The sequence below is a fragment of the Myotis nattereri genome (assembly GCF_964212035.1).
Source record: "Myotis nattereri genome assembly, chromosome: 6".
NCBI classification, from domain to species: domain Eukaryota; kingdom Metazoa; phylum Chordata; class Mammalia; order Chiroptera; family Vespertilionidae; genus Myotis; species Myotis nattereri.
Window position 1 is genome coordinate 32,591,671 of NC_138081.1, and position 1,153,433 is coordinate 33,745,103.

The 1,153,433-nt window shown below is 37.7% G+C and overlaps 3 protein-coding genes and 1 pseudogene across 5 annotated transcripts; 2 read left to right on the forward strand and 2 right to left on the reverse strand.

Moving 5' to 3' along the window:
• Nucleotides 1-49,007: 49,007 nt before the first annotated feature.
• On the forward strand, nucleotides 49,008-49,421 carry LOC308521830 (golgin subfamily A member 7-like; the record flags this gene model as incomplete). The annotated part of the gene is made up of 1 exon (XM_081094942.1): nucleotides 49,008-49,421. One exon carries the CDS (start codon nucleotides 49,008-49,010, stop codon nucleotides 49,419-49,421), a length of 414 nt encoding a protein of 137 aa, XP_080951068.1.
• A 40,379-nt stretch (nucleotides 49,422-89,800) lies between these two features.
• Nucleotides 89,801-126,815, reverse strand: LOC308521609 (large ribosomal subunit protein uL6-like; annotated as a pseudogene). The gene is made up of 3 exons: nucleotides 126,709-126,815; nucleotides 90,564-90,684; nucleotides 89,801-90,361 (listed from the first exon to the last, which is right to left on the reverse strand). The product of its transcript is annotated as a large ribosomal subunit protein uL6-like (transcript).
• Nucleotides 126,816-143,351: 16,536 nt separating this feature from the next.
• ADGRB3 (adhesion G protein-coupled receptor B3) lies at nucleotides 143,352-833,439 on the forward strand. Its single transcript, XM_081094478.1, has 32 exons — nucleotides 143,352-144,075; nucleotides 145,478-145,651; nucleotides 146,752-147,523; nucleotides 403,523-403,633; nucleotides 409,458-409,619; nucleotides 415,747-415,911; nucleotides 427,192-427,356; nucleotides 427,800-427,964; nucleotides 445,467-445,568; nucleotides 445,921-446,027; nucleotides 464,603-464,797; nucleotides 476,957-477,025; nucleotides 481,375-481,483; nucleotides 508,644-508,793; nucleotides 509,833-509,908; nucleotides 522,679-522,781; nucleotides 542,159-542,202; nucleotides 679,920-680,046; nucleotides 681,629-681,732; nucleotides 685,278-685,380; nucleotides 774,690-774,840; nucleotides 777,622-777,691; nucleotides 779,251-779,317; nucleotides 781,655-781,740; nucleotides 787,779-787,877; nucleotides 788,195-788,366; nucleotides 798,880-798,975; nucleotides 801,621-801,660; nucleotides 805,575-806,218; nucleotides 815,481-815,516; nucleotides 825,707-825,811; nucleotides 832,637-833,439. The coding sequence occupies exons 3-32, from the start codon at nucleotides 146,767-146,769 to the stop codon at nucleotides 832,823-832,825; spliced, it is 4,569 nt and encodes a 1,522-aa protein (XP_080950604.1). The 5' UTR covers nucleotides 143,352-144,075; nucleotides 145,478-145,651; nucleotides 146,752-146,766; the 3' UTR covers nucleotides 832,826-833,439.
• A 220,351-nt stretch (nucleotides 833,440-1,053,790) lies between these two features.
• On the reverse strand, nucleotides 1,053,791-1,131,517 carry LMBRD1 (LMBR1 domain containing 1). Of its 2 annotated transcripts, XM_081094479.1 has the most exons (17): nucleotides 1,131,222-1,131,517; nucleotides 1,123,612-1,123,788; nucleotides 1,113,845-1,113,905; nucleotides 1,102,404-1,102,501; nucleotides 1,099,723-1,099,790; nucleotides 1,094,605-1,094,693; nucleotides 1,091,952-1,092,025; nucleotides 1,081,745-1,081,870; nucleotides 1,081,024-1,081,176; nucleotides 1,074,911-1,074,931; nucleotides 1,070,360-1,070,424; nucleotides 1,069,912-1,070,014; nucleotides 1,069,311-1,069,415; nucleotides 1,067,091-1,067,240; nucleotides 1,065,747-1,065,825; nucleotides 1,054,483-1,054,574; nucleotides 1,053,791-1,054,346 (listed from the first exon to the last, which is right to left on the reverse strand). In XM_081094479.1, exons 1-17 carry the CDS (start codon nucleotides 1,131,294-1,131,296, stop codon nucleotides 1,054,230-1,054,232), a joined length of 1,653 nt encoding a protein of 550 aa, XP_080950605.1. In that variant the 5' UTR covers nucleotides 1,131,297-1,131,517; the 3' UTR covers nucleotides 1,053,791-1,054,229. The 2 variants fall into 2 exon arrangements, with proteins under 2 accessions (XP_080950605.1, XP_080950606.1); XM_081094480.1 differs by lacking the exon at nucleotides 1,074,911-1,074,931.
• Between the last annotated feature and the right edge of the window lie 21,916 nt (nucleotides 1,131,518-1,153,433).

Sequence of the window (1,153,433 nt, forward strand, 5' to 3'; positions counted from 1 at the left end):
TAATATAAATTCAAAGTAAACATCATTACATAAAAGGGTACAGTCTTTTTTTTCAATAGTTTTATTCATTTCAAACGAGCTGGATCCGGCCCGCGGGCCGTAGTTTGCCCACGGCTGATCTAGAGTATACAAGTTAATATAATAATGTAATTTTTTTTTTTTTTTTACTTTTGCTCCCACTGTTATATTCTCCTCACTGTATGCTTCTCTCCACTCTCTTGTCAGGTTCCCAAGAAAGATGAAAAAGTGGTAACTGGAGAGTAATACTGACTCTTTTTTTTTTTTTTTTTTTTGCTTTGAAGAAATGGCGGTATTTATTGAGAATAAGGATCTGGCAAACTTTCCTCAGATCAATGATCATAAGTCGGTCAGTAATTTGATGTTTTTTACAGATCTCTCTGTTCATATAAATGAACTGAACTCAAAATTACAAGGTTTTGGCAAAAGTATTGACGTTATGTTTAGATACATCAAATCTTTTGAAAGTAAACTTAAAATTTGCAAGCGAGATATTGAAACTAAAACTTGTAAGTATTTTCCTAGGATAAAAAAGTATTTTGAGAAAGCCGCTACAACGAGTGTAATGGAGTCCATACTTAAGTACCAGAATATAGTAAACTCGTTATTTGAACAGTTCAGCGAAAGATTCCACCAATTTAGAAGCCTAGAACAGACCATTAAAATAATTAAGTATCCGGATGTAGTTGTTTAAAGTACTTTGGAATTAAAGGATTTCCAATGGATGCAAATTGATGGTTTAGAGGTACAACTTGCAGATTTTCAAGGTAGCATTTGGACTCATGTGTTTGTCGACTTAACATCGAAACTTGAAAATCTACTTGTGAAGCCAGTTCTATAAACCCAGGAGAAGTACACAGAGGAGCGCCTCAGTTTGCAGTTAAAATCTCTTTAATCCTCCCCCTCCTCGCCTTCCAGCAGGTGGGTGTGTAGATTTGTGGGTTTCAAACCCCTTTCACCAAGGACACAAGTGTCCCTTGCTGTCAGTTTCTACTGGTAGCAATTCTAGTCAGTTCTTTTAAAGAGCTGTGCAGAGGAAATAAGTCATGCCTTTTTTTTCCTTTTTTCATTAATATGTGAAGAATCTTATGCCGTGTTCATGGATTGGTAGAATCAACATCATCAAAATGTCCATACTACCCAAAGCAATCTATAGATTCAATGCAATCCCCATTAAATTACCAACGGCATATTTCACAGATTGCCTGGGTCGAACCCCAGCGGGTCCAGGGGTTCCCAAAGGCGTAGACGGAGTCGGCGAAGAAGGAAGGACACAGAGACAGTGTTCAGTTGATTAGCAGCCTAGCCAGGATCTCCAGCCAGGATCTCTAGCCAAGTTCTGGTCTGGATCTCCAGAGAGGTTCTGCTTAGGATCTCCAGCCAGGTTCTGTGTCCACGTTCTCTTGCTAGGTTCTCCAGGTTCTCCAGCCAGGTTCTGTAGCCAGGTTCTAGTCAGGTTCTCTTGCCAATTTCTGTAGTCAGGTTCAGTCCAGGATCTTTTGCCATGTACTCTCGCTAGGTTCTGTCTCTAGGTTCTGTTGCCAGTTTCTGCCCAGGATCTTTTGCCATGTTCTCTCCAGCGAAGTTCTTCTGTCTCTAGAGAACGTTCTGTGTAGGTTCTGTGCCAATTTCTGTCTCTCTCTCCAATACTGACTCTTTATAAGACCTTGAAAATTGACTCAGAGTTTAAAATTTGGCAGCCTACAAGTTCCAAAAGCGTCTGACTGTTCACTACATAGTTGAAATAGTTTATTGGTCAGATGAATTGTGGCATGAGAGACTCCTTTGTCTTTCCCCTTGAAGTTTCAAAAATTTGAACGGCTATAACTCAACAAAGGATTCCCTGCTCAGTTCAAAAGCATGAGAGATCCATGCATTGAGGCATTGAAAGGTGGGCAGGTGGGAGAAAACAGGGGAGGTGAGAAGGGAGGAGTGATATGATGAGCCATGGATGTAGCCCTGCATCCAGAATCTCACAGTAGGGCTCAACCCAGACAGGGACGGGCTCAGCTGGGAGAGGAGAAGAATCAGTTATAGCAGGTGCTCCCTCTGCTGGGAGAAACAAAGAGATTTAGTGGCAAGTCCTGTAGGAGTGAGCAGTACAAGCTGTAACTGATCCCATTGACCTGGACTAGGACTCAGCACAGGGGTACAGCTGTGGTTACCCAGCTGGTAGCATTTCAGACAGAGAAACAAAGCAGTGAAGTCCTGCTATGTAGCCTTCCAGAGCTTACCTCCTTGTTGTTGGGTTGCTGAGTACATTATCTGCAAACCCACAAACTGTTACTACAAAATCACTTTTTTTTCCCTGAGCAAATGGTACACTCTATGACTGCCCTAAGGTTGAGACCCACGGGGGACCTCATAGAGGTCTGGGGTCACCATTACAAGGAGGGCAAAACAACACAAATGGCTGCCACATTTTCCAAGCCCATCCCACCCCCACACATGGTGGCTGCACTGAAGGTAGGGTCTGGCTGTCAAGAACAGCACTGGGATTACACAAAGCTGGAAAACTTGTGATTCAGGACCACTATGGAAAAATAGGAAAAAGACATCTCTGTGTTAATTGGTCACAGAAATGCAACTCATACATGGATGCTTAGACAGAGAAGGAATCAATCAAATACCATGAATAAGAAAGATAGCAAGGCAGCTCAGAAAAAAAAGAGAAAAATCTCCAGAAAACAAACTTAAAGACATGAAAGTATGTACTATAAAAGAGTCAGAATTCAAGATTGTGGTTCTGAAAATACTCAAGATCTGAGAAAATAAAGACATGCAATTTAATGAGCTCAGGAAATAATTCAATGAACAAAATAACTACCTTACCAAAGAAAATGAAACTTTATAAAAGAACCAAACAAATTCTGGAGATGAAGAATTCAACAAAAGATATCAAGGATGAACTAGCAAGCATAGGAAATAGAGTGGACTAGATGGAGGTCTGCTCTAGTGCTGTTGAAGGTACACAACTAGAAATGATGCAGAGAGAAGAATAGGGAGACTTGAGCATAAAAAGTGAAATAACTCTATGAGAACTATCTGACTCCATCAGAAAGAGCAATCTATATAAAAGCCTAAGCGACTGGCCGACCAGCCAACCATTTGATCATCTGACCAGTAGCTATGACGTGCACTTACCACCAGGAGGTAGACACTCAACACAATACAGGAGCTGCCAAGCTGCAGTGTCTTGGCAGCTGCAGTTCTCAGGTGATACACCTGGAACCAGAGAGGAGGGAGCCTGATTCTGGGGTACATTGCCCCAGAACCACCCTCTCGCAATCCGGGACCCCTCTGGGGATGTTGGAGAACCAGTTTTGATCAGATCCCCACAGGCAAGGCTGAGGGACCCCACCGGTGCATGAATCCATGCACAGGGCTTCTAGCCATTGGCTCCACACTTCAGGTCTTGCTTCCCACCGGACCTCTAGTCCTTCGCAGAGGTCATGGGTCTGGCTCTTACAGAAACTTTATGACTCGATTAGCTAAATGATGAGACGTGCAGGACCTACTGGCTGCGGCCCCAATGCCTGGCACACATGCTGGCCCATCCAATTAATATCAATTTCCAGTGGAGGCAGTGAATTTTCCCACTACCACTCTCAGCTGGGAAACCGGCCATGGCTTCCCTCCTTCAGGGTGAACAGTAGCTCCAGTGGGTAACCTCTGGGGAGGGAAGGAGGCAAAGGAGCAGCTCAGGTGGGAAGAAGGAGGTTCCTGCTGCCACAAGACTCTGCCTGAGCAGAAGGGCCTGGGTGAGAGCCTGACATTGAGCAGGGTCCTGCCCTAGGCCAACTAGATTCCAGGCTAAATAAATCCTGTTTGTTAAATAATTGCATTTTGCAGCTAAATGCCCACAAGTTATCAGTTACCACCAAATTTAGGGTAAAGTGAGATGAAAGAAGCAAAACAGATACAGAAAGTGACCTGATATTGGGAGAAGAGAGGAGGGAGCCCGATTCCAGGGTGCATCACCTGAAAACCTCCCTCTCACAGTCCAGGACCCCTTGGGGGATGTCGGAGAGCTGGTTCTGGCCCAATCCTGCAGGCCAGGCCGAGGGACCCCACTGGTGCACAAATTCGTGCACCGGGCTTCTAGTGTGGAATACAAACCTGAAACTTACGTAAACAAACAGTGTGGTGAAGAAAGAAACAGAGGGGAAGAAAGGGGTCTTAATATGAGGTGACAGGAGAAGATTTGACTTTGGGTGGTGGGCTTATGGTCCTAAATACAGATTTTGTGAGTTGGTAATCCACACATGTAACCTATATGTTCATGTAGACTACTGTCACCCCAATAAAATTTAAAATAATGGGGGGGAAAAATGAAGTGTGTTTTTGTAACAGGTAGAAGAAGGCCAATACATTTGTAGTCGGGTGATCTAATGGTGTATTGGTACCAAATAAAAAGAGAAAGCCAGACTAGAACATGTTTTCCTGCTTCAAAATCATCTTTAAATGCCTAGTTGATTGTCAGGAGTTTAAACTTTGAGCCCGCTAACTCATTTTTGAAGAAAATTTTCTTCCATTCTCTTTTCCATAAAACAATAATGTCATATTCCACCAAGAAACATTCCACTCATAGAAGATTCCCTGTGGACTAAGGACATAACACATAAGGCAAGGTACTAAAGAGAAGCAGTATTGCTAAAAGAGCACAGAACACAAATACCGAAATTAATAAGTTAAATAATTTTTATAATCCTTATTACTTTTGAAAACAGTTTTCAAGGTTGGATGAGTCTGCTCATTTAGAATATGTACAGTATTTTTTCAATGTAAACATGGTCTATATACATTCAGTAGATAAAAATAGACATTGAGTTACAGTGAATATGCACATATAATCTCCATTTGTGTTGTAACATGAATAACATTTTCAATACACTGAGTAGATATATTAAAATCCATAAACTTCAGTCCAAACACATTTACCAATTTATAAATTACATAAACTTCTGTGTACCTCTAAATTCTTTAAATATCTCAAAGTAATTTTTTTTTAATATATTTTATTGATTTTTCACAGAGAGGAAGGGAGAGAGATAGAGAGAGTTAGAAACACCGATGAGAGAGAAACATCGATCAGCCGCCTCCTGCACATCCCCCACCGGGGATGTGCCCGCAACCCAGGTACATGCCCCTGACCGGAATCGAACCCGGGACCCCTCAGTCCGCAGGCTGATGCTCTATCCACTGAGCCAAACCGGTTTCGGCTCAAAGTAATTTAAATGATTGTTAATCCTGTATTTAATTTAATTGTATGATGATAGAAATAAAATATGTTAAATGAGCAAATACTATAGAGAATTGATGTGCAGTAAAGGCTATATTTTTAAACACATGCACAGTCCTTGTTACTGTGTCATTTCTCATAGGTTCTTACTAAACTGTTCAGCTAAGAAAAAATTAACAAAAAGAGCAAGTGAAACTGCAGTTTCCATAAGATATTGAGGCAAATTCCTTGTGACTTGCAAGGGGAATCTTAGTGTTTTATATTTTTCTGGGGAAAAAAGAACAAGAAGTTAAAACCATTGGAAGTCCTGCTTAGTGACCTAGAAGTACACTGGAATTATTTTACTGAGCTAGATAAACCTGAAAAAGAATTCAAAATGGCAGGTCTAGGTTTCAGAGTTCACCCGAAGCAACTAAATATGTGTATTAGAACACACATCTTATAGAATCAAATCAGATTAGGTATGCTACTCTGGAAAGAAAGCATCTTCTGTGGACAGCTTTAATTCTGAAAATGATTTTTTTCACTTCTTATGTATATAGTTGATGGAGTTTAGAAATTTATATATTTAATATGAATGGACATATTGACCAGGAACCAGCATTTTATAAGCAGGGTAGATTAAAGGCTGGTCATTAGATTATTTCTAATTTATAATACACAGAATCCTTCACTCTAATTCTGGAGGGACTATTACGAATGCCAGTTGGGGAGAATTAGTGTGAGATGCAAAATGGATCACGAAAACAAAAAAAAATCCCAAAATATATTTTAGAGCATGCATTCATGTTACACCTAATTTAATTTAGAATAAAAACTAGAGGGACTTTGTGCACAAACATGTGGAGGCAAAGACTATGTATATGAATATAGATGAGGTTTTTTTTTAATGAGGTGACATTTTCCAGAAAATATTTACCTTAATGACTTTCAAAGCAGTCCTGTCATATTTACATTTTTTTTTGCAAAATAGTACATACCACTGTTCTTTAAAATGAACATAAGTGCAAATTCTTTTTTTATGCTGTATATAAATGGTTGAGATTGAGCTCTACTTTAGAAAAAAAAATGGCTTGCTTGAATTTTTCTTTCTAGATATATAATTTCATAAGGCCATTCTAACTTTGAATATAACTTATAACCTAACCTAACATGTACATCAAATTGCCTAGGGTATTTTGATCCCAACATCATTAAACTATGATAAATGGTTGTTATAATAGAAGAAGCAATCTAATATTTTATTATAGTTCTGGTGGTATAACACTATTATGTTAAGATGAAAATTCTATACATCTTAGACCTTTATACATAAGATCCAAGAATAAGGTAAGGTAATAAAACACAGTCTTTCAGCAAACTCTTTGCCATTAAGTTCAAAGTCCTGGGTGCTAAAAGCTTTAAAGTTATCTTATGTTTATTATAACAAAAGCTCACCCATAGGTAGCATTCTTATACACCTTAGATAAGAATTTTTTTTAAAACAACAAAGTTTTAGTCAGACTTGAAAATTATTTATTTCTATTGTTTTGAATAGAGGTAAATAATTATTAGTGCTTAATGCCTGCACATATAATTTCTTTTGCAACAGATGTATTGTTTTGTGGATAACTAGTATGAAAAAGGCAGGTTCTTTCACCTTTAAAACAATTCCAGAGAATGGGTAAGGGATGGCTTTAGGTGACTCTTTTTACTTCTAGAAACCCTAGTGGAATATTTCTCCTTCCCATTTATTACTGTAATTAATAACACTTGAAGTGTTTATAAAGTATTTCTTCAGGGAAATTCTAAATCATGTTACAATTTTTCAAAACTAATTCATAAAGCAGAAATATTTTCTTAATAGCTTAAAAATTAATTATATACAACTTAGCCTTTACTCAAGATCACTACGATAAATCACTGTTAAAAACAAGGATTATAATCAAGATTTATCATGAGGGGTCTATTCACCACGTGCCCAACTGCACCATGTTTTCCTCTCATTGAACCCTGCGAGGAAAGTAGGAATCCTTTGAATGGAAGAACTAGCATTAAAATTTTGTGTCCTTCATAGTATTATTTTATCCTGTTAGAAAATGAAAGTGAAATCAAACTCTTGTCATACATAGTAGTGTTTTTATAAAGTACAGACATAAAATTAATTTAAAATCCCAAACGTGTTTATTGAAAACTCCAGTAGGGCTTTGAATTAGAAGCCGTCTAGCAAGAGGGACTGAAAGCAGACACAACGAACTACTTTCCATAATTCCAGTTAAATCTGGCAAACTTGGTAAAACCAACGGAACAAGAACAATAAATACAGAGATTTCTCTCTGTTACCCCTGTTACCTTTATTACTGAAGTCAACACTGAAGATGAATTTGTGGGAAGGTAAAGAACATGTTGGGTCTTAAACATCATCCCCAGATTAAAAAAAAACAAAAAAACAAAAAAACCCAGCTAGAGGCCAGCTCCTAAGCTTTTAGGTTGATCCATTCAGGCTGAGAAGCATGAACAATGGTTTGTGGATTACCAATCATGATCATCAGCATAATTCACAAATGATATATTTGAGTAATTTTATATCTGGCTTTTGCCTTTAGCAATTTGGAATGTCCCATGTAACATTTTTTATTGAAACTTCTCAAGTTACTGGATCACACAACCTAGATTATTGTTAAAAATTGATTTTTTTCAGACAAGTGCGGTTAATTTATTATAATGGTAGCACCATCAAAGAATCTAGTGCTAGAGAAAGAAAGTTGAAACAGTTTTAATTAGGATGACTTTATATTAATCTTCCATGTAAAAATACATAATATTTAAGTAACAATTCAGTAAGTTAAAAATACTGAGTTCTATTGAATCGAAGCAGTTCTTGCTATCACAAGTCTGGTAAAGGTATAGTTCTCAGAGTAAATTGTACAATGAAGCCAAAACCGGTTTGGCTCAGTGGATAGAGCGTCGGCTTGCGGACTGAAAGGTCCCAGGTTCGATTCCGGTCAAGGGCATGTACCTGGGTTGCGGGCACATCCCCAGTAGGAGATGTGCAGGAGGCAGCTGATCGATGTCTCTCTCATCGATGTTTCTAACTCTCTATCTCTCTCCCTTCCTCTCTGTAAAAAAATCAATAAAAAAAAATATAAAAAAAAAATTGTACAATGAAAACTCAAGGGGATAATTACATTTTTATATCAGCCCAATCTGCAAGAGTTTAGACAAATAAGTGTAGCAATAGATCGGCTTCTGAGAAATGAAGTGCGGTGGAGCAGTGAAATAAATATATCACCCAAACAATTTAGACCACAGTGAAAAAAATGTAAATTTGAGTGTTCCTCTGGTGATCACAAAGTTTTCAAAGCACCATATTTTCAAAGGGCTTCTGTCAGCTGAATCATATACTTCCTTCTCATTGTTGAATTAAACAATCTATGGTACCCCCTTGTCTCTTATCCCATGTTTATGTTTTCAGAGATCAGAATCGTGGGTTTCAGAGGGTAATATCAGAATGGAATAGGCTTTAGCATTTCTAAACTTCTGCTCCCAGAGTTCACACATTTGATTACCGTTTAACGAAGCATGCGCATTGTTTTTTAAGTTTTAAAATACTGATATATTCTTTCAGACTGAAACTAGAAATTTACAGACTGGATTTTGCTATCGATTCCTTTACCAATTACTGTTCCTTTTTAAGATTATTTTTACTTTTTTCAATTATAGTATAAATTCAATATTATTTTTTATTACTTTCTGGTGCATAGCATAGTGGTTAGACAATCATATACATTATAATGTGTTCTCCACACCCATATTTCCAGTACCCACCTGACACCATACAATTACAATATTATTGGCTGTATTTCCTTTGCTGTACTTTCCATCCCCATGACTATATGACACTATCAATCTCGACTTCTCAATCTCTTTACCTTTTTCACCCACTCCTCCAAATCCCCACATGCACCATTTTTTTTTTCATCACAAGTCTAATGCCAGACAAACTGAGGCTACATTGTCACTTAACCAAACATCCTTTTTTTCCCCCACAGAAAAGGTTACATGTATTGCTATAGCAGAGGACCCACATACAGAATTTGGTTGATTTTTAGGACTTGCCCAAACTGTGGCATTTGCAGAATTGGCTATATACTTTTATAGCCAATATAAGGAATATTTAATAGAATGTTGCCTAATATACTGCATGAATAAGCAAAAATATGTGGTATGTAATATTTTCTTTAAAAAAAACTCAAATTAATTGTCTGAAACAATAATAAAATAAATATATAAAGAATAATGGCATTAAAATTCTTATAATACTTCAAAGCTTTCTTCAAATGAACCCACCTATAAGTGTCAACTTCAATACAGTTTTAATGGAAGGTATACACCTTACCTTCAGTGTGAATATATCAAAAGTGACAAAATTGCCTGGCTGGTATGGCTCAGTGGTTGAGTGTTGACTTATGAATCAGGAGGTCACAGTTCAATTCCATGCCACATGCCTGGGTTGTAGGCTCAAATCAATAATTCTCTCTCATTGATGAATTGATTGATGTTCCTATCTCTCTCTCCCTCTCCCTTCCTTTCTGAAATCAATAAAAAATATTTTTTTAAAGTTACAAAATTATAGTTATTCCTGTTTTGTGTTTTAGTCTCTGTTTTCTACCTCCCAAGTCCACTCTCCAGCACGACACCTGTAGGGACCCTGTTTAGAGTACACCAGCTGGTCAAGGCCACTCTAAGCCCGGGACTCGTAATCGGAATGTTCAAGGCTAAGATACCATACACAGCAGCAAGGCCACAGCTTTCTCAAGGTGTGCTCTGCCCTTCTATAACCCAAATGGTTGGTGTCACTGTTGGCAACTAGCCTTCTTTGTTTCTGGAGTAATATACAGGTTACTGACCAGCTAGTCTGAGAGCAGCCAGGAAGGGAAAAGGCTGGAAAGCTCAGACGGAGCTGATAGCTGGTACTACCACAATGTAAGGCTAAGAGCTCATAGAGAGCTCAGATATAGCTACCATGTTAACCAGATAGAGTGTGCTGGGCAGGAGAGACAGGAGAAGCTGCTGAGCCAGAGAGCGCAGGTAGTGCTATGATGTGAGGTTGCTCAGATAATAGCTGCGGGTACAGAGACTAATGCTGCTTTGTGGGAAAGATATGCATGTTAACTAGCTGGAGTCTGGCTGCCTGTCTCTGTATGGGACTTTGCTATGAAGGACTATTCTGTCTGATGGCTATATGGCCACTGTTTTTGCAATAAAGAATTATTCTTATATACCTACAACATCTCATGGCTTCTCCATCTAAGACCCAGCATCTAAGAAAGTCCAACCCCAGGCAGGGGGGCTCGGACACAACCCCTGTAACTAGTGAGCAGAGAATAAAGGAGGAACTTGGACTAAGTTTTCAACATTTAGTATAGTAGGCAGGGTTTGAGAAGGAACCAACCCTGGCATAGTTGGGAAGAATTTAGAAGAATATATGGATTCAGAGTAACTTAGAGCAGCAGTGCTGAGGAGTAGTCCTGCTGGCTCTGACAACACCTCAGGTTGATCATTTACTTATTTATATTTAATGTAAGTAGTGAATATTTATAAATTAAAACATACATGCCTTCTTGGTTATAAGAACGATGGTCAAATTGCGTGGCTAAAGTAAAGAAGGAAACGTATGTTATATTGAAAACAAATACCAAGTTATTTTCAAACATTAATACTCTATATACTGAGATATCTCTGTATCTCAGATTAAAGGCAATTAGGTTGCATTATGGTACACAATATAGAAAAATTAGACAGCCTTGTCACTGTAATGTGGTTAGTCAAAAATAACAGTTTTTGTGGATTCCTAATAAAATTGGAATGACAATTTTTTCTAGTGTTAATTCCACTGTTTTATTATAATGATGAAAAAAGCTAAGTATAATATGTACTTTATAATTTAACTCTAATAGTATAAATTGTAATAGAACAAATGTTAATAGGCGTATAGAATTACAATTGCCACATAAAATAACCCCAGATTAAATCCTTATCATCATCTTATGATGCTCTAAGAATGACTGGCACAAAATTTATTTGTATGTCCATTGCAAATTAAGTACTATATCCTATATAATAAAAGCCTAATATGCTAAGTATCCAGTCATCTGGTCATCCCTTCAACCAATCAAAGTGTAATATGCTAATGATATGCTAAGGCTGCTCAAACACTCACTATGATGTGCACTGATCACCAGGGGGCAGACAGTTGACCGGTCAACCAGTCACTATGACGTGCACTGACCACCAGGGGGTAGGTGCTCCAATTGGTAAGTTAGCTTGCTGCTGGGGTGCGGGCAATCATGACTGAGTGGGACGGGCTGGACATGCTCTGGTGCCCTCCTACAGCCCCTCCCTGGCTGGCCAACCTCTCACATCCCTCCTGGCCCTGATCATGTACTGGTGGGGTCCCTCACCTGGCCTGCACCCTCTTACAATCCAGGACCCCTTCGGGGCTGTCAGAGAGTCGGTTTCAGCCTGATCCCACAGGCCAGGCCAAGGGACCTCACTGGTGCACAAATTTGGGCACTGAGCCTCTAAAATATATATATATATATTCAAACAAGTTAGGAGAATTATATGTTATTTGATGATGATTTATTTCTCCTGTGTTTTTTTACAAAAACTTTGTCTTTATATGGCTCTTCCTCAAATTGGGAATAAACTTGGGTGGCTTTGACTTTCAAGTGTCCTCTATAACAAGCCAAATGGAGGAGTCATAATAGCTTTGTGCTAATGGTTCTCTGTGACACATTTCTCAAGTTTCATTTCAGAAGAAATTCTGCACTCACCGTCCTCCTTGAAATCCAATGCTAATTAGTTAGGATTTGCTATTTTACAGGTTGGTGATTTACATCCCTTATATTTTTAATATGTTTGATTTAGACACTCAATCTTGGTTGCCCTTGTAGAGTCTTTAGTCTTGTATCTTCTATGTTACTTCATTTTTAATCTACCACATTTATCTTTGTCTCTTTGCTCGGTTTACTTTATTTTTAACTACTCAGGCAGAATGTATGAAAAACGCAATGTACTCATACTCTTAAATGTGCATGCTGGGCAATCTTTCTTCCTTTTTAGTGCCCCATAAGCTCTCCAAACAAGGCTGAAAGCCCCACACCTAAACATAGAGCTCTTGGTGTTCTGCCTGATTTTAAGTTAAAATTATTTACTTTAACTACAATACCCGCACCTCTAGAGATTACTCAGGAGTGCTAAAGGAAAATAACTATTTTTGCATATTCAGATCTACCATTTTAGCATTGAAAAATAGAGAATGACAATATCAATTTTCACAATAATTTTATGCCATTAAATCTATCTACCAGTCACTTACAGCCCCCAGGACTTAAGCGCATAACCATTTCTAGAGAAATCTAGGTAAATGGGTATATTCCCTCTAACATAGTGTTCTTAAACTTGTTTTCCAATCACTAAAAAAACAATGGATCTGTGTGAATATGCAAAAGCAAATTTAAAGCTATGAATCTTGTAATTATACTCTTTATATAGAATATCTATAATAATAAAAGTGTAATATGCAAATCGACTGAACAGCCAAACAGAAGAATGACTGGAGGACCTTCTGGATGAAGCCTGGGCTGCGAAGGCCTACTCTTGCACAGATTTCATGCATTGGGCCTCTATTTTACTATAAAAAAAGAACATGACTTGATAATTTGATTCTTATAAAACTATAGGTTTCCAGTCTTTTAAGGAGAAAAATTCCTAAATGGTAGAATTTTCTCTTATTGATTGAGAAACTTAATGTATGGCAAGTTTCATATAAATAAAATGTGGAGGCTGATGAAATACCCTACATCAGCAGTTCTCAATCTGTGGGTCCCAACCCCTTTGGCAGTCGAACGACCTTCACAGGGGTTGCCTAAGACCATCCTGCATATAAGATATTTACATTATGATTCATAACAGTAGCAAAATTACAGTTATGAAGTAGCAACGAAAATAATTTTATGGTTGGGTCACAACATGAGGAACTGTATTTAAAGGCCCAGAAGGTTGAGAACCACTGCTCTACATAATTTAATATGGGCAAAATATTTTATTTTATTGTTTGCTTTGTTCTGTTTGTGAATGGTTTTGGCTGAAGTCATGAATATTTACAACACATTTTTTAAATTTCCACTGAGAATTCTCTACTGTGACATTTAACAAATTTAACTTTTTTAAACATCCTATTTTTTATTGCAAAAATGGATTATTCCCTCAAGTTCAAAAAATGTTTTAATTTAGATGTTCTGTTTTTCTCGGACACATGAAACATTTTTATGTTGACATCTACTGTGTTAATTTCACCTGATTTTTTCTTAATTAAAAAAAAAAATCTTACTGTTTATATTTTATGTAAAATGCAGCAGTTATAAGGTCCTAATTGCATATCTTAAAAAATACATAAACCAGTGTGATCACTACCTCCCTCAATCAAGATATTAAATAATAACAATACTCCTGAAATGTTTTTTTTTGTAGTCAACCCAACCCCCAAATGGCAACCAACCACTGTTCTAAAATTGTCTCTCTGGATTAATTTTGCTAACTTTAGAGCTTCAAATAAATAGAATAATACAGTGTCTACTCTTTTGTTTCTGATTTCTTTCTCTCGATATAGTGTATTTAAAGTCGATCCATGTTTGAGGAATATATCAGTAATTCATCCTTTTATAATTTGTGTAGAATTCTATTGTATGAATATACTATAGTTTGTTTATCCATTCCCCTGTTCATAGATTTTTTTTAGTTGTTTTCAATTTTGGCCATTTAAATATCTTTTTTAGAGAAGTGTCTGTTCAGGTCTTCTGCCCATTTTTTAATTGGATTGCTTGTTCTTCTGTTGTTTAGTTATATGAGTCTTTATATATTTTAGATATTAACCCCTTGTCAGAGCTGTTCTTTGCAAATATCTTCTCTCATTTGGTTGGTTTTGTTTGTTTGTTTGTTTTGTTGATGGTTTGTTTTGCTGTGCAGAAGCTTTTTAGTTTGATATAGTCCCATTCACTTATTTTTGTTTTTACTTCTCTTGCCTTTGAGATCAAATTCATAAAATCCTTTCTAGGTCCATAAGTTTAGTATCTATGTTTTCTTCTATGTAACTTTTATTTAGGCATTTGATTCATTTTGAGTTTCTTTTTATATACAGTGACAAACAGCAGTGTAGTTTCATTCTTCTGCATGTGGCTTCCCAATGTTCCCAGCACCATTTATTAAGAGGCTTTTTTGTCTCCATTGTGTTTTATACTCTTCCGCTGAAAATTATCTACCCATACACATGTAAGTTCACTTCTGGGCTCCCAATTCTGTTCCATTGGTCTGTGTGTATGTTTCTCTGACAATACCATGCTATTTTGATTATTGTCACTTTATAGTATAATCTGAAGTAAGGGAGTATGATACTCCCAGCCTTGTTCTTTTTTTTTTTTTTTTTTTTTTTTTTTTTTTTTTTTTTTTTTTTGGTCAGGATTGTTTTGGATATTTGGGGTCTTTTGTGGTTCCATACAAATCTGATGATTTTGGGGGGTTATATTTCTTTTTAAAATGCCATTGAGATTTTGAAAGGGATTGCATTACATCTGTATATTGCTTTTGGTAATATGGCCATTTTAACTGATTCTTCCCCTTCATGAATACAGAATATCTTTCCATTTCATTCTGTCTTCTTTGATTTTATAATAATGTTTTGTAGTTTTCAGTAAATAGGCCCTTCACATCCTTTGTTAAGTTTATTCCTAGGCATTTTGTGTTTCTTTTTGATGCAATTGCAGAAGGGATTGTATTGTTGTTTTCATTTTTTTTCCCTGAGATTTCATTGTTAGTATATAAGAATGCAGTGGATTTTTGTACACTGATTTTGTATTCTGCAACTTTACTGTATTTATGTATTTTTTCTGTTAGTTTTTTGGTGGAGTTTCTAGGGTTTTCTATATAAAGAATCATGACATCTACAAAAAGTAACCATTTTACTTCCTATTGCCAATTGGGATGACTTTTATTTCCTTCTATTGCCTGATTCCTCAGAACAGGACTTTCAGTACTATGTTGAATAACAGTGGTGAGATTGGACAGCCTTGTGGTATTCCTGATCTTAGAGGAAAAACATTGTTTTTCACCATTGAGTATGATATTCACTGAGGGTTTGTCATTTATGGCCTTTATTATGTTGAGGTATCTGTCTGTCTATCATATCTCCAACTGGTTCTTTTTCTCTGGTTCAAGTCTAATTGTTATAAACATACACTTTATATATTGCTAATTGAAGTGCTAACATCTTGTACTGGATTTTTGCATCTATATTCATGAGGGATTGGTCTTTAAATTTTTCTTTTTATTAACTTGGTCAAGATTTGGTATAACAGTTATGCTGCCCTCATAATTTCTAAAGAAGTATTATATAATTGGTCCTGTTTATCACTGAAACATTTCATAGTATTCACCAGTAAAACCATTTGGTTCTGTAGTTTTCTTTATATAAAATGGCTCTGACAAATTTAAGGGCTTTATTAGATACAGACAAGGCTTTTCTGATATTTTTGCATGTAACCTCCTATAATTTTGATAAATTGTATGTTTCAATGAATTTGTCATATTTACTAAAATCATTGCAAATATTGGCATAAAATTGTCCATATAACCTTATTACTACTGTAATATTTGTAGGATCTATAGCAATGTGTTACTTTTCTTGCTTTAACTCAGTAAGCAATTTGTCAAATTTTATAATTTTCAGAGTCTAGTTTTGGCTTTTATAATTTTATTTTTTTTTTTAATTGATTCCTTCTCTTATTTATATTATGCCATTCCTTTAATATATTCTTCTTTTTTAAATTTTTTCGGTGTAATCTTGCATCATTTAATATAGAACTTTTTCTGATATATTTAAAGCTGCAGTGTTTTCTTAAGCACAGCTTTAGCTACCTTCACAAATTGTGATATATTTTCAATGTAATTCAGTTAAAAATAATTTCCTTTGTGATTTCTTCTTTAACCCACAAATTATGTAAAAGTTTATTTAAAAATAAAAATTGTCCATAATTGTTAGATGAAATGGTCAGTAAATATTGATTAGGTATAAAGTTTGAGTATATTGTCCAATTTTTTTTTATTATTACTGACCTTTTTCTCTTGTTTTCTGAATTGCTCAGGGAGAAGTTTGAAACTTTTCTACTATATTTGTGGATGTCTAAATGTCTCTCTTTATTTCTGTCAATATTTTTTCATTAGGAAACTATGTTACTACCTTTGTACAACCTTATAATTTTATATATTTGTGATAAACTACCTTTTTTATTATCTTTATAAATGTCCCTCTTTATATCTGATAGTACTCTTTATCTCAAAGGTTATTTTATTTGATATTAACATAGCTGTCCAGCTAGCTATCTTATCCTTAATGTTTGCATAATACATCTTGTTTACATTTTGTTTTCCTTTATATTTTCCTTTATATTTAACATGGGTTTCTTGTAGATAACAAATAGTTTGGTGTGCTTTTCTATCCTGACAAAACGCTTTGTAATTAAAGTTTTTAGTCCATTTACTTTAACCAATTTATTAACATGCTTGGTACAAATATAATACTTTATAATAATATAGTTAATTTCCTCAATTCACTATTTAACTATATTTCTTTGTATTCCCTTTTTTTAGTTTGGTTGTTCAAACACAAGTCTCTCTTCATTTTAATTCTGGGCATTGGAGAACCTAATATTTTTGTTAGACATTAATTCTTACATTATTCAGAAAAGTCAAATATTTTACAGAGAAACTTTTTCTTCAACTAATTTATAGTCAAAGATATAGGGATACAGGGGAAAAATACAAAATATAAAGACAATGCAACAGGGAGTTTTATATGTGGTTCTAAATGAATAGTACCTAGGAGAACACAAGAAATACTTCTACTAACTTATAAATGATTAAGTAGTAGTTAAATGAATTAAGACTTCATGTTGGGCTTATTTAAAACAAAATAATTGTTTCACCATCTTTGCTCCAGTTGGTTATTTTTGTGTTGTCTCTGCTACTGAATATGGATTCTTATGAAATGAGTGAATATCTTCCTCTCCTTTGGCTCCCCACAGTAGGACACACAAAGCACCTTGTTAGTGTTCAACACATTATTTGCTGAATTAATAAAGTAAAAAAATCAGCTCTTTTATGAGCATCATCTTCAATCTTGGACAGGAAAATTAAAACAATTTAATTTGCAGCTTTTCTCCCTGAAATAGGAAAGGATTTGTGGTTCTTATCTTTTGTGCATAGTGTCCCTGTTGAAAGAAATTCATTATCATCTTGCTATTGGGGCACCAATATCTCCAATTTGAATCTCAGAAAAAAGCGTACTGATAGTTTAACTTGATTTGTTTATGTCAAGCTTGCCTTTGGAATATTGTGTAATTGTAGTAATAACCTACAAAACATTTTACATTTTATGAGGCTTTATGGTATGAAGTAGTTGCATATATTATTGTATTAAATATTCATAACATAGACTCATTTATGTTAAGAAGAAATATTAAAAAGTTGAAAATAAGATAGAAAGATTACTAGATGTGCTTTCAATGTCACACAAGAGCATTGTTTAATAGTCTCACCTAAGAATTATTGAAATCTCTAGTGTAATGAACCTTTTATGATATGCTCTTAATTACTGATCAGATGCCAAACTTTCTAATGTTACATGTTACCTTGGAGATTTTGTCTGATGGAGATTCAAGTAATTTATATCTGATTGAAATTATAACCAAAGATTATGGTTTTATTGCCCTTTAGGATATTATCCAGGATTGTATATAATCTAGAAATTCAGCATTTTTTTTTGTTCAGTGAATATCAATGTTCCATTTCTCATATTCCATTCTACTTTCCTAATTGATGAGTTTAATAAATCTCTGACATATACTTATTATTTATTTGTATAATACCTCTGTTTATACTGTTCTTGAAAATTTATTATTGGATATCACCATGATTATTCTCTATTAGCTTCCTTGAGTTGATCACAAAGAATGTAATACAGAAGAGCTATGTAACACATTTTTTTTTCATATAAAAAAATGAAATAGGGTCACATAGTAATCAGTTGAATCAGTGTCCTAATTATTCATTCTTGGAGGGCAACTACTCACAAGTCACAGTGTTCTCTAAAAATGAAAAAGAAAAAAAACAGTAGCCATCTAGCACTTGCCTATGGGAAAATGCATAAATAGTACCAGAATCTAATAATAGTAAAGGAGGTGGGGCGTATGTAAAATGCCAACCATAATGAAACATATATGATGCCTGGACTCACCAAGATAAAGGTGAAGCAATGATTGCCCATTTATGAAATACAGACATGAATCATTTAATAGTCACCTAATCCAAAACAAAACCCAACTATGGTGCGAACTAGGTCATTTCAAGTAGATTTATTTTTCTGTTTTCAGCTATTGTCCTTTTATATTAAGGCATAATTGACAAATAACATTATATTAGATTTGAATGTACAGCATAATGACTATATATTCGTATATACTGTGAAATGACCATCACAATAAGTCAGGTTAACACCCACAACTACACATAGTTACAAAATATTTTTCTTGATGAGAACTTTTAAGATCTGATTCCTTAGCAACTTTCAAATATGCCATGTACCATACAGTGCACCACATCCCCATGACATTTATTTTGTAGCTGGAAGTTTGTACGATTTGAGCCCTTTCATCCGTTTCACCCACTCCCAAACTCCTGTGTCTGGGCAACCACCAATCTATTCTTTGTATCTATTTTATTTTAGACTATAGGTATAGGTCAACTCATAGTGTATTTGTCTTTCTTGAATTGTTTCTTAGCATATGCCCTCAAGGTCCATCCATGTTGTCACAAATGTCAAAATTACTTTAATTTTAATGTCTGAACAATATTCATATATATATTTACTTCATTGATTCATTGATGGACATTTAGGGTGTTATCACAGTTTAGCTACTGCAGGAAATGCTTCAGTGGACATTGGGGTGTATATATCTTTTTGAGTCAGTGTTTTTATTTTCTTTGGATAAACACCTAGAAGTGAAATTACTGAATCATATGCTAGTTATGCCTTTAATCCTATAGGGAACTTATTATTTTCTTTAGTGGCTGTACCAATTTACATTCCCATGAAAAGTGTACAAGGTTCCTTTCCTCCACATCCTTGACAATACTTATTTTTTTTTATTTTTCATAACAGCCCTCCTAAGAAATATTAGGTGATATCTTATTGTGGTTCTGATTTCCATTTCACTGATGATTAGTGATATTGAGCATTTTTCATGTACTTGTTAGATATCTCTGTAATTTTTTAAGAAATATCCATTAAGATCCTCTGACAATTTTTTAAATCAGATTGTTTTTTATTATTGACTTATCAATTCTATATATTTTTTGACATAACCTCTTATCAGATACGTGATTTGCAAATATTTCTCCCATTTGATATGTTGCTGTATCATTTTGTTGATGGTTTCTTTGCTGTGAAGAAGCTTTTTAGTTTGATGTAGTATCACTTGTCTATTTTTGCATTTGTTGCCTTTGCTTTTGGTGTCTAATTAAAAAAGTTGTCAAGTCTGATGCCTAAGAACTTACTAGGCTTTATTATTACTTACTAGAGACCCCATGCATGAAATCTGTGCACTTGAGGGGGGGGTAAGGGAGGGTCCCTCAGCCTGGCCTGTGCCCTCTCGGAGTCTGGGATCCCTCTCTCAGTCCAGGACCCCTTGCTCCTTACCACCCACCTGCTCGCTGCTCCTTATCTCTTGGCTCACTGCTCCGTAGCGCTGCCACAGAGGTGGGAGAGGTCCTGCCACCTGCTAGCCAGCTGTGAGCCCAGCTCCTGGCTGAGCAGCGCTCAGTTTCTTCCTGCTTTTGTTTGTTCGTCACTGCCTTTGAACATTTAGAGGTTGTTGGGTTGTGTTTTTTTTAACTTTATCCAGTGTTTATAGATGTTGTATATAGTATATACTTGTAAGCAGTACAACCTTTCTGTTTGGTTTGGTTCATTCTAAATTAAATTCATGCAGTAGTGGAGGAAAGTAAGTAATGGAATGGGTAGAGTAGCAGAAAGGATCTTGCAAAACAATAATAATTAATTCTTGGTTGTGGCATATAGGATGTAAGCCTTTACTTTCAATCTCAATTGATTGGTATAGTCTATTGTACTTTTAGGAATTCACACATGTATAAATAATGGTTTTGTTTATTTTGAAAGCATGGAAATTTGTGTTTGGATCAATGAAGTGCAGAGGCAAGCAAGTCCCGGGGGATGTTAGATACCACCACCCCCCTAGTTGCTGCTGAAATCATTGGAAAGGATTTGGACTTGCATAAATGTTGGAAGTGGAGGTTAAATGCAATTTTATATAATATCACAGGGCAGAAAGTGCAGGATGAAATGTTTATTATATATATTGAACAATATTAGGTAGACAAAAAGTCAGGTTACCCCGGTTAACAAGTTTTGACTATCATCAGGACAACGCGGTAGGTGTAGACTGTTAATCTCTCAAACAAAAGCAAGACAAGCCCTCAATATTATAGGAACTAACAAACTAGAACTTATGTAATTAGGCGGTATGTGCCAATATTTATATTAATGATCACAAACCACCTGTCCAAAAGATTAATTTATTAGATGCATGACAGTGTTCTTTGCTACTAAATTATTCTAAGGAGACCTGTGAATGTAACTCAGGTTTTCATAAATAAGACAAAGCAAGCAACTGTGCAATGGTATTGTAGACAAAACAATAAATTAACACTTCTCTAAAAATTAGAGTCATAGAAGTCAACCTTTTCTTACTATTTGCTAAAGAATTACAGAAACTTACCCAAGTACTTTTATGTTGCTTGATAAGAGTCAAAGCTCATATATGATGGGGATGATTAACTCCACTTAAGAGTGCTTCCACTGAAGTGAATTGGCTTTCTTCCTGAGTAAAAAAATAAGTCAGGCTTCTAAAAATTAAAAAGAAAATCCCTGAGACTTTGTCTAATAGTCTACACATATGTCCTTTTCTTAGAGCACTACAATATGCAGAACAGGGTAGTGATGAAGAGTATGGATTCAGGGGCCAAACTCCATGGGCTTGAACTACTTCTTAGTAACCCGAGTTTGGGCAAATAAATTATCTTCTGTGCCCTAGTTTCCTATCAGTAAAGTGGTAAATACTTTAGTATTCATATAAGGTTGAAGTGAGGATTAAATGATTTAATAAATATAAAGTATTTAGAATGATCACCAGCACATAAAAAGTAATATACAAGGACAGTTGACCCTTGAACCACGGAGCTTTGAACTGTTGGGTCCACTTACCCAGACAGTTCAAAGACCTGTTGTTCAGGAGTCAAATATTTTTTTTCAGTACACAGTTAGGAATCCACAGAGAAGAAGGACCAACTGGAATTACATGCAGGTTTTTGAATGTGAGGGGGCGGGACCCCTGTCCCATGTTCTTCAAGGGTCAACTGTGTTACAACTATCATAATTTTGTGAAGTTTTTCAAATAGTAACTGAATTTACTTTATAATCTTCTAACGATTTAGAATGACATGAGACAACTGGAAGTGTCATGTCATTTTAAGGGCTCATTCATCTACCCTTTGAGCTCTATTTAATAGTAAGTTCATAGTAAATATTTTCACGGTTTCTCAAAAAAGTCATCTTTGCTAAAGAAAAAGAGGGTTCATACATTTATTTTTTCAGTCAATATTTGTTGATTACCTACTATTAGTAATGAAAAATATGGACCCCAAATTTCTACCTCACAGAGTTTATAATCTAATAGGAATCCAGAAAATAAATATAAATAAATTATATAGTAATGTGTGCTAAGAAATGAAAAGAGAGAAAGAGGGAGAGAAAGAATATAGGAAGTCTTAGAAGTAAGAGTAATTGTATTTTATAGCCAGATTGATGAAGAAATATCTATTTTAATAAAGATTTTATGTCATTTGTCATCCATTCTGCTTTGTTATATATGAATTCATAAAGTTACTTATTTCGTGGATAACAGCACAGTCTGTAAATTAAATCTGGGCTGTAAATACTTGCCAATTCTGCAAATTATTAAGTATATAATTTGTGTAATTAATTTCTCTAGGTTTAGTTTCTCCATCCTCCAAAGCAGGGAAAACCTACCATATACAGTTGTGACAATCAAATTAAATAGAGATGGAAAACAGTTTGGCAAATTCTAACTACTGCTTCTTAGAGAACTCTAATAGTTTTCTCTTGAGAACTGCCTAGATATTCATTTAATTTATTGAACCAGCCCCACATTTCACTAACTCTTTGACAGAATCTATTCTAAGCACTTTAAAAAGGATAAATTATTCAGTCCTCATAACCACACAATTAAGTATTTATTATTCTCATTTTAGAAATGAGGAAACTGAGGCACAGGAAGGCTAACTATTTAGTTTAAGGTAATGAGGTTTGTAAATGATAAGGAAATTACTGTTAGTAAGTTTTCTTAACCTGTATATAATTCTGCACAGTTAGGAATAAAAGGCTAACCATCTTCCCCCTCAATCTTGGCAGGCCAATTAGGAAAAGGCTTACCTCATCCGATGCCAGGACACAGGACCTGACGAATGAAGCTTGAACAGGATTTCTGTACCCAGTCAAGTTCCTCTTGTTTGTGTATTCCACTGATCTGTCTGCATAAGAAAGCATCGAAACTTGTAGAGACTTTTTTAGTTTCTTTGAGTCAAGCTGATGACCCATGCAAGGGAGCTAGATCTCACTACTTGGAGAATTGCAGTTTTTGCAGCTTATTTTATACATTAGAATAAAAGGATAAGACATAAGGAATTTGTATGAAATACATTAGTGTTAGATTAAGTAGGGTGGATAAAGCAAAGTAGGCAAATATCTAGAATTGAATAAAGACAAAATGGAGAGGCACTTTTTTTTTACATTGCTGGATACAGGATAGTTCATGATTGACATTTTCAGTACATAGTGATGGTGCCAGGGAACAAAATCATAATGAGGGGTTCTGTGGTCTCCTGCTCTGGTGGGCTTGTGCTCTGGTGCCTGCCATCATGCCTTCGAGGGGTCTGAAACAGGAAGCTACTCTGACATTTTAAAGGTATGTTGTCCTAAATGCACAATAAAGAATAAAGGAAAGAACTCACTGAAGGTATAGATTGACCTTTGCTACAGAAGCTATATGCCTGGGACATGGCTACCTGCCATGGCCTGCCCAGTTATGTGATCAGACTACCCCACATGGTTACTTTTGTACACTGAGCTTGTCAAGACTGCCATGCGGGCCACCTGAGCCTGTCAGGTTTATTGCACAGCCCCTTTTTGTTCACAGATCCTTAGGAAAATTTTATATGGTCCTAAGTGACAATCACCTGCCATGTAGTGAACTTTTTTTTTCTTGTGAGCTACATGAATAGTAATACACTTGATCCTAAACAAAATATGCCAAATGTCAATGCATACTGTGATTTTTATCATTCCTTATTTAAAGCATGAGCTATATTTACACTTGAGGGAGGATGAATAACAAATGCAAATTCTCTGCTTAAAGTGTCTTGTGTATAAGCATTTTGCTGGTTTATCCTTTTGAATCTATCTCTCCCCTCTTTAGGAAGAGGCTTGCTCTTGCATTTAAGGTCAGAGAACATCACCAGGGTGAGAAATAATACAGTATGTCTTTGCTTAAACAAAATCTATTGGGAATAAGCTCGGGGCAGTTTGAGGAAAGACCTGAACACCAGCTACCATCCCTGCCTTGTCTGTCAAGGAGAAAGTTTCAAAAACGTCTCATTGCTCCCCATAAGCCAGTAGTTCTGAGCTCTGCCTGCACATTACTGTATTATGGGATACTCTTCTGTGTGCCATGGCAAACACCATAAAGTTTAAGTAGACATTCTCTGGAGGAGCCTGAGCATGAGTCTTGTTAAAACGTTGTCCAGGTGGGCCTGACCAGGTAGCTCAGTTGTTTGGAGCGTTGTTGTCCTGTATACAAAAGGTTGTGGGTTTGATTGATTCTATGTCAGGACACATACCTCGGTTGCAAGTTCGACCCCAGGTGGGGTGTGTACAGGAAGCAACAAATGAAGTTTTTCTCTCTCCGATCGATAAAAACATATCCTCAGGAGAGGATTACATGAAAAACAAAAATGCTACTGAGGTGGTCTTCATTTCCATCAGAGCTGAGAATCACTGATTGAGAATGAAAGTGCTAGAAACCTGTCACCAGTCCTGGACTGGAGCCCGTGTTAAGTAAAGCATCTCACCTGCAGACACTGGGCCATAAGAAAAGAAGTCCAGGGAATATCACCGTATTAGTTGAGAATTGCTTGTTAGGGAGTAAAATATTTGCTGAAACTCTTTGACCAGTCTCTCCCTGGTGTTCTAAAGTTCTAGTCTGTAGTCATTACAAAAGATCAGCCATCTGGTGCAGTTAAAGGAGCCATCTCTGATTTCCTGTAACAAAGTGTTTTTTGTTTTTAAAAAAAATAATTTTATTGATTTCAGAGAGGAAGGGAAAGGGAGAGAGTGAGAGAAACATCAGTGATGACAGAGAATCATTGATCGGCTGCCTCCTGCAGGCTCCACACAGGGGACTGAGCCTACAACCCAGGCATGTGCCCTGACTGGGAATAAAACCATGACCTTCTGGTTCATAGGTCGATGCTCGCTCAACCACTGAGCCACGCCGGTTGGCCTGTAACAAAGTTCTTAGCGTAATGCTTGGCCCATAATATGCCTGCAGTAGTTATTAGCAGTTTCACAGAAATTTATATCAAATGTATATACTTTTTAAAAAATATACTTTATTGATTTTTTGCAGAGAGAAAGGGAGAGGGATAGAGAGTTAGAAACATCTATGAGAGAGAAACATTGATCAGCTGCCTCCTGCATACCCCCTACTGGGGATGTGCCCCCAACCAAGGTACATGCCCTTAACCGGAATTGAACCTGGGACCCCTGAGTCCGCAGGCCGATGCTCTATCCACTGAGCCAAACCGGTTAGGGCTCAAATTTATATACTTTTTGGTATTATATAATGATGACTATATACAGCATTTATATCTCCTTAATGTCATATTTGCCAACTAAGTCAGAGGAAAATGTATGGGAGCCAGTTACATGTATGTTTTTAGTTCATTGTAGGGTGTTCTGTTTTCATATTTTGTTTTCTTGTTCATATCATGATTTATTTTGAAATAAAATTATAAAGCTTGGTATATGAATACGTAAGTCACACATTAAGTCATGTCATCAAATGTTTATTAAAGTTAACATCATTTACGACTAAATGTTAGATAAGGATGAAATTTACAAAATGGTTTCTTATGAGTGTATTTTTATACTCCTTTCTATGCTATAGGAATAATTTTTCTACTTTTTAAATATCTGGATAAACAAAGGGTTTATTATTTAAGTTAAAACAATTAACCATTATATCTGGTGGTTTGGAAGATAGCATTCATATAGATCACAATGGCCAAAATATATCAAATTTGACTTCACATTTCATAATACAGCCTAACACAAAAAAGTTTTATGTATCATGATATCTTACTAAAATTAGTTTTTTGGGTTTTGTTATTGTTGATATTATTACAGATATCCCCATTCGCCCTTCTCCACCCTCTCAAACCCCACCAATCCTTCCCTTTGGCCATCCCCATACTGTTGACTGTGTCCATAGGTTATGCAGATGTGTTCTTTGACTAATCCCTTCACCTTCTTTCATCCAGTTCCTCCTGCACCTCCTCTCTAACAGCAGTCACTTTGTTCCATGTATCCATGCCTCTGTTTATTTTATTCATTAGGTTTCACATATAAGTGAGAGCATATGGTATTTGTCTTTCTCTGATTGGCTAATTTCACTTAGAATAATATCCAGGTTTGTCCATGCTGTTGTAAAGAGAAAGATTTCCTTCTTTTTTACTGCTGCTTAGTATTCCATGACGTAAATATACCACAGCTTTTTTATCCATTCATCTGCTGATGGAAACATGGGCTGTTTCCAGATCTGCTATGAACATAGGGGTGCACATGTTATTTTGAATTGGCATTTGTGAATTCTTAGGATATATTCCTAGAAGTGGGATCAATGGGTCAAAAGGCAGTTCCATTTTTAATTTTTTGAGGAAATTCCATACTGTTTTCCTCAGTGGTTGCACCAGTTGCCTTCCAACAACAGTGCACTAGGGTTCCTTTTTCTCCACATCCTCACCAGCATTAGTTGTGATTTATTGATGGTAGCCATTCTGGAAGTTGTGAGGTGACACCTCATTGTGGTTTTAATTTGCATTTCTCTGATGATTAGTTACTTTGAGCATTTTTTCATATGTCTATTGGCCATCTGTATGTCCTCTTTGGAGTAGTGTCTTCAGGTCCTTTGCTCATTTTTTAAAACTAGATTGTTTGTCTTCCTGGTGTTGAATACACACACACACACACACACACACACACACACACACACACACTAGAGGCCTGGTGCATGAAATTTGTGCATTGTGGGGTGTCCCTCAGCCAAGCCTGCACCCTCTCCAATCTGGGACCCCTTGGGGGATTTCTGACTGCCCCCACAGGGATTGGGCCTAAACCGGCACTTGGACATCCCTCTCTCAATCCAGGACTGCTGGCTCCGAACCAATCGACTACTTGCCAGCCTGATCACCCCCTATCCACTTCCCTGCCAGTCTGATCAATGCCTAACGGCTCCCCTGCCAGCCTGGTCGCCCCCAACTGTCCTCCCCTGCTGGCCTGATCGGCCACAACTGCCCTCACCTGCCCGCCATCTTGTGACTGTGGGTGCCACCATCTTTGCAACGGTGTGAGGATCAATTGGCATATTCCCGCTTTATTACATAGGAGATATATATATATATATATATATATATATATATATATATATATATATATATACACACACATATGATTAACCCCTTATCAGATGTATCATTGGCAATGCTCTCTAATGCAATAGGTTCCCTTTTCATTTTCTTGATGGTTTCTTTTGTTGTGTAGAAACTTTTTAGTCTAATGTAGTCCCATTTGTTTTTGTTTTTATTTCCTTTCTTTCTCTTGCCCTAGGAGATATATCAGCAAAAAAATATTGCTATAAAAGATATCTGAAAATTTACTGCCTATTTTTTTCTAGGATTTTTATGGCTTCACAGCTCACATTTAAGTATTTTATTCATATTGAGTTTATTCTTGTGTATGGTGTAAGTTGATGGTCTAGTTACATTTTTTTGCATGTACCTATCCAATTTTCCCAACGCCATTTATTGAAGAGACTGTTTTTACTCCATTGTATTCTCTTGCCTCCTTTGTCAAATATTAATTGACCTTAAAGGTATGGATTTATTTCTCGGCTCTCTGTTCTGTTTCATTGATCTATATGCCTGTCCTTATGCCAGGCTGTTTTACAGAGGCCTTGTAGTATAGTTTGAGTCACAGCATTATGATACCTTCAACTTTGTTCTTCTTTTTCAAGTTTGCTGAAGCGTTCAGGGTATTTTCTGGTTTCTTATAAATTTTTGGAATATTTGTTCTAGATCTATGAAATATGCCATAGGTATTTTAACAGGAATTATATTGAATCTATAGATTGCTTTAGGTAGTCTGGCATTTCTAATAATGTGAATTCTCCCAGTCCATGAACATGGTATATGCTTCCAGTTATTTGTATCTTCCTTAATTCTTTCTTTAATGTCCTATAGTTTTCTGAATACAGGTCATTTCCCTCCTTGGTTAAATTTATTCCTAGGTACCTTATTTTTGGTTGCAATATATAATAATAAAAGAGTAATATGCTAATTAGACCATATGTCATTCCGGATGTTCTTCCTGATGAAGCCAGGGCCAGAGGGAAGCTTGGGTCCTGGGTGCCTGCCAGCAGCTGGACGGATACCCGGGTCATGGGTGCCAGAGGGAAGCCGGTGCCGGCAGCCAGGGGAAGGAAAGCCTACTCTTGCACAAATTTCGTGCACTGGGTCTCTAGTAATAATAGAATTGTTTCCTTAGTTTCTCTTTCTGATAGTTCAGTATTGGCATATAAAAATACCACTGATTTCTGAAAATTAATTTTATATTCCGCTAGTTCGCTGGATTCACTTATTAGATCTAGTAGTTTTTTAGTGGGGTCCTACGTTTTTTTCTATGTACCATATCACGTCATCTGTAAATAATGACAGTTTTATTTCCTCCTTTCCAATTTGGATGCCTTCTTTTATTTATTTAAGTTTTTATTGCTGAGAATATTGCAGGTGCCCTCCCACCACCCACTTAGCTAACCTATTTCTTCTTCTGTTTGATTGCTGTGGCTAGGACTTCCAGTACTGTGTTGAATAAAGTGATGAAAGTTGACATCCCTGTCTCATTCCTAATATTATGGGAAATGCTTTAGTTTTTGTCCATTGAGTATGATGCTGGCTATAGGTTTGTCATATATGGCCTGTATTATGTTGAGCTACGATCCCTCTATTCTTATTTTAGTGAGAGTTTTCATCATAAATGGGTGCTGGATTTTGTCAAATGCTTTTTCTGTATCTATTGATATCATAATGTAATTTTATCTTTATTTTTTATGTGATGTACCACATTTATTGATTTATGAATATTTACCAACCTAACATCCCTGGAATAAATCCAACTTGATCATGGTCTATGATCTTTTTAAGGTATTGCTGGACCTGGTTTGCTAATATTTTGTTAAGGATTTTGTCATATATGTTTATCAGGAGTTCTGCCTTTAATTTTCTTTCTTTGTAACCTGACTCTGGAATTAAGATAATGTTGGCTTTGTAAAAAGAGTTTGAAAGTCTTCCTTCCTTTTGAATTTTTTTGGAATAGTTTAATAAGGATAGGTGTTATTTCTTCTTTGAATTTTTGGTAAAATTTGCCTGTGCAGCCAACTGGTTTAGGACTTTTGTTTGCTAGGGATTTTTGATGGTTGTTTTTTTAAATTACTATTTCTTTTTTTTAAATAGATTTTATTGATTTTTTACAGAGAGGAAGGGAGAGGGATAGAGAGGTAGAAACATCGATGAGAGAGAAACATCGATCAGCTGCCTCCAGCACGCCCCCCACTGGGGATGTGCCCGCAGCCAAGGTACATGCCCTTGACCATAATCGAACCTGGGATCCTTTAGTCCGCAGGCCGAAGCTCCATCCACTGAGCCAAACCTGTTAGGGCTAAATTACTGTTTCAATTTCATTAGTTGTAATCAGTCTATTCAGATTTTCTGATTCTCCCTGATTTAGTTTTTGAAGATTGTATGTTTCTAGGAAGTTATCCATTTTGCCCAGGTTGTCCAATTTGTTGGCATATAATTGTTGGCATATAATATTGTCTTACAATCCTTTGTATTTCAGTGATGTCAGTTATTACTTGTCCTTTTTATTTCTGATTTTATTATTTGGGTCCACTTTCTTTTTTTCTTAGTGAGTCTTGTTAATGATTCATTAGTCTGGTTTATCTTTTCAAAGAACCAGCTCTTGTTAATTTAAAAAAATATAGACTATTCCCCAAATCAGAATAGTAATTAAAATAAAACTTTGAATAATAAAAATACAAAATAAATTAAAAATTATAGTTGCATTAGTCAGGGTTCTTCATTGAAACAGAACCAAGAGGCTATATGCATATATAGATATAGTTATAGGCATAGAGATATATATATATACACACACATTAGTCCCAGGATTGCCAAATGAAGGTGGCAGGCTTGAAACACAGAAGAGCCGATGGTGTAAATTACAGTCCAAAAGCTGGCAGACTGGAGACCCAGGAAGAGCTGATGCTTAGGTCCCAAGTGAGGAAAAGGCCAGTGTCTCAGCTGGAAAGCAGTTGGATATAAGAAATCCTCTCTTGAATGTGGGATGATCAGACTTTTCTCTACTTAAGCTTTCAACTGATTGGCTGAGACACACAAATACTAGGGAGGGCAATCTTCTTTACTCAGTCTACCAATTTAAAGGTCAGTCTTGTCCAGAAACACCCTCAACAATGTTTCAAATCTCTTGGCTTCTTGAGAAAACAGATTTTAAATCTGTCACTAGCTTCAAAAGCAAGTAGTCAGCCTTTGGCCCCATTCCAGTATATAATGGAATAAATTCCAGACCTCTCCCAGAGTAATTCTTATTTGTAGTCCAGAGACATAAGGCTGCTATAGTTAGATGTCAATAAAATATCTTCATGCAGTGTAGCAAAGGACAGAGGAGCAAGTCTTGGTGTGTAAGCCAAATGGGCCAGCTATCTGTTGTCTGGCAACTGTCACAAAGAAACAGCAGAGAATAGAATTATAAAGCGTGGTTACACTTGCAAACTAAAGAAAGTATTGTCATACTTTTCAGAAGATTTTAAGAAAACCACAGAGTTGTGGTTATGTAGATAAAGTATAAATGATGAAAAAATGAGAAATTTGAATTAAAAATTTAGTGAAAACTTTTCTCAATCCAATTAATCCAAAATGTCCTTCTGTAATAAAATTGTAACTTCCATCATTTATCATTTCCATTGAATGAGGAGTCTGGTCTGATTAGCTCAACACATAATTTAGAATGTAAGTCTCTAAATTGAATTCTTCTATTATGTGGTTACTCAAGCCAGGTGTATGTTGAAGCAAGCAGTAGCATGTAGAAAATAACAAGCATCATTACTTGAACTAATTTCTCTGGGGTATTTTATTCATGACTACATGGTTGAGGTAATGTTTATGATTGGCTGTGGTCAATTAAATTAACTAGATTTAATTCTTTTCTAATTTGAACAATTTCATTCAGAATTAAAGTTTAAAACACTTTTACTATATTAATCTGTTGTATCAGGAAAATATGGATAAACCATCAACTTTCATTAACATAGAAAAGAAATGCTCACCAGAAATGCCCAAATATATGTGTATTGCCTTATGGGATATTTATTCATTCTATTCCCATAATCAGTTATGTACAAATGCATCATCATTCAAACGTATATTTTCCAGAGAAGATTTATGTTAACATTTTAAAAGTGAATATTATCAGAGAATTATCTTGGTGTAATACTAATGGTCACAAGGTCTTGTCAGTACCCCATTCTATAGGGCCTGACTGTTTGTAGGTGACTAGAATTGGTACTCACCCATTTCCAACAGTGTATATCATTGTGGAAGTGAGTCACACCTAGGGGTTTTATACCAAAATATTAAACCTAAATAATAATAAAAAGAAATAAAACAAGTAATTGATTATAGAAAGCATAACAAATATGAAGGAATCCCTGGTGTCAAAAAGGCAAGTGATATTTCATTAATGGAAAACACAGACATTTGTGCAAAAAGAAATCGGATCAGAATTAAATTTCTATAAAATCTAGAGTTTAATATATGCTGGTAAACATTAAACATAAAAAATAAAGATATGTATACAATAAGAATATTTCCTATGGGAGTGACGAAGAATACAAATTTTGCAAAAAAAAACCTAAAAGAAACTATGGACAAAGTACTAAAGGAAATTAGGAAAATAATTTATGAATAAAATAAGAATACCAATAAATAGGTATAAATTATGAGAAAGAACAAAATAGAAATTCAGTAGCTGAAAAGTACAATGATGGGAATAAAAAATTTACTAGAAAGTTTCAACATATTTAAGCAGGAATAAAAAATAAATCAGTAAACTTGAAGATCAAACCATTGAATATAAGAAGAAAAGTAGACAACCACAGGACCTGTGGGAAACCATTAATTATGCCAGCATATGTATAACGGCAGTGCCAAAGGAGCAAGGGGCAGACAAATACTGTTTAATTTAAAATATGTAATTTTATGTTATATGAATTTTACCTCAATAAGAATATTTTTAAGCTGCTGTTTTCAAGGACACCTTGCTAATAGAAACTAATTTTGAGGAAAATAAAGACAAACAAAACTTAGGAACTTTCTCTAAAATAATTGGCATGTAATCATCAAAAATGCCAAGAATATGAAAGTCAAGGGAAAATGAAGCAAGTCATCCTAATTGAAGGAGACTAAAGAGACATGACAAACATATATAGTGCACCATCTTGGACTGGAATCTGTGCAATAAATGACATTATTAGAACAATAGGGGTTTTTTTTCTGAATGGAATCTGTGGATTATAATTTTAGTGTGTCAATGTTAATATCTTGATTTTGATTGTGATATTGTAGTCATGCATCTTTTCTTTTAAAGGCATGCTAAAGTTTCTAAAGGTGATGGGCCATAATCTCAGAGAGAGAGAGAGAGAGAGAGAGAGAGAGAGAGAGAGAGAGAGAGAGAGAGAATGTTTTAAAATGCTAACAACAGAAAGTCTAGATGAAGGAAATAAAGGGTGTTATTTGTGTTTTTCTTTCCCTACCACATTAAGTCATGTATTCCTGAATTCCAGCAATCTAAATCTACCGATTTCTATAAACATGCCTGCCTTTGCAACTGTGTTCACTTTCTTGGTTTTAGTTACTACCTTGATTTTAATGACTTATCTATCCATACATTCACTTTTGGAAATATTCTTTAGAATCCCACTTATCGAATTCTTTGAATTCAGAATCACTTCACATTTAACACTATTTATTCATTGATTGAACAAACATTTACTGAATTTCTAGTGGCATGTGTGATGTCAGATACAAAGGATAGATTACTGAACTAGTCAGTTGGTGAGCCAAACTTTCACAAAGCTAACAGTTTTGTTATATTCTCTTCATGGCTTTCTTTGCTAATATATGCACCTTATAATGTCTTTCGAGGAATGTTGGAGTTACCCTTACATGCTTCCTCATCCTCTACATACATTTTATAACAAATTTTCATCGATTTTATTTCCTTATTATTTATGTATTTGCCTTGCCTTTCTTGCCGCTGTTCTTTTCCCATCCCTGTGATTTCTGCCATAAACTCTCTATCTGAACTTTCTCCACAACCTATGAATGGCTTCTGTTACCTAGAATCTTGCCTAGCTTAAATCTTTTACATGCTGCAGCCAAACAATCTGTTTTAACTAAGGTTCAGTCATATTTATCTTCTAAAATAATGCATTAGGTCCATTTAATATAAAATAGTGTTTATAATGTTAGTTTAAGCAGAGAATGTTTTATGTTAACCTCTTTTATATTTTTCCATAAATATCGCTTTCTTAATTATGCCTTCCTGACCACCCTTTCTAAATTTGAATACCCTGCACACATTTACTAACTTTTCTATCACTTAATTGCTTATCTTAGTTCTAATCACCTTGTTTAATTCTTGATAGTTTACTTATTTCTCTCTATTAACAACAGTTTTCCTCTTCTCAGAGTATAAGCTCCATGAAGACAGAGATTTTTCTCTGTTTTGATCATTGTTGAATTCCCCAGAGTTTAGAACAGTGTCTGGTAAATGATAAACAATAAATATTTGTTAATTAAATGAATGAGTGAATTTTAAGAAAACTTTAAATATAAAACTCTTAAAGAAAAAAAATTTTGAAAAAAGAGCGGGGAAGAAGCAAGGGCGGTGAATAGTCTATCTGCAACCCTTAAATTTATCGACTTTTTGTTTTCTCAAAGGGACCTTACAGCTACTTTCAGAGTTTATTAGTATGAGACCTAAGTCTACATCTCAAAAGCTATCCTTTTTTTTCTCCGTACTCTTAATGTCTATGAATGTAGAGCTTCTTATATTTTCCTGCACAGCCAGGATGCTCTATGTTCCATATATTGGCCCATTCCAAGCCTGTACTCCCTTTCCAAATATATTAATTTTTAATTTATTTTTATTGACTTCATAGAGAAAGGGAGAAGGAGAGATAGAAACATCAATGATAAGAGAGAACCATTGATAGGCTGCCTCCTGCATTCCCCCTACTGGGGATCAAGCCTGAAACCCGGCCATGTGCCCTGACCAGGAATCAAACAGTGACCTCCTGCTTCATAGGTCAATGCTCAACCACTGAGCCATGCCAGCTGGGCCAAATATATTACTTTTATTCTTTTTTTTTTTTTCAAGTTCTATGCCTAGGCCATCCCAAAATTGTCTGTACTCCATAATATGTTATGTTATCTATTTCTATGATAATGCCACTGATAATGTTAATCTTGATATCATAGCACTTAAAATATTATATTGAATTTTTGTTTTAATTACATAGTATTATAGTCAAAGTGAGGCCTGATTAATGACTTGACATTTCATAGGTGGTAGATAAATATTTTTTCAACAAATCTGAGTCAATTGGCTTTTACAGTACATAAAATAGTATACTGAGTGTAAGTGAAGTATCAATATTATATTGTAGTTTCTCAAAAGTTTAAAGGTTTGGACTAGAAGTATTATTAGGCATCTGTCGATGGAAAGATCTATTCTTTCTATTTTTTCATCTTCTCCAGGTTGAGAATGGGTGATAAGTAAACACTGAAATCATTGGAAATGTACTTTGTGGCAAGCACTGCTACGCACTAGATATATGTTATCTTAGTCAATACTCTTTAAAAGTCACTATTTTTACATATTTCCAAAAAAATGTGATATTCTAAGATATTAAATATTTTTCCCAAGGTCGTACAACTAGTATAGATCAGAGCTGAAATTTTGATCCAAATTTATCACATTTCAAAGCTAGTAACATTTCCACTCTTCTAAAAAATGCCCCTCTAAGAATAACAATAACAGTGATAAGCTTAAACTAAATGAATATCTACTTAACATGATTGTTTCACTTACTCTTCATAAAAATCTTGTGAAATAGAATAATCTTGCATCAGCATCATCTCCATTCTAAGGATGAGAAACTGAGGCAAAGACATTAAATACTTTGCACTGAAGAACTGGAATATAATCTCATTTTCTTTGACACCCCAAACATGTACTCTTATAAATATGTACATAAACAATGAACTTCAGTCTTTTTGAGAAAGCAATTTGTAGGTCCAGAAATAAATGCCAAATTGTTTGATTCAGATAAAACCAAATTTCAGTAAATGGGAGATCAAAGTATATGTTTTAATCCTCACCAGACAATATGTTTTTGTTGATATTTTTTTGTTTGTATTTTACAGAGAGAGGAAGGTAGAGAGAGCTAGAACTATCAACCTGAGAGAGAAACATTGATTGGTTGTCTCCCTTATATGCCTCTACCAGGGATGGAACCTGCAACCTCAGTATACTCCCTGTCAAGGAATCGAGCCCACAACCATTTGGTATACTGGACCATGCTCCAACCGACTGAGCCACCTGGACAGAACAAGGTATTTTATAATAATAATAAACAATAAGCTCTAACAAGAGTGGCAAAGATTTTGCAATAAATCAAATAAGAAAATAGTTTAATAGCACCTATTTTCTAATGTAATTTCTAATTATGTAATTTAATGTTATTTTTATTGAATATAGACACAAGGAAGGCAGAGACTGTTTTGTTCCCCAGTATTTTCCAGTAGTAAAGAACGATGATACCTGAAACATAGTAGAAACTCTAGATATTTTCTGATTGTATAATAATGGTAGTAGGTATTACAATGTAACTGGAAATGAGTTAAAGTTTTATCCTTCTACCTATAATGGTATTTGCATAAGAGCTAGATTTAAAGGTAAAATTATAACCAGAAAGGAATATTCCATATAAAAAAAGTTAGACCAAGAAAAAAATTTTAGGAAGGGTAGGAGGGCATCTGATGATCACAAAAGCAAGAGCATTATTAGTTTTAAACTTGTAGCCTAGGCTTGAGAAATTGCAAAAATTACTTTGAGTAAAATAAACAAGTTGAGAGATCAAACTTACCCTGTAACTTCTATATTTATATGCATCTGAGCATAAAATATTAGATAAATATGTATAATGTTTATATACATATGTAGCATGTATACTAGTATGTATAATGTAAGTCATATATAAATATATTATTATTTATCAGATAATATTATATTAAATTATTAATAAAACTAGAGGCCCGGAGCACAAAAATTTGTGCACTCGGGGGTGGGGGGAAGATCACTCAGCCTTGCCTGACCCTCTCACAGTCTGGAACCCCTCGGGGGATGACCATCTGCTGGCTGAGGCCTGCTCCCCAGGGGATTAGGCCTAAGCTGGCAATCAGACATCCCTCTGGCAGCCCTGCAGCCATCGGGGGATATCCACTTGCCAGCAGGGAGCAGACCTAAGCTGAAGTAGGACATCCTTAGCGCTGCTGAGTAGGCGGGAGAGGCTCCCACCACCACCGCTGTACTGGCAGCTATAAGCCTGACTTGTGGCTGAGCAGAGCTCCTCCATGTGGGAGCTGACTGACCAACAGAGGGCAGCTCCTGCATTGAGCGTCTACCCCGTGGTGGTCAGTCATTCCCAGTCTTTCTGCTGTTAGGGTCAGTTTGCATATTACCCTTTAACTATATAGGATAGAGGCCTGGTGCACAGGTGGGGGGCTGGTTTGCCCTGAAGGGTGTCCCGGATCAGGGTGGGGGTGCCGCTTGGGTGCCTGGCCAGCCTGGGTGAGGGGCTGATGGCTGTTTTCAGGTGGGCCAAGCCTGCAACTGAAGCTCCCAGTCTCTCCTTTTTTTCTTTTTTTTTTTATTCTGGCATTTATTTACCTTCTGTAATTGAAACTTTGTTGCGGTTCCAGCTCTGAGGCCAGATGGCTGAAAGCAGATATCTGGGGTTGGTTTAGCTTCTATAATTGCAACATTGTTGCTTAGAGTGCAGCTCAGAGCCCAGCCACGGCAGGCAGGGAACCTTGGCTTCCTCCATCACTGGAGCAAGCAAGCCTCATGTTTGCTTCAGCTGCCTGGCTGCTGGCCACCATCTTGGTTGGCAGTTAATTTGCATATCACCCTGATTAGCCAATGGGAAGCGTAGCGGAGGTATGGTTAATTACCATATCTGTCTATTATTAGATAGGATGAAAGGGTGTAAACCTAGAAAACTTCTCATTAAACATCTCTGAATATACGTGACAAAGTAACAACTATTATGAACAATTGTATGGCAGCAAATAGGACAACCTAGAAGAAATGAGTAAATTACTAGAAACATACAACTTACCAGGACTAAATCATGAAGAAATAGAAATCTGAACAGATTGATTACTGGAAAGGAGAGTGAATCATTAATAAAAAATAAAAAATAAAAAAACCTTCACAAAAACAAACATATCTTAGCTCTTTAAACCCATGGTTATAGTATGTGGTCAAGTGAAAATCCGAACTCAGAGTTTGAATGATGCACTGGTACTCAGGAGAGCTACCTAAAACTAAAATCAATTCATTTAATTCCACAAAAAGCCTCTCTCTCAATTTGCTAAACTACAAGAAAACAAAGAAAGACAACCAGCTTTAAAAGTTCTTAACGTTTTTTATCAAGTAGTACACAAAGGCTTATACAACCTGGCCAACAATGATTCCCACAAAATGCGTGCATGAATTTTCAATTTAACCATTACATTATATGAATATAGTACAACGTCTTGCACTATGTTTCTTCTAAAAGATCTAAACAAAATACAATTTTTGTCAGCCAAGAGAGGTTGATATAATTTACTATATATTTTAATAAAATAACACAGATAAAATACTTTAAGGGTAACCATTTTATGGATTTTGTTATGAGTTCTCAATTATCAAAGATTCATTTTCCAGTAGAATTTAGAATATAGTCTACTACAAAATGAACACTCAAAAACATGAAAAAATAGTAAATATTAATGAATATTTGTTGAATTATTTACTTCTCAGAAGACAGCATTCACAGTTCCTTTTTTCTTAATTATCTACCTACTCTCCAAGAGAGAATATATACAAGCAATTTTTATACAATTATAAAATGACCCTACCAAAATCTGGTTCTTTATAAAGAAAAATAAAATTGGTAAGTCTCTGTCCATATTAGAACAAAAATAAGGAAAATACAAATTATCATTCCAGGAATAGGAAAGGTGATTTATTGTGTATTCTACATAATAACAGGATGATAAGTAAAACATGCCTATAAATTAAATTACATAGGTTAAATGAACAAATGTTTTACAATACAAACATCAAAACTTACTCTAAAAAGCATGTATGATAAAACTGTAAAATATTGTTGAAAAATGTAAAGATGATCTATGTGAATAGATATATACCTTGATCTTGGATATGGAGACTCAGTATTATTAAGATGTCATTTCTTCCCAAATTGATCTGTTGATTCAATGCATTACCAACCAAAATAACAATCTACTTATTTATAAAATTTGACAAGCTGATACCAAAGCCCATATGAAAATAAAATTGACCTAGATTAGTCAAAAACAACTTTGATAAGGAACAGCAAATTTGGAGAGCTAAGAGTTATCAAGGTGGTGTTAACAGACTTATTATAATGGCCAATAGTAACATAACAGACCAGGCCAGGCTTTGGCAAGAAGGTGGAGGAGCTAGACCTCTCATACCCTTGTGGGAATATAAAATATTACACGCAGTTTGGAATCCAGTTTCCGAAAATGTTAAACATACACCTATTTCATAATCTCACCATACTCCTAGGTATTTACTTGAGAAATAAAAATATATATTCATACAAAGAGCCAAGCATGAGTGTTCATAGCAGCTTTATATAATATCCAAAAACAAAATCTAACTGCAAAAATTGGTAGCTCTTCTATTATCCTTTTCTTATCTGTCTTCTAAATACAATTCCTTTTCACTTTTGAAAGTAATTCTAGAAGCCAGAGAATTTAGGATATGCCATTTTTTCCTTTTACAACTATGGTTTTATATGCTTACTATTCTACATTAATATAGCTTGACTTTTATGTCCCTTCTTTTAATTTTTTTTTATGGCTGGAAAAATACAGTAATTTAGGAAATTGCCTTCAGTTTTTCAAAATACAGTAAAAATATATTTATATATAACTCCGTTTTCATTTTGCCATCCTACTTAGTGCCCCTGTACTTTCCTCCTTTAGTGTTTCCTGTATCCCAGAAGATACTGTTCATTTGTGGGAAGTGAGTGAAATAGTACTCTAGTGCTCCTAGGTATTCTTAACAAAAATTACCTTTTAAGCTTCTCTTCATATCTCTTAGCAGTTGTTGAGTTTTTCCACCACTTTTTAGTACAGTATAATTGCACACTGTAATGTTAAAGGGCATTACTTATTTGAAGGGTAAATGCTGAAATGGAATGTGTGACTGATAATGTAACTTTAGAATAACAGCATGAATTTTATCATACAAGCTATGCCTGCAATCAACTTTCAAATAAATTGCAAGTAAAGAGAAATGGCAAGGATCTATTTTGATTGCCGTAGCTTCTCCCAATAATGTTGGTGTTTATTATACAAAATCATACATTTAGCAAGTAAGATGTCCATATTTGTAGGTCCAAACAGTAATTTTAGGATTCATAACATGACTTGTTCTGATTTCTGCTGATTAGGAGCCTTAGAGGTGTTCTTACAGAAAAAATAAAGGAAGCTGAGAAGTAGGGGTTGGGAAAAGAATTAGGTGTAATATTATATACCTCTATACTTAATACTTAAAATTTATATGCATGTGTAAATTTATTTTTAAGCACAATTAAAAATCATAAAATTACAGCTAGTTGAAAATTATTAAAATAAATTTACAGTTGATGCCAGACACTATTGATAAGTCCAGAAAAGTAATTATCCAAAATTTCTTTTTCTCTTTGCTATGCTTCTTTGTCTGTCTCTCTCTCTCTCTCTCTCTCTCTCTCTCTCTCTCTCTCTCTCTCAAATGCCTGAACATATATAGTGAACTTGTCTTTGATCACAAATTCTGATCACAAACTCTGAAAATCTATATGTTTTCTCTCTGAATTAAATCTAAATTTTGACTGATCCAAGTGAGCTGAACAAAAGTTACCAAAGTAACCTCTGTTATTCTGAATTCAACCACTGGATGTTATAAAATCACAACTCAGACATAATTCCAGAGTAATGGAACTACTATAATAGTGCTGATTTATTTATTTATTTTTTTAAAAAACAATTTCTTTTTTTTTTAATATATTTTATTGATTTTTTACAGAGAGGAAGGGAGAGGGATAGAGATTTAGAAACATCGATGAGAGAGAAACATCGATTAGCTGCCTCCTGCACATCTCCTACTGGGGATATGCCCGCAACCCAGGTACATGCCCTTGACCGGAATCGAACCTGGGACCTTTCAGTCCGCAGGCCGACGCTCTATCCGCTGAGCCAAACCGGTTTCAGCAAATGATTTAATGTGAATTTCAAAGCAGACTGTCAGAGGGTCTCCTCATTCCAGCGTTTAATATTTTTATGGAAGCAATCAAATAGAAAAACAGGCTTATTAACCACTATATTCTGTATCCTGTTTTATGTGTTCTAGGCAGCATATGAAATGAGGTCCAGTATAATAAAATGTGCTGATTTAACTAATACGTCATTTCTTTCAAAACTATAATACTTTGCAGTTGCCATGTTTTTTGACATTTCTCACAGGATGCATAAAATATAAACACTTTTATAGAAAACAAAATATCTCCTTAATTTATTAATTGTGTGATATTGTCATTTACTGGTCACTGACTATGGCAGCATACAGGTTAAATAATTTCCAGTTAAGATAAGCAAAAATAAAAATCTAAATGTAAAGCAAACATTTCACACACAGGGCATATTAATTTTAAATGATTTGAAGAAAATTACCTAGTAGTATTATCTGTTTCTTTCCAGATGGAATATGTATTTTCCCCCAATGCTCTTACCCATGTATTTAAAAGACATATACTGAGCTCTTAGTATTCACAATATGCCATAATATGTATTTGGGAAACTTGAATATGTATTTTCAACAATTTTTCTTTCAGTTGTGTTTTTAGTTCATCAAACTTCACTTTGCATGCATGTGTCATAATTGCTTCACATGCATTATCAATGAAAGATTTCTAAAGCTTTTGATATTTTCTAAAGTATACTGGTAATATTAACTAGGATTCTAGTGGCTAATATCAGAAGTTCAAGCAGAATAAAATAATTCACAAAAAGGGAGAAGTTATATAACTTATCCAGTTTAAAAAAATGGTCAAGTAGAAATAGCTGAAGTTGAGGAAAGCTAAGATGAAATATATAAATTTTCCTTAAACTATCTTTTTTCTTCTCTGTATATGTTGTTCTCTAAGTTTTGTACTCTCTAAATGCAAAGAGGCTATATTCACCTAATAGGTAATAGGCCTGCCAATAAATCCACCATTTTATTGTAGTTTATTTCTAATATTATGCCATCGTGGTCTGCGAAGATGCTTTTTATGATTTCAATCTTCTTGAATTTGGGAATACTTTCCTTGTGACCCAATATATGGTCTATTTTTGAATATGACTTATGAGCACATGAGTAGAATGTATATTCCCTGGCTTTGGGGTGAAGTGTTCTGAAGATGTCAATTAAGTCCATCTGATCTAGTGAGTCATTTAGGATTGTTGTATCTTTGCTGATTGTCTAGAGGACTTATCCAGTGCTGTCAGTGGTGTATTAAAGTCCCCTACCATGATTGTATTGTTGTCAATCTCTCCTTTGATATCTTCCAGGAGTTTTTTTTTTATGAATTTGGGTGCTCCTGCATTGGGTGCATATATGTTTACCAGGGTTATGTCTTCTTGTTGTATTGATCCCTTTAGTATTATGAAGTGGCCTTCCTTATCTCTTGTTATGGCCTTCACTTTGAGGTCTATTTTGTCCGATATAAGTATTGCTACCCCAGCTTTCTTTTCCTTTCTTTTTGCCTGAAAGATATTTTTCCATCCTTTCACTTTCAGTCGTGTGAGTCCCTTCTAATGAGGTGGGTTTCTTGTAGACAGCAGATGTATGGGTCATGTTTTTTTTATCCATTCAGCCACTTGATGTCTTTTGTTTGGAGCATTTATTCCGTTTACGTTTAAAGTTATTATTGAAAGGTACTTGTTTGTAGCCATTTCTTTTTTTGTGTGGCTGTTTTCTTTCTGAGCTTTTTATTTCTTCTTTTTATACCAGTCCCTTTAGCATTCCTTGCAATGTTGGCTTGGTAGTGATAAACTCCCTTAGCCTTTTTTTGTCTGTGATTTCCCCTTCAAGTTTGAATGATAGCCTTGCTGGATAGAGTATTCTTGGATTCAGTCCTTTGCTTTGCATCACTTTGTAAATTTCCATCCATTTTCTGTTGAGAAAACATTTGATAATCTAATGGGAGATCCCTTGTATGTTCTCTCTTTGTCCTGAACATTTGCCATGCTAATTATGATGTGTCTTGGTGTGGGTCTTTTCGGGTTCACCTTGTTTGGGACTCTCTGGGCTTGTGTGACTTTTTTCTTCCCCACCTCAGGGAAGTTTTCTGATATTATTTCTTCGAATAGGTTTTCTAATCCTTGTTCATCTTTCTGTTGTTCTGGCACCCCTATTATTCGTATGTTGTTTCGTTTCATGTTGTCCCAAAGCTCCCTTAGGCTCTCCTCCTGTCTTTTAATTTTTTTCTCCAATTGCAGTACATTTTGGGTGTGTTTTGCTTCCTTGTCTTCTAATTCACTAATTCGGTCCTCCGCTTCTCTTAGTCTACTGTTGATACTTTCAATGGTGTTTTTTATTACAGCTATATCACTCTTCATTTCTTCTTGGGTCTTACTTAAGTTGTTGATTTTTTCATCTGTTTCTTCTTGATTCTTGTAGAAGTTGTTGATTTTTTCCTCAATCCGGTTTATGCACTCTAGGACCCTTATTCTGAATTCTTTTTCTGTCATGTTGCATGCCTCTGTATTACTTAGCTGCTTTTCTGGAGAGTCCTCTTCCTTTTGGGGGTTTCATTGTCTACCCATGTTTGATCTCACTGACATATCTAGACGTTGAGTCGTTCAGTGGCTGCTCCCTGGGTGGCAGTGACTCCTTGGTCTGTGGTTGTTCTTTGGGTGGTTGCGGTAGCAGGTGCTCCTCAGTTGGCAGCAGCTCCTCTGGTGGGTGCTGTTCACAGCTGTGTTGGCTCTTCTGGCTGGTGGGGGGAGGCTTCACGTACAGCTGCTGTTCCTCAGCAGAGGGTGTGGTGCTCAGGAGACTGCTGTTTCTTGGATCTGCTGCGTTGATTTAAAGGCACAAAATACAACACAACAAGGCACCACGTACCAGGCACTAAACACAAATATATTCACGATATTAATAACCCCAAATAAAGGTGACCACCCGAAATAAGAGAATTAGGGGATAAGGAAGAAGGAAGAGAAAAAGATAAAAGAGAAAAAAGAAAAGAAAAGTAGGGACCAAAAAAAGGAGTGCAAAAATGAAATTGGGAAAAAGGAGGGGGGAAAATAAAAGTGAGAAAAGAAAAGAAAAAAAAAAGAGCGAAAAGAGAGAATGAAGTGGAAGAGGGGAAGAGACTTTTTGTATGCGGAGAATACTCCTATAGAACCGCCACTAATCCCAACAAATTCCAGCAACAGCTCCCTGGAGATGGATGCAAACTAGAAACAACTAATAATATAACGATGAAAATAGAATGGAGGACACTAATCCCAAAATAAAATAAAGAAAAAATAAAATGGCTAAAAATAAGAAGGTAAAATCAGGTGATGGAAAAAGAAAGAAAAAAAAAAGAAAGAAAGAAAGAAAAGAAAAAAAATGGTTTCTTAGTTAAAAGGTGAAAAAAGAAAAAAAAATTGCAGTAGTGAAGGTCCTTCGGTTCTTCTATTCTTCAGTCTGGCTCGCCTTTAGTCCTGCCAGGTATTCAGGAGAGTGTTGAGTTTCCCTGCGATACACGCTAAATCCACCATTTTAATCTTAAACCTTCACCTACCATTTAAAGACTGATATAAATTTCTGCAGAGAAATACATCTCTCAAGTCCTTCACTTTTGAAGTTTTTATTGTAGGTAAGGATTTCCAGAATTAGTTAATTTGATACCCAAAATAAAGAAGTGAACTATTTTCAGCTTTTTTTCTTATCCACTTTTATTCTGTTGGCTTGTCTACACAGTTTGGCATGGGCTTTTAATCTGAAGATGTCCAGCACAACCCCAGGTATCATTTCTCAGTCAACAATATCAAACTGAAAGGCCATTTCTTATCATGCATGTCTTTCAATCAGGAAGGAAATTATTTCCAGAAACTTCTGTAGGGCTCCACATCAGGTCTAGTTGGATAGTAAATTTAGTTGCATTCCCAAATCCTACCTACAAAAGCAATCAATTGAAATGTTTTTCATTCCTAGGTTCTGCTAGTGAGCAAAAAGGAGGTGGAATATCTTTGAAGAGGGACCAATATCTGCTAACTCTTTCAGTTCCAGATTTTAAGAAGAGAGAGCATTCCTTTTGCACACTTTGACTGTTGGCCAGAGATGTACAGTTTTAGAGCACTGTAGCTCTCTGGGGATGCATTGGCTGCAATGTCCAGAACTTCCTGCCCTGCTATACTGGTAACACCATCAATCTCTCCTGCAGTTACCCCCTTGACTTTTCATTGCACCCTTCTTTTTAGATATACAATTTAAAAACTACACCCTTCCAAAGAATACGTCTGAGTTATATTATTTTGAATATATAACATTAAAATTAGAATACTTTTAACTCCTGCTCTAAGAGAAAACAGCTCAAAGTCACAAATCACAACTACATCCCCTTCCAGATTCAGTACCTCTGGTACTCTCAGTCTCTGAATGGGGCTTTAAAAAAAAAGTGTTTTAATTTTTTAGAGCAGTTTTGGGTTCACAGTAAAATTTTACTTTATTAAGAAGACTTCCCATATTAGTCCCCAATCTCCCCAACTTTATACCTATTTCTTTTCTAAACTGCATGTCCTGAAGATTTCAAGCTCTAATAGCATATGCAAAGGTAAAGATTATATATATATATATATTATATACAATATATTATATATATATAATCTCCATCCTATTCTGCTTTTCTGATTCAAACTTGTGGTATATAGATAAGTAGATGAATAGAAATATACACAATTATAATTTTACTTGTAATATTTAACACTGTTCTCAGCAATTTGTAGAATAAATAGAAAATCAGTAAGGCTATAGAATATTTGATCAGCACTACCAACCAACTTGACCAAATAACAGTAGAACATATGTGGTTATCAAGGGCACATGACACATTCATCAAGAAATGGATTGGGCCATAAAACAAGTCTCAATGAAATTTTAAAAAATAAAATGAGTGTCAAAAATCTCTAAATATTTGGACACTGATATCCATGCACAAGAGAAATTATATATTTTTGTAGATTATGAAAAGCTGATTCTAATATTAACATGGAAATGCAAAAAGCTTAAAATGGATGAAGAAAAATGTTTATAAAGTACAAATTTGAAATACTCAAATGACAAAAAAGGATGGACAACATCAAATGTTGATGAGGAAGTAAAGCAAGGAGACTCAACTTTGTCAGTCAAAAGATACAATCACTGTAAAAGATCTGGAAGTTTGTTATAGAGCTATTTGTGAACCTACCCTTTGGATCAGAAATTTCAATCCTATCTAATAATAGACAAACATGGTAATTAACCATACCTCCACTATGCTTCCCATTGGCTAATCAGCAGGATATGCAAATTAACGCCAACAAAGATGGTGTCTGGCAGCCAGGCAGCTGAAGCAAACATGAGGCTTACTTGCTCCAGTGATGGAGGAAGCCAGGTTCCCCGCCTGCCTCGGGCTGCTCTAAGCTACACTCTAAGCAACAAAGTTGCAATTATAGAAGCTAAACAAGCTCCAGGTACCTGCTTTCAGCCAGCTTCGGCCTCAGAGCTTAGAACAGCAGTGATGGCCACAATGTTTCAATTATAGAAGCTAAACAAACCGAGATACCTGCTTTTAGCCAGCCATGCCTCAGAGCTGGAGCTGGCTCTCAGCTCCAGTGACAGCTATAGAAATTAAATAAGTCCCAGAATTTAAAACGAAAAAAGGAAAAAAGGAGAGGCTGGGATCTTCAGTCGCCCGCCAGCCTGAAAACGGCCCTCAGGCCCTCACCCAGACTGGCCCGGCACCCCAGTGGGGACCCCCACCCTGAACGGGGTGTGACCAGCTGCAAACAGCCATCAGCCCCTCATCTAGGCTGGCCAGGCATCCCAGTGGGGACCCCCACCCTGATCCAGGACACCCTTCAGGGCAAACCAACCGGCCCCCACCCATGCACCAGGCCTCTATCTTATATAGTAAAAGGGAACTGACCCTAACAGCAGAAAGACTGGGAATGACTGGTCACTATGACACACATTGACCACCTGGGGGCAGATGCCCAATGCAGGAGCTGCCCCCTGGTGGTCAATGTGCTCTCACAGGAGGGAGCTCTGCTCAGCCACAAGCCAGGCTGATGGCTGCCAGTACAGCGGTGGTGGTGAGAGCCCCTCCTGCCTCCTCAGCAGTGCTAAGGTCTGCTCCCGGCTGGCAAGTGGGCATCCCCCGAGGGCTGTCTGGCTGCCAAAGGGACGTCTGATTGCCATCTTAGGCCCAATCCCCCGTGGGGAGCAGGCCTAAGCCAGCAAGTGGTCATCCCCCAAGGGGTCCCAGACTACAAGAGTGCACAGGCCTGGCAGAGGGACCCCTCTCCCCAAGTGCACAAATTTTTGTGCACCGGGCCTCTAGTCTATATATATAAAGCCCAAGTGACTGGTCGAGCAGTTGCTATGATGCTCACTGACCACCAGGGGACAGATGCTCAACGAAGGAGCTGCCGCCTGGTGGTCAGTGCACTAATACAGCAGGAGCATCGCTCAGCTGAGCTACAGGTGCCAGACGCTGGTCTCATGGCTGGTGAGTGCAGCTGTAGCAGCAAGAGCCTCTCTCATGTACACTCCCCCTGCGTGCCCCTCCCCCATCCAGACTGGGACCAGGATCGGGACCAGCATCTGGACTGCCTGGGCACAAGCCCGCGGCCACTTCTTGGTCATGAGAATGCCAATATCACCCTAGGATGGGTGTGTGGAGACCACAGCAGAGCGGCAACAAGCCTACCGAGAGGAGATGGTGACAGGCACAGTGGATGAGTGGGAGTGGCGTGGCGCTGGCCCAGGCTCAGCTCCTCCCTAACTGCCTGCTGCTTCACGGACTACTACATCCCTCGGGGGATGTTGGACTGCAGGTTTCGGCCTGATCCCTGAAGGCCACTCTGAGGGACCCCACCAGTGCACAAATCTGTACACCGGACCACTAGTTTTATATAATTGTACTAGAGAAATAAAAAATATGTCCACAAAAGAAAATGTGCAATAATCTTTACTAATAAAAGGTAATATACTAATTAGACTGGATAGACCGGTCATCTTCCAGATGTCCTTCTGGACATCCTTCCAGACAAAGCCACAGTGGCTGCAAGGGCCAAGGAGGGCTGGCAGCCACAGTGGCTGCGAGGGTCGAGGAGGGCCGGCGGTCAGCACTGGCAGCAGCAGTGAGGTGATGGGGCAGCGCCTTCCCCTGATCGGCCTAGTCGCCTCCCACAGAGGGAGGCCAGACTTCAGCTTAGGCCCGCTCCCCATGGGAGCCGTCAGTAGGACATCCCCTGAGGGCTCCTGGACTGTGAGAGGGGGCTGGCCAGGCTGAGGGACACCCCAGTGCATGAATTTTGTGCACCGTGCCTCTGGTATTTTATAATAGTCCAAACTGGAAACAGGCCACATGCCTTTAGGAGAAATATGGCTGTGGTATATCCATAAACTGTACTATGACTATTCAGTAATGAAAAGGAATGAACTGCTGATACATACAACATGGATAAATATCAAAACACTAGTGGCCCAGTGTATAAAATTTGTGCATGGGTAGGGTCCCTAAACCTGGCTGGTGATCAGGGCTGGCCGTGGCCTCACTTCCCTGACTGCCAGCTGCCTGCCAGGGCCTTCCCTCATTCTGCACCACCCCCTGGTTGTCAGCGCATGTCATAGTGAGCGATCGGTCTCCTGGTTGAACTTCTGCAGGGATAATTTGCATATTAGGTTTTTATATATAAATAGATTATGCAGAGCAAATAAGCCTCATATATCTGTAATGTATGATTCCTCTCATTTAAATTGCTTAAACTGGTAGAATAATTCTGTGATGGGAGAGAAAAGTGTTTGCCTTTTGGTGGGAGGGATAGAGATTGACTGGAAAAGGAAATTAAAGAACTTTTTGGGTTAAGGTAATATTCTAGATCTTGATAGAGATTTGGGTTACTGTAAAGGTAACTGAATACTATACATAATATTTGTACATTTTACTTTATATAAATATTATCTCAAAAGAAAAAGGTAAACTATAAATATTGAACTCAGCTTGATGTACATACTAAAATATTTATGTTACCACTTACTGATATTTGCAACTTACTTTGAAATTCATAAAAACAATAAAATGGATTGATAAATGAATAAAGGAGAGCAAATGGACAAATCAGTGATAAATCTATTGTAGTGAAAAGTTAATACTAGAATAGTTAATGGTTGTATGGGAATTCACTGTAAAATGTTTTAAACTTTTCTGTGTGTTTGAAAATTTCCATAACAGAATGTTGGGAAAATCGTGTTTATAGACTTTCTGTTTTCTAACAATACTTGTAAAAGAATATTTATAGCAATTGTATTCTAAAAGTCCCAAATCAGAAATGACACCACAGTCTATTAACATGTGAATGGATAAAGAATCTGTGATATTTTTCAAAAAGAACAACTAATACTAAAAGCAACAACATGGATGAATTAAAAAACAGGAATCTGAACAAAAGAAGCTGGACTCAGGCAGCCCGCCTTGCGCTCGCCATGAGGCCACAGCAAGCGCCAGTGTTCAGAAAGGTATTCATTCAGCGAGACTACAGCAGTGGCACACGCTGTCAGTTCCAGACCAAGTTCCCCGCGGAGCTGGAAAACCGGATTGATGGGCAGCAGTTTGAAGAAACAGTTCGAACTCTAAATAACCTTCATGCAGAAGCAGAGAAGCTTGGGGGCCAATCACATCTTGAAGGTTGTTTGGCTTGTTTAACAGCATACACCATCTTCGTATGCATGGAAACTCACTATGAGAAGGTACTGAGGAAAGTCTCCAAATACATTCAAGAGCAGAATGAGAAGATATATGCTCCCCAAGGCCTCCTCCTAACAGATCCCATTGAGAGAGGACTTGGAGTTATCGAAATTACCATGTATGAAGACAGAGGGATGAGCAGTGGAAGATAAACCATGGAATTAAAGATCCCAGCTCCAGCTGGGAACCTCATCTCTCCACTGGCTGATCGCAGAGCGTCCCCTATCTCCTCTACAGAGCGTCATTCCTTTGTATCTGCTGCCAGAGCCATGGTGCCATTTACTCCAAGGACTAACTTTCTACAATTCCACACCTGGGGTGACTGCTAGTCGCTCAGCATCCACTTTTTGTCTCCAAATTCTGTAGGACTCTGTAATCTTTTCATTAGTTTCTGAGAAAACACAATGAAGCATTTCACTTTTTTTATTCAGAGCCATTAATGAAATATGCAGGTGGTCAGCCCAATGCAATTATTTCTTACCTGCCACCAGTACCAATGGTTCTCTTTATTCCTTCGGTCAACTTCCCAGGTGGCTATAGACCTCAAAGTTATGTCTTAGCCAGTGTTCAGTCTCATTCCCCCAAATTAATAAAATGCTTTTCTTCAAGTTTTTAGTATAGGGTAAGCTATGTCTGTGGTGTTGCTAATGCATCTCCCAGATTTCAAAGAACTATCAGTTTTACCATGACTCAAATCTTAAAGATCTATTTCTGTTGTTAAGTTTCTCAAACTGAAGTTCATTGGAAAAATAATGTGTTCTTTGTTTTATTATAGCAATTATTACTAATAAAGCAGTATTTAATACAGTTTCCAGTATTTTTCTTTGGAGAATTTTGTTATCATTGCATTACCTTGAATGTTGGGAAGCTGTGGTATGTGTTGCTTGTTCCTTATATAAATAAGTTCCTTATATAAATAAGTGAGCACAATACAATGGATGCTAAACCATCAAACACATAAATGCTCCTGAAAGTATAATAAGCAAGTGTAATAAATATTTTAATTATAGTTTTGTTATAAATATAACTTATGAGAAAAAAATTGATAGGAATAATACTGTATATTGCTGATTTTTAACTATCCCTACTGGCAAATCTACTGATTCACAAACTTTCCTTATATACAGTTTCCATTGCACAGAAATCTTATGATAGGTTTAAGTACAGTAAGTTAAGTGATTTCCAACTAAAACTCTCAAGTCTGAGTCAATATTTCTAGTTCTTTTGGCTGTATTTTTTTAGTATTGGGCTTCTTATGACTTTCATTCACCTTTGAGGTTTGAGAGCACCATATTTGGGAGAGAGTTAAATATATTAGAGAGAGTGAAATAGTAACAAGTTTTAGTTTCAGAGATATTGTAGGTGTTAATACTGGATTTACTCTTTCAGATTTAATTTCTTTTATGGGTCTGTTAGTTTCTCAATAAATTCCACAGGTCTGTGTCATATTTTAATTATATAAAACACCTTTGTTACTTTATAGGCTATATTAATGTTTGCCTGCCTTTCACACGCATTGCAATGCAATAACTTTGCTGAAATATTAACACATTAGTAAAACTTTTCTTAAAAAAAAAAAAAAAAGAAGCTAGACTCGTCCAGCCTGTGTGGCTCAGTGTTTGAGCATTTACCCATGAATGAGAAGGTCATAGTTCCATTCCTGATCAGGGCACATGCAGGCTTGACCCCCAGTAGGGGGTATACAGGAGACAGCTGATTGAAGTGATCAATGTTCAATTTTTGTCTCTCATCAGTGTTTCTATCTCTCTATCTATCTCCCTTCCTTTCTTTAAAATCAATAAATATATTTAAAATAAAAGAAAAGAAGCTGGACTGAAAATGTATACCACATGATTCTAAAAATTGAGGAAATTTTTAGGACAGGAAAAAACTAATTTGTAATGACATAAAGCAGATCAGGTTTTTTTGCTAGGGGCTGGAGATGTGAAAATTTAACTATGAAAACATGGAGAGAATTTGGGGGGATAATGGAAATATTTTTTTATTTTGATTGTAATTAGTGATGTATATGTCTGTCCAAACTCACTGAAACACACATTTAAAATGCGAAGATTTATAACATGTAAATTTTATCTCAATAAAGTTTATTTGAAAAAAACATGTATAGTTTAGCTAATGTTCTGTATAACTTTGCAGATAATTTTGTAAGTTGTTTCAATCTTCTTTTGTTTTGTTAATCTTTGCTTGGGGATTTTTTTTTCCCATTGATTTTTAGGGAGAGTGGAAGAGAGAGGGAAAGACAGAGCAAAACAGTGATATAAGAGAAACATATGAATTGGTTGCCTTCTGCATTCCACTCTGCCCACCCCTCCCCCCCGCCCCAACCAGTGCCCAGGCTGGGAAGGAGTATGCAACCAAGGTATGTGCTCTTGACCAAAACAGAACCTGGGACCCTTTGGTCGCAGGCCAACAGTCTATCCACTGAGCTGAACCAGCCAGGGCATGTTTCCATCTTATAACCCTTTACTGAGGGCTATAATAACTCCTATGTGTTGATATTTTTCTCATTCAGTCTCCTAAAGCTAGGTGTTTCTTGGAGTTCAAACCATGTGCTCAGTATTCAATTTAATTAAGTATTTTTCTCCTTTATAATAAGGACTGCTAATGTTTCAGTCCAGCTAATGTGGTACTCATTGCCTCCCTAAAACAAGCATCACTAGACAGTTTCTCTCAGATGCGATTTACATAGAATCAACTCAAGCAAAAAGAGAAAGCATTTTGACTTATGAGACACTAAGAAGTTTAAATAATGAAGCCCTATGGGAGACAAGATGCAAATGGCACTAGGGAATGCCTAGAACTAGGTAACATTTCCAGAACTCTTTCACCATCTTCAGTCCCCCCCCCCCCCCCCGCCCTCAGCCCCGAATTTGGACTTCATTCTCACACTGCAGGTTGGCTAACTTCATTTTTAAGGCTCATAGTTACTAAATTTGTCACATTCTAAATCCTGTGGCTTCACAAACCACAAAGAGCTAGTATTGATATTCTCTTCTATCCTAATTGCACAAGGCCCAAGGAAGGACCCCTTTGGCACAGCAGAGTTCAGATAACCACCTACAGCCCCATTTTTTACTATGGCCAGGGAACCAGGGGATAGGGGGTCATGACATCGCCAGTGATAGCTTTGAGGATATCAGGGTTTAAAATTTGGCAAGGGCATGCTACAAAAGTAGTGAAAATCCAGGGAATAGTCTCATATATAGGCTCATGGTAATAGGCTTATTACCATGTCTTAAATATTTATTCAAATGTTAAAACTCAAAGGTGGATTCTTCATTCATTTTTCCCCAAAATAATTTGTAAAATACTTCTACCTCAGTTCTAGGAAACTAACAGGCATAAAAATGAAATAATACTTAATTACATTTTATATATTCTACATAAAATTAATATTTTTAAGTAAAATTTTAGAATAAAATTCAGATTTTAATAATATTACCAATGAAAAATAAGCAGTATACAATACTATGAAACTAAATGTGGAGAAGAGAAAAGTCTTACAGTCAGTAGACGTAGTTAAAGACAATGTAGTATGAACATGAGGAAATCATGTATTTAGAATTTAATTTAGTTTAGCAATTGATTACTGATTCTTTCAAGCAATTAATCTTTGGCAATCAGTTTCATAGTCAACAAAGAACTTGGAGTGGATGACTTCCTTTCTGGAATGTAAGAAGATGCAGTAAATATATATTAACTCTATACAAGTCATATATTTTGACATTTAGGGAGAAATTATTTATTTTCTAATATATGTGTAAGTCCAGAACATTTGATATTAATTTAAATTGAAAAACACAAATCCCATAGTTCTAAATAAATGTTATATGAGTCATTATGTCCATCATTCTTTTCAATCTTGATCTTTCACCAGCTAAATTAAAGCTTTCAAATATATTATACAAACATATTAACGTGTAATGTTTCTAGGATTTTAAAATCTTGCATCAATTTCATAATTAACATTCTGATTTTACTTAATTCTACATGAAACTGGAATCAAGCAACAGACAGTTTATCAACTTTAATATTCATTAACTTATTCTCCATCACCCTTAATTGTTATAATTTTATTTTAAATCTTTATTGTTGAAAGAATTACATATAACACCCTTTTTCTCCATTGACCCCTTATAGCCCACCCCCACACCCTACCCCAGGCCTTCACTACCCTATTTTCTGTGTCCATGGGTTATGCATATATGCATATGAATTCTTTTGTTGTTCTCATTCCAGCCATCCACCTCAGCCTCCCCTCTGAGATTTGACAGTCTGTTCCATGCTTCTATGTCTTTGGATCTATTTTGTTCATCAGTTTATTTTGTTCATTAGAGTTCACATATGAGTGAGATCATGTGATACTTGTCTTTCTCTAACTGGCTTATTTCATACATTTATAGCCTGAAATACGATGAAGCTGTAAAAAATATATTTTATCCTCTGAGATAGCAAGGAGAGACCTGGGGACCATAATTGTCTTTTGTTTTTCATATCAATCTTTCCTAACCATTTCAAACAGAATTCCCTGAGTTAAGCATTTTCACAAATTTAGTAATAGGGAATTTTAAAATAATCATTATTGAAAATACTAGTCATTGACTCTTAACAAATCACTAAAATAGATATCAATATTTATCAATATGTTTTCTAAAAATTTCCCTAGCATAGCATTGTACTTTGAAAATACTTCAGTTAAGAAAATCTATAGCTAAGCAGTATTTTCTATGAACAAGTCCCCAGTAAGAATATATAATCAAGAAAACACAAAAGCCTTTAAATAAATGACTGAAAGCAGTTTCTAACCTGTTCCAAATGATATTTGGAAGATGGATTTCTCCTACCGCTGTAAGTCAAAAAGTTTGCTCTCAACTAATATGACTCATTTCCTCACAGTTAGAAGGAAACCTTTAAAATTGCAGGGAAAATTTCCTTGGCAACATCTTCCAGCATTATAAATGCTACTTTTAACATTTAATTTTAAATGTTCTGATTACTCAGAAGTAAGTACTACCTATAAAAGATAAAGTACATCAAAATCCAGGTACAGAATTAGACACTTGGGCCTTGGCTAAGTTGGTTAGAGTGTTATCTCATGCATCAAAAGGTTGTGGGTTCTATTCCTGATCAGTTCAGGTGTATATGGGAAATAACTGATAGGTGTTTCTCTCTCACATTGATGTTTCTCTCTTTCTCTCCCTTCCTCGCTCTTTCTAAAAGAAATAAAATATATCTTTGGGGATCAGTGTTTTACAAGGCAAGGGTTTAGTGTATATCTCCTTAGTAATTAAGCATTAATGTGTGTGATCAGTGAAAATCAGGACTCTTTGATTTCCAACAAGCATTAATTTGCATAAAAATTTTCATAGCTAAGTCATAACAATCTTTGAGTATAATAAATAAGAAAAAAAACATTTTTTTCCTTATTTTTTATTAGAGGCTGGTTCATGAATTCATGTATGGGTGGAATCCAGCTGCCTGCCCTAATGGGGGCCAATCGGGGCCAGGCTGGTGGGGAGGGTGGGGGGAGGGGACTTGGGCAGTTGGCCGACCAGCCCCGCTCCCAATGGAGGGCGGGGCCAGTCAGGGGAGGGACCTTGGGGTTGGGGGGTTCAACTGGGGCCCTCATGGGCTGGTTGGCCGCCGCAGTGTGCATCATAGCAACTGGTCGTTCCTGTCGTTCTGGTCGCTAGGCTTTTATATATATAGAAGATACTCAGTTTTCCCAGTTAGAAATGATTACATACAGTAAAAAAATACAAAATTACAGTGAGTTAAATACAATTTACTTCTCTTAGAAGGAGGCAGTGTAAGGAGGACTCCAGTAAGCCATCAGTGACTAAGGTAATTACCTTGATGCTCTGTTGCCAAGGGCATGGCTTCCATTCTAAAGATTACCACCTAATCCAGGATGGATATTGAAGCTCCATTCCCCAGATGAAAAGTCTGTGGCCAAAGGAAAAGAGAAGGCACAAGTAGAGATCCTTCCAGTTGAGTTGACTCCCTTAAACACCTTTTCTGGAAATTTCCCATAATACTTTGTTAATTGTACTTTAAAATTGGCTGCTCGAGGCTACATTTTTCTCTTGTAAAACCAGGTTGAAAAGAGCAAAACATTGGCCATATGTCATCATATAATAACCTACAATGTCCCCTTGTACCACAAAATTGATGACCACCTGTCTGAAGATTTTTTTCTTTGGAATGTTATAAACATGCAATTTTTTAAGGTGTCAAGTAATTGAAACACAGCTTGACTCAGTACTTACTAATGTTCTATATTTAAACTAAAATCTAAAGGCTTTCCTGTCTTCAAGGGTAGCTTGTAGGTTTGTTTTTTTGTGGTTTTTTTTTTTTCTTTTCTGCCTGGTGGTTTGTAAAATGTTGTCTTCCCATTATAAAACAAATTGGCATAATATGAATAATTCTTGGCTGGTATGTCATGAGTCATTTGATCTGTAATTTTAAGACTTCTTTCAGTTCACAAAACTTGTCATATCTTCATAAATTTTAAGATGTAGTTTGTATTCTGTTTTGTGTGTTTATACTTGAACTTGCTTAACCAAAATAGTTGATTTTAAACTTTTCCTGGTCCAGTGAATTTTTTTTTCAATTTCTGCAGCAGTGAATTCAGTTTAGTATACATTCCATATAAAACAAGAATGGGTTTCTCTTAATTTATTATCCTTATATGTGTACTAAGATAAACTCAAAATATATTAAAAACTTTATTATTTTCTTATGATATATGTGGGTCTATTTCTGAACTCAATACTGATCAATTAATCTATTTTTCTATCCTATACCAAAACAATACCTAAATTGACTATGATAGCTTTATAGTAAATCTTGACAAGTAGTATAAATAATTCATTTTTAAAAAAATTTTCAACATTGTTTTTGGCTAATCTAAGTCCTTTGCTTTTTCATATAAATATTGGAGTTATCTTGTCAATTTTTATAAAAAAATTTCATTAGTATTTTGAGTGTGATAATTTTGTTAAATCTATAGATTCTTTTAGAAATAATAATGCAAAATATTGAACATCCCAATCTATGAACATGGTATTTCTCTCCATTCATTTATGTATCTAATTTCTCTTATATATTTATATATTTTATATATTTCATATATTTTATATATTTTATATATTTCAACATAAGCATCTTGCATATCTGTAGTTGAATTTATCCCCATTTACATTGTATGCAATTGTAAATGTACTAGTATAAGAATATAAATTTGATATTTATATTGAATATGTATGTTTAAATGTGTTAATTTCTTTATTAGTCATATTAGTTAAATTTTTATAGAATCTTTATATATACAAATCTTGTTTTCTACCAATAACAATAATTTTAAGATTTCTGCTTTTTAAAAGATTATATTTAATTTTATTGCTTTTTTGTTCTAGCTATAATCTGTAGTAACATGTTGAATAGAAAATGTGGAAGTAGACTTCTTTAACTTAGTCCTCATCATATGGAAAAGCAATCAATAGATTAGCATTAAATATATTGTTATCTGTGTTATTTTAGTTCCCTTTATCAGATTGCAAAAGTTGTCTTTTAGATCCTTCTTTTTAGAATTGTTTTCTATTAATAATGGGTATTAATTTTCTCAAATGTTTCCTTTTGTGTTTCTTATGGTAGCCAGATGATTTTATCCTTTATTATTTTAGTTTGGTAAATTATATTATTTCAATTTAGAATGTTAGGACAACCTCATACCTAAAATAAACCATACTTAGTCATGGCACTTTATTTTTTATGTATATTATTGAAATTGATTTGGCTATCATATTTATTAATATATACAAATATATGTATATATGTATGTATATATATATATACACACTTGAGGGATAGTTGTTTGCCATTTTCATTCTTCTGTAACCACTTTGTAACTTTGGGTAGCAAGGACATATTGACATCATTAAATAACCACAAATTTTCATTTTTCCCTCAACTTTTTAAAGTAAGATTATTATACTGTTCTTATTTCTTCTCTAAATGTTGGGCAGGATTTACCAAAGAAGCAATCTAGTTCTGTAGTTTTCTTCATGGAGAGAGCTTTTTAAAATATTTTTGAAGTAATTATTGATTTGCAGAAAATAGAGAGGTCCCATGTCTCCTTTATCTAATTTTACCTGATGGATAGAGCTATGTAACTATAGTAGAATAAAAAAAAATTTAAAAAAAACCCACAGGAAATTGACATTAGTACAATGTAGTGTATAGTTTTATGCCATTTTATCACATTTGTATATTTATAAAATGACCTTCACAGTCAAGATACAAAACTATTGCATTACCACCAAGATCTTCCTCATACTACTACTTTATTTTTACAGTCATCCATTTGTCCCACCACCACCATTCGTAACCCCCCGAAACCACTAATCTGTCATCTACCTCTATAACTTTGTCATTTGAAAAGTTATATAAGTAGAATCATAGAGTATGTGACCTTTTGAGATTGACTTTTGACTCATCAGCATAATGCCCTTGAGAGCCATTCAAGTTATTGCATTGTTTCCCTAGCTTGTTCTTTTGTTGCTGAGTAGTATGTTATCAAAGAGAATCAAACAAGGTGAGCCCTGTGATTTCCCCACATACTTCCCAGAGTCAATTTTCAGGCTGCACTTAGCAGAAAACCAAACAGAGCCTGGTGTCTCACTGAATAGAGAACATAAATATTGGATTTTGGAGAGGCTGATGAGGTTAAAATTTGCAGCAGAGTATAAATCAGTAGAGGAATCATGTCTATTCTTTGAAAAAGTGATAAATTGTGCATGCATGGCTTAATGTTTCCCATGTGTGAAGAAATAAATAGACTTAAACATTTCAGAATCTCACATCCCTTTAAGAGTACTTTGTTACCATTAAACAGAGAACCACACATTAATAATGAGGCTTCTTCAGAGCCTGAAGCATCACTAATCTGGATTCAGATTAGCAGAAAGATCTAAACTCAAGCTTAAAAAAGTTAAAATTGATTTCAAATAATTTACATGCCTGCCCAAACAAAATCCAAAACTCTTTAAAGAAATAAACAAATAACCCAGTTCTCACCCATAAAAATATTAACAAGAGAGAGGACCCAAATAAATAAAATCAGAAATGAAAGAGATGTTAGAACTGATACCACTACAATATAAAAGATATAAGAGACTGCTGTGAATACTGATAAATTTGAAAACTTGAAGAAATGAATGTATTCCTAGAAACACAACCTACCAAGAATGAATCGGGAATAAAGAGAAAATCTGTGACAGTTAATTACTAATATGGTGATTACATCAATAATCAAAAAACCTCCCAACAAACCAAAGTCCAGGACCAGATTACTGGTAAAATTTACCAAACATTTAAAGAAGAATGAATAGCAATTCTTCCCAAACTATTTCAAACTCATGTCACAAGGTGATCATAACCCTGATACAAAAAAAAAAAGACACAGATGCCATAAGAAAATGAATGCTATCCAATATTTGCAGTGGTAAAGAAGAAGCTCCCATACTGATAAGAAAATATAATAATTGTAAATGTGAATGTATATAGTAACAGAGACTTAAAACATAAAGTATCAGAGAACTAAAAAGAGAAATATAGAAATGAAGAATCATAGCTGGAGATTTTAACAATCATCAATCAGTGATTGAGAGAACTAAAGTAAGTTTACCAAAAATAAATAAATAAATAAATAAATAAATAAATAAATAAATAAACAAACAAATAAATAAAATTTTTGAAATCTTATTTTAAAACCTTATCAACCAACTTGACCTAACTGACCTTAATAGAATACACTAGAGGCCCAGTGCATGAAATTTGTGCACTGGTAGGGTCCCTAGCAGCTGTTAGCTGCTGGCCTGGTACTCCCTCCCTTCCCCTGGCCAGCCCTGCCTCCTGTTCAAACTCCCAGACAACTCCCAGTCAAGGGGCCAATTTGCATACTATGCTTATACAGTCTTCTGAGTCATAAAGGGTCACAATAATTTATAAAGAACTTAAATCATATGGAGTATTATATTCTCTGATTGCAGTGGGATTAAACTAAAAATCAATACCAGAAATATAAATATAGAGAGAAAATACATAAATATTTGCAGTTTAAACAGCACACCTCTAAGTAACTTGTGTTTAAAATAAATCACAGGAAATTAGAAAATATTTTGAACTGAATTAACAAAGATTAAACATAGCAAAATGTGTGTGAACAAATAAAGTTGTGTTTACAGGGAAATTTATAGCAGTTGATACTTATATTAAAAAATAAGAAAGAGCTAGAAATTAATGATCTCAGCATCTACCTTGAGAAATTTGAAAGAAAAAAAAAGAGCAAATTATACAGAAAATAAATAGGTGGAAGGAAACAAAACCAGGGGCAGATATTAGTAGAATAGAGAAAATAAAAACAAAAGCTATTTGCTTGAAAAGAGTAGTAAAATTGATAAGCTACTAGAGAGCCTTATCAAAAATACAGAGTTTAAAAATGGGAAAATAAGAAACATATTGCAAATATTAGAAGTGTTATTCTATACAGTTATAAGTATAGGATCAATGAATGTATACTATAGTAAAGGATATTTAAATGTAAAATGGAGTCAATATTAGCAGTAATTAAAGTACTTTGGAAATTTTATATGGAGCAATAAATGGCTTAATTAACATGCTTAAAAAAAAGGTAGGTGATGTTTTTCGAGGATATTTTAGGGGGGAAAAAGTCCTATGCTGAGAAGTTGAAGACTTCTGAAGTCTCTAAAAATTCTAAGAGTTCATGATTGTATTAAATATCTTCAAAGCTATGATGATTTTTAGTAGTATTTAAATACCTTTTCATGACTTAAGAATAAATGAGAGATCTAGGTAGATTGATTCCTACAGTTCTATCAAGTAACAAATGACTCAGGTGTACTTTTTAGACACCTCACATTAAAAGCAACATTTTCTTCCTAGACTTAAAGAGAAAAATAAAAATAAAAAATTGTAACTATTGCCAGTTCATATGAAGCTATTTCTTTAAGTAATCATTCTTCTATTGGCCACCTGATTTGATGAAAGAGATTCTACATAGTTTTCAGGGTACTGATTGAGTATGGTTTATACATTACTGTTTCATTGTTAAAGAAAAGGTATCCATTTTTCCCCTGGGATCCAAATTTCAAAAATGAGCATATATTTTTCCACATCTACAAAATAAATGTAGTTTTGCCTGTGAATGTGAATACATTTTTTTTCTTTTTCAAGAATGCAATTTTCAGAAAATAAATTGCATTCTACATAATTTTGCCATTCGGCCGCAATTTGTATTAATGTGATATGTTTAGAAATTGTATCATACTAGTTACGTGTTTAGAATTTGAACTCAAAAATACTTAATCAAATTCTAGTTACATGAGCTATTTTGTGTAGCCTGGCTAAAAAAATCACTCCAATTGTATTTAAGTCCTCATATGAAAAATAGTCATTATAATGGTGTATTTCTTAATGTGTGATGGTTGTATTGAAAGAGACTGTTCAGATGGAATTATTTTTAAGGATGTGAAATGTATAGCTCTTAACTTTGCAGAAATATGAAAATCAATTTATTCAGAAATAGTTTAAAAAGTTTCTTCATATAAGACCACCAGTGGACATAATACCTATGTAATGTATTTGGCTTATAAGTAATGTTTTTTTAAATTATAAGTAATATTTAATACCTACCTTAAAGCTATGATGTCAGAGCCTTAAATCCACACCATTACTTCAATGTTTTATTTAAAAATAGTATATGTTTCGGCAAAAAATAGGTTTACAGTTGTGAGTAGGTAAAACACAGTTTATTCTTACAATATTATTATTAATTATATATTATTTTCCATACAAACAACTGTAAACCTACTTTTGTCCCATCCTGTCTACTGACTTTTGAATAGGACTGTCAACATTTAAGTTGTATTTTATTAGTCATTATACACACTGTAAACATGTTTTTAAATAAATGTATTTTATAATTTAGCACAACCGCTCTGAATCCAGTTAACAAATAATTAAGTTAAAATTTTCTGAGTGCTTTCATAAAAACACTATTCCAGATTCTGATTTTAAAAATACATAAACTTTAACTTCATGGAGAACCTCTTAACATGAATTTAAGTAAATGAAAGGCATTTTCTCATATATTTTGGAGGCAAAATATCCTCAAAATTAAAGTATAACAGTTTCTCATAGAAACTTAATCAGAAAAGCAGAAACATGCAAGTTAAATATTGAATCAAAGAAATTAGTTTCACTTTATGGCCTCATATCCTACAAGCTAATTATCCAGAGGAAGCAAAACAGAAGTGTTAAATGAGAGTATACAGTATTTGTTATTTTGTCTGGCTTATTTCTCTTGGCATAAGGCCCTCCGGTTTCAATGGAAGAGGCAGGATTTTCTTATTTTTTTTAACACAATAGATTCCATTTAACACATTATCTTTATCCATTCAGCTATCAGTGGACATCCAGGTTGTTTCCCTATCTTTGCTATTGTGAATAATGCTGCAATAAACATGTAGTGCAGATATCTTTATGATATAGTGATTTTATTTCCTATGCATTTATATCCAGAAGTTGATTGCTGGTTCATATGGGAGTTTTATCTTTACTTTTTGCCTAATTTCCACATTGTTTTCCATAATAGCTCTACCAATTTACATTTCCATCAGGAGTGCACAAGAATTCCCTTTCATTCACATCTTCACTAGCATTTACCTGTTGGTTTTGTTTGTTTTTATAATAGCCATCCTAAAATGTGTGAGGTGATATCTTATTGTGGTTTTGATATGCCTTTCCCTGGTGATTAGTGACTTTGAACACCTATTCAGACACCTGTTGGTAATGTATGTCTTCTTCAAGAAAATATCTATTCAGGTCCTTTGCCCATTTTTAGTTGATTTATTTGGCTTTTGTTTTGTTTTGTTTTGCTATTGAATTGTATGTATTCTTTATATATTTTAGCTATTACCCTCTTATTAGATATATGGTTTGCAAATATTTCTCCCATTTCATAGGTTGCCTTTCATTTTGTTGATTGTTTCCTATGCTGTATAAAAGTTTTTTAATATGATGTAGTCCCACTTCCTAATTTTCCTGTTGTTTGTTGTTGCTGGTGCTTTTCATGTTAATTCCAATGATTGCCAAGACTCTTCATGTCAAGGAGCTCTTTCCCTGTGTTTGCTTGTTTGTTTTTGTTTTCGTTTTGTTTTTCTCTAGGAGTTTTATGGTTTCAGGTCTTATATTTAAATCCTTAATTCTTTTGGGGTTAATTTATATGTATTGTGTAATATAAGGTATATAGTTTCATTCTTTTGCATAAGGATATCCAATTTTCCCAACACCACTTATTGAAGAGACTATCGTTTCGCTATTGTGTATCCTTCCCTATTGTGACAAGGTGCCCTTGTCAAAGATTAGTTGACATATATGCATGGGTTTATCTTTGGGCTATTTCGGTTTCATTGGTTTATGTATCTATTTTGTGTGTGTTTTGTTGTTGTTGTTGTTGTTTATGCCAGCACACTACTGTTTTGATAACCACAGCTCTGTAATATAGTTTGAAATCAAGAAGTATGATACCTGCCTTGCTGTTTTTGCTAAACATTACTTTGGCTCTATGGGTTCTTTGTTTTTATTTTATACAAATTTTAGAATATTTTCTACTTATGTGAAAAGTGCCAATTGAGATTTAAGAGGGATTGATTGCATTGAATGTGCAGATAACTTTGGGTAGTATGAATATTTCACCAATATTAATTCTCTCAAACCATGAACACAGGGCAACTTTACATTTATTTGTGTCTTTTCAGTTTCTTCAAGGTTTAATAGTATTCAGTATACATACTTTCACTTTATAAACGGATTTTTTCCTTTTTTTTCTTTCTGATAGGACATTCTGAATGTATAAAAATGCAATAGATTTTTGCATGTTGATTTTGTATCCTGCTACTTTACTGAATTGATTTATTAGTTTTAACAGTTCTTTGGTGGCCCATTTAGTATTTTCTATATGTAAAATCATGTCATCTGCAAGCAAAGACAGATTAACTTCTTTGTTCCTAATTTACATACCTTTTATTTCTTTTTTTTTTGCCTAATTGTTCTGACTAATACTCCCAATACTATGTTAAATACTAGTAAAATTGGTGACATCCTTTTCTTGTTCATGAAAACTTTCAGCTTTTCTCCTTTGAGTCTTATGTTAGCTGTGGACTCACAATATGTGCACTTTTCATTTGAGGTACATTTCCTCTGTACTTAAATTGTCAGTTTTTATCATGAATTGGTATTAAATTTGCCAAATGTTTCTATATCAGTTTATATGATTATATAGTTTTATCCTTTATTTTATTAATATTGTGTATTATTTATTGATTTTTACGTGTAAAACCATCATTGCATCCCAGGAATCAATCCCACTTAACATTGTGTAAGTTTTTTTTTGTTTGTTTGTTTTTTAGCATTTTGTTGATTATTTCTGCATCTGTGTTAGTCAGGAATATTAGCCTAGTTTTCTTTTCTTGCAGTATCCTTATCAGCTTCTGTATGACAATGATGCTAGCTCATAAAATGAACTGGGAAAAATTTCTTCCTTTTCCAAATTTTAGAAGATTTTGAGAAGGATTTGCACGACATCTTTCATTGGTAGCATTTACCTTAGCAGGCATCTCATCCTGGGCTTTTCTTTGTTGAGAAATTTTTTTATTACTACTTCAGTCTTCTTACTCATTATTGGTTTGTTAGGATTTTCTATTTCTTCATGTATCAGACTTGTTATATTTCTAAGAATTTATTTATATTTTTTCTAGGATATCTAACTTTTTGGGGTATAATTATTCATAGTAATCTCTTATGACCCTTTGTATTTCTGAGGTCAAAGTTCTAATATCTCTTCTTTCATTTCATAGTTTTATTTCCTCTTTTTCTTGGTTGGTCTTGCTAAAGATTTGTCAATGTTTTAATCTTTATAAAAAAACTAAATCAGTTTCATTAATCTGTTCTTTTGTCTTTCTAGGATCTATTTCATTTATTTCTGTCCTGATCTTCACTTATTTTCTTTCTTCTGCTAACTTTGGGCTTAGTATTTTTATTTTTCTAGTTCCTTCAGGTGTAAAGTCAAGTAGTTCATTTGAGATGTTTCTCTCTCTCTTTTTTTTTTAATGTAGGCATTTATCACTATGAAATTTCCTTATAACTGTTTTTGCTGCATCCCATAAGATTTGGTATGTCATGTTTCCATATTTGTTTGTGTGAAGATACTTTTTAACTTCCCTTTTGATTTCTTCTTTAACCCATTACTCATTCAGGAGGATGATGTTTAATTTGCATATATTTGTAAATTTTCCAGTTTTCCTGTATTATGGACAAAAAAAGATACCTGAGAATATTGTAATCTTCTTAAATTTGTTAAGACTTGTTTTGTGGCCCAAAATATGTTCTATCCTGCTGAATGTACTCTGTGAACTTAAGAAGAATGTGTGTTCTGCTACTGTTAGGTAGACTGTTCTGTGTATATTAGGTTCATTTGAACTACAGTGTTATTCAAATCTTCTGTTTCTTTTTTTTTTAATATGTTCTTATTGATTCAGAGAGAAAGGGAAAGGGAGAGAGAGAGAGAGAAATATCAATGATGAGGGAGAATCACTGATAAAATGCCTCTTGTATGCTCCCCACTGGGGATTGAGCCCGAAATCCGGGCATGTGCCCTTGACCGGAATCAAACCTGGGACCTTTCAGTTTGCAGGCCGATGCTCTATCCACTGAGCCAAACCGGCTAGGGCAAATCCTCTGTTTCTTTATTGATTTTCTGTCTGAAAGACTATCCATTGATGAACGTAGGGTATTAAACTCATCTACTAGTATTGTATTGCTGGCTATTTTTCCTTTCAGTTCTGTTATTATTTATTTAATATACTAGAAGCCCGGAGCACAAAAATTTGTGCACTTGGGGGGAAGAGGGGGTCCCTCAGCCTGGCCTGTGCCCTCTAGCAGTCTGGGACCCCTCGGGAGATAACGACCTGCTGGCTTAGGCCTGCTCCCGGGTGGCAGAGGGCAGGCCCAATCCCTAGGTGCAGCCCCTGGTCGGGCTCAGAGCAGGGCCGATTGGGGGGTGGGGCACCGCCCCCTGTCACACTCAAGGCAGGGTCGATGGGGAGGTTGCAGCGCAACCCCCTGTCACGCACAGAGCAGGGCCAATCAGGGGGTTAGGGCACTGCCCTCTGTCACACACAGAGCAGGGCCCATCAGGGGGGTTGGGGAGCTCCCCCCTGTCACTCACAGAGCAGGGCCCATCAGGGGGTTGGGGAGCTCCCTCCTGTCACGCACAGAGCAGGGCCCATCAGGGGGTTGAGGAGCTCCCCCTGTCACTCACAGAGTAGGCCCGATAGGGGAGTTGGGGCACCATCCCCTGTCACACACAGAGCAGGGCGGATCAGTGGGTTGGGGCGCCGCCCTCTATCACCCACAGAGCAGGGCCAATCAGGGGATTGGGGAGCCGCCACTGTCACACTGAGGGCAGGGCTGATGGGGAGATTATGGCTCTGCCCCATCACACACAGAGCAGGGCCCGTAGGGGGACGGGGGGGGGGGGTTGGGGCACCGCCCTCTATCACCCACAGAGCAGGGCTGATCAGGGGGTTGGGGCGCCTTCCCCTGTCACACACAGAGCCGCAGGGCAATCAGGGGGTTTGGGCGCTGCCCCCCTGTCATGCTGATCCAGGTGCCAGGAGGCCTCGTGGCTCCGCTGATCCCGGTGCTGGGAGGCACATTACCCTTTTACTATATAGGATAGAGGCCTGGTGCATGGGTGGGGGCCATCTGGTTTGCCCTGAAGGGTGTCCTGGACCAGGGTGTGGGTCCCCACTGGGGTGCCTGGCCAGCCTGGATGAGGGGATGATGGCTGTTTGTAGCTGGTCACACACCCTTCAGGGTGGGGGTCCCCACTGGGGTGCCTGGCCAGTCTGGGTGAGGGGCTGAGGGCTGTTTTCAGGCTGGGGGTGACTGAACTCCCAAACGCTCCTTTTTTCCTTTTTTTTTATTCTGGGCCAGCTTTAGCTTGAGGCTTGGCTCCAGCTCTTAGGCCTCCGCTGCTGAAAGTAGGTTTCTGGCCTTTGCATACAATGTTGCGAATCTGCTGGCTGAAGTCCGTCGGTATTTGTTAAAATGTTTCAAACTGCAGGCTCAGAGGCCTGCAGCCGCAGGCAGGGAACGTTGGTTTCCTCCGTCACTGAGGCAAGCAAGCCTCATGTTAGTTTCAAGCTGCCTGGCTGCCGGCCGCCATCTTGGCTGACAGTTAATTTGCATATCTCGCTGATTAGCCAATGAAAAGGGTAGTGGTCGTACGCTAATTACCATGTTTCTCTTTTATTAGTGTAGATTACTTAGATTCTCCAATGTTGGGTGCTTCTATATTTAAAATTGTTATATATTCTTGATGCATTTACTCATTTGTCATTATATAGTGAATTTTTTTGTCTTTTAGGGTGTATTTTGATTCAAAATCTATCTTTACTGGCATAAATGTAGCCTTCCCTGCTTTCTTTTCCTTATCCTTTGCATGGAATATCTTTTTCTATCGCTTCCTTTTAGCCTATGTGTGTCCTTAAAGTAAAGTGAGTATCTTGTAGGCAGTATGTTGTTGTATCCTGTGTTTTTATCCATCCAGCCACTATGTATCTGTCAATAGCAGGTGCACGGATGGGGGTGGCTCCCTCCAGGTCCCTGAAAGAGCTCCTAACAGGCCATCTGTGGGTACCCCAGACAGGCAAGATTGGTCCCAGACCAGAGTTTAGAGGGGCTGGACTCAAGTCACAGGGTTGCTTCAGCATCATCATTCAGAATGAGGTTGGCAATGCTACCTCCAAAAGCTCAGAGGAGCATGTCCCCTGGTGAGCCCGTGGGCAGGCTGGACCACTCCCAGACTGTACCCAAGAGGTGCTGGAGCAGCGTTACAGAGCCATTTCAGGATCTGCTGTAGGGCAGGAGCAAGGTCAAAGGGCCTGGCTCAGGGCCTGGGCAGACATGTCCATTCCTGCCTGGTCTTGGGCTGCCAGGACAAGAGGTTAAGAGAGGCTGGATCTGGGTGATAAGCACCTCAGGGGTCCATCATCAGAAACCAGGTCTGTGGGCCTATTACTCAGGGCATGGGTGTGACTCCTGCCAGGTCCCTTGGTGAATGGTGCCAGTGTCAGGACCAAGGCCACCTGGGCTGTAGCCTAGTTCATAGGGTGACAGGACTGTTTCTGGATGGGCAGCTGGGTCCACAGTCAGTGAGTCTGCCACCTGGATGTGGGACTGTCTTCTCACAATGGACCTTCTGAGTCATAGGTTCTGCCAAGGTTTCAAATCTCCTAAAACGCGCACATAGGCAGTTTTGTCCATGTAGCTGGCAAATTATTATTGCGGGGGTGGAAATACAAGTGAGAACCTTCTAGTTCACCCTTTTTCTGATGTCAGTCTCAAGTGTTTTATAAGTATTTGTCCTCAAGCTTCTAAATAGAAACTGCAAAAAGGGTTACAGCATATCCCAAACTAATACATTATAAGTTTCAACATGTCTGCAGTTATAATGAATGAGGTTTTGAGTAAGGTCTTCATGGAGAAAATGGGCTTTTCTAGCTGAATGAAATATTTAGTTTGTATAATGAAATTCCTTTTCTCTTTCATTTCTTCTCTTGTCTTACTCATGTGGTCCCTTTTGATAACCGAAACTATCTGTCAGCAACGGATATAAATTTTAGCCATAAAATTAGATATTTTGCAAAAAGAAAAATAGACATCTCAACTTTGTGGCTTTTAGCAGCCACATGTATCATCAAAAAAATCTGTGTTCCCTGAACATGAGTGAATAGATTCCAGTAAGCACATGCTTTCCTGGATAGTCCTGCCAGGGAAGTCTGGGTCTGCTCCTAAGATAGGATTGCCATTTAGAGCAGGTGTTCCTGCTATTGTTTTTACCCTCCTTCTTTCTTCCCCAACATCTTTCAGGAATAAGGAATATACTTTCCTTATTCATATCTCTCTCTCTCTCTCTCTCTCTCTCTCTCTCTCTCTCTCTCTCTCTCTCTCTCTCTCTTTGTCAATCCTCACCAGAGGATATTTTTTCCATTACTTTTTAGTGAGAGTAAAGGGGAGGGAGGGAAGGGGAAAAGGGAGGGTGGGAAGAGATAGAGAGAGAGAGAGAGAGAGAGAGAGAGAGAGAGAGATAGAGAGAGAGAGAGAGAGAGAGAGAGAGAGAGAGAGAGAGAGAGAGAGAAGAGATACATCAATTGGTTGTTTCCCGCTCCCGACTCAGAGTTCAAACCTGCAACCAGGTACTTGCCTTAGACTGGGAATTGAACCCATTATGCTCTAATCACTTAGCAACACTGGCCAGGCTTCTTTGAAGACTTGACCAAGTATGATAGTCATCTCAAGATACGGTAATATCTTAGACAAACGCTTCCTTCATCTGTGCATGTTTAAGGAACTAAAAATATTTCTGAAAATAATCATCCTTCACTGAAATAGAAACTAGAATAGAATGCTTCATAGACAAAGCACATCTTTAAAAATCTATGTTGACTTTGAGAACAAACACTCATTCTTTCTTAAGAGAGACTCAGGGGGAGGATAACTGAGTAGATAAGTTATGGGGCTTTTTTTGTACAGTATTTATCCATGGCCCCTTTAATTGCCACTTTGGATTCATTCAGCCACATGACTACAAACCATCGCATCAATTTTAGGTATTTTATGCAATACTGAGGGTCAATTTCAGACAAAATTGCAAAATGGGTAGTTTATCTTAATCTCCATATAGGTCCCCTCTCCTCCCCTGAATCATTCCTAAAGATCTCTCTTTTCATTTACTAAAGAGTGTTTTTCTGATAATTTTTGGTAAGTACCAAAAAGTAAACCAAGAATCTAATTCCTGCCAAAGTGATAGTTGGTAAAGCTTATGTTTCTATCCCTTTCTGAGTGTTTGTTACCTTATAACATGTAAGTAAAATACTTTTTAATACTAAGGACCCATACCCAGCTAGTACAATGAGTTTTAACAAAGGTGGCAGAGACTAATTTTTAGGACTTAATTTCTTTCAAATTAAGGTATAAAATCAACATTTTCCATATCAAGTTCTTATATTGGAGGAAAAAAATTTGCTCACAAGAACATTCTCAGTGTTCAGAAAACAAAGCATCTATTCTCATCAAGTCCTACCTATAGATTGTTGTCTACATCTCCAAATGAGATGTTTATAGTTTATAAAAACAAAACTCTGAAACTCAGGGGATATAATATTCCCTAAATGGTAAGCATCATAGAAAATAGGTATATTGTTGGACAAATTATTTTCCTGGCAAGGACCAGTGATTTATATTTGGTGAGAGTGATTTTACACAACTTGGACTAAGAGAAGAAAATTAGGGGGACTGAAAGACTGAGATTATTAGGTACATGAACTAATGCTAGAAAGACCGTGATGCCATAAAAAATGACATATATGAGTGAAGTCTAAGAAGGCATATTGTTTTGAGAGCATTCTGAAGTGGTTAGCAGAGACTTGGAGAACTGAAAATATGTAACACAGGACCATTAGTAAATTCAAGAGCAGTACAGCTACCTCTGAAATAGCTAGAGTACCAATTGGAAACTTCGGCCTGAGGGAACATAAGTAGAAACTAGCTGAAAGACAAGGCAAGAAAAAAGATAAAAGCCAAAGGGCAAGAGCTTTGGTCAGAATCGATAGGTTCTGAATTTACACTTCTGGCCGTAATGTAATAATGAGGGATCACATGTACATGTCCGTCTTACACAATAAGAAATGGTAAAATATATAAAGCAATTGCTTCCACATATTGGACAAGTAGCACAGGAAAATGACGCTTGAGGGAAGGGAAACCAAAAGGCCTATGGTTGCCCTAGCCTACTGGCTGGAGAGAGTATCCAGGCTGCAGTGCTCTATGCCTCCTGTCCCCTCTTTCGTTTGTTTCTGTCTTTTTTATATTTTTGTTTTTCATAATTGTCTCTTGCTATTTTTAAGTTTAGTAATCTTCTCTTTGTGGTATAGAGACTGCTGCTAATTCCATTCTGTTAATATTTTCATCAAATACAATGTATTGTCTATCTCTAGAAGTTTATATTTTTCATATCTATTTGTCGTGCTTAGGATTTCCTCTACTTTCTTGATATAAAGATTTTAATACATATTTGACATTCATGTGTATGAATTCTGCCATGTGTATTATTTCCAGGTCTTTAAATTTTTTTTCTCTGTATTATATGTCACAGTTTCCTTCTTTCTTGAATGCCTATAAGTTTTTATTGCATATCAAATTTATTATAGTCTTCCGGTCCTCTAGGACGCCGCAGGGCGGATACCGCGGCTCCATCCCCCGAGAGGGAAGCGACCGCAGGCATGGCCACGTTTGAACAGATGAGAGCGAACGTGGGCAAGTTGCTCAAGGGCATCCACGGGTCTGATGCCCTTGGTCGGAGGGAGAGCTCTGGTCGAGCGGGTGGAGGAGAGCCTTTCCGCAGACCGCGAGGGCTGGCCGGGCCCGGGCTTGCGCGGGGTGGTTTCCAGTCTTCTGGAGGAGCTGTGCAAGGGGAACAGCGTTGCAAGAGCCCCGAGGCGGGAGATTGCCTCGCCTGTCTCCCCTCCTTAATTGCCCTAAGGCCTCTCTCTCAGCCCCTCAGCCTTCCTCTCACCGTGACAGTGCCTCTTCATCTCTATCTTCCTTTCCCATATCATTCATTCAACACGTGCTCCCAGTCAGCGCCGGGCAACGTTGGGGACCAGAAGTGACCAAGACAGCCGCTGGCCATGCTTTCATGGAGTTCCCAGTTCAGAGTCATGACAAAACCGTCAATAGATAGTGATAGCTGAGAGCAGTCAGAGCTGCGATGGGGAAGCACAAGCAGATTGGTCAGAAAAAAAAAGAAAAAAAGAAAAAAAAATTTATTATAAATTTTATACTTTTAAGTGATGGAGTATTTAATGTTTTTTAAAACCAAGTTGGAGGATTTACAATAACTAATTTTAAGATGACATAAAAGTACAATACTCTATTAAGTATAGTGTTTGTATAAAAATAGACATAATAGGACAAAATCCTGAAATAGACCCATACACAGCTAATACAATGAGTTTTAACAAAGGTGGCAGAGACTAATTTTTATAAATGATGTTCAACAAAGATAATATTATAAGAAAGAAGAGGAAAATTGGATATTTAATGTAAAAATAGAACTCTTAACTTACATATTATGCAATAATCTGTTATCTATCACAGACTTAAAATAGGTCCTAAAGCTATTAAACTTCTCCAAGAAAAACATTTAAAAAGTCTTTATCATGCTCTAGCCGGCTTGGCTCAGTGGATAGAGCGTCAGCCTGCAGACTGAAGCGTCGTGAGTTTGATTCCAGTCAAGGCCACATGCCTGGGTTGTGGGCTCGATCCCCAGTAGGGGCATGCAGGGATGATAAATGATTCTCTCTCATCATTGATGTTTCTGTCTTTCTCTCCCTCTCCCTTCCTCTCTGAAATCAATAAAAATATATTTTTAAAAATAAAATAAAGTTTAATTATCTTAGGAAAAGATTTCTATAATACAGTAACACATACATAAAGCGCAAAAGAAAAATTGTATAAATCGGCCTTGATCAAAATTAAGAGTTCTGCTCTTCAAATGACAGCTTTAAGAAAAATAAAAGTTAAGACACCGAATTGGAGAAATGGCAGAACCTGACAAACACTACCTCAACCATGTGATAGAGCTTAATAGCATCAGTGAAGTTATATGGACAGCATGCATACCCTTGATATGATGTGATGAGAATGGCACTCTAGTGCAATGATCTTACACCCAAGAAAACATAGGTCCTGTCTAATCATGAGTAAAAGACCAGACAAACCCAAATTGAAAGACAGTCTACAAACTACCTGAACAGTATGCCTCAAAACTGTCGAGATCATTTTTTTTTAAATAAAGGAAAAAATGAGAAACTGTCAGAGAAGCCCAATGTATTCTGGATGGGATCCTGGAACAGAAGGAGGACATTAGGTAAAAACAAAGTAAGGAACTTAGAATAAAGTAGTTACTTTAGTGAATAGCAACATATCAATAGTATTTATTCTTTGTGGCAAGTATGCTATCATTATGTATTATATGAACACAAGGGAACCAGGGTGCAGGGTATACGGGACCCTCTCTACTATCATTTTAACATTTCCATGGAGAGAGGAGAGGATGAGGCAATGTGACCAGCGAGGCAGAGACTGAGGTAATGAGGCCTCTGGTCGAAGCACAGAAACTGAAAGTAACAAGGAACGAAGCATCACTAGCCTCCAGAGCAGCCATGGGCAAACTATGGCCCGCGGGCCGGAATAAAACTAAAAAAAAAAAAAAAAAAGACCGTACCCTTTTATGTAATGATGTTTACTTTGAATTTATATTAGTTCACACAAACACTCCATCCATGCTTTTGTTCCGGCCCTCCGGTCCAGTTTAAGAACCCATTGTGGCCCTCGAGTCAAAAAGTTTGCCCACCCCTGCTCTAGAGGGAGACCATCCCTGACCTTGATTTAGGTTCAGGGAAACTGATTTTGGACTTTGGTCTCCAGAACTATGAGAGAATATATTTTTTCTTTCTTATTTTAGGCCATCCAGTTTGTAATCATTTGTTGAAGTGGTCACAGGAAACTCATACAGCTATCTTATTCACTTTTAAGGATTCAAACACACTGTCTGTTCAGAAATCTTTTTGATGGTTTCTTATATTATTGTTGTGGATTTTAAAAATATAACTTTCCTACGTCTCACTTATGAATTTAAACTGAAATTCAGCTGCCAACTTGACATCTTTTCTTGGAAAATCTCAATATTTTCAAAGTTGAACATCATCTACCCCAAACCTGCTCCTCCCTCAGCTTTTCCATCTCAGATGATAGCAAATCCATCCTTCCAATTGCTTAATCCAGAGTTATTATTGGCATCCTAAACTCTTCTCACCACCAACACCCACTGTGTGGGGGAATCATGTTAGTTAGCTCTACCTTCAAAGTATATCCAGATTCTGGCCACTTTTTACCAAATCCACCACTACTACTAATTTGGTTCAAGACAGCATTATCTCTCACTAGGGTTAGTGAAATATCCTACAGCTCTCCTTTCTTCTATCCTTGCTCTTGTCACCCAGAAACAATCAGTTACACTTTTTTTGTAAGCTCCAATTTACTTATATTTAAAAATGCTCAAGAGACTTTAAAAAGTCCCAAAGGCCCAAAGGCATCCCAGTTTAATTTAGAATTATCCTGAGGTGGTGTCCCTTGGTTTCTCCTTTTGTGAGGCATCAAGTTGATCCTTGTTAATGAAACACCTGGATTATTCTAGTTGGATCATGGCGATTTCATGTGACCCCGGTATCTGTCATAAATGTCCATCAAGTTATAAACGATGAGAAACGTAATACCAGAAATAATCACAAGACATCTGCAGATTCTGCTTGAATATCCTCCCTGCATTATTTTTCGCAACCAATGATCAATTGGCATGATGAGTGTCACCTGCAAAGACTGATATTAAATGCAGCTCTTTCAGAACAGAACCCAGCAAACACCCTTCAAAATGAAACACTCGTTACACTTTTAATACCTGAATAAGGTGAAGTCACTCAGCTGCTTAAAATGTTTCACTCAGAGTAAAAGCAATGTATTCACAATGGTCTTCCCAGCAGGACCTACTTGATCTGGTTCTCCAACCTGTTTACAATGTCCTCTTTCCTGTTCTGTCCGTCACTCACTGTGTCTGTCATATGCTGGCCTCCAGGTGACCTCAAATCCGCCACCTTAAATCCTCTGCTCTAACTATTCTTTTTACCTGGAATGTTCTTTTTCTAGATAGATTTCCAAGTGATTACTCAAGTTGAAAATTCTCAACACAGCCTATTTCAGACCACTAATTCTCAGGTTACACTATTTAATAAAATAAAGCAAACACACCTATGGTTGTTATAGCCAATTCTCCTTGCCCTACTCTGATTTTCCTTTTTTTGTAATAAATTATTTTTATAAATTTATAATTTTACTTATTGCATTTGTTACTCATTGTCTCACTGATGTGGAAGGTGATTTCCTTAAAAACAACATTTTTTTGGGGGGGTCTCATTTTCACTGATTAATCCTAAGTGAACCTAACAGTGCCTTCTTCAGAATAGACACTCAAATACTGAGCAAATGATTAACAATAAATGAATTAATAAAGTTAAACCCAGATTTCTGAAATTAATCTCACTTGAATTAGAGTAACAAGACAAATACAGGATCTGACAATATTTTCTTGACCAAGAGGTTGTAAGAAATTAATTTTGCTATTGTTCTGGTTAATATATATATATATGCTATCTTATTACTTAACATGATGTCATTTGTATGAACATCACCTCATTTGTGTAGAAAGAAGAAAAAATTCACTACTATTTTGTTAAATCATTTGAAATCCAATTCTCTTCAAAGTTTTCTAAAATGTATCAAATTAGCAAAATGCTTAATTCTTTCAGGTCAAAGGACTGAAGCAGAAGCATGCTAAATAGTAGCCTGAACACCTGAAATAACCAATAAACTTCCAAAAAGTTTTCATTAACTGAAAGAAATAGCCTAAAATATTAGAAAATCTGCTGACCTTTTAAAAAATTACATGGCCACTTAGTCGATACAAATGCACTACTGAAATATAAATTCCCTCAGTGAGAACTATTAGAATTAAATAGTAAGTGTTATTATGACAGTGAGAAATTGATCTCAATGTTCTGACAAGTATATTAGGCACAAAGAAAGAAAGACAGCAGAACACAGTACAATTCACTTTAAAATTTTATACTAATTCAATATGAAACTGTTAGGTGTCTATACATATTGGTCTGCTTTTGAACTAAAATATATAAGTAAAAGTTGTGAGATTGAATGGCATGCTGTTTTCCACTGACTTTTCCTATTTTTGTTTTTATATGCAATTCTTAAAAATCCCTATCTAAGTCAAAGGACTCTGGAGGCATTATAATCTTTTCATAATTCAGGTTACTCTCACGGGAGATTCTTGGATACAAGTTTCCTCAATGTTTTGAACTAGAAATACAAAACATATTTGTGATTCTCTCTGTACTGCACAGTATCTACATGCAATTATACATGTAGTTGATACTTAATAAACATGTATTAAATAATGAATGAGTAATCATAGTTACATTGACATACGCCTGAATTTTTTAATAATACTTTGCATAAATTCTTAAAAATGAGATATTTTCAAATAGCTGGTTTTAAGTGCTTATGCTTTAAGGCAGCTCTATTTCAGTTACTATTCACATCAGTGCACTGATTAATCCCATTAATACTTCATCCATCCTTTTGCCCAAATTATATTTCTCTTTTATCAAACACACAAAGGCAATTATAGTAAATGATTCTATCCATTTATATCAGTGATTTTACATGCTGTGCAGCCTATATTGAATAAGGTACCATCTCAATATTAAATATATTTTTTTTTATTGATTTCAGAATGGAAGGGAGAAGGAGAGAGATTGAAACATCAATGATGAGAGAGAATCATTGATAGGCTGCCTCCTGCATGCCCCCTACTGGGGATCAAGCCCACAACCCCAGCATGCGCCCTTGACCAGAATTGAACCTGCGACCCTTCAGTCTGCAGGTCGATGCTCTATCCCAGCCGTGGGCAAACTACGGCCCGCGGGCCAGATCCGGCCCTTTGAAATGAATAAAACTAAAAAATAAAAAAAAAAGACCATACCCTTTTATGTAATGATGTTTACTTTGAATTTATATTAGTTCACACAAACACTCCATCCATGCTTTTGTTCCGGCCCTCCGGTCCAGTTTAAGAACCCATTGTGGCCCTCAAGTCAAAAAGTTTGCCCACCCCTGCTCTATCCACTGAGCCAAACCAACCAGGGCTCAATATTAAATATTTCAATAAATTTTAGAAAAATATACTTACTGTAACTTAAAGTAGTAGTCTCTATATTTAATCATGTATTCCTCAATTCAGGATCTTTTTCATAAGAAAGAGAGTAAGAAAATGATAAACATAGCTCAGTATACTGAGTTATAGTGAATACTATCCATCAAAATGTCACATTCTTTTTGGAACCTCAGAAAAACTCCTTATGTGGAAATCATGTCATTGCATACGAAATAAATTCCATTTACATAAATTCTGCTATTTATATAAGAAGGGGAAAAGAAGCAGAGACAGACAGACACACAAAGAAGATGCCCCTATGAAGATGGAGGCAGAGTTTGGAGTGATGCAGCTATAAGCCAAGGAAGAGCAAGAATTGCCTACAACCATGAGAATCTAGGACAAGGCAAAGCCCTTCCTCCAAAGTCTCAGAAAGAGCATTGCCCTGCCAGCACTTTAATTTGAATGTCCAGCCTCAGGAGCCAAGAGAGCATAAATTTCTGTTCTTCTAAGCCACACAGTTCATGGTACCTTGTTACAGCAGCCACAGGAAATGATTGAACTTAGTTTTTGCATAATCAATTTATGTGCAATATGAAAATATGTAACTTATAGGTCCTCTCACCCCTCTCTCAACCCCCACATTACTAAACTACTGAGTTAGGAACTAGATGTTTTTAAAGATTTCTAAAAATTGATATTTAGAGAGAGAGGAAGGATTAGGGAGAGAGAGAGGAACATCAATGTGAGAGCAACACATTAATTGGCTGCGATCAAGCCCACAAGGCAGGCATGTGCCCTGAATGGGAATGGAACTGGCAATACTGCAGTGCACGGGGCGATACCCAACCAATTGAGCCATAAAAGCCTGACAGAAATTGGATGTTTTAATGCCTTCTATTTCAAGGAAGATAGCATACCTTTTGGATATGAATGTGACTATATTTCAGTGATAATGTCTATTCACTTCAAGACTGAGACACTAAGGAAATGGATTTTATTTCAAAGCTAGATCTATAAATATTTGAATCTAAATGCTTTCATGTATATTCATACATATGTGGAAATAATTCAAATTCAAATAGAAAACCAAAGTATTTGAAAACTAATCCCTTACTTTTGAGGATTTGTTACTCATAGGGATAGAGCCTCTCTGAAATTAATTCACTGACAATAAAGTGGCTAAAAAATGAAAAAACCCTGATTATAGATTTAGGGTTTTAATGCAATATTTTGCACAACAGATTGGTTCTCATATTAAAAAAATAAACACATCTGTACACTGTTTTTCATACTTTTCAAATATTAATTATTTCACCTCTCCCCCATATTATGCATCCTCCCCACATGTGTCTCCTTCCAGACCCTCAAAAACTACATTTTCAGCCTGGAAAACTAGCTTTAAAAAGGATGAGTAAAATATGTTGCCAGACATTATCTTGGCCATGAAAATGTCTTCTCTATACAGTCACCCCATGAGAAATAGTAGAAGGAAAATTAATTCTACTCTAATCTAATAAAAAAGTGGATTTATGTTTGTTGTTTTTGAGAAGCATTGGGCAGAAGAGTTTGTTCTCTGCTCTAAGCAGATCAGAATTATTGATTTCTCATCACTCAAACCAAAAGAGCACCCAGCTGAAGAATGTATATGCCATAGAGGAGAAACTGGATGATTACATCTATAACTACTGTTTGCATTGTTTTATTAACTGGTGATTACTAATTTTCTACAAAGTTACCTCTAATTATACAGGAAATAGTAGTGTGTTTTGTTCTTCCTCATCCAACAACTAGATATTTTGAATTGCTCTATGATTTGTACACTAAACGACATTTGTGTGTACATGTGTGTATTTTAATCCCATCAGATTGCTTCTCTGTAAATTGGACAAAAGAAGTGGAGAACCTGAGAAAGTGAATTGGTTGAGAGCCACGGGCACTAACGCCTGGTGTGCTTAAAGAAGAAAGGCACCCAGGTTGTCTTCCTATAGTCATTTTCTTTGTTATTTTTCACCAGTGAATAGCATTCATTTAATATTCCAAAATGGTTTTTAAAACGTTCAACACTCTAACCTTTCTGCTAAGGGCCATTTGGATATTTATAACATCATTTCTCTGGCCATACAAAATTATGGCTGTAGTTGGTCAAAATTTAATTAACTCACCCCTAATGCCTTGTAGGGCCAGACCAAATGATTTTGTGGGCCTTATATGGCCTGCAGACTGGATGTTCCCCACCACTCCATCAGTTGTGAAGCAATTTTACAGCAGATATCAAGGTGTACTAGTATTTGTCCATATCTTTGGTTGTCCGCATTTGGCAGAAAGACTTGTAGGCAAGTAATGAAGAATTCATTGTAACATAGTCCATGCTTGCCTAGTTTTCCTGTAATTGTTTATGACTTTCTCTCTTCTGGTAGCTCTTTAAGAAGTAACCGTGAAATTAGACTAATGCTGAGTACAAGTCCTTCCCTCGGGATACCTTCTAAAGCCAGAACTAGAATGATTGGACTAAAATAAGATTATGTTTTAGTTACAAATTTGTAATTATATATAAGTTAAATAAAATAATATAGGCGAAAGTGCCGTGTGTATTATAAAGTGCTATTTAAAAAGCCAGTTGTAATAAGGATTGCAAATACTTACAACATATATTAAGCCTAGACATTAAGAAAGACAGAGCCCGAGACAGGTTGCTTTATCAATAATTTTCAGTATTCTGATATTTACAACCATTAATTAATGAGTGAAATGATATATTTTATGATTGTCAAGATAATAAAAGACTGGTCAACTGAAATATGTATGGGCTTTTCTGAGCTTGATTTTAGTTGATGAAAAGCATTTGATTGCATATACTCATTATAAAGCAATCTAGAAGCAATTTTTTTCTGCAGAAATGTTTTTGTTTGGGTTTTGAATTTTGAACAACTGTCTTTCTTGGGCAACAGAACTTTAGTTTTTAAAGATTAAGAAAGCTTAGAGAGGAAATTTTGAAAGTGTTGCATGTAGTATTCTGTACTTTCAAACTCTTTTGCTATTTGTCACATATTTTCCTTAAGTGTGCTTTTTTTTTAATGCTGGAAGTGTAGAATAAATATCATAGATTGCAGTTTTTATCTAGTGAAAAATCACATTTCTCCTAATATAGTTGTCTCTATATGGTATATGTGTACATCAGCCTAGGAGCTTTCAAAATCATTGACTTACTGTCAATAAATATAAGTATAATAGAGGCCCGGTGCACAAATTTGTGCACAGATGAGGTCCGGCCGGCTCTCCTCGCAATGGGGCCCAATTGGGCCTGGCTTGTGGGGAAGGGGCTGTGGGTGGTTGGCCAGTCAGCCCTGCCCCTGATTGGGGTGGGGGAACCAATTAGGGGTGGGGCTGGCCAGAGGGAGGGGCCATGGGCAGTTGGCCAGCCGGCCCCACCCCCGATCCGGCCAGGGCCAGCCAGGGGGAAGGGGCTGCACCCCTATCGAGCTGGTTGGCCAGCCACAGTGCGTGTCATAGCAACCATTCGTTCCAGTTGTTCCAGCGGTCCAGTCACTTGGCTTTTATATATATAGCTAGCTAACCATTTCTAGCTGTCCATAACTTTAAAATATAAAAGGATAGTATATTATTTTAAATATATTTTTATTGATTTCCAAAAGGAAAGGAGGAGAGAGAGATATAATAACATGAATGATGGGAGAGAATCATTGATTGACTGCCTCCTGCAAACCCCACACTGGGGATCGAGCCTGCAACCTGGTCATGCACCCTAACTGGGAATCAAATTGTGACCTCCTTTTCATAGGTCAGTGCTCAACTACTGAGCCATGCCGCTGGGCAGATAGTATATTATTGAAATATCTATCCATGTTATATTTGGAGGCCCAAAACACATTATTTACATATCCATGTGATTTTTTAAAATTTAAATATACTCTAACCAGCTGTAGTCAGCACTTGATTATCCATGAGAAGTTGGAATATTCCATTGTAAGTAAGGAATCACCAATGGATGTTATAGAAGATAAAGCCCATATGTTAACATTTTAGTCATTGAGGAAGATTTGATTCCTGTCCCTGGAAAAGATAACACATATAGCTCTGTTAACTGTACAATAACATTTCTTTCCATTAAACAGTTCCCCTTCTGCCTCAGACAGCCTCTGAGTTAACTCTTCTAGAATACTTGTCATGTTTATTTAGACATGATCAAACTCAATAGTTCATTGTTTGGCAATGATAAGCACATAGCAAGCAATTATTATAAAGTGAGAACTTCCAGGAGATAGCTTTACAATTTTGAGAGAAAAATACTCATGTAAATTTTATTTCTAAAAAAGGTGCTGTAAGTGCATATTATATGTTTACTTCAATAACATAGAATTTAGGACTTAATGAGTACTTGATTAGATTCACCTTGCATTGAAGGCTTATTTGATGAAAAGCTTTGTGTTATAAACTTTTATAATTTACACACTAAAAGAGATTTTATTATTTGCCAATAAGTTGGGATTCTTCCAGGGAAAAGTATTGTCTACAACAAGCCTACTTTTGTATATTAGGCCCCAGCCATTAATCTCCAATGAAAACAACTTTAGCAGTTCTCATTAGATTTCTTCCTTATCCAGTGGCCATGGTGATTTGTAAAGGTTAAATTGAGTCACAAGCCCTAGCCCACAGAGTTTCATCAAATTCTGCTTCTTTACTGTCATAACTGTGCTTTCCCCAACTAATTAGGTCTCTGTTGTGCTTCCTATTTTAATTTGTAGATAATATCCAGCCTTGCCTTGGCAAGTTTTCCCTATTTCCCATGATCAGTGCCTTCTTCTCTCTCTATGGCTAGAGTTATGTTACCTGTACTAGCTGCCCCAGGCTCCTCCCTGGTTCACTGACCTCCTGATGTCAATTCTATGTCTAGTCATGGAATTACTATATATTTTTATACCTGAACTTACTATATTTTTTAAACATAAGTGCTTACCTGTCTATTTGAACTTGCTGTCCACTGGGCCAATGACATGTCCACCCAATGTCTATTTATCAGGGAATGTCCAACATAGGGCTGCCATATGATCTGCAAGATCATAAATGAGAGGCTATTCCTAGGACTGACATAGATAACTGCAGCTTTAAATGCATTTGTTATTAAAGTGTTGATAATACACCAACTCTACATACCATATAAAAATTTTGTCAGGGGAACAACTTTTTAATAATATCGTGTTCCCAGAAGGGAAAGAGAGAAACATCAACGTGAGAGAGAAACTGTTGCCTCCTACACATGCCCTGACCGTGGATTAAACCGCAACCTAGGTAACTGAACAACCTGTCTGCAGCTACATTGTTAAGTATCTTAATCACACATTGACAATAAGCAATAGGGAATTATATAAATTTTTAAATATGAATAATATGGCAAACTTTATAATTTAGGAAGTTTTCATGAAGAAGGGAATGGAAATGGAGGAGTAGAGTAGGAAAAACTTGGAAAAGGTCCTGCAAAAACATATGGAGACAAAGATAGATTCCAATTCTATGGACAAGATCAACACAGAGGGCTTAACAGAGAACCTCAGGCTAAGGGATGACTACACCACTGGATCCCAGATTTGAGAGAGGAACTTGTTTTGAACTTCCTAAATATGTTTCCGGGACTATGATATTCCCTTTCCTTATTAAAGTTAGTTTACAAAGAGGCCTATGGCAGCACCTGCAGGAGGGAGGAAACAGGGGCACAGTTCTAACAGGAGAGGACTGTTAAGGGCAAAGAAACTAGGCCTATCCTGATAAACTTTGCCATTACATACAGGAGGATATTAAAGAAGGAGCAGGTGCAAGAGTGAGGGATGACAGCAGGTTATCATACAGATGGTTGGGGATTGTGTAGACTTTCAAATATTGTGTGGCTTTCAAGTAAAGGTCTAGGTGAAAATGGATACCTTAAATATGAAACCCTGGGGAAAATTGTCGATTAGCAGTAAATAAGAGGAGAATTTAAAGAAGAGAAAGGGAGCATTATCTCATGATTTGGAAAGGTTAAATAAGATGAATGCTTAAAATATGCCACTGATAATGGCAATTAGGAGGTCATTGGTTATCTTAACAAATGTTGTTTCAATGATGTGATGGGGTAGATAGTAGATTGCATTGAGTAATGGGGAGTGAACTAAATGTAGTTGACTCACTCCGTAGTTTGGCAGTGAATGCACAGAGAATAGTTTTATATCTAGTTGCTGAAAGAAGGAAAATTTACAGATTTTTTTAAAATTTTCTTTTAGGCTTGGGAAGCTCAACAAATGCAATATTCTAATTTTGTTTAAAAATTAAAAGGCAGCCCAGTTCCATATATCAAAAGGTTGAAAGTTGCCACTCTATCCTAACAACAAATAAAAATCTGAATAGACTAAAATATCAACAATTCTTCTGGCATCGGTAAGACAGCCGAGGACACTGGGCAAACTGCTGTGACTGGAGAGACAGAGGCAAACACAGGGAAGAGGAAAATAGCAGTGGAGACCGGTGCTGGAGTAAGAAAATCTGACCTGTAATTTACAAATTGCTGGAGGCTCAGGGTCCACAACTCTGGGAGTTAAAGACTCCAGGTGACCCAGTCATAGGGGGCCCCACAATATTAGGAGATTTACCTCCAGCAGCTCAACCATCTTCTCACGGTAGATATCAGAGAAAAATCTTCTTGTGCTTCTGGCGGGAGAACCGAAAAAGCATCTTTAAATATCCCATAGCACCATTCTTCTTAACAAGGCCTATTCTCAGGACAAGGTAGTGACTCGGAGCCTAATATGCTGGGGCATTACCAAAACTAAGTGAACAGAGGGAGGGGAAGTTCAGCTTCAGCCAGCTCTACCTTGTCCCTCAGAAAAATCTAAGAAGCACCTGTGAAATTTACAAGTCACCGACCTAGGCCAGCTGAAAGACAGACTATATCATAGCACTAAAGAATACTTTACTTCCCCTCACATCTTACTACCATATTAGTAAAGCCTATCGAAAGCATGTCTGACTATCAAGAGATACGAAAAGGCAAAAAACACAATTTCAAAACAAAGAGTGAGCATCAGAACCAGACAAGGCAGGGGTTTGGGAACTATCATCCCAGGAACTTTAAACGATTGTAATTAGTATGCGAAGGGCTCTCATAGGTAAAATAGACATCATGTAAGCGCAGATGGACAATGTCAGCAAAGAGATAGAAATCCTAAGAAAGAAGCACAAAGAAGTGCTAGAGATTAAAAACAGCAACACTGTAATAAAAATTTAAAATGCCTTTGGTGAACTTATTAGTAGACTGGACATACCTGAGGAAAGAACCTCCGAGCCAGGTATCATTTCATCAGAATCCTTAAAACCAAAGAGCAAAGAGAACAAAGACTGAACACAAGAGAACAGAATATCCAAGGACCAGGAGACAACTATATGTGTAACATACATGTAATTGGAATTCCAGGAGGATATGAAAGAGAGAAAGAATTAGAAGAAATATTTGAAGAAATAATGACTGAAAATTTCCTCCAAATTAGTGTCAGACACTAAACCACAGACCTAGGAAGATCAGAGATAATTACGAAAACGCTATACTTAGGCATCTCATCTTCAAACTATAGAAAACCAAATACAAAGGAAAAATCCTGAAGAAAGCTTTCCTATCAAGGGAATAAAAGGTTTCCTTACCTCTAGAGGAGCAAAAATACAAATTACATATGATTTCTCCTCAGAAAGTGTTCTTATCTACTACAATGATTTTCATTTTATCTATAAGCTGATTAAACCCAATTTTGAATTCCTTGTAAAAATCTCTCAAGTCCAAAATCATAAATTCTTCTGTTTTCTTTTTAACTTCATGGGAAAAAAAAACAAAACAAAACACTGATATTTCAAATTCAAAGTCACTGAAATTGAGCCTTTCAAAAAAATAAAAAAATCCTTGTCTCTGCACATTGTGCGGGCCAAGATCCAGGGTTCATTCTTATGATATCTTTCTCACTCTTTTGTATGTTCAAACAATTTCCGGGTTTTGTCTATATTACCTATTTTTTATTTAAAAATTTTAGTAGTCACATTAAAAAGTAAAAAGAAACAGTTGAAATATCTTTTAATATATCCAACTAACATACTCTAAATATTTCAATATGTGATCCATATTAACTACTAGAGGCCCGGTGCACAAAAATTTGTGCACTCGGGGGGGGTGGGGGGGGTCCCTCAGCCTGGCCTGTGCCCTCTCACAGTCTGGGACCCCTCGGGAGATAATGCCCTGCTGGCTTAGGCCTGCTCCCAGGTGGCAGAGGGCAGGCCCATTCCCTAGGTGAAGCCCCTGGTCGGGCTCAGAGCAGGGCCAATTGGGGAGTTGGGGCGCCGCCCGCTGTCACGCACAGAGCAGGGTCGATCAGGGGGTTGGGGAGCTCCCCCCTGTCACACACAGAGCAGGGTTGATCAGGGGGTTGGGAGATCCCCCCTGTCACGCACAGAGCAGGGTTGATCAGGGGGTTGGGAGCTCCCCCCTGTCATGCACAGAGCAGGGCCCATCAGGGGGTTGAGGAACTCCCACCTGTCACTCACAGAGTAGGGCCAATAGGGGAGTTGGGCCACCGCCCCCTGTCACACACAGAGCAGGGCGGATCAGGGGGTTGGGGCGCCACCACTCTCACACTCAGGGGAGGGCCGATGGGGAGGTTATGGCTCTACCCCATCACACACAGAGCAGGGCCCATTGGGGGGTGGGTGGGTTGGGGCGCCACACCCTGTCACACATAGAGCCACAGGGCGATCAGCGGGTTCGGGAGCTCCCCCCTATCAGGCACAGAGCAGGGCTGATCAGGGGGTTGGGGCGCCTTCCCCTGTCACGAACAGAGCAGGGCGGATAGGGAGGTTGTGGCCCCGCCCCCTGTCACACACAGAGCCACAGAGTGATCAGGGGGTTTGGGCGCTGCTCCCTGTCACGCTGACCCCAGTGCTTGGAGGCATATTACCCTTTTACTATATATAGAGGCCTGGTGCACGTGTGGGGCTGGCTGGTTTGCCCTGAAGGGTGTCCTGGACCAGGGTGGGGGTCCCCACTGGGGTGCCTGGCCAGCCTGGATGAGGGGATGATGGCTGTTTGCAGCTGGTCACACACCCTTCAGGGTGGGGGTCCCCACTGGGGTGCCTGGCCAGCCTGGGTGAGGGGCTGAGGGCTGTTTTCAGGCTCGTGGGTGACTGAAGCTCCCAACTGCTCCTTTTTTTCTTTTTTTTTTTTATTCTGGGCCAGCTTTAGCTCTGGCTCCAGCTCTGAGGCCTCTGCTGGGTTCTTTAATCAAGACACTGTATCAACTCCAGCTCTGAGATCCAGGCTCACTGAAAGCTGGTTTCTGGGGTTTTGTTTAGCTTCTATATTTGTTACAATGTTTCAGACTGCAGGCTCAGAGGCCGGCAAGGCAGGCGGGAACGTTGGAGTCCTCTGTCACTGAAGTAAGCAAGCCTCATGTTAGTTTCAAGCTGCCTGACTGCCAGCCGCCATCTTGGCTGGCAGTTAATTTGCATATCTCACTGATTAGCCAATGGGAAGGGTAGCGGTCGTATGCCAATTACCATGTTTCTCTTTTATTAGATAGGATTATTGAGATATTTTCTATTTTCTCATACCAAATCTTTGAAATCAGTGCATAAATTACACTTACAGTAATCTTAATTTCGACTAGCCACACTTAAAATGTTCAAATAACCACATATGAATGGTAGCCAACATTTTGGATAGGACAGATCTAGATCTTGTATTACTTGAAGACATGTTTTTCTCTTGATTCCCATTAATGGTATCTTTGAACCCTATAAAAGTTTCTCTGGATTACTGCATAAGTATTTTAGCTTCTAGACTAGACTAAAAGAATATTTTTACCATATTGTAGCCAGATTGGATTTTTTTAAAAACAAAGTATTTATAGTAATTTCTCATCTTTAAAAGTCTTGAATAGTTCTATGTCTCTAGCAGTAGAAGTACTTAAAATGAGGATAATACCCTTCATGATCATATCCAGATTTGCCTCTCTCACCCAAAATATTGGCACTTTCCCAATGCCTTTAAATTATTGTTCCATAGATGCAGTATTTTTTTATGGATTTTAATAACTTCCACTTGAAATGCTATTCCTCCTCCGTCATCACATACTGATCCTTCATGTTTAGGGCAAATGCAACTCCTTCAAGAAAACTTTTGCATTCCTTATAGATTGAAGAGTTCCTATCTTGCACTTCTTTCTTTCTTTTTTAAAATGTACTAGTAAATGTTTAATGGCATCGAAGTAAAATTAACAATTAAAAGAAACAAAAATTATTTTAATTAACATTTACCCTAGAAGCTACTAGGAAACAAATCTAGGGATGTAATTCAAATATAGAATGAAGCTGTATAAATACATTTACTAGGGCTCAAGATGTCCAGATAGACCTGGAATATGACATGTATTCAATATGTGTTACTTAGCTAATATGTGAAAAATATCTTTCAAAAATCCTACCCAAATTATTTTAATCGTTTTTAGGTGAGATAATAGCCTTCCATCTTGCATTTATTTCTAACCTAAAACTATTACGGTATACGGAGTTTTAATAGCATATTTACTTAATCACTTCCTCCTTAGTATGTATGCTTCAGGAGGGGAGGGATATTTTCTTGTTCATCACTGAAACGTTCATATGTGGCAATGAATTACTGGCAGAAAGAAGAGAAAACAGTCTTTAAAATTTGGATGATAAAATGAGTTATCAAAAAATATGTCAAGTGATGACACTAAAATTTAAGATGCAGATTGAATCAGTTACTACCTTACCTTCAGATTTTACTAAAATGCTTATGAAGTATTGATGCAGTTTTAAAACTCCTAATTAAAACCCCTTTTTGATACCCAATGACACAATCAAATGATGAGAAAAACTGGGAAATATTAGGTAAAGAAAAAATATGTACAATAGGTATGTATATACATATATATATATATTTACATATATATATATATATATATATGTACATGATGTTGCTCAATCTATATAAGGTATATTGCAAATGAGACCATTGCATTATATTTTTAAAATAATAAGAGTAAAATAACTGGGGTTCACTCACAAAACATTACAAGCATAAAAAGAAAAATAGAATATACCATAAGCTCAAAACATTTTCCAGATTGAGAAGGCACATGTTAGAGGCAGGCTCAAGGGTTCACATTAAATATATAATGTTCTTCCTTTTCTTAATTTTGATTATTGTACTTCTCAGTTATAGAATTTCTCTTTGGTTCTTGTACTTTCCAATTATCTGTTGAAAATCTCAATGTTACTCATATTTTATTGTGTGTATTAAACATGATTACTTTAATGTCTTTTTCTGACAACTCCATTATCTGGATCCCCTGTGGTTCTGTTTCAATTATCTATTGTTGTTATGGTTTAGAATCCCATTGTCTTGTTTCCTGATATGTCTGGTTAGTTTTGATTGAGTGGTGGATATTGTGTATAAAAGTTGTAGAAATAATTTCTGGCCCGGACAATGTTATTTTCATCCACAGAGAATTTGCTTTGCATTTTCCAAGTGCCTGGGGAGAATCATTCTGAGAGAATTACTATCCAATTCAGAACTGAGATGAAGTAATGCTGAGCTTGAGTCTCTGTTAGATCATTTCTACTTCTGCTTCCCCCTTATTCCTAGAGAATAATTCTGTCTCAGTTCACAGAAAGCATGTTCATTAGCCAAACCACTTGGCCGCTCCTTGACTTTAACATCTAACCCCTCAAATATGAAGTTGTCAAAATTGTTCCCCAACTTTTTAGATTATCAGTCCCCTTCAAAATAGACAAGTATCTCCAGAGTAAAAGCAGACCCAAGTGCTGCTCATGTCCCTGAGTCACTAGCCTCTCCAAAATATTGATCAAGTATTTCTTCACTTTCTTGGTATTTTTCTATGCCTTCATGTAGATGTCTATAACAATATCACTCTAAGTCTAGGTCTAGATCTGTATTTATCCCACTTCTTAAAAATTTGCCTTTATTGTTGAAAGTATTACAGATGTCCCCTTTGTTTGTTTTTCCCATTGACCCTCTCCACCCCACACCCGCCCCTCCCAGGCTTTCGCCACACTATTGTGTGTGTCCACGGGCTATGCATACTAATATATGCATATAAGTTCCTCCATTAGTCACCCCCCACCCAAACACCCACTCCTGCCTTCCCTCTATGCATGCTGTTACTTTCCAAATAAAACAGCAATTAACTATTCATATGAACAGCCATGAAGGCTCACAAAAAGCCACAGAAACCATAATTGCACTGAAATTTGTCAGTGTGTTCCATGCTTCAATGTCTCTGGATCTGTTTTGTTCATCCGCGTCCACATATGAGTGAGATCATGTGACATTTATCTTTCTCTGACTAGCTTATTTCACTTAGCATAATATTAGCATAATAATTTCCAGGTTCATCCATGCTGTTGCAAATGGTAAGAGTTCTTTCTTTTTTACAGTTGCGTAGTATTCCATTGTATATATGTACCACAGCTTTTTTGTTTTGTTAATCCTCACCTGAGGATATTTTTCCATTGATTTTTAGAGAGAGTGGAAAGGAGAAGGAGAGACAGAGAGAAACATTGATGTGAGGATTGACTGGTTGCCTCCTGCATGTGCCTTGACCGGGACTGGGGATCGAGCTACAACCTGTACATGCCCTTGACCAGAAACAAAGTCAGGACCCTTAAAGCCAAGGGCTGATGCCCTATTATCCACTGAGCCAAACCAGCTAGAGCTACTACAGCTTCTTTATCCACTCCTCTGCTCATGGGCATCCGGGCTGTTTCCAAAGCTGAGCTATACCACTTTTCATTGGCCCTTAGCCAGAGGATTAGTCTGGTTAGCACAGTTCACCATTCCTGGAAGCAGAAATCCCTGACCTCATCTTAAACAAAAATTTATCCTTGGGAATCCTATAAGAATGGAGTTGACTCTGATTTCTTTGAGCATCTTTACATTTGCTTTTATCAGTTGCTTCTTGGCTTGGGACATATTTTAATCTTAATTTCTTAGCTTGTTGCTTTCTGGCCTACACAGTATAATTTTAAAATCAGAACATATTTCAATTTTAGGCCCTTAGTTACAATTTAATAGGTAATATATTTCCTCTGACCTGGAGCTTAGAGAGATGTAGGGAAAACCTTTGCTCTGCTGGAAGCTATAGATTAATTTCTAGTGTTTCAGTGTTTTGGTTCCTTCTTATTACCTTCTATACATTCAAACAAGGTCTTGTCCTGTCTCTATTGGATGGTTAAAAACAAAGCCCCTTGGTTATCAAACTGCAAATACTCTAGATTGGCCTATGAGAAATTTCAGACTTGCAACCTCTGTGATTTTAATTCCACCTTTCCTTTTTATTTATTTATTTTCTTAATACAAGGCTTTTATTGTACATCTTTATAGTTTCACAAACAAGTGTGACAAATCATTCAGCATCTTGGTGTTCCTATAGCTGGGCAGCTTAGATCTTATCCATCAGCCTGCTGAACTGTTCCTTTTTCAGAGACATAGATACCATCTACAAATTTTCTGATATCCTTGTTTTTAACTGTTGTGGCTTGCTGAATCAACGCAGCTGAATTTGATACAAGTTCAATGTCATTTCCTTCAAGAATCAACTCATCTTTCTGGGCTTGAGATACTGCACAAGCAACGCCTGACCTCATCCGAACTCTGCGGGTGTATTTTTCGCCCAAGAAATTTCTAATTTCAACAAGAGAACCATTCTCCTGAATAACGATGTTGATGGGGAAGTGACCATACACAGACCTCATCTTGTAACGGAAGCCCAGCGTAACACCCTTGATCCTGTTCTGCACATGACTGCAGATAGTGCGAACTGTGGCCAGTTCCTTTCTATCCCCCCCGCACCCCCCCCACCACCACTCCCTTTGTCAACCCGGAGCCTCTTCTTTTTCTTTCCAATGAGAATGAACTCTACATTGTTGTGGTTGAAGCCCCTCCGCAGGGTGCCTCTTGGGGCCCTTCACAATAACTGTGTGTCCCTTCAGCTGACAGGGGTCCTCAAACTATGGCCCGCGGGCCACATGCAAATACAAATATTGTATTTATTCTCGTTTTGTTTTTTTACTTCAAAATAAGATATGTGCAGTGTGCATAGGAATTTGTTCATAGTTTTTTCTTAAACTATAGTCCGGCCCTCCAACGGTCTGAGGGACAGTGAACTGCCCCCCTGTTTAAAAAGTTTGAGGACCCCTGCTTCAGCATTACGCCTACATTTCCTGGGATGTCCACAGTCTGATTGCTGAGAAAGGTCTTCACCCTTGAAGTAGATGCGGCAAAGAGGAAGCCTCCATCTTTACTTTTGACTCTCAGAGTTTTCCTGAGTTTCCTGAATACCCAAGTAATCCTTTAAGATGCTGTTTTGGTAAATGTTTTTCAGAATTCATACATATTTTGTAATGGCAGCTTCCCCCCCCTCCCCAGATTAATCTGTCTGATATATTGCTACTAGAATTACAAGTCTAATAAAAATTTCTATGCATGCTATTACTTTCTGAATAAAACAGCAATTAACTATTCATATGAACAGCCATGAAGACTCGCAAAAAGTCACAAAAACCAGAACAGCACTAAAATGTAAGAATGTGTTATCAGAAGAATCATATTGAGAACTTATCAGTGATCAATGAATGCTTTGGTCAAAAACTAGATTAGCAGGGTCAAAGATGAAAACTTAGAATTAGATTGAACCCAACTTTTTTAAGATTCACGACTACTGAAACTTAGAGTTTATCAATCAGAGACAATGTTCGCTCCTTCCACTGCGGGAGAGTCTCTCTGAGAACAGTCCACTCTTCAAGCCCCTCAGTCCACACTGATGCTGCCACTTCTCACACCCTCCCAGTCATCATGGGCACCTTCATCCCTTCACCCACTTAGAGCTACAGCTCCCAGGGTCAGACTAAATCGGTAACTAAGTAAGCCTCTGAGACAAGGGAAGTGCTCTTTTTCTTCTGTTTTCTCAGAATAAAAGCTAGTCTTAAAGATGAAGTCTGGCCCTGTCTGGCTTGGCTCAGTGGATAGAGCATTGGCCTGTGGACTGAAGGGTCCCAGGTTCGATTCCGGTCAAGGGCATGTACCTTGGTTGCGGGCGCGTCCCCAGTGGGGAGTGTGCAGGAGGCAGCTGATCGATGTTTCTCTTTCATCGATGTTTCTGGCTCTCTGTCCCTCTCCCTTCCTCTCTGTAAAAAATCAATGAAATATATTTTTTTTTAAAAAAAGATGAAGTCTGAGAGTGTCCTGGATACAGTTTATTTTGTCAATTGTATTTTTATGTATTCCTTTTGGTCAAAGTAGTAATACAAATTGCATTTTATTATACAGAAATACATTTTTCTCCCAGAGGTAACCAGTCAATGCGAGCAGGAAAAACTTCCTCCTTAGCCACTAAAGCTGTTTTTTATAAGGCTGCAAGGCCACGGGAATTTGTTAAGGGTATGTACACATCTAGGTTCTATAGCTTGAAGCTGAGGAGGATTTTATCCATGCCATGCTGAACATTAATGTTTTTAAGAGTTCACATTCTCCCTGTTGGCAAACATCCTTCCTATATAAAGCCGTCTCATTTAAGATGAATAAATCATTAGCAACAGCAGAGAAAAGGAGAGAAACTTTTTCAATCTAAGAAAAACGAATTTCCTTTAAGACTGACAGACAAATTGTACACTTTAAAAACCTTTTTTTTTTCTATGGGAAACAAAATGGAATAGTTGGAAAGCATCTACTTTGTACAGCTAGCTATAGGCACATACCAGCAGTGGATACTGTGGAACATGGAATTAAAGATGAGATTAAAGGACAATGGACTGAGTGAGTGCTCAGGGTACAGAAATGCAATGGAGTTCCAACAAAGATATGGAAAGAATGATAAGTACCTAAAACGGAACATCAGAATTAAGTTCTCCAATAGGAAAGTCCACAAAAAGGAGACTCAGTGGTGCAGAGAAGTGAATGAGTGACAAGATGAAAAAGCTTCCAAGGAAAATGAAAATAAAATTGAATATACATAAGGAGGACAGAGAGTGGAGACCTATCTGATGAACGTATAGGTGCTACTGAGGAAGAAGTAAGAACAAATGTAACAGCTGTAATGATCATAAGTATAATTATCATTTTTTTAGAAATGATTCCCGTGAAAGAAAATCTGCCTGCAGATATTTCTGCTCATACCATGCTATGAGACAGATAAAATTATTCCATGCCTAGGTTTAAATTAGAAATAGATGTGCTATTAAAAAAACACACTTAAATATAAACCAGTAGTAAATTTTAAATAGATAATAGAGAGAGAGGAATGAATATAGTGATAGATAGATGAAAGGAAGAAACAATCTCCCTCTTACAGAAAATATATATAAAAAAAAACCAGTCTCTTAAGGAAAATTAAAAGGAAATAAAAATATTAGCTAATATGTATATTTGCTCTGTATCTCACTATATTCTAAGCACTTTGTATATAATCTCAATTCTTATTAAAATTACATAGACTATTAATTCTCACTAGAACTCTGTGACATAGGTATTATCATTCCCTTTACTGTATAGAAGTTGATGTACAGGTTGCCCATCCTCACACAGCCAGAAAGTGGTGAAGCCAGAATTTAAAACCAAGTGAAATGTTTCAGAAAGTGTGCACTTAAGCACTGTGGCATGTCATCTAAATTTATTTTAAGTGTCTTGATAGATATTTAAAACAAATAGTTATGATTTAAATGATATTAAAAACAAATATATTTTGGTTAAAAAGTAAACATAATAATGGTTTTAACTTCCTAATAACAAACTGATTCTCAGATTGAGGTAAAAATATATGTAACTGTATATTTCTTTTTTAGTCAGGACTCTTCTAGTAACAGAAATCTAAATCAACATATGCAATCTTTTTTTTAAAATATATTTTATTGATTTTTTACAGAGAGGAAGGGAGAGAGATAGAGAGTTAGAAACATCGATAAGAGAGAAACATCGATCAGCTGCCTCCTGCATATCTCCTACTGGGGATATGCCCGCAACCCAGGTACATGCCCTTGACCGGAATCGAACCTGGGACCTTTCAGTCCGCAGGCCGATGCTCGATCCACTGAGCCAAACCGGTTTCAGCAACATATGCAATCTTTATCAGCATATATCTTTGCAAAGTGCAAGTGCTGTGATTGGTTTAAGATGTGATAGGATCCAGTGGTTCAAAAGAAGCCTTGAGACTCTATGGCTGGTCTTCTGTCACCGAAGTTTTTAGCACTGACATCGTTCACTGGAAAGCTCTCTTCATATGGTGATGGAAGATATGAACAAGCCACAATTAAATTTTAAAACTCTTACTACTGAGTGATGCACAGAGAAAGAAATAATTCTGATTGGCTCAACTACAGCTACAAATCCTTTTCTGAATTATCACTGTAGCCAGGTGTGTGGGAATCACAGAGCCATACCTGTGGCAGCCACGGTGGAGTATGTAATAGCCCCATGAGCAAGGAGGAAGCTTTTGCAAAAGGAAAAAACGAAAACAATAATAGATGTCCACCACAAGAGTACCAAAATGACATAAATATTTTTAAAGAAAAATAACGAGCAAAATGTATAACAATAACGGGAATATTTAGATCAGAAAATAATTTAAATAAAAAGCACAAATATAACAAACATATTAATTAAAGTTAACTGCACAGTAAAAACATAACTGGTATAAGCCACTATTAATTGAATAATATAACAAGTAAATATAGGTAGAAAATCTGTTAAGGAAAAAATGATAAATTCAGAGAAACATTTTTAGAATATAAAATTTAAAAAACAGTAATCATTCATTCCGCGTCAGATGAAGTAGAAGTGTGAAGATCAGAAGAACATACAACATGATCAGTAAGGAAAAATGTTGATGTGTATTTTGACTTCTTAACCTCACATAGGAAATTTGACTTTAAATTTCCATAAAACATTTTCAGAAATTGGTCTAAACTGAAACACACAAATCACAACAATCTCCAAATTTCCAAAAAATAATTTATATTGGCTAGAAATAGCCAATATAAATTTATAACAAATATTTATATTTTAATAGTTCCAAACACTTGGAAATTTAAAAAATCCTCTTGAATTAATTATTGAGCCCAATAAGAGAAAAAGATTACTTCAATTATATTTTTTTTAGGATTCAATGAGTTGGAAATAGTAATATGAATATATTATCAATGAATCCCATTATTTTAAAATTAATTACAATAATTGTTTATTCATATTTAAAATTAATGACTAATTCAATATAAAATACTTTTAAATGATTGTTTTGAACTTAAAATCTACTTTAGTCAACTTAGTTGTGTATTTGAAAGCCCCAACTCATTTTATTCAATACCATGTCTTCCAATATGACAAAAAATATATATCTCTTTCTTCATATTACATTTTTCAAAAAAATGGATTTTGATTAGAAGGTATCATACATGATGTAAAGGTCAATAAAACTTGATTAAAATGATGCATGCAATATGACTATCTTTTAATTGAATTTTATAGTAATGATTAACTAACATAAAGATGATGGGGGGAATGATTGAGAGTTGTCTCCAACTTTAGCACATTTAAGTTAATCTTTATTCTTAGATACTGATGCTATTACTCTCTTAAGTATCTCTAAATTCCTAAGTAGAATGAATTTCCCAAATGAATTTGGCAGGCCCTGTAACTACTAGAGGGCAGCAAAGTCTTGTCCTATGCCCAGATAGCCAGTACAATTAGCTCCTTGCAAAACCACATGGAGTAACTGTATGATGAAACTTTAGCTTCATTTTCTGCCAAATAGTATTCTAGGAAACCTATTTGGTTCTAATATTTGCACTTTAAAACAAAATCCAATCACTTGATCCATCCCGATCAATAAACACTAATTAGCAAGCTAATCATTGTAATTAGGTTACACATGGGTTCGAATGGTATATTCCTTTTTAAATATCAGATATTATCACTCTTGCTATAACACACTCTACCGAAATTGTTTTAGGACTTTCTTGAAAAGGGTCATTCAAATGTTAAAAAACTGCTTTGTTTAAGATATCACATGACACATATTTACTATAAAATCATGTATCTAGCAAACTTCAATGTTATTCAGGGTAAAGAAGTATCCAAAATAGAATTGTGGTGCTCTCAGGAATATGTAAAAATGATTTAGTTGCCTAGCAACACCCCACCCCCAATAGAAAATGAGGAACTTTGTATACTCTGTAGCCATTTTTTTTAATGTTATTTCTGTGGTGCAGCGTATTAGATCAGCGTGCCTTGTGAACAGGATTTTCACAGTCAGGAGATGTGACTGTGTTTAAGATTCCTTTTTCCAGTCACTAGTTCATTGTCAGTGGCAGCTACAGAGCAGCTTTATGTGCATTCAGAGACCGCCAGGAAATTAGTTCTGCATGACTGAGTCAGCACTGTAGCTCAGAGCAGGAGGATCACCCATTCCCTTAAGCAATTGTTTGTTCCTTGTTGTGATAACCATATTAAATATCACAATTCCAGGGTACAAAAATATAGCCACACCATTATAATTCATGTAAAAATCAAGTCACCCCTAAAAGAGTGACCAATAATATAAACTTTCTCAATGTTTAATTGTAATATGTGAGGCTGGGCTTTTTTCGTTGATAGCTGTTTATAGCTTAGTTAGTGTCTTCAAACATTCTTCGAAACTGCATAAGACAGTGAAGTACAATGTCAGTGAAATGAATCCAGGGAAAATGAACATTTAAAACTAGCAACAGCTGAAATGCAACTGATCTTTAAAATTAAGTCAAATGTTTTTGTTTCTATGGTTTTCAAGGGGAAAAAATAGCATGGCATTAATTAGTTACTAGGCTACATTCCAAAGCAAATTTATATTGTTCCAATGTGCTTCAATACTACCCATGCCTGTCCACGTGTGGCCCTCGCACATCCATTCCCAAAATCACTCTTCACTTTTGTTCTTTCTGTAATAAGGCAATATAAAATACTAGAGGCCTAGTGCACAAAATTTGGGGTCCCTAGTAGGGACCCTAGTTGGGTCCCTAGGCCTGGCTGGTAATCAGGGCTGATCTGTGGGGCAAATGGCAGGGCGATGGGGGGACCCTGCTTGCACCTACTTTGGCTGGCCTTGGGCCTACAGGTTGGGGGCAGTTCCTGCATTGAGCATCTGCCCCCTGGTGGTCAGTGTGTGTCATGGAGACCGGTCTTTCCACTGGTCATTCTGCATTTGGTCAATGTGCATATTAGGCTTTTATTATATAGGATTCCTTTATCCTGTCCTATAGGTTAGACCAGGGGTCCTCAAAATTTTTAAACAGGGGGCCAGTTCACTGTCCCTCATACCGTTGGAGGGCCAGACTATAGTTTAAAAAAAAACAAAAAACTATGAACAAATTCCTATGCACACTGCACACATCTTATTTTGAAGTAAAAAAACAAAACGGGAACAAATACAATATTTGTATTTGCATGTGGCCCATGGGCCATAGTTTGAGGATCCCTGGGTTAGACACTATTTTCTAATTAAACTCTAGGTTGTTTAGTGTCTTTGCATATTCTTTAAGATTGAAATGGATTCTTTTCCCCATTGCTACACACCATACAAGCAAATGCAAGAATACAAGTGATCTCTTGGTTTTGTTGATGTATTTCCTAATCATATATCAAAATATATATGTAATCCCAAAATATTATACACCTCTACACACACACACACACACACACACACACACACACACCTTTCAGTTTGAGCAAATTGTCCTTGCTTGAATCTAAAGGTATAGCTCCTTTAGAATTTAAGGCCTAAGGGTTTTCTGGGGGAATTTCTCTGTATTTCAAGGCAGGATTCCTATTTTCTGTCCCTCAGTGTACACTATATAGTAATCTCCCTGTATCCACAGGGATAAGTCCCAAGACCCTCAGTGTATGCCTAAAACCACAGGTAGAACTGAACCCTAGATATCCTGTTTTCTCCTATATAAACATACACTTCACAGCTTCTGTTGGGCATATCCAAATTGCAGCACCACTGCTCTTGCACTTTGGGCCAATATTAAGTAATGAAAGGGTTACTTGAGCACAAGCACTGCAATACCCAGACAGTCTATCTGCTAACCAAGATGGCTACTGAGTGACTAATGGGCAGGTAGTGTCCTTACAAAGTGGACATGGATAAAGAGATGAATTACGGCCCATGTGGACAAGAGTGGGATAGCAAGAGATTTCATCACACTACTCAGAATGGTGCGCAATTTAAAACGTGTGAATTGTTTCTCTTTGAAATTTCCCATTTAATATTTTCAGATCACACTTGTAACAGAAACTGTAGAAGGCAAAACCTCAGATAAGGGGGAAGGCTACTGTACATATTTATACATTTATATTGATATATGCCTCTTTTTAGAATTTCAACAAAATTATTAATTGCCACTTTTTAGACCTGGGAAACTAGTATGAAACAATAATCTGGAAATTGGCTAAGAAATTTAATTCAAGAGAAATTTATGAAGCACTGACTCTATGGCTCGAACTTTGCCATGGTGAATAGAGAAATATCTGACACAGTTCTTAGCTTGAACCTTGTCTTTTAAAAACATGAAAGATACTATTTTCCCATCTGTCATAATTTTTGGTTGAAAAAATATATGAACATGTCAAACAAAATCAATTTGAAAAATTTTCTAATAGCATGAAGAATAGTACAGAACTTCTGCATACCATATTTTTCAAACTGATCAAATTCTATTTTATGATGAAATGACAGACTTTCTGACTCAGGAGAATCAAGAGGTGTAAGAGATTGATTCTACTGAGACACACACGAATACCAGCAACAATGGGGAATCTGGTTTACTATCCATTGTTTTCACTGATGTTAGAAATGGAGTAGTCTCATAAATAAATGTTAATATATTAGCTCAAGGAAGACAGAAAATTATCCCTCTTAAGTTCAGTTATTTATTTTGAGATTGGTAAATGGCCAAGTAGCATAAAGCTGTGTTGTAGCAATCACAAGACAAGATGTAGCAAACACCAAACTAAGCAACTGGGAGAGATTAATATGAGACAACTAAAGTCCGACAAGAAGATCAAGGTAAAAGAGCAAAATAAAAGTCAACAGGGTTTTACAACTTGTGCTACTTTCTAAAAAAAAGTTGAGTCCTAATTTTTAATTCATGTTTTCAAAATACCTTAAAGCAACACCCCAGACTCTATCAGAAACAAGAAAAGTTAAGAAGAACTAAACAGCATCACAATTTCACTTAGTGAAAAATATAAAACTTGGTCAAAAAGACTAGAACTACTAGCCCACAAAAAACAAACAATAACAAAAAACAATTTATTACAGTACCTGATGAGTGTTACCCTTGTGATGATAGTGTTAGGCTGTGTAAAAAGAAATAGTTACCATCAAGATCATTCCATATTTTAATCTGCTTGTGAATATAAAGCTGGAATGTTAAGCTAGAGAGGGAATATCATCATAGATGTTCTCAAAGAGTATGTAGGTCATGATTTGCACAAAGGATGCTTGTCTGAGAGGGTGATTGAGGGTTAAAATATACCCTCACGCTGCTCTTAGAGGTATCAGTCCTGGCCTGCTGTGTTGACCTAGAAGGACGAGGCGCCTTTTAAAACATATTTTGTTAAACTCTGATCAGCCTTTGCTCACCCATGAAAAATTTTCCCTTTTCATTTGTGTTTTCTTGGCCATTCCTGCCATTATATAACAAGGAGAGAACAGCACTTTGTAATATACATTTATACATGGTTTTTTTCTGGTATTTATTGTGTTTTTTTTCTGGCATTTATTGTAAGAAGAAAAAGCATGGATGCATAATTTTTATCTTTTCATAATATGTTCATAATTTATATTTTCATATTTTTCTTTTCACATTGAAGTTATTTATTTCAGAGAAGAAGGACAAGGAAGAGAGAGATAGAAACATCAATGATGAGAGAGAATCATTGATTGGCTGCCTCCTGCATGCCCTCCATTGGGGGGTTGAGCCTACAAACCCACCATGTGCCCTGACTGGGAATGCACTGTAACGTCCTGGTTCATAGGTTGATGCTCAACCACTGAGCAAGACCAGCTGGTTATTTATTTATTTATTTATTTATTTATTTATTTATTTATATCAAACCCTGTTCAGTTTACCCAGCCTTAACACAATAACTATACTTTAAAAAAAAGAATTGTATTTGCTAACAATGAAGAACTGGTTCTATTTTGTATCTGTTAATAGATATTAAAATAAATACTTTGATTTCTGCCTTATTTTAAAGTTACTATTTTTTTCTAGTTAAGAAAAAGAACTAATCATAGTTTTAAAATGGAGATGTCCCTATTAGCTGCAAAATTTTATTTTCTGGGTAAGACTACAGAATCTTGGGAAAAGGAAACAAAAATATCTATTAGTACGTGCAATCTAATGGTGTATTATTTCATATCATGAGTCAGTTGATGCTCTGAATTTGAGGCAAATTTGATGTTCAAAATTTAAACTTAAAAATGTCTCTAAGCTCATTAGAAGCTGAAAAATGACGTCATAAGTGTCTCTATCAAAGCAACTATGTGACATTTGCAGACATGATTTACTTTCCAAAAAACATAATCCCAATTATAATTTTGAAGCTCTGCCTGAGAATGAGAAGATTGTAGGAATAAGATGGGAATTTGTTGAGAAAAAGGAAACATAAAAGGTGCAGGGTAGTCTGCAGCAGATGGGGGTAGATGATTAAGGGCTGATTTCTTACAAAGAGAAAAATAAAAGCAAAAATAAAGAAGAGACAAGTCATCTTCGAGTACACACAGACACACATTTGACAGTCATTTTACTTAATTATGTTTCATCTGTAGTCATAGCTCACAGTGAACATCCGTTAGGAAGGCTCAGCACATAACAATTTACAGTTCTACCCTGATCCTTCCCTGTGCTTGGGTTGAGTATCTCATACAAATACTACCCATGCTTATGAATTCCCTTCTGTCTCTTTAGGAGCAAGAACTGCTAATAGGACAATCTTTTGTTTGGTGTTACTTCCTGCTTCCTACCATGGTCAACCCAGCCTCCCAATGACTTCTGTCAGAGGCTGGGATCCAGAAGTCCCCAAAGGATTGTTCAGGAAAGCAATGACAGTTCAGAGATCAAACCAGCCTGTGCTAAGACCACCAGGAGACTTACTGTCTGTTGCAGCCTTGTGCTTTGGCCCAGAACCATTCCTATTGCCATTTGAGCTTATTGCAATATTATACCCACAACATAGTAACACAGTGTATATTTTTCAGCTTCATTTACAAGAAAAATACATAATACCTTGGAGGAACATACACAGTATAATATAGGAAATGAGCACAATGTTGAAGTTATAAAGAAAAAAAGAGTTCCTTTGATCCCTAACTAAAAAAAAAAAAAAAGGAAATAGAGAGTATATTAATTTTAATATTTTTGTGCATAAAAGGAATACCTAAGTGGACAACAGTCATTTGAGTTATGTTGATCATGTATGAAAGTGTATTTTGAATTTGGTCAAATAGAAATTAATGGGTTCAATTATCACATTTACATATCTATGGGAATATGCATTAGGTAGATCATCTCTGTAATGGTGTGTTTCCTAAACAGATATTTACTTGCTTAATTTATATTTGTGAAGATCAACTGTTATTTCAAATTGGAGATTTGGTTTTATAGATCTATAACAGAAATGGGAGCCAAAAAATAACATTAAAAATGAAGCGAGACTTGCAATGGGTCTTCATAAGATTCTGAGAGGTTTTAGTGGCCATCTCCATCTTGACGAACTGTAATTTATAGAGTTTATTCGCATTTTCTAGAGCAATATCATAAGTTACCCTGTTGTTTTTTCCTCCTTTAGGTTTCTAAATGCTCAAAACCAACCTTTTCTTTCCCCTGCAGAATCTTGATCCTCCATCTGGAAAGTCCTCTGAGTTTTCATCCATTATCTGAATGAACCGTGGAAATAATTCCTTGTTTTATCTTTGGTAAGTGCACTAATGGACATGTGATAGACTCATAACCCTTGAAGGTAATGGTGTGAAACTGCTCCAAAACTGGCTAGAAAAACAGAGATCCCATTTCTGATCCCCTGATGGTTGCAAATCATACACTTTTTCTATTAGAGAGCAAAACAGTCCCTCAAAGAATAGCCCTTATGTTTTACTCTAAAAAAAGATAAGAATTCTGAAATATTATATTTACAAATAACTTTCTAACCAAAAAAAATACTTCCAAAACTATTTGAATCTAAATATTTGGTGATTATCAACAAATCAGAGCTTTTACTCCAGTCATAAAACTTTTAGATAATGATTATAATAGCAATACCTTACATAACACACAAAGAAAAAATCTCACTAATGTGATTTATGCATATTTCAATGTGTGCAAAACATGCCAGCAAGGTTGGTGTCTCTATTATATCTCTATTTCAGATACATATAAAATTAGTCTCTTGCTTGGTATCTTGCTTCATATTGAATCAGGTATATGCTCCATCTTGATAAAATATTTTTTGAATTGAATAATGACTTCATATCACATTTTTGCCTTCACTGTAGTTTTATTCCACTTGAAGTAAGACTTCTCCTTAGCATGGACTGACTCCTCAAAAAACAATAAATTGCTATTTTAACTGACAATATTCTTTGATTTATGAGTGTTCAAATCCTTTTTTTTTTTTGAGAAAGTAGCTGAAGAGAACATATGTGGCAAACTCCACAGTATATGTTTTCTGCATATCCAGAGGAAATCTAATTTCTTTCTCACCCTAGCAATTATAATTTAATGTTTTATCATCAAATTATTGTCTTCAATAACTGCTATATTTCTGCTCATTTTCAAGCAGCCACATTTTGTTTTTAATTATTTGTTTTCTAAGAGCTATGCAGGGAGTTGTAATATTTGTAATCTAAATACTATTTCACTCTCATGAGGTAAATCAAAGGAACATGTTGTATCTTCAAAAAACTGCCAAATAACAGAACACAATAGATAGTAATTCTTTATGAGCCAGAAAGATTCCAAGTGTGTGGAGATATTGTAGTACATCTCTATTTTCACAGAGCCACTCTCATTTATCCTCATAACACTAACCTTTGCAGAGTTAAAATATGAAGGTATTGAAGAATGATTGGAATAAATAAAAGGGTGACTTTTTAAAAAAGCCCCTTGAAGAAAGAAAACCTTGTGCTGTGACATAAGAAACAGAAAGAAGAAAGAATGAATTAAAAATGGGAGGGGTAATGAATATGTCTACAAAACAATGAATGAAAGAGAAAAGATAAAGACTCTAGAGAGTGGAAAAATAATTAGGGGGAGATTTCATAACACTTTGCCAATCCTATAACAAGATAAAAAAAAAAAAAGGAAAACAAATTATAAGTTAGCGTTGATACCTAAGAAGCCTTTGTATGAAGCCTATCTATTTCTGTTGTTATTTCCAGCTATTCTTCCAAAAGAATAAGCAACTCGAATATTTGTACCAGACATATTTGGGAAATCAATTATATAACTACTAGGGGCGAAGTGCACAAATTCATGCACCTTGAAAGGAACTGTGGGCCACAAAGCTGGGGTGGGCACAGGGGTGGGTCTTGACCCATCCACTGTGCCCCTGCCCGGCCCCTCCCATCACAGCCCCCAGTCCCCTCTTTGCTGGCAGCCCACCACTCTCACCATACGCTGACAGCGCAGAGCGACTGGGGCCTGTGCCAGTAGCAGGTGTGAGCAGGGCTGGCGCCATCAGCAGGTGCGAGTGGTGACTGCTGCTTCAATCGCCCCTCAGGAGCAGGGGGAGGTGGGGAAGCCCTCAGGGGCAATCAGGGCTGGCAGCCGCCACTCGCACTTGCTGATGGCACCAAGCGATTAGGACCGGCACCTGGTGCTGACTGCGGGTGCGAGTAGGGCCAGCGCAGGCAGTGAGTGTGAGCACTGGGTGGGAATACGGTGTGCAGGAGCAAAGAATTTTCAGAACCACCAGAGGCTCACCCCGATGACAGAGACCTGGTACCCCACCTTGGTCTGGTTCACCCTGCCCCACCATCCCGCCGTGGCCAATGCCTGCCATCTTCTGCGCTCTGCCCCCTGCTGCCGCCTGCCATATTCTATGCGCACCCCCTGGTGATCAGCACACGTCATTGTAACTGGTTGTTTGGTTGTTCGGTTGTTTGCCATTTGGCCTATTTGCATATTGGGTTTTATATATTTATAGATAAGGTATTACTGTGCATAATGGGTAAAATAGCATGTTTTTGAGTGGGGCAGTCTCTTAAATTACTTAAGACTCTGAACCCTGTTTTGTCTTGAAATGGAGGCAATAATATTTCCCTTGTGAATGATGTTGTCAATTGAATAAATGGAAAATGCAGAAATTATAGTACAGGAATAATGAAGAGCAAAGCTAGCATACCTCATCATCATGTTCACTGTGGCACAATCTATCCTCCCTTTTTAAATATTTTTATCTTTTGTTAACATCCCTACAAGATATCAAGTCTGATTTGCTTTGCCCTCTTATGGTGACTTCATGGGCAGATGCTATCTATGGACAGAGAATAATTAAAAGTAGGGAGAGAAGAAGTGTTAACATGAGTGAGCAAGTCTATCTGATAAGCTTAAGCCATTTATGGCTATTAAAAATCCAGGGAGCCCTAATGGTTTGGCTCAGTGGCTAGAGCATCGCCCTGTGGACTGAAGGGTCCCGGGTTTGATTCTGGTCAAGGGCATGTACCTTGGTTGCGGGCACATCCCCAGTAGGGGGTGTGCAGGAGGCAGCTGATCAATGTTTCTCTCTCATCGATGTTTCTAACTCTCTATCTCTTTCCCTTCCTCTCTGTAAAAATACAATAAAATATATTTTTTAAAAATCCAGGGAGATTTACTAGCATGACTAAGTATAATATGTGATGATGATACAGGTGGGTGACCAGGTGGTGCACAGACAATGATGCCAAGCGAAAGGTTTGAGAAGGTGCTCAATGGACAACCTAGTGAAAAGTTGAGGAATACACTAGACATGAAGGCACAAAAGGAGGAATGGTCACACATAGTCTGGGACTTTGGAAACCAAGTAAGGGATGTGTGTTTTAGTTTTATTGTTAAAATATGTCACAACAATGATATTACACAATAATGTATAATACTACTCCCTCCAAAAACAGATAATGTTTCCTGTGGAGACTTATTAGGAAAGAGTATTGTGGTGGCGAACATCCATCATTGCTCCCAGGCCAAAAACTGATGTGCATGAGTGACCTATTTCCACACTGAAACAAGGTCATCCACATCTATAGTTAGCAGACACAAGAGAATAAAAAATGACAGGAAAAAGCAGATATGAAAAATGGATACAGGAGAATTCCTTTTAAATGATAATTTTAGAAGGGAAAAGAGAAGTCAAAACATAAGAATACTTTAAATTCTTTAAATCACTTTATTTTTTAAATTTTTTATTGATTGATTGATTTGAGAGAGAGACATCAATTTGTTGTTTTATTTATGTATGCATTCATTAGCTGTTTCCTGTACCCTGACAGGGGATAGAACCTGCAACCTTGGTATATCTGGACAATGGACAACTGAGCTACCCAGCCTGGGCTAAATTTGTGATCATTTGTGAGGCTGACTGACCCCTCATTTCTATAATATTTAATGTAAAGATAAATTTTCATCTCAGCAACTCAACCTAGGGGAATCTTTATTAGGCTTTACTTAGCCTGTGCAAAATTGTAAAATAGACAAAGACTTCCCTCTCAACATTTTAATCTTCATCTTCATTTGAGTAATCAGTCCTCCTTTTTGCTTACATAACAGGGATCAGAGCCTTTTTTAGGTCCAGTTTCTAGAAGAGCCTGCGGTTGAGATTCTTACACCTGTGATTTCTCAAGGGTGTGTCCTCAGAAGCCTGTGAGAGCATGAATGGAACTGCGTTGGGAAAGGGGAGAAATCAAGTAGAGGTGGGGATCAGGGGAGGTCTCGCCCTCAGCCTGAACCCAGGTGGATCTCTAGAGCAGAAATTGATTACGCAATCTGTCTCCCATGAGGCAAGGGCCTTTGTAGCCTAGCACCAGTCAGTCATTTTCTGGCCTCCTAGTGAGTGAGACAGCTCCAAAAGCCAAAGGGAGTGCTACTGGGAAGGGTACAGAACCTTGAGCCCTTAGCAAAACATGCCACTGCTGTTAAAAGGGATTCCCCAGGAATCTGGGTGAGACACCCATAGCATCAGCTATAGCTGTTGTCAAAATGATCTAAACATGTATTAAAAGATATTCTCATAAAAATCTCTAAGAAATTAAAGTAAAACAATTTCTGGGAAGCTTGGAAAGTGGGGAGGTCATGGGGGAAGGAGAAGGGGCATTTTTCCAGTATCCCTAAAGTCATGTTTCAGGTTCCAACACTGATTTCCCAATAACATGATTTAACCATGTTTGCTAAACATTTAGTGGTCCAAAAAATAAGAGAAAGGGTCTAGTTAGTCTACAGGCTTTCTGATCTGTGTGGCCCATTTCTATATAGACTATTTTTTCAGGTTACTGAATGTGGATATATGTGTGAAAGGAAATACTTTCTTTTACTACTGTATTTCTTTATATATATACTAGAGGCCCGGTGCACAAAAATTTGTGCACTCGGGGGGAAGGGGGGTCCCTCAGCCCGGCCTGTGCCCTCTCGCAGTCTGGGACCACTCAGGAGATAATGACCTGCTGCTGGCTTAGGCCTGCTCCTGGGTGGCAGAGGGCAGGCCCAATCCCTAGGTGCAGCCCCTGGTCAGGCTCAGAGCAGGGCCGATGGGGGAGTTGGGGCGCTGCCCCTGTCATGCACAGAGCAGGGCGGATCGGGAGATTGCGATGCCACCCTCAGTCATGCTCAGAGTAGGGCTGATTGGGGGGTTGGGGCACTGCCCCCTGTCACACTCAAGGCAGGGTCAATGGGGAGGTTGCGGTGCCACCCACTGTCACGCACAGAGCAGGGCCCATCAGAGGGTTGCGGTGCCACCCCCTGTCACACACAGAGCAGGACGGATCAGGGTGTTGGGGTGCCGCACCCTGTCATACTCAGGGCAGGGCCGATGGGGAGGTTATGGCTCTACCCCGTCACACACAGATCAGGGCCCGTGGGGGGGGGGGGGTGATAGGGCGCCGCATCCTGTCACACACAGAGCAGGGCCGATCAGGGGGTTGGGGCGCTGCACCCTGTCACACACAGCCGCAGCGTGATCAGGAGGTTGAGGAGCTCCCCCCTATCAGGCACAGAGCAGGGCTGATCAGGGGGTTGGGGTGCCTTCCCCTGTCACGAACAGAGCAGGGCTGATAGGGAGGTTGTGGCCCCAGCCCCTGTCACACACAGAGCCGCAGGGCGATCAGGGGGTTTGGGCGCTGCCCCCTGTCACGGTGATCCTGGTGCCAGGAGGCCTCGCGGCTCCGCTGATCCCGGTGCTGGGAGGCATATTACCCTTTTACTATATAGGATAGAGGCCTGGTGCACGTGTGGGGGCCAGCTGGTTTGCCCTGAAGGGTGTCCCGGATCAGGATGGGGGTCCCCACTGGGGTTCCTGGCCAGCCTGGATGACAGGATGATGGCTGTTTGCAGCTGGTCACACCCCCTTCAGGGTGGGGGTCCCCACTGGGGTGCCTGGACAGCCTGGATGTTGGGCTGATGGCTGATTGCAGCTAGTCACACCCCCTTCAGGGTGGGGGTTCCCCACTGGGGTGCCTGGCCAGTCTGGGTGAGGGGCTGAGGGCCGTTTTCAGGCTGGCAGGTGACTGAAGCTCCCAGCCTCTTTTTTTCTTCTTTTATTTTTTTTTATCCTGGGATTTATTTACCTTCTATGGCTGTCACTGGAGCTGAAAGCTGGCTCCAGCTCTGAGGCCGTGGCTGGCTGAAAGCAGGTATCTGGGTTTGTTTAGATTCTATAATTGAAACTCTGTTACCATCACTGGCGCTCTAAGCTCTGAGCCCCCTGCCGGCTGAAAGCAGGTTTCTGGAGTTTGTTTAGCTTCTATAATTGCAACATTGTTGCATCCGGAGCTCAGAGCTGGGCTGAGGCAGGCGGGGAACCTTGGCTTCCTCCGTCACTGGAGCAAGCAAGCCTCACGTTCGCTTCAGCTGCATGGCTGCTGGCAGCCATCTTGGCTGGCAGTTAATTTGCATATCTCACTCATTAGTCAATGGGAAGGGTAGCAAAGTTACGGTTAATTACCATGTTTCTCTATTATTAGATAGGATTATGTTATATTATATGTTATAATAATGCAGATATTGTTCTTGAACCTTCTAATGATCCAGAGAAATAAGAGGGACAAGTATTTATGATCATTTTCTAAACGGGCAAAATGAGACCTAGAAAGCCATCTACTTGTGCAATTCACACAACTCTTAAATGGTACTTCCAAAACCTGAACCCTGATTCTTGACTTGTAATTCAGTGTTCTTCCCACATTGCTACAACCTCTACTTTAAAGAATGTTTCAACTTCCCAAACCATGTTATTAAAAATAATTCTGTACTCTAAAGCTGTCAAAACTTTATCCTTCCAAATAACACTTGGAGGTAATTCTAGTGCTATAAATTGGCAAAGCCCATAGAATCTAATGAACAATGTTCAAAATCTACACTTATTGCATATTCTCTACTGACCACAGGCAATCTATGCTGAGCTTTCGTGTGTTCCCACAGAAAAATTACAGGTAAAAATAATACATTTGCCTCAAAGTTGGTTGGGCTATATCTGTAAGAGATCACATCTTTGCATGTTGTAAATACTACAATATATTATTATCAACATCATATGGAAAAGACTGAATAATTTATTGTCAGGTACAGTTATTTTCAGATGACCATCACACTAAACTTTTAGACTATTTACCATTCAGGAGATTTTAAGATTCAAAGATGATAGGACTCCAGACCTAGGTTTATGACCAGACACTATCTTTCCCACGCTACTGACAATAAAAGTTTACTCTTCTTTCATTGCTTGAGGCTAAATGCCACTTTGATGCCAGATATCCCACTGAGGCCAAAGCATGTGCTGAATTTTTCTGATAAATTTCTCTCTCTCTCTCCCTCTCTCTCTCTTTCTGACATAAGTGCATCATTTGCTGCCTAAGTAGCATGGTTTGGTGGTGCCATTTAACTCTATTTTACTAAAGAAAATCTTCACATTCTACTTTTTAATTTTCCATGTGACCACGATTAAAATTGCAATGTAAATTCATAATCACAGTTTTTGGTTATAAAACATGGATACCTATAAGAATTTTTTCAAAGGTAAAAATAATAAATTCTGAAGTCTTAAAATGAATAAAACTACCATCTTTATAACACAGTCTAGTATAAATTATCTTTTCCCTATGACAGTGAGTTAGAGAGTTTAAAAATGAGATGAGATAGAGCAACAGTTTCTTTCTTAATCTCTCCATCAGAAGTTCTGGAGATTGGTGAAAAATTTCCAGCATCCTGAGCTGGGCTATTCATTATCACAAGCCATCACTGAGTCTAAATTTTCTTAATTATGCTAATGCACTTAAAATATGAAAATACATTTTGACAAATTGTTACATATAAGATATTTTAACTCAAACACAGTATTCTATTAAAAAGCAATCTAAAGCAACCATATCTCAAAAAATTTGGTCAAAATAAAATGTATGTTCTGGCTTAAGTAAAATAAACAACAGTCAAATATCTGAACATAATATATACATATAAAGAAATATAGTAGTAGAAGAAAGTATTTCCTTTCACACATATAGTGACTGGCACTTGAGCTATGCATAAGTTCCCTATTGTTTCCATATCCATCTGAATTGGACCCAGCAGTGAATGGCTGTGCTGATAATGCAAATGATTCAAGACATTCTTACTGCCTGTCATCTTAAATGTTATGGTTGGTGATTCTAACTGCAGTACAATACATAATTAGGCAAGAAAAAAAGAAAGTAAATGAAAGGAAAGGGAAGGCAAGAAAGAAAGGAAGAAAGAAAGAAAGAAAGAAAGAAAGAAAGAAAGAAAGAAAGAAAGAAGATAAAAAGCATTTTGTCACAACATTTTAGTTGCTTGAATTCCCATAGGAATAATGCCAAATATTACAGCCAGGAGATTAATTCTGTGGAAGGTGATAATTCTACAATTACTTTAAAATATTTAAAGGTTGATACTATTTATTTTTTTCAAAGAAATGCCTCTTCTAAATCAAGCATTTTGTTTTGACATGAAAATATTCTTCAAAATAAATAAACATATCTCAGTTGGGAAATCCTGGTTTTACTAAGTCTAACTCTCAGAAGTTAGCCCTTTTCTGCTCTTTTCATCCATACCTGAGAGGGAGGAATTAAGAGAGAAGGTATATTCCTTTGTTACATCCTTAGGACAACACAAAACTACCTCAGTGATCTTGGAATCTCCTTTCCTGATACTAGCCTTTCAGCGACCCATGCCCATCCTGGCTTGAGGTGGGGACAGTACTGCCCATACAACCTAAATCAAGTCATTTGGTTTAGTTTGAAATTAGTAAGCATCATAAGAGTTTATATGAAATTGAGCTTATACTGGTGTAGTAGCATATTCTTGCAAGTTTTATGTCGTACCATAGATAGAAAAAAGAGTACATTAGGTCAAGCAGGGGATATTCATCTCTATCCAATTATTTTCAACACAGGCTCTTTCCTACCTCTGGTCACAGAATTGGATAATTATTCTTTTTGTAACATGCTATGCTCACACAATTAAGTGTATTTTGGCCTTGATAAAGTCCAAATTGACTCTTAATAAGGAGAGTATACTGGAACAACTATTTAATGATGCAGTTGTTTCTGTCACAAGGACACATTTTTATATCTAGACATTTCCTAACAGACATTGCTAATAGGTTTGCAGTACTGAAATGAATATCATTGCATGTTTTTATTATTTCCATAAAAAAGTTTCAAATGGGGTGCCAACTATTAACTCTTCCAGTTGCCTGGAATGAAATGAAAACAGTAATTCCTATAAACTAAAAGCTAAGTGAATAGAAGGATGGTAGCATCTAATGTGGAATGCCTAGACAGAAAGAGACAAGCTGCTTGGTGCCCTCTGATGAAAGTTCAGTTCCTTTTTGATGTGTCCAAGAATGTTCCTAACAACATTTCCTCAGCATATTCTCTTTTAATCAGTTTTCATCTAACGAAGAAAGGAAAATTGTCATTCCTATTAGTGGGTAGTGTATATTCATGGAGATAGTCCCCCCCTCCCCGCTTTCTGAAATAATGATGATACCACTCATTCAAATGGCAAATGAGCATTTTAAAATATTTCCCTACACATTGATCAGCCTTCTTTCTGGGGAAATGCACTTTTATACCAGTCACCAACCCGTGCTTTATCTTCCTATGAGAAACTAATTCAAAACCCACACTCAGTAACTGTATCTCAATGGGCTTATGAGTAGCATACACCTTTTAGAGATTTATGTTCTATATGTGGGATTTTAGTTAATTAAAAACAAACAAACAGATTATAAATATTTTGACAGATAGTGACTTGGTTTACAGTTCTACCCAGTAGAATCACTCTTCATCCCTCATACGTTTTAATCCCCCATATTTAAGGCTTCATTCTATTTTTTAACAGATATCAGATAATTGCCTAGTCATAGTCATTTAATGTAAAGATTATGTTAATACCACATTTTATTATTGAAACATCTAAGGAGCCATTTATTATTTGGTCATTCTGGATCCATCATTAAGGTTCAATATCAGCCAGCTGGTTAGTCTGGAGGGGGTTGTTATTTTCCCATTTTTCTTAATTTATTTATATTCTTTCACCCTATATTCTAATTCAACCTCTCTGCAGGAGCAACCATTTACTCTTGCATCTGCATGTAGTTTTTCAAAATGTATATTATTGTTTTTATGTGCCTATATTTTTAATTTTTATAAAGGTTCGTGTGTTATGTGACTAATTCTCTTTCTCTGCCTTTTTTGCTAAGCACTATGCTTTTAATATCTGCCTGTGTTGCCATGTGGACTTCAAATAAGTTGCTTCTAATAGCAGTACAACATAGTATGCATCAAGCATATTTTGCCTATTCACTCCCTCATTAGTGGAAATCCAATATGCTTCCAACTGCTCACTTCCACAGATACCTTGCTTCAAGGAACAGAGACATACATAATCCCCTCAGGATTTGTAAAAAATTACTCTGGGACTGATATTAAGGAAGGTAATTGATGACTAAGAACTAGTACACTTTTCTCCAGGATACCTGCACCAATCTATAATCCCACCAGAGGGACCTGAGCGTTCCAAATCCCATACAGCTCCCAATGCTTTCCACTTTGTCAGGCCAAATAATATAGTAAAATCACGTGTTTTTTTTTTAATTTGCATTTATATGATTACAATAACTTTGAAATATCTTCGTATGCTACTAAGATTTGGGGTTTACTTTTCTGGTGATTGCTTTTTCATAATCATTTGCTCATTTTTCTATTTTGGCTGATTTCTTCATTTTAGTGAAGAAATCACTTGTATATTCGAGATATAAAACACAATGTTGGTTATGACAATGTCTTCTTCCATTCTATCATCTGTGTTGTTTTACGCTACAGAAAAATACTCAATATTTACATAATTCTAATGGTTGGATTTTTTTATGATGTGTGCCTTTGAAAATTGTTTAATATTTTCTCATACATTTTCTTGTAAAAATATGGTACATACAAGTCTTTAAGCCATCTAGAGCCTCCTTCCTATGAACATTTTGGTCTTTATCACACAATTGTTTCAAAAGAGTAGATAGGTATAAAAGTGAGAATGAAACATTAAGAAAGTATAAGATCAAGTTAACATAACTGACAGGAAAAATATATTCATGCTGGGAAAAACAAATTGGTGAGAGAATTATTTTTAAAAATTCACTTTAAGCTTATTTTCAGATTTTTACAGATATATTATAAAACAGCACAAGGATAAAGACACTTTGCAAAGAACTATACCAAATTCAAATAGATTTCAGTCAGTTTTGTGGTGACAGTATTATATAGAAAGCTGATTCATCATTACAGTAATGTGTATATTTCTTGGTATGAACAAGTAACTAACTCTATGCTTCCCCCACTCAACTATGCTATACCTCCACTCCTTTTAAATAACATATACATTAGTATGAATGAATATGAAAAATGCTATACATTATTCTTCTGTGACAATTTGCTTTTTAATCATTTCTTCTAACAATAAAATAAAATAGATTTTTAAATAAGTTTTGTCATATCTAAGTGATTAAGCCTTAAAATAATAGGTGAATATCATTTAATTTCTGAAAAATAATAGGTTACATATTTCATCAGATCAAACTTTCAACATTGATACTTAATTGATAATGACACAAAATCACATAGAAGCAATAAGACAAGGGTAAAGCCTAGCCTTGAATTGGCTCAATATACAAAACAGTTAAAGAAATACTGTTAATTATAGGATATATCATCCAGATTATTACATATATCAAAATAGCTTCATTAAAAATATTTGTTAAAAGCTAAATTTCTCTCCCTGGCCAGGTGGCTCAGTTGGTTGGAGCATCTTCTCATATACCAAAAGGTTGCAGGTTGGATTCTGGGTCAGAACACATGCCTAGGTTGCAGATTCGATGCCTGGTCAAGATGCATGGCGGGGGGGGCGGGGGGGGGGTGGTGGCGGGCGCTGGGCAACTTTCTCTTCTCACATCAATGTTCTCTCTCTCTCTCTCCTTCATCTCTCTCTAAAATCAATAAAAATATATTCTCAGGTAAGGATTAAAAATAAATAAATAAAAGCTAAAGTCATATACCCAAATCCTCAGAATTTAATTTATTTTTCACATTTTTAAGGCTTCAGCTTTACTTTTTAAAGTTTATGTTTATTGCTGACACTATTACAGATGTCCCCATCTCCCTACCCTCCCCCCTCCACTTTGCCCACCTCTACCCAGCCTGATCCCCCCTTCCCTCTGGCCTTCACCACACTGTTGTCTGTGTCTACAGGTTATGCATATATATTCTTTGGTTAATCCCTTCACCTTCTTTCTCTCTCTTCCACCTCTATGTATCCATAGGTTTATTTTATTTTTACCTGTGCATGTAGGAAAGAAATAGCAACAATAATCATGACTCTTCTAAATTATAAAACAGCACAAGTAATCTTAGAAGAAACTATTTCAAAGATAAATTTGGCTTAAAAATTAAACTAATTTTGTAATTGTTAAAAAGTGTAAGGGCAAGTTATAACTAAGCATATAGTTTTCCATTATTATATTTACTTTTTATTTAATTTAGGGGGAAATTAAGACAGCTTAATAAAGACAGGAAATATAAAGAATCTACTTTAGGAATAAAATACTTCTTTAGAATAGTTGTGTCTGCATTTAATTTTTTTAGATTTCTAAATTCAAAATAAACATGTTAATTTAATAACCATTAATCTCCAATCACCAGCTTATTCTTATATAGCAGATATTTTGAAATGTTTCATATTCATAGGCTGCTTTCTCTATGTTGGGAATTATATTTTTTCTAGTGGCCTGTTGCACGAAGATTTGCGCAATTGGCCTTCCTTCCCCTGGCTGCCAGTACCGGTTTTCCTCCAGCACCCGGGACCCAGGTCTTTGGTCCAGCTGCAGCAGCAAGGCTTGACTTCTCCACTCTGGCTGCTCCCAGCCCCTCCTTTTTTTTTTCCAACTCCTCGAGGGAGGCCAGGGCTGGCTGGAAGCCTGGATCACCCCTGGCGACCCAGGCCCCCAACCACTCCTTGAGCGGAGCCCAGGGTGGGCTGGAAGCCTGATCTCCCCCTCCCCCCCCCCGCCCCCCGCCACCCAGCGACCCAGGCCCCCAGCCACTCCTTGAGCGGAGCCCAGAGTGGGCTGGAAGCCTGATCCCCCCCCCCCCCCCCCCGCCACCCAGCGACCCAGGCCCCCAACCACTCCTTGAGTGGAGTTCAGAGCTGGCGGGAAGCTTGGCTTCCTCCATCTCCAGGAGCAACCCAAGCCTCCTGCTCGCTCCAGCTCGGAGGCCGCCGCCATCTTCAGTCATCTTCAGTCTTTGCTCTTAGCCTGCATATGCAAATTAACCACCATATGTGTTGTGTTAATTTGCATAGTCACTCTGATTGGCTGGTGGGTGTAACGAAGTTGTGGAATCATGGTTGATTTGCATGTTTCTCTTTTATTAGTGTGGGTTAATCAGGAAAAAGTGCCAATTAAGTAAAATGATAATTTCTAGTTTTTGTATTTGTGCTTTTCAGTTTTCTGTAAGCACACATATTCCATAGTTTGTGTGTGTATGTGTGATGTTTGTTGTTGGTTTGTATGTCTGTTTTTGTAACCTTTGAATGAAACTCCTAGTTACCTATGAAATGAACAAAGCGGTATACTCTAAAGCAATCAGCGCTGCCTTTTTATAAGCCCAAGACTCAGCGACCAGTGTAGAAGGAAAAGCTCTCACAGGAAGCTCAGGGTGACTAAGACAGGACTCCTACTAATTACCAGACTTAGTAATGATAACATGTGAGGGGATATCTCCTTCTGCCATCACAGCTGCACATGTTTTTCTTTTTTTCCTAAAACAAAGTATTCCATAAAAGATAGTGGCCTTCAATTTAAAGGCAGACTTGCTTGATGGTCAAGGGACTAACAGCAGCTGCAATCCCTTGACAGACTTTGCAAGCAAACTTAGCCTGTTCCAGCAATCAGATAAAATCAACTAAACAGAATAGTTTGCTGTTTTAGTTCCCCCCCTTTGCTGCTTTAACAAATTATCATAAACTTGGTATAATATACCACACATTTTTTATTATCTTCCAGTTCTGGAAGTCCAAAGTCTAACACAGGTTTCACAGAGCTAAAATCAAGGCACAATCACGGCTGCATCAGGGCTACATGTCTATATATACAGGCTCTGGATAGATGTTTCCTTCTTCCACCCTGTGGTTCCCCTTTTTCCACCCTGAAGGCTAACAAAGGTGAATCTAGTCCCACTCACATCACATCCCTGTGAGTTTTCTGCCTCCTTCTTCCACACTTAAGCAACCTTCGATTCACCTTCAATCTCTGACATGTAACCTAATATATTCATGGGGTCTGGAGAATAGGACATGGACAACTTTGGGGTATCATTATTCTGCCTCTCATTAAGTATCTGATGCTGATATTTCACCAGGTTTATAGCATCAGTGAAATATTATTGATCCTTATCAATATTAAATTCATTTATTTACTTATTCATTAATTCAGCAAATTTTATTTCATACTATTAAGTGGCGAGTACTTGATATGCAATACAAAGCAAAATAAATCCACTCTTTCCTACCCTCTTGAGTCTATTGCCTGCAACAATTCTCTGCCAAAACAAAATGAAACAAAACAAAAAGAAACTCTATAAATGATTGATTTTTGACTGATTATTCTCTCTGGTATGTATCTTTGTATTTACTTTTAGAGAATTCCAGGCATGAAATTTATAATTGATAAATACTATTTAAATAGCACAACCTGTATTTCTCCATTGAACTGAAGATACAAAATAAAAATACTAAAAGATGTTCTCTATATCTCAACCAAAAAGATCAAAACACCCTTATAGATTATAAATGGATACTATATTTTTCTAGAAAAGCTACATCCTCCTGAGCTTTCTAAAACAGGCTTTGGATTCTTGAGATTTAGCACTTCTCTTAATAAACTGAAAACAAACTATAAAATTTAGTACTTGGAGACAACATGTAATCTTGTTCTGAAGTTTAAAGGTAGATAGTGTCCATATTTATTCAACACTGATTTTCCAGAAATCTATTTCCCCATTACAATACAAATACAGGACAAATTCTTTCAATGAAGCTTCTAAACGAAGAATTTCTTTTAATATGTATAAGCCATTGACTAGGTGGGGAGGGGAAGAAGATACATGTAATAAAAATAATTTAAATTGCTTCAAAATGAAAGCATATATTATCGGGCAGCTTTGCTCTTTATACAAATACAAAATCTCAGTGGCATATTAAAACAAGTATATTTGTCATACATCTCAGGATCTATTTTAAAAATATGTTTTTTATTGATTTTTATAGAGAGAGGAAGGGAGAGGAATAGAGTGATAGAAACCTCGATGAGAGAGGAACAGATGAGAAAGGAACATCATTGATCAGCTGCCTCCTGCACAGCCCCTCCTGGGGATTGAGCCAGCAACCCAGGCATGTGTCCTAACCAAGACTTGAACTGGTGACCTCTTGGTTCCTGGGTCAATGCTCAACAGCTGAGCCACACAGATGAGTTGGCTCCTTGCTAGGCACCCTTGTTTTACTTAATATGTTTGCATTCAGAGGCCTGAGATGAAGGGACAGCAACTACCCAGGGAATGCTCTTCACATGACCATGGTGAACAAAACAAGATGCAAGCTCTAGTGGGCTAGCACAATCCTTTGCTTGCATCACCATTGCTATAATCCATTGGTCACAGCAAGTCACATGGCTAAGCCCAGAGTCAAAAGGTAGATTCAGCCTACCATGAGGCCAAAAGAACACATGGCCAAATCCAACATATATGGAGACAAAAGGTACATTCCATCCAAAGAGGGACCAGGAGGGGAGTTAATATTTTCTGAACAATAACTCAAACTATTACAAATATCTTCTAAAACAAGTACTCAAAGACATAATTTTCACATACATTTCTAGGCATAGGAAAATAAAAGGACTCACTTATCTTTGAAAACATGTAAGGTTTATGACTTGATTCTTTAACATAGATAAGGAGCTTTTTCATTATAAAGAAGGTCCTTGTTTTTTTTACTTAGTTTTTTGTTGTTGTTTTGTGTGGGGGTTTTTTTGTTGTTTCGTTTTTTTTGTGTTTTTTAGAAGGTCCTTGTTTTAATTGGCTCAAGCTGCCATAACAAAGTATTATGGACTGGGTGGCTTAAACAACAGAAACTTGTTTTCTCACCATTCTGGATGTTGGAAATCTGTGATCAAAACCCAGCGTGGCCGGGTTCCAGTGAGGGCTCTCTCCTGAGCTTGCAGATGGCCACCTTCTTGTTGTGTCTTCAGGTGAACAAGAGAAAGCAACCTCCAGTCTCTTTCTCTTCTTATAAGGATATTAATCCCATCATGAAGGTCCTGTGGTCATGGCCTCACCTAAACCTAATTACCCTTCATAGGCCCCCATCTCCAAATATCCTCTTAATAGGGGTTAGGGCACATACCAGCCAAGCCACCCAGCCAGGGCTGGATAGTTTCTGAAAACCTAAAAGGAACATTATATACTAGGAAAATAGAAATTTTTCAATATCAATTATGTGTTAGATTACTGTATCAATATTAAATGTTTTTTATGTGTTTTTTTTTTTTCTGGCTACTATGGTGGAATTATATGACCACATTTTCCGTCATTACTAAGTGTTGTATATAAAATACAATGTTTATGAATTATTTTTTTAAAATATGTTTTATTGATTTCAGAGAGGAAGGGAGAGAGAGACAGAAACTTCAATGATGAGAGAGAATCATTGAACATCTGCCTCCTGCATGCCCCCAACTGGGGATCAAACCCACAGCATGAGCATATGTGGTTGACCGGAATTGAACAGGGACCCTTCAGTCTGCAGTCCTATGCTTCATCCACTGAGCAAAACCAGCCAGGTCGTGTTTATGAATTATTAAAGTCTTGGCAATGTCTGAATGTAATCAGTAGACAAGCATTTATTTAAGGCCTATTTTATACCAAGTCAATCATTGCCACAAGGGGATTCAGAGGCATGTGCCTACCTCTGAGCTTGGCAATTAAGAGATGAACTAGTTTTTCAGGTAAATGAGTAATAATATAGATGATGTACAAGAAAGAATGCCAAATTTTGCGGTATAAACCTGTGACCTTTTAAAAAAATTATGTACCTATGAATCATCCAGGATCTAATTAAAAGACAGATTCTGATTAGGTAGGTCTAGAGTAGAACCTAAGATTCTGCATTTCTAATAAATTCTGGCCCTTGGATGAAAAAAGTATTTATAATAGCACCATTCATTTATTCTTTCCTTACCTATATGTTCTCAGCATTAGCATGTAACATGGACTTTGCAGCAGGAAGGGCAGTATTTGGATTCATTTTAGCATCTTTTATGGTGTCTTATATAAAAGAGGAGCTAGGGAATATGTTTATTAAACACAACTTAATGTATAGCTAGAAAATAACTTTAAAACAGAATTGGAGAGTAAAATTATCATGATGCCACTGTGAGCTGATGAAATAAATAATTCTGACTCAAGAAAAAAAAACACATAAATGTGCCTGGGAAGATAGGATGAAGTAAGATTACCAAACATCTTAACAGACTAGCAGAGAAGTGTACTTTTGATATACAAAATTTTATGAACTGGGGAATGACATTCTAAAAATAATGTTTTAGAGAAATTAGTTTGAAACAAAAAGCAATCTTTATTGGAGTGTAGCAAAGTGGAGGCCAGTTGGAAGCTACTGCATAATCCAGAACAATCATCTTTCCTTCTAATTTATCAATCTCCTGCATCAATTATTTCCTTTGCCATTGTCTCTTTTATCTGTATCAGAAGTCGGGGAGACTAAATTGTTCTAATTCCAGGACACTAGGTCATTGGTATAGATGATACTTGTGTCATTTTTCCTTTAGCCCAGTCAACGTTCTTAGATTAGCAACTAATTTTTTTTTAACCTTTTCAAAGATTTCTTTTTAAGTTGACTTTAAAGGAACTTAATGTCAAAGCTAAAGCACCATGTTAATCATTTTAATCAGGTTCTTTCTTGAATCATTGATAAAGTTCAATTAGCTAGACAATTATTGATGTCAGCTTGTTAAGTACAAACATTTGTAGATCTCTATGTTATCTTTAAGCCTGATGGTAAATATTAACATATATATTGTAAATAACTTATCACTGTACATGTTTGCATTTTTTAACACTATCTTTTGATAAAATTTATTGCCATTTTTAATTGAATTTATTGGGGTGACATTGTTTAATAAAATCATATAGGTTTCAGGAATACAATTCTACAATGCATTATCTGTATATGGTATTATCTGTTTATCAGCCCAAGTCGAGTCTCCTTCCATCACCATTTATCCCCCCCCCCTTCCTTTACCCTCTTCTACGTCCTCCCACCCCCTTCCCTCTGGCAATCACCATACTATGTGTCCATGAGGGTTTTTTTTTTTCTTTGTTTAAGCCCTTCACCCATCTGACCCAGCTCCCATCCCTCCTCCCTGACAGCTGTCAATCTGTTCTATGTATCCATGAGTTTGTCTCCACTTTGTTAGTCTAAATAGTTTCTTAGATTCCACATATAAGTGAAATCATATGGTACTTGTCTTCTCTGACTGGCTTATTTCACTTAGCATAATCATTTCTAGTTCCACCCATGCTGTCACAGAAGATAAGATTTCCTTCTTTCTTACTGCTGAGTAGTATTTCATGGTATAAATGTACTACAGATTTTTTTATTTTCTTGTACACTCATCTACAGATGGGCACTTGGTCTGCTTCCATATCTAGGCTATTGTAAATAATGCTGCAATGAACATAGGGCTTCATATATTCTTTCAAATTAGTTTTTTGGGTTTCTTCAGATAAATTCCCAGATGTAGAATCCATGGGTCAGAAGGCAGTTCTATTTTTAACTTTTTGTGGAAACGTCATACTGCTTTCCACAATGGCTGCTCCTACCATCAGTGCACAATGGTTCCCCTTCCTCCACATGCTCACCAACACTTGTTTGTTGACTTTTTGATGTTAGCCATTCTGACGGGTTGAGGTGATATTTCAGTGGTTTTAATTTGCATTTCTCTGGTGATTAGTCAAATTGAGCATCTTATCATATGTCTCTTGGCCAGATTGTGTGTCCTCTTTGGAGAAGTGTCTATTCAAGTCCTTTGCCCATTTCTTAATTGGATTGTTTATTTTGTTTGTTTTTTGGTGTTGAGTATTGTAAGTTCTTTATAAATTCTGGATGTTAATCCCTTATCAGATGTATCATTGATAAATATGTTCTCCCATTCAGTGGATTATCTTCATTTTGTTGATGGTTTCTTTGTAGTTGCCAAAACTTTTTAGTTTGATGTAGTTCCATTTGTTCAGTTTTCTTTTGTTTCCCTTGCATGACAAGATATATATATATATATATATATATATATATAAAATATTGCCATGACAAATGTAAGAACATTATTTTGTTATTCAAGGAAGAATACATTTTTGCATAAATTAAGTGTAGCCTAAATCTTCAGTGTTCATAAAGTCTAAGGTAATGTCCTAGGCCTTCAGACTCACTCATTCACTACCCAACCAGAGCAACTTCCAGTCCTGCAAGCTCTGTTCATGGAAAGTGCCCTACACCATATTTTTGCTGTACATTTTCTGTGTTTAGAAATATATAGGTACACAAATACTTACCATTGTGTCAAAATTGCCTACAGTATTCAGTACAGCAACATGCCATACAGGTTTGTAGCCTGGGAGCAATAGGCTAGAGTATTGTGTAGCCTAGGTGAGTAGTAGAATATACCATCTATGATGTTTACACAGTGATGGAATCCCCTAAGGACACATTTCTGAGATTTTATTCCCATTGTGAGACATGACTGTAATCAGATTTAACAAATGTTCAATTTCTGCAATGTGACCCATGAATTATTTTATAAAGAATTAAAAAAAACCTAGCTGGTTTGGTTCAGTGGATAGAGTGTTGGCCTGCAGATTGAAGGGTCCCATATTCAATTCCAGTCAAGGGCACATGCCCCAGTGGCAGGCTGGATCCCCAGTAGGAGGTGTGCAGGAGGCAGCCAATCAATGATTCTCTCTCATCATTGATGTTTCTGTCTTTCTCTCCCTCTCCTTTCCTCTCTGAAATCAATAAAATACATATCCTATCTAATAAAAGAGAAACATGGTAATTAGCATACGACTGCTACCCTTCCCATTGGCTAATCAGGGTGATATGCAAATTAACTGCCAGCCAGGATGGCGGCCGGCAGCCAGGCAGCTTAAAGCGAACATGAGGCTTGCTTGCTTCAGTGATGGAGGACTCCCAACATTCCTCGCCTGCCGCTGCCAGCCTCTGAGCTGCAACTCTAAGCAACTATGTTACAAATATAGAAGCTAAACAAAACCCCAGAAACCTGCTTTAGTCGCTGGGCTTCAGCCAGCAGGATCGCAACATTGTTTCAAATACAGAAGGTAAACAAAGGCCAGAAACCTGCTTTCAGCAGCGGAGGCCTGTGAGCTGGAGCCTCAGAGCTAAAGCTGGCCCAGAATAAAAAAAAAGAAAGAAAAACAGGAGCAGTTGGGAGCTTCAGTCACCCGCCAGCCTGAAAACACCCCTCAGCCCCTCACCCAGACTGGCCAGGCACCCCAGTGGGGATCCCCACCCTGATCTGGGACACCCTGCAGGGCAAACATTCCGGCCCCCACACGTGCACCAGGCCTCTATCCTATATAGTAAAAGGGTAAAATGCCTCCCAGCACTGGGATCAGAAGAGCCGCGAGGCCTCCTGGCACGAGGATCACCGTGACAGGGGGCAGCGCCCAAACCCCCTGATCACCCTGCGGCTCTGTGTGTGACAGGGGGCAGGGCCACAACCTCCCTATCCGCCCTGCTCTGTTCATGACAGGGGAAGGCGCCCCAAACCCCTGATCAGCCCTGCTCTGTGCCTGATAGGGGGGAGCTCCCCAACCCCCTGTTCACCCTGTGGCTCTGTGTGTGACAGGCTGTGATGCCCCAACCCCCTGATCGGCCCTGCTCTGTGAGTGACAGGGGGCAGCGCCGCAACCTCCCCATCGACCCTGCCTTGAGTGTGACAGGGGGCGGTGCCCCAACCCCCCAATCGGCCCTAACCTGAGTGTGACTGAGGGTGGCATCACAACCTCCCGATCCGCCCTGCTCTGTGCATGACAGGGCGCGGTGCCCCAGCTCCCCAATCGGCCCTGCTCTGAGCATGACCAGGGGCTGCACCTAGGGATTGGGCCTGCCCTCTGGACCTGCCCTCTGCCACCCGGGAGCAAGCCTAAGCCAGCAGGTCGTTATCTCCCGAGGGGTCCCAGGCTGCGAGAGGGCACAGACTGGGCTGAGGGACCCCCCTTCCCCCAAGTGCACAAATTTTTGTGCACTGGGCCTCTAATACATATATATATATATATATATAAACATTCTTCCCGCTATTCTTTTATCTATCCTCCTTATCCACAGTTAACTCCTATCCTGACACTGTTGTGTTTATTTCCTGACTATTGTTTACTCTTATTATTCTGGGTGCTATATATGATTTTGAAAATTTTAATTTAAATAAATGGTTTCACATTATAGTATCAGTTTTTCTACTTTATTGCTTTGAAATTGGAAAAATACAATATATATTTTTACATGATTTACTTCATTTTTATTTCTTTCAATTTGTCTTTATTGTTGAAAATATTACAGATTCCCCCCATTGACCCCTTTTTAGCTTGTACCCGCCCCCTTCCCCAGACTTCATTACACCAGTGTCTGTGTTTATGGGCTATGCATATATGCATATAAATTCCTTGGTTAATCTCTTCCCACCCACCCACCCACCCACACCCACCTTCCCTCTGAGATTAGACAGTCTGTTCTATGCTTCTTTGTTTCTGGATCTATTGTTTTTCATTAGTTTATTTTGTTCTTTAGATTCCAAATAAGAGTGAGACCATGTGATACTTATCTTTCTCTGACAGGCTTATTTTACTTAGCATAATACTTTGCAGGTCCCTCCATGCTGTCTCAAAGGGTTAGAATTCTTTTTTACTGCTGTGTAGTATTCCATGATGTAAATGTACCACAGCTTTTTTATCCACTCATCTACTGATGGGCACTTGGGCCGATTTCAGATCTTAGCTATTATAAATGTCACTGCTATGAACATAGGGGTGCATATATTCTTTCTGATTGGTGTTGCAAGTTTCTTAGGATATATTCCTAGAAGTGGGATCCTAGAGTAAAATAACAGTTGCATATTTAATTTTTTTTATTTAAAAAAATTTTTTTAATGGCCACCGCTAGTGCCCGGGTGGGGAGGGGCTCCCTCTCTCCATAGGGTGGTGGGGGCCGGGGAGAGGTGGGGAGGGAGACTGGCTCTGCCCCAGCCCGGGGGAAGCGCCTCCAAGGGAAATGGTGAAAGGGAGGAAGGGGAAAAAAGGAGAAAAAAAAAGAGAGGGGAAGGGTGAGAGAATAAGAAAAAGCGAGACCGAGGCGCTTCCACGTCTGCTCGCAGGGAAGTATAGGGAGGGAGGTATATTTAATTTTTTGAGGAATCTCCAAATTGTTTTCGTGGCTGGTGTGGCTCAGTGGTTGAGCATTGACCTATGAACCATGAAGTGACAGTTTGATTCCCAATCAGGGCACATGCTGAGGCTGTAGGCTCGATCTCCAGTAGGGGGTGGGCAGGAGGCAGCAGATCAATGATTCTAATCATTGATGTGTCTGTCTCTCTCTTCCTCTCCCTTCCTCTTTGAAATCAATAAAAATATATTTAAAATAAAAATAATTTACATCTTTAAAAAATACATAATTTACTTTATTAGGGTATTTCAAAAAATTATATATTTTTTTTTTCCTTTTTAGTGAATTTATTGGGGTAACTGGTTAATAAAATTATACAGGTTTCGAGTGCACAATTCTATAACACATCATCCCTAAAATGTATTGTGTGTTTCATTTTTTAAAAATTATGCTATCTACTATTATATACAGGATGACACAATTGTGTATATGTACTTAAATGTACTTATGCATAGGCAATAATGCAGATGATTATAAATACAACTATTATCCTGTTTAGTTCTGAATATTTCCTTCCTCACACTTTTTGCATTTTTTAATGGACATGTTTCTTATGAAAAATATATAGAGAGAGAATATGTATATGCAACTTTTAAGAATCACATCCATAAATCAAGGAATATATGCAAATTGAGGTACTTACTCATCTATTAGTGTTCTGTAGGTGGGCGTGGGGTATATAATTTTTAGTCTCTTACAAAGGTGTGATTTATAAGCCAAAGTGATTTAAGCATATATGACCTCTATATCAACATATCTTAAGTCATAATTTATTTGGAGGAAAAAATAAAAATAGAGCATATTAGCCCACTAAGGAAATAGAGCTATGAATTGGAAGAAAACATTTGAATAAATATAAGCAAGCAATGTGCTAACCTAAAATGTAATTTATATTCAAGAAAAATGACATTAAGAAACCTGACCTTTATGAATAAGGTAGTAAAATTCTTTGAAATTATCAAGTCATGCACAGAGATTGGAATAAGAAAGTCAAATGTGTTTAATCATCATGGTATTTGTTGAAATGATATAGTGAGTTCTATGATAAAAAGCCAGGCATCTATTATTGATACAGCAAAACCTATCACAATGACCAGAGGAGCATTAAGAGCTCAAGTTGTCTAGAAGCAGCTGTTAGAGCAGAGGGCACAGCTGTGCCCTGGAAGTCCAGTATATTTTTATTTGTTTGTTTGGAACTTCAAGGTTGGTTCTTTCTGACTTTATCTTCCATCAACAACCCTTCCCATCCATCCTCCTTGCAGTTCCACATAAACACTAAGCACATACCTATCTCATGCCTTTGCATTTGGTACTCCCACCATTTGAAACACCTCTGGCTGCCGATATATGACTGACCCACCTCCTCACTAATTTTTAGTCTCTTCTCAAAGAGTAGAGAGGTCTTACCTACCCACCTGTAAAAATGGCTGACCCCATCCTCCTGCTTCTTCACTCTCTACTCCTCTCTGAGAGTTTGTTGCTAATCATAGCACTTATCACCCCATGACCTAAACACCTAGGAAGCAGGGAATTTTTCTATTCTGTTCACTAATGTATCTCCAGGACCTAGAATAATACTGGGTGCTCAACAAATATTTTTCAATGAGGTAATGGATATATAAAGCATGTTAAGGAACATGGAATCCTAGATTTCAAACCTATTTGGATCCTATCCTTAGATCCCACACTAAAATGACTGTTTTACAAAAATACTTATACTTTCCTATTAATGCATCTTCTTTGGCATTTTTAATTATATAATGTAATTTATAGTGCGGTAAAACTATTTAAAATGTTTCCTTAATTTTGTGTCTACTTTCCAGCTACTCTAAAACTATAAAAATTGCATTTTAAATTTTCAAGAGGATTTGTAAATATTAAAAACTAGAGGCCCGGTGCATGAAATTTGTGCACTGGAGAGGGGTGTCCCTCAGCCCAGCCTGTACCGTCTCCAATCTGGGACCCCTCAGGGGGCTCCCAACCATTCGCCTGCCTGCCTGATTGCCCCTAACATCTCCCCTGCTCACCTGCTGGGCCAATTGCCCCCAACTGCCCTTCCCTTTTGGCCCAGTCACCCCCATCTGTCCTCCCCTGCTGGCCTGGTCAACCCTAACTGCCCTCCCCTGCAGGTCTGGTCCCCCCCAATTGCCCTCCCTTGCTGACCTGGTCACCCCTAACTGCCCTCCCCAGCTGGCCTGATTGCCTACAACTGCCCTCCTCTGATGGCCATCTTGTGACCACATAGGAGCAGCCATCTTGTGCAAGGGTGTAATGGTCAATTTGCATATTACCTGTTTATTATATAGGTTCTCTTACCCTTATGCTAAGCAAAATAAGCTTATTTTGATCTCACTTATATGTGGGAATCTAATGAACAAGATAAATTGACAAACAAAATAGCTCCAGAGGCATGAAGGTATGGAGCAGACTGACAGATCTCAGAGGGAAGAGGTGGGGGGACAAGAAGAGATTAACTGACAACTTATATGCATAGCCCATGGACACAGACAAGTGTGGTGAATGCCTAGGGTGGGGTGGGGGCTGGGTGGAGGGGGGCAAAGCAGGGGAAAATAGGGGACATCTGTAATACTGTCAACAATAAAAAATAAATTTAAACGAAGACATTATTATCCTGTGTATTTTGGAAAATGTGAAATCAGGTAAAAGAACTTGTTTGGCTGGTACAGCAATAATGAGTTTTCCTCAAATTAGTAGTATTATGAAAGTATATCTCACAAACTTAGTACTTGGGGGGTTTAGTAAACATAATTTTACAGCAAAGAAGGAAAAGAAAATCCAAAATCCCTGAGATACCACCAGGACTATGCATCTCAGCTACTTGCCTAAAATCATTGCAACCAAGGCATGCGTGGCACCCTTGCTGGCTGATGAAGGGGCACTATAGGTTCCCAACAGTGTTGGATTCAGGGCACTGGTTCCCAGGTTGTTTTTACTTCCATTCTAATCTGTGCTTCCTTATCTTTGAGTACCTTGTGGTTTTAATTATGGCTTCCAAATACTTGCATTCCACTGTGGCAAATGTTTCTTCACCTGGTACTGCTGGCACCACAGGACCAGGAAACTGTTTGTGGAACATGATACCTGAAGCCTTGGTTTTTCCCTCTCACATCCTTTCTATTCCTTGTAGATTTCAGGTCATTAAGTCGCTGTACACTCAAGTAGCATCCACTCAATCATATACAATAAAAGTAGGTTCTAAAGACTTTCCACTGTTAGGACGGGTGTTTCTTGCTAATATTCACGTGATGTTAAAAAGAAAATAACCCTAGACTTGGATTCAAAAGAGTTGGATTTTTACTTGAGCAAACCACGTGTGCATTGGATTAGATTCATAAATAGGAAACATTAGTCAAACTTTTCCCATTTTACTTTAGAAATTTATAAACAGGGTTCGACAAACTTTTCTACAAAGGATAGGATAGTAAATATGTTAGATTTTGTGGGCCATACTTCTCTGTCATGACTACTTAACTCTACCCTTAAAGCTGCAAAGCATCCATACACAATATGTAAATGAATGGGTATGGCTGTAATCCAATATCATTTTATTTACACAAACAAGTGGCTGGTCAGATTTAGCCCACGGGCCATTGTTAATCAAATCCTGATCTATAAAATAGGAATAATGATGCACAGGGTTAATGTAAGTGATCAAATACATGGGAATGGACTACTTCATACACTATAAGTTGCTATACTCTTGCGTGATGTTATTATTAATGATTTTATAACCTTAAAATATATTCCATGAGATACTTTTATGTTGAAACACTATAATCTGATTTTTCAATACCACAGCAAATAACTTTACTCACTTCCATAAACAGCCTGATTTTCAATTCTGTTTAGTAGTACTAAAGTAAAAAATCCTGGATGCTTAAATCTATCCTTAAGTATAAACTTTTGATGCTTCATCTATGAAGAGTACAGGGCATAAATACATAACTATTTTATTTGGTTAATGAACATCAACAAAAATGTAAGAGTAAATTATAAGCAAGATAAACATAAGGATATATAATATGACACACTTTTTTTTCTGTTCTGCCTTAAAGAGAATGTTCTGAAATGGATTTCCATCAAGAGCACTAAGAGATGAAGCTATCCATTTAAATAGATTTTAATTCATTCTAAATTGTAATTGAAATACAAAGCACATGAGATGACCACATTAAAGAGTCATTGTTGAGCAAGATGGAGCTTGATGGCAGTTTGCTGTCTGCTTGGGAATGCTGAGCAGAGACAATGGCACTTCTGCTAGGAAATCTGGGAGAGCACATTTTATAGACATCTCTGAGGAGCAATTAAAGTAACTGAATTCAATTAAAAGTTGGCTTGAAATCAAGAGGATATGAACTTAGCCAGGAGAATAGAGCTATGTATTAAAAATTTTTTTTTGAATCCCTAGACTTGGAGGCAGGGGGTATAGCATTGTACCAATTCTTTCAGATGCTATCTAGAATGAGATTATGTTATTGCTATAATAACAAATCATTTTAATAAGCAAGGACCTTCAGGAATTATTTCCAGGTCACTACTACAAGAGCTAAATTAAGGAACTAACCAAAGTATTTAGTTAGAAATCTTTTACACTACTTAAATTATTCTCTGGTTTCTGATTATAATTTGATGGATGCTATATATGCCTTAATCTTCCTATGTAAGTCATTGAAAAACCCCTATACTTTTTAAAGTTAACCTTTGGATTTAATTTAATATCATGATTTATGTATTGTATCTTCTAAATAGAAAAACATACATGCACACACACATACATATGCATGTGTGTGTGTATATATATATATAAATATATATATATATATATATATATATATATATATATATATGATAGTAAACCTATGGAAACTATCCCAAGAAGATTGTCATTCTGTTATAAACATTTAGATGAGTAGGTAACAAGAATCACAGATTATCTTCTTTTTCTTAATGTGAAAGTTACTGCTATGTAATGGTTTACACATCTAGGACCATGTAGACATGTTTATATTTATCTATGAAACATGCTGATGATTGAGTTTGAATTTGTGGACCCAGTATAAAGGTCTGATTATAGGGTAGACAATAATAAACTATCTAATTTAATAATATATAGAAAATATTAAAATATAAATTATTATGATTAATTGCTGGATATGTTACATTGATAGTGTATATTAAAAATGATGTTGACTTACTACTAATAGTAGTAGCAATAAAATATATTGCTCAATACTGTGTGGTATTGAGTAGTACTTTCTGTGCTAAGCAATTTTTGCATTTTTTTCACTTTATTAAGCAAGTACAATTATTATGTTTTTTTAAAAGATGTTTTTATTGATTTGAGAGGGAGAGAGAGATAGAAACATCCATGTTGGTCAGTTGGCTGCCTCTTGCCGGTCCCCTGCCTGGGATTGAGCCTGCAACTCGGGCATGTGCCCTGACCAGGAATCATACCCGTGACCTCTTGGTGCATGGGTTGGTGCTTAACCACTGAGCAACACTGTCCAGGCACTATTTCCATTTTGTTATTTGAGGAAATTGAGTACCTTTGATAATCTGGAATAGTAATCAGTACTGAGCAGTCCTTATTATTAATCCTACAATAACTCTATAAGGTGAAAATTATTCTCCCCATTTTACTGATGAAGAAATGCAGGCTCAGGAGAAGTTAAGTGGTAATACTACACATTAAACCCAATACTCTGGTTTCAAAATTCACTCTCTTGCAAATACAATATTTAAAATAAAATCATCAATATTAATATCAATGTTGATATTGATTTAGCTATAGAATAAAAGATTAAAATTATCTTTATAACTTGTACCAGAACATTGCTCAGGGAGGAAATGCCTTTGTTTGGAAAAATGACTTGGTGAGTTGTTTAGAGATTAGACTTGAATACAAGGGTATAGGAACATATAAGATATACTTTTGGTCATTGTTTCTAGAGAGAAAGAGAAGAAATATGGAAGGAAAGAATGTTTATGTAATTAAAATAAAGGGATTTTAGGAATATGAATGTCTAATGTGTAATGTCAATTGTGTGTTGGGTAATTTGTGATATAACAGATGTGAAATTGGATTTTTAAAACATTATAATTAAGATTTCAGAAGACATACATAGAAATCTCCTAATGACATGAGATCTATATATCTAGGTAGTTAGTTAGCTACCTATCTGATAGAAGATATAACGAAACTCCAGCTAATTTACTAGCCAGCTGGTGACCTAAACCAGCTGGCTCATTCTTATTACTAAGTGATTCATTCAAGTATTTCCTCTTTATGCATAGGTTTAAATGTTCTTTTAATCTTATCTGTTAGCTACATCTCATATAAATGTATAACTGATAAAAGCTGAAAATGAAATACCTATGTTTTAAAAGGAGTGCATTAAAATATCAAAATGTCAAAAAGAAGATTTTGATCAAATTTTAGGGTTATTGAACCTCAAATCTGGCTTGATTCCATATTCTAACAGACATGAGGAGAATATATAAAGAGGAATGAAACTTATTTTGATACATTATACTAAATCTGATATGCTATTCAGGTCTCAATATCAACTTTCTTTACCTAAAGGGGACGATTAACTGATTCTAAAACTCCTATTGAATTTAAATGTAAATCCAAATTTCTGTCAACCCCATAGGCAGTGATATGAGAATTTGATGTCTTGGTTACATAGTGATTATTTATGGAGACCTAGAAGAGTAAGAATAATTTGTCTCACAATTTGCATAATGTTCTCTTCAAAAGTTTCTATGAGTATTTTTCTCTTTTTGCATTAAAGTAATTTATAACATTTAAAATTTTTTAAAAATGAAAATATTTGTTATGTAACAAATTAACTCTTACACCTAGTAATTGCATGGAAAGAGTGTTTTAGTAACATGTTTAGTAACATGTAATAATGACCAAAAGCACCATTTAACACCTTTTAAAAACTACAATAGCTAATAATAGCTAGAGTTTAATCTTTTTTTTGTTTGTTTTTTTTTTTAAATGTGTTTTTATTGACTTCAGAGAGAGGAAGGGAGAGGGAGGGAGGGATAGAAACATCAATGATGAAAGAGAATCAAAGATCGATCGGCTGCCTCTTGCATGCCCCCTACTGAGGATCAGCCTGCAACCCGGGCTTGTACCCTGATTGGGAATTGAACCTCTTACCTTCTGGTTCATGGGTTGATACTCAACCATTGAGCCACACCAGCCAGGCTAGAGTTTAATCTTAAACATTAATTCATATAAACTAAGTTTTCAATGATTATTATAATCTTTTTACTGTAAGCACACAACAGAAATTTAATTTTCCAATTACTTGGGTTTTATTATGGAAGTACTCAATTATACTAACAAAGTCATATTCTCTGAATGTTTTTCAGAAGGTTATAAGTAGTTTGACATTAGCTAAAAGTGTTCATCTCATAGTAATACTTTACATTTAAAGCCTCTTCCAGAAAACTTTTTCATCACATGTGTTGAAAAAATATGAAAACTGTTAAGAGTTAATATGTCTTGCTTCCATTCTTATGCAACCCTTGAAAATTAAGATGATCACTATCAAACAATCAAAAATTAAAAGTAGGTTAAAGATTCCAGTACCTTTTTCTTATATGTAGGATAACTTTTAATAGGTAGTTTGATAGTTTATTTCAATTTTCACAGAAATAAAATTAAATTTATATTTTAAATGGTAATATTGTTCCTAAACCATGGACTTATTATTCATTACCCAAATCTGATTATATAAACTTATTCAAAATAATTAAAAATATTTCTGAATGCTGGTTTTATAGTTCACTAATAACTTAATGCTATATTCGCAAATGAGGACAGATTTATATTTAGATATTTACTGCCTGAATAAAACATAATTCATATCCTATCATACAAGTACTGTTTTTTTAATCCTCACCTGAGGATATAAGAGATGTAGGAGAAAAAGAAATGAGGTTGGTGGGGGTGGGGGTGGGGAGAAAGAGACATTTAAGAGTGAGAAACATTAATCAGTTGCCTCCCATATGCACTCCAACTGGGGATCTTACCCGCAGCCTTTCTGCCTTTCTGTGTATGGAAATGCTCCAACCAACTCAGCCATACCAGACACAAGTCATGTTTGTTTGTTTTGTTCCTTTTTAAGAATTTAAATGTGTTCAGAATTAATTGATAACCAGACAGACTCCAAAGTTTATTGAACTCTAGAAAAGAGTTTAATTCAAGTATTTTTCTTTTTGAATTTTATTTTGCTTTTCATAGAAAAATACATATTGCCAAATAAGCTTTAATAATTTTACCTTGTTAGCTAAACCATAACACAGAATGGGTATGTATATTACCTCTTTTTAACTTTTCTTTCCTGAGTGCTTGGGATATTTGATACAGCAAGTAGTCTCCAGTTTAAAGAAAATGTAAGTGGGTGAGTGATCGTTGCAATATTAGATGTGGAGCCCCTTTTACTTCTCTGTGCTCAGAGTTTATTTCCAGTTTCTTTACCTCGAGATAGAAAACTTTTGTCTCCATCCATATATTCCCAGCACTTGACTCAGAGCCATATACTATGCTTGTAAACAGGGCTGATAGTTTATTGAGGGCCTTCTCATTTCCTTCACCTATGTTGTCACTAATCTTCATGACAATCATGTGAAGTAGTATTATCTGAATAATTGATTTCTTTAAAATATTGAGACTCAGATATGAAGTGACTTGCCCATGTCTATCTACAGTCACTAGCTGGACACGTCAAAACCCAAGCTTTCATTTGCCTTAAAGTCTAAACAACAGCACTAACATATTTTGGTTATATTTGTAATGTGGGCCACAATAATCACCTTTGGATTTTTTTTCAAATATAGGTTATGTGTTGCTGGAACAACAGCGCAATAAACATTCTTCTTAAATGGATGTATTCATAAAATTGTATTCGTTCTGTGAATGGCCCTCTTTTACTTCTATGAATTTCATCTACAATTTTCATTATTTAATTTCAAAGTGTATCCATTAAATCTCTCAGAGCTTATAAAGTGCTTAATCAGCTCTCCATCCAGGCCCAGATTAGACAGGTCACTAGGGCTTCATGTCATGTATGGATTACCCACGCCCAGCAGGTATGATGCTGGTCACAAAGCAGAAAGGTAAACAATACCTCTATCATACCAAGTAAGAGGAGATATGCAGTATAGTATTCTTTTGTTTAAATAATCTAATGTAATGATAAAAACATCTACTCTGGAGAATTGGATGAATACTTATCTCTTTCAGGAATCAAGATTTTTTAAAATTCAAAATAGAAATGATTTTATAAACAGGAAAGAGTAACAGACCATAAAAACCTAGCATCTCAACTCAGCTCTCCCCTCACCTGGCTGGGTAACATTGGACTGGTTACTGTTGATGTCTGTGTCTCCGTGTCCCTATCTGTAAAGAAAGCTTGAACTACCTTGAACTATATATACCATTATGTCCCAAACTTGTATGATCATAAGAGTCACTAGGGGTCATAGTAAAAATATCAGTCTGGAAAGCCTAGAGAATCTAAACGTTTGAGGATGGGTCTTAGAAGTTTGTATTTTAATGAACACGCCTGTTGACATTGATGATGGTGCAAGTTTCAAAACACAACCATACTTGGAAGCATGCAACAGACTGTCCAATCTCAGAGGAAAGGAGTAGGGAGGGGTAGTGGGAAGAGAATAACCAAAGAACTTGTATGCATATATGCATAACCCTCGGTCATGGACAATAGTGCGGTGAAGGCCTGGGGAGGGGGCTGGATGGGGAGAAGGGGGTCAATGGAGGGAAAAAGGAGGACATCTGTAATAGTTTCAACAATAAAGATAAATTTTTTTAAAAGCCATAATTTTTTTTTTTAATTCTTTATTAGTTAAGGTATTACAAATGTGTCCTTATCCCCCCCCCCCATTAACTCCCATCCTCCCCTCCCCCCCACTCATGCTCTCATCCCCCTGTTGTCCATGTCCATTGGTTTGGCTTATATGCATGCATACAAGTCCTTTGGTTGATCTCTTCCCCTTACCCCATCCCTCCCCTACTTTCCCTGAAAGCCGTAAATGTTTCTAGTGTTGCTTACAGTTATGAAATTACAATTTTATTTTATATCTCAATGACCAAGTTTTATGCAGAAAAATGCTGAGTGGATAAACCAAATGATTTATCTTTGCCAATATTTATGCTTAATCTAGGTGTGTTTCTCCAGTTTATAAGTTGCGCTCTTGAAGAAAATAAATTTAGCCTCAAACTTTGATGTGTTGTAAGAATATTAAAAAGAGAGAAATGGCCACATAAGGAAAGATAAAACAACAAAAAAGTTCAAATGTGTAATAATAACAGAAAGTCTGAAGAAGATCATGCTGCATTCATGGCACAGATCTACACTAATAAAAGAGAAACATGCAAATTGGTATCACTCTGCTACTCCCACCAGCCAATTAGGACGAGTATGCAAATTAACCCAACAAAGATGGCAGTCAATTTGCATATGCAGGCACGGAGCGAAGACTGAAGATGACTGAAGACTGAAGACGACTGAAGACTGAAGAGGCTTGGCTTCTCCGCTGCTGCTGGAGTGAAGGACTGGGTCGTGGGTGCCGGAGGAAAACCGATGCTGGCAGCCAGGGGAAGGAAGGCCTATGGCATGAATCTCTCTGTGCAATGGGCCTCTAGTCTACACTAATAAAAGAGAAACATGGTAATTGGCATACGACCCCTACCCTTTTCATTGGCTAATCAGCGAGATATGCAAATTAACTGTCAGCCAAGATGGCAGCCTGCAGCCAGGCAGCTTGAAACTAACATGAGGCTTGCTTGCTTCAGTGACTGAGGAAACCAACGTTCCCCGCCTGCGGCTGCAGGCCTCTGAGCGGGCAGTTTAAGAAACATTGTAACAAATACCTCCTGACTTCAGGCAGCAGATTCGCAACATTGTAAGCAAAGGCCAGAAACCTACTTTCAGCCCCGGAGGCCAAAGAGCAGGAGCCAAGCCTCAAGCTAAAGCTGGCCCAGAATTAAAAAAAAAAAAAAAAAAAAAAGGAAAAAAGGAGCGATTGGGAGTTCAGTCACCCACAGCCTAAAAACAGCCCTCAGCCCCTCACCCAGACTGGCCAGGCACCCCAGTGGGGACACCCACCCTGAAGGGTGTGTGACCAGCTGCAAACAGCCATCATCCCCTCACCTAGGCTGGCCAGGCACCCCAGTGGGGACCCCCACCCTGATCCAGGACACCCTTCAGGGCAAACCAGCCGGCACCCAACTGTGCACCAGGCCTCTATTCTATATAGTAAAAGGGTAATATGCCTCCCAGCACCGGGATCAGTGGAGCCATGAGGCCTCCCAGCGCAGGGATAAGCGTGACAGGGGGCAGCGCCCAAACCCCCTGATCGCCCTGCGGCTCTGTGTGTGACAGGGCGTTGGGCCACAACCTCCCTATCCGCCCTGCTCTGTTCGTGACAGGGGAATGCACCCCAACCCCCTGATCAGTCCTGCTCTGTGCCTGATAGGGGGGAGCTCCCCAACCACCACCCCCCATGGGCCCTGCTCTGTGTGTGACGGGGTCGAGCCATAACCTCCCCATCGGCCCTGCCCTGAGTGTGAGAGTGGCGGCGCCCCAACCCCCTGATTGGCTCTGCTCTGTGCATGACAAGGTACAGAGCCCCACCCCCCCTGATTGGCCCTGCTCTGTGAGTGACAGGGGGTGGTGCCGCAACCTCCCCATCGACCCTGCCTTGAGTGTGACAGGGGACGGTGCCCCAACCTCCCAGTCGGTCCTACCCTGAGGGTGGCATCACAACCTCCCGATACGCCCTGCTCTGTGCATGACAGGGGGCGGCGCCCCAACTTCCCAATCAGCCCTGCTCTGAGCCCGACCAGGGGCTGCACCTAGGGATTGGGCCTGCCCTCTGCCACCCGGGAGCAGGTCTAAGCCAGCAGGTCGTTATCTCCTGAGGGATCCCAGACTGCGAGAGGGCACAGGCTGGGCTGAGGGACCCCCCCCCCTCCCCCACGAGTGCACAAATTTTTGTGCACCGGGCCTCTAGTGTTAATAATAATAGGAGACAGAGAGGAAGCAGCATTATTTGATTCCTATTTTGATTTCAGCTTTTACCAAAAAGAGAATCATATTTCACCTTGAAAGTATGGTCCAAAAATATTGGAGTAAAATGATACCCAAGAAATCAAGAAAATATTAAAAAGACCCTTAGCTACTTTATTAAAATGTCCTCTTCTAGAAAAATTGCTTTACAGTATGGGTAAAGAAAGTATAAATGTTCTCATGAAACCATTTTCAATGATTTTTGAAAAAATCTAGAAAGGAAGTAGGCACAGGAAATAAAAACAGCTTTAAATGGTACATATTGACTCAATTGTAAAAGGGAGAAAGAATTAATTTATTGAAATCATTATTAAATGAATTCAATATTTATCCCTGGAAATTATGGAATAAATTATTGAAAAGGTAGGTGGTTCATTAATGTATAGAAATCAAAATGGCGATAAATAGAAACTAGGTTGGGTATACTAAGAATTAACATTGTTAATCTAATGGCTACTGCTATGGATGTTACAAGAGAAGAATTCTGTAGGCATAATGCAAATGCTTCTTATTGAAAGACACTTGGCATAATCTGGCATTTTGAGAGAGGAAGATAAGCATGGGTTACTGTCTAAACAGCCTTTTGTGACAACTAAAAGAATATAAAATTATTGGGCTAGCCAGTGAATATTTATCAGGTGTTGTCCCAAAGGCTAATATCATGGTATTAGACAATATCCCCGCCCTCTGGAACTTTACGTTCCAATGGATAGAAGGATATAGTGCAGTGATGGTGAGCCTTCTGAGCTCAGCGTGTTAGCATTTTGAAAAACCCTAACCTAACTCTGGTGCCGTATCACATATAGAAATTTTTTGATATTTGCAACCATAGTAAAACAAAGACTTAGATTTTTGATATTTATTTTATATATTTAAATGCTATTTAACAAAGAAAAATCAACCAAAAAATGAGTTCGCGTGTCACCTCTGACATGCGTGTCATAGGTTTGCCATCATTGTTCTAGTGGTATGTTACTGAACATTTTTTAATCTGACCTATTTAACAGTGTCCACTGGCTTGGATAAGTGCATTAGATATGTAGATACCATTGATTGTGGGAAATAATGTTTTAAATGATATAATCCACCAAGAAGATGTTAATAAAGTGTGCACCACTTATCACACATTATTTAAAACTAGAGGCCCGATGCATGAAGATTCATGCAAGAATAGGCCTCCCTTCCCCTGGCTGCTGGCACTGCCTTCGCTCTGGCTGGAGTCTTCTTTCTGCCTTTGCTCCAGCCCGGAGCCACCTTTCTGCCTTCCCATGCTGCCCAGAGACCTGGAGCGCCGTTGCCATGGTGACGATGCAAGCATCCCACCCGCCCTGGCAGCTCAGCACCTGTGTATGCAAATTAACCTGCCATCTTTGTTGGGTTAATTTGCATACTCACTCCTGATTGGCTGGCGTGGTCAATTTGCATCTTTCTCTTTTATTAGTGTAGATACCTTCCATTGAGAGATAGGATCACCTCAAAGAACTAGAAACATTCTTCCTGATCACCTCCTCCTCTTCCACAGACATCTTGAATCTGGGCAAGCTTAGGGACCATTTGACAAACAGAATAATATTATATGTGATGCTGTGCCATTTCCAGACAGAGGCCTTAAGAAACTGACAGATTTCTTTTCCTGTACATTGGAATTCTGACTCATGGAAGACAGCTGCAATGTCATGTGGAAGACCAAGCTGCCTTATGGAGAGGCCCATGTGAAGAGGTACTTAGACCTTCTGCCAGCAGCTTCTGCCCAGCCTCCCCAGCCAACAGCGAGCACCAAATGTCAGTCATATGAGTAAACCATCTTGGAAGTGAATTCTCTAGATGCAGTTAAACTATAGATCCCAGCTGGCATTTCAAGGCCCAGAGAAAGCCTTCCAATCAGCAGTCCCCTCTTAGATTGCTTATTTATGAGAAAACAAATGCTCTTTATTATTTTAAGTTATTGTATTCATCTTCCTTTTCTTCCCTCACACACTTAAGATAAAAAATTCAAGTGAATCAATCAATCAAAATATTGTAACTGTCACTTTAATATGAACTAGCAGTATGCAGATTCACTAATAGATACCATTATCCAGATTTAGTCATTCTTGCTATATGTAACCATTGACAAATTCTATTGATTGTACCCTCAAATATCTTTTTGATACTTCTCTCCATCTCCACTAATGCCACCATTGTCACTTTTGTAATAGCCTCCTAACTTGTTTCCTCACATCGATTCTTACCTCTCTGAAATTGCTCCTTACACTTAAGTGAGACTGAACTGTTAAAAATGTAAATCTGAGTTAGTTACTTCCCTATTTACAATCTTTCAGTCAATATTGCTATCAGGATAAAGACACACAGATCTGTATCCTAATCTTCATCAACTGCCACTGACACCTTTGCTCTTTCCCCTCACCTTTACTTGTTTCTCTAGACTGCATTCCTCCCCTCCTGCCTCAGTGTCTGCACACTCTGTTCCCCTTGCCTGGAATGATTAGTCATCTCTCAATGTCCTTCAGATCTCTGATCAAATGGTGAATGTTCTCTGACCTCTCACACCAACCATATGCCCCTCACCCACCACCCACAATTCACACTTCTCATAACATCCTAGCTTTTGCCTCTGAGAAATTCATGTATATACAATTTATAATTAAGCAGTGGCTAGCTGTGTGTTAAATTTCTCTACCAACAGAGACAATCATCACAAGGGAAGGGACTATACTTTCCACTTCTGTTTCCCAACCATCTTACAGCATGTCTTTTATGGAGTATGTGCTTTTAATGATGTGTTGAATACATCAATGCTACATTCATTTCAGGGAGTTGAAAGCCTTTTTCTCCTCATATGGAAGATTCTAAGATATTCATCCTTGTAACTACAGAGTTTGGCTAAGAAGATGCCCAGTAAACATTTATTAACTTGAACCAGACAAATAGATTTATTGTATCTACACTGAAAATTTTAAATCTAAAGTATTTTTAAAATTATAACTTCAATGAACTGTGAAAAGCTGAGTTAATTTCAATGGAAAGTAGCCCTAAAGATGGAGAATCTAGAGACCATGTCACATGAGAAACAAATGAGGAAAGCAAAGTGCTTGGTCCAGGAAAAAGAGAAGTCTAGCTGAATTGTGATACAAATAGTATGATATATGTATTTAAAATAGATATTATTTCAATGGGCATAGCCAATTACAACCTGTGGAATTTAATGTTGCCAATTGTAATGGACTCACTCACTAAATATCTATTAAGCACTTATCATGTGCCATTCGCTGTGTTAGACAAGAGTATACAGGGTGGGGTAAACATAGGTTTACAATTGGTCATATGGAAAAAATATAATAATTAATAAATAATGCAAGAATAAATTCTGTGTTTCGCATATTTATAACTGTAAATCTACTTTTGCCCCACCCTATATGGGGTAAGGAGGAAAATAGATAAAGAACATTAAGTAATTAAAAATGACCAAGTATCACAAAACAGGGAAATGAGTGCCTTGAGAGAAGATATAAGGAGAGACACCATAGATTGGGTGGTTAAGAAATAGAAAAGCTTCTCTGAAGAGAGGATTTTGAAGATGAAGCATGAGGGATGCGAGCAGGACAGGTCAATAAGTTATTCCAACAGCAAGAGAAGGAAAGTTCACTTCTTATACAGGAAGGCTGGAAGGGGAGAAATTTCTCTGAGACACAGAGAGAAGATTAATGTAGTTTAGGCATCATAAGTAAGCAGAAGTGTGGCTCAGGCTGAAAGAGAAATAAGAGTCAAATGACGAAGGGCACCTTAGGCCATGATTAAGGGTTTGGATTTATTGGATATGCCATGAGAAGTAAGTAGGGTTTTAAAATGTTTTCAGCATGTTTTCTTTTAAAGAACACATTTTATTTTTCTTTATTTTTTTTGCCTTGAGCATAATTGATTGGGGATAATTAACAAAGATATTTGATACCAAAACTACAAGCTTTGGAACTTTGGAAAACAAAGATGGCAGTGAAAAGGGAAATAATTGGTTAGATTTGAAATATATGTGTTTGAGGTGTGTTCTGGGTTGAATTCTGCCCCCACCCCTAAATTTAGATATCAAATCTCTAAATGCCAGTACTTCAAAATGTGACTGTCTTTGCAGATAAGGATCTTTAAAGAGGTATTTAAGTGAAAATGAGGTCACCAATCCAATCTGACTGATGTTTATAAGAAAAATTGGGACATATAGAAAGACATCAGGGGTACATACGCTTGGAGGGACCTCCAATCAAAGAGACAAGAAGAACACTGGTTTCTAAATAGTCCTTTTGAAAGGTGGCCAGGAAATGTAAATGAAAATTAGTTTATGCAATTAATCTGGCAATTTTGGAGTGAGAATACTTTATTGAAGATATGAAACAATGCACTGAAACCATTTTCCCAAATAATTATATGTTGTATAACAACTGAAATATATGAGTATGTATTAAATATGTGTTTGTGTATATATATATATATATATATATATATATATATATATATATATTTGTTTGTATATACACACACACACACACACACACTAGAGGGGCCTGGTGCACAAATTCATGCACAGGTGGGGAGGTGGGGTCTGGCTGGCTCCACCCCTATTGGGGTGAGGGGCTGATTGGGGCTGGGGCTGGCTGGGGGAGGGGTGGTGGGTGGTTGGCTGGCTGGAGTTCACGGTGGAACTCCCAGTCAAGGGGACAATTTGCATATTAGCCTTTTATTATATAGGCTATACATTTTGTGTATATGTAAAATATGTGTGCATGTATTTATGCATAGACATATAAACAGACACACACACACACACACACACACACACACGGACTTGTGAAGAGGCCAATGAAGGTTGATGATTTTAATTTGAAATGGTAATTTTAAAATGTATTAAAGTATAAAAACCAAACCAAGCTCGATAAATGGAAAGGACACAGAAAGCCTACAGTGTGTACATTGTTGCTCTTTTTTGCTGTTGGGTCAATATTGCCAGTGGTTGCATTCAGGTGGAACCTAGTGCAGACGTGAGTCAGGGTGGTTCTCCCTTGTTTCGCCTTTGGATTGTGCTATGGTCAGGGTCCAGAGACCAGATTTTCCATATATGGTTCTTACTGTGATTCTTGATTATGAGCCCCTGAGGAAGTCAGACCAGGCTGGGGTTACTGGAGACCATGTTCTGCTTGGCATATTTATCATCCACAAATCAGCTGCTATAAATATACCTCAGCAGGATCATCATCAGGCAGGCTCAGTAGCCTGCAATTTATGAAGGTTATGGGAAACAGTGTGAAGGGTGAAGCGCTTTATTAAGGGTGGCTTTCTCTCCGACCCAGCCCTGTATTCTACATGAATATAAATGACCCTGGGAGTGAGTGATCCTTTCCATTTAGGATTAAGGCGTTTTAAACTGTCCCTTTCGGCTGTAATTCTTATGTCACTGTGTCATGACTTTAAGATTTTTCTAAGAAACATCAAAATCACAGTGTCCAAAGATAATGTGAGAAACCACTAGATGTGAAATAAAAGCATATCTAAACCTCACACAGTTTCCTCTCCTTTTTATGTACAAATCATGCAAAATATCCTCCTTTCCTCCATTTTTTTTACATGTCATTAAATGTCTTTATTTTACAGAAAATTTTTTTACAAAATTACAGAACTGACCAAAATGTCTTGCAAGTATCATAATTACAATCTCTGTGGGAATTGAAATAAATGAAATGTTTCCCTTTTGTGGTGCTTAACAATGTTGGCTTTTAAAAGAAAATGTGTTTGCTTAAGACACAATGTTTTGAATTATGCCTGGACATAAATCTTACTTTCCTTTCACACTCCTTTAAGTGAATAAAAAAATATTGTAATGAACTAAAACGACACAAAACCAAAACACCACCCAGGCTGCTCTCTCAGCAGTGAATTTTCCTGGAACATGGTTAAAGCCTGCTGGATGGGGAAATGATTAACTGTTTCCTTTATGGGGTGTTATTCTGAATACTTGTCCTAGAAAAGAAAGCCTTGAAGAGGGTCACCCTATTCATATTTATTAAAAAGTAAAGGGCCAATTTTAATATTTCTGACCACTTGTGTGAATAAAAGGTCATCGACACTTTCCTGTTTTCACTATAATCCTATTTTAAAATGATGTTCTTGGCTATCTAATCGCCCCAGCAGAGTAACAACAAGAGAAAGAAAAATGCAGAAAAAGTGAGGGGAGGAAAAGATGGAAAATTGTTTTATTCAACTTCACCTGCCGCTCAAGCCACTCACCCTTAGGAAGACTCCAACACTTGACTATGTGAATTACCCATTATGGTCCACCCACCATATCACGGGAGCCATTTAGTACTTGTTTTGCACGCCACCAACTGCGTTTATGAGTGGAGACATACATAACCAGTAGGTGAATGACCTTTGGCAGCATGTATCTGAAGCTACATCATCAAATACGTGTCAGCTCGCTAACTGTCCAGGAGGCTAAATAAATAAATAAATGAAGGCGGGGAGTGATGGGCATTTATCTCCTTTCTCCTGCTAAATCAAGAATCTGGCAGCTTCTCCCCCACCCCTTCCCTTGTTTCTTCCCACCCCTGTCCCCAAACCTGTTACTAGGGAAACTTGAAAAAGAATTAGCTAGGTTAAGAAAACAAAAGTTTAAACCCCACAACCACGATCCCATTGCCATGCAGAAAGCAATGCGAGATGCCCAACCTCTGTCGCTGCACCGCGGTCCGGACAAAGCCTGTATCTAGCCAGAACAAACAAGATGTTAATTGCAGCCTCGCTGAGCAAAACTAGTATTGTTCCACCCGGAGACACACACACAGCAGGTCCGGCGCTGAGCTGTGCCCCCTCCGCTGTGGACGACCAAGTCCTCTGAACCCCTCGGAACCCTGGTGCTGAAATGACAGCTCTTCGCCAGCGACAGGTTCGCGCTGAAACGGAAAGATCAAGTCCAGCATTTACTTCCCAGCACGCAAGAGTCGCCTCCCCGTCGTCGGCACCCCCTTTGCCTGGCCTCCCACTGAGTTTCTCTTACAGTGGGTCGTCGCCAGCCCCAGCGGTGGGAACTGAGGTTGCCAAAACCTCCCAGACGCAGAAAACACCGCTTTCGGGACGTGCTTGGTTTTGAGTAGCCGTGACGTGCAAGCGCACCGCCGCCCTGGCAGAAGCTCCGCGGAGACCCCCCCTCCCTCCCGCCGCTCCCCCTCCTCTCCCACCCCGCTGCCCCCGCTCCTCCCCTTCCCCGCCGCTCCGCTCGCTTTCTCGCTCTCAGACACCCGCCCGCGCATTCAGGAGGCGCAACTCCGGAAGGCGCAGCGGCCGCGCAGCGCGCCTGGAGCCTCTGGCCCGCCGCCGGGCGTACAGCTCCGTGCGGGCGCGGGGCGCTCGGGGACGCGCGCGCCTACGAGCACGCGGGAGGCCGGCGCGCGCGCGCGCGTGTGCCCCGGGGACGCGCACCCCCCTCCCTGAGCGCGCGCCCCGGGGAGAGCGAGCGCCGCGCGCCGGCGCGCACACGCGAGACAGAGCTTTACTATTGCGCCTCCGTCCTCGCTGGGCATTCAAACAGCTTTCCGACATCACCAGCCAAGGATTTTTTTCCACCCCCTCTCCCGAGTCGCCGTCGGTCCAGCAGTACCTGCGGGGCGGGGGGAGGAGGAGGAGGGAGGACTAAGCGGAAAGAGGAAAAGGCAAAAGCTTCAGCCTTCCGATCCGACCACGAATACTCCTGTCATAAACCCACCGCCCCAACAAACCCGCCTGAGCCGCCGCCGCCGCCGCCGCCGGCCACTTCTCGTCTCAGCGCTCTCTTTGCTTCTTGGCTTATCGATTTGTTGAGTGTGTAGATTTGGTAAAACAAATCCTCGCTCTTCAGCCACTTGCATTTTTTTTTTTAAATTGTTTGTTTTCTTAAGAGTCTCTCTTCGGGGGGCCACCCTCCGCCCCCGGCCCTCGGTTGGATACGGCGTCAGGCTCGAGGGTCCTGGAGGCGTTTTTCTCCCCCACCCGGGCCCCTTATTGATTTTCTCCCCCATGTTTTGCTTCTCATATGTGTGCATTTAAAATATATGTATATATATATAAATCCTGATTTTTGAAGCTGAGCCGGGGAAAATGGGCAACGGTGATTGGGACCGAAGGGGAGTCTCTCCGTCAGTGTTGCTGGGACGCGTGCCTGTGCTGGTGTCTTAGAGCAAGAGCCTCCCTGAGCTTTCGGAGTGGAAGGTAAGGAAGGGGGTCCCGGGGTCACCTTCCCTCTGCCGGGGGTCGCCACCGAGGAGCTTTGGGCTAGGGTGTTTGCGGAGGGAGGACGAGGAAAGGAAAGGCTGTTGCTGGCGGATAGAGGGGCTGGGAGCAAACCCGACTGACTGTCTGCATTTACTTAAACGCCGCAGTTGAAAAGTTAGGGAAGTCTGGTTTTCCAGAGATGAGCTGGGTGGGAAGGAAGAGACAGGGAGATCTGGAAAAATCTGACAGTTAGTTGTGTGCGATGGGGGTAATTTTACGAGGAGAAATTTTAGGTTAAAAAGGAAGTTAAGGGGAAGCAGCGGGTCTTGGACTGGGGAAAATTTCAGTGGAGTGATGGCGCCGTCTATGTTCGACTAAACTAAAGTGTCACCCAGAAAATCAGTTTTGAGAATAGCTAAACTAAACGCCGGTTTGCTTCTCAGTAGGGAATAAATAAATAAATAAACAACATCCTTGAGACCTCCGTGGCCAGCCCTTAGACACCTTCCATGCCAGCCTTTCATTTTTAGAAGAGGGGAATACAATTGTTTGAACTGGCTCTGCATTCGGGGGTTGGGGGGGGGGGGCAGCAGGATACAGTTATTCATTTTTTTATTATCTAGAATCAAACAAGACTTCGCAACCAAGGCTTAATGGTTTTAAAAAAGAGCATTATGAGGAGACTCTCTTGAGCTGGCTTGAAAGTGAAATCAGAGCTATTTCCTCACTCTAATCCTTGATGAGCACAGCACTGCAGACATGCATTGCCAAATAAATGGAAGCAAAAGTACTGGCTTTCATTAGGAAAAAAAAAAAATACGACCTCTTTTCGAGTTACCGATTATAAAATGAAGCCCCCTTTCATGGATGGAATTCCTAATTTAGACACTTATTGTCACATTGGCTCTCAACGCCTACACTCTATCCTGAAGAACACTGCGCAGACCTGCATTGCCTGCAAAGTGCTACAGCAAAAAAAGGAGGAAATTATTTCCAGAATGTCCTACAACTTTCCCTATTTTTTTAAACCTTTAAATGCACATTGGCTTTATTTTCTCAAGAAGAAAATGCATTATTCATTGAGCTGTATGCTTGAAACAGAGAACACTGTTTTGATAGTCCCAGCAGTTCTGACGTTATTTTAAAACTGCTGCTATATAGAGATTTAAAGTTGGGAATGTTTATGCCCATATCAAGACATAGAATTTGAATTATGATCTGGACAATGCAGATCTTTCTTCAGGGACTTCGGTCACTGGATTTTGTGTGCCTGTGTTAGTGTGTGTTATGCAATGGGAAGGAAGAGGGTTGTATCCTTTGGTTCAGAGAGGATAACCCAGGCAAAGACATGAAAACTCTTTAACTATCTATATCTCTGTATGTCTGTCTCTGTTTACAGAAGTGGAAGAGATTGCAGCCTAAAGACTTTTTAAATTAACTTGGCATCACTTTTCTCAGCTCAAAGGCTAAACAAACAACAAAAAAAAACCAGTGTCATTTATTCTAAGAAATAACTTCTTAAAGGTTAAAGCTGAAAAAAATCCAAGTTATTTTTGGATAACAACTTACAGAGGTAAATATAACCAAGGATTACTCTATTATGCAAGATCAATTTTTTTTTTTTTTTAAGGAAGAGGAGCTCTGGAGCTGTTATTGGAAAGGGAGCAATTCTGTAATTGAAGTCTGTAAGAAAGAAAATTCTGTCTCTTATCTTCCATGTGTAAATCTTAAATTACAGTAGATAACCATAGATAAAATAGCCTGAATTTAAAAAACAAATTAAAAGACTGAAGCCAGTTCAATTAGTGTGTTTCTGGGATTTTTCTCACTGACATCACCTTTCGATACAGATACTAATACAGTGATCCACTTTATATATCCCAAGAGGGCATGTCACATTGAAATGACTGCTTTAAATTCTGGTTCTCAATGGTGTGATGTCAAACAAGTCTTCCCTGTGTATGTAGCCACCTATGCCCTTTCTCAGATGATGTTTTTAAAATTCTGTTAATCCACATGAATGCCGATGTTTTTGCACAGGAATTTCTCATCATTTCCCATCGTGGCCCCTGAAAGCCATGTAGGGACATTTAGGAGACTATGCAACAAATTATCATTTGTGCTTTTAAAATTGTGGCTCTCATTTACCATAATTACTTTAACATTTAAGAGAAAAGAAATGTGATGACAGCTGTTCCCAGATTATCAGATTAGATTTTGTATGATGATGTTTACTGCAGGCAGAAGGCTGAGGGAGAGAAAAGGTTGTATAGGTTGCTTAACATATTTTTTAAAAGGACATTTAGGATAAACTATTAAAAAAAGTCAATTTGTGATGTTTTCCCTCTTTTTTCAATAGAATTATAATGCACTTGGAGTAAATCCTGGTAGATAAATTAGGGCATTCCTATTAATCTATTAAGTATTTTTAAATTGAATGTAGAAATTTTGGCTATTGTGAATGACCACTTGAGGGCGCTGTTCACACAGCAACAGATAATTTCCTGGCTTTATAAATAAAAATTACCTGTCCTTCTTTTTAAAAGGGTTTTTCTTTTCTTTTTATTTTTTAACTGAAATCTTGAAAGCAGCTGGCTGTAATATTGGAGGAGTTTCTTTTTTCAATGCATGTAGACTCCTACTTGCATTTTACTTTCATTGCCATTTTTACAGGCCAAATGACATAGGATGAAGGCTGTTCGTAACCTGCTGATTTATATATTTTCCACCTATCTCCTGATTATGTTTGGATTTAATGCTGCCCAAGACTTCTGGTGTTCAACTTTGGTGAAGGGTGTCATTTATGGATCGTATTCTGTAAGTGAAATGTTTCCCAAAAACTTTACAAACTGCACTTGGACACTGGAAAATCCAGATCCAACCAAATATAGCATTTACCTGAAATTTTCCAAAAAGGACCTTAGCTGCTCTAACTTTTCCCTCCTGGCTTATCAGTTTGATCATTTTTCTCATGAAAAAATAAAGGATCTTTTAAGAAAGAATCAATCTATAATGCAACTCTGCGATTCCAGGAATGCTTTCGTTTTTCTACAATATGATAAAAATTTTATTCAAATTCGTCGGGTATTTCCAACTGACTTCCCAGGATTACAGAAAAAAGGGGAAGAAGACCAGAAATCTTTTTTTGAGTTTTTGGTATTGAACAAGGTGAGCCCAAGCCAGTTTGGTTGCCATGTATTATGCACTTGGTTGGAGAGCTGCTTAAAATCAGAAAATGGGAGAACGGAAGCATGTGGGATCATGTATACAAAATGCACCTGCCCTCAGCATCTGGGAGAGTGGGGGATCGACGACCAGTCGCTGGTTTTATTAAATAACGTGGTGTTACCCCTGAATGAGCAGACCGAGGGCTGCCTGACCCAAGAGCTGCAAACCACCCAGGTCTGCAATCTTACCAGAGAGGCCAAGCGACCGCCCAAAGAAGGTAAGTGCCCAGAAGAGAGGGGGAGATGGGGGGAGGGGGAGGGGCGTCAGGGGATGGAGTGAAAACCTGTTCCAACACGTGGGCCTAAGTGTTGCTCCTTTAACACTGTCATCTCTGGATTCATTTGATATGTGATCTTTACTGATAAAGGTCTCTTAGCCTAGTCTTCAGTTTCAAAATTTTAAGAGACGGGGCGGTGAGGATGGGATAGATCTCAGCCACATGCCCCAGGAAGTGCGGGTGGAATATCCCTGAGAAAGGGTGGGAAAACGCGTGGACAGCTTGCGCTGGAGCTTGGTGAGCAGGGTTAGGCTGCAGCCCCTTGGGGAAACCTACACACACAGACTCACACATGACACCTGTGAAAGGGATTTGTAGCCAGTGTTCGCCCTTGTCCCTTTCGTCCCTGAAAAAGTCCCTTCACTTCCTCTCTCGTCTCCTCTCTCTAGCCCTCTTCTTATCCATGACCCCTTTCCAGCCATGGGGCTCAGGACTAAAAGGTGACACAAAGTCAATAACAGGTTGGTACATGTGACAAGGGTGCTCCTCAACCCTACAGGTCCGCGATGTTCGATGTTCGGATGCTTCGCACAATAAATCCTGCTTGTGCTGGGTCTTTTAGGGGTCAGGAGAACCCCGCTGGAAGAGGCAACTCTGGGGTCCCCAGGCTGTGAAGCCGCGTGCGGGCGGGGGAGAAGGGCGGAATGGAAACGCAGGCAGACCCTTCCTCTAAGACAAGCTATCCCTGACTCGTGATTTTTGCTCTTCTTGGTCCCCTGTTGATACAAAAGAGGAGAGAGGGAGCTCCTCCGAGATGAGCTGATGGAGAAACAGTGCAACGGAAATGCGGAGGAGGAGGAAGAAAGTACAGGAGTGATTTATAGCTTTCACCCAGTCCCGGTGGGGGAGGTGCCAGAGGATTTGATATGGGGGATTATGTTTAATACTGCAAGACAGCGACATATTTTGAGAGAATTAGTTTCCTGTTTGGATGGTTAATGGGTGCGTTCCATTTGTTCGGGGACACTGCTGATATAGATTCGTTCTCGCTCCCCAGCCCTGCAAAGAGGGAGTGTGTTGATTGCTTATGCAGGGAATGTTTTCTGATCGCCACAAAGATCCCTGTCTGTGGCAAGGGACAGCCAAGCTCCAGTGCCTCTTTCCTTACCCTCCCCCAACAGAAGTTGTCTTTGTGGCCAATATAAAATTGACACGTTGTTGGAGAATTTTATTTAAGGGTAGCCAAGGCGTTGTAAGGGGAGAGGGAAAGAGAAGGGTTTAACTAGCTAACTGCGTTTTCTCTGCGGAAAGCAGTTTGGGGGATGGGAATTCCGGGAGAGCCGTGGTACAAGGGGGAAAAGATGTTAGGAGATACAGGCAGACTAATGGCAATGGGAGAGGGGTGAAAAGCCTTTACGATTTCTACAGGTCAGTGTTTCGCTAACAGCTGTGACTGAGGAAAACAAAGTGGTTTTAAATTACAGGAGTTCTTTTCTCCAGTAAAAATCCCCAAGAAGCACTTGCAACTGCAGGGATGGTATTTAACACCATTTAAAACTAATTAGTGTCCCCTAGAATAAGAAGCTACAGTACACACAGAAAATGCGATGTTACAGGCTGGCTAATAAGACAATTAACCCCAGAAACTAGTTTTTATTTATTTGTTCTATTAGTGCTTGAACGAAATTTAGCAAACTTGTTTCTCCAATGAGTGAAATTCTACCATCAGACTTACAGCTGATGGCAGTAGAAAGTGAATCCAGTTTCCCAGCCCCTTTTTTTTTTTTGGCGGATGGTAGCAAGTGACTTGAGCAACGTTGTGGTGTGCGCATGAAGCATGATTCTCAATGTTTTTGCTGGACATGATCATGAGATCTGGGTTAAGAGAGTGCTGGGATTTATAGAAGTTGGATAGGGCAGACATTTGTTTTGTAAATGACTAAGACAGTGATTTTAGACCTTAGATGTATAAATCATGTGGGAGAATGTATATAACTTTTGGCTAATTAGCTGGCAAAATGAGAGAGGAGTAGACACACAAGTGATTCTATTAAAATTGTTAACATGTTATAGAATAGAAGTAGGAAAAGTTCATTTAAAAGGGGAAGAACATATGCTAGATCAGTAAAATTGCACAGGCTCTATTCTAAATTTGTGCTCTTTAATTGTTTAGGTATTTTGAGTCAGAAAGGTAAGGATATGTAATTCCTGAGACATAATTGTAGCTGATGCATTTGTAAGTAATTCTTATAAAATGTATACAGCACTCCTTATCTCATTCAAAGAAGATCTTTTTGGCTATACCGCATTGTAGGAAAGACATGTGAAAATCTGCAAATTCTTAATTTAGTCGAATTTAGGCAAAGTATTTTACATCTTAAAAAATTAAAATTTAGTGTTTGATATAAATGATATATAAAATCTTATGAAATAATTATTGAATAATATTTCAAATAAACTATCACAATGATATTCACATGGCTTGATGTTAATAATTACATTTAGTTGTGCTACTCATATCTAATATTATTGCAAAATGTCTTTACATGATAACATGTAAACCTAAGTTTTAAAATGAGGTTTGAAATTCTTTTATTACTTTATGTTTTCTATTTTATATGGAAAAGTAAACAAAATGTCCTGTATGATATCACGGGAATAAGTACAAGATTATTTTCCACAGTTTACAACTCCCATTTTATTCACTGGAATATGTACCGACTCAGAAAGCCTTGGATAGAGATATTTTCCACATTTATTACATCATAGAAGTGGCACAAATTTGCAGGAAGAGTCTTATACCCAGTAGATCCAATTCCACATGGTTTTGTGTGATGCTGATGTTGACAGCAAAGGTATACCAAACATTTTGAATGTATCTATTGGATTTACAAATTCATATTTAGTATTTGAGAAAACTGTGGCCTCCCAGAAATGAAATGTTAATTTTGAGATAATATTTTTGCTAAAATGCTAGTTAATAATACATTCATGTACTGAAGAATTTCATAGCCAGAAAACAAGAAAAAAACTATCACTGTTTATAGTGACAACACCAACAATCACAAATTTTGTCTGTAATATGTTATAAGAGGCCGTTATTGGACTGATGCTTCATTAAATGTTACATTTTAGTGCATTTAAATAGCTTCTTTTTTTAAGATCGCATTTGAGATAGTCGAGGGTGGCATATGATTAGAGGAACTTAGTTGTCATTCCCAATTTTTAAGTGAAATTCTGAAAACCAAGTACATCAGCTAAACGAAGCTTTTTAAAATCAATGATATCTTATTTCAGGAAGTTATTTAAAGAAACTGTGTATATGTAGTGTCTATAATTTTCTTTTTAAAGAAGGAAGCTCAATGCTGATTATCTGGTTTTCAGATGTAACCTTGGGGATAGATTGGTATTTATTCACAAGGTCTTTACGATGTTTCCTAGGACTCTTTTACCAGAGGATTCTGGACTATATCGCTAAAATATAAAAGGTGATATATAAGATCTTACTTCTTACTACTTTCCTTAAAATAAGTAATTAAAACAGTTTTGGCAGAAAAATTCTGCGCCAGGGTATTTAAAGCACATAATAAGCCTTAATGGAACCTTTGTTTTCTACTTACATCAATGGTGCTACTTATGTGAATGGAAATGGGATCCCTGTATAGATTCCAGGAAATCTGAACACACACACTCATTTGTTTTTCCACTCTGCTTCTGCGAATCCTTGACATTCTACCACCCAAGGGAAGTCTCACTATGTGCCTGCATAAAATCTAGCCCATGTTTGCCTATGTATTTGCAGTATTAGGCACATCTTTGTCATCTAGAGCAATTTATATGTCTATATCCGTTTCAGTGTTCCTATCTTTTTTCTACTTTTTCTCTTTTTGCCCTCATGACTGTGTCAGCCACTTTTGCCTCTTCCTCGTGGTCCCACGCTCTTCATCAGAATGTGGAACATTATACTGAGGCTGTTGCTCCTGACAGTGTGCCCTGCCCTTTAGCTGGATCCCCTAGCCCTTTGCACATATTGTACTTTTGTGGTAGCATTTATCATATTGCAATATATTTTTCATTTATATTTTCATCTCATTCTACTAACTCAGGAATTCTTCAAGTGTAAAGAATGGGTCTTCGAATTGTCTAGGACAGTCTTAACAGAGCCTCAGTAAATATTGGCTGAAATTAATATTAAGTTGAACAAAGCAAAGATCTCATTAGGAAAAATAACAATAAATTGATTACAATTAAAAGAATAAAAATACACCATATTGGGAAACTATCCATCTTTTGCTTTCTATTTTTAGGGGAAGATGGCTGCCATTTGTCTCATTTCCAATTCCATTAATGTATTATTTATACCAGCTCTTGTTCACAAAGTATTATTTAGTAACATTTAAAATGGATGAAAAGAATGGAGCCAGTGAGAAATAGTCTTCATTTCATATATATTTATTTTAAGAGATTAATGACAAATATAACTTTGTATACATGCTGTCTACAAAAAATGTGGTAAGAAAATTTGCCAATTTCTGTCTGTCTTCATTTCTCTATACATTTCTTTCTTCTGGCTCTGGTATTACTTCTATATAGTAATACGACATTTCTCAAATCCCCTCTTTCACAGTTTGAAGTCAAACATATATAAATTCTTTCCAAGAAGGAGGAAAAAAGTATTTGTATGTCATGCTCAGCGCTTTTGCTATTCACTCATGGTTATGATCTATAGATATATGAAAATCGTAGGCCTGGTCAAGTAATGCCATAATTTTTACTTCTGCCATTTCAGAATTTTGTCAGTTTAGGAAGCAGCTGATATATATATATTATTTAATGAAATAAAACTCCATTACATGGCAACATATTTTTTGTAGACACTAAATTGAAATATTAACATGAAAATTGGTGTATGTATGTATGTGTGTGGGCTGTGCATGCACACGTGTGCCAGTATGTGTGTTTCCATGGACTTTATGATAGCTTAGATAAATGTACTACAGGCTAGTTTCTTCCAAAATTGAGATGGGGATTTTACTTTATTTCATATCAAGCTTCATGCATTGGTTTATTTAATTTATTTCTTAATAAGACCAATTCTATTATTAATTGAATGCTTTTATAAAATATAGTATTCTTTAAATAAGTCTGGCATGTATTACCTCTAATAATCATCTGGGCCTTGGATCTGAAATCAATCTTTATTCAAAAATAAACTTTTCTTACTTTTTTTCAAAATGTCGTGTGCTGAGTTTTAAGATCCTAACCAGAGAGAGCTGAGTTTGAGTCTGCTCTGCCACATCATAACTGTGTTATTCTGTAGTACTACTTTTCCCCACTCACACTAGGTTAGTAATGCTTAATTTCTCAGGGTTCAGGAGAGAACAGGAAATGACATCATGTAATCATAAAGACAATAAAATTAATGGCTTGGAATATCTTACTTCCTGTAAGCCCTGAGGAAATCTTTCCCAATTCAATTAACTACTAAAAATCAGAGAGGTATTAAGTTTTTATAAATGTGTCACTTCATTGAAATGAAAGGTCTGTTTGGGTGTATGATATACTTGGGTCCTCACAGTGACTCAGCCACCTTGTAGTATCTTTGACAAGTTGACTGAGCGTGACTGAGCTTGACTCATCATCAATCTACTGTAATAGGGTATTGCATTAAATGAGATTGCACATGTAAAACACTTAGTCCAAGTTATATTAGGCTCTCAATTCAGTTTTTTAAACCTTTTTTTTTTTTTTTTGCCTTTTGACTATAAAAGATAGAGAATTGATAATAAGTAAATGAAGTAGATTGTCAGTGAATTGTTTAGGAAAATTTAGGGGCATTTAACAAAGGATCATTAAGCATTTGAATGTATGTCTATTTTGTATTAGATGAAGAAAACAACATCTCAGTATGTTCGTGTTGACGGAGGCATGACTAATACATCAAATAGATCAAGCTAGTGGTGTGTGAGTCACTCTAGGCCTGGGATGCTGTCCTTTGGATATCATTGCTGAGAGCCTGCAAAGCCATTTAGATCAAAGTTTCCAAGTATTTCACTCTTTGCTGCATTATGCAAAATTATACCATGTTTTGATATCTGTTTTGAAAAGGAGTTATTCTTTAAATGCTCCTCTATATTAAAGCATTTGAAGAAACATACAGACTTGTGATCAGTTGTTACTGACTAAGCGAGCCAGCCCCCAGAGTCTCCTAAAGCCTTACATATTCAGATAGTTAGAAGTAAACCATTTTTTTTTGTTAGCACTCATTTGAAGATTCTTATATTTTTAAAAACAAAATTACAAAGTGACATCTATAAGACTTCATAAAATGCCAAATGCTCTATGTTCAATGATCTTTCAACGGTCATTTAGAATTTTGTTTACTTGCAGAGAATGACCTAACTACATATCTGCTAAAGTAATATATTTCTAGTTTGCACAGAAGATGCGATAAGTAACAAGTGCATAGTAAAATACATTAGCATGGATTGGTTTCTCTCAAAATTAATTGAGTGAACAGGCATTCCTTTTGGAAATCTGACATGTTTGCCGATGTGCATTTTTCTCATAACCAATCCCCTATCACATATTCATTATGATTGGAACATGCTATTAAAGGTCAAATGGTTATTCTTTGGTTTCTACTATGTTAAATGAAATAATTTACCTGCTAACCCAATTCTGGACATTATATTCTCAAATTATATCTTGTAAATAACAAGTTTATTTGGGTATTGGGAGTTATTTTGGAATACAGAAAATATGTGCATGGAAAACTGATATATCAAATTACGATATTTAGAATATTAATTAAAAGCAATTAGACATAACAAAAAATATTAAAACAGTTATGAAGTCAACCAGAGAACACTAACTTGGTGAAATTATTTTCTAGAAATAAATATGATAAGGTGGTAAATGTCACAGAAATATTTATTCTCAGAAATATAATACCTAGTATGAACACTCACCCAGTATGAATATAAATATAATTATTCACTCTGGGTGAGTATATTACAGTATTATTTCATGACATTTTTACTGGTATTCCTCCTTTTTAAGAAAATATGTAAAATTTGATAATTAAAAAACCCCACAATTTCGAGCCCTAATCAGTTTGGCTCAGTGGATAGAGCATTGGTCTGTGGACCAAAGGGTCCTGGATTCAATTCTGGTCAAGGACACGTACTTCGGTTGCAGGCTCCTCCACAGCCTGGGTCATGGTTGGGCTCCTGCAGGAATGGATGTTCTTCTCTCACATCAATATTTCTGTCTGTCTTTCCCTCTCTCTTCTACTCTCCCTAAAAATCAATGGAAAAATATCCTCAGGTGAGGACTGAATAAAACAAAACAAAACAAAACAAAACAAAACAAAAAAACAATTTCTACACTTGCATATCTAAACAGTAATAATTTATTCTCCAATAAGCACATTTTTTAAGAGAAGCTCCATCTGTATATCACTCCCAAAAAGTAAATCACTGTAATACATATTTTATAAGTTAAAGAATACATAAAACCCAACATCGAGGAACTGCTTTCCAGTTTGCAAAGCTCTGCTGCATATATTGTTTTATTTAGGCAATAACTGTGAGACTTGTGGCAGCTGCTCTATTGAAAAGTGCCAATTATATAGAATCCCCTAAAGACCATGGTTTTCCTTTCTCTAACAATTTTAATACAAATTGGTTCAAATGAAAAACTGAAGAATTTCAGAGTTGTGGGTTTATGGGGTGTGCGTGTGTGTTTGTTGTTGTTTGTTTCTGTGGCACTAAAGTCTGAATCACAAATTCCCAGATTTATAAGGGACTATATTAATATCAGTCCAATTCTTACCTCATTGATGGAATCCCAATCCGCAAACATATGATGGGAACATTATTTCAGCGGAACATAGGTCATATCGGAATTTATATTTAATACCATCTCTGTAATGTAAAAGAGACTCAGTCATTTAGATCTAATATTTGATAGATCCAATCATTTAAAAAAGTTAGGTGGTGTCCAGCCAGGACAATAATTGGAGTATACTTTGCTATACTACTTAATACAGACTAATCTCTACAAATTAAATCTTAGATTTTTGTTCTGTTTGGTATATATTATTTAAACAAATGTGATGTACATCTCAAAAAAAAACTATTGATTTTGAGTCTAAGCTCATTAAATTTAAAGAGTAGTGGGTTTCAAGCTCAGAGTCTGTCTAGATTTACTAAGATGATTTAGCAAGATCTATCTTGGATTTTCATTTCATTGTGCATTTCTAGTGAAGTCTATGTTTTGGAGAGACAACATGCATTACATTGTTTAGTCATGGTGCATTGAGAAGTACTTTTGAGGATGAGAGAAGAGTAAGGTCAAGGTCCCTTCTATTTAGTCACGGCTTCTGTCCTTAGCTACTCGTAATTATTGTAATGTGCAAAGAGGGCAACTTAGGAAGACAAAAATCTGCTTATATAATACTAGAGGCCCACTGCATGAAGTGTGTGCACTGGTAGGGTCTCTAGTGACTGCTGGCTGCTGGCTGGGGCCTCCCTCCCTTCCCCCAGCCAGCCCCGCCCCCTGGTCGAACTCCCTGATGAACTCCCAGTAGAGGGGACGATTTGCATACTATGCTTTTATTATATAGGATTCCTACATGAATCTGCAGACTGAGCTCTGGCAGCCATTCTCCCCCACCCCTTTGGGCCAATGGGTAGTAATGGATCCCCAATGTTTCTAACCCCAGGAGCTGTATTTTCTCTCATTGGTTTCTCTGAGCATATCCGTGCCTTACTTTCTTCTCAAATTACCTTAATTCAGTGGTTCTCAACCTTGGCTGCACATTAGAATCACTGGGGAATCTTTTTAAAATCCTGATTTCTGGGCCTCATCCTCCAGAAATTCTGTTTCTTTGTTACTAATGTTGTGGCCCCACCCCATAGCAAAGAAACAGAATTTCCAGAGGATGAGGCCCAGAAATCAGGATTTTAAAAAGATTCCCAGGTGATTCTAATGTGCAGCCAAGGTTGAGAACCACTGCCTTAATTGAAGACATTGACAGTTTCTTACTAGGACCCTGACTAACACAAGAGTATATAATTTTGGTGGTGGGGGGATTTCTGATTACTTACCAGAAGGTTCAAAACCAACATTTTAAAGTTTTCATCCTTCCTTTAAAGTACTAAAAGGTCTTATATAATAATTAGCCCCCTTGCTGATTAGTATATAGAGCATGCCAAGTGAACAGATAATAAATAAATTAATTAATTAATTAATTAAAAAATTGAAATATGGAAAATGAAAATCAGTTGGCTATTTATTTAAGCTCAGCTGAAATGGTATTTTTTTAACACTTAATCTGAACTCAGTATGTGTGCATCTTCAAAACTCTATTAAATTTAGTGTTTTTAAGTGTTTTTCTATATTTACCTGTTGGTTTATTGATTTCTTAGCTTGTTTTTAAATGATGTAATATATATACAATTCGTGTGTGTGTGTGTGTGTGTGTGTGTGTGTGTATACACATCAATGTTAATGTGACTCCAGAACATTTGAACTGGCCTGGAGAGTCAAAGAAAGTTTTGTGAGTTGATAATTAAACACAGATTACATTAAAACCTCCATATAAAACATAGAAGAATTCTGATATATTAAGACTTAGCTCTAATTTTATATCAAGATAATAGAAATATGAAATTAAAACCAAATTTCAGTTGCTAATCTGATTTCATTTTGCATTTTGATTTCACTGTCTCTTTCAAAGCAAAGAAAAACAATACACACATAAAGCTTTTTATTTTTTCCTTCTTTATTTCATTCTCAAAAAGAAATTGAGGCAGCTAAGTTTGACCTTACATTTTCATACAGAAAATTACAGTTTTTTTTTCCTCTGTGTTAGTCTATTTCTCTTTTACATCAAAGAAGGATCCTAAGAGGAAAAAGAAGTAATTTCTTTAAAAAAAAGGTTAAATTGCCTTCTTTCTCAACTTCTGTTGAAACAGAGTTCACAATTGTTCTGAATAGGCAATAACAACAAATATGTAATGTGTACTGGAGGCCTTTGGAAACAGTTCTTGTATCAGCTACTCATAATAATTGTAATGTGGAAAAGAGGGCACCTTAGGAAGACAGAAATGTGTTTATGTAATTTTTCCACATGAATCTGGCAGACTGTCAAAGATCGGCTTCTGTACTGTAGACTGAGACATTTTTGTTTGTTTGGCTTCCCAGAGAGGTCAGCTTCCTTTACAGATATGTCAGCTTGTGGTCAGCTCTCTTTGGCTGGCCTTGGTGTCAGCATGTAGAGGGCAAACAGTGTCTATTTTTTAAGTGGTACCTGAGAAATTACCCATGTACAATGGCCTCTTTATTCTTCAATGGGTTTTACTTTCAAATATGATGAAGTAAATGCTGTCGAGCACCACTGTTCTGTTGGCACAGCACAGAACATATGTGACAAATCTGTTTTCTTTACAATGTATGGCGTCCCCCTGTGTAGTGGTTTCCCTGGAATTTTCTGATAACCATGTTTTTGTGTTCGATTGATTACGAAGGGCATAACTGAGTTTTACCCCTAATAAATATTACTTCTGCTTGCTTCTGGCCTCTGCATCCTGAGACCACAGAAACCACAGAAATAGAACAAGGAGAGTTTGGAAGCCCAATAGGACTTAATCTACTAAGTAGTAAGACCTGATTAAGGGGAAAGAAATCAGTACATGTAGGATGTGAATTCATACAACGATTATATCCCCTTAGTTAGCAGTGGAAGCTTTTTTTTCTAATAAAAGCTAATATGTAAAAAACTGTCCAATCTCAGAGGGAAGGTGGGGTGGGTAGGTGGGTGGGAAGTGATCAACCAAAGAACTTGTATGCATATATGCACGGCCCGTGGATACAGACACTAGAATGGTGATGGCCTGGGACAGGGGGCAAGGAAGGGCTAAGAAGGGGTCAGTGGAGGAAAAAAGGGGACATATGTAATACTTGCAACAATAAAGATTTTAAAAAATTAAAATATATATACAGAAGAAATTTTAGAAAATAGAGCTGCTTTGGTTGTAGTGGGTGCGAGCCCCAGGGCTCCACTTAATCAGTCTCCTTTCTTCTGTGTTCATCCCAGAGGCAACTCTGCTTGAAAAACACTGCAGAACTATAAATCCTAGAACCTCCCGTGAAGCCACATATGATACATTAATATTAGCAACTTTCTTCAACTGAGAAAAGAATATTTTCAATGTTATGATCACCGAGAATGTATAAGAACTATTGTATTGTTTTTACTGCATTTTACTTAGAACACAATTCACAATTCGTCTAGGATCCTATGGTCCGCATATGTCTACGCTCAATTTTTCTCCATAAACTCCTCCTCCCAGTCCAACACAGTAAGTGCCAGGGCCTAACACCCACCCTTTATGCAAGCCCTCAGGTATACCATCATGCTGCTCAGGCATCTTTGATGCTTCCGGGCAGTGTCCTAGACGCATTCTCTGTCACTTTTCTGTCATGTCTCATCCAGTCTGGTAGACATTTGCTATCTCCTGCTAGGTATTGGTGCCTCTGCCTTTGCTTTGCAGAGACCTTAGTGTAATGAAGCCATGCTGTGTTTAGACCAGAGATGGGACTGTTAGGGTTGCTGATGGAGGAATGCAGGATGCATAGAGACCCATACTTATAGAGAAGAGGGACTCTCTGTCAGCCTGAGTCCCTGAATGACTACGGGAGATCTCTGCCCTACATTCCTGCCGATCTGTGATGGTCCCAAAGCATGAGCAAGGAAGAACTTTTTCTGTTTTGAGACACTGGGCATGTTGGGTTTGTTTTTGTCACTAGCCTAGCTAATTCTAGGTGATGTAATGTCTAATTGGGAGGATTGGGGAGTAGTTGTGTTGATTGATGGTGCTAAAAGGTGCTAAAAAGGCACATAGGTGATATGTTCTTCCATTTGACTCTAACGATGTGATGGCCATTTCAGTTTATGATCCTTTGTGGAGAGGAACTCACTCGCATATTCCACCTTGTACCCTGGTGTATCTGCATTTGAACTTATTACAAGCAACTCTCTATAACTCATTTTAGGTATTATGTATTAATATGTTATTGATTTAGCCTAATTAAAAGTAGTTCATATGAAAATGACTACCACAACTGTATATTTATATTACAAGAAACCATTCTTTCAACATTTATTCAAAGAGTTTCCTAGACTTTTCAATATTTTCAAAGTTACCTACAGGGTTTTGTGGTCTTTTGTTGAGCCATGGTTGTCACGGAGCTAAGTGGAAAATTTTCATTTTGGCATGGTAGTTCTTGCTGAAAGGTATAAACTTGTCCTCCTCTGCCCTTTCCTCCTCCTTTCTTCCTTCCTTCCCTTACTCTTTTGTTCCTTTCTTTTCCAGGCATACAGGCTCTGACTTACATGTGTTGATCTACAGATTCAATGTTGCAATAATTTACACAGAATCTGTTATCAGTAGATGTGTAGGTGTTTTTCTTTTGGTAAACAAATATTTCTGTGGTAGTTCATGGGGAGCTTGTAATCACTTAGTAAGCACTGCTTCATTAATCTTAACAATTTCCTTGTGAGGTTAATTATGTAGCAATAATTAACCTCCCCTTTGAGTAGGTGGGCTTTTGTCACATTGAGAAGTATCCTTACCTCCCGCGAGAGAGAGGAGGGGAAAACTAGGCTGCTGTGAACCTTAAACAAGTCTCCGTGAGTTAGTGCGAGTGAAGTTCTTCCCAGTGTTAGTGGTACCATGACAAGTTTTGCTCTGCTGGGCTGTGCTTCCTTTATTTCCCTGTTCTCAAGAAGTTTGGATTATGATAAGCTCATTAATTATGAGATGCTCTCTAGAATTCAAAGAGGGGTACAGAGGCCACTGAGCAACTGAGAAGTGAAAACAAATGTGCAAACCCTGAGTTTTATGTTCTGAGGAAAAATCACGGATAGAATGAATTGTCAGTTCACTGCCCACATGTTTATATCTGACACACACACACACACACACACACACACACACACACACACACACACGAATCACTTATCCATGAACTTCGGCAGTCAATGTTTAGTTATTATATGCATATTTAATTGGAAAGGGTAAACATTTAAAAATAGTTTGGAAATATATTCCGTGCTAAACTGCACTTACTGACTAAATACTTGCTAAATATAAATTTACTGGAGTTCATAAGATTGACAAAGGGTAAAAGTACTTTTGTAATGGAAGCTCTAAACTTTACGTTTCTTTGTTTGAACATTTACTTGGAGTCCTTTTAATAAATATATTCAGGACAGTATACTGTGGATCATCTTAGAGATCAGAAATTAAAGTTTTACTTAGGATTTAAAAGGAAATCATTGCCAAACTGGTTTTAAAAAGTCAAAAACAAATGTAATTTTCAAAAGTGAACAATTTATTTATATTTGTGAAAAAGACAAATTGTTTTATAGCAAATGGATGGTCTGTTATGGTCTCCTTAATCATTGATTGTTTTCCTTGGAACTTTGTCGATTATTGGATTCCACACTTCCCGCAGCTGTAAATTCAGGTTCACATTTTAGTCCTTAAGAGTCAGGTTTCCTGGGTTTAAATCCAGTTTTCTCCATTTTTCCATTTCTCCATTTTGTGGCCCTGAGGACATCACATATCTCTCTAAACCTCAGTTTCTTTGTCCATGAAGAGGTGATTATTTTGTGAGGCAACACAGAGATTGAATGAGGTATTTAAAATCAAATAATTTACCTGACCCTGGACTGTGTAGTAAGTAGAGGCTCAATAAATACTAACTTTAATTAATTGGATGGATGATTCTGGAACCCTTTCCTATATTAGATTTCTTTAAAATAACAAATAAAATTTTGATTCATAATAAAAAGTAACCCATTTATTTAGTTGACCTCAGAGAAATTAAAATGCCTGCTGGATGGGTTAGTCTACAGAGATGCATTCTCTCTTTAATCCTTTATTTCCTCTGAATACTCACGTTTCTCAGGAAAAGAGTTAAGCTGCTGTATCTGTTCTCTTTTACTCCTCATTTAAATAATGAACCACTCTGTTCACAACATCACCATTTTTTCTTTTAAAATGCACTAGTGAGTGATATTCACAGATCATTTGACAAAGGGTAATTGCCATAAATGGTTTTCTCCAAAAAGATTGGAGCCACTGTCATCAGAAAGTGCCCGTTGTATTTTGTCCACTAGCGCGACCTCATTTTGGATACTTTCCTGAAAATATTTATGTCCCTTTAGTCTCCTCTTTTCCCCATAATATTTTGGTTTAAATGCATCCACATTTCATTGGTTAAGTTCAGTTAAAATCTGTAATCCGATTTCATTGGAAGGATTGGTGGGCATGTAAAGATAGAGCAAACTAATTTACGTCTTGGTCTGTCCCTGAATCCCTTTTTCCTTCTGAGCAGAAACAGATCTCTTAGAAAAATATCCTGCTTGCTGTCTGCTTTCTCACATTTTTTCTAAGGCTTAATGTAAGAAAATATCTATAAAATATAAATCCATATTATATTTTTTAAAAGATTATACTTTTTAAAACATTTTCGGTGTTATACATTTGCTTTTGCCATTACAGAAAAGGGGAATTAGCAAAGTGACATTCAATCTCTAACTCTATAGTCCTTATTTGGGAGAGCCCCTGGATTAGAAGCCTGACCAACTACCTTCTGGATGAGCTTAGCTATTATGGTCGGAGTAACTTCAGAGAGAGCTTCAGTTCACTCAGTTATAAAAATAAAAATGGCCCTCTGAAACTCATAGGATTGTATGGAAAGTAAATCTGTACTATATATGAAAGCCATTTATTTATATTTATTTTTAATATATTTTTATTGATTTCAGAGAGGAAGAGAGAGGGCGAGAGAGATAGAAGCATCAATGATGAGAGAGAATCATTGATCGGCTGCCTCCCGCAGGCCCCACACTAGGGATTGAGCCCACAGCTCTGGCATGTGCCCTGATCAGGAATCAAACTGTGACCTCCTGGTTCATAGATCAGTGCTCAACCCCTGAACACGCAGGCCAGGCTATATGAAAGCCATTTAGAAAACGGAAAGTGGCATCCCAAAATACTGCCTTTGTTATTGCCAATAGTATCATGTATATTCAGTTAAGTGTATTAAGTGTAATAGATCATTGGGTTGTGTGTATGTGAAAAAAATGGTTCTGTACTATGATGATAATGTCACAAATTGCTAGATGCATTTTAGACTTGACATTTCTAGGGAAGACTCTATCTTCTGTCCTTAGGAAAACGCTATTCCCTTGGTTTCCATTTTTATTTTCTGTATCTATGGAAGCAGTAACAGTTGGACTTCAAACATTTCAGTTCGAATCCCAGTCCTGCCTTCCACTAGCTTCGTGACCTTAGGCAGTTTGCTTGATATTTGTAAACCACATTTTCTGTGTCTGTAAAGTATAGGTAATCTCTATGTCATTCCATTTTTTTCAAAATGTAATCTGCACTACAAACAATTTTAAGATTAATCCACAAATAATGCAAAAGTGGTCAGTTCTCTTAATTTTTTAAGAAATGGAAAAACCTTACGTTTTAGGCTGCCCACAGTAAATTACTGTGTGACTTCAACTGTACCCAGTTCTATCTTTCTACATGTAGAGATGAATTTGAGAAATATGATTAGTTACTGCACCATCAGCTTCCATGCTTTATATCAGCCAGATAAACAGCTTGAAAATAAACATATCCTTTCTTCCCTTTTGTTTCTTGGGAAAGTCAAGAGTTAGCATTAGAGAAGAAGTAGAGATGAAGATGAAAGCTTGCTGAAAACTTGTTCCAAGTGCCAAAAACAGAACAAAACAATAAAAACTATCTGTAATAATTTTACAGAACTATTTATTTTCTCTGGGGAACAAAGCTACATATAAATAAACAAGGGTCTCTGTGCATATCAGGAAATTAATCTTTAAGGAATCAAATTAGGTAAATTTTACATCAGGATAAATTTTGCAATAGACTAAAATAGGGATATGTGGAAGAGATTCACAATTTCACAGAGTGCTTTTGTTTTGGTCCTGAAAAGATTACAGATTGGCATCTGTCCTCTACAGGTCTTACATGGGAATATTGCAGAGGCCAGATGTGACCTAGCAGCCAGCCATACACACTTCTGATGGGATTACTCATCAGATTTCGTAGATAAAGAAAATGCCTGCTGGTTACATTCTATTTAAAATGATTAATCATATAAGTTCTTTAGTGCAGTGAAGGCCTGGGGGGAGAGGAGAAAGGGGCTTGTGGAATGGAGGGGTATCAATGGAAAAAAAAGGGGACATCTGTAATATTGTCAACAATAAAGATAAACTTAAATAATAATAATAATAATAATAATAATAATAATAAATCAACTTGTGAAGAGTTTAGGCAAACTTAATACTTGGTAAATGTTTCTTAAAAACCCTCAGTTTTGGGCTTTTGAACAGTGCAGCATAATTAATAGGTGGAACTGTTTTCAGATTTTAAAAACAAACCTTGCTTAGTTCAGATTTTATCAGCTTAAGTATTTATTTTAACATATAGCTTGCTACAGCAGGCATTGCACACGGTAACCTCTCAGGCCAACAGCTTTTCTGTTTATGCTGGCATCAGTGAGGGATGGCCACTTTAGAAATCCATCAGTAGTAATTTACCACGAATAGTGGATATTTTGAAGAGAATCCAAATGGAACCAAATAGACCACCAAGCCTATACTTTTTTTTTTTTTGTGGACTTATTTATTGTGCATTTGTTTTTATTTTTTTTTAAATGTTCCCAGTAGGCTGAATGCTATGCTACCAACATAGCAGAAAAAACCTATTGGGGAAATGTTTTGTGGTCATGTCCACGGCAATTGTGCATTTATTTTATATTCAAAGTACTTAGGAATACCTTATCTTGTGTCAGATACAATTTTAGATATTAACTTTTAAAAAAATTGGTTATTTCAGAGAGAGAGGAAGGGAGGGAGGGAAGAGATAAAGAGAGAAACATTGATGTGGGAGAGAAACATCCATCAGTTGCCTCCCATACAAGCCCCAAATGAGGATGGAACCTCAACTTAGGTATGTGCCCTGACCAGGAATTGAACCCCCAACCTTTTGGTATAGGGGTTGATGCACCAACCAACTAGTCACACCATCCAGGGCTAGATATTAACTCTCTTAATTTTCATAAGAGTCCTATGAGATATCTGTTACTGTTACCACCAATTTCTGGATGAGGAATCTGAGACACAGAATCTGGTGACCTGCCCACTAACACATTAAGAAAGGGAGGATCTGAGTTTGAGTCCTCAAAGGACACACTTTTTTTTTTTTTAATATATTTTATTGATTTTTCACAGAGAGGAAGGGAGAGAGATAGAAAGTTAGAAACATCGATGAGAGAGAAACATCGATCAGCTGCCTCCCGCACATCTCCCACTGGGGATGTGCCCGCAACCCAGGTACATGCCCTTGACCGGAATCGAACCTGGGACCTTTCAGTCCGCAGGCCGATGCTCTATCCACTGAGCCAAACCGGCTTCGGCAGGACACACATTTTAAGACGTTTAATGTATTTGTTTAATCCTCACAATATACCACCACTGTGTAATGATGAATACAATCTAATATGTTTCAGTAATTCAGAAGGTACTTAACTCATGCAATCCTTTGTAACTATGAGATGTTTAAATATATAAAGTATTAAGATTTCTTTTAAACCCTCCAAAGTACATTTCCTTGCATATAATTAGTAGTCTCTGATCTATTAATTCTCCTTCCAACTCTTAGCATGAGTGTAGATCCTCACTAATAAAGGAACTTACCTCTTTAACCAAGTTCATCATTCAAAGACTCTTCAAGCTTATCTCTCCTAGGGAACTTCCATGTGATTAAAATGGCAGTACTGATTTTGACACGGTATGAGACATGCAATTCTTATGAAATACTTTTTGCTCATAAATATACATTTTAAGTTTTTTATATATCTGCAGTTAATTAAAATATATATGTGTATTGTTTTATTATTTTCTATAAAAATGTGAATTTCTTAGGTTACAAGAGTATAGATGGTTCACAGTTTAATCACCTTGAACTTCATTTAGCACCACATTAGCACGATGAAGTGCTTAATCTTTTCTGTAATTATGATCGTAGAAGATCAAAATAAAATTAGAATTACAATGATCTTTTCTTGTATAACTTAGTGATTTTAAGTTGGTAAGGTGTCATTTATATTAGATAAAAATAGTTTATAGTTAGATTAAGCATCTCTGATACTGGAAAATACAAGATACATATAAAAAGAAAAGAAGGTGAAAAGTTCATTCTCTAACTCAGGGAATATTTAATCTTTGCCTTTAAATTAATTTTAATATGCCCTTTAAAATTCTCAACTTTTATTTGCCTGAGCACTGAGTATGAATTCTATCTTATGTGGGCAGAGGGGACATAAATTCTGACTAAAATCATTCATTGTGGAATTTTCTTAATTGTGATAACACTCAAATACTGAAAATCAAGCTTATGCAGACTCTTCTTTTTGAATGGTTGTGACTCAGTGTTTTAGGAATAGGAGTTTCTTGAGAGGATGTAATCAAAACAAAATTATTTTTCTTCATTAAAAGAGCAGCTATTCTATTTATCCTAAAAAGGGGAATTCAGAGAATTTATGTAGATCAATGTGAGTATTAAAACAAAAGGAAAAGATAGCTATAGAATAGTCTGAATAGTTCACATATACCAGAACATTTAAGATTATTTTCATTTTCTCTTCATTTATTATATATTTTCTTGAACTTTTTTTACATTTATATGTGCTATGAAAACATATTCCCAAATAAGTATATATTTAGTCTGTTTCTTGATTTTTATACACATTACAGTTTTATTACAACACAAATATATCCCATTAACCTCCAATACTAATTATTTTTATACTGTATCATTGAAAAGGTATTGCATTTGAATTACGTACTCCAGGATTCTTATATCCTGGAGTACGTAATTCAAATTTTGTGCCAGGACTTTAGGTAGATGATTAAAAATATTCTAGCATTTGCATAATTTAACAGATTAAGAAGAAGAATTTAGAAAAACATTCTGGGGCAATTTACTTGTTTTGAACATCTGGTTAACATCTGGAGTAATAAAAGTTAACACAGCAGTAACCATTTTTTATACTAATCTCCCATGCACACACAAACACTAGGAAGGATTAACTACTATTAATTCTTGCTTTCTTTTGCTATAGGGATTTGTTTAAAAAGAGAAAAGAAGATTTGAGAATCCTTAACTGTAGACTATCAGCTGAAATTTATATGCACAATGTGAATAATACTGACTAAAATCAGATTTCAACTTCATTAATATAATTTGGGAAAATAAAGCTAACTCTTGACAATTGATAAACATAGTTATAATAGAATTTCCTTAAAATGTGTATAAACTTAAATTATATGGGAGGATTGTGTAGGTTATATGCAGTTACTGCATCCCTTTATATAAGGGACTTGAGCATCTGCAGGTTTTGATATGTATGGGGGTCCTGGAACTATTCCTTCATGGCTACTGAGGGACAACTGTAAGTTTCTAAATTTCTTGGCATATGCAAGGCATACTTAATAGAGTGAAAACAATTAAATATAAAGTTGAAATTTTTATAAAGTAAACCATAATGGGGTTTTAAAATGTCTCATCTCTAACTAAATGCTTCAGTAGCATAACACTTCTATATTTACTCATAATAAGTCTTGTTTTTATGCTCTTGTCAAGGAATAGGATTGAGTTTTTCCATGTCCTTCTTCTCTTTAGCAAAGTTTTTAGTTCAGGTCATGTTGCAATGGTTGCACATGGCATATAGAGAATTTATATAAGTTGAATAATTGGCAGAAAGAAAATAATGTTTCTTGCTCTTTTCCTTCTTCTTAGTCTAAGATCATATTACAAAAATAAAATTATATGAAGTTTATATGTAATAATTCACAAATATGTAATTAAAAGCATATACACAGCATCTCAGTGTGATAATAGTATACTGAGTTCACTGATTTTACATACAAAATATTTGTTTTGGGACTTTATTTTCTAGGAAGTGTTTTTAGGTGTGGTATTACATGGGCTAGTTAATGGCAAACAGGTATTTATGGCATATATTATGTCCTTGTCCTTGAAATAAGAGCCATTTTATAGAAATAAGGAGTGTATTTATTACATACCCAAAAAGAGAAGTTTATGTAAGATTTTTGTCATTACTGGGGAGAAGCAAGCACTGTAAGTGATCAAAAAGAGAAGATCAATGTGGCCCATGGCCATTAGGATTTAGATTGGACTTTCAAAGATTGGAAAGAATATAATTCAGGTGAAGGGAACAGCTTTAACAGAGATTACACAGGGTTGTGGACTATTGAGTTGTGTAGAGATTGGTGTAGAGGTATGGGTGCACTCTAGACTGAGGTAGGAGGGGTGAGAGTTTGCTATTTGGGGTAGGCACCTTGGATTTTAATCTGAAGAGAGTGAAGCACTTTAGCTGGAATTTGATGATGAGCATGGTGGAAGGCATGCATGTGGTTATCATGAAGGTAGAGATTGAATGAAGTTTAAGTTAGCAGAATTTGACTACCCGGGTAGGGATGTAGGGTGCCAGACACCCTAAGGGGACCAGTAATGGGGCTTCTGCAGTAATCCAAAGATAATGTGACTAAAACAGTCGCAATTGAAAAGCAGTGATGAAAAGGACTGTGATCAGTTTGAGATATTGAAAATGACACAAGGGGATAAATGTTTTAAATGAAGTACCAGAGGGAAGGGAAAGGCCTGCATTTTGATGATTATGCCATTGGCACAAGTGAGGAATTTGCATAGGGGGGCCGATTCAAGTTGAGTCAAGTATGGTTCAGAAATGATGAGTTTGGGTTTTGGCAGATAATTAAACTAGCAATGTCCTCTGAAAAAGCAAACAGACTTTCATGCTAAGGGTCTCTCACTTAATAGCCATGGGACTTGCCACATAAAGAAGTAAATATATCTAAGGAGCTTAGAATAATATTTTTCATGTAAGGGTACTTAATAATTTTGGAGGAACATAGTAAATAATTGGCTGTTTCCAAATCTTAGCTATGGTGAATTGTGCTGCTATGAACATAGGGGTGCATATATCCTTTCTGGTTGGTGTTTCTAGTTTCTTAGGATATATTCCTAGAAGTGGGATCACTGGGTCAAATGGGAGTTCCATTTTTAGCTTTAAATAGAAATACTTTTAAAATAGAAATTCCACAGCTCTTGATGAGCAAATTGCCTTGATTTCCATGTGAATTAAATATGAACAGCTGAACAGAGTATTTGGACTTCCTCTTTTTTGTCTTCATCCACAAACTTGGTGATTAAATATGTGAAGGCCATAGATGATGCGAGTCTTTTAGTACATATACTACAGATTGTGATCTTTAGAGTTTACATTATCGATAAATTACAAGTAGCCTAACCAAAACATCTGCAGAGTGGCAGTTTCTGTGCAATTTAATTTTCACTAAGAGCATGAGAGTCAAGAGGAAAATCACCCTGTCAGCAAAATTTGAACTTAGAAGTTCCATTCATGGGATAAAAGGATTATTTTTAAATGGAGCAAAACATAGTGAGTGATATTTGTCATTTTGTTAATGATTGGTATTCTCATTTGTCCTAATTTATGTTATTTTCCCTTGTATGTTCTACATTTGTAAAACAGAATAATTGTAATCACATTTTTTATATTGTAAAATATCAATACATAAAGTGGATGGATTGTCCACCTCAAAAACTTTATTTTTTGAGTAATATGTACATGTTTGAAATGTGTTTGATATTTAGGATAAAATATCTTGTCATATAAAGTTTTCTTGCAGGTCTGGCCCAAATGAGGAGTTGAGGGTAAAAGGTTTAGTATTGTTCAAGGTGCACAGTGGCAGACCTGTGATGTGTGTGCATCAAGGCAGTCTGTGTCCAGAGCCTGCGTCCTTCAGCACAGCACTTTCCTAGTTCCGAATATTTGCGGAGAAATTACGTAGGAGGAGGGCAAGTGAGGGAGTTTGATAGGGTGGGCGATGGACAGAGTATGGCTTTAAGTGAGTATACTGGAGTGGCTATCATCAAAGTTTAGAGCCTTACTAAATCTTTTTCTTTTCTCCCTTTTTGATGGTTGGTTAGGGACATGTTTCTCAGTGTTAATGTTCACCTGCCTTGTGTGTAGATCAGATGAGATCTTTTTAGTCCTAAGATTTTCTTCTCTTTCCTCTCCACTGGGCATCATTGTCAGCCCTCTCTACTGACCAGGATATTTTAGGACTGTGAGTCCTGATGAGGAGAGAGGAGTGAAATACCCTCTTTATCAACACTCCTCTTTTCATGGTATTTGGTATTGAGGGGTTCTCTGCAGTTGGAGTTTGGGTGGTTTTATTTCTTTGCTGAAAATGGAGAATTAGTCTTTCCCTTTATACTTGTTTTATTGTGCCCTTGAGTTTCAAGGATTGATAAAAGGAAAGGTGAAATAATATGAATATTCAAATTTATGGTTTTAAATATTTAATGGCATAGAAAAAATAACTATAATAGAAATGTTAAGTGGTAAAAAGGTAGAAAGAATATTAATATATAAGCCAAAGTTTGGTTTTTAAATTATGTATGTATGTATAGACTACATAGAAACACATCTAAATATTACTAGTCTTACCTCTGGTAGCTTTATGGATTGGTTTTGTTTACCTCCTTGTGTGTATTTAGTGTTTTCTCCAGTGAGTATAAAGACCATGTGAGTGTACTATGTATTAATGTTAAAACTTTCCACTTCCAGAAGATTTTATTTGTTGCTGAAATGCATATATAATATGATAAAAATTACAATTATAATTAGTTCAATTTCAAATAACATAATTCACTTCAGCGATTTCAGCAAAAAGGGCTTGATAGGATTATATGTTTACACAATGAAAGGGCATAGCAGCCCATGTTCTCCTTTGCTGTCCTGGCAGGGACCGGAGTTTCTAAGGGGCTTTACGCACAATAGCTGGGCACCTTGGCTCTCCTCAGGTGTCTTCAGTCTCTCCCAGGTTAGACTGGATGTCTTCACAGCGGGTGTCTCTGGGTTCCCAAGGAGCAGCAGCAGCAACTGCAAGGCTTCTTCTGCCTAGGATTCCAAGCTGCATGTTGTGATTTCTGCCATCGTTTGCCCGTCAAAATAAATAACAAGACCAGCCCAGATTCAAGATGGAGGGAAATAGATGCTAGAAGGGAGGAGCTACAAAATATTGTTGCCATGTTTTCAGTCAGCTGTACCGTGTGATTTGCTTTGGCTAATAGGACTTTGAAAAATGTTTGCAATTAGAGTTAGCCTCCTAGAAATGAGAGGCCACAGGAGAGAATTTAACCAGTGGAAGTGGAGTTCTTGGGGTGCCTCGAGGAAATGAATTTCCTGAGGCCCCCGTGGGAGGATGGGGTTTCATTAAAAGCTTTATGGATGATGTAAAATTAAGGGGGTTCCCACCATGGAGAAAGTCTAACCTTGTCTTCAGCAGGGCCAGAATCAAGGCCACTGCATATAGTTTCTGTTGCATAGTAAAGTACAGTTCAGTTCAGCATCCTGCGTGTGGAGTCAGCCTGGCCCTGAGAGAGAACGTGTGAGTGCATGGGCGAGTGTGGGCTACTGACCGCTAGAGAACAAGGAAGAAGTAAGAAAGAGGGAGCTCTTTATCTGAGGATTTTAACCAGGAGCTTCTTCAAACTAACCAATTAAGTTTCCAAGATTTTGTGTACCCGCAGTGGCTCCACTCCCCTAGCCAATTATCTTTTTCTCAAGTTACACGCACAGGAGCCCTGAAACATTTTCATTTGATCGTGTTTGCCTCCCACTTTGCTCTATCCCTTTCCCCACATGCACGATCCAGTATTGGGGCGGGGAAGGGAAGGATGTAACAATGTTTGACTTCCCTTTTCTCTCTTCCCTTTATTAATAATAATAACTAGCTAATTGCACCAATAACAAGAGGACTCAGAAATTGGAGCCATCCCAGATGTACCCAGCAATCTTTACCATCCCAGCCATAGACCTAGATAGGTGACCATTTGGCCATAGCCAAATTGCCTGAGGATCAGAGAAACCACCCAGACAATCCACATAATCTTGAGAAATTGTTAATGTCTGTGATTTTAAGTCACTGTGTAGCATAATCTGACTATAATCCTCTTTGCTACAGGTCAGAGAACAGGAAGTTATACTGGTCAGTTTTGGCTCAAAACTGTGCTGGAACTGCTGGAGCCAAACACTGAAGCCCCATGCTAAGTCTTACTGTCACTAATGGACCAGTGCCCTGAAACACAAAATGCTTTCATGGCATCCTTATGGCGGACAGCATCTCTTTCCCACACTTGTATAATGGTGTCCAATAAGCTGAAATTAAATTACACGGAGAACCCTCCTCACAGGAAAGTCTGAGAAATGTTGATTTTGGTTCTCCAAAATCTACGGTACAGAAACTCAGATTAGGAAAGTGTGATATTGTGATTTATAATGAGAATAATATATTTGGTCTTCAACCCTGTTTCTGGTACAGAGCTCCTAAAACTCTTGGAATTTCCCCTGAGAAGAAACAAAGATGTCTTTTGTTATGTTAATAAGCTGTCATTTAGAAAGCCTTTAGGCAACCTAAAGATGGTGAGCCAACCTAGTGTTTAGAGCAGTGGTCCTCAACTCCTGGGTCGAAACCCCTTTGGGGGTCAAACGACCCTTTCACAGGGGTCACCTAAGACCATCGGAAAACACATATATAATTACATATTGTTTTTGTGATTAATCACTAGGCTTTAATTATGTTCAATTTTTAACAATGAAAATACATCCTTCATATCAGATATTTACATTATGATTCATAACAGTAGCAACATTACAGTTATGAAGGAGCAATGAAAATGATTTTATGGTTGGGGGTCGCCACAACATGAGGAACTGTATGAAAGGGTCGCGGCATTAGGAAGGTTGAGAACCACTGGTTTAGAGGGCTGAAACTTCACTATAGAACTGAACTCCTGGTAGGAAAGCTGGCTTGCTGAACACCCTGAGTGCTGGGAGAGTCCTGCACTTGGAGAGGGCTTGAGCTTCCTGCGCTTTCCCCAGACCTTCCCTAAACATACCTTTAGTTTGACTGTTCCTGAGTTAAATCCTTTTATAATAAATCTGTAATCTAGTAAGTAAAATGTTGCTCTGAGTTCTGTGATCCACTCTAGCAAATTAATGGAACCCGAAGAGGGGTCTTGGGAGTCTTTAATTTATAGGCAGTTAACACAGATAGCACCTGGGCTTGCAATTGACCTCAGAAGTCAGGGGAGGCAGTCTTGTAAAACTGAATCCTTAACCTATGGAATCTGATGCTATCATTTGGTAGGTAGTGTCAGAACGGAGTTGAATTGTAGGACACCCAGCTGGTGTCCCAAGAATTGCTTGTTAGTGTGGGGAACCCTCTCCCAACCACCACCACATTGGAATTGCTGCCAGAACTTATTTAGAAGGTATGATGGTTGCTGCATTACAATTCACTGTATCTACTATAATCAGCATCAGCTCTTTTCTTTTGGTAATTGTTTTCACTTTTATGAATTTTGAGCTGGCTTACAATTTGATAAAGGAGTCTATCAACACTCATATTAGTAATACTCTTTTGATAGAGAAAAGATGTAATTAGTCTTCAAATTGATAACTGATTAACTCATACTAGTATATCAGGAAATACAGTGCTTATGCTCTCCTGAGAGGAATTGGCTCTGGACCCTGATTACCCAGACAGGGCAGTTTTCCTCAAATAAGGGAGGCTCGGGATAGTCAAAGAATGGATGGAGGGGAAAGAGTGCATAGAGGTAATAAATGGTGACGGAAAAAATAAAATAATATATTAAAAAAGAATAAACTTTAACTTTTAAGTGTTACTGGGAACCTAACAGGATTGTCACTTGGGTTATCCCACCAATCTTTCTCCTGCCATTGCCCTGGATTTCAGAGATGACCAAGCAACCCCCCAGTTTCTTTTAAAAAGCAGTATTTTCCCAGACCCTTTTTTTTCCACCCTTTAGTGAACTTGGGAAGGTGGTGTGTGTGTGTGTGTGTGTGTGTGTGTGTGTGTGTGTGTGTGTCTATTTTATTTTTCCTCCTTGCTTTCAAATTTGTGGCCTAATTCCCCTGAAACAAGCTCTACATTCTATTTCACTGATGCTGGCATAGAACAAATCTTTACACTCCAAACTTAGAGCATGCAGGAACTTTCTATTTCCTATTCTGCTTTTAGTAGAAACAATTGCTCCAAGAATTGCCAAAACTATAGTAGCCTGAGGAAAGACTGTGTAAAATCATCAGATGCTTTATACTTGAAAATAATAGGCACCCTTCAAAGTCCAAAGCCAAAGTTATTTATAAATATCTCTATTACTTAGGATTTCCCTGGAAAGCATGTCATATCTATTTTTAGAACCATTGAGTCTGATGACCTTAAGACACCATGCAAGAGGCAGTTTCTCCTAGGATGCCATGTCTGAGGAGTTGGCATCTTATTTATATATAGAGAGGAAGGATTTCCTGACATTAATCATGTGCTTCATTTGATTAATTTTTATTTGGAATTCTGTCCAAACATTTTAGGTGTAAACATGCATTATGTGCAGCATAACATGATTATAAACGTGAAAGAATTTTAGTAGAGGTGACATATTGTAAGACCTGGAAGAAAGCAATGTTATTTTCACCACAAATACTATATATAACAAGTAGATATAGGTAAAAACAAATAGCTACAAATAAAACTATGTTTATACACATATGTATAAACAAATTAACTTGGTGTCACAGGGGAGAGTCAAATAAAGGTCTTATTTTTTTTTTTTAGTTTTGGGACATTTGCCATCTATTGGGGCTGACAAAGCAAATATAGAAGAAATGCTAAAAGAACTAGAATTTAGGTGCACCTTGAGCGAGCAGTGATAATGGTTCAGCTCTGGGTTTATTATGCAGGGGAATGATGGTTTCAACTTTAGGTGATGTATGAGCTGGACCTTGAGGACACCTATGATTTCACCATAGTTACAGAAGAGGCAATTCTGTGCAGAGGCACAGTTTGTGCAAGAGAACAGAGGTACAGAGAACAGAAGGGAAAATAGAACCACATTCACTGAGCCTGACAAGGAAATAATAGCTCAGGTGACTAATTTTTTTGTCAGAGTACCAGAACCAGTTAAGTACAAGAGGCAACGTTAAAAGCCAAGTGAGTGGTTTTAGCTTCAAATCATATGTTTTTCAAAAACTGTATTGGAAGAGTAGAGGAACATGCTTAGGGTTCATAAATGAATTAGGTTTTGCCTGGGACACAGTGTGTAGATAAGAGTAAGAGATAAGATAGAAAAGTTAGTTTAAAGTTAAGGTTAGGGATTCTGTGTTTGAGGATGTCCTCACCTGCCTAATTTCACAAATTTTCAAATTTAATATAAACCAAATCTAACTTTAATACGGTTTAGTTGCAGACAATTGGTATTGCCAGGGTAAGTTACTATTTTCCTCTGAACGCGTAGTTAGAAATTGCAGGAATTGCTGGGAGAAAAATAACCCTGTAGGGGTGAGGGATAATTCCCCTCTTCTACCCTTCCTTAGTTGTTATGGCTGGACCAATAATGAAATAACAAAATTGACACAAGACTAGATTAAGATAAAAAAAAAAACAACCCACAATTAATGCATGCACACAGAAGAACCAAATACGATGCTCAGATCATAATATGAGACCCAAAGAAACGTTCCCACTGGACACCTTTTCATTCTTTTCAGACAAAGAAGCAAAACATTTGTGAGAAATTGACAGAACAAATAAATTAGTGTTTATAAGGAATCTCAGCAAGGTTTGGATATTCATTAATGGGAATACAAATGGAGTTTGGGCTTGAGTAAGGCACTACAAAGTCTTGGGCTTGAATAAGACTTTGCAGGCCTTTTTGGTGCTGGATTTTAGAACTCTTGCGATGAGGTTGTCTTTCATAGGGAGACAGAGGAGAGTCAGAGAGCTCTTCCTGCTCCTGCTGTTTTTCAGGTGGTTGTAGTTTGAAATAATCGATACACCGTAGTGGGAATATCTAAAAACAGCCTGCCCTGGGCCCTGACACCTCCATCCTCAATCTGACACGCTGACATTCCCTCTTCCCAGCTTTCATCTTGCTGGTAGTCAGTACAAAGAAGAGAACATAAAGAATATACATAATAAATTGATGATTTATTGCCACAGATTTAAAGTTCATGTTTAAAGTCATGCTGCCCTTTGATGATTTCCTTTATATGTTTCTAATTAGATTTCTAATATAATTTTAAAAGTTTATAGAATTATGAAAAGGTCCATTCTCTTTGCCAACTCACCATTTTGTTTTCCACTCACCAAACACTGCTTTATTGTCTTTGTCCTATTTTAGCATTTGTATAAAAAAATACATTATACGTGTTTACTCAAAATGTTTTGACCTAAATAGTACCCTCTTTTAAAATTGCCCTTCACATTTTTTTGTTTCTTTTCTAAATGAAAGTGTGCCATTTTATGAATGTTACTATCTTTCTAAAAGCTAATGCAATAATGGAATTGTAATAAAGCTAACTCATAGCCAAAGCACTGCTGTTTAAGCACCTACCTATGTTATGAATCTGTTTCAAGCTATGTTATTATGCACTTGCTTTTGTTTATAATATTTCTGTGGGTTTCCACTCGTAGCTAAACTGTAAAATCCCCTAGGATGGTGACAGTATCTTACTACTTTTATATCTTCCATAGATCTTGGTACAATGTGCTTTTTAATGTATGTGTGTTGAATTGATGATGCAGCTATGTGCATATTACTTGAGTCAGGCAAAATTTCTAAGTTACCAAGGGTTTTGAGTCTAGTAAACCTACACTTAAATGAAAGTAACTTCCTTAAAAGGATAAGCTTATTCTAAATCCTGATAGGCCCTAATTTAATTAACAAAAAAAAAATAATGCAGTGACTCAGGAGCCAACTGCTTCAGAATATTGTTTATTTTAATCACATCTTGCTGTTTGTTACCAGTAATCTTAAATAAATGTTTATCTTTTTGGCAAAGAGTAGACATAAAGAATAAGTACTTCATACATTAAATTTTGGCAAGAATACTTACCTTATATTGGCAAGTTTTTGTTGTGTCTTTTATTCAGATATTTGTACTTCTTAAAAGTCCAGAACAATATGTGTGTTATGTAAAACTGAGAATGTATTTTTTATGCTGCATATAAATATTTAAGTAAAAGATGTGTCCTTAGTACGTTTCTACTAGTCCTGGTGGGGTACAAATCTTTGATAACTCTAACCTTTCTTAAGAATTATTTACTTATTTCCTTCTTATTACTTCAGACTGGAATTCAGAATCTTATTCATGGGATGTTACTATTTTGTCTTTTTACCTTTTTCTTCCTCACCTGAATGTTTCAAGGGAATATTTAGAATTTATTGGTGTAAATGGAACCATAGGAATTTTAAAAGTTTTTTTGAGTAATAATAAAGAGGGCTACATGAAAAATGCATCCAGATTTCTTTACTTTTTCATTATTCACTTACATGAAAATGAATAAATAAATGTGATGGCATGAGATATCATTCTGAAAAAAACCACCACCAATATTGAGAGTCTATTCATTCATAGAAAATGCCATCATGTCTCTTTAAGTCATGCTGAATCAAAAGAGGCCAAAGTATCTGCTCCTGAATGGCCTTTGCTTTTTACTTTCTTCACTAATTTTAAAAAACATTCTCAGTTGTTTACATAGAGGTAGAGCTTTAGAAGACAGATCTGGGCTGCATCCACCACATATTTTGGTTGCCTCCCAGTGTTTCATAATTAATTTAATTTTGTATGCAGCACTGAATTTCTAGTTTATCTGGAAAACCAGAAGATCAGAAGATTCAAAAACACTAGCCCAGCATAAGTAGAGGACAACTGCTGGAGCCTGGGGCAGCTGCTCTCTTTACAGGGGCACAGCCTCCTCCATTTCATCACAAGCCCACCATCCCCAGGAAGTATAACCCATAGACACGGGCCACTCTCCTGCCCCTGTGAGCTTTTGAGTTTGTTATCTCTGCTGAAAAACTGGTTTTAAAAAAAGGTTGAATTTACTTGGAATGCGAATGTGTTTGATCAGCGAAAGGTTGAATGGAGTAAAAGATCTGAACATACCCAGGTTCAAATCATTATTTTCAGGATTCTTGCCTCTTGGATCTAACAGCCAGTTTCACATTTGTCCTTTATATGAATTGCTTATATACCTTAAGTTTATTATGATTTTTGATACTGAAGATTGTTAGTATTATAAAAATTTTAACACTCCATTAATTTCAGGATTCAGTTAAAATCTAAAATTTGCCAATTAAAATAATAATGCTAATAACAAAATCAAAGAAACAGCAACAACAACAACAATAATAACCATTTATAAAAGGATATCATTTCAAGTTGTCCAGTGAGTTACTTGACAAATGTTTTTGGTGTATGCACATGACTGCAGATGGCTTTTTCTTAACTCCATTTCTTTCAGATTACTATCTGTCTAATTAATTGTTTAGGTTTTTATATTTTCTATGATAACTCTTTAAAAGAGGTCTCTATTTCAGAATTATGTAACTTTCATATTGTATAGGAGGCACTTGAATAAAGTTAAATATTTTTTAGATTACTATGAAAATATTCAAGTCTAGTAAAAGAAAATCATAGGGATCAATAGCATATTACTTTGGGTAATGTTTGCCTTTGTAACAAATTCCCAAGGTTTAGTGCAGTGATGGTGAACCTATGACACGCGTGTCAGAGGTGACACACAAACTCATTTTTTTGGGTTGATTTTTCTTTGTTAAATGGCATTTAAATATATAAAATAAATATCAAAAATATAAGTCTTTGTTTTACTATGGTTGCAAATATCAAAAAATTTCTATATGTGACATGGCACCAAAGTTAGGGTTTTTCAAAATGCTGACACGCCGAGCTCAAAAGGTTTGCCATCACTGGTTTAGTGGCTGAACACAGTAGAATTGTATTTCTTGCTTATGTAGCATTTCAATGAACATATTTCTGGTTTGTGGGTGGCTTTCCTTTAGGGGGTAACACAAAGATTCAAATTTCTTCCTTGTGGCTCTATGTCCCTTAGGGATATGGAGCCTCTTACATCTAAGTAGGGGGTGGGGGGGGGGAGCTTGTAGAGAAGGCACACCTTCAATTTATGAACCAGAAGTGCCACGTCCTCTCACATTTTTATTGGAAAATATTAGTCAACCCTATCTTCCAGATTAATGAATCTTTCCATTTGTAACCTCAGTCTGTAGTGATCACACTGACTCTGATAAGCAGGGGGGTCAACATTATTTTCAATAGAGAAATAAGCAAACAAGAAACTTGGGAATATGTGCAAAAGAAATACATCATCAAAAGAAAAAAAACCCCACACAATTCAATTACTTTTCCATGGAGAAAAAAAATTGAAAATAGTAAATGTAAACACTTAAATAGTTTAACAACTAATGAGAAAAAATATTCTTCATAGTTATATATTGTTGTCAGATGAGTATAGGAGGAGGAAAAAAGGTTACCACGGAAAGGAAAAATCTTTTCATATACCTGAAAATATTTTTATGTCTTTTTAAAAGAAATGTCTATTCAAGTCCTTAGCCCATTTAAAAATCAGATTGTTTTTTTTCTTTCTATTAAGTAGTTGGTTTTTAACATATTTTGGATATTGACTCCTTGTCAGATAAATAACTTGTAAGTATTTTCTTCCATTCTGTAGGTTGCCTTTTCACTCTGTTGATTGTTTCCTTTGCTGTGCAGAAGCTTTTTTAGTTTCATGCAGTCTCACTTGTCTATGTTTGCTTTTATTGCCCGAGTTTTGTGTCATATGTAAAACTTCATTTCCCAGGCCAATTACAGGAGTCATTTCCCGTATGTTTTCTCCTGTTAGTTTTATGATTTGGGTCTTACATTTAAGTCTTTAATCCATTTTGAGATGATTTCTGTATATGGTGTGAGATAAGTGTCCAGTTTCATTCTTCTCCATGTGGCTGTCCACTCAACAGTATTTATTGAAGAGGCTCTCCTTACTCTGTATTCTTGGCACCTAGTCTATTATCAGTTGACAACAGATGTATGTTATTATTTCTGGGCTCTCTGTCTGTTCCATTGGTCTATGTGTCTGTCTTTATGCCAACACGATACTGTTTGTATTACTGCAGCGTCATGATATATTTTGAAATCAGGAAGTATGATGCATCCATTTCTTTTCTTGCTCAATTGCTTTGGCTTTTCTGGCTCTTTCGTGGTTCCATATAAACTTAAAGGTTGTTTTTTCTGTTACTGTGAAGTATGCCATTGAGATTTTGATAGGGATTGCATTTCATCTGTAGACCACTCTATGTAGTATGGGCATTTATACAATATTAATCATTTTAATCAACTAACATGGGATATCTTTACATTTATGTGTCTTTAATTTTCTTCATTAATGTTTTATAATTTTCATTGTACAATGCCGGGGTCCAACCCCAGCAGGTCCAGGGGTCCCCAAAGGTGTGGACAGAGTTGGCGAAGAAGGAAGGACACAGAGACAGTGTTCAGTTGATCAGCAGCCTAGCCAGGATCTCCAGCCAGGATCTCCAGCCAAGTTCTGGTCTGGATCTCCAGAGAGGTTCTGCTTAGGACCTCTTGCCAGATTCTGTGTCCATGTTCTCTTGCTAGGTTCTCCAGCCAGGTTCTCCAGGTTCTCCAGCCAGGTTCTGTAGCCATGTTCCCTCGCTAGGTTTTCCAGTCAGGTTCTGTCCATGTTCTCCAGCCAGGTTTAGTCACCAGGTTCTAGTCAGGTTCTCTTGCCAATTTCTGTAGTCAGGTTCAGTCCAGGATCTTTTGCCATGTTCTCTTGCTAGGTTCTGTCTCTAGGTTCTGAGGCCAGTTTCTGTCCAGGATCTTTTGCCATGTTCTCTCCAGCGAAGTTCTTCTGTCTCTAGAGAACGTTCTGTGTAGGTTCTGTGCCTAGGTTCTGTCTCTTGCTGTCTTGTTACATCTGTATTTATACCAGTTGATTCAATCCTATCAATCTCTATTATAAAGGTTAGGGCGTTTCTTATCTCCATTCCAGGGAGTAAAGATTATGTAGCTTAAGCATGATTGTTCGTAGTTAAAGTGATTAATTTCCCACCTGGCACTTAGTTAAGAGATTTTATTCCCTCCCTAACTTCAGGGGAAAATCCCTACCTGGGGAAACAACCTTTCTCAGAGACCTTGGTTAAAACACATAGTGCCAAGAAGGTGAGCAAACATATTAAGAACAGTATGCCATATATGCCAGGTCCTTTGAAACAGCAAGGATGGACCGGCTCCCGGCAAATTCCCCCTTTTTTATTTTTTAAAAGCAGGCATTAAAAAGAAAAACCCCAAATGCTCTCTTGTATCCATTTTAAGAGTAGGATTGGCGCTTTCCGCTATTACCTGAGTCCTGATCTATCACCCCAGGGAGAGCTTGCCAATCCTGCACTTTCCCGGGGTGGAAAGGCTGCAGTGGGGTTAAGGATAAGGCTCCTTGGGCCTACCTTCTCCCATGCCTCTACATTTACCTTTTGGGCACCTTTCCTTCCTCAGAAAAGCATGGACGTATTTCTTGTATAAAATGTTCCATCTGACTGGGAGTAACCTTAATTCCTCTGCTAGCAAGCATATGTGTTAAAAGATCAATACAGAGTCTTCTTTCTTTGGACTCAGTATGGCACATCTTCTCAATCTAAGAATCAATACAGAGTCTTCTTTCTTTGGACTCAGTATGGCACATCTTCTCAATCTGAGTTCTGTACTATCCACCTTCTTACCCTACTTATCCTCTGTAGGGGGGTCTGCAGTACCCTGGTGGAGTCCTATCCGTCCCGAGTGTGGGGTTCTCAATGCGGGGGGGGGGGGGGATTGCCTAGGGGAATCCTGTTCCAGGAGTTCCCAAAGGTGTGGATGGAGTCGGCGAAGACTATCCACCCTCTTCCTACGGTGGAGTCCTATCCGTCCCGAGTGTGGGGCTAACCTAGGGGTCCCTGTTCGGGCGCCAGATGCCGGGGTCCAACCCCAGCAGGTCCAGGGGTCCCCAAAGGTGTGGACGGAGTTGGCGAAGAAGGAAGGACACAGAGACAGTGTTCAGTTGATCAGCAGCCTAGCCAGGATCTCCAGCCAGGATCTCCAGCCAAGTTCTGGTCTGGATCTCCAGAGAGGTTCTGCTTAGGACCTCTTGCCAGATTCTGTGTCCATGTTCTCTTGCTAGGTTCTCCAGCCAGGTTCTCCAGGTTCTCCAGCCAGGTTCTGTAGCCATGTTCCCTCGCTAGGTTTTCCAGTCAGGTTCTGTCCATGTTCTCCAGCCAGGTTTAGTCACCAGGTTCTAGTCAGGTTCTCTTGCCAATTTCTGTAGTCAGGTTCAGTCCAGGATCTTTTGCCATGTTCTCTTGCTAGGTTCTGTCTCTAGGTTCTGAGGCCAGTTTCTGTCCAGGATCTTTTGCCATGTTCTCTCCAGCGAAGTTCTTCTGTCTCTAGAGAACGTTCTGTGTAGGTTCTGTGCCTAGGTTCTGTCTCTTGCTGTCTTGTTACATCTGTATTTATACCAGTTGATTCAATCCTATCAATCTCTATTATAAAGGTTAGGGCGTTTCTTATCTCCATTCCAGGGAGTAAAGATTATGTAGCTTAAGCATGATTGTTCGTAGTTAAAGTGATTAATTTCCCACCTGGCACTTAGTTAAGAGATTTTATTCCCTCCCTAACTTCAGGGGAAAATCCCTACCTGGGGAAACAACCTTTCTCAGAGACCTTGGTTAAAACACATAGTGCCAAGAAGGTGAGCAAACATATTAAGAACAGTATGCCATATATGCCAGGTCCTTTGAAACAGCAAGGATGGACCGGCTCCCGGCAAATTCCCCCTTTTTTATTTTTTAAAAGCAGGCATTAAAAAGAAAAACCCCAAATGCTCTCTTGTATCCATTTTAAGAGTAGGATTGGCGCTTTCCGCTATTACCTGAGTCCTGATCTATCACCCCAGGGAGAGCTTGCCAATCCTGCACTTTCCCGGGGTGGAAAGGCTGCAGTGGGGTTAAGGATAAGGCTCCTTGGGCCTACCTTCTCCCATGCCTCTACATTTACCTTTCGGGCACCTTTCCTTCCTCAGAAAAGCATGGACGTATTTCTTGTATAAAATGTTCCATCTGACTGGGAGTAACCTTAATTCCTCTGCTAGCAAGCATATGTGTTAAAAGATCAATACAGAGTCTTCTTTCTTTGGACTCAGTATGGTACATCTTCTCAATCTAAGAATCAATACAGAGTCTTCTTTCTTTGGACTCAGTATGGCACATCTTCTCAATCTGAGTTCTGTACTATCCACCTTCTTACCCTACTTATCCTCTGTAGGGGGGTCTGCAGTACCCTGGTGGAGTCCTATCCGTCCCGAGTGTGGGGTTCTCAATGCGGGGGGGGGGGGGGGGATTGCCTAGGGGAATCCTGTTCCAGGAGTTCCCAAAGGTGTGGATGGAGTCGGCGAAGACTATCCACCCTCTTCCTACGGTGGAGTCCTATCCGTCCCGAGTGTGGGGCTAACCTAGGGGTCCCTGTTTGGGCGCCAGATGCCGGGGTCCAACCCCAGCAGGTCCAGGGGTCCCCAAAGGTGTGGACGGAGTTGGCGAAGAAGGAAGGACACAGAGACAGTGTTCAGTTGATCAGCAGCCTAGCCAGGATCTCCAGCCAGGATCTCCAGCCAAGTTCTGGTCTGGATCTCCAGAGAGGTTCTGCTTAGGACCTCTTGCCAGATTCTGTGTCCATGTTCTCTTGCTAGGTTCTCCAGCCAGGTTCTCCAGGTTCTCCAGCCAGGTTCTGTAGCCATGTTCCCTCACTAGGTTTTCCAGTCAGGTTCTGTCCAGGTTCTTCAGCCAGGTTCAGTCACCAGGTTCTAGTCAGGTTCTCTTGCCAATTTCTGTAGTCAGGTTCAGTCCAGGATCTTTTGCCATGTTCTCTTGCTAGGTTCTGTCTCTAGGTTCTGAGGCCAGTTTCTGTCCAGGATCTTTTGCCATGTTCTCTCCAGCGAAGTTCTTCTGTCTCTAGAGAACGTTCTGTGTAGGTTCTGTGCCTAGGTTCTGTCTCTTGCTGTCTTGTTACATCTGTATTTATACCAGTTGATTCAATCCTATCAATCTCTATTATAAAGGTTAGGGCGTTTCTTATCTCCATTCCAGGGAGTAAAGATTATGTAGCTTAAGCATGATTGTTCGTAGTTAAAGTGATTAATTTCCCACCTGGCACTTAGTTAAGAGGTTTTATTCCCTCCCTAACTTCAGGGGAAAATCCCTACCTGGGGAAACAACCTTTCTCAGAGACCTTGGTTAAAACACATAGTGCCAAGAAGGTGAGCAAACATATTAAGAACAGTATGCCATATATGCCAGGTCCCTTGAAACAGCAAGCATGGACCGGCTCCTGGCAGTACAAGTCTTTCAAATCTTTAAGATTTGAAAAAAATCTTATTTTATACTTTTTACTTGCTATTTTGAATGGAATTATTTTCGTGATTTTCCTTTTGGATAGTTTGTTGGTGAAGATATAGAAAAAAGAGAGCCCTTGTACACTGTTAGTGGAATATAAATTGGTACAACCATAGGGAAAACAGTTTGGAAATGCCTCAAAAACTTAAAAGCACAACTACTGTATAACCCAGCAATCCCTCTTAGGTAGATACCCAAAGGAAATAAAATAGAATCTCAAAGAGATATCAGCACTTTCATGTTCATTGCAACATTATTCACGATATTCAATCTATTAAAACAATCTAAGCATCTCACGATGGGTGAATGGATAAAAAGTGTTAGGTATAAATACACCAGGATATTATTCAGCCTTGAAAAAGAAGTAAATCTTGCCATTTGAAAAAACGTGGATGAACTGGAAGACATTATGCTAAGTGAAATAAACTAGTCACAGAAAGACAAATCCTACATGATCTCCCTTTAAATGTGGCATTGATGAAAGCAGAGACTAAAATTGTGGTAGCCAGGTGCTGGGGAGTGATGGAAATGGGGGAGGTGTTGGTTAAAGGGAACAAAGTTTCAGTTATATAGGGCAAATACTGTCTGGAGATCTAATGTACAGCATGGTAATGCTAATTAATAATACTATATTATAGACTTGAAATTTGCTAAGACAATCATCAGAAGCAAATCATAACTATGTAAGGCGATGGGTATATTAATTAGCTTGATTATGGTAATTATTCCACACTAGAGGCCCAGCGCACAAAATTGTGCACGGTAGGGTCCCCAGGCCTAGCCTGTGATCAGGGCTATCTTCTGCCCATTTGCCAGTCCTGCACCACCGCTGATACCCACCCTGGTTCCCCATGGTTCCCGAATCGCCATCCAGTGATGGGAGCCTATGGGCTGGGGGGAGGGACCAAGAGGTCTGCCTTCCACCCGCTCGCCAGTCCCTAGTCGCTCGCCAGTCCCCAGTCCAACCCCACTGCCACCCACCCGGTTCCCCACTGTTCCCCGTGGGCCATCCAGCGATTGGAGCCTTTGGGCTGGGGAGTGGGACTGAGAGAAGGTCAATGTACCTCATAGTGACTTGTCGATCAGTCGTTCTGGTCCTTATGCCATTATGGTCGCTGGCCTTTTATTATATAGGATTTGATGTATACATATATCAAAACATTACATTGTATGCCTTAAACACATACAAGTTTTACTTACCAAATATACCTTAATAAAGCTGGAAAAAAGGAAAATTCAATAAACTGGAGACCAGAAAAAATAAGGAAGAGGGAAAGATTGATGCAGTTAAAAATAGAGCTATACAAACAAAGCACAGGGAAGAATGAAAGAGACTAACAGTAGACAGAGTGGAGAGAGGGGGCTTTTGAAGTGAGTGCTGAAGGGCAGGCCCAGCTATACACTTTCTAATGGGCTCTATAGCACTCTGGAGTCTTAGCGTATTTGAAATGTGGTAGAGCTGTTTAACCTTGGTAAGAGTGCTTCAGTTCCTTTAATCCTAAAGCCTTTGAGGTTCCACTCTGAGTGGAATAACTAGAGCAACCCAATAGGGTAGAAATTAATTTCTAAGCCTAGGGATCAGGAACCAGAGGATCTAAATGAAATCAGTTGCAATTGGTCACATAGTTTACCTCTCCTTTGGGGCATACATTCAAATACCTATTAATAGGGCAATAAGAACAACCACATATATATCCTATCAAATAAAAGACAAAAGGGTAATTAACCATACCTCCACTATGCTTCCCATTGGCTAATCAGGGCGATATGCAAATTAACTGCCAACAAAGATGGCGGTTAATTTGCATACACAGGCTCCAAGTGGTGGAGCGAAGCCAAACAGCCCCAAAGCCTCCAAGAAGTGAGGCCTCACTGCCCCGGGATCAGTGGAGCCTCGAGGCCTCCCGGCACCGGGATCAGCAGAGCCCTGAGGCCTCCCGGCACCGGGATCAGCGGAGCTGCAAGGCCTCCCGGCACCGGGATCAGTGGAGCCGAGAGGCCTCATGGCCCCGGGATCAACAGAGCAGCGATGCCTCAGGGCCCCGGGATCAACGGAGCAGTGAGGCCTCAGGGCCCCCGGAACAGCAGAGCCATGAGACCTCAGGGCCCTGGGATCAAAGGAGCAGCGAGGCCTCAGGGCCCCATGATCAGTGGAGCCGAGAGGCCTCCCGGCCCCTGAAACAGCGTGACAGGGGGTGGCTCCACAACCCCCAGATCGGCCCTGCTCTGTGCGTGACAGGGTGCAGAGCCCCAACCCTCCGATTGGTCCTGCTCTGTGAGTGACAGGAGGCAGCGCCCCAATCCCGCCCCGCCCCCTCCATCGGCCCTGCTCTTTGTGTGACAGGGAGCAGCGCCCCAACCCCCTGATGGCTGGCTCTGTGTGTGACAGGGGGTGGTGCTACACCCCCCTCATCAGCTCTACCCTGAGTGTGACAAGGGCGACGCAGCAACCTCCCAATACGCCCTGCTCTGTGTGTGACAGGGGAAGGCGCCCCAACCCCCAATCCACCCTGCTCTGTGTGTGACAGGGGAAGGCGCCCCAACCCCCTGATCCACCCTGCTCTGTGCGTTACAGGAGGTGGCGCCACATCCTCCCCATCAGCCCTGCCTTGAGTGTGACAGGGGGCGGTGCCCCAACCCCTAATCAGCCCTACCCTGAGCGTGACTGGGGTGGCATTGCAACCTCCTGATCCGCCCTGCTCTATGCATGACAGGGGGCAGCGCCCCAACTCCCCAATCGGCTCTGCTCTGAGCCCGACCAAGGGCTGCGAGGCAGGCACCTAGGGATTGGGCCTGCCCTCTGCCACCCGGAAGCGGGCCTAAGCCAGCAGGTCATTATCCCCCGAGGGGTCCCAGACTGTGAGAGGGCACAAGTGGGGCTGAGGGACACCCCCCCCCCCCCCAACAGTGCACAAATTTTTGTGCACTGGGCCTCTAGTGTTATATATATAATTTGGAAATTCAAGTATTGCTAAATTTATTTTCTATTTAAAAACTGTGGCATTGTAAAGTTACCATCAGAGACTCAGATCTCATATCCGGTACCTTAAATAGAATGTAAGAGAATTTATCGGTAATAAGGGAAAAAGCATAGAGGCAAAGGTTGATTTCAATTGGATGTTTTAAAGGCATCCAAAAAAGAAAAAAGATTCAAGACTGTGGGATAAGTGCACCTGTTTTCTTAGTCATTACATTTGCAACTCTTGCTAATCTGTAGTAGTTAAAAATAATAGCCTTTGAAATCTCTAAATTATTACATGGAACGGTGCTTTTTCAGTTCTTTATGACTTCCTTACTCTATTATCTAACTAAACTGAAGTTCTACTCTAACTCTGTAACATTATTATTTTACCAGAAATTAAATGTAAGTTATCTCAGTGATGAAGTTGAAAATATATTAGGACATTTTTGAAGCTATAGGTTTTTTGTTTTGTTTTGTTTTTTGGTATTGTTTTGTTCATTTGGGTTTTTTTCCTCTAAGACAAAAATCTCTTCAGTGAATTGTGTCATTATTCTAAAACATCAAACTTTTCCAAAATTTGTTGAAATGCAATGCATTTAAGTTAATATGTTTCTTTTAATGAGGTCAAATTCATAGCCATTCAACCATTTAACACCTGGATATTTGGATAAAGGAAAAAAGTTTGTGATCAGGGTGGGGTGGTAGTCATAGTGGTTGGTCCTACAGATCCTCAGTTTATCAGAGGATGGCTTCAAGCTGTTTTGAGCATTGATTGACAATTTGCAAATATTCTAATAATCATGGTGATCTGATTTTTCAGATTAGAGGTAGTAAAAAACTATCATAGTAATAATCCCACATCATGTGGCAGACAGTGCCTATATAAAATCATCCAAACGCTCTATAGTTTAGGGAAAAGCTATTTTTCTAATTCCCAAGGAAAAATTGCATTGTTCCAGAAGTAAGTGACTTACTTCCCAAATTACACAGGGGCATCTGGATTTAAAACCAACTATTGTCTGCACCCAGAACCTAACCCCTTCCAATGACACCACTGTAATCCCTAGTCTCAGAACAATGTTTACATTACAGTTCAGTTCATTATTGGGTGAGCAAAATGGCGACATAAGTAAGAAACATCGATGATATATTGAGTATGCATAGTTTTAAAAAAATGAAAAAAATTGTTTCCAAATTTTTTTGGAGACATATTTTAAATTAAATGCAACCTGTTGGCACTTAAATGAGAAAATTGCAATTTCCTGGAACATTCATATAAATGAAAGCACATTTCAGGACTACTGTATCAGCAGAATCAAGAACTCAGAAAACAAGTATGCTGTTTCTCTCAGTTATTATTTTAAAAAGTTCATGTTCAATTCTTTTTCATTCTTATTAGTCTGAGTTCTCCAGAAGCACCAGAAAAAGTACTTCAAGTGTGCAATTCATACAGTCTGTTTTACTTGAAATAGTTTTATCTTATTTTATTTTACCCGCAAATTAGAATTTCCTTGAAGACAAAAGTATATATAAATGAAGAAAATCAGAGTAGCCTGAAGATTGAAATTAAACCTAAGAAAATACCAATATTTATTTAGAATAATTAATTACTTTAATATTTTATTTATATTGAAAACTTTTTCAGACATGCAATACTTTGCACAAATTAATTGTAAGAAAATGAAGTTAGTTTAGAAATTCTCTCCCCATTATATACCAAATGAAGTTTCATAGGTATTAATGCATTTAAAAAAAACCCACAAAATAATAAGCAATTATTCTTAATGAAATGTTTGTGATTATCTTGTCTTAGTGGCAGTGGGATTTTTACCATAAAAAGCAAAAGGAGAAACCATAACAAAATATGTATGTATTACTCCACAGAATTAAAATGAGAGATTCTTAAATAAAAATAGCCAATGTTGGTTAGATTAAGTCTTAAGATACTGCAGGCAGGAATCATGTAAGTTGGATGGCCTATACATTTTTAAATCATTTGGTTTGTAATTTGTATTCCCATAATCTACTTTACTGAGATAATCTGAGAAATTGATAAACATTTTTAGGAAATCTGATGCCTAAATATTTGGGCAATAAGTATGATATATCATAACTCAATATGATATAGCCATAAAATAAAGATGATTTCAAAAAATTTTTGAATATAATGAACAACATAAGCTGATGAACAGAAACAGATCCAGAGACAGAGAATCATCGATCAGACCCTCAAACCTCAGAGGGAAGTTAGGGGAGGGTGGGGGTAAGGCGGAGAGATCAACCAAAGGACTTGTATGCATGCATATAAGCATCAGCAATGGACATAGACACTAGGGGGGTGAGGGCACAAGTAGGGGGGTTGGGGGGGAATGGGAGGATAAGGACACGTATGTAATACCTTAATCAATAAAGAAATAAAATAAAGAAGTAAAAATTTTGGCACGGTAAATTTATTTGCATCACTCTTATAATTAAATTTTAAGAATCAGATTAACAAGTGGATACATGTACTAAAACAACCAGCATAGATGGAGACTTTGCTTAAAAAAGGCTTAGAGAGCCCTGGCGCCAGGTAGCTCGGTGGGAGCATCGTCCTGTACACCAAAAGGTTGTGGATTCCATTCCCTGTTGGGGCTCATATGGCAGCAACCAATGGATGTTGTTCTCTTACATCAAAGTTTCTCTCTCGCTCCCTTCATATCTTTCTAAAATCAGTAAACATGTCATTGGATGAGGATTAAAAAAATAAGTTTAGAGAGGAGGAGGAGATGCTGACGGATTTGTCTGTTCCTTAGCTAAAGTGCTCTTTGTAGATCCTTTTCTATTTATAGCATGAGAAATTTAGTCTGGCTCAGGTTTGGAACTGTATTTTGAAAATGGCTTTGTTTTACAGTTTAAAGAATAGGCAAGTGGATGGAGAGTGACATAAAAGCACAAGCTTGTGTGTCATGTTTCTGTTGCCCTGTCTAATCATCCTCATTTTGAGGGGGCCATCCTGGCTGGCCTCCTTTGCCATTTTCATTTTTGGTTTCTGTCCCCAAAGGCTGTGCGCAGGTAATTCCATGTGCCATTGTTGAGAAAATAATCTACTTTTTTAGATTGGTGCTGGTGTAAGTAGCCTCTTTTTTTCTCTTGGTTGTGTATTTTAAACTTTGTTGTTTTTTTTTAAATTTATGCCAAAAAGAAAAAGCATTATAATTTGTAAACATAATTATATGTCTTGTATCTTATCAGCTTAGTGCTTGGAACCACTTAGCCTTTAGGTGCAAGACTGTTGTTATAGGATCAAGAAAAAAAAATCTGTATGTGTTATGAGACTGTTCATTTTTTTAAAAAATAGCAACATGCAATAAAGAGATGAATTCATTGGGTAATTTTTAAAAATAAAAAATAAATAACAACCAGTATAGTAATTATTATAGACTGTGGAATTATGAGAATTTTTTTCTATTTACATGTTTTATATTTTAAATTTTTCTACAGTGAATATGCATTTCTTCATATTAATTAAATGTTTATTAAGAATATTGAGTAGGTCACTGGAATCAAGAATAATTTCAGGGTCTGCCAGCTGGTCTTGTGTTGATCTTATAAGGCTTTTAGTTTCCATTCCAACTGAGATGTGGGACCAAAGGAGGGTTTGAGCAAAGGAGTGATATCGTATCTGACTTACATTTATAAAAACTCCCTAATACTTTCCTACATTTAACCTTTAAGATAATGTTCTTCTGTCTGTGCAGATGCCTCCCAGAAGGCATAGCACATGCAATGATGGAGTATATGGACCATGCAGGGACAAAACTGGGTAGCGGGTGCCAGGTGTAAGTGCATGGGGATGCCTACATTGTGTGAGTGGTGATAACACCAATAAACTGTCTGGAGGGGATATCTGCTTTTAGCTCCAAATGATTGCTGTCATTTGGAAATGGGGGCAAGTATTGCCTTATCAATGCAAGCTGAAAATCTAGATTTTATATGAAATTTAAATTTTGCAACATGTGGCAGTGCAGATGTGGAATACATCTAGCTCTGGAATGTTAGTTTGCAGTCATTGCTTTATTATCATTCATAGTGTCTTAGAATAATTTGTAATGTTCCAGTATAGTTTCTTGATAGCTCTCCTGTCTGCCCTCCAGTTTTTTTTTCTGTCACTCTGGATTTAATTTACTTCATTTATCTACTTGTCTGTTTTATTTATTGATCTTTTTGCTCCTGAGCCTACACAATGCATTTCCTGGATGGTTGCTTCTTAGTTTTAATTCCACTGTGTATTTTGTTACAGTTCTCACTTAGTAAAATAAAACAAAAAAGAAAAAGCTCAATCAGCTTTTTTATAATAATCATGTTAGAGGCAAAAATGGTATAAGATACAAAAGGTGTATTTTTTAGACCATCAACACTTAAATTCAGAATATAACCATTTCTTAAGATTTAATCTTATGCTTTATAATGGGGTCATTGAAATCTGAATTGACATGTCTGGCCTACTTTTAATTAGGCCCTCTCTTTTAATCTAGCCTTTATTACTTCACTTTTAATACAGCCCTTATTAAGAGGAACTTGATTTCCATTGGGAGAAAAATGAGAGCAATATGAATATAAATTGCAATTATGAGAGATTCTAATAGGGGATGTTTTTCAGAAAAAAATTTAAGGATATGTTTACATTAGATGGGCTACACATAAATAGATTATTTTTTGGAGTAGAATCAATGCCATCTACCATTTAACTATATAATTTAGTTTTAAGTTAATAGTACTTTTTAAAATCACCATAAAATTCCCTGGTTTCAATACCCAATTTTTAAAAGATAGGAGCTTATACTTTTGTGTACTTTGAAAATACAGAAGTATAGAATCAAGGCGTTTGGACTTGGCTCCCACAGTCATAGTAAGGTAGAGTAACATGCTGGACAAAACAGAGGATGGAAATATGTGAAGAATGAGACCATCCTTCACTCTCTTACTCCATTTGACCCCAAGTATTGGTACCATATATTCTTTTCAGGGAAAGACCAAACAGAAACTGAACCAGCCTAAGACAAAAGACCTTCACATACTTGAATGTTGAATGTCTCCGGTGGAAAAGTTGCTTTTGTATTTCTGTGAATCCCACTGATGGGACACACCCTACACAGTTTCCAATCAACTTATTCAGTGATTTACTCTTAAGTGCATTAAGAGAATTCTGTAATGTTAAGAATCTATATATATAAAAGCCTAATATGTAAATTGTCCCCCGGGGGCGGGGGGGTTGACCAGGAGGCTGATCCCTTGTTATGTTATGACATGCGCTGACCACCAGGGGGCAGCATGTAATGAAGGAAGGCCTCGATTGGCAACTGAAAGGCCCCCAGATCGGCCCTGATCACCAGCCAGGCCTAGGGACCCTACCTGTGCATGAATTTCTTGCATCGGACCCCTAGTCCAATATAAAAGGGTGAAAAAGTAACTTAGGGAACTCAGAAAATAAAGATTTTCAGATAGTAAAAGATAACTTCCAAATAGCTATAAATTATTAGCTTGAGAGAAATAAAAGAATATACTGCATCTCTGAAACAAAATAGAAATAATTTTAAAACTCAACAAACGAGAAAGAACTCTTAGAAATTAAAGGTGAGGAGCCTAATAAAAGTTTAACATTTCAGGTTGAAATATAAAATTAGGGATAATAATGTGTAAAAAAAGCACAAAGTTAGGGGAAAGGAAAAGGTTTTAAATGTTTAGAATCTATCTAATATTTGGAATAAAAGAAAGATCTTCAAAGTTTCTAGAAAAACAAAAAGACACCAGCAAAACATAAATATAGTTAGTACATAAATAGTAAGGGTAATAGAGAGTTAGAATGTCATTTCATGACATCTTTATAAGCTAAAATGTAAAATAAATCCTTCAAAATTTTCAGGTAAAATTATTTTCTACTGAGAAAATTATTATCCAACTGAATAATGGATCCAACATGAAGGATCACTATAGACATCTTAAGACCAAAAAAATGACAAAAATGTGCTTTCTAGTATTCTTTCTAAGGAAACTTCTAGGTGGTCTGCAGCAAAATGAATTGTAAATCAAGAACGAGGAAGAGATGGAATCCAGGAAATGGAATTCAGGGAGAAGTGAAGGGATTTTTCTAGACTAATAATAGAGAGAAGTCCTATATGGTTATCTGTACCACAAACCTAGTAATCAACCAGTCTGGAAATAAACCCATAGTAGGTATGGCTCCAAGAGAAAAAAAAATGCCTCAGATATTTGAACATATCTAAAAATGCAGAGAAATCCAACTCTAAATTTTAAGATCCAACTCAAATGTGATTTCTCTCTGATTTTCTCTAATCCAGAAGCAAATTTATAATCCCCCATTTCTTTTTCCATGTATTTACCAATTTATTGTAGTTGCCCTTATAACACTGAGTAGCTTTAAGGTGCCTCTTTGTATGCATATATAACTTATTGATTGTGTGAGTCACTAGAGAATGTAGGCTTTATTTTATTCAACCATAAATCTGCATTGCCTATGAGAGAGATCATGGCATGGTAGATCTTTAAAATTTAACTATATGGTATGGAGCAGGCATCTGGAAAGTCTTTGGCTGTTACTTCAAATTCAGAAAATATTTTGCTCTAGATTATTTAAACATAACTCATTTTATATTAAATAAACTAATTAGAATAGCAAACTCTTTAATATGTGTCTATAAAACTTTCAAAAGAAAAATGATAAGGGATGTGAAATTTAAATGTCTTTCTCCATAACACTAATAATAGACTTTTGCTTTTCTGTGACTCACAGCTGACATTTAGGAACTTTTTCATACATGTAAACCACTAGAAGTTTTGCCACATGTATATGGATATTTTCCTGGCACACTGTAAATGTTACTTTGGATATCCCAAACTTCTAAAAGTCACTGGGTGCACCTAATGTTTCAGAAAGCATATATATATATTTTATATCACATTTTGGTTTATAGAGATAGCTTTTTAGATTATCAAGTTATATTTTCTGAGCACTACAGTTTTTTTAATGAGAGGAGATATTATCTGTAGTTCTTCTGCAAACTACAAATAATTAATGAAAATTAGAACTGAATAAGTAAATAAAATTCCTGTGACTTCTCAGAGAGTAGAATCCATATGTAACTAAAGATTGCATTAGGGACAGATGAAGATAAGCTTAAAGTTGTTATTCAGATATGTGAGAATCATTTTGTACAAGGTGGAAATCTGACATTTCTATGGCCTAAATTACAAACAAACAATTTTTTAATGTTCTTGGTGACATAGATTATTGTGGAAGATTGTGGAATTTCTCTTTATGCAGGTCTTTAAATATAACATACATTTTAAACCATGTATTTTTGCTATAAATTGTGTCTTTACTCTGGAAGTAAGCTAGATGACTCCTCCTCAAAGGAACAATTGTGCAGCCATGCTTGTTTCTATATTATTACTGAAATTCGGCATGGTATTAGCCAGCATCCATTCATTGATTCATGAATAATCAGTAAACACATGTGTATTTATTATATACCACTCACCATGAAGCTTACCTTGCAGAGGAGAAAACTGTAACTTATAGAAATAAATATACAACTAGGAATTTTGATAAGTGTGAGAAATAAAGAGAGTGCTATGAGGATGCTAATCCTATGTAATAAAACCCTAATATGCAAATTGACCAAATGGCTGAATGACCGGTCGCTATGACACGCATTGACCACTAGGGGGCAGATGCTCAATGCAGGAACTGTCCCCTTGTTGTCAGTGCGCTCCCATAGGGGGTAGCACCGCTCAGCCAGAAGCTGGGCTCATGGCTAGTGAGTACAGTGGCGGTGGTGGGAGCCTCTCCTGCCTCTGCTGCAGGCAGGTGGTAAGGAGTGAGGGGTCCCAGACTGTGGGAACCCCAGAATGTGAGAGGGTTGTCTGACTGCCAGCTTAGGCCCGATCCCTTAGGGGTCTTGGACTGCGAGAGGCGCAGGCCAGGCTGAGCCCCCCACCCCCAACCCCCAGTGCACGAATTTTGTGCACCAGGCCTCTAGTGTATTATAATATGCTAAGTTTTTATGTGTAAAATATCTGAAGGCTCCCAAGCCTATTTATCCTCTAAATACTAGCATTTGTGAAGTGACTTTTCTGAGCTATATTATTCACTAAAATACACTAAATTTTAGTTTAATAATGATGTAATTTTCCAATGCAATTGTTATACTTTTCATTCCTGTCAGATACATTCAGAAAGAGTAATATATTGTTATCTCTATTTGGCTCTTAGGGAAATCCAGTTAAGGGGAGATTGAATAATTTGTCAAAGAAAATTAAGTCATGAGAGCTGATGCTTTCATATGACCAAGTTGTCAGGCTTGGCTCATAGATAGAGAAAGAATCTAAGAAATCCAGCATGAACCCTATCATGTTGCATATGATAAAATTTAGGTCAAGGATCTTGCCCACTGTCACAAAAGTACAAGCTTAACTAGTATGCAGGTGACTTGATTGTAAGCCTTCTGTTCTCTCTACTCCCTGATCTTTTTCTCATGGTCACTAAGGTTAACTTTAAATTGACTTAATTTTTAAGATTTTACTTATTCTTTAAATTTAAATATTATATACTATAAGAGATTATTATTTTCCCTCCATGTACCTATGCTTAATTGGGTTGAATATGTATTATTTACCTAAACATCAAAGATCTATAAAAGGTAAAATTTCTAAAATATCTAGTATGAGTGATGATTTTATCATTTTCCTTATGGTGCAATTTCTGGAGGGAGGGAAGGGAGAAGGCAATGAGAGAGAGGAAGAAAGAGACAGGGTGAGAGAGCATCAACCTCTCTTACTCTGGTTTGCTCTTCCCCAAATGCCAAGATATTTCATACTCACTTAAGTTTATAGTTTATATTATCTATTATACCAGTTTTTATATATTTGAATGCTCTGCTGTATGATTATGAAGGGCCTTCTCTGTCCTAAATTGATGTCCCTAATAACTCGCAATTGAAAAGTAAACTGTATAGTAGGTGTTATGTAGAGGGCATACGCTGAATATCCGCATTCTGTGTTTAATTTTTAATTTTTTTATATATATATTTTTATTGATTTTTTTACAGAGAGGAAAGGAGAGAGATAGAGAGTCAGAAACATCGATGAGAGAGAAACATTGATCAGCTGCCTCCTGCACATCTACTGGGGATGTGCCCGCAACCCAGGTACATGCCCTTGACCGGAATCGAACCCGGGACCTTTCAGTCCGCAGGCCGATGCTCTATCCACTGAGCCAAACCGGCTTCGGCATAATTTTTAAACTGTTTTTCTTCCTCTCCCAGGTATATGTATTCATTCTTTAAATTTCTAAAAACAATCATTATTACTGATTAGTTTAATATTTCTTTATTAACATTCCATTATTAGCTGTGGGTTTACAGCTGACACTAGTGCAAGGAAACATATACTGAACAAAATTATATATATATATATATATATATATATATATGTATATATATATATTATTATTATTAGAGATAATGTCAATTTAGTTGGTGATCTCTACTTGGTTCTTAGCAGAAAAAAAGGAAAAAGCACAAGTTTTGTGGGAACAAAGCCTTATTCAATTTTGAAGGCCATTTTAAAGAAAAAGAATACAAAATTGTAGATATGAAAATGAATATTTTAAGACAAGGAAACAAATTCATAACAAGATGAAAATTTTAAAAACTGATAAATGAAACAAAAGTCATGAAATCCAGAAAAATACTTTTACCAGTTATCTAAGATAGCTCTTTAAAACATTTTTTCTAAAATTTTAATTTTCTCTTTATAAGGCATTAATTTTATATATTTTTCCTAAGAAAAATAGTAAGTTAATTCAACCTTTTCTGTAGCATGTATTTTATTATTGATAGCTGAGATGAATAAAACATGCCACTTTTCACAATGGTGGACTTGCTGTTTGTCATAATGCCTTAAGTGTGTGCTCTAAAAACCCAAGTGTTCTAATAAATTCTGCGCATACAGTTCTTATCCATAAGAGAGAGGAAAGAAATTATTGTGTGTTTGTCATGTACTAGTATATCGCTGATAGCAGAGAACTTCTGTTATGACTAGGCATTGATGAGAACCAAATTCTCCTCTTAAAGATTTTTATAGTCATGGTGGTTGCAATAATTTCACATAGAACTCAACTCTTGTAGTATTCATTTCAAAATTATTCTTTCTCCTCCGCTACCTACTGCTGGGATGGTAGGAGATGTTCTTATTGTGATAAAACCTTCATGTCAAGATGCCTAGAAAGTGAGAGTAGGAGGGTTCCAGGAATCCATTCCTGTGCTGGGAAGAATAGCATAATAGACTATGTCTATATAGGGATGATTATAACTCATTTAGATCCCATAAAATTTCAACTAAATGGATCCATAACTCATCGTCACCATAGCTGGGTCTCAAATTGCCTGTGGCCAGCCATTTTATTGGTACCCAACAGGAGGGAGAAAATTTGATAGAGAAAAAGTTGTCTTGGAAGGAGACAGTGGTCTTAATTGACGGCAATTGAAATATTTTCTTATGGAAATTTTATAAAAATATTATGTAAACATATATTAGGGCCCCTTCAGGGCCTTAGAAGGTCCCTGTGAGTGAGGGGCCCTGAACTTAAGCATCATTGACTTCATAGCAAATGAGCCTGTGGTCTCTGAAAGCTTACAATCAAATCTGCAACTCAACTTTATCAATAGACGATACTACCTAATTGGAATATATATCTGAAATCCAATCTTTTGGCTGTCATTGTTTAGTTCTTCTATTAATGATTTATCATTGTATTAATTGTTTGCTTATTTTATAATATCACATTGTATATATTTTTTCTCCAAGTGATGTTATTTTGGGGTCCCATGGAGATACAAATGCCAGATATTGAGGCTGGCAGAGGGCTGAGCAAGGCCCTCAACCCCACCCCCTCAAGTCCCCTGGTGGTACCTCCCAACTGGCTGCTAAAAATGGTAAGCTGGAGGCTAAGGGACTCTGGATGTTGCAGATCGCAGGGTATAAAGTTTAGCAGAGAATGACAGACAATGAATATAGTGGGGCGAACAAGCCAAAATTAACTGGCATAGGCCACACTTACCCTTACAATAAAATCTGAAATAATGTTGATTACCTGAATACATGTCTATGTCAATTTCTAACATTATGAGAAATTTTTATTTTTATTTTTATTAGCACTAATTAAAACTCCATGGAGAAGAAAGCAGAATTGCTATAGGTTTTTGTTTGGTTGATTTTGTTGTTTGTTCTTTTTTTGTTGTTGTTGTCTATTTGTTTTTTATGACAGCAGCTAAAAAGAAATAAAACAAAACAACAAAAATCCATAAGGCACTGTGATTCATACAGTCCTGTAATAATACTTAGGGATTTATTGCTAAAAATGTTTGCGAAGAGTACATATTATGGAAGGTGGGTGAATTGTCATTTAAACACAAAATAAATTATTCTGCCAACGAAAGTTCAGAACAGCTTGCTTGCCTCCAACCTCTGCAAGCCTGCTGACAGCATTTCACTGCCTCTTCTCTGTGTATTTTGCCATTGCTGATCATTATTCTTATATCAGTAACTTCCTAGAAATCACTCTCTCCTTAGACTTCTTGGTACAGTCCTTGCCCAGTGTGTGGTGACAGGCTCAAGAGGGAGTGACAGTGAAGCCCTTAGCAAGTGTTAGGAGGTCTTGCCATTCCTCCCCTGTCCAAATCTATGGATCCTGTAATCCAATATGAAGGGAGTGATTAATTGGGGTGCGAATCTTAGCCTTGATGTGCTACTGAGCTGTAAGGTGCAATTTGTGGGACCAACTGCAACTTTGGTGTGGCTGTGGGAGGTTTGTCTCCAAAAAAGGTTTGGAAATATAATGAATGCTCCTTTGTTAGTTTGCGTTTTTGAGGCATGGAAGCACAGCTTAAAGCAGCTATTCTCAATCTGTGGTTCGCGACCCCTTTGGCAGTCGAATGACCCTTACACAGGGGTCGCCTAAGACCATCCTGCATATCAGATATTTACATTACAATTCATAACAGTAGCAACATTACAGTTATGAAGTAGCAACGAAAATAATTTTATGGTTGGGTCACAACATGAGGAACTGTATTTAAAGGGCCAGAAGGTTGAGAACCACTGGCTTAAAGTATACTTAGCGGGGACAGATTTCCTCCTCTCAAAATTTAAATCTTGAATAAATCCTTTTCTGTGACATAATCATAGGTTCGCTGCTGTCACAATGCATGTTTCTGCCCACTGGCATGCTCTCCACGAGCGGGATCGAATTCCTTTATATGTTAACTATACTGAAAAATCACAAAGAAGAGAAGTTTGCATTTGGAAGCCTTGAGTGATTCTAATTTATCAGTTCTCCTGGGGTTGTGGGCAGAATATAGATTTTTGATTCTAACTTTTCTCAGTTCATAACATCAGATCAGATAACAGCTACCTACCGTAAGGAATAAATGCAATCACACGGATTAAACAAATTCTAATGTGGGATCTAGCATATGGTTGGCTGGTTCCCCAGATATAACAGTTCTCTCCTTTCATCTCTTCCCCATGATTTTATGTTTATTTTCCCATTTATTTCCTAGAGTACCTGCTCTGAGATACACTTTTCTTATGGAAAGAAATAAATTATTCAAATAATTGTAAAAATACCAATACTCATTTCATAAAATAACTGGAATATATTTGTTTCCAGGTAACTAGGTATGTTATCTAACAATGCCCCATTATTTTATACATTTTAAGAACTTGAAAATGTTGGCTAAAATTACTTCTCACTGATTTTTATTTCATTTGTTATTGCTATAGATCTTAGGACAAAGTAGTGTAAAATATATATAGGTTTAGTGTAATTGTGTGTCTATTTTAGTTCTGGGGGCATCAGCCAACTATTTGAATGTATCTGTACAAAACTGGATGGGTTTTATAGAGCACATGCCTTTTTTTCCTAATTAACTGCCTGAATTATGGTAGACATAGTGGTAGGTTTCTCATCATGTTTTCTTCTCTCTGAAAATGTGAGAGTGCTGAGTCACAGGTGCAGGAACATTTCAGAGCCTTGAAACAAGGACCTGGCATTTGGTCGATTGATAGATGAATGTGCAGGGACTGAGCTTTATCCCTCTCAAGGAAATTTTAAAATTGATGTGCCTGTGGCTAGCAGCAACTTACACATCTTGTTTGAAGTTTCTTTACTATCAAGTATGTCAGTTAGTGGACTCCCAGTTTAGAGACAGTGTATTCAAATTTATAATTCATTATACCACTACCTACGTGTAACTGATTTTAAATAAAACCTTGATTTTTTAGTTGTCACTCTCTTATCCAACAATTTCAGGAATTGGAAAGGCATTGGTATAGTCTCATGCAGTTTTCACATCATTGAAATACATGTGTAAGTATATATATCAGATCACAGATTATTTCAGCACATAAAGCTACAATAGGAACTAACGTTGCCACTAAGTAATTAATAGTAAACACATATTAAACTGCCAATTTCTACTTCTGCTCTGTCTGAGAGAACTAACTATCCTAAGTCTTATTTAAAAGAACCATGACATAAATATCTAAGTAAATTTAGCCTTCATTTAAAAAAAATGTTTGCTTATACAAAATGATTAGAAATACATCAGATTTCCCTAGCAGATACTAAGTGAATTTAATGAAAGAAGTTAGATCTTAATTCACAAACTTATTGTTAGTATGTAAAAGATTAACAAAAAAATGGCCATATATACACAAATTATACAACTGTGTACATGTATACCTAAATATACAACACCTCTGATGGATTAATTGTAGTATCTAGACCACATTATAATTATGAAAGAAGTATTTTCATATTGATTCCTAAAAATAATTTTAACAATATTCCCTAGGAAACTTAAAATAGGATAAACATTTTCTAACGTTTGAAGTAACTATGTAAAATCTCTTGAAATCTGGTTTTAGAATTCATTAACTTGGATGTCACTTGAAATTCTGTTTACATATGGAATCACTACTTTAATTATCCCCTAGGAAGTTAATTTGGTGTTTAGAACAGTGAAATATGCTTTCTTTCACATTTAAAATTGAAGAATAGCCGAAACCGGTTTGGCTCAGTGGATAGAGCATCGGCCTGCGGACTGAAAGGTCCCAGGTTCGATTCTGGTCAAGGGCATGTACCTAGGTTGTGGGCACATCCCCAGTAGGAGATGTGCAGGAGGCGGCTGATTGATGTTTCTCTCTCATCGATGTTTCCAACTCTCTATCTCTCTCCCTTCCTCTCTGTAAAAAATCAATAAAATATATTTTAAAAAAAATAAAATAAAATTGAAGAATAGCAGTACAGCAAGCTTGGACACTGAACAAATACAAGCCCTACTGCTTACTGCATATTTCACTCTAGTCTTTAAACTCCTGGTTTTCTTTTTTTTTTTTTTTTTGGTCATTTTAAGAAGTGAAATAATGCATTTAAATATTCCATATGTTACACCAATTCTGCATTTTGGTTAAGGAAAAAACAACAACAGTAAAATATAGCAGGGGTTACCTAAACCTATACTCTAACTACCCAAAAGCCCAAGAAATGCACATTCACCAGCAATGATCCTTAACTAATGCTAAAATCCAGCCTGCAAGGAAAGCCCTAAGGCTGTTTTGAAGTGGTTTGAGCTAATATTGTCTGCTGGAGATTCCTGAACATTTCATGGCTTCGTTGGGTTACTAAAATTTTGAAATTGTTAGAATTTTGAAACTCAGTGTCACTGCTTTAAGTGTGCTTTTGACTCTCACTCCTACTTTGAAATGCGGGTAAATGATTTTTCCTACTGCAAAGGGGGCTGTAAAAGGAAATGATAGCGGTAACTACTAGTGTAGAGAGAGTTGCCTTCTTCAAAATGTCAGCAATAAAATACTGTTTCAAAAGGGCCCTTAACATCACACACTTAAAAACAAATACACTGAAAAAAATAAGTTGTCTTTGGGGATTCTAGGACTACTTGACTCTCTAGAATCAATTTAAGGAAACATAGAAGCTGAAAACAGACAGCAGTTCAGTTTTGAAGGTAACTGTGAGTTTAAGGAAGCAAATAATAGTGGGAAAATGCTTGAAGTCAAAGTTTTCCTAATAAAAATCTCCATTCTTTGGTGCGTTCAATGGATGATATAGTTAATTGAACACAGTTTTCCTCATATGTCCCTATAATTCCAACTATGGGTTTTAGGCTTATGAAAATCAATTGCACAACAAAGAGAGAGAATGAAATGAATTGTCAGGCTTAGAGTATGGCAATCTATTGAAACATACCCAAATGTTTCATGAATTTAGTGAAGAGGACATTGCATTGCTGTATATTTTAGAGATGACCTTCCACATTTAAAAAAAAATTAAATTACTGAAAATATATGCTAGAACTGTTCTTACTGTATAATATAAATCAATTAACCCAAACATGGCATATCACTTTCTCTGATTTCTTAGGAGGAATTTTGGAGATGCTTAAAACTAAGTAATGCCTGATACCTTATACTTTAGTGTTTCTTTTCTCATGATGTATATGGGTCTTTCATTTTCATGCATATTTATGCCTATGAATTACAAATAATTTTCCATTATGAACTTAATAGCAGGACTTGATGTTCTGTACTAATTGACAAATTAGATGCATATTAATCGCTGGGAACACATGGCATTTACCCCCCAAATTTGGAAAGCACTCAAAAGTATCATTTGCAAATTTGGGACTGTTGACAAAATGGGGAGGTTTTCTTTGAACAAAGCAGTATTCCAGGGGCCTGGTGAATTGACATTGAATTCTATTTATAAGAAAGCATAAAGGGTATAAATATCATTTCCCAACTTGGGTGATAATACATATAGATCCATTTAGAATCACCATTTATTAGGATGGCAGAAACCTAATTTCTGATATGAACCTTCTCCCTCAGTTTCTGAGATTCGTCCAAGTTTAACCGTAACTAGTATAGAAGGCACTGTCATGGGAGGGGGGCAGGGGAAGATGTGTATGAGAGGCCTAATCCATCTTATTTCAAGTCCTCTGTCTACACACAGATGTCTGCTGAGATGTCCATTATCCCATGTGATCTTCCATTAGTTTTCTCTAAATTACCTCAGAGGCGTGCTCTGCTCCTGTCAGACTGACCTCTTAAGGTCTGATGCCCTCTTTCTTTTCATGGTTCGCAATAATTTTGTTGTTGCTGGCTACACAGGGGCAAGGAAATGGGTACTTTGTACCAGAATGCCCAACGCAACCCACAACCCCATGTCTGGATTCTCTCTCTTACCGGTAACCACAGTCTCCTTACTCCCCAGACCAGAGTTCCTGTCTTTGGAGAAAGATTCAGTCTCCTTAAACTTCATTCTCTTAAACATTGTGGTTTTGTCTTTGAGTCCTCTCTTTATCCCTGTGGCTTTAGGCTTGTAGGAACCACATTCAGTTACACTTCTTTTCTGGGTTGGGCTATTTTATATCTCCTGTTATGAGGCAATAGGCATAGTATAATCCAGTGGTCGGCAAACTGCGGCTCGCGAGCCACATGTGGCTCTTTGGCCCCTTGAGTGTGGCTCTTCCACAAAATACCACATGCGGGTGTGCACATACAGTGCGAAGTTGACTTAAAACTTTAAGTAAAGTTTATTAAGTTAATTTTAGGGAATGTTGTGGAGTGAAAGAAGATGTAGTGTCGAGGATTGAGAAAGGTATGTTGAGATGGTTTGGACATATAGAGAGGATGAACGAAAGGAGATAGACAAAACAAGTATACAAGACCAGTGTGGATGGGAGAGTTGGAAGGGGTCAACCTAAGCGAACGTACCTCAATCAGATTGAGGACATTTTTAGCAAAGGCCAGCTTAGGAGGACCCTAATTAAGTTAATAACAATGTACCTACCTATATAGTTTAAGTTTAAACTATACTTAAACTTAAGTATTGGCTCTCAAAAGAAATTTCAATCGTACTGTTGATATTTGGCTCTGTTGACTAATGAGTTTGCCGACCACTGGTAGAGTCTATTGTTGGTGCCGTCCAATAATACTTGCTGTGATGATAGAGAAATACTCTGTCTCTTCTGATCGATTTGGTAGCCACTAGCCACATGTGACCATGAGCACTTGAAATGTGGTTAGTGACTCAAAAACTAAAGGTTTAATTTTATTTAGTTTTAATTAAGATGCCATATGTGACTAGTGGCTACTCTATGAAATAGCATAGGTAGCTGCTTGAATGTAGAGAAATGACACAGGGGAGAAATATGAGGCTTTTAAAAAATAGATATAATTGCAAAATATCATGCAGTCTTAAAATCATATTTGAGAAGTACTGAATAGTGCACCAAATTCAAGATTTATTCCCTAGAGCTCAGATTGCCTGCAAGAAAAAATTGTCCCTCTTGCTGAATGGAATTTCTTCTTGGACTTGCCTATCACTTATGGGTGGTGGTAGGTAGTAGGATAAGCAGAGGGGAACAAATCTACACTTTCAGCGAAAGGTCTCTTCTGAGTAAATTCTTAGTCTGTCACGAGAACTCTACCTTTTTCTTTCCAAGATGGCATCAGATGTAAAGGAAGACTACGGGTATGTCTTCTAATGTTGGGGGAAGACCCCCTCAGGTTGCATGGCATTCTCTGGGTCTCTCTTTTGGTCTTTTAAAGACTGGGGGTGAAATTCTGTTATATTAAATTCCACATGTTGCATATAAAATTTTGTGTTATTTCAATATTGAGTAAATTGGTTGGTATGTCAAAATTTTTGTTTTCAGGTTTTACTAAAATGTGAATTCCCCACATTTACAAAAACTGAGGTAGTTTAAGGAACCTAATGAGGCTTAAATAATATTGAGCACTGTCTCATTGTAGTTAATTGTATCCAGATTATAGGGAAAATAAATGATTCTGAAAGTTGGCGGGGCGGGGGTTGGGGGGAAGACTGGGCTGGACAGTATGATTTCTAGGCAATGGCTTAACCTCTGTTACAGTCCACTGCAGGTAGGCGGGACTCTTGCTCTGTTCTTAATTGCTCTTGCTGCTGATGTCCTGCCCCAGTCTGACCAGAGTATTGATAGGATCCAATTGCTGGTTCTATCAGGTAGCACAATGGAAGGTCTCTGAGAGTCCAGATAGTCTCAGCTTAATTTCCCAGTGCTTTGCATCCCACAGAGGTGAAGTAGCTGTCTTTGCCACTTTAATGTGGTGAGGAAGAGGAGCCGCACGCTCAGATGCTCTTGGATTCTCCAGTTGCACACCTGGAATTTCTGATGTGGATTTTACTGTCGTTGGCTGAGGCCCAAAGTGGTATTATCTTTTCAGGTTCTCTTTATCTGAATCTCCCCTTCCTCCCGTCTAGAGTCTTTCCATTTCTCTTCTGCATGGGCAGGACTTCTCTTAAATCCTGTTATCGGTGAATTACAGTAAGTTTTTATGATCCAAATGATCCAAGCTTGAATGTTAATATTTAAAGAGAACTTTAGAATTTTTCATTTTCTCTTTAAGCAAAGGCTAACTTTGTGTCACTCACTGTTATTGTGTCACTGGGGAGTCAGTTACCTATTTTTTAAATTAAAAAGTGAATATTGATTATTTTTCTGCATTACAAAGAGCATACAACAATGTTAACAATGACATCTATGAATTTGGGGGTTTTAAATTTTTTACACATGGCTGCGTTTTTTTGAAAATTGACATTTGCCACATTTATATCTTTAAAAAAATCTTCATGAGCTTCTTTTCAACATGTTTCATTTCAATTGGATATATACCCAGAAGTGTGATTGCTAGATTATCTGGTAGTTCTATTTTTAATTTTTTGAGTAACCTTCATACTGTTTTCCACATGTCTGTCTGCATTTAATTAAAAGGTATTCCAAGTTTTGGATTGTTTGTTTGTTAAAAAATATAGGAAAGAGACCCCCTGCAATATTGAGGTAAACATGGAATTATGGAAACATCAAGGTTATTAACTTCACATTTTAAATATCTTTGTTGTTATAAAAGGGTTGCTCTGTTTTTAGATTTGGGGCATTTAGAGAATAATGCCAACCTGATTATCATTCTCAAGTGAGCTTTCGAGAGATCATTAAAAGTTAAGAAGAGAACAGCATGCTCCAGGAAGCAGCTATTTTTAACAGCACCAAATTTGAATTCACCTACTTTAAAGCTTTCACGGTTTCTAGAAAGTATTTATATCAATAATTTTTTTAGACTACAAGTCTATTGAGGTTGCACTTCGTAGTCTCATTACATAATGATCTGACATTTTGCCTCCTAACAGAATTCATGAGAACCAAATTATTTTACTCCAAGAGCAGTCCAAATAGAGAAGCTGAGTGTACAGGCTTGCTCTAAACAAACCAACCAACAACCAAAATATTCATTTTAATTGGGAGTCCACACCTATGTATAATTATGCTTTGATTTGATAAATGGCTGCTAAGTATTTGCCATATGAAAACCTTACTTTATGGCAAAGGACTGTTGTTAAATGTGCAAGTTTAAAACTCCAATAAAAAATAAAATCCTATAACGTAAGGTATAATTTTGTCTCAAATTTAAGTGAAAAAATAAAAAAAATAGTCTTTGAAAGATATGACAACTGCTTAATAATTTAGCAATATCATAAACTAGATTTTAATGTACTTACAACTATAAATATATTAGTATAAATTTACTGAATTTATACTAATGTGTTAGTATAAAAATTCTAATAATTATATAAATAATTATATTAGTATAAAAATACTTATTTTTATGATCATAAATACATTTACTGGTAATAATAGTCACCAGATCAAAGAATGCTACTTTTTTGCCATATCTTGTCTGGAACAGTTCACAGATCTTTTGGTTATTATTCACTTTATCTGCAATGTTCTTGTTTCTCTTTTACTAGTCTCTTTTACTAGCTCTCGTCATTTTTTGGTACCAGCTTAGTTGTCACCACTGGCCCAGATATGTAATTTCCCCCCTAAAATATAGCACCCTATAGCACTTACTACAGTGTTTACTTTTATATTTTCTCCACTACAATCTAAGCTCTAATTGGGATTATGGAATTGTTTTATGTAATGCTTATTCATTGCTGTTTGTGGCCCCTCTCACAAAATCAGTGCTTTAAGCATTGGCATGTAGACTTACTCCCTAAAACTTCCTCTCTAAGGGTCATTCTAATGAAAATCAGCATTTCAGTGGTCTTGAAAGGGAGCAAACTAATTTCAGGGTCCCCAGTCTTTTTTTTTTTTTTTTTTTTTTTTTTTTTAGAATATGCATGTTTATTAAGAATCATGGTGAAGCCCTAACTGGTTTGGCTCAGTGGATAGATCGTGGGCCTGCGGACTGGAGGTTCCTGGGTTTGATTCCAGTCAAGGGCACATGCCGGGGTTGTGGGTTCGATCCCCAGTAGGGAGCGTGCAGGAGGCAGCCAATTGATGATTCTCTCTCATCATTGATGTTTCTATCTCTCTCTCCCTCTTCCTTCCTCTCTGAAATCAATGAAAATATTTTTTAAAAAAGAATTATGGTGGAGTCAGTCTAGGATACTTATCCTAGGCCTCTCTATCAGTCAGCTGTCCCCAAGGAAACTGATGGACAGATGAGGGTTCCAATGAAGAGAGTTTAATGAAGGGTCTGTTTAGAGATGTGGGCAGGGTTAAGTTGAACAACCTGAGGTGGGAAGAATTCAAGGACCAGGGTTAAAGAAAAATAGAGCTGGACAGTAGTTGAAGCAGCAAAAGCAGAATTTATTCAGGAACTCTTGTAATAGAGGAAGAAGAACCTCAGTATAGAACAGGGCCAATTCTGACTATAGCATGAAATTTATAGCCAAAGAGCAGGGTGGGCATCACTGGAAAGAAAATTAAGGTAGGGCAAGGGGTACTTAAAAATGACTCAACCATATTCTTGCTGAAGGTAGGCTGGGGTGATCAGATATCACCTCTAGGATGGTGTGGAATGAGGAATTTGATCAGATATCAAGGAAATCAAATAGAGGGTAGGGGATTTTTCTATAAACTTAACAGAAAAATTGGGTAATGCGAAGATGGACACAGCAGTGCAGAGGTTGAAGGCGAGTTGAGAAAAGAGTGTAGAGAGGCCCAACAAGCATTGGATCCAGGAGAGGATCTTTGTCCCTGCAATAGGGAGAAGCTGTTACCACTGTGGTTCTAAAGGGGCAAGAGGCTGGAGTCCTGTAGGAGCTGTGGCTAACAGAACGCAGCCACTGCTACAATTGTGACCCAACAAGGAGAGAGCTGGGCATGGGGAGTTTGGGGAATGGGGAATAAATACCCTAACTAGCCAACCCAACAGGAGGCCAGTAAGCAAGGGATCCCAAGTGTGGAGGTCAATCTGAAGTTGCTCTGGGTGGGTCAGTGAGTGATGAGTGAATGTGGGCAAGCTGCAAAGCGCAGGAGGGCAAATGGAGACTGGAGGGGTCCATGGAGAATAATCAGCACACCTCTAGCTGGCAGGTAACTTTAGATGAATTATTCATTCCTTCTAAACTTATTTTCTCATCAATAAAAGGCGGACAGTAAAATCTACGTTAATACAGAACTAAAAGAGATAAAAGATGCAAATCACTTAGCACACATTAGTCCTTACAATTTCCTTGTTCTTTGGTTTTGAGCATAGACATAGAATTTAGATTCCTCTGGTTCCTAAACTTTAAACTTTCTTTGGATTGGAGAGTTAATGTGTAAGTCAGATGTATCAAGAATGGACCAAAGAAGTAAAAGGCATGGCAATATAAGTAAAGCAGAGGAAATTTACTTTGGTGAATGTAAAATATTGCTCTGCCTAGCCTAGGAGGGAGAAAAGCTGGTTGTAAACAGTGGAGGTAACTGTGTGTGTGCAACAGGCGCCCATCTGTGTGTTTGTGGGGTAGCATGTGCTGTGAGCTAGGCTGGCTGTGTTCATATCCTGACTCTGACACTTCCTATCATGTGACCTTGCCCTTTACTTAATATTTCTGTGCATTAATTTTCACATCTAGGTAATGGGGATAAAAATATTGTTTGTTGTAGAATAATATGAGATATATAAGTTAAGTCCTAAGAACCAGTTCTGGTACAAAATAAATCTTTATTAAATGTTAGTATTATTGTAGGGATATATAACAATTTTAATGCATATATAATGTTATAGATATATTCATAGTTATTCAATTATAATTAAGATTGTTTTTGATAAAGGGATTTGCTGACAATGACTATACCAGTAACAAAAAATCATCTTTTTATTTTTGTATAGCCTACTTGAACTGGTCATCTGATGAATTATATTGAAATTGGTCTTGAAACAATGCTGAATCAGAGTTTAAATTGCATCTTCTTGTATTGGTTGTGCTCTGTAAATATTTTCTTCCCAAACACTGTGTCTGCATTATATATCTAAATACCTTAAGAAACTCATTCAGTTAAATATTTTATGTTAGAGTGAGGTACAGTCATGCACTGCTTAACAATGGGGATACATTCTGAGAAATGCATCATTAGAAAATCGTCTTTGTGTGACCATGATCGTGTATTATACACACATACCTGAGATAGCCTACTACATATCTAGTCTATATGCTATAGCTTATAGCTCCTAGGCCACAAGCTCGTACAGCATGTTACTGTAGGTAATTGTAACACAATGGCATTTGTGTATCCAAACATAGAAAAGGTACGTAAGAATCTATAATAATAAAAGCATAATATGCTAATTATACTGGACAGCCGAATGACCTTCCAGACGACCTTCTGGATGTCCTTCGGATGAAGCTGGGGCTGTAAGGGCTGAGGCAGCCACCACAGCTGTGAAGGCTGAGCCCCTTGCACAAATTTCGTGCATCGGGACTCTAGCACGATATAAAAGGTAAAAAATGATACACCTCTATAGGGCACTTACCAGGAATGGAGCTTGCAGAACTGAAGTTGCTCTGGGTGAGTCAGTGAGTGAAGAATGAATGTGAAGGCCTACACATTACTGTGCACTCCTGTAGATGTTACGAACACTGTACACTTTGACTACAATTATTTATAAAGCAACAAGAGATTAAATCAAGCACAAGAGAAAATTATGCAATCAAGCGATTCAGTAAACACAAGGAGTGTGAGGCTGCTGCTGGCTTAGCATATCATACTGTTTTACAGCAAACTTTTTTTTTTATAAGAATAAAATAATGAAAAGTATAGTATAGTAAATACATCAGCCAGTAACATAGTTTTTTATTATCATTTTCAAGTATCGGGTACTGTACATAGTTATATGTGCTACAATTTAGTGCCACTGGCAACATAGCAGGTTGGTTTACTCCAGCATCACCACAGACACGTAAGTAATGCATTGTGAGGTGCTGTTTCTATGGCTGCAACACTAGGCTGTGCAAATTTTTCAGTTCCATTATAATCTGATGGGACCAAAAAAGTGGTTTTGTGGAACATGACTGCAAAATCACACGTGTATGTCTATATGTGTGTTTATGTATGTTTGTGTGTGTCTGGAATGAAATAGTATTCAAAATATATACAATTTATTATTATAAAAATTATGCTGCATGAAAAAAAGAATGTACTTTTGCCATGTATAATTTCTAGTTTACATGTTCAATCAATATAATCCCATCAAATTGTTTAAAGATGAAAGTATAATTTTGTGTATGAGATGGAGTAAATTATTGAGGAATAATCTTTGTTCTTATTCAAAGTCAATTCATCAAGTCATTATAATTACATTAACTACAAAATGGAAGATTAAAATTGGGTAAATTATTCTTAGGAAGAACCCCAGTAGTGTAGGGACTGTAAGATTTTATTTTTCTGACCCCACATTGCCACTCCCACTGTGATTAGAGACTAGGCTTGCTCAGAGCCTCAAGAAAGATGGCCAAGGGTATAGAGCTGACACAAGGTGGGACAGTCAGATAACTTTGGAGGTCTAACAGGTAAGTTAGAAAGTATCAGAGGCATAGATCCTGTGCAAGAGGAAGGCTGTGCAGAGATACAAGAAAGTGAAGTCACAAAGAGAAGAATGAGTAAGAGCCCAGGCAGCCTTGGAGGTTGAGCAAGGTCCACAGAGACAAAGAATGTCTGGAAATTTTCTAGTTCATTGGAGGCTTAATGGTACCTTTTATACTTGAGATCTATGAGAATTTTTACATAACAAACTTTTTGTTCTTGAACCAGGGTTGAATTTATTACTTTCTTAGCCTAAGGCACTCTTGACCTCTTGACTTCCAGATTTCCTTCCTTCATTTAAAAAAAAAAAAAAAAAAAAAAAAGGGAAAGAGAAGTGTAACTTAGGCTAGATTATATTCTATTTTCTCCTTCTGGTTTTACAAGAAATTAAAACATTTTGTAGGCCCCTGGGCCTGGGGCCCAGTGGGGAAGTGAGTCATGACCTGAAGTTTTTTTGGGTGTGCTGTCCCCTGTCTTCATGTAATCCCTCCCTACCACAGAAAATGGCATCCCCCGCTGAGATTTCTAAGAGTCAGTTAGTAGATACATACATACCTTCTGTAAAATTAGCAGAATTTGGGGTTATCTTATATCATGAGATTTTTAAAACAAAAACTAAAGATGCTTCTAATTGAAGAGATGTAGCACTTAAAAGACCCTAACCACTGACATCTGTCCTGAACATTTAAAAAAATATTTTGATTTCAAGAACAGGTAATTAAGAACAAGATAATGGCTCACTCTTGGTACATGTCAAATTTGAAGCTTCATTTCATTTCATCTTTTTTAAATAGCTTAATATTACAGAAAATTAAGTGACTATTTCATAGTTGCAAATGATATCTTATGAACTTCTGAAAGTGAGCTTTTTTTTTTTAAGAGCTTGATTCATGGAAGTGCCTATTATCATTCTGTACATAATGTCATTTTCCTACTTAATAACATTGAAATCAGAAAAAAAAATCATTGTACTTCCCGGGCTGGCACATACACTGGGGCTTTGATGAAAGGAAATGCATTTCGCTTGCACTCCTTTAGTAAGGATTTGTTTAAAATGTAGGTTGTTCTACTTTAAAGCTCAATGCTCTGGACATTTTGAACCTTTTGCTTCATTAACTGCATTCATTCTAAAATACCTTTTAATTTAAAACAGGAGATAATCGTAATACCTTGAAGCAAATGAGATGTTATTGCAATAATTAAATCTAAAATGAGATGCAGCATGTACTTTAAACCTGCTGCTGTTTCAGCTAGTTAATAGTGAATCACATTTCCATTGGTCACACTGATTTCTTTCTTTTCCAGTTGAGATGGAGTACTGCATACTAATCGGATTCTAATGCTTTTTACAAGAGGCAGAATGTGTATTAAGCTCTATCACACAATTTTAAATTAATTTAACTTTGCAAAAATTGCAATAATTATATGACATGATGCTTTCATCCCATATAAATATGCATCAGATTTAAGAAAATAATTTTACATATCAATAAAATTACTTGAATACTTAGTGCATGTTTTTCCACTAATGAATCTGCTGGTAGAATCAGGAGGCTTTTTATTACCTCTCTCAAGCTTCAGAAACTTTCAGTGTTTAAAATGTGCCTCAACATTTCAGCTGGAGGTGCAGAGCCTGTGGGCATGGTAGGATGTGTGGATGGCTATGCTAAGAGAAGAAAGCAACTATTTTCTTCAAATAGTTTGATCTTCCTTTTGGGGTTAAGCTGGGGTGGATATCTTTTCCATCAAGGACACGGCTCCTGTATTAAAGTATTAAACTGGGATACATTATTTGTGTCAAATTACATACGCCAAAGAAAGTTTCTGTTTATAGAAATGACCTAAATATACTGTTTCTCTTGGCAAACTACTTCAGGTCAATGAACTTCTCTTTTGATGAAGATTATTCTGCTCCTGAGTTCCTGAGAAGCTGAAAACCACTATGTTCTTCCTGCCCCTCATTTCAGTCCTTGCCCATCTTGGTCCTTATTGCTTTTCACTTCCTTTTATGCTAAGTTCTTCTTTTAAATAATACTACTACTAACAATAACAATAGTTGCCCTAACCGGTTTGGCTCAGTGGATAGAGCTGAAGGGTCCCAGGTTGATTCCAGTTAAGGGCATGTACCTTGGTTGCAGGCATCTATCCAGTAGGGAGTGTGCAGGAGGCAACTGATCGATGTTTCCCTCTCATTGATGTTTCTAACTCTCTATCCCTCTCCCTTCCTCTCTGTAAAAATTCAATAAAATATATTCAAAAAATAACAATAACTAACACATTGACATTTATTGAACACCTACTGGGTGCTGGATACTGTCTTAATGCTTTGAAAAATTATTGTACTTAATCCTTACAATAAACATCTAAAATGGATGTTCTTATTACCTATATTTTATAAGCAAAACAAAACAAAACAAAACAAAAACACAACAACAACAACAACAACAACAACACACACACACACACACACACACACACACACACACACACCAAAAAACAGAAACACTGGTGGTGGAGGAACTTCCTGTGTCCTCTCGCTGCTAGTCGACAGGAAGTGTGCACCTCGGTGGTCTAGCTCCAAAGCTCATGTTCTCAGCTCCTGCCTCATCAGGTGGGAGCTGGGAGGAGACTGTCATCAAAGATGGAGGTAGTGTTTTTTGAAAGTGTTCTGAATATAACCTTCGACCTACACTCTTATCAGAAGAATCAGAGAAACCTTTTCTTCCCCTGATTCTCTTTGAATGTTATTAAATATGCCCGCTCCGAAGCTGGTGCTATGGGTGTCCATTTTCTTGCCCCCTGGCTCACCATGCTTCATCTGTTCGGCAGCAGCTTTCATTCTGGGGGTTCTCAGTCTTCCACTCCTGCCCATGGCACTAATCTTTGTATTAAGTATAATTTTCAATGACTGGTGCCACCTGTAGTTGAGTTTATCTGACCCCTTTCCTGCTCGCTGATGTGCTTGCTTTTGCTGACTGTTTAAAGAACCAACTCCCATTTCCTACATCTACACTATTTTTATAATATTCCCAGTTTAAGGCAGAACCTTCTCTCTTCCTGCCACATGTGACTTGAGGCAATGGACTGGAAACAATACAGTGCACCTCCCTGCCCCTGCAGGGTTACTCTCTCCTGACCTTCCTCAAGGCGTAACTTATCAGAAATCACTTACAGCCAAGGGGCAACCATGTCTCTCCTCTACCCTAGTTTCAGAGCCTTAAACTTGGGGATAACTATTAGCCCACAGTTTCCCATCATTTCCTCACCGTAGGTTTGGCCATCTGGTCTGCATGGATATTGAACTTCTAGAAGTGTACATGGATAGTTCTAACTCTTCCTAAGGGCTTGCTTCCCACAACAGTTTCCTTTCAGTGACCCATTTCCTTCCCCCTTCCATTTCATTTCTTAAAATAAATAAAAGACAGGTAGGGGTGATTTAACTATTCTGCTTCCCATTGACCCCATTTCACCCCTCAAATTGCTATGTATTTAACCCAGGAAGTTTCCATATGTGTCTGTTCATTATTTATTGTTGTTTTTTTTAACCCAGACCAGTTCTCTTCATCTTCATGGAATGAGGGCAATTGGTGCTATCTTTATCTTTCCAGATCCCAGATCCACTACTCAAGACCTTATTTCTTTCCTTCTTTCCTCCTGCCAAAGGTGTGACCTGCTTATTTCTCTCTCTCTCTCTCTCTCTCTCTCTCTCTCTCTCTCTCTCTCTCTCTCTCTCTCTCCTCTCTCTCCTATTATGACATTTTATTTGTCTTGGACTCATTTTTCCCTTTGGAACACTGGTAAAATGTTTGTAATTTCTAACCCCTTGTTTACAAGGCAGTTCTCAAAAACAGCATGTAAAATAATTTCTCTTTTTGACTTTTATGGTTTGAATTTTATGTTTGACTTTTATGGTTTGTTCATTGGAAAGCAAACAGAATTCACAAAATTAGCAAATAAGGAGACTTATAGAAAATACCAATCCTCTGAATGTTTACTTTAAAATGAAATGGGAACTAAGTCTGCTTTCTAATGTTCTCTGATACTGACCCTTGACTTTCTGTACGGGTGTCCCCTGCCAGCCTCTGGTTTGTATTTGGGGACTCAGCCAGTCCAGCAAGGAGGAGGATGAGATTTTAGCCGCAGGAAATATGGTGTTGACTTGGCTGCTGGGTTAGCTGTTAGAGACTGCTCGCTCACCCACTTTTCTTTTCATTCTCTATAGCCACTCCGGTAGAATAATTCCCACTCATGGCTTCAATCACCACCAACATATCTGCACAGTTACTCATCACAGGACCCAAAGAAACATGTTTCTCGCCCCTTAGTAGGTTAGACCTAATCAGCATGAACTTTTTTTGTGAACTAAGCACTGTGAAAATACCTTACATGTTATGAGGTAGATTTAAAAGGAGTGGGTTTAGAATAACATAATTTGTTGAGAAGGCATCGTTTTAAATGTGACGATGTCTTTAAGAGTCCGTCTACTCATGACTTGAAATATTATGCTATGGAAACAGAAGACAACTCCTGGGTAAATATTCTCAAAAAGTAAGAATTAAAACTTCAAAAAATAATGACTGAGGTGAAACTATTATTAATAAATTTATTGACTTCTAAAGTGCACTAAAATTTTTATGAAACTGAAGTTGAGCAGAGGCTTAATTTATGTGTGGAGCATCATTATTTTGCAACTTATCTGACTTCAGCAGAGATAAAATTCCTTTAATAAATAAAGAGGCAGCCAGTTTTGGTGACTATGAATGAGAAGGCAAAGGGCATAGCTATATTAGCAATTTTGGTCTTGATCTACACAGACATTTCAATAGATACTATTTCAGATTCATTATTTTTCATTTTGATAGCTTTGCTTCTAACACTCGAATGCAAATGTGAATTTTTGCCGCTGGCATATTTTATTCCTACCTTGTCAAAATCACTAGGAATCCACATTTTTATAATAGTACCCTGCACTTTTCAAAAATCAGGAGGAGGAGAAAGAATATAGGTGTAAAAGCAAGAGGGTATGGAAAAGAGTCTGTGAAAATGATGACAGAGATACAGACATAGATAAAAATAGAAGAGGAAGGATTGGGAGAAAAGGAGGCCCTGGAGAGAGAGAGGAATGACAGGGAGGAAAGAGTGAGAGAGAAGTCCATTAAAATATGACTTCGGATGTTTAGACCATTGAGTGGATTGTGCTTTTTCCTGTTTACTCGTTTAATAAACATTCTCAGCTTTGGTCACTGTTATTTGGAACCCTCCATTTCTAACAGTTGAGGGCACTCCTTCCTTGAAAGTAGCTTGTCAGCTTTAATTTTCATAATTCAAAGTTTTGATGTTTTTAAAATAAATCTTATTGAATACTAAAGGTTTTGCTAAGAGATGAAATACATTTTTTTTTTATAAATTCATATTGGAACTTCACAGATTTTGGCCAGTTTAGTACATGTGCTTAAATACCTCTGACATTCAAACTCAGGCAGAAAAATCCTTTTGGTTTGTTTTTTGTTTTTGGATTATTAAATCTACCTTGTACCAAAATAGCTGAAGGTTATTCATTGAATCAGCAGATATTTTCTACTTCTCAGCCTTTTCTTTCAGATCTATCTCAGGTTTATGGTCTAATTAGGGGTAACATATGGTGTGAACAACAATAACAAAATGACACCTTGATGGAAACAAAAGGCTCAGACGTAAGTGAATCAGGCACTTTTCCACGTGTTTAATTTTTGTGAGCAAATCATTCAGAGATTGTTGTTCTGAATCAAATAATCAGAGCCCCCACCATTTGTCTGCCTGTTCCCACTGCAGACACTCTGCCTACCTCATGTCTGGAAGATACCAATTTCCTTTCTCATTGGTATCCTGAAATTTATGTTTACTTTTAGGTGTATTTTAGTTTTAAAAATATATATTTTTTTATTGATTTCAGAAAGGAAGGGCGAGGGAGAGAGATAGAAACATCAATGATGAGAATCACCAATCAGCTGCGTTCTGCACACCTCCTACTGGGGATCAAGCCTGAAACTCAGGCCTGTGCCCTGACCAGAAATGGAACCGTGACCTCCAGGTTCATAGGTCAGCACTCAACCACTGAGCCACGCCAGCTGGGCTTTAGGTGTACTTTATATAATAATGTATATAAAGTCATTCCCAAATTGACTACTGGAGGCATTTTGTCCAGTAGGTCTTACCACTGTGATACCCCGAATGGCAAGCTGGAGTCCTGATTCCAGGTTCTTATTCTAAGAGGTTTGAAGAATAAAATTCACAGACGAAAGGATTTTCAGCAAAAGCGTGGAATTTTATTGCAAGCATATACAAACTCCCCCATGGGGAGGGGTCCCCAAATGGGGAACCCAGTGAGTCTCTTTGTCTAAGGGTTTATAAATGCTGGCAGCTTCTTTGTCTGTTCATGCCACTTCTAATTGGACCCTTCCTCATTTTATGTCCCTTGTGTTTTTCCTAATTGGCCAACCTCGATCTCCCCCTTCCCTGTTTGGCACCAGTTTCAAAGTTTCAAAACTCACCCTGTGCTCCCCCCTCCTCTTGGAAGATCAGCATTCTAGTGGTTTGGAGCTGGCTCTGTCTGTCATGCATGCATTCCTTTCCCATGGGCCCTACCCCAACTGCCTCTCCTGTCTCTCAGTCCTCTCCGCTGCTCTGCGTCTGCCTTTTTCTGTATGTGTGTATGGGGTGTGTGTGTCTCACCGTCTCTCTTTGTGTCTCTGTCTCTCTCTGTGTCTGTTTCTTTCTCTGTTTCTGTTCCTGTCTCCCTCTCTCTCTCTCTCTATTGTTTTCTGAATCAAATGGAAATTTTTAAACTCTACTTTAACATTTTTATTTGCTTTGCCAACCTTACTTTGACTTTCATTTCCCACTGTGATTCTTCCATCCCCACCCTTCTTGTTAACAGATTGCCTCCTTTCTATCCCAGAGTTATAACCTCCCATCTAGCATCTTTTCTTTTTTTGGACACTCCAAGGGTAACACAGGTTGACTCCTTTCCTTTCAGTTATTCATATATGTCTCTATTCTTAAATCCAAGTTAAAATTGTATTTTTATATCTAGAAAGTTAAAATTAGTTTCTCTTATCTAAGGATAGTTTACCTGTCTTTTATTTACATAGTTATCAATGTTAGTAATCATTACATAGGTATTAAAATATATTTATCATCACATTTATATTGATTAAAGCTATATTTACATTATTAATTATTGACATATTACATGTGTGGTACATTTAAAATATAATTAACATTTTATATGGACAGAAATTTATGAAGTAATTTCTGTTAATTGCAAGAGCAGTAAATAGTTGCTAACTGATGCTCTAAGACTTTTTGGTTATTTACAGTCTAAAAAATTTGAAACTATATTCTTATTGACAAAACGTGAGTAGTTGCTTGGGATGTCTATAAAATATTTGAATGCATTGGTGGTATTGAAACTACTAATTTCTATAAACTAATTTTTGAAAAAGTCTTGATTTTTAGAAAGTAAAATTTTAATCACGTATTATTTTCAAATTTTATTGAGCATTTATTAGTGTAGTCTGCTGTAACCTAGGCAATAGTTTTAATTCCAAAAGACAACATACTAGTATAAGAGAAAAGATATCCAAAACAATAAGTAGATTGTTAATTATGCTGAGATTTTTGTCAAAAGATTATTGTGCAAATGATATTTTTCATTCAGCTCAAGTCATACGGCACTGTTGTCAGTGTTTACAAACTTTTTGTCACCATGTGGTGATGGAGGGATGGCTGGTGCACAGGTGTAGTTTAACCATATCTAGGTTCATATATTTATTTTACCTAATAGACAATCTGGAAAAATAATAATGAAAAATACTGATCCAGTAGGAAAGTACAACTTGATTGAATATCCTATGTACCACAATACAATTGGCATGTTGAAAATTATTTTGAAGTTACTTCAAGACATCCATATAATGAGGATAAAAGGGAAAACACTGAAGAGTTTATAAAATGTGAGACTTGTTGGAATATATATTATAGTTTGAAATATGGCATGCCTTAGGAACAACAATAGGTTATTACAAAAGATGAGAAAATATTAAAACATTGGAGTTTTTTGGTCTTAAAATGTCTTTTATTAAAACGTAAATATTTAAAAATATTTAGTCTTTCGAATTAAATCTGATTTTTTTTCTTGACACTTCCAGCTAAGTAATCCTTGGAAATTAAGTTCTCAAAAATTGAGTGTTCTTATCTACAAAATAATGTTAATATGACCCATGTCATATTTGAAATTATAAAGAGAATCAAATGAGTTAATGCATACAAAATATATTAGCATAATGCATAGCGTGGTAGTTATCTTTATTATCATTACAATTTTGCATTAAATAATTGGTTTTTATTTATGACAAAATATAAAAGATCTTGAGGATATTTATTTTATGGCAGAGGGCTCCTAAAATTGTGGGCCCATGTTTTATGGGCCCTGTAATATGGACTGTATTTTCTATACTTATTTGTACATGCTAAATTTTGTATCACAGCTTAGTTTTGATTTTCTAGAGGTTTTATGGAGCCAACTCATACCAGCTCACAATCAGTGACATCACATTGGTAGCTCAAAATCACCCATGCTTAGCGTATTTATCCCATAGAAATTGGAAAACACTACAAATTGGAGTTTCCTCCTGCCTCCCTTGACTACCTTCACCTTCTGCTGTCCCAGGAGAACAAATTGTTAAACTTTTTCAAGCTCATCACTGCTTTAACTTTTAGTTACTAGGAAGTCTGCTGAAGTATTTCGGAGGTTTGTGAAGAGTGTGCATCTAAGCAAAATAAATTACCCTCCTGTTCCCTAGAGATAAGCTCTGACTTTTGGAAATGATTTACTTTTTCTGAGCCTGTAAACTTAAGGTTCAAATATGTTTCTTTATTGTAGGATTAATTTTCTCATGTTTTTTATTTCCATGAAGAAAACATTGTGATAGAGCTGACTTACTTCACTTCTCACTTAGGTGCTATTTTTCTACATGGGATATTCAGCAGTTTTCATATTCTACCCAAGAATGTTTTCTTTGAAAGGGCTCTCTTTTTCAAAAAGTGCCACTATATTTTATAACATATTTATAAATAAATTGCTTCAATTTGCCTTGAACAGCCTTTCAATAAAGGACAATCTTTAGGGGAAATTTTTATTTCTGCCATATCAACAATTTTAAACGTTAAGTATTGCACAGCTCTCAAAATATTTCTTACAGCAATAGAGTTATATGAAATTCACAGCACTTTATAATAATTTCAAATTTAGAGCACCAGTTATAGATGCTAATATATATCCAATTCAAATTACACTCAATGAAAATCTTGGCATTAAAAATGATATAATTTTTGAGGAAACTCCATACTGTTTTCCACAGTTGCTGCAACAGTTTGCATTTCCACCAGCAGTGCATGAGGGTTCCTGTTTCTCAACCTCCTCCCCAGCACTTGTAGTTTGTTGATCTGTTGATGATGGCCATTCTGACAGGTGTGAGATGGTACCTCATTTTTGTTTTGATTGGCATCTCTCAGATGATTAGTGACTTTGAGCATTTTTTTTCACATGCCTCTTGGCCTTCTATATGTCCATTTTTGAAAAGTATCTATATACGTCCTTTGCCCATTTTTTAATTGGGTTTTTTATCTTCTTTTTGTTAAATTGTATGAGTTCCCTATAAATTTTGGAGATTAAACCTTATGGGATGTAACATTGGCAAATATGTGCTCCCATGCAGTGGGCTTTCTTGTTTTGTTGATGGTTTCTTTTGCTGAGCAGAAGCCTTTTATTTCGATTTTTTAATTTTCTCCTTAGTTCCCATTGTCCTAGGAGATATATTGGTAAACACATTGTTATGAGACATGCCTCATATTTTGCTGCCTATGGATTCTTCTAAGATTTTAATAGTTTCCCATTTTACATTTAAGTCTTTTATCCATTTTGAGTTTATTTTTGTGTATGGTATAAGTTGGTGGTCTAGTTTCATTTTTTTGCATGTATCTATCCAATTTTTCCAACACTATTTACTGAAAAGACTGTCTTGACTCCATTGTATGCTCTTGCCTTCTTTGTCAAATATTAATTGAGCATTAATTGCTTGGGTCGATTTCTGGGTTCTCTGTTCTGTTCCATTGGTCTATATGTCTATTCTTATGCCAACTAAAAATGGAACTCCCATTTGACCCAGTAATCCCACTCCTTGGAATATATCCCAAGAAATCAGACACCAATCAAAAAGAATATATGCACTCCTATGTTCATATCAGCACAATTTATAATAGGTAAGATTTGGAAACAGCCTAAGTGCCCATCAGCAGATGAGTGGATTAAAAGACAATGGTACATCTACACAATGGAATATGCTACTGTTAAAAAAAAAAAAAGAACTCATCATTTACAAAAGTGTGGATGGACCTGGAGAGCATTATGCTAAGTGAAATAAGCCATTTGGAGAAAGATAAGTATCTTATGATCTCACTCATTTGTGGAATATAATGAACAACATAAACTGACGAACAAAAATAGGTCCAGAGAAATAGAAGCATCAAACAGACCAACAAACCTCTGAGGGAAGGCAGGGCGGGTGTGTGTGTGTGTGTGAGAGAGAGATCAACCAAAGGACTTGTATCTATGCATATGAGCATGACCAATGGACACAGAAAATAGGGGGGTGAGGGCCTGTGCTGGGAGGCAAGAGCCTGCTGGGAGAGGTCAATGGGGGAAAAAGGAGAACATATGTAATCCTTTCAACAATAAAGAATTTTAAAAAATGATATATTTTAGAATGCTATAGCATAACAAATTCTGTTCTACAAATAGATACTCAAAATGATGAAAATAAAAGTTATTTCATAGAAAGTCTTCCTGAATGGATAAAATAAAAAATGAATTTTAGTGTGGATAAGAACAAGGTAATGCTTCCAGGGAAAAGTGATTCTACTTGTAAGTCACTTGGGTCTGAGAGAGCTCTGAAACAGGGAAAGGGCTGTGAGCATCCTTTTTTATTTTTATTTTTAGAATTTGATGGATTGCTATTGAGTAGTGACTTCTGCAGATATTTAATGGGGACATAAAAATTAGCCTAAATTTCTTATTTTATGAATTAATAACTTCATCTGTCTATCTGCTATCTTAAATAAACTTGAGTGATATGTCTCAAGAAAGAAATAGAAATTCCACTGGACAGATGATCTGATTAAGAAAATGTGAGACAAGGGATGTGAGTGAGAATAATTATGAAGAATTATATATTTTATTCCAGAGAACTGAGGTCTGGAAAAGAGAATGACTAAAGTATAAAGAGTCATCAATATGGTGACCACAGGCTCATAAAGTGAATTGAAATGAGTTAGAATGAGGAGAAAATTCTTGAAACCACTTTAAACAGTGGAGAGTCAACTTCTGGAAACTTTTACTTGAAGTGAAGATAAAGGCTATAAACGGGCTCTGAGGAGACGTATTTAGAAATGTTTTAGCCAACCATGTATGCCAAGTATAAATGGGTCTCAGAATAACAGCAATGCTTGTTCAAAATGGAGATTTCTAAGCACTACCCCAAATCTACTAAATTGGAAATTGTGGTGATTGGGGCCCATGACTCTACATTTTAACAAACACGGTATGATTCAGCTGAGCCAGGGACCACTTAGTGGAATCCTGCTTTCTGTTCTTGTTAGGAAAAAACATCCTAGTATATTTTTAGAAAGCATGCTTGTCTCCTACTAATATACATTCTGGTGCCTGTGTCAGCTCCAGTTCCAGTGAACTACCATGGACTCATTGAACAAGTCCTACGCTGTTAAGCCTTTTGTCTTTTCTCAAGTTGTTGCCTTTTGCTAAAATTCCTTTCTCTTCGGGTTTACTTGTTGAGGTCATAGTCATCTTTCCAGACCCCTTTGGTATCTCCCTTCCTGTGGGAAATCTCCCTCAGTTCACTCCATCAGTATCTCTCTCTCAACCCTGGGTTGCCATAAGACATTGAACATATGATCACATTTATCCAGGGCAGATGGCATCTGTATAGAGTTCTTTACCTATTATTATATAAGTGCTTATCCATCAGCTAGAGTAGAGGTTGGTCTGTGGGCAAAATCTAGCTCACTGACTGTTTTGTAAATAATGTCTTATGGGAACACAACCATGTCCATTTGATTACACATTGCTTAAGACTGCTGTCCACTGTGATAGCAGAGTTGAGTAGTGGCAACAGGGATGGATGGTCCTCAAAGACTAAGATATTTATCATCTGCTTCTTTAAAGTTTGCCAACCCCTGAACCAGAATGTGTCCTATATTATAAATTAATTACGTATGAGCATTTAATAGGATATTTTATAGAGATTTAGTCATCTGTAAGTTATATAAAATAATTGGTGAAAAAATGAAATGATTGTTGGAAATATATGTTTATCATGCCGATAAAGGAAATATAAACTCTTTTCCCATTTCTGTCTGAGTTCGGTTTGGAGTCCTTGTCCTTGACGTTATTCAGTGCTCCAGTAGAACTTTCTCTGGTAATGGAAAATGTTATCTGTCTATGATAGTCACTACAGTAGCCACTATGCCCATGTGGCTATTGAGCACTTGACAGGTGACTAGTGAGACTGAATAACTGAATTTTAACTTAATTTTAATTAATGCAAATATTTCACACTAATTAAAATATAGTGAATGGATACTATATTGGGCCATATAAATAGAGGAACAAATAGATTTATAAGTAATTCTACCTAAAGACAAACAACATATAATGAGAATGAGAGGGAGAGAAAAATTAATTTAATAAAATATATAAGATAGCTCTGATACCTTTGTTTTGTTAATAGTTATGCAATGGAAAGCTATAGGTATGAGCCCTACCTGTATTTTGGCTATGTACTTTAAAATTTAGATGTAAAAAATTAGAAACCTATTCCAAGAGATAGACTAAAATTCTTACAGATATAAGTTCTTTCTTAAGTTTCCATTTTTATTTTTCTGTTGGTTTTTCAGGATTTTTATTGACCGATTGGCATCTTTTCAAAGACTAAATGGTTACAAGATAAGTGAAAGAAGGAAATTAGAAATATCTAAAGATTTACACATAGATTCTACATGTTAGTTTTGGTGTGCTGAGGTTGGTGTGGTGTATCAATAAGGGACAGAGAATAGAAGGGAGAGACTGGCTTTGGATGCATTATCATTGATAGTGAAGAAGTTGAAAGGCTTTCATGTTTTCCCAGCTCATTTGTGTAGTTGTCATCACTTCACTTGTTTTTCTTTATATGTTTTTTATTGTTGTAGTTAATCCTCACCCAAGGATATTTTTTCTATTGAGAGAGAGTGGAAGGGAGGGAGGGAGGGAAAGAAGAGTGAGAGAAGCATCTATGTGAGAGAGACACACTGATTGGTTGCCTCCCACAACCAGGGGCCAGGGAATGAACCTGAGACCTAGATACATGCCCTTGACTGGACCCTTTGGTGCACAGACCAGTGCTCTCACCACTGAATCCACTGGCCAGAGCATCACTTCACTTGTTTTTAGTGAACTTTAATTAAACTTCCTTGTGCACATGAGCATGCTTGATCAGAATCCGGTGGCTGTGGAAGAGTACAAATTCAAGCAGTTGATCTTAAAACTTGATATATTTAAACCTACACACCTGCTTTAGGGCAGAGAATGGAGACTGATCTAGCATGTGTCCAGATGTTATTTCTGTTACCTCACAGAGTATGGAGAGCAATAAAAGTCTCATTGAATATTTTGTTTCACCCAATTCTTAGAATTATCCTGTCAACCAGTGTAGACAATGCACAGATCAGCAAGATGATAATGATTTTTTCCTTTGTAGTAGTCATTTTTGCATCTTAAGTAGTCATTTTAATATGGAGTTCATGCTTTCTGAGAATTTCCCACTATTTCAAATGGGTGAAGCATCCACTTAAATTATAACCTCTTTAGTATGATATCTATAGATGTAGGTATATTTATATGTAAATATAGATATTATATATAGATATCTATATATCTCTATCTCTATACCATTTGACATATGTTTAAAATATATGTATATACCTAATATAAAATATGTTTATGCATGTATTTAAAATAAAGTGCTCTTGGGTCTCCTCTAAATTGCCTAAAAGAGCAGAGGAAGGGAAGGCCATATTTTAAATTGATCTATGTGCCCCAAAATATAGAAGCCCTTAATATTACATGAATTCACCTTTATCAATGAATGTGAAGATATTTAAATGGTAGAGGGAACAGAGAATAGAACAACTTGAAAAAATTTTAGAAATATAGATTAATAATCTCTAACTTATGATATTTAATGTGTTAATATAACTATACAATAAGATTTTATTATTTTTTAAATATTTTTATTGATTTCAGAGAGAAAGGGAGAGGGAGAGGGAGAGAGAAACATCAGTGATGAGAGGAAACCATTGATCAGTTGCCTTCTGCAAGCCCCACACTGGGGACCCAGCCCACTACCCAGGCATATGCCCCAACCAGGAATCAAACCGTGACCTCCTGGTTCATGGGTCGGTGTTCAACGAGGTAGCCATGCCAGCCTGGCTACAATAAGATTTTATTAATTTTTTTCCACTCATGTTTTATGAAATGATTTTCTTCATTCTTTTCATATGCATTTTGTGCAGAGAAGGCTGTGTCAACATCATAACCAGGGTTATTTTTTTCTAGTTACATAATACAGTTTTATAATATCACTTCCTACCAAAGTATTTGAAATACAGCTCTTTTAGAATCTACTTATGATTTTATTCTAAGCACAAATATTTATTTGCATAGCATGAGGATTTAAAACATTAATCCTAATGGCGCAGCCAGCATGGCTCAGTGGTTGGGTGTTGACCTAGGAACCAGGAGTTCAATTCCTAGTCAGGGCATTTTCCCAGGCTGTGGGCTGGATTCCCAGTGTGGGGCATTCAGGAGGCAGCCAATCAATGATTTTCTCTTATCATTGATGTTTCTATCTCTTTCCCTCTCCCTTCTCCTCTGAAATCAATAAAAAATATTAAAAAATAAAAATAAAACAATAAAAAATAAAGCATTAATCCTGATGTACTAGTAAATGTTTATAGGTGCTGCAAGAGGTCATGTCATTTTATTTAAAAGTTGAGGGTATACTCCAGTGAATTTGCATTAAATTTGTTACTGTCTTTTTTAACTGAATCTATCAGGTTACTTCTATATCCCAAGCAATCACTGCTTGAGGTCATTTTAGGTTAATGTACATTCCAAAAGCACTTTATTTTGAAAAATAAAGTGATTAGAAATTGCCCCAGGATATGAGACACTGTGTAAAGACACCAATATAAATCAACTCTTTCTTTTCTAAGGGATAATTTTAGGGAGTGACCCTATCTTGTCTCTATTTAATTATTACATATAGTAACATTCATCTGGAAATGAGACCAAGAAAATAAGCTAACAAATTGATAAGGAAGATAAATTTTAGAAATCCCAAGGAAGAAATTGTGTGCAGTAAAAGGCCCAAGGGGTGGTACTCTCTGGAGGGCTACTCTGGGGTCTTTCAAAGGCTTCATATAGTTGCATTTTTATGTTAAATTTTACCTGTGGACACAGAGCAGGGCTGTACTAAAAAACACACACACAAGTGTTTACAGATATTAAATATTCTGTCATATACCCAACTTATGTTCTGACTTTATGCTCCTCTAGCAAATTTCTGATAATCTGGCCTCATGTAGTTTGCTTACGAAAAAATAGTATGAAGATTGACTTAGAAAAAGATAATATATTACATGGAAGCAGATTTTAAAATTCATAGGCTCCATGTTTGCCTTCATTACTTTCTCTTTTGTCTATTTTACCTAGCTTGAGCAGCCCTCTTATAAAGTTTGCCAATCTGGGAGACATTCGACCCCTTTGAGATGATGTTTTATGACTTTTATCGTATCTGGTAGGTCAGCGGTTTTCAACCTTTTTCATCTCAAGGCACACATAAATTAATTGCTAAAATTCTTCAGCCCATCAAAAAATATATTTTTTGTCTACCTGACAAAAAAAAATAGGTATAATTTTAATGCATTCACACCAGACAATTGTTGTGTTGATTGTTGTCATTTTCTTATTTGACAGTCTAGGGGAAAAGAGGTCAGTGGCCCTGGCTAAATAGTCAGGTATTATTACTATTACATGTTCGCTGAGCTAGATGATAATTTGACACTTTAACACTCAGAGGACAGTGTTATTTCCCACCAGCACTAGGAGTCTATTATCTCTGAAGAGGAATGATTGTGAATTATGTCTCCTTCACATAAAAAAAGTACTATTTATCACATAAGAAAGTCAAATGGTGTTGAATTTGTAAGTTTTCCCAGGAGTGAGATGAGTTGGTCATTTTCCGTCAGTACTTATGGACTGGATATACTTTGGGGCTAAGGCATGTAATGGAAGATTATTGAGAAAGAATACAACATTCAGTCATAATTAACATTTACTATTTTTTAAGGAAATATTTATTAACTACTAGTATGTGCCAGAGGAGGTACCCTGTAATGACTATACTAAGTAGAATAAACTAAATTACTCACCACCTAAGCAGTGGTTCTGAATTGGAGATTATTTTGCCCTCCCTGGGGCACGTTTGTCAGTGTTTGGGGACATGTTTGAGTGTCATACCTGGGGAGAGGTACTGTCATCTAGTGCCATTCAGAGATGTTGTTAAGCATTCCACACTGCACAAGGCAGCCCTCGCCATTAAAGAAATATCCAATGCGATAGTGCCACGATTGAGAAACCTTGACCTAGATGTTTAAACAAATGTGAATAAATTTTTGCATGACATTGTAGGGTATTTCTCTCTATGAAATACTAAGGGAACAGCCTCAGTGGAAATGTTTCTTTTATCCAGATGATAATTTATTTTATATGTTGCTTATTATATACTGCCCAGGAAATGTTGAAGTCTGGGCAAGTATTCTCAAGGATCATATACTAGTAGATGCATAAGGAAGTTCAAGTTCCACACATTAATTCCTTTTAGCCTTTATTACACAGATTCCAAATTTCTGACTAGAAACAGTTCTTAACTGCAACATGGGAAATATGAAATTAAATTAGAGGTTCAGTGGACTTTCGGGAATAGTCAAAATAGAGGTTAACTGCAGGTCAGTACTCTAAATCTCAATACTCTGTTGTCCTAGGAAGGAAGTATCTAATCTAATAAAGTCTTGCATATGGTGAAACAAGCTTCTCTACTTCCTGAATACTCACATCTCTTATTTATTTATTTATTTTTTTATTTATTGTCCAAAGTTTTACATATGTCTCCTTTTTACCCAGTTGACACCCCCCACCCAGTCATTCCCACCCTGGCCAAGGCCCCACCACCCCAGTGTCTCTGTCCATTGGTTATGTTAATATGCATGCATACAAGTTCTTTAGTTGCTCTCTAACCCCCTCCCCCTTACCATTTGTCTCTAGATCGATCTATTCTTGTTCATCAAATTATGTTGATTATTATATACTCACATCTTTTAAATACACACACACACACACACACACACACACTCCCACAAAACTTTGTATGAGAAATAAGCAAAAATAAATACATAAGTAAGTATAAATTTTAATCTGAACTCTTACTTGTCCAAATAAGGAAATTGATTACTAACTTTGTGTGTCCCTTTGTTTTCTAGATTTATGATCTTGGCAGATCCAGGCAAGTGCTTATAACAAAAAAGCCAACTAAATAAAAGTGAATTATCTGTAAAAAACTCACATTTTTTGATGAATTCTTTTTTTTTCTTTAAAAAAATACTTTTATTGATTACATTGATTTCAGAGAAGAAGGGAGAGGGAGAGATAGGTAGAAATATCAGTGTGAGAGAGAATCATTGATTGGCTGCCCCCTACACACCTCCTACTAGAGATGGAGTCTGCAACCAGGCATGTGCCCTGACCTGGAATCAAACCTCCTGGTTCCTAGGTTGGCACTCAACCACTGAGCCACGCCAACTGGCCTTGATGAATTCTTATGAAGAGCCTTTCCCATTCTCTACTATTTCTTTAACTTTTTTCATTGTGGAAAAAATATAAGAACTATTTAGTAATTTCATCAAGAAAATGCTTAAGCAGTTACGTACTAGGAATATAAATGAGAGCGAGATGTGGTCTGTGCTTGCGACAGAAATATACTTGCAAACATTTTAACAAAGGAATGCACACAGCCACCATTAATAATACTGTCTTAATGTTTAATAATCTGACCTATAGTTTCTATGAATATATTTATATTTGTCAGACCTTAGTTCTGTGCTACTGGGAGCCAGAGAATTGTGCTGTCTGTCATCTTGGGGAGCATAGGCAGGCTACACAGATTAGAAAGGAGTTTGTATATTCCAAGCAGAATGGGTGTGACATTGAAGGGCATTATATTATAAACATGCATCATAAATTTCATGAGAATAAATCTGTGCCCCTCTACCAGTTTGTTGGAGGAACAGTAGGTGACAAAAATGGGGGTTCAATCGAGAATATAAAGGATGCTATAGAATATTTTGAGGATTTTAAGATTTATCTAACACACAATTTAGATTCCTAAACTTCTAAGGCAGTGGGAACAACATTTTCAGATTTTTGTTTTAGAAAGGTAATTCAGCAGTGCAATTGATTGCAGTAGTCCACATGCCAAATATGAACCAAGCCAGATGACGGTGTTACCCAGAAAGAGGTATTTTTCAACAATATTTCACCACAAATTGTAAGAAATTCATAACCAATTAGATGTCTGAAGTAAGAAAAAATAAGAACTTGAGTTTTATGTCCTATTTTAGATCGAGTGGCATAGGAATGCAGACTAAAGAACTGTTTTGAGATTAAAGATGGTTTTTATCAGCCTGTGCAGTGTTTAGGGAGCAGTTGAGAAGACTGATCTGATCTCAGGAGAGAGGATAAAGTGGGAGATTAGGATTTAAGAATCATTAACAACTACAGATGGGAGCCAGATTCTGAGCAGGGAAGAGTCTTCATTGGCACAGAGCATAGAGTGAAAAGCGTGCATGCCTGATAGAAGTTTAAGGGGAGAGTTGAGGAAAAGGAGCCAAGAGTCTAAAAGAAAATTAAATTATTCAAGGAAATATAGATTTCAGGAAAGCGTTGTCATAGTAATCAAGATGGAAATAGAGGAAGGCTGGAGGACGAACAACAGTGTCAAATTCTGCAGAAAGTCTAAAAAAGATAAATACTCTGAAAGAGTCCTATGGAATTTGCAATTAGGAAGCTATAAATATTGAGTATAATTTTTTAAATAACATTTGTAGATAAAAACCAGATTGTTGGGTTAGGGTAAGTGTTGAAGGGTTGCTGTTTATTTAGATTTAGGTTAGTTCTGGTGAAGATTATTTCTCAAACATTGCATGCTGGGATGTTTTCTTCCATAATTTTTTTTTGTTGTTGTTGTTATCATCTGAGTGACTTTTTTTTTTCATTCGAAGATATATATATATATATCTGCATAAAAACAGAAGGGGATTCAAGAAAGGACTTTATAGATTATCTCTTCTACCTACTCAATTTAGAGAGAAGGAAATTGGAATCAAAGAGGTTAAGGGTCTTGCTCAATACGTATGCACAATCAGTAGCAACACCAAGTCTGGGACGGATCTCCTGATTCCTGGTTCGGTACATTATTCATTACTCCGTGAACACGAAGATAGAGGTCGTTTCTATGCAGAGAAAAACAAATGAGCTGTGTCATTGCAGAAATGTTCTGCATGGTTTGCTGCCATCTGTCTTAGAGCTCAATCTGGACTCCCAGGAATGGAGACTGTTGAGCTGCATTTAGATGGGTCATGTGGACAGGGCAAGGATACTCTTTTATTTGTAGGGTTTGATTATTTCCATACATGGGTTATGGGAGATACAAAATATTTATGACAAAACCAAGAGGCTAGAGTTGTGAAATTTTTTCTTTATTTTTTATTGTTGACACTTACAGATGCCCCCACTGTTCCCCCCTTTGCCCGTTTCCATCCACCTCTACCCCTCACTTCCCTCTGACCATCACCACAGTGTAGTCTGTTATGGATTATGCATATATGTTCTTTGGCTGATCCCTTCCCCTTCTTTCATCCAGTCTCTCCTCTTCCCCCAGGACTTATGGAATTGTTGAGGACTATCTTTGATTCCCTGTTTTGTAGGATTATGGAGCTCTATGTTTCTTGGTAGACCTGCTACATTTCATACATATTAAAACACAATCGGAGTAAAATAATTAACATTGTATTTAGAGGGAGAAAATGATAAAGCAGAAAGAACACTGGGATGGGAGTCAGGTAACCTCATCACTCTCTGGGCCCCAGTTTCCTTCCTGGACTAGGTCAGGGTTAGAAAGTGGAGGTCTTTTGAAGTCCTTTGAAGACTTGTTTGATCAAGCCCACACAGCTTTTGGAATTTTAATGTCTTCAACTAGAAATCTTTTCCCCAGGATACCCTCAGTCCTCTTGTCATGCATATATCCGCACTGTGGCCTCTGGAAGCGTTTGGGTTTATGTGCCCTGATGTCCAGTTCCCTTTCAGTCTTGATATTTAGTGATTCTATGTAAGAAGGATTCAGAGTTAGTAGCTCCGTGTGGCCAACTTTTCAAAGTGTTTATTTACTGTGTTGAAACTGACAAAGCAAATGCACTAAAACTGTATCTATGCTACAAAACCCAAATATAAACCCAGAACCGTTTGCAGGCTTCTTATTTGTTGCCTGTAATGATATAGTTGCAAAACTCATGAAAAAATAATTTAAGACTGGATATTAAGAATTCTTAGGTTAAATAAACATATATCATTGAATGTAATTAAGGTAATTTAAAGATTATCAGAAGACTTGCACCAAGCTGTGGTCAATAGTTTGATCTTCCTTGGTTGATTATTGTTGTTTTTTAAATAGTTTCTTTTTAAATTTTTTACTCATTAATTTTTTTAATCTTTATCGTTGAGATTATTACAGATGTCCCTCATTTTTCTCCCCATTGCTGCCCTCCACCCAGTTCCCATCCTGCTCCAGGCCTTCACCATCCTATTGTTTGTGTCCATAGATAATGCATATAAGATCTTTGTGTAATCTCTTCTCAACTTCCACCCCCTTCCCTCTGAGAAATATCAGTCTGCCCCATTTCCATGCCTCTGATTCTATTTTACCCACTGGTATATTCTGTTCATTAGATTTCTTACTCATTTATTTTGGTTTTTAGATTCAATTGTTGATAGGTATGTATTTGTTGCCATTTTGTTGTTCATAATTTCATCATTTTCTTCTTCTTCCTCTTCTTAAAGAATAAACTTCAACATTTCATATAATACTGGTTTGGTGGTGATGAACTCCTTTAGGTTTTTCTTGTCTGTGGAGCTCTTTATCTGACCTTCAATTCTAAATGATAGCTTTGCTGGGTAGATTAATCTTGGTTGTAGGTGCTTAGTTTCATCACTTTGAATATTTCTTGCCACTCCCTTCTTTGTCTCTACATTTTGGCTGCTTCCTTGTGTTTGTTTCTATGTATTGGGTATAGCTTCTGTGTCTCCTTGAGTAGGTAGAGTGGCCTTGTGTAGTAAGGGTTCTATAGGGCCCAGTGGCTCAGCCTCCCCAGTCACGTGAGCTGGTAGCTCTAGGTACACCCCTTTGTGGGTTGTGAGCACAGTATTGTTGTAGTTGAGCCTTGATTGCTGTTGGTGTCACTGGGAGGAATTGACTTCCAGGCCAATTGGCTATGGGGACCAGCTTCTACTACAGTGAGAGAGCTGCTGTGCAGGAGACACCCCTATGGAGCAGGACTTGCTTCAGTGGGGCTTTGGTGTTTACTGAGTTTGCCCATCGAGTGTGTCACTTATGGATGTGAAGAGTTGTAATCTGGTATGGTCTGACACTGACCACTGTGCACACTGGCTCTTGGGTCTCCAGGAGGTACAAAGTCAGGCACTGCCTGGGGCCACCCAGCAGGAGCTACAGAGATCTTCAGATTTCTCCTCTTTGTATAGGGCAGTGGTTCTCAGCCTTCTGGCCCTTTAAATACAGTTCCTCATGTTGTAACCCAACCATAAAATTATTTTCGTTGCTACTTCATAACTTTAATGTTGCTACTGTTATGAATCATAATTTAAATATCTGATATGCAGGATGGTCTTAGGCGACCCCTGTGAAAGGGTCATTTGACCGCCAAAAGGGTCGCGACCCACAGGTTGCGAACCGCTGGTATAGGGATTGAAGTGCCCAGCTGAGGCCCAACTATGAAGCAAGGCAGGCTGGTGCTGGTCCTAGGTCTTGAGCCTTTTATTGACAGGCTCGCTGATCCAGCTGCAGCTTGTTTGATTCCAGCGTAAACAAGGACAGGCTATTCATATGCAAAAGCTGCTGCACACAGCTTGGGTAGGGTTGTAAATTGGATGAGGTGGGGTCTTAGGGAATCACTAGGGCGGAGCAAATAGGAATGGCTACCAGTCAGCCAGTATAGGAACAATAATCCCTGGGAGGAGCACCTCAGTCTGGAAGAAAGCCTCCCCGGAGTTCCTGCCCTGATGCCAGACAATCCAGTTCCTCTTCATATGTGTCTGTGTTCCCCAGAGCCTCGTCCTGATGCTGGAGCTCAGAGGAAACAGAACCTTGTAAGTTCAATTCATGGTGTTGGCCTTTTAAGTGGAACAGCTGGATTTCCAGCAGCCTCTGTGTCACTGAGCCCCAATCTGCACTGGTTTTTACAGCCCGTAGTTCTTACTGACCATAGGGACTTCTTTTTCCAGCTCTGGGACACTGGCTTCCACAGAGACAATCTCCCTCCCAATTAAAAAAAGTGGCACAGGTGGGTGCCAGAGCAGCCCATTCTGTGCCTCCCTGTCTCCTGCCAGTCTGTATGCTTTCTTCTTTACTTCTCTAGTTGTAGAACTTCCATTAAGCCAGCTTTTAGTGGTTCTGGATGATAGTTGTTCTGTATTTTAGTTGTAATTTTGATGTGGTTGTGGGAGGCGGTGAATAAAGGCATTTACCTATGCCACCATCTTTCTCAATCTCCGGTTGATTGTTTTTAAACAGCTTTTCCAGATTACATTCAATACTATCCCATTATCTTAGGAGAAAAAGCAAAAGATATATATACAGAAATCTGTGGTGGTAATTTAACTCTTTATCCCCAAAGTCACTTTTTTACATCAAGACACGTTTATCATTATAAAGATTTATTGCAATTCTATATTTTCTTTCATTGGGACTGTCTCAATTTAATTTTAAAGGGCTCGTAAGATTTGTTTTATATATGGAACATTATTTTCATTCCTTGAAAATCCAAATGTCACATGAAAAAGTAGAAAATTGATGCTAGAAATTATTGGTATGAGTTCACTTAAATTGACAGTGAGTTTTCACGGTGATAAAATGGTTGTCATTTCCATCAGACAACAAAAAACATTTCCCCCTAGTCCAGCTGAACTACTTCACCAAAGAGGACTGTTGAACTTTTAATAGCTTCCAAAAATGAAATAATCAGCCAGTTATTTGTCAGAAGCTTAATATAAATTTCTTTTGTTTGATTTTATCTGGGCATTTTTATTGAATTTTACTTGATTTGCTTTTTCTGACTCTTCTATTGGGAATGGCTTTTTGCTTGTAAGTTTTACTCAAATTGACATTTTGATGGTTTAATACATTAATGAAATTCCTAGAAGATAGGCTATGTTCTTTGAAAGCTGAAGTATTGACAGAGTACACTAAAGGGACATTTTAAAGTACATTTTGATTTCCTTTGCAGCTTGATAACATATTTGCTGCTGTTTGTTAGCTCCCAGGAACATCCTTTCCACTACATGTCCAGATGATATTTGACAATATTGCAGTACATCTTTCTGTATCCAGATTTAGGTATGCAAATTGAGTTCTTGGCAGTCTATCACTACCACAAAAGCCTCATCTCCCAGTCTGGCAATATGGGACCAAAAAAAAAAAAAAAAACAAAAACAAAAAACATTCTGAAGCCATAAAGAAACCTTTTTCAAAGCCATTGAATTTTCCAGACCATGCAGAGTCTAGTCTGCTTTTCATGTTACTTTATTTTGCAAAACAAAAGTGCATACATAAAAACATTTTCATAGCACTATGCGCTAGACACTCTTCCAGATTATATACATAAATTATTTTATTTTAAAAAGCATCCCTGTGACATAGGGATTATTATTAGCCCTGTTTTATAGGTGAGGAAATTGAGGCACAAGGTTACACAGGCAGCACGAAGAGGCAGGGCTAGGGCTCAACAGGACAGTTTGACCCCAGGGTCTTGAAACTTATCCAATAGACAGTGCTGTGCAGCTCTGACTTAAGTGGGAAAATTACAGTGTAGGAATATAGTTCCCAGTCAGACAGTATATTTATCAGAAGTTCTTACTCAAGCCAGGATTATGCAATTCACTATTTTTTTCTCTATTTTATTCCCTAAGAGACATATATAAACCTTTTTTCTTTTCCATTAGTGATTACCAATCTAAGCTAAGCCACTCTGGTGTAGGCAAGGAATTTAGAAGATATAAGGATAGAATAATCCAAACATAAAACTAGTAAGTAAATTGAGGACATTTTTGCATTCTAATGGGGGGAGGGTGTCAGACTTTGTTTATCTTAATACCTTTACTCACCTTGTTATACTAAGGAAATGATATGCCATCTGATATCACATCCAACTAAACAGAAATTCAGAGTGTTCTGTCCAGTGCTAGAGAGCATGATGGATACTGTGGATAAAATGCCAGAGCAGGATTCCAAATGACCAGCGTGGAGCAGGATCTGGAGGGACATGTCTGGCTCATGTAGACCCACAGCCTTCATTTTGTATGGGGTTCTTGTGCTCCAGGGCAGGCAGTGATGGGCACTGAGCCAGGCTGGGGTCATATAAGAATCCCTGAGAATCTCTATCCTATGCTTACTACTAAAAGAATCAGAGCCAAAGTTTCAATTATTGTGTGCTTGTTGCAATTACTGTTGCTATTATGGTGGCACTTTTCAGAACAGTTAACATCAGTGCTGTGCTAAGGGAAGTGTAGTCAGATAATGGCTTTTCTTCTTGCTTTATTGATTCTCCATTTACAAATACACATTTTTTTCTCTATATTCTTATACTATAGATCCTGTTTCTAGAAGCCAAAAGTCTATTGTGTCAAGTTAAAAACGGGTAAAGCAGTCTCCTCAGCTCTGGGAATACAAAGAGGAATAAGAAATCGCCTTTGCCTTAGAGACATTTACAACCTAGTGGCAAAATAAGACAACTGGTACTTGCTTGAAAAATAAGGCAATTGGTATTTGGAAATAAGGCTGCATTCTATTCCTACTTGTTTGTTTCTATGATTAAATAGTGAAATATTGGAAAATGGGGCCAGTGTCTTGTTCATCTTTATGTGTCCAGTGCCTGGCACATAAAAATCTTTCCAAAACTGAATTAGGTAAATATCGATGCTTAAATTAAATTTGCAGTAAAATCATATTTAAAATGTTAGTAGATTCTTGGCCATAAATAACCATGTGACCTGGTATAAGTCATTTCCTTTTTTAAAAACTTTGGAACCATCCATCACAAGAGGTGAATGAAGCATCACAAGAGAAAATGAAATTAACCCCATAACAGGGGTAGTCTTTTATTCATATGTAAATTTCTGCAATGCTCTACAGAATTTACACACTCTGATGTGTCTTTCCTTTAAAATTTTGCATTTTACGATGGATTTATGACATATATCCAGTAAACATTCAACATAGAATGATGACTTGGGCAGGAGAGAGAATTAGAAAATATGGACACATAAATATTGAAATGATCCACTTGGAGGAAACACACGCCTCTTTGACTCTTGGCTATTTAAGGACTGTGAATTATACAGTCATCTTTCATTCTCCCCAGTTTACTTTTTGCTTTAGGTTATTGTTGGTGAGCAGGAGAGAAGGAGGTAAAACTTGAGAGTCAATTCCAGAATCCAGTTATACAGAGAAGTAGTTGTGGAAGATGTAAAACTCATGATTTAAATGAGGCCTTTGATTATATATAACTTTCTTTCATTTATACATGGGTGTCCTTGTTTTTAATTAGTCATAAGTCTGCAGGTAGCTTTGATTTCAGATGTTAATCTACAGCTTTAGACAGTGCTTGCTCTCCAGAACTGCTGCTTGCTTTGATAATGCTCAGAAAGGAAGAAAAAAATCTTAATTATTCAGAAAGGGGAGGAAAATCTTCATTAGAGAGAAAAGAAGGACTTAATGATTTCTTGGAACTATAGTCAAGGATAAGTGAGTCAGATGTATTGTTTGAACAAATTTAAAAAATTATAGGAAAGAAATACAAAAGTTATTTGTTCTTTTTTCCAACTCTGCTGAAGATGAAAGAGACTTGAAATTAGTAGTGACGAGAGACAGATATATAAATGAATATTTGATCAATAATCTCATAAGAAATCTTTCTCTTCTCCCAAAAGTGTTTTCCAATAGATATCTATCTCTTTAATTGCTTGATTTTGATTGATTGAGAGAGAGAGAGAGAGAAGGAAACATCAATCTATTGTTCCAGGTATTTATGCATTCATTGGTTGATTCTTTTTTCTTTTCAATCCACTGGGAATCAAACCTGCAACCTTTTGGTGTCCAGGGTGATGATGTAAGTCACCTGGCCAGAGCATTGGTTGATTCTTGCATGTGCCCTGAAGGAGATCCAACTGGCAACCTTGGCACATGGGGACAATGTTTTAACCAACTGAGCCACCTGGACAGGGCCGCTAGGAGTTATCTTAATCTTTATGTTACATGTTTTCTGCAGGTCAATTATATATTGTAATTTCTTAAAACAAACAAGCAAAAAAAGACAACAACCCCACAACAAACCTTGCTACCACTTGGGCTTATTTAAATTATTCCTATTTGATTCTTCTAGAAGGGATATGCATTAAATTTTGATGCAATAATATAAACTAAGATATAGTCATACTTCTTTGCCTAATTTAAGCTGCATTTCAAGATTTCAAGACAAGTAGAGACCAATCACACAAAGAAAGCTACAAGAAAAGTTTAAAATTTCAAATTATAACTTATGGCCTACAGTGCTGATATTTTTACTAAAATGCTTCAAGTTTGTTTAGAACACAAATGTTCTAAAAGATTGTGTCTTTCTAATGTTTCACACTTTCTATAATTATAATGTACCCTTAATATTCAGTCTCATAATTTTTATACATTTTCTGATTACTCAGGTTTTAGTCACAAGCATAGTTTATAACCTATATTCATTTATGCCTAAACCAAATTATTTTTCTTTATATTAAAAACAATGAGTAATATTATTAGTCACTTTTACAGTGTAAAATTATATTAATTTTAAGGATGAGAAGGAAATGAGATATATTTGGATATTACTAATTTATAGACATTGATCACATTATCACTATGTACAAAAATTGATCATGGTTTATAGAAGTAATGAACTTGTGTAAATTTAATGACATATTTAAACAACTTAAATGCATATATGTACACACATACACATGCATAATTATTCAATTATTTTGGGTTGTTTTTCTAAGACTTCATTTTTAATGGAGCGAAAATCATGCAGTAGTATCTTTGTGGGTATATTTGTGTTTACTCATGAACATGATGCCTTTTTATAAATCAATTTATTTTTATTACTCCTTATAATAGTGAAATAATTGCTCATTGAATAATTAGTCATTTAGAAACAAAATTTACCAGTCTTAAAATTTTGTTCAGTGTTATTGTAAAAATTTTAATATTGAACTGTTTTTAAAGGAAGCTTGTTTCTAGTTATAAAAGCTGTAAATAACAATTTGAAACTCAAAAATGAAGAAGATAAAAACCCATGCTCTCATATCATATGACCATAGGTGAAATTGTGGTGTGGTCTGGAGAGGTGGTGAATAATGTGAGAGATTGAAAAGAGATCTGAGAAATTGGAAACCAGGAAGGTCAGGAAGGCTTTGCAAAGCATTGCCCTGAGGGAGGACAGGAGTCAGGTTGAAGTGTCAGAGATGTGTGGGAGGTGAAGGAGACCAAGATACTACCCTCCCTGTGTATCCGAATCTTTGTGAAACCCGGGGCTCCGCCATCTTTGGAATCGCGTGGTCTGTGGTGAGTCCTAGGCAAGGGTATTCCTTTAAAGCTTCCAAACATTTTTAATGTGGAGTTGGGATTAAGAAAATTATTCATAGTTTTCCAACTTTGGAGAGCATCAAAATCACCTGGAAGGCTTCTTAAAGCACAGGCTTTAAAAATATATATATTGATTTCAGAGAGGAAGGGAGAGAGATATATAGAGAGATATATAGATAGATAGATGTTGAGAGAGAATTATTGATCGGCTGCCTCCTGCACATCCCACACTGAGTATTAAGCCCACAACCCAGGCATGTGCCCTGACCAGGAATCTAACTGTGACCTCTTGGTTCATAGGTCAACACTCAACCACTGAGCCATGCCGGCTGGGTAAGCATAGGCTTTTGGAGCTTGATTCAGTTAGGCTGGGATGGACAAATTTTTTTTATTTTTTATATGATCCCTGGTGATGATGATGCTGTTGGTCTGGGACCATACTCTGAGAACCACTACTCACCATCCTTATAAGAATTTTCATTTCAGGATGCAAGAGAGTGCTATTCAGTAATGATAGAGGGTGCTCTCTCAAATCCTTCATGGAAGCAGGTGGTCTCCTAAATAAATATATAATCACACAAACTTGAAAATGAAACAAAGTTCATAGAAATATTTTGTACTAAAAAACAAAGCTGTAGGATATGCAAAAGTTTCTCAGGGGACTTGAGATGGAAGGAACTATTATTGATGCCATACATGAGAGGCATATGTAATACAGGGGAAAAGGAACAAAGACATATTTCACACTTCCCCCAAGCAGGGTGATTTTGAACATTTCATTTTTGAACATTTCTTTACCATTTTTTCCTTTCTGAGCACTGCACACCTACAGATTGTCTTCTCTCAAGCCCATAGTACTTATTTATAGCTATACATTCACATTGAAAAATCAGCATCCTTTCTCTTTTCTTGACTGGGAATTGATCAATGGAAGGTATATCATTTGGCAAAAGTCATACTTAATGGTATTTTAACTTATCAAGAAGAACAAAGAAATTAAAAATAGGGAATTCTTGCAGGCTTTGAAAACTCAGAGGCTCATAATGTTGTGGTGAGTGATAGGAAATCCCACCTCTTATCATAATGATGTGGTTTAAGATTTGTGCATGTGTGAAATGAGAAAATACAAGAGAACATTGTATTTGGTGTCATGAAACTCTGAAAGGGCCATACTAATGTAGAAGAAAAACATTGATTCTGTAAGAACATGGAGTAGTGTCTAAATACTAGAGGATGGTAATGTAAATGGGTAGAGTTGGCTATATACAGTTGACAAGGACATTCAAAGAGAAGGAAGCTACTAAGCAATTTAGGGAACATGTATCAACTACAGATGACCTGTTTAAGGAAATTAATAGGTCAGTTTATCAGGCTACCTGAGTAGCTTTCTACTTCCTACCCTATTGATAGAACCTAACCTAGGCTTTTGCTAGAAAGTTCAGTACTTGAATGAATAAAGTGAAGTGATTAAAATAGAGAAATCTCACAGCTCTATACTACTTATGAAGATGACTGACACTGACACAAACTTCAAAGAAAAATTCAAACATTGTGACAGATTGTATTACTGGCCATGTCATCCTAACTGAATATCCTTAGTTTCCCACTGCAACTAAGAAGCAAAGATAAAAAAGTAAATATTTATACCCTTATTTTGTTCATTTCCCCACCTCATTTGCTATTCTGTACTAAGCCATACAGGACTCATTTCATTTATTAAAAATTCACCTTGATCTTTCCATCCTCATGGACTTGGATATTCTACCTGCCTTGAATGTTATCCGCTTCACTTTTCTTCCAAGTCCTCTTTATCCAACTAGGGTTACTGATTGTTAGTTCCATTACCATCTCCTTTATAACATTCACCATACCGCTGATTATTCTTCAATGCTTTTTCCCCTTTTTGCCTGCTACTTCCAAGAAATAATCTAGTTTATCTTATTCACTCCCATTCATGGCATGTTTAGTATATACATAGCCTGTGATTAAAAACACCAATATGTTAGTTGAATAAATTAATAATCAAGCTCTAGAATAAAGTTCTAGAATCAAATTATAGAATTGTTATTAATTAATTAAAATACTAGAGGCCCGGTGCATGAAATTCGTGCACTGGGTGTGTGTGTTGCGGGGGGAGTGTCCCTCAGCCCAGCCTGCCCCCTCTCACATACTGGGAGCCCTCAGGCGTTGACCCCATCACCCTCCAATTGCCTGATCGGCCCCTTGCCCAGGCCTGACGCCTCCGCCAGAGGTGTCAGGCTTGGACAGGGGACCCCCATCTCCCCCCGATCACTGGCTCTGGCCCCCGCCCAGGCCTGAGGCCTCTGGCCCAGGAATCGTGCCTGGGCAGGGGACTCCCATCTCCCTCTGAACGCTTGCTCCACCCCCCGCCCAAGCCTGACGCCTCTGACCCACGCTTCAGGCCTGGGCAAGGGGACCATAATATCCCCCCAATCCCCGGCTCCGCCCCCCACCCAGGCCTGATGCCTCAGCCAGAGGAGTTGACCCTCATCACCCTCCGATCACCAATCACCGGATCGGCCCCTTGACCAGGCCTGAGGCCTCCGGCAGAGGTGTCAGGCCTGGGCAGGGGACCTCCAGCTCCCCGCGGTTGCAGGCTCTGCCCCTGCCCAGGCCTAACGCCTCTGGCCTAGGCATCCGGCCCAGGCAGTGGGGACCTGCAGTGGCAGCGGGGGGCACTGCGATCGTGGGCTTCGCTTTAGGCCCAGGCAAGGGACCCCTAGCTCCTGGGACTGCCAGCTTCGACCGTGCCCAGCTCCCATCGCTGGCTCCACCCCTACTTCCTGCTATCACTGGCCAGGGTGGCAAAGGCGCCTGATTCTCCAATCATGGCTGGGGGCAGGGCAAAGGCGGCCCCAGGGCCGCCTTTGCCCTGCCCCCCAGCTCTTAGCTCCCCCCTGGGTTTCAGATCACTGTCAGTGGCAGGGGGCTTCTTCCTGCTTTCCCTTTCGCCTCCCTGCATTGTGCCTACATATGCAAATTAACCGCCATCTTGTTGGCAGTTAACTGCCAATCTTAGTTGGCAGTTAACTGCCAATCTTAGTTGGCAGTTAATTTGCATATAGCCCTGATTAGCCAATGAAAAACGTATCGCCGTATGCCAATTACCATTTTTCTCTTTTATTAGTGTAGATAAGCTGTAGGCAGTTTAATCTAAGATATGTCTGAAAAGAAAAATAGTTTTACTCCATTTTCTGAAAGCCTATTCAGTGCTCAGAATATCTAACATATTTTTACTTTTCTATGAGGGAGAATAAAGTGATGATTTGCTAAAATATGAGAATTAAATTGAACATTTATAGACTATGTAAACATATTCAATGGATAAGAAAACAGTGTTAAAAATTGGAGATAGCAATACATTCATTAATTTACTGAGAGTACTAAGGAGGTTATAATGATTTAATGATATGATTGTGCCAGATTAAAGTACTCGATTGGAAACTAAAGATTTGTCTAATTAAATTGATTACAAATTTTGGGACTTTTTAGCATGCTCAGTTTTGAGGTATAACTAAATTAGGAGGTATGGATTCCATGTTTAAATTTATTCTCTAGAAATACTCTAACCAGGATACTAGGAATAATGCTGTCACCATGCCTTGCATGAAATGGGTAGTTAATGGACGCTTATAGCATTAGACTGAATTTATTTTATGGATTAAAAGTACTAGAGATTGCATAAACTCATATTATAGGCAAACTCTGAAAACCTATTATTTCCTTCTGTTTTTTTAAAAAAGAAAAAGGTGAATGCTTCAATTTTGACAACATATTTTGACTGGAAATAGTTTACAGTCACCATAATACAATCACCACTAATGTCTCCTTTTCCCCTAAAAAATATTGTATTACAATTATTTGCTTTGAATTTTGCATTACGGGTGGAGAATGATGTGACTTTAAGTAGCTCATCAGCCTGGCCGGAGTGACTCAATGGTTGAGTGTGGACCATGATCAGGAGGTTGCTGTTGGATTCTGGTCAGAGCACATACCTGTGTTCTGGGCTCAATCTCAAGTAGGGGGCATGCAGGAGGCAGCCCATCAATGATGAGAATCTTTGATGTTTCTATCTCTCTCTTCCTCTCACTTCCTCTCTGAAATCAATAAAACAGCAACAAAAATATAAATAAATAGCTTATCAATGTTCTATGATGAAATGGATCTATTTACATTTGAAATCATAATAATAATGATTACTAGAATCATTGTCCTTATTGAAGTAGCAAGAAGTTGAAGAATTTTTTTTAACATTGTGATTGTTGCTGGTTATGATTATAAAAATGTTGAATGTAATATTTCATAGAAATATTTTAAATTCATTCCACAACCATTAACTTTTGGCTTTTTTAAATTATTAAATTTATTGTAGTGTGACATTGGTTAATATTATGTAGGTTTCAAGTGTACTTTTCTATGATACATGATCTGTATGTTGTTGCATTGTGTGTCCACCACCCAAAGTCAGATCACCTTCTGTTACCATACAATATATTTGGCCCTCTTTACTCTTTACCACCATTCTACACCCCTTCCCTCTGATAACCACCAAACTGTTGTCTATGTCTATAATTTTTAAAAAATTATAATACAAATAACATGGAATATCTCCATCACAATAGAAATATAGTATTAAACTCTATTATTTTGAACTGCATTTATATGCATTTGCTAATGTCAATTGACAACAAGGCTTGTATTTCCACAATTTGGGTGACCAATTAGACTTAATTAAGTGCAGATATATTACTATTCTGTATAAATACAGTGGAACCTCAGTTCTTGAGCTTAGTCATCCCAGAAGGCTGTTCAAGAAGCGATTTGTTCAAAAATTGAATCATTTTTTTCCCTTTAGAAACAATCAAATTGAATTAATTCGTTCCAGACCCCCAAATGATTCCCTGTTTAAACCTTTCTTATATATATAGTACATGTCTAATGTACTGTTTAATCTATAAATAAATACATCTTTTCTTAAAGTTATTGAGCCACTTCCTAATAGCCTTAAAACAGGTCACTTTTAGCACTCGTTTCTGGGATGTGTTTCAGGATGTCAATATGCAGCATCTTTGCTTTTTCTCATATCACTGCCTCCAAAATGCTGTCACTGGCTAACAGCTTTTTGTTTATCCAAACCAACAACAGTTTTTCTACCTACTCATTTGCCTGTGATCATTGTTTCACACCCTTAGCAACATTAGAACTCATGATGGCCTCTTCATGTTTTAAATTGTGCTAATTGTCCATTTTGCCAGCAACAAAAGCAAAAAAACAAAAAAACAAACAAAAACAAAACAAAACAAGAAAACAACATAAAAATATTCACAGCACAATTTCCACAAAAACAAAACAAAACAAGAAAACAACATAAAAATATTCACAGTAACAATGTGAGGTTTGACTGTAAACTGACTTTCATTCTCTCCTTTGTGCCCTGAGACATTCTTTTGGTCATGTTGCTGATACATCAGCATGAAAGGGTTGCCAGGTCAAATTTTGTTCAACAACTGAGATATTTTTCTGTGAACAACTAGGTTTAGAGCCGAATTATCCAAGATGGGAGACATTTGAGAACCAGGGTTTGACTGTATTGGTAATATTTAACTGAGGGCTCTAGGCTCTGTATGGGTAAGTAACAGATATGGAGGGGGTTGGATGAAGAAAACCGGAGAAGTCCCAAAAACAAGACTGGGGTGCTTTTTTGAGGATGTGTGAACTTATGACTAAAGGATAATAAAAGTTGAATTGTGTGAATATAAAAGGCTAGATATTAAGTAAATAATTTTAGTTGCTTAATTAATATAGCATCTTAAAATTTATTCTACATTTATTTTATATTCCTAAGGGAAGTAGACAATTTATATATATATACTTTATTTCAGAGAGAAAGGGAGAGGGAAAGAGAGATAGAAACATCAATGATTAGAGAGAACCATTGATTGGCTGCCTCCTGCACGCCCACTACTGGGGAGCGAGCCTGCAACCCCAGCATGTGCCCTTGACCAGAATCAAACCCTGGACCCTTCAGTCTATAGGCTGACACTCTATCCACTGAGCCAAACCAGCTAGGGCAGAAGTAGGCAATTTAAAAAAATTACTGATTTTTAGAGAGGAAAGAAAGGAGAGGGAGAGAGAGAAACATCGATGTGAGAGCAAAACATGGATGGGCTGCCTCCTGCATGACCCCTACCAGCAATCAGGCCCACAACCTGGGCAAGTGCCCTGACCAGGAATCAAACCACCAACCTTTCAGTACATGGGATGACTCCCAACCAACTGATCCACACTGGCTTTCACAGGGAATTTTGCAATTATTAAAAAAACTACTCTCTCTCTCTCTCTCTCTCTCTCTCTCTCTCTCTCTCTCCATTTGCTTTTATTTTTACTATAGAATAGTCATCTCAACACCCAGAGGTACACACTCCTATTAATTGTCATATCTTCTGTCAGTCTTATCTCTTTTTTTAACATGCTTGGGTTATTAAATCTTTATGTGAGCCTGAGATTTATTACTGCTCATAAGTGGAATTACTGTTATTAGGAGCTATGAGTCAATTATAAGTCTTATATCAAATAATCTTCCTTCAGCCAGGAGCCAGTTCCCCACATCCTTCATGGGACTGAGTATTTTGTAATTGGTTATTATTATTGAATAGTGAAAAAAATCGGTATTATTTTCAATGAGATTTTTGTATGAGGGTATTGTTTCTTAATAAGTTGTTTAGCTCCTTGGACTGGCATCAGGATTTCAGTTCACATATTCAGGCCTCAAAAATGCAAATTCTTGCCACTTTGGCTCATATGCAATATGGATGTTATTGTAAGGAACTATATGGAAGGGAGAAGGTGGGAAGATTATAGAGCTTCAAGCCAGGAAACTGGAGCCAGGGAAAATGAGGGCCCTGAAGTAGACTGTTCAAACATAGATTATCTCTTCCCTTGATGTTCTAGTTATCATCTAGTTCTCAGTGGTCAGAAATCAGTTTAGCTTCCTATAGAAGTTTCAAACTAAAATTAAAAAAAGTAAAACTGAAAGTCTCCAACAATAAATATTTATTCTATATTTCCTATAGGCCAGGCACTACTCTAGGGGCTAAGGATATAATCATAAACAAAGTAGACAAGAAATATCTGCCTTATGGGGAGTTCATATTTTAGTGAGTGAGGGCCTACAATAAATCCATTCAATAACTAAATATATAATCTGACTAATGCTGTGGAGAAAAAGAAAAGAGAAAAGGAAAAACATGGCTGGGAGAAAGGAATACAAGTTTTAATAGGATGGTCAGAAAGTGCTCACTAAAATGGTGATATGTGAGCAAGGATCTGAAATGAAAAAGAGAGTGAGCCATGCTGATATTTTGGGGTAAACAGTTCCCATCAGAAGTTGGTAGCCTGTTAAGAGAGATGCTCATTTAACGTTTTCAAGTGAACAATACTCATCAACATTGGTACAACCGTAGGAGACGTATGCCAAGTATCCAGAAGTAGCAGATCTACACAGAGATTTTGGGCACTGTTTTTTTCAGCTACTGTAAACTTACTGGACCCAGGTAATGTTTTCTGCTTCTACTGCTTTGTGCTAATCGATAAATAATTCCTTTCAGAACAAATCGTGCTATATTATAGTGAATAGAAGTCTGTGCTACTAATAACCACACACTGTTTTTGTTAAATATTTCACCAGGCTTTACAAAGGGCTCTAGATACATGAATTCATGAAATGACAAATTGAAAACAAATATCAACAAGAAACAAAAAAACATTATAATAGATAATTAAAACACCTTAAAAATCAACTTGTATCCTTAACCTCCAGTGGGAATATGATAGGAGGTTAGGCTTAGAATTAAATAAGATGTTTTAATATCATTCAAGTTGGTTAGTGAGAATGAATCAGAATTTCATAGGAACCATGCCATTATATGGGCCACAATGTCAGTGTTAATTTTTACATGTGCTTTTATTTTAAAAATATGCATGCAATCATTGCAAAATGATCCTTTCACGATATTATATGTTAGTAGACATAATATTTACTTGTATCATATGCTTTGGAAAACTAGCTTTAGTGTATTTTATAGAAGGCATCAGTAATTTCTGTAGAATTTAAATTAAGACACTGATTCTTCTATTGTCACATTCTTCTATTGATGGACATGTTTATTATAAAAAGCAGTAAAAAACTGTAGAAATTTTCTTACAAAATGCATTCCTATAAGTGGCATTCACGATCACATATATGTATATTTATAATTTTTCCTATTTTTAAAAATTAGTATTGCAAATTAACCTATAAAACTTGAGAATGTTCTTTCTGGTATAGCCTTGCTGACATTGGATAATATCATTTTAAATAATTTATCTAACAACAGCTCTTTCTAATGTATTTTTAATGTATTATGTCATTGTTTTAATTTACCTTTCTTTTATTACTAGTGTACTGAGAATCTTTTCCTGTGTTTATTAGTGATTTGTATTTTTTCTAAATATCTCATGTTCATATCATTATCCAACATCTTCCTTTTTATTATTATTGCTTTCTTCTTTTTGATTTATAAGAACCCTTTCTATAACTGCTTAGAATAGATCTCACTACAGAATTGCTTATAATGTTAATATAATAAAAATGAGTTTGTTTAATAGTACATAGGAAACTACATTGTAATTATATTCCTATTTCTCCTGTCTTCTTTATTGAGCTCGTCCCACTGGGCCTTGTGGCATGAATGCTCTCTCACTGGCTCTTTCTTACTGTTCTTTGTTTTGGTTGTAAAACTGTTCACTTTTTCACTCTTCCTTTTCAGTAGAGCATTTTATTATTTATCCTTGGGCTTTCTCTATTTTATTTTTTTTTATGTAGTTTTTATCCAGACTCTCCAAACTCATTTATTTGATTTTTTAAAGTTTTTTTTTTTTACTCTTTAATTCTTTTAAACTAATATTTTAATTTTATTTCATATTCTTTGAAGATAATTTGATTTTTCAAATCCTTTAATATTTCACTCTATGTGCTTGGTCCCATGGTCCATTTGTTCTGTCTTGTAAATTGTTTAATTTGATCTGCTATTCTGTTGATGTGTCTTTTGGACAAAATATATTGGTCATAAAAGCAGCAGGCTTAGGGGCATCTTATAGTTTCCATAAGTCTCTACCTTGTTAAGGCAGTGTGTACTAGCTGTGGCTTACTTCGGGTTCAGGTGGCAGGACAAGAGGCAGTGAGCCCCTTGCGAAATGGGAAAACAAAATTGCGTTCAGTGAATTAAATCATACAATGACATGTAATCTGTGAATTTATTTATACTTAAGTATATATATACTTGTATACATGAAAAAAATTCTATAAATATAAAAATAGCCAAACTGAATGAAGACTGGCTATATGAACAGAAAAATGGGCCTATGTGTATGTGACCTCTGTTATTTCTCAGAGAATAATGAATCATCAGTACATGTATGGGGAGCAGCAAAAGCTGTGAAATCACTCAAAGGCAAACATTTATATAATACTAGGGGCCCAGTGTGTGAATTCATGCACCTTGAAAAGAACTCTGGGCCTCGAGGCTGCGGTAGGCACAGGGGCAGGTCTAGGCCCATCCTCTGCGCCAGCTCTGCTCCCACCACTGCTGCTCCCACATGCTGCGGAGTGATTGGAGCCGGCACCAGCCGGTGCGAGCAGCAGCTGCTGCCCCGATCTCCCTTCAGGAGCAGGGAGAGGTGGAGAAGCCCTGAGGCAGCCACCGCTCATACCCGCTGATGGCACCAAGTGATCGGGACCAGCACTGGGCACCAGCAGTGGGTGTGAGTGGCAGCTCCAGTGCCAGCAGTGGGTGTGAGTGGGGCTGGTGCCGGCAATAGGTGCAAGTGCCAGGCAGGACTGCGGTGTGTGGGAGCAAAGAATTTTCAGTAACCACCAAAGGCTCACCCCAATGGCAGTGACTGGCGCCCCGCCTTGGTCTGGCACCCCCACTCACCTGCTCCACCATCTCGCTGCAGCTGTTGCCCACCATGTTCTGTGCATGCCCCCTGGTGGTCAGCACACATCATAGCGACTGGTTGTTCAGTTGTTCTGGTTGTTCCGCCGTTTGGTCTATTTGCATATTAGCCTTTTATTATATAGGATATTCAAGACAGACTTTGGTGCAATCTGCAGTCAAAGACATGCTTCTTAGTTAATTTTAAATATCTATTTGAACCTATAGAATGCATTCTCAAGCAACAGAAGGAATTTCCAAAAATTGACTCAGAAACTAAATATACATTTCCATATACCTTAGCATAATTCATCTAAGTACTGTAAATGGAAACATTTCAGCCAATTGCATGTGCGAAGTTGGCACTAATCATGGAGTTTGGAAGAAGATTGATATGAAAGTATGAAATAGAAGAATCTTTGAATAGTTTATGGGAGATTATGAAACCTAGAAGTAGTCAAAATTATCTAGTTGAGAGTTTTCTTGTCAACAAAATGCCCACAGCCTTCATATTACCATTTGGCCAAAATTGTCATTAGTAGTATCAGTATTTTATTAGCAATACTGCATGTAAATTTGTTTCATATTGTAATGTTGAATAAAAGTGGTGTAAAATAAGCATATCATGATTAAATTTTATGTCATTGTGAATCTACTCAATAACACTAGTTGTCAGGAAAAAGTGTTATTAAATTTTATGTCACCTTATTTAATCCCTATGATTACCTGTTTTAACTTTTTTTTTTGTAGCAATACTCATAACATACCAGTAGATGCAGTATACATAAAAAAGGACTGGCCTTCTAATCTATAATAATAAAAGCATACTATGCTAATTAGACCGGACAGCCAAATGACCTTCTGGGCTTCCTTCCGGCTGACCTTCCAGATGAAGCTGGGGCTGTGAGGGCCGGCCCCTTGCACAAATTTCATACATTGGCCCTCTAGTGCAAGAATAAGTCAGAATAGCCAAACCTAGAGGAAAGGTTTCTGTATGTGGTGTATTGGGCAGCATTTGTACACACTGCAAGGATATTGGAAGACATATATGACCCTACAATAACACAAGCTCCTGAAGCACAATCCGAATCAATGAAAAATTAAATTGCTTGTAATAGTTGAGGAATTAACTATTTTAGTGTACTCTAATTCTTGGATAATTGGTAACCCACATACAACTCTATGTTAACTAGAATATTTCATTAATGAGCATCCATTTTGTTACCATACTAGGTCAATGAAAAAACACATTAAAATTTCAGCAGCTATATTATGAACGTGGACTTTTTGAAATGTAGCAATTAATGGCGCTGCTATTAATATCAATATACACATATTCTGTGGTAAGAATAAAAAATATTGCTCTAAAAAAGAAGTAGCAAGTTTTAGAATATTTTATATTATTTTAATTCCCATTAAATATTGATTCTTTTTTTGATCTCTGAATTGTTATAAAAGCTTTTATGTTTCTGAACTATACAATATTGAGCACACAGTTTCAATCTATGTGACTTGGGGATAGGATGAATTTGTGGAAGAAGGTCAACCAAAGACCTTGTATGCATATATGCATAACCCATGGGCATAAACAATAGAGTGCTGAAGGCCTGGGGTGGAGGGAGGTGGTTTGGAGGGGATCAACAGGGGGAAAAGGGGATCTATGTAATACTTGCAACAATAAAGAATTATTAAAAAACTAGAGGCCCGGTGCACAAAAATTTGTGCACTCGGGGGTGGGGGTGTCCCTCAGCCCAGCCTGTGCCCTCTCACAGTCTGGGACCCCTCGGGGGATGTCCACCTGCTGGCTTAGGCCCGCTCCCCAGGGGATCGGACTTAAGCTGGCAGTCAGACATCCCTATGGCAGCCCGGGAGCCCTCAGGGGATGTCCACTTGCCAGCAGGGAGCAGGCCTAAGCTGCAGTCGGACATCCTTAGCGCTGCTGAGGAGGTGGGAGAGGCTCCTGCCACCACCGCTGTGCTGGCAGCTGGCAGCCTGGCTTGTGACTGAGCAGAGCTCCCCCTGTGGGAGCACACTGACTACCAGGGGGCAGCTTCTGCATTGACCATCTGCCCCCTGGTGGTCAGTGTGTGTCATAGTGACCTGTCATTCCCAGTCATTCTACTGTTAGGTCAATTTGCATATTATCCTTTTATTATATAGGATAGGGTATATGCATTTATCTACTTCCACAAAAAACAGTGTTTTTGTATTCCTATTGTTTAGGGCCCAAGAATAAATGAATTTATAAATTAGGAATAGATTAGCCCTTAGTTTTTCCACTAAAGCAAATTTGCTATAAAGAAAAATATTAATAAGAAACCCTGGCTGGTTTCTCAGTGGTTAGAGTGTCTGCCCTTGGACTAAAGGGTCTTGGGTTTAATTCCCAATCAGGGCACATAGCTGGGTTTTGTGTTCTATCCATGCCACAGTTGTGGTGGGTGTGGGAGGCAACCAATCCATGTTGTTTCTCTCTCTCCTTCCCTCCCACACTCCCTTCCACTAAATTAAAAAAAATCAATGGAAAAATCTTCAGGCGAGGATTAACAAAACAAAATGGAAAAAAAAATTAACATGAAGCTAATCAGTTGCTTACAACTTTGTTCATAACATTTTTCTTTCTTTCTGGCATTTAACAACAGGTTTGTGTGTGTGTGTGTGTGTGTGTGTCTGTATGTGTGTGTGTGATTGTTTTCCTGCAAGACTTCTGTTCACCTCTGCCTTCTTTTTAACAATCACCTTTGCTGTGTTTTTCAAAATCTACATTGACCAGCAGGGGGGGGGGGGGGGTGTGGGTAGAGGTGCTGGCTGAAGGGAGGTATGAGTTGGTAGATGTGTGTATTTGGCCAGAAAACTTTAGTTTTAATGCCCGTAACTGAAATGTTGCAAACTATAGACTTCAGCCTTTAATGCATACTCAACTATTGTCTAAATCCCATCATGGCTGGCTGCAGGGAGTGTGCTCTTTTCTAGGTTCCATTTCGCCCTATTTCTGGAAGTCCCAATGAGCTCTTACCATTCCCACCATTCTGCCCTGGGTTGCTGAGGCTCTTGTCTTCCTCAAGCACAGCGTCTCTCTTCCAGGATGGCTGTTCCTCTACCTGGACAACTGGTTCTTCAAGCCTGTCACTCAGAGCCTAGCTAAATCCAGGCTCTATGAACTCACAGTACTTTTTTTTTTCAGTTGAACTTTTTAATTAAAAAAAGTTGATTATATTGGCATGATTAGAAAGTTATAATAGAGCTCTACATGTATTGGTAATATTTTTTAAAAAAAATGATCTTTATTGTTGAAAATATTATAGATACTCCCCCCCTGCCCCCGCCATTGATCTTCCTTCACCCCACTCCCAGCCCCTCCCCAGACCTTCATGGCACTATTGTCTGTATATAAGTGCGATCATATAATACTTGTCTTTCTCTGTGTGGCTTATCTCACTTAGCATAATACTCTCCAGGTCCCTCCATGATGTCTCAAAGGGTAAGAAATCTTTCTTTTTTGTAATTGCATAGTATTCCATTGTGTATATGTACCAAGGCTTTTTTATCCATTCATTTACTGATGGACACTTGGACTGTTTCCAGATCTTAGCTACTGAAAATAATGCTGCTACTAGGGGTGCATATATTCTTTCTGATTGGTGTTTCAGGCTTCTTAGGATATATTCCTAGAAGTGGGATCACTGAGTCAAATGGCAGTTCCATTTTTAATTTTTTTGAGTAGACTCCACACTGTTTCCTGTAGTGGTTGTACCAATCTGCATGCCCACCAGCAGTGTACTAGGGTTTCTTTTTCTCCAGCAATTGTCACTTGTTGATTTGTTGTCATTTTAATTTGCATTTCTCTGATGATTAGTGACATTGAGCAATTTTTTAATGTCTCTTGGTCATTTGTATGTCCACTTTGGGGCAGTGTCTACTCAGGACAAGCTAGAATGACTGCAAGTCAATTCTAGATATAACTTTCAGGCTCCATCATGAAACTTGGTCCCTCACTGAACATTAATTGCTTTGTGTTCTATCATATTTCATAGATGAGTTTATTTCCTCTCAGTAAGATTATCTTTAACTAGGTCACTCCCAAACAGTGGATGCCTACCCAGCTTCCTCCTCTGCCCCACTGACCTAATATTCTAAGGCTAAGCAGAGAAAAACAAGTTTTTCTCTTGACCAGTCACAGCTCAGCCTTCAAGTTAAATAAAACTGCAGAGATATAAGTTCATGGAGAAAGGAAGAAACCTATTTAAAATATGTTATTATGCAAAAATGGTTGTCTCTTAGGTATTATATCACATTTATATAATCAAAAAGCTTATTAAAATTTCCCCCATATCAAGGAAGCATTTTGTACTCAAATAATTCAAAATTCAACCTATGGAGAAATAAGAAAGGCTGATGGTTTAAAAAGAAAAACACAGATATATTCTATCCTTATCCCATTGTCCAAATTATTGTCTATTCACTGCTAGAAAATCCTGTTTCATATGTAAAGAGATCATAAATGTAAGAAGACATAATATAATTATTTAAATTATTAAGTATGTGTGATTATTTATTGAGTACAAACTTTGTTAAACACTGTAAATCCTCAGTCTACATGACATAAACTGCCCACAGGATGTGATATAGTAATATCAATAACTGAATAACCGGGTATTAATTTTATATTTCCTGTAATTCTGTGTTCATTCAGTTTAATTATCATTCTTTATCTGTTCATACCACATCAGCCTATGCCAGACACCATAGAAAATACAAAGAAATGTATAGAAAAGGTTCTAGCATTTCAGGAACCTATGATTTAATTGGTTAAAAAATTGTACATGAAAATTTGAGGTGATTTTTAAGTAATTTATAAACAAATGTCAAGATAATGTATTAAAAGTATTATAAGAAATTAAAATTGGGAAATGGAATTAATTACCTTACTAAGAGACTATAGGAATTGGCTTAGTCCAAAAAAGGTAATGGCTTTTCAGTAATGATAGACTATTCCTGAAATATGAAGCATACATTAAAAAGTCTCAGAAATATATGGATTAAATAAAGAGAAATATGTGAAATTAGAAGATGGACCCAGTTGATGAACACTCTTGAATGTCAAACTGAGCTCTTGAGATTAAGTTCAAGTGGCAAAATTTAAGTTCTTTCTCCAGAGTGCAGGCACATGCATTATATGTTTATTTGCTTTTAATTGGTAAAAATCATCTTTTATTGAGTAAATCTTATATAAACGTGCTAAATATTTTAGTTATGGGAGAAATTGGAGTTAAATTACTTTCAAAGATTCAAACAAATAATAAGAGTTAGCTTTTGTCAACAATGGTCATTGGTGCCAATTCAAAGCCAACAGGAATCCCTAATTTGGTGTGCAGTGAAGAAGTAAAATTCATTCAGTGAAAAACAGCTCAATTGTGAGACAGCACAGCTGTGAAAACAGCAAGGCTGTAAGGTAGCCCTGGGGCCAGGTGGCCCTGAGGCCAAGCCCCTCACAGGCTAGGCAGCTTGGCTCTGTTCCTCTCTGTTCTGCTCTGCTCCCTGCAGGTCCTTGTTGGCTTGCTACTCTCTGCCTCTGTGATACTTCTCCTGTGTCAACTCAACTGGGGAAACAGTCTTTAGCAGAAAGGGAAAGTACGCTCCCTCAGTCAGAGAGCAGCTAGTTTATATAGACAAAAGTCCCCTGCCCTGGTCCTTGATTGGTCCATTCTCATGCAAACGAGGGCTCCAAATCCTCCTAGCTTTATTGGTCCAAAGGCACTGTCCTGATTGGTCAGAAATGCACTGCTCTGGTTTGCTGGTGAAGATGTTGATGGAGCTATAGCCATGTAGCTCTGATTGGATGGGGTTACCCTCAGTCCTATTGGTTGAATTGGGATTTCAGGAACTCCTCTCTTTATGAGGGCTGGCTCAAATGGCCGAAACAGTGCAGGCAGGCAGTTCAATGCAGGCTTCTCTGTGAAGTCTGAAGTGCAGCTTACATGAGAGGCCCTGTGTAGAAATGGCTGCTAGGCTCCATTTTATTTGTTTGTTTGTTTGTTTGAATTTGAGTCCATTTACCCACCAGGCATCCTAAGAAGTATCTTCTTTCACCAGGTCCACACTCTGAAACTGATTAAAAAATTTCTGATGGAAAGTGAAAGGGTTGTGTTCAGTTGTAGAAGAATGGGTGTTTGAGGTGGGACACATGAAAGAGAGGTACCTGTGGAAGGTATTAACGGCCTGAGTCTGACTAGATGACAGCACATCATGAGCACTTTCATCAAAAGCTGGGAGAGTTACTATGGAAAAGGCACCACCCTAGGTGATAAGGATAGAGCAATTTACAGGAAGAAGAGAATGCATACAGAAAAATATCAGTGACAATGTGAGACAGCACCTGCCAAATAAATTTCAAACCTGGGCACATGCTCAACATAGGAGATTGATTAGAAAAATTTTTTTGGACAAAATTGGACTTGATATAGGTCTTTTAGGAAGAGTAGAAGAGGAAATGGAAAAAGGCAAGAGAGGATATTACCTTAATCTCCTTGGTGTCTGCAGGTGGATACCACAAAAAGGGTTCTCAGGGGAATGGTAGACATCAGATAGGCAAGATAGGCAGGGTAATTTAGAACCCATATTTTCAGCCAGGGATACCTATGGGAGATTTTTTAAAATATAATGGTCATGTCAAAAACAGTTGTGGAGAGTTATAATAAAGCTTGCATTATTTGATCTGAAGGCAGAAACTAAAGGCTAGCAGAGCAGACAGTACAGAATTATGACAGTCTCAGTGAATTCCTTAATAGAGAGGGGAGAAGAATGGGAATAAAAAGAATAGATGAAAATACATGATAAAACTAATCTCAGTAATTTACTGGGAGAGGAAAATGAAAGTGAAAAAAACAAACAACCCAACATTTTTCCTAATCTGATGCGTTTTTAAGATGATGTGTCATTGACAGAAATAAGGCAGCTTCCTTCTGGTTGGAGTGGCTGGTATATCCCTAAGAAAACATGAAAAGTGTGGTTTGAGGTTTTGAAAGGGTACCTGTGCCGAGCCAGCTCAGCCAAGGGTTTGAAAGCCTGAGTGAGGGCAGTGAAGGATGAAGAAATGACAGACAAAGAGAATAAGCTGGGTCTAGGTGGATCTTCCTGTGCCTGGCTGAGGCCACAGAGAGAGATCCAGAGGCCACAGAGAGAGATCCAGAGGCAAGCTGAGCCTTTATTTTATAGCCAGAGGTAAACAAGGTAGTGGTCACCATAGTTACAATGTTCTTGTGAGTTTCACTTGTTTTTGCAGCACTTGCTGCACCTCCCACAGCCCATTAGCTACCCAGGTAAGATCTAGGGAGCTCATAAGGTCAAGTCTAATTATGCTAAGAGGACTGTGCCGGCTAAGGTGGGACTTGTGGCTTTGCCAACAAGTCAGTCCAAGGCTTAACACTATAGGTTAAGCACCCTACAGGTACCAAGTTGGAAATATCTGCTAGACTATTGTAGGTGCAAGCTTTAAAAAGCACAGTCATTTTAAAATGGAATTTAAAAAGTAAATCACTATCTAGAAGGATTTTTGGATCCAGAGAGGCTATATGACTTATCTGAGGTAACAGCCCATAATATGAAGTGAATATCAATCCAGAGAAAGTGTGAGCTCTGTGAAAGCCCAGGTCTCTGGGGGAAGAGCATGGTGTCACATTGTGGTTTGGGTCACACCTTTAGTTAGGAAGCGTGAGTAACTTTTCTCTGTAAGTCAGAGGCTAACACTAAGGACAAAAACTTACAGACTGCTTTCCAGTGCAGTGTGTGTTTGATCCTCATGTTAATCATGAGGTAAGCAGGTTACAGTGTTATCCCATGTTTGCTTAGGAAAATTAGACTTTTCTTAGTCTCTGAACATGTGCCAGCCCCTTGGTTGAAGGAGAGAATCTCAAAGACCAAGCAGTCAGAGGGGCAGAGAGTTCAGATGAGGCTGATCATCAAATGTAAGTGAGAATGGGGAGGGCAGAAGGAGGCCTTCGCTCTCCTGTTCACTCTCATAGTGTGCTCTGCTCACATCGCTCTGCTGTTTACAGCTTTGCATCGATGCTGGGGGACTCTGAAAGCTTGCACTGTATTTTATTTGTACTCTCTTCTCAGGATTTAACATAGCACCTGATAGGTAGACAGCCCATTTTTTATTGAATGCTCATTCTCTGCAAAGTATTGTCCTAGGGCAAGCATGTCAAACACACAGCTGGCAGGCTCCATGCCTTGTTTAAATGAGACATATGGCCCGCCGGCTGTGAGTTTGACATGCTTGTGGGGATTTGAGGAATAAGGTGTGTAAAATAGAAAATACGGTTCCTGCACTCAAATAACTCATAAACTAAATATAGATGAGACTATTCATTTCATTAGTCCTTATATGAAATGTTACATGTGATGTAGGAAAAAGAAACAGAGGTGGATTTGAAAAACCACCATTGGAGAAGTTGACGATATGAACATGGTTGCTTCACTGAGGACACAGAGCAGGGGACTGAAGACCAAGCAATATTCTTGATTGCAAGAGATAGGGCGTCAAGAAAGGAGACATGGTGTGGCATCATGAGCAAGAACAGCCCGTCAAAGAGTTGAAGGTGTTGGAGGAAAACTAGACAAGTCAGATATTACAGTGTCAGACAGAAAGGGGATCCTGAGAATATGGGGCATGTGCGTGTCGATGTGTATGAGTTTGTATGCCTGTGTGTGATGTGTGCTTGTGGTTTGGGCGATTTATAATCATGTTTACTTCTGACACAAAGTAATGGAGCAGAAGCCAGTTCAAAGGCACTAATGAGAGTAGAACTGAGACTCCTGGAATGGCTACATGAGTGAGCAGTAGGGTCTAGTACATTTTGGGGACTGATCTTTCCTCCAGGCTTTTTGTTGATATGGTTATATTTAAAGGTAAAAAGCAAGGAGCCAGACAAATAAGGTAGCAAATATGGTGATATGGTGATATGGTGCTATTGATGAGGATAAGTGAAAGGCCACCTCAGGAGGAGAAGGTGTGGGGTCCAATGTCTGAGCAGTTTGGACCAGACCAAGCAGAGTGGGGTGTCTCTATTTTTTGACATTGGAGAGGAGGATAAGAGATAGCTGGGTTACTGATTGAAGTGGAGGGCATCTCTAGGAGTGACCTCATGATAGATTAGATGATCTGTTCGGATTTTTCTTGGAGAATTAGGAGGTAAGGCCACTTGCTAAGAATGAGGTTGATATAGACCCGAAAGGAAGGTCAGTTAAGAACGTCCACTCTGTGGGAGGTGATCAATAAAAGATGAAGAAAGATGATGGGGGTTTGAAGGGAGCAGATATCAACCCGGGGGAAATTGAACATCCAGTATTTGAAGGAAGGAGGTAAAAAACCACAAGGGGAGAAAAAGATTCAAACTATTTATGATGGAAGAGAGAAGAGCAGGAGCTGCATACCATGGCTGTCAGGGGGTGGAAAGGTCACAGACGCGGGGGAAATATTTTTCTGAAGAATTTACTTAGAGCATTTGCTTCGTAACCTTGCATCTAAGTCTCCCTGTTTTCTGATACATGGCGTTTTGTTATTTTGCGTCAGCCTTCTGATGTACACATGGTCCATTTGTTTAATTTTGCAACTAAAAAACAACCCTTTTCAAAAATAAGCACTTTACAGGAAGATAATTCTCAGGTAGAGTGAAAACCCATGTGCCTTCTCCCAGGCCCTATTAGAAAGAGCTTTCAGTAAGCATTGACACGCGTGTTCTCCAAGTCCACAGTTCTGATTAATGGGCGCGTGGGCCTGTTTCCGCCTCCCTCGCCTGGTGGCTGACGCAGCTCTGGGAAATCTCTTCAGGTCAAATTAAAGGTAGAGGACAGGACTAATGCCCCAGGAGACGGCTGTATATAACTTCCATTTAAATGCCACCAATGAACATATTGCCTTGGTATAATTTAAAGCATTTGGTTAAGGAGAGAGTTACTTTATAATTAAATAACACTGCTTCCTTCCTGTCTACCCCATGGGTATGAGAGCTAAGAACTCAAACACTTTAATAAGGTAATATTTCAAGTGCATACGGTACTTCCCTTTTACATACGCCGTGCACTTTAAATCCAAAGGGAATGGAGTGTGTAGAGGCAATATGGAAAGCCGGGCTTGTGGAAGAAAGCTATTTGCCTAAATATATACACAAACACAGAGAAGCAAAGGTTCCTTGCTTCCAAAATGCGTTTGCTAGGTGGCAATGGATCATTTTCCTGCAGTGCAGGTGCACTCTTAACTGCAGGCCATGTTTAAGGCCCCAAACATCACTCAGGCTGTGCGCGGGCTCCCCGTGCTACCGGAGACCAGATGGGAACTCCAGTTGTCTTGTGTATCAGATGGCCTCTCCTAGTGGAGAAAGTTGCCACAAGGCACAGAGACTGTTTAATTCCAAAACCCATGATATTCTAATAGTTGCAGATGTGCTGTTTCTGCACAGAACAGTTTTACATTCATGGAGTAATTAAAATTGTTTGGGTATTGTGTTTCTCGGAGTGTGATAACGGACATTTAATCACATAAATGTGTCTTCCACTTGTGAAATATCATGTAGCCTTCAGCTGAGTTCACGTGTTGTCACCAGCTCCATTTCTCACGTCTATGCTTTCCTTTCCCCAGAATGGCTCTTCTCACACCTCCACACCCTCTTCTCCACACCCCTGGATTCCTACTTCTCTGTGCCGTTAGAAACCCTTGGCTGAGCATTACTTCAGCTTCCCCCCAATTTGGTCATATATTTTTATGGTTTAAGTTTTATTGTTGAGAGTATTACAGATGTCCCCTTTTTGCCCCCCCTCCACCCCGCTACCACCCCAGAACCCCTTTCAGAGCATAATCTCTCTTGACGTTGCCTCTGTCCTGAACTGAAGGTCCTATTTCTCTACCTGCCCTAGTGTGTGACCATCCTCTCTCCCGATTTTAGAATTGCTTATGTATAATTCACCTCCCTCCACCTTATATGGACTTCCCATATGCCTGTACTTATAAAAAGCACACACACTGATTTCATTCTTTGAGTAAATGTGATCTTGGATGCTGTTTTTGCTAAGCAGAACCTTTGAAGTTAGTGCCTGAATTTTGGCACATTAAAAAAAAATCTCCATCCTATTGGTCTAATTCTCAGTCAAAGATTGATTCTCTACCTAACCATTGATTTGAAAATAAAATACCTTTAGCCTCTATATCTATGGCTTTTAATCACACATACTTTCATTTGTCCAGTGCTATGCCCCTTCATTTCTCCATATGCTCCTGAAATTTTCTTCTCACCTCTTACAGTTTTTATTTCCTGCAAGCCCTAAAGATGCATGGGACTTTTCCATTGAGATAAACAAAATAGAAAAAAAAAAAACACAAAAAACCTTTGAATCTTGTTTTCCTTCTTCAAAATAAAACCTTATCTGTCTTCATCTCCCTAAAATCTCCAGGAGGCTTACCACCATTTCAGTGTCTTACAGTCTTGCTCCCATGGTTATTACTAGAAACTATTTCTCTAATGTCATTATTGACCTCTAAAATTACTGAGTTTAGTCTTTGTTTATAGTATTTATACAATTTGTTGCTTACTTCTACTTGAAGCTTTGATCAGATACTCCTCCCTGCATCCTCTTGGTTTTTACAATGTGGATCCATTCCCTGTCACTAATGGGAACACCATGGTGAAGGCCTATGGTGCCTTACTTTCCACGTGACCTTTAGGAGAGTTATTTAATTCTTCCAAGGATCACTTATTTACCTGTGGAAGATAAGCTGTCCTTGAAGAGTTGCTATTAAGATTAGAAGCAATGAACATTAACTTTTATCAAGTTGTTGATACACATTAGAACTCAATAAGTAGTTACTGCTATAATGGTTCCTAACATCACTAACTCCATCATCACGATCACCACCATCATTACGGTCATAACCATCACCATCATTGCCATAACCTTTATCATCACTGTCATTATTATCACCACCTTGATTATTGGAAAATCAAGGTACTCTCTACTCATGTTTTCACTCTATTATTATTATTGCTTCCTTGACTTTGTCTGCTTCCATCAACAGTAACACAGTAAGAACAAACACGGTATTGAAAAATACAGCTCATTGTGCCACTGTTTTTGTAAAAAACACACACAAGCTTCCAAGTGTAACTCATTTCCTCCTAATATGTCATTTATGTCATGTGTGATTTTGTCTTATTTTCTAATATATTTTTTCCATTCATCTTGTGTTTAAGCCACAGGGTCTCACATACTTTCAGTGTTCTGTACCTTAGTTTTTATTGCCTAAAAACAAAAAATGTTATTTATCTATCCTTATCTACACATATAGTCAAGCAAAATTCTTATCTCCTCAAAGCAATTTTTACAGCCCCCAGTTGGAAATGAATGATGAAATGTTTCTCCCATTATGTTTATTCAGGACTTTTTAGTTTTGTGGCATATATGTTATTCTGCGTTGTAATATAACAAGTTAATTATTTGCCTGTTTGACCACCCTTATTCCAACCCTGAAAGTTGCTTAGGATAATAACTGCATTATTTCATTCATTTTTTTTTTATTACAGCCAGCTTTATGCCTCAAATGGATGATTTTGGACACTCACAATTTACATATGCATGCCTAGAAACACAAGTAATTTCAAGTGTATTTAAGTATAGCAGGTGCCCAGATAAGAAATTGTGGCAGTGAACACTTGTAGGCTTAAAAAAAAGAGCCTGAAAGGTTATCCAATTGAAAGATTCTACCACTAATAAAGTATCAGAAAGACAGCATCCTGTCTTGCCAGTCCTTACCTGCTGAGGAAATAAAAGATACTGAATTACAAAAGATCTGGGTAACTTAAAGGTGCTTTTTAATGGTTCGTGGCCTGTTTATTGTGTAGATTGCATAACGATTCATAGCCAATAAAAAGCATTTTCCATGTATTTGATACAAAATAAAAACTAATTAATATATTCTAAAATATTCAAATTAATTTGCTATTCATTTAGGAGTAGAAAGACTTATAGATTAGATTTCTCTTGTAGTTCATAGATTTTTTCATTTGGTTATTGAAAAATAATTCACATATCCTTTCCTAACAAAGGTATGCTTCTCATTAACTGTATATCTTGGCAAACTCCCCCCCTTTTTTTCCAGCTGACTGTATTAATTCCAACCTTGGCCTCCGTGTGTGTGTGTGTGTGTGTGTGTGTGTGTGTGTGTGTGTGTGTGTTTGGGGGGGGGGGGTGCTGTTTAATATAGGCACTATGTGTGAAGTGTTGGTTTCCTTATTCTAGAACTACTCTTACATTCTGACATGGCCTAATTTTTTAAAAATATATTTTATTGATTTTTACAGAGAGGAAGGGAGAAGGATAGAGAGTTAGAAACATCAATGAGAGAGAAACATCTATCAGCTGCCTCCTGTACACCCCCTACTGGGGATGTGCCCGCAACCAAGGTACATGCCCTTGACCGTAATCGAACCTGGGACCCTCAGTCCCCAGGCTGACGCTTTATCCACTGAACTAAACCGGTTAGGGCTGACATGGCCTAATTTTATATAAACAGTGCTCATGAATTCTTAATCAAATTGATTCATTTGTGTCTTAAAATATTTTCAAAAAGTATTTCCTTAATGTGTCTATTCCTTAAAATCAAATACAACTTAAATATAGACTATTTCTTGGGTTAATGAAAATGCTCTTGATATGTAAAAAATAACCTTTCTTGCCAGAAAAGCCAAAGAAACTAGGTCAATTGAGAAGTGAAAAATGAAGGCTATAGTCTTAGAAAATGGGTGTTAATGGCATGAATTATTTCATTATATTATCATCATATATCATAAAAGTTAACCTAAGAAAATCTCATGAATTTTTGTTCATTAAATAAAGAATATCTTAATTGTTTGAAATTATTTCTTTTACTTTAGTTTGGATGCTATAGCATACATTTGGTTTGATTCTAGTCAATGTATCCTTAACTTGAAAAATTATATTTAATTACATAATTTGCTTGTTAGGTCCTTTATTTGCTATTAAATCTTGACAAAAAGCATAAGATATAAGCAGATGCAATAAAGTCAGTATATCTGAGCAATGTATAATATATGTTATGCTCAACATTTAATAATACAAGTCATTATTAGTTGCAAATAATGCAAGCTCCTTATGACTTCAAAGTTGAAGGGAAAACTTTGGTATTTTTGTTATTTCTGATTATGGTAGTTACACACACACACACACACACACACACACACACATATCCCTACCCCTCAAGGACATTTCTCCCCTAGAAGAGGTTGTCATATGCTTTAGTAATGGAGATTAAATTCCTAGTAGTTTGTTGGATAGATCTTTTCCTAACAGAGAAGCTAAAATTAATTAAAAACTAATTAGGAATGTATAGGAGGTTAATTTTTCATGTTAAGCCTTATTAAAATGAGATAAGTAATTCATAAAGTATCAAAGGATTGCTTTGGACAGAATTAAATGAAAGGACACTGCCAAGTATTATTCCCTAAAAAGTAATAGAAGCAATGAAAGCAAATCAAGGCACAAACTCGAGTCCAACTCATCTTGCTTTTTGTCAGAAGGAAAACAACAAACATAATGTCCACACAACTCTATTAAATAGTGGCTGCTGGCAAAGAATCTGTGAAGTAGCAGCTGTCCATGCAGGTGGATCAAGTCCCTCTTAGTATTCTAGCTAGGAAAATATCATGCCATTTGCCAGGATTAATTTCCTCTCAGCAAAACGTAACTGGGTCTGAATTCTAGTTACAGGCAGTGCCCAATTACTGAGCCTACCACAGGACACCATAATAGCAGCATGTCCAGTTCTCTGAATAAATTTGTCAGCTGCATTCAACGTGCAAATTAGATATATGGCATATAGTGGAAAGCAAGAGAAAAATATTCAAATGCTGTAATTTCCCCCCCAAAACTTATAATTTCTAACATAGATTAGCATTCTTTTTCATCTTGCCTTCCAGCTAAATAGCCTGGGTTTTTCGTGTTGGAAAAATAAAGCCGATTTCCTTGACACCCTTTCCTGCTACCTCCCACAGGGGGTGTTCTTACTCCTTTCTGGTGGTCCTAAGGGACAGGGCAGCTGCTCACAGCAGAAAACAGTAGTATGGTTTCTGCAGTCCCCATTTAGCTCCCGCACTCTGTTGGGGCAGTGAACTCCCCACCTCCCAGTGTCCAGGTGAGCGGCAGCAGGGAGAAATGAGAAATAAGAAGCAGACAGTGCCCTAAATATTCTGAAACAAGCATGTTTGGACCTACATATTCATGCCCTAAACCTCCTAATTTGGTTTCCTCTTTTGACCCCACCCAGGTTTCCAGTTAGTAACTCCTTGTGGGCAGTCTCTGCCAAGCCCAGCCAGTGGCTTTTTTTGGCCTCCATCGGCCTTGTACCGCGCTAGGATTTCTGATTATATCTGCCAGTGTAGCCTGGGTTGTACTCTAGTATCCTTGGAGGCTTCCTTCAGTGTGGTCCTTGTTTGTTTGTTTTCCAATGAGTACACAATGTATTATGTACCATGATCTACCTTTTATAGGAGCCAGCCATTTATTTTTGTTTTATCATATAGACTGTAGTTGGTGTTAAATTAGCCTATTTTGTCAGTATCCTTTTTTTAGGTTCTGGTTTTTGGGGGCATAAAAATACTTTTTCTTCAGACTATGTTTTTTAAATATGAAAATACCTATCTATTTTACTGTCTGCTTTTCTCCTCATTTTTATACATGCCTGTCTTCCAAAATGATAATTAAAAATGAAAACTGTTATCATGAAACCAACTAGATAATAATAATGCTATGTTAAGTTCACATTTACCTGAGGGGCAGTGTATATGAAAATTATATTGCCTAATTTTTGTATATGAGGATGAGAGATTATTCTTATTGTTCATATAATAATTTAAACCTTAACATCACATTCTAAGTCTACTCTAATGTAAAATGTCCACCTAGTAAACATATAAAATAACATTTAAATATTATAAAGATTTACCATGTTTCTGCATGGCCGGTGAGTGCAGCGGCAGTGGCGGTAGCCTCTCCCACCTCCATGGCAGTTAGACATCCCCCAAGAGCTCCTGGACTGCAAGAGGGCAAAGGCCGGGCTGAAGGACCCCCCCCCCAAGTGCATGAATTTCATGCACTGAGCCTCCAGTCTATATATATAAAAGCCTAAGCGACCAGCTGATGGGCTGACTGGCTGGTAGATATGACGCACACTGATCGCCAGGGAGCAGATGCTCAACACAGGAGCTGCCGAGCTCCAGCAACTTTGCAGAGTGCCCTCTCACACTCTAGGACCCCTCGGGGGATGTCAGACTGCTGGTTTCAGCCATTTCCCACAGGCCAGGCTGAGAGACCCCACTGGTGCATGAATCTGTGCACCAGGCCGCTAGTATATTATAAACATTTTAAGGATCATACACATATTGACCCTTGTTTTACAGAAGCTATGACCATTTATACACACAACTTCTCAGCATATGAAAGTTCATGGTAACACATCATTTCTAGATTTGGAATTATAGATCTTATAAGCAATTTTCAATTTAGTAATAAAAATACTATATTATATTTGCTTTAATGCAGTCGTCAGGACCTTTTAAAATAAGGCTGTTTTGAATGATTTTATAATATAAAATATAATTTTATATAATATACTTGATTTAGAGAGAGAGAGAGAGAGAGAGAGAGAGAGAGACCTATGTGAGAAACATCGATTAGATCAGTTGCCTCCATCAGTACATACCCTGACTGAGAATTGAACCTGCAACCCAGGTATGTGCCCTGACTGAGAATCTGACTCATGACCATTTGGTGCATGGGAGGACGCTCTAACCAACTGAGCCACATCTCCAGGGCTGTGTAAATATTCTAAGGATAAAGAAGAAAGATGTAAATCTTTGTCAAAACATAAAAGGCATTTATCTAATGTAACTAAAAAGAAATATACATTCTAATTCTAATTGCAAGCCTTTGATGTTAAAAAATGTAATTTCACTTAATATATGACAAATATATTTATGGGAGATATTTCTGTTTATATTAAGTATTATAGAATAAGTGTTCATAATTCATTTTAATTATATTGATATGAATTTTTGTTCCAGGATAATCACAACATTGTTGTTCTTGAAAATTTTTAATATTCATAATGAAATCTCTCTAAATTTCATGAAAGCAAATGGGACATATAATACTATCTTCCCTTACTGTATTTAGGAAAGGAAGACTGATAAAGTTTAAATTATTTTTTTTAGAAAATCTTAAAAGATGTGTAACTATCACGCAATAACTTATTTTTAAACTCTTTCTCTGTTTACTCAAGATGGGGAAGCTGAAATTTCACCATTGAGAGAATGCCCTAAATTTTTAATGTCTTCCCATTGAAAGGAACTGAAGCTCAGTCATTAAAAACATGGCGTATCTTTATGCATTTAATATCTTGAATTACTCTGGCTGTCTTCATTTTCAACTGACAACCACTGTCTTTATCATCCTAATAGAATGAGAAAAAGAAATCTTCATATTTTGTTTTCTGCTGTTTTATACACACACCTCAGTAATTGAATTCTGAGACTACATTCTCGTTTTTATCCCAGGGCTCTTATTGATTATTTGGCCAGTGAGACAGGCATTCTGGAAGGAACACATAAAAGGAACAACACAGATAAGTGGTTGCCAAAACCACTGATGTCGTAATTTTGGTAATGTACACCTTTGTCTTGAATTGTAACGTAGGGACTATGTAGACCCTCTTCTCATCAGTTTATACATTATCTGTTGTCTATTTTCTCTCTCATTACCACCTGCAATCAATGTGCAGAGGGCAAAAGAACTAAAACTTTTGATCGAGCATTTGGGGGACTGTGTTTTTATTTTTTATATTTTGTCTGTTTGTTTTTGTTTGTTTTTTACTGGATCCACAACTTCTAACACCACGCCCAACAGCAGTCTCAATAAAATAATTTTATCTCCATAAGAGAACTTATTACTCAAATGGGCTGATGGAGGACTTATGTTCTGTTCTTCCTATCATTCTGACGTACCCTTGTGTTTCTAAAAGAATGAGTAAAGGTTTATGCTCACAGTTTGAGAATATAACACAGCATTTATATCTCCTTTTATTATGATTAGAAGAGGACTTACCAGCTATCGCCAACTTGTTCATTATAAAGAAACTGATGTTCTGAGGAGCTGAGGGTAGATGTGGGCCCAGCGCTGGCACTCATCTGTTGTGATTCCTGAGAATGGGCGTGGGATAGTGGCTTCCTGGGGAGAGCCGAGTCTGTCCTGCAGTCAGACACACCTGGCTTCAGTTCCTTGATTCATTGCTTTGTGACACTGGGGAATTTATTCAGCAAACATTGATGTAAGAATTCTGTATTAGGCACTAAAAAGTGAACCACTCCGTTTGAGGTCCCTCTTAGAATTGCTATAAATTTAGAGAGGTAATATGTGCAGTGTGGTTGGCGTATCATGGGCATTCAGTAAATGCGTGTTTTTTTTCTTTCAGACCATGAATGCTAAGTAAAGGTATTTTACATTGAACAAATAAAGAGTGTGGCTATTAGTGGACCATAGTGAATTATATGAATATTTAATTTACATTTTTATGTGACTTTTCACTATGGAAATATTTCGATTTCCACATGTCAGATGTTGGTGACTTCAAAAAAAAAAATTTGAATGTAGAAAGTTTTTTTTTTTTTCCTCAAGGGGTTCAACAGTGAGCAGTAATAAAAATCAAATACCCAGTATGTGCTCATAATTCAGTTTGATTCCCCATTTATTGAACATCTATACCGTGATAGAGACCATGCTGGGTACTGAAGGGATTATAAACTAGACATGTGCCTATGCTCACATGTCCATTACATTCTGATTGAAGTTATTTAAATTAATGTAAGCTGATTGTTTCTTAAAGCCTAATGTGGCAATACTCATATTTATTCATTTAACCAATAAATATTATTTGAATACTTACTGTAAATCTAGGTTCTGAGAATAAAACAGTGAACAAAGCAAAGTCCCTGTGCTCAGTGAACTTGCATTCTAATGAGGCAAATAATAAGTAAACAAGCAAGCTGTTAATATCATTTAATTCCAGTGCCATGGAGAAAAGGGTAGCAGCATAACAAGGTAGAGGATGGCTTGCCCTGGCTGGGCGAGGCTGTATAGATTGGGTAGGAAAGGAGTTCTCTGATTACCTTGGAATCTGATTGGCAAGGGGAGGGAGATGCTGCAGCGCCAAAAAGTAAGTGGAACTTGAGTGAGATGAGGTTGTTTTCTAGGCACAGTTGATCAGACTGCATGGGGTTTTGAGCACCTGATAAAGGAGGGTGGCCTTCGGAGGGAGTGGGAAGCCATTAACTGCTCTGTTTATTGCTTGCTTCTATTTATAAGCAGAGGACTCCTGGGAAGAGAGTTGTACTTAGGAATGGAAATTGTTCCACTGGCACTTTGTGGGAGGAATTGGAGTAGCAAAGAACCTGACTCAGGTAAATCCTGTAGGTAGTTTTAGTGACTCCGTAGGCAAGTGAGGAGTGAGATTGCAATGGAGAAGACTGATGTGAAGCATTGCAGAATCAAAATTGAAAAGGCTTGCAGCCTAATGTGTGTACAAGGGGAGGTAGGTTGTGGGCATAAAGGATGGGAGTACTGGAGATGCTTCTGAAGTTTTGAACATGAGTAAATGAAGGGATGGTGAAGCCATCAAGGAGGGTATGGAAAATGGATAGAGATGAGTGTGTTTCCTGAGTTGGGACAGGTATTTACAGATTTGGACTTTGAGGTAATGATAGGGCTCTTTATTTTAGGCTAGAGGCCCTGTGCATGAAAATTCATGCACTGAAGGGAGGGTCTCTCAGTCTGGCCTGCTCCCTCTCACAGTCCGGGAGCCCTCAGGGGTGGGAGGCGACCCAGCAATCAGAGGTGTCCCATCACACCTCTGCTGCTGCAACTACCAGCAGCACAACCCTTGGCCGGCCCTGGTTACCTGAGCATCGGGCAGTGTCTGGGCAGCCACCATCCGAGGCTTGCTTGTGCCTCGTGCTGGCCCTGGGTGTATGGGCAGCTGCCATCCGAGGTGCAGGTAAGCCTTGGGCCAGTCCTGGGCAGCTGGGGGGCTGAGGGGACTGGAGGACTCCAGAGGCAGGCACGCAGAGCGGCCAGCCTGCCTGGGGGCGGGCCCTGCCTTGCCACACACCTGCTGCCCCAGTGGGGCTGAGAGGACTGGGCGCTGCCATCCTGTGGCTGTGGGTGCCGCCATCTTTGAGGGTGTGGCAGTCAATTAGCATATTCCCTCCTTATTGGCTGTGGGCACCACCATCTTTGCGAGGGTCAATTCCCTCTTTATTAGATAGGATATCCAGCAGCCTCATGTACCTGTGGGCTGGATTTTGAAAGAAAGTGTGAGTCTCAAGATGTAGACTCAACAAGTGTTCAGCATGATGCAGTATGCAGATAATATATCAAATGTGTACTTGAAACCTATATAATCTTATTAACCAATGTCACCTCTATTAATTTAATAAAAAATAAAAAGTAAATGAAGTATATAAAACATAAAGGAGTTAAAAATATAATAAAGTAATGCCAGTATTTTTCAATGTTAAAATATTTTTTAAGTATAAAGAAAAAAAAAAAAGGCATATCCAGAAGATCTCAGTTAAAAAAAAAAAAAAGTACAGAACTGCCAGTAATAAATTACCATGCCAGAGATCAACTCTGAGAGTTCTGTTATCCTGTAAATTAATCTAATGGGAAAGTTGTTTGAAACAGAATAAAAGGAAGGAAGCCCAATAGTGTAGGCAGAAATAGCCCTGTACAAGTTAGTAATAATGATTACAAACAGTACATAAAGTAGCTCATTATAGTTTGTTTTTTAAAAAAATGTTCTGCATAGATTGTCTCTTTTTTTTTTTCCCTCAACAACAACCTGTAGGCTCAATATGACTGTTATTCTCATTTAACAGAGAAGGAAGTTGAGGTTTAAAGAAACAAAGTAATTTAACGAAAGTTGTCCAATTTGTATGAGGCAGAGTTAGGACTCAAGTCCAGATCTATTACAACTGTTTAACAGAAAGGATACAGATTTATTCTTCTATCCTGTGCTATGCTCACAGAATCAGTATCACCCCAGACTTTCTGAATGGAGAGACATCAGTGAAACTCATACCAACTTGTAGTACTATTGAGTTTAGAATCCTTGAACAAACGCAGTATTAGTGCACAGTGAGGTTATTTATGTTCCTTAATGCATCATTCCTTCAATGAATGTTTATTGAACATCTGTGGGGCAGGTACTGAACTAACTTAAGAGATTCCAAAATGAGTGAGATAGAAATTAACCTTTTCCTCATTTGCTTGGTGTTCAATTGAAGGTACGGACAATTAATAAGGCAATTATAAATGCTGTGTGAAAAGTTATGTTATGGGAAATCTGTGGCGCTGTGAGAACTCAGGAATAGAACATTGTCCAGATTTGGAGGGTCAGGGAAGACAACCCATGGGAAGTGATGTCTAAGCTAAAACCAGAAGTATGACTGGGATGAGCTGGGTTCATTAAAGAGGCAGCAAGACCTGAAGACCTAGATGTGAGATAGAGAGGGGAAAGAAGACTAACAGAAGGGCCTCAAGAAGGACACAGTGTTGCTGAAGCATTGTTGGGGTGGGGGTGTCCACACATAAAATCAAAGAGATAAGAAGGGGGAGATGATGCTTGGTATCTAATTCACACATAAAATTGTTAAACTAATGGATTATCTCTAAAGAAGGTACAGTGGTGTCTAATACATTTCAGGTTTCTATAAAACTATTTTATGTTTATAAAGTTTATTGTATGAATTTTTATTTTTCTGGAAAATACCCTTGTGTAAGCTAAAGTATTCCTGAACAAGTGAGGTATCCCTGTCATGTTATAGTCTGTTAAGTCACTGGTCCTAAGAGATTAGCAGAGGCAGCATTGCTAAGAATGGAATTCAGTAATCCTAATGATGTGTTTCTGTGCCAGCAGTGTCTCTTTAGGCAGAATCGTGCTGGATCTTCCTCTTTGCCTCCTTTTCTTTTGGGGGCTACAAAAACACTGAAGTTTTGATTGAACTTTCTTAGTATCGGTCTCCTCGGGATCACTTCCAGAAATATATGAATTTAGCTCCAACAAGCGCAAAATGAAGCTAGATAAATTTTCCTCCCCAATTTACTCTTGTAGTTATACACATTTTTAGATACTTGTAATTACAGGAGAAATGCAGTGGTATGAGGCCCTGTTATGTTTCCTGCTGCTTTATTTTTTTGGTGATACTTCTGTTCAGAGAAAGGTAATGCCTCTGTGATCCATTTGTTTCTATGAAATATTTCTGAAGACGTGAAATACAATGGGAGGCCTAGGAATCTGTCCCAATTGGCCTCCAAAATATGTTATTTTAAACATTAATTTTTCACCCAAATGGAAGTTAAAACGGTAACATTTTATCAACAAGTCTATTTGTCACAACAGTAAACACATTTCTAGCAAACACATTCTGTTCGGGATTGAACAAATATACTCAGGCCATTAAGCATAATTTTGCTTTATGAATATGCCCACATCCTGTGAGGTTTGGGGAGCAGGGGTTCTGAAAAAGAGCATTTTTTTAAAGACAAGAGTTATTTCAGTATTTTAAGAGAGAAATTGGTCAGGAGACATGGAGGCCTAGGGAATGGGGAAAGGCTCATGACTACGAATTCACCTATAAAGTGGGAGTAAGACCTTTCTTTTCTTATGAGGACTCAATCAGATACATTTCAAAACCATTCCATATCTCTCACAAGCATATTGCTTAGAAAAAAAAAGTGTTAGTTTTCTTTTCCCTACACACTTCCACTCTAGTCAGCATTTCCTGGTGGCTCCTGACATGGGGTAGGGTGGAGGGTGAGGTGATCAGCAGGAATCAGAATGAATGAGGACCCAGGCAGGGGAAGGAAGTCAGTGCTCTCTTGCATTTCTTTGGCTTGAGAGAACACTACCTGCTGGCCCAGGAGCAAAGACTGGGGGTGCCTCTGTGCATCTGGTACCATGTTTGGGGCCCAGGCCTCTGCCACTCACTGGAGAAGACTGTGAGGTTTCAAAGTCAGACAGTACTTCTTTTAAAGCGAAGATGAGAAGATTAAGGCACGAGCTTGGACTCCTTTGCACCAGTGCCCTCCAGACAGCAGCTGGCCAGGAAAAAATTGATGCCATACTTCCTCACAGTGTCCCCAGTCTCATACTTACCCTTGGTGTCCAAGATTAAATGAGCTCATGTTTATGAAGCACCCAGCACCCAGAACAGTGGCTGGCAGAGAGCAGGAACTATAGCTGTTTCAAATACAATAAGAAAAACAGCCGTACTCCATTTGGTGCCGTACATCTCCTTCGATTTGCCCTCATCACAGACGTCTCTACTTCAGCCACCACCTGTGAGGACCTAACTGTGAGATGCTGTCTCTCTTCTGTTCCCCAATTCAGTTTGAATTCAGGCAGCCTGGCTGCCAAAATAATTGTTTTCTGTTCCTTTTTTGTCTTTCCTTTCAATGACATACCTGGATGATGTACTGTGAAAAGCCTTGTATTCACGTAGTTATTAAATAGCATCGTGCTTGTGTTGTGTCTAGAGGTAGCATAAATAAGGATGTAGAGGTCAGTGTGGAATTGTGCTGTGTCACTGCACACGCATTGATGTGGCGAAGCATTTCCCCATGTGCTTAGTCACAGAGGGTGCATATTTGCTTATGATCCAGAGGTCGAACCGAACATAGACTCTGTTACTGTGATAGCTGCTGCTTATTCTACTTCCCCCATTTATTGGCATTTCACTGCTTAATAGTGCCTCAGTTTTAATTGGATATGAAAAATAAAAAGGTAAAGGACCAAGTCTTTCCACTCTATTCCTGGTTAGAAACCCTAATAAGAATCCTAGTGTGAAAAAGTAATGAAATTTAAGAAATTGCTTGCAAAATTAGGTCAGCGGTGCTCTTTTTAACACCCTACCATAGACTTCTGAGGGCTTGCATGTAATGATCTTTAAAAGTAGTGTATCCTTTCACCTACACAGAGTGGCTGACAGATGGATGAGGAACTTGCAGAATGGGCATGGATGGGGGAGTTGACCTCTCTGGCTTCCTTTCAAATCCCTTGATTCCATAATTTGAATGCATAATTTCACATGCATTTATTCAGAAATGTGTGCACCCAGACTACTTTCTGCTAAGTGCAGACTCCCACTCTTAAACACTGGAGTGAGAAGCCTGTTAACTGATATTTGCAATTTAAGGATGGCACCGTGTGGGAGAGAGAACTGCCAATCATTTCTGCCAACATTACTCTCAAGAGGAGTCTAAACGAAGCTAGCTTGGTCCAATTAAAACAAGCAATTATGAGTAATGGAAAGTAAACAAATCTAAGAAAAATGATATTACTGATTGCATTGTGTACTCACAATGAAAGGCTGTAGTCTATTAAGTATCACCTTTGTTTCTAAAGCTATTAATCTACTTTCATTTGATTGAATATTTTTATATGAAATAATCTCAAAGAAATTGTTAACTTTCATTTAATAACAGTAAAATTAAGATTAGTGGGAAAATGATCATTCCAGAGCTTTAATTAGGTCAAATATCTACATGGCCTTTGGGTTAGGAAAAATATATAAAATATTATACTGTGACCCATTTAGCTATTTGATATAGAAGACATTGCCAAATAGCCTAGCAGACCTACATTTTTTTTTGCTAAGGTTGAATATGTAATATGTGAAATTTGCTTTAGTGCTATAATACAATCCAACAGTCACAAAATGCAAACTCTGATAAGCTCCATCCTTATGCCTTCTCCTATGAGCAGGAAAAATTAAACCATGCACTGTAATGGCACATAAGTGTGTGTTATTATCTCTGAAAGCATAGTGGCAGAGTATTTTTACCATTGCCAACACACGTTATCTTAAATTAATTGACCTTAGTTCACTTGCACAATGATGCAATTAACAAATATCTGGATATCAACATTTCAGTTGCATTTCCAAAATTGAAAAATATGCCTGACTCAGAGTTCTAGGAGTGATGTAGAAACATTATTTTTTTCAAATCATTTTTCTTCTCTGAATATCTCTATGCTTGGGTCATTCAAGATAAATGTATATTAAAGAGCCACAATATAAGCTCACATTAGCTACCAGTGATAACCAGAATGATCAAGGATGAAAGGCAGAGGAGCAAGGGGAAAATGTTTTTTAAACACATGGAAAATGGTGGCAAATGGCTAAAAAGGAAACACAAGTATACACACACACACACACACACACACACACACACACACACACACTTGATTCCAGAGAGGAAGGAAGAGGGAGATATAGAAACATCAATCATGAGAGAGAATCATTGACCGGCTGCTTCCTACATGCCCCCTACAGGGAATCCAGCCCACAGCCAGGGCATGTGCCCCAACCTGGACTCTAACTGTAACCTCCTGGTTCATAGGTTGATGCTCAGCCACTGAGCAACACTGGCTGGACCACAGGCTTCTGTAATACTGAAAAGTTGAAAATGGGATAAGGGGAATAGGGAGCAATTAATTGATCTCTCTGGGAACTAAGAAAACTACAAAAGATAAGCATGATATGCTGACACATCTCTATGGAAAGATTTTGAACCATCTCTTAAAGATGGTTACAGTTACTGCTGGTTTCTAACTAAGAGAAGGTGAAGTGTCAGGGTACCCATACACAGAAATGTACACAGTTTCCTCAAAAAATGCTAAATTGAAAGCTGAAGCTATATTTTTATTTCACTGATGCCTGAACCATGATGAAAAATGCTCTCCTGGTAAGGAAGATCTAGTAAAACCATCCTAAGCTAGTCAGCTAGCACATCCTTAAAGCAGTGAACCAACACAGTCTGTTGATGCCAACGGCACATTGTTTCAGTAAGGAAAAGGCTACCAATGTGAGTCTACTGATTCTTGTCTATGGAACTGGCCCTTTAGTCCACCACAGACATCACTTCAGGCTTCCTAAAGTAGATGCTATTTCATTAGCATCACTTTCTGCCGGCGCATGACAGGTCTTGGAGCAGAGCCAAGCTACTGGCATGAAAGATGTGTTTGAGATTCTAGACTGGATTTTCTCAGGGAATGGGTGAGAGCTCATTCTAGTCTAGGTCTAGGTGAAGGCCGCAATGAGAGACAGGTGGGAAACTACACACAACATGATGTTGGGCAAAACTAGACTTAAAATAACACACACCATTATCACCACAGAAAGACAGTTCCTTGCAGCTTGTTTGTGCACCTGCACACATTCTAACTTAATGCTACCAGCAGTGCGTTGTGGTGTCCACTTTCCAAATGAAGAAGCTGAGGCACTTTGTCTCGGTGATGCAGAGGTAACTTTAGCACACGAATCAAAGGCAGACAGTGGCACTCGCCACATACTTGAACACATCCTATGTTTGTGGGCTTGTGTCCACCTCTTACAGCGTTATGTAGCAGCAGCTTAAGTTAGTCATCAAAATATTTTTAATTCAGGCAGCTCCAGTGGTTTGCTTTTTAAACCTTTTTTTTTTTTGCAGAATACTTGTGATGCGTTTGTAGAAAATACCTACACTGCATTTCTTACCAAAGCAGCCTGCATATTTGTCTGTTCTTCTCCATTGCAGGAAATACCCAAATTACGTACTTCCATATCCAAAATACTACTATTACCACCACCACCACCATCACCACCTTTTTTTTTTTTGTCCTGATGCAGGACTGCCATCTGGTGGAACAGAGAAGGCACTTCTGGTTTGTTCATCAGGTTTCTCAGGTTTCCCAAGGATCGGTATAATAAATGGGAACCTGTTTCTGGTGTCCAATGGAGAAGAGCCTACTACAGTGTAGAAAGAAGACAATATTAATGATTCTAGCAGCTGGCAGTCAATGGGAGCTGCTGTGATTATGATGGGCTATAAGTTGGCAAGAGGAGATCACTCATTCATTATTGTTAGTTGAGATTAAATATTTATTCACAGACAATGTGTATATTGTGCATAAATTATGTATACATTATGTGGATGTGTGTGTGTGTCATTAAGTAAAAATGACAATGGAAACAAAGTAGAATTTAAGACCAGAGCAGATACAGCAGACGTAGCTTTTCCCTTTCCCTCCCCAAGCGTGCCCCTCATACCCACTCCTTAGAGTCCCTAATAGGGTTTGCACACTGCCTGAGCAAGGTGGGGTCCTCAAAGTCATGGAAGATTCCATTTTTGCCACACCACAACTCTGTTACCCTCAGGGATAATATCACCATTATGGAAGACTTATACTGACATACCAGGAAGGAAGGGAATATTTATCAATACTTGGTGTGCGTGATCTTGAACTAAAATCAGCACCCATCTTCAGTGGGAAGAAGGCCAAGTCAGCGCCCAAGAACTTTTCTGAATACTGTCTGCCTGGCTTGCTAGCTTTTAGGATGAAAAGGGCTTCTTGTATGCCAAACACAGTGCCAAATTAATCTGAGCTAATTACAGACATTAAACTTAAGCTACTTTATTTTTTATATGTGGCACAGAGAGGCTAAGAACTTTCTCAAACAGCATTCGTTTCTGCTACAGAGGTGTGCTCCTGGCAACGTTTTCATACTAGGGAGGGAATGAGGGAGGTTCTACTGGTAGAAGCAACAAAACCCCAGGACAGATACTGTTTATTCCCTACAGAGCAGTTTCCCTAAGAGCATGTTTGTCTCTTTGAAAGTCATGCCTTTGAGGTTGAGGAATCCCATTGCACCGAAGAAAGCTATGCCTGTGTGTTTGTCACCTGGAGGAAGGTCGCAGTGGCTGTGTGAAATGATATAACTTCATTCACTGTTATAGTGTGGGCGGAGGCGTCATTCTGAGCAACCGCAGGGCCCCTGTCCTCCAGGTGGAATCCACCCTCGACACCTCTACACGTCCATCCCCAAACATCTGCATAATCAAGAATGGAACTGTGCTATTTGTCCAAACGTCTTCTAGTCCTCAATAAAGCGTGACATATAAACCAAAAGGCAAATACTACGGGGAGGTGATCAGAGCCTCGTGTTTGACTGACAGGTACAGGATCTGTTTGTCATTTTGCAAAGTGATCTGTGGAGGATTTGGTGACTACTAGTAGTTGTCCTTGGACTTCATGGTGGATGACTGAACCTCTAGCACAGGAGTTTCAATTACTCGAAACCCATGGTGAACTGAGGGATGGATCAGAAAAGAAGATAGAACATCTTCCAAATGGGAGAAGACGTTCTATCTAATGAGCTTAGGAGGGAAAATGGCAGCACATCCTGTGCACAATAGCTTGACAGTCCCCGTTTGAGGAGTGATTTATGAAAATACCTAAACCATCTTAGTTCTGGAGCAGATGAAGAACTGCATTCTAATTGCACGCAGGCAGTCCTTGTAGGCTGCACATTTTACATGTCACCTTTTTCTTTTTTAAAATTATATTTTTATTGATTTCAGAGAGGAAGGGAGAAGGAGAGAGAGAGAACTATCAATGATGAGAGAGAATCTTTGATCGGCTGCCTCCTACATGTCCCACACTGGGCATACGCTCTGACTGGGAATTGAACGGTGGCCTCCTGATTCATAGGTCGATGCTCAACCACTGAGCCATGCCAGCCGGGCCATTTCACCTTTTTGATTATTTTTCTGGTTATTATAAATCCACTTGGCCTATTAAACACAGTTGTTATTAATTTTTTGTTTTGAAATAAAATATTTTACAATTTCACAAGAAATTGTAAAAGTACAAAGTTCCTAGCTTCCCCCAATTATAACACCATGCGTAACCAGAATATATCAAAACAAGGAAAATGATATTAGTACACTACTATTAACTACAGACCTTAGTTGGATTTTACAAATATGTGGTTTTTTAAAAAAAGACATTATTTAACCTGACTTAATTATTCTCTTGATTAATTATTTGATTGTGTTTCAGATAGTTGCTCTGCAATGTCTTAATTTAGAACTCAAAAATTTACGTGAAACTTGGATTCCTTAAGCAGAGCCTACTCTTCGTGTTTATGTTTGCTTTTGTTTTGATTTGTGTTGTTCTCTAATAAGAGGGGAATCTAACCTGCCATTGCATGGATTCTTGCAGAGTTTAATGTGATTGCTCATTTGCAAAATCAAGACTTGGAGCACAATCTAAGGTGGCTGTCTTCCAAGTGGTTACTTGGCTTTAGTAAGATCATAATTTTCACTGTTTCTACCAGTGTCTTCTAACCTGTGAGCTCATAAAAATTCTGCTATGCCAAACTCAGTTACCTCTTGAACTTTGTTCTCATCTTTATTTAACCATGTAGGTTACAGGCATGTTGTCATTGAAAGACAATATCATTTTTTTTAATTTAATTAAATTTTTAGACCAACAGCTTTATGAAAAAATTAAGACAAAGACAAAATAAATTAAGTAGGTAAATTAAAAAGAGGACAGTGAAGTCTCCCTACTCCCACGATTCTGGCGGCGTTGGCCTCAAGCTTGAGGCATCTGGGAGTCCTGCAGCCCCTCTTTTATTTTTTAAAATTAATCTTTATTGTTGAGATTATTACAGAGGCCTCTCCCTTTTTCCTCTCATAGATCCCCTCCACCCAGTTCCCACCCTGCCCCAGGCCCTTGCCACCCTATTGTCTGTGTCCATAGGTAATGCATACATGCACATAAGATCTTCGTCTAATCTCTTCCTGCACCGCCCCCCCCCCCCCCCGCCCAACCCATTCCCTCTGAGAATCCTCAGTCTGTTCCATTTTCATGCCCCTCATCCTATTCCATTCACCAGTTTATTCTGTTCATCAGATTTTTTATTCATTTGATTTTTAGATTCAATTGTTGATAGATATGTGTTTGTTGCCACTTTGTTATTTATATTTTTTATCTTTACCTTTTCTTTCTTCTTCCTCTTCTTAAAGAATACCCTTCAGCATTTCATATAATACTGGTTGGGTGGTGATGAACTCCTTTAGGTTTTTCTTGTCTGTGAAACTATTTATCTGACCTGCATTTCTAAATGATAGCTTTGCTAGGTAGATTAATCTTGGTTGTAGGTTCTTGCTGTTCATCACTTTGAATATTTCTTGCCACTCCCTTCTGGCCTGCATAGTTTCTATTGAGAAATCAGCTGACAGTCCTATGGGCACTCCCTTGCAGCTAGCTAACTGCTTTTCTCTTGCTGCTTTTAAGATTTTCTCTTTGTCTTTTGCCCTTGGCATTTTAATGATGATGTGTCTTGGTGTGGGCCTCTTTGTGTTCCTCTTGTTTGGGGTTCTCTGAGCTTCCTGAACTTGTAAGTCTATTTTTTTCACCAGGTAGGGGATGTTTCTGTCATTATTTCTTCAAATAGGTTTTCAATATCTTGCTCTCTCTCTTCTTCTGGCACCACCATAATTTGGATGTTGGTACCCTTGAAGTTGTCCCAGAGGCTCCTTACACCATCTTCATATTTTTGGATTCTTTTTTCTTTTTGCCCTTCTGGTTGGGTGTCTTTTGCTTCCTCATATTTCAAATCATTGATTTGATTCTTGAGATCCTCCACTGTTGAATCCCTGTATATTATTCTTTATTTCAGCCAACGTATGGTAATTTTTGACTGGCCCTTTTCCATATTTTTTTGGCATTCTCACTAAGATCCTTGAAAGTCTCACTCAGTTCCTCCAGTATTATTGTGGCTTTGAACTCTATATCCAGTAGTTTGCTTTCTTCCATTTATTTCATTTGTGACATGTTTCTTTGTCTCTGAATTTTGGCTGCTTCCCTATGTTTGTTTCTGTGTATTGGGTAGAGCTGCTAAACCTCCTTGAGTTGATAGAGTGACATTGTGTAGTAGGTATCCTATAGGGCCCAGTGGCTCAGCCTCCCCAGTCACGTAGGCTGGTAGCTCTAGGTGCACCCCTTTGTGGGCTGTATGCATAGTCTTGTTGTAGTTGAGCCTTGATTAATGTTGGTGTCACTGGGAGAAATTGACTTCCAGGCCAATTGGCTGTGGGGACCAGCTGCGACTACAGTGGAAAAGCTATGTGCAGGAGACACACTTATGGGGCAGGACTTGCTTCAGTGTGACTTTGGTGTTCACTGAGTCTGCCCCTTGAGTGTGTCGCTTAAGGATGTAAAGAGTTGTAATCTGGTATGGTTTCACACTGGCCACTGGTTACACTGGCTCTTGGGTCTCCAGGGAGGTGCAAAGTCAGCCACTGCCTGGGGCCTACCAGCAGGAGCTACAGAGAGATATGCAGATTCCTCCTTTTTGTAGTGGGTTTGGAAGTGTCCAGAAGAGGCCCAGCTGTGAAGCAAGGCTGGCTGGTGCTGGTGCTGGGTCTTGGGCCTTTTATGGATAGGTTTGGGGCTCCCTGACCCAGCTGCAGCTTGTTTGACAGGTTTTTAACCTGAAAAAGGACAGGCCATTCATATGCAAAAGCCACTGCCCACAGCTTGTGTGGGGTTGTAAATTAGGTGGGGCTGCAGGGAAGCACCAGGGCAGAGCAACCAGAAATAGCTGCCAGTCAGCCTTGCAATCTGAGAGGTCCCAGCATGGGAACAATGACCACTGCCAGCACCTCAGTCTGAAAGAAAGCTGCCCCTGAGTTCCTGCACCAATGCCAGACAGTCCAGTTTCTCCTTGTATGTGTCTGGGTACCTCAGAGCCTCGCCCAGCACTGGAGCTCAGAGGAATCAGGAGCTTATACGTTTAGTTCGTGATGCCAGCCTTTTAAGAGAAGCAGCTGGGTCTCTAATCTGCAATGATTTTTACAGACTGTAGTTCTTACAGCCTGTATGGACTTCTTTTCCCAGCTCTGGGACCCTGGGGTGGGCGTCTGGTGTGGGGCTGGGACCCCTTGATCCTCTGGTGGCCTTCACAGAGGCAATCTCCCTCCAGATTAAAAGAGTGGCACATGTGGGTGCCAGCCCAGCCCGTTCTGCACCTCCGCACCTCCTTCCAGTCTCAGTGTGCTTTCTTTTTCACTTCTTCAGTTGTAGTACTTCCATTCAGCCAGCTTTCCAGTGGTTCTTGATGATGGTTGGTCTGTATTTTAGTTATCATTTTGATGTGGTTGTGGGAGGCGATGATTACAGGCATTTGCCTACACCGCCATCTTGGTTCTCTGGACAGTATCATTTTTAGAACATTGCTGCTATAGGTCATGGGAGCTAAGTTCTTCCTTTACAATTGAAAATATTAAGAGCAAAAAGTTGTATTTGTGGAAAAATTTATAGTTTAAAAATACTTTCATGTGCAGAATTTCCTTTGATCCCACACAACCCTGTGAAATAGGCCCCGCAAATGTGGGTGGTTTTTTTTTTGTCCACTTAAGCTTTTTGGGTCCCTAAGACTAAAAGTCTTTTGAAAAAAATTTGGTTCAGTCAGGAAGACATAGTTGTGCCAGATAAATCAGTAGAAAAATATTAACATGGAAAATTTAATATGATGATTAGAATTATATAGAAGAGCTAAGGGAACAACCAGGGGATGGTGAGACAACCCTCAGGTTAATAACCACCAGAAGCTGTCTCCATGCCTAGGGCTGGGAGGACAGAAAAAGAGCTGGTTTACTGGATTTCAGGAAGCATCAGTATCTTCTTAGATCATTGCCACCTATTGGTCAAACATACCTGGAAGGCTAATGACAAGGAGGCCGGGGAAACATAGATTCATAACCACAGGTATTCTCAGCAGAAAAAGGACATATGTGGACACTTGATCTCATTGTACCAACTACTGTGGCAGGAATATCATTTTAATATAATACCACCCACATTATGGCATTATGCTGAGCATGAAAGATATGATGAAATGGACGTTATCTCTGCTGTGAAGAAATTTTCGGTTTTATATGCAAACAACAACAATCATTATTACTGCTGCTAACTTTCACTTACTACCCACTAACATGTATTGAGTACTACTTATATCTTAGAAATAAAAATAAGTTATTTAAATATATTTCCTCATTTAACCCTTTGAATTCAGTTTATTATTATTCCCATTTTACAAATAATAAAATTGAGGCTTTAAGAAGTCAGATATATTGCCAAGGGTCACAAAGCTGGATGGCTATGATTCTGATAATAGATCTTCTGGCTTTAAAACCCTTGTTCTTAACCCTACCCTATATTGTCTTTCTTAATAAAGTGTTCAGAGATGATATGGGATTGCTTCTGTGTCCAGGTTATAGTGTAGATACTAAATAAGTGACTAATTGTTCCCAGCGGGTAGGAGAGACTTGAGAGGAGATAGTATACTCAGGTTGATCTTGGAAGCTTTCTCCAGGTGAACCAAAAGGCAAGGGCAGTCAGAGCAGAGAAGTATCAGCACTGCATAATATGTTCTAAGGGCCTGGTAAACTGGGCTACCAGCAGGTCACACAGAACTGTTGGAGCACAGTGTGGGAGGAGGAATTTTGATGAGAAAAACGAGGGAGACAGGAGCCATGTCATACTCAGGAGACGCTGAATACACAAGAATATGGGCAGCGGTTGATGACTGCGTGCTGTGGAGAGTTCTAGCCAGTTTTGCTTTGGAAATGCCGAGCTGCCTGAAGAGTTAGGAGGCTATAATGACATGTTTGTATAGTACATGGTCATGGCGGTGGTCTCTAGGTAAAGTCAGACAATGCTTGAAAAATAAAAGACTTGAGTTTAAATGTTATGTAAGTAAATTAATAGTGATGCAAGCTCCATCTGACCCTTCACCGTTCTCTCTCAACTTCTCAGTAACTGAAAACCCATGTTCTTGATAAGGGGTTGGTGGTATTTCAATAGTCTTCAGCTATAAATGCTTAATTGGGCCCTTTGCTAATTTGGTTCAAAACTAAAACAATGGCACATAAATAAATGTAGCTATATAATTTTATACTTTATCATAAAATTTTCACACATCTTTTCACATGTAACCCTCCAGTAATCCTATGGGCTTAGTAGCATAGCTGCATTTGCTACATTTTGAAGATAAGAAAAGTGAACAGCAGAAAAGTGAGACACTTTAGCCTTAGGCCTATGAAATAGCAGAGTCAAGAGCATCAACTGACCTCTTTGTTCAATCCAGTATTGTCACAATCATCTTGATCTGAGTCAAATGATTTTTCATTACTCATCATAATAACGTGATGTATTTCTCTCCAGATATTAAATTTCTAAATAATTCCTAAAGCATTTCTATATATTGTGTTTTCCTTTTCCATCTACATATACATTTATAACTTCTTAGTAATAGACTTTGTGATGCATTCAATATGTTCCACTGGCAATAGTCTACATCTCAGAAATGTCACCTGTCAGGTATATCAATTTCTTCAGTAAATAGAAAGCTATTTAATACTTTTGTATGAGCTTTAAACTTAACTTCACCTGGTTTCCATTATGTTGGAAGGTGCTTTAGAGGTAGAAATGCATTTTTGGTCTGCTCACTCGCAGGTGAAATATTATATTCCTCCTTTCTTTTCTTTCTTGTAGGCACTCATTTTAGTTATATATCATCTGTGTTAAAATGGAGATTGCTTTGTATCAGCAAAGCAGAAAGGCTTCTTAATATTAAAATAGTCTATTGTCCTTTACTAGCTTTATATTTCTTCACAGGGATAAATTGTGTTCACTTTATTTATCTGAATGTCAAAAGTCTCTAGATTGCTGCACATTTTGTGATTAAAACAGTTTGGACTAATGGAGAAGGATAGAGAAGGGGGTGAATTTAATTATGATTAACCACATGAGGAAGGGATGAAAGACACTCTGATTCTCATCGAGCTTCATTGCCACTACTTATTTAGCAAAATGATTTAGTGTTTTTTTAAAGAACTTTTGTTGATTTTGTTGTTGTTGTTAAGAGAGAGAGAAGAAAGGAGAGGGAGAGAGAGAAACATTGATCAGCTGCAGCTGCTTCCTACATGCCTCCTACTGGGGATTGAGCCTGAAACCTGGGCATGTGCTCTGACTGGGAATCGAAACAGCAACATCTCAGTGCATGGAACGTTGCTCAAAAAACTGAGCACACTGGCAAGGGCAAAATAATTTATTATTAATGAGCTTATAGCAGAATTGATTTATGTATGCCTGATTAAAAAAAAAAGATCCTTGAGTGACAACATATATTTCTACCTTCTGAGTTTCCTTGGTGATATCTTCCTCTGACTTATCATTTGGCTTTTCTCAGAGGAAAATTAAAATTGTCAGTATCATGATTCTAAAATAAATATTCATTTCTGTCTTTCCACATATTGCTCACATGCACATACTATATTCAGAGTGCACATATATTCATGACTGTGCATGTGATAATTAGAAAATGTTGCTTTTATTTTTTAAATTTTTTTTATTGATTAAGGTATTATAAATGTGTCTTTATCCCTCCATTGTCCCCTCATCCCCACAGTCTTGCCCTCACCTTCACCCCCTGTTGTCTGTGTCCATCGGTTATGCTTATATGCATGCATACAAGTCCTTTGGTTGATCTCTTCCCCTTACCCCCACCCTCCCCTACCTTCCCTCTGAGGTTTGAGCATCTGATCGATGCTTCTCTGTCTTTGTTGTTCATTATAATCCACAAGTGATTGAGGTCATGTGATATTTATATTTCTCTGTCTGACTTATTTCACTTAAAAAGTTAAAGAATTGTGTGTATGTGTGTGCATGAAATATAAGTACAGGGTAGGGCAAAAGGAGGTTTACAGTTGTGAGTGCACCAAAGAGTTTCTTGTATTGTTTATTAATTATTGCATTATTTTCCAAACAGACAACTGTAAACCTACTTTTGTCCCACCTTGCATATACAATATAAATATGATGAGTATTTACAATAAAAATATGAAGGAAATTGGTGATTTTTATTTCTTTTTATTTTACTCCTTTGGTGGTGGTTGTTTCCATAGAAAATGATGTTTTAGAAAAATTCGATTTCATCCTGGGGAATTTCAGTGCTGGGTAGTGTACAGACAATATAGAATATCTGAATTAGAAGACTCCGGTTTTGCTTCCAGCTCTGTGATTAGCTAGCTGTGCTGACTTTGAATGAGGAAACTGAGCCTCATTTTCTACATAGGTAAGAGGGTGACCATGTCTTTCCAATGTGAAGTAGTTTTCTTGAAGATAAATTAAAATATAAACCTCAAGAGACTTTGATGAACAAGGTAAAGGTACTATTCAAATTACATGTTGGAAATGATTTTTTTTAAGTGTTTAAATCAGGTTAATTAGAAGTCTGTTAAATGTGATGATATAGATCCTCTTAGCCAAGTCAAGGATATAATTTTTGTGTGAAAATCTAAGTTATGGTTTGGAAAGCTGGAAAGACAAGTTCTAGGAGTGAAATCTGAGTCCAAAATCTGAAAGCTCAGATCAAGGTTGGACAAGTGCTCAACCAGAGCAATGTTAATTTAACCTATAGCTTAGCCAGAGAAATAATCATTGCTAAGAAAGAATTTGGTAGAAAGATGAATATTGCTTTCCTCCTCTTACCACCTCTAGGCCCTATAATCCTGACTAGAAGAGTTATACGGGGTGTTCCTGAAATATGTTTCTCTAAAGATTATGTACTCAAAAATAATTTAGAGGTAAGTGTATTTGTGAGCACCACTGACTCAATTTCACACTCAGTAATGATGGCTGAGTCAGGTACTTGGTCATGAATCTGTCTGTGTGTCCTCTTCACTGAGGAGCTAAAATAGACACCAACCTAAGAAGAGAGTTGAGTTGTGGCTTATTCAAGGTCCTTACGAGGCCAGCATGGCTCCTGTCCTTTGAGATAAGATGCCAAGTCTTGTTTCAGAGCCCTTTTGGCTAAGTTATAGTAGGTGCTTGATGTCTTGTTTAGTGGCTTTAAATTCTGAATAAGGCCTTGCTTTTCTTTCTCTGTGATCTACAAAGCCACAGTTGCCCTGTGGTTCTGAAGCCTTCCATCCCTCCCACTTGAATTCTTTCATGTCTCTACCTGTGCTGTCCTGGAAGCTTCGTTTGCTCTGTACAATCAACATTCCCTCTTGCTGTCCAGAGTCCTGGCATTTTAAGGCCCTTTTAGCAGAAACAGTTCACTGTTTTGAGTCTGAACTGTACTATATCTCCTGTGGAGCAGCAACAAGGATACTCTCATGATGCTTATTTCCCATCAACCATAAACAACACCCCCATGCTCCCAACTCTCACCCTTGTGATAGTGCAGATACATCACAGTTGAAGCACTTCATGTTCCCTTCTCTACTTTTATGCCTCTTGCCATTTAGGAGGACAGGTTGGATTACCAAATGGTCTACACAAAGCTCCAAGAACACTAGCGAGGGAGGAGTGAAGCAAAAATAAAAATTTCTCACCGTATAGTCTGTTAGAGGGGCCCCCATATGCTCTCACCTTGGGCTACGTCTGCCATCCTGTTCCTGCTGTACTCTTTCTCTTATACTTTTCCTGCTTTAGACCCAAGGCTTCCAAAAAGCTCCATTACTGCTTTTAAAATGCTAATATATAAGTAGTGCATGGAATACTCTTTTGTATTAATACATAGAATATTGAACACCCCACACAGAAGTGCATTTAGATACCTGAATAAATGCCTGGGCTTGCCCCATGGTCAGTGTGTGTCACCTGCATGACCACAAACACCCAGCAAAGTGTCCCTTGGTCAAGTGCAGTTATTTTCCTTCAAGCACATTTCTGGCCATTTTATATCATCACTTCTTCCGGTTTGTTTGTTTTTTGTCCCTCCTCTTGCCCCTCCCCTCCCCCCCCCCCCATTTCTTGTTATCAAGCATTTGTAATAATTTCTGGTTATTTTTTCCCATTTTCTTAAATATATTTGGCATTAGGATTCAATTGAGGATCATTAATAAACTAAAAACAAGACCTCATGGGCACATAACTGTAACTAAATAGAAGGAAACAGCACAATTGCTTGCACGTAGGCCTTTCAGGCTGTTAGCATATCGAGGACCTATATGACAATAGGCATTCCACCCTTGTGGGTTGATAACTAAATTTTGATCTTTAAAACTTGCTGCTGATTAGTATAATTCCAACAATCCAGAGGGGCATGCATATTGTCTATATAGTTCATGTTTTGCCAAGTAGAACATGTCTATATTTTTGTATTCTTTGTGTGTATCTATATTATGTAGTATACTACATATATCTATATATGATCCCTTTGTCTATATAGTCCAGTTGAATTACTTTCTTAGCTCTCTGCATGAATTTTTTCTCCAATGTTATACTCTGCCGTTTAACATTTTAATTGGATAAAATTACCACCCTATTTACAAATTTGTTGATGTTAGTTACAATCTCATTCACTATTGAAAAAATCCCTCCTATTTTAAGTCTGGAATCTATATAGTGCAGATAGTGTGTTATTTCCTGCCCTTATATCCAAGACAGAGTGAGTTTTTCCACCATAGATTTCTCAAGATGCATGTAAAGCTGTCTCATTAGAACTCTTAAGTGTTAAAAATCACCTGTGCAGCTCAGGACTTGCATGTGAGAAGCAGTGCTTGAGGTCAAGTATCCTGTGTCTTACTTTCTACAGTATAACCAAACCAGCATTGAGGCTTCTAGGTGTAAAATTGCTTATGTCTATTTGAAAATTTATGTATTCTTTAAATTTGGAAATGATTCAAAGCTGTACCTAGAGCAAATATGTGAGTCAAAATATAATCCCTTAAGGGAGATCCATGTGATGTTAACTCACCTTAATGTTTTGATAGTGTGTGTGTATATATGCACTCATATATACATATGTATATTTTTTCATACTAATGTATAAATATAGATCAATAAAATATAAGAGTTATTAGAGCTCTGGAATCAGTTTGAAATGCAAGCCAATTTATTTCACTCTTTTGCAAAATGAGATGCAACCTGGGAAGAAATTTATGCAGTGGTAATAACAGCAGCATATTGAGCTCATATCATGTACCATGTTATATGCTCATCTCTTTAATATTCATAACAACCCTATAAAGCAAGTACTATTATTATTCCCACTTTACATATAAGGTCAGGCCTAAAGAAATTAAGTAGTTTACCAAATATGTGGCAATTAGCACATCTACAATCCAGCAGTCTATTTTAGTGGTTTTATTTCCTTTATAGTTGCAAAGGAAATGAGTGCTACAGTGATGAACCATATGTCTATTAGGAATATAGCTCTGCACGAGGCTGAATTGGGATTGGAATCTCTTATCTGACAGTTAATTCTCCTTGAGAGGTCTGTGTGCAGAAAGGATCACAGAGGTATTGGAGTTCCATTGCCTAAATCCAGCCTGATCTTATCTTGAGTATGACAATTAGCCCTGCTCAGATAATGTAAAAGTTTTAATATCAGGCACTGTTGGAATCCTAAGATGGCATAATACTATATTTCCTCTTTAATTCACATAAATCAACCAAAATAGTCTTGATTGATTTCCATTGACCATTTCTGAAAAATTTAATAAACTTATTTATTCTTACCCATAATTATTTTTGCCAGTTTTGAGATCATGTGAGATATTGACTAAAGTTGTAGGTACATAAGTGGAACCAAGTGAGGGGCTTTTAAATAACATTTCCATGGACATCAAGCTTTTTTTCATGCATATGCCATTAGAGACTCATCACTTTAACAATCACATACTTTAAGTCTTGTAATCAGTCAATGTCATTTTAAAATAAGGCAGATAAAAATAGGAAGTTAAAGTTATTTTTTTATAAGCTACAGGTAAATGAGATTATCCTGGAGGGAAAACCTATATCTTAAAATATATAGTATAGAAAGGCACAGAAGACCAAGTCAAATTAGATACTTTAAAAAAAAAAAAAAGATTGGCAAGACATTTAAGAAACCACAAGTAGCTATGAGCAGCAGAAGCAATTATATATTTCTTCTTAAAATAATCAGATGCAGGGATGCAGTGATAAAAATCTTAGCTAGAAATGAAGTCAATGTCTTTCATCAAATCAAAACATTAGAATTTTTTCTCAGTCAAGTTTTAGTTTTTAAAGGTTGAATATTTATGGGGAATCTAAAAGCCGAAATTGTCAGAAGTCCTTGAAAAAGGTTAAACTAAAATTAATAAGTAAACACAAAATGTCCGTGAGAGAGCTTGGAGGTGTCCATGAACACCTTGAATTAAAACGCAAAGCATTCTCTTGGAAAGAGTTTGTACCTTTCATTAGATTTCCAACAGAGTCCAAAAACTCTCAAAAATTAGTTCCCTAGAACAGTATTTTTCTTTCTTATTTCTTTTCTAACTTGTCCATGAAGTAGGTTGGCTTGCGAACATCACATTTAATGTGTGTTAGTGGCTTTGTATAAAGTCGTAGCATCATAGACTCATAGAAGTTCAGCTTTTATCCTTGTGAATCACTTCTGCTTTCTCTGCCAAGCATATAATAAGCCTGTGCTTAAGAATCACTGGCGTGAAAGGAGAAGAGAGAAACTCTGAAACCAGCTGGATTTGAGTTCAAAGTTTCCCCTGCTATTTGGTTAGTTTTCATAAGCTTTTTGAATCTCATTATTTCTTACTTTTAATCATGCTGATTCTACATCATAGGGTCATAGTGGATTGGGTTGGATCACAGAGGTATTGGGGTTCCATTGCCTATATATATTCTCATTTAATCCAGACATACTGTATATACCAATACCACTTGGGTCTAGGTAGAACTTTATATTAGTCCAAGGTATTTCATTCTGTGTTTTACCACTTTATAAGAATGTTCTTTTATAGTGACCATAATCTGCCCAGATTTAATTTTCCTCCAACTTTTTTTGAATCCTTGTTATAGATATACTAGAGGCCTGGTGCACGAATTTGTGCACCAGTGGGGCCCTCAGCCTGGCCTGCGGGATCGGGGTGAAACTGGCTCTCTGACTTCCCCCAAGGGGTCCTGGATTGTGAGAGGGCACAGGCCAGGCTGAGGGACCATGCCAGTGCATGACAGGGGCTGGGGTGGGACGTGGGAGGTTGGCCAGCCAGGGAGGGACTGCAATAGGGCTCCAGGGGATATCCAGCTTGTCTCGCTAAGTCCCGATCAGCCAGACCCCAGCAGCAAGCTAACCTACTGGTTGGAATGTCTTCCCCCTGGTGGTCAGTGCATGTCATAGCAACTGGTCAATTTATTGACTGTCTGCCCCCTGGTGGTCAGTGCACATCATAGCAAGCAGTTGAACAGCCTTAGCATATCATTAGCATATTATGCTTTGATTGGTTGAACGGCCAACTGGATGACCAGACACTTAGCATATTAGGCTTTTATTATATAGGATTACAAGTCTAAGTCCTCTTCAGCCTAACTACTCCTCCATTCCTTTCTAATATTCCAGGGTTACAAGTATTCTCATTGTCCTTGCCATTCTTTGAGGTATTCATATATTTTATGTCAGACTGTATATAGTCATTCTGCCACAAGTCTTTTCAAAAGATTTCTGAGAATTTCTTTGAAAGCTTTATTTAAGTGTTCTCTGAATGTGCATCTTCTGGGAATATGTTTGCCCTGTGTTTGAGGTTCATCGCATAGGTCTCTGTTGGCTTAGTGATGATCCTACTATTATGACCCAAATTCAGAAACCTGTGAAATGAAATGTTTGCTTCTATAGCTTTTGATACAATCAGTTCAGGGGATACTTTTACCTATTCATACCAACTTAGGAACAATTCTTTCTGGAAATATAGTAAATAGAATGGATTTGCCAGACTGTAGGGTGAAATTTCTTAGGTGCCTATTTATAGCTAGACTTTGTGGAAGAAAAATAGTGTAGGAGAAAAAGAAGATAAGACTGTATATTTATATCTGTGCTATCCATACTCTTCTGTGAAATCAAGAGAAAAGAATCTCACAGGTGATGATAAAAGCTATTTAAAGAAGGATATTTATTTCCCTATTCCTAGGATTACGTGTGTGTGTGTGTGTGTGTGTGTGTGTGTGTGTGTGTGGTGGGGATTCTATGAATAGACTGTCCACTTCTCCTTATCTCAAAGCCTATTTCGCAGCTGATGTGACAGTTGCACTGAAATGAACAAGTCATGGTGACTGTTCCCCATATTTGTAATTTCTGTGTTTATGCATTCCACATACAAGCACCGAGTGTCCAGCATCAATGAAACACTGTTGTAGAAGCTTCTGGTACACAGAGGAAAATAAGGAGATGCCTACCCTCCAGCAGCTCATTGTCTAATGAGAGCAGACAGACGTCTGACAAATAAGTTAAGGAAAACAAACTATGTGCAGAAATGTTCATCACTCCTTCCTGAGGATACAGGGAAAGGTTTCTGGGAATAACTTTTATTCTAGATGGAGCAGGCAAAGAACAGGTTAGGGCTTTTCAGCAGAAGGGGCGAAGTTGAAGAGATCAGAAGATGCCTGCACACACTGAAACCTGTGAGCCATCTGGCCCCATTGGACAGCAGGCACTTGGTCCTCACTACAGCATCCTGAGGAGTCATTTCCCCATGTTACAGAAGTGAGAGTGGACAGTCCGAGTATTTAGGGGTTTGGCCTGGAAGCTCATTTGATAAGTTAAATCGCTAACCTTAAACTGAAGGCTTCTAGCTCCTGGTCTAGTGATCTAGCCACCTTGCCAAGTATTTCTGCTTACTAAGGTTGCCTAGAGACAAGACATCCTTTCTTTCATCAAGTCCTGCTCAGATTTGGTTTGGATTTTTTTTCAGTCATGTATGCTTTCATTTCTGTTAGATAGTAGGCATGGAACAAGGACGCTGAAACTATATACTAATATTTGCTTTGTTAATAAACCACTTCAAAGCATTTCAGTTTCACTGGTTCTAACAAGTCACCAATGAATGTGCCAATGTGCCTTTTCTCTCCTTGTCATGCCTCCCTTCCTCCCACTTATAATTTCTTGCTGCGACATTTGCATTGTTCCAATTTTTAGTTTGAAGCAGTTCTTTACAAGTTGCATTTTGAAGTTAGAGAACATCTTCCTGCTCCCTCCTCCTCAGTGATAGACTTCCTGTGAGAGTCAAGAGATAAATTGTTTAAATAAAATTTAAAATAAACTCATTAGAGTAGATGATGTATTGGAAAATAGCCTATGTATGGCATAAACTTACAGAAGCATATTTTTGAGTTTGGAAAATATTTATGTATCCCCAAGCCTCCTGTTTTTCCGGTCTGTTAGAGGTCTTCATCTGTAGCACTGAAAGATGAATGAAACATTGGCCCCATCCTTACAGGTTTCTCAGGTTGGCAGGAGAGTCAAACACTTATGGCAATGGATTGGAACACTAATTCAGAGTGCATCAGTGGAAGATCGTTTGAAATACAGAGATGATACTGAGGAAAGAGTGACTAAGTCTAGAGAGGAAGGAAGAGTCTCCTGGAGAAAGGAACCTTGAAATTGTATTTTAAAAACTGCAAAGGAGTTTTCTCGGAGGAGCAAGTTAGTGGGATTGGATAGCCACGGTAGAAAGTATGTTCTGTGTAAAAATGTTTATGGGTGGAATGCTAGGTGTTGCCCAGGATTATTAAGTAGAAGAGGTAAGGCCCTAGCAAAGCTGTGGGTGAAAGTCTTTAGAGACTGACCTGATTGCTTAGACTTCCAAGCTGGACTGTGGGAAGCCAGTGGAGGGTTTGAAACAAGAAAGACAGTTGAACAGACTTACATAATAGAAAAACATTAAATAATGTTTTGTTTAAAGAATATGTCTGTGGAGCCCTGGCCAGTGTGGCTCAGTTGGAGGAGCATCATCCTATGCAAAAGGGGTAGAGAGGCATTGAACCTGGAGGCATACTACAAACATCAGGGTAAGGATGGCACTCGCCAAAGAGAGTGAGCCAAAACAGGGAGAGATTAGGGCAAATCTTACCTATGAATTTCAGTGATAAAAGTATTACTAGAAAGAAGGTATGAATCATCTACGTTAATTGCTACTAGACAAGTCAGATAATTAGACATGGAATTATTGCAGAGTTTTAAAAACTAAAGGAATTCTATCTTTGAATGAACTAGTTTAAAAATTGGAAATTGAGACTGCTACGTATAAAATTTTTGTACAAAAAAGAGTATTCTTTAAGATAGGCACAAACCACTTTCCTGGGAGCAGAGGGAGAAGGAGTGTCTGCATGGGAGAAGAGGGGTCCTAAGGAAGAGCAAGCAGCCAACTTCAGAGCCCGAACTGTCCTAAAAGTAGGCCTCCTTTTACTTCACAGTTGTTTACTATAAGAACTTTATTCTGAAACAAAGGCAAAATGGATTCTGTACTGGTGATGAGATCATGACCAAATTTAATTTCAGTTTTCAACAGTTCCATTGGCCTTGGTGTACAGGCTGAATTAATATGTAACATTAATTATTTTACTAGCTTTTTGACATGTGTGTGATGGAAAAATTGAGTCTTCTTCTTGGCCCTGTATTATTTCTAGGAGTTTCTAGAACATGGGTTCATCAAATAGTCTCTTCTTAACGGAAATATTTCTCTTCCTTCTCATTCTTTATTCTTAGAGGCTGTAAGCATCGCCCTCCTTCAGTTTGGGAGTTCAAACCCAGCAGAAAGACTATCTCTATCTTGTCCGTTCCACTCTTGATTTCCCCAGCATTTGTTAACCAAAAGCACAAAGCTCACCCTTTCCATGTTAAGCCAAAGAAACGCAGAAAGGACTCTTCTCCAGCCTGACCCGTGGCTTGATAAATATGTCTGGAAATGTCTGAGCCACAGCAGTGAACACAGCCTGAATCCTTTGCCACATAGATTATGGGATTTACGTGGGACTGGAAGCACACCTAATAAAACAAGCAAACAAAAGACAACAGACAAACCAAAACAAAAAAAAAAGCACAAAACATGAATAGTATTTTAGAGCCTTAGGCAGGGCAGCAATCTAATTTTTTTTTTTTTCACGTGAAGAAATTGAAATAAAAGTAATTTAACAGATACATCTAAGGACTCAAAGCTCGATTTTGTAGATCTCAGACATGTACCCAAGTCTTCAAATCTCAGGCTATTTCCTTTCCCAATAAAGTAACACACACACACACACACACACACACACACACACACACACACCCCAGTAACTGAATGTTGAATACAGTCTAATTCCTTCCATTGAGTAGGTGGACTAATTTTTCCTGTACTCTTGGAAACAAGAGAACTATTTGAGATGGGAAGCAAACATAGTAACATGTGGATATATCCTATTATAGGTGAAGAAAAAAAGTACAATGCTTAGCTAATTTCTCTTTGTATTTTAAGTTTCAAATTCTATTCACTTGTAATGTAGAAGTAATAGTTTTGACTACATCTGCTTAGAACAGCGATTTTCAACCTTTTTCATCTGATGGCACAAAGAAGCTAATTCTGCAGGACACCAAAATATATATTTTTGCCGATCTGACAAAAAATAGGTATAATTTTGATTCATTCATAACAAAAGGCTATTGCATTGGCTGTTGCCATTTTTTTTTTTTGATAATCTAAGGGGAATAGGTCAGTGCCCTTGACTTCAGCTCTTGTGTGTTTTAAAAATGTTTACACCATACTGGTTGAAAATCACTGGCTTAGAGGATAGGGAATTTAATAAATGTTGATAAGAAATGTAAAATCTCAGTATTTAATTTCTGAGTGTTCATAATACTTGTGGAGGATAGCACAGTTCAACAAGATATTCATAGTATTGTGTGTTTACTGAAACAACTGGTCAGTTGAAATACAATTCTAATTGAACTCAGTATGTGATTAATGAATCAACTTAATTAGTTAAACTGATGATCTAGTATAGTAAAGTGTGAGTTAGTAGAATTTATTTGGGTAAATGGCTGTGAATTAGATTTTCCAGGTAGGTAGTTAGATAAATAAAGTCTTCATCAATCCAATTCAGGTGCCATTTTTTTTAAAAATCAATTACCTTTCTTAAATCCTCTGTTTAATTAAATTCCTTTATCAAAAATATTTTTCTCTATTTTCCACAAAATGAATTTGAAACATCTTTATCTGGCAATCAAAGTCCTCTCCATTTACCTTAAATCTTTCCAATTGTGTCACTGGCCCCTGTTCCTCATTTTCTTTTCTGTTCCTCATATTCTTTTTTTAAAAAATATATTTTAGCCGAAACCAGTTTGGGTCAGTGGGGAAGTGCCCGCAACCCAGGTACATGCCCTTGACCGGAATCGAACCCGGGACCTTTCAGTCCGCAGGCCGATGCTCTATCCACTGAGCCAAACTGGTTAGGGTCCTCATATTCTTTTTTTAACCCTTCTTTTAAATATTCTACTATATTAGAGGCCAGATGCACAAAATTCGTGCAAGGGGCTCGGCCCTCCCAACCCTGGCTTCGTCCAGAAGGTCGTCTGGAACGGTGTCCGTCAGGTCATTCAGCTGTCTTGTCAATTAGCATATTATGCTTTTATTATTATAGATACCTTTTATTGAACAATTGCCCCCAAATTATTTTGCCTGTATATATCACACACTTATTTACCTTGGGCTTTTCTTTATATTTATCACTCTTATTTGAATACCCTTCTTTCTCTCTCTCTTTTTTTAAGTGATTGAAAGGCGAGGACTTCTTCAAAGACTCATATCAAATATTAACCTATCTGAGAATCCAGTCACTGCTTATTGACTCTATTACAATTAAAATCTCTGTATGCACAGGACCACCGAGCTACTCAGATATCCCTTTTCCTCTCTGGAGTTATGTGCTTTTTCATTTTCCGAAGTAGCCAATTTAAATCTTACCACTTCTTTCAACTCTCCAATCCTACTACTATTATTGCTCATTCAATTGATTCACTGAGACACCAGCTTTAGGTGTGAACTCTACCAAATTATATCCTTCCACCCTCAAATATACCCATGTCCTCCCTCCAGCTTTCCCCTCTCCCAAAGCAGAGCGTCACCTTCCAAATTTTTCACCTGTGTTCTCGGTTGCATACCTTTCGCCTTTTGAGATTTTGCCATATCTCTTATACCTTCGATATCTTCTTTTCCATTATCTCCTTTATATCCCCCTCCAATATATTTGTTTTTAATAACAGTGTTTTCTAATATCCCTGCTTCTTTCTCAAACAACTGCCATCTTACCTGTTGCTCATCCTTTATCTGATGAGCAAACGTGTGGAATTATTAGCTGATACACATGACTATGTTTCCCTTGTTTATCCTTCCATTCCATGCACTCAGGTGTTAACTTCCATGGAACTACTGAAATGGTTCTGAGGTCCAAATCAATGGCCTTTTCATCTTCATTATCATTCTCGTCAGTTTTCTCCACACTCAATACCATTGAACACCTTTCATGAAATACTGCTCACTTTTATTTTTCAGAATATGGATCTTCCAGTGCCCTCCCCTACTTTTTTGACTTTTTTCCTGTCTGTTAGGAGCTCAAGGTCTAGTTGGACAGATCTGATAATTCATGTTCTTCATGAAATATTATCAGTGGCTCCCTATTACCTACATAGTAAACTTCATGGCCTTTTATATTACACAGACTTTTTCATGGCCACACCAGAAGGCCTCCAAAATATTGCACGCATTCTTACCTCTGGGCCTTGGATTACACTATTGTTCTGTCTTGAATGCTGTTTCATACTTTTCAACTTGAGAAAGTTGTGCTAAACTTATAAACTAGCTCCCAAATGCCATCCCCGCTGTGCCTCTTGCTTTCCCTGATTATTGCATGCAGAATCAGTAGTTTCTGCGTTGCCTTAGCACTGTTTATGTGCATCACTGTTTTTATGTAATAGCACATGTCATATATTGAAAGTGTCTTAAAAACTTCTCTTTTACCTCTTGCATTATTCCCTCAATTAGGTTTGGCCATATATTAATATTTACATGTATAGTGCTTAGCACAGTGTAAGTGATCACTAAGTACTTATTTATTGATGATTGTGTCTCCTCCATCAAAGCTCTTTGGTGAGTGAAATTATAAAATATCTCTGCATATCACATATCTCTAGAAAAGAAATTATTAAAAGAAATTGAATTAAAACACTTATTTTGCAATGTAAATGGTGAATTTTCAGTAATTAGGGGGAAACTGTGTATTCTCATAATTACTATAATAAAATGTTTTAATCAATATTTTAAAATATAATTTCTCAATATTTATTTTACTTGTCACATCATTCAAATTAAATTAATACTAATAGTAGCTCTTACTTTTTTTTCCATCTTTCATAATTTCTTACCTCTTACTTTTCTCTGATTTCTCATGTTCTATTAAAATATAGAACCATGGTTCTTAAAAATGCCACCTTAAAATTAGTCTGCACTCTGAATGCACACTCTTCAAAATAGAGTAAGAACATTTTACCAATTTTTAATCTCCTCAAAATATTAATCACTCATCTGAGAGTCTATTTCTTTTCTCAATCTAATTTTACTTCATTTACTTATTAAATTCCATCCTGCTCATGAATATAACTTCATGGCTCAGAGAGCCTTATATGGGGAAAATTCCATCCTATTTTACCTTAACCCCATGAAAGAAACTCCCATTCCTCAAGGGACATACTGGAATTCTTCTCACCCGCTTAAGGCCTTGAGACCAGAAATAAAAATTCAGATTATCCATCTATAGCCATTGAACTGTGAGCGAAGGTGTTTGGAGTCTGCCCTCACCAACCAGGTGTTCAGTGGGCAAGGGACCATGTGTTATATTTCTGCATAAGGCACTTGTGTGCTAGAGCCTAGCTCAGTGGCTGTATTTATAGATATTTGTAAAGTGAATGAATGATGGCCATGGTAATTATTTTACGCACTTAAGCTCATTACATTATATTTTCCGTATAGCTTTCGGATTAAAAGAGTATTTGCAAAATTAGTGTTTATGACTTGATAAAATTCAGGTATTAAAGGTAATAGGAATTATTTTTTAACTTCTGGGGATTTGCATTTTTCCTTTTAATAAGATACAGACATCATAACATTGCCTGTAAGCATAACATAAATAAAATATCCAGATGATTACAGTTAACTTTTAATCTGAACACTTTGGCTTATATAATCATAATCAACATTCTTTTTGTACAGTCAATGAGGACCTTACCCATTTACCAGATATTAAGAAATAAATAAGTACTCAGAGTGTGAACTCCAGGATAGACTTTTCATATTTGAAATTATGACATGGGATGCACAGACTAAGTAAAGATTTTTTTCAACTTTTTAACAGTATTAACTTTTTATTTTTTTAAAGGAAAAGCTCTCATAATTCCAGACCCTAGTGAATCGCTGGCATTCATTTTCTGTGTTTCACTCCAGATAACTTTCATAACACTGCCTAGAATTTTAGCAATTATACAGTATTATGTTCTGTATATTCACATATTGCACAACATAGCTATCCATGTTGTAAAAATATTTTAAATTATTACTTTAATGGTTGCATAATAGTCTAGAGATTTGGTATTCTAAAACTTGCTTAATACTCTCATTATTTACTTTCAGAATACTCCAGATTATTGTAGAGATATAAATCAGTATACAGCCTGAATTAAAATGAAAAAGTACTTATAACTTCATTTCCAGGAGATAATAACTGTTAATATATTAGAATATATCTTGAATATTTTAAGTAACTAGCCATCTTCCTTTCTAAATTATATAAACATGCATAAAATATGTTATATCTATATTTTTAAATATATGACCATGTAATATATAATAAGACTATACAAATTATAATAAAATGTTTATTAGTAGTATAACCAATTCTCTTGTCTATAAGTAAGAGTTATCTGCATATTGTTTTCTCTTTGGAATATACCACAGTTTAAAAGAAGTCCCCTATTATTTCACATTTAGAATATATATAATTTGTGATAATGTGATGGTGAACATCCATATCATTATACAGTTGTCTTAGTTACTTAAAATAAATTTTTAAAATTGTGTTAAAAGTATACATATTTTAAGACTTTGAAACTTATGGACTGGACAGTGTCAAGAAAAGGTTATATAAACTGGTATTCCTAACAGCTATTATGTAGCCTTTCTGAGCATTTTAAAAGAATTCTTTAACATGAATTACTGAAGCACATTATAAAACATTTCAAATGAAACAATTGTAGTTCTGGAGAATACGAGATAATGGTTGCATTGTATTCTTTTTCATATATTGAAATATATATTAATTTCTCTTTTTGTTTTGTTTTGCTAATACTCACTTTATGATATTTTTTCCATTGATTTTTACAGAGAGTGGAAGGGAGGGGAAGAGACAGAGAGATAGAGAAACATCGATTGGTTGCCTCCCACACACTCCCCAATGGGAGCTGGGATGGAACTTACAACCAAGATAGTTGCCCTTGGCTAGAATCAAATCCAGAACCCTTCAGTCTGTGGGCTGATGCTCTATTTACTAAGCCAAACTTGCTAGGGCTAATTTCTCCTAACATGACATTGATTGGTGATATATTAATACTGTCAAGTTGATAATTTTTTAAATTAATACTTTTCAAATTAATACTTTCAAATTAATACTTTTTAAAATGTTTATATGTATTTCATTTAAGTGAAGCCTTGGAAATCGGAAAACATTTTAAAAAACTGAGTAGTTTTTTTCCCTAAGATACTGTACCACTTTATAAGTGGCATCTCTGAGAACAGCCCTGTTGGTTAAATTTATCATTGGTTAATAGGTGAAAGCATTTTAGGGACTGAGAGTTATGAAAACATTTAAGTATGAAAATTCTCATTTGTTTCTCCTTTAATACCTAGTCACAATAACATAGTTTTACTTTTAAGAAAGCTCTAAAATATTTGTAAACTTCTATAATAATAAAAGTGTAATATGTTAATTAGACCGGACGTCCACAACCTTCCGGACTAAGCCGTGGCAGCGGGGCCCCAGCCCCTTGCATGAATTTTGTGCATCAGGCTCTAGTAATTCAATAAAAAGATTTGAGGTCAGATGGAGCTAATTTCATTTTTATCCCTTGAAAAAATAAAGCCAAATAAAATTAAACTAGGCCCCCTGGATACCAGTGTGATAGTTTCCGACCTGGCATTTAGTGGTGTCAAAAGTACAATCAACAGGAGAAGTGCTCCTTTTGGTGATATCATTCATCACCTTGTCAGCTGGATACAAAATAGGCTTGGCTTCTATTTCAGATAATGTCATTGGGAAGTTCTCAGTCCCTCAGGCTTATTACCTGTATAGTTTGGTAAACGAATAATACTTTCCAAGAGATTTCTTTTGTTATATGTAACTATACATTTACTACACTTAAGATTTTTTTCAAGTCAAATCCATTTTCAATTCTCTGCATATTTTGTTTACCGCCCCCCCGCCAGACAGTATTATATGAATGAATGGATGGAAGTACTTAAACTATAACAGTCATATATTCCATAAAACTATAATAGTCATATATTCCATAATATTCCATAATAATATGCATTAACAACCATATAATACTATACAAGATAACTCATATACATTTTGTATATATCCAATGGTGGATAGAATAAGAAGAAAAGGACGAAAAGAAGAAGAGGAGACAAAAGGGAGAAAAATATAATGAATATGTAATGAATAAAAGAAGAATGTGTAATGAATAAGAGGATTTGCTACAACAATATTTTTCCAGTTGTGGTCAGAGGACTGCCTGGGGAAAGAATAACATGGTGCTTGTCAAAAGCAGAGCTTCCTGCCTGCTCCTCCTTGTACTGGGGTGGACAAAAGTAGGTTTACAGTTCATATGGAAAAATAATACAATAATTAAAAATTATTAATTTGGGACTCAAGGATCTGTAATTTTCATGAGTACCAAAGTGATCTGTGCCCATTGAAGTTTGAAATCTATTGAGCTAAAGTATAAAGTTAATTGACAATTCTGACCCATGGCCTGATTTTACAAAATTGTATTGGCTTGTAAAATCTATTCATATATTAGGACTTGTCCTCAGCATTAAGAGGAGTATAAATGCACAGAAGTCTAAGAAAATAAACTTTTTATGGAGAATGCATTGGAAAATTGTAACTAATGAGGACTCATTCACCCTATTCATTCACCCTAGCCCATTCACTATTGTTAGAAGGCTCATCCTTGAAACTCAGGCAGGGGAAACTTAGGATAGCATGACTTTTTACTTACAGAGTGATTTTATTTCAAGAGAGCCTAAAAATGGTGAGTGCAATTCATGTTCAAGTAACATAATAATTAAGCTGTGTAGGTATAGCATCTCTCAGCATTACTAAAGCATACACATTATTTTAAAAAATTGAATACCAAATACTGTTTGCATGCAACGTATTTGCTACAAATCTATTATTGGAACATACTTTGCCAAGGAAAATACTGTAAATAAAATCTAAATGACAGATAATGATGCTTGATCATTGTTAATAGTGATTTTCCATAAATTAATTTTAAAAAGACATTTGGGGGCATATTTTAAGTATGATTTTTGATAATGTAAGCTATTTTTCTACTTATATAATTTATATAAACTTTCTCATCTAAGAAAAAATTAGCATAAAAAGCATAAAATTAACAAGAGATGAATTAACAGTTCCAAAAATTAACTGCTAATTTTGGTTTCCTTTTGTTAAAAAAATTACCAATACTCATGTCAAAACTGTTCTTTATTAGTGAAAAATATATTTACAATGGAGTTCTTTTTGACATGTACATTTTAATTTGTGTTAAAAACATATTAATCTCTGCCTCTTTTCTTTTCAATGTTTGAAGTTGAATTGCACACAAAGATAATATGCAAATCAAGGCAATTCTTTCCAAAGCTCTGAAAACCTAATGTCAAAAAGTACATATTTTAGCATACATTATTTAGTGAAAAGTTCATTTTTATTTTTTCTGCAAAAGGTCTCTAAGCTTTGGAGTAAAGAAATTTTGTGGGTTCCTAATTATACCATATATTTTAGGTATTCAAAGATGTGATTTGACTGTTTCCTGGCATTGCACCAATTTCATTTTCATTCTGTTGTTATTATTATCTAATGTAAGAGCATAGATGGAAAATTACTTAAAGAATCAGTGATCAACAAACCTCTTGTTCCTGGTTAATAAACTTAGGCTGAGGTGTGAGACTGTGATTCCTGCAATGAGTGGGGCATGTCAGAATCCTTAAGTTGGAATGGAATAGTGTTGTCTGTAATTTAAAATGTCTCATAAATATTTCTGAAAACAATCACCACCATCGTTATGATCACAAAAGCCAGCCTAGTGGGAATCACTTCCCTGGACACTAACAGCAAAGATAAAACCTTTTGTTACTTACCGTTCACATGGACTGGCATGAAGGAGGTGCTTATGAAAAAACTAGAGGCCCAGTGCACGAAATTGTGTATGGGTGGGGTTCCTCGGCCTGGCTGGTAATTGGGTCTAATCAGGGCCGGCCAGCTAGGGGGAGGGACCGTGGGAGGTTGGCCAGCCATGGGAGGTTGTCTGCGTTGTGCACTGACCACCAGGGGGAAGCTCCTGTGTCGGGTATCGGCCCCATGGTGGTCAGTGCGTGTTATAGCGACTGGTCAACCGGTTGTTCGGTCGACCGGTTATTCTGTTGACCTGTCGTTTGGTTGACCTGTCGTAATGGTTGCTTAGGCTTTTATGTATATAGATGACTGAGCTGGCCCAGCCAGAATGGCTTGGGGTTGAGCATCAACCTATGAACCAGGAGGTTATGATTCGATTCCTGGTCAGAGCACATGTCCAAGTTGAGGCCTCGATTCCCAGTAGGGGACCTGCAGGAGGCAGCTGATCAGTGTTTCTCATCATTGATGGTTCTATCTCCCTCTCCCTCTCCTTTATATATGTTTTTTAATAACTGAGACGTTGATTTTTGAGGCTGAGTGGGCACAGAATGCAGTAGAAAGACTGTTGCAGTAAAAATCAGGAGTCTGATTTCCAGTTAGCACTGTTACTGACTTTTCCATTCTGAGATGATACACACAAGTGATAAGAAAAACACAAAATGTGTGGTGCTCAAATGGACAATGATTAGATCACAATGAGATTGAAACTGAATAAAGGTTTACAAAAGATAATTAGAAAATATGAAAACTCCAAATAGAAAACATGTTCGGGACAGAAGGAAAATAGGTAGAGTAAGAATAATAGGAAAGGGAATTATGTAATTATCTTTCAAAGTATGAGGTAGTAGACACTTTGGTAGATGGATCAGGTAAAAAAAGAAAGACTAGAAATAACTTCTCTCCAAACTTATATGTGAGTAGTTGGAAAGCAAATAAAATGATATTTTAAAATGTGCTTTTCAACACATCTACTTTAAGAATTTTAGCCATGCTTTTTAAATTATTTAACAAAAAGAACAATTTAGATTCATTTTGCAGTATTGCATTCTTTGTTTTTTTTATGAAAGCTATTTTAAATATAATCTTCTAAAATTGATTAAAATAAACAACTCCATTTAAACTCACATAATCAATACATTTTTAATAACTGAATATACTACTAAAACCTAACTTAATATCAACTTAACACCCTTTTCAACTTCAGGTCATTAGATCAACACTTTTTTATTTATATGGTAATAATTTGGGATAAGAACATTTTAATTACTGGGTATTTGTATTTTCTTTATATTGAAAACCTGTTGCGTTTTCTATATCTACATATAAATAGACAGAAGTTCCTAAGTTTATATATAAAATAAAACATATGAATCTGACTAGGACTTGTATTTCTTTTTTTTCTTTTTGATTACTTAGTGTTGGATCATTTTATCATGCCACTCAATTTTTTTAACAATTGCTTATGGAACATACGAATGGACCAGGCACTTTTCTAAATGCTATGGGAGAAATGTGATATGATGTAGATATAGAGATAGATGATAGATAGATAAACAGACACATACACAAAACTGATATATTATTATTATTTAAATATTTTTGAGTGATTGAGTCAGTGAATACTTTAAGAATTTAGTGAGAAAAGGCTCATTTGTCATAGTAAATAAAGAAAATATTATAATGATGAAATTCTAATTATTTCACCAGTGCTTGTATGCCTCATAGCGAATATGTGCTTAGGACCCAATTATAAAGAACCTTAAATGCCAGGCTAGTAGATTTTTAAAATTGACCCCATGAGCAGGAAAAAACTTAGGGATAATAGAAATACTTTAAAAATACATTCATAATAGCTTAATTTATCTTATTAATGATTTAACTTTTTAAAAAGAATTTGTAAATATGTGTATTTTATAGAGCTTTAATACTTTTGTATATTAGATGATTCTATCAATTGCCAATAATAGAAGAATTTTAAGTAATTTAATAATACTTTATAGATAATAGTAATACTGTTGATGTTATTCATCCTTTGCACCTTGCCTAATGTGACTAATTCCTTTGGGAATGACTGTACAAGTCAGTGGCCTATGTAACAATTAAGGTTTATTCTCATCACAAAGACTCACTTATTGGGTAGTTAGTTGTGGATGTTGCTACCACCAGGCAATGGAGGAAGATTGCTACTTAGGGGTTCTTTAAGAATCATGTCGAGGTAATCTACATGCTTTTAACATCCCCAATATGGCACACTACTTTTGTACCCACTGGGCTAAATTGTGCTTGGTAGTGTCAGCTAAATATTTCAGTTGTCACTGTTACAAACAGCTTCAAAAAATAATGGATACTGGACCTAATATTACCTTGGGGCAGTTATGTAGGTTCACCTTCACTTAGAGCATGTGGGAACCAGACAGAAAAGAATTAGATTTGCCACCAATAATAGGATGCTTTGTTTCACAACCCTTAGCCAATCCTTCATAACCCTTTGCTCAAATGCTTTGCGTGTTCAATACAGAATTTAAATTAGAACTTGATTCTTAGTCTGCCTTTACTTATGGTATTCACAAACTAAATACTGAATCTTAAAAAAATTGGCCTTATTTAGATTTGAATCTTCTAAAGTAATTATAGCATTGGTATAATTAGCCAACTGGCTAAATTTGTCTGAATTTATGGAAGAAGTAAAACAGCAGTGTTCTGTATAATTTTATTGAGTTAGGAGATCTTTCTTATCAACTTCCCAAAGGGAATATTTATTTATTTTCTTAGTATTATTTTTGTTAATGCAGAAATACTTTTAGTACTGAACATTCAACTTTCAAGATACTCACTACAACTGATTTCATTATCAAGAATACTTATATATGGGTATGTGTGAATATATAGTAGTTCTATGAACACTCTTCCTAAATTATGAATCTCAGCCAAAGGAAAAGAAGCACTGGTCTTAAACATATTTTGCATATATAATTGCATAAAATATACATATGTTAAAGATACACAGCCAAAAATCTTCCACAAAATTTTATTATTTGCATTGCTTTACATATTTTCTTAGAGTGTAATAATTCAGTTGATATGTTATGCAATATTTTGACATTTTTTAAAAATGTAACAATAATGCATGTATTTGTAATACTCAAATTGATAGGTTTATTCACCATATTCTTAAAATAATTTTATATATTGTCTCTTAGAAATATTTCTAGGTGTACCGGTAAATAATGCAGATTTTGTAATCAAAGAAAACACGATAATTTCAAGAGAAAAATCAAAAGTGCTTTATTCAAAGTAATGTTCATCATTAGCTACACATTTCCCCCATCTTTCAGGTAATTTGTGGATACTGTCCCAATAGAACTTTTCTTGTTTTGAGGCAAACCATTCAGAGACCCAATTTTCCATTTCTTCATATGTTTTGAAATGCTGCTCAGAAAGTGTGTGTGCCATTGATCGGAACAAGCAGTAATCTGAAGGAGCAAGGTCTGGTGAATACAGCGGTGGGTTAATACTTCCCAGGCAAGATCTTTTAACATGTCTTTAACTGGTTTTGAAGTGTGTGAGGGTGCGTTATCATGAGGGTGTCTTCTGGCCCATTCTGGTCATTTTATGATCAAAGCGTGGTTCAAATTGACCTGGATGTTCTTTGTCTTTCACATCGAAATCATAATTTTTAAAGTGTTTAAACCGGCATTCACAAGTATCTTCAGATGGAGCATGTTCACCATAAGCTTCCCGAAGTATACGATAACTTCAGCAGCACTTTTCTTCAAAATAAAGTAATGAATTAAAACTTCCCACAAATGCTCTTTTTTGGCACAAAATTTGACATTTTTAAGCATAAAAATATCTATGATGTTAACACCTTCAGAAAATTTGACATATGAAGTTTTGAAGCTTGCTATCAATACAACAAAATAGCATACATATCAAGTCGCATCTATATTAACATATGTGTAACTCCATCTATTGAAAAAAAATCTGCATTATTAACCGGTACACCTAGTAAGGTTTTCAACTGCAAATATTAAGCAATCAGTTACTAAGTATTATCCTCCTCAGAATACAGAATTTCCAAAATCTATTGCAGTTTTTCAGAAATAATAAAGGCCCAGTTTGCCATAATTTTGGACTATAAAAATACTTTGCAATGAAGCATTTAAAAAAAAAAGAATATGGAAACAGGAGACAATTGCTTTTTGACATTATGGTTTATTTAATAAAAGTTGAGAAGCTTTTGAAATAGGATCTGTTCGTGCTATTTCAGTGTCCTTTCCTATTTATCGGAATATTGGCACTCTTGCTTTTTAACTGTTGATGATAAAACTCTATCTCTTGAAACAAAATTCTCAGTTGTATAGACAGGTATGAGGAAGATGTATTCCAACATCTTTTCTTCTGTTTTCAGCTTTGAGAAGTCCCAAAGAAGTCAAATAAGAATCCATCCCTAGAAGTAGAATGGATTCAAGTGAAAGAACAAATGAAATTAAATACCATGCACAAAAACTTCTATTTGAAAGTATACAAATGAAGTCATATTGTATGAGAAGAAAGTAATGCTATTTTATGGATGTAAATTAGCAAACTAAGTTAAATTGACTTTGACTAATTAACTTAAGAACTCTATAGTATACCAAGACGTATTAAATCTGAAGTAAACATAAAAATAGCTTGGAATAAGTAGCCATGGCTGACTAGAATAAAATATATGATTATTTATTATCATGAAAATGATTAAGAATCTACAGTGAGTTATGACACTGTTAAATGGAGAGTTGTTAGAAAACATAACAGAGAGTATTACTATCTAATTATATAAAGTTGATTTCTAATTAGCTCTACAGAAGTGCAAAAATAATTACTGCAATATTAATGGCAACCAGATTAAGGAGGGAAGTTTTTTTTCTCCTTGCTCTAATTAGTTTGGTTTACAAATTCTTATTTATGAAACAAATATATTATTTATTTTCCTGTAAATGCTATGGCTCCCAAGCTACCTCTTCTACTACATTAAATGTGCAGTTAATCTTCCCCTTACTTTTCCTTAAAGTTGTTAATGTAATCACGCAAATGTTACAACTTATAGGAAAAAGATTGGCCTAATCCTAAGCAAGTATGTGAATTATTTCTAAATGTGTGCTCCCTATATTCCCTCTAATTATGTACTCCAACCCCCTTCTGACGTCAGGAGCCTTCAGAGGCACTGATTACATCAGCACCATCTGTCCCACCCCCACTGCCCTCCTCAGCCCAGGCCTGGGCTTTGACTTTTCTGGACTCCTGTTGCCCCATCAAAACTCACCTCTGTTGGACACCATACCATTGTGTCTTTCTAAATTTCCTGTTGTCAACTCACTAAGCCAATATGAATCTGCTAACTGCTATTCTCCAAAATATTATTTGGGAAATATGTAGAGACAATGTCCTAATCCAAACAGACTTGTTAAGATAACCCCTGGCTTTCACCTTCACAACATCTAGTATATTTTGCAATACATGTATTCTGTACCTTCCTTCCCTGTCAGACTAAAGTTTCTGAGTGCAGAACATGTCTCACTCACCTCTGTTTCCCTTGGAGGCTAACCCAGCAGCAGCAACACGTGTTTGGCCACTGTGGGCATTTCATAAATACTTATTGAATACATGGGTTAAAGAAAAACTCAGTAGCTAGCTTAATATAAATTCCAATAAGGAAGGGTTTATTAATCAATTATGAGGTATTAATGGTGAAAGGTTGTTATTCTTTCTATTTTTCCTTAAACATATAAAATTTGTGACTCTGTATTTCACTTTTTGTCCCTGTAAGGCATCATTTTTATTCCTCTAGCCAGTTTTCCCTCCTCATCTGAATATTGTTTTCCAGCCAGTACCCCTGTACACTATAAAAAGTCACATTAATGTGGTATGAAACTAAAATGCTTAAAAGAGTACTTTTAAGTTAAAGTATTACAGACACTACATATGGAAAATATCTGATGAGACACCCAGCAACACCCACAATGGCTCTGTAAAATGGGTCTTCTAATAATTCTTAAGATGATTGTAAGTTTTAGTAAAAGTATAAACTATCTGGGATAATGCCTAGCATTCATGGTAAGCCCTCAATAAATTGTAGTTATATTTCATGCTAGTTTTCAAGCACAATGCATTTGTGAGTAGCAGACAGGCAATTAAAAAGACTAGTTGTGAAACATAGGAAAGTTGTATGTTAGAACTTTGAGAAACAAGTAATTGATGACTTGTTTTCACGACTTTTGTTGTCATCTACCTGCTTATTACTGTAAATAACTGTCATGCTTTTTAGTTTAAATGTTTAGGGTCAGGATTTGTATCTTTGGCTGGAGGTGAAGGGAGATAGAAAAGGAAGTGTTGTACTAAGTAACTGATTGGTTTTTTGCTTGCTTGTTTGTTTTTTAAATATATTTCCTGATTTTTTACAGAGAGGAAGGGAGAGGGATAGAGAGTTAGTAACATCTATGAGAGAGAAACATCAATTAGCTGCACACTCCCCAGTGGGGATGTGCCCACAACCAAGTTACATGCCCTTGACTGGAATAGAACCTGGGACCCTTGAATCCACAGGCCTATGCTCTATCCGCTGAGCCAAACAGGTTAGGGCACTTGTTTGTTTTTAAGCAGCCAAAGCTTAGGGAATAAAATATAATTCCTTCTCCTTTGCTACATTAGATGAAAAGCTCACGCCAAAGGCTTTAGAGGGCAAACAATGCAAATCTCCTGCATGATTCTGCGGCCCTCAGCCTTCTCCATCTCCATCTCCATCTGCAGCATGAATAGAAATAAGCACAGAGTTAGATCCAGTTTATTTGTTCACACTTTTAAAAAAATAGATTTTTATTGATTTCAGAGAAGAAGAGAGAGGGATAGAGAGATAGAAACATTAATGTTGCGAGAGAATCACTGATTGGCTACCTCCTCCACACCCCACCCTGGGGATACAGCCAGCCACTGAGAATCAAATGGTGACTGCCTGGTTTATAGGTCGGTACTCAGCCACTGAGCCATGCTGGGTGGGTATCCATTCACACTTTTAATGTCACCACACCTTCATGTAAAATTGGAAGTTTGGTTCTCACCTCTGTTAAGGAGGATTGAAGCATCCACAGCATCATGGCACACAACCTTCCATCCCTGCTGTTGTGATGTGTGAAGACACTATTAGAGAAAGGAAACAGCTTGGTTTGATGGGGAATACTATCAGGGGGAAATTTTGATTTAGTGTCAGTGGTGTAACTAAGCTTGAAACCTTTATTGGAAAGAAGAAAAGTTCAAGTCCTGTCTAGTTGTCCCACTGGCTATATAATCTTGGGCGCTTGAAATGTTTATGGACCTCATTTCTCTCCCATAAAATGTAGGTTTAATTATTTATCACTTGCAGCTCTAATGATCTACTGATCCATAATGAGCGATCAAGTCTTCTCATCCTCAGGCAAATAAACCCAAATACATGTTATGATATTTTAAAATTCAAGGACAAGAAAGCCACTCCCTTCTTTACTAAATCTTCTAGACGTTCTCTCTTTCAAATTCTTAAAGAAAACCAACTTTCTGAGAAAAAAGACATTTTAAAAATATCTACAGTGTTTCCATAAAAGATTGATAAGTACATGTTTCAGTGTATAAAACATTTGACTTAAAAGGAACAATGCACGTGGCAGATGCTTCTTTATCTTGCATTTTCACAGCTGTCATCTGTTGCAACAATAATGGTTGAGTGAGCGGAATGTTGTTTATTGCACTAAGGAAATTATCCAGCCTTCATCATATAAAGACTTCTTGTTTTTCTCACCTTAATTTCGAAGGCAATGGAACAAGCCTGTCTTCATTTGTAACTAGCTGCTTTTTGCCAGTTAGATGTACTTTCCATGACACTCATGCAGCCCTTTAAATTCTCTTTCATCTGTTTCACTCCATTAAAACTGCTTATTCCCATTGCGATGACCACTTCACTGCCTGACCATATTTCAGCTTTCTCCTTCTTAATTCCTCTGCACTGTTTAGTGCTTCCTATGACTGATTATGCCAGGTTTTCTTCAGGAATCCCTTTCCAGTCACTTGGCCAGGATGTAAATTTTGTGCCCCAATAAGAATATAAACTTAATGGAAAAAAAAGGAATTCTTGCCAATTTTTAATTTAACTGTTATGTTCCAAGCACTTCAAGAACTGGTCATAGTGAGTGCTCTACAGATATTAATCAAATGAATGAATTATTAAAGCCCCTGATTCTTTGAGTTTGCCTCATCTTATGACATATTACTGTGCTTCATGCTATGCTTAGTTGTATATTATTTTATCCTACCTTCAGTTTGAAGCACCAGAAAGCCAAGGACTACACTTGACTTACTTTTTCTAACCTTGCAATGGTTAACCCAGTGTACAATACTTTCAAATATGTATTAAATTGAATAAACAATATTCATTCAAAGCTATCTTAATTAATATACTTAGATACAAATATTAGCCACATACTGTTGTCAGATATTGTCAGTAGTCTCATTTTGCCACTTGACATATTTTTCAATGGCATGACTTAACCACCTCATCTGTTTATTATTTATTTTTGTTCAAATTGTGAGTCTTAAGTGAAATGGGCCATTTCTGCCTTTTAGTTGTTTAATCTTTACAAAATCCAGCATAATGTAGTATCATAAAAATGGAAAGAACTTAGAAAAGAATTTCTAATTTTAATAATTTCAACTGATAGCAAAGCTGCATTGTTTTATTTAAACATTTGTTGCATTAATGAAGTTATTTACACATGTATGGCATGTATTTTATTAAGAAACACAATAATTTATTTCTATAATGCAACTGGATACTTGAAAAACTACAGATAATACTGGTTGGAATGTGAATTGCATGTGGTATGTATCTGACACTTTTCTTAAGAGAGACATTAACCTATTTAGTATTTTACAATAACCACAGGAGGTTGACACCATTATTATTCACATTTACAGATGAAGAACCTGAAGCACTTACAGTTTTTGTATATTGTCCAGCATCAGGGAGCTGGAATTCATTAAGTTTGACTCCAGATTCTGTGCCCTTGAGAATGTCACTCTTCTGGCTCTCCTAGATATGTATGTGCCTTTGAGACAAGAAAAAGGAATGCAAAAAGGAATGCTGATGGCATTTAGGAAATAAAAAGAAGGGAGACTAATCTCAAGTATGTTCCTAAATATATTAAGCACAATTTAATAGTCAGCTTTTTATGTAACTGTTCCTGTCTTCCCCAAAGTGATGAATAAGAAAATTAAAGAGAGGCATAAAAAGAGGAAATTAGAAGGGACATGAAATAATTATCTATAATTTGATACATAGAATTCTAGAATTCATCAGAACACAGTGATCTAAAGCAGCCTGGTGTGATCTTTTTGATATTCGAAAATCTGGTGTTTTTTTACTACTTTCTCCTTTTCTCATATTTTGTTTTATTTGAAATACCTCTTATTTAATATATTGGAGATGCATTGTCATAATAAGAGTATTTAAAAAGCTTTCTTTCAAATAGAGTTTTTGTATCTTCTGAAAGCTACTATTCCCATTGTTTAGCAGTTTTTCTTATTAAAATTTCAAAGATGCTGCTCAAGGTCCATCTGATGTCGATTTGAATGACCAGATCTTGTTCCAAAAAATAGCTCATCATGCAAATACAAGAAATTATTTTAAGTTTTCTGTATAAAGTTTCAGTTTTAGAGCCTTGGACTGATTATACCTTAAGAAACTCTATAGTGATCTTGAGAAATGGAAATTGCCATTCAAGCACTTTGTGAGGCATTTCATTTTAGACTCTGGATTAAATGACTCTCTGGTCATTCAAGTTAGTAACAGTTTGAAGAGGTTGTGTTGTCACTAAGTTAAGAATCTTTGGAAGCATCACTTCCTTTTACAACCTACAAGAAAGTTGTATGGGTTTCCAAGCTAAAGAGTATGTCATTCTGTCATTCCATTTCTAGGAATCTAACTGGAAGAAATAGACATAAAAGCACTAAATATGTGTGCCCATGGGCTATGCATATGTGCATGTATGTTCTTTGGTTAATCTCTTCCAGTCCTCCTCCCTTGCTCCCCGCTGTGATCTGTTAGTCTTTTCCATGCATTGATGCCTCTTGTCCTATTTTGTTAGTCAACCACCCCTCTTAAAATGTATGAAAAGCATATTAAATACTGAGTAGCTTACAATGGCATTTACTACTAATTTATGGATTGACTAGCATATTATGAATTAAATACATTTTTAAGTATTTATGCTACTAAGTAAATAATGCAGGTGTTTCTTGTTATTCAGTTCTGCTGCCTAGGTGGTGTATAGATTAAGTAAATTAAGTAAATGTAAGAACCTTTAGTTGTATTTTTACAACTTACAAATAGCACCACCTCAGATATGTATATTACTTACTTAGTAAAATAAAACCTTTACTAGTTTCTAAAAGCATGTCTTTAGTGGAACATGTTGATGTTGAAGCTGAGGTTTTGGCAGGATTATGGGAGCAGAGGGCTGGAAAAAAAAATTAAACAAAATAAATTTGAACCAGTGGCTCCAGGTAGATTTAAATGCATATACAAACAACAAAATGGAGATAAAGCAGTATGACTGACTAATATTTGATACCCAAATATCAAGAGACACTCAACACTAATTAAAACCTAGTATGTAAGTTAGTGCATCAAACTCGAAATCACACTAAATGAGTGTTTGTTTCTGAATCTTGCTGCTAGTATGATTTTCAGTAGGGTTTTAGATAACACAGACCTGAAATCCATAACTGAGGGAAGGAGGTCTCAGTGGTCTCCAGATGCCCACTGTATGACTGGAATTTATGAAAGAGAAATGCAAATTAGAAATCGAGATTTCCATAGAAAGAGATTGCCCAGTATTACCCGATATACTTAAAACCACATATATACCTGAGAGTAAATGTTCAAGGTCAATGTTAACCTTTTAGTTGATATCCCAAGTATCTCACACCTCACATAGAACAAAGTTTTATAAATGTGTCTTTCAAATCACTGTTATTGGGTCATTGATGCAGTCCCAAAACAAAGCTCAGCCCTATTACTTTCTGGCATAAAATAAATGGAGGATTTTTATGACACAAAGTCAAGCAAATGAAGGAATTATGGTGGTGTGGGGTTGACACATAATATTACTTGGGCTTTTAGTGAAATACTCTACATTATTTTAACATTAATGGAGGGATGGAAGAGAAAGTTGTTATTGTACTTGGAACAACATAAAATTAATGTACTATTTTAGAAGAATTCATCTTTTCTCAAAGTTGTGTTAATTTGGGAAAGTGGAATGCTGGAGTGGACCAGGTGCCAGGTTGCATTCTCTGACCTATGTCAACTCAGTGAAGAACATCAAAATTACAAAATTATGCTTAGTACTGTCTTCTTTTTTTAAAAAAAATATATAAATATATTTCATTGATTTTTTTACAGAGAGGAAGGGAGAGGGATAGAGAGTTAGAAACATTGATGAGAGAGAAACATCGATCAGCTGCCTCCTGCACACTCCCTACTGGGGATGTGCCCGCAACCAAGATACATGCCATTTACTGGAATTGAACCTGGGACCTTTCAGTCCGCAGGCTGACGCTCTATCCACTGAGCCAAACCAGTCAGGGCAGTAGTGTCTTCTTGTAGGAAAATAAGTTAATACGTTATGAGGAAGAGAAAATATTAATTATTCAGCATGCTTTTAATAGAACTGCATTAGTACCCAATGTGCTATTTTGATTAATGTAAAACCAAAAAAGAAATTTATTGGCAAATGTATTTAGTAACTTCAGGTACTTCTCTTAGTTGGAATCTTGCTTTTCAAGTGAAGCGTAATCAAAAGACCTCACTTAAAAGTCAGATTTTCCAGGTCAGTTGTTACTAATTTTCCTACATTTATGATTTTCCTACACGAAATAATCATCACATCACAAAAGTCCTATTTTGCACATTGATTAATATAGAAAATAATGTTTTGGATGGAACTTACTATTATTAGAGATGAAATAAAATAATTTGATATGAGGTAGAACATAATGATATTTGAAATAGAGAACTACCTCTGCTGTTCAGACATACTGAGTTTACAAAACTATCAGTGAGTAGAATTATACCTCATTTAAAAGAGTAATAAACAGCTAAGATCTTACTATCTCATCAAATGGAGTAAAGAGCCATCTAAACATTCACCTTCAAATAGAATAGAGGTGGATGAAGCTCATTTTTAAAGTGTTGATTTCTTATGAGTCATAAGTATTTCCATAATCAGAGTCAATTAACAGTCTCCATTAAGCAAGGGTTATTTTTGACATTTTCAGATATATGATGGTATCAGAACTGGGAATACTTTGTCCTTTTCTATCACGTGAGCAATAAAATGCTAGTTAAAAGCAGATGTGGAGGAAGTAAGGAAAGGTTCATATTCAGAATTAGAATTTATAACATGAACTAACTTTTTCTATAACCTAGATATTTCAATTTCAACTACAAATTTGATGTCAATATATGGGAACTTGGATCTTCTGTCCCAGTTCTCTCATCTACATGCTATTTCTTTTAAAAGGCATCACCATCGTGTCTTTCAGTTTACATTAGAAACAACTGATATACTAAAATTTAGAAAAGTTAAGTGAGTTCATTTTCTGAATTGTTCTTAATTTTGTTGACAATGTTTGTGCCTAGGTGGCCAGAACTTATACATTTAAAAATACCATAGAACAGAAGATGTCAGGAATTGACTACCCAACAGAAAAGGAATACAGAGAAGGGGCACAATTGAAAATGTTGTAGACACAATAGGAACAATGGTGATGAACTAGAAATGAATATAAAAGGGAGCAAAGGTGTCAAAAATGACCCTAATGCTTCTTTCTCATTTAGGCAATGGACAGATAGTGAATATTAAGGTAGAGAAGACAGAAACAGAGGCTCGTTTTAATGGTTTTGTACATGTTGCATTTGAAGCACTCCTTGGGAGGGTTATTCAGCAGTTGAGAAGATGAGTATAGAACTCAAGAGAGAAGACGGGGTTGAATTTATCAGATTACTCAAAACTGTGATTTTCTTCTGTTGATGGATATACAGCTCTATCTTGTTAAGGTTTCAAGGTCCTTGAATTTAGATAATACTGAATAGGGCCGTGAATGAGATCTCCTAGAGCAGTGGTTCTCAACCTTCCTAATGCCGTGACCCTATAATACAGTCCCCCATGTTGTGGTGACCGCCAACCATAAAATTATTTTCATTGTTACTTCATAACTGTAATTTTGCTACTGTTATGAATCATAATGTAAATATCTGATATGCAGGATGTATTTTCAGTGTTACAAATTGAACATAATTAAAGCATAGTGATTAATCACAAAAACAATATGTAATTATATATGTGTTTTCCGATGGTCTTAGGTGACCCCTGTGAAAGGGTCGTTCGAACCCCATAGGGGTCGCGACCCACACGTTGAGAACCACTATCCTAGAGAGAGCCTGTTGGCTGAAGAAAGAAGACTGTCAAGTGTGGAACCATGGGAAAACCACTAGCTGAAGTCATCATTGGTGGAAAGAGAACCAGGGAAGATAGGAGACTTGGAAGTCAATTAGGAAATAAGAAGAGGAAAATAAAAGGGATCATGTTATTCAGGAAGTAAGATGAAATAAGAAATATGTTGTAGCCAAAGTTTGGAGAAAATAGTTATCATTAAATCTTAAATCACAGCTCCTGCCTCAAGTATTATATCTATCCATCCATCCATCCATCCATCCATCCATTCATCCATCATTAGAGTATCAAATTCTCTTTCAGATTGCTCAAAAATTTTCACTTGTACTATATGTAACTCTTTTGTCTCTCCCTACAATAATCTGAGCCCAGATGGACTGATAGAGTCAGTGAAGACATTGCTAACAGGATCATGGACAATAATTTAGTATCAATTTAGCAGCTACCTGTTTTTAAAGTTCCAATATTAAGGAGTTTAAATCAGAGAATTTCATATTACTTACCTATACATAATTTAAAGTGTTTATTCTGAATTGAACTTTGTATCCAAAGTATACTGAACCTAGTAGGATTGAACAAAATTAACATAACAATTCTTAAGGTTATTTGACATAAATGTGTTTGGGGAGGGGGGCATTCAAAAGGAATATCACATATCTATTTTGATGAGATTAATTTTGCTGTCTCAATGATAATAGTTCACATTGTGCTATTTTATAGTTCTTGAAGTTATTTTGTTTAATTTTCTCGTTGCTTGCTGAGTTAGTGACTAGATTGGTTAGAGTATTCAAAAATCAAGGGTTTGAAATCTGTGTGGGACTTTTAGCTTAAAGTCACAAATTCACTCTTAACCTTGGCTACATTTGCACTGGGCAATATTGGTTAAAAACAAAGAGGCTGTAGATGAACAAAAGTGGAAAAATCACTACAAATCCATTGACATCCCATGAAAATGAGTACAAAGAACATTATTCTGTTTGGATCAGTAGCATGTTTGTTCTTACAAAACAGCACAACATTTTCTTTGCCCTGGGAATGCCTTGCAGTCTGAATCTCTTGTATTGCTGATCCTCCAATATTGACCAGTTAGCACCTTCCCATGTGTCCCTTCCTGTGTGCTGTTATGGGCAGAGCACTCAGAAATAGTCCCCTATACTTAAGGTGTATAAACTGGCCTCCAGAGGACTTTTAAAAACACATGTTTATTTAAAAGATTTGTGCTTTTATACAAAACTAGAGCCTGGTGCATGAGATTTGTGCACTCCCCTCAGCCTGGCCTGCACCCTCTCGCAGTCCGGGAACCCTCAGGGGATATCCGACTGATAGCTTAGGCCTGCTCCCCGGACTTCCTTAGTGCTGCTGAGGAGGTGGGAGAGGCTCCTGCCACCACCGCTGCACTTGCCAGCTGTGAGCCTGGCTCCTACATTGAGTGTCTGCCCCTTTGTGGTCAGTGAGCATCATAGCGATCGGTCGTTCTGCCATTCGGTCGATTTGCATATTAGTCTTTTATTATTTAAGATAGCTATTTCCATTCTGTAAAGGAAAGAGCATATATAGGCAGTTTAAAACTTTGATACTCTAATGTTTCTTAATTCTGTTTCATACAGGTAAATTTTTATGCTGAATTATATTAAAAATTTATTTTAACAATAAAATAAATAGTTAAAATACATTTTTTTTCATTAAAAGTAATTTTAATGTAGTGTATATAGACTAAAGTAAATAAAAAATTCAATGAGCATGGTAGAGTTTAGCTTAAAATCATAATAGTTCTTTATTTTTATGTTATTGGTAGCATAAACACCTTTAAGTGTCAAAGGAACATAATATACAAAGTCATTCAGTTTGGGTCTTTGATCAAGTCTCAAAGTTAAAAATCTAATATTTGAACTAAACTCTTATTACACTGTTCATATTTTCAAATTGTTAAAAGAAAAAAAAATTCCCTTATTTTAACTAGGTTAGTATTCTTATCTTAAAGTATGAAAAAGTATTTGAACTGATAATCTTCATTATCTTCCTATTTTTTTCTGAAATCAGCATATTATCTAAATAGTATTTAAGTTAATAAACAATAAAAATTCATTTAGCCCTAACCAGTTTGGCTCAGTGGGTAGAGCGTTGGCCTGTGGACTCAAGGGTCCCAGGTTCAATTCTGGTCAAGGGCATGTACCTTGGTTGTGGGCACCTACCCAGTAGGGAGTGTGCAAGAGGCAGCTGATCAATGTTTCTCTCTCATCGATGTTTCTAACTCTCTATCCCTCTCCCTTCCTCTCTGTAAAAATCAATAAAATATATTTTTATATATTTTATAAAAAGATTTCATTTAATATTTCAAGTTTATTTAAAGTAGAAAAAAGTAACTTTTCTCAACAACCACTATGCTAGAAGCAATTCACAACTTACAAATGATTTAAATCTAGTATCACTGTAAAAAATTCATAGTTATTACTTCAAAAAATTTTCTCAAAATTATTTTTTTCTGGAATTAGAAAAGATTAAAAAAGGAAAATGTCAATATGTTTGATATAATAACCAAGTCAGGATGAAAACCTTTTCCTTTGTACAAGAGTGTAAGCTTCATGTTAGCAGGGATTTTTGTCTGCTTTGGTCACTGCAATATCTTCAGCATCAATAACAGTGCTTATTTATATAAGTACAATGGAGCCTTGACTTACTAGTTTAATTCGTTCCGAAACCGAGCTCGTTAAGGAGCTCGTTAACTCAAATTACTCTATCAACTCAATGCAAAAAATTGGCTGAGAGACAGCTGGTATCTCAAAAAACTCGTTAGTCGGGACACTCGTAAGTCAAGGCCCCACTGTAATTAATTGTTAAATACATGAAAATGCGTCTGATAGTCTAGAAACCAACTTCTATTTATAAATCAACATAATTGAGCTATACAAGGAAAAACAACTTGTAAATTGAGACCAAAGGGTAAATTCTGGTATTATTCTCTGCAACTTTGGTCAATTTTTTAGTTAATATCTTACCTAAAGCCAGGTGTGATCACAACAAGGTTTTGAGATCCCCAATGCTTTGTTCCCTTTAAATCTCACTATATAGAAGTCAAAATTTGATCCAAGTAAAGGTGTGTGTGTTTCAACCCAAATTTAACAACCAACCTTATAAACAATTACACAGACTCTATGGCCTCCTGAGTATGGGCCAATATTTTAATCTAGGAAAATTAGGACATTATTAAAATAATAATGACATTATGCTTAGGATTCTATGAAAATATATATATATATATATATATATATATATATATATATATATATAATTTATATTTTTAAATCTAAAATGTTAGATGGTTTAAGGTAGTTTGATGGTTTCCCTCTCTAATTGAGCTGAATTCAAACTCATAAAACAAAACAACTTAAAAAAACAACAACCACTTCATGTGAAGGACCAGAAATCTAGAAGATTGCAGCCAAGTTGCAATCTTTTAGGAGAAGACTTCAACCCAATATTCCAGTCTTGTATATCCTGAGTGAGTTTTGCTGAATTTATTCATGGAAACTCCATCTGTTCAGAGCAGAGAGAGCCTGGAGGAAAAAAATATATGTAAGGATCTCTAACTCCACTAAAGCAAGAAAGTACAAAACTATGTCCAAATTCAACAGAGCAGGTGAAATATTTACAAAATAAAGTTCAAATGCTTTTTAAAATATATTTTTATTGATTTTAGAGAGGAAAGGAGAGGGAGAGAGAGAGATAGAAACATTAATGATGAGAGAGAATCATTGCCTGCCTCTTGCATGACCTACACTGCGGATTGAGCCCGCAACCCAGGCATGTGCCCTGACCAGGAATTGAACCATGACCTCTTGGTTCATAGGTTGACACTCAACCACTGAGCCACACCATCCAGGCCAAATATTGTTTTGAAGAATCTAGGCCAGAACCCAATCCCTTAAGTTTTAGACAAATCAGGCATAAATATATTTTTTCTCAAACTGAAAATGACTACTTAGCCAAATTGAATATATACATATTGAGAAAACCAGTGTCTGGGTCACTGTAAAACTGTTTGTTACTTACTTATACTATTCCAACCCTTAACATATTTGACACCATCCTAATAAGGGAGAATTTTAGAAGAAAGTCCAAAATTTTTTGTCATCATAACACTTTAGACTCTAACCTTATACAGTGGGATTTCAAGATAAGGTGTTTGATATTAGGCCTGCTAATATGAGGAGACATTGTATTAAACTTTCCATGTACCTCCTGCTGCTTTCTGGTGGGAACTCCTTGCCAAGCTGCACAGAGAAGATAGGCGATTTAGGTGGTCATCATGGACCAGCACAATTTTCCTGATTCAGCTTGAATTTATATCACTGCAACATTTGAAGTGCTTGACCTTCTGTGATTTGAAGTGCCTGATCTTTCTGTGCAGTTTATATTTAGACAAAATGCATGCAAATGATGCGTGGTACTTCCCTGCTCTCCTGTTTTTATAAGAAGGAGTATGTGTGATGTTTCTTTTTCAATTATCTTTGAAAAAATAACTATCCGAAATGTAAATGAAAATAATCTAGATGAGTTATTAAGGAATCAAATTATATCTCAAACTCACATCTCACATAAGCATGAATATGATCCTATTACCTCCCCCACCCCATTTTAATGTTTACCCTGCCTCTTCCAGTTCATATTTCATCTCCTGGTTTTGTTTTGTTTTCTTTCTGAGCACATGGGTGTGTTTTTAGATTTCTTATATCATCAAGAGGTCTCAAATTCTGCAATTTCTTAGATTTCAAGCTATCTATTTATAGTTTTTATCTGCTTTACAGAATAATTTTTCTGCTGTAAAGTTCTCATCTGTCTCTAGTTTTTTATGCCCTTTATTCTCTCTCTCTTTTTTTCTCTCGTGGCAATTTTGTTTTGATTTTGGTTAAAATTAGTTTTCTCTCTGACTGCTACTCATCTTTTAGAGGAGATTTTTGTATTTTCCCTATCCCAGCCATTTTGTAACTACAATGTGGAAGATGAGCCAAAGGGGAAGCTAAATATAAAGTGAATTTATTTTATAAAAATTAATTTTAATGCAAAATATAATGGTATTTCTGACTTTCACATTTTTGTGTTCATCGCCATAGTTAGAATTATTAGCATATTTATTTATTCTTATAATTTCACTCATCTCATGGCATAGGAAGTATCACCAGGACCAGGCTTATGAATCAAGACTGGTACGGAGTAAATATTTTAAATTATGTAGTAAGAATTAAAGGGAACAAAGCCTGGGGGACCTCAAGACACTGGGTGATGGCACATGGCTTTGGGCATTAATTACATTGACTGGAAAATTGACTGGAGTTGCACAGAGTGATATCAATGAGTTTACTCTTTAGCCTCAATTTCCATATTATTTTCTTCATATAGTCCTCCTGCAAGGAGACAGCCTTTGCTCTTGGCTAGCTGCTCTGCCAGTCTAACAGTGAAGCATCCTCGTCACCAGTCCTGGGCATTGCACTTGCCTTTTTTTCTAATGTATCAGAAACACAGCTACAGAGGTGACTTTTCTCCTCCTTGTTACAAACTAAGAGCCCGGATTTGTATTTTAGATTCAATAAATGTAAGTTTTCCCACCTGGCTAGCCCTCCTGCTGCCCTTTGATGTGATGGGTAGCTCAGGGATCTCATACACACCCGTCCTCACACCTTGATCTTGCCTTTTCGGACAAGGCACCAAAGATTGTAGGCTGAGAGCTGCAGTGGAATGGGTTTGCTCTTCGCTTCTTCCCTGGCCCAGGTCCAATTTTCACTGCTTTGGGCAGCACATCTTTCTATTTCATGCTTCAGGGTTGTTGCCATTTTCTAGATTCACCCAAAATGTGATTTTCCTTCCTGTGTTTGTATTCTTGGTGGTTAGTTTCAGGAAGAAGAATCAGGCAGAGGCAGCCTTCCTTCCATATCTTTAACTGGAAATTCCAGATTCCATTTAAATATTGTCAGGGTCCATTGAAATGCTGGTGAGTTTCTTGCTGCAGGTACTGAGAGATGTTTAATCTGCTATGGCAAAAAAACGATTTTTCTCCATTTGTTGTAATGAACAATAATGCATAACCTCTTACCTCATCTTCCAGTGCCTTATTTTAGGAGTAAAATGTCTGTGAAAGAGGATCGTAGAGTGAGGGTGAAAAGAAGGTTATACCTGAAAATATGGTGCATTAACTTCAAAATTCATTTTCATTTGATTGTGAATTCAGGTTATTCAAAGTCCATATGCCTTCAGAAAAGTAACCTCCCTTTTGAGGATCCTAATTTAGCAAAATTGAAAAGCTGTTTAGTTTTGTGCTTCTACAGCTCTCCACTCACCAGTCCAACTGCTGCCCCTCCCCAACAGTTCTTTCCTGCTCAAACCCTTTGATAGAAAGAAATGTATTATTTCATATGCACCAAAAACAGGAACTGGATGAAAATCTGAACCACTAAAGAGCTTTTCTTTCTAACTAACTAGCTTACTGGCTATTAGGCTTTCCTGGGTTATAAAAATTAACTAACAGTCCTGATTCATAAAGCTGGTCCTTTTGATTCTTGCTATACCATGAGATTAATGAGAATATAAGAATAAATAAAGATGCTAATAATTCAAACTCTGAAGATTAGCATAAAAATGTATAAATGTCAGTAATTTATTTTTTGCTTTAAAATTAATTGTATACAATAACTTTATATGTAGCATAACTATGAAATGTGTATTATTCATCCAGCGATTCAAATAGTCTTATAAATAATGAAGTAAAAGTATAATGTGTATGGTGAAAGGTTGATAAGTGCAAGAGCTTGCGTAAAGTGCAGATCCTTTAACGAAAAAAAGGTTATCAAAAAAAAGTCTTATTTGCTCCCTTTGAAGACTTGAAATTGAGTCATATCATCCTGAGATAGTTTATGGCCCTAACCTGAAAAATAGGTATATACATAAAGATAGTCTTTCCAACCTGGGATTATAGTCTCATTTGAAAAATTGGTTTGGTGCCCAGGAGTATATTGCATGGCTTCTGAAGGCCAAACTTCCCTCTGAGTGGGTTTATCATTGAGCCAACTGTGTGCTTGGACTCCCACTCCCTCTCTTCAAGGAGAATACTGTTGCTGAGGAGTTTACCATGATTATTTGTGGTAGCAGCTACCAAACAGTATCTCTAGCTGTAGGAAAGCCCAGCAAATTTAACTTCCAAGGCTTTTCTGATAGCCTTTACTGTGATTCTAGATGTTGAATTTTCAACACTTAAGTTTCATTCTCCTGTGGGAGAAAAAAAAATCAGAGGGAAATAGCAGTATTCAGAAAGAAAAATATGTGCAAGGAAATATGCGCCTAGGAAATGATTAGTAAAGGCATGCCAGGAGTTCCTGGAGACTGTTACCAGGATGCCAGATTCTGGCTTCAGAAATCAGTCGGTAGATGCTTGCAGCAAAAAGGGATTTACAGAACCTTCCTGCATTGCCAGGATTCATCTCCCAAAGTCTCCTCAAAACAGAGGAATGAACCATAGTTCTGACCGTGATCATCTTTTGTCAGAACAGATGACAAGGACATCCTAAACTGACTACATGAGTCTGCTCTGACCCTGGTCCCCCTGTAGCTCATCTGTTTACCACACATCTACCTAATACATAGAAACAAACCCAAACAGGCAGCCAAAATGGGAAGACAAAGAAACAAGCCCCAAATGAAAGAATAAAAGAAGATTTGAATGAACTGGAGATAAGAAATTTATCAGATATAGAATTCAGAGTAATAAATAAGTGCCTATCAATAAAAACCTTAAATGTAAATGGATTAAATGTTCTAATCAAAATATATAGGGTAGCTGAATGGATGAGAAAACATGACCCATATATTTGCTCTCTACAAGAGATCCACCTTAGAACAAAGGACTCACACAGGTTGAAAGTGAAGGAATGGGGGAAAAAAAGCAGGGTAGCAATATTCATATCTGACAAAATAGACTCCAAAGCAAAGCCCATAGCAAGAAGCAAAGAAGGTCACTACGTAATTCTAAAGGGATCAATCAAACAAGACGATATAAACCTGGTAAACATATATGTACCCAATATAGGAGCACCTAAATATATTTTAAAAAACACAACAACTCCTGGAAGACTTTAAGGGAGAGATTGATAGCAGTGCAGTCATACATAGAAGGAGACTTCAGCACCTCACTGACTTCACTGGATAGATCTTCCAGACAAAAATCAACAGGGAAACAGTGATCCTAAATGACACACTATATCAGATGGATTTAATTGACATTTATAGAACATTTCACCCCAAAGCTGCAGAATATTCATTCTTCTCAGGTGCGCATGGGACATTCTCAAAGTTCGACCACATGTTAGGACCCAAACTAAATCTCTACAAGCTCAAGAAGATTGAAATCATATCAAGCATCTTCTAAAGGAAACAGACAGTAACAACAAATGTCTGTTCCTGAACTGAACTGATTTACTTCATTTTCCTCCGTTTTCAAAGACTACCAATTCAGATTACATGTAACAGTAAGTAATAATATAGCCCTTTAATTTCATAAACTGGTTTCTTCTTAAAACTATTGTAGGATAATGAGATAATAGGAAAACATTGACTTAAATGGGATTTGGGATCCTAAGTTTAGAGTTCTGTATCTGTTATTGATACACTGATTTGGTTTAGATAAGTGTCTTCACTTCTCCATGCCTTGATATGCTGATATATAAAGTGGATATACTATTTCAAGTAATTTAAATGGCTGTTGGTTGTTGTTGTTTTTTTTCTCTCATGAATCTGTATGTGTTTACCTTTTTTCACCCTGATTTATTCCAAAATCTGTTTGAAATGATTTACAAGACATATAAATATGAATAGATAAAACAAAACCAAGTCAAAGCAAGACTAGACTAACAGTGGGACTAAATTGGCTCTTTGTTCCTAGAAGTCAATATGAAAAGAAAACTAAAATGGATACATGATCTGAAAGTCTCTCGCTCTCTGCCTCTTGCTATGACTAGTCATGAAGGGAGTGGTCCACATTAGAAAGAAATGGTCTTCATTTGCATGCTGCAATAGGAAGGCAAGTGCCTCTTCTCTTATTTTCACTTAGGAATTTCAACACCGTTTAGCTTCTCATGAAAGTCAGGCTAAGTTATCCTACTGTCCTGCTCCAATGGTGTGACAATTTAAGATGAAAGCTTATCTGAAACTGTGAACTTCAAAATGTACAGCTTCCTATATGACTTGATTATATAGAACAGGGGTCCTCAAACTTTTTAAACAGGGGGCCAGCTCACTGTCTCTCAGACCGTTAGAGGGCCGACTATAGTTTAAAAAAAACTATGAACAAATTCCTATTCACACTGCACATATCTTATTTTGACGTAAAAAAACAAAATGGGAACAAATACAATATTTTTATTTGCATGTGGCCCGCGGGCCGTAGTTTGAGGACCCCTGATATAGAATGTCAAAAGGCAACATCACCATTCTAAAAGGCCAAGTTTACCATTTCCATGTGAACAGCACTTACTGTCCTGGCAAATTTTGTCCATAGTTTTTCCAAGTGTCCTGGAATAAGACTTTTTGATGAACTAATTTTAGATAGATGCCACCTTCTATGGAGAAAGTTTCTGTATCTGTTGGTGGTAAGGACTTTCTCTATTCATAGCCTTATAATCCTGCACTCCACTAGCCACTGTTTAAAGCATATGAAATCAAAAGGTGTAACTAAAGTCTAAAAGCCATGGTCAAAAGGCACTAGTACAGGATTATATTTATGAAAGACAAGAAGAAAGACAAAAGTAGTTAATGAAGTAAAAATTTAAGAACTGAACCAGAACTGAGAAATTAAGTACCCCAAAAAGATATTAATCTAAAATTGTTTTTAAAAATTCTAAGAGACTTAAATGAGGAAGATCTAAAATTCATTTATCGTATTATAAAATCAAATAACAAGTCATTAAATAAAAATGATGTTTATATATTATAAAGGATTTGAATATTTAAAACATAAAAAAATAACTACAGAATGGTAATTATTTAAAAGAACATTTCTGAAAAGCAATAAAAAGATAAGAATAAAGGTATAAATCTTCCATACTGAATATTCAGTCCAAGGCTGTCCTTTTCTTATCTTGCACTTTGGTAAATACTGTGTAAATAAAAGATATTTTATTATCCGCATTAATAAGAGTAACATAAAAACTTTCAATAAAAAAGCAGAGTGAAATATGCTAAAATCTTCACTCTTAAGAAATACTAACTAGGAAGACAGACACAAGTTTTAAATGTTTTCATACAACATTGGCTTTGCTTGTAAACATGGGGTAGGGCAAAAGTAGATTTACACTTGTTCCTATAGAAAATAATACAATTATTAATAAATAATAATACAAGAATTAATTCTGTGTTTCTTGTACTCACAACCGTAAACCTACTTTTGCCCCACACTGTATATTGACTCATGGGAGTAAAAAGTCATATAAACAAAATAGTGGCTATTGTTTTGCATTGGTCTGAGAAACTAGCTACCAGATATTTCTTTTATATTTTTAAAGGGTCTTTTTTTTCCTCAGAGTTAAAACAGTTTTTCATCATGTTTTATATAATTCTACTAAAATGTATTTAGGTTTTTCTATGTGGTTTACTAAATCTCAATTTTAGAATCAACAGGAAAAAGAAAAATTGCAACTGAAGAACAAAATAATGCAAGCATGCTTTGTTTGTTTTGACAAAATTGGTTTCGCCTACAAAGTTATTCTCTCAATGATCAATCCTTTCAAAATTTAATAAAACATAATACTATTTCAAATAACTAACACTAAAAACATTTTCTGAGACGGTATTAGCATTCTGTGAGTTGTCCATTGGCTTTTGAACGCTGACAGTTCAGAGACTAACCCAATTTTGATGCGTCTTCCCATTAAAGAAAAAAGGCCATACCTGAAATTTGTTAGAGGAAAGCAGAAGATTGCTCTCCAAGGTAGTTTAAATTTTTTAAAAGGTTAATGCTCACTCAGATTTGTCGTGAGTGAAATGTTTGAGTTCTTTATCAGGAAGGTTTTGAAACGGAATAATATTTGATTTGATCTTTAAGTGAGAAATGGTTCTTGAATCATGAAAAAGGGGCCATTGGAAAACATCAGTGTCCTTAAATTAAATCTTTCCCAGTGGAAACGCTTCATAGTACATTTTCTAATATCATTTTAAAATCTGCCTCAGGGGATTTTGCAGGAGAGCCTAAGGAATGAACACAATGCCAGGACTGGCATCTCAATTACACATTTAAGTTAACCTCAAACTTACAATTTATGAAAATTAAAATGATTTTTTAAATGAAATATCAAGGGATGAATAACTAAGCTGTATACACACATGTGTTAAACACCCAAGTTATCCAAATAAAACTTGAGAATAATATTCAATTTGGATTCAGCTACTAAAAATTAGAATATTAATATTAAGCCTTCTTACACATTAGCTTCCAGTTTTTAAAGAAAAAATGTTTTATTGTTTTTGGCAAAAATTATATATACTTAAAGAATGTAAGCAATACTGAAATTTAAAGAAGAAACGTTAAATTCTACCACTGTAAAAATGATCATTTTTAACATTAGCTGAACACCATCTCATACATCTCTTAATGCACCAATTCCTTTCTCTCTGTGCAAAAATACAACTAGAAATTAGATGCATAGGTGGATGGGTGGATGAACACATGGAAGTAAGTTATATATGGGAGTCATTGTATAGATGTGTTTTAAAATAAAAAAAAACAACAACTTTAGTTTCATTTTGAATTTCATAAAAGAAAAATTAACTAAAATGAAAATGAAGATATTTTTAGTGTCAAATAAATGATTCTTTGTGACAGTATAGTAACTCTTAAAATAATACCTTTAAGGTTAAAGATAGAGGGAGAGAAGAAATAGAAAAGAGATGAAGAAAGGAGAGGAAGAGCAAAGGAGATGAGGACAGGATAGTGTGCAGAAGAGTTTATACATTTTTTTTAGAAGAATCATTTTTTCAAAATGACCTATTTCATTTTTTAAGTCTGATTAAGTATTTGAAAAATGAATATACTACCACTTTCATATCTCCTCATTTTAATAAGATATATTATTACTTTACATGGCTCATATATAACATTGATATTTTGTTCTGTAACCTCAGATCCCATGGTTTTTATCAATAGTTCTCTATGTGCTGGACTCACTGTGCATCACCAGCCCTTTTACCGTGGATTTCCAGTGCCTCAGTGTTTGTTTTTGTTAATATCTTAATTGGACACATTAAAGGTCTACGTTTTTTGTTTGTTTTTCTCAAGTTGGGATTCTGAGCATTGTATCATCTTAATGTATTCCTGTTTAAGAATATCTGCCAAATGCCTTCATACATAAACAATGCCTTGACTGGTTGTGGAATTTTTGTTGTACACTTTTGTTACCCTAGAATGTTGTAGACATTGATTTTTACTTCTTACATTGAATGTTGTTGCAAATGTCTGCTGCATTTTTTCTTCTTATTAAATGATTTTTGGGAGGATGATAGGGAAGTCTGGAGAGTCCCTAGGTTTACTAGGCCATGTCTTGACATTGACTATTTGGTATTAAATTTATTTAAAATACAGAATATACTGCATTAGATTCAGTATCTGAGGGGATTATCTTATATTACAGATTTAAAACGTATCTTCTCTTGCATTTGCTGGATTCTCAACTTCCTGGATACCAATTATCTTTATGCTGGAATCCTTGGTCTTGCTTCTATATTTGGATTCCTTTCTTCATTTTAATTAATTGCATTAAAAAATCTAAATTATATATTGTTATATAATGGTGGAATTTTGAGCCTCAATTTGTATTCTTAAGTTTGCAATGGCCATTTTAATCTCATGTAGTTGTTTCATCACATCTCTGAGTTCATTTTTGCAGAATTCACATTCTCAGTGTTATTTTATATAGTGAGTTAATTTTGAGGAATTTGATTTTTTTTCGATATTTTTTTCTTCCAAATTATACACTTGGCCTTTCTCTCTTTCTTTGCTCATATTGAGAATTCTATAGGGATGTTATATATGCTCTGATAAAATATGGTTCACATGTTTACTCTCTCCCCACTATATCTTAAGTCAGTTAGTTTTTCTTTCAAAGCTGCAGATTGAGGGCAGTGCATTTGGTTTTCTATCCCTTTCCCCCCTCATTAATTTTTTTATTATATTTTTCATTATTGAATTTATTGGGGTTACATTTATTAATAAAATTTTATAGGTTTCAAGTGTACAATTCTATAATATGTCATCTGTATGTTGTATTATGTGTTCACTACCCAAAGTCAAGTGTCCTTTTGGAACCATTTTATCCCCTCTTTACCAGCCCCAACCCTCTTTTCCCCATGCTAATAACCATACCTTTGTCTGTGTCTATGAGTTGTTCTCTTTTATTTTTGTTCTTAATCCCTTCACCATTTCACCCAGCCCTACCCTCTGACAGCTGTCAGTCTGTTCTCTGAATCTATGAGTCCGTTTCTATTTTGTTTGTTTACTTTTTTTCTAATAGCTTGAGGTAATGGCAGATGGATTTCCATGATTTGTGACTCAGCAGTATAATTTGCAGAGGCAGAATTAGGTGCCAGCAACTATACACCCTCCATCTCTGACTCTCCCTCCCACCTTCCTTCCATTCCCTCTTTTTTCCTCTTCTTAAGAAGTCTCAAATGTTCAATCTAAGTCTTAAATCTAAGTCTTAAATACACGTCTTGCTTGCTACTCTTGAAGTTTATTGTATTTTATTAGCCTATTTCCTTGTCTGGGTACTGTTGGTATTTATTCCTTCTTTGCACTACCATTATATTAAGTATCAGTGGAAAAAATTTTACTATTATGAAGGTATTTTAACCATCTTAACCCAGAAGTCCTGCTTAATGTTTTAAGTTATGCCCATACATGGTCAAGTGATTTCCCAAACACTACATGTAATTTTTAATGATCATTATATTGCTGAAGCAAGTATGCTACATGTACTGTGGCATCTTAAACATATCTTTCATTTAAAAAAGATTCATTCAATAATGACAAAAAGTTTATCATAATATATTAGGATTGCCCTTAAGTATATATCCCTGATTTTTTTTCCTCTGATTATTTTAAGTAGATAAAATAACTTTTGGAGAGTTTTAGCATAGTAAATAGAAGTTGCACTGAATGTGATTTTCATTGAGACAGTTTATCTTCTTTCTCATGTTGTTGACTGATTCATAAAACATAAGCTATTTATTTGCACTGTATGTATAATGAGGCAAGTTTTCTTTTCTTATATGAGCAAGACACAAGCACATGTTTAAAAATCTCTTCATGAATTATTCATTTCAACTTTCATTGTTATAGTCTATTGTAGTAGGTTTTTAAATCCTTACACTTTAATCCAGTGGTTACTCTGCCAATAAATAAATTGGCAGTTTATATATCTTCTTTGTTTTATAAAAATAATAGATTTAAAAATTATATATAAAATACCAAGTACTTACAAATATGTTCTAATCACAAGTGTCCGGATTTATCTACTTATTTTGTTGTGACCTTGAATTCCATCTAAAAAAATCATATTTGTCCTTCATGTTCTTTGTTTTTAATTAGTAAGGGCTTCACATATAGCAGCACTTTGTAAAGGTGGTTAGGAGTGTTCCAGTAACTAAATTAGTAGACACTGAATCTGTTAAATTAACCTAACATAGAAAAATAAAAGAAGTGTATTGAATCTGAGATTAAAATGATCAAAACGATTAAACTATTTTACATAATTAGTAGAAAACTGTATGAGTATATACCCAATAATCTATGTATCTCTAAAAATTATAAATAATTACCTTAGTTATTGTCAGAAAGTTCATAAAGGCCATCTGAAATTCTTTTCTTTCAGAGGTAAATTAATGCATTTGACTTTATTAAATGTTTTGATATAACGATAAGTATTGTTTTTTATTTATACCAATGCCATCAGTGGTAAAATTTTAATAGAGTCCTTTGCAAAAATATGTTGCCTAAGGAAAATCTGTGTTTTTTAAGTTCTAAACATTTATTTATCTTAAAACCCGTAGCTTTCGATGCTGTACGCTGTGACAATGCCAGCTGTCAAAGACTGGAGAACTAATTTAGCTGGAAATGAATTAATGCTTTCCTTGGCTCACATTAATTTTGTTAGAATTGTGTTTCAAGTATGAAATGTTGGCTCTGAGTATGAAATAATGAGTAACTTCTTTGGGCTCAGTGGAGTAAAATGCCAGGGATGGAAACCATGTCACCTTTGTGACTGGACTATAAACGATGTGCTCTGTGCCTTGCTCAGTAGCAAAACTGTCCTCGGTACAGATCTGATCAGTGTGGCCAAGCGCAGTTTGTAAATTCATCCCTGAAATTATGTAGAGTTTGGATTGTGTAAATTCTAGAGCCCCGATTTTTTTCTGTTCAAACACTTAGTCGTTAGTGTATATAATTTATTTTTACTCATGGGTAAACTTTTAATCTTTTATGCAATCATGACAAGTCAGAGCAGAACAAATTATGATATATCTTTGTACAATAATAGCTGACAGAAATTGCCCAGAGTCAATGTAAAAATGCATTTTGGGAGAAAAGCAATTAACTTATGTTATAATTGAGTGGAGATTTCATAACCTGTATCATTTTCAAAAGATTTTAAAGCCTGATATCTCATAACCATAAGTTTGAAATAAACAATATGGTTTCACTCATTTTATTGGGAAAACATTTAATAAGGTTTTTCGTTCTATAGCAAAAAATCCCAACAGAGTTCATTGGAGAAAAGAATAAATCTAAAGTGTTATCACATAGAGAAAAGACCTATCAGCAGCAGGAAAAACACCTAAAATCTTAAATAGCCCTTATAATTTTGAGTAAAAAAAAAAATAAAGGTAAATGTAAAGGACCTGTTTTGTTAAGCATAGTTCTTCTCAGCCTGAGGAAAGTCTCAGTATTTGTCAACTTGGGATCTGTCTGTTTCAAATATCTTCATTTAACACTAACTGAAGAGATTCTAACATGGATTTGCAAAATGTCTGAATGAAGTGAGAATGACTGAAATCGCACATGGAATATAATGTTGAAATGTAATAGAGTTCACTAAAACACGAAGGGAATAACTGGTTACCAATACTGTGGTTCTTATGTTTCCCTCCAATCTCTCAGAAGCACAGAAGTGCTGAGGTCCTTACCCACATGTGTGTAGAGGGAATTTTCTTCACCCCGTCTTCTGCAGGCCTTTTATCCTTATCCGTAATTCTGCACCATCTGCTCACTTCTTACTGTATTTCCTTTGCAGTGATCTATATGGTGGCTACTTCCTCCTCCCAAGACATATTCTAAAGGCTTTCTGTTTTTGCTTGACCAGAGGTCCTGTACACAGATCCTGTCAACTGTTCTTCCACAGCACTTTTTGTTTCCTTCTTTTGGGCAGTCTCTGCAGATCTTCGCCAATAGCTGCTAGTTTTCTGGAAAGAGCGTTTCTGTATTTAGTTTGCATTCTTGCAAGTTCAAAAGCTCAGCTTGCCCTAACTGGTTTGGCTCAATGGATAGAGTGTCGGCCTGGGGACTCAAGGGTCCCAGGTTCGATTCTGGTCAAGGCCATGTACCTTGGTTGCAGGCACATACCCAGTGGGGAGTGTGCAGGAGGCAGCTGATCGATGTTTCTCTCTCATCGATGTTTCTGACTCTCTATCCCTCTCCCTTCCTCTCTGTAAGAAATCAATAAAAAAAAATATTATATATATAAAACAAGCTCAGCTTTTGGAGTGTGCTGGGTGGTGCAGAGAGGTGAGCAGACTGTACAGACCTGTACTCATCCTGGCAAAAGGTTTGGCTATGGAGAAAAGAAGTGTCCTGCCTATGCCAGCATTTTACAGATTTAGAGTCTAAACTGCCTGTTCTTATCCATTGCATATTAAACGCCATTCTCTCCGACTCCGAAGCTAGAACACACTCCTCTCTGTGCTTTTGTTGCTTTGCCTTTCTGCTTTGAACCTGACCCAGTTTCTGCCCTCCCTTGCACCCCCTCCCCCCACCCTAGCTGCAAATCTCAGGGTGCCTCCGAGCTATGTCTTCATCTCTCCTTCAGGGCAGTGGTACGCCAGGTCTTGCTGGACCCTGCTCAGGACCCCACTTCCTGTACCCTGCTCTCATGTAGCATCTAATCTCTCCTCATCTTTGCCTCGGGAGCTGGGACAGAGGCAGAACAAAATTGGTCAAGAAAGAAATTGCTTCCAGATTTATTCTGACATAAAAGAGCATCCCCTGTGCCCCAAGCCTTTTGCTGTGTGTTGCATTATTAAATATTCCTTTTATAAAAGTTCAAGCTTTCTATTTAACTCTTTTGTGCCTGCCTCTTAGTAGCTATAAACTCTATCTTCTAATATCTACAACCAAGGTGATTGTGGACTAGTCTTTTTTAAAAACAAGAACTCTAATTTTAAATGCTTGTAAATGGCAAATAAAGCTTTAATTTATACTGTCTTCCAATAGTTTCATGCCTGCTGTCTGCCTGAGAGTCTACTAGAAAATGAGTTTTGTGACCCATAAAATTAAATAATCTAGGTTAAAAAAAAGCCTCTGTAATATCTAGTTAAAAATATTTGTATTAGTGTTTTCTTAAAATAAAAACATCATGCTAAAAATGTATCCTTGTTTCCTCAGACATTATAGATTGCTTTTCTATGTAAGATGATTAGATATTTTTATTCTCTAATATCCACCATTATTTATTTTTAATATATTTTATTGATTTCAGAGACGAGGAGAGAGGGAAAGATAGAAACATCAATGCTAGGAGAGAACCATTGATCAGCTGCCTCCTGCACACCACACACTAGGGATCAAGCCCACGACCCCGGCAAATGCCCTGACTGGGAATCGAACCATGACCTCCTGGTTCATAGGTCTACACTCAACTACTGAGCCAAACCAGCCAGACAATATGCACCATTATTAAACAAATAATTTTGTAACAGCATGTTAGAGGATGACGATATTTACTCTGCAAATAACAATAGAAAAATAACTTGTAGGCTTCATTGTATTACCAAATATTAAGTTGTGTACTGGATTGGTTACAATTCCACAATATTTATGCGATTAAAAAAACAGCCATTGAGAACTATTGCCTTACATAGAAGAATGACCATTTTTTTTGTGTGTGTTACAATCCTAAATAAAATTTTAAAGCATTAACAAAAGTTACATTAATTAAGAAAATTAAGGGAAAGGTATTGATAGTTATTGAGTACCTACTATGGGCCTATTATTCTGAAACATTTTGGACGCAGAGCTACTTAGCACTCTTAACAATTATTGAGATCCCAAATAGATTTTTGTTTATCTATTAATTGAAATAAAACAAACACATTTTAAATATGTATGATTCATTTAAAAATAAAGATAAGTAAATGATAATAATAAATCTTTGATATTGATACCAATACAGTCTCTTATAAAAATGACTATTTTTTTTTAAAACAAAACAAAAAATGTTAAACATGGTGTTGTTTTATGTTTTTGCAAATATTTTTAATGTCTGGGTATATGGAAGGCAGTTGGATTTCCATATATGCTTTTGCATTGAGTCTGTATGTTTTGCTGTTTTGACTATTTATATGTTGATAATGCTGTTTTGACTATAAGAAGAAATACAGGCTTCACACCGATAGGTAATTTTAAAAGTGACGAATCTTTTAATATCCTTTGCAAATAACTATGGGTATTATTTGGTATTACTATAAAACTCAATAAGTGGTAGTTTCCAAAAAGTTACATACATTATGGAGTCAGAAACCCTAACAATTTTGCACACCCATTAGATCAAAATCCATTGGTCTGTTTTGTACTTCAAATCTCTGACCTGTGCATGATTTTGACTTCATGTGCTCCTGAAAATGTCTTGAGTGTCCCATGGGATTCCTGGACAACACTTTGAAAACCACTGTGCTAGTCATTGCATTTGCAAAACAGAAACATGATATACAGTCAATCTTATTATCCTCTGATTGCAGATTAGGAATCTGACTCTAATAGAGTGGACAGTGCCTGGACTTTGCAACTTCACCCCACCACTTACCTGCTGTCTGACTAAAATATTCTGTGCACTCCTTGGTATACCACAGTCATACAAATACACGAATATGTCGTATTTCATATTCAAAGAGATGGTATCAAAATTAATTTCTCCCAGTTTCCTTTTTGCAAGTTGCTCAATTTTGATGGAACCCATTATAAGTGAAAGTTAGCAGAGCATAAATTGTGGGTGCATTTTTTAGTTGAAACCCAGATTGTGCCATTTTCCCCTAATCTTCAGAGTCCTCATGCATTTTATGAAGTTGAGATAATTAAATAAGGTAATATGTGTTAAGGGCTTATAACAGTGTCTGCATTTTATAAGGGTTAGATTAGGCCTGCTGTTTTTTATACTATTATTATGCATCTTGTTGACCTTGGCCACTCTTGTTTTCTAAGAAATGAGTCAGTCGTACCCTGACTCCCAACCACAGGGGACTTATCCTAGGGAAATCCCCTCACTAGGTTTAAGGAGAAGGGGTCCCCTACTCCAGCAATACTTCCTCTTTGAAAGAATGGAGATCTACTATGACTCCTTTCCAACTCTAACCATCTTTGGTATCCTTGATCTATCCAAAAGTTATGACATTGGTTTTCAAAAAATTTTTAAAAAATTCATCACCCAAGGATTTTTTTCCATTGATTTTTTTTCTTCTTAGAGAGAGAGAGTGGAAGGGAGGGAGGAGGGGGGCAGAGAGAGAAACACTGATTAGTTGCCTCTGGCCCACACACCCTGACCCATGCCAGGATCAAGCCTGTACCTAGGTACGTGCCCTTGACCAGGAATCAAACCCAAGACCCTTCAGTTTGAGTGCTGATGCTCTAACCACTGAGAAAAACCAGCTAGGGCTCAACCATCCTGTCTAATAAGAGGCAAAAGGGGTAATTGACCGTACCTTTGTTACGCTTCCCATTGGTTAATCAGGGCGATATGCAGATTAACCGCCAACCAAGATGGCGGCCAGCAGCCACTCAGCTGAAGTGAGCAGGAGACTTGCTTGCTCCAGTGATGGAGGAAGCCAAGGTTCCTCGCCTGCCGTAGCCAGGCTCTGAACTCCGAAAGCAACAGCTCTGAAAGCAACAAAGTTTCAATTATAGAAGCTAAACAAACCCCAGATACCTGCTTTCAGCTGGCCATAGCCTCAGAGCTGGAGCGAGCAGGATGGCAACAAAGTTTCAATTATAGAAGGTAAATAAATCCCAGAATAAAAAAAAAAATAAAAAAAAGGAGAGGCTGGGAGCTTCAGTTGCAGGCCAACCTGAAAACAGCCATCAGCTCCTCATCTAGGCTGGCCAGGCACCCCAGTGGGGACCCCCACCCTGAAGGGGGTGTGACCAGCTGCAAACAGCCATCATCCCTTCATCCAGGCTGGCCAGGCACCCAAGCGGGACCCCCACCCTGATCCGGGACACTCTTCAGGGCAAACCATTCAGCTCCCACCCGTGCACCAGGCCTCTATCCTATATAATAAAAGGGTAATATGCAAACTGACCCTAACAGCAGAAAGACTGGGAATGACTGGTCACTATGACACACACTGACCACCAGGGGGCAGATGCTCAATGCAGGAGCTGCCCTCTGGTGGTCAGTGCGCTCCCACATGGGGGATCTCTGCTCAGCCACAAGCCAGGCTGATGGCTGCCAGCACAGCGGTGGTGGTGGGAGCCTCTCCCGCCTCCTCAGCAGCACTAAGGATGTCTGACTGCAACTTAGGTCTGCTCCCCGCTGGCAAGTGGACATGCCCCAACGGCTGCTGGGCTGCCAGAGGGATGTCTGATTGCCTGCTTAGGCCCAATCCCCTGGGGAGCAGGCCTAAGCCAGCAGGTGGTCATCCCCTGAGGGGTCCCAGACTGCAAGAGGACACAGGTCGGGCTGAGGGATCCTCCCCCCCTCCCCCTGAGTGCACAAATTTTTGTGTACCGGGCCTCTAGTTTCTTCATAAAATCGGTCAATGATATGTCTGTCACTCATGTTGGTGTCTGCTATCTATCCTGTAGACACCATGAATGATGTAGGAACAAATATTCCATTACACAAATAATAACAATTCAGGAAAAAGTGGAAGGAAAATAAGATACTGCATGCTTATTGTACAACAAATAGTGTTAACTCTTTACAAACATAATCTCCTTTAATCTTCACAGTGCTGCTGTGAAGAAAGTACCATCCCATTTTACACAGGTGGTTAAGGGCACCAAAGGTCAGAGGGTTTAAGTAATTTATTGCAAATCACAGAAATCAAAAGGTGATCAAAAGGTGATAATATCTACCCAACTTACCTAAGCTAATTTTTTCCAGAATTTATGTATTATGTTTTTCTCCCTTTCTTACTTTTGCTCTTTCTTTTAGTTTTAAAAGTCAAATCCTATAATAAAGATATAATATACAAATTAACCCTCATGCCCTCATAAGATGGCTGCCTACGACCAGGCCTGTAAGGGGGTTAGTGAGGGACAACCAAATGACTGAACAAGCAGGCTGCATGGTGCAACCAGGCTGGCAGGGGGGGCATTTGGGGGCAACCAGTGTGGCACGGGGCGGGGGGGGGGGGGGCGGAGGGCAGTAAGTGGTGACCAGGCAGGCAGGCAGGTGAGCAGTTAGGAGCCAGCAGTTCAGGATTGTGAGAGGGATGTCCGACTGCTGGTTTAGGCCCGATCCCAGCAGTTGGACATTCCCCAAGGGGTCCCGGATTGGATACGGTGCATGCTGGGCTGAGGGGACCTCTCATGCATGATTTTCGTGCACTGGGCCTCTAGTATATATATATAAAATATGGTTCATCATATGACCTCCTTTGCCCCAAGGCTACCATTTCTACTTTTGGATGATTCATGTAGCATTTACCTTCATGTCTTTATATTACATCTTTGTATTGCTGCCTCTTAATTTTCGGGTTTAGAAATGATTTTTTAACTTTTCACTACAGAAAATCAGTAATTATGCCCCCTTTTCTTTCCCTGCCCCTGTCGCACATATGCTCTCTTCAAAATTAGTCAATAGATTTGGGTCATAATTTCAGTGTAAATATCAAGTATATATTTTTATAAAAGAATAATATGCAAATTGACTGAACGGTGGAACGACTACTTGACCAGTTGCTATGAGGCACACTGACCACCTCTTGGTCTCTCCTCCCCCTGGCCAGGAGGCTCCGACCCAGATGGCAAACAGGGAACCGGGGGTGGGTGGCAGGCGATGCGGTTGGTGCCAGGCCAATGTCCCCACCTCGCTGGTCACCCCACACACAGAGGGTGACATGTGATAGGTTTGGGGCTGGCGAGTGGATGGGAATGGCCTACCTCTCGGTCCCTCCACCCTGCTGGCAGGCTCTGATCGCCCAATAGCGATGGGGAACTGGGAGTGGGTGGCAGTGGGGCACAGAGCTGGTTGCTGGCAGCTGGGGAAGATGGCCCTGATTGCAGGGCAGGCCTAGGGACTGTACCCACACACAAATTCCGTGTGTCAGGCCTCTAGTTTATATTATAAATCGGTAAATGCTGTTCACATCCATGATTACTGTACCTCTTATGCACTATTTTTGTCTTTCTTAAAGTTAATAATCATTATATTTTTCATTTCATTCTGATTTCATATTGTAAATTTTGTGCATACTTATCACCAGTTCAATCCCAAAATGTTTTCCACATATCTGCATTTTTCCACTAGACATTCTGTAAGAGATGCACAACTAAAATAGTCATCTTCTTTTCATTAATCCTACATTATAAAAGCGTAATATACAAATTGTCCCCTTGACTGGGGACAAGGGGGTGGGGCCAGCCAGGGGAAGGGAGGGAGTACCTGACCAGCAGCCTGCAGCCGCTAGGGACCCTGCCAGTGCACGAATTTCGTGGACTGGGCCTCTAGTTATCACATACTATTTGCCACCTATTTTGATTTTCAGAGATTTTTGAGTGCTCATAAGTCTAACTTATCAGTACAGATGAAAGAAATGGCCATAAATATTCATTTTAAATATGTAAATGAAATTTTCATTCTAAGTTAATATTAAAGGTTAGTTGTTATTAAAGTTACCTTATGTTTATAAAATAATATAGTCTACTGTTTCTCATTTTATGACTGCAACAAGTTTAAGGTACTTTAGAAGATATTATCCATTAAATGACAAATTATAATGTCATTTCTGGGTAAAATGATTATGAATCATAGTTACAGATATCTAATGAAATTAGCAGTCCTCTTTAAGTGAAATGCAATCAATTTGCAATATCATACATTTTAAAAATCTATATGTCCAAGTACATAAAAATTGTTTATTGATGAACACACTTGGAAATATACACAAGGACACATTAAAATTAAACTCTCAGCTATCTGGCTTAATTACATGATAGATTTTTCTGGATAGCTGAGTTTTCCAAATGCCTGATGATTATTACTTATAGGTACAGAAATTAGCTTAGTTTAGCCCCTCCAAAACTGCATTACATTCAACCCAGTCTTCCTTAAAAGAGCACAGTGTTTTCAAAAGCTCATAATGAACTTTAATTATTATTCAAACTCATATTTATAGCATAAAATGATGAGTGAGTGGCATATGCCTTATACTAAATATTGTTTATATCTCTGCTGTGTGAGTTGTCTTTTTCTTAATTAGATTTTCTTTTGAAGCTCATTATAATTTAGTTTGTCTTCGTTTATTATGCCATCTCTTTTCTTATAATTGATTGCTTCTCTTTAACTGGGTTTTATACCATATAACTGAAATTATTTGATCAGAGTAAAAACTAATAGTGCAGATATGAAGGACTCTTGGGTGAATAAAGTTTGCCAAGCTTAGCGCATGGATTTGTAATGTTTATTTGGACTGTCCAGAATCTATTTATTAATTCCTAGTTATGGCTATATCTATGTATAGTTAAGTTTGCCATGTAACTGCTAGCTGCTAGTTGTCCCTTACATATATATCCTCTCTATAGGAGTGGGCCTTTTACTTTTACCTGGGGCCATGGCACTGGGAAAGAGCAACCTTGTGACTAAGCTATGAGCAGTGAGATGGAGGGAAAGTGGGCCATGTGCAGGACATGGCCTTAGGAAGCCACATGTGGCTTTCTGCCACTCTCATCATCATCCTTCTTGGAACTCAGAACTCCCTTGTGGACCAGGAGAGGATAAAGGGCACATCCTAGGGATGGAAGAGCAGAAAAATGACATTGGAGCCATGGACTAAGAACAAAACGAACTACTGCTCTTTGTTCAGCCACTGTTATTTGGGGTCTATCTTATGTTTCTGCTCATTGATTTTAATTAGTACAAGTGAATAGTCAAATGTGTGAAGATGGCATCATCTCAGTTCAAGGTACTGACCAGGATTCAGTTAAAACCCTGGTAGATTTTATTAAACCCCACCTATTCAGGACCTGAGATTTGAAGCATTGGTTTCTATAGATGGTTGTGTTTAGGTCATTAACTTGTAAGATGATAAATAAGCAAGTAGTATCTGAATGAGGTGTTGATTAGGGCAGGACTATTTTTCTCAGACTTCAATTGAAAATCTAAAAAAATATACCCCAAATTCACATTATTTTGGTCAATTGAAAGATTTGAAGGAATGATGAACTTGTCTGTGTTCAAAATCGGAGGCTCAATCTTTTTCTGGAAAAGTTTTTGTACCTCTGGTTTAACTACTTCTTCTCCAAATATACATTCAAAAAATAAAATAAAATCAAAATTCCAACGGTAGCCTGGTATAACCCGTTTTTTGAGGAGCTCCAACTCAGTGAGAGGTTTATGTATAAAATAGGTTGTTTTTCTTTAATCCTTGAACTGTACTCAAACCCTTTCCTAACCGCTAGTCATCTTTGGTATGTTACTCAAATTTCTTACAAATTTGGTTATTAAAAGCCCAGTTCAGGTAAAAAAATTTTCTCAGACTTGGTCAAGTTTTTATTTTCTTTCCTCTCCCCAGCACAGATTTGACCATGGCTCAGGGACCTGAGTGGTAAGGAAAGGGAAGACCTGCCTTTTCATGCCTCATCCCCTCAGGGTTCACCTTCTCTATGACTAGCGGACCAAATGCTGATTCTCTGGTGGGAAACAGCGCTGGCTTCTTAGGGCCCTGCAGGGCCTTCCTGGTGTGAGAGTAGGTTGCTTGGGAACATGACCCTGCAGCCCTCATAGCTCTCACTGTGACTGCAGGGGTTCCTTCATCTAATGGGCAGCTCCCTTGGGTGGGCTACCAGCACATGGAAGTCCTCTGCCCTCCTCAGTGTCCCCATGGCTCATGGAAACGCACACGTCCTCCCTAACCAAAGGCTGGGCATGTAGGTGGTCCAGTCCTGCCTGTTCTCTACCCTCCTGCTGTCTCTGTAATTCTTTTTATACAAAGAAGTCTGAGTCAGGTGAGTAAATCTATTACCCAAGGGGATATTCACCCAGGAAACCACAGTGTGATGGTCTCCCCCTTCTTGTCCCCCTGGTGTGGAGAGGGGATTGCCTCTTACCAGTAATGCAAAAATGTTTACAAGACATACTGACTCTCACTCTGCCTCTGTTTTTTATTCTTCTGATTTTATTTAGGAGGGTTTTCAATAATCTCTTATTTCTTAAGGATTTGTGGGGGACAGATCTGGGCCCAATTACCAGCACCTCTTTTTAGAAGGTGGGTTACTTACAAATTCCTTGTGTCCAAGTTTGGCATTAGTCTCATGCAACATGCTGTTACCTTTGGTAAGGTGATTGTAGTGGCGACCTCATATCATTTTATACAGAAAAAATGTAATTTTTAAACCAAAACACAAATGGGCTTAAAGCAATTATATGGTATTTTCACAACAGGCATTTAAAACAAACATAATATTTGTTTTCCCTTGTTCCCAAAATGCCTACCTTTAAGAGAGTAAAAAAAGCTGCTATTTTAATGTTTTATTTTGGAAAATATAGTTCAGGGAATTGTCATAACCTTGATAACTGTTATCTTTCTCTGAGTTGTTTTGAATAAATATTATGATACATTTGTGCAATGTTTCTGTGTAGGAATTTGCCAGATGTGTGATGGCATGCAGCCTATAATGCAATAACACAAACTCCTCGAAGGGCAGTAACCTAGAAGTATGTTATATACCAATTAAAACTCTGGAGACAAGACTGCAGATTGTGTGTGTGTGTGTGTGTGTGTGTGTGTGTGTGTGTTTTAATTTCATCTAGCAAACAACCCAGCTCTAATATTCTGTGCTTTGGTTTTGCTGATGCCCTCTCAAAGCAAAATGCATCCTTTCCAGCAGATCCCAATGAAACTAATGAGTTTAACCTCAAAGATTTTATCCTTCTCAGCAGTCAACTGGAAGCTAAAGTACATCAGAGAGAAACTAATTACAAGATGCTTGCATTTCAGTTATTCTGCATTTAGCATCGCAATTACTAATTCTGTCTATCTTTCACTTGCTAAGTATAGGAAAATGGAAAGCAAAGACCTCCACCCCCAATTGCATAAGCCCTAAATTTAGAGATGAAAATAGCGTATAGTTAATTTACACATTTCTTTATGGATTTATAAATTTAACAATGACAAAAATCATAGTTAGTGTTGTTTAGAGAGATTTTTCTGCAATAGAAAATTTAAGGAATATCTTTAGTTGTTTTGAGTAGGCCAAATGCATGGTTCAAATTTAGAGCGTTAATTACATCTATAGGAACTTATATTTTTGAGGGAGGAAAAACTAGGAGAGAAATCATGCAAGAAATCAAAGATCAATTTGAGCTCTTATGATGCAAAGAATAAAAACTGACTGTAAAACCTAGTAAATAATATTTGTATATGAAACAAGTTTGATCATTCAACTCATAACTATAACACAAAAGCAAAAATAATATCCCCAAGATAAAGACAATAAGAACAACAATCTATGTTTTCAATTTAATTAGAACTCTGAAATCATTCTTACTATGGAAAAAGCACTTAAGAAATCCAATTTTATTTGAGGCACGCATACACATAGCTTTCAATAAAAGGCAGCATTCTTGTGCTGTGGAAGGCAAACTAGTCTTATTTAAACAAAGTTTAAGTCCTGTCTGAAATCATTGGCATCCTTTCCTAATCTTCCCATCATTAATGGGAAAATTAAATATACTGCCCTTTGGGTATTGTAGATGAGTTTTAAGTCATTGGCTCTGGAAAAAACCTTACAACTCATGTAATCAATGAGTCATCAGCTGGGAACTCACAGGCAGCATTCAAACACAGCTGACCTTGGCCTATTTAGTATTTTAAACATTTGGACATTTCACATAGAAATCTTGACTCTCGGCTTCTTTTGCAATATCAAGATCAGCTTAAAAATACACTGGGCTTGTCTAGTCATCAGCTGAAGCTGAGTTAATAACTGATCCCTTTAAGGTTTCAGTTGAAACCCTTCCAGATTTCCATAGCCCCCAACATCCCATTGTCTTGCAAACAGTATGCTCCATAATTCGGTAGTGCTTACTCTCCAATGGCACTTGACTGATGTAGCATATTTTTACAGGTTAGAACATTGAGGTGTTACTGGTTCCTGAACTTTCTAAATGATAAAATACGATGTTTAAGAGCCTGGTATCTGGAGTTAGTGTGCATGGGTTCCCATCCAACCAGCACATGCTCAGCTTTGCCACCTTGAGCCTTAGTTTCCTTATCTCAAAAGTAAGAAGTAAATAATATCTGCCACACTGGGGTTTGAGAATCTGGATCAATAAATACGTGTCTGAGCTTAGATTAGGACCTGGAAAATTTTACATTTTGTCTAAGTGTTTGTTATAGAAATGAAGGCATAGATTAGAGTAGCCTGCTCAAAGGATTTGAATCCATGTCTGGCCAGATGCCTACCTCAGATATTTCTTATGGCTGTATCCATTGAAGTTTCCCTCTTTGTCAAAGCTATTCCAGCTCCGAGTGTTTGAAGGAAGGCTTACGCAGCTTTGGTGGTTGGGATCTTTCACTGCTCTGGACAATGTGTTCTTTAAGAGCGTCAGTCCCAACATATTAAAGATCAGAGACAAAGTGATCAAGAAAAAATAAGTAGTATTCTTATGAGCAGCATTACTTCTTTAAGTAAGAAATTGTGGAGATAGAAAAGTCAATTATGATTTCCAGCTTCAGGAGGAGGAAGAATTTAATTTTTTCCCATTTTTATGCATAGTTGATATTAATATTTTTAAAATCTAGAAACAGATGATTCATTTAGGCAGGAAAGAAGATGGGGTAGGAAGACTTGCATTCTTTCCCTTTCAAAATATTATTTCATTTGGTTTGGTGATTTTAGTGGGATCTTTTTAAATATTATATTGCATTGGGGAAAATGTTTTTTTTCCCTATTCATATGGATTTCATACTCAATAAAGAATAACTCCATGTGATTTTGAATAAGCATTATATAATTGTTTGTTAAATTAGATGTAAATGGAAATAAGTTTCAAATATAAAATTTGTATCTAAAATAACTTCCAGTAAGTTTCCACTAAGCTTGTGCTTTTGCACTGAATAGAACACATTATCAAATTAATTTCTATATTCAGAGAATTGATAATAACAGCACTTGTAATTTTATTGGGTAAATTGGCACACATTAATAATCTTGCTTCTCATTTTTACCATTCAAATTTTCAAAATTAAAACTGCTTGTCTAATAAAATATTCTCAGAAAAAATTTCACATCCTAACACCAAAATTATTTACTTGAAATGAGGTGATCTGTTTTTATTTTTAATGTGATTAAAATAGTACTAACATTAATAATTAACATACTTTAAAACTTTGGAACCCAGAAAACATGGACTCAAATGCCACTTTCCTATAGACTTTGGTAAGATGCTTAGTTACCTTCATCCTTAAAATGGCAATAACAATAGCATATCATAAGTGTTCTTCTTGTTGAAAAGCTTGCTTGTGACAAAATTTTATAATACATTTTCCTGAATGTCCTTTTCCATTTTATGTGATTGGGGTTGACTTTATTCACCGAACATAAAACTGAAGGCTCTAAAACAATTTTTTTCTTTTAAGTAAAAGATAAAGGATTATGAAAGTTGTTCACTTGTATTAGTCTATTCTCTGACAAAAAGGGCTTAAAAGTATTTCATATAAAAAGAAAAATCTTGTATTCAGCAGATATATATTGAACACATATCAAACTCATTAACATGTGGGACGCCCATTACCCTCCAGTCAAACTAATTTTGTGTTATTGCCTTAAAATATATTTAGCAGCATGACAGTAGATTTTCATGGAGTGAAAAATATTTTATTGGAGTTGTCTATTAATTCTTTTGACTATATCTCTCTCTTCATAAGACTATCTCTGATGTTTAAACTTGTGCTAAGGCTTTACATAAGTATTTTACACTGATTAGAAATGATTTTTAATTAAATTTTATAAATTAAGTTTCTCTTACTATATCTTTCATATACATAAATTGCATAAATATCTCTAAGGGTATGGCTCTGACACTTGACTAGAGTTGCAAAGCTTACTATAATTAAGTTAAGACACTATTTACAGAATTTATAGCAGCCAATGACTAGTCAGGGACAGGAAATGCCCCCTCCTTGAAGATGTCTGTGCCAGTTTGTAACATGTGTTTACTTGTGAAAAACTGTGATTGTCTTGACCAATTATTATTTATTTTACATAATGCAATGGCTGAGTTGTTACTGGTAGGGAAAAAAAGAAACTATAGGGAAAGTGAAGATAACAAATGTCAGGAAATATGATTTAAACAGAAGAAACAATGAAGAAAATCTACACTAATAAAAGAGAAAAATGGTAATTGGCGTATGACGATACCCTTTTCATTGGCTAATCAGGGCTATTTGCAAATTAACTGCCAACTATGATTGGCAGTTAACTGCCAACAAGATGGCGGTTAATTTGCATATGTAGGCACAATGCAGGGAGGCGAAAGGGAAAGCAGGAAGAAGCCCCCTGCCACTGACAGTGATCTGAAACCCAGGGGGGAGCTAAGAGCTGGGGGGCAGGGCAAAGGTGGCCCTGGGGCTGCCTTTGCCCTGCCCCCCAGCCATGATCGGAGAATCAGGCGCCTTTGCCGCCCTGGCCAGTGATAGCAGGAAGCAGGGGTGGAGCCAGTGATGGGAGCTGGGCACGGTCGAAGCTGGCAGTCCCAGGAGCTGGGGGTCCCTTGCCTGGGCCTAAAGCGGAGCCCACGATCGCGGGGCCGCTGCAGCTGCGGGTCCCTGCTGCCCGAGCCGGACTCCTAGGCCAGAGGCGTTAGGCCTGGGCAGGGGCGGAGCCTGCAACCTTGGGGAGCTGGGGGTCCCCTGCCCAGGCCTGACACCTCTGCCGGAGGCCTCAGGCCTGGTCAAGGGGCCGATCCGGTGATTGGTGATCGGAGGGTGATGAGGGTCAATTCCTCTGGCCGAGGCATCAGGCCTGGGTGGAGGGCAGAGCCTGGGATTGGGGGGATATGATGGTCCCCTTGCCCAGGCCTGAAGCCTGGGTCAGAGGCGTCAGGCTTGGGTGGGGGGTGGAGCAAGCGATCAGAGGGAGATGGGGGTCCCCTGCCCAGGCATGATTCCTGGGCCAGAGGCCTCAGGCCTGGGCTGGGGGCAGAACCAGTGATGGGGGGAAATGAGGGTCCCCTGCCCAGGCCTGACGCCTCTGTCAGAGGCGTCAGGCCTGGGCAAGGGGCCGATCCTGCGATTGGAGCGTGATGGGGGTCAATGCCTGAGGGCTCCCAGTATGTGAGAGGGGGCAGGCTGGGCTGAGGGACACTCCCCCCGCACACACACACACACACACCCAGTGCACGAATTTCGTGCACTGGGCCCCTAGTAATATTATAAAAATGAAATATATGAGAAGATAAAACAAGAAGTAGAAGAGCAAGCAGTCTGTTGGATTGAAAGTCTGATAATCATATTTTAAGCCTCATCTTTTTTTAATTCCCCTACTTTCTCTAAAATTATTTAGTCTGGATTCCGGCAATATTTTATTTTATTTTTTAAAATATATTTTTATTGATTTCAGAGAGGAAGGGAGAGGGAAAGAGAGATAGAAACATCAATAATGAGAGAGAACCATTGACTGGCTGCCTCTTGCACGCCCCACACTGGAGGGGTGAATTGAACCATGACTTCCTGGTTCATAGGTCAAATCTAAACCACTGAGCCACACTGGCCAGGCACAGCAATATTTTATGTGTTTCTTTCTTTCTTTCTTTTTTTTTTTTTCCTCTCTGTAACCTAATGGGAATCCTCTGGATATAATGCCATTAATGTCTGGAGAAGAAATAAGTGGGGCAGCATTTAGTTTAACAGATGTGATTGCTGTGCCAGTGATAGGATAGGGGTAGTGCATTAGCAAAGAGGATTAAATGAGGAAAGTTGAGAAATAGTGGGTAAGGTTCTGCTTGCTCTGAGGGAAGTTACATGACAAACATGCCTTCAATTGTTATTTTCAATAACGTTGAAGTAGTAATACTTCAGATTCAACCTTAAATTATCGACTATGAATTCCAACAGTGAAAAGTATAAGATGCAATTATAAGAGCTAAGGTTCTTCACTAAAGAAGCAATATTAATAAAATATTCACTCTTTGGGGGAAATGAGAAGGAAAGTAAAATTATGATAATTTAGTTATACTAGAAACTTGCATTAAATATTCAAAATGCTTATATTACATTCTCTAAAGGTAATTCAGTATGTTTTGAAGGACATTGTTATTTCATAAAAACTCAGTATATATTCTCTCTTTATTCCAAATTAGTAACATAACTCAGAAATACGAGATGAAAACTCTAAAATTATATTGGTTGTTGAATAGTATAATTATAAAGAATCAATACTGAAGATGTCTGGATGCTCATATTTCCTGTTTTACCATATGTACCAACTCTGGGATTTGACTTTCAGGAATGCTGGCAGTGTGTATTTCTTATGCCATGTGACACTGTTGATAATATTAGGATTTTCTAATATGATAGGATACTATTCTTTGTAATAAATGCTACCACTTTATAAATGAAATTTTGGTAACCATAAAAATGTATGATTTCATATAAATATTACTATTACTGTAGCTGTTTTCTTAAAATATGATCAACTGGAAATAACATGTTACTTCCTCATAATTAATTATTGCATTGCCAGGTACCACCTCAAGTTTTTAGGCTTAACTTATGATTATAAATGCTTTAAAACTATAAACTATGAAATATGGATTATGAATTATGAACTGTAGAATCTTAAATATATCTTTTAAAATTCTTACCTCAGGAGCATTTTGCCAGAATAACATCCTTTTGCCCTTATATAATGTTAATAATTAATAAAATCTTCTTTGTCTCCTAAATTAGCTATAGTAAATCAAAACATTAAGCTTCATATTTAGGCAAACTTGAAAATACTATTTATATACATTAAACAAAAATCATATGATTTTAGAAAGATTCAGAAGGCCATTACTAATAATTTAGTAAATCAAATATATAGGACCAGATTCTAGTAGGCTTCCATATGTGAAATTCAGATAAAGACATTGTTAATTAATTATTAACATTGATGACTGTTTATTAAATAACTACTAGTGACTTTTGTGGAATTTTCAACTGAATTCTTCAAGTAATCAGTTCATCTATGAATGTGTCTTCATAATTTAATGATCATGATTCACATGGTACATTTTTTTTCTGGTGTTGCTCTTCTGAAATCTGAATTTAAAGAGTCATGAGTAATTATGATGATGACATTATACTACATAAATCAAAAGTATAAGCCAAAAGCAAGCTTGGTCCTGCAATGCCTAATATTACAAGTGAAAACCTGTGTGTGAAGATAAATGCTCCTGGACAGATAGCAGGCCTTGATGACAAACCATCCCACATATCAGTGTGGGTAGAAATGTTTTTCATACTTTCTCTTTTCTCCAAAGCAAAATGGTAAAAAGAACATTGAGTTTTAGCTCTCATTCTTACCAATATTTGTCTAAGTTAGCTGATACGTCTGCTAGGCTTAACTGGGATGTTTCAAAGTGAGCCACTGCACACAAAACAAGTGGATTCTCCAAGCTAATCACATGATCCTAAGATCACACCTTACAACAAATGAGCATGTCCACTTGGACTTGTAGGAAACAGCTCCCTTCAATGACCAGCCACTCTTTCTTTTCTTGGCCTATGCCTACCATTTATTATTATTTTATTTTGTTTCAATCCTTATGCTGACACAATATTCCTATGAGAATATGTGTTATTATTGCTATTTTAAGGATTAGGGGAAACAAGTGTCTTACTGAAGTCTATAGGGACATGGGATCCCAGTCCATTCTTTCTGGGTTCCAAAGAGATAGAGTATTTTAAATATTAACTATGTTGATAATTTTTTAATCATGTTAAAAATAAAAACAAACCACCTCATTTCAAGTAAATGCTTTTGGTGTTAAGATGTGAAAATGTTTCTGAGAATGTTTTATTAGACAAGCAGTTTTAGGATTTTTTTTAATATTCAAATGGGAAGAATGAGAAAATGCAAGTTTATTGATGTGTATCGATTTACCCAACAAAATTACAAGTTCTGTTACCATGCATACACTGTATGGGGTAATTAATTTGATAATGTTTTCTATTCAATGCTAAAAAATAAGCTAGATTGAATCTTAATGAAAGTCATTTTGGATAAAAATTGTTGAAATTTTATGTCTTAAACATGTCTATTTTATTATATTAATAACACTTGTATAATGTTAGCTTTTCAATAGAAACAATTCCTTTATTCATTTTTTTCAAGAAATAAATATGCATTGAGTCTACCAGGCACTGAGCTTAGATGCTGTCTCTGCCTTTAAGGGGCTTCCTATCTAGTGATTATTATGTATAAACATGATGAATTTCAAATAAAAAGATAATGAAGAGAAAGATGAACTCTTTTGGGAAGGATTCCCTGCATGGCTGGGTCTTGGTGTCTCTGCAGGCCTCCCTTATGAGTTCTGAAACTGAATGGTTTCAATTTACCAAGAGATGATCAGACTTTGATAAATAGACTCATCTTAACTCATAAGAGAAAGATATAAAATCCAAGCAATATTTTATTCATATTTGAAAGGTGACATTAGGTAATGCCTTCATAGGAAGTGCCTGGAACTTTAAATCATTACTGAGAGGTTTTGGTGAATATATATCCATAGCAAAGGGATTTAGATGATGTGCATAGATGGGTAATTAATTCTTCTATTAGAGAATTAGCTCCAATCTCTTTTTAGAATACCTTTTTGTTGGCCAAATGTTTCTGTTTTCCAGATATTCTTAGTCTTTATGGACATTGATAAATAGAAACTGAATAAATGCTTATGCATTTTTCCACTTTGATGTTTAATACTAGTGTCCCACACGGATTCATGCATATTGAAAGGAAATTAATTAGAAGAAATATTTTAATATTGCTATTCAAGTCTTGCTATGAAAAGAAAATAGAATTCTACTGAGTCTCCTATCTACCTACTCCAGGACTTCTGTGAGGATCAAATGAGATGAGGCACAGGAAAACACTTAACAAACATTTGGTTAAACTGTAAAACGTTTGCACCTGCCTATAAAGCAAGTTGGGTTACTGAGCTCAAGAAACTCCAAGGAGGCTGGCCGCTAGGGAGAGGAAGCCTGGCATTGCTACGTGACATCATTACTTGGCACCCACAGCAACCATTTCTGGGCTGGGCTGGGCTGTGGGCCACATTTTGTGCCATGGGGTCTTGGCAGCATTGGCTGTGATTTGTTGGGGTGTCACTCCTGGGTGGTGGTGGGGCCTGTGTCCCACTTGGGGGAAGCCAAGTGTTGGTTTGTTGGTGCAAGGTCCATGGTACCATTTATTCTTAAACTAGAGGCCCAGTACTAGAGGCCCAGTGCATGAAATTTGTGCACAAGTGAGGTCCCGAGGCCTGGCCAGTGATCGAAGCACAAGTGTCTGGCATGGAAGGGCAGGTCCCAGCTGACCTCTGTGCCCTGGGGAGCACTTGGGCCCTGGTCCGCTGCGTGCCCCCCTCCACCTGAGTCATCAGGCCCCTGCCTGGCTCCCTTAGCGCCTGGGAGCTGGGCAGCGGCCCTGCTCCCTGCTGCCACTGGTCTATGGGGTGATCTGTCACGGCCCGCTCACCTGCTCCATCATCCCACTGTGGTCCCACTCTCATCAGGTCCCATTGGGACCGGCATTGCCTCCACTGCCACCCGCTGTAAGCACCGTTTTGCTGACACCTACCATGTTCCACTCCACCCCGTGGTGGTCAGCGCACATCATACCAAGCGGTCGAACTCTTGGTCAAACTCACGGTTGAGGGGACAATTTGCATATTAAGCTTTTACTATATAGGAGCTGCGCATCATGGCAGCTCCTGTGTTAAGCATCTGCCTCATGGTGGTCAGTGCGTGTCATAGTTACTGGTCAGACAGATGGACACTTAGCCTTTTATATATACAGAAGATAATTTACTTAATTTGTTTATATAGTTTAATAATTGCAACCTTTATTAAAATATAGTTGACATAAAACATTGTATAAGGTTAAGAATACTGTATTGTATTATGCATATTTCTTATGGGTTACTAAAACACCATTACAAAACATGTACTTTAGCAGTTACATTTAAATATTGTCTTTCTCTGGCTATACTCTAATCCTCTGAATTAGACTTGGACATTTGCTTCTGCAAAATATTTGCAGCTTGTGTTGAGTATCCTTGCATATGTCCAAGTTTTCTTTCTATTCATAGTTTTAACTAGTTTGTTTGAATGGCTTTTATAAATCGTTTCTCAAAATTAGAGGTAATTAATCAACCCATGATAAGATCATATAGCCCATGGGTCTCATATGGCTACTTCTTAATATTAAATGTTCAATCAGCAAATCAATACTTTGAACTTTTTAATTTTTAAGATAACCTAATAAACATCTTCTAAATGTTCATATTAGTATTAACAATAATTAGTATTAGTGATATTAGTATTATTTTTGTGCATATTTAAGTCACTTCTTTTTTTTACTTTCTTTTGCTATGGTCATTGATATATATTCATTAGTAATTTAATAGTTTACCACTATGTTTCTCTTCAAAAACATCCAGATAGATAAATGTGCATGGAAATTCATATTTGGGTATAATGAGATGATGGGATGTTTGTAAATCTTCAGTTGCTGTACTTTTTTTCTTTCTAGACATTATTATTAGCTTCTACCCAACTTTATCCTTTAGGTGGCAGCATTTGAGAACAGTTATATATTGAAAGTTGCCACCATTTAGAAAAAATATGTTGAAGAATAATACATTTGTTCAAAAGAACGAATGTAAGATTTATCATGCTTTTAACTGAGATTCAAGACAAGCTCTTATCAAGCATAGCACAGTCTCATCTTTGGAACTTTCCTACTCACATAAGTCTAATCTATTCCCGTAAAAAGTCTGTTTTACTTCATTGTTTTTCACTGATAGTAGTTCACTGATTATGCTTTCATTGAAGGCAGGAGATCTTCCAAATGGGTATTCCTTAAGGGACCTTGTCCCCAGAATATCCTCAGTTTTAATGAGTCTTGGTTAATTATACGTAACTGAAAATTCCTTCTGAAGTATTGGAGATAAAAAGGCATCCTCTTTCTTGCAATTCATTGGTTCAAGAGTATTTTACATTGATGCATAGTAAGAAATTAAAAGGGTAAATACAGTTTAAAACTAATTTACGTTAAGAACTCTGGTTAATAGCCGAAACCGGTTTGGCTCAGTGGATAGAGCGTCGGCCTGCGGACTGAAAGGTCCCAGGTTCGATTCCGGCCAAGGGCATGTACCTGGGTTGTGGGCATATCCCCAGTAGGAGATGTGCAGGAGGCAGCTGATCGATGTTTCTCTCTCATCGATGTTTCTAACTCTCTATCTCTCTCCCTTCCTCTCTGTAAAAAATCAATAAAATATATTTAAAAAAAAAAAAAAAGAACTCTGGTTAATAGTCCATCGTAGTTGCTGACTAGAGAGTCATCACAAAAGATAAATTTTGTTGAGTAATTGACACTTCAATTGATCTGCTCTCTCACTCCTACCTTATTTTTTAAAAAGTTGGGGTCAGGTAATTTATTTTACTATTCAAGTACCTAATGGAGCCCAGGTCATGCATAAGTAGCTTCATTAAGAGATAAAGTAACCAGTAGGATCTATGATATTTAGTTGAATCTCAGCTTTTAATTTTTACAGAGGGCCATGTCAGCTTTTCCATGGTGACTCTAATTCTTGTTGCTACATAAATTCTCATTCTATAAAAACCCCAAATTTCTTTTATTTTCCTCTGTTTAGATTTTAATATATTCAGGAAAATCTTTTACAGTAACTATTTTTGATAGTTCATTTTCTTTTATCTCTGTGCTTTATTGGAATATGTTCCAATATTTGTTATTCTCATTTAAGTTCAAAATATTTTATTAAGTGCTTATTTCATTATTGTAAGAAAGACATAACATTTTAATTAGTTAATTAAATCAAGCTTATATATAGCTAATCCAGGAGATTAAATAATGGGTATCTGTTTATTTTGTCTCTCTAAAAAATTAAATAAATTAGCTGAGCGTGCAGCATGCTAACAGGAGTGTAGGAAACCTGACTCTCCATCTCTCTTCTCTGTTTTCCTTTCAGTGGGCATCATTCTCAGAGAATCTTTTCCAAGGGGTGTCGAAGAAGGTTTCTACCACCCCTAGTCCGCACCCCTGGCAGGAAAAGCACAACATGCCTTTTTAAACACATCTAACTCAAATCCCTTCGTTTTCTTCTTATAATTGACTTCTTTAGAATAAAGTTATAATTAAAGGCTAGAATGGGGATGGTGTGAAGGTGCGGGGAGGGAAGAAGAAAGAAGACAAGGAAAAGAGACAGAAGGGAGGAGGGAGGGCAGCGGGGAAGGATGAGGGAGAAAAGCATGTGAACACAGTCGGGTGGATGTCCTCTTTCTCACTGACCTAGTTATTCAGTTACTTGCTTCCCTGTCTTCAAAATGTTTGTATTTCTGTGAACCTGCCATTTTCAGATTTTTAAAAGAGCCTTGCATTAAAAACCTTTGGTTTTCTGAAGTTCTTTATGTATGTTGGCACTGAAAAAATATTAGTATAATGAGAGAATTAAACATTTCGATGTACATCTTTCCTGAGTTCACATTTTGATCAGGCCTTGACAAATTTTAGCTCATGCGCTGTCCAGGTCATTTAGGGTTATCGGTTGACATTTATGTTCACTAGAATTCAGAACAAATGAACCAAAGCAGATATTAAGGCTTTCACTTTTTCTGCTGACACCTTGACCCAGGTCATTGCGTTTAAAGCATGTCTACCTGACAGCCTAACGGATTGTGAGGTGCAAACAAATTTCAATAAAATGGGATTGTGTGTGTCATAACACCGTTATAATAGTAGCAAGGAGTGATCAGACTGCTGGAAAATGTATAAAGCAGAGTGATTTCTAAATCAAGAGGCATTGTTATATTTTCAGAAGGTAAATGTTCTGACTTTTGACTTCCAGATTAGCCCCACCAGTGCCTTGGAATGAGGGTGAGTGTTAGGGTGTACTGGATGATAGCTCAACATCCTGTGATGTTGAATCAGAAGGACAGGCTGCCCCATCTGATAACAACTCCTGCAGCTAAAGCAGGCATGACAATAGTTGTAATGTCAAGGTGGCCAGTGTCATCTCTTATACATGAACTGCATTCTATTTCCTATAGAATCACATAATGTCATCAGTTTATGTGATGGCATGTAAGTCAGAATTTTTCCTTAAGTGTAAAAACTCTTACACAGTCAAAGCTTTTATTGCCTTCTATTCATTATAGCTACTCCACTCTCCCAAAAGTATCCCTTCCCATTTTATCTCACAACATTCTTATTTCAAGCATACTAAGAATCTGGTGAAAACCATGATACTTAGTACTGCAGTCATGAAGCTCTCCTAATTCATACTACAGTGTAAATGAATACCAAGTCATTGCTCCTCAAAGGGTTTGCACTCTCTAAGGAAGACATTTAAAGAAGGGTTCTATCCCAGTCAGGGCACGTACAAAAATCAACCAATGAATGCATAAATAAGTGGAACAATAAGTTGATCTAATTCATTCTCTCTCTCTCTCTCTCTCTCTCTCTCTCTCTCTCTCTCTCTCTCAAAAATAAACAAGGGGCCACAGAGAATGTTCCCGTTCAAATGTAAAATTGGGGGCAATGTTTCACAGAACACATACAAGAAAAATAAAATTTAAAAAGCCATCATCCTCCCCACAAAAAAATTACTGTAGTTCATCCATATTTGTGGTACGAATATTGGCTGCCTATAATATTCTAGGCAATGTTATTGATGTTTTATTTTTATCATAAAAATACAGGACTTAATTTGAAAAAAAAGGCCAAGGAATATAAAGCTAATTGAAAGTTCAACACTATCTGTATCAGTTTTGTGAGACATTAAAAAGTGAGTGAAGAAAAAAAAAAGATACCTTTTGTATTTGTAATTGGATTTGTATTGGTTGGAAAATATGAGCAGAAACAGTTTTTCCCTCTTCACCAGGCAAGTGCCAGGCACCAGGAGGGTTAATAGGATGGCACTCTACTGCGTGGCAAATGAATGTGGGGCAAGTAGACTAACACTGCTACAGCAGCAGTTTTTAAACTACCATTCTTCCTAAAATCATTTAAAAGCAATTTGAAAATATGTGTTGATTTTTTTACATGTTTTGTGTGAAATTCATAATTATGTGGTTGATAAAACACAAATCGTTCCTCCTTGTCATCTTTTCTCTGTGTTACTGGGTGATCTCTCTTAACAGCCAACCTATTTATTATGTCCCTCTTCTACTTTTCAGTCTTCAATCTCTGCCCTTTGTTCTAAGGACAGGTTTATCATTTTGCTACAAGGCTCTTTATGATTTCATCCAGACCCATGCTTCCAGCCTCATCTGAGATCTTCCCTCTCCCTGCTCATAATTCTATTCATTCATGTTTCTTTTAGTTCCACCATCACAGCATAGTATATTTTTTAAGCACTCCACCTTTCCCTACTTAATTCCTTCGCATTCATCAGGGCTCCTTTTACAAATAATGTCTTCCTTTATTTTTTATATGTTTTTATTTACTTCAGAGAGGAAGGGAAAGGGAGAGAGAGAGAAACATCAATGATGAGAGGGAATCATTGATCGGCTGACTCCTACACGGCCCACACTGGGGATTGAGCCCACAACCCAGGCATATACCCTGACTAAGAATCGAACCGTGACCTCCTAGTTTATAAGTTGATGCTCAACCACTGAGTCACACAGGCCAGGCAATAATGTCTTCCTTTCTGAAGGCTTCTCTGACTGCCTAATTATGCATCCCCCAACATTGCATTGTAGCCTCTTTTTGTGGATCAGAGCACCTAGCACATATTATTGCAGTTGCTTTATCACTTGCTGTTAAGCATTTAGCTCTATGAGGGCAAGGATGAAGTTGAAGTTTGCTTTGTTTAGCCTAGTGTAATGCTGGCACATAGTAGGTGTTTGGTATATGTTCAGTTCAGTAAATATTTCCAGAGTGAACACAGGTGTTGGGGCACGATTCTGTGTAATGCAAAGATGACTAAGACACATTCCTTCTCTTCATGTAGCTCTCCATGTAGTATGTGTAGGCATGTGGGGATATCATAACACCAATGTTATTATTGTAAGGCAACATTACAGCAGCCAAAAAGAGTCAGTCTTGAAGAAATGGTTATGGGGATTTAGTCTCAGATATCAGAGATCAGATACCTTGACGATTAGAGTTCATTGTGGAACATTTTGATTAGTGTTTTGGAAGGTAGCTGCTGTCTTTTCTTTTAATAACTACATTGAATTAGCTATTTGTATAAATGAATAAAATATGGTTGTGTTTCAGTTTAAAAGAGTAGAAATTATCCTATGCATCTGTTCTCTTCTGGATTAAGTAAAATATTTGATGTATATTTTAGTGTTATCTTGATTATAGTTTTTATTGTTAGGCAAGTTACACCCAGATTTTGTGTACACAGTCTGTGATTTTAATAATCCACTTTAATTGCTTGAGTCAAGTCCATGATCCTTTTTTGTTCATTATCGTATCCTCCTAGGTGTGGATAAACTGAATCCATTAGCAATCTTTCGTGTTCGCTTAAAGGTTATTTGACTTTGTCTTATAAATGTTACATTCTCATTCATTTCATAAATAATTCTCTAATGCTTTTTCTAAACCTGGGACTTAATATGGATCTTATTTCCACAGAAAATTATGGATATTATCAGTAATTGCTCTATTACTACCAGAAAAAAATATATATTTAGATTGTAGAGTCCGCCGTATTTCAAAAAAATTGTTTAACTAATGATTCAATATTGGTAATGAATGTAGTTTGCATTCATATAATAGTTATTATATTTTTTATGTTTCACATTTTAAAAAGGGAGTACTGAAGTCCTCATTTCCTGTTGCAAATTTTCCATGTAAATGTAGTATTATTCTTCTATCCAAAGAGCTACAGATTTTCATTATATTGTGTTAACCATACAGTGGAATGATAATGCTTTGGCATGATTTTTAAAAAGTTATTATGTCAAAGGAAGACCTTGAAAGAAGTACATGCTTCCTTTTCATTGCATCATCTCATTCCATTCTGTGATAATACCCAGTATAATTCTCTAAATTAGAGTTTACTCTGTGGATGGGCTCATCCTCTTTCTTTTCAGTGGCCCATAGACTCCCCCTTATACTGTGACATAGGAAACCTCAACTGTGGTAGTTTATACAAATTATTTCAGGCATTATCTGCACTAATGTCGATTTCCTCCTCTTCCCTACTTTTAAAGTGAAACAAGTGTATACAACCTAAACACCAAAAAAAAAAAAAAAAAAGAAGAGTTTTTTAAATACTGTGATACTAAAGAAGCCCCAAATGTTTTTTTTTTTAAAATATATTTTATTGATTTTTTACAGAGAGGAAGGGAGAGAGATAGAGAGTCAGAAACATCAATGAGAGAGAAACATCGATCAGCTGCCCCCTGCATATCTCCCACTGGGGATATGCCCGCAACCCAGGCACATGCCCTTGACCGGAATCGAACCCGGGACCCCTCAGTCCGCAGGCTGATGCTCTATCCACTGAGCCAAACCGGTTTCGGCCCCAAATGTTTATTTTCCTTGAAGATCAATTCAGTATGCACCCAGTCCCATGAATGGACATTTCTATTATAGATTTGTAAGACAGATGTGAGGGACCAGCCTGCAGAGCAAGGAAATGTTCATGGAGACAAACAGTCTTTCTTAGGCATGCTCTGGCACTGCTCAGATAGAAAGGCACAGAGGAGGAATCAATTTTCTTAAGTATTTCTTTATCCCTCATTCTTAATTGACCATGTTATAATTTTTATAATTCTTTTAGGTAAGTGATTAAAAGAAAGATCAAGCCTCTCCTTCTCAACGTACTAAAGTTAAGAATAAATAAGAGATTTTTATAATCTGTTCTTTTGATACACTTACTAAGCCGTTTTTTGGACGAGCTATCATATTATATAGATGGAAAACCTGAGACAAGATAGCTTTAAAACTATAGACATCTCAATTATCTACAATAATAGAAGAGAAATATGCAAACTGACCATACCTCCATGATGCCCACCAGCCAATCAGGAGTGAGTATGCAAATTAACCCAACAAAGATGGGTTAATTTGCATACACAGGCACTGAGTGGTGGTGGTCGGGGGGGGGGGGGTGTTCCACACATCTCCAGCTGCTCTGGACCTCTGGGCAGTGTGGGAAGGCAGAAAGGCTCCGGGCCAGAATGAAGGCAAAAAGGCATCTCTGGGCATGAGTGAAAGCGGTGCCAGCAGCCAGGGGAAGGAAGGCCCATTCTTGCATGAATCTTCATGCATAGGGCCTGTAGTTTAATTATAATTAGAATGAATGAGGCTTGAATTCAAAAAAGAAGTTTTGCATACTCCCTAGATTGCTGTTCTGTCAATAGATATTTAATGATATATTATGAGTAGGAGTGGCAGAATTAAGAGAGAATTTGACAGGGGACTCATAGTGATTGGTTTCAGTCCCTGCTTTGTTCCTCACTCAGTGTGGGTCCCAAGACCCATTCTGTCTCTAAAAGGAATTTACTGCTTTGGTTTTCAAAATCTCTAAGGTCCATCTGAGTCTAAAACAGATTTAATTTTTGGAGGCAATATAGATTTTCTATACTCTTTCACTTAGTCAGCAGGTACTTTCTGAGCACTTCTGTCATGCCAGGCCCCTTGCCAGGCCAATGGATAGAGCAGTGGATGAAACAGACACAGTTCCTATGGTGTGGGGCTCAGGTCTAGGAGAAGACAAACATAGGAATTGTAGTAAGTGCTGCAGAGGTGTCATGGAGGTGTCAGGGGAGACATGAAGAGGATACTTGAAGCTAAATTAGATTGAGAATCGGGGCTTGTCTCCCTGAGGGAGTAAGAGGAAGGAGCTTAAACTGAAACATGAAGCATGAGAAAGCAGTAGCCAAACGAGGAGGGACACAGAGCCAGTGTTCCAGGCAAAGGAAAGAGTTCATAGAAAAGCCCTGAGGCGTGAAATTGCCCAGGGACCCAGCTGTGGTCTGAGATAAAGTTGGAGAAGAGAGAGAGAGAGAGAGAGAGAGAGAGAGAGAGAGAGAGAGAGAGAGAGAGAGAGAGAGAGAGAGAAGAGAGGCAAAAGAGTGAGATGTGGAAGGAATGTTTGTAACAAAATATAAAATTCTGAATGGATGAGAAGTTTGGCTTTTTTCCATTTGTCTGGTAAATATTTGCCTTTTTAAAAAGGCTGGGTTATCAAGGAGACAATTTTAGTCGAGAGTACACATGGAATTTGAGCATCCAAAAATGGTTCTTAAAAGGTTTTCTTCGGAGTAGTCATCCTTCAACTTGAAGATCATAGATATCAAGCACAGTGCTTAGTCTCGGAGGGTTTGTAATACAATTGGATAGAAAAGGCATGAACATTTCAAAATTTCATAAATATTTCAATTATAGTTCAGAACAATAACAGAACTGTGATAAGCAAGCCATGTATTATTGCTTAATCAATTGAGCAGGCAGTGGTTTATCAGAGGGCTGTAGTGGTCAGGGAATTGTTTTTGGAATCTTGAAAAACTGGGAGAATTTGAATGGTCTGAAAAAAGGATTTAAGGCATCTCAGGACTAACACAGTAGTGGAAATTATAGAATAGAAACTTGGAAGATGTTTTGGGGTGACTTCAGTTTGATGAAATTATCAGAAGATGGGTGATTTGATTGCCAAGAATGTGGAGTGCCTGCCTTCAGAATTTGTACTTCATTTGTTAGGTCATCGAGACCCACTGTAGACTTTGTAAAGGGAAAATACTAGAGTCAAATTGACATGTCAAAAGTATCTAGTGAGAGAGCCCTATCAAAGGGATTGGAAAGAAGTAATGATCCTCATACCTGAAGCCGACAGTAAGAATCCTGGCCTGAGTCAGCCAAGGGCTATAGTATGGCTATGAAAATGGAAAAGGAGTGTTTTTGAGGTCAAATGTAAGTGTGGGGGAGGTGGGGCGGATGCAGGAGGGGAGAGGAAAAGACAGGATCAGGTAATTGTTTGAATATAGAACTGAAGGAAAAGTGAAGAACCTGAGAAAACAGAAATATATACCTCAAATTTTGAGGCTGGTTTATGTGATTATTTAACAAACTGAAATGTTTGATGAACTATAATTCAGTAAATTAATAACAACCATATTTTCCAGTAGGATATATAGCGTACACATCAACTAGAAATGCTCTCTACTTTTAGCCTACATTTTCACTCCCTTGTTCTGACAGTAAGTGAGTGCACCGATACCCTCACTGTGGTCATTTACGGGTCTTTTAGACTTGCTAGTACCGCATTCTGGCAACAACCTGTTTTGACATTATTTACTTATCTCTCACTAATGTTTTTCAGAAACCTGAAAAACAGGTTTTCTATGAACCCTCACTCAGTGTGGGTCCCAAGACCCATTCTATCTCTAAAAGGAATTTACTGCTTTGGTTTTCAAAATCTGAAGTGCAATATTCATTACCGACTGCGTACATCTTTAATGCAACTCCCCATGAGGCGCTCTTCTAAAGGACGTATCTGGGGCATCGATCACTATTTATAATGCTATAACTTTTCTATAACCAGAAAGTGAAAGTGGAACACTTGTCAGAAATATGAACTGTCTCACATGTATACTCTATTACTCTTTATTCAATAATAGCTTTCCAAAATCATAGTTAGACCTCACCACAGTTTGTTTCCACACAAACGGTTATTGTTTAATAAACTGTCTACAACCAAAATATCTTGTTTATTTTTAGGCAGTTTTTAAAAGTGCTTTTTAAAATAAATACCTTAACAAAATTAACACGGACTAAAAAAAAAAACTGGAAAAAATTAGAATTAAAATCAGTCATAATCATTTCATCCAAAGCTAACTAATAATAGGTTAGCATCATTCCCTCAGCTTATTACCTCTGCATATGCATAAAATATAAATTTTGTCCCAGAAATGTGATTATATTTTATATACTGAAAATGTGATCATTCTCAATATACTGTTGTATGACCTGTTTTTTCTCAACTCATAATTAGTTGTGAATTTCTTTTCAATGAATAATTGTACAGTCCCATCCCTATAACCTCTATGAAATTTTACTTCAGAAAACTTCTAGTTCTTTATGTTTAGATGGTTCTCAGTATTTTATACTATAAATACTGTTGTTATAAAAATATATTCATACTCACACATACAAATGCATAGAAGTATTTTATTGCAACACTGTTTTAATAATACACGCAAATATATGCAATATATGCATGTGAATATATATGTTCACACACTTGTCATTATTTTTTAGAGTAAATTTCTAAAAACAACATTGGTCAAAGCTGTACAATTTTAAATCTTGTCAAACATTCTCAAACTATAGGAGTTAGTTTTTATCCCCAAGGGAATATATACGTGGCCATTTCCTCACTCTTTCAACAATAAAAGAATGAGCAGGCTGTTATCTAGAACATATATTATAGGGTTTTCATTTTTATTTTGCCGGTTACTTATAAGTGAACATTATATGCTACTGTTTATTGGTCATTTGTATTTTTCCGTTTTGAACTTCCTTTGCATATTCTTTGCCCATTTCTCTCAAGTGTTCAAACCAATTCCATTTTGTTTAATTGAGAGAGAGAGAGAGAGAGAGAGAGAGAGAGAGAGAGAGAGACATAGTTTGGGTTCCACTTATTTATGCATTCATTGGTTGACTCTGGTGTGTGCCCTGACCAGGAATTGAACCCGCCTAGGCCTCAAACCAATTCCTTAAATATATTTCATGATCATCAATCAACTCAAGTAGTTTTAAATGATTATTAAAATAAATAATTTGTTATATCTATTCTTATGTTAAGCAAAACAATTTCTGTGTCATAGCAAAAAAATACAGATACTGAATATCTGGTGTTTAACATTAACAGTGCAAATTTCACTAAACTGTTTATTTCCTATCTGTTTTAATTAAAATTAATAAGTGATGAGATTTCCCAACATTATTTTATATAATTTATTTTGCTATTCTTTTATGGGGATAATCTTCATAAAAAATACCTAAGATATATCAACAGGGATATTTATTGTAAAAACCAAAAAAGTTAAGTGGTAGCCCTACACTTCTCCTAAAGGGAACTTTATTTGTACTAATGTCTGAGCAGGCAGCATAATTTGGAAAAATTCAAAGTTAACATGAATAATACAAAAATAAAAATACCCATTCACACACTTGATAGGTGAAAGGGACTAAGTTTTTATTCTTCTCATATTGACACTCCTTTCTGAGTAGCATACTTACTGCATGACAAAACAACACCTTTTAGTTCCTGACAAAATCTTAGCCCGTGTCCAGAATGGAAACCATCCCCACACAGCATGATAATTTGAATTTAATTCAAAAAATCAATTTGCAATGAATACTATAAAAATAAATATATTACAATTCGGGTATTCTTGAGTATTTTCAGCTGAAAATTCTCACAAAAGATGATTTTAACAGATCAGGGCTGCCACGTAGGAAAAACATTTTTTTTTTTAATAGACGTGCGTGGCGTGTGGAGAAGGTCCGCTGCTTGCAACTACAGACGCTAATGGCATACAAGGGGTTAAAGAGTAAGAAAATATATCCTTCTCATAATCAGACAGGTAGATGGAAATGTGGGTATAGGGGAACAATTTGAGGTTGATGGGGAGATAAGATTACGTTGGTGTTCACTGAACAATTAGCAACAGAGGAGACATGTGAGGGTAAAAAAAAAATGCTTCTGCAACACATATACAACCCACTTCTCAAGTTTTTACAAGATATCAATGACAAAGTGGTTTATTAACAGTTTAATAACTTTTTCATGTATTAATAAGAAGAAATGATAATGGTCTTATATGATTTATTCCATAAATAACAGTTGAATTTATTCCTGATCATAAGTTTTCTATATGATTATGGAGAGGTAGATATCAGGAGTGTCTATGCAGATGACCATGGACACTTGAATTGTCCAATAGGATGAATTGTTTTGGTCTCATTATTTATTCAATTTATGTTTATTTGTCAGGTGTTGGACACACATTTTGGGTGTTGAATACATGACAAGAATAAAGCTCTTGCCCTCCATTTACATTGTAATTGGGAGGCTGCTGTCCAAAAAACAATAAGTAATTATCCTATATAATAAAAGGTTAATATGCAAATTGACTGAATGGCTGAATGACTGGTCACTGTGATGTGCATTGACCACCAGGGCGCAGACACTCCATGCTGGAGCTGCCCCCTGGTGGTCAGTGCACTCCCATAGGGGGAGTGCTGCTCAGCCAGAAGCTGGGCTCATGACTGGCGAGTGCAGTGGTCATGGCGGGAGCCTCTCCTGCCTCTGCAGCAACGCTAAGGATGTCTAATGGCTTAGGCCTGCTCCCTGAGGGCTTCCAGTCTGTAAAAGGGCGCAGGACGGGCTGAGGGACTCCCCCCACAAAGTGCACATATTTTGTGTACTGGGCTTCTAGTCTATATAATAAAAGCCTAAGCAACCATTACGGTGGAATGACCAGAATGACCATCACTATGATGCACACTGACCACCAAGGGGCAGGCACTCAATGCAGGAGCTGCCCCCTACGTGGTCAGTGCACTTCCATAGGAAGAGCACTGCTCAGCCAGAAGCCAGGCTCATGGCTGGCAAGCACAACAGCGATGGCGGGACCGTGAGAGGGATGTTCCACTGTCAGCTTAGGCCTGTTCCCCACAAGAGGACGCAGGCCGGGCTGAGGTACCCTCTCCCCCAGTGCAAGAATTTCATGCACTGGGCCTCTGGTAAAATATAAGGAAGGATGATGATAAATGCAGTGAAGAAAAATAAAGCACAATAAGTACATAAAGAGAAATATTGTTGCATAGATGGTTGGTAATTATCACTTTTGGAAATGACACTGAAGCATGGTCCTAGGAGAACTCTGCAAATATTTGGTGTGTGGAGCTTTTAAGGCTGAGATAAGAGCAAATGGGGAGGCCAGCCCTAAGATAGGGGTGTGCTTGGTTCTTAACATGTTCAAGGATTATTTGGAATCTATATTACTTCCTCATTTTCTTATTGATTTAATGTTTCACAGGTAATATCAAATTGATTAATTGGCCAAAATAGATAGAAAGTAGCAAACACAGAAATTATGTTCATTAAGGTATTTGCATTGAGACACACTGATTTTTTTTTTTTTTATGTTAGAAATGACCCCATGTTAAAGGCTGATGGAGGTAGATGTCAGGAAGAAAGGAAAGTGAGGTCAATTAGAAAAGTTAAGATAGTGGGATAAAAGTATTATTTTTAGTGTATAGATTTTAAAAATATTTTAGTGGTGTGACTAATGTATAACCTGTGTAGTCTAAATAAATTAACATTGTTCTGCTTATCCAAACATTGAAACTGAGACTTAATTTAAGCTCAGCATCTTGATTTCCGTATTTAAGTTATAACAACAACAACAACAACAACAAATAAGAAACAACAAAGTAGCATCTTAGAACAATAACTCATCCAAAAGTTGTATTCACATTTGGCTCCCAAATTTTTATTAATGGCTAATCAACCCGAGACCATGAGCATATTTGGCGGCACCTAATGTAACCAGTTGTATGTGATGTCCATATTTTAGACTATGTGCTGTTTGTTGTTCCATACTGATATCAAATAACTGTTACTGACACCTAAATGAGTAGCAATGACCATGTCATGGAGCATGGAACTTGTCATTAGCGTTTGCAGATTAAATGAAGTACAATTTACATATAATTTTGTATCTACATATATATTGTAGATATATAATTATATATACATAGTATTAAATTTATATATAGATATAACTAGCAAGTACTATTGTAAAGATTTATACATGGCCATCAACCAGTTATGAATTTAAAATAGTTCAAGTGATTTCTCCAATGAAACTTCAATGGTATGTTCTGTACATTTTATGATGTAAATAATGAAAGTATTTTCTTCTGGAAATCTCTTCTTCCAATAAAGTCCTAAGGAAACAATAAGGCACTTAAAAGTGTCAGCCTATCTGTTTTTTGTTCTGTATGCCACCCATCAAGAAAACCATGCTGTGTATCCAAGAGCAAATCGTGACTTTTGCATTCTCAGGCATTCATCTTGGGCTAAAGAATTTGAAAATTGAAATCTTGGCAGAGGTTGACTTCTCGGTAAGTACAGTCACTTGAGAATTTCACATATGATGTTCAATTTATCCTTTGCAAATGCTTTGCCCTGACAAAACAGAAAATTTTATGCTTCTTTTCACAGGTAAGAACACGTCATCTGAGTAACCCCAAGTGACTGAAGACTTCAGTTCTCACCTGCAAACTTTTAAAAAAGGAATTGTATACCATACTTGCTAAATTTTAAAAAGACATTAGACTTATTCTGATACCTACATAAATCAAAGCAGAATATATATATCTTTACAGCTGCAATAAAATCTGTAATAAATTTGAGGATATTTGCATTACTTAATTTAATGTGATAAATATGATTGACACTGCCTTTGATATTAATATGTATACACTATTCTTGTTTGTAGATATTACAAGGTACAAAACATTAATAAACTATAATACAAGATGAAAAATTGTAAACTCAAGAAATAAAGGACATTAAAAAATTGTACTTGGAATTAAAGAAAATACTAAGTTTTGAATTTAAAGAATGGCTTAAAAAGAACAAGTAGCATTTATAATGGATCTTAAATAAAAGTCCATAAAAATCCATAAAGTGGAGATGAGATGTCTTGCAGATGAAAAGGGAATAGCATAAGCAAAGTTTGAGGGTGCAATGCATGGGACAGGTTTTGGAATAACAAACAAGCTATAAAAAAGAGTAGATTACAGAAAAAGTGGAAATCTGACATTATTTTTATAGCCTGGGAAAACAGTATGTATCTTTAAGCAACATGTATCTTTGAACCCCTTACTTGAAACTTTACTCTAGGGAGATTAATCTACCAGTGCTGATTTAGAATGGATTTATCAGGGAAATTATAATAATAATCTAAGCCAGCAGTTCTCAACCTGTGGGTCACGACCCCTTTGGGGGTCGAACAACCCTTTCACAGGGGTCGCCTAAGACCATCCTGCATATCAGATATTTACATTACAATTCATAACAGTAGCAACATTACAGTTATGAAGTAGCAACTAAAATAATTTTATGGTTGGGTCACAACATGAGGAACTATATTTAAAGGGCCAGAAGATTGAGAACCACTGATCTAGGCAACAATTAATTTGGCAATATTTAAAATTAAAGTAGGTAAGAGACAGTATGAAGGTAGATTACCTATGATTAAGCAACGATTGCATGTCTGCCTGAGTGAGAAAGAGTGCACATCACTTAAAGCTCGTGACTAAGACATTACCAATGTCATCAATAAAAAAATAGAGGGGTCAGGATAAGTAAATGGTCATGAAGAAAAACAATGCATTTATGGGCACCTTGAATTTAAGTTGCCATCAAAACAGGTTTGTGAAGTTGACTGGAAAGCTGTGTCTGGAACAGAGGGAGAGAAAAGGGAAGGGGAAGTGCTGATGGCAAAGGAAGGCATAGAAGTGGAAGAGCCAAGAACAGGAGGAATGAGAATGAGGAAGCCAAGAGCCATCACACAGCTGGCGGAGCCTACTGGAAGGTGCAGGAGCTGAAGAATGGAGAGGAGGAAGGCATGGACAAGCCGCTGTTCCAGAGCAACGCTGCCTGGGAGAGCGTCCCTGCACCCATGGAAACGTTCTGTCTTTGTGCTGGCCAGTATTGTGGTCAGCAGTCACATGGGATTTTAGGAACTGAATTTTAAATCTTGCTTAATTTTAATCAGCAGTTTATGTTTGAATAGTCACATGTGGCTGGTGGCTACTGACTTGATATAAAGCATTACAGAAACTTCTAAAGCACTCTGATCTCACTACCAAATGACATCCCTAAAATATAAATTGCAACCTGTCCTTCCCCTGCTTAAAATTCTCCAGTGCTCTTCAGTGCCTGGGAATAGGATTCAAACTACTGAATCATGGCTAAAAGAATTCACTCTCAACCAAAGCTTCAGCCACATCAGCCAAGTTCCTTCAACAGGCTGATCCTGTTCCCAGGTCACGTCCTGGGTCTTTGTTTCTCTAACGCATCCTTCTATTTCTTCCTGTTCTTTACATGCTTACTTTTTAAAAGTCTTTCAGGTCTCTACGTGTCATTCCTCAGAGAGGTCTTCCTTGAGCTCCTTTTTCCAAATCAGCCAAATTGCCCTATTATTATTATCCTACGCAACACAATTTACTTTCTTTATACCACTGATTATAATCTGTACTCATTTATTTCCTTCAGCCTCCCTTACTGGACTAGAATTCCTTGAAGGCAGGGATCATGTGTGTCTTTTATCTTTCACTAGAGGCCCAGTGCACGGAATCTGTGCACAGGAGCGGGGTGGGGGGTCCCCTCCGCCCAGCTTGCGCCCTCTCTAGTCCGGGACCCCTCGGGGGATGTCTGACTGCTGGTTTATACCTGATACTGGGGATCAGGCCTAAACTGGCAGTCAGGCATCCCTCTCACAATCTGGGACTACTGGCTCCTAACTGTTCATCTGCCTGCCTGCCTGATCACCCTTAAAAGCCCCCCCTAGCCAGCCTGATCACCCCTAACCACCTCTGCCTGCCTGCCTGCTCACCCCTAACTGCCCCCCTTGCTGGCCTAATCACCCCCAACTGCCCCCCCAGCCTGGTCACCCCTATTGCCCCCCCTGCTGGCGTGGTCACCCCCAACTGCCCCCATGCTGGCCTGGTTGCCCCCACTGACCCCCCAGTGGACTGGTCACCCCTAACCACACCCCCACCAGCTTGGTTGCCTCCAACTGCCCCCCCCACCATCCTGCTCACCCCTTACTGCCCCCTGCCAGCCTGGTAGCCCCCAACTACCCCCTTGCTGGCCTGGTCGCCCCCAATTGCCCCCCCCCCCCCCCGGCTGGCCTGGTTGCCCCACGCAGTCTGCTGTTTAGTCGTTTGGTCGTCCCTCACTAACCCCCTGCCAGCCTTGTTGCCCCACACAGCCTGCTGTTCGGTTGTTACTGTGACAGTGTCATGGACAATTTGCATATTTTTCTAATATTAGTATAAATACCTATTAGAGTGTCTAGCATATGGTATGTGGGCAATAGTTGAGTGTTGATCAAATAACAAAAACACTGCCTGCTGAAAGAATATGTAACTACTAAATGGACGTTTTCATAAATAATTTTAAAAAATCTTTTATTGTTTTCAGAGAGGAAGAAAGAGGGAGAAAGAGAGAGAAACATCAATGATGAGCGGCTGCCTCCTGCACACCCACCACTGGGGATGGAGTGCACAGCCCAGATATGTGCCCTGACCATGATTCAAACCGTGACCTCCCAGTTCATAGGTTGATGCTCAACAACTGCACCACTGGCCAGGCTCATAGATAATTTTTTGTTGTCAAATGACTACATTTCAGCAAATAAAAACTCAAAGAAATGTATACAGATTGGTGTAATATAGTCCTTGAATAGTAAATTTAACCAGAAGAAACTAAAATAATATCAATTGAAAGACAATTTGGAGAGTAGGGAAAGAAGTTGAATAACTCAGTGGGGAAAGAAGTTGCATAACTAATCTATACTAATTAAAACCCTGGGTGTAACATCACAGCCAGAAGTGTGACCAAGCAGAAGGAAGTCAGTCCTGCAGGGGTTGTCTTGGAAACGGCTGCACCCTCCCCCCAAGTTGTTTCCTGGAGCTGTTTCCTATAAGGGCAGGGTTTGAGGCAGGAACCCGCCCTCAGAGTGTGGAGGCATATCTTTTTAAAGTGTGCTGCGCCAGCACTGCCAAGGGTAAACCTGAGTGGGGGTGGCTGAAGGGCTTAGAAAAGACAGACAAGAGAATGAAATCTGGGTCTCGGTGGGACGCTGCTTCTCTGAGAGACAGCGACCATGCCCACAGCCATGCCTTTATTTTATAGCAGATGCCATGAGGCAAAGTAAGGGTGTGACCAAGATGTTCACAACATTCTCCTGGGTTTCAATCCTACTCAACTACATGCACCTGAACTCTATCAAGCCTACATCACTCAGGCACGTGGGGCCATGTGTTTGGACCACAGGATCAAGATTACAACTATAGCTGTTGGCTATAATTGTGCTGGGAGGGCCCTGCCTTCCAAGCTGGGACTTGCACGTGGCAATGAGAGGACTGTGCCCTCTCACCAGTCCACAATAACATTTTAATACATTATATTAGAAGTTGTGGTGGTACTGTTTTACCCACAGCGTCTACAGGAATTGCTGCAAATTTACTTCTCGGTGGAAGAACCTTTCATTTCCAATATAAATGACCAATTCCATTAAATGAAACTTCAATTTCCAGACTCGATATAAACAGTGAAGTTGTTAAAACTATTAAAAAGACCCAACTTCTCATTTGTAATGAATGTATCATGGCATCCAGTCATGCTATAAATGCCATAGACAGATTACTAAGAGAAATTGTGAATTTGAATGTTGTATTTGTTGGCAAAGTCCTCCTTCTTGGAGGGGATTTTCGACAATGTCTCAGTATTGTACCACATGCTATGGGATCGGCCATAGTACAAACAAGTTTAAAGTACTGTAATGTTTTGGGATGTTTCAATAAATTTTCTCTTAAAACAAATATGAGATCAGAGGATTCTGCTTATAGGGAATAGTTAGTAAAACTTGTAGATGGCAAACTTGATAGCAGTTTCATTTAGAAATTGATATTACTAAAATCCCCTGTGAAAAGATTTGTAAAGGATCTATTATTGAAGCTACCTTTGGAAATAGTATATGTATTGATAATATTAAAAATATATCTAAACATGCAATTCTTTGTCCAAAAAAATGAGCACGTTCAAAAATTAAATGAAGAAATTTTGGATATACTTGGAGATTTTCACACATATCTGAGTGATGATTCCATTGATTCAACAGATGATGCTGAAAAGGAAAATTTTGCCATCGAATTTCTTAATAGTATTACTCCTTCAGGAATGCTGTGTCATATATTAAAATTGAAAGTGGTGTAATCATCATGCTATTGAGAAATCTTAATAGTAAATGGGGTCTTTGTAATGGTACCAGATTTATTATCAAAAGATTATGACCTAACATTATTGAAGCTGAAGTATTAAACAGGATCTGCAGAGGGAGCGGTTGTTCTGATTCCAAGAATTGATTTGTTCCCATCTGACTCTGGCCTCCCATTTAAATTAATTCAATGACAGTTTCCCGTGATGCCAGCATTTGTGATGATTATTAATAAATCACAAGGACAAACTCTAGACAGAGTAGGAATATTCCTACCTGAACCCGTTTTCTCACATGGTCAGTTATATGTTGCTTTCTCTCGAGTTTGAAGAGCATGTGATGTTACAGTTAAAGTTCTAAGTACTTCATCACAAGGGAAATTAGTCAAGCACTCTGAAAGTGTTTTCACTCTTAATGTGGTGTACAGGGAGATATTAGAATAAGTTTAATCACTTTATCAGTCATTGTTTGCATCACTGTTGTTTTTATATCATGTTTTTATTGTTTTTATATGTTTTTTTTTGTTTTCATATCATGTTTTTGTTTTTATATCATGCCACTTTTGTTATATCCTTTTGTTACTGTTTATTTATTAATAAATTTATATATTATTTTCATATATATTTTACTAATTTCCTTTCATCTCTGACACTTGTATTATAGAGAAAGGGCAAATAGCAATATTAAAATATCTCCGCTAATTAATTCCCTTTTAATGTGCATGAATTTCGTGCATTGGGCTATTAGTATACTTCATAAAATAGCCTCAAGTCTAGAATTCTCAACTTGTCTTAGTTCTAAGCAGCTTCTTCCTACACCAGAGGAATATTTTGTTTCTTAGCTATTCTTCTAATGCCTGCCTCTGATATTTTTCTTTGAAGTTCTAAGACCCTTGAAAGCACTAGAAACTTTTCACTTAGGATTTTTTTTTCTTGGAAATGTTAATAATAATGGAAGGTAGACACTACTATTATTACCAGTAGAAAACAAAAATTAAATCTGTGGTTTCCAGATTGTCAGCTTAATAGAGAAAGGATTTGTTACAGCTTGGGAATATATAGAAAGAAGGACAATTTATCACCCAGATAAATAGTTGTTTACTTTCATTGTATGAGTGAAATAAGCAGTGGCCTGTTGAACAGCATTCATTACTTAAATAATAAGAAAATGACATTTTTCATATAATTTTATTTCACTAGGAATGAAACTGATGGTGCAACATTTTTAAGTTTTTAAAATGAAATGCCTTTGTCTAAGATAAATCTTTAAAAATTAAACATAAATATAATTACATATATGAAAAGCAGTATTTTTCTTTAGTATTTAAAATAGGGGTTTGTATCTACTCATAAAGAAAAAGAGGAAACCTTCTCCAAGATAACCAGCTGTTGGGTTTTTATTTTGTTGTTGTTTTTTTCTGTGTTATGCTTCCTATTCCACTGCTGTCATGTTTTAAACAGTATAAAAATAGTTCTGGTCTATTTGGCTCAGTGTTTGGAGCGTCAGCCCATGCACTGAAGGGTCTCGGGTTTGATTCCTGGTCAAGGGCACTCGGTTGCATGATCAATCCTTGGCCCTTTCAGAGTGTGTTTGGGAGGCAGCCAATCGATGTGTCTCTCTCACATTGATGTTTCTCTGTCTCTGTCTCTCTCCCCCTTCTCCCTCCCCACCACTCTTTCTCTTTAAGAAATAAAATAATAAAAAAAGGAATGGGAAGGAATGTGGAGAGAGAAAAAAAAAAGGAAACCATATAACTTAATACACTAGTATAAAGTGATTTTTATGTCCAAAATATGAGTTAAATGAATGTTGTTTATTTTAAAAAATAAGTTAAGAATTAAATCCCACGTATTTAACTTTTTATACCAATTCATAGTCTTTATAAATTCCAAGGGAAATAAAGTCAGATTCTAATTCTAAAATTAACTTTATTCGCATACTTATATATCTTCCTTCATTTGAAACAGTCCCATATCCTAATGGGTGATTACAAAAGTCAGTTTGAAAAGCTTAAAATTTCTTGGATAATATAAGTATAGATAATATACGTGATTTATTTTTAAATAATATTTTAATAATATACAAATTAAGCTTCTAATATAAAATATAGTACAGCTAAAATTCTCCCCATATTATAATCTTATGAATAATACTATAAAATAAATTTTTAATGAAGTTTTTTCCTAATTCTTGCATAGTTCCATTGAATTAACCATAGTCACTCCATGACCTATTATTTAGCAGGCAAATCCAATTAAATTAGATAATCATAAAACCTACCCATGCAGGAATACTGTACTTTCTAGCTAATGTCCCACATTAGCGAAAGAAAGCAAAGTGGGCCTTTGTTTTAGTATTCTGCATGAAAACTTAGGGCATAAAAAGGAGACACACTGTTTGAGCTATGTAAGGTTTTTCTAATATAACTGTTGAATTTTCAGTGTCTATTCTGGGGAGTAATTCCTGTAATATGTGAGTTACACAGTTTATAACATTAATTTCTTGCTAGACTAAGCCTACTTAGGAAGAGAATTTCAGAATTTAAAAGGAAGATGACTCAAGTGGTGAAAATTATAGCAAAAGATTGTGTGTTTCCTTTATCTGTCTCCCTTGCCTAAAGGAGAATGTTAGAAAGTAGATAATTACCTTGTGAACTCATGTTGTATACACAGATGGGTTGGTTAGTATGGGGGGAAAATGCACTAATGGCCTGTGAAATGCAGATGAAGTAATTACTTAGATAGCTCCATCAAAACACTAACTCATCCTGATCTCAAAAATTTAAATGAGTCTAAGGAACATGTGGTGAGCGCCTGTAATTTTGGCATAAACTTTTCACTTCAGATATAAGAGTTAAGATACAAGTTTAATTTGTTACTTCAAATAACTATTAATTCATTTGCTATGTGAATTAACTTTTTTTATTTCTGCATACAGTGAATATAATCAGACAAAATTCCATTTGTCATTTGGTAATCTGCATGTTTTAAGTTATTGAAAGCATTACTTTGGAAAAACTCACACACAACATGGTGCCAAAATTAAATGGTGATGGAAGGAGACTGGGTTTGGGATGGTGAACACACAATGCAATATAACGATGACATCGTATATAATAAAGAGGTAATATGCAAATTCACCCTCACTCCATCACACCATCACAAGATGGCTGCACCCAGGTGGAGGCGGGTTCCTGTAATGAGTGATCAACAGGGACCTGAGGCTGCATGGCGCCAGGCCAGGGCAGTGGACCTAAGGCTGCGCCCCCCCCCCCCCCCACCCAGTGGGGCTTGACGGGAGACCTGAGGCTGTGTCCCCTGCTGGGCAGGGATAGATGGAGGTGGGGCCGGCCAGGTCTAGATCTCACCCAATAGGGGTGGGGCTGGCCGGGTCTGGGTCTCGTGCGATTTTGAGGTGCATGCAGGTGGGCAGGGACTTTACTCTGGGTCCCACAGTACGCCCCAGACTCTGACAGGAGGAAGATTTTCATATACATTTTACTAATTTTCTTTTATCTCTGACACTATTATTATAGAGAAAGGGCAAATAGCAATATTAAAATATTTCCTCTAATTCCCTTTTAATGTGCAGGAATTTCATGCACCGGGCCACTAGTATTATATAATTGTACAAGTATCTGGAGCATATATAATTTTATTAACCAATGTTACCCCAATAAGTTCAATAAAAAATTAAGATCTCATAGGTAAAGAGTGTTAATGAAAAAATAATTTCTGTTATATTAAACACAGGAAAAAACATTTAGAAGGCATTTTCTTCTGAAACAAATATTCATTAGAATAATAATCCTAATCCAGACTCTACTTGTTCTCTAGTTCAGAAAATATTCCCTTGGCTTCACAGGCTGCTGAATCTGCTGAGATGAATTTTTTCTAAATTCAATTTTGTGCAGACACTTCCTTTCGAAGGATTTGAAGCAAGTCATACTGACTTAAAATATGTCTTTTGCACTTGCCTTTTCCTTTGTTTTATTTTTACAAGTCATGTGGAATGTGTATTTAGTGTCCAGGATTTTGCAAATGTTTGTGATGCTTAAGAGGAAGGACTTATTTCTGGGTCTGGGGGTAGAATTGACTTCACCAAGAGGGTAAAATTGAGCAGATCTGTCTGTGCCCCACCCCATAGATCTGTGTGGGCCCTGCAAGATGGGAAAAGTACAGCACTTGTCATGTGCTTCTATTAAGGGAATACACTAAACTTCTCATGCATTAAAATACTTCATATCTTTAAATATGAGTATATAAAGTCTTGCTCTCTTAAAACTCCCTATTGGTAAGGCTTAATGTATTACACATTATGCTTCCTAGTGTTTTCTGATGACTAATCACCAAATAGCTCGTTAAAAATACAAAATATCAAGACCCAAAGCAGATAAATGAAATCTAGTGCCTAGAGTTGGGAACATAGGAATTTCAATGATGTCATTTTTCTGCTGAATGTATATATTCTTAGAGGAACAATTTATGTTATTAGCAAACTGGTCTGCACTAGCAGACGAAAATTTGAAAGTACTAGTTTTTATAAAGAAAACATACAATTATTTGTTATGAAAAGAAATTATGGGACTGGAGGTGAAAGACAAAACAACTAGAAGTGGTATATCTTTGTATGGGCAACAATTTCCTATGAGGAACATAAAGTTCTGATTTAAGGGCAAGAGCCAAAATCAATGTTAGCATGGCCTTTCAGTGGACTGAAAGGTTACTGGAACTAGAAGCTTCTCTTAAAAGGAACATAAACAATAATATACATAAGAAGGAAAGGGATTCAGGTACAAGTAATGCTTGAAAGCTATACTTCTCTTACAGCTTGTTGACCTTACAGCCAATAATCACAGGAGTTGAGAAAAAAGTATGTAAACGAAATTGAAAATTTATAATACCTTCTGAATGTCTCCTACGCACCAATAAATACTATATAGAGTGAAGACCAGATGAAAAATCCAAATTATCTTGGTGCCATGGTCAGAAATTGTCATGAAGGGAAGCAAACATTTCTTTTTTCCTTTCAGTCTGATTTTTCTCAGCTAATAGAGAAAGGGGGAAATAACTAATTGAAAAAATATTGATGGTATTAAAGTTATGAAGCAAACAAAAAATGCTGAGTATAGTTTTGCTTTAGTCAAGAAACAGTTTTTTTTATTGAACTTTTACCTGCCTGTTTTAATTAATCATACTTACAAAGGTAAAATTCACAGGTGTGTAACATTAACAGGCACACCTGTTTCTTGCTGGGGAAGCACAAAGTGTGTAGGCAAAGGGCAGAATCAGGGGGAATGAGCATGGAGATGGGGAGCGAGCATGTGATATTTCACTAAGAATTTTTAATAGAAGGAATATGCAGTATCATCACCTGATCCAATCTTTTTTTTATTATTTTTTTTATTTTTTTTTATTTTTATTTTTTGGTTTAGTGTCCTGACAAGGGCTGGGGATCAAACCAGCAACCCATGTATGTGTCCTTGACCTGGGAATCGAACCTGTAACCCTGCAGTGCACAGGCCAGCACTCTAACCGCTATGTGACACCCCCCAGGGCCAAGGCACCTGATCCAATCTCATCATAAATATAAATATGCCTCTCTGCTAGTCTAGGCTCCTTGGTTCAGCTGTCACCTCTAACACTCTTGCCAAGGAAAATGATTTCTAATACATGATTTGTGGGATCAGAGCCTATAATTTTAAAAAACAAACATAAGAAGCAAAAAACTAATTTTTGTATCTGAAAATCAGTAAGTCTCTTGACTCTCTAGCCACACCCAACAGCCATTCCAGCTACACAGGGTGTGAATGCCAGACGTGGAAGTCAGTGGGGGAAATCTTAGACACCTTTTGCCATACTAAGTAAATAAAAACGTATTAAAAGGACAGGTATCATTTGAAATGTTCTTATTACAATAAAAATTAAAACAAATGGCTCCTTTTAGCATGAGTCATGATATTGTCATGAAATTCTAACAACATAATAAACAATAGAGAAATGAATTTATACATTAAAATACAAGTTTAAAAACAAAATATGCACACTACATAGTATAATGAAAAATTCTTATCAAATAATCTTAGACAAAATCAGAAAAAAAATATTCAACTATGTGAGGACAAAGCTTGGAAAGGAAGTCACAAAATAAAATGCAATGGGTTCAGTTAGATTGAGAGTACTACGGTTAATTTTTTCAAAGTTATTTAAGATCGTTAAAATATTTTTAAAGATTTTAAAATCAGAGAAATGGCCTTGTTGAAAATATTTAATGCTAATTTCTTTTTTAGCTAAAATAAACATTCTTAATATATGAATTCATATATAATTATATAATTCATATATTGTTATAATATATTATTATACTAGAGAATGACAAAGAGTATGGATGACTCTCTATAAACCTTTTCACTCATGGTATTGGGTTTTCAGTAACATCAATCCTGGTGTATATAGAATCCACAATCTTGTACCATGTGATTTCTTATCTATATTCTGAAACCAGTCTACAAGTAATTAGGCATTATTCATCTGCTACCTCTGATTCAAAATGGCAGGTGTATCTATACATATTCAATTATTTTACTCAAGGAAAACTGTGACTGTTATCACTTTAAAAAATGTAGTGACAGAAAGAGGGTTTGTTCCCTGCAACTTTTTTAGGAAATGAAATCAAACCATCTATAGTAATGTTGTGTGTGTGTGTGTGTGTGTGTGCATATGTCTTTGTGTGTTTCTGCTTAGAAAATGATTGTTAACATGTGGTATTGTCAAATGATTTTAATATATCTTTCATTAAGCAAGAAACAGCATGTCGTGACTTAAATAGCCTGGAGATTTTTTGCTTTTTTTCATTATGAATCACTAAAAATTGTGTCTACTGCTCTTCATTATACTGCCCTTCATGATACCAGGAAAATTCATAAATGCCCCTAAATTGATATGCAGAATAAGATAATTTAAATAAAAACTTAAATATGGTACTAGTAGTACAGAATTCAAAACCAAAATTGTGAATAATGTTCATGTTTGCATGGTGATCTTGAAAGAAGCCGTAACAAAGCCTACCATCTTGTTCGGATAAGGCTTTGGAAAACTAATTAGATTATTTTCTATAAAGTGGAAAAATTGCATTTTACCAAATATAATCGTATGAGACTTCTTGTATTTGGATGATAAACTGGAAAATAGCTCTATCTACTGATCTTGGCATAAGCATTGCCAATTTAAACTCTGTGATAGAATAGATTGAAGGGGTTAGATAATGTAATTTTAAGTCTCTCTGACCTCACATTTTATGCTTTTGACATATTTTTTAATCCTATCTAATAATAGACAAACATGGTAATTCACTGTACCTTCGCTACACCTCCCATTGGCTAATCAGTATGATATGCAAATTAACCGCCAACAAAGATGGCAGCTAATTTGCATACTGCAGGCAGGGAGGGACAGCGCCATTGTGACCCGGGGCGGTGTGGCCAGACAGTGCCATCCGGCCTTCCCTGCCTCCATCCAGGCCTGCTATCTGTGACCCGGGGCAGCAGGCGACCTTGTGCAACCCGACCCAGGGTGGCCGGGCGGGGCAGCAGCGATCGGCCGGCCCGCCCGGGTGTCCCATGTGTGACCTGATCCAGGGCAGTGCCCCAACCCCGGATCGGCCCTGCCATGTGCTTGACCCGGGGCGGTGGCCCAACCCCCGGATCAGGCCTGCCATCTGCCACCTGGAAAGCGAGCCTAAGCCAGCAGGTGGTTATCTCCCGAGGGGTCCCAGACTGTGAGAGGACACAAGTCCCTCAGCCCCCACCCCCCTCCCCCGCCAGTGCACAAATTTTTGTGCACTGGTCCTCTAGTTGTTTAATAGTAGGGAATACCGCGTTGTAAGATTTCTGGTTTCTGAGGTCTCTGAATAGGAATATAAAAACAATATTAACCCACATGTGCTAATAAATATGGGTGAGTTTATGGGTACAGAATATTTAAATTGGGACTTCTTTAGAAATCTAGGGCATATGATTCATACTGGGACACAGATTAAAAAATGAATTTGCCCATAATTTCCACTTCTGACTTGAGCTAACTAAGAGCAGCCACAGTGATCTACCCAGAAAAGAAATCTTTTGTGAAAAAAACGTAAATTATCTTAGAAGGCAAGGAGAGACTTTTAAAGTAACAGTCTAGGATAAAGGATCATAGTACCTAACAGATATGACAGCCCACAGTTAAATAGTTTAAGGTTTAAAAATAATAATAATAATAATATTTCACATTAACATATGTCTAAGTCTCATTACTTAACATCAAGAAATAGCTTAAATTATTCAATTTTTAATGAAAATCTGCCGGGGTCCTGCCCCAGCAGGTCCAGGGGTCCCCAAAGGTGTGGACGGAGTCGGCGAAGAAGAAATGACATGAAGACAGCGTTCAGTTGATCAGCAGCCTATCCAGGATCTCTAGCCAGGATCTCCAGCCAAGTTCTGGTCTGGATCTCCAGTGAAGTTCTGGTTTGGATCTCCAGCCAGGTTCTGTGTCCATGTTCTCTTGCTAGGTTCTCCAGGTTCTGTAGCCATATTCCCTCACTAGGTTCTTCAGCCAGGTTCTGTCCAGGTTCTCCAGCCAGGTTCAGTCACCAGGTTCTAGTCAGGTTCTCTTGCCAAGTTCTGTTGCCAGGTTCTGTCCAGGATCTTTTGCCATGTTCTCTCCAGCGGAAGTTCTTCTGTCTGTAGGTTCTGTGTAGGTTCTGTCTTCTTGGTTCTGTCTTGTTACATCTGTATTTATACCAGGTGATTCCAATCCTATCAATCTCTATTCCAAAGGTTAGGGCGTTTCTTATCTCCATTCCAGGGAGTAAAGATTATGTAGCTTAAGCATGATTGTTCGTAGTTAAAGTGATTAATTACCCGCCTGGCACTTAGTTAAGAGGTTTTATTCCCTCCCTAACTTCAGGGGAAAATCCCTACCTGGGGAAACAACCTTTCGCAGAGACCTTGGTTAAAACACATAGTGCCAAGAAGGTGAGCAAACATATTAAGAACAGTATGCCATATATGCCAGGTCCCTTGAAACAGCAAGGATGGACCGGCTCCCGGCAAAAATTCACCATGAAAAGTTCTGAGCACATGCTTCTTAATGAATGGAACAAGATTATAAATTTTAATTTCAAAAAATGCTAGCCTGTCCAATACATTTATTTATGTTAGTGTATATTTAATATTCTATATATAAGATTTAACCTAAAAGAGCTACTAACCCAATATCTTAGTAGAATTTTTTAAATAGACAGTTTTACTTAATTAGTACACCTGTAATTGAATTACTGCTATTTGAAACTTGAAAAAATGATGATACAGCCTCTAAGACTGATGGCCCTTGTAACAACCTCTAACACCCTAAGTGCAGTAGCTAAAGCACTCTCACTTATTCAACCTGGAGAAATTATAGTAAACTTTCAATGACCTTTTGCTGAATCAAATTAAAGAATTTACTTAGAGAATTTAGCACATAGTGACAGTCTAAAGTAAGACATTAGATTTAAGTTATGAGATGGAATAACCAGAGTTTATATAGGTGTGGGAAATTCCAAAGTCTAGAGTTGCGAACAGGTAAAATAAACTAGTGAAACTGATAAGAAAGTCATCCAGGAACTAGTAGAGACCATATAAATCGGAGAGTATAACTAGTTTAAATAATTGTTGGGTGTTTTTTCTTTCCATAGAAGACTGGCTTTAATTGATCTTCAGATATTTAAATAGAAGTCAGAAACATATTTTATGTGAAATGTTTATAAGACCTGTTGTAAGCCAGACCAAAAACTTTCCTGGACAGTTTGTGAAGGATAAATTTTATTTGAGGAGCGGTGATTATCAGACAGTAGAGATCTTCTATGGAATTACTTGGTACTTGTGATGAAATGCATGTTCCTGGGGCTCCCTACCCTAGAATCTGATCCATTAGGTCTGAATTAGAACTTGATAGACATTTCTTAAAAGTATATCTGATATTTCTTAGGCACACTAATGTTTTACAAACAAGGCATCAGCTCTTTCTTCTAAACATTTGAAAATGAAAAGAGAGTAAAAGTGAAGGGGCAGACCTTATAGCGGGGCATTATTGGAGTATCACATTCTTCTCCATAAGCATCAGGTTTCTAGGTTAGTGATTGTAACATCACACATGACCTCCAAGAATGCACACCCCAGCGGTGACCCCTGGTTTGTTCATGTGCCTAATGCTCTCATTTTAGGCACAAACATGTTTGACCCTTTCAGTCATTAACATTAAGGAAAAAATGGTGTGTAGGCATGAAAATATTTATTTGAAAATAGTAATTCAAAAATTTTCTGTGAGAATGTTCCTATAAGTACAAATATTATATTAGAAACAAAATAATGCAAATGGCAGTGCTTATGGCAGTGACACAGGGCACCATGGGACCAGTGTTTCATTGTATTTTGAATGTTTCATTGTGTTTTGACTTAGTTAAGACTTCAAGGCAATATCCATGATATTCCCAAAGCCAGGAAAGTGTTGTAGAGATGAATAGTGGATTTGCAATGTAGCTTCCTATTGTAAGAACCTCTTTCTGTAGTCACAGTTCCCTAATGCTAATCTTTTAAATCACCAGTTCCTTGTATGTACTAGCAAGTCCAAAGCCACCTCCAGTTTACAGTTGCCTATAAGGTATATAATCTATTAGATTTATTCAGACTGGATGATGACATAATGAAGAAAATGTATGTTTAGATTGTTGGAGTTTTCTTCTGTAGTTTATATTATCTAGCCAATGTATAGCATCATCATGTAAGAGTTATATCTTTATTAGTAGTTCCAAATAGTAGGTCCAAAACCATGCCGTGGTTTATTCTTCAAGATGAAAAACCATTTAGGGTACCCGTATGGAGGTCTTCTAGCTAGTCCTTGTGTTTACATTATTGTTTTTCTTATCCTTTCTCCAGCTGACATGAACTGCACAAACCTCTTCCTGAGCCTCTAGCATAATTAACAAGTTATTTCTGTCTTACTCTATTTCTCTTAACTTCCTGTCCATAAAGATAGAACAAAATACTTCCTTTAACTGTGGGCTAAAACTATAAGGCTACTTGGAAATAGATGCATTTTTCAGCAAAATATGCTGTGATCCCTTTTAATCACAATAGCAGTTACAACTCTAGCAGGCTTCCCTTTCCGCTTGGTTGGCCAAGCAGACGATTATAGGTGTCCCACTTCAAAGACTACCTGCTGCAGGCTGGTCCATGACCTCCATCTTCAGCCTCATTCCACAGCACTGAGCAGAAACGGTGATCATCCCTGTGTCTCCTTGCTTCACAGCAGTTCTTTGTCTTCAAACTGTAAATGAGTTTTGCAAATTAGGTTAAAAAGTTTCCCAAATAGTTAAACTCTAGTCTTGCTTCTAGTTGTCCCAATTTTCTCCTTTTTGTCCCCATAGTAATAGAATGTATTAACTTGACGACTGTTCCTGTGTTTGTTTGTTTCTGCCACCTACTCTCCCTAAATACATGAATTTACTTAGAGACATCAATTTCTTAAGTTTTCTCTTTTTTAGAAATCATATATAATCATTGTGGATAATCTTCAAAAGGAGATGAATTATACAGACAAATTTTTTTCATGAACCTCACAGAGATCAATATACAATGGGCTCTTTAAAAATGTGCTTATAAATGTAGCGAAACATTTTCCTTTGCCATTAAAATTTTTTTAAAAAATGGTTTTCAAATGTTGCATTAGTTTTATTATTTACTAGTTGTTCCTTAGTTTGTAATTGTTTTCTGTTTCAGCTGATTCTGCAATAAACATTTGTTCATAAATGTTTGACCATGTCTCTACCATGTTTAATCAAATACGTTCAAGAGAGTAAACATTGCTAAGTTTCTAGAGACAGAGAATTCCTTGAGTACATATTTTATGATGGTCTTGAAAATATTGTCTAACTTTTAACTTTTGTCAATATAATAGATTAAAATAGTTATTGTAATTTATCTTATTTGGGTTGATAGTGGAGTGAGCATGTTTATTAGTTGTTATTATTTTGTCAGAATTGTATATTCAAGTAAGATTGTAGCAGATATCTTCCCTGGTTTGTTGTTAAACCTTAGATTATATTTATGATCATTCTGATAAAGAACATATTTTATTATGTACAGAAAATCTTCCACAGTCAAATCTATAACATCTATAATAATAAAAGCTTAATATGCTAATTAGGCCAAACAACCAAATGACCTTCCAGGCATCCTTCTGGATGAAGCTGTGGGAGGGACCGAGGCAGAGGCAGTTAGGGGCGATCAGGCAGGCAGGCAAAGCAGTTAGGGGCATCAGGCAGGCATGCAGAGTGTTAGGGGCGATCAGACAAGCAGGTGAGTGGTTAGAGGCAATCAGGCAGGCAGGCGAGTGGTTAGGGGCATCAGGCAGGCATGCAGAATGGTTAGGGGCGATCAGGCAGGCAGGCAGGTGAGAAGTTAAGAGTCAATGGTCCCGGATTGCAAGAGGGTGCAGACTGTGCTGAGGGACCGCCCCCCCCCTCCTTCCCCATTGTGCAGGAATTTCATGTAGCAGGCCTCTAGTCTATGAATATTTGCCTGTGTAATCACCACTTTCTCTTACCTTTTTCTTTTCTCTTTTCCTTCACCCTTTTCCTCTTCCTCTTGCCACTTAACTGTGAGATTTTTGTCTTTCTAATCTTCCAAAGAACATAATACATATGTAATAGGATAATTGTGAGAAGTAAATAAGATTTTATTGTGAAGCACAGTGTCTGACACACTATAATTCTGACTAACATTTTTTGTTTGCTTCATATAGCTTTTGCATATTTATTGTTCAATTTGTTGCTTGTTTTACACTTTGCTTTAGTAATTTTAAGAAATTATTTATAAGTTGCTATTGTTAATATAGTAAAGTTATTCACTTGAGTATTTTCATGAAATTCAGACATAATGCTCTCATTAATTCTACCAGTTTTAAAATTGTTTTTTGTGGGTAAATAATTTTGTTGTCTGCAAACAGAGACAACTTTTTTCTTTTTCCATTGTTGTTTTTTTATAAATGCTTTGATTCTAATTGTGTTGGATTTACTTCTAAACCAGTGTTAAATAATTATTGAGCGTCCTTGTTTTGTACTTTTTACTTATGATGATAGCTCTAGAATTTCATTACTATGTAGGATATGGCTATTGATTTGAGACTGTTTTTATTGTCTTTTTCTAATCATATTAAGGATTCCTAGTTTTAAAAGAATTATAATTCAAAATACTTGATGAATTTCAAAGTTTTCCAAATACATTTAAATTATATTTTTATCAGAGGCTTCCCAATATTTATACTTATTTATTCTTGTGACTGGACCCTACTTAGTTGTGAGAAATCTTTCCACTCATGCACTACTAAATTCAACCTAGTATTTTATTTTGAATTTTTTTCATACATTATTTTGTATATGATTTTTATTTTAATTATTTTTGTTATATTTTGCTATGCATGTTACTCTCATTTTATAGAACAAATTTGGTACCTTTTTATCTTTTTCAAGTTCTATAACATTTTGTCTGTATCAGGAAATAACTTTGTTGTAAAAGTTTAAAAGTCAACCCTTCCCCAGTGTATATAAATCTGATCCTTATTAGCAACATCTGGTCCTTTTTAACAATATTTCCTGTCTTCTTTGTTTATTGGACAATTAAATATTTCTTGTGCTTCCTGAATCACTATTGCTTTTTTTCTGAATATTAATGATTTAAAAGGAATATTAATATTTATAAATATGTTATTACCTTTAACATTAAAATCAATAAATTATGTAATTTTTTCTTGGCCTTTTAATTTTTTAAATATATTTTTATTAATTTCAGAGAGGAAGGGAGAGGGAGAGAGAGATAGAACCATCAATGATGAGAGAGAATCATTGATCGGTTGCCTTCTGCGCATCGCACACTGAGGATCAAGCCCGCAACCTGGGCATGTGCCCTGACTGGGAATGGAACCATGACCTCCTGGCTTATAGATCAATGCTCAACCACAGAGCACACCGGCTGGATGGCCCTCTAATTTGTACATATATTTTTATGTCTTCATTGGTTTCATTAGAGTCTCCATATACATTGGCCTTATCAATGATTGATTCTAAGCTTTTTCTGTTTCTCCTCAATTTATTTCTTATTTCATATTTTTGGAATTTTTTTTTCTCGAGTGTCACCATTATTACTAATTTCCAAATCTAGGAACCTTCTAAAATCCCAAGAGATTTCTTTTTGTTAATTGAATTTGCCTGTCTTGACTTTACTGGTGAAACACTCTCTTGAAATTCTCTCTTAGTTTTTTGTCTACTTTCACTATTTCTCTTCATCTTACTTCCAAGTTCTGCTTTCCTTCTACAACCCCAAATGTGGGCCTTCCCCAAAGCAGCCCATCATCTTTACTCGCTTTGCAGCCCTCACCCTACCTCACTTACACTAAAAAGTCAATAAGCCTGTGTCCTCTTATTGACATTCTTAGTCCCTCTGCTAACATATCTATTAAGAAGTTACACTCTATCCCTAGCCAGTTTGGTTCAGTGGATAGAGCGCTGGCCTGCAGAATGAAGGGTCCCAGGTTCGATTATGGGCAAGGGCACATGCTTCCTTTGCAGGCTGGATCCCTGGCAGGGCTGCATACAGGAGGCAACCAGTTGATGTGTCTCTCTCTTTCCAATGTTTCTCTGTCTTTCTCCCTTTCTTCTACTATCTCTAAAAATCAGTGGAAACAAAAAAACAGCAACAACAAAAAAATTACACTCTCACCTTCAACTCAAATTAAAGTCATAAACTTCTAAGTAAGTCCATATTGTGATTTCCTGGTCACTGATAGGGTCAGTCATTTCTATCCTTTTTTTTTTTAAATTTTTGAACCCTGAAAGTATCCAAATCCTCATCTCTTTCCCTCACCTGCAGAAATATAACCCACTCCTGTATTTGTAGCTGACACGGTCTGATGGAAGAATATCCCACAGGTTAGGTTCTCTTTCCTCTTACCTGACATTACCTAAGCTGGGAAGCAAACCTAGTAAATTAAGTAAATGTCCAATTACCAAATGTTTCAGTCTCCTCTAAATTCACCAGTGATCCCCCGGAGGCCTCCTCTTTTTCTTATTTTGGAAGAAACCCTGCCAATACTTTCAATGGTAAAAGCTGCTCTGTGTTCCTAGGGGACAATGGAGATTTTAATTCAGTAAAGTTGTTCTCAACAGTGAAATCTTTTCACTATTAGTTAACCCCTCAAAAAAACTGAGTAACTTCTTATTATATATGCCTCACCCCATAAGAGTCCAAAATTTGGAAGATAATGATAGTAAGAATATTTTGGTAGGGGAGTAGGGAGACACATAATACATATTTTTTTCTGAAATCTTTATTTTCTAGAATGAACTTGAATTACTTTTATATGTGAGAAGAATACCCTTCCTTTGTGAGTTTACTTTTAGTATTGTAGAGCAAAGAATTTGGGCCTTGAAAACAGAAATACCTAACTTTGAATCTCAGCTCTGGGTACTAATACATTATCCTTTACTTCTTCATCTCTACATTTGGTGAGGGAGTAAGAATTTTTATTTCATAGAAATACAAATGAAGTAAAAAATTCAACCTTTCTACCAAATCATAGTGACATAGTAGATGCTAAAGAAATCTTTACTTAAGTGCAAAAAATAAAAATAAAAAAGACTGAGTGTAATTTCATATGTTTATTTCATGGTAACTTTGTTAATGGAGTTGTTGAGATTTCTCATGGTTGAACTCAGGGTAGTACTTAAATGGTTATAACCATTCTGCTGCTTAAAGCCTAGAAATTGCCTTTTATAAATCAGTATGAGATTTGGAGGGCAAAGCCTGAGGTCAAAAAAAGCAAACCATGAACCTACTTTAAAAATGTAAGACACTGAATTGTGGGACACGCTGGATACCAGTGTAAGATGCTCTTCATCTTTAGAAGAGGCTGCAAAACGGAGGTTTAACAATTAAAAAGAAAATATTCTTTCAGTTGAGTTGTCAAAACTGATTCAGCAGTATTGCAAAAGTGATGTGAGAATTGATGGAACCTTTTGACTTAATCTCGGCATTTAACTTCACTAATTTTAGTGGTGTGTGTGTGTGTGTGTGTGTGTGTGTGTGTGTGTTAAAAGGTTTATGCCTAGTAATTACTTTTTTAGCGGGTGATGTCTTTTCATTTGCAAATGTGTTTCTGGGAAAGTTTGAATGTTGGCTTTTTGGAAAATGACTTTATTTACTCCACAAAGGTCATTCTTAAATGTCAAGCATCATTTGGTGGTTTTTCGTGTTTCTTTTTTTTTTTTTTTAATGTGTGGAAGGCTGTTTTTTCCAGACTTGTTTTTGAGGTCAATCTAGTGTTTTGAGGTAGTGGGAAATTCTGGTTCTCAGAAACCATAGGGTTTGAGAAAAACATAGAGCACTGTTACATAGAAAAATTAAGTTCTTGTGCGATGCAGTTATGACCTTTATGAGTAATTAACAGATTGCTTGTCTGGAAAAGGAGTTCAGTTCTTTCTCAGCCATTTACTAAGAAGAATTGAGTACTGTTGCAAAAATTTTATTATTTTCCTAAGATTGGAGCCAGAAACCTGTACGTTCTATAGAGGACACCAAAATTAATGCCTTTTCAGTCTCAGTAACTTAAGATTGAATGTATAAATTTCTATGATATTTTTAATGGGACTCTGAGAATCAATCGAATGTCAACAGAGACTTACATTTTTCAATGCTTCATTGAAAATAGAAATGCATTTCCTATTTATGCTCAGTAAAGGATATTTTGGTAGAAAGAAAAATTAAAAAGACATCCATTGCCAAGGGTGAAAGCATTAGGGAAGAAGCAGTGTGATACATTACTCACCATTAAAATATTTTCATTATCTCCAACCTCATGTAAATAACTCTTTTGGAGGGCAACTTAATAGCAATTCACATTGTGAGACTCTTAATTTAGCATATTTTTTCCTTCCCATGAAGTATCAAGGAAAAACCTACAAAACAGTTGGAATGTACCTGCAGCTGAGATGATAAAAACTGAGCAAACATTAGCCTGATTCTATATTCCACCATGATTAACATCATAAGACCATGCATTTCAATTTAGGGAAGTATATCATGCAAAGTGCAGGAATATAAAATTAATTTTAAAGTTGAAAGGGACTCTAATGGTCCAGTTAACTATATGGCCTTATAGTTGAGAGCATGGCTTGCACATTAATTAGATGTGATCTTTGAGTCCCAGACCCAACATATCTTAGCTGTATAATGATGGGCAAGCAACATAATCACTTGAAACCTCACCACTCCATATCTAAAATGGGACTAGTAATAGAACCAAACTCATGAGGAGAATAGCATTTAAATATAGGACCTAACTCATTGAAAAGAATTCTAACACAGCAAAATGAGCGGAGGTGGATGGAAAACTCATGGAAATGTTGGATAAAATGTAAAGACAGCAAAAATGAGCTAAATTGTAAAGAAAGGGAAATGTATAAGTGTCCATAAAATACAACAGTAAGAATAAAAAGGCAAAAGGCAAAATATTATGGGTAAGCTGGTGGCTTTTAAATGCTTTGCACAGTTAAAATCTCTAAATGGCTAAGAATTAGGAATTCCTTGCTGCTTTGCAGAGAGAAGTGTGTACTGAGCCTATGTGGGTTGGGGAACTAAAATTAATCCAACTATATAAACCCAGGTATCAAAGTACTGCCCTTCTGCCAAAGACAGTCTGGAGAGATTTCATTCAATGGCCGTGATGGCCCTGGGAAACAAGGCCTTCTTTCAGGAGCTTAGGTTGAGGCAAAAAGGCACCCTCCCCCAAAAAAAATATATATATGCTATCACATACCATGTGGGTATATGGTGTGAATTTATACTTTGTGATGTAGTAACTTAAAGTCAAGAAACTTACTACTGTGGAAAGACACTTTTGTACTGAGGAATGTAGGAGTTTCATGGGAGGAAAATACTATGCAATATGAACCTTTAATAGAAATAAGCTAAGACAAAATAAAATAAATTATGTGAGAAAACAAATACCATGCAGGAGAATCAGCAAAAACAGCCATATATATATATTTTTTAAATAAGCCATAAAAATATATGTTTAAAGTGGCTTTTTAAAAAGGGATAGGAATAAATATAGAGAAAACATGGAAGAAAAATAGATTTAGAAAAAAACAGAACTACCAAAAATAAAACATATAGTCACTAAAATTAAAAGTTCAGTAGATATGTTAAGCACTGATTTGGACACTGTCAAGATATATATTTGTGAATTGGAAGATAGACCTGAGGAAATCACCATGAGGCAGTGAATAAGATTAAGATCATGATGTTATTCACTAATAATAATTATTTTTCCACTTCCTCTCTCTCTTTTTTTTTCTCTTTCTGTTCCAAAATACTTTTTAGTCATTTATAAGGCACAAGATACAGTGATGGACAAGATAGACAAGACTCCTATTCTTATGAAACTCACAATTTAGTAGGTTGATATAGTTCTTAAACAAATAAAAAAGACAGATATTGATAAGTTCTGCACAGAGAATTAAAATCAAGTCTAGAGAATGACCGTATAAATATTTTGTGTTTGGTGTTTAGGAAGACGCTCCTAAAGGAGGTGAAAATTTAGCTTAAATGAAAATTATAAGAATGAATCAGCTATGCAAAGATCAAAAGAGTTTCCGGTTAAAGAAATCAATTAGTGCAAAGGAGAAATGAACTATGTATGTTTGAAGAACTAAGAGACGGTCAGTATGGTTGGAACACAGTGGGTAATAGGGAGGATATGAGATGATCTTGGAGATGCAGGCTGGGGCAGATTATATAAGGCTCTTAATAAGAGTCAGGGTAAGGAGCCTGGATCTTATTCTAAGAGTTGTGGAGGCATAAAATGACATTAAGAAAGGTACTTACATAACCTTTTTTACCATTTAAATTATTTATCTGCTATGTGAAGAATAGATTATAAGCAGGAGAAATGGTGGCAGGGTTGGGGGGGCAGTAGCAAGGACAGTCAGGAAGCTATTGCAGTAGATCAAATGTTATTGGCTAGTGGGGTTTAGACTAGAATGTTAGTGGTAGAGATGAGGGATGTTGACAGATTTGGAACATGTTTTGGATAAAGATGTTAAGATTTGGAAATTGATAGAAGATAGGCTTGGGAGAAAGAGAAGAACCATAGATTCTAGGAATCAAAGTAAATTCCTGTAGGAATTCTATCTATAGAATTCATTATTCATACAGCACTTCCAATGATATGAAGCTTGGTACTTCATATTGGCACCCATTCCTTTGTATGTGCCCCAAATTGTTAGAAAGTTCTTCTTATGGAGTTGACCTCTTTTCCCCTAATTCTTTCTTTCTTAGTTAATAACAGTTAATTTTCTCATAATCCTGCTACATGACAAGTTTTCAGACAGTCAAAGAAAGTTACCATTTCTTCCTGGTGTTGTTGTTTTTTTCTAAGCTAAATAGTCTCAATTTTTTTTTATTCTAATAACGATATATTTCTATGGCGCTTATAATTCTATATTGAAATTTGATTATTTAAATTTGCTTAAACTTTTCTCCTAGAATTTATTATTTAAAGTGCCTTATCCATTGAGCACTCAAAATTTTATCTCCAAAATAAGCTTGACATTAAACTATAATCTTTGACACAGTTCTCACTCTAGTTGTTGCTGTTTTACTATGCAGAGCACTCTTCTTCCCATATATTTTACTTTATGAATATTTTTCTTTAAAAAAATGATGACCACAAGTAAAGGCTAAGTAGTCCAAAAGTTCTGAATTCTATGCTTTAAAAATGCAAAGTTAACAATGAGATTTAGTATAGCTTTTGCCCAATGTGGACTCATAAAACTTTAGTCATCAGGAAAACAACAGCATATCCTTTTTAAAATAACTTGTAAAACGAGGCATACCTCAGATAGGAAGATACACTCTGTGACCAACTTCTGGCAAAATTATAATATATGGAATCACTGATTTGAACAGAGATTATAATTAATTGGAAACTACCAGGTAAAACATAAAAAATAAATAAAAACTACAACACAAAAGAAGACATTCTCCCTATAAAGAAGCAAAACCATAATTGCATCTCCCTCTTAAGTCCTGGTGAAAAAATTCACTATAATTGGGGAGTCAGAGCTAGTGTCCCCTGTAAAGTTTGGGATGAGGGAGGAAGAAAAATTCTAAACTGAAACAGGGAAGGACTTAGCAGGTAAGAGCTGCCATCCTTAACCCCCTGGCCTATCCTTGGCCACCACCAGCTCTGTAGAAACCCATGATGAGGGCTAATGAGCTTTGGACTCTTTGCTAGATGATGTTAGGGTTCACACACGGTTAAGAAAGTAGAAAATCAAGTTACAAACCATGTGTAATGGACATTACCAATGTGAGCTGCCCACATACCAGTGTGAGAATGTCTGCTTGTCACCCTAGAGTGGTCATCAGTATGCTCCTAAGTTCTCCAGCCTTCAGAGGACTGTCTTTCCTTCAGGATAATTTTTAAACAAACACTTGGCTTGAACTGCCACATAACGCAGAACTAGAAATTTAATTTCTTTCTGATATTCCTAAGGATTCTTTGAGAGAGGGGTTACATATATTCTTTACATATTTTCTTGTCCACTCTTTTTTAAACAATATATTTTTATTGATTTCAGAGAGGGAAGGAGAGGGAGAGACAGACACATCAAAGATGAGAGAGAATCATCGACTGGCTGCCTCCTGCACATCCCATACTAGGGATTGAGCCCACAGCCCAGCATATGCCCTGATTGGGAATCTAACCCTGACCTCCTGGGGATCGTAGGTCCATGCTCAACCACTGAGCAACACCGGCTGGGCTTCTTGTCCACTCTTACATGTATTTGAGCTATAATATCAACTATTGCTTTGTATTTTGCTTCTGGGGCTATTCTTTTTGTTCTGTCACTTGAAATCAGTATTCCTTTTCTTTAGTCACCTTCTATCAGTATCTCTAAAACAAGGTAAGTGTGGCTCTGGTGAAGAGGTGTTATATTTCACATACATTTATACTTGAATATCAGTTATTTAAATTGCTTCTGATATTCATTTCACCCAAATTTCTTAGTTTTCTCCTCTGTTCTTGTCCTCCCAACACTTATTTATTTTTAAATGTATTTTATTGATTTTTTACAGAGAGGAAGGGAGGGGGATAGAGAGCCAGAAACATCCATCAGCTGCCTCCTGCTCAACCCCTACTGGGGTTGTGCCCGCAACCAAGGTACATGCCCTTGACTGGAATTGAACCTGGGACCTTTCAGGTCACATGCTGACACTCTATCCACTGAACCAAACTCAGGGATATCCTCCCACCATTTAAATGGACACCTCTCTCTTTATTTCTTCCCCAAGATCTTTTAACCTCACCTTTTTTCTCTGTTTGTCCCCAGTAAGCCTCAACTTCCCTCCAGGGCAACCTCAGCAAATTTCAAATTATGAACCAGTGAATACGTTATTCATTTTTCCAGATCAAGCCATACGTCCTATCTTTACATGACCAAACTGGACCAGCAAGATAATTTGGTAAACCTAAGACAGTTTTCTGCATTATATCTGGTCAGCTTTTATTTTGCTATTTATTCATTCACAAACTATATTGAGCACCATATGTGTATTAAAAATAAATTTGAAATGCATAGCTGGGAGAACCTCTCATAAGGGAAATGATTCACTTGTTTTCATAACTGCTGAGTTTACCATCAAAATACGCAGGTGACACTGCAGGGTCAGTGTTTGGAAGATGCACATCAGACTGTGGAAGCGAGACACTGTTTGCTATAGGAAAGGATGGGATTTCTGAGGAAGAAAATGTTGAACCTGAGGCAAAACTCACATTTAGAGGATGAAAAATCCAAAGCAGTGAAGGGGACAGAGAAGCAGTGAGGAGGAGGGAGAAAAGCAAATCAGCAGCGTTGGAAGCCAAGGGAGTGAGCAGTTTAGAAAAATCTGTGGCATGGGGGTCAAATGCTGAAGGACTCAAGATGAATGTGACAGTTTCTAAGGGGCAAATGACTTTCAAGAGAGCAGTTTCATTCAAGGAGGCTTGAAGTTAGATTGCCTTTTATTATTGGGTGCCTGGGAAGAGAGGAATTCCAGGATAGTGTTTTGAAAGGTTCCTGTAAATAGGAAAGAGAATTGTTCAGAGAACGGAATGGAAAGTAATAGATTTAGCACATGCCCTTTAGTAATCAGAAATCAGGAGTTCCGTTTTCTTAGAGATAGTATTTAGTGATTATGTAGGGGCTGAGATGAAAGTGAAGTGCAGCTTGCAGTAACTCAGAACACCCATGACCGGTAAGACAAGGGAAAGTTGGCTCAGGGGGAAACTCATTCAGTGTGCTCAGCTGACATGCTGGTCTTTGTACTAAAAGGGAAAAAGAGCACCAAGCAAGTGGGATGTAAAAGAACAATGTCCAGGCACATGCTGGTAAAAATTCAGAACTCCAAGGATAAAAAGAAAGTCCTAAAAAAAAAGAAAAGAAAAGAAAACACCTTATAGGTAATACTGAATTCTGGGATTCCGTATGTTTTCTTCAAAGTTCAGTGAGAAAAAAAAATAATTCTTAATTTTAAATTCTAGGCCTAGCCAAGCTAACATTCAAGTGTCAGGGAAAAATAAATCAATTTTAGACCCCTTCTCCACTGAAGCATATACTTGAACAAAATTAAAAACAATTCCAGGAAAAATATCTACAAAGGAATTAATACGATGATTAGTTAAGCCTAAATTATTGAAGCACAGTGTTCTTATATATCAGTTTGCAAGTAAATGACGTTTGTGTGTCAAGGCAGAGGACAAGTGATAACACACCCAAACCCTTATCTTGGTTTGGGAAAGGGTACTGATATTAACTAAAAATAATGATAGGTTACAGAATGCATATAAGTAAGTGTAACAAAATTAGTGTCCAACACGAATATTTGAAGGAATATATCTAGAGAACAAAAATAATAACTGAAAATTCTTGTTAATCCAAGAAATTTAAGAAAGGGCGGGGGGGGATAACAAGAAAATATTGAAGAGAGACCTTATTATAAGAGTAAAGAAATATATGTCAATGGATTTAATTTCTGATTGAAAGAAAGAGGATCAGATGGGATTTTTAAAATCCAGCTCTATATGTTGCATATGTGACATATGCTTAAAATAAAATGACTCTAAGGGGCTGAAAATAAACTATGAAAAGGCTATAGCAAACAAATGTGATAGTAAAGCAGCAATAACAGCATTGATACCAGATAAAAGTCAAATATGGAAATATTGAATATTGAAATATGAAAAAGCACTAATCAGAATAAAGAAGGATATTGTATATTGATAAAAATCAAATAGACCAAAAAGATTTAGCATTTTCTCTCCTTATACTATCTGTTGTGAAGTATATTAGAAGAAACATTTCAGAAACAATGTGACAATATCTATCAAAATATAAATTGTGCTTCCTCACAGCAAAACCATTTATGGGAATCTCTTCTTTGGTAGTAAACCTTTGAAAGCAACATAAATGTCTAGCAATAAGAATATAAGAAGGAATCGTGTAATGAAAAAAATATACATATATGCATACTTTTTTGACAACTTCTTGAGTTTTCGTAAATAAAAACATTTTAAAAGATATAAGGAATAGAATGAGAAATAAATTGTCTCTTTTAAGTTATATAGAGAATAGACCCAGTGTATAACAAAAGCAATTAAAAGTTATGAGAAAGAAAACTTTAAAGATAATACAAGAAAAACCAATGAGACCACAATATTTTGGGGCCCATAGTGATATGCCTTTTGTGTTAACAGATATAATGATTCTCTTAACTAATTCTGTAGAATGATATGTATGAGATATAAACTTAAATTAGTTTTATATGAACAAGTCTATGAGTAAAATAATAAAATAAAAAATAATCTGACTAATGTGTATATGAATGCTTATATTTAATTTTTATAAAGAGCTAGCTAGTAAATTTAATATTCATATAAGATCATAAAAGCCTTGTATATCAGATTAGGGCTAACTGTAACATATTCTCTTACAAAAATGAACTTTTGTCTGCTTTGTTCACCGCTCTATCTCCAGTGCCTAGAATCTCGTCAGGAATGTAATAAAGTGCTCATATAATATTTGTTGAATGAAAAAAAATTATTCAATACCAAATGCTTTTGAAAGCATATTGTCTTCTAAAAATATTACTTTCCAATGTGGATGCTAGCTATAGCATAGATACATAGATTTAAATAAGTATCAGGCAGTCTGAGACCTCACATTCAAAGTAAACCATGCTTTAGTACTAGATATGAGTCAAGATAACTGTTCAAAATTGATTGAGTTAAGAAGATGTTTAGAAGCAGCCAATACAACTCTTTGTCTTGTTAGACTCTGCATATGTATCTGTGTACAGCCCCATTAATCAAGCTTGGTACGTCCTTAGGGAGACCTTTTAGCCTGTTGAGAGATAACCCATATGTTCATGGGCCAACTTATGACCTGAGAAAACAGTTATAGAGCATAAAAAAGACCTTAGATCATATTCCCAGAATCTCCTTTACAAAAAGAACAAAGATGTTAAGAGATCTGAAGGTGTGATGCTCTGAAATAAGAGCTGCATTTGTGGCTGCACATTTATTTGTCCACCCTCCACATTTGGCTTTAGCTTACATAGTTAAAGTGGTCTTAAGCACTGCTTTGAAAAAGCTCATAATTTTTAGTTCTCTCTGAGGAATGTCACTTGGCTTTAATTCTAATAATGATAACTTAAGGAAACAAGTTTGAATATATGCTATTTGATTATAAGGATAATTTACATCCTAGAAAAAAATGAAAATATTTTCCATGTATAGTCATTTTTTTCCTAAGATATAAGCTAAAATTGTAAGGGAATGGTTAAGAAGGTATTATTTTTATTTTTACAAATTAATATAAATGCTATATATATGTCTTAGTAAAATCATTTTCACTAAGGAAGTCAGTTTGCTATTTCCCTCTGTAAATACGTATACAACATTATCGCTTTGAGCTAAAAATTCTACAATAAACTATAGAAATATAGCAGTAGACAAATGTAAAACATGACTAGAACTATTTACTTTGATATTACTAGATTCTCTAAAATTTATCTGAACATAATAGATAAGTTAAAATGTTTAAAGACAGAATAAATCCTCTCTTACCTCCAGGTACAAAGAGTAACCTTGAGGATGTGCTACTAAATTGAATATAATTTAAGTGCAATAAAGATGTGTCAGAAATATCCAGATACCAGTGTCTTATGAAAAAAACAGGTCCACTTCTTATATATTGAAATATTTTGATCTAGCAAACATTTATCTAATTTTTAAACCTTAAATTGGGTTGTAAAATGTACTTATTATTTTTATATATTATCTTATTAAGTTGTTTTTAGTAAGTATGCATACAGTAATATTGCTTTAAGTTAAATTATTCTTTACTGTTATAATAAGTGAAAATGAGCTTTGACAAGTTGAAAAGTGCCATATGGATATGAGCCTTAATTTAAAAATCATAGAGGAATCATTTTTCTTAAAAAAATACATTATACACAATATAATACAATAGATATAATATAATAAATATATAAAGGTAACATATATTAAAATATCAAACCAAAAAGTATCACTTTTTTAAAAGCATTGACTTTCTTATAAAACTCTTCTGTAAACTTTTGGGGCACTAAATTATTTGAGTTGCCAATAGTTTGGACCCAGTGGTCCAAAGATATCCTCAGCCTATAAGCAACCATGCTCTGTTCTTGTTAGGAAAATATAGAAATACTTCATCCAGGGACAACCGGTTACTTTCTTATATTTAAGATTTCCTACGATCGTTTTTGGTCACTTTAGCAATTTTATGCAAATCTTGTAGTGTAAGAGTGTTAGTCTTCTGCACAAGTTGTTAGATCTCACAGCAAAGCATCTTATTTGGCCACTTATGTGCTCATGTGCTAAATTCTGATACAGGTAAACAAGAAAAGACATTCATTTATTAGTTTAATATTAGAAGTGGAATTATATTTTTCATTTATGTGTTTCTATATTTATTTTCTTCATTACCAACAAATAAAATAAAATATTTGTTCAAGCTACTGATAGTTTATAAAAATGCAATAATTATCTCAAAAAAGGTGAGATAACAAAATGCAAGTGGATAATATATAAGAAATATTAACAAATAATTCTTTCATAATTACATGCATTAATGATTTTTCACATAAAGCAGTGCGTTCAATTTACTAACATTTCCCAGAAGGAAGACAGAAAATAAGTATAAACACATGATTTAAGGGTTTATACACCAAATTTCCTATAATCATTCTACATAAAATGTTTTATAAAATTTTCAAACACATGTGGGGATATCTTTAAAAAAATCTATTATATGTAATTATTTCAAAGTTACTATTTGGAATAAAGAAATGTAAATTACAGCATATATACACAGCATATATGTTTAAGAATATATACACTAAATATATTTGATAATAATTTCTATAAAATATTTTGTATTTTATAATTTAACAACTCAATTGAAAATTCCTGAATATTTTTAATTGTTCTGTAAACATACCAGCAGTATGTTCTTGACATTTCTATTTTTTTCCATTTCTGGAAGTGACACAAAATAACCCATTTACTTAACAGAATCATGACCAACTATTTAATAAAATAATTTTTGTGGAAGTATTTTGAAAAGAAAAATTCTGTTTTGTTATTGTAGAAATAGCAATATCTTGGTCCTTATAACCTGGTATCTAACTATGGCAGCGCCAAAAAAATATAATTTGGAGGAAAGAATATCAGTTAACCTCTTAAATTTCAATGGTGGATTTCTCAGATTCTTAATAAATCTTAATATGTCTTTATTTTTAATATTTCTTAATATTAATTTACTCAACTTTATTTAAACATTTAATGATTATTTTTTATATAATTTTATTCTTGAATTTTTTGGAAGTTGTCTTCTCTCTGCTTATTCTATTTCTGTTTGGTTCTTTGGGAAAATAAAATTTGTATTTTTATAATCAACAGCACAACGTATTTTTTAACCAGTGTCCTTCAGAATTTCAACTAATGATGCCTTTTTTAAAATTCCATGTTTCTAATAATAGTTCATGCCTGTTCTAGAAACACCTTTGGTAATACAGATTTCAGGCATTTCCCCTATAAGCTGTACCTTTTGATAAAGTATCTGGCTATAGTAGGCACTCAATAAATAGTTGTTGAGTGAGAGAATACAATTTTTAAGTATTAGCACATTTCAAAAAATATTTTCTAAAAATATCAGAAAACAGAAGGATGTCAATGATTGGTGATATGGGCTGCTCTTCACTGTCTAAATTTCATCTATTTGCATGTAGTTAGCCAACTGTATTTCCAATAAGTGTAAAAATAAATGAATAAATTAAATAATTAATACTCCTGACTAACTGTGAATCTAGAATGCATTAAATATAATAATCTTATTTCAGAAAATTTCTAGTTGTTTCTTAACAAAATTTGTCTACACCACTATAATCCAGCCATGTGATAAAATATTTATTCTGTCAACGAGTTATGCCTTTAATGTTATTACACACTATGATATGACAAATCAAATGTCACTTCAAATGTCTATTTGAATGCTTAAAAGATGTATGTTCTCTTTGGAGACGTATTAGTAAGCTATTATTGTTAAGAATAATATGTTATCTAGAAAATTAATAAAAATAATTCTCAAGTATAGCTTAATATTTTTATTAAAAAATAATTTTATATATTTCAGAGGATCAGGCCATTGATTAGTGGATTTCCTTGAGCTATGAGCTGTAGAATATCAGAGACTCTTTCTTATTTATTTTTATAACTTGAGTATCTCACACATTAAGTAATTAATAAATGTTTACTGACAAAAATCAAGCTTCGGTTTAGAATATTAAGCTTTGTTTAAGGGCAGTAAGATTTAAGTTCTAAGTAAAGTTATATTGAAAATATTTTAATAATAACCAGAATCCATTTATGGATAATAAACATGTTGACAGAGTAAATGTTTTCCATTATCATCACACATAACTAACTTTCAAGTAATTTGGTAAGAATTTAATTTTTTACCCATTGAACTATTCTCCAAGAAAGTTAAAGAAATAGTTCTAGATATCCAGAAACTTACATTTTGGAAAAACAATTGTTAACATGATATTTATTTATATAATAAATAAATGTTGAACCCCAGTTATGTGCAAAGCAGGACGTGATTTCAAAATCCATCAACCATGTTTCCTTCCCATAGAAGTGCATTCTATAGGGGGAGGAATAAGACACTTAATCTAATAGTTAAAATGGAAGCCCATTATTGACATAAAGAAAAACATAAGAAAGACAGAGGCTGATTATGATTGGTTAATAGGGAAATAGTTCATGGAAGTGATGCCTTTTGAGTTGGACTTGGAAAGGAGCTTTATTGCAGGCCTGTCTAGAAGAGCTGGTATTTCAAGTGAAGAATATTGAGAAAAAGGATGCAGTGGCTTGACTATTTCCATGACAAAATGTAGTGCGATTTGGCCATAGAATGTAAGTAGGAAATAACTTTGAAAGTTTGTTGAGAAGCAATAATAGCCTAGGCTAGGAAGATTTCTGCGGAAATGCAAAGGAAAGTTAGTGTTTACATTGCAAGAAAGATTGCAATCATAACCATTATCAACTAATCTGATGTTCTGCTTATCTATACATTAAAAAATACACACATGGTTAAATTACAAGTAGATATGTGTTTTAACTTTTTGATTACTTCAATTTCACATTTTAATAACCCTTGATTTCCAGACAAAAACTTCGTAACTGGCAATTGACCATCAAGTGTCAGTTTTCAAGTCTATTAGTTTCTTAATGATATCCTTATACTTTCTTGGATGGGCAAAGAAAAGACATAAAACTATACTTAATAGATTTTCAAAACCTATCTTTCACATAACTTTATTTGTGTCCTTCTTCTAGAGACTAGTGCTTTTTATCAAGAAACATAGTGAATGAGTCTATGAGAAAATGTACCTAAATATGGATTTCATCTCCAGTCATTTGAGTTTTACACTTAAATGCAGTTATTTATCTGCCACTTAATTGATACCATCCACATCAAGACATAGGAAATAACCCTGTACTTTCATAAGCCATGTATCATATGTACATACACAATATTATGCTGTACATTACTTCATTTGATTTCATAACTTTTTTTCTTTGCTTTCACCAAAGCAAATCATGTTTTTATTTGGCTATGCTATTTTTCTTGTGTAACTAATGTAGTATATTCTCTTTGCCAACTCAGAATTATTTGAATATGAATCAATAACCCATGAAGAACTTATGCTAAAGATTTAACTCGACCATATTCTCTACAAAAGAGAATAGCAAAAACAATGCCGTGTTGTTTTCTAAGTTTGGATGATACAATTAACCCTTCTTTTCATTAGAAGTGAAGAAGATATCATTTGAAAGAGAACACAAATGTTTTGAAAATATCCCATGGAGAGAGATAGGTGGAACCATAACATTTGTTGTTAAATTTTACCTTTGATAACAACCCTAAGACAAAGAAGTTATTTTTTTCAAACGCTTGTCACATAAACATTAGCAAAAGAAGCTCACTTGATTAGATAATAGCTTACATGTTTTACTTAAAAATTCAGATTGTTTTGGGTCTGAAACTATAGGTTGGGACATCTAGAAAATACTGCCATAGTGTTGTTTTTCTCTCTGATAAAAGGAATAAATTGTTTAGTATGTTTTATATCTTATAGGAACTTCAGTTCTTCAGTTTTATCAAGGCCTCATATTAGTTCTCTTTTTTTTTATCGTCACCCAAGGATATGAATTTATTGATTTTAGAGAGAGATGGAGAGAGAGATAGAGAGAGAGAGAGAGAGAGAGAGAGAGATCTATGTGAGAGCGAAACATGGATAGGTTGCCTTACCCCCCAACCAGGGATCTAATCCGCAACCTTTTGGTGTATGAGACTATACTTCAATCAATTGAGCCACCCGGTCAGGGCAATTCTCAATTTTTAAAAGTAATTTTTCAGATAAATTATATTGAGAGCAATAATCAAATATATTATTTCAACTTTTGGTTATATAAATAATATGTAATTGAGTTCACAGATGATTGAAGAATTTCTTAAGTACTGTGACCTCCGTATAAGCTATCAGCACTAATGTTCATATAACATTATTGGTGATTAGTAGAAGTGACTACAGTGAAGAATAGTATTGAAATTAAATTGTATTATATATATGTTTGAGAGATATAAATCACATCACAGCTAATAATATGAAATAGTTCACTTAATTAATCATGCCTGTTTTAGAAAAATCAAGTACTTTACTTGTGTTTAAACTTTAGAAAGAATTAAAAATTGAACATGATACTTTTAAAATCATCTCAGCAGTGTCCACCAACATACTCAGACCACTAAATTTTAGGATCATAGTCCCTGTACAAATAAACTATTTTTCCTTAGGAAACAGATTGTGAGCTATTATCATGTTACCACTGAGTTGAAGAATTTTCTATTAGTGCAGGTAATAGTGTTACTTAGTTAATACGTTGTGGGCATGGAATAATTTCTTTTGATATTTTTTGCCATTCCAGTGCCATAGCTATCTTAGTGTGAGCATCAGAGACCCCAACATATTTATGTAAACACGCACTCTGATCTAAATCCCCTAACACACACACACACACACACACACACACACACACACACACACCACATACACACAAGTTAAATGACAAATTCTAGAGGACAGAAGGCAAAACATACTGTTAATAAAGAACACTACTTAAACGTCTTTTGCTATTTCAGATCCAGAAAAATTCAATTATCTATACTATTTTAAAATATTGGATAGTGCATAAGAGCCTAGATATAAACATTTTAAGTAGTCAGTTTTCAAAAGAATTAAATGATATGTGATTAGATACCTATTAGCGTAATGAAACATGGTTTAGGTAGCACAAACTATACAAATAAAAGAATGGAATGAAAGGATGTTGGCAGTAATGGAAAATAGTAATGGATTTTACAAGATTATACCAACTGACATTTTAGGAAAAATTCTATTTTCTGCTTTGGATTTTATCTAAACTGACAAACAACAAATACACATTTAGATTTCTCAAATTTCTCGTGTCATGTTTTCTTGGATGGAAAATCTGGAAAGAATATCAGACAAATCAACCTGTCAGGCGCCATACTTTAATATTTATGTGGGGATTTGCCAGGACGGACAAAAACATGTGCTAAGCTTTCTCCTTACATAAAAGACAGTTGGTAGAATCAACGCTTACAAAATACACTGCTGATTTACACAAGTACATTTTGTGCAATATTTTAGCAGAAGGTTATTTAAGGATTGATGGTGAAAGGCAAAACAATGAGCTGTTTAAATTATCCATTCCCAAATTTTGACACTATTAGTTCTGGCAATATATCTCCACTATCATTGAAATCTGTATTACCCAATCGTTTTTTTAATCTTCACCTGAAGAAATGTTGAGAGAGAGAGGGAGAGAGAGAGAGAGAGAGAGAGAGAGAGAGAGAGAGAGAGAGAGAGAGAGATCCCCTCCTATACACACCCCAACCGGGTATTGAACCCACAACCTATGTAAGTGCCCTGACCAGAATCGCACCTGCACCCTTTTGGTGTACCAGAAAACACTTCAACCACCTGAACCATGCGGCCAGGCTACCCACTCATTAATCATTTTTGGCATCTATAAAATACCTGGTCTTAAGGGCTTAAGAATTTTCTGGATGTAACAGAGAGCACCATGATTTCCACCTCCTTGGAAATTCCCTTCCCCTACCTACACTCCTCTGAGCCAAAACAGACAATGGTTCCATAAGTTAAGCTTTGATTTTATTAAAATTATTTTACACTAACAGTACAATAATCATGGAACTCTTGCAGATTTGTAAGGATATGAATTTTTAAAAATATATTACATGGGATCTGTTATTTTTTCAGCTGAATTTTTCTCTCCTCCATTTGTCTCTGAGAAAGGCCCAGATTTTCACCTTTCTGAGGAGGCTATACCACTAAAAGATTAAATAGCAGAAACCTGGAGTCACTCCCTTCTTTAAACATAACTCTTACATGTGGTTCGAAAAGAGCTGAGGACTTCTTTGGAGGCAGGGGAGGAGAGAATGAAAATTACTTCAGCCACCATTTTCTATGAGCTTTTGAGGAGCAAGGGCAACCTCATCTTTGGAAAAATAATCCATCAAATGAATGTTTACCTTAGGAAAGCTAGGGTACAGGATTACTCATTCCTCAATAAAATGTGCTGAAAACTTGTGGGGGGCATTGCTAAGCAGCAAAGCAGCAGCTGTCACGCAGTCAGGCTTCTATCTCTGAACAACAACAGCTAACACTGGGGTTGTAATTTTTCTGATGTATTGCTTCAAACGCTATCAGAGAAGAGTACACTATTTCTGTTAATTAAGCTGAGTTAAAACCTGGTGTGTCATTTTATTGACTGTTATTGTTTTTTGAAACCTTGTTCTTGTTTATAGATTTTTTGACTTGAGTTTAGAAATATTCCAAGCAGTTCAGTCTAGCAAATTTAATATTGTTAATTTAATCAAGTAACTTCTAGGTATATGCAGGAACATATTGCATGAGACAGTAATGTAATTTGTGAGAAATGTCTACACACAAGCTTTCATATACCTTTATTCTGTCTTTAGAATTTGGAATGATGGGAGATCATACAATTAAAAGTCAGCGACCTCGATCTGTTCATGAGAAAAGGGTCCCTCAGGAACAAGCTGATGCTGCTAAATTTATGGCACAAACTGGTAATACGTTAGTTACATTTTTCTATTTATTGTTGTTAATTTAATGGAACCACTGCATGTTTCATAATCTTTTGCTGCACATTTGTCAGTTTTTGGAGCTGATATTTTTTTTTGATCCCATTTTTCTTTTCCTTTTTTTGTCACCAGTTAAAGTCCATAAATGAAGTAGCTGTGAATTGAAAAGTGCAAAACTAAAATGTGTTAAGGTTTACTTTGCTTTCATTATGGGACATTTAGGATTTACATATTATTATTTACTATGTGAATTAACTACTTTAAGTTAATCATTAAACTTTTAAAGGAAGTCAATGTTATTTTATCAATGATTGATAATGATAGGACTTCAGAGTCAAAATTATAAATAGGACTTTAGATGATAAAATTTAAATTAACAATATTTAATATATTGAATATTTTTCAAATGTCATACACCACATAAATATTAACTGATTGTTAAAATGTATAGAAGTGTTAGAAACAGTTCTTTTTATAATTTTGTACTTTTGATTTGAAAAGTGGTTTCTTATATAATCTAAATAATAAAAAGTTGACAGTATTTGTAAGCTGTAATACAAATAATTAAATATCAAAAATTACTTTATAGCTTATAAAATTTAATTATAAATTAATTAGATTACTTTAAAATACCTCCCTCCAAATATATATATATATGTATATATGTACATATATACATATATATATATATAAACAAATAAATACATTCATATTTTGGCTCATCATAATAAATGGGCTATAATTTCATTTGGATACATTGCATGTGAACATTCTTGGATGAAACCTGTTTAAATTGTGTTACAAACATTTTCAGGTGTCAATTTTATTTTGGGAAATTACAAACTAACAGTTTTAACTATGTCTTTATGAAGTTTTATGCATTTTAATCTAATAATCTGTATACCATTAATATAGAGTTTCTAGTACGTGACCAGCCTTTTGACATGAGATTCAGAATGATTTTTATGGAATTCCCTTGAAGAGTGTATATTTTCTTTAGTTCATATGTTCTTAGAATAACATTAATTTGGAACAATAGATGTGAATCTTCAACTTAAAACTTTAAATTTTTAATAAAATGTGCTCTTGGTAATGGGTGAGTGATAGATTTTAATACATTAGTTGCAAGTAGATCAAAGAATTCTCAGAACAGGAGGATGTTTAGAATAAATTGTACAATAAGGACATATTTTAGCATATATATATATATATATGTTGCAGCCAAATCCAAAAATGAACAAAACTTGCTTATCTGAATTGCTTTTGGTGCACCTTCTTATTTTTAAATAAAAGTGATTTATATTTTTTTTACAATTTGCTTAAACAAGTCAAATGTATATTACCAGATTCAGGCAAATTTTTAAATTTCTAAATGTATTTTTTCTGCTTTACAGAAAGCAAAATGTCTCAACCACTAAACAGAAATTAGGGCACTTTTGACTCTAAGTAGAGGCATTAGGGTGTGGGCTGACTAGTCAGCAGCCTCCTTCAGGTGCCACCTATGGGGACAATAGTAAGGGTGTCCTTACCTTTCGCAAAATGTGTGGTAGGCATTGTCTTACTGAAAAAGACTTAAAATTTGGGTCAATTAGGAGTGAAATGATAAGCTGTAATTTTAAATTTCCAGTAATGTAGTAAAATTCGTTTATGCTTAACATTATGTAATTTTGCCAGGAGTTTTACCTAAATTCAGTTTTGAGATTTGCCTGCAATATATACCAAGAAGAATCAGTTTTCATCCAAAATCTTAATTGCTAATTCAAATCATATGGAACATTGTGTTTCCTTACTAAGAAATTACTAATTCATTTTCCAGGAATTGTTCTGTATCTAATATGTGGTATTACATCTCTTGGTGAAATAGTTGAAACACTTATTATATAGATCTATGAGGAGCTTTAAAACCATATCCCCATCTTTTTAACAATAATTCAGAAAAAGCAATGAACTTCAAAATTATGGTTTGAAAATATTTTTTGGGAGTTCAAATGGATGAATAATAAATATTTATTATTTCACTTTTATCCAAAGATAGTATAGGCAAATATAAATGCATGCATGCTACTTGTTTTAAATGTAAAGTACTCTGATATTGATAATAGACTAGAAAACTATATTATATAAATAGTTTTTTAAAAAATACTCTGAGACTAGAAAATTATAAAGATAAAAAGAGAGGAGATTTTTCTTAAATGCTTTCTGACATTATACTTTATTTAGTTGTTAAGTTAGTCTGAATAAATATAGCTAAGTGTCCATGAAAATTGTTTTACCTATAAAATTTTTCTGTTTGTCTTTCAAACCAAGAAATTGGTGTTATATATAAACAATGTTAGTGCTAACATTAATTTGAGAACAGAGAATAATGCAATACAGGTAAAGTCTAATAACAAAAACTAATTTTTATATTGGTCATAAGAAAAAAAACCCCAAAAGCTATCAATCTTTATGATTTAAGTATTATTTCTCAAAATTAGTAACCTGGCCTCTTCAATCAGTATGATCAGTAACCTACATTTAAAAAACAAACTTTCCATAAAGTAATCAAGTGAGTGGAATTTTTTTTTAAGAGTAACATTTGATAAAGTAGGATTATTTTATCAAAATAACTCCAGTAATTGTTAAAGCTAGCTTGAATGAAAATGGGCAGTGCTCCAATTGCATTGTACACAATTTGTATTTATAGTCAAGGAAAATAAAATGAAGTAATCAGATATACACATTTAATAAAGATATAAGTTAAATGCCAATAAGATGGCTTAGGAAAACTTGTTTAGAAAAATAATCTTTTAGCCTAGATAAGTAATACATAGCATGTTATCTAAAACAGAAAAATAAAAGTATGTTTTTCTAATTTCATGATTTTAACATACTAGCACAACTTTATATTAAACTTTGTTGATAATTTAAATGCCCTGTCATACATAATCTCACCAAATCCTCACAAATACATTTTGAGGTAGATGTATTACTTATTTTATTGAGAGATTCTGAGGAATAGAGTGACTTTCTTAGGCACAGAGCTAATAATTCAGTAGCTTCCCATCAAACATAGGTCTTTTGACTTTAATTGTAGTGCTTTTCCAGTTTCCTTCTATGTTTTGTGCCAGGATAAAGAGCCTCCATAGTGCCTTAGATACAGAAGCCTTCTTCATGATATTTAATGTGCCTTCTCAGTTGCAAGTTAAATAACTAGAATAGTTTGTGCTATCTCCAAAGACACATATATTAAAAATTGAATATATTATTATTAACTTTCTTAATATCAGTGAGTATTTAAAAGCACAAACATCTTTTTTATAAAACATATTAGCTATTCCTCACAATGACCCAAAGTGTTTGACTAGGACAGTCTTCACACCTTTTGGAATGAGGAAGGGGCAGCTTAAAAATTATAACTATTCCGTGGAAAGGTCATTTGAAACTAGAGCATTTGAGGGATGGCCCTCCTTTGGGTAGGTAAGCCAGTGCTTGAGTGGCAAAATTTGATTCATAATTTGAAAACCAATATATATTTCACTTATTTATTTTGTTTTTGGTCAACAAAATAAACCATTAGTTTGGAGAGAGTGAAGAAGACCAATTCTGAGCACTAATGATTAATCTCTCATGATCCAGGCATCACTGGTTAGCCTGTTCAGCACCATTATGGTATCATACATTAGGAAGCAACCCAGATTTGTACATAAATACATTTAAAAGTAGATTTTGATCCTGATTCATTGCCCAGTTTAATTAATTTTTCCTATGCCATCATAGCAATACAAGGGCAAGAGAAGGACTGCTCTTATGGAAAATAAACATAACCTATTTTATTTATAACTTTTATTATTTACTTATTATAGAACTCACATTTTTCAAGGTTTTCTGGCTTTTAAATAACAAACAAACCATAATATTTCTATTTAATTTAATCTCATTACAAATACAGATTGAAATATCAAATGAAAAAAATTCCATTACATTTTCCCTAACTTTAACCTTAAATTTTCATTGCTAAATAAATATGTGCATATATACACATATGTGTGGATATTTTTAACCATTGTCACATTATTTGGTTTATAGAATAATGATTTTTAATCTTGATAGAGTATTCTTTAACGTAAAAGAACAAATTATGAGGCAGGGCTTTAAATATTATTCAAATGGTCTCCCAATAACATTTCATGATTTAGTTATGTATAAATTGGTGAAGGCAAAAACACTGAAATAATCAAGGGTGATCCTTATAGAACTTCTAGGACAAACATGATTCCAACACTAAAAAGAGGCCCGCTTTGATGTAATTTGTCATCTCAGTTACCTCTTGATGATATATTTTCAGTGATAAATGCATTGTAATCTATACCTCTGGGTAAATAATGCAGACCGATATAAAAGCAAATGCTTCTTAACCGTGTTCTCCAAAGTGTAGTCTGTGGACTCATGCTTGTTTGTGAACTAGTTGTTATGGGCCCTCCAGGAAAAAAAGAAGCTTATTCCAGAATGTAGCTTCCACTGCTTTAGCAAGCACATGCTTTATTTCCACTGGTATTTATTTATTTGAAAGAAGAAATTCTTAGTGAAGAAATCAGAAAATTGAGTTATATTCTGGTTCAAGCCCTTTCTCTCCTGGAGTAGCTGCTTGGGGACCGGCTGCCTTGAGTAGCACTGCAAGTAATTTCTAAGTCATTTACCAACCTTTCAAAACACATGGGCAAATGGATTATCGTATTCTATTTATTATTTGAATTCTATTCCAAAGACAAATTTTAAACAGAATGGGTAAAATATAAATTGCTTCTTGATTTATATAGTCAATACTACAAAGTTTTCAGAAACACTTCTCCTGAAAATGTTTTCAAGAACAAATGGTTAATCTAAATGGTTCCTGCCAGTAAATGACCCAATTTTGTAATTTGGGCAAAGCAACTACAAGTTTTCAAATAAGTTAAAAGTCTATCCTGAACATAAAGCCAGAATAGAAACAGAAGCACATTGCTATGGTCTTCGAAATTATTGACTTTAAGTCATTTTGGGACATGACTTTTGTAATAGAATTTAGATATCATTTTAGTGTGATGCTTACACCAAGAAAATTAATGAAGTCAGACAGTAATTGGCTTCTTAGGGCCCTATTTTGGAGTGAAATTTAGTTCCATATTGAATGACTAGAAGTCATAGAAGCATTTTCTTTTATTTCAAATAAAAATCATTATTTTAGATCATGGGGAGAATTGTGACAGAAGGTATTCAACAAATTCTCTCTCACACACACACACAAATAGCTGTCATAGGATGAAAAAGTAGGAATAGCACTAGGAAAAAATTATAAAGTGTCAGTGTTCAACAATAAAAATTAGATAACCCCAAATCCAAGGGCTCCATCTCATCCAGCATTAGAAAGTAAGAAATGCAGTAAAGAATTAGGGAAGAATACATCAGTATATTCCCGTTCAGAAAGCCAGAGTGAATTACCAATACATTTTCCTTCCTCTCCCATCAGAGTGCAAAGCTTGAAGAGAATCACTTCAGTATTAATTCTTGTTGTAAAATTCCGACTGGCCCTTCACAGTGTCCATGGCACAGAGGAATCTGTGAAGAGTAGTTTTGCTAACAGGGCTATAGCAAACCTGGACCTCGCAATAGCGTAATATGTATCTCCCTTTAAATTTCTTTTTCTCCTAAGTGTTTTCTTGTACCGGTTGATGCACTGTCGTATTATCACACTTACATTATTCTTGCATGTCATAATGTCTTTGGTAAAATGCTTAGTATATGAATATTCAAGACAGTATCTCATGTCCGTTTGTTGTCTCGCACGCAGGTGAACCTGGTGTGGAGGAGTGGTCCCAGTGGAGCTCATGCTCAGTTACTTGTGGTCAAGGGTCGCAGGTGCGAACCAGAACTTGTGTATCACCTTACGGGACACACTGCAGCGGCCCATTAAGAGAATCAAGGGTTTGCAATAACACTGCCCTCTGTCCAGGTAGTGTTAGCAGCAACTACAACTGTGGATGTTATTGAATTGTGTCATGCTACGCATTTGGAACGATTGATTTGTTATTTTCATATGAACTGGGTATAGGCATTTTGATTAGAGTGGATGAGTGTAATTCTTACTCAGCTGTGAAATTTTACTATGTATGTGATTATTTCTGCTTTCAGAGCAGTCAAGAAATGAGATAAATGACTCCCCTACCCATTGAACTATACACTTAAAATTTCTATACCTGTTTCTTATCGTATTTAAGGTTCAATATATTTCCTTATTCTAGATGGTGAAAATGTCCAATTGCATGTTCGAAGAATAACATACCTTTGCAGCATGCTGGAAGTATGATCTCTATCCATTGTCTAAGGCAGTGGTTGATATGGTCATTAAGGATGCCAGCTATTTCCCTACCATTTATTTGACCCTATCAGGGAAAAATAGTGCCCCTGCGTAAAGGATTTCCTGTTAATTCATTTCATTCAAGTGGCTGCCCTCATCAGAGCTGTCCGCTGCTTTTAAATGTAAAGTCATTGTAAAATATATATACCTGTGTGTTAAATGGAGCACAGCACAATAGCTATTCCATGAAATATCAAAATTTTGTTCTCAGTTAAAGCATTGCATTATATAGGAGCTTCTCCCTCTCAAACCACTGACTTTCATGTAAACGTAAGGACTAAAAGGAATCTGGATCTTCTGTCAAGAAGTCCAAAGCACATGATATAGTGAATCCTCAGATTTATTTTTTTTCAACCATTTGGTGGATGCCTGATGCAAACATACTGACTACTGCGCTTGCATTTACAGCTTTTCCTGAGGCTTCCAAAGGGGGTGGGCATAAAGAAAGGGGCTGCCACTGCCTCAGCATTTCTTCTGCTGAATTGTGCTTTAAAGTTTTCTGCTGAGTTTGATTTCCAGAGATGGCTGGTTCTGCAGTTGCTAAAAGCAAGAAGAGAGCGTGGGTGGTATGGGGGAAGCACAGGGATAGTCCCAATTTGCCAGCAGAATGGGCCAGGGCAACCCATTAAAAGACAGTTGAGAGGAGTCGTTTAATGGGTGCAGAGTTTCTGATTTGCAAGATGAAAAAGTTGTGGAGATTTGTTATACAGCAATGTAACTATACTTAACACTGATAAATTGTACACTTAGAATAGTCTTGATGCTAAATTATACATTACATATTTTTTATCACAAATAAAATAAAAGATGATCTGAAAGAACTAAAAGTTAAAGGAGGTGGAGGAGGAATGATCCCATGAGGAGGGAGATGCCTTTATAACAGAAATGGGAGATATAATGCAGTAGGTGAAGGAAGAATTAAAAGCTAACCAGTGAAGAAAGCTAGAAGGAAAGGGAGACAGAATAAAGAAATTCTGTTGAAAACAAGAAAAATAAATGTCAGGAGGCATTAGACTACATGAGAAAAACATAAAGTGAGAAATAGAAAGATTCAGAGGGGGAAAATTTCTTAAGTTGGTCATGGAAAGGAGAAGACAATGAAAAAGATAAAAACAGGCCATATCACAAACAGAATCTAGTTATGTTTGTCAAGAGGAGGGAAACAAGAAGCAGAAAGGAGCTGAGGATTTTAAGAATTATAAAATGCCTAAAACGTAGGTAAAACAACCTCATGGATAAAAACGTAATGGATTTTCAGTCCATTAAGTAGGTAGAGTGTAGGTAGAGTACATTGTCTAATAGTTAAACTGGCCCCTATGTACAGTATTTGTATTAAGGGTTCCAGGATCGAGTCCCCTGCCCTTGACAATGAGAAAAGTGTCAATAGAAAATGGAGTTGTACTTATATATAAATGTATCTTGTCAGCATCCTTTTGAATACTCAAGATCCTTTCAACATGCAAGGGTAGAGTCTAATGGCAATTGGATGCCCAAATGGAAGTCTGCTGGTGCTAAGGTGTTCACAGTTCTCTATTCAGAGCTTACTTTCCAGCCACTAGTTATGCACATTCATACAGACATTGGGAAATCTCCATCCATCTGCCAGGCTGTTGAGTCCCTTCACTGGGCAAGGCGCATCCGCAGTGGAACCAGAGTGGTCTCCCTGTCACTCTGGGTCTGATAGCCAGAAAACTCAGTAATATTCTCTGGTGTAAAGTTTTTCCTCAAATATTTAAACCTCCCACTATTGTATCTACTGAAGAAGTGTATACTAATTACTGGTTTCTCTTCACTGTCACATATATATAGGTTGTCTTGCTGAATTTGGTTAAATAGAACTGACAATAAGAAATGTGTACCTTTTAATCATGGTTATAGTTCAGATGTTGAATTAAAGAGAATGAAAAGAGAAATTTCTTTTTCATTTTCTAACAAGAAGAATAGTTTTGCAACTTCATTATTTTAAAAAGGTAGAATAATTATTCCACTATGGGGCATTGTGATATCTTTTAGATGGTTATTGCATTTGTTATGAAATGTTTTGTGTTCAATATTTTGTTCAGTTATTTGCCATTCTGGTAAATACGTGTTTCTTTTCAACACAATATATCTTGAAAACAGTGACAAAATAAGTGAATTTAAAAGCTTAAATAATACTTTAAACAGTGTAAATATATTTCTAAAATAATACTTTAAATTTCTAAAATTGTCATGAAGAAAATAAGCTCATAAATTAATAACCAATGTGTCATACTGTGGATACTCAAGTGTATTTGGCATTTAATTAATAAAAATGATACAAGGACAAACTGAACATGAAAGTCACCTTCCACTAAATATTTGGAATGATAGAATTAGAGTTACATTTATTTGCACTATTAAAAGCTAATCAATTGTGTTATAAATTAGTTATATTTTACCCATATTATTCAAATTTCAAAAGAAGGGTTTTCTTAGTTAAATGACAGAATAATGTCTTACTTTTAATGTGGATCCTAAGATAAACATCCTGTTTCAAAATTGTTGCTTTGAAATTATAGTTTCTTCAAAAACTCTTATTACTCAAAAAAGAAAATGACAAAGCTTAACAGAAAGCAGAATGAGAAAAGTAGGGAGCTACATTAAATTGTTTATTTACTGTCCAGATAGAGATTCTGAGTTACAGTTTTATGGTCTGTCCTAGGGTTCCTCAACATTGATACTATTGACATTTTGACATAAATAAATCTTTGTTCTGGGAAGCTGGCCTGGACATCTTCGGACATTTAGCAGCATCCCTGGCCTCTACCATTTAGATGCCAGTAGCTCTCCTCCTTCCACTGAGCTGTGACAACTAAAATCCCTCTGGATATTGCCAAATGCCCCCTGTGGGGCAAAACTGCCCCTGGTTGAAAACCACTAGTCTACTTCATATGTATTCTAATCCCTTAAAATTTATTTAGGTAAAGGAATTGTTTTGAAAAAAAAAATTTGTAAATGTCAGTTTTCAAATCCATATATTCTTAAGAAAAAGAACGCTTTTACTTAAAGAAGTTGTTTTTAAGTTTTCCAATCTAAATCGTAAGATAATTTGTATGTTTATTTAAAAATCTGATAGTAATATAATTTGTGTGTTTTATAAAGCATATACTTTTATTTTTTAAAATATGCTTTTATTGATTTTTTAGAGAGAGAGGAAGGGAGAAAGAGAGAGAAACATAGATCGATCAGATGCCTCTTGCATGCCCCCTACTGGGGATCAAACCTGCTACCCAGGCATGTGCCCTGACTAGGAGTTGAACTGGTGACCTCTTGGTTCATTGGTTGATATTCAACCACTGAGCAACCCTGGCTGGGCATGTATTGTGTATTTCTCACTTCATCTCCAGGTAGCACAGATATATCATAATATAATTACTGTCTAAGTAAAGAAGAAAACTAAAAAACTGATTAATTTAACTTACTTTTCTTGGTTTTACTAGATAGGTTTTTCAAATCAACTAGATTATTTATGGATTTTTATACTTTACTGAAATTTTTTTTTAAAATATGTAATATTTGCCATTAAAATAAAATATCTAATTTTACCATATCTTATGAATATCTACAAAATTTAAGATATGTTCTATAATTTCCTACTAATTCAACAATATCTAAAATAACAAATTATTAATAATTTGTGTTGTTTTCAAATTAAAAAAAAGTGTTTTTGATTTTTTCAAATGATATAGAAGGGTCATAAAATTTCACCTGGAACAATAAAGACTTAAAAAGTCGTAAGTATTATTACTTTTCAGATGATTACAGCTTTATAACTTAACTAAGCCATCAATATTAATCAATACTTCTTTGAGATTAATAGAGAAATATCTGCCAGTTTAGCAGCTTTTTTCTGGAATTACTCAATGTATATAGAGTAGTGTGATTTGATGAACAGAACCAGAAATATGAATACCATGCGAACTATTAACACTTTATGTAGAAAATAGGAAGAAAAAAAGTTGTTTTTAAATGGAGAGATCTTGGTAATTAGAAATCAGTGCAAAAATTGATTAAAAGTATATATTTAACATAAAAATATTCATATAAATTAATTTAAAAATTTCTTGCTATAATTAATCCTATAAGCCTATATGCACATACATGTATATGTGTATTTTTTAAGTATAATTTTATTGATTTCAGAGAAGAAGGGAGAGGGAGAGAGAGAGATATCAGTGATGAGAAAGTATCATTGATAAGCTGCCTCCTGCACGCCCACTACTGGGGATCAAGCCCACAACCCAGGCATGTGCCCTTGACTTGAATCGAACCCGGGATCCTTCAGTCTGCAGGCCAGTGCTCTATCCACTGAGCCAAACCAGCTAGGGCTGTATATGTATATGTTTTAGATTAAGTACAGACTTACTATTTATTCTTATTCCAATGAATACAAATTGGCTTCAATTGTCTCAAATTTATATGGGAAAAAATATAAACATTGTAATTCATCTCACTCTTTTACTCTTTTTCTATATATTTAAAATATTTTTTTTCTAGCAAGTTTTATAGAACCTTGAAAGAATTTGCCATTGAATAATACTCAAATTTGGCTAATTTTTCCAATATTTGAACATATTTGTATCACAATTTGGAGCAGCTCAGTAGCATAAATAGAAGAGAATGAGTACCTCATAATTAAGGTATTATTATGTGTTTTTATAATAGCAACTTGGTCAGCATATATATACAAAACAAATTTGTGTTATCCATGGAGTGCTATTACTTACTATCCCAAATATTAAGAATTAGGATGAGATTGGCGATTTGGCAGTGCAAGGAAAGGATCTAACTTTTGAGCCCTAAAGGACTTTTTTTGTGAAAAATCTCAATATTTATGGACAGTAGTTATTATTTCTGTTGTGTTAGTATTTCTGATCAAGTTTGAATTTATTGCAATGGCATACTTGAACTATTGCTGTATCAATTAATTATGTTAGGCAATAATCTTAATTAGATCATTTGTTTTCTGTAGAAATTTTTATTAATTAGGAGGATTCCCAGTGCCATCTTCTGGTTTCATGGCTATTAGAAAGAGATCTTCATATTTGCCACTCCTTTTAAAACAGGGTAAAGAGGAGGCTCTTATGTAAGTAGATACAGTTGTTGAAATTTTCCCCTTATTCAAAAAATGGTTTAAAGAATTACATTTTTAAATGACAAAACTACATTTCGTTTTTAAAATGTGAGTTTAAAATCTTTTTAAATTGTATCATAAATTTTCAGATTTTTTTTCTCCCTGACACCACCATAAAAGTCATTAATCCTGAAACTTTGTTAGAAGAATTATATAGGCCCATATTCTATTTGAATGCAAAGTTAACTCCAGAGGATCTTCTCCTGTTACCAGAAATTTACTTTTCTAATACTACCCTAGTTGATACCACTTTTAGTTAAAAAATAATTCATGTCTATTTTACCAGTGAGGAAAGAGCTACATTTCCATTAAGCAAAGAAAACACTTAAACTTTATAACATGAATAACTTTACATACAAAAAAGGTACATGCAGTTTTCTTAATTACTAACTTTCTAATGTTTATATTTTGTGGCAAATAAGAACATTAACTGAATTTTTAAAATATCTTCATACTTGTCTATTTGATTAGTGTGTTGTTGTTTTTTCTTAATTATAAGGAGAGAAAAAAAACTCTTTGATTTTACCTCTCTGCTTTTGTTGTTGAAGCTTCTTTGCTTTATTACAGTACATGGAGTTTGGGAGGAGTGGTCACCGTGGAGTTTATGTTCATTTACATGTGGTCGAGGCCAAAGAACAAGAACAAGGTCGTGCACACCTCCTCAGTACGGAGGAAGGCCATGTGAAGGACCTGAAACACATCACAAGCCTTGTAATATTGCTCTCTGCCCAGGTGAGTGTATTCTGCATCTGTGACCATCGCAATTTGTATACTTCATACGTGGTCTCCGATATGTATTAAGAAATATTAGGGGCACAACCTTCATTCTGTCACATTGAAAAATGTGGTTTTGGTTATTTTTCCTTGGTTTCAACTGGGTTCCCTTCTTGATTTTGTCATATGCAATGGTATATAATATTTCCTTGACTGAATACTAATCATTGCTCACTTTATTGGATTTCTATAATTATGTATATTAATGCTTTCTACTAGGATTTAGGAGTTCCAAAGACTTGAGAATGACTATAGCCTTCATCATATAACTAGAGAGACTGGTTTAGAGCAGTTCTTTAGATGTTATTCTCTCACACTCAATCAATTAAGCAGTGGAAATGTGCAAATGACCATGCATGAAAATGATAGATATTTGCTAGGAAATATAATCTCCTAGATTCACTGCTAGATGCATCAAATAGTTAGGTCATAACTGTCATAATTATTGCAATTATAAAGACTATATAATCTGTTTTTAGTGTGTATTTATATTATTTTAAATTTTTCTTTCCTTTAAAGTCTTTAAATTCTATTTTACCTATCTTTAATAATTTCATCCATTATTACAGAGAGAAGTCTTCAAAATGATGTTATTTAGGTTATTGAAACATTCAAACATAAAACCTGCAAAATGAGAAAGCCTAATCTCCAGTTTTAAGGGCTTCCATTTATGGGAGAAAATGCACGCACACACTAATGATAGAATCTCCCCGGACTAGCAAAGGCACAATTTAGAGGAAGAGGCAGACATGAGTGGCAAATGACAAAGGCTAATAAGAGTAGCAGATTCCAAAATACATAATCATTCATCTACTCCCAGGGAGATTTTCTCATAGGCCTATTTAGTCACATATTCTGTATGCAACCAACATAGCTGGGATGCCAGAAATGTGCTCCAAATACATTATCTAACTCACACAGTTTCATTCGCACTTTAAATTCTTCAAGTTTATATCCTATATTTTGAGACAATAATTCAAAGTTCTTCTGGAAATTGTAAGCATCTAAAACATCTTCAGACTATGAAAAACCATCCAAAATATAGATATACAATAGTCATCTAACAAGCTTATTTGTTTTCTTATAGTTTAGAGAAAGACTAGTAGGTTCCTATACTTAGGAATATACATTTAAAGACATAATATTTATATTGAGTAACATTGTTCTCTTAGAATTTTATGAATTATGGATATAACTCATACAATTCGGTGTTCATGTAATTATAACTATTTGGGGAGTCAAAAAATCATCATTTATTTTCAAATTACCCCTGGAAAGTTTATTAATGAAATCAGTTATGTTCTGTCTTATATCTACCTTTCTCTATAAACATACAGATACACACAGTCACACAAATGCCCTGCCTTTATTCCAAAGATTTGGGGAAGCTTATAGAAATTTTAGAATCTTTTTTTAAGTGCTTAGCTTTGACATTTATAGAATCGAATACAGTTCACTCTTATTTGTCCGTGAAATATGAAAAAGTAGAAAACATGGAGAAATTTTTAAAAAAATAGCTAACTGTAGAATCTTTTAACATATTTGGTTTTATTACTTCTTTTGCCCCAGTTGATCCCCAGTTCAAAGACAAAATGGCACTGATCAGTTAAAATGTTAGCAATCAGTTTTCTCATAGTCTACCTCCCAGGAACTTTTTTTAGAATAAAATGCTTGGCTATCAATAGGGACAGGGATACTAAGTTGTTAGAGTTCAGATAAGAAACGCCATTTCCTAAGTTGGTACAGTTGTTGCTTTATCATGCAAGTAGGTGCTGCATATGTTTTCAAGGACTTGTTTTAACAGGATTATACCACCATTAGAATCTCTCTAAGACCATAAAAATTAGATTGCTCTTTTTTTGTATAGGTCCTTAATTTTTTAAAGGTATGATTATATTATCTGTAAATCTTGCCTAGCTCATGCTCTCTCTTAAATGGTCATTATGGAGCCATCTTCATTACTTAATTAATCATGTGTCATTTATGACTCCTATAATTTCCATTATTGAATTTAGTTGCATTACAGAAGATCTACTATTCTTACCATGTCTGCCAAAAATGTTGGCATTATGCTTTTGAAATATGTAAGATTTATTTGGTCTAAACATTTGGAATTCTCCTTAGAAATAATTGTCTTATTACTAAACTCAGGCATCTTTACTAAATATAAAAAGCATCATCAAGTATCAACAACTAGTGAGAAGAACATATAGTTCCTGATCTCAATAAATTTACAATTTCTTCATAGGATTCAGACATAAGCATGTGAAAATTTGAGTGCAGTTCTAGAAAACACATAAATATAGTCTACCTCAAGCCCAGCTGGTGTGGCTTAATGGTTGAGTGTTGACCTATGAACCAGAAGGTCACAGTTCGATTTCAGGTCAGGGCTCATGTGTGGTTGTGGGCTTGATCCCTAGTAGGGGGTGTGCAGAAGACAGCTGATCAATGATTCCCTCTCATCATTGCTGTTTTTATCTCTCTCTCCCTCTCCCTTACTCTCTGAAATCAATCAAAATATATTTTAAAAAATAGTCTACCTCAATGAAAGGTAATGATTTGAGAACTCAGTGGGTTCAACCTACATTTCTTTTAGCCAACCTACCTGAGATTCCTAAGACATCATCTTAAGAGGTAAGTCTATCATAGGAAGTTAATCAGTAATGAAAACAGTAGGCCAAGGCTTACAATTGGTTCTCCTTGGTTAGACCAGACGCAAAGTGAAGACCAGACGAAGTCAGAAGAAACATTTGAAACAACAAATGTGGATTTGACCATGTGGGTTGTGGTAATGGACAGTGACATTTTTGTGTGGGATCATGTCAAATAGCATTCCAGCATCCTGCTTTAAGAAACACATATAACCACTATATTCAAGTGGATGTTATGTAGAGGTGATGTATACTGTTTGCATCAAATAAAGAAATACATTTTATTTATGCAAATTTTGATATCAGCTTATAAATTGATGACATCCTATTTTGATCAGGTACTTTTCTTAGTCAGTGTTCAACTTATTCCCACTTCTTTTGAGGTTAGGGTAAACCATTTACCTGGGATCCATTTATGGAGAGAAAATAGAAAAGTGAAGTGTAGGTATGGTATTAACCTAGTTGGAGTTAATAGTAACTAATTTGTGTACCATGTCCAAGAATAGAGACTAGTGTTGATTGGGGGAAGGTGGGCGAGAGGTATAGAGCAACAAAAGGGAGTCACTATGATTCATTCACTGACTCATAAAAATAATGTGAACTCATTTTCTACCTTTTCTCCTGTACACTGGTAATTATGTGTGATATTATGCAAGGGTGTGTATATATGTGTGTATGATCAATCGTCTTTGTGATCCGTTTCTTTTATCTCACCAAACATAGAACTTCTGGCAATCCAATCTATTTTTTTCTGTTTTCTCTGAATAGTCAATGCAGTCACTAACTGCATCAAGTTTATAGTAGTATTAATTGATGCATTTGAGGTCAATGGTATTCTGTTCCATCTCCTCTTTATCTCCCCATGCAACTTTGTACCTGATAGTATCCAATAAATTACTATTGAATGGATTTTCTTGACATGTACATAGCCAAATTTCTAGAACTCATCCCCAAATGTTTTTTAGGATATTTTTCTGAATATATTTAATAATACATTGATGTGGTATCGTGAAAGGAACTTGGACTTTTAAATGTAGACCTTACCTTTCAATATCCCTGTTGCTTCTCTGATACCTAGTTTCTTCACCTGTAAAATGGGGACAATGGTAATAAGGATGTTGAGAGGACTATGTGAGATGATGAGGGAGTGAATGTGGCAAATAGCAAACAGTGTATAAGTAATACAGCTATGCTTCCCAGTCAAAGACCATCAGGATAACACCTGGACTTGAACAAGTTGGGTTTTTTATTCTTGGCAGTGAGGGAATATCAACGTAGGAACACAGTGGGACCCAAATACCTGTTATTACGGCAAGAGGCTTCAGTCTCCTGTGGACCTAAAATGTTGATTTCTCGGCAGCTATGAGAGGGCGTCCTGGCCAAGGTCCTTCTGCAGGGAAACCTTTTGGTGAGGACACTGAGTGGAAAGAGGCTAATAAACACTTGCCTGAACTTGGTTCAAAGGTCCCTGGTTGTCTCTGCATGAGGATGTTACAATTTGAAACACAAATGCTACCTCATTAACCTGTTCTTTAATTGATTTGCAGTTTATCTTTTTTAACTCTAGTCTTTTGTATGGCAACTGTAGTCTTCTGGGTCACTTCACTGATTCCAGTGATCTTTCAGTTGAGCTTATAGGAGTTTAAGAAACTGTGCCTTAATTAGTCCTGGTTTGTTTTCTTTTATTATTTAATGTTTTTTTTTCTCATTTAAACTTTGTCTTAACTTACCAACTTTTTAAAAAATTCTTCTTAGCCCTTATCTTAACTTGCTTCCACTTTCTTTATTGATTAAGGTATTACATATGTGTCCTTATCTCCCAATGTCCCCCAAACCACCCCCTGCTCATGCCCTCACTCCCCTACTGTCTGTGACCATTGGTTATGCTTATATGCATAAACCTTGTCATCATTGCTCTTGCTCCCACTTTTAATTCTAATTTTTAAATGGTATTTCATTCTGAATTTTCTCTTTTGTAATTTATTTTAAATTGGCAAGTGGGGAACATAGGTTTATGTCCTTCAGCATATGTCCATAGCAAGAGGATGGCAGTTTTACCTTTCAGTCTTTTTTTTTTAAATATATTTTATTGATTTTTTACAGAGAGAAAGGGAGAGGGATAGGGAGTTAGAAACATCGATGAGAGAGAAACATCGACCAGCTGCCTCCTGCACACCTCCTACTGGGGATGTGCCCGCAACCAAGGTACATGCCCTTGACCGGAATTGAACCTGGGACCTTTCAGTCCACAGGCTGATGCTCTATTCACTGAGCCAAACCAGTTTAGCTTACTTTTCAGTCTTGTATCCCCAGAGGGCCTTCTTAGTTTCCTCGGTAACCTCCCATTCAATAAAAATCCGGACTCAGAATTTTGCCATCACTAAATTAGATAGCTTCAAAGCCAGTGGCTAGGATTCTTCTCCCCGCAACCCCTTCCTACAGATAGTTTAATGAGTCAGCAACAATCCACTCAGAACAGTCCCTGAAATGACGCTTTAGTATCCAAATATTCATGACTTTGTGGATGAGTACATAATCTAATTTGTGGTGTTTTTTTTTTCTTTCTATGCTATATTGTCACCAGTTATTGATCAAAATGCGAAAATAGGCTGAAAATGATATTTTCATACAAGGTATCATGGGATTTCATTTGTCCCCATACGTGGGAGACAGGTTTCTCTTCCAGGTGAACACAGTTGCAACTCTGTGTATATAGCAAGAAGAAATTCATAGAACAAAGTAAACCCCAGGAATCTGGCAATTTAGCCTTTGCCATTTGAATCCTTCCAGGCCCAGAAAATCTGGTCATGTGTCACGGTGCTGAAGCGAATCGTTAACTCTCCCCCGTATGACAGTGTTGTGTAAGGAAGCACATTACGGGACAGTGAGACAGGCTGGTCTCTCAGCACTCTCCCAGCTCCAAAGCGCAGCCCGATTGTTCTCTCTTCTTACTCACCTTTGTAAGACGATCCATAAAGTAATAAGCATTTTGAAGTTTTTAAATTGAAACGTGGGTCTAAAAATACCCAACTGCAAACGCTTATGATGGACGTGAAGGGAAAATGAAAAAGCCTAAGAAAGTGTTTATTCTTCACCTTATGTACCTGATGTTTATTATCACATGATGTTTCATGAAAGGATAAAAAAGGAAAAGAAAAGAAGGATGATTACATTTCAAATAAATGTGTAAGGCACATTTATGTAATTCAGGACTCCCTGCATCGTGTCTGTAATGGCATTACTAATTCATCGTGTTCAAAATTGACATTTTTATTTCAGGGCTATTTGAATGCTAGTCTGACCCAGTTCAGTCAAAGGTTCTACCATTTATTTGTTTCAGTAAGCCAAAACCTTAAAATTCAACTTTGATTCTCTATTTTTCATACCCTCCCAGCAACCTATCAGCTCTACATCCAGAAAAATATCTCAAATTTATTTTCTTTTTTCTCTTTCCACTAATGTCATCATAATCCAAGTCACTATCACCTGTGTCTGGCTACAATATAGTCTCCTAACATCGACTAATACCTGTTCTTGCCCTCGTACAATCCATTTTACACACAACTGCGATGTGTTAAAATGTAAGTCATGTTACATCACTTCCCTACTTTAAAAGCATCTCATTTCTTCTCATCCTAGTTGCTCACATGACCTACAGAGCCCTACGGGATCTGACTTCTGCACACCATCTGAAATCATCTCCTCCCTCCTCTCCCTCTTCATGATCCCCACAAGCCCTTTCTCTGTTCTGAAATGCACAAAGCTTTCTTGAACTCAAGAATTTGCACTTGCAAAGAGATTTTTAAGGATCTTCCCATTTCTGGCTTCTTCTAGTGACTCAGGACTCAGTTCATATTTGGTTTCTTCCTAAAGGCATGGCTGGGTAGTTCCTGTCACGGTGCTCTCTCTATCATTCTGTCTTTATAGCACTTCTAGCTGCAACTTTCCTGCTTATTTCTTTGCTTACTTGTCTATCATCTGTCTCCACCACAGCTCCTCAGACTATGTGTTCTTTGAGAGCAGAGCTTGGTTGGCCGTTAACATCTGAGTTTTCCCAGAATCTAGTAGAACAATGCTAGTCATAGTCTAGATTCTCTGTGAATCTTTTTTAAAAATATATTTTATTGATTTTTTACAGAGAGGAAGGGAGAGGGATAGAAAGTTAGAAACATCGATGAGAGAGAAACATCTATCAGCTGCCTCCTGCACACCTCCTACTGGGGGTGTGCCCACAACCAAGGTACATGCCTTTGACTGGAATCCAACCTGCGACCCTTCAGTCCTCAGGCCAACACTCTACCCACCGAGCCAAACCAGTTAGGGCTCCCTGTAAATCTTTACTTATCAGTGCATTAGGAGACTCCCCTGGGAGTTTTGGAGTGTTTACATTTCCCCAATTATCAGGGAACACTTTTCTGAAAGAATGACAAGACGTTAATCAGCTTCCAATAGGAACAAAGTTTTAGAAAGAAAGTATTGAGATATTTTCAAATTTGTGGGTTTGTCATGATTCTGGGAGTTATCTCTCACAAATGTCAGAAATGAGCTATACACAGGGGCATGGGCTGTGGGGAGAGGCCTGGATTGTCACTGTTGCCTTGACACTCAATGGAGGTGCAAAGCAGCCTGAGTGCCCAGCTGAAGGGGAAACCACCCTGGATCCCAGATCAGCATCAGATAAAGAGGAAAAAGCAGCCCCTTCACTTTTTGGAGTACCTAGCTGAGTGGTTATAAAAAAGAAATATTAGATAGATCAAGTGATAAATATTTCATTATTCTAATATCTTAACAGTTATCCCTGAAATGAAATGCATATATCCTACTGGGAAGTACTGAAATGTCCAAAGCAGAACTCTTAATTTTCACCTCTCAAAACCCTTCTAGTCCTGCATTCAGAACAAAATGACACTACCATTTCCTGAAAGGTCTTGGGGCTGATGTCCCTAAAAAGGGCATAATTAATGGTTTTGTTAATTCTAGGATATCAAACTGAAAAATAAGACCTGAAATAAAGCAATATCCCATATTTGGCACTAAAAGAATTTTTTTTCATGAATGTTATATAATGTACTAGAGTCCCGGTGCACGAAATTCATGCACTTGGGGGTGAGGGGCTGTCCTTCAGCCCAACCTGCACCCTCTCTAATCTGGGGCCCCTCGGGGAATGTCCGACTGCCAGTTTAGGCCCACAGGGATCGAGCCTAAACTGGCAGTCGGACATCTCTCTCACAATCCGGGACTGCTGGCTCCCAACTACTCGCCTGCATGCCTACCTGATTGCCCTTAACCACTTCTGCCTGCCATCCTGATCACCCCCTAACCATTCCCCTGCCAGCCTGATCAATGCCTAACTGCTCCCTTGCCAGCCCAGTCACCCCCAACTGCCCTCCCCTGCCGGCCCAGTCACCCCCAACTGCCCTCCCTTGCCGACCTGGTTGCCCCTAACTGCCCTCCCCTGCCAGCCTTCCCCCCCCACTGCCCTCCCCTGCTGGCCCGGTCACCCCTAACTGCCCTCCCCTGCTGGCCCGGTCACCCCTAACTGCCCTCCCCTGCCGGCCCGGTCACCCCTAACTGCCCTCCCCTGCTGGCCCGGTCACCCCTAACTGCCCTCCCCTGTGGGCCTGGTTGCTCCTAACTGCCCTCCCCTGCCGGTTGGGTCACCCCTAACTGCCCTCCCCTGCCGGCCATCTTGTGGTTGCCATCTTTGACCACATGGGGGCAACCATCTTGTACAAGGGTATGACAGTCAATTTGCATATTACTGCTTTATTATATAGGATTTTGTCTAATCTTTTAAATTACATACACATGTCCCTCTCTTCCTAACTTCTCAGTTTTCCATTTTCCCAGTAACTTGGACTTATCATATTAAAGGAATATTGGATTTTTCCTATTAAAAAAATATCCAATCAGTTACTTTGTCAGGTCAATTCTTTTATAATATTGAAGTTAATGTTCAATAAAAGTAACTTAATAGTTCTCAGTGTAAAATAAAATGTCCACTTGATACATCTTCAATTCCATCTAAAACATGCTTTGTTGATTATTATGGTAGTGTTGAACCACAAAGGTTTCTTCAGGTGTCTAATATTAACTCCTTCCTGAACTTTAGTCAAAACATAAAATGTGTACATTAACTAAAAGGACTGAATAACTAGTATTACAAATGTCTTTTTATAGTTTTGCTAGTGGTGATGTAAAACCTTCTTACAGGAAGAGCTTAATGAAAAAACTACTTCATAAATATTATTCTTTCCAGTCTCTTTTCAGTAAGGTCTTTTCTCATTCCTCATCAATATTACAAACCCTTGCCAAATTATCTTCTCCTTCCACATTTGACTTGCTCATTCCTGACTCCACATCTCCTTAGCTGGAAGGAGATCTTTTCTCTGCCAATGAGTGTGTAACTATTACATTCATTAAAAAAAATACTGAAAATTTAGCTATAACCAGAATGATTAAGGGTATCACATACTCTTTTATTCTAGTTACTCAGCACAGAATAAAGTTGGCATCACCTAATTTATCTTTGTTATGTGTTACTTTCTGAATGTTCTCAGTAATTTGACTACCCATACATTATTTTGCCAAATAGATGTCAAGGTGCAGGAATGACTCTTATTTTTTTTTTAATTCTTCTCAAAATGGTTAGGAGAGTGAGGGTTCATCATGCAAACTCATTAAATGTTATCTTTGAAAAGCAAGATTCTGAAATGAAAAGCGTGCTTATCTTTAAAGCCATAATAGAAAGGAAATGGGTAATTTATGAACTCCTATTGACTCACTAGACTTTTCTTTTTTTTTTTATCTGGCAAATGGACTACATACCCAATAAGATTGTATCAGGTATTTTAATACAATGAGATGCTAAAATTACATGAATAGGATGATTAACTTGGCATTTTATGATTGTTAATCTCACAAAGGATTTATTAAGTACATCTAGGTATCTATTAAACTACTGTCTTTTTAATAGCGACCTGCAAGGCCTGAAATTAGGTTGAAAGCACTTACTCAAAATCCACCAGGCTTTCACGTTTGATTAGATGGGTCTTCATAGCAGCACTAACTTATGTTGGAACCTTGTATTTATGGTGAATTCTCTTTCACTGTAAGGAAATTGACTAACAACCACGGAATGATATTGGAGAAAAGTAGGCAGTCATATACTAGTGCATTTATAACTCTTACAGGCTAATTAACGCATTCTAAATTAGGTAAATATTTTGCCTGAATTCTTTGCTCACTTGCATTTTGTGATTATGCCTTAGCGAATGCTGTTGCCTTTTTCTAAGTTATCCAAATTTCACCATACCCATCTAACATAGTCATCCCCCAAATTGATGTGATCTATTCTCTGAAAGCCTCCATGTGCCATGTTAAGACTGTATTGCTTTTACTTATTACTTATTTGCATGCATAATGTCATTCTTCTACTAAGTTATAAAATTTTTTTGAGATTGGGGTTTATATTTTATTTCTCTATCTCTTATAACACCTATCATAGTGTCTGATAACTAATAGAATTTCAAAAACCATTTTAATAAATGAATAAATAAATCAGTCTCAATTTGAATCTTCCAAGGACAAGTGCAACAGCCTATATTAAATTTTAGTCACCAGACACTTGGGAGTCATCTGGACCCTCTCTCCACTTCAGTTCCCGTGACAAGTTCTTCAGGAGACCCTCTTGCTATGTGCCCCCTCCCCCCATAGCTTTCTAATCTTTCCAGGACACTCCATGGACCTTGCCAACATCATCCTCGCTCAGACCCTCCCTACCCTCTCCCATAATTCTTTCTCCAACTGACATTAGATCTAATCATAGAGTCCTATTTAAATCCTTCACTAGCTTCTTAATGGTCTGAGAATAGTAGTCCAAATCCTTAACACGTTGACAAAAAGCCTACAAAATCTAGCATCTGCCTTTTTGCCCTCCCCTCTGGTAGAACTCTTCACCTGGCTCTCTTGATTCCATTCACAACAGCCTTTATTCAAGTCCGGGAAGTGCCCATGTTTCTTCTGCTAAGGACCTCGGTATATCTTCCTGGAACTGACTCTTGTCCTAGGTATTTCCCCATTATCATTCAGGGCTTGCCTGAAACCTCATGTCAAGGAAGATTCCCCAGACCCTCTGAACTCTTATCTCACAGTATCTTGAAAGTGTCCTTTGCAGTGATGCTATATAATTAATCTGTTTAGCATGTAACACATTGTGTAGCTCATTCTAGGGACTTCTACTCTCAAATATGAGCTCTATGAGTTATTGGTCAGTATTTATTTTGTTCAGTCTTCTCTATACCCATCAAGGTCTTGCAGCTTTGAGTAATTAATAAATATTTTTTGAGAAATAAATGAATCAAAATAGATACTGGATACATAAAAGGAAATAGTAGTGAAAAAATAAGGTAATAGTAGCTCTAAGGGAAGTAATACAATCTAATGCCATTGTGACCTTCCATTGTATGTATCTCTTTAGAGTCCCTTGATTGGGATTCATCTTCAAGGCTGGTTTTACCTTGTACTTTTTGTAGAGCCTTCTCTACTGGAAGGTCTCCTTATACGGTCTCTCTTTTTGTTTTGGCAGTTGATGGACAGTGGCAGGAGTGGAGCTCATGGAGCCAGTGCTCGGTGACCTGCTCGAATGGGACCCAGCAGAGAAGCCGGCAGTGTACTGCTGCGGCTCATGGGGGTTCTGAGTGCAGAGGGCCATGGGCAGAAAGCAGAGAGTGCTATAATCCAGAGTGTACAGGTAAGATCTGACTATATATTTAAGAGATGCTTGCCATTTAAAAATTGTGACAGAATCATGCCAGACAGTCATGGTATAATCACATGATTATATGTTTTTATTAAATGAAGCCAATTATACCCAGACTCATTCTACTGCATGTCACATTAATAAAGCAGCAGAATTCAGGAGAGTCTTAATTTAAATATTGATTAAATTGATGAAGTTTAATATTGAATTTGTACTTTTTACAAATAAAGTTCAATCTCTTCAAAATATTGAAGATTCTGACAAACTTATAAATTTCTGTTCATTACAATGCTCTTGATTTTACCAGCAAGACAAATATTTAAATAAAGTTTATCCATGGTAGTAGATTAATAAAAGTTGAACAGACTAAGTAATGGTCCTTAGATTTTAAAATTACTAAATCAGTGACACTGATCATGACATATTTCTTTCAGCCAATGGTCAGTGGAATCAGTGGGGTCATTGGAGTGGATGTTCCAAGTCCTGTGACGGTGGCTGGGAAAGGCGAATAAGGACCTGTCAGGGTGTAGCGATAACAGGACAGCAATGTGAAGGAACAGGCGAAGAAGTGAGAAGATGCAGTGAGCAGCGATGTCCTGGTGAGGATTAACTGAGGTTTTCCCAGTGAAAAAATTTTGTTACCTTAAAAAAAAAAAGGATTAAAAATATTGTCATTGGTTAAGGGCAGTACTTTCTCAATTGAAGTATTGCTAATGATAAGTGACAATTTACTTGTGTCCATAATGTATAGAGTTTCCTCTCTCTGTGTGTCATGGACTATTCTATAGGTTTTTAAATCATTTGCTGCAAAATGACATTGAAAATGTGATAATACAAAGGTAGCCATATTGAACAATAACATAGCTAGATATGATTTAAAATAGTTTGGGGTATTATTATTCACAAATTTTTAAAAATCAATTTTTAGAGATAGAAAGTGAGAGAGGGAGAGAGAGAAACAGTGAAACATTAATGTGAGAGAGAATTAGCAATCCTTTGCCTTTTATACACTTCCTGACTAGGGACTGAACTTGCAGTCTTTTGGTGTGTGGGATGACGCTCCAACCAACTGAGCTACCTAGCTGGGGTTTTCACTATTTTTGTAAAAGATTTGTTTACTGAGAACATAAAACAAATTGCATTAGATTATTTATAGTAGAATATAAAGATGTGTTAGATAGCTAAGTGGGAAAATTAAAATATGATGTTGAAATCCAGACACTTGTAAATTCTGCTGTTAATTCGTCTTGATGCATGACCTTGGACATCCCCATTTACTTGCCCTTGGCCCATTTTCCACTAAAAAAGGAAATTCTGTTGAGGAGCACATTTTAAAATGAAAGTGTAAGATCTTAATTAGTAGTGAATGAATGGAAGTGCCGCTACATTAAAGGATTTGACATGTAAGCATAGAAAAAAATTAGAGGTAGAAACTACTGACATCATACATCATATACATGTTTGGGCAAAAGAGGTTTACAGTTGTGAGTGCATGAAATACAGTATAGTTTATTTTTGTATTATTCTTTATTAATTATTGTGTTATTTTCTATATGAACAACTGTTAACCTACTTAGCCCCACCCTGGATTTTAAAACATTATTTGGAACAAAGACTCCTTCCTAATTGTACATACATTTCATAAAATATTATTGACATACATACTGAGTGAGGACTTAATAAGTATGTGAAAATTAGGATTTTAGAATGATATCATAGGCAACATTGTTATAAACATGCTAGAAAAGATGATAGGATGGAGTTTTAGAATAGCACAGCTATGTATGAAGGGGAAAGTGCTGGCCTTGGAGAATGTGAAGACCCAGTTAAAGTGCCGTTGCTGCTCGTGTGGCTGTAGGGAAGCTAGCTGATCTCGCTGGCTCTCTGGTTCCTGGTGAGGCTGCTGAGTGCAGCTGTTCCAGGTTCCTCTTTCAGTTCAGAAAATGATGGCATTCTGTCTCTAATATAACTACTGCAGTTTAGAAAAACCAAAGTATTCTAAAAGGTATATAGTGGTCAAAACTTTGGATTTCACCTTACTTCAAATTTTAATGACTTATAGTTCAACTCTAATACCAACAGACACTGGGCTCGAAGAGCGCAATGTCAGTAGGTGTCTTTAGAGCTTACCAAAGATCTGAAGTTAGTATTGTTCATTCTTTTTTTTTGAAGATATTTTTATTGATTTCAGAGAGGAAGGGAGAGGGAGAGAGAGATAAAAAATGAAAACATCAATGATGAGAGAGAATCATTGATTGGCTGCCTCCTGCACGCCCCCTACTGGGGGTCAAGACCACAACCTGGGCATGTGCCCTTGACTGGAATCAAACCTGGGACCCTTCAGTCCACAGACTGATGCTTTATCTACTACACCAAACCAGCTAAGGCAGTTTTGTTCATTCTTAAGGCCATAGAAATGTAGAATGATAAGATCTAGCCAGGATGCAGGCTTTGGTTGAGAAGGACACCTATGCAGGTTAGCACTGTCTAATTGTTCCTGTGCTGCATAAGAATTAAGAAGCAGCATACAAAAACATTTACTTTGCCCAGGGAGAAATGCCTTTAGAACAGTGGGCATGACTAAATAAGATCCTTTTAATATTTGAAGTTACCTAACGTAGTCTGAGCATGTCAAGGTTCTTAACTGTCTTGGGCTTTTAAAACTGTCTTTCACCTGCTTATATAGAGGTAAGATGGTGCTGCTGCAATCAAATTTAAAACATTGCCACCTGCTGTTTAGAGAACATTTTACATATCTATTTACAAAAAGAAGCTTGGCTTTTATGACTTAAAGCAGGTTGAAAAATTATCATATAAAATGGTAAAAAGTTTTTTATTTTCTATGTACTATGTTATATTATATTACAGGGGTTGGCAAAGGTAGGTTTATAGTTGTTTGTATGGAAAAAGACATGCAGATTGATTATTACAATAGCTTTATTCACTCTTGTGTTTCATGTACTCACAACTGCAAACCTACTATTGCTTGCCCCTGTATATTTGATATTAACTTTAACATTTTTATTTTACTCTTTTCAATGATATGATTTTAAATCATATTGTATGTGGAGCAATATAATGACTCCAAATTTACACATTGACAATATAAACTCAAAACACTTTTAAATGATCTTAACAGTTACTAAGACATTTTTCGCCTTTTGTCAATGACAAAGCCACAATAAATATTTATTTTATAATAATATGTTTTTTAAGTATTACTTTTAGTGCTGTGCATTCCTAATTTTTCTTCAGGTTGACAAAAACAGCTAGTATTTATTTTATGCTTTGCTTAATTGAGATGCAAAGCAAATTAATCAAGTTTTCCAAGGAACCCTCAGTTGTCAGGAAAGAGAAATATACCTAAATCTTTGACTGGATAATTAATGAAAATAATGATTAATCATCTGGATTGAATCAAAATCTGTTATGGTGTCTACTAAAAATGGAAAGTAAATTCCTCATCAAGATTACAATATTCCTGGTAAATAGATAACGTAAAAGTAACAGAAAGAGCAGTACAGCATAGGAGATATAGTCAATAATATCATAATAACTGTGTATAGTGCCAGTTGGGTACTGGAAATATCAGGGGAACACCCTGTAAAGTATATGCTTGTCTAACCATCATGTTGTACACTTGAAACTAATATAAAATAAGATTGAATGGAAAGTGTCATTGAAAAAAATAAAAATAAAATAAAGTAGAATTAAAAACAAATAGCATCACTGACCAAAAATAAGTTATTTCTCTTATTTTCATAAGAAAATAGAATTATAGGGATGGAAAAAGTATATATATATATATATATATATATATATATATATATATATACTGTTAGTTGAGTAATAGAATAGCTACAGGGGAAATAATTAAGTCACTCAATTTTTTTTTTATTGGTCAAACTTACTAAATGATAATTTCATTGGTCTCAATCTCATTTACACCCCAAATAAGGTTGAAATAATAGAAAAGTAATGAATAGCTCCTATGATTTTGGTACATTGCCACACTGTGAAAACATACTAATTTCAGTCCTCTGTCTGTTTTCCAATATTTCTCTGGTTAGTATCATTCAGAAAGCAGATGCTTCTGGTGGACTGGATTTTGATAACTGTCAGGCTTCTGGGACCTCCTTGCTCTGTTCCCAGGGAAGGGTCTTGCTAGTCCTATAGCTCCAGTTCTGAGACCTATTACTCCTTAGTCATTATTTGCTAAGTTGGAATCTACCATCCACAGATGAATGTTAAACTTAATTTATACATGAAATGTCCTCCTTGGAGTCACAATTGCTTTATTTGCAAATGGTGAGTGAGCCTGCAGATTGAATGTGCTGAGAAAAACTTGCAAAGTAAGATAGGCATGTCATACACAGGGTGTCAGGGAGGAAGATAAAGTCTTAGCTCATATTGACTTATTTTCTCCTCAGTTCCCAGTTGGAGAAGTGGCGAATTAATCAATATTGATAGAGTATTTTGTCATTGTTAGAGACAAGTTAAACAAGTTAATAAGTCAAACTTCTAAACTGTGTGGACCACTGCAGTTTCAAGGCTATACATAATCATTATTAGAAACCCAAATATGTAAAACTTAATTTCTTTTTTACATTATGTTTTTTTTCAATTAGAGTTTACAGTCAATACTATTTTGTATTAGTTTCAGATGTACAAGATAATGGTTAGACAATCATATACTTTAAAAAGTGTTCCTACATTTCTAAAGAGGATAAAAGCATATTACTCTACTTACTCTATAGTGAAATATTTGCATACAAGTTGACATCTGCTTTACTTATTTTTTTTTATTCCAAACCACAAGGTTATCACTAATAGTACTTTTTAAAAGCTTCTAATGCATTAGAACAGGGGTCCTCAAACTACAGCCCGCGGGCCACATGCAAATACAAATATTGTATTTGTTCCCGTTTTGTTTTTGTTTGTTTGTTTTTACTTCAAAATAAGATATGTGCAGTGTGCATAGAAATTTGTTCATAGTTGTTTTTTTTTAAACTATAGTCCAGCCCTCCAACGGTCTGAGGGACAGTGAACTGGCCCCCTCTTTAAAAAGTTTGAGGACCCTGCATTAGAATTTATATTATGTTCTGCTATCAGATGTTTTGTGTATAGGAATTATATTATTATGTATTCAGTTTTAAAGATTCAGGCAAGTGTTTGCACTGGATATTTGGGGCAGAGCAAATAGTGTCAACCCTGAATGTACATCCCAATTGTTCACCTAAAGACAACCACTGAGTTGCGTTGTCAGTGGGTGGCACTAGGTATTGACTTCTTTCGTTTTAAATGTGTCATTTGTTCTTCCCACATAACCTCAGGTACATTCTAAAAAGTAGGGAAATAAATTAGAACTTGAAGAACCCCAAAGGAGAGAAACGTCACCTGTTGCATAATAAATGTCTGAGAAAGCAGCCCATCGTCGTGAAAAGCATGGGTTTTATTACTTGCTCCAGTCTATGGTTCTGCAACAAGTCAGCTAAATTTCACAGGAAGAATTAAGGAAGAATCACTGGGATCTAAGATAATGAATGAGTATCCAAGATACTACTATATGTGCATCATTCAAACCTGTTGCTATGGAGATAATTATTATCATAATTGGTCTTATCAGATTGCTCATCAAATGAGACAGAAAACTCTCACAGCTTCTGCCACTGCAGAAACTTAAAAAAGCAATTTGTTGTAATCTTATATTACCCTACCTTGTCCAGTTTAGAAATATTTTACAATATGTGGGTCATTCTCAAACTGAAATAGAAAATGTAAGCACTGTTCACATTGTTGCCTTTGATATCCCACATTGTTTTTTAGTAAAAGTAAAAATTTTATAAACTATTTTTTAAAAAATAAGATTAAAATTAATGCAATTATTGGAACTTCTTTTTTGATTCAATGTTTATTAATACCATAAACCTGAATATTAGTCCTTGGCATTTCTCTTCCCACTTATTTCCCTCTTCATGCATAACCTGACATGTGAATAACCCTAAGATCCTGCCCCTAGCATTCTTTGGTCTCTCTCTCTCTCTCTCTCTCTCTCTCTCTCTCTCTCTCTCTCTCTCAGCTATCACCTGTGTGAGAAGCACCCACAGATCTGCATCTTTATGACTAATGTCTTCCAAATGATTGCTAGACCTTTCCAACAGGGGTATCAAACCAGACTCTGAATCACCATTAGAGCTTTTCTCTCTGACCACCAAGTCATTCCTGTCATCTGAAGTAATTTCTCCTCATCAATTCATGGGCTGGTGCTGGATTCCACCTCCATCAAGTCTCCCCTTAGTGGCCACCTACCACCCAGCCACCACCTACTAGTGGGGGAGGGACATGCAAAGAGCCTGAGACATAGAATCAAAAAGAGTTTGGCTTTGGGCCTCAGTGTCCTCACATTTAAAGCAGGGGCGGTAATATGCACCGTGAGGGATTGTTTCAAGGATGAAATGATAAAATACCATCACTACTTAGAACTATTAAGTGGCAGTGCAGGTCCTCTTTGTCCATTTACCCACAGGATCAAAACAACCACCTTTTCTAATCTCTTCCACACAGGTTCAGCTGGTCATTCTTCCCATTTCATGGCCTTAGTCATTTGACTCACATGCTCAAAAAACCTCCATTGCTTTGCATTAATTGCCCAAGTTAGTACATACTGGAATCCCTTGGGTTCTAGTATCCCTGCCTATCAGCTCATTAGCTTTCCTTTCACCGTATATTCATATGTATGATTTTATGACTTCTCTCCTTACACTGTTGCTTGCACTGCTATTCACCTGGACTCCCGAGGTATGCTTGTCCTGTCATCTTCACCTGCTGAAATGAGAGCATCTTGGAAGCTCAGCCTATTAAAAGATGCCCCTCCTTTAATCTTTATTCCCTTCCACAGTCACATGAGTTCTCTTTCTTCTTTGAACCCCTATAGACTTGGCTTTGTGCTTCTCTTATTATACATTGCTACTGTATTTTATTTTATATATTTATAGAGAGAGTTATACTGTTATATCTCTTAGCTAGAATTCCAGCTCATTTCATTGCAAATGAGTTGTCTATTTTCTTCCTCCCAAATCTGCTTTGAACCTAGTTGAATGTTGTAGGTCATTAGAAGCATGCTCTTTTGAATGTTTTTATTCTATATCATAAATGCTATAACTGGACTAATGAAGTCACTTGTATTAAAGCATATGATTAAATGTTTCAAAATAACTATGATAATAATGGCTGACTTTTTATAATCTTTTATTCTTTCAAAAGGCTGTTTAATTAGCATTTCAATGACATTTAAAACACATATATTATTTTTATTTTGTAGTTACAATTTGTGGTATGATCCTCCCTTCTCTAGAAATAAATCATTGAGATGTTGAAAGTAAGAAAAATATGTAACTTTTTAGAGAAGGTTTCTCAATTTCCCCAAATCTCAGCCCAGTTTACTCCAGTTTGGGCCAGAGCTCAAAGCAGGCTTGTAGCCACTTGTCAGGCTAGAATTGGTCCCAGGTGTGTATAAATAGAGGTCCCTAAGGTCTCAGGGAAGTTGGCAATATAGGGGGCTGTGGCCAGTGGCCTTGCCAGTTACTGTAGTGTACCTTTGAGTGTTATTTTCTACCTGTGTCATGACCTTTCCTCACTAGTTCCTAAGATAACATAAAAAGGCAAGTGAATGCAATTCTCTAGCAAAGACCTCTAGTATCCCTAACATAAAACTTTGTCTCACTAAAAGTGATGGCTATACCTGGAATATTCTTCACAATTAAAGGTAGATGCCTATTTTTATTGTGAACAGGTTGGAACTAGAGTGACCTTGTGTGCTGAATTGAAATATAGAATTAGAAAAAGAATAATTCAGAACTTTATGGTGGGTATATATGTAAAACATATATGCCTAGAGACCAAGGACTCAGGTAATACACATTGTTTGCTAATGAATTTAAAGTTTATGCTGACTTCCACGCTAGAAACAATTTTTTGAAAAGTATATAAATACCTTGTTTACCACACAGCAAATGCTTGGAGAGGGTGTGACACCTCTGAGCTTGGACTGGGAGAGGTGTTTGATTGACACAGGCCCAACACCTCCTGGCTGAGTGATTTCTCTCTGCCTCGGTTTCCTCATATTTAAAAAATGAGGATAATTACATCCACTGCATAAGGTTATTCTGAGAAATTATATGAATTAAAATATGTAATGCATCTAGAAGAGCACCTAAGTTAAGTGATGCGTAAATATTGTGGTTAGGTTATAATTGTTCTTTCAACTTGAGACTGGTACAAACTGTTTTCTATATGAGGAAGGCTGTTAAGAAACACGTTTGATAGATACCCTTCTTTTCCCCTCAGACCTTAGCAGTTCCATGAATTCTTCTCAGGAGTAGGTTACCCTGCTGAAATTAGAGCTGTTAGCTGTGTGAGCACAGAGACTGGATCTATCTCATTTACCTCTGCATCCCCAGCTCAGGGAATTCCCAAAACATAAGAATGAATGAATGGCCAGCGAGTGAAATTTGAAATGTGGGGTCATATCTAGTGCTTTTTTACTCCCCTGCATGTCAGCTCATTACTTTAGAATCAATTCTCTTTAATGCTGAAATTCTAGCATCCAGGTGAAAACTAATTTTCCACATCAAATTGATGTAAGCCCCGTATAATTTTTGCTATTTTTAAGAGACAGAAAATCAGTTTGAATAGACAGATGAACAGCTAATCACTAGGTAATTGCTACCTTGTTTTAAGGGAAGTATGCTAACTACATACTTGTGGCTTCAAGTACAGTTGTGTCTTACAAATGGGTTTTTATATATTTGCACTCGTGGTAGCAAACAGTGGGTTCTTTCAGCTGCTGAACAGAATTGCTGTTCCATTTTACGAAGGCATAAAGTGAGAGTCCTTCGTATTGCTGCACAATATGTTTTTATTTTGAGCACAGAGAGTGGCCTGAGCTAATTATGTACTTTCTAATTTACCAAATACACATAGGTAGCATTAAACAGTAAATGTTTAACCCAAATCGCTATGTCTAGCTTAAGTTTCTCTCCTGAGCTTTATTTCCATACACCAACCAACTTCTTGTTATTACCAGACGTGCTCAAAAGTATTTTTAGTGTCTTTTTCCCCGAGTCCTCCTCATGTGCTATAACTGAGTATAGCGTACCAGGCATACTTCCTGGGAACCTGAGTTTCATCTTCATTTCTCTCTTCTTCACCTCCTACATGCAGTCATGGAGCAGAGCCCATACCACCTACTAACTAGATTTTGAATTCACCTACTTTACATTTCCACTTCCTGTGATTCCATGCCCTTTCCCCAAGTAAGGTTAAATTGTCACTAGCCTCCCTGCCTTCTGTCTCACTTTGCTTCAATCCATTTTTCAAATTGCAGATCTAGTATTCAAAATCCCATATAATAAAAGGGTAATATGCAAATTGACCCTAATGGCAGAACGACCTGGAATGACCGGTCACTATGACACACACTGACCACCAGGGGGCAGATGCTCAACACAGGAGCTTCCCCCTAGTAGTCAGTGCGCTCCCACATGGGGAATTCAGCTCAGCCACAAGCCAGGCTGATGGCTGTGAGCGCAGCGGCGGTGGTGGGAACCTCTCCTGCCTCCTCAGCAGTGCTAAGGATGTCCAACTGCGGCTTAGGCCCATGAGGAGCGGGCCTAATCTGTCAGTTGGACATCCCCCAAGGGCTCCTGGGCTTCCAGAGGGATGTCTGACTGCCAGCTTAGGCCCAATTCTCAGGGGAGCTGGCCTAAGTTGACAGGTGGACATCCTCTGAGGGGTCCTGGACTGCGAGAGGATGCAGGCCAGGCTGAGGGATCCCCCAAGTGCATGAATTTTTGTGCACCGGGCCTCTAGTATTATAATAAATTCCCCTTGTCCTTAAATTCAAACTCCAAGCTTATCTCATCATTTATCATCCTTCTCCCTCTCAACTCTACTCATCACCAACTTGGCACTCCAGCCATTCTGAAATGTTCCCAGTTGTTTTCTTGGATACCTCGTGTTCTCCTTGCCCCCTGGGTCTTCCACATGTGGTTCCCAAGGCATACTTCCCCCTTTCTCACTGGCTAACTCCTGCTTCCCTTACACTACAACGTGTCATCCCTTCTGGAAACCTCTACTGATATTCTCTCCTCTGAACTTGGAGCAGCCAGGACTTCTGAGATCATGGTGGGTGTTCTGCATTGTATTTTCTCCACTTATTATTTCTCTTCTCTTACTATCTTGGGAACTGAGACAATTTGACTATTCTCGTTCATTCTTTTTATGTGTAATATTTAACAAGGTGATGAGGACGTTATGGGAACTCAGTAAATATCCTGTGGAATGAATGAATTCCACAGTTGGCACTGAAGAGAGCCACCACCTGGGTCTTCAGAAACATAGGATGGAAGAAAATAATTTTTTTGTTTTGATTTCTATGCTGTTTTGCTTTTGGTATGAGCATAAATAGACCTATTTCCTGAAATAATTTTTAAAGATATAATCTTCAAAGTCTTCCAGATCACACTTTGATGAAATATTTAAAGCAACTGAGGGACTTGATATGACTACTAAAAAGCTAAAAATCTTGGACCAATTTGCAACTGTGAATCTATGATTCCCCTGTCATCTTTCTTTCTTATAATTCGTGTACTTTGTTTCTGTCAATGAGTCATAATAAATCTAAGACTTCCTGAATTTACAGTGAAGAAAACAATGTTTATTGACTACTCTGTGTTTAAAAAAATTACTCTGAATTGTTTTGGGAGGAGGGGATCTGTTTGAAGTAGACCATATTGAGTGTCACAAGGTAAACGGGAATTGATAAGTGAGTGCTGTGGTTGGAAAAAGAACTACTATTGGCTTTGTGAGTTCTGTGAGTTCCATGAACTGTATTTAGTGCTGTGGATGGAAAAAAATAACTTCAATCAACTTCTACCTTCACCAGTTAGGTTGTATGTGGATCACATGAGGGGATTCTGAACAGGGTTCCATGGGCTTTTACCATGTCAGACACACCCTACAAGGTCAACTTTTCCCAACACCCAGTACCCTGAATGTCTGGTTTGACTAATTTGTAGGAAAACTATAGTTGCTAACCTCTGTTTCTTCCAGCTTCTATCAGTGGTTCTCAACCTGTGGGTCGTGACCCCTTTGGCAGTTGAACGACCCTTTCACAGGGGTCACCTAAGACCATCCTGCATATCAGATATTTACATTATGATTCACAACAGTAGCAATATTACAGTTATGAAGTAGCAATGAAAATAATTTTATGGTTGGGTCACAACATGAGGAAATGTATTTAAAGGGCCAAAAGGTTGAGAACCACTTAGAATCTAAGTGAACACCAGCCTATTAAATGCACACACACCACCAATTAAACACACACATACACACACACATACACACCACATACACTGTCCTCATTACCAAACCATCCTCATTTCCTGTCATCTTCAGTATCAGAGTGATTAAAAAACAGATCTTTTGAAAGTATGTGGTAATTTTTGGTTAAAAGTCTATGCATATCATAAATGCTCTCCTTGTAAGTGCTACATGTTTCAGAAGTGAAACAAAACAGAAAAATCACTATCTTTATAGTGCTCACATTCCAACAGGAGGAGGCAAAATAATAATAATCCTAAAGAAGCTAAAACATATGTAGAAGTTGTAAGGCAACAAGTGTTGTGAAGAATAATAAAACAGAGGAATATGTGGGCGTGTTTGAGAGTGGGCAGAAAATCCCTGAGTTGATAAAGTGAATAAAATTGAAGGCAATAAAGAAATGAGCCAGGCACAGGTTCAGGGAGAATAAAGAGAGATCCTGAGCAGGCAGAACAATGCACAAGGTCTTAGGGGTGGAGGAGGGTGGGAGCCTGCTTGGAGTATGGGAGACGTATCAGGGGGCCAGTGTAGCTGAGGGGGACAGTGAGGGTGGAGACGCTGGGAGCTGAGAAAGGGCCATATTGGAGAGCCCTGTAACAGGCTAGTTGGATCAGTAAACATTTTGTTTTTTCCTGAGTAGAGTACCTTTAAACAAATTTAAAGCACTGACTGGTAATTGCAAGTAAACAGTTAAGCTACTACTTCAGCCCACCTTGATTTTGAACCTTACTAGTTTCAGCTGCAGGCCTAGTAAACATTTCCCCCTATTGGCCCACCTATGCCATCTAGTGGTTAGCGCTTGCAATTACCAAATTTTCTGACTACACTGGCAACCCCGTGGGGGAGGGGCATTGCCAAGAGGAGTCCTTTCAGAATAACAATAGGTGTGAAAAGCTTTTTGAAACTACTACTGGGAAATAAATCTGGGGTGCAAATTGCTTTTACATTGGTTTAGGGCAAGACTGAATCAGAAGGAAAAAAAAAAGCACCTGAAAGCTGTAGTAAGAAGTTTGATGAAATTTATTTCATCAACAGAACCAAAGAAAAATTGAGTTTGAACATTGGAAACTGAAAAAAAAAGTACAAGTGAAGTGAGCATGAAAGATAACAAATTAATAGATAATGAGGAAGATATTGAACAGAAGTTTGGATGTACATATGAAACAAAAATAATTTAGTATAATAGTAATTTTAGATTAGTGACAGTATATCTTTTAAAGCAACTATATCTTTTATAGTTGTTTTATATGGAACTTAATTATGTAGTAAACTGTGCATGATGTATTTTGTGAGTTGTAATATGTATTTTAATTTTCCTTTTTTAATATTTTATAGTAGTTTTGGTTGACTTCTACAGAAAACACAATTTATATTACAGTGTTTTCCAACGATGTAGCTTTTAAGCTTTAAATTTATGTTAGTTAAAGTTAAATGAAATTTAAAATTCAGTTCTCAGTCTTAGCAGCCCCATTTCGAATACTCAATAGCCACATTTGGCTAGTGGTTGCCATATTGGACAGTGGAAATAGAGCATTTTCATCATTGCAAGAAGTTCAAGAAGTTCCATTAGACAGTGCCGGTCTATTATGTGTTTTCCTTAGAAAAAGTGATTTCCTTAACAAAAGTGTTTTGAACATCTACTGTATGCTAGACACCATGGAAGTTCATTACAGCAGATTACAAAGAAATAAGATAAAACATTATTAGTCTTCTAAGGTCAAAATTGGGGATTTGGAGTTTCACACACATATCCAAAGCATTTAACCACATATTTTCAACCCATTGTGGAAAGACCTATAATATTTGTATGTTCAATGACTAAGGTATTAAAAGAGGCTTCCCAGAGGATATTATCATTTAAGATGTGTTTTAAAGATAAGTAGGAATTTTACAAATAAATAAATAAAAGAGGAGAGAATATTTTAAGCAGGGAGCATAGCTTTTGCAAAGTCAGAGAAGTGTGAATTGGTGTGGAATACAGTGGGGCCTTGACTTACAAGTGTCCTGACTAACGAGTTTTTCGAGATAGGAGCCCTCTCTCAGCTGATTTTTTGCCTTGAGTTGCCAGCTAAAATTTGGATTACGAGCCAGCTTCAGATACCCCACCGCTAGTTGGCGCAGCGAAGGTCACAGTGAACGCCACAACATCAGCCCAGCATCACGTGTCTCACTCGTTCACTTTAAGATTTGACATACGAGTAATTTGAGTTACGAGCTCCATCATGGAACGAATTAAACTCGTAAGTCAAGGCCCCACTGTTTGGAAGATGACAGTTAATTCTGTGTGGCTGATGCATAGGAGAATAAATATGAACCATAATTGGAAAGCTAGGATAGGGCTGAGGAGAGGAGCCTTTTGCATCACACTGAGCCTCGCTATCTTTATCCTGTCAGTGCTAGAGAACCATGGAAAGGATTTAAGTAGCAAGTCATGAGGTTAATCTTCATTTTAGAGAGTACTCTGTTGATGTGGCATGCAAACTGGATTAAAGGGGGAAGATGCTGGAGAACAGTATCTCTATATCCAGCTCTTCAGCTCAGAAAGCAGGCATCGTCCTTGTCCCCTTTGGGCCTCACTCCCTGCGTCACTTAGTCTACTTACTAAATTTACGTTGCGTCCACTGACATATTTTCATCTTTAGTCCAATCGGTCTACCTAAGGCCACCATCATTTCAGGGTTAAGGCACTGCCGTGATCTCCTCAGAGGTCTTACCCTACCTACTGCTCTCCCATCTCTTTTACCCACAAAAAAAATCTCATCTTAAAATTAAAAGTCAACCCATTCCAATTGCTGGTTAGAACCCTTCTTTCGGTGGCTGCCTCTGAGGCACTCCTGGGTGCTAATCTAAACCTGTTTCTCCAGCCCATTCGTTATTCCACGCTCCTTATTTTTTCCCCTCCCCTCCCCTGGGTGCCCCAACCTCTTCTGTGCTTCCAGGCCTTTGCACATACTGTTCCTTCCTTCTGGAGGGCTTACTGCACCTCACACAGCCAGTCTCAATTAATCATCACTTCCTCCAGGAAGCCTTCTTTGGCTCTTCAGCTTTGATATTGGAACAGCACCCTGTTCTGTTATCACGATTGTATTCAAGTAATAATATGTTTCTTTGACCTCTGCCTCCTCCCAATAAATGAGAGTTCCATGAGGCACCATTGGTTCTCCCTGGAACAGAGTATATGGTAGGTAAATGCTGAATGAAATGAGGTTGTTCCTCTAAATCAAATGGGACCGGGTGAATGCCTGGGGAAGCTGTGGAGGTAGAATCATCACAGGATAAGAGGAAGAGAAGGGTAAGAAGAGGAATCTGATGGTTTTAGCTATGGATTCAAGATGGGAGGTGTCACTAACAGCGTTGGGAAATACAAGGAGAGGAAACAAGCAGCATTATGGAGAAAAATGGTGGGAGTTAGAGTGCATGTAGATTGACTGAGACACTTCCCTGTGCCTCCTGGGCCACCTGTAGGAGACTGGATGGGGCAGCAAGGCCAGGAGCATTCTGCTCTTCATGGAGTGGGTGACAAGCACAACAGGGGAAGTGGCACCCAGCATGCTAACCTCAGTGGGCAATGTGGGAGTGGGTGGTTGCTGACACTTGGCTGGTGATGGCTTCTGGTTAGAAATCCCTTGGCTTAAGTGATTTCTTTGCTCTTCTGTTCTTGTGATATTGGGGGAATGAAGATCTGTACAGAGGCTATCTCTACCCTCACTTGAGTTTTGCCTTTTTTGTGATGGGTTTTATTTTATGATTTTATATTTTTGATTTGTGATGACTCCACTTCTATTCAGCACCACCACTCCCAGGCCAGACTCAGTGGCAAATCCAGCCGTTGGCTCTCAGGTAGGGAGGGGCCTTGCCAACCTCAGTCCTCCTGCCCCCTGTAACAGCCCAGGGGGCAAAGGGGCAAAGAGGGCATGCCTTGGCTCCTGACAAGAGAGGGATGGGGCTCCTTGGCAAGGTGACACCTCCCTCCCAATTGCTCTCAGTTACCCTTAGTTTTTTCTCTGAATCCAACATGTACTAAAAGGAGTGTTTGGAACCCGAAGATTAAAATTAAATCACCTCTCTGTGACTATATTCCCTTCTGGTAAATGATCACTGTGTGAGAATTTAACCTTCTGCTGTACAATCAAATCAGAGCAAATAATCTCTACCTTATAGAGTTGTTGGGGAAGATTAAATGAATCCAGGCATGTAAGACTCTTAGTAAGAGCTCAAGATTATTACTATTATTTTTAACTTGTTGAACAAATATATATATATATATATATATATGACTTATTTTATTGAGGAAAAATTGACTTACTGTTACTAATATGTTTGAAATTATATCAGGAAAGCAATTAAAAAAAGAAAAAAAAATAGGGGGTGGATGGTTCTGTGAAAGACACATGAGATGGAGGAAGAATGGTCCAAATGCTTGGCAGGGGCCTCAGAGAAAATGTTCTCAGACCCTAAAGAAAGTATTTTCAAGGAAGAGGGAGAAGTCCAAGTATAAGTGCTTCAAAGAAGGTCTAGTGAGTAATGACTCAGATGAGCACATTAGATTTGACCGTTAGGCGATCATTGGTGAGGTGAAAGAAGACATTTTATGAAAACGGGAGTGGCGATGGTTGAATCAATTGCTAAACCATCCACCAAGCAAAGATTCCATACGTTGGAAACAATTGCCTATGTGTTTCGATGAGAATCTAGTTTGAAAAAATACTTATGTTAACTCAGCGGCAGGGAGATTATATTGAACAAATCAGGTAGCACAAAGGACCTGTGGGAGGCCAAAACAAAGGGCGGAGCCCGGACTCTGAAACCTAATCCCGCCAGTTCCTCTGCCAGCTCTGCCACCTTCGACAAGCCTCCGCCCTTTGGGCCTTGGAGTTCTCAGCCGTAAAGAGGAAGGAGATGGACGATGTGACTTTCAGTGTCACTTCCAGTTCTAAAAAGACCCCATGTTTAAGCCATGTATCTTATCTTAGTAATCATCAGGACATGTTATTTCAATATTGTGGTGTTTCAAATTGCATTCTTCTCCCAATAACTATAATGTATCCTATTCAGTTCATAAATGTTGAAATAGAATTAGTATCAGTAGACTTATGATTAGTATGGATTAACTAGTGTATTATCTGCAAAGGAAGACATTTCTCCCAGGAAGTCACACTCATGTATATATTAGGTACTTACTATTTTTGGTCCTTATTTACTTATTAAGTATATTTCTATAAACATATATTAATGTATTCATTTATTCAATTTTGAGCAGCTTCTGTGTGCCAGACACACCCCTAGGTGCAAGATACAGAGGAAAGCAGACAGTAAGATCCCAGGCTAGTGGTGAAGACAGACATATGAACATATAAATGGCAGCAGTGTGTGGAAAACACAACAGTAGGTGTATCTAGAGAAGGGATTGATGTATTCTCTCATCCGGGAGAAAGGTGTCAGGATTAACACAATAGAGACAGAGCTTGTTCTTTCACAAATTCTTTGGCTTTCCACTAAAGTATTTCTGGTACACATCTGTTATTCTTGATATTCCCTTTAACTTTCTTGCCTCAGCAATTAAGTTGAGCTTTTGAAAATAATAAGGCCCAAAAAATTAAATCAGTTTATTTTTATATGATGTAGTGTGAATGTCATTATTGCACTGTACTAGTATGAAAAATTAGAATGTAATATATTTTTGCCTTTTGGTTTTACTCTTAATACAGTTAATAATTGTAATAAGGTTTTTAGTTTATTAGAAACTATTTAATTGCATAACATTCGAAAACATAGTGAATATCAGGAAAAGTTTATTATTTTTATGCTGAAAGTAATCTTCACTTTATAGACAAATCCAAATGACTTTTTTTAAAAAGCCTATACAGTAAGCACTTGCAAAAGAAAGTACATTTCTGTGAGGATTTTAACACTAGAAAGACTGACATTTAGTGTATACCTATATTACCCAAAAGCAGTCAAAATGACTGCATTGTGAAAGAATAATATCGGAGCACTCTTCACTTATGTTCCTTAGCTTTTCCAATAACTCACTTCTATTCTACATTTCTTTCATGAATTTAGGGCGCAAAAGAAATAAAATAAACAACTTATTAGAACAAGTATCACTGCATAAAGATTCAAATAACAAGTACTAGTTTAGCTTATTGAGCAACTGCAACTTATGAAGTATCGACAATTTATCATGTACTTGTATGTTGTCATGTGACGGTAATCGAAAAAAAATGAAAACTGTTATTTCAATACAGAGCCAAACTGTTATTTCTCAATTCAATAATAAGAGTCATTTGATTATTTAAAATTTCCCCAAGCAGTCAAAATGACTGCTTTTGGGCAATATAGGTATAACACATATATATACCGGAAATGAAGGAGGAGGAGGTAACTACAATTATTAATAAACGCATTTATATGTTGTACAAAAAGTCACAAAATTCTAAGACATTGTGTCCTTATATACATAATTGTTTTTCTAATTGAAATTAAAAAGCAGTCAAAATTACTTCCTTGGGCAATCTAGTGTTAAAGAGAATAAAATGAAACCCGGTGGGTTTTTTGGTTTGTTTATGAAGACATTTCTAACATTTCAATCAATAATACTAGTATACTTTAAAGGAAATGAAGGAGCGGCACAGCTAGAGCGATGCATTTGAGAAATATCAATGTTTTTAAAAAGAAACACTGCTAAAGTCGAGTCCCTCTGTTTTACATTGCAGCACCTTATGAAATATGCCCAGAGGATTATCTGATGTCCATGGTGTGGAGAAGGACTCCAGCAGGCGACCTGGCCTTCAATCAGTGTCCACTGAACGCCACAGGTAAAGCAGGACGGCCCACCCAAACCTAAGTGATGATCGCCGTCCGGGAGCAGCATGCTGTGTTTGCTTACGAAGTCATGCTTTTGTCCTATGTCCAATAAGCAGTTAATGAGACAATTTTAGTGAATTGCTTCATACATGGAGCCAATGAAGAGACCTAGAAAATGTTGTTGATGCCGTGGTTTCTCAGTATGACTGATAAGCATTACAAAAATAAGCAAAATGCTCTCATCTGCATGCTTTTTTAAAGCAAGAAAATGTACAAACCCCGTTTTTGAGTCTGTCTCACAATTACGCCGTGCCTTCTAGCATCCCTGTTATAAAGCTTCTCTCTGTTCTTTGTGACATGCAGGCACCACTAGCAGACGCTGCTCTCTCAGTCTTCATGGAGTGGCCTTCTGGGAACAGCCGAGCTTTGCAAGATGCATATCAAATGAGTACAGACACTTGCAGCATTCAGTAGGTGCAAAGCCAGCTTTAGTACTTGCTCTGTTTATTTTTGCTAATGATCACTGTGTGAGAATTTAACCTTCTGCTATACAATCAAATAGGTAAAATAATTTTAAAAAAAATCTGAAAAAATGCCTAAAGGGAAAAAGTATGTGATAGAAAGCTAATATTTACAAGTCTGTACTAAACGGTTTGGTTCCTAAGGTTTGAGTTTTTATGGATCTCTCTATTTAAATAAAAGAATTCCTTGACAAGCATGAGAAAAATCTGTTATTCAGTTTTATCTATAGGAGTAAGATTGTTTATCATGATTGGCACATATCTGTGGTAAATAGTATATAAACCTTATTTTAAAATACCATACATTTTTAATTAAATTCTTTAACTTTTAGTTGTTAGGAATTGATAAGGCTGTGTCACTTAGGTATCAAATTTCTCACTGCATTTTGACATTAAGGTATGAACAAAATCACAGTGTTATTGCACCACGGAAATTAATCGTTCACACAAGATTACATAGGCCAGATTATCTAAAAATAGCCCCTCTTTTCCCACAGAGTATAATGGATGAATATTTTTGAGGAAAGTTAAACTGCTTGGTATTTTACAAGTGTAAATAATTGTCTTTTTCAGCTACTATCATCATTTCATCCTGACAGTCAAGATGAACTTTATACATGAATAAACATTATGAGGTTTAGAACAAAATTTGAACACAAGACAATAGGAAAGTTGAACATTGGCAGGATCAATACTTAGTTAACAATCCTTAAGTTTTGTGGTACTTTTGTTTTGCTTTATTTTCTCACTCTTGCTCACAAATACATATAATTATTTAACAAAAACCCACCTAAGTAACATTCTTTCTTGTGGATGGAGAAGTATCTTAAACAATAATAACCCTTATCAATAAAGTAAATGTATTCGAAAAGAAGCAAATTTTTAAAAATCTGAAAAACAAATGCTGGCTAATATGTTTACTTACCGAGTCAGCAATTGATTTGATGATTATTGCCTACATTGAACCTTATTTTTTAAAATATATCTTTATTGATTTCACAGAAGAAGGGCAAGGGAGAGAGGGATAGAAACACCAGTGATGAAAGAGAATCATTGATTGACTGCCTCCCACATGCCCCCTACTGGGGATGTAGCCCACAATCTCAAGGAATAAAACCTTGACCTCCTGGTTTATAGGTCAACACTCAACCCATGAGCCACACCAACTCAGCGAGCCCCATTTTTGTTAATATATATATTCATTTATATTTGTAGATATATGCACATAAATAGTAAATACTGATCTACACTAATAAAAGAGAAAAATGGCAATTGGCGTACAGCGATACCGTTTTCATTGGCTAATCAGGGCTATATGCAAATTAACTGCCAACTAAGATGGCGGCTAATTTGCATATGTAGGCACAATGCAGGGAGGTGAAAGGGAAAGCAGGAAGAAGCCCCCTGCCACTGACAGTGATCAGAAACCCAGGGGGGAGCTAAGAGCTGGGGGGCAGGGCAAAGACGGCCCTGGGGCCACCTTTGCTCTGCCCCCCAGCCATGATCAGAGAATCAGGTGCCTTTGCCACCCTGGCCAGTGATAGCAGGAAGTAGGGGTGGAGCCAGCGATGGGAGCTGGGCATGGTCGAAGCTGGCAGTCCAAGGAGCTAGGGGTTCCCTTGCCTGGGCCTAAAGCGAAGCCCACGATCGCGGCGCCCCCCGCTGCCACTGCAGGTCCCCGCTGCCTGGGCCGGACGCCTAGGCCAGAGGCGTTAGGCCTGGGCAGGGGCGGAGCCTGCAACCACGGGGAGCTGGGGGTCCCCTGCCCAGGCCTGACACCTCTGCCAGAGGCCTCAGGCCTGGTCAAGGGGCCGATCCGGTGATTGGTGATTGGAGGGTGATGAGGGTCAACTCCTTTGGCCGAGGCATCAGGCCTGGGTGGGGGGTGGAGCCGGGGATTGGGGGGATATGATGGTCCCCTTGCCCAGGCCTGAAGCCTGGGTCAGAGGTGTCAGGCTTGGGCGGGGGGTGGAGCAAGCGATCAGAGGGAGATGGGGGTACCCTGCCCAGGCATGATTCCTGGGCCAGAGGCCTCAGGCCTGGGCGGGGGCCAGAGCCAGTGATCAGGGGGAGATGGGGGTCCCCTGTCCAAGCCTGACACCTCTGGTGGAGGCGTCAGGCCTGGGCAAGGGGCCGATCAGGCGATCGGAGGGTGATGGGGGTCAACACCTGAGGGCTCCCAGTATGTGAGAGGCGGCAGGCTGGGCTGAGGGACACTCTCCCCCACCCCCCACACACACACCCAGTGCACGAATTTCGTGCACCGGGCCCCTAGTATACACATAAATGCTTATTTCACATAAATGTGTGTGTATATATATATATATATATATATATATATATATATATACATTTATACATATATATATATATATATATATATCAGTAATCAATGATATTTGCTTCACTGAGTCTTATTTCTGTCAAAACCAAAATAAACATATCTGACAGCATTTGGTTGTTAGGGTTTTTAAAATGTACTTTTCTGGGAGAATACACACATATAATCACAGAATGTAATATATAACTTCATTTCAAAATATAAAATGTAAGACTATGAAATGTAAAGTTTCTTTTATTAATTGCTGTAAATATTCAGACCTGTGTATTTCAGAATTAAATATAACCAAAATTTTTCTTATGAATTTATATTTTAATGAACTTTAATTTTCTTCTAATTTTAGACATTAGACTTTGTTTATTGAATCTTAATATTCAGGTCTTGTTTATTCATGGTAATGAATAAATGGGAATGATTGCATGGATTAAGTAAATCATAAATCCTTACAAATTTTGTTAGAAATGAATAATATCACTCTTTTTGTAGAACATTTTTACTTTCTAAATTAAGTATATTGTACATTAATAGTTAAATCAGTTTGCATTCTCTAAGTGCAGGTGAACCTATAATGGAGAGAAACAGAAACATTCTGTGAAATAGAAGAAATGATCTTGAATTTAAAACCCATAGAAATCGGTCAATAATTTGACAGCCAATGTATATATGCTCTTGTGCATAAATCAAGTGCATGATATTCTGGAATAAAAAGCAGCCTCAGCGTATTCATCTCCTACAAAATACTAGGCAGTTAACTGGGCACTTTCATAAATTAACTCCAGTCTTCACAAGAACCTGCAAGGTGATAGCCCTGCCTCAGTTTCCATGGAAGGAAACTGAAGATCTGCAGGGGAGCAATACACTTACGTGAGGCAAAGAGTGAACATTCCGTCCCAAGTACAGTTATTGCAAAGACTAACCTCTTTTCTGGAGACCATGCTACTTCCTAAGCTTTTGATTCTATCTGTCCTAAATTTTCTGCTTCTGTGTACTTTTTAAAAAGTCATATAATCTCACTCAAGTCTTGACTTGATATTTGCAAAATGAAATCGCATCTCTGGAGGTTTTGAGGACTATTAGATGAGATACAATATGTGAAATGTTTGCAAGTTATAAAAGAGCCTTGTAACTAGGAGGCATTCATATCTATGTGTACAAAAAATGCATTGAGTTAAAAAATGATCTCTTTTTTACTTTAATTTTTTACTTCTTTATGTAAGTGTAGTTGGTATACAATATTATATTAGTTATATTAGTTTCCAGTGAACAATATAGTGATTTGACATTGTTATACCTTACAATGTGCTCACCCACTAATTCTTGTAATCATCTGTCCTTGTGCAAACGTATCATATTATTGACGGTATTTCTCTTAACATTTTTACCCATCCCCGAACCCTCTCCCCTCTGGCAACCTTTGGTCTCTGTTTCTATGAATTTGTTTTTGTTTTGTTTTTTGTTCAGTAGTTTTTATTATTTTTAGATTCCATATGTAAATGAAACCATGTGATATAAAATATATATTAATAACAGTACACTTTTAGAACTCAACATATTACTAACTTGAACTGGATATCTAAAAAATACATTCAATGTGGATGGATGAGTAGGTAGGTAGTTTAGGTAGGTAGATAGCAAGGCAGATGGATGGATGAATGGATGGATGCATAGATTTTTTCAATTTTCCTTAAGGGACTTCTTGTACCTCTATATTTATAAAGCTCATTAAATGTCACCCACTTCAGAGAATTATTTAAAACTAAAGGCCCGGTGCATGAAATTCATGTGAGGGGCTCGGCCCTGACAGCCCCAGGTTAATCCAGAAGGTCATCCAGACAGTCGTTCTGTTGTTCGGTCTAATTAGCATATTAGCTCTTTATTATATTGGATAGGTAGATCAATGTTTTCCAATTCTTTCACATGTGAATTACAATATATGTACACATATATATAGATTAAAATATTTACATACATATTTTATTAATATATAGCAATAGAATAAGTTTTAAATAACATTTTATCACCAGCAAATATTAGTTGAGTATGTTCTATGAGGTTTTATAATGATAAATCAATTGAGATAGCCAAAATGGGGTCATTAATCAGTTTAATATATAAAATCACTAATCTGTTGTATTGATATTTTGTTTGAATTCTTTGAGGACAGAAATCATGTTTTTTCAATCTTAATTCTCTAGTGCCTAACAATGCTAACCATATACTAGAGATTATGTGCATGCTGTATAAAGAATGACTCTGCCACTTTTCTTAACAGTAGGAAGAGACCAGCAGCTGGAGTTTCTGAGAAGGTGATACACCAGACTTAATGTTTATTAATTTTAACCACATGAATTTAATAAGTGTTACCCATCATGTGAAATTTTCCTAGTCCGAAAATGTTTAGAAATGGTGACATTTCTTTATGAAATTATTTGGTAATTTCAGAGAGATTTCAATAAGCTAATAATCATAAAGTTTGTTTGGAAACCTTATATGATATAAAATTAGCCTGGCTAGCATAGCTCAGTTGGTTGAGCATCGTCCCATACACCAGGAGGTTGCTGGTTTGATTCCTGGTCAGGGCACATGCCCAGGTTGTGGGCTTGATCCCCAGTAGGGGATGTGCAGGAAGCAGCCCATTAATGTTTTCCTCTCATGAATCTCTCTCTCTCTCTCTCTCTCTCTCTCTCTCTCTCTCTCTCTCTCTCTCTCTCTCTCCCCCTCTCTCTGAAATCAATAAGAACATGTTTTTTAAAAAGATACAAAAGTAGACACTGTGATCCAGCTTTTCTTTATAAAAAAGACAAACCACAAACAAATGCACACAATTTTAAAAATTGAGGATAGAGTCATAAAGTATTAAATATAGTGGGATTATTGAAAATTTTATATTTTTCCATATGTTAGTGTTTCATTTTATACTCGAGGCCATTTTCTAAATTTTATAGCAGACAAGGCAGAAATAATATCAAAACCTGTCGGGAACTAGGCACAGTAGTCCAGCAAATTAAGAACACTTGTTACTTATAAAGCTGTTTTGAGAAAATGGCTGAATTCTGTGGCCAAGTGGGCCAGCCTTCTCTGAAATTAAATAAACGGACCCACCTTGTTTCTGGTACACCTGGACAATCACAGGCAGCTGCTTCTCTTCCTCCTCTTCCTCATCCCCTCCTCTTTTTCCTTCTCTATTCCTCCTCCTCCTTCTTCCTTCCTCTCCTCCTTCTCCTCCTCCTTCCCCTCCTCATCTCCTCCTCCTCCTCTTTCTCCTATTTCTCCTTCTTCTTCTCTCTCTCTTATTCTCTCATACTGCCTCTTTTACACACACACACACACACACACACACACACACACACACACGTGCGAGAGATGGCAGACTAATAGAACTGGCAGAATGTATGCCCTTGACAAGTAGCCAGCTGTCTAAAGCAAAAGGAGTTAAACCAGGTATGCTAATGCTTTCTCCTAGATTAATCAGACAGGTAAGTCCTTCCCTGAGTGGAGTGAGTGATGGGGACTGAGAAAAAGCCAAGATAATATAGAGGTTTCTTCACATGGAAATGTGAATAGTTGGTTATAAATGTTCTCTTTTAAGTTGTTCCTTAACACCTGTTTCTGTTTTCAAACTTTCGTTTAACAAACGTTTTAAAGACAGGAGTTGGAGCAATAATCTACCTAGTCATTGAAGGTTTGACTTTATGGGAAGAGATGTCAAGGAGCTTGAATCCTGGTTTAAGGTTTTTGTTTCTCCTTTTTTCTTCTACTTTTATGGTGGTTCATTAGGAGAGAGAGATAAAGATAGTAAATGATTGCTGGGCGTGAGGGTGGAGCAAGGGAGAAGAGGAAGAGAGAATCAGAGAGAGAAACAAAGATAATAGGTTTGCTGTGTGTTCTCTTCATCTTTTCTACCTTTGAGGGGAATTTTGCTCCACTGCAACGAAACACTTCGTGTATCACATGCATTTTTGGCCGCCACCTCATTGTACAAATCCCAGCACCTTGCCTAAAAGAGGACAATGCATTTTATTACTGCAGCTTATTTAGAAGAAACAAAACAATAGTCACCATAGTTTTGTTTATGACAAACACTTAGAGCCAAAAATATGTGTAATTTTTTAAATATGTTTTTATTGACTTTAAAGAGAGAGGAATGGAGAGGGAAAGAGGAACATCCAAGGGCTGTTTCCTGCAAGCTCCCTACTGGGGATGGAGCCTGAAACTTGGGCATATACCCTGATCTGGAATTGAAGGCTCAACCAAGTCACACTGGCCAGGGCCATTGTTTTATTTTGTTTTGTTAGTTTGTTTTAAATGAGCAATTAAGAAACAAATAACCCAGTACTATGGTCCAGCAGCAGCTGATTTTAATTTTGAAATATCCATCAATTAAGTTGAAGTAAGTGAGCCTGAGAGTCAGGAGTTACTTGTTCTGCAAGCTTTCTGTAGTGCAGTATGACTGGAATACAGCAAGTGATCGGTAAAGCTAGGAGAAGAAAGCTAGATCAGTAATTTGTTAACCTTGGCTGAACATTATAATTGCATTAGAGTTCTTAAAAAATACCAATGGGAGGTCACAGAAGGCCAATTAAATGGAATTGTGCCCAGCCAATGTGTCTCAGTGGTTGAGTGTTAATCAATGAACCAGGAGGTCATGGTTTGATTCCCAGTCAGGACTCATGCAGGGGTTTCAGGCTCTGTCTCTTGTATGAATGTGCAGGAGGCAGCTGATCAATGATTCTCTCTCATCACTGATGTTTCTCTCTCTCTCTCCCTCTCTCTTCCTCTCTGAAATCAATAAAAACAAATGTAACATATACCAATTTTTACCATAGTACACATTCAAAGAAGTCTGAGCTATTATTATCACTAATCACAATATTAGTTTGGCATTTGTATACATGTATTTGTAATTACATGGCCCTCCATGACAAAAAGTGGCTACTCTTGTTTTAAATATCATACACAAAGCATAGCACTTGAGTGCCTGTGTATTCTTGTTGACATATTTCAAAAGTTTTTCAGAGTCCTCACTTTCAGATAATCATTGCAAAACCCATGAATGCCAAAGAAAAGTTGAAAAACATTATTTCCTTTAAAATAAATAAAATGCTTGCAATTTTATTCAGGATCACAAGTTTGAGGTTTGAGGATCTGAGTTCAACATCACAGTTTCAAAGTTTTTTTTAACGTATGATCCTGAATAAAACTATGAGTTCACTAATTGTTCAACAAACGATAATACCTCACAGTTATTGAATGCTATCTGCCCTGAAGTAGCTAATGGAAAAATATAGATATTTGGAAGGAAGGTTCTGTTTAAATCTTGATAGTCTCAAACAATTCATATGTCAAAGTTCACCATATATGTTAAGGACAGGATAAATATTTTAGAGTTTATACACCATAGTGTCTGTCCTAACTACTTAACTCTGCTGTTTTATCAAAAGATCTCTCATAGACTATAAGTGACCAAGGCTGTATTTCAGTAAAACATGCAAAACCAGGCAATAGGTTGGGTTTGGCCCACAGGTTGTAGGTCACTAACTCTTGATCTAGAATATACATTCTTTTTTATTTTTTAAGCTTCCAACTCGTTTAAAATTCTCAAAAAAAAAAAAATAGACAAATTCTATTTTGTCTTTTTCCCCTTCTGTTTTCCTTAACATTTTAATCATAGTCATTTTAATACCCTAACAGCTAAGTCTAATACCTGGATAATCTGTAAACCAAATTTTTTGTTTGTTTTGTCAGTTACATCATCTGGCACAACTAGTAATTTTTTATTGAATGTCACTCGTATCAAATAATTGTCGGGACTTCAGACAATGTTCATGTCCACCAAGAAGCATTCCTCCTTTCCTTGGTTGTCTAAATACAGTGAGAGCTGGTACTTCAATACAGGCAAGAATTGGTCTGAGTCAAAGCTGTTTTGAAGTTTTAGTAAAAATACATTTACTTCATCCCCTTTTACCATCGTGTCTTTTGGATGGAGAGCCCATGTGTACCCATCCCATCAACCCTGAAAAACTGTAGAAGATTCAGCTTTGCTCTACAAAAGTTCCCAGCTCAGTGCCCCAGCTTTCTGCCTTGGTTAACTTCAAATGCTGCAAATAGCTTAAGGAGAAGTCCAGCTGGTTGCTTAAAGCTTGACTCTTCTCACTAGGCATTTATTGTCAAATGCCTATTTACAAGGATGGAGAAAATTACATTTTGTGGCTGAAAAGTTTTCATCATAATTTCTCAGCTTCCTACATATTTCAAAAACTCAACAAATGTCTTTTGGAGAAAAGTCCCAGCAAGATTTTTAGGGACCCTTACATTTCGCGTATATTTCTCCAGCCTTTGCCAACCGAAAAAGTTTCTCTTTCTGCTCTAATGAGCCTCTGCCTGGGTTACACCTTCTCCTCACTCCTGTCCAGATTTAGCAAACATTCCCAAAGAAAAAAAAAAAAAAAGAAACCAACTGAAATTGTTGGCTTACCTCTGAAAGGATCTCCTCTTTTCTGGAAATTAGTCTATTTCATTCGTAGCTCTCTGATGCTCTAGAACAGCGGTTCTCAACCTGTGGGTTGTGACCCCTTTGGGGGTTGAACGACCCTTTCACAGGGGTCGCCTAAGACCATCAGAAAACATATAATTACATATTGTTTTTGTGATTAATCACTATGCTTTAATTATGTTCAATTTGTAACAATGAAATTGGGGGTCACCACAACATGAGGAACTGTATTAAAAGGTCGCGGCATTGGGAAGGTTGAGAACCACTGCTCTAGAACATTATGATTTTTTAGTAATTTACATATATACTTTTAATTGACCTTACATGAATTATTCCATTCTATTAAACCAATAAATTTTGGCTTTATTATAAAAAAGAAAAAAATCTTTAGATACATATAATACTATTTCCTAGGGAATTTTAAGGGAGTCTATGGTATAGATATATAATGAAATACTTCTAACAGTTATGCTTATTTCTCCTCATTTTAAAAAAGAAACTCATATAACATATTACTGATTATAACACAAACCCAGGAGATTTTTTAAGCTTCTCTCAGTTGTGTATTTATTGTGACTAAATAGAAGAAGTGTTAGAATTAGTTTTAGCCATTAAAATTCACTGATTTGGAACTTATTCATTGGATGATTTAATAGAATATTCTTGTACAGAGAATTATATTTTGCAAAATGCCAAAGTAAAAAATAATATTATAAGGGAAAGTGTATAATATTGTTCAATCATTCATCCATCCTTTTATCTACCCACTAATTTATTATACAGATATTCACTGAGCTTTAACTCTGTGCAGTACAGTGCAGTTACACAAGTGTGCAACTTGAAGGTGACACTTAAAACATATGCAAAATAAAGTAGACAAGAAAAAAGTTAAAATAATTACAAACTCTAATATATATATAAATTAACAAAGTGCCAACATAGGAAATAATGTTTGGGGACTGCTTTAGATTTAAAAAAAAAAAAATAGTCAGTGAGGTGGCTATGAGGAAATGCCCTTTAAAAGTCTGACCCAAAAGATGAGGTGGATTTAGATATGCAAAGAGTGGAGAGAATGAGTTTGTCAGGGAATGAGAGTACATTACAGTTGGAGAAAATAGCATATGGAAAAGTCTTGGGGTCTTTAAGGAAGGGCAAGATGATCCAGTGGCCAGAGTAGTGAACTAAAAATAGGTTGTCATGAGATGAGCCTGGAAAACTAGGTAAGGAAAAAATTATTCTGTGCCTTAGGAGCCTTTGCTAGGAGTTTGGATTTTATTCTTAGTGCAAAGGGAAACAATTTACAGTAGAGGACTGATGTGATTCAATCTAATTAAAAGAGGATCTATGGTTATTCTATGGAGAATGGACCGCAGGATGGTAGAACAGGAACACATGAAGCCTGCTACAGTAATCCAGGTGAGAGGTGATGGTATCCTTGATTAAGATTGAATGAGCATATTTCACTGATGGTAATGTCATTTTCTGAAATGAGGAAGGTAAGCTTGAGGTAGGTGAGTCTGGGGGGTTGCCAAATTTATATTGTACTGAGGTTTGAAATAAAGAACTTCGAGTACAGCTAGTCAGTTTAGTTGTGATTTTTTTTCTCTAGCAAAAGTAGAGCTACTTGGATGCAGGTGAAAAAAAAAAAAAAAAAAAAAAAAAAAAAAAAAAAAAGGCATTTGGTAGAGCCAGAGTGTTTTCTGAGACCAGAAGTGTCAGCAGCACCAGGGAGCTTGTTAGGCATGTAGAAACTCAGCTCCGGTCTCAGACCTACCTAGACAGAATCTTCATTTTGGAAGTTCCCTTTGCTATTCAAGTGCACATTGAAGTTTAAGAAGCATGTGGCAGATGTCATTTAGGGTTCTAGTTTGGTAAATAAATGCAAAGAAGTAATATGTAAAAAAAATAATTTTAAAAAGTAAACTTTTGGTGGATGCAAAGAAGTTAAATGAATGTTAGCCAGCTCTATACCATCACAAGACGTATTATTATCATTAGATGGTATCTCATTTTCCTCTCCTGGGCATATGGGAGGATTGTGGTTTTTTACCCTTGAAGGCATGTGACTATCTGTCCACAGGTGCTCATTGGTTGTGTATGGAAGTGAGCTTTGTGGTGTCATGCCTGAGAATGTCATTGCCAGTGCAAAATCTTTTATCCTCCATCATCCCAAACTGCTGAATCACTCTGATATACAGAGCCTCCAGGATGACCTGGGTTGAGTATGTGCTCAGAGTGAGAAATAAATTTTTATTATTTTTAGGCCCTGAGATTTTGGGATTGCTTGTCCTCACAGCATAATTTAGCCCATTCTGACTGATGCAATATCCCTGGAACTAGAAAACTCAAGTAATGGAAATAGAAGTGAAAAACTCTTGGGGAAATACTGGATTACTGAATGCTCTGCCGCCCATTGAGAAGGTTCCTAAAAGTCTGGGTGCTGGCTGGGAACACTCTACTGCTTTGAGCTCATGGAGGATGCTCCAATTCTACCCCCTGGCTCAGAATATGAATAAGAACTTCTAGATCTATTTGATATTAGGAAAAGAAATCTCACCTAATTATGTCCTTTGCTCAGGAATTGCACTTTTCACTAATTCTAGCCAAAAACTCTGAAATTAAAGCTATTTCTAGATTTTACTGGGTAGGTAAATTTACTATGTTCTCATTCTTAATTTGGAAATTTCCAGGCTTTCCGGGGAAATAAGCACACTATATCTGGCTCAGTTTTTGTTTTTTTTCTTCATCATTTTTCTTCACGACTCAGTTTATTCTCATAGCAATACCTTGCAATCCTCACTTCAGGAAGCCCTGGGGCAAAACACTGGGCTAGCCAATGCCCTATGGCCAAATGCTATTTATCCTGAGCTTTTTTGCAAAACGCATACAATGTATCCCGGGGAATTATGGACTAAATCTATAGCATTGTCTCTTGACAAGAATTGTCTCTTAAATTTGAACTCTTAACCCTAGGACAGCTCCAGGATGCACACAAGCTCTGTATATCAAATGTGGGGGAAGTTAAGAACTATTTATCTATTAGAACAAAGGGTACACTTTCTTTTCCATACAGAGTGATATCTTTCTTTCCTGGTGACACCAGATAGGCCTGCAAGTAATTTAATATCATCATCTAGTGAGTGACGCTGGTCTTAGAAAATGACAGAGGTTTGAACCGAAGCAAAAGATGTATATTTAGATCATTGCTTTATGAAAAGAGGTTTCTTGTATAATTATCTTTTAATTGAAGCCACGAAGAGCTGTGAGAGCCTTTTATATACCTTACAGATGGACTGTAGGAGTTGATGCTGAAAATAATATACAAGTATATGAAGTTTAAACTGTGTCATTTGCACAGTGGCTGCAATTTACCTTTTTTTTTTTTTTTTTTTTTTAGGATTCACACAAGAGAGGTAGCTGTAACTGGCAGTAGGAGGCATAAAGTGAAAAGAATAAGTTTTTTTCAGAAACACACCTACTCTTTAAACCATGACCCTCACTGAACCTCTCCACATAAAGAGCAAGGACTATAAAAAAGCACTATTTTTAGATGTCAGTTTTCTTTTTTCACTAGAGATCTTGTCAACAGTATTAAATGTGAATGACACAGACACTTTAAGGCTTGTCCTTTGGAGCAAAAATACTAACTGAATACTGCAAGCTGAGCAGACATAATCACTGGCAATTATCATTCTAAAGGAAATATTTAAATTATTAAACCTTTCTGAGCTATTTCAGTAACTAAATTAAGAGAATTATAAAATATGACCCAATTGAAATAGAATCCTTGATTTATCCTGGGGGACTTTTCTGTCTACTTGTGGAAAACTACCTACACAATTTTTACATAGATATTGATTGGTATTTGGCTTTAGTAGCCTTTATACATTTTATTCCAAAATAATAACCACTACTCAAATAATTGGCAATATCTCGACTGCCTGGCAAGTTGCTTCAATTCTCTTGCTTCTCATATTCTTTCTATATATGAAAAAGATTTAATGGCTCCTTGAAATAAATGTGGTTTAAAATTATTTTTAAATATTTAAGCATCTTGACAGTTTCTAACACACGCAGTATATAAAACCTGAGCTAAGCAGGTGGTAGGTAAGAGCATGGATTCTACAATCAAACCACTGAAGCTCAAATCATGGAACAATTTAGGGCTAGACAATTCCGGAGAGTGCAGTTCACTATGCTAAGCCTCTACTTTTTCATCTGCAAAATATGGGTAATTGTAACACCTCCAATGGTTGTTTTAAAACTTAAATGTATTTAGAGGAATTAGAAATTAAAAATGGGAACAGAAGAAGGGAAAGTCTCTGAGTGTCCACTTTTAACCTCTATCTTGCAGTCACCCATTATAACAACCATGTGATGATGTTTGCTTCTTTTTATAGACAGATCAAATGATGCTATGAAAAAGGCAAATAGTTTAGCCAGTGGTCCTATGTCATAAATAGTAGAACCACAATCTAAATCCAGATTTTAGATTCCATTTGCTCTATAAATATAATGTACCAGTAAGATTTTCAGAGAGAATATTTAGGAGATAAATAGTTGGGTTCAAATCAGATTTCATACTTCTGATTTTTATTTTGAAGAGAATCAGAAAGAACACAATAGTTGAAAGGGAATAGCAACATGAAAAGTTGGTATTTAAATAAGATATACAATATCGGGCCATACTTTTGAGAAAGGGAAGGATTGTAGAAGAAAGGTTGGATGGGGTTCAAATTGTATAACCCTAGAGTTATATAGCATAGAGGTAGGAACAAAGGAAGAGAGGTAAAACATGAATAAAGGGCAATTTGAAACAGAGAAAAAAGTAAGTTGAACAAACTCAGTCTGAATTCTAATTACTTCTTCATGATCCAGAAAAGAGAAAAATAGACGTGCAGATAAAACCTGTATTTTTCATTCTAGGAAAAAGTAGGCATGTTTTATGGAAAGGACCTTTTACAGTGCACTTGTATTGTGTAAGGAAAATCAAGAAACTGGGATTTTTAATCAACCAAGTATGTTCTGGATGGATATCTATCTTAGCTGAACACTCTTGGTACACGTTATAATTGCTACCAATAGTCTACACTAGTGTGTACAGCTATTTCAAGGTATTTGTTCTGGGTTCTTTCCACCAACAATGCCAGGAAAGATGCAAATTAATGCCATTTGTGAGGGTTGGTGTTGTGATTTGGCACCTGTTTGCAAAGAGCTAGACTGAGAACAACTCATTCTGAATAAGCCTGCTAAGCAGCTGTCAGATGGCAATGACGTTGATTTACTACTGATGGGGGCCACATTTGATGTTGACCCAGAAGTGAAAGACTGCTTTCCTATCTCTGGTTAGCTGAGCCACCCAGTGCCTTGTGTACTATTTTTATTGCAAACAGAAAATGTTTCTAAATGTTTTATTCCTTAAGATTCTAGTACTGTGGTGCTTTTGTTTGAAAGAAAGGATGTATTAGAAATCTGAGCAAATTAGATCCCTCACAGGCATGCATATTTGTTGCCAAAGTAGATACAGAGCTGATGTGAAGTAGTCAGAGGCTGTTTATTTCAACAGCCATGCTATCTCTTCCTAATGGAGAACCATTTAAGTCCTCTGTGCCTTGAGCATCACAACTGGGTTCTGCATTGTCAGCACAAAACTGAAAGCTGACTATGATGACATTTTTTAGGTTAGACCCAATTAACTTCACTTCACTTTAAAACTTTCTGCACTCTACCTACTGAACCAGACAGTTTCAAGCCTAGAAGCTGCACTGTCTCTTTAAGCCAGGCATTTATCATACTATTTGATACCAGTGTTTGCCATGGGCTGTGCTGATGAGCGAGTTAAGGCAGCTTTCAAGTGTGCCTCACTTAATCTAACATGATCGTAGAAGGATTTTGATTGATTGCTTGATTTATTCAATTAATTTGTTCAATATATTGTGTATATCCTCTAGGTGCTGGGACTGTAGGAGTAAGCAATACAGATAAAGTCTCTTTCTTCACAAGGCTTATATTCTAACTAGAGGCCTGGTGCATGAAATCGTGCACTGGGGGGGGGGGGGTGGTTGTCGCTCAGCCCAGCCTGCACCTTCTCCAATCTGGGACCCCTCGAGGGATGTCCAACCGCTGTTTGGGATCGGGCCTAAACCAGCAGTCGGACATCCCTCTCACAATCCGGGACTGCTGGCTCCTAACTGCTCACCTGCCTGCCTGCCTGATTGCCCCTAACCGCTTCTGCCTGCCAGCCTGATCACCCCCTAACCACTCCCCTGCCAGCATGGTCAATGCCTAACTGCTCCCCTGCTGGCCCATTGCCCCCAACTGCCCTCCTCTGCTGGGCTGGTCTCCTCCAACTGCCCTCCCCTGCTGGCCTGGTCCCCCACAACTGCCCTCCCTCCCCTGCATCCTGGTCACCCATAACTGCCTTCCCCTGCCAGCCTGGTCACCCCTAACTGCTCTCACCTGCAGGCCTTGTCCCCCTCAACTGCCCTCCCCTGCTGGCCTGGTCACCCTTAACTGCCCTCCCCTGCAGGCTTAGTCCCCTCAACTGCCCTCCCCTGCTGGCCTGGTTGCTCCTAACTGTCCTCCTTTGGTGGCCTGATCACCCACAACTGCCCTCCCCTGCCGGCCATCTTATGGAGGCCATCTTATCCCCACATGGGGGCGGCCATCTTGTGCGATGGTGTGGTGGTCAATTTGCATATTACCACTTTATTATATAGGATGGCGTGGGGGGAGGGTATGTAAAAAAATAAGTGAAGAAATAGATGGAAAACTATGGCACAATGGCAGGAAAACTTCAGCACAATGAGGGAGGGTAAGATGAATGGCCATGGAATCATATTTGATAGGGAGTCAGGTAAGGACTCTCAGAGGAAGTGATAAAAAAAAAAAATGGATCTCTATGGGAAAACTGGTCCAGGCAAAAGGAAAAGCCAGTGCAAAGGCTCTGAGACAGGCATGTGCTTAAGGAAGATCAAAAAGACCAGAGTGCCCTAGCGGGTTTGGCTCAGTGGATAGAGCGTCAGCCTGTGGACTGAAGGGTCTCGGGTTTGATTCCTGTCAAGGGCACATTCCTTGGGTTTTGGGAAGGAGGCAGCCAACAATGATTCTCTCTCATTATTGATGTTTCTGTCTCTCTCTCCCTCTCCCTTCCTCTCTGAAATCAATAAAATATATATATATTTTTAAAAAATGACCAGAGTGACGAGAGCACAGTGAATGAGGGGGTAGGTGTCCCCAGGAACTGGATCATGTAGGGCACACAGAGCATGGTGAGCCAAGAAGCTTTTCTGCTATTCAGTAGCTTGTGCTAATTATCTTAGGCTTGTGTGATTTCATTTAAATTTAGAAAAATGATATTTAAATATTTTAACGAGATAGGCATAGTTTTCAAATCTCAGAGGAGATGTGCTATCTGAGTCTCCTATGGATTCAATTGTAAGAATGATAAGTTGCAAAGTTTAAATAAAAACCTGGGCACTGCTGGCTTCAAAGACCATCCATTGCATTATATCACAAAGGTATAGTTAAGGCGTAAAACTTTAATTAACTCTAACAGATTTTATGGTGCTATATTCTAAGTCATGGAACCTACTCAAAGGTTCAGAAGGACTACTGGGGCAGAAAGACATATGAAAAAAATGATTACAATTCAGTGTGATACAGTGATGTATAAGAGGATAGTGCTGAGAAGGGAGTTAACTCTGTTTAAATATTTAGAAGAGCCAATACTAAATCTGAGTGGTGCATAAACATGAGTTGATATAAGAGAGGGGGCAGGATTACCAGTGCAAACACATGAACTTATGAAACACATGACCTGAACAGCAAGTTGCAAATATTTATCAATAAATTAGAGAAGAGATAGTCAAGGGCTGATCATTGATCATACCAATCCTTTGGGTTTTAATCAATGGTTGGCTGCCACTGAGGAGAGACAGGAGATAAATAAGAGAAAAAAATGGAAAGATAAACTGCATAAATAGGTTGTCTTTTAGCATAATAATGGAAATAGAGTATGTCTAAAGATTTTTATTTTACCAAAATATTTTTAGAAAGAGTTTTAGAGACTAAAGAAAAGTAAAATATCTGAAATGGCAAGATTTTTTTTTTTTTAAATACATGTTTTTGAAAAGTTCTAACTTTGGGGATTAGTTCAGATTGATTGTCATGATTTACAGGACTTGTTGGCATGAATCTTAATGGGAAATTGATCATTACAATTATTACAGGTTACTCTTTCTAGTTCAGCATTTCTCTGGTGTGTTAGTTCTTGATTATTTCATGAACTTTTGATACATTAATTTTATCACAAATTTAGCAATGAGATTATAAGCATTAACCTTTTAGTAAACAAAGAAAAGTATGGTGGATCCTTGCTATCACTTTACCCTCTCTAACATTACTATTCTTTCACGCTATAAGATGTTTTTCTTCCCTTGAACTATGAGATAAGCAAATATGAAAATTGACAGCATATTTCTCTGGCCAACAGACTAAGTTAAGCCTTGCATCTTTTTAAAAAATATATTTTCTATTGATTTCCAAGAGGTAGGGAGAGGGAGAGAGAGATAGAAACAACAATGATGAGAGATAATCATTGATTGGCTGCCTCCTGCTTGCCCTCCCCTGGGGATAGAGCCTGGAACTCAGGCATGTGCCCCGACTAGAAATTGAAACCTTAACCTCCTGGTTCATAAATCCATGCTCAACCACGGAGCCACACCAGCTGGGCTAAGCCTTGCATCTTAATAGTTTGTTTTGCTGCTGAAGACCTAGCTGAGAGTTTTGGGGTATTTTTTGTTTGTTTGTTTGTTTTTGTTGTTATTGTTTTATTTTTGTTGTTAGAGTTTATTTCTTTTTAAAATAAAGCTAAGCCCTGACCGGTTTGGCTCAGTGGACAGAGCTTTGGCCTGTGGACTGAGGGGTCCCAGGTTCGATTCCAGTCAAGGGCATGTACCTTGGTTGCCGGCACATCCCCAGTGGGGAGTGTGCAGGAGGCAGCTGACCAATGTTTTTCTTTCATCGATGTTTCTTATTCTCTATCCCTCTCCCTCTCCCTTTCTCTCTGTAAAAAAATCAATAAAATATATTAAAAAAATAAACAAAATAAAATAAAGCTAAAATAATCTAGCTTTCAGTCATGTCATAGTAGATCTCTAAAGTTATAGATATGTTCTAAAGCTAAAATGTCCTTGTGACAACTTAATTTTGCTACTATAGAAAGATATGTTTATTTTAAGAGGTAAGGCAAAAATTAAGCTTGGCATGTTAATAAAACTGGAAATCTTGAAGTATTTATAATTTCCTGTCTCTAAATTTCTTGACCACACCTTACTAAACTGTCTCCCTGTTTACCACATGCAAAAGTAATTTTTTATTTCTACTTCAGTTAAAAACCTAAGCTAATACACACTTTCTCCAATGTGTTGAATTGTGTGCTCTGAGAACAAGATAAAAGCAAGTCTGTCAAGCCTGCCCAAGGTATATACTCTCATTAGTTTCCGCATGCTGAATATTCATCGAATGTGGGACACACACGATGTGCAGTTTTGAAATCCCCCTAAGTGTTGCAAAGCTATGTTAGAGTTGAGTCTCCAATTGAAGTTCATTTGTTGGATGACGATCTGCAGAGAAATAGTTATGAAGATTCTGATATTTATTCTGTTGTGTTTTTTTTTGACCATCCAGATTAAAGAACACCTGGCTAAGGGGCAACGAATGCTGGCAGGTGACGGGATGTCCCAAGTGACCAAGACACTGTTGGATCTAACTCAGAGGAAAAATTTCTATGCAGGGGATCTTCTGATGTCTGTGGAAATCCTCAGAAATGTGACAGACACATTTAAAAGGGCAAGTTACATCCCTGCCTCTGATGGTGTCCAGGTAAGGGAGAAATCCCGTGAAGGAAAAGACTAGTGAAGATGCAATCAATTTTTGGCCCAAAGAAGTCAGTGCAGCCCAGGAGGGAGAGAGTGCTCCCTCGTGCTTGGGGAAGCTTCTAGGTTGTATTGAGTGCGAGCTCTGACAATGACCTCGATTCCCTTAGTCTACACCCCAGTGTCCTCAACCATAAAATGCTCATAATACACCTCAAGGAGATCCTGAATGAGAATGTGTGGGAAGTGCATTGAGCCCTCAGATAAAAGGCGCTGTAGCAAATTCAAGGTTGTATCATGGATATTTTATTCCCACATTTAATATCACCATCTCGCCATAGGAGACTATTAAAAGTACATTAAGCATAATGAAAGCACATTAACTATAACATGCAAAGAAGACATACTTTAAGTTTGTTTGGGGTGTTGCTACTAAAAGGGGGAAGGCCATATTTAATCTTGTGGAACCATTACCTGAAAATATCAGGCAGGTAGAGAATTGTTCTGGATAAGAAAGTCAGAAATTCAATAAGTCCTCACAGCATATTTTTCCTGTAATGGAAGATTTCTAGAGCAGCCTTGTTTACTTCCATAATAAAGTTTAAGTACTCACCCAATTTCAGTATTGCCTTGGCCATTAAAACAAAGCTTGTTGAATGGCAAACAAAGCATATTAAATATAACTCTAGTTTGCATTTCAGATTAACTCTTTTTGTGCTGTAGGCTACCATGTATTCCTACCAAGAATGCTGAGTCTATTTCTACATTTCCAGCATAATGTCCTTCCTGTATCTCTGCATAAAGTTCATTAAAGTAAAGGTTTGGCAAAATGCCCAGATCAGGGAGTTTTCCTTCAGCCTACTCTTCATTTGGGAGTCTTATTTGCATTTCACTTGGAGAAAGCAGAGGGTTTTGTTTGTTTTTGTTTTAATCAGCTATTGAGAGAGAGAAAGAAAAAAATAAAAGCTTTTTGGAATTATGAAATCATTCATTAATTATATTGATACCCTGATTGGTAAAAAAAGGCACATATATTAATTAAATATAGGCATATTCTGCTGAAAGTAACGGCTATGAGAATTATTGGAGGTGCATTCTATATCATATCACCAGAATCCTCTTTTTTTCACATATATATGTCCCCCTACGGGGGATCAAGCCTGCAACCTGGGCATGTGCCATGACAGAGAATAGAGCAGACAGCCTTTTGGTGCAAGGGACGATGCCCAACAAACTGAGCCACACCAGCCAGGGCCTGGAATACATTTTTAATTGTAAAAATACATTGGGAGGTAAGGTAGGGAGATTACCATCATTTGAGCATTTCAAAGGTATTTTCTTCCTCACAAAGAATGAAACAGTTCCATAATTTTCAAATTAAGTAAAGTAAGTAAAGTACAGCTTTTCTCTGTAGTTCTCAAATACTTCTATTCATTAGCATTTACATTAAAAAATGACATTAGAAGTCCTTGACACAATGCAAATGTTGTAATTTCAAAACTCCTCAGACGTGTTCATGGGGAAACATCAGGCAGAATGGTGCTCTAAATAATCTCTAGGGCCTCTTCTGACTCTCAAGAGTGTAGGACTTTAAGATTTTAGGTGCAAAAATTCAAGCAACTGAGATTAGCAGGTTTTGGGGGAACATATTTTGATTGAACTACTCCCTACAGTATGTTGACTCAATGTACAATTAGTTTAACCAAAGGCTTAGTCATGGACATTAGCTGGTTTGACTAATCAGAGCCATTTCGCTGTTTTGTTGCCATTTTGACATAATCAGAAATAGGTCCCTCCATTTCCGTCCTACTCTCTCATTAGCCCTCCATTTATACCCATATTCTGCACAAACGGTGTCCTAGTCATTCCTTCACAGCAGGAGCTGCATTTTTCTTTTTCATTGTCTCTGCTGGTCTTTTCAGGCACCTGGTATGCCCTCCTCTTCTAGAATTATTTTTTCATCCATCTCCACAGGTCAAAATCCTAGCCCAACTCTAGCAACTCTTTCTGAATGCCAGACAAGCAAGCCCCTAACTCCATTCAAAAATTATCTTTCTCTTTTCTGAAATCCCAGAGAACTTTTTAAATTTTTCACAAAAATTTTATACAAATATTATGTATATATGTGTTATGTATATATATTATATTATATATATACACATATAGTCTTTGCTTTAACTCCAGTTTCTAGCCTTCTTTAATATCTCATGTACCAAACTTACACTTCAGTTTCCTATTTCCGAAAGTTCTGGACATTTCTGGTTGACTAGGATCTCAGGCTTAATATGGCACCAACTGAACTCATCTTGAATTGCAAATTTTCTACTTCCCTTTACAGAACCAGCAGTCTTTAGGCTGGAACTGTATTGCCATCTTGACGTAGTTGGGGAAGTAGGAAAGGCAGTGGAGGGTATAGAGCAGGGGTCCTCAAACTTTTTAAACAGGGGGCCAGCTCACTGTCCCTCAGACCATTGGAGGGCCGGACTATAGTTTAAAAAAAAAAAACTATGAACAAATTCCTATGCACACTGCACATATCTTATTTTGAAGTAAAAAAAAAACAAAACGGGAACAAATACAATATTTTTATTTGCATGTGGCCCGTGGGCCGTAGTTAGAGGACCCCCTGGTATAGAGTAAGTGTGCTTGCCCTCTAGGCAGAATACTGAGCTTCAGGTCATGACTTAAATACTTGTTAGGTCGGTGATGCTAGATAAGTTACTGGACTTCTCCGTGACTCAATTTTCTCTTCCATTATATGGGATAAAGGTACTTTATAGTGCCAATGTGAGGACTAAATAGTCTATGTAAAACTTACAAGCATGTTTCAAATAGTAAGAGCTCAAAAAATGTAGCTCTTATTATCCCAGAAGGTGTGCAGTACCCTGATGGAGCAAAAGCCCAAAGCATCCCTGGACTACAGGTGTCTGCTGCCCATGCAGGGGTGGATTTTGTTGTCTCTCCTATCAAGAAAGGAAGGTTAGATGCTCCTCATGTCATTGACTCATAAAGAATGGTGCTGATTTTTCCCTTTTCCACTCACTACAGAGGAGAAGGGCAGGGAAAATGTCAAGGAAAATGGGAGTCAGAAAGAATCATCAATCCTTGAGGTTGACACTGCAGGGCCAGTTAAAAGCTGGAGAGTATGTGGATGAAGACAATAGCTTAAATCAATACCTGGGATTCCTGGCACAGTGGGAACCAGGTCTTGAACAGGACCATAACACCCAGCTGACAATTGCTCCAAGTCGTAAATGACTGCTGTTTTCAGTGCTTAACAGCCTGAGAGGATTCCCTGTTGTTTCTCTGTGGTAGAGAGAGCCTTGTACAAATAACAGCTCTTTCTTGTCAGTATTTAAACCTTGCCCTTACTCTAAAGGTGAAAATGAGAAATTCGATGCCAAATAACGTCCTTAAATGGGTGAGATATTAAGTAACAAATCTTGCTTCACAAATCAACATGAGTATACCCTACCACGAAAAGACTTTAGCAGATGGCTGCTGGCTGCTAGGAGCTCACAGTCTCCATAGGAGAGTACAGTACAAAGTATGTGCGGCAATCAGGTGGGCAAAGCGAGGGAGACAAAGATGTTTTAAGAGAATACACACACACACACACACACACACACACACACACACACACACACTAGAGGCCCGGTGAACAAAATTCGTGCACTTGGGTGTGGGGGGGTATATCCCTCAGCCCGGCCTGCACCCTCTTGCAGTCCGGGAGCCCTCAGGGGATGTCTGATTGACGGCTTAGGGGAATGGGCCTAAGCCAGCAATCAAACATCCTAAGCCGGAAATCGGACATCCTTAGCGCTGCTGGCAGAGGCAGGAGAGGCCTCCTGCCACCACCGCTGTGCTCGCCAGCCATGAGCCTGGCTTCTGGCTGAGTGGTGCTCCTCCTGTGGGAGTGCACTGACCACCAGGGGGGCAGCTCCTGCATTGAGAGCCTACCCCCTGGTGGTCAGTGCATGTCATAGCGACTGGTCGTTCCACTGTTTGGTCAATTTTCATATTAGCCTTTTATTATATAGAATAGAGCAGCTTGTCAACTAAAAATGCCATGGAATGTGAATAAATGGTTGTGGTTTTATTTTTTTAAAAAACACAGTAAAACGTCTGATAGGTGGTTTTGTCCTTTTGGAAGCCCCCATTGTTTACTTCAGAGTCAATAAAATACTGAGATTTGGGTTAACACAATGTCCCTACAGGTAGTTTAGTTTTTTATTGTGATTCCATTTATTATCAAATATTGGGAGAGCCCTGGCCCAGTGGCTCAGTTGGCTGGAGCATTGTCTAGTACCGTGGCTGGCAAACTGCGGCTCACAAGCCACATGTGGCTCTTTGCCCCCTTGAGTGTGGCTCTTCCTAAGCCTTAAGAGTACCCTAATTAAGTTAATAACAATGTACCTACCTATATAGTTTAAGTTTAAAAATTTGGCTCTCAAAAGAAATTTCAGTCATTGTACTGTTGATATTTGGCTTTGTTGACTAATGAGTTTGCCGACCAAGAGTCTAGTAGTACATGAAAAGGTTGTGGTTTGATCGATTCCCAGTAGGGTGTATATGGAAGGCAATCTCTATCTTTCTCTCTCTCTCTCTCTCTCTCTCTCTCACTCTCTCTCTCTCTCTCTCTCTCTCTCTTTTGTTCCCTTCTTTTTTTTCCTCTAAAATGAATAAAAACCTATCCTTGGGTGAGAATCCCAAAAAATTCCTGGGACATGTATTAGTTTGCTAGAGCTGCCATAACAAATAAGACAGACTACGTGGCCTAAACAACAGAAACTTACATTCTTATAATTCTAGAGTCTGGAAGTCCAAGATGGTTTCTCCTGGGGCTCTCTCCTTAGCTTTGCACATGGCTGCCTTCCCCTGTGTCCCCCATCTGGTGTGTTCTCTCTGAGCACCTAACCCTAGTATCCACGTGTCCTGACGTCATCCTATAAGTACACCTATTGGATTGGATCAGGGCCCACCCTAAAGGCCTCATTTTAACTTAATTACCTCTTCAAAGGCCTTGTCTCCACATACTCTCACATTCTGAGGTCCTGGGGGTTAGAGCTTCAAGTTAATGAATTTGGGGGCAGCCACTATTCGGCTCAGAATAGGGAATCTTGAGAATTTCCCCTTAGCAAAGAGTCATGTGCCAGGCCTCTTCCCAAGGGAAAGGACCTGCTATGGCTTCTGCTTGTAGTGTTGTCAGGGGTAAACTTGTAATTCACACATGATTCTCACACATGCTGACTCTTTGATGTGTCAGCCAGGCCTGCCCAAACTTGGGTGATGGGTCAGTACTTCATTCCTTACTTAAGAAGCACCCCTGGTTTGTTTTTGAGGATGATTTTGCCACCCTGAGTTACAATGTTTGTATAACTTTGCCAGGCTACTTCTGGGGAAAAAATCATTTAGCATATTTAATTGTATTAGTTTCACTAACTTTCTGTCCTCTTATTTTTAAATGGAAGCCCCAGAATAAGACCAAGTTCATACCCCATAGCACAGAACATGGGCTATTGCTTCTCTCCATGCAACCTCCCATGCCTTCTGCACCTCAAAGCAAACCACTCTGCTACCCTTTGCTAAAGCCCTTGATCCTCAGTTTAGCCTGGAGAGACTGGCAGTATTGTGTAAAAATTGTCCATCCAAGCTATTCAGAAATCCCACAGATCAATGAGATTAGTGTGAAAGATTCCTGGATCAATCCATGTCCTCATGTCATTTTCAAAATGAGTCAGAGTTTCTGGTTTCTGTCAGACTTGTGACTAAGAGAAGAAGGAAAAGAGATGTCCTTAAAGACTGTTTTTTTGTCCCTAAACTAAGAAATGTGTGGAATATTTACTTCCATAATTTGCTCTCACATTCCTCTAGATCCGCAGATTGCAGTGGTCAAACATGAATAGTCAGTGCTGCTGGCAGAGCTCTCTGACCGTTCAGGCCATCCGGCCTGCTGTGGATCCCACTCCTGACCTCCCCAGCCTTTGTACCCCAATCCCTTGTCCCCCAGTTATCCCCTGCTTTTCCAGTAGCTCAGTTTCTTGTCTCTGAATTATATTCTTGATATATATCTTTCCCTGAAACCTGCTAGGAGCGCCCTGGACTATAATCTCCTGTCTTCCTGAATCCTTGATACTAGTAGTTTCTAATTACCCATGGTTAGATGATATGCTGCTTGGATAGGTATTCTGGATAAGAGACCTAAACCCTAGTATAGGGATCAACAGGTCACTGGTTCGATTCCTGGTCAGGGCACATGCCCGGGTTGCAGGCTTGATCCCCAGTAGGAGGCATGCAGGAGGCAGCCAGTCAATAATTCTCTCTCCCTCTCCCTTCCCCTCTCTCTAAAAAATCAATAAAAAGGCATATTTAAAAAAATAAGTTTTATAGTTCCTTTCCTAGGCTTCATGAGAACCCTGGTGGCACTGAAGATGGGGCAGGGGAATGTGTTGAGAGGAGGTAGCAAATTAGATGAAGACTAGTTACTGATGATTTTTTATTCCTTCAGTGCCTAGCCAATGATCATATATACAGTAGGGATGCAATCAAACTGAAATATTTGAGTGTGTATATCGTCCTATGCTTTATGCTGTACACTAGGGGCGCAAGAGTAAACAAAATACAAATAAGCCCAACTAGATTATAGCCTAGTAGAGGAAAAAAGCCCTAAATGGATCATCCTACAAGTGCATCATAATTAAAAATTGTGATACACTTTAAAAGAACACTCCGAGTCCACATGTTTGTCCCCTGTCATCCTGTAAGTGGGTGCTACACCGCTGGCTGGCTGCCTGCATTACTCTCCTCTCTTTTACCTCAGAGTGAAGGAGCAATTCTTCATCCGTGGTGAATGCATGGTAGTTTTGCTGAGGCGCTTGTGCCTGATGGTGAGTGGAGTGGAGTCAGAGACTGTCATGCCAGTCCACCTTGTGTTTGGGAAAGCCGACTATCAGAACAGAGAACAGGGCCCCTGTGGTAGATAGAACCTCTTTCGTCACATCATAGGTTCATGGTTGATTACTTCTACATACTGGCTGTTGCCTTTTCCTGTGGATTGGGTGTTAAGCCTGAATGAGAAAGATACTGGGAAATTAAAAATAAAAATCTTCATTGAAGAAGATCAGGGAGAAAAAAAGGATTTGCAGACCCAGTATACTTGGGGAGGGGGTGATATGATAAGGTCTTTTTTTAAGGAAATTGCATATAAATCTAGACATGAAAAACAGGAAAGGGTTATCTGAGTAAAGAATTAGAAGCAGAGCAGTGGAAGGGAGGAAACAACATTGCCGGGTCCCAGAAGCTGGGCACAAAGGAGCTCGGGGGGCATGAAGAAGTCTGATGAATCTGCACTAGAGACAGCAGGGCGCAGGAGAGGGGGTAGGATAGTGAATTAGACTTGGAGAGATAGGAAGGGCTAGATCAGACACGGCCTTGCAGCTGTCACCTGCTCTGCAGAGGAATCAGTGACCGACCTGTGCTGTGTGCCCTTAGCCAATGGCTTGTCCCTGCTTCGTGGCTCAGCCTGTAAGCCTTTCTCATGCTCCCCCTATATTTCTAGTCAGGACTACCACTACTCCTTAAGATTCAGTTCCACATTATTAAATCTATTGCTTAGGGCTTGTCTTTGACTCTCAGTGCCCAAGTATTTTGCTGGTGGGGTAAGGGGAGGAGAGCACACCTGGGGGACTCAGATATCTTAAATCATTAGCCTAATCTACAACTCTCTTTCTACATGGAATTCAGGAAAAGCTCAACACTATGACATGCTTCAGTATATCTATATAAAGTTATATATAGCTCATGAAATATTTGTCAAGTAGAAGGAATCAGACGTTGGATGAAGAATTATTTACCACTTTCCATAAAAGAGTGTGTCCTTTCAGTCTCATGTCGTCCAACATAGGAATTGCACTTTGTTGTTTTGTTTGTTTTTATTTAAATTCTTTATTGTTTAAAGTATTACATAAGTCTCCTTCCCCCCCCCCCATTGATCTCTCCCCGGCTGCCCCCACTGCCCAGTAAGTGCTCCCCCACCCCCGTCTGTGTCCATTGGTTTTGCTCATATGCATGCACACCAGTCCTTTGGTTGATCTCTTACCCTCTCACTCCCCCCACCCCGCCTTCCCTTATAGGTTGGACAGTCTATTCCATGCTTCTGCTAAGGGAAATAAGCCAGTCAGAGAAAGATAAATATCACATGATCTCACTCATTTGTGGAATGTAATGAGCAACATAAACTGAGGAACCAAAATAGAACCAGAGTTGTAGGAATTGCACTTTGAATGTGGCAGAAACTTGTGTGCTTCTCTTTATAACAACCCTTTACTGCACTGATTTTCATAATACTTCCTGCAAAGAAAAAGCAGAGTCATGCCTTTTGTGTCCGATAATTGCTGGGTACAGTGCCGCTCACGTAGTAGGTGTTTTATGACAGCAACACTGAAAACTCCTCTCAGCAGAATACATCCTTAGGAAGGACAGCTTTTTGCTGAACAAATTATAGACGCTGGAGTTAGTGGTGGATCAGCTCTGTGCTCTTCGTATTGCCCAGAGAGGATTAGGCTATAAAAGAGGATCGGAGAGAGTGCGGCCGGTTGTGGAAGTCTATAGCAGTGTTATAGATGCATATTTGCCATAATGTGGCTATAAAGACAAATCATGCAGCCAGTCATAAAAAAGATAACACAGGGGGCATAAAATCATAACGCTGCCATATATCCAGTACTTAGTATGTGTCAGATACTGTGCTAGGACTTAGCTCCAAGCTTCACAACAGCTATTATCATCTCTTACAGGTCAGACAAGAAAGACACAGGTGGGCAACGTTAGCCCACAACTACCCAGTTTATAAATGTTGGGGGAACTTCACACCAGGTCTGTCCACTTAAAGCTCTAAACTTAGACTCTGCCAAGGACACTCCATTTTCCAAATAAGTTTAGGCCATAGAGGTCAGGCCTGATCCAAACACAGCAAAACAAAGATCTGTCACACACCACTCAAGGGCTGACATAAGTGACCTGCTCCATGCGTTATCCAAAGACAGATATTACCACAAGTAGCGGAGCTCTTAAACAGTCTAGCGAGTAGAGGATCTGTTGCCATGAAAGGCACTTAATTCTTTCCTCAAAACTTCAGTCAAGTGGCCTGAAACGCTACGAGTGTCCTGTTCACAATACGGTGCTTGGTTCCGCTCTGTTTATCTATCAGCCTGACCTTTGAGTAAATGTCAAAGTGAATTTATGTATTTTTTTCCAATGTGCATGAGACATATTTGAGGAGCAGGGTCAGCTCAAATGAATGATGCTTGAGTCTTGTTAAAACCTGAGGTGTACTGACTTTGTGACTTCATTACAGTCACGTGTCACTTAAAAATGGGATGTGTTCTGAAAAATGCCTTATTAGGTGATTTCACTGTTGCCTGAATGCTTAGGGGCCATGATGAACAAAATGGCACGAGATTAAATTAAGCAAAAAAGTGAAAATGATGCAATCAAGAGACGTGAGATGTACGAGGCTGCTGCTGGCTTAACATGGAACACTATGTTACAGCAAACATTTTTTTTTATAAGTAGAAAGAGTATACTCTAAAATAACAATGAAAAGTATAGTAAGTACATAAACTACTATCATAGTCATTTATTATCATCATCAAGTGTTATGTGCTGTACATAATTGTATGTGCTATAGTTTTATACCACTGGCAGCACAGTAGGTTTGTTTATACCATCATCAGCACAAACATGTGAGTAATGTGTTGTGCTATGACTTTAAGGTGGCTATGATGTTACTAGGTAATAGGAGTTTTCCAGCGCCATTATAACTTATGGAACCTCCGCCATATACAGTCCATTGTTGTCCAAGATGTTATGTGGTGCATGACTGCATTTCTTTTAAGTCAGGATCTCATGAGACACCTGCTATAGACAAGGCTGAGGATACACTGATGAACAAGAAATACTGGCTCCCATAAATGCCCCTCAACCCCCTCTTAAAATATTTGGGCTTAGCTCACTGTGCCTCTGCATAGCCCCACAACTGATGGTTCCCAAATTAGTAGACAGGGAGGTAAAAGGAGTTTATTCTGTACTACTTTCTCACACTGATTTAGTAAAGTCTGATTTATTGGCCTTAGAAAGTGATAAAAACACATTTCTTATACTCTCTGGTTAGTTGAATGTAATTTAATAATTTGCGTTTTTGATGTGTGCCCTTTGCTAATTTAAAAATAACCAAACTCTGATTTTATCATTTTGATTCAGGAATTGACTGGCCTTCATATACAGTGTAGTAGTTACTGACCCACTGTGAGCAAACCATTCTTTGTGAAGTGTTTTCCCAGAAATGGAGATGCTTTTATACAAATCGCTCCCCCTTCTGGTGCTGTCTCTTGTTAGCAGCAGCATGCATTTTGTGTAAAAGCTGGCAGGGGTTAGGATGCAGATCAGGGTCCTGGACCTCAGCACAGCTGACTGGCTTGGACAGGGATGAAATCTGCAACTTCTGCCTCATTAGCAACCGGTCTCCAACTGAGTTAACCAGCCTTAGGCAATTGGCGAACGCTGAAGGTTAATTCTTTCTGCCCATAGGTAAAGTTACAGCTCAATGAACTAAGCCCTAAAAATGTTATAGCTCCATCCAGGACATTTTAAGTGGGGGGGAAAATGGCTGGTAGTACAAAAAGGTGAAATGAATTGCAAACAAGTCTAAAACAGACTTGCAATTTTTTCCAAGAGTTGTACAAAATATTCTGTGACTTTTATAGAGGGTATGACTCAAAACATGTTTCAACCATCTGATTGCCAGAAACTATTAAAATAAATAGTACAAATAGGGCAATTAAATATAGACACCAACAGTGTCAAACCACATGAGAAAAGAAATGAAGCAGCTTTGTTTTTCTTGTAAAAACACCCAGGTGAATTTATTTGGAATTAGAATAAAGGCCTGCTTTGAAAAGCTAGATAGGGAGGAAGACTGAAGAGAATAAAAAAATGATGATAATTCCCCCCTCGAGGGAGTCCTTTTCTGAACTAATATATTCGTATGAGGCCTTGCTGAATTATACACAGACCAGATAGTAAAGCCTCCAGGGACAGAACCAAGGGCTACTGCCTCTGTAGTTTAAGTCTAATGTCATGGATTCATTTTACACTTCCTAGGCGTCCTGCGATCCCAGGCCACTGCTCATCCTCCACAGACACCTGGCTTTCCTCTCCTGGCTCCTGTGTCTTGCAGACACTGCGTTTGAGAGCTCAGGGAGGTCTCCCCAGTAAGCATCCCCGTGTGTGAGATAATGTGACACCATGGAACCGAAATGAGCCCCATTCTCTGGCAATGTGGACCCTGGGAATGAAAAATGAATGTCAAAGTGTGCCTGTCTGCACATAAAGAGAAAAATCGAAAACTCGTTTTGAGTACTGCTAGCCTAAGGCCAAGCCAGGAGGCCCTTCAACAGTTACTTAGGGATGAGGGTGATCGCAAGAATTTGGAACTTCAGTATGAACATGTTACTGTGTCTATTCATTCCTCCACTTAGCTTCCTGGCGGGAGGCAGAGGACCAAAGAAAGCAATTCGAAAATAGCTCAGGTGTATTGAGAGTGTACCGTGTGCTAAATGTCAGGTACTTGGAAAACTGCATGTAATTTTTGAAATAGGTAGTTGTAAACGTTAAGGAAGACCAACCAGGAAGGACAGAGTCAGGATCCAACTGAGGAAGCTGGTCACTTGCCTCAGCTTTGCTCATGGGGTTGCCCTCACTATAATGCTCATTGAAACTGCAATTCAAGTACCAAGCGCGGTTCACAACCGGTTAACTTGTAATAACAGAAACATGGGACTTTCATAACAAAAGGAAGAAAACTCATTTCTGGCAATAGTGTGACAGAAAAGAATATAGAATCCATAATAGATCAAATTATTGTGACACTGTTTTACCTTCCCTGATGTCTTCTGAGGTGTACATGTAAAGTTATGTAGAAATTCTAGAATTATGGTGCTGAGAAAGGGTCCTCAGAGATCTTCTAGATTTCTAGAATAATATGTTAGGGCCATACAACAATACTGCAAAGGGTTTATACCCTCATCATAAAATCAGACCCAATGGATATTGTTGAAAAGTACATTCTCTCTTGTAACATTAAACCTTTATCTAATTTAATTTTCAGAACTTCTTTCAAATAGTTAGCAACCTTCTAGATGAAGAAAACAAAGAAAAATGGGAAGATGCACAACAGGTAAGGTTGGAGTTATTTCATGATGTAAAATGAAGTTGGTTAAATAAAGTTTAAAAATATGTGAAGAAATTAATGGCTTGCCTTTTCAAGAATATCAAAGGGGACTTTTAGAAGTCATTGTGGATTATATTATACTAATTTTACAGAAAACAAGTTATCTCTCTTATAACAATCAATGGAATGAATAATCTTAACATGAGAAAACTGAGCAGATTTAACTAATTTATAACTTAATACATAATAACTATATGCCTTGTCAGTCGGTTTCTTTCCTGTCTTCAGACTGGAAAAACAGCAAATGTAAAAGCACATATTGCAAATGGAACAGTGGGGTATGAAGGAATAAACCATTTGCATTTACCACCACACTATATATAATCTTGATCATACATGCAGACGTGCACTTTGATCCAAAGCCAAAAGCTGTAAATATGAGTTCTCATTTTAAATGTTTAAATGGAAAATTCTGCTCCCCCCCCCCCCCCCCGCCTTTCTGCTGTGCGTGATCAGTGTAGCAAGTGGCCCTATTGGTTTAGTTATTGTTTTAAAATGCTTTGCACTGCCACTGGTGCAATATTATCTGACATATGGCCAATAATGTTTTTTTTCTATATTGCAGCAAAAGTAGGTTAGAGGTTAAGAAGAGGGGAATATTTTTTACAATCCTGTAAAAATGTAATTTAACTGAATGTTAAACTTTGTTTTCTACTTGACCCTTATTAAAAACTCCAAGGGAACAATGCATTCTTGAAAATAAGAATATTTTCTGAGGTTCAGATGAGCCATCTACCCCTTCTTCCTTGTAAATCACATCTGGGTCCTGAGGAGTAGGGCATGGCCTTTATTCCTATTATGATAGGAGCTCTAAAAATAATCCAGTGTGGGTCTACCTCATTATCAGGTACCAATTCGGTGCTTCTGGCCATAGCAAGGGAAAAAGAAAGTACCCCTTGGTTTAAGACCCTGAATCCTTTTCTACTAGTTTCAATTATATATTTGTCCTTGGCATTTTTTTCAAGAGGAAAGCCCCATCCACTCACTGCAAGTAAAAGGTCTTTCCTTAGTAAACTGCCACAGAAGCTAAGCACATCTTTCTAGAATCCTGGAGACGATTAATTATGAGTATATTTAGAACAAATGTGTAGCATCCTACAATTTGCAATTTATCCGATGCTGGTATTTATTGTGAGGTCCCCACGTGAGTGAATAATGAATGGTGGCAGAACTTCTCAGCAATGGAAAATTCTGAAGCCATAATCCAACTATTTACCTGTGATTTTAAGTTAACTATAGTCATATCTTTCACTTATTTTTCAGGAGTGATGATCCTTAATGCTTTTTAAAAATAACCATTTTAAATTAAAAACAACTGTTTTTTGTAGCTTTTACAAAGAAGTGTTTTCATAAATGCAGCCATATGGTGGATGAATCTCCAAGTTTGTGGCACAAAGGGTAAACTCTTCAGAAATAAGCCCGGTTTAAAATCCACCAAATAGTCCCTAGTCCCGAGTGGCCCCCTTATCTTATTTTAGCGTAATTGCCTCAGCAAAATAAAATATAACACGTGGCTGTATAGGCATTTGGAAAATATGACACTTTTGAGCAACAACAACAAAAAACAGAATAATTTCAGAACGTGTTTGCTGCACATCAGCCATAGTTAGGAAGGATGAAACTATATTTAGTTTCAGCATTCTACTCAAAACGTAGCATACTAAAGGAGAGAAAAAAGGCTCCACTTTGTATTACACTGTTTCATACGCCATCACTGTGATTTGAACAGACAAGTCCATTTCAGTCCAGACAAGCCATTTTAATTTCAGGCGTGATATCACGTTCTGTGTTTTCATTATACTGAAAATTCCCTTACCTACAGCAGGAGTGGGCAAACTTCAACCAGGGAGCCAAATCCAGCCTCACACGTGTTGTGTAAATAAACTGGGAATACAAGCACATTCATTCATTTACATAATATCTATGGCTACTTCTGTGAGACAAGGACAGAGTTAAGTTGTTCCAACAGAGACCCCCGACCCACAAAAACTGAAAATGTTCCCTGTCTGGCCCTTTACATAAAAACGTTACCAACCTCTGCTCTATTTTGACTACTGCTGGGGAAATAGAATTAAAAACAAAATCTTCTGCCAAGCTAGCAAACCCCTCCGCAAAGGTAGAAGAGAAAGAAAAGAGTTTTATCTTTTTATTGAATAAGCACTAAACTGCACCAGAAGGTGATGGATCACAGGAAATCCGCTAAGAAAATGCAAGGACAAAAAGACATCTCACCCCTTTGAATAGCCCAGCGAATACAACAGATTATACATGTGTCCTCAAGATAAACAGTAACTAGTCCTCGAGTAAGAGAACTTGATAGCACAATTTGTCACACATAGTTCTTCTGAAATTCACTTGGTAATTGAGGTGACCATGTGTTAGTTAATTGGCTTTATCCAAAGTAAAAACATGAAAAGCCTTATGTTTTAATGACTGAAGGTATGTTTGCACCTTAGAGCGGGTGCTTGCTGAAGTTCGGTCCGGCCATCCCACAGGAACTGAGAAGTGCGGGCACAGTCTCCCTTTTTACTTTTCAAAGAAAGACACGCCTGGGTCTTTAAGGTGATAAGAGGCTGTTTCACTTTTTAAAAGTGTAACCAATATATCCAGGAGACAGAGCAAGAACTCAACAAGGACTCGTTTTCTAAAGTAAATGCTCTAAGAGAAGAGAAGAAGTGGGGAGCGGGTTTGGGGAAGGGTATCTCTTATTTTCAACAGAGAAAAGTAAGCCTCTTAGTTATGTTTTTTATTGATTTCAGAGAGGGAGAGGGAGAGAGAGAGATGGAAACATCAATGATGAGAGAGAGTCATTGATTGGCTGCCTCCTGCATGCCCCACACAGGTTCAAGTCAGCAACCTGGGTATGTGCCCTGACTGGGAATCGAACCATGACCTCCTGGTTCATAGGTTGATGCTCAACCATTGAGCCACACCAGCAGGGCAAAGCCTCTTAGCTTAAATTTGTATTTGCCCTTACACTACACATACTCATTTACACATACACCTACACAAAAACAGAAGGAAAAATGCAGTAGCAGCTGGAAGCTTGGAGTGGATGGACATTTTGTGCACATTTTTAGAATGGGGATGATGACATTTCAGAATTCATATTTCATGATTGGAAATGTAGGTAAGAAATAGAATTTCTCCCTAAATATTCCTGAATGTAAAAACAAAACAACTATCTATGCCAAACATTTGTAAATGTAATATCCATTTTTGACATCTTCAAGATATGTAAGTAAATACATAACCTCAATGGCTGATTTTTAGACCAGCGCAGCCACAGGTTCCTGTAACATACATGCACTGTGCCTGCTACCCTCAGGGACCAAGTCTCCTCGCTCCTCTAGCCCTCTTCCGGCTCTTCCTGTATGCTTTCCTGCTGATCAGCATGGCTTCCCCCTCTGCACTAGCCTTTGCAAATACAAAGCCACTGAAACTCTTTAATCCACTTCATTTTTCTCGTGGCTAGAAGCTGCAGTGGTGCTAAATGGCTAAAAGAAATGCATTTAACTTCCAAGGACTCCTTTGCTCTAATATGGTTATATAACAAAGGCTGACACAAGAAGCATTATGGGTTATACTTGCTAAATTCATGTCACCTTTTAAATGGCTTTCATGTTCCACACACTGTGAGCTCTTGGCAGAATTAGGTCGTCTTTAAGAAAGCACTCATCTGTTTGTTGTGTGTGAGGTGGCATCATTTGAGGTTTGTTCTGTATAAGTACCTGTGAAGGACCTACTCTAGAGCTGTTACGGTTGTAAAATTATCCCTAAAGTTACTAATACAGTGGGTATTACAATTATTTGAAATAAATATCGCTTGCAAGATATTAGTTATTACGTGGTAGACTTAATAGTTTGTAAATACCTTTATGGGGGCAATAATAGTTGTTTTTCTTCTAGTGTCCATCATATAATGCTAATAGATAAAATGTAAAAAAAACCCAAATTTCAGTGTTTGTTCTATGTTGTCTTTCAGTGAAGGAAGGAGCTCATCAAAAGTAAAGACACTCTAAGTAGACCATCTGTTGGATATTTTGAGTTTCTATACATTTATAAAGGATTAATCACTGCATCCTATCACTTCCAAAGTTCTTGCTGTGTGACACCTGCTGTCGTTCTCAGCTATTAGCTAAAAAATACAATTGTTGCCAGTTGCAGAAATGTCTCTAAATAAATCAGAACTTGTTTGTGACCTCATTATGTAGTTGGTATTGTTTTTTAATTCCAGTTATCTATTCCATTGCATAGACTTTTTATTTCATTCTCATCTTTTCTTATTTTTGTAGATTTACCCAGGCTCAATAGAGTTGATGCAGGTGATTGAAGACTTTATACACATTGTTGGAATGGGGATGATGGACTTTCAGAATTCATACTTAATGACTGGAAATGTAGGTAAGAAATAGGATTTTTTTCCAAAATCTTACTGAAATTAAAAAAAAAAAAAAATTGCAAGTATCTGCGCCATCCATTTCTAAGTGTAATTGTCCATTGTTCCTAACTTTAAGTATCTCAGAGTAATGCATTATGGACTCCTGGTGTCTGATTTTTAAATGAACTACCCCCCCCACACACACACACATTTGCATGCATCTGTATTCATTTGTAGGAATGCATAAAGACCTACTGGTGTTTATCTGCACATGTATATTTAAAGGAGAATATGTGCTTCTTTTTCCATTGCCAAATGCTCATTGCTCTTCAATCTAATGTTGAAAGCATATAATATACACTTGAGTGTGTTTCTTAAGAAAATGAGTCTTTATAATTCTCCATATGAGGATGCCGAGTTCCTCTCCTGCTAGTGGTCCCGAGTAAGTGCTGGATCTGCATGGGTTGTAGAAGGCTTCAGAATACCTTTAAGGGTCATGATCATGGTGCTATTGCTGCAGTTTCCTTTTTCCTGAGTGGCTCCCGAGACACACTGGATCTCTCAGATTCCTCTGTAGTGGGTTCTGTAATGCTAGGGCACATACATTGAAAACACATTTCCTCCTTATTTGCCTTAACATTGTCCCTTATAGAGAAAAGTTACATAGCAAAACCTACACACACTTTGAGGCTGCCACAGTTTCATTGAGCCAACATTAATTAACCAAATGGCACTTTTCTCTTTGTAGTTAAAAAAAAATGGTAAGAGCAAAAAAATTGATCTTAAATGCATTGAATTGGTATCCGTTTATAGTTTTCTCATTTCTTAAAGCTTCCTTTTGTGATGTTATTATAATTCAGAAAGATTTTCTTTTATCTACATGCTATAGTACAGAGAGTAATGTGTTTAAATAAACATCTTCACATTCTTATTCACTGGATGTTTAAGCATTAGTTTCTGGCTCAGGAAGAGAACTAACTTAGTAGGGAGTTCAACTGGTATAGAGCATACTTTTTCTATGCTTAAAACTTTTGATGGTTCCCTTTATATTTATTTGATTTCTTCTGAAGGTCCTTTAGTCCCTCAGAGACTCATTTGATCCTAAGATATCTTTTACAAGGGTGACTTGACCTCAACTCGCAATGAGTAATAGCTAACTACCAGTAATATTCTCCAGTTGAGGAAAGCCTATACAATGGAGTCTGAAGACATTTTCTTCCCCATATAGCATCTTCATGCCGCATAAGGTTTTACCAGTCAAACTTATATTGTAATTCACCTTCAGAGTCAGTTTGAAGGCCCACATTTTCCCCAGAGAGGGTGTTCAGCAGCTTGCGCTGGTTCAGGAATGGAATGAGCTAATCCTTGCTAGGGCCAATGACAAGAAAAAGGACCACAGAATAGTATCTTTGTTGATGAGTTCAGAAACCCAAGCAAATCCAAATTATATGTCCATTCCAAAAGTAGGTAAGCAAGAGAAGAAAGGTACTCTATAGGTAAGGGATAGCATGTTGAACTATGATTTGGGGGGCACCTGGGAAGAACCTGGGAGTTTCTAGGGATGGTGGTCATTCAAGTTGGGACCACACTCCTAAGGGCCTTATTTCTGACTTCTTTTCTGAGAAAGAACATGAAGACAGCTCTGCCAGATGGGATAATTCTCAAAGTAATGTACCAGAAAAATTGAAAAGAAACAAATAGCTATTGTGGTTTTTTTTTTTTTTCTTTTCGTAAAGGTTAATATCAATTCTGAAAGGTATTGTTAATTAAAAGTATTATCAGAGTAATGCATAGCATTTGTTCAAAATGTATTTAGAGAAAACTCTAAAAGACAAAGCCAATTCTAGAGTCTAGAAAACTTAATTTGAATCTTGAAGCAGGCTGCTTGAATAACATCATATCAAATTCTCCATAGTACCAGTATGATTTACATAAAATTCCATAAATTTCAAACATCATTTCCTCTTTACCTTTCTCTGGACTTCCCAAAATTGTATTTTTGAAATATTTGTGCATTATTATTTTTTTGCATTTTGATTAGGTTCTCTAGGTTTGCCTACTTTCTTTATCATCACTAAACTTTTAAAAAAGAAATTGTTGATTTTTTTAGAGAGAAAGGAAGGGAGAGGGAGAGAGAGAGTGAGAAACATTGATATGAGAGGGAACATTGATGAGCTACCTCCTGAATGCCCCTTATGGGGGATGGAACCCGCAACTCAGACATGTGCCCTGACTGGTAATGGAATCAGCTACCTTTGGTGAACCAATTGAATCACCCAACCAATTGAATCACACTGGCCAGGGCTATCATCACTAAACTTTAAGAAATGTGCTAAGCAGCCCAGCCAGTGTTGCTCAGTGGTTACCAGTTCTCTGGAAACCTCTTAGACCAGTAAAGTTACACATAAAATTAAGCATCATAATTCACTAGTATCGAATTGGATAATATGAATAATTGCTATTAATAATCTTTTAAAAATATATATTTTATTGACTTTTTATAGAGAGGAAGGGAGAGGGATAGAGAGTTAGAAACATCGATGAGAGAGAAACATTGATCAGCTGCCTCCTGCACACCCTCCACTGGGGATGTGCCTGCAACCAAGGTACATGCCCTTGACCGGAATAGAACCCGGGACCCTTCAGTCCGCAGGCCGACGCTCTATCCACTGAGCCAAACCGGTTAGGGGACTATTAATATTCTTTATGTTATCCAATTTGGTACTAATATATGATTTCGTAATTATACTGTTTATCTGACATTTCCAAGATATTTGGATAAGGACACACTTAGAGACTATTTTACATTAGAAATTATAAAACGTGAGTTGGTACTGATTTATCTTATATCCAAAGTCCAAATATTAATTATCTGGCATCTAGCTCATTAAACTGAAAACACACACGCTTGCATGCACACATACACACAGCATGTGTGATAAACAGAGACTAGGTAATTGAGAATGGTTCATTTTTCCTGATGGCCTTTTTCTTCACAGCGTGTTGGATTAAGACTACTTAAAGAGCTTCAAGAGATCATCATGTGTTTTCAAGAGATTACAATTTTTTTCATAAAGCCTTTATGCATAGCCACCTCCCTTCTCTGGAAGATAGATAATAGGTACCTGAAAAAGAGACAAAGTTGAACAGCCAAAAATAAATGCCATAAAGACCATAAATTCAATAAGAGAGTCAGAACCTTGCTGATTCCCCAACTTTAAATATTTTCAGTGTTTTTGTTTTCTGGTTCCTGGTTTAGAAAGAAGGAGTCAGAAGCAGACACAGTGCTGTTAGAAGCACGTATGTATCAAATAAAATAGATGAAATGCTGAAACAATAAGGACCATGAGGTACTGAAAGAATGTACCAGAGTATGGAGTCCACACTATGGGAACAAACTACTCCTCATTCCTCAGACTTGAGGACAGTATATCTAAGACAAAGGGCAATCATTTATTTATTTATTTGTTTTTAAATCCTCACCGAGAATATGTTTTTGTTGATTTTAGAGAAAGGGGGTGGAGGGGGGGAGGACATGGATGTGAGAGAGAAACATCAATTGGTTTTTCCAGTATAGGCTATTACTGGGCTGGAACCCACAACCAAGGTATGTGCCCTGACCAGGAATCAAACCAGCAACGTTTTGATGTATGGGACAACCCTCCAACCAAATTAGCTAACCAGCCATGGCCAAAGGACAATAATTTAGGTCTAAAGACATGGCCTTTATTCATCGAGATGATAGTTTCTATGATCTAAATAATATGGCAGGAAAATAAGTGACATATTTTGGAAAGACATCTTCAAAAATAGTTCAAATGAAAAGTTTTGAAGCTTTTTAAATTAAAAAGTGTCCCTACCTGTCCCAGCTTTTGATAGATAAAATGCTCTAATATGCTAACAATCTGAACAGTTTGGTATGATATATACGTATGCATGTTCAGTTTTGGAGGGAGCAGGCCCATAGCTTTGATCAATTTTCAAAAGACTTATGATCTCAAAATGTTTGACACAAGGTTTGGAAAAAATACTTTTATGAACAAATACATTAAACAAGCTAATGCATTTGTAAAATAATTTATCTTCAATGAAATACTTATTTTTCATATTCACATATGAATATGAAATTCAAAATAGACACACAATGATTATAATAAATGAAAGTTAATGAACATTTACTAAAGACTAATCACTCTACTAATAGCTAATATAATTACTGATTGAATGAATTAATGAATAAATATGAAAACTGATATTCTACCGAGAGATTTCAACTTTCAATATGCCTCAGGTTATTATAAAATTGCATTCTAAATGTTCTAAATATTCTGTATAAGTGATTTTTATTTTAGTAAAAAATGTGAATTTTTAAAAAACATTTTTATTATCCAGTAAGTCAGGAAGATCAAATCTTAATATTATTTAAAATTAGTTGTCTTCACTGAAAATATTCTTTAAAGATTTGTTTAAACTTGTTTTCTATACTTTCTCTCCAAACATTTTCTCTTCAGTCTCTTGCAGTTCAGCATTTCCCTCATCACTTTCCTGAAACTCCTCTCTGAAAAGCCTTCTGGAAACTCCCCATTCACAAATTAAACCTCCCGTATTTCAACCTTCATGTCCTCTGAACCTTGCTGACCACACTCTTTTGAAATTGTACCTTTCATTATCATTTCTATATCTATTATAGTATAAAATGTAATTAAAGGATAAAAGTTAGATTTTTTTTTTAGATACAGAGAGGATAAAGGACTGAATGGAAAAAAGTAAATAATTTGAGGCCCAGATGTTTTCACTTCCAAAGCTAGACTAGAATGTGTGAGATCTCCAATCATAGGGCCCACTCATGCATTTCCATTGTTCTGAAGATTTGTCTAAGGCTGCAGCAGAGTGTTTTATCCTTGTGTTTTTTTCCATTACACTTTTAGTCCATCTGTTTTGCATAAAAACTCCATGTAGCATTTAGCAATTTATATATTTTTTATTTATAAGGAAGAATCTTCTGTTCTTTAGAAATTGTTTTAATTTTGAACTTGGAACTACTAGTAGAATTGCACTCATCAAACTGAATTCAAGGAACATCAGTGATGTGTTGCATGTTACTAGCCTACTATCTATGTTCCATTTTAAAAAATGATTTATATCTTACTATTTCCCTAAGTAATTCAGGTCATTAAAAAGAAATGAGTAATCTTAGCATGAGATTGCAGTCTATTTGTGGACATAAACAAAAACAAATAAGAAAATAAAATAGCAAGTGCACTTGGTATGTGTCATAAAAAACAAGTGTTAAGAAACTCATTCTAAGAGATAGTGTTCTGTGTAAAGATCTAGAAAAACTTAGGAAGTAACCACTTACTGTTGACTTTGAAAGATAGACTGGATCATTGACAGTTTCACATAAAGGAGCGTGAGTGACAAAGAGATGGTTATGTTCCAGAACATTCTTTAGCAAAAAACAGTATAGAGATGAGAAAGTTGAGGTTGTGTGTAGGGTATAAATGGCCTATTTTGATAAAAGCATGTATGTATGGAAGTAAAGGTGAAATAAAATCTAAGAAGTGTAGGATGGTTCTGAAGACAATAGGAGCTACTAAAGCTTAACTTGATGAGGGTGGTGCTTTGGTAAGTAATGTGTTTATAGCAGAAAGAGAATTTGTTGAAATTGAGAAACGCTATAAATGTGAACACTAGAAGGCTTTTTACCATAATCCATGTAGGAGAAAATGAAGACTTGAATTACTGGTAGTAGAAATAGTAACCAAAATGTGGTTATGAATTTGAGATTGCCTGATGGCAGAAAAGGCAGCATTCCATAACTGACTGAGGTAGAAGACAGGAGGGAGGAATTGAGATTATATTTATTTGATGAACATTTGAGCATGTCTTTTACATATTAATATTTAGATTCAAGTGTGACCCTCAAGTGAAAAAAATAAAATGAGGCCTTGAACTTTTGTAGAGAAGTGAAATTTATGATACATACTTGGTAATTGACTGTGTAAAAGTGATCGTTGAAGCCACAAATTTTTTTTCTACTATTAGGACAATAACAACAGAGAAAAGATGTAAGGTGTTGCCTAAAGAGTCAGAGTTAGAATAAACAGAGAGAGTATGTATAAAGAGTTTCAGAACAAGACAGCATAAAACCATTGCCATGTAATTAATAGGAGAGAAAGAGCATTTCAGAATGATTATGCTACTTATATTAATTGTTCAGCATATTAGCATTAAGCAAAATTGTATGTGATTGTTGATGATATAACAATACTTCTCCAGGAAAAGTGCAGACATGGTTCTTTGTGTGCTTTCAATGGATCACAACCTTAACACTTTGATAAAATTATCTCCAAGCATTTACTTTGCACAGATGAATGCTGTAGATACACGTATTGCTATTTTTCAACTTTCCTTTGGAACTATTCAAAGTTAATAATATCGTATTAAAAAGAAACACTTTCAGGCTAACGATATCTCAAATACGGAATGTTATAATTGTTAGCTGTAGAGAATTTCAAATGTGGCTTCTATATGTAAGCCCTAAGAGATAAAAGATTTCAAAAAGTATTGTTTCAGTTACTCTCCAGTAATCCAATAAGGCGAGTGCCTTACAAACATTGAAGTTGAGACATTTTTCTTTGCCAAGCTAAATATCACTGTCTATTCTCGGTCTAGAAATATGAAATCCTGGGCTTTTCAGAATGAACATTCATACTTGATTTTTTTTTCTGAAATTGAATCAAAATTTAATCTGAAGAATGGCATAATACAATTTAACATCTTTCTCTCTACAACACTGTCTCATAAATATCAAGTCTTTGTTATTTCTTATACTCACTGGTAAATTTAATCATTTCTTTGGTAGAATATATTGTTCTTCATTTGAGAAGCAGAATTTCAATCTGATGATGTAATTATGAAAATAAAGTGGTTTCTCTTTCTTGGCTTATTTAACTTTCTGTCGCTGCTGACTTTTATCGCTCATACATCTTCACTTCTTTAACTTCCTTTCTCTAGAGATAAGACACTTATAGTCAGTTGACACTGAGCCTGAGAAATACGCAATTCAACATCTATTTTTGTTTATTTTTTTTTAATCTGTAGCACCTGACAGTTAAGTCAGCTAGACTTGAGTCTGAAAATGTCTAATTCTACCCTCACCTTCTGGCTTTCTACCACTCTTTCTTGCTAGATACATGAAGTAAGTGGTGTGTTTTTTTGTAAATCAGAAAGAAAAAAAACTAAAAATTCCTGTGTGTTTTTTTTTATTTTTTTTATTTATTTTTTTATTTTTTTTATGCTACTAACACACTGGTCCCCTTGAGAAAATAAATAGTTCAAACATAGTTTTAAACTATTACTTGGAATGATATGCCACATTATGAGTTCGTATTGCTGGTTTAATAGAGATTTCTCTATGTATTTTCTATGACCCACTTTTTCCAAATGGTTAGGGGTGTAGGCACTGAGGATGTTGGTTGTGAAGGGCCTTTTAGACCCTTCTAGTGGCAAGCAAGACATGCACCTCAGTGGGTGTGGATGGTCTCCCTTCCACCCAGCTGAGGACTCCCATTTTTGTGGCTCCCTAGTGTCAGTATAACAGATTTAATCAGCTTTAGCGGATCTTATGAATATCAGGTTCTGTTCTAGGTACTGAGAATTTTCAGTAAACAAATTAGACAACACTGTTTGCTCATATGAAACTTGTTCTACAGCAGAGACAGGTGTCAAACAAGTGCCAGTTAGCATGCCCAGTGGTTATAAGTGATATGAAAGGAAACAAAGCCATCCACCCAGGTGAGGAGTTGGAGTGAAGAGAGGAGAGAGTTTTCTTAGGTTGATGGTCATGAAAGGCTCTCATCAGAGAAGTGGTATTTGAATATGTACCTGAATGCCCAGAGAGTGTGAGACACCATGATATGTGGGGACAGAACATTTCCAGCAGAAGGAACAATAAATACAAGAGCCATGATGCCTCCACATGCTTGATATAGTGCAGGCACTAAAGGTCAGTGGCACTGGAGTGGCTGAGGGAGGGACTATGGAAGGAGATGAGGTCTGAAAGGGAAGGAGTGCCAGACTGTGGATGGCACTAGGCTTTTGACTAGGTCTGAATGAGATGCAAAAACCACTGAAGGTTTGAGCAGAAGAACGACCTGGTCTGATTTATGTCCTACAAGGACCATTAAAACTATGGAGTGGAAACTAGTAAACCATTGGGGATATGGCTGGATATAGAGAGACTGGTGGTGTATTGATTGCAATAGGCAAGATGAGGGAGTTCAGTGGTTTGGACCAGATGCCAGTGGAAATAGTGAGAAGAGGTCAGACGCTGGAGGCATATAAATGGTTGATCTGACAGACTTTACTAATGGTTAGAAGTGGGGTGTGAAAGAGAGAGAAGGTTCAAGGATGTTTCCATTACATTGCCAAGAACCCAACTACAAAAATAAGACAGATTTCTTTCCAAATCTGTATACTATAAACTAATGTTATAAACCTATTTTGGTGATCATTTAAATGTCTCTAAATTTTAGAATCTAAAACAAATTGTTTGTTGTATCTCTTCTTTTTTTTTAAATTGCATTGCTATATAATTGACATATTACATTGTATTAGTTTAGGTGTGCACCATAATGACTTGATATATGTATATGCTGTTAAATGATCACCACCGTTACATTAGTTAACATTCATCACCCCATATAGTTACATTTTAAGATCTACTCTATTGAAAACTTTCAAATATACAGTTCAGTATTATTAACTAGAGTCACCATACTGTTGTTTTGTGTGTTTTTTTTACATATTCCTTTTTCAACACAAATCCTTGCACTTGCAGTTAAGGAATGTTATCCTTTGAAGCCATCAGCATTCTGTCATCAGTCCACTATCTGTGTTATTGCACAAAAGCTAGAATGAAAGTGTTCATTAAAATGACTATTTAAAGCTATAATTAAGATTGAGCTGCCAGTTAACAGGTGAGACAAATCCTACTTCCCTACCATTTTTGTGTTTCTTCTTCTATCTATAAAGCCATGGAACCTCAAGAATGGAAGAATTCTTAGGAGTCAGCAATTTAGCCATAAAAATGATCTCTCCAGCTTTTAAAAAAAAATGTTGATTGTAGTAGTAGTACTACAGGCATAGTTACAACCTTGGGCCATCAAGCAGGAAACACTCATGTATATTTTGGACATGAATTGTGAATGCTTCCCTGAAATAGAAAAAACACAGTTTCACTCAGAAAGAGTATCTTGGTTGGTTGAGCATCATCCTGGGCACCTAAAGGTTGCTGGTTCAATACCCGGTCAGGGAATATACCTGGGTTGTGTGTTAGGTCCCAGATCAGGACACCTACAGAACGCAGTTGATCAATGTTTCTCTCTCTTTCTCCCTTCCACTCTCTGAAATCAAGAGAACATATGTATTTTAAAAATCACCCCACAATTTCAAGATTTCTAGTGAGAATACAGACAAAGAATTCTTGGTTTTCTCTCATATTGGCACATAGACCTAACCACCAACATCTGGGGTTGGAGTTTTCTTTAATTATTCTCTAGAAAGAGCATCCGTTTCTGCAAAGAAGTTACTCCTGACTGTGCCCTAGGGAGGGTGTGAAGAGGAGTTTGTGTAAAGGGACCAGTGTTTTGCCTCAGCTCAAAGTGTCTGCAGGAGGACTTCAACTAGGGAAAGGCTTTCAGAGGTGGGATTAGCACAGAAGCCAGATGGGAATGTAAATGGCTTCCCAGTTCCCTGGAGATGCGGCAGCTGAAAGATGTGGGAATCTGTCTTCACGGTATCATTTCATTCTTCTGGTGGAGACTCTTTCCTTCAGAATCTGGTAGACTTGCACTTATAGCACAGAAGAGAGATATGAAATCTAAAGCCTGCGAAAAACAAAATTTGAATGTTATAAAAGGATGTCGCTGGTCTCTATTGGTTTATGCAATAAGGATTTGAAATTACTAAAATCTGCCTGGTGCATGCCTTCTTTCTGATTTTGCTGTTCAACTCAATTGGAAGGATATTGCTGTGACTTTGTGTGAATATGAAAAACAATTTCATTTTAACTGTCTCTATGGCAATGCTTGCTTATCTCTATGGTAATAGTGGCCTGCCTCTGTAACAATAACCAGTGAAGAGAAAAAAAAAAAGGCACTGATTCCCTTTCAATATTTTTTCTATTTTTTTTTTTTAAAAATTGGTAATAGCAAGAATTCTGTGCTAAATTATTCCTCTTCTCCATTGCTTCCTTCACTGAATTCCAAATACATAGATTCTCATCTGAATGTGACAACTGAAAAATAACAACTCAGATGAAAGATCAGAGCCCTTTGTGTCGATGCAAGCAGGGATGCTGTTCTGTATCTAGGAAAACATGCTGGCTTCAGAGCTAGATTCGGCTGCAAACCTGGGCTATTCTACAACTGACTGACCTTCTGCAGGTTATTTTATCTCTAAAGCCCTCCGTTTTCTCCTTTCTGAAGTAGAGATTATAATATCTTCCCTGCGGAGTTATTGTAAAGATGAAAGATAATATATATTTAGCACATGGCATGTAATAGGCCCTCAGTAATCGGCAGTGGACAAGTGTAGGGCCAAATGTGGGCTGTGCCACTGACTGGGTGTGTGGTATTGGTCAGGTCACTCTGCCCCATAGCCACAGTCTGCCCCTCTCGGGAGCTTCTAAAGTTCCTACGTAATTTCATAGCCTTAGTTATTTTCATTTTACTCACATCTCAATAGTAAACTTATTGTTTATGACAGAAAGTAGCATCTCAGATTTCTAGGCAGATAATATAACTGAATCTAGAAATATATTTAGAAAACAAAGAAACATAGAGACACAAACACCACTTGTGATGTGTCTGTATGTTTCTTGGTTTTCTGAATATGTTGTTATTTATTTTAGAGAGGAAGGGAGGGGAGAGATAGAGACATCAATGATGAGAGAGAATCATTAATCAGGTGCCTCCTGAACACCCCCTACTGGGGATCAAGCCCAAAACCTGAGCATGTGCCCTGACCGGGAATGGAACTGTGACCTCCTGGTTCATGGGTGGACACTCAGCCACTGAGCCACGCCAGTCGGGAATGTCTGTATGTTTTAAAATGAGTTTGTTACACAATTTTCTTCTGTGGTACAATTACCCTAAAACCCTAGAAACATTTCAACTTGATTTGCACTTTGCTATCTTAAGAAGCTACTCCTCTCCTCCATGTATTTATTTGTCACTAATCATATCCTAGATCCCTTTAATGGCTCATACAAAGAAATCTTTTCTACTTTCATTTTATAATTTCTGCTCCTTAACATGTAATCTATCACCTGTAGTCTTCAAAATTATAGCAGTTATCTCTGTAGAGGCATCAAATAATTCTGTACTATTATTATATCCCCCTGACTTCATAAATGAGTCCATTCTCTTTTGTTTTTAAATAACATCTTTTGAACAAAAATATTTTTCTGCTTTTATTACCTACTGAAAATTTTTACATGAAGAGTTTCAACTTAAGAAATGTAAATAATTACTCCTGTGGCTAATTTAATGTGTTTTCTTTCATTTGATCTTCTATTTCAGTCTGTGCCTTATGAGTATGAGGGAGCAGATGCGTGTGTACCTGTGTGTGTATGTGTGTGTGTATGTGTGTGTATGTGTGTGTGTGTGCGTTCTAAAATATTTATCAGTGTTCAAACCTGCAATGCAGTTATTATAGATGGATGCAGTTGTTTTAAAATTCATGCTATGGGCTTAGGGGGAAATTAGTGGGGTTTATTTTATGTTACATCAAGGAATAAATATACATTTTAATAAAAGTTAAACTAAATTGAAAATCCAATAATAAGATTTAAAGGACATATGACTTTCATGCTGAACAGTATTTTATTCAAGGTTTAGCTGGTAACTACAAAATAGAATGTTATACATAGGGGGACTGAATAGTTCATAAGGGAATAATTTATACTGGATAATAGGTTATATATCTAATATACATATTTTGAAATCAAATAAAGGCTGGTATATTGAAATTATTAGTAGGATTCTAAATACAGTAGGAACACAGAGGGACATAATTGAGACGAAGATACTGAAATATTTTCTTTGCCACTGCAAAATTTCTTAATAATCAACTTCAGTGTCCATTTGAGCTGCTTTATTACTTTTTGAAATATGAACCTTCCTTCTTTGGAAGAATCTGTCTTTTATTTGAGAGCATTAATTTCTCTCTTCTTTTTTTCTAGGTAATCTCCATTTTCTTTCCCCAAACTCATTGCCTGATTAACTCTATTTTAATTTTTCCTAACTCCTTCAGTTTTTATAATAATCATCTTACTAAAGAGGATAACCTCGATCATCTTTAAAATTCTAAAAAATTCAGGCTATTTCAAAAATGCCATAGTATGTTAGAAATATGGAATATTATTTTTACATACCAGTTTCTTACCAGAAAAGTAAATATATTATTGTGTAATATAACTTAGACTACATAGGTGACAAAATTGTTACTGATTGGTATGCCCTTTTTAACTACATATAAATTATTGTAATGAAATAGGACACTCAATTTAATCTTAGAGTTTGTGTTTTTATATGTTTGTGCTTGCGTGTGTGGAGGGGAGGAAGGGTAAATTATTGTTTGCAGATATTTTTTTTGTTTATTTGGTCTGATGATCCAGAGACCAAGCTTTTCTGAATGTGATGATAAAGAAATGAAATTGACAAATATCACTATATCAAGTAGTAATTGTTGTCAACAGTCATTCTTTACTGTGTTTATATTCTAGCCATAAAGTCATGAGTCTCTACTATAATGGCATTAGGATCTAAAGATTATTTTTGTAGCATGATCCGAAACTGCCCAATGATGGGACTAATTGTGCGTGTTTTCTGGGGTGATCTGGAATCAGGTGCGAGAGTGCACCAATGCTGGCACTTAGGTGCTCAGTAAATAGTATCTCTATCACTGTTGTCTGTACCTTCTCTTTCTTCAAAAAATTACATTTGGTGAAGCACATATGTCTAACTTTAATCCTCTCCCTTTTGGAAAGGGCATAGGGCCCTGCTTCCTGTTTTGGGAAGATAAAGTGGCTAAAATTCTACAATTTTAAATCACCTCCTTGTTCTTAGTTCCTTTATCTTAGAATCATGTACTTAACCTTGTGCCCAGTTCCTCCTCTCAAGTTAAAATTAATCTCCTATTCTTCAGTTCTTCCTCCCTTACTTATATTAAATCAATATTTATTAAGTGCTTGCCAGGTACCAGCTATCCTTTGGTCACAAAAAGATAAGCCAAACATGCCTGAATCTGTCCCTTATGGAGGTTATACTCTGGTGAGAAAGATATTAAGTTTCTAAAAATGAAACTTAAGTAAATGAATGAACATGTACTTTGTATTATATGCAATATAAGAAAAAATAACTTTAGAAACAAAAATAGATATAGAGAGATAAATATAGAGAGATATATATACATATATATCTATGTTTCTTCTCTCTCTCTCTCTCTCAAATCATGGTAAATGATATGAAAAAAGAGACTAACCTGGATTCCTAGCTTAGTTATGAGGGCAATGGTGGCTCGGTGCTGGGAAGTTCTCCTGGACATTTAAGCCAAATTCTGATGGTTGAGTAAGAATTTGCCAAGGGAGGAGTTGGAATGAAATGAGTGTGTGACTGGAGAGCAGTTGTTAGTGGGAAAAGTCAGGAGCTAACACTGAAGAAGTCAAGGACTAGGTCCAGGAGACCCTGCAAAGGGTTGCTAATCTCATACAAATGTAACAGGAAATCACTGCGGGGGTGACACGACTCCACTCTGCTTTACTCACTGTCATGTAGAGAGCGACTAGCAAAGGGACAAGAATGGAAGTAGTGAATATAGTTTGAGTTGTTTTAATTTAGGCAAGATTTGATGGACAGTTATGTGGCAGTCAAGGTAGTGATAAGGAAACAACTTAAAGTTGTATTTTGGAAGGGAAAGAACAAGCACAGTGAGGAGCTAGATTCCAGGGTTGAGCATATGGAAATGTCAAGGATAACTTACTGTTTTCTGTCTTGAGAAAAGGATGGATGGAGGTACCCTCCACAGAGATGGGAAAGACTGAATAAGGAGAGAATATGATGACGAATGGGTGGAGATCAAGAGTTAAGCTTTGACTATGCTACCTTTGAGATGCCTGAAGATATTTAATTGACAGTTAAGGTAGACAGTTTTGGAGTTCAGAAGAAAGGTTCTTACACCCATTCTACCTCTACTGAACATATTTGTGTAAAATGGCTATCTCATCACTCGGTTGTAATCTTTTCTATGTAAGAACTTCTTTAAAGTATGTTTTATTGATTTTTAGAGATAGATAGAAACATTGATGAGAGAGAAATATTGATCGGCTGCCTCTTGCACACCCCCTACTAGGGATTGAGCCTGCAACCTGAACATGTGCCTTGACCTGGAATGGAACCAGTGACCTCTTGGTTCATGGGTGGACCCCCAACCACTGAGCCACACTGCTTGGGCAGAACTTTTTCTTTTTTGGATCTTCTACGGTATTTCGCACAAGGCAGAGAATGGTTAAGGTGAAGAATAAAAGGGAATTGGCATATTTTGTGTCTTACTGTGTATAGGGAATGAGCTACCTGCCTTTGGCTTAATCATCATGAAAGGCTATTGATTTTTACAGATGGTCAATCGAAAGAGCAATTAAATGGCTTGCCAAAGATCACAAAGTAATTGGAAACCTATGTCTGTCTCCAGGGCCCATAGTTATCACATTAAACCCCAATGCCTCCTACTAAGCCTTTGGTAAAACCCATTCATTAAAAAAATATATGGGGTGTTTTGTCAAACATTATTACATGTTAGGATTCTATCATACAACAGTAAATAGGGAACATGCCTTTCTTTTTGGCACTTATAGGCTAGTGTGGGAGTCAGTCCATATAAACTGGACAAACTTTAGCTGTAAATAGGTCCATAAAGAAAATAAACAGGATTATATAATAGACAGGAATGGGAGAAAGTTGAATTTCTTTAGATGGGGCAGTGGAGAACTGACCAAGCTAAGGAAAAAATAATTTAGCAGGAATTCAAGGATGATAATAAAAAAGAATGGTCTAGTTCGGAAAAGCTCTGAAAACAACAATAACACGCGCATCTAGATCAAGGTCAGCAAGCAAGACAGTCATGTATAATGTGACCAGAAACAATACTGCTTATATAAGACAATTGTATTTATTTTATAAATAACATATTTTCCTGCATGATCTTCCTTTATGGCTGCTGTCACATCCTACAAGCAGACTTGGATAGTTGCAACAGGCCTGATGGCCTACAAAGATGAAAATATTTACTTTTTGATCCTTCATAGAAAAAAATTTCTCAACATCTACTAGTACAATACAGCATGCCTGCAACTAATGTTAAAGTATGGTTTTCACATTTTTATTTATTTTTTAAATATATTTTTATTGATTTCAGGGAGGAAGGGAAAGGAGGAGAGAGAAACATCAATGATGAAAGAGAATCATTGATCGGCTCCCTCCTGCACACCCCCCACTGGGGATTGAGCCTGCACTTTCAGTCCACAGTCTGACCCTCTATCCAATGAGCCAAACCGGCCAGGGCGGTTTTCACATTTTTAGACCAACATCCCTTCTCCATAGCTTATAAAGCCTTTGACTCCTTATAAAGCCACTCTTCCATTATTCAAATACCCCTCTGTTCCTGAGTTAGTTTACTATTGTCCTCTCTTTCTCTCTCTCTCTCTCTCTCTCTCTCTCTCTCTCTCTCTCTCTCTCTCCTCTTCTCTCCCTCTCTCTCTCTCTCTCCTCTTCTCTCCCTCTCTCCCTCTCTCCCCCCTCTCCTCCATTTATTTTTATGTTTCCCCTGTTTATTTCTCTTAATCCTCTAAAAGTGAGCCTTTCCTACAGTACATTCTGCAGCTTTTTTCTGTCATCTTCTTGTTACCTACAGAGCTCTCCATCTCACTTGTTCAGGTATCTGCACAAATGCCAGCTTACCAAAGAAGCTGTCCCTAAGTTTCTGAACTCCAATCATCGTTCTCTATCATATCATTTCTCATTACTGGCACTGGTTGTGTTTATTTATTCCTTGTCTGTCTCTCACCAGATTCCATGCCAAACCCTTGAGGGTAGGGACCTCCACTGTTTTGCTCACGGGATGTATTTATAGTGCCCAGAACTGTGCCTGGCGTGTAATAGGTGCTCAATTAATATTTGTTGAGTGAATAAATCTGTACATTGCATTCTCTCCTTAGGAGAACATATCTATGTCTACACGATCAACTATTACTTCTAATTAGAAAGCATCCAGTTTACATCTCCAAGTTCTAAATTTCATCATGCTCCGGATCACCAGCTATCAGCCTACAGTATAACGTTCAGCCTCCTCTCCTACTCTAACTAAGCAATTTCCCGTTAAGAATGTTCTGACACTTCTGGAACTGCACCAACCTTTCCCAGGCCAGGCAGTTTCCTCTTCCCATAGCTCATATGCAACCATCAGCCCTCAGCCCAGTTACACCTCATAAGAAAGGCCTTCCCCACAACCAACCATGATCTATCACATATGTGTGTTTTTTTTTTCTTTCATGCCATCTGCATTGTTTGTTCCTTAAAATTTGTGTGTTCCCCTAGAGTATGAACTCTTCAAGGGTGAAGAATCTGTGTCTCTTTCTCATTTGCTCAGTGATAGAACAGTGCTTGGAACTCTCTTAGGGCTCAACCGAGGTTTGTTGGAAGAATGAATTTCCACAGTGATCTCTTTTCTCCTTGCTGTTTTCACTTGCCATTACATTACTCCTCTGGAAATGGATGATTTGCTATCTTGGGAAGCCCTTGAGTTGTTGACTTGGGTTGTTGTTTCTTGCCTGATGGGTGCCTAACTCCTCATAATTTCCAGACTTATTTCTCTAGGAAAGTTTCAACACCCTTAAATAGCAAAATAGTAACACACACATGAAAAGAGAGTCAATCGTGCTGCATATACAGAAGCTCTCCTATTTTTTAACTCTTTTAAAATTTATTGGGGTGACAATGATTAATGAAATTATATAAGTTTCAGGTGTATACTTGGTTAATTTTCCATTCTTTAGAGCTCCTTCCTCTGCAGGAACTCTGTTCTTAATTTCACTGGTTGGGGGAAAAGGAAGAATTTGTTTCCTAAAGCATTTCATATATTGATTTGTTTTTACTGTTCAGGTAGACATGCAAAAGTGTGTCCAATTTCACATTTATTTTATATTTATGTTAGGAGTTATTTTATATTTATTTTAAATCATAAATTTTGAAGAGAAGATGCGTGATCACCAACACCTGTTTTTAAAATCCACTAAACATACTCTTTTTAAAAACTGAAAAAAAATGGCATGATCTATTTAAACTTCCCTCACTATAGTCTGTGTAGCATCGAAAAGAAGTCAGAAACAACATGCAATAGATAACAGAAAAAGTGCACACACTAACATGCTTTTAGAATGTATTTCTTTTGAAAGGAAAAGTATAACATATGTAATACTCTTTGTAATACTTTAAGCAATAAAACAAAAATTAAAAAAAATGACTTCTCTAACATATATCTAGAACAGCAGTGGGCAGACTTTTTCTGTGAAGGGCCAGACAGTAACTACTTTAGGATTTGTGTGCCGTGCAGTCTGTGCTGTCACTATCCAACTCTGCCACTGTTGCATGAAAGCAGCCCTAGACGACATGTACTAGTAAATGAAGGGGGGTGTCTGTGTCCCAATGTATTTGTAGACACTGGGAATTGGATTTCATTTACTTTTCACACGCCAAGAAATAATGTTCTTAAACATTTATTTTCAACCTTTTAGGAATGTGAAAATCATTTTTAGCTTGCAGACCAAACACAAATAGCTGGTAGGACAGATTTGGCCTGTGAATTATAGTTGGCCAGACCCTAGTTGAGACAGTTCAGCGGAACAGAGCCATGTGTGTGGAGTGCATGTACCACCTGTGTCCGCATGACTGCATGTGGGGAAGTGGGGGAGACCCAAGAGGAAGTGGACGGAGTCCCCCGTAGAGAGCACTGAAGTCTGGCAAAAGACCCTGAGCAGGAAAGAGAAACTCGCCCACCCGTGCAAAAGCTCCCAGGCCTGATTGAAAAGGCTAAATAGAATCTAAATATGATGACTCACAAACAATCTGCAAGTTCCTTTTTTAATTTTGGTTCTGAAAGGGAATATGCAAAATGGTTAATTAAAGTTTCAATACATATACTATGTCATTACAAGGCAATAGGTTGAAAAAGTTTATTTGATATGCCGTATCATTACTTTATTGACTGTCTATCTAATTTGTCTTAGTTTTGAAACTAAGAGAATCCTGCTTTTTTCTCTTAAAAATAAAAAACACTCTGTAAACTCCTCATGGGAAGAACATTTCTAAGTCTGAGACCATCTAAGTCGCCGTGTGCCGCTCCTGGGATGAGAGGATCCTACACTGTGTAATGGGGATGGTGGAGATGGAACTGAGGGTGCACTGTGCTCTCAGCACCGGGGTCCTTGCAGCCGCCCCTGCCTAGTGGCTGTGTTTCCTGGAAAGTGATGGCTACATACTGCTCTCTAGTGAGCTGGATCTTTCTCTGTCGCCTTCATATTGCTCATTCCAGCCTTTTGGGAAAGTAAACAGAGTCAATGAGGGAGGCAGAGCAAAGAGGAGAACAACTAAAAATCTGTCTGTTTGAATGTCTGAGTGTTTCCTATAAGCCACTGTTTTAGAATTCTAAAATGTGATTTTTCATAGAGATGTGAAAACATAAAGATTATGCTGCACATATTGATATATATAATCTCAATATCCCCTTTTGGTAACCACCATTCTTCAGTGGTATCTAGTTTTGATCTCCTGTTAGACAAGTGAGATAGTTTTATTTCCTCTACTTGAATCATTATATTTGTCTTTTATAGTCAGTCCAAAAAATATTACAGTAAGGCAAAGTAAATTTGGTATACATTTGTTAGGTAAAAATCAAACTGCACCACAGAGTGCAAAATCATATACTACTGAGGATACTGATAATAACAGTATCTCCCAGGGTTGTCTTAAATATAATTTAGATTATCATGTGTAAAGCACTTGGCTAAATGCCGTGGTGAGAACAGTGCCTAGCACCAAGGAGGCATTTGATAGATACTTACGGAATTATTGTACAATCAGTGTCAGCTGTTGTTCCCTTCTCTTCCAGATGCCCTTAGCATTGTTGTATAAATACAAAAAAAAAAACAACACATGGCTTTTTTTGCTCTAGCTGGTTTGCTCAGTGGATAGAGCATAGGCCTGTGGACCGAAGAGTCCCGGGTTCGATTTCAGTTAAGGGGACATACCTAGGTTGCAGGCTCCTCCCCAGCCCAGGCCCTGGCCAGGCCCATGCAGGGACCAACCAATATATATGTGTTTCTCTCATATTTATATTTTTCTCTTACTTTCCCTTTCTCTTCCACTCTCTCTAAAAGTCAATGGAAAAATATCCTCAGGTGAGGATTAAAAACCAGGGCTTTTTAAGCTGTTAAGTGCCAGGGGGTTACACTGCATGTAGATTCTACTCAGTCCTTGTGTGCTTGCTATATGTGCATGAACAAAACTATCAGTTGCCTATCTTATTTCATCCTCCCAAATCCTGATGTAGTAGCTAATATCATTCCCATGTTACAGAAGAGGAAGTTGAGGCACAGAGAGGTTAGGCCATTTGCCCAGTGTCACACAACATGTAAGATGAACATGAAATTTATTTTCTAAAATGAGGCTTTTGAGAGTGATAGGGGATTCTATTCATAATTACACAAAACAGGGATAAACTGAGACTGCCCCCACAAAAAATTAGAACATTATAGTTACCCTACAATACCAGGGTTGTGAATCCAGGGCCCAGGTACAGAGTCCACACTGAAGCCATCCTGGTAAGCGCCCACTTTCCTTTACTGACCCTCCTTTGCCCATTTGGCTTCTTCCTGCCGCATTTACCCACGCACGTTTGCTCCACAGTATTTTCCTTCTACCTGCCTTTTATTATCCATGATGCAACTGGTGTACAAATTTATTAACTCTAACTTGTTTGTGCACCATTCACATAAGAATGAAGAACACATAGTCCCCATCCTCCAGGACCTCGGTAAAAGCAAAAGGGTAGAACATCGTGAAACAAGGCTAGAAGCACCACCCTGCTTGATGAACCAAAGGAGGGCTCAGTGATGACACACACACACACATACACACACACACACGCACACACACACAGAAAAACAAAACAAAACACCTCTTGTGCTTTTAGATCCATCTGTAAAAATTCCCTATTCTTTCTGATGAGCAAAACTCTATACAGAACATGAATCCTGTGACAGACATGATGCTTTCAAAGGACTGCAGATCCAAGGTCAAAATAAAAGTATTAAAATTGCAAAATGAAAATACAGCTGGTTTTACACCAAAGTTTATCAGTGATGAGTCACCTATTTTTATTACACAAGAGATCAAACCTAGTGTTGTAATGAAAACACAATACAATGAATTCAGGGTAATTGTTGGAGCATTCAAAGATGTACCTATTTGTTCAGGTACATCAAACTGTGTTTTTTGAGTTTTCTTATAGGTACATTAACTTCTGTAAGAAAAACTTTTTCTCTGCTCAAAGTCACTAATCATCATAGAGATACAAATTAAAACCTCTGCAGTGGGGCCTTGACTTATCGTGCCGTGACGGAGCTTGTAACTCAAATTACTCATATGTCAAATCTTAAAGTGAATGAGTGAGATACACATGATGCTGGGCTGATGTTGTGGCGTTCACTGTGACGTTCGCTGAGCCAACTAGCAGTGGGGTATCCGAAGCTGGCTCATAACCCGAATTTTAGCTCGCAACTCAAAGCAAAAAATTGGCGGAGAGACGGCTCGTATCTCAAAAAACTCGTTAGTCGGGACACTCGTAAGTCAAGGCCCCACTGTATGTGATATCACCGCACAGGTATCAGAATGGCTACCATCACTAAATCAACAAATAGCAAGTGCTGGCAAGGATGTGGAGAAAAGGGAACCCTAGTGCACTGCTGGTGGGAATGCAGACTGGTGCAGCCACTGTGGAGAACAGTAGAGAGGTTCCTCTAAGAATTAAAAATGCAACTGCCTTTTGGCCTGCAATTGCCTTTTGGCCTAGCAATCCCACTTCTGGGAATATATCCAAAGAAACCCAAATAACTAATTCAAAAGAATATATGCACCCCTTTGTTCATTGCAGTATTATTTACAATAGCCAAGATCTATGCCCATCAGTAGATGAGTGTACAGTATAAAAAAGCTATGATCCATTTACACATGGCTGTAAAAAAAAAAAAAAAAAAAGAAAGAAAAGAAAAGAAATCTTACCTTTTGTGACAGCATGGAATGATCTGAGGATCTGGAGAGTATTATGCTAAGTGAAATAATCCAGTTAGAGAAAGACAAATACCACAAGATCTCATTTATATTGTAGGGTAGGTGGAGGTAGGTAGGCAAAGGGGGAAAAGGAGGAAGGAAAGAACCTTTGATTGGGGCGATGGACACACAATGCAGTGTGCAGATGATGTTTTCTTGAGTTGTATCCTTGAAACCTATATGGTTTTGTGAGCCATTGCTACACCAATAAATTCAATAATAATAAAAAAGGCAATTTCTCAGTGTTGAGGAAAGCTGCTCTATCATTTAAACTCTCACAATAACTGGTTTTAATGCAGAAATTATTACAGAACCAAAGTATATAGCTTTGCACTTGTGCTTTGCATTCAGGTCCCTTTGCCAGTCCTGGGCGCATATTTACTCTTGACATAGTTTAAGACATTCATTTTAAATCATACCTCTTTAGTGCTCACTCAACGTGTGAGCTTCCCAGTTCACTAAAGACTATAAATGCATCTAAATTCTACTAGGGGTTTTAAACGGTTAAACTCGGTCAAGAAGGGAAATAATTGAGGATTGGATTGGGCCAGGTGTCTGGTACAGAGACTGAAAGAAGCAGGACATAAAAGCCCTCTTTAAAGCATGTTTGCTGTGTGGAAATAGGTTTTCTGGTTAATCAGTGCAGGGTCATAAAAAACCGCAATGTCTTCTTAAGGACCTTCCTCGTGTGTTTAAGATAAAAATGTATAATTTTAAATACTTCATATTTTAAGGAACATGTATGTTGATAAATGGAAGGCTAACATTTGAATCTATGAAGTATCCCTTTTTATAATGATTTATTTATTTTTTAATATATTTTTTATTGATTAAGATACTACATATGTGTCCTTATCCCCACGTTACCCCCTACTCCCCCACGTCCCCCCACTCATGCCCTCACCCCTCCCCCCCCCGTTGTCCGTGTCCATTGGTTAGGCCTATATGCTTGCATATAAGTTCTTTGGTTGATCTTTCCCCCTTAACTCCACCCTCCCCTACCTTCCTTCCAAGGCCCTACAGTCCAATCAATGCCTCTCCGTCTCTGGATCAGTCCTTGTTCATCAATTTATGTTGTTCATTATATTCCACAAATGAGTGAGATCATGTGGTATTTATCCTTCTCTGACTGGCTTATTTCACTTAGCATAATGCTCTCCAGTTCCATCCAGGCTGTGGCAAATGGTAAGAGTTCCTTTTTCTTCTTCCTCTTCTTAAAGAATACCTTTCAGCATTTCATATAATGCTGGTTCGGTGGTGATGAACTCCTTTAGCTTTTTCTTATCTGTGAAGCTCTTTATCTGACCTTCAATTCTGAATGATAGCTTTGCTGGATAAAGAAATCTTGGTTGTAGGTTCTTGCTATTCATCACTTTGAATATTTCTTGCCACTCTCTTCTGGCCTGCATGGTTTCTGTTGAGAAATCAGCTGACAGTCGTATGGGTACTCCCTTGTAGGTAACTGACTGTCTTTCTCTTGCTGCTTTTAAGATTCTCTCTTTGTCTTTTGCTCTTGGCATTTTAATTATGATGTGTCTTGGTGTGGTCCTCTTTGGATTCCTTTTGCTTGGGGTTCTCTGCGCTTCCTGGACTTGTAAGTCTATTTCTTTCACCAGGTAGGGGAAGTTTTCTGTCATTATTTCTTCAAATAGGTTTTCAATATCTTGCCCTCTCTCTTCTTCTGGCACCCCTATAATTCTGATGTTGGTACGCTTGAAGTTGTCCCAGAGGCTCTTTATACTATCTTCATATTTTTGGATTCTTTTTACTTTTTGCTTCTTCGGTTGGGTATTTTTTTGTTTTTTCGTATTTCAAGTCTTTGACTTGATTCTTGGGATCCTCTTGTCTGCTGTTGGATCTCTGTATATTATTCTTTATTTCAGTCAGTGTATGCTTAATTTCTAGTTGGTCTTTTTTCATATCCTCCAGTGTCTCACTAAATTTATCGGCGGTTTCCAGAAAATTCTTGAAAAACCTTATAAACGTGGTTTTGAACTCTATATCCAGTAGTTTGCTTTCCTCCATTTCTGTCATTTGTGACCTGTTTCTTTGTCTCCACATTTTTTATGCTTCCCTGTGTTGGTAGAGTGGTTTTGTGTGCTAGGTGTCCTATAGGGCCTAGTGGCTCAGCCTCCCCAGTTACCTGAGGTGGACACTCTTGGTGCACCCCCTTATGGGCTTTGTGCACAGTCTTGTTGTAGTTATGCCTTGATTGTTGTAGGTATCACGGGGAGGAATTGACCTCCAGGCCAATTGGCAGTGAGAATCAGCTGTGCCTGCAGTGGGAGAACTTCTGTGCTGAAGACACCCTTCTGGGGCAAGATTTGTTTCAGTGGGGCTTTGGTGCTCACTGAGTCTGCCCCCTGAGTATGTCCCATATGGATCTGAGGAGTTGTAATCTGGATGGTCCCACTCTGACCACTGGGTACACTGGCTCTTGGATCTAAGGAGGTGCTAATTTAGTCTCTGCCTGAGGTTACCCAGCAGGAGCTACAAAAAAATCTGCAGATTCCCCTTCCTTTTTTGGAGTTTGGAGGTGCCCAGATGAGGCCCAGCTGTGAAGCAATGCAAGTTGCTGTGGGGCCTTGGGCCTTCTCTTGGAAGCTCTGCGTCTGTCTGGCCCAGCTGTAATTTGTTAGGTAATTTTCAGGTTGCAAAGGGCCAGGGCATTCATATGCAAAAGCCTCTGCCACAGCCTGGGTGGGGCGGGGTCTCAAGGAATCAACAGGGCGGAGCAAGCAGCTATGGCAGATCCTCAGCCCTGCCCTAAGGGGCCGAGGGTCTCAGTGTCCCGGTAATTTAATTGCTGCAAGCACCTCTGAGGGAAAGCCGCTCTCAAGTTCAGAGTTCTGCCCGCTACCAGACAGTCCAGTTTCTCCCCATATGAGTCCTGGGTCCCCAGAGACTTCCTGGAACTGGAGTTCAGAGAAGTCGGGAGCTTGTGACTCCCTCCCGATTCAAAAAGACAGCAACGTCCTCAGGTGCCAGCCCCTTTCCACACGCGCTCGAGCCTCCATACCTTTGCACTTTACTTCCGCAGCTCCTGACTCTCAGTGTGCTTTTCTCTTTCCTTCTAGTTGTAGAATTTCCACTGAGCCAGCCTTCCTGTAGTTCTGGATGATGTCCATTTTGTCTTTTTGTTGTATTTTTGAAGTTGTTGTAGGAGGCAGCAATTTTGGTGTTTACCTATACCGCCATCTTGGTTTCTCTCTATAATGATTTATTAAAAATACCATCTTTAAAACTGCATTTTTACTAAAATTAATGAATAAATGTTTGTTTTTATGTATCTTTATGCTCAGTTCAAAGGACTTTTGTAGAGAGTTAATAGTGATCCTGATTTATTTTTATATTCCTTTAATCTAGACTGTGTTCAAAAGTACAATATAGCTCTGACCGGTTTGGCTCATTGGATAGAGCGTCAGCCTGCGGACTAAAGGGTCCCGGGTTCGATTCCTGTCAAGGGCATGTACCTTGGTTGTGGGCACATCTCCAGTAGGGAGTGTGCAGGAAGCAGCTGAATCAATGTTTCTCTCTCATCGATGTTTCTAACTCTCTATTCCTCTCCTTCTCCCTTCCTCTCTGTAAAAAATCAATAAAATATATTTAAAAAGTACAATATAATCTATATAGTCATAATTAAAAAGCCAATGCACTTCTAATTGAAGAATGAATGCATTTTATAAAGAGAGATAGATGCACATTTAAATATAACATTTTTATAATTTTAAAAACATGGTATTATACTAAAATTTATTCAGAATGAAATGATATAGAGTTGATAGAAACTATGTCTTCTCCATTTTTTATTTCTTCTTTCTGTTAATTTTTTCTTTTCATATATATGGAAACAGAGGAATTATTAGACTTCAAGGCCCAACAATTTATCTCTCATTTTTTTTATAGGAGGAACCAGTTGTGTGACAGTAAAAACAACAAAAAAACAACCTTCATTTCTCTTCACTAGATTTAGAGCAGAGGAGAAATAAATTTTCTTTAATACCAATAAAAGGAAAGTTAGAATGAAGGAGTTTGGAAGTAGATGAGCTCAGTTTTGCATATTGGATAGAGGTTACGGTAGGACTCCGAAGAAAGAGTGTATTGCAATATAGTGACCATCTATGTGCAATGTGGGATTTGGACCTTAAGGACACTTGAATTGAGTTACTTTTGGACAACAAAGATGATATGGTTTGGAAAATGAAGGAAATTAAAATACTAGTAATAAGAGATGTTATCTGAAAACAGGACTTATCATTCATAACTAATTTATGTACTCTCTTCACCATTTAGTTACAAAATCCCTTTTTAGGCTTATTATATCAAACTAGAGGCCTGATGCACAAAATTCGTGCAAGAGTAGACTTTCACAGCCACAGCAGCTGCCTTGATCCCGCAGCTGCAGCCCCGACTTCATCTGGAAGGTCGTCCGGAAGGACATCTGGACGGTTTTGGTCAATTTGCATATTAAACTTTTATTATTATAGATTACAGGCCAAATGAAATTCCATCTGATGCTGATAATGGATGTGTAGAATAGCTTAAAAGTGCTTTAATAAAGTATAATAATACATACCCAATTTAATTTGGAACTCAGCCAGTAGTGCAGTAATATATTTATACAACTAATATCATTAAACTTTTCATTTTCATCCTCTCTTGCTTTAAATTGCAAGTTTCTTTAGACTGAAATCCACTTATGAGGAGCCTAATGGTTTCTTACTTTTGCCTTCTTGTTGTGATAGCTTTTAGAGATTCCCTATCATTTTACCATTTAAATCCTGCATGGGGCACCTAAAACCAATGTAGAACAATTATGGTCCTATGTAAAGGTTATAAAAATTACATTACTTAATTGAAATGTATATAATAAATAAGTGCTTAAGTATTTATCATCATAATTTTATTATATGTAATTTTATATGTATATATATATATATATATACAATAAATATATAATATTGAGTACTTATAATAAAACATATATCCAGGCATTAGCAAACATATAATTAATAATTTTTTCAATATGTTAAAATACTTATTACAAATAAAGACACAATTTTTTATTCATATATATATATATATATATATAATATTTATTTGTTACTTTCAATTGTGGGGTCACAATTTTCATACTTTTTGTTGTATTTGTTTACTATTTCTGCATGTTATATTGGTTCTATGGTTATAGCATTCATGGTGCCTCATTATGTGCACTCTGACAGTTCTGACCCCCAGAGCAATATGGCTTTGTTTTCCATGTCTTCATGACATCCCACCTAATCCATGAACAATTTTTCCTAAAGACAATGTTCAGATGTAAATACAAAAAAAAAAAAATGTTCTGAATATAAAGTTTAGATTTAAATGTAAAATTTAGTCTGTGGGTCAAGTGTGTTAATCAAGATATTTAACAAAAAAATACAGCACGAGCTTTGAACAATTGAAATGGAGGCCTACCACAAATAACCTGTATGGTGGTACCTGCTGGTACTTTTAGAATACCCACCCCACCATTGACCTTCATTGAATGATTCCTGCCGAAAGCAACAAAAACCCAGGTTGATAAGTAAAAGAATTAGCAAACTTAATGCATATTGTTTCATAGAAGTGTCTGTTTTGTAACTCTGATAAATGTAATTTTGGCTTGAAATTTTATTTTGAATATAGTATATGTTTTAATATGATCACGTTTGATTGTTCCGGAAGGTTTGAGTTGACATTATTACTTTTTTAATAGTGGCTAGCATTCAGAAGCTTCCTGCAGCCTCTGTTCTGACGGACATCAACTTCCCAATGAAAGGACGGAAGGGAATGGTTGACTGGGCAAGAAACTCAGAAGATAGAGTAGTCATTCCGAAAAGCATTTTTACTCCTGTGTCATCAAAAGGTATGTATGTGAGATAACTTGGGTTTTGACAACATATTTCTGATAAGTTCATTTAATAAAAGTCTATATCACTGCATACTTGAAACCCATCTGGTTTTACTAACCAATGTCACCCCAATAAATTCAATAAAAATATTTTAAAAGAAGAAAATATTCTTAAACAGGATGCCAAGTATAGTATTCCATGGAGCCTAAGGGGGAAAAAAAGAAAAGATAAATATTTAAAAAAATTAAAAGTATAAAAATAAAAAAAAGTCTGGACATAAATCTCCATATATTAAACAATTTAGAAACAGTCACTAAACTAATTTTGTACAAGAGAAAACTTAAATTTGGTCTTTAAATCTCTCAATTCACTGGAGCAAAGGATCTATTTAAATGGAAAAATACAGTGCAAAGGATAGACCTAAGCTTGACATGGTCAGGTTTCAGTATTGACAGGCTTATCCCATCGGAGAGCCTGAGGCTTAATGTTTTAACTTCAGGTAATGAAAATGTCTTGCATTTTCCAGGAAAAGTCATTTTTATTTCTTCCACCTCACATTTGTTACGGTTTGAAAATATTCTTTTGGTCTATAAAAACAGATTTAAGAAAAAGTTAAGTTTTAAGAACATCTTCGTTACTCTCTAAAATTAATGTCATTTTGGAGAGTGACATTGTGGTCTTAATTTTTACCTTGGAAATTTTGACCTCGTGACTTGGAGCTGCAAAAGGAGATTGGCTGTCTTTCCTCATGTCTTGGGACTTTAAACTTATCAGCTATAATGATAGTTTCTTCTCTTAACCTGATGAAGGAAGGTTACTTCAAAGGATGGTTATTTTCTGACACAAACCCACTAACAATACGTCTCTTAGAGCTTCAGTTAATGTGGGGAGTGTGGGGAATAACCTTCCCATTCATGGTTAAGAAGACATTTCTTTTAGCCAGCTTTCATCAGCAAGTCCTGGGATCCCCTTGTAATTAGTAGATTAAAGTTTTATAAGACATAGCATGTTTCTTGCTGTTTTACTAATATTTTAAAATTTTATTCTTTCTAGAATTAGATGAGTCATCCGTATTTGTTCTTGGAGCAGTCCTGTACAAAAATTTAGATCTAATTTTGCCCACTCTGAGGTAAGCTGCAAAGTAATAAGCTGTTGTAACCTTTGTACATTATTCCAAAAAATGTAATTATAGCTCATTCTATGAAAGTAGTCTGACAAGCTTTGTTAATACAAAACGCTTTTTCTAAGTGAAATAGAAAATACCAATTTAAGGAACAGCTTATTAGCATACTATGCATTTCAAAACAATTAGAAAGGATGATTTTGGTCTGTGAGTATAGCCCTGCAATTCTTTTGTGACTAATCTTGACTTGTCTTAAGACTGAGGAGGAGGAAAAAAAAAAACCACCTCAAGTCTTTATAAAGGAATAGTTTGTTTTAAAATTAATGTCTTCTCTATTTATTTGTACATAATGGTACTGTTCATAAACATTGCATAAAATTAAAAGAGTGTCATGATGACTGGGAATACATGGTTTTTTCCTTCATTTGCACAAGATCTCAATTTGTTTCTAAATATATACTCAATTATAGTTACATTAAGAAAAATGCTATTGTTCAATTAGAGTACTATTTTTGGAAGAAATCTTTTCATTTCTTTTTTCCCAGTCATTAAAGAAACAATTACAAATAGTAACTCTACCAACACCCATTTGTTTTATCTATTGCCGTAACTAATTTACCTAGTCTCACAGAAGGCATCTCTTGTATCTATTTGGATGGTTATGTTACCACTCATGATGACCTGTCTCCTCCATCACGCCTCATTTTCAAGGACTGAGATAAAGTTGCATTTCAGTTAAACACAGCCACAGTTGCAGTGAGCTTTTACTCATACCCTCATGAATACAACTTCACATTTTTAGGGAGGAGAGGCTGTGAATGATGTGTACCATTATACCAGGGGTATAACAAATGGTCTAATAAATAAAACCAATTAGAGTTCAGTCCAGCAGAAAAAGGCCTCCCAAAGAAGCAACTAGGTTTTTGCAGCTGCAGTGAGTAGTCACAATTCTTTGGAGAAAGTCTATGTACAGCAAATTGCAATATAGTTGGTGAGTCATTAAGAGTCCCACTCGAGACAATGCAGGTTCTCCTTCATCTACAGAGACATTTATGGAAATTTAGTCTTCTTTAACTCTCTTCTCTGGGTGGAATTTGGGCTTTCTGAATTTGAATAGGTTTGTACTTGGTTTTGTTCTACTCATAACAAGTTTTCAAAACTAATAAGTTTACTCTCAACTTTTCCACTGGCTTTATTAAAACACATTGGTATGTACAACTACCCACAGATAAAACTGATTTATAGTGGCACTGACTCTACCTTTGTGTATGATGTTCTTTTGAGGGGAAATGAGCTGAAGTTACAAGTAACCAGATACTCTATGTTACATACTTATTTCCACAGTGAGTTCACTTGTGTAAAGTTCATCTTTCAGGAATTTGAGACACTTCTTTAAATCAGACGACTTGGGTTTTCATTCCAATTTAAAATAACCAAAAAAAATTATAAACTTGTCCAGTCACTGAATAATCATCTACCTTCAGTTCAACTTTAAAAATAGAAGCACTTCATGTGCAATTTCACTCTACTTACTGCTGAGGGGTATGGTGAATGCAAATAAAATATTCACCATAAGTGATTTAGACTGCGAATGAATTTCCCCACATGACTAACAAAGTTGTGTTGTGATTCATCTTGTTTTGTGTTATACCAGAGCTCAGTCACCCACACAAATAATATCAGGTCATTCCAAGTTTCATAAACAGATACAGTCAAGGGAATTGGAAATGTATTTAGGGATATCAGCTTTTTGTAAAAAGAAACACATGTACTTAGCATTTCAACATTATTTTAAAAGCATGGCAGAGGCAGTGGTCACTACGGCTGGTGGGTAGATTAAAGGATGTATTATGGGTGATTTCATGGATAAAGCGGGGAGCCATTTGGAGCTTTGAATATCCCCTAATATCCCCGTGAGACAAAGAGATTCAGATTAGCCTTTGAGCAAGTGACTGACTTTTTTTTTTATATATAAAGTGGGGTTGACCGCAAAGGTTCTTTCCAACTTCAAAAATCCCCTGTTTTTATCACAGTAAAATTATGAACTTTTTAGAGTTCTGACATATTCCTTAGCTTTAAATCCTTGATAACCTTTGAATAAGAATTATAGCTATGTTTACCAACTTATACTTTCTGTGTACAAAGTAATTAGGTAAATGACTATGGGAAATCAGTATTCACATTTAGATTCATTGACCAGAAATAATGACATAGCAAACTCAAGAAGAAATATTTAAGTACTATTTGAAAAATGAAATATTAGCATTTACTTCTCATTTTCTTTTCTTTTGTACAGTAGAATAATCTAATTGAGCATTTTTAGGCTTGTTATTTTTTCCTTTTCAAAAAGTTGTCCTACACAGTTTAGTGAGTAATTGTACCAAATATAGATATTCTACATAGAGCAAGCCTTTTAATGGGCAAGAGGGATATCTTGTTTTATAGTCATTCAATAAACATTTACTAAGTAGCAACCCTGCTAACCTTGCTATCTTAATTCTTTTAAATTTTCTGAAAGGTCAAAATTCCCAGAACAATGCTTAATAAATTATAAAGGTCCAAGAAATGTTTACTGGAGTAATTGTCTTATATGATAGGATATCCCATATCAGTCATTTATAAAATGAGTACATAGAAATTTGGTGTTTAAAATATGAAAATATATTACATACATCTTGTTTATTGTCTAAATTTGACTGAATTAAACCCAATAGGTAAGGCAATATCTTCTCATTCAAATTTAAAAAATATCTATAAATTTACTCTATATATTTACTTATTATTTACCAAATTTCCATAACACACTTTCCTCAGTGATCATTTTACTAATTATCTGTTGACATTTTCACAGCCAAGTTTCCCATATACAGAATAATGTTAGAATTCTGTTAAGTTTCCAGGGATTTTATATTTTGATATACTCATTTTCAAAACAATAGTTTGCATAATTTTCCTCATGGGGACTAGAAAGAAGAACTTCATGTAATGTTTTGAATAGATATAATTTAAAATTTTCCCTTCATACAAAGACATAACTAACTGCATATTGACTCTTTTACTTAAAATTTTCTTTTCTTCTCTTGCCCTATTATGCATTTAGCTATTCTCTCTGCTGCAATTTTTATGTTACTGCTTCATCATCTTTCCTTTTTACATAAAGCATATTCAAATTATCTCTTCCAATGTAGGAAATATGCTCCACTCAAGTCCAAACTAAATAGGTGCTGCTATTTTCAGCCTCCTACTTTTATTCTTCTTCAGAATAGTTTCTTACTGTATCGGTTTATGAAACTTGGAATGATCTGATTTTATTTGTGTGGGTGATTGAGCTCTGATGTAACACAAAACAAGAAGAATCACAACACAACTTTGTTGTGATTAAAAAGCATAGAACCAGTGAATTTAATGCGGCAAGGCCCTTTAAAGGTTAGTACCCACCAGAAATCTAATTTTCAGATGAAAAAACTGAGCTCCTTATTGCTTCAGTGACCTGCCCAAGCTTATATGTCCAGTAAGTGACTGAGTTCTAATCCAACTCCAGTATTCTACCTGCCAAAACCAAGACTCTCCTCTATGAGGCTAGCATCCATTCCTTTAATCAGTACATCCATGGACCTGTATGTTAATGTGTACACATATGTATCTTCTGCAGAAAACCTTGTAAGGCCCAGGAGGAGGTGGCCATGTGTAGGCAAGCTCAAGGTACTTTGGGTTCACCGTGGTGGCCCCAACTGAAGCTACTGATAGAAAGACTAGAGGCTGTCACTCTTCCCACCCCCTCGAGACCACTTTTGGGCCTGACAGGTGAAGGCTGGCCAGCCTAGGTCAGAGAGATAGTTAGGGGGAGGTGAGGGCACCTACACACAGGCTCCACTCCGGTCAAAGCACTAACAACCATTCACTACCTGGCAAGCACTTAAACTGCTGGTGAGGTTTTTAAACTGTAATAACCTTTTAGTTTGGCAATATCAAGATGCTTTAAAAATGCATTGCCATTGATACAGAAATGCCACTTCTAAGAACTGACCTTATGGAAATTATCTCTAAGGAAAAGAAGGTGCATGCAAGCATACACTTAAGCCAAAGAGGTCAAGAAACAGTTGTAAACAATTCACTTTCTGATTCATTTAATAAAGTCAGGTTTTGGTTTTGTAGGAAAATCACAATATTTTTGAGTGTGGGAGTAATGTGTAGTTTTCCTGGTAAGACATGGAGAAGATGTAATCCTGTTAAAAAATAATAAGCACTTTAATATAGCTATTAACATTCAAGATATTATGAAGGATCTAATTAAAATTATATGCAAATTCCACTATTATTAAAATGCCAGGAAAATACAGCTGATCAAAAAACAACCAGTGGCCGTTTGAAAATTATCTTTTAAAAATGAACAAATTCCAATAATGCAAAATCACATGAATTTGCTGTCAAGTGCACCAACCTAATGGAGATAAATCATCCTGAATTTTTTCATATTTAGGAAATGGAATTCATTAGAGTTTCCAATATTATGGGAATTAAAAGCAATCAGGAAAGCAATTGTACTAAGTAATATTGGAAATAATAAAGAAGTGAAAACAATCACTTTTATACCAATACTTTCTGAAGGTAATCAACCTGAAGTAGTCAATTCTCTCAACTGCCCCTGTTCTTCAGTTTTAGGATCTAATCTTTGAAACTTGCTTCTACATTCTGAGTTTGAAATGAAATATTGTAGTTTTGTGATGGTCTGTAAATTTTAATAATGTCCTACCATGAGGAAATTAATATCATCTATGAGGATAACAGTTTGCTTGGCTAATGCTTTTAAATATTTTAGTATTATATATTCAGTATATTATTTATAAGAATCTGAATTTAATTTAGCCATATCTATTAAAATTGAGTTTAAATCCCTGATTACTTAGCTTCTTTGTAGTCCTAAATGTTAACGCCCTTTAGCAAACATAATTTCAAATTCCATTTAGTTTTCAAAGCTCTGTTAGCCTAAACCTAACCCTACATTTTAGCAGCCATGAGCTGATTTTACTTTTATAAACAAATGTATGGAACTTAATAATTTTGATGAAGTCCCAAGTACCTAGGACATATGTGAAACCATCTATTTTATTTTGTTTTTATTACAATTGAGGGGGGGGCTTGTTTAAAACAATTAGGAAAACTCTATTTAGAAGTTACATGAGCCCTAGCCAGTTTGGCTCAGTGAATAGAGCATCGGCCTGCAAACTGAATGGTTCCAGGTTTGATTCCGATCAGGGGCACATGCCCAGGTTGTGGGCTCGATCCCCAGTGCGGGGCTTGCAGGAGGCAGCCAATCAATGATTCTCTCTTATCATTGATGTTTTTATGTCTCCCTCTCCCTTCCTCTCTGAAATCAATAAAAAATATATTCCAAAAAAAGAAGGTATATGAACTATATTCTGAACATGGAAAGAGGCTACTCTAATTTTAAAATTTTTCATTAAATGATAAACATCTTTTTACTGTACTTTATCTGGTTATACTTTATTTGAACATTTAGTTCCATAACCCTCTCCACTGATATATCTCCTGTAATTGCATTTTTCTTAATGTGGGAAGACACACCTTACATGAAATTTACCCTCTTAACTATTTTTAAGTGTACAGAATAGCAGTGTTCACTATATGCACCTTATCGTGCAACAGATCTCTAGAAATCTTTCATTTCATAAAATTGAAACTCTGTACTCCTTGAATAATAAGTCGCCTTTTACCATCTCCCCTAGCCCCTGGAAATCACTATTCTACTTTCTGTTTCTAAAAAGTGGGACATTTTAGATACCTCATATAAGAGGAATCATGCAGTGTTTGCCTTTTTGCAACAGGCTTATTTCACTTTAGCATAATGTCCTCAAATTTTATGCATGTTGTAGCATATGACAGAGTTTCTTTCTATAATAATCCTATATAATAAAAGCCTAATATGCAAATCAACCAAACGGCAGAACGACCGGTGGAATGACCAGTTGCTATGACACACACTGACCACCAGGAGGCAGATGCTCGATGCAGGAGCTGCCCCAGCCCATGGGCTCCAGGCCAACCAAGGCAGGTTCCAGTGCCCCCCCCATCCCCTGATTGCCCCACCAGTCACCCCGCAGAGGGTGGTGATAGGCGGCGGTGGTGGGGGCAGGGCTGGCAAGCAGGCAGCGCCAGGTTGGCCAAGGCGGGTGCCAGTGTGCCCCCCCATCATCCCTCCAGTAGCCCCACAGATTGGCCCTGATCACCAGCCAGGCATAGGGACCCTACCTATGCATGAATTTCATGCATCAGGCCTCTAGTAAAAGCATAATATGCTAATTAGACCAGACAGCCAAACAACCTTCCGGACAAAACTGGGCCTGCAATTCCGAGCCCCTTGCATGAATTTTGTGCATCAGGCCTCTAGTCTTCTATAAGACTGGATAAAATTCCATTGCCTGTGTACCACATTTTCTTTATCCATTCATATCTGTCAATTGACATTTAGGAAGTATCTGCCTCTTGGCTATTATGAATAATGCTGCAGTGGACATAGGTGTGCAAATCTCTTTGAAATTCTGTTTTGAATCTATACCCAGAAGTGGGATTTCTGGATCATATGGTAATTCTGTTTTTAACTTTTTAAAAAAAATCACCATACTTAGCAGATGCACCATTCTACATACTCAAAAACAGTGCATGAGGCTTCCAATTTCTCTACAACTTTGCCAACACTTGTTACTCTTTTGGTTTTTTTTAATAATGTTGTGAAGTTTTATCTCATTGTGATTTTGATAAGCATTTTCATAATGATTAGTGATGTTGACTATGTTTTCATATACTTTTTGGTCACTTATATAGCACTTTAGAGCAGTGGTTCTCAACCTTCCTAATGCTGCGACCCTTTAATACAGTTCCTCATGTTGTGGTGAACCCCAACCATAAAATTATTTTCATTGCTACCTCATAACTGTAATTTTGCTGTTATGAATTGTAATGTAAATATCTGATATACAGGATGTATTTTCATTGTTACAAATTGAACATAATTAAAGCATAGTGATTAATCACAAAAACAATATGTAATTATATATGTGTTTTCCAATGGTCTTAGGCGACCCCCAAAGGGGTCGCGACCCACACACAGGTTGAGAACCGCTGCTTTAGAGAGATGTCTAATAAAGTTTTTTTGCCCATTTTTAAAAATCTCATTGTTCTTGTTGTTTTAGGGATTTCCTTATTTTTTCTCAATTTTAACCTTTCATTAGACATATGGCTTATAAATATTCTTTATTATTCTATAGAGTGCCTTTTCACTCTATTGATTGTTTCCATTACTGCATAGACAATTTTTGCATTTGAGTTAGTACCATTTGTTGAAGAGATTATCTTATCCCATTGGGTAGCATTGGCATCCTTGTTAAAGATAATTTGACTATATGTATGTGAAGGTTTATTTCTAGGCTTTCTATTTATCCATTGATTTTTATGCCATTTTGACTTTCTGTAGTTTTGTAATATATTTTGAAATTAGGAAGTATAAAGCCTCTAACTTTGTTTCTCTTTCTAAAGATTGTTTTGACTATTCAGGGGTTTTTTTTTTTTTTGAGATTTCATATGACTTTTATATATTTTTTCTCTTTCTGCAAAAAAATATCCATTGGGTTTTTTTATAGGCATTGCATTGATCTATAGGTCACGTTGGGTAATATGGACATTTTAACAATAGAAAATCTTCCAATTCATGAACATGGGATGTCTTTGTATTTATTTGTGTTTTCTTTTATTTTTTTCAGCAATATTTTTGTTTTGTTTTTTTGCTGTACAAGTTTTTCACTTCTTTGGTTAAGTTTACTCATTGCTAAATTTGATGCTATTGTAATGGGAGTTTTAAAATTTACTTTTTTTATTACTTATTGTGAGTGTATAGAATTGTAACTGATTTTTGTGTGTTGATGTTGTATCCTGTAATTTTGCCAAATTTATTAGTTCTAACATCTTTTTTTGTGGCATTGTTAGGGTTTCCTATATATAAGATCATTCCATCTGCAAACAGAGATAATTCTTTTTCTTCCTTTCCAATTTGTTTGCTCTTTATTTCTTTTTCTTGCTTTGGTTAGGAATTTCAGAACTATATTAAATGGAAGGAGCAATTGATGGCATCCTTGCCTTTTTCCTGATCTTGCAGTGAACACTTTCAGTTTTCCACCATTGAGGATGATATAGTTATAGATTTTTCATATATGGCCTTTAGTATGTTGAGGTACATTCCTTCTATACCTAATTTGTTGAGAGTTTTTTTAACATAAAAATGTTGATTTGTTTAAGTGCTTTTTCTGTACCAATTAAGATGAACATACATTTTTTTACCTTCATTATGTTTACGTAGTATATTACATTGACAGATTTTTATATGTTGAACCATCCTTGCATCTCAGCAATACATCACTTGATCATGGTGTATGATCTTTTTAATGTGATGTTGAATTTGGTATTATGTTTAGAATTTTTGCACCAATATCTACTAGGGATATGGGCCTGTAATATTCATTTCTTGTGATATCTTTGTCTGATTTTGTTATCAGGGTAATACTGGCCTCATAAGATGAATTTTGAATTATTCCCTCCCCATTAGTGCTTTGGGAGAGTTTGAGAAGAGATTACATTTTACATGTTTGGGAGAATTCTTCAGTGAATTAATTTGATCATGGTCTTTTTGTTGTTATTGGGTGGTTTTTGATTACTAAGTCAATCGTACTATTTATATAGTTATGTTTATTTCTTCAAGAATCAGTCTTGGTAGGAATTTGATTTCTTTTAAGTTACTCAGTTTATTGACATATAGTAGTCTCTCATGACCCTGTTTATTTCTGTGACATCAGTTGTAATGTCTCCTCTTCATTTCTGATTTTTCTTATTTGAGTTTTCACTCTTTTTTTAAGTTATTCTGGCTAAGAGATTATCAATTTTTTTTTTTTTTAAAAACAAGTCTTAAGTTTGGTTGAAATTTTCTATTGATTTTCTCTTCTCTATTTTATTTATTTATGCTCTAATCTTTATTAATTTCTTTCCTTCTGTTAGCTTTGTGTTTAGTTGTTCTTTTTCTAACTGCTTGCAGTATAAAGTTAGATTGATGATTTGAGCTTTTTTTTCTTTGTAAGTGGAGGCATTTAGTCATATCTTTCGGTCTTCATACTGCCATTGTTACATTTCATATGCATTTGTATGTTGTGTTTTTATTTTCATTTGATTAAATATATTTTTTAAACTTTTTTTGTGATCTCTTCTTTGAGCCACTGATTGTTCAAGAGAGTATTGTTTAATTTCCACATATCTGTGAATTTTATAGTTTTACATTGATTTCTAGTTTCATTCCACTGTGGTCAGAAAGAAAAAATTTTTTTCCTTTTTTTTAAAATATATTTTTAATTATTTCAGAGAGGAAGGCAGAGGGAGAGATAGAAACATCAATGATGAGAATCATTGATTAGCTTGCCTTTTGCATACCCCCTACTGGGTACTGAGCCTGCATCCCAGGCATGTGCCCTTGACTGGAATCGAACCTGGGACCCTTCCGTCTGCAGGCCGATTCTCTATCCACTGTGCCAAACTGTCTAGGGCAGAAAGAAAACTTGATATGATTTTAATCATCTTAAATTTAAGGCCTTTTATTTTTTATATTTTTTTATTGATTTCAGAGAGGAAGGGAGAGGGAGATAGAGAGATAGAAACACCAATGATGATAGATCAACAGCCTCCTGCAGACCCCAAATGGGGATTGAACCTGCAACCCAGGCATGTGTTCTTGACTGGAATTGAACATGGGGCTCTTCAGTCCGCAGGCTGATGCTCTATCTATTGAGCCAAACCAACTAGGACTATTAAGGCCTTTCAATGACTCACCTGTGATGTATCCTGGAGAATGACCTATATGCATTTGAGAAGAATGTATAATCTGCTGTTGTTGGATGGAATGTTATATATGCCTGTTAGTCCACGTGTTCTATAGTGTTGTTGAAATTCTCTGTTCTTTTTTTTTATGCTATCTGATTAATCTAACCACGATTCTGTTATTGTGTTACTGTCCTTCTCTTTTAAGTCTGTTAGTGTTTGCTTCATATATTTGGGTACTCAGTTGTTAGGTACAGGTATGTTTACAATTCTTATATCTACCTGGATAATTGACCCTTTCATTATTTTATATATTTTTTATTTGTCTCTTATTACAATGTTTCGACTTAATGACTATTTTGTGTGCTACAAGTATGACCGTTCTTGCTCTCTTTTGGTCATCATTTGTATGGAATATTCTTTTCCATCTTTCCATTTCAGCCACGTATGTCCTAAAGTGCATCTCTTGTAAACAGTTGCATTGCATTTTATAATCACTTTTTTGCTTTCTTTGAGATAGGCTTCATAGATATCCTTCGTCACTTAAGCCTTTTTTTAAAATGTGAAGAATAACTTAGGTCTCCTTTGAGTGAATAACTCTACCCATTTTTAAATGTTATTGATGCCAAGTAACACAAACTTCAAGGACAAGAAAGATTGTTATTACTCTAATCATGAAATGCATTTGGCTGTAGATCAGCTTTCCTAGCAATGAATACAAATATACTAGTAGACCCAGCCAAGAAGCATTAGTAGATCACAAAGCCTGACATAAGGAGCCAGCTTTTCACTTATGCAAATTAGACTCAGTTGATTGAATAAATTAAAACTAATTTTGTACAATGTACACTTTTTTAATAGGAACCTATTGCATTATATAAATTTGCTGATTTTTCCTTCATTGAACATTTTGATACCACAATATAATTACATTTCAAATCAACTTGAACAAAAGTTTGATTTTTTTAGTATGTGTTTACTTAATAAGGCATTCAAATATTTTTAGCACTAAAATGTGCCAAGCATAATGCAAATGAGGATATATAAATACTAGATACAAATATTGCCCTCATGGAACTTCTAATCTTGTGGAAGGGGGCATATCATAGCATTAATGCATGCAGTGGTAGAAATAAGTGCATGTTAGTAGCACAGGGTGGGGGGTAATCACATAAATATGATAAGAATATTCACCTGCATTAATATATTGACATACATCCTTTCCCACATATATTCTAAATAAGCTAACACACACACACACACACACACACACACACACACACACACACACACTCTCAGCAAAAGCCATAAGGCATATTCCTTCTTCTAGGGACCATCTCCATCAGGCCAGGTGAGTAGCTGATGAACCTGGCTCAGATAACATACCCTACAGAAGGCTGCTTATCTTAGCTACTTATCTTTATCTTGCTTTCCACAGCCCAGTTTCCCAGTCAAAATCTCTACGTATCTATACACACAAAGAGATCTTCATAACTCCCTTGACAAATTTATAAATTTCAGGGGTTATTTTTGTAAACTATGTACCTTTCTAAATAATACAAAATATCTGTATGCTATGTATATCCTTCTCAATGTACCTTACCATTGATTGACTCACTTAGTATTAAATGAAATACTGGAAACGTGAGAGTGGGAGGGGATCAAGTGCAAAGAGGCTCAAGGAAGCTGTTGAGGGTGAAGGAGCAGTTGTCTGTCTTAATTTGGTGGTGGCTACATGATAATTACAATTACCAAAAACATTATACTCCCCACTTAAAATTGATGAATTGTATTACCTGCAACTAAAGCCTAAAACAACAAAAACGAGGAAAAAGAATAATTTTGTCTTTGAAAACTGTTGAGTTCCCAGAATTGTACATGTTCTATAGAAAAGCAGGTGGCTTATAGTAAATCAAAAAGGGGGGCTGAAAAATATATTCTATATATGTATATATATATTCTAGATATTTATATATTATAAATATTTATATATATTTGTTCAATATATATATTTCTTCAGAAAGAAATATACTCCTTCAAAAAGCTAAAAGTACAATGACATCTTTGAGTCTCTAAATAATAGTACATGTATAGAATTTTTAAAATGTTGGATGAAACTCTATATGTGCAAGAAGGAGTTGGTTCAGCTTTATGTGTTTATATTTATGTATAATTTTTGCAGTTTGTAAATATAATTATCTTTAAAGCTTCTCTGTGAATGAACTGCACATGTTACGATCGTTTGAAAGGCAAATATGTTCCGTACACTGAGCATAATGAGATAAAGAGGTGGCCTGTAGATCTCCATCACTGACATGAATGATGGTCAATAATTATCAACAGCATTTATTTATATTTAAACTCTACTTGTTTTCATGCTACACCACAAATTCATCTTAATGAATTTGGAGATAGTCTTAAATGCCAGGACAGCACTTTGCAAGAAGAATGTTTGGTCTCCTGGAGAAAACAAACAAATAAACAAATAAACAAAAACCTGTTTGATCCATCTTGAGCTCAATGGATTATATTCATTTAAAGATTACCTGAAAGTTTAAATTCACAATCCATCTATCTTATAGGCGAGTCAGATTTAAGTAATTGAAAGCTTGCCAGTGCTATTGCTTTTTCATCTTTCCTCCATCTAAAATGGTAGCAGTCAGCAATAGCTTCCCACTTTCCAAAATGTTCTAATCCACACAGGGTTTGTTTATAACAAAAAATGAACTGTTCTTTCCATGAATAGTAGTTTAGTATCATGTTTTAAATCTACTTGCCCTATTTTTTTTTTTTTTGCTTAGGATTTGTTTATTTAACATGCTATCCCAACATGTATTAAGCAATAGGAATTTATATTTGTCATCAGTCCCTTTTCCTTGTAATCATTATTTACTGTGTTTCAGGAATTATACTGTCGTTAATTCCAAAATCATCGTGGTCACAATAAGGCCTGAACCCAAAACAACGGATTCGTTCCTGGAAATAGAACTAGCTCATTTGTCTAATGTAAGTATTATTCACTTGCTTGTAGAATTTGTCTTTTAAAGAATATTACCAGTCGTGTTTTAACCGATAAGACCATAACACATTTTCTAGGCTTTTTAGAGTTGCAATTTGTTATGAGGATATGTTTTTATAGAAATGAAATGCCATATTATTTTACACTTTTGTTCATTATAAAATGTTCTTCAGTTTACCTGAGATAATGGAAAATTGTTTATCAGTGTATACATCATTATTGGGCTCTGAGCTAGGCAATGGGGGAGATCATGATGAATAAGTACAAATTTCACCACAAGGTAGAGAAGACTGCCATGTAAATATATAGATTTAATACAGGGTGGAGCAAAATTAGGTTTACAGTTTTTCATATAGAAAATAATACAATAATTAATAAATAATAATGCAATGATAAACTTTGTGTTTCATGTACTCACAACTGTAAACCTACTCTTGCCCCACCTTGTATTTTAGTGCTTGACAATATGACTCTCAAATTATTTTAAGGAATGACTAATAAAAAGAGAAGGAATGCTGAAAAAGAATAAAATTAAGGGAAGCTGTCCAACCACATGTTAATATATATTCCTGATTCAAGAATGAATAGGTCAATGGGCAAAAGGGAGAGTCCAGTAACGAAGTTAATATATGATACAGAAATCATATCATATCAATGGTGAAAGTAATTAATTATTATTATTTGGACAACTGTTTAATCACTTGAAAAAAATTAAGTAACCTAGATACTTACTATATATTAATGTAACTTTTAGAGACAGTAATATTTGAAAGCAATAAATATGGTATGATATAAGAATGCTGCCCTACAAACTTTTGTAATTGGCACCCTGGTAATAAGAATTACGAGAATGCTAGGAAAATACATGGGCAAATAATCATATATTCTTCAGGATTCTACACCAAAAGCAAAGATTATAAGGAAAAGGAATGCCTTTACTACACTAATTAACACTAATCCTATCTAATAAAAGACAAAAAGGGTAATTAACTGTACCTCTGCTATGCTTCCCATTGGCTAATCAGCAAGATATGGAAATTAACTGCCAACAAAGATGGCAGCCAGCAGCCACACAACTGAAGCGAGCAGGAGGTTTGCTTGCTCCAGTGATGGAGGAAACCAAGGTTCCCTGCCTGCTGTGGCCGGTTCTGAGCTCTGAAATCAACAGCTCCAAAAGCAACAAAGTTTCAATTATAGAAGCTAAACAAACCCCAGATACCTGCTTTCAGCCAGCCATGGCCACAGAGCTGGGAGCGCCAGTGACGGCAACAGAGTTTCAATTATAAAAGGTAAATAAATCCCAGAATAAAAAGAAAAAAGGGAGAGTCTGGGAGCTTCAGTTGCTGGCCAGCCTGAAAATGGCCCTCAGTCCCTCACCCAGACTGGCCAGGCACCCAAGTGGGGACCCCCACCTGAAGGGGGTGTGACCAGCTGCAAACAACCATCAGCCCCTCACCCAGGCTGGCCAGGCACCCAAGCAGGACCCCCACCCTGATCTGGGACACCCTTCAGGGCAAACCAGCCAGCCCCCACCCATGCACCAGGCTCTATCCTATATAATAAAAGGGTAACATGCAAACTGACCCCAACAGCAGAAAGACTGGGAATGACTGGTCACTATGACACACACTGACCACCAGGGGGCAGATGCTCAATGCAGGAGCTGCCCTCTGGTGGTCAGTGCGCTCCCACATGGGGGAGCTCTGCTCAGCCACAAGCCAAGCTGACGGCTGCCAGCACAGTGGTGGTGGTGGGGGCCTCTCCCGCCTCCTCAGCAGTGCTAAGGATGTTCGACTGAAGCTTAGGTCTGCTCCTCGCTGGCAAGTAGACATCCCCCGAGGGCTGCTGGGCTGCCAGAGGGATGTCTGATTGACAGCTTAGGCCCAATCCCCTGGGGAGCAGTCCTAAGCCAGCAGGTGGTCATCCCCCGAGGGGTCCCAGACTGCGAGAGGGCACAGGCTGGGCTGAGGGATTCCCCCACCTCCCCCCCGCTGGTCCTCTAGTCCATACTAATAAAAGGGTAATATGCTAATTAGACTGGGAGACCGGACATCTTCCTACCATACGACTTATTTCTGGACAAAGCCATGATGGTGGAGGCCAAGGCAGAGGCAGTTAGGGGTGATCAAGCCAGCAGGGGAGGGCAATTGGGGCCATGCAGCCAGCAGGGAAGGGCAGTTGGGGCCATGAGGCCAGCAGGGGAGGGCAGTGTGGGGTCAATCAGGCTGGCAGGGGAGGGCAGTTTGGGGCCATCAGGCCAGCAGGGGAGTGGTTAGGTGGTAAACAAGCTGGTAGGCAGGCAAGTGGTTAGGAACCAGAGGTACCAGATTGTGAGAGGGATGTCTGACTGCCCACAGGGATGGGGCCTAAACTGGCAGTCAGACATCCCCCAAGGTGTCTCGGATTAGAGAGGGTACAGGCTGGGCTGAGGGATTCCCCCACCCCCATGCATGAATTTCATGCACCATGCCTCTAGTAAAATATAATGAAAAAACAAAAAAATATATAACATCTATACTAATAAAAGGGTAATATGTTAATTAGACCGGGTTGACCTGACATCTTCTGGTCGTCCGGCTCTCCTTCTGGACAAAGCCATGGTGGCAGGGGCTGAGGCAGAGGCGGTTAGGGATGATCAGGCCAGCAGGGTAGCAGTTCGGGGCTATCAGGACAATAGGGGAGGGCAGTTAGGGGCGATCAGGCCAGCAGCAGAGAGTGGTTAGGGGTGATCAGGCTGGCGGGCAGAGGGGTTAGGGGCAATCAGGTAGGCAGTCAGATGAGTGGTTAGGAGCCAGCAATCCCAGATTGTGAGAGGGATGTCCGACTGCCAGTTTAGGCCTGATCCCTGCAGTCGGACATCCCCTGAGGGGTCCCGGATTTGGAGAGGGTTCTGGCCTGGCTGAGGGACCCCCCCCTCATGCATGATTCCGTGCACCGGACCTCTACTTTAAAGATAAATGGCAGAAAAAAATACATTTTCAACATATTTTTCAAACAAAATATTTGTATATCATGTTAAAAGCTTTTATAAAACCTCAAATAAAAATTATATATATAAACTTACCAATAGTCAAGGAAGCAAAAGACAAGAACAAACTTGCAAAGAAATTATAAAAGCAATAAATAATATTATGCCAATATTACTAGCCTCATTATTAATGAAGCATTGCTTGTTGGCTACTATTTTTGTCATAGAATTGTCAAATATAAAATATTTATATTCAATACTAAAGTTGGTGACATTTTAGAGAAATTAGGCAATTTTATAAATTCTTGTTGAACAAACTATGCTAATTTTTCTGAAAACCTTTTAAATGTTTCACCTTTTAACCATCAATTTTAAATATAGGAATTTGTTCAAAGGAAATAAAGAAAAATTTGTCAGCATTCTTACTTAACTATTTATGATAGCAAATTATTTTAAAACCACCTAAATACCCAGTAGAAATACATTTATTGTCAAGTTAAAAATACATTAAGTTGCAGGCAGTATGTATAGTTTATATAAGCTGGGACAAATGTAGTTTTACAGTTATCTATATGTAAAATAATACAATAATTAAAAAAACAAAACACTGTAGATCACACACAACAGTATGGTGATTACCAGCAGAAAAGAGTCAGGTAAAGTAGAGGAGGATGTAAAAGGGATAAGTAGTGATGGAACGAGACTTGACTTGGAGTGGTGAGCACATAATACAATATGTAGATGATGTATTTTAGATTTATACATAGTTTTATTAGCCAATGTCACCCCAATAAATTCAATAAAAATGAATAAAGAAATAAAATAAGGATAAACTCTGTGTTTCACATACAACAGTAGGCCTGCTTATGCCCCTCTCTATATGTGGGCAACAATAGAAGTTTTAAACATAAGACAAAGGGGAGTTAACTCTAGGGTACTCCAGAGTAGGAGAATGGATGGGCAGCATTTCAAAGTGCTAATTTAAGGGTCAGAAAAGGCTTCTTATAACTATCTAGGTGCTCCAGTGTTCTAAATCTAAATACTCCATTCCAGAATGACAAGAACCCTTTCTTAAATCCATACAACTGCAACTGAAATTCTTTGCATTTTGTTCAGTCCTTTTTAGAAATTTAAAATATCTACTTATCCCTTATATAATCTCTTGGAATACTTAAGTCATTAATGAGGAGGGGCAAGGAAGGTGATTCCTGTTATGGTTTTCATAATTATATGTTTACTAGAGGCCAGGTGCACAGATTTGTGCACTGGTGGGGTCTCTCTGCCTGGCCTGCGGGGATCAGGCTGAAACTGCTCTCTGACATCCCCCAAGGGGTCCTGGATTGCAAGAGGGTGCCGACCAGTCCGAGGGACCTCACTAGTGCACGATCAGGGCTGGGGAGGGACCGCGGGAGGGCTCCAGGGTATGTCTTGCCCATCTCGCCCAGTCTCGATCACCTGGACCCCAGCAGCAAGCTAACCTACTGGTCAGAGCATCTGCCCCCTGGTGGTCAGCATGCATTATAGTGACTGGTCCAACAGTCGAACAGTCGGACACTTAACATATTAGGCTTTTATTATATAGGATACTTCCAATATTAATGTAAGCCAGTCTCCTGTGTTGTATACACATAGGTTTTTTTTTATTCCTTAAAAAATTTTTATGAAGTTGACTTTTACATGCGAGTAACAGAAGCACAAAGTGATTGGCATTTTCCCAAATTGATGTACTTAGTGAATGACATAATGGGATTTATAATCATATTCTGTTTTACAAAACCTATTTTGTAATTTCTGATTTTTCCTAAAAAAACAAACAAAACACCTTGGTTTATAAACAATGACAATTATCTTTTTTTGTAAACCACTTTTTACTAAAATGTTTCAGGCTTCCTAGATTGCTTAATGAAAATATCAAATCTCTCAGCAATAACTTTTAAACATCATAATTAATAATTAACCTATTAGGTCTTTTCCTACTTTTGTCATACTGATTCTAACTTTGAGAGTGTGTTTGATCACTATACTATCTACTTCCTCAAACCTTAGAATAGCCATGATTGCCTCACTGCATTGAAACCTGGGAAATAATTTTAACATTGCTTTTGAGTAAGGAATTTGTTTCTTTGTATGCTCCAAATTTGTTAGCACTGGCAAGTGTGGCTCAATATGTACACACAGACATATACACATGCACATATACACATACCCATCATTAGTCTGCTTTGGTTCTGATGGGTCTGAACCTGCTGTGACTTCTTAAGGTGGATAATATCCCTTTAAAATGAGTTAGAAAAATCAGTTATCTTAGTGATCTGGTGCTTTATTAACATTGCAAGCTGTAATACACATTATTTTTCCAAATAAAAAGTCTTTCTATAGTTCCATATCTCATGAAGAGATGGATTGGACTGTCTGGCTGGCAGTTTTTGCAGTCTAATCTTGTTGTCATTCTTTTTATTTCTTCCTCTGAGCAACAACTTCAATGGCCTTGTTAGGGTGATACTGCTATCTTTCAGGACTGAAAAAATGCACCATGTTTATTTGTAATTTTCAAACTGCTCATATTCATAAAAGATCTCATGGGAATTTGGACTTGTGGGAGTGTGTATTTTTTTGCCATATTTGCTTGCATATGAATAGGATCAATCTAACAAATTAAGGAGTTTGTTTTATGTGCATAAACTAAAATTAATCATCAACCATGGCCTTTGTAAATAATAGTGGGAAACACAATGGAAGACTGTAATGAATGTGCTTGTTAGCATTAGATAAGCGTGAGAAACAATGAAAAGAGATTCCAACATTCATCAGTGGGTATTTTTATGAATATCAAAGGCTGATAATAACCTAAGAAACTAAAAATCACTTGGCAAAGCTTAAAGTCTAGGCTTTGCATCTATAATTTCTGCAAAGGATTTTTGTATACCTTTACTTTTATTTATTTTTATTTTTAAATTCTTTATTGTTTAAAGTATGATATATGTCTCCTTTTTGCCCCATTGCCCTCTCCCCAGCCGCTCCCACCCCCCAGCATATGCCCTTACCCCCCCTACTATCTGTGTCCAATGGTTATACTTATATGAATGCATATGTTTACTTTTAAAATTACTTTTCTACCCTTGTGTTTTGTCCATGTGGAAGAAAGAGATTTCTGATATTTTGCTTGTGTAAAGCTCTTGGTAATTTTAAAGGAGTGTCATGAAATGCTAACTAGACAAGAAATTGATGGCTCTGCCAACAGCTGAAATTGAGATAGAATCATTCTCTACTTACAGCTATTTGGGGTGTATCCTAAATTTCAGTAAGCATTCTTCTCCATTACATTTCAAATTCTGCTTATTTTTATTCATAATACATAGCTAATATTCTTCAAAAAGATTTAGAATAATTATTCTGTTGTTGGAGAAGGGCTCAGCAAACTTTTTCAGTTAAGAATCACATAGTAAGTGTTTTAGGTGTCTGGGCCATAGTTGTTTCTGTCCCATCTATTCACCTATGGCTGTTGTAGAGTGAATGCAGCCGTAGACAGCATATAAACAAGTGGGTGTGACTCTGCAATAAATTTTATTTTCAAAAATAGGTAGCAGACCAGATTGATCTCCTGGTCCATGTAGATTGTCATTCCCTGTGTGGTAAACAGAATAATGGCCCCCAAAGATGTTCACACCCTAATCCCCAGAATCTTTTAATATGTTATGTTACACATCAAAAGGGACTTTTCAGATGTGATTAAAAGTAAGGACATTGATGCCCAGCCAGTGTGGTTTAGTTGGTTGAGTGTCATCTCATGAACCAGGGGTCACAGCTCAATTCCCAGCACATGCCAAGGATGCAATCCCTAGTAGGGGGCTTGCAGGAGGCAGCCTATCAATGTTTTTCTCATATTGACGTGTCTCTCTCTCTCTCTCTTCCTCTCTCTGAAATCAATAAGAACATACTTAAAAAAATAAAAAAGTAATGACATTGAGTCTTTAGATATTTCTATATATAGTATCATGCCATTTGCTAATAATTACAGTTTTATTTCTTCCTTTCCAATTTGAATACCTTTTATTCAAATTGGCTAGAATTTCCAGTACTATGTTCAATGAGAGTGGTGAAAGCAGACATCCCTGTTTTGCTCCCAATTTTAAGAAAAACTATTTTAGTTTTTGCCTGTTAAGTATTATGTTGACCGTGGGTTTGTCATATGTGGCTCATATTACATTAAGGTATGTTCCCTATATTCCCATTTTGCTAAAAGTTTTTATTGTAAATGAGTGCTGGATTTTATCAAATGCTTTTTCTATATCTGTTGATATAATCATGTAATTTTCATTCTTCATTTTGTTTATGTGGTGTATCATGTTTATTGATTTGTGAATATTGTACCAATCTTGCTTCCCCAGAATGAATCCCACTTGATCATGGTGTATGAACTCTGTAATGTATTGTTGGATGTGCTTTGCTAATATGTTGTTGAGGGTATTTTTCATCTATGTTCATCAGGGATATTAGTCTATAATTGTATTTCTTTGTCATGTCTTTATCTAGTTTTGGAATGAGGATAATGGTGGCCTCATAAAATAAGTTTAGGAGTCTTCCCTCATTTTGAATTTCTTGGGATAGTTTGAGAAGGATAGGTATTAGATCTTTCTTTGGTTAAATTTGCCTCTGAAGCCATCTGGTCCAGGACTTTTTTTTTTAATATATTTTATTGATTTTCTATAGAGAAGAAGGGAGAGGGATAGAGAGTTAGAAACATTGATGAGAGAGATCGATCAGCTGCCTCCTGCATGCCCCCTACTGGGGATGTGCCCACAACCAAGGTACATGCCCTTGACCAGAATCAAACCTGGGACCCTTGAGTCCGCAGGCCGATGCTCTATCCACTGAGCCAAACCGGTTCGGCTGGTCCAGGACTTTTGTTTGCTGGTTGTTGTTGTTGTTGTTGTTGTGTGTGTATGTGTGTTTACTGCTTTTATTTCATTAGTTTTAATTGGTCTATTCAGATTTTCAGAATCTTCCTGATTCAGTTTTGGAAGATTATATGCTTCTAGGAATTTTTCCATTTTGTCCAGGTTGTCAATTTGTTGACATACAGTTGATTGTAATATTTCCTTAAAATCCTTTGTATTTCTGTAGTGTCCATTGTTATTTCTCCTCTTTCATTTCTGATTTTATTTATTTGAGACCTCTCTCCTTTTTTCATTATGAATCTAGTTAAAGGCTTGTCAGTCTTGTTTATGTTTTCAAATAACCAGCTCTTGGTTTCATTGACCTTTTCTATTGTTTCTTTTAGTCTCTATGTCATTTATTTCCACTCTAATCTTTATTATTTCCTTCCTTCTACTTACTCTGGCGTTTGTTTGTTATTTTTTCTAGTTATTTTGGGTGTAAGTTTAGATTATTTGAGATTTTACTTACTTCTTGAGGTAGGCCTGTATTGCTAAGAATTAACCTCTTGGAACAGTCTACTCAGTAAATGGTGTTGGGAAAATTAAACAAGTACATACAAAAAAAAAAAGGAGCTAGACTACCTCCTTATACCATTCACAAGAATAAACTCAAAATGAGTTAAAGATTTAAATGTAAGACTCAAAACCATAAAATTCTAGTAAAAAGCATCAGCAGTAAAATCTCAGATATTTCTCATAACAATGTTTTTTCTGATGTATCTCCCTGAGCAAGGGGGAAAAAAGAAAAGAAAAACAAATTTTAATACATCAAACTAAAAAGTTTTTTCACAGCAAAGGAAACCATCAATACAATGAAAAGACAACCCACTGGATGGGAGAACATATTTGCCAATTATACATCTACTAAGGGGTTAATATCCAAAATTTATAAAGAACTCAAACAACTCATCACCATAAAACAAAAAATGCAATTGAATTAACGGACAAAGGACCTAAATAGACACTTCTCCAAAGAGGACATACAAATGACCAATAGACATGAAAAGATGCTCAATGTCGCTAATCATCAGAGAAATACAAATTACAACCATTATGAGATATCACCTCACGCCTGTCACAATGGCTGTCACCAATAAATCAACAAACAACAAGTGGTAACGAGGATGTATAGAAAAGGGAACCTTCATGCGCTATTGGTGGGAATGCAGATTGGTGCAGCCACTATGGAAAACAGTATAGAGTATCCTAAAAAAATTAAAACGGAACTGCCTTTTGATCCAGCAATTCCACTTCTGGGAATATATCTGAAGAAGCCCAAAACACTGATTAGAAAGAATATATACACCCTTATGGTTATTGCAGCACTATTTACAATAGCCAAGATTTGGAAGCAGCCAAGCGCCCATAATTAGATGAGTGGATAAAAAAAAAGCTGTATATTTACACAATGGATTAATATTCAGCTATAAAAAAGAAAGAAATCTTACCTTTGTGACAGCGTGCATGGACCTAGAGGGTATTACGCTAAGTGAAATAAGCCAGTCAGAGAAAGACAGATACCAATTGTTTTCACTTATATCTGTGATCTAATGAACAAAATAAACAAACAAAATAGAAATAGACTCATAGATACAGAAAAAAAACTGACAGTTTGGGTGGGGGAGAGGTTGAGGGATGGATGAAATAGGTGAAGGGATTAAACAAAAACCTCATAAGCATAGACAACAATACGGTGATTAACAGAGAGAAGGTGGGTGAGGGTAGGTAGAAAAGGGTAAAGGGGGATAAATGGTGATGGGAGTGGTGAACACAATATATACAGTTGATGTATTATAAAATGTTACACTTGGAACATTTAATTAACCAATGTAACCCCAATAAATTAAATCGAAATATTTTTAAAAAGGACATTGAGATGGGAAAATTATCCTAGATTGTCTGAATAGGTCCAATTTAATCACATGAGCCATTAAACATGGATAACCTTTCTCTATGGCTATGATCAGAGAGAAACAGAGAAAGGAATCAACTGCCATTGCTTACAGTAAAGATGAAGGAAGGGGTCACAAGCAAGGGGATATGTTCTAAAAGCTGCCTCTAAAAGCTGAAGACACCCCTGGTTGCCCACCAGGGAGGAAATGTGGAGGCAGTCCCACAACTGCCAAGAACTGAATTCTGCTGAGACCTGCATGAGCCTGAACATGGATTTATCCCCAGACCCTGCAGAAAGGGGTGCAGTTCCGCCCAGGCTTGGATGTCAGCCTCGTTAATCTTTTGAGCAGAGACCCAGGCTTCTGACCTACAAAAACTGCAAGATAATTAATTTGTGTTGTTCTATGCATCTAAGTTTGTGGTAATTCATAACAGCAGTAATAGAAAAGTAATAACCCCTGCATTGCAAAATTAACCTTTAGATTATGAAGGTAATAGTTGTATACATTAATAGTGCCATTTTGAATCAGATATACTAAAATACTAATGATTCATTATTCAATAAAAATCAATTAGCAACTAGAGATTACATTTTGTCCTGCTGATTATTATACGAGCATTTTAGGAGCCTGATTAAAGGAATGACCAGACAGTGAGAATGGCCATGTAAAGTGGAAGTACTAGTAGATAGTGGGAGAAATTATAGGAAGCCATAAGATGGTATCACCTGTGCAGCCACGAAAGCAACTTGTGGAACCAGGTGTTGGAGGCCAGGGACAACTCTGACATTTACAGATATGTTGTACTCTGGAAGCAATTTAGCGGAACTCTGCTGGCAGCTACTGGACTGGAGCAGTGAAAAACACTCCTCCAGCCCTTGTCTCCACAACAATCCCATGGAAGTATTATTAAGACACATTATTTTATCCTCTTGGCTATAAAAAGAAAATACCTATGGTGTATATTGTATGCATAAAGAATCTACTTTAGTTATTTAGGTATTTCTTAAAGTTATTTTGCACTTTCAACACACAAAGGAAATATGTAGAGGGTTTTGCCCCATTCTTTTTCATGCTCTAAGACATACATGTGGAGGCAATGATTTTCTTTGCAGGATACACATATGAATAATTACTGATAGTGGTTCAATTTTTTACTGTTTCTCATATGTCAAAAGGAAAGTGTCCATCTATAATAATATATATATTCAGGTTAGTGATATATCTCAGAAATGAGAGAAGCAAGCTGTTATCCATCCCCCAAAATAGTGTCATGTGGTTAATGGGAGCTACTGAGTAACCCGATAGCAGAAACTGAAGTAAATATGTGCGCTCTCCTCGTGTTCTAATTAAACAGCTGCCAACTCCTCGAGAAGAGCTATGTAACAGGAATGTGACTCATCCTGATAAACAATGTTCTGCACTTCTCACTTCAGTGGCTTTTGTATCATTCTGCTTTAGTTAAAGACAGTTCTTCCTTTTCCATCTCCTTGGTGTGATACGTTCCCATTGTGATCTATTCAAAAACTATATCTCCATATCTCCATCCACATTCCTGTAAAGTATTGCATATTCAGTGAGGCTCTTATACTTTATATACCTATCAGTCATCCCTTCAAAAACAAAGACCCATGTTTGTTCTTTTTAGAATTATTTTAAATTACTAAAATATGAAACAGTACTTACCATAACCTTGAAACGAGGTTTAGAGAACATTCAATAGACTATTTCTTGTTGTTCATTTTAATATTGTATTTTTTTCAAGTGCATCATCTTCTTGGGAGGTGTATCACACTTGTAGGGACTATGAAGCTGTTTATAAGTTGAGCCATAGCCTGAAAGGGTTCCCTCTCATTGATCAGCTTTTAATGATGTCATAGGTATGACCATGGAAAAATGTACATCTACTAAGATCTTACTTCCCTTAGCACTAATTCCTAAGGTTTTTAAAATTGTTTTTTCTCAAGTAATATGAGAATTATAAGCAGAATATAAATTAGTCTATTGCAGATCATGTCAGTCATTTTGAACCTGTTCTTGAGGAATTCCTAAAATCTATCTGTGCAGTTATATAATAACTAGAGACCCAATGCATGAAATTCATGTAAGGGGCTCAGCCCTCGCAGCTGTTGTGGCTGCCTCAGCCCTTGCAGCCCCGGCTTCATCCAGAAGGTTGTCCAGAAGGATGTCCAGAAGGTCATTTGGCTGTCTGGTCATATTACACTTTTATTATTATAGATGACAATTACACCTTAGTGGAGAAATGAAGGAAGAATAAGCTTAGCAAAATCCAGATCATTTTAATGTAATGCCTTTATGTTTAAAATTTATAAAATTGAATAGAGATAGTATAGTGAACATTCTTTCTCCCATCCACACTCAAAATGTCAATGTACAATTAACTAGAAGTGACAGAAAGAATGATTTTGGAATATCTGAGTCAGAGCATTGGAAATGATGAAATAGTTATGATGAAGTCCCTGTCCTTCTTCATGTTTATAGATGCTTTGTTGATTTATTTGCTTGACCATTATAGACAAGGAGGTATTTTGTTTCAAGAGGACTATGAAAGCTATAAGAAAGTTAAGAGGTTTCCAGATTCAGAATTTACTATGGTATATGAGCACTAAGCATCTGAAAGGTCAAAGAAACACAAAGTAAATTAACCACATTATTTCGGTTTTGAGTAGTACTTACTTCTCCAAATTTGATGTGAATAAAAAATATTGGTGGGTAGAAGGGGTAAATTGCATGTTCCTAGTTTAGCCCTAATCTCAGAATTCATGGAGCCAAGGAATATATCTATCTATTTATCTGATTTCCCCCCCACACCCTGATCTTGGGCAGGGCCAGCTGGCCAATCTCCCATGGGCCCTCACCCCCAACCTGCCCAGCCCCAATCGACACCCATCAGGGTGGGCCAACAGGACCCCACCGGTGCACAAATTTTTGCACTGGGCCTCTAGTCTCCTATATGATAAAAGGCTAATATGCAAATAGACTGAACAGCAGAATAACCAAAAAACTGGTTGCTATGATGTGTGCTGACCACCAGGGGGCGTGTGTGGAACTTGGTGGGACTAGGCAGCAGGTGTCAGAGCGTGGAACATGGCAGGTGTCAGCCATGGCGCGATGATGGAGGAAGTGAATGGGGGGCGCTAGACCAAGGCAGGGTGCTAGTCGCTGTCATTGGGCCAAGCTTCTGGTAGTTACTGAAAATTCTTTGCTCCCACATGCCGCAGTCCCGCCCAATGCTCGCACCTGCTGCCAGTGCCTGCCCCGCTTGCACCCACTGCCGGCACCCGGCGCCAGCCCCAATTGCTCAGCACAGTCAACAGGTGCTAGTGGCAGCTGCTGGTCCTGATCATCCCTGAGGGCTTCTCCACCCGCCCTGCTCCTGAGGGGTTATTGAGGCAGCAGCCACCACTCACACCTGCTGACAGCACCCAATCCACTTGCACCTGCTAATGGCACCAGCCCCAATCCCTCCACAACATCAGTGGGTGTGAGCAGGGACAGCACCATCAGCACATGGGAGTGGTGGTGTCAGGAGTGGGGCTGCGGGCAGACAGGGACCAGAGGGACATGGCAGGAAGGGTCAGCGGGGGCATGGAGAATGGGCCAAGACCCACTCCTATGCCCACCACAGCCTCGCAGCCCACAGTTTCTTTGAAGGTGTATGAATTTGTACATTAGGCCCCTAGTTTTTAATAAGCATCCCCATTGATTCTAGAGAAGGTGCAGAGAAAACACTTTTAAACATTAAGATATCAAGAGTGCAATTAAGAAATCATGTAAATTAAATATATTCAGGACTTAAAAATGCCAAGGATAGAGAAACTTGGTCTTCATTCATTTTTATTGTGACTTTACCCTTAGCTTCTCTGTAACGACCTTCCTTCAGACCTCTGCTTAAAGATTATCTTCTCAGTGAATCCTTCCTAATATACATAATTGTAATCATTCACTTACCAGCCTCTCCTACTCAGTGTGACTTACTTTAGATCATAGCACAGATTACCATCCAGCATCCTATATAATGAAAGCCTGATATAGAAATTGTCCCCTTGAACGGTGGTTTGACCAGGAGTTTGACAGGGAGACCGGAGGTTCGACCACTCGCTATGATGTGCGCTGACCATCAGGGGGCAGCGCAGAACATGGCGGGCATCAGTGATGTGGCACTGGCAGCGGGTGGCAGTGGTGGTGCTGTTGGCCTCAATGGGAGAGCGAGATCATGGTGGGATGGTGGAGCAGGTGAGCAGGTGGTGCCAGGCCAAGGCGGGCGTGAGTGGGGGCCCGATCGCCCCGCTGATCACATTGCAGATGGTGACCAGTGGCCATGCTGGGGGCACCACTGCCCAGCTCCCAGGCACTGAAGGAGAAAGGGCAAATAGCAATATTAAAATGTTTCTTCTAATTATTTCACTTTCAATGTGCATGATTCCGTGCACTGGGCCACTAGTATTAGATATTTTCATACTTGTTTATGTTTTTTTGTCTGCCTCTTTGCTCTCTTCATTAAGGTGCAGTCTATAAGACAGGATTTGGTTTTGTCCAATGTTGTATTACCAGTGCCTCCAAGAGCACCTGGAATATAATAGGTGTTTACTAAGTGATTTTGTTTACATGAATCAGTAAATGAATGAAAGAACTTATTTTGATCATCTTCCTGGCTCTCCTTTCTGACTTCATTGATTTATGAGAATAATTTATCATCATGAGATATATTTAAAGTATTCCATAGGGAAAAGAAAAAAAGAATCAGTAGATAGTTTTGAAGAAAGAAAAGAAATTTGCTTATGAATGTCTTTCTGTAATCACTGAGATTGAACTAGAAAGGATGCCAAATCCTCCATTATAAAAAGGAAAAAAGAAAAGTTATGCAGACCAAAGGAAAAGAGAGAACCACCCACAGAAATATATTGACAAACTTAGTGATATATTTTACAATTAAATGGATACATTGATTTGATTGATGTCAAAACAGAGAAGTAAAAGAAAATAGCAAAAACTGTTAAAGGCACTTGAAAATAGTGTGTCAAACATTTATAGTAATTGGGAAATTTGGGTCATGGTATACTTTGTAAATGCTTAAAAGCTGGTGAGTAAAAATGTTTAACAGGAGTTAAACTGTGCTATTTTGGATAGTCAAGAGAAGAAAAAAAAACCACACACACACAACTTTTTTGCCCCCAACAAATGAGTTTTCAAGAATAGCATATCCTTTACAGAGTTATCAAATACATGCAGTTTTTTTAAAAAAATATATATATTTTATTAATTTTTTTACAGAGAGGAAGGGAGAGGGATAGAGAGTTAGAAACATCGATGAGAGAGAAACATCGATCAGCCACCTCCTGCACACCTCCTACTGGGGATGTGACCGCAACCAAGGTACATGCCCTTGACCGGAATCGAACCTGGGACCTTTCAGCCCGCAGGTCGATGCTCTATCCACTGAGCCAAACCAGTCAGGGCAAATACATGCAGTTTTAATATTTTGTGTCCATTGACAGTTTTGTAAATTAATCTTTAGCCCACTTTTCTCATTTACCTGAAGATTTTTTTTTCTTGCATTCCTAAATTCACTTCTATAGCTTGACTATTTGACTACTGCTTGTGTCATTACATTTGGTTACTGCTCTCTTTTGAGCTCGCCATTTCCTTTATTGATTTCCTGTAAATTCCTCATACAGATCTTGTAGTAGAGTACCATTGAGAAATATTTTACAAATGTTTTATAAATGGTTTCCAAGCCAGAGCCATTTAGCTAGATTTATTTTTTATGTTTAGAATTAATTCATCTTTTTTTATGTCCCATTTCACATTCTTCTATTCCTTAAATGAGTGCTCTATCTACATACTAAGATTTCTCTACTTATTTTTCTAAACTGGAATGTTTAAATAACTGACTCAGCTCACAGGCCTACTTATTAGTGACTGTACTAGGATGAATATTCACAAAGCACAGGAGGTGTCTGCCAGTTGTGTAGGTCCCAGATGTATAGAGAAACACAAGATTGAGTGGTGCATCGTGGAGCCTATAATTTTCTCACGTGGATGTTTTTCGAATTTTCACAGACAGAAAGAGAGAGAAGCATCTAAGAGGTGAGGAAGTGAGGAAGGTACAGGATAAAGCTAAGGTCTGAAAAAGGCATGGGATAAGAGTAAAAGTATTTACCATCTTTATACTTTCATCCGAAAGTGGAAATCAGTTTCCTTAGAGGAGTAAAAAGTAAAGGGATATCCAAACAATTAAGTTCATGTAATTTTTTTTTCTAAATTAGTTTCTTTTGTTGTGTCGTGTTATGAACTCTAGTTTTGAAATGTTAACCCTATAATCAGAATGCAGTACAGTGGGGCCTTGACTTACGAGTTTAATTCGTTCCGTGACGGAGCTCGTAACTCACATTACTCGTATGTCAAATCAATTTTCACCATTACAATGAATTGAATGCTGGGCTGATGTTGTGGCGTTCACTGTGACGTTCGCTGCGCCAACTAGCGGTGGGGTATCTGAAGCTGGCTTGTACCCCGAATTTTAGCTCGCAACTCAAAGCAAAAAATCAGTCGAGAAACAGCTCGTATCTCGAAAGACTCGTTAGTTGGGACACTCATAAGTCAAGGCCCCACTGTGTTGGTTTATGTAGAGACTTAAGTTACTCTAACTCAGGCATTGCTAAAAGAAGTGAACTAGATGTAGAGGACCTGTTATCTCAGGTTCTTCACCTACACTTCGTTTCTACATCCATGAAACGTATTCTCCCATCTCCTTCATTGTGATACCCCAAGTTTAACTTATTTTCCATACTGTGCTCTGAGCTCTTTTGAACAAATCTCTAAATAAATATAGCATAACTTTGAGACAACATTGTAGCTATGCTAAGGATTTCTTAGGAAGCCACAAGCTATATAATTTCGGGTAAAACTAGATAGAGTCTCATAGAGCCAAGGAAGAAACCAATGTGGAATACCATTCCTCTCCCCTTCCCTAGAACATTTATATCTGTGCCTCCTGTAAGATCCACATGGGCACTCGTATCTTCCGTGAAACTCCTTCTTCTAATACAGTACATGATGCTCTGTCCCTTACACAATAAATTATGACTAGTGACATTTATATGAGCATATTTCTTGTATTGTGATATCAACATTCCATAGGCATGTTCCTCATCAACATCTATAAGTCTATAACCTTTTTCAGGGCATGTTTTTATGCTCTAAGAGTATAATTAAGAGGTATGAGCACTTGGTAAAAAGTAGAATATCTACTTTTTTTTGAAGGATTTTGGAAAATGGTAATGGTGCTAAAACATTGGAGTTAGTCAAATGCCCCAATTCCAATAAATAATAAATAAAATGGGGGTAGATTTAACAAATTTTAAAATATTGAGCTTAATTTTTATTTCCAGTGGAATCCTAGAATGGACCCAGAAAGCAGACCTTACGAAGTGCAACATTTCACAAAAAGCCTGCCTAGACTTTTAAAGATGTTGTTTTGCCGCATGTACCCCAGTGACCGTCTACATGTGGACAAGAGGGAGGAATGAGGGCAGGCTCACAGCTGGCTAACACTGAGGAGCATATCCACCTGTGGGGAGGACCCAGCAGCCTGTTTCAGGACTGTGACTTTTGCTTTCCTTGGCTTATTCGTCATTTTATCAACGACTTGGTTGGCTGAGGACACATATATCATGTTTATTTCTTAATCCTGTAATGAAACAAAGTTTGGAAGCAATAGTGAATGTGTGGGATGCCCAAATCAGGATTCAAAAAGCTCCTAAGAGATTTTAAATATGGGTGATATCTGTCAAACTCAGGAAGAGGCTACCAAAATACCTGACACTGCCTTATCTTGCATTATTCAGAACACGGCACCTAAATTGGAGAGGCAATAGTCCTGCTTTGTTCTGTACAAATAGGACACAGTGGATGGTTCCTCTAAATACGTTTATAGTGTGTGCTCAAGGAAGTGAGTGGAGTGAACTTGAAACCAACAGAATATGTTTAATAGAGAAGAGATGACTCTTCAGGGCTATGATTGGATCTGCTGATATCTAAAGATATCACATAGAGGAAGAATTATTAAGCTCAAAGGGCAATATAAGACCCAGTGAATGTGGACCAGCAGATAGGAAATAATACTTTCCAAGAATTAGTTCTTTTCAAAACAAAGTACAGGCCTGGCCAGTATGGCTTAGTTGGTTGGCCATCATCCAGTGTACCAGAAAGTTCCTGGTTCTATTCCCTGTTAGGGCACATGCCCAGGTTTCAGGCTTAGTCCCTAGTAAGGTTTGTGCAGGAGGCGGCCAGCAATTGATGTTTTGCTTTCACATTGATGTTTCTCTTTCTCTCTCCCTCTCTCTTCCATTCTCTCTAAAAATCAATAAAAATAAAATGGAAGATGTGGGCGAGGAGGGAGGCCCATGGGGGAAGAGAGGGCGGGAGATCAACCAAAGAACTTATATGCATATAGCATAAACCATGGACACAGACAATAGAGTGGTGAAGGTCTGTGAGGCCTGGGGTGGGGGTGGAATAGAAGGGATCAATGGGGGATAAAGGGGACATATTTAATACTTTCAACAATGAAGTTTTCTTAAAATATATTTTTATTGATTTCAGAGAGGAAGGGAAAGGGAGAGAGAGGGATAGAAATATCAATGATGAGAGAGTATCACTGATGGGCTGCCTCCTGCATGTCCCCCACTGGGGATTGAGCCCACAACCCAGGCATGTACCCTGACCAGGAATCGAACTGTGACCTCCTGATTCATAGGTGAACGCTCAACCACTGAGCCACCGTTGCCAGGCTACAATGAAGATTTTTGTTAAGAGAGAGAGAGAAAAAACAAAACAAAACAAAACAGCAGCAACAACAAAAACTAAAGTACTTCTCTGGAATTCAGTGTGGAAAACTCATTTTGTCATCCCAAAAATCATGGTAGCTATTAAATACATAATTATTAAACCGAATAAAAGTTTAGCCCTTTTTCTCAGAGTTTCATTAGATGTGATCCCATACAATTATGATCTGTTGATTAAGAAGGTGTTGCAAGTTAACAAACTCTCTGGGCATGGACAACAAATGCAACCATCTCTTGCCTCCAGGAAGCTGAACAACTAGAGGCTGCAGAGGAAGTGGTGGTGGTGGTGATTGTATAATATTGAATGTTTCACTGTGATTGACACATTGTAAATACTTTGGTCTGCTTAAAGGAAACAATTCAGCAATTAATATTTTAGAGAAAAAAATGAAGTAGAAATCATCAAAATATGAACCTTGTGGTAGATGAGAGTATCACGTTCAAATTTCAAAACAACTAACTATAAGTCATGATATTTGGAATAAATGAATTATTTTCATGAAAAGAATTTCACAAACTGGGTCACCGAATCTATAAGAAAGGACATGCAGATTTTAATACAAAAAAAAATAGAGGTGGAATCTTTGAAGTATCTTACTACAAGATAAGAAATCTGCCATTCTGTTTGCATTGCACACAACCCTATAATATTTGATGTATGTACTCACGATACATTTATTCCTCTGTTTGCTTTTAGGGTACTTTGAATCCCTATTGTGTCTTATGGGATGACTCAAAAACGTAAGTGACAGCTGTTTTCTTACATTTCTTTGGTCTAAATAGTCAAAGCACTCTGAGCTCTTTCGGCTGCCTGCTAGCCAACAGGAATATGATAATGTGGTGGGATATGTGTTAACTCAGAGGGGAAACATTCTCCTTTTTGAGTCTGTAGGACAGCATGATGAATGTGTTTGTGTGTGACGATGCCATCGGGTTACGTCCCAAGATAGAATTGCATTACCTAATGTGTAAGGCATGTTGTGATGCGAATTCCATGAGGATCTTTTAAAAGCTCTAATATTTTAAAATTATAAAAGCTCAAATGCTACTTCAACATTTTGCCTAGTAATTCAGTTTAGCACTGTAGGATAAAAGAGCAATCGCTGTGGTCATTTAGGCAATACATTGCTTGCATGACCTTGAATCTATTATCACAGTAATGCCATATTTAGACATCCCTTCCAAATTGTTTTGTTGTAAAAACTTTGAGTGACATTTTAATTTTCTTATTCATATATTTTACGAACTCATGAAGACAAAAGAAAATAATTACAATAAATAAGGATGAGTAATTCTTCCATGCATTTCTTCATTTGTACAAGTAATTGCAATATATCTGGACAAAATAATTTAATCTCATTGGCAACTCTATACATTTTAATGTCTCAAAGAAAAGAAAAATTCATAATTAAGTCTTCATTCGACTCCTATACTTTGATTACTCAAGTAACTTTATTGCAGTGGAGTAGCCAGGTTTTATTTTGTTTTGTATGGAGAGGAGATAAATATCAATAAATCCCAAAAGTGAATACTACCATGCCGTATGCTGTCAGATAGGGTACCATATTGTTGGCTTCTATGCATTCTAAATTTTTTCCAGTGTTCTTTACCCTAAATCTGATCCAGATCTGAAGCTTTATGATACTACTTGCCTCTCACCATTAATTATTAGAGTCTAGAAGAGGAGCATTCTTAGAATTTCTAGGTGAAAAGCAAACCTACTGGCCATGTGCTCATTCCTTGGATACTGGTACAATTTAAACTACACTATTTCTGTGTCTGAAAAATCGATGATATTAAGTGTATTTTTTGCTATAGATTCTGATATTCTAGGGATGCTCTTCTATGAACCTTAGCGCCATAAGGGGAATTCCAATTGCCCTGGTGATAACATGAGCTGGATGTCTTCATTGATGTCAGTATTTGTTCTTTTTGAAATCCCATAGAGAAACTCATGGTAGTAAACTTTTTGCAAGCTTTCTTCTTTACCAGTAGCCAGGGAAGACTTGGCAGTATATTATAAGGCACTGCTTAGTATGCTGTTTAATCAAAGAAGAATAAAGTGCTACACAAATCTAATTTAATGTTTTCTACTAAAGAAAAATATGTCATCTTAAGTTCCTGATTATAGCTACTTGCACATCTCCATGGATAACAGCCAACTTTGATTTAGTTTTAAAAAGTGCATGAAATGTGCTTCCTAAACAGGAGAAAGCGTTAGTTATTACAAAAGACCTTTAGGGATGTTAAAGAGATGCTTCGAGAAGAAACAGCATTCCCCTGTTTAGGACCTCTCTTGATTCCTTTCACAGATTGTCTAAGGTGTTAAGTTTCATTTATTAAACAATTGGTGTTTGAGGTCAGCCTTAATGCCAGAATCAATCACACGCTACTTTCTCTAACTTCTGCTGATAACATGACTCTTATCCATTGCACAGAACATGTCTTAGTTTTACAAAATTTAACTTTTAGTTGTCCTTGAAGAAAACTATTCAGTGAGAGGAGGAATGTTCAGCTGCCTTTCAAAGAAGCTTATCTCAAGAGATGAGTGTAGTTCATGTTTCCTTGATGTATCTGAAAAGTGATCAAAAGCTTTCCACTGAGAAAGAACTTCTGTCCTATCACACTTTTTACCAGACTGTTTCATCAATAAGTCGTTTTTCTGGGTGAGTTTTAAACAATGAAGGTTAAGACCACTTATTTCTTTTATTCACATTTGCTCTTTTACTTTGATCATGTCCTTATACACAATAGTTTTATCAATGCAATGATTCTAACTTTGAATGCAAGTTCTCCAAGTATAGTTAATAATGAAGAAATGTGGCTACTTCTTTTTGTACAGAAAAGGGCTGACTTAAATGATGTTTTCAAGATTGTAGTAATAAAGTTGAAATTAGAAGTTGTCTTTTAAATTTGATTTAATGTATCAAATCGCCTTATCTTTTTTAAATATATTTTTTATTATTGATAGTATTTCAGAAATTTCCCATTTTTCCCTCTTTCAACCCTCCTGCCAGGCCCTACTCACCCTCCTAGATCTTCATCACCCTATTGCCCATGTCCATGGGCTATGCATATAAGTATATAAATTCTTTGGTTTATCTCTTCTTGTCCCCTCAACCCCACATTGTGGTAGGTCCTTTAAATTAGTAATTAGTTACAAAAGTAATACCTGAGTATCTTCTACTTGTTAAACTTTAAAACATAGCTGCTAAGGCAAAAGGCACCATTAATCATCACCACCTTTGATTTCCACAGCCACCCAGCTCCCCCAATTCACTCCTATTTATATTTTACTATGTATAATTTCAGGCTTCCACTTATGTATTGACATATGTATGAAGCCATAGAAATTAACACTATAGTATTCCTTGTACTGCATTGTCTAGGCATATTGTAATTGGTCTCCTATTCCCAATGTTGATGGTGTTGAGGTGGTTTTCAATTTATATTATTACTATTTTAACATAAATATTATCATACTCCATATAACAGTTGACATCCTCAATTTTTTTAAAAAATATATTTTATTGATTTTTCACAGAGAGGAAGGGAGAGAGACAGAGAGCCAGAAACATCGATGGGAGAGAAACATCGATCAGCCGCCTCCTGCACATCTCCTACTGGGGATGTGCCCGCAACCCAGGTACATGCCCTTGACCGGAATCGAACCTGGGACCTTTCAGTCCGCAGGCCGATGGTCTATCAACTGAGCCAAACAGGTTTCGGCCATCCTCAATTTTTCAATGTTACTATTTAAATCTATTTTTTCTTTCTTAAAGTTTTTTAAATTTAAATTTTCTTTTTTCAATTACAGTGTACATTCAATATTAATATTAGTTTCAGGTGTATAGCATAGTGGTTAGACAATAATATACTTTATAGAGTGTTCCCCTGATATTTCCAGTTCCCCCTTGTAATATAGTTATTACAATATTATTGATTATATTCCCTATGCTTTACTTTAAATCCCTGTGACTGTTTGTAACCACCAATTTGTACTTCTTAACTCGTTCACCTTTTCCACTCAGCCCCGTAGCACTCCTTCCCCCCACAACAAAGAGTTTTTTCTCTATATCTATGAGTCTGTTTCAACTTAGTTTATTTTGTTGTTTTTTTAAATTCCACGTATAAGTGAAATCAAATGATATTTGTCTTTCTCTGACTGACTTATTTCACTTAGCAAAATACCCTCTAGGTCAGTGGTTCTCAACCTTCTGGCCCTTTAAATATAGTTCCTCATGTTGTGACCCCCAATCATAAAATTATTTTCATTGCTACTTCATAACTGTAATTTTGCTACTGTTATGAATCGTAGTGTAAATATCTGATATGCAGGATGGTCTTAGGCGACCCCTGTGAAAGAGTCATTCGACCCCCAAAGGGGTCGCAACCCACAGGTTGAGAACCGCTGATAGAAGCTGGAAGAAACATGATGTCACAAGTGATAAGATTTTACTCTTTTCATGGCTGAGTAATATTCCATTGTGTATATGTACCGCCACTTTTTTTTTTATCTACTTGTCTATTGATGGACACTTGGGTTGTTTCCATAGCATAGCTACTGTAAACAATGCTGCAATGAACATAGGGGTACATATATTCTTCAAATTAGTGTTTTTGTTTTCTTTGTATATATGCACACGCATGGAGTCACTGGGTGATAAGGCAGTTCTAATTTTAATTTTTTTAGGACACCCCCCCCCCCACACACACACACTGTTTTCCATAGTGGCTGCACCAACCTGCATTTCTACCATAAGTGCACATGGGCTCCCTTTTCCCCATATCCTGGCTTGTTGACTTATTGATGATAGTCACTTTGACAGGTGTGAGGTGATATTTCACCATGGTTTTAATTTGCATTTCTCTGATTAGTGATGTTGAACATCTTTTCATATGTCTGTTGGACTCCTATTTGTTCTCTTTGGAGAAATGTCTATTCAGGTCCTCATGTCCATTTTTGTATTAGATTGTATGTGTGTGTATTTTTATTTTTATTTTTTGGTGTTGAGATGTATGGTGTATATCGTCTCCCATTCAGTAGGTTGTCTTTTCATTTGGTTGATGGTTTCCTTTGATGTACAAAAACTTTTTCTTTGATGTAGTTCCATTTGTTTATTTTTTTTTTATTTTGTTACCCTTGCCCAAGTATTCTCAATTTTTAATTTAGCCATATGTCATGAAATATTTTTTTTTTAATTTTACTAAATATATTGTATTCCTTGTACTGCATTGTATAGGCATATTGTAATTGATCTACTATTCCCAATGTTGATGGTGTTGAGATGGTTTTCAGTTTATATTACTCTATAAACTGTGCCTCTGAGAACCTCATTTCCTATTTAGAACCAATGATCAATTATTTAATAACATAAAACTATGTTATGCTTTTACCCCTTCATTATAATCACACTAACAAAAGTGAAAATATTGGACCTTTACATTATCAAAACACTAGTCCCTATGAATTATAATTTACCCAATCTCTAAAAAAAACTAAATATTGTATCATGGTTAACAATAATCATGTCCAAATTCATAACAATTATTGATGATTAGATTTTTCATTGATAAAATTTTTACTTCTGTAGGCAAAACAACTGTGACCTTTTAAAAGTACTGTAAAAAGCAATAGAAAAATCTTAATTTTCTGTGAAAATAGCAAATAACTAAAGATTTATTGGTGGGAAACTAAAGGGAGCTTTCTTTTTTATTTTCGTTGTTGATACTTGGAATTTTCCCTACAGTTGTGTAGGAAATTCTTTTATTTATTTGCTTATTTATTTATTGGTGACAGTATTACAGATGTCCCCCATTTTCTCCCCTTTACCTCCTCCACCCAGCCCCTGCCCCACCCAAGTCCTTCCCTACACTATTGTCTGTGTCCATGGGTTATGCATATATGCACATATGTCCTTTGGTTAATCTCTTCTCATCCCCTCCACACCCCTCTCCACTGAGATCTGTCATTCTGTTCCATGCATCCATGCCTCTGGAAGTATTTTGTTTATTATATTCCACATATAAGTGAGATCATGCAAGCTTTCTTTACCTTTGTATTTCTGCCTTAGACTGTACATTACTTTTTTAAGTTCTCTGATATGCACAAATGCATGTTTCCTCATAAAGCCATTATAATTTATAATGACTGTTTTAGTTTTTTTAGGGAAATATTCTTTGTTATCTTTTAAAATGTTTTATATTTTCTTTAGATTGTTTTGAATTACATCATAGATTTAAAATTGAATCTGATTTTCTGAAGTTACAGTATTGCATTTGTTGGTATATAAACAATCTCTTTCTAACTGATAAAGTTTATATAAGTGCCACTAATATTATTAAAAACCCATTGTGTCCATTAGCATGAGCTATCAAGTTCAAAAGACATTGTATTATGACTTCTACATGCACTCTGAGGGCTAATGCTGGGAGTAAAATGGTACCACATATCTTTTATTGGAACGCTCACCTTGATCCTCCAAAGTAGGGGCTGGCAAGCTATAGCTTACAATCTGTGGGACAAATTCAGACTTATACCTGTTTTTATAAATAAAATTTTATTAGAACACAGTATGCCTATTTATTTACATAATGTTGATAGCTGCTTTTGTCCTACAACTGCAATGCTGAATCATTGCTAAAGAAGCCAAATGGCCCTCAAACCCTAAAATATTTACTATTTGGTCTTTTACAGGGAAAAAAATTGGCAACCTCTGCCTAAAACAGTGTTTTAAGCAGCATTTTTTATGTTTTCATACACTTGGAAAATAATTGCACAGCACATTGAGGTAAATGAATGAAAATGTTTGCAAGGGTAGGGTACCACTGGATAAAGAGGATCAATATCTCTGTTCATTCTGGATATTGGTGATTCTGTCTCAATTTCTCAATCATTATTTTTGCATATATAGTTTCACCTATATTCTGTTTCATCTTCACCTGAAATTCTAAAGAAGGTTGTTTCCTCTTCTGCTCGTATCATTTCCTCTCTTCCATATTTTCCGCTATTTTTTCTCAGTGATACATTTTGGAAAAAATTTTAACCTAACATTCAGTTTAGTATTTCTCTCTTTATTTTTGCCTAACTCATTTAATAATCCATGGAGTTTTGAATTTAAGTTATTGTCATTTCTGTTGTTATATAGCATTTTCATCTTATAAATTTAATCTACTAGATTACTTTAGAGTCTTCTATTTTATGCAGTTATTTTTTAATTTAATTTTATTTATTAAGGTATTACATATATGTCCTTAGCCTCCCTTGCCCCCACGCTCCCCAATCCCACTCCCTGCTCATGCCCTCACTACCCTGGCGTCTGTGTTCATTGGTTAGGCTTATATGCATGCATACAAGTACTTTGGTTTATCTCTCCCCTTTACCCCCACCCTCCCCTACCTTCCCTCTGAGGTTTGATGGTCTGATCTATGCTTCTCTGTCTCTGGATCTGTTTTTGTTCATCAGTTTATGTTGTTCATTATAGTCCACAAATGAGTGAGATCATGTGATATTTATCTTTCTCTGACTGGCTTATCTTGCTTAGCATAATGCTCTCCAGCTCTATCCATGCTGTTGCAAATGGTAGGAGTTCCTTCCTTTTTACAGTAGTGTAGTATTCCATTGTGTAGATGTACTACAGTTTTTTAAACCACTCATTCTGATGGGCACTTAGGCTGTTTCCAAATATTAGCTATGGTAAATTGTGCTGCTATGAACATAGGGGTGCATATATCCTTTCTGGTTGGTGTTTCTAGTTTTTTGGGATATATTCCTAGAAGTGGGATTACTGGGTCAAATGGGAGTTCCATTTTTAGTTTTTTGAGGAGCAGTTATTTTTAAGCTTTTGTTTTGTTTACCTAGTAAGCACAGTTGTTTTATAATCCCTTGTTGATAATTTCTATATTTGGAATTTTTGTGGGTCTCTTTCTGCTCTTGTTTCTCTTAATTCTCACTCATGCAACCTTATTTCTTAGTATTCTAGGTTACATTATGCTGTCTCTAAGGTATTATTTTTGAAGATCCTTTCAAGTGTAGGACAATGGTATATCACTTGAATGATGATTTTTATTTGCCTCTGCTAAGAGCTTGGTGATACTATTACCCAGTATCCCCTCAACTAAATTCAGTCTAGAAATTACCTGGACTACCCAGGTGATGTCAACCTAAGCTGAAAATTGACAGCAGAACTGGGTCATTCCGTACTTTTTTTATATGTACTCCAACATTACAAGCAGTATTCAAATGGGAGGACAATATGAATTAAATAGCATACTGCTGGAAAATGAAAAACTACATCAATATAGTCTTCTACCTGTAATTCTTAATTCTTGAACAGCTCACTATATCCCATAGTATATATCTTGTGAAGTGCTCGTCTGCAGTACGTTTTGTCTAGATCTTTAATAACCCTTATATTTTCTGCCTTATATTATAACAATTTGACATTCCTTTCTAGGCTTAAGTACTTTGGGGATTGGAAGTGTATCACATTCATCTTTGTAAATCTACTAAATAGTACTCAGTAAATTTATTATTAATTCATGTGACATATTTTTGAGAAGCTATTATTTGTTTTATTATTCAAGGTGATTGGCACAATGATTAGTGAACAGATAAAACACCTGATTTATGGAGCTTATATGGGCAAAGAGTGAAGGAAGAGTGATAGGAACATAAATATATTATAAATAAATATATTGTGTTAAAAGGTGAATTTTTTCCTGGGGGATAATCAAGATGAGAGAATAAAGAATGCCATTTAATTCAATTGATTTATTGCTGTTTCTTTTATTGACATTCCAAGATGCTACCATTTATTATACAATCAATGTTTTTGCCCAAAATGTTCTAGGATTTATTTCTGGTTCTTCTGGTTTGACCAAGTGCTTTCCTAAGTCACCTAACTAGCTATTACATTTGTTGGTAGAGTTCTCTGTTCATTTCAGTTAGTTTTCTGCCGGGGCTGACTGGCAGACCCTGAGTGATGGATGAACAGATTGCTCTGACACACGTTTCTGCAAAAGAGAGGGCTAAGGAACTACTTGGCCATCACCACTAGTAGCCCTCTTCGCCTGCCTCCTTTGGCTTTTACTGTCATAACAGCTTGAACTAAAATTAACCTCTAGATACAGTCAGCAAGGTAAGCATCCTTGGGAAAGCACATGCTCCTTCAAGGTCGGGTCTAAAAGACTAAACATAGAGATTCTAGCAAAACACCCTGGGGGATTGGACTTGCTTGGAAAAGTCAAGGTAGGGCCTGCCACCTTCAGCAAGGTCCCCTCAGAGGCCCCGACCTGTTAGAGCAGCAGTTCTCAACCTGTGGGTCTCAACCCCTTTGGGGATCGAACGACCCTTTCACAGGGGTCACCTAAGACCATTGGAAAACATATATAATTACATAGTTTTAATTATGTTCAATTTCTAACAATGAAAATACATCCTGCATATCAGATATTTACATTATGATTCATAACAGTAGCAAAATTAAAGTAATGAAGCAGCAATGAAAATAATTTTATGGTTGGGGGTCACCACAACATGAGGAACTGTATTAAAGGGTCACGGCATTAGGAAGGTTGAGAGCCACTTTGTTAGAGAATCCTCCTTACAGACATTCCAACCAAGTGCCGTGCTTCCCATGCTTCTAAAGTGTTTGGGACTCCATGTTCATCTATGGTCTTTCTGTAATTTATGAGTCTTTCCCTCTGGCCCCAGAGTAGTTGTTATACCAACTACCTAATTAAGTTGTGCAATGCCTGAATAGCGGACCTTAACCAAGGAAGTTAAATATTTTTTGTAATTAAAACATTTAAATATTCTTGGCAAAATATATCCATTCTATACTAATAAAAGGGTAATATGCTAATTAGACCAGACGTCTTTCGGACGTCCTTTCAGACAAAGCCACGGTGGCGGGGGCCGAGGCAGAAGTGGTTAAAGGCAATCAGGCAGGCAGGCAAGTGAGCGGTTAGAAGCCAGCGAACCCGGATTGTGAGAGGGATGTCCAACTGCCCTGCAGGATTGGGCCTAAACCAGCAGCTGGACATCCCCCAAGGGGTCCCAGATTGGAGATAGTGCAGGCCAGGCTGAGGGACCCCTTCTCCCCCTTCTGTGGATGAATTTCATGCACTAGGGCTCTAGTATTACATAAAAGGAAAAGTTTTTTAAATGAAGAAGTCATGTCTGTTTATAAAAAATGAATGAAACAACTAAAAGGGCAGAGTCTATTCTTTTACATTCAATTTTTTACATGCTATTAAAATTCAAGCATGAAAATTCCATGGCCTTATTCATAGGTATTTCTAAATCCAAGATATCACAGTGATATCTAGATTTTGAATTTTCTGTAGATAATTATTAACCATATGAATAGTAATCTAGAAAGGCCACAATTTTAAAGAAGAATAACATTCTACAATATTTTTCTTCATAATTCAATGAAAATACTATAGGAAGTAGGGTTCCAAATTTATCAGTAAGATTGTTGTCTTTTTGAGTATATGAAATTGAAAATTAGTTTCAACTTTTTAATCAGTAATATAGAAAAAGTATAATGAGAATAACTGCAACATATCTAATCACTTTAAACTTCAGATTCCTTAAAATTCACAATGGGCATAATATTGCCTATTGCATGAGTTGGTCATGAGGATCAGCAGAAAACATGCTTTACCAGTGTTTGTCCCAACAGGGGTGGGCAAACTGTTTGACTCGAGGGCCACAATGGGTTCTTAAACTGGACCGGAAGGCCAGAACAAAAGCATGGATGGAGTGTTTGTGTGAACTAACATAAATTCAAAGTAAACATCATTACATAAAAGGGTACGGTCTTTTTTTTTTTTTTTTTAGTTTTATTCATTTCAAATGGGCCGGATCCGGCCCGCGGGCCGTAGTTTGCCCACGGCTGGAAACATGGCAGGTGCTCAGTAAAAGTTTGGGGGATGGGTGAGTCCATCCACTGGTTGATTGGTTCATTGGTTAATTAGTGGGAGATTCTAGCAGGGAAGGGTAGCTATTTATATTAGCTTGCCTAAACAATGGACTCCATATATCTGGGAAAGTAATCTTATAAGGTGTCAGATACCTCGTAAAAGATTATTAGAGTGGAGCAGGAAAAGATAAATAACCTGGACAAGGTAAGACCAAGAGATGCTGGCCGTAGAAAGCTCTCATCGGGGTTCACATAATGGTCTACATCTTCCCCTGGCTCCCTTCCTTCTTTCTCTCATCCTCACAAAGTCATTGAATTCAGTGTGCAAAGTATTTACTTAAACTAAATGTATAATAGGAAAACTGGGATTTCATCCGACATTTCCACCAATTTATCTGTTCTTAGAGGCCCTGGGGTGATCCCAAGAGACCTTTCTGACAGGAGTTTTCTTAAATTATCATAAAATATTAATGGGCATAGTTTTAATAGGAGCAACCTAGAGCTGGCTGGTGAGGATAGGCCCCTGTTGAACCTCTCGTAATTTGTTAATGTCTGTGATTCTATTTCTGAAAATATCCAGGTTTAAATTGCTGAATAGTCATTTTAGATAATTTTAGAATTGTATTTTTCAGTTGTCTTAATGAGTCAGGCTAAAAATTTTTCCTACTAATGTATCCTATAAGCAACAGACTGGACATTTTTCTTAATATTTAATTTGCTATTTCCTTTTCTTATGTTAAGCCTCACAACTGTCCACTTGTATCATAGTTAATCACTATTTTACAGTTTTAGTGTTAAAGACATTCAATAATTAAAGGTAGCTAATGTCATCTCTCCTTAGACACCATTAACCAGGCTATTCACTATGTATTTGTAAGCATATCTTGAACTTCTTAATATTATTTTCCATATTATTTGAATTAGTTATTATTAGGACATTAGTAAATGTAAAATAATGTAAGGGAAATTATTTTAAGGTTTGGTAGTGAATACATAGTTTATAGTTTTAACTTTGGGGGCCACTGAGAAAAAGAAATGGGATAAGAATGTATGTAGTTGTAATAATTTTGATTTTAAAAATAGAACTTATTTTTTAATCATATTCATTTATTTGATTTAATGGAGCAAAGTAATTATACTTTAGGGGTATAAATCAGGTAACAACTAAAACCACAATAGCTTACAAGTTATATATGGAGTCAAATTGAGGGTTTTTAAAAATATTTTTATTGATTTCAGAGAGGAAGGGAGAGGAAAAGAGAGAAACATCAATGAGAATCATTGGTTGGCTGCCTCCTGCACGCCCCCTACTGGGGATTGAGTCAAATTGTGTTCTTATTGCAGATGATATTTTGCAAAGATTGAAAACAGAAGACATTATAAAATATGCATAAATATGATCTATAAAAAGGAAAGTACAGGCATACCTCAGAGATATTGCCAGTTTTGTTCTAGATCACTGCAATAAAGTGAATATTGCAATAAAGCTAGTCACACAAATTTTTTGGTTTCCCAGTGCATATAAAAATTATGTGTATACTATACTATAGCCTATTACAAATGTAATACCATTATGTCTAAGAAAACAGTGTACATAATTTAATTTAAAAATATTTTTGCTAACTATGTTAGCAATCTCTGAGCCTGGAGCAAGTCATAATCTCTTTACTGGTAAGGATCTTGCCTCCATGTTGATGGCTGCTAACTGATCAGGGTGGTGGTTGCTGAAGGTTGGGGTGGCTGTGGCAATTTCTTAATATAAGACCACAATGAAGTTTGCTTCACTACTTGACTTTTCCTTTCACAATTCCTCAGTCTTCTCAAACTGTGCTGCTGCTTTATCACCTAAGTTTGTGTAATATTCTAAATCCTTTGTTGTCATTTCAACAATCTTCCCGGCATCTTAATGAAGAGTCGTTTGTACCTCCAGAAACTGCTTGCTCTGTTCATCTATAAAGCAGCTCCTCATCCATCAGAATGTAATCATGAGATTGCAGCAATTCAGTCATATCTTTAGGCCCCTCCTTTAATTCTAGTTATTGTGACATTTCCATCACACCTGCAGTTACTTCCTCCAGTGAAGTCTTGAACCCCTCAAAGTCATCTGTGAGGGTTGAAATCAGATTCTTCCAAACTCCTGTTAATGTTGATATTTTGACCTCTTGCAGTGAATCATGAATGTTCTTAATGACATCTAGAATGATGAATCCTTTCCAGGTTTTCAAATTACTTTGCCCAGATCCATCAGAGGAATCACTATCTATGGCAGCTATAGCTTATGAAATGTATTTCTTAAATAATAAGACTTGAAAATTGAAATTACTTCTTGATCAATGGGCTGCAGGATGGATGTTGTGTTAGCAAGCATGAAAATAACATTAATCTCATTGTACATCTCCATCAGGGCTCTTGGGTGATCAGGTGCATTCTCAATGAACAGTGATATTTTGAAAGAAATCTTTTTTTTCTGATCAGGTCTCAACAGTGAGCTTAAAATATTTAGTAAATCATGTTGTAAACAGATGTGCTGTCATCCACGCTTTTTTGTTCCATTTATACAGCACAGGCAGAGTAGATTTAGCATCATTATAAAGAGCCCTGCATTTTTTGAAATGGTAAATGGGCATTGGCTTCCACTGAAAGCCATCAGCTACATTAGCCCCTAACAAGACAGTCAGCCTGTTCTTTAAAGCCAAGCACTCACTTCTCCTCTCTAGCTATGGAAGTTCTGGAAGGCATCTTCTTTCAATATAATGCTGTTTTAGATGAGCAGCTATCCCTTAAATAACCACTGTAATTAAAATATATTGATGCCTGTGATCTCACTCATTTGTGGAATCTAATGAACAAAATAAACTGTTGAACAAAATAGATCCAGAGACATAGAAGCATGGAACAGACTGTAGAATCTCAGAGAGAAGGCAGGGGTGGGTGGGAAGAGATCAACCAAAGAAATTGTATGCATAGATGCATAATCCAGGGACACAGACAATAAGGTCGTGAAGGCCTGGGGTGGGGGGTGAGGGGTGAGGGGTGGGGACTGGTGTAAGGGGTCAATGGGAGGAAAAAAAGGGAGATATATATATATATATGCCTCAGTCAATGTAGGTCCTTTGTTTTCAGGCAGATTTGAGCGCAGATCACAAGTTACTGAAATGTAAAATCCCTGCAGAAGCTAAGGACAAGAAAATACACTTTCTACAGTTCCAGGCACTCATTGGCTTTCTCAGGGAGATCTCCCCTCACCCCAGAATTTCTTTGAATGCCCTGACTATAAAACTCAATTTCTGTTTTGCCAGCACCTAGCACAGTTTCTGGAGCAGAGTAGGTATTTCATAAATATTTACTAAATTGAAATGGAATGAAGAGTTCAATTTAATAATAATTTATATAGTTGAAAACAAAGGACCTACACTGACTGGGGTGTGTGTGTGTGTGGGGGGGGGGTGTCTGTGTGTGTGTCTGTGTGTGTGTGGGGGGGTGTCTGTGTGTGTGTCTGTGTGTGTGTGTGTGTGGGGGGTGTCTGTGTGTGTGTCTGTGTGTGTGTGTGTGTGTGTGTGTGTTACACCAAAAATGGTAAGTTTTATGGATATATATGAAAAATAAAACATTATTTCGGAGCTCATAGGTCATCTAGCTCAATATGTGTTGTATAGCAATCGTATGTGTTCCTGAAAGTTGAAATGTTCTTTTTCTTTCAAGAGAAATAAGTTATTTTTTGCTGCAGAAAATACAAAGTGATTCAGTGTTTATGGGAGGAATTCATAATTCAGGCTCTTATTTTCACACTGCCTTTCAACAACACCTACACCACCCAGAATAATAATGTGCTAAGCTGCAGAGGCTGCAAAGATTTCAATAAAAGAAGGAAATTATTTTCATAATTACTGATAAATTCTTAATTTGTTCTGCTAAATGGTGAATCAACCACAGTTGGTGCAAGGAAAGATTCTTATGGGTTGATAATATAAGTTCAGAAAAGGAGGCTTGTAATTATCTTGAAATGCTAACAAGTGATAATTTCATTTTAAGGAATCAAGGGGTTAATTAGTGGAAATTGTTTGATGTTCTTAAGTTCAAATATCGCATTGTTTTCTCACATTTAAACTGCTCAGTAAAGTCATTTGCAGATTTCTACTATTATTGAAAGTAAACAATAATATTTTTAATGAATACTGTTGTAAAATGTCAGCAGGACAGAAATTAGTTCAAATTGTAATTAAACTTGTCCAAAAATATTAACATGAGCTATTTATTGAAATCTACGCTGATCATAGCATAAGCATAATCATTAACTTTTTAAAGGAAGTGTACTATTTCAGATTTTTCTGGTATACATCACTTAGGCACTTTTTATTAAAAGGAATATTTGTTGAACAAATAAATGAATGACTAAATTAACATGCACATCATTTTTTCTAAGCCATTATCTTCCTTGCAGAGTACACTTGGGAATATCAGGAACTCTTCTGAGCCTCTATTTTTAGGGTTAAGCAAATTAGTGATTTAGCAACACCTCATTTATCCAGCATCATTGGGGTATGAAGTAGTCCTGGTAAAGGAATTTACAGTTAAGTAATGAACCATTTTACAATCCCACTCATTTACTCCAAATATTTCTAGGATGTACTTCATCTGCTCATAATTGTGTAGTGGCAGGGTGCAAGCTGAGATCGTGTTGCTGTCCTAGAGGACTCTCTGTCTCCACTGAGTTGCAGTGTCTCTCAACCTTGCCATTATGGAATGTTTAAAAGCATCATTGGCCTCTACCCACTAGACACTACTAGCAGTACACAACCCATTAGTTGTGACAACAAAAAATGTCTCCAGATATTGCCTAATATCTGAGGATGAGGAGGGACAAAATCACTTCTGTTTGAGAATCAGTGGCATAGTGGTACTTGTTTTAAAAAAAAAAGTCAGATCTGAACAAATCACAAGCTCTGGGGATAAGTTCTGTGTGATTTTGTAGTGATTAAAATTCTCAAATAAGTCCAGTAAGCACTAGATTTTAGAATTGCTATTCAATTAGCCCTGGCCACCTTCATTTTCTAAACTTCTGTTATAGGTGCAAAATTGAGTAGCCAAACAGAGTGTGTAAACTTAATTTTACATATATTTCTAAATACTTGTTGGTCCTCTACTCCAAGTAACTTCATGGACTATCCTATATAATAAAATCCTAATATGCTAAGTATCTGGTTGGCTGGTCGGCCATTCAACCAATCAAAGCGTAATATGCTAATGATATGCTCAGGCCTTTCAGGCCGCTCAACTGCTCGCTATGACGTTCAATGACCACAAGGGGGCAGATGCTCCTACTGGTAGGTTAGCTTGCTGCTGGGGTCTGGCCCATTGGGACTGAGTGAGATGAACTGGACATGCCCTGGAGCCCTCCCATGGTCTCTCCCTGGCTGGCCAACCTTCTGAGTCCCTCCCTGGCCCAAATGGGGAACTGATGTGGTTCCTTGGCCTGGCCTGCGCCCTCTCACAATCAGGGACCCCTCGGGGTATGTTGGAGAGCCAGTTTCGGCTCAATACCGCAGGCCAGGCTGAGGGATCCCACTGGTGTATGAATTCGTGCACTGGGCCTCTAGTGAAATTATAAACTTTCTCAGTACCTCTGGACCCTGAGCCTGTTAGGAAACCTGAGCTCAGTGAAATTTGACTGTAATGTGATATACTATACCTACCACAATGATGTGTGATGTCACTGGACAGACCATCTTTAGACTGGAAATGCACAGTGGCCTTGTCTTCCAGTATTTGTGACAAATTTTCTCAAACTAATCAAATAAAAAGTAAGTATGGTAGATGGAGCATAATATCCAGCCATTCGTTCATTCACTCATTCAGTTTTTCAGTTATTAATTTAATATATTTATGCATTCTTTTGTTCAAGAGCTAATCACTGAGTACCTTATGATATGCCAAGCACTTGTTAACTACTAGGGACTCAAATAGTGAGCAAGATATGTAACTTGCAATCCATAAGGGAAATGTTAAAGATGTAGTCAAATAAAGCCTATTTAATCACTTGTCTATTAAGACCATGCTCTTTATTAACAAGGGGCTATAACTAAGCTAAGTAGCTATAGAAGGATAATTAGCAACTTATCTATTCAGCAAAGGAAATAATACCCTAATTGTCTGGAAAAGATTATTTAATATCTAATGTTTTCCTGAGTCACAATTAATACCTTAGGGGAAAATAGCTGAAAAGTGTTATGAATGTATTTCCTGTATTCTTACTATTAGGGAGAGGGCATTTTTCCTAAAATTTAATTAAATTAATTAATAGTTTAATTTTAAGCATAAAAGGTTATTTAAAATTAGCCTTCTGAATCTTCTATTAATTTCAAGTAAAAGAAATCATTAAGTTAAAAGTCTAGAGTATTTTTGGACATGATTGGAAAAATGTAAAAATTATCTTTTAATTATGAACTTGGACAATACCATTGAAGGAACCATTTGTTTAAGTTCTAGCCTGAAGTCTGTTTCCCTTTAAGCAGTTTGAGGGTATGGCCCTGTTCTGCCTTCTTTCATGACTTTGCTCCAACAATTACAGCCTCTCCCTCTTTTCCTCAGCATGGCCCTCCTCATAGGCTTTTCCCCTTGCAAGTCCCATTAATATTAAAAATACATAAACTAGATCTGGAAACAGCCCAAGTGCCCATCAGTAGGTGAATGGATAAAAAATAGGTGGTACATATACACAATGGAATACTATGCAGCTGTAAAAACAAATGGATCTCTTGCCCATGGGAATAGCATGGAGGGACCTGGAGATGATTATGCTAATTGAGATAAGCCAGTCAGAGAAAGACAAATATCACACTTATACATGGAATCTAATGAACAAAATAGAACCATAGACATGGAAACATGGAACAGACTGATGAATCTCAGAGGGAAGGGGGGCAGGAAGAGATTAACCAAGGAACTTATATGCATATATGCATTGCCCATGAACACAGACAATAGGGTAGTGAAGGCATGGGGTAGAGCAGTAACTGGGTAGTAGGGGCTAGGGGGAACAAAGAGGGGGGACATCTGTAATACTCTCAACAATAAAGATAAAAATAATAATAAAACAAAATATATGAACTCCTTTTAACCTATTTAATTTTGTAGACATCTCAAAAGTTTGAATCATCTTTCTGATTCTCTATACCATCTTCAAGGTCAACAAATTGCTTTATTGAGCACAGAATCATCCAACACCTTTATATCAGTTCTAATGTTTATTCTGGAGACAGAAACAATAGAGCTGGCACCGTATCTTATATATTTATTCAATGGTTTATTTGAAGTAACATTTCTAATAAACTTTTCACAAATTTACTTATTTCACCAACTAGATTGTAAATTCCTTAGGGACAGAGCCTCAATTTTATTTACCTCTCATCCACCTCTCCCCCACCCCAAACTCATATCTATATTTACACACAGTGAGTGATCAAAAGAGACTTTGGAGATTTGATTTTGCTGATGCTGTGACCAACATGTATGAAATAATGTTTGGTAGGCAAGTCACTGAGGACACAAATTAATCAACACAGACCCTTCCCTCAAGAAGTTTTAATTAGTGGGAAAAAGAGAAAAGTGAACATATGGGAATAGTTTATAAGCAAAAGAGTGCATAGAGAGCAGAATCTGTCAGACTATGGGATACAGGGAAGATTTCTCAGAAGAGGGGATGCCTGAATTGATTCCTGTTGAACAGTCAGGGCATATTGAGGGTATGGGTGGGATGGGAACAGAGAAAGTAAGTTTTCAGAACAGAATAGCAGCATGTGTAAAGGAATGGGGGATTGTATTAGAGTACCTAGCTTGTTGAGAATGCTTGGAGCCTAAGTTTACCTAAGTTTAGTGGTCAACCCTAAGAATTAAAGGCCGTCAGGGTCAAAGAGGGAAGAGTTGTGTTTGCCTTATTGCAGAGTTTGGATTTTTTCTTAAAGCCTATGGAAAGCCATGAAAATGTTTTAAACCAGAGAAATGTAGAAGGAAACATTTAAAAAAAATCAGACAGTGATGAAGAAAGAAACTGAAACAGAGAGATCAAGGCTACAGGCAGGAGACCTTCAGATGCTCCTGGGGGAATGCAGGCCATACAAGAAAGATTTTGGACAGTGAAAGGGGGTGAAGAGGTATGGACAAATCAGAGTTATCCACGACTTAGTAACTGGAACGTGGTAACCAGATTGAAATAGGGCAGAAGGAGTCAGGGAGTCAAGGATGACTCTTAGGTAGACCTAAGCAAAGGGTCTATGTGGACTCTTATTCTCTTTTGGAAGGAAGTGTAATTGATGTCTTTTAATTAGACGTCAAAATAGATGACTCCCTCATGCTCTGGACTAATAATTGCTGAAATGATTAAAGGTGAAAATTCTTTTCAAAACTATTCACTTACTTGTTCTACTGTGTCTCCTGGTAATGATGTTTATGAGGCCAAACTACTTTCTGATTGAGCACAAATAGCAGACTAACCCACTAATGCTAATGAATACTTAGCATTTGGATATGTATATCCAAATTAAATTGGCACCCACAATAAGAAAGATTTGACTTATTCAGCTGATATTGAAAGTTATATACCAATCTGTGTTTATAATTGTGGTTAGCAGATGTTTGCTTTCATTGATCCATTGAATATATTCTTCTCATACATCATTGAAATATTCATGTTTGCCCATCTGTATAGAATACAAGATCGCTTTTTTAATTGAATGGCTTACATAAAATGAAAAATATCTAAGTCTTTAGTTGGATAAGGTGGCCTTAGAGCCATACTTGGATGCCTTTCCATTTGCAGAGAAACCACCAAATGCCTAGATTGACCCCATCTCAGACAGGAAACTTCTTTAGAGCAGTTTAAGATTAAAGTGTCAGCACACTTTCAAATAATGCAAATCATCAGCTAACCCTCACATAAAGAGAATCAAAGCCCTGGACCTACTAGAAGGCATCGGTGTGGCATTTATGGTTTAGAACTTGGTTAAGTGCAGAAATACTTCATAATTGACTCCCTCTTGGGTATATTCCTTTGTTCTAAGTAGCCCAAGTCAGACTTAATAAGTCTAGTGTCTTTGAATGGACGTAATAACTTTTGCAAACTACTTTTCACATATGACACTATATCCACAGGCCATGCTAACGTTCAAAAAGAATCTGAATTAAATAGTAAGGATAAGTAGAAGAGCAATAGATGTACTGAATTGGTGTTGCAATTTTTAATTGTTTTAAACAAGAAGTATAGTAAGAATGGGAAAACTTGATCATGGGGGCTTTCAGCAAAGAAGAGATCTGAGCTGGATCTTGTGAAGGTAGAGTTCTCTACAACGGCACAGTTGGAGAGGACTCTGGGAGGCTCGGATAACAGCAGCTTATACGTAGAGGAAGGGATAGTAAATTTGTTCAAAGGTCCAACCAATATATTTACTTAGTGCAAGTAGTGATAATTATGCTGGTAAGGAAGAGAAGACTAGTTAGTGGATCATTTTAAAGTCCAGGATAAGACATAGCTTATCTGTACAATTATATTGTATATTGTTTTCTTTTTCCTTTCTATATGCCCTATATAGCACACTAATATGTACACTTTCTTTGTTAATATTGCATAGGCACAGAACAGATATAAATAATGAATACTATATCCAATATAAAGAATATGGTTCCTTGAACACCTTTTTTAATATACAATTAAAAATCAAAACCTGTATTCATTGTTCTGTCTCAGATTTTTCTGTAACTCACAGTGCATTTCTAGTGGAGTTTTCCATTCTTTCTTGAATTTTTCAAATACTCCAGTTCCAATGTCATTTTAGGTCATAAATGAAGTTTATAGATTTCCTATATTTTCACTACAAACAGTTATAGTCAAAACTTTTTATTTTAATTTACCACTTTTATAAGATGATGCCTGGCCTCAGGATATAAAACCAACCCAAGTCCCAAAACTATGTGAGATGCTTTAACTGGAAACAACTGTATTCTGTCCAAGAAAGAGATTTCTTCCCTTTCCTTGCTCATCACTATTAAGTGCATCATCTATTGTATGCATCTCTTATGCACACCTAGATTTGCCCTGAGAGTAAAACAAGCATTAGCAATTATGTTAAGTATTTGATGCTTCTAAAACTCACAAGTAAAAAGAAAACCTCTTTTTTTCTCTCTATTGATTAAGGTATTACATGTGTCCTTATCTTCCAATTGCCCCCCCCCTCCTCATTCCCTCACCCCCCTGGTGTCTGTGTCCATTGGTTAGGCTTATATGCATGCATACAAGTCCTTTGGTTGATCTCTCCCCCTTATCCCCACCCTCCTCTACCTTCCCTCTGAGGTTTGATGGTCTGATCTATGCTTCTCTGTCTCTGGATTTGTTTTTGTTCATCAGTTTATGTTGTTTATTATATTCCACAAATGAGTGAGATCATTTGATATTTATCTTTCTCTGACTGGCTTATTTTGCTTAGCATAATGCTCTCAAGTTCCATCCATGCTTTTGCAAATGGTAAGAATTCCTTCTTTTTTACCACAGTGTAGTATTCCATTGTGGATATACCACTGGTTTCTAATCCACTCATCTGCTGATGGGCACTTAGGCTGTTTGCAAATCTTAGCTATGGTGAATTGTGCTGCTATGAACATAGGGGTGCATATATCTTTTCTGATTGGTGTTTCTAGTTTCTTGGGATATATTCCTAGAAGTGGGATCACTGGGTCAAGTGGGAGTTCCATTTGTGAGGGAGGACATAAGGAAGGCCAAGAGACATATGAAAACATGCTCAAAGTCACTAATCATCCAAGAGATGCAAATCAAAACAACAATGCAGAACCATCTCACACCTGTCAGAATGGCTATCATCAACAAATCAACAAATGACAAGTGCTGGCAAGGATGTGGAGAAAAAGGAACACTCGTGCACTGCTGGTGGGAATGCAGACTGGTGCAGCCACTGTGGAGAACAGTATGGAGCTCCTCAAGAAAACCTCTTTTTAAAGTAGTAACTCCCCTACTACCTTATATGGAAAAGTACCTAAGGGCTTAGCTTCTTAACTTAAAACCTGATATTTTCCTAAGCCAAGTCTTCTAATTTTGCTTATAATTTGTGCTTAAATTTTTCTTTATAAAATCTTAGCTCTGTTCATTACTATTCAGTTAGCCCTCATAGCTGCTACCCAATTTTAAAAGTCACTGGGAAACCCTGTCCAAATACAATAAGTCTCAACCATGGAAAATGGCAATACCTTGCTGAACTCTATAAGCGCCTCGTTTAATCTCAGGGAACACTTCTGGCACCAAGAGGTTCTGTGCTCCTGTGTTTTAACCACACTATACACTGCATTTCAAGTGAAATGTGAAGTGAATTGTGAGGTCTCTCAGGAATCCAAATGGAATTTCCATTGAGTCTTTGAAAGAAAGTTAAATCACATTCTCCCTGTGAGTTAGCTATTTGAGTTCTTGCCCAATGTAACTACTAGAAGCTGACCCTGATGTCCTCTAGCAGAGTAAAAGAGACACTAAGAAAGCAGTTTCACTTTAAAAACTATAATTGGTCATGAGAGTTAAATACTATATGCCATTTCATTTTATCTTTGGGAATGTTTGGTAATATTAAAAGATAGGTCATGTTGATGCCAGTCACCACATTAGGAGATTAGAAATTGGTGATTAGATTAAGCTATACACAATGAGCAGCTTAATAAGAATAACAGAAATGCACCTATGGATTTAAACATTTTAAATGAATGACAGTATTACTGAATGAACAATTTTAAGCCAAATGATTTCACTAACAGTATTTAAAAAAATAATTGCTAGATCATGATGAATTAATTAATATTTTGTAGAAAGCACATGCATGTTTAGTGAGCTCTATAATTGGTGAATAAAAAGCATTTCCTTCACAGCCAAATGCAAAACACCTAACTAATCCTGTTTACGTCTTTGAAACCACTTGTCTCTATAGATTCTTCTTTTATCTGCAGGAGCAAGAATAACTCTAAGTTCTAAAGCCATCTTGAATACTAACATTACCACATGCTTTTCTTAAGGTTATATACTGGAACTATTGCATTACAAAATGATTACACACACACACACACACACACACACAATGCTGCTACAGATGTTTGAAAAATCTGGATATATATAGCATGTTGGAAGTGTTTCCTAGAATTCTTTATACACAAATATATTCGCTGTAACTAGAAAATTATAGTCTTCCCTCAAAAGACCCAGGAAACAGATAAAAAATCTTTAGCTTAAACAATTATGCGTTATTTTTAAATAAAACCATTGTAGTATCCACATGAACAGAAAAAGAAAAAATATAATTAAATTGGCATTAAAACCAGATATTTTGTGGCCGCATTTACACAGTTGGATTTAGATCATTTAAGTGAAATAGATTATATTATTTTGAATCACCCTGTGAATGATTTCTGACTTGAATAAACTGCCTCAATTTTATCAGTAATTTTCCAGTCTTTTAAAATACTTTGGGCACGTCACACACATACACCCACTGCAATTAAAGTAGGAGTGCAGCGTACCTGAGCTTTACTACTTGGAGTACCAGAATTATGACTGGAACAAACTACCCAGTTCCAGTGTTATTGACGGGATGGTCTAATAATGAATGAAGCCACACTATGCAATGTACACTCATATTTACCATGTATTTATTGGGGATGTTATGGGCTCCCAACAAATAGCTATCAACTTTTACTAGAAAAAAATCCAAATAAAACTGTTGATTATCACCATAAGACATTAAAGAAAGGACACTTTTCAAGTAATATGCTTACTTTTAAAAATTCAATTGTCACCATATTATCATTACTTTTCTCATTTTATCTCATTTCAATGCAAACTTCATCAGTGCCCAAGCCCTCTATGAGAATGGCTTTGGGGGGTCTTTAGTTAATCTTTCATATCTATATCTATCAAAGTGTGTGTACAGTTTTGATACCAACATCAAGTTCCTGCCAGTGGTTCATAATTGAAGGTGACTTTGTTCCCCAGGGGATACTCAGCAATGTCTGGAAACATTTGTGGTTGTCACAACAGGGTGTGGGGGTGCCACTGGAATGCTAATAAACAACTTGCAATTTACAGGACAGTCCCCACAACAAAGAATTACCCAGTCCAAAATGGCCATAGTGACGAGTTTGTGAATCCTTTTTAAGTTTAACCTAAGGAACCGGTGAGGCCATATAGTAAAATTAACTAAGAATAACAGCTTTTGTTCTGATTGAGCCTACATTTCTCGACTTTCATATTCTACTAAAATCTATGTCTAGTGCTGATTTCCTTAATATGTCTATTGCGTGTTTCAAGGACTCCAGTCATGTTATTAATTAGCAGAAAGTTCTCTCTTGCTTATGCATCAGTGCAGAGTTTTTTCTAAGTAAAAATTGTATCTATAGTATCCTTTGCTTCTTTCTAATATGTTCCACAAAGGGTGACCTTCCTCACTTTTCAGTATGTTATATCTGCTACTACTAGGCGTTTATCCATTAATTCTCTCCAAAATATATACACTAAATACATCTGTGCTTATCAAATAGATGTCTGAGGTGAAAATAGATTCCCTTCTTTCCCACAAAGCAGAAATGTGATCTTCATCACCAGTTCAATGCAATGTCATACAGAGGGGGTGAGACACTCCAAGGGCTGATTTTCCTTAACCATTTCTGGTCCAATCTCCTGTAAGTTGAACTAAGTACAGTAAATCAGGCTTAATGACATCAGAGATTTGCATAAGTAATATGCAATGTTTTTCAGTCCTTTGCTTATGTGAATATTGTGGGTCCTGCATAAATATTGTTAAAAACAAGGTAGGAAAAAGTGGACTCATTCTAAAGGTAGAAAATACTTTTAAAGTCAATTTTGTAAACCTTATTACTGGATTCAGGTACATCAGTCATTTACACATGAACAAATAGATTAATAGTATTTCATCTATATAAACTTGTACTAGTCACCCTCTAGATGTCTATTTTTTTTTTTTACTTTTATTAGAAATGCCCTTTTGCAGAGGAATATGTATGAATGTGTTTCCCTCCACTGGGGTGCAGAATTTCCTGTAAACCATTCTGTATGCAACTATACTTTTTAAGTGTATCTCATTATTAACTTTTTTCATGATCTTGCTTACTTTCTGGTTTTGTTTGCTTTTGTCCTTCATATTCTGTGAAATGCATATAACTCATTATTCGCCTAGAGGGTTATAACTGAATGCAGTATAAGTCAAAAATAAAAGCCAAAAAACATTTGTTCCAATCTATAAAATGTTCACTGAGAAAATAGTGTCTTCCAAATGAATCCCAAAAAGTTATTTATATGCTGAGGCACGAATAACCTCCAACAAATACCATGTGTTTTATGATTCTGTTTATTCTGTTGTACAATTGAGAGGTACATCCAATTTAGTGCCGTGTGTATTAGGTTCTTTAAACTCAGTGTGATAACCAGAGAGACAATGGTATTCACAGCTATGGATTTCAGCATCTAGCATAAAAAATGAAAAATGCATGCTTCTCTAGACTACTATTTCTTTCTTTAATTTAGAACACCAAGAAAAGTTGGTTTTGGAGAAGAAGAGGCAAAATCTAAATTCTTCTTTGTAAAATTTGTAACTGGGAAGATTTTCTTCAAGTAAAACGGTTGACTCTCATACTAAATGCTTTGGGGCTGTGTGGGCCAATGAAAATATAAGCAGACCCATCCTCTACCACACATTGGCTTCTAACTTGATAAGACCCTGATACTATTTCAATTGCTAGAACTTTCTGAAAAGATACCTTCAAAATGTTTGGCATTTAACAGATTTAAATTTCATTTCCTTCTTATTAAAAGCATAGATTTAATCAAAGGAAGGTAGAAGGGAGGGAGAAGGGAGAGAGGGAAGGAGGGAGGGAGGGAAAGAGGAAGGGAGGGAGGGAGGGAGGGAGGGAGGGAGGGAGGGAGGGAGGGAGGGAGGACAAAACAGGCTTATTGAGCCCTAGCTGCAGGCCTGGACAGGCATTCCCAGACACATGGAGATCACTGATGTGCTGTTATGATTCTGGAAATGGGAGATGGAGGATCTTCTAAATTACAGAATGAAATTTCATTTCCTACATTCTTTCCCAGGTTAAGGGCAGCTTGGACCTGACTACTTTTTAGTGGTTTCTCTGAAGTCTAACAACTCCCCTGAAGTAATGTAAAATGCTTGCACAGTGAAAAACTGTCAAATGGATAATTTTGTACACTAGAAGTTAATTCATATAGCATGTATGAATTGTTGCTCTTTAAAGCTCTATAGTACAGTAAAATGAAATTTTGCCTAAAAGTTTTCTTAGAACAATTTATCTCTTTGTATTGACTTAGAAGGTTTTTGTTCAAACTGAAGATTATGAGGGCTATGAGTGAAAATATCAGATAGAGTCAGTACCATGTATGGACATGAAACGATTGTGGTTTTTATTAGCCATTCATATTTTTCTCAGAAAGTAGACAATGAAAGAAATAAATTGTAAACTTCTATTTACCATACTGTACAAGATACTTCCTATGTGCATGGTACTGCTCTAAATGATTTTTATATATAAACATATTTAATCTCATAAAGCCTTATAAGATAGTATCATCCCCATTTTGCACAACAGAAAATGAAGCACAGAGAATTTAAAAACTTGTTTGATATCACTAAGCTAGTTGGAGTAGAATGGGATTTGAACCCAGATAGTCTACTCCAGCGTGAATACTGTACGGCCTCCTTATATAGGAATTGTATATAAAAAAAAAACCATTTGAATATTTTTAATATTTAAAACCTTTACATTAGATTTATTATAATTTGCTATAGCAAACGAGGTAAAGTGATCCCAAACAGCAGAGACACACCGTTCCTTATAAACAGGGTTAAGTAAGTCAATATGATGAATACCTTAGAGTAAGTCTGCAAAGGTATTTCACTTACGTGTATTTTTATGCATGTTTAATGTTTTTAATGTACATCTGAAACTTATTTTAAGAAGCACCTACTTGTGCTTATAATGCATGGCATTAGCGATCAGATGTCTGGCATTGTGACTGAGGCCCTGTTCCCTGGGATAACCAGGAGCCCAGGCATTCACAGCTTCATGAGGACAAGGTGATGCTAAGGCATGGATCAGTGAACAGCGAGGCTACCCAGGTAGGCTGGTGGAGCCCAAATTGAAAATAGAGCTTCAGTAATTCTGTACTGATTACTTGGTAGAAAAGCATCTATCTGGTGCCACATCTGATTTATGGCGCAGATGTGACTTATAGTGAGAGTCCAGATATCACTGACCTCTTTCAAAGGAACTCGTAACCTTTTTTGATACACTTCGTGTGTGGGCTTATCCATAAGTTATCACTGCTGGGCAGTTATTTTGGATAGTGAGCTCATTCTTACGTTCTTTTTTATTCAAATCTCTCCATAAAAATAGACAACAAAACAATCCAAAGTACAATTCCTTTCATTCTTTGTGTGTTTTTTTCCTACTCTATTTTTTGTTTTTAGAAAAAGGCATTATGTTGTATTGTATATTCGTTCTCATGACAACCGTTCCAACAGGAAACATATGCTGTGAATGAACTCATTTCCATGGTAGTCTCAAAATGAAAATTTCAATGTTTTCCTAAAAAAAATTAAAAAGCTGCTGACCTCTGTAAGGAAGATAATATAACCCATATTAGGGTACATATGAAAAGCTGCTATATTGAACTTTAGAAAGTCCAAAAGTTTCTGAAATTCTGTTTTATTCAGTTGAAAGAAATAGGTCATATGTATGAAATTGTTATACTATTTGCTGAAATGAAATGTAGATCATGCCAATATACCAAGAGAAGCTACTTTTCGCAGAGCAAAGTATTGGAAAACTATTTTATATAGCTCTCCTTAGATGACTACATTAAACAAGTTATTTTTATAGATTTAATTATAACTAGAGTGTGCTAGTTGTCAGTCAAGTAAAATGTCCTTACCTTCTGTCTCCATCATCATATTTTCTCAATATATTGGTTAAGGAATAAAAAAAGAAGTCTTTTTTGGCAGTGAACCTTAGGATATTTATTAATTATGACAAATGTATGGCTTTCACCCAATTTGAAAAAAATATTTTATCATCTCTTAAAATGGCTTAAAGATTTTGAAGTCTTTCCTACAGCTGCCATCCCTTAGTTCCATTCTGTAGCAAATTGTGAAAGTGATACGACAGATAATTGGATCTCTCCTTTTTCATCTGCACTCAGAAAAGCTCCCTTTGCCGTCTCTATATCCAAGTGAGTTTCTGCAAAATATATTTATAATTATAAGGTGGCATATTATAAAGCATTTGTGTTTAACAATTATTAGGTGATGACAAGTGGGAGAACTTATAGGCAAACTAATTAACAATTAGAACCTATCTCTCAAGGCTTTCATAGGTGCTGTCATTAATACTTAAATTATGCATGAATATGCCAGGCACTGAATAATAATACGTTATGAAGTTGAAATTTTTGTTTGTATTCTAGAGTCCTTGAAACTTCATATTTTAATTTGTTAAAATATGCTCTAGGACAGAGCATAAATTCTATGTGTTGTTAAATTTTAGGTTGGGATTTTTGTTTTTATTTGATTTCTTGCAGCCTTTTGATAAAAATATATAAACATTATACAATTATTGTGTAAATAATATTCTGACCTTTTCTGTAATATAATAAAGAAAGCATGTGGGAGCTCTTAACTAACTACATTTGTGTTAAAAAAACAAAACAAGTACATACACACAAAGAATAGCAATGAAACATAATATTTCTTTCAGTAAAAACTTCCACAGTTGCTTAATAATTCAATATTTCAGTTTTTTGTCCTACTATTTTCTGGTAACTCACTTTTCTGGAAATTTCTAGGAACAAAATTTATATTTAAACAGTTATTTTGTAGCTGCATCAAAAAAAGTTGAAGCAAATATGTGTATTCTGTTTTACTGTTTCATTATCTGTCCATTTCCATCTAAAATATATCTTTATTTTAAAATACCTTCTTAATGGGAGATGCCAAATATCACAATCAATATACAAAGTATTTGTGGTTCTGATAACATTTGGAAAGTGAACTTGCTTTAATGTTGTGGTTTATATCAAATGACTTAAGAATTGATCCTCAAATAAGTGAAGTATAAAGTTAGTCAATACTAATAGCAGTAGTAAGTGATAAAGGCGTGGATAGAGAGGGGATATGATGTGTGCATCACCAACTCTGAATTTCTCATCATTCATTTTTCTCAAAATCAAATGTAATTTGATTCCAGACCCCTCTTCTACGGAGTTACCTGGACATTCAGTCTACCATCGTTATATGACTCTCCTCTTCTCCCACCCTGATCTTCTGCTCATTCCAGTCCCTATAGGTCCCAGGGACCTACTAAGGACATTGGGAAACTTCCACTGATGTTGACTTCACTTTAGCTACCACAGATAGGCAGCAGTGCCTCTGCTACTTCCTTTGTTCACCGGGGCTTGGTGACCCTTCCCAGCATTTGATCCGGGCACTGTGCCAACCTCCGGGCCTATCCTAGCAATGTCGTGAGAGAGCACTCCTCAGGCCCATGCAGCCTCTGCCTCCTTCTTACTTTTGAGAAACCTCTCTCGTTCTGTAGTTCAAGTTCATAGTTCCTCTCTTTCTCTTACTTGTTTTCTCATACCCAGGCTCATTCCTGTCAAACCTACAATGAATTTAGACTTTCATAAAAGAAAAGTCATTTAATGGAACTTTTTTCCCTTAAATGGAAATCTCATATGGATGAGAAAATAAAGGACAGAATATATTGAGTAGCTTGCCCAAGGCCACATGGTTAGTAAGTGGCAGAACCCAGATTTGGACAGCCTAGCACTAGGGAGATATAGTGACCTTGTTAAATGGGGGAAGAAAAAACATTAGGAGAACAAGAAACAAATCAATATCTCAGCAAATTATTCTGCCATATCAGGGTTTCTCAACCTTTACACTACTGATATTTTAGGTTAGATAATTCCTATGGGAGGTTGTCCTGTGGTATCATAGGACGTATATCAGTATCCCTGGGCTATACCCACTAGATGCCACTAGCTCCCTCTCAATTATGACAAACAAAAATATTTTTGTCATTGCCAAATATCTCCTGGCAGGCAAAAATTACCTCCATTAAGAACTACTGCTCTAGGTATATGGACTTTGTTATTTGTATAATCAGTGTACACTTTTATTTGTTGAATAAGGGTCACTTCAGTATATAGCAAGTTCTCAAATAACGTGGTCTGTTGCAACATCATTTGGTTATAACATTGATCAGGGGGGGAAAAACCAACCCCCCCCCCTGCCCCCGCTGAGGCCACTGCCTTTGTGGAATTTGCATGTTCTCTCTATGTCTGCATGGGTTTTCTCTGGGACTCTGGTTTCCTCCCACATCCCAAAGACATGCACATAGGATGGACTGGCGTGTCTGCAGTGTCCCAGTCTGAGTGCGTGTGGAGGTGGGCATGACTGCACCCTGCGATGGAGGGGTGCCCCATCCAGGGTGGATCTCGCCTGGTGCCCTGAGCTGCTGGGATAGGTCTGGCCACCCACCGCCCTGAACTGGAAAAAGCAGGCTGGGATATCATTATCTTACTTGCTTTTATTAATCTTTCTTAAATATGGATAACTCACATTTATTTCTGTATTTAATATTAAAAGTATTTGAGGGTCTTTACTTAGTAATTTGCTGATTTAGTTTTTGTGTCCAGAAATATGCTGTAGGAACTTAACTCTTGTTTAAATCAGTTAACCCATGGCAAAACTGGTTTCAGTGTGCATCAGTTCACTTAAACTTGCAGCTTCCAAGAACTCATCCATGACGTTGAGGACTTACCTGTGTCTAATTTTAGTCTCTTTGAAAGCCTATTGTGATAAGGTGTTGTTAGGTGAACACAGCCCTGTCACCCTGGGATGCCGGTTTGTTGGATGACTGTGACGTGTCTATTCTCTCAGGTCTGTGTGTATGTTCCACATCACAGCGGGTAAATAACCTACAGTCAGCGTTAGCACCCATCAGCCCCCTCACCGGCCTTCGTTCTCCTTGCAACACAGCAGATTAGTTTTCAGAAAATCATGTACTTTGTATACTTTTTTTCTTTTGACTAAAAAGTTGATTTTTTTCAAGTTTCTAAGTATACTATGAAATTAAATAATGAGTACAGAATGAAATAATCTTCAACTAGAGAACATGAAGATACTCATATTAAAAAAAAAAAAAACCAACACTCACACACACACACACAAAAAAGGTGACCATGATTAAGAAATAGACTTCAAAGAAAGCTTTTTGCTTCAGTTTCTTCACCAGGTTATCTGAACAAAACACATTTGCAAAAGTTAAATATTGTGTCCAAAATAATAATCTAAGGACATTATTTTAAAATAATAATCAAACTTGAGAATAATTTGGTTACTTTTTACACTTGTTAACATTTTTTTTTTTTTTTTACATTTCAGACTTTTACATTTTCTGTAATATTTTGCCACTGTTATCATTACTTGATTGAAATGTACCTGTCTGACCATGGCACTGTCAGGCACATGGTTGTAAAAAGGTGTAAATTGCATTTAACTGAATGGTGATTTGTGCATAGCTTGACAGTTCTAGGCGTAAGTCGTGCCTCTGCTACCTACTACTTTTATTGGGCCTTATTTCTCCTGTTCTAACTAGAATTAAAAATGTGAGAAAATGCAGAGAAGGTAAGTTGCTTTTTGAAGAGCATCAAAGTAAGTGAAAGCTTTTCTTTCTCTACCAACTTATTTCAAGTGTCTTCACTGGTCAGAGCCATTCGTTTGCCCAAAGAAGTGAAGGGAGTGAGCCAGTTTTGCAGGGGCTTTAACAGTACCCTGTATTGGAAAGTTGGAAAAGAACTTTCTTCAAGGCACCGCTCTTGTAAGGGCTGTGCTTCTGGGCAAACGTTCCTCATGAATTATTTGCTCGCACCTGCACTAGTTGGCGGTGTAGAAATGGCTGGTGCACTAGTGGTCATGTAAAGACAAACGGAATGTCTAAATAGCTGAAGGCAAAGCACATCAGGATTTCAGTGTGTTTAGAGTCTTCCATTAGGGAGCACCACAGTGTAACTGTGGCCCTGCACATGTCCAGCAGGAAAACCTGCCTATCAGGAAAAAAACTAAAAATAGAAGGAATCTTGATCCAATCATGTTATCTCACTTGAACATAAATTTGGCCCAATTCTGCAGTCTCTCAGAACTTGTGTTTCTTCATGGAAGATCTCCGTGTCACTGTTATACATAAAGTTGTTCAATAATTGTATTCATCAAAGAATGTCTAAATAAATCTGCGATGTTCTTTCTAAATAGTTAAATCATAGACTCTGTGACTAATCTTTTGTAACCTGCTGTAAGAAAATTACATGGTGTCTGTAAGTGCGCTTTCTTATTAATTAGACATTTTTTAAATAGCACAAACCTTAAATATATTTCTGCTTAGGTATATAAGCAAGAGATTTTAAAATCCAAGTTTCCTAAAATTGATGTTTTTTAATACACTGAATAAATACATAAATATTACTTTCAAACATACATTATTTTAATATATCACATTAAATATACACTGAGTGGCCAGATTATTATGTCCACCCCATCAGTACAATGAAGTGAATTAGTTATGCAAATAATAATAGTAATAAAATCTTGAGAGTATTTGCTTAGGAAGTTTTCAATATTCAGTATTTTTGGAAGTGTCAATGAAGTACTGATGGGGTGGTCATAATAATCTGGGCAGTCATAATAATCTGGCCACTCAGTTATATTACCATCATGAAAATCATTTATTTAACAAAGATTATTGTGTCTACTGTGTTCCAAATATTATGCAATATTCTTACATTGTTCTTACATTGTAGCTTTCTTATTGTGAGAAATAAACCAAGAATCTGTGTATTAGCAGCAGTCACAAAATATTATATTTATTTTTAAATTAAATATCACTGGACTAAAAATTGGCAGCCAAGGAAGAAGGGATGGTCTCAAATATGTGGATTGTGGAAAAAGTCACCGGGAAGGATGGGGAATCTTAGCTCTAGGACACAGAGGCTATGAAGTCTCCTCCACCTCAGAGACTTCTTAACATTACAAATCCTTGACCCCCTAGAGACTGCGTACAGTAAAATGGCTGAGTGTTTAATCTATCAGATCAATATCCTACAGGTAAATGTGTGGGGAATGAAGTCAAATGAGCTTGAGTTCTAATATCACCTTCATCTGTCACTGTCCATCTTCTTGCTAATCTTGGACTCTCATCTTTGAAATGATGATAAGAATGCCTATACAATGGGTATTTGAGAGATAGATATCAAATGTCATGTGCAAAACAGCTAACTTCTTCAAGCCTACACTGTAGTAATGAGAAAGACATATCCTGAATGCCTGATTGTGTGTGTGTGTGTGTGTGTGTGTGTGTATAATGGCAAATGGTGATAAGGCTACGAAGGTGAAGAACAAGATGCCATGAGAGAGAAGAATGGAATAGAGCTCAAAATTTAGTTTGGGGAAATCCAGGAAGACCTTTTAGAGGAAGTAAAGTCAAACTGAGGTCTGGACAGGGAAGAATCATCTTTGGAATGATTTGGAGGAATGCTGGAAGGCCTTCAGGCAGAAAAGAGTCTGGTGCCCTCAAGGATCTCAAATGTTAGTGGTGTGGTGGGGATGGGGTGGGATGGAAAATAAATTGGGACTGATTTGTAGGGTGACTACATAACATATTCTGAGCTGGCAAACACAGTAAAGAGTAGACGTGATGGGGAGATGGCACTATTGATCTTTAAGGAGGAACAGTAAGCTAAACAGGGGCAGTGTTGAACATATAGGGCTGTAAGCACAGGCACCCTGCTATTTGTCAAAAGACTTGTATTTTGTTTTGAGTGCAAAAGGAAGCCACTAGGGGTCATTCATTTAGTGACATTATCTGACCTATGTTTCAATAAAAACTACTCACTGTAGTGGCCTTTAAGATTCTGGGATTATAATGTCTCTCTTAGTATAAATAAATTTAAGAGAACCAGTTTGATGACATGTTTTAGTCAAAGTTGGATTTTTTTTTTTGAAATTATATCTCATTAATGAAATAAATGGGGAAGGAGAAGTGTCTTTTGCTCTTTAAAGAGGGATGCGGAAGTCCTTTTACTGTTGTCTACTATGGCCCAGGGGCTGTGAGAAGTTTAAAATCCATATTGTCTGCCAGCCCTACCCATCCCAGGCCCTCATTTTCCTTGTTCATTTGTACTTCAATATGTGATTCTACTAGTCTCTGTGTAACTCAATAGAAGTAAGTAATAAACATAGTAATAATAACAGGTAATATTTAGTACCAGAGAGCAAGCTGGGTTTCATAGTCATTGTCTTATTTAATTCTCAAATTATGAGGTAGAAGTTATTAGCCCTAGTTTACAGATGAGAAAATGGAGCTTTACAGGGTTTAACTGACTTGTTCAACTTTACATAACTGGCAGGTGACGAGTTGAAATCCACTCCTGGTACTATCAGCAGCCTGAGAATTATGTACTAAATGTTTATACTTTACCATTTTGATGGGTTTTGTATTATTATATAAAATAAATGGGTTCTAAAAATTATTATTAATTTAAAAATAACATATTTTAATCAGAAAAAGGGAAAGAGGAATATTAAGGACTTGATTTCATACTATTATCAAAATAAATTCTACGTCAATGAGATTTCATCTACACTAGAGACTTTTAAGCTTCATCATAAATTCTGTTTGTCTATAGCAATTTCATCTCTTTCTAAATTGCCATAACTTTTATTCCCCCCTTTTTTTGACACAAAGTAACTAGGCAATCATAAATTGCCCACTACTGCAAAGATTATTATATCCAAACTATGGCCTTAATCCATCTTTAACTCAACACATATAATGTTTTAATCTCATTATTAAGCATGACCATGTAATTGGTTTGGGGTAGGTACAATGCCTCAGGCTGTGCAATAAAACACACCTGATAGCTTTTTCTGGAACAACATACCTCCCCTTTCTTGTGGCCTGAAAAATAAAGTATGCAGCACTGGTTGCTGCCTGCAACAATCTTGGAACCTTGAGGAGCCAGCATGAGGATAAAACTATCACTTTCACAAAGGGAAGCAGCATGAGAAATGGGAAAAATAAAAGCACCTCCTTGGTGAGCCTGCGGAGCTTCGGACTCAAGCCACACCTGCATTAGCACTAACACCGATTCTTCAGCTAGGTAACTCAGCATATTTATCTAATCGTTCAGTCAGTTTGGGTTGAGTGTCCTATGACACGAAACCAAGGAGCCTGCAATGTATGCAATGAAATCGTTTTAGTGAAAATGCCATTTCACTTCAGATGCTTGAAAAGCAGAAGAAGCAAAACAGTTGAGCTCGTAAGAGCCATCAGGTTTAAATACCTTTCTATGATGCCTTTGATAGAAAGCAGGAAAGAATTTTTTAATTGGGTGGCATGTGTTGGGGTATGAGTCATTTTCATTTAACATAAAATAATCGGTTAGATTCCAATAGTTTGTAATTCTTTCATGGGCAGAAATTTTCTAATCACGTGGGGACAGGAATCTCCTTATTGCAAATGGGCTCTTTGATATCTAGAAAATAGAGTGAGCATCGTAACAAACAGACCTTAAAATCCTGGGGTCCAATCCTGGAAGAAAATGCCTTTCCTCTTCTTAGCAGTCCATGAGTAAGCTGGCAGACCACAGGGAGGAGAAGACTGGTCAGCAAGGTCACCTGAGGCCCTCCCTCCCCTTGGCTGGTAGCACAACTTATTCTTCCTCTATTGCAGGGGTGGGCAAACTTTTTGACTCGAGGGCCACAATGAGTTCTTAAACTGGACCGGAGGGCTGGAACAAAAGCATGGATGGAGTGTTTGTGTGAACTAATATAAATTCAAAGTAAAAATCATTACATAGAAGGGTACGGTCTTTTTTCTTTTTAGTTTTATTCATTTCAAATGGGCCGGATCCGGCCCACGGGCTGTAGTTTGCCCACGGCTGCTCTATTGGCTTCCACTTCTGGGTCAAAGGCAGATGCTCCTCTGGTAATACTTTCCCTACCATCACAAAGGGAAAAAGAAAAGAAGTGGAAGGTAAACAGTTTTCTTTATAAAATGTGGTATAGTAGTTATTCATATTGCTTCCACTCACATCCCACTAACCAAAACATATCCAATACCATGTGTACCACTAGGTTGCAATAAAGGCTGGGAAAATGCAGTCTCTAAACTCTCTAATACCATAGAGATGAAAGCATTGGGGACAATTTAACTATGCATCATAAGCATGTTTTTTCATGTTTCCATACATTTTTTACCAGAAAACATTCTACAGATATATATATATATATATATATATACACATACCCATATTTATGTATATTCTATTGTATATACCATACACAGAATATGCCTATCTGTGTGCATATGTTCACACAGACACACACACACACACACACACAATCCCCTCCAGTTATTGCCCAGAGAAATATTTTTTTCTAATTCTTATAAATTAATGATTTTATAAATTAATAGAAATTCAAGTTCTAAAATAAAATAGTTATAATTAGTAACCACAATAAAATGCATAATTCCCTTTTCTTTATTCTTCTAAGTAAATTAAGTGAGAAAGCAAATTTTCATTTTAATAGATTGTAAATGTTCATATAAAATGACTATATTAACATATTACCTAAGTTCAGAAATGTATATTATTTGTTACATCATTTCCTGGCATGAAATGTGAGAAGGATAAACTTACATGATTGAAACTCTTAGTCTCGTGGTTCTCAACCTCTGGCCCTTTAAATACATTTCCTCATGTTGTGACCCAACCATAAAATTATTTTCGTTGCTACTTCATAACTGTAATGTTGCTACTGTTATGAATCATAATGTAAATATCTGATATGCAGGATGGTCTTAGGTGACCCCTGTGAAAGGGTCATTCGACCGCCAAAGGGGTCACGACCCACAGGTTGAGAACCGCTGTCTTAGTCCATTATTTGCTTCTGGGAAGTGATTTATCCAAAGCCTTTTTGTGAGCAGCAGTGGACATCATTTTTATCTTCATGACTTTTCCTAACAATGCTTTGTAGTACCAAATAATTGAATGACTATTACTTTAGGTCTGATTTAGACAACATTAATAACATCACCTGAGTCAGTCTGGGTGGTGGAGTTTATATAGCATGGGCGCTCTTCATGGCGCATATAAAAACACAGGTTTGCGTGACTTGATCTCGTGTTCCCAGTGTAACACCAGCATACAAGCCCTGCAGAATTTGTGGCGCCTAGGACAGAGAAGGGCCCAACAAGGACATTTTGGGAGGAAATAAATAGAGTACTCCAGTAGCATTTCAACATGGCTTTAGTTGGTGGTTTTGTGTGTGTGTGTGTGTGTGTCTGTGTGTGTGTTTTGTTTTCATTTTGTTTTTTAGGCCACAACTTCTTGGGTACCCATCCTGTCCCAGCCACTATCTTAATGCTTCACTTTTCATCTTCACAACAGCCTTCAGGTATGTGCTGTTATCACCATTTTATAGACAGGACACTTGAGGCTTGGAGGACTGATGGACTGGTTAATACAAGACCAAGATTTTCTCTTCTTTGTAGGTAAAAGTGAGTGTATCAGCCAGGGCTCTTCAGAGAAAGAACAAACAGGATAGAAGGAGAGAGGGGGGAATGAGGCTTTTGTTTCCTTCTGTGTGGCTTCAGGTGTGCGAGGGAGAAAGCGCAGAGGGGCAGGGAAGGATGGGTTGGGAAGAAACTGAGCTGCAGGGGCAGAGAATCAGGGGAAGGCACTGCTGTCAGAGCAAAACCTCTCTTCCCAGAGGAAGCCCAGTCTCCCAATCAGGGATCCTGGGTGAGGCTCGAAATCCTGCCCGGGATGAGAAACACCTGGGTGCCCCAGGTGCCAGGCATCTGGCCTCCCACCCTCAAGTGCATTTAAAGAGTCTGCCTCAGGCCACTTACCAAGCAAGTCTTAGTTCTCCACCTCGCAGCCTGGGAATACAGGTAAGAGCTGATGCTGCAGTCTTTGTTTATCCCCCTAGCAACGTTCAAATATACAGTACAGTATTATTAACTGTAGTCACCACTCTGTACATTACATCCCCAGGAGTTATTTATTTTATAACTGGAAGTTTGAACCCTTCAACCCCTTCACCCAATTTACCCACCCCCCTTCATGGCCTGCCTCTGGCAACCACCAATTTGTTCTCTATGCCTATGAGCCAGAGTTTGTGAGGTTTCTTTGTTGTTTGATTTAGATTCTCACATATATGTGAGATCTTACAGTCTTTGTCTGCCTTATTTCACTTAGCATAATGCCCTCATGGTCCATTCATGTTGTCACAAAAGACAAGATTTCATTCTTTTTTTATGACTGAGTAATATTCTATGTATATATCACATTTTCTTTATCATTTCACCTGTGGAGAGACATCGAGCTTATTTCCATATTTTGGCTTTTATAAATAATGCTACAATGAACATGGGGGTGCAGATATCTTTTCAAGTTAGTGTTTTGTTCTCTTTGGATAAAATATTCAGAAGCAGAAATGCTGAATCATGTGGTAGTTTTTTTTAAATTTTTTTATGAACCTCTACTGCTTTCTACAGCAGCTGCACCAATTTACATTCCCAACAACAGTTCATGAGGATTCTCTTTGTCTCTGCTTTCTCACTAGCATTTGTTACAGTATTTTTTTATCTTTCTGATAACAGTGATTCTAACAGCTATGAGGTGATGCTCCATTGTGGTTTTGATTTTCATTTCCCTGATGACTAGTGATGTTAAATATCTTTATGTCTGTTGGTCATCTGTATGTCTTCTTTTGGAAAATGCCTTATTAAGATCCTCTGTCCATTTTTTAAATGGGATTGGGCTTTCTGTTTGTTTGTTTTGCTATTAAGTTGTATGATTTCTTTTTATATTTTGGATATGAACTTCTTATGAGATATATGGTGTGCAAATATTTTTCTCTCATTCCACAGGTCACCTTTTTATTTTGTTGGTAATTACCTTTGCTGTGCAGAAGTTTTTTTAGTTTGATTTAATCCCACTTGTTTATTTTTGCTTCTGTTGCCTTTGCTTTTGGTATCAGATCCAAAATATCACCAGGACTTATATGTGAAGGTGCTTACCACCTTGATTTCTTCTAGAATCTTTATGGTTTTGGCTCTTAAATTCAAATATTTAATCAATTTTGAGTTAATTTTTGTGTATGGTGTAAGACTGTGATCCAATATCATTCTTTTGCATGTGGCTCTCCAGTTTTCTCAACACCATTTATTGAAGAGAATGTCCTTTCTCCACTGTATATTCCTGGCTCCTTTTCTCGTAAATTAATTGATCATATATTCTTGGGCTTAATTCTGTGAGTCTTTTCATGCCAATACCATGCTCTTTTGAATTTGGATAAGAGGGGAATTCTGGGAATTCAGGTAAACGATGTTGCAGTCTAGTTTCTGAAATCCATATGGCGGCCAGCAGCCTCGAATTGAATCTTGGGCAGGATTTCTGTGTCATGGTTTTAAAACAGAATTTCTTCTTCACCAGGATACCTGTTTTCTTTCTTAAGCCTGTAACCTATTAAATGAGGCCCCCTCATGGTATAGAGGGCAAGCTACTTAAAACCAACTGATTGTAATAGTAATCAGATCTTCAAAACAACTTCCCAGAAACATCTAGATGTGTTTAACAAAACAACTGGGCATCATAGACAAGCCAAATCGGCCAATAAAATTAACCATCACAGTGGGTTTTCAGATAACTTACACACACCGTGCTTTTACCCCTAAATCTCCTTTTATGCATGAAGGACAGAATACTAGAACTAAATTAGAGAAACCATACTTAAGTGTCCTGAAACTTGGATAGGGCTGTGGGGAAATTGAGCATGAAAGTTATTTTTCAGGGCACACCTGAGGTGCTGTTATGAGAAATAAAATTTTGTTTGATGATACCCATGTAGGCTGTAGGAGGGATCAGGAAAAATAAGAGATTGTGGTTGCTTGTTTCCACTGATTACAGTGAAAATTGAAGGCAGTTTCTTGCCCTGGGTGGTATAAAGAAGATGGAGTTTCTGAGGGCCATGGTGTTAAATAACAGCTGTTCCTTCTTTAAGGTTAACACTGCTAGAGTGAGATGAAGGTATATGGTTTTTAAAAGAAAATTTTTCATTAACAAATGACTGTCCTTGGGCAGGATCGCTCACTGCCTGGGGCAGTTTGCAAGAGCACATGAGGACAGTGAGCATGCTGGGCTTATTAATGTGTCTCACTATATGCCTTTATGCCTGCTTCCTTAATGCCTGCCAAGAGGGACTCAGCATTGCAAGTTGGCCCTTGGCTGGTGGCCCTTCTCCAGCCTGCTTCTTAGCTACCTACCCCTTCTCTTTATCTGAGCCATGCTGACTTCAGAAGTCAAAACCCTGGGGAACTTCCTCTACCTCCAACTATTTTTTTCTTATCACCAAATATATTTTCTGCACACAATTTAGAAAAATATTATAGACAAGAATTATCTGTATTCTCACCATTTATGTCTGTGAATATTCTTAAACTATTAAATTTAGCCTGAGTGAAATAAGCCAGTCAGAGAAAGATAAATACCATATGATCTCACTCATTTGTGGAATATAGAGAACAACATAGACTGATGAACAGGGACAGATCCAAAGACAGAGAAACAGCGATCAGACTATCAATCCCCAGAGGGAAAGTAGGGGAAGGTGGGGGTAAGGGGGAGAGATCAACCAAAGGACTTGTAGGCATACATATAAGCCAAACCAATGGACACGGACAACGGGGGATGAGAGCATGAGTGGTGGGGGGAGGTTGGAGGTTAATGGGGGGATGAGGACACATTTGTAATACCTTAAACCAATAAAGAAATTTTAAAAAAAATTTAGCCTGGATGTTGTGGGCATAGGTAGAATATAGTTACAAAGGTGGGTTTATCCTCTATATACTGTTTTATGCCATGCTTTTTTATTTATTGTATCAATATAGTTCTATATCAATAGATAACATTTCTACAAGTGTGGGTAGAGCTGCATAGAATTCCATTATATTTATATTCTCTACTACTGAATACTAGTATATAATCCACTGATGAAATAGAAAATACATATTATACTCCACCAGAACACACATTCCTGAGATTTTTGGCTCTCAGTACCAGGATGCTAGTACATTAATTTGTTTTTTCTGTCTTTAAGCAGGTTCAATAGAAAAAGATATACTATTCATTCTAAGTCATCACTCTCTAATAAGTAATCACAGACATAGCATAGTAAGCCAAAATTTTGTAGGCAATAGGTAATAATTCAGGAGTAAATATTAGTTTAAATTATTTAGAAACAACTATCTCTACAAGTTCAAAAATAGGAGTGATGAATCAAGGACAGCTTGTTTTTGAATTTTCATTATCTTGAGTTTTAAGGCAGCAGGCTCTAAACCTAAGACAATTGTTTTGTGCCTTCTAACTATTGTCTTATCTTCTTGTATCTGAGTATGATATGTTTTATTTAGATTAAAATTAAGTCTGGGAGCTTATTATGCAGTGTTATCCAAAGAGCATACTTTCTCTTAATTACTACCTATTTAGGAATTATTGATAGCCACACTGCAAAGCTATATCATTCATATCTACAATGACTATCTCATAACATGAAGGAAATAGCATTATCTGATTGCATCATCCAAGTTTTTCTTTCCCTGTTTTTCTGACTCTTCTAGAAATATATGTATTTTACAAAGTCACAAAAGTAACCATATAAGTATCACTTTCAGACCCAAGTCTATAATACAGCAAAATTTACTTTGAACAGGTAGTCAGGATCACCTAGGTATGGCTGGATCATCAATCAAATGGAGTTTCTCTATCACCTATAAAATAAAGTGGTTGAACTAAATGAGCACTGAAATTCTTCCAAATGTGGTATAATAGTAAGGTATAGACCCTTTTGCTTCTTCTAGCTCAGGGGTCCTCAAACTTTTTAAACAGGGGGCCAGTTCACTGTCCCTCAGACCGTTGGAGGGCCGGACTATAGTTTAAAAAAATAACTATGAACAAATTCCTATGCACACTGCACATATTTTGAAGTAAAAAAACAAAACGGGAACAAATACAATATTTGTATTTGCATGTGGCCCGAGGGCTGTAGTTTGAGGACCCCTGTCTAGCCCATGCATTGATCACTGAGTATAGGTAGTAGGGTTATGTACTTATTAGAGTCCAATTGCTAAGGAACAGTTCACTTTTCCAAGGTTACTTTGTTATATTAAGTGGCTTGCTGCATGGACTGGGATGAGTTTTTTCGAAGAGACCCCCAAAGCCTCAACACAGAAGTTGATCAGCCACCTGGTTGATTTCTGGCTATAATCAATAATCTGCCTACAAGAGATAAATCCTCAGACTACCCATCTGCACCAACAAAATGGATGCCTGGCATTCTTCATATTCAAGCCTCAGTGAATGCATATTATTGGTGACATTCACGTTCAATGACATAGCTGCAAGGGCTTCTGGACATGTCATGTTTCAGATTTCCAGCCTCTACAGTAGAGGTGTCACACCAGACTGAAGGTTGGATTAGATGTTGAGGGAGTCAGATCACAGCCCTAGATGTTATTATCTAACTGGTGCCAGAAATCCATAAATAGGCCATTACTTTATAAAAATGAGTTAAGCTATAATTTTGATAACATTTTATTCTATTTAAAAAGAATTAGAGCTGCCTTTGTAATGAACATATACTGATACTTTACAGATTTCTCAAAGCTAACATTTATAGGAGTAATGTGAGTCTACATGCCACCATATAAATACCATTCTTCCCGTTAATCACTGTCATAGAAAACTTCTGATTTACATGAAGTCATAAATTATTGATAATTATATTATCTTTGCTAGTTGAGCTTAAAAGTTATTTCAGAGAGAGTATTGTTGAGTGGCTGGTTCTAAAAGCGAATCATTCGGGTTTTGGAATATATCAGTGAGCAAAACAAAGATTCCTGTCATCTTGAAGCATATATTCTAAAGTGGGTAGAGAGAGAAGAAACAAAACCATAATACATAAGCAAATCATTTTATAGAAGGTAATAAATGGTATGAAAACATAAAAAGTAGAAGGTAATATAGGAGGAATTGTGGTGGGATGTGGTTAGCATAGCCCTGAGACCAGATATTTGAGCAAAAACTAAAGCAATGAGAAAGTTAATTCTTGTGACCATCTGGAGAAAGAACATTTTAACCAGAAAAAAACAACTGGCATAAAAGGCACTGGGTAGGAGAGTGACAGGCTTTCCCAAGGAAGATCAATGAGGCTGGTGGTGCTGCAGGCCAGTGAGGTAGGAGCAGGTTAACAGGAGGGAGCTTGGAGAGCAGCAAAGGCCATGTCATATAGGGCCTCATAGGCCTTTACAAGGACTAGGATGTGTCTCTGAGGAAATAAGTCATGTTAGGGTTTGAGCATAAGAGTAATGTAAATTTGTATTTTGAAAGGCTTTTGTGGTAGCAGCTGTGTTGATGACAGGCTATAGGTGGGGAAGGGTGTAAGAAAGGTATGAGTCTTGGCCTAGCCAGTTTTGCTCAGTGGATAGAGCATCAGCCTGCAGACTAAAGGGTCCCAGGTTCAATTCTTGTCAAGGGCACATGCCCAGGCTGTGGGCTCGATCAACAGTGGGGGGCGTGCAGGAGGCAGCCAATTGATGATTCCCTCTAATCATTGATGTTTCTATCTCTCTCTCCCTCTCCCTTCCTCTCTGAAATCAATAAAAATACTTTTTTTTAAAAAAAGTATGAGTCTTACAGTGATCTGGGAAAGAGGCAAGGGGGTCTCTATCAGGATGGTGCCAGTAGAGGTAGTAAGAACCAGTCACATTCAGGATATAGATGGAGAAGTGCAATAGAATTTGCATCTCCCCCCCCCCCCCAAATATCCTCTTGCTTTCAAGAATAAATAATGACTTCATGGAAAATCAGAGTTTTCTTTGAAATTATGCTAGACTTTTAAAACATAAGTAATGGCAATGACTACTTAGCAACTAGAAGATTGATGATGCTACTAGTGTGATTCAGTGGGAAGAATGGCTGTTAGAATTTAATATATTTTTCCTTCACATGGATATTGAAAGAAAAGAGAAGCATGCATTTTTACTATAAGATAATAACAACTGTTTCAATGTGAATTTGCTTCTCGAAGTGTACATAGCTATCTGTTTATGTTTGTTTAAATTTGGTTTACAATCTTTAGATTTGTTCTACTTTTCTACAAAGTGGAGTATAACATCTGCAGATAAGTTAAAAATTAAGTCTTGGAATATTTTTCCAGGAAAACTCATTTTATCTTTTCTTTTCTTTCTTTCTTTTTTTACAAAAAGTGGTAACCTATTTAGTTATTTATAAAACCAAGTCTATGTGGTGGTAAAACACTGTTTTAAGGTTTAAAGGACTTGTTATATGGCATGAGGTTTGTTTTTTTGTTTTTTTTACATTTGAAGTCACTAACTTCTTTTCCTAAAAAAGTTTGAAACCAGCTTGGTTCTGCCATACTGATTTGAAGACAAAAGTGTCACCTAATAGTCATGCTAATATTCATTATTCTAGGTTTCTGATCGAGGGATTATTACGGTCTAGTTAGAAATCAATACGTATTCAGAACATGGCCTAAAATCACTGGGCTAGAAAATTACAAATTAACTACCATTTTGTATTTTTATAAATTCAGTAGAAAATGAAAGTACTGTATAAAGAATTAAATAATAGAGTTTAAAAGACTTGTTTTATATACAGACAAGTCAATCCTCATTCTGACTGTTTTGGAAATTTTTACTTCCTGCCTCATAAATTCTCTAATAATATTCTTGCAGATTGTTCAACATTCATTCAACTAATATTTGTTGAGCATCTATGTGTTGTGTCTGGAACTGTTCTGGATGCTTGGGATGATATAACAGTGAACTAATTAGACAAACTTCTGCACCCTCCTGTAAATTATATTCCAATTGATGGAGGCAGATAATAACCAAGATCAGCTAATTCAATAATATGCTATGTAAAAAGTACTATAAAGAAAGATAAAATAGGGAAGAAGGATCTGAATAATGGAGCGGTGAGGGAAAGGCAGTTTTACATAGAGGGCCTAGAGAGAATGACTGATAAGGTGACATTTGAGAATAGACCTCACGAGTGTGAGATAGTGAGCCATGTAGATATTTGAGGAAAGTTGCTGAAAGAGGGACAGCAAAGACCTGTCTGTAATTGGAGTACATATGAGAGCAGCAAGGGGTCTGATATGAACAGAGAGGAGTGGTGGACAGAGATTTAAGAGATGAGGACAACATGATCAACATGTAGAGAGGCTTGTGGGCCTTTTTAAGGACTGAATTACTTGGAGCAAAATTGAAACCATTGGAGAGTGTTGGCAGAGGGCTTACACGGTCTAGCTCCCACCCAGTGACCTCATTCTTTAAATATTTTTAAAGTTTTTTAAATCTTTATTGTTGAAAGTATTATGTATGTCCCCTTATTTCCTCCATTGACTTCTTCTAGCCCTCCCCTTCTGCCCCAGGCCTTCACCACCTTATTGTCTGTGTCCATGGGTTATGCATATATGCATACAAGTTCTTTGGTTGCTCTCCTCCCAAAAACTTCCTTCTTTTATATTTTTATATGATTAAGAACATAGATAGAAATGAACTTCTAGAATTAAATAATCTTCCCTATAAACTTTGGAGTAACCATTAACCCAGGCATGCAGCATTGCATGTGACTCTGATTTTCATTGTGTTGTGGATGATTTTCTCAGCTCTCTAAAAAGGTTTAGCATTTCTCATTATCTTTATCATTATCTCATTATCTTTATATTTTAGGCTGTGTCCAGGTAGGTGTTTATTTCTTTTTTCCAAAGTTGTCCTCATGTAGCTAAAGATTCTTTTTTAAAAAAATATTGAATTTATCAGGGTGATATTGGTTAATAAAATATATAGTTTTCAGGTGTACAATTCAATAATACATCATCTGTATATTGTATGTTCACCACCCAAGTCAGGTCTCCTTCCATCATCACTTATTCCCTCTATGCCTTCTTCTACCTTCCCCCACCTCTCGTTTTCCTTTGGCAATCACCATCTCTGTGTCTGAGTTTTATTGTTTTCTGGGTTTGGGGGTGTAGGGTTTTTTTTTCTTAATCCCTTCATCTTTTTCATCAAGCCCCCAACACTCCCTCTCCTCTAACAGTTGTCATTCTGCTTTCTGTATCTGAGTCTGTTTCTATCTTCAGTCTATTTCTGTCTTTCTTCAACCCAATGAAAATTTCATCAGTTATTTCCTCTTCTTTGTTATCTCATTCTCTCTAACATCCCTATAAGACAAATGATGGACTTTCTACATCTTCCCATGTTTCTTAACTTTTCTTTCTGTAATTTCAACTTATTTATTTTTTCTATATTACAGACTACTGGAGTTAGAATTCTTTATTTGCCACTTACTCTTTGACCTTGGGCTACTTAATCTCTGTGTTGTCTGTGATCCTTCAACTATAAAATGAGGATAATAATAATATCTACATTATAGGAATGTTGTGTGGTATAAATGAGTTTTTAGGGAATGATAAATTAATATTATTTATTAATTTTCCAGATTACTAATTTAGTGTTTGGCATCTTTATTCTATCATTGAAGAGTTCTTTTGATTTTTTTTTAATGTAAGGAAATTATAATTTCAGTTTTCAAGGATGTTTTCTCAGTTTTGGACTTATTCTCAATTCATAGTAGCCTATTCTTGTTTCCATGTCTGTAGCATGCTATCAAATTTCCCTGAGGAAAACAATTAGAAAAATGTGAAGTTATTTTGTTCCCCATTTTAAATTTGTTTCCTCTATAGTGTGCCTTTATATTTCTATTTCCTGGTATTTTTCTCTTTCTCATTGGTTTTCTTCAAATGCCTTGAGATGCTCTGTTGTCGGTCTATGCTAATGGATGAGAGATGGGGGACTTCTGCGTATAGTTTCAGTCTGTTTCTCCAGATTCCCCTTTAGGGGCGGCATCGCCAGGCAAAGACATAGACATGCAGGCTTCCTTTTATGGTACAGGGGCAAGGGAACAGGCAGGAGGACCAGTTGCCAACTTAATGTCCCTCTTGGGCAGTGCTACTTTTCCCTTCTTCCATACCAGTTGTGGAAGTGCAGATTTCCCTGAGCATCCACTCTGATTCTTTCCTCAGCTCTAAAATGCACACTAGAGTCCTCCCCAGACAGGTTATTCACTTTCTTTGATGACTTCTCAGGCCTTAACGCAATTTCTCTGTATGTAGCTACAGAGAAACAGGGGACCTCACTAGTTCAACAATGCTTACCTCTTGCTTTGAAGTCAGTTTGCTCAGCTCAAGTTCCTCTTTCTGTCTAAGCCATCTACATCCATATTCTCAAAATTTCTACTGGCCCTTGGGACTTGTCTCAGAATATATTTTGTCGTTTGAGTGAATTGGAATGCAGCAGTGGGTTGAAGAAACTTCTGCTCTCATATTTGGGGCTGAAGTACATGTTTTTTTAACTTGTACTCCCTGTGCTTTTCGTCCTAGCTATTGTGCCTGAGTATGGACTAGGAGTGGTTGGGGTAATTGTTTAAACACAAAAGGTGCATATTATCAAGAAATCCCCTTCCTCTTCCTTTAGAGTTTAACCCTTTCAACTATAAGATGTCTATACTGGATTACTGCAGTGGTCGGCAAACTCATTAGTCAACAAAACCAATTATCAACAGTACAACGATTGAAATTTCTTTTGAGAGCCAAATTTTTTAGACTTAAAATATATAGGTAGGTACACTGTTATTAACTTAATTAGGGTGCTCCTAAGGCTTAGGAAGAGCCACACTCAAGGGGCCAAAGAGCCGCATGTGGCTCGCGAGCTGCAGTTTGCCAACCACGGCTATAGAGGGATCTCCAAGCTGAGAACAATATGGATTAAACTCTTCAGCTCCTAAATTAAAGAACCTTATTTCCCTCAGTGCAGACTGTCTTCTTCCCTGGTAGAACATGAGACAGAATAGATTTGCTGGATTCTGCCACCATGAAGATATAATAAGATTATAGGGAAGTGGGATTGGGTTGAAAGCTGGAGAGAAAAGGGAAAACTTTTGAGGACAGTGTTTAGAGAGTAAAAGTGAGATAAGTCAGTCTTCTCTGTTTCCACCCATTGACTCCCTACCACATTTCAGGATTTCAATTTCTAAGGGTAATTAACACCCAATTCTCTGGATAATATTTCCCTGGCTAAAATTTCCCTAGGTGTAGGGCCTCTTAATCAACTCCCATAAGAGCATAAAAGAGTTGTAGAGAGATTGGAAAGTGGTAAAATAAATTAGGATAGGTCATAAACCCTCCTTTCCTCAGTTTCCTGCAAAGTCTAAATTAATGTGATGAGAATTCTATAATTTTTAAAATTTGCCTAGGGATGACCAAGGAAAGTAATGTAAACTATTCCCAGGTGCTACCCAGAAGGCCCCATAAATTCAAGGGAATAGACTGTCCATTAAAAGTGGCCAGTTTTCAAGAAGATGCATGAAGTCAGGAATTGGGTACTTAACTGGATGCCCCAAAACTATCAATCCAGCTACCTAATAGAGTTAGCAACTAGATGTGCTCATTGGACAGATAAAGGTGAGGATCAAGCAATAGATAACTGGCCAAAACCAAACTCACAGCCTATCACCAATTTGTTCACATAGTCAAGATCCTTTTATGCAAATACTAGAGGCCCAGTGCACAAATTCATGCAAGGGTGAGGTCTGGCCTGCATACCCCAAAGGTGGGGGGGCAGGACCGGCTGTAGGGAGGGGCCATGTTGGGGGGGAGGGGTCATGGGCTGTTGGCCAGCTGGCCCTGCCCCGGCTAAACTCCCGGTCGAGGGGACAATTTGCATATTAGCCTTTTATTACATAGGATGCCTTGGCGTGTTCTGAGACAGATTTTAATCAGGTTCGGGAGTAGGAGAAGAGGAAATTTGGAATGAATATTGAATGGAAAAGAGCTCATGAAAATGTTTTAATATGGCTATACTCACCCAAAGGACACAAAGTTTCAACCTGGAAGTGACTGAGAAAACTGTAGGTCTATAGGATATTTGTAATGAATTCCATTATCCCTCTGAAAATCACTGATTGAGATTAAAACCATGTCAAAGAAAACTATCAATTCTTAAATACATAAAGGGGTTTCATATTCATCCTTAGCTTAGTATTTGTATAATTTTGAGTTTTAATATCCAGTAATGTATGGGTGCTTTAAAATAACGTCTAATAAAAATACCTACCTTATCACTGATTAAATAGTGATTGTGTTTCAATGCTAAGAGATAGACTATTCAGATTTGTCTTCCTCTTAGACTGGGTTTAGGCACCGCCATCGCAGTTTATTAATGTTCTAGCTATCTCTAAGGCCCAAAGATAGCTATCACACAGACTGTTCAAAGGTCACTCCTGGTATGTCCAAAAACCGTGTACTTCATACCTTTAAAACTAAAAAGGAGGTTAGAAACTGAGACTCTTTTTCCATTCCCAATCCTAAAAATTGGAGCCCAGAATTGGTATTAAAACATTCACTATAAGACCACTAAGACACATTTATATCTGTTACAGTGGTCACCCTTTCTCTGTAGGCATCCATTTCAAGACCCTCAGTGGGTACCTGAAGCCATGGAGAGTACTGAGATATACTGTGCTTTCCACTGTACATGCAGCCCTATGATAAAGTTTAATTTATAAATGAGGCACAGTAAGAGATTAACAACAATCATAACTAATGCTAAAATAGAACAATTATAGTCATGTGCTGCTTAATGATTATATGTTCTGGGAATTGTGTCTTTAGGTGATTAGATGGTTCACACCTTGGTTGATCTCGGGTAACTGAAACCACTATGAAAGAAAAACTATGGTTAAGGGAGGACTAACTACTGTGTTACTTTTATTTAGACTTCCACACCAGGCTCTGCCTTCATGTATTTTAGACAATCAGTAAATTTTAATTGCCTTAGCACTAGAGGGAAAAGAATATCACAATGTTTATGGGATTCTTTCCTGCTTGACATCCTCTTAATTACTATATGTATGTATATGTATATATGTATGTATATATATATATATGTATATATGTATATATGTATATATATGTATATATATGTATATATATGTGTATATATATATGTATGTATATATATATATACACACACATATATATATACATATATATATATATGATTGTACGTGGGTTGACTGACTTGAATTTGAAACAAATCAAACTTTATATTTCTTGCCTTTGTACTGGAGTATTTGTTGTTGAAGATGGTATCCCTAAGTTTTAATTTCCAAACTAGATTTTTCACCATCTGTTGTATGAAAAAAAAAAAAGAAGTGCATAGCACTTAATTGATGAGGAAAGTGAGACAGAAAAGCTAAATGATATGTCCCAAGTTATTCAAAACTTGTTGGTTCAACACTACATGTTTTTATCTGTTATGAAAGTTTCTGAGCTATGTTCTGTCTCTTTATTTATATTTCTGATCTCTGACTCCTGTTAAAATTGATCTGTATGGGTTAGTCTGACCCATAAACTGCACAAAATTGTTCTTTGATGCTTGAAGTTTGAAGCTTTGATATCCGATATGATCCAAAACTACTAAAAAAAAAAAATGTTGCCTTGTGCTTTGTATTCTGCAGACAGTAATTATCAACGTTATAATCATATCCAAGTCTCTGTGGACAATTTTGCTTTAAAAATACTAAGATAAAAAAACTATATACTTTTAATCACATAGTATTTTTATACGAAATTAAATACTGATAATCCGAATGTAGACTTCCATAATTTTTACTTTCTTCTTTATCCTAAAAAAGATAGGCTGCTGTTGTAAACTCATATCACTTATGTGTGGTTCTCTGTTTTTTGATTCTTAAACATGAATGAAGTCTTCCGTATTAGAAAAATTTCCCCAGGATGGTGCAACATAAGCAGACAGGCAGTGCGACCCTTTGTAGAATGGTCACCACCAAGTGAGGGTGTGATGGTCTGGTTATTTATAGTTTGAAACAACAAACTTAGTTGCTAACCCAGTTTCTATTCAATCACTGAATAACTTGGGACATATCATTTAGCTTTTCTGTCTCACTTCCCTTATCTTATAATGAGGATACATATTAACTATTCAAAGTGTATTAAATTCAATGTACACACGCACACACACACAAAAAAAAAAACAGCTGGCTCATGGTTGATATTCAAAAAATGTAACCTCCCTCTATGCACTATAGAAATCCAGTTTTATTCCAGAGTATATCAACCTCTTATTTATGTGTGATTTCTTCTTCCCAAAATTCTTGATACAGAAATCACCTTGGTACCAGTTTTTCCCAACATCTAAATGTTAATATTTTGCTCATGAGTGCTCCAGTGCCTGGGAATATGCATGAGGCAAAGCCCACAGAGCAAAGCTACAGCCAGGATAATAGTGTTCCTACTCACATGGCATTTAGACATGCAGGCCTCTGACTGTCTCTTTATACCTAAGCAGATGCTAGAGCTCTCCCTATGGAAAAGGAAACCCAATGCTAAGAGTCAGCATAATATGTTCACATACGGACAGAGTCTCCATCTTTAAAAATTCACTTACTGTACTTCTACTGAGAAGATACAGATACGCTGCACCCAGTCTATGAAAGGTGCAAGCTGACTGTGAACTGCCTATGCCTATTATCAGTGTTTAGGACTACTCTTCTTATACTCACTGTCACCTGTCTGTTCCTAAGAAAATATATCTAAGACCTATCCCTTTATTTGAAAGTCTGATGTTTTCTATACCTTTGCCACATCAATTTTACTTAGACTTAATTCCCCAAAGCAAAAGAGACAAAACACACAGCTTAGAATCATTTATTAAAATTAAATGAAGAGAGCTGTTGGAGGATCCCATTGTCCATGAGTTAAAGACAATTATTCATTCTGCAGAAATAATACAGATAATTTAAAATGTTCCTTCTTTGCCTTTAATATGTAGTAACTGTAGTCATAGAATTTCTTCCGAAGTCTTTTTCTACTTGATGACTTACATAGTAGACAAAAACACACCCTAAGCCCAAAGAAAAAAGCTTCAGGAATCATTGATTCAAGCTTGGAGCCAAGCAATCTATTTTTAGTACTTTTTCAACAAGCCACACAATAAAAATGTAAATGGTGGTGCTGCTTTCTCCTCACACCTTTTTTTTTTTTCTTTCCGATGTGGAAGTTTGACGCTGTTAAAATTGTTTATTTCAGACTATCTTCAAAGAACTTAGTTACTCCAGTTTAGGGGCCTTTCTATCCCAATCTCACATTAATTATAATTTCATATTTCCTGTACCTTTATAATACCTAACTCATAAAAAAAACAACAACTAAGGATTGCCCAGCTGTCGTAGCTCAGTGGTTCAGCATTGACCTATGAACCAGAAGGTCATGGTTTCAGGCTCAATCTCTAGTGTAGGACATGCAGGAGGCAGCCAATCAATGATTCTCTCTCATTATTGATGTTTCTATCTCTCTCCCTCTCTCCCTTCCTCTCTGAAATCAATAATATACATCTCCCAAGGATCAATTTGAGAAAGTTTCGTACTCCAGGTTACTGAGCTTGCAATAAGTTAGCTCTTGTGGAATTAAATATATTTCTATGAAACCCTATCTAAGTCTCTCCCCCAATTTTATTGAGGTATCATTGACATATAACATTGTGCAAGTTTAAGGTGCACAGCTTGTTGATTTAGTACACTTATATATTGCAATACAGTTGCCACAGTAGCGTGAGCTAACACCTCCTTCATGTCACATGATTACAATGTCTTTTTGTGACTCACATAGTAAACAAAAATACTTAAGATCTAGTCTTTTAGTAACTTTCAAGTACATAGTACAGTATTGTTATCTATAATTACAGTACTGTGCATAGATCCCTCAAACTTATCTTCTGAGTGGAAGTTTTCACTCTTTAACCAACATCACCCCATTCCTTCTATCTGTTAGCCCCTGGTAAACACCATTCTATGAATTGTGATATTATATAGTATTTTACTTTTCTGTCTCACTTAACATTATGCACTCAAGGATCCTGTTGTTACACATGGCAGGATTTTATTCTTTCTCATGGCTGAATAGTAGTCCATATATTCTAATATATACCAAACCTTTTTTTATCCATTCTTCTGTTGATGGGAAACTTGGGTTGTTTTCTGTACCTAAGTTGTGAATAATGGCTATTGTGAATAATGCTGCATTAAACATGGGAAACCAGTTCTTTTCAGGTTATGGATCCTTTTCCCATGCGGTACTTGTTTCAGTTAGCCTCTTCATAGGGTATATTGTTTACCTTTCTGGAATACCACTAGATTATACATTTCCTTTGGACATGGACCCATGTTTAAACCTTCTATGTACTTAGAGACTAACCCAGTGCTTTGAACATAGATAGTACTTATAAAATGCTGAATGTATGTCAGGCATTATTCTGTACTTTTCACATATGTTAATTTATTGAATATTCACAATTTAATAAAATAGTTATTATCTTCCTTTTACAGTTGAGTTCATCTGAAATGCAGAAGGTGCTTTGGCTAAACCCACATGACTAGTATGTGAGGTAGCAAAACTTTGAGCCCAGGCAACTCATAAGTTCTACCTTATGCAGTTGACTCTTGAACAACATGGGTTTGAACTGCACAGGTTCATTTATATGTGGATTTTTCCAATAAATACTGTACATATATTTCTATTCCTTATGATTTTTTAATAATATTTTCTCTAGATTGCTTTATTGTAAGAACAAAGTATATAATATGCAACATATGTTAATCAACTGTTTATATTATCAGTAAGGCTTTTGATAAACAGTAGGCTATTAATAGCTAACTTTTGGGTGTGTAAAAAGATATACATGGATTTTCCACAACTTGGTTGGGCAGAAGGAATCAATGTTCCTAATCCCCACATTGCTCAAGAGTTCATTGTAGTGTCTACTAATGGAAGATATGAATTCAGTGTGTATGTGTGTGTGTAATTAAATAAGTTCTTGTGGAATTTAATTAAACTTTTAAAAATTACAAGCCCAGTTGATGTGGCTCAGTGGTTGAATGTTGACCTGTGTGTCAGGAGGTTACAGTTTGATTCCCATCCGGGTATATACCTGGGTTGTGGGCTTGATCCCCAGTAAGGGTTGTTTAGGAGGCAGCTGATCAATGATTCTCATCATTGATGTTTCTATCTCTCTCTCCCTATCCCTCTCTGAAATCAATAAAAATATAATTTAAAAAAAAATATATAGATGATGCACATGGAGACAGAAAAGTGAAAGAGGAAGACTAGAATAAGGAAGTTGGAGAACAACACCAAAGAAAGCATAGGCAATAAGAAATGTTGGTGAAGAAAATTAGCCCAAATGAAGGATTTCATAGTGAAAACATCAAAAGAAGAGTTAAAAGAGCCTGTTTGAAAAAAAAAATAGGAACATTGGAAGAAGAGGATATTAAGTTGAAAAAATCTGAGAAAACACTTTCGGTGTGCTGGGAAGAGTATCACAAATTGAAAATGTAAAATAAGAAGTGTGATTCTTAAATAACCACATACTTGTTGCTAGATCATGCTTTCAAGGTTATATTCACTTTAATCTCTTAGCCTCCCAGTCTTTGTCCCATGTGAAACCAGTATCAGACACCAGTTCAGGTCAGATTCTAGGAAAATCATTTCACTGAATTATAGCTGTTGATGGCATTTTACCATTCACTGAGTCTTTACATTGCATAAAATCAAAGGGGAAAAAAAAGAGGTATATTCTGAGAACTCTTTTTGGTGCATAAATACACTATTAATTCTTGCCTTGAATACCTTTCTCAGACTCTGCCTCACTACCAGTTTTCCTTTCCCAATAAATAATATACTCTAATTATTTGTAACCAGTTTCGGCAGACTGGTTGGTCAGAAAGATGATTGAAAGCCCTGGTTATCATTCTTGTCATGCATTATCTGGGCTGCCTTATTATAAACATGCCCAATTCACAACTCATTTTCACATGTTTGTCCTCGTGTGTGCCCCACATCACTCATTGCCACTAATATCCTTCCAAGGAGGGAGGGTGCTCTTCTGAATTGAATAAAGTAGTTAGGGAATGTTTTCTTCCCCAGGCTTCTATTTCTCCCCCGGTCTCTTTCTTTCAGGTTATGTGAGCATTGACTTCCCTTTCCCCACCCCCCTTCTCTGGTCTCAGAGGTTATATTCTGTTTCATTTTGTAATGGTTACTCATTATTTTTTAAATTGTCAACTTGATTTAAGAAAGTCGAATGTGGGTCAGCATCTCAGCTCTTTTCCTGAACAATACAAAGATTTAAACTTGTTTTACTCCTGTCATCCTGCCCTCCTGACTTATTCATCATTGTTTTTCCAGACTTTTATACCTACCTAGTGTTATCCTTCCCAGATTTCATCATTATCTTTTAAAAGTCTGTGCTTGTGAAATATCACCTGCATATGATTAGTAAATCCTTCACCCATCACTTCTTTCTGCAGTTCACTCCTTCCTAGTGTAGCAATTTCCTTCTGCTTAAGATACATTCTTTAGCAGTTCTGTGACCTAGGAGACTCTACTAGAGAACTCGCTCAGTATCTTTCTGACCATGTTTTTTACTCTTTGTTCAATATTAAATGATGATAGGACATAATCTTTTTCTTGCTAATTTTCCCCAATTTTAATTATATTTTTTATAACAAAAATAAAATCTACAGATGAGAAGTAAGAACTATTAAAATAGAATGATGATCTGAAAAGAAGTCATGAATTTCAAGTGCTAGAAGATAGCCATTAATTCTGTCAAGATTAAAACCTAATATAAAGTAGCTCATAATTAGAAAAAAAGTGTTTAACTCAATAGCCTTTCAGTATAAGACATTTAATTAGGAATCATGAAATTATCATGGAGGTCAAACAGTAGAGCAGTGAAAGCTAATATTGGAAATTATCTTTAACTAAAACAGTAGAGACAGGATACTGACAAGTCTCATTTTTCTAGCACCAAACACTATTGATGAAAGTAGTTGTAAGTTTGAGGACAAGTTCATATTGTGAAATCACAAGTACAGTTTCCATGTAAGTCTTCACAGGTGAAGCACAAGGACTAAAATGGGAATATTTGAAAATTTTCACTTATGCCTATACTGTCTGCCAGCAAACCATCCACTCCAGGCCCCCTTCCTTCTCTGTCACCATTTGTGCCAACTACTCTTCTCTACCAGCTCAAGTCTTACCCTTCACTGAGGGCTCAGATCAAGTCTCATTTTCCTCTGAAAGCTTTCCCTCATCACCATAATGTCCTGCAGTTTTTAGAGCACTGACTCTGTTGTCTTATTTTGCCAATTGAACCACGAGAACATATTTGAGAGTGGGGACCATGCATGCCTTTTGCTGTCCTATAACTACCGTGGCACTTCGTGTGCTGTATTGTGCATGTGATTATTGTTGCTTTTGTAATACAGTAATGAAATCTAGCCTATTTGGAAAGAGGAGGACAGGAGGATACTAGTAAATCAAAAGGACAGTTTCTTCCCTCAGGAATCAAGTAAGGGGACATAAAAAAGGTCCATATTAACCAGGAAGAGACTAGGGGACATTCACAAAGGTGGGTAAAAGTAGGTTTACACATACAAATAAACAACACAATAATTAATAACACAAAAAGAAATTGACCCATGTACTCACAATTATAAATCTACTTTTGCCCACCCTTGTATATATACATACCTAAAATAATTGGAGGACAATTTTAAGATTATGCCTGAGCTTGAGGATGATAATGAAGTACAAGCTAGGTTTCAAAAGAATTTGAAGAGTAACATCTCCATAGAATACATTTAGTCGGAGAAGGTAGACTTCATACGTTTTAATGTGTATGTTTTGTAAATGTAAACTTCACCTTTGGCATACAAGTAATCCCTATTGATAGTGCTATATATTTTTTTGTTTTCTGGAAAGATCGTCTCTTTTCACAGTATTTTCTGAGGGGTACAAATTTCAAAACATTGAGAGTTTCATCTGAGAGGAACCCTAAGATACTAAGGATCAAATTCCAAATAAGTATCAGAGCTGGGTAACCTAAGTAATAACCTTTTTTCTTTACTATTGACTTCTGCTTTCTTTTAGAAGTAACCTAACAGATGCAAGTACTATTTATTTTTTAAATTCTTTATTGTTTAAAGTATTACATAAGTCTCATTTTTCCCTCATTGACCTTTCCCCAGATGCCCCCAACCCCCAGCACATGCCCTCACACCCCTACTGTCTGTGTCCATTGGTTATGCTCATATACATGCATACAAGTCCTTTGGTATCTCTTACCCCTTCACCCCCCTCCTTCCTTCATAGGTTGGACAGTCTGTCCGATGCTCCTATGACTCTGATTCTATTTTTGTTCATCACTTTATGTTGTTCATTATATTCCACAAATGAGTGAGATCATGTGATATTTATCTTTTGCTGACTGGCTTATTTCACTTAGTATAATGCTCTCCAGTTCCATCTATGCTATTGCAAATGATAAGAGTTCCTTCTTCTTTATAGCAGCATAGTATTCCATTGTGTAGATATACAGTACCACAGTTTCTAATCCACTCATCTGCTGATGGGCACTTAGGCTATTTCCAAATCTTAGTTATTATAAATTATGCTGCTATGAACGTAGGGGTGCATATATCCTTTCTGATTGGTGTTCCTGTTTTGCAAATACGATTTATTAACAATTACATTTAATATTCTACTAGAGGCCTGGTGCACAACATTTGTGCACTTGGGGGCAGGGGGGTGGGGAGTGTCCTTCAGTTTGGCCTGCTCCCTTTAGCAGTCCGAGAGCCTTTGGGGGATGTCTGACTAATGGCTTAGGCCTGCCGCTGCAGAGGCAGGAGAGGCTCCCGCTGCTGTACTCGCCAGCTTTGAGCCCAAGCCTGGCTTGTGGCTGAGTGGCACTACCCCTGTGGGAACACACTGACCACAGGGGCGAGTTCCTGCATTGAGCATCTGCCCCTTGGTGGTCAGTGCACGTCATAGTGACTGTTTGTTTCACCATTCAGTTGATTTGCATATTACCCTTTTATTATATAGGATATTAGTTTCAGGTGTACAGCCTAGTGGTTAGACAATCATATACTTTAGAAAGTGTTCCTCTTGATATTTCAAGTATCCACCTGGCCCCAAACAGAGGTATTACAATATTATTGACTGTATTCCCTATGCAGTAATTTACATCCCTGTGACTATTCTATCACTGCCCATTTGTTCTTCTTTGTTCACTTCACCTTTTTCACCCGGCCCCCTAATCCTCCTCCTCTCTGGCAACTGTCAGTCTGTTCTTTGTATCTACAACTACGTCTTTATTCGGTAAGGATTTTGATGCATTATGTCAGGCCTCATTACAGTGTTTTCAGATTTTCACCTGGTGGCATTGATTTCAGTAGGATTCAAGAAAAGGTCCTCTATAAGCTAATTAAATGTCAACAAAAAGAGTACTTATCTTTTTATTTAAAAAAAATGTTCTCTTGATTCAACTGAATAAGTGCACTGTCGTATTAAGCACGGTGATGCTAAACATGAATTAATTTCTACATACAAACTTTGTACATACAGACAAAATGGCATTCATACTCTGTGTGTCATTATTTTAAAAATTCTTGTCCTGGCTCAAAAACAAATCAGCAAGTTAAAGCATATTGATCACTAGGAATTTGCAGTCTTTTGTGTCTAAATGATACCAAAAGACCAATTTTGACTCTGACTTAGAAAATTCAGCAACTCATATTTTTTACTTAAGATTATAAAGAATCTACCTGAGGATAAAAAAGGTCCATAATAACCAGGAAAAGAGACTAGAGGCACAATTAAGAGAAGAAGAAAAAATGCCAAGTGTTGAATTTAGAAAAGTCATAACAGGTTCATCTGAGGCAATAAACAAAACATAAAACAGAAATTGTTCCCTCTGTGAGAGATTCCCTGGGCAATTGAAATGAAATACAAGGAAATGTACCAAGACATAATTTTGATTTAGTCTTCAGTGAGGAAGGAGGAAAATCACAGTGGCCAAAATTAAATAACTTGTGATCTCTTTCTTAGCATATTCTTTAGTGAAAAGAAATAGTTTCAGAAATATGCTCTCAGCACTAATATACATGTATATACAAATATATATTATTCTATATAATAAAAGCCTAATATGCTAAGTGTCAGGTCATCTGGTCAGCCATTCAACCAATCAAAGCATAATATGCTAATGATATGCTAAGGCTGCTTACGCTTGCTATGATGTGCACTGACCACCAGGGGGCAGACAGCCAACCAGTCACTGTGATGTGCAATGATGACCACGGGGCAGATGCTCCAACCAGTAGGTTAGCTTGCTGCTGGTGTCCGGCCAATCAGGACGGAGCAAGATGGGCTGGACACACCCTGGAGCCCTCCCCACAGTCCCCCCTTGGCTGTCCAACCTCCCGTGTCCCTCCCCAACCCTGATCATGCACTGGTGGGGTCCTCTGCCTGGCCTGTGCCCTCTCACAATCTGGGACCCCTTGCGGGATGTCAGAGAGCCAGTTTCAGCCCGATCCTGCAGGCCAGGCCGAGGGACCCCTCTGGTACATGACTCATGCACTGGGCCTCTAGTATAGTTATAAAAATGGTACAAACTACTGGGACTATAAAAATATTAGAACATAAGATTTGTCCTCCTGAGTAAAAAATTGATTTTTCCCCTCCCATATTTTATCAGTAACACTGATATCATAAATATTTTTCTGGGAAAAAAGTTATAATTTATGATTATAACTTTAAATAATTTAAGAATATATGCCTAACATCTATTTTTTTCTATGTGTATATTACTTGCAAATAAGTCCTCTATATGTTTGTCAACCAGACTAAATGCTACCAAAGCTCTCTGCTGTAGAAACATATATCCTACTATATTAAAAAGTAATTATTTTATTTATATTAAAATTTCTGTTCACATGTATAGGACTATACATTTGGAATTCCACAGATAAATACACTATCTTCTAAAAATCCCTTTCATGATTATATTCCTTTTGGTTATTCACTACCTACTATATTTTTGTTGTTGTTTCTCATTTTCAAAATTAAGAGTTCTTTTGTTCAATCTTTAACCATTTTCTTTGATTATTTTGGTGAGTGTATTTCTTTTAAATCCTCACCTGAGTATTTAAACAGAGAGGAAGGTAGAGAGAGAAACATGAATGTGAAAGAGAAACATCAATGCGTTGCCTTCTGTATGCACCCCTGGGAATCAAACCCACAATCTAGGTATGTGCCCTGACTGGGAATCAAACATGCAAACTTTTGGTGTCTGTATAGGATGACGTTCCAGCAAATGCTCCATCCAGGGCAATCATTTTAGTTCTTCATTGAACTATCTTCAAACCTTTAGTAACCAAATCATATTTAGAACTTTAAATAATAGCCTATTTTGTTGATATGTGTATCTAGAGGAGAATACTTCTCTTTCTACTTTGAATATTGCCTAGCTCTTTGTGGCACTTTAAACACATTACCTAATATACATATGTGTGTGTGTGTGTATGTATATGCATGTATATACATGTATATATGTGTGTTTATGTATATATACATACATAAATATATATACATATACATATATCCCATGTTCAAAGGCTATTAAATCACATTGTTTACCCATATCTTCAGAAAAAAAATCACTTCTACTATCGTGGTCAACAACCTGCTTCCCTACTATAATGGTCTGGCCCTCTAGCAACTTCAGCGTGAAATTATAGCTAATTTGCCTACAAACGTCAGGTGGTCATAATAATCAGGCCACTCAATGTATATATATCTAAGTGACCATCTGTCCGACTGTCTGACTAACTGACTGACCAACCGGTACATAAGACGCACACAGGCAATTTAAAAATAAACATTGACTTGCGCATGTGCAATACATATAAAGCTCTCACTGGAAACAATCGCACGCATGTTTTAATTTTATAATACTATATTATATATACTATTTTGAAATGTAATTTTTGCAGTAACATAATTACCACATGAATCTTTCTTCTAATTAATTTCCTTTCAGTGTGCACGAATCCATGCAACGGGCCACTAGTAAATACATATCTTCTTTAGGGCCAATGATTTCATTGATAAAAAAAAAAAAAAGCATTTCAATCCCTCACTGTTAATTTTTTTCTTTTTAAAAATAATATATTTTCCAGTAAGTAATCTTTATTTCCCCACCTCACTAACGTAGTAGCCTTCCTTTCCTTTCCTTTTCCTTTTTCTTTTCCTTTTCCTTTTTTTCCTTTCCTTTTCCCCTTCCCTTTTTCCTTCCTTCCTTCCTTCCTTCCTTCCTTCCTTCCTTCCTTCCTTCCTTCCTTCCATCTTTTTGAGCCTCAAATGTGAAATTAAAAATGGGTGGTCCGCATGGTTCCTTATAACTCCTGCATTCTGTGAGTGTCAGGAGTGGAATCTTAATGCGAGAATGTATAAATATCTAAAGTGCTTTCCCCGGTCTCTAGCACACTTGTTTTCCATTTGAACAACTATGTTACTCTTTTCCCAGTAGTTTATATTCATTGATTTTTATCCTTTACTAAAGATCTGACTAATTCATAAAATGATAAAATACACTCCCTGTGGTTTGTGGGTTGGTCTGAACTTATGTTATGGTAAATTAAAAACAGACACGTACACAAACAGACCTCAGTGGCTTAAAATAGCAGTTTCTCAAATAGTAATATTCACTTTATTAGTTAACAAATATTCTGGTGGCTGTAAGAAATAGTTCCTAAATGTCCAGTGGCTCACACGCAATAGATATCTTTCTCTTCCTCGTGTTAACAGAATAAGTAGGTGAAGCAGTTGTCAGGGAGCTTTCCTTCAAGCGATCATTCGCCAAGCCAGCTGACGCACATGGGTCCATCTTCGTCACCTCTTCAGAGGTTGCTTTGAGGTCAGCTCCATTTCAGGTGCCGGGAAGTAGAGAATAATGTGGAAGAGCAGGTATGGAGGTTTTAATGACCAGGCCTAGAAACAGCACCTAACACTTACTCTGCATTCAGTTGGCTACAACTGTATCACATGACCATGCCTAACTACAGGAAGAAAAAAAAATCTGGAATATGGTGTACTCTGTTCCCAGGAAGAAGAAAGCTTTTGGGGGGATGCCTGGCAGTCTCTGTCACATCTACTTTACTCAACAATATTGTTCCAGAATCAGGAAAGGTGTGGTAGTAAGGCACTAGCGACAGGCAGTTTATGGTTAACTATGACTTCAAGGTCTTCAGTGTGCCTGAAGTAGATATATTCAGCTGCCAAGGCTTCAGGGGCCCAAGCATAGCTATGTAATGGTTTTGACGTCAGATCACCCTGTTATCATCACAGGTTACTGATAAACTTACTCAGTGGCAGCCAGTGTTCAAGAGTTCACAATATAAATGGGCCACAGTGACAGTAAAATTTAAAACCAACTTTAATGACCCCAACCTCCACACAGCCATTTGCTTTTTTTCATCAGTTCTTTTGTTAGAGAAGGAGGCTGGCTCAGTGTCAGGGTCTTCAGTGGTTGAAATGACTTAGCAGATACAATGAATTCTTTTTTTATTGTAGGTTGCCATTTTTTCCCTTTCTTGAATTTCAGATTAATGAGATTTACAGCATTAAGTTTATGAAATGCTAAGTTAATGAATTATAATGAGGAATAAGAATATCCTATTGTAAAACTGACATTTAGACTAAAAGGAAGAGCTATATGATGAAATTTAAATCAGAACTCAACTGACTAAAGAAAGCAAAGGTTATAAGAGAAAATGTGAGAAAAAGTTCTTTACACCCATCAGAAGACTCAAGAAGAAAATATTATTTTATTTTAAAATTAACTGGTGCATGGCTCTATTCTGAATAAGCAGATCTAGATCTGTGAGTTTACTCTAAGCCCAAGGATTTCTATGTGAACCTAAGAAAGATGGCTCAACATGAGATAACTGCTACTCAAAGTAGTTATGAAAAAAGGTGCCTTACCAAGTCCTGTCACTCAACATAAAGGGACCCTGGTATTTTAGGGGCTGTTCAATGCCTCTTCACCTCACCCACTCACCACACCAGTTCCTGGGTTACACCTGATAGTCCAGGGTTTCCCAAGGTAGTGCTTTTTGAGTCTTACCATTCTAGCCTGGGCCCATACTGCTCACTTGTATCCAGGCATTCATCTTCCCTGCTGTCAACACCTCTGACCTGTTAGCAGTCCCACCACAAGGACTTGCTTCTGCAGGCAGTCAAGTGCCAATGAACAACCTGTGTGACTCACTGCATTAAGATGGGTTCCTCAGTGCCCTATTGTTGTAAAAAGTAACCGCTGACACAGGAATTTCAGGCATTCTGCGCTCAGTGAGAGATTTTATTGTGGGTGTCACTTCATTATCCCTCAAATTATGGCATAGATCTATTGGAAAAGGTTGCATTTTACATGAAGAACTGTTTTATTTATACATCACTAATGTAATGAAATTATTTACATATATAAACCATATGTAGAAGTGTGTACAGAAAAAGATAACAGTAGCTACCATTTTGTACTATTTAAGTATGTTATCTAAATTAATCCTTTAAAAAATTGTTTCTGGGTTTTTATCCTTGTCTTGCAAGTGACATAGTTGTAAAGCTGTGGAAATTGCACAAGCTTACCCAACCAATAAGTGGGAGACAAGCTTAGAACACAGGTCTGTTCATGGCCAACCCCCAGTGTGTTAATAACAACTACTTTATCTTGACTTCAAATACATGTTTTCACTTTGGCTCTCAATAGGAAGTGAACAAACTAGAAACATTGAGTTTTAAAGGAAATTTAGAGATCATGTTAGCTAAAGCAGTTATGCTGAGGCCCATAGAAATGAACTGTCTCTATTCCAAGGTCACCTAATAGGTTAGCAGCATAGCACAGAATAGAGCTGGCCTCACTATTCTTGCCTCTGTGACATGTTGCCTCCTGCACTGTAGCCCAAATGACTTATTGAATATGCCATTTTAGAAGCTGATATCTTTCAAAGCATGTTCTTTCAGCATCTTAGCATCTAATGCCTGATATATTATAAAATTAGAGTAAATGGGACAATTCATGAGAATTGTAGCTGGCTTTCAAGAGGAACACAGAAGAAAAACAAAGTGTGATCTTATTTGATCACATCCTAGATTAGACCATGTCCATTCTCCCACGCAGAGTAGTCCCACTGAGAATAAAATTCTCAGCAGAGACCCCCGCAGACACGAGACATTCTCACCCAGAAACAAAATTGCTGCTCATCTGCCTTTGTTTTCATGAGCCAGGGAGGTAACCAGCTTTACCCAGTTTGACTAATCAGTGGGTTTCCTGGGAGTATTATGAGGGTGTTTCTGACCCCTATTAGTTTGGCATGTGCTCTGAGAAATCGTGTTTTCATCCATGGTGATTGACTTGTGTGGTTCTGCCCTTCTTCTGAACAAGGGCATGTGTTTTCAAGACAGCTGGTCAGGGTTTGGGATGCAGTCCACAGATGTGATGCAGCCAAGGTACAAGCCCAGCTAGGGAAGAACTCCCGCTCTCAACTTAATTACCTTCAAGCCTTATAAACTGAGCTAAATGGCCCTAGAGCACTTTCCCATGAAGCACTGCCCATCTATGCACATGAAGTCATATACAACTACAGACACTTTACTCATGCAGATCACAGAGGACTCCTGAATGTCCCCTAAACCAGCTTTTGAGACCGTTCTAAGTTCACCCTGAAGAGAAAATGTAGGGACAGATCAATTTAACCACTTGAAATCTTTCTCATGGAACATGCTCTGATTAAAGACATTCAATAAATGAAATTCTTGCCAAAAGCAAGATCAAAGCATAATGTTAGAGAATTCCATTTCCCCACCACTTTGTCAATGTGATTGTTCAGCCTAGGGTCACTGATTCAGAACTCATCAATACCAATCTCCGGTCTCCTTGAAGCCAAGACACATTCCTTCCTGAACCTGTCTATGAAACTTTGAGATGGCATATGTGATCGTGTTAGGTTAGCTTCAAGTCCCAGCCCTGCTTCTTACCTTGTACACAAGGGCAAACCCCAGCTGTTTTTGTGTTTATTTCCTTGTCTTAAAATGGAATACTTCAGCTTCGTCTTAACTCAGGTATCCCAATTTATCATTTTCTAAAACTGTATATGTTTTTTCTTTTATCATCCCATCAGATAACAAAGTTCCTCCCAGACTATTCACCCAAAGTAAAAACCTCTGTCTTTACTCTTACCTTCAGAGCTCCACGTGGACCCTCCCCTCCTTGATTAGCGCTCCTGCTTGGCTTCTTACTGTTCTCCTTCTTGTTCTCCATGCCACTCTGCCCGACTTTCTTTTCTACCTACAAACCAAACACCTTACAGAGCAGCATCTGTACTGACTGGGATGCTTTCTCTCTAGAATCCTGTAGGACGTGAGTTCTCATTTCTGTTAGCTGTTTACTCAAGTATCATCTTGAGAGAGAGGCATTTCTTCCCACCCTTCTAAAATAATCAGCCCCCATCCTCACAATGTGTGTACCCTCCTTATCATTTACTGTTCAAATACTATTTTACTCATTCTGCTTATTACTTCTACCCTTCCCCCCCCCCCCCCCCCCGCCCACCACCACCACCAAAAAGCTTCCTTTAGGGGTGATATTTGTGTCTGTTTTGTTCACTGCTACATCAAAAACAGTACTTGGCCTAGAGTAGGTGCTCTTTAAATGTTTGAATGAATGAATCAGTGAAATGAATCTCTTTCTTAAAATCCTAAGTAGGGATTCCTTTCCATGTACTTATGATACCATGAATGATTTGGCTAGTTAGTTATATTATTTGAAGGAGCCGAACCAAAGCTCACTAATGCATTTCACTTTAGTTTTTTAAAGCCTGTGTTTTGCGGTTGAGAAAATAATAATCATATTTCTTTTCAAATTCTAAATCTGATTTTTATGTGTTGAAAATGCATGCATTATTTCATACTTATTTCCTCAAAAGGATTTATCTTGTGGTGGCATCGATTCTTGTTGCTTCCACGGCATCCAGAGAGAAATCTTGAAAAGATAGTGTTTAAATTCACGTCCCAAATGTGACTCTTCAATGCAAATTGAGTGTGAATTTATTAGAAACCATTAGTGGGATAAATGTTCTCCATTATGTAAATCTGTACCTTTAATCTGAAATGAGGAGCATGAATTGCTTTCCGAAATATCTAATCTGTGATTCTGTAATTGGATGAGCAGGTGGTTAATTACAGGTGCTGCAAGTGACTTGCCCCTCACCACAAGAACACAAATAGCTAATTCTGGGTGTCCCAAGCCACTCATAGGGGCAGTTGTGTTGGCTACACAGTTTTTAAATCCACAAGTGTGTTAAGTGCCTAAGTCCATAAGCAGAACTGGATATGTGTTTTTGTTTTATGAATATTAAAGTTGACCTTTCACAACTAATAAACATTTAAGAAAATCCTATAGATATATTTATATTGACTTTTATATAGTAGTTTACAACAGTATTTGGTTTTATGTCCAAAATGTTGGTGGAGCAGGTAGAGAAACTGTACTTACCCACATTTTTTTTATACTGCACTATAATAGCACATGGCAAGTCTAGATAAATTGTAAAAAAAAAAAGAAAGAAAGAAAGGGGGGGTCATTTATAGCTCCCTTGCTGCACTGAGGCACTCAATTTATGACCCCACTTGTTTTGTAATAAATATTTAAGTTGTAGTACTAAGGAGGTGATTATAAAGCATGTTTAGATGCTGAGTTTGAGTCATAACCAATAATGTGTAGCCATATAAGTGAATTCTGCATGAAGTGTCCTCCCAGATATTCAAAGGACTATCTCTGAAGTAGGAAACCCAAGATACCCACATGAAGTTTGATTTTTAATACTATATTCTGTTTAGAGGCAGAAATGTTTACAAAACAGAGAGAAAGAGAATGTGGTCACCTAGCATGGAGTCAGAGATTGGCGCATGGCAGGAGGCAGAGAGAACATTATCAACTTGTCATGAAAGATTCCCCCTCCTGCTTGTGAACACATAGCTTTGAGGCCCAAGGAGTTTTATTGCAGTCTGTTTCAAAATTTAATAATCCTAAAGACTTACAGACATACAAACAGATGGAATAAAATGGGAAAAAGTAAGTTGGGGCGAGCGGGGAAATATGCCTAAAAGCACTGTAGAAGAGAGAAGGTATAATACCATAGCCTTGTCCTGAAGAAGCGTTAGTTAACTTTAATGCCATGCCTATATTTAAAAATGGAGGACATTTCAAATGGAATCCATCAGATAAAGATCATTTGACATCTCTTGGACCTCTACCCAACCCCCCAAAAAGTTCAATATTAGAATTTGATAAGAATAACTTAAATTACCTTAGAGACACAATAGCATAAGTGGCACTTGGCATAATGTTAATAAAACAGAGTGAGGTATAATGATGTAATAATGAACCTGACTCCTGAAGCCACTCATCAAAACTGGTCTCTGGTGATTTTATAGTCACCTTTTATACATGTGTTTCCTTTGCCCGCAGTTCTTTGCTTATTCATTGTCTCCATAATAGATCAATGTCAGGGACAGCTCCTACTTTTTATGTGATGATGAGAGACCTGCATTTATAATCAGTAACTTCAGTAAGAGACATGACTTGATGATCCCTGTCTTTGGTTCTTGAATCTGTTTTCCGTTTTTTCTACCAAAATATTTTCTCTTTTGATGGTTCCTCACCACCTCATTAGATAAAGTGCAAACTCCTCAGAATGATATATGAAGCCTTCCAAGATCCAGCCCCATCTCCAATCATTCTGTTTTCTCCTGCACCTCTGACTTGTAATTCCAAGCAGTCAGCCATTTGTAGTAACTTCAACACACCTTACTGGCTCACACTTTTCTTCATGCTGTTCCATCTGCCTGCAGCTCTTGCCATACACTTCGTCTCTGCCTGGCAAATGAAGATCACAACTTCGGTTCTTATCTTCTGTTTTCCCAAGGCACCCTTTACCCACCTCTAAATGATCACATAGCACAACGCAATGAGCCTCTATATTAGTGGCAGCCCTTAGCCTAGAGTACATTTGGTACATGTTGAAGACTTGCCTCTTTAATTGGATTTCCAAGCACAGTGCCCAGCTCACATTAGCTGCTCATTGTCTGTTGAGCTGAACTGAACACTATATGTGAGTCTGCCACAATATAGTCATCTATTCATTCACTTTCATTCAAACAACAGCTATTAGATTTCATTTTGTTTATCAAGGCCCTTACTACTTGCTGACATAGCATATATTCTTATAAGTAAAAAAAAAATCAGCTTAAAAGTTTTAAAATTGCAATAGCTTAGACAGTTTAAATGTAATAAACTGAACAGAAAATGTTGAAAATGCATTTTGCCTGCATTTGGGTATTTAAGTAGCACTGAAACTCTCAATAATCTTTACAAGTATTTTAAACTTTAAGACCTGATTTATTAAGTTGGATTTGAGAGCTCATTCTCATATAGCTAATAACCTAATGTGACAAATTGCCTCATGTGAAAGGATATGTCCAATATATCTAAGAAGAAGAGACAAAGAAATAAATTGAATGTGCCTCGCCTTGGCAGTGTTGCTCTTCCCAGCCCAGTCTCCCAAAATATTACCTCCATTAACGTTAAAACAAGTTCAGCACCTACATTTTGGTAGAAGCCACCAAGCAGGTTTTGTGTGCTTGTTTCCATCTGCCAAAATAGAAGTAACAATTTACGATGTTTTGTTTGCTTCCAAGAAAACCAAAGAAAGGATATTCCAAGAAAATACAAAATTTGATATTATGCCATCATGTCCCACAGTGAATACCTTTTGTTCATTATCAAGGTGCATTATAAATTTTATATGACTGCAAAATTTAAGCCAGTTGTATTTGTTAAAGGATTATTAGAATTGGGAATAAATTGAATCATCACTGGGGAGGGAATTAAGAGCAGCCAGCTCCCACAGTCAGTCCCAATCAGTCAATCTACTGCTGGGCTGCTTCTAAAGCAGACACCAAGTACAAATAACCTGTACCATTTGAAAATTTTCATAGGCCGACCTCTTTCTAAAAAAAATACATAAATGTCAATTGCTTCTAAGAAGAGGAAGTCATAGTTAAGTAAAATGGAGAAAGATTTGTTTCTTCATTCAAAAGCTGCAAATGTGAGAAACCACATAACAGCAGATACTTCAGTACTGATATTTGCACAAAACCCCAAGGCAAATTAGTACTTTCCATCAGTAGGGCAATCTGACGGTGTCTATGTATGTCCTTATGTTTCTTACATTTAATGAAAGTCAAAAGATAAACACAAAGTATAATTAGAGGTCTTAGTACTTTAGTTTTACATATGCTCATTCATCTGCTTTAGAGATATTTGAGATATTCAATTGTCAATTAAGCCCAAAATATTTTAATTGTCTTCCACAGAAATGGGAAGCTCCTTTTCAACAAGGTGTCATTACTCTTAGTGTTGTTTAAAAAATGGGCATAGTCTCTGCCCTCAAATTAATGAGCAAGATGACTTTAGAAATTTTTTTAAATGCTGTGAATTAAACAAAGCCAGACACTGTGACAAAGAATGACTGGATTAGCAGAGAGGCTGAGAGGGCCTTAGCTTTGAAAGAAGTCAGGCCAAGCCACTGCGAGGAGGTGATATTTTAGTCCAGATCTCAATGATGAGGAGCTGTGTGAGGATCTAGGGTGAGTGTGTCCCTGCAAGAACACAGCAAGACACTGGCCCTGAAGCAAGAAATAGCTCGGTGTGGTGAAGAAAAGAAGGAAGCTCCAAGAGACTGGGGCATATTAGGTGAGAAAACAGAGTTAATCTTATATCAGATCATGTGGGGTCTTTAGGACATTGTAGGGAATTTGAGTATCTTTACAAAATAATGAAAAGTCATATGGGGCCCTGCAACTAAGGGAACAATATAATTAGTTTTTAAAAGATCCTCGAGGTTGCTGTGTAGACAGCGGGTTGTAAAGAGACAGAAATGGAAATAGGAAGATCAGTGTTGCTAAGAAAATAAGAGGCTGACTTTCAACTTTGTAGAGCTACTCCAGTTAATTGGCAATTCTGTCATTGAATGTTTAAGATGAAAACGACCTTTGAGGGCCAGGATCAAGCTGTGTTATAGAGGTATCTATTCATATTTCCAAGATAAAGAGCCTTCTTTCCAGGAAGCCTTAGTTTGCAGGTCAGAGCAGACACCAGGTTTCCTCAAGCCACTGAGAAAGTAGCACAGCAAAGGGGTAAAGACACCCCCTCTGGATCCAAATGTCCTGTTTTTCACATCCTGCCCAGTAACTTACCAAGCTGTGTTACTGTGGGCAAGTTATTTAACTTCATTGGGCCTCTTTTTCTCACCTAGCAGAGACGATAATCTTCTTACCTAATAATAGACAAACATGTAAATTGACTGTACCTTTGCTACCCAAACCAGCCAATCAGGAGAGCATGCAAATTAACATAACAAAGATGGTGGTTAATTTGCATACATAGGCTCCAAGCGGTGGAGCCAAGCCTGATGGCCCAGGGGCCGGCGGAACAGGGAAAGCCTGACAGCCCCTGGGCCGGCTCCGGTCAGAGCCCGGCCAGAGCGAAGGCCTGGGTGCTGGGTGCCAGAGTAAAACCGGTGCCCACAGCCAGGGGAAAGGAAGGCCTATTGCACGAATCTCTTCGTGCAACAGGCCTCTAGTAATAATAATAATTAGCCTGTTTCATAGGATTGGTATGAGATTTTCATGAGTTAGTATTCATTAAGTGCTAAGAAAAGTACCCAATAAGCACTGTAAAATGGTTATGAGACATACAAAAGAAGCACAGAGGTGTCAGATATTGCCAGCACCAGATACTGAGGCCCCAAGGACCACAGCTGTGTGGGGAGCTTTTGTTCTCCAGTGCAGTGCTTAGGAGGGCATGTGCAGTAGGGGGAATGATCGATATCACACATTGCTTAAAGAGATTACTCAAGGATGATACTCCTGAGAACATCGACTGTTGGATTCCTACTCAATAGAAGTTTCCTTTCCCTTTTTTTGTATATATAGAGTTCATATCTCACAACAGAAGCTCAAATATCACACATTCTTTTCTGGTCTGGGCTTGGCCATCTGATTATGGCAAAAGACCATAAGGTAGCATGGGTAATATGTATATGGCCTTTGGGTAGAGGTGGGGGAAAAAGGTCTTCTGACAACAAATTACCTCTCCAATAAAGCAAATTCTACTGAGAACATTCCCTTTTCTCTTCCCATGATTATGAGTATTTCTAAATGAATTAATATTTGGAATGGTAACAACGTGTGACCAGGAGGAAGAGTCCACATGTATTATTGTGCTGCTGGATTCTCCAAACATGGAACTACCTATATCTGGAGTTCTTCATTTATTAATAAATTCCTTTTCTTTAGGCCTCTTTGGACTGTTGTTTTGTTACTTGGAGTAGAATTATCCAGTCTATAATCTCTGCCAAATCATTTATTGTTTTTCAACAAATAGTAATTTGATCCCTTTAATATCAATCTTAGTATAGAAGTAAAATAGATATGAACCCTAATAGCATTTATAATGATTGTGTTATTCACCTTTTACTTCTGTGATTTTGTCCTGCGTGATTCAAAGTCATGGATATATTTTTTCTTTGTCCCCTTGCCCCTCCACAACATAATGAAGTTTCTTGGATACCAAATGAACTTGATTAATGTTTATTGAATTGTATTGAATAGCTTTGGATAATTTTATATTTCTTCCCCCACTTTGTAATTCTATATAACCTAAGATGATTAGTTCTAATTGTATATAACCTAAGATGATTAAACTTAGAATAAAAATCACATTTTACATTAAGTATTAATTTTCTCACCTTCAGGTAAAGTTCAGTCAAAGAAAGCAACACAAAACAAAGCTTGATTAGTTTTAGAATCAATGTGAATAGAGGAGTATTGCTCTAATTCAGTGGTTCTCAACCTTCCTAATGCTGAGACCCTTTTATAGAATTCCTCATGTTTTGGTGACCCCCAACTATAAAATTATTCTCGTTGCTACTTCATAACTGTAATTTTGCTACTGCTATGAATCGTAATGTAAGTATCTGATATGCAGGATGTATTTTCATTGTTACAAATTGAATATAATTAAAGCTTAGTGATTAATCACAAAAGCAATATGTAATTATATGTGTTTTCCAATGGTCTTAGGCGACTCCTGTGAAAGGGTCATTCGACCCCCAAAGGGGTCGCAACCCACAGGTTGAGAAACGCTGCTCTAATTGAAAGATATTTTGACTAAGAATTATGCTTCACTTGAATTAAATATAGACTCATAAAAGTAGGAAAAGAAAAATAACTTTGTGAATGTATATTATTAATAAACTTTCTTTCTTGATGCTACTCATTGGAGAACATTAGGGGGGGAGACGTGTCCCTATTGGTAAGTCTTTCAGCGTTGCTAAAGCATTATGACAGCTTTTTCTAAAAATTGCTAGAAGACATTTTCTTCATATGCTTCCACTCAGGTTTTTCTCAAAGAGATACTTCAAAGAGAACAGTAGAGCACTTTCCAGAGTGAGCTGATCTTCTCCCAACTCCAAAGTAAAGAATACAGTAATACAGACTATAATAGCATTTGATTATCACCATTTCTCAATCTTTTTGAAGATATGAATTAAGGCAGAATAGAACTCCTAATTCCAGTTTTCTTACAGCATTATTCATCTTCCCTTATTTCTCTCAGGTTCTAAAACCCCTCCTCTCTGCTACGCCTGGTGAAATTCTCAGGTTCCATCAGGTGCGGAACACCGAGAAAGTAGGGCGTTAGACTAATGTCTGAGGTTTCAGCATGTCCTTTGCAGTTTTACATAGAATCTGACATGTAGACACTCATTACTAGATCTCAATTCCCTCTAATACATCTCTTTTCATTGTTCCTGAAATTCTCTCCATATACTGCCCTAAATTCCTTACTCACTTTTAAGTTTTATGTTCTAATGAAAGTATTTTATGGTTAAGTAGAATTTAGAGGTTTCAAACTAAAATGAGCATTCCTTATACTTTATATCCTTTATATTCTATGAACATTCTAACCATAGTCCTCATATTATGGATAGACTATGATCTTTTTAATTTTTGTTTTATTTTCTTACTCAAGCCTCAGTAGAATTGATTATAGCTAATAGATGGCTCAAAACCATAGATTAAAAACCTATTATATACCAGGCACCTGGAATGGAAAGATAAATATAAATGGATCTTGGCTCAGTGGACTCTTGCTCTAGTTGGGGAGAGAAGTGAGAAGGCAAACAAACCAAGTCTAGGTCGAACTGGTTTCCAAGCATATAGTAGATGTTCACTAAATGTTTAAGAATGGAAGGAAGGAGCACGGAAGGGCTATATTTGAGTATACACATTTGTTCACCAAGTCCCAAGGATTTTATCTATATGCGTTGCCTTAGTAATCTCATTCTCATGGTTTATAGTATTGTGTATTAATCGATGACTCTAGACTTACATCTCTAGCACCAACTGTGCCTCTGAATGTATATCTGATTTTCATGTGGACATCTCCACTTGGACAGCCAATACGCTTTTCACACTCAACATTCCAAACCCCAATTCTTGAACCTTTCCCCCACACCTACAATTTACATATTCTTTCCTATCTCAGTGAAAGACAACTCCATCCTTTTAGATACTCAGACCAAAAAAGTTAACTCCTTTCACATCCTATATCAAATTGTTAAGTGAATATTATGAGCTCTGACTTCAAAATGTATCCAGAATTTTAATCACACATCACTTCCATTGCTGTCATAATGGCTCAGGTCATGGTCAATGGTCTAGAGACCCAAGATTATTGACATAGGTTTCTAATTACTTTAACTGGTCTTCCTGCTTCCACCTTTGCCCATATAGTCTATATTCTCAACACATCAGCCAAAGTGATCTGCTGAACTATAAATTAAACCATGCCATTCCATCATTTCAGCACATTTCCATCAACTCCCATCCCATGCAGAGAAAACCCCAAATTCCTTACAATGGGTTATCAAGGCCCTTCTGGATATCTCTCTTCCTTTCTCTCTCTGGTCTCAACAAATGGTATACATCACTATTCTCATAATTATTCGTAAATTTTAAAAGCAATGGAAAGGGCCTCGTAGGCTTGGCTAAGGATTTTAGACTCTCTTCTGTAAGGTAGTGGTCCTCAAGTTTGAACACACATCACAATCTGAAAACTGGCTGCTGGGCCCTACCTAAAAGTTTCTGGTTCCATAGGTTAGGAGTAGATCCTCAGAATGTACATTTCTAACAAGTTCCCAGGTACTAATATACTCATTACTAGGGGCTGTGTAGCAAATCATCCCAAACTGACTGGCTTAAAACAAGGAACATTTATTATCTCACAGCCTTTGCGGGTCAGGAGTCTAGGTGAATGTGGTGGCCAGGTGTCAGTGAGGGCAGTGGTCTCATTTGAAAGCTTGAGTGAAGGAGGATCTGCTTCTAAGATCACATGTGAGGTTATTGGTGGGAGTCAGTGATTCTCGGGCTGTTGGACTGAGGGCCTCAGTTCCCTGCTGGTTGTTAGCTAAAGACCTCCCTCAGTTCTTGGCCATGTACTAGACTCTCCACAGGGCACTCACAACATGGCAGCTGGCTTCCTCAAAGATAGCGCACAAGAGAACGCCCCAAGATAAAAACCACAGTTTTTTAGTAACCTAATCTTGGAAGCTACATCCCATTACTTCTACCACATTCTGTTTGGTAGAAGTGGATTGCTAAACCCAGCCCACATTCAATGGGAGAGAATTACATAAGGGTGTGACAACCAGGAGGCAGAAATCATTGGTGGCCAAGGTGATAATGATGCTGGTTTGAGTGCCATAATCTGAAAATCATTGCTATAAAGAATTTTAAGCGCCGAAACCGGTTTGGCTCAGTGGATAGAGCGTTGGCCTGCGGACTGAAAGGTCCCAGGTTCGATTCCGGTCAAGGGCATGTACCTGGGTTGCGGGCACATCCCCGGTGGGGGATGTGCAGGAGGCGGCTGGTCGATGTTTCTCTCTCATCGATGTTTCTGACTCTCTATCTCTCTCCTTTCCTCTCTGTAAAAAATCAATAAAATATATTTAAAAAAAAAAAAAAGAATTTTAAGCAAGTGAGTGACATGGATGGAGAGGTCCTGAAAAGGGAGGTGAGACTAGTTATAGGAATCTATGTCAGTAATCCACATGATGACCTGAATGTTCAGATAATTAATATGCTTTTATGTTCTGAAAATTAGTATTTTTATCCTCAACATACCTCAAATATTTGGTCTAAACTTCCTCTATAAATGAGATATTCGAAAATAATTTTCAAGGTTATATAAAAAGATCTGTATGGAGTTGAATTCAATAAGGGTTTCAGTACCATCTTGTCCCTTAATTTATATTAGTGTGTATTTAAATCAAGAGATTTCAACCTGGACTATCATAAAAGGTACTTTGTACTTGGCCATTAACAACATTCCAAGATGAAAGTAATTGATGGTTCTAAATATATAAGTGCTAACATTCAAATACCTCTCTCTCTCTCTCTCTCTCTCTCTCTCTCTCTATATATATATATATATATATATATATATGAAAACTTAGACTAGACCAAAAATTAATAATATACTCAAGAACACAGTAACTATTAAGTATGCTAGGAGAATGGACAGAAGAAATGGAACAGCACTTCATAAAATGAAGGGAAAATTATTTTAATTTAAAGATAGAAGTAAATGTCTTTGAAAGTGCGGGAAATTGTGTAGCATCAGTAGACTTGAATGTTATTTTAACAGAATTATCTTTGCATGGAAATACTTGATGCTCTAATTATTTTTTCTAAAGCTTGACAGTTCCTTTTCACTGTGCTTTTAGCCCAGGCAGGCAGCCTGCTCGTCCCCATCAGCGATTCCCATGCAGAGTCTGGGGGTCTGTGATACACTGTTTCAGTGGCAGGTTTCATATTCTTTTGCTGCAGCAGCATGGGGCAGCTAAGCCGCTCTGGCTGCAGGTTCTGTTCCATTGGCTGCTTATTTGTCTGAAGTCAATTCACTTGCCTGCTCTCACCTCCTGGTTATTGATTTTGGCTGGCATTTAGTTCAACATGTTACCAATTCTCTTAATCATCTCAAAGGAGAGAAAGGAGCAGAGATGTCCTGTTACCCATCACATTAGCCCAAGACAGGTTCAGGTCATCCATTTCATAGACAGTGGCCCAAGGGTAGACAAGTGTTTACCTTAGCACTATTTCAGACCCAGCGGCAGTAATGGAAAAGTTAACTCACGCCGCCAGAAGTATATCAAATTCCTGATTCTTTATTTTAATCAAGCAATTTTTTTTTCAACCTCTATCACATCTAGGTGCCCCCCTCCCCAGTATTACTATGAGATAAATAATTAATGCTGTGCAAAGTACAAATGGACAAGACTTTGAAAAGGTTCAATGTTACTCAGAAAATCAACAAGTAAAACCTTGCAAACGCATATAAAAAAAATAAAGAAATAGAGACAAGCTCTGTTATTAATTTTGTCTTACAAATGTTAATCAGTTTAGTTAGGAATCAGAGACATAACACGGGGCTTTGCCATGAACTAAAGCCCAGATAAAATAGGATGGCAGCTAGATGCCCGTCTTCAAGGCCATCTGAAGATAGATGAAAGAGCTGGTGGAACTGTAAATAGTGCATGACCCTTTCAGTAAGTACATAAGAGTAAGGAAGTACTGCATTCTTTGAATACGTAAATAAGCTGAAGAGGAAGTATTGCATAATTTGAACTATTTCTAGTTTTAACCATGGTTGAAACCATGGCTCTTCTAATTTCTCCTAAATTCTAGATCATATTTCGAATTGCTTAATGATACATCATTCAGGTAAGAGTCTTTCTCCTTCGGTATTCCCTGCCTCTCTTAAAGGCAAAATTGTTGTTGTGAGATCCTTGAAGGTGTAAGTAGTGTCTCATTCAGCTTTGTATCCCTCATGGGTTTTTTTTCCCCAAACTAGAAAGGAGGCAGGAAGCTATAATCATATATCTAGATATTGAAATCTTTCTGTAAAAAACCTGAAGAAATGAATTTATTATTTTGTAACTTGCAAGCTTTAAGTTAGCATAAGATTAATTTCTCAGAGCAGGGCCTTGTCATTAAAGGATAAGAAGATAAGCATTAGCACCAGCCCAGAAGCCTGTAGAGATGTGTTTTTTGTCAGATTGGGTAATTTCTCAGAACAGGTCACCAGGCAAGGAATAGCTAAGATATTAATTGCATTACATAAGCATTAATCAAACACTTCTTGTGAGCGAGTCACTGTTAGAAAATAGAGTGATGAATAAGAAACAGACCCTGAAGTCTGAGAATTTCTATTTAAAGAGGAGACATAGCGCTTATCACAAGTACAATTAGATAATATTCCATTGTCTGTTTTCTCTATTAGTTTCAAAGCTCTGTAAGGGCTAGGATTTCCTATTCCTGGGCATTAGCACATATGAGGCATTCCCCAGATGCTTCCAGAATGAATGAATCATTTTTATACCAAGTGGAGGTTGGTCATTCTCTACTCTCCGTGCCCACGTCCCTCCTCTGCCAGGCCCTTATCTCTGCCTGGACCATTGAAAGGCTCCTCACCCATCACTGCAACTCTCCTCCAGCCAGCCTTTTTTCACACTGCCAAGAGCAGGACCTTTCTAAAACAAAACCTGATCCCGCTTAAAATCCTTCATGTCATCTCCAGGACAATGGCCCTTCATTTTGAGGATAGAGATTCTTCTGAAAAATCTGATAAAACCATGGAACATTTTCCCAGTTACAAGGCATCTACAGCACAAGATTTTGTACTCAGTTTCTCTGTTTATGGTCTTCCTAAAGCCCTTAAGCTTGATAGATGTCTGGAAGCTCTAAGTTAAGTATCTCAAGATAAAGTATAAACTGTCTCGGAGAGCACAAATTGCCTGCCACTTCTATGCCACCTTCTATGCCACTATCCTCTCCCCCAGCAGCCATACCCCAATCTCATTTTACACACCAGCCATACCGATTGTCTAGTACTACTTCCCAAAATGCACTATGCTCCGTGCATCTTCCTGGGATTGATGTTCTTACCTGACAACCCCGCCTCTTGTCTGCTTGGTGAATCTTAATCACCCTGTAAAAACAAGCTCATATCCCTCCGCCTCCAGGAAGTCTCCCACAGGCCCTAGTCTCCTCACACCAGCCATCTCTTATGGGTTACCTCTGCTTCGTTCACAGACCTCTGGGGCTGCTTATCTAACTATATTACCATGATCTTTACTTCCATGTCTTTCCTCTAAGTGCTAGTAATACTACTAATACTAATGGATAGTATTCATTCTGAGGTTGCAAATGCATGCAACACTGTTCTAACCATTTTATATGTATCAAATAATTTTAGCTCTCACAAAACAGAGCTAGGTATTATTTCTGTCTGTTTTATAGATTGGTTTAAATCTCTTGTGGTTTTTTTTTTTCAAAGTCAACCCAAGGGGTTTAATTTTTAATTTCCTGAGTCAAGAAGCTTATCTGAAAACATGCTTATTAAAATGGATTGAACTGAAATGCAGTATAAGAAATATCAGCAAATTGCCGAGACAGTACATATAATAGCTGCCATTTGCAATTTGCTTATAAGAGCACCAACTATCTTCCTATACCCTTGGAATTCACCATACATTATCACTAATATACACCACACGTCAGTAAGGCAGGTATTAGCTCCCACCCTTAACAGTAGGGGAAAGAAGACCCTCTATTTAATGCCTTGACAAATTGCTGAATATGCGATCTGAATATAGAAGAGGAGAGCTTTGGGAAGACTTCTCAGGAGGGGTTGGTCTGTGGGTGTAGATGATAAAACGAAGAGTTTCCGCAGGGCCCTTGCTGGTCTTGCTCAGTGGTTAGAGTGCCAGCCCATGCACAAAGAGCCTTGGGTTCAAGTGCCAGTCAAGGGCACATACCTTGGTTGCAGGTTAGATCCCCCCGCCCAGGTCAGGGTGTTTGCAGGAAGCAACCAAGTAATATGTTCTTTCTTTCTCTCTTCCACCTCCAATCTCTAAAAATCAATGGAAAAAATATCCTTGGGCGAGGATTAACAACAAAAGAAGAAAAAGAGTTTCCACAGGTTCTGTAGCTTGGAGAAAGTATGGAAGATGATAGAGGTGTCAAATGGGAAAGACCACTTGACCCCTCGGGAAGATCCCACCAATGAGGAGAGCCATGGTGTGGTCACATAGTCTTACTCTGAGCTTTGTAGATTTGCAAAAAACTGTTAGTGCTCCCAGGGGTCATCCGCTTAGAAGGTTGATTCAATTTAGACAGATTAACCAGAAACTAATGTATAAAAATAAAAATGGCACTTTATTAATTCATAATTCATTCACTGATAAGTACATTCACTTCTTCTTGTTATATCTGTATGAGAAGTTACATCATAATTAAAGAGATTGCCAGGAGCACACGGAGCAGTTAGGGGAGTTGGTGAAACTTAATTTTCCAACAAATATGAGCATATCTATATGCCACTCACTGCACTGAGGAATGCAACAGTGATCAAAAAAGGACAAAGATCCTAGGCTCCGAGATATTAAATACTAGGGTTGTGCATCATTAGGTTCTGGCCTCCCATCTGCTTTATAGGGACAACCCTGCTATGTGCTCATAGTGATTGCAAGGAACTCCCGTTTGAGAAGTACCCTCAATGCTCAGTTTGCTCAACTTTCCCTTCTGTCAGTGCTCTCATATTGCTAGTAAATCCACTTTAGATTTAAGAAAACCTTTCTTCAGTGATGTTTATTCTAACAATTAGATTGTATTCAAGTCTTGGTCTGATATTATTCTGTTCCTTGGTCTGATATTATTCTGTTTTTTTAAGCAGATATCCTGCTTATCTTCCTTGTTCTGTTGCATGTTCAGAGCTTAACTCTGAGAGCAGGAGGCCTTACTTCTCTCCATTGCTGGCCTTACGTCTCTCCTGTACATCACCTACAGAGCGCAGCTTGAGAAGTGTGCTTCTGTACATTTTTGCAAATTGGCAACGTGGATCATTGTGTCTGTACCTGATAGAATAGAGAGAGAAGGGGTTGAAAATATAGCTTGGAGACAAATCAGGAGGATTTTGAGGGCCAGCATGAGGAGTGGGAACTTTATTCTGTATTTGGTACGAAATCATTGAAAAATTTAGAATAAGAATTGGCATAATCAGATATGTATTTTTAAAAGGTACAAATTTCAGTAGGGGAAAAAGAACCTCTATTTAATTCCTAGGGGGAAAAAATTCAGATATCTAAAGAACACTTTCTAAAGCTGATTCTCATTTCTATTCCATTCCTCTGTTCTCCTTTATACAACTCAATCCCAATTGGTTTAGGATCAGCCCTGGGCAAACTACGGCCCGTTCGGCTGTTCTATCTGGCCCACGGAGCCGAAAGAGTGGAGGGTTCTCTTGCTCTCCCCTCCGCTCCTTCACCAGCAGCAGTGTTAACATGGCAACGTCAGGAAACACGGCTGCAGTTCCCTCTTCTGAGTCTAGTTTAAGAACCCATTGTGGCCCTCCAGTCAAAAAGTTTGCCCACCTCTGGTTTAGGATCTTACACTGCTCCTTCTTGAATTGCCCTGCCAACCATCTAAATTCAGTGATTAGGGATTCTCTGGAGTTCTTTTCTCACACCAGTTCTGAATAATGTCGTCCTAGCTAGGAGGATAATCCATTGTCCCAGATATGTTTGTGGATATAAAAGTAAATGGGATATGTACCACTGTTCTGAAGAGAACCCAGAGCAATAACCAGATTCCAGAATTTGGTTTTCCAGCAGCTTGCGGAAGCTGCACCACGGAAATGGCTGGTCAGCCTGTATTAGACCCCGGCAGGGGCCTAAGTCAGTTCTCATAGCAGTCTCAGTTGTCAGTGCAACTGTCTAGCTTTGAGTTGGTTAATGTTCTTAGGCAACTTCAGTGAGTTTCCCACATCAATGGAATCTTTCCTGGGTGCCCAGAAGAACTAGAAAAGTGCTGAGGGGAAGTTGGATTTAGAGTCAGTTACAGTCCAGAGTGAGGGATTGGTAATGCATGATCCACTCATACCAAAGGATTGGTTAAGCCCCTGAAACTTTCATTCAGAATTGACGCTCAGATTAAAAATTAAATTCTAGAAAATTAAAAACATTTGCACATTGTATACACTTAACAATGGGCTGAAATTCTGACCTGCATACTTTAGAATCCAATAGATTGAGTCAGTGACTTTCAAGGAAAGTTGTTGAATCAACAGAAAGGTTTAGTACGCCACTAAGCAAGTGAGAACAGCAGAAATGCTGAGTTCAGTTTCATCAGTTAAAAAGCAGTTTCAGGCTAATATGAATCTAGTTATCAAAATAATTAAATGTGGAAGTGAAAGCAGGATTATAGCATGGGAAAACAAAATCTAAGGAGAAACAACAAATGAAGTTAACTAACTATTCAATGTAAGGGCATACTAATCACCCAGATATTCACTATGTGAGTATCCAAATTATGATGTTGATAGAGAAGCAAAGGTTGCTTAAAGAAAAATAGTATCCAAGACAGTAACGTTTTATGAAACGTTTTCCCATCAAAACACTCAACCCAACTCACAGTAGCATTAATTCCCACCAATTCCATCAAAGCCTTTAATTAGTTTCTCACTGACTATGACTCATTAAATGTCCAACTTAAAAATCAATTCTAATGCAAATCAATTGCAAACTGAAATTTCAAATGTTGCAAGATCAGATTTCATGAAGTTTCTGTAGGTGACATAGAATTACTCATATCACACCAGAATTATTGACAAAATGTCATTTTGTCCTATCTTCATTTTTTTGTTAGAAAAATCAGCATTTGCTTTAGTCTACAGTTGTTATAAGAATTGGGGCATAGTTGAATTATAAACCTAATTTATCAAAGGAAAATTAAACATACTACGTATTTAATTTTTAACTGAAGATAACATCCAAAATTAACTTCTTATTGTTATTGTTGTTTTGTTATATTTACCATAAAAATGTGATATGTTTTAAAGGGATTCACTTTCAGTGACTTTTTTTCTAACAATGTAATTGAGTGTCTACCATACTAAATAAAACAGATGGAAGTTTATGCAAGCAAAATGACATTTCCTCTGTAGCCATTCTGTCTAGAGGGCAAATATACCTTAAAAGGGAGTAAAAGTGATGAGTGAGAAACAAGATCAGATTGATGGATAGATTAGAAATCAAATGTCCATTCATCACAAATCCTCATTATACAATTGTACAACTGACTACTGGAAATGCAGCTTGTTTAAAATATGTAGCCCACATTTAGCGGGTATATAGGTTTTTATGGCGTGCATCCTGTGCTTAATGTAATGTTATACTAGAGTGTACTTATCTAGCCTTATTTTCTTTTCCTATTTCTTTACTTATTTTAAAAGTATGTTCAGTGTTGTCGCCCCTCGCAAAAACACTTTGGTTATAGTGTAGTTACAAATTAAATAAATAGAACAGATATTAAGGATCTTGCAAAAAGTCTACGAGTTGAATCTACTGAAGATGATAGTTTCGGGGGGTTTTGTTGTTGTTGTTTTCTTTTTTAAGCTTATCTTTATTGTTGAGAGTATTATAGATGTTCCCCATTTTGCCTCCATTGAAGATGATAGTTTTATTCTTAAATGTAAATAAGATTTCCATGGGGGGTGGGGGAGAAAACTAAAGAAAGATGATAATCTGTAACTATTGGTTTCAAATCCAAGTGTTTTGGAAGATTCAATATTGTTTAATATAGAAGCTCATAAACATTTTTCTGGCAACTGTGGTCTGTGGTTAGACAATAACTTACCCTTTGACCTTGAGTTAGATTAACTTGCACAGCCTCTGTTGCGTCTTGGCAGAGTTGGAGTCCGTGGCCCTCTTAAGTGCAGAAAAATGCAGAGTTGGCTAGGGAGTTCTCAGATGCATTCTTAAGACACAATTCTACCAGGATGTAAGCTTGAGAAGACCATTCAGGCTGCAGAAAGCACTGCAGTTCCCAAGCATCATTAGTGGGGGAAGTTGACTCTAGTGGAAGCTTTTGGATGAATTTCTTTTCTTCTGCTCTCAAAGGACCGCAAAATAGTGAAATGTCATAAACACTTTCCGAGTGTTTTAGACTGAATTGCTTTGAGACACTCAAAAGTAATTTTCCCAATTTTTATAATAAGGTCAAGTTTAAGACTTTTCCCATTGAACCATTTTCAGTTCAAGCATATTTGGAAAATAAAGCATTTTGCTAAAAAGCCCCTAGATCTAGACTCTTTGAATGATGTAAATTCTCAACTGCATACTTTTAGCTTTCACAGGAAGTGTTCTTTTTCTTTATGTCACACAACTACCATTTCATCACTTTCAAAAGCCCCCTGGGCCCTTGCTGTTCTCCAGCATCAGCTCTCTAATTTCTCCACCTTTCTTTCAGAATAGGCCTCCGTCCCATTTGTCTCTCACAGAAGCACTATTTATTCTCTCATCCACAGATATTTTGTTAAGTTTCTATCACAGCCAGGGGATTAAGGAAAGATACAAAAATTCAGAAGCAAAAACCTCTGCCCAAAAGAGAGAACATGAATTCTATGGAGGTGCTAAAACATTTAAACAATTCACTGTAATATAAAGCAGAGGGTGTTTGTTCTCTGCCATAAAACTGCACAGGTAGACCGAACAGGTTTGGCTCAGTGGATAGAGCCTCAGCCCCCAGACTGAAGGGTCACAGGTTTGATTCTGATCAAGGTACATACTCGGTTGCAGGCTTGATCCCCCACTCCAGTCAGGGTACATGCGGGCGGCAACCAGTCCCTGTGTCTCTCTCTCTCTGCCTCTCATGCTCCTTTCCACGCACTCTAAAAGTCAAAGGAAAAAATATCCTTGGGTGAGGATTAACAAAAATAAATAAATTTTTAAAAACATTATTGGGTGGTAGGTACATGGTGCAACATACAGATCTTGTAACATAGAAATCCACACCAGAAACCTATGTAATCATGTTGACCAATGTCACTACAATAAATTTAATTAATGCCCTAACCAGTTTGGCTCAGTGGATAGAGCGTCAGCCTGTGGACTGAAGGGTCCCAGGTTTGATTCTGGTCATGCTCCCAATCACAGTCCATTTGCTTTGGAGTAAAGTCACTCAGCTGCTGGTTCTATAAAAGTGCATGTGACACCTCCCCAAGTTCATTAATTTAATCCCTTCCCCTGGATATAGTTGTTGATTCAGTTATGGCCAATGAGGTTGGAGGATGCATTTTCAGAGGTTTATAGGACAGATGGTTTCTCTTTCTATTGAGAAAGCAACCTAAGGTGCCTGTCTCTCATTTTCTTACTCTCACTCTCTCTTTCCCTTCATGTGAACAAAGGAATTTTAGGTAGCCACCTTGCAACTACCAAGGAGTTAGCCTGAGAAAAGAGTAGAGAGACCAAAAAAAAAAAGAGCTTTTGATTATACCAATAAGCCTTAGAATTGTTCCAACCCTGTATCCTGTGGGAGAGCTTGCTATCCAATATCCACTGTCCCCTTCTTCCTTAGTAATAGGCTTTGCTGTCTGAGTCTGGCTCATTGCCACACAGAATAAACACTGCCTTTCCCAGCCACCTTTGAAGTGAAGTATGGCCATACGACTAATTCTGGCCAGTAAGACGGAAGCAGAAGTATAATATATGACTTCCTAGAAGTCTTGTACTTCATGGTTTGAGCTATAGCAGTTTTCTTGACCATGCTGTGACCTTGAAGTTGGAGGTTGCATTTTGAGGATAGTGGAGCAGACAGATAGGAGCCTGAGTTAAAAGTAAGATTATGGGGCCTTCATGCCACATTTAACTGCCTTTACTCACATTTCTTTTACATGAGAGAGGGATAATGTCTATTTTTCTAAAACCCCTGTTATTTTGATTTTCTGATATTGTAGAGCAACTAAGCCTCTGTGTAATCACGCCCTACCCCTGGCAGTGCAGTAGTGATCTACACAGACACAATCTCTGCTGTCAGGGAATCTAAGGTATCTCTAGTGGAGGAAGAGAAAAAAATTAACACGTGGACAAGCAAAAGAGAGTCTTTTCCAGTAGAGAGGGGAGCAATGAGAGAGGTTGTTTTGTGCAGTCAGGGAGGCCTCCTTGAGGAGTAGACACTGGAGCCTTCCACAGGTGATCTGGTCCAACACTCCAGGTGAGAAAGCAGACAGCATAAAGGCCTGTGCGGAATCAAAGAATGGGTGTGCTGAAAATGCGCTGAGTGAGGGCGGGGTAGTAAATAAAGAGACAAAAGGTATCGTCAGGTGGGGCCCTATAGGCCATCAGAGTTATTTGAATTCTGTTCTAAGGAAACTGGGAAGACACTGAATAATTATTATCCTATATAATAAAAGGCTAATATGCAAATTATCCACTTGACATGGAGTTCGATAGGAAGTTTGACCAGGGGGCGGTGCCAGGTGGCCAGGGGAAGGGGCTGTAGGCCGTTGCCACCTCCCCCAGCCAGCCCTGCCCCCAAACCCCCCCTCCAATTGGGGGTGGGGCTGGCCTGCCGACCACCCATGGCCCCTCCCCCAGTTCAAGCCGGACCCCACCTGTGCATGAATTCATGCACTGGGCATCTAGTTTTTTAAATAAGAGAATGGTCTAGTTTTAAATTTTTATTTACTTACTAATGCATATTTTTATGGATCACTTAGGCATAAGAAAACTATTTGCAGTAGAAAGTGAGGAATAGAAATTTGGATTAAGATGGTAGCAGTGAAGATGAAGATGGACATATATTTCTATTCAATGAAAGCATTGAGTGAATGGAAGGGCTATTCCAATAGTTAATTAACTTTGTAGGATTGATGTTTTTCCTATCTGAGTGTAAGTCATGACTACTATTTGCCCTTGTGTAGCAAAGAGCAGGACCTAGACCAGTGATGGCGAACCTATGACACGTGGGTCAGAGGTGACACATGAACTCATTTTTTTGGTTGATTTTTCTTTGTTAAATGGCATTTAAATATATAAAATAAATATCACCCTGCAGCAGCAGTGGCAGGGTGATTCGGGGCAGAGCCGCCCAGTGCTGTCCCAAGATAGGTCTGCTGCGGTCACCTCCCGCAGAGGGAGGCCACCAGCAACAGTGGGGCAATGCAGGGCAGGGCAGGGAGTGGGCTTAAGCTATCAGTTGGACATCCCTTGAGGGCTCCCAGACTGAAAGAGGGTGCAGGCTGGGCTGAGGACCCCCCCCCCCTGAGTGCATGAATTTTTGTGCATCGGGCTTCTAGTTTTTATATCATCGAGATTGATTATTTTTAAAAATTCTTTTTCATAAACATCAAATAAAGATAGTCCTATGTTTTAAAAATATTTTCATAAAGTATTTTTAAGAAAATGTGTTTCATTAAATAATATATATATTTTTTAATCCTCACCTGAGGATATTTTTCTCATTGATTTTTAGAGAGTGGAAGGGAGAGATGGAGAGAGAGAGAAAACTTGCAACCCTTCCATGTGTAGGCCAGCACACTAACCAATGAGCAACATTGGCCAGGCTAAATAATATTTTTAACTTGAATATTTAATAAGCATTTTAATTGCCCAGCTATGACATAGTTGTCTTATCACTTGATACATACTGAATATTTAAATTCTTTTCAATGTAATAATAAATTGCTGAATGTTGTAGCTAGAAATATACTAGTTGTCTTCCTTCTTAGAATGTCCATATCACTATATTTGTACTTCTTCTATTGTATTTACCTTATTCCATTTTTTACAGTCGTCCTTTTGTTAACTTGATTTTTTATAATCAAATAGAGGGATAATTTCTTAAGTTTAAGGATATTCTTACTTAGCAGTGCGTTTCCATTAATACCTAGAGAGGGTATATAATAAGAAATTACATTCTATAAAATTTGTTGATTGCATTAAGAGAACTATCATGGTGCTATTCATCACAGAAATTAGCTCACTATGTCCCAACCTTGGTTATTTTGAATAGGAAATATGCTAAGAATAAACTGTTGATGGCAAGCAAGGACTGAAAATGAAAAGATGCATGTGCACAGATGCACACACGAGGCAGGAAGGATCCTAATTAGACATGTGTAAACCAGAGTTGTAGTTCAAAATCATAAGTAAGCATAAGCTATGATATAGAGAAAACTTGCAGAGAATGAGGAAAACAGCTAGTAGTGAGAAGATAAGCATAGTGTAGCATACAGATGCAGAACTCTAGCGGAGGAATCCTAAGCCAAGATTCCATTATGGGGGAACCTAGAGTTCCCCTGAATTATGAACTACTGACATTCAGTTATCATTTCAGTGACTCTTGGTTCTTCATATTTTATTCTGTTCTTTCCACTTGGGCTGGGACTCTTCTCTTGGCCTACAGTCATTTCCCCCTTTTTCTTTCCATAAACACCAATATTTTCCTCATTATTTGAGGCAAACTGTGAGTCACTGCTCCCTTACAATTGAAAGAGCCTAGCATAGAAAAACATTGGATATGATATACCCGTGATATGCTGGTAAATATTTAACAACTGACTCTCATAATTTGAAGCACTAGTCAATTCCCATGGTGTAAATACTCCCACCATGACTGATTTCAAGCTGCCAACATTCTGTTACAGAACAATATTGGAAGGAGATAACGCACAGTCAACTCTTATGAGGCTATACAAACTGACTGCAACACACACTGGATACAACGTTAAATCGTAGCATACAGATCTCGTTTTAATCCAACCTTATAAAAGTCACTACTTTCAAAGTTAACTTTAAAATATTGATATTACTGTCATATGGATCTTACCTCCCCCCCCCCCCACCACTAATCCCACTATTTTATGCCAATTAATTTATAAGATAGTTTAACTTCCTTTTATATTTTGGTGGATACAGCATTATGTTTATATACTACTCTAAACATAGGCACTCTATTTTTGCTATAGTTTTTGTTAAATTTGAAACCACTTCAATCATTTTGAGTTGTTACATTAGTAGCTGCTTGACTTCAAATGAAACAGGAAAACCTGTATTTCAGAGCCTTAAATGTGTCCTACACTATGCACAGTGATTTGAAATTATCATGGTACTTTCCTTTTTGTTGTAAGTGCCTCTTTGTAAGTAGTGGGGACTCTGAACTTACAAAGTAGAAACAATTTATTATAAGTGCCTCTTTGTAAGTAGTGGGGACTCTGAACTTACAAAGTAGAAACAATTTAAAATTATTGGAGTGCTTCAGGTTTTTAGGGGACCTTCATTCTTTTAAATTGGAATTCCAATTTGTGAAGTGCTCCAGTAACTTTAAATTGCTGAGAGTCATAGCCTCAGGATTCTGGTACAGAGCTTCTCACCAAAGGACTTGTTATACGTTAAAAAATCCTTCAGCTAATTCTCAGAGGACATGGTCAGATTATTATTTTTTCTTTATCCATATTTTAATCTTAAATATTAACTCGTATCTTTACGTTTTGATTCCCCTAAGATGTAGAAGTTTATATTAAGCTTCTGAAACACTGCACACTTCAAAAATATTAATGAAAATAAATGTCATAGGTATGGACAAACTCATTTTTATAAAAGAAAGCATCCTAATATTATTCCTTGTGCCAAAGGAAATGGACAGTGCAAATGAACTGTGTTCTCTTGATTTTCCGTGTATTATGGTAAGAACTATTATGAAAAATTAATTAAAACAGCATTTTATTCCAGTTGAAGTAAAATTACATTCACAAAAGATAGTGTACTATCTCTAGAAAGTGTTAGGGTATATAGGCAGAAGACAGTATTTTAATCTTCAGAAATCAAATAACAGCTGAGGCTAGTGGCCATGACAGTCTGTTTGTCTATAAAGAAATGGATTGAACAATGTCAAGGCACTTGTCCCTCCTTGTAGCCTCAGTAAGTCATGACTGAAATCAGTGACACTTTGTGGTCTGTCTATAACAAAGAAATGGGTCCCCATTCTCTGGCTTCTGATGCCATTTCCATCACTTGATACACGTGTTTTCTAAGTGAGGTTAAAACAAAACAAAACAAAATAAAAACAAAACAGAAAAATAAATGCAACAGTTTGCCTTTTCTCGTGTAACTTGGGGAAAAACGTAAATGTGATTTGCTTTCCTCCAACCCAAATAAACAACTATTACCATCATAGCTGCCACCACCAACAAAAATTGTAGGAAGTTATAAATAATTTAAAAGAAAAAATTTAGAACACGAAGCTATGCATCTATATTAGTTATACATGGGGTTTTGTAATTTCCTAGAGCATTTGAAATTTACCATCCTAAAGCATGTATAAAATCCAAAAGTAGCATTGTTATTATTTTAATTATAAACTGGTTTGGCATTATTGCCTTACTGGAGGAAGTTGACCTTTTTAAATATATTTATATATGCATCTCTGGAAAATAAAATAAATAAATAATATAAATTCATATGACCCCAGAAGGGAAACTCCTAACGGAAGGGAAAACAACGTAAATTAAAGTATCCTTGAAAAATATTCTTGTTATACTAAATTCATAATTTTCATGTGGCATATTTGTTGGGATCAAAAATATGCCTTAAAACTTACTTGAAGATTGTTTGAGAATTCATTTTTAAGGGTCTGATGTTAAAGTTTTAAAACCTTAGATTTTTAAAAACTTCAAATGTAGTTTTTAAAAAGTAAGCACTAAGAAGCCGTCTATGTACCACACACACATAGAATTAGACTTGCCAAAGAGCTCACAACCTTAATTCATTTTTAATTCTTTTACATTGCATTAATCATTTTATGATTTTTCTAAGCTGGGGTTAGCCCTCAAATGCTTCCTTTCAGGAAAATAACATATATGGGAAAATAGAGGCAATCGTATACCTTCATTGTATAGCCATTTGGAATTAGGTTTAATGAAAATTCAAAAGCCTATATTGGTATTGTACAGGTAGCTTGCCTTATGTAACTCTAATACTGATGGTATACAGGAGACACAGCCAGAACAGGGACAAAGATAGCAGGAAAACTCTTCTTACAGATTTACAGGTTTCTATTCAGTTACACTCTTTAAAAGTTTGACTCCCCTTGGCCACAGAACAGCTAGGAGAGGGTGTAAGCCCTCCCACGTCTTTCATGAAAGGAAAACTACTATATAACTGAAGCCCCAGATTAGACCAGATCCGGGAACATTTTCAGCACAGAACAGAACATGGCATATTGGTCCAAGTACGAGGGCACTTTTTCTTAGAATTTCTGCTTTCAATGTATCAACCAGTATTCACTCTGGCGCCCTCTGAATAGCGAAATGCTTTCTGAACTCTTGAAGGACCTCACTCATTCTTATCACTTCTTTTACAAGGAGCATACATTGATCTTATTTCAGGAGGCTCTATTTAGGGCTCTATTCATGGAATTGAAGGAAATAAAATTTGTGTATGTGCCTTATCTTTCAAAGGCCGAACCTACTTATCATTGACGTTTACGTCACAAAGAATACACGGTGACTGCTGTATGCTCTGAGAAGCAATTAGCATATTGTGAATTCCTAAATGTGGAATGACAGCTGTATACAAGAATCTGGCATCTGATGCACTTTGAATTTATATTTCCAATAAAACATCTGTATTAAGTAGCAAACACATCAAACCAGAATAAGCTGAAAGGACGAAAGTGATCAAACTGAGAAAAAGATAGGAAGTCAGAATTCTAGATGTAAAAATACACTGGGTGGGAGTGTGTGTGTGTGTGTGTGTGTGTGTGTGTGTGTGTGTGTGTATCTCTGGTCTGTCTCAGGAGCAGGGAGTGGGTAATCAATTAGCCTTGCTTGATATTTGCTCTGACAGACAGTTGGGCAAAGGCTGCTCAGAGGGGAGAAAGAAGCTGGCTATCTTCCTTGGGCTTTCAAGTAATTCTTCAAATGTGCCACCAAATAAGACAGCAACAAAAGAATAGTCAACTGGGCCTCAATCCTTTACTAATCAAATTAATTCTTATGGTATCTTTGTCGTTGGCCACAACTAGACAAATAGGGCCCATGCTTCTTATTTTAAGATTAATAGATCTAAACACATTTTAGTCATCTTTTTCACAGATGCAACATTACAGTTTTGGTTTTGTTGCCAATTCAGAAATTTGGAATTCATTGTGAGGATGGGACACAAGCTTACTTCAATAGGAGCTCCCTTTCCCCCACCATCACCAATCTTACTGAGTCCCTTCCTCATGCAGAACAAGAATAAAAGACCACAGAAGCAGCATATCTGCCCATCTTCTGATCATCATGTCCCCAGCACTTAAAAAAAAATTGCCCTGCACATAGTCAAATGCCAGTCACTATTCTTAATACAGATTTGAGTAAAGGATTAAACAGAATAAACTACAATATCGAAGTTATTATATTAACATTCAACCAACATTCTGTTTCCTCAGATCTGACCATTAGGCCCACACCAGAATCAAACCTGATTTCAGTCTGTAAAAGTATGAAAAACCGGAGCCAGTGCTCAGTATATGTCTAAGTTTATGTACATTTGTGTAATGTGTACATGTATGTGAGGGCAGGGGGTGAGGGAGAGAGATTGAGAGAGAATGAAATCGTTTTTGCTTTTAAAAATCTTTGAAATCACTCATTTAAATAACAATTTTAAAACTATAAAAGGATATTTACTCATACTGTTAGATCTGAAGCCTTAGAGATAATATTTTTATCTAACATGAGGCTTAGGGCAATCACAGCTGCTCCCATTTGTATGAGGCTGCCTGGTGACCTACTAAAATTACAAGAGGACATCTGTAGCCTGATGGCTTCTTACAGGACTAATGGACGATGACCTGCATTCGCTCAGGTCATTATTGAAGGATGCTTTTATCTTTCAAGGGAAATTTGGTGACTCATGTAATGTTCAGATTCAGGTAGCAATGAACCATCAATAATAATTTCATGTAGCGCTATTCATATTGCAACTTTTCATCCCTTTTGAAGTTGCTACCTGGTGGGTTTTGTTTCCTGGAGCTTCGCCAATTTAAAAGCAGAATGGAAATCAGTTACTTCAGTTTCAACACAAATCAAAGGATGTTGTCTAGGTAGATGTTCTACATATAGGCACGTTCCAGAGCCCACCTTTCTATGAAGCTTCCACAGACAGCTTATGACAGAGCTGGCTCTTGGAAGGAGATTAGGGGCACGGTGGCTGTGATGAGGAAAAGCTGCTATATGGACAGAAGGAGCCAGCATTGGCCGGTCACCAAGCTCTGCTTGCCCAGAGAGTCCTGGAATCAGCAAAAGTGAGAAGGACGTGGAGGCTGTCAAGGCCCTTGAATTTGGGGTCATTCGGAAAATAAATTGTTCTATGGCTTGTACAAGTGATGGCTAAACTGCTGGTAAACTGAGGCTACTGGCTCTCTGCAGAAATCATGTTGAGATGTGATCTCCTCTGTAAGAGGACTCTTTCTCAAATATCTCTTTTCAGATAGCTGTTATATAATCAATAATGCCTTGTTCTGGATTATGGTTGGAGAATGGAATGAGGTCCAGATTCAGTTAATTATTATTTTAATAAAGCTATAAGGTTGTCCTTTTTTTGCCTTTTTTACTCTAATATAATAGAAAAAGAAATATTCTCCATGAAATGCCTTTTCTTTAAGAATTATCCAGTAAATATTTTAAGGCCATTTTCACTATGTCTTCATTCTGCAGTCTCTTTTTACTAGGTTTATGATTCATGAATTTTCACAACAGATACACTTTTTTTGTGGATTTGTGTGTCCAAGGCCATAGTAATAAAAACAAAAAACATAAAACTTATTTTAAAATATGTGTCTTGGATTATTTTTTAAATTATAACAGACAGATTTGTTTGGGTTATGTATATATGGATAAATCATTTGTCTTCATTTATCTTAATTGGATTGCACAATTAACACTTTATTATAAACTAGTGGCCTGGTGCACAGATTTGTGCACATTAACAGGAAATTAATTAGAAGAAATATTTTAATATCGCTATTAGCCCTTTCTCTATAATAGAAATGTCAACAAAACAACCAAATTCACAATCAACAATGACAGATCAAAACACACGCATGTGATTGGTGCCAACGAGAGCTTCATATGTATTGTGCATGTGCAGTCAGTGTTTATTTTTAAATTGCCAGTGTGCGTCATAGGTACCGGTTGGTCGGACGGTCCGATGGACATATGGTCTGTCACTTAGCCTTTTACATAAATAGATACCTTTTCATACGTAGAATAATCATATATACATATATGATAAAATAAATATGTCACAAATACTCTCTATTTTACAGTAATAGGTAAAGTTTTAAATTTAATGTAACAGGAAGTATTTCTAGATTATTCCTCCACATAGTCACTCTGAAATAATATCCATTGAATTTAACATCATTTCTTTTCAAACACTGTATGTTATTTAGAAACACTTAGAAATAGAAGCAAAACTACAGCTCCATAGTTTGGGGATAACACATGAATATCAAACTGTCAAATTAAGTTTAGCAGTAGCATCTTTTCTTTAGTGGAGTCAGCATTGAGGCTGCAGTAGTTCAGCAGTATTTGATCCAGTACTTCTGGGTTAGTTCTTTTGGGAACTATTCACCTAAAAAATCATTATCAGTTCAACTATATTTTGATGTTTGCATTTACACCAGCACTTTCCATGCTTAGAATTCTTACTACTGTTCGTCCACAATGCTGCTGTTTCATATTAAAAGATTTTGCATCAGCAGTAAATGAGTTCAGGATTTACTATTGACTCAGCACCTGAAAAGGCAAAAGCATCTTTCATTGCTTTGTTAAGAATGTTATGGTATTATTAATGTGACTACAACTAGAGTTAACACATATTAATATTCACATTCATTTTTGTGGAAGAGAATTCTGTCTGGTAAAAATACCATTTAGTTCAATATGATTCTCCTTTGGGAATCTCTGAGAATTATAAATAAGCCCATCTATTATAATTTAGACCAATTTCAGCAACAGTGACTCATCAGTTGACCTTAGATTGATCATCAATAAAATTCTTGTCTTTTTACTTTGTAAGATACATACAGTATATTGAATCCTATTTACTAATAGCATCCTATCTTGTTTCACAATAGAGAGGTCCTTTGCAGAATATAACCATAATAATGTCCTGTATGTGTATGGTGCCACTGAGTTTACAGAATGCTTTCATGTACTTAATGCCATGTGATTATTTCAGTAAGTATCACTACCCCCTTGGAAGTGAAGTAGTCTCCAAATACCGTATTAAGCATCTTACCTGAATTAGACATGGTGAATCTAAAACTAGATTCTTACTGCTATTTCACTGTTTTTTCCACACTACCTTTGTGCTTGGAAAGCAGGCTACAAGCACTTCTGGGACAATAGTGAGGGAAAGTTTTCTATCTAAGTCTAGAGTAGGGAATTAAAAACTAGGTTGGGGGAGAGCAAGGGAAGGACAACTTGGCAGGCAAAGTCCTGGTGGTCTAATAATCCTTAGCTTTAATCTTAGCCTTGTGAATGCTGGCCTATAAATTCTCTCATCAGTATAAAGTGGTAAAATGATTCTAAAACCTGGAGTCTTTCAATGGTTTGTTTTCCTTATTTCAAAGTAGACCAAGCTGGGTTATTGATTTCTTTGTGTGTAAGATGCTGATCTCTTCTTTTGAGATCTTTCTTATATTTGAAAATCATTAAATGTATCTATATTTCACTTCATAGTCTTTTATTCATTAAACAGGAGTTTTTTAGGGCCTGCTATTGTCTACACTGCAGTAAGTGAAGGGGGTATAACAGGGCACAAGGCAAACCCATCCCCAGCCCACCTGGAGCTTTTTCTATGCATATTTATCAAAATTGTTCACTGCTGACTGCAACGTTTTGTTACAAATTCATTTAGTTTGTGGAGGAAACAAATGCTTGGCTAAGTTATTATTTTCAAGGAACTTATATGGCGGAAACTAATGTTGATTAGTCATTCCTTTTCTTACTTTTCAAACCATCGCTAAGTTACTTTATACTAGACTAGAGACCTGTTGCATGAAAATCGTGCACTGAACTCCCTCAGCCCAGACTGTGCCCTCTCGCAGCCTGGGACCCCTCGCTCCTTACCACCCTCCTGCTCACTGCTCCTTACCACCTGGCTCGCTGCTCTTAGCGCTGCCGCGGAGGTGGGAGAGGCTCCCTCCACCGCTGCTGCGCTCACCAGCCGTGAGCCCGGCTTCTGGCTGAGTGGCACTCCCCCTGTGGGAGTGCACTGACCACCAGGGGGCAGCTCCTGCGTTGAACATCTGCCCCCTGGTGGTCAGTGTGCATCATAGCGACTGGTCGTTCTGGTCGTTCCTCCATAATGGTTGCTTAGGCTTTTACTATATAGATTACTAGAGGCCCAGTGCACGAATTCATGCACAGGTGGGGTCCCTCAACCTGGCCGGTGATCGGAGCTAATGGGGGGGAAGGGTGTGGGGAGGACAGCAGGCTGAGGGGAGGGACTGCAGGAGGTTGGCCAGCTGTGAGAGGTTGGTTGTGGGAGTGCTCTGACCACCAAGGGGCAGCTCCTGTGTTGAGCGTCTGTCCCCTGGTGGCCAGTGTGCATCATAGCAACCAGTTGACTGATCATTTGGTTCCTTAGGCTTTTATATATAGAGATTTCTTTTTGCACTTAAGAAAACTTGAATTTACTCTCTGCAATTCCTCTGCCATTTTTTTTTTTAATCAGGACTGCCTGCTCCTCCCTTCCACCTGCATCCCACCCCATCCCAGAGCCACTCTCACCCTCCAGATTTTGTCAGATCTTCTTCCTCTGACTCAGCATTCCATCTCTGCTGCTGCCCTCTTCTCAGCTGAGGCAGGAGTGCTAGGAGGGAGCCTGATGGCCATTTGGCAGGAAAATATACCTGGAAAAAAATATTATGTTCTGTGATTTTTTTTTGAGCCTTGTTTGCACTTGTTGTCTCTGATGAGAAAGAATTTCATGAAGGGAAACGTCTGTTCATGGATGAAGATGTGCTTCAGTGTCTACTTTTTATCAGGCCTCTCTTCTTACCTCAATCTCATAGACAATAGGAGGAGGGGAAAGGGGAGGGAGAAACAGAAGGAGAGTTTGGAGACGTCAAGATGCTGAGGACTAGGAGAAGCAGACTTATGTCACCTGTCCTGGCTCTGACACCGTATTAGAAGGGCACAGTGCAGGATGAGACAGAATCGTGCAGGAGAAAGGATACAGTTTGGTTAGAACACAGCTCTGCCACTGATTAGCTGTGTGGGCTTTGGGAAAGTAACCCTCTGAATTTCAATTTTCTTACCTAAAAAGTAAAATAATAACCTACTTTGAATATATCATAGGATTGCTCTATGAATTAAGAACAAAGTGACATAAGAACTATGATGTATAATATAAATTAAGATGGCAATATTTTAGGACTTGAACTATGGGAAACCTAGGACAAGTCTGACAAAAGAAAAATAGAGCCAGGAAAGAGAGAAAGCTTTTCTCGATATGTGCTACTGTTCTGTCCCGATATATGCTACTCATTTTTTATTCTCCAACTACCATTTTATCACTCATCTGTCTTTATTCTATTCATTTTATTTATTTTTTATGTTTTTATCTTTATTGTTGAGAGTATTATAAGTGTCCTCCCTTTTTTCCCCTGCATTGTCCCCCTCCACCTGGTTCCTGCCCCACCCAGGCCTTCACCACCGTATTGTCTGTGTCCATCAGTAATGCAAGTATGCAAATAAGATAGTTGTTACCTACCACCTCTCTTAGATTCGTCAGTCTGTTCCATGTTTCCATGCCTCTGGTTCTATTTTATTCACCAGTTTATTTTGTTCATTAGATTTCTTGTTCATTTATTTTGATTTTTTAGATTCAAATGTTGATAGGTATGTATTTGTTGCCATTTTATTGTGCATATTTTTAATCTTTTTTTTTCTTCTTCCTCTTTTTAAAGAATACCCTTCAACATTTCGTTTAATACTGGCTTGGTAGTGATAAACATCTTTAGCTTTTTCTTACCTGTGAAGCTCTTTATCTGACCTTCAATTCTAAACGATAGCTTTGCTGGGTAGAGTAATCTTGGTTATAGATCCTTCCTATTCATCACTTTGAGTATTTCTTGCCACTCCCTTCTGGCTGCCAAGTTTCTGTTGAGAAATCAGCTGACAGTCAGTCATGTGGGCATTCCCTTGTAGGTAACTAACTGCTTTTCTCTTGCTGCTTTTAAAATTCTCTTTGTCTTTAGCCCTTGGCATTTTAATTATGACGGATTGGTGTGGGTCTCTTTAGGTTCTTCTTATTTGGGACTTCCGGTGCTTCCTGATCTTGTAAGTCTATTTTTTTCACCAGCTAAGGGAAGTTTTCTGTCATTATTTCTTCAAATAGGTTTTCAATACCTTTCTCTCTCTCTTCTCCTTCTGACACCCCCATAATGCAAATGTTGGTATACTTGAAGTTGTCCCAGAGGCTTCTTATACTATCTTCATATTTTTTTATTCTTTTTTCTTTTTGCTGTTTTGATTGGGTATTTTTTGCTTCCACATATTCCAAATTGTTGATTTGATTCTTGGAATCTTCTACTCTACTGTTGAATCCCTGTAAATTATTCTTTATTTCAGTTAGTATATGCTTAATTTCTGACTGATGCTTTTACATGTCTTTGACATTCTTATTAAGATTCTTGAGCAATCTTATAACCATTGTTTTGAACTCTGTAGCTAGTAGTTTTCTTGCTTCCATTTCATTGAGTTCTTTTCCTGGAGATTTATTCTGTTCTTTCATTTATGACCTGTTTCTTAGTATCTGCATTTTGGTGCTTCCCTGTGTTTGTTTCTATGTATTAGATAGAGCTGCTATGTCTCCTGGAATTGGTAGAGTGGCTTTGTGTAGTAGGTGTCCTGTAGGGCACAGTGCTCAGCCTCCCCAGTCACCTGAGCTGGACACTCTAGGTGTGCCCGTTTGGTCTGTGTGCATAGCGTTGCTGTAGTTGAGTCTTGATTGCTGTTGGCCTCACTGTGAGGAGTTGATCTCCAAACCAATTGTCTGTGAGGACCAGTTGCAACTACAGTGGAAGAGCTTCTGTGCAGGAGACATGGCTATGGAGCAGGACTTGCTTCAGAGGGGTTTGGTGTTCACTGAATCTGCCCCTTGAGTGTGTTGCTTATGGATATGTAGAGTTGTAATCTGGTATGGTATCAAGCTGTGCACTGGATGCACTGGCTCTGAGACCTCCCAGGAGGTGCAAAGTCAGATATTGCCTGGGGCCACCCAGCAGGATCCACAGAGAGATCTGAAGATGGCTGCTACTTGTGTTGGGCTTAGAAGTACCCAGGAGTGGCCCAGTTGTGAAGGAAGGCAGGCTGATGCTAGTGCCGGGTTTTGGGCCTCCTATTAATAGGTATGGGGCATGCTGACTCCAGCTTCTCCTTGTTTAAGAGATTTTAGGTAAGTCTGGATAGGCCATTCATATGGAAAAACCACTGCAAACAGCCTGAGAGGGGCTGCAAACTGGATTGGGCAGGAATCTCCACAGTGTGAGCCAAACTGATGGAAACCCAGATATGGCTACCAGTCAGCTCTGATGTGCGGAAGGTTCCAGCAGAGGAACAATGACTCCTTCAAGCATACCTGTCTTGGAAAAGGCCACCCCTGAGTCCAGACTATCCTGATTCCAGACTATCCAGTTCCTTCCCATATCTCCCTGGATCCCCCAAAGCCACTGCCCCAGCACATGGAGTCCATATAAGTCCATATGCTGGCCCTTTAAGAGGAACTGCTTGGGTCTCCAGCAGCCTCTGTGTCAGCACAATCCCTGCTGGCTTTCATAGCCTGAAGTTTTGAGGACTTCTCTTTGAAGCTCTGAAACCCTGGGGGTCTGGTGTGGGGCTGGGACCCCTTGTTTTTCACAGGAGGATTCTGCAGTGGAGCTATCCCTCCTGATTAAAAAAAAAAAAAAATACACCACACCCTCCTTCCAGAATCAATGTACTTTCTTCTTTACTTCTCTAGTTGTAGGACTTGCATTCAGCCAGATTTCAGGTGGTTCTGAATAATGTTTGTTCCATATTTCAGTTGTAATTTTGACGTAGTTGTGGGATGCAGTGAGTACCCGGGTGTTTACCTAGGCCACCATCTTGGTTCTCTCCCTCTCCCTTCATTTACATTTTCATAATATTCTTCCTGTCTCTCATCTCTCTCACCTCTCTTTGTCAATTGTCAAACTAGTGAGTTCCATTTTGAAATTTATTTCTCCATTTACCTCTGGATTTGCCATAAACTTCTAAAACAAAATAAGCTTGGATTCATTTTAATTTTATTTTAAATGTAAGTCATATGACAGATGGTGAAGGAAATGGGGAGGAAGCTCACTCAAAATCAAAGAGTAGTGGAATATTGCATCTCTAAAAGACTGCCTCTGAGAATGTTTTCTTACCTGTGCCTGACACAGCAGTTAGTACAGTGCTGTGTCCCCACGGGGGACTCATACATATTGGAAATGGTGATGCTGGCCAGGCTATACTGTGGCTGAGGAGGGCTTTGTCTGTGGGGCTGGATGCTATAAATAGATCCTCTTCAGGTTTTCCGGAAGATTGGCAGACTTTTTTAATACCTCTTTGCTTTCTTCTTGATAAGAGTTGGGTTTGGCAGCATAAGTCAAAGAAGTGAATTACTGCCGAGTTCCATTCTCTGTTGCCAAAAACAGTGTTTGATTGTGTGAGAATGACCCTGGAAGTGAGATATATTGGTTTCTAGACCTGGTTCCACTATTTATGAGTCATGTGATGGTGATCAAATCACTTCACCCCTTGTTAGGTTAATCTATTAACCTCACTAGAAGGATTTGGGGACTAAAAAAATAGTTTTGCCTTAGCCAGTTTGCTCAGTGGATAGAGCATCAGCCTGTGGACTGAAGGATCCCGGGTTTGATTCCGGTCAAGGGCACATGCCCAGGTTGCAGGCTCGATCCCCAATAGGGGGCATGCCGGAGGCAGCTAATCAATGATTCTCTCTCATCATTGATGTTTCTATCTCCCTCTCCCTCTCCCTCACTCTCTGAAATCAATAAAAATATATTTTAAAAAATAGATCTTTATTATAATTAGAACCCATAAAGCTTAATGTTTAAAAGTAAAGCCTCTGGGGCTGTACTGCCTGGGTTTGAGACCAACTCTATGCTTATTGGGCTGTGTGACATTGGGCACTGTATCTCTCGCCTCAGTGCAGCAAAATAGAACAATAATACAAGATTATGCGACTTTAATGTACTATTATATGTAAAGTGCTGAGAGCAGTGCCTGGCACATAGCATGTACTCAGTAAATTTTAGCTGCTATTGTTTTTCATTTATTATGTGAACAAATGGCTGGATTTCTTTGACATAGATGGGTGGGTGTTTATAGAGAAGTTGAAGTTGACTGATACATTTGTCCCACTGTTTGAGCGGTGGTGGAACTGGAGAGAAAAACATCCCAAATGTTCTAAAAATTTAAGAGACAGACAAGCCTCCCCACTTATACCTACTTTTCACTGGATCTTTGTTATAGTTTTTGTTTATTTGCTTTAATATATGTTTATTGATTTCAGAGAGGAAGGGAGAGGGAGAGAGATAGAAACATCAATGATGAGAGAGAATCATTGATTGGCTATCTCATGCATACCCCCGTACTGGGGACTGAACCTGAAACCCAGGCATGTGCCTTTGACTGGAATCAACCTGGGACCCTCAGTCTGCAGGCTGACACTGTCCACTGAGCCAAACCAGCTAGGTCTGGATCCTTGTAGTAAACATCATACTTGAGCCCTTTCAGTGCTCAGAGTTTCATTAGTGGAAATATTTCAAAGCTGTACAAATTGCAAATACTACTGTCCAAAGTTTAAGAGTCTGGCTGGGTCTCATAGAGCATGAAGCAATTGATTCACCCATTATTCTCCTGCTCTTCTTCCCACACCTTCTTACTTCCTGTCAGGGAGGTCAGGTTTTCATTTATCAGTTTTACATAAGGAGAAACCAATAAACAGAAGGATTTTACATACACAAGACCAGACAAAACAGAGCCCTAGCAGTCTCTCTCTTTCTGGCCTATACCACCTTCCTAAACATCAATTAAAATAAACTCCTTTTTGCTTTATGCCTCACCAGAGCACAAATATGTCACCGTAGGGCCTTATTTATTGTTTGAAATTTGGAGTTTAGGAAACAACTATTGATTTCTAAGGAAAAATGAATATGCTACTGCTAAAAGTTGTATGCTGCCCAGAGAATCTCAAATTATTTCTAAACAGAAGTTTCCATTCATCTTATGGTGTGTATAATGTAATTCACAGGTGCATAAACTCATAAACTTTTACATGACAAAAATCTTCTCCCTTGCCAATTTCATGTGAATTAAAGTCCTAATAAGATTTCCATATAATAATAGATCTGCCATGTCAATCTTCATAAAATATCAAATAGGTCAACCTTACTATGTTTGTTTGCTAGGGTTGCCATAAGAGAACACCAGAGGCTGGATGGCTTAAACAACAGACATTTATTTTCTCACAATTTTGAAAGCAGCAGTCTAAGGTCAAGGTGTAAGCAGGTTTTGTTTCTCCTGAGGCCACTCTTCTTGGCTGTTAGATGGCTGCCTTCTCACTATGTACTCACATGATCTTTTCTCTGTGTAGGCACACCCCAGCAGCTCCCTCTCTCCTGATAAGGACACCAGTTGTATTGATTAGACCCCCACCTTAATGGCCCCGTTATAACTTAATCATCCCTTTAAAGGCTTTATCTCCAAATAGAGTTACAGTCTGAGGTACTGGGAGCTTGGAACTACAACATGTGAATTTGAAGAGGACAAGATTCAACCCATAACATTTACATAATGAAAGAGAGAAGATCAGGTCTCTGTTGTTAATTCAGTTAAAGAGGGAGTTTCATTTACAGGGAGAATTTTTATTTCAACAATTTCTTGGTTTATCACAAAGGATTATTTTTCATCTAAGGAAAGGCAGTGAGGAATAGTGAAGGAACCATAGGCTTTAGGGTGAGACAGATCTGAATTTGAAAGCATCACTGCAGGCGAGCTCCTTTACCTCACAGAATGCTAATATTCCATCTGAAACACGGGATTATACTACTACCTTTTAGGTTGTTGTGAGAACTAGAAATAACTGCACTTTGTACTCTGCCAACCATACTATACGTGTGTGCGTGTGCGTGTGCGTGTGTGTGTGTGTGTGTGTGTGTATTAGCTCTTATTATATTGTTAATACTATACATATAGACTGGTGTCCCTTGAGTGCAAGTCAGAAGCTAAGAGATAGGAATTCTACTAGTAAATTTTAATCTAAATTGAACTTTTACTGATCAACTTAATATTCTGTCTTCATATTTAGTAGTATTAATATTCAGCTAATTCATTTGCCACTTTCTCAAATCAAAATATTTTAGCATTTTTATGATTTTTAAATGTATGCATTTTACATATTAAAATTGTTTATAATATTGTGTGTGTATATATATATGTATATTAGGGAACTAGATTTATATTTGGTCTAAATTTTGAAAGCAAAGTGCTTATTTTCTCAACCATTTTATTGAGGTATGATTGACATATAAAAACTGTATATGTTAAATATATCCAACTTGATGAGTTTGGAGATAAATATAAATCTATAACTCCTTTTCCACAACCTATGCCATGAACATATCCATCATCTTCAAAAGTTAACTCCTGCCCTCTTTATTATTTGTGTGATAAGAACTCTAAAATAAGATTTGCCTTCTTATCATTATTTTAAAGACTATTTTTTACAGTTAGATTTTTCAGTTACCCATTTAACATAATGTAAGTAAAAAAACTCATAAAATATTGACTTATTTCAGGCCTTCAAAATAGGAAAATATACACAAACGCATATATCCCTGCATATGCTATTTCATGAGAAAGGAATGAATATGATGTCAGGTACTCAATTTAAATCTCCATGGATTTTCCCTGGCTGGGTGGCTCAGTTGGTTGGAGCACCCAGTACACCAAAAGGTGATGGGTAGGATCCCAGGTCAGGGTACATACCTACTTGTGGGTTTGATCCTGGTTTGGGTGTATACCAGAGCCTGCCTCTCTCTCTCTCTCTCTCTCTCTCTCTCTCTCTCTCTCTCTCTATCAATAAACATATCCTCAGGTGAGGATAATAAATAAATAAATAAATAAATAATCATGGATTTTTACAAGTTTACATTTCTGCTCACCTGTTCCAAGTGTGGGCCTCCTGATCCCCTTAATGTCATCCAATCTATGTTTCACAACTGAAGCACAGAAAAAAATTGGAATCAGGTGTAAATTAAATCTTCATATAGGTGTTTTTATATGTCAGTGAAAGGTAAGAGGCTAAGCAATTTAAAGGCGGGAAGGATAGAAGACAACCTGAAATCAGGGTTCATAAGGTACTTTGAAAAAGATTTATTCTCATCTTTTTCCCTCCCTTTGTAGTCATCCCTTAATTCAAAACTTACCTCCTTTGATTTCCTAACACCCTTACTGATGCTTAATTATTACTTTGTCTTTTCATGCCTCTTGACTCTTTTGTATATCTGTGAATAATTTTAAGTTTGTCAGGACGGGTAATATTTTCTGCTTCTGTGTTTCTGAACCTCTTAACAGTGGTATGAACTATAGGTATCCAGCTTATTAACTCATTACTGTCTGACACAATAAATAATTACTTTAATAAAAATAAGTCTCCATACTGAAATATAAGCTCTGTGAGAGCAGGACTCTGTCAGTCTTACTCATAATTATATCCCAGAATCTAGAGAAATGCCTGGAAAAAAACTAGGCATGTAAGCACCTGCAACAAGCCAAGCTTATATTCTAGAGAAAATGGGAATGACATTACACACACACACAGACACACACACACACACACACACACTATGTCATCAGTTAGTATAAGTAGCATAAAGGAAAAGCAGTGAAGGGATGAAAAGTGGGATGGTGGGATGATGTTTTGGAATAAGGTGATGAGAGAGGACTCTGGGAAGAAATGACTTTTTGATTATATACCTGAATGAGGTGAATATTAGAGGATATTGTAGGGGGGCCACGTCATTCTGACAAAAGTAGCAGCAACTACAAAGATTCTGAAGCAGGAATACATTTTAAAAGAAGTCTGGAGTGATTAACAGAGGCCATATGTCATCTAGAGGAGTTTGGATTTTATTTTGAGTGTGCTATGAATGAATGAATGAGAGTTGATGATGTGCAAATATGGTGGATTTAAGTACATTTACTTAAAGCAGTTAACTTATTAATTGATGTAGTATCATGTTACATATATTAATCATTATCATTTATCAAAATCCAAATTAAACCTCATAATTTAATATGAATCTAGCTCAAGGGCTTGGCTCATTGGAGCAAGTGATGAGAATTATAGAGCAACTGAGTATGTGACTTAATGCAGATCTATTCCCTGGTCCTGTAAAAGCAAGCAAAGGTTCTAGAGGAGGTGGAGTAGAAATGTGCCCCATATGATGCACTTCCGAGGAATTGTGGGTATGGTAGTGAATATGTCTACAGTGGATAGCCCTTGAACTTTATTTCCCCATGCTTTTCTTTATCATTTCTGAGCACATCTCTGCCAACACTTCCTTAGGTGCTACATCACTATTCTGGAGAAAAGGCTTTCTCAATAAACCAGTTGCATTCCAAGTATGTTAGCTGAAAGGAAATGTGTACGGAGGTTAACCACACAGGCTCTAGTGTCAGATGTCTCTTTAAGCCAGCTGGATGACCTTGAGCAATTTAAATTGTCATTGCCATGATGTCCACATTGGTAAAATGGGGATAATAATAATCTTCATAATTGTGTTGTGATGAGCCCTAGCCAGTTTGGCTTAGTGGATAGAACGTCGGCCTGCGGGCTGAAGGGGCCCAGGTTCGATTCCAGTCAAGGGCACATGCCTGGGTTTTAGGCTCGATCCCCAGTGTGTGTGTGTGTGTGGGGGGGGGGTGCAGGAGACAGCCAATCAATGATTCTCTCTCATCATTGATGTTCCTCCCTCTCTCTTTCTCTCTGAAATCAATAAAAAAATATTTTTTAAAAAGTGTTGTGATGAATGAGATAATCCACTTAATAGAATTTCTGGTTTGTGATAATTATTCAAGAAACATTAACATTTTTTATTATAACCATGAAAAGATGGAATTTTTCCTGACGTTTAGCCTTATCAAGATTGGTCATTCAAGTTACTAAAACTAAGTTTGGATTAGGCTCTCTCTGGGAGAAGAAAGGTACATCCCGTTCTCACTTTCAGTAGTTCTGGACGAAGCCTTGCTGTGATAGAAGCCATGAGCATTCTTGGAACAGTGCATATAACTTGGAGGTGGTATGGAATTATAGGAAGATCTTGATGTCTGAACCCAAAAGACCTGGGCTTGGTCCTTAGCTCGGCTACCTGCCATATAGATACTCTCGTGGAGGTTTCTTGAGCTCTCTATTCTCAAGTCCTTGGCTGAAAATGATGGTGGTGATAATCCTCTTGCAAGGTTTTTATATAAATTAGATGTGATAATGTACATAAATGTTCTTTGAAACCTTTATAGCCCTATTCAAATGCTAGTTTTTTGTTGAAGTTTTCAAATCTTTCAACGTTGATCAAAAGAATTTCTCAGGATAAAAAGGCACATAGTTTGGCATTTGCTTTCTACAGTAGAAGTGTTGTTTCTCTATTTAGATTGCTAAAAGTTGGTGTCATTGGTTTTCTGGTTTATGTACACTTTTCTCTCTTTTTAAACCAGAAATTAATTTTTAATTAGAAAAATAGAGAATATTCCATTGGGTCTGGTATTTTCATGTTCAATGTGTTGGTTTACAATATGAAGATCAAAGAAAGGGAGAGGGATAAACCATAGAGTAAAAGTGGTGCCTGTATTTTATAAAAGCATCTATTTTGGTAGTGATAACTTGAAGGAAATCTCTAGATACCCTATCCTTGACATTAGTTTGGCAAGCTTATAGCACAGATGTGGCAGAGAGAACATTAAGGCTAATTTTATAACATCAATCTGTTGTCATCAGTATACAAATGAAATTAAACCCACATTGACAGACCTAATTACTGAAGGGAGATATGTGTGGATTAGAAAGGAGCAGAGGTCTGAGAATATAAACCTGAGACAAAATGTTGAATGTCAGTGGCTGAGCCTCCAACAAGGCGTTGTCCACATGCAATTTTTACTCATCTGAAGATTCTGAGCAAAGACAGAATGTGTGTAGTTCCTGACGGGTATCTAAGCGTCTGTGGGAAAGCAAGTGGCAGCTATGACCCGAGGAAAGCAGCTATGAGATCTGTGAGGCTCTCTGCCAGGCTCCTGCCCTGCATTTCCCCGGGGACTCACATAGCTTTAACAGGGGACACCCCACCACCACGCAACAGAAATCTGCAAGCAGGTGGCTTTTGGAAAGCCAGGCGCAGCCGATTCCTAGAGTCCCAAAGTAGAATTTTCAAAGCAGTCGGAAATAAAAGAAATGGAAAAGAAGTTTTTCTAAGCCAAAGCTAGAACCCACTGTCTGTGTCATTTCAAAGGGACTTAGAGCAGGTTTTTCTATGGTTGTTGATTTGTTAAAGAAAAAGGATTGATGTTTCTCTCTCTCTCTCTCTCTCTCTCTCTCTCTCTCTCTCTCTCTCATCAATCAATATATATATATAAATTTTAATAAATGCAAAAATGCATTTATTTAATTGACATAAGATGACAAAAATGCTTCACAGAGCATATGACTTAATAGCTTTACCATAGCAGTCATTGCTCATTCCATTCTTGTTCCTCATAGGACCTTGCCCCATAAATCATGCTCTACTTTAGTTCCTTCAAATACTTTCATCCAGATTCTTTTCCTCTGAAGGAACAAAAATAACTAATAACATTATTTCTCTTTTTTTTTAAATATATTTTATTGATTTTTTTACAGAGAAGAAGGGAGAGGGATAGAAAGTCAGAAACATCGATGAGAGAGATCGATCAGCTGCCTCCTGCATGCCCCCCAGTGGGGACGTGCCTGCAACCAAGGTACATGCCCTTGACCGGAATCGAACCCGGGACCCTTGAGTCCGCAGGCTGACGCTCTATCCACTGAGCCAAACCGCTTCGGCCATTATTTCTCTTTTTCCTTTAACTATTTCCCTAGTTCCTCTTGAGCTAACACCCCATCTTTAGAAGTATTCTACTGAAACATCTTTACAGAACAGTCTACATTCGCTGCCTCCTCACTCTCCCCAGCGTGGACCTGACTTCTTCCTCTGATTTCCAGTTCCCAGGACCTTTTCTCAGCCGTTTCTTTCTGGACCTCCCTCTGTGACATTTGGCACTGTTGATTATCTACATGAGCTTGAAATTCTCTACTAGATTTTTCCAGTCTCCTTTTTGTGTGTGTATCTTGTCTCATTATTTTCACTCTGACCCCCCTATCATTCTCATTTTCTTTGATTTTTCAATTTGTTGTTTCCTAACTTCTGAAAGCAATCATTTTCTAAAGTTCCATTTTTGGCTCTGTTTCCTTCTATACATTTATACTTTATTGATTTAAAATATCAGAAGTAAACATTTTTTATCTTCCTTATGTGCCTGTGTCCTTCATCATTGTCAGTATCACCAGTCTCTGCCTATGTCAGAATTATAGCGACATAGGTGTCATTGACACTAGGTCCATCCTACACTGTCTCTCTTCTTCCATGAGACTTCTCATATACCAACCAGACTTCCCCTGGACAGACTAGACTACTTCAATCACTTTCAGAATATTCCTACTGCTTTTCAACCTTACCTATCATTTCATCAAAGGCCAATATGCCTCCTATTGTTTACCCCTGTGGTTTAAAATTACACAAATAAGGTACCCGGAAATATGGCAGCACCATCACTACTCAGAAATCTCATGCAGGTAAAAAGCAGAGCTCTGCTCTCTAGCTCTTTGTATGTGGAATTCTGTTCAATGTGTGCTGGTGGGACATGATTCTTGCATGTCAACTTGGTCAGCCAGGGTGATTTGCAGTTCTTCATGACTGTTCTACATACCAGAAGTTTAAGTTATGGATAGATTGCTTCTGTTAATCCACAAATCTTTAGTGAGGCTGTGTTTAGACATAAATATGTTAATGTTGATAGGCAAGTTATCTCATGAAATTGATGTTTGAAGTTTTCATTCTGCTTTTCAATAGTAAGAAAAATTTTAAGGTTGAACTAATATCTAAATGATAAGTTTTCTATGATATCTATGATAGATTTCAAAAACCTTTATCCTTATTTATCTGCTAAAATGGATGCTGATTATCTTTTTTCTTACATCTAGGACATGGACACTTAAGGAGTTGCATTATTTCACTGATCTTAAATTTTACAACATTCCAATCTGTATTTTCCATTTCATTTATTTACCTAAATATATAGATAGACTCTTCCTCTGCTTGTCTTGAAATTATTCTTTATGCCAAAGTTTACACCTGCAATACGTATAATAGACCTTTCCATACGTAGAATTGAGTGTTCTTCTGTATACCTGAAATTATACAGTGACGTTTTCCAGTTGAGATTTCAAGTAATATTTAGAACCCAAGTTAGTCTCTAACAGATACTTGAAGGTCAAGTGTATAGAAACCTGAATGTTTATAAATACCATGTCTTACAACGACTGAATTAAGAAAGCTGAGTATGAGAACAGAGGGCATTTGAGAAATCAGATACTTTATTGGCAGCCACTAGAAATAAGTAGCTACTTGCTTCAACTCCCCTGGTTGAAAAGGTGATAAATCCCACAGAAGGCTGAGGAGTTGCCAGGAGAGAGCCTCTCTCTGCAGAGTGTGCTGAATGTGATCAAATGCTTTAACAGGACGTTGGAGTTATATGACCTTCAACGATAATAGCCAAGTAATAAATTAGTCTTCCCAGCTGCTAGTGCATAATCATAACAGCAAATATTACGTGAAAATTAACATCATGACAGATAGTAATCATGGTAACGGAACATATTGATCACAACCACTTAAGGTTAGAGTACTGAGGGCTGAGAGGAGCTCAGTTAAGAATACAGATATTCAATAAAAACCCTCTTTCGAAATTAGCACAGCATTATGCAAAGAGGTTGTGAAAGCAGTTTTAAATCACACCGGAATCCTGGGAAGTACATGGTCGTTGCCTGGTACACCAAGTTGCCATAGCTATAGTTTTATCATCATTACCCCTGACTAAGTTTTGAGCAACGACACTTTGTTACATATCATTCATCAGCAAAAGGGGCATTGTCAGGATTGAGGTAAAACCTCAACTTTAGGGTCAAAAATTGACAGAGCCCGTTCTCTTGTCCCTTCTTTATTCCTTCTACTTTTCTCTGTTTATTCTTCCCTTTCTTTTACCCATAGTTAATTATATTAAGATTCTATACATTAGGAATTATTGAAGTTGGTAGAAGTCATGTCATCGTCCTTTAAAATCTCCGTGTTGCCCCATCGCCTGCAAGATAAAGGTTAGTCTTGGAAATGCTCTTAAATTTCTCCAGCCACAGTGCATTCTTCTTCCTGCCACACACATTATTCTCTGCAGCACCTACCTACCCTCATCTCATTACATCTGTCTTTAGATCTAACATATCAGTGTGGTCATGCCTAACTCACACAGAGCATCACATGCCATTCAGAAGACCTGGAAATCCCTTTTAAAGGAAGGCATCATTTGCAATCTCACGGATTGGTTTTCTTCTATTCATACCAGACTTTTGTCTGAGTAATTCCAGTGATTCCTCTGTCCTCATGTACGCAGGCCAAGAGGGTTGCCACTAGTTTTGTATAAATCTCACCTCCAATTCTTCATGTGAGAATTTTCTCAGTTGTCTTTCAGGTAATTAACTGTTCTGATAAGAGAAACAGAGCTACCATTTATTTTTTTAACGTTCCCAGTTCTATGCCCCGAACACACTCAGTTTTCAATAAATGGTATTGACCAACTGGCTGGCTTATTCTTAGTGATGCCCTGAGAATGAGCATTAACATTTATTCTAGGCACATTAATTTTAACTTTTAAAGCATCCTGAGATTTGGCATGGTTTTTAAGCATAAATATTCTGTGAGAAATATAAAACTCCAGAGCCCTCAAAATAATTTTCTTTTTTTCATAAAGCAAAAATATTTTAAATCATATCCTTTTTTTCTGTATCAATAAATAAAATTATTAAATCCTCATTAAAAAAAATTTCGAAGTATTTAAAGATCCAAACAAACTGCTCATACTAAATTGAGGTGTGTGTGCGCGCGTGCACACACACACACACACACACACACACACACACACCCCAGTAAGGTAACTGGATATCTTCTGTGTTCTTGGCTCTTGTACTCAGTTTTCTAAGGATGGTGATAAGAACTGGGTTCCTAAAACTCACTTCCTTGGCTGCTTTTTTTCTTCTCGTTTATTTTTTTGGTGGTGGTGTTTTTGTTTTCTTTTACCCAGAAACTCATAGAGGAATTAGAAGTCTCATCTTCCAGCTGTCATCCACAGTTGTTTTTTTCTTGAGCAAGTCCTTTATCCTGCCTGAGCCCTGGTTTCAAAGACTGTAAAACTTAAGGAATTATTCTAAATTATCAGCAATTCTTTTATAGTTCCAGTACTAACTGAAAAAGTTGAAGACACCTAAAAATAGGTAGTAGATTTTGTGTACTGTATAAATTTTTTAATTTCTAAAAATCATGGTGTGCTTTGTAAACATGTTTCTAATGTAATATTAAGAAAAACCTAGTAAAAATAAAGCTGAATTCATTTTATAGCAAGTTAAAAATATTTTACACCCATGTTTTCTTCACTTAAAACATCACCCAAGTAAATGCTAATTTGTACAATTTTTAACATTAGTAGCAAACCCAGACAGAAATAAGCCTCATTAAAATGTATTGTGTAGGTGGGATGGAATATTGCCTTGCCCTCTTACTATCACAATATTGATTCAATAGTCAGCTAATGTCCACTCAATACAAGAAAATCCTATTTAATGCAGGTCATCTGGGATCCTCATTATTGCAGCATTTCTCTACCTTCTATGGTGCTGGGAGTTTCAAAGCTACTCCACAGCAAAGACTCTTCTTGCTTGGCTTCTTATGTAAAGTAAATCTTAATAATACTGACTGGTCCTCTGTATCTGAGACCGTCTTCATATTCCCCCCTTTTTTATAATAAAAGAACTACTTTTAATTTTAGCTGGAAAGTCGCCTCCTGGTTTAAAAACAAACAAACCTAACATATCCCAGCCTCCCTTTCACCTCAATCTGGACAAATTCTAGTCAATGAAACATGAGCAGAAGTGATACATATGTGACTTTCAGGAAGTATCCTTTTAAAGAGAGGAAGTTCTCTCTCCATTTAATTTTCTCATGCTGGTTGGATTCGAGATGGTCTGATTGGAGCTGGTCCAGGCATGGCGGTGCTTGCACTGAGGCCATGGGTGGTAGAGCAGCGTGAGAGAAGGAACCTGGTTCTGACACAGTAGAGCATCATACCAGCCCTGGATTTTATGTGAGAGAATTTTATCTGGGCTTTTCTGCCATGAATAATTCTGTAAAACCTTTAATATTTTTAGTGCATCTAAGTGCCAGGCATTTTGCCTGCATTATGTTAGTGAATCCGTCACAACAAATCTATGAGGAAGGCAATATCAAAAAAGATATAAAAACTGAGCTTTACGAGGCCAGCTTGCCCAAGTAGAAACCCTGGACCCACCATTGTCCCTGATTATGTTCTTAGCTTGTTCAGATTTATATTATTTATTGATTTATATTGTCATCTGCTTCCCACTTGAATGTATGGACAGGAACTTGCTCTTTTCACAGTCATATCTTCAGGACTTACAACTGAGCCTGAAACAGAACTTGTTAAAGGAGTATATGACTCAAGACCCCTTAGTCTGACCCACCAAATTATATTGTTATCCATGGCTAATCTATGAAAAATTCTGTATGGGTTTCAACTAGGCTACATTTCTTTTGCATATTTCATCATTTTTATTATAGTATAAACATTTAGAAATTGCATACTTTAGAGAAATGTATCAAGAGGAGAGATAAATTTAAGAATATATTATTCTACTTAGTGGAATTGTTTTTATTCTTAAATATAAAAAGTTTAGTGTTTTCTGGCCTCTATAAGTTTGGATATCCTATATAATAAAAGGCTAATATGCAAATTTTCCCCTCGACCAGGAGTTCAACTGGGAGTTTGACCAGGGGGTGGGGCCAGCCGGCCTTGATTGGGGCAGGCTGGCTGAACCCCACCTGTGCACAAACTCGTGTACCGGGCCTCTAGTAGATGTATAATAATGAATTTGCAGGAAATTAAATAAGGTTGCAGTAACCACCTTAGAAAAACAATGCATCTGAGGAAATATCAAAACTGACCCCACTTGTTGTTTATTTGCCTGTGAAATGTGCTTAATGATGGCCTTTTCCAAGATTGCCCTCTAAGTAGCTAAAATCACATGCAGATACATTTAAAAAAAAATTAAAGTGGGCACATGAGTTTAGTTAGCCCTGAAATAGGAGAAGCAAAAGACTTTTTATTTCAGAGTAATTCAGACCACACTATTTTGAGTCCCCATTTCATGTGGAGCACGGAATTTTTCACATAATGACTTAACAAGGGAGCTAATTTACAACATCTTCACAATGAACTTAAGGCTAAAGGTGATTGTCTGGTGTATTTTTTTTCTATAACAGTTTTGTTTGAAACGGGAGACAAGGAGACTCCCTAGCAGAAGCTGGCATATGCCCTTTTCTTTTATTCCTCAGACTAACGAACGGTGCTGCTCCTTGATTCGGTGGGCAGGATATTTGAACGTTTTAATTGGCTGGTTATTCCTATTTCAAATCCCATTGAAGACAATGAAACTACTGGTTTGATAAGAAAACTTAATGTGTTAGGAAAGGAGAATGGGTAGTGCCTGGTCAAGGGTTTTTACACGTAACCTTTGTCAGGAAGTCTGGACTGGTTTTTCATCTTTCTCATTGATCTGTGGGCCCGCGATGCCTCTTTGCAGCAATAAATGGGTGATGGGAGGTAGCAGACTTTATTTCAGTTTTAAATTTATAAAGAAGGGTGAGAAAGAATATGATCTTATATAATAAAGCTGATGCATAGCTTGACAAAAGTGTTCCTGTAATATGATCAAATAATGTTTCAGTTTAACCCACTAATCTAATGAGATATCTGAGTAGGTACAAGCTATAGATAAGGTATTCATTTGACAGGGAAGTCATTTTATGTTTTGATGAATGCAGATACTTAGCACAGTATTAAGGTGCATGCACTTGAAAAAATTCAGCTATTTGCTCATAACTCACTCTCCTGTTCCCCCTCAAAAAAAAGTTTTTGTGTGAACTAATTTTCTTTTCTATATATTAGATCTAGGAATGAGAGAAATCCAACAAACAGGAGAATCAATTTCCTGTTAACTCTAACATTGCATTTACCTTATGGGTAACATACCTATGCCCTGGTTCCCAGGGAGATTTGTTCCAAAATCATAAATGTGAATGGGAGGTAGGTATGTGCATTACCTCAACAAGCTTTGACTGGCTATGATTTAAGATTATTGTTGAGTTTTATTTTTAGAAATTACTATTACCACCCTAGCCAGTTTGGCTCAGTGGGTAGACTATCCACCTGTGGACTGAAGGGTCCTGGTTTCAATTCGGACAAGGGCACTTACTCAGTTGCAGGCTCCTGCTTGGCCCAGGCCCTGGTTGGGGCACGTGCAAGAGGCAACCATTGATGTGTTTCTCTCACATCGATATTTTTCTCTGTCTTTCTCTCTCTAAAAATCAATGGGAAAATATCCTCTGGTGAGGATTACAAAAAAAAAAGAAGAAATTACGTTTACCATATATTGGCTTTTGAGTAAAAAATAAAAAATCATCACATAGGATATTTTCTGGCTATACAGCATGGTCCCTTAGGTTTCATGACATTTTTGGAACAAAGTTTTAAAAATATTTATCATAAGTCTTAATTTAGATCCCTATTTCTAGCAAAATTTCAGAACATTATAACATGTACTTTGCTTGATTCACTCCTGGCTTCTTCTTCCCACCCCTACTTTTTCATATCTATTCTTTTTTTAATATTATTTTAAAATTTCATTGTACATATTTAAATGTCATCTTAAATCATCCTATAATCAAAAGGCTAAAGCTAGATTAGATAGATATGGAGCAACAAATAGATCAATAGAAAGAATATGAGATGGCATTTACTGTTTTAGGTTGGGGTCCAGCCCCAGCAGGTCCAGGGGTTCCCAAAGGTGTGGTCGGAGTCGGCGAAGTAGGAATGATATGGAGACAGCGTTCAGTTGATCAGCATAGCCAGGTTCTCTAGCCAGGTTCTCTCTTTATTCTCCTGTTACATGTGTATTTATAGTATTTGATTTTAATCCTATCCATTCTATTCCAAAGGTTAGGGCATTTATTATCTCCATTCCAAGGTCACTACTCTCACTACTCTACTGTTCTGTTAAGCTACAAGGAAGTAACTGAAGGAGATTATCCTAAGTAAAAATTATGTAGCTTAAGTGTAATTGTTTGTAGTTAAGATGATTAACTACCTGCCTGGCACTTAGTTAAGGGGTTTTACTGATTTATTCCCTTCCTTAGTCCTGTTAATCCCTAACTCCAGGGGAAAATCCCCACCTGGGGAAACCTTTCTCAGAGAGGAGACCTTGGTTAAAACACATAGCGCTAAGAAGGGGAGCAAACATATTAAGAACAGTATGCCATATACGCCAGGTCCCTTGTAACATATGCTGTGCAGATGTTTCTTCCTTGCAGAGACTGTGTCAAGCATCAAGGATGGACCGGCTTCCGGCAGTTTTAATGTTTTTGAAGTTCATTTATAGTTCATTTGCTCCATCTATAGTTTATTCAAAACTGTATATTGTGGCTCCAAGTACAATAGTATGATCTCAGAGTTGAGGGCCTGAAAATTGAGTAGGGCTGAAAAAGACCTCCATAACCAACCATTGTACAGTATGCTATTTGCTATAACAAAGTATAAAAATATACTGTCAGAACATTTTTTTATGTTCTGACAAAGAAGAACTCCAGCAGCCCTGAGGTTTGACTTGAGCTCAAGGAAGGAAGGGCATCCCATGCAAGGGTGAGAAGAGGGTAAGAAAGAATAATATAAGCAAAGGCACAGAGACAAGAATGTGAATAATGCATCTGAATATCTGTAATTCCATTTCCATTCCAATTTTCATTGGGGGTGGTATTGCACTGGGGTGTCAGGTACCACCTACAGTACCTGATGTGTGCTCTCAGCAGCCCTTGAATGCTACAATGTTGACTTGGCACTGAGTTAAGCATCCTCTGTGCCTGCTGATTCAGACCCATTTCATTTTTATGCTATCAGAAGAGACTACCTTTATATCACTGGGCCAAGCAGTATATGCGAGAGCTACACTAGATCTGTGGAAGGAAATTTTGGCAAAGATCAACCTAAAAAGTGACTAAAACAACAGCCAGTGTGGTGACATTAGCTGTCCACACTTGACCCCGACAAATCTACTAAGGTTTAAAATTAAGATGAGCACTCTCCCATGGAGCTGTGGAGAGATGCCTTGACATGTGCTGAGTGATAAGAAGGAAAAAAGAAGCTCCCTAGCCCTGTAAGAGGTCCTCATGATAACAGATGAAATGGGGAGTCCTCCTCCCCACTGGGTGCTTCTGGGAGTGGAGTCCTTGTGATATCCTGAGAAAAGGAACTTTCTGAGACTCACAGGAGAATGAGTGATTTTTATTTCCATGGAATTAAATCCCTGCATTTCCAAAGTTCCATTTCCCTTAGTCATAAAAGAAGTGTAGCTGGGGTTTCAGTAGAGTTACAGTCAGAGCCAGTGTCCACTTCCGTGTTGCAGCAGGGCCCAGTACAGCATCAGGCTAGTTGCAGTCCATTGGCCCATTGCATATGGGGGTCTGCATGGCTGTGGGCCACATGGAAGAACGCCAGGAAGCCAAGGGTGAGCCAAGAGCATAAGAGAGACAGCTTCTTTGTTTAGGGGATTATATATCCCAGATTTCCATGCACTTGCAGTGGCCACATTCATTCTGCCCAACCAGCTCTGTCCCCAGATGTGATTGACAGGCACATATCTTCCCTATGTGGTTCTGTTACAGAATTTACCAGGTGACCGAAAAATACACAGGGAGTATTAGGAAATCCAGGGGGGGAAAAAAACACATTTATTTTCAGATGTACTAGTACAGTGACTCAGGGAGTTCTCCAAATCCTGAGTGAGTGAATATGAAGGAAGCTTTCCCTTTATGCCCTTTGGTTTCTTTATTTTCTATCTGTTTCCTAACTACCAGGCTTTTGTGGTAGGCTTCCACAGCCCTCCTGAGTCAGTTAGAAAGGGGAAGTTAAGTTAGATTGTATCTAAATGCCTGGTCTGGGTGGTGCCAGTGACCTCCCCTCTAGCTAAGAATCTATGTTACATTCTTTGTTTATGGCCCCTTTGTAACTTGGGAGTAATTAGGAAAACAGGTCTTGCAAGACCAGATTGTGGAGAAAGGGGCAATGACTTAATTTTAGGCTATCAAGAATGTACATTAGGTTACTGGCACAGATTCAAATTGCTAGCCCCCCAAAAAAATGTATTATATTCCCCATCAGTTCCCTCCCCCAGTGTTTTGCAGAGGACATGTCTGTAATGTCTGGACTGCCCTTTGCTCCTTTTCTATTATTAATAACTAGCCTACTTACAACAGTATCACTCAGAATCATCCAAGTCTTAATTTCTAAAAGAGCACATATGCTCAAAAAAATACATCTCGCCGAAACCGGTTTGGCTCAGTGGATAGAGCATCGGCCTGCGGACTGAAAGGTCCCGGGTTCGATTCCGGTCAAGGGCATGTACCTGGGTTGTGGGTACTTCCTCAGTGGGGGATGTGCAGGAGGCAGCTGATCGATGTTTCTAACTCTCTCTCTCTCTCTCTCTCTTCCTCTCTGTAAAAAATCAATAAAATATATTTTAAAAAAAATACATCTCTACAAAAGATACTTCTTAAATACAAATGGAAACAGTGTGGGAAACTAGTACATGCAGCCTGAACCAAGGGGTCTGAGTTAACATCACCGTGAAGCAGAATTTTTTGGACTGGAACTCAGATTCTTTGTCCGCTGGAGTCGAAGAATGAATCCACGAACAGAGGGTAGTATAGCAAAGATGGAAATTTATTGAAGAATAAGTACAGACTCCCACGTGGGAAAAGGGAAAGATTCTCACAGCACAGACTCCCACCAACTTCCTGTTTCCCTGGTTTATAAAGGCTGCAATCCCTGTGTCCTGATATCCCCTCTGATTGGCCACTTTCCCCCTTTTTGATTTGGTCACTATAGCAACTCCTGAACTCAAAGGTCAGAAATCACATGGGGCATGTGATGCCCTCCTCCCTCATTCTTCTTTCCTTTCTGGGCTTTCTTCCTTCTTCTGTAAATATAGACTTTTTTTTTTTTTTTTTTTGCTACTTCCAGTTCCCTTGTCTTATGGAAATATACCTGTTGCTGCTCCCTTGTCTTATAGAAATGTAACTGCACCTGGCTTCCTTGTGTTATGGAGATGTACCTTCTCCCAATCTGTAGCTCTAATGTTTTTTGTTTTTTTTTTCCCCTGGACCCCAATTCTAAAAATTCCCTAAACCTGTCTCTGTTCCCCTAAAATTTCTGTTTCAACCAGAAGTGAGGCCTATGCATATCATTTACTTTCAAGACAAGCAAAACATCACATTCCTGTTAAAAATGCATAACCTCTATCCAGTCTTGAGAAAATGCACACACATCTAAATTGAGGGGCATTCTGCAAAATAAGTGGTCAGTACTCTTCACAGTTGTCAAGATCCTAAAAGATGCTGAATAACAAATGTCCCAGATTGGAGACTGAGGAGATAAGATAACTCATGCAATGCAGGATCCGAGATTGGATGTTGGATCACAGAGGGGATAGTAGAGGTACAGTTGGTGGAGTTTGAGTAAGGTTAGTAGATTAGTTAATCATATGTGCTGTTAAATAATAAAAGGTCAACCAACTACACTTTGAAGACCTAATGGGCTTTATTGAAGGATTCATGAATCCAGCAGCATCCTATCTAGTGAAGAGAGAGGTGCTCCAAGAAGTACTGAGCAACTGGGAAGAACAAGGAAGTTATTAGCAAAAGAAAATAAAGGATTGTTTCAGGCAAAGCCACTTTTCTCTGGAGCTCCCAGGCCCCTGATTCTATGGAAATGTGCCTTCTGCTGTTTCCAGCTTCCTTATTCTATGGAAATGTACCTTTTGCAGCTCTGTAGCTTTGTGCTTTTTCCAGGGATCCCTTCATTTTTTAAAATTTCACCCCCAAAACTCCTACTTTACAACCAAAAACTCCTTTCAGTACTATGGTTATACAAAATTAACATATTAGGGAAAGTTGGTGAGGGATATACAGGAATTCCGTGTATTTTGCAACTTTTTATATCTAAAATTACTTCAAAGTAAAATGTTAAAAAGTAACATAAGTGCTAACTTTAAAAAAATGACAAAATAAACATATGTATTTCATTCGACCTTTTCACCTTATGGGATGTCTATTGCTTACAAAAGTTGGGTGTTGTTTTTTTTTTTTCAGGAAACTACTAACTAAACTCAAAAAGTTTGTTTGTTTTTTGCTTGAATAAAGTTATAAGACCTAGAAGAGACCTAATGTAGTCTATCGGCTCAGTTCTCTTTGAGACATTTTAAAGACTAACGGAGGGGAAATTCCAGGAGCATGTTAGTGGTGGCCTTGTCCATTCTCTCATATTATTTTTATGGCTAATTTAAAGGCCTCCTCCCACAGTTTAAATGAAATTTCTCTTATTTCTTGTTAGAGGAGGGGAAGTGTGGGTGGCTGTCTTTCACAAAATGAAATAAATTTTAGGTCCTAATAATGATCAAGCAGAACTTTGCTAACCCTTTCATTCCTTTTCACAGTTGACCTAGATTGCCAAAGTCAACTTGTACTTCCTGCACTGATTTATCTACCTTGACTACTTTCTATAATGCAAAGATTATTTTCAAAATTCTCTACTGGCATAGATTATAACCTAAATAAACATGTATTCTGCCCAACATATTTTAGGTTGCTTCTAAATACTGACCTTATTTTAAGTATTATAATAGTGTCCGTAACAATATCTGTTTCACCTCCTCAAAAGTCTAGTAAATCCTGATAATAGTTTACACTGTATTTTTAAGATGGATGGAAGGCCCCAGACTACAGAATTTGCTTGATTGAGAGGCCCTAATTGGGTCTAAACAGAACAACTCTAGCCTCCAAAGGCTGCTGCCTGCGATCATTTGCAGTTGAATACCCAGAAATAGTGAGAAAATTTGCTTAAGACCGAGTTAAACTCAAGGTTCCCACGGAGAAGCTGAGTAATTTGAAGGGCTTTTAACACCTTGTTAAGGGAAGTGCCTTGGTGGGATGATTAGTGGGGGCTCCAGATGCCACCACATGGACAAAGGAGAGCACAGCTGTAAGGCTGAGCCAGCTCCTTGCAGTGCCTGTGGGTGAGACTAGGACTCCAGGAAAGTGCACGACCTCGGAGTCAACTGTGAGGAACAGGGGGGCGGGGCGGGGGGGGGGGGGGAGAGAAAACATTGGGGTACAGAGGCCCCTGTGCAAGGCCATTCCAAGAACACACAAAACTAAGCCCTCGTGGGTATCAGTTCTGCAGAAACAGAAAAATCGCCTAGAAAGCCCTAGAAGCATGGAGTCCCAAGGCAGAAAGAATCTGTTTGAACACAACTACAAAGAGCCCACCTATTGGTGGTAGAAAGATAGTGATCAGATTTCAGAGACAGGCAATCCCAGTGGCTTTGATATTTAAACAGCGGTCTTCAGTGGGATAATGTTACCAGCTTTCAATCATCAGAGGAACTCCAGGGCTTTGGGTTTGGAGGTGAGGAGGGCACAGACCTGCCCCCCACCCCTTCACTTCTACCTGCAGCCTGTCTTACCCTGATACCACGAAGGGGCTCAGTGAGCAAAAAAGTAAAGGACACTCAAGGAGCATGAGTCCTATTCCTGAAACAATAGGCGTGTTTAACACACCACAGCTCTGGACTCGGTCCAGCTGAATGGCTGAGAGGAGGGAATCTTTAGCTGTTCTGCATCTCCAGTGGGGGCTGCAGATGTCTCATCCAGGAGGGGTCTCACTAAAGACCCCTCTGGAGACAGCAGCAGTGTGGTCCTCCTCTGAGGCCCATGGGGAGTTCTGGCAGCAGTCACTAAGGGGGGGGACTTATCAGTACTGTACTGAAGGCAAGGTCTGAGATCATGGCTGGCCTCTTTACCTCAAGTCTCTAAGACACATCTGCAAAAATGACTGCAATAAAACGTGTGTGTGTGTTGGGGTCGTGTAGGGGGGGGCGGGGGCGGGGAGGAAGACTTGTGTGAAGCAATAGGCAGTGCACAAAATAAAACTGGCTAACCTGGCCTGGAGCGTCTGCTGTTCCTGTCCCTTACTCTGAGTGTTGCAGTCATAAATTATCTATAGTCCCGTAACATGGCTGGTGAGCAAGGCGTCCTGATATAGCAGGAATGCAGCGCTTTGTTCAAGGTGGCCTGGCTGCAGGGGAAAGGAGGCAGGGTGTCACCCCTGTCCCCTGGGCTGCAGCACACCTCAGTTCTGGTCCCGCAGGGCCTTGGATTTGGCCGAAGGGTTGCAGTGGGAGGTGGATGATTTGATGTTAGCATGTTTTCTCCTTTGTGCTCAAAAACCCTGATTTGAGTCTCTTCACAGCCCCCTTGTCTGTCAGTGCAAGAGTTCTCTGTCCTTGAGTCTTTCCTGAGGTGTATCTCAGAGGAAGATTTGAATTTGGCAGAATTAAGCGTAATGTGGCGGTAGCCCTTTCCCCTCCTTATCCGTTTGATGCTAAATAGGTTTTTAGGTGTGTTTTAAAAAAAAAGAAAAAGAAAAATGTTTGAATTAGCTGATGGGGAATTTGGCTCCAAATATCAGACACCCACATAGGGATGCAAAGCCCTCTGAGACCCAGGAGATGGTCTCAACATACTTCTTTTTTGCACTTCACATAAATAAATATATCTGGGCGGACACATGGAAACCTCCACCTGGAAAAACGAAAGATCAAGGTCTTTCAAGACTCACATTGCAAAACAAAGCAGTCATAGTTATATTAATATGGAGGCTTCTGTCCAAAGTGGTCCATAGCACTCATCATTGAATATTTGAACCTATTTAATGTCAGGGCTGAGTCTGGTACCAAAAGGAGCTACTCCTGTTTTAAATAACAGCCCAATCTTAAAGACCATTAGTAGTGTTTTTCCATCTTGGAGCCCCATCCATGTGTGGATGTGGCATGCACTGCAGCCCTGGGCAGTAGGAGTCCCGATGTAGCTGTGGAAGCAGGAACCACTTCAGCCTGCACTTTGGCAGCCTGGGAAGAGGGAGGAGGAGAAGCTGGGTAACAATGAGCACCAGTCTTTTCTATCTTGTCATGTAAGATTTGAAAGAAAACCTAATACAGAAGGATATGAATTAATAAAGTACCATAAGGACATCTGAATTCAGAACCTAAAAGAAATCATACAAACTGCTGGAATCTAGACAGGGGACCCCAAAAGCAATTTCTTCCTCTTTTTTTTCCCCTATTCTTTCATGCTTGACTTTCCATAGAGAATCTGTTTCCTTTATAGGAGGCTTTGTTCAGCAGGCCTGGTAGCAAAAGGAGACTCATTAGATGAAGATAGCTCAGGAAGGGGAGGAAAGTGGTGTTCATAAACAAAGTTGGAGCCAGTGAGAATATGTGGGGTCACCCACAATGGATTTTCTGTACCTCTACTGAGTTCTTGAATTTTTTCCCCAAAGTTACACTTAGTTTAAGGAATACTATGACTCTCACTGGGAAGTGCCATGGATTTCTATCAGTGTTTGTCTCATGTGATAAAGGTCCAGAAGCCACCTTAGTAAGATAAAACTACTGCTCAAGGATGCGGTTGTTACACTAGATTTGAACCTGTGTCTGTACCTGAGAATGGGCAGAGTTAAACCCTAGGACATGGAAGATGCAGTTAATGGCCTGAATTAGAGAAGTTTGAACATGCCGTTTGTATCTTTGTCATAAAACTATGAAGTTGGAAATTGTGCACAATAAATTTAATGTGCCGCCCCGAGATTAAACAATCTTCATACCAGTCTTCCCAACTGTATTCTCAATAGGAAAATTTCTGATTTCCTGGGGGTTTCTGTGTATCCTAGGGTAGTTGGCTACAAAAATCAGTTGTTTATATTGTGGAACATTATGTTGATGTCTGATTCTCTTTGGAGAACTTGGAGTCCTCTTCTCCAAGTGAAATGTACTTCAGTGGCAAATACAATGTGACAAGTAGTCATTATAAAATCAATTAACTAAATATGGCAGACATTTTTACACTTTTCTAAAATATCTCTGACTATAATTAAGAAGGGGAAAAAAACAAAATAGGAAAACTGCAGGACACAATGAACACAATGCAACTTTGCTAAGAGATTATGTAACTCATGGGTAAATGTGCGTGGTGTCCTTGGTTTTGTGACCGAATCAGTAAGCAAAATTTACAGTAGTGATTGGACTACTTCAGTATCTGTGTGGATTATTAATGTTCACATCTGTACGGGTAACTTGAGCTATGCTTTCTTGTCACCAAGAAATAAATGTCAAAATTCCCTGGGATTCTGCAGCCTCTACCTAATAAGAATAATAGTATAGCATATGCTGTACTCTGTGTGTAATGTACATTATAGTAATGGTTCCGCAGCAGTCAGAAATGAGATATGAAGATGGGAGAAGAAGCCCAGGTTTTATATTAGTGATGCTATATTAATTATGACAGAGAAGGTTTTTCTGTTATAAGCCTCATTTTTTAAGATGCTTGAAACTTTCCCACAGGAATCTTTCTCATGACACTTTTTTTTTTCTTTTTTGTCTTGTAATGAAAATAAGGAGATTGGTTTTCAATGTTTTTGAAAGATTTTATCTGGGAATCAAAGTGTTTTCCCATCCATTAGAGCATTTTGTACATACTTTTACTTTCTGCAGCCTCAAAACAAATAGCTTTTTAATGACCTTCAATCTTGTCTTCAGTGAAGAAGTGTAGTGCCGTTAGTGTATCAGGGAAAGTTTGATTTGCAAATAATTAAATTACAAGCATTATCCAGTGCTTCCTCTGCAAATTATCATGTCCCCTAATAGCAGTTAGCCCCCTGCACCTTGCAAATGAGGGGAACTTGCAATTAGCGGGTCAGTTACTGAAAATTATACTGAAAATTAGCCTCCGTTGGAACGTGAACGTTGTGGATACAGTTTTTGTACATGCCGAAAAGGAAGTGGGAGCTGAAAACTATGTGTCGGACTCTGACATGGCGCATTCGAGTATAAGTGAGCTCTGCTAACAAAGGAGAGAGCAGTATGAAGCTGAAACAGTGGCCTACGGGATCTACTTTGGTTAAAAATCTAACTCAGACAGAATCACCTCATTCTCTGAGGGCAACAGATTGAGATCCACTCAGGAGACACGGGGTTGAGATCCAAACCAGGAAAGGCCTTGGCTGCTCATTAACATGTTAATTACGCCATGGAGGGTTCAGAGCTGTCCTTCAACTGTGAATTTGCACCACTTGCCTTATTAATGTTTTAAGAAGCCATTGTTCCAGAGGAGCAGCAGCATGATAGGGAGTTAGAATGCATGCACATATTTCTTTAAATGCCAAGCTTTTGAAAATTGGACTCACGCACCTCCCCTTTGTCACCAGAGCACTAGGCACACCCCTACAGATTCTAATTGTATTATATAGGTGTTGGAATTTTCTTAATTGGGGCTGAGGATGAACAAGCTGCATGTTTGTCTCAACACTATACTTGAGAACAGGGACTACTGTTATCTTTTAATCTCTGAAATCCCTATGCCTAATACCGTACCAAGCACCCAAAAGACACTAACACATTTTATATAAATGTACAATGTATGAGTTAAAGCAAAATTTTATATTTTCCATTTTATGATAGTTGGTATTTTAGGGTGTCTAAATCAACCTAAAAAGCCTTCATTTTTACCTATTTAAGCATTAAGCACTGGACTTAGAAAAACCATGTTATGTAATTCATTCAAAGATACTCCTGCCTCTTTTTTTTTTTATCCTTTCTGCATTTGCTGTCGTTGAGGAGTTAAGCACAGGCTTCCATTGTTACTTCTGGTCAAGTTGCCATGTAAGTCAAGAGTGTAATTTCGCAAAATGACTTGCAAGGTGGGTGGTACAAGGGAGTCTTAGAACAGTGCTTTCTCTCTGGACACGGGTCAGAAGTAGCAGCTACTTGACCCTCACTTACCTGAGCTCTGTTTGTTTGGTGGCATGTGGGTAAATTTATCCCACAGAGATTATCTTCTACTTCCCTCGAAGCTAAAAGTTTGTAGAAATCACTGCGTTTTTATATTGTTACTGTTGACCATACTTTATTTTATTTTACATACTCATAATTTCCAAAGAATGTACTTTGAATGGAAGGTTTTTAATGGTAATTTCTTGGTAACAACAGTGTTCAGGATTTAGAAAGATTACATCCTTTGCATTTCATGTCAGGATATGACATGAATTCTCCTCTTGGTAGTATATACTTTTACTCTTGATATTTCTCTACCCACCCATGACTTAAAAACAGTAGATGATCTAGCTGTTGGCTGTGTGGCTATGCAACCCCAAGAAATTTATTAATTCTGGGTTCTGTTTCCAGTTTTCAAAATCTTTATGGTAACAACAACCACTATAATTAGTGATGAAAATCAATACGTATCATTTTTTTCTTCTTCAAGTAGGATCTTAATTTATTTGTTTGAAATTTGGGTCTTCCGAACCTAAACTCTGGTATTTCCTTTTAAACCTGGAAATGTTATGGTGCCACCATAAGAGAAATAATCTTTAATGGATAGTCTTATTCATGTCACTTAATTCCTCTGATAGAGTTTTCTTATCCATAAAATGGTATGTGTGATCATCATAATATGTTGCATGTATATAAAACTTTTAGAAAAATTATTTTCATTCCCATTAATAATGCCTGGCCCACCTAATTATTACATAAATAATTGGTGAGGATATCTGTTTTCTTGAGTTTTAGCAGCACAATAATCCCTATCAGATAGATAGAACATGCAACTAATTTTATCAGTGAGGATACTTAGTCATAGTCATGCTGAGATTTCCTCCAGATAGCAGCGGTGGGGTGGAGATGCAGCTGAAACCAGGAGCCAGGAGTCCATGTCTGTGACTTAAACAACAACAGCAACAACTATATGCAGGATAAAGATATTTGTTTTCTCATAGAATCTATAGATGATGTCATGGGAGGAATTTTGGCAAGCTCTTTTGAAACTAGTCACAAGCAAAATTAAAGTGTAATTTTAATTAGACCACAGCAAAGAGATGAAAGGGATTTGTTTAGTATTTACTGAAGCAATTATAATGTTTGATTTGGTGCATGTATGTATCTCTATCAAGTAGCTACAAAACGTTTGCAGCATGGCTTTTATTGAGTGAACCTTTTCTCTTTAAACACTGCAATGCTGGCATATTGATTAGTTTTTAAAGAATTCAATAATTGCAAATGAATTATATTGGGGCTGCTACAAAATAGTGTTAGTTGAATAAATACATGACTATGAACCACTTGGTTGATGTGAACAGGTTTTCTTAGTTTATATTTTAATTGAATCCAGTTTTTCACATATAGACCACTTTTTCTCATTTCTATGTTTATAGATAGTAGTATTTTCTTCTAACACTCCAATAATGTTTATCTTTCTCCTAATGTCCAGTTTCCCAAATGACACATAATACACTGAGGAAGTGAGCAGAGATATATTCCCCAATATGCAGGCTCCCATTTTCAGAGTTCTAAGCGTATCATCCAGATATTTATTTAAGCTATATAAGTGTCCAATGATCTCTCACTTTTCCACTTTCTGTGTAAGAATGCTGAATCATCTTTTGAAATATGATTAACTCAAGATTTAAAATTTCTATTTCTTGAAACTAACTCAGATATCAAAATTATTTCTGGGATAATTATACCTTTATCCCAGAAATAAAGCATCAGAATTTTGGATGAATTAAATCTTCAACCTCTCACGGATGTCTCGGTTTCACATCTCAGAAGTAAATTTTGGAGAACTGTTTTCCAATTTGGGTTAGGACTACAGTCATGTGCTCACATTTTTAACTTCAAAAATAGCTCACCTGTGACCCAGTGCCAAAAGTTTGACTGGCTCAGTTTACAGCCAAGCCACATCATAATTATAATTGAGAATGAAATGGGGGGAAATGAGGTTGAATAATACAAATAGCTCCCTGAGATGCTGAGTCAGTGATTCTGCTGTTGAAAGTTTTTGTTGCCAGGGTTTTAGGCTATAAAAAACTGTTGTAAACCATAGGTGTAGCTTTTGATAATGTTTTACAACATATTTTTGGTAGATAATGTTTAGCACTGTAGTGATTTGACTTAGAGGTTTTGGGAACAATGGAACAAATTACAATTGTCATAATCTTTTCTAAGATATGTTTTTAAATTTTTAGGAGAAATAGTTAATCTTCAAATTTCATGCCTATGACTGTATGCTTTCTTATAGTATTTTTACTGGATCTTCTACAAAATAATGGTTAAAGCTTAAAGATGACCATTGTAAGTAAGTGGTTAAATATCAATTTGAAAGGTATGCTTTATCACTACAAAGCTGGGTTGATTATTTATATAACTTTAGAAAAAGATTATGTGAGATTACCTCCTTACTAAATAATGGAAAATAATAAAAATGAATGTCAGTCTATGAATCTAAGGATTATTCATCCAATTCAATACACCATAATGCTACTGTAGTGTAGGAGAAAATATTCATACGCTACAAAATGACTTTTGATATCCACGAATGAAAAAGACTTGGAGAATCTGTTTGAAATTAGAACTGTCTTATATTCCTAAATCAGATATAAATACGTATACATTTTAAAAACTTTAGACAGATTTCCTAAATGTTATCTCCTTTAGTTTTCTGGTAAGGGGACTATTTTGGTTAAAGTTATAAAAGCATTTAAGAAGAAATATTCATTTCCAACAAAAAGATTATAAAAGAATTGACTTACTGATAATCATATATTAGCTTGATATTGTTTCTTTTTTTTCTGAATCTCAAAATTTTTCCTGATTATAGAGGTAATGTAGTCATATGGGGAAAAACACAAGGTACAAAAACTGTAAAGGAGCAAAAAATAATGCCCGTCAACCAATACCCTGAGACAAGTACTAATAATTATTTTGTCACATATATTTTCAGTCTTTTTTTCTGAGTATTTTACACATTTGGGATCCTCCCAAAAGGATTATGAAACAAGCATTAGGATCAGGATATGAGTGAGTCAATTTTAAACTGGTGAAATCTTGGATACATGTCGTTTTATACATTTTATAATGGTCTGGACATTCCATAGGACTGGCTTTGAGTCCAGATTATCTGAGAACTAGTGTGGAAAGTCACATACAAAAGTAGGTTTACAGTTGTGATTACATGAAACAGAGAGTTTATTCTTGTATTATTATTTATTAATTATTGTTATTTTCCACACAAAGCACTATAAACCTACTTTTGCCCCACCTTGTATGTTTAAATTTATTCAATTTTATATCAGTAATCCCTTTTTTCCGAGGGTTGTGCATCTTAGCTGTTGCATATTATATCAAACTAAAGATTGGTTACCAGCCCAGATAAGCAGCTTTTTTAAAAGGGAAATATATCCAAGTAGGATGAATTATTTGTGATTTTGAGATTAGCACTCAATGTTGATGGTATTTTAAAGTCTTTTAAAAAGAAATAAGAGGGGAAAAAAAAACTTTAAGAAGACTTGCCTTTACCTACACTCAAGAATGACTATGGAAATCTTTCCATAACCTAGTTATATATATCACCAAAGTGTATTTTGGTATTTTGCAATTTTTGTTAGAAATACCATACAAATTTTTGGAAAAGTTATGAGGTGAAAGGCCTAACATGATATAAATGGAACTTTATTCTTGAATTTTCTTCTATTTTATTAAAATAAATAATGTGTTTGCCCTTGGAGTTTCAGTATAAGATTTTTTGTCTCTTCATCTTTCTAATATTATCCTATCAATTCTGAATCAAATTGTGGAACTTCTGTCTCACCCTATGTCATCTCTCTCTTTGTGGACTGTTTAGGTCTGCATTGGAAGCTTCATCCCTATCTCAACGCAAAAACACAACTGACAAAAATTTTATTTTTCTGTGCTATCTGACTTGCATGCTAAATTCTTTTTAACTTCTAGAAGTCTAGTCTCCATCTGAGCCCTTTTCTGAAATTGTTCTCTCAAAAGTTTCTCAGTTTCCTCCTCCATGCCCACAAAGTCCACTCTCAAGCTGCGTTTGTATGCTTATTATTCTCATCATTGTTATTTTTTTATTTGTCTCATCACTTCTTTTTAAATTTCTTTTTTAAAATATATTTTATTGATTTTTTTACAGAGAGGAAGGGAAAGGGATAGAGAGTTAGAAACATCAATGAGAGAGAAACATCCATCAGCTGCCTCCTGCACATCTCCTACTGGGGATGTGCCCGCAACCAAGGTACATGCCCTTGACCAGAATCGAACCTGGGACCCTTGAGTCCGCAGGCTGACACTCTATTCACTGAGCCAAACCAGTTAGGGCGACTCATCACTTCTTTATGAGATCCTTCCCACTTGTTTTCTGTGAGATTTTAATTCCCCACATACTGTCACCCTCACTGAGAGAACAGAGGAAGGGGAATATGCATTAAAGTCATGCAGACTTGGGCTCAACTCCTGGCACAGCCTTCTATCAGCTGGATGGCCTTAGGAAAATTACAATCTCTTGCTTCCATTTATTTCTTTTAAGCATACAACAATAAAGCCAAAGCTAGGCAGTCCAGGGCTTGCATGAGTGTTGCACAGATTGAGATATCCAGGCAAGTTCCAGCCCCAGGCTCTTTTGTCTCTAAGGTCCTCATGATTTTGCATAGAGTCAGGTATTAGCTTTAATTTTCCTGGATAACTATAATATCCACCTTTATATTTTATTTTAGGATTTTAGAAAAAACGTATTTGAAGTATCAACCACAGTACCTAACATCGAGTAGACACTCAATAAATGTTAGCTGTTATTTTCATTAGTGTGGTTATTATTATTTGCCTATTGACTAATTAATGATGGCTGCTTGCATATTTTAACCTTTAATTGTTAATGAATCATGGTGAAGATATTTATACATATTTATAACTCAGTAAATTGGCTTCCTTAATGTTATTCCTTCCCATATTCCTTCCTATTCTGTTTCCAATTAAAAAACAGCAAAAAAAACATACTTTGCTTTCTTACTTTTTAACTTGTTTTTAAATTTGTTTTGTTTATTTGCTATTGAATTGTGGGAGTTTCTTATATAGTTTGATATTAACTTTTTATCAGATATGTGGTTTGCAAGTATTTTCTCTCACTTTATAGGCTGCCTTTTCATTCTGATAATTGTCCTTTGCTGTGCAGAGGCTTTTCATTGTGATATAGTCCACTTATCTATTTTTTTGCTTTTGTTGCCTGTACTTTTGAAATGTTGTTGTCAAGAGCTAGAGGGAGAGGAAAATGAGGAGTTTCTGTTCAACAGGTATTAAATTTCAGCTATGCAAAATGAATGAGTCTAGAGATATGCTGTGTAAATTGTTCTCTTTTATAGTCTATACTTTACTGTACATATAAAAATGGTTAAGAGGCCCTAACCAGTCTGGCTCAGTAGATAGAGCATCGGCCTGCGGACTGAAGGTTCCCAGGTTTGATTCCAGTCAAGGGCATGTACCTTGGTTGCAGGCACATTCCCAATGGGGGTTGTGCAGGAGGCAGCTCATTGATGTTTCTAACTCTTTATTCCTCTCCCTTCCTCTCTGTGAAAAATCAATAAAATATATTTTTTAAAATAATGGTTAAGAGGATAGCTCTCATTTTAAGTGTTCTTACCACAATTTTAAAATTAAATAAATAAAAATATCATTGGCAATGAAACAGGTGCTACCTTTCTTGTAAATTATTTTTAATTACCCTCAAGAGTAATATATTCTTCATTTTCATGTCTTTTAGGACAAAGAGACAGTAAGATAATTTCCATTGAAGCTCTCAAGCTCCTAAAGACAAAGTGGACACTTAATACGTCCATAAAATAACCTAGCATAGTGCCTGTATCATAGTAGATGTTGAGTAACTATTTGTTATATAAATAAATTAATGATGCAGGGAAGTCTAACTATATTAGGTCAAAATCTCTACTAGACACTTATTCACCGAACATTTATTAAGCACTTACCATGTATCAAGCACTATTTTACAGTCTTGGAATTTTGAAGTGAACATAAATAACAGCCCTATCCTCATGAAGTTTACATTGTAGTAAGCAAAGATAAGCAGAAAGTTAGTTTAAAAATACATATACAATCTATCGGATGTGATAAGCGCTATGAATAACAACAAATCAAGGTATATAGGCAAAGGGCATGTGGGAAATTCTTGAAAAGTGTAATAGTTATTATATAACTAAGGTCCTCAAAACTTAGTGGTTTGAAAGAACAACCATTTTATTTGCTCACAAGTCTGTGGTTCAGCTATTTGGTTGAGTTCTACTGGTTAGTTTGTCTGTTGATCTCATCTGGTGTTATTTATGTGGCTGTAGTCATCTGGCAGTTCAACCGGGACTGGATGATCTAATATGGCCTCATCTGCAAGGCTGGTCATTAGTGCCAGTCTGTCATCCTCATGAAGCCAGTCTGAGCTACCTCACCTGAGAGCAGAATTTCATGATAGTGGAAACTGTAAAACTTCTTGAGGCCTAGTCTCAGAAGCCACCCATAACTTCCACTGCATTCTGCTGACAAGATCAAATCACTAGGCTTACCAAAGTTCAAAGGAAGATGAAATAAACTCCATCTCTTGGTGAAAAGTTATAGAGAGTTTGTAACTACTACAGATGGGGAGTTACTCTCTGATATTGGATAGCCAGGAATATCTCTGGTAAGATTACATAAGGGCAGAGACTTCCATGATGTGAGGGTATATTACATGTCAATGCCTTTGAGGAGTGCATTCTGGGCCAAGGGAATTGCCAGCACAAAAATGCCAAGGTGAAAAAACGAGGAGCTTAGTGTGGTTGGAAGTGATGGACAAAGGCAAGTGTATTAAGAGATGAAGGTAGAAAGGCAGGAAAGGCCAAGTTGTATAGGTTCTTGTACACCATTATAAGGGCTTTGTCTTTTGCTCCAAGTGAGATTGGAAGAACCATTGGTACAGTTTTAAGTACAGTGACATGATTTGACGTATGTATTAACAGGAGTTCTCTGGCTGCTGTGTTGAAACTGAACTTCATGGTAAGATGGCAAGAATGGAAACAAGGAGCCTCACAATGAGATTTGTCCAGATAAAAAATGATGGTGACTTAGAATATAAGGGTAAAACTGACAGCATTTTTCTGGAATAATTTTTAGGCAGAAAACATTTTTGGATTATGTAAAGTTTTCTCAACCAGATTGTGTGCTTCTCTAAGAAAGAAATTATGTTAATTTTTTAAAAATGTGTCTTCTACTTTGGCATTTAAAAAGCACTTACTAAATATTTATTGACTGGTTAGTGAAGACTCAGGCCTTGCTTCCAGATTGAACACAATCACTGTAGGATGTGGAGTCTTTCAGAGTTCATCTTCAAATTATTTTTGAAGACCAAAAGCAAGTAATGAGCCTAATAAGGTCCATTGATCCCTGGCCAGTGGTTCTAAGTAGTTAGAGCATTGCTCCCCCCCCCCGCCCCCCACCCCCCCACACACACACTGAGAAGTCTAGGGTTCGATTCCCAGTCAATGGCATGTACCTGGGCTGCAGGTTCGATCCCCAGCCACAGATCCAGGCACATGTAGGAGGCAACCAATTGCTGTTATGTCTCTCACATTGATTCTTCTCTCTCTCTGCCTCCCTCTTCCTCCTTCCTTTCTTTTCACTCTCTCTAAAAGAAAATCAATGAAATTATCCTCAGGTGATGATTAACAACAGCAAAAAGATCCATTAATACTCTTCAGGTTGCATTTTTACTCTATGCTTAAGGACAGCAAATGAATTAGGGCTGAGACAATTTGGATCCAGCAATATTAAAGTCATCCTTGAAAGATAAATAATTATTAAATTTATTGAACAAGCATTTATTATCAAGTTCCTACTAAGTGAAAAGCAGTATGTCAGAGATTCAAAGTCAAACAAGATACAGTTCTCAAAAGCAGTAATAATCTAGCGTGGCATGGAGAGTGCTCATTTTGTTTTTATCGACTAATGTTTTGAGATGGGTGAGTTTTAGGCATATAGGAGTTTGGGGAAGATCCAAGTGTAGAGTATTCCTGAATCGAAGTCATTTCTAGATAACAAATTGGAGATCTGGGGTTAATAGGATGGAGGGGCTACTATTAATTGCAGGCCCAGAATAATGGACAATAAGGCAGGGTTCTTCCTAGTGGTAGGAAGGTAACTGTTTCTAAATTTCATCCCAATGAATGAAGCATATGTACTTTTGTTGGTATTCCTCCTTTATAGTTACATACAGAGGTTGGCAAAAGTAAGTTTACAGTTATGAATACACAAAACAGTTAATTCTTATTATTTATTTATTAACTTGTATTTTTCCATACAAACAACTGTAGACTAGTTGTTTGTATACTATGTACTAGTATAATATATACATATATTATATATTATATATATATAATATATATATATTATATACTAGTACATAATTCTGTATAGGCTATGATAATTGATATAAAATTAACTTTGAATCTCCCAATCATACATTGAATCAAACTACAGAGAATATCATTTTTAGAAGGAAAAAAGAACTTTAACTTTTACCTATTTTGTTGTTTTCATAATTTGGAATTTAAACTTTTGTATCCCCCCAAACAGTAAATGATCTCATGAAAGAGGGAGAAGATGTTTGATATCATGAAACACTGGAATAAAATCAATATGTGGTTTTTTGTAACATGTCAAAGGGTTTATCACTTAAAAAAAAATAAAATATCAACCTGAACTCATCTCTCTTTTTTTTTTTTAAAAAAAACAACCATATTTTATTGATATTTTACAGAGAGGAAGGAAGAGGGATAGAGAGTTAGAAACATCGATCAGCTGCCTCTTGCACACACCCCCACTGGGGATGTGCCCATAACCAAAGTACATGCCCTTGACCGGAATCAAACCTGGGACCCTTCAGTCCGCAGGCTGACACTCTATCCACTGAACCAAACCGGTTAGGGGTGAACTCTATCTCGTTAGCTAACTTTATCTATTGTTAACTCATACTTTGTTAAAACTATGACAACAGTGCCACAATGTTTGTAAGTGTGAATAGTATAACATTCAGATCTTATAATTTCATACAGCATATTCATTGCATTTTGTTTTAAAACAGGTGACAATTAAAATTTAGCATTAAAAAAATCTCAAATTTGGAAATCAGAAACCCATCTTTGCTTCTCACTCTGTGACTTAAAACAAGTTTTCTAAATCCAAGGTACTTCACTTTCCTCATCTATAAAACTAAGTGGTTGGGATAGATCAGTGGTTCTTAACCCTGGCTGCACACTAAAATCACCTGGGGAGCATTAGAAAGTCATAATGCGCAGGCCCCACTCAGGGTTTAATTTTTAAAGGTCTCCAGGTAACTTTAATATATGGCAACTATTGAAAACCAGTGGGCTAGATGATCACTAAGGTTACTCCTAGCAAAACTTTCTAATTTTATGATTCACTGTGTTTAGACATAGTAGCATTTGCTAGAGATAACATTGTTTTCAGTATTTGCAGTATACTTTTAGTATTTGAAATTAACCTCAAAATCTGTTTCTACTCAGAACTAAAAACATCTTATCTGTACTCCAATTTTTTTATATTTTGAGAATAATTTGAAACAAGTGCATATATATGTCATTTTGTGGGAGTGTAACATTTGCATTAAAATAGCATAGATTTACCTAATTCTTAGAAATTAGCACTGCTATGAATGGTAAACAATTACTTTCTTTCAGTATGCATATGTTGTAAGGATAGTGTACTAAGAATTGTGTATAAAATTTTTAAAGTTGCTATTATAGATATTTTGATTTTGAATAAATGAATCACTAATACCCTAAGAGATAATAACCCCCTTAGAGCATATTAGTTATTTATAATCAATACTTTACACATTGATTTATTATGAAGCAGAATAGACAGTTTTATAAAAGACTGATTAGAGTTGAATATCTAGCTGTGTTTGTATTTCAAAAGATAAGCTTGAGCCCAGCTGGCATGGCTCAGTGTTTGAGCATCAAACTATGAACTAGGATGTCACGGTTCGGTTCCCGGTCAGGACACATGCCCTGGTTGCAGTTGTCGGGTGTGCAGGAGGCAGCTGATCAATGACTCTCTCTCATCATTAATGTTTCTCTCTCCCTCTCCCTCTCCATGTCTTTCTGAAATCAATGAAATATATATATATATATATATATATATATATATATATATATATATATTTAAATATAATCTTGAGTTTTTGAAACACTTTTGAAATGTGTCAGAATAAGATTTTACTGTTTTTTACTAAACAACTTTTCATTGGAGTTAACATATATATTTTTTTCCTTTAAGCTTAAATACTAGAGAATATAACCAAATGCTATATTGCTTAAAGTTCCCATAAAAATCAAGAACCCAATGATATACTCAGATCCACAAAGAAACTGTAGATCCTTAGGAAATTAGGAAAAGGCCACAAATAAATATTAAGCTGAGAAGTAATGGATTTTGTGTCTTGTATTTTCACACCATTCTGTGCCTGTGGGTATGTACTTTTGAATACTTGGGACAGGCAGACTCTTCTTCTAGCCAGTCTAATAATAGGTAGAAGGAGAAGTCAAATGACAGCTAACATGGGTGAATGTAGGTGTAACCAACAAAGAATGTGCTGGTTGTATGGAATTTCTGCAGGTCTAGTTATTTTTGAAAACTATTTGAAAAAAAATTAATGCCCAGAAAAGACACTGAAGAAATGTGTGACTTTTAGTATAATTTGTATGTATCATTTATTTTGTGTTTGACATAGTCTGTTATTTTTATTATCTTTAATGTTCATATTTTATTATATTTTTTATGACAACCTAAACTTAATAACTAAGAATAATTTACAGATATACCATTAATCACAGCATGCAAAACTATGACATTGGAAGAATAATGTGACTGTTGGAATAGTCCACATGTTTAAAAACCTTGTTGTGTGCAGACAGGGAAAGCTGTTTTGCTTCACATTAGTTCTACAACCTATCAGTTTGCTTTACAAGGTCTCCCTGAAATCAATCAGACACGTGTACCATGCTTTCAAAGGATTTTATATAGTAGGAATAAGCTATGAAATGTTTGAAAATACAGGTGGTGGAAACTATAGGCTTTGCAATAATAGTGACATGTATGCCAGTGGTTTAAAAACTATATAAGAGTTTTATACCGTTTTGAAATATCAAGAGGTTTTATGAAACAGTATTAAATTTAGCATCAGAACGGCATCACACTTCTTATTACTCAGCTTTTGGGAGTGACCAAATGTAGACATTGGTAGTTACCTCCTCATCTTTTAAGATCTTCTCTCCTACTCATCTGCTACAAATTCTGGTAGTCTCCTATCAGATGCATTTATCTGAAGCATTTTTTTTGTGTTTTATTTTTTGGAAAGAGCACATCAATGGTACTCAATCATTTATATTATTATCCATTCATTTAATGAGGTATAGTCAAGAAAGGGCTACTAATTCTGAGGGAAGGTATAGCCGGGAGTTACATAGCCTCAGGAAGGTACACATGTATAGAGGTGAGTGGCATTAGAAGAATATCATGCTGCAGGGAGTGAAAGACAAAAAGATGGAGACCAGTGTTACTTATTTCCCAACTTTGCCTGGGTCTGGGCCAGGTCAGCAATGCAATTGTCATACAAAGTAAAGTAAATTGACCTACTTTCCTAAAGATGTCATATGTAATTTATATGATCTTTAGAGTTTAGCAATATTTTATTGAACATAGACTTTATATCTGACAGCCAAAGTTTATTGATGCTAACAATTTTTGAGTAAACAAACATCCATTGCCTGAATATAAATTGATAGCTATTCCTCATAAGAAGTCTTATTTACAGTGAAGTTTTTGGTGTTTTTTTCCCTTATTAAGACTTTGAGTTAGTTTAGTGGTTACAACCACTAAATAATTTGAAAAGTGTAAGTACCGGACTCCATCTTGAAAACACAGATACTGCATTATGCAGAAGTTATGTTTTAAAATGTGCCTAGATTCTCTTAAAGGTATGTTTCTTCTTTTACTCCAATCAGCTAAGATAAATGTTTTTCCTTTGGCCTCAACTGTTTGTCACAAGACGGGAAGAGGCAGACAGCTAATGAAATAAATTGTATGCTGCTATGGTTAGGTAGAATTGGAATTTAATACTGTTGCATTTGGTTGAAGGTGTAACTGATTTTTTTTTAATTTGGCATGTTTGAATGACATCATGAGAAAGAAAAGAGACTTACCAAAATTTTAATTGGCTAATGCTTGGAAGTATTTGGATGAACTTAGGTATAATTTTTATATAACTCTCCCCAAATACAGTGTATTCATAAAAGAAGTTGCAATTAAGAGTGTTTTGAGTCATGAATATTAATGCATTAAATCATTAATATTAAAGAGATATTGCTTCTAGATAACAAAAGCAGATTATCTGAATTATATTTTGTAGCTCAACTTGGACATCCAACTGTCAGAGAAGCCTCTTGCATTGAAATCTCTCAGAAATAGACTGTGTGCATATTTAACCCAATAGCTCTAGGTATTCAGAGATGAAGTAGGTGAAATCAAAAGTACCATATCAAAATTAATGTCAAGCCATGTGTTATCCTCTTTGAGTTTTAAAGTAATTTTAATACAGATATTAACTTGGTTTGAAATTTAAACACACACACACACACACACACACACACACAGGTTTGCTAGTTGGAGAGTTTCCAAGCCTGGGGGAGGGGAGCTGACAATTGGTGCAGTCAGTATATTACATGTGTAATGATAATAAAGTTGATTGGTTAAGCTCAATAACTTTTTTTAAATTTTCTGCCTCTTCCTATAGAGTAGTTTAGCTGGGGGTGGACGGGTTCTCCCCTCACTTCCCTCCCTACTAAGCTATATGTCCATACCATTTTTATTCTGCTGGGGTGGGAAATAAACCATATGCTTTAGAATTTTGAATGGCTATATCAAAGAGAAAATTGAAACAGGCCCTCTTTCCCCATCTTACCAGACTTTGGGGGTGGGTATTCATCTAAATGTTCTAGCTGACTTGGGGTTAGCTTAATGCTTATACCCCAGGGCAAAGAGGGCGGGACACAGGAAGAAATGTTAAGAGCTTCAGAGATGCTTTGGGCTGAGTGAAGTATGGAGTGGAAAGCTTATGTCTGAAACTCACCCCTCCCCTGGATACCAGGCATAGGCTATGAGAATCGGAACCAGCTGATGCCGCTGCTGCTGTTTCCCGTTTCCAGGGTGAATTTTTCACAGCAGCTAATTCTAAAGGAAGGAAAAATCCCTAACCAGCAGCGGAGAAGATCCTATACCCGACCCAAGCTATATAACCTTTTAGGCAGGCTTTTCAGAGAAATCCGCATTATAAAAGCAAGCATTCACAATCCAAAAATACAGGATGGGAATCCGAACTGCTATGGAAAGCCTCCTTACACTCTGAGTGTTTGAAATGATCCGATGAGCATAGGAAGTGGCTGCCAGAGCTCTGGCGGCTCCTCGTGCTGCTGCCGCCGCCGTTCCTCGCAGAGGGCTGGACAGAGCTAGTCCCGGTTTCAGCACCCCCGGCGCTGGACAGCTCTCTGAACACACGCTGCACCTCTGCCTGCTTGCTTTTTTCAAACACTCTCGCTTTGCATAACTGGAGATGCATCTAAATTACGTCCTGTTCAACAACAAATAGATTTTTTTTTCCTGTACGGGAATTACAGTAGACGATTCTCTTAATTAAACTGCATTTTCTTCTTTACGGATTTGGCCGTCAGGCGTATTTATCCCGATCTCCCCCCCCACCTTTGCAGGAACGAGTCTTTGGGAACGTGGTCCACCCAGGGATGTAAAACTGTGCTTACCGATGCATCCCATACGAAATGCTTATGTGATCGTCTCTCTACCTTCGCCATTTTGGCTCAGCAACCTAGAGAAATAGTAAGTAACAAAGGGAAAACACGGCTTTAATGCAAAGGCAGGGACATTGTGGCAAGTGTTTCTCTAGGGAACTGCATTTTAATGGGGAAATAGAAAATGTTGCAGGGTGGCAAAATCGGGCTCGTCTCCTCAGCTACAGTAGCTTGGTGAAATGAATTGTAGTTGGTGTGCTATAACTAAATTCTAGTCAATTTTATGTCTTCTAACTTGAAATTTTTGCAGTATAGTTATGAGAATGTACTTCAATCATATTACTGATATGCTGCAAACTTTCAAATAAAAATAATTGCCAACTTAACCTTTATTTTAGAACTGGAAAGCTGTTCTGGGGAATTTGTGAGGACACTGTTGGTAGTAGGATGAAGACCCCCCAACACTACAGCCAACACATAGCATATCTGCATTGAATATTTTCAGTATGGGTTTTCTGGGGGTGTCCTTGGATATTTATTTTTTAAAAATCAAATGAAGTTTTCCTGAAAGCATGGAATGTCAAAAACTATAAGACCATTTCTTAAAAGTATATAGGCTTATAAAACTTATTTCTGAAATTGACAGCTGTATAAACTGTCTAAAAGAAAAATAATATCCTCATCAAATGTATTTTGAAAATTATTTTAAAAATTGAAATACTAAAAAATAAGATACTGTGACTTTCTTGTTTAGATGTGGCCTGAATATACATTACTCTTCTTATTTTGATAACAACAATAAAAAACCCCACACTCTATTATAATTTAATGTGCATGTCTAAGATTTGGAACACGGTTTATCTTAAAGTGCATTTCTTCAAACTTTCAATATTAAAAATATGAAAAGCAATATATTTCATTAATTAGTATCATGCTAGTATCTGTGAAAGAAACATCTCATTTTGTTACTGCTTGTGTTCTTGATATATTTTTTAAAGATATAAGGCTTATTTTTCAAGGTCATGTATTTAGGGACTGATACTGGCACGATGAAATTATCCCTGCATATTTTGTTCATAGAAAAAAATCACAGAATATATTGTAAAGTCTTGCATTAGAAATTTGATTTTCTTATATCCTTAGAGACCAAGGAAGTGAAATTAAATGAGAGAATAGTTGACTTAGAATGAAGTTGTGAAAAGTCAGAAAGTTTGAAAATCTTTCAATATTTAGATACCAGATTCAGGTCACATAATGAGTTGTAAATAGGAGGATCAAAGTACATTTTACTAAAAAACATATTGTGAAATAACTGAACTATAATTAGCCCAAGAAAAATGAATGCTGATTCAAATTTTAGCTGGAGAAAGCTTCACATGTGAATGTTGACCAAGTTGTAGTTTTAGTTATTTTAGAAAGCCATGAGTAGGTAATATGTCATTATCAAGCATTTTAAACTCTAAGGCATTTATTTCTTCATGTTAGGGTGGGTGAGCTAGAATTAGTCATTTTAGAGATTAAGAATATGTGAACAGAGTGGTTACTGGGTAATTATCTGGTAACTATAACAACTATCTTCTTGGCTATTTTTGAGTGTCAGGATAGTTTTGCTGAGTTTGAAGTTATTTTAAAATTCTTTTTTTTGTTTGTTTCTTTTGTTTAATTTGCAGATCATGGAATCCTCTGGCACACCTTCAGTTACCCTAATAGTAGGCAGCGGCCTTTCTTGTTTGGCCTTGATCACCCTAGCAATTGTCTATGCAGCATTATGGAGGTATGTAATCAATAAATTCAATTGAAATGAAATGTTCTGTTTTTCCAAGTTAAATCAGTGAATATGACAACCATTTTTATGTCTTCTTTTATTTATTTACTGGAAAAAGTATTTTTGTACAGTTATAATTGCTGTCATTCAGCTACAATCAATGAGCACAATAATAACAAATGTTTACCTATTTTCCCGTGGTAAGAAAATAAACAAAACACACATACACTTTTCTTTCCAATTCAAATGATGGTAGCCTTCAACAAGTTGCTTATCCCCACGCATGGTATTCTTATACCCCAACTTCAGTCTTTGTGTGGTTTCTATCCCAACTGCTGTTGAGCTTGAAGATTTGATAGTCAAATTAATTTCTCTTTTATAAAAATATGGTTTCTAAATTCTTATGTTTAAACACATGCTTTCAGTATGTCACAGACAATAAGTAAAGTCTTCTATAATATTAATGCACAAACATTATACCTCAATGCTCTGAAAAGGTCTCTGGTTGAATGGTTTGAATAAGGCAGATTTTGACAGATGTAAACAAGAGTATGTGATACAAAAAAAATATTTGTATAATTTTTTAAATTACATGTGCTTGATATGAAAAGTTAGTATTTCTCAAAGATTTGTTTTTCTATTAAAATTAGACCTTTGAAGTTTATATCCACTCTCATAATAAACCAGTACATAACCAGTACATAACCAAAAGGCCAAACTTCCTAACGGATTTTAAATTTCCTAATGTTAAACATTTTATATGCTTTTTTATTGTTTAAAATATTCTAAAAATAGTTATATTAATAGATAATTCTATATTATTTTCTGAAAAAAATGCAATATTAAAATGCAAAATTAGCCAGTCTAGGATTTTACTTATCTTTTACTTAAGGTAAAAAACAATTTAGTTGAAAAATTATTTACAATTTAATAAGGAAAGGTCATTTTATTTAACATTCTTTTAAAAAAACATTGTTCTCCATTATATTTTTTATTCCTTTGTGGGCAAGATTGATTGTTCAGGATATTAAATTGTCAAATATATTAAAAATTTCAGTCCAGCTGGCATGGCTCAGTGATTGACCTATGAACCAGGAGGTCATGGTTTGATTCCCAGTCAGTGCACATGCCCAGGTTGCTGGCTCAATAACAGGAGGCAGCCAATCAGTGGTTCTCTGTCATCACTGATGTTTCTATCTCTCACTCCCTCTTCCTTCCTCTCTGAAATTAATGAAAACATATAGTTTTAAAATATAAAAAGAAAATATATACACTCTTGGTCCATTGGCACAGATACATAATAGAGGTTTAGTTTTCCAGTGAAGGAGCTATCTGGTAATAAAACACTGACAGACTATGACAGTCTGGTAAAGTATGGCCAATCCCACAAAATTGAGGACATGCTTGATCTAGGTATGGCATTGTAGACAATAGAATGCAGGGTTTAGGGCTCAATCAAATAGCCATTGTTATGGTAATAAAAGACTAAGATGGACAAAGGCTGGGAAGAAGTCAACTTTCTCTCCCACAGTTGTCTGAATGCCACTTCAGGAAAATGAAGGGCCAGGATACCAAAGTATTGAGAACTAAGTTTCTACTTATCAGCACTTAGAGTTCAGACATCAATTCCACTTTCTTTTCACCCTCAATGCATATAGCTAACACTAACACAACACTGCCAAGATAAATGATATGTAAAATGTGTCAAAGAGGTACAGGATTAATTAATTCATAGTAAAGTTTTCTTTAATCCAGAAAAATCCAGGCAGCTGTTCAATGATTCTCTCTCATCATTGATGTTTCTATCTCTCTCCCCCTTTCCCTTCCTCTATGAAATCAATAAAAAAAATATATTTTAAAAAAGTTAATATACCATGTTATGCTCTTCCCATCTACAGATATGTCCTTTAAATCTATATATTGATACGATGCATTCATAAATTTTGCTTAAAATATCAAACATGTTTATAAAAAGTATTAAAAGCTGAGACATATTTTATGCTAATTTTTAAGGCAATAATGTGACTCAGTGTAAATGAAAATGGAAACATCTAAAGACTCTTCAAGATGGTCAGTCTTGGTCTTTTATTACCTTGATTTGACTACTTATAGAGCAAACAATGTCAGTGAAACCCTTTTAATAATTTCAACTGTGTGCTTCTGCTGTCATGGAAGCCATTAACATCATATAAAGGGTCAGTTTTCTTTATTTCTTAAACTTTATATGTTACTTCTCCAACCAAAAAATAATAATAAAAAAATTCGTAATATTTGATTATGTTTTCAGCATCCCAGTATGTGGTTTATTCCATTTTTTAGATACTGATGATGCAGGGACAAGGTTAAGCCACTCTTGAGGCCATTACAAAATTGACCTGGGTTAGCCCTATTTGGGTTTGTTTTGTGAGGAAAGTTAAAATACAAGTAGAATTGTGTGTGTGTGTGTGTGTGTGTGTGTGTGTGTTACTCCAGTTTTTGTTTTGCCTCTGAACTGTGTGATGGAATGTGGGGGCTTCTTTCTAAATGTCTCCAAGACAGAGAGAAGGAACTTTGATAGATTTTATCCAAAAAGTGCCTCTGGATCTCCAGCACCCCATCTAACACTGCACAGGGAAGTCCACGCCTACTATGAAAAGTGATTTCATGTGCTAATACAAATTAACACACAGCAACTACAAGTGTGTCTGTTTGTTACTGTCCTTCAGTGATTTACGATGGCGTACAGTAAAGCAAAGTAGCTGTTACTGTTTGTGGTAAACAGCTGGGAGAACATTTGATTCTAAGCAGTTTTCTCCATGGCTTACAATCTTGATGCACTTACAAATTATATGACAGACTGTCTACAAGCACTTCTTCATAAGGGTAAAAGATGGCAGATGTCAAGTAATTTTCCAGCCTAATGTGAATTATTATTTGTAGATTAGATTAGTTTTTAGAGCTAAAACATTAGTGTGGGTTTCTTTTTGAACAGTTATTCAGGAAAAATAAAATTTAAGAAGTAGCAGTCTGACTACATAAAAATACTTGAGTGGATGAAATGGTGGATGAAAGTGTTCATGGTTTTATGAGAGTAATGGAATCTGTCTGGTAAGCAAAGGAGACTTTAAGAATCTGTGGTTTTTCCTTTGATTCTCAGAGTTTCTATTGGTTGATTTATATGATAATACTTCGCATATAATGTACACAGATATTTGTAAAGGTAATTATACTAATTAACATATTTGCAAGAAATTTTAATTATAGTAAAAAAAAACTATATTGATAACAGTTGTGCAACTTGGACCCTATCATAAATGCCATGTTGTCTTCACTGATTTCAAAAGAAGAAGAAAAACAAGTTCTAAAGGACCCTAGGACATGTCATGCCAGTATAAAATTGGGTCTCTAATAATAATCTTTATTCTTTTAAACTGTTTTTAATGGGTTTTTTTCTCTTTTAAAGGCACTATTTTAGTGTTTCTTTTTCTGGATGAATTCCACCAATTTGCATAATACAGAATTTTTTATCTTTCTGGTGAATTTTAAAATTGGACACTCTTTCTTTCTTTGGCTAGGTACATACGCTCTGAAAGGTCCATCATTCTAATTAACTTCTGCCTGTCTATCATCTCATCCAACATCCTCATACTGGTTGGACAGACTCAGACTCATAATAAGGTATGACTGGTAATTATTCTGATTATCTTTGTGCGCTTATGGTTTGACATAAAGTTGGTTACTGATCATCCAAACACTTATTCTAGATAAAATGGAGAACATTTGATAAAATTATTTTTTAAATTATTTCCTGAATAAAAGTATTAACTCTTCCAGACCAGATATGCATTCCCTTGGATTAATTTCTTGGGTATCGAGAGGCTGTTTATAATAGTAAAAAATATATGTTTGTTAAGCATTATATCAAAGCTCTTTGAGTTCAAAGCCTTAGAACATCAAAAGCACAAATTTAGATTCTTTATCCTAATTTTAATAGGATTGCCTATGTTTTGGTCTAATTTATTCACATACTGATTCCTAAAAGTCAACTATAAATTGCTTAAAAGTGTAACATAGATCTTGAAAATCTACCCAAAAATTGTCTATAGATAATAATCTAAGATAGTATTAGGTGAGAGCGACACTAGGTTTTATACCTTTTAAAAAGTTTTAATTTTCCAAAAGTATCTTGAAATATAACCAACATTGCAATTCTTCGGCTGTATTGTCAGTTTCAACAGAAAGTAGGTCCTATTTATGAGAATTGACTTGAGTTGAATGACCAGGTTTGTTCCAGAACTGACTGTCAGCTCTCTTTACTAAACTACTCTGAAATGCATTCCAAGAAAACCATAATAGCAATCTTAAATTAACTTATCCCTACCTCAAAGGAATTCTGGTAAACACTGCTTTAATAACATGTCAATTAATTTGGGCCTGTTTTTTTTCCTCAACTTTTTTTTTTCAAATGCTAAAGCAAATAATTGAAGTTTTCCCTATAAGCTATCATTTAAGAAAATAAAATGTACTTTGCAATAGGTTGTTTTGATATAATAGATATTTGTAAGACATGTATAGTTTAAGTTTTTTCCACCAAAGCCTCCTTTCCCATCATTGTTTACCATCCAAACACTCTTGAGTGATGCCCCTCATTAGAATATGAAAGCTGCACATTCTTCAGCAGGAAACATGCATATAAAACTGTTTTATGTTCTGTGGCAAAGTTTTTATAAGTTTTGAGTCAAATAATAAAATAGAATTTTCCACAAGATTTGCTACATATTACAGTGTTTATTGTCTGAATCATTATATAGAAATATAATGTAAGCCACAAATGTAAGCCATATATGTAATTACTAGAGGCCTGGTGCACGAATTCATGCACCAGTGGGGTCCCTCAGCCTGGCCTACAGGGTCACGCTGAAACTGGCTCTCCAACATGCCCTGAAGGGTCCCAGGTTGAAAGAGGATGTAGGCCAGGCCAAGGGACCCCACCGGTGCAAGATCGGGGCCAGGGAGGGATGCAGGAGGTAGGGCAGCTGGGGAGGGACCGCGGGAGGGCTCCAGGGAGTATCTGGCCCATCTCGCTCAGTCCCAATCAGCCAGACCCCAGCAGCTAGCTAACATACCAGTCAGAGCATCTTCCCCCTGGTGGTCAGTGCATGTCATAGCGACTGGTCAACTGGTCAACTGTCTGCCCTCTGGTAGTCAGTGCACATCATAGTGAGCAGTTGAGCAGCCTTAGCATATCATTAGCATATTACTCTTCGATTAGTTGAACAGCTGATCAGAACACCAGACACTTAGCACATTAGGCTTTTATTATATAGGATAATATCTTAGTAGCCATATTAATTAAATGAAAAACAAGTGAAATTAATTTTAATAACACAGCAGGTCCTTGAATAACTTTCTGTTCAATGTCATTTCTATATAACATTGAGATACTGTAGGAACTTAATTGTTCATATAAATTAGCCTATGGCAAAGTTGATTTCCTTACACAACATTTTCCTCAAAGTCGAAGAACCAACTGATGACAAATGAGTACTGACTTATATTTAACCCAATATATCCAAAAGTTGACCTTTTAACACATAATTCTATTTTAATGTTAATACAAAATTTTTAAAATATTTTTATTGAATCTTAAGAATCTAGGTGTACTTTATACTTACAATCCATTTCAATTCAGACTAGCTTCATTTCAAGTACTCAATGAATATCGTATTATATAGGCATAAATGCTAATAATATTTGGAAGCTAAAATAGTCACAAGAAATTATATTCCTCTTGGCCATTTTGGCTTTCCCAGGTTTCCAATGTCCCTGTTTTATATGAAAATATCTGCAAATATGAGGAACATAAAAGGCAAGATAAGACAGGTCTAGTTTCACTTTTCATTTCTGGTTATAAAAAATGGTTGGAATGGGCTTAGTTAAAAATAAAAAAGTTTGGTGTCATTTGTGTTCTCCCCAGGTAAACAACTGGAGAATAGATTACACCTGGTTTGGGAACCATCCTGGTTCTCTTCCAGATAGGCTATTTATGCTAACTTTGCTGCTGCAGTTATTGATGATTGTGGCAAGATGCAGGTTGTAGGTGGTGGTGGTGATGAACAATATGGGAGATTATTGGATTTCTCTTATGCTATGTTAATTTTACTTTACTAGCTCTGAGTAGATGATCTTGCAAGCCTAAGACGATTCACTATAGAATGGCTAGGAGAAAAAAATGTAAAACACTGGGATTTTACTCTTAATTATTCCCAAGGGGGAATAATAATATAGGTGGCTATGAAATATGTACTAGGTTGAATTAAATTGACCCTACTCCATTTTAATGTAAAATAGCAGTATGTGAAATGCTATACCTGCTTTACTGTATTTGGGATTAATGATTTCTAACAAAACAAAAAAAAAGAAGAAGAGAACATTTTAAAAATGTATCATTTGTATTTTTTTCTGTGGAAACTTCAGGAAAGTATTTTAAAAATGTAAAATATTGATTGGTGGTTACAGTATTTTATCAATGTTGTGAGTTAGGACCGTATTGCTGCTGTGGGCATTTTGTAATTGATCAGACTCCTATATTTGACTTCCCTGGTAAGTTTTGATTGATGCTTTAGTATTCCCCACCTGGAAAAATAGAAATATCTGTGAAAGCTTTCTGATGAACAAGAGATTTGGTACTGCCTCTGAGAGTTGTCATGGCTAGTTGTGTGAAAACTGGTATTTGATGCTGATGTCCAGAATAGTTTTGAAGTGCCATACTGGGATCTTTCTCCGAATTGCTTGTTGAAATGTAATTGACTCAATTATCTCACTGTGGAGCATCTCTGTTTCTTTTGAGTTGGGATAGAAAGAAGCTGAAATAATCCATTGTTAAAAAATATGATGTATTCAAAATTTTAAGCTATATATTCAATTGCTGGCAGCAGAGTAAAGAATCTAATGCAATACTTTAAATCTCCTTAAAATTCAGTTATAAATTTAATTATAACTCACTTCATTATTTTCAAGCTTTCTCATAAAGTGTCATTGCCCTTTAATCTTTGTGCATTTATAATTTCAACCAGGATGTTCATGTACCACTGGGATATTGTTTATTTGTCAAGACTTTCCTTTGTACCTTAAATATAAAAGTTGAGCCTTCTGGTACTGTTTTGCAGAAAGCAAAGATTATTTTGGAAACAAACATAATCAGAGAATAGTTTTCTTAATCACAAAAATATATATCTGCTTCTTTCTAAAAGACTGTGAGATGATTTAGTATATTAAAGATTTCATAGTATTCTTTTTAACTGATGGAAGCCAAATTTGGCAATACTCTTGGGGTTTTTTGTTGTTGTTCTTGTTGGCTTTTGGGGAGTTGGGTAATGGTGACCACCCAACAACTTTGAAATGCTCAGTAGACAGTCTCACTAACAGGCTATAATGAAAGCAAGTCAAGTCTAGATTCTGTCACACAGCCAGGTATTTTTTAGGTAAAGACTTATAACAAATCAGGAGCAAAACCTGTTCTGTAAGCACAATGAAATTCTAGGTCTTTCTCATTTTAGGTACTTTAGCCATACCTTGTATGCAACATTCACTTGAGGTGGACATAGGAACACTCTAGAAGCAGAATTCTGCGACCTTTGGTCACCATGATTCAATCAGAAATCCTCCTAATCTAATAAAGCTGTGGGCCCATCTCTAAGAGGTGCAGGATATAGGCCTCAATAGAATCTTTCATACAGTCCATTCAGGAGTAAGAAGTGTTTAATTGTATTAAGCTAATTTACATATCCTCAATGCCTTTACTTTTACCAAAGGGAACCTGTTAATACATTCACCATAATGATTAATCAGACACTAGTTCATCATCTTTTTTTTTAAAATATATTTTATTGATTTTTTACCAAGAGGAAGGGAGAGGGATAGAGAGTTAGAAACATCAATGAGAGAGAAACATTGATCGGCTGCCTCCTGCACAACCCCTACTAAGGATGTGCCCGCAACCAAGGTACATGCCCTTGACTAGAATCGAACCTGGGACCCTTCAGTCCACAGGCTTATGCTCTATCCACGGAGCTAAACCAGTTAGGGCCATCTTTTACATTCAGTTTGATATGAGTACAGTGTTGATTGTGCATCGCTTTACCTAGATAAAAAGGACTTGCAGTTGCCACCTGGAGCATGGTCCTTTCAATTATAATAACAGCTGGAAGTAAAGGTTAAACTAACCAGTACATATATAGCATCATAATGAGAATATCCAAGTATTATAAAATAAATTACAGCTTGAAAATGTTAAAAATTTTGAAAAATAATGTTCAAATTTGAGAGGACAAAGTTAAACACTAAACTTAGTCATAAGGGGCCTAGCAAAGTCCTCATTGACAGATCAAGGGAAGCTTTTCAAATTATTTTGGATGGGGATTTTCTTAGCACAATTTAGGAGGAATTTAGCTCATGGTTCTTTATGTATGGGTCATTGAATTACATAACGGGATGTGTTCTTCAGTCTTACAAAAAATACAAAAATTTTCTGTGTTGGAGCACTTCTTAAACGTCACATACTCTACAAAGTTCTTTTACTTAATCTGTGCTTACTTACCCTTTCTGAAGTGTTGTTATGATTTTGTTCTGTACTTTGTATAGGGATAGTTAAGATCGTCCAAACTAGAAGGCTGTGGTCATTGTAATGGGAGATGTTTTTGTGTTGTCCGAATTGTGTTGTTGTTTTTTAAATAAAATATTGAATTTAAATACCTTGAATTGGGTGAAGCACTCTCTAATTCACCTATTTCCCCCATGACTTTCTTTTGCCAAACACTCAAATTTCTCACACCTTACTTACATACCTGCTTCTGAATGTATATGTGTTCAAGTTCTGAGAAGGAATATCGAATATGTGTTTTCAGCTATTCATACTGTTTCTCCTTATACCCTATGACACAGTCTGCCCCGCCTCTTGGAATTCAGTGGTCTTCATGCCTCCCTGGAGACATCTATCTCTCAGGTGGTGATGGGTTAAGAACAGGCACTTTAAGACAGATAGACCTAAACACCCTACATCTACCACTTGCTTCCTAGTGGTATGATCTTGAGCATGATATTCAGACTCTATAGACCTTAGCTTCTTCTTAGTGTCTCCCTTGCAGTGTTGTCAGGATTACCTGAGCTAGTACATGTGAAGCACTTGGTAAGCACTTCTTAAACAGTAGTTGTGATTATGGTCACATAGCAAATCTAATAAACCACCCACCTGTGCCAGTTGTACGCTCATGTATTTCTCAAAGTTGGCTTTCGGCCTCTGCCAGGTACTAATAATCATTAGTCTACCATTTCCAGCATCATTAAACTCACTCTCTACCTTATAGCCCAAGTGATGGAACTAAAATTAAACTCTGATCACTTTACTTCCCTGTGCAAACATGTATTGTTGTCTCACGTCCCATAGAAGTGATTTTCAGACTGTGCTCAGACAGAAACAGTGGAAAATGTTTTATTTCTCTATCAAAGTTTCTGTTCACTGATTTGCATTAACATATTGGGGCTCAAGAACAAATTTTATAGAGAAAGCGTTCTGTAGCTTATAACACTTGAAAAGCCTTGAGCATGACTTGTGCTGACGTCTCCATTCTCATTCTGTTTTACTAACTTTGTTTACTACACCAGCAACACCAAACTGCTTACAGTTCATCAAAATCATCCAGTGACTTCCTGTTTTGTTTTTTGTTTGTTTGTGTGTTTGTTTGTTTTTGCTACCCTTCAGCCCAGAGGGAGCACTGCTACTCTCCTCCCTACCTGACTTCCCAAACGCTTTCATCTGTCTTGTGCTCATTCTCTGACACTCTGTCCAGTCCTTTCTTTCACTTTTAGAAGCCCTCCTCTTTCCTCCACTTTTAGCTACACCAGCTCTGGGGATCCATGATTCCCAGTGTGTATCTACAATCTAGTATTATATTACTTGCTTTCAACCAGACTATACATTTCCAGAGCAGGTGTAGATTATATTCATTCTTAAATTTATTGGCAACATACAGTCTGAGTATAGTAAGTATATAATAAATGTTTATTGATTGAATGAGTAAATGCATTTACTTAAATTCATCATTTGGGCTTATACCTACGAAGCTAATAGCTGTAGTTAGTTTTACAGAGATTAGGGTCCCCAACTCTGACAGAATCTAAGTCAATATGGTAATAAAGACAATGGCATGCTTTAAGGGTGATTTAGTTCCTGGGTTTTAGTGAAGAGACTTTGAAACAAAACAAATGTGAATCTTTTCACTTGACATGTCACATAAAACAATGTCCATAACCTTCAAAAGAAATGTTTATTAGTTATTTCTCTCACAGAAGTCATTCCTTGCTAATAATGACCCAAGTGCGTGTTTATTATATCTCAGATGTGTGTATCCTAATGACTGAAGCTATAGCCTCCTATTTAGATTTGTTAAAATCTAATTTATTGACTTGCGATGATGGTTGTAAAAGGATTTGATGTAATAAGCTTATGTGTGACTCATTTGAGTCCATTTTGAGTTATCTTACTAATTCTGGATTCCTGAAAACCTTTATCATATCAAGGAACAGAATAGTTACTTAGTTTTTTTATTTACCCAGGCTCTCAGCAATGCAAAATTATTTTGTCCTATTGTTATGGGTTCATCAAAAGAGACAGTGGGGTTAGAGAGACTTTTGGCCCACTTTAACCTTCTTGTCCCCTGATTCTACATTTTCCAGTTTTGCATGGTAGGAGCCAAAGATAACATCATCAAAGGGAACTTCAAAATAGGACAAAAGATCAATATTAAGGGTGGGTTTGAAACAAGCCAAGAAGATAAAAGTGGAATTATTTAACAACTAGAGGCCTGATACATGAAATTCGTGCAAGAGTAGGTCTTCCTACACCCCTGCTGCCGGCACCAGCTTCCCTCTGGCACCCGGGACCCGGGCTTCCCTCCAGCTGCTGGCAGGCCCCTGGGGCCCAGGCTTCCCTCACAGACCCTGGCTTCGTCTGGAAGGTTGTCCGGAAGGACATCTGGTCTAATTAGCATATTATGATTTTATTATTATAGATAAGAAGTTACTGCAAGGTTTTTGATATCAGGAGCCAAATCACCTTGAGGGACAGGGAAGCCAGTTTGGGCATTAAGTGTGTGTCCTTAGGTCACATTCCGAGGCTAGGCAAAACACCCAAAGAGCGAGCACTCCTTCACCTGGGAAGAAGTAGAACACAAGTGTCAGGCTTTTATGCCACAGGTGCTTGGAGAGTGTCAGTCTATTTGATTACTTTCTGTACATTTGTCCTCAGGCAGCTGTATAAATGTGTCCTCCAGGCAATGGAAAGGGACTCCTTGATTTGGCCAATTCCTAGTCTCCACGCCCACTCCCTTTAAACCTAGCCTTCAGGATTTCTCAGTTAGACTACCATAGCATCCTTCTAACTTTGGTCTGCTTTAAAATTTGTGTTAGCTCCTCCTTCATGTGGGAAGTGTCCACCCAAGGTTTAGTCCATGTATCCTGCAGAACTAGAACAGCGATCCTTTGACAGTTTCTGAAAAGGCTTCTGCAGAGAGCAAAGGGAGCCGAAGCACTTTGAATACTTTCTTTGGAGCAACTAAACACAATTTCTTCACACAGGTGACTATTGGGTACCAGTATATAAAAAATTAAAGCATGAATCAAATCACTCTCAAGCTAACAGGACGTTTTATGAATAGAAGAAGCTAAAAGCAGCTAACAAATGCCCAGGGCATGATACAAAGCTGGCTGTCTTTGTAGAAGAAAACTTCTTAAAATACAGCAAAAAAATGTGAAAGCCCCTATTAGAGAAAGTCTGTGTAGCCTCATCCAAAGGTATTGGGCAAAAAAGTTACATCTACCATAGAAGCTAGGAATGGCAGAGCCCAGCTAATCCCCTTCTGAATTCACCCTTAGAGTCCTTTTTTTAAAACCTCTAAACCCCTGGTCCTATTTGCATCCTAAAAGTTGGATTATTGTTATGCATATTAGATCATAAGCATTGCTATAGCAAAACTTAGAGCTAAAGCGCAAATGCTAATGCCTATTAGCAGAAAAAAAAACCTGTTAGAAGATTTAACTGTGTTTTTCACTTCTTTTGTGATGCCAGTCAGTTAATTTTAAATCTTAAACTTTAGAGAAAGAAGTGGGCACAGGACTGAGTTGAGTCTCTAGGTCTTAACTATAAAATTTTATAGTATGAAATTCAAAGTACGGAAATTAAAATATTAATAGCCATCCTAGGCTTCTAGTGTACTGAATCAAAGATTTAGGTTACAGTTATAATGAAAGGAGAAATGATTAGCTTTAACTGTAGAAATATAATGATAACTGTTATTGAAAAATTTTAATTCATTAATATTTATAAGAAGGGCCTGTATACGTGGTCTGTGTATTAAACTATAATACATATGGTTTTTATATATTTCTGTAGATATGTCTTTGGTAAATGATAAATCAGTATGTGCATATAATTAGGTTGACAAAGGGATTTTGAATGAACCTTATCTCTGCTTTGCATTCTTATTGTTAATTAAATTCATTGGTATTTCAAAGTTATTTTTCCTAATGGATAGGAATGTATATTGGTTTTACAAAATATAAATTAGTTCTATTTGTTTTTTTGTTTTTTTTAATATTTTTTATTGATTAAGATATTACATATGTGTACCCTCTACCCCCCCTCCCCCTGCTCATCCCCTCACCTCCCCGTTGTCCGTGTCCATTGGTTAGGCCTATATGCTTGCATATAAGTCCTTTGGTTGATCTTTCCCCCTTGCCCCCACCCTCCCCTACCTTCCCTCCAAGGCCCGACAGTCCAATCAAAGCCTCTCCGTCTCTGGATCAGTCCTTGTTCATCAGTTTATGTTGTTCATTATATTCCACAAATAAGTGAGATCTTGTGGTATTTATCCGCTCTCCAGTTCCATCGATGCTGTGGCAAATGGTAAGAGTTCCTTTTTCTTCTTCCTCTTCTTAAAGAATACCTTTCAGCATTTCATATAATGCTGGTTTGGTGGTGATGAACTCCTTTAGCTTTTTCTTATCCGTGAAGCTCTTTATCTGACCTTCCATTCTGAATGATAGCTTTGCTGGATAAAGTAATCTTGGTTGCAGGTTCTTGCTATTCATCTCTTTGAATATTTCTTGCCACTCTCTTCTGGCCTGCATGGTTTCTGTTGAGAAATCAGCTGACAGTCGGATGGGTACTCCCTTGTAGGTAACTGACTGTCTTTCTCTTGCTGCTTTTAAGATTCTCTCTTTATCTTTTGCTCTTGGCATTTTAATTATGATGTGTCTTGGTGTGGTCCTCTTTGGATTCCTTTTGTTTGGGGTTCTCTGCGCTTCCTGGACTTGTAAGTCCATTTCTTTCACCAGGTGGGGGAAGTTTTCTGTCATTATTTCTTCAAAAAGGTTTTCAATATCTTGCCCTCTCTCTCCTTCTGGTACCCCTATAATTCTGATGTTGGTACGCTTGAAGTTGTCCCAGAGGTTCCTTACACTATCTTCGTATTTTTTGAATCTCTTTTCTTTTTTCTTTTTCGGTTGGGTATTTTTTGTTTCTTTGCATTTCAAATCTTTGACTTGATTCTTGGGATCCTCTTGTCTGCTGTTGGATCTCTGTAAATTATTCTTTATTTCAGTCAGTGTATGCTTAATTTCTAGTTGGTCCTTTTTCATGACCTCCATGGTCTCACTATACTCCTTGAGGGATTTATTAAATTTATCGGCGGTTTCCATAAAATTCTTGAAAAACCTTATAAACGTGGCCTTGAACTCTATATCCAGTCGTCTGTCCTCCTCCGTTTCTGACAATTGTGACCTGTTTCTCTGTCTCCGCATTTTGGCTGCTTCCCTGTGTTGACAGAGTGTCCCTGCGCGCCAGGTGTCCTGTAGGGCCCAGTAGCTCAGCCTCCCCAGTTACCTGGGGTGGACACTCTTGGTGCACTCTTGGTGCCTTGGTTGTTGTAGGATCACTGGGAGGAATTGACCTCCAGTCCAATTGGCTGTGGGAAGCAGCTGTGTCTGAAGTGGGAGAATGGTCCCCCTCTGACCACTGGGTACAGTGGCTCCTGGTTCTAAGGAGGTTCTAAGTCAGCCCCTGCCTGAGGCCACAGAGCAGGAACCACGAAGAGGCTCAGCTGTGAAGCAATGCAAGCCGCTGCGGGGCCTTGGGCCTTCTCTTGGAAGTTCCGGGTCTGCTTGGCTGGGCTGTAGTTAGGTACATTCACATGCAAAAGCCTCTGCTGCAGCCTGGGTGGGGCGGGGTCTCAGGGAGTCAAAAGGGGCGGAGAAAGACGCTATGGCTGATTCTCCGCGCCCGGAGTCGCACGTCTCAGTGTCCCGGTAACGGCTGCAAGCACCTCTGAGGGAAATCCGCCCTCAAGTTCGCCCGCTGCCGCCTGACAGAGTCGCCTCTCCCCATATGAGACCTGGGTCCCCAGAGACTTCCCGGAACCGGAGTTCAGAGCAGTCGGGAGCTTGTGATTCAAAAAGACAGCCGCGTCCTCAGGTGCCACCCCCTTTCCGCGCACGCGAGCCGCCGCCGCCGCCGTACCTCTGCACTCAGCCTCCGCAGCTCCTCTGGCCCTCAGCGTGCTTTTCTTTTCTTCTAGTTGTAGAAATTACACTCAGCCAGCCTTCCTGTTGTTTTGGAAGATGTTTGCTCCGTCCTTTGGGATAATTTTCAATTGTTGTGTGGGGCCACCATTTCCCGGTGTTTATCTATGCCGCCATCTTGGTTTCTCCTTGTTTTTTTTTAATATAGATACTTTTGTTTCTTTTTATTAGAAATAAGAGGATCTAATTTCTCTGTTTAGAAACATTTGTTATATGCCTTTTTAACTTCCAAAATAAAGTTACAAAGTGAATCCTGTAGACCTAAGGAGGAAATACCCATTAGAGAAATAAAAATGGTAATCTGTATTTATTATCTATTGCTGCACAACAGATTACCTTAAACTTCATGACTTAAAAACAATAATATTTATAAACCTCTCCATTTCTGTGAGTCAAGAATTTGGAAGTGATTTAGCTGGACAGTTCTGGCTCAGCATCTCTCATGATGTTGCAGTCAGCCCTGTGAGAGGCACAGTCATCTGAAGGCTTGATTGGGGCTGGAGGATCATCTGAAAGGTGGCTCATCATTCCAGGTGTGATGAAAGCTTCAGATTCTAAATGAAGGGTTTTTTAAGCTTTACCATTTGTCAAGTTTGCATAACCATTCAAACTTGTGTGCCAGATACTGTCCACAAAGCCTAGTGAACTATATAAATGGTAAATCAGAGCATGATACTTGTCTGCTTAAAACACTTCAGTTAGAATAAGTGAAGCTTCCATTATACCTGGGATGGTATCCAAACCCCATAAATTGGCCCACAGGCTCCTGCATGACCTGGCCTCTTGGTACTTCTCCTACCTAACCACCCCAGAGTCATTATTTTTCCTTTCCTTCACTATATTCCTGCCATGCTGGTCTTCCACTAGGATTAGCCAAAAGCTAGGTGAGCATGAAATGTGAAAATTGAACTGAAACGCCCTGAATTCCCTGGTTCTTGTCTCGATGGTTTCGAAGAAGCCACGGACAAAAGGTGATAGGTGAAAAGTATAGAAACTTTATTGCAAGCAGACACTACCTCTAAAACCGCATTCAAAAAGCTAAACCTAAGGCTCTGTCCCTCCTGGATGGACAGAGGAGCCACTGAAAAGGGTGACTGCTGCTTTCTTTGTGCTGAGGCATTAAATAGGCTGCAGTTCCTTGTCTGAACCTGACCCCTTCTTATTGGTCATTCTGCTACATAGAATTAGTTTTCAAAGCTCAAAGCCCGTGTGGTGTCCCCCATGTCCTCTCCCCTATCTTGTTGGTTGGAGTCACTGTTGATTGATCTTATAGCTCTCCCAGTTGTGTTGGCAGAGAAGGCCTTATCTTCAGGCCCTCCCAGCTACTCAGGTCAGGGCTACTTTTGGCCTAACTCAGTGGTTGGCAAACTCATTAGTCAACAAAGCCAAATATCAACAGTACAACGATTGAAATTTCTTTTGAGAGCCAAATTTTTTAACCTTAAACTATATACATTAGTACATTGTTACTAACTTAATTAGGGTACTCCTAAACTGGTCTTTGCTAAAAACATCCTCAATCTGAGAAGTCGATCTCAGAGAACGTACCCCCACTTCTTCTAACGCCACTTCTTCAAAATAGACTCGCCCAGGCCGAAAACCGACTTCTGCGCATGGGCCATGAAGTTTCAATCCCACTGTATGCGCGCCCGCACGTGGTATTTTGTGGAAGAGCCACACTCAAGGTGCCAAAGAGCCGCATGTGGCTCGTGAGCCGCAGTTTGCCGACCACTGGCCTAACTTATGTTCACTTTAATTGCTCAGGCCTGAGTTACCCCTGTTTATGGCTGGCTGTCTTAATTGCCCAGGCCAGATCTATTTCTGTTTGCCTGTGGCATTTCTTTATTCTCTGTACAAGTAAAATAAACACCCTGGCGCCTTCAAGTCTCCATTATGTATTCCTTCCCATGGACCATTTTCATTCCTAAAACCTCCTAAGCCTTCCTCATTAAGCTAGCTAGCTACCCCTTTCAACCAGATGCCTCGTTTGTGCCTATTGTCCTTGTGCAATTATTACAATTAATTAATTATTAATTGCAAGTGTCCTTGTGCACTTACAAAATTGTCTTAGTTGTATGCTTTGCCTAGCATGTAGATCTTTCCCATGCTTCAGGGCTTTCTCACATATTTCTCCCTCTGCCACAGTTATTCTTCTTTCATCTTAGGCTAGCCTTGTTAATTTAGACATGTCCTGCAGCTCAAATAGAATCTTCTCAGGGAGAAGTGCCTGAGAAGTCTATCCATTTGACACCATGCATAGTTATTACAATATAATGTTGTACTTTATAGCCTCCTGACATTTTTATATCTGGCAATTTGTACTTCTTAATCCCTTCTCCTTTTTCACCTATCCTCCTAATCCCCTTCCACCTGGCAACCATCCTTTTGTTCTCTATATCTATGAGCTGTTTCTGTTTTATTTATTTTACTTTTTTAGATTCTACATATAAGTGAAATCATATGGTGTTTGCCGTTCTCTGCCTGACTTATTTCACTAAGCATAATACCCTCTAGGTCAGTCGTGGGCAAACTACGGCCCGCGGGCCGGATCCCGCCCGTTTGAAATGAATAAAACTAAAAAAAAAAAAAAAAAAAAGTACCCTTTTATGTAATGATGTTTACTTTTTTTTTTTTTAATATATTTTATTGGTTTTTTACAGAGAGGAAGGGAGAGAGATAGAGAGTTAGAAACATCGATGAGAGAGAAACATCGATCAGCTGCCTCCTGCACATCTCCCACTGGGGATGTGCCCACAACCCAGGTACATGCCCTTGACTGGAATCAAACCTGGGACCCTTCAGTCCGCAGGCCGACACTCTATCCACTGAGCCAAACCGGTTTCGGCAATGATGTTTACTTTTAATTTATATCAGTTCACACAAACACTCCATCCATGCTTTTGTTCCGGCCCTCCGGTCCAGTTTAAGAACCCATTGTGGCCCTCGAGTCAAAAAGTTTGCCCACCCCTGCTAGGTCCATCCACATTGTTGCAAGTGGTAAGATTTCATTATTTTTTTGGCTTAAGTAATATTCCATTGTATATATGTACAACATCTTCTCTGTCCATTCATCCATCAATGGATACTTAGGCTGCTTCCCTATCTTGGCTTTTGTAATTAATGCTGCAATGAACACAGGGACCATCTTATCTTTATTTAAGTTCAAAAGGGAAGGGAAACTGTGTGCTTGATTTCCACTGCATACCCTGTCCCCAGCACAGTGACTGGCACATAGCACCAGGCACTCATCAAATATTTTTAAATGCATGAAGGAAATGTCTAACCCTCAGTTGTTGTTTCCTAAACTAACAGTGTGGAGGGGATATTATGAGGATCAAGAAAGATTACACCTAGGACAGTATCTGGCACACAATAAACTTTTGATTGAGGTAACATTTACATAAGGCGATAAGCACAGTGAACAATGTGCTGAGTTTTGACCAGCATATACCTATTAACCAACATCATAATCAGGATATGGAACACTACCATCGCCCTAGAAAGTTGTTTCTTCCAGCCAACCCCCATCCTTCTTGGCAACCGTTATTCTGGTTTCTGTCATCATGTGTTTTGTCTGTTTGGAAATTTTAAGTAAATAGAATCATATAATGAGTACCTTTTCATTCTGGCCACTTTCACGCGACGTGTTGGTTTTGAAATGCAACCACATTGTTGTATGTATTAATAGTGAATTCTTTTATATTGCTGAGTATTATTCTACTCTAGCAATATACCACATTTTGCTCATCCATTCTTCAATTACTAGACATTTAAATTGTTGGGTTTGTTTTTTGTTATTAAGAATAAAGCTGTTTTAAATTTCTTGTAAAATTTTTGTACGGTCAAGTTTTTTCATTTCTCTCAGGTAAATACGTAGGAATAGAAATGCTATGTTTAAGACAAGTTAGAGTATTTTAACTTAAAATAAAAGGAAACAAAACTGCTGAACAGTTTTTCAAAATTGTTGTACCATTTTATACTCTTACCAGTAACCTATGGCAGTTCCGGTGTTTCATATCCTTGACAACATGTCAATTATATTTTCCTAATAACTAATAAGGTTTAGGACCTATTCAGCTGTTTATAGCCCGTGTTATATCCACTGCTGTGGAGTTTCTCTCTGTTCAGATCTTTTCAACCTTTTTAAATTGCGTTATCTTTTTATTATTCCTTTGTAAGTGGTTTTGAAACTAAAGTATTCTGGACAAAAGTCTTTTGTTTTATATAATATATATTTAACATTTATACATACATATTCTTTTATCTCAGTCTGCGGCTTGCCTTTGCATTTTATTAATGGCATCTTTTGCTGAGTAGATGTTTTTAATTTTGTTAAATCTAGTTTGTCATATCTTTTTCCATAGTGTGTGTTTTGTGAGTCCTCTATAAGAGATCTTTGCTTATTCCTCAAGGTCATGAAGATGTTACTCTATATTATCTTCTATAAGCCTTATAGTTGTAGCTTTTATGTAAATCTATGGTATATCAAATTAATTTTTGTGTACAATATTATATTGGCACTGGGTCTCACTATATTTCAAATGGATATCCAATTGTTCTGACAGCATTTGTTAACAAGACTTTCCTTTGCCCATTAAATTGCTTTGGAACCTTTGTAAAAAAATCATATTAGAGTAAATCTGTAAATCAGAGAATTTGAGTTCTCTAACTTTAATCCTTTTTGTATTATTTTGTGTACACTACATCCTTTTGTCTAGATTTGCTAATCTAGATCCTCTCGATAGCCAAATAAATTTTAGAATCAACTTGCCAATTTCTAAATAAAAGAAAAAGGCTGTTGCAATATTGTTGGCATTGTATTACATCTCCAGGTAAATATAGGGAAGAACTGATATCTGTACTTAATAACTGTTACTATTAAGTTAGTGTCAATGGGCGTAGATTGGCTTCATGAAAGAGAACCATAAAGGTTTTGTGACCAATTGAATAAGAATACTGAGAAAGGAGGGATCATACCAATGACAGTGTTCCTTTGGGCTGTGACATGATGTTCATATTTAAACTGAAGACATAGTTGCAGAGAATCAGCAGTCCATTGGGAGATCTTTGACCTGCTCCAGGGAAAATATTCTGCTCCAAGCAATTTTTTCCTTGCTCTTGTCCTTCAGTCCTTTACTGGTTTTGGACTTTTCACTTATTGTGTCCTAAATATACTTTCTTTAAAAGGTAAAGCATTTTCCTTCCAAAATGATATATATTTTCTTCAACCCATAAGTAATTACAGACTAAATTTATTTTTCTTTACATTTCTTGAGTTGTTAATTACCAGATGAGGGCAAAATTGTGTCTAAGATCAAAAATTCTTGGACCACTTTCTCTTTAGGCATGTAGGCATGATTCCTTATGCCCTTTGTGCTTAGGTTCAAAATAGTATTTGTACAAAGTTAGAAAGTGAGCAGCTATGCTCCCCTCCAGGAACTCAGGCTTGTGTCACACTTTTTACATGGGAGCAAAGTATTTTTCAAACTAAGGGGAAAAGAAAGCCAAATAACAGAATTTATACCAAGCAAAACCACCTCTGACTTCATGTCCAATGAATGAGAACAAGTTTTAAAACCCATTTGTGAATATTCTGGCTAGAAACCTTTCTTTTTAATTTCACTAACTAGGATTTTTAAGTATAGATTCAGCATCCAACTATGCAATAATAGCCGCTCTTGCCTATTAATGAAAATACTCTGAATGTTGTTATTCAAAAGGTAACAGAAGACATTTACCCATGTGTCACTAATTGAGCCTAGTCCTTTTTACTGATGAAGTAATAGCATGAAAATGCCCATTTTTTTCAAGTATTAGACAGGATCCTGCTGTGTATAAATCATGGTTTACTACTAAAGAGCCTTTCTATTTTTCCCTGTGAGGCTATTTCAGTAATACAGAAATCTGAGTGTGTAGCATAACTACTATCTTTTTTACTTTTACATTTTCTTTGATTGTTAAATACTGAAGTTATAAATATTATAATTATTTCCAAGATTTAACTTGTGTGTTTTTCCTTGTTCTATAAGGACTCATCCTCCCCCCTCCCCCCCCCCCCCGAATTATGTATCACATCCTGCATTCATTGGCTTCCCTGGAAAGTCTGCATTCTGCAGCCCCCTCATTTGGCTTCATTAGCTGTTGGTTGCAAGTAGAAAAAGGAAATGGCATATGAAGTGAATAAAATGCTATTTACCTGTTCCCACTGTTAGCAAGTGGTGATAAACTCCATTAAAAACAAATGGCAAAAATGTATTACACAGATGGGGAAGTTCATTATTTTTCATTTTGCCTGATGATCATGTTCAAGATTTAGTGTACTGGTCGGCATTAGTGTCTCAAAGGGAACGAGCTTGAATTGCGTGAGAGCAGTGCATTTTCAGTGTGCATTCTGCCCTGGGTACCCACTCGTAGTTTCTTGTGGTGATAATGGAGCTTAGCTATGCACACCAAGGGAAAACTACATTCTTCAGGGTATCATGCAGGGTCGCTCATCACAGCATTCTTAATGCTTGTTGACAGACCTATCTGTGTGTAGCGATGTGGTTGTTATTCCATCGTGGAGATAGCTAGAGTGTATTTATGCAGGCTCCCCAGTCTCATGTCCAGCTATGAAGAGAATCCTTGTTAAGAGCTTCCGGAGCCTATTTGTTGAAAAAGAAGGGAATTTGAATGAAATCTCTGCCGCTAGCAATATAAAGAAAATGCTTAAGCTTCATTTTCAGAAATGGGATTGTATTCACAGAGAAGGATTTTTTTTAAAAAGACAATTATTTCTGCTGGTAGGGAGAATTCTAAGACCAGTAAAGGAATTCTTGGGGATTAGGGGAAAACAAGCAAGTTTCAGAGTTGAAAATAATGTTGATGGAGAGGAGCTGACTTTTTATACTTTTAAACATCTCACCCTGTCTTAAATCTTTTTTGAGAGGGGGAGGACTTGAAGGGTTCATGAATAATGTATAGTATTGGTGTTCTTTTCATAGAATAGTGGTAACAAGGATAACTTGTCAACATAAGAAATGTCTGTGTACTGAATCCACATGCATATAAAAGTGAAGAACACTTGGGGATTGTGCTGAGTGCTAAAATATTAAAGTTAATGTATTCAACAAAGTGAAAACTACGAAGTCATAGAGGAAATAAATTACTTTTGTCTCAAAAATGTTAGATTTCACAACCATTATTCTAAAGACTACATAGTGTAATATTCCAGGACCCCAAAGTAGGAATTATTAAATTATTATAATGGGATAAGCATTTAAAAGAGAATGACTGATCAAGAGAAATATATTTAAGAACCCAAGTGCAGATGTTGGAATCTGTACTAATAGTGGTTCTCAACTAGGGTAAAGGTGGCATTGCATTTAGAACCACATGGAGAGTTTTCAATCCACCTTCCCTACACCCTCTCCAAATTTGACACCTTTGGGAATTATATGAAAGATTGAAAATGTTCCCCAGGTGATTCCTGGTTCAGAATCACTGATATTAGAGCTTAAAACAGCAAAAGGAAAGATAGGTTAAAAAATCGAAGGCTGAAGTTTCCTGTCAGTACTTCTTCTGTGTTGGTCTGTTCCATGCAATCTACTTACCTCAGCCTTACTGCATGTCGAATAAGGATTAGAATGTACCACAGCAGTGTTTTGAAGATCAATATTAAACTTTTTGACCTTCCCGGAGAAAAGCACAATATATTAAAAGAAAGGAATCGACAGAGCCCAAAATACCATATCATTTCCAATTTGCTTAGTAAGAAAATGAGTCAGTATAATGTAAATTAATGCAAGTATTCAGCTCCACGCAAATGAGATCCAACAAAAGCTGGGCCTACACAGGGAAAAATTTTAAGTAATAAATATCTTATTAGATATCTTATAAGTCTTCAGTGACTAACTTTGTTGCAGCCAATTTGTCAGCCCTTCCACTACATTTCTTTAATGTTTTCTCCTGCACCTGTGTTCAAACCTTATGGTTAGTTTTAACCTTGAAAAGCTTAAACAAGAACGTGTTTATTGCCTCCCTCCACCCGCCCCTGGACTTCTCTATGTGTAATGACATCACAGGGTATATCCAGCAAATACAATATATGCATGTAATTTTAATGGAATTAGGTATAAAGGAGGCATTGTAAATATCAGAATAAAAATAAATAACGAAATTCTTCCAGCTTGGTAAGTTTTTCCTTTTAGGTTATAACAAACCATATTTTCCTAAGTATAAAATTGCCATTATTAGCTGGAAAAAAAACTTAACTAGAAGTTTAAAAATACAAATTCCCATGATCAAAAACCATCTCTTGAATAGAGTTGCCTTGTATAAAGTTTTTTTTTTTAAATACACAAAATCATGTGTCTAAGTGAGTACATTTGTGTGTGTGCATGTGTGTGTGATGTGGTTTATGCTCTGTGACAGACTTTTTGTTTTCATAATTCTTGTGGTGGGAGAGAGGGTGTGAGGAAGGGACACATTGAAAGTCTAACTTAAACATTTTTTTATGTGCCCCATCCTTTTAATGCACAGTAAAGCAGAATGATGAGTACAGATTTTGGGAAGATATTTGAGCCTGTTTTTATGTACTTCCATGTGTCTTGCCAGACTTTATTGTCCTACCTTCCAGAGTCAATAATTCAGATACACATAATTAATATGACCGAGGCTGCAAATGCATTTACTTCAAGGGGAGAAAAGGCTTTTCTCAGTGGGAGCATTAATAAATATTAATTTTGCCTTAGTATTTGGGACTTCCTTCTAGACACTGTTTGAGGCAACTCACCATAGCAAAAGGGGCCCTTGTCTCAAATCCTAACCTTGTCACTGACCGGATGATCTTAAGCTAGTCTTCTAATGTGTCTCAACACCAATTTTATTAACAGCAAAATGGAAATTTTTGTGTGTATGTTTGGTGGAGGTTGGATGGACGAACTAGAGTAAGGGGAGGCTTAGACTCTGCTTGGGGACAGGATGGTGGGAGTGGGGGAGGAGGGTTTAATTTCTTTATGGCTCTAAGTGTCTAGATTATTACCTAGGGAAAAAAAGGATTTTCTTTTCTTTTTCAGTATTTTTGTTGTGACTTCCATAAACTCTGTTTCATTTGTATTTTCTAATTTCTCTATGTCCTGGTATTAAAATGTGGGCAATAGTACTTGCTGTTGTATTTTATTTTACATCTGAAGCAATCTAAAATGTACTCAGGAACATTATCTCCCTGCAAATGGACCAAATCTGCCCTTAGTCTTTTACACAAAAACCTTTCCTAATGCTAATTATGAATGAATCCAGTGAAGAACAAAATTGTGTCTAAAGTCATAGCAGTTCATTTGCTTTGTGGTGTTTTTGCCATCATCTCCACATTATTTTATAAGAGCCTTTTGTATTTGAATAATTATATGCAGTTATACAACTGAATAGAAAATTGTCACCAAAAAAATACTTTACAAGGAAAACAGTAGCAGCAAGGCTAATCTATAGCTGTGGCCTTTCTTAATGAGTGTTGCTGGGAAACTTTTCAAAACCCTACAGGGAAATGCATTTTTTTGTAAGAAAAAGCTCTCAAGCTATTAGCACTGGTAGAATTTCAGAAATGCCATAAGTTCAGCCTGCAATAGATTTGTCGGTTTTATGAGCAGAGTGAAAAAAAACTCTAGATTCCAATTCCTTAGAATAAAAATTCTTCAAGAATGAAGAACTGTATCAGTCATAGGGATCTGAAAGTAGTTTTGACCCCAAATACAGATTTAGTGGTTATTGAATGTAATAGGAATTGTTATATAAATAGACTAATTTCTGTGTTTATTTCATCTATTAGAAAATTGTAGAGCCTCAGTGAAATCACTTATATGTTTTATTCGAGAGCCCTTTTTATACTTTTATTCAAATGCCACATGAAATGAGAAAGCCCTAAATGAAAAAAAGGCATACATGTAAATCCATGTTTTATGAGATAAAATTATCTTCCAAGTCATTATGTACAATCATATCTAATATTTGGTCATTCATGGTAAAACCTTGATTTAGGTTATATGGCATTTACTTCAATCAACTAAACTGAAAATTACCAAGGCCAAAGCATTTTTATACTTTTGAGTAAAGGAAAACTCTATGGTACATATTCAATATGACCATATGACCAGAATTGGAAGAACCTAAGGTTAGTTAGGATTTTCATATAAATGTTGGTATTTATTTGTTAATCCTATAATAAACAGTATTATAAATGTTCTATGAAATAAATTAGGTCAAATTGTAGGGTCTATCTTTATTAACTAATTACAAGTATTTATAATTAGTGTTAGCATGACTTGCCTTTAATTTAATCTGTATCTCCTTTGAATACATAGGGGAAAGTAACTTTTTTAGGGAAAATAAATAATATAAAATAGTAAACCACAAAGGTTCAAAAATAGCTAAGTCAGCACACTTTGGATGGGATCCAAGATACAATGGCCTTAAATCGAATTCTGGATTATGTTGTAGAAAACAGTCCTTAGAGTGTCACTGTGGTTCATAGAGAACCTGCCTTGAAGAAACAAGGATAATTTTATTTGACTAATTATTCTTGACTCTTCATTTTATTTCATTTTTTTTCTAGACAGAAATTTTGACAGCTTAGAAACTGGAAGTCCTCCAGTAGAAAAGATAAGCAGACTTGAAAGTCTATGAAGGACAAGTACTTATGAGGTGTTTCTTGTTGTTTGTTTGTTTTTATTCTTGTTCCCCTTGGTCTTATGAATATCAGTTCTTTATTCACACAAATAATTTTCTCAGGACCCTGGGCATGATATGTTATTTTTAATTGTTTCTGTGTTTCAAAAAAAAGTATCCCTTATTGGCAAGTCCTCCATTTTTCTCATCAACCTCATTTGAAAATTCCAACAATTGAGTTTTAAATATAATAGTATATCTGAGACTTTACACACACATTTTATAAATACACATGTCAAATTTCCCCAAAAAGGAAGCCATTATGAATTTGGTTGACTGGAAAAGTTTCAGGAAGTATTATGAATCTGTTTGTTGAAAAATAAAGGCAAAAAATAAGATTAATTGTGGTACCATTTATCTTTAGTAAAAAAAAAAAAAAACTCTTGGGAAGTATTAAAGGAAGCTACAGACATCACTTTGATCTGTCTTTCTTCGTTCACGGTAAGGCAAGGGATGAAGCCTCTTTGTCTTTATATGCTAAAGCTTGCAGAACCGTCACTGGCATCAGTGAATGGTTTTTATACTAGGACTGATGCCCATAAGGAATACAAGTTCTCATTCTCATTCATCTGCTATGTGTAAGTGAGATAATTGGTTATGCTTCAGGAAAATTTCTCTCAAGTTTTTCTTCCAAAGATCATGATGGTGAGAAGGGAGATTCCTGCATAATATCTTCTAAATGGCTTTTGCATTTTGACACAAGGAAGCTGGGTGACTCATGAGCCGAATCACTATTTCTCCTGAGCAGTGTTTACATTTTCGAACAGCACAGTTGGACAGTGCCCTCTGCAAGCCACAAAGGTCTAGCAGAGACACGTGTCATAGTTGCCTCATGTGTAGGTCTTGTTTATGTTAACTTTTATGTTTAGAAATCAAAACTCAATTAAAAAACTGCAGCCCCTGAATTTCCAAATCTATCTTAAACTGCAGACAGGTCAGTATCTATGTGTGTGTGTGTGTGTGTGTTTTTAATTAATTTCACTTCATGGAGTTTTAAATACAATAGTGTATCTGAGAAGTGTATCATAGAGAAGTGAAATTTCAGGCAGATTAAAGGCTAAGGGAGATGAATATGATGTCTCCTAGGAATTCATATAACGTCTTAAATGATTAACTTCATTGAAACCCCTCACTTTACAAATTAGAAATTGAGACATAGACAGTAGATCAAAGCAGATAATTAGCAGCAGAATGAGAACAAAGACTCATCCTTAGGTGAACCTCATTTTGATATCTTCTCTGTAAATAATATATTCTTTCCACTCCATACCTTTTGTGTCAGGCAGTTTAATTCCAGAGTCAAAACTGTGAAAGGCTGCAAGAGCAATCTCCTTGGTCACAAATACACTCATTTGTGGATGGGGATGTATATTGCTATCCTTATTCACTGCTTTTACCCATTTTCTTTCTTTTCTTTTCTTTTTTTTTTTTTTTTTACAAAATCAAAGATAAACACTATACAAAAACTATATCCAATTAAAATTTCTTGGAAAAGCCAATTTACGAAGTGAGGAGAAATCTCTCTAGGGAAATTTATTTTTCTTGAAGAATAAAAGTTAAGTAAAAGTAAGGTATCTGTGAGCCATTGTCTAAGGAGATTTATGCCTAGAAACCACCAAGGCTGTTCCAAGCCCAGCAGGGCTTTACTTTCATGTGCTAAAAGCTCTCAGTGTGATTAGTCTTAAATTGAACCCTGGGTTTTAAAAGTCTGTTCTTTCTCACCCCTCTTCTGGTTTTATTACTGTATCTTCCTAACTATATCTTTCATCCTTTTCATTTTCTATTCCTCTTTGTTCTAAGACCGTCTTTCTCCCTACACAAGCAAGTCTTCTCCTCTCCCTTTACTTTTAGATATTTGTGCAGTAACTTGAGTATTTTACTACAAAAGCCATTTTAGTGCTGTGCATGCTATCTCATGACCCTGCTTGAACTCTTACTTGTCTTCCTATGCTAGGTCTCCTTACAAATGTGCCTGTTAATGGCTCTCAGAACTCACTCCACACACTCCCCAAGCTATCTTATAGACTACAAAACAACAGTAATGAATTGCAATGAGAGTTCTTTTCAACATTAAAATAAATATATTTATATAGTTGCCAAGAAAACATTTACTTGTTTCTAAACCAATCGTTCTACAGTATTCTCAGGATCTTGTTTATTTTTTTGTATTTTATTGATGCATTAAATTACTGGAAAGTCACTCTTCAAGAAACATGGTTCCACTGGTTTCTCTCAGTAAGATCACCATTGAAAATATAATTATCTTCCTCTCTCTCCTTCCCCTACTCCCCTTTCACTCCCTCTCCCCGCTCCCCCACTCTCTCCTCTTGCCCACTCTCCCTTCCTCTATTCTCCCTCTCTCCCCCTTCCCCCACTTTCAGCTCCCTCCTTCTCTCTTTTTCTCTATCTTACTGAAATCCAGACAGTACCCTTGCAGCAGGAGCAAATAAACTGGAACATTGCCTCATACTGTGGTTCTCAGGCGTGGTTGCTGATCAGAATCCTCCAGAATGCTTCTTAAAGCTGGGAGTCCTGGATTTAACTGTGAAATTGGCTGAATTAAAACCTCAGGATTGAATGCAGGGAGCTAGAGTTGTAAGAAAGTATCCCAAGTGACACTAATATACAGCAGGATTGAGTCCCATTGTTTATAATGTACCATCTTAGGTGGCAAGGGTAACTGACCCAGGGGTATAGCCAGTTGTCCTTAGAGCAAAATGTAAATCTGTTTACACAGCATCACCCATCACCCACCCCCACTTCCACAATAAAACTCTTTATTAGCATGACTGAAATTTCTATCACTTTGATTCTTACAACAACCTTGTGGACCCGTTATTATCCTTCATTTTCCACATGGAGAAACTGCCTAACATTATGTTTTTCATAAAAAGCAAATCTCTAAATCTGATTAAAATTTAACTTAATTATAAGGACATCTCTAAAATTAATCTGATTTAGATGCATGTTACCAAATCACATGTGCTAAAAATTAAAAAATAATTTTCACTCAGCTTTTTAAAAAATTCAGAGTATGACTTCTCTAATTGAATACCTAAAAAACCTGAGGTTACTGGTTCCTTTTAAAAACAGAAATTGCTCCTGGTCCCTTTATTTCTTTCTGTTTTCCCTGAATGCTGTCTCCGCATGCATGTATCCTGAAGCCCATTTTCAATGAGCTAAACCCAAATCTAGGATGGAATTAGGTAAGCAAATGACCCTCCCTTTTGGAAATAACCTGCACATCTCCCAGAGACAAATCACTCTTTCAAGGCAAATGCAGTTTGTTCTCCTCAGTCCCTACTTCATTTCATGGCCCATTATTTACATGCTCGGTAATTTTTAAAAAAATCACAGAAGTACTTCAAATTATTTGCAACCTTTCAGAAAAATATATTAAGACAAAGGAGAGCTTACAGAAGCGTTCTTATTGTCATTTCGTTTTTGTTTTGTTGAAAGGGCAGTGCTTTTACGTCAGTACATTTCAGTTTTTTTCTATTTTGCTGCTTAATAATTTAAAAAAGAAAAAATATGGTTCGGAGCTACTGACATGAAATGTTTACTGAATAGTTAAAAGTAATAATTAGATATTTGTGTACATATTATCAAAGGACTGTGTAGGTGTTAATTGTTTCTTGTTGACAGTAATGGGTAAAAAACAGGATCTGAAGTGTTTGTATGTTTATTTGTTTTTTAGTTCAAGGGTACCCATTTTAGTGTTTTAGTGTTGATGTGCACTTTGGGGGGAATGGCCCATGTCTCTAGATGCTTTAGTTAAATGCAGATAGAAAATTCCCCCTTGAGGCCCAATGCACATTATTTTCTTTTCTCTAGTGATCTTGGCCCAAAAGGTTAATCTCAGTCTACAAACGATTGATCATGACAGACAAAACATAAGTGTCATTTGTACTTGTCAGGTATTCATCTCTTTACCAGTTTCAGTGTTACCTTTTAGCAGTGCACCAATAATTTTTAGTTAAATTATTGGTGCACTATTTTAAAAAGCAATGTTTGTGTGAGTGTATTTTATATATATATGTAATATACATATATACAATTTGTTAGAGCAAATGAAATATTTATGTAGAAGCCACTTGAGGCTTAAAATATTGCTATAATAAAATAATTGCTGTTTAAAACAATTAAAAATTGATTTTAGTTCCATTAATTTGTCAACAAAAATTAAGCAGTGTTTAACTAGGTTTGCGACTCATCATCCTGCCATAAATATCTGATGTTTACTGTCTGGCTGCTGGGCAGTAAATGTGTTGATAGTGTTGCCATCAGTCACTTTGACAACTGTAAAATCTTAAGTGTAATTCTGAAAACCGTGGCATGAGCATAATAATGTTACTCGACTTTTATTAAAGAATAGTTGACATAATGTTATATGAGTCCTAGGTGTACAACATAGGTATTTAACATGTACATACCTTACAAAGTGATCACCACAGTAAATCTAGTCATCACCCATCACTGTATACAGTTATGACGATACTACTGACTACGCACATGCCCTATCTGTACATTACATCCCAGTAACGTAGGTATGTTAATACTAGAAGTTATGCTTCATGTTTCCATTCATATTCTTCACCTAACCCCCACCCCGCCTCCTCTATAACAGTCATCAATTTGTTCTCTGTATCTATGAGTCTATTTCTGTTATGTTTTGTTTGTTCATTTGGTGTATTTTCTTCTTCAGACTCCACATGTAGTGAAATCATATGGTATTTGTCCTTCTCTGTCTCGTTTGTTTTCACTTTGCATAACACTCTCTAGGTTCACCCATGTTGTCAAAAAGGACAAGATTTCATTCTTTTTATGGCTGAGAATATTCCATTACATATATAAAACATATATAAGATTTATATATATTTTTTTCTTGCATCTTCTTGAGCCATTCATCTATCAGTGGACACCTAGGTTATTTCCAGGCTATTGTGAATAATGTTGCAGTGAATATAGGGGTGCATATATCTTTTCAAATTATTAATTTTGTTTTCTTTGGATAGATAGCCCAGAATTACTGGGTCATATGGTGCTTATAGTTTTAGCTTTTTGAGGAGCCTCCAAACTATTTTCCACAGTGACTACCCCAGTTTGCATCCCCACCAACAGTGCAGGAGGGTCCCCTTTTCTGCACAGCCTCACCAACACTTATTTTTTATAATAATCTGATAGATGTGAAATGATATCTTATTCCAGTTTTAATTTTCATTTCCCTAATGAGTGATGTTGAACATCTTTTCATGTCTGTTGTTTATCTGTATGTGTTCTTTGGAAAAATTTCTACTCTGATACTCTCTCAACTTTTAATCAGATTTTTTTGTTGAATCTTATGACTTTTTAAATAAATTTGGGATATTTACTACTTATTGGATACATCACTTGTGAATATCTTATCCCATTCAGTGGGTTTCCTTTATATTTCATTGCTGGTTTTCTTCACTCTGTAAAAGCTTTGCAGACAATAGTGTGGTGAAGGCCTGGGAGCAAGGGACAGGTGCAGGGTGGAAATGGTCAATGGGGAAAAGAGGGGGACATCTGTCCTATCAGCAATAAAGATAAATTAAAAAATAAAAATAAAGCTTTGCATTTTGATGTAATCTCATTTGTTTACTTTGCTTTTATTGTCTTTCCCTAGAAAAATATATCCTTAAAATTTTTTCTTACCTAAATCTAAAAGATTACTGCCTCTGTTTTCTTGTAGGATTTTAATGGTTTTTCGATCTTACATTTAAGTCTAAAACCATCGTAAGAGTGGTGTGTTTGTGTTTTTTGTATATGGTGTAAGAATGTGGTCCAGTTTCACTTTTTTTGCATGTATCTCTGTCCAGTTTTCCCCACACTATTTATTAAAGAGACTATCTTTTCCCATTGAATATTTTTTCCTCTGTTGTTGTAGATTAATTGATTACACAAGCATGTCTGGGCTCTCTATTCTGTTCCATTAATCTATGTGTCTGTTTTTGTTCTAGTATCACGCTGTTTAATTACTTTTGCTTTGTAGTATAATTTGATATCAGGGAGCATAATAATTCCAACTTTGTTCTTTTTCAAGAGTGTTTTGGCAATTGTGGTCTTTCGTGGTCCCATAAAAATTTTAGGATTGATTGTTCTATTTCTGTGAAAAATGCCATTGTAATTTTGATGGGGATTGTGTGGGAATGAAGATTGCCTTGGGTAGTATGAACATTTTATTTTTAATATATTTTTATTGATTTCAGAGAGGAAGGGAGAAGGAGAGAAAGAAACATCAGTGATGAGAGAGAATCATTGATCAGCTGCCTCCTGCATTGGGATCAAGCTCACAACCCAGGCATGTGCCCTTGACCAGAATCAAACCTGGGACCCTTCAGTCCACAGGTGGATGCTCTATCCACTGAGTGGAACCTGCTAGGGCTAGTATGAACATTTTAGCCATGCTAATTGTTCTAATCTAAGAACATGGCTATGTGTTTGTTTGTGTATTTATTTATTTTCAAAACTACTTTTTATTACTCTTATACTTTTCAGTATATATATATATGTGTGTGTGTGTGTATATATATATAATTATATATATATATTTATATATATATTTATATATATATATATACATACACACATACACACACACATGTTTTTTTTTTCTCCTTGGCTAAATTTATTCCTAGGTATTTTGTTCATTTTTATGAAATTGTAAATGGGATTGTTTTTTAAGTTTATCTTTCTGATAGTGTGTTGTTAGTATAAACAAACCACTAATTTGTGTATTTTGATTTTGTATCCTGCAACTTTAGTAAATTTATTAGCTCTAACAGTTTTTTGGTTGAATCTTTAGAATTTCCTGCATATATCATGCCATCTACAAAAAAGAGACAGTTTTACTTCTTCCTTTCTTATTTGGATTATTTTGTTTCTTTTTCTTATATCATTTCCTGGCTAGGCTATCTGGTACTTAGTTGAATAAAACTCAAATGAGTGAGCATACTTGTCTTGTTCTTGATCTTAGGGGAAAAGCTTTTTCACTGCTGAGCATGTTATCAACTGTGGTTTTGTCATCTATGGCCTTTATTGTGTTGAGGTATGCTCTCTCTATACCCACTTTGTTGAGAGTTTTTATCCGAAAAAAATGTTGAATTTTATTGAAAGCTTATTCTGCATGAAGGATTTTTATGTTGTGTATCTCATTGATTGATTGTGGATATTGAGCCATCCTTGCATCCCTAGCATAAATCCCACTTGAGTGCGATGTATGATCCTTGTTTCAATTTTATTTTTAAATTACAGCTTGCGTTCAATATTATTTGTATTAGCCTCGGGTGTACAGCATAGTGGTTAAACAATCTTATAATTTGCAAAGTGATCCCCTGATATTTCTAGTACCCAATTGGCACCATGTATAGTTATTATAATTATTGACTATATTCCTGTGCTATACTTTACATCCCCCTGACTATTTTGTAACTACCAATCTATACTTCTAAATCCCTTCATCTTTTTAATCCAATCCTCTGACCCCCATCATTCATAATCCTTTTTACTGTATTGTTGAATTTGGTTTGATTATATTTTGTCAAGAATTTTTGCATCTATATTCATCAGGGACATTGACCTCTAAAATTATTATTTTTTGTAGTGTTCCTTTCTAATTTGGGTATCAGGGTAAAGCTGGTCTCATAGGATGAGTTTGAAAGTGTTGCTTTCTCTTCACTGTTTTGGGAAAATTTGGGAAGGATAGGTGTTTTTTAAATGTTTAGTAAATTAGCCTGTGAACCATCTGGTCTGGAATTTTTTTGTTGGAAGTTTTTTATTTTTATTTTTACTACTGATTCAATTGCATTCTTGGTAATCAGTCTGTTCAGATTTTTCTTTTCTTCTTAATTTGGTAGTCTTGAAAAATATATGTTTCTAGAATGTTATTCATTTCTTCTAAATGGCCCAATTTGTTGTCATATACTTGTTCATGTGTTCTCTTATGGTCCTTTGTATTTCCATGGTGTCAAATGTAACTTATCTTTTTGGATTTCTGACTTCACTTGGGCCCTCTTTTTTCTTGACGAGTCTTGCTAAACGTTTACCAATTTGTGTATTTTTTTTAAGAACCAGCTCTTAGTTTTATTAATCTTTACTATTGCTTTTTTAGTGTCTATTTTATTTATTTCCACTCTGATCTTATTCCTTTCCTTCTGTTCACTTTAGTCCTTGTTTGTTCTTCTAGCTATGGTTCCATTAGGTATAAAGTTAGCATGTTTATTTGAGTTTTTGTTTGTATGTTTCTTGAGGTAGGCCTATATCACTGTAAACTTTCATCTTAGAACTGCTTTTGCCATGTCCCATAGATTTTGGAAAGTTGCGTTTCCATTTTAATTTGTCTCAAAGTATTTTTTATTTCATCTTTGAATTTTTCATTGGCCCACTGGTTGTTTATTAGCATGTTGTTTAGACTTTACGTGTTTGTGTTTTTTCTAGTTTTCTTCTTGTAGTTGATTTCCAGTTACATACCATTGTGGTTGGAAAAGATGCTAGATATGACTCCAGTCTTCTTAAATTTATTGAGACTTGTTTTGTGGCCTAATGTGTGATTTATCCTGGAGAATGTTCCATGTACACTTGAGAGAGTTTGCATTCTGCTATTTTTGGGGGTGGAATTTATATACTCATCTCACTTAATGTATATTTTAAGGTCATCATTTCCTTGTTGATTTTCTGTCTGGATGATCAATTTATTGATGTAAGTGGGTTTTACAGTCCTTTACTATTACTGTGTTGCTATTAAGATCTCCCTTTATATCAGTTAATATTTGCTTTATATATTTAGTTGGTCCTATATTGCATGCATAGATGTTTACAAGTGTTAAAGCTTATTATTGGATTGATTCCTTTATAATTATAAAATGTCCTTCTGTATTTCTTCTTACAGTATTTGTTTTAAAGTTTATTTTGTCTACTATAAGTATTGCTACCCCAGATTTCTTAGGTTTCCATTTGCAAGATGTATATTTTTCCACCCCTTTACTTTTAGCTTGTGTGTGTTTTTGGATCTGAAGTTTCTCTTGTAGATAACATATTTATGGGTCTTGTTTTTGTATCCATTCAGTAACCTATATCTTTTGAATGTAGTACTTCATCCATTTATATTTAAAGTGATTATTGATAGGTATGTACTTTTGCCATTTTGTTTATTGTTTTCTGTTTTTGTTGTTCATAGTTCTCCATTTCTTTTTTCTGCTCTTGCTATTTTCCCTTGTGATTTCATAAGGTTTTTTTCAGTGTTATGTTTGGATTCCTTTATTTTTTTGTGTATATCTAAATTTTTGATTTGTAGTTAACATAAGATTTATATATAGCAACCTACTATTTTAAGTTGATGGTCACAAGTTTACACACATTCTGAAAACACTACTTATTTCTTCCCCACATCCACGTTTTATGTTTTTAAGATCATACTGTATATGGGATGTCCCAAAACATGTTTACACATACTTTGAATAATTATAAAGGCAGTGTTTATTAAAATACATTTCATTTCCAAAATTGTACTATTAGCCATTAAAGTGTATATACATTTTTTGGGGGGAGGGGCCACCCTGTATATTTGTGTGTGTGTGTCTCTGAACTAATTATTGTTTATATATATGAATTTACTACTTTTTCTTTTACCCTTTATACTAGCTTTATAAGTGGTTGGTTAACTACATCTTTACTATATGTTTGCCTTACCAGTGAGAATTTTTATTTATTATATTTTCTTATTTCTAGTTTGGCCTTTTCTGCTTAGAGAAGTCCCTTTAACATTTCTTATAATTCCAGTCTAGTAGTGATAAACTGTTTTAGCTTTTGCTTGTCTGGGAAACACCTTATCCTCTACTTCAGTTCAGAATGTTAAGTTTGCTGGCATAGAGTAATCTTGGTTTTGCCATAGATCACTTTGAATATATTGTGTCACTCTTTCTCTTTTCTGGCCCGCAAACTTTCTATAGAAAGATTAGCTGATAATCATTTGTGTGTTTCCTTATATGTAAGGGTTTTTTTGTTTGTTTGTTCATTTTTTCTTGCTGCTTTTAAGATTCCCTCTTTGTCTTTAACTTGTATCATTTTTATAATGTTGTGTCTTGGTGTGGGTCTCTTTGGGTTCATCTTATTAGGGACTCTCTTTTGCTTCCTAGACTTGTATGTTTGTTTCTTCTGGAACTACTATAATGCAAATTTTATTATTTTGATATTGTTTCAAAGTTTCCTTATACTCTTCTCATTTAAAAAAAAAATTTAAAAAGATTTTATGCCATTGTGATTGGGAGATTTCACCTACACTGTCTCCTAATTTGCTAATCTATGCTTCTGCATTATTTAATCTGCAGTGGATTATCTTTAGTGTATTTTTTCATTTCAGTATTTTATTCTTTAGTTTTAATTGGTTCTTTTTATCTCCCATCTCTTTGTTGAAGTTCTCTCTTTATAAATCCATACTTCTGTTGAGTTTAGTGAACCTCCTTATGACCATTACTTTGAACTGTTTTTCTGGTATTTCCATTTAGTTTAGTCCTGTATTTGGGGTTTTGTCTTGTACTTCCATTAAAACATATTTCTTTTTCTCCTCATTTTGTCTAAGTTTCTGTGTTTGTTTCTATATTTTAGGTAAATCACCTGCATCCTGTAGTATTGAAAGTATGGCCTTATGTGAAAGTTGTCCTGTGGGTCCCAGTGGTGCAATACCCCCTGGTCACCAGAGCTAGGTGCTCTAGGAGGGTCCTCTGTATGAGCTGCATGAACTCTCCTGTTGTTGTTATGCCACACTAGTTTGGCTGTGCTGATGAACGGGCTTCTCTCTCTGCAGGCAATCTGGGAGGCCTGGCTTCCAATGCTGTGGCACATTGAAATGCGTGATTTGCACATGACAGCGTGACATGGCTGTCGTTAAGGCTCAGGCACAATGTCTGTGGGCACACTGATGGGATAGGTTGGCCTTCAGCCTTGCTGGCAGGAAGGCTTGGCATGGCTGCTGTGGGCATGCTGGTGTGTGTTCTAGGCCTCTAGTGTAGGTGGCAGTGATGCCAGCCTCTACTATTCTGAGCATGCTGGTATGGGGGGCTCACCCTCCTGGACTGGGAAGCCCCTTTGGAGGGCTTCATGGATTCCCAACACCTCCTGCTGTGTCCTCAGGGGCAGGGCACTACCTGGTGTGGCCCTCGGGCCACTGGTCAGGGGACAGGGCATTAACTTGGGTAGGCTCTTGTGTGTGCTGTCCAGGATGGGCAGATTGGATTGGGCAAATCCTCAGCAACTGGTACCCATTAGTATGGGGCCAGCTAATTAGAAAGAGAACAAATCAAACCAAATCAAGAGAAAATAATGCCCACCAATCCCTCCATCCCTAGAGAAAGCTCTTCCAGCAGTCTGTACCTCTGCTACATACTCCAAAATCAGTCAGTGTATCTGCTTTGCATATGCCTCATCCTTTTCAAACTGCTGCCTCTGCACTAAGACTCTGAGTTTGTGTGTGAGCTCTTTAAGAGTGGAGATTCAGTTTCCCACTGACACCAGCTCCCCTGGATGTAGGCATCACTGGTCCTCAAAACCAGATGTAGTATAGACTCTTCTTCCTGGTGTTGGTACCAGCCCCCTAGGCTGGGAAGCCTGATGTGGTTCTTGGATCCTTCATTCATCAGAGGGGATCTGCTGCTGTAATAGTCCTCTCGCCTGTGAAACCAAGGGTGTGGGTCCTGACAAGACTGTGTCTCTGCCCCTCCTACCTGTCTTGATGTGGCTTCTCTTTATATCCTCAGTTTCAGAGAATATGTTCCCTAGTCCCCAGATTGTTCTCAGAAATAGTTGCTCTATATGTACAGTTGACCTTTACATAACACAGTTTAGATCTGCATAGATTCACTTATACATGGTGGTTTCTTTTTTTTCAACCGACTCACACGTTTTCAGCCTGAGTTGTTCAAGGGTCTAAGGGAAGTTGGGAATCTGCATATGTGAAATGCTGACTTAGTTATATGCAGATTTTTTACTGTGGGGACATTCCATACCCCTAACCTCTCTGTTGTTCATGGGCCAATTGTGTTTGTAGTTTGGGTATGTCATGGGAACAGGCAAGTCCAGGATCTCCCTACTCTACCATCTTGACTGAAACTCCATAATGTTACTTTTGTATAATGTTGATTAATCAATAAATTCTCACTTACTATAGATGGGTTTCTGATTTATAGTAAAATACTCATGAATATAGAATATATTTATTTGCAAACCAGAAAGCATACTCAACTCAAAAATATTTTTATTCACAATTTGTAAAACATGAAGATTCAAAGATTATTTTTTTAACTGACCTTGGAAAGTATTTAGAATATTTTTTAGAAATATGTGTGGTTGTATTGTTTTTTCACTCTTACAAATATTATCAAAAGTCATAATCAGACAATAAGTATTTGAATGGTATAATAATTTTTGGCTATGTAACTGGAGATTTGTCATATATATTTTCAGTGTTTTTTATAATGTACAATTACACTTTTTAATAAGTTTTTGTAATGTGCAATTATAACTTTAAAATCCAAGTTTATAATATGATTACTTGAAAGCCAAGAATGACCAAATCATTTTTTTCTCAACCCTCATTATTGAACTGAGAACTGTCAAAGAGCATGCTTCTTTTTGGATATGTAAGAAGTCAAAGTCAGGTCTAATGTATTACATTAAACAGTTATGACATTATATCCAGGCGAACGTATTGCTTTTCCTATTAGACTTCTCTCTAAGCAATCACCGTTTTGACAAGATGACCCCGCTAACATTTTAAGGTAGCCAGACGGCTGATTTGCTTTCATCCTTCCAGGACATTGTGAGCAGCCATACAGATGTATTGACACATCCTGTCCTGGGGCCCGTGCCCTTTATTCCTCAGACTTCAAGACCCCTTGTTCTCAGCCTGAAAGTGGTTTTTTGGATGGAAACTCCATATTGATTTTTAAGCAAATCAATACAGTGATTTAACTTTGTCTTCTGTCATGCATGATTTCTCTTGGTTCATTAGAGAAAAGTCTCTTTTCGCCTTAACTTGAACACTGCTTTTCCTGTGTTACACACTTCTAAGAGAGGATGGTGGGGACTAGGGCAGGCTAGTTAATAGAGTACTTTGCAAAGATTTAAAGGGCACTTTTTGCAAAGATTTAATGGGGGTATCACTGAAGTTCTCTCTGGGCCTGATGTTTTCCTCCCTAATATGAGATGAACAGATAATTATGAAGGTTCTTTTTGGTTCAGATCTTTCATATGTAGTTTCCTACTCCTATTATTTATAATCACCATCATCATAAATATTATACCCAAAATTTATTGAGCATTTATTTCCTGCAAGACATTATACCAGCAGTTCTCAACCTGTGGGTCGCGACCCCTTTGGTGGTCGAACAACCCTTTCACAGGGGTCGCCTAAGACCATCCTGCATATCAGATATTTACATTACGATTCATAACAGTAGCAACATTACAGTTATGAAGTAGCAACAAAAGTAATTTTATGGTTGGGGGCCACAACATGAGGAACTGTATTTAAAGGGACAGAAGGTTGAGAACCACTGCATTATACTAATCATTTTATATGACTTCTCACATTTACTCCTCAAACAATCCATTAAAATATATTCTTTTATTTTCTCCACTTTAGAAATGAGGCAGCTGAAACCTACAGATGTTAACTACTTGCCCAAAGTCACGCACTAGTACAAGGTAGAACCACGTACTGAACTTAGGTTTGTCTAATTCCAGAAGCAACATTCTAAGTTACAACAAAATACAGAAGTGTTTGTTAGACTATAAAGAAAAATGAGGTATGAATAACTGAGTTCTTAGAATAGAGGTATTTCTTAAGATTGCATTTAAGAAGAAAAATATTTAAAATCTTGACCATTTAAAAGTGTTTTACATGTAAAAAAAAATCATATTAAAGTGACTTCTTGACCTTGAACTAAAAGGATATGTATATTTTGACAAAGTCGTTTATACTTAAAATCGTGCATTCAAAATTAGTTATATTCCAAGTGGTTCTTCTTAATCAGCATTTGAATTGTATAAATTTGTATCTATCAGGTATTTATTTTTTATTCTTTTAGTTAGTATTAGTCTTGATAATTCTAAAAGAGTTAATACTAGCATTAAGTCATTTGCATTTCAAACCAAATTCAGGAATATCATGACTTGACTGATGTACCCATAGAAATAATAATTCTATAGTATCATATGATTTACAGGTAAAGGACTAAGAAGTGGTACAATAAGTACAATTTATATTACTATACTGTTTTATTTAGTTAGTAAATCATAGGCTCAGTACTTGAGGTTCATTAAATAGGATTGCGTGTCTAACCACTTCCTTTTGAAATCTGAAAATAAATGAAGTGTTGTAGAAGCTACACTACCCTTCACTGTCCAGCAGAATCCTCCCTACACCAAATATGAGAAACAGCTTGTGTAGCATCACCGCACTAGTCAAGACTGTAAAATTAAGGATCTGAGAAAAATGTTGTTAATAAAGGGGCAGTTTTCTGTAACACAAAGGTGTAAAGTGCAATGTGTCTCAGCTTTATACCTTGGCTCATCAGAGTTGCATACATGGCTATGGCAGTTTGGGGAGTGTGTGATGGGTTTACTACACTTAATGAGCCTGGTTCCTCCACCATGCTGACATTTTCATATTAGACTTCCAGCAGTGAATTCTTGTCAAAGATGCATTTTCAATCACCAGGCTTTCCATGATTAGAGCTTTTGGTACATAATGTCAAGCACATTCGTCAGTTAAATGAATTAGTTGTAAATGAGCCTGGTGTTGCTAACAGGGCACGGAGAAGAGAGGTTGTCACAGAGAGAAGCCTTGGGATTTGGAATTCTTCCTCTGCTCTTTGTAAACACCAGCTCTTATTTGGTCAGTGTCTGTCATATGAACTTTGGAAAGCTTAGTTTCAAGAGTAGGCATATGGACAAGATTAAAAGCATGAATGTTTTTAACAATAACATGTACCAATCTATAAGATTTTCAATGTTGACAAAAGTAAATAAGGCTGCATACAATTTGAAAGAATCTTTTAAGTGCAATCACATTATTCTTTTAAGGGAAATAGAGCTGATTATATACATTGTCACTGAGGAGGGAAAGATTGAGGAGACTGAGGAAAACCCAAATCCATTAGTTCAATGAATTGACTCAATTAAATTTTAGTAACAGTTTAAACCATAAGTCCAATTATATTGAAAATTACATGGAGAAAAAGAGCCAAGGTCTCAAATTCAACTCACTGCCCCACTGTTTAGTTAAAAATGACATTTTCTCCAGGTTCATTCGGACTAGTATACAGATTAAGTCAGCAAAGTGTATAAATTTGATTTTCTAAATAGTTTTTATTTTTGTGTTTATATTGTCTTTATAGTATATGCAACTCATAGTATTTTTTTAATATATTTTATTGATTTTTTACAGAGAGGAAGGGAGAGGGATAGAGAGTTAGAAACATCAATGAGAGAGAAACATTGATCAGCTGCCTCCTGCACACTCCCTACTGGGGATGTGCCCGCAACCAAGGTACATGCCCTTGACCGGAATCGAACCTGAGACCCTTGAGTCCGCAGACCGACGCTCTATCCACTGAGCCAAACCGGTTAGGGCAACTCATAGTATTTTAAAGTGAAAAAATGTAAATGAAGGCAACCCAGTAAATTTATGGAATGAAAACATTTTCTTCATTGGCTTTAGATCAGTGGACAATATTCTCCTTGAAGAGATCAGTTACCATGAAGGTGTATCTAATTTGCATTAAATTGGGGAAGCTACAAATTGTGTCATCAATAAAAGAATTCCCCGTATTATTCTAGTAAAAATTGGAAGAGCATCCTTTGCCCATAGGAGGGATTAATTGTAAGGATATGTAAATATGAAATAAAAATGATTAATAAGGAAAACAGAATCACGGTTACCATAGTGCTTAGGATGGTTGTTACCACAGGTTAAGGGAGTCAAGGGAAGGGTTGGCAGAGGACCAGATGGCTATATATAAAAAGTATTTTCAAGGTTCTGTCTTTGGTGTTGGGTACTAGGTCATGGGTATAGGTCACATTATTAATACATCAGTGAATGAATGGAGCAATGAATGAAAAATGAGATTTCTAGATCAGTGATGAGACTGTTTCATAAATCAGAGATTGAGATTAATCCAATATTGTACCCTTGAGGTCCAAAAATATAAAATTTAAATTTAAGAATACATTCATCTAGATTATTTTTGTTTACAAATAATATTTTGGATAATGGGTAAATCAATAAGAAAGCATCAAACTTCCCTTGATTTTTATGTAGCTTTTTCTCTGAAATTAGTTTTCTATTTAAAGCCAAATCATCATGTAAAACATATTATCTAACTTGTTTTAAGTCAGAAAGATAACCTCTCCTCCCACCCTTCCCTCACTCCTTTCCCCCTCTTCCTGGCCAGTGCTCTTGCTCTATACATCACTTGTACTGGAAAGCTCATGCAAAGGCACCTACACAAACACAGACACACATCCTTTCCATAATAGGATGAAATACTGTAATTAATATTTCAGATAAATCAGAAAGACTTTTTTTATTTCAGCCTTGGTTTTTGATTTTTGTTTTCTAAATATAAGAGTTTATTCCTGACTTAGTAAATGTAGCGTATTAAGAAAATCCTAACCTTTTCTTGCTTATTAGCAGAATTACAGTACACAAGTCATCATTTATTGTTGCATATACTACTCATCTCTACTTATATGAAAGGTAAAAAGTTAGCTCACACACAGAAAAATATCTGAACAAATTAAGAACAGTTATAAGAATAGAAAGGAAGGAATGAAAATATGATATTAAAGAAATCAAACATGCACAAATGAACACACACACACACACACACACACAGGCCAATAGATAGGTATAGGAACATTTGGTAAAAATAGTTGTAGGAATTCCCAGCTGAATTTGGAGTATGTCCTGAGATTTATTGTTGTAGCTCTCCTTTCTTTCGGGTGTTAGGGGTAGAGAGACAAATGGGCTTCAGCCCCTGCCCTGGAGGAGAGGCAGGCGAGCAGACAATTGGGACACAGAATGGTTATTGACTATCTCAAGAGAAAAGACAGGAAATAATTCTGCACAACAAAAGTGAGAATGAGTAGGAGAAGCTGGAGAAAGCTCCACAGTGGACATGGGACTGGAAAAGGAGTTGATGTATAAATAGGAATTTACCCCACAAGAAAGACAGAATAGGGTAAATAATAACTAGCATTGCAGTGCAATTAGAACACAGAATATATTCAAAGGAGGGAAGCTAGAAGCCAACTGAGATGATCCTCAAATTGCAAGGGAAAGATTTTGAAAGAAACTATACTTTAGAAAAATAAAAATTGACTACAGTGTCTGGGATGAATTAGAGTAAGGAGAGACTAGAAGTGGGGAAGAGAAATGGAAATCTGTTCAATAGACAAGATGAGCCCACAGGCAGGACATCTATAAAGGGATTGATGACTAGGGCGCAGAGGAAGAAAGAAAATTTCCTATCAGGCCAGTTCTCTCTCCTGTTCCCCTGAATCTAGCATTATCTGAGGGCACAAGAAATAATTTTTTGAGTCATTCCCTGAGTCTATGCTTTTTCCTTTAGTTTATATTCCTGATAACTATTTGCTTTATTGCCATTTAAAAATAATTTTCCATAGAAGTCCACTTCTATGAGTATTAGATCCAGTTGGGTTTGCTAATGGATGTTTATGTTTGCATATGAAATGTACGTAAGTTCAGTTCTCCCCTCAAAAGAAAAAGAGGAAAGTTAGCATAGCAATTTTATTGACTACATACAGAATGGTAAAAAAAAAAAAAAAAAAAAAAAAGTAAATGCATACAAAGTGGAAAAATGGAAAATTTAGCTACAAGTGGGTTGTATTATAAACCTGGAAATCCTTTGTCATGCCTGTCTGTAGCTCAAGAATTGGAAAACTCATGTCAGCAACTAATGTGTAGAAAGAGAATCACGCTGTGAACTGGGGTTAGGAACTGTAAGAATTAAAAGCACTTTCTTCCCTTGGTTTTGGTCATTTTCTTTGTAGGTTTCTATTGGGAGTATTCACATGCTAAACACTTAAAAATAATGTGACAGCTTTCAAGTTTCTTCAGGTGACTTTATAAAGCCACTAGTGCTGAGGGAGAAAATGAGACAACCTGAGTGGCTGAGAAAGGTTTACAAAGGCTTCATACACAATGTGTTTCTACTGCTGGTGGAGGAGAGGGTCTGTGGTCTATTGGACCTTATCTGCATATGGACTGTGGTTGTGGGAAACAGTGTGACACAAGGGTCAGGGGGTAGGGGGGCGTGTCATTCTCATTAGTCACCAGCCACCTAAAATATAGATGATGCATGCATTGAATTGGAATAGAAGGGACGGCTCTGTAAACTGAATTGTATATATGGGAGGTGGTGTGGGCATGGTGGTGCAGGATATCTTCAGGAGACTGGGGTGTAAAAATATGAATAGAGACATCCTAAGTCAACACATCCATTCTAAAACCTAACAGGAACTGAAATGGGCACTTTGAGCAAAACAAGGTCAAGGCGATGAAAAGATTATCCATACATCAAAGTATTCATTGTGCCAGGTTGCACTTTAAAATATCTGAGAAGGAAAAAACAAAAATCAGTGTTTGCTTTGCTGGTACACAAAACTTTCACCTCTGGGAAATCTCTTCGGGTTCTTAGCCAGACCAATTTTGTGAGTTTTAACCTTCAATCCCCAGGTCAATTTTTACCTGACTTGCATGTTCATGCCAAAAAGCAAAGGACTTGAGAGTTCATTCTGGAAGTGTCATGCGGAGGTATGGGAGGTGACGTGTGCCAAGGAAGAGGTTGTCCTTCGTGGTGGTAGTTTCATTTCTTTTTTTTATTCTAGCCAAAATGAAAAGCTGAGTCCAGTTCTTTACTCTGAAAGAAGTCAGCCAGGCAACAGAAAGGTCCTTAAAATCCTTCTTGCATTTTCTTTTTGCATCTGTTTCTTATTGAAGGAGGGTGTGAGCAGAACAATGGAGACTTTGGGCTAAGGAATGAAATCAAGTCCTAGAAATGAACCAATGCATCATCTACAACTATTTAAGTACCAATGAACTATTTATTTCCCCTACCCCACCTCATCCCTACTTAACATTCTTCATTTGGTGGACTCTATTGTTAACTATTGTCCAGTCCTAATTGGTGTGGAGGAGAATCATTTTTCTTAATGGGGAAGGGAAGATAGAAGAGAAAACACTTTGGGATGTCATGGACTTGCTGAGAGTGAACATGCTGTGCTTCTAGTGTGCTCCCCAGTTCTGCAATGTAGGAGTGGGATGCCAAGAGCATTGAGATCTGACCAACATCGCCTCTTTCCAGAATCTCATGGACAGCTGCTGCATTGAGCCGTTTGAATTTCTTGTGGAAAAATCTCAACAGTTTCTGACTTGAGTTGTTATTACTTTATAGTTTCCTCTTCCATCTTTAACTGAAGTTCTTTGGGGGAAGAAATGCTCGCAAGTCTAAGATTTGCATTTTTTGTCTTTTTTTTTAAGTGAAAAGAAAGATAGGATGGAAGGGAGAAAGAGAGGAAGAAATATTACTGTATTAGCAGTTATAATTTTACATTGGCCTACAAATCCCAACTCTAGCCTCTATCTAAGCCATTCTTTTCAACTTCACTTTTTTGGAGGGCAGGGGAGGAAGGATAGTAACTGAGATTATGATATATATATATATATATATCTCCTGATACCCCTATGAAATATAATAAGAAAATATTTTTCTATAATATTCATGAAATGATCCAGTTCTGCATTACCCTGGACCTGGTGTAGTTTTTCTCAGTGCATGCAATTATAGGAAAATATTTGTGGTGACCTCTATGTATTTTGAGGCTAATGGAATGATTTCTCTTTTTCTGGAGGAAAGGAGAATCCATCAAAAAGTAAGATCACTAATCACATTCAAACATATATACTATAAGGTTTCTCTTAGTATCATTTCAGTAAATCCAAGTAAGTCCTAGACATTCTCCCTCTAACATTAATCGCAACATCCTGCCATGGTAATGAAGCATTGTGTGTGGCTCTTTGCATTCTGTTAAATAGTATTAAATAATAACATTTTCACTTCATTAGAATTTGGCATAAACACCAGGCTTTCCTGTGAGGTAAAATAAAATGCAGACAGGACTCTGGAAAAAAAAAAAAAAAAAGCAAGAATGAATGATGAATTACAGAAAAAATTCTCCTGGATGTGTATAGCATCTGGTATTTACCCCATTTCTGTGAAATGTCTTCATTAATGCTTAGGAAGAGGAAGTAGACACTGTTCGGAAGAGGAACATTGAAATCATTTTAATTACATTCACAAATGACACTAAATATCTAGATATTAACAAAGGGCCATCTGGAGGAGAAGAGATTAAGATGAGCAGTTTATGAATTCAGGTTGTGGTCAGGGGACATTAACATGAGTTTTGAAATCAAGCGTCCTCTCAAGCATCAGTCATTTTAAATCCAATTGGTGTAAAATAAAAAAACACCTCAGGGTAGGTGGAGAGGAAGGACATCCCTATAAGAGAAAGATGCTCAAATAAATTCAAAGTTGCGTTTTTTTAATAAACGCATACAGTATTATGTGAAGGGCTTTTGGTTTTAACCCATCTCCTTCGGGGGCTCAGGAGAGGGCTTTTCAAGGTCTTTATCAGCCACCCGAGGAGGACCTAGGGGCTTTTCCGAGAATGGATAAATTGACAGGATAGATGGTTTCATTTAGCTTGTCTCACTGCTTTTTCCCTTGTAGCTTGTCAGCCAAAGGACCTTCTGGCTTTATGGAGGCTACTTATTTTATAGGGTGCTTTATGAACACAAAATTATTACTATTGTCTTAAACCTCTGTTTACCTAAAAATGGATTTTGGAGCACTGTCCTACACCAGTCACCCCCATCCCTTGTGAGGGCAGAGTGGCCCATCATCCCGCATTTCATATGCATCCTGCAGAAACACATTAGACACACGGATAAGGACAGGGCACCAGATTGTGCAGGGTAGTCCTGGAGTTGGCACAGCTCACAGAGGGGCTGTGGATCTGTGGAGTAAGCATTTCCAACTGACTTCAAAGGGCTTTGCAGCTGTCATCGCATGAGTTACCACAGTCAGCTTTCAGGTACCATCATTAGCTATATGTTAGATTTGTGATTTGCTAGTCATGATCTCTATACAGTGGATGATGCTCCTCTCACCCCCAGTTATTATCACCATCATGGCCATGATTCAGAAACAGAATAAACGTCAGTGAAGAACCCAAGCCAGGATTCTGGCTTCCTGACTGTACCACTTGCTTAGGAATGTTTAGTCCCTTCTGCTTTAGTTTCAGGATCTGTGAAATGGAGGCAATAATAGCAGCTATCTTGTAATGTTACTGTATTACATGAGATAATACAAGGAAAGTGCTTAGTACAGTATTGAGCACATGGCATGAACTTGATGGATGGTTACTATTACTGCTGTTAGTTCATTGTTGCGTTACGTATATACCAAAAACAATGTTTTATCCTTGAAAACTTTGTGCTGCTTTTTATACTAGTACTAGAGGCCAAGTGCATGAAAATTCATGCACTAGAGGGGGTGTCCCTCAGCCCGGCCTGCCCCCTCTCACAGTCCGGGAGCTCTCGAGGGCGGGAGGTGACCCGGTGATCAGGGGAAAGCGATATCCCCATCACACCTCTGCTGCTGCCACTGCCGGCAATGCAAGCCTCGGCCAGCCCTGGTTACCTGCACCTCGGGCGGCCCTGGGCGGCTGGGCAGCTGCCATCCGAGGCTTGCCTGAACCTCAGGTCAGCCCTGGGCAACTGGGAAGCTGACAACGAGGCTTGCCTGTGCCTTGGGCGGCCCTGGGTGGCTGGGGGGCTGAAGGGACTGGGAGACTCCAGGTGCGGCAAGGCCGGGCCTGCCCCCAGGCGGGGCTGAGGGGACTGGGCACCACCATCTTGTGGCTGTGGGCACCACCATCTTTGAGGGTGTGGAAGTCAATTAGCATATTCCCTCCTTATTGGCTATGGGTGTCACCATCTTTTGAGGGCGTGGCAGTCAATTAGCATATTCCCTCCTTATTGGCTGTAGGTGCTGCCATCTTTGAGGGTGTGGCAGTCAATTAGCATATTCCCTCCTTATTGGCTGTAGGTGCTGCCATCTTTGAGGGTGTGGCAGTCAATTAGCATATTCCCTCCTTATTGGCACCTCCATCTTTGCAACAGTGTGAGGGTCAATTAGTATATTTCCTCTTTATTAGATAGGATACTCCTTTTTTCATGAGATGCTTTTCCTTATTGATGCTTTATAAACAGGTTTTCGAGGGAAAATAAGATTTTTTTTCAAAGAATGTAAGTCTTCAGATTCATAACCATTTCTCTAGAATTCTAATGTCAGTGTACCATTGTGACACAGTGAAAACAAATTTGACTGATCTTTAGCATTTTCTATGCAATGTTGCATCCTGGAAAAAGTTTTAATCTATTATTCAGATATTATAATCAGTTGCTTTTATGAGAAAGAAACATTTTGCTGTAACTTTTTCCTCATTTCATCAAGGCATTTAAAAAGGTTAATCTCCATAGTTTAGTGAAATGGATAAATCCCTTGTAATTCACAGCAGTGGTTTATTAGTGGTGAATTAATTTGTTATAACAATGAGATATTAGAATCCTTCTATTATCTCTTAAATTACTTTTCGCTCATTGTTTATGATGCCTTGTACTTCTCTCTGGGTGCCAATTGAATTACATAATGGATTGCCCGATTGGTATTTTTGTGAACATTGATAGCAAATTATAAGCATAAGTTTGAGAATTCTATATTAACTCTCCTACATCTATAACTCTTTTGGATTTAAGACATGACAATCAGGTTTACTAAAAAATTAGTAAACATGTATTCATTGTCCGCTGTAAGAATCCAGTCAGTGTCCTGGGGAGGAGCGTTGGTTCCAGGTTTAGTTTCCTGTGCCTTTGATTTCCTCCTGGATCTGATTTATCCTCAGTTTCCTCTTCTATGAACTGGGAGCAATAACACTGTGTCTTCAAGAATTATTTGAGGATTAAAAATAATAAAAAATATATATCAAATACTTAGGAGTCCCTGGGTTAAAAGAAGTGCTTATGATATTTAAACTATCATGAATACCACACTTAGATAATGATCCACAAATAAGGAACTTCATGGAATTCTTGGAAAAGTAAATGAAAGCAATGTTCTGATCTCCGCTTTCCTATAATAGAATTCTATTCCAAGAACTCCTCACTTCCTTTCCTTTTTTTCCTCAATACCTCTTATGGCACTTAATATGTATTTATCTAGCAGTTTCTTAAATAACACTTTCTTCCCCACATTTAAAAACAGACTCTAGCTGATTCTGATTTATCAGATATTAATTTTACATATTTTTGTGCTCCTCAGAAGTACTAATTTTGCAATTTTTGAGAAGTATGCTTTATTCTGACATTACCAATTTCAAGGTTAATACCTGCTGGCTTAACCACTCAGTTAAAACGTGAACCTCTTTTGGCCTAGTAGTAAAAACTCAATGTCGATAGAATGCAGCCTTCTTAAGGAGAGAAGATGCTAAGTTCTCCTTCACCTAGAAACTGAGGGAACCAGTGAGAGGGTGGGAAAAATCTGCTCACTTAAATTAGACTGAAACTACCTTCGCATTTCATCTTTCCACAGTAGGCAGCTGGCCCTCCCTCTTTGAATCTTGTATCTCCAACAAAACCTCTACGGAGGGAAAAAATATATTAGAGAAAAGCCTCCCACTGTGTTAAGCTGCTGTAGTCATCTGCTTCCCATGATTGTGGGATGTCTGTGCTCCTGGTTCCTGGCCCGGCTCCCCATGGATAGATGAGACTCATTCCTGGGGTGGGGGGAGCTGACAGCCAGAGCAGGGAGGAAGGGCAAGGCAGTGGGACTTTTAAAAATACAGGTTTCTGGTTTGCGGTTTTGCTCTTTATTCTCATGAATGCAGAAAAACAGTCTTCTTTATCACAGAAGGCTGGGGGCCGGTGGCCTGTGGATCTCCAGGAGCAAAGTGACAAGCGTGTCACATGTGTGGCTCACAAATCTTAACGCGTTCCCTGTTCTCACCAGGTAGAATGGACTCGTCTCTTCTGTGTATCCCCACCCGTCCTGTGGAACCAATGGTGGTGCTGTGCATGTGTCTGTGTCTGATATGTGAATTCCTGAAAGGCTGTATTATATTGATAGTTATCATCAAGGCCTCTAGCCTCAGGCCGCCTGGTTTTGAAACCCAGCTCCATCACTTCATAGTTATGTGACCTTGGGCAATTGTTTTAACCTCACTGTGTCCCAGTTACCTTATCTATATAATAAGAATAATAATATCCACCTCCTGTTAATGCTGTGAGATTAAATGAGTTCATGGGTAGAAAACACTTGGAAGAATGCCTAGCTCACAATAAATGCCAACCAAGGGTTTGCTTCTCTTTCTTGGGGGTTGAAATCAGGTTTTAACCAATCTAATTCCAAGAACCCAGCATAATGACTGGCACATACTACAAGTATCTAACCTAGTTTTTAAAGGCAGTGCTATCCATTGGCTCCAAACCGCAGATACCCCATAGCGGCAAAAGAAAAATGTATGTTTCTGTAACTAAAAAACATAAACAAAAAAAAACAACCAAAATGTAAGAAACACTATGGGGGGGGTGGGGCGAGGAAAAGAAACCAAGTTCTCTGTAACAGGAAACAGAATCTCAGTGGGACCTCCTTTCTATCAAACTGAAATGTCCTAGTAACCAGTCTTTCAGAATCCCCTCCTGGAATGCAGCAGCAGGCCAATTAGTGAGCATGAAGGCTTAGTCAAAAGGACAATGCTACCTGGAGAAGTAAGCAATTCAGTCAGCCTCGCAGCACTTAATTAAGCCACAGGCCCAGGAACAGCTTTGTTTGGTAATCTAGAGCCTACACGTCCAGGGGAGCGTGCTTTTGGGTTCAGGTGTTCTACGTGGCAGCTTTTCTGCTGGTCACAAGTGCCCTAAAATAGAGGGGGAAATGGCGTGCTCTGCCCACACGGTGGGTCCAACAGGGCATGCTCCCTGGCCCTTGCACATATTTATTAGGGAGTCTGGGCCAACTTTCAAACCCAAATGCTGATTCATCGAACATCAGCATGTTTATGCACTTCCCAGGAAGCAATTCAATGGGAGAAATGGGGAACTAGAGGAAGGAACCTTCAGTGGAGTGAGAGAGCCTTACACAATTTGGCCACCCCAGGCGAATGCTTTGCTGTGTGTAGAAACCTAGCAGAGAAGAGCTGCACCCAGTGAAAGCTGCGGCCCCTCTCCTTGCAAACCCGGGAGCCGGGCTCAGGTGGCTGGGAGGCCTGAGCCCCTGGAGAGTGCGTCCAGCCTACATGCTGCTGCTGTACCTCAGGCTTCACTGCTCAGGGGTCCCCCAAATACAAGTGCCCCCTGGTACTGCCAGGATGAGAGCGCATCCTGTCCTGTGGGGTCCAGGAAGGGCGAGATAAGCAAGGTCATTGAGAAGTACTCATTTTGGAAGAATTCAGTCTTTTAGGAAAATACAAAAGCCTTCCTCTGTGCTGGGTGCCAATTGAGCTAGATAATGGATAGCTATGACAAAGAATGGAGTTTATTAAATTGAGCTTGGCATCTCGGATGCCTGGAGAGAAGAGTAAATTCCCCTGTGACCAGGCTGAGCTGGCTTCCTGAAGAATGCATTGGCATCCTGTTTCAGATGTGTTGGTGGGAAGGGTAAGGAGTGGGGATCTCTCACAGTCAAAATATCAGGAGTGGGGATCTCTCACGGTCACTAGCGTGCGAGTCTCACAAAGAGAAAAATGTGGCTTGCATTGTGCTCCCCCGGAAAGGCTCCCTATGTAGCCGTAGCTTAGGGTGGACATCTGCCCTCTCCTAGTCCTCCGAGGGGTCTTGCTTCTGCCTCCCACTGAGGTTTCTCAAGAGAAAGGGCGCCAGAAAGGCCATGCATGTCAGGATGGGAACATCTGATTTGAAGCGCGACTTGTATAGAAACCCACCCACTGTCTTGAGAAGTCATAACATGTTTGGTGTTTATTCCCAGAACCAAGTGCTGAGATGGGCTTTGTGAGACTAAAAGGATAATAGACAGCAAAATAAAAGAGCAATAAAAGCGCCCCAGCCAACCGATAGCCACAAGTTAGTTCATAAAACTAAATTTAAAATCACACCACACTCAGAAATGTAATGAAGGCTGTGAAGAGTCTGAATTACTTTGTAAAAAGTGAATTGAAATACACTTACAGTCACTTCATAGAAATAATGTGATTGTTCAGAATTGGAGTTTTTTAATCTCAATTTCTAAAAGGGCTTCAGTCAGAGTTATGATAGTTTGTTTTCTCATAAAGTATAGGATTAATAATGGGATCGTTGATGTTTAAGGGACCAGTACTTATTGGATGATCATAGCTGCATAGAACTAAATCTGACTCCATGGGGTAAGGAGAGTTTAGCAAGTATGATTATTCTATTTCTCAACACTAGTTAGGTTCTATGTAAGAGACACAAATGAGCAGAGCACAATTTCTGCCCTTAAGTCGCTTAAAATATAGAAGCAAAGTGATCTTACCGTGCAAAGCATTGTAAGATGCACAGAAGCTCTGAGGTTCAGGTTAATTCTATGAGAGCACAGGGAGAGAGGTAAGTGTAGATACAGAGTGTTCGCACCAGAAAAGAAAGGATGGTTAGAAAATAAGTAGAGATGGGTTAATGAGGAGGCACACATGCAAAGGAGAACACTCGAGGCAAGAATAGAGCCATTATTAGCAGTCCAGTCCCGTGGCTGCCCCAAACACAGGATGTCAGAAGTGGCATAAGGGAGATGAGCCTGGGAAAAACATGGAAACCTTATTCTCCAGCAAATTGCCAGGAGCACTGAGAGATATATTAAAAGATATTTGTTTTTGCTTTTGTGTTGTAACAAGGTGGTGACACAATTAGAAAATGCATTGCGCAGGAGATTAGATTGTAATGAAAATCAAGTAAGACTGATATACCAATGATACCCCAGAGAGCAGCCAACCCCGGGGGCCTGCAGACAATTTCATGCTTCACCCTTTCTGTCAGGGGTTGGAGAGGGAGCACCCTGCCACCCAGCTGATTGGATAGCAGTTGCCGTGGTGTTTGGAGAGTTCTTCCCATTTTGGATCAAATGGGAGGATGGGCTTCATCCCACTAGGGACGACCACCCGGAGAACTTGGATATTTTGGTTCCTTGTGGTGGGACTTACATTCAAATTACCTGATCTCTTCATATCTCTGTTTTCTTATGAAGAAAGTTTTAACACATCAGTTGGCATATGATAAAAAAAGGCAATAGCTAGTAGCTATGGTTACAAATAGGAATTGTAAAGAATCAAATTACTTTGGGCCCATGAATATTCTTTCCAGTAAACCGATGTGTACTCCACTTCATTTGATGCACAAAGAGATATGCAGATATTCTAACTATGTCTCAGCACAAGTGGGGAAGGCATTCACATTTTTTTAAAAAAAAATTTAAGACCTTTATTAACAGGTGCTTGCAGTTTGTTGAATTTTTTGAAAAAAATCAAGTTGTAAACTTTTATTACAAATTAAAAATGAGGTTCTTAAAAATCTCAACTTGACCAGATATAAAACAATTTAAAAAACTTTAAAGGTGTATTGAGAAAAACCAGGCTTTTTTTTTTTGTTTTTTCTTAAAAAACATGTTTGTCACGACCACAAAGAGACGCCTTTAGATTAAAATAAAGCCCCATGCTGCATAGATAGTGCAGATAGTTCTAGTTATCTGGTCAATGGGAAAAAAGCAAGCACTTAAGGCCTTCAGCTCCAATCTTTTGTTCATTTCTTATTGCTGGAATTTCATATTTCTTCTTCTTGAATGACTAAACCGGATGATGGTAAAGGTGGTAAGCCGGCATTTTTTACTCAGCCCCACTCTGCTCAGCCTTGGGAACAGAGGAATTCTCAGCTGGTGGATTGGCTGCTTTTGTCTCTTTAAGGCATTCACATTTTGACCTGTGACGCTATTAGATCAACTAAGCATGTTCATGCTGCGTGATATCAACTAAAACACTGAGCACTGCACATATTCCCTCACTAAAATGCAGCAGCATGAGGTGCTCACTATAGTTAGTAAGCCCTTCCCTGAAAAGAAAAGAGAGAGAGAAAAAAAAAGGTGACTCATGGGCTGCTGGCCCTGGAACTGTGCCTCTTTCTTTTACTGAAATTACTTTTGCTACTCTTATATGTAGGTGATGAAGAAGCTCCAGTCCCATTGTTCTTATGATTTCTATTTGGAGGCTTGTCAAAGGCAGAATAGAACCCAACATCTATCACCATTCATCTTACCTGGCAGTGCTGGCCTGAAGCAGAATCCTGAGATTTTCTTTGTTGCCCCTCCTCCCATCCTCCTGCCCACCTTTCATCTCTTCTCTCTGGCATGCCGCCTGTACGCATATACTTTGCACCTACTCATCATGTACTTCCACTGCATGTGTAGCTCTGGACTCCAGCAGGCCATGAAGACAGTGGACCCTGTTGTGTTCTCGGTAAAGGTCAGAGAAGGAATCCTATCAGCTGACTTGATCTACTTGACTACCACATTGCGATTCCCACACCGGCACCTTGAGAAGGCTGCACACTGGCATGATTAAGACTGTAAGCATGGCCAGGCACTCCACAAAGGACCAAGAAGCAGCACATAAAATTGGGCAAAGAGCCCTGGCTATTGCTTTTCAATATCTGGCCCATTCTCTAAATCTTTCTAAAAGGAATAGACATGCAAATTGAAGCAGGACTTCCTTTCCCTTGACATTGTATAATTTGCTCTAAAAAAATAAGTTGGGTTAATTTAGATTTATAGGAACATTGCAGTTGGCTTACCCTGGCAGTTGACTAATCTAGTCACTGGTATGTAACCAATTTTTGGTGTGCTCCAATTTAACCCTCCTCATTAAAAACATGGAGAGAAGAAGGGAAAAAATCATTATATTGGCTTTATGGTGCAGAAAACCAGCAGGGAAGATTGAGAACTGAAAGAAAAACACTGAGGTAATAAAATAACAGTTGGATTTAACAAATTAAATTAGAAATTTCAAGGAAAAAATATTAAGAATGTAATTATTCATTGAAAATTAAAAAAATCATTAAACTTGATAATAAAAATATATTTTAAAACATTTTGGGAGTAAGAAGATGATCAAAGAAAGGTTTAGAATTTATGGGTTCTTACTATAGTTTTTGTTTACCCAAGAGACATAAATGTTTAAATAATCCATAGGGACTGAGAAAGCTAGTGGTACTAGTACTAACTATTAAGAAGTCTAAAGAAAGAAATTCTGCCAAAGGAAGCAGAAATGGCTTTGCTCATATGCACTGCATGGTTAGGAAAGAGGACGTAAACAAGCTTTTGAGTCTCCTCTTGATAAGCTCGTTGACAGCCTAGTCCCCCTTGATCTCTGTCTCTTCAAGCCTGACTTTCTGCAATGGATTCACAGTTGCCTCTGCTTCCCAACCATCCTCCTTTGGGTTCACATACTAATCTTAAAATAATACTTTCAATATGATAGTCTCCTCCTCAAGAACTACTTGCAGCAGCACGTTCAAGCCCCCCCCCCCTTTATTGCACTTCACTTTATTGCACTTCACTTTATTGCACTTCTCTTTATTGCACTTTTCTTTATTGCACTTCATAGATGTTGCATTTTAGACCCTCCACTAGCAAAATCATTGCCACTTGCTTTATTGCAATACTTGATTTATTGCAGTGGTCTGGAACCCAACCCACAATACCTTCAAGATATGCCTGTACTTTGAGATCTTCATCATACCTCCACACCCTACCCCTTTCCAGCCTTAGCTCAGACTCTTCCCTACACTGACCTTCTATTGTGTCTTGGCCTTTCTTCTTACCTATTACTTCTAGGCAGATGCCAGCCTAGTTTTACCACTGCCATAGGTCTCCCAGATTAGGCAAAATAAGAGCTTTACTTTCATCAAATACTTGCTGATTAAAAGAGGCAAGGGAATCATGCCCCTTCTTTATATGGCTTCTGCCCAAACTTGGTTCCTCACTTCTGAAGCTTGGGACTCCCTGTTACCTTGCCCCATGCTCGTTCCACTCCTGCTTCTATAAAACAAGCTGAGAAAAAAACCAAGGACAGATAAACAAGAAATGATTTTGCCAAAGGAAAGGCTGCCATTGGCTAACTTTTCCTGTCAGTCTTCATTCTTAACTATTTTTTGGCTTTTCTGGTTCTAGACATCTTGCAGAAATCTAGTCTTCATTTCTAAATGTTGTGTTTTCCCATCATTCTTTAACATTTGCTTAATCTCTCTCTCCCTCATCTGATGGACCCCTTTCTTCCCTTCTCTTAATCCTTTGCTTTATTTGTCTCCTCTCCTCCTTATCCATCTGACTTCCTCCCCCTTTAATTCTGGAGTCTCTTCCTACTTTCAAGTTCTCATTCCTGGCAGCATTGTGGGAGCCCCAGTTACAAGCTATTTACCTGTCCCTTTTTAATTGTCATATCGCCAAAGGCTGTGTGTGCCAGACATCCCAGGTGCAGGGAGACCAGCCTGTCAGGTGAGGCTGGCAGGAGCAGCGCATCCACGGATCCAGGGGAAGGCCTGCCAACAAACAGCCCTGGATCCAAGTAGAGATGCAGCTGCTGCCATCACAAACATTAGACCAGGGAGAAACTGTGTTGGAGTCTTTTCAAAATTAGAAACTTGCATAGATATTATGTTTAAAAAGCCCCAGGTTTAAATCTGCCATGGAACCCATCTAACTCTTGATTTGGGAGCGGCCTCTTGTAAGAATCAAAATTGTAACTCTTAAAAAATCAAGTAAAAAAAAGAGGTAGAATCAAGTTCTAGTAAAATCTTCACATTCATTTTTGGGAATTAAATTACTACATAATACCTGTGTTATCAAGTATATAGTATGTTAGTGACCAACTATGTTAACCTCCCTGATGAGACTAAGGTTGGCATGACTAACCCACTGCAGATTTCCTTTAACCTAATATTCATCAAGCCCCTATGATGCATAAAGTTCTGTAGTATCTGTTCAACCATTTGATGGGAACAGTCATTTCAAAGTTTGCAGCTCTAGACAGCCTAGACCAGTGGTCGGCAAACTCATTAGTCAGCAGGGCCAAATATCAACAGTACAACGATTGAAATTTCTTTTGAGAGCCAAATTTTTTAAACTTAAACTATATAAGAAGGTACGTTGTTATTAACTTAATTAGGGTATTCCTAAGCTGGCCTTTGCTAAAATAATAATAAAGCCCCCAACACAAAATAATTACAATTCTTAAATTGATGACAAAAATACCTGTAGGATTTGCAGCTGGTTGGAAAAATACAGGTAACTTTATGCTTCGAGTAGGTACTTTTGTCACCTGCGCACGATTTGCAGACACGACTAGCACTAACCACTGCACGAGACTGCTGACCGACTGGCTCACTCAACTCGTGCATGAATCGCGTGCGCCTCCCCCTCGCTGTGTATCCCGCGGCCCACCTGCACCGCGTCTCCAGACGCCCGACCAACCGACTGACCGACACCCCCCACTTCTTCTAACGTCACTTCTTCAGATTAGACTTGCCCAGGCCGAAAACCGACTTCTGTGCATGGGCCACGAAGTTTCAATCGCACTGTACATGCGCGCCCGCACGTGGTATTTTGTGGAAGAGCCACACTCAAGGAGCCAAAGGGCTGCATGTGGCTGGTGAGCCGCGGTTTGCCAACCACTGGCCTAGACTCACATCATATATTTTGTTCATTACATAAGGTGCTCTAAAAGAAAACGGAAAACAGTTTAAAGGCGGTAGTTTTTGTAGTGTTTGTGTGTGCATGTTTGACCTCTCCCCTTCAAGGTTATGCTGCTTGTTTTCATTTTCTTTGGGCACGCTGAGCCTGTTTTAGAACACTTACCTGCGGAGTGGAGAGTGACTGCTGAGCGTGAAGAGGTGGCAAAACCCCTTCAGTACCCAGATAAAGGTTTCTTCTGGGCTGAGAAATAGTGGGACAACTTTTAACATGCGGAAATTCTGTTTAAAAAACGAAATAAATCGTGCTAGTGTTCAACACCATTTCTCATGGAAGGAACTATTGCAGTAAGGAAAGAAGAGCAGCCTATTTTATAGCAGGCCTCAAGCCAGGTGCCTTCACAGATGTTGATTTATTGAAACTTCGTAACAACCCGGTGACTGTGATTGTCCCATTTTTTCACTCCTGAGGAGACTGAGGTTCATGAAGGTCAAGATCACAGAGAAAATACACGATAGGGTCAAGACTTACACCCAGCTGCCCTGGACCTCAAACCCCATATTCGTTTTCATTTTACATACCTCTTTGAATAGAAACTTGTCTCAATTTCTCCTCCAAGAAGTCAAACAGGTTTTTGTGGATGAAAGTGATTTGTCTGAAGGCCTGAATTTCGATTTGAGAAATCCCAGTTAATATATGTTACCTCCAGGAGTTGATCAAAGCAGTAATTCTTGCTTTCCATTGTTCAGGAAGGTTACTTTAAAATATATAGAACTTTCAGAAACCTGTCATTTAAAAAAGATGGAGGTTTGAATTCTCAGTGTGTTCAGCTCTTTGGGTGGTCGAAACTTGTAGTAGCAATAAAACTTGGTTTCTGGCAGCACCTTGTACTAGTATATTGCGATCGAAACAGGTTTTTTCTTTTTCCTTCATGTTCATTGCTTACCATTCTCTAGCAACGGGCATGAAATTTCACTCGGATCTTTTTACATTGTTACATCTTGATAGATTGGTTTAAGGTTCAACAGTCCAATGGCGATGATTGCCGCTCTGTCTTCCCAAGGGAGCCGTTAGCTTAAACATGGGTGCGTTTTCTAGGCAAGTGTTTGGTTTTAGTTTCCCCAGTGTAGTTTGTCTATTTGTTTTTAATTAAAAACCTTAACTTCAGGTCTGCTGCACAAATTCTGTTTCTAATAATGGCACATCTACATGTGGAATGATAGGAAAAACATTTATCAAGTTAGCTTTCTTTATACGTCAGGGTGCCATTGGTGCAAGCAGAGCCAACTCTCACTCCTAAGAACAGGAGTCCTTCTCTGCACTCCATACCTTCCTCTCCGTGACATTCCACTTGCGTGTGCACCCCCTACCCTCCAAAGGGAAATGTCTCCATCTTGTGTCTACTCCCTTTGTGTTCTGTTTGCATTGCCCCATCTCCCACCACTCACTTCCCCAAAAAAACACTAAAGAAAAAATAAGAAAAAAATTAGCTAATGAATACTAAAATAATTGGGGAAGAGAGTCCCTATCCTGAGGCTTACTGAAAAACACAAGGACATTTCAGACTTGACCTCTTGAGAAAGAATCCAGTTTTCTATCCAAGAGGGTAGCACTAATGGTGTGAATTTTAAACCAGTAGCTAAGGGGGTAGGCGGCAGCACAGCAGGGAATAAAGAGGTGATTTTGGCATGTTAGAGAGCCTTGAGCTGCCTCACACTTCACACCTCTGAAAAAGCCACCTAAATAATACCTCCACATACCACAACTTCCACTCATCGGAAAAGACGTGGACCTCAGTCAAGACCCAGATTTCCAAAACAACCAAAACCCCATTTTAGCACTTTAATAGAACTTTGACCCCTCCCCCCAAAAAAGAGGGGGAGGCATTTTCATTGCTTCTCCCCTTCTTAATTCAATAAGAATGTATTTCATTTCAGACTTTTATTTGCACTCACATCTCCTTCCCTTGCAGCTCACTTAGTTATAGGGCCCTGGCCCTGTCTTATGCCTCATTGACACTTGCATGGATGTGGCACCAAGAGAGCTTTAGCTGGGTGTGCATGGAGATGACAAGCCAGGCCCAGGGCATGTGACCCGTGGCCATTGAAGGTGTGCTCTTCTGTCTCCATAAACATCGGTGGACATGCAGTTCCACCTCCACTACACGTTGGGGCCTAACCAGGTCGAGTCCGGAGCGCATCTCTCTGGCTCCCAGGTGTGCTTTGTGACGGTGCCCATCACTGACTAATGGCACTGCGTCCTGCCACCTCTCGTTTGCTGATGTGTCACACGGCCGGCCGCTGCGGTGATGTGCGCTTGTGTGTAGCACAGCCATTTGAGAATCACCTTGTCTTCCTGGGAGTGCACACAGCCTGCAGGTTGTGAGGAAAGAAGCCTGTTAAACCCCCACGTTAACATTGGAGTTCCTGAGTGGATGTTTCAATTTTCACCGGTTGCTGATGCGCATGCTCCCCAGGACCAGCACCATGGCCGGCCTGGCTGAGAGGAAACTATTTCAGTTCCAACTGCTAAACTCAGAAGATTGATGGCGCGGAATCTTGTAAGAGTGAAAGGGGAGTGGTGGGGGAGGATTGAGTCATCCTCATCATTAATATAGCTGAGCGATTACAGGCTCTTTCCCAGGAGAAAACCAGACGGTCGCTGGCCATGGAAACATAAAAGAGAATCCTGAAGAAGCCTGGCACAAGATGTGTGCTTTGTAGCTAAGAATAGCAAGGTTAATTACAGAAGGAGTGACAGAAACAGGAAAGCAGCAATCTCGCCCAGCAGAAGTAGCTGCAGCATAGTTCTAAAATAATGAGTAACAAGGGCTAATCCTGGAGTTGTCAAAACATTAGCCCTGGAGGGCTGGAGATGGGTGTGGAGGAGAGATGGAAGGGAGAGGAGCACAAATAATGCCCCAAGCAAAGGTCACTTGCGGGTTCAAATTAAGATCTCCTTGTCCTGCTGCAATGAAGGATAACTGCTTGTTAGCCTGAGTGAGATTCCAAGTCTTAATTATATTTGTCAATATATGATAAAAACTCCTAAAAGTCAAGGTGTGTGATATTCAAACATCCTCATGCAGTTCTATCTCGGCGTTATTCTCTAACAAGCGTTAAATACTGCAAAAAAAGCAGAGTCTTTATTTCAAACAAATAGTAAATAAACTTCATAGTAAAAGTCTAAACAAGCCCCAATTAATTAATTTTCTAGCCATATGAATCTACCATATGTAACAGTATCCCAGGCAAAATCTTGTGAAACTTCTTAAGGAAATAATCCTATATAATAAAAGGCTAATATGCAAATAGATCAAACAGTGGAACAACCAGAACAACCAAACAACCAGTTGCTATGACGTGTGCTCACCACCAGGGAGCGTGTGTGGAACATAAAGGGTGTTGGCCATGGCGGGATGGTGGAGCAGATGAGCAGGGACACCAAACCAAGGCGGGGTGCTGGTCGCTGTCATCAGGGCAAGCCTCTGGTGGTTACTGAAAATTCTTTGCTCCTGTGTGCACAGTCTCATGCAGCGCTCGCACCTGCTGCTGGTGCCTGGAGCCAGTCCCGATCACTCAGCACCATCAGCGGGTGGGAGCAGCAGCTGTCGGCCCTGATTGCCCCTGAGGGCTTCTCCACCTCCCCCTGCTCCTGAGGGGCGATCGGGGCAGCAGCTGCTGATCGCACCCGCTCCTGGCACCAGCATTAATTGCTCTGCGTTGTCAGTGGGTGTGAGCAGGGCCAGGTAGGGATGCAGGGGATGGGCCAAGACCCGCCCCTGTGCCCACTGCAGCCTCATAGCCCACACTTCCTTTTCAAGGTGCATGAATTCATGCACTGGGTCCCTAGTATAGTAATAATTTTTAAAGATATATTTATAGTTTAACACAAAATATCTAAAACAAATACAAAATGAGGTTGAGTTTTACTCAAAATAAGTTTTATAAACATCCAGTATTTTGTCCTTTAATTCAAAGCTGAAACTTACTATCTTTACCAGAATAATACCTGATATGTTTATGTTCAGCTTTCACTTTTCGTCAGATCTGATTGTATAGACAGAACAATCTGGGCTCAAGCATTAAGATTAGCAGCAAGGAATAAAATATTTAACACTGGAAATGGGTTTCTAAAGGAAGCTTTGTCATCCTCTTCTTAATGTTTCTTGCATTAATTTTTTGTGAAAATTTCTTCATTTGCTTTCTTGGAAAATAGAAATGAGGGGTATTTTAACCCTGTGCGTATGTACCCTCCTTCAGAAAAGCCTCAGAATTCCATCAATGTCCCTTTATTATAACCATGATTATTACCATCATAGTTGGTGTAAAGCATAGCTTGAGCACCTTCTGGATGACTGACATTTGCTAGAGGATTTAAATACATTACTTACAACTTGTAACTACATTGGTTGATATTATTATTCCTGTTTGAAATAGGAGAAAACCAAGGCTAAAACGATTAATAAGCAGCAGAACTAGGAATCAAATATAGAAAATCATAGTTAAGTAATGCTGCTTATTTAAATGTTTCTTAATTATTATTATTTATCCCAACTTCCTTACACCGTTAGCATTAAGTAGCTGCAGTTATTTTTAATATATACAATGGAGTTTTTTGTAACAATAATTTCTGTATTCCTTAAGTGGAAGCCAAGTTTACAGAAGCTGCCCAACTTTGTATAGATTGTGGTGTGAGGCTGTAGCAACCCCTGGCTTCATGGCAAACATTTTCTAGAGATAGTGGGATGAATAATTATTATTGAGAATATAGTGAAGTTTGCAAATTGTCCCCCAGGTCACCCCAATTCTCCTTTCCTTATTTAGAAAAAAAAATCAATACATAAGACAAAGAAAAAAGCATAGTGTATATTGCTTGCTCTCAGAGTTTCTGAACCAGATCAAGTAGCCTATAACAGAGTGCATTCATTTATTTAGTTTTTGTGATATCCTTTGTCTCAGCTCTTACCTCCATTCCCAGCCCCTTTGCTGCTCTGCTCTAGGCCCTAGGGAACTATATTTGTCAGACACCACTGTCATCTGGCTTCTGAGCTGCCTCCACCAGTGGGATGCGCTGGGGGAGGATGGGAGAGGGGAGGTGGTAAGGAGTCAGGCTATTTCTCTGCTTACAGTGGCTGCGCCGCCTCTGTGATTCTGGTTTCTGTGGGATTGTCCCATATCCCACCCAGCAGCCCTGACCAGGAATCCAGCCCCCACTGGATGGCTCCAGCCTTTGGACTTGGGCCAGCCCTTCCCAGCAGGACTCAGGGTGAGGGTACAGGAGATGCATACATCTATGTCCAATATTTAAAGGTTATAAATCAAATACAGACTCGTAAAGTCATTTCCATTTTTCTATTTTGACAAATATGCTTTCATAATGACATTAAAAAAATAAACTTGCTTGGGAATCCACAGGATAAATACCTTCTTTCTCTTACTCATGAGGGTGGGTGCTCTTACTTCCCACACCCAAGGCTTGGCTTCTCGTTTATTTATCAGTCCTTCCTCTTCCCCACAGCAGGAACTGTGAGAATGCTATGAGTGTGATACCAAAACATCTCCCCTTATTCCAGCAAGTCCAAGCTAAAAACAGGTGCCCTAACACCCCAACCTAGATGGTGTTGAGCCTTTCCATTCCTCAAAGGAACCTGAAGCTGGAAGGCAAGGTGCACATTTAGAACTCTCAGACTCTCCTTCTGTCTTAGCTCTTTCCCACACTGTAAGGGGCTTTGAGTGTACTCAGTTAGCCACTCTAGACCACACCAAAGCTCCATCCACTATTACCACCCACCTCCCTCTTGCAAACAACGCCCTCTTCTTGGCCCTCATGGCTCTAGGGATCTGTGTTATCCAATGGTGGACACACCCATGAAAAAGGTCCATTCAGGCCCTGGAGGCAGGCTTCATCCATGTAGGTAGGGGAGGCCAAGGACCTATATACCTGTCACATGGATGGAAGAGAGCAGAGCATGGTGTCCGGCTATAGGTGTCAGACCTTTGACTCAAAGGTTTCTTGTCTCTGGAAGGAAAATTCATCCCAGCCAGGATGAAACATGGCTGAGAGGAACACAGTGCGGCCTTCTTGCGTGGAGAGCCCAGAGCAGGGTTTCCATCTGGTCTCCATCTAAGGGTGCCACCAAGTTTGAGGATCCCTCCCGCCCAGGGATGGTGGTGGTGGCTTCTTCTTGCTGTTGCTAATCTCTGGGTTACACCGCTGTCCCGTTTGTCTCCTCAGCTCTTCTCTCCCTGTTTAACCAATTCTCTGTGTTAAATTTCCTCTGCTTGCAACACTTAGAAAGGCTTTTATTTCCCTGACAGCACCCTGATTGATACAGCTCATTTAAAAACATTTTTTTTAATTGTTAGACTGCAGTGATATCGTCTGTGTACAGTTGATCATTCAGTGCATTTATCCGAACTAAAGAGAATAGGCCCCATTATAAAGATAGGTTCAGAAGGTATATAAAATATTTTCTGACAATCTAAGACTTTTCCTAACACATGCACGTTTCATAAGTCATATTTCAAAAGGCACTGTATATTTAACTGCACCTAAATTTGCATGTGGAGTTACAAGGTAAATAGGACAGAAGGAGAAAAATAGAAGTGGAATATTTCAGCATGCCAGGCAGAGGGGCAGGAAAGTGATAGTGATTCAACTGAATGCTGTCTCTTCCCTAATATAGAGTCTTTGATGCAGGCTGCAGCCTTTGGGCTCTCGACAATCCGCTCCGACACTTCCCACATTGGATCTTTTACACATGCCGTTCTACTAGGCCAGTGCACTGCTAGATCTTAAAATAAGACTTACACATATGGTGCTTATATAATGAAGATGAAAGCCGTGCAGCAGGGCTGGTCTCCTGATAACGCCTCAGGAGAGATAGTTCCTGGGTTACATAATGATTCCATTCCTAGGTTAGTTGCTCTGTGTGTGTGTGTATGTGTGTGTATGTATGTGTGTATTTCCTAGAAGGTATAAGACTTTGACATACATCTGACTTCTGATCTTTGTCCCTTTGTACTAACAAGATATTTTGTTTTTCAAACATCCCAATTTGGGTCTGAAATTCATATTCTGTATTCTATGTCACCTTTCCAATTCATCACTGAAAACATAATTACTGAGAAAAATCAAGGATCTCATTGATGTTCCATTACTCCCGCTTCTGTGCCTTTGCTTAAAACTCCCTCTCACCTCAGCAAGCCTGCTCCGCCTGACCCGCAGACACAGCCGGGATGTGGCAATAGAGGAAAAGGGAAAGTAATCAACTTTACTGCCTGATGTTACTAAAAACTGCAGCCAATTTTCAGTTATCCGTGTCAGGAGATGCAAGGATCTTTGAAATCAAGATCTAATCTAAAAATAACAAAGCAGCAGCAGCAGCAGAAACAAAACAGCAGGCTTCCTTTCATCAGCAGTTGCAGCCTTTTCCAGCATTGTTAGGCAGGATTTCTGAGGTGGTCGTCATGCTGCCTCCCCATTGAGAAGCAGGTGAAGTCTCAGGGCAGGATTGTGGCTGGGAGAGCTGGACTGAGGAACGTGGCCTTCACGTTCAGGTAAATGGGCATCCTGCCCCCTCCCCTGCCCCCCACCGCCTCCAAACTGAAGGTTCTTTCTTCAACAAAGCAGGAAGAGCAGCTGGAGAACCTGAGGCTGCGTTCCAGAGAGCCAAGCAATCCTGAGTATTGAGGGGAGGGGAGGCAGGCTGCTCCATAGGCTGAGGAATAGGTCATATTCCCTGGGGAAAATAATGTGCAATACCTTAAACCTACCCGATAAAGAGAGGAGAGAGTGGAGGGTGACTGCAGGTGACACTGTGATATACCCCTCCATCCTGAGAGCAGGTGCTCCCTCGTGCAAACACCAGGGCAGGGAACCCAGCACCCTCTGACACCGTGCCCAAACTATTCAAGCTGTGTAATGGTCTACCTTTACTTTTGGCAGTAGTGCGACCATTCCTTTTTAAAAAATATATATATTTTATTGATTTTTTACAGAGAGGAAGGGAGAGGGATAGAGAGAAACATCGATGAGAGAGAAACATTGATCAGCTGCCTCCTGCACGCCCCCCCCCCCCCACTGGGGATGTGCCTGCAACCAAGGTAAATACCCTTGACCAGAATTGAACCTGGGACCCTTCAGTCTGCAGGCCGATGCTCTATCTACTGAGCCAAACCAGTCAGGGCAGCGACCATTCTTAATGGAGTCAAAGAAGGAAAGTCAATAACCTGCAAACTATGTAATTAACCACCATGCCATGAAGGGTTGCTTGTTTATATTTATTGTCTCCAATTGTTTGTTTTGTTACTAATGTTGGCATAGTCCCCCACATGTGAAAGTGGGGCCCAGACTAGAATCCAGGAATCTTGGGGGGAAAAATCTGAGGATATATTTCCTACTTAACGGAGTATTAGAATCGTGCTTGCGTGTGTAAACTGGTTTATGATCTCTTCCAGCTACTCTGAGGAGCTGTGTTACCCTCACTGCTTCTGTTGACATTTAAGCCAAACAAGAAACTGTGCTTTATTGGTGACTCCCACCAAAATGGGATCTTTTGTCATAATATCCATATTAACTAAGCTGATGCATGTCCAACGCGAGTTAGTGTTATTATTGTTAATAGCTGTAATAAGTACAATCAACAGAAATGTGCTGCGATATTAATCATGGTAAACAATCAGTATGGATGGTTATTTTCTTTAATAACAAGTTTACAGACAAGAGACTCTGCAGGGTTTCCAATCTCATCATTATTTACTCACTTATTTCATTTTCGCTTACTTATGTCACTTCTCCCATTTTCCGAATGCACGTTTTGGGACATGGCAATATTTTTCAAGCATTTATATGAATTGATATCTTCCTTAGAAATAATTAGAGACAGTGTTGGTTCCCAGCCTCCTCCAGTGTAATCTGAAACTCACACACAGACACACACACACACACACACTCATGAGGAGGGCAGGGAGAAAGAGGCAGACCCCTCCAGATTGGCAGGTGCCAGACTTAATAAGCAAGGGAACATATGAGGCTTGTTTCGGGCGGTTGTAAGATGAGTATATCCCCTCATCTGCCTGCCAGAATCTTACAAGTTTATATAGAGGTTTTAACAGGGTTCAGTTGCATATACTCTCCAGAATCAGGGGTGGGCAAACTTTTTGACTCTAGGACCACAATGGGTTCTTAAACTGGACCGGAGGGCTGGAACAAAAGCATGGATGGAGGGTTTGTGTGAACTAATACAAATTCAAAGTAAACATCATTACATAAAAGGGTACGGTCTTTTTTTTTCAATAGTTTTATTCATTTCAAATGGGCCGGATCCGGCCCGCGGGCCATAGTTTGCCCACGGCTGGTCCAGATGGTCTCAACATCACAAGGCTGTGTTCTCGGGGCAGCTTCTGGGAACAGGGTAGGGAAGACAAACAGAACACACATTCCAAGGGGAGAGTGGGAGCCTCCAATTGCCCTAGTCCAGCTCCTGGTTCAACCAGTGGTCATGTCTTCTTGATGACCTCCCCCAACACAGAGTATCTTTCAACTCAGGCACTGTTCCAGCGCAGGAGGCAATGAGGACGTATTATCTGGAAGCTGCTCCATATAAAGTGAATAGTCCTGTTCTCACTCAAGCTCTTCAGAAACAGATGGCCACTCTCGTAGGAATAAAAATTATCCTTACTTACCAAGCTTTTACTTCAAAATTGAATTGAGTCCTGTTATTCTTATACCATTTCTGTGAGAGAGATGGAGACCAAGATGTGACACTTTATGGAGTCCTCAGCGCAGTGGTTCTCTACCTTCTGGCCCTTTAAATACAGTTCCTCATTTTGTGACCCAACCATAAAATTATTTTCGTTGCTACTTCATAACTGTAGTGTTGCTACTGTTATGAATCATAATGTAAATACCTGATATGCAGGGTGGTCTTAGGCGACCCCTGTGAAAGGGTCGTTCTACCGCCAAAGGGGTCGCGACCCACATGTTGAGAACCGCTGCCTCAGCAGAAGTCTGAACCCAGACCCTGAACTGGCCATCACCTTCAGGGGATCTCATGTCTCATTAGACTCCACCCAGGATGACAGTGGGTCCATTTACAGACATCGTTCTTTGGTGTGAGACTTTGCTACTACCCTTTAAAAAGATGATCCGAGGATAGCAAATGCATGTCAACAGGGTAAAACCAGAGTTTAGTTATGTCACAGGCTTATATTTTAGTCTTGCCACATTAAAGCAGCATTTGGCCCAATTCCCAGGTGGGAGCTAAAGAAAAATAAAACTTTTCTTCCTATCTTCTACATTTTTTTTAGTTGGGCTAATCAAATTAACAGAGACAGATTGACAGGAAAAAAATCAAATTTTAATACATGTGCACAAAAATTCCAAAGACTGTGAGGCAAAATTTGGTATATATAACATTTTGGACAAAAGAGAAAAGAAATGAGGTCTTAGATTTTAAAAATGAAAATGGGTGATTTCCAGGTAATTACGAAAGAGCAGAAAACATGTGGTAGGTAAATTTTTGCCAGACAGCACTGAAAACAATGGAACATAGGGTAGAGGGGAAGTAGGGGTGGCCAACAGGCTCCTGCTTGGACTCTTGCTGTCTGATGCTGAGGTGACTGTGCTAAGGTTCCCTTCCTGGTGCAGGGTTTTCCATCTGAATTTCTTAGGCAGGAAAGAGGGGAGGGTCGAAAGTTCTTTCTGAACCTTTTGTTCCTTAATATTCAGCTTAAAACCAGTCTTCCAAAAGACAGCATAAGGGTGGCAAAACTTTTGTGTCCTTCACCCACTTTCTCAGACTTTCACTCAGGAATTAAATGCAGCCTAGCCCTGGCCAGTTTTGCTCAGTGGGGAGAGTGCCTTCCTGTGGACTGAAGGGTCACGGGATCAATTCTGGTCAATGGCATGTACTCAGGCTGCAGGCTCGATCCCCAGCCCCAGTAGGGAGGCAACCAATCCATTGATCTGTCTCACACCCTTGTTTATCTCTCTCTCCCCTCCCTTCCATTCTCTCTAAAAATTAATGGAAAAATATCCTCAGGTGAGGATTTTAAAAAATGCACCCTAATTGATGCACAACAGCATCAACAGTGGAAACTGTAGGAGCTCAGCCAGCAATCCTTGGCGCTCTGAGTATTTTGGTGGTGGTGGTAGTGGAAGTCATGGTTGTTTCCAAGAGAGATAGTTGGTCAGTGTGTGCTTTCTGTTAATTCCCTGCTTTCTGTTAATTCCCTACCACAGACCACTTAGGAAAGTGTAGGGAAACTTCTACCTCAAGAAAACATGCTTTTTGAGGTTTAAGCCAACTAAATGCTCTTGTTTCCAATCAATAAGATATGAGGGAGGCAAAGGAGACAGACAGCTCTGAACTTTTCTCCCTTAGCAGACAGGTTGCTTAAGCTGGTGTGAAGGGAGATAGAATGTTGGTTTTCAGAGGTCTTAAATGAGAGAACAAAATGTCTCCAAAAGATGGTGTCCACACATGAAACATCCAAACCTGTGGAGAATTTTTATGAGTTTGAGTCAAACTGACAACATTTGCCAGGGAGCAAAATCTCAATGGGTTGAGAACATGCTCCACAGAATGGCAACTTTGCAACTTAATTTATGTTAGAATCAAAAGAGGTGGTATAGGGAGGATCACATAAAATCTATTGGTGGTAGAATAAACTCAAAATGGATTAAAGACTTAAATGTTAGACTTGCAACCATAAAAATCACAGAAGAAAACATAGGCAATAAATTCTCAACATTTCTCATAGCGATATTTTTTCTGGTATATCTCCTTGGGCAGGGGAAACAAAAGAAAAACTAAACAAATGGGACCACATCAGATTAAAACGTTATTTTTGCAAAGCAAAGGAAACCATCAACAAAATGAAAAGACAGCCCACTGAATGGAAGAACATATTTGCTGATACAGCTGATATGGGGTTAATATCCAAAATTTATAAAGAACTTATAAAATTCAACACCATAAACAACAACAAACAACCCAATTTAAAAATGGGCAAAGGTCCTGAATAGACACTTCTCCAAAGAGGACATACACATGGCCAATAGATATATGAAAAGATTCACCATCAATGATCATCAGAGAAATGCAAATTAAAACCACAATGAGTTATCACCTCATACCTGTCACAATAGCTTTTATCAGCAAATCAACAAACAAGTGTTGCTGAGGATGTGGAGAAAAGTGAACCCTTGTGCACTGGAGGTGGGAATGCAGATTGGTACAGCCACTGTAAAAAGCAGTATGGAGTTGCCTTAAAAAATTAAAAATGGAATTGCCTTATGACCCAGCAATTTTACTTCTGGGAATTTACCTGAAGAAACCCAAAATATTAATTTGAAAGGACATATGCACCCCTTTGTTCATTGCAGCTTTTGTTATAATAGCTAAGATTAGAAGCAGCCCAAGTGTCCATCAGTAGGTGAGTGGATAAAACAGCTATAGTACATTTATGCAATGAAATACTAGTCAGCCATTAAAAGGAAGAAAATTTTACTCTTTACAACAGCATGGGTGGACCTGGAAAACATTATACTAAGTGAAATAAGCCAGTCAGATAAATACAAGTACCATATGATTTCATTCATATGTGGAAATTAACTAACAAACTGAACTAACCAGCAAAATAGAGACAGACCCATAGAGAGCAGGCAGGCAGCTCTGGTGGAGGGGGGTGTGTGTGGAAGTGTTGGGGAGGGTAATGAGATTGAGCAAAAAAAAAAAAGAACTCCTAGATAGGGACAACAGTGTAGTGATTGTGGGGGGGTGAGGGGGTTGGTGGAGGAGGTGGAAGAGGGTATAGGGGGGATAAATGATGATAGAAAAAAGTCAGTTGGCAGTAAATTAAGGGTGTGGGAGAAAGCAAAGAGGGAATTCTCTGGGATTGGATAAAAAACAAAACAGAGAGAGACATACTCCTTTTACATTGGTGGGTACAGGGTAGTTAACATTTACAGCATAGAGAGATGGTGTATGCAGGCAATATGATAACAGTGAGGGGTTCTGTGGTCTCATGCTCTGGTGCTAGTCATTGTACCTTTGAGGGAATAACTCTGACCTTTCAAAGGTGTGTTATCTTAGAGGCAAAAAGACAATCGACAGGCTCACGTAAAGTAAAGATGGGCCTTTGTCAAGGAAGCTACAGGCTTAGCACATGACTACCCACCATGACCCCCTTTTAGTTGGGAAGTTTTATATGCAGATTATCCTATGTGGTTGCTTTCAGGCTCTGAGTTTGTAAGGCCCACCATGCGGGCCTCCCCAGAGCTTGTCAGGTTGAGTACGTGGCCCCTTTTTCATTCACAATTGCTCACACATCATACAAGATGAACTCAGAATAGACCTCAGTTGGGAGTGCTGGTCTAATAATCAAATTAACATAAGACATTCATAGGAGAAAAACTAATTACATACGTATGCGGGCCCCAGAAGAATATGAGACCCAAGGACAAGTCGGGCAGTTGAGGTTGATATGCCATCCTGAGCTAAGGATGGGATAGGGGGCTTGGGGCTGCGGAGGGAAGGAGGGTAATTCACAGGGAGATAAGAACAGATGTTTAGTAATTAGATGTTTGCCCTGCCACATAGATAGGTCATCCAGAGAAAAAAGTTATCTCTGGTAATAGCTTTTTTTTTTTTTTTTCCTGAGCTCTCTATCTAAATTCTTTTTGGTAGTTAAGGGAGTGGTAAAAGTTTTTCTTTAATCTTCTGAGTCTTGATTGCTTTTGACTGAAAGTAGTTCACATGCCAAAGTGGCACATCTCGGGGAGGCTCACTCTTAATCCTTTCAACACATCGGTTCCTTCACAGTTACTTGGGTCCAATTAAGAGTAGGACGTCAAAGTTTGGGGGCGGGAGGACAGAGAAACCAAGTCACTCACATAAGGCCCAGACCTACAGCCATGGTCACAGTTGTGGAAGTCTAGCTGAAGAGGCCTCAGGCTTATGTAAATAATCAACATTCTGCTATTGTCTTGATCACAGAGTTTTCACTTATTTTTTCAAGCCCTCCCATTGCTTGTAACTGTTGATTCTAGATATATGTTGATGTTGGGATGGGGATTAGAAAATTATGAATTTTCTTTTACATCACAGAAATTCAGAGTATATTAATAAATTACCCAGCACATCATGGTATTATCTGCATCGGCCCAATGCCATCTTGCTGTATTGCCATCCAACACAATTTCTTTTTTAAAACAAGACCACTAGCATCTTTTTTCTTTTTTGATGTTATCCAAAGTCTCCAGTCTCTGTCATATATAGAGCAACATGTTGCCTCTTCTTAATCGTGGGAAAAACAAGAACATCGTATTCATGGATTCATTAAGTTGAGAACCTGTGTGCCAGGCACAGTAGTATAGGGAGAAATGAACTGGAAATAGAGCTTTTTCAGGAAGTTTACATTAAGGGAGATAAGCCAGGCACATCAATAACTATAAATACAGCAACCCAAGGACAGAGTGTTTTTTCCCCCAGCAGTTCACTCATTCACTCACAGATCAGGATGAGTGCTCAATTCTGGGGCGGCAATGGTGAACAGCAACAAAATAATAGCAAGTGGAAGCTCCCTCTCTGTTACTTGCACCTTAATGTATGTGGTGGAGGAGCGGGGGTGGTATAAACAGACGGTTAAACAAGCTGTGAAAATACAGACTTTGGAGATCAAGCAAGATTTGCCAGAGTATTCTAACATATTTGTTCTATTCACCTTGAGGTCACAGTTTCTTATTTTAGCTTCTGTCACATTGCACTGCAGTTCCTGGTTTACAAGCCTGCTACTCGCTCCTTTTATTCTCTGTTTGGTTCTCAAAACATTGTAGTAGTTATAGTTGTAAAAATAAACTTTTTTTTAACCACCACCGATTTTCATTTCCCAATTATCTTCATACTCTAGTTTCAAAATTGAGTAGTAAGTATAGCAGCAATGCATTCTCAGTAATTACTTCTTTTCGTTAACTTGTATTTGATCCTAAAATCTGTCTTAATTTCATTGTCTTCTATAAAGTTGTGATATTAAAGAACTAATTATATTGCAAATGATTAAAAATGTAGTGGAGTTAAATTTCTTATGGATTTTGCCAAGCGCTACATTTTAAACAAATCTAAGAAATTTGTCCATGCTTGAGCGGTCCACATAAAAAAATAAGTTGAGTTAAAAAAAAAAATGTGAAGGATCATAATTTGTGGTTTTTGAGTACATTGAATACTAGTACATTTTGAGTTTCTACAACATCCTATTTGAAATAACAGTAAATTGGGGTTACTTATAACAACATTGCTCTCCTTCCTCTTTCTCCCACACTTTTGAAAGCTCTCTGTTTGACCTTGGTCTGCCTTGAATTACCTGTTTTTCTATATTTCTCTCTAATGTTTCCTCTTCTTTGTGTTCATGTCTGTTTTTATTATTACAAAACTAAGATTTTTTTTTTTCCTCATGAGCCCTCCCAAGTTCTGGGTCCAAGATCTTGTGGTAAAGACACCAGAGGGGTCACACACGTAATTGTTCTGATTCATTACAGTAGCCCAGGCCCAGAGTGGGCATCTCAGTGGAAGAAGTAGGAGAAGAGGCCGTGCTGGTGGAGGGTAGGCAGAGTCGGTGTCCGGCACAAATGTTACTCTTTCTTTGTCACAGAGCTCCCAATTGCAAATAAGTGGTCTGGAGGTTCAGGGAGGAGCAAAGTGAGAATTTTGTGTGGCAAGAAGTTTTAGATGTCTAGAAGCTGCTCCCATATAATAATTTTAGATGATATATGTCATTTCCAATTCAAACAGATCTACTAAGACCATTTGGTGTGAAGGAGAACAAAGGAAACCTGGAATAAATCACAGGGCATGATTGGGGGTCCTGCTCTGCCTGTCCCATGTGACTTTGCTCAAGACGTTCAGTTTCAATGGGCATGGCTTATTCATCCATAAAATCTATTGAGCCTAAGAATCAATTCGAGATAGTGGGTATTAAAGTACTGTGTGAAATCTACCACACTTTACAAATACCGTTTTTTGCTGAGTGAAAGTGAATTTAGTGGAATTGAGGAAAGTATGGTTCAGATACTATTAAATGAAGTGTAAATATTTGGATTATTTCAGAGCTTGGAAAATATTCTTGTTGGTTTATAGATTGCATTTACTCAAGCACAGTAGTTTATTAATTTAATTTTTAAGTTAATATTTTATCAATTAAGAGCATAATAATTCAAGTTTGTCTTGCCCTGGCCAGGTAGCTCAGTTGGTTGGAGTGTTGTCCCAATATGCCAAGGTTACGGGCTCAATCCTCAGTCTGGGCACACACAAGATTCAAGTCTTTTATATATTACCAAATGAAACATTTAGTCTTAACTTTGGCTTTGAGTTATAGGAAAACCCAAAACTATCTTGATGTAAAAAAGATAAAAATTTATTTTATTCTCATGTAAATGTAGGCAGCTCCATGGTCATTAGGTACCAATTTCCTTCTAAGAAAATCTTCTGCCTTACTGAATTTGCAATTTTCACTTCAGAGTCCAATAATGCTGCTCTAGTTCCAGCCGTCATGTAAACATTTCATCTGACAATGAAGAGGAAAAGGGAGAGAGAAGACTTTCCCAAGTTTCCGCACTAGTCTCTTATATTCCATTGACAAGGATCTAATTATTTGACCTTAAAAGGAAGGATGGGACATTTATTCTGAAGTCCTCTGTATCCAGGTGATATTTTTAAAGATTCTGTGATGAGGGCAAAGAGTGAACAAATACTGGGAGAAGCTAATCATCTCTACAGTAATGATGATGGAAAACTCCTGGGATTTCATCACCACTAAGCAATAGCATGCATAATCAGACCAAAATCTCATTTGAATTGACTGATAACAGAGGTAATTTCTTACTTTTTTCAAAGAACAAATATTTCTTGGATAAAATCCATGTGCAGGTATTCCACTGGGATTAAAAAAGAAAACAAACTCCCAACCCTTAGAAGCTATAATCTATATAATAGTCATAAAAATAAAAGTTTCCATCACATAATGTGATAATTACAGGAGAAAGTGACTTTGACTTCATGGAAAGAAAAAAAATGGTTGCAATATTTGGAGATGCAACCATCATTTGCTATAGTCGTGCATTAAATAGCATCCTAGAAACCCGAAAGAATGTGTATTCTTCTGAAAGTGCTTCATTTACTACAAGGGAATATTTCATGCATCGAGAAACTGTCATTGAGTGTGCTCTATTGAATCATAGCTTGATGTCTCTTAGAAATATATACTTGGGATAGTCCAGTTGAATTGAAGAAGATAAGTAGATACTCAGGTAAGATAGACATTATTTATAAAGCTTGATTTGAAACGATCCTTAGAGCATTGGGTTCATTGGAATCTAGTCGATTCTGCAGCAGCTCTCTTCCTTGTGGAAGCCTGGCATGAAGACATTGTGGTCCAAGTAGGAGGACAGGCTGCTGGATGTAATGGGATTCTTGTTCTTCTCTCTTTCCTGCTCCAATACTAACTTTGACCACAGCCACGCCTCTCCTCAGAAGGCAAAAAAATGTATGGTGAAGAATAAAAGGAGGCACAGTTGGAGGTGGGTTGAGAGGAGCAGTTTTCACCCTCTTAAAAAGAGGAGAATGAAATTATAGCTCTCTGGAGAAGACCGGGACACATTTCAACTCCTACTCCACCCTCTTCACCCTTTCCCTCTCAACCTCGGGCCCAGATATCTTCCTCTCTCTCTCCCTCTCTCCGCTACCATTACGCTTGGGTTAAAAATGGAGGGAGTTTCCCAGCTCATCCACATTATTTTCAACTGTATAATTTAGAGCCATGATATAAGAATAAAAGACTATTCTTAAAATATTTTGTAAGATCTATTTTTGACTTAATGGTCTTTTGAATTTTGCTTTTCTTTTCTTGTTGCTGTTTTGGTTTTAAATAAAAATGTTAAGTATAACAAGATGAAATGGTATAAAGCATGACATGTCATATTGAAACCAAACCACAGAGACTAATGATAAAGCTTTGGCTCAGCCCAGAAACATTGTGACCCAGCTGTCACCATTTCTAGATGAAATTAGAGGCCATTATGTTATAGATACTGCTAACTTTTTAAAGCTCTGAAAATAATGTTTTATAGTTGACCCTTGAAAAACACAGGTTTGAATTGCACAGGTCCAGATTTTTTTCTTCACTAAAAATTGTAAATTTAATTTCTTTTTCTTAGGATTTTCTTGATATTTTCTTTTCTCTAGCTTACTTTATTATATGAATACAACATATAATACAGATAACATACAAAATATGTGTTAATTGACTGCTTATGTTATCCATAGGTTATTAATAATCAAGTTTTGGGGGAGTCAAAAGTTATATGCAGATTTTCAGCTGCATGATGCAGGGCGGGTTTGGGGGGGTCAGTGCCCCAACCCCATTGTTCAGAGGTCAACTGTGCTTCCTTCCTCTTTTCAGCGGATTTTTTGCTAGTCTCATTTAGGCTCCAGATTTTAAAGTGAATTATGATAGTAAATGCAGCTATATTCTGTATTGATAAAAGAAATTCAGTAATTTGAAGAAATAGACTTTTTTATACAAAAGAAAAAATGTAAATTCAGAATTTGAAGTGTCCTTATCTTTTTTATCTTGCTTATTCCAATAATCATTCTAAATACATGCATATGTCATAATTACTTAGATGTGTTTTTATATTTATATATTTTAAGCTGTTTGAAACATTTCTAACTTACCTAATGCAGGATTTTTTGTACACTGAATACCCAATGAATGTTTTGTCCTTGAGGAGTCAAGGACAAAACCCATGAAGACATGGTAAAGAAAAAAAGATCACCTAGGGTGTATCTGGGCTGAGCTATTCTTTCCCAATACATAAATGTCTTCCAAAAAGGTATTTATAGTCATTACTTATAAAAGTAATGGTACTAGAAATAGTTTATTTTGCTACATGTTATTTATGTCCAATCTGGGCTACAGAATTCTGACCATAGTTGTCTGTTCCACATGCTGAGAAACTGAGAACCTAGCTTGGTAGGGTTCCAAACTTTCAAAGGTAATTGTTTATTAAAAGATAAGAAGCCGTTTGAGACACCTTCAATCTTGCTTCAGAATAAGGGAATTGCTGCAATGTGATTTCAGCATTTCCCAGTGCATGGACTAAAATTTTGATTTGTTCTTGGCAATAGTTTGAATTGTTTCCTAGAGCTGGTTTATGTCTTCTTATGGCACGCAGTGGCAAGGAGTGTGTCATAAGAAGTCCAAGGTTAAAGAACATGGCACCATGTACTGGGAAACCAATAAAAAAGAAACCCAGAGAAAACCCAAACAGGAAAACAGAAAAGCCAGTAGTTTTCTACTTTTGTTCGGCACTGGAATCCATGCTTTAGAGTTGGATGGGATATGTGCAGTGGGCCTTTGGTTTCCCAGTGGTAATGAACTCATAAATGCATGATCACACAGCTCAACAGAAGCTTCAGAGCTTCCTGGCAATTTCATGTTATCTGGCTTTCTAGTTCTCAACAAAGAGAATTTCCAATCTGTTCGTGTGTACTCAAACCTCTGATTTCCCTCCTACATCTTTAGCATTAGCAATTAACTCAGCTCCTACTCGCAAAAGAATTTGGTAACTTTTCGTCAGACGGAAAAATTTTACCTTCCCACCAGGAAGTATGCTAACTTTTCTATATTTACACCAATATTTTTCTTCTTTCCTACCTTTTTTTTTTAATTCTTTATTGTTTAAAGTCTTACACATGTCTCCTTTTCCCCCCATTGATCTCTCCCCAGCCACTCCCACCCCCCAGCACATGCCCTCACCCCCCTGCCCCAATGTCTGTGTCCATTGGTTATGCTTATATGCATGCATTTAATCCCTTAAGTTGATCTTTTACCTGCACCCCGCCCCCCACTTTCCCTCTGGAGTTTGATGCTTCTCTATTCTAGATTTATTTTTGTTCATCAGTTTATTTTGTTGATTATATTCCACAGATGAGTGAGATCATGTGGTATTTTTCTTTCTCCAACTGGCTTATTTTGCTTAGCATAATGCTCTCCTTGTCCATCCATGCTGTTGCAAATAGTAAGCGTTCTTTCTTTTTTACCGCAGCATAGTATTCTATTGTGTAGATCAGGGGTCCTCAAACTACGGCCCGTGGGCCACAGGCAAATACAAATATTGTATTTGTTCCCATTTTATTTTTTTACTTCAAAATAAGATATGTGCAGTGTGCATAGGAATTTGTTCATAGTTTTTTTTTAAACTATAGTCCGGCCCTCCAACGGTCTGAGGGACAGTGAACTGGCCCCTGTTTAAAAAGTTTGAGGACCCCTGGTGTAGATGTACCACAGTTTTTTAATCCCACTCATCTGCTGATGGGCACTTAGGCTATTTCCAAATCTTAGCTATTGCAAATTGTGCTGCTATGATCATAGGGGTGAATATGTCCTTTCTGATTGGTATTTCTGATTTCTTGAAATGGATTCCTATAAGTGGGATAATTGACCCAGCAATCCCACTTTCCTACCTGTTTTAAGTCAAGAGAAGACTCTCTTCTTATCCAAGGCCTGTTCTTCTCATATACTTTAGAATTCATTTCTGTCACGCTTTTCTAGTAGTTGTAGTCCTCTCATTCCTGACTCACAATTTCTCTCTATTTGTTCCTTTCCTTAACATGTAAACATACTTTAATACCTCTCATTGTAAAAATATATTGCATACCCGCCTTACCTTCTAATAATTGTAGAAGTAATGATAACTACAATTCATATGTATATTTATCACTTAGTGTATGCCAGATGTATTCTAAGATCTTTCTGTTATTAACTTGTTCAGGGGAGTGGGCAGGGGAATCTTGCCATACCCAGCTCTGGAGCTGTTACCTTATTCCTGCCAAGAGCCAACAGAAGAGTGATCTCTCCCAGGAAATGTCACTCTCTCACCACTAGTTCAGGGTCATCTAGGGTCATGCAAACAGAGGTAAGAGATATTATTATTAATTATAGTCAAACAGGAATTGGCAATGGGTGAATGATAAGGACAATGTTTAGGTTCTTGGTTGTGGATGATGGTGTTCTTTCACAAAAGGAGGAACTGTCTTAAAAGGAAGTGTGACGAGTTCACTTTTAGACATGTTGGGCTTGAAATATCTGGGGTTGGATGGCTCAGATAGAAGCAGATAGGGGTTTGAAAGGTAGGCACAATCGGGAGTCTCTTATCTCAGGGTTAAAGTTGGTACTTTGGAGTACAAGTTCTTTGAGATCTCCACAAGTCATCATCCCCAGAGTTTCATAACTGGTCCAGTGATGGCATTTAGCACAATTCACCTGTGGTATGGTTCAACAGCAGGCATTTTCCTTAGGGTTCTGGAGAAGTTCAGAGGACCCAGTCAAATGACAGTTTGCCTCCCTCCTACACACCAGCAATGACAGCATTACTCTATTTTTTGCCTTTTCTTTTTTTTTTTCACACCTTTCATTGTTAGCTATTTGATTTTGTTTTCAAAGCGGGCTTTATGAAAATGTCCATCAATTCGGATGGCATCCTAAATTAAAATATGAATGTATAGCAGAGACCTCCATTTTGTTCCTCTTTTTAGATTTTTAGGAACTGGCTAAATCTAGATAAGTTACTAAATAGGTTGAGAATTTGTGTACATAGTCATTATTGTTCATACTTTTTAAAACCTAGTGAGAGCTAAGCACTTACACTTATTATTTTTAATTTTAAGATGACCCTATGTGGTAATATTTTCACTCCCATCTGACAGATGAAAGATTAAGACTGTGAGAAGCTGAATAATTGGTTCAAGGTCACTCGTTTGGTAAGCTTCAGTTGCCAAGAGTCAGTCATGACTGTCTAAGTTGCTGATTGTGAACCCTGGTGAACATTAGAATCATCTGAGGAGCCGTAACAGTTCTAACACTCCGGCTGCACCTGGACAATTACATCAGAAACTTAGGGGGTAATGTTAATACTCATTTTTTTAGAGCTCCCCAGGTTACACTGCTGTGCAACCAAAGTTGAGAAATACTAGCCTATCTCTCAGACCAAAGACCATTTCATCCAAAATTGGTTTCATTCCACATTTAAAAAGTCTTGTGACACAAAATAGACTGTTGATTACACTTGATAAGCAGAATAAATAAAGGTCTTGATAGGAAAGCATTATCTTCCTCTGCCTTCCAAGTCAACAAAGAAATATTTTCAAAGCTTAGACACTCCAGCAACAGGGTGACAGAGTTTTGTTTGCTCGCTTGTTACAAGTTGAAGGCAGCTTTATGTATGTGTTAGTATTATCCCTCTTTTTGAGTGACCCTTTATGGTGCTTGCTTACAGAGCTATAAACCCACTGATAAACTATTCCTTCTACAGATATAGAACACAGTGTTAATTAATTCATAGAGGTATCTTTGAGCTTATAACACATTTTGAATTACTAGTAAAGCTTTAATTGAACTCTTGGCCTTATTTAGCAAATGATTTTAAGTGTATTTCATTTTGAATAAAGTTGTTATCTCCTAAGCCTGGAGATAACAGTATATAATGAAACATCTGCCATGCATGGTGTACACATGTTTGGATTCCCAAAGGACACATTTCCAAGAATCAGATTTTCCTGTTATGTGTGAAAAACTTTCTAAGGTTTTCAAATTATGAACATGTTTTCTGCAAGACACATTTTTTCGACATCTGTGGAACCAATTTTTATCTCTATTGACATCTCTCTAGTATTTTTCTTTTTATTAGTGCCACTTTATTTTAATATTAAATTATAAAATCTAACCAATATGTTGTTATTATTGTCTGAGGTACTCATATTTATAAACTGCTTGAATTGATTATTCATTAGCTATTTAATATCATAAATGACTTCATATTAGCAATTTCTTTTACTTACAAGGGCCAGTGTTATGACAGAGATTTTGATAATGCAGAAAATAGCTTCCAACATTTTTCACAAAAAGTGGATCATAGAATGTTTCTCATCATAGTTTTGTGCCATAGCTTTAAAATCAAGTATTGCAACTTCTGTTAAATAGTAAGCCAAGAGTTTTTAAGAAAGAACTAAAGGCCCATCATATATCTTCAATTGATAGTTTCCAGTACACACAAGAGAGAAAATGCTAAATATTTGGGTCTTTGAGACACATTTGTCAGTTGTCTACAAATGATATAGCTGTTGATGTAGCATTTCACAGCAGCTGTGGAATAAGGGAGGTTGAATAAAGTGGCATAACAAAAAGCTTCTGATTAAATCCTTAATACATAGAACATTTCATTTCATTTAATGAAATGTTGACCATAGGTCACAGTGCCCACTTGCCGGGGCTGACCAGTAGACCCTGAGCGATGAATGAATGATTACTCTGACACAACTGTTTGCTGTGAAAGAGAGGACTAAGGGACTGCCTGGCTAAAGGAACCAGACAGCCTCGATTGCCTGCCTTGTTAGGCTTTTATTGTGGCAACAGTTTGAGATAAAGTTTATCTTTTAGATACAATCAGTAGGGTAAGTAATATTGGGAGGACATGTGTGTTTGTAGTGTCCTTTAAGCAAGGACACCCAAAGATTAAGCATATGATTCCAGTAAACACCTGGGGGTCTGCACATGCACAGACTTGTTTGGAAAGGTCAAGGAATAATCAGGGGCACCGCCTTCGGCACTCCCCTAAGTCCGAATTCCGATAAACATGGTGGGCAGATTTCTGCACACTTTCCTTTTTTTGGAATGTCCTTCTTACAAACTTTCCAACCAAGTCTCATGCCTCCCCACACCCACTAGTTTTAATAATTCCTCTCATTTGGACTGTGGTGATGTATCCTGATAATCTCAAAGTACATTTGCATATATGTTGATGGAGTCTATGTACCAAAACTCTACTTTTAAATGTTGGATTTTGTTGTTGTTGTTGTTTTTAGTTGGTGGTGATTTGAACAATGAGGCTCCATCATGTAATATCATTTGTTTGTTTATTTACTAGCTACACACTATTTTATTTCAAAAAGTATATGAGGTACATAGTATTCCATGGTGTAAATGTACCACAGCCTTTTTATCCATTCATCTACTGATGGGTACTTGGGCAGTTTCCAGATCTTAGCTATTGTAAGTAATGGTGCTATGAACATAAGGTTGCATGTATCCTTTCTGACTGGTGTTTCTGGTTTCCTAGGATATATTCCTAGAAGTGGGATCAGTGGGCCAAGTGGCAGTTCCATTTTTAATTGTTTTAGGAAACTCCACACTATTTACCATTGTGGTTGTACCAGCCTTCATTCTTGCCAGGAGTGTACTAGGGTCCCCTTTTTTCAACATCCTTGCCATCTTGTCATTTGTTGATGGTAGGTATTCTGGAAGGTGTGAGATAAGTACCTCATTGTTGTTTTAATTTGCCTCTATGATGATTTGCAACTTTGAGCATTTTTTTGTTTATTGTCCATCTGTATGTCCTCTTTGGAGCAGTGTCTGTTCAGATCCTCTGCCCATTTTTTAATTGGATTTTTTTGTCTTCCTTTTGTTGAGTTGTATGAGTACTTTATGTATTTTGGAAATTAAGAAGAGAAAGACAAATATCACCTGATCTCACTTTCACATGGAATGCAATGAACAAAATAAATTGATGAACAAAATAGATCCAGAGACATGGAAACATGCAACAGACTGACCAGTCTCAGAGGCAAGGGGGTGGGGTGGGAAGAGATTAACCAAACAACTTACATGTAAATGCATATCCCATGGACACAGCTAATATTGTGGTGAAGGCCTGGGGAGGGAGCGGGGAAGAGAGGGTGTCAGTAGGGGGAAGGAGGGAAAAGGCAATATCTGTAATACTTTCAACAATAACAATAAATTAAAAATAAAAATAATTTTTTAAAAAGTATTTGAGGTGCCTTAAAGGATGTAGTTAAATGATATTAAAATTAATATTACCACAATCAAGATACTTCACAGCACAAAGCAACATACCGTGGTGAAAAGAGCATAAGCTTTTTCATCTGCTACCTGTATAACTTCACACAGTTTATTTAACCTGTCTAAGCTTTATTTTTTTGTTCATAAAATATTTACTTTTAATCATTGTTGCAAAATTGATGTTTAAGGCAGAATAAGTGCTTGATAAGTTAGTTTTTCATCACCTCTTAGAATGCAGTCAAACATCTTCAAATATGTTTGTTTTGCCAAATAAAAATCATTCACATATTTGATTAAGCTTTTAATTTTGGTATTATTAACAGCTGTCATTTTTGAGCACCTGTTATTTGTGATTATTATCTTTGTGCAAAGCCCTTTTTATCCATTATCATTTTCACTCTCAGAATAATTCATTTTTAGTCTGTAATAACTAGTGTTTTCTGAATAATGTAAATGAACAATTATAGTATAGCTTTTAAAGGGCCATCTTTGAAATAACTATGATGATGAGCCAGAATTTTCTTCCAAAGTATCATTCATATGAAAACAGTTACAAATGTATCTCAGAATTATATGTGTCTTGTACATGTTTTTTTCCATGTGAATAGCAAGATATACATATTTCTAATGTATTTATTACAGACATATCAGTGTGAGTGGAGGAAATTATCTAAATGGATCAAATAAGAATTGCTTCATCTGGAGGAATCATTTCAGTTTGTCTAAAATTGTTGAAATGTTGCAATAACTGCAAATAATTTCTGATTTATTCATAAATACATCAGTTAAAGTATACAGATATTGATACTATTAGAGAGTTTTAAAATATCCCCCTAACATGATTTACCTCAATTTCTAGTTATTATATTTCTACCAAAAGCAAGCTTCTCTACATTGTATATTCCATGGAGGATTTTTTTAATATCATGTGTCTCTCATCAAAAGCATTTTCTCTTTTGCTTTTTGAAATATTTATAAAGCAGGTGTCTAAAATTGCTTATTTTCAAAGGCTAACACCATTTTTCTGATTTATTTGAATGTTGAGAATATGGTAAGCATAGTATTTTGGTATTAGAATTTTTGGAAATCTGCCAGACAAAAAAAAGTAAATAATTATAATTCACACTTTAAGAAATTTATCACTATAATAATGTAATAATAGTTTTCAAGTTGGAATTAAAGTATCATTAATATTTGAAATAAGTAAAACAGATATCTTTTATCAGTCTAATAAGAAATAGGAACATGGGCCCTAACCGGTTTGGCTCAGTGGATAGAGCGTTGGCCTGCAGACTCAAGGGTCCCGGGTTCGATTCCGGTCAAGGGCATGTGCTTTGGTTGCAGGCACATCCCCAGTGGGGAGTGTGCAGGAGGCAGCTGATCAATGTTTCTCTCTCATCGATGTTTCTGACTCTCTATCCCTCTCCCTTCCTCTCTGTAAAAAAATCAACAAAATATATATAAAAAAAAAGAAATAGGAACATGGATAAGCATCCTTAGAAATGTGAAAAATAGTATTTCTTAAAACTCATGAGATTATTATATACAATCGTTTACTTTGGAAAATATAAATGAAATGGATAATTTCCTGGGAAAACATAAATTGCTAAAATAAATTCAAGAAGAAGTGAATAACCTGATGAAATCTTTAATTAGAGAATATTCATGATATAGTAGAATTTTAGAGCTAGGAAAGCCTTTAAAGATCATACAGTAGAAATCTCATAATTTATAAGTGAGAATGTTGAGGTCTGAAGTTTTTATGGCAAATTAAAAAAATAAACCATTCATTAGCTTTGGAAATTAGGAAGTCATAGGTAATTCCCCAGGAAGGGCAATTCAGAGGAGATGCTAGATTGCAGGAAGAAACTATGTGAGCGTATTAAAGGTGTTGATGTATATAGTTGAACCTTTCAAGAAATTTGACCACAGTTGGAAAGGGAGAGAACCATCTATTGAGAATCAGTGCGAATAAACCAATATAAAGGAGGTTGGTTGGTTGGTTGGTTGGTTGGTTGGTTGGTTGGTTGAAATCGAGATTTCAACAGATTTGTAGGCTAAAAGATTATGTATATAAGAATATAGGCACTAACTAAATGAGGAGAGTATACAGTTGTCCAAATATGGGATCGAGTCATCACAATGGATTAAGCTCTTTATATCCATCATGCCATTTAATCTTTACAACAATCCTTTAAGGTAGGTGGTGTTATTCTCATTTTTTGCAATGAGGAAAGGGAAGCATGGAGATTTTAAGTAACAAACAGTAAATGAAGCCCTCATTTTCTGTGAACTCTCAGTGTGACTCCAGGGACCTGCCTCTTAGCTCTATTACACCATCGCCTGGAAGGGGAAGGGCCTTCTTTGGAAAGGAGGAACAGGAAATATGAAGGGCACAGGAAATATGATATATCAAGAATATGAACGGTCTGTACCTCATCAGTAATGTAGAAGTTAAGGTCACATGGTATAAGAGAGTAAAATAGAAAGCTGGGGCTTGAGAAGGATAAAAATGATTGTAAAATTTAGACTATAAATGAAAAAAATCATATTGTGAAAAGGCAGTGTGAGGAGATTAAGAATATTTGTCAGTTTGGGTAAGATTAACATTTATATGCTGTAAATGTCAAGTCTTCCAAATCATGTACATAATATATTTTCAACGGAATCATATCTTGTTTTGTGTCTTGCAATTAAAAGGTATAATTTTCTACGTGAAGCAATTACACATTTTTGTTAAATGTATTTGAGGTATTTCATCGTTGTCTTTTTTGTTGTTGATGTTTTCTTTTTAATGCTTACCAGAGGATATTTTTTCCATTGATTTTTTTTTTTTAATAGAGTGGAAAGGAGGTGGGGGAAGAGAGGGAGGAACATCTACTTGAGAGAGGGAGACATATGGATTGGTTGCCTCCCACTTGGGCTCTCCAGGGCCAGGATCGAACCTGCAACTGAGGTATGTGCCTTGCCCAGGAATCAATCCCATGACTGTTCAGGTCACATGACACTGTAACCACTGAGAAAAACTGGCTAGAGCTGTTTTATAGTTTTTGTTGTTGTTATTAATAGGACCTTTTCTTTTGCCTCATAACCTTTCCCTATGAATTTTGTTTATAGGTATAATTTTTTTCTGCGTTTCTAAAGAACTTAGTCTTTCTTTGAAGTTTTTTATTTTCTGTTACCTCTATTGTCTCTCCCCACTCCCCACATTTTATTTTTCTTTGCTTCTTTTTTTTTTCATGTTGGAAGGTTTTCTCAATTATCTGACTATCCTTGGCTGTGTATTCATATATAAAAGCAAAGCTCTAAAAAATGACTTGAAGCTCTACATGGGTAGATAGACTTATTGAAAGGTAGATTTTTTTAATTGATTTTTTTTCTAGCGAGAGAAAGGAAGAGAGAGAGAGAGAGAGAGAGAGAGAGAGAGAGAGAGAGAGAGACTTTGTTGCTCACTTATTTATGCATTCATTGGTTGCTTCTTGTATTTGCCCTGCCCAGAGATTGAACCCGTAACCTTGGCGTGTTGGGACGATGCTCTAACCAACTGAGCTACCTGGCCAGGGCTTGAAAGGTAGATTTGACAGTATTTTATTCAAGGATGAGCCAAAGTATGAAGATTTTTTCCCTCTCTAGGGAATAATTTTAATCTCTGATCTGCCGACATTCTGAGAGTAGGATTGAGGGGAGGGCCCTATGATTCAATACATACATGTGTATCTGCTTGTACATCAACTCACTAATAAGACTGGCGCTTGAGTTTAGAGTCCAGTTCATTCCATTTTCCAGAGATTAAACATCCCTGTTACAGTGCAGGGTTACATTTTGAGCTAAGTAAGAAGCACAGTTTCAGCTATTATGTATATACTTTTTCAAACCTTCCTCTTTTTCAGTCCCATGTACTAGACTAGTAATTTTATGTTCTTCTCCTTTTGGCCTCTACTTTTTCCAAGTATTAGACTCTTCTAACGGTCTGCAGAGTTACGGGTCTATTACAATCAGTATTTTCAACGTCATCCCCACACCCTATAAGCATTTGGGCTATACTTTCTCTGCTACTATAAGTCAGTTATACCCTCTTCCTTCAGCATCTTCTGAATTTAACCACACTATTGGGAGTTCACTGTTGTCTGCCACCTATATTCTTTTTCCTGTGGCTGAATAACTTGTTCATTTTAACATGGTTTTGGAGGGAGAAGAGAGATAAATCTGTTATGATTAATTAGAAATTTTGTTTTACATTTTCCAGTAGGTATTTTGGTGTGCAGAAAAATTAGTTTTGTATATTGATCTATGTGCAGGAAATAGAATTTTTGCATGTTAATCTTATATCCAGCCACCTTATTGATTCTTCTTGTTATTTCTAATAGTTTACAAATTTATCCTCTTGGATTTTCTAATAAGGCTATATCTACAATGATGACAGTATTATCTCTGCTTTTCCAGTTGCTTTTTCTTGTATTGTTTGGTGAGGATCTCTTATATAATAGAAATAAGGATGGACACACTTCTCTAATTCATGTTTGATGAAAATGCTTTGAATATTTCACTATTAGATATGATTTTCATCATAGGTTTTGAAGTGATAAACTTTATTAAGTAAAATTGTTCTCTATTCATAATTTGCAAAGAAGATTTTTAAAAAATAATTGGGTTTTTGAATTTTATCAAATGTTTTCACATTTATTTATTTCTATAATCCAGCGGTTCTCAACCTGTGGGTCGCAACCCCTTTGGGGGTCGAACAACCCTTTCACAGGGGTCGCCTAAATACATCCTGCATATCAGATATTTACATTATGATTCATAAAAGTAGCAAAATTACAGTTATGAAGTAGCACCGAAAATAATTTTATGGTTGGAGGTCACCACAACATGAGGAACTGTTAAAAGGTCGCGGCATTAGGAAGGTTGAGAACCACTGCATCTGTTAATACAATAAGTTATATATTGAGATAATTTTTAATGTTGACTCATCCTACATTATTGGACACACTTATTTGATAGCAATTTATTATCCTTTTGCTGTATTTCTGGCTTTGATCTTTTTTAATACTTTAACTTTTATGTAGATAAGTGAAGTGGCATATAGTTTTTTTGCTTATTTTGGTGTCAGTGTTATGCTAGCATTGTAAAATGAGTCAGATGTCTCTAACCTTTTCCTGTGGCCTGGAAATATTTTTTAAAATGGGAATTATATACCCCTTAAATTTGTTAGAATTTGCTTATAAATTTTTCTAAAATTTTTATCATTTTGACGGATTTTTTTCTTATTACCTTTCAATTTTTCTAAGATAACTTTTTATATCCATTTAACCCATTTTTTTAACTATATTTTATTGATTTTTTACAGAGAGGAAGGGAGAGGGATGGAGAGTTAGAAACATCAATGAGAGAGAAACATCGATCAGCTGCCTCCTGCACACTCCCTACTGGGGATGTGCCCGCAACCAAGGTACATGCCCTTGACCAGAATCGAACCTGGGACCCTTGAGTCTGCAGGCTGACGCTCTATCCACTGAGCCAAACTGGTTAGGGCCATTTAAGCAATTTTGATTATTTATGTTTTTCTGGAAAAATGTTGTTATATGTAGGTTTTCAATTTTATGCATATAACATGCTCTTCTGTTATGATACCTTTAATAGCCTAACTTATTTATTTTTTAATTCTCACACAAGGATGTGTTTTCATTGATATTTTTGCGGGGGGGTGGGGAGAGAGAGAGAGAGAGGAGATAGAGAGAGAGAGAGAGAGAGAGAGAGAGAGAGAGAGAGAGAGAGAAATCAAACAATTGCCTCCCATACACTGCAGCTGAGGATCTAATCCATAACCTAGGTATGTGGTCTGACTGGGAATGGAATCCACAACCTTTCAGTGTACAGGATGACACCCCAACCAACTGAGCCACCCAGCCAGGGCCCTTAATAACTTAATATTATTTATTTTGTCTTGTCTACCACCTTTAAAAAAATCACACTTGCCAAAGATTTAGGTGTTTATTGATCTTTTATTTTCCAGATTCTCCAAGTTTATGAACAAAAGATAAACTATTCATCAGCAAATAGTAAAACTAGGTAAACATAATACAAAATTAATGGCATACATTTTAGAGTAAAGGAATTAATAAACTAATACTCACTACTGAGAATTCACCCTCCACCACTACCAAACAAAAAAGACCACCTGTTTGATGATCATATCATGTAATTTTGCTATCATGTCTTTATAAGCAGCTGTTGTTGCTAAAACCAGATTTTCTTTAGCTCATGCTGCCTTCATTTTTTGGGGGGCCTGGAACTTTTTGAGGCCCTTTGGCTCAAGATGGAGGCATAGTTCTTACTACAAATAAAAAATGCTTTTTTCATTATGGATAAACTTTTTTTCACCCTAGTCCTGTTTCTTTTTTTCTGATTTGTCCTCAAACAATTTTTTTAAAATGACATTTCAATGAAAACTGATACAGTGTCCCTGGCACCAGGGCTAGTTATAAAATTCAATTAATATAGTGATTTTCAACCTTTGTTTATCTCATGGCACACATAAACTAATTACTAAAATTCTGTGGCACATTAAAAAAATATATTTTTTGCCAATCTGACAAACATTAGTTATAATTTTGATTGATTTACAAAATAATAACATTATTACCACCTACCTTTTTTACTCCAAAGTGACATTTATTTTTGGCTTTATATGGTATGAGTGTATTTCTTGCTCATGCCACAGTCTAATGTGTGGCAACTAGAGTTAATATGTGCATTCAGTGTCACAAATTTCATCTTGATGCTTTAATGTCTTCTGGGGCCTCAGAACTCCTAACTGTAGCTTTGTGTTTGGATACTAATAAGGAAAGAGTAAAAGCATGGAGGACTTCATAGGTCATTTTATGGGAATAACCTGGAAGTGGTGTACATCAATGATACCCATATACCTTTGGCCAGAACTTGGTGACATGCTTCCCTACCTGCACAGGGCTAAGAAATGAAATCTAGTAGGGTACTTGGGAGAAAGAGAACATAAAATAAAAATAAATCTCTTTTTTCAATTACAGTTTACATTTATTATTATTTTGTATTAATTTTATGTGGACAGCATAGTGGTAAGACAATCATACAATTCAAAAAGGGCTCCCCTTGGTATTATCAGTACCCACCTGGCATTTATTAGCCTTTGAAATCAGCTTGGATTTTGTAGATCAATTTTAAAGTTTTTTAAAATTTTCTATTTTGTTAATTTCCGCTTTTATCTTTATTAAATTTCTTCTGATTTCTTTAAATAGCCTATTTTCATTTTCTATGTAAGGCTAATGTTAAGGTAGGCAAAGGCAGGCAAACATTGTTAACATAAATGCGCAAACATTTCTTTCTAACATCTAGAGTTAACCAGTATCTCTAATATTCCTGAGAACAAAAAAAAGAGGCTCAGCTTACTTTCATTTTCCCCTGCTCCCTGGTAACTTTCATCTCTCCCACCTTTTAACCCTCATTAATATTATTTTAGTATTTATGCCCAACTGGTTATATTTTAAAATGTAAATACTAATATTTGCATATTTTTAAAATAGTGAACATTTATTTGTACTTATTGTATTTTATTCCTTTGTTTGCTATCCATTACTGATTTTACTTTTTTTTTTTATCTCATTCCTTCCTCCTGGATTTCTTCTGATTAATATTGGTTTATATTGTCCAGCAGTTCTTTCAGACAGAATCTTGAGATAGTAAACTTCAAAGTTCCTTTTGATTCTAAAAACGTCTTTATTTCTGCCTCTCAAATAATAGTTTGGCTGGGTATAGAATTCTATGTTCAAAGTTATTTTTTCTTTAGAATGTTGAAGATACTATTCTATTGTCTTGTATCCTGGATTGCTCACATGGAGTCCAATGTCTTATTTCTTTTGACTCAGACAGCTTTTTAAGATTTTTCTCTTTATTCTTGATGTTCACAAATTTTGTCACAATATATCTAGAGGGGGTGTTTGTGTATGTGTGTGTTTCATCTTTAATTTAACCTCTAGCCAAGAGGATCTTTAAAGTCCTAAGAAAATTTCCCATAGTATTTCCTTAAATGCTGCCTTTCCCCCCAGTTTCCTCTCTTTCATACTTCTGGAAGTACTGTTAAACCAATTTTAGGACCTCTGTGTCATCTATGTATCTTAAATCTCCCACTTTCCATGTCTTAATCTGTGCTCCCAATATCTAGCTTTGTGTTGTGGTATCCTCCAATGGGAGCTCATCTGCTTTCTGTTTTTTAGGCATTTCTGACAGTGTCTAGTCTACCACAGGTTATACTTTTCTTTCCAGTTATCTTATGCAACCTTTCCTGTGGTCTCAGGATTTGGAGTGAAGGGTATACGCAAGGGTGAGAGGTATAAACAGTGCTCAGTTTTCCAATTTAAAAACCTTTTCAAGTTGTGCAATATTTGTTAATCACACTCATCAGCTATAAAGCAGGACCAGATTGGGATCTGACAAAGCAGGTGGAGCAGAAGACTAGGATGATGAGCTTGAGGTGTCCATGAATCTCATATTTGGTATGGTGAGCTGTGACGACCCGGCTGCGGTGGGATTGAAGAACAGACACACGCAGACCAAGAAGCTGTTAACTCTGGAGGCCGTGACAGTAGGGCCAGTGGTAACAAGAACAGGACAGGTGACAATAGTTTAGCAAATACAAAATGTCAGACAAATCCGTGTGCATTTCTTTATGTGGAGTATCTGATTTTATACTGATTCTTCACATGATGATGAAGCAAAATATAGCTTGTTTTCTTTCTTTCTCAGGATCTTAGATTTTGGTACACTCTTCATGTAAGATTAGTTTTGTGGTTTTTAAACCTTTATAATCCACACATGCCTTAGGTTGAAATAGTCTACCTGCATACTTGGAGCAATTTCAAGACATTTATGAATATTCATTTGACCATAGTAAAATGCTATTACCCATCGAAATGGGTTTTTCTCATCTAGTTACTATATATTTTCCCACACATGTTGTAGCCATTGTTGTCCAGAGAGACATGAATTTATTGAAATAAATGTCAGTATCCCCCAATTACATGTATTTCAATTTGTATTAGAATTAAAGTATCAGGAAACATCATATATAGAAAGCAAATTAGAAATCTCTGTATTGAGACTTTGAGAATTTTGTTATCATAAAATTGCAGGGCTTCCAGCAATTATTAACATTTCAACATTTTACACTGTTTTTTATAACCCTATATTGATAGTTTAAAAATAGAGAAGGAATAGGTTTGTTAGCCCACACAATTTAAATAAATTGGTGGAAGGAAATGAATGGCACGTGAATTAGAAAGTATAACTAGTCTTCAGATATTGAATGGAAGAGGTCTTTGAAATTCAAAATGAGATCAGCTACTGTAGATCAGGAATGAGCAAAGTAGTCATCCTGGAGATATTTAAACTTAAACCTCAATGTCTCACATATAGCAGGAATCTCAGTTGGTTAAAGCTACGACATTATGCCTGAAACAGGAGTAAAGGTGTGAGGAAGAGGGTGCTAGGAATCAATACTTCATCATACTGAGTTATCATCTTTGTAAGAATAAACATAAGTACTAAGTAGGTTTAAGTCCTGTGTGAAATTAGAAATTGCAAACTGAAAAAATGGTAACTCCTTTGTTAGTACTATTAAAAATGATGATAATTATAGCCATAGTCAGTTGAGTACTTGCTAAATGCCTACCACAGCGCTACTCAGCTTCTATACATTATCCTTCATTATTAAAACAATCTGGCGAGATAAATATGATACATTTCTTTATATAGGATTAAAAGAATTGGAAAGCTAAATTAACATCTGGTGAATTTCACCAGAATAAGCAAATAATGTGAATAATTTGGACCTAAATTTTAAAAAGATAATTCTGCTTTAGCAGTGTGGAGTGAAAGTGGGAGGATGAAGGTTGTATTTTTATTGCTTTACTATGAGTTTTTATTTTTTTCTAGTTCTGGGTTTTACTCTCTTCATTTTTTAGAAATAGTAAGACTGAAACTGACAAAGGGAAAATTAGTTTGGTTACTAGTTCTGGTTTATAAAGACTTGCTTTATAACAAGATTTACACAAAGAAATTATACCAATAGTGAAATAAGTAGCCACCTTTACCAAAATGAAGTTGCTCGTCTTTGCAGACAAGTCACAAATAACTAATGGTTGGCACATTCAGCGGGATTAAGTTGCATAAAATATCTGTGAAATCATGACTGTGTACTGCCAGAGACTAGATTAGCTTTTCAAAATGATTTGATTAAGACACACATTGTAATGTAAATGTAATAACATAGAGAATGTATTAAGTGCTTTAAAATACATGTTATTTTGTACTAGGCCATTAGCCAAACCATTTTGTGCTTTGTTCTTATACCTTGAGTATCACACTTGTATAAAAGCAAAGTAATTTTTCCTTTTCAAAGGCTGTTGCTATGTAATCTTAACTTCCACGCAGATAAAACAACAAAGAATTATCAGCCAAAAAAGAAGGATAAAGAATGTAGCCCAAAGAATTATGTGAGATGTCTGTAACTTAAATTAAACCAAAGAAAGGACCATTCCCATAATTATATTTCAAGAAAACATTCAAGTAAAGCAGTAATTTTAATTTCCCCTGAGTTTAAATTTACATTTAGGCTTCTTCTCATAAAAAATTGAACACACAAAGAGAATTTTTTTTTAATCATACGTACTATATACATAAAGACCACAGGGTTTCTAATTTCTGTAAATAATTACTCTGTCACAGAGGGGCGGTAGATATTTGAAATAAAAGTAATGCATTGGAATGATTAACAGTCCTCTGAAGGACACATGATTCCCTCCATAATCACCATGGGTCTTTTTTGTTTCCACAGAGCATCTGTACAACCACCACTGCATTTTTGCACTTTTTCTTCTTGGCTTCATTCTGTTGGGTTTTGACGGAGGCTTGGCAGTCATATATGGCTGTAACTGGAAAAATTAGAACACGGCTTATAAGGAAACGCTTTTTGTGCCTTGGATGGGGTAAGCATGATAATAAACCCTTCCGTGATCTTGTTAGATGACTTTGAATACTTATATAATAAAGCAATAGAGTATAATTACTCTAAGACTACTTTAATTTGTACATAATTTGATATATGGAAGTGGAAATATATGAAGTTGGCCATTTTTTAACATTCTTTAGGCATTTGGAACTTTAACAAGGAATACATATTGGATGACTACATAGACAGCTGGTAATCATCAGTGTGTAGTGTAAGATGAGGCCTGAGGTATCTACAGGCTGAGAAAAGCAGTGTTCTATGCTGATATGTTCTGAAAGTGCAAAATCTTTTAAAATGTTCAGGGCTCAAGGTCATGTACACTAGGCAAGTATGTCCCACAAGAAAACTCTGAGGAATTCATTCCAAGAGCACTCAGAACTATTAAAGACTATAGCTATTCACTCTAAGTGGGAAAAACCCACTTAGAGATTGAATGAAACCTCATGTATAGTCAGTTGGGGCCTCAAAGGAAAAGCAGAATTGTTGACAAACTGAGAATTAATTAATTCTTTGCCCATCTTTAATAGGATTTTTTTTCTTAAATTATCTTATGAATTAGACATCTTGAAAGTCTATGCATTTTATAGGGTCAATTCTAATGTTTAATTAAAATTTGTTAATTTGTTTAGTTTAAGAAACTATTTTTAGAAAAATCCCAAGATGTTTGCTTTGAGTTTCAAAAGACTTACACTAAAAACACTGAGAACTTGGGACCAAATATACAACAAATACTGAATATACCAGAGACTGGAGAATAGGATGCTTGAGGGAGCCTGGAAAACTACAAATAAGTGGATTTATTACAATACCAGAATAATTCATGCTGGGAAAAATAGGGTCAAGAACACTTAAGGATTATTCATCAGGTTTCAGCAAGGGTCTGTCATGTCTGATAAATGTATCCAGGCTCTTTGTCCTAATAGAATAAATGAGAATGCCATTAAGCAATTAGAAAATGTATTCTACTTACACTTTCATAAAATTTTTGTCTGGATTTCATGTCATAGGCCTTTCAAAGTTGGACTGGTATTGAATTTTTTTCATCAACTAGTACCATACATCCAAGTCATATAGGTTGCAGTTAAGAAGACTTTCCTTGAAGTGGCGATTGTTAGGATTGGCAACTACCTTATTTAATAGCATTAAATAAGGGTAGGTTTCAGCTGATCTCCAAGTTTACAGCTAGTATTAAATGACTCTGGGTAACAAAAGTGCTAAACTGATGGTGCTAAATTATCAGGAAGTCTGTGAATGGGCAGAATGGTGGCATACGAGTTTTATTAAGTCAAAGTAAATTTAGAAAAACATTTAAAAATCTAAATTGTATAGGAGGAAGAATATTAATTCTTCAACTATGACCCAAGAGAATGTTTTTTCCTAATGAAATTTTTCCAGTTAATTAAAAAAGTCAACTAATGACATGGCATATCATGATTTAATTATTTATATACTGGAGCCCAATGCACGAAAATTCATGCAAGAGTAAGCCTTCCTTTCCCCAGCTGCCAGCACAGGCTTCCCTCCAGCACCCGGGACCCGGGCTGCTTCCCTCCTCCAGCTGCCGGCAGGCACCCAGGATCTGGACTGGCTTCCCTCAGGCCCGGCTTGGTCAGGAAGGACGTCTGGAAGATGTCCGGTCTAATTTCATATAACCCATTACCCTTTTATTACATATATATATATATATATATATATATATATAGAGAGAGAGAGAGAGAGAGAGAGAGAGAGAGAGAAGAGAGCGTGCAGTATTTGTTTAAAAATATGGTGTGTCCCTTGAAGTGCTCTTCATAGTTCTTGTCATTAAATCTCATGAAGGAATATGATGCCACTTGAAAAGACTCAGAAGACACTAGCAGGAAGGAGGGAAAATGATAGGGAGAGAAAAAAGGTGGATGGAGAGAATGCAAGAAGGTGGTTAGATGATAGATTTTACAATCATGGTCTTTCAGAAAAGAAGGCATGGCCAAAACTTAAAAAAAGAATATAAACAACATAGATTAGACTAAGCTCTCTTTATCAAAACATAGGGAGGTCCCATTGAACTTGAGTAAGGTAGATTCATACAGACATAACTAAAAGATGTTAGGTCAAAATTGGTGCAGGTATGCAGGCAAGTGAATTCCAAGAGGAACTGAGCAATGCATGGAGTGATACCTATCCAGAGGTCTGTGAAACTGGCATATATTTTCTGATCTTCATGCAGGATTATTAAAGGGGAATAATCAGAAAGCACAAAAATAATTAATTAGGGCCCTTAATCCTGTTCCTACATTCTTATTATAAGTAAAACATAAGGAATTAAGTGATAAGATTCACTTTGGTTGTGGATCAATATGTGGTCAACTGAATGTTCTACTTCTGTGATATTCTATCACACCAGGATATCCTTTTTATTTTTATTTTTTTTGCCTTTCTCATTTTATAACTATAATTTTTCTTTATAACAGTGTGAACCCCTACGGGAAAAAATAACTTAAAAGATATACTAAAGCTCTGTTATTAGTTTCTTTTAAACTCATGTCAAATGTGGTGGTAACCTAGCAACATCAGAGAAAGTGCACTGAGTTAAAAACCCAGCTGTCACTCTCATAGTTTTGTAGTTGAAAGAAATTTTGTAATGGAAACATACCTTATGAAGTGATTCATCTATAGCTATTCCTCCGATTTAAGTATTCGAGTTTGTCCTACCTTTTCTCGAGCCAGTATGCACAGTGGTTGTGGCGTAGTGTGAAGTGTGACAATGTTTTTCTTCCAGGTTTACCAGCATTAGTAGTGGCCACATCAGTAGGCTTCACCAGGACGAAAGGATATGGCACTGATCACTAGTAAGTCTATCCACAGTGATCAATCATGTTTGTAGTTAAATAAATCATCAGTGATGCCTTTGGTATGAATCTGGTCTTTGAAAGGCATTGTATTGGGGGTGGGGAAAGAAGTAGGATTATGGATGATATGATTCCAAATTTCAAGGAGCTTTTGATTAAAACCAAATACAGTACAATGAGTAATGTTATCAGCTTGAAGATTAATTTATGCAAAAACATAGTAGAAATTTAGTGGCAATATCAGAAACGGCAAACTGAAGTGTTCTATTAGATGAAGGACTTTTTTCTCCAGGTATTTCATTTTTAAAAATTAACATTAAATTGTCAGGTTCAAAGTGGCAAAGCAGAATTTTATCCATACACTGTATGGTAAAGAACAGTAACTAAATGTAGACTTTGAATGCTCACATGAACATACATTTGTGTTATGAATATATATATATATATATATATATATATATATAATTTCTAGATTAAAAATGTTAATTGGGGTATAATTTACATAGAGTAACATTTACCCTATTAGGTTTAGAGTTCTGTGAGTTTTAACAAATGCCAAAGTCATGTAACCACCACCACAACCAATATAGAAGTTTATTGTGAGAACAAATATCGAACAAGTTATTATTAAATTGTTAATTTTGAAGGCAGCATGTCAATTCTGTGGACTGAAATTAACATTGAAAAGGTGGGTGAAATGGTGGGCTTGACCCTTTACATCAGCAGTGACTAGTAGGTCCCTCATGCTTTCCTCCTTTGACTCTCCTGGATTTTGCACGTGCAGATGAAGAGAGGTTAGGGTGTCAATGCTGCAGCATTGTTCAGAATTCTTATTTCACTTTCCCATTTCTTCATGAAACCTCGCAAAACCTCCAGTATGAGCCCCATGCCCTCCTCAGGTACCTATGCTGTGAGAGAATGAAATGTTTTTATATAAATGGGTTACCACGTTCCTATCAATGCAAACCTATATCTCTTGGTTAATTTAATAATCAAAGCTTATCTTTACTGAATTTTCTCAGTAGTTTAGGGAAAAAGTAAAACTAGAAGAGAAAAAATCATGGAAACTGTAAATTACCTGTTTGCTGTAATGATGGCTTTTAAATCAGTTTCGCCCAGTATCTCAATGGCCTCAAGGAGGATTGGGTAAATGGCATGTCTGACTCTAAAAACACACTGTTCTTGCTTAAAAGTATATTGGAAAGATTCTATAACGGATAGAAAGCAGCATTTTACAAAACTTAATAGTCACCTTTGTACTGAAAGTCAATATAAAAATCTCACAGCAAGAGTAATTTCTCTAAAATGCTTTAGCTGCCTGAAAGGCCTTATGATAAAAGTTTTTTTTCCATGAGAGGTATATATCATTTCTCATTCATGAATTGCTCTAATTTTAGCTTCTTCCACATCTTTGCTTTGTGTGTGTGTGTGTGTATTAGAAAGCTTTGAAACTTGCCAAAATTCCAAGGCTAAGTGTGTAATTCAAGTTATTTGCATCACACGCCATGGCTGACACTTATCACTAATGTTTGTTAGTTTCTCTCTGACATTATTTCCAGCTGCTGGCTCTCTCTGGAAGGAGGACTACTCTACGCATTTGTCGGACCTGCAGCTGCCGTTGTCCTGGTAAACCTCAAAATCACCTTATTTTGTTTTCTTAGCCAAGGAAGACTAAAGTTCATTGAATTTTAAAGTTCAATGAATTGCTATTGAAATTTGAATATCAACTGCCATTCGGTCCTTTATTACTCTAAAATGTTCTTATCTTGAAGACTGAAGAATATAAAATGTGGGAGTGTGGGATTTCTCTCACAGTAATTTCTTATTTGTGAAGTGTTTGAGTAAGTTTTAACAAAGTCTTCTTTAATGTATAGAATGTCATCTATGATCTTTTCACCTTTATACTATTCTGTTTGATCTACATAGTTATTAAGATCTCTTAATCTTCATAACTGCTGCTGTTACCAGATATCAATGAGAAAATATATATATTCCTGTACCAGAGTTTCCCAACCTTAGTCTGCAGACATTTCAGATCAGCTATTTTTTTGTTGTGGGGCTGTCTTGTGTGTTTTAGGATGTTCAGCAGCCTCCCTGGCCTGTACCTACTAGATACCAATAGTACCCGACCCCCAGTTTGAACAATCAGAAATATTCATTTAAACCAGACATTTCCCAATATTTCTGGGGGTAAAAACCACCCCTACTTGAGAACCCCTGCCATATATTGTGCATGAGGATTTAAAATTTTTCTCTTTGGAATTACAAAATAATTCCTATACGTGTTTAATTAGAAGAACATGAAAAATTCCTACCAATTTGCCTTTCTCTCTCTCTGAATTTAGTGATTACAAATCTTTCTTGTCCAATAAGTCTTTGGAAAATCTAAGAGAGTAAAGAAATGGTCTGAATTAAATACAAAGATTCATATGCTCTGCAGTTGGATCCCTTTGGTTTATTGAACAACTCATTCAATAAACTGGAAGCTAGCAACATCTTTCTTAATAACTCTATGTGACTTTTTCTTCCTTTAAAGTTTGCTCTCCACTAAACTATAACAGAGAGCAGAAACTATTAATATTTCACAAGAGAAACAAAATCTAGGCATGGGTGTTAAAGAAGAGCATAGGGAAACTGGAACTGTTAGATACATTTTTGTCTGATGCATTGAATTTTTATTTAATCACTGGAATTATATCCCTAAATTACTAGGTTAATATATACATGACCTTAAAATGAAGAAACAAAGGGTATGTGTATACTGGAAAGACCAAATTGTGGGTTTTGGGGTGGTGATGAATCTCCCCATGATTAAATTAGAAATTAATAGAATCCATGAAATACACTTTTTCTCTTAGTTCAGATAATGAGAAGAAGATCAGACCCTTGATTAAATGGTATCTTGTCAGGAAGTTATGAGAGTGACACTTCCTAAGTCCTTCCTAACAGGTGCTTTGGATCTTTCCTACACCTGCGGTTGAACAAATTTCAACTTTATATTTCATTTGGCCAAAGTGTATTGAAGGAAGTAGAATTTTTGTGTGTGTTTTTTTTCTTGACTAGTCATCCTGCTTGTGAAAAACTAGTTTCAATATAGTCTTCACCTATTTGCACCAAGATTCTGTTGATGGTGGAGGGCAAGGGGTAGGGAGGCAAAAAGAAGAAGTGTTTTTCCTTGATTATCTTGGTTTCAGTGCGGAGCTGGATTCCTTGATCAGGAAGTGAGTAGGTTAGAGAACCTTGGGTGTGCCTCATGACGGGCTGCTACAAATAGACCACAGCTGTCTCGGCAGCTTTTTACTATTTTGCTCAAGAGAGAAACGTGTGTGATTTCATTTCACCTGTATTTAAATCCCTTTAAGTGAGAGTCAGAGTCTTAGAAATGCGGAGACCTGTTGAATAAGGCACATTATGGGAAGTGGTATTAGCATCCATCTTTTAAAGGGTCCTGGTGAGTTGAACAGGCTTTCTCCTTTGTCTTGAAAAGCACTGTGCACCAAAATGCTGCCCACCCCACCGGAGAAGGAGGAATTAGGCATTCTGTTCTCCCTGCTGGGGGCAATGACAAGTCCTTAGCACCTTTGGCAGTCTCACACTGTGAGACTCAAAATCTTTTGACTCTCAGGCATAGGGTAAAACTCATTTAGCCAATTGACTTTATTCAGGGGTGACTCAGAAAGAAGAACGCCAGATTGGCATAGCATGGCACCAATGAAAAGTTAGGCAATTGAATGTTCATGTACTCAGTGTTAACTACAAAACAGGGAAATAAAATGTACCTACTGTACTTTAAAACTTGAGAGTAACACACCACTGTTATATTGTTCCATACTCCTTTATACACTTATGCATATTGGAGAAGGGCTTTCCTAGGGTGAGTCTTTAAAGGAGGGTTTCAGGAGAAACAGGGACCCGATTCCCTTCATTATCATTGAAAGGTCAACCTTTGTTTCTGTTTGACAGGTCAACATGGTGATTGGCATTTTGGTATTTAATAAACTTGTTTCCAGAGATGGGATCCTAGATAAAAAGCTCAAACACAGAGCCGGGTAAGCTGCAATTGGTGGATTTTGAAAGTTCTTTACCAGTGAATAGATCATCAACTGCATTTGACTGTGCCTTGAACTTTGTTCTTGATGAACAAATCTGTCTTGGTAGATCCTGCCATGCAAGTTTCCAATGTGCTATTCTTAAGTAATGTAGCCAAAATCTAAAAATTAAAAAGACCATTAAGAAAATCTGGGTTTGTGTACATAGCCTGTGTGTAAGATAAGATTATCTAGACTTAAAATACTTGTCCTTACGTGAGGGCAAGCCACCTGGTTTTGGTCACCAGGGACAGGAGGGTAGACTGAACATAATGTCAGTATGAGACACAATGCAATTGGGACAAGCAAACCTCAGCAGGGTGAAATAGTGCATTTTCTTTGATTAATTATATGTATCAGAAAATTTTTTGAAATAACCATTTATGAAACATTGTTCTCATTCTATATGACATTTTGATGATAACTTCCTGGAAAGAGATTTGTAATTTTCACTTGCACATTTTAACCATTTATAAAATTTAGAGAAGCATTTTATTGTTATTGTATTATCATGATATCTAATAACAATGACATTTTATAAACAGATTGATAGAAGCTCTTTAAGGTTATAGTATAAATGCCATCATAAAAATTTGTAAAAGCCTAAATGAAATATGAATGACTTTAAATTTCCTTTTGTATCTTTTATAGTTTATAGCTTTCTCCTTGCTGTTTATACCTTTATTCAAAATTTACCCTACAATTGTTCTGATTTCTTTAATAATTCATGATATTATTTAATAGTCATAGTATTTGATGAACAACTGGTGAGAATTTTAGGTCCTTTGTGTTTTTACAATCTGTGTAATGATTTATAAGAGAGTTCAGGCATTTTCCCTCTAGTAAAAGAATAGGTTTAATGGTTTTCAGTATAAAAATTTGATATCAGAACTTCAGTGGTGTAATAAAATCACCATTAGAGATTCCTTTCTGAGGGGGAATCACTTCCCTCTTCGAGACATTTTGTTCACTTCAGATGAGTCTCCATGGCATCTTTAAATAGGCAGACTTGAACTTGCACAGACACTGAGCTTTCTATACCATTTGAACTTGGAGCTTTCACATTATTACTCTTGTTTGTCTGCCACAGTTGGAATTGGAGCAATTGCATCTCCAGTTATTTCTGTCTAGATTAATGATGTAAGAATAAATCAATCATACTGAGTACTGGGTATAGGAATTCAGTTCTGCCACTACTGGTATAAACTTGTATAATTTTTTTTCAATTGTGGGGGTAGGGAAGTTAGTGATTAAGATAAAGCTTTGAAGTAAAAACAACCATGTTCAGTACCTAGCTCTAGCTCTGCAATCTACTAGTTGTGTGTCTTTGGGCATGTTACTTACTACTCTTTCTGCCACAGTCTTCTCACCTGTAAAGTGGCTCTTGCCTCATAATAGAGCATATGAATGCAATGTGTATAAAGCATTCATTAGAGTATCTAGCAAGTAGGAAGCTCTCAACAAATGGTAGCTATTGCTATGATGAATGACATGAGGACGCCAAGCTGGACAGGTTGTTTTCAAAAATCTGAGTTATATCAGTCACACTTCCATGATTCCACCATTCATGACATTGAGGCCAGAAAAAGAGAGAAAGGTGGAAGAGGACATACAGGGATAAATAGTGATGGAAAAAATAAAATAATAAACCAAACAAACAAAAGAAAAAGATGAGATCATTAGGATGAGTATAATGGTAAGAGGATATTAAATTTCAGTCAGTATTTTCCTCATTTAATTACTTTATATGCAATATCTGGTTTGATTCACATAGCTCTTTGTAAGGGATAACATAGGTTTAGGAGAAATGACAACATTGTCACATCACGAACTTAGAAATTAGCCATTTCAATCTATATATTAACCTTAAAATTTCCATCTCAAAACATATGATAAGAAGTTACATCTGTTTCCCTGATAAAACTGAGTCAAGCAGTGTTTTTCTGGTGCAAAGGCCACTGCTGGAGAAATAGAAACGGTATTAAAAGCAGAATACTACTTACTGTCCACAGCAGAAAAAACTATTCACAAATTAATGACTCCAAGTTTAAAATTTTTTTCATCTGTAATATGAAATGCTGTTTTAGTTAAGTATACATAGATTGACAGTTGTTCTCTATTCCAAAGTGTGATTGAAAGAACTGTTTAGAACATAGGAGTATTTGAAGCTAATTTTACTTCACAGAGAAAGCTCTGAGGGCAATAATAAAAGACTTCAATGAAGAACAAATAATCAGAATTAACTAAAGAAACATTGAGCAGGCAGCTAATTGATTAACTTAACAATTGATCTTCCTAATTGTAAATATTGACCATTTTGGGTTGTTTGAATATACATATATATTAAGCATTTATTTTGAATCAATTTCTCCTCCCATTTTTTTCTATTTCTTTGTCCCCTTCTTTTTATGATCAGTTATTAGAAACCACCAAGAATATAGTTTATGTTCAGTAAGTATTTAAAACAGTCCTAGCTGGTTTTGTTCAGTGGATAGAGCATCAGCCTGCAGACTGAAGGGTCCCAGGTTTGATTCTGGTCAAGGGCACATGCCTGAATTGTGGGCTCAATCCCCAGTAGGGGGTGTGCAGGAGGCAGCCGATTGATGATTCTCACCATTGATGTTTCTATCTCTCCCTCTCCCTTACTCTCTGAAATTAATAAAAATATATTTTAAAAAAGTAAAAATAAATAAAACATGAGTGAATGACTATGTAATAAATAATACAATAGCTTACAAGTTTTATAATATCCAAATTATATTAAATGTTTCTAATACATAAAATATATTTACCAAGGGTATTTATTTCAAATATCAACACATCTTGTATAAAATAATAAATAGAAATAATGAAAGCAAGATAAAATATAAAATGACAGGTGTCTTTTCAGAACTCCTCAAACAGAATACTTTTTTTTCTTTTTCTTTTTTTTTCTTTTCTTTTTTTTTTCTTTTTGCTGCAGTGTGACTTCCTTATCTACTATGTACTTTAAACTGCTTTACTTGACTACCTGAAATTAAGGGGACTACTGTACCAGGACCTCATACAAATCTCATAAGACTTTTCCAAAGAGCAGAAGCATATTTTCTTCCAGGGAATTTTTTATAGTCTTAATAAACCAATCAGATAAAAATGTTTTCTAAGGTAAAGAAATTTGCATAAGGAACTAGAACTTGTAGACTTCAAGATGCCCCTGGACTAGACAGAACAACCCGAGAGAGCAGTGCAATGATTGTGTTCAGACTCTGGTGCTTGAGTAGATACTGGTTTTACCTGAACTTACGCGAAATTCAGTTGTTCTTTTAATTGTTTGCACTTTTGTTTGATAAATGCATAATTTCCCTTATAACAAAGAAATGAGATTTTATTTTTCATTGCAGCAACTCAATTTAGCATCTAGACTATGTGTTCTTCATAACACATTAATCTCCATAGCGGCTATGCAAACTAGGAAAAAACATTAGATCTCTCTAGAAATCTATCTGTCTTCATCTCCATTCATATCTAATAATAGTGTTCTAAAGGTGTCCAACCAGTTAATGTCAAGCATAGTTTCAACGGTTAGCTGTGACTAAGGAAAGTATGTGGAGACCTTTTAGCCAGTCTCAAATAAAGAGAAATGAGTATTTTAAATACTTGTCTTAAAATACATTTTTAGAAAAGACCATACTTATTCAAATTCCCTTTTTATCAGGGCTAAAATACTTATATTGTTTACTGAAATTGTTTTTAGTAATCTTAAATTTTCAATCTTAGTTCAGAGTGTAGAGGCATGGCATCCTTAAAGTTGAGAACGATAGCCATGATCATGTTTGAAGCACAAACACCAAATAGCCTATCTCCTGTGATAAAGAAAACAATAAATGACTAAGGCATGCCTTTTAATATTAATCTAGTGGGATGTAACAAGATTGAAGACCCTCAGATAAATAGGGCAGTGGTTTTTATCCTCTTTTATATTTTGCTTTTTTATTTTTATTTTTAATTCTTTATTGTTTAAAGTATTACATATGTCCCCTTTCCCCCGCCATTGTCTTCTCCCAGCCTGCCCCCACCCCCTAGCCCATATCTTCACCCCTGCATTGTCTGTGTCCATTGGTTATACTTATATGCATACAAGTTCTTTGGTTGATCTCTTACCCCCAGCCATCCCCCACCCAATCTCCCCTGCTTTCCTTCTGAAGTGTAAGGTTTTTATTCTTATTTGTTCATTAGAAAAATCTGTGCAACTTTAAAAAATGCCGATGCTGCCCTGGCCAGGTGACTCAGTTGGAGCATCATCCTGTACACCAAAAAGGTTGCAGGTTTGATTCCCGGTTAGGGTAAATACCTAGGTTGCAGGTTCACTGATCGATGTTTCTCTCCTTCCTTCCCTCCCTCCCTCCTTCTCCCTCTCCTTCAAATCAATAAACATATCCTGGGGTGGGTGATGATTAAGAAAAAAAATATTTTTAATTTAAAAAAAGACTGATACCTGGCCCCATTAGAGTTTTGGAGTTGGATACATACATATAATCTTCAGCTGCTATGGAGAATACTGATGTAGGTACTCATTTGGGAGTAATTTCAAACATATCGGCATACCCATTGAGACGTTCATGAACCACAGTGGAAAGACTATTGGTTACCTATTATTTTGAAAACTTTAAAGAGATGTGGCTAATACGGATGTTCTGGGTTGGATCATTAAAGGGAATGATTTAGTATTATATTCCCCACCCCCACATCTAACTCTGAAAGCTTTGATTTTTCTCATGGGGTCTAAAGATCAATCTACTTACTTAATAGCTTTCAGATTTATTATCCCATGTAAGCACTATTCACAAATGAATGCACTTCTTTAAAAGATACCAGACATTCTGAATTATGAGCCTCTTAGGATTTTTCTCTGTTCTGCCTTTATTATACACATAGTAATGTAAGTCCACTATAAAATTATTAAGAAGAAAAACCTACTGGGCAAACTAATACTTTAGACATAAACACCACATGGGAATGGATAAGAGAAATATACCACAGAAAATTATTTCAAGGTATTTTGAATTTTGATTCAAGAAATATCTTTTTGTTTTTTTTCCTGAGAGGAATATGTTCTAATAAACCAGTCATTTTTCAAGGACTCTTTTCTAAAGCAAAATACGTATAAAGTTTTTCTATGTAGTGACTTTCTTCTGTGACATAGTAGATTGAACTTGAATTATCTGAATCCAAATTTACCTGCAAAATTTTCTAGACTAGAAGAGACCACACAAATGCTATTAGATGGTGCCTATGACAAAATGCTCAGAAAGGGTATTTTGAACTTAATAAGAGAATATTTTTAAGCTAATGATTATGTTCAATGTGTGTTATTAGAGCAGAACGCTATCACCCTTTTTATGATCAACTAATATGTCATCAAATTTCATCAGCCCCTATATTCAGCCCCTATATCCTAAAGTATAGACAATACATTGATGCTATGAGACATTTCAAAATATAAATATTTTGAGACAAAGGCTATGATCTCCACACATGACTAAAGACCTAAAATAAATATCTTCCTATATTGGACTTCTGAGATACATATTTATATATCAAAAGCTTTTCATTGATATTATGTGCCTTTTGCAAATGACAGTGAAAATATTTGAAGCTGAGAGTCCTTACTTGTTTACCAGGGGTCTGAATAAGGGGTTCTCACTGTATGTCTATACGAACATATACTTATGTTTAACTCAATGTATTGGGCAACTTTGGTCTGTAGACACAAGAGCCATTTATGGTGTAAATGATGGAAATGTGCTTCGCATGCAACAAAGGCCCAAAATATTAAAAGGTAAATGTTACAAAAATAACGTGTAGTATAAATGCACCTTTAAAACAACCTAGAACATTCATTCTTGATAAATATACTTTTCTGCATGAAATCGTATTTAAAAGCTAACTTACAGCAGCAACAATTTTTTGGTGACAATTCAATATTTTGTTCTTTTTGTGGGTGTTCTGTTTGTTTGCAGTCAGATGAGTGAGCCTCATAGCGGTTTGACGCTCAAATGTGCCAAGTGTGGAGTAGTTTCAACAACAGCTTTGTCAGCCACCACCGCCAGTAACGCCATGTTAGTCCCAATCATTTACATCTTCTTGTTACAAATTTTTTACAGTGCATGTGAGAAAATGCTATGATGGAAAAAAAAATATTTGCTAATATTAGTGCTAAGAGCATACTTAAATATTTATAATTGGCAACTGTCTTTATAACTATTGTGGGATTGTCTATAAAAAATAAAGAAAACTATCAAATGTTTATCTGCTTTGTGGTTTCCAAGTTAATGGTCTTGGTGCCACATAAAAGAATGCTTTGTGGGATGGGGGTTTGATTATTGCCTGGCATGTGACCTGCAGCTGTGTGATGCGGCTTTCTCTGTCTCAACAGGGCATCTCTTTGGAGCTCCTGTGTGGTGCTGCCCCTGCTGGCTCTGACGTGGATGTCTGCAGTTCTGGCCATGACGGACAAACGCTCCATATTGTTCCAAATACTTTTTGCCGTATTTGATTCATTGCAAGGCTTTGTGATCGTCATGGTCCACTGTATTCTTCGGAGAGAGGTGAGAAATGTAATTCTTGTGAGAGAGATAAATGATGCTTAAAAGAGTATTTTTCTTGTTGACAAACATCTTTTATTTATTTACTTATTTTAAGATATACTTTTATTGATTTCAGAGAGGAACGGAGAGGGAGAGAGAGATGGAAACATTAGTGATGAGAGAGAATCATTAATCAGCTGCCTCCTACATGCCCCACACTGGGGACTGAACCCGCAACCCAGGCATGTGCCCTGACCAGGAATGGAACCATGACCTCGTAGTTCATAGGTCGAAGCTCAACCGCTGACCCACGCTGGCTGGGCAACATCTTTTATTTTAGTATCTTGATCTTCAGATTAAAGCTCGTCTTCTCTAAAGACAATCATTTGGGAGTCAAAGCCAAAAGTGAAGTTTTGAGGCAAAGTTCAAGAGGGCTCCTTGGACTCTGAGAATGATGGGTTGACACAGATGTGACTATGCAAGGGAAACACAGCCAGAGCTGCCAAGAACCAGGGAGGGTAGATGCCAGAGAAGCTGTGATGGAGTCATAGGTATAGGTAAGTCTATTAGAAAAACTGGTGGATATGAGAGTAAGGTGTCCTATTTGTAAAAGGTATAGTTTGTAAACACAATGCATTAATATTTCTCCAACCCATTCCCTAACTTGTGCATCTATATACAGCACATCCCCAGTCCTCATACTTAACTAATTTATTTTTAGATGGAAATGTTAAATATTAATGAACAGTTCTTCGGTTTCTATACTAAGTTGAGGATAAGGTTACTAAAGATGAATGATTTTGATGTGGATGCTTATACTCAGAAAATACAAAAAAAGTGCACAGTAGAGCCTAGTAGGCAGTTACTGTTCCCAAGAACTGTAGATCAATAATTATAGCATTCTCCAGGATGTGACTGAGATTATTGTGAGGGAAAGAAGTGGTCCTTCAAAGTTGAGACACTAACTTGCACCAAAACCATCCAGAACAGTGATAGATTTCAGCCTTGAGTTGTTGAGGGATAAAATATTATTTTCCAACCAGTGCAAAAAATATCCCAAGTGCTTGCAAGCATTGACACAGTATTTACAAGGTTTATGAGTCAGTGTAGCATCTACTCTGGGGATTGTGGCAGCTAACACACACAGTGACACAGTGCCATGCTAATAATTTTGAGAAAATAGCCTACACTGTCATTTTGCATTATCTATCTTGTTTGAAAATTTTATTATGATGTGCACATCGCCCAAAGGCACATGTGTATATGAGTGTACACCATGCAGTTTTTACAGTGATGTGTGAAGATAATCAAAGGCTTTTACCTCATTTACCAGATGGAGAGAACAATATCTGAACTACTTTTAGTACGATATAGATGTCAGCAATAAACCCAAATGTGTAGTATAAGAACATTATATGATGAAAAACAATGAAAACAGAAAAACGGTGACTTCACATGGCAAAAGGAAGGTATTTCATCATTTTTAAAAAGTTGATTTAGTTCACAGTTGACAAGCGTTCCTATTCCCTCACCACAAATTTCTACCTAGAATATCAGCATTAAAAATCTTCCAAGTATCAACTTCTTTATGGACCAAAGTTAAGTAAAATTTAAAAGGAAATTGAGCCTGGCCAGTGTGGTAAGTGGTTGAGCGTTAACCCATGTAACAAAAGGTCACCAGTTTCCATTCTGGGTCAGGGCACATGCCCAGGTTTCAGACCCATAGAGGGCATGCAGGAGGCAGCAGATTGATGTTGATGTTTCTCTCTCATCGATGTTTCTTTCTCTCCCTCTCCCTTCCTCTCTCTCTAAAAAAAATCATTGAAAACATATTTTTTAAAGTTTTAAAATATAAAAGGAAATTGAATAATTTAGGGCTCTGTTGTTCTCCAATTGTAACTGGCATACGGGTCCTTTGTATTAATATTATCTCTAATATGTTTATATAACAAAATTGTTCTGAGTAGACACATGATATGCATGTTTGATGATTAAGGATGAACAATATGGGTTTTAAGTAGGATACATGGTATTTCTACATGCAATTTTCAGAAAATATTGATACTTTAGGTGTTAAGGAGGAAAAAAGTGTCCCATCTCTAAGCCAGTCTTTCTTTTTCTTCAGAAATAAGCTTTCTAGATAGCCTTAGGCTATTATCAATATATTAGGTTTTAAAGTGACAGATATTTTGATGGCTTATTAACAATTTTTTGCTGCTTACATGAAAAAAAGTATTTGGCACAAAAATTCATTTTCATCAACTTTTTTATACTTGCTAATTGGACTAATAACTGTGAAAACATGATTTAAGGATAATTAAATTAAGTCATATAAAAATGCTTCTGCTAAAGTAGGTGTCTGTAAATACGTTTTCCATATTAATGGGAAATAAAAATATGGCTATTGGCCCCGTTGTTGTCACATTTACAATAATTAGTTCAATAATTGAATAATTTCATAGCTGCTAAATTAATAGCAGAGTGTCATAACTTGCTTTCATTCCAACATGAAATAAATAATTGCATATCCAATAATCTCACATTGACCCTAAAAGTACCCTGTAACATTCCTGTAAATACACAGGGTAGATGTCAGTGATAGGGCAAGTCTCTTTCAGAATTCCTCAGAGGAAGTAGTTACTGAAAAACCAAATGGATCTCACTCTTTAGATTCTGTCAGTTCAAAGGACCTCATTATGACGAGGCCTCCTTCAGTTCACAGAAATTTTATGACCTTCTGAGGGTATTTGGCCTGACACTAGCAATGGGTCTATCTCATATCACCCGTGATTACACTGCCCTAACACTAAGTTCAACCTAGGAGAATCAAAGCATCTTCCCACACCTCAATGTTGCCTGTGAACAAAGCAGTCCACAAAAATACACCAAAGCAAGTGGACCAAATACATACCTTCCTGTAACATATTGAGTAATAACTCCTATCTATTAATGTACCTCATAATCCTGTAGTAGACCCTGGGCATATAGAACTGTCTCTACTGCTTTTTTTACTTTAAATTTTTTTTCTTCATAGTAATTCAAGATAATTTGCATGGCTTTTTCTTTCTTAAAAGTGTATAAGCAATATAAAAAATATTTTCTCAACTTGGAGAGTGAGTAACATATATGCACATTTCTATGTAGCTTTGACACACACTAACATAATTTGGTTGTTGTTAGTTTTTAATGGTTGTTCCAATACGAATTCAAAAGGTTTTACCCTATTTACTTTTGCAATCTTCCTGTGAAGGAGGTGGGTGTACACAGGGGAGGAATATAGTCTTGCAGTTTAAGAAGGAGAAAAGAAATGAAATACTATAACTGCCATTTCAAATGTGATGTGGATGGGTCTTAATTTATTTTAAAAGTGCCTTTGCTTTTAGTGGGCCCAATTTTATAACCAAAATTATTTCAAGTCGGGAGGGAAGGCAGGAATCACTCTGGTACTGTGAACTCAATTATATTTCACTTTTTTAAAAAAAGCAAATTGAGTATTTGCATAACAACTTGTGTGACCTCCAGAGCTGACATCTTAATAATTACATTTCATAAAATGCGTATACTTGAAAATACAGTTTCTTCTTCTGGAGCACCTTTCTCTTTTATTTTATGTTTTCGTTTGTTTTTAATCCTCACCCAAGGGTATGCTGTACTGATTTCAGAAAGGGGAGAAGGGGGAGAGAGGAAAAAGAGACATTGATGTGAGAGAGATCCATCCATCTGTTGTACCCTGACCAGAAACCGAATGCTCCAACCAACTGAGCCACGCCAGCCAAGGCAGCACCTTTCCTTTTCAATTGCTTTGGTAGATGCCTCTGACAAAAAGAGAAAACAAAGAGGCAATAAGAATTTTTTAAAAAATTAAACCATCTGATTTATCACAACACATTACTTTCAGTAACGAAGCCTAGACCTCAGGCTGATTCTTATGCTACCTAATGAGACAGAATATAATAGAACAAATACAGATGCTTTCCTTTATTGATCAGTCATTTCTTGATTAGAGTTCATTTGCATTAAGCACATAAGGACACTTAGTATTTACTATTCTCCACATTGCTATGGAAATGCAAACTACACAAGAGTTAGGAAATCTTTGAACTAGTTACTGTTGCTAGGAAACCACTTTCTAGGCGCCTGCACATTCTTCTCATCTGTCCTGTCTCTGGCTGCACCTGGCTTTAAGACAATCTCACAGCTCAGTGTGTGTGTGTGTGGGGGGGGGGGGGGAGGGGGAGGTGGGGGGGGATATAACAGGACTGTGATACAAAATAAACTACATTAAACCCTTTCCCTAAATGGAAGGGAAAAAGCAAAGTGCTTAAGTGGATAATTTTGTTGTATCAGTCTTTGGGGACCCTGTGGCTGTTGTGTAGCATCAGTAGCAGGACCAAGCTCCTGTTGCTCCTCCCTCAGCACTGGCAAGAGGTCCAGGCTGCACAAGGTGAGGCCCCCGTCTTCATCCAAACCCATGAAACAGCTTGTAGCAAATGCTTAAAATAAACATGAACAGATCTTCCTTCTTTCTTTCTCCCACTTGCCTCTACCTTTTTCCCCCCAAAATTCTCATTTGGCCTTTTATTTCCCTACAGATAAATAAAATAATTTACAAATACATGACAAGTGAATTATAAAACAGATGAGCATCCTTACCTGTCTTATTTAAAAATCAATATTTTCCCCAAATAAAACATTTAAAAAAAAAAAGTAAATGAAGCCAATAGTGGTGAAATAACTAGATAGCAATTTTAAAAGAGGTCGTATTGCAAAAAACTGTAGTTCAGTTGGAGAAACTGTAGGCATGCCCAAGCCTGACTATTTATTTACATAGGAATGACTCTGCAATGGGAGGGTTTACCCTTTAATGAGGGGTAGGCAGGGCTTTCAGTGGGTCTTTGAAGATGAGGGCATAGTTGATAGGAGACTTCAAAATATAATGGGTCCTGAGGGGATTTTGGGGGTGGTGATTGGGGATGTTGTTGGAAGATTAAGGAAGTGGACGTTTCAACTAGAGGAAGATGAAGAGTGGTTATTGGACATATGGTTTCCATAGAATGGAGTTTATGGTGAATAGTAGAGAGTTGATTCTTTTCTGGGACTACCTGGGCCACCTAAGGCATAAACCAGGAGATTTATATAATTCTGGACACAGAGTGATTTTTTTAAGTGGCTCTGCCTGCAGCACTAAGAGAAAGACAATACTGATGACATCTGAGTATTGATTAAGGGATGTTTTAGAGCTTTCGTGTTTGGGGTGTTTAGTTGCCATGGTAAGAGGCCACTGTGAGTGATGTCATGAAGAAAGTTCAATCTATTCTAAAGAGTGAGAGATGGGAGGGTTATGGCCTCCATCCTAACCTTTTTAGCTTGCTCAGAAGAAAGCTGTGTATGGACAAGGATTTAAAGGGAATGGGCTGGGTTGCTAGGAGCAATATCTTTTCCAGGCTGAATTCAAGAGTCAAAAAGAAATACAAGTTTAAAGATTTGTTTTGTTTTATGTTTAATAAAATAGGATGTGCATCTGGAAATGGGAGAATGGGCTAAAGTTACCACAATAAAGCTGGATTTTATCAGAACAGAGTGCAGGGAGCACAAAGACTGTCTTTAATTAGGAACACAGATTTGACATACACAAGACTGCTATGCTTATGCTCCTGTATACTTTCCCAAGAAATCACCAAGCTCCCTTGGGGCAATAGTCATCCCATGTCTTAGGCAGGGGAATATAGATTCTTATTCTCCTTCCAGATTGGGTTTTCCTGATTTGAGCATGTGGCAATTGTATCGTGAAAATTTGGATCCGTCTTAATCTGCAGGTTTGGATTCTCTAAATCTATACAGAGATTTAGGAGCTCAACAAGAGCATATAATCAGATGAGTAAAGGGGCATCTGTGAACAAACTGAGACACAGAGTTCATGGCAGAGATTGGCAGACTGGCATGTCTGCCAGGTAGCATCCAACCGTGGCTTGCTCTGAGTACCTGGCCATAGGGGCGGGCCAATCCCATCTCCCTTTCCTTTCAGACCCCTAGGTCCTGCCTTGCAACATTGTTAAACTAATGATGGGAAGTCTTGTATGTCTGGAATAAAGGTTTGAAATAAATATAAGAAATGAGAGGTTATCAACTAAGTGTTTATTTTTTGCTCAAAGTGAATGCCATGAGGCTAAAATGAGACATCTTCTGTGAAGGCAAGGGCGGTAGTGTCTGGCGGATAACATCTCTTTTCCTCTTTCCTCACTTGCATGCTACCCAAATGCTGTTATATCTTTCAGATCATGTATATGAAATGTCACCTTGACCCCCAAAAGTGATACAAAAAGTAAAGAGCTACAATTTTGAGATTAAGTGAAAGATCCTCTAGGTGTTAAAGGATTCTAATATTTCTATTAGACTGAAATTTGGGACTGACGTCCATATTGTTCCCTCAATCTATAGCTAATGGATCTATAGCAATCTACATGAAATTTAATGTGATGACAAAGAACCAAGTCATTGGTTCAAATATGAATCCAGAGAAACAATCGTCAACATTAGATTCAGGGGGGAAAATTACACAACACATAAGAAACTCCGTTTCCCTCCACTAACAATCTCAAATTATTTCAAGAACGTAACTTTCTTTCTTTCCTTGGCTTAAAATGGTCCTCAAAATAACTGGAGGCAAAACTGTCTTGTTAAAAGGTGAAGATTTGGGGTCTGAGCTACTCCGTGCTAAATATGGAGCCATTTCAAACCGTGCAGCTCTTTCGTGTGATGTTTCTCTAAACGGCAAGGCTGCCAAACAGCACTCCATGCTCTTCCCACCACCTCTAAATCTGGCACCGACTGTCACAGTGACACTCTGCCAAGCTGCCTCAGAGCGAGGACAGCCGAGAAGCCCTGGGCTTGCTGCTGCGAAGCTGAACCGAATAGCTCACCCCGTGGGGGGAGAGAGGAGCGAGACACGCCCTGCAAGTCTCCTTGAACTCCTGCCCCATCCAGGAGTCCCTCTCCTCTACAGGGGTTGGTAGCTTTTTCAGGAATTTGTAGGACAGCCCCCAGCAGGTAGTAGTCCAGATAACTTCGGTGGTGCTCCGGTTAGATACTTGCACAAGACAGCTTTGATAGCTTACTCTTCTCACCTCGCCTTCTTTTTGAGGGTGTTTCAGGCCTTTGTTTTGTTTTCATTTCACAACATCAGTTCCTTAAAGTCCCCTAAATATGTTAAGGCTATTTACATGTTTGTTTTTTACTACTCCCCTGAGACTTTTTAATCCTCTGCCTGGCTGGCAATTAAGGTGAAAGACCTAGGGCGGAGTTTTATAAAGAGGGGAAATTTTGAACTCTGGATTTTAACTGTGCCATGATTTATGTTAAATAAATCTTCGAGACAGGTCTATTTAAAAATTGTATTTACTAGTCTAACGTAAGTTTTAAGGAAAATGCTGTTGCAAGAACTCTGAGTTATAATGAGTTTAATATCTAAAAATAAATTTTAAAATAAATTGTTACCTGAAATAAGTGACTGTTCTCCACAGATACTTGCAGCTTAAATAATAAATATTTGAATCTTCTAATGATTATTTTTCTTTAATGTTAGTGACAAGGCAAGGAAGACATCAAGACTATTACTGTCTAGCATTATAAATATGAGTCTTGGTCTTGAAGATTTTAATTTTAGGATGGAAAAGTCAGATCTAGATGCTGTCTTTGCTTGCTTTCTGTGCTTTCTTTTGGTCTGGACAAAAGGTTCTAGTAGACTTGCTTTTTAAAAAATTTCAGTTGTTCTCCATTAGTACAACTCACATTGACTCACTGAAGATGTCTCTCTGTTTACCTGATAGGAAAGTCAATTAATTATCAAAATGCTCCCAAATAGCTGCAGACGCACTTCCCAGGTGTCTTGCCTGAAACGCCCTTTCTGTGGTAAGGAAATAGCAGTGGGAAACCTAGTCTAATCATTCTTCCCTGACTGTGTTGGACAAATATTTAAGGCCAATACATCTAGATTACCTGAATGTAGTTTTAAGATTTTAAAAAAAATAAAAAGGAGTCTTTGGAATAAGTGGAATTTTTCCTGCAAATATTTCTGAATTAGAAGTAATAGAGGCACTAAAAATGCCAGAAAATCTAACACTTAAATGTTGGCATTTATATGACCACTAGAAGCCTGGTACATGAAATTTGTGCACTCGAGGGGGGTTGGGGGGAGTCCCTCAGCCTGGACTGTGCCCTCTCTCAGTCTGGGAGTCCTTGGGGGATGTCTGAATGATGGCTTAGGCCCGCTCCTAGCCTTCCTTAGTGCTACCGCAGAGGTGGGAGAGGCTCCCGCCACCAATGCTGCACCCGCCAGCCATGAGCCCAGCTCAGGGCTTCTGGCTGAGCGGTGCTCCCACTGTGGGAGCGCACTGACCACCAGGAGGCAGCTTCTGTGTTGAGCATCTACTGCCTGGTGGTCAGTGCGCATCATAGCAACAGTTGATTTGCATATTAGCCTTTTATTATATAGGATTAAGATGACCTTGAATTTACTAGAGGGTTTTTATGCATTTGTTTTAAATTTCTTCTGAATAACATTGACTGATTCATGGAGTTGACATCATTCTCCTGTGTAGAAATACCCTTAATCCATTGTCATTTTGGGGAGTTTTAGGAACTGATTTAGTGTTTATTATGAAAAAAATTGGATTTTTTTAATTTTATATTTCTTTCATGCTATCAGAAAATTGATTTTAGAGAGAAACTTGTAGAGGTTGCTTTTGCATATTTCATTGTGAGACAGAAATATTCTGACAGCTACACTCTGAAGGTCTGAAAATACAGTGGTTAGTGAGCACCAGTTAAAGTAACGTTTGGTATGACCAAGTGCCACCTTTATATTTTATATATGCAAGTTGTCAGAAATAGATCTGAAAAAAAATCTTCATGTAGCAGCTCTTAAAAGGCAACATTTTCTTCCTTTAGATATTTGCTTTAACAGTGGCTCAGAGCACAAACAAAAAATTAGCAGGGACCTATTTTTTGGCATTGGTTCTTAGAATTTTTTTTCTGAAAACATATATACTCTCTTAGTGGTTTCCCTAATGCAAATTTCTGCATAAGAGAAACAGTAATCATCGGATAAACACTAGACTCATTACCAATTTTTGATTTTAATATGTCTCATATCAGGCAACCACCCCCAAGAAATCCCAGATTTGGAAATATTAGAATCAAAGATCAGAAAGAGGTCAGAGAGCACTGAGTCCATACCCCACTCCCTTAATACACCCTATCGTGGTCTCATCGCCAGGGCGAGAGCCTGAGGTGGAGAAATACTAGTGGACGAAGGTCTCATGGTGACCTGGTTATCCAAGACTCTATGCTGGTGACTAAACTCCATGGCACTTTTCGAAATCTTGCAGTTTAGGAAAGAGACTGCCAGTGATTTATGATACCGGTGAGAGGAGCTGAAAACAACAGGCTCCAATTTTTCCTTCCCAACACATACACTATGCACATCTCGCAGCACAACAGTGGCATGATGTTTTATATCAGGGCTTTCCACAAGTACAGATCATTGTGTGTTTTACCTTGGCAGTCTCTACAGCGGTGCTCTAGCAAAATAGGGAACATGCCACCCATCCATGCTTTGTTTTTTAATACAATAAAACAGATTATAATAATAAGCTAGAGGAATGTCAATAATGTGAAGTCAGGAAAATAAAATATTAATAAACTGACTGCCATTGACTGGGATGAGAAGCTACTTGTGATAATGTCTATAAGTAGCTTGTTAGGAGCCTAATGAGCCACAGGAAGTGGAAAGGTCACGCTGAGGTAGAGGCATCATGTGGTCAGAATAAATATGGGTCCTGTGTTTCTTATTCATCTATTCATGTTTATTCATGTGTTTAATGAAAGGTATGTTCTTCAAATTTCCTTGTAATATGTTTGTTCTTTACTCAGAATCCAATTATGAATGGATATTATGAAAGTTTGGCTTCACCAAATACCTGCCCCCCCCCCTCCCGCCCTCTAAAGATAACCAGAAACAGATCTGTTTTTGTTATCTCTTTGTCTTACTGTGTTTTGTTTCAGGGCATATAGTACTTGAAGGGAGACAAGAAATAGTCTCACCAATAGGACCCCTTACATGAGACATAAAAGGAAAATCCAAAATCAATTTGTCAGAAGATCATTGAGTGATCTTATTTTTCACATTATAGATTATGCCATACCAAATAGTAAATCCCCCTTGAAAACCACACATATTGCTTGTAACAGTGGAAATAAATCTACCCTCGGGTGAGAATTACTGGTGTTGAGCCAGACACAGCCATTTTGATAGCTGTGGAGTTCCCAACACTTCCCTCTATAGATTATGGCAAGTGGTAAGTTTCCTTGGCAGAGAGCAAAGTCGAGGTACATCAGTATTTGTATTAGGAATTAAAAAAATTGGGTAACATAAAAACAGTGACAACTGTTTTCTCAGTTGATTGCCAATGTAGACATTATCTGCTCATTTCTAAGAGAGAAGAAAATTAATGTCTGTCATTTCTGGCTCCCACAGGTTCAGGATGCATTTAGATGCCGACTGAGAAACTGTCAGGATCCAATCAATGCTGATTCTTCAAGTTCTTTTCCTAATGGGCATGCGCAAATCATGGTGAGATTTTATTTTCCCCTCTGATTGTTGATTGAGTTATGATTTCTAGGAAATGAACAAATACCAGTATTCTTATTAGTAAAATAGCATCAACGTCCCATTTTGAGTGACTTTGGCTTTAGTGCATTATCAGATGCAGAACTCTGATACTAGGTAACTATTCTGTCTGGATAGCCGGGGAGTCCAGCATCCGTTACTGACCCAGTAGTGTACTGAGCGTAGGGCTTCTGTGAAACAGAGAATGTTTTCATCCTTGCACGGAATTAGGGATAACAATTTGTCCAAAGAGTCTTCTTTGTTTCAGGTCAGAAATATGGTTCTGCACTTCTAGTCTTAAAGTTGTGGCTTTCAGCCTTGGTTGCACATTAGAATCCGTTAGAATCCACACTCCAGACCAATGAGGTCAGAATCTCTGGGTTTGGACCCAGGCGCTGGTGGTTCCAATGTGCAAGCTCACGTGAGAACTACTGCCCTAAACTAAAGGGTAGCCATGCTTCTAGTAACAGTTAGTTACTGGACACGAGCTCTGACTGTTGTTGGGATTAAGGGTACTTTAGATATAACCACTTTGGTATACTTTAGAAATGAGATAACTTTTAAACTATGTCATTAAAATCAAAAGAGTTATTTTACAATATGTATTTTTACACTATATAAGTAACACTTCCTGGAGCAACATTGCTTAATAGCATTATAGAAGTTTTAGGTGTACAACGTTATAATACAACATGTATATTCCGTTGTGTGTTCACCACCCAAAATCTAGTCGTTTTCCATCACCATATACTTGTTCCCCTCTGCGTCCTCTCCTCACTCCCCACCCCCCTCTGGTAACCACCAGAATGTTGTCTGTATCTATGAGCTTGTTGTTTTTTGTTTTATATCACACATATGAATGAAATCATATAGTTCTTTGATTTATTAATCTTTTTTATTAGGCAACATAAAAATAGTCAAAAATATACTAGTAGCATTTAAGTAAAGCTTGAGAAGGAATAATCAATTCCTTATTAAAAATAAAATACTAATATCTTGAATTTAAAATATTGGATAAGAAGGTCTAATTTATTTTTACTATTACAAAAATGAACATTATCTATATATATAAAAGCCTAAGTGACCGTTACTATCAGATGACTAGATGACCAGCCGGTAGCTATGATGTGCACTGACCACCAGGGGGCAGACGTTCAATTCAGGAACTGCCCCCTTGTGGTCAGTGTGCTCCCACAGCCAGCCTCCCATGGCCAGCCAACCTCCTGCAGTCCCTCCCCCTGGCCGGCTGCCCCTATGGCCCCAATCGGGACTGGGCCAGCAGGCCCTGATTGGCCCCAATTGCCTGCCAAGCTGAGGGACCCCACCCATGCACGAATTCGTGCACTGGGCCTCTAGTCTATATAGATATATCAGTGGTTCTCAACCTTGGCTGCACATTAGAATCACCTGGGAATCTTTTTAAAATCCTGATTTCTGGACCTCATCCTCCGGAAATTCTGTTTCTTTGTTACTAATGTTGTGGCCTCACCCCATAACAAAGAAACAGAATTTCTGGAGGATGAGGCCCAGAAATCAAGATTTTAAAAAGATTCCCAGGTGATTCTAATGTGCAGCCAAGGTTGAGAACCACTGATATATATAAAAGCCTAAGTGACCATAATGACCAAATGACCAGTCGACTAGTCGCTATGATGCATATTGAGCACCAGCGGGCAGATGCTCAATGCAGGATCTGCCCCCTGGTGGTCAGTGTGCTCCCACAGCCAACCTCCCATGGTCCCTCCCCGCAAGGGACCCCACCCGTGCACGAATTCATGCACCAGGTCTCTAGTTTAAAAGTTTGGGGAAAATATGAAGATGGAAGTAACCTCTAGGACAGTGATGGCGAACCTATGATACGCGTGTCAGAAGTAACACGTGAACTCTTTTTTGGTTGATTTTTCTTTGTTAAATGGCATTTAAATATATAAAATAAATATAAAAAATATAAATCTTTTTTATACTATGGTTACAAATATCAAAAAAATTCTATATGTGACATGGCACCAGAGTTAAGTTAGGGTTTTTCAAAATGCTGATACGCTGAGCTCAAAAGGTTCGCCATCACTGCTCTAGGAGCTTGTAGGCCAGATTAGTATTGCTTCCTCTTCAATTTTAATTACTAAGCCTAAAAGTCTTTTGCCACATTTGAGTGAAAATGGATCATTAGAAGAGACTGATTGGACTATTAAGGGTTTGACAGAGCTGTGCTATAAAATACAACACTTCAAACAATATATACAAAGTGAATGCTTAAAAATACAAATAACAAAGACATTTATCAAAGTGTATTCATAATAGTGCATATTTTAATCTTTTATTATAGTTTAAGGAATTGCCTTAAAATTCTGTCCTGGAAGATGACAATGGGTATTGTATTACTTTCTCAAAATTGTATGGCATGTTTCCATTGATTTTATTCAACATTTGGTCTCTAGGAAATACTCTTGAAAACAATTTGATTATTCCTTAAGAAAATTCCTTTGTACAAAACAATAACCTGGTACTGCCTAATCAGATATCTGTATACTTCCAGTAATCTGGTTGGTAGAAGTTATTTGAGGTCTTTATTAAATGATGATTCTATGCCTCATTATTTTTTGTTACAGACAGACTTTGAAAAGGATGTAGACATTGCTTGTCGGTCAGGTAAGAATATTTGGATTTTGAAACTATAATCATTAGAGATGTGAAATCATTTTCATGGCTTTTTAATTTTAAAGAAAATGCTGTGATTTGTGCATCACATGTTTGTGTGGTGAATAGGACAGAATATTCAGAGTTCTATTCATAAATAAAATCCTTCAAATAGAAATATTGTATTGTAATAGCAGAATGGGGGTGGGAAGGGAATGAGAGAGAGAGAAACTAGAAATGGTTAATTGGGAGCACCATGACAGCAGAAAAGCATTGACTTGAAGATGTAAGCCCTCCCATTCCATTACTGGTTGTCAGGCCAATCTAGTCTCTCTGTGTCTGTTTCATCACCTATGAAATGTGGGTGTTTGTTTTAAGGATCAAATGACCCTGTGTGTATGTGTATCGTAGCCATTGTTGTTCTACTTTTAGAGGGAACAAGAAAAACCATGCAGCATACTCTGCCCTATAGTACTGGTGTCTCATTGACACTGTCTGTGATGGTTGTCTCTGCCTGTGGCTAAACTCTCACCAAGAGTAGACAACTCAAGGGTTTTAAAGGAATCCACACTTCAATTTTTGGATGACTCCAGTTGTTGAAATGTTCCCTTATATTGGGACAAAAATATACCTTACTTTACCTTTTATTCGTTAGCTTTATTATTGCCTCTAGAACAAGAGTGGATAGCTACTTCACCAAAATATCCCAATATTTGAGAGCAAGTATCATTTAGCCCAATCTAAGTCATTTTTCTCTAGGCTAAGCAAACCATGGTTCCATATCCATTCCTCAGAGCATCTTCTCAGGCAGGCATGGTGTGCCTGGTAACCTCCAATTTGTTAATAATTTTAATTTATGGTTCCCAAATGTATACATATGTATCCAGAATTTATCAGTTGGCTTTTTACTTTTACTAATGCTATCTACATTTGCATCTGATTACATAGCTGTAATATTATATTAGTATCACTACAGATTCAACTTATAACTTTCAACCATCTATGCAGAGTCTGAGATCACAGAGTTGTCATAATCACAAGAATTTGAGAGATTAATCTCATAGTCTCACTCCTGAGTATCGTCATAGCAAATCATAGAATAACTGTCATTATTAGGTAACCCATAGTGGACCTGTGTGGGCTATCAGGAATCACCCTATTCTGTTTAATAGCTAACAAAATATTCCTAAGACACAGTAGTTGATTTCCCAAGTTTACCATTTCCCTCTGGAAAGTTGAGAAAACATTTTTCCTTGCTTCATCCATTTTCCATAATATCTCAAAGATCACTAGCCATGGTGCCAGGGTTCACATCTGTGTTCCAACGCGGAGTGTGATTTGTCTGGGTCTGGAAGCCTGAATTTATTTAATTCCTATTTACCTATCTTCAATTTAGTTTCCTTTGTACTACTTTTGGTGTATTCTTTATAGCTCTCCTTGTTAGAGAAGCCAAATAGGAGCAGTTTTGTCTTCCTTTAACAGCTATTAACATGAAACCAGTGGTTGTCAAAGTGTAATCCCCAGATGAAAAGTGTTAATGTTACCTGGGAACTTGTTAGAAATTGAAACTTTCAAACCCTATCCTAGACCTACTGTGTAAAGTAATCAGTGTTTTTACTTGCCAGCCAGGAAATTCTGATGCATTAGAACTGACACAGAGAGCATATTTTAACTCATCCTAACTCAAGCTTTGGTCTCATTTCTTAAGTATTCATTTGTTCTCTTTTGTTAAATTACCTATTTTTCCCCAGAATTCACTGCATTCTGAGGTTTAGTATTCCCAATACCATTATTTTATTTGAAAATATTGTTTTGAATGTTTCCATTTTCTGCCTGTGTCCATTTTATATGAGCTCATCAGGAATTTTCCTTTGAGTTTTTCTATCCATGTTGAGGTATATTTGATTTTAAAGTCTCAATGCAGACTCTCAATAATCTTCTGCTAAGTTTAATTGAAATTCACTTTCCCAAACGTTGGATTATATATCTGATTGTGTAAGATATTTAGGTGTGTTTTGTTTTGTTTGCCTTTTACACCTTGAATAATTTAAAAAGTCCATCACTTCAAAATCATGTTTGTAGATAGTATGGATTTTTTATGTTGTACAATCAAATTTTGGATATCCATTTTAAGCAATTCTAAGAGGCTGACATTTATTTTATATGGAGTAGACACTACTTCATGAGAAGAGTTGTCTTTCCTCAAATATTTAAGATACATACATTTTCAATAAAGATGGCTATTCCACTTAATAAAAATGTGCTGACTATAACTTTAAATCATATTACATTTCTACAAAACTAAATGAATGAATCTTATATATATGCATATTATAAAATCAATATTCAGTACTAAGATTTCCTTTATAATATATTCATAAAAGTATAACATTGTATGTCCTTAATGCAACATGATAGGTTCTTATAACTAGCCTTTAACTTTTACTGCTATAAATTTTGGATTAAATAGTATTCTTCCATGAATGTGAAGACTTTTAAAAGTATTTTATTTAAAATATCATTAGTCTATTAATTTAATGTACTTTGCCCTTTAGTATTTTCATGTAAGTTGTTTCTGGCAACCACAATTTATTACCAATCTATTATTTTAAGAGGTTTGGAAATAATTCCTTTAAACTAAATTATTCTAATACAAAATTCACAACCAGATTCTAGGTTTAATAAAAAAGAAATGGAAATGTCACGATTTTTTGTGTCGAAAATAAAGAGATCTAATGCAATAATTAACTACAGTATCTTTAAAGATAAAAAACATTACATGAATGATGCATGTTTTGAAATAATTTTGAAGGCTTCTCTTCTTTGTAATAGAAACTATTAATAGTCTATTTTTCAACCTCTGCTTTAGTGCACAGTTAGGTGCTATTTGATAACAATATACCTGAAACCTCTTAAGCAGAGACAATAAGCCAAACACTTTACAGTGATCTCCGCCTAATGACATTTTCAGTGGCGATGCTCTGCTGTGTAGATAGGGCAGCAGTAGGTGTACACCCTGAGCCAACCTGCACACGGTGCTGTTCTGCGCGCTTTCAAGACCCAAATTACCAAGAATATTTCTTCAGAACTGAAAGTTTTTCACAACTAAGCATGCTTTGAGTCATTCTGCCTCTAGTGTGCATAAAATATGGCTTTCTTTTTATAGAGGCAGGAAACATGAAAATATAGTTTAATAAAGAATTCTGAACTCTTTCATTGAGTGTTTGGTTTATGTATTCATTTTCTTCCCTCTCTTACTGTAAGTTATGCATTTTTAATTCTTTTCTAGGTCATTATTTTACAGGTTTAAAATGAAATGGAGGTTTTGGAAGGTCTGACAGTTTGCTTGCTTGGTTAAATTCAGCAATTTTAGTACCCCCTGAAGGGCATTCTAGCATATGGATTGATCTTGTAAAAGGAATTCCTTTTCCTACATGGAACTGAAGATGATAAATACTTTTGAACCCTGCATCTACCTTGACCACAATGCTCATTAACTTTCAACATGAATAATTGTTGGAGGGATTTCTGATGCTGTAGGATGAATTCTTATTGATTACTACCTCTTTAAAGAAGCATTTTAATGATCACAACTTTAAAAACCTTTACAAAAATAGCCATATTTATGTGAAATATATCCATAATGTCATAAAATCCTATGCAGCAGAGTTGTTAAAGGACTGAGATTTTTGAAAGTCCATTAATCAACTTTGGGATATGCTTTAGCTATGGGCTACCTGAGACCTATGAGAGTGTATCAAAAGCAATAATATGAGTAATTGTGTGTGAGTAAAATGGACCATGTACAAACAGTAGATGTTATTTTTAAATATTAGCTTTTCATTTTATTAAGGAAATAGTTTAGTAGAAAAAGGACAAAGTACAATAAAGTAGACATGCATAACTTTCATATTTGAATTTCACAGTTCTTCATAAGGATATTGGTCCTTGCCGAGCAGCAACAATAACAGGGACACTCTCTAGGATTTCTTTAAATGATGATGAAGAAGAAAAGGGAACAAACCCCGAAGAGCTAAGCTATTCAACATTGCCTGGAAATGTCATTTCTAAAGTCATTATCCAGCAGCCCACGGGCTTGCACATGCCCATGAGTATGAATGAGCTGGGCAATCAATGTTTGAAAAAGGAGAACAGTGAATTGCGGAGAACTGTGTATTTATGTACGGATGATAATTTGAGAGGGGCTGATATGGACATAGTCCATCCTCAAGAAAGAATGATAGAAAGTGACTACATTGTGATGCCCAGAAGTTCTGTAAATACCCAGCCATCAATGAAAGAGGAAAGCAAAATGAATATTGGCATGGAAACCCTGCCACATGAAAGGCTGTTGCACTACAAAGTAAATCCTGAGTTCAACATGAATCCCCCTGTTATGGACCAGTTCAGTATGAACTTAGATCAGCATCTCGCACCCCAGGAACATATGCAGAATTTACCCTTTGAGCCCCGCACAGCTGTGAAGAATTTCATGGCCACTGAGTTGGATGATAATGCAGGACTATCGAGAAGTGAAACTGGATCGACCATATCAATGAGTTCTTTAGAGGTAAGCAATAAACTTTTTCTGGGCATTTGAAACATAAGAGATTGGTGTGGTCCTGGACAGAGAGAGAAGAGTCACATTACCTTTTGCAGTTATGTACCCATAAGAATTTTTGGCATGTTGGGATTAAAATAGTCTGAATGTATGTTTTTTTTCCAGTAGTGCATCAGAATCCTCTTTCTCAAGATCTTGTTTTTAAAAAGGAACCCTCTATATCAGTGGTTCTCAACCTGTGGGTCGCGACCCTTTCACAGGGGTCGCCTAAGACCATCGGAAAACACATATATAATTACATATTGTTTTGTGATTAATCACTATGTTTTAATTATGTTCAATTTGTAACAATGAAATTGGGGGTCACCACAACATGAGGAACTGTAATAAAGGGTTGCGGCATTAGGAAGGTTGAGAACCACTGCTCTATATTAAAAAAAGATACCTAGAAGTCATAATTCTTCATAAACCAAGTAGAGCACTTATAAGGAAAAAACCCAGAAGCCCCTCCTGACATTTCCCAGGTACTAAAGGTCTTTTGGTGGTTAAGGAAGTTTCTGGTTAGCACTACAAACTTAAACCAATTCTGGATTTTCTGCGTGAGGGCAGCTGTTAAAAATTGGAATGTGATTACCATTACACTGATGATAAACTATTACTATGTTAGATCAGTGTCTCTCAAAGTAAATGTTTTGCTCTTCACCCTTACAGAATGATGACCACTAAAATTGTTGGTCTTTAATTGTGACCTCTCAGGAGGGATATAAATTGAACAGGCTAAGAGTCAGGACTCAGGGGTCCAACAACATGGCTTTTGTAAAAAAGCAAGCTCCTCTCAGTTTCTTTTCTACCCGTAAAGTAAGTAGACAATAGTCAACAACGATCAAAATCATTCATATTGTATTATAGTCAATCAAGTAAGATCTAAGGAATATAATGTCTTCTGTTCTATGTGTGACTTTTTTATCCTTTATCTTGAAGTTTTGTTGTAAAGTCACTGCTGATATATTTACATGTGTTCAGTATACAATGTGATATATGCACTCTTTTATATGTATTACTCACTTTTTTAATCTGAGGTTATTTTCTAAGACACTATAATTCGTTACCTACCCTTTCCCTCAGAAGTGTGCTGATAATCGTATGTTCTGGTGTTCCAAAGTGCCCAGGGGCAACTGTCTCTACCTTCACCCCACAAAGTCATGTCTTCTAGGTTGAAACAAAGAGAGATCCTGAAAGAGTAACTTGGTGAGTGGTATTATTTTGAGGTTTTTCCAAACTGAATCAGGGAAATTTTAGAACAAAATGAGAATATACACAGGATTTCAAATAAACTCCTAAATTCTAGATCAATCTTAAGTGGAATGGGATTTCTGAGGAGAATCATCCTTCAGAACCAAAGGCATAGGGCACTGAGGCCAAGTTCATTGCAGAGTGGCTGGCTGGAGCAGCCTCTAACAAAAGCATTCCCTCACTCTGAATTAGCAGAATAATGACTGTTTCTCTAGTGCTAACTTGATATAATAACCTAACATAAATAAGCATAATTCAGATGCACTACTGGAAAAATCATGACCATATGTAGTCTTCTATTTAGAATGGTTCTTTCGATGTACTAAAGGGGTAAGAATGAAATTACATTAAATATTTTACTTGTTATAAAAACACTTTACATTTAAAAGCCTAAAAATCTTTCTGTGTTTGATATTGTACAGGGTGTGTGTACTTGAACAACAGACTGTTCAATTTGTAATTTGTCATTTTTCTAAGTCTCCACATCCTTATTATTAAGTACAGCTATGATTCAGCCAAAAGATCTGCATTTAAATGACTTGGAGATCACAAGGTTTGTATCTTGAGAAGGAAGAAAATTCAGGTTTCAGAATGAAAAGTCAATTCCTCATTTTCATTCTTTAGAAGAGTTTCATAGTTAGTCTAATAGTTAGGAATTGCTTACAGTAGCCATTTTAGAAGACAGCTAGCTGAAAGAAAATATATAGATGTGGGAATGGATAATAAAAATTAGCATTTATATAGCATCTTTCATTAGCAGAGCCTCAAATCACCTTAAAAACATGAATTAATCTTCACAACACTTCTGTGCAATGGATAAGTTGTTATAATCCTTAAAGTCATTTGTTCAAGGCTACAGAGCAAGTGTATAGCAAACCCTGGAATAGAATCTTTCTGTCCTAATCAATTTTACAACTTTCTAAAGAGACAGCAATGCACCTGAACATTAGCCTGCGAGTAACTATAAAGTTCACTTAACCCTGACTGACACTTGCTCTTAGAGTGGATAAAGACATGAAGTGGATCAAGTATAGGTGTATATAACTTCAGATTTTGGAGATAGGCAAGTCTCCAATGACAAACCATGATAATAAAGTCAGTGGTATGGCTTTCTTAATGAGCAGAGAGATGCATTGTAAGAGTTGTCAACTCTGCTAGGCTGTATCCATAGGACCAACCAATGGGGAAGATGATATTCTGACAACAGAGAAAAATCAGAAAGATAACTAGAGCACCTGCGTGGAGAGTGGGGTTAACAATAGCCAGGAGGAGACAAGTCTTAGTGGGTAGATATGTGGATGACATGAGGCATAGGCCATAGAACAATTTGAGTCTTGTCCCCCTCTGAGTGAGAAGGGAGACTGCAGCCACAGGGATGGTCAGATAGTTTCAAGGCTAAAAAGATGTTATTATTAATTCAGGACATTTCCTCTAGAGGAGTGGGTGTTCACAAATTACCCAGGTGGGAAGCGATGAGAGAAAGAAAGAGCAGGGTAAAAGCTACCAAATGTAGCATAGAATGCAGTGTTAGAGAGGAAAAGAGAGGGAGAAAAGAGGAAAGCCAAAGAGTGGGTGAACGTATTTATTCAAATCAGCAGGAGGCAACATAAAAAGAGGGAGACTCCCCAATCCCAAAGGCAGTGCCAGCAGAAAAGGCTCCAACCTCCCGGGGAGTTTGTTCAGCTAACCCTTGATTATTGAGTGTAGAAAGCATTATATTTTCATGAAGTTTCTTGGCATGAAAAATATTGTCTCCCTGCCTGATAGTACCTTGTTTTTTTCTCATCATCTTTCTTCCAAACTGTATCCATTCCCAGAATGGACTTGTTAAACAATTCTGAAAAATTTAGATTTAGTTTCAACAATTATGGATTAATTAAAATATTACTATGGTAAAATTTCTCACAATGGCTCTAATTTCTTTGCTTAAGAAAAATGAAATTATCACCAGCATTTAAATTACTCACCTTCAATTAATTAACAAAATGTGTTGAGTGTATAGTATGTACATAAATAAAGCAAAAAGATACTAGTTGCTATGGAAAAGTGGGGAGAAAAAGAGGTATCATAGTTCTCAAACCACTGAGGACTATGAAATATAGTTTAAATCTTATATTGTGGTTCTGTTTATTTTTTGAAAAAATATAGGTGTATCATTGTTAAGAAGATAGGCCAGTAGTTGTTTTGAATCAATGGAACACTGGTATATTTTTTCAACAGCTTGTAGCTGTTAGATCTAGATAGTAAACATTTCTTCACCCAGCTGTCTTCCCAACTTGCCTGCATGTCCTGAGCCTGTTTGGCACATGATCTATTCTTCATCCTTTTCTCCTGTATCACTCAGAGTTGATACAGGCTTCTGTGTCACTGGCTTCTGGCCAGTGAGAAGACTGCCAATAGGAAAGACAAGAGAGAGATAGGAGGTGGGGGAGAAGAGAGAATCCCAGGATATTTCTCCCTGCTCTCTCTGCTTTTGGCAGTACCCTGTGTCTCTTTAGCTGCAGTTCCAGAGTGCTTGTACCTGGTCCCTGGGCTCAGGTCATTATGCCATCTCCCTTTGTCTATCCAGCCTGGCTGGGCACAGTGGCTTCTTCTCTTGCTAATATCTAGGTTACCTCATGGTCCCTTATATGGCTCATCACTCGAATTCTTATGAAACACATTAAGTGGATTCTGCTATTCCTGTGACAAATCTTGCCTTAAGTTATATTATTAATAAAGAAACCCTTAATAGTTAATCAGAGGTAGCTAGGTTACAAAATGATTTTTATCAAAAACAAAGCTCCAGTTTTGTCCATCCTGGAAACTGACCATCACACTGTCACAAAGATGGCGATGCCCAACCCCCTTAGCCCTTCTGGAGTCCCCCAGTCCTTTCAGCCCCACCGCTGAGAGCAAACAGAGGGTGTGGGGGCTTCATTGCTGCGATAGTGGCGAAGCCCCCAGGCCCGGCAGACAGCAGAGAACCACGGGGAGTGGGCCTAAGAAGGAGCCCTGATGGCTCCTGGATTGGAGAGGGTGCAGGTCGGGCTGAGGGACACCCCTTCCCCCCGTGCACGAATTTTGTGCACTGGGCCTCTAGTTTATATATAAACTTAGCTATATATCTGAAAACATGTCAAATAATCTCAATTTAAGTAGGTGAAAAGGGCCACCATTCTTAAACTAAATTTTTGTTTCCCCATTTTCCTTTAGACATGAATTGTAGGGCTCTCAACATAATGATTTTCAGAGATAAAACATTTTAGGTATAATGTCACACCACAAGTGCCTCCCTTATGGCTAGTGTGAGGATCAAATTAGATAATGTATGTGCAAACCCTTTGAAAATTGTAAGGAGTGCTTCAGATGGGAGGTTGTGTTATTATTTTACTACCATTACACCTTTAATGTTTGTGAAGAGGCTTGAATGCTGGTCTAAATCGATATTCAGGGTATTAGACAAAATGTTATGGCCTCACTTGAGAAGTAGGAGACAGTCATGTAGAAGACTGTCATGAATAGAAACCATCAGAACTGACATTTGCCAAAGCAAGTTTTTGGTGTTTTTTTTTAATTCTTTTCTCATATGGCTGTGAGGAGAAGAAGCCTTGGCCTTCTTTAGTGTTTTGGTTTTACTCCTGAATTAGGAAATTTTATCTTTTGTGCTGGCACACAAACAAAATTAGCTTAAATAGAAGTCATTTTTTAAAATTAATTACTCAGGTTTTATATTCACAGACATATTATTAAAGCTTTCTGAGTGAAAAACTTTGTAAGAGAATCTTTTAATGGTAATCACATTGCATTTATTAGTCAGTGGAATATATTCCTCACTGAATCTCCTAATGTCCTGTCCAGCTTAATGTGCAGTGACACAAACAATGAAGTATTCCCTTTGAGAGAGTATTATTCTATAAGAACTACATATGGAGCGATGCCTCTATGCATATACTCACCAAATATTGCTCAGAGTAGCCTCGTACCATCCTGCATTTTTTTCTTCTATTAGTCATAAGCCTGGTTTCCTAAAAATTGTCTTGATTCTCTTGGCTGTCAATTGATTTATTCATAATGGGTTTGTGTCATCCACCTACTTCTCCAAATTCTCCCAGAGTATTCCTAAGGGGGGGGGACCCAAACAAGTCTCATTCCTTTGGATTTGTCCACCTGCCACAGTGCGGTGCCTTCAGTCATTCATCAATAATTTTGTGAATCTGTGCTTTTGTGCCAGGCCCTCTGCTAGATGTTGAGGATATAAAAGTAATCAAAAGAGATGGGGATCCTGCCCGTGTGGTAGAGATAATTAACCTTTAACAAACGAATCATCTGAAACTAGGTAGTGTTCTGAGAAATAACTGTGGACTATGAAGGAGAGACTTCTTTATCTAAGGTGGTCTGGGGAGCCGTCTGAAGTATAAAGGGATTCAGATAAAAAAACAACAACAACAGTGCAGAGGTACTGAGCTAAGAGAGAGCTTGGAATATTCTCATAGGATTAGAAGACCTTTGTAGCAGGGGGTGAGCTCTTTAAGATGAAGTTGGAATAGGAAAAGAGCAGATTGTGCAGGGCCTCTAAAACAATGGAAGCAAGTGAGGATTGTGTTTATCATTTCTCTATCCATCGACCCCTTTGATGGATTGGAAGAGGAAGAATTAGGATCCCGTGGTTGGAGAAAAGGAACTGGGACAGAGAGCTGGAGGATAGTTAGGAGTCTCCTGAAGTAATCCATAAAAGTGATGCAAGTAGAGATAGAGGGAGTGGGTGGATCAAGAAGTATTTTGGAGGTAGAACAGATGGCTCTTGCTGATGGATTTGACATGCAGGATGAGGAACAGAAGGAAGAAAAGGGTGATTCCTCAGTTTCTAACTTGACCAATTAGATATACAACTTTTTCAGTGATTGGGGGTGGGGGGGAATAAAAAGAAGAAAGAGTGTTTGAAATTGAAAGGATGGTATTTAAAACCATGAAATAGATTCTATTTTCTGGGAGAGAACTCCACAATAAGAAGGCAGGGAGATGAGAAATAGCCAGCAAAGGAGACTTGAGATTGATCCACAGCAAATAAGAGGGAGGAAAAAAAGGAAAAGCTGACCGATGTTGAGTGTTTTAATGAGGAAACGATTAACTTTCCAAACCTTCTGAAAGTCCAGTGAGATGAGGACAGAAAACTGACCTGGAAAATTGACCAGACTGAACATTCCGATTTTCCCATCACACCACCACTCTTCCAGTGCCAGATATTTCTTTAAGGTAAAGTAGATTTTGCAATAGGAGATGGAGAACTCAGCTACTCTTTGTCAGGGTATCATTGCTCATAAACTATCCTATATTAGAATAGTTGTTATTTTACTCAACACTAATACGTATATTGCATCAGATTTTCTCTTTAAAGTATCATATTGCTATGTTTTCCCTTAAAAAATAATTGGCAAGTTAATCTGGTTACCTTGCTTTATGCTTAGAGAGCATCTCTGTCCACTGTTGTCAGTCTTGGATTAACAGGGTCCTCTAATGTTATTCTTGATGAGTTTTAGTAACAATCTGCAAAATATAACAGGCATCTTTGCTACAAAAATATTATCACTTGTACCACTGAGCAGTTAGTGAGAGGGTGGAGAAAACGCAAGGTTTGGAGTTAGAAGACCTGAGTGTGAATCCCAACTCATTTGCTCATTATCCAGGTGAAGTGGACAAGCTACTTTAACTTCTCTAGCCATCAGTTCTCTCATTCATAAAATGGGGATGGTAAATAATACTTTCCCACCCATCTCATAAGATAGTCAATATGTTCATATGTGAAAACACTTTATAAGCTATAGAAAGTTGGGATACGTGGTCAGTATTGTGGGGATATGAATATTACACAAAGTTTTACCTCTCTTGGGCTCTGAAAATTTGCCACATTTCCCCACGCTCTCATTTTTAAGTCTTCACTGCTTTATTTCCCATCTTTAGGCTCTTTTGATAGAAATCTGCTTCATTTGTTTATTTCTTCATTAATCCCTCAAGGCTGCCTGTTCTGTTACATACCTTTATGTTAGAATTTAATTTTAGTAAATGTAAATGGAAGACAGGGTAATCTATTTGTAGGAGTATATCCATTTTCTTTTCCTTATTTCACATTGACATAGGTGACATCTGCTCTAGGAAGCAGAATCTCTGGTGTTTTTCTAGGTTCCCATCTTTTGTTCTTGCTCGTAAGACATGGAGCCTTTAGCAACACAGCTTTGCATTCAAAGAGGCAACAGAGAATTCCTCAACGTGTACAGCAGAAGGGCCTCTTACTCTCTAGCTAGCTGAGCCTTTTTCATGAGATTTCACTATTCAATTTTCAAATAGAACACAAAGCTTGTGGCTAATGTTCCATAATAATTGCTTAAAGCTAAGTGTTTCCCTACTTCGATCTGCAGTATTAGGAAATAATTTTGCTTAATGTATACTTACAAAAAGCATCCTTCTGAATCACAGTGCCAAGAAGGCAACACATCCAAAAGCCGAATGGGAACACTGACATTGAGTCTAGCATAGTGCAGTTAGATAACAGCAGTGGCAGGGAGATGACAGCGGAGATCTAGGTTAATGCCTGCCCACGCCCCTCCTTCCAGGATGTCACCAGGGCTGGGCTAGGCTAATGCTGGGGACATGGAGCAAAGGGACATCAACGTGCTGAGTTTCCATTTAATTCGACGGTATATGAAGACAGGCTTCTCAATCCAGCTCCACCAAAATCAAATTATTTCAGAACTTTTCAATGTTTTTTTTAACAGCAAAATTATTGTTTGGCATATTACCTTCTGTCTACTGTAACAAGCTTTGGGGAGTTGGTTCCATAGGGAGGGTCTGGTTTTACAGTGACCATTTAACACTAGTAGCAGAAGTTTAGTCAGGTTTCTCAATAAACTATGAGTGCCTTTCTGTCTCACAGTTACAAGAGTCTCCCACCTAACTTGGATGTGATTCCTTGTTAAGTCTCTGTACTTAAGACTGTATATATTGGGAGAGGAGAAGAGGAAAAAAATAAAACAGAAGTTTGTCCAAAGGTTTAAATATTTTTAGCAATTGCCTGAAGATTACTTGTTTTGATTATTTAATTTTTCCTGTTTCATCCCCATTCCCTCCCCCACAAAAACACCCTATATTGGAAACTTGCTTTGTACTAGAAAATTTGGAGGACCTTTCCTATATTTATCAGCCATCTCCTTTTATACGCAGTCATCCTATGAATCCAGCGACTTCTTGGAGCAGATGCTAAGAATACCCTTTCCTATGCTAATAAAATATCATCACATTAATTTCATTTTAATTATGTTTACCGATTTTTATCAGGCCTGCTGCCTAATTACTTTATTTTATTTATGCATATTTATCTCTATTATAGGAACTGTTTAACAGAGCTGGAGCTATAGAGTAGCTCTGTGAGCTATTATATCTATGTTTTGCTGAGGTGTGGACTATTTATTTGTTTTAGTAAATTATGATTAAAAACTTGACATCGTAAGGAAGGACCAGCAATTAGAAGGACTTCCTCCCTCCTGTGGAGGAGTATAAAAAAATAAAACATAAGACATTTGTTGGTGAGATTTATATAGAACTTTAGAGTTTAGTTGGTATGAGGTCTTAAGATGGCTAGATGTTTTCTCCTGCACAGCTTTTAATCTCTTTTGTCTCCAAAGTAGTTTTACTATACTAGACCTCAAGTCTCATTCAATATTGAAATTTGTGTGACTTTTAAAAGAAAAATTTCACCTTACTAAAAAATTAGAGTTAAGAGATAAAGATGAGAAATATTTTTATATATTCTTTTATATGATACATAATGTTACCTTTTATATAATGTGTATAGAATAGTTTGAAATCATAAACTTTTTCACATTATTTTTATGAGAAGGCAATACTTATAAAGAAGCAGAATTATTTTACTGAAAATAATTTTCATTTCAATGACTAAATACAACTTTATTGGTTTTTCTTCTTTTAAAAAAATATCTAACAGAGAAGAAAATCACGATATTCAGACCTTGACTTCGAGGTAAGTTTCTAAGATTTTTTAAAAATAATTTTAATTACTTGAATTTATAATTGATATATAATTACTTAAACACATTACTCTGTGCAACTATGTCGAGGTTCTTTTCTAAATTAAATGAGAAGTGAAAAAATTTTTAATTAAAACCTATATTAGTTATAGGAAAAAATTTTAAGGCTCTAATTACTTAAATATATGCTAAACAGAGATTTTCCAGACAAGTGAGGAGTGAGGAATCATTTTATAAATGGCAACATATGTGGGTAACTTATGGTAAGGCCTGAACTTGGTCAGTTCAGTTTGCTGAGAGGTGGGAATGTTCGATTTTTAATCTTTCATATTTAAAACAATTATAACTGTTTTACTTCGTGACAGCTATAAGAGAGCCCATGGGGATGCCTTGGCTGGCAAGCTAGGCTTTCTCTGGGATTTACTTGCCTGTGTTTTGATTCCTATTATTTAGGTTCTCTCAGGTACATTCCAGATTCTTTTTTCCAATAGCAAGTGTAGGTTCAAACTGCTCCTGTGTGTAGTAAATGCCTTTTCACAGATATAAAGATGAAGATCTTCATTTCCCAATTTACATTGAATTTATATTGATGCTGCAATATCGGTGCTAGAAATTACTGAAATCATGTCATTTGAACAGTTTATGCTAAGCACAAAATTAATGATGTTTGAGCATCACATAAAATGCACTTATGCATCTTGATAATTGGAGATGATTCATAGCCTGCTGACATAATTGGATAGACTACATCATAAATTGCTCCAACATATTTGTGCTGTTGTGATGCTTACATAAAACAATATTCTTAGCTGATATTCCTAAAATTATGGGAGCCTCCTAGAACATGGCAAGTCATAATTTAATCATTTCATTTACGTAAATGGATGTTGTTGCTCAGTAACATACATGAGGTATCAAAAATGAGATTTAATTGTTTTTATTTATTGCAATGGTAAACAAGATCTGGTTTTACCCTGAATAGAGTAAAAAATATAAGTCTTTTTTAGAAATATTTCAGTAGTATTTGTATAGGATACTAAATGATGATAAAGAATATAGCAGTACTGACATGACTCAATTGTAGCAATCTGACATGGGATGAATATTTTATTATATCCTAAGTTTTTATGGCAAAAAGATAAGGACTATAAATTCAAAGAGAATAAATTCAGCAATCTTCTACTTTTAAGTTCTTTAGTACTTTCTTGTTGTTGTTAATTCTCACCTGAGGATATTTTTTCCATTGAAACAGAATGAAAGGGAGGGGGAGAGACAGACACATTGATTGGTTGCCCCCTACATGTGCCCAAGCCAGGGATAGAGCCTGCAACCAAGGTATGTGCCCTTGACTGGAATTGAACTCAGAACCCTTCAGTCCTTTGGTTGACCCTTCAACCACTGAGCTCACCGGCTAGGGCTCTTAAGTACTTTTAAAGGGATAGATACCCCTCCCCATTCTTCAGTTAGTAAAAAACAGAAGATCATATTGTGTGTGTGTTGTATTGGCCTAAAAGCAGTAAGTTGTAAGGGTAGAACAAAGACAAGGAGATGGGAATTAACCCACTGGCATTGGGGACAAAATATGAAAACCTACATAAAAAATTAAGCCTCAGTGCAACCAGCCAAAATTATGTAATCTCAAGCACTGAAAAGAAATCTAATCATACCGTGTCACTTAGAGCATTAGAAAAACTTTTTTTAAAAAAAATATATTCTCTATGGCAACTGGTAGCAGATTCCTTAAGCTGATACTTCTTTCTCTGCTTTAGTATTCTATTCTTACATATAACATGGTATTTTCAAAACATATTGATGAAGAAATGTTGTAGCATAACAACCCTGGATATTTTTTAGCTCATTAATTGCTATAGTTATTGCATGATTGCAAAAGGCATTAAAACATGGGGGGGGGGGGAATAACTTTGAGCTATTGGTTTTTCTTTACAAATCATGTAGTAGTACTATTTCCCTTAGTCAATATATAACTTTAGTTCTGTGGCAGATATCTCAAATTATAACCAGAAAAAAATTTAAATGCTGATGAGTTTGAATACAATCTATTTTTACTTTGGATGGCCCTCGAAGAAGTCTAAGTTATCTTCTTCCCCTTTTAATTTAGTGTGCATGAATCTAACTTGTTTATGTCAAGCTTCCTGATAGCTCTCCAGCCCATAAGCTTTACCAGACAATGGCTAAGTTAGGCATTTTGCCACTGACAAACAAACTGCCTTCTGGACTCCTGAAAGCATTTCTCCTTCAGACTTTAGGCCTTACACATGCCAGAGAATTTACACAGGATAATACAACTCGTACACCCATAAAACTCTGTGGCTAGTAAGCACTATAGCTGAGAAAAAGTCCTTCCATGTAACCATCCCTAAGACAACACTGTATTCTTGGAATAAATAGAACTAAGTGTGGACTAGTCATAAAATGGTAGAACACTGGCTCTTGGAAAATATACAAAAAGTACTACACTGATATTCTGTGACCAAACCTCTTATTGGATCTGTATTCCCAGCTCCAAGCAGAGATTTGTAACATAGTGAACATTCAGTAACTTTTTGCTTTAATAAAAAGTTAACCACCCTAGGCAGTTTGGCTCAATGAATAGAGCACTGGCCTGAGGACCAAAGGGTCCCGGGTTCAATTCTGGTCAAGGGCATGTACCTTGATTGCAGGCTGGGCCCTGGTTGGGGTGCATGCAGGAGGTAACCAATGGATGTGTCTCTCTCACATTGATGTTTCTGTCTTTCCCTCCTTCTTCCACTCTCCCTAAAAATCCAATGGAAAAATATCCTCAGGTGATCATTAACAAAAACAAACAAAAAGTTAATCAACATTGTATCTAAACTGAGGCAGAGACCAGTATATGGATTGACAGCTATGGAGGTGACACTACAAAGATATCCACATCATCTGTAACTCAAGGAGGTGAATGGCAGGTAGACGTTGGCTAAGGTGTGATGACATGCTCAAGAAACAAGAAGCAAGTTGTATGTCACTGAAACATGGAACCTATGGGAAAAAAAAGAATAGACAGGGGAGGTAATTTAGAAACCATACTGCAAAGAACTTATACCCTAAGAGAGGAAATTTTACCTGATTTGTTACTAAAAGCTGCTAGGGCTTCTCTGTTGTATTCTGTTTTGTTTTTTAGTGAGGAATGATTTGCTATGATCTGGGCTTGGAAAGATCAATATGGCAGTAATAGGAAGGATAGGTTGGAATAGGGTGAATGTGAATGTTGAAAGTTACTTTCTACAAATTAGAAAGTAACTAGTCCATGTAAGAAATAATAAGGTCCATTTCCTAGAAGTGATAGGGTAAGAAGGGGATGGGTAGATGGGTAGAGTCAAGATCTATGGAATTTGTCCTTGACTTTGCAGGCCTGAGCCTGGGTTTCTAGTACTATCAACAGATCCAGGGAAATTAAGACACCTTGTTAGGATGAGTTGCATTTAATACTATAGGAATTAAGATGTCTAACAGTGTTAAATCAGAAATATTAGGCAAGTAGTTTAAATTTTCTGTATGGGTTGATGATGAAGCTCAGGTAATTCTTAGTAATGTAAGTATAAACATCCATTCTGAAACTATAATGGGCATTGTTTTCCATTCCATGCTAATTATTTATTTTCTCTTCCAAAAATATGGCAATAAACCTTGTCATATTCTTCTATGGGAACCATGCAGGCTCTTATAAACACCTTAGAATTTCCTTTGAAGTTCCTAGTGAGCCTCACACATCACATACCCTTTTTGCTTTTCAAACTGGAGCGAGGTAAAGGTGAGCAGAGGGCACAAGGAAGCACAGATCTATATTAACCATGGCCTAAAAGATCTTGGGAAACATAGTTAAGATAAAATATTACTTTGTTATTTTAGATCACTATGAAGACAGGGAAACTATGGCATAGAATAGAGGTTTTCAATTTTTTTTCCATCTCATGACACATAAACTAAATACTAAAATTATGCAGCATACCAAAAAATATATTTTTTTACTGATTGGATTTGTTCATGCTATTCGGCTATTGTGTTGGCTGTTATTTTTTTATTTGACAATCTAAGGGAAAAGAGGTTAGTGCTCCTGACTTAATTGTCAGGTATTGCATAATGTTTTAAAAGTTCTTTTGGCACACTGATTGAAAATCGCTGACATAGAAGATACATTTTATGTTAATTTCTAAATTAAAGCATATGAATCCTAAGAAACATCTAGGCCCCTCCCTGCTTTGTCCCTGACCTGACCCCCAGCAGTAAATGCACTTGTTAGGCAATCAGTGCACATCCCCAAGGAAAAGTTTGAGCAGTGCAGTACTAGTTACATCTCTCTCTTCTATATTACTAAATTTACACTGCTGCAAAGTTATTTGTAGCCAAGTATACTGTTGACAGTGACAAAATATGTATATATATATTATGTATGTATATATATATATATATATATATATATATATATATTCAGTTTATCAGACCCTTTTGTCTAGTTTCTTTTAAGCCCTGGGTGCTATTTATTCAAATAGAAACATACTTGAAACCAAGGATACTATGTCAGGCAGTTCAAGTGGCTACATTGGGACTCCGGCTAAGGAAAGGTACATAAAACATTCTGTTCCCACCCAGCTTTACAAATCAAGCTAAGACCCTGCTACCTTAGTGGTTGAGTGTTGACTCATGAACCCAGAGGTCATTGGTTAGATTCCAGGTGAGGGCACATTCCCAGGTTGCAGGCTCCATCCCTAGTAGGGGGTGTACAGGAGGCATTTGTTCGATATTTCTATCTATCCCTCTCCCTTCCTGTCTCACTAAAATCAAGCTAAATTTCTGCAATGTGTGTTGTTTCCATAACAAGAGTTTTGACATTCATTTCAGACTAGTATTAACAGCCACTCTGGATGTAAGCCTTCTATGCAAAGCAGTAAAGAATAAAAATAGCCATAGGTTTAGAACAGTAAATATGGACAGTAGCAACAGAAGTATATAAACTTCTAAGGCTGGTAAAGTTAATTCAGGCAAAGTGGTTTCTAATTCCTATCAGCAGATGATTTCCAGGCCCCATAATCTAAAGTTTATAGTCAGAAAATTCTCCAACTTTTTCTAGCACCTTTTCTGTTGGTAAAAGTCTGAATATAGTAATGCCTATCTTATCCTGTGTAATTCAGACTTAAAGAAATCCCAACTCTATAATCCAATTTTTGAATTTAAAAGGGAGAACCTCTAAACTATTTTTATCAAACCTTCCTACAGGCCCTTTATGAGCTACTGGTAAGGAAAATATGGGAGAACAGTAGGATGAGAAGGGGGAGAAGGCAGGGTTCCTGCCTGGGGCCAAGGAAAAGAGCCTTCCTTCCAGTGGGAAAACCTCTTCAATAGGAGAGAAGGCCAGATTTATGATGGCCCTCCCTGTACAGGCATCTTCCCTGGTCAATATGCCCATGCCATCTCATTCATTCAATTTATTCCATGCACACTTACCCAACACCTGCTGAATGCCAAACACTGTGCTAAGTGGCAGGGATACTAAGTCACTGTCCAGAAGGTGTTCAGAGAGAGATATGAAGACCAACCTTTCAAAAGATTAATGCAGACCTGTGGGATAGTTGCAGGTGATCAATATCCACAGAGTTTATGGGCTCACGACAAAAGGCAGCTAACCCACCCTAGATTGTTTCATCTCCTTTTCCACCTGAATAGCATAATCACAGACTTGAACAGTCCAGAGGAGGACGTTCCCTGCATCTCTGGGATACATCTAAGATAGCAGCATGCACAGAAAACCAACTGTGGAATAGAATGAATTTCATCTCTCTCACCACCTGTGTGAGCCAGAGAGCTTGACTGATCCTCTTGAGCTTCAGTCTCCTAATGAGACGATGTCTGCTACCTCCCAGGGTCATTGTGAGGATTAAGAAAGATAATAATGGCTACATTTCTTAAGCGCCATGTCAATCACTGGTGACTGACACTATACTTTCAGTCCGGAAGACGAAACAGGCTGGGTACTTAACGTGTTAAGTGGCTCTTATCTGGGTCTCCACTGATAAGTGACTTAAATCCCTTTTTAAATCTTCAAAACAACCCTGCAAGGTTATTCAGACTACTAAAACTGGGGCGAAAGGATGATTGGATTTCGTGCCTCAGACCACACAACTTGAAAGTGATAGAATGAGATCTAAATCCAAGTTTGTCCAGACCTAGAGTTCTTAGATTTGACATAACCCAGGTATTTCATCTAGGAAATCACCTGGGATATCGTAGATGCTCAAGATAGACAGACAGATTGTTTACATCCTGATGTTTTTTAAAATAACAAATTCCATGAAAGTGCTTTACAGTTTATCATTTTTTTCTCTAATATCAACAATTAAAAGGCTGCAAAGAAACACAAACCTTTCATGAGACATTATTTTTTTGTGCAGTTAGGGTACAGGTTCATACACAGCTTCAAAAAATGTTGAGTGATAATAATTTGAGTGAAAGGGAGCATTACCAAGCCTTTATCTTTATTACAAAAGATGCCTTTAATAGCTGACAGGTATTGTAACCGAAGGAGTAGAAAATCCATATGAGTTAAAATTTCATCATTACAAAGTTTTAGAAAACTGAGTTCTAAATTGAGTTTTTCACACAGAAGTCAATTATTTTGGGACACAGGATGAGTCACAGAAGAAAGAACAAGATAAATAAATAAACCCTAAGGTTAGTAAAAACCCCCAAATAACCATTAAAATGGACCAGTAAGATTTATAAACATGCAAAATTCTCATTGGGTGGTTAAAGCTATCAAAAGCATGAGTGCTATAAAGAAATAATTATTCTGAGAGGTAAATAAGGGGAAACACTTATTGCTTGTTAAAACTAAAACCACAGCTAAGTTTTTATCCTCAAACATTGCTGAATTAGAAACTCTCCAATATTTTCTGTGCTGCCAGCTCTCCTGTCATTGGAAACTTCCCCACTAAAAAGCTGAAAGAAACACTTGTTTGTGAACAGGAAGGAATCATGCCCATGACAGATACATGAGTTGTCGATTAGCAGTTCTAATGTGGTATTTCTGTCAGAACTACCAGGCCATCATTGCTATGGTGATTTCTGGCAGCACCAAAGTGGGAATTTCAAATTAAAAAGATTATCTGACATGAAGATATATTTGCAATTAATGTTTTGTGTTTTTTTGGTAGGAAAGGCCCCAGATTGCAGCATCCATATTTTTTTTTGTTTCCAAATTAATTTGAGTCCTTGAGCTTTAATATTCAGAGGAGCTCTCATGAACCTATGTAGAACATTGCAAAAATGCTTTTTGGTTATATAACATTGGTGTCTACCACATATACCACATATATTTTGAGTATATTCTAAGAAATCCAGTTTCTCAAAATCCACTCAATTCAGAATCAGATGCTGCCCATTCAGTCAGAATATGATTATAAACACTCGAGTCAGCTAATGTATCCTCATTTCTATGAGATATATTTGAGCCTTTGAGTCATTAAACATGCTTTATCTAATAGAGATATTTGGTTGCAAGAGACAGGGTGTCTTTAACAAATGAAAGAGAACTTTGTTGGAAAGCTATGGAAAAAATTTACCTCTTGGCCAGGGGACGGTAGGGGTCTTGATTCACATTTTCAATAGCATGGGGAAGTACTGCTAGCTCCCCACTGCAAAGTGACAATCCTCTCATGAGTTGAAAGATAAAAGGAGCCTGCACAAAATCACATGCCCACCTTAAAACGGAGGAGCTGTGCTAATAATATCAACTATCTTAGAAGACAATGAGTTCCTTGTCTTTGGGAAAGGACAATCTCATTGAGGGAAGGGAATTTAAGTATAAGATAAAAATTATACCAGCAATTCTCTGAATTTCAGCAAACAAAAAAGGGAACAGACAATATACAGGGAGAACTGATTTAAGAATTTTCCACTTAAATATGAATACATTAAAATGTAGGAATCATTTACTTACATTTCTTTTAGCAAATTCCCCTATCACTTACTCTTATAACACTGCCATTTGTTTTCCTTATCACAGCTCTAATTTAACATGTATTTGAGTTATGTGATTAATGCCTATGTCCTTCATTGTATCTCAAGTTATAAGAAGGCAGGAACTCTGCCAGGTTTTGCACACCATTGTTACTGCAGCATCTAGAACAACATGTGGTGTATTAGCTAACAGAATGAAATACCTTTAGAGAAATGTCAGTTGTGTGGCATCACTGCTACTACACCTTAGCAGAAAATAGCTACATAGTAAGATTCATGATCATGAAAAATACTATTTGTAAATTAGAACCAGTCATCAGTATACTGACTACTATACTTTTCAAAAAAGGTATTCCTTGTCCACAAATCTGTATTTTAATCAGTGTCTCAGGACCTGATAATGAGTGGGAATATCTGCCTCCCCTAGGATAGAATGTACTGCAATATGTTTGCCAGCTGTGTGGTCCTCAGAATCCCTCTATGGAGTTGCTTATGCAAATCCTCCCTCTTATAAATCTCTATCAGCCATCACTAGTCAAATTATGTTTGCCTGGTGTTTCCCTGTAAATCCTGCAAATCTGTTTCCTGTACTCTCCCCAAAACTGATGGGAAGTTAATCGCTCTATAATTGCTTGCTATGTTTCATGTCCCCATAATGAGTAATGCTGCCATGTTCTCATCCTCAACCACTTGATTTGTCAACAACAGTTCCTAGAGCTAAGCGGAGTAGAGATGAAAATAATGTAGTTGTAGCAAGACTTGAAATAGCAGAATTATCTCAAATAAAAGTAGGCTAATAAAAAGAGAATTAGCTAAACAAAGTATTGCCTAAATACAGATCCATTAAATACAGAACATTAAAGTTGACATAAAAGAGAATAAGGCTTTTTTTTTTTTAATCCTCACCCAAGGATACGTTTTTATCGATTTTAGAGAGAGACTAAGGAAGAGAGAAACATTAATCAGTTGTCCCAACCAGGATCGGAACCTGCCACCTTTTTGGTCTATGGGATGACACTCCAACTAGGCATTATAGATCTTCCCCTAACAATATATTTCTTTTTCAAAACAAATCCTTACTTTTGAAAATATTTGGCAATTTAAACAACAGACCAAAAGTTCAAATTATAGGGTAGGCATAATATAATATACCTATGCAATACACATGAGGAAATGGTAAGTTATGAAATACATGCTTAAAAATACTGTAAAATCTTGCACAAACATGAAGACGCAACTTAGAGAATCACAAAATACTATATTTTTAACTTGTAAAAATCAAAATTGAGAAAGGTATTTTCTCCTTTAAAATAACACTTTTAAATATAGGGAATTTATTATTTTACTCTTCTTTGTGTGTGCTCTTTTAAATGCTCTGTGATAGAAGATTCAGTCCATGTTACTTAACCCAAGATCATTTTTATGTATGACTCTATTTGTTCAGTTGATGTGAAGTTGGGAGAAAAGACTATAACCAGAGATGAAGAGTATCAATATAAATTTGTGTCTGTGATTTTAGGAACTCTTCAACCACACAATTTATGCTCTGAATCCTAATTGTTAAGATTCAGTACCATCTCATGAATAAATATATGAAACCTATGGGTCAGATTTTTCTTTGTGAGAAGCTCTATCAGTATTCACATGGAAAGTATAAGATTTTAGATCTTACCTATTATTTCAGACACTTCAGTGCTTTGAGTCAGTCTTAAATGGCAGGGCCTGGGATTCTGTTCCCCCTTTAGTGCAGTCAGCTAGGATTTTAGTGTTTTAGAAATAAAACATTAAAAAGTAATATTTCCCATAGCAAACATTGAGAGACTCAGGTGCTTTACAAGTCCAAGTTTTGGTGTGTGTTTTCTTACAATGTAACAATTTTTGTAAAACAGTTTTAACTCTAAATGATGAAAATCCTACACAGGAATGACTGCTACATTTTTAATGCACCCACAAGAGAAACCTATTTTTTGGTAATCTTGTAAGTAGAAGAAAAAACCAATTTTTCATGTTCAAGAAGTGCTGACTATAAGACAAGGATTTGGTGGAACTCATTTGCATCTATAGCACCTTTTGGGACCTCCTGGTTCCTGCCAAACTTAATTTCCCTTATTAATAAGGCAAATCTATTAAATTTCTTTTCCTAATGCATTAATCAAATTAGAAATGAGAACTATCCTGGTGTCTTTTGCAGAAGGTCATGCATACAAGGAAGAGGCATATGGAACTGTTTCAGGAACTAAATCAGAAATTTCAAACTTTGGACAGATTTCGGGATATACCAAATACAAGCAGTATGGTGAGTATTTTTTTGCTTCATCAGTACTTGATGCCATGCTAATAGTGTCCCATTAGCTATTATCCCTGCCCTCCAGGAGCTCCTATTTGTCTTGGGAACAAGACTTGGATCTGTAGAAAAAAATAACCCCCCCAAAATGTACTTTGGAATGTGCTAAGAGGCAAATTAGGAATGACAGAATCTTAAAGCATTTTTATTCATATTTCAGATGCTCTCATTTATAAGTTTTAATTGAAATTAGTTATATATCAAAAATATGTTAGCTTCACCTGGCATTTTTATCAGAGTTAAAAATTAACTCAATATACAGATAATTAATTTTTTCCATTTTTTTGAAGGCCTGCATTTTTTTAAATATATTTTATTGATTTTTTACAGAGAGGAAGGGAGAGAGAGAGTCAGAAACATCGATGAGAGAGAAACATCGATCAGCTGCCTCCTGCACATCTCCCACTGGGGATATGCCCGCAACCCAGGTACATGCCCTTGACTGGAATTGAACCTGGGACCCTTCAGTCCGCAGGCCGATGCTCTATCCACTGAGCCAAACCGGTTTCGGCAGGCCTGCATTTTAAGGTTATAAAATGTTACCTGAAACCAGAGTGGTCAGTTTTATTTCCAGGAGATTTGGGATACACATCAACACTGAGGGCTTTGACTGCTGATGTGACCACTCTCTTCTCATTCATTCCCACTACTACAATCCTAACATCTGACTTCATCAAATAAAATGATCTTTTGTGGTTACTACATGCATGGCGCAGTCAGAGCTCTACGGAAGCTGCATAATTATTTGTGAGTCTAGAAATCAGTGTACTAGTAGGAAGCTCACCAAGAACTATCTGATCCTGAGGAAGTTGCATTCTCAGGTCCCTAAAGTTCTATTTTCTCTTAAATCGAGCATAGAAAATAGTAATATGTGTTTCCTTCGTGTCTCACAGCACTTTCCAAAGCAGGTAGGGCACTTGAGAGGGTCAGAAGCTAAGACTCAGCTGTAAGAAAGAGAGCTGGGCTGCTACTTGACACTACTCTTCACTCCACTATGGTGTTCTTCCTTTTCCTGAACCTCTGCAGTCCATCATCTGGGGTTTTGAGTATCTATCTATCATCTATCTATCTATCTATCACGCTAAGGTACATGGTGTTTGATCACCTCAAACTTTAGTGACTATTTTATATGTGTCATGAGTCTTAGTCCCAGCTTCCCAATCAATAACATTAACTTTTGAAGCATAATAATTTATGTATCTTTATGTTTATGTTTTTCTTGTGTTCCTCTCAGTACTAGTATAGTCCTGGTCATGGTAAGTTACCAAAAAAGGGCTTTTCTTGATTTATTGCATGTCTATAATAGTTCAATCTGTGTTTATTAAATGATGGATATAATAAATACTATACACTTTGGCTCTGTTCAGTAAATAGGTATATATCACCTATTTTCCTCCTTATAGGAGGAATCGTGCATTATGTGAGATCACCATCACAAAGCTAGACATGTATAAGACACTTCAATGTAATGAGTGGTTCTCTCTCATCTCCAAATATTAAGCTGTCAATTTTTAGTTAGCAGACAAATGAGAATTGCATCATTGAGATTAGACCCAAACACATTAGCTACTCATTTTGGAATATTGAAAGCTAACATTGAAATAAATTGAAGAAACTTTATTTGTTTAAACTAAAAAGAGAGGGTTATGTTTATAAATCTGAAAGGGTTATGCAACAGATACAGCTGGCTAGCTGCTATAATATGATTGTAATTTCCCCTTGTGGAATGCTCTGGCTATTAAATCATTAATGGCACAAATATCTGTATCTCAGTTTCCTGACAACCAAAACAGTCTACTAATTACACCACATTTCTATAGTAGCATGTCTTTTCTAAAAAAGATTTATAAATATTTATCATCTGGGAGGTAGGAGTAGGGAGAATAGCATTGTCATTGCTGGTTAACTATTGTCCTAAATATCTGAGAGCAGAAAAAATGTTTCTCATTCAGTTTTGATTAATAATGAGCATGTATGTGAACGGGTCCATTATCATTAATTCAGTTATATAATTCATAATGGCATATTGCTAATGATAATCTGCACAATTGGGTAGAGAAAGACATTTTCAAAACAATCTCAATCAAGTCTTTTTTTTTCTTTCTTTTTTTGGCGACTATCTCAAAACACCTGCCTCGCTCTGCAAATAATGGTAATTATATTATGTAGAATTTTGGAAATCAAAGGCAAAGCAAAAGACCATTTAGTTCCTTTCCCTGCTTCCAGGCAGGACAAAATTGAAATCACACTACAAAGAAAAGGTGTTGTTAAAAGAACTCTTTTACTTTGAATGTCTACCCCAAACTAGTCTCCATCAAGATCTCTTTTCCACCAAGGAGCTTCTCCAAATTTTTGCTTTTAGAATATAAAATAAACATACCCCTTTCACTTTGTCTCCAATATTGGTAGAAGGAAGGGACTTAACTGCAAGTGACAGCTAGCCTGCCCCTGGACCCATGAGTTACGGGAAACAGCTCTGCTGTGTTTGGGGTCACTCTGGATTCTCATGTCCAGCTAACATTCTATTTCTGTTTATACAACCCTAAGACCAAATTAGCATTTTTGGAAGCTTCCATGCATGTTGGCTTATATTGAGTATATAATCGATTAGGCCTTTTTTTCACCCATGTTGCATTTTGACTATATCTTCTGTTTTGTACTTTAGCTAAAAAAATAAAAATAAAAAACTGCCGCATAAATTCAATAAGTTATACTAACTCTGATTGAATCTTATAAGATTGAGGCCTCCACTGAAGCCTGCCCTGTAGCTCTGTCAAATTCAATGATCTCTTTGGGCTGTTCCACAATTTATCATTCATCACTTGAACCACTGAAAATGGTACACCTTTCCGTATGAGTGTGGGCTCCGCTCTTGTCACACTTAACCATACAGGAAGATCAGTAGCTTGTAGGCACCTTCCCTTGCCTACCAGACCTCCTCCCTCTCTGCAGAGCCTGCCCCTCTCTGATTGCTGGGTACAGTAACTCTTCAGCACTAAAGAAGCACGGGGCCTCTCACCTAAAGGTTGTCTACACCTTTGTGATCAATGGTGAGGACCACACTGCAGCTGGGATGCCAGAGGAGATGAACATGAAAGCCAACCTTAATTTATTACCCACTAATACAGTGGTTCTCAACCTGTGGGTCGCGACCCCTTTGGCGGTTGAACGACCCTTTCACAGGGGTCGCCTAAGACCATCCTGCATATCAGATATTTACATTACGATTCATAACAGTAACAACATTACAGTTATGAAGTAGCAACGAAAATAATTTTATGGCTGGGTCACAACATGAGGAACTGTATTTAAAGGGCCAGAAGGTTGAGAACCACTGCACTAATAGAACCTCTCAGAAAGTTAATCACTCAGGTACTGGCAATAACACTCTTTAAAATTAGAATCTAGACATTCTGACAAAGTTTAAAATTGGCCATTTTAGTTCATGTATCCATGGTGCTTGATCTTCAAAATATAAAAGGAAAATCATACCTGTTCCAAACATAATAAAACTCCTTGTTTCAAAGCAAACAAACTCACACTTTACGTACCAGGAATTCTTTTAAGATTGAACTTTCTGTCAAACTACCTTCTCAGAAAGCTTGTTTAGACACAGCGCTTGCCTAAGAGAGATAAATCCACCCTGTGGCTTGATTTGGCATAATTCACACCAGTGAACGTCTCAATTGATGATTGATGATTCAGGTCACTGTACTGCCCCCAAACATTTAACCATTCCCCATCGCCTACAACGTAAATTACAAATTTACTAGCCCTGCATACAAAGCCTTTATTCACCTCTTCCTGTTTTGGGGTTTTTTGTGTTTGTTTTAGTCCTACTATTCATTTTAATCCAACTAAAATAAATTGCTCATTGTTCTCAGAGTTGTCCCATCTCCATGCTCTCTGGATTTTTACTTCATAGTATGCGTAACTGTTCAACCATCCAACCTCCAGCTCCACATGTGTCTTCAGACCAAACCTAATGTCACCCTCCTCAGAAAAGGTTATGTGCTTTCCACAAAAAAAAGTCATCTCTCCACTCTCCTCTGAACTCCCACAGCACATTTCCTGGATTGTAGATATATATAAATATCTCCATTTAACTGTAAGTATCTTCATGATAAGTATGATTACTATAGTGTGAGCATTTCTAAAATACCAGATGTTATACTAGGCGGCTCCACTTTTCATTTTTGCAACCCCACAAAGTAGGTAATGAGCTGCACATTTTGCTAACTCCTTTCGCCCACAATACAAAGCTTATCTCTGTTTTACAAATGTTCAAGTTTTGAGGTTCAGAGAAATTGAGTAAATTGCTCAAGGTCACATTCATTTGAAATGGAGCAAGTGGAATTTGGACCTGCGTGTATCATGCTGCTTTTCCATATTTGATTTATCACCTTATCCTCCCTAATGCCTCATATGATGCCCAGCACAGAGCAGCTGATAAATATTGGTTGGAAGGAGAGAGGGAAGAAAGGAGGGAGAAAAAAGGGGTGATTTACAAAATTTCAGACTATTAGACTAAATCAGAATTAATCCCTTGCACAGCTCCTACAGGTGAACTTTTTATTCAATCTTTGCTATTAGCTTTTTTTTTTCTTATCTGTCATAATTATGAAGGCTAACAAGAGCTGAAAATATCTATTGTATTTAGGATTTTTAATAATTTATTTTCTAGTTATGATAAATATTTCTACAGTTTGTCTTTTTTCTTTAGAATGATTTTTAATATACTGAATGCAGATAATAATTCAAGTACTTGTTTTATGCTCCCCCTCCCCCACTAATTTGATTATATTTAGTAAAAGGCCAGAATTTGGGGGTGGGGAGGGAGATAAAGGACACACTCAGTGTCTATAGTTGTTTCCGTTTAATTTTCTCTAAGGAGCTTTCAGTCATGATTGCCTTCTTGTTCTTTGATGTTACTCAGCTTAGTCTATCCCATCCCAGTTAGTAAAATGTTAGGCTACAGAAACCTCAACTGATGTGTCTACTCATATTTATTGAGCATCTATAACATATAACGTGGAAGGTTTAGGTGGAGTCATAATTAGGCAGGACTTAAATCATAGGTAGCAAGAGGTTGTATACTATAAAACATAAGAAGGAATGGCACCTGGTAGAGAGGTTTAAAAAAGAAACAAAACCTTATATTGCTGGGTATATTTTCTAAAAAGCTGTGCTCTTTGAACAGAAAAATCATTTTTATAAAATTACTGTGCCACCCAAATATATAAAAAAAAATGTGGGAAGTGCATAACAGCATTTTAAATATTCTAAAAATGATATTTTTTGAAGGAAAACTAAGCAACAATACTAATAAAAATTCATTTTATGAAATATGGCCAGTTTGGGTAACTGTTTTTGTCATTACACTAGTGGCCTGCTGCACGAAATTCATACACGGGGCGGGGGGCCCTCAGCCCAGCCTGCACCCTCTCCAATCGGGGACCCCTTGGGTGATGTCGGACATCCCTCTCACAACCTGGGACTGCTGGCTTCTAACCGCTCACCTGCCTGCCTGCCTGATCACCCCTAACTGCCTCTGCCTGCCTCATCACCCCAAACTGCCCTCCCCTGCCGGCCTGATCAACCCTAAGTGCCTCTGCCTCGGCCCCCACCACCATGGCTTTGTCCGGGAGGAAGTCGGACGTCCAGAAGATGGCCGGTCAACCTGGTCTAATTAGCATATTACCCTTTTATTAGTATAGATTATTAGTATAGATAGATTATATAGGATAGGATTGCTTAAATTGGGGGAGGGGGAACCTTTTTCAGCAGGAGGAGATGCTCTTTGCAGACAAAAACATATAATCCCTATATCTGGACTGATAGCCAGCCATATGCACTATACTACCTAACCTGTCATGAAAAAATTGAACCGCCTTCTTACACCTTACACCAAACAGCTGTTGCCCTTAAAACCCTTCCTCAGCCCCCACCTTAGGTTCTGCCTTCACAGGTCATCCAGGTTAGGTTCTGATTGGTTGGTTTCTATGCCAATCAGCGTCAAAAGATCTGCCTCCTCGGCAGCCATTGGCTCCTGGCACTTCAGCCAGATTTGGTTCTGATTGGTCCGTTTCTATGCCAGTCAGCATCCCCGGGCCTATCTCTGGGCCTGATCAAAGAGGTGGTGCTGATCAGAAGCCCCTGCAGAGGCCCGGAGAGAAACAGAGGGGCAAAGGCTGATCAACAGCTGCCATGGAGGCAGGGGATCAGACCCTGCCTCTCTCTCTGCAGGCCTCTCTCTGGGCGGGATCTGCAGCCCCCGCCGCAGTCAGTGCTGGGTCACCATGGCAACGCAGCACTGACTTCTGGTGTTTAGTTGAGCCTTGGTCATCGTGGACGTTAGGGACCCTGGCTCTTTATACATATAGATAACATGCCCCATTACATATCCTCAAAGATCCTACCAAAGACCCTGGTAAATACTTACATTTTTTCATGTAATCTTAACAGTAATTGATAACTACTTCCTATCTGAATGTACAGCCACAAGGTGCCCAGAACATCATCTGCTGTCCCTTCCATAATACTATTCACTTCCTTTTATTGCTGGAATATTTTAGGGTAAGTTACATAAGGTGTTCATCAGTTTTCTCAATGAGAGAAAACTGAAATCAAAACCATTTCCTGCAGCTGGTAACAATTTTAAATCATCTCTGTAACATATAAACTGGATTAAGATTACAAAACACGCTCTCTTCCTGGAAACTTCAACAAGCAACAATCCTAGTCATCAGATGAATGACTCTCTTCTCTTCTCAACAGGAAAACCCAGCACCAAACAAGAATCCGTGGGACACTTTCAAAAACCCCAGTGAATACCAACATTACACCACAATCAATGTCTTAGATACAGAGGCAAAGGACGCTTTGGAACTGAGGCCAGCAGAGTGGGAGAAGTGTCTGAATTTGCCTCTGGATGTGCAGGAGGGTGACTTTCAAACCGAAGTTTAACAAAATCAAAATGGACTGAGATGGAGACAAAACTTATTGCCCTGACACTTAAGACTTGGGAGGCCTGACATTTCTGTCTGAACAGCGTGACTATCCTCTGTCAGGACCTCCGCATGCCACGTGTCAGTGGTGTTAGCGTATGGCAGCTTCTCCCTGGCCAGGCTGGCGGAGAGAGGACCAGGTGTACAGTTCTGACCATCCTGTGTTGTAAGTACCCGTGGAATGGATTTGTAAGGTAATCTTTATAGATAAACCTCAAGCAACGATTCATGTTGTAACCGCTTCATATGGTTTAGTTTTCAAAAAACTTCACCATGAAGCACAATGTATATATTTATGCAGTTTTTAAAGTTTATAACAGTCTGTTTGGCCATTACTACACTTTTTACTTTATAATATAAAAGCAAAGTTTTTGTCATTAAATGAATGTTTGTTGAGCTACATTCTTCATTGCTTTAAATGCAATAAAGTAATAATCTCACTTTTATATGAATAATATATTTCACATCTTTATTATTGCAGTTTTCTCTAGAAAGCTCTGAGTAGCTTTCTCTGCTGCAGCTGTGTATAAAATATTTAAAATGTTGTATGGTGTAAATAAACTTTTGTCTACATATCAGTTTTTTAGTGCATTTTATTTTAGATTTGTTGAATAGAAATTTACATATTTATAAACTTTTTTTGAATACAGATACTGAAAATGTATTCATGGCTTTAATAGCATACCATTATTACTCCTTTGGGGCTAATGATTTCTCAAATGTAATAGTAGGTTTGTACAATGCCTCTGTACTTTCTACTCAAACAGCCTTTGGAAAAATGTACTGTCAATGGGGCTTGTCAGAAACCTGCTGCCATCATATAAATATAAATATATATATACACACACACACACACACACATATATACATATACATATATACACATATACACATATGTGTATATATGTATATACATATACTTTTCTTTTATCTTGTGGCAAAAAGACAACTAGTAGAAAACAGTAAGTTAACATACAAAACATAATACAGGGAAAATGTTTACTATAAGTAACTGCCTGTTTCACAAAGGAAACTATTTATACTACAGTTCTTCATAGCATATAAAAATAAGAACTTATTCAGGGTTTTAAGGAATCTGTATCTTCTCAAGCAGAAGGAAAAGGGCAGTGGGAATATTTGGTAGATGATTTCTCTCTGGTTTGAAGAGTGGAAGTCTGAAGTGAGATGACTGCAAGACAGTCACTAGTGCCTCTGTAGTGTCCTCTCTAGTGTCAGAGCTACCCCGGTGCATTGAAGGAAGCACCAGGGAAGGAATTCAACAAGTCTCTCATTTTTGTTTTGTTTTGTTTTTGAGGAATGGATGATGAGATTGTGTTTTTCAGTCTGAGAGAAGTAAAGGGAGTGGAGAGGAGACTGGGGTTTTCAAAATTCCTAGAGTGTTTCTTTAGTTCGTTCTTAAACCTAAGGTGCATGGTTTTCTGTGGTCTGTCAGAAACAAGTGAGCTGCTCTGCTACCCAGGACCTTGGGGACCCCACCCTGCAGCCACAATGCAGGAGACACAGGTACTTCAACACTCACGTGTGCCGCTAAGCTAGAGCCTTACAAATAGCCCAGCTCGGGCTGACCTCCTCTCAGATACTTATGGTCTCAATGTAAAGTTGTTAAAAATATTTTTTAATTAAATTTTTAAAAATTAAAGTGACATAATTGTACAAAAAAGAGTATACCATAACTAGACTGATTTTTCAATTAAATAAATGTCATGCTAATTATAATGTAATTGTAATATTAAATGCCTATTACATTTATAAGATACTTTATACTGATAAGAATAATCCTATCTAATAAACGGGCAATACGCAAATTAACCGTCACTCCATCACAAAGATGGCAGCGCCCATAGCCACAAGATGGTGGTACTCCGTCCTCTCAGCCCCGCCAGAGCCCCCCAGTCTGGGGCGGGGGGGGGGGGGGAAGGAAGGGTGCCTGCTGAGAACAGGCAGCGTGAGCAGCCTGGCAGAATGCCTGCTTCATCGCCGCGGTGATGAGGCAAGCGTTCCACTCTGGCAGCAAAGGGCCTCTGGCCAGGCCAGGCGCAGGACGCTTGCATTGTTGCAGGCCAGGCTGAAGGGACATCCCCCCCTACCCCCCGCACAAATTTCATGCACCGGGCCTCTCGTATTTAGTACATTTCTCTAAATCTAACCATCTACATCATCTATCTATAGGTCTCTATATCTATAGATGGATATACACGTATGTATCTGTATATATACATACTATCCCATATAATAAAAGCCTAATATGCTAAGTGTCCGATCGTCCGGCCATTCAACCAATCAAAGCATAATATGCTAATGATATGCTAAGGCCACTCAACTGCTCACTATGACATTCACTGACCACCAGGGGGCAGACACTCTGGTAGGTTAGCTTGCTGCTGGGGTCTGGCCAATTGGGACTAAGCAAAATGGGCCAGACATGCCCTGGAGCTCTCCTGCAGTCCCTCCCTGGCTGACCAACCTCCCTGGCCCCAATAGTACAGCGGTGGGGACCCTTGGCCTGGCCTGTGCCCTCTCACAATCTGGAACCCCTTGGGGGATGTTGGAGAGCCAGTTTCAGCCTGATCCTATAGGCCAGGCCTAGGGACCCCACTGGTGCATGAATTTGTGCACTGGGCTTCTAGTACATATATATAGATTCATAATGCTCAGCTCCACCTCAGTAACCTTTAGAGTGAATGAAAACCATGTATGCAGCTCCCCATTTCAAATTTTGAAATCTTTATGAAAAGTCCACAATCAGCAAATGTTTGAAAACAAAAATCTATATTTATAAAACAAATTCAATATTTTAGATTAATAGTTCTTATAATGAAACTGTAATATTCATTGCCATAAAACAAAATCTTACACTTTTTCACTTCTATTTTTCTTTCTTCTAACAACTCAATATTAGATTAATATATTAAAACTAGCCAGAACTTGCATACTCAAAAATGTTAGGGTGAATTTTTTGGTTACTCTAAGAAGGACGCCAAGTTGTAGTGGTACTTGTTTGTTATTTAATCTAAAAGAAAAGAATGCAGGTCACTAAGTATTAACAATCATAATTTTTTTTTATTTTTTAAATATATTTTATTGATTTTTTACAGAGAGGAAGGGAGAGAGATAGAGAGTTAGAAACATCAATGAAAGAGAAACATCGATCAGCTGCCTCCTGCACATCTCCTACTGGGGATGTGCCCGCAACCCAGGTACATGCCCTTGACCAGAATCGAACCTGGGACCTTTCAGTCCACAGACCGACGCTCTATCCACTGAACCAAACCGGTTTCGGCAACAATCATAATTTTAAGGAAGCTCTCTTCTAGTTCAGTTCTCTAAGTTTCCACTGCACTTACTTGTATACCCTACCAAAGCTGAGTTGCAGATGAACCCTTAGACAGTCCTGGGCAGTTTTCTCTGAGCCCACTGCACTTATGACCTGCCAGGATCTTTGAGCCCTTGAACTAACTGGATGTTCTTCCCCTTCCTTCACACCTCATTATTTCATTTTCACGAAGTTTTATATAATTTTCCAAGCTAGAAGTAACTCCTGTGAACTCTTCTGACACTGCTCTGTAATTTCTTAGGACATTTAAAATCTTTATCTTGTTATTTATACACATTTCTGATATCCTCTGAAAAATTGTAAGAGCTTGGATGGCAGGATTCATGTCTGATCCATTTTTGTATCTCTTAAGGGACCTAGCACAACAATGTTCACACAATAAATGTTTGCTGAATTATTGGTGGAATTTTTTTAGTACTGCTTTCAGTCATACATTCATATCAAGTCACACATTTAAAAGTGTTAACTGAACAATTATTATGTGTTTACTTATATGTTAGGGGACTACAGGGCCTCTATTTTAAGTAACTCAATTTATTAAAAATATAAGATACATATGTGAAATGAGTATTGTTACTTAAATATTAATAAGCATTTATTACCCTTTATTGTCTTTTTATCCCCATGAAGCAGGAAAGTAGGAATTAATTATCCTAAAGAAAGGAGGCTCAACATACACATGGCCAAAAGGCATATGAAAAGATGCTCAACACTGCTAATCATCAGAGATAATCAAATCCATAGAGAGATACCTGTTAGAATGGCTATCACCAAAAAGCCAACAAATGACAAGTGCTGACAAGGATGTGGAGAAAAGAGAACCCATTATGGAAAACATTAAAAATAGGGCTACCATATAATCCAGCAATTCCACTTACATTAAATATACTCAATTAAAGAGCTCAATACATTAAAAATAGAGCTACCATATGATCCAGCAATTCCACTTCTGGGTATTTATCCAAAGAAAATAAACACATTAACTCAAAGATATATGTACCCCAATGTTCACTGCAGCATTACTAGTAATATCCACCTATAGGGCCATCAATAGATGAGTGCATAAAGAAGATGTGATATATATGGAATATTCAGCAATAAAAAGAATGAAATCTTGCCTTTTGTGACAGACAACATGGATAGACCTAGAGGCTATTATACTAAAATAAATAGGTCAGACAGAGAAAGACAAATACTGTATGTTTCATGCATATGTGGAATTTAAAAACAAAAATGAATAAACAAAACAGAAACAGACCCATAGATAGAGACAAAAAGCTAATGGTTACCAAAAGGAAGGGGAATGGGAATATAAATAAATAAATAGATGATAGATTTAAAAAATCAAAAATAGATTAAATAAAGATATGGGGGCTCAGAAGAGGGTAAATGACCTACTTAATATTTAAGACCACCATAAATAAACAATAGACCCAATATTAGAGCCCAGTCTTCTGACTTCTACTCCAGGGCCATTACCATGATAACAATAGTGTTTCTGCCTATACCTTTAAGATAATTAAGTCCCCAAATAAAGACAAGTTTCATGGAGATGTTTCTCAGACAAGTAGTAGAAGCATAAAACTGACAATATACATCAACTGTCATGGGGGTGGTGAGGCCAGGAGCAAGTTGTAGCAGAAAAGCATGCCTGATCCAAAGTAACAGGTAAGTGCCACATTGGTAGTATAAGAGTGAGTATAACTGTATTCCAAAATAACAGGTGATCATAAAGAGATGTGGTTCTATCATTCATTGTGTGCTTTATTTTCGCCTACTTAACTTTTCAAATCCTCTTAAAATATAGTTACTATTTCATTACTTTGGGGATTACCTGCACATCAGCAATAGGACATGAAAGAGAAGCCAACGTGAATTTCAGAATGGCTTCAGACACTCTATAAAAACACACAGCCACAATTTTTTTTTTAAATTGCAGCCAATAAACTTGAAGTTGGGGCTTCAGAAAATTTAGTTTGTCAGTTCTGATTACTTCTCAGCTTCTTGGAAAAACTTTATTAATTTTAGCTTCCCAGCTATCTATGTCAAAATCAATTAATTCAATTCTACAAATGTTTAGTACTGCATCAAAGAATATGAATTAAATATATGTCTAGCATGTTGATCTACACAAAATTTTCCATGATAACAGACTCATCTTGCCACCTGAGATGCTTCTGTAGTTAAATTTGTAACTGGGGTAGTATCTCAGAAAAGAGAGTTAAGAACCGAGAACCATAGACTATAGAGATAGAAGAAATTTTGGCAACCGATGAAAATGGCAACCATTTTCAACTGTCAGAAAGCAAATTCAGAGTTAGATAAAGAAAGACTTTACTTGAAAAGACTATTGCAGTAGGGGCAGAGGAACTATTTAATAAAACACATCAACTGCAAGATTTATGAGCATCCCTGACATCAGGCAAAAGGGGCTTTTCTCTTATAGGGAAGAGTCAACAAAACTAGAAAGCCTGGATACAGGAAGTTTTTGTGGCCGGCCAATTCTGGGAAGAATGGTAGATAGGGGAGGTTGTTCCACCTTCCAATGCTTGGTTAACGGCTCGGAACTTGTTTAAAAAAATCAAGAGTGGGCCAAAGTTCAGGGGCTTGGGGGAAGCAAGATGCCTAACTAAAATTTGGTCAAGTTAGGTTAGGATGTATTTTGTTCAGATTGGTGAATGGGGACAAACAGTCCAGTGAGGAATTTCTGAGATGAAGACTAGCAATATGGAGAGTCTGTGTCTGACTCTGTCATAAGTCAACAAGAGGTTCATCTGAGAGTCTTATCTAAGCAGTATTGGGAGGGGGGTTCTTTACAAGAAGTCATGTCCTGGAACACAGAAGGGTGGAGGGGTCTCTTCACCGTTGATATTTTCCAAGGGCATAGGGCTTAGGTAACATTCAGCTGTCACAGAAGAAACTAAGCCCTTTGGAATGAGAAGAATTTTTCAAAAATTGTTAAGGTTCAGCCAGCAGTGATTAAGAGAAAGGATTTTCTCAGATCCTAGCCATGACTCTTTAAGGAAAATTAATTCTAAAATGAAAGTGGTAAATATTACAAGCTTGATGAGAGCACCTGATTTTCTTTAATTCTGAGTTTACCAATCATCTTTTAGCTTGGACTCCTGTTTGTACTTTTATGTCATACAACTTGTTGGTATTGAGATGCTGGTTCAGAAACATCTAGCTTTCTAAGATATAAAAAATGAAACTTTTAAAAAATATATATTTTTTTATTGATTTCAGAGAAGGGAGAAGAAAAAAGAGATAGAAAGATCAGTGATGAAAGAGAATCGCTGATCGGCAGCCTCCTGTATACTCCCTACTGGGGACTGAGTCCACAACCAAGGCATGTGACCTGACTAGGAATCAAACCCTGACCTCCTGATTCATAGGTCTAGGCCCAACCTCTGAGACGCACCAGTAGGCTAAAAAAATGGAACTTTTGACCTGTGTTTAAAACCTCATTAATATGAGTCAGTGACCAAAGACATGGCACCCAGATGTCAAAGCAACAATTACATTGGGCAAACTTACACAGGCAAGGAAGACTTTATTCAAGCTACTCTCAGCCAGATTCAGTCTGAGCTCAAATAGCTGGGACATGTTAAGAACTGGAATTGGGGAGGAGGGAACCATCTGTGTTTTTTATTTGACCTTACTCCAAAGAAATGTAGCCTTTCTCAGATCTTTATGACAGGAGGTAGCTCCTACTCTCCCATAGAAACTAAGAGATAGGTAAACTAACTTATGTGATGATTACATTTTAAAAACTTGAATCAGGTCCTTGAAAAAGACATAAAGCTGGCAGAATGGGTTTAAAAGGACTTATATCTCAAAGAGGCAAATTAAAAAAAATGTACAATTACAAGCTTTCAAAAATAAATGTTCTAAGAGAGGTCAAGGGCCTAGAGTCAAGAAGCAGCTTGTTTCAAGTATAGTCAAGCTGAGGGGAATATAAAGGCTTTCTTGGTCACAAGTAAACTAAGATATTGGCACCTAAAAACCAGCTAAATTGGTAAGACTCATCCATGAGCTTAATCTACTTCAATACAGTCACCTCAAAACACCCAGCCAGAAACATCCAGCATTTCTTACCTTTATATAAAGACAAATAATTAATTGTGGAAATGATTCTTCTGGTAGCAACCACCCATGTAAAAAGCCTAAGAGCCTCTTGAGGAGTGTCTGACTATACCTTCCTCCTCACCAAAACCACTAAACTCACTTTTAATGACCAATGTTCAACCAAAAAAAAAAAAACGGGAACTCAGAAAGATTAGAAATGAAGGTCAGCATTTCATTCCTATTCTTTTTCTCTCTCAATCTAGAATTGCATTCCTTTCATTCATAGAGTATTTTATGTATGGACAAGAAGATAATTTCTTGTAGTCACTAGGTTGTACTTTATTCAGAAGTGAACTTGAAGTGATTTATGAAAATGTATACATTAATATATTTATTCAACAAATATTTAGAACCAGTTGCAGTCAAGATACTGTTAGGAGATGGTGATTTAACAGTAAACAAAACATGGTCCCTATTTTCAAGAGCCTTACTATCCCTGCAGACATACAAACCAACAAACAATTAATACAATCTGATGGATTTATGTAGAAATGAAAAAAGAGTATGCTATGGGAACACTTGTAAAGGCACTAATATATACATACATAGTTTGAGGAAGGATAATAAAGGTGACACAGAAACTAACTTAGCACCTCAAATATATATATACCTGAAGGTCCTAGACGCCTCTGGAGCTGCACCAAGTAGTGGCTCTGAGCTTCCTAGCAACCAATGCAAATACAGAAACTGCAATTAACTATGCAGTTCAGAGTGTCCTGCAGATAAAAACCAGTATTTCCTCTGTAGAAGCAAAAGACTGAAAAGTGCTTCTAATAAATCCTCATGATGCATTACGTAGTGACTTCTTTATCAACAGCCTCCTTATTAATTTCCTGAGCTTTACAGAGATAATCATTATGTCCTATCTTGGAGGGTAATGTGATGGTTAATTTCCTTCTCAACTAGACCACAGTGTCTAGATATTTGGTCAAATGCCAGTCTAGATGTCATTGTGAAGGCCTTACAGATGAGATTAACATCTAAATCAGTAAGACTGAGTACAGCAGATTACCTTCCATGGTGTATATGGGCCTCCTAAAAACAGCTGAAGGCATTAGGAGAAAAATATTGAGGTTCCCAAAGAGGAAACTCTCCCTACAGACTGCCTTCAGACTGGAGCTGCAGCATCAACTCTTCCACGCGTCTCCAGTGCCTGATCCCACAATCTTGTGAATCAACTCCTCAATTCCTTAAAATCAATCAATCAATCAATCTCTCTCTCTCTCTCTCTCTCTCTCTCTCTCTCTCTCTCTCTCCACACACACACACACATACACACACACATGCATGCACACACCCATTGGTTCTGTTTATTTGTAGAATCCTGATTATTATACGTAAATACTTGACACCCAAGTACAATCACCAAAAACAATTTTTCAGAGTCAAAACACTGTACTATAAGCACAAAGCTTTCCCATGATATGGGGGAGAGAGAGAGAGAGAGAGAGAGAGAGAGAGAGAGAGAGAGAGAGAGAGAGAGAGAGAACATCCATTCTACTTCAAGAAATCATCCATGCATATGATTTTTCAAAACAGATGTTTTGGTAATAATTTTAAGGTGTTTCTGAGTGCTTATGAAACTTTATGTATACATATTCATTTAATCTCAAAATAAATCTATAAGGCAAGTTCTATTATTATTTTCATTTTACAAATAAACTGAAGTCCGTAACTTTGATATTACACAAGGCAGTAAATGGCACAGCCAGGATTTAGCCTCATAGCTTTGTCTACGTTCCAAATTATTCTGCTGAAAACTGAAGCGTTTGGGACAGCAAAAAGTTAAAGGTTAAACTCACTAGCAAGTATTTGGGATGATTGAGGGCAGATCTGCAGAATCCAGCAGAGAAACATGGGTATCCAGAAGACCACAAGCCTTCCCAGAGAAGAGTGCTGAGAAAAGCCCCCAAGAACTTCCCAGGACATAAATTTGGGTTTGGGTCAACATGGGAGAATGTGAGAGACTGTGATCCCAAAGTTCTACATCATAACAGTGACGGTGAACCTTTTGAGCTCGGCGTGTCAGCATTTTGAAAAACCCTAACTTAACTCTGGTGCCGTGTCACATATAGAAATTTTTTGATATTTTCAACCATAGTAAAACAAAGATTTATAGTTTTGATATTTATTTTATATATTTAAATGCCATTTAGCAAAGAAAAATCAACCACAAAAATGAGTTCGTGTGTCACCTCTGACACGTGTGTCATAGGTTCGCCATCATTGTCATAGAACATCAAAATGATAACTTTTGCTTAGAGAATATTACCATCAGGTTAATCCTGCTTTCATTCAAGTATTCTTTTATAATTCAATATTCACAGAACATCTAACTTTTAAGTGATTTAATTTGCCAGTGAACCTTCTAGGATAAACTGGTGACATTAGTATTAATTAGTCAATTAGATATTTACTAAAAATTGTAATTAGGGCTCTGAAATTATGCATTTAAAGTCATGTTGCAGATAATGATCATGTCAAAGAATGAGATATCTCTTATGGCCATATGACTTTATGATTATAAAGTCATTTTTGGGGGGTGATAGGGGAGATTGCTTTTATTTCTGTTCTATATGCTGGGGAGGATGAAGGGAAACACATCCAATTCATTAAGAAGTGGTGCCAGGTCAGTAAGGTAAAGAGGAGCTAGGACATAGCTTGGTGTGTCTCTTGGAGGGATCGTTGCCACAAACTGTGACCCTCAAGGTAAAAGTAAGACATCCTATATAAAAAGAGAGGAATATGCTAATTATCCATTATGTTGCAACGTCATGACCAATCTATAAGTGGTGGAGAGCTACAGGAGGGCATGGCAGTGAGCTAATGAGCTGCAAAGAGCTACCAGTGGCAGTGGGTGGGTGGCCAGTTGAGGCAAATGGCAGCGAGCTACTCGTGCAGGGATTCATGCACAGGGTTACTAGTAGACAATAAATAGCATCATTAGCCAGGGAATTGTAAAGGTAAATTCAAAACTGTAGATAGTCTTACTTTTTTTTCCTCACAGAATTCCCACAGAAGTGAGAAAGAACACAACAATAATAAAAGATTAGTTGTGTCTTCAGCGCTAGTGCATTCAGTTAAATATTGCCCTAAGACCAGATTTGTAATTTTTTTATGTAGGAAACTACTGTGCACTTTGGACAAAATGTCTAGCAAGTAATCGTTCTAATTTTGGAAGAAGTAGCACGTTGATCTTAAAAAAATAACTATGTCAATGCATTTCTTCAGCATTGGCCTGGCCAAGATTAATAATAATTATATCAAGTTTGCCAAGTATATTTACAGATAGTTTTATATTTTATACTGATTTTAATGCATAGTTGTTATTTGAGTTGGTAACCAAACTAAATGGTATGGCCTTAGATATATTTCTATATGAGCTCTGATCATCTGATGCCTTTAATAAGTACTGTGACGTACACACCCAGTGCTTCTCATGTCTGATCCTTAGGATATGGTGAATGGGGATGGCTCAGGGCTTTCACATGGCTGCTACTTGCTGATCTTCCCTTTCATGGAAGCAGAGGGAATCAAGCACGGGAAGCAACTGGCAGGCCCTTCTCTTGCTACCTAACCTTCCCAGTGACCCCAGAATCTGAAAGGCAGAATAAAGAATGGAGCAAATTCATTGGCATGACCTCCCCCTTCCTCAGAGTCCAGCCATTTCACCACCACAGCAGGCAGACTAAGCTGCTGCACTTTCCTAAAAGGAGGCGTGTTTCCATAGATCATTCTGAGCAAATAAATCAGACCATCGTGCTGAGGACTCTTCCTTATTCTGATTTTAGGATCTTGGAGAATAGCCAGCTTTTAGGAAACTATTTCCGTTTTACTCCCAGAGTTCCTCAGACTCAATTTCCAGATAGATAAGCCATGTCAAATGGTACATTTAATAGGAGATTTTGAATAAAGCACTTTATTTGCACAATTTCACATTTGGTCATTCATCAGACAGGTGATATTTTTTCTTCATGGAGAGATGTGAATGAATATAAAGCAATGCCACACATCATATGTTGAATTGAAGCTCTCTAATCATGGCCTTCCAATTTTGCCAACATGTGTTGTCTTTATTTGCATGGATGCTTGTTTGCTAAGCGATGTTTGAGGAAACATGAGGATGCATATGAAGCTGTACTGGGGCTAGTTGGCTTAGTTGGAACCATATTTGGGATGGAGCACGACCCTCATGCGGGCCAAGCGCTTTTCTCTTGCTACAGAAAAGCACAGAAGCCAAAAATAACTGTATCCTTGCCAAGTTTGGCAGAGAATTAAAGCACTTCACAGAATACAATCTGTGACCTCCTGAACGAAGACCAGGCATTTGGCATCAGCATAGTTTCTTTGATTGAGCACCACCAGACCATTTATATGACCAAAAAACCCCACTTTATTAGGCTCTTAAAAATACCTGAATGTAAGAAGGGTTGTGGTCTTTTATTTTTTATCATTTTTATGAAGATAATAAAAGAGCATCATAAACTAGAATTTTTTTGTATATTTTTTAAAAGATAATTCTATAAGTACTATTGGGGAGTAGCCAAGAAATTGCTAATAACCATATTGCATACAGACTTCTCAGGAACCCAAGCAGAGATCCTCTGCCTGAGTGTTTACCCGACATGTCTTCTGGGACATCTCAGAGCTGAGGTTGCACATCTTTCTGTTGACATCAACATTATGACAACCATGTGTTTATATAGCAGGATGCTAGCTCTTGTCCACAATTTCAAATGCTTCACTTCACCGCAGCTGTGCAGAGACCTTCCTGACCCTATTTTAATTGGTATAATTAACTTCCAATATTATAGTTCTAACATGCTAGATTTTTTTTTCAGAATTCATCTGACACAGAGAAAAATCTCTGAAAATTTTCATTAAAAGAAATAATCTTGCTTCCCTTATGCATCCAAGAAAAGCTAGTAGGCATTCATAGGTGTCTTTCTAGTTGTACATCATATTCCTGCAAATCTGTATATGGTCCTATACTCTCTGGATCAAGCAAGGGCTGCCCCAGAAATAGTTGCTATACTGAAGGTGAGGAGATGGAGCAAACCTCTCTACTTCTTGCTCATAGTCACATATGCAGAAATAATGGTTATGTAGAAATTACTCCCTTTCTCCTAAGTTCCCAGTTAGACATAGACAAGCACAAGAATTTCAAATTTCTATATATCAAAGGTTTTTCTGCTGTTAAAAATTTTATAAAAAGTCAAATGGAAAAGAAGGCTTCAAAAATATAAATTAGAGAATGAATATCGATTTACCACCCTGCAAGTTCATCAGTGCTTTTCAGCAACATACGGATTAAAAACGTGATCATTATTTTTAGGGGCTGGTGGATGAGAAGGGGGAGAGAAAACAAAGAGGGGGGGAGTATGAGAATGAGCATTGACAGCTAAATTGAGAGAAACATAAAAGGCATATGTAGAAAGCAATTTGGCACACACACACACAAATTTGTGCTTCTTTGCTAGCCAAAAGCATGTAATGCTCATGGGGACTACAAAGCATTCAGTCGTTGGTGAAAACACAGTGCATAAAGAAAGACCAGGAAGCATTGTGTAGTGAATGGCAAGGCATGGAAGATATTGGAAGGGGAAGGGGAAGAAAAGTAGGCAGATGCTGGAGCTGCAGATGAGATGCTGAGTTACTGACAGGGATATTCAGCGATAAAATTCTTTGTAAAGACTAATTTCCAGTGGTTATCCAGCTGTGTGCCAGTTGTTGCTATAAACAATGAACACAGCTTCTTAATTTCTTTTCCAATACAGATTTTCACCTATGTGTCTAGGGAAATTTGGCTCTGTAGGAAATGGTATAAAATCAATGGGGAAACATATGTATGGTACCATAAAAATATTATATCTAGAGAAACTAATGTGGTTTTAATCTGCTTGAAGCCCATTTTTATATTTTGCTAAAGTACTGATCAAGATTAAGAATAAGACTTAACCTTCAGGTTTTTATTTAGCCTCAACTATTTACTAATTATGACCAAAAAAAACCCCAACCACTCATAAAGATATATGTACCCCTATGCTTGTTACAACATAATTTACAATAGCTACAACAACTAAGTGTTATTTGGCAGATGACTGGATAAAGATGTGGTCCATATATACAACAGAATATTACCTAGCCATAAAAAAGATGAAATATTGCCATTTGTAACAACATGGATGGATCTTGAGAATATTATGCGAAGTGAAATAAGTCTGATGGAATAGAACAAGAACTACATGACCTCACTCATATGTGAGATATAAAGCAAAAAGTAAGAAATGAACAAAAAAAATCAAACTATAGATACAGACAACAGTATAGTGGTCAGCAGAAAGAAAGGGCAATAGGGGGAGGACGAAGAGAGAAAAGGGGGTCAAATATAAGGTGATGAAAGGATACTAGACTTTGGGTGGTAAGCACATAATAGAGTATACAGATGTCATGTTATAAAGTAGTACACCTAAAATTTATGCTATTAACCATGTTATCCAAATTAATTTAATGATTTTAAAAACCCACTCTATTTCCAGTGACCCAAAGTAACAACTGTTCTCATTACCTATGCATAGGAGATGAAAACAATCTGTTGGGTAAGAAAACATGTGGCAGAGGAGAATAAAAATAGGAAAAATAGAAGAGGACATTTGTTCATGGTAATTCTTTTATAGACATACTAGAGGCCCAGCACAGGAAATCGTGCGTGGGAAGTGTCCCTAGGCCCAGCCTGCGATCAGGGCCATCTTCTGCCCGCTGCCAGTCCCCAGTCCCGCCCCACCACCGCCACCCACCCCAGTTCCCCCTGGTTCCCCATTCTCCATCTGTCAACTGGAGCCTGCGGGCCGCGGGGGGTGGGGGGGGGCGGCGAGGGACTGAGAGGTGGTCAATGCACCTCATAGCGACTGGTCGAGTGGTCGTTCTGGTTGTTAAGCTGTTATGGTCACTGGGCTTTTATTATATAGGATAGAAAGTGGGTGAGCAAAGTGGCACTAATAGTAACTTTACTACCTGAGTGTGTTGAATCTTATGATGTCTTGAGCTCTACCATAACTTCAAGAGTCTATGATTCTGATGAAGGACTTTGACCCAGAAAATTTATAAACACCGTATTAGTCGTATTAGTCATATTAGGAAAATATATAATGATCATAATGGGGAAATGTATTTCAGTTAAAGGGCCCATGGCAGATGTTTCTCTAACAAATATTCTCCAACAAAAGCCATCTCATTACCAGCCTATGGTTTTTGAGTGACATAAAAGTGTTTCATGCTTCTGTTCTGAGGGAAGAAGTTCATGGTGCATATTTCATTTTACTATTTGACAAAGCCTTTGAAAGTTTGGAGCATATTTTTTTCTTATAGTAACTTTTTGTTTTTAATGAAAATGAAACCATGAGTGCTTCCATTATGACCATCATGGCATACCATCATATTACAGGAAACAGCTTGTAGTCGACTACTGCTCTGATAACATAACCTGGTACGTAATCTAATAGGTGATGTCATATAAAAATGCTTTCTTTCTCCAGGGAAAGTAAGAGGATATTAAAATACAGGTTAAGATTGACCTGGCCCAGTATAAATACCCACTGGCAGCAATGATTTCCTCCTTTTTCTAGAATACAGAAATATTTTTCTTTTCTGACTAGGATGTAGATTATCAACTAGCAGACTCATTTTCTGATGTAATCAGTAATATGAAAAGGATACTTTGGGATGTCAATGATAAGAATTTCAAGTGAAATAAAACTGTGGATTGCTAATATTGCTTGGTAACAGGGAGCACAAAACCTTGGGAGCTATGGTTATGTATATTCTGCCTTACCTATAAAAGGCTTTTACTTCCTTTGATTCCAAGCAGAATCTGGTTCTCAAATCAATTATCTAATATGAAATGATAAATATTCAGTTAAGTATTTTTTTAAAAAAAAAAACACACCTAAAATCACCCATCTCCTGGTGAGTTGAGCCCTGCTTTCTCCTCCTCTTCAGATCTCAGGTTCAGCAGGGTCATAGCAGCAATCTTCATGCCTTTCCTGACATTCACCTTGCCTTCGATACCAAGTTTGGGAACATTCTAGAAGAACTTCTCCAGTGCAGTGACTAACCCCACACAAGAGAATATTTGCAAACTATGTGGCAGTCATCCCTGTTTTGTTGACCCGAGTGTTGATCTATTATTTCTATAAGAAACTCAAGGATCTCTTGTTCCTTAGGAAAAAAAGAACATTGTACAAAAAGAAAAGATTGCCTATTTTTATTTGAAAGTACATTTGTAGGTAGGCTTATTGACCCTTGAACTGTTAAAGTATTGCAGAGATTCCCTTCAGTACTTACTGTCCCACAGTGAGAGCTAATGATGACCTTTAAAAATATTATCTCACCACATAAAAATTATTGAAATAGCCTCAATATTTCTCCTCTATTTAAAAATAATACCACTTTTCCTGTAATCTAGACCTTCCCAGAATATTTCAAAAGACTTTCAAATACTAGATATATTTACCCTGAATTATGTTTGAAGTGTACATAGAAGACAGGCATTTAAATTATTTAAGTTATTAAGACAGACGGGATTAAGAAGGGAAAATGAAGATAGAAGAGCCAGGTTGCAATTGCGGAGCAACCCAAGTGTTTAAGTGAGAAATTTGAATACTGTTCTCTAGGCAACGGAGACCCTAGATCTATTTGTGTGGAGTGAAGTAATGACTCACTTATGTGAACAAATGAAAGACTAATTACAATAATCAGGGAACTACGTGGGCATGCAGATAGTGTGCTGCCAGGAATCTTTAAATTCATTCCCCATTGGGAGACTTTGAGTCAAGATAGTGGAGTAGGGAAACGTTTTGCTTGTCCCACAACCACATCAAAATTACAAGTAAATTAAAGAATAACCACCCTTGAGAAATACCTGAAAACTAGCTGAACAGAACTTTTATAACTAAGGATATAAGGAAGACAGGTCAAAACTGGTAAGAGGGACAGTGATCCGAAATGGGCTAGTCCCACACCGTGTGTGGCAGTTAAGAACTGGAAAGGATAACTGGGTTGTGGAGGTTCCCCTGAGGAGCAAGGGGTCCGGGTCTAACACTGGGCTCCCCAGCCCAGAGCACCTGAGAGAAGAGTCCTCATAATGTGAAAAGCAGTGGGGATTCCATCTGGGTGAGACAGAGGGCTGCTATAAACCAAGCACAGACTCACTCACAACCACTTTCCCTAAGGTCCAGTGATGGGACAGCAACTCAAAAAGACAAGGGACGTATGAGGAGGACTAAACTGTCTAGCTTCATGGCGAGGGCTGGAAGAGCAGCTCTCTCCAAAGCAAAAGTGCTCTCAGGCACTACTGTTCCTTTGTTGAGCCCTCCCCCAACTCAGCCAGTGGGCGCCAGATCAGAGTCTCTATTAACCTGGCTAGCAGTGCTTGCCCTACCTAGGTAATTCCCTGAAACCCCATCCCACCTGTAGACAGACAAAAGGGGTTCTCTGGAAACAACCTCATAGGGTGGTGGCTGGTCATGCCCCAGGCATTTAACTTTTTAAGGTGTATCTTTGTCCTGTCCATTGTGTCTGTGCATCTAGGTTAACTCACCTTTGAAATAAACTGTAACCACCCTCAAGGGAATTTATAACCTTGTTCATAACAATTCTGTAATTCAATCCCAACTGCTTTCTTCCATCTCCATGTATTTTTCCCTCTTTAATTTCAAATGCATAAAAGAAACTGCAAAACTGTTATTCTCTAGAGTACTTGCATCTTGCTCCCTGCAGTCAGTTTGGATCAAATAAATTCTTATAAAAATTTTCTAGAGGGCTGAACATTTCTTATATCAACATATACTGGCATGGTTGGCAAAATTCTGAAGCACACCCAGGACCAGCCTGCAGATCCAGACCCAGTGCAACACACAGCAAGAGCCCATTGTGTTTCACCGACTTCCCACTTCATATCTGGTGAACATGTGTGAGTTTCTATTGGAATCCTGGGACTCCTTGTTTTAAGTATCGGGTCATGACTTTATTTGCATTGTTCTTAGAAAATCCTCAAGGTAGATCAGGGTTGAGATAACCCAGGCAAAGGAAAAATATGGGTTGCTATTTTATTTTGGTTTTATAATTAGATTGCTTACCGAGAGTCTGAACAAAATCTTTGCTGGTCAAATGAGAGACTCAACTCTCTTTGGCTCCAAAAGAGAAAGGACACTTGTTTCCCTAACTTGAATAGCCAACGGGATGATGATAGTCATTTCAAGTCCCTGAAACTATAGTGGCAGACAGGGTGCCATTTGTGTCCCGGGCGGTAACTCAGCCAATCTCGGAATAACGGGTGGGAGCCCTGGAGGAAGTCAGGATTATCCTGGAATGGATTCATCCCAAGAAAGAGGAACAAGAGAGAGGCCTGGGCCTCCCCCCGCCCCCCACCTTTGGCCTCAAAAAGAATCATGATTCTGGTGGCATCTGTAAGCTCGTGTATTAGGTGACTAAGAATCTTTGTGGGGTTGCCTGAGGAAAAATTTCCTCCAGGGTATAAAGCATTCCCACACGGGCTCATCTAGAGATATGAATTTAAAGGCTAGTTTTCCCTAGAAGTTTGTTCAGACGCTACAGTTCTCAAAATTAATATGGGAAATGGTGCCTCCCAGGTCAAAAAGGCCTCCCAGAGTCAGCCTCCCATTAATAACTAAGATGGCCAAGATGAGGATCCTTTGATACTTCTAAATTAATTTTTGCATGCACAGGTAGAAAAAGCTGGTTATAAAATCAGGCAGAATGTATGGAAACAAAATTATTAGAGACTGTCTCAGAATTTAAAAAAATGAAACTATGTAAAAGGATTTTACAAAGAGATATAAAGTACTTAGACAATGGATCAAGCTATGATGTCATTTAAGTGTCAACCCAGTTCTTTGAGGTATTAAATATTATTATCCTTATTTTAAAAGGGGGAAAGGTCATTTAGAACTCAACTTGTCAAGGCAGATATAAATTGTAAAATGCTTCCAAAACAAAATTTGGATCCAAATGTTCTGTCTGTGTCTGCTAGTGTATATCTATATATGTATGATATAAATGTAAAATATTTTGAATGATATTGTTAAAATTAAAGGCAAGTGCTTGTAAGGATTAGGTATTCTATATTTCTTAGAAATATAGAAACTAATTCAAATGCTTTTCAAGTTCACATGATCTAAGATTAATACTTAGTAAAATAAAATCAATTTAAAGTTTTGGTGTAAATAAAACAGAATTGTCTTTATTTTACCTGGGTTTTACAAAAATAAGTCCATGTTAATAATTGACTTTTATGTCTAAGAAAAATGTTTCTAGAGGCTATAAAATGTCCAAACTAAATAATGCTAATTGATTACTTCCTAGTTTTCATTAGACATTGAGATTTTAAGGGTCACACATAGGAATAGCTGTGGGGTATTTCAGAAAGACTCCTGGAACACCACAAAAGATTGAAATTGCATGGAAAGCATCATAAAGTAAGTCATGAAAATATCTAGGATAAATTGTATGAGTAAACAATGGTTGTAAATTAAACAAATATATGTAGTTTGGGCTATGGGAAACCAAAGATAGCCTCTTGGTTCCTCTTATTCCGTGCCCCCCCCCCCGCCCCGCCCCTTTCAGTTTTTGCAATCCTTCAAGCATCACAGTGCATTTTAGCTGGACTTAGGTGAAGGAATTTGTGAGCTGACAGTAAACAAGACATCTTACACTATTGCCAAGGTTTGATAGAGTCACTTCAAGAGAATGACAAGTTGATAACTGCTTCTTTTCACAGCCAGTTCCAAGGAGACAAAAATTTTAAAGATCATTTGACTTCCACCTGGAGATTTTGTTTCTGGGAAAAGACATTAAATAAAAGACACTGGACAGTCTCATTGAAAGGGGCCTTATCAGGCACCTAACTGCAAATAGATATCTACCCATCTACAGACATCAAAAACTTTTCTAGGATGAGAAGCTGCTAAAATCAGAGGTGGACAGCTGTCCCAAGACATTGACAAAGCCAACAAACCTATAGATTGATATTGAATTCAGAATCTATTTTGTCTTTACCTGTCTGCTAATTATATTAGACCAGTGGTCAGCAAACCGCAACTCCTGAGCCACATGCGGCTCTTTGGCCCCTTGAGTGTGGCTTTTCCACAAAATACCACGTGCGGGCATGCACATACAGTGCGATTGAAACTTCGTGGCCCATGCGCAGATGTCGGTTTTCGGCCTGGGTGAGTCTATTTTGAAGAAGTGGCGTTAGAAGAAGTGGGGGGTGTTGGTTGGTCAGGCGACGGGAGACACAGTGCAAGGGGAGGTACATTGTTTTGAGGTACGTTCACTGAGGTTGACCCCTTCCAACTCTCCCATCCACACTCATCTATCTGAAACAAGTATACAAGACGAGTGTGGATGGGAGAGTTGGAAGGGGTCGACCTCAGCGAACGTACCTCAACCAGATTGAGGACGTTTTTAGCAAAGGCCAGCTTAGGAGTACCCTAATTAAGTTAATAACAATGTACCTACCTATATAGTTTAAGATTAAAAAATTTGGCTCTCAAAAGAAATTTCAATCATTGTACTGTTGATATTTGGCTCTGTTGACTAATGAGTTTGTGGACCACTGTATTAGACTCTAGAGGCCTGATGCATGAAATTTGTGCATGGGAGGGGGGGCCCCTTCAGCCTGGCCTGTACCCTCTCCAATCCGGGACCCCTCAGGGGATATACAACTGCCTCTCGCAATCCTGGACCACTGGCTCCTAACCGCTCACCTGCCTGCCTGCCTGATCACCCCTAACTGCTCCCCTACTGGCCTGATCACCCCTAACCACCTCTGCCTCGCCCCACACCCGGGACCCAGGATTCCCTCCTCTGGCTGGTTGCAGGCACCCTGGACCCAGGTTTCCCTCCCTCTGGCCGGCCACAGGCACCTAGGATGTGGGCCAGCTTCGCCCAAGCCACAGCCACAGGTGCCCAGGACTGTGGGGTAGGCGGCTTGTCCCTCTCCCAGGCCACAGCCCCAGCTGCTGGTGCCTGGGACTGCTGGGTGTGTGGCTTGTCCCTGTCCTGGGCTACAGGCACAGGCACAGCCACTGGTGCCCAGGACCACAGGATGAGTGGCTTCTCCCTCTCCCGGGCCACAGCCTGGCTGGTCCCCATTCCTCTCTCCTCAATATTGAGTGTCTGAGCCATGACAGCATGAGGGCACAATGACTATTTGCATATTAGCTCTTTATTATAAAGGATAATAGTTACACTTGTTCTTTAGGTTTCTCTATATAGCCCAACTGTTTATGATTAGTGAACATAATATAACTGTTAATATTGTTTTAATGGTTTATGTAAATATTTTACTAGATGCCAAATATAGAGAAATGAAATAAAAGACAAAACTTGGATCCTGATAGTTCACAAGATAGAAAAGATTCAGAGTGTTTTCTTGCAATAAAGATCATAAGACCTGTCTTCCATTTATCTAACTGCCTACGCTGTTTGGGGAAGATTTGGCCTCCACTCAGATTTCATGGTTACAGTATTTCCCCATGCCCAATGGTCAACAAGATGATGTTGATTCTTTTTTCTTTTTGCTGTTCTGGTTGGGTGTTTTCTGCTACCTTGTCTACCAAGTTGCTGATTTAATCCTCTGCTTCATGTAATCTGATGTTGATTACATCTAATATATTCTTTATGTCACAGTGGTTCTTTTTGCTTTTTCTCTCTCTTTGTGTAAGTTTTCACTAAATTTATCTATTATTCCCCTAAATTCATTGAGCATTCTTATAACCATGGTTTTGAGCTCTGTATCTGGTAGAATGCTTGCCTCCATTTCATTTAGTTGTTTTTCTGGAGCTTTGATGTGTTCTTTAATTTGAGACATGTTTTTTCTCCTCATTTTGGCTGCCTCCCTGTGTTTGTTTCTGTGTATTAGTTAGATCTGCTATATCTTTTAGTCTTGACAGAGTGTTCTTATGTAGTAGGTGTCCTGCGGGGCCCAATGGCTCAGTTTCCCTGATCACCTGAGGATAGCTTAAGGGACCTATGAGTCAACATGAAGCACATTATTCGCATCAGAGGAATACCAGACTGGATGGCTTTACAGGTGAATTTTACCAAACATTAAAAGAATTAACATCTATCCTTCTCAAACTATTCAAAAAAATTCAAAAGGAGGAAAGGCTCCCAAGCTCATTTTATGAGGCCAGTACTTCCCTGATTACAAAATCAATGGCATTAGAAAAAAATAAAATTAGAGGCCAATATTCCTAATGAGCATAGATGCAACCATTCTCAACAAAATATTAGCAAACTTAATTCAGCAGTACATTAAAAATATCATATACTATGACCAAGTGGAATTTATTCCAGGTAAGCAAAGCTGGTTTGATATCTGCAAATCAATTACTATGATATACCACATAAATGAAGGATAAAATCATATGAGCATATCAACAGATGTAGAAAAAGCATTTAACAAAATCCAGCATCCATTTATGATAAAAAAACACTCATCAAATTGGGAATAGAGGGAACATATCTCAAATAATAAAACCCATAGCTAACATCATACTCAATGTTGAATAGCTAAAGCGTTCTCCGTAAGAACAGGAACAAGACAAGGAAGTCCACTTTCACTACTTTTAGTCAACACAGTATTGGAATTAAACAAAAAATAAAAATAATAGGCATCCAAATTGGAAAGGAAGAAGTAAAACTGTCATTATTTGCAGATGACATGATTCTATACAGAGAGAACCATAAACATTCCACCAAAAATTATTAAAACTGATAAATTAATTCAGTACAATAGCAAGATACAAAATTATTATTTAAAAATTGACTGCATTTTTATACACCAAAACAAACTATCAGAGATAAAAATTAAGAAAACCCCATTTATAATGCATCAAAAAATAAAATACATAGGATAAATTTAGTCAAGGAGGTAAAAGATCTATACTTAAGAAATTATAAAACATTGAAGAAAGAAATTAAAGAAGATACAAATAAATGGAAGCATATACAATGCTCATGGATAGGCAGAATTAATATTATTAAAATGTCTATATATCCAAAGCAATCTATAGATTCAATGCAATCTCTATCAAATACAAATGGCATTTTCACAGAACTAGAACAAATAATCCTAATTTTTTTTATGGAACCACAAAGACCCTGAACAGCCACAGCAATCATGAGAAAGACCTACAAAGTTGGAGCTATCACTCTACCAGATATCAAAATATAATACACAGTTCTAGTAATCAAAGGTACTGACATAAAAATAGACACACAAATCAATGGAATAGAATAGATAGCCCTCTATGGTCAATTAATATATTACAAAGGAAGCAAGAGTATACAATGAAGTAACTACAGTCTATTTAATAAATGGTGATGGAAAAATTGGATAAATACGTACAAAAAAAGAAATTAGACCACCTTCTTACACTATATATAAGAATAAACTCAAAATTAATCAAAGACTTAAAAGTAAGACCCCAAACCAGCAGTCGCCAACCTTTCGGACCTCATGGACCACCGGTTGGCAAATGCTGCCCTAAACCATGAAAATCCTAGAACAAAACATAAGCAGTAATGTCTTTGAAACTGTTCTTAGTAATCTTTTTTTTTTTGGGGGGGGGGGGGTTGAGGGGAGGGGAGGATATGTCTCCTCTGGCAAGGAAACAACAACAAAAAATTTAACAAATTAGGCTATATCAAATTAAAAAGTTTCTGCACAGCAAAGGAAACCATTAACAAAATGAAAAACAACCCACTAAATGGAAGAAGATATTAGCCAATGATACATCTAAAAATGGATTAATAGCTAACATATATATTGATTTCATACAATTTAACACCATAAGAAACATTCTGATTTAAAATATGAACAGTGGACCTGAATAGACATTTCTTTAAAGAGAACATAAAGATACTCAATTTCATTAAACATGAGAAATGCTAATCAAAGCCACATTGATATATCACCTCACATCTGACAGTCAGATTGGTTATCCTATATAATCCTATATAATAAAAGAGAAACATGCAAATTAATCATCACTGTCACTGCCACTCCGCTACACCCACCAGCCAATCAGAGTGACTATGCAAATAAGCCCAACAAAGATGACGGTTAATTTGCATACACAGGCACAAAGCAAAGACTAAAGATGACTGAAGATGGTGGTGGTCACCGAGCTGGAGCGAGCAGGAGGCTTGGGTTGCTCCCAGCGATGGAGGAAGCCAAGCTTCCCGCCGGCCCTGGGCTCCACTCCAGGAGGGGCTGGGGGCCTGGGTCACCAGGGGCCACCTAGGCCTCCAGCCCCACCCTGGGCTCCGCTCAAGGCCTCCGGTTCAAGGCCTCCACTCAAGGAGGCCTGGGTCCCGGGTGCCTGAGGAAAACCGGTGCTGGCAGCCAGGGGAAGGAAGTCCTATTGCGCAAATCCTCGTGCAACTGGCCACTAGTCATCAATAAATCAACAAGTTTTCTTTTTAATACATTTTTCATTGATTTCAGATGGAGGAAGGGAGAGGGAGAGAGAGAAATATCAATGATGAGAGAGAATCATTGGTCTGCTTCCTCCTGCCCCCCTAGTGGGGATAGAACCTGCAACCCAAGGATGTGCCCTAACTGGGAATCCAACTGGGAATGCCAATGCTCAACCACTGACCCACACTAGCTAGTCTACAATTAACATTTATGAGGATGTGGACAAAAGGGAACCCCTGTGCAATGCTGGTAAGACTGCAAATTTGTGATGTCACTATGGAAAACAGTATAGAGATTCCTCAAAAAAATTTTAAAAAGAACTATCATATGACTCAGCTATCCCACTTCTGGATATTTATCTGAAGAAATCCAAAACACTAATTTGAAACGGTATATGTACCCCTGTGTTCACTGCAGCATTATTTCTTATAGCCAAGATGTGGCAGCAACTTAAGTGTCCATCAATAGATGATTAGATAAAGAAAAGGTGGCTCATACCAGTATATACAATGGAATATTACCTTGCCATAATAAAGAATGAAATCTTACCATTTGGGGTCATATGGATGGGCCTAAAGGGTATTATGCTAAGTGAAATACGTTAGACAGAGAAAGACAAATACCATATGATTTGACTAATATGTGGAATGTACAAAACAAAATATATAAATAAACAAAACAGAAACAAAACTCATAGAGAACAAACTGATGGTTGCCAGATGGGAGAAGGGTCAGGGGGCTGGGTGAAAAGGTGAAGGGATTAAGAAGTACAAATTGCTAATTACAAAAGTCATGGGATATAAATACAGCAGAGGGAATATAGTCAATGACAGTGTAATAACAATGTATGGTGTTATGTGGGTATTAGAGTTAATGGGGGCTCACTTCATAATTTATATAAATGTATAATCACTATGCTCTACACTCGAAATTAATAGAAATTAAAGCTTTCTAGAGATGGTTTCAGCACAATGTTATGATCGTGTGGCCGCACATAAATTTCAAAAACAACATAAACATTTTACTTAAAGCTCAAAATGCTAGCTTCAAAACTTACTTTAGAGCAAAACTGTCCATAGCATATACCCCCCTTCCCCTTATCATCATTCATGTTTTGAAAAAACTCAATAAGGAAAACATGCTGATAAAATTGCTTCTGAATTATCATGTATTTCAGCAGGGAAGATATTTAAGAAAACATTAAAGGATGATTAAAATAAAAAAAAAATGTTTCTGGCAAATTGGTTCAAACTCCTGCTTTGCTTTAGCTGCATAGCCAACACATGCCTATGTTTTGGGGTCTCTGATGTCTATGAAGCCATATAGAACACCTGTGGCTTTGGTTGCCAAGAGGGGTGTGGACTTACGTCATTATTCACCAGTCCATAGCCACAAATCCTTTTCAGGTTTTTTTAATCATCAAAAAGTTCCGCCTATGCCTAAAGGATCTTAAAGTACACCTTCCTTTGTGCATCATCAAAAGAGAGCAGATGTGTTCTGCACAGTTCTCAGGGTGCGGAGGGCGAGTGCTACAGGACCGTGAAGAGGGGCCTGTCTTCCCCGCATGTCCTGCACAACAGTGGTTCTCCAATTTTTCTTGTGCTCAAAACATCTATACATTCTTAAAAATTACTGATTTCCCCCAAAATCTTTTCTTTATTAAAATACTTGAAATCTGCATACTAGAAATTTAGAAATTTAAAATGCTAATTTTAAATCATATTTCATTTAAAATAACAATAATAAACTTAACCTGTTAATGTAAATAACATATTTTAGGAAAAAAATAATCCATTTTCAAAAACCAAATAAGATTTAGTGAGAAAAATAGCACTGTTCTACATATTTTGCAGGTCTCTTGAATGCCTGGCTGATTGGAAGAGAGCTTGATTCTCATATGTACTTGCGTCTGCATTCAATGTTTTGTGGTATGTTGTTTTGGTTGAAGTATATGAAGAAAATCAGATTCTACACATATGTTAATGGAAAAGGGAGAAGTCTTTTAATAATCTTTATAGGTAATTCTATATATCCCTTTTTGATACTATACTAAAACTCAGCGTTAAGAGTATCTTAAAAGTTGCAATGTCAAATCTGAAACCATATCAATAAACTTCATATTCTCTTACATTAAAGTCCATTGTTCTATCTTGTACTTTAATGGATCTATACTCTGTGCAATTTTGTAATATCACACTTGGATTATTTGGAAAATATTGGTTGAGTTCTTCAAATCTTCCGAATGTTAAAACATTTCATTTATAAAATAGCAAAGAATCACATTCATTTATACACCACCAATCTCATCAGAAGTGTTGGGACACTATAAAGCTCATGGTGGCAGACTCAAGTCTTTCAAAATTTGAATTTTCATTAGAAACTCACATTTTATCACTGACAACAAATATTGTCAGTTGGTTTTCTTAAAGTGGCAGCTTCACTTTGTTCAGTTTCAAGAACATGTCTCCCAAATACTCAAGGAGTGCTTATTTCTATTGTGTTCTTCCAAGTAAAGATGTTGCTCTACAAAACAAGTAGCTCCTTCAGTTGGGAATTCAATTGCAAAGTGGGTTTTCTGGAGACAACTACATACTTCAGTAGGCAGTGCTTTATGTGTACTTATTCATCATACACAACACTAAAGGACACCTACTCACAAGCTGAGATTTAAAACATTTTGCAACTGTTTTATTAACTGATTCATTACTGCCATTTTATATGAACCTGCCCTTGTGCTGTTTTGCTTTTTGTTTCTGTTTTTTTTTTGTTTGTTTGATTTTTTTACTGAGAATGCCTTGCAGTGAGGAACAACACAATGACTTTTAATAAATTTTGGTGCCTCTGCTTTTTTTTTTCTTTTAATTAAAAAACAACAACTTGTATACAGCAGGCATCACTGCCTGCTTCCTTGTTCTGGGATGTCTGACCGGCCTGGAGCACACTTTACCCAGATATCTGCATATACCAACAACTTTTTTTAATTTATTGATTTGAGAGGGAGAGACATTGATTCGTTGTTCCACTTACTTATGCATCCATTGGTTGATTCTTGCATGTGCCCACACCCGCAACCTTGGTGTATTGGGGTGACATTCTAACCAACTGAGCTACCTACTTTGCACTAAAATTCACCAGAATTTTTGTCACTGTTGCTTTAATGTGTAAATATCACCCCATTTTTGACTTTGTGGACCTCCTGAAAGGATCTTGGTGACCTTCAAGGTCTAGGCATCACATAAAAATCAAATGATACAGGGAAAGTATACTATACAAATCAACTGTGAATAGCATTTACATGATTATAATAATGGAATCATTGATGTAGATCTAAATAAAATTATAACTATATTGGGAAAAGAAGAGGGGGTGAAATTTATGCTGATGGTGGGCATAGATGGGTAAAAAAAGTTAAACCTTGTCATATAAAATGGGAAGTAAGGAAATAATCACTTAAAACTTTAAAATTAAAGTTAACAATACTATTTTACATTATATGCTAAATAATAAAAAACCTACTCTAAGAATTATAAGTTGTCCTTATTTGCAAGCTCTACACAATTTACTCCTTCCTTACCTATCTGTTCTCATCTCTTCCTCTACCTTTTGCTGATTCTGTTCCAGGCACAGTGGCTGCTAAGGTTACCTTGTATACAGCAGGCATCGCTTCCTGCTTCCTTGTTCTGGGCTGTCTGACCTGCCTGGAGCACACTTTACCCAGATATCTGCACAGATAAACTTTCACTCCCTCAGGTTTTTTTCAGTGAGGCTTGTCTTAGAATTCTATCCGAACCTCCTCCCCGTGCTCCGATTTCCCTCCCCTTGACCTGTTTTTCCACCACAGTTCCTACAACAGTTGCACATACCACCTAAGTTACTTGTTTATTATATGTATTGTTTTTTGTCTGTGCCTCCCTACTCGAATAGAAGTCCCATGAAGGCAAGAATTTTTGTCTATTTTATGCACTAGAGAAGTTTGTGGCACATAAAAGATGCTCGGTACATATGTGTTGCATATGTTTGAATAAGCAGAAAATGGTCAAATGTAACAAGGAAAGGTCTGCTATTTCTCATAAGAAGCCTTGTAGAACCATTTGACTTTTCAACTTGTGTATGTATAAATTTAAAAAATTAAAGGCACATTTATGGAAAGAAATATAAATAAATGTCAAAATTAGTAGACAATATAAAATATGAATTTGAGTTATGAGAGGAGGACAGAAGGGAAGCAGAGGGAAAGAATCAAGAGGAGTTTGAGAAAGGCAGAGAGGACAAGGCTAGATGAGAGGGCATTGCTGGAAGCCCCAAGGGAGAACAGGACAGCGTCTACAGCATTGCTTCTGTCTCTCGGGGTGATGTTGTACAAATTAGAAAAGGACATCCCTTCTTTGGGTGGAGGCATGCCACCCTAAGTGGCTTGGCAAGCAGGCCACGCACTAGATTTCAGTCACCTCCACCTACTTGTCCAAGTGTTCTTGGGCAGAAAAAAATCCTGCACAAACCTTTCCCAATGGCTTCGCTAGGCTGAATCCTAGTTGAAGTCAGTGAAAACAGGACCAGTTCTTCTCACCCTCCACATGCCTGGAGGATGTGTTTCCAGCAGCTCTAGACCAGCAAGATCCCCCGTTCCCTACTAGAGCAAAGCTTAGAAAAATGGAAGCAAAGAAATGTGAAATGACCACTCTCAGACCCATATCCGTTCTAACTGAAGAAGACAGATACTAAAAATGAGAAGACCTTAGGTGAGAAGGTCAAGGATCAGTTCCTAGGTGAGAAGACGGCACAGAAGGTGGAGACTCGTGATGAAAATAAGTGTAAATATCTTGTGTCAGGTGTTTTCCTGTTTTAAAAGGAGGAAAAGAGTTTGAGAGCAGGAGCAAAAGGGGGCAGAAACAGAGGCAGTTAAAGGACACAGAAAGGGCACACCAAGCTTTAAAATTTGGCTGATAGTTAGCACTATTTATCACCAACTGCCTGTGGACAAGTAGAAGCCACAAGTGCTGTTGCTCACAGGTACACACAAAGCCCCGACACACACTGGCAATGGCGCCTCATCAGGTTTAGGAGATTTGCTTTAATTTCATGCATGCCATCCAAAAAAGAACAACAGTCCTAGAGGACTGATTATAGCTGTTCATTCAATCCACAAATAGTTACTGAATGTCTCCTGTGTGCCAGGAGCTGTTCTGACAGCTGGGGACACAATGGTGAAAACAAATATGGTCCCAGACCTGTGGAGCCTGCAATCTTGTGGTGGAGACTGCCGTTAATCAGGAATTCCCAAAATAAATGTTATGAAGAAGAGAGGTGTTAGGGCCCAGTGCCTTGAAAGTGTATAAAAGGAGGTGACTTGCTTGCAAATCTCAGAGGCATGTCCATAAATAGTGAAGACTGAGCAGCAATCTGAAAATGAAGGATAGTGAAGGCGTTATGTGGGTGAAAAACAGAGGGTAAGAGATTAGCAGGTGCAAAGGCCTTGCGGTGAGAGGACAGGATGGGGCCTGTGCTGAAAAGGATGAGAGCTTGGACGAGCTTGAATCTTAGCTGTGGCTACCCCAAATGGAGCCTTGTAGGTAACGTTATAAACTGTCCTTTTCCCAAGAGAAAGTGGGGAAGCTCTTAAGTATTTTACACAGGAGAGTGAAGCTCCTCACCCTTTGAAAACATCACTCCGGGAGGTCCAAATACCTGCTCATGTAGGCAATGATTACCTCTGCAAAACAGCTGAGCGCTGAGTGAACCACTTCTGACAAACAAGAGGAGACGGAACAGAGCAGAAGGGAACGAGGGGCCCTCTGGCAGCTGCGGGCATGCTCCAGGCCTAGGAGCTTTGTTACATCCCCCACTTTGCTAGGCTTCAGGGCTCTATTGGGGGGCAGCGTTGGCCTACCTGCAAGGGCCTTCACAGCTACACAGGACATTGCTTGGAGCCTTCGGCCTCCAGACAAGAGAGCAAGCGGAAGGGCAGGGCGTCAGCACACCCACCGGCCTCCCGGGAGAGCATGCTCCTCCCATCAGGCAGTGCGACAGGCACCTGGAGCGCATGCGCGGCTCCACTGCTGCCCAACCAGTTGGCACTTAGAGCAGCACAGGGCAGGTCTATATGGAACCACTTTCTATGCAACAAACGAGAGACCTCATGGAGAACGTTGGAGAGCCACGAGGACTCCCTGGGATCTGTGGGAATTCTCCAGGGTCAGAGGAACTGGTGGGCGCCATGGTTTACACACAAACACACGCACACACACCACACCCCATCCCCAGGCAGGAAGAGCTCCTTTCAGGTGCGCTAGCCTGCCTGCAAGGTCTCTGCGGTGGGTCCTCAGACACATCGCCCAAGCCCCTCTCAGCCCTGGACAAAGGGAGCAGGATCAACAGGGCATTAGGACAGACACCTGGTTCCCACTTGTAGTCACTACAGCTGGGTAGGCCCGTGCGCCAGTGCCCCAGATGCTTCAGGCACCTTCTCGCCAGGTGCTTGGCTCCTACCTGCCCAAACCACCCAGCACACACCATCTACACAAGGCCCACTTCTACAGCAGGCCTCCTTTCCAAAACTGTTTTGTTGACTCCGTATAAACAAACAGAGAGAGTCAAACAAAAATGAGAAGACAAAGAATATCTCTCAAGTGAAGGATCAAGAAAAATCCCTAGATAAAACCCCTAAAGAAATAGATATTTTGCCTGATAAAGAGTTTTCCATTTATCAGGATTCTGTCAAGTCTCTCTCTGCTGGCTCTTCATTCACCTCACCAGGATATCTCATAGACATTCATGGCTTTAACTACTACTCTCCAAGGGGAGCCAGCAAGAAGTACCCCAGAAGTACAAAAGATAGTGAAACATTTTCTTAGGATTCTGCTGGAAGCTTTATAGTGTGCAAATATCAAGCCAGTGGGGGCATCTCTTTCCAATTTGGACACAATTGGGATGTTAAACTGCCTGTGAAAAAAAGAGGAAATACTTTCTTAATTTTCTACGCAGTATATCTCAACTTTTCTGTCTTTCTTCCTCCCCTTTGGAACTGAATACAAAGCAGCACCCAAGGGCAAAAGAAAGTAGCCAAACTGAAGGTAGGGGAGCAGACCAATCAAATGGGAAACCAAGTAATTCCAGGGTTCATAGCTGAGAGCATATACCTAGTATAAAGCATAAAATAAAGGACCTCTGAATACCATAATAATGGCTGTGTTCTAAAACTGAAATTTGAGCAATTACACACAGAATTATGGGTAGCACTTTCTGGAATGGGACAAAAACAGCACGGAATATAGACTAGGACCCGGAACTAGGAGGAAAATGAAAATCAACTTCACCACATCTGACTGAAGATTTTCAAGAGTTTAATAATGAAAAAAATCTAGACCTGGGTGTATCTGAGTGCCACTGTTTATTATTTTTAGAGATTCCCCATGATTGGGTTGGACTTAACTATATTTAGTGCTAATTTCCTAGTGTTGACTGTGTTATTTTTCAACTCATTCTTCAATTATCTCCTTAAAATCCTGAAGAAAGACCACCTATGGGTATTTTTATAGGTGAAGACATCTGGATAAGGTAGACATCCCCTAATACCTGCAGTAAGATTCTGCTGCTAAGAATGAGCGAGCCAGGTAAACAGTACAGGTTCCAGAATGCTGCCTTTACAAGGCTCATTCGGTTCCATGCCCATAAGTACACCTTTCCCATTCTGAACTCCTGACTGCTTTTCTATCTGTCACAAACTCACAAGGGAACAGGATGGGAACCTTGTCTTTCCCGGCACTGTTCTCTTACTTGCTCAGTGGTTACCTCATTTTCATTCGTCCCTTCTAATCAAGCTAGATGCCTTGGAGTTAGCCGTTCTTCTCTGCCCATTTCCCCCTCCTCATTTCCATCAGCCCCCAAGTCCTATCATCTCCACCTCAAAAGTTCTCTTGTATCAGTTGATTCCATTATCTCTTTTCCCTCTGCCTCTAGCCTAGTTAAGTCCCCTATCCATCCTTGTCTGCAGTTAACTTTCTAAAACAAAAATCTATTTCATAGCCACACTTTAGAAAACTTTCTATGGTTCATTTCTGCTCACTAGACAAAAGCCAGTTCTTTAACAAAATATTTCAAAGCCCTTAAGAATTGAGTTCTACTTTTCCAGCCTTATCCCCCAACCTCTCTTTCACATCCTCCTCTCCCTCCAGCCCTCTTTTTGCAGAGAAAAATCACATGCACATACACCCTCTAATCACCAAAGGCTAAGTTTTTAAAAAACAAAAAACAGTTACTCCTTCAGAGCTACAGCACAAGGGCTTTCCCTCGGACCTGGAATTACTGTATTATTATTGTCTTTATAAACACTGTCAACATTAATAATAGTGCTACTGATTCTCAGGCCCAGCTCAGATATTACCACCTCTGAGAAGTCTTTCCTGATTGCTGGAGACCAAACTAATAGTTGTCTCCTTTGTGTTTTCATACCCATTTGATCGCAATGTTGGCTTCATTCTTTTTTGAGTGACTGCAATGTACTAGGACTATTTGGAGTGCAGGGTATTCAGTACCGGGGAAAAATAGTACAGGTCTAAGGCTAGGCAATTTGGTGAGGATATTGATGGTTGGACAAAACATTCCAGAAATATCACTCAGAGGGTGAGGAGCAGTGTGGGGGAAGGAGGAAAGGAAGAGAAAAGGGATTTCCAGTGGCTTACTTCTTTGGCTTATGTTCCATCATATTCAATATTTTATCAGTGGCTTGATAAAGACAGAGAGGCACATCAAACAACTCAGCAGATGACACAAAACAGGGAAAATGCCCAAGTTAGTAAAACTCAGCATAAGAAAAAACATATATCAGTAGATTCGAATTTCAAGCTAACACAATGGAATATTTAAGGATAATTTGAAGGTGTGCACTTCATGTTCAAAACACTGTATAAGTTCAGGTATCATGGGAGAAGAGTAGGCTGAGCTAATAGCAATTTGTGTAATTTAGTTGAATAAAATAGGTAATATTTACTGCCTATAGATTTTTCAAAATATGATGCTAAATATTTTATATGCAGTTTCATTATTTTTATGCTCAAAACAATACTATTTGCATCCTCATTTTACAGATGAGGAAACTGAGGCATGGAGTGTTGAGTCTAAGGTAGAAATGATGGAACCAAGATTTGAAACAAATCCTACCTGACTCTGAGGCCTCACAGTCAATCACTAGGCCAGACTGTCTAGCATGAGCAATGCTAAACCAGTTGTAAGATATGACTGATTTAAATAGCAAATGCAACGTTGTATTAATAGAAATGTATTGTCTAGATCGAGGGAGTTAATTTTCAGCTGTAGTTGATTGTTCACTAACCAGCTGAAATGTGGAATGTTAAGTTTAGTTTGGGAGTACATTTTCAAAAGAACAGTGACAAACCAGAGAGTACCCAGAGAAAGTCAGTTGGGACCATAAAGGCCCTGAAATTCAGATTTTTGACTGGAACTTTGAAGCTCTGAAGATCATTAACCTATGGAAAACTCACAAGAAATATGTTAGCTTTCTTCAACCATTAAAAAAATGTCATGTGGTAGGATATTATATTTATTCTACATTGCAATAATGGGCAAAATTAGGACCAAATCTTAAAAGAAATAAGTATCAATATAATGAAAGACAAATAAAGTGTTTGAGTTTTGAACAAATACAATAATTCTTCCCACAAACTAGTAAGTTCCCTGTGGTGGAAGTATTTGAGGGTAATCTAGTTGATCACAGTCAGTGTGGCCTAGACAGGATTCTGCATTTGGTTGCAGGTTAAACTAAATGACCCCTACTTTCCAATATACTCTACCTTCTCTACTGTTCGTTTTTCTATGAGTCTAATTTGAAAATACTATAGTTAATATGTATAGTGCCAGGTGGGTACTTGAAATATTGGGGGGGTCACTTTGTAGATTATATGATTGTCTAATGACTATGCTGTGTGCCTGAAACTAATATAAAATAATATTGTCAACTGTAGTAAAATAAAATTTAAAAAATAAAATACTCTAGTTAAGTAGAGTTCATGCATGGCTGGTCTTTATATAGGACTGGGCAAAGAGCAGATGCTTGATAATTATGTCTTCAGTGGTCTGGTTATGAATGATATTCTCTTTTTATGTTCAAAGGCTTTCCAAGGCCAACATGATGTGTTAATGTGTTTCTGTAAATGAGAATGTGGTGATTTTAAAACAAAGTCTCAAAATTCTTTGGTATTCCTCAACTGAGAGGTGGAGTCCCTACCCCTGGGATCTGGAGGCTTGTGTCTGCCTCAATAGCGCCAATAGTTGGATACACTGTCAGTAGGGTCAGTGGAGTTAACACTGTGTGACCTCTGAGGCAGGTCGTAAAAGGTAATGTGAGCTGCTCATTTGCCAGAATGCTTATGCTTAGAGCCTGAGCCACTACTTGAGTCAGACCACCCTGAAGCTACCATGCTGTGAAGCCAAGCCACATGGAGAGGTCACGTTATGGGCGCACTGGTTGCCAGTTTTGGTCTTTGAGTCACCATGGAGACATTGAGTGAAGGGGCCTCCAGATGAGCCGGTGCTTGGCCATCAAGTCATCCCCAACCTTTGAGTCCTCCCACCTGAGGTTCCAGGCATTGCGGAGCAGAGACAGGCCACCCCGCTGTGCCCCATCCAAATCCCTGGGACACAGAACCTCTGACCATAATTAAATGATGGTTGTTTCAAACCACTAAGTTTGGTTTGTTTTTTACACACCAGTAATAACTGAAACAGAGTAACTTTTCATGTTTATAAGCAAACAAACTCTAGCAGTACTGTGGCAAATGAACCCGAATGAGAGGCAAGTTCAGCCCTGCTCTTTTCTGCTATAGAAGTATGGGAAATGGAGACTTTGCTGTCAGCTATAGTCATCAAAGAAGTATTTATGGAAGAGGTGGAACCTGACCTAGACCTTTAAAAGTGAATAAGTTGTGGGGCGAGGGGCGGGGGTGGGCTATAAGGGGTCAATGGGGAAAAACGGGGGACATTGTGTAATATTTTCAACAATAGAACATATATATATATATATTGATTTCAGAGAGGAAGGGAGAGAGAGATAGAAACATCAACGATGAGAGAGAATCATTTATTGCTGCCTCCTGCATGCCCCCTACTGTGGAATGAGCCCGCAACCTGGGCATGCACCCCAACCAGGATCAAACTGAAATCAACTTCCTGGTTCATAGGTCTATACTCAACCACTGAGCCACACCAGTCAAGCTGTTTATTGATTTAGGGAGAGGAAGGGAGAGAGAGAGAAACACCAATGTAATAGAGAAACATTGATTGGTTGCCTAAATAAATAAATAAATATGAGTAAGTTGGATCAGTTGATTAAAAAAAAGAGAAGATGGTCATTCTGGGCAGTAAAATTATATAAACAAAAGCACAGGAAAAGTTAAGTGGCACATGCTCAGAGAGTGGGAGTCAGGAGGCTTGCCTGGCCTGGAGAAGGCAAGATATTCACAGAAGGAGGAGCCAACATTGGCTATGTAGGAGCTGGTTATACGGAGCCAATTATAAACATGGTAAAATAACCAACATCACTATTGCAAAAGGAGTCAAGATAATACAAAATACCTTTGTTTAGCTTGTGTTTCTTTCTTTGGAAAAAAATAATTCTCTCAAGGAAGAAGGAGAAAATACAGTTGCCCTAAGACACATTACCAAGGAATGATTATTGAATTCTCAAAGCAGTTCAACGATGTTGTAAATTGTATCCCCATACTAGTGATGTGGAATTTGAGCAAACTCAGAGTTAGCCAACCAGGCACAGGTCAAGGTTTTAGTCCAAATCTGTTTGACTTCAAAAACTGCAGCGTTGGGAAGTTTAAGGTGAATGATGAGAACAGAGGAGACAGAACCCAGCTTCTGTGACTTAGTCAAACGTAGGCCAAAGTGCTTTACATCACTACTATTTTAAAGTTCAACTTCTTAATAGCAAGCACAGAAATGAAGCAACCATGTACAAACATTTTATCTTCTTATTTCCTGCTGTTACTAAGATGAGCTGCACCGTCAGAGACATGGTGAGGAAACAGGGGAAAGAAAGAGCCCAAGATGAGTAATGATTCATTTGAATTTAGCTCTGTGCTCAGTAAGCTGCCTGGCTAGAGACACCCAGGGTTACTTGGTATATGCAACGTGGCAAAAGGGTTCACCTTAAGGTGAGTATATCTAGAAATATCAAGTCTGAGATGGCTGAGGCAAACAAAACAAAACAGATCATGTGACTAGGAAACAGAAGGCTGAATTGAATCCATTCCTCAAAGGTGGTTTGCTTGTCCAGTATTGCTCATGTGCAAGTTCTTCAGTAATGCATGTTTCTCCTTCAGGCCTTCCACATGTTGTCTACTATATTTTCTTTGGGAAGCCTCTGTATTTTAACTTTCCTTTCAGAAACTTGGTAACCAGAAGTCAGACCCCTCTTGCTGTCATTATAAACCCAAACTTGATTGCATTTGAACTGTCTCATTTCAAACCAGGGTTAGATGCTCATCATAAAGTGGGTCTATTCCCTTAAACTTCCCTGTAACTTAGTCATCATTTTCCTCTAATAAGCACATAAGCTCTGTTTCCAGGGGAGTGGTCAGATGGAAGACGTCACCCAAAGCAGACACATATTTACCCCAAAAGGAATGTTTGTTCTACAAATTCTTGCATAAATATTCTTTGCATAAGAAATGATACAAGGCCTATAGTTTCACTTGATTAATATTAGCTTCACTATTTTACTGGAGAATGAAATAGACTTAATAGAAGATAATTATATCATTGGCTTTGGGGCTCTGAAGAGAGAAAGATCAGTGTTACATTTGCTCCTTAATCCCCTGACTCTTCTAAATACTTTTCAAAGGATAATTGCCTGTAATCAGAAAGTTTATGAGTTAATTTACTTAAGACCCTAGAAACACACATAAGACCCAAGGAAGACCTAGGGACACCATCTATAATCTTTCCCCTAATAGGATTATTGAAGACAGATGACTCTAAAGATGTGGTGCTAAAATAATATGAAGTTGTGTGTGTTTTTTTTTCAGTTTGCACATGTCTGCATAAAGTAGACATGAAATAACACATTTCATAGCATTGGTATTAAGCAATATGTGTTTTAACATTTTTATTATAAAAGTAATACATCTGCCCCAGCTTGTATTGCTCAGTGGTTGAGCATCGACCTATGAACCAGGAGGTCACGGTTAGATTCCCTGTCAGGGCACATGCCCAGGTTGTGGGCTCCATCCCCAGTGTGGGGTCTGCAGGAGGCAGATTATCAATGATTCTCTGTCATCATTGATGTTTCTATCTCTCTCTCCCTCTCCCTTTCTCTTTGAAATAAATAAAAAAAATATATATTTTAAGAAATATGTTTGTGATTTTTTATAGCTAAAGAGCTGATGGTAAACACCAAAATACCCTCCCTACCTCACCTCCCAGTGTACCCTAAACATTTTCTCCAGAAGTAACCACTGTAAAAGCTTGTATCCATATGTAAATATGTATTCTGGATTTTTCTTTATATTCTTCAAATTTTATCTACTTAACAATATATGTTGGATATATTTCCTGCAGAAAAGAACATCCATATCCTTATTTATAATAGCCCCTAGTCTCATGTTTTATGTTTATACAATAATTTATATCACTAGCACCCTATTAATAACATTTAAGTTATGAGGTTTTGCTCCTATAATCAATTTTGTATTGAGAGTCTATATGCTTCCATATATCAGGAGCTTATTCTATGGTAAATTTGTACTAGTGAATTCCTGTTGTTTCCAAAGGTATATCTATTTTCAGTAGCTGGGCCACATGTTTTATATTCATGAGGATAAAAAGTATTAATTTCTAGATGAAATTTATAGGAAAATACAAATTTACTTTTATTTGAAATGAGACAGAAGTTATAATTACTAATTTTCCTTCAAAATATTAGGGATCTTAAAATGGATCCTTTCTTTCCCCTAAAACAAGAGAGGTTTCAATTCCTTGCTTAAACATTTCACAAAAGGATTTCCACGCACAATAGGACCCTGAATTTATTTTAAAGAAATACATTTTGAATGGTGTTTCATGTTTGCATATTTCACCAACTCCAGAACATAAATTGTTGTCTGTTAAACAGTGTAGCAAAGGAATACTTCATAGGAGTTAGTTATTTGGACCATAACAAAGAATAAAATCTTATTCCCAGGGGACGAAAACGGGCCCTGCTAAATCAGACTGCCAGCAGGGAGCAACAATTTGAGCACAACATGTGCTGTGTGTGACTGCATGTAGAACAGTGCACAGAAACATATAGATCCGCCTGCTTAGGTATTCAAAAGCCATTTCATGGTTGTTACAACCTAAGATAAATTTCCTTGGACATGCCTAGTCATGCATGTATTAGTCATGCTTCTCAGCCAAAATCAACTGCAGTTCAATATAAAATGGAAAGCCAAAGCCCGCAGTAGGTCCGTTTATTTTCTTGTTTTCAGATCCTTCATTCTCTAAGCACACACTCTTTCTCTCTCTCTCTTTCTCTCACTCCTCCTTTCCCTCTCTCTCCCTCTCTTTCTCCTTCCCTCTCTATTAATGTGGGAATTTCTCTAAGAAAAGTTCCTCACTATATTACATATAGGATATTATAAACATATATAGATACATTTTCTCTTTCAATATTAATATTTAATCACCCTCTTGTGCCCTGAGGGCTTTGGTCTCACTGTCAGACTGCTAAATAGGAAGGTACAGGCAGCCTGTGATGGCTCCCTTGTCACTCTCAGTGGGCATGAGCAGTCGCTGGAGCTTGCAGTATCAGTTGCTAGGCAACCTGTTCATCTGCTGAGCCTGATATTCCAATTCGGCAGCAGTAAATGTTGGTTATGTTACAGCCTTCCAGAACTACCTTCATTACATCACATCTACCACTATAATAAAGGAGTTCCAAATGTTGAGGGGTGTTTGGGTAGCAAGGAAAATCTGTACAGCCTTGTCAATGAGTGAACATCCAATTAGACTTTCTGCATATAAAACGTATAAAATGATGACATATTTAATACTCGGTCCTTCCTGACAGAGAACCGACAAAGCATCTTGCTAGGGCTATTTACTTGAAGATATCAGATCAAGCCTTGTTGTCATTCCAGAAAAGTTTCTAATTGCCACAATAGTGAAGGTAACACAGCAATGGCCTGGGGAAATCAGAATAGCAATGTGCTGGATAAAATAAATGAGGCTAGACTATCTACCCAGGTATGTGTACAAATGACAATTCTTGAGAACAAACTTTTATGGAACTACATTCAAGTTTCCAATCTTGCTAAAACATTTTCCTAAACAAATGTATGATATTCAGTGACATTCATTCAAAATGACTTCAAATAGTCTGCTCTTTATTCTTGAGTTTATTTTAGAAGAAATAATGATTGTACTAAGATGGCTCAAAGCAAGAGTTTTGTTCACTTATCCACTGTGCCCAAGGCCTCCCTATTTATAAACTATTTGTGTCCTAATTAGAATAGACTAGTAGGTTTAGATACAACAACACCAAAGCCCCATCTAACAGTGTCTTGTAGAAGAAAGTTATTTTTCTCTCACACACCAGTTTGGTATGAAAGTCTGGGTCTGTTTGCTGTGTTGCCACCTTTAACTTTCTATCTCATAGTCTAAGATGCAGTCTAGCCAGTCAGAGGGCTGAAAGGAAATGTCCGTACATTACTTTCCTTCAAGAGAACAGCAGGGGGTTGCACTCATTACTTCTACTTCTATTAGTATTAGACAGAACCAGGTCACTCCTTACTGCAAGGGAAACCTGGGAATGTGGATGCTAACTGAGAGGATGTGTGTCTGAACAGCTAAAACTCAGGGTAGCTCTTGTCAAGGAACAAAGCAGGGGTGGATATTGGGGGACAATTAGCCGTCCCTGCCATGAGAAGAAGCAAAAGCAATCCTCAGCAGTGTTGTACATGAAAGTAATAAAATATTTTAAACTGTAAAAATAAAATTCCTTTTATACATTATAACAATACCCCAAAAATGGAATGAGGCAGAGAGAATACCTAAGAAAAAATAAGTTCGCTCTTCTACCTCACTTCTCTCGGACAGTCTAGGACCCTGAAGACAAAAGGACCTAGAGACCCAACAACAATTTTAGGTGACAGATGTAAATTCTCTCAGTTGTGGTGATGATCTTACCTGTGGATACATGCCAAAACTTAACCAACTGTACACCTGAAATATGTGTGGTTTGCTGTATGCCAATTATCCCACAATAAAGTTGTGAAAAAAAAAGTATGAAATGTGAACAAAAAGGAATTAAAATAAATGTCATGGCTGTTGTTAGAGAAATAGCTGGCAACCGTATTTAACTCAAGGAATTCAAGGTGATCCTCTCAGCCATAAAATTATCCAATGGAACAGAAAACCCAAAATGTGACCTGACGCTTTGCTAATACAACAGTACAAAGTCTGTAGAAGAAAACCAAAAAACAGATGGAGGGTTTTAGCTGGAAATGGATCACTGAGAACATTTGGACAAAACTGTTCAGTAATTATCTATATATACTAGAGGCCCAGTGCACAAAAATTTGTGCACTCGGGGGTGTCCCTCAGACCAGCCTGTGGCCTCTCACAGTCTGGGACGCCTTGGGGGATGTCCACCTGCTGGCTTAGGACCACTCCCTGGGGATTGGGCCTAAGCTGGCAGTCAGACATCCCTCTGGCAGCCCAGGAGCCGTCAGGGATGTCCACTTGCCAGCGTGGAGCAGGCCTAAGCTGCAGTCAGACATCCTTAATGCTGCTGAGGAGACAGGAGAGGCTCCCGCCACCACCACTGTGCTGGCAGCCGTCAGCCTGGCTTGTGGCTGAGCAGAGCTCCCCCTGTGGGAGCGCACTGACCACCAGGGGGCAGCTCCTGCATTGAGCGTCTGCCCCCTGGTGGTCAGTGTGTGTCATAATGACCAGTCATTCCCAGTCATTCTGCTGTTAGGGTCAATTTGCATATTACCCTTTTATTATATAGGATTCATGATCTTTCCTGAGTCATCACTATGAGAACCCACCAGATTCAGGTCAGGGTCAAGGTAATCGTGATGAAATATAGGAAGAACAACCCCCTTGGGGAAAAACAAAAACAAAGCAAAACAAAACAGGAGAATATGCTTTCTTTTGGAATAGGAGTCATTACCTCCAGGCAACAGGCAATTGGCAAAAACAAGAATGAAGCAAATGTGCTTTATTTTTCTCTGAAGATGAATAGGAGGAGGAAGAGCAGAAGGACCCAAACCTCCCTGTTATAGCAACTCACATTGAGAAGGTGTGTAAAGGGTTGCAAAGTTATGGATCCCCTTGCCTATCATCTATACTTTCCTAGTCTCAATCATTCTTACTAATTCTCATCTTTTCATATATTCATGCATTCAGATATTTGGAATACTGACTTTTTATGTGCCAAACACTTTGCTAAGTGCTGAGAATTTTTTAAAAAATTAATTCAACCCTAACAAAGTTCATGATATGGAAAAAGATATAGAAATAAAATATATCCTATTCAGTTTATCCACTTTTCCTAATTTTTGTATGCCATTGTGAAACTATATATTGACCATATATTATAAGCAAGCACAGAAGAAATAAGTGGTAGAAAAGTGGCAGAAAACTTGTTTTGTTTCTTGTTGTTTTTATTTTTTAGTTCTAGAACCAGATTTCCTTTCTTCTGAACATTATTGGGACTTTAAAAATATCTGTATTTTAGAATCTCAAATTGGGTGAGTTTGGTCTCTGCATATATTTGGCATCCTAATTCTCCATGCTATGGTAACATAAAAGAAGACAGATTGAAGAATAGTGAGGCATGCATAAATTCCACAAGTAAAATAAAAGCTAAAACCTTTATATTAGAGCCAGGAGAATAGTGAGATTTTATGTTAAGAGAGGATTCACAACAAATTTTTTTCAGTTTACACTTCACATTATTGTTTTCCTGTTTTTTGTTTTGTTTTAAATCTTTCATCTTCTATTAATAAAAAGATCTGAAATATGAATGATTATACTGAATGACTTGTCCATAACAGCACCACATCCTTTCAAATATAAATATATTTTTCTTTCAGAGGAAATAAGAAACTTGTCCTCAGAAGGATATGAGCTCAGAGTTGAAATTCTTTGTTTCTTAGTTTGGTGATACATTTTGGATCCATTTACTTGGATGGAAGATGAATGTGTGGGCATATGGAATGTGGTAGAGGCAAGCTGAATAGAAGACTGTCTAAATGGGAATGGTGACAACATTCTAGGTAGAAATAGTCTTACATCAACCTAAGATTTCCTAATGTAAATTAGCCAAATTAATTTCTATAGAAATGTTATTCATAATTGTATTTTGGGGTATCGCCTTACCCTTGGGATATTTTCCAAGTTGTCAAAATCTTTCTAACCTCCTTATAAACCATCATCCACTTAAAGCCTTCCAACACCTTTCTAATCTGTCGGTTGGACATTTCATTTTCACTTTAATACTTCCATGAGTCAACAGTACACATTTAATTCCAGCAAACAAAAGCCCGGGGCCAGATGGCTTCACAGGGGAGTTTTACCAAACATTCAAGGAAGACCTAAAACCTATCCTCCTCAGACTATGTCAAAAGATCCAAGAGGAAGGAACACTTCCCATCTCATTCTATGAAGCCAACATCACCCTAATCCCAAAACCAGATAAAGACAATACAATGAAAGAGAATTATAGGCCAATATCCCTCATGAACATAGATGCCAAGATCCTCAACAATATCGTAGCAAATTGGATCCAGCAGTACATCAAAAAGATCATACACCATGACCAAGTAGGATTTATCCCAGGGATGCAAGGATGGTACAATATCCGCAAATCAATAAATGTGATACATCACATAAACAAATTGAGAGAAAAAAACCACATAGTCATATCAATTGACACGGAAAAAGCATTTGACAAAATCCAACACCCTTTCTTGATAAAAACTCTCAGCAAGATAGGAATTGAGGGATCATACCTCAACCTAATAAAAGCCATATATGACAAACCCACAGCCAACATCATACTCAATGGGCAAAAACTAAAACCATTCCCCCTAAAAACAGGAACAAGACAGGGATGCCCCCTCTCACCACTCCTGTTCAACATAGTACTGGAAGTACTAGCCGTTGCGATCAGACACGAAGAAGAAATAAAAGGCATCCAGATTGGAAAAGAAGAAGTAAAACTGTCCTTATTTGCAGATGACATGATACTGTACATACAGAACCCTAAAGACTCCATCAAAAAATTATTAGACTTAATAAATGAATTCGGCAATGTAGCAGGATACAAAATTAATGCTAAGAAATCCATGGCATTTCTTTACACCAATAGTGAACTTACAGAAAGTGAAACTACAGAAGCAATCCCATTTACCATTGCACCAAAAAAATTAAAATACCTAGGAATAAACTTAACTAAGGAGGTAAAAGACTTATATGCCAAAAACTACAGGACACTGAAAAAAAGTGATAGAGGAAGACATAAACAGATGGAAGAATATACCGTGTTCATGGATTGGTAGAATCAAAATCATCAAAATGTCCATACTACCCAAAGCAATTTATAGATTCAATGCAATCCCCATTAAATTACCAACAGCATATTTCACAAATCTAGAATGAACGTTCCAAAAATTCATCTGGAAGAAAAAAAGACCCCGAATAGCTGCAGCAATCCTGAGAAAGAACAAAGTAGGTGGGATCTCAATACCAGATATCAAACTGTGTTACAAAGCCACTGTTCTTAAAACAGCTTGGTACTGGCACAAGAACAGACATATAGATCAATGGAATAGAATAGAGACCCCAGAAATCGACCCAAACCACTATGCCCAATTAATATTCGACAAAGGAGGCAAGAGCATACAATGGAGTCAAGACAGTCTCTTCAATAAATGGTGTTGGGAAAATTGGGCAGATACATGCAAAAAGATGAAACTAGACCACCAACTCACACCATACACAAAAATAAACTCAAAATGGATAAAAGACTTAAACGTAAGACGGGAAACCATAAAAATACTAGAGGAATCCACAGGCAGAGAAATCGCAAACATATGCCGAAGGAATTTCTTCTCTGATAATGCTCCTAGGGCAATGGAAACTAAAGAGAAAATAAACAAATGGGACTACATCAAAATAAAAAGCTTTTGCACAGCAAAGGAAACCATCAACAAAACAACAAGAAGACCCACTACATGGGAGAACATATTTGCCAATGATACCACCGATAAGGGTTTAATTTCCAACATTTACAGGGATCTCATGAAACTTAACAAAAGGAAGATAAACAATCCAATAAAAAAATGGGCAACGGACCTAGATAGACACTTTTCGAAAGAGGACATACAGAAGGCCGAAAGACATATGAAAACATGCTCAAAGTCACTAATTATACGAGAGATGCAAATCAAAATGACAATGCGTTATCTCACACCTGTCAGAATGGCTATCATCAACAAATCAACAAACAACAAGTGTTGGAGAGGATGTGGAGAAAAAGGAACCCTTTTGCACTGCTGGTGGGAATGCAGACTGGTGCAGCCACTGTGGAGAACAGTATGGAGCTACCTCAAAAACCTAAAAATGGAACTCCCATTTGACCCAGTGATCCCACTACTAGGAATATATCCCAAGAAACCAGAAACGCCAATCAGAAAGGATATATGCACCCCTATGTTCATAGCAGCACAATTCACCATAGCTAAGATTTGGAAACAGCCTAAGTGACCATCAGCAGATGAATGGATTAGAAAACTGTGGTACATATACACAATAGAATACTATGCTGTGGTAAAAAAAAAAAAAAAGGAACTCTTGCCTTTTGCAACAGCATGGAACTGGAGAGCATTATGCTAAGTGAAATAAGCCAGTCAGAGAAAGATAAATACCACATGATCTCACTCATTTGTGGATTATAGAGAACAACATAGACTGATGAAAAGGGACAGACCCAAAGACTGAGAAACAGCGATCAGGCTATCAGTCCCCAGAAGGAAAGTAGGGGAGGGCGGGGGTAAGGGGAAGAGATCAACCGAAGGACTTGTATACATGTATATAAGCCAAACCAATGGACATGGACAACAGGGGGATGGGAGCATGAGTGGGCGGGGCAGGGGGGGGAGGTTGGGGTTAATGGGGGGGGGGGGATGAGGACACATTTGCAATACCTTAACTAATAATAAAAAAATAAAAATAAAAATAAAAATAAAAGAAACTTAAAAAGGAAAAACAAACAAACAAACAAAAAAAACAGTACACATTTAAAACAGTTTGGCTTTGCAGAGCATTCCCCTAGACTGGGGAAGAGTCTCACACCCAACTGCATTTTCCAGATTAAGTGAGACAATTGAATTACATAGTAAAGTACTGACTGTGCTCCCATAAGTGGACAGGAACTCTGATGTTCACAGGGGCTATCTTCTGCTCTTCATAGTTGAAACTATAACTGAGCACTCCCAGGTTGCTCCAAATCCTCAGTGTCGCCATGAGAAATTTAAGAGCCCAACGAGAAAACACATTTTTCAAAGGCAAAAACAAGTCTTCGCCCCATCTATCAAAACCTCATCTTCACTACTGAAATAAAATGTTCAAGGAAGTTAAATATAATGAAAAGCTAATAACTCAAAATGTCAATACAGCACTGAAACGGTTGCTTATAATTTTTCTAAAACCTGATGATTATCATTTTATTTTGAAATAAGAGCTAAGTACTCCCCTCCCCTTGATACATGGTTATCATCCTCTACAACAAATGAGTGAAATCATACAAGAAAAAGTAATACCTACGGTTGCTCTTTTGCAAATTCTATCATCTTGAATATGTTATATATTTAATAATTAGAATCTTTTTCTAAAAAGCTTCAGGATTTCAAGTGTTTTTGGAACCTCTGTGAAAGCGTTACTGTGGGTCACTGTGGGGCAAACTGGAGGCAAACAGTTCAGGTGATGCCCTCATGCCTGCATTCCAGGCTCCATTGGGAGCTAATCTCAGCCATGGGACTATTAACAGTCAAGAGTTTATTAGCATTTTAATAGAGGACTTTTTAAATGCATAATAGATGTGTTTTTTTTTCCATTATTTTATTTTTACATTTTTATCGATTTTTTAGAGAAAGAGGAAGGGAGAGAGAAACATCAATGTGAGAATGAAACATGATCAACTGCCTCCTGCATGCCCCCTGCCAGGGATGGAGCCCACAACCATAGCATGTGCCCTAACCAGGAATTGAACCAGCAAACTTTTGGTGAACAGGAAGATGCCCAACCAACTGCACCACACCAGCCAGGGCCAGAATGTGTCTTATTAATAGCAACACTATTGGAATGCAATCAAGGTTAAATATCAACCTACACTAATAAAAGAGAAAGATGCAAATCGACCATACCTCTGCAACACCCACCAGCCAATCAGGAGTTAGTATGCAAATTAACCCAACAAAGATGTTGGGTTAATTTGCATGCTGTGAGAGGGCACAGGCCGGGCTGAGGGACCTCCTCTCCCCACCCCGAGTGCACAAATTTTTGTGCACTGGGCCTCTAGTTAATAATAATAGCCTATCTAGAGCCATTAACCTACTGCACCAACATTTACCAAACAAAAGGATTACATGTTTTATTACTGGGCTAATAAAAGCATCACTTATATGAAGCATTACTTATTATATCATAAAGATTAAAAAGTAACAGGCCTTTATAAGTCATTGTCTTGTGCCACTCAACCTGGGGTGTCAACGTAGTGAATTTTGCAATGTGTTTAGTTACCTAGCAGAGGTGCTATACACAGCTCTCACACATTTCACTCTTAGCTAACTTACAGGCCCCAAGAACCAAAAGTTCAAATGAATACTTTAGCCTTCTTTGAAGCTGTTAAAGCCAGAAAGATTGGGTATGGGGTTTTTTTGTTTGTTTGTTTGTTTGAGAGATTATCTTCTTCCTTGTGGAACTAAGGACAAGGCTGTCAAAATAGCAAGGGTTCCCTGCTGACAGTTTTGTCTAGCTCTACAAACTGGGAAAGTCATTGGAGACTCCTCTCTATCACCATGGTCAACTAGCTTTTTCTGAAGCTCAAGGACCTTGCTCGGCTGCACAGAATGGCTCTTTAAAGTCTCAGACCATCCTAACAGAGCAGCTGCTGATCAGCTGTGAGCTGGCCGAGACGAGGGATCTGGGGACAGCTGGTGTGAGTCAGGCACAAGGGCTGATTTTATGCTTGTTGTCCTTCCTAGTATAATCATTACTGATGTCTCCTTTCACTTTTTAAAGTTTCCTAGTTTGGATCATAAATTATATAGTTCCCTTATAAATAGAGACAGGAAGGCTGTTACCCTCACCTCATTATGACTAGGCCTCAATATATCTGCAAAACAGATAGATATTCAGGTGCAAGGGCATACCCAAAAGATCTTGCTCCCACTGCAAAATTTGCAGAGTGAAGCCTGCTTTTGCCTTTCTTTGTGGGCAATGCAACTTTCCTGTGCACATACAGAAATGGTGGTCACTTTCATAAGTACCATTTGCAAGTGTAAAGATTAGCCATATCTTGGATCCTCAATATATTATTGTCCCGTAGAGAATGGAAGCTCCTTGAGGGCAGGGACTTCCTGGTTTTGTTTATTCCTGTGTCTCTACTACCTAAAATAGCCCAGGGCATTGGGAAGGTGCTCAATAAATACTTTTTGAATAAAAAATTCAGTAAGTCAATGCTGCCCTTCATGACTCTTCAGGGGAAACGTTATATGTGAATATAACATCAAAGGAAACTACATCTCTCTTACATGGTTCTTACTCTTTTGTTGTAACAATCAATTGACCACTTGGCCATTTTAACTTCAATAAATGAAACATCCTTTCTTCTGATCCCTTTTTTCTGTCTCTCTGATAGGTCTTTGTCTAGAAACAATAAGATTTCAAATAGCTAATTTACTGCAACAATACATATTTTTTTCATCACAGAAAGAAGTTGCCTAGGACAAAATATGAAGGCCATAGATTGTCTTTCTCCTCACATTTAATCACTGGTTAGAATCAATATCAAGAATATTTTACCAGCCCGGCTGGTGCGGTTCCATGGTTGAGTGTCAATCTATGAACCAGGAGGTCACAGTTCAATCCCCGGTCAGGGCACATGCCCAGATTGCAGGCTCAATCCCCAGTGTGGGGCATGCAGGAGGCGGCCAATAAATGGTTCTCTCATCATTAATGTTTCTATCTCTTTCTCCCTCTCTCATCTTCTCTGAAATCAATAAAAAATTTTTTTAAAAAAGAATAATAATTTTCCAAATGGGGGAGAAATCTGGTAACAAATAAAACATATTAGTGATGCTCGTGTATGTTTATTTACTAAGACTCACGTTTATTATCTCCAAGTTACAAAGCTGTAACCTAAAATACCAAATGTAAATGTTTCTTTTTAAAAAAAGGAAATTCAAATCAGAACACCATTTATTTAGCTAGATGTTGGTGTCTTCTTTTTCTTTTTAAAAGTTTATATGCCATTCGCTTTTTCACTGTGTTCTTTCCATACAATTCTTCTAAGGATAGCATTTCTCAACAAAGGAATTTTTTCATTTACAATATCTTTCCTAAGATCTCCTTTCACTTTTTAAGGTTTCTTAGTTTGGAACATAAATTTAAAAATAATATCTGGAGGATTACAAAAAGATCCAGTACAGACTTAACTACACATAACAATGGCTATTTACCTAAACCACAGATCACGGTCAAGGTCAGCATGGCCTGTCTTTTAATTGCATCCCTTTCTACAGTTCTCCATCCAGAAACATAGTTTATTTCTTTTTTTAGTGGCCTGGCCCCAAAAGACTGGGATAGAGACCAGTAGAAGAATGTAAGTATTTCAATTTGGGGTATTTAGTTTCCATGCAACAGGAACCTAGCTGGAGCTAAGAAAATAAGATAAACTAATAAATTCTCAGAATCTAAGGAAGAGCTGAACAGCCAAACTCTGGCAAGATTAGAGATACATGAGGCCTCAGGAATATCTGAGACCAGGGAATCCCAATGGAGACCTCGGGACACTGAGTCCATTTCTAACCCTGCTTTCCTGCTTATTGGTTTCATTTTTCTTTCTCACTAATAAGAGGCTATCTCTACACGGGAAGAAACATGTCATCATTGCCCGGGAAATAGGTCACTCTGACTGGATCCAGGCCATCCACACACACACCCCTATAATTTGTCATCTCAGTAAATCTTATCTCTAGAATGAAAATAAAGCCGTAGTGGGTAAAGAAGTGATAGTCACTCATTAGCTGGTAGAGGAGGATGTTTTGTATTTCGTAGGTTGCACAGTGCCCTTGTTTTTGTCCCCACTCTAAAACCATTTATCATTTTAGAGTGACTTTGTCGATGTTGATGTTCTCTGAGATGGCTCATGTCCAGGCTGTCAGAGTCAGATCAGCTTGTAATAAGCAAGGCCTAGCTCTAAGCATTTTTGTATAAAACGGGATTGGGATTGGAGGACCGAAAAGTACCAAGATACCATGGTGCATTGTGCCCAGTGATCACAGGTAAAACATGGTTACTGAATGCATCGGGTCCAGCTAAGATCACCCCATGTGAATGAGTGGTAGACTCTAAGCAATGATGATATAGACATTATCATGATACTGTGCTGGACAATGGTAATTTATCCATAGGTTTAAAATTAAAAGAAAATATTGATATTGTAATATTTTGAATATCTAGACAAGGGTTATTCCTTTTACAGTTTCTTCTGAAACTGTACCCAAAGCATTACATTTTAAGAACAGATCTGCTATTCCTTTCTTGCCCTACTGTGCCAAAAATTCTATACTACCATTTCCATGCTTTTATCTATAAGATTATAATCTGATTTTACAGAATTAATGAGATTCATAGAATTGTAGAAATGTTCAAAAATAAGTACCTAAATTCCAAATAATTTTATATTAATCTATCATATGTGTTTACATGATTAAGTGTTGTTTGGTAACCTCCAGCATGAACTCTGAGCTAGAAAAGAAAAAATATATGAAGATTATAATAACATACTTGACATGGATCCACTTAATTGACTCTAAGTTAAACTTTCTATATCCTTTACCAAATTACCACTATGCTTATGCTAATATGCAATAGGAGATGTTATATTAAGCAAATGTTCTGTTTTGGTAGTGGCTAGAGCAGCGGTTCTAACCTGTGGGTTGCGACCCCTTTGGCAGTCAAATGACCTTTTCACAGGGGTCAGCTAAGACCATCCTGCATATCAGATATTTACATTATGATTCATAACAATAGCAACATTACAGTTATGAAGTAGCAACGAAAATAATTTTATGGTTGGGTCACAACATGAGGAACTGTATTTAAAGGGCCAGAAGGTTGAGAACCACTGGGCTAGAGAAATACATCATGTCTTAAATCCCACATTCATTAAGTTGATTTGTTTCTTTCTTTTCCACCTCTAAACCAAAATATAGATGTTGTATGTTAATTGGCATTATTCAAATCTAAAAGTCTAGCTTATTACTGAGAATTCAGCCCAGTAGATATTTTAAAAACATGTTCAACTCTATAAAGTCTAATCTCTGAGTCCTGTTTTGCTTTTTAAATCTCTAAATATGGTAAGCAGACTCTTCTGGGTAGAAATGGAGCTTTGAAAATTTGAACAAAATGTTTAGACTTTAAAAGGTAAGATGTAAATTTTCTCAATAATCCAAAGAATTTTATTCATTTACTAGAGGCCTGATGCATGAAATTTGTACAAGAGTAGGCCTTCCTTCCCCCACCTGCTGGCACCGGCTTTCCTCTGGCACTCAAGACCCGGGCTTCCCTCCAGCCACCAACTTCATCTGGAAGGTCGTCCGGAAGGACGTCCAGTCTAATTAACATATTATGCTTTTATTATTATAGATGTTTTGAAAAACTGAAACTATCTAACATTAAAGAATAAGTAAGCACTCTTATAATTTTAGTGTGGTATTTTCTATTTGTGTCTCACAGTAGAGTTGATCATTAAATATAGTAATAATGACAAATTAGTGGGGGGGGGGAGATAAAACGCTTTGGCTTATGAAGAAAAGGTATTAAAAAATCAGTTAGAATTTAAACTATCCTCATCAGAAATCCATGAAGTCTCAAATGAAAATGCAATATGCCTAATATTTCGTAGAGAAGGCTGTAAGACCTCACTGAAGACCATAGATTTGGTGAGTTTTGCTTTATTTCACATGGATCCCAGGGCACAACCAAATCAAAGGATTGAAATATCTCTTATCCTGGCTTACCCTCTAAATAAAAATAGTTTTGCCACACTGCCAACATCTATAGCAATCTTGTAAATTTAAGACTGTTTTGACCTTTCCTTTGCAGTTTTCTTCCTTACATTTTAGTTCCGTGTTAACTTAAGCTAACCAGATTAAATTCATTGGAGTCCAAGAGGGGTAGTTTTAATTAACTGCTCCAAGGAAAGGGACAATGACCGTGTGGAGATTTCTGCATGACTCGCTTGGGTCATTGCCTCCGTGCAGAGCAGCCTGAGATGTAGAAATAATTGTCCTGCTTTCGGAGCAATGGTTTAAAAAATTACTCACATTAGTTGAAAAGAATATTGCCTTGAAGGGCACAGATGTATTAAACAAAAGTGGGGCTTAGGAAAGGAGAGACTTTGAAAGGATTATTGCAATTAGGAGGACGCTTTACCTGTGAGATCTGCGAGCCTCTCAAAGTTAGGCAGAAAGGGCTCTTTCTTTTACAGAATGAAGAAACGAGGCTAGACAGCACCTGAGGGAGGGAAGTGGAACCAAGGTGACGAGGAAGAGGAGGTGACAGTGACAGGAAAGTAGATCAGAGAACATTTTACTCCATGTCCAGCCTTTCCTCAGGTGGGCTGCTAAGGAGGGGGTGTCAGCAGACTCAGGCTGAGGGTGGGCAAACTTTAGGGGTCTCGGGGAAGGAGAGAAGCTTAACTAAAGTTTGATCAAGTCATATTAGTGAACACTGTGATCCAATTGATTAATGGGGACAAACCGGGGTAGCTAATCATTTATAAGGCAGCAGTGGGAATTTGGACTAAACTGGGTGGCATCCCTGAGTCTTACCTAAGACATACAAGAAAGGAAGGTCCTCTGCAATAGCCGTTTTGCTGAATATAAAAGATAGAGAGGATTTTTTAACCATCACTGTTTTTTAGGATCCCAGAATTTCCGTGAGGTTCAATATTGTCAGTACACACCAGGGTTTTTGTTTTTCCTCTATTACATGTGAGGCAACAAAAATTTCACAGAAGCTTCTCCTGCTCTGTGAGAGGCAGAGTTCTAAGATGGCCTGCGAGATCCCTGCCTGTTGGTATACACATTCTGTATAAACTCCTCCCCTCGAGAATGGGCGGGACTGTGACTACGATGGGATATCTGTTACTTTACAAAGCAAGAGAGATTTTGCAAATGTAGGTAAATCCCATAATCAGCCTCTTCCCTCCAGCAGAAAGAATGCAAGAGACCAGCCCTAACCGGTTTGGATCAATGGATAGAGTGTCGGCCTGCGGACTCAAGGGTCCCAGGTTCGATTCCAGTCAAGGGCATGTACCTTGGCTGCGGGCACATCCCCAGTAGGGAGTGTGCAGGAGGCAGCTGATTGATGTTTCTCTCTCATTGATGTTTCTAACTCTCTATCACTCTCCCTTCCTCTCTGTAAAAAATCAATAAAATATATTTAAAAAAAAAAAAGAATGCACGAGACCTTTACATTCATTCTATTTTAACACAGATCTGCCCCAAAGCATTTGCCTACTCTGCAGAACCGAGGCAACACACTACAAATACTCACCAAGTGCTATAGGAAATTAAATCGCAACTAGAAGGGTGAAAGGAAAACTCCTTGCTCTTACCAAGCAGTGCAGAGTCCTACTGGCAATCGCCATTAGGCCCCTAGTGTCACTGAAGTTCATTTAACAAATGAGTGACATGAGTTTAAGTTTTTGAGCACAGTCACCAAAATAAAGGGGAAATAAGAGGAGCCTGCTGAGTATGGTGCTGCTGCTTGAATGTGGGTTCAAAATCTTCTCAAGCTGTGTGTCTCCAGGTAAATTCTGAACTACTCTGTGCCTCCCTTTCCCTGTCAGAAAAGTAGGAACAACAATACTATTCCCTTTTGAGGTTATCCTATATAATAAAAGTGTAATATGCTAAGCGTCAGACCAGTCACTATGACGCGCACTGACCACCAGGGGGCAAATGCTCCAACCTGTAGGTTAGCATACTGCTGGGGTCTGGCTGATGGGGACTGGGCGAGAGGGCCGGACATGCCCTGGAGCCCTCCTGCAACCCCTCCCCGGCCGCCTGACCAACCTCCTGTGGTCCCTCCCCAGCTGGTCGGCTCCCATCAGCCCCAATCGGGACTGGGTGAGAGGGCCCGATGGGTGGCTAGACCGAGGGACCCCACCCATGCATGAATTTGTGCACCGGGCCTCTAGTAAGAGATAAATGAGATATTCTATTTCCACATATGATGTCTATAATGTTTAACTATAAAGAAGTGATAAAGGATTTCAGTTTTGTTTTTGTGGTTTGTATTAAATTTTTTCCTTCATTTGAATACACCCTTAGTTTACAATTCTGATGCTTTTGTTATTGTTTTTGCTGCTGGTGGTGTTGGCTGTTTTGATTGGTTACTTTTGGATTTTGTTTTAATTACTTATTTGCTATCATTTCTGTTTTTTAATTCCAGTAGAGATGAGACAGGATAGTTAGGTGATACAGTTTTTTTGACAAGTGAGAAAAGAGAAACTGAGGTAAATGGTTAGAAAAATAGGGGCAAACAAGTCAAGCAATTTACAGCGAGCTAGTAAATGGCAAGAGCTTACCTTCCCTAACCAAGGACACTTGAGAGTAAATACTTTACACCTCTCCTCCCCCTAGCCAGAGAGTAAATAGTTTAAATCACCCTGGTCAAGGAGATAGATGCTAGAGGTCCAATTAATGCCATTAGTACCAGGAAAGCCCAAGGACAGATGAAGTCAGGGGGATAAATAACAAAAAAGAAAAAGAATAGAGTCTAACAAATCCAAGATAGAGGCAAAGCTGACCGAAAAATGACCCTGGTCCTTCTAGCACTCATTTTGGTACATCAACATATTAAAAAAACACACCTAGAAAACTGATGAATAGTCTTCTGAAACCCTCCCGAGACCTTTCCTAGGGTTCCTGCCTGTAAGAGAGAGATAAAAGCCCTCAAGACAAAGGATGCCAGTGCAGGGCTCTCTCTGGAGCACCCCACGGCTTATCTCAGGCGTGAACTTTTTATTCTCTTTCTCCTGAACTCTCACTGTCCACAGCTTTAATAAATACACTCTTAAAAACACCTAGACTTGTCCTATGAAATCTTTCCTGCACACAGTCAAGAACCCACACACAATTGGCTGGCCCAAGGCCGACTCAGGCCTGGTTCCTGGCAGGTGACAGAGATATAAAGAAAAAGATTTTAGAGAGATGGAGATTTACTTTTCAAACCCTTTCACTCAGAAAGGGCTAAGTTTTATTCAACAAAAAAGAGGGCACCCTTTGTTTAGAGGCAATGATGAGACAACAAAAGAATTTTTCAGGTTGTTGAGGGGACTTATATTCTGAGGTAAAAAATAGAGCAAGTCTTACATTGGAGAAGAATAGATTTGAGTGATTTGAATGTGTTGTCTGTTAGTGCAAAGTAAACATAACTGCTCAAAATTCTACTTCTGACTGACTTAAGAATATAAGGTTAAAAAAAAGAAAATTGGATTTTTCCCCATAAAGACTGGATAAATATTCACTTTTAATTTCTATTCAGTTTGCTAATAAAGCTGCTTTCTTTTCTCCTTAGGGGACAGTAACCCAGGGAAGCCATCTCAGGTGAATTGGTGGGTTCCAGTTTGGTTTTCATTGGCTATGGTAGCTTCGCTACTCAGTTCGAAAAGTGATCTGTTCACTCAGTTTTCCAAACGAACACAGGAGCAATTCATTGCATCCATGTTACATTCTAGAAAAATATTTGGATTTTGTCTTTGGTATTAAATAACCAGCTGGTCATTACTTGGCTACCCAAAACCTAGGAAACCCGTCTTATTGAAGGAGAGATCTATGGTCTTAACATAGGCACTGAAGCCCAGCTGTGTGGCTCAGTGGTTGAGCATCAACCTATGAACCAGGAGGTCATGGTTCAATTCCTGGTCAGGGAACATACCTGGGATGCGGGCTCAATCCCCAGTGTGGGGTGTGCAGAAGGCAGCAGATCAATGATCTCTCTCATCACTGATGTTTCTGTCTCTCTCTCCCTCTCCCTTCCTCTCTGAAATCAATACAAATATATATTTTAAAAATAGACACTGTCAATGTAGGGTTCTCCCTTAATTAATCAGAAAATTGAACAATTTAATGCAAAAGGGAGTCTGGAGATTAAAAATGGCCAGCATCCTATACGTTCTCTGGATACTCAAATGTATGAAGAAAAGAAAAAAACAAACAAACAAGCAAATCAGATGGACAAAAATGAGGATGGAAAGAAGGAATTATTTTCCTTGGGAATTTTTCTGTCTTAGCCATGCAGCACCCTTCTTCCTCCTAATGAAGAAAACCCTTTCAGGGTTTCAGCAGAGAGGTATTCATGACATCATACTCTCCATTTGCACTCACGATGAATCTAGTTAGGTACTGCAGCTGTGATTAGAAAAAGCGAGCCCAACATTACTTCATAACTGATGGAAAGATTTATGGCCTTTGTTGTCAAAGCCCGTTTGTATGCGTGGGTGACATTGTGTAACATATTCTGGCCAGAGAGGCTCCAATTCAGGCGTTTCATTCCAGCATATTCTTGCTCAGATGAGATATGGGTGCAGGCAGACAGAATAATTTATTGAGGATGACAAAACCCTGATCACAACGTATAATGCCCAAGTTTATTGTCTATGCAGGCGTCCTCAGTCATTATTATATAATTTCAGAGCGCTTTATAATTGAGTTTCAGATTAAAATCCTTGTGGAAATGATTCATCATTTTACTGAACCAGATTTCTATTTTGTTTTTCTTTCCTTTTCCTCACTACAGTTCTTTAGTTTCAGCCTACCTATATTTTATTACAGTCCCCACTGCTATAAACCAACGCTCCTGGCTCATTTTTCAACTGTTCCATTAATTTGATGTTTACTCCTTATTCAGATCCCCTAATAAAAATGCTAATTATGATCATATCTAATAGTGACTGCTGAGGCTCCCCACCAGCTCCCTCCTACCTCCAACTGGACCTACTCACATTTATCATCAGGGTTTGATTTGCCAGACAGATTGCAATATTCCCAACTGCTCTTCTAAAAGCCTGCTAACCCCAGTGTGAGAAATAAATCCAATTCACAAGATAACCTATCAATTATTCTATCAAACCTCCAATGCAGAGCCACATTCTGTTTATTTACTAATGTAACACCATTGGGGGGAAAAAAAAGCTGAAAATGAAATCGAATTTATTCTTACCTGTTCTCATAATCACTTTACTTATTGCTCCTCTACATACAAATTTTTCTATAATCATTTCTCCTAGTATTAAGTTCATGTTTGCCTGTCTTTTATAAAGCTGCAAATAACAAATCTATGCTACATAGAATTCTTCCTTTTTTCAATTTCTAAATTTGATCGGTAAAAGGTATTAAAACATAGATCTGCTCTTTTGACTCCACTTTAATATTCTTGAGCTTTCTTGTTATTTTCCTAAAAACTATTTTGATAAATTCTTTCATACTCTAAACTAATTTTAATTTTTTTTTTCTAATTGACTTAATGAGCACAGCCCACATTATTTTGCAATGTCTTCATGTGCACTACACAATCAGTCTTATTAGTAACTTTTCTTCTTTCAGATTTTACTTTAGTCATCCAGCTATTATGTTACCCATTTAATGTCTTTAAAAAATATGTTCTGGGAGAACCAAGATGGCAGCACAGGTAAACACCAGTACTCGCCACCTCCCAAAACAACATCAAAATTACAACTAAAATACAGAACAGCCATCATTCAGAACCACCTAAAATCTGGTTCAATGGAAGTCCTACAACTATAGAAGTAAAGAAGAAAGTACATTGAGACTGATAGGAGGGGCAGAGGCCATGGAACTGGCTGGTCTGACACCCATGTGTGACATTTTTTTAATCAAGAGAGAATCTTGGCTATGGGGGCCTCTGTGAGGAGCAAGGGTTCTGAGACCCACACCAGACACCACAGCACAGGGTTCCAGAATTGGGAGAAGAAGTCTCCATACCTTTGGGCTGTAAAAAATAGTGGGGATTGTGGCTGAGTGACACCAAGGCTGCTAGAGGCCCATGGAGTTCTTCTTAAAGGGCCAGTGTACAAACTTAGTTAGACTGGATCCCTCTGGGCTCTAACACTGAGGTGGTGGCTTGAAAGGAATCTGCAACATTCAGGGAGGAACTGGATTATCTGGCATCAGGGCAGGAACTCCAGGGCTGCTTTCTTCCAGACAGGGGTTCTTGTGGGGGTCATTGTTCCTGTGTGAGGAACTTGCCTGGTGCAGAACTGACTGGCAGCCATATCTGAGTGTCCATCAGCCTAGTTCACACTGTCCATCTAAGTTACAGCCCCTCCTAAGCTGTTGCAGTGGCTTTTCCATATGAATGGTCTGTCCTGGTTCAGGCTTCAGACTTTTCAAAACTCTCTTAATAAGCAGCAGCTGGCTTCAGCATGCCCCATCATAATAATAAAAGCATTATATGTTAATATTTTGAACAACCTGCGGGATGAAGCTGGGGCTGTGAGGGAAGCCAGTACCGGCAGCCAGGGGAACTCTATACATCCATGACTGACACACTCAAGGGACAGCACCAAAGCCCCACTGAAGCAAGTCCTGCTCCAAAGGGGTGTCTCCTGCATAGCAGTTCTTTCACTGTACTCACAGCTGGTCCTCACAGCCAACTGGCCTGGAGTTCAATTCCTTCCATGGACACCAATACCAGTGAAGGCTCAATTATAACAAGACGATGCACACCGCCCACTTAGGGGTGCACCTAGAGTGCCAGATCAGGTGACCGGGGAGGTTGAACCACTGGGCCCTACAGGACACCTACTACACAAGGCAACTCTACCTACTCCAGGAGACATAGCAGCTCTACCTACTCCATAGAAACAAACACATGGAAGCAGCCAAAATGCAGAGACAAGGAAACATGTCACAAATGAAAGAAATGGAAGCAAGCAAACTACTTGATACAGAGTTCAAAACAATGGTTATATGGTTGCTTAAGGATCTTGAGAGCTTCAAGGGACTTAGTGAGACTTTCAAGGATTTTAGTGAGAATTTCAAAGACATGGAAAAAGCAGTCAGAAATTAAGCATATGCTAACTGAAATAAAGAATAATTACAGAGATTCAACAGTAGAGTAGATTTTGAGAAACAAATCAACAATTTGAAATATGAGAAAGCAAAAAAAACAACCAATCAGAAGAGTAAAATTAAAAAAGAATCCAAATATATGAAGACAGTGTAAGGAGCCTCTGGGAAAACTTCAAGTGTAACAACTTTTGCATTATGGGAGGGTGCCAGAAGGAAAAGAGAAACAGCAAGATATTGAAAACCTACTTGAAGAAATAGTGACAGAAAACTTCCCCTACCTTGGAGAGAAATAGATTGACAAGTCCAGGAAGACCTCTTATTTCCCAAATAAGAGGAAATCAAAGAGGCCCACACCAAGACACATCATAACTAAAATGCCAAGGGTTAAAGACAAAGAGAGAATCTTAAAAGCAGCAAGAGTAAAGCAGTTAGTTATCTACAAGGGAGTGCCCATGGGATTGTCAGATGATTTCTCAACAGAAACTTTGCAGGCAAGAAGGGAATGGTAAGAAATATTCAAAGTGATGTATAGCAAGGACTTACAATCAAGATTACTCTACCTCTACCCAGCATATTTATCATTTACAATTGAAGGTCAGATAAAGAGCTTCACAGACAAAAAAAAGAAAAAGTCAAAGGAGTTAATCACTGCCAAACCAGTATTACATGAGATGTTGTAGGGTATTCTTTAAGAGGAAGAATAAGAAAAAAAAAGATAAATATGAACAGTAAAATGGCAATAAATACATATCTATCAACAATTGAATCTAAACATAAAAATAAATGAGCAAGAAATCTAATGAACAAAATAAATTGTGAATAAAATAGAATCAGAGGCATAAAACATGGAGCAGACTGATAAATCTCAGAGGGAATGTGGGAGAGGGGGTGGGAAGAGATCAACCAAAGATCTTATATGCACACTAGAGGCCCAGTGCACTGATTTGTGCACCGGTGTGGTCCCTCAGCTGGCCTGTGCCCTCCCGTAATCCAGGACCCTCGGGGGATGTCGGACTGCCGGTTTCAGCCCGATCCTCACAGGATCGGGCTGAAACCAACAGTTCAACATCCCTAGAGGGATGTAGCAGTGTGGGAAGCAGCAGATGGCTGGGGAAGAGTCCGGGGCCAGGTGCCACTCCTGCTAATCCTGGCACCACTCTGCCTACTGCTTGGTAGCACTGCTGCCAGCACTGCCGCAGAGGCATGAGAGGCTCGCACCACTGCAGCTGTGCTCACCAGCCGTGAGCCCGGCTTCTGGCTGAGCAGTGCTCCCACTGTGGGAGCACACTGACCACCGGGGGTAGCTCCTGCATTGAGCATCTGCCCCCTGGTGGTCAGTGCACATCATAGCAACCAATCGGCTGATTGTTTAGTTGTTCAGGCTTTTATATATATATATAGATATGCATTCCTTACGGACAATAGGGTAGTGAAGGCCTGGGGTGGGGCAGGAACCAGGTAGAGGGAGGCAATGGAGGGAAAAAGGGAGACATCTGTAATACTCTCAACAATAAATATTTTTTTAAATGTTTCATTTTTGCATATTTAAAAACTGATAAAAAAATTCACTGTGCTACAAAGGAAAGATAAACTGTGGAATAACATTCTAATGTAATTAGCTTACTTAAATAATGAGGTGTCTCTATAGAAAACTTTTGTCTTATTGAAATTGGAGTATCTCTACTTTTCTTATAATGTTCAGAAACACTCCACTATTTTTTCCAACTTTCCTTATTTCCCTCATACCCAGAGAAAATAACTCTTTTCTATCCCTGCAAATCTGCCAATAAATTCATTCACTCAGAGTATCAGTTTTGGACCACATCAGCTATACTTCACATGTGCATTAGCTCTATTAATACAATGGAGGCTTTTAGATTGAACTGCCATCCAAATAATTGGTTCAACCCATAACAATAAATAAAATAGTTCAAAAGAGTTACACAGCCAGAAATTCAGAAGCATCTCTGCTTTTCCTCATGGAATGTTGTCTCCTTTCACTTAAATTTGAGAAATTAATTCTGTACCGACCACTCTCAATTTGCAAAAATTCTCATTACCACAGCTTGGTTGAATAATAGCAGTCCCCTAACTATATAAACTTTAATTACCATGTTATAATCACTGAATAATTGCATAAAGTACAAACTTGCTGCTAGCAATTTGGTCCACATATCACCAGGAAAATAATTTGTTTCATGATTAGTGACCAATCCTATCACTTCTTTCAAAGCCTGTCAGTGATTGGTCACTGTATATCTCCATTCAGTTACACTTAGAAAAGCATATGTGTATGCGGCCTCCTTGTCATTCAGTTTTAAATCCATATGACTTATTAGAAAAACGGATTGTTAAAGAGGGAAATGGCCAACAGAGATTAATGTAAAGAAAACAAACAAACAAAAAGACCATTGCCCAGCATGGCTCTGTAGTTGAGCACTGACCCATGAACCAATAGGTCACAGTTCCATTCTCAGTCAGGGCATATGCCCAGGTTGCGGGCTCAGTCTCCACTGTGGAGCATACAGGAGGCAGCCGGTCAATGATTCTCTTTCATCATTGATGTTTCTGTTTCTCTCCTTCTCCCTTCCTCTCTGAAATAAAAATTTAAAAAATTAATTTAAAAAAAAGTGATAACACTGGGAGAGATGCTTGAATGGAACTCAAATGGAACTCAACTGCAGGGATGTTGACACTGCCAACCATTGGGGAGGCTCTAGAAATGCAGCCAGAAAACATAGTGAAGGTGAAGCTATGAAGATATATGAAGAAAACAGTCATAAAGAAATGGATGCATGACCTCCCAAAGTCAGTGATGCTGGCAAGAACTTTTCATTAAAGAAATTCTTAGAAATATTTCACAACATTGAATGGGAAATAGATAAAATGCAAGCTGATCCAAACTTTAGGAGTATGACCATTGGCCGAGGCATGGAAAGATGTTCAGTTCATATCATAAGTTATATGACCACAACAAGCAATCACTGCTCTAATGACCCTTGATTGGTTTTTACAAATAGATAAAACACTTCAATTATCAATGTTTGTCATATTTTAAATAGCAGGGTGTTAAATAAATATTAGCTTTAGTATTTAAAAACATCTCCCTATATACTTAAGACCAAAAGTGAGAGAGCGTTAAATGTTTTGGCAATAATTTCTAATGATCGTAAAACAACCATGCTTTTCCCATTATTATTAAGATCACTGTGCATGGCTTCAGCTTGCACAGCCATCTACTGTGCAAAACAAGGACTACTTGTAATAAAAACTTTTTTTAACTCAATAGCTAGAGACCTGTGGCTTTCCACTAGAGGTTTATTTCCAAATTGGGGAGTAAAGAAAGGTATACTCATTCACTGGGCTTTGATTATACTGTCCCTATGAATATTCGATTTTAATATTTCAGTGTAATATTATTCCAAGTTTAATTCCCCATCCCCCCACCCCCACCCCCAGAAGCTTAATCTAAATGCAGTGCAGGCTCTGATCGTCTTCCTTCCTGTACAGAACTCAAGTAGCTTACACTTCTGGTAACAAAGTTGTGTATTGTTCTCACATGAGTGCAGATGTCTACATCACCCAGGAAACCAAAGATGCAATTCTAAAAGGAGCTCTCGAGGGTTTACAATTAACTGAGTTCCTTTGGTTGCCAGTGCAGAATTGTGCCAAGCAAGCTCTGTGTACACAGGTTTGAACCTAACCACGGCTGTGGAAAGACTAGAAGAGCTTTAACTGACTTGAGGGGGAAAAGAGCTCAGGGGGAGTTGATGGAATCTTTTTCTCAAATTTGCAGATTGTCTAAATTAAACTTGCCATTCAAAGTATGAACACAGATTGTCTCTTGTTTATTCAGTCTCATAATGGCCCCAAAGATCAAGTGATTGCCAAAGGGACAGAGGGACTAGAACAGGACAAGAAGCTCCTATCCTACAATACCTTTTATTCCAAAGAATGTTATTTGAAACCCCAAACACTTTTTCCTCCTCCTATCAACGTTGTATGTGGTGGACATGCCAGCCCGCAGAAATGTATTTAATCCAAAGTGTAGCTCAACTGTTGTGCTAATCACTACACAGAATTAACCCTTTAATTTTCTAAAGATTATTTTGTCAACAAGCTCACTACAGGGAATAAAGACAGAACACAGGAATGGAATAAAAAAATCTACAGAAACTGCCTTAAACTTGCATTAATTTGATTAAGAAACCCAGATACACAAGAAAAAATATCACTTGTAATTATACTGCCTATGGATAACAATATTCACTATTCTGATGCATATTCTCTGACACTTATTTCTATACAATATACACACGTGTATGAATGTATGTAATGTTAATTTTTAATAAAAGTATGATTATATTATGCATTTTTCTTTGAAACCCACTTTTTGTCCCACAACACATTACAGATATCATAGCAAGAAATATATATATCTATATATTATAATTATTAATGGCTTTACTCATACAGGTGAAGAACAACTTGGCAAACAAATTTTATTTTAGGTGTTTAGACTATTTCCTTCTTTTTGTATGATAAATATACATATGCGTATATCACTGAATAGCTGCCTTCACACATTTGTTTCCAGTGGATAAATTTCTAGAATTAAAATGTCAGGTCAAAGAGAATGCCATATTCAGTGGCTTTTATGTGTAGATTCACAAAGTGCCTTCTAGAAAAACTGGATCATCTTGCACTGCAACTGCAGGGAATGTTTGCCCGGCCCCACGTCCATGTCTTTATAAACCTGCTAATCTGACGGAAATAACGGCAGCTCCTTTGCTTTCAGTTCTCTCTCTGCTGCGAAGACTGGACATTTTCCATGATTCCTAGCCTTCTGTGTTTCTTTATTTACAGGTTCTTTTTCCTGCCCTTTGCCCATTTTGCTATTAGAACTTTGACATATTGATATCTTTATATTAAAAACAGTAATAGCCCTGACCGGTTTGGCTCAGTGGATAGAGCGTCGGCCTGCGGACTGAAGGGTCCCAGGTTCGATTCCGGCCAAGGGCATGTACCTGGGTTGCGGGCACATCCCCAGTGGGGAGTGTGCAGGAGGCAGCTGATGGATGTTTCTCTCTCATCGATGGTTCTAACTATCCCTCTCCCTTCCTCTCTGTAAAAAATCAATAAAATATATTTAAAACAAAACAAAAAAACAGTAATATCTTTATACTGCAAGTATTTTTCCAGTTTGTATTTTAATTGTCTGGGTTATTAATGGTTTAAGTATTATTTTTATTTATTGAAATTAATTTTTATTTCATGAAACCTTTCACTCTTTTTAAAAAATAGTTTGCACATTTGGTGCCATGTTGAGAATTGCCTTCTCCATCTAAGGTAATAAAAATATTACTTACATATGTATGTAAGACTGTACAAACTTACTTTAATATTTTATAACAATATTTTGATTTTACATAAAATTAAATATCTATTCATTTAAATCTTACTATCTATTATTGTATCTTTTTAGTTCTAAGATTTCCACTTGTTTCTTTTAGACTATCTATAACTCTCTTGACATTTCCTAATTTCTTCCCTTTGCTTCCATCATTCTTCTGTAGATTAGGATATTAATCATAGTTATTTTATTGTCCGTGTCTGTTAATTTTGCCTGGGTGATTTATTATTATGTTTCTATTAACCATATTTTCCTCTTGACTGAATTATATTTTTTGTTTCTCCTTATGTCTAGAAAATTTATTATGCAGTAAACATTGTAGATAATACATTGCAGAGTTTTTAAGCTCATGTTATCTTGTTAAATTTTTTTAAATTTCCAGTTAAATGCAACTGAACGAGTACAAAAGTCCTCAACATCATAACTAGGTTCTTGGAAACTGTGACTTTAAGTGAAATGAGATATCATGAAACCAGTTTTACCATAGGCTAATTGATATAATAAACAAGAGTTAAGTTCCTATGACATATTTCTAGTCACAAAAATTCTAAGATCCAAAACACTTCTAATAGTAAGCATTTAAATAAATGTGAGCTATAGATACATTTAAAAAAGATTAATAAACATAAGTAAGATTATTTTGCAACCCACGTAATTAAGTTCATGATCACGGGTAGCCAGATTCCATCTTGGTAGCTCAGGGCAGTAGGCTGAAAGGCAACCCTGAACAGAACAATCTTTCATCGAAGGGCAAACTCACTCACACTCATACCCACACTTACTCAGACTGGACAATTTAGACACTACCGCCAATTCACCTCACGTTCACATCTTTGGGATGTGGGAGAAACCCTGAAGACATGGGGAGAACGTGCAAATTCCACACAGACAGAGGCCCAGAGGGGAATCAATTTTTGTTTTTGTTTTTTTCTCATCAGTCTTACAATGAAATACCATTATCCAAGACCTGCTGTACTATCCAATACCATAGGTTTATTTTGGTTTGTTTCTGACCTATTCCATCCTGTTCCTCTATTTGCCCTTGAAACAAAACTCTGATTCTTCCTCTGAAGAGTATTGAGTTTTATTCCAGCAAACAAATTAGTGGAGGATGGCCTGGACAGTGTGGAGGAGTGGTTTCAGGCTTTGTCAAAGCCAGTCCATTTCAGTTTTGCCTTTTCTCCTGAGAGATGGTTCTCACTAAGCCATGGCCCTCTGGGTTCCATGGAAAGCTTGCAGTATTTTCCAATGGAAAGTCTGAAGTGTTTTCTGAATATCATTAAATTGGTGGGAATTAAATTCCAAACTCTATCTCCCCAGCATCCAGATAGCTGTTAAAATCTCTATGCTGCCTGTTTTTTGTTTGTTTTTGTCTTCTAGCTGCTGTTTTTTTCCTGGGGGCTGGGGGTGGGGGTGACTTGGAGATTTGTTCCCCACTTCTGTAGTTCAGGAGTCAGGCAAGACTTTGAGAAGAATTTGTATATGGGTTTGGGGTCTTCCCTTGTGTTTCTGCTTTCTGGGATATCCTTCCCTTAGTATGTAACAACATGACCACACCTACCTGCAAGGAAGCATGGGAGATGTAGTCTTTTCCCAAAATTTAATTATAATTTTTGTGAGATGTCCTCTTAATTCCATGTGCCATAAGCTCAGCTAACTGGTGATCATTTTTAAGTTTTAATTATATTTTATCATGTATTTCTCTATCAAGAGAAAAAATAAAGTATGTTCATTGATATTCTACAACTTAGTTTTGTAGAAGGGATGTCAACATATAAAGTGAAAGATTAGTATACTTTTATTTCTTTCCATCTCCAGGTTTTTGTTGAAATAATGTCTTTTCAAAAAATCCAGATTACCATTATTATCATTTCTTTTTGGATACTTTGTATCTTCTAACTCAATACATTATATATTTGAGATTTAAATTAAGTTATGTGAACAATATTAGGCTATATTCCCCCACCCCTTTCTAATTTTTAACTAACACTTGCTTTTATTTAATAATTTCAGGAGAGGTAGGCAGACAAAATACTTTTTTAAGCCGTTGCTTGTCTGCAAATGTCTTTCCTGATCTTGCAATGAACAATGGCTTTTTAGGAAATTATTTTTTTCTGCCATAAGTCTGTTGGTATTTCTTCCTCATCTTCTAGCACTTAGTTTTGTAGAAGGGATGTCAACTAATTGATTCTTGTCTTTAAGGTTTTCTGACTGGATACTTGAAGGGCACTCCCCTTAATTTCGATAGTCAAATTACTAGAATTATGTCTCTTTTCATTTATTTTGCTTGACATGTTATGAACCATTTATTATGAAGAAAGTATCTTTTTTTAAACCCCAGAAGTAATATTATCTGTATAATATTACTTAAATATATACACACGCACACATTCATGTGTGCACATTCACGCATACACACAGACACACAGACACACACACACACACACACACACACACACACATATTTACAATTTTCTTTTGACTTGATGGTTTGCTTGGACTATTTTCCCTTCATTTGTGATAGTGTTTTCCCAAATTTCCATACCATTAAAATTACTTCATGTTCTTATTTTGAAACATAGATAAACCTAAGTCCAATCCCCAACATATGGAACTAGGATCCCTGGGGAGGGCACACAGAACAAAGAATCTTAATGTGTCCACGTGGCTATTACACTCATGAACATTTGGGAAGCATATTAATGTATTTCTTATTATGCCTAGTTTTTAGTTTGGTTTTCTGGATCTATCCTTCATTTATACCCTACTACTTTTTCTTTCTGTCTTCTCTGATAGTTTCTTGATCTGCTCTTTTAATTACTGATCCAGTTTTCTGTGCTAATTTACTATTCAATGACTAGACTGTTTTATTCAAATTCAGTCATCATGACCACATGAGTTACCTGAAATAAAGTTTTCTGAGTTCATAATTCTTCTGGTTATATAAATGCAATATTGCCTTGAATCTTGTTAAGTAGACACATTAGATTTTTTTAAATCTTCGTCGTTTTACATGAAGAAGTCAGTTCAATATGGGCCATTTTGTCTGACATCTTTCTATTGAATAATTTCATATATAAATTATAATCATCTCATTTACATATAATCATTTTATTACAAATTCATAGAGAGGTGGACTGCTCCACTGTTGGAAATGATACATCTATGTGTTTACATAGACAAAGGGGGGGGGGGGAGAAACATTGATATATGCTATAGTTTTTGCCTGCATAGTATGTATAGCAATTATTCAGTGAAACAGCTAGCAAGGACACTCTCACTTTACCTACCTTCACTTGAGATGAATCCTCTGAGATAGAAGGCTACACTCCAGATAGCTTAGAGATGCTCAACAAATGTTACAAGAAAAAAGATTTTCTTCACAACTAACCCTTGTTGGGAATGGAAGGAAACAGAGGTAGGAGCAAAACTTCTCATTGTAGGCCTTTTTATATTATTTTGATTTTTGAAACATATGAAAGTATTATTCATTTAAAAAATCAATAATGTTTTTAAAAAAGTATTTAAAAATTTAAAGGAATAAGGTAGGATCAGTGGCAGCCCCAGGGAAAGTATTTGATATTTTTTTAAACAAGCAATGGAACTGAGTTGTACCTTAATTCTAGTTTTAAATTTTTGAACTGAAAATATGCTTTTAGCCCTTGCCCGTGTTGCTCAGTGGTTAGAGTGTTGGCCAGTGCACCAAAGGGTCACGGGTTTGATTCCCCATCAAGGGCATGTACCTAGGTTGCAGGTTCGATCCCTGGCCCAGTCAGGGCATCTGTGGGAGGCAACCAATAGATGTGACTCTTTCACATCAATGTTTCTCTCTCTCCCCCTCTCTCTCTTTCACTCTCTCTCACTCTCCCCTAACCCTTCACTCACATTCACTCTAAGAAAAGACAATGGAAAAAATAAGGATTAACAAAAAATAAAAATAAAATCTGTTTTTAAATACAGGTTTCTAAAAATTCTCTTGGGATTTTCTCTAATATGTTAGCTCTTTATTAAAGTAACTATGCCCATTGGTACTTTCACTGCTCTATTAAGAAGCCATCCAGGTTTCATAAAAGCAATAAGGTTAGTCACAGGAAGTTCAGAGAATGTGATCAATACACTGAGAACATAACAAGTGTACCAATTTCTGGCCTCACATATCCTATACAAAGACCTTTAATATATTTTTTATTATCACCCATGCCAAGTTTCATGCATCATGATGGAATTTTCAAATAGTCATATATATTCTTGACAAACAACCTTCCCCAGATGGTAGAGTGAAATACTGAGACATAAAGTCCTATCTTGGTTCCAAACCATATAAATTAAAGGAATATTGATCTTAAAATAATAGTACAGTAAATAATCAAAGCTTTAGCCTGCACTGCCACTGGCATTGTTTGACATTTTGTCTTCATAATGCTCTCCCAAGCAAGCACTTAAAACAGTCAGGCCCATTAGCTCTTTAGAGAGAAAAACATTGTCAACTTATTGACAGACTTCTTTAAGCACAGACCTCCTTCCTGCTTCTGATTACTTGTTCTGGCATAGTGATGACAAAATGCACCCCATTATCTGAACACCCATTTAAAGTAGCTGTAAACACCTGCCTACAAGATAAATGCAGCTGCAAAATGGCAGTTTTCTTACCAACTCTTATTTTTCTGCTATGCACACTAGTCTGAAGTCAAAAACAAGAGTATTCATTGGAGAAATGGCCGAGCATGAATTCACTGATATTAACTGCCTCACTACCAACACCACCAACACTTTTCTTCATTGACAAACAAATTGAAATTACTCCTCACTTTATAAAAGACGCTCAGAGGATGATATTTTAAACAAAAAGATTGGAGCATGGGCCTTAGAATTCTGCAGGAAAAGTAATTATATTACTTGCTTGTGAAAATATTTGCAAATTTAAGTTGAAATCACTTAGTGAAAATAATAGGAGTATATTTATGAATGCGAAGTGTGAGCATTATTGCACATTATTTAGCATAAAATGAAAATAGTTATTTTGGTGATGGAAGTTTTCTTGAGATTAGCTTTTTTTTTCCCTAAAGAGCATAGGTCTGGGAATAGGGAGGCCAAAACAAACTTCCTGACAGGGTACCTGGCACACAACAACCGAATAAGTGTTCATTGAATCCGAAGCAGAATAATCCAGTTCTGAATCTGCACTCACCATTTGCGATCTTGGGTATTTCACTTCTCCATCACATGGTCTTCTCAGCTTATATGATATTCCATGACTCACAGAATAACATGTTACAGTGTGTACAAATATTTGAATTGTTTTATAGGAACATATTATCACAGCATTTTACTATGTTTCACTTAGAAATTACTGTCTTATTTTAAGATGTCAGACCCTGTTGGAACAAGCCCAATATTCAGCTATTTGCTTAAATTTACACGCCTGTGTGGGCAAAACATTAACATAATTGATAGGATTCCACCATTTGGCACTGCATAGACTAAAAATGAGCTGAATTCTGCAATTTTTTGTTTATCCCAACAATATCAAGCTCCAGGCAACAACGGGCTTTTGTGCATCCGTTCAGCCTCCTCGCACTGAGGAGAATATTAGAAGTAGGGTGGGAGCTGGTGTTTCCGCTCGGTTTAGCTGTCCCTGGGATGGGCTATCTGCATCTCACGCTCACAGCTGAGTCTCCCCTCTTTATTTAGTCTCCCTTGTGGGTTGCCTTCATTTTCTGAGTGTTTTTCAGGTTGGACACACTGCTGCAATCAGTATCTACCCTCATGCTCTGCCTAGTTGTTGCTGGGATCCTCCTTGTAAAATTTAGACTCATTTTTCTCTACTCACCTCCTCCTACTCTCCAGTCAGACTGACTGGAGATCTGACTCAGCCAGACTAACCTTCTGAGAGCTGTATCGCCAGCACCTGCCAGGCTACTCATTAAGCGCTCCAATAATCATCCCAAACTCACTTTCAGCTGTTGGCCTTGAGTCCCAGTTCACTGATAAAATTGACGCCATTAGAAGAGAATTTTTAGATCCCTACCAGCATCCATATGTAATGCTCTGCCTTCTTGCCCATTATGAGAGATTAACTCTCTCTACCTACATCCATCTAAACTGAGTTCCATTCCTTCTTCCTTACTAAAGAACATCATCCTAGCAATTCTGTTTCTCCTACATCAACACATTTTCTCTGCTAGTTTATTAGCATATAAATGCAGAGTTGTTTCTCCCACACTAAACACACACACAAAAAAGAACCCCCACAAAAACAAACAAACAAACAAACAAAACCTTTCCTTTATGTGCTGCCAAGTAGCATTAGATTACTTTGCTCTCCTATAGCAAAGTCCCTTGAAAGCATGGTCTACACCAGTGATGGCAAACCTGTGACACGCGAACTCATTTTTTTGGTTGATTTTTCTTTGTTAAATGGCATTTAAATATATAAAATAAATATCAAAAATATAAGTCTTTGTTTTACTATGGTTGCAAAGATCAAAAAATTTCTATATGTAATACGGCACCAGAGTTAAGTTAGGGTTTTTCAAAATGCTGACACGCCGAGCTCAAAAGGTTCGTCATCACTGGTCTACACTGTCTCTGATTGACCTGTTTTCATTCTCTTTTAAATACTTTTCAATATGTCTTTATGCTCAACTTCACCAAAACTGCTCTTATCTAGGTCACCTATAACATCCACATTGCCAATCCTTACCCTCCGTGGCCTACGTGCCGTATGCAACATGGGTGAGCACTCCTCCTCGACAATGGTCGGCAAACTCATTAGTCAACAGAGCCAAATATCAACAGTGCTTCTTCAAAACAGACTCGCCCAGGCTGAAAACTGACTTCTGCGCACGGGCCACGAAGTTTCAATCGCACTGTACGTGCGCCCGCACGTGGTATTTTGTGGAAGAGCCACACTCAAGGGCCAAAGAGCCGCATGTGGCTCGCGAGCCTCAATATGCCAACCATGGCACTAGGCAAGTCTACTCTTCCAGTGGAAGAGCCATCAGTCATCTGGGATGAGAAAATCCAGGAAATTGTTTGCCATTGCCTTCAAAATACATCCAGCGTCTGACCATATCCACCGTGCCCATTGCTGACACCCAGTTGGAGCCACCATCCCCCCCTTTGGATTATTGTGATTATCTCCTAACTGGCCTTCCTGTTTCCTCCCTCGCCACATTGCAATTTCAACATTTCTTCTCAACATATTAGTCGAAGCAATCTTTTAAAAATGTAAATCAAAGGATGCCTCTCTGTTCAAAATCTTACAGTGGCTTCCAATATCACTCAAAATAAAATCAAAGACTTTGAAATTACTTACAAGGACTTGAAGTATGTGATCACCAATTCTCTCCCCTGAGTCACTCTCATAGTTTGTTCTGCTCCAGTACATGGGCCTTGTTTTCCTCAAACATACTGCCAGTGGGGAGAAAGATAGTGAAAAGTAATCATAATCTACTCTGCAGCAATGCTGCTTTGGGGTACAAATATCAACAAAATTGTACCCATATCAAAAAAACAATAACATTAATTATACATCTTAAGTTGAATTGCATTAAAGATATGTCTTATGTGAACTATATAAACACAATGCTAGACCCAATAGGTCCTTTACAAATACAGGGTGTCCCCAAAAATGTATAGACACTTTAGCAGCTGATAGCTCAATTGATGTTTCTTTATTTTCAGACTTAATTCATTGGAATTAATGATTATTCAGTGTGTATACAGTGTGTACACCCTGTATATACACTGTCTCACTTCTCAACATTTACAGAAGTGATATATAAAATTTGCATTTCAAAATCTCACAGAATTTTTAAGAAATTTCTCTGGTGAAATTTTTCAATGTGCTTACTTCCAGGTGTGAAATGAAGCGACTTACAGTATAATGACTGGCTCAATGCCACATACACAACTAAAGATAAATTCCAAGAACTTGGTATCTCTATTCATAAGACTATTTGGACTCTGCTCTAAATGAAAAGGTTGTGTTTGTTGTAAATAAAGTACAAGTAGGGCATTTTAAATGAAAATAGGCAACATATATTAGTCATTTCCTCGTACATTTTATAGTTCAGTCATTCTAGGACCCAACGGTAACAGCAGAGTACTGACTCGATATTACTTTCTGCTATTGCTGAACTTCTTCCACACCATCACACCAGCCCTTTCAGATCTCATCTCATTACTGAGGGAACTGACAACCAAGTTGAAACTGTTTTACTGCTGGATTATTTCCAGGATTTTTGTAGCCCTTTCCTTGGAAACAGGTTTGCTAATCTGTTTCCTACACATTCCAGACAATCATCATTCACAATGCTTGACCTCAAGTGTATTTTAAACATCTATTTCCAGGGACCAGCAAAAATAATATAAGTAATTTCTTTATCATTTTCTGTAGTATAGAATGGCAGCCACTTTGGCTACTTTATTTTATATAGTTTCCTAATATAGTTAAGTTAATGAATACATATTGATGTTGATAATGGGGAAATTGAAGACTGCTTTGAAGACTTCATTAAAGAAGAGAGCACCCAAATAAAAATGATAAACTATTTCAAGATTGACTGTAGCCTAACAAGTTAACACTCCAAGGAGCTTTCTCTCCCTTGTCACCTGGTGACAACAGCTGCTGCTAATTGTTAAGGAAAGCAATGAACCATTTATTATGCATTTACTAAATGAGAAGAATATTTTGAATAATAGGTACACATTACAGTAATAGTTTGTTATAAATATATAAAACATAGCCTTGCACCTTCATGGTTTAGTGTTAATTATCAGGACAGCATGTAGGGGACAGGGATCAGGCCTGTCGGTTTGGGATATAGGAAACGTTTCTGCCTTTAGAGGACCTGAAAGGTACAGATCTGGAAGAAGAGGGTTCTAAGTCAAGGAGATGTGGTGTCCAAAGACTCGGGTGCTTGAAAGTGAAGGTGCCAGTCTCGGTTGTTCAGGGGTTGGTAACCAAGAGGCTATTTTTGACTGGACCTTTGCTTGGAATCGCAGTTTAAACAAGTTAGAACTGGGAATTCCAGTTACTTTCAGATCTAAGAGTGGCCTGAGTACAAACTTAGGGAATATAGACATGTTCTTTAGTTATGTTAGAGCTTAGGGTTGCAAACCGGCGGTCTATGGGCTTTACAAGCAGCAAATGTTTCGCCCTCCCACCTCACCTGAAGGCCTTTGGGTTGCAAATCCTGCTCCAGGATAGGAGAACTAGTTAAAGTGTTTCAGTAAAAGAAGAGCATATGCAATGTAGTAGTTTCAAAACAGGAGTCTGGCTGTGTTGTTTAATAAGAACCAGAAAGCAGATAAACTGGAATGAGGAAAATCTACTAGGTCACAGTGGTCGGCAAACTCATTAGTCAACCGAGCCAAATATCAACAGTACAACGATTGAAGTTTCTTTTGAGAGCCAAATTTTTTAAACTTACTATATAGGTAGGTACATTGTTATTAACTTAATTAGGGTACTCCTAAGGCTTAGGAAGAGCCACACTCAAGGGGCCAAAGAGCCGCATGTGGCTCACGAGCCGCAGTTTGCCGACCATGGGCCTAGGAGATGGCACTAGACATTGGAGCAGTGGTTCTCAACCTTCTGGCCCTTTAAATACAGTTCCTCATGTTGTGACCCAACCATAAAATTATTTTCGTTGCTATTTCATAACTGTAATGTGGCTACTGTTATGAATCGCAATGTAAATATCTGGTATGCAGGATGGTCTTAGGCGACCCCTGTGAAAGGGTCGTTCGACCGCCAAAGGGGTCGCGACCCACAGGCTGAGAACCGCTGCATTGGAGGCTGAAATGAAGTCCTAAACCAGCATGGGGATGTGACAAAGAGGAAAGGGGAATTCCCGAAGGCATTCAATAGTTTACTTACAAAGTATTCATGGGACCTCTAAAATGGTGCCCAAGAAGTCTTTGCCCTCATGTAGCTTATAACCTGTTGTGGGAGACAGACTGCCACCAAATAACACAAATGAATGCAAAACTGTAAATGTTCTGTTTCAAAGGGCTGCACATGCTTCTAATAGCCACGGAAATTTCAAGTAATACTTGAAGTTGGTCTGAAGGATCAGTTGGAATTCATCAGACACAGGAGGAAGGTGCAAGGGTTCTAGGCAGAAAACAGAGCAAATGAAAAATCCCTGTGTTGGGAAGACCTCGTTTTATTGCACTGCTTCATTGAAGGTCACACGTGTTGTACTTTCTATAAATTAAAGCAAGACCCTCCACCAGCAAACAGATTACAACTGGCTTTATTCTGGTGGTCCGGAACAAACCGTGATATAGCTGAGATATGCCTGTAGTAGACATTGAGAGAAGGTCAGTGTGGCCAAGTGCAGGGAGAGGGGGCTCACAGGAACACGCCAGGCCAGGCAAGGTCTTATTAAGGAGATGTGTCCTTATGTTAAGAAATACTGGAAGATTATCTGAAAATTGTATGCAGCTGGGTGATAGGGTGAGCTTTATGTTTCAAAAGAACATTCTGGCTGTGGCAAGGATGGCATGCGAGGCGTGGAGAAGGGTTCAAACCTTAACACTGCTGGTAATACTAAATTTTAGACAGAACATGTGGGTAAAATAAAATACTTAGCACTTTCTAAAATATATTTTGTGAAATACCAATGCAAAATGCCCTAAGGGCAAAGTGTTCCATGATTTAGTAACATTGGGAAATGCTGCACATTTTATCCCCTCGTAGAAATTTGCAATGAGTGTAGAACATTAAAGACTCATGCTGTGAAAAAAAAAAAAAGCTAGAATAAAAAGCGAAGCATGTTTAACTTTGTGAAACCCAGAATATCATGTGTTGTAAATGTTTCCCTCCATGTCCCGCGTGGTTCAGGGTTCAATATCTGGAAGAGGAGCTGCACACAAATGAAACAGAAAAGACAAGAGATAATTTGGAAATATTGGGGACCAGGCGGGTAAGTCCAACTCAAGAGGAAGGACTTCCACCGGTGCTCAGTCCGCATCGACCTTTTATAGTCTGAGGTAAACAATGCAGTGGTTACCATAGTTACAGTTCTTGTGAGTTTCACCTGTTTTGATCATGTTTCCACTCCCTCTACTTCCCTCAGCCCATTAGCTTCCCAGGTAAGATCTGGGGAGTGTTATAAGGTCAAGCCTAATTATGCTAAGAGGACTGAGCCCTCTAAGCTGGGACTTGTTTGTGACTTTGCCAGCAGGTCAGTCCAAGGCTCAACCCTATATCAGTTTCCCACAATCATGACTGTATCTAACCTTGAAACTTATTGCACATACAACACCTCTTGGGAAATACAAAGATAGACTGTCTTCTTACAGTATAGAACTGGTTTTAGTAGATGGCTCTGCCTAACTTTTCATACTGCTAGTATGGAGAAATATTTTTCACTTACATTTTTAAAAATAATATTGGAGAGAAAAAAAAAAAACAAGAATAGAATTTAACCCATGAGGCTATTGCAACTATACAAAAATGAAATAAATTTAGGAGTGAATAATAGAGATGGATTTAATTCTAAGGAACTGCTGTGGGGGGAAAGTAATTTAAAAAAATAAACATTTCAAAAATGACATGAATGATTACATACCTCCAACAATAAGAAAAGTACATGTGAGCAGCACCCAGCCTCCACGAACTTCTTAATAAGCCTTGCCTCCTGCTATTTAAGCCCTTGCTCTGCACCCTCCCATACTGACTCACCCTGCAGTTGACCAATAGAAGCTAGTGGGAGTGACTATGAATCCCAAGTTGTAAAAGACTCTACAATTTCCACGTTGGGCGTTTGGGTTCTTGGATTGCTTACAGCCACTAGGCCATGAGGACATGAAAGCTACCCATTTGGAAATAGCTAGGTAGGAGGAGCTGAGGTTCCTGTGACCAACAGCCAGCATCCAATTGCCAGCTAACTGAGTGAGTCACCTATGGCAGATCTCATAGCCTCAGGCACGCTTTACAGCTCCTGCTGACCTCTGACTGCAACTGCCTGAGAGACCCCAAAAGAGAACTGCCTGGTTGAGTACTTCCCAAGCCCTTGACCTGCAGAAACCATGCAAGATAATAAAAGATCATTGGGCTTTTAAGCTATTAAATATCGGGGTGTTTTTAAAAGCAACCATCGCTAACTAACACAGAGTTCTTTTAGAAAAAAAAAAAAATTGTTCTGAATAAGTGGTTCTCAACCCTGGAGGCCCATTAGAATCACCTGGGAATCTTTTTAAAATCCTGATTTCTGGGCCTCATCCTCCGGAAATTCTTTCTTTGTTATGGGGTAGGGCCACAACATTAGTAACAAAGAAACAGAATTTCCAGAGTATGAGGCCCAGAAATCAGGATTTTAAAAAAGATTCCCAGGTGATTCTAATATGCAGCCAAGGTTGAGAACCACTGTTCTGAATGATACTTTCTTGTTGATATAAGTCACAGAGATATACTTTGCCAATTAAGCATTAATGTTTGTCAAGTGTTTTATTTGTCTGGCCAGTGTGGCTCAGTGGTTAAATGTCTACCTATGAACCAGGTCACATGTTCCTAGTCAGGTCACATGTCTGGGTTGTGGGTTTGATCCCCAGTAGGGGGCATGCAGAAGGCAGCCAATCAATGATTCACTCTCATTGATGTTTCTATCTCTCCCTCTCCTTTCCTCTCTGAAAGCAATACAACATTTTTTAAAGCATTTTATTTGACTTTCAAATTTGCGTATTCTATGATCCTCAGAAAGAAAGCTTCAAGGATATCATCTGAAAATCTGCAGAGAAAAAAAATTTCATGATATAGTTCATAGGGACTGACAGACAACATCCCAGATGCTAATGTACAGCCAATCTTCTTTAGAGGAAGCACATTGTCACAGGAGTGGGTTTTTAGAAGACTGTCAAATCTTGAATAGGATAAGCTTTCTGTGATGATGAATATGACAGAAGGCTTTGAAAACTCTGCTAGCCATAGTGAATGAAGTGGAAAATGTTCACAAGGTGAAGAGATTAATCTCACACTTTGCAAGGTCTTTTCCTTAATAACATCCACCAAACCCTTTCCACTCCTATCTCCTGTATAGCCTACTCAATTAGAGGTAATAATGGAGGCCTGGGATAGAATGTAATTCATTTCCATGATCCCAACATTCATTTTATCTATTAGCTTCAACCTTGTTCCTTATGTCTTACTCATATGCTTCTAACAGAGAAAAACGATCTTAAATTTTTTTCTTCCCATTTTTTTGCCCACTACGAATCACTTTATGAAGTCTTTTTTGAGTAAGAGCATTGCTCCAAATCAGAGACTCTTGGGAGAAATGTGAGCAGGCATAACTACAGACAACCTATAAGAAAAATGAGCCTTTGGATACCAAAGAGTTGATGGAATGTCGGCCTGCAGACTGAAGGGTCCCGGGTTTGATTCCGGTCAAGGGCACATGCCCAGGTTGTGGGCTGGACCCCCAGTGTGGGGCTTGCAGGAGGCAGCCAATCAATGATTCTCTCTTATCATTGATGTTTCTCTCTCTCTCTCTCTCCCTCTCCCTTCCTTTCTAAAATCATTAAGAATATTTTAAAACAAAGAGTTGATGTCTTTAATTCTAAGCATTTCAGTTTTATTTATTTCAGAATCATCTAGACTAAGAAACTGAAAATTTTATAATAGTCATAATGTTGAAGAAAATACAAATCTTCATATATTTTTACTTACGAAAAAGATATTCAACTTTCAGTTCCAGCTCAAAATAAAAAGAGTTTCTCTGGTCCTTACAACAAGAACAAAGCTGAACAAACTGAAAATCAATGACTTTTCTTGGACTCATCAGAGAATCGAGGTCACAGAGCAAACTACCACCTCAAAATCTGGACAGGTAAGGTGCACACAGAACCACAGATGAGATCAATTTACTTGGAGCAGAGGCTGCTGGAGCCAGAAACTGGTAGAAACAGTAAATGGTGATTTTGATGAATTGCTAGAGGCTGAGTGTGGACTAACTTGAGAGGGAGGAACACCTGAGGCCCCATCCCACACATTTTCACCAGTTTGACAACAGTTGCTCACAGTGAAGACCCCCCAAAAAATGCCCTTATGTTGCTGGCAGTGGGAGGAGAAAAGCAACCATTTTGAAATGTCCTGAGTTTTTCCTCCATAACAAAGGGCTACTCTCAAAGGGAAAATAATTTACTGGTATAAGGTCCTCCTTATCCTACTCAGGAAAAGAGCAATTATTCAAATTGTTGCCCTTACTCTTAAAACTCAACCATAAGAATACAGACAACCCAATCAGAAAATGGGCCGTAACCGGTTTGGCTCAGTGGATAGAGCGTCGGCCTATGGACTAAAGGTCCCAGGTTCGATTCCGGTCAAGGGCATGTACCTGGGTTGTGGGCACATCCCCATTAGGGGGTGTGCAGGAGGCAGCTGATCGATGTTTCTCTCTCACTGATATTTCTAACTCTCTATCCCTCTCCCTTCCTCTCTGTAAAAAAATCAATAAAAATATATTTTTTTAAAAAAAGAAAACGGGCAAATATTTGGATATTTCACCAAAGGAGATCTATAGATGACAAATAAGCATATACAAATAAAATTAAGAATTTCTGTCCATCTATATATATATATATATATATATATATATATATATATATATATAGAGAGAGAGAGAGAGAGAGAGAGAGAGAGAGAGAGAGGTGATATGCAAATTAGGCCGGGACACTATAACAGGTCGATTGGGCAGGAGGAGTTGCCTGTGCAGTGTCGGGGCGGGCTGGCAGGGGCCTCAGCACGTGCCTGCACTGGGGGAGGGCCTGATCAGCAGCGGCCGCAGCAGCTGCGGCCCGGGGAGCAAGGCAGGGCCAGGCCCGCAGCGGCCGCAGGGGCTGCTGTGCTGTGGGCCCAGGTCAGGGCTCATGCAGGAGGCAACCGATGGATGTGTCCCTCTCACACTGATGTTTCTCTTTGTCTTTCCCTCTCTCTCCCGTGCTCTCTAAAAATCAATGGGAAAATACCTTGAGGCGACTCGAGGGCGGGGGGGGGGGGGGGGGGGTGCGCGGTGCCGCGTGATTTCGAATCGCCTGCTGGGCTCCTAGTATACTAATAAGAGAGTAAAAAGGCAGCACATGCAGTGGAAAGATATTCATAATAGATACATCTTTTTAAAAAAATATATTCTGAATATATTGAGAACTCCTATGGATCAACAGTAAAAGGGCAGACTAACCCAGCAGAAAATGGGCAAAAGTTTCTGAACAACTACTTTAAAAAGAGGATGTCCAAAAAAAAAGAAGAAAAATATGAAAAGGTGTTCAACTTCATCAGTCATGACAGAAATGAAAGTCAAAACCACAGAGATTTCACTCTATGCCTCCCACAATGTGAAAAGGAAAATAAACAAATAAATCATAATAATAAGTAAGTGTTGGGGAGGATGTAGAGCAATCTGAATGCTCATATGCTACTGTTGGGAGAGTAAGTTAGTAAACCACTTTGCAAAACTCTGGCAACCTTTATTACTGCTGCCCGTAAGAGGAAGGAGTTAAAGCAACTGGGTTTTGATCCGTTCACTGCCCTTACCAAGGGGTGACTGTTGGGAGAAAGGCTCATGGGCTCATCCAGTCTAATCTACTTCAAAACCAGCTCTCAGATAAATAGACTAATGATATCTGCTAGGAAGAAGTAACCTTAATATGAAATGCCCTTGGTAGGGTGTTCAGGCTAAGCATTACCTACAGGGAAAGAACCCAGGATATATGAGAAATGGCCCTCTGGAGAACTTCTTGTAAAGCTACACAGCTCTTTGGCTTCGCAGTTTAAATGCTCCTGCTGTGTGAAGTGACCCTGCAAATGTAACATGGAGATCTCATCTATCACCCTGGGCCTGCGGGACTCATCCGACAAGGAAAGACAGGATCTGGGAAACCACCCTTGGTGCCCTAAACCTCTCTCTGCTCCTTCTGAAATTTTCAGTTGCCTTCAAATTGAAATGATTTCATCAAGTTTGCTAAGGGATAAAGTTTTCTCTGTGATTATAGTGAGTTTGATTTGATAATTCCATCCTGTGTGTTAGCTCATACAAACAGACCCAAGAATCCCACTCATAGATAAATGCCAAACAAATCACTCACATCTAAGACCCAGAACTGTTACAGTCTTTGCTGCACTATTCTTAATGGCTCCAAACTGGAAAATATCCAAATGCCTTAAAGGAAAAAAATGGATAAACTGTGGTATGTACACACAATGGGAGGCTTTTCAGCAGCTAATAACTTCAACTACATGAATCATTAGGAATACTAGTAGCCCTGCGCACGAATCCATGCGCAAGTATCTCGTTGCTGCTTGCCTCAGCTGGCCACTCGCCCACCACTGCTGGTAGCTCTCTCATAGCTCGCTGCCCCGCCCTCCTGTAGCTCTCCACCACTTGTAGATTGGTCATGATGTTATGGAGTAATGGATAATTAGCATATTCCTCTCTTAGTATATAGGATACTTCACAAACAATGTTGGTTGAATTAAGCCAAACTCAAAGGATACTGTATGTTTCTAAAAGCACAAAACAGGCAAAATTAATCTAAGCTGTTAAAAGTCTGGTAATGTGCACCTTGTTGAGAGCAGATAGTATCAAAGGAGAGCATGAGGGGACTTTAGGGTATTGTTTTGTTTCTTACTCTAGGTGCTGGTAAATTCAGTTTGTACAAATGTATCGAACTGTACACTTAGGGTAAGTGAGCTAGAGGAATAAAAGTCTCCCTGTTGGAAGCAGTGCCCATAAATGGGTCCTTGATCTCCCACCATGGTCTCTTCCAGAGGCTTCTGAAGAGATCCCTATAACTTTCAAGCCAAAGTATTTATGCATATAATGTGGCAAAAGGTGGAGCTGAGTGATGAAATGAGAACAGCGGCATACTAGGATTGTAATTGAAAAGAACAACAAAACTTGTCAAGCAAATATAACTTTAAAAACTTTAGAGATAGCAGGTCATCTAATTTTTGATATTTCTATACCTTTATATTTTGGTTTTAAGAAAATATTTTTGTATAGAGTTTTAATTAAAAATTAATACTGTCATATTCTACTCCACAAGAATATTCAATTTTCTATTATTTTTAGTACCTCCTAAGAACCTTAAAACATTGCTAACTTGATAATTCCAAATATATATTCCTACTTTCAGAAATTATGACAATGGTGATGATTATGATGATGATAATTATAGCAACAAATTCCCCTTAAACCTCTAATCTATAAAGATACTGTGATAAACACTCAAATATAGGTGTTCTTAATTCAGAGTCCAATAAAATTTAGAGATCCATAAATTTGAATGAGAAAAAAGACATCTTTATTTTCACTAACCTTTAACTAAAATTAAGCACTTCTGTCAATGGAAATTTAGCATTTCTTTCAACAGACATCACTAAAATGTTCATCATACAGATATCTTGAAATACTTGTTTATGCTCATCACTACATTGAAATTATGAGTTATCTGACTCTCCATCAGGTCTTATACAATGTGTAAAGAATCAAGTATATTCCTATGTTGCATGATATTTAATATATTAATCCTCACCCAAGGATATATTTTTCCATTTTTTTTTAGAAGGGAGGGATGGAGAGTGGGAGAGAGAGAGAGAGAGAGAGAGAGAGAGAGAGAGAGAGAGAAAGAAACATTGATGTGAGAGAGACATATCGATTGGTTGCCTCCTGCACAGGCCTTGACTAGGGCCAGGGATCGAACCAACAACCCAGGACATGCCCTTGACAGGAATCAAACCCACAACCCTTCAGTGCACTGGCCAACGCTAACCACTGAGCAGCACCATCCAGGGCAATCTTTAACATTTTGATAAGTGTACTTCAAAATTATTTTTAAATAATTCTATATATTTTATTTTATGAATTGAAAAAATGTTATTTCAATTATAGCAAAGGGTTTCATGGCACCAAAATGGTTAAGAACCCCTTAAATATCTCATTTAATTCTTACAATCTCTGAGATTGATATTATCATCCTCATTTTATATTTCATCCTCACCTGAGGATATGTTTTATTGATTTTAGAGACAGGGGAAGGAAGAGAGAAAGAAAAAAATATCAGTGCTTGAACTAGCAACCCAAGTATGTGCCCTGACTGAGAATCAGACCTGCAACCCTTTGGTACATAGAATGACTCCAACCAACTGAGCCACACTAGCCAGGGCTTATCATCCTCATTTTAGAACCAAGTGAAATGAAGCATGGAAAGTTGAATGACTTCCAAGGTTTACAAGACAAGTAAGTCCCAAGGCTAGGATTTGAACCTAAATTCATCTGACTTCAGAGCCTGTCCTCTTGGTCACTGGTCTATGTAGCCGATTACAAATTTAAATCCTAGCACAGTGGCTTTCAAACTGTTGTCTACAGGGCCCTGGGGTTCTTTGTATGTGCACTACGCTGTGCCAGGGGAAGCAGTAGAGACCAAATTTCAGTCAGAGAAGCCCTTTGTTGATAACTTGGAATTCCATTTAAATTTTGCTTTTAAAACTTATTTCTGCTAGTGTTACAAAAATAAGTTTTCTCTTATTTCTGTTTTGTTTCCCAAATAAAAATAAGTCCATAAAAAATGATTTAAGCAATTGTCCTAAAATGACATAAAAATATATAACTCTTAGTCATGAATCAATGTAAAATATCAGTTACCAGACAAATACTTTTGTTATCAGCCTATTCAGCCAGCTAAGGTTCCAAATACATCACTTCACTGAGTAATTTAATCCTTTAAAATTTTAATCTGATGGGACATCTCCAGTTGTGACTCCTCAAAGTCAATGATAGAACAGGGGAAGAGTCCCAGACTTTCTTAAGATTGAACCAACCTCCTCCTACTCCAATCTCCAAATACTAAATTTATTCCATAATTATTTTTATATGTATCTTTATTAATTTCAGAGAGGAAGGGAGAGGGAGAGAGAAAGAGAAACATCAATGATGAGAGCGAATCATTGATCGGCTGCCTCCTGCACACCCACTACTAGAAATAGAGCCAGCAACCTGAGCATGTGCCCTTGACCTGAATCGAATCTGGGACCCTTCAGTCCACAGCCCAATGCTCTATCCACTGAGCCAAACTGGCGAGGGCTATTCCATAATTTTTTATAAGACTTTCAATGAGCTGGTAGACTTGGCCATGCTGAAACTATGATGACTGACAGCATGCTAGATTTGGCTGTAGTAAATGTTTAGCATACACTTACTCAACCTCCCTAATATCTTATTTTTTGTTGTTGTTGTTAAATTAAGCTTCTTGACTTGATTACTCCCTGTGGAATTTCTGTGTGTTCCATGGGACAATTTCAAGATTATAGATAGACAGAGTTTCAGATTTACAAAGATATGTTGCATGTTTGGAAATGGTATCATTTAAACCCCCCATTCAATTAGGAGAGTTTAAATTGAGGCAAGAAAGTTGCATACACACGTGCACACAAAACCCCCACCCAACACATTGGATTTTTTTCCTTTTGGGGATATTATTCAGGTCAGAAGGGATAGAGATGGGTTAGCAAAGAAAGAGAAGTCTTTTTAAGATCCATCCCTTTTGTGATGAGTCAGAAGGAAGTACAGCAGCTGACTATACTACACTTGGGAAAAGCAGCGGATCCAGTATTCTTATTTCTGCCATTAAACACATCAGAGAGACCACTAGGGATGTCACTCAGCACTATTAACTTTCCCAGCAAGTATGAAACGGATCTTTGAAGATCAGATCCCAGTGCCCCAGAATATAAAGAAATGAGTGAAAAATAACTTGGGAAACAGATGCTGCTAGATGAGGGAATGACTATGATAAAAACAGAGGAAGATAGAATCATAGTTGTGGAACACGTTTGCCCCAAAATCTTGCTCAAAACATCATCTCCATGAAGACTTTTTACTGATCTTGAATTTCTTATAACTGCAACAAGAAGAAAAGCCTTCTTTAATCTCTGACTCACCAGAATTTTATATATCTGCTTTCAGATGAAGCTATCATTACCTTGTAATCTATCCTCTCTAACCCATTCCCTACAAAACAACACCAAGAGAATATAAATGATTTACATGTAGTACTATTATGCACTTTATTCGGCACTTTAACACAGAGCTATTCAGATGGTTATTACTGATATAAACAAAAACATATACAGTGGTTTTGGTTATCCTAGCCTCACCTTTCTTTTCTAGATTACCTCTGATCAATAATTATCAATCTTGCCCTAGCTAGGTAGCTCAGTTGATTAGAGCATTGTCCTGATATGCCAAGTGCCAAGGTTGCAGGGCTCATACAAGAATCAAGCAATAAATGCATAAATAAGTGGAACAACAAATTGATGTTTCTATCTCTCTCAAAAATAAAATCCTATCTAATAATAGACAAACATGGTAATTAACCATACCTCCGCTACGCTTCCCATTGGCCAATCAGGATGATATGCAAATTAACTGCCAACCAAGATGGCGGCCAGCAGCCACGCAGCTGAAGAGAACATGAGGCTTGGTTGCCCCGGCGATGGAGGAAGCCAAGGTTCCCACCTGCTGCGGCCCGGCTCTGAGCTCCAGATGCAACAACATTGCAATTATAGAAGCTAAACAAACCCCAGATACCTGCTTTCAGCTAGCCGGCCTCAGAGCTAGAGCTGCAACAAAATTTCAATTACAGAAGGTAAATAAATCCCAGAATTAAAAAAAAAAAAGGAAAAAAGGAGAGACTGGGAGCTTCAGTTGCAGGCTTGGCCCGCCTGCAAACAGCCCTCAGCCCTTCATCCAGACTGGCCAGGCACCCCAATGGGGGCGTCCACCATAAAGGGGGTGTGGCCAGCCTGAAAACAGCCCTCAGCCCCTCATCCAGGGGGTCAGGCACCCCAGTGGGAACCCCCACCCTGAAGGGGGTGCGGGCAGCCTTAAAACAGCCATCAGCCCCTCACCCAAGCTGACCAGGCACCCCAATGGGGATCCCACCCTGACGGGGTTCGGGCAGCCTGAAAACAGCCATCAGCCCTTCATCCAGGCTGGCCAGGTACCCTAGTGGGGACCCCCACCCTAAAGGGGGTGCAGGCAGCCTGAAAACAGCCATCAGCCCCTCACCCAGGCTGGACAGGCAACCAAGTGGGACCCCCACCCTGATCCGGGACACCATTCAGGGCAAACCAGCCAGCCCCCACCCGTGCATCAGGCCTCTATCCTATATAGTAAAAGGGTAATATGCAAACTGACCCTAACAGCAGAAAGACTGGGAATGACTGGTCACTATGACACACACTGACCACCAGGGGGCAGACACTCAATGCAGGAGCTGCCCTCTGGTGGTCAGTGAGCTCCCACATGGAGGAGCTCTGCTCAGCCACAAGCCAGGCTGATGGCTGCCAGTACAGCGGTGGTGGTGGGAGCCTCTCCTGCCTCCTCAGCAGTGCTAAGGATGTCTGACTGCAGCTTAGGTCTGCTCCCCGCTGGCAAGTGGACATCCCCCGAGGGCTGCCAGGCTGCCAGAGGGATGTCTGATTGCCAGCGTAGGCCCAATCCCCTGGGGAGCGGGCCTAAGCCAGCAGGTGGTCATCCCATGAGGGGTCCCAGACTGTGAGAGGGCACAGGCTGGGCTGAGGGACGCCGCTCCCCTCCAAGTGCACAAATTTTTGTGCACCAGGCCTCTAGTCTATAATAATAAAAGAGTAATATGCTAATTAGACCAGACATCCTTTCAGACCTTCTGAATGAAGCCGAGGCTGCGAGGAAAGCCCAGGTCCTGGGTGCTGGAGGGAAGCCCGTGCCAGCAGCCAGTGGAAGGAAGGCCTACTCTTGCACAAATTTCATGCATTGGGCCTCTAGTCAATAAATAATTACCAGTCTTAAGAATAGATAACTGTTCTCTCTCTCTCTCTCTCTCTCTCTCTCTCTCTCTCTCTCTCTCTCTCTGACACATGATAATAACAGACAGATATTAAAGGAGAGACACAATTTAAGCAAACATCTGAGTCACAGTGAGAAGTCCAATAAGTGCCATTGGCATGAATGATGAACAAATTAGACAGACAGGGACAGGGGCATAATTGCAGCAAACTGCGCTCAGAAGCAAAAATGGAGCTGCAATGAGACTCAGAAGCAAAAACATGGTACAGCAATTCATGACTCAAAAGAACAATTCCTCAGGCCTTCTTGTAACATAATCAACATCTGGATCTCACATATGATCTACTTCATCATCTCCCCACCAAAAAATTTTCAGCCACATCTTTCCACTTTCATGTTTCACCAGCATATTCTCAAACCCAAATTGCCACAGAATAAAATACACAAAACCTCCATCTTTAAAATGAAATCTCTTTATTTTCTGTGATAGCACCAGAGCCTAGAACAGGGCCGGGCACACAGTGGGTTCTCAATATTTGTGTTAAATAAATGAATGACTTAATACTCACTCAACATAACTTGTTCATCTCTATGGGCATTCATAAGCAAATATACATTTAATGGAGACATGTGTAGGGCAGTTTACATGAATGACAATGTTAACATCAACCCTTTCATGCCAGGGCTTACAACCAGGATGGGATGAAGGACATTTCTATAACAAGATAAATCATGCAACTCAGCATGTGCTTTGCTAAAGTACACTCTTTGTATATTTACGAGAGAAAAACCATCACAGACAGGTAGATCTAGGAAGAAAAGCTGCATGATAACAGCAACATAATAATAGCAACAGTTATTCAATTTTTAAGAAAGTGCTTTATGTATATTATCCAATTCAAATAATTTTCTACTACCTTATAAGTGTGTACTCTTATAATCTCCATCATAGAGATGAGGAAGATAAGGCCCAGGCAATTAGCTTAAGGGGCACACAGTTAGCAAATGTGGAACTATATTTGGAACCCATGCTTTAACTACTATGTCTTACATAAAACAGTATAGGAATATATTTATTATTAATAATAATAATAATAACAGCTTCTATTATATATTGAGCACTTCCAATACACTTTACATATTTTATTTAATCTAATCTACATAACAATTTGATAAGGTAGGTTCAATCGTTATTCCCACTTTACAGAGGAAGAAACCAATTTAGAGGTTCAATAATCTTCCCAAGTTTCATAGGCAGTGAGACAGCCAAGTGCTGGCTGAGCCAGCCGAGCTCAACAGCCTGCACACTTAACCAGAGAACAAAGACCGGTCCTTCGTGGCAGGCAGCTTTAGAGATGAATCCAGGCAGTGGCAAAGAGTTCAGTCCTATGAGAGCATTTAAGCCCAACTGTATTTCCCACCCCCTTTAAAGCAATGTGAACTCTCTGAAACTTCTGTTTGAATGGAGACTGTCCCCTGCAATTGAAAGAACGTGATTTTACACAGGGATCTATTTGAGACAGAATTCACTGTTGTAAAGAGATTGTCACTGTAGAGGTCTGAAATCTGTGCCAGGGCAGTGACCAGAAGTCTCTTTACAGAGCAATATGGACGGCCGTTGAAGCAGGTATGTGTCAGCTAAAACAATGAATGTTCCTCTCAGGACATGTACCAGTGCGGTCATGCTAAAAATAAGATATTACAGCCCTGGTTGGGTGGCTCAGTTGGTTAGAGTGTTGTCTTATACACCAAAGGATTGCATGTTTGATTCTGGTTGGGGCACATAACTAGGTTGCTGGTTTGGTTTGATCCCTGGTCAATAAAGATTCGGGAGACAACCAATCAATGTTTCTCTCTCTCTCTCTCTCTCTCTCTCTCTCTCTCTCTCTCTCTCTCAATAAATATATCCTCAGGGGAGGATTTTAAAAAATATATTACAAATGAGGACTGTCTGATCAAATGACAGCATCATATTACAAATGATACTTTCTGGTCTACATAAAAAATAGTACCTTGATTGCCTCATCTGTCAATAGAGATAATACCTACTCCATAGGGTGGATGTAAGGATTGAAATTAGATAACATTTCTTAGGTGCTTCAACAGCTCCTGCCACAGAGCAAGCATATTTATTTGTAAGTATTATGTACAATCAATATTACTATAATCCAGCATGGTAATTAGTAATAATAATCACATCATCAATTATCATATGCATCACAAAAACAACAGATCCCACTGATTGAGGGAAGAAAACCAAGGAAGAAAATGATTCAGAAAGTGTGAAGGGAATCAGAGACAATGTATACACTTTAGAAAGTAAGCTAAAGTGATTCAGAAGAAAATAAACAATCACAAGTTAAAACCAAGTATGAAGTTTGGCCTATGGAGGGTAAATACCTACCTTCTAAAATTAGTAGCATAAAAGTACTTAATGAAACATCCAGGCACTCACTGGAGATTCTCAGTGCCACCCCTGAGAGGAAGAACTAAATCATGGAGGTTAGTAAACTCTCAGTTGAGGGAAAATTACTAAGTGTGCCATTTTCCTGAGGCGTCTTCTTGAGGGAAACAAAGCGATTCTTTAATACCTCAAATAGCTTGGGTATGGACCAGTATCTCGACTAATCTAAAATACAGAGCGTCAGAGAAGGTGTGTGAAAACTTATCACAAAGGGTCTAAGTATTTATGTGTTATGAAAACTTACTGGAGGGTACACACAGATTTTTTTTAAAATTAATCAAGGAAGTCAGGGGTTTCCAAAAATTCAGGGTGGAGAACGAAACATGAGCAGATATTTCCTACTGTGCTTTTTTCTACCCATGATATCTAATCTAATAAAAGAGAAACATGCAAATTGACCACATCTCTGCTATGCCCCAAGCCACACCCACCAGCCAATCAGAGCGACTATATGCAAATTAACCCAACCAATATGGCAGCCGGCAGCCACAGAGCTGGAGCAAGCAGGAAGCTTGGTTGCCCCGGCGATGGAGGAAGCCAAGCTTCCCACCTGCCCTGGCCGGCCGAGGCCTCCGATCAAGGCAACAAAGTTTCAATTATAGAAGATAAAAAAATCCCAGATACCTGCTTCCAGCCAGCCCCTCACCCAGGCTGGCCACACCCTCATGGGGTCTCGGTCCCCGCTGGGGGGCTTGGCCAGCCTGCAAATAGCCATCAGCCCCTCACCCAGGCTGACCAGGCACCCCAAGGGACCCCTACCCTGAAGGGGCTGTGGCCAGCCTGAAAACAGCCATCAGCCCCTCACCCAGGTTGGCCAGGCACCCCAGTGGGGACCCCCACCCCGAAGGGGCTATGGCCAGCCTGCAAACAGCCATCAGCCCCTCACCCTGGCTGACCAGACACTCCAGCAGGGAACCCCTCCCTGACAGGGGTGTGGCCAGCCTGAAAACAGCCCTCAACCCCTCACCCAGGCTGGCCAGGCACCCCAGCAGGACCCCCACCCTGATCCAGAACACCCTTCAGGGCAAACCAGCTGGCCCCCACCCATGCACCAGGCCTCTATCCTATATAATAAAAGGGTAATATGCAAATTGATCTTAATAGCAGAACGACTGGGAATGATTGGTCACTATGGCACACACTGACCACCAAGGGACAGATGCTCAATGCAGGAGCTGCCCCCTGGTGATCAGTGCGCTCCCACAGGGGGAGTTCTGCTCAGCCACAAGCCAGGCTGACGGCTGCCAGTACAGCAGTGGTGGCGGGAGCCTCTCCTGTCTCCTCAGCAGTGCTAAGGATGTCCGACTGCAGCTTAGGCCTGCTCCCCGCTGGCAAGTGGACATCCCCCAAGGGCTCCTGGGCTGCCAGAGGGATGTCTGACTGCCAGCTTAGGCCCAATTCCCCCGGGAATTGGGCCTAAGCCAGCAGGTGGTCATCCCATGAGGGGTCCCAGACTGCGAGAGGGCACAGGCCAGGCTGAGGAACCGCCCCCCCCCACCCCCCCCCACCCCCACCGCCAAGTGCACAAATTTTTTTGAACCGGGCCTCTAGTAGTCTAATAAACAACTCGTGATCTTAATCCATCTGTATATTTTATAGAACCTTATGCCTTTTAGATTTTGCACGTGTTCCTTTGAAGTCTGTTCTTGTAGGCCTTCCCACCCACCTTGGTAAATTTTCACACACTGTTGCCTCAATCTCTCAAAACAATATCCATAAAGGATTATATATTATACTAGAGTTTCCTCAGCTCCCCAAGTCTCTCCTATTATTTATGTGGTTTTATATATATGGTGGTCTGAGCTAGAAAAGCTTCTCCCAGATGCCTCTTTCCCTATTATGGGAATAAACCCAAACTTTTTCAAAGAGATTGACAAAACTCCTAAGGACCAGACCTTGGTTCATCAGCCTCATCACCTTTCATATTGATGTATCATCAAAGAATTCTTGGTTCCTTCATATAATAAAATTGCATATTCTATGTGAATCCATAGAAATAGTTCAAGATTTAGGTTTCATGAGTCTTGATAAGCCTGAGTACATTCCCATAAGGAGAGAATTGGAAAATCTTGGAATGTAAACAATAGTTCTCCAGACTTTAAAGTCCTGAGTGGCAAACAACACTTGGGGGCACAAATAAGATTTTTCAAGTCTTTCAGTTGATGATCATGATAGTAAATGTGATGGTTAATTTTATATGTCAACTTGACTGGGCCACAGTCCCAGATATTTGATCAAATATTACACTTGATGTTTCTGTAAGGGTGTTTTTAGAGAAGATTAACATTAAAATTGGTAGGTGATCTTTGAGTAAAGCAGATTGCCCTTCATAATGTGGGTGGACCTCATCCAATAAAACATAACTGACCTCCCCTGAGTAAGGAATTCTGCCAGCAGACAGCCTTTGGACTGGAAATGCAACATCACCTCTTCCCTGGGTCTCCAAGCCTGACAGCCTACTTTGCAGATTTTGAACTTGTCAGCCTCCATAATCAAGTTAGCCAATTCCTTAAATCTCCTCTCTCTCTCTCTCTCTCCATATATACATATATATATAAATTTTATTGATTCTATTTCTTTGAAGAACTCTGACTAATAAAGTAAAAGAAAAATTTATAATTAATTAAAAATAGAATATGTGTGTTTTTGATAAATATGTATGGCATTAGAATGATGGACTTTTGACAAGGGATGAATTGAATTGCACAAAGTAGAGTTAATACATGTTTAATAGGAAATTTGTTGGCCTCAATAAGAGAACCCCAAATGGATAAAAGAGTAGAGGGATATACATATATTTTTTCTATTGTTTTTCTTTTTTTAAAAAATATATTTTTATTGCTTCCAGAGAGGAAGGGAAAGGGAGGGAGAGAGACAGAAACATCAATGATGAGAGAGTCACTGACCAGATGTCTTCTGCATGTCCCCTACTGGGGATTGAGCCTGCAACCTGGGCATGTGCCCTTGACCGGAATCAAACCTGGGACCCTTCAGTCCACAGGCCAGCGCTCTATCCACTGAGTCAAACCAGCTAGGGCAGAAAAGAGATCTTTTAAGTTGGATAACAGATGAGTGAAGAACATAGACAGTGCACTTAACTCATTGACTATAAGTTAAGTGCAATAGAAAGTAAATATTTTCTTCGTTACAGATGACAAAAGTAGAATCAATGGATGAAAACTGTATTGGTAGATATGTTCAACAATTGAAATGGTCTGCCTCAAAAAAAAAAAAAAAGGTTCATTTGGTATATGCAACAGCTTTAAAAACTGTAGGTTATTATTGTTTCTAGTTTTTTGCTCCTCTTCTGAAAGGTTACTTATCCCTGCTCATTACCATGTAACTTGCAGGATCTCTCTATGGGTATGGACTTCCCTGACCCATGTTGGATTTGGCCACATAAAATGCTTTAGTCAATGACTACGAGGGGATGTGATATATTCCAGTGTTTCTCAAACTTCAATGTGCCTATGAATTACTTGTAGATCCTGTTAAAATGAAGATTCACATTCAGTAGATCTAGAGGAAACCTGAGATGCTCTATTTCTAACAAATTTCCAAGTGATGTTGAAGCTGCTGGTCAGCAGGCCAAACTCTGAATAGCAAGATTTTATGCAGCATCTAAGCTTTTAAGTGGCACCATGAATTTTCACCTTCTCTCTTGGTTTTCCCTTTGTCACAAAGCCAGCATGTCCTAAATTTGAGCTACCTTTTCAGCCTTGGTCCTGGAATGAGAAAACATGTGCAGCAGAGTCATAGCTACCAATATCCTATATAATAAAGAGCTAATATGCTAATTAGACTGAACAGCAGAACCACCTTCTGGACGTCCTTCCCGACGACCTTCCAGACGAAGCCGGGGCTGCAAGGGGCTGCAAGGGCAGAGCCCCTTGCACGAATTTCATGCATCGGGCCTCTAGTTAATAGATATGACATATATGTTTTGGGATTATATATTACTGCAAAGGCTAACTAATGCAAGATTCATCTATGAGGGTTTTCATAGAGGGCATTCAATGAGTATAGGCTTAATTAGATTCATGTGTCTTTGCAAATCTAGATTGTAGGTCATACTTGCGCCAACCATCCATAGACCATAGTTTCAGCAGGTTCATGTGTTCCAATAATCAGCAAATTAGTAAAATACTGGGGTTGATTGATACTTCTCTCTTCAATTCCATATCCTGGGGATAGATCTGTACACCTGAGGGCCTCTTAACAATTCAAACTTAGCAAAATGTGCTTGGATGGGTAGCAATCATAAAGCCCAATTTGCCAACAACACTTTGGGAAGGACCTTAGGGAATGACAACTGATGTTTGGTTAGGACAGCGGTTCTCAACCTGTGGGTCGAGACCCCTTTGGCGGTCGAACAACCCTTTCACAGGGATCGCCTAAGACCATCCCGCATATCAGATATTTACATTACGATTTATAACAGTAGCAACATTACAGTTATGAAGTAGCAACGAACATAATTTTATGGTTGGGTCACAACATGAGGAACTGCGTTTAAAGGACCAGAAGGTTGAGAACCACTGGGTTAGGAAGAAATGCACCCTCATGTGATTGAATAACACATTATGCCAGTAACTAAAAGTTTGGGATGAGAGATATTCAGGTGTAACCCAAAGAGAAGGAAGATAAAAAAGGAGACTCCAGGTCAAAAGTGAGAAGTTACCTGTCCTGTGGCAAAACCATGAACTGTCTGTTGTTCCACAAGCCTAGATTTTAGATAAGCAATGTAGGTATGAGGTTGAGATGGTAACTATAGGACTTTACTGGTCCCAAGAGGTTTCGAAGTAATTGCCTTGAGTCAACAGGAAAGCTGCCTGAACTGAAGAAAAGCATACCTTCCCCAAGGAAGCTGGAAAAGAAAACTCCCCACATTCAGCTGTACTAAGCCAGCTGACAGGCACTCAGGAGAGAAGGACTTTGGCAGCACAGAGGAAGGGGTGTTGCCAACTTCATAGTCAAGCCATTGAATTAATGTTGTTTTATCTTAATTAAACTTATTATTATAACCATGCCTTAAGTGTAGCTATCTTGTATTTCGATATTCCCAGGAGGAAATGCTAGAAGAGGAACTATGCCAGCTCAGCAATATTCTGTGAGATTAATTACATAGGGAAATTTGCTAAATTGTGCTCTAACATGGATGCTTTTCTTGTACTTACGTTTTGGATTTTATGGTCACATTCTAAATTGGTTGGAATAATAGTAACACCTTTTTAAGACAAACTCCTGAATAAAGCCTCTAACAAAATCTACTGATACAATATTTAATACAGTAATAATCAACTCATCTGGTACATTAACTTTAGTAGGTGATCACCATTTATCAGAGCCTTGTGAAAGCTCCCATTGGCAACAAAAAACATATTGTTAATATTTACCTTGCCAACTCTAGAATTTTGCAACAGATTTATTACGTATCTGGCTAAGTAGCAATACTGCTGAGTGAGTATTGATCATATATCATAGAAACTGAAAAAAATTTTCCTTTCATCCTGAAATATAACTATCTGCATTTTTAATGCTCTAGAAGGCCATATCTTGCAAGTGTTTAAGTAAACTGTTAAACATCCCTTTTAAGGACGGTTTTCCTGTTGCTGTGAACATAATCATACACATGCTTTTAATGACTGATTAATTTATATTCATTTACCTGTTTCATCATCCAAAATATACTTCATATTTCTAGAGTAAGTTTCTCTCCCAAAGCTAAAGATGTCTTCTATGTGTCATGTCATGACGTAAACTGAGAATGTCTGTGAAATATTTAGCAGTAATCATCATCATCAAACTTTACTTAGAAATCAATAGAGTTATAGGAATATGGTAGTTAAACTAGATGAATAAATAAAAGACCTCAATTCCAAAATTAATGTTCATTTTATTTGCCTTTTTGTTTCTTTGTTTCTTTTATTTTTGTTGGTCAGTTTTTTTTTTTAATTAGCACTTAGAGAATTAGTTGTGCCATAGCCTTTTCAAGGGAACAGTAAGGAGAACCCTGAGTTTTCTGCACATCCTAGATAATGACTCACCATTCAACTTTGAGCTAAGGTTCACGCCAACACAATCTCTACTTGGTCAAGAGTACTGCTCCATAGGAAAAATAACACTTATTTACTTCTCTAGAGAGCTACAAATTTTAATTAATTTCCTAGAGAGCTTTTGACCTTTTTGAATGTGTGCTAACCTTTGTATAATGATCTCTATTTTTGATTTGGTCATATCTTTAAAATTACCTTTAAAATGACCTCACTGGCAAATATTGCAATAAAATGTTAGGTAGGTTAAAATGAAAAGAAGCCTACTCATTTTTAATGTTAAACTCATTACATTACACATAAGCAAAGCATGCCCTTTGACCTTCAACAAAGACATAACAGAAACCTAAGAATGTCAACCATGTGAGAAAGGGCTATGACTATCTCCTGGGCATTTCTGTAAAGTACTGGTCTCTGTGACCTGAATTTTATCATTACAAACCAGTAACAGCAATAACGCATTCCAGGAATTTTTAAATGCAGACAGCAACTGTTAAATGAAATGTCATGATTTTTACTCTGTAACTCGAATATTACTGCTTCTGATAAGAATTTAAGAATGGGAACATGTTTCTTATCCCCAATCCACGTTATGGGCCTTGTTTATGAAGCTAATGCCTCAATATTTAAATCCATAATTTTTAAATGTTGGTTTCCCTGATATTATGCCTTCCTCATCCTTTTTTATTTAATCACAACGACAGTGTCTGCCTCAAATTTCTTTCATCTCTAGATCTCACTCTTATCAACTTTATGTTTTGTTTTCTTAGTTTTTTCCTTATCTCTTCCTAAACAGTGTGGAAAACAACTATAAACTAATATTATAAATGAAACACAATAGCTTTCATTCTAAATATAGGTATTTACATAAGTAATACAAAAATTAACAGAAAAACAATCCTTACCTATTTCAACTAGATCATACTCACAATTTACTAATCCAGTCTGCAAACTGTGTATACCCATAGTTTTCATTATACTTTTCAGAAGTTGTATTTAATTACAAAATATATTAAATATACAAAAATAAAGAAGACAATAAGGGAAACATATATGTTTTCTTCCCAAGGCAAGAAAATATTAGCATTCTATCAGAATCTCCCAATTTGATTTTATTGCTCCCTTCTGAGAAACAGCCACCATTGTGTGGTTGACATATAGTCTTGCCATCCATGTTTTCATAGACCAGTGTTTTCATAAAGAATAGAGAGCAGAGGTCAGCAAACGATAGCCTGTGTGCCTAAAATGCCATGGCCTGTTCTGTATGGTCCATGAGTTAGAGAAGCGTTTTGTTTTGTTATTTTTGTTCTTTTAAGGAATGAGGAGGGTGAGACAATTTTTTAAAATATTGTTTGGGTTCAGGAAAAAGGAACACTCAAGATTTCCCATGGGAGATATAAGTTGGTGGGCAATATTTACAAAAAAAAATCTTTAATGTGTAAATGCCATTCGATCTAAGAATTCCCCCTTTTATTTCTTTATTTTAAAGAGATAATCAGATGTGTTAAAAATTAAGATAAAGAAGGTTGACTGTTAAATAATTTTTGATACATTCATATGACAACATACTATGTAGCCATTTAAAACCACTTCAAAAACTAAAACCATGTCCTAACTGGTTTGGCTCAGTGGATAGAGCTTCGGCCTGTGGACTAAAGGGTCCCAGGTTTGATTCCAGTCAAGCGCATGTACTTTGGTTGCAGGCACATCCCCAGTAGGGGGTGTGGCAGCTGATAGATGTTTCTCTCTCATCAATGTTTCTAACTCTCTATCCCTCTCCCTTCCTCTCTGTAAAAAATCAAGAAAATATATATTTTTAAAAAAACTAAAACCAATTTTTCTAAGGTATTTCTAAATATATATATATATATATATATATATAAATATATATATATATATATATATATATATATATATATATATTGTTTTTTAAAAGTATGTTTTATTGATTTTAGAGAGAGGAAGGGAGAGGGATAGAGAGAAACATTGATGAGAAACATTGATTGGCTGCCTCCTATATGACCCCACTGGGGATGAAGCCGGCAACCTGGGCATGTGCCCTGACTAGGAATCAAACCAGTGACCTCCTGGTTAATGGGTTGATGCTCAACCACTGAGCCACACTGACAAGCTTTAAAATTTAATTATTCATTTATTTAATCTTCATCTGAGTATATATTTTTCATTGATTGTAGACAGAGAGGAAGGGAGAGGGAGAGAGATTGCTAAAGTTTTAAAAGTCACATGTATACTATAATCCCAATTTGAATCAAACTCTATATACATAAGAATAATAACTTTTACTTGTCATGTGCCAGACATATATGTGTGTAAATTTATTTAATCATCACAACAATCCTATGATAATATTATTATCATTTTACAGATGGAGATGCCAAACATAGGGAAATTCAATAATTTGCTTAAGATTAGATAGTAAGTGGCACAGATGGACACACACACACATTTATATCAGAAAATAGCACAGTAGTTGCTATTTTCCCACTAAGCGTGGGAGTATGGGTCATTTTTGTTTTTATATTTTGAACATTTTATATTCTCCAAATTCCCCAAATGACCAGTTATTAATAAACCCAATAAATTATCTATAATAATAAAAGCATAATATGCTAATTAGACCAAACAGTCGAATGACCTTCCAGACATCATTCTGGACGAAGTCACGGCGGCAGGGGCCAAGGCAGAGTGATTAGGGGAGAGCAGGCAGGCAGGAGAGTAATTAGGGGCAATCAGGCAGGCAGGTGAGTGGTTAGGGGTGATCTGGCAGGCAGGCAGGTGAGCAGTTAGGAGCCAGTGGTCCCTGATTGCAAGAGGGTGCAGGCCAGGCTGAGGGATCCCCACCCACCTGTGCACGAATTTTGTGTACTGGGCCTCTAGTATAATTATAAAGATGAATACTCTTTATTATGAGAGCTGAGAGGAAAAAAAAGTCTACTTAGTTATATGTAATACAAAGGTGTATTAATCCTCTTCATATATATTTTTTGTACCAAATTCTGGAAACTTAGCTTAGCCTTTGCATTGATTTATATTTTGCTGTGCATATTGTTTTCATGAAAACAAAAAATAGTAAGCCATTCCAATGCATCAGCTTTATTCTCACTATCAGTTACATTTGATATTAGGGGGATATTTCCCACCCCTTTCACCCTGAAAATATCTGATGCCAGGCTACAGCTCTGTCTGTGTTCAATCGTTACCCTTAGCCAGAAAGCAATAGGTTCTGTAAGGAAAAATATTGCCCCATTAAACAAAGTGTCATCATTGAGAACAATCATTCTTTTTTATTTTTCCTATGAGGTTATCTTAATAACTCACTCATAACAGTTATCTCCCAGGAAACATCTAGTTTCATAGAGCAGGACTGTTAAACAATATGAATTGGGTACAAATAGCACAGGATGAATGTTTCTAACCGTGAAGGGCCCGTATTTATTAAAAATCTATACGAGGCAAAAACCACGGCAAACTGCTACCTACTGTTGTTAGAGAACTAATTTATTCTCACTTTTTCAGGGATCATGTGTAGCTTGTTACATTTGAAGCTATCTTTCATCACACCAAAGGCAGCAAGATAAAACCAAAATGGCAAACCCAAATCTGATTTGCGAGACCAAAGATTTGTGAGAAATAATGAGTAATTGGCATTTTAGATCATCATTTTAATATCACTGGACTTATAATGTTTTAATGAAGTGAGGGAATTCATTTTATTGCCTTTCCTCCAACATGGGATCGGCGGAAAATTTTCCCAAAAAAGTTAAAGTTAAATATTTGCAAAATATAGATTTTTGTTGCTATGGGGACTCCACATTCATACTACTACATATGCATAGGTGCCAACAGGATGAATCTCTAGCTCAAATGACCTAGGTTCAAAACTATATTCTTGTTGTTGTATTTATTGCTTCCTGCTCAATTGGCATTTATTTATAATACAGACTTGACTGACAGAATTATCATTGAGGTCAAACATAAATTTGAATTGCTCAGTGCAAGGCAAGAAGAAAATGTTATTGGGAACATTTACCAAAACTTGGCACATGACCACCTCAAGCATAGGGCTCATTGCATAATGTTTGAAATAATGTATACTGGAAACCAGTACTTTTAAGCTCACTATATTTTATTTTTTTAATCCAATGCTAGTTTTTCATTGATTATTGCTTTTCAAGAAAGAAATGAAGATCATACAAAGGAAAATAAATATCTAGTTGCATAGCAATCACCTGATTTGGGGTGGTTACTATATTTTCCAAAGTAGAATTACAGTTCATTTTCTTTTAGATGTTAGGATTAAAATTTCATTTACTTATCACAGTGTATTAGTTACCTATTCCTGTGTAGCTAATTGCCCCAAAATTTAATGGCTTAAAAGAACAAAATATATTATTGTACAATTTATGTAGGTACTTTCACTACCTGTCCTGCTTTAGGGTCTCTCACAGGCTGTAATCAAGGTGTTACCAGGCTGCAGTCACCTCAGTGCCCACCTGGGGAAGAATCCATTTCCAAACCCAATTATGTGGTTGATAGCAGGAGTTAATTCCTTGCTGGCTGTTGGCCAGAGGCCACCCTCAGTTTCTAGACACATGAGCCTTTTCTACATGGCAGCTTGCTTCGTCAAAGTGAAAGTCAAGAATGAAAGAGAGGACCTTTTAACAAGATAAAGCATCCTACCAATATGCAAGTCAGAATCTTTGATACTTAATCATGGAAGTGATATCCCATTACTTTCAATGTACTCTCTGTTTTAGAAACATGTTAGTTGGTCCAACCCAGACTCAAGTGGAAGGGGTTGTGTTGTACAAAGGCATGAATTCCATCTTAGAAGTCTGCATGCCACACACAATTAACATTGTGAATTAAAACATGCTTACATTGAGAAGTATTATAAATCAAATTCTTATTTCTTTTATTTACATTTAAAAGTAAGTTTCATCAAAAGTTTACAGTAATTCCAAGGTATGAAACATACTCACACAGAGGGGACAGGAAGGGGAGTGGGAAGAGCAAGATCAACTTGGAATTTAGAGTTCCAAGATAAAGAGCAGAATGGCACTTCTTTAAAAAAAATCGTTTTTGAGGGGGAAGATGGTGGTGTAGATAAATGTCTGTACTTGCCGCCCCCCAAAACCACATCAAAATTACAACTAAAATACAGAACAACCATCATCTAGAACTACAGGAAAGATAGCTGAATGGAAGTCCTACAACTAGAGAAGTAAAGAAGAAAGCACACTGAGACTGGTAGGAGGAACCAGCACCCACATGTGCTGCTTATTTAATCAGGAGGGAGATTGTCTCTGAGGAGGCCATTCAGAGGAGCAAGGGGCCCCAGACCCACACCAGCCCAGGTTCCCAGAGCTAAGAAAAGAATTTCTCAGAGTTACTGAGTGTAAAAACTAGTGCAAGTAGGGCTCAGTGACACAGTGGCTGCTAGAGACCCAGCTGTTCCTCTTAAAAGACCAGCAACATAAACAACTGAACTTACAAGGCCCTGCTTCTTCTGAGCTCCAGCACCAGGTCTAGGCTCAGGGGAACACAGACACATATGAGGAGGAACTGGATAGTCGGGCATTGGGGCAGGAACATTGGGGCAGCTTTCTCCCACACAGGGGTGCTCACAGGGTTCATTGTTCCTGTGCTGGGACCTTGCTGGTCTCAGGGATGACTAGCAGCCATTTAGGTGATTCCCTAAGACCCCACTTCATCCAATTTACAACCCCACCTAAATTGTGTGTAGTGGCTTTTTCATATGAATGGCCTGTCCTTGTCAGGCTAAAAACCTGTCAAACAAGCTGCAGCTGGGTCAGGAAGACCCTAACCCAGCGGTTCTCAACCTGTGGGTCGCAATCCCTTTGGCAGTTGAACGACCCTTACACAGGGGTCGCCTAAGACCATCCTGCATATCAGATATTTACATTACAATTCATAACAGTAGCAACATTACAGTTATGAAGTAGTAACGAAAACAATTTTATGGTTGGGTTACAACATGAGGAACTGTATTTAAAGGGCCAGAAGATTGAGAACCACTGCCTATCAATAAAGGGCCCAAGACTCAGCACCAGCCTGCCTTGCTTCATAGCTGAGCCTCATTTGGGCACTTCCAAACCCAATACCAACAAGAGGAATATGCAGATTTCTCTGTAGCTCCTGCCAGGTGGCCCCAGGCAATGGCTCATTTTGCACCTCCCTGGAGACCCAAGAGCCAATGGGTCAGTGGTCAGTGTCAGACAACACCAGATTACAACTCTACACATTCATAAGCAACACACTCAAGGGCAGACTCAGTGAGCACCAAAGCCACACTGAAGCAAGCCCTGATCCATAGGGGTGTGGCTTGCACAGCAGCTCTCCTACTGTAATTGCAGCTGGTCCTCAGAGCCAGTTGGCCTGGAGGTCAATTCCTCCCAGTGACACCAATAGCAAACAAGTCTCAACTACAATGAGATTGTGCTCACAGCCCACAAAGGGATGCACCTAGAGCTCCCAGCTCAAATGACTGGGGAGGCTGAGCCACGGGGGCCTATAGAATACATACTACACAAGGCCACTCTACCAACTCAAGGAGACATAGCCGCTCTACCCGATACATAGAAACAAACACAGGGAAGCAGCCAAAATGTGGAGACAAAGAAATATGTCACAAATGAAAGAAATGAAAGAAAGCAAACTACTGGATATAGAGTTCAAAACCACAATTATAAGGTTACTCAAGAATTTTCTAGAAACCTCCAAAAAAAAAAAAAAAAAGGAAAAGAACAAGTCAAAAATTAAGCATACACTGATTGAAATGAAGAATAATATATAGGGATTCAACAGTAGAGGATTTTGAGAATCAAATCAATGATTTGAAATATGAGGAAGCAAAAAACACCCATTCAGAAGAGCAAAAAGAAAAAAGAATCCAAAAATATAAAGATAGTGTAAGGAGTCTCTGGGACAACTTCAAGTGTACCAACATTCACATTATGGGGGTGCCATAAGGAGAGAGAGAGCAAGATATTGAAAACCTATTTGAAGAAATAATGACAGAAAACTTTCTCTATCTGGTGAAAGTAATAGACTTACAAGTCCAGGAAACACAGAGAGTCCCAAACAAGAAGAACCTAAAGAGACCCACACGAAAACACATCATAATTAAAATGCCAAGGGCTAAAGACAAAGAGAGAATCTTAAAAGCTACAAGAGAAAAGCAGTTAGTTTCCTATAAGGGAATGCCCAGAGGACTATCAGCTGGTTTCTCAACAGAAATTACGCAGGCCAGAAGGGAGTGGCAAGAAATATTCAAAGTGATGAATAGCAAGGACCTACAACCAAGACTACTCTACCCAGCAAAGCTATCATTTAGAATTGAAGGTCAGATAAAGAGTTTGACAGATAGGAAAAAGCTAAGGGAGAAAAAAATCCAAGATGGCAGCATAGGTAAACACCGTAAATTGCTGCCTTGCACAACCACTTCAAAAATACAACTAAAAGACAAAACGGACATCATCCAGAACCACAGGAAGGCTGGCTGAGTGGAAATTCTACAATTAGAAGGAAAGAGAAAAGCACACTGAGACTCAGAGGATGTGCAGAGGTACTGAGGCTCAAGTGGAAAGGGCTGGCAACTGAGGACATGGTTGTCTTTTTCAATCAGGAGGGAGTCTCAAGCTCCCGACGGCTCTGAACTCCAGTTCTGGGCAAGTCTCTGGGGACCCAGACTCATACAGGGAGAAACTGGACTGTCTGGCATCGGTCGGAACTCGAGGGTGGCTTTCTCTCAGAGGTGCTTGCAGCGATTACCGTGGGACGCTGAGATGCGGGACCACTTAGGGTAGGACTGAGGATCTGCCATAGCTGTTTTCTCCGCCCTGTTGATTCCCTGAGACCCCGCCCCACCCAAGCTGTGCCCAGAGGCTTTTACATATGAATTACCTGGCCCTTTGCAATCTGAAAATTACCTAACAAACTGCAACTGGGTCAGAGAGACCCAGAACTTCCAAAAGAAGGCCCAAGGCCCCACGGCAGCTTGCATTGCTTCACAGCTGGGCCTCATCTGGGCACCTCCAAATCCCAAACAAAGAAGAGGAATCTGCAGATCTCTCCATAGCTCCTGCTGGGTAGCCTCAGGCAGAGGCTAAATTAGCACCTCCTTAGAGATCCAAGAGCCAGTGTACCCAGTGGTCAGAGTGGGACCATCCAGATTACAACTCCTCAGATCCATAAGGGACACACTCAGGGGGCAGACTCAGTGAGCACCAAAGCCGCACTGAAGCAAGTCTTGCCCCAGAAGGATGTCTCCAGCACAGAAGTTCAACCACCATAGATACAGCTGATTCTCACAGCCAATTGGCCTGGAGGTCAATTCCTCCCAGTGATACCTACAACAATCAAGGCTTAACTACAAAAAGACTGTGCACAAAGCCCACAAAGGGGTGCACCAAGAGTGTCCACCTCAGGTAATTGGAGAGGCTGAGCCACTGGGCCCTATAGTACACCTAGCACAGAAAGCCACTCTATCAACACAGGGAAGCATAAAAAATGCGGAGACAAAGAAACAGGTCACAAATGACAGAAAGGGAGGAAAGCAAACTACTGGATATAGAGTTCAAAACCAAACATAAGGTTTTTCAAGAATTTTCTAGAAACTGCCAATAAATTTAGTGAGACCCTCAAGAAATCTAGTAAGACCCTTGAGGATATGAACAAGGACCAACTAGAAATTAAGCATACACTGACTGAAATAAAGAATATTATACAGAGTTCCAACAGCAGACTAGAGGATCACAAGAATCAAGTCAAAGATTTAAAATATGAAGAAGCAAACATCACCCAACCAGAAAAACAAAAAGAAAAAAGAATCCAAAAATATGAAGATAGTGTAAGGAGCCTCTGGGACAACTTCAAGCGTACTAACATCAGAATTATAGGGGTGCCAGAAGAAGAGAGAGAGCAAGATATTGAAAACCTATTTGAAGAAATAATGACAGAAAACTTCCCCCACCTAGTGAAAGAAATAGACTTGCAAGTCCAGGAAGTGCAGAGAACCCCAAACAAAAGGAATCCAAAGAGGACCACACCAAGACACATCATAATTAAAATGCCAAGAGCAAAAGACAAAGAGAGAATCTTAAAATCAGCAAGAGAAAAAAAGTCAGTTACCTACAAGGGAGTACCTATACGACTGTCAGCTGACTTCTCAACAGAAACTATGCAGGCCAGAAGGGAATGGCAAGAAATATTCAAAGTGATGAATAGCAAGAACCTACAACCTAGATTACTTTACCCAGCAAACCTATCCTTCAGAATTGAAGGTCAGATATCTGTAAAGAGCTTCACAGATAAGAAAAAGCTAAAGGAGTTCATCACCACCAAACCAGGATTATATGAAATGCTGAAAGGTATCCTTTAAGAAGAGGAGGAAGAAGAAAAAAGTAAAGATACAAATTATGAACAACAAATACACATCTATCAACAAGTGAATCTAAAAATCAAGTGAATAAATAATCTGATGAACAGAATAAACTGGTGAATATAATAGAATCAGGGGCATAGAAAGGGAGTGGACTGACTATTCTCAGGGGGGAAAGGGGTGCGGGGGTACGGGAAGAGACTGGACAAAAATCATACACCTATGGATGAGGACAGTGGGGGAGGGGTATAAGGGCAGAGGGTGGGGTGGGAACCGGGTGGAGGGGAGCTATGGGGGGGAAAAAGAGGAACAACTGTAATAATCTGAACAATAAAGATTTAATTTAAAAAAATAAAAATAAGTAAAATAAAAATATGAACAACATGATGGCAACAAATACATACCTATCAACAATTGAATCTAAAATCAAAATAAATTAATAAGAAATCTAATGAACAGATTAAGCTGGTGAATAAAGTAGAATCAGAGGCATGGAAATGGAACAAACTCAGAGGGAAGGGGGGTCTCAGAAGGAAGGGGGTTGCGAGGGGTGGGAAGAGATTAAATAAAGATCTTATATGCATTACCTATGGACACAGACAATAGGGTGGTGAAGGCCTGGGATGGGGCGGGAACTGGGTGGAGGGAGACAATGGGGAGAAAAAGAGGTAATCTCAACAATAAAAAATTTTTAAAAATCTTTTTTAAGCAACACACTTAGGAAAATGATAAAAGCCACTTGACTTTCATAACTGCTTCCCTTTACTCAGTGAGGTAGATTCATCAACTAGTTCAGGGGGCACAATCAGACTAGATTGATGCCCATTGTTTCTCCATGTAACTGCTCTCCCAATTCTGAAACACTTCACATTCCCAAGATGGACATTAGGTGAGAGAGTATGTGGGCCAGAATCTCTATAACAGATCCTGGAGGGATTCTACCTTTTCTCCAGGTGGGAAGAACACACTCCTTATCTATCACACACCCCCTCAATCTATTATTTATAGCAAAATTTGATAATCTTTCTTTCAATAGATATTGATCCTAATATTGCCAATCAAGGATTTAGGATTGGTTTGGTTTGGCCTTGGAAATCAAAAGCACTTTAGAAGGGTTTGTTTTTTTGATTATTGTTCTGCATTGAATTAAAATAATCTATTGAGGACTTTAAAGGACTTCTTTGTCCTGGGATCTATGGACCCTCACCTGGTACAAAGTTTACTCAATAGTCAAGGAAATAAGAAAAAAAAAAGTGGAGCCAGAGAATTCTTTAGTTATTAGTTCAAAATATTAATCTAAAGCATAGGTCTGGGTTGAAGATGTGAAGATCATTTTTAAATTTCCTAAGTGATTCTGATTCATAGTCATCTTTGAGAATCCCTGACTTTCAGCATTTATTTTGTGGTCAGTATAGTAGGAAGCCATTTGGGTTCAGAGCAGTGCCACTATCTGAGTAACACTGGGCACGTTATTGCTTTAAATCTTAATTTTCCCATTTATTTATAAAATGAAAATATTTTATGTAAATTATACATTTATTATTAATACATTTAAAGCTCTTACCTTAGTTCCTAGAATATTGCAGACACACAATAAAGGTGAGCAGTGACAATAATTATAATCATATATTAGAATATAATAGACATTAAATATTTGCCATTGGTGATTCTATTTAAGGTTCATGTACCTGACAATCCCCTGAGATTATTTTTAGGATATATCCCTGGATTATTTTGAAGATACATGTTATAATATTTTTAAATTAAAGTGTACATAAATATCAGGGCACATTTTAATTTTATTCTTTCATCCATTTGAGAAGTGCTCTGGGTAGTCGGGATAGAACAGGCAGCAAGGCACACAAGGATCAGGGGCCAGAGTTGATACTCTACTTGAGAGAGACAGACAATAAACAAAAAGCAATGACAATATGATGTCGGTTAGTGGTTATTGTTATGAAGAAACATGAAGCTGGACAGAGGGACAGACAACTGTAAAGTTGTGGGGGAGTTTTGAGTATCAGAAATAAGATGAGGATGAAAGGTCTCCCAGTGAGGGTAACAGTTGAGCAGAGATCTGAACGAAATTAGGAGTGATAGAAAATTCGGGGGGCGGGGGCGGGGGCGGGGGGCATGTTAAGCATTCCAGGTAAGGGCATAGTGGGGGAAATAGCCCTGAGGAACACCATGAACCTGTTTGAAGAACAACACAAACACATTGTAGGCCAGAGCCCCACTGAGAGCAGGCAGAGGGCGGTAGGTGGAGAAGTGGCCAGGAATCTTATGATATTTGTCTTTTTGGGTCTGGTTTCTTTCACTTAGCATAATGTTTTCAAGGTTTATCCATTATTCAGTATGAATCAGAATTCTGATTTACATTTTTAAAAGATCATGCTTGTTGCTATGGTATAAACTCACAGTAAGGGTACAAGAGTGGAAACAGAGAGAACAGTAAGACAGAGAATGCTGGGCCCTGGTGAGAGATGATGGAGGTTCAAGATGACAGAAATGTAAGCGCAGAGAAGGGACCAGATTTATAATCAATCCATCTACTTATCTGGATCTGTCTATCATTTAATCTATCTATCTATCTATCTATCTATCTATCTATCTATCATCTATCTATCATCTAACCATCTTTCTATGTACAGACAGACATATGCATGTGCACATATGTGTGTGACTTGGATGGCCAACAGTGGTGCATCTGGGTCAGGCTGTAGGCAAAGTTGTGATTGATTTTCAGTGAACTTCTTCCCTTTTTAGCTGCTGTTCCAGCCCCCAAGTCCCCAAACCTCAGACATTCTCAGGCATTGTCTAGAGCCCAAGAAGTGAGCTGTAATGAGGATTTAAAATGTTATCAGCAAGAGCATTCACTTTGGAAAAAGTATGAACATCCCAAGGTTACTGACAATACTCAATTGAATGTTTAATTTGGGTTTTGCTTGAAAGACCAATTTCCTTATTAGGACAGAATTTATGGCACAAACCTTTCTCTGTTCACCCCTCAATGAGTATTTCCAGAGTCTCCTAGGTGTCCAGCATTCTGCCAAGCATTGTGAGTAGTAAAAAACTATAAGACATGGTCTTTGCTCTTTAATATAGTTTGGGGTATAAGGCATGCACACACAAGACAATGAAAAATAACTTAAGATCAATGCAAATAATAGTGTGGTGATGGCCATAGGGAAGGGGGGGCAGGGACTGGGTGGAGGTGGGCAAAGTAGGGGAAAATGAGGATATCTGTAATAGCGTAAACAATAAAAATAAAGTTTTAAAAAATGAAGTAAATCAGACAAGAATGCACAAAGTTATTCATTACATAAACACATTTTTAAAGGTTAAACTAAAAATTAAATCTGGAATACTGAATTATAAATCAGCAGTTCTTCTACAAAAAAAAAATATGGTTAAAATACTAGTGTGCTGCAATCAGGGTTAGTTTCGTTCACAGTAAACTCTTGGGACAGATTATATCACAGTCATCCAACAATGACTAAAACAATACCTTCTAGCCCAAATCCTCTTCTAGAATCTTGCCACACATTGACAAAAGGTAGCTTTTATGTTCCCTCCTCTTCATCCTGGGAAGACTTTGGGGACTGGCTCAGCCACTACAGTAGGGAAGATAGACATCATGTGACTTGTGGTCCTAAAAGGCCAGGTACTTTTGCCTTGTTTTCTTGGGATGTTTGTTCTTGGAAACCAACTAGCATCTGTGAAAAAGTACAAGCAGCCAGGGAGAGGCCTGCATGGAAAGGAATGGAGGCCTCCGTCTCCCCCTCTGGCTGAGCTTCCAGCCAGCAGCCAGCACCAGTTGCCAGCCATGGGAGTCAGCTGTCTTAGAAGTGGACCCCCAAGTGCCCCACTGAACCAGCCCTTCTGACACTGAGTGGACCCATTCCACTAAGCCATGTCCAAAGTGCAGTGTGAGAACAAACTTAATATTTTTTAAGCCACTAAATTTGCCTGGATTGTTTCAACAATAGGTAAATGAACTATCCTGTAAAAACCAAGCTTAGCTTTCACTGTGTTCAGCTCAGTTTTCTTAAATAGGGAGAAAAGGGATAGAGTTACATTAAAACCTTGAAAAATGAATGTAACCCACAGTCTGTCTTAATTAGTGCTCAAAGTAACTGTTCCTAGTGTATCATCTATAGTTACTCAATACATATATGTTGGGGGCCAGATGTAAGCTGGCAAGGTCCTTGCACCTGCAGGGGCTAGCAAGGCTGGGACCCTTACCCACACAGCTTTCACAGACTTGTTTGGATAGCGATTATCAGTAGAATGGGAGTAACATTTGTAGAATGAGAACAGCCTTTCATAGCTTACCAAGAAGTCTCTAACTATTTACTGAGATATGCTGTACTGAGAACTTGTCCTTCTGCTGTGTCTCTCCCTTAGAGATTAAGAGGAACAAAGAATACATTCCTCTTGACAGACCTCCGATTCAGTGTGTTGTGTATAAATGGGATTGTGTGGCTAATAAACTCGCTTCAGTTCATCGAGAGAACTGGGGACCTCCCGACCCCACTTTCCTGTCTTTCTTTCTTTTCTCAATTCCCACCTCCCTGCCTCAGCCCGGCTCAACCTGTCAGGCTGGCCCTGACACATATAAATTACTGTAAAGTACTATAATGCAACAAAATGAGTTTGCAGATCTAGAAAATACTTCTTTGCAGTTTTGTCAAGATCTGTGTATTCCCAATGGGAACAGGTCTTGAATTGTTAATAATATCCATCTAGTGGAACAAAGGGAATAGATGTTTCATGCTACAAGACTTTGGAGAAGGGGAATATGAATGAGAGTCAGAGTAGTCAGACAAGACATCTTAAAGAAGATAGAACTTGGGCTGCATGTATTTGGACAAGCATATAGTATGCACCAAGAAAGGCAAATACTATGAACAGATGCCACATGGTGAGAGGTCTTTTTGTAACTTTATTATTGAAAGGATGACCCAGTGTCTTTTCTAGACCAACTTGTCTAGAAGATAGGAGAAACCTTAAGGAGTGAATGAAAGGGGAGGCCATTGCTTACGAAGCTAAAATGTAAAATCCTTTGGTATCGGTTTGAAATCTGGATGAGTCTTCCAGTAATTGCTGTCAATTTCCTATTGTATTAATATACATTAATTTTGGATCCAAATAAGTCTTTTTCATTGATTTTTTTTTCTCTCTCTCTGCTTGAGATGTGCAAGAGCACACTTTGTATTAAAGGAAATTAACTATTATTTTCTCAAACAGCTCCTCAAAACTTAAAAACACCTATTAGTTACATTTATATCTCTAAAGTAAACTCAATATTTATGTAATAGGAAGAGTCTAGTGGTTTAAATTCTCGGTTGTCTCAGTCTTCCTTATTATTCCTAGTAGTTTTAGTAAGCACCATTGACAACTGTATGCATCAGCTAATTGGAAGGTTCAAAACTGCTGGAATACAGCATCCATTTTGGCACAGTCAATCCACCTCTGTCCACCCCCCATCCCCATCCCCATTTCAAAATCCTATCCTTAATATCAAGTTAGCCCTTCCCTCGCTGTAGTAGTTGCATATTCATTCATTTACCCATTATAATGTGTTCTAGGCACTCTTCCAGTCACTAATGTCTGTGACCAAGTCTGAAAAAATGATTTGTTGGTCTCTGGGAACAGATATCAATTTCCAAGGTCTTTGAGGTAGACTGATAAATAGCTCTCCTCTTATGTTCCAGTTCTGAACCCAATAAGATAAATATGTTGCAGGTCATTATATCACTCAGATAAATCTGGAGTGGAGGATGTAGTTTATATTTGTGGACAAGTGAATTTCTCAATACTGAATCTCAGAATTCAACAGAAAATAACCTGTGTTGGATCAGAGAAGGTGTTTTGTGGTTTCTTTGTTGTTGGTTTTTTTTAATACATACTGTAGTACATCCTCAATTTGAGAGAGCCTCTCTCTGGAGGAGCAGGATGTAGTGGAGTGTGCTCCTAACTCCTCATAGCAAAGGGAACAGAAGGACTAGAGCTACATAAGCCCAGTTTCTCTCTCCAGACTCCCAAACAGAGTGAGAATGTCGAGGGAGGTCAGAAATCTTATCGCTAGAGAATTGCTTGCTCGTGAAATAGCAGCAGGCATTGGCTCATGGAACTAAATTTGGCCCATCACATGTGTTAGTACAGACTGCAAGCTAAAAGTAGTTTTTATATTTCTTAGTGGTGGTTGAAACAAATCAAAAGAAGAAGACTATTTTGTGACACATGAACATTATGTAAAGTTTAAATTTCAGTGTCCACAAATAAAGTCTTATTGGATCGCAGCCATGTCCATTTATTTATGTATTGTCTATGACTGCTGGCAGGGTACAGTGGCAGAGTTGGGTAGTTGTGAGAGATACTGTATGGCACAGAGAGTATAAAGTATTTGCTATTTAGTCTTTTACAAACAAACAACAACAACAACAAACCCTTGTTGATCCCTGACAAAGAAGGACTCATGCTGGCTTGAGGAAGAATTGTCCCTGCGGTTTTTGGATTTTTTCTAGAGATATTCTCCTTCTATGTTCCTGTACTTGATATGCAACCAACGGTCTCTCATACACCCCTAACCCCACCCATCCACGGCTGAAAACCTGGGAGGCATTTTGTGACTTTCCTTAGCTCCCTTATCTAATTAATCATGATTTATTTTCTGTTTACTTTTCTTTTAAAATGTCTGAAATTTTCTTTCCCATTTTCCTGCCATTGCCCTAGTTTCACCATTTCACACCAGGATCCCTGGGGCAATTTTCCAATTAGGCATCTTACTTCCAGTATCTCCATAGTCTTTTAGAATTGAAAATAACTTAAAGAGAAAAAAGAAAAAAGAGTTTCTGTTCAATACCCTTATTCGCAAAAGGAGGAAACTGTTACTCTGGGAAGCAAAAGTGACTTTCTCAAATTTGTAAATCTAATTCGTGAAAGACTAGACCAGGACTCCAGATCTCCCAAATCATAGCTAAGTGAACCTTCTACTGTGGCATGCTCTCTCTTCACATTGCCTTTTGCACAAAATTTTCCCAAAAAACCCTATTGACCAAGTCAAGCTTATATTCTAAACTAGGGGTCAGAAAACTATAGTCTATAACCAATTTTGCTTCCTACTTGCTTTTTTATTTTAATCCTCACATGATGATACATTTTTTTAAGTTGATTTTAGAGAGAGAGGAAGGGAAGGAGAGAGTGAGAAAAACAGCAATGTGAAACAGAAACATCAATCCATTGCCTCCCATATATGCCCCCACTGGGGATCAAGCCTAAAACCCAGGTATGTGCCCTGATTGGGAATGGAACTGGCAACCTTTTGGTGTACAGGAAGATGCTCCAACCAACTGAGCTACATCGGCCAGGGCTTCCTACTTGCTTTTTGTAAATTATGTTTTATTGGAACATAGTCACTATCGTTTGCTTAGTTATTGTCTGTGGCTGCTTTTGCACTACTGTCTTCAGCAGAGTTCAGCAGTTACACCAGAGACTGTATGCCTCACAAAACCTAAAACATTTACTCTCTAGTCCTTCATAGACAAAGCTCACAGAGCTGCAATCCACCTTGCTCATCACTTTCTGTGGCACTGATACATTTACAGTAATAAAATGTCTAAATGTTTTTTGAGCTAAGCACATGACAGCCTGAAGGGAAGACTACATTTCTCAACTTCCCTCAAATCTTGGTGTGGCCAGTGGAATTCCTAAATAAACAGTGGACTGTGTATAAAACTTCTAGGAAGTGTCCTTCAGGGAAGGAATTGTCTTTAAATGAAGGAAGCGTGCCTTTCTCTTCCCCTTGCTCCTTCTTTCTGTTTGAATGATGCCAAAATAACTACAAAACCCAACGTGCACAAGATGATTTTGGATTTGAAGTTCATATATGATGGAACCGACATGATGGAAAGCTCCTGAGATTTTGACATGGAAGTGTTTGTCCTTCGGCAGACCACATAGCTCTGGGTTTGTAATGAGTAAGAAACACAACTTTATGTTTAGAAAGATCCTCTGTTAATTAGAATTTTTCTGGCCCTTGTAATTCATCCTAAATGCTTACACTTTCTAATAGGGAATTTCTCTTGCAGACAAACCAATAGCTCTACAACTTGCTGAGTTAACTATGCTTATTCACTCATCCATTCTTTTGCTCATGCTGCTAGCTCATGCTGGACTGCCCACCCTCTCCTCCTCCATTTGAACACATTTTACAAAGTACTTGAAGCACTTGAAGTTCTATCCACATCCTAATGCATTTTATTCTCTTTTCCTATTTACAGTTAAGTGCAATGTATTTGAACTAGTGAGATTGCATACTGCATTACATTCTTTGAGTCATGTGTTTGGTCCTTTATGCTCAGTGAGAATGTAGACTTTTAAAGGACTGGGGTCAATTCTTTTGTTTTATCTTTATTTCCAGGGTTGCCATAATGTAGACTACCACAAAATACTTGGTGAATTTATTTGAATGAATCTGTGCTAAAATGAGCCATACTTACACATGAGCTCACATGTTCTCATTCTTTATACTCAGAATATCTGTCAATGCCTGAATCATACTTCAAGAACCACCCAAAAAGAAGATCTGTTTCATGATAGGTCATTTGAAACTGCATATGACAGACGTTTAAGGCCAAGAGCTATGTGCTGTCTGGTAAAGCCATCATTAGACAATGCACATTGCCATCATGTATGATAAGTTGGACAGATGTGCCATGCTCTCAACAAAGCAGGTCCAATTCCATATTCAAGTTCTTTACTATTTATGAGATTTAAAACAATCTTTATTGTTGAATGTATTACATATGTCCCCCTTTTACCCCACTGACGAGATGCTTTGAGGCCCTGGAAGCTACATAGCCATACCTTCTGCCTACGTGATAGCACATTAGACAGATATATTGCAACTAAGGAACAAAAAGCTAATCAGATACTGTTTACATTTGTCCCAGCTCAGGAAGCAAACAGAAATGTACTGGCTTGTCAGGACTCAAATGTCAGAGCTCAAAAGTTTCTTGAATCAACATCGAGGCCTTTTGCTCCCTGAGGAACTGTGGAAGGTAGACGAATCTTGTTTGTTTACAAGGTGCAGGGCCATTTCTGTAAACACAGCCTGCAGTTCTGAAATGGTGATATGTGATCTGTCTATTCACATTCACTTCCAGCAGAGCTCAGAGGACCTGCCTACAAATGGATCAATTCCAGTGTCAGCCAAAAGCTACCTGCAGATCAGTGTCAGGAGCTGCTGAGGGGAAAATGGAGTGAGAGCTATTTGAGCCCTGGCTTTTGGAGCACAGGAAGTTGCTTGCTCCTGATTCTTTGCACTCAGAGTATGAGGTAGCACTATGGCCAGCTTCCCCTGGCGGGCAGTTCCTAATCAGAAGAGGGGTGTGAGATTATGGGAGAAGCAGAAACTCATCAGAGGGCCGAAGCAGAGTGGGTCTCAAGTCTTCTGTTTTAGTTAAATTATTGCTGTCTATGTCCCCAAAGGCTTATGCTCCCAGTTTTACTGAACATTTAATTCAATCTTCTTGATTCTGTCAGCTGTTACTTTTTTGAAGAAAAGAAACATAGAGGGAGGGGAAAATATGTGTTTGGACTCAGTTCAGAAACACTGATTGTCACTCAGGGATGAAAGGTCACTTCAGTAAGTTTAAGGTCCAGAGCATATAATTAAAAAAACAAGCAAAAAATATTTCCCAAATGATTTTAATGTGCAGCAGACTTAGGAATCGCTGACTTGGAGTATAACCATGTGAATATCTCTCTCATTTTCCGGGGAGTCAGTGCTACAGAGTTAGCACTAAAATCTTGGCAAAAAAGGAGACAGAAATAAATAAAATATGTAATATTGGTAGTTTATTGGCAAATAAATAAGCAATGGCCATTCCACTCAGGAAAAAAATTCAAAGAATTTAAAAATCTTCTCCCACCATAAAATAGAGAGCTGCTTTTTTTAGATTCCATATATAAGTGATATCATACAGAATTTGTAGAAAGAGAGTAGAATGGTGGTTACCAGGGGCTGGGCGTGGGGGATTTGGAGAGATGTTTGTCAAAGGGCACAAGCTTGCAGTTTGAACATGAACACGTTCTGGAGCTCTAATGCACAGCATTGTGATTAGAGTTCATAATACCGAATTATATACTTCAACGTTGCTAAGAAACTATATGTTAAATGTTCTTACCACCAAAAAAAAGAAGATAATTATGGGACATGATGGAGGTATTAGCTAATGCTACAGTGGCAATCATATTGCAATATATGTGTTTAAAATCAACACACTGTGCACCTTAAGTTTATACAATGTTATATATCAGTTATAGCTTAACAACAACAATAATCTATACTAATAAAAGGATAATATGCTAATTAGAGTGCTAGTCTTCTGGACATCCATCCGGACATCCATATGGACAAAGCCCCAGCAGCTGCGAGGTCTGGGGCTCAGGCCTCACAGCCGTAGCAGCCGGCAGTGGCAGCAACAGCAGGGTGATAGGGCAGCACCTTCCCCTTATTGGCCTGGTTGCTTCCCACAGAGGGAGGCCAGACTGCAGCTAAGGCCCACTCCCCATGAGCCTAAGTCATCAATAGGACATTCCCTGAGGGCTCCCAGATGTGAGAGGGGACAAGCCGGGCTGAGGGAACAACTCCCCCCCAGCCCCCCCGTTCCAGTGCACGAATTTTTATGCACCAGGCTTCTAGTAACAGTAATAACAAAAGAAAAGAGACCTGCTGCTGCAGACAGTTCCCCCATACTCCCATCTATGTCATGAGGTTTTAAGAGCTGGGCATCAGCCAGGACTCCAGGGCTCAGGGGAAGCAAGCAGAGATGAGGACTACAGGATTCCATGAGTTGCAAGGACACTTCTGGAGATGGGAAAGACTTGAGTAGGAAGGGGACATCCAGAGATCTCCAAGTGAAGATTCAGGTAAGCCTACCATTATTCTTACCCTCATTATCTCGACTGTCTTCATCCAGACTCCTGGGTTTATAGATGAAGAGCCAAAGGTGGGCACACGGTTTCCACTGACAGGTGACTGACAGCACTAATTAAGCACAGAACTTGGTTGAAGGCTGGGTTTTCTGAATAGCATTTGGACACTTGGGGTTGATAAAATATAAATTTCTCAGCACCTGCAGATAAACCGGAAAGGCCACACAAGATGTTTTTAAGATTTCCTGGTAGGGAGGCTGCACTGTTCGGCAGCGGTGTTCTGTGTAAAGAACAGATGGCCCAAAAGTAGTGTCTTGAGCACAATGGGGATGGGTTGAGAGGCAGGAGGTCAAGATAAAAGTGCATGGGGATATTTTTATAAAGTAATAGGATTGGATAAACAACAAAGGGGGAAATCAAAGAGATGGGATATCTAATAAAAGGAGTTAAGATGCAAGATGGACAGTGATCAGAGATAAAATTAAACATGAACACTTTTGTAGCATGCTGCAGGTAATATGAATCTTTTAATCCCTATCCATCAAGTAGAAAAATATCCATCCAAAGCCTCAAACTTAGAGTAAATACCAGCTTGCATCATTGTACTGATGAAAATTTAAAAAAAAAAATTGCAGTGACACTTATTCTCAAATGAAATGCAGCCTCATAATTACAAGGCTATTGTTTCTCAAGGACATCACATTGAGTAAATGGGCTACTGAATGCATATTCTGAAGAATGCCATAAGAAAAACTGTCATTTGTTGAGCACCTACCGTGTGCCGGACAGAATGCTGTGTCCCACATAGATTATCTCAGAAATGCTCAGAGTCGTTCTAAATATTACATGTTATTTATATGTTATATATATGGAGCCCAGGTTTCTGAGAAATAAGTTGCCCAATTTACTCAACAAGGGAATGGTGGAAACAGGATTGAAACTGGGGACTGTTCGACAAGGCACCCCTTGCATTTGCACTCTGGTTTTAAGTATAGATTCTATGGATTGCATTTCCCATTGGCTTCTATCAATAATTTGATGCTAAATGGTCATGAGACAGAGGAGCTCTCTGATTTCTCCTTTCCTCATTCACCATGCTATTGCCGGGTGATTGCAACCACCCAATTATCATCAAAAGGGCAACCTCTCTTTCTTGTATTTTGTGTATTCGCAGCTGTAAACCTACTTTGCCCACCCTTGTATTTTTCCACAGTACAAAAGGCAGCAATTTCCTCACTTACTGTTAATATAAAACTTACATGTGGATAACTGGGAATATTTTTGTCGGACTCTATCAGATCTGAGCAAATGATCGTTGCTTTACCCATGCAATGTAGCTGACCAAGAGCTCCTAACAGTGATGGTGAACCTTTTGAGCTTGGCGTGTCAGCATTTTGAAAAACCCTAACTTAACTCTGGTGCCGTGTCACATATAGAAATTTTTTGATATTTGCAACCATAGTAAAACAAAGAATTATATTTTTGATATTTATTTTATATATTTAAATGCTATTTAACAAAGAAAAATCAACCAAAAAAATGAGTTCGCGTGTCACCTCTAACTCGCGTGTCATAGGTTTGCCATCACTGTCTAGGAGGACTGTCAGCTCTAACGTTTTCTTGTGCTTATATAATTGATATCATTTTAAAACTATAATCTTTATAATAATATTGTAAACTTCTTTCCCATTTCCTGAGGTGTATTTATTTAAAACTCAGTAACAAGTTTTGTAAATCCATTCATCCAATGTCACTGTGTGACAGAACCCAGATCAGACACTAGTGGTGCCACTGTCAGCCCATTCTAAGTATAGAAATAAGCTCTTGGTGGGAAACCTCACTTACTATACATAATACATCCTAGTGCAAAACGCACATGGCAGCTGGTGCCCATGGGGACACGTAGTAAAACTCCATTCGTTTTTTTAATACTTAAAAAGTCAATACAAATAGAAGTTCTAATATTTGCTTCATACACCATAATGAGCGCCCACACACCTCTTTGTAGACTGCTATAGTGGCCAACTCCAACTAGATGCCCTGCCAACACCAAAACAACTTATCCAAAACAGAATAGCTCTTTATTCTTTCTTTTCTACCACAAACCAAAAAGTATTCCTTTCCTATGTTCATATCACTAAATATTAAAAAATAATTTCATTATTATTATTATTATTATTATTTTGTTAATCCTCACCTGAGGATTTTTCCCGTTAATTTTTTTTAGAGAGAGTGGAAGGGAGGGAGGCGGGGAGAGAGAGAAAGAGAGAAAAACTGATCTATGTGAGAGAGATGCATCAATCGGTTGCCTCCAGTACATGCCCAGACTGGGTCCAGGGATCAAACCTGCAACCCAAGCACATGCCCTTCACTGAGAATTGAACGCAAGACCCTTTGGTGTGTGGGCTGGTGCTCTAGCCAGAAACAACTCTCACCAGGGTGAGGGAAACACATTTTTAACAATGTATGTCTCGAGGTGATGGTGTTATAAGTGATTATTACTTAATTTTTCATACCCTTTCATATTTTTTAAAATTCCTACCGTGAAAACATGTACATATATGTATACACACATATACACATGTATGTGTAATACATATATTTTTCACTAAAAAAACACTTTTAAAAATATAAAATGTATTTGAATTTTCTATGCTATGCAGCCAACAAAACCTTGTATATATGTGTCTCCAGGTGGATTTGGCTGCATATCAGAGCAAATCAGATACATGCCCTCTCCCTTCGAGGCCTAGAGAAAGGGAGCCTGGAAGTGGCAGGCGAGCTCCAGAGGAATCAATGCCTGAGGCTCCCGAGCCTCTCTGCTCCACCCATAGAACAGGCCTTCCTCCTGCAGGACACCTTCCAGGCCATTCTCTCTGCATCCCCAGCAGGCCGAGGATGAGAGAGGGTAGGCAAAGGGCACAGCTCCTTCCGAGTGAGACCCCTTTGGGGAGCCTCCTGGAAGCCCTACCCAACAACATCTCATTGCCACCACTATGTGCAGTGGGGAATTGCAGCCTTTGCCTAGACATACATTGCTGTTTAGAATATATTCCAGTTTCCTTGTAAGGCGGTCGGAAAGAATGGCATTTTAGTAGGCAATTAGCAGGTTCTGCTACACTTACAATAATAAAACTGCCTTTAAAACTTTTCTTTAAGGTATGATAGTGGCAGGACAACAAAGAGAGGACCTACACAAGGGAAAAAGAATGGAGGAAAATAGATGTAGAAAAAAGTTAAGACTCACAGGAATCCAAGCTTATTCTGTCACCCTTAAGAGAGGAAGAAAAGGCTCAGCAGTGGATTCAACTATCAGCTATACAAAGTTTCAAATATACCCAATATCACTTTCCAAAAATAAATGCAAAGAAAAATGAATTAGAGGAGAAAAATATGAAGGACTATAAATCCTGATGTGTCATTTATTCTTCCTTATCTCTTTCCAGGAGTCCCAAGAGTTATAGTTAATGTTGAGATGAGAGTAGATATTGGCAATTAGAGTCTGGTTCTTCTGTGTCTCCCTGACTAAAACAGAGATGGCTGGGATTCCCATAATGTATAATTTGTATTTCAAAGAAATCAGTCCTGTCTGGTCACCTATTCTATGGAGTTACTATTTCAATATACTACTTGCCATTTAATAAATTTATTGCTTTTTATATGGATTACATAAATATAAATATTAATAATGTTAATGTATATGAAATTTAAAAAGAAATTTTTATAAATATACATATGGACATATGCAGGCGTAGGCAAAAATATATTTACAGTTGTTTGTATGAAAAAAACAGGCAGGCTATGATTATTACAATAGCTTTATTAACTCAAAAGAATGTCACTCACAACTGTAAGCCCATTTTTGCCCACCCCTGTGTTTTCCAGCCATAATAAGTCATTCTTCACAATAGTGTCAAGGGTATATTATAAAATTATCAAAGCAAAATGATTTTCAACTCATTTTGAAGTTAAAAGTTAAGCTTTACACCAGGCAAATGATTTTGGAAAAGTTGGAACACAGGGGATAGCAGAAAGCCTTAAAATGCAGTAAACATAAAGGATTTATTCCCATCTTATCTAGCTATATAACTAAAAAGGTCATAAGAAAATACAACTTTCTATGTAAACTGTAGACTAGCTAACTGTAAGACTAGCATTTCTGAGTAAACAGGTGGTCAAAAACAAAACAAGAATTTGATGTGTGTGTAAAAGGAACCACGATGTTTACTCTAAAGACAGCAATTAGGAAATGCTCACAATTATATCATGACCATATTCTATCTCCTCTGAGCCAAAGTTTAATACAGGTACACGTTATTTGATTGAACTTTACTTCATTGCACTTCACAGATACTGCATTTTTTTTTTTTTTTTTACAAATTGAAGGTTTGTGGTAACTCTGTGTCAAACAAGTCTAGCAGAGCCACTTTTCCAGCACATTCGCTTACTATGTGTCTGTCGCATTTTGGTACTTTTTACAGCATTTCAAACTTTTTCATTATTATGTTTGTTATAGTGATCTGTGGTTAATGATCTTTGATGTTGCCATTGTAGTTGTTTGGGGAACCAAGAAATATAGCCGTATAAGATGGCAAAGTTAATTGGTAAATATTTTGTGTGTTCTGACTGCTCCAATGAGTGGCCATTCCCCCTTTCTCCCCCTCTCCTCAGGCTTCCCTATTCCCTGAAACACAAAAATAAAATATTGAAATTAGGGCCTAATTGAATTAGCCCTACAATGGCCTCTAAGTCTTCAAGTGAGAAGAGTCACACGTTTCTCACTTTAAATCAAAAACTGAAAATGATTAAGTGTAGTGAGGAAGGCATGTCAAAAGCCAACAACATAGGCAGAAAGCTAGGCCTCTTGCAGTTAGCCAAGTTGTGAATGCAAAGGGAAAGTTCTTGAAGAAAATGAAAAGTGCTGCGACGGGGGAGAAAACGGGAAAGTAAAACAGCCTTATTGCTGATTTGAAGAGAGTTTCAGTTGTCTGGATAGAAGATCAAACCAGCCACAACGTTCCCTTAAGCAAACGCCTAATACAGAGCCAGGCCCTAGCTCTTTAATTGTATGAAGGCTGAGAGAGGTGAGAAGTTGCACAAGAAAAGTTTGAAGCTAGCAGAGGTCAGTTCATGAGGTGTAAGGAAAGAAGTCATCTCTGTAACATAAACATGCAAGGTGAAGCAGCAAGTGTAGAAGCTGCAGCAAGTTATCCAGAAGATCTAGCTAAGATAACTAATGATGGTGGCTACACTAAATGTCAGATCTTCAATGTAGACAAAACAACCTTAAATTGGAAGAGGATGCCATTGACGGAGGAGAAGTCAGTGTTTGGCTTCAAGCTTTAACAAAAAGGGTGACTCTTGTTAAAGGCTAATGCAGCTGGTGACTTTAAGTAGAAGCCAATGCTCATGTACCATCTGAGTATCCTAGGGCCCTTTAGGAGGATGCTAACTCTATTCTGCCCGTGCTCTATAAATGGCACAGCAAAGCCTGGATGACAGCACATCTGTCTGCAGCATGGTTTACTGAATATTTTAAGCCCTACTATGTTGAGACCTTCCGCTCAGAAAAAAAAGATTCCTTTCAAAACATCACCGCTCAATGACAATGCACCTGGTCATCCAAGAGCTCCGATGGTGATGTACAATGGGGTTAATGTTGTTTTCATTTCCGCTGACAGAACATTCATTCTGCAGCCCATGGGTCAAGAAGCACTTTCCAATTTCAAGTCTTATTATTGAAGAAATACTTTTTCTAAGGCTATAGCTGCTAGAGATAGTGATTCTTCTGATGGATCTGGGCAAAGTAAATTGAAAACCTTTAGAAAAGGACTTACCATTCTAGTTGGCATTGATAACACTTGTTGACTCGTGGGAAGAGGTGAAAATTCACGGGAGTTTGGAAGAAGTTGATTTCAACCCTCATGGATGACTTTGAGGGGTTCAAGCTTTCAGTGGATGATGTAACTGCAGGTGTGAAATAGCAAGAGAGCTAGAATTAGAGGTGGAGCCTGAAGATATGTCTTGAATTGCTGCATTCTCATGATAAAACTTGAATGGATGAGGTTGCTGCTTATGGATGAAGGAAGATAGTTTCTGAGATGAAATCTATTTCTAATGAAGATGCTGTGAAGATTGTTGAAATGACAACAAAGGACTTAGAATATGACATGAAAATAGTTGATGAAGCAGCAGCAGCTTTTGAGAGGATTGCTTCCAGTTTGTTAAGAAATTCTACTGTGGGTGAAATGCTACCAAACAGCGTTGCATAGCATAGCAGCGGTTCTCAACCTGTGCGTCGTGACCATGAGAAAACACATATAGCATATCAGATATTTACATTACGATTCATAACAGTAACAAAATTATAGTTATGAAGTAGCAACGAAAATAATTTTGTGGTTGGGGGTCACCACAACATGAGGAACTGTATTAAAGGGTCGCGGCATTAGGAAAGCTGAGAACCACTGCCATAGAGCAATCTTTTGTAAAGGAAGAGTCCAATGAGGCAGTAAACATTACTATTGTCTTATTTTAAGAAGTTGCCACAGCCACTCCCCGCTTCAGCAATATCAGCCTTGTCAGTCAGCACTCACTGAGGCAAGGTCCTGCGCCAAAGAAAGATTCCCTGAAGGCTGAGATGGTGGCTAGCAATTTTTTAACATTAAAATGTATATTTTATGTTTTTTCTCTGTATTGAAATTATTGGGATGTTATTGATTAACAAAATTATACAGGTTTCTGGTGCACACATTCCACAACACATCCTCTGTACTCTATATTGTGTGTTCACCACCCCAAGTCAAGTCTCCATCCAACACCACTTATTCCCCCATATCCTCCTCCAGCTTAGCCCATCCTCCCTACCCCCCAACAATCACCACACTTTGTCCATGACTTTTTTCTCATTTCTTTTTTTTTTTTTTGCTCAATACCTCCACTCCCCCATCCAGCCTCCCAATACACACACACACACACACACACACACACACACAGCTATTAGACTGCTCTCTATGTCAGAGAAAGACAAGTACCATATGATTTCTCTCATATGTGGAAACTATTAAACAAAATGAACCAACAAGCAAAATAGAGACAGAATCATAGATAGAGAGCAATAAAGTATTTTTAACTGATATGTACATTATTTTTTGACATGATGCTATTATACACTTACTAGACTACATACAGTATAGTGTAAACATAACTTTAACATGCACTAAACAACAACAAAATTTGTGCGATTCACTTTATTGTGATAGTTGCCTTATTGCCATGATCTGGAACCAAACCCTCGACATCTCTGAGCGATGTGGTGTACTATTGGGACATTCCTTTCCATGTCATCCCCACGACTTGGATCTTTCTTATTTGAGAAATGCAGAATTGTGTCTATATTTATAAAGAGCCTATGCAAAGGAAACATAGGAATGAAAGTATCTGTGAAAGGTGCTGACACACTCCATGATCAACAGAAGGTGTCTATGCTGTTCTCCTAAAAGTGACAGTTCCTTCCAGTGCTAAGCTATCAGGTCTGTTATGAGAGACCCTCTCCTCCAACACACAGCGCTGTCCTTTTGATACTAAGCAATAGGATGCTGATAATACAGGAATTTAATTTTCCACTTAAATTTGGTTAAGGCAAGACAATACCATTATCAAAGCAGTTAACAGATCCTTGAAAGGCTACTAAATTATGCCAGGGAAGTTTTGAATTTATTGCCACTTTATAGTCTACGGAGTCATTTTCTGTGGCACCAGAAAGCACCTAAATTCTGAATCCTCACCTGATCATTTATATTCATGCAATTGAACAGCATTTCTCAGAAGCCTTCAGACACATTGTGCAATATCGGGAATTTTTCCAAGATATTTCTCTATAAATTGTGAAAATAAAACATTGCTAACTTTTACAAATAAGAAGAATTTTAACAGCTGCCTATTGCTGTGTATTATTCCTTGTCATGCATTTGCTAAATGTGTCACAACGACCCAATGAAGTAGGCATGATTATTATCGTTATTCTGTAAATGAAGACACTGAGGCTCAGAGATTACAAAACTAAAAATAAGTGATACCAGTTTCAAATATAGCTTAAAAACACTGCCCTGGCCTGCACTGGAGCATAAAGACCAAATTTCCTAAATTGTGCATCAATGTAGCATAACTGCTGTACATTTTTCAAAGACACGATTTTATATGAATTTGCAACATACATATGAATATTTCATAGATATATGCAAAAACCAAGCAAAAGGGTGGGGGGGCAGCGGAAACAACTGCAACAGAAACAAGTCCACATTAGCTTCATTCATTTAATCATCTAGGTTAAGGCCAAGTTTTCCAATGCTCAGTAAATAACAGTTACTTTTGTTGTTATTACAAAGCAGTGTGCTTTCAGGGGTAATTGAATAATGTGGGCAGTGCGGATAGAAGGGGTTCCTGATTGGGTATCACTGTCTTGGTTTGAAAATTGTCTCAGATCCAAAATGCCTGCCTTTTCTTGCCCAAAAGATGCAACTAGGCATCTAGAAGTTATCCAACCTTGATTATCCTCCCAAAGTGTGTAAAAATTAACATTAATCCTCTTTTTTTTACTATCAGACAGCCAGACATGACAATGTCAACTATTAATTCAGGAAGGACTTTGCTTCGTTTACTCCACCTAATACTGGACTAATTTCCCCAAATCTAGGAATAAAATTCTTTAGGATTATATCCAGCTTAGAGAACTCTTATCTCCCTGGGTGAATCCTGGCTGTATCTACTGTAATGTACCACAGTCGGCCTTGCTGAGTAATTGGCACAAATCATAGACAAAGTGTCAAGGAAGAAATATAATGGCATAGTTGTCAACTCTGGTCAGATTAACTATCTTGTTCTGGATCTGAGAGTAGCTTTACCCATCCCACACAACAATCTTCAGGATACAAAATAAAGCAACTAAACCATACTCTATATTTTCAAATCATAAGATGTGTCACTAATGTACAAAATTCATCTAGCTTAAATATTCTTCACAAATCTCCCTCAGTAACAATTTCCAAAACAAAAAGGCAAAATACAGTCTATAGTCAGGAATTTATGGTGTGTCTGTGCCATAAGACAGAAATCCATCCTGACAAGTTCTTTGAATTGTCAGATATTATGCTGCTGGGCCTTTCAAGTGATTTATCTTGTGGGTATAAGGCCAATATTTGCATCTTGACTCATTTTTATAGCTACTTTACTGGACTGTTATGACCCAGAATCCAGCCTCCAGAATACTGGTATAAAATCAATAAACTCTTGGAATCTTGTAAACATTTTATTTCTGTTCTTTCAGAACCACTAAACAGTGCTAACTCTGCACCTTTCTTTGTACAGCTCAGGTCACACCTACTGCATTAGATCACCAAAATAGATGACATATTTTGGAGTGTGCATATCAGAAACAACAAAATGCTATATTGACCATGCTTATATATTTTATCCATTATATTATTATTTTATTTTTCTGGGCAAAGATTAATATTTATGTGTAAACCAACAGGATGATAAAATCAAGTTGCAATTGCCAGCCTGCACCAAAAGATTATGATTTAAGATAAAAATAAGCTAATTTTATAATTTTCATTTTCAAGTACTTCTATTTAAAAATATGTAATGGTTATTGTTTCATTAGTTGGCATCATGGCCAATATCAAGATAACTTTAGACATAATGCATACAAAAATATTTGCACTTTATAGCTTCATTTGATTTTATAAGCATATCTATATAATAAAGAGGTAATATGCAAATTGGTCCTAAAGGTGTCACAGTAATGACCAATTTGCATATTGACAGACCAGCAGGAGGTTGCACACACAGCAGGGGGACTTGCATGAGGCTTGCTTCCCTGCCCCCCCGGTGCTGGAGTCCTCTTTTTCTCTTGGGTGCACACGCCCAACAAACACCCTTGTGACACTGTGCCCCGTCCAAGAGCACTGTGCCCAGGGACGCCACCAACCACCCCCAACCCGAGGTGGGGGGGGGGGGCCCGAGGGGCCACACCTGCATGGCAGAAGGCCGGTTCTTGGGGCGCGGTCGGCAGACGCCAACCAGGGGGTACGCGCATCGGCGGTGATCCCCGGGCGGGGTTGCGCACACAATCAAGAGGCCGTGGACCCAACACGAAGGAAGGGCCCAGGTGCGACGACAGAGAGTGAACGTCGAGGTAAGGTACCGGACCTGGACGGGGCACCGGGTAAACAACGCAGGGATCCCACCGCCACAGACACATAGGGTGGCTCCGCGATGCCCAGGACACCAGTCGATCCTCCCGAGCGCACAACCTCAAAGCCTCCTCCCGCTGGATGGTCCTGGCCCCGCAGACCTGGCCCCGCCACCGTGGAGACCACGGGCGACCCTCACACCACAGGGAAGCCGCTCAGCTTTCTCCAGCCATCTATCCATTCATCTGCCCGGTCCAACCAGGACGGGGGCTCGCATCCTGGGTGGAATGCCCCCCCAAGGACAAGCCAGGCCCTGACTGTGCCTGCGCAAGCATGCCCATCGCCTGCGAATTCCAGACGGGAGCAGATGGAGAGCTGCTCAAGGTGTGGGAACAGGCACTCCAGGGGGGCGGGAAAAGCCTCTGTGTCCCCCCCCCCCCCCTTTCAGGACTCAATGAGAGAAAAAGCTTCGTGCGCACACGAGTGCACATGCATGAGTGCACGCGCACATAACATAGCTTTCCCCGCGATGGATGCTGACTGGGCCGGCTTGACCCTTCCCTAACCCCGAGCGGGGAGGCACAGCCATGGTAGGCAAGACACATCACTCAGTCACTCAGCCCCTCAAAGCCTGTGCGAGAGGGGCCTGAGTACCCAAACAGAGGTGGCTCAGGTCCCAGAGGAGAAAGCAGTCAGTACTAAGGACGAAAAGCAAAGAATTTTTAATTAGCCTGTAAAAAGAGTACAAGAGTGACGGAGAAGGGGAAAAGATGGGGAAAAAGGAAAGGAGGAAGGAAAAAACTTTATAAAGGAGTCAATAGAGAACAGAGTTAAAGAAGGAAAGAGGATATATTAGTGAACTAACCGTAGGAGCTATAATGAAAATCAAGTATAGTTTGTGTACTGGGGACAGATTTTAAAAGTAGGCATCAGAAAAGAAAAAAGATAAATGATAGTGAATAATTAGTCAGGTAAATAGATAGATATTAAAACAGTGGAAGTAAGCAGAGGAGAATGGTAGTTAGGGGTGACCAAGCCAGCAGGAGAGGGCAGTTAGGGGGATCAGGCCAGCATGCAGAGTGGTTAGGGTGGGCAGGCAAGTGAGCGGTTAGGAGCCAGAGGTTCTAGATTGTGAGACGGATGTCCAACTGCCAGTTTACCCCCCACCCCCACCCCATGCACAAATTTCATGCACCGGGCCTCTAGTATTATATAATGATGCAATTAAATAATTTATTTTTTTCTTTTGTTTATTGATTAAGGTATTACATATTCCCCCATTGCCCCCCCCTCCAGCCCCCCACCCATGCCCTCACCCCCCTGGTGTCTGTGTCCATTGGTTAGGCTTATATGCATGCATACAAGTCCTTTGGTTGATCTCTCCCCCTTACCCCCACCCTCCTCTACCTTCCCTCTGAGGTTTGATGGTCTGATCAATGCTTCTCTGTCTCTGGATCTGTTTTTGTTCAGCATATTTCACAGACCTAGAACGAACTCTCCAAAAATTCATCTGGAAGAGTTTTTTAAAATATGTTTTTATTGATTTCTGAGAAAGGAAGTGAGAGGGAGAGAGATATAAACATCAATGATGAGAGAGAATCATTTATCAGCTGTCTCCAGCACATCTACTGGTGGTGGAGCCTGCAACCGAGGCATGTGCCCTGACCAGGAACTGAACCATGGCCTCTTGGTTCATAGGTCAACACTCAACCACTGTGCTACACTGGCCAGGCATAAGTCAAGAATTTAAAAAATGAATATAAAGTGGCCCATACAAGAATCAACCAATGAAGGCATAAACAGGTGGAACGAATTGATGTTTCTTTCTCTCTCTCGCAAATCAATAAAAACAAATAAAGTAAATACATTGTTTTAAGATTTAATAACAAATGCTTAGCATTCTAATCTATATTTACTAATTCTTTCTCTAAAAAAATTAACTCTAAATACTTCAAAAGGAACAGAGATAAAAATATACATTTGACCCTTGAACAAAGTGAGGGTTAGAGGTATTAACCTTTGTGCAGGCCAAATCCACATATAACTTTTTAAAAAAGATTTGTTATTGATTTTTAGGGAGAGAGAGAGAGAAACATTGATGTGAGAGTGAACATCGATCCCATCCATCAGCTGCCTCTTGCATATCCCCTACCAGGGATTGAGCCCACAACCTCAGTATGTGCACAGGACAATGCCCAACCAACAGAGCCACACTGGTCAGGGCCCAGGTGTAAATTTTGACACCCCCAAAACTTAACTACTAATAGCCTACTATTGACTGGAAGCCTTACTGATAATATAAACTGTTAACACATATTTTGTATAAGTATTATATACTGTATTCTTACAATAAAGTAAGCTAGAGAAAAGAAAATGCTAGTAAGCAAATCATAAGGAAGAGAAAATACATTTACAACACTGTATGTACTAGTATTTATTGAAAAAATTTGAGAACCCACACACATTCAAACCTGTGTTTGTTGCACAAGGGTAAACTATATGTTTCCCACATCCTGTGGCCCTTATCAGTCAAAACTCCTCGAAAGGAACTACTATATTAAGACATATCTCAAAGTAACTAGTTAGTTACCTTCAGTTAATTACCTTAATATAGATAGCTAATATGCCAGTTTTAGTATGTTTCTGGTTTTGTCTCTTTGGGGAGGAAAATGTTAGTATGTTTTCCACTTCTGTTCCTTGGAAAGATTGCCTTTCCTTTTCTAGACCCTTTGAATTTTCACCTAAACTTGCTTTTCAGTTTTTACCAAAATCTTGTTAGGATTGTGACTGTGATTGAATTGGATATACAGGTCAATTTTGAAGAACTGATATTTACCAATATTAACTTTCCAACCATGAACATATAAATCATTCCATTTATTTGGTCTTTCTTAATTACTCTCAGGAATATTCTGTAGTGTTTGATACACTTATACTAGATTTATTTTAATGTATGTAACTTTTAGTGTTATTATAAATTATATTGCTTTTAATTTTCAATTGTTTCTTATAAATACAAATATAATTGTTTTTGTATATTGACCTTTTATCCAGCAACTTTACTAATTTGATTATTTCTAATAAGGTTTATAGGTGGTGTGGGGTTTTTTTAGATTTTCTATGAATGTAATGATGTCACTGTAAATAATGAGACTTTTTTTATTCTCCCTTTTCTAATCATTATGCTTTTTTTCCTTTTTATTCATTTACTGTACTTCCAACACAAATGTTAAATTGAAGTGATGAGAGTGGACATCTTTGTCTTATTTCCAATGTCAGGGAAAGCATTCAGTATTTTACCAATAAGTATGAATTTTGCTGTAAGTTTTAGATAGATAGCCTTTATAATATTTAGAAAGTTGTCCTTTATGCCTAGTTTTCTGAGAATTTTAATCATGGACATGTATTGAAATTTAGGAAGTATTTATCTGCAGCCATTGAAATGAGCATATGATTTTATCCTTTAATCTATTAACGTGGTGAGATCTATTTATTGATTTTTAAAATAACTATTAAATAAGATTTATATTGCTGGAATAAATCCATATGGCAAAATTTTAAATTAGCTTGTCAATGGCTCTATGGAATTCACTATTTCCAGACAGTTTTTTATATTGCTACTAGAGGCCTAGAACATGAAATTTGTGCACTGGAATGGTCCCTAGGCCTAGCCTGTGATCAGAGCCATCTTCCCTGGCTGCCAGCAGCCGGCCCCGCCCCCCACTGCCACCCACCCCAGGTTCCCTGTTCAGTTCCCCATTCACCATCAGGCAATTGAAGCCTGCCAGCTGGGGGGAGAAACCAAGAGGTTGGCCATTCCCACCTGCTTGCCCCCCACCACTGGTTGCCCTCTGTATGTGGGGTGACTGGAGGGGTGGGGGTCTTGGCCTGGAATCACTCACATCCACCACCACCCACCCCCAGTTCCTGTTCCCCATTGGGCAATCAGGGCCTGTGGGCTGGGGGCAGCTCCTGTATTGAGCGTCTGCCCCCTGGTGGTCAGTGCACATCATAGCAACTGGTCGTTCTGCCCTTCAGTCGATTTGCATATTACCCTTTTATTATATAGGATTTCACTTGGAGTTGTAGAACCATGAGGATAGTCCAAATGAGAATCTATATAGAGGAATCTAGAATCATTCTGTAGGTGAGAAGTGAGTAATATGGTGGATTCATATTCTTCTTTTTATAACTCACTTCTCTGAACAGAGCTAAGGAGCTTAATTAAACCCAAATAGATTAAAATGTAGCCAAAAAACATGTACATGTTCTTAAAAAATGTATGGATTTTTACTCAATAAAGTTCCATAGGCATTGGCTTAGTCTGATGACACATGAGAAATAAGCAAATGAAGGAGAAATTAGACTTATAGGCAGGGGCAGAGAAGAAGAAGAAGTGTTGAAAGCAGATAAAGGCAAGAGTACAGCTGTCTGTCGCCCTCTTGTGGAGACATCAGAAGACAAACCTTCCATAGCTTCCTGGAGGTGGGTCTTGCATTAATGTAGTGTAATACAATAGAGAATGTTTATGATGATGATCCTAAATCACTTAGAAAATAATAAATTATATTAACTTTGTTTTGATGAAAAAGATGTAAAGAATATTTCAAAATATTTATATAAAATGGTTGACATTCCAAGTCTGATAAAGAGGCAAATTCCTAGTTTTATTTATAAAATTATACATATAAGCTTATATGTAGTTATAGACATAATATAAAGTTATAAAGCTTTATAGTTATTATCTATGTATATGATTTTATATATAAAAGGTTTGTATATATAGCTATATGCTTATATAGTGATACCCACTGTAGTTTAGCTATGTAGGATTTAGTCTCTCAGTCTTTAGGATAACTGAAGTTAAACTTTCCTGGGACCATCAACTCATACTTTGTTACTCTGTTTTTTAAAAAGCAAAGGCAATGTGTTCTCCAGCTAGGAAATTTCCCTAGCAAACAATTTCAGTGATTTATTTGCATAAACAACAGCTGTCATAATGGCATCGATTTACCTGTTCTTCCATAAAATAATTTCCTTTTACACAAGAGTATACTTAGGAATAATTAGTTAGTGTTTAAAAAAAAATTGAATGAATAAAAGATTACTCCAAAATGCCAATTATGATTATTATTATTATAGCCAAAGGCAAGAAGAATAATGCTGCAATCCTAATTGGTGACTTAATACAGATATCCTCAACCATCTGTGAAAGGGGTAAAGAACAAACCCTTTGGGCCCAACTGCAGAAGCAAAGTACCCAACACAAAACTGATGAGGGCTAAAGTTTTGCACTGGAGAATCCTAAATGGATTCTGTCACCTTTTGCTTGTCAGAACATCATCTTCAAAACCTATTAAGCCTGCTGTCTTCAAGTATATCCTGAAATCTACACAAAGTTTTTAAGTGAAATGGAGCTAGGTACTAAAGCCCATTCTAGAGCAAAATCTAAAGATGTCAAAGATGACAAATTTAATATTATGGTAAAACATATTTGCTTTTGTATCCTGGGTATGTCACATCCATAGAATAGGTGCACACTATATTATGAATGTCCATATAAATATCTATAATAATAAAAGCATAATATGCTAATTAGACCAGACAGCCAAACAACCTTCCAGATGTCCTTCCAGACAAAGTCGCTGCAGTGGGGGGCCGAGGCAGAGGTGGTTAGGAGTGTACAGGCAGGCAGGTGAACAGTTAGGGGTGATCAGGCAGGCAGGCAAGCAGTTAGGGGCAATCAGGCAGGCAGGGAGGCAGGCAAGTGATTAGGAGCCAGTGGTACCAGATTGCGAGAGGGATGTCTGATTGCCAGTTTAGGCCCGATCCTGCAGGGACCTGCAGTTGGACATCCCCTGATGGGTCCCGGATTATGAGAGAGTGCAGGCTGGGCCAAGGAACCCGCTCCACTACCCCACCCCCGCACAAATTTCATGCACCAGGCCTCTAATTTAATATACTATGTACATATTGATAGCTTCTAAAAGTATACCTGTAATTCATACATCTCTGTATTCCTGACTCACAAGTTAAGCAGCTATTTGAAATTTCCAACTGGATGTTTTATAGGCATCTCAAATTTCATATATCTAGAAAACAGTGCCTCTCAGTTTACAAAATAGTCATGAGAATATAAAGTAAAGCATAGGGAATATGGTCAATAATAGAATAACAATGTATGGGGTCAGATGGGTGCTAAACTTATCAGACTGGTTACCTTATGTTATAGAAATGTCTAACCATTATGCTGTACACCTGAAACTAAAATATTGTTTGTCAACTTTGAAAAAATAAATAAAAAAAATAGTGCTGCTAATTCTCAACCTCCCAACTTTATTTCTGTGTGTCTTTCACCTCTCCATAGATGCTATCAGCATTTACCCAGTTGCTAAAACCTAAGGATTGTTTTTTGGTTTTGTTTGTTAATGTTTATTTATTAAATTGATTGGGGTGACATTGGTCAACATGAACATGTAGGTTTCAGGTGTGGGTTTCTATGTTACAAGATCTGTATATTGCACCATGTGCCCACCACCCGAAGTCAAATCTTCTCCTGTCACCTTCTATTAGGATCTAAGCATTGTTTTTGATTCTGCCTCCTTTTTTCTCATCACTCATATCCAATCTACCTCTAAATCCTATCAACTTAACTACAAAATTGTTTTGACTCCATTCACTTATCATCTGAATTGCCATCGCTATAATGAAATTTACCCTCATCTCTTACTTAAATTACTGTATCTGTCTAATTAAAACCCTGCCCTTTTGGCTCCATACATTTTCAATACAATAGCCAAACAATCTTATAAAAATGTAAATCTGACCTTGCCACACTCTGTTAAAAACCCTCAGTGACTTCCCATTTCACATAGAATAAACTGAACTAAACTAATATGGCCTACAAAACCCAGTCGCATCTCCCACTGCTCTTCTCCTTGTGACTCACGTTTCACCTACACTTGCAGGAAGCCAATTCTAGCATGTCATAATTTCAAGAGTTTCATCAAAAGGTTGATGGAGCTTGGGGACTCAACAAGGCTGAGTCACATATGTTGTCACCTGTTGGGAATGGCTAAAGGCATTTCCCCAAATCTGAAAAGGGATGATTGTTTGCTGCCAGACAGCTCAGGGCATCTTAATCTACATGTTATTGCCTCCTACTGGGCAAACACCTGAACAGCTGTAGGCTAATTCTCTCCAATCTGACAATGGACTCTGTATACAAAACTTTGACCCTTTGAAGTGTATATCTCTGCCTCGCCTCAGGACAATTTGTGTTAATAAAAAGCATGGGGTCTTGAGGCGAGGAGAACTTAGTTTCCTTTTAGCTAAGCTCCTCTGACCCCCAAATGCCTTTCAAAATTATATTTCGTCTCTGGACTATTTAATCTATGCACAGCCTTCTCCAGATTCCAGAACCCTTCTAGATGCCGGATCAAGACCCACCGGCGTTAAATGTCGCCCAACGCCCAGCATTATACACTGACCTTCTTTAACTTCTCAAACACACTTAGCTCTTTCCTGCCTTAAAATCGTCACAAACGTGGCTCTTTCCACCTGAAATGTTCTTTCCCCTGATTGCCAACTTCTCTGATTTCATGTCTAACCTCCAATATCACCTGTTTAGGGAAGCTTCTTTAACATGATGCTATCTGAAGTCGTTTCCTCTCTCCCCTTCCATCTCCCAGTAGTCTCTCTTACTCTTCATAGCATCCAGTACAATTTGTAAGAGATTCCCGTGTTTGCTTACTTTTGTTGTGGCAGTCGTTCCTCCTCAAACTATAAGCTCCACAGGACTGAGACCATCACTATTTTGTTCAGCATTGTAAAGACAGTACCATGGCGTTGTAGCATGTGTGTGTTGGAAGGCTGATGGGTGTGTGTGTTTGAAGACGAGAGACTCTTCAGTTAAACTTGCTTCTCATTACCCTTAGTTCAGAGGCCTCTTATGTGGGGCAACTAACAATGAAAAGTTAGGCAGGGTGGCTGGAATGCTTTCTAATTGGGTTAAATGTTCACCATATGTTAAGTCTTCTTTTTACTATCTGTATTCTATCTTTTCTCACTTAGCAAATAGCTAGTTCTTCTCCCTCCGCTGCTGCAAAAAATAGCTTCCTTTTCAAAGGCTTTCAGTGGTGCGCCATCCTGCACTGCCAAAAAGTCTGGGCGCCCATGCCACTCTCCCCAGCCCGCCTACCTCCATCATCTCCATCATTTTTCCCACCTGTTACCAACACCCTGATCAAGCAATACCACCCATTTCCCCTTCTGTCTCTCTCCTTCTATAGATGCTTTATAGGACCGTTTATGCTATTTCAAAAACCTAGAACAAGCTTCCATCTGCCATCTGTTAAACCATCATTTCTCCTTCATTAAAAATCTTTCTTAAACTCCAGCTCATTTCAGAAAAAGTATGAGACTGCAAAGTTTGCCTCAGATTTAGATTCATGTTCTGTCTACCTGGGTTTATTTAATAAGAAAAAAGAATAAATGCCAAAATAGAAAAGCAGAATTATAGCATTTATGTGTTTTAATATATGTGACCACATTTATACAGACATATACTCTACTTGTGATATGCTGCGATGTTGCAAAGTGATAGGAGACCTGAGCTATGTTTTCCTTCTACACACTGCCTAGAACAGCCCTGGGCAAACTACGGCCCACGGGCCGGATCCGGCCCGTTTGAAATGAATAAAACTAAAAAAAAAAAAAGACCGTACCCTTTTATGTAATGATGTTTACTTTGAATTTATATTAGTTCACACAAACACTCTATCCATGCTTTTGTTCCGGCCCTCCGGTCCAGTTTAAGAATCCATTGTGGCCCTCGAGTCAAAAAGTTTGCCCACCCCTGGCTAGAACATTGAGGATACACAATAAACACACATATGTTATCATAAATGTGCTAATATACAAATTGTTGATAAATATATGAAGTTTGAGAAGAGTTTCAGATCAGTGATTTTTCTTAAATATAATGGCTGACTTACTTCTATAGATTGAGAAGGTATCTCTACATAGTTTATGTCAAGTTGGCTGACAAATAGCTCCCTATTCCTAAAGTATTTAAACATTTCAAGGCTATCATCATCAAAACAGAATAATGAAATTGACAGTTCCCCAATGGGGTACAAAATACCATTAATATCAGGCCAAAAAAAAAGATGATTTCACTGTGTATCTCCAATCCTTTGAGTTCTAAACTAAGCACAACCCAAATTGTGGAAATCACTGGCTAGACATCAGGACCAGAATTTTTTTTTAAAGTGGGAACTAATAAAAGACCATGAGTTTATCATGAGTCAACACTGGGTTCTTTAAAAACTCATCCTTAGAGGAGTTGTCCAGATGATAAGGGGCAATGATTCCCCTGTACTTGTGGAGGTTTGCTGTTGATCTCCATAATTTAAGAGGAATGTGGAAAATTTTAAAAAGACCTCAAAAAGGCAGGCCAAAATTATGGGTAGGATGATAATAAAGTATTAAGAACAGATAAGTCATTTGGGGTTATTTAATCTGCAGAAATTAAGGTAATGGGGTGACAACTACTTTAAAAAGTACAATTTTTTTCTATAAAGAGTACTTTCCAGATTTTTCCCAGCTGTGAGGGCTTTATAAGGTAGGACATTTTATGAGTTTGAAATGATATTTTCACCAGAGATAATAGAGCTCTATTCATAGACATTATAACATTTAACAAGAGGCTTCTGCAGAAATTAACACAACCTCTCTACTCAGAGAACCTTAGAATAGGCCCCATGGTGATCTATCTCAGGTTGCTACGCTATCAGAGAAAATTGTCTAAGCAGTTTGGTTCCCTTAACAATTAGGATTCTTTGATTCTATTTATAATGACCCTGGGAAACTTTTTCCTTAATAATAACAACTTGGATTTTAATAGTATATGAAATACTATTTTAGGACATACTGCTTACTATTAGAAATCTATGATATGAAGAGAGAATAACATGTAAAACTGAGGAGATGAAAAGGAGAAACACCTTTTCTATGATTGTAGGTTAATTTGAAAAAGCACATCTCTTTCTCATTTTCTTTTCTCCATAATTCTGAAGGTCAGTTCAGACACACTACTGCATCCTGATGGTGAGAAGGTAGGAGCAGCTATCACTAAATTTAAACTCTGGGAAAGTTAAAGATGAAGAACTTCATAAATTGAACATGTCACAAATATTGTATGCTGAGGAACTGGCATTAATTAATTAGACATAAAGGTGTCCTCATTACCAATTTGCAGTAGCATTCAAGAGTGGTGGGGTCACCCCTACAACATGGACATAAATTCCACTGTTCTGTCTGGTTCTGACATTTTCCTTCTGCATAAAGTACATGGCAGCTCAGTTCCAGTCTGACCTTTATCTTTCCCTGTAATGGCACACCCAAAATAATAGCAATAGAAAGTTCCTAAGCTTGACCTTTACCTATGACAGGAAGGAGATTGTGTTTTAACACATAGTATTCCTTGCAAAAAGAAAAATGTTATGCTTGTGAATTGATAAACTTCTCATTCACAAAGAAAACATTGTTTCAGGCAAAGCCATTAAGAATTATAAAGAGCTCATAAAACCTAAATAAAGACACTGTCAGCAGTAAACATGTGCAATTATGCAAGTTGCCAGAAATTTCACCCTATTTATGGCAGATATTTTACAATTATAATCAAGATGGGTAAAATAATCACAAATGCATTTATCTAGTTAAGTTCTTAATTTTGCTGATCTTCAGATTTTCCATTTGAGAATTTCTGCTACGGCTGATTTTTGAGACCTTTCCATTTAAAAAAAAGTTTTAAGTCTCAGTTCAGTGACTTCCTTTTGATTAACATGATGAGCCCAGAGACCACAAGATGCCTTCTATTTTGATGCTCCTTTAAGTATTATTTCTGCTTGATTTTGGCCATAAAAGTTCATTCAGGAAACTGATCTGTAATATTAACATTGTAACAATCCAGAATCACATGCCACACGTGCCCAGCAGCATCACCATCTCTCAGAACCAAGGTGCTCATCTGAAGAAAGAGGAGAGGGAGAAAACACTGTGAAGAAACAAAAAGATTTTCTCCAGTTGGCTTAATATTTCTAGCAATGATAGAGGGATGAAAGGATGACCAAGAAGAGAAATGTTTGAAAAGTATAGTTACACACATTATGTGTGACATAGATTTGATTTTTAAAAAGAAAAAAAAATCAGCCCTAACTGGTTTGGTACAGTGGATAGAGCATCAGCCTGTGGACTGAAGGGTCCCAGGTTCGATTGCAGTCAAGGGCACATGCCTGCGTTGCAGGCTTGATCCCCAGTGGGGGACGTGCAAGAGGCAGCTGATCAATGATTCTCTCTCATCATTGATGTTTCTATCTCTCTTTCCCTCTCCCTTCCTCTCTGAAGTCAATAAAGATATATTTTTTAAAAATCAGCTTTTGACTATTTACAAATGTTTAAACATATGATTTTATTAAAACACACACACACACACACACACACACACAAATAATTGACTGAATTAAGCTGTGTTTTAAATGCAACCATGAGGCCAATGGCTTAAAGGTAGCCTCGGCTTTTGCTAACTTATTTCAAGTTGTTGTGCTTGGATTTTTGTTTTTTGTGGGGTTTTTTTGCAAAATAAAATATACTTCTTTCTTTTTTAGAAACAATTTCAAAAAATTGCAATTTAAAAGATAAAGCTTGACTAATTATCAGCTAAACTGCCAGATAGTTAAAATATCCAAAGGATAGCTATTATAAATAAATAAATACATACATACATACATACATACATACATACATAAATGCAAGTGGTCCTGGGGGTATAGCTCAGTGGTAGAGCATTTGACTGCATAAATGCAAGTGCTGGCAAGGATGTGAAGAAAAGTAAACCCTTGTACACTGTTGGTGGGAATGTGAACTGGTATAGTCATTATGGAAAACAATATGGAGGCTCTTTAAAAGTACTAAAAATATAATTCAGCAATCCTTCTTCTGGGTATATATCCAAAGGAAATGAAATCAGTGTCTTAAAGAAATATATGCACTTCCATGTTCTCTGCTGCATTATCCTATCTAATAAAAGAGAAACATGGTAATTAGCGTGCGTCCGCTACCCGTCCCATTGGCTAATCAGGGCGATATGCAAATTAACTGCCAGCCAAGATGGTGGCCGGCAGCCAGGCAGCTTGAAACTAACATGAGGCTTGCTTGCTTCAGTGACGGAGGAAACCAATGTACCCCGCCTGCCTTGCCGGCCTCTGAGCTTGCAGTTTGAAACATAGCTACAAATATAGAAGCTAAACAAAACCCCAGAAACCTTCTTTCAGCGAGCCAGGATCTCAGAGCTGGAGTTGATACAGTGTTTCGATGATAGAACCCAAACAAACCAGATACCTGCTTTCAGCAGCAGAGGCCTCAGAGCTGGAGCCAAAGCTAAAGCTGGCCCAGAATAAAAAAGAAAAAAGAAAAAAAGGAGCAGTTGGGAGCTTCAGTCACCCACCAGCCTGAAAACAGCCCTCAGGCCCTCACCCAGACTGGCCAGGCACCCCAGTGGGGACCCCCACCTTGAAGGGTGTGTGACCAGCTGCAAACAGCCATCATCCCCTCACCCAGGCTGGCCAGACACCCCAGTGGGGACCCCCACCCTGATCCAGGACACCCTTCAGGGCAAACCAGCTGGCCCCGACCCATGCACCAGGCCTCTATCCTATAGAGTAAAAGGGTAATATGCCTCCCAGCACCAGGATCAGCGGAGCCGCGAGGCCTCCTGGCACTGGGATCAGCATGACAGGGAGCAGCGCCCAAACCCCCTGATCGCCCTGTGGCTCTGTGTGTGAGAGGGGGTGGGGCCGCAACCTCTCTATCCGCCCTGCTCTGTTCATGACAGGGGGCAGTGCCCCAACCCCCTGATTGGCCCTGCTCTGTGCATGACAGGGGGTGGCGCCGCAACCTCCCCATCAACCCTGCCTTGAATGTGACAGGGGGCGGTGCCCCAACTCCCCAATCAGCCCTGCTCTGAGCCCGACCAGGGGCTGCACCTAGGGATTGGGCCTGCCCTCTGCCACCCGGGAGCAGGCCTAAGCCAGCAGGTCATTATCTCCCGAGGGGTCCCTGACTGCGAGAGGGCACAGGCCGGGCTGAGGGACCCCCCTTCCTCCCCAAGTGCACTAATTTTTGTGCACCAGGCCTCTAGTCCTATCTAATAAAACAGAAACATGGTAATTGGCATACGACCGCTACCCTTCCCATTGGCTAATCAGCGAGATAGGCAAATTAACTGACAGCCAAGATGGCGGTAACCGCCAACAAAGATGGCGGTTAATTTGCATACTGGCAATGATGAGAGGCGAAAGGGGAAGGACTGAAGAATGGTGATCAGCAACCCAGGCGGCAGGTAAGAGTTGGGGGATGGGCAACGGCTGCCTTTCCCCACCCCGCAGCAGATGATGGCCATGGGAAAGCTGGGGTTGCCGGCTGGCCTGCGGCCGTGATCGCCATGGCAATTGGAGCGCAGGAGGGCCTGAGCGCAGGCCAGGCATCAACCCTGGACCCCCGCCATGGCAATTGAAGGGCAGGAGGGCCTGCGTTCCTCGATCGCCATGGCAATCAGAGGGTGGGAGGGCCGTGTTGCAGGCCAGGCAGCAACCCCAGACCCCCTCCATGGCAATCGGAGGGCGGGAGGGCCTGAGTGTAGGCCAGGCAGCAGCCGCGGACCCCAACCATGGCGATCGAAGGGTGATAGGGCCGGAGCGGAAGCCAGGCCGCAACCCAGACTCCCGAACCTCTCTTAAAGGTTCTCTTAAGGCAGTTGGCGAGGGACCTCGGAGAGCCCCAGGGGGCCTTGGTGCCAGCAAAACGGAGACCTCGGGCGGCTCTCCCCAGAAGGTCCAGAGAACAGCCACTGCAGCCCGCCCCCACCCCAGCGCAAGGCATGGCACGCTGGGCCCGAGGACCCACCCCCTCCCAGAGGCCCCTGGCTTGCTCATGCAGCCCCGGTCACATCACCGGAGCAGCTACAAGGCACAGAAAGCACCATGGACAGCCGCTTGCTCCCACTTGCATTTGCTAAGACAAGGCCGGAGGGTGCGAGGGCCGGCTCACATCTCCTTCTCCCTCCTTTTGCTCCTCCTCTGGCTGCTTAGCTCACCCAGCTTCTTATCCAGGCTCCTCTGCAGCTGGGCCCACATGGCGGGGTCCAAGGACCAGTCCTTGGCCCCACTGCCAGTGTACAGCACTCCCTCCCAGCTGATTCTCTGCGGGGCATGAGCGCGGGCCCTCTCCCCACAGACATGGATCTTGGGCAGGCAGTGGCTGAGGCAATATCGGTGGCTGCAGTGTGGGCAGAGCAGTCCCGGATTACAAGAGGGATGTCTGACTGCTGATTTAGGCCCAATCCCTGTAAACTGGCAGGACATTTTTCGAGGGGTCCCAAATTGGAGAGAGTGCAGGCCAGGCTGAGGAACACACCCTCTCCCGTGCATGAATTTCGTGCACCGGGCCACTAGTCTATATATGTAAGAGCCTAAGTGACCGTTCAAACAGTAGCTATGATGTGCACCAACCATCAGGGGAAAGATTTTCAATGCACAGCCCTGGAAACATGGAACAGACTGATGAATATCAGAGGGAAGTGGGAGGTGGGAAAAGATTAACCAAAGAGTTTCTATGTATACTAGAGGTCCAGTGCATGGATTTGTGCACTGGTGGGGTCTCTTGGCCTGGCCTGTGGGGATTGGGCTGAAACCAGCTCTCTGACATCCCCTGAGGGGTCCTGTATTGTGAGAGGGCACAGGCCAGGCCAAGGAACCCCACCAGTGCATGAATCCATGCACTGGGCCTCTAGTTAGTAATAACCAAGCTAAAGAAACAACCTAAGTGTCTATCAGTGGATGAATGGATAAAGAAATTGTGATATATGTCTATATCTATATATACCCCCCAAAAATGCATTCAAACTTTAAAAGCTGATAGTTCAGTTTTGAAAATGAAATGCATTTTAATGCATACTTCCTTTATAATTATTCAAAGTATGTGTATACATTTTTTGTGGTATACATATAAATTATGGAATATTATTCAGCCATTATAAAGGAGATTCTCCATTTACAACAACATGGATAAACCTGGATGACATTAGGCTGAATGAAGTAAGCCAGACATAGAAAGACAAATACTACATGATCTCACTGATATGTGGAATCTAAAAAACTCAAATACATAGAAGCAGAAAGTAGAACAGTGGTTACAGGGATAGGGAGGTGGGGAAAATGGGGAGATGTTGGCAAAAGTGTACAAAGTTGCATTTATGTAGGATGAATAATGTACAGCATGATGGCTGTACTTAATAAGGCATTGAATACTGGAAATTTGCTAAGAGAGTAGATTCCATGTGCTCTCATCAAAGGCAAACACAAAAAGTAACTAAGTGAAGAAATGTATATTAATTAGCTTGATTATAGTAATCATTTCACTAAGTATATGCATATCAAATCATTGTATTATGTACCTTAAAGATATACAATTTTTATTTTTAAAATATACATAATTTAATAAAATATTCTAAGGAAATAAAATAAAATTCAAAAGACTCTAATAGTCACTTCTATTTTATGTCTTATCAACATTCAAATACTCCCATGTAGCATAATACCTTAATTTATTTTCAAAACAAAGTTAATGCAATTTTTTAACCAAAGTTAATGTGGATTTTTCACAATGGGAGAACTGTGGATGCCTGAAGTCAATGGTGTAAACAAGTCAGGGACAAAGAGAAAAAGTGCTGGCAAATAGAGATAAGGTTTTGTACTACTCAGAACACATAGTGGCGGATGACAAAAACCAACTCAAACTAGCCCAAGCATTAGACAAACATATCAGCACAGGTAATCAAGAAATCCTTGCCCCATTTCAGACATGACAGAATCCAGGTGCAATATCATCACATATCTTAAGTTGTGTCTATTTCTACCCTCTGATTTTTCCCTGTGTTTTATTCCGAGAAAACACAATCATATGCTAGCAAGATGATTCTCAGCATCTCCAGAGTTAGAGCTAAGAAATCCAGAGAAAAGAAGGACATACTCTCTCCCCCAGTATTCATATCAATCTATATCAATGATGTGTCCATCCTTGAGACAATCACTTTTTCAAGAATCATGAGGTTATAATTCTTTGATTTCAATGAAAGTGAGACTGGGTGTTAAATTTTCACCATGATGACAAGGATTTGGGAATGAGTAGCTCCTAAGAGGAAAAGATATAGAATAGATCACCCCTTCCTCTTCAACCCCAATGCCCCCCAACACACACAGTAGCTCATGTACTCATCGTGATGTACTCATCACTTTATTATTTACCTCTGGTGCCCCGACTCTCTGCTTCTTTCCCCCCTCCTGCCTTTCCTCTCTCCTTCTTCAATCATTTCTCTCTTCCTCTATCCTTCTTCAAAATAATGTATGTACACAATTTAAAAGTCAAATACTACTGTAAGGTTTACAACAAAAAAATTGAATGCCCTGCCCTATCCCTTCTCACCAATTATTTCTGCCTCCAAAAGGCAATTATTTTAAACTATATTATCTGTTACGCTATCGTTTCACTTCCCATTTCTAGATAACAGGCTTTTGATAGTATATATATTTTTAGATATTATCAATTGGCACCCTACATCTTTTAAATCTCTTGTGCCACCAAACATACACATTACTTAACCCAGTCCCACAATGAGGTTATATCATAATATTTTTATTGTCAGTGTTCAGTTTTAACACAACTGTAATTTTATATACATGGTTTTAGCTAACCTGTACAGTGCACATGATTACATTTCCTTTATTTTGTAGCATTTACTTTTTCCTCTAGTTTATATTTGATTTCAATTTTTGATTGCTTGCTTAGTTATCTGTGTTTCCATCACTAAATTAAAAAAAAATTTTCTAACAAACTCTCTCTAATTCATCCCATTGCAAACACATCAGATATTCTACCAGTTCATTCTGCTCTTTGTAGAGACTTCCCACAGGTAGCCCGTGCCCTTCTGCTCTGACTAGACTCGTCCAGCCCAGCGATCCAGCTGCAGACATGGCATCCCCTTCACCTCCATGCTTGGGATTTCCTTTGCCATTTCACTTGTTAGGATTCTCTGTCCTCTGGATCCCAATTCTTCCTCTTGCATTGTTTACTCTCATTTTGGTGAAGTGCTTCCTAAGAAAATATGTAGGAGGTAATTTTTTGAAACCCTGTATGTATAAAAAGATCTTTGTTCAGTTCTCACATTTGACTGACAGTTTGGGTGGGAATTAAGTGGACCCTTCAGTCAGAAAGCTATCACATAGACCTGAAAACTTGCAAGTACTATTTGTTGACCTCTTCCATTTACGTTGCTTCCCCTGTCTAAAGCCCCAATCTGTCACGTATTAGACATCCTGGACTGATCCTCTGATTTTTAAAAATATAATCTATTTTCCACCTCTTTATTCCTACTTTCTGAAAAATGTCTTCAATGTTCTCTCTTAATTTTATTTTATTTCTGCTACCATATTTTTAATTTCTGAAACTACTTTTTTATTCCACATGTTCCTTATTTTACAACAATTTTTTTTATTACAAAAGCCACATTTTCTAGGATCCTTCTTTGGATGGTGCCGAATGTGTTGGTGTGTCTGCCCGTCCTTGAATTATCTCTGGAATTTGTTTCACAAGTTATGTTTTTCTGATTTGTTTTCTTTTGGTCTCTTGCTTTTCATATGAGAGGCTTTTCTCAAATGTCTGATGGTCCTTTATTTCCCTTTAATGTGCAGAGTTGAGGCACTAAAGAGCTACTTGGAATTCCTTAGAATTATTTCTGAACTTGACTATAATCAGATAGGAACTTAGCTATTTCATTGGGGCTAGAAATTATAACTGTAAGAAAAGTGTCAGAAACTATAGATATTTTCTTTGGGGATGAACTGATTCCAAAGAGAGCAATACAATCTCTTGTCTGGAAGGATATGGATACAAAAAGCCTGGTTTCTGGGAGAAGAGGAAGGAAATGGAGTTGTCTCACCACTCAATACGTATAATTTTACTTATTCATCAAATTTTCAGCATGGTGCCTCATCCCTGCCTCAGCTGTACTTTCTGTCCTTTAATTCAGACTTTCTCTGGGTCAATTGCTTTAGAGACTTGGACTTCTGTTTTTAGCTGGGATACTGCATACCTGTGTGAGGTGGTAGAGGTGACTGGAGAGGATGTAATGGTTCTTAATACAGATTTTCAACCATACTTTCCATTTTCTACTCCAACATTCACTTCCATTTTCATATGTATTGTCAAAAACTGTGAGAGTTTGGCATAGTAGTTACTAATGTCTTTGTTACGTTCTTACTATTTTTGAGAATTGCTATCCATAGTGCATTAGTTTGCTAAGGGCTGCTGTAACAATACCACAAACAGTGTGACTTCAACAACAGAAGTGCATTGTCTCACAGTTTGGAAGTATGAAGTCTGAGATCAAGGAGTCAGCAGGGTTGGGTCCTTCTGAGGGCTCTGTCCATGCTTCATTCCCAGTTTTTGGTAGTTTGCTTTCTTTGTTTTTTGTTTTGTTTTTGCTTAGACATGCATCACTCCATCTCTTCCTTCATCTTCACAACGTGTTTTCCCTGTGTCTCTATCTGTGCCCTAATTTCCCCTATTTATAAGAATAATCATGGGATAACATATTTGCCAATGTTATATCTGATAAGGGTTTAATTTCCAAAATTTATAAGGAACTCATACAACTTAACAAAAGGAAGATAAACAATCCAATCAAAAAATGGGCAAAGGACCTAAATAGACACTTTTCAAAAGAGGACATACAGAAGGCCAAGAGACATATGAAAACATGCTCAAAGTCACTAATCATCCAAGAGCTGCAAATCAAAACAACAATGAGGTACCATCTCACACCTGTCAGAATGGCTATCATCAGCAAATCAACAAACAACAAGTACTGGAGAGGATGTGGAGAAACAGGAACCCTCATGCACTGCTAGTGGGAATGCAGACTGGTGCAGCCACTGTGGAAGACAATATGGAGTTTCCTCAAAAAGTTAAAAATGGAACTCCCATTTGACACCCAGTAATCCCACTTCTAGGACTATATAACAAGAAACCAGAAACACCAATCAGAAAGGATATATGCATCCCATGTTCATAGCAGCACAATTTACAATAGTTATGATTTGGAAACAGCCTAAGTGCCCATCAGCAGATGAGTGGATTCGAAAACTGTGGTACATCTACACAATGGAATACTATGCTGCAGTAAAAAAGAAGGAATCCTTACCATTTGCAACAGCATGGATGGACCTGGAGAGCATTATGCTAAGCTAAATAAGCTAGTCAGAGAAAGATAAATATCACATGTTCTCACTCATTTGTGGAATAAAAATAGATCCAGAGACAGAGAAGTATCGAACAGACCATCAAATCTCAAAGGGAAGGCAGGGGAGGAAGGTGGGTAAGAGATCAATTAAAGGACTTGTACGCATGTATATAAGCATACCCCATGGACACAGACAGTAGGGGGATGAGGGCATGTGCTGGGGGTGAACAGCTGGAGAGAGGTCAATGGGGGAGAAAGGAAACATATGTAATACTTTAAACAATAGAGAATTAAAAATAAAACAAAGTAAGAGATAGGAGCTTCTAAGGGTAAGGTAAAAAATTCCACATTAATGGTTCCTAAACAAGAAGGGTTTTATTTGATGAACAGATTGCCACAGAAGAAACTGATAACCTTCTGCTAAAAAAAAAAAAAAAAAAAAAAAAAAAAAAAAAAAAGGAAAGAAAAGAGAAGAGAAGAGAAGAGAAGAGAAAAGAAAAGAAAGGTCACAATGGATTAGGCCCTGCCCTAGTGATCTTATCTTAACTTGATTATCTTCAAGGACCCCATTTCCAAATAAGGTCACATTCTGAGGTACTGGAGTTAGGACTTCAACATATGAATTCAGAGGGAGGGGAGACACAATTCAGCCCTTAGCAGGCAGAATGGCATCATGATGAGAGAGAAAAATCTGATGACCTTGATAAAGGAGGAAGCCAAGTAGGTCCAGAAGTTGCCTGTCAAAGGCAGGTCTAAAGGAAAGCATCATGGTAAAGGATTCCTGCTCTCTGGGTCACAGGAGAGGGAATCTTTGCCAGGAATGAGGAGGGGAATAAGAAAGGCTGATGTCTAACTGTGAATATGAAGGGATTTTCTATAAATAAATTTTACTATCCTATCTAATAAAAGAGAAACAGGGTAATTAGCCATACCTCCGCTACCCTTCCCATTGGCTAATCAGGGCAATATGCAAATTAACTGCCAGCCAAGATGGTGGCCGGCAGCCAGGCAGCTTGAAGCGAACAGGAGGCTTGCTTGCTTCAGTGACAGAGGACTCCAACGTTCCCCGCCTGCCGCTGCCATCCTCTGAGCTTGCAGTTTGAAACATTGTTACAAATATAGAAGCTAAACAAAACCCCAGAAACCTGCTTTCAGCCAGTCAAGATCTCAGAGCTGGAGTTGAAACAGTGTTTCGATTATAGAACCCAAACAAACCAGATACCTGCTTTCAGCAGCGGAGGCCTAAGAGCTACAGCCAAGCCTCAGAGCTAAAGCTGGCCCAGAATAAAAAAGAAAAAAGAAAAAAAGGAGCAGTTGGGAGCTTCAGTCACCCACCAGCCTGAAAACAGCCCTCAGCCCCTCACCCAGACTAGCCAGGCACCCCAGTGGGGACCCCCACCTTGAAGGGTGTGTGACCAGCTGCAAACAGCCATCATCCCCTCATCCAGGCTGGCCAGGGACCCCAGTGGGGACCCCCACCCTGATCCAGGACACCCTTCAGGGCAAACCAGCCGGCCCTCACCCGTGCACCAGGCCTCTATCCTATATAGTAAAAGAGTAATATGCCTCCCAGCACCGGGATCAGCGGAGCTGAGAGGCCTCCGAGCACCGGGATCAGCATGACAGGGGGCAGCGCCCAAACCCCCTGATAGCCCTGCGGCTCTGTGTGCGACAGGGGGTGGGACCACAACCTCCCTATCCGCCCTGTTCTGTTCGTGACAGGGGAAGGCGCCCCAACCCCCTGATCAGCCCTGCTCTGTGCCTGATAGGGGGCAGCTCCCCAACCCCTGATCGCCCTGCGGCTCTGTGTGTGACAGGGTTTGGCACCCCAGCCCCCCACCCCCATGGGCCCTGCTCTGTGTGTGAAGGGGTAGAGCCATAACCTCCCCATTGGCCCTGCCCTGAGTGTGACAGTGGCGGCGCCCCAACCCCCTGATTGGCTCTGTTCTGTGGGTGATAGAGGGTGGAGTCCCAACTGCCCCCCACGGGCCCTGCTCTGTGTGTGATGGGGTAGAGCTGTAACCTCCCCTCCCCATCAGCCCTGCCCTGAGTGTGACAGGATGTGGCGCCCCAACCCCCTGATCTGCCCTGCTCTGTGTGTGACAGGGGGGAGCTCCCCAACCCCCTGATCGACCCTGCTCTGTGCGTGACAGGGGGCAGCGCCCCAACCCCCTGATTGGCCCTGCTCTGTGCGTGACAGGGGGTGGCGTCGCAACCTCCCCATCGACCCTGCCTTGAGTGTGACAGGGGGCGGTGCCTCAACCCCTCAATCGGCCCTACTCTGAGCGTGACTGAGGGTGGCATCGCAACCTCCCAATATGCCCTGCTCTGAGCCCAAACAGGGGCTGCACCTAGGGATTGGGCCTGCCCTCTGCCACCCGGAAGCAGGCCTAAGACAGCAGGTCATTATCTCCCAAGGGGTCCCAGACTGCGAGAGGGCACAGGCCGGGCTGAGGGACCCCATCCTTCCCCCCACCCCCCTGGAGTGCACAAACTTTTGTGCACTGGGCCTCTAGTTATATATAAATTTGCCTCTTTTTTCAGGCTTCACTGTTCATTTATTTTTTTTTTAAAGTTGGCAACAACACTTTGTCCTGTCCCCAGACAGAAGCAGTTGAAGTCTACCTCTCAGTGAATGAAAAAAGAGAACTCAAATGTTATCTGGTCCTTTCAATGACTTTCTGACTTGAGGGCTAATAAGCAGTGTTCTCTAGCAAAGGAGCTGTCACTACCACTAAATGTCTAGTCCCAGGCCTGCATCAAAGTAGAAACATCAGTTTCACTTGGGAATTATCATCCTATCTCTCCCAAAAGCAATCATTAGATTTAACAATTACCTTCATTAGACGCACAGGTAATCATTTATTATCATGCTGGTTCCAGCACAGAATCAGTGTGAACAGAAATAACTGACCTAGAACATTAAATCATCTGTCACATTCAACTCTTAATTTCTCCGTGTATTAAAGGGGCCCCATTATCTCCATCCTATATTTGAAATTTTCCTTCATCAGAATTCTGGTATTTATCCAGGTGGCTCACTACTGTTGCTACTGTTGTAAGTTAATAGTACATATGTACAGATAAAAATACCACAAGTAATAATAATAATAGCAATAGCTCAAGATTAAAGTTAAATTTTAATTTTGAGATCAAATGAGTAAATTTACAGGAGAGTAGCAGAGATGATTACTATTGATAATGAAGAAAATGAGTTTAAAAAGTAGCTGCACATAATAGTAAGAGTGGAGAATACTTCTGAGACATATTATTAAAATTTATTTGATGTAGGTGATGCCTTTCATTGCTACTCCAGATAACTTGTTGCTTTTGTCTAGCTCACAAATCTTAACATGTGAGCCAACCTTCAACTTGTCCTTTTAGCCCCTAAAAGGAGAGAATGTGAGTTTTCTTTTCCCATTCCCTTTGACTACTAAGCTGGAGTTGCCTAGTGTGGTGATATGGCTGGAAGGGAGGACTAAGGATCAAGTCTTGAAACTGTATATGCAAACAAGCACATTAATTTTGTTATATCACATAGTTCTGGAACAATAACTGCCAAAAATATACAATTGCTGAAAAATGACAAAATATTAGAAAAAAAGAAATTTAAATAAACAAAACAAAAATAATTTCGTTTTAAAAGATCACAAAAAACTCACTACCCCAAGATAATCATTATTAACATTTTTTGTGGGGTCCTTTTGTTTGAAGATATACACCATATATTCTTCTAGAAGCTCATGGTACTTTTGAGGAGACAGAAATATAAAGTATAACACAATACACTAAGTACTATAAACAATTCCACAGCACAGAAAATATGAGTAATTAATTCTGTCTTGCAGAGTTAGGGAACACATAATAAAAGCTGAAGTTAAAATATGAGTAGAACTTGCTAGATCGCTATGGGAAATTTTAAAGAAAATTCTAAACCACCCTGCTATATAATTATTATTATTAGAATAAATAATATTAACAAATATATGGCCATTATTTTAAAAGATGGCATGTCAACTACTACTACACCCATTTTTTAAAAAATGTGAAATGTTTGCATGCTTGCACTAAGGAAGGAAGACTAATACAACTAAATTTTCTAAGCCTTGTTGGGTGACCTCCCTCTATTTGTTTAAGGATTCACTTAAAACATTGCCTGCTCATAGGAATTAATGGGACTAGCCCTCCAGAAAGATAATTTCATAATTAGCCACAATCCTTGTCCTTTTAGCCTCTAAAAAGAGAGAACCATGGCCTCATCTCCAATTGCTGGAGCTGAGAGTCTGTAATTCTCTGCTTCTTAGTATGCACTGCTTTCCATGATCTGAACATAACCTAAACCTGATCTAGAGCTAGGATTGTTTAGATTTATGACCCTAGACAGAAGACCAAAAACATGGGGGTAATTGCTAAGTATGGTTTGAGCAGTTATTTGATGAGGAATAAATAGACATTAAAACTCTTAACCAGTATCTGATCTTGAAGACATGAAATTTTCATATCATTGAAATTAAATGAATCAACATTATGTACAATCTGGATCATAAAGTGATGTCACCTCAAATATTGAGTAGATTCAAAACAAAGATAATGGTGAGCATGGAGGTCCAGGTAAAGCAAATAAATGAAGATTAGACAAGGCTTATTAAGGAAGAATGAGATGTTTGCTGTAGTAAAGGGTGCATAAACAGGGGTAAGTATAGGAAGTGAGACCAATTGGGGCATGATTGTGAGAGGCATTATAGGCTAACATATTGAATATGGAATTTAAGTCCCATATCTCCATAAATGCTGTTTATAATTGCTAGACAGCAAGTTGTCAATTCAGGTAGCTTTTATCAGGTCATGGTGAGGCTCAATAACAGAGAGTATTGAGAATTGCTGGGGAGTATTTCCTAAAATCAATCTCAGTTTGCAATTTGCTGAAGTCTGTATGCAGCTTCAAGATTTTTTCTGCACAAATATAGACAGAAACAAGGATGAGATGAGGGAATTGACTTAATAAAGTTAATACAAGATTGAAAAAAGATTTTGCAGAGCAAATATATGTAGATTAATAATTTAGAGGGAAAACTTCTAGGTGAACCAGAAGAGTGAGTTGGCAATCCATAAAACACATTGATTTTTGTAAATTCAGAATAAAATATAATAAAATATTATTACTATAATTTAGAGAAAAGCCTTTTTTTAAAAAGGGCCAGATAGTAAATATTTTAGACTTAGCCATATGGTAATTTTTGCAACTATTGAAGTTGGCCATTGTAACATGAAAGCAGCCATAGACTACATATAAATCCAATAAAACGTTATGGATACAGCAATTTAAATTTTGTATAATTTTTACACAAAGTATTCTTCTTCTTTTGTTTTTTTTCCAACTATTTAAAAATATAAAAATCATTCTTAGCTCATGGGCAATTCATCATTTGTCTGTTTGCAGGATCCTGTAGATGACAATAGGTAAGACTACTTCAACAACTTCCTTTTTGACTTTGCCCCCAACTCTTTCCCTTTGGCCTTAAAAGTCTTTTTTTTTAAATATGAGACAAATATAAATTGAAAGTTTGGATTATACAGAAAATGCATTTTAAATTATATATCTGGTTGCTTAGCATTGTACACCAGTATAAGTCAAAAGGCATTTTACAAATATTGAAGGGGAAGTTTTTTAACTACAAAAAAGAGTAAATTCTCAATAATGATTTATTTTAGAAAATTATAATGCAGCATAAGTTATATACTTAAAGAAATTCCATAAATATAAATATATTTTAAACCCTGGTGACTATTTAGATTTTACTCCCTATCATTATGTGGCCCTCATCACAGGAGCACTCAAACACCAGACTACAAATGGGGTCAGCTGAATGCATTCTATTTTAGTGCAAAAGGAAGAGGCCGACATGTCCCAGTTTAGTCAATCTCATTTTTGATTTTGCAGGTCACACACCAGCCCTTCAGTTCATGAAGTTTTTCTCTATTTCTAGGATAAAAGCATCCCTTGCCTGTAGAGCACTTCAACTGTGTTAACTCGGAGAGGAGAGAACTGATGGGACTGATTTCTCTGCTGGATGTTGTGAGCAAGACAGTGTAAAATTGACAAGTTTAAGCACTCAAGTGAAATATCCCAATTAAAGTGCAGTTGAAATGTGAAGACTGGCACCATACGTGTGTGTGTGTGCAAAAAATTGTTAAAAGAGCATAAATGTGACCAATGTCACACAAGAAAGAGCATGGGGAAGAAATTTCAAATGAGGTGGTTTCAAATTCTAAAAGAAGGTTATGGACAGGACAACAAGATGGAGATAAGAGATAACATAGCCCTGGAACAGACATAATGCACTTCACTAGTGAGACAGAGCACTGCAGTATGTAGGTTCACAGAACCCATAAAGAGGATAAGAGGCAAGGAACAGCTTCTTTATAAGATTTCCTGATTCGCCTAAGAACTATTTTGATTTTCCTGAACTCATCTTCAAAAGTCTATTTCAATGTACTTCAATGGCCCATAGTGCGCGCTCTCTCTCTCTCTCTCTCTCTCGCTCGCTCTCTCGCTCTCTCTCTCTCTCTCTCCTCTTTCTCTCCCCCTTATTCCTTCAGATGTGCCTATTTATCCTTTTATATTACTTGCAAAAATGTGAGATGACTGAATCAGCCCAACTTAATAATATAGATACCAGAGTATGATAAACGGTCCATAGAACAACCCAGCAGTGGTGAGCAAAGCCAAGAATACCTGAAAGATGGAAATGAACAAGGAATACTATGTATCTGAAGTCACAAAATGGTAGCCAAGGGCTTCATTCAATGTGCAGATATTTGGTCTTTGGCCTGCATTTTGTTGGCTCACACATTTAAAATGTATTTGAGTTAGTTGCCAATATTAAGCCTGGAGATTTCACATAAATATACAATATTTTTTATTCACTTGGTTACCCTTTCAGTGCCTGAATTCCCTAATTTATTAAATGGGAATAATAATATAACTCACTTTGCAGAGTTTTTGTGAGCATAACTGGAGCACTGCCTGGCACAGTGTAAGTACTAATACACATTAGGTCTTAGTAGTAATAGCACTTGCTGTTGTATTTGACAAATTGACCCTTGGAGCCTTGAGGCATACATCAAAAAGAACACAGGAAAGTTACCGAAAATTGATCAGCAAGGTATATTTTGTGGAATAAACAATTGAGCGATACAGACTTCCAACATGATGATTTGCTTTAAGAGAGCATTGCATATCCTCACTGACATGAAGAATTCCTTTCAAAGCATCTTCCAGCTTCAATTTTATATAAATTGAAGTAATTGAGCATGAGGCAGCAGAAATTTCATCTTGAAAGTAACTGAGAAGCAGACTTCAAAATATGACAGTCATGTTTAAGTGAGTTCTTAATAAAAGAAGGCATGTGCAGCAACACTACAGAGGCAAAATGTCCTTAACCCGAAATTCAGGTTTAGAAGGATAGAATTTCTGACCTCCTAGAGAAATGCTAACAGAGACTTGCTATTTTTAAAAACAAATTTCAAGACAATAGCTGGAAATGATAGTAAATTAATGTTATTTTGAGTTATATTGTTATCTAAAATCTAAAAGGAAATAATGCATATTTATATTTATATAGGCATTGACATGTAAGAAAGCAAATGGTAAAATGATACAAAAAAATAAGTATAAGTATGTTATATGCATATATATTAACAAAATCCAAGAGAACTTTTGGGTTGTTGAATATTTAGTGTACTAGATGACAATAAAGGGTTAATAACCTTAATTGTCACTATATAATGAATACTTACAAATCAATAATAATCAAATACCCATAAAATAATATAAATGATTTAAGTCATAACCAGCTTGTTCAGTGGTTAGAGCACTGGCCTACAGACTCAAGGGTTGCAGGTTTGAATCCTGCTCCAGGGCATGTACCTCGGTTGCTGCTTGATCCCCACCTTGGTCAGGGTGCCAGAGGCAATCAATATGTCTCTCTCATAGATATTTCTCTCTGTGTCTCTCCCCTTCTTCCACTCTCTCTAAAAATCAATTGAAAGAAATATCCCTGGGTGAGAATTAACAACAACAAAGATTTAAGTACATATCATTCTCTAAAAGAATAAGTACAACAAACAAAAACATTTTAACCTCACTGGCAACCAAATAAATACAAATTATACCAGAAGTCAAATTATTTATTTCACCTACAAATTGAAAGAGATTTAAAAAATTTTAACAAGGGCTCTAGGAATGAGACTCTCATCCAATGTTGGGATCAATTTCTAAAAATTATGGAGGACAGTATATGAATAGATGTCAAGGCCTTAAAAATGTTCCTATTCTTGAATCCAAAATTCCACTTTATGTAATTTGCCCAAAGAAAAGAAGTCACCAAGAAGGACAAAGTGAGATATTAAATCTCATGATCTATGGTGTGGGCAGTCCCAGCAAGCAGCCCTCTTCTAGAGAGGAGAACACTAACTTTATTTCCATGGTAGATGTATGTGATGATTCCCTTTCTCTGCCTCCATTACTTTTATCTTCCGGTGGCATGCCTCAAAAAATTAAGGCATTAAATTGTGATGGATTGCCATCAGAATTCAAACATCTTCCTAACCCTTGATTCTCTTCAGCTCATTTCTGAACAGCACAGAGAAGACCCAGAGAACAATAGATGTGACCTACTATCAAGCTCTTGATCCAAAAGAGAGGTGAGAAGCCAGTAGCAAAACCCAGATAAACTATATGAGACAAGTGAAGAGATGGGAAAAATGTAATTGCCATACATATGTAAAAGATCATATATTCTAAATATCCAAAAAGCTATTATAGATCAGTATAAAGATATCAAAACTTCAATAAAAAATGAGCAAAAGACGTTCATTGATTATTCAAATAAATATAAATTTTAAAGCATATCAAAATAAATTAATCTTAATCATAGTTAAACAAGTGTAAATTAAAACTGTGAGAAACCATTTTTCACCTCTCAACTAGCAAAGACAAAGCTTGATAATATTTTGTGTTAGTAACAGTGTGTTGACACAGAATTCATCACACATCACTGATGGCTGTGCAAGTTGACACGCTCTCTAGGAAGATCAACTCAAAAAGATTTATTACTATTTAATATGAACATATGCTTTGATCCAGCAATTCCACCTCTAGGAACTGATCAACAAATATACCTGTACATCTACATAAAGATTAAAATTATTCATTGCAATGTTGTTGGTAGCAAAAGACTGGAAATAATCAAAATATTTATTAGCAATAGACTGCTTAAATAAATAATATCATCTATACAATGATATATTATGAAATAATTAAAAATAAAAGGTGAAAATACATATGTACATATATACTGATATACAATGATCCCAATTATATTAAGTTTTAAAAAGAGAGAGGCAGAAGAATGTACTCATTTTGCTTCCACTTGTTTGTGAGAAGCACATGTGTTTTTATCTGCATGGACTATCTCTAGAAGGGTTTACAATGCCAGATCCATTATAAGTGCTCTGTAAAACTTAGCTCTGGCTATCAATAGCAAAAATTCTTTGCTTACATTATTTATTTATTTTTTATTTTTTTTTAAATATATTTTATTGATTTTTTACAGAGAGGGAGGGAGAGGGATAGAGAGCTAGAAACATCGAGGAGAGAGAAACATTGATCAGCTGCCTCCTGCACATCTCCCGCTGGGGATGTGCCTGAAACCAAGGTACATGCCCCTGACCGGAATCGAACCTGGGACCCTTCAGTCCGCAGGCCGACGTTCTATCCACTGAGCCAAACCAGTTAGGGCTGCTTACATTATTTAATCATCAAAACAATTTTATATGTTTAGGTACAATTATTATCCCCATTTTTCAAATGAGGAAACTGAGGTACATAGATGGTTAAATAAGGTTACACAGCTAACAATGCATGCTGTGATTTGAACCAGACTCCAGAAGCAGTGAATTGAACCTTGTGGTAATTTGCCTTTGAGTAAGATAACCTGGGAGATAGTGTTGGGAGGAATACTTAGTTTCTACTTTATCTTTTTACAATGTGCATGTACTATTTTTTTTAAAAGCATAAAAATAAAAATTGTTCAAAATGCTACACAAATTCTAAATCATATCAAAAAAAAAAAAACAGGAGGGGAAAAAAACAAAACAAAATTCTGATAATATTTAATGAAAGAGGGCTGGCTCTACCAGATGGTAATGCCTGCTATAAACATAGAAAAATTTAAAGAGTGAAGAACTGACAGAAGAATTAACAGAAATCAGTGTAACAAAAAAATAGCTTAGGAGCAAATCCTAGCAAAATAAGAACTTAATATATTATTTTTAAAATACGAAAAAGTGGGAGGATTATTCAATAAATGCCATTAGATAAGTTGACTAATTCTTTGGAAGAACATTCATTTAAGGTGTCATTTGACACTATATACTAAAGATATTGCAGATGAATTGAAGAAATAAATGTAAAACTGAAGCGTAACTGTGAGAACCTGCTCCCTAGATAAGGAAGAACTTTCCTAACATAAAGCACTATGGAGGAGATAATCTGGAAAGAATGAAGCAATTATGCCAAGATCGCTTCTCAAACTGCACATTTAAACTATAAACAAAATTGGAGGAGAGAACCAAGATGGTAGCATAGGTAAAACAGTATTCACCGCCTTCCACAACCACACCAAATTTACAACTAAAATACAGATCACCCATCATTCAGAACCACCTGAAATCTGACTGAATGGATGTCCTACAACTAGAGAAATAAAGAAGAAACAATGTAGTTTCTTCTGGTAGACTGGTAGGAAGGGCGGAGGTTCAGAATGGATGGGTCTGACACCCACATATGGCATGTTTTTGAATTGGGAGGGATATCTCTGCTGCAGAGGTATCCCATGAGAAACAAGGGGCCCCAGCCCCATGACAGTCCCTCAGCCCAGGGTTCCAGGGCTGGGAAGAGAAGTCCTCCTAACTTTGGGCTTTAAAAACCAGTGGGGATTGTTGCTGAGTGACATGGAGGCTGCTAGAGTCCCAGAAAGTTCCTCTTAAAGGGATGATACAGGAATGTATACAGTCTCCCTTACTCTAAGCTCCAGTGCCAGAGCAACCAGGAACATATAGGAAGGAACTGGATTGTCTGACATCAGGGCAGGAACTCAGGAGCAGCTTTCTCCCAGATAGGGGTGCTTGCAGGAGTCATTGTTCCTCTGCTGGGAACTCCCCCATCACAGGGATGACTGGTAGCCATATCTGAGTGTCCATCAGCCTGGCTCACACTGTTTGCTCCACTCTGGTGATTCCCTGAGACCCTGCCCCATCCACTTTGCAGTCCCACCCAAGCTGAATGCAGCAGCTTTTCCATATGAATGGCCTGTCCTAGCTCAGGCTTCAGACTTTCCTAAAATATCCTAAACAAGCAGCAGCTGGCATCAGTGTGCCCCAAACCTATAAATAAAAGGCCCAAGACCTAGCACTAACATCAGCCTGCCTTGTTTCAGAGCTGGGCCTCACCTGGGCACTTCCAAGCCTAATACAAATAGCAGCCATCTGCAGATATCTCTGTAGCTCCTGCCAGGTGGCCCCAGGCAGGTGCACCTCCCCAGAGGCCCCAGAGACAGTGCACCAGGTGAACAGCTTCAGACCATATCAGATTACAACTCTACACATGCATAAGTAATACATTCAAGGGGCAGACTTAGAGAAGTACCAAAGCCCATAGAGGTGTCTCCTGCCTAGCAGCTTTTCCACTGTAGTCACAGCTGGTCCTCATAGCCAATTGGCCTGAGGTTCAACTCTTCCCAGTGATGCCAACAGCTATCAAGGCTCAACTATAACAATACAATGCACACAGCCACACAGGGCCCACCTAGAATGCCCAACTCAGGTGACTGGGGAGGCTGAGCCACTGGACCCTACAGGACATCTACTACACAAGGCCACTCTAGCAAGTCCAGGAGACATAGCAGCTCTACCTAATACATAGAAACAAACACAGGGAAGCAGCCCAAATGTGGAGACAAAGAAGTCACAAATGAAAGAAATGGATGCAAGAAAACTACTGGATACAGAGTTCAAAACTGGTTATAAGACTGCTCAGAGATCTTAATGATTTCAAGGTACTTAGTGAGAATGTCAATATTCTTAGTGAGAATTTCAAAGATGTGAAAAGGGACCAGTCAGAAATTAATCATACACTAACTGAAATAAAGAATAATTTATAGAGATTCAACAGTAGAGTAGAGGATGCTGAGAATCAAATCAATGATTTGGAATATGAGGAATTAAAAACACCAAATCAGAAGAGAAAAAATGAAAAAGAATCCAAAAAAGGAAAATAGTATAAGGAGTTTTTGAGACAACTTCAAAAGTACCAACATTCGCATTATGGGAATGCCAGAAGGAGAAGAGAGAGCTCAAGATATTGGAAACCTATTAGAAGAAATAATGACAGAAAACTTCCTCTACTTGGTGAAAGAAATAGACTTAGAAGTCCAGGAAGCACAGAGAGTCCCAAACAAGAGGAACCCAAAGAGGCCCACACCAATACACATCATGATTAAAATGCCAAAGGCTAAAGACAAAGAGAGAATCTTAAAAGCAGCAAGAGGAAAAGTGGTTAGTTACCAACAAGGGAGTGTCCATAGCACTGTCAGCTGATTTCTCAACAGAAACTTTGCAGGCCAGAATCAGAGGCATGGAAATATGGAATAGACTGATGAATCTCGGGGGGCGGGGGGGCGGGGGGACGGGGGACAGAGAAGGTGGTGGGAAAAGATTAACCAAAGATCTTATATGCACATATGCATTACCTATGGACACAGACAATAGGGTGGTGAAGGCCTGGAGTGGGATGGGAACCAGGTGGAGGGAGGCAAAGGGGAGAAAAAAGGGGTACATCTGTAATACTCTCAATAATAAAGATATTAAAAATAAATAAATAAAATAAAATATAAATAAATATAAGACCATGAATTGGAAATAATTATTCACAACAAATAAAATAAGGAGTTATTAGTATTATATACAAAACATGATTACAAATAAATGAGTAAAATATTAAGATGTTAGAATGAAAACGAGCAAAGTAAATTAGCTGATGACAGAATAGAAATACAAGTCACGCTTTTATGCAGATGTAATTATTTTTCCCATTTTACAGATGAAAACGTATACTCACAGAGAGATTAAGTAGCTTGCCCAAGCTCATATAGCCAATTACTAGTGAGTGGAGATCTGAACTAAAAATTTACTCCAAAGCCCATGCTTTTAATCCTAAGGTTCCACTCTCTAGGTGTTGGCATGTATCTCTGTATAGATATACTATCAAAAGTGAAACTGAAATAAGCCAGTCAATGAAGGAAAAATACCACATGATCTCACTCATTCATGGATAATAGAGACCATTATAAACTTTTGAACAATAATAGATACAGAGGCAGAGCTGCCTCAAACAGATTGTCCAACTGCAGCAGGAAGGCCAGGGAGGGTTGGGGGGCAGAAGGGAGGGGGGTAAGAGATCAACCGAAGGACTGGTATGCATGCATATAAGCATAACCAATGGACATAAGACAGTGGGGGGTAGGGGAGGCCAGGGGATTGTCAAGGGCAGGGGGGAAAAAAAAGGACACATGTGTAATACCCTTTGTAATAGTTTAAGCAATAAAAAAAAAAGTGAAACTGAAGAAAATACTATTGCATGCGTGTAACTGAGGAATTGATGCAGTGTTTCTCTCAGTCTAGTCTCAAATTAAGGTCATTATACCTAATCAATTCAAGGACATACCCTTACTACTCTTTACAATAAAATAGTTTAATGCAGTGGTTCTCAACCTTCCTAATGCCATGACCCTTTAATACAGTTCCTCATGGTGTGGTGACCCCCAATTTCATTGTTACAAATTGAACTTAATTAAAGCATAGTGATTAATCACAAAAACAATATGTAATTATATATGTGTTTTCCGATGGTCTTGGGCGACCCCTGTGAAAGGGTCATTTGACCCCCAAAGGGGTCGCGGCCCACAGATTGAGAACCGCTGGTTTAACGGTATCCATGTGAGAATTTATGTTTTAGGAGTACAAATGAAAAACAAATGTAGATGACTCAATGGGAAATAACTAGATGTATTCCTGGCTAAATACTGCTCTGCCTTATATAGCACAGTTTTTTAGGAAGCCAGAGGCCAATTAGAATAACTACCTAAAAATTTTTGAACCAGCAAAAGCACCACTAGGCATGTATTATTATTAAGAAAAAATTGAAATTATAATAACATTTTCAATATCTTATTTACATTTTTCATTTGTTTGCATTATTTAAAATAATTTTGTGGCCAGATAAAACCTAAGGGTGTTTCTGTTTAAAAGTTAATATCTATATTCTGAATTAAATCAGCTTTCTTGTCAAATTTCTGGCCCAAAGTGCTGGTATTGCTAAAGTCAGCCAACTGCTAGACAATGAAATATAATGTCAACTTTGGTAGCAGTGGTTATCTCTGAAGCTTTTACAAATTCCTGCCAAATCCAAGATTTATTTCAGAGTTAAGGTACCTGTTAACCTACAAATGGCCTTTCTCTTCTTTCCTCCCTCATCTTCTCCAGAGAGACTAGTTTCCTTCAACCTGGAATTCTCATCATTCCTGATACCACTGCTTTATGCTGCATATTGCTTTCTTCTGGAACATCACCTCAAAGTGAGATGGGGAGGGAAGGTGGAGGAAGGAAGAGGGAGAAGGAGACATCATTTTCTTCTCTTAAATTCACACGCAGCAATAGGAGGGGTAATCATTACTCCAACACCTACCATGATCTATGAGAGAAAGAGAGAGAGAGAGAGAGAGAGAGAGAGAGAGAGAGAGAGAGAAAGAGAGAGAGAGAGAGAGAGAGACACTCTATGGGTGGTTGAAGTATTTAGCCCAGTCCACTAGAGCTCAGGTCCATTTACTGGTGGATGAATGTATACGTGGTAGGGGTAGAGAAAAGGAGGGCATTAAGTGCTAAATTTCAGCCTCAACAATAACCATTGCTGCCAACTGGCATGACTTCCACTATCCCCTCACCAAACAGATGACATACAAGTTGTATCAGTGGAAAATATGACACCTTATAAAATGCATAAATGAATTAAATATCATAGAGTTTAATCATAAAGTTTAAATTAATTTTAGCTTACAAATATATCTCTACTAAAAAAACTGTGCAGAATATAGGATATTGTTAAAGCAGCCACTTAGCTAATACATTTTAAGAACTTTAGCTCAAATTCTTGAAATATTCTATGAATATGACAATATATAATTTTATAGATTACATATGATAATATCATTTAATATAAGTACATATCCTATATAATAAAAGGCTAATATGCAAATCGACCAAACGGGTGAACGACCAGTTGCTATGATGCACACTGACCACCAGGGGCAGACACTTAACACAGGAGTTGCCCGCTGGTGGTCAGTGCACTCCTACAGGGGAGCACCACTCAGCCAGAAGCTGGGCTCACGGCTGGTGAGTGCAGTGGCCATGGTGGGAACCTCTCCCACCTCTGCAGCAGCGCTAAGGACCCCTCCCCTAGCACTAAGGGGGAGCAGACCTAAGCCACAGTCAGACATCCCCCAAGGGGTCCTGGACTGGGAGAGGGTGCAGGCCGGCTGAGGTACCCCCAGCCCCAGTGCACGAATGTCATGCACTGGTCCTCTAGTTTGTATAGATTAAGTATGCTAAAATCATCTAAATAAGACCTCAGAGAGAACTAGCTATGTTGGATTTATCTTATTCTGGGTACTTAAAAAATTCAAAGAAAATAGGGAAGTAGAAATCATGGGAAGCATGGTGTTTTAGTTATTACGCTCATGAACAGATATACATCCTATTAAATATATCTATTTATTTTATTTTCTCTTGGTTTCTTTAAGATTATGGTCCAAGTGTGTTCTTGTTGCCTAGAGGTTACAGTGCCTTTAAAAAATTATTACATTGCACCAGACCTTTTCATCTGTTTCCTAAATATAAAATACAACTTTTTTTCATTATATATGTTCATAGTAATATCTTGGTAAGAAGTAGACACTACCAAGGGCTTAATTTTACCAAATAATATCCTGGGTGTTACAAAACAGTCAATTTCAGAAGTACCAATAAGTTATGACAGCAACTGACTACTCATCACTGAGGATTTCTTATTTGTGTACAATTGGTGTTATGTTTGAAATACCTGCCATTTGTAGAAATGCTTACAAGCAATCATATTCTATCTACACTAATAAAAGACAAAGATGCTAATTGACTGTAACTTTGCTACACCAAAGCCACGCCCACCAGCCAATCAGAGTGACTATATGCAAATTAACCCAACCAATATGGCATCCGACAGCCACAGAGCTGGAGCAAGCAGGAGGCTTGGTTGCCCCAGTGATGAAGGAAGCCAAGCTTCCCGCCTGCTCTGGCCAGTTGTGGCCTATGTAAAAGGCAACAAAGTTTCAATTATAGAAGCTAAATAAATCCCAGATACCTGCTTTCAGCCAGCCTCCACTGGGAGCTTGGGTGGCTGGGGGCTGTGGCCAGCCTGAAAACAGCCATCAGCCCCTCACCCAGGATGGCCAGGCACCCCAATGGTGACTCCCACCCTGAAGGGGCTGTGGCCAGCCTGCAAACAGCCATCAGCCACTTACCTAGGTGGGCAGGCACCCCAGCAGGACCCCCTTCCCTGAAGGAGGTGTAGCCAGCCTAAAAACGGCCCTCAGCCCCTCATCCAGGCTGGCCAGGCACCCCAGCGGGACCCCCACCCTGATCCGGGACACCCTTCAGGGCAAACCAGCCGGCCCCCACCCATGCACCAGGCCTCTATTCTATATAATAAAAGGGTAATATGCAAATTGACCCTAATAGTAGAGCGACTGGGAATCACTGGTCACTAGGACACACACTGACAACCAGGGGGCAGACACTCAATGCAGGAGCTGCCCCTGGTGGTCAGTGTGCTCTCACAGGGGGAGCTCTGCTCAGCCACAAGCCAGGCTGATGGCTGCCAGTACAGCGATGGTGGTGGGAGCCTCTTCCACCTCCTCAGTAGCGCTAAGGATATTCGACTGCAGCTAGGCTTGCTCCCCACTGGCAAGTGGACATCCCCTGAGGCCTCCCGGGCTGCCAGTTGGATGTCTGATTTCCAGTTTAGTCCCAATCCCCCGGGGAGTGGGCCTAAGCCAGCAGGTGGCCATTCCCGGAGGGGTCCCAGACTGTGAGAGGACACAGGCCGGGCTGAGGGACCCTCCCAAGTGCATAAATTTTTGTGCACCAGGCCTCTAGTATAAAATAATAAAACAGATGTTGTCGCTTGCTCACAATATGCCAAAACACATTTTGTCCAAGTAACAAGAGCAAATTTCACCCTGGAAAGTCACAATCTGCAGGGCCCAGAGTATTTCAGGGTTCATCAAGGCTAATTACTCACCTCAATTCCACATTATCTCCAATGGGGAGCTGCAGTAATCCATAATTTTCATCATTGGGTAAACCAATTAAAGGAGACAAAAATCCAGATAGCCACGGTTAAAGATCAGCATATAAAAAGATATTTTTCATTTTAAATTAACTGTATTTTTTTACATGCAAAATTCAAAATGTCCAAAAGGTTATAGAAAAAATATCCTTCCCTGTCCCCAGGTACCTTTGCCAAAGACACAAGCTTTGTGTGACTCTTTCCATAAACATTTCTATGCCTAAGCAAATAAATATGTAATTTCTCTTCTTTTTTTTTTTTATCAAATGGGGCTTACTATATGCATTATTCTGTACCTTGCTTTTTTCACGTAATTTTTTTAGAGATTGTTTTATTTCAGAACATAAGGAAATTTTTTTCATTGCATAATGGTAATTATATATATATATATATATATCTCCAAATGATTGCTAAAATTCCCTGTTGGTGAATATTTAGATTGCATCCCAATTGTATCATTATAAACAGATAAAGCTATGTATACAAAATACTTCTAGCCTAGGACTCTGCTAGATATTAAACCCCAAAAGTGTTAATATATTGGTTGAAATATTAGCACAGAGAAACATTGTCTTTCTTGGAACCATTCAATCTGGTAATTTTACCCTTTAAATCTTTTTCAACTCTAACTGCTAAGTATAACAGTAGGCTCTCTGTGAACATTAATTAAGAGTGATGTAACATATTACATTTCATTAAACTTCTAAATGACGTTAACAGTCATTCGATTATTGCTTCATTGGAGGTTCTGTTTGACCCTAATTAGTGAACTCAACTTGGCTTTCTTTGTACTTCCTGAGGGGGGTAAAAAGGGAGTCAACCACATTTATGACACCAGTTACAGCAGATCTTCCCCATTTCAGAATTCCTGTAGTGTCAGTATCAGGTGGATTAACACTTAACTCTTCTATATTACAGCATAATTCAGAGACCTTTGCAAGTTACAGTGGCTCAACCATGGTTCACTTAGGCAGCCAAATAACTTACTGAAGGATATTGGGAGTTTATAAACTGTCTAAAAGACAAGGCTTGGAAGACAGAAAGTAATGCAACTCCAAGAGGTCCAGGAAGCAGAAGAACAACATCTGAAAAGGATGCCTCCTTGGGTAATCCAGACAGCGTATTTGCAGGACACTATGACCCCTGCCCCCTGAGGATCACCACAGAAGCCACCAATGAATTCATGCCCTCCCTTGGCAGTGTTGTCTAACCTTCCTTATCTATGCCCCACATTAAGGAACATATTTCATATAGTATGCTAATACACCCATACACCATACACACACAATTAAATGAATTTCATCAAAACAAGACTCTTCTGATGTGCAATGCATTCTAATGTAATATATTCTCTTCTACTTCATTTTTTAAATGCTAGTTGCAACCCACTAAATTGATTTCAAGACCCAGTGATAGGTCAGGACCTGCAGTTTCAAAAACACTGCTCTAGAGAGATTGATTTAGACAACAGTGTAGCTGTTGATAAGTGAAGTGAACAAGCTTGCAGAGGAGGTGAAATGTAAAGAAAATAGAGGACCATTCCGCATTTGGAAGGAGACCAGGTAGAAAGAATGTAAAGTGAAGCCTTTGCACACATCCTTTATCAGCAAATGAAACCAGCATAACCCTAATTTAATACTATACCAAAGATCAACCCACACACATAATCACTTACCACTGCAACAGTACAAGTCATGACTTTTCTGCCAACTGCCTCTCTTCTAGGAGGGAGGGAAGGAGAGAGGGAGGCAGAAAGTAAGGAATAGAGGGAGGATAATAAGGGCAATGTTTTAAGTGGTGTTTTTACTTGTAATCCAGCAGCTCAAATTCAATAGAACTGCTGTGAAAAATCCTCATTTATTTCAGAGACAACATTCACGTTCCTTCTGCCCTTTTTAGCTTTGCTTCACGAACTCTTATCCCCCACCATTACTTATGCTGGAGTCTGGTTGTCTGACATGACCTGTCAACACACTGAGTCATAAAATAAAAAAGAGTAATCTTAGAGTATCTGGCTGCTTGTATCCACCTTCAGCTGGATCTTGGACTAAATTCTGACCACATTGCATTACAAGAAATAAGTCTAAACTTAATGTTGAAGTTATATGCCAAGGCGCATGCTGCACCTAACCTTGCCATCAGTTTCATGGTGTCTGTGGCTAAAAGACATTTTCCTCAGGCTCTCCCTCTTGTTCTCATCAAGTGCCAACTGCCTCTCTTCTGGGGCCTTCAGCCTTCCTGCAGGGTTCCAGCCTTGGCATTTCTCCCCTCTACAGTTCTAAAGTTAGTAGAGAAAATAGAAATATTTCATCTCCTTGATTATGCCTCCACTCTTAAATTACTCCCAGGAAATGTCAATGCCAGAAGAAATTTCTTGGAGACTGTGAGTGAATTAAAATTGTGCAGAAGAGTGGCCTGGCTTCAGTGAAACTATCCAGGACACCCATGTTGGCTGGTGGGTCCTCTCAGCTAAAAGGTAGCATTTCCTTATTAGCTTTCTTGCTCAGAGGATAATCTAACCACCCTGGCTGTCTGGGTCTGGGTGCCCTCAACAGTCTAGGACAGGCCAGCTGGAAGCTCCAAGCTAATCACCATGCTCCGCGTAGCAGATGTTGCTCACTAGTTTTTCAGCTTGAGAGCAAAACCCCTGCGTTCTACTATTCTTAGTCACATTTGTAATAATGGAATGGAAAATAAGGGACTTCTTGAACTCCTCTTACATGTCAGTCAGGGAGAGCAAATATAGCTTGCTCTGACAGTTACTAAGTTAGAGCTAAAGCATTTCTCAGCAGTTCAGGGGTGTGAATTTGCACATTCTTTAAGTTGGCTGTTTCCTGGGTGCTCCGTCTCTGCAGAGAAAATGTGAAACTCAGTGTGGAAGCTTATTTGGCATTCACGGGTGACAATCAAATCCTTGTAAGTCTAATTATACCATAAAGGATGATCAGCAAAGGTCTGGATTCCTAAATGGAATGGCGGTGAGGCTGTGTCATCACCATTAGCGTTTCCTCTCACTTCACCTCAGCCCCAACTCCATAAATCTCAATCCCACAGGGAAGGCTGATAGACAGTATGTTACAAAATGCAAGATACATTAGATTTTGGGATCACAAAGAAAATACATGACATAGAAAAGGTGTTTTCCTAAAAAAAAAAAAGTAAATGTAAATTATTTCTAAATGTTACTTCTGATTCTTCTTTAAATCTATAAATAAAATGTTAAGCCTGTTGTTCCCTGATTTGATGGTTTTTCTCTATTACTCTTTTGTTTTGTCAGCATTATCTGATTTCACTAAATATCAGTTCTCCCATTTTACTTTAGCAAATTACTGTGAATAAAATCATTCAGTAGGCAGCATTTTAAAAGAATAATTAATAGATCATAATAAAGGTTTCTGTTTTATGTTAGGGAATATTTATTTTGTAAAAATGATTTCAGGTTACTTTGATTGTACTGGCTTAATGCTCAGTGTTCAAGAGTTTATGAGATATTTATATACTTTTATATGACTTTTGTCCATAAGCATATAATGTCAACATTTGTCCCATATAATCAAAATTCAGGTTCATTTTTAATTTCTCACCTGTATTTATCACTATCTCACTTTATGCCCAGCAAGTTAAATACATGATTTTATAAGCTTAAAGAATTTGGATGCAAAGGTAAACTGTTTAGTCCCACCCCCTACCCCCAAAAAAAGAACATCGGAACTAATCCTACGCTTTACATCCTTGTTTACCTCAGTCCAAGCCTCCCAGGTTTTCTTTCATCACCTGTAATCATCATGCACAGCTCTGTAGACCCTCCAATCTCATCCTATACTTCCCAGATCATCTAAACTCTGCCGCTGGGACTTCTGCAACTTGTGGCTTATTATCAGCAAACTGCTGAAACCTCATAACTAGTTATCATCCCCACTCATAACTGAGCATGTGCTTCACTTTTTGCTGAAGTCTGGCACTACTCTGAGAACTTTACCTGTAACCTTCTTTCTTCAATGCTGCACATACTTCAGGATCTAGAAGTCGGGTAGGTGTCCTTACTCCTAGTTGACACCTTCAGACAAATGTCCTGCCGCTTTTCTCATTAACCTCAGCTTCTTTGAAGCACATGTCACCTGTTCATGTTGTCTCCTGAGCTAGTCAAGCCTCCTCCAGTTGTTAGCACCTTGTTTGTGACCTTCCTCTTCACTCCTCCGGTCATGATTCTTTATTATGTCAATATCCACGCGATTAGTCCATTCTATACCCTGGCCTCTCAATATCTCTACCTTTTCTCCTCCACACTGCCCACTCAACCATGCACTTCCATGGTCAAACTTTAACACTGCCAACATCAGCAGTAGCTCCTAACTGTCCGTCTGATGGATCTACATCTCTGATCACCACATTAATCTTTTCAGCCAGCTTCTTTTCTATCTTCTTGCACCAACCAATCCATTTCACCCTAACTCTTTTCACTTCCATCTCCCCACTCACCTGCCCTACTTATCTAGCTTAGATTCCATGATCATATTAATCCCTTTCCTGCACTCACTCTTTACTACCTTGACCTCTGTCTTTATGGGATGTCTGAGGAATAAGCAATTGAAATTCAAGTGAAAATCAAGGGAGCTACCTGAAGTTCCAGTAAGTAAGTAGTTTTCAAATCCCTTTCACAGCAGAGCATCCCTCCCTCTCTCTTTCCCTCCTCCCCTTCTCTCCTCTCTCTCTCTCTCCCTTCCTTCCTCCCTTCCTTCCTCTCTCCCTTCCTCTCACCCTTCCTCCCTTCCTCCCTCTTTCCCTTCCTTCCTTCCTTCCTTCCTTCCTTCCTTCCTTCCTTCCTTCCTTCCTTCCTTCCATTCTTCTAGAACTATTCTTTGGAAGAATGTCTGTCCTAATATGTTTCATGTAGATCTACAAAATTCCTGCTATGTACACCAATACTTCTGCATATCATGGCTGCCTCACTCCCTTATTCCTGCTACTCCAGCACACTGGCTTTCTTTTTGCTCTATAAACACTACAAGTTTCCTTCTAATCATTTCTTCCCAACATGGAATACAAAAGTCTAAATTTATAGCAACAACACCAGCATGCGACAGATTCTGCCATCAACACACCTGCATGAGGCTTGGTTTCAGAAAGTAGTTAAAGGAGGTGATAGAAGTGGACAGGACCTCTATTTCGCTGGAGTAATGGAGAGAGAAGCAGCCTGGTTTGGGGCAGTCACAGCAATTGTTCTATGGTTCTTTGGCCAGTAGCAATGGTGGCATCTTGACAGAGCTGCTGCAGCAGCTCCCTTCCCAGGCCAGTTCTGTAGTATGCTTCTGAAGGTGTTTCCAGAAACTTCAGCCTACAACCTGTTTAATCAGCCTTTCCAGTGATTGATTTTTCAAGCCCACCTAAGCCTTCCTACTTTACAATAACTTGGGTGCACGTTATATGATTTGCAACAATGATTCTATGATTCTTGTTACAAGACTTTGTTTGCATTTCTTAGATATTATTCAAAAGAGATTTGGGGAAATGCTGATAAGTTTTCAAGGCTAAGACAGGTACCGCAGAAAAGGCCATCAGAAAATTACAGTGACCCATCATATAATGATGTGTCATGTAGGGTCATCAATTGTAACAATATACTACTTAAGTGGAGGATGTTGATAATGGGGAGGCCACGGATTTTGGGGGATGAGGACATATAGGAAATGTCTGTGCCTTCTACTCAATCTGCTGAACCTAAAACTGCTCTTTAAAATAATTTGCTGTGAACTTAAAATTGCTCTTAAAAACTGCTCTTACAAAAGTGTTTTAAAAAATTACAGTGACCTGCCATTGATCCTGCCATTTATCCAACACTGAGTTACCCACGGCCAAATCAAGGTGCATTGGTCTAGATTCTGAAGATGTAAACATGAATAAAGATGATTGCTGTAATTATAAACACAGAAAGACAATACAAAAACCACTAGGATAATTATACATCAAATGAATTATCTCATTTTTGTCTTTAACTAACCCTATAAGGTGAGTAGTGTTGCCTCCACATTACAGAGAAGGCTTATAGAGATTGAGGCACTTGCCTTGAGTCAGAAAGCTAATAAGTGGCCAAGACAGAATTTAAATACAAATCTGAGTGCAGAGCCTGAGCTCCTAGAGCCTAGACACTACACAACAGCATTTTGTGTAGAAGTTCATTCACTGATTAACACTGACTCTGCCAGGGCTTGTGCTAGGGATTTGGTAATAGTTTAACTCCTAAAAATAGGCAGTTAGAATAACAAAGGCTCAAGTAATTAGAAGTAGAAGGAGGAACTTGATCTAAAGACACATACAAGTCGATGTCCACACAATGGATTCAGTGGAATAAAATATGTTTATCAACCACCTCTAAGCTCCAGACATTCTGCATGGAATGAAGGAGAGATGAAGATCCAGCCCCTGCCAGTGTCTCACTCACTGCTTTGGCCTCAGCACCAAAATTATTTGTGTGAGGAAGGGAAAAAGCAATTTCTGAGATAATGCCATGTGATAAGTTGATTGTAGTGGAATGAATAAATTCTGTGCAGGGAGCATCAGAAAAGGGAAGTAGGAGGTGGGTGGTCTGAAACACTGTAAAGAAAAAATAACTAGGCCCTAAAGAATGAGTAAGATTTTATAATAAGTTTTTTTTTAGATTAATCTGCCCCAGTTATCCCACTTGACTTTCTCATCACGACCCTGTATTGTAGGGGATTCTTAAGACTCTGAATCTATGAATACAAAGTAATCAATGTAAGGGTAAATATTGCCAGATAAATCTTTCAAAACTGGATATTCTTATGTATGTCTTTTCCATATTGTTTCAGTCTTTATATAAAGTATTTTTTATATATGGCCTCATTCTATAAAGCTTCAAAGTATTTGTGCATATATATATATATATATATACACACATATAATACATATTTGTGTGTATACTAGTACATATATATGTGTATATGTATATACATACATGCATACATACATATTTATGAACATACATACATAAAGTCACCTCAACATCAGTATTATTGCAAAATGTCATCTGGCATTGATAGTATCAAAATTAGTACTAAATATAGAATCTCATAATAGCCAAATTGCACTCTCCTCCACACTTTCCTTCCAATCTTGGTGCCTTGATGATGGCCTGGCCCATTGCTATTTCCATCGTCTCCAGCCTCCATGCCCTGCTCACTTTCCTTTCGTGATAGAAAATGATTCCAATAATCTGGTGACTTGGAAACCACAGTGACAGATGAGTTTTCACACACACCACATATACAGAAATAGTTTTCATATTTCCTTGGGAAAATATATATTGAAGATATTTTTCAAAGAACTTAAAGAGCTTCCACATCTATTATATCTTAATATCCCAGGGAAGAATAGTATAATGGCAGCTCATCCACTCCCACTTTACAAATGAAAGGCCAGGCAGAGGAAGGTTCCCGCAGTGGCTCAAAATCATGCATAATGTCCAGAAACTAGGTATGGAACCCCTGTTTCCCAAATCTTAAACTGTTCCTTTTCTCTCTCTTATTAAACACGAGAGGCCCAGTGTGCGAAATTTGTGCACTGGAGGGGGGAGTCCCTCAGCCTGGCCTGCGCCCTCTCGCAGTCCGGGACCCCTCGAGGGGTCCCTGGGGAGCGGGCCTAAGCCGGCAGTCGGACATCACCCTCACAATCCAGGATCCCTCACTCCTTACAGCCCGCCTGCTTGCTCTTTAGGGCTCAGCTTGCTGCTCCTTAGCGCTGCCCTGGAGGTGGGAGAGGCTTCTGCAACTGCCACTGCCCTTGCCAGCCATGAGCCCAGCTTCTGGCTGAGCGGCACTCCCCCTGTGGGAGCGCACTGACCACCAGGGGGAAGCTCCTGCGTTGAGCACTGCCCCTGGTGGTCAGTGCATGTCATAGTGATGGGTTGTTCAGCTGTTCAGTCTATTTGCATATTAGCCTTTTATTATATAGGATTAACTCTTAAGGATGCAAAATACATATATAAGGAAAACAACATTTTATTGCTAAATTCATTCTCTATTTGACAGACAAGTGTTATTAAGTAAAATTGGCAATTTTGGGCTTTTGATACAAGAAGCTATTAGAATTAGGAAAAGCGTAGTCATGAAATTTTTCTTGTTCTAAACTTTTATAATGATGTGAAGGACCAGTGAGTTGATCTTGTTAACTTCAGAAAGTCTATTCCCTTGCTTATTCATGAGACTGTAATTCTTTGAAAATATTTTTTGTGGTCTTACTTAACATTTTTTATGGCAAGCAATAAAATGTTTCTCAGATAGTGGGCCCATCTCACATCAATGAGTCATATGCTATCCTAGGTTCTGTCACCTGATGTTCCTTCATGTGGAACCTCAGGGTATTTGATGAATGTATGATTGTATAGGCAGACTTAGTCTTAAAAAGGTGCAAAGATTACACCAGAATATTGAACACCCTGATTGTGTCGAAAAAAATTTGCAACCGTGATCAAAATTACAATATGGACACAAGCATGTGGAACAGGTCACCCCTGCCACTCTAGCCAGAAGGAGTTCACTGGGAATGGTTCCTATACCACCTGGTATATTAGCTTGTTACAGCTGCCATAACAAAGTCCTAAAAAACCAGATGGCTAACACAACAGAAATGTAGTCTCATAGTTCTGGAAGTTAGACGTCCAAGATCAAGGTATTGGCAGGGTTGATTGCTTCTAAGGACAGGATCTGTTCTAGGCCTTTCTCCTAGGTTTGGGTGGTTTTCTTACAATACTTGGCATCCCTTGGCTTTTACTGCATCAGCCCAATCTCTGCCTTCATTTCCACATGGCTTTCTGTGTCTAAATTTCCCCTTTTTATAAGAATATCAGTGAAGTTGAACTAGGAGGGTCCACCTTATTCTAATATTATCTCATTTTCATTAATTACATCACCAATCACCCTAATATAAATAGGGTCACATTCTGAAGTAATGGAGGTTACAGCTTTAACATAAAATTTTGAAGGACACAATTCAGTCTATAATACTAGGAATAGAACTCATGGTCCAAACAAAATGCCCAATAAATGGGAATTACATGCCGGCTGTATTTTTTCCTACAAAAGAAGTGGGAATATTTGGTCCAGTGCCAGGTGGTCAATTGAAATCACACAAAATGAAGACAAACAAACAGATAAACATTGTTTTGAGACCCTATGGTGAGAAATGTGTGGGTAGATGAAATAGCATGTAGTCAGTTTGGCAGAAAACATCATCACTATTGGAATTATTCAAATGTATCACTTGAGTTCAGACTCCTTAGACTCCTTTATTTATAACATAGAGCAATGTTATTGTTCCTTGAGGAATAGTAAAAGTTTCTTAAGAAGATGTGACCAAGCTATTTAGAATTTCTTGTTGTCATGTGCTTTTTGACAATGACAAATGGAGATTGTTGCTACACTCTCATCTCAGTGTTTAGGCAAAAGTTCACATACGTGGGTCCAAAAATGTGCTAAATAAAAATATCATTTATTATTCTTTGGATTTTATAAACTTTAAATGTACAAATTTGTATTAGTTCCTACTGCTGTATAACAAATCATTGCATATTTAGCTGTTTAAAACAATACTTATTTATTATCTCACAGTCCTGTTAGCCAACAGTTTATCACAGTGTGGCTGGATTCTCTGCCCAGGGTATCAGTAAGGACTGCAGTTCTCATCTTGGGCTCGGGGTCCTATTCCAATCTCACGGTTGTTGAAAAGAATTCCTCTCAGGCTTCCTGCATGGCCTCCTCCACTTTAAGCCAGCAACACTATATTGAGTTGTCACTGCTTTGATTTCCTCTGGCTTTCTCTTCTTTTTGGCTTTTAAAGGACTCATGTAATGACATTGGGCCCACTCAAAAACGCCAAGATAATCTCCCTACTTTAAAGTCAATTGATTAGGGCTTCCAGTCAAGATGGCATGTAGGTAAATGTGGTACTCACATCCTCCTACGACCACATCAAAAATACAACTAAACTACAGAAAACCATCACTCAGAACCACCTGAAATCTAGCTGAGTGGAAGTCCTACAACTGAGGATATAAAGAAGAATCCACATGGAGACTGGCAGGAGGAACAGAGGTGCAGACTGAGATGGTCCCACACCCACATGTAGCAGGTAAAAATCGAGAGGGGTATCTTGACTGCAGGAGGTCCTCCCTGAGGAGTGAGAAGTTCCAACCCCACACCAGCCCCCCCCCCCCCATACAGGTTTCCAGTGCTGGAAAGAGAAGTCCTCATAACTTCTGACAATAAAAACCAGGGGAGCCCTAACCGGTTTGGCTCATGGATAGAGTGTCGGCTTGTAGACTGAAGGGTCCCAGGTTTGATTCCAGTCAAGGGCATGTACCTTGGTTGCGGGCATATCCCCAGTAGGGGGTGTGCAGGAGGCAGCTGATCGATGTTTCTCTCTCATTGATGTTTCTAACTCTCTATCCCTCTCCCTTCCTCTCTGTAAAAAAAATCAATAAAATATATTAAAAAGAAAAAAAAAAAAAAACAGGGGAAAGTGAGGCCTAGGGAGATGGGAGATGGAGCTGCTGGAGTCCTAGGCATTTCCTCTTAAAGGGTCCCCACACAGACTCACTCACCTGAGCTCCAGCTCTGGGCAGAAGCTCAAAAGGCACCAAAGACATGTGGGGAGGAACTGAAGTGTCTGGCATCAGGTCAAGAGAATTTGAAGGGCAGCTTTTTGCCAGACAAAAGTGATGGCAGAGATGATTGATTTTTTTTTTAAGCCCTCTCCCTACAGAGCAGGCAGGTGGGCACCATATTTCAGTCTCCATCAACTTGACTCACACTGATCGCTCTGTCCTGATGATTCCCTGAGACCTCGCCATGCCAATTTGCAGGCCCAGCCACACTGTTTTCAGTGGCTTTTCCATACGAATGGCCCATCTTGGATCATGCTTCAGACTTTTCTAAAATCTCACAAACAAGTAACATCTACCCTCAGCGTGCCCCATACCTCTCATTAAGTGGCTCCAGGCCTGGCAATAGTGGCAGCCAGACTTGATTCACAGTTTGGCCTCTCCTGAGCACCTCAAAATCCAGAAAAAACAGCAGCCATCTGCAGATTATCTTTTAGCTCATGCCAGGTGGCCCCATACAAAACACAGGTGGTGACTGCCATTGGCCTGTACCTTCTAAGAGGCCCCAGAGCCAGTGCATGCAATGAAAAGCTTCAGACCACATCAAAGTACCACCTAACCACCTCCACAAGCGACATACTCAAAGGGATAACTCAGGGATTAAGAAGTCAAATTGGTAGTAATAGAAGAGTCATGGGGATGTAAAGTACATAATAGGAAATATAGTCAATAATATTCTAATAACTGTATATGGTTATGAGATTTATCCAGGATGATCACTTAGTAATCACTGGGTGTATACCTGAAACTAATATAATATTGTATGTCAGCTATAATTGAAAAACAAAAAAATGATTTTAAAAAATAATGAAGTCAACTGATTACTAACCTTAATTACAACTGTAAAGTCCCTTCACAGCAGTACCTATATTAGTGTTTGAATTCCTAAGGAATGGGAATCATAATGACATCTTTAGAATTCTTTATTCCTACCCACCTACCCACAAGATATAAAAATGCAGGCTTAAAAATATTAACATGTAGCTAAGTAATATTCAAACTTGTTTTAAGCAATTATGAGAGAGGGTGAAATATATTTATCAAACAAAAATAAAATAAAAGAATAAGAAAACTGCTCACCATCTTGAATTTTTTGCCTGGATCCTACTTTAAAAACAAAACAAAAACCTTCAGTAGTAAACTAAAGGTACCAGTAAGTTGTGGGGAAAAAACAGGTCTGGAACCTTTTACTCTACATGTAATGGTGATTTGGTATAATGTCATCGTTCAGACTCAAATAAAAAGTGAATAATATTAAGCATTATAGTATTGTTATGAGAATCAAGTGAGGTAATTTCTAGAAAGTTCTTTTTAAATTGTAATGCTTAAAGCAAATTATGAGTTAAGATTATCAAAGTAAGTTTAAGCGTATTTCAGAAAGAACGAAGGTGTTCAACCATTCCTTCCCTTAATTGAATAATCACCCTGAAGGATAAATGAAATATGACAACCTAGAAATCCAAACTTTCGTAGAAACTTGCCTAGCATGCACAGTAGGGGACATTCTTGTGATGTGTGTGTGTGTGTGTGTGTGTGTGTGTGTTCAAATTGTACTGTATAACTCAGTAGGCAACATAATAGGGCTAGGGAACATTCTGATCAAAGAAATTTAACAACAAGACCTTAAAGAAAAATCTAAAATACATCTCTAAAACCAAACTAGAGGTGGAGACTTACTAACAGAGGAAAGAAGAGCAAAGCGTTTTCAACATTGAAGAAAACGACCTGATGTCATGTTCCGTCCGGACACCTTTGCTCACCTGTCGGGAGGCTTTGGGTCAGCTTTCTTGCTTAAGAAGCAAGCCTAAGTCATCACACAAATATGTGTTTAGGTGCTTGCCACTTTCCTATTACACCTCTGGTTACCTATCTTGTGGCACATTATTGTAAACTTTTATTTCTACCCTAAATGACTTCCTCCTAAGAATTCTTTTATTTACACACTTAACTAGCTCTTATATAACATGCATTATGTGCAAGGCACTGTTCTAAACACCTTCTTAATATTAACTCATCATGCTAACTCACCTTGATATCAACCCTATAAAGTTAAAGCTATTATTCTCTATTTACAGAAAAAATACAGTAAATTGTTTCAAAATATTTTTCTTCTTACAAAAAGGACAATTTTGTTTTCTAAACACCTTCCTTTCTTCCTTCCATCACTTCTACAATACATCAAAATATGATTTGAAATGTAATTGGTGCTAAAGGCGTTATCCTACTAAAAATGACAAAATGGACTGATTTTGGTGAAATCTTTGAAGTGACCGAGTTAGCCTCACAAATGCATCAAGATTAAAGGTGGCATTGTGATTTTCTAAATAATGTCCATTTTAATGAAGTAACAGTTTCCTTCCCACACAGCAGAAGGCACTAATTTGTCTTTCTTTTGGTTCACTACGTTTCTTGAGCAGTGCAGCTCTTTTCTAGATTTTAAAAGTACCTACCGTTCAAAATATTTTGAATGTATTCTTTCTACCTTCTAATACATATGCTGAAAATCTGCCATTTCCTATTCTAAGCAGGAAAGACTTGCTCTTGGTATATTTACTTACATTTTATTTCTCCAGCAAAATTTTCTAAAAACTTTTTCCCATTTATTGTGCTATTTCAAGATTAGGCTGAAAAAAAATCAGAAAAAATAATATTACAAAGTGGTAAATTGCTCTGCCTTACTCTCACCTTGTCAGGCACACAAGTCACCCAAAAGTGGCACTGTCTAGGAAGCTATGCCTGGGTGTCTCAGTCAACTCAGACTTTATAAGAAAATATCATAAACAGAGTGGCTTATCAGCAACAGAAATGTAGTTCACCTCCTGGAGGCTGGAAATCTGAGATCAGGGGGTCAGCACAGGCTGGTCCTGGTGAGGACCCTCATCCAGGTTGTAGATAATGACTTATCATTTATCCTCACATGGCAGAGAGCAGAGCCAAGAATGTAAACTCTCTATTGTGACTCTAATCCCATTCATGAGGGCTCCACACTTATGACCTTATCTAATACTAATTACCTCCCAAAGGCCCCACCTTTCGGGGAGGGAGGGAGGTTTTCAACATATGAACTTTGCAGAGGAACACAAAATTTCAGTGCACACCCCTGGGTTTATTCTAAGAGCTCATGGATGCAAGAAATAGGGACAACCAGTGACCAGCATAAGGACTGATATTTTCCATTTAAAGAGAAAGGGAGTTTTAAAAATAGTTTCTGGCCCAGTTTGTGTGGCTTGGTGGTTGAGCATCGACCTATGAACCAGGAGGTCACAGTTCAATTACCAGTCAGGACACATGCCCAGGTTTCGGGCTCGATCAGCATTGGGGGCGCAGTAGACAGGTGATCAATAATTCTCTTCCATCATTGATGTTTCTATCTCTCTCTCTCCCTCTCCCTTCCTCTCTAAAATCAATAAAAATATTTTAAAAACTAGTTTCTGTAAATTTTATTTTGCATTTTTATATTTCAGGTTCCAGATTGGTAGCAGAGGCTTGAAATTCATATAAAATCATCATCAACATTAAGTAAAAGTTTATTGTAGGCAAGGGCATATGATATTTGAGATCAAATTTCTTTCTTTGAGGAGTTCATTTACCTGGTACTAAAATTAGGTAAGTATTCTTTAAGTGTTTAGGGGAAAGAACATTCACTAAGAGCTAAGCTGTCAAAAACTATGAACATTTTATAAATATGCCTCTCACACAGATGTATGTGAGCTGTTCTTAGGAAAGTATTTAAGGCAACCACCACCAGGGCCCTAAAACAATCGGCCTGAAATGCTGCCCCCAAGACCAGCCCCCGAGCCACCAGCAGCTGAGCCACAAGCGCCCTTATTACCTGTTTTGAGAATTCATTCATGACCACATTCTAACCCAGGCTCTGTGCTGTCTGATAACAAAGAAACAGAATTTCCGGAGGGTGAGGCCCAGAAATCAGGATTTTAAAAAGATTCCCAGGTGATTCTAATGTGCAGCCAAGGTTGAGAACCACTGGCCTAGAGCAAGTACATAATCCAAATGAGAGTCGAAGGCAAAAACCATGTGTTTTATAGAACCTCAAATTAGAGGTCACACACCATTATTTCTGCCCATGTTTAGAAGTGAGTCACTAAATCCAACTCAAACTCAAAAGGAAAAGAATTAGACTCCACCCTTTAAAGGGAATGTCAAAGAGTTTGCATCTATCTCATTGTAAGTATTTTAAATAATTTTGGCTCTGTGTCATCTTTTCTTCCTACTACCTTGACGCCATGGCAGTGTGTCTATAAATGCTGAGCCAATCAGGGCTGGACACTCTCTCAACCTGTCCCAAGTCACCATTCATACCTATTGGGAGGGCTTCCATAACAGAACAAAACAAAACAAACAAAATTAGTAATTTACCTAAGCCCTGCCCTGCAGACAAGTGATCCCCTGGATATCCTGTTTGTAGACTGCAACCAAATTGACAAATTAGCGAATTTGTTTCCGACTCTGCCAACAGTTCTCCCTGGATCACAGGATCCTCCTTCTACCTGCTCTGCCCAGAGTCCCTCACTCAGTTATGCCTGGTGGTCAGCTTACCTTTCCAGCTTTTCGTCCTCTGAGCCATCTCCTCAGAGCTCAATATAAACACTGGCTTATGTCCAATCAGTTACCATTAGTGACAGCTGAGAGTGAGGTTCTCGGTATGAGCTAAAGTTTCTCAGTCTCGGCACTGTTACTATTTGGTACTGGGTAATTCTTTGTCGTGAAGCCATCGCATGCACTGTAGGATGTTCAGCATACCCTGGCCTCTACCCATGAGATGCCAGTAGCACTCCCCATGTGATAAACAAAACTGTCTCTGGACATTGCCAAACATTCCCTGGGTGGCAAAATTGCCCTTGATTGAGAACAACTGATTCTAGCTAAAATTGGCTGAGCAAAATATGTGAGCCTTTTCAAATAGAACATATGCAGTGATCTCTCATTGCTTCATCTACAAGAAGTTATCAGTGGTTTTAGGAGTTAAATAAGAAATAGTTCAATACAACTCGATTATCTAATGGAGGTGGTTGTCTCTTCAGAGCTGCCACTTCTACCAGCTGATTTCTGGGAGAGAGGAGGCTGGGGTGTGTTTTCTCAAAGTTGTAAATACCTAAGAAATCTGGGACAAGATGGAGGGGAAAGAAAATGAGTGGAAGTAGAATAAAAGTAAGGGCAGTAGAAAAAGCAAAGCTTGTGCTCTCCATGTTAAAATTATTTTAGGATATCTATTAGATGTTAGTCTATTTTTTAAGAAAAACTTTACTGAATGGTAAGCATATATAAGTCACTTTGTTAAACATTTTGCTCAAAATTAACTCACCTAATTTTTTTAACAGCCTCATGCAGTAGAAGCTATTATCTTCCTTTTGACACATGAGCAGGTTGAGTTAGAGATATATTATCTTCCTTAATACTAGTTTTTGTTTGTTTTATTATTTTTTTTAATGTTTAAGCCTCGCCCAATGAGATGTTTTTTATTGAATTTTAGAGAGAGAAGAAGGGGGAGAGAGAGAGAGAGAAACATTGACTGGTTGCCTCTCATATGTGTCCCTACTGGAAATTGAACCCACAATCCTTTGGTTTACAACACTCCCACCAACTAAGCCACTCAATCAGGGCTGTTTGTTTATTTTGTTGTTACTGTTTTTTAAATTTATTTTTATTGATTTCATAGAGGAAGGGAGAGGGACAGAGAGATAGAAACATCAATGAAGAGGGGGAATTACTGATTGCCTGCCTCCTGCATGCCCCCTACTGGGGCATGTGCCCTGACCAGGAATTGAACCATGATCTCCTGGTTCATAGGTTGATGCTCAACCACTGAGCCAGATAGGCTGGGATGTTTGTTTTTTTAAAATGCTTTCAAAGATTTCTCTCCTACTCCACATTCCCGCAAGGCTTTGTTTTTGTTCTCTACACTGATTCACACTAAGCATTAAAAACCTTTAAAAAAATCATGAAAGTTCAGATACACCTAGCTCTTCATTATCTGGAGAGAAACAATGGAACCTAGAATTAGTAAGAAAATAAAAGTTGTGAAAAGGAAAGAGGCCTTATTTTCAAGCGGGTTGGGAGGGACTGGGGCTGAGGAAAGCTGGCATGAGATCAAGATTGGAGGGTGCTGTAGGGGAGATGGGGTAAGAAGTATTTCTGCAAGAAAGAGGACAGTTACACAGATGGTGCCTGACTTAGGATGGTTAGACTTAATGATTTTTCAACTTGATGATGGTTTGAAACCCATACATATTCAGTAGAACCTATACTTCGAATTTGCATTTTTTATCTTTTTCCAGGCTAGCAATATCCATATGATTCTCTTTCACTCTCTCTCTCTCTCCCCTTCCCTTCCTCTCTTCTTCCCTCACTCTGCCTCCCTCTCTCTGCCCATCTCTCCTTCTCTCTCCATGGGAGGTACAACTGTACCCAGCAACAATATCCAGAGTAAGCAAACGATACTCTTCAGTGTGCTATGTTGCCAGCAGTTTTTGGATATTGTGTTTTGTGTTTTTACATTCCCATTATGGCTACAAAACACACATCTGTGTCTCCTGCTTCTAGTGAGAAGAGAAAGGCAGTCACTCTTGAGATTAAACTCAAGATAATTGCCCAACTAAAGGCTAAGGTAAGGGCTCTGAGCATGTTTAAGGTAGCTTAGGCTAAGCAATGGTGTCTGATAGGTTAAGTGCATTTAGACTTACCAAATTTTCAACTTATGATGGATTTAAGGTCGAACTGTATGTATATTTAAAACACAACTTGGATTTTAGTAGAAACTTAACATAAGGTCTTGAATGGAAATAGGAACTTATCTAAGGAAACCGTTGTCAGCATTAGAATGCATCTAAGAAAATGTAATCCACTGGATGACTCCCTGAACAATTGTTGACTCCCTGAAAAATTGCTGAACAATTTTCTGTCTAACCATGCCCTGTGTATCACCGTCCTCACCTCCCTTCTCAAAGTCTTCAAAAGCTCTTTACTCCTTTTTTAGCCTGGTAATAAAAGTCTTCTATAATCTGACTCTATCCTACCTTCTCAGCCCAATCTTTGCTCAAGATGGACAAAATTGAGCTACTTCCATTTTCCCTAAAATTCCTTTTTCACCTCCAAATTTACAGTTTCCTCTGCTTAAAACACCCCCTTTCCAATATCCCCTCTATTAAGATTTTACCATCATTCAAGGCCTAAGTTACATGTCCCCTCCTCCGTGACTCAGTCTCCAATTCCCATTGGAAGTACCCTCTCACCCTGACATCTACAGTCCCCAGTTTGTACCTCTTTGAGAAATTTTGGAGTTCCTGTTATAATGAGAGGTGTATCTCTCTATCCAGCTGCTAAACAGTGAAGCTCCTTAAGGGGAACAAGTTGTATTCATCTTTGTCTACAAACCTGTGCTTAATAAATATTTGCTGAGTTAAATGAAATTTCAGTGTTTGATCTCTGGCTGGGTGGTCCAGTTGGTTGGAGTGTCATCCTGCACTCAGAAAGGTTGCAAGTTCGATTCCTGGTCTGGGCACATATCGAGGTTATGGGTTCAATTCCCGGTCAGGGTGCATACGGGAGGCAAGTGATCGATGCTTCTCTTTCACGTTGATGCCTTTCTCTCTCTCTCTCTCTCTCTCTCTCTCTCTCTCTCTCTCTCTCTCTCTCCCTCTCTCTCTTTCTCTCTCTCTATCTCTCTTTCCTATCTCCCCCCCCCTTTCCTCTCTCTCTAGAGTCAATAGACATATCCTTGGGTGAGGATTAAAAACATTTGAGTGTTTGACATTTTCATTTATAAAGATTAAGCAAAATTTAAATCAACATAAAAATTTTCACGGACAGATACATGCTGCCAAGTGGCTTAGTAACCTTGGTATTTGTAGAACATTTTCCATTTCTGAAGTGCTTTATAAATCATCTCTAGTTAACCCTTCAGTGGCCTTGGCCTTGCTGTATCAGGTAATAGGGTAATGAGTCCATTCTCCCTGGGATAACAATGGGGAGACTTTCCACAAAGGGGTGAAGTCAGATGCTTCCCAGAACACAGGGAAGAAAGAAGCCAGCAGGTTCCGAATGAGATAGCCTGCCAGTCAGCACAGAGCAGCTGAGCTGATGAAACAAACATAGTGGAAAGCAGACTCTTTTTTTTTTGTTTCTCTTTTTTCTTTGTTGCTATAGATGACACTATATTCCTACGGCTAAGTGGTCATTTTTGTAAATTCCAGAAAACAGCTCAAGTTCTTTCTCATCTATCAATTTGTTTTTATATGAATTATATGTCCCAAATCTACAAATATAAATGGGTGTATATTGGCTGAGTTAGAAAGAGAGGAAAAAATAAACTTTGTTAAATTCATTGAAGAGCACAATATAACTCACCTTTAGGCTAAACCATTAAGTAAACATCTAGATTTTTGAAACAAACATTTTAGAAAACCAGTTGTTCCTTTTAACACAAGGAATTACCATGCTTGTTCTGTCTATAATAACCATTAATTCACACATGCACAAAAATAGATTCCCCATGATTTATTCAGGAGTGCATCTACTAACTAAGTTAGGACCCATGCATACATAGATTTTTAGAAAGAGTTTGGCTACCTGAACAGAATCCTTCCTGGGCTCACAGTGTGTTGCAGGGATCACGTGACAGCACAATCTACAGCCACAGCAAGTCCTTGTCCTCAAGATCCTCCACACCTGAGCCTCTGGTCACACTGAGGCCCAGTGCGGCCTCCTATAACAGAGAGCTTCAAGGCCAAGCTCCTGCGTGAGCCTCCTCCAGGCTTCTCCCGGGCAGAATTACTCACTCACTCCTCTGGGATATCATGAAACTATACCTAATATAATTGATTTCAACAGATTATTTGAACAACTAATATGTAAGCCCCATACTTCCATTAAATATTTATAATGCTCTACCATGTAATAGAGTTAAATATCTACAATAGCGTGTCTAAGAGAATGCAGGCATCTTGACCACAGAGTTGATGTTATTATCAAAACATACCTTAAAGAGCTTCCAGCATTTATTACTTAAATTGGATAATACTTAAACACATTTTCCCTTGGAAGCAATATTATACCCAGTAGATATAGTCCCAGGTGAGAACATAAAAGCGTATTACATTGGCCAAGAAAGGGAATCAATTTCTGTCTTCAAAATTGCTTTTGATTTTTAAATTTATTTTTTAAAAAAATCTGAAGTATAATTTGGTGATATATACATCATTCTCATAAAATAAATTACAGATAAGTTTGTATGGTTATATCTACACTCATGTATAGTGGTAGTAAAAATTGGACACAACTTACATACCCAACAATAAGACTTATTTATTAAATGGAACCATAAATTTTGTTCACACACTAGAAAACTAGGTAGCCATTAAAATTGTGTCATAAAAATTACTATAATGTGAAAAAATATTTACAGAAGTGAAAAATGTGAAGACTTCATAAATTATGATTAATAACTCACTTGATTCTGATTTTGAGCCCTCAGATTGTTCTCTCCAATGCCATTTCCCACTAAAAGGAAACAGGCCTCCTTGGCTTTTCCAGGTCTGGGGCAGGAAATGTATTGGAATGATACCTGGAGCATCTTGATCCCAGAAAACAAAACAAAGTAAAACAAAACCGAGTTATCAAAGACCACTAGAATCATGTCAAAAGATTTCAGGACTCAACGTGAACAGGCTTCCACTGGAAAAATCTGAACATCAAAAGAATTCTAACTCTGAAATAAATTAAAATGTATAAAATATGTTTAAGTCTGTAAGTACATAATGATAATTATTTTTTAAATCACATAGATCATCTTTGGAGTATACTTAAGAAACCAAACATAATTTTGAAAACTGTTAAAGAGAAAAAACCTAGCATTTTTCTGCTTTCTTTGAATGTGTTATACCTCAGCAAATAGTGAAGGAAAGTTCCTTTTTATATAACTATTCCAGTTATTAGGTGAATGTTCATGTCAATATTTTACAGCAATCATGACACAAACATAAACAATCCGATTTTATGTTTCTTCTGGTAGAAGTACACACCACCACCTATGAATTAACTTTGCCAAAATAAATAAACCTAACTCTGACAAAGGATCTAGATCTAACTACCAATTTATAGAAAATAAGTAACAGAAGAACATGGAAAATGATAACAGGAATATAATCAGCAATTTTATAGGGCAAATACCCAATTTATTAACAACAAAAAATAAGCAAGAAAAAAGAAAAGGGCTGGGACACCTATGGATGAAATGAGACCTTGTTTTTATATCAATTCAAACAAACTATAAAAATAAAATTAATATTTATAGAACTAGGGGCCCAGTGCAGAAATTTGTGCACCTTGAAAGGAACTGTTGGCCATGAGGCTGTGGTGGCCACAGGAGTGGGTCTTGGCCCATCCTCTGTGCCCCAACCCGGCCCCTCCCTCCATGGCTCCGGTCCTCTGTCTGCCAGCAGCCCCACTCCCGCTGCTGCAGCTCCCATGCACTGACGGCACCAGCCCCTGCTCGCATCTACTGATGGCACAGAGCAATTGGGGCTGGTGCCAGCAGCGGGTGTGAGCGGGGCCGGCACTGTCAATGAGTGTGAGTAGTGGCTGCTGCCCTGATCACCCCTCAGGAGCAGGGGAGGTGAAGAAGCCCTGAGGGGCGATTGGGATCAGCAGCTGCCACTCGCACCTGCTGACAGCGCCTACCAATCAGGGCTGGTGCTGGGCACTGGCAGTAGGTGCAAGTGCTGGGTGGGACAACAGTACATGGGAGCAAAGAACTTTCAATAACCACCAGAGGCTATCCTTGATCACAGTGACCAACGCCCGACCTTGGTCTGGCGCTCCTAATCATCTACTCCACCATCCCACTGCAGCTGATGCCCACCATGTTCCGCACACACTGCCTAGTGGTCAGTGCATGTCATAGCGACTGGTTGGTTGGTCATTCCACCATTCGGTCTATTTGCATATTAGCCTTTTATTATATAGGATGATAGGGGAAATATGACCACTCGATAATTGATATTAAATAATTATTGTTTATCCGGGGAAGAGTGTGATAATAATATGATGACTATATTTTCAACGGGAAGTCCTTGCCTTTCAGATACATTCTGAAATACATACAGGTAAAAGATGATGTCTGAGATTTACCTCAAAGTAATCCCACCTGCAGAGAGGAAATGAAGAGAGCAAACATTGTGATAATGGGCTACAGTTACCTGGGAGTTTATTATAATATTCTCTACATATGTGATTGTTTGATATTTTTCATGCTAAAGAGTTTTTAAAAACAGGAGTAAATATTTTCAATGAAAATAATGATGGCAAAATAACCAACAGAAAAGAATGGGTATTTGACCTATTGGAGTGATCTCTTCATAAGTTATATAAATGTCTAATTACTATGATCTACTCCTACCTGCATGTCAACAATAATTGAAAAAAATAAAAATAAAAATGAGCTTTTAAAAAAAAAGATTTCTTAAGAATACTGAAATATGGATTTTTCAATTGACTGCCATTCTGCCATCTACACAGACAAAACTTCCCTATCTTTAGATGATACAAAATATGATCCATTCAAATGAATTAGTCTCTTTAACAGCTTGCTTGCAGCATTTAATTTTATTTAAAAAAAAAAACTGCTGATGCAAAACACTGCTCTGACTTTCATTTTATAATTACCCAGGAGCACTTCATAGCCCAAGCAAGTCTGACTTCATAGGAATACGTTACCCCAGGAATTAATTACTATCCAATTTATTACTGCTTCATATCATCTAAGCTGCTGAAGAAACTGGTTACCTGGAAAATTATGTATTTTTGGAATACTTGTCAAATTTAATTTAGGTTGGGTTGTAAGGCAGAATTAACAAGCATTTCCCTGTTTCTTGTGCCTAAAGAGCCACAGGACAGTGGATTGTAATATGTTGGAGTAATCCTACTCACCACAGCTGTGCAGTCAAGGCTACCGAATTTAACTTCTCAAAGGACATAGCTGCAGAACTCTCTACTGATTTTAGCATCTGTCAACAGCTAATTGCCCTGTAGCTTACCTAGTTTTCTCACATTACAGCGATTGATTTGAGATTTGGACTGGTGCTTGATGTGTTACATCAAGGGTATGCACATTCTAAAAGCAAGACCCATATTAATGCAAAATCAAAGTCTCTTCCATTTGCTATCTTCACCAATTTTCTGGGAATAAATGTGGCTGTTCTGACACCAGGGAAGTGATTTCAGGAGGTTCAAAGGGTGCCTTTATATTTTATGTGAAAATATAAACATTGATCTTCAACTACTATTTTCTGATTTCCCATTCATTTGCTCCTTTTACATTTTGCCCTCCCTATCTATGGTTCCCAGGCTTAGCAAATAAAAATATAAGACACCAGTTAAATTTGAACTTTGATAAGCAATGAGTAATTTTTTAGTGTAAGCATGTCCCATGAATATTTAAGTATGTTTCATGAAATATTTGGGATACAATTATATATTCTGTATTTTATCTGGCAACCTTAGCCCTCCCCATCACCAGCATTAGTCATAAAGTTTCTGAAACTTACAAAGGAGTTGGGTTTTTTAACATCATTTCAGTTCATTCTATTCCTTTGAATGGAAAACTGTGATATTCTGGTGCAATATCTCAAGGGGATCATTATTAAGAGATAGCCAACTACAAACATTCTTCCAAAATCAATCTCAAGAACAAATTTTTCACCTGAGAAGTGAAACCATCAGACAGAGCAGCTTATTTATTTGGAAAAAGAGTTCAATTTGTTATTTGGAAACTTGGCATCCTATATAAGGTATAACTAACTTTCCTCTGTAACCTAGGACAACCACAGTCTTGCCCGAAGAAATCAATCTTTACTAGAGAATTGCTTCTTGAACGTGGAGAGTGTGCAAATCACATGGGGAATCTTGTTAAATGCAGATTCTGGTTCAATAGGGATAAACTCTACTTTTCTAACAAAACCCCAAGTGATTTTAGTGTCGCCAATCCAGACACCATTGTTTGAGAGGCAAGGGACTAGAGAACCTACATAAGAGATGCTGTGCAAGGTCTGATACCAAGAGAAACTGCTGAATGTCAAGGACTCAAGTCTCAGAAGGACCTTGATAATCAGGGTAAGCGAATTATGCTTAAAGCTGGGAATATTGCCAACATTTGATTAAGTAGTGATTGAGAATGCACTGAAGCCATCTCTAATTGTATATAACCCTTCCCTGAGATAAGTAATAGCAACCTGGGTCAGACTACTGATATTTATGGCACATGCTTTGAGAGATAAGTTTAGAAATGTTTAGAAATATCTGGATCAGGGTCTCTTCACTTGAGGTCCATAGTATCTACGTGGCCCAGGAATTGATTTGAAGGAAGATCAGGAACCTCCTGACATTTTACACAAAATTGGGTGATAATAATGCAGGATTGACAAAATATTTAACAACCAGTATGGCTCAGGCACCATCCAATAGGAATGTATGCGTGACCAGTTCACACAGTTGCCAGCAAGTAGGCAATCCTGGTGTGTCCCAGATGAATATCAACTCCTTCACCATGTTTTTCTCTAACATATAGGGTAGCCCCTAAAAATGTATACACACACTTGAATAATTATAAAGGCAGTGTTTATTAAAATACATTTCATTTTCAAAATCGAGTTATCAGTTGTTAAAATGTGTATGTATTTTGAGGGGGCCCTCTACTGTTGTGGAGGGTTTGAAGGTCAAAGAGAAGGGACACTCAAGTCCCGGGCACTTATCCAGTGCATTGGCATGCCTCAAATGGGTGTGTATCACAGGGCCTTTTTCTCAATTTTTCTCTCACTCCTATCTTTTCTGTCCCTCTGTTCTCTTCCCCATTCTCACAACCTATCCCTGAGTCTTGATAGATATCTACCAGGACTTCACTGGTTCAAGACCCAGACCAAAAAAGCCATTGATAGAACCTTGATCCTAGTCACCCTGTCAATCACAGAGGAAGCCAGAGTCTTCAAGGTTGGGAGACGAGAATCTGTAAGACAAGCCAACTTTTTCTTGCCAACACTGACATTCTTCTCGATGCATAATTGTTGGGTTACTTTATAAACAATGTTTTCATCTCAATTTCCATCATACAAAGGCTCCTCTAGAAATGGGATAAAAAGAAGGAAGGAAAGTAAACCCCATTCTGCCACACGTATCAAAAAGGGAATGTACTAGATATATCCTGAAGTATTCCATGTAATCTAAAAACAAAAACAAAAAAACAAAAAAAAAACAATCTGGCCCTTGGAAATATGGGAATTTGAGCATAAAGTGTTTGTGTGTGTGTGCGCGCACACATGTTGGCTCTATATTTAAGATGATTTAAAATGTAACCTTAATCTATTTCTTTTTTTTAATATATTTTATTGATTTTTTACAGAGAGGAAGGGAGAGGGATAGAGAGTTAGAAACACCGATGAGAGAGAAACATCAATCAGCTGCCTACTGTACACTCCCCACTGGGGATGTGTCCACAACCAAGGTACATGCCCTTGACCAGAATCAAACCTGGGACCCTTAAGTCCACAGGCCAACTCTCTACCCGCTGAATTAAACCAGTCAGGGCATCCTGACTACTTCTTGCCATCTTCTCCACAACCACCCTAATCTGAGCCACTTATCACCTCCAGACCAAAAGCCTGTGATAGCCTTTTCTTTTCTTTCTTTTCTTTTTTAAATTTTGTTTTATTGCTTAAAGTATTACAAAGAGTATTACATATGTCTCCTTTCCCCCCCACCTTGACATTCCTCTGGCCTCCCCTACCCCGATAGCCTTTTCTTAGTGTCCCTGCTTTCATTGCTCTAGCCACCCTCACCCCGTGATCAATTCTTCCTAAGAGAAACCATCAATTCTTCGTGGTCCTTCATAATACAAATTTGATCATTTAAAAATTGCATGAAGATTGGACTTCTACTTCTGGGAAGATGGAGTAAACAAACTTTTCCCTATTCTGCCTCTAAGTGTAACTAAAATCCATGTATATTATGTATAACACAAACACAAGGAGACTAGAAAGGTAGAGAGAAGAAGGCAACTGGTTAGGAACCTTGACTTGAGAAATGACTTGGTAGTGAGTTCCTGGAATTTTCTTTTACCATGTATGTTTCGGATTTGATGCTGAAGCTAGTAATCCAGAAATGCCAATAGGTACAAACAAACAAAAAAAGCTCCAACAAGAGGCTGCTCTCTCTAGTCGAACGGTGCAGTCTAGGAAGGCAGAATACTTTTAGAAAATAACTGCTTTATTCCAAGCAAACCACAGAGAAAAAATTGTGGTCCTACCTCCATCTATCCAGCAAGAACTAAGTGAGAGCCTAGCCTTCTACTCTTGCAAGGCTGTCACAAGGCATCTCAGCACTCCTACTGGGGTTTTGTCAGTGAAGGCCGAATAGAAAGCCAGGATTCTGATGCCCACCGTCTGGCAACACCCCACCCCTTACAGTGTCGGTGGCCATCCCGTAGCAGCTTGGACTTCACTCCCACCGGCAGAAGTGCGGTGTCCCCTCCCTGCATGCTGTAGTGCTATCAGAGCAGTCCTAGTGGAGAGTCAGGACTTTCCATGTCGCCCAATATAATACAGTCAACCTCAACATGATGCCATCGGGAGCCTCATGGGAAGCTGGAACTCTCACCTTTGCCCAACAGTAATAAGGAGCTTTCACTAAGTGTCAGCAGAGGCTGGGTGGGATACCTTAATGTGTAATTCCATTTGGTGACCACCCCACACCCTGTTTCCCTGACCGACTAGTTTCAGAAAAAAAAGTCAGCTAAAACAAGAGTGATTTATAACTTAAAATGAACATATCCAGGTCTTAATTAAAAAATCATTTATAACAACCAGGAAGATCTCAAATGAATGAAAAAAAGACATTAGATGCCAATGTCTAGATGACAGACATATTAGAAGTATCTGAAAAAAATGTAAACAGCTATGATAAAAACACTTGAGCAAGCAATTATGAACACACTTGAAACAAAATAAAATATAGAAAGTCTTAGAAAAAAAGACATAAAGAAAAAAAAATTAAAATATTTTAGAGCTGAAAAATAATCAAAATTAAAATGTCAGAGCATGAATTCAACAATAGAAAGGAAGAGACAGAGGAAAGAATTAATGAATTGGAACATAGAGCAATACAATTTACCCAGAACACAAGAGAGAAGACAGACTCCAGGGAGGGGACCCTCAGGGAGCTGTGAGATTATAATGAAAATATCTAACATTCTTGTCATTGGAGTCTTAGAATGAGCAGAGAAAAAGGATGGGGCTGAAAAAGTATTTGAAGAAATAATAGCTGAAAACCTTTTAAAACTGGCAAAGGACATAAACCTAAACATTTAAGAAACTGAGAAAACCCTAAATAGGATACTCTAAAGATATCAACACCAAAATTAAACTTTGAAACTAAAGACAGAAAAAATCTTGAAAGCAGAAAAATGACACCTTACATATAGGTGGGGAGAAACATTCAAATTAATAACAGAAGATTTCTCATCAGATACCATGAGAACTAGAAGGAATTAACACAGTACTTTTTAAGTTCTAAAAGAAAAGAAGTTTTAACCCAGATTTCTATACCCTGTGAAAACCAGTTAGAAGTAGACTCATAAGTTCTACCCTCGCCTAAACAAACTTACTGAATAAAGAGATAAATATTTCTGTTAACACAGTTCCTGACACATAATAGGGCATATATTTAAATCTGATGCCAAATTAGCTCTCCTAGGCCATCAAAAACCTTTTATCATTTTATCTTTAAAATCATTTTAAGGGGATTGTCAAGGGCAGAAAAAAAGGAGACATATGTAATACTCTTTGTAATACTTTAAGCAATAAAAAAATAAATATAATAAAATCATTTTAATAAGATCTGTGGATTTATTAATATATTGGTAACATATGCATGCCTGGCTGGTGGTAGAGTGAGATGGTACAGGTTAAAATCTTGTACAGATATTTTAAATATAAAAATGTGTTATATTTAAGAAGTATTATTGCTCAATATTAAAAAGCATGCTTGGCTCTATTAGCAAAGAACACAGTCAAGTTTCAGTGTATATTACAGGTTCATGCCCTTGATTCTGCAACATTTTAATGACCAAAAGTTAGAGCCAAAATAACTTGGGTATAAGCCATTAAGCTAAGATGATCAAAAGAGAGAAATGACAACATATACAATCTAAGTGTTCTCCAGATTTTATTCAACCTTTAAGAAGTCCTCTAATTGCAGAACTATTACAACTCCAACCTACATACCTATGCTTTGGGGTTACAGACAGGGTTTCTCTTGTGAAAAATTAAATGGGTGATGTTAAGTGGGCGATTATTCACCGAGCTCATTTTTTTCTCCCTGGGCACTAAGATAGACTACATTTCCCAAACTCCCATAATCTTAGGTATGCCACATGACTGAGTTCTAGCCAATGGAATGTGAAAGAGATATGTGTGGCATTTTTAGGCCTGGACCATAAAAGCCTTTTTACTTGATCATCCAGGTTCTTGTCTTCTCTTCTGGTTTGATGTATATGAGCTTAGCAGCCACACATTAAAGATAACAGCTGCCCTCGCCTACTATCAGTGGATAGAGTGTTAGCCTGTGGACTACAGGGTCCCGGATTTGATTCCGGTCAAGGGCATGTACCTTGGTTGCAGACTTGATCCCCAGCCCTGTTCTTGGCACCTGTGGGAGGCAACCAACCCATGTGTCTCTCCCCTCCCTTCCATTCTCTCTAAACATCAATGGAAAAAATATCCTTGGGTGAGGATTAACAACAACAAAAAGATGGTAGAGCCACAAAATGAAAGGAAACTGGGTCCTAGCTTAGGAAACAGCTGCTTGCCAATCAGAAACACTTGTTTTGGACTTCTGTGAGCAAGAAATAAATTTCTCTTGGATTAAGCAACTGAAATGTGTGGTTTATTTGTCAGAACAGCTAGCACTATGTTAATTAATGCAGTAGGTTTGACCTGCTTCCCAAAGCCCCAAACCCCACCCATTTAACCACTCTGTTCATGGTTTTCACTTTTCTTCTTCTTTTCCTTCTTCTCACACACATTTCACAACACGGTCTCCAGCTCCTGGGCTAGGGCAGACTACAGGGCAATGCCCCTTCAGCTCCTACAGAGAGCTCTCCGCTTTCAACACTGCAAATGAGGCAATTAGACTTACTGGGTCCTTAATGAGGAAGAATTTACACCTATCCAGAGCCCTCAGAAAGTAGAGCAGAAATGGAAAGGGGGTGACCTGGGTTCCCATATATTCACTGAGGGCTGGAGGCCAATCTGCAGACATTTGTGGCTGCAGTCCACGCACTGTAGGAAGAGACTTCCCAAGTCATCCAAATTAAGGAAAAAGCTAACTCCTGTGGCTCAGGTCAGGTCTTCTTCCTAAGGCAAGGTTTTGTTATCATCTGTGCCCAGGACTTATGATTGCTGCATTTTTCTTGTCCTTTTCTTTTCAGAAACCACCTTGACCACCTCTTTTCTGTGAAAAGAAAAACACAAAACAAACAAACAAAAAACATACCTGTCTGCTACAGGGTAACCTAGTCAACTTTTAAATTAAAACTCTACGAATTTTCAATGGTCGGCCTCTGACTATTCTGCAGGCAGCCTGACTCCCTGCTGATAGGAGTGATTCAGGAACTTTATCTTAAGAAATAAGGGTCTGGAACAAAAAGAAGCAAGGGATACAGAGAAAACACAGTGGACCATGAAAAGAAGTTAGGATGAAAAAAGGAGAAAGATGTAGGCTTACTTATGCCACCTATGGAGACACAAGGAAGAGAAACCAGCACTGAAATGGCATGACTGTTTTTAGTTGTTTGTTCATAGATGACAAATGTCAGGTAATGTAGTATTTTCAGCAACACTTTTGAGTAAAGAGGTGATGTGTGCTTTTTTAGAGAGTAGTTGATACATAATAGGTGCTTGATAAATTATAAATAAAGGAATATCAGGAAGAAAGCAGGGCAATTTCGTAACAAACAAAAAAGAGAAGATGGCAACTGCTCATATTGCTCCAAGATAGTTTTTAAACTCTTGGAAGAATGATGCCAATAATATCGTTTTATATAAAGAAATCTCATTAAGCCAAGTTTGATATGGGAAAATTTATTTTAGTACTATTTAGTTCATAAATCAGAGGTTGGACTGTCATAGCAGTGGATTCAAAATTCATAATTAAAGCAGGTCTGGCTAGTTACCGTGTAGACTGAATAATCTCCCTTTCTTCATGTAGCTAAAATAAAATCCTTTTGGTCTAGTTTCTCTAATTTTTCTTTGGTGCTTTGACTGGAACCTATTATTATTTCCTCTGTTCTTCTGCCTCATAGTTTTGTGTGTTTTCTTAACCTGGCTTCAACCCCTTGGGATATAAACCAATTTCAATCTAAAAGAAAAAGAAGGAATTCAACTTTGCCCAGTCAAGAGGCAGAGGAAACCTACTTTTATTGCAAGAGCACAACATCCCAGTCCATAGTCTATATGCCACAGGAGATGCACTAGTATTAGAATTAGGATTGCAGAGTCAGGCCTAGGCAAAAGCAAAGGAAATGGCTTCTGACATCTTCACCCATCATTAGCCCCAGATACTAGTGCTAAATCTAACGATAATTAAATAGCTGGGTGGCCCTGGATTACTTAGCTCTCTGGGCCTCAATTCCTTATCTGTTACATGAGGAGGTTTGCTAGGTTTAAAGTTCCCTCCAGTAACTCAACCCAATGTGGACCTTCAAAATCTTTGCCTAAAACAAATATTGTTTGAAGCATTAACATATGAAACATTTCATGTACTTGCTCAAATACCCACAACCAAATATGGGGGTCTCTAGAAAATAAGTCATTAAATAAAAATTTATGAAAAACCAGGTAACAGAAGACACAAAACATGCATTTTCTCTGCACTGATTGTCTAAATTGATGGTATTGGAAAGGCGATGTTAAATACTTTTATATCAATGTAATGTTAATATGTTACATACATTAAGTCATGTAGCACTTTGCTTCCTCCCTTATTGTCCATTCTCCTTTCCTCCCTTATATAAGTAGTTATTATGACCAATTATCTGTTATGCACTGTGGAGGAGACCAAGAATGATTTAGACAAAGGCTCTCCTTTAAGATGCTTATGGTTGATAAATATATTATTCATTTATATATATAACTATATTTTTCATTTGGCAAATATATTATCAGGTAATATATTTATATTATTTCCAGGTAAAGGTAAGATGCTTATGGCAGAAGAAAAGTATTCTTTTGGGTGAGGGTTGTAGAAGAGGGTAAAGTGGGGATGTGATAATGGAAGGAGACTTGACTTGGGGTGGTAAACACACAATACAGTATACAGATGATATACTGTAGAATTGCATACCTGAAACCTATGCAATGTTATTAACCCATGTCACCCCAATAAATTCAATAACAAATAAATTTAAAAAAGAAAGAATCCTTTCTAGCTGGGTACATAAGGAGAGAAGAGAATCAGAGTAGTTTTCATGGAAGAAATGGCTTTTAGTGAGATACTGAGGGTTGAACTCAATCTATGGGGACAAAGGAGAAACAATATTTGTGATGAAGTAATGAGAACTTATGTTGACTTAAAAAGATTTTATTTTATAGTGAGTAAGGAGCTACAGATGGTTTTTAAGCAGGGTAAGTGACAAGGTCAGAGCTATGTTTTCAGATCTTAATCTGGCAGCACTGTAGAGGGAAAGAATAGGAAAAGATTAGAGACAAGTAAAGTGGGTAGAAAAGATATTTCTGGATGAGGGGGAAAAGGGATCTTTTTTAAATTACATTTATTGGGGTGACATTGGTCAGCATGAACATGTAGGTTTCAGGTGTGGGTTTTTATGTTATAAGAAAGATAGAATATTGCACCGTGTGCCCACCACCCAAAGTCAAATCTTCTCCTCGCACCATATATTAGGACCCCTCTGCTCCTCCCACCCTCCCCCCTCTTAAATTCGCCTGATGGCTATAGCAATAGGGATGGGTTAGCAAATAACAGAACTGACTCTACAACATTTGACAACTAATTAAGTCCCAAGGACAAAGCTGAATAAGAAATGGGGGAATAGAGCCATTATTTGATCCCCCTGTGCTGAAAAGGATGATAAGCCCTACAGAAGAGGGTTATGTTTAGAAGGGAACATGATGAGGTCAGGTCAGGATGCAACACACTTGAGGTATAAACACCATCAATGGGAGGCAAGGGCGGAGCCACTTAGAGCTACATTCTCTCTTCCCATTTCCATTCTCTCTTCCCATCTTCTATTATATTACAAAATGGAAAAATACCAAAATAGACTATATACAAAAGTTTTACATATGGCTAATTAATGTTTTTAATAAAATATATAAAATCACAATGACTATTTGTATGACCTTGGAGATAATGTCAAAAAGTCTAAATTTGTGGTGGAAGAAGGAGCCCTTAGTCAATTCTACAAGTGGCCAAGAATGAAAGCCCGTCTGTGATAGAGATTGGGGCTATGCGAAGCAAGAAGGAATCAAAACAATAACTGATGTTGTCTAATGACTTGAAAAAGCAATATTAATATATTTAAGTGGTTATATTTTAAGTATTTAAAACAATTTGGAATTGGCTTAAGAAAGAAAGTTGACATTATTATAGTTTTATTATTTTATTTGTTTTTAATTAATTTTGTTAAATTTTATTTATGTGAAATTACTTTTTATTATAATACATATTTATAATGTTGTATATGAAACACTGTCCCTAATAACTGTCTTCTAAAGATGTTTTCATAACATGATAATCCCTCAGATGCCCAATGAAAAAATAAGAGATGCTGTTGCCAAAGGCAGTCAAGAATATTGAAAGTTAGATGTCATTCCATTAAAGTTCACAGTGCACATTGAAAAACAAAAGGTCCTGAAAATCCTACCACTTATCAAGTTTACATTGTGTGAGGCCCATACTAAACCCTTTAAAAGATCGTATTTGATCCTCAAAAACAATCCAACGCCACAGTGACAGGATTATCATAGAGAGGACATTGAGGCTTAGAGAAGTCCAGCAAATTGGCTAGGCCTTAAGGTCATTAAATTGATCTGAAATTATTTTTGCCTCTGAACATCAGTTAACTCAATAGTCAAAGATACTTTGGAAAATGCTTCCCACAGTGGACAGATTCTACTCCCAAAGTCAATCACTTCTACTACTACTGCCCCCACTCAAATAGGAGGCAGTGTTAATTGTGTGTGTGTGTGTATGGGGGTGGGGTGGGTGGAAGGCCGGCATTAGGCAGGTCATAATACAGGAAGGCACTAACAACTCAAACCTCTAAATCTTTAAAAGGTGATATAAATGTCAACTTGAATTTCCCTTTCTCTAGTAACACATTTTAGGTTTAGACTATTTCTGACTAATTTTGTAGACTCACCATTTTGGATGCACCCCAGTCTAGCAGTTACAATAAAAGATACAGCAAATGGGCCCACATTTACATCTTTCTAGCAATCTGCACACATAAAAAGAATTGTCCCTGAAAAATGAGGAGACCCTATGTTCAAAGAAGAAAATGAATAAATTTTTTCTTTATAGCCAAAGTGTAGAAAGTTGAAGCATACTATCTAAATCCACACTTTAATTTGCAGCTGAGTAATTAGATAACAATAAAATGTGTCCTGTGTCACACTTCCAAAGCCCAGTTGAAGCTATTAGCTAGCAAATGGCTCTGTAATTATTGCAGAGGAAAGGGTGTGTGTGTGTGTGTGTGCGTGCATGTGCTAATTACACAATAGGAAATAAGCCCCTGATCAAAAAAGAAAACGCTAACAACTCAGAAAAGCATATCAGACCCTTATGATGAAAAGAGATATAAGGAAAAATCTTTGCTCAAAATTGTCGAAATCAGAGAGCAGATGCATGGCAAATGGTAAAACCTGGGAATAGAAAAAGTATTGTGATATTCAGCTTCTGATCTCTATCTTCCTTTTTGTTCAGAATATATAAAAATAATACTTCGTTTTATATTATGGAAGAGTAGCTTCTTGAAGCTTTAATAAAAGTATTAAAACTTGGGTGTCGAGCAGCTCATTAAATGGGGAACTTTTACTTTTAGATAATAGAATAGTTTTTAAAATTGGAACCTGATATTTTTATTAAGGAATTGTGGTCTTATATTTTAAATACAAAGGAATAAATGTGTCCTGTATCATAAAAATGAATTTTATATTTTTCTGGAAGTATATTTGCACTGTAATTATATAGAATTAAATGTACTTATTGTTTGCATAATTGTGAATTTTAGAAAAAAATGGAGTCAAATAGTAGGCTGGCATTTTTAAAAAATGTATTATATACAAATTGCAGGTTGAATAACATGCATTTTTGCATTTACTGAGCTATGATCTTTTGTATTTGGATCAGGATATGTATTTGTGGGTTGTTAAAAAAAAGTACCATTGTCAGTTCTCTCTATATAATAAATACCGAGTAGATTTATACCAAAGCTTCATTTATATTTCACATTTCTTGGTTTCCTAAAATTTCCCAATCTATTCACTTTAGATTATGCTTGATACCTTGACTAAATCAACATTTGATTCTATTTTTTTGGAATTCAAGGGGTTTTAAATATTGACAATTCCATTTGTAGGTCATTAATTGTCTTGGTTTTCCTTTTTATTCTCTGACTTTAAGACTTGTTTAATTCTCTCTCCTCTACTCCATCTTCCACTCTTATCGCATGTGGCCCCACATCTTGATGAGCATACATGATTATTAGCCTCTTGTTATTACCCTAATTGGCCATTTTATCTATAGCCATTGATTTATGCAGGGTGGTTTATTGTGTTTATCCAGCAAAACTATGGTAGTCTTGGTCCCCGAATAGACTCCTGAAAACACGTGACTTAGAGACAGAGAAGCTTAAGGTATTGGAGTTCAGGAGACTAATGTTGGAAGTGAACTCAAGAAAGTGCTATTCATATGTATTTATACCAACTAAAAAGCTAAAAGAAAGTCTTTACACAAATTAACAACAGTTCTGTACAACTGATATTCAATTTACCACCTAATATTGGATTTTTTAAAATTTTGTTTAATTTATTAATTTGAGAGATGAAAGGGGGGGGGACATCAGTTTATTGTTCCACTTATTTATGGAATCATTGGGCAATTTTTGTATATGCCCTGATCAAAGGTCAAACCCACAACCTTAGCATATCAGGATGACGCTCTAACCAACTAGGTTTCCAGGCCAGGAATGGATCTTAATCTTCTATTCTTTTAATAAGATGCTAATTAAAATGTTACTTTTGGCAGCTACTATAGTGTAGACGTACACACAAACCCACACATATCAGAATCTGTTGGGAGTTTTTAAATTGGTATGCACATGGGGCTTTTATTTTATAATTGAGATAAATGGGATAAAACTCAGGTATATATGCATTATTGATCTCTGCAGCAACATTCTACAATGTCCCCTTAACTGCTAGAAAGTTAATGTATTTAGTGTTAGACTTGATGAGTGGGCATTGGCAAATACCTGAAGTAGAGGAGGCAAAGAAAATACATCTCCCTATGGAGGATATGAAAAAAATGCTCCAAAGGATCTTAAAAGACCCTGCTCCTTCCAGCTGTTGATGGGAAAAAAAGACCATGGCAGAGTTTTCTAGGAGTGCTATTTAGTTTAGACAACATCATCATCCTCATCAGAACCTTGGAAGAGCTTGAAAATCCTCTCCTCAAAGCACTGGATTTCCTCAAATTCATCCCGTGACAAATGTCCATTCTGTTAGGCCTGAAGCAAAGATCTACAGAGCATTGGAAAGTTACAACAAGACATGAGCTTCAACTCTGAAAAGACAAAGCCCAATCTATCAACTATAGATAATTAAAGGCAATCCTGGGTCCATAGTTTCACAGGAGAGCACTGATAAGAAAGAGGAAACCTCAAAGCAGGACTCAAAATCAAGGATATGTTCAGTTTAAGGTTCTGTAACGGTAGCCACTGACCCAGCCAAACAATATTTTCTATAGTTTTATGCTAGTGCTGAAAGCTGAGAGACTATACCATATCAAGACATTGAAATCAAGAAGAAACTTCTCAGAGGTTTCTAATTAAATGCCAGGCATAAACAGGATAGATTAAGGCCCAGTTCTCATGAAGTTCACAATTTAGTGGACAGAGACAAAAAAAAAAAAATAAAAAAAAAATCAAGTAAACCTCTAGTAAGTTTGATAACTGCTTAAAGAAAATAAATTATTATAGTGATATATAAAACTGCTGGTTGAGGGGGTGCTACTTCCTATGGGGTGGCCAGGGAAGGTCCTTTAAATACAACATGATGCAGAGGACCTAAGTGAGTGAAGAACTGGAGACAAAGAGCATTCTGGGCAAAAGGGAGAGCAAGAACACAGCCTGTGAGAGGATAACATTTTCAAGAAAAGGAAAGAAGCACACGTGGCCGTAGCATGGTAAGGAATAAGGTGACTGACGTTGGGAGGAGCAAAACCTCCGAGGGCCTCTAATTGTGTAGTAACTATTAAGTCTCTGGCTCTAAGCCAAATTTGAGATCCCTGCCATCAGTTTTAGACAAGGGGTGTGTGGAAGAAACCCCCCTGGCAAGAACCCAGCTAAGGGGAGTGACCCAAGGGAAAGTCGAGGACTGCAGGCAGAAAGAATCAACACTTTTCTCAAAGGCAGCAAATACCTTGTTTCTAGCTTGTTGTAGACCAGGATTGATGATGGGGATTTGGAGGCAAGAGCAATGGTTTCCCCCAAGAGTACTATTGAATGATATTGAGAGTTAATATACAGCTGTGGGCATCTGAGTGACCAAAAACATCCTATGGCTTATATTTTCCACCTTTTTTCTTTTTCATTTTGGATCTAAGATAGGTGGAAATTCAAATTTAAGATCAAATGCATTCTAAGATATTTTTTCTGGTCCTACATCTCAGTTTGCAATTTCTTTTCAATAAGATGCCTCAGTTGTGAAATCGTTTCTCTTGTGCCCCAACATATCACCCAAGATGCCAACATGCAGAGTGACTCGCACAGTGACCAGAAAGAGAAAGGATTTCAGGCTAAAACTCTGGTCTAAAGGAATAAGGATGTTGCCAAGCCTGAAAATAGTTGAACAGATCCCAATGAAATCAGAAACTAGAAAAGGCTATTTAAAAGCAAAAGAAAAGTGGTTAAAGGCTAAAAAGGGCTTGTGGAAATTCTGCTGCCTGCACTGATTTTTATTTGTTTACCAACATCTTCAGAGGTGGAGAGGGCTTGTCCCAATGGTCCAATACTCAGTGCCTCTGAGCAATGGACATATTGTGAATGATTGGGGTTACTTTTTAGATATTTGGGATATTTACGAGTTCTTTCTCAAGGGTCTTCTCCAAACCACGTAGATGTGTAGTGTAGCTTGTTTCCATGATAATGTCCTAGCAGTGTTGCTAAATCTCAACTCATTTCTAAGACCTTCAGTTTCCTTCATCTTGTCAAGACTTTGTTAGAGGAATATTTTCTCCTCTCTGCCATTTGCTTTGCTTCCATTGTCTATTCACAAATTTTCATTTCTCTTTTTCAATTTATCCCTGAAGAGTGATAAACAATGGCCAATACTGTTAAGGAAAGGGCATAATTTAGTGAAGCTGCACACACTGGAATTTTATACATGGAAAGTCGCTGCCGTGGGGAATGTGATTTACCTCCTTACCCTATATAATAAAAGAGAAACATGTAAATTAACCATCCCTCTGCTACACTCAAGCCACACCCACCAGCCAATGAGGAATGAGTATGCAAATTAACCCAACAAAGATGGTGGGTAATTTGCATACACAGAGCAGAGTGGGAGAGCCAGCAGCTTGGGGGGACATGGCTCCCTCGGTCACTCCCTCGGTTGCTCCCTTGGGGAGATGTGGCTCCCTAGGTCACAGGATGGAGAGCAGAGCAGGAGAGCCAGCAGCTCGGGGGGGACATGGCACCCTCGGTCACTCCCTCGGTTGCTCCCTTGGGGAGATGTGGCTCCCTAGGTCACGAGATGGAGAGCAGAGCAGGAGAGCCAGAAGCTTGGGGGGACATGGCTCCCTCAGTCAGGGAAAACCCAGAGTGTGGGGAGCACCAGGAATTCTGGGAATAGTAGTTTTGGTGGCAGCCCCAGGACTGGAAGCATAAGCCCAGAGTGCGGGGAGCACCAGGAATGCTGGGAATCGTAGTTCTGATGGCAGACGGATCTCCTAGACCAGCCATGAGCAAACTACGGCCCACGGGCCAGATCTGGCCCATTTGAAATGAATAAAACTAAAAAAAAAAAAAAAAGACCGTACCCTTTTATGTAATGATGTTTACTTTGAATTTATATTAGTTCACACAAACACTCCATCCATGCTTTTGTTCCGGCCCTCCGGTCCAGTTTAAGAACCCATTGTGGCCCTTGAGTCAAAAAGTTTGCCCACCCCTGCTCTAGAGCAAAGTGAGCCTGGAGCAAGTTACTGTTGCAGTTGGGGATGGAGGGAAAGCAAAGGTGAGAGACATAACTAAAATCAGAGTGTCTAGGAAAAATTAAAGGAAAGCTATCCTAAAGCTTCCAGGAAATCTCCACCAGTGAAGCAAAGAAAAAAAATGCCTCTATTATTCTGTGAGCAACAAACCAAACTGGGTTGAGGGTCTCAGATAATTCACTTGTATGATTGCAAAGACAGACAGAAACTCCCGGATTGGAGAGGGCTCCCCTGAGGACTCCCAGATTGGAGAGGGTGCAGGTTGGACTGAGGGACGCCCCTCTCCACCCACCCCTGCCCCCAGTGCACAAATCTTCATGCACCGGGCCCCTAATAAATTATAAAGTTAAATTTCCTATAACAGACATTCTTCCTCATTAATTCCATGTTTAAGAATTCCTCAATTTTGTATAGTCTTCTCATCTCCTATAATCTGCCCTCATCGATATACCAGAGGTTTTTGAATAACTTATTGATACTCTTTTTAATCATTATTGTTTAAAGCAGTGGTTCTCAACCTGTGGGTCACGACCCCTTTGGCAGTCGAACAACCCTTTCACAGGGGTCGCCTAAGACCATCCTGCATATCAGATATTTACATTATGATTCATAACAGTAGCAACATTACAGTTATGAAGTATCAACGAAAATAATTTTATAGTTGGGTCACAACATGAGGAACTGTATTTAAAGGGCTAGAAGGTTGAAAACCACTGGTTTAAAGTATGACAGAGGTCCTCCTTTTATCCCCACTAAGCTTTTCCAGCCTGCTCCAGTCCCCCTCCCCCTGATACTTGATGCCTTTCATAGTGCAAACTTCCAGTTCTGTGGGACCTATTTGCTTGTACATAATGCAACTCAGTTCTTCACAACTTTTTTACTATTTTTCCCACCTCTTTTTCTCATCAAAACTTTTAACAGATCTACTTAAGATCCCTGTCCTACCTGCCCAGCTAGTTGACATTTCTGGGCGATCGGCCTCATGGATTTAGCAGATAATGCAGCTTAGTAGATTTGTAGAGCCTGCATTTCACTGCTTATCTGTCTCTAGAAGGAAGGAGAGAGGAATTTAAATACCAAAATTTGGATCTCATTTTAAAACTTATTTAAATGAATTATTGGAATATTTTGGAAGTACAAACATAATTAGGAAGAGCTTGGTAACCTTTGAATTACTTGTTTGAAAATTACCCCTAAGATTTAATCCTTTACTCATCAATGAAGTAAATCTAACAGATTATAAATGTGAAGAGCAAAGATGTGATTTTGAACTATTCTAAACTATTTTCAGAACAGTTTGACAGCTGAAGTTTGGGCCAACCAACCTTACAAACCAACCATGTTTGGGAGCAACAGATAAGTGTTTTCCTTTCCTTATATATTTCTGTAGTGACTTTTTACATGTGAAGTTTATTTCCATAGCACGAACCATCTGTATAATGTAAGACCAGGCCATCAATTTCATTTTACTAAGTCACTGGACAGGAACATGCAACTCTGATTAATTTAGTTTCTTTTTTGCTCCAAGCTGAACACTTCAAAACAAAGTAGTTTAAATGAACAAGTGAAATATTCCTTATGTATTATCATATAAGCAGGAAATTTAATAAAATAAACCATATTCCTTTTTAAGAGATGTCAGGTAAGTGGATATTTTGCAGGTACTGAGTAGTTTTTTATTCATGATAACTTGAGAACATCTACCGAGAATAAATCTCGTTTGCAAAACAAGTTAACCCCTGTTATGTGAAGAGGAGTTTTAGAATGTAGAATTAAAATAGTAATAGTAGCACCCAGCTGGTGTTGCTCAGTGGTTAAGCATCAACCTATGAACCAGGAGGTCACAGTTCAATTCCCAGTCAGGGCACATGCCTGGGTTGCAGACTTGATCCCTGGTGCAGAGCATGTAGGAGACAGCCAAGTGATGATTCTCTTTTATCATGGATGTTTCTATCTCTCTCTCCCTTTCCCTTCCTCCCTGAAATCAATAACAATATATTTTTTAAAAATAGTAATAATAGCATGGAACAGAGTGATGAATCTCAGAGGGAAGGGGGGGTGGGTGGGGAGAAATTAAACAATGTATTTATATTTATAGTAGAGGCCTGGTGCATGGATTCATGCACAAGTGGAGTTCCTTGGCCTGGCCTGCTCCCTCTCGCAATCGGGGACTCTTCGGGGGATGTCTGAGAGCTGGTTTTGGCCCGATCCCCACAGGCCAGGCCGAGGAACCCCACCAGTGCACTATCTGTGCACTGGGCCTCTGGTATGCATATAAGATTTCTGGTTAATCTTTTCCTGCCCTCCCCCTCCCCCCTTTCCTCTGAGATTCATCAGTCTGTTCCATGCCTGTGGTTTCTGCTCCTGCACTGAGCATCTGACCCCTGGTGGTCAGTGTGCATCATAGCTGGTTAGCGAGTCACTTAGGCCTTAGGCTTTTATGTATATAGATATATATAGATATGCATAACCCATGGACACATACAATAGTGTGGTGAAGGCCTGGGGGTGGGGTGAGAGTAAGGTAGAGGGGGTAGAGGGGGTCAATGGGGAAAATAAGGGGGACATCTATAATACTTTCAATAATAAATATAAATTTAAAAAATAGTAATAATAATAAGAAGAAAACTTGTTAGGAATCACAGGATGTTAATGACAATGTGAGAAAGTGACTCTATATGGAGTTGGGCAATTTAAGGGATAGACAACAACAAAAAAACCACAATACTGTTTCTTTAAGGGGCAATTAATACTTTTTTAAAAAATGAAATATTAATATAAACTAGTGGATTTTTCATGTTATGGTGTGGACTTCTCAAAAGTTAGTAAGTAGGCAAACAAGCAAAAACTATAGATAGCTACATCTCAATTCCGTATATGTAACTATAAAATCCCACACAAACATCATTTTCAGCAGAAACACAAAGCTCCAAGTGTAATTCAAGAACTCCAGTTAGTGTGATTAAACAGAAAAAGTAATCTGGATTGCTGAAAGTCTTTTGAACACTAAAGTAGAATAAAACTGTGGGAGATCAGAGGTAAATATAACCCCCAAATAAATTTGCTGCAAGAAGCTTTTAGAAAAGAGATAAAATCTATTTTCAAAGAGATAAAAAGGAACAGAGCAAACCATAAGAGTCCAAGATAAAATAAAAAAACAAACAAATCTGCAATAGATAATAAAATCACTGTTGGAAGCAGCCAAGAGCTGGTTACTATAGAAAGCTGTTGTATGTCCTAGCCATTTGGCTCAGTGGTTAGGGCATCTTCCTGCCGACTGGAGGGCGTCAGGTTCAGGTGCAGGTACCTTGGTTGCAGTCTTGATCCTGGACCCTGGTCAGGGTGCATGTGGGAGGCAGCCAGTCAGATGTGTCTCTCTCGCATTGACGTTTCTCTCTATCTCTCTCTCCCCCTCCCTTCCATTATCTCTAAAAAAATCAATGGGAAAAAAATCCTCTGGTAAGGATTAACAAAAAAGAAGAAAACAAGAAAAAAGAAGAAAAATAAAGCTGTTGTATGATAGAGTGGAAAGGGTATAAAAGTTGGAGTCAGAAGATCTGGGATAAAAATTGGTTATTTACTTACTTTGTGACCATAAGAAAATCACTCAAGCCCTAACTGGTTTGGCTCAGTGGATAGAGTGTCAGCCTGCAGACTAAAGGGTCCCAGGTTCGATTCCGGTCAAGGGCATGTACCTTGGTTGCGGGCACATCCCCAATAGAGGGTGTGCAGGAGGCAGCTGATGGATATTTCTCTCTCATCGATGTTTCTAACTCTCTATCCCTCTCCCTTCCTCTCTGTAAAAAAATCAATATAAATTTTTTAAAAAATTAAAAATAAAATCACTCAACCTCTCTGCATATAAGGTTCTTCATATGTAAAATAAAGAATACTAGATATGAAGATAAATTTTTGGATTTACCATTAAAAACACTTACCATTGTGTGTTCGGGTTAGTCAGACACATTCTATTGTACAACCTTGGGGAATATAAAATAAATGTGCCCTGGAATTGTATAACACAATATGCTAAAGTTCTGCTGTGAAAAATAATATGTCATTGTACCTATTCCTAGCACATAGTAGGCACTTCAAACTTTTCACCTAAAACCATTAAAAAAGCAGGCTTCATGACAAAATGTAAATCAGCAAGATAGAAAATGAAAGCCACAACTACATCCTGGTCACTGAGAAACAAATATAAATATTAAAAATTTACACAAAAAAAAGATGACAATCAGAGAGACTAGAGCATATAAATCTAAACCTACAAATGCTAGCGTTTCCCAAAGAACACAGATGAATGGATGTCGGCATCACTAATAAAATGTAAATTAAGAAAAAATTGCAAACATAAGTGAAATAGTCATTAAGCTTAGAAAAAGTCATCATTATGCTTCAGGTTTTAAAAAAATAATTGGCTACAAGTAAAAATAATTTTGCAAACATACAATTTGAAAAGAGTGTTATATTGGATAGAAAAATGAAAATTCAGAGAGACATTTTTCTCCTCTGGATCAATCAAGGTCAGAATAGAGGACTATACCTGAAGAACTAGCTTTTAAACAGCCAAAAAGACTGGATTAAGGTGTTGCTTATGTGGAAACAAATGGTGTGAGGTTCACCCTGGGGCTGGATTGGCACCAGAAAGCCTTAGGTTGTTATGGAGCCCAGGTGGAAGGTCAACAGCAACACTCAGTGAGCAGGTGGAGACCACCTCCAGTCCTGAGGAGACCAAGGAGGAGCTGAAATGGAGGCCTGGGTGCTCTGTGGCCTGCAGCCTGAAAGAACACAAGAGACCAGAAAGCCTGCTTCCTCCAGGGGTCTTGGTCGGGAGACTGACAGCCTGCTTCTGCACAGTTGGACTCCACTTTCTTCATAAGTAATGACCTGGTTAAGTTGGACCCAAAGCTTGGATTCAAGTTAAATTACATAGGACTAATATCCAGAGTTGTTTTGGAAAAAGAAATAAATGGCTTAGACCTTGTTCATAGAAAGGAGCAAAAATATTGCAACAGATAGATTATATGTTTGCATAGTAAGAAGTAGAAAGTAATCTGCTAAAAAAGATGTTACAATTAATAAAATTACCTTATAGGGCCCTTCTAGTGACTTGACCATGTCTTCCTTCCATTTCTTATCTGGCGGGCTCAAACCAGCAGGGCAATCAAACTGGTAGGAGTTTGCAAGTACATCTGGGGGGCATGATCCCCAGTAGAAAAGGCAGGCACACGAATTATTATCCTTGATGCCTAAGGCAGCTGATGTACCAGAGGTGGCTCAGAGGCATTATCTTTCCTCCAGGACTGGGGCATGCCACTGTTTCTGTGGTTCTTGGAGGGTCACAGGATGCAGTGTGGGCTGCATTTGCTTGCTTGCTGTCTTTGATCCTATGAGGGCTTGGCACATCTTAACAGCCTTTGTTGAGGGGAACTGAGAGCAGAAACTGCATGGTGGCCTTAACTGCTTCTTTCCCTGTCCCTGTTGTCAGAGAATCCCTCTCTCCCAGATCTGTCAATAATTAGTCAGTTCCTTCACCACTGACCCACAAGAACAGACATTCACTGCTGACAGTGATGGAGAGTCCAGAAGAACCTGAATATTGAAGGAACATAACATGAGCGAGGAAGCAAAGCAAAATCAGAATATTCTTAAGGGGATTATATAATACCCCCCTCCCCACCCCCCACCCCCCCAAAAAAGAAAGGCCAAACTCATTATAAAGAACAAAGCATTCCCTTTGAGGAAGAAGAAAAGATAAAAGAATTGAAAATAAATCTTAAATAGATAATCCACAAAGGTAGATCTCTGGAAAACCTATGTATATATAATTTAATTAAATTGATAACACATGTGTGGCCAAAGTGACCACCTTTTTAAGTTATTTTAATATATTTACTGTATCATCACTTAAACTTTAATATATAATAATTTAATTCAAATATATAATTATTGTATAACACATGGGTAATAAAATAGTCTAACATTTCAATAGACAAACTAAAAATAAAAAATAGTCACAGCTAAGAACAGGTTTACCAGTCTGAAAAATAAAAAAAAATAGCCCAAAACACAGAGCAAAAACAGAGAGCTGGAGGGGATAGAAGCAACAAGGGAAAGACTATTCTAGAAACCTAAGAAGTATGGGGGTCTTATCTGGATAAACTGTCTCCTTTAGAGTTTCCTTCTCTCAGTGTTTTCCTTATGATGTTGAGGCTTCTTCTGGTCTGGAAATCAAAATTTGAGAAACACTAAGCTAGAGAACCAAACGAGTACCAAAAAGGCTGCCTCTGCTGCCTTGTAAATGTAACTTAGTTGTTAATAATAAAAACTTCACAAAGTCCATACATAAAAAGTAAAAATTTAAAGATAAAGTGAGAAAAATCATAGAAATTAATCTCAAATAAAAATAACAAATTTCACCATATCAACCAAACTTTACGTTTTTTCAAAAATAAGGACACAAAAAATTGGCCTTGAAAAACTATTATCCAAGCTGGCAAGATTTTAAGACCATATATCTACTGATTTCAGAGAAGAAGGGAGAGGGAGAGAGAAATAGAAACATCAGTGATGAGAATCATTGATTGGCTGCCTCCTGCATGCCACACTGAGAAATCAAGCCCGCAACCAGGACTGTGTCCTGCCTGGGAATATAACTGTGACTTCCTGGCTCACAGGTTGACATTCAACCACTGAGTCATGCCAGCCAAGCAAGATTTTATTACTTTTTTTAAGTCAAAAGCATAAACCTGATTCATATATGTAGACTAGATGTATCTCCCTGAACAGCTTAAAATAAACTTCAAAAAAGTTGTGTCCACAATGAATTTCTGAGAACTAAAGTATATTTTCCCCACTGACCCTTTTTTCACCTTTAACTGAAAATGCTTTCCTTTTCAAAATGTTGATTCTGAGTCTTAATAAAAGTGGAAGTACAAGATGGAACACTTAGGTAAAAAGCATGTTTTTGAAAAGTAGATTTGATTAATATTTTAGCATTGTTTATAATAAAGCATAAGCTACACTGATCACAAGATCACAAGGCCTTAGGACTTGAGAAACATGAGAGGGGGACATCAAGGTCACAGCACTGTTCTAATTTGTGCAGGGAAATGAACTGAGCAGCATGCTTCTCTGGTATGAAAGAACCTACTTATCCTTTGTAAATATTATTTTTGAAATGCTAACATCATAAATCAAAGCCAAGCATTCATTTTTCCTAATCCTTTACTTTTGACAGGTTGTTTACCTAAAGCTTTTTGTCTTTAAAGGGATCCTCCAGTTTAATTTATTTGTAAAAATCCCCCACCCTAGCTGGTTTGGCTCAGTGGATAGAGCATTGGCCCATGGACTGAAAGGTCCCCAGTTTGATTCCAGTCAAGGGCATGTACCTGGGTTGCAGGCTCAACCATGTGGGAGGCAACCATACCATGTGTCTCTTTCACATCGATGTTTCTATCTCTGTCTATTCCCCTCCCTTCCACTCTCTAAAAATCGATGGAAAAGTATACTCAGGTGAAGATTAACAAAACAAAACAAAACAAAAAAAATTGTTTTTAAATCCCTAATTCTTTCATGCTTGATTACCAGTGATGTGGAATAAACAACCACAGTTGTTATTCTGGCAAATAAATAAATAAATTAAATAAATAAATAAATACATCAGAAATACCAATCACTAGCTTGTTGGGTACAGTTAAGAGTGTAAACAGAAGCATGTACACATGCTTCACAAAGTAGGTTCCAGAAGCCCATTAATAGTTAGAAACACTGTTACAGATCAAGTGGCTCATAATCAGATAAAAATATTTTTTGGAGCATAGGTCATAAATTACTTACAGAGATGCAGAAAGATTTTGGAAACCATGTCTAACACCACCACCCAAAGGTGGACAGAAGCCTTGGCCACAGGGGCTGTTGATATTATTGGCCTGACACACTCTTGTCATCTTGAGGCAGACTATCTGTGCTTTTCAGAGAGCTCATGAGTCAGCCCAGTTATGAAATGTGACTTCCTCGAAGGTGTGAAAGGATCCTGTCTTGCGGGTAGTATTTGTCTTTGTAATCTCAGCATTGCCTGGAGTCTGGCACACAATAAGAGTTCACAACATGCTTCTGATTGCAAGAGCTTTGGTTAGTCACCATGAGTCCTTGCAATAATTGCTGCTCTCAGGCAAAAAAAAAAAAAAAAAAAAAAATATCATAGGAACACTGCTGTAAATGTAAAGAAAGATTTATGCGCAATGTTAACATAGCCACAGATCGATTACCTCCTCAGTATCTGCTAATTGAAGGTTCAAAAAGAAACTGCCTAAGTAAGGTCCCTACACTCCTAAAAATTATATAACTCTTGAAACAATTGCAAAAGTTTCTTTTCACAGAAAACATCTGCTGTGCCTAAATGCCGAAACATACCCCACAGTCATGAATTTTATCCAGAGGGGGTGAGGGAATGTGGTTGGATGAAATCAATTAGCAAGCCATTATTCCAATTACCAAGGCAGAGAGGTGGTTGGGTGGATTTAGTTGTTTTCAGAAGCACTGGTGTGTAAGATAATAGCAACTACTTTTTATTGAATGCCTACTAAAAGCCAGGTGTCACACTAGGCACTTCACTTATACTCTTGCTAATTCTCACAGCAAGCCGCCGGTTCACAGAGTTAATAAACAGCTGAGCAGAATACAAGCCCAGGGTCTGCCAGCCTTGTGAATCCATGCCTTACAGGTTGGCACACTTCTCTGGGGCTGTTCCAGTAAAGCCTAGGTGCAGAGGGGGTCAAGCAAGCGTGCTGAGCAGCAGTAAACAAGCGGTGGGAATAAAATGCTGAGAGAGGGTGGGAAATAAGAAAGATGGAGACTGAGATAAGAGAACTAAGCAAAAACCAGGTCTGAGGAGAAGGTATAGTTACTCTTCTCCTTATTAAAAACTATAGGCCCAGTGCACGAACTCATGCATGGGTGGGTCCCTCGGCCTGGGGCCGATCAGGGCTGTCTCCCAACCTGATCCGGGCCCGGAGCTGATTGGGGCCAGACTGCTAGTGGCGGGGGGGGGGGGGGGGGGGGGGGGGAAGGGGGGTGCTGCAGTGATTGCCTGTGGGAGCACACTGACCACCAGAGGGCAGCTCCTGCATTGAGCATCTGTCCCCTGGTGGTCAGTGTGCATCACAGTGACTGGTCAACCAACCGTTCAGTCGTTCAGTCGCTTAGGCTTACATATATATATATATATATATATATATATATATATATATATATATATATACTATAGGCCCAGTGCATGAAATTTGTGTACTGGGTGGGGAGAGGGGGTGTCCCTCAGCCCAGCATGCAACCTCTCCAATCTGGGACCCCTCGGGGGATGTCCAACTGCCAGCTGTCAGACATCCCTCTCATAATCCGGGACTGCTGGCTCCCAACCACTCGTTTGACATCCCTCTCATAATCCGGGACTGCTGGCTCCCAACCACTCGTTTGCCTGCCTGACTGATTGCCCCTAACCGCTTCTGCCTGCCAGCTTGATCAGCCCCTAATCACTCCCCTGCCAGCCTGATTGATGCTGAACTGCTCCCCTGCCAGCACAATTGCCCCCAACTGCCCTCCCCTGCAGGCCTGGTCGCCCCTAACCGCCCTCCCCTGCTGGCCTGGTTGCTCACAACTGCCCTCCCCTGCCGGCCATCTTGTGCCCACATGGGGGTGGACATCTTCTGCGAGGGTGTGACAGTCAATTTGCATATTACCTCTTTATTATATAGGGTAGATCAGTTATGTTCCTGGGACGGGGGTGTCAATGGCTCTGGCAGAACTAGAAAGCCCTCTAGTGGGGCTCCTGAGGCTATTTCCAGGGCATTTCCCTGTCTTTTATGGGGTCTCCTGGAAATTTCTCTAGGTTCAATTGTTTATCTTTTCTTAAATAATTATAAAAGTGCTTAATCTTTTATATTTAAACCTCTATTTCAAAAGGACAGTCAAAATGGACAGTATAACTTTGAAGTCGCTGACTTTTTATAGTGAGAGCAAACCCCATTTTTTGTTTGGTTTTAGATTACTTCATTTAAAAATTTATGGTAGGAGGACAAATTCATATCTAGGTTTAAAATGTATTGACCTGCCCGATTGGTGTGGCTCCATAGTTGAGAGTTGACATATGAACCAGGATGTCATGGTTCAATTCCCAGTCAGGGTACATGCCCGGGCTGCAGGCTCGATCCCAAGTGTAGGGCATACAGGAGGCAGCCAATCAATGATTCTCTCTCATCATTGATGTTTCTATCTTTCTCTCCCTTCCTCTCTGAAATCAATAAAAATATATTTTCAAGAATAAAATAAAATATATTGAGCTGTTTAGATGCATTTTTCAATATTGTTTTACTCTATATTAGGGAAACTATGACCCTTTTACATATGAACAAACCTGTATCAAGGCAAAAATTTGCAATGGGTATAAAGAAATTCAGGAGATAGAGTAGATTGGTGAGAAATCACTTTCACTGAGTAGAAACGTAGTCATGCTGGGAAATGTGGAGCCCAAATAGTTGAAATTTCTTCTTTTTCTGTCAAATCAAAGGAAAGAGAAAAATAGTTTTGAAAGGGAGAAGCACAAAATCCTATGAGGAAATTACTTCAACCACTAGATAGGGAGAAGCTGAGATAACAGACGGCGACCAGGTTGAGATCGGCTCCCAGGATGGTTAATCTTTGATAGTGTGTAACTGTATTTTTTACACTGAAAATTGACACCTGAGGTAGCAAAGATCAAGAAGTAGAGGTTCTGTTTTGAAAGCTTTAGGAGAAAAAGGAAAGGATTAAGACTGAAAGAGTTAATCGACCCAAGCCATTATGCTCAATTAATATTTGACAAAGGAGGCAAAAGCATACAATGGAGTCAAGACAGTCTCTTCAATAAATGGTGCTGGGAAATTTGGTCAGATACATGCAAAAAAAAAAAAATGAAACTAGATCACCAACTTACACCATACACAAAAATAAACTCAAAATGGCTAAAGGACTTAAATGTAAGACAGGAAACTATAAAAATCCTAAAAGACTCCATAGGTAGCAATATAGCAGACATATGTCATAGCAATATCTTTACAGCTCCTAGGGCAATGGAAACTAAAGAGAAAATAAACAAATGGGACTACATCAAAATAAAAAGCTTCTGCACAGCAAAAGAAACCATCAACAAAACAACAAGAAAGCCCACTGTGTGGGAAAACATATTTGCCAATGATATTTCAGATAAGGCCTTAATCTCCAAAATTTACAGAGAACTCATACAACTTAACAAAAGGGAGATAAACGATTCAATCAAAAAATGGGCAAAGGATCTAAATAGACACTTTTCAAAAGAGGACATACAGAAAGCCAAGAGACATATGAAAACATGCTCAAAGTCACTAATCATCTGAGAGATGCAAATCAAAATGACAATGAGATACCATCTCACACCTGTCAGAATGGCTATCATCAACCAATCAACAAACAACAAGTGCTGGAGAGGATGTGGAGAAAAAGGAACCCTCCTGCACTGCTGGTGAGAATGCAGACCAGTGCAGCCACTGTGGAAGATAGTATGGAGTTCCATCAAAAAGTTAAAAATGGAACTCCCATTTGACCCAGTGATCCGACTTCTAGGACTATATCCCAAGGAACCAGAAACACCAATCAGAAAGGATATAAGCACCCCTATGTTCATAGCAGCACAATTTACAACAGCTAAGATTTGGAAACAGCCTAGGTGCCCATCAGCTGATGAGTGCATTAAAAAACGGTGGTACATATACACAATGAAATACTATGCCACTATAAAAAAGAAGGAACTTTTATCATTTGCAACAGCGTGGATGGAATTGGAAAGCATCATGCTAAGTGAAATAAGCCAGTCGGAGAAAGATAAATATCACATGATCTCACTCATATGTGGGATATAATGATCAACATAATTTGATGAACAAGAATAGATCCAGAGACAAATGGTAGGAAGGGGGGAGGGGGGTTAGAGAGCAACCCAAGGACTTGTATGCATGCATATTAGCATAACCAATGGACACAGACACTGGGGTGGTGGGGGCTTGCCCAGGGTGGGAATGGCTGCAGGGAGGGCATCAATTGGGGTAAAAGGAGACATATGTAAAACTTTAGACAATAAAAAATAAAAATAAAAAACAAAGATTGAAAGAGTTAAAGGTAACACAGAAAATTAATTCATTACAGTTTGGTATTTACATGCCTTTAAATTTTGCCATACTTATTTGCCCTGGTCATAATATACTATGTAACTTTAATTCCAGTTTTCAGGGGGGGGGAAATATCATTGAATGGAAAAGCTCTACGGACAGTGGCTATGCTTCATACATCTTTGTAGATAGCTCTCTGCTTCTATTTAGTCACCCCTCAAGAAATGTTACTAAGTGAACAGGGAAAGAAATCTGTGTTTTTGGTTTACTCCTTCAGGAAGTTTATTCATTTGAACTCTGGAGATAGAACCCAGAGCCCAGGACCAAACTCAAAAGCCAAAGCCGCTTGGAGCAAATGTTGTGCTGTTGGACCAAATGGAGAATATATGCCCCTCCAAAAGCGTTCATTTCAGGTTTAAGATCCTGTGCCTTCCTGAGGTGTAGGTATGTGCAGTGGTCCTTGGCGGTACTGGCCAAGTGCCTACTCTCTTCTGGCTGTTGTAAGTCCTTTAGGTAACTCAACACAGTAGGTACTGTGCACCCAAGTTACAGATGAAGTAATAAGCTTATAAAGGTAAAATGACTTGCCCAAGTTCACACAGCTATTAAGCAACTCACATTGGATTTTGACCCAAGTCTGCCCTCTCTTTCTACTTTTACCACACTGTTGACAGAAGCAAGCTTGTTGGAAGTGTGAGTGTGTGAGGAAACGGAAGCTTATGTAATGAATTGCAAATTCCAGCCTCTAAAGTGACAGCAAATGTTTCATTTAATTTTACTTTGTTTCTATACTCTGAAATGATGGTACGTGTACACCTTTTCTTATTCACTCCTAAAAAAAAGTTTTATAAATGTTAGTTTTTGAATTCACTATGTTCCCATGAGGAACTGAAGAGAAATTCTTCACTAAGTACATTTAAATAAACAGAAAAACAAAAACCTAAGAGGAAAAGATTATACCGCAGTCTTTTCAAAGCGACCCAGCAAGAGAGCAATGTGAAGAAGGGGGAATACAATGCCTGTGCTTCGTAACTAGTGTTCTAACTACAACTCACTGCTTCTATGCTTGAAATAATTGGGATTTTATTCTTGCATTTCATTATTTGGAGTTTTGAAATACAATGTGAAGAAAATAAGATATCTAAACAGAAAAAAATGGAGACATTAATAGTGATGATTTACATTACAAAAGTTTTTTTATGTCTCAAAAATACTTACTCTCCAGGGTTTCTTACACTCTCAGCTCTCATAATGCAATTAAATGCTTGTTTTGAAGCTATTAGGTACTTAACCTAGACGTTGAAGTACAGGAATATTTCTTAAATATAAAGTGTTTGGAGCCCTGGTGATTACAGAGCACCATGAAATAAGGAAAAGCGTCTTAGAAATAACAATAATGACTAAAAAATATTTAGAGTTTACCACCTAAGAAGCACTACACGAAGCACTTTATACTAACTTAATGCCTCTAATAATCCCATGAAGGGGATGGTATTATTATCACAATTTTACAAAGGAGGAAAGTGTGACACAGAAAAATCACTAGTGCTCACAATTTTTAATCCTGGAATCACATTTATAATTCTCTTTGACCAAAAGAGAGAAGCATGTTATTAGTGGAAGTTACCTTTGAGATAATTGTGTCCATCATTGCTCCAGCTGTGCTCCATATGAGAAGATAAGGGACGACAAATCCCTGGCCACATAAATTTGGAGATCACCGCATATTCTGCTCATTATCTCTCTTGGTCAGTCACAACTTCTGAAATGTGTGAATTCATATCACCTTTAACTCAAAATAAAAGTTAAGTTTAATCATTATAAAACCATGAAACAGCATGCTAAAAAACATTTGAAAACTTTCTTTTTTCAGATAGGTTAAAAGTCTCCCTTCTGTAATTTCATATTTTTTAAGTCATTAGCCAAGCTTTCTTGGGCAAAACTACCTTAAACAAAATGAATAATTTTGTAATTCAGGGTCTGGCAAAGTACAGGTCAAATCCAGACAAAGAATGTCGTTTAGTTTTTTAATGGTTGTAAAAGAAAATCTAAAAAGAAAGTAAGACAGAGTCCTTTATGTGGCCCTGCAAGCCCAAAGTAGTTACCATCTGGCCCTTTGTAAGAAAAGGTTGCCAACCTCCGGATTAACCAAACACTGAAATGGCAGGTACTATTTAAGCTTTTGCTTATATAATGTAAATAGATTTTCTCCATTCCACTAGTGAAGGAACTGAGAGAACAATGGACAATTAAGTGGCAGCAGAATAAAAATGTTTGCTGGTGTAACTACCTGTACTTAGCTTTGGCGGGTGAAAATATCATTGTGTAAACTCAGGCATACAAGAATATAACATTTTCATAAATTGTTATAGAAATAAACTTATTTCTAAAACAATTTAATTTATATTTCTCATGCTACTTGGGAGCTGGAAGTTAGTCCACTTGGGGTTCCCTTTGTTCCAGTGTTGAGTCTAATTTTGAGGGGGAAATTTGGATACTGAGTACCATGTTGGTACTGCTGAGGCGAGCCCTACCCTTTCAGCTGCTGGGTTGCTGGCCTGTCTCTCCTCTGATGCAGCCCTACTTCCCATCCACACAGCCTCTTCAGGACTCTCCCCACCATTACCTCCTTGCTACTGTCTAAGACCATTGTAGACTCACTGAACAGAAACCTGTTTCTTGCTTAGATAATTTATTGCCTGTAATTGGGTTAACATGTGCTTATCTTGTCTTAATCCTTCCCTACCTAAGCTTAAGAACATATCACTCTTAGCTTCAGTGCATTCTGTAATACTTCTTTATAGAATTTGTTACATTATAATTTATTATTATTTTAAATATATATTTTTATTGATTTCAGAGAGGAAGGGAGAGGGAGAGATAGAAACATCAAAGATGAGAGAGAATCATTGATTGGCTACCTCCTGCGTGCCCCCAGTGGGGATAGAGCCTGCAACCTGGGCATGTGTCCTTAACCAGGAATCGAATCTGGGACCCTTTAGTCCACAGGCCAACACTCTATCCACTGAGCCAAACCAGCTAGGGCTACAATTTATTATTTTTAATTTATTTGCCCCATGGTTTCTAAACTTGAGAGTAGGCACCTTTTGTTTTTTTCATTTATGTGTCTCCAGTTCATAGCAATTTCTGGTTCATACTAGGTGCTCAAATATTGGTTCAAGGTAATGCATCACTAAATCCCCCCCTTGGAGAAGGCTTTTCAGACTTACAATAGTTCTGTCAGCATTTGAGTTATTGTATACATTGGGAATAAACTGAAATATCCTTAAATTACTCTTTTACTGGGCAGACTTGTCTTCTCATATTAAGAGTTTGTGTGTGTGTGTGTGTAAATATTTACACAAACAAGCCCATGTTCTTTAAGAAGCTTCAGGTAAATACAGCAGAAAGTGGAACTGGAACTGATAAGGACATCAGATATTATCAGACTTGATAGAACTTTTCACTAAGTATTAAATTAAGGTCCAAAACAGTTTCTGGCACATGATAACCACTAATTGGATAGTCATTGAATGAACTTGGTACAAGTAAAGCAATCATTTATTTTAGGTATACTTTCTATCTAAATAGAAATACCCCAGCTCTTGATGGGGAAATGAGGCAGCTCTAAGTGCTCCCTAATCTCTCCAAGTTTTAACTTTGGTATCTGCTCATCTGCTATCAAAAATGTACTTCTTCTGCCCTGGCTGGGTAGCTCAGTTGATTAGAGCATGGTCTCGACATGCCAAGGTTATGGGTTTGATCCCTGGTTAGGGAGTCAATCAATGAGTGCATAAATGGGTGGTAGAGCAGGTCAATGTTTCTCTGTCCCTCTCTCTCAAATCCTATATAATAAAAGCCTTAATATGCTAAGTGTCCGACCATTTGTTTGACCATTTGACCAGTCACTATAACACACACTGACCACCAGGGGACAGATGCTTTGACCGGTAGGTTAGCTTGCTGCTGGGGTCCAGCCGATTGAGACTGGGCGAGATGAGCCGGACATGACCTGGAGCCCTCCTGTGGTCCGGCCAACCTCCTGCGGTCCCTCCCCGGCCAGCTCGAGACTGTGCAAGATAGCTCTAATCGGGACTGGGTGAGACCATGCCCTCAACAAATCCGGTTTTGGCCTGATCCCTGCAGACCAGGCCAAGGGACTCCACCAGTGCATGAATCCATGCACCAGGCCTTGAGTAAATAAATAAAAGGTTTTAAAAATATACTTTTTCTACAGACAACAGAAGACATTGCTTTACACACATATTTGCTAGAGCTCAATCTAGACTTGGTACCATCCACCAGCTTCAATGCAGAGCTGAAGCAGGTATAAGACTATGGGAAAACCATGCAGAAAGGCATATACCTGACCATACTAGCTTAGTTCTCCCCAGAATGTTATCCCAAGTTATGACTTAATATTTATTGGCTTTGCTCTGAAAACGAAGTTTTCACATTCCCTGTGAAGTCAGTTGAAGATTATGAGTAGTTCTAGAAGTGCCTCCTGAGAACTTGCTGATAAGGGAAATAAGGTACTTCTCAAATAAAACTTACTATGTCAAAACATGTTTGTGGAGAAGAAAGGGAGGGAGGAGAGACAGATGATTGATAGGTAGGTAGGTAGATAGAGGGGGTGTGCTAAGAACCAGAATGTAATATATATGTATAAATTGAGTAAAATAATGTGTCAGTTAGGATTCAGTTACATACAATGTGTATCTAGGAAATACTACTCAATCTGGCCAATTGGGAGTGGTCTATGCTAAAGAAAAGTGGATACTTAATCAAGCATCAGCAAATGACTAAAATGTTTCTCCTAATTACTCATCTCACATCAATTCCATGCTCATCTACCAAGAGAGGATGTGTTGTTGTTTGGATGTAAGCATTCTAGTTACTGGAATATTTTCTATGGTAACTCCAACTTGATAAAGTGATTTTTTATGTATTCATGATATCAGACACATATAATCTTAGTAGATATCCATAAGGTTCAATTACTGCCAAGGGCCACTCAGCTACAAATTCCTAGACCAAGTTCTGAAAGGACAGGGACTGCCTTCTTCAAACCGAGGAGATCAGTATCTGTGATCTACTGCCTGGAATATGTAGGAGCTCCAATGTTTGCCGAGTGGAATGAATAAACGATGCACACACAAAGCTAATTCCCTTTGAGACTTCTCCGAAGCCAACCTGACTTCCCCTGGAGACCCCAGATTCTGTCTCCTTGCATATGCCTTCCTATTAAATTTTAGCAAAGACATTTGTTCATTGTTAACATTCTTTTCATAAGAATTCACAATGTAACTTCCTTCTAAATTTTAATGCCAGAAAAAAACCTTTTATCAAATGTAAAAACTTCATGATCCCTCAGTCTCCTTTTTGTCTCGGCTGCCAGGAAATTCAGACATATTTACATATAATTGCGATTATTTCATCTTCTGATAAAATTTCCCCTTTAAATGATACCCTGATCTTTGCATCTTTAATACCTGTTATATTCTAATATATTGCTATTTCTAAGTGTATCCATTTTAAATATCTACTGATTTCTTGTAGTTTTGTTTGCTTGACAGTTTCTCTGTGGTTCCCCCCTTACCCCATCTCCCAACACGGTTCTATTACTATTTTTGATACAGCGTTACCTTTTACTTCATAACTTTAATATGCTCATACCTTTTACTTTGCTTCCTCTACCAGAGACAGTATCTCTTGATTTCTCTCTTCACGACTCCCCTCACCTATCGCACATAAAGGGAGGAGGCTATTAATACCCTTTTCCCTGTCTTCCACCCACTCCGACCATCCAGTTTGTATCAACTGTCTTTACATTGTCAAGGCTGATGCTTGCATTCAGTGCTATAATCATTGTGTACTGTGTCCTATGGATTAATTCTAAGATAGTGTATTTACTGTAACTGTGTATGTACCATTAACTGAAGAGCTCAGCAGTACACCCGGAAGACATTCTGTTCTTGCAGCTTGTTGTTTTCCTGGAGCTCCTGCTTTGCTTATCCTTTCTTATTTTTTTTTTCCCAGTGCAATATGCATCTGCATTGTCTTTGGAATAGTGGCACTACGACAGAAGTCAGTTCTAGGATCCTCATTTTGCCAGTAGTTTGTTGCATAGCTGAAGAAATTAATCACTGTTTGAAGTTTGCATAGAACATGAGGGTCTTGACGTTTTGAAAAGCCATCACTATGAACAATCTCTAAATTAGACATTTTAGAGGACTTCAAAGGAAATATGTTCTTCATTAGTGGAAGTCACAACACTTAAATCAGCTTCATGAAAATAAAAAGTTAAAGCCATTCATTATGACCATGAAGGAAAAAACAAACAAAACTTGGTTAGAATAAAAGCAAACTTCTTGATAGGCAGAAAACAAATGTTTAAATCTAAGTAGAAAAAGATATATTTTATAAATACAAGAGGCAAAATGAAAGCCTAAGAAACGTACATGTAGTGTTCAAGATAAATATTGTAATACTTCTACACTTCTAGGTAGCAAAATAAATCTTGCAACAGGCTAAGTACACATTCCCTTTCATCTAAATGCAGTTTATATAGGCTTAGACCATGTAACCAGACTTAAAGCATCTAACTAACAACTTCCCCTCTCCATTGAGGGCCTTCCATGTACAAGGAGATATACTAGGCACCAGAGATGAGGGTGAAGAAACAGATGTGTTCAAGGACTTGTAGGCATGAAAGGAGGCAGAAAAGAAACCATAAATCACAACACTGTACAGGTGCCCAATGAGTAGGATAGATCACCTAACTGTGCCTGGGAGACTTAGGGGCACAGGATCTGAGGAAATAATGTTAAGGTTGTGATCTGAAGAAAAAAGGTTTTCTTAGGAGACCAAAGGAAGGGCAGAGTATCACAGGCAGAAGGAACAGTCCAACAGGGTGGGGCTGTGAGAAATCAGAGCCATTTGGATAATGATGAGACATTTGTTAGTTTGGCTCATATATAAGGAGTGTGAAGATGGCAGAGAAGGCTGGATAGTAAGGTAAGAAAAACACCAAAAAGACCTTATACATGATGTGATAGCTTACAGATTTCATTCTGAAATAACTGAAAGCTTGTCAAAGCAAAGGAATGAAATACTCTGATTTGGATTTTCATCACTGAGGAAAGAGTGAAAGGACTTGGGACTTGACAGAAGGTCCAGTGAGGAAGTTTAAGAACTAGTGTGTATTAGTCTGCTTGAGCTGCCATAACAAAATACAACAGACTGATGGCTTAAACAACAGACATTTATTTTCTCACAGCTCTGGAGGCCAGAAGTCCATGATCCATTTGCCAGCAGGGTGGGATTTTCCAGAGGGCTTTCTCCTTCACTTGTTGAGGGCCATCTTCTCACTGTGTCCTCAACATGGTCTTTTCTCCATGTACACACATCACTGATGTCTCTTCCTCTTCATATAAAGGTATCAGGCATATTGGATTAGGACCCCGCCGAATGGCCTTATTTTACCTTAATTACCTTTTTAAAAGCCCTATTTCCAAGTGTAGTCATAGTCTCAGGTGCTGGTGGTTATGGCTTCAACATAAGAATTCTGGGGGGACGCAATTCAGTTTATAACACAATGAGTGGCAGTAAAAATGGAGAAGAGGGGACAAATGGAAGGACGGTTAAGAAGTAGAAATCAATATGACTTGGTTGATTGGTGAGTCAAGCATACACAGCACATAAGAAGGTCTCCTTGATTTTTGGTTTAGGTAAGCAGGTATGTGCTGATACCATGTGTCAAAAAAAAAAAAAAAAGACTACAGAAGGCCGCTTGGTATGCTCAGAAAAGTGAAACATTCAACTTTCAACATGTTACAATTGAACTAGCAATTTCTAGTTAATAGGGAAAATAAAAGTTTGGAGCTTATAAAGAATAATATAGATGGAAACCAAGGGTATATGTGATTGTCCAGAAAGAAAATGTAAAATAAGAGCAGCAGGGAATGTAATCTTGAATAACAGTAAAGGGTACATAAAGAAGCCAGACCTGAAGGCTGTGAAGGTGTATCTAGAGAGACAAAGAGGAACCTGGAGAGTATTATGCCAAGCAAAATAAGCCAGTCAGAGAAAGACAAGTATCCCATGATCTCACTTAAATATGGAATCTAATGAGCAAAAGAAACTGATGGACAAAACAGATCCAGAGACACAGAAGCATGGAACAGACTGTAAAATCTTAGAGGGAAGGCGGAGGGTGAGTGGGTGGGAAAAGAGCCATCAAAGAACTTGTATGCATATAGGCATAACCCAAGGATACAGACAATAGGGTGGTGAAGGCCTGGGGCAGAGCGGGGAGGGTGTAGGCTGTGTGTGCAGGTTAGAAGGGGTCCATGGAGAAAGAAAAGGAGACATATATAGTACTTTCAACAATAAAGATTTAAAATAAAAAAAGAATCGGAACAGAGCAATGTGCCACAAAAATTAAGGGAGAGGAGAATTAAGTGGGAGATGGTTGTTAATTCCTAGTTATTTTTTCAGAAATGCAATGGTATTTTATTTCAAATATCATGTGCTTTTCATGAATCCTAATTTGCTGAGTTAGTAAACTCAGTTATCATTTATGATTTCTCACTATCTAGAATGTATTCAAAATACTTTACTGATATTATATAGCTTTCCTTATGTCTTTTGCAAATTCTAAATCTTTAGGATAAAAAGAGCCAAATTATGATGCCGTATCTTAAACTAATCAGTCGGTGGATTATTTTCAGGATTAATTATTCTTGCCAGTACTCCTGTTTATGTTGAGATACAAATTTTGAGGGTAGCTACCTACAACAATGTATAGGCCTTAAATACTGTAAATGTGATAATAAGATATATAATGAATATCTGAACAATAACAATATAACACACCTTGGAATGCCATGGTCTTAGAGCATCAAGTAGCTTGAAATCTGTACATAAAATCTATCTGAATGGCACTGGTGATTTAATGTAGAAAACAGGAAACAAGATGCACAGGGGAATAACATTTATTTATTGGCTATATTATGAATACTATTTTCAGACAATCAGATATGGACACTTTAAAATTTCACATTGCTTTAGAGATCCAAAGGCACAGACACAGTGATTTATCATGTTTTTAAAAAGTGACAAAAGAGGATATTAATTCTGGATGATTTTTAATCAATTTAACACTATTATACACTAGAGAAAAAAATTCCACAAACATACCCTCACAAAGCCGGTAGTTTTATATTTACATAGTGTTATTATAGCAATTTTAAATGTTAATCTATGATACAATGTTACTTCAGAAAACATAAAAAATATAGTTTTTTAAATAGCCATGCTCCCATTTTTTTTATCAAAGATATTCAGTTTATCCTAACACTTCAAAAATGCATGAGATATTGCAGTCAGCTTTATAAAATCTTTAAGACAGAAGGCTGTCAGATGGAATAGGCAGAGGGCTCATCATCACTTATGTCTGAATCATCTTCATCAACTCCTTCAATCACTGATTTCTTCCCTTTACAACAGGATACAATTAATCCAATTAAGAATACCTGTAAATTTCAATGAACTATGTTATTTCTCAAATCCAAAGTCATTCAGAAAATAATAAATTTAAAATCCAATGGCACTACTGTGATACAAACGGACCATTAAGGGTCAAATCATCCCTGGGATCCCCATACTTACCCCAAGGAAGACCCAGTTACCGAAATAGTACACAGCACTGAAGAACCAGAACTTGTGAAGGAACAGATATGTCCGGGTGACAGTGCACTGATCTATAAGAGCAAATAAAAACTACTATGAGATAATTTCTCTCTTGATGTGGACTATTAATACTATATTTTAAAAGTTATTAAACAAAACTAATGACCAAAGTCAGAAAGTCAATAAATATTTAGGGACAGGACTGAAATCTACATCTGTCTCTAAAATTCACTGTTTCAATTCCCTACTATAACTTAAATTACCAACTAATATGATGTATTTTTAAAAATGAATGTCACTAATTTAATCCTGGCTATTAAGTATTAAAAACATTATATTGGCTAGTTCAATTTATTTGAAATATAAAAAGCATTTTAACCAGGAGTGTTAGACACGTTCTAAAACAAGACAGATAAAGTTTTCCTGATGAACATTTAAAAAATGAACAAAGTAATCAGATGTGATTAGTATTACGCTACACTTTTCTAAGTATCCAATTATCAGGAGAGCCCAAACTTGAGAGGTTCTTTGAGCTGTTTTTTTTTTTTTCTTTTTTTCTAAGAATGCTATTGAAAAGATGGCTGCTGCTTCTAAAAAATACAAAAAATCATTTTATACTGACATGCTTACTATTTGAACTTTAGATACCATTATAGCTTGAATTAAAAATAAATCATATACTTTTCTCTTTCCAAAAAAAATATACCTCTTAAGGGAAAAGTGGCAGACTGGTTATTTGCTGTTTGTGTCAGATGCCATAGTGGTTTTACCCAAATACATTATTTCTACTAGGTTAACAAGTCCTCTATATATCTTGACATATACCTAGTAAATGATGTCTAAGAAAATACTTATTAAAACCATTCAGAAAGGTCTGGGTGACACAATATAATGTAACTGATTGAAAATTATATATGCTGCAGTTAATATAGAATACCAACCTCACAAATTTCAGAAGGCCTTTATTCATTACAGAAGAAAATCCTAACTTACAAGGCAAGTTCTTTTTACACAAACAGTTATGATTTCCACATATTTTTATTCAAAATGGACAGTGGCAAAAAATTCTACATGCAATTAAGAGACCAATATCACATCCTATTGCTGATTAAGAAAATGCACTGTTGATTTTTAATTTTATGAACTCTCTTCTTAGCTTCAATAAATAAGTACTGTTTTTTTCTTAAAACTGTACTGGGAATTTTGTAGTCCAGTTTATTACACAGAGGATCTAATACACTTTTATTTTTTGGCTTTCATTTGGTTTTCTGAAACGTAGCATTTAGGTTATATTTCATCAAAACATAGGGCCCGTTATGTAAAGCTTTAGATGTTAAGTAAATATTTAGATAATCTAACTCATATCTATTCTAACTCCTTCCACTGTGCTTCAACGTTTATTTCTATTACTCAGTACCAAACTGTACAGAGCAGTCTCTTTTTCTGGCAGGAAAACATGCAGTTAATAGAGAAGCAACCTCTTCCTTTCATAAGCAAGGACCACAGATCGAATGCAGATCTACTGATCCCCCAAGAGCCTCCTTCATATTCTTTGCTCTTCCTCAACAGAAAAGTCTAGGATGAATATTCAAAGCCTACTAAGGAAAACCAGAAAGACTTCATGCAGCAGTGGCTGGCCAGTTTCCTTTTTCTCCCATAGTTACTAGCACCCGAGATTATAGCTTTACACCCGAGATATAGCTTTACACCCAAGATATAGCTTTATACTGGAGTTCAGTCCAGCAGAGGAGATTCCTAGCTGGACATTCAGGAGTCACTTACCTGTTCCCGTAACATTCTATTCTCACCTCTAGTACAGAACTCTTTTCATAGTAACATGTCACTTCAACTTACCACTTTTTCAATTAAATAAGCTTAAGTATTCGAAAGAACCTGTCAGAATACTTGGCATTCATATATAATGATTATTGAAGTAATCCAAATTTTTAAAAAACTTTATTTTATTTTAAAATCATATTACTAAATAATACATTTTTTAATTCTTTTGTCTAAAATCTAACAAGATTCCGAGGGTATCAAAACATGATACTTGAATATGTTCTGAAAATGGAAGTATAAAATGTCCAGCATGGTGACGGAAAAGCCCAGACTGGTCTCTGACACACTTGGTATCAAACATCATTTGGCCACTTCTCTGCCACGAATGGGCAAATCTAAATTGCTGATGCTGTGCTTGTTAAATGGGGGTATGGTCATATTTCCTTGCAGTCATTCTAAAGACCAAATGAGGTACACTTGTCCTTTGGTAAACACAGAGGATTGGTTCCAGAATCCCCATGGATACCCAAATCTGGGATGCTTAAGCCGCTTATATAAAACTAGAGGCCCAGTGTACAGAATTCATGCACTCAGTGTGTGTGTGTGGGGGGGGGGGGGGCGGCCCTCAGCCCACCTGTGCCCTCTTGCATTCCTGGAGCCCTAGGGGGATGTCCAACTGCCACGGAGACGGGAGAGGCTCCCACCACCACTCCTGTGCTTGCCAGCCATGAGCCTGGCTTCTGGCTGAGCAGCGCTCCCCCTGTGGGAACACACTGACCACCAGGGGGCAGCTCCTACGTTGAGCGTCTGCCCCCTGGTGGTCAGTGCCAGTTGTTCTGCCATTTGGTCGATTTGCATATTAGCCTTTTAGTATATAGGATGGTATAGTATCTGCATGTAGCCTATATTTACACACAGGCTACAGCAGGGTATCTACACATCATGCCATTCACATGGATTCAGCAGAGTGCTCAGTGTGTGACAAATTCAAGTTTTGATTTTCAGAATTATCTGGGAATTTTTTTCAGATATTTTTGATCTTCAGATGGTTGAATCCATGGATATGAAACCACAAATAAGGAAGGCTGACTATATATCAAAATCCCCATGCAAAGTGACAGTTAATATTTTCTTTTTTCCTTTCAAGGTATAACTGAACACATGATAAAAAAAAACACAGTTCTCAAGAGCTGCTCAACTGGTACCAAGAAAAACAACTAATCTTAAGATTTTACAAGTATATGTCCAACAGAAGTACAAAAAAAATTGCTTAGATACCAGTATCATAACTATTCTGTACATGTTCATTATCTTTCTTTCTTTCTTTATAGTCAAAACAGCTACAAAAAGATTTGGTGAAATTCAAATGTATATAATTTAGTAACAGACTAACTGCTAGTTATATGCTTTTAAATAAAAATAACCATTGTGAATGTTTCAAAAATGAAGACAGGCTGGGCTTATCCAAAAATGCCTGTTCACAATTATTTTAATATCAAGATCAGTATTTTCCATTGTATTACATAAGCTCTGCTATCTATCTATCTATCTATCTATCTATCTATCTATCTAAGAGCCTAAGTGACTGTTTGACCAGTAGCTCTGATGCACACTGACCACCAGGGGGCAGACATTGAATGCACAGGCATGGAAACATGGGACAGACTGATGAATTTCAGAGGGAAGGGGGTGGGAGAGGGCAGGAAGAGATTAACCAAAGATCTTATATGCATACTAGAGGCTTGGTGCACAGATTCTGGCCTGTGGGGATTGGGCCCAAACCGGCAGTTTGACATCCCCTGAGGGGTCCCGGATTTTGAGAGGGCGCAGGCCAGGCCGAGGGACCCCACCGGTGCACGAATCCATGCACTAGGCCTCTAGTGCAAGTATAAACTTGTTTGAAAAATGTCCTTCAGCTTCCTCAACATACTCTAAACTTTAAAAACGAAAGTTTTGCCGAAACCGGTTTTGCTCAGTGGATAGAGCGTCGGCCTGCAGACTGAAAGGTCCCAGGTTCGAGTCCGGTCAAGGGCATGTATCTGGGTTGCGGGCACATCCCCAGTAGGAGATGTGCAGGAGGCAGCTGATCGATGTTTCTCTCTCATCGATGTTTCTGGCTCTCTGTCTCTCTCCCTTCCTCTCTGTAAAAAATCAATAAAATATATTTTAAAAAAAACAACTGATTTACAAATATTTTTGGAGTCAGAACTTAACTGAATTAGAAATTCAGGGCTAGAACAGGGATTACAAGACAGTGACTGAGCTGGCAGAAGCAAGTAAAATCAAATCACTTTTCCAGAGGTCTAATAAACCACTCAGTGACATTTTAAATTGGGTTATATCCACTAATTATTTTGCCCACCACAAAAACAAATCTTAAACATTTTTTCTATCACATCGTTTTTCTGTTACTTGTTTACCATTTTTAAAGGTTGGAGATTTGATATACTCCTTCTAAAATAAGATTAAAAGGTGAAATCATTGTTAGCGTTCTGCTTTGTTGTTGAAAAAGATGACCCTAGACCACAAATCTATACACACAATGTGTACATAACAGCTCTTTATAGTTATCTTTATATGTACATACTAGAGGCCCTGCGCCCTCTTGCAATCCACGACTCCTCAGGGGATGTCGGACTGCTGGTTTCTGCCCGATTCCTGCAGGCCAGGCCAAAGGACCCCACCGGTGCACGGGCACTGGGCCTCTCGTATGCATATAATATCTTTGGTTAATCTCTTCCCGCCCTTCCCCACTCCCTTCCCTCTGAGAGTCATCAGTCTATTCCATGTTTCCATGCCTGCGCGTTGAGCATCTGCCCTTTGGTGATCAGTGCGCATCATAGCTACCAGTCGAACGGTCGGATGGTTGCTTAGGCATATATATATATATATATATATATATATATATATATATATATATAATGTGTATTTATATTTAGTGGCGTATGTCCACAGAAGAATTTGGTTAATCAGTCCTATACACATATTTTATATTCCAGTGATGATTCCACACTGAATAAATGGGGGGGGTTCCCCTTCTTTCCATCAGCCATCTTCCAGCTGCTCACCTAAATGATACATATCTAGTTCTATAGATGTCTTTCTACAGTTATCTAAAAAAAATTATGAGTATTTTGAACTTTGATCTTCAAAGTAAATTTAAGTTTCTGAATGTTTCATTTAGAGATTGTGTTCTAAAATCAGAAGTGTTCAGCAGACTTGTGACTGTTGTTCCACAAAAGAATACGTAAAAGTGCCAATTAAACTAAAGAGGACCTGTTAACAATGAAAAACTAAAAATAGGGGCTCAGAGAAAAACCTAATGACAAGTGGCCATGCAAAAAAAAAGTAATTCCCCCTCCCATCCACCCAGCCCCATCTTGACCTTAAAATTTAAAGGATAGATGATCAAACAAAACACAGAACATGAAAATGTTAAGTATAGTAAAAGAGACACTGAAATCCAGACACTTTCATTAAAATCCTAAGTCTCATACTATCTGTGCAACTCATCTATTGGGACCTTAGTTTCTGCATCTGAAAAGAGGGGCGGGGGGGGGGGGGTAGCTACTTAGATGGCCTCTCTAGTTTTGTTTTCTTATTTTCCCACTAGAGGCCTGATGCATGAAATTCGTGCAAGAGTAGTCCTTCCTTCCCTTGGCTACCATCACCGGCTTCCCTCCAGCCACCGGCAGGCACCTGAGACCCAGGCTTTCCTCACAGCCCCAGCTTCATTTGGAAGGTCGGCCGTCCAGAAGGATGTCTGGTCTAATTAGCATATTATGCTTTTATTATTATAGATTATTATAGATTCTAGTTTATATTTTTAAAACTGTTCACAAATTATGCATCTCTTTATGACCTTTATTTCCATTTTTATACAGAAATGAGAGGGGAAAAGATTCTCTATCTCTAAATGACATTCTGTCTGAGATAAATGTTTTCAGAATGATAAGTTCTATAGGTTCTGTGAAAACAGGTCAACCTGTTTATTTGTTGGCAAAAGTAAAACAGCCTGGCAAACATGTTTTATTTATAAAGAATGTATTCTGAATCATTCATAGGCTTGTTTGTGCAGAACTTAGTGTTCAACTAAGGTACTGATGCCCATTTTACTTTAATTTTTCCCTAATATTATATTTAGTTACTTAAAATAATTCTTACTTTCCCCCTTTGTACTTCCTATATCTGATTATAACTCTACCTTACATTTTTAATTTTCAGTCTGCTTGTTTTTTTTGTAATTCATGCACTTTAACACACCATCAGTTTTTATTTAAGCATTATCTGCTAACTTGAGTCATCTTAATCATTTGTCCTTGTAATATTATGACCTAAAGCTAAAATTGAAGCTGTAGATCATTTGATTATTTTTAAGGCTATCTATACATATTATGTTAACAAATACACTTGATCCGAATAATCTGCCAAAATTAACTTTGATATATACAGACCATTTCATTTCCAGTTTCTTTAATATTCAAATAAGGCAACACAAGTTTCTTATTGGGTGATAACTTCATAAATTATATGAATGAATGTCTATTCACTATGTTGTAGACCTGAAACTAACACCAATTACATGTCTACTATAATTGAAAAATTTTAAAAATTAAAAAAGACAATACAAGTTTACTTCAAGAAAAGGAAAGCAACTTAAAATAACAGAAGTAAGACCGGGTTCATGAGTTTTTTGAAGTGATCATTCAGAAACATATTATCTTGCTTTGTCCTTCACTGTATTCCCCAAATATTCAAAGCTTCCACCACATTTATTATAGTAACTTGGCAAGTATGCCTTGTTAATGCAGGTTCCTTTTCTGCTTGGAATATCCTCCAGTTGTTTCAGCTTACTTATTTAGATTTAACTTATGCTTTTGGGCTCAGCTATAATGTTCTGGGCAGAATAAATCATTATTCCCTTTTTATTTCCTACAGTACTTTGTTTATAATTTCAACATATTTGCTATTTACTTTTCCTTCTATTACGATTATTTATTTTCATATCCAAATCCATTAGACCAGTGGTTCTCAACCTTCCTAATGCCGCGACCCTTTAATACAGTTCCTCATGTTGTGGTGACCCCCAACCATAAAATTATTTTCGATGCTACTTCATAACTGTAATTTTGCTACTGTTATGAATCATAATGTAAATATCTGATATGCAGGATGTATTTTCATTGTTACAAACTGAACATAATTAAAGCATAGTGATTAATCACAAAAACAATATGTAATTATATATGTGTTTTCCGATGGTCTTAGGCGACCCCTGTGAAAGGGTCGTTCGACCCCCAAAGGGGTCGCGACCCACAGGTTGAGAACCGCTGCATTAGACGGTGTGCTTTCAGAAGGTAGGGACTATATATGTGTTTCCTTTGACACACTCTCTTTCCAAAAAGCCATCCCAATACTCACAATGGCTATTGTGTTTGTCCATTAAGAACAGTGATCTTCCATCTTCCTATTTTGACTCAATTATGTCTATGTTACTTTTAATAACACTAATTTTAAAACCATTTTATTCACATTAACACATAAATTGTGTATTAATGCAAATTAGATTAAGTAGCAATTAAAACATAAAACTATGAATATAGAGGTCCTTTTGCTGTAATGACATAAAATTTAAAATAATTTCTTATTTGCTCAGTTGATTCAGTTTTAATATATAAATTATGCATTACCTGTCAAAATAAATTAAGTAATATTGTCATTTTAAGAGAACTTTGCAAATATAGTATAATAGGCATTCTTTATAAATTTGCTAAATTGTTCTATTCTTTAAGATATTATATACAAAGAACCTAAACTATTTTTATATGAATAACTCTCTTTTGAATGATACATATTATAAATACCTAAAACTAGGGTTTCAGTAATATTTTTATGTTTAATAAATGCCAGACCACCCCAAATATGAACACAATATTACTTTAAAAGTCTCTAAAATGTACTTAAAATTGATAGATCAATATATGTAGTTTTAGAAATCATTGCTTTAGAAATAATTTTATGTATAACACTGTAAGTTATAATTTTTGTTTCTAAATTTAAAATTATTCTCCAAAATTCTGTTATTTGCCATAAACACATAACAAAGATGTCATCGAATGCCTGAGGAACTTATATCATAGCATAATCTACTTTAATCAAATGTTCCTACCAAAATGTCACAATGTCACTAGTTTGCCTTTAAATAAATATTGCCACACCAGTCCATCACCACACATTCCACCCCATCTCCACCCCATGTGTTAAGTCCCATGCCTTAATTTGCTTTTTCATTTTTCTCCATCATTATTTTTAAAGTAATCTCTTTTTAAAAAATGTACCCTGGCACTCCAAATTCAATGATCATATTTCTATCATTCTCTTCCAAATATGTACAGGCAAAATTAAATTTGGAGATTAGATTGAGAACAGAAAAAGGTTGAAAGTATAAATCAAATCCGCAAAACTAAAGGTTATGTTTTGTACAGCAAAGTAACATTTCAAAGGACAAGTCAACTACAATGTTTAAGAAAAATATTAAATAGTTCAAAAGGAGTCATTTTAAGCACTATAAATTAGATTAGACTGAAAAAGAAAAATACTAAATGTGATTCATAAAAATGTCATGGTCAAGTATATCACTTGACTAACACTTATTGATCTATGCTACACAAATTCACTCAGTTCAGCAATATAAAGGAATTCTTAAAGCCTCATATAAGTGTGAGGTAATTCTGAAATCTCGATTTGTTTTTATTTGTTTTGTTTTGTATTTTTGCTTAAAGTTTCAATAGTAGTACAGTAATTTAAGAAACAGAATCTTAATAATTTTAGATCTTCAGGGTCACTGCCTTCTTATTTTAAAATATTACAAATCAACTCAACATTTAATATTTTATTCTATTTGCATTTAGCTAAAAGTGACAACCCAAAGCATTTCATTACCAACCATGTTTATGTTATGTGTATGCACATTTTAAAGTAAAACTCTAGGCCTAAAGTCATTAAAAAGTAGAACTGGAAAATCAAGTATATTCTTTATCCTAGAAATATCTTACTGTTATTTCTTCAGGCAAAAAAGAGGTATCCCTACCATATCTGTGTTCCCTTCTCTTGTTCTTTTCTCCCAGTTTGAGCCTCTTCTTTATTCCCTATGCATTCTGGACTCTGAGGTCGGTCACTTTATTCTCTACCTCTCAGCTTGTCCTTTGTTTCCCATCCCACTTCCCTCTTTAACCACCTTCCCCAGACAACATAAGCACTGATGGACAATAATCATACCAGTTGTACCAATCTGTACAACAAAAATACAAACTGATCATTTCATCTCTGTCCCTTGACATATATCTTCAATCAGATCCCTCTTCTATTCACTTTCATGGTCTATCAAAACCTTTGGACACTTTTTTTCAATTTTGTGCCCACTCAATTATCAGCAGATGACCTAAGCTTAACACTTCATAGAAAATTGAGACAATCATCCAGAAATGCCAACTTCCTGCTCACCCTCACCGAGTCCCATCATTGCTTCCTTCCTTGCAATCTACAGAAAGCATTCTGTCTTGTGTTCTTAATATCATCTCCTCCAGAAATGAATGATACTGGTCCACCATTCAACCTTTGATATTTTTCTTCAACCATTCCCACTCCATTAGTTTTATCCCACCATCCCTAAGTCTCTCCTAATCTTAAAAAAAATGTCCTCAACTCTGAATGCCTTCTATAGTTTCCATCCAATCTCTCTCAATCTCTATTAAGAATTCCTATGAAGACTAATGTAAACTCAGTCATTGCTTTATATTCCTTTTTATTCAATACAATTAATTTTTATCTCCATCATTAGCATTTTTGCACAGCTTTTCTCTGTACCTCCTTTGCACTTAGATTTTCCTCTGAGTTCCAATCTTCATGCTCTTCTTATTCTCAACTCTCAGAATTCCTTACATAAACATTCAATTGCCTATAAAATCTCCACCTAAATGTTCCTGAAATATACCAAGTCAACTAATCATTTCTTACATTTTTCCCTAATCTTAGTATGAATTTTTATCTGTTTGGAGAAACTGAAATTTACCAAACTACACAGTAACAAGAGGGCCATTCTAGAACTCTCTGTTTCCCTTGTCACTGCTCTAGATCCAAGCAATAAGAAATTCTTCAAATTAAACCCACAAATTTATTTCTTCATTTTATACCCTCATGACCACTGTATAGTCAGGCTTTCACCATCTCTTTTGGATTATTATAAACAGCTCTCCCAGGCAACACCTCACAAAAGACTTCTATGCTCTGGTCTCAATTTCGCAAATCTGTTCCCTATATAACTGGTATAATTAAGTTACTGAAAAGAAATCAGATCATAACATCTACTTAATTATTTAAAACTATTGGCTCTTTAGTTATTTTGCAAGACCTTTTGTGACCTGATCCTAATTATTCAATCTCATTTCCTCCTTCTCTCCAATATCCTAACCGCATAATTTAAAAAACAAAACAATGTTTTAAATTCTCTTGAACATATACCCATAGAGTTTAAGATCATTTTATCTGTGTGTTTTGTCCCTCTGCCTACAAAGCCTTCTATAGGTGCACACATACCAGATAAATCTTTAACCTTGAAGCTCCGGTTTCTTTTTGACTTCTATTCCACAATGAACTCCTCCAGGTAGAATAAATTACTTCTTCCTCTGAGCTATCCCTGTATTCTTTACCTATTCCTGTTACTCCATCACATTCTATAGTTGGCCTCACTAAAAAACTCAGAATTCATCTTTTTCATAATGATACCCATGAATGGTTTATGAAGAAATATACTATATTTGACATATTACTTTACCCTGAAATAAAAGCATTTTGACGGCAGAGTAGAAAATAAACCTGTAAATTTTGAAGGAATAAATCTGAAATCCTTAATCAGGACAAAATATTATAATATTCAAAGGGAAAATAATCACCTTAGCACATAGAAAATAGTGGGGGAAAGTAATTCTCTAAAAATACACAGAGGTTAGGAGCACAGGATCAGAGTTTTTCTCAGAATACACATGAAATACTTAGCATTGTGCCTGGAACGCAATTATATGTTCTTAAAAGTTAATGCTATTATCGTTAACATTATTAACTAAAGTGACTAAGTTTGGACGAATTTAAAGTTTTAGGTCACAGGTACTTTTGATCTTGGTCCTGAAAATTATGAATTCCACCAAAGAAAAAACATTTAAGAGTGGCTTCTTATATTAGTAAATGTGATAAATTGTACCTACCTTTATTACTTCCTAAGCAACTAATTTATAATGGCTTTTTCCTTAATTAAAATCATTATATCATCAAGCAATTCTACCGAAGAGACTTACCAATTTCTTCTTGCTAAAGTTCCTTTGTCACTATACATTAAAACAAATGCACCACATAATGAACACAGCAAAATGTAAGGAATACTTTTCTTACAGTTGTAAGAGTTGCTTTACCTTCAGGGGCATCTGCATCACATCTCTTTGGCACAGAAAGGGTTAAGTTGCCTTTATAATCATCATAAGTTATATTGCTCTGAAAGATGAAAATTAAAAATCATATTTTGATTCCAAAGTAATCACAATAACTTTATACTCTGTTTTCTATTAAACTATATCTAACTAATACTCTAAATAGTAAGTTTTAAGATACACTTAACATGAAGATTTTATTGCAACAATCCTTGGGTCCTGTGTTGAACAGAACTCCTTCCCAGAGAAAGAACCCACTTATTTTTTCCACAGTGAAGCAAGAAAAAAATATCGTTGGTCCATGGAAAAGCATGATCTTCATTCATTCAAAGAAAAATGTTTAAAAAGCATGACCCAGTGAACTACATGCTGGGGATGGGGCAAGAAGAGAATAAAAAAGTATGAGAAGTGAGATTTATAATTAGGGTGATCTTCTAGTATTGTGTTTCCCAAACTCAAGTCATTCCTGTACCTCCACCATGATTACTCCTCCCACATTATTACTTAACTTTATTACTTAACTTTGAACCTTAGCAATATTATAAATGGTATTGATTGAGGGCTTGATGGGCTAGTTAGATGCTTTTGTCCCTAACTACATGTTAAAGTAAAAAAGGATGGAGGATAAAGTACAGGATAAAAAAAGGAATGATCTGAACAGACTATCTTAACAATGAAGACTCTATTAAAGCAAGGCTTGAACGAGACCCTGAAACATGGATTAGATTTGAATTGACAGAAAGTAGAATAAGGTATTTTAGGAAAAGGAAAAAAATACTAAACAAAGGTTAAATCAGATATGGCCAAAATATTTTAAATTGTCAAAAAACCCAAACTAGCTGCCCAATTATAAATAGGAACCACGGCTGCCTTTGAAAGATCAACATCAAGAAATCAGTGTTACAGGTAAGAGAACACCCAGTTACCTACAAATAAAATATTTATAAAGCATCTCTGTGACATTCATAGTACTGATGAGCAGACATATTCTTCTTATCAAAACTTTTTGGGGAACTATATTAATAAATTTACTTAAAATGCTATTTTAGAGGAAATGTTATGGGTTTTATTAAAGTTCTGATGTAAAGCTAAGTAGCTTAGCATCATAGGATCCATTTTAAAAATATTTTAATGAATAGTGTGTCATTTTTAAAAAGAACGCGTAAGAAACAAATATAAATATGCTCAAAAATGGATAAAACAGGTTTAGCAAAGTTAAATTTTATCTGAAGAACTCATATATGTTAGCCTTCATAAATTAAAATTTGCTTTAAAATATCAGTATATTTAAAATATCAAAATAATGAATTTTTTAAGTTTTGCACTTACCTCTATTAAGTAATTTTGGCTTCCATACATAACATACTGGGGAGCAAGACTATAAATCATATAGCTAGTGTGAAGGACAATAAGCAGAAGTATCATGCAGAGAAATAAGAGTGCCTGGGGCCTGGTCCTGCCTCTTCTGATTTTATATAACTGGAAAGAAAAAAGACAGTAGCAACATTTCAGCAATATATTTATTTGTAAGGCACTAAGTCCTGCTCATGTTTTAGGGGCAATGAACACAGTTTAATCAATCATTTCTTTTTTCAAAATAAATACTAAGAATTCATAATCATTCCAAATAATTGTAAGGATGGTAAAAACAATTTTCTCCCTGTACAAATTTCAGGTTTAGATTTGTTTATTTCAAAACTAGAGGCCCGGTGCACGAAATTTGTGCACGATGGGGGGGGGGGCGCGTCCCTCAGCCTGGCCTGCACCCTCTCGCAATCCAGGAACCATCCCCTGATGTCCGACTGCCGGTTTAGGCCCCATCCTGCAGGATCGGGCTTAAACTGGCAGTCGGACATCCCTCTTGCAATCCGGGACCACTGTCTCCTAACCGCTCGCCTGCCTACCTGCCTGATCACCCCTAACCACTCTGCCTGTCTGCCTGTTCACCCCTAACCACTCTTGCCTGCCTGCCTGATTGCCCCTAACTGCCTCTGCCTCAGCCCCCACCACGGCAGCTTCGTCTGGAAGGATGTCTGGAAGGTCATTTGGCTGTTTGGTCTAATTAGCATATTAGGCTGTTATTAATATAGATCATGGCAAAGCATCTATATCCAAAGGAACCTTTAAATTATTCATGAAAAACTCAGGACCCAGAGAATATATCAATATTTGCATGGTCTGTTTCCAGACAAACATTGTAAATTTATTACACAATAGCATCTGTAAGAAGTTCATAGAGCTAAGAATTGTGAACTACCTCTAATTCTATCTAAAAATTAGAATTAGTTTATATAAGTATTTATTTGTGGTTTTATATAATAATACACAAGAACAGACATATCACATGATTATAAATATTCATTTCTATGAAATACTCAACATCCTCATACTGTCATAAAATCTAGTTTATGATAATATGACTACATATTCTCATATGTACCTATAACAGAGCAAAACTAAAACATATACTAACAAATACAAGGAATTGGGTAGCTTGCTTCAATGGCAGAGCACACTTTCATTTTAGCAATAAGGTACCACCCACCTGTTTTATTATTGGACTGTAGTATAACATAGAGTAATAGAATTCCAGTTCTGGATGGGATGATGATATAATCACCTAAAATTTTACCTTTCCCAGCTTCCCTTGCACCTAGTAGTGGCTAGCAGTGATAAAATATTAAACATCAAAGAAAAGTCAAAGTCTACTGGCAATTTCTGGGAAAGTTCTGTTTTATTATAGGTGTCACCCATTCCTCCTAGCTACCTTTTCCTTATGTAATGTGGACAGGATAAATAGAGCTGCAGCTGTCAAATTACAATAATGAGGGAGAAGCCAAGAGGATTACAGAGATATTGGTTTGACATTTTTGAGCTACTAAACCAATGCCAGATTTTCTTTTCCACAGCAAGAAGTCACTCATTAGTTCAAGCCACTATTTAAGTGGTTTTCTTGTACTCACAGGTAGAAGTAGTCTCTATCTGATACAGCTTCATTTTAAAATTCTTAATTCGCCTCAAAATGAACATAAGAAGAAAATAACCCTTTCTCTAATCATATAATGATCTTTAACTCCTAGTAGGAAGACCATCTTTTGAACTACAGTGTATCCAATTGTGCTTCAATGTGTTTCCATGAAGCCAAACATTAAGGAAAATAATGTAACTTCTAGACCAGAGCTTCCCATCCTCGGCGCAGGTGACGTTATGGGCGGGATGAGTCCTTGTTGTCTGAGGCTGCCCTATGCACTACAGGCTGTTTATCAGAATCCCTGGTCTCTCCCCACTAGGTGCCAATAGCGCCCCCTAGTGGTAGCAGCTGGAAATGTCTCCAACATTGCCAAAAGTATCCAGGGGGCAAAATCACTCCTGTTTAGGTAATAACCAGTGCTCTCGACAAAAGCACTTTTATGTTAGTATAAAGTAAAAAGGCTAATTTTCCATCACTTTTAGTATCAATGTACTTATAACTTCTATATTATAAATATAACTTTCAATAATAAAGAGTATGTGCAAAATGAAAGTAATAATACTGTAATATATACTCACTCTAATCCAAAAGAACCATATGCCAATATTTCTAATTCCCGCCATTGAAGTAAAAATAAAGTACATAATAATAATTGTTATAAGAATGTAATCAAGAGGGAAAACCTGGAAAAAAGATAAAATTGAATTCAATACACACACAGGGCTTTAGAAGTCATATAAAATTAACTGAAATGTGATTATTTATATTTGGCAAATGTTTAAAATATCAACCCTGATTTAAATCAGGCTACTATAAAAATAAAAAATAAATCCCCCCCCAAACAATTACCAAACTATGACCAAATTGTTTAGTACCATTATCATAAGAAAAATCCTATAAGAAATTAAGCTAAAAATTACATTTAAATATGAATAAAAAACTTCATCAAAAATTAAAAACAGGAATTGCTTAAAAAGCTTACCTTAAGAGTTCAGCAATATATCAATATAATAATCCTTAAAGCAACATATCAATGTAAAAGTCATGTGTAAATAAAAAGCCAAATCAGCAGAGGGTACAAGCATATATTGCCAAGTATTAACAAGTTTTTCAACATAATAATTTGACAGTTTGTAAGAATATGTGCTAGAATATAAAATGATTTTTCTCTTTACTTACTCTTTGTAGTAAAGGCAAAAGCATATTCAGTGGATTACTCAGATTAGTTCCAAAAATTATGAAACCAGAATTGATTCCAGCTGAATGAAGAGCTTTATCCAAACTAAAAAAGTAAAATAAAAATTATAGTGATTTTTTACATATGACCACATTTTCAGTTAATTTATAACTTAAGCATGCAAATTCAACTGAGTCAAAGAGAACCTCAAAAAACAAATTAAACGTCATTTAAATATCTTACAGATATTGATCAATTAATAAAGAATAAAGAAATACTAACTACTATTGAAACATTTTAGTCATTCTTTGAGTCAATGCTATAAAACACTTCAAGTATAATGGCTACTGAAGATGAACAGATTACAGTAATAGAATTATTCAGCATGGAAAATGTGTAACATCATAGGATTTGTATAAGTACTTCAGTAAATGTGTCTAGTGTACTTACTTTGACAAGAAGAGAGAAATTACAAACAGCAATGCAACTAAGATGAAAAATATTCCCCAAATGATCTAAAGGCAAAAATAATAATAATAAAGTCATTGAAATATAGTTCTAAAAGTTGACATTAAAAGCCAAAACCATTATGTTCAATATGAGTTGCTGATATATGACCATGATCGAACCAAAATGATCCAAGATACATTTTAATTTAGAATATATTTTTAGACATTTGTCATCTAAATTTCCATTATGAGATTGAGAACATACACAAAACAGACAAAGAATTTGAAAGTCTTTATCTGTAAGTAAACAAATGAGACTCTTTGCTAGGTCAAATAAAAGGTTTATTTATTTATACTCACACATAAACTTTAAAATTAATTGAAAAGTTAAGACTAATAGGACTACATTAAGGCTAATATACAACAAAAAAACCAAAACCAAAATAGTTATCAGGTTATATTTAACTTGTTAAAATATGGAATTTGGAACATTTTCCCATAGAAATAATGATGTACATATATACATAATATACATATACACACCTATATATGTACCATTTATATACACATATATATTGTATATGCCAATTATATGTAAAAAATTAAATCATAGCCCAGAAAAGACTATATAACTGAAAATATTCCTGAAATAGAATACTAGAAGCACCAAAGAAACTGTCATGTAAAATCATGTTTCTGTGGAGAAATGTGTTAAGCAATGTAACTGGTGGGACATATTTCCTTTTAATGTCTAAACTTTATATTAGGGAAGGTAGAAAACAAGCAAAACAATTACTGGAACTAGGTTCCTAAGAAATAAAATTTCAGAATAAAAAAGGGGTAAAACCGATGTTATTAATAACCTAGGCTTTTTGTTCTTGACATCTCAAGTTCCAGAGACAACTAGGCTGAAGAATTCACAAAGCTAAGTCCATGATTACTGAAAAATACATGTGTTAGGCAAGCTTTGTTCAGGTATGAGTTATACTGTTGTTGGTCATAAGTTTAATGTTGTATTGATCAGCTGTTGATTTCCAAGTCCCAATCCAAGCTTTTCTAGGCACCAGACTAGAGCCTCACTGCTGCACTAATGTAAAGATGGGTTAGACACCTACAAGTAGATTTACTCTTTCATAAACGTCAATATTCATACCACAAAGTTCCTGACAATCTACAAAAGACCTTGTAGGTTACATGAACTCTAACCCTCAATTACTACCAACAAAAAACATCCAAAACACATCAAGTTAGCTTAAATTAGGAAGCACTACACTATAACACAAAATGTAACTCTCAAATAAAAAATGATCAAGTAAAACTTTGGAATGGGTAGTTATCCTTCCAATAATATTTAATAATCCTACTTTAGAGTTAGAAAGAGTCAGTCATTGCCTTTAGGCATTCTAACGTAGTGTGGCCTATAATAAAGAAAAACCACACATGCTTTAAATACCACTATCTTAAGGATATCTGCTACATCTTTAAACATAATTTATATTCAATTTCAGTGGATGCTAGGATAACAGAAATAAGTAAAAAAAAATTTAAGTATTCTCACAGACCTTCAAAACAACTACACACTGTCAGTGTGTAATAAAATTAAATTTCACTGCTTGCTTACCTTATGAAATTTAGTTATGTTTAAGTTTATTTATTGTTGGAGGCTTGGGAAAGAAGTGGGGCAACCTGAATTACAAATTTCACCAGTTCTTTATTTTGGATCTTCTTCAAATAAACATAAACATGTTTTTAAAAGTATGTGTACACTAACAACGAATAATCTGAAAAGGAATTTAAGAAAGTTCCATTTATGTAACATCAAAAAGAATATTTAGGAATAAATTTAAACAAGGAGGCAAATGATATATACTTAAAACTACAAAATAGCCAGGACCGGTTTGGCTCAGTGGATGGAGCGTTGGCCTGCGGACTGAGAGGTCCCAGGTTCGATTCTGGTCAAGGGCATGTGCCTGGGTTGCGGGCACTTCCCCGGTGGGGGATGTGCAGGAGGCGGCTGATCGATGTTTCTCTCTCATCGATGTTTCTAACTCTCTATCTCTCTCTCTTCCTCTCTGTAAAAAATCAATAACATATATTTAAAAAAAACAAACAAAAAACTACAAAATATTGCAGAAAGAAAGGAAGACAAATACATGGAAAAACATCCTATGTTCATGAATTAGAAGGCTTAATATTGTTAAACTAGGGGCTAAGTGCATGAATTCGTGCACCTCGAAAGGAACTGTGGGCCACGAGGCTGCGATGGGCACAGGGGCGGGTCTCGGCCCATCCTCCATGCCCCCACCTGGCCCCTCCTGCTGAGGCCCCCGGTTCCCTGTCTGCTGGCTGCCCTGATCCCACTGCCACTGATGGCACGGAGCAATTGGGGCTGGCACCAGCAGTGGGTGCGAGCAGGGCAAGTGCCGTCAAGTGGCAGCTGCTGCCCCGGTTGCCCCTCAGGAGCACGGGGAGGTGGAGAAGCCCTCAGGGGTAATAGGGGCCAGCAGCCGCCGCTTGCACCCGCTGACAGCAGTGAGCAATCGGGACCAGCGCCAGTGCAAGCGGGGCCATCACCAGCAGTGAGTGTGAGAGGCAGCTGCTGGCCCTGATCGCCCCTCAGGAGCAGGGGGAAGTGGAGAAGCCCTGAGGGGCGATTGAGGTTGGCAGCTGCCACTTGCACCTGCTGATGGTGACAAGCAATCAGGGCCGGCGCCAGGTGCTGGCAGCGGGTGCGAGCAGGGCTGGTGCCGGCAGCAGGTGTGGGTGTCAGGCAGGACCATGGCATGCAGAAGCAAAGAATTTTCAGTAACCACCAGAGGCTTGCCCCAATGACAGCAACCGGTGTCCTGCCTTGGTCTGATGCCCCCCCCCCACCCCCGCCACTCATCTGCTCCACCATCTCGCTGCGGCTGACACCCGCCATGTTCCACACTCTGCCGCCTGCTGCCAATGCCCGCCATGTTTCGTGTACACCCCCTAGTGGTCAGCACACATCATAGCAACCGGTTGTTAGGTTGTTCCGCCGTTCAGTCTATTTGCATATTAGGGTGTGTGTGTGTGTATATATATATGTATATATATGACAATACTACTGAAAGTGGTCTACAGAGTCAATGTAATCCCTATTAAGATCACAATGGTGTATTTTTGCAAAAACATAAAAACTCATCACTACATGACTCACACATCCGAATTTCAAAACTTACTACAAAGCTATAGTAATAAAAACAGTTTTGGAACTGGCACACAGATGTACTTATAACCAATGGAATAGACCCCAGAAATAAACCAGCATACTTATGGTGAAATGATTTTTGACAAGAGTGCCCAGCCCATTCAATGGGGAAAGGGTAGTCTTCTCAACCAATGGTGCTGAGAACAGGCAATCTATATGCAAAAGAATGAAGTTGGTCCCTTTTCCTTTACCATATATAAAAATTAACTCAAAATAAAAGACCTGGCCAGCATGGCTCTGTGGTTGAGCAACAACCTATGAACCAAGAGGTCATGTTTCAATTCCCAATCAGGGCACATGCCCAGGTTTCAGGCTTGATACCAGTGTGGGGCTTGCAGGAGGCAGCCAATTGAGGATTCTCTCTCATCACTGATATTTCTCTCTCTCTTTCCCTCCCCCTTCCTCTCTGAAATAAAAACACACATTTTGTAAAAAATCGAAGACCTAAACATAAGACCTAAACCTGTTAAACTCTTAGAACAAAACTCTTCATGGAGTTGGACTTGGCAATGTGGAGAAGAGACTGTTCTATAACAGGACAACTGTCTATCTACAAGCTGGATGTTGGCCAGAAGGGGGGTTGCTTTCCATAAACCCCTCTTAGAGACTGTCTGATTATAACTGATGTTTATTCTGACATACATCAGCATCCTTTCCCTACCACCTGCTATGTGCTGGCTCCAGAAACAGGTTGTTGTTCTGACCTGGTCAAGCATGTAATTTCCTATAGCTGGTAGTTTTCATGTACTAGTACCAGTGACTATTTCCCGCTTTTAACCTACACAATCCTTTGGCACCTGGTTTCATTACATTTTGCAGCCACCCAAGACAGGCCTTGTATGTGAGTTTCCCTTAATAAACTCCATTCATTACTGGAATGGAGTGGCCAGCCTCTTTCTTCAGTCTTTCCCTGCCCTCCATTTATGGAGGTAGTCTCAGGGTTTTTCTTGGGGTCTGCATGTTCCAACAGGCAATTGTTTTTAGATATAACCAAAGAGCACAGTCAACAAAAGAAAAAAATTGAACTTCATCAAAATTAAAAACCTTTGTGCATCAAAGGACACTATCAATAGAATGAAAAGACAACTCAAGAATGGGAGAAAAATACTGCAAATTATATGTCTAATAATGGATTAACATTCAAAATATTTAAAAGAACTCATAACTCAGCAACAATAAAACATAAATAATTTTAAAATGGACAAAGGACTTGAATAAAATTTCTCCAAAGAAATTATACAAATGACCATAAATCAAATGAAAACATGCTCAACATTACTAATCATTATGGAAGTGAAAATCAAAACCATGACATACCACTTCACAACCATAGGTTAGCTGTTACCAAAACAATGGAAAGTAAGTGTTAGCAAGGATATGGAGAAATGGGAACTCTTGTGCATTGCTGGTAGGAATGTGAAATGCGCAGCTGCTGTGAGTTTGTAGATTCCACAAAATGTTAAACACAGAATTGCCATATAATCCAACAACTTCATTTCTAGATAGATATTCAAAAGAATTGAAAGCATGGAATCAAACAGACACTTGTACACCAATGATCGTGGCATTATTCACATAGCCAAAACTTGAAAACAACCCAAATTTCTACCATTAGATAGATGAATAAACAAAATGTGATATATACATACAGTGGAACATTATTCAGCCTTAAAAAGGAAGAGAATTTTGATACATCTACCAATGGATGAACTTTGAAGATATTATGCAAAGTGAAATAAGCCAAATACAAAAGAACAAGTATAGTATAATCTGTTATATAACATTCCTGGAATAGGCAAGTTCAGAGAGACAGAAAGCAGAAGAGAGGTCATTAGGGGATATGTGGCTGGGTATGGGGAGAAATGGGGAGCTATTATTTAATGGGTAGAGTGTTTTTTGTTCAGGATGGCAAAAAAGTTCTGGAAATGAACAGTGAATGAAATTAGTAAGTATATTGCACAATATTGTGAATATACTTAATGCCACTGAATGTAAACTACAAAGGGTTAAAATAATTTTATATTATATGATTTTATATTATGTATATTTTACCACAATATAAAAGTCTGAAAAAAATATATGTGATACAATTATGGACATGAATTTATAACTTTGTATGCAAATACAAGAGGAGTGTGTGTGTGTGTGTGTGTGTGTGTGTGTAAAATAAGAGGTGTATATATAGTAAAATCTCAAATTACATTTAAAACCTGTTGAATCTATAGGTTACCAAGGCCAATTAGTTGCACAAGCTCAAACTATGCCCTCCTGTGTCAGAGGAAAGTTTAATAAAATATTTAATGAACATTTTAGACTATGCTTAGAAATATATTCAGTAATATATATAAATGCTGCTTTAAGGAGCCATTAACTTAGTCTAATTAGATGCCTATTTTTACGTCTTGAATACAAAACTAGTTTTCTCCCTTGAGTTACATGACAGTATTTTTAAGAAGTTGAAAAATCCTAACTTTAGAACTATAACGATAGCAGCTACAATTTTCTGAGCTGTTTATATCAAAAGGCAATGAAGAGCATACATTATTTCACTTAATTCCTACAATGAAAATAAAATTAAGAATATAATTCCATTAAGAATATAAATCTATACACTGAATTCCCGTGCTTCTGAAATGAGACGTGCACCTCCTAAGGAGTGCATGGCCATGTGAAATCACAAGATCAATGGGCAATGGAGATGATTTATGAAAAATAATGTATATAACTCAACCTTTGCATTTTCAAATTTCCAAATGTAATACATCTTATAATACATCAAACATGGATTATAGCACAGTAGTAAAAGGCATTACTACTACAAAATTTTGAGATAGACGGTAACTTCAAAGAAACTTTGTATCAGGAGTTTCTCACCAGTCTTTTATTTTTTTAATATATTTTTACTGATTTCAGAGAGGAAGGGGGTGGGAGAGAGAGAGAGAGAGAGAGAGAGAGAGAGAGAGAGACAGAGACAGAGAGACAGAGAGAGAGAGAGACAGAGAGAGAGAGAGAGACAGAGAGAGAGAGAGAGACAGAGAGAGGAACATCAATGATGAGAGAGAATCATTGATCAACTGCTTCCTGCACACCCCCAACTGGGGATTGAGCCCACAACCCAGGCATGTGCCCTTGACTGGAATCGAACCTGGGACTCCTCAGTCTGCAGGTGGATACTCTATCCACTGAGCCAAACCGGCTAGGGCTCTCACCAGTCTTAAATCCCCTTCAGTATATACGGAGCACTGAAAAGGGGTGAATGGACCTGTTTCTACCTTCTTCCACGAGGACTACTTAGATGCTAATGTTTAAAAGTACCAATATGAAATAAGTCAGTCAGAGAAAGACAGTATCACATGATCTCACTCGTATGTGGAAACTCAGTAACAAAATGAACTGATGAACAGAGTGGATTCAGAGACATGAAAGCATGGAACGGAGTGCGGAATTTAGGAGGGAAGGAGGAGGAGAGTGAATGGGTGGGAGGTAATCAACCAAAGACTTTGTATGCATATATGCATAACCCATGGACACAGACAATAGGGTGGTGAAGGCCCTGGGGGTGGGGGGAGGACTCTAGGAGGTCAATGGAGGGGCAGGGGAAAGGGGACATATGTAATACTTTCAACAATAAAGAATTATTTAAAAAAAAAAAAAAGCACTAATAGCATGTGGCTTCCTACTTCTGAATTACATCAAGTGTGGACAAACACAGTAGTAATGAATAATAAATTATTTTCATATTTCATTTGAGCAAAAAAGGCAGCATTTATCTCTTGGCATTCATGTTAACCCTTCAAATACATAACAGTAATTTTGTATCCCCAGATATTCCCTTCAGGAATCCCTATTACTAATTATTCCTAAATTGGAACTAGATAATGGAAAGATAGGTAAGAATTTAGATCAGTATCAGGAATGACACACTTATATAGCAAAATGAATAAATAATAAACTGTATTGGAGGTTTCAGCCAGTACAGTAAGAGAAAAAAAGCAACTGAAAATCTTATATTTGAAAGAAAAAAGTAAAACTATCTTTTAGCAGCTTACCTGACCATGTACTTAAAAATCCCTTAGGAATCTATAAAACTACTAGAAACTAATATTAAAGCCAAGGTTGCATGATACAAGTACAATGTATAAAAGCAAACCTCTACATAATAGCAACAAATGATTGAGAATTAAAATTAAACAAAATCATTTGTAAAAATATAAATAAAGACATACTTATAGATAAATTTAGCAAAATATTTGCAAGGCCTAATCACTTAATACTACAAATGACTGTTGGGAGAAATTTAAGATAACATAAATAAATGAATAGATATGTTCATGAATTGGAAGATTCAATATTAAGATATCAATGATCTCCAAGTTTACCTATAGATTCAAAGTAATACCAATAAAAATTCTTGTGGGTGTTTTGTGAAATTATGAGTTGATTCTAAAATGTATATGGAAATGCAAAGGTTATGCACAGCTAAAACAATTCTGAAAAAGGAAAACAAAACTGATGAATTTACACTACTTGATTTTGTGACTGATTTGAATGCTCCAGTAATAAAGTTTTAGCATAAGGACATATAGATCAATGAAGCCAAAGTCAGAGTCCAAAACAGCCCCACACACATATATATAATCAATTGATCTGACAAAATTGCCAAGGAAATTCAAAGTGCAAAGAATAGTCTTGAGGAAAAAAAATGGTGATGTCCATACGGAAAATAAAATAAGCCTTGACCCATAGGTCATACCATCCCATAAAATTAATTTTCAATGGGCCACAAACCTAAATACAAGCGCTAAAGCTATAAAATTTCTAGGAGAAAATATAGGATAAAATGTTTTCTATAAAGGTTTTAAAAACATTTCTTTGAATGACAGTGTTAAAAAAAACAAAACAAAACAAAAAAGCCATAAATTAGGAGACAAAGTACTTGATCCAGAATACATAAGAATTTTTGTAATTCACTCATAAAACAAAAACCTAATTTTTAAAATGGCCAAACAAGCATTTTAGAGAAGATATATAAGTAAATAGCCAATAAGAATATAAGATGATGTTCAATATCATTAGTCATCAGGGAAATGCAAATTACTATTACATATCCATTAGGAAAACGATTGCAAACAGTGGACAAGAATATGAAGAAATTAGCAATCTTATATATTGCTATAGGAATGCAAAATGGTACAACCACTTTAGAAAATATTTTGTCTGTTTCTTATAAACTTAAACCTATATTGAACATTAGACCCAGCAATTCTACTCAGGTATTTACCCAAGAAAAAACATGAATGAAATGAAAACACATATCTACACAAAGATTTATGCACAAATGTTTACATCAGCATTATTCATAATAGTCTCAAAGTGGAAACAACTGAAATCCACTAACAGATAAGTGGATAAACAAATTGTGACATAGATATGCACTGGAATGCTAATTACCAATAAAACAGAATGAACCACTTTTTAAAAAAATGCAACAACATGGATGAATCTCAAAAACATTGTGCTGAGCCAAAGAAGCCAGACAAAAAACTATACACTCCCCTATAAACTGTTAAAAGATTATACATTTTTATTTCATTTATACAAAATTATAGAACACATAAAACTAAAGTATAGAGACAAAAGTGCATTAGTGGTTGTCTGGGGTCTGTGCTCAAGGAAGCAGGGGGAGACAAAGTAGCTTTCTGGGGTAATGTAGATGTTCTATATATAGAACCTATATTTGGTAAAATCAATCCCTCTAAGCATATGTTCAGTGAAATGGAACATACAGCATGTTTAAAACAAGGCAGTTAATGTTACAAATTGGTTATAAATATTTATAGGAAGCTACAATTTAAAAGTAAGATAAGGTTGGGGAAGGCTTCATCAAACCTTTCCTACTATAAGACAAATCTCTTTGGAAAAAAGGATTAGGGTGAATTAAAAACAAAGTATTCTAACAGAAGTTTAAACTCATGATACATAGAACTGATTATGTTGTTTTTTTTAATCTTTATTGTTGAAAGTATTACAGATGCCCCTTTCCTTCCTCCATCCCCCCACTGACTCCCTCCATCCACCCTGTTCCAGTCCCCTCCCCAGACCATCCCACCACTAGCACTATTGTCTGTCCACTGCTATGCATATAAATTCATTGTTAATCTCTTCCTCCCCTCTCTCCCCGCTTCCCTCTGAAATACCTCAATCTGTTGCATGCTTCAATGTCTCTGGATCTTTTTGTTCATCAGTTTATTTTGTTCATTAGAGTCCACATATAAGTGAGATTTTGTGATACTTGTCTTTTCTCTGACTGGCTTATTTCTCTTAGCATAATATTCTCCAGGTCCCTCCATGTTGTAACAGGGTAATTTTTGAGAAACTCTTTAAAAGAGGAGTTTTGAGGTGAGCAGTCACTGCATTTCCTCACTTCCTTTTTAATTATAAGAGGAAGACAAAGCAGCATTAGAACTCAACCTGACTGATCTCTGAGGGGGTTCTATAAAACATCTTTTTAAAAAATTTAGCCAAAAAACATTTTCTAGCTTCGTTTTGCCCAACTGTACTCAAAACAGTCTATGCACTGCAGTTTCTGAATTACAACTGGCATTGTGCACTTATGGTATACAAAGCCCTGGTGTTTGAAATGCCAAATACAGAATGGGCACATATAGAAATTTGTGGCCAGCAGTTCGTTACTTTTTAGACTCAGGGTCATATTATGATCACCTTAATTCAATTTATTTATTTAAAATAAGCATAGCTTTATTTATTTTTATTTTAGAAAGAGAGAGAAAGGGAGAGAGAAACACTGATTTGTGCCTCTAGTTATTTGTATGCATTTCATTGGCTGTTTCTTGTATGTGCCCTGATAAAGTATTGAACACCCAACCTTGGCATATCAGGATGATGCTCTCATCAACTGGGCTACCCAGCCAGGGCCTCAATTTAGATACTTATGTTTAGGTACTGTACTTCCAAGAATTCAAGGCTAGCAAATAATGCCCCCACCCAAAATAAGTAATGGTTTTCCATCTCAAATAATACCTTTTTACATAGTTTTCGCCACATATCATCTAATGATAAAAAAAAAGTCTATTACTTTTCAGTTAGGGCTCCTAAATTTTATTGTGAGTCCCAGATTTCTTATTTATAGAAAGTACAAATTAACAAAATATGCTTACATTACTTTTATATATTTTAACTTAAATTTAACAACTGTGTTGATATAACACTTGCATTACACATGAGTAAATGAAGTCCAGAGAGGTTACGTACCTTGCCCAAAGAGCTGTGATTCAAAATCAGATATTTTAACTCCAAAATGCTCTTGAGCACCATGCTATATTGCCTCTAAAGGAGAACTCAACTTCTCTGACAGGTACAATATAAACTTGGAAGAAGAGTGACAGCATAATTTTAAAAAACCCATTTACCTTCAGGGGCCGCAGAGCGCCACAAAATTTTGTCCAGCAGCTGTTTTCAATGAATTCTAAGCGCCTTTCTCTTTTCCTAAGCGTTCGTAACCTTTCTTCAAGTTGTTTTAAGGTGCGTTTATCCCTGGCTGGCAAAGGTCGACCATCTTTGCTCTGCAAACAACAGAACAAAAATGAAACAGTTTTTACCATTAAGGTTTTAATAAAGTAATCTATCAGATTTAGCAGATCAAGCAATGAAACTTCTTTAGGTTGGGTTTGACTCCTTAGGCAAATTTACAAATAGAAAATAACGAACAATTTTAATGTGACAATGCACATATATGTACCAAGGTCAACATCAAACTGTGAATGTGTGGTCACAGTGGTGTGGCTCAGCGATTGAGTGTTGACATATGAACCAGGAGGTCACTATTCGATTCTCAGTCAGGGTTGCGGGCTCGATCCCCAGTGTGGAACATTGCAGGTGTCAGCCAATCAGTGATTCTCTCTCATAATTGATGTTTCTATCTCTCTCTCCCTCTCCCTTCCTCTCCGAAATCAATAAAAATATATTTTAAAAAATAAAGTAAAAATAAATAAATATGGGCATGGTTTTTGAAGGATATGTTGCAAAACAATTCAATGTCAAAAATGTTTGCCAAAGTCTAAGTCACATCAGAAAGCGGCTCATGGACAAAGTAATTTGATGCTTCCCAATTATAATAAAATACCAACTCACTTTTGATTTAATTGATTGAATGTGTTGTTCCACTTCTTCAATGTCTTCAGTGTTTTCTAAACGTTCATAAGCAGCACTTCTAGTGCCTTTTATAAGATTTAAAGGTAATGCCGACATGCCATAGGCCTAAAAAGCAAAAGTAAAATGTGATTTAGTAATATTATTTTAAATACAGGATGTCCCCCCCAAAAAATGTATACACACTTTACAGCTGACAGCTCGATTTTGAAAATGAAATGCATTTTAATAAACACTGGTTTTATAATTATTTAAAGTGTGTATACATTTTTTTTGGGGGGGGACACCCTAGAGATGACATAATTTTCAGGTAAAAATGCCATTTTTCAAAAAAAGTAACACAACATTTAAGAGTCTGATATATATGTGGTATTATGTAATGACTGGAGGCCCGAATTTTGTGCAAGAGTAGGCCTTCCTTCCCCGGCCACCAGCACCCGGGCTTCCCTCAGGCCGCCAGCAGGCACCCGGGACCCGGGCTTGCCTCAAAGCCCCGGCTTCCTCCAGAACAGTGGTTCTCAATCTTCCTAATGCCACGACCCTTTAATACAGTTCCTCATGTTGTGGTGACCCCCAATTTCATTGTTACAGATTGAACATAATTAAAGCATAGTGATTAATCACAAAAGCAATATGTAATTATATATGTGTTTTCCGATGGTCTTAGGCGACCCCTGTGAAAGGGTCGTTCGACCCCCAAAGGGGTCGCGACCCACAGGTTGAGAACCCCTGATCCAGAAGGACGTCCAGTCTAGTTAGCATATTATGCTTCTATTATTATAGATTATTACCAATTCTCCATATCATTTGAACACAAGGCCAGTACGATATTAGTTTTTCAACCAGATGCCAAGGCAAAAATATTTCATTAAACCCAATTTAAGTAAATTCCCTGTCCTCCCAATCACCTCCAAATTAGGCTTATTTTTACACTCTTGTATGTTATTTTGTATTGGAAGGATTTGGGTCCCTAAATATACTAACCTGAGTACTCAATACTATTTCCCAAGAAATATGCTGCTCTAGTCAGTATTCACAACGTGGGCCTTATTTTTTAATCTTTTGTATTTTTAAATATTTATTTTAAAAAATTTTTCAATTGTAGTTGACATGCAATATTACATTAGTTTCAGGTTTACAACATAGTGGTTAGACATTTATGTAACTTATAAAGTGATCACATCGATAGCTAGTACCCTTGTGACACCATATATAGTTATAACAATAGTACTGATTATATTCCCTGTGCTGTACCTTGTATCCCAGAGACTACTTATATAACTGGCAATTTAAACATCTAAATCCCTTCCCCTCTTTCACCCATTCCATCTGGCAACCATCAAAATGTTCTCTGTATCTATGAGTTTGTTTCTGTTTTGTTTGTTTATATTGTTTTCTAGATTTCACATATACGTGAAATCATATGGTATCTGTCTCTTTCTAACATTTCACTTCACGTAATACCCTATATGTCTATCCATGTTGTCTTAAATGGCAAGATTGCATTCTTTTTTATGGCCAACATTCCATTCCATATATATAGTCAGATTATACCATTCCTCTAATTAATATCCTCAAGGACTAATAAGGGTAGTTTTCAAAGTGCTCTGGGAGTAGTTCCTAGGATTCTGGGTAGGTGTCTTTAGGGCCACTACAGGAGAGAGGAAGGCAGGTAGTGAGTGATGCAGGGACCTGCTGCTACTTTTCTAGAGCAAATCTACTTTGTTCATCTACATTTTTATATGTCAGAATTTCATCTAAGATTGTTTGAACAGTTATTTGGTATTGTTTTTCAATGAAAGGTAGAATTACTGGACTTGTGAATAGACCAATTACCTAACCCTGGCATACAAAGCCCTACCAACCTTATGTCACACCTCTGTATTATTCACTGTTCTTAAAACACTCCAATTTTACATTACTTCAGGCTTTATCCAGCATCCACACTTTAGTACATACAGTACCCTCATCTAGAATGCCTATTTTCTCACCTTACTTCATTAGCAAATTTCAATGCCCTTCAGGCTCAGCTTCATTACACCATTTCTGAAAACCTTCCTTAACTTGTAAATGTGCCTTGCTTATAACTCAATTATCTACACTAATAAAAGAGAAAAATGGTAATTGGCGTACGGCGATACCGTTTTCATTGGCTAATCAGGGCTATATGCAAATTAACTGCCAACTAAGATTGGCAGTTAACTGCCAACAAGATGGCGGCTAATTTGCATATGTAGGCACAATGCAGGGAGGCGAAAGGGAAAGCAGGAAGAAGCCCCCTGCCACTGACAGTGATGGGAAACCCAGGGGCGAGCTAAGAGCTGGGGGGCAGGGCAAAGGCGGCCCCAGGGCCCTGCCCCCCAGCCATGATCGGAGAATCAGGCGCCTTTGCCGCCCTGGGCAGTGATAGCAGGAAGTAGGGGTGGAGCCAGCGATGGGAGCTGGGCACGGTCGAAGCTGGCAGTCCCAGGAGCTAGGGGTCCCTTGCCTGGGCCTAAAGCGGAGCCCACGATCGCGGTGCCCCCCGCTGCCACTGCAGGTCCCCGCTGCCCGAGCCGGACGCCTAGGCCAGAGGCGTTAGGCCTGGGCAGGGGCGGAGCCTGCAACCGCGGGGAGCTGGGGGTCCCCTGTCCAGGCCTGACACCTCTGCCGGAGGCCTCAGGCCTGGTCAAGGGGCCAATCCGGTGATTGGTGATCGGAGGGTGATGAGGGTCAACTCCTCTGGCTGAGGCATCAGGCCTGGGCGGGAGGCTGAGCCGGGGATTGGGGGGATATGATGGTCCCCTTGCCCAGGCCTGAAGCCTGGGTCAGAGGCGTCAGGCTTGGGCGGGGGGTGGAGCAAGCGATCAGAGGGAGATGGGGGTCCCCTGCCCAGGCATGATTCCTGGGCCAGAGGCCTCAGGCCTAGGCGGGGGCCAAAGCCAGTGATCGGGGGGAGATGGGGGTCCCCTGTCCAAGCCTGACACCTCTGGCGGAGGCTTCAGGCCTGGGCAAGGGGCCGATCAGGCGATCGGAGGGTGATGGGGGTCAACGCCCGAGGGCTCCCAGTATGTGAGAGGGGGCAGGCTGGGCTGAGGGACACTCCCCCCCCCCCCAGTGCACAAATTTTGTGCACCGGGCCCCTAGTCTATATTATAAAAAGCCATGGCCATGATGCCATAACGACCAAATGACCAGTCACCAGGAGGTGCACTGATGGGTCTCATGTGCAGTGGGTCTCGGTCATGGGGGTGGTGGGTCTGGGTCCTGGGGCGCGGTAGGTCTCAGTCCCGCGGGTGGGTGCGGCGAGGCGAGCGCTGTCAGGTGCGTGCAGATGGGTGGGGCTGTGAGCATGGCAGGGCAGCAGGTGGGTGGGTGGGGCATGAGCAGATGGGTGGGGCTGCAAGCAAGGCAAGGCATGCGCAGGTGGGCAGGGCATTTCGCGCACTGGGCCTCTAGTAATATATAACACTGTTCATCAACATTATTAATCTGTATAATTGTTTTATCATTAGATCTGCCAAACTTGGCTAATCAGAATCACTTGGAAAAATACAGACTCCTCATCCACACTAGTAACAACTGCAGTACCCCATTTAGGATGTAAGGACTACTCAATTCTTTTTTCCCTACCTTTATTCCAATAACAAGCATTTATTAAATTGATAAAATAATTTGAGATAATATTTAACCAAAAATCATTTTAAATGCATTCTTTATTCATATGAACTTGTTTCCTTACATGAAATTCATATATTTATTAGAAAGCTGAACTGAATTTCTAAAAAGCTTAATGTAAACGATTTTAGAAAAAAAAAATATGTCCTTGAAAATACCTTGTGGTAACATAGAATCAGAATACAGCATTTTTTTAAAAGAATTTTTAATTGTCTGAAGAGAGCAAGTAAAAGAAATAGTCATGGTTTTGGCTGACTAGCTTTTAGCTTGTTTTTGGATTGCATGTTTAAGTTTCAATAATTACCTCGAAATTTAACTATAAGATTTAGATTATGATAAGCTTGACATAACGCATTATACAAAACATTTCATCAACACAACTTTAAGATCTTTAATCACAATCTTTTCAATTCAACCTCAGACTTATTTGGGGGGGGGGAAATGTATGAAAAGACTATCTCCTGTTCAGAAACAAAACTTTTATTGCTTACTACTGCCCTCTAGTGAATTACTAGGAAATCAACAAGGCTAAAGAGATTACATTACTTAAAATGCTTTTAGGTCATCCATAATGCCCAAAATTGCCTCCAATTTTATTTGTTTCAACTTCCAAAAATAAATAACCATATGTATTTTAAAATCCAAACTATTTTGAAGGACTACATATAAACTACAAATATTTATAATACTTTCTTACACTGTCTAGTTTAGAAAAGCATCTTTTCCCTACATATCTCTGCTCTATCTAGGATGATGTTTTCCAACCTGTGAGCTTTGGATTATTGCAAAGAATCAACACCAAGCACTGCTGTTAAGCTGAATAAATGTCTTGCGTATACTTGTAACTACTATTATTCAAGTACATGTTTGCTAAAATGACTAATGAAACAATTCATTTAACATGTACTCAATAAGATTTCCCTTCTACTGGTAAATATTCACTAATTCTAAAACATCTCTATTTTCTCACATCAGTGAAATCTGGATGCATCTTATATTCATTGGCTAGGCAGAAGTCATACATAGTTGTCATACCAGCATATTCACAAATATGGTCATAGCTGGTTACAATATAGTTACTTCGTTGGTTACTGCGTTCTTGATACAACTATTGCCACTTTAAATGTCTTCTAAGATAGTACTATGATTTGATATTGGAACAAAAAGTTAGTGTGTAAGGGGAAATGAACAAAGGAGCAAATAATAAAGCAAATATTAACTAGAACAATGATCATAATTCTATATTTTCTTGCAAAGCAACAGTCAAGAATTTTATGGGCCTAAGAAAGGAAGATACTCAAAGTATAAGCCATTTTGCTAGTTAGGTAGGTAAATGCAAAAAGATAGCCTTTCACATGGCAAAATAAGAAACAATTGCAAAACAACAATGAAGAAAAGCTTAAATTTATACAACAGTTATGTTAGCAGCTTTGGAGAAAATCCCAGTGACAAGCGTGTAGCTCTTAAGAAAAGCTGTATCATCAATTCTCTTGATAGCATAAAAGACAATCTTGTATAATAAATCATGGACATGAATAACCAATTCAAAAAAGTGATTCAGAAGATTCATATTACAAATGTCAAGTTTTAGGAATACATTTCCAGTTTATTTCACTTATATTTTCCTTGTTCTGTATGTAGAAAAGTGATGATTTTAAATTATTTATAAAAGTCTATAAAACTTTACTCATTAAATATGAAAGCATGGGCACAGACTTTTTAAAAAAAATGTATTTTTATTGATTTCAGAGAGAGAGAGATAGAAACATAAATGATGAGAATCATTGATCAGCTGCCTCCTGCACGCCCCCTACTGGGGATGGAGCCATCAACCAGGGCATGTGCTCTGATTGGGAACTGAACCAAGGCCTCCTAATTCATAGGTTGATGCTCAACCACTTAGGTAATACAGAGACCTTTTTTATAGTGGTACCTAAAATACAGGAGCATCTGTATCACCTGGAAGGCTGAGAAATTTGATTTTTAAAAGGGAGTGTCTTCAAAGATTATTGAGAACTACTGCTCTACTTATTTCTATTTTTGAATTTTCAATTTATCACTTTACATTTTATATAAAACTAGAGGCCTGGTGCACGAAATTCATGCACTGGGGTCCCTCAGCCCGGCCTGCACCCTCTCCAATCCGGGACCCCTCGGGGGATGTTTAGGCCCACAGGAATCAGGCCTAAACCGGCAGTTGGACATCCCTCTCACAATCCAGGACCACTGGCTCCTAACTGCTCACCTGCCTGCCTGCCTGATCACCCCTAACCACCTCTGCCTGCCTGCCTGATAGCCCCTAACCACCTCTGCCTGCTGGCCTGATCGCCCCTAACTGCTCCCCTGCCAGCCTGGTTGCCCCAACTGCCCTCCCCTGCTGGCCTGATCGCCCCTAACTGCCCTTCCCTGCCAGCCTGGTCACCCCTAACTGCCTCTTCCTCGGCCCCCACCACCGTGGCTTTGTGTGGAAGGACATCAGGATGGATGTCCAGAAGAGGTCTGGTCTAATTAGCATATTACCCTTTTATTAGTATAGTTTATATAACATAAGCTTTAAGGTAGAATTTCATTAGTAGAAATGAAGAGACATTTTATTAAAAAATGTATATTGGTTTGATATTATTTAAATCCACTTGTTTAAGACAAAAATTAAGTCTTTAAGAATAGGACTGCTTGCCCTTGCTGGTTTGGCTCAGTGGCTAGAGCTTCAGCCTGAGGACTGAAGTGACCCAGGTTCGATTCTGGTCAAGGCCACATGCCTGGGTTGCAGGCTCCATCCCCAGTAGGGCGCGTGCAGAAGGCAGCTGATCAATGATTCTCTCTCATCATTGATGTTTCTCTCTCTCTCTCCCTTACTCTCTGAAATCAATAAAAATCTATTTTTAAAAAATAAAAGAATAAGATTGCTTTGCTATCAAAGCCAAGTAAGGTGTGTCATTCCTTGTCCCCCATGAAGTCTGAGCAGCTCAGTTGCTAAGCGACTTCGCTGGGTTCTTATCAAATAAAATCCACAGAGAAGCAACTACGCCCACCATGCATTTAGGCTATAAAGACGGAAAGCTGGGAGGACAGAGTGCTTCTGGGGTAGGAGACAGTGAGGATCAGCAGCTGGGAGACAGAGAAGACCTGGGAATGCCCAGTGACTGGAAGCACCAGAGGGTCTGGGATATGCAAATCTGCTGGGGGCGGGGTCAGGCCCTGCGCTCTGAGAGGTCAGGTCCGGAGGGAGGGCAGGGGTGTGGTTCTGGGGATCCTCTTCCTGCGAGACTCCTTCTCCTCCCTTTAACCCCCTAACCTGTCCATTTGGATGAAGGCGGTGGGAAACAGGTATGCAATGCCTGGGCGGACACCCCTTAGTCCCAGATCCCCCCAGGGCAGGGGAGGAGTGATTGTATTGGTTTATTTGATTCTTCTTACAAGTTGAAGGAGGTGGCAGGAGAATGTCTGCCAGACATGGTTTCCTTCTGCTTGCTTGCCAGAGCTGCCCTGCGTGATGCCTTTTCCCTTCCTTCCCCGCTGCCCCGAGCTAAAGCGCATGAAATTGCCAGGGACGAAACTGGGGCCTCCGCTGCATTGTGTAGAGATTGCACTCCCCAGGAACCTGCCTGATCCAAGGAGGGTTGGGGTCATTCACTGCGGGAAAGGCTCAATTTAAAGGAAGCCACCGCTTAGGTGCCAGCTGAGCCGTTTGGGGAGGGTTTATCATCCCTTCTGGCATTTTCCTTGGAAACCACAACCTCAAGATAGCAAAGCCAGGGGCCACCCCCAGGCCAGGCGGCCTCTGGGCTGGGCGCGTGGGGTCTGCCTCCGCCGGGGGCGCCCTGGACTGGGCTGCGCAGAGGCTCTACTGGTGATGGCAGTCCCCGCCCACCTGCTCCAGCTGTGCATGCCTCCTGCTGAGCAGTGGTGATGTTATGGCATTCTGGCTAATTTGCATATTCCTCTATTATTATAGGATGTATGTAGGAAAACATATACAGATACAAACACAAATAAAATTCATAAATAGCACATGTTCAGTTTTCGACTGATAAGTGTATATAATAAGTTCAGTAGTCATTGCTTTTATAGGCAACTCAGTGTCCACATATTACATTTTTTATAAAAATATCATTATTCAACATTCCCCACTTAATGGCACCAAAAATTAAAGTATATACATAAATATCTGTGCCCAGAGGTTTCTTTCTTTTTTATTTAAAAAAGATTCTCTTTATTTTATTTCTTCCATCACCATTTATTCCCTATATGACCTTTTCCATCTACATCCATCCCACTCCCGCCGTAATCACCATATTGTTGTACATGTATGTCCATATGCCCATGAGTTCTCTCTCTCTTTTTTAAGCTGAAAACAATAAGAAGACTACTTAATATGCTTGACATTGTTCTTCTAAAATTGAGTGGCCAATTATTTGGCTATTCCTTAAGACATGGTACAGTGGGTATAATCTTGGTAAAATTTAAATAATCAACTAGTTTATAAACTAAACAATAATGCACATCTAAGAAATTCATACTTGACTGACATATACATTACAAAAACATCTCAAATTTCAATACTAACAGTTACAGATTCTATAACAGACATGATTATACCTTTAAGAATTAATGCTTTTTACTTAGGGTTAAAGTATGCTAAGTATTAACTTCCCTCTTTTGGTACCTTAATTAAAATGAAACCTTTCTGCTTCGCATGAATTTGTACCCTCTTCCATGTTCCACCAGGAAAAGCTCATTTCTCAAGCGTCTATATGATGTTAGGAGACAACTACTAACTAGTACTATTAACCACCTATCTGTAATTAAACAATTTATCTATAAATAGTTGATTTTCAACTAGTTTTTAATAAAGTTTGTGTATGACTGACCCATTTTCACAGATGGAAAAGCTAGGGTTCAATGTTTGCTTACATAAAGACACTCATGATTAGTGCTCAGCTATGTACACTATGCTGCCTCCTTCAACAGAGTCCCCTCTAGCCTACCCTTCTTCCTCTCTTTACACACTAGAAACTAGATAGTAAAGTTGGCCAGACTGTGGTTTGGTAATAAAACATTCTTCCACTGAGTTTTGAGCATATCTTGTAGTGTTATTTAAATAATGTTTATCTGTCTATCCATCTGGAAAGATTCCAGATATTTAAAGCTTCCTGCACAACTCTCAGAAGATAGCTAAAGAAGCATTTATTATTGGCTCTTCCTTTATAATTTGAGAAAAGAAAAAAACCTCAAAGAGCAGTCTATATGCAAGTTTGTCGGTCTATTATAATTCTTACCTTACCATTTCTAGGAAGACTGAAAAAAAATCAAAGTCTCTGAGAGTATAAGATTAGCTTCTATATACTAGGAAAATATCAAGTTATGTAAAATATCTGATTTTGAAAGTCCTATACCCCCAAGTAGGATAAATCTACTGAATCAGTAACAGTTGCTGATCTATGATTCAGAATTCTAATATGCTAATAAATCACTAAATCTATTATGGCATGGTATATATTATAACCTTTAAGGTTCACAACTTACAATGTTTGTTTCTGAATAGTAACTTTCACAAACATAGATAAAATGATTGTGACTAAGTAGTTCAAAATTAACCTTCCTCTTAAGTAAACTCAAGAAAAATGAAGAAAGAAGCACTAAAATATTAAAGAAAAAAACGGGAATTGAACCCAATATAGGATGGGGCAAAAGTAGGTTTACAGTCGTTCAGATAGAAAATATAATAATCCTATATAATAAAAGCCTAATATGCTAAGTGTCCAGTAGTCCGGTCGGCCATTCAACCAATCAAAGCATACTATGCTAATGATATGCTAAGACTGCTCAACTGCTCGCTATGATGTGCAATGACTACCAGGGGGCAGTCAACTGGTTGACCAGTAGCTATGACATGCACTGACCACTAAGGGGCAGATGCTCCAACCAGTAGGTTAGCTTGCTGCTGGAGTCCAGCTGATCAGGACTGAGTGAGACAGGCCGGACATGCCCTGGAGTCCTCCCGCGATCCCTCCCCAGCCCCAATCGTGCACTAGTGGGGTCTCTCGGCCTGGCCTGCGCTCTCTTGCAATCCAGGATCCTTTGGGGGATGTGAGAGAGCCAGTTTCAGCCCAACAGTGGAATGACCAGTCACCATGATGACACTCAATGCAGGAGTTGCCCCCTGGTGGTCAGTGCGCTCCCACAGGGTTTGCCCTTTAATTTATGCTCATGGCTGGTGAGCATAGCAGTAGTGGCAGAAGCCTCTCCTGCCTCTGCTGCAGCGCTAAGGATGTCCAACTGATGGCTTAGACATCCCCCGAGGGCTCCTAAACTGTGAGGGTGCAAGCCAGGCTGAGGGACCCCTCGCCCAAGTGCACGATTTTTGTGCACCGGGCCTCTTATTGATAAATAAATAACAATACAAGAATAAACTCTGTTTTCTTACAACTGTAAATCTACTTTTGCTCCACCCTTTATATGACTAAGGTAAAAACAACTGCTTCATAAAGTGATTCTCTGATTTTAACTCAATTATCACCATAATACTTACTGTGTAAGTTATAGCTGCCAACATTCCAATCAAGGTCAGAGAACTAATGGAAAATGACAAGGCAGCTAAACCATCTGCAAAGGGAAAAAAACCACTGTTAAAAAAGTAGATACATATTATTTAAATGTTTATATTCAGCAAACCAATATAAAAATATAAAAAGTGGGTTTGTTACACATTCTGAAATAATAATATGTATTCCCTCATCCTCAAAGTACTAAACTCCAAGTGCAGAAAAGTGTTTTTAAATGTCTCTTCACAAATTGATTTGTAAACAATCTTTCAGACTAAGATTTCCTTTCCTTCACTGCTTAAAATTAAAGAGGAAGAGCACTAATTTTGGAGCCTAACACAAAATCTGCAAAATATTAGATACTCAAAAGGTAGCAAAAAATTTTCTGGCCTTTCTCCAGAGCAGACCTACACAGGAAAGCCACTGACCTTGACTCATCCCTCTCCTCTCAATCTTGATATTCCTAATTACTTTATTCTTAATCTTCCAATAATTTTTTAATATATATCCTAAAATTTTAAAGAGTTTATTTCACTTTTTAGCTTTAAAAGAGCTAACTTGCCCATCTGGAAAGGGGGAAAAAAGCAAACAATCAGAAAAAAGAAAAACGTAATACCAAAATAGAAAAACTATGTTAACAAGTTAGATTTTGGAAATTATTTAAACAAAAACCTCAAATGAGTGATGATATACCAAATTATGCAACGAAATACTATGCAAATTTGAATATTCTTAAATGGGAGCAATGCTAATTTTTAAAATATTGATCTAATTTAAAGGCAGGCCCTGTGGAACTAAATATAATTGTGATTAATTTAATGAATCAATATTAACCTTTTCATAAATAAAATTAGAATAATATCTTCTTAAAACCTGCATCTAAATTTTTATATAACACTTGAAGAGAGCACAGTACCAAATCCACAAACCATGCAAGGTAAATTTTTAATCCTTAATTTTTTAAACTATAAATATTTTACCATTTTACCAAATCAAAGACACTGATGCTGTTGTTTTCTTGACCTTACTAGGAGTATCAACAGGGTGTTCATACAACTAGGAAAGGTCTGGCATTTGGTGGATAGCAATTTTAAGATACCATCATATAAAATACATCCCCAAATCAAAGATATAAAAATGTGAAAAAATATGCATCTTTGAAATGGTAAAATGGAGTATTATGCTAATATATTCAGCAAATCAAAAAAGTTAAATATTATTAATAGTGGTAAGCAAAATGTACTCTAGGTATGGTGTTAAGATTTGAGATTTTGAAAAATAATGTTAAGACTAAAGAGAATGAGATTACAGAAATTATCATTATGCTACCTATATAATCAGTGATTCAAGTTATACTAATACTCAAAAACTAGCATAACTTATAGAAAGATATTTAAGGCATATGAGTAGTTATTTAAGAAGGCAGAAAAGTAGTTATTCAAGAGACCTGAAAGAGTTAATTGCAAAAAAGGAAGCAATTTATTTCTCAGCAATAGGATCAGGTGCATAAATCCTGACAATTCAGTATTAGAGGATGCTAGACCTGCTATTCTTATTCTTACTGGTATCAGCAAGATATTAATGGACCACAATTTAGAAGATGAAATCTTAAGTGGAAAGCAAGAAAATTAAGAAGTTGTACAGCAAAGATTCCAAGACTTAATTTAATCATTGTTTAATACCGTATCTGGTTAAAGAGAAAGAACTACTGGTTAAAGGAAGTACAGTACCTATTAAAAGAACACAAAAGCAGCCCTGGCTGGGTGGCTCAGTTGGTTGGAGCGTCATCCTGTACACCAAAAAGGTTGCGGGTTTTGATTGCTAGTCAGGGCACATACCTGGGTTGAAAGTTCAGTCCCTGGCCAAAGTGAGTATGACAGGCAACCAATCGATGTTTCTCTCATTCTCTCATCTTCCTCTCTCTCTCAAATTGATAAACATATCCTCACATGAGGATAAAAAAAAAATTGAAAATAAAATAGTAATGAAAATGCTCAGCATGTTACAAAATAAATTTCTAGCTTTTTTTGAAAATAAGTTACTATGTGCAAAAGCACATAAAATTCTGGGTAATAAGTAAACATTCTTATTTGAGATCAGTTTCTAATGCCAACTGTATTTTTCAACGAATAACAACTTTCTTAACCTAACCTCCTGAGCCTATTTTGTTTTCCTCTAAAAACCTAGGTCATGCTGACTAAATTAAAGAAAGCTTCTAGAAAAACAATTCTAAAACATTTTGATGAGGTAAATTGGTAATATTATTTTATTCACAGGAAATTCCTTCACTTTATATTCTGCAATTTATAAAAGACTACTTAATCATGATCAAACAGCAATATAGGGTTCTTATAGAAATTATAATACCTTCACATAGAAATTATAATACCTTCACTGCTAAAATACTTTGAAGATCATATTTCTCTTCAACGAAGTAATTTTATGAAGAGACTAGACACATAATAGTTACGTGATTAAAATAAGTCTTAACAACACAAACCTCCTAATTTATCTAGCATACCTCTACTGCAAGTTTAAAATTCTTAATAATGCAAAAACTGGCTTTTCAAAAAAGTCCCAACAGTCATGAAATATGAAATATTATGATTGTGTGTTTTTTTTAAGAAAAAGAATACTTACGACTACTTCCAAGTTCTTCAAACAAGAACTTCACTTTTTCCCACTCCGTAGAATTTTTGTTATTGGGAACATTCAATGGAACAAAAGCACTACAAAGGAGAAAAGAGTTGTTTAATGGTGTTAAATTTAAAAGATTAAATAAAAAGAAATAGTCTGAAACTAAATTTTTAGTAATTTTTTAAAACAGAGATCAACTTTCACCAAAAAAAGAATTAGCAAATCAAATCTGCACCATGTACAGAGGGTGTGAGGAGTTTCTTACCTATGTGTTTACTATATCACAAATTTGTTTTAATAGTTTTATCACTGCATTCGGGGTAGTTTCTTTTGTAATTCTATTTACTTTATTTTCTTCATTCAAAAATATTTGGAGGAGCCATAAACTAAAGATGTTCAAAAAGGTCCATAGCATAAAAAAGGTTAAGAATCTCTGTGTTAAATCAGGAAAATAGAATATAAATGTATTTGATGATTTCAATATATTTATATGCATAGAAAACAACAGAAAGGAAATATACCAGGATAAACAGTAAATATCTCCTTGTGGGATTAGGGATGATGTCTTTTAAGATAGTAGTATGATTTGTTATTGAAACAAAAAGTTAATGTGTAGGGGAAATGAACAAAGGAGCAAATAATAAAGCAAATATTAACTAGAACAACGATCATAATTCTATATTTTCTTGCAAAGCAACAGTCAAGAATTTTATGGGCCTAAGAAAGGAAGATACTCAAAGTAGAAACCATTTTGCATCTTTTCTCTTTATCCTCACCTGAGGATATGTTTAATTGATTTTAGAGAGAGAGGAAGGGAGAGGGGGAGAGAGAGAGAAACATCAGTGCACAGAAAGACTCCAACCAACTGAGCTACACAGGCCAGGGCTGATCTTTACTTTCTTCTTAGTATTTTTCATTATCTTACAAAATTCTACCAATATACATAATGAAAGTAAATAAAACAGATATCTATAATAATAAAAGCATAATATACTAATTAGACCAGATGTCCAAAGTCGGGACTACGAGAGAAGCCCCGGTCCTGGGTGCCATAGGGAAGCTGGTGCTGGCAGCCAGGGGAAGGAAGGCCTACTCTTGCATGAATTTCGTGCATCAATCCTCTAGTGTTTTCATAATAGCATCCCAAAAAAATTCTGAGCACCAAGGCTCATGTGAGCTTCCCGGGTTGGCAATACTATGTCTTGTCACAGGTCGATGCCAGAAAGGTAGTATGTCCTGAGGACAACAAAAGCATCACATCTGGAAGCCTCTCAGACTCTGTCCCATGTATTTCTCCTTTTAATTGATTTTAGCCTGTATTCTTTACCTGTAATAAATAGTAACCATAAATATAATTGCCTTCAGTGAGCTATATGAGTCCTGCTAGAGAGTTATCTAACCTGAGGTTGGTTTTATGAACTGCTCAAAATTGTAGTTATTTAAGTATAAAGAGTGAGAGATGTGTTCCCTCAGACTTTTTAGTTTGGCTAACTCCAGGTATATTCCCAATTCCTTTTCCTCTCAGACCTATCAGAAAATCCTGCTGGGTCTCTCCCCAAATAATAAATCACTACTGCTACCATCATGTCTTGTCTAGATTATTGCAATAACCTCCTAACAGATCTCATGCTTTTACCCTTAACCCCATAAAGTCAAATCTCAGAATACTAACCAGAGATCCTTTTAAATGGCAGATCATGTTACTCAATGACAAAAACACCTCCAAAAGTTTCCCAACTCCCTCAGAACAAATGCCCAAGTCTTGACAACGGCCTACGATGCCCAACTAAATTTGGCAGCTGTAGTTACCTCTGACCCTATATCTTCAGCTACTCCAGCCTCCATTGACTCCATTCCAGCCACACTAGTTTGCTCACTTTGTTTTGAATATGGTAGACGCATTCCTGCCTGAGAGCTTGTCACTTACTCTGCTCTCTGACTGCAATGTTCTCTCCTCCTCCCATATAATTCATGGCTCCCTCTCTTCCTTCAAATGTCTTCTCAAATACTACACTCTCACTAAAATTTCACACACACAACACAACCTACTTTTTATTTTCTTTCTCTCCTCCCCTTGCCCCCTCCTAAAAGTATGCTCCACAAAGGAGGAGTTGTCTTTCCTGTTAACTGCTGTTTCCCCAACACCGTGTAGTGTCTGAAACATAAAAGGCACACAATAAATATTTGGAAAACAAGTCAACGGAACTGTCACTTCTTGTTATTAGTGTTTTTGCAAGGAGCCATCTCTTCACTTTTAATATACTGCTTCTAAATAAATATCATCTAGAGAATCAGTTAAAACATTAATTAGAATTGTTAAAACTGTAAACTCTGTGAGGACTAAAGGTGACTTTCCATAAAAAAGACCAGTAAATTTTAGAATAAACTTTAGAATAAAATTCCTTTTGTTTTGGACAGATATTCTGGTCTCTGTAAAGATTTGTGGTTTTACTGATGGTACTCAGTCAGGCTTTAAATCAGGAGTTGACAAACTACTGACTGCCTGTTTGCAAAAAAAGTTTTATTGGCACTCAGTCACGTCCTTATGTTTATGTACTGTCCACAACTACTTTAAAGCTTAAAGAGGAGAGTTGAGTAGTTGAGTAGTGTGGGGGTGCTGTCCAGAGTACACCAGAATGTTCAAGGCCAATTTGCCACACACATGTGCAAAAGCAAGGACACAGCAGTTTCCTGTATGCACTGCGCAGGTGTACCTTTCTATAACCCAAATATTGATATTGCTACTTGGCAAGAAGCCTCTTTTGCTTGAGCTTGCCACTGACCAGCCAGTTTTGGGCTGCTTTCTTCGTAATAAAGCATGTCCCATTTGGTGTTACCTGCGTGTTTTTCCAATTCCCTGCACCCAGAACAGTCAAGTCCCTGGCTGAGGAGCTTGCCCCCAACAAGTAGCCATGGAGATCAGATGGACTTCTAATCTAAAATAATACCTACCCTTTAAGAAAAGTTTGCTAATATCTGTTCTAGATAATTTAAGTTTACAGATAAGGGACCTCCACATTAACAAAGCAAATTCACAAAACTAGATTTAGCTTTCTTTAAAAAGCCAACTTTTAAAAATATACTCAATAGCTAAAATAAGCAGTGAAACCACTAAAAATGTCCTTTCAACAAGTACTATTTTTCAAGACACATTAAGGCAGGCAAAGGGAACTGGGAATATGCCTACAGGACATCTGAATTCTAAGAACTCCTAGAACTATAAAAAATTAGTGACAAGTTTTATTCCCATCACAAGTTGTATTCAATACATGAAATTTCATTTATTGAAATTTCTGAGACCAAATTTTAAATAGAAACTTTAAAAAATTTATTAGTACCTATTATTTTCTAGCATAAAAAAAAGGTCCAAGACTTATTTTAACAAGAATAAATGTCTTCCATTAAAAAGGACAAATGTTTTCCAAAGAGGAAATTTTAAATTTGTAAAACTTTATTAATATTAATATAAAATTAAGGATGAAGTCATTGCCAAAGATTAATTCAACAACTTAAAGACTGATTATGTCGAATCCATCCTGGCCAGCATTCTCAGTAGTTAGAGTATCAGCTTGCACACCAGAAGGTGGTGGGTTTGATTCCCAGTCAAGGGCACATATCTGGGGTGTAGGTCTAATCCCCACCCCCGGGTCGGGCGCCTATGGGAGGCAACCAATTGATGTGTCTGTCACACCAATGTTTCTCTCTTTCCCTCCTCTCTCTCTCTCTCCCTCTCCCTTTCACTCTCTCTAAAATCAATGGAAAAATTCTCCTCACTCCTTGGGTGAAATTTAAAAAAATATCTAGAAAGATGCACAGACAAGAATTTTCATCAAAGTGTTGTTTAGAAGAACGGGAAACCTGCAAATATCATAAATGTCCAAGTAGTTACCACTAGAAGATCAGATAAACTATTATATTTTAAGGAAATGTAGTAAGGACAAAATAATGGATCTACATTATTATTCTGAAGAGGTGTCTACAATATTTCAGCAAGTAGATTATCAAGAATTACATAAAATATCAACACAATTGTGTAAAATTATAACATAGAGGGAGTATATGTGAGGGAGGAGCACTCTGCATGTATTTGAGCACATACAAAATGTCTAGATAAAACAACATTATAAAACAGGTTAATTGTGGTTACTGCTTGGTGGTGATATGAAAGGTGTTCGTTATTTTTACATTTTGTTTTTTCTTTTGTTATTGTTAAACCTAGAAGCCTGGTGCACAAAATTCGTGCATTCGGGGGGGGGGGGGGCTCAGCCTGGCCTACACCCTCTCGCAGTCCAGGAGTCCTCAGAGGATGTTCGACTGACGGCTTCAGCCCGCTCCCCGGGCCTAAGCCATCAGTCGGACATCCTTAGTGCTGCCAAAGAAGCAGGAGAGGCTCCCACCACCACCACTGTGCTCTCCAGCCATGAGCCTGGCTTCTGGCTGAGCAGCACACCCCCTGTGGGAGCTTACTGACCACCAGTGAGTAGCTCGTGCATTGAGCCTCTGCCCCCTGGTGGTCAGTGCATGTCATAGCGACCAGTTGTACTGCCGTTCAGTCAATTTGCATATTAGCCTTTTATTATATAGGACTAGAGAGGGCCGGTGCACGAAATTCTTGCACAGGGGGTTGTGTCCCTCAACCCAGCCTGCACCCTCTCCAATCTGGGACACCCTTCTCACAATTCAGGACTACTGCCTCCCAACCGCTCGCTTGCCTGCCTGCCTGATTGCCCCTAACTGCTTCTGCTTGCCAGCCCGATCACCCCCTAACCACTCCCTTTCCAGCCTGACTGATGCCTAACTACTCCCCTTCCAGCCCAATTGCCCCTAACTGCCCTCCCTGCCAACCTGGTCGCCCCCAACTGCCCTCCCCTGCAGGCCCGATTGCCCCTAACTGCCCACACCTGCCGGCCCGGTTGCCCCCAACTGCCCTCCCCTGCAGGCCTGATGGCCCACAACTGCCCTCCCTACTGGCCATCTTGTGGTGGCCATCTTATGTCCACATGGGGGCGGCCATCTTTGACCCCATCTTGTGTGTTGGAGTGATGGTAAATTTGCACATGACCTCTTTATTAGATAGGATGATGCTATTTTCATTCTCAAGGGAAAATAATTAATACTTACCCAATTAAAAGAAGAAGTGCACAAATCACAGCAAATCCCAATGTATACTTAAGTGCCGTTTTAATTTGCTAGATGTCAAGGGAGGAAAAGTATACCATTTAGTAAGGTCTTTAAAATATAATAGTCTTACTATAATATAACATTTACATCAAATGTGCATTTATATTCAACTGTGTAAGCTTTTCCTTGTTAAAAAGTCTTAAAATTTAAGGAAAACCAATTTATATAACACATCTTAAGCATCTTTGCAAACTACATTAGCTTTTAAAATCTTTTAAAAGCATGTCTGAGCTGATGTGGCTCAGTGGTTGAGCACTGACCTATGAATTAGGAGGTCACTGTTTGATTTCCAGTCAGGGCACATGCTTGGGTTGCAAGCCCAAACTCCAATAGGGGGCATGTAGGAGGGAGCAGATCAATGATTCTCTCTCATCATTGATGTTTCTATGTCTCTCTCTCTCTCTCTCTTTCCCTTCCTCTCTGAAATCAGTAAAAAAATATTAAATAAATAAATAAAAGCTTGTGAAAAGCATAATTAATTCTCCAATGGGCATCTTTAGTAAAATTATTAGAATATTTAATAAAATATTCTCCCAAACAGGGAGCAATAAGAATCTACAATGACCCCACCCCAATTCACCAAAATGAATTGTACTAGTAATTATAATAAATATTTAACATATATGTATGTATATATACAAGCATGTATATATTATATATAAAGCATGTAATATTAATATAAAATATTAAAAAATATATAAACATAAAACATATATCATACCAGAACTGTTCTAACCACTTAAACTCATTTCATTCTCACAATAACCCTGAGATAGATATTCTCATTCCTACTTTAGAGATAAAGAAGCTGAGGCCCAGAAAGGTTAATTTGCTGTAAGTCATATAGGTGGTAAGTGATTAAACAAGAACCTGAAACCAGGAACTCAGGTCTTTAAAGTCTGTTTTACTTGGTGCCCACGATATCATCCAAATATAAAGAAAAACACAAAGCTGAATAATTCTAAATATGGGAGAAAAGTTCATCTTAAAGAAAAAAAATCAGTGAGAAAAAACTATTAGTCTCTCAGCCTACTGAAGTCTCTAAAAATGACCTTTTAAAAGTTAAATTCATGCTTCATATGATAAATTCTTGTTCTCAAAGGAGTTAAGATAGTCTTAAGGGGGAAAAAATATATAAAGGAAGATCTTAAGATCAAGCAAAGGGCTGGAGAAGATGCACTTTAGAAAAGTGAATTGAGAAAGCTTATATCTCATTAATTTTTAACAATAAATTCGTATCCAGCCACTTTACCTTACATACATTGGGTTTTCAAATACAGAGTTATATAGTATCTGCAAATAATAATTTTGACTTTCTTTATAAATATTTAAACATCTTGTTTACTTCTAACAAATTACACTGATTACCACTCTGGGAATCATATAAAATATTGTTGATGTACTTACTTCCTGATCTTAATGCAAATGCTTTAAGGTTTTAATAACTATGATTAAGCATAATGCTGGCTTTGAGTCAATAATATATTTGTTTTTGTACTTAAATACAAAACATAAACACAGTATAAAACAAATTCCTGTAACTCAATAAAAAGACAAAAGACATTTATTCTTTTTATGATACTTTTCCCCCCTTAAATCAGAAATAAAATGTTCATTTTTGGCAAATACCTTTCCACATACAATTTCTTCTTTGACCTATTAAATAACTACATATTAATAGATGTGATTTAAAATCACCCATACAAACTAGAGATGAGTCCAACTCAATTATAAATGTATTTTTAAGATACGCTTGCATTCAATTTGCTAGTATTTAGTTGAGATGTTTATACCAATACTTAAGTGATACTGGTTTGTAGTTCTGGACATGCATATGTGGTAAATTTACCAGTGTTATCATGGATTAGTTAGAACAGTCTGCAAGGGCTCCTTTGTGCCCTGGAACAGGGGTAAGCAAACTACATCTTGTGGGCCACATGTAGCCCACCTCCTATTTTACTAGATTACATCAAGCTCATTAAGTACCATCTCTGGCTACTTTCACACTACAACAGCAGAGTTTAGTAGTTCAGACAGAGTCTATATGGCCCTCAAAGCCTGAAATACTTACTACCTGGCCTTTTACAGAAAAGTATGTTGATCTCTACTCTAGAATAGTCACAAGTCACATGCAGCTATCAAGCACTTGAAATATGGCTCATCATTCAAACTGGAATTTTTTTCTAAGTGTAAAATGTACTCTATATTTAAAATAGTGTGAAAAAAAGGGGGAGTGTGGGGGTGTAGGGGGAAGAGAGGAGATAGAGGGGTAAAAGGTGACAGGAAAAATTAAATTAAATTAAAAATTTGAAGAAAAAAATAAAATAATGTGAAAAATATAATATCTCATTAATATGTTTTGACTCTATCTGAAATGATAATACTTAGAACATATGACATTAAATATAGTGTATCATTAAAATAATCTCAACTGTTCCTTTGTACTTAATTTAATATGGTTAGCTACTAGAAAATTTTAAACTTCACATGTGGCTCACAATATACTTCTTTCTATTAGACAACAATGCTGTAGAATAAATTCAATCATGTCATTTTTTGAAAAAGGAAGAAATAATCATTCAGCCCCCCTACAATGAGACCACTAAAATAATGATACTTACTGTGCATTTACTAGTATCATCATCATCCTTTTCCTCATAGTAGAAGTAGACAAAAGGGATCCAGAGGAACACACAGAATAATATAACAGAATATAAGGCTGTGAAAAGAAATATAAACTGAGTTCTACTAAAACGTATGAACTTAAAAACTAATATAGCATAACTCTATGTATATATGTAATATCCAAATCAGCCTTTTCTGATCCCTGTCCCAAGAAATTAATAACACTATTACATAACAAAACAATTCAAGTAAACTATGGAGCAATTTTTAACAATAAAATCACAGTAATTCTGCCAACAACACTTGTGGCAGCTAACATCTGACCCTTATCAAGTCCTTAACAACACAGTGCTAAGAACTTCTTGTGAACCATCTATCTCATTTAAATGAACTTCAACTTTTATATTCCTTCCAACTTAAAATCAAGTACAGTTGACACAACTGTTACAGTTGCCAGTCACTCAAGTTAAAGAAACAGCTATAATCATATGACATTTTGATAAATAATTTCCCAAATCTAAATTTAAAATGTGCATTGCTATAAAACTGATCTTATACAAATCAAGATATAGAAAAGTTAAGAAGTACAACAGAACAGTAAAATTAGATTCAAAGTTAGCTAATATTACTATTTATCTGCTTTAAAGTAATGTTAGATTTGAAATACTTTCAACCAGTAGGAAATCAAATTTTTTATTTTAATTCATATGGAACTTAAAATTTGAACAGCCAAACATAGAATATACTTAATAAAAAAACCACACAAACAAGTTTTTGAGACTTATCAAGCCTACCTAAGAAAATTTTCTTTTCAAATCTTATATAGATTTAAATTTTATCTGCATATACATAAGTTCATGGAAAATAATAATGTAATTATTATAAAGCAAATACAGGATAATAATCATTAGATTCCTTTGTAAAAGAAAGCATTTGTTAGAAATATATACAGAAATCTCAATTACTTATTCTGAAGGAATATGAGTTATAGAATTTTTAAACATGATCTTAATACTTGCTAGCATTACCTCATTTATCTGGAGGCCACTTTTGAAACAGCCCCACTAAATGCAACATAGTTAAAATACTCAGAGCAAACAGTGCCCTAAATAACCAACAGAAACATCAGAATTAATTTATACTGAGCAATCAGAAAATGACTGCCAGCATAATGAATTTTGGCACTACAAATATTTAGTGAAATGTATGCAGTCTTTAATGTTACGGAAAACCAATAAAGACAGTAAATCATTAATAAGGGCAATGAATACTGGTATTTCTACTACAGATCAGGGAGTAGTTAGTATTAACATTTCTATTATAAATCTAAGAGCCAATAGAAATAAACATGTATTCAAAAGCATAAACAAAATAAGTATTCTAAAAGTTTTAAAAAATTAACCATAAAGGAAACAGGACTATAAGTCACCCTAAATACCATATCGCTATCATGATTAAAATAATAAATTTATATAGAATTGGAAAAACCCTGAATTAGCAGAACAGAGTTTGTGAGCTGACTGCCACATGCCAAAAGCTTTGATAAAAAGATGCATTAAGGGGGAGGAACCAGATGGCAGCATAGGAAAACACCTGAACTTGCTGTCACTTACAACCACATCAAAACTACAACTAAAAGACAAAACGGCTATCATCCAGAACTACGGGAAAGCTGGCTGAGTGGAAGTTCTACAACTAGAAGGAAAGCGCATTGAGACTGGGGAAGCAGCCAAAATGAGGAGACAAAGAAACATGTCACAAATGAAAGAAATGGAGGAAAGCAAACTACTGGATATAGAGTTCAAAACCACAGTTATAAGGTTACTCAAGAATCTTCTAGAAACCTCTGAGGAACTTAGTGAGACCTCTGAGGAACTTAGTGAGACCTTCAAGGATCTTAATGAGAATGCCAAAAAAAATGGAAAAGGACCAGACAGAAATTAAGCATACACTATCTGAAATAAATAATATACAGAAATTCAACAGTAGACTAGAGGATCCCAAGAATCAAATCAAAGATTTGAAATACAAGAAAGCAAAAAACACCCAACTGGAAGATCAAAAAGAAAAAAGAATCCAAAAATATGAAGATAGTGTTAGGAGCCTCTGGGACAACTTCAAACATACCAACATCCGAATTATGGGGGTGCCAGAAGAAAAGAGAGAGCAAGATATTGAAAACCTATTTGAAGAAATAATGACAGAAAACTTCCCCTACCTGCTGAAAGAAATAGACTTACAAGTCCAGGAAGTGCAGAGAACCCCAAACAAAAGAAATCCAAAGAGGACCACACCGAGACACATCATAATTAAAATTCCCAGGGCAAAAGACAAAGAGGGAATCTTAAAAGCAGCAAGAGAAAAACAGTTAGTTACCTACAAGGGCGTACCCATACGACTGTCAGCTGATTTCTCAACAGAAACTATGCAGGCCAGAAGGGAGTGGCAAGAAATATTCAAAGTGATGAATACCAAGAACCTACAACCAAGATTACTCTATCCAGCAAAGCTATCATTTAGAATTGAAGGTCAGATAAAGAGCTTCACAGACAAGAAAAAGCTAAAGGAGTTCATCACCACCAAACCAGGATTATATGAAATGCTGAAGGGTATTCTTTAAGAAGAGGAAGAAGAAGAAAAAGGTAAAGATAAAAATTATGAACAACAAAGTGACAACAAATACGTATCTATCAACACGTGAATCTAAAAATCAAATGAATAAAAAATCTGATGAACAGAATAAACTGGTGAATATAATAGAATCAGGGGCATAGAAAGGGAGTGGACTGACAATTCTCAGGGTGAAGGGAGTGTGGGGGGGGGGGTGTGGGAAGAAATTGGACAAAAATCTTACATCTATGGATGAGGACAGTGGTGGGGGTAAGGGCATGGGGTGGGGTGGGAACCGGGTGGAGGGGAGCTATGGGGGGAAAAAAGAGGAACATCTGTAATAATCTGAACAATAAAGATTTATTTTTTTAAAAAAGATGCATTAAGGTTAGGATTCAAGGTCAGTATGTCACTTGTCTTTAGTATTTGGTGGCCTTGCCCTTTAGTCAGCCAGAGTGCCTAATGACTATTTCATAAATATTCCTAGTATTCCTGAACTTGTGGGATAAATGATCTTATAACTGCATAAGTTACTATCATATTCAATAAATATAACAAGGTATAAAATTCCTATCCTATATAATAAAATCCTAATATGCAAATTGACTGAATGACAGAACGACAAGAGGGCAGATGCTCAATGCAGAAGCTACCCCCTGGTGGTCAGTGTGCTCCCACAGGGGGAGCACCGCTCAGCCAGAAGCCAGGCTCATGGCTTGCCAGGCTCAAGGCTGATGAGCACAGAGGCGATGACGGGAGCTTTTCCTGTCTCCGCTGCAGGCAGGCAGTAAGGAGCTAGGAGTCTGGACTACAAGAGCCCCGCCTGCGAGAGGTATGTCTTGACTGCTGACTTTTCTTTTTTCTTGCTGGAGCCTTCTATAACTTATGAAAAATACCTGGTAATTAAACCCCAAGACTGTTAGCTCCTCTGATTCAAATAGCAGGACAAGATAAGGTACTCTCAAGGTTACATTCTTGCATACCCCTCCCCCTGCTGTTTTCAGAACTCAGGGATAATTCCCACCAAGGAGTCTCTAGTTCAGTGATGGCGAACCTTTTGAGCTCGGCGTGTCAGCATTTTGAAAAACCCTAACTTAACTCTGGTGCCATGTCACATATAGAAATTTTTTGATCTTTACAACCATAGTAAAACAAACACTTATATTTTTGATATTTATTTTATATATTTAAATGCCATTTAACAAAGAAAAATCAACCAAAAAAATGAGTTGGCATGTCACCTCTGACACAGGTGTCATAGTTTTGCCATCACTGCTCTAGTTAGTAGAAAGTTCTCTTCCCCCCTCTCCTTCAAAAAGACCCCTTTTGAACTCTTCATAACTTTTGTTTTAAGTACTTTTGTTTGGGAAAAATACTAATAAAACACCTCCCCAAAACATCTGCTTTGACTGTCTCCTGAAAAACATTTCAGTCCAAAATTCTCCCTTCCTTGTCACCCAGCATCCATTACTCTTTAAAAGGGGCCGCGCCATGTGTTTCTTGCTCCTGTATTGATTAGTAATGCACCAATCCTTTCCTCTCTTGGAAAGTAAAATAAACTCCCTCTTTCTCTACATCTACCTCTTCTCTCAGCTGTGAATTCTTTCACAGTGCTCTCACCAGCTAAAACCCCAACAAACAGAAGAATAGATAATCAATCTGAGTGTGTATTCATACAAAAGACTATTATGCAGCAATAAAAAAGAAGTTACAAATACATGAAATAAGGAAGAATCTTATAAAACTCTAATATGCAAATATACCAAACGGAGGAACAACCAACCGGTCGCTATGATGTGTGCTGACCACCAGGAGGCGCACATGGAACATGGCAGGCATTGGCAACAGGTGGCAAAGCGTGAAACAGGGTGGGCATCGGCCACAGCAGGATGGTGGAGCAGGTGAGCGGGGGCACCAGACCAAGGCGGGGTGCCAGTGTCATCGGGGCGAGCGTCTGGCAGTTACTGAAAACTCTTTGCTCCCACACACCACGATCCTGCCCAGCACTCGCATCTGCTGCTGGCACTGGAGCCACTGCTCGCACCTGCTGCTGGCGCCCAACCCCGGCCCCAATCACTCGGCACCATCAGTGGGTGTGAGTGGCAGCTGCCGACCCTGATCACCCCTCAGGGCTTCTCCACCTCCCCCTGCTCCTGAGGGGTGATCGGGGTAGCAGCCGCCGCTCGCACCTGCTGATGACTCCGGCCCCACTCACACCCACTGCTGGCGCTGGCCCTAATCACTCTGTGCCATCAGCGGGTGCAAGCGGGACAGGCGCTGTCAGTGCATGGGAGCAGCGGCAGCAGGAGCAGGGCTGCTGGCAGAGAGGGGACCAGGGAGGGGCCGCGGTGGAAGGGGCTGGGCGGGGGCACGGAGGATGGGCTGAGACCTGGCCCTTTGCCCAGTGCAGCCTCACAGCCCACAGGTCTTTTCACGGTGCATGAATTCGTGCACTGGACCCCTAGTACTAAATAAAACAAGACTAGACACCAGAGTACAATTTCTGTGACTGAACTTAAAGTTCTAAAACTGGCGAAATTAATCTGACAGAAGTCATAAAAGTGGTTGGATAGCTGATGACTGTAAAGAGACATGAGAATCTATATATACAAAAGGCTAAGCAACCTTCTGACCGTCTGACCAGCTGGTAGGTATGACACACACTGACCACCAGGGGGCAGATGCTCAATGCAGGAGCTGCCGAGTTGCGGTGACTTGGCAGCGGTGCTCCTCGGGTGATGCACCCCAGAACCAGAGAGGAGGGAGCCCGATCCCAGGGTGCATCACCCAAGAACTGCCCTCTCGCAATCTGGGACCCCTCAGGGGATGTCAGAGAGCTGGTTTTGGCCCGATACCTGCAGGCCAGGCCGAGGGACCCCACCTGCTGGAGGGACCCTGCTCACGCCTCAGACACCCTTTGAACCGTGGCACCATCCCTGCCGGGGAGGTACTGCGGGAGGTTGGCTCCAGGGCATGTCTGGCCACTCTCACCCAGATTTCTAGAAATCGACACTGGAGGACATGGGGAACACACACTATTCTAAGAGACTGTATTATCCCCTCAGCAGTCTGTGACTCGAAATAGGTGTGGAACAACTGCTCTAAATCTTTGTTTCTCTGACACCACATTCTAAGCTATCTTCTGATTATCTGACTATTCTTCCTCAGTGTCCTTTTAAAGACTTCTGTCTTTAACCCTTTAACTGGTAAATATTATACTGTAAAGACAGTATTAAGTTAACATTTTTGCATGTTTCAGATCAGTTCTAATGTCAAGTTGGGCTTATATCTGTAAATGAAAAAAAGTGTTGCTACCACTATCATGAAACATAGAAAGTGCTTCTTTTCAAGTTCTACTTCAAACTAATAGCTATTTTCAAAGGAAAATTATTCTTAACTCCAACAGTGATGATACTCTCATATCCTGAAATCTTAATAAAGTATGCTTACTTATAAATGTTTTTGTTAAAAGATTGCTACTAGCAAGTAAAAGATAAACAGATTATTTGGTTTAATAGTTCCTCTAACATCAAAGAAAACATATTAAGAAAAAATTTTAAAACCTCATGTCCACTAGACATTGACAAAAATTAAACTCATGGGAGCATTTGAGCTCTGGCTGCCAGCATAAGGGGTCACTTTGGCTTAAATAAACTCTTATGAAAATTCTCTAAAAATAACCCACAAATTAAACTCATAAAACAAGTTCTTTTTCAAAACAACTTTTCAAGAACTAGTATAAACAAGTGAACAGAGAGCCATAGACAAAGACCATGAATAAAAACTGTGGCAAAGAATGCATGGTAATTCTTATGACTTTTTAAAATGTACACAAAACAAACAACCTACTTTTTAAGAACTGTTTATCATTAAATTATAACTCACATGAAAATTAACTTGGATAAATTAGGCTTTTGACTTTTTATACACTCTTTATTCCTCCCAACTACCACTGAAAACAGTGACAAAGAATAACTTAGTCATTATTGTGATAGTATAATTAATTATTACAAAGCTTTTAGAGGGTCAAAGTATAAAGATATTTTTGGGAACTCTAAAAGCCTTCTAAAATTATCCTATTTATTCAGCTGAAGAAATATGGCATCAAGATTGCTAAAGGGCATATCCAATACCCATTTTCCTTTCAGTTGGCATTCCCCTTTTGGTCCTTCCCCCTTCTTCCTGCATCCTGCCTGAAATGGATATATGACAACTCCAGCCACCTTTTTGGATTCTGTGGTGACCTTAAGATGGAAAGCATGTACTAAGGATAGAAAGCTGAGGAGAAATGAGCTTAGGATCCTCATGATGCCATGATGCTGCCCTACCAGCCCTGGATAGCCCATCTCCAGACTTATTTTAAGTGAAACTGAAAAACCACTATACTATTTAAGCCACGTATTTCCAATTTGTTAATAGCAGTCAGGAATAATTCCTGAAATAGAATTTGGTACAAGAAGTGTGGGAACCCAAACACTCCTCCTGAGCTATCCTGAGCCCTTGGTGGTCCTGCCTGTGAGGAGTGTAATAGATCTCAATTTTTGCCACTAAACATGGTAATCCTGAGAAAGAATCAATCCCCTGGTTTCAAGATATACTCCTCCTTTTCTTTACTGTGTAGCAGCAACCCTACTTGCCTTAATAATCAGCATAAATCACTGTACTAGTGATTTATGGCAACTAGTACTGCCTGTTCATTCAGTGACAATAAGGAGACAAAAAATGGTCACATTCTCAATACACTAATAAAGTAGGTACTACGTGATTGCCATTTCACAGGTGGAGAAATCACAGAGAAGTTAAATGCCTTTAACTTCTCAAATTAAACACTAGGAAGTTGCAAACCTTAAATTCAAAATATATAGTAAAGACTTCAGGTACAACTTTTGAGCAATCAGCCAATAGAGTGAGGAGAAACTTAGATGCTCAAAAGGCCTGGCATAGAAATAAATATGCATACACTTTGCCACACACTCCTATTTTCACTGAAGAATTATTTAATAGAAAAAAGTAAGAACTTAAACACATAACAATCTGGGATTGTTTGAATAAGAGCATTCATACAATGGAAAACAATGCAGTAAAGTGAACAACCCAATTGATCATCAATATTAGAATGGATAAACAAACCATGGTATGTTTTAGTACAGTGAGATGTTATACAGCAATAAGAACTAACATAATACTTTCACCTGCAACCAACAAGAGGAATTTCAGATAGAATGCTGAGCACTAAAGAGGCCAAACAGAAAACAACACAGACTATGTGATTCTATATGTTATCTACACAAGAATTAATAGCCCTAGAATTGGTGTCAAGAGGAGAAAGAGTGTCTAGGAGGAAGTGATAGGACAACTACAGAAGAACTGAACACAACAGCCTGGAATAATTCCCACTTATGATTTGGGTCCTCGTCATTTCTATAACCCCTGCATTCAAGCAAAATCAAAATAAGAAGTTAGGAAAAAACATTAGTTAAAAGAAAAATTCACTTAAAAGCAATTTAAAGAAAGACAGTAAAAGAACTAAAACTAAAAATGTCGAGAAGGTTACAGAAAACATTAGAATAAAATAAATACATATAATAAGTTACAATAAAAGGTAAGAATCTAAAGGTTAGAATAATTTTGAAACAAAAATAGAACTCAGAGCCTGGCCCGTGTGGCTCAGTGGTTAAGTGCTGACCTATGAACCTGTAGGTCATAGTTGGCTCAGTGGCTGAGTGTCGACCCATGAACCAGGAGGTCATGGTTCAATTCCAGGTAAGGGCACATACCCGGGTTGTGGGCTCCATTCCCAGTGTGGGGTGTGCAGGAGGCAGCTGGTTGATGATTCGCTCATCATTGATGTTTCTCTCTCTCTCTCCTCCCTTCCTCTCTCTGAAATCAATAAAAACATATTGAAAAAAAAAAAAAAAGTTCTCAAAAATGTAGTTTCCAGACCTTGGGATTAGCAGAGATCCTTTCAGGGTTTCACAACATGAAAATTATTTTCATAATAACATTAAGATGTTTGCCTTTCCACTAGCAGCTATTATATTCTCCACCATGAAGTATTCACCAGCAGGATCACTTTTATTCAGGAAAAGTCCCTCTGAAGCAGTAATAATTCTATTAGATGTCCACCACTGAGTACACAATTCTTTAACTTTACGGGTGAAGAGAATTCCATAGAAAGCATACTTGTGAGAAGCCCTTGTGCAGTTTCAGTTGTGAATTACTAGTCATTTTTTTTTCAAACACCATTTTTACTTGAAAAAAGAACTGACAGACAAGCAACAGTTATCCAGACTTGAATATTGGGCCAACTTTCTAAAAGATGAATAAAGTGAGCCTGTCACTTCAAAGAAAATAAGTGAGAGTACTTTTTGCCAATACTAAACCTGAATTTCCAAGAGAAAATTAGAATTTTCGGAAAACTTGAATCCACCCATCTGGAGCCTGACATATTTCCAATATATACACATTTTTTATAAGAACAGTGGGGATATTAATGAAATGCAAGAGTAAATCAGAATCTCTATGGATGTAATCTAGTACTAGTATTGTTTAAAAGGTCCCTAGATGATTTTTGAAATTGCCTTGGGGGTTCAGTGCTGCTAAGCATTCCCATAGGTAACATCCTCAGCACTATTGATTAAAACGTAGCTCATTTAATGACAAGCAGCTCCAGCTTAGGCAATAATATCCACTTGGGACTATGCCACTCACTGATAAGTTGAACTTTAACATCTCGAAATATCATCGAATTAAATTTTCCTGCTTTGATTCTATGGTCTTCAAGAAATCTTCTATTCAAATTTATTTCCTAGATCAGTGTCTCATCTATCGTATCCCAAGGTAGTTATCCCAAGTTCTACAGAGAATCAAACCCATCTACTGTTTATAAAGATTAACTTAGCTCCCATGCATTTAAGATGATACTAGGGACACACTATCCTTAGGAGGATTGAGAAAAACACTCACTAAAATAATTTTCTATAGGCTTAATTCTCTCCATGAAACCAACTGAAAAGGCTGCATGAATTAACATTCCAGTTTAGAAGTGTTTATTAGAAGTCTTTGCAACCTTGACCAAGCCTCTAGGTTCAATAAGATATGCTTTATGAAGCTGAATGTACTGAGATAAAAATTGACTTATTTTGTCACACGCTCTACAGCATAAATACACTTTAATGTCACACAGGAGACAGGTCCCTTCCCCCAGAATTGTTTTTGAAGATGCAATTTATGTCCTTCTGAAAGGGCAAGGGCTACACCCTCCATCTTGCCCCAGGGTAAGGGCTACGCCCTCCATCTTACCCAGGATCTTCCATTTTTGGGCAGCCATGTGCTCGGCAAGGAGCTTCTTCCCAGAAGCCCAAGCCTCTGCTAGCCACACCCAGGATTTCTTTAAACTAACCAATGACAATCAAGGGAAGTGCGTGCCATAGATATGACCACATCCTGTGTAACAAGACACCGACTTGCGCCTGGCCAATTGGCAGGGCCCACAGTCCTTTCTCCTCCCCTTACTCCACCCCCCTATAAAACACCTCTTTGCACAGGGCTAGCTCTCTCTGCCACTTGCCGCTGCATCGGTGAGTGTGGTTGGAGAGCCGAGCTAGCTCGAATAAAGACTCTTTGCTTTTGCATCAGACTCGGCTGGCTCCCTGGTGGGCTTTTGGGGATCTTGAAATCTGGGCATAACACTTCCAATAAATTTGTATTAAAAAGGCAACATTTTATTTAACAAAGCACCTTTTCAAGTTTAAACAGGTCAAATTTAAATTTTGTCATATATATTTAATGTATTCATCAGAAAAATAAATTCTATATTAAAATACAATACAAACATTTCTAAAATCTATACCAAAAGAATAGAATTTCATGGGACCTAAAGATTTTAAATCAAGGGAAAAGGCAAGGGTTAGGACCAAAGCAGTTAAATTAAACCCTTTGTACACCATAAGCGCCTATAGTTGTTTTAAAAAATCATTTTTCGTAAGAATTTTAACTGAAAATATTGAAGAACAGCCGAACTGTGAGTAATATATTTATTTTTATAATATTCATGGCAAATTGATTTTTTAAATTAAATTCAAAATATCGTGGCATGTGGGGATGGTTTCTGTTTTGGACGTGTGGCTGTTAGCTGGTTAAGATCCAATAAAATCTTTTATAGAAACTTCTACGGATGTTTTTTCAGTATCCAATTTAGTGTCCTACTGTAATCTTATTCAACATCTTGATTTAGTGCTAAAAAAAAAAAAAAAAAAAAAAAAAAAAAAATCCCTTTCCTAACTCAGCACTTATCCATTTTTATAAAAGCTCCAGTTGAGTCTTATGTTTATTAAAAGAAAAAAATTTGCAAACATTTAGGTGGCTATTATAAGCTTTTATAATCCAAAATTAGAGAAGGAAGAGGAAGGAAGTGAGGGAGAAAAGGACCAATAACCATAATCCCCTGGATTAAACTGGCTCATTAAAGTTGATGCTACAAATTCCCTACTATCACTCTACTAGTGTCAATATTTTTTTTTTAAATTGCTAGGAAACTGAGAACTTTTTAATCAAGAATGCAAGTGTGAAACTGTTAGTGGTAACAGAGGAAGAGACCTGAGATTTAAAGTAATTTGACTGAACCTCCACGAAGAAGGGCTGCAAGTGAACCGATAGCAAAGCAGGTAAAAGAAGTTCAGGATTATAAGAATGGATGCTACATTACTTATTCCTTCTGTCAAACAGTAATCTCAAATGTGATGTCAAAATAAAAGTTTATATGTAGGTTTATTCTATACTTTGGTTAGTAACCCAGATATAGGAAATAAAACTGAAAGATACTTACTATAGTAACCATATAATACAGTGTCCTCAATCTGTCTGCTGACATTAGCATTAGCCCAGTCCTAGGACAAAAAGGAAACAGAAATATTAATGAAACATACATTTGTTTAACAGTTATAGTTAAGTTTTACCATGACAGAATATCACTCATAAATGTATCAACTCAAACAGGTATGGTCAGGACCTTCAAGAAGTGACAGACAAGCAAATGCTGAGACAGGAAGATAACATAGTTCTGGGGAAACACATAGAAACAGGAGGCGCCTAACTAAGACTGAAGTTCAGGGATAGTGTCCCAAAATAATGAAACTGAGACCTAAAGGAAGAGAGGTCATTCTTGGGGGTGGGAGAGGCAATAGGGAAGAGGGAAGAAAGGAACATACATGGAGAATTTGAAAAAAACTGCAAAAAGCTAAACAAAGATTCACCAGAGCTTTTTGGAAAGGTAAAAGAAAGCAGGTAGAGCAGCGGTTCAACCTGTAGGTCGCGACGCCCTTGGGGGTCGAACAACCCTTTCACAGGGGTCGCCTAAGATCATCGGAAAACACATATATAATTACATATTGTTTTTGTGATTAATCACCATGCTTTAATTATGTTCAATTTGTAACAATGAAATTGGGGGTCACCACAACGTGAGGAACTCTATTAAAGGGTCACGGCATTAGGAAGGTTAAGAACCACTGAGGTAGAGTGAAGGAGAAGAACAGATTTGAAGGACTAGTGAATTATGATCATGCTAAGTATTTTGGACTTTGTCCTAAGGGCATGGAAAAATAGTGATGAATTTTTATATAGAGTGACAAATATAATTTGTATTTTAGAAAGCTATTTGAATATATATTATATTATATATACATATATATACATATATATACATATATATGTATATATATGTATATATGTATATATGTATATGTATACATATATATATATATATATATATATATAGAGAGAGAGAGAGAGAGAGAGAGAGAGAGAGAGAGAGAGAGAAAGTATTATATACTAGAGGCCCGGTGCACGAAATTTGTGCACGGGTAGGGTCCTTAGGCCTGGCCAGTGATCAGGGCAGATCAGGGCCTTCCGGCTGCCGGCCAAGGCCTTCCTTCTGGCTGCTGGCTGGGGCCTTCCTTCCCCAGCTACCAGCTGTTGGCTGGGACCTTCCTTCGTTCCACACTGGCCCCTGGTGGTCAGCGCACGTCATAGTGAGCGATCGAACTCCTGGTCTCCTGGTCAAACTCCCAAGGGGACACTTTTCATATTAGCCTTTTATATATATCTATATATCTATATCTATATCTAGATCTATTTCTATAGATATATATAGATATAGATATATAGATATTACCTAAAAGATGCCCTGGCCGGGTAGTTGAGTTGGTTCACGTGTCATCCCAATATACCAAGATTGGGGTACGAACACAGTCAGGGCACATACAAGAGTCAACCAATGAATGCATAAATAAGTGGAACAAATCAATGTTTCTTTCTCTCTCTCTCTCTCTCTCTCTCTCTCTCTCTCTCCTCTCACTCTCTCTCTTCTCCCCTTCCTCTCTTTCTAAAATAAATTTTTAATTAAAAAATACCTAAAAGATAAATGGTGGTAGATGGAGACTTAACTTGAGGTGGTGAACAAAATATCACCTACACAATACAGTGTATAGTTGATGTATTGTAGAATTGTGCACCTGAAACCTGTATAATTTTGTTAACCAATGTCACCCCAATAAATTTAATAAAAAAGGCAAAAATACTTAAAATAGTCAATCTAAGCTCTTTTAAATTCATTCCACACAAGTTTTCTGTAAATTAGTAATTTAACTTAGAAAATTCATTCAAATTAACCTTTTTACACAAAAGTATATATACATTAATGAATCAGAATTGAGTTATGATGGCAAGTCTTTTTATTGAATATCCTAAATTTTATGCAGATGAAAACTTAAACCTGGAGAGTCTAAGCAACTGGTCATTGCTATTAAGTAGGAAGGCTCAAATTAGTAAATGTAGGTCAATTTTTTTCAATATACTTACAGAGGCCAAATCATTATCAATATCCCACTATAAGTACTCTTAATGAAGGGTATGCACATTTAATTCTCCAAAAATAATTTAGGTTTCTTCCTTTTCTTTTTCTTTGCTTTTTAATCTATAGACACCTCTAAAAATGAACATCTACAAATTTCTTACAGACAAATACCTAAAAGAACAAAAATGTAGGAAATCCAAATTTAGCCTCACAAATGGAAAACCTTGACACATGATGCACAATGAAAAATAATATTTTTCCAATAGCAATTAAGACTATAAGAAAACTTAAGAAGGCCGAAAGACATATGAAAACATGCTCAAAGTCACTAATTATACGAGAGATGCAAATCAAAACGACAATGTGTTCTCATCTCACACCTGTCAGAATGGCTATCATCAACAAATCAACAAACAACAAGTGTTGGAGAGGATGTGGAGAAAAAGGAACCCTTCTGCACTGCTGGTGGGAATGCAGACTGATGCAGCCACTGTGGAGAACAGTATGGAGCTACCTCAGAAGACTAAAAATGGAACTCCCATTTGACCCAGTGATCCCACTACTAGGAATATATCCCAAGAAACCAGAAACGCCAATTAGAAAGGATATATGCACCCCTATGTTCATAGCAGCACAATTCACCATAGCTAAGATTTGGAAACAGCCTAAGTGCCCATCAGCAGATGAGTGGATTAGAAAACTGTGGTACATATACACAATGGAATACTATGCTGGGGTTAAAAAAAAAAAAAGGAACTCTTGCCTTTTGCAACAGCATGGATGGAACTGGAGAGCATTATGCTAAGTGAAATAAGCCAGTCAGAGAAAGATAAATACCACATGATCTCACTCATTTGTGGATTATAGAGAACAACATAGACTGATGAAAAGGGACAGATCCAAAGACTGAGAAACAGCGATCAGGCTATCAATCCCCAGAAGGAAAGTAGGGGAGGGCGGGGGTAAGGGGAAGAGATCAACCGAAGGACTTGTATACATGTATATAAGCCAAACCAATGGACATGGACAACAGGGGGATGGGATCATGAGTGTGCAGGGCAGGGGGGTGGGGGGAGGTTGGGGGTTAATGGGGGGGATGAGGACACATTTGTAATACTTTAACTAATAAAAAAAAATGAAAAATGAAAATTAACATTTTAAAAAAAAAGTATTCTACCAAAAGTGGCAGATTTTGTTATATATAAAAAAACAATTTAAAAATTAATAAACCCAAAACTCATTATACACTTTAAAAAAAAAAGAAAACTTAAGAATAGGTTAAATAAAAATTTATGTTAACTATATAATGAAAACCAACAATTAGACAATTAAAAAGATCTAAAGAAATGGAAAGTCACATGTTCTCACATGAAAATATTATAAATATTAAATCCCTCCTAATTAATCCATGAAACTATATACTGCCAATCAAAATACCAATTACTGGTGGGGGGGGGGGGAGCTTGACATGCTGACTCTAAAAGTCATCTGAAAAACACAAGCAAGAGATGGGTAATTTTTTTGAATAACACCAACAATGAAGAATTTAAAGTTACTAAACTTTATTAAGAAAACATAAAAATCTATTATTATAGTAACCTTTCAATTCCCAAATGGCAAATTTAAAACATTAATTATATCCAATAGCGGCAAATGTGGAGGAAAAGCCATTTCCTACACAGTAATAGTAAGGAATATAGTCTATAACCTAGATTCACATAAATCAGGACAGCTCTAAGTACATAGATATGTTTTAAATGAGTAAGTAGTACTATCCAATGAATGATATGAAGATCTCTTACTGGGTTGCCTGGCAACAAGGTAGCCCAAATGGGGCCTTCCCTTCCCACGCAGGAGGAGGAGCCACACCCAATTTCAATTATGGGACAAAGGGGCCCAGTTTCTAGGGTTCAGCAACTGGAATGTCCTAGTGCCCCATGAACAACTTGCATCTAAGCTCACACTTCTTGGAACCCAAGTCCAGACTGTCTATTTACCTGGAAAGCCACTCTTCTGCTTGCCCTACAAGAAGAGGCAGAGGCACCTCTGCTGAGATGTATGCACTTTGAGAAAGCTCACCTCTTTACAGAATGTCAAGTATATAAGCACTTGTTTGCTTACTAATAATTATCCCCGTAAATTCCTGCCTGCACCAAGTAATGTTTATTGATTTTTCACCATGAGACCTTTACCCAACAATATTCAGAGTAACACCGTTTAAAATATTAAAAACAACAACAACTAAACTGAAGACAATCTACATGCCTGGTAAAATGTATTACTGTACATTCATAACATGGAATATCATACAGAGATTAAAAACAAATATAAATAAACTGGCATAGCTGGACATCCATGAAGTAATTTTGAGTATGGGGAAGCAGAACAAGTTGCAACCAACAGTTTTAACAGTCTTTGTCTAAAAAAGTACTGAAAGAAATACCCACACAGAAAATGGAAAGTGTAAGTAGTGCTCACCACATAGGAATGGAAAAGCACTGGGGAGAATTCTATGCAATGATTGGAAATTTTTTCAAGTATCTAAATGAATATGTACATAAACAAAGCTTCAGCTCCTAACAGCTGTGTTTCTCTAGTGATTGTTTATACATCAAAACAGAAGTTTAAAAAGATTTCTGAAACTTGAAGACTTTTGAAACAAGATAATTACATCTATCCTTACACAAACTCCCTACCAATTTCCAAGACACTCCCATAAGGTATTAACATACCCACTGAGAATCTGTTAAAAGCTAAACTTTAAAATTGGGTAAGACCCCAACTTCAGAAAAAAAAAAAATAAGTGTTAGAGAGATTGAAGGTAATTTAAAGCCAAAGATTCACTGCAATTTAGTATTTTTTACTCTGCAATGCTCTTTTGTTTAACCAAATCTTGTGCCAAAAAGAAACTAAGTGTTACTGTTACTATTTTAAAGCTAAAACTATGTGTAAAATATACAAAATTACTCAAGAACTATTAGTGTATTTGGCTTTTATACACTGTCTTGCATCCAAGGTATCTAATGTACTGTCCAAAGAATTTAGTTTATGAAACCTTCCTTCTTCCACATTTTGAGAACTACTATGCCCTTGATACATTTTATAAATCACCCCCTCCCAGAGTGGAGACCAAAGGAACTTCAGAGTAAATTAAGACTCAAAGGAATGTGAAACAATCAAGAACTAATACTAAATAGAAAATATTAAAGAAGAACATTTCAAAAGAAAGGAAAAGGGAATAAATATCATAGGAAAAAAAGATGTATGGGTCATACATATAAAATTCCCTTTCCCATTCTTCAGATGACATTTTGAAACACTTAGTCCAGCCCAAAATGACATTTGAATCTCCTTAATTTTACCTGATAACCTTCACCTTAGACCAGTGTTCTCCCTCAGAGGTGATTTTGTTCCCATGGAACATTTGGCAATGTCTGCAGACATCGGGTTGGGGGAAGTCAATATGCTGCTGGCATGTAGTGGGGTAGAGGAAAGGATCTACTAACATCTATAATGCACAGAACAGTCCCACACAACAAAGAATTATCCAGTACAAAATGTCAGTGGTTGAAAAACACTAACTTAGAGGTCTCTATAAATAATATGAAGCCAAAAGAACTTACTCAACTTACTACCAAATCTAACACCTAGATTCTACCTATATTTAATAGTTAACTCTTCCTTCTGCTAGGTGCCCATACCATGTATAGCCAATATTTCACTGTTAGACACCACCCCCCTAAACTCCTTTGCCTTCTCAAGGACACTGCACCTACAATAATAACCTCTCCACTCTCAAGAAGTTCTCCAACTCTACTGAATACCTAAGTACACAAACCCTACTAATTTCCATTAAACAACAAAGAGATCAATCCATACTCAACCACCACAAATAAAAACACCTCCCCTGACCTGACTCTACTCTCCTAAAGGACAAAACTCACCAAAAATTTGTCAGCATTCCCTATCGCTACCTTCTCACCTCCCTGTCCACATTTAGCCCACTCCAACATGATAACCCTAATGCCTCATTGAAATTACTTTTCATGCTCTTCGGTTACCATTGACCAAAGCCAACAGTCACTTTTCTACCTCTCTCATTTCACTTCTCACCATTCGAAAAAGTTATCATTCTCTCTTCCTGAAACACATTCTTCTAATTATCATAGCCTCCCTCTTCTGATTTTCTTCCTAACTCTTAGGTTACAGCCTTTCCCCTTCAGCTACTTCTACATAATGAGCATTCTAATCCAGCAGTCACCAACCAGTTGTCCATGGACCACTGGTGGTCTGTGAGGTCCGAAAGGTTGGTGACCACTACATGGTCCAATGCCTTCTCTGACTACTCACTCTCCCCAATTACTAGTCAGTCCATAGCTCTAAATAACATCTATATGCTGATGATTTCCAAATACTTCACTCCAACCCAAAAGTCTCCCTGAAATATCAACTCTCTATTTGACACCTCCACTTGAGTATATACATCAGGAACTTGAAGTTAACTTACACTAAATACAACTCTTTTTTATACATTCATCTGCCCATATGCATGCACATGCCGTTTGTTCCTTCAGGCTTCCCTATTTCTTTAAGGTATACAAAAACCAGACATCGGTGCTTAAATTTTGTTTTTCCTTCACCCTCCGTAACTAATTCATTAGTAAATCCAAGCAGTTCTATTTCCAAAATATATACCAATTTTAATCATTTTCTCTACTAGCACCACACCACTCAAATCCAATTCACCTTATCTTTTATCTTCATTAAATTCACCTTGCAGTTAGAAGAAAACCTAAACTCATTAACAGGACTTAAAAGTGATAAGTAATCTGGTCCCCACCTTCTCTTGATCTCAGCTAGTACCAAGCACAAGCCCCAACACCACACTTCACCCAAAAGACCAAACTCATCCACACCAAAAGCGTCTTTATCTATTGATCCGTTCTCCCTAAAGTCACTCCCTCTGGCTCTTTACCTGACTAGCTTCTCTCATTTAGGTCTCAAGTAACCTCAGCAGTCTGGCCTACCTACGTAATTTGGCCTTCCAATCCTCCTATCTAAATTGTCCACATCCATCTGTTGTATTTCCTCATATGAAGTTAGCTTGTTTTGCTGTTTACTGTTGGTCTGGTTTTACACTAAGTAAGCTCCATGAGAGTAGCAGCCTCATTTGTTTGAATTGTTAATCTGCACCACTCACATTTATCAGGTACATAGTATACAAGCTTAATAAATAAATATTAAGTGAATGAATATATGTAGATGTAATGAAAAGTACAAAGTTCTCAAGATACAACTACCACCATCTGAGAGTAGGATTGAGGCACTAGGAGAGAGTTCAATCCTGATACTTAATAATAGGCCATAACAAGATTAATCACTGGGAGAAGGGAATAAGATATATTTTAGCTATCAAAACATTAAATGGCCCTGGCTGGTGTAGCTCAGGTTATTGGGCATCATGTTGAGCACAGAAAAGTTGCTATTTGGATTCCAGGTCAGGGCACATGCCCGGGTTGTGGGTTTTATCCCTAGTGGGAATGTGTACAGGAGGTAATCGATCGATGTTTCTTTCTCTCTGTCTTTCCCTTCTTCTCTCTCTAAAATCAGTAAAAACATATCTAAAAAAATAAAAAAACAATAAATATTTTGATACCATACTTAACTACTAATTTTAATTTTACACAACGTATAAAATAAAAAATATTTGTTGACATTATGTTGTAATGTACCCCGCGAATCACAGAAGGACGCCTCAAGAAGTCGAATTAAAGAGTCACGTTTATTGCAATCCGGGACTATGAGGGGCCATTCCCCAAATCTCATAGTAATAAGATGGCTGCAAAACCAGACTTATATAGGCAAAGATCACAAAGGTATTGATTACATCACAAGGTTTGGAATGAGGAACCTGGTTTGCAAAAAAAGCAGTTTACAGAAGCAGAAGCAGCATGTTATCTAAATTATAGTTTTGGGTCTCCGGATCAGTGAATTGACAGAAACACATTATCTAGAGCCCTGGGGTCTGGAATGAGGAGCCTGGTCAGACTTAAGCATGTTATCTAAATTACAGTTTTTGGGTCTCCGGAACACTGGGTCAACAGGGACACGTTAACTGGAGCCCTCTGACCTTGGGATAACTGTGCTGTCCTTCCCAGGTAAAGGAAAATGTGCTTTCTAAGACCAGTATGACCACAACCAATGGGATATTCACAGTACAATCAATAGGGTATTCAATCGAGTGGGGTGATCTATATAATTCAGAAAATCAAAATAACTTTTCTATTATTTTAGCAAACAAATAAGTACAGAAACCAAACAGCAGGGTTAAAGTTAAACTACAGTTTCTACCTGAGATGATTGCTACCATACTTCAATTACTATCAATTTTTTATTTTCTTTGATTAATACACTTTGTGTAATACTATCCAAAGTTACTGGCCAACTATAAAAGACACTGTAATAGGATACTTACAGCTATTTTTTTTTTTTTTTGAAAATTCAAGTTGAAAACATATTCCTCTCCTCTTCAAATAATAATTATACCAGGGATAATACTAAGATATAGATACAGCTAAAGATCCTAGTAAACAAAGAGCTCTGGAGCCAGTCTGCAGAGCTTCAAATCCTAGCTACAGCACTTAGGAGCTGTAGATAGGTTACATCACCTCTCCAATCCTCGTTTTCTTGCCCATAAAAACATGGACAATATTAGTTACCTCATACAGTTGTTTGGGAGATTAAAGGCAGTTAATGTATATTAACCATTTAGGACAGACACATAACATAGTAAATATTCAACAGATATTAGTTCATACAGTATTTGGCACATACTAAGTGCTCAATTAAATACTTGCTAAATGAATACCTATAGAAAGTAACGATAATTTTTACAAAAATCAAAATAAATCTAAATCTAACCATAAAAACAGTTCAAATTATTTAAGCCCAGTTGGCCAAATTCAGGAACTTATTTTGGAACCATGCATTATTGAGATAACTGAAATAATATTTTATTCAAATATTTAAGTACCTACATGTGTGTTAGACACTGGGCATATAACAATAAATAAGACCCAGTTCCTGCCCTATAGAAGCTTATACTAATAAGAAACTGAAATTAATCTGAATAAAAAAGGAACTCAGAAATCTTCCATTTCAAAACCCTTCATTTAAAAATAGGAACAACCTCCGGCCGCACCCCTCCCTCCCCTCCCCCTGCAAAAAAGGAGAAAATTAAAGTCTTGAAAAGTTAACTGATTTGGCCAAAGATACATGCCAGACAGTTAAGAACCCAAGATTAGAACTCAGGTCTTATAATTCACAGCCTAGTGGTCTTTTCACTATACCACACTGACTAAAAGTACTCAATAAATAAAGATTAAGATTCTGATCTGCCACTAACAAAAACCCTTCTAAATTATTTATTTAGTGCATTAATGCAAATCAAGTCAAATACACTTCAAACTATGAGAGGCACAAAAATAAAACCTACTACAATTAATACATTTTCAGGTTAACAAGACATTCTTCAAATTTGGAGAATTGTCAAAATAATAGTCTTATGTCACTCAATCGTCTATTTCTAGTCTTCTACGTTAGTTGTCACATTCTCAGTGCCTATGCTGCATTTCGATTCTCATTTATTCCAGAGACAATAATATATACTGGACTAATAAACTTAAACACTTAATTGCCAAGAATCTGAAAGAAATAAAATCATATAGTATAATAATTACCTTAAATGTACCATTTTGATTTTTCATGTAGGAAACCAAAAATATATCCACTGGTAGAAGTGCTGATGTGATAAGTGCAATTGCCAGAGAAAAAATTGCTGTTATAGTGGAGACAACTTCGCTTTCCCGCTGACTTTGGTATTTACGAACATATATCCAACAGAATGCCAAAATAGCCTGAAACAGAACAAAAAGAAAATGTTTTGTTATTGCCCTATATATTCTCCAAAACTGATTTTAGCATGTGTTTGTTTCCAATTTATATGAAACTTTAATAATATGAAACTTTATATCAATATCAATTAAAAGTTCTTTTAGATGTGTAAAAAACTTAAGATTGATAATTTTCAAAGCCTATTTCATGGATGCAGTACAACCTCACTTAGGTGCAAAGACACACAAAGTAAAAGTTAATGATGACAGTGCTCATTTGCCTATATCCTCACAGAACACAGTACAATAATTAATGGTTTCACACAATGTCATAGTTATAACTAGCTTTGAATACTTTTTCCCTATAGAGCTCTCCAACCTAAAGGAGCTATAACTACATGTTCTATCCTACTGAAGCATCACAGAATATAACTTGAATTGAAATTAACTTCTGCCCCATTATGACAGTTCAGGAGTACCATTCAGCTAAAGACTAACTAACTGCCAAGAATCACTATGCAACTGACACATTATACTATAATTCAAATTTTAAAGAGCATTAAACCACAAAAAGTGCACAATGAAAATGGATACATGTGCATTGCAAGGAACTTTCCAGTGAAAAAAAGTACACTCAGAGAGGTACTGAGGCTGACATCTGTAATCAAGCAGGTACTCTTAATAGTTAGCAATGTCTTTCTATTAATTAACAGAGTAGAGGAATTCAGTCTCCTGATTCTCTAACTTTAGGTTAACATCGGAATCACCTGGAATACTTATTAAAGCACAGGCTGCTGGGCCCCACTCCCAGAGTTTCAGACTCATGCGGTCTGAAGCCGGGCCAGAAAATCTGCATTTGTAGCAACTTCCCAGGTGAGGCTGTGCTGATCCAGTGAATACATTTCAAGAACCTCTGCTATACTCAATTATAGGAGATTAGTGTCCTGGTGCATGAATTCCTGCACATTGGAAGAAAATTAATTAGAAGAAATATTTTAATATTGCTATTCACCCTTTCTCTATAATAAAGGTGTCAGAGATGAAAGAAAATTAGTAAAATGTACATGAATATATAAATTGATAAATAAAAAATAACATGATATAACCATGAATATTTTCCATGAAATTTTTACTGTCAGAATCTTCATTCATCATTACTTTTTTTAAATATGCTTGGTATTCGGGAATATTCATTATCATTTGGACAAACTTTCCCTTTTCTACAACATCGAGTAAATTTTCCATCAGATGGTTTTTCATCAGAGAAATTTAGGGATAGGCAAAATTAACATGTAACAGTCATTCCACCACAACTGTATTCAATAATTGCATCCTCAATTACCTCATTTTTACTATGAAGGCAGTTCCTACCAGTATTGATAGTACTTGTCGGTGACTGTTCTTCAGACATATTCTGTCAACAATTTCGGCTTCAGAATGGCAACAAAAACGTGATGTCATTACATGGCACCCACAGCCACCATCTGTGGACTGGGCTGGGCTGTGGGCTGCATTTTGCGCCATGGCAGAATTGGCTACGATTTGGTAGGCTGTTGCTCTGGGTTGGTGGTGGGGCCTGTGTCTCAGTTGGGGGAAGCCGAGTGTTGCTTTGTCAGCGCCAGGTCCACAGTGCCGTTTCTCTCTGTGCACGTCATAAGCTCCTGAATTGAGCATCTGCCCCCTGGTGGTCAGTGTGCATCATAGCAACCAGTTGGACAGTGGGAAGGACACTTAGTATATTAGCCTTTTATATATATACTAGAGGCCCGGTGCACAAAAATTTGTGCACTCGGGGGGGAGGGGGGGTCCCTCAGCCCGGCCTGTGCCCTCTCGCAGTCTGGAACCCCTCGGGAGATAACGACCTGCTGGCTTAGGCCTGCTCCTGGGTAGCAGAGGGCAGGCCTAACCCCTAGGTGTAGCCCCTGGTCGGGCTCAGAGCAGGGCCAATTGGGGAGTTCGAGCGCCGCCCCCTGTCATGCACAGAGCAGGGCAGATTGGGAGGTTGCGATGCTACCCTCAGTAACGGTCAGGATAGGGCTGATTGGGGGGTTGGGGCACCGTCCCGTCACAGTCAAGGCAGGGTCAATGGGGAGGTTTCGGCGCCACCCCCTGTCACGCACAGAGCAGGGCCCATCAAGGGGTTGGGGAGCTCCCTCCTGTCACACACAGAGCAGGGTCAATCAGGGGGTTGGGGAGCTCCGCCCTGTCACGCAGAGCAGGGCCCTTTAGGGGGTTGGGGAGCTCCCCCGTCACGCACAGAACACGGCCCATCAGGAGGTTGGGGAGCTCCCCCCGTCACTCACAGAGTAGGGCCAATAGGGTAGTTGGGGCACCGCCTCCTGTCACCCACAGAGCAGGGCCGATCAGGGGGTTGGGGCGCCGCCACTCTCACACTCAGGGCAGGGCCGATGGGGAGGTTATGGGTCTACCCCATCACACACAGAACAGGGCCCGTGGGGTGGGGGGGTTGGGGCGCCACACTCTGTCACACACAGAGCCGCAGGGCCGATCAGGGGGTTGGGAAGCTCCCCCCTATCAGGCACAGAGCAGGGCCGATCAGGGGGTTGGGGCACCTTCCCCTGTCAGGAACAGAGCAGGGCCGATAGGAAGGTTGTGGCCCCGCCTTCTGTCACATACAGAGCCGCAGGGCGATCAGGGGGTTTGGGAGCTGCCCCCTGTCACGCTGATCCCGGTGCCAGGAGGCCTCGCAGCTCCGCTGTCCTGGTGCTGGGAGGCATACTACCCTTTTACTATATAGAATAGAGGCCTGGTGCAAGGGTGGGGGCTGGCTGGTTTGCCCTGAAGGGTGTCCTGGACCAGGGTGGGGGTCCCCACTGGGGTGCCTGGCCAGCCTGGATGAGGGGATGATGGCTGTTTGCAGCTGGTCACACACCCTTCAGGGTGGGGGTCCCCACTGGGGTGCCTGGCCAGTCTGGGTGAGGGGCTGAGGGCTGTTTTCAGGCTGGACTGAAGTTCCCAACTGCTCCTTTTTTTCTTTTTCTTTTTTTTTTATTCTGAGCCAGCGTTAGCTCTAAGGCTCCAGCTCTTAGGCCTCCGCTCCTGAAAGCACGTATCTGGTTTGCTTAGATTCTACAATCGAAACTCTGTATCAACTCCAGGTCTGAGATCCCAGCTAGCTGAAAGCTGGTTTCTGGGGTTTTGTTTAGCTTCTATTTTTGTAACTATGTTTCAAACTGCCAGCTCAGAGGCCTGCAGCGACAGGCGGGGAACGTTGGAGTCCTCCGTCACTGAAGCAAGCAAGCCTCATGTTAGTTTCAAGCTGCCTGGCTGCCAGCCGCCATCTTGGCTGGCAGTTAATTTGCATATCTCCTGATTAGCCAATGGGAAGGGTAGCGGTCGTACGCCAATTACCATGTTTCTCTTTTATTAGATCGGACTAGGGGCCTGGTGCACAAAGATTCATACACTGGGGTGGGTCCCTCGGCCTGACTTGCCCCCTCTCCAATCTTGGAGCCATCAGGGGAGCCCTCTCCAATCCGGGAGTTTCTGTCTGTCTTTGCAATCATACGAGTGAATTGTCTGAGACCCCAACCCAGTTTGGTTTGCTGCTCAAAGAATAATAGAGGCTGTTTTCTTTTCTTTGCTTCACTGGTGGAGATTTCCTGGAAGTTTTAGGATATCTTCCCTTTAATTTTTCCTAGATACTCTGATTGTACTTATGTCTCTCACCTTTGTTTTCCCTCCATCCCCCACTGCAACAGTAACTTGCTCCAGGCTCACTTTGCTCTAGTGTCTAGGACCGTGGTCGGCAAACCGCGGCTCACGAGCCACATGCGGCTCCTTGGCCCCTTCAGTGTGGCTCTTCCACAAAATACCACGTGCGGGTGCACACATAGTGCAATTGAAACTTCGTGGCCCATGCGCGGAAGTCATTATTTTGTGGAAGAGCCAGTATTTTATGGAAGAGCCACACTGAAGGGGCCAAAGAGCCACAAGTGGCTCGCGAGCCATGGTTTGCCGAGCTGCAGTTTGCCGACCACTGGTCTAAGAGATCCATCTGCCACCAGAACTATAATTCCCAGCATTCCTGGTGCTCCCTGCGCTCTTGGTTTTCCCTTCCTGCTCTGTCTCCGTCCCACAGCCTCCCACTCTGCCCAATCCTCTAAGTCGTCAGCTCTCCCTCTCTGCTCTCCGTCTGGCAGCTTGTGGATCCAAGTTCCCCAAGCTGCTCCACTCTCTGCTGGCTCTCCTGCTCTGCTCTCCACCCAGTGCCTGTGTATGCAAATTAACCTGCCATCTTTGTTGGGTTACTTTGCATACTCACTCCTGATTGGCTGGTAGGCATCGTGGAGGTACAGTCAATTTACATGTTTTTTATTATATAGGAGATTATACGATAGATGTCACGTAAAATAGCATCTTAGAGAAGTTCATAAAAGAAACTAACATATAACTTGCCAACTATTATAAGGGGTTGGGGACTGCACCCCAACCCCTCCCAAGATTACAATTTAACTGGTCTGGGCTTTAGAATTTTTTTAAAACTCCCAAGTTTTTTTTAATGAGCAGCCATGGCTGAGAAACACGGGCAGAGGTAGGAATGAGAACAGATGTTTGCTAAACTAATGAGCACACATACTGCCTGGGATCATGTTAAAATGCAGATTCTGATTCAGTGAGACTGGGTTCTTAAGTTTTCATTTCTAACAAGTTCCCAGGTGCTTACCTAACTTTTGAGTAACAAGAGAGAATGTGCTTTAAAGAAATGGAGACTGTCTTATATAGTAATGGGAAATTTGAAAGGTGGTGTAAGCCAAATTACTGAGGCTCTTGTTGAGACAAGATAGAAGGGTTTGATATAAACTATCAGCTTAGAGGAACGAGATCTAACAATTCCTTATGTGGCAAACATTCTGCTTGCCCACAATTACAAAAGTTATCAATCCTAGTGTTCTGATTCTTTAGTAGATGACTGGCAACAGTGTGTTAAGTACCCCAGACCCCTGGTAGTCCCAAAACCCTTTCTGAGGATTTGCAATTTCAAAATTATTCTCATAACAATACTAACATGTCATTTGCCTTTTCCACTATGTTGATATTTACACTCACAGTGTATAACTCATGGCGGGGAAAACTGCTGAAAAATTAAGCATGAGTCCAGACAGTGGCACCAAACTGCAACCAAGGTGTGACGGCTGAATCCAGGAAAGGTGGATACCTGAATACCTAGGGGTTGGAAGCCAATTGGCAAGGAACATTATTTTTACTTGAAAGCACAACTGACTGACTATGGTTGTGCAGACGTGGGTATTTGGCAGATTTTGTCAAAAAGAACAAAGGGGACCTATCACTTCAACAAAAGCAACTGACCATATGTGCTGCCAATGGTCAAATTCAAGCTTTCAAATGAAAATTAGAATTTTGGAAAACTAGTATCCAAAACTGTGCTTGACTGTTTCACAATACTTACTTCTGGGATTTCTTATGACAAGATCAGTGGTGATATTAATCAATGTAACATTTTTATATTATGTAATGAAATATATATCCACATTTGGGAGATCTGTATAACTCAGTGAACCAGTGTTTTCTAAATGACAAATGCATCATGTTATAAAACCATGCATGGTGAAAAGACCCATTCAAAGTACAACATGGCCCAATGGATGCTAATGAGACAGAATTAAAAGTTCATTGATAGGGTTTCAGATTCCTTATTGTAACTAACCTTAAAGAAGCTTCTGCTACTGAGTTTTGGTGTGGTATTAAAGAACAATGTCCACAATTACCTAAAAAATACTCCTCTGCTTCCAACTACGTATCACTAAAACTGGATTTTCTTCATATACTTCAACCAAAGTAACTTATCTCAAAAGGCTGAATGCAGAAGCAGACATGAGAATCCAGGTCTTTTCTAATCTAATAAGCCAGGAATTAAAGATTTGCAGAAAATTAAACAATGGCCCTTATTAATAATTTTTCTACGTCAACATCCAATTTCAAATTCCTAATTCCCTTCACATTTTATTTCGTTCCTAGTATAAGATCAACTTAAATGCCTTCCCATCTTCATCTATCCAAAGTCTACCTCAATTACACTTTCTTCCAATATTGTTCTCTATTCCCTGAAGTCCTATTCTATAAAATCATACTTTGGTTTTCAGTACTTAAAATACCTGAGAATTTTTGTTTTCCTACCTATCTTCCAGTTCTCTCAGAGGCCACAATTTCTTTTGTTTGTATCCTCCTACAATTGACAGCAAAGCTACTACCTGTGAAATGTTTATTCATTGGTAACAGCCAAGATATTCCCACTAGACTTTGATACTCGTTACTTGCTTGTTTTTCTTCTAAACCTACTGAATACGAGGGTCTGGAAAAGCCAGTGAACTCTCCAAGTACAGGACTGGAAGGGCTATGGAAACCACAGCCAAGCTTTAGGGTTTCCATTTTCTTCACCAAGAGGGGTAAACCATGTTCCCATGTGAACGCAGTATTATTTCCTGCCAAAGCAAAGGTTGCAAGAGAAACCTTTTTGTAAGTTTTCACTTCTTTTCTTTTTTTTGGTAGGGTTTCTGGTAGAGTTGCGACATTTACCAGCAAGGCATATTACATAGGCTGTAGACACCGTGTGGCATCCAATAAGTACAATTAAACGTCTTGATTTCCAGAAGTGAAGATAACAATTGTTTGGTTTGACTTTTGTTTTTGTTTTCATAATGCAAAGTGGCTAAAATACCTGGGGACGGAAGCCAACAGCAGGGCTGAATGAAGACGATGAGTGTGAATGGGGCAGGGTGGGAAGGGTAGCTCAGATGGGTGGCAATACACACACCCTGATTCTGGCAGTAGAGAGGGTTACAGCTTGCCCCACACAGGTTTCCTTCTACACCTACCAACAGACTAGAAAGGAATGTGAAACCTTGAAGTCACAAGGAACGAACACTCAAGTCACCAGGGCAGAATCGCACAATGGGCTGGGAAGGTTGGAGGCTCAATGACCCCGAGGTAGGGACCTGGTGCAGAGAGCAGCAGACAGGCCCTGCTCTGAGTCCACCGCACCAGGGCCGACAGAACTTGCAAAGATCGGGCACAGCTGCCCCACCAGCCAGTGCTCCCGCCTCACCGGGGACCAGAGGCCGCCCCATCCTTCCCCACCCGAGGTTCTCCTCCGGCCCCAAACTCCACCCGCCCCAGGGCCCAAGTCGGGGGTGAGGGCAAGAGTTTCGGGAAAGGAAACCTGCAATATTAGATGTCTTCAGGAAAAAGACAGCGAAAGAGGCCGAGAACCAGTGCCCCGCCCCCCAGCCCCCAGCGCTGCCCCCATCCCCGGCGCCGAGGAGCCCTCCAAACCCCGCCAGTACCCCCATAGTCCCAGGTAAAGGCACGACAGGGAGAAGAGTGCCTCCCGCGCCCCGGGAGGCCAGCGGCGGGGCCGGCCCCTCCCTCTCTCCCACAAACGTAAACACGGGGAAAACTCCAAGCGCCTCCCCTACCAGCAGTAAGAGGCCGAAAATGCACCAGCCGATCACCAGCTCCGCCGAGGCCGCGCCCGCCGTCTCCGCCGCCATCTTCGCTTCCGGCCCGGAAGGCTGCGAGCCGGGTGGTGGGGAGAGGGGAGGGGAAAGGGGGGGAGTGCGAGGGACGCGGCGCCCGCGCACCCTAAAGGTTAAAGGGACGGAGGGGGTGGAGCGAGTGGTTGCCAAGGAGACCAGCCCATCAGCGTCCCTCGGCGACAGGTCGGGCGGGGGGCGGAGCGGCCGGGACCACTCAGGGCCGGCGCGCGCCGGGACGCCGTGACGTCACCGCTACGTCAGCGCGCTGTCGGCTTCCGAGGTGATGCGACGGTCTAAGCGAGGCTGTCCCGCAGCAACGCAAGCTTTTGAGATGCTACTTGATTCGGCCCAAACGAGTGGACTGGAAAAGCCAGGGAGCGCCGCAAAGGCTGCACTGGCTGTATCTGGAGATTCAAGCCAACTCGAGGTGTCTCCACCTCCTCTCAACGGGAAGTTTATCCCCGGCGTCCAAGGCTGAGTGCAGAGCAGAGCTCCTCACCCGGGTCCAGGAAAGGCCCACTCTGAAGACACAAAGTTTACCTACAGTGGTTCTCAACCTTCTGGCCCTTTAAATACAGTTCCTCATGTTGTGACCCCCAACCATAAAATTATTTTCATTGCTACTTCATAACTGTAATGTGGCTACTGTTATGAATCGTCATGTAAATATCTGATATGCAGGATGGTCTTAGGCGACCCCTGTGAAAGGGTCGTTTGACCGCCAAAGGGGTCGCGACCCACAGGTTGAGAACCGCTGGTTTACCAGCTAGTAGTTGACTTTCTGATTTGCTGGTATTGGAGCAGGGCCTGGCCTGAGAAAATTCTTTGCTGGAGACTGTTACGTGATATTATGGTCTTCCTCTTTATAGCTGTACATGTGGGTGCATTTCCATGGTGACTTCATATCCCAAAGGTATTTGAGTTTGTAAACATCTAATGAAATGGCAGGTTCTTGTAATATTAGTAGGAGAACAAAACAGATACTGCCATGGGTCCGTAATGAAGCAGAGGGAAATAGTTCCTGGGAAGTCTTGCCGGGTTGGGTCCACTGCAGGGTTAGGTACATATTTAACCATGGCATTCAGCAAACATAATTGTAATGTAGTCAAAACACAATTTCATGAGTGAATCCCACCATCTATGCATAATAAGTCATTTCCTACCTAGGACCTGTTTCAGGCTGGAATCGGATAGCAGGGAAGAAGTGAAGTGGTCTCCCTGCCAGGACAAAAGGAGGAGGGAAGGGGGAAAAAAAAAATAGACCGCTTTAACATGAATTGGTACCATACTGGGCCTGCAAATGTTTGAACCTGATTCTTCTGTGGAGTAGTCACTGCTCTGGAGACCTCTCTCCTATAGTTACCTGAAAGTGAACAGAGACATCTCTATTCTGGGTAGTCATTTAGAATTCCTTCTCCGGCTGCAGGGCATACTGTGGTCTTTCTTCTGCCTCTATCTTCTAAGGTCGCCTAACCCTCTCCTGGAGGCCCACTTGGGTTGGAGGAGAGGTCTAACCTGGACCAGTTTTTCCATTCCCCCACACGATGAAAATCTTTTCTATCAGAAATGATCAGACATAAGCTTGCACCAAAAACTTTGGGAACACAAGCCAATCCCAATGTAGCTGCATTCTCCCAGGTATACCATCAAAGCAATCAGCCCATCTTTGATAGATCCCTGAGGGAGTCAGCCTGCCCATCACAGTTGGCTGTCATAGTTCTTCCAGGCCTGAATTGGGCACCAATCCTTTGTATTTCTCAATTGCAAAAATCACATTTCAAATAATCCAAGTAGCTCCTTTAAGACTTCCTATGCGAGGTTAGGGGTTAGATGGTAATATTGCACCCCAATCTTACCCCCTATACTCACATCACTCCTGGGGGTTAGAGGTGGGGATCCACAGACGAGCAACAATTCTGGAAAAAAAAAAATCCCTTCAATTTTTCTTCTACTCCAATTCATTAATATTTTATTTGGCTGAAGAGTACAGTTATGCATTCAAATTAACTATGTATTATGCCACTGGATATTAATATATTATTTTTAGAAAACAGCTAATTTTTCTACAGCAATTTTTTACCTGTTGAAATTTCAAAATATTATGCTGTCCATCTAAATAAGACACTTGAAAAACCTAAAAATGTCGCTTTCTGTCATTTTGTCTGTGGTTCCATTGCTAACAGATAATCCTCCTTTTGATTGACAAATTCTTTCTTTAGCTATTTTAATACCTTCAGTCAGGTTACAGTTAAGCCTTGCTGGCCTCAGATCCTAGTGACTTTGCACTTGTCTGTCCTGATCCATTATATGTTGATTTAGAATTTAGCTCTTTGTTGTGCTCCATGTACCACCTACACTTAATCTTCTGTCAAAAGGATTTAGCAGTGATCCAGGGTGAAAATTACTGTGGTCAGAGGAAGTTTGAGCATGCTTGATCCTCCCAATATTACATTATCTCCCTTCCCCCTTAATCCTCCCACTGTCATCCAACTGAATTGGTCATCACAGCCCTAAGAAGTTTCTTCTTTTCTTTGTGAAAGGACTTAAAGTGTGTTTGTAAGGTAATTGGCACATATGGTTGAGAGGCATATTGATTCTGCTGGAACATTTGCTCATTTGTATATAACCCAGTGGGGAGCCAAAATTTTTGCACAAGAGCCAATCCATGAAAAATTAAATGTTTATGGTCTACATTTTTCATTTGAAATCGAAATAGCTTTTAGAGGGCCAGAAGTATAAGGTATATTTTAAAATGTAATTTATCTATTTCATTATATAGAAAACTGTGTTTTTGATTTGTTGACACAGAGGCAACTTCCCAATTTCTCATCCAAAAATTAGATTGCATACAGTATCATAATGTGAATTATGAAATTCACATTTCCATATTTCTGCAATTATAAACTCTTAATGGACACTGTTCATATACTTCTCCTAATGGAACAAACATTTCCACATGAACTGGTGATACATGTTAGTTTTCTTAAGGTTTTTCTTCTGGCTATGAAAGAAATGCTTTAGTTATAGTCTAGACATGTTAAAAACAATCTTTTAAGACTTTCAAGTGTTCTTCATTGTGTGAATTCCCAAACCTGGTGTTTATGCACTTTAAGGTATAAAAAAATAAATTTGTTTATATAGCTCACACATAAAGTAATTTCAAAGTCAGCTTATGATATGAATAGAAATTATAATAAAAACTTATTTTGAATTTATGATGTCTAGGAATGATTCATAGCACACTCAATAATTTCAACAATGGATGTATTTTTTTTTTAATTTGGAGCATATGTCCCTCTTTTTTTCTAATAACAGGATTCCTCTCCTGTCTCCAACCTTTATTCTTCCTCATGGTGGTGTGCCATTTGCCTCTCAGCTTATATTTGAAATCAAAGTGTTCAATTCTCACATATTAATGAGTTTAAAACCATAAAGTTTGTAAAACTAATTGATCTTATTAGAATGTATGGATATAAAGTAGCTTAGGTGCACATAGCCATATCTGTAACACAATATAAAAAAATTTAAAATTGATCTTTAAGTTTTTAAACAATTGATAGACTAAAAACATCCTTATGTTTTCATCTGTTGCCAAATATATACTGTGAATTTTTGTATTGTTTTTATTTTATTTTATTTTTTAAAATATATTTTATTAACTTTTTTACAGAGAGGAAGGGAGAGGGACAGAGAGTTAGAAACATCGATGAGAGAGAAACATCGATCAGCTGCCTCCTGCACACTCCCCACTGGGCATGCCCTTGGCCGGAATCGAACCCGGGACCCCTGAGCCCGCAGGCCGACGCTCTACCCACTGAGCCAAACCGGTTAGGGCTTGTATTGTTTTTAATTATATAAATTAGGACATTTCAAACATATCAAATTCTGATTTTTTTAGTATTTTAATTAAAATATGAAATATATTTCTTAAGATTTGGAGACAATTCCAGGAAGATGTAACACTGGGCTAGGTTTGGGGGGGGGGGAGGGGGTATGAGTTTATTTGAGTCAAATTGAAGATATATACCAGGGAGTAGGATTTCAAATGCCCCTGGGCTAGGTTTTAAAACATGAAAAAGAATTTATTAATCAGACTAAGAGAAAAGTGAGCAAACATCATTCCATCACAGAAACAGCATGTATAAAGGCATAGAGCATGAGGTACCATGTTCAGTATTGCTTAAGCATTCAGTGTGTGAGTGGAAGGAATTAGCCAATTAAGAGACTAGGTCATGAATGGATCTATATTCCTCACTAAGAAACTTGGACTTCATCCTATAGGTGATGAGAACCAGTGAAGTGATCTAAGTAGGCAAGTGATATAATAAGACTTGCCTTTTACAATGGTTGGGGATGAGGAGAACTTGAAACAGGGATTTATTTAAGGTAAGCTGCTGTTACTATAGTCAAGGCAAGGGATGATAAAAGCTAATATGAGGCTATCAACATGAAAGGAGAAGAAATTTATGAGGTTTTAATAAAGATTAATTTTCAAGACATAGAATCTCAGTGTGGAGGGGAGGGATAGGCAATGCTGAAATCCATAAAGCAGGCCATCAGCAGAGCAGGCGGGAAACTCTGGCAGAAACTAACACTGACAGTCCACAGGCAGATTCCCCACCCCCGAACCCCCTAACCCGCTCAGGGAACCTCAGTTGTGCTTTTAAGGGCCTTTCAATTGATTGGATCAGAGTCATCCAGATTATCTAAAATCGTCTCCTTTATTTAATCAACTGATTGTAGATGGTATCACATCTACAAAATACCTTCACAGAAAACCTAGTTAGTGGTTGATTGAATAATTAAGTACTCTGACCCAGCCCTGTTGATACATAAAAAATGATGGTTACAGATCCTTTTTTACGGTTCTGAATTAAGAGATGTGGAGTGGCAGGGCCACTAAATCAGATAGGAAGTACATGAGGAAGAGCAGATTGGAAGTGAGGAATGACAGAGAAATCTACAGTGTTTTAGACTCTAAGATGCATTTTTTTCTTTTTTACATTTTAAATTAGGATGCTTCTTATAATTGATGACATCTTCCCACTATAATTGACTATTTTCTTAATAGATTATAAAATGATGGTGTACCTTATATTGAGGTACAATTGAGGTACAATCAATGATACCTTATATTGCAAAAAAAAAAAATAGGTAGTGGATTTAATTTGGTATCTTGAGTAGAGTGTCTGAGGGACATGGATAGCTTTAGTTCATAGAACATATAGGTAGGAAACTTAATCAAACTCAGCTAAGAGGATTGCCATGAAAATAGGACTTTTAGAGTCAACTATAGTCAATAAAAGTTGAAGCAATGGAAATGGATGACATCCCTAGAGAAAGTGAGTAGCATGAGAATAATAGTCAGTTGAACAGACAACCCTAAAGAACACCAACCTTTTAAGAGGGAGTGATCAGAAAAGAAAAGAAAAGAAAATTTCATAGAAGCAGAGGGAGAAGATAATTTTTAAAAGAAGTGAGTGATTATCCATGTCACATGTAATGGGAAGACTAGTAAGTACCCACTGAGTATGGCGATATGGGTGTTAGTAATGACTTCTAGAATGATCTCAGTGAGTGCTGAGGAAGAAGACAGGTGCATTGGATTGGGGAATGAAGGAGAATTAGGACAGTAGAGGTCATGAATATGAACAGTTCTTTAAGGAAGCTAAGGAGGGATGGAACAATGAAAAAACACGTGGAGGGGATGAGGGCAAAGGTGGATTTGTTAGAAATGACTCAGATTTTAACTTATTTCTAAGATAAATAGTAAAGTCATGGACCACAGTTGGCACATTAATCTAAGTTTGGTTATTAGATCATTTTATTGACAACTTTAACTCTGAGGAAATGAGGTAAATCAGGTTTGAGGAAGGGGATGAGTCAATCAGCCAGGATTCTGGAAGGAAACAGAGAGTACACCCAAAAGGGGTGATTCCAGATAGTTTAACGACTGGACTATTTACAAAGGTGTGAACAGGATTAAGGGAAACTAACCCTAGGGTTGTCACTACCACTCCTAAAAGGACAATGACAAGAAGTTACCGGAATCTAGAAAGACCTATAAGCTTATGAAAGAGCTGCCTAGCTGCCATTGTCAAACCACAGTCCCCAAAGAGAGAGCCATGACAAAGGACATAAATAGACACTTCTCCAAAGTGAACATAGAGATGGCCAAGAGACATATGAAAAAATGCTCAAAGTCACTGATGATCAGAGAGATGCAAATTAAAACTACAATGAGGTATCACCTTACACCTGTCAGAATGGCTACCATCAACACATCAACAAATGACAGGTGCTGTCGAGGATGTGGAGAAAAGGGAAAACTCATTCACAGCTGGTGGGAATGCAGACTGGTGCAGCCATTATGAAAAACAGTATAGAGTTTCCTAAAAAAATTAAATATGGAACTGACATTTGATCCAGTGATCCTACTTCTAGGATATCCTAAGACACCTGAAACACTAATCAGAAAGAATGTATGCACCCCTATGTTCATAGTAGTGCAATTTACAATAGCTCAGATCTGGAAACAGCCCAAGTGGCCATCAGTAGATGTGTGGGTAAAAAAAAATTGTGGTGTATTTACACCATGGAATACTATGCAGTGGTAAAAAAGAAGAATTTCTTACTCTTTGAGACAGCATGGAGGGACCAGGAGAGTATTAATGCTAAGTGAAATAAGCCAGTTAGAGAAAGAGAAGTATCACATGATCTCACTCATATGTGGAATCTAATGAACAAAATAAACTGATGAACAAAATAGATCCAGAGACATAGAAGCATGGAACAGACAATCAAATCTGAGGGAAGACAGGCGTGGGTGGATGGGTGGAAAGAGATCAACCAAAGAACTTGTATGCACATATGTGTAACCTATAGACATAGACAATAGCCTGGGGTGGGCTGGAGTGGGTCAATGGGGGAAAAAGAGTACATTTGTAATACTTTCAACAATAAAGATTAAAAAAAAATAGAGCCATGGGAATAAATGCACTGGTTCTCTTTCCTTACCCCCTTATCTCTCTCAATGCCCTCTTTTGGATGGACTTAACAGGAAGCCAAAGGGCAAGGGAGTCTATTTGATGCAAAGCATAATACTCAGCCTCATGGGGTATAGAGCAGGGTGGAAAAGGATAGTGAATGGGTCTGGAGGAGCAAATGAAAGACATTCAGCAGAGGAAGAAAGATTTGTCAAATGGGAGTAAGATCTGGGACAATGGTAGCCCTGGTAAAAACAGGGCAATTCCCACAGATTCTTTGTGTATTCTAGCAGTGGTGGCAAAAAATAATATTCTAATTTTTGCCTAGTTAATGAGAAACTGATATTTCTAATAAGAAAAGGCCTAATATCCTTTTCTTAATTATATTCCATTGTTCATTTTATATTGTATATGATGAGAGGAATCACTAATACCTATGGTTTTAAAAAATATTTTAATTCTTGGGAGAATAACTATACTACTCATATAATGTTTCATCTTTGCATTAAAATACAGCTTTCCATTAAGAGGCTGCTGCTCAGTTCAAAACTTTAAATAAACTGATATTTAATAAAAACATCTGGTTAGATTTAGCCCTGAAAAAATGAACAATGTTAAAACTTTTTGTATGTCTTATTGACCAAGTGACTTCTGTATGGTTGATTACATATCTATCTCATTTTTAAAAATTGATTTCAGAGAGTGGAAGGGAGAGGGAGAGATAGAAACAACAATGATGAGAATCATTAATTGGCTGCCTCCTGCATGCCCCCTACTGGGGTTCGAGCCAGAACCTGGGCATGTGCCCTGACCAGGTATCAAACTGGTGATCTCCTGGTTCATGGATCAATGTTCAACTACTGAGCTACTCAAGCTGAGCAACTGTCTCATTTTTTTTTAGCATCAATTATAGATAATCTTTAGTTAGCAGACAACTTAAGAATTGTGTCAAGTAAAAAAAAAAATGTTATTTCTATAAATACAAGACCTTAGAGAAAAAGGACTTACAATCAATAGCTATCAAATTTTGATTTTTAAAATTACTCTCATAAATATATAAGCATGTGTCCACATGCTTACTTTCTGAATTGATAGCTTATTGTCATTCAGACAAGCCCTTTCTTGTATTGAAGTAAAAGGTAGTTTTGGTAATAAATTTGATAGAAAGGCCTCAAAAATGTTTCTTTTCATAACTTTTAACAAACTAAAAAAAAACACAGTACATTTCCTTTTCTAAGCCATTACCAATTAATATTTGACCAATTCTAAAATACTTTTGATTTAGAAGGTAATATGAAAGCTTGTAGCCCTGACCAGTTTGGCTCAGTGGATAGAGCTTTGGCCTGGGGACTGAAGGGTCCCAGGTTCAATTCCAGTCAAGGGCATGTAACTTGGTTGGGGCACATCCCCAGTAGTGGGTGTGCAGGAGGCAGCTGATTGATGTTTCTCTCTCATTGATGTTTCTAACTCTCTATCCCTCTCTGTAAAAAATCAATAAAATACATTTTTTTAAAAAAAGCTTGTAAAGGCTAAAAAATCATCCCATTTCTGCCCTGGTGTTGCTCCATTGGTCCGTTGCTCCCATACATAAAAAGGTGGTGGGATTGATTCCTGGTCAGGGCACATACCCAGGTATTGAGTTTGATCTCCAGGGGAGCAGATAGGAGGTAACCAATCTGAAGTTTCTCTCTCCCATCAATGTTTCTCTCTCTCCCTTCTCTCAAATCAATTTAAAAATCAATTTTATTAGTTTTTTTAAAAGATGTTTACAACTCATTTTTTTCTCAGGCTGGATTTGTTTTCTGGTGGGCAAATGCAAATTCAAGTTTTCACAGCTTAAAAAAAAACTGTCCACCTTTACTTATCTACTCAAGCCAACTATCTGTTTACTATTATATAACCTCTATGATTCTTGGGCTACTTGTAGCCCAGTCGCATAGGTGCACATTCAAAGAAACCAGTTGGGTATAAAAATATAATTAGAAGCAAGTGAAATCTGTACTGTGTCTAGAGAAACCACCAAAGGATCATTAGGGTAATTAAACTTCTTTACGGTCCTCTTTAGACCTTACTCTCATTTTCTCTCACATGTCTACAGGGGCAGATTTACAATGATGCTAATGAAGCTTAAACATAAATGACCCACTTGCACAGGCATTTTCCATGGTCCCTGAAAGAGGCTCTAGCAATCCTGTTTTCTGTAAAAAAAAATTTCTCTCTTTTTTTATTGTTGATACTATTTTCATTTTGATCCTTTGATGGCAATGTCTCCTTCCAGTTAGACTATCTCTCCATCACACTTCCCCTTGTTGTAGGCAGTGGGAACCACACCAGGTATCTGACTCATGGGCTCAGACCAAACCTGAGTTCAGCAACCTCAGCACTTGGGTTCTGGCTGGGAAAGAATTCAGAGCCAAGACCCAAACTGTAAAATAACATTTATTTGGTAAATCACAGAGGTAGAAAGAGTAAGTTCTAGAAGAAATGGGCTTAGGAAACAAGCTATTGGGGTAAAGGAAGGGCCCTTGGAAATGGGAGTGAGGAAGCTAATGGTACTGTGCCTGGGGCAGGGAGGCAGAGGGGGAGGGGAAAGGCAAGGACTTGCTCCTGGGAGCAAGAGAGCTCTGGGTCCCCTGTCCTCAGCGTTTTTTTGTGTGTGTATTTTGGTATTTTTTTTTTGTCCTCAGGGTTTTAAGGGTGTAGACTTTAGGAGAGGTCCCAGGGGAAGATCTCAATAGAATATTCAGCAATTTTTCAGGTGTGTTCTTTCAGGGATGTGGTCTCCACTGATTGATAAACCGGCACCAGGGCAGAGGGTCATTACTCAATGCGGCTGGTCCTGAGGCTAGTTTTGTTGCTTTTCTGGGCCTGGAACTAAAGCACAACTAAGGCATCTCTAGGGAGGAAAGGTCAAGGGGTCCAAACCTCATGACCAGCAATATGCTAGGGGAGGAAAAGTCACCCTGGGGGTGAGGTCCCACCCTACAATTGTCCTTTGAAAGGCACCTGGGGCTTTCAAAGCCGATGCCCTCTGTACCTGGCCCATCATCTTCTGTTCATGTCTGCCCATCATCCTTGTTTGGCTCATGTCTGTCTAACTGCCTGCCACAATAGCTCCATGACACAAAAATCAAGATTAGAGGTCTGTATTATGATTGGTGGGGAAAATTCCATACCACCCAACATCAGGATTTGTAGGTGGTAGAAATAAAGTTTTGAAAGTATGGCGCCAGAATTAAGTCTGGATAATTATGGGGGGATTTTTGATGTTTGTGTTATTTGTTACCTGTTAAAATTTTTAATTTTTTTTCTCATTCTAAATGAAAACTTATGTTTGAGTCTGTGTAATCATAACTTGGTATTCTTTTTGTTGTTGTTAATCCTCACCCGAGGATATTTTTCCATTGATATTTTAGAGAGAGTGGAAGGGAAGGGGACAGCCAGAGAGAGAAAAACATCATGTGAGAGAGACAAACCTCTCACATGGATTGTTTGCCTCCTACATGCTCCCCAACAAGGGCTGAAATCGAGCCTGCAACAGAGGTATGTGCTCTTGACATGAAGTGAACCCGGAACCCTTCAGTCTTTGGGCCAATGCTCTATCCACTGAGCCAAACTGGCTAGAGTTGGTATTCTTTTTCTTAAGAAGGACTCCCTCACCCTGGCCCCTCAGTTGGTTAGAGTGTTGTCCCAATACGCCTTGGTTGCAGGTTTGATCCCTGGTCAGGGTACATACAAAAATCAACCAATGAATGCATAAATAAGTGGAACAACAAATTAGTGTTTCTCTCTCAGAAAAACAACAACGAACACCTCACACACAAGAAGAAGAAGAAGAGGAAGAAGGAGGAAGGAGGAAGGAGGAGGAGGAGGAGGAGAAGGAGGATTCCTCCTTCAAAGTTAAAAGTTTCAATCTTTTGGATAGCCTTGCAGGTAAGAAAAAATCTCTCTCTCTCTCTCTCTCTCTCTCTCTCTCTCTCTCTCTCTCTCCCTCTTTCCTCTTTTCAGGAAACTTTGTTGACAGACCGGCTGGCTTTTTCTACTAAGCACCAGTCCCTCCTTAACAGTGTCCCTCTCGTACTTTTCTTATTTCCCCATTTCATTTTTATTGCACGTGGCTCCCACCTCACAAAAGTCCTGTTAAGCATCTGAATTTGATCCCCCCTCCGCGCCCCCCCTCCACCCCACCGCCCTTTTGACTGCTCTTCTCCTGAGTAGTAGATCTCTGCTTTGAAATTAAATGTGAATAAAATCTTCCATCTTTTACACTCTTTTCTAGTATTTTCTCAAACTTATAATATATGGATGGATCTCTTTCAAAGAGGGAAAACATCTTGGAGAAATCCCATGTTGACCTAAGTTATTTTCTTGTTTTCTCCTCCTTTATATTGAATTTATTGGAGTGACACTAGTTAACAAAATTATACAGGTTTCAAGTGCACCATTCCACAACACATCGTTTGCACACTGTGCTGTGTATTTATTACCCCAAATCACGTCTCCTTCTTTAAGTTATTTTGATAATGCTATTGGAATGAGTGAAAAAATATAAAACTATGTATAAATTCTTTGAACTTATAGACATTATATAACTTTAAAACAAATAAAAAATAAATTTCAAATAGAAGTTAAAAAGAAGAAAAAAATCTATGTTAATGACATTATTTTAATGTGAGACATTATGGTGTTTTGCTGAAACAAAATCACCCAGTTATAAGCTTAATAGTAAAGAGATGCAGGCTCATGCCTGGTTATATAACTCATCTATTTTTGGATTGTGATGTAAATAACACAAATCTAGAAAATGTCTGTTCCCATGTTTGTGGTACAAAATGGTATTAATAACTTCAAGTCTCTGCTAATTAAGTATAGTCAGACTTTATGCTTAACTAAATCTCAGCTGGTGAGTAATCCTTTTGTTCCATTTAAAAATAAAATCATTTGATATTTGTATACATTTTCTTTTTCACTTGCGAATAATGTATCAGCACTATTGAAGTATGCATCAGATGGTTTTGGAATTGGAAATAGAACAATTTATCATTGCATATTTTCTGCTAATGAAGTATTACAAAGTGGAATGTACACAGATAAGATTCTTAAAATCATTTGTTCACACTGAATATAACATCAACTAACAAAAGAGGTTATTGTATCTGATAAGTCTGAAATGTCATATATATCATGGGGTCATTCAATTCTATCATCGCATTTTTTTTTATCCCAACAAATAAACTACTTTCATACATTCAGTTTGATGTGTCCTCTGATTTTCACTGGGTGTAAATGGGACAGGAAATATAAATTGCAGGATAGTTTTAAGTGGTTTCAAGTTGAGAGCAAAGCTTTTAGGCATCACCTTCTAAGGGTATCCTGACATCCCTAATGCAACTATTATATTTTAAACAGAATTTTGTGATTGGTAACTTGAATGTGGTATAAATATAAACTTTATGTGTTCATAAATTATAAATATTGAAATTGTTCTTTGTCTTGGACAAACCTAGCCTCTAAGTGCCTGTCATGCCCATAGGCCCTTTGAAGATGAACCTGCCCATAATTCTTTGTTGCAGGGAATATAAGAACACATTAGTGACCATGTTAAATGCTATATGATTCTGCAAGTATGAAACTGCACAATAGTATTCACTGATCAGGTTCTTCAAATGAGTCAGATGATCCAATACATGTGCAAAATAATTGTGTGATATTTTTGTGAAGATAAAAACACAGAATGAAAAAATTGGCTTAGAAAACTCTCAATCGAACCAAGATGGCAGCATAGGTTAACGCCGGAGTTTGCTGCTTTGAACAACTACTTCAAAAGTGAAACTAAAAGACGGAACGGACATCACCCAGAACCACTGGAACGCTGGCTGAGTGGAAGTCCTACAACTAGGAGGAAAGAGAAACGCATATGGACACTCAGAGGAGGCGCAGTGCTGAAGTCAAATTCTGAGGTGCGGAGTGCGCAGAGCAGGCTGGCGGCGGAGGGCGCGGTTGGCGTTTTCAATCGGGAGGGAGTCGCAGACTCTGAGCTCCAGATCCGGGCGAGTCTTTGGGGACCCAGACTCAAGCGGGAGAGGCGGGACTGCCTGGCTTCAGTCAGAGCGAGTGCAGCTTTCTCTCCGAGCTTTGCAGGGGGTGCTGGGACTCAGAGAGGCAGAGCCCCTGGGGACAGGACTGAGAGCCGCCATAACTGCTCTCTCTGGCCCACCCTGTTGATCCTGTGCGACCCGCCCCGCCCAAGCCCTGCACAGAGGCATTTGCTGGATAACCGCAGGCAAACGCCAGATTAGCACCTCCCTAGAGGACAGAAGTTCTCTCACTGCTGACACAGCTGATTCTCATAGCCACTTGGCCTGGAGGTCAAACCCTCCCTGGAATTAGCTACAACAATCAAGATTTAACTATAAGACCACGAACAAAGACCACTAGGGGGTGCACCAAGGAAGCATAACAAAATGCGGAGACAAAGAAACAGGACAAAATTGTCAATGGAAGATCTAGAGTTCAGAACCACACTTTTAAGGTCTCTCAAGAACTGTTTAGAAGCCGCCGATAAACTTAATGAGATCTACAAGAAAACTAATGAGACTCTCGATGTTATATTGGGGAACCAACTAGAAATTAAGCATACACTGACTGAAATAAAGAATATTATACAGACTCCCGACAGCAGAACAGAGGAGCGCAAGAATCAAGTCAATGATTTGAAATGCGAGGAAGCAAAAAACACCCAACCGGAAAAGCAAAATGAAAAAAGAATCCAAAAATGCAAGGATAGTGTAAGGAGCCTCTGGGACAGCTTCAGGCGTACCAACATCAGAATTATAGGGGTGCCAGAAGATGAGAGAGAGCAAGATATTGAAAACCTATTTGAAGAAATAATGACAGAAAACTTCCCTCACCTGGTGAAAGAAATGGACTTACAGGCCCAAGAAGCGCGGAGAACCCCAAACAAAAGGAATCCAAAGAGGACCACACCAAGACACATCATAATTAAAATGCCAAGAGCAAAAGATAAAGAGAGAATCTTAAAAACAGCAAGAGAAAGAAACTCAGTTACCTACAAGGGAATACCCATACGACTGTCAGCTGATTTCTCAACAGAAACTTTGCAGGCCAGAAGGGAGTGACAAGAAATATTCAAAGTGATGAATACCAAGAACCTACAACCAAGATTACTTTATCCAGCAAAGCTGTCATTCAGAATTGAAGGTCAGATAAAGAGCTTCACAGATAAGGAAAAGCTAAAGGAGTTCATCACCACCAAACCAGGATTATATGAAATGCTGAAAGGTATCCTTTAAGAAGAGGAAGAGAAAGAAAAAGGTAAAGATACAAATTATGAACAACAAATATGCATCTATCAACAAGTGAATCTAAGAATCAAGTGAATAAATAATCCGATGAACAGAATGAACTGGTGATTATAATAGAATCAGGGACATAGAAAGGGAATGGACTGACTATTCTTGGGGGGGAAAGGGGTGTGGGAGATGCGGGAAGAGACTGGACAAAAATCGTGCACCTATGGATGAGGACAGTGGGTGGGGAGTGAGGGCGGAGGGTGGGGCGGGAACTGGGAGGAGGGGAGTTATGGGGGGAAAAAAGAGGAACAAATGTAATAATCTGAACAACAAAGATTTAATTAAAAAAAAAACTCTCAATCAATAATCATTATTTTACTTTACTTTATCAATAAGATAATTATAAAAAACTTCTTATAAATTGATGACAGTGAGGGCAGCTGGTCTGTAGATTGGACAGAAGGAAATAAGAGGGGGAGGTTGAACAATGATGCCTAACAGAGATAAACAGAATGTAAACTCAGGAAGTTTTGAATCCAGAAAAAAGTTGGCCACTTAGCAATCAGAGCAGAAGGAGAAAGGTAAGGAAGAAGGTGGTAGCCATTACCTGGCAAAGAATGTTACAAGGCAGAAGCAGGGAATTAGCAAAAACCAGGAGAAGGAGGAAAGAAACACAAGCTATAACTCAGAAAGGAAGTAAGTGAAAATTTAATCAGCAGTGGCAGGCAGGTAAGGTAATCAGCAGTGGGAGGTAAGGTAAATGAGGATCAAAAATATGTCCGTAGTGGAGGAATTAATGATGGCATTGATGGATTCTGAATGACTTTCTACATTCCTGATGTCCATGAAATCCAGCCCTACCAATGAAGATTCCAGTTCTTCCTGTGCAGCCTGATTTTGGGACATTTCCTGGCTTCCCAGGAGGCCTGGACATATGATCGAGATTTCTTCTTTTATTTCCACTTATAGCCTTTTAATAAACTCCATATGACATAAGATATTCTGAAGGAGCTTCTGTCTTTGCTATAACAAAGAAGGTCTGATTAACACAACCTTTTTATAATTGCACAACACTGTACTCATTAGCTAGCATATGTTCTTACTATGTTATATTAAAATGCTCCATTTACTTATTGATTTTCTCCTCTTGAGTCTCTAGACCTGGGGCTATGTTTGTTATAGTGTTGGCACATATAAGTTATCCAGAATTTCTTACCAAATAATGAATGAAACAGCCATTGTAAAAAAACTACAAACACACACACTAGTCTTTTTTAAAAATAGTTTATTTATTTTTAGAGAAGAAGGGATAGGAAGAGAGAGAGAGAGAGAGAGAGAGAGAGAGAGAGAGAGAGAGAAACATGGATGTGAGAACACAGCATCAATTGGCTGCCTTCTGCACGCCCCCACCAAGATTTGAGTCTGAAACCTAGTCATGTGCCCTTGACTGGAATCAAAGTGGCAACCTCAGGGTACATGGGATGACACCCAACCAAATGAGCCATGCCAGCCAGGGCCACATTAATCTTTAATCATCTCTATGTATTATACATTTCATTTGTACAAAATATGGTTCCTGGTATTGCAGGAGCACTAGACATACACACATAAACAAACATATTTAAAAATGTATTTTTATTGATTTCAGAGAGGAAGGGAGAGGGAGAGAGAGAAACATCAATGATGAGAGAGAATTATTGATCTGCTGCCTCCTGCACACCCCACACTGGGGATGAAGCCAGCAACCTGGGCATGTGCCCTGACTGGGAATCAAACTGCAACTTCCTGGTTCATAGGTCAACGCTCAACCACTGAGCTATGCTGGCTAAACAAACATATTTTTGTGGAATGTGATGAACAACATTGACTGATAAACAAAAATGGATCCAGAGACAGAAAAGCACAGAACAGACTGTCAAACCTCAGAAGGAAGGCGGGGGGGGGGGGGGGGAGGGGGGGGTCGGGCGTGAGGCGTGGGGGGGGGGCAGCGAGATGTAAGAGATCAACCAAAGGACTTGTATGCATGCATGTTAGCATAACGAATGGACACGGACACTGGGGCTGGGGTGGTGGGGGCTTGTCCTGGTTGGGGGGGAGTGGCTGGGGAGGGGTCAATGGGGGGAAAAGGAGACATATGTAATACTTTAAACAATAAAAATAATAAATAATAAACATATTTTAATAAGAGAAGTTGCTGCTGCTTTTGGCAACTTCAGAAAATAACTCTCAAGCAGATATTAGTATACAAAGAATCACTGAGAACCTCCCTTACATAATATAGCATCAGGAACAGTAGATTCACTAGTGATGGGCATGGAAAAGGCTTAATAGAACCTTTTAACATTTCATCAATGCTGTCTTTCCCTGAAAGTCCTGATAGGCAAAAGCTGATTACTGGGGAGGAGAGTCCAAGACTTTCTGGGAGGAAAGGAAAGCAATTCCCACATCCTGTTGTCTGAGACATGACATTGGGAAATCAGCTGTGTGGACTGCCATGGTAATTTCCATTAGGTCTCAGGGTTCAAGGAAAAGCAAGAAACCTTTCAAATAAAACCATCTTGGGAAATTTGGTCTCTGAAATGTTATCAAAGTTGGTCCCCAAGCTTTATTTAAGGATTCATGCTAACTAGGTGTGAAAGGTGCCCCCTGACCCTGCCACAGTGGTTAGGCTTTGGAGAATAAGGGCTGATTAAGGGAAAGTTAATTAAAAGGACAGGCCACCTTGGGGCACCACTGTGCATAGCCCTGAACCAGCAAAAGCATTTCTTTCTTTAAAAAAAAATATATATATTTTATTGATTTTTTACAGAGAGGAAGGGAGAGGGATAGAGAGGTAGAAACATTGATCAGCTGCCTCCTGCACACCTCCTACTGGGGATGTACCTACAACCAAGATGCATGCCCTTGACCGGAATCGAACCTGGGACCTTTCAGTCCGCAGGCTGACGCTCTATTCCCTGAGCCAGACCGGTTAGGGCCCAGCAAAAGCATTTCTGAGGCAATGGACAACACCCTGGAGCTAACTCAGACCAGTTTCCAAAGGCAACACGGCATGCCGGGATAACGTACAGCTGTAGCTCTCTGGACCTGGCTCTTCGTGATTAGAAGTAGTATTGAACCCTCTCATAATGAGTGTGCCCTGCGCTTATTGGATGATTGGTGTATATGGGGTAAAAGGAGAATGACTCAATGGGATGAGATTAAACTTTTTGTTAATGGATACATTGGAGATTTAATAATTCATTTTAATAAAAGAAACATAATAAAATCATACCCCAATTATGTAGAGCAATTTTATTTAGATCAGAGGTTCTCAACCTGTGGGTCGCGACCCCTTTGGCGGTCAAACGACCCTTTCACAGGGGTCGCCTAAGACCATCCTGCAAATCAGATATTTACATTACGATTCATAACAGTAGCAACATTACAGCTATGAAGTAGCAACGAAAATAATTTTATGGTTGGGTCACAACATGAGGAACTGTATTAAAAGGGCCAGAAGGTTGAGAACCACTGATTTAGATATATTTATGTATAGAGTTTTTGCTTATTTATGAACATTTTTCATCTTTTCTTTTCCCCAGAGTCTCTTCTGTGTTTACTCTTTCCTTTCTGAACCAACGTGTAAAAGGGACTATCTTCTCTCTTGCTTGTGATATGCTATCCAGCTTGTAACTCCCACATGCCCTGGGCCTGGGCCTGGGCCAGCAGCCTTGCATCCCATTTTCCACTGCACCCTCCTTCTCTTTCACATGCCCATCTGCTCCACTTTGCCTTTTCTGGGCGTAACCCAGCTGCCACTTTTTTATTCTCTGAGCCATATGCTATCTTCAGGCACACTTGCCTGGCCTCCATGCTTTATCCAGTGGCCATAAAGGACAGGTTGGAAGTCTCCAAATTCCAAACTCCAAGGCATTTCAGTCACTACCTTTTATTTTGGAGCCATGTCCATCCATTTCATTATTCAGCCATAACACAAGTGATGTTTGACTTCAAACATGTCCAAAGGTTAGTGCTCCACATCCTATACCCAGGTTTTCCTTAATAAAACATTTTAGATGTATTAATATTCTACAGTTCAATTTTATAGTTCAATTCTATAGTTCAATTCTATAGTTCAATGGTTTGTAAACAAACCATTTTTCTTAAATGAAAAGCACTTACTACTTCATGACAACAAGGTCTTTTTACTATTTACTCTTCACGACTCTTTACCACACACTTCAAATATCTATTTCATTTATTTGGAAACAGCTAGTTCCATGTTAACACTGTGCTCTGGACTGGCTACATAATTTGTAGGACCCAGGGGAAAAAATGAGAGATCTTCTGTTCTAAAAGCAGTAAAAAAGTGCTACTAAAATAAAATATAAAACTTTCTTGTTTCTTTTCACTTAACTCCTTTGCACTTAACTCCAATGCTCTCTTTCCCCACTGAGCTTCACTTACAAAATTCAAAAATGTAATTTTTGAATTTAAATTCAAGAAGTTCAATATAATTATAAAGAATTTCAAGACAGTGAAAGTAGAGAATTAAACCATGCATTGGGTCCTTCTGAATATGGACCTCATGTGAGCACAGTCCCATAAAGCTGACTGACCCCAACTACACACTTTAGTAGCATCTTTGTCTGAAAATTCATCCACCTTGCAGATGTATGCATTTCCCAAAACAGTTACAAGTCTCTATGGAAAGCAGATTAATAGATAAAATATGTTATTATTACCTGGATTTCTGTCCCTTTAAACATTAAAGTAGGTAGCTCCATGAATGGCTTCTCTGAGCCACAAATATGTGGGGATCATTCCATTACATGTCTGCTATAACCTGAAGGTTTTTGCTGCCCCATAATGCACATGTTGGAATCCTAATACCCAATGTGATAATGTTAGAAGGTGGAGCCTTTGGTGATTGGGAAGTTATTAGGTCATAATGGCGGAGGCCTCAAGAAAGCAATAAGTGATCTTATAAAAGTGATCCACTCTCCCTCCCCCCAAAAAAGAGATCTCCCAGGGACCCCTAACACCTTTCACCATGTGAGGGTACGATAAGAAATCTTCACCCCAGAAGGGGGCCCACACCTGACCATACCACCCTCTCTTGGATGTCCAATCTTCAGAAATTAATGTTTATTGTTTACAAGCCACTCAGTCTGTGGTAATTTGTTATTGCAGCCGAAATGGACTAAGACAATGCCTCATCTGCATATCTCAATGGTAGCCTCAGGAACAAAGAGCAAAAATGGCACCAGATTTTTCTCCTGTCAGAGCAGCAAGCAGCTCTTCAGCATTCTATTGGGTATCATTTCCAACCACATAGCTCATTTATTTTGTGTATCTATACACGTGGCATGGAAACAAAAGCAACATGTGCATTCTCTGTATATGCATGGTTGTACATAAAGAAAATGTCTCCATTTATAGGTTGTTACCCCCAACCCCAACTATGTATAGCCAGTCTTGGGTAAAAATTTGAATGTACCAGAAAGAGCACCAGCTGTAGAATAAAATACAGACCTTGCCTAACTAACTAAAACCTGAGGCTCAGTTTACCACCTGTGACCTTGAAGTGTGTTGATTTTGTTAGACTGCAATTACATCTCCTAGAATCTCCTAACCTTTATAGTTCCAGGTTAGTTTATTCTGGTATATGATATGAGATATAAGTCCTATATCATTTATTGAAAAGGCCATTGTTTTCTCTGTGATTTGAGATGCTAACTTTTATTACATACCAAATTTTTTAATGTACTTGGGTCTATTTCTGTTCCATAGGTCTGTCTATTCATATCAGTAACACATTGATTTTATAGTATACTAGAGGCCCAGTGCATGAAAATTCAGGCACTGGAGCGGGGGGGTGGGGGGGGTCCCTCAGCCCAGCCTGCCCCCTCTCACAGTCCAGGAGCCTTCAGGGGCGGGAGGCGACACGGCAATCAGGGGAAGGCGACACCTCTGCTACTGCCACTGCCGGCAGCACAAGCTTCAGCCAGCCCTGGTTACCTGAGCCTCGGGCAGTCCTGGACAGCTGGGCAGCCAACATACGAGGCTTGCCCGAGTCTCAGGCTGGCCCTGAGTGGCTGGGGGCTGAGGGGACTGGAGGACTCCGAACTGGGCACCGCCATCTTGTGGCCGTGGAAGCCACCATCTTTGAGGGTGTGGCAGTCAATTAGCATATTCCATCCTTATTGGCTGTGGGTGCCGCCATCTTTGAGGGCGGGGCAGTCAATTAGCATATTCCATCCTTATTGGCTGTGGGCGCCACCATCTCTGCGACGGCATGAAGGTCAATTAGCATATTCCCTCTTTATTAGATAGGATTTTAATAACATACAATGGTGGCAGCAATGGTAGTTTCTATTTGCTATGGATTGAACTGTGTCTCCCAAAAATTCATATATTGAAGTTCTAATCCCCAAGAACTCAGAATATGACCTTATTTAGAGATAGGGTCTCTTTAGAGCAGTGGTTTTCAACCTTCCTGATGCCGCGACCCTTTAATACAGTTCCTCATGTTGTGGTGACCCCCCAACCATAAAATTATTTTCGTTGCTACTTCATAACTGTAATTTTGCTACTGTTATGAATCGTAATGTAAATATCTGATGTGCAGGATGTATTTTCATTGTTACAAATTGAACATAATTAAAGCATAGTGATTAATCACAAAAACAATATGTAATTATATATGTGTTTTCTGATGGTCTTAGGCGACCCCTGTGAAAGGGTATTTTGACCCTGAAAGGGGTTGTGACCCACAGGTTGAGAACCACTGCTTTAGAAGTATTAAGGTAAAATGAAATCATAAGTGTAGGTACTAGTCCAATAGGACTGGTGTCCTCATAGAAATAGAAACTTTGGCCACAGAGGCAGGCATAGAGGGAAGACAACTGCAGAGACATAGTTAGAAGACAGCCATCTATGAGTCAAGGAGAGAGGCCTGGAACAGATTCTTCCTTCACAGCCGCAGAAAGAACCAACCCTGCTGACACCTTGATTTTAGATTTCTAGCCTCCAGAACTGTAGGACCACAAAGTTCTATTGTTTAAGCCAACTCAATTTGTGGTACTTTATTATGGCAGTTTTAGAAAATTAATACAGCTTTTATTGACCTCCTTTTGTAAGATTATTCTAGATATTCTTGCATGTTTTAAAGTTGATGAATTTTAACTTCAGAAAATAAAATTTGTTGGTAATTATATAGACATATGTTTCTATGTGTTTAGATTTTACATCTGCTTTTATATATTTTAAAAATGTTTACAGTTTTACTCATGTGGGTTTTAAATATTTATTGTTGAATTTATTTCTAATTAGTTATAATAAATATAATATAATTAATGATCTTAATATATCATGTAAACATTAATGTCAAAATATTTACTAAAGATTAAGAGAGAAACTTCATGAAGATAAATGTTTAAATATATCAAATATTGTTCATATACACTTAATAATATAATTTAAAATTTATAAATAAAGAATGGGCAGAATCACAAAGTGATATAAACAGTATCTATAATCATCAAATCTCTCTCAGAAATTGTTATAAAATACAGACAAAAAAGTCAATAAGAATACAGAAGGTTTAAAGAATATAGTTAGCATACTTGACCTAATGAACATATGCAGAACATGACAACCAATGTATGCAAAGTACATATCTTTCTAAGCACATAAAAAACATTCACCAAATTTTCTCTTCTAAGAACTTCTAGCTTTCCATTCATGTAGCCCAAGGACACAGGCAACAGTGTGGTGAAGGCCAGGGGAGGAGGGGCAGGGACTGGGTCGAGATAGGCAAAGGGGAGGGGGTGGAAATGGGAGACATCTGTAATAGTGTCAACAATAAA

Bases quoted from the DNA above. Each gene is read 5' to 3' on its own strand.
- LMBRD1 (XM_081094479.1), bottom strand. From the start codon at position 1,131,296: ATGGCGGCGGAGACGGCGGGCGCGGCCTCGGCGGAGCTGGTGATCGGC. The intron at 1,081,871-1,091,951 runs GTAAGTATTATG...TTTGCTTTTTAG, and splicing joins TGGCAGCTATAACTTACACA to GCCTATGGCATGTCGGCATT. The intron at 1,074,932-1,081,023 runs GTAAATGGGTTT...TTTTGGTAACAG, and splicing joins GCGCTCTGCGGCCCCTGAAG to CTAACCTATGGTTGTGAAGT.
- ADGRB3 (XM_081094478.1), top strand. From the start codon at position 146,767: ATGAAGGCTGTTCGTAACCTGCTGATTTATATATTTTCCACCTATCTC. The intron at 147,524-403,522 runs GTAAGTGCCCAG...TTCTGTCTTTAG, and splicing joins CAAGCGACCGCCCAAAGAAG to AATTTGGAATGATGGGAGAT. The intron at 446,028-464,602 runs GTAGGTGCAAAG...TTGACCATCCAG, and splicing joins ACAGACACTTGCAGCATTCA to ATTAAAGAACACCTGGCTAA.